We start from the raw sequence: 1,153,433 nt of genomic DNA on the forward strand, positions 1-1,153,433 counted from the left end.
CAATATTACAAAGTAAGCACTCATTTCAAATTACACCTTCATCTGAATCTGTTTCACAGAAAACAAGAAATACGGGATCATTTATTAGTGGCTACCATGAGAATGCTCTGGGAGTTATCATGAATCACAAGTGAGCATGAACCAACAGTATCATGCAAACATTTGGGGGACTCTATGTAGGTAAAGTTTTAGCTACATGGGGGTGGTATCCTATTTTAGCCTGAGGTCTGTGAAGGACTGATTCGGGAGAGCTGAGAGGAGGAGAGCAGTAAAAATGATCAGAGGTAGGGAAGACATCACTGGCCTGGGAAGACTAAATGTGTTGGGATAGGATGTATTCTAGTGAAGAGAGACTAGGCAGGGGTCTTTAAGTCTTCAGATGCTTATGGGGCTGTCACAAAGAAATAGTAGATAATCTGTTCTCTAATTCATGGTGCATATTCCAAGGTTTGCTCTTCACAAGGATGATTAGATGATAGCAAAACCCTTTTTCAAGTAAAGAGTTAAAGGAGACTGCTCTCCTGCACTGGAGATCTTTAGGAGCAGGTTGCTTCTTTAAGGGATGACACAGATGAAACTGAATCTGTATTTGGGCAAGGAACTAAATTAGGTCGGCCTGCGACAGCTTGACCATTGAGAATCTTTATGACATCAGGAACTAGTTTGGAATAATGACTGTACAACATCTTACAAAACAGATGCACAAATATGGCTCTATGAACTAAGAAATTTAAAAAGGGGCAAGCCAAAAGTCACTGGCATTCAGAATTTAATCCAGTTCTAATTCAGTAGTCACAAGAAACAACAGTGGCAACCTGCACAAAAAAATTAACCCCTCCCATGGATTAGATAACTGTTATTTCTAGTTTGATTATTGGAAGTCTATTTAACACTTTAAAATAACTTCTCTATAAATATATTTTTAATAAACATATAGAGTATGTGATTTTAAAAAAGCATGCTAAAATTCCAAGCTCTGTACAGGGGACCAACTAGTGCCATAGTGAAAAATACAACCCTGCTTTACTACCCTGTTGCGTATTATTTTAACCATTTATTAATATTTCCTGCTCATTCTATCTATATAAATCTAAATAAGTGTATCATACTATGGAATCATTGATAATACCAAATACATGAGCTACAAGGAGATGTTAACTGTTTCATACTACCGTGGCACTTATTTAATTCCTTTTTATACTAAATAAATCACAAATTCAGAGCCTCGTGCTGTTGAGGTAGCCTGGGGGTGCGTGCTATGGCTGTAGGCTGGGGGCGGTGTGGGGTGTGTGAGAGGGCTGGTTGCAGCAGGGGTTTGTGTGAGATGGTGCTCTGCCACCCCAATAAAAGCTGGTCCTGCTGCCTGGGTTTGCTGCTTCCAGGGGTGTGCGGGAAGGTGTGTTGGAGGGAAGAGAGGCACCTTGGTGGTGTGCGCTCTGCCCCGGGGAGAAGCTGGTCACACCGCATGAGCATATGCAGCCATGAAAAGATGTCTGCCAGAGTTACCCTTTTAGAACATGAGCATGCTGTGTTTGATATGTTTGTGCCAAACTGGGGGAACCTTGCTGGCATATACTTCTGTTTCTTATCCAGAAGTACCCTTGGCAGCTTCTGCTTTGTGCGCTACACTTGCCATTAGATACTATGGGTTGAAGAGCTGACAAATACTCCTTCTACCCAGCCTGTGTATGCTGCCTTGTGTCAAAAAACATCTGACCCAGGCGCATCCATGATTTCTTTTCCCTGAATGCAAAAGTAGAAAGAAAATTTGCTTCAGCTTTTAATCTGAGATGAGTTCCAGTGATCAGGACTGTGATGGTAGCCCAGAGGATGGACCCTCTGGCTGCCCTAGCTTCTTTCAGTGGCATTGCGGGAGACCCCAGTGAGAAGGGTGCTGGGCGCTCATTCCAGCATCCATCACTCTAAGGGACTATTCCCCATGTTCAATCATTCAGTGCAGCTCGACCTTAAGGACAGCTATGCCAAGTACCACTGGCATGGTAGTGTCTATTCTGGGCATTAATGGACACACCTTTCAACTTTTTTCACCTTCTCTCAGCACAGGGTGAGTGCTGGTGCAGGTGTTATGCAAACGGCAACTGTGATTTGCTGCTGTTCTTTGCAGTAGGTTCCACCCAAGTGTCCTTCACCCATACTGCTCTGGGTTCTACTTTGCTGTGCAAATGAGCAAATTAGAGGTCTGTTAGCCTGCCCTGGGGAATGGACGAGTTATAGCAATGCGAAAGATGTGTGTAGCATAGTCTGACCATGAGGCCTGCTAGAAGATTGTGCCACAGAGAGAGCACCAAAGTAGCAAGGAACCGCTAACATGCAAAAAAGCAGAAAACTCTGTCCTCTTCATTCTTGCCAGCAGCCTGCCAATTAAGCCCTGCACATAGGCACTTTTCTCTGCCTATGAAGACAATAAGCTTTCACTCTAATTTGCATTCCTGTTGAAGTGATACTGATCAGTCATTCAACATGCAAATTTAATGCTGTCAACGTGATGTAATATTTCAGGTTTAAACAAAACTGTTAGTGTCTTTTTTATTTGTGCGGTCAGTGTAGCAGCTGTCGCTTTGCAGGTGACTGACTAAAGCTAAACAGGCTAATGAGTCAATCCATCATCATTAGAAATCAATGGAAGGGCTTCCACTGGGTTAGTGACTGGCCTCATCAACTGTCATTGTAGAAGACTTTCTTGACCTAGGCATTCAAGAAGCAAAATAGTAAGCACTGATAGAAATTCAAACACATCTGGACTGAGTGGAACAGGTCCCATTGTACCACAGACTTACCAGGTGAAGACTGAAGATTCTGGATGCCTTCTCTGAAACTCTGCCAGTCCCCATGTGCCAAGTTGGAAATTGCTTTGTTTTACTTCCCCCCCCCCAGTGACATGTACTTCCTCAGACAGCTTTTTAAAGTACAGTGAATAGTACTCAGTTTTTACAGAAATTTAAAAAAACAATAAAAAAAAGAAAAAAAAAACTAAGTAGTAATTGCTTATGTTGAGAGATAATCAGAAAGGTGGAAAAACTCATGTGCTTGGTTTTCCAAGCAGGAACATGGGAAAATTCCATGGTACCTGTACGAGGAGTTCATAAACCTGTTTTACCTGTATTTGGTCTGGGTTACAGTGCTGCTGAACACAAGCACTGTTGAGTCCTTGTGACTGTCACCCAGTCCATGTTTCAGATCTCTGTTGCTGGTATGACATATGACTCTAATTAAAAAAAAATAATCTTATTCTTGTGCTAGTAATTTTACATTGTTTTTCTGTAACTGTAAAGAGCACTACTCTGGGTTTTATGGGTGATGACTAATGTTCACTAAAGTTTATTTGCAGGTGTTTTTCTAGAATGGACTGCCAATTTCATGTTAGCGGTGCCCTTACACTGAGTAAGGCAGCATTCTTCTCAAAGATCAGCAGCTTGTATCATCTTGCATGCTCAACATCTTTGGGTTTTTCTGTAGAAAACTGCAGTGGCAACGTGGTGGCATGAAACATTTAATCCCTCTTGGGCGTGATGCATGCGTTCGCACACCTTGCCATTCTTGCTTAACCTGCGTGAAGGAGTGCTACATATGGCAGTGCCATAAAAGGCCTACCTTGTCTTATTATGACCTAAAAGTTGACAGATATCATTTGGTAGCAGGTCTGATTGAATTCTTTGTGCACTGGGTAGAAGTTTATTTTAATTTTATGAATTGTTAGAAGAATCCAGTTTCTTGAACTCATATTTTTACTGCTTCAATTGCAGAATTTCAGACTTGTTCAGCCACAAGAAAGGAGAGAAAGATGGTGCCAGTGTTTTATGCCAAACAATTTTTTCATTCTTCTCCTTCCTCCCCCCATATCCATCAATATATTCACCTTTATCACAAACTGCACTGATGGACTCTTTCTGGTATTTCAGTAGCTGAGGTCAAGAGACACTGTAAGAGCAAAAGAGCTGTGGAAAAACGCTGAAGTCCTGAAGTGAGAGAAGATGGGATCCTGGTGTGTGAATCCTGCAGGTCCTGCTTTTGGCTGGCTCTCTGTTTTATTCCGTTCTCCACCCAAACCAAGGGGAGGGAGAAAGATGGTCCTTTCCCCCCACATTCTTGCTTTTAGTATGTTTGTAGTTGTATATCATGACTGGTACGAATGTAAGAATTCTTGGAGTTAAACCTGAAAGTGTATATTAAAAGAGGAAAAAATGTGGGGGAACAGAATGGAAGCGCCAAACTATGCCCTCCAGAAAATATGCCTAGGGTGCCAGTGTTAGAAGCCCACCAAATAACTTGAACTGACTCAAAATGAGAGATTACTGATGATTAAGCTAAAATCATATTAAATGTAGAGGCTTAGATCTTTTGATATATTTTTTCCTGCAAATGGTAATCTCAATATTACACAATCTATAGCCCTTCCAATTTTGTGAAAATGTCATGCTTTTGAAGTGCAAATAGTGGTGATTGCTTTGCTTTATCCACAGTAATTAAAAGAGGGCTTCTTTGCCCTGCTGTATGTACATCCTCTATTTTATCTTGCAGCAAATCTGTTTTACTGGAATAGCCTTGTAATTGGGAATCTGTGCTTATCTGCCCCATGCCCTTCTTTCTTCTTTTTTGAAGATTGAAATATTTCATGTTTGATGTTGTTCCAGTGCATTGAAGTTTGCATCTGTGGATAAACATGAGCCTGAATTTTCCACCTTTAAAAAAATAGTTTGTTGAACTACACTAAACACACGTAACATTAAATTTACATCATTATTAAATACTCAATATATGCAGTCCTAATCAGCAGAAAGTGGGTACCCCAGGTGTCCTGTTCTGATTTCCAGTAAATTGCTATTTAAGGTCCTGTAGATTTCATATTTAGACAGATATGATACCAAGTGAAAATATTTTATGAGCTTTTTAACTGTATTTATTTCTTTTACTTTTTTTAAACAAAGCTTCCTTTCTTTTAGATGTCAGCAAAATTAAGTTAGCTGCATCTAATTTCAGACATATGCCAGCATGGCCTATTTTCCATACAAATTTAATCCAGTGTAGTGTGCATTATCCATGACTCATAATAGCATAACAAAAAAGCCATCAAAGGTTTCCATCCTGAATAAAATAACTGCTAGATAAGATAAATATTCAAGACAGATGATAGCGGAAATTAAAATTTTATAATTGGCTTTCTACAATTAAATTCTAAATTGAAAAAGAGTTTTTTCCAGTTCTGTCTATTCTTCATAAACACCGTTTGTTACATCTTTGTGTAACTTGAAGAGGGGGAAATGCATTGAATTGATTTTTTTTTTTTAAAGGATTATTATAATGCAAATTGCAGCCTGTAATGTGTGGTGCACAATACTGCTAAGAAAGAAGTTGATTAAGAGAAGAGTGGACAGCTCAGTGGACTGCAGATGGGAGAAAAGGCCTTTTACTTGTGTTTCATTTTTGGGATGAGATCTGGTAATAGTGCAAGGCTACCTGTACACTGGTTTTGTGTTGATGATCTCATTGATTTTCAAGTGAGGACAAAAATCACCATCACTGCTATAGTGACCTTTTTCTCACTACTGATAAAAATGATCAACACTGAGGATCTGGAGTGCTCTCTCCTGTCAATTCACTCAACTTGTTAGAGACAGCAAACTCTTCTCCTGAATCCTTTCTTGTAGGGAGCATAGATTAATTAGTAATGCCAAATAAACATTACATGACGTGTCCTCCGTAGTCAGAAAGTCCCTCTGCTGTTTGAATGTTTAAAAAAAAACAAATAGGGAAACAAGAGCTTCCCAGCTCAGCTCAGGTTCGGAGAGAAAAACCAGTGATTACATGAATCCTAAAGTGATGATGCTGTGTTTAGCTGGCTGTTTGCTATTGCATTTTTTAGGGCTCAATCTTTTTCCTTCTTCTTAGGTCCTGTGCACGTGCAGAGCACAAATGGTGGTTTCTAATGAGCTTCTCTACTTCTGCACTTTGCAATGGCAGTTTTAGGGTTGAGCAAATCATGGGCATGTAACAATCCTTGGGGGAAATGTGAATGGAAAAATAATTGGTACTGAAAGCAGTATAGGGAGAGGCACTTCTCACATTTGGAATGGAGGCAGCCTTTAGAGAAAAGGGGACATGATGAGCAGGAGGGATGCACACTGGAAAGGAATACAAGGAATTGGGACCAGGGAGGTACATTAGGAGAAAGGTGAAGTTTCCCCATTCCGATCTAGTAGAAAATGCTACTAGAACGGTAGATTACTAGGTAACTCTGTACTGTGGACAAGAAATGCTATAATACCTGATCCAGTGTCAGAGCCATGAAGCCCTCTTGCTTTACAACTTTCTAGAAAGCCTTAAATTTTTAGGTTTGCCTAAAAGCTTTTCTACCTCCACCTCATCCATTACCCTAATCTCAGATGTGGACATGCTGGAAATACGTAATAAGTATCAGAAAGCACTGATTGTAGAAAAAAAATGACAACTGTTGTTTGATGGAGTGAAACAAGATAGTAAATACTGAATAAGTAAATCAAAAAGTATGGTTATTGTAGCTGGGAGTGAGACACACTAAAGGAGCTGTCTGAATTGTGATGCTCTCTTTGCATACTGTTTTGGCTATTTTTGCTTGAGAATGTAGGTGCTTTAATGCAAAGATAAATGAAGACAGAGATTCTTAAGTTCTAGCAGGCAAGGGGAGCTTGTAATGTACCTTACTCTGCAGTTGGGATACGCTTTTTTCTCAGCAGCAACTTTTGCATAATTTATTGTTCATAATTTCACATATTTACTAAGAGATAGGGGACACTAAAATAATGAAAATAGTATCCCTGTGGCCTATGTTTCTATTTCAGATGGAAGCTGCACTTTTTAGTGATATGAAAATAAAAGAAAAAAGATAAAAAATTTACATATTTTTATCATACTATACTAGGCGTATTTGCTTACTGAAAAACCTGTACATCAATACTAGAGTCATCTTTAATTGCTAAATGACAAGGCACTGGAATTTCATTTTCATCATGATGGTGTTCTGGTTGTCGTAAAGTAAAGGTCTCTTAATGAAATGTGATCACCTCAGAGTGCTGGTCTAGAGTGTCTCTGAGCAATGGCCAAATCTTCACTGTGTGATGCTCCACAAAGTAAGAGGCAGTAACGAAATCACACTACAGCTGGGGATGTCGTCAGCCCTGCTGTCACCCTGCTGGCTTTTGTGGGCCTGCCCCTGCTGCTGCAGTTACATTTCTGATAGCAATCGAGATATGATCTTACTCTATCTGGGTCTATACTATACATACCATGTGGTGTTACTATATATGTCGTTCACTAGAAGGCGTTTTGCAAGGACATTAACTAGCAGAAAGTAGAATTTTGCTATGTTGGTTTTACAGCTGTTATGCTGTATGGATTTTGGATTTTAATTTGTGTTAGATATAGCTTCCTTGGGATCATTTTTAAGCTAGTGTAAATATAGGATTAGCTGAGAAGCAGAGATGTTTTCTCCTCACCAAGGAATATACTTAGAAGTGATATCTCTGATAAGAAAATGTGAGCGTTCTTTGTGAATGTAGCGAAGTGTACTATCCTAGTTAAATATCTCTTATGAGAAGTCCTGTTTTGAAAGTACATACAAAATTTATGCATTTAAAGGTATTTAATGTATACAAGTTTAATTACCCATTTTAAAAAAATAAGCTTTCAATCTATTTATCAGCCAGATCTCTTAAAGACAGCTGAAGGGTTTTACTGACAGTGAGGGAAAGAAATCTTCAGTACTAGAACCATCATGGAAACTGTCTGCTTGCTGATTACTGTTCTGGAAAACTGTTGGAGGTATTGAAGAAAAGAAGTTCGTCTTGGAAGCCGTTTTGTACTAACTACTATAGCAGCATATTTTTGAGTACGCAGAGCTACTTCTTCTGTGGTTACCAGCTTACTGGATTTTGTTGTTTTTAATATGTATCCTACTCTGTCTTTTTGGTGCTGATGCAATCTTACTCCTTACATGAAAGAAGATAAAGATCTCAAGAAAAATAGCTACCCTAGACATTGTCATACTCTGAAAAAATAAAGTGGTTATACTATGATATGGAGAAAGTAAGTTGTTCATTAAAAGGTTCTTTTCTTATTTTCTCATTGCAAAGTTGACTTGAAAGAGTTGTAAAATACAGGAGTTAAACTGTGTAATGTCTTGAGTCCAACCATCTAGGTGTATTGTCAAAAGCTGAGAAGTACTAGTCAGGGGATGCCATGACTGGAGTAATCTGCAAATCCATGCTTGAGTGAACCCAGGAGTCTAAGGATTTAAAATAGAGAACCAGGGGCATTAACAATGACAGGCCATTCAAGAGCAACACATTATTATGTGTCAGTTCGGGGCTGTCAAAGTATGATGCTGAAAGTTAAGACTGTATTGAGGTTTAGGCTCATGCTGTGAATAAGTAAGTCATGAATAGGTCTCTCCTGATAGCGGTTGTCTGGTATGTCACAAAAGTGAACAACTGCCCCCAGGGAGCTTGCCGAGCTACTTGAGGTCTTGCCTTTTCAACTGCACAGCACTACATTTGTTGCTTACCTTGTGGTGGTGAATAAGCTGTGGATGCCATAGCTCGCTAGGTTGATGCTCTTTTTCTATTGGAAAGAGCAGGCACGGAAACTTATAAATTGTTTAGGGATTTATATATTATTTCACCTAATCTGTTATAAAATATAGGCTGAATCAGGATGATAGGAAGTGATGGTAAAGGACAGTGTCTAAACCACATGGCTAAAATCATTACATGTCATTACTTCTGTCAAGTGATGGCAGTGGATTATTCATCCCTGCTCATTTCTAAAATTAATAAGTAAAAATTACTCTGCATTCTTCCTTTCTGAGTGATGAATAAGTTCAAGCCATCGTTTTGAGGCTTCAACGCCAGTGAAAGAGAAACTTCTAAATGGGTCTGAGTGACTCAACAGTATTATGTGTGCAACTTACAAATGACCTTCAAAGTGCAAGTGAGAATAACTGTATGATGCTGCTTTTTTAGCTAATGACTCTTTTCTTCTTCCCCAATATAACCTTTCACAATTAGATCAGTCCCTGGTTAGAATACTGACAAAACACTTTCATATGCTTAAAGCTTAGAACAGCTAATATGTATAACAGCATTCATTTAATAATTTAACTAAATAATTATATCCACAAGAAACAGTCTGATGGGATGACATGTCAAAGAAACCAGAAAGAACTTTTAAAATCTGCAGTGATTTAATTAAACATATTTAATATTTGCATATAGAGATTATATTATTTATAATTAAATTCCCCAATAATTTATTTTGCAGCCTTTTAATTTCCTTCGTATCCTTCTGCCTCATTGACAAATCCAGTCACATCTGACAGTCCCAATCTGGCATTTAAATGTGACCAAAGTAGACAGAGCAATCAGTCTTTAAACAACTTATCCTGAGTGACATATTAAAAAAAACCCTTAAACTCAGTGCCAAGAGCCACTTTTGCCTATGGCAGTCATAGATTGGGCCATTTCCAGGCCAAACATCCTTTTTTATTATGTAATAGAGCTTACTGTATTCTGATCAATTTTATCCACAGTGTAAGAAGTACTAAACTCTCTGGGTGCTTTCTTAGGGGAATTAGGAGCCAGGAAACACTACAGACAACAGAAAATTTATTTGCCTTTTTAATGGTAACAGAGACAATCAGTAAAGGATTAAATTATTTTTAAATTACTTTAAATTTATAGAAATGAACATATATACTCTTCTTTTTTATTATCAGTCCATCTCACCACCCCAACTCTTCTCTGCCTCCAACTGCTGATCTTTTCTTCTGGCTTTCCCAAGAAGGGCAAAGGATTTTTACCATGTGAATCGTCTACTTTTAGCATCTCAGTTTACTCAGCCTCTCCTCAAGCATGGAAAGTGATACATGCTGCTTCTTCATTTCTAGATTCTAGGTCCAACCCCTGTAAAAGTTACTAGAAAGATTATGTTACCGTGAGAATTGAATCGCTCCTTATCAAATTGCCTTAATCCTGCTTCATCGAAGTGTGTCCATTATAATAATTCCTACTGTTTGATTTAATGATGTGACCTAGTTCTCTGCTGTCAATCCACTTCCAATAAACAGGAATGGGGAAAAGAGAATTGCATGTGAAAAGAGAAAGGAGAGGGGCATACAGCAAAGTGGAAGGTGCTCTGGGATCAGCTAGTTTCTCCCTTTCACCCTCATTACTCCCAAACTTGCTACCCAAATTACTTAAATAAGCACATACTTTTTAAATTATTATTAGACTTTTTTATTACTGCCTTATAGACCTTACAGCCACATAAATTTGATACTTACTGTTCACAGAATGTTGATGTTAAATGTTGGGAATTACCTACTTCCTGAAGTAATTGTAGAACGCAGAGGAGAACCAGTTAAAGATTGTCTTTATTAGATGGACTCAAGGCACATGCTGTACATCTGAAGTCAAATAATGGTTTAAACCAGGCATATATTTCTGCGATTATGACTAAATCAAAGAATAACTAAACATATGTCTAGTATTGATACCTGGATATTTAGCTTTTGCCAGTAGCTGTTGTGTGAAGAACTCTGTTTTTCATCATGATAGTTACTCTCTGGATAAGGAGGATATAGGGCCGTGGTGGGCTGCTGTGTTTGGTACATCCCCTATTACCTGGTTTTGCTATTTTTGCTTAGTTGTTATTCTAAGCGCAACACTGCTGTTGCCATCTTGTTTACCTTTTTACATGTGGGATTGAACCACAGAGTGGTTAGTACACATCATTACATTAGATAGTACTTACTTAGCTTGGTATTGTAGTATTTTTCTATTCTGCATCTCCGTCCACATGTAAATTCATTTTCTGTAGGTGAAGAACTGTCTGAAAGCCATACTACCCAAACATTGTTGGGTGTGATGTGATGCTGTCTTAAATGTGGGTCTGCTGAGTCTACTGACACTGAAAAGAAGAAAAGGTTAAGCTGTTTGTATGGACTAAAGAAAAGACTGTTGGCATAATGACTGCAGAAGATCCTTCTGTTAACAAGCAAACAAACAAATAATCTAACTGAAGCAGGAAAATATGTGGTCATGATTTAAAAGTTCTTTAGCTTCACTGACATACTATAAGTCTTTTGAAAGTGATGGAGCAATCTTGTGAGACTTAAATCTAATCTGTGATAGCCTCTGCTCAGATATTTGGTGTGTGAAACACTCATCGTGGCAGAATCTTGATGGATTCTATCATTTCTGTGTGGAATATTGCTGTAAGGAGCTGTATTTTTTGACTGCTGGATGAAAATGTGGTATATATGTGAACTAACTTTGTAAAGCAACACCTGCTGTTTGCTTTTTAGGGCCTTGTTCCTGTAAAAGTCTCAGCAAAGTTATGAAAGGAGGTTAGTTTAGGATAATGCTCATCCCTTTTAACACAGCCTAAAGGCAATATTTGAGCTTTTCCGAATGGGAGGAAATTCTTTCATAAAAGTTATAGTAAATGTAGCATCCTGATGTGGACGAGCATGTTGGATGTGGCAAGCTAGAATTGGTCAGGTTAAGATTGCACTGATACAAATCCTTGCATCAAATCTTAGTCTAAGCTGTCTTACGTTTGTTTTAAAATGGATTCACCTTTTCCTTTGTGTGTTGAAATTGCTTTTATTTCTAAGCAAACACACTGGAGATGGAAGTGTTTTGTGGATAACTGTTTGGAGCTTTCATGTTTGTCAGGAGCGTGAACTTGTGAACTTGAACAAGTTACTTGCTGTTTCCATAATCAGTTGGTGCCCACAGATACACTGAACAACAAGTTCAGTTCTCAATCACTGTAATTCCCCTTACTCTGTCAGACTATGAAGGAAACTTTGTGTATTTCAATGAATGCAAAGAATGAAGAATATGATCCAGACCCCAGTGAAGTCAATGGGATTTGTTTATTTAGGGAAGCAATCTTCAATTAACTCAGGCCATGCATGAAAAACAGATGTAAAAGTTAAATGGGAATTAGTACTTTCAGTTATTGATATCTTGCTCTCACTGCATCCAGCGTCAATGAACTCTTTAGCACAGTTCTCAAGTACTTGGATGATTAGCTATTTTAGCCTTGTTTATCACACTGGTGTTACTATTCCACACGTTTTTCTTGTGACGATGAGATCATGGAAAATAATTCCTCATGTGGGCCATATGTGAATAACTGTTACATACAGTCATACTAAAACAGTCCTATTAACTTAAATCAAAATTACAGTTACATTATCGTACATCAGCTATAATGCCTTTGTAGCAAATGGGAAAGCAGCTCTGTTATTGAATATACTCTACTTTTTGTGGATGACAGTAATAAAATCCATTCAGAACCATATGAACTTCTGGCTTCAAGCCTGCAGGCATGTGATCAGTATACCAACCTCCTGCTTTCTAGAAATTAAGAGTATGGTAAATCCCTGAAGTGTTTCACCTCCACCATTTCCTTTGACAGTCTTTCACAGAACTTCCACTGATTAATTGTTAGGCTGAGTATGCTTGAACTAAGTCATTAATTTTGTCTGAAAAGGCATAATTCTAGAGCACTTTCTCTAGCAAGATGATATTGCCTGCATTATTAAATACTTTCTCTAGTGCCTGTCATCCATAAACTCTCTGCTCCCCAAGTACAGATCCCTTCTATTTACCTGCAGTTCACAGATAGAGACAGTAAACTAACATGAGATTTTGTACTTCAGGTGTCCTTTGATGAAATAGTTGTTTTTCTGAATCTAAAATAGTAGTAAATTATGAACTTTGAGTATTTTGAAGCTTTTTGTTGTGTTAGAAACAAAACTGCTCATACTTAACTTTTTGTGTAAAAAATTTTGCATAATTAAGCTAAAGATCCCTCTCGCCCCTGAAGGAACTCACAGGCCTGTTAACTGTGGCCTGACAATGATGAAGTAAGTTGGAAGAATGGAGAGAGAGTGAAGAGAAAGGTAATTAAAATCTAATTTCTTTTTGCTATAAAAAGTCATAGGATTTTAGACACTTTTGGCAAATAGTTCATTTTAATTTTAATTTAAAGTATAACATAAATAAAGATTTCATTCTATTGGCATACACAGCTAACTCAATTTATCTGGTGTGATTTTACACTAACATAATAAATCGCTGCAGCTTTTTTTATGGACATTTAAGTCAAACAAATATAAATGCTTAGCATCAATAAAAGAAATAAGGATCCTGAGCCTTATTCATTTAGGGAGTGTTCCCAGCACACTTGTTTGCCTGAAAAGATCCATATTATTTATTGGACTATGTAAACCAGTACAGGATATAGCCTTGGTCTATTTAACACTTTCAAAGTGCAGTGTGTATGATTTTAACCCCTGGGTATGACCATAAGTACAGTCACACAAAGCTTTCACATTATAAGTTTATAATGATAATTAGCACAAGTTTATAAACAGGCAAGTTCTTCTGACCACAGTCATTGAAATTCATTGGGATCTAAATGCCTAACTGCTGCATCTTCAAAGAAATCCGTCCAAACTTGATTCAGCAGAGAGTTTAAGAATTTAGTCAATTTTGACTGTGACAGTATGTATATGCTTATCCTCCTGTCCAGAGAAGCAGGTATCTCTATGCTTGCAATCCATTCAAGGAAAGAAAAGACTGGATACAATTTTGTACAAATAAGCTATGTTGGGTTTTCTGAATTGGTGTTCCATTAACACTAGTAAATTTGCATGATAATTAACAATTGTTGTGATAATTCACGCTGGGGGATGGTGCTAATAGCTTTCATCTAACTGAGGGAACTGAACGGAGGTCAGGGTGGTAAGTGTGTGAAGCAAGGTGATGGAGGCGAGGGAGCCCTCAGGAAAGATAAGAGGCTGAAACGGGGCTCACCTCACGTGCTTGTGGATGAAAGCACACTCGCCTGGGAAACAGGAGGAGGAGTTAGAGCTCCCTGTGCAGACACCGAAGTATGGCACCGTTGGAGTAACTGAAGTACAGTGGGGTGGTTTGGATGGCTGGCCATCTGTGATGCATGGAGACAGGCTCTTTAGGAAAGACAGGCTGGGAAGATGAGGAGGCAGGCATGCCTTATACATGAAGCAGTGGCTTGAATGTATGGAGCTTTTTTAATGGAATGACAAACAGGGCCTTGTGGAGCAGGATCAGGGAGAGGCAATTAGGGGTGACGTGTTCATGGGTGTTTTTTACAGACCACCACGAGGAAGTGAGTGTAGCCACTTTGGATCTCTTGGATGTGCTGCTATTCACTAACAAAGAAAAATTGGTCAAGGAGGTGATCATTAATGGCAGCCTTGTCTGTAGTGGCATTCAAGATCCTGAGGGAAGGGGGGAAGGCAAGAAGACCTTAGTTTCTGAAAACAAAGGGAGCTTTAGTTTTCATGATAATATACTTCTCAGAGGTAAGTATCTCTTTAAACAAAACAAAAGTTCATGGAACACATGCATCTGAATTAAGACCTCTCCTTCAGTTTTCTCAAGGGGAAACTTCCTTTCAGTCACAAGGACTTCTATGGAAATCAGGCACAAATGGATTGAATGTCTGTGAGGTAGCTCTACTCCATTAGGGTTTCAAATTATTTTGTACATTTTTTTACACTGCTGTCAGTATGACTTGAAAAATATTACTTATTTGGCATTCTTTAAAGCAGGCATGGATTGCCCAGATTTGATTGAAAGTACAAATTGGCTGGCAAAACCATGCAGTGTGATAGCTGAGAAGGCAGGGATCCAGCTTGGCTTTTAAATTCTCGATTGTTTGCAGTGTTGGCTTTTGGAAACATTCCCTCCTCTGCTTTGTTACGTGTATAAATGGTGGGCATTGAAAACTGGTGCACTGTTGGAGCAAGGAACATGAAACCTCATGAAAACAACTGTGGGCTGTGGGCTTTCTTCAGAGCAGAATCAGACCTTAAAAACATCCTAAACTATGCTATGAATGTAATAATCATTTAAATGTGTTGATAAATAATTAAAAAGTAACCAGTAACATATTCATCAAGACTACCTGGTAAATAATGAGGAACATCTTATAGGAACTTCCATTTTTATGGAAAGTAAGGGACATCACATGAAGACAGCAGAAGGTGGGCTCAAAATAACAGCAGTGGGCTGAGGAGGGGATTAGTTTATAGCCAAGCAGTAGAGCTTTTTGCCACAAGATATGGAGAGGCAAAGAGCCACATGGAGTTAAAATAAGCCCAGTTACCCTTTGAGATTGATAAATACAAATTAACCATATCTGTCTCAGTCCATGAACTAAAATGATCAGAAGCTGTGAGGTTGCTTTGCAAATATACTTAGCTTGTTCTGCTACTTCTCAAACATTCATTTTTGGCCACTATTGAATAGGATGTTGGGCTAAATGGACTTCAAGAGTGAGTCTGTGGCTTGTATGTGCTTAACTGATTCACAGATAATTCAGTTAGGAGAAAAAGAAACTAGATTTTATGAGTTAGTCATAGTGAAAAAATGTAACAAGTTTAATCAGTTTTTAATTTTATGTTATGTAGAAAGATTTTTTTCTTAGAGAAACGCTACCAAGACAGAACACTAGAGTTTAACAAGCTGTTTGCTGTAACATGTGCATGTTATATGACCATATAACTATACAGAATATTTCTCAACCCATAGCCTTAATATTTTATAGAATACAGTTGGAAAATTTCAGTTGGATTTGAGATAGTTGTGACACTATTGCCAGGTGTTAAAACACGAAACACATGTTCAACTTTTGATATAAGTATTTGGTAGCATTTAATGTTGTTTTATAAAAGAAATAAAGGTCAGACCAGAAAAGAAGGAGCACCATCGTGGGAAGTTGATGACATCGGCAATTAAAAGACACAGCTCACAGTGGCAGAGCATTCTTTAAAACCTTGCCAGTTTTCCTCTTGTGACGCATGTACATTTAAAAGCACAGGCACAAAAAGTGGGGTGTTTAAGGAACTTATTCTCATTCATTGAACCCTGCAGGCAAATGTCTTCAACATTCAACCAAGAGATCAATGAAAGCAAATTGTTCACTGACAACCAGCTAGTTACTTCCCTTCAGGTGAATTACTGCTCTAAGTACTCTACCGTTATGAGGGCAGTTCTCTCTCTTTACTTTCATTTTTTTTCTGTGCTCATCTTCCTCCCTGTTTTTATTACCTCTCTTCCAAGAACCTCCTTACAAGATAAAACAGGAATTAGAAATGCAAAGCAGCTAGTTGCTACTGTGTCATGTATATCAGTCAAACTCCAGTAAGGAGCTGCATGTTTCAGTTTCATATATGTTGATAACTGTAACTTCAAAATGAAGCCCAGACTGTAGAAAAGTATTTCAGTAGGATCTGCATGCAGTCTCCCCAGCTGGGCAGTGCCATTTACTTGTGACACCATTTTTTCCTTCGTTGGGCTAAGAATTTACCAAATATCACTACTAGCCAGTACTGGAGGGGGCACAGCCCCTGTAAAAATGACTTCCAAGGACATAATAGTTCTTCTTCACTGCCATAAGGTCAAGTCTGACATTCTGTATGATTTTTTTTCATGGGATGTGGGTAGCAATAAGAGAAACTCTTCTCTTGTCACGTCCTCTCCTTGTTAAGGGAAGTGTGACAGTAGTTGTGAAATTCTTTAAATAGCTACCAAGCTGGGTTGCAATACACTTCAAAAGTTGCTGCATACCTTAGAAACTCACCATCTTTTCATCTTTTGTGACCTTGTGGTTAGGGAAATGGCAACATAATCATTAGCTTACAGAATTCTACATAAGGGTTATTTTTGCTGTAGCATTATAGATAATGAGCCTTTGATTGTTCTTAGCCAAATTTGTTAAATCCTAAATTGTACACTTGTAAACCCAAAGAAGCTGATCCATGCAGTAGATGACCAGCTTACAACATCACAGAATCATTTAGAACAGCTGCAAACTCTTATCTCTCTAGCAGCCCACATATTGCTTCTGTCAATTCTGTCAAGAGATGGCCTCGTTTGCATAGCTCTCATATGCCACTCACTGTTATTAGTTCTCGACAAATCGTTCTTCTCAAGGAGTAAAGCGGTATTTTCCACACCCATTTGCAGCAGTTTGTCCTCCAGGTGCAAACAAGGAAACAAGACAGAAACAGTTTCTAATTAAGAAGAAATTGTAAAGGCATTTTAAGATCAAGTGAAAAAGATCTAATGAAAAACCATATACTTAAATATGAACTGCATAATACTGCTCTTTATGTACGTTCCATCATGTCTTAGAAGCTCTTATCCATTGTCTAGGATCCTATTGTGCTTTGTGCTCTACAAACACAAAACAAAAAGATGTTTCCTGTAACATGCTCTCTATTATCCTATGCCATTTTATGTTCTGAAAATCACTTTACAAAAGACTTTTAAAAGATCTATAAGCATCTTTGTCCTAGTATGCTCCTTGCTTAGTTAAGAGACCTAGAAATATTCTCTTGAAAATTGATGTGTCAGAATTTGCATAGAGAATGTTTTTGGGAAGTTCTTTATTTCCAGACAATTTTCTTGCTTTTAAAAATTATGATTTCAAAGAAAATTTTTTACCAGAACTGGTGGTGTTAATGCAGAAGCAAGAAGTAGTAATGGAAAAAAAAATAATACTCTGTAGCTAAAAGAACTTACTAAATGGGCTCCGAAGGCATGCTTATAAATATGAGAAGACACTAGAAAAGTAAGTTTCTCAAGCAGAAATTTATTTTCAGACTTCATTATGCATTGCAAACAGTTTTCTCCCTAAAATTAAAGGTTACATTTCCATTGATTTTAATAGGTTGTCACTCTACCCTGTTGATTATTTATTAAATGCTGTCATAATAGCATTATAGACTTGGTCAAACAGATCTGTCGGGCAAGATATAAATCAGTGTAGCAATTCTGACAGCAAGAAAATTACAGCAGTTCAGATACACTGAGGATTTGTGCCTATGTCCTAGGCATATTGGTTAATTTTCAATATGTCTTTGATGGACTTTTGCAATCAATGACACTATCTGGAATGACTGTACCTACTAATAAGGACCTAGGAACGGTGGTTTTGGGTCAGATCAGATGTTCATCTAGCCTGACATGCTGTGTTCATAGAAAACGCTTAGGGAAAGAAAGCAGCAGCAATGATGCTTCCCCTGGCATATTCATCCCATTTCTGGTTTTAGTAGCTTAAGTACACCCTGAGCTAAAGTCTGTTTTACAATTCTAGGTACACTATACTGGTAGTTTATCTATATTATTTCTTCCCTCAGTTGGATATTTACCTGCAATTTTATAATTTGTCATATAGAGCAGGAACATTATATAAAATAGAAAGGTTAAAGTCTGTATGGAGATGTGGCCCAGCCACTTCAATGGGACCACCATATATACCCCAAAAGGATATGGGTAGACTTTACATGTCACATCAGTGGGCTTATAGATCATGTACTTCTGAGCATAAAACCCTAGTTCTGTATGATTTCTCATACAATCCTCTTTTTAATCATTCTGCTTGTGAGTCCAGGAGAATACAGGTGTACAATTTGCACAGTTTTAATGATTTCTAAAATTATCTATGCACATGCAACCTTCTATGGGTTTCTGTAACTCCAAAACTGGAGAGAAAAATCAAACAGAATTCTTTAAATGCACAATCCATTGTAAAGCATTTCCCAAAATACGGTAAGAAATGTAGAGAAATGTGTAACAGAAAAAAGTCAACTTTTAGACAACTTCAAATAGAGAAGTGGTTTTTTTTTTATTTATTATGTAACTTACTATCAGAAATAGTTACTGGCATGACATCAAGGTAGTTTTTGTTCCTATGGTTGTGTCACTGAACCACATCAATTAATCACAATTCCACAAAGCTGATTTTCTGGCTTTAAGTAGCTGCAAGTCCTGCTTCACCTCCAACAGAGGTTGCCAAGCAATAGACTGAAAATAGTATTTACAAATATAAAGTGAAAAGAAGTTGCATTTGTCTCCTGGACCAAAGAACATTTTATGTCCCACCTCTGTTTGCTATAAAAAAATAGGTTAAGCATTACTTACCTCCCAGATTCTCTGGTCTTAATTCAAATATACTTAGAAGATGAAAAAATTGCTGAGGTCACCTGTGCATGCCTTTCACTTTAGTTTTTCCCATTTGTGCTCATTTTCCTCTTATTCCTATAGGTGTTGTATTGACATGACATAATTCCAGTCGGTTATTTGCAGGCTGTTAGTCTGACCGCTAGACAGACAATATATATTTGACAGCAACCAACTGGGGTGGCAATCCATAATTTGTTGATAGCCATAGACAGAGGGCATTAGGGGATTGTAAATGATGTGCTGGTGTAGCAGTAATTACAGTCAAACTCGGCAGCATTGCCAGAGTTAAGGATAGAAATTTGCTTTAAAGTCTGTTTTCAGTGGATTATGTAATTCAGCTAGGGCAATTTGCAGTTGAAAGAAACCTGACAGGGAAATTGTCATCTTAAATGCAGATTTTCTTCTGAAAAGGGCTCAGACAAGAATCTAGAACACAGCAATCATTAAAGAGGAAGTTCATTTTGCCAGATATTGTTAAGTAATAAACCAAGCATAAGCATTTGCAGCTTCCAAGAGTTTATTTTTGAATGACTTGCAGCTTTGTTTTTAAAATACATTATCAACGAAAAGGTACTTTTTATTACTGCTTTACGAAGCTAGCTGTCAAACAGCAGTCACTCCAAATAAATCAGTGAAACTACAGTGGTACGGAATGGCATGAGACCACAACCAGAAGAACGGTTTAACTTTGAAATTAGTTCTTGGTCCTCATATGAGTAGTTCTGAATGGCTTCTGTTAATAACATTATTCACTCTTTTGGTGACGCTGAAGCTTGGCCTACAAAAGGGTCACAGTAGGTGACAGCAAAAGAGGGAATTAGCAGGGCCTCTAAAAATTCAAATGGATATTAAGTGAAGTTTTCAGCAGTGATGTGGCGGTATTTCTTAGAATGTCAGATCACTTTATGGGCCTTCACTCACTTCATTTGGAGCTTTCTCTGTATTGCAAATTAAGAAGTTGAAGAAGAGGTCACTAGCCAATCAACACAGCAAATTGATTGTAATTACTCCAGTCCCCAAAGGTAATAACATTTTGCTTCAAGTGACAGGTCTGTATAGCCTTGTGGTAACCAAGGTCACCTGAACAACTTCAATCCTGTGTAAATATTACACCATGGGAAAGAAAACCCTGCTCTAGGAAGACCTTTTCTTGATTAAAACCTCTGGAATTCAACATTAAGTCCTTGCTCAGTTCAGATTCCGCTTTGGTGCCTGTGCCTACTGTTAGGTATTTTCTCAGAAAATAAGTGAAAGAACAGATTAGGTATTTGGTATTGAAGGTTGATGTTACTTTCATGGGATGTAATGCAGTGTCATCTTCTGGATTATGCTTTTTCTCTTCCAGATCCCTTGGCTGCTATTTGTGCCATTCATTTTACAGATGTGCTATTGAATTTGTAGGGACAGAGACAGTGTTCTGTTTTAATAGTGAACCTTGCTTAAGCCAAACAGAAGAATCTTGCAATCATTTCTCTTTGGGCTCAGACCTCTTTAGTTGTGATCTCAAGGTTCCTGTATTGCTGGCATTTGCAGTCATGGGATTTGCTTCTCTGAGGTTGTAACACGAAATAGAAAGTGTTACAGGCAGTATTACTATTATCATTTGTTGACCTGAGCAGCACAACATTCAGTCTTGTTTCCATTATAAAGAGAAATTGGATGTATTTCATTGATGTAATTTTATTTATAGAATATGTTCTCCTGAATATGGGATGAATTAAATAGGGGCATTTATGAGCATAACCTCAAGACTTTTTCCACTAGCTCCAGACACAGAAACTTGTTACTATTGGTTCTGAGGTTGCATTGGTCATATTAAGTACTTTATGGGAATTTAGGGTGCCTTGGTCTTGGAATGCTCAGCCCTTGTATAATGCCACATGAAAGGGGTTTTAATTAGATGGACAAACTTGAATTCTGCAAAAGAAACAACTGCCTTTGTGGCACATTTTGTTAATAACTTTTCTTGCTCAGCTCTACCAAGCTAAGTACTCAGCCGTGAACCTTGGTTCTCTCCATGCACAAATATTGACAAAGCCCAAGTAACCTCTCATGCTGAAAGTCTACAAAAATAATAATAGCATGTTTGACACTCCTTTCCCTGTCTTACTCTCCACTCCCTGCCTCTCTCCTAGTCTGTATTGTGGTGTGCTTTTCTCTCACATCAGTGTGTTCTTGCTTAAATGGAAAATGTGGTATGGTGCTGAGAATAGACTGAATTCTTGACGGAAATGGTATATATATTTTGTGTGTTTTCAAACTGAAGGAAATGAGTGCTAGTGAGAAATTATTTTTTATATTCAACACTTTTTTCCTGAAATTAAGTAATGAATAGGTCGGTAGGTATTAGTGCTGCCAGTTTTAAGTGGGCTATTCAAACTACAGTCTTCATCTCTGTTAAAATGGATAGGGGAAAGAAAGAGGGGTGGAAATTCCCAAACACTCTCAAGGATGCTGTTTTTCTGAATCTGTTTCAGAAACTGAAACTTCATGAGATCTGTGTTGTGGGTTAACCACTGCTCATGAGACCTGTGCTCAGGTGGCTTTGGTTCTCTTCTGGACCAGAGTTGTAGACATGGAGGCCTTAGAAAAATAGTGCCCTTCAGAAACAAGGGCTGCTTCATGTTAGTGAATTCCATCAGTTTCATACTTAACATGATAGTGCCAGAATTCCAATATTCTGAGCACCTTTCAACACTTAGGTCGGGCTCTGCTATGATTGCCTTTGCGAAGACTGCACAAACCTCTCACAAAGTACATTCATGGTGCAGCTAAGGGAAGTTGCTGGTTTTCCTTTCCATGTAAATGTTTCCGTGTAAATGTTAAAAATAAAGGTTTATTTCCATGTAAATAAACTACAACCAGTCTGACCATAGAGAGATGTTAACTCTGAAGAGATGTATAACTCATGTATTATCCTCCTCTATCTTACTGATAAATGTTATGAGACACTTCAGTTGTCTTATTGTTCAGATAAAAAAGAATGAATGAGCAGTTTCTTGGATGAAATGCAAGTCCTTGATTTTGGTCTTGGTTTCTTCTCAAGTTCCCACTTAGCTTTTAAAGATCTTCGTTGACACTGTTGTTTACTGTACTTGAATCAGTTGCATATGTTCCAAGACATTTAACAGATTTCTCTTGGCTATGTTGGTGTGAGAATTCATTCTCGTCACTGTGTCCTTATGTGTTGCATGAAGTACCTTGTAAATTACAATTTTTGTTCTTCCCACCACGTGGACAGGTTCTAGGCTTTGTTTCCTGGCTCAGAGTTATGCTCTAATGATAAAATTGAAGAAAATGTGAAATTCTCAAAAAGTCTTTGTTAACTCACTGTCTTGGGATTATGACTCCTTAAGCTTCCATGAACTAGACTTAAGATAGCAAAGGAACCTACACTTAAGAGGTGCTAGCCTGTTACTGTGTGTTACTGGTTTTATTTGTGAGGGGAAGGAGAGGAAACAACCCCCCAACTCCTCCAAAGCCTGAAAAATGCTAAAACTTCTCATATCTTTGCCCATACTACATTGCTCTCTGTTGATGATATAAGCTTTTCAGATTCCTGCACTCAATTTCATGGCTGTTTAATCCAAATCAGGTTTTAAGCATACCCTGTGGAATAACAGGACTTGCCTCCAAAGGGGAATTTCTGCAAGTAAAGTAAGCTAGTATATTCATCTGTGTAATTTGTTCTAAGTGCTCTCTTTATACTAGCTCCTTGCATAGACAATTTTAGAGCATGTGCCCACAATACATGATGCAGAAATGTCCATCAGAAATTGAAGAAGTATGGTTATGTCAGAACAGTATTCCAGTGAAGTTGAGGTAGCTATTCTCCTTTTAGCTTGACCTGGTTAATAGCTCTTCGTAATGTCATGTGGGTGTGCAAGCTTTGTCAGAGGTAGCTGCAGGCTGTCTGTGCTGTATGCTGCTAAATGGTGTAGATATGCTCTTTCCATGTTTTTCAATAAAAGAGTATGTAATCTTCCTTAGATTAAACTAGAATTGTTTGCAGTGGGGAACTCTTACAACATATCAAGTGTACTGTGTATTTAACACAGGTTAGTGTGCAATATAGCTTCTCTGTGTAGGCAAACTAGCAGTCTTTGGGATAGAGACTGTGTCCCTCATTGCCTCACAAGATTACCTGAAGGCGCTTCTGTGGCCAAGGACTAATAAATTGTTAGATTTCAAATTCCTAGTGTCTCCTGCTAAAGCATTGCAGCTGTTGAGATGAACAGTTAAGAAACATTTGTATAGTGGCAGGAGAGTATTTTATTTCTTGTTTGTTTAGGATCTGTGCAAAGGATCATTTCTTGTGTTCGTTATACATTAATGACATTGCACAAACTATACTTCATGATGCACTTGGGTACAATAACTTAGCTGGATGGTTGAATGCAACTTAAATATGCAAAAAGAATGGACTAATGGAGGATCCTCAAGGACCAGCTAATACTTTTATTTATCATTACATCATGCTATCTGAATTTGTGATGCTTTGTGTTCGTCACACACATTTTGTTGTTGAAATGCAGCATTTTTAGATTTAAGTACAAAAGGACCTCAGTATGGTCTCTGTGGAAATAGGTCACACTGATTTTTGTGTTTGGTATTTTTTATATCTGTAACCCACCACCAATTCAAATGCCTCTGGAGAGTGGGCTCTCAGAGCGCTTTTAGCAGGTGCTGCTTCCCCACTTAGAACAACCTTGCTTACAAAATAAAAATTAAAAACTAAGCACATCCAGAGAGGAAAGGAGCAATGGGGGGGCAGGGGGGGAAGCAATATTTTATATCCAAAGGAAAAAAGAGTGCTTAGCCTGGGAACTTGGAGTAGTCTCTGAATTTGGTTTGAGCTCAGGGGGTGACTGTCTACCAAAACCTGCTCCATGTAGTTTTTCCTGCTTCCCATCTGCCAGACTCCACCTGTCAGGAGTGCTGGATCATGCTCGTTTGGCTGGTCTTGTGAAGGAGTGGAAGTAGGTGTTTTCCTGGGTCTCCATCCCCTTACTCAGCTAAGGTAACGGCTCAGGTAATTCCTTCAGGCCTGCTACTGCCAGTTTATTGCACCTTTTCAATGACAGCTAACGTCTGCCATTTCTCCTTGTGGAATTCTTACTGTGGGACCTCAGCTTGTGAGATCTGAGTCTCGCCTCTTGATGCAAAGCTTAATCTGAGGAACATGGTTTTCAGTGGAAGAAAACCAGTATTGTGTAGGGGTGGTAAGTAAAGTGTTGGCCTTGGTATGGTGGGTGCTCTTTTATTTTCGGAACAGTTTTATCTGTCCAGTTTTCTGTTTTGGCAATTTTGGGGACTCGGTAATCCAAATAATTTCAGATGAAAACGTTTCTAACCTCTGTAAGATATTATTTACCTAGAATGCCAGCTGGACAGAAGAACCAGGGACTCTGAAAAGCTCCTTATTTCCGAGAGATTAACTACTGTGTTGTAGACAAAGCTTGTCCATCTATTTCTAAAGGAATGTATGGCCTGGAACACCTAGAACATCCGCTTTCTGTCAAATAGCAACATAACCACTTGTGTGTGTTGTGGCCCCAAGGGATATCTCTGCCCCCGAGGAATCTTCACTCCTTCCAAATTTTATTTAAATATAGTTTGTTTTGAACTTTCCCTAGGTACTTTCACAGACACTCCTATTCATGTGCAATAGAAGATATTTATTTTTCTGATACTATCAATCACTTCAATCACTCTGATTGTCAGCTGCTAGTTAAAAAATGGAGTTGGACGTAATTACATTTTTTTCATCTACAATCTGCTGGGCTTGTTTCTAATTCATTTTACTGCTCTCCCATCTGCTTTTATTCATTACAGGAAATTTAAATACCCTATTTAGTCTGAGTATAATGTTCATTTCCTTTGTATTTGTAAAAGCAGTCATCTCAAAGAAGTCATTAGGTTTAATGTTAACCTTTAATGTGATCTGTGAATATGATGAACTATTCTATGAGTTGTCTGAAGTTTGTATATGACATTTCTATGTTCCAGACCTGTCATTGATTAGCAATGTAGTGGTGTGGTGCATTTATAATTTCAGGGCAATGTCTCCATTTTCTGAGGTTTTGTGGCTATTGTTGTGAAGGGGTTTTAGTTTTGCAGTGCTGATTTTATTGCTCTAGATTATTTTTCAACTAATATCAAACATGACAGGACTCTGGCTTGGTGTTTCAGTCCTACTGTTTAGAAACATTGCTAAACTTGTTTCAAGCACTGTAATACATTTTTTTTTTCTTGAAGAGCCAGAGGCATTAGACATTTATCACTTATTTTGCAGTACCTTATCCTTCCAGCACTCACTGGCCACTCTGGAAGATGAGACAGTGTAATGAACTGCAGCAAGAGCATCTGTGACTAAATAGACTACCTGGTTAATAAATGTTTATTGATTTGAATTACAGATTATACACATCCATGACATACTGGAATAAATTAAATCAGAGATGCTTATGCATCTGTCTACACTTGACTGTATGTCTAAAATGATTATGGCAATATTTGAAGCAAGGCAGAAGGGTTAACAGGTTGAGGGAGCAGCTGGTGGGTTGCTGGGTTTCTTTCTGAAGGTGCTATTCAGCTGCAGCACCCCTAGAAGGGGGTTTCTGAATATACCCCAGAAGACTGAAGACAGCTTCTCAAGTGCTTACTTTCTGTACATTTTCAAGGACCTTTACCTTGTGGGAAAGTACTACAGGACACAGCTGGTGCAAGTAGAGGTAAAGGCACCTACTGTATGACTCAGCAGTAAGTTTGGCTTTATGCCTTTCTGCTTTGTGACATATTTCCATGGCCATACTGTATGCGAAATTAATTTTTCTCTTCCTCAATAAGCTGTTGACTCTAGCCAACTATTAGTGGTACAGTGCATGTAGCTATCATAACAATTTTCTTACATGTTTGTGTGCAATTACAATTTTCCTTATTATTGTTCCTGACCTTTATCCTTTCTTTCCTCAAGCCTCTGGTTTAGAGGTCTGTCACATATAGAGGACGTTATCATGTTCGTAACAAAAGCACATCTGAAAGCTCCGCTCTTTAAATCACTGCCTTTCAGCAATGATTTCTGGACATTACTGCAAATAACTGTACTTCTGTGTGACTGCTTTAACTATTTGAAACAGTACAGAAATAACTCAGGCGCAATTTACCTGTGTGATTTACAGTCTCAGATCATCTATTTTGGAAGTTCTGTTCCTAAGCTAAGCTGTATTTATTGCAAAGCGGTGTGCGTAGATAGCAGCGCTATTTTGTATTAATTTTACAAAGTATCCAAAATGATCTAGTTTTGCTGACCATCATGTTCTGCAGTATAATACAGAGGATCATGTTTATGGTTATGCTAACAAATGGAAACAAGTTCGTAGTTCCAGCTCTGTGATACTTTTCAACACCAGCTTGACCCCAGAGTTCACTTAAACAATCTTTAGGATCCAATTTTTAGGTGATGGTTAGATATTTCAGGGTGTAGCTTTCTGCTTTTTCAATTTCAAGGGCTTTGTACAGATCTCACACAGTTAAAGTCATAAACAACAGTTTCTACCTGGAAGGTTTCTATCAGTTTTTCTCCCACATGGGAACTCATCCTATGATTCTCTAGCCTCAAGGGAACTCGCTAAGAGCCAAAAGGGGTTTTAGGATGCCTAATGATGACTGAAGTGATGTACATTGTAAGAGGGTTTCTTACTTTCTTACTGTTTCTGCCTGTGTTTAGATGAGTTCTGCTTGATTCTGAGGCATTCAGAGATTTGATCCCCACATAAAGAACCCAAATCCCATAGCAAGGTGGGATGCAAGATGAACACCAGTCATCAGCATTTCCTCTTAACTGGCCTCACAGTCAATGTAGACAGATCAATCAGAGCAGCATACTGTACCCAGTCACACACTTGCACAGCTTATATGTCCCACTCAGGGTTGGGGGCGTTGCTACCAGCTGCCTCAAAGTGGCATGGGTAGACTCCAGGGTGTTTGCCCAAGGATGAAGATGCATCCAATTCAGAGCGCTTTGTGCTGCTAGAGCTGCCCAGATGGGCTTGACTGTGGTTCTAACTTTTCTAAATGAATATGACCAAAAGCCAGCAGGCATAGGGGGTGAGAGGCCATGGTGGGACACTTGATGTGGTTCTGACTAATTAGGTTCCTCATTTCTGCACCTGCATTGTCCAGGTGAGAGCACTGGTAAGCTCAGGCAGTGAACTGGGCAAAAGACCAGGCCCAACTGCAAAAGAAACCATGCCAACACCCATCCCCAGTCTTTTACGTTTGGAACATATGAAGTTTTATATTTTACTAAAAAATAAAGCTGGATCAATTCCACTGTCTGATTTACCAGGCATTGGCACAGGATGATGGTGGGGAAGTTGGAGCACGTAGGAGAAAGGGCAATAACTGGCTTAGGCTGCATGCTGGACTGTATTGTCAGTGCCTTTTTCGAGTTGCTTAGTTGTCTTAATCATCCATCTGATTTGCCTTTTTACACACGTGGGAATCTCATTAACTCCTCAATTATTTTACATTTGGGCTTACTTAAATTTGTTTTGTTGTGTAGTGTCTTGAACTGACTGCAGTCTGAAGAGGTTTCTCTGGAATCCTCATAAATACTTTCCTTACTTGGTATTTTGGATCTAAATCTCTTGCTTGTAGCTATATCGACTTACTGAATGGTTTTATTCCATTTAGTATATAAAGATTAATATTATGTTAGCAAAAAGAGAAGTTTAATGCTATTTAGTTAGAGGACTATATATCTTTTACTAATTATGCTGGCTGACTGCTGAGTTTTGGAAATGTCAGTTGCCTTCCGTGAGCATTTTGTACTATTCATAGAGGTAAATACTAATAGCACTTACGTCAGAGGGTGTTGCATGGCTAAAGTAATGTTTGTAAATTATTATGAAACTCTAAGGTGCCAAATAGTCTGGTGTAACAATTAATGTTGCTAGTGTTAAGTATCATCCAATTTCTGTATTACATATTCATGTCCTTTAACAAGGGAAAGGAAGCAGAATGTAATGGTCACTGATGTTTTTAAGTCCTTTATTAGTGCTAATGTCTTATTAATAACCTGGAAAAGCTTCTTTGCAAATATGAGGTTTAGTTCCTTTTCTGCTACTTTTGTAGTCTAAAGACTGTATAGCGGAGCTATTACTGCGTCATAAACAGTTTCTGGGATGAATTCGCAGATTTACTCATGTCTTAGGGAAGTCCTAGAGTTACTAGATATTATTTAATGAATACATAGAGTATGTTTGCTATAATTTTCTATGCTGTAGATTCATGGCAAATTCTTATTCAGAAAGTGGTCTTCTGTGGAATATTCTTTATAACATATGATTGCTTCTTTGGCAACTCAGACTTTGTTGTTGATATGAAATGACTCTGTAGTGCAGTATTATTGTGTTTTGAAAGCATTAAATGCATTTGTAGTTCCTCTGTTCTTTACAAAGTATACAGGATTATTTTTTTTTTAAATTAGATTTTCTGATACCAGATTTATCTCAATATTCATGATTTTGTTTGCCACACCACAGATAATTTTCTGTTGAGGCACCTCCCTCCCTCTTTCGGTATAAACACCTATGCTGACTCCTTATTACCCAGAGATCTTTAGAACTATGCACAGTTTTGCAAATTAACATCTTTCTTACACTGTGGCTTCTCTTCAGTTCTCACGGTCACATTATACTGATCTACACTTTAGTTTCTTTCTCACTATCATTTTCTCACTGAAGATTCCCTAACATGATGGAGTTGGAATTATCAGGAAGAGGTGTTTTTAGTTTGAAATTAACTGTAGTCTAGGAAATGACTGAGACAATCTTGTAGCGGAGATAATGCAGGATTTAGAAGAACCTATATATTACTGCAGGAAATCTGGTAGTAGTTTGAGTGGCAGAGAGATCTACATGAAATAAGAAATACCTCAAACTGAGCTCAGTGGGCAGATGTATCATTAATAAACTTGGAAGGGCAAATGAACAGAAATTTGCACAGAGTCCAAACCATTCATGCAACTGAAATGGGAATGTAAACCATGTACAGCAGTTATTGAGGAAAATATAAGTGGTCAGGAAAATAAAATTGATCTCTAAAATATATTCAATAAACTGCTGTAGACCACACCAAGTATGCTACAAAATGATAAAAAAAATTAATAAGGACATCACGCAAAATGCATTTTAATTAAGCATATAAAGTGTTATGTAGTATTAACATGAGGAAAACACAGTGATAGAAGAATCTGGAGTTCTGCGACAGTGGTTATTTGTCTCCATGCTTATTTGGCACACTTATTACTAGATAGATTCCAAAAAACAAATTCCATGAGAAGTGCTGAAAATAAAGTACTGAAATATTGAGAAAGTACCAAAAAGCAATTGTAGCTCGAGTATATGGGAAAATTAGAGGAAGATGATATTGTTTACAAGGGCATCAAGAAGAGAGCAATACTTAAAGAGTCTTATGGATTGAATACAAAAGTCTTCTAACACCATTAAAAAAGAACATAACATGATTTCCAGTACAAAAGACTGAAGGCTAAATGTTGTTATACATTTTTGTAACAGAAATTGCTTCATAAAACAGACTACCTGGGATACCAATCTTATGGAAGTAAGAGTGGAATGAAAATTTCTACAGGCACTATACTTTAATAAGCAAATGAAGAATAGCTAGCATAGATGTGGAAAAAGAAATGTTATCTTGTTGGATGTAGACAGTAAAAACACCTCTAAAACAACAATATTGATTTTGATTGCAGAATTTGGATGTCTGGTATGATGCTGCGTGCATTAATAAAACTCAAATTGTGGGCAGCTAGCCTCCATATCCCTTCCGTGTGGTAGTGTCATTCTACTGGGCGATTTCCTGTGATTTTACTGCCAGCATTTATGGGTGGGACTATGGTGGGATGTTTGAAAGTAGATGCTTCTTGCCAGCTATGAATTTTATGCTATCTCTTCTTAGAGTTAAAAGGAAAGGTTGAGATCATAACCTCACACAGTGAAGTGGGTTTCCACATTGCAAGCTTAACCACTCTTGAATGGCCCAGTGATTCCAGAAATGAAATTTCTGGTTTCTGCAACCTGCTTGCCTGCCTTCTCAGCAGTCTGCTGGCATAAGAACAAAGGACTAGAGATTTCTGTTGAATCTAGTCCTCTACTGCCACAGGTAAATGCATAATTTAATTCCTTTCATTGATGTTTTTTAACCTTTTCTATTGCATTTGCACTATTTCACAGCATTATATCATTGTTCCTTCAAGAACGGGAATGCCTAAACTGTCCGTTCTCTTGGATGTCATAGTAGGAGGTAATGTTCAGGATGCAACACGTGTACACTGTGTGCTGTTCAGAACTTGGAGGGCAAGTTTGGCTCGTGCACTTCTGCACCGGAACCTCAAGTGCAAGACAAAATCAGTCAGGAGGTCTAAGCTGCTGTAAATAATGTAGATGCTCAAATTAGCTGCTTTAGTACTTTTTTTCAGTTACAAAGATTCACTCCTTAATTTTGAGACACATTTTTCATTTCACCATTAAGGGCTCTCCTCTGTATTCCATTTCTCATTTTTCCCTGTATTAGTTATTCATAACCTTTATATTTCTATGATTAGCACAGGCTACAACATTGTCTTTCTTTTTATCTTGATCATTTTAACTCCAACAGTGAAATCCACACTGATTAGACTGGAGCAAATTCTTCATCCTGCAGTAGCTTATATAGCCCTTAACTTGGACCTTACCTTTTACAGTTCACTTATTTAGTCCATAGAGCCCGTGCATCCACTTGATTTATACACATCTTCTGAAACCAGACGTACTATTCAAATAATTTAAATTCTTTATAGTAAGGTTAGGGTTTTCCTTTTCTTTTCCACTAGAGTAACTTATCTTAATTTCTTTTGGTTCTTATTATCCTGTCAGTTTTGTCTTTAATTCAGTATTTCAGTTTCACTTTTCCCCATCCATTAACTATTAGAATTCATGAGTTTGTCTGTTTAAACAAAATGGTTTTTACCACTTTCTCCTCCTCTTTCACATTCATCACCGCTCACATTTTGTAGAGCAAAATTGACTTCAAGACTCAAGCATTAGTATATATTGTATCAAAAGCAAAACCACTGGTTGTCATTAAAATTCCAAGGCAGCTTCTGTGAAATGATAGCATAAAATAGAAAACCTGCTTATAAGAAGTACTGTATATAGGAATGTCACAGTAAAAATTCTGAGGAGCCTTATAATATCAAATGAGATTAAAGTGTTGAGAATGGTTAAAGTGAAGATAAAGAACATTAGAACTAGTAAAAAAGGTTTAGTCAGTTTAACACAAATATGCTTGCTACTGTGCCCGCCAGGAGGACCAATTGGTTCAACCTTCTTCTGGAGCAGACACTGAATATATGGCTCAGCAGAAGGTTGTGTTGTGAACTTAGCTAACTTCATGTCCACAGTAAAGTGTGTGAATGTGTGCACCTCTGTAGCTTTCTCCCAAGTTCACAGGTGTCTTACAAATATTCTCCTCCCATCCCCACACAGTCAGGAAAGAGAAATCTAGATTTGTCTATTCCTCAAAGATAGACCTGCGCTGTTTGTAGGAACTATTCACATTGTTGTTCTTGGAGCTTGATATGGAGGCAGTATGTCAAAAAGTAATCCATTTTCATACACATAATCCATCCTTTTAGAACAGAACTGTTCCTTAGAAAGTGAAAGTATTTAAAGATGGTTTTCAACCCAAGGAGAACCTCTGTGTGGGTGTGTCTTCCAAAGACAGCTGTAGACTTGCGAATTCCCAGCTTTTGGTGAAAGTGATGGTGAAAGGTAAAAGTTGTGGGAAATAGTTAAAGAAAATAAGCTGGAAAGGGTCAAAGGTAGAGGGGTACTCTAGATCCTGTTGTGTTGCTGGTACTTGCTTTGGTAAGCACTGCTGCTGAATCAGTTCGCCTTTGGAGGCTGATTTCTTGTTTGTGGAACAGACAGTGGTATGTAGGTGAAAACGCCAGACCATAAACTGTTGGTAGGCCTCTGTCCTGCTTAATCATTCCTTTGGCTTGCTAAATCTTTGTCATCTGTCCCAAAATGAGGACTCTACTGAGACTGGAGACAGAAGTGCCACACGGCAGCTGAAGCTCTACTTCAGTGAGAAGACAGTGATTTTTATATACACGCTTTTTCCTTGACTGGAGGGAATTTATCGACAAATCTCCTGAGGCAAAACTTACGGGAAGATTTGATACTGGCATCCTGGATAATGGTGTGGGCCAGGCAGAATGCCTGAATTATTTTATCGAAGGCTTGGAAAAAGCTTGGGGTTTTATGTAATTATTTATTTATTTATAGGATAAGGTATTGTTTGAGGATGATTAGTAGTATTCTTGGAAACCCTCATATTTATCTACATTTTCTTCCAGTGTAAAATGACCAGGTAAGACCATTTTTAAGTCAAATGTTTATTTCTGTATAATATTAGAATTCTAAATGCCAGATATGAGAGTTAGTGTTTTCTCTAAAGAGAAGAATATTCTCCTTTCTGTGAGGAATCCTTTGGAAATCATTCTGATTTTCTGTTTCTCTTGCATTTTATTAACCTCTGCGTCTGCCTCGCACTGTTTTATGGAAAACAGTGTTAAGACATGCACGCATACAACCAGGTGCTTCCATTCTGCTTTTCACAGAACACCCCCTGATGTCAATAATTTCCTGAAAAATGACTTTTAAAGAAAGGAGATGAGGCTGTACATACAGAATTATATTAAATAGAAACTGGAGCTTCATGAAGTATCCTGATGAATGTTTTTAATGGGGGAGGAGATTTTCCAGGTATATGAATCAGTTTTCACTGTAGAAAAAGGATTTTTACATTTTTTTCTGTTAAATGAAAATAGAAAATAAGTAGTACAAATCTGAAGTAGCTACTTCTTCAAATATCAGCACACACGGTTTCCCTGAACAGCAGTTTACCATGACATTACTGTCTTCCAACTAAATGGAAAACATTTCCTGAAACTAAAAATACAACTATTTCAAGCAGCTAATGCTTATAGTTAACTTATAAAATAAATTTGGTGAGATATTTTTGTGACTTACTTCTCTAACTTTCTTTGGAAAAGTATGGAACTCAATAAAAACAGAAGTTTAGCTAACATATCCATATATACACTGACACTGAGTTTACCCAAAATAGAAATATGTTCTTCTCCCACTCAGCCAAACCAGGTTATCTTTGCTGAAAGAAAAGTCTCATAGCAATTTTTTATATAAAAACGTTCTAGAAATAAATCACCTAGTTTCCCATTCATCATCATACTGATTTTCATGGTCCAAAGAGAACGATGATGAGAGTGATGCTGTAGCCTATTGGAGAGCGTATTCATCTGAGAGGTGTAGGTCCCAGGCTTTGCTTTAATGAATACTGAAGTGTTTTGCACAAAATGGAGCAGCTTTGATAGCAAAGACTGAGAAAGACTCTAAAGCTTTAGTGTTTCATACATTCTTGTCTTCCTCAAGTATACGCTCACCCATGGATCCCGAGGAGAAAAAAATGTCTTTTTAGTATTCTTGGTATTGCTGTATCAGCTAGCCCTGCTAGTAATGAGCGAGGTATCTACTGTGTTAAGCTCTGAATGAAAAGGTAACTCCTGCCTTAGAAAGCTAACCTAGACTTTTGTATGTGCCATGTTCTTAAAAAAACATGGCTTAAAAAAAGAATCCGTTTTACAAACCCAAACAATATGATATTCTAGAGAGTATCGCTCAATATTGGGAATAGCTATAGAGTCTTAAAGAAGGTGAGAGAATTATATATAAAAGTATATATATATGTAGCAGGTTAACTTCAACTTGAAGTACTCTGTCATGTGCCCGTTGATTGCTGCAATTAGTCTTAAACGCGTCAAACTTCTCTCAACTTGACTTTTCTAAGAAAGGTTTGATAAATTAATTAATTCAGCCTTATCTTACTGGCTTTGATTTTAGCGCTTACTCTTTATTTCAATCTTGGTGTTACTTCTTTTTGCCTATTGTTACCTCTCATCATAATGCTGTTTAAAAAGGTACTGCAACCTTTCAAAAGCCACCGCTCTTCTATTCTTTTTTTGTTTTCTCCATGTCTGATTAAAAATCATTTCCAGGAAGATTTTGTTAAGATATTTCTTCTTTTTTTTGCTATTAAAAATATCATGCACTTATATTTGAATCAAATATAAGTTCCCAAACATCTGTTTTTCCCCTTGGTTTTCTGCTGTTTCATCTTTAAAGTTGTTCTGGGACCTGCCTTAACAGTTAAATGACATTTAAGTAGTACGTAGACTTCGACCTTTTCTCCTGGGCAAGTAGAATTTTCAGTGAGTGCTCTTCTCAATAACTGAGAAAATATATGAGTAGATGAAAAGGTAAATGTAGTGCAATTTTCCTGCTTTGTGCATAGTCTTCAGAGGATAATATCTGGTATGGATGGCTAGACTAATTCAGTAAAGACAATTTTTTTCCTGGCATATCTATGTGACAGTGAGGATGATGCCTATCTAATTTAGAGGGGCAGATTCTCTGCTAAAATGTAGAACACTCCAGTTTGAAGGATTTTCCTGTAGAATTAATGAGAAAAATCTTGCCTTCTCCATTTACTGTTCCTGAGTACTAAATGGTGGACATCATGTCTATATTTTTGACCAGATGCTTTTCAGTCATCAGTTCCTTGTTGCTCAAGCACTGTGAATTTTTTCCGCTAACAGAAGTAGTGTCTAAGAAGACTTTCCATTATATGTTGAGGTGCCATCCACATAAACAGGCAACCCAAATTTGGCTTTACATGCATATAGTATGCTTGTCATTTTGTGCCATTTAATTTTTGAAGTGTAAAAATGATGCATGTATATGACTAGGTCAACACAGAACTTTACAAGACATGTCAAGTTATTAAAATAATTTGATTCATTAAAAATGAAGTGAATTTGAAATGTCAAGAAAAGCTCCTAGTATGAGTCAGTCATTCTAAATAAACTGTATTAGTCTGAGATAATTTAAAACTAAATAAGCTGAAAAAGTGCCTGGGTTTTGCATAATAATTTGCAGCATATTGTTAACATTTGAATTATTTTCATTCTTCTATACGGCTGAGTTTTTGACCGTTTAACTTGGGAAAGGGAATTTAATTGTATGGCTGCATGCTATACAACAGCTGTTAATAATTGCTGCAGGAGGGGATATTGCTGCAGTTCATGGGAGTGTCTGCCAGGAGTTTTACCTGAAGGAGTGCTTCATTGTCAGGCCCAAGCTAACATAACAAATGAAAGTCTGAGACACTATCTCCCTCCTTCTTTCTAGTGCCCAGACACAAAATAAATGAGAAATATGATGTACCACAGGAGTGTTACCACTAGAACATGAACAAACATTGACAAGTTATAAGCAGACCCAAAGAGATTTTACAATTTAATAAATATGCCAGTTCTAAAAAGCATCATAAACTGGTGCTTGAGATGCATGCTTTATATTACAGAGAACTTGTGCTATATATTTATATTGGTCTTGTGATTAAAATCATATGATTAGTAGATACTTGCACTTCACAAAAATCTTTCCACTAGTGTATAACTTTTTGCCTATGTACAGAAGTCTGTTAATTCTTGCTTAGTGCAGTAGCAAGGTCTTATTTTTCAATGCCAATGTATATAATTTAAAAAAGTTGGTTACTGGAGTATTCACAGACAAAAAAAAATATGATTTTTTTTGTGAATTGGCACCTTAACATCCACCTGATGCATGATAATCCTCTTTCACAACAATAGTGCAGTAAAGTTTCACTTTTTTTTTTTTTTTGTCATGTACGAACTTTACTCTTCTCCCTAAACACACTCATCTTTTTGACTGGTGCATGGAAAGCAGATAATAAAAATAATTCTGGAGGTTGTAAGACCTGTTAAAGCACTAGGTATGAAATGGCTGTCACACTTCAGTTTCACAACTTCAGACATAATTATTGCTGCTTAATGGTTGACAGGCTAGAGTCCATTTTTACAGTCTCAATGTTAAGAGTAGATGATGGCAGCAATAAATACCTGTCAGCAACAGCTTTCAAATACTAAAAAGAAATCCACTTGCATCTGGTCAGAGTGATAAAAGCACATGAAAATTCACAAATTAATTGACTTTAAAAGGATTTCTCAGGTCAGAACTGCTGGATTTCACCATTTATTTATCTTTTTTGAATAATATTTGTAGCTACAGATTAGCAACTATTGTTACAGAAAATCAAGCCAGAGATGAGGAGAAGGGCAAGTATGAGTGTTTTATCTGCATTTTGTCAGGTTGCCTGTATTTCTGCATAGTGTATGCAGGGCTTGGTAGTAAAGTACCTCATCTTCTGCTGATGAGGCAAGAAAAAGTGTTCAGCTTTGGGCTATAAGCCTAGCTCTTGTGTCATCAACAAATGTTTAGGGTACTAACATTTTAATATGTTTAAACACATGCTATTGCTTTAGGTTATATTTCTTTTGGCTTCTATTGTCTTTCAGCTTTAGCACTAGAGACATAAAAGAGGTAGTATGTGACTTCTCGATTAATGCTTAGGTAATGCACAATAAAGCCTTCTAAGCCTTAAGCAGACTGTAAGTCAGACAGCTGCTTTGTTTATTTTGCCATTTGTCTTTAGTTCATCATGGAAAGTGGGGAGGGATGGGGTGCTGCCACCAGAGGTGAGTGAGAGCCAGTCTGCTGGCATTACGTTTAAGGCATTTGATCTTCTCGGTGTTTAGAGCTAGGCTTTTGGTGATTTGTATTCTTCTTCTGTTAAATGAAAATAGAAACTAAGTAGCACAAATTTGAAGTAGTTGCATCTTCAAATACTAGCATACCAGACATCAACATGAGTAACTGGGTTAATTAACACTCCTGCAAGTGACTTCTGACTGGTAGCAGTGTCAGGCTGCCCTGGAGGCCACCAGATCTTTTCGGCCTTTAGATCTAGGCTTTTGGTGCAACACAATGTTGCCAAAGTAAAGGCCTCTGACTGCTCCTTCCTTCACACTTCCCTGCTCCATCCTTCTTGCTGTTGCTCTTGTCCTTGTCCCTGGTCCTCAGCCCCAGCCCCTTCCTCAGCAGCCCTTGAACTCAGCTGCTGCGCTTAAATAGCTTTCCACAGTGGCACCACCTACTCTGATTGGTTCAGAGGTGCCACAGGCTCCCCCCATTGGCTCAGCTGCGTCCCGCCCCGTGTCCCCTTGGGAACCGGCTGCTGCGGGTCCCCACCTGCACCCACGGGGCTCCACTGCCCGGCACTCACCCCCACAGCCCCCTGCAACTGAAATGTTGCCGTTTACACCCAATACTAGGGGAGGAGACCTTCGGCAACTTACAGGTCCTGGAGGAGCTGTGAGGAGCCAGCCCAGCTGGGTGCTCACCCTGCCACCCCAGAGCTGTCAGCCCTGGCCTGCAAGCCCTGGTGCCAGGCTTTCACTGTTGGGCCACTGACCTCTGCCCAGACCCACGGAGCAAGAGCTCAGCCTCCCTTGAACCTACCTGCTACCAAGGTGAACCTTATTTCTAGTTCCCTGTGTCACCTTTCCCAGAATTTAATTTAGCAATATGGCTTTGAAGCTAACCCTCTTCCGTAGGAGCAGTAGGGCCCCATAAGCCCTGCTGTGGTTTCCCACCTGTCCCCACTTAATTGTTGCTATTTTGGAGGAGGTTGTCTCCTACTCCTCCGCAAAATCTACTCCTACAATAGATACATCACTGCCAAGAAAAAGAATACACTGGCAGAAAGTTTTGCAAGGCCTCTACCAGACCTTTCCTACAGGTTGCTGGCTCAACATTTGGCTCACAGAAACCACAAATTACACTCTTTCACCAGACGGAAATCAAATAAATTTGCCTCCCTGCTTGCAACAATTCTCTTATATTAAAAGCGCCTTCAATTTTAGACAGCGGGTTTAATTTCTGTCAGGCCATGGAAGGTATCTATGGCAGACCATTGTTCTCAGCTCAGTCCTACCATTCTTTTCAGTTATTGTTTTGGATCCTCAAAGGATGCAACCTTATTTTTTTCTCCAAACCAAAACCCTGTTGGGCTCATGAGGGAATTGCTGCTGAGGGACCAGCCACTCAGAGATGAGACCTAGCATTTCATCAGTTCAGCACAGTGAACTGTGCATCTCCCACACCCAGAGGCCTGGGAGTTTTGAATCTGCTGTGTGCCTCAAACACATGCTGAGCTGTTTCAACCCTTTCTTTTAAAAATCAAACAGCTTTTCTTTCTGCTAGGTTTTTTTTTCCTGAGAAACATCTCCAAATTTGTTTCCATAGCACTGTCTTCCCTTGAAAAGGAACAGCTTGCCGCTCCTGTTATCAAAGTAACTTTACATTTCATGAGAAGGGCACACAGGTTGTGCCACTATAGCTTGGTTCTGAGCTTTTCTCCAAAGATTTCAGTAAAGATCCCTTTCCATGCTTTGCACATTATAAGAATCCAGCCTGGGCATCTTTGGAAAAATCTCTCAAAAGCCATGTTGCTCATAATACTTATCAAGCCCTTGCAGACATGAGCAGGGAGTGCAAACCTTGTGTTGCAAATATTCAGCTGCCCAGTGCACATCAACCTTTCATTCACAGAGGCACACGCCCACAGAAAGACATTTACAGGTGGCAGCCTGGTCCAAGTAGAAACGTTTTCTGCTATTACAGATCCTGTGCATGTTGCTTTCCAATTTTGTATCAGATTTACAAATAACTGTTTGTTTGCTTTCTTCTCCTAGTACTGTTCTTTGTACTGTTTATGTGTATGATTGATATAAATTATATTGCTTTTATATTATTTATACTGTACTTTTTACTGGTTGTTGCAGAGCTTTTAGTCTATGTGCACTTCCTCACAGCTCAGCATACTTTGTGGTTACAGCAATAAAAAGACTGCAAAGGTACTTTGGATTCATACTGTAGTTGAAAAGGCTGACTCCTACATGAGCTGTATTTGAGTTAAACACAAAGAGATTGTCACAACCCCTGTAATCAGAATGACATTAAGAACCTTCCCAAGACACGAATATATCTAAATAACCCCCCAATGTTATTCACTCTAAACTGTACTGTCTTGAACGGATCTTGAAAAAGCCCCGAATCTTAAGAGATCCACTCGTGACTGAGGGTGCTTTTTTGACATTCTAATCTATTTTCAAACCGCTTCCCTTTCAGACAAGGCTTAGGAGGGGGAGGCAGTGAAAGTTAAGCAGCAGTCCCCCAGCAATGTCCCAGTTTTGCAGTTTCATGCACTGTTCAGGTTCCCCTAGGAATCAGTGTCCGCCCACCAATACTTTCCCCACCTCCCTGCAAAAAGCTTCTCCTTCTTTACAGCCTGCCATCCCCAATGGCTCGAGGACAGCCCAAGCCCTGTCTTTGGCTGCTGAGCTGGAGTGGCTCTCTTGTCAGGGGATACTCAAAAGCAGTGCCTGGAGAAAACCACCCACCACAGTGAGCTTCCCAAAAAGCTTGTTTGTTTGTTTGTTTTTTTGTTAATCAAGGAAGCCGTTTTGTTTAAAGAAAAGCAATGTAACTTTAGAATAACGTCTCCATGTTTCTGAGCTTAACATGTCAAATAGGAAATGTAAAGTAGTCAGAGAAACAAAATAGAACTGAAAAGAGTCATACCCACGTGAATATTCAGTTTGAGCAGTGATAGCAGCATCACAGGGAGCAGACAGGAAAGCAGGACAATAAAGGGGATGTAAAGGCACTGGTTGCTTCTGTATGATGAATCTAAATGCAGAAAACCAGATGTGTTTCTGTGCCAAAAAAGTATTGAAGTTTGCAGGTTACCCACAAGTGCTATTGCTTTCTACTGGAGTAATTGAGCCCTCACTGCCTTGAAGTTCATGTACTGATGCACACATTGAGAGAAGATCTGTGCCCACAGGTCTCCCACTCTCTTGTTGTGTGGGAGACCTCAGGGCTTCTGCACAGCATAACTGAAGTGAAAGGTTCACACTTAGACCCTTAAGGGCAGAGGGAGAAACTGAAAAGCAGGCACTGCTTACCTAGGTCTTTCAGTTGATTAACATGGTGGTTAAGATATCCTGAAGGAAAGAAATAAGGTTGAAATCTCACCTTTCTTGGTTAGTGCTCCAACAACTAAAATATTATATGAAAGTAGAGTGCGCATCTCCCTTCTTAAGTTGTGGTACTGTTTACTTCAGTATTCCTTTACTTATATCTTTTAAGTTTTCCAGGGTTTTCCCAATTTTGTCTTATGTGTGCTTCCTTCCTGTAAGGCTAGGTTGGTTGACGAGTGAGTAGCTACTGTGATGCTCATTCTTCTCTTCTCACTCAATGATCTCCATCTTTGTTACTGTTCATATTTGGAGTATTTCAGTTACTTAAGGTTTATTTTCTCTTGATGAATAACTTGGATTAAAATTATGAAAGGATTTGAATAATGATCCTAGAATAATTGTGTTTACAAGCTACAGAATTGCCACAATGGTTTATTTCAAATCGTTTTCAGAAGGGATCATGTTAAACCAGATGTGGCACTTTTATCCTGGAACAAGAGTATTCACAGATGAATTATTCAGGGGCTGCTGTTCTGGAAAAAACTATTCTTGAGTAAGTATTTCTGAGAAGCTCACATGTAGAAGGGTTTTTCTGCTGACGTTCTCCACAATTCACTCATCACTCACAACATTTAGTGTAACAGCAATCTGGAAGCAGAGGTGAAAAGAACCACAAATCTCACTTGATGTGCCATGTGGATTGTTTTTCCTGCAAGCAGCTTAGATGCTCCTTTACAGCCATTAAAAGTTTATTAAAATGCATGAAAGAAATCCATTATAGACCAGAAAAAAAGAGTCCATTAATATTACATATCAAATGAGAGTTATATCCACACATTCCCCCCACCCCCCTGCAAATACCAAAAAAAAGCACATTTAAATGTAGAAATTTAGAAAGGGCAGAAGAATATTTTTATACTCTGCTGAATCATTGATTAAACTATTAAAAAGTGGATCAATAATGAGACCTTCTGCCTAGAAATCCAGCCAGTTCCAAACAATGCTGGCAAAGATCCGTGACATCGCAATGCAGTTGACATTTCCTGACCTTGCATACTTTGAAGGCAAATTGTATGGCTGTCACACAACAGTTCTGGGAAGAATGAAAATAACCCACAAATATTTGAAGGGTAGTGAGAATAAGGAAGAAGAATCCTTCAGAATAAACACAGTGGTACAATTAGAGTTAATAGGATGAAATTAAGGAAAAGGTAAAATGTAGGTGGACTACGGTGAAAAACTTCCTGTTTGTAAGTTACTAAGCTATATTTGGATACAAAATAATTTCCCAGGAGAAGTGGGGATAACACTCTTACTGGGATCTTTTCATGCTGGTCTACGCACAGCTATATTCGCATGTGAAACTAATATAGTATTGACAGAGAGTAGATTATTTGTTCAGTACTTGAATGTTTGTCTAGTTTATCCATGAGGTCTTCTTGTTTCAGTTACATACTAGGAAACTTATACAGGGTGAGTTTCACAGATCTATAGAATATGAAGAAGTGAACAAGCATAAACTGATGTCCAAAAACAATATTCATTCCTGACTGCAGCTTTAAAGGGGTTACTGTTTTCTTTGTAGTCAGCTCTAGCTGTGTTTTGGCTTTTCAGCCCCCTAGGAGACTTCTTACTGCAGGATCCTCTCAAAATTAAGTCTTTCTTTACCAAGGTATGTGCAATGTTAGTATATCTGTGTGATTCTTGCAGTACAGCTCAGCAGGCTTTTGCCAAGTAGCAGCTTTCAAGATAACTCCCTATTGGTCTCCTCTGGAAACAATTGATTAGTAGCTTGGCTTTAAACAAAATATTTTTCCAAAATATTTTCTCCTCAAATAAGCTGTTCATAGCTTGTAGCCATTTTCATTCTCCTGTAAATTATAGGACACATATTTTGGAGGAAAATCATTCTTTTTCCAATACTAGGAAGTTAATATGTGCTGATCTCAGCTGGCAGAGCCAAAGGTGTCTATGAAACATGCCAGGTGGATAAGCTGCTTTGCTATTAAAAATGAATCATCACTTGTTTGCATTTATTTCACTCATGTCTGAAAATTGTGACCCTGAAAGATTAAGAAGAAATAAATTAGGTTTTAAAAAATATTTTCCTTCTTTATGACAACTTCTGAAATTGTACCGTGGAACTTAATCCTTCCTTGCAGAATGAGCTCAATTTTCACAGTACCCTCAGGATTGCAGCACATTATTTTAGGTGGTCTTCTCCAGGTAGAAGCTGTGAATGAAATTCTCAGTACAGACATTAATCTGCTTCCCCTGACCTGCAAAGTCAGGAAATATTAACGACTTCGTCCACTAAAACAGCACAAACCTTTAAGAGAAAAACATGAACCATAATATTAATCACCAAAAGTCTCCTTTATCTTTGAGAATGATATGGTTTCTTCTACATGTGATTTTAGGCAAGTGGACATGGAAAACAAGTGCAGAATGACTTGATATTATATTTACAGTGAATTGGAAACATTTGGGATACATCACATCAACTCTGCTTACAAATTAGGTCTGAATCACTTTTTTTCCTGATTTTTTTAGATGCCTTTCAGTATATATCAGCCAGGAAGAAAAGAACAAATAGCTGGTGCACAAAATTCCTGACCTTTTTCTCTTGATACTGTTACATATGTGAGTGGTGGCATACTGCAGTAACCAATTTATTGAACAGTGTTGTTTGGTTTTCAGTCAAGAAGAAGTAAGTCACATTGCTCATAAAGAATTGTATAGTTTCTATATTCAAGTTTAAAAAATGTACTGAATATGCCGTAGCAGATTTATGAAGTCCAGCTATTTCTGTGGCATAGTATTGTTGCAGACAGGCTAAGGAAGCAAATATGATAATCTTCTGTGAAAGCTGTTGAACATTTAGATTGCAAACTATTTTGTTATGATTGTAATGTCTGCAGTAATTAAGCTCAGGGTTAGACATCTTTTTGATAAAGATTAAAGTCCTTCAGCTGCAACTTTAAAGTGCTCAGTTTCAACCTGTCATAGTTTAGATAGAAAGGGAACACACAGTTTGGGGCATACGGCTAGGGAATACTCATCACAAAAATCGCTTGCTCTGGAAATCGAATACAGGTCTATTAAAAATCTGTCCTCATTCTTTCACAATCTGAGATTTGACAAACAAGTCAAAAGAGCATGAAAATGGACTTCACATAGTGTTCTATTCACATAGACTGGAGTAGCTTGTGTGTGTAAATTTGCTTCGTATTAATGTGTGTCTGAATTGTTGAATTACACAAGCAGGAAGATTGCTTTTTACTCAGATTAAATTGCTGAAACTAGTTCTGTCTAGAATAATACTAAACTTTAATTTACAGTTTTCCATGGGCTTTAGTAAAGGTCAGCGGCAACTGGTCATCTGCTCCAAATTTATATGCATTTAATCAGAGTGGCTCTGTACTGATAACTACAAAGAAATTCTTTGTTAACTCTGCCCTTAGTACATTTTCACAGATATTGCCAAAATACGTCTTCTGAAAATACATGCTTATCTGCAGAGAGTTTTGGAAATTTCCATAACATTTTTTTTGTAGTCTTAGGCTTTTTTTTTGTATTTCTGAATTTTACATTTTCTTGCCCTCTGGCTTGTAAATTATCTGTAAAAGCGTGTATTAATAAATCCTTGTATTTTCCCTCTAGTTAAATAAAACTGAGTTGAATTTCCTTACCCTAAAAGTCCAGAGTATTTCTCATTAAATTGTAGATCCTGTATTTCATACATTGCTATATTTACATCACACTTGTGAAACTCTCAGGCACCATTTAACTTGACAAAAGAATTAAATTTAATTTTAAAACTGGATTATGAATGTTAAAGACCATTTAACAAAGGGTAAGTTTCTGTGGATATGAATGTGAACAGAGTTAGTTTGGCAAGAAGTAGTTTCGAAAATCTATGCCATGTACCTAATTTCCAATAATTTTCTATAGAATTTCGTTTCTTATGCACTTCAGATATCATAAAATAATTTAAAGAATGTATCTAAATCTGTACTGGAGTATCAGTGATTCACAAGGATGTTCCCGTGAACTAGCAAAGCACTCATTGAAAGTCTGTGGCATGGATTTAACATTTAGATAGTATAGATATCTAAGTTTTTACACTTTGACATTACTAGATAGAATAAATCACTAAAATATAGTAAAATTCAGGGTAGCTTGGAGACTGATAACCTGTAACATTTTCCCCTTTTGCCTGTTTTTATATCATGGTTTTACTAGCCCTGTAGTTTGAATAGACAAAACAAAATAGTTTAGCATCCTTCCAATCTCATGCATTTTTTACAGAATTCTGGTTTGATGGTAACTAATATTTTCCTAGTGTCATTAATTGCATTAAGTCTTCTGCCAATTCCTAATACGAAATAACACCGTTATTCCAAAAAAGACTGCCTGAGAATTATTATCATGGAACCATGAGAAGGGAAAATAAGTAGAATGTAAAACCTGTATGTAGGTTGAAGCAATGCTGTAAAATGATATATCAGAGAACATATAGAATATATTAGAAATGTGTTGATTCAAAGAAAATAGTGGTTAATCATTGTGTTAATAATGTTAATGAATGAAAATTATTTTCCTGAAAAATAATGTTTTTCAAAAATTAGAGAAGTGTAAAGGCACTTTTTTGTCAAAGTCAAATACATTTTTAATTGAAAGTGCTGTAGAAGAAAGTCAGTTTCCACACTAGGAAATACTTGTGTAGCTCTTATGTATCAGTGAAAGGGAACAATGAATCAATCAGGAATGCCTCTGGAATATGAACACTCCAGGAAGAGCCAGAATGGCCTCCAGGAATTGCCACAGCAGATGCAGCTTAGCAGAACTGTCAGTTATGTGTTGGGAAAGACCCGTTCCTGGGTTTATTCTGGAATGAAGAAGTAAAAATGAAGTCTTCTGCAGCCCTGTTCTGACACTATTCTCTGGTGCTGAGTTGATGCTGGGCCAAATATTTTCCTTAGAATATCTCTGTGGAGGAAGAACTGGAAGTGACAATGACAGTCAGATATTTTAGAGAAAGGGGGCTGATTTTATTCTGGTTTTTTAGCCTATGAAGAATATACTTTATTATCGAAGCTGTCCTTCACCAGCCAGATAAAGGCAATCCATCAGTTTGGATAATTCTTTTAATAGAGGTGAGATAGTTGTAATAGTATAGGTAACGTAAATATTTTGCTCTTTTGCATTTTTCATGAGTGGTATGGCCTTTCTAACTCTGTACACGATGTGATACTGTGAAACTAATTTCCAGAAAAAGCATTAGTTTCAAGGCTATCTTTTGACCTATTCTGGTTTTGTTTGTCCGGACTTGGTAGTAGTCAGCTTCTTATAATGGGATTGTCATCAGAATAGTACAGGTTTATTCTTTAGTACTGCTCCAGGGGTGGAACAAAGCTGCTTAGGTTAGCTTTTTGGTTCCAAAAGGGGTCAATACTTGTTCTGATAAAAAGAAGCTAGACCCAATATCTTATTATTGCTCCCTCAGCTGGATGTTCTTTTCTAAAGCTATTTGCTCTGTTCCATTTTAGTAGTTACAATTATGTCTTGATCTACCTGGACAGAACAATACAATTTGATGAAGTACTAACTCCAGACATAAAGTCCGCCTAAATCTCATCCTAAGTCTTGCAGAGTTACAAGAACAAATGCTGTAAGCCAAGCACCTCAGCATTCCTCAGCAGTTACCATCAGGAGAGTATTTTACACTGGAAGCTGTGCAAAATACCCTACCATATTTATAAAAAATAGTTTCTAACCCAAAGGGAAGGAAGTTAGGGAGAAAACTTGCTGTGTGAATTCTTTGACATGTCTGTTTCGGCGTCCACCAGGCATGTGCTATCATACAAACAAAACAAAACAGTCCCCAAAACCAGTCCTATCCCACAGTATTTATGATTTGTTGAAGTTAGTTCTTTGTAAATAAACAATTCAATGCCAGCAATCTTTTTTTTTTAGTTTGGCACGCAGCTGTCTTCAAACTTTTGATACCCGTAGTGTTATTTGTTCTTCAAAACATTCTCTAAAAATGAGTGCAAACAAACAAAAATATGTGCTATTATTCTGTTTGACTATTTCCTATTGGTTTTTTATGTTACCAGAATGACTGTGTTTGAAGCTGATTTTGCTGGTTGTTGACTGAGACTATGTAACAAACAAGAATAAAAGAAATCTCAGCTTCTACTTGCCCGTCTTGCATTGCTCTCAGAGCTCCAGCTGCTGCAACTGACAGTTTCCATTGGACTCTCCACTTCTGTTAAAAGTTGTACATTTCTAGTTTTTCAGATTATGATGTAACCTGATTACAAAGATGGAAAACTGATACCCAAACTGGTTATCCCCATGCCAGGGCGGTACCTCAGGGGAACTGTGACATGTTCTCATGCTGTCATCTAATGAGATAGGCAAAAATTAAAATAATGTAATGAAACCGATTCTTAAATCCCACCCCATTGTTTCCCTCCCTGCCCCAGTTTTTGATCCCTTTGCTACAACTGATAGTTTTTCTTAAATATCTGGGACAAAATGCAAAAACAATGAATGTATCTGAGGAGGAAATAGAACATATATCACTGAGTTACAGTTCTAACAAACCAGATAACAAACTGGCATAAATTTTTAAATACTAAGTTTCAGTTTGGAAATTTTAAACTGGGAAAATTCTGTCCAAGGTTATTGAAAAAATTTGCTCTCTTGGGTTCTGATATTAGTTTTGCACTTATGTTAATGGACTGTGGTGGTCAGTGAAGTATCTGAAATGCATTCTAGATGCCAGAAAGAAAAATTGCATTGTAGTCTGCCTTTAGATACTGACAATGAGATACTGTTGTCTGTCCCCTACTGAGTGTGTGTGTAGATAGAAAGAGGGAGAGTTTGGCCAGACTGATATTTTCATTGGTTTTGTTACGGTTTGCTTTCTCTGCTTTTATAGCAGGCTTATTACTGTCCATGCTCCCAACGGTGCTTTCAGCATCCCCACAGGCGGCTGCCTGCTACTTCCTATTTCTGCACTAGGTCTCCTTTGTCTTGCTTGCTGTCACTTTCTGAATCCGCACACCTCCAGTGCAATGGCATACCTTCTGTTAACTGAAACCTCATGGCTAAGTGTTTTGTGGCATCAGCAGAGTTAGAAGTCTAACCTCAGCTATTAATGACAGCTCAGTTATCAAAATGTTACTTGAAATAAATGCAATAAAAACATTAAAGAAATGCTTGACTGAAATAATTTTTTGTAGTTTATTCACTCTCTTACTATCAAATAATGCTTTTGCTTGTTTTTAATATTTTTATCATACAAATGGTTTGATGGCTTAAATATTGAAATACATCCAAATATATTCTAATTATAATCAACATATATCAATAAGCATCTATATACCTGATGTAAAACTGTATGTGTTTAAAATTGGTAAAGTGCAAATATATGACAATTTTATATTTATTGAAAATACAGTTAAATTATTATAAGACCAATACCATTACTACACTGATATATATTTGACATAGGAACTATTTCTTACGCGATAGTTGTGTTTCTTTGAAAGTGTTCTTGCATTTCACTTTCACCTTTCAGGCTGAAAATAATTTTCCTCACAATGTATAATTGCCATTTTTCCTGGCTTTGCTCCATAACTGCTGCATAAACCATAAGCAACAACTGACCAGAGGCTTTTCCGATGGTCTCTTCAGAGGATTGGTCTGGCCAATGGAGAGCACTCAGGGTTATGATGAATAATCATAAGCCACTTCCAGTGGCTGGCTGGTGAGTTTTATGTTGATATTTATGTCCTACCAAACTTTACCTGCCCTGTAAGAATGCTCTGAGGCTGGATGCTAGAGGCCATGATGAAATTGTTATATCAAAACCGCTTCATAGAAGTCTACATGTTTTATAAGAAAGTTTCAGTGAACAAAAGCGTAAATAGTGAGCCGTTACAGAATAGCTAGCAAACTGGGAATAAAGGTACCTACCTGGGAAATGGAAGAGAGAGTCAAGTCCTTATTCTGCCTAAACAAAAGCAAAGACATAAACCTGAATCTCTCCTTGAGGAGAGCTTCTTGTCTCAGTGAATGCTGAGAGCATTTGGAGGTAAGCTAATTCAGCTCTTCTTTGAGCTTACTCCATAAAATAGGCTAACTTTATAACCTTCTAGTACTCCAGTAAATCCCTGTTCCAGCTAGAATGAGCTAAACAGAGTGGAAGAGCTTGAGCAAAGGGACTTGCATCAAACTTAGTTGGTACCTGTGTACACCCCTCAGACTGGAAGAGCAGGGTAAGCGTGACACTGCACTGATCACCCTAAGCGACTTCCAGGTGAGACACCAGCTTGCACGCAGCCAGCATGGGCATCTCTGCATCCCGATTCCCTGGGCAGTATGGACATATTCTGTTTCTGGCCTTGAATTGCAGAACCAGGTCAGGCGCTTGAGCCTGGATTTCCTACTGTATTATTGCAGCCTTTTCTGAATAATAGACTGTTTTGGTAAGGGTCAAAGGAGAGAGGGACAGTTCCTGATAAGATATAGTATGTGTGCCTTAATGTCTTTATTCTTCATGCTCTTAAAATACTGCAGGATGTTTTAAGCCAATGAGACAGTACCACTGCGCATTGGAACATTTCAGAATAGAAGATTTGTAAAGCTAATAAATAATTCAGTTAAATAAAGGAAACACTTTTTTTTTTTTTTTGTCCTGTAATATTCTCCAAAGTCATACTGGGAGAATGTTGCAGCCAAACTTCCTCTCAGCTCAAGGATGTTCAGAACTAGGATTTGGTTTCTCATGGAATCCACATAGATAAGAATTTGTTGTCAAATAAATCATCTGCTTTGTCAGTTTTGTCTATGAAGTTACTGGAGCAGTAAAGCAAAACACTTTGGGGATGTACAGAATGTGAATAAAGATTAAAAATATCTTTAGGGACAGAAGAAATGCTGAAGCAGGAAGAAAGAAAAGCCTCCTTATTTAGCATATATGAACTTTACCAGTGTTTCATTAGAATGTGACAAAACCAGTTGATATCTCAACTGAATTTATTTTTAAAAGTGTAAATTTACAGTAAGAGGAATTACATGAAAGTACAAAGAAACCAAATGCCCACGACGTTATACTGGATTATCTATATGGAGTAAAGCTGAATTGTGTGAACTTTTTTTTTTGCCAAATACGTGTATACTCACATGCAATGATTCCTACTCTTGGAAGTTTATGGTAACTATTTTCTTTACTGTTTAATTAGTGCTATTAACTGAGCATTCCTGTTTTTCATTGTAATTTTATTGTCCTTAAGCCAAGATCTTGAGTCCTTATAATTATATTTTAAAAGGATCTTGGGACATATATATTGACTATCTAAGCTTTAATTGATGTAATTGAAACAGTAACTTAGCCAAAATTCCTCTTGATTTCACTAGGAAGGAGGATCCAGCCATTAAAATCAAAGTAAAGGATTCAATTAAAAAATACCAAAGCAAGTCCAGAATGATTTATGTTCACAGCAATGATGAATTAGATGCCAAATAAAATTATTTGATTCACACCAGGTATTTTATTTACAGTACATTTCTCATAAATAAATACTTCTACTTCAGAAAGCAGAGTGACTTTTTCAGCCGTTCGCATGCGAGTTAAACCTGCAGCTATTAAAAACAATGAGAAATTTGCTATTCGCTTCGGTAATAAGTAAGTCAAGGTGAAGAAGGTTTGGTTTGGAAATCCTTCTAATTTCAGGCTGAAAATCAGTTACACAGAGGTGTATGAATTGTGGCAGATGTAGATGGAATAGTTTAAGATCCATTTCCCTGTTCTGTAGTTCTTGCCTGATTCATGAACACAAGAGTTTCTAATAAGACTGTTAGAGCACTAAATCTTTTCCAGAGAGACTTAAAAAAAAAAAAAACAACTGGTGGCAAACTGGGATAGATTTAAGGGGGTTTCAACTTACTTGTTATTGTTATTGTCTTTTTGCAGCGATTTTAGCTAGTAACAAAAAGATTAGTATTTATCTTTTCAACCATAAAAAACAATGAAAAACTGAATATTTATCAGGTCTCTTTTTCAACATTTTCCCTTCCATCTAGACCTACCTTCCAGCTCCCTGCTTTCTTGAATCAATATTTTTCAGAGTAGTGGCTCCTGTCAGTCGTTCCAAAGCTTCTGTGTCTGGGCATGCTGATATGTAACAGTGGGCAGCTGACATGGAAATGGCCAAAGCAGGAAGGAGGTCTGAGCTGCATTTCTAAAGATAACTTAAAGAAAAAAAAAAAATCATTATGGGAAAGTTAAGATTCTCTTAAAAGCAAGGCTCATTTTTGGCTAGCCCATTTCTGTACTTGCCCGAGTCCTATAAATAGTAAGCATTAGAAAAATGTAGTAAGTATACATTATGACTATCAAAACAAGAGTCATTTAGATAAGGAATTTTTAGAGGAGTAGATGGTAGTGCTTTATGTATTGAAATTGATAACACAGTCTTGTCGAATTACCATGAAGAGTGTGTTTACATTTGGCTTATTTCCTAGGCAGCATTGCTGCCTTTCTAATACAGACAAAGCTTATTGAAAACTTTGTCATGGTCTTTTCATGTTGTAGAATTGCACAGTTGATAACAACATTAATTATATTTTCAGCAACCGATTGCTCATTTTGCATTAGGGGAAAAAAAAAGAGCAGCAAAACAAAACTCAACATTATATAAATGGCATTAAAGGTTGAAGGAAAGAAGCTGACATTTATTGCTTTACATAAGAAAGTATTGCAGGAAGAGATTTAAGTTGTGGTCACTACTTTTCAGAGCAGAGTGGGAGGAAAACATGAGTAAACCCACTAAAATTACCTAAATTTTTTTTTAAGACAGTAAAAGCTTGTGACCCTCTTTCCTAATTCTTCTTTTTCCTAATTCGGAATCTTTCCATTATACATTGAGATTTTTTTTTAATGAGGGAAAGTACATATTTTTATTGCAAAAATGGATTTTCAGTACTGGCTTGAGTATGACTTATTTTGGAAAAGCAGCTTAACGTATTTAATTATCTATGTATTCCCAGTGATCCTAACTTGTGAGCTCTTTTCTTCCACGATGAAGCTTATGTGATGTCAGGGTTTTTATCAGAGGACTCCCTTATGAATGATAGCATCAGGTAGCAGTGAAAAGGCATACAGCCAATAAAAAGGGAGAATGTGGATTTTACAGGCCATAGATAATATGCTTTTTTTTCCTTTATCTTGCTGAGTATGGGAAAGGTGGGAGGTGCTGCAAAAAAATCCTTGACCTCCTTGGGAGAATCAGGGAAAAACCTAGAGGAAATTTATAAAACCAGATCAGCAGTGCAAATTGGTTGGGATAGCTTTCATTAATTTAGACAGTGGTGAAAATCCAGACTTCAGTGCATTCAGTCTCTACATGCAAATAACTGGCTGGAACACAGGAAACCACCTTAGTCTAAGATAGTTGGACTTTTTCTGCTAAGTCATTTTTGCAGTATAATCTTTATCTCGTCTTAGAGTCCGTAGTCTGAAAAATTCTTACAGCTCTTAGGGAATTTGCAAAAGCAGGTAGATTTTGGGCAGAAATTTTTCTAGCTTGAAAGCAGAAGGAGGAAAAACTTGGGGCAGAGCAAGAATATATAGTTATTACAAATCTTCCACTTTAATTTGCAGCAATGTGAAATAAAATGTAACCATGTTTACTGTTATGCAAACATTATGTTTAACAAATAGCAGTGAGATTCTAGATCACGGTAGTTATTTATGCTATGAATGATGATGAGGTAGTAAACCACACACACAATCAATCATGTGCTTAAATAGTTTTTATTGATCTATTTGATCAATAGAAAATTATTTGTATAAATATATGAATACATGTGAATTGCCTATGCCAATTTCACTTCTAATTAAAAAAAAAGTAATAAGGAGAAAAATAATTTCCTGTAAACAAGGAGGCTCTTATTTTCTACATTATTTAATGAAGCTGTGGCCTGTGGGACACTAAGCAGTAACTAGTGCTGATATTTTCTTTGCCACTGTGATGCCATTTTTCTTTAATATAGTATTTTTGAGATACCAGCTCTTTTTTTTTTAAAAGTTTAAATGGGAGTCAGCTGTTTAACAGTATAGGAAGAAATTGATTGTATGATAACAGATATACATCTGAAATTATTTTTAAATGTTAGGAAAAATATTAATAACTGGAATAAAATTACATATTCCAAATTCTGTCATGTTGTTAGTGTTCATATGTTTATCTTCTGTGCAATGAGAGAGAGAGGTGAAAGTACTTGGAATAAATACTGCAGTAATGTCTTTGTAGGAGCAGTTTGAATATCTTTCCCAAGACAGAACTACATTCTTAAAGCAAGGACAATTTTTCTAGAAGGGTATGTGTGGTGGGTTGACTCTGGCCAGCACCCACACAGCTGCTTGCTCACTTACCCCACCACACCCCTGCCCCAGCAGGACAGAGGAGAGGCTAGGAAGAGCAAAACAGAGAAAACTCATGAGCTGAGATAACGACAGTTTAATAAGTGAAGGAAAGAGGGAGAAAAGACCTAACAAGTGATGCAAAGGCAATCGTTCACTGCCTCCCACAAGCAGAGTGATGCCCATCCAGTCTCAGAGCAATGGCCTTCTTTGAAAGCCAGCCCCCTGTCCCCTTCTTCTTCCACTACCCAGTTTTACTGCTGAGCATGACATTATGTTGTATGGAATACCCCTTTTGCCACTTTGGATCAGCTGCCTCAGCTGTGTCCCCTTGCAACCTTTTGCCTACATACAACCTTCTTGCTACGGGTGCAATGCCTTGAAAACTGCTGCTGGCTCTAGTACAATAAATGATGTCTTTGTGTTTTTTCTCCATCTAATACTGTGAGTTTGGAGGCCAGTCACAGCTGATTCTACATCTGAAAACTTATAACTTAGAGACAACCAAGCTGGAGAGTGTGTCAGTGCAGTAATTTTCTTCCCTGGGCTCCCCCATATCACTATCCTCAGAGCCAAGTGAAAAAGAAAGCCTGGGCACAGTTGCTTTCATTTCCCATCCATGTCAAGATAGAGCTCCTTCCCACTGAAAGGAGTGGGTGGGGGAGCCCTCTTGTTTTGTGTTCCTCTCAGTCCTCTTACATGATGTGGCAAATAAGTTTCACTCTATAGTTTTCAAAGCACAAGGAAGTTTGTTTTGTGTTACAACATCTCCTCTTCTCCAGTAAGGTGCTCTTTTTATATTAGTATAAAACATTATCTGCCTAAGGCTTTGAGTCAGGGGAGAAGGACTGTCAAAAGCCTTCAACTTTTTTACATTTAGAACCATCTCATGTGCAAATGTGCCAGGAAGTAATGTGTTCCATTTCTGGAGTCCCAGCTAGTTTCTTAAAGATTTACCAAATACTGTCACAGTCAAAAATGCCTTGAGGGCTTGCAAATGAAGAGGGGTTGCATATCCAATTGGAGAGCAGGCTGATGGCAGATGGGAGGAACCCATCTGTGGAGGATCTTTGAAATTCCATCAGTTTCACCTTGAAAAGTTTGGCTTGATCAGAAGATTCAGGGTTATCTTGTGGGCTGGGAAGTAGGGTCTGATAAACAAAGTGCATTAAATCTGCTTACCGTTCTGCTTAACAAGATCCTGACTTCTGTTTCACCCATCTAAAAACCTGATTGAATGGAAAGTACTAAAATAGACTTTACTACTAATTAAAAGGTAAACAGTGCATTATTTTGAAGAAAAAAAGACTCTGGAAACTTGACAGCAACTGAACAAAGATGGAATGCTTTGGAAATTGCTCAGTTCATCTTTATTGGATGTACAAAGAGCCTTATTCTAGGATGATGTAAATTGATAGAGCTTCACTAAATTTAGTTATGTCTCTCTTGCACTAGCTACAAATTTGATTTGGGGTTGTCTTTGGTATAATTTAGATACTCTATTGCCTTCCTAACACTCAGCTTCAACAGTCCCGTTATCTGTCTCTAACTCACAGAGGTCAGAAATCAGCCCCCTGGAAGAGATCCACCTGCTTGGAGATGGCTTCAGGCAAGTCTGCCACACAGGAGACATGGAACGTCTCTTCCCTCAGGTGAATGATGGGGTCAGCCTTTGGATTGCTTCTCCAATGGGAAGGGCTGGGACCAGGCTTCCCTAGTGCTGTTTTCTTCCTGGAGGAAAGATGTGGAAGGGAAAGTTTCTGCTTCTGAGGAGCAGTGCTGCTCAGCTCGCCAACGCTGGACCATCCAGCAAGGGCAGCAAAAGGCAGCCATCTGCATTTCCAGAGCTGTCATTTGAGACACCTGCCTTTCCCTGCTTACACCCTGAAACAGGACAGCCGTCACATCTAGTGATTCTGAAGGGTAACAGGCACCAGTTTTCAGAAGACATATAACACATAATATTTACTGACTTCCTCCCTCAGTTTTGTGGTTGTAGCGCTTCATATCTAAAGAGTAAATCAGAGTTGATCAGACTATCTAGAACCTTGGTATATTTTAGGGAGGAAAAAATTTTCCAGTTCTAGCTATGTTAAAAAGCAACATCCGTTTTACCAGTTTGAAAGTTCAGGGACAGACTGTGAGCTTTTTGAGGATTCAGGTTAGTGGCAGTTATTATTCTGTCCCCCTAAATGAACTTAAAGGTTTTCTGTTTTCCTTTCTTTTATTTATATAATGTGAACATCTGTGTCAGTTCATCTCTACTCAGGAAAACACTTAGGTACATGCTAGAAATTGCTCTCCAGAACACTACTGTCATCTACAGAAAAATGAATTCGTAATGAAAAAGGTTTGAGAACACCTTTGTGATAGTGCAGCACTAGCTATTCATGTGGACATAACTGGGGGAGATATGGGATTTTTAAAGTTACAAATCTGAAGTCACTGAGGTCATGCTAAACCCCAAAAAGTGGTTAATATTTTTTAATGTAATCATTCTGTAATTTCTAATGACAGAGAGTATGCTGATGACTAGGGTATCCTTGGAAAACTTATCTTCTTTGACTACCAGCACTATTCTGATTGTTTTGCAACAGTCTGATAGTTTATTGCAAGCAGGAGTCAGTGATGCTACTGACTGTGTGTTTAGAGGTACAATGGCTGCAAATTCTTTCTTCTTTTTTTTTTTAAAGGTGAGAAAGGTACAAAAGTAATTGCTCTTTCTTGTAGAGTATTCCTGTGTTTGGCCCAATTTCTGATCATATTTCATTAATTAACATAGATCAGACGGGCATTGTGGATGTATACTGTATTTCACATCTTTGTAAACCAAGACCTACACAATATATCCAAATACTTGTGAGTTGGAAACTTAGTTTTATTTTTGATAAAAAGTAAATTTTGTAGAAGATATTAATTCTAAAACACCTGCTTCCTTTTATAGATACATTAGTGCCAAACTGATTTCTATAATTATACATTATGGTTCATAATTAATGCTGCCAAAAATGATGATATAATTTAAGATACATTAATTATGAATGGCTTCTGTTCTTTAGATAACTTATTTTTTTCCCCTGTGCATATTCAGATAGGTTTTACCTATGAGTAAGTCTGGTCCATATTTCCCCAGCCCTTTTTGTATATGTTGGAGTCTTTTCAGAAAATCTGCAGCAACTTAAGCAACTGCACATAAAGCATTTTGCAGTGTTTTAATTCTGAATTTGTCTGCATATGCATGAGATGCTGAGAGTGTAAACATTTGCAGTGGTGCTGAGAATGGGCCAATGTGAATTTTAACCCCAGATGTTCTTTTCTTTCACTGTATTAATCCAGATATTTTAGCACATGAAAGCTGCTCAGAAGTGCCAGCTCTGCCAGAGAGCGTGTTGGAATGCTAGTAGTTTGTAAATACTAGATATTTATATGTGGCCAGTTTTACATCCGTTGCTCACAATGCATATTACTTAGGCATGCAAACTGTTCTCTCAGTTAGATGAAACTTTTGCTTTTAGCTCTCTGAGTAAAGGGACGTATATATTTGTGCTGTCCTGTCAGGAGAGAAAAAATGTGTGGTTTCTGAATCCAAATGTTATGTATAATTTAGAGAGATTGTGCATCAGTTTGTATGAGACTGTCTTATTCCCCTTCGTATTTGGCAAATTAATTTCAGAACATTATCTGTTGGAAGAGTTGTGTGCCCAGTGTGGGTTTATTCAAGTGACACAGATTAGGCAGAAGCCTAAGCACCAAAAAGGCAGACAAATTATTTAGTACTTCCTATGAGTTAGAACTGGAATAACTTGGATGACAAAAAGAGCTTCAAACTGGTGTAGACAGGAGAAGACCACCTCAAACTTTCACTCTACCCCTAGAGACTGCAAATTTTGCTGGAGCTGGACCACTCACGCATCTCAGATTGAACTTCCTCATCCATCAACTGAAAAACAGGGAAGGACTAGACACCTCAGCAGTGATGGATGAGCTTTTTGGAGTCCCTGGACAATTTATAACCTTAGACCAAAATGTGATATTCTTCTGGCAAGGTTCTGGTGTCCAGGTGATAGTGTGAAATTCACTCTGGTGCAATTAGCCAGCTAAGCATGCACATCACTGCACCTGTGCAGACTCTCAGGACCTACTTGAAAAGTCAGTGAAGGTTGGAGGCCAGCAATGGCTAGAGTGGACATGTTACCTGTGGTGTAAACTCTCAGCTGGTCAGGCTGAAAGCAGAGGGGCCGATAAGCTTGAAGCTGTTGGCATAAGTGCAGCGATACTGAACGTTTGAATAGATAACTTCAGTGGGCTTCCAGTGGACTGGAAGGTGAACTCCACCTTTTGGCAGCCATCTTGGGAGTGATCAGCATCACCCTTGAGATAAATGTATAGGGATAGATGATATGCTGGATGACGATGATGCCTATTTCTGTGACATGGTAATGCATTTTTTTCACACTAGTCTGAGTGAAGTAGCCAGAATCCAGGGAGTGGAGGCAGCCCTCTTGGGAGCTGGAATAAGATTTTAACTGTTACATGCCAGTGCTGCAGATTTCACACATGACACTGCACAAAAGGCAGGATGGTAATTCTCACTTTTTTCCTGTCTTCTGTAAAATGTACTAAAGGATAGACACCTCCTTAGCTGGAATGTATGCAGTGCCTTCCTATGTGAGGAAGCTATGAGAGACTTTTTTGTGCTTGGCCTCAGCACAGAGAAAGAAATAGGCTTGAGATCTTCTCAGACCAGCAGCTGGTGGAAAGCTTGTGCAAACAAATTTAGCACAGACCCTATAATGACGAGATGGAGCCCCCTCTAAGAGGATGTGTTTGGAGAGTCTTGCGGTGGGAATGGGGCACAGGAGTTAGTCAAGGAGTGCACTTTATACTGTGCTGTTGTGGGTGGCATGTTAGAGGGACTGCTTGTACAGTGTGTTCTAGTGTCTTGAGCCTAGGGGCTAATGCAGCTTGCAGGATGGATATTGCTGATGCAGATCACATGTCTTGATAATTGTAAGCCTGGATTTAGGCATGTCAAGGGCAATTTAGACTGCTGAAGCTTATTGCAAAACTTCCACCAGTACTGTGCAGTCCACCCTTTGAGTTTGATTGCAAATGTGGGTTTTTTTTTTAATATGAAAAGCCTATTTCTTTTTACCCATTCATATGTCAAGCTTATGTTCACATAATTTTTGCAGGTGAAACTTTCTATACGTGTATTCTATATGGAATGTATACTAACACAATGACTCCAGGAGACTGCATATTTAATAATAATCACTTCAGTGTGGATACAAGGGCTCCTGGCGGTAAGTTGTGTATGAAAATGCCTTCAGGACATAATAGGCTTAGGGTACTGCAATCATAATTCACTTTTTTTTTTTAAGAGAATTGCATCTGTAACCCTTTTTTTCTGATTCACTACGGCAACTTTTTTCCTTTTTTTTACGGTGAGCACAAAGCACAGAATTTACACAGCTGAAGAGTAATGAACAATTATTTATCGGTAAGCACATCAGACCAAGCATTATATGCTCACCAGTCCGATGAGACATCTGACAAGCATTTGCTGCTCAGGCAGTTGTAATTCAGGTGAGGAGGGGTCAGCCTTCTTTGCTCCTTAGGTTGAGCTGATCCTTGATGTTGCTAAGTTGCCATCTTCTGGTTCCCCATTTTTTAAGCATTTTAATGTCAGTATTTTTCTTCACGACTCGTTTTGCTGCTAACTGTACCTATATCCACACTTACACTTTTTTTTTTTTCCCTGTGTTTTTATGTTTCTTACCTCACGTGGCTTTTAGTTCACTTCTTTTTGGACATCCTAGCAGTTTTCTCAGCAGACTGACCACAGGTCACACAGCTATACTATTCCAAGCTGGGCTTTGGATCATAGCCCTTGCCTGAGGGTTGCATGTGAATGGTGTCCCCAGGCATCATCCTTTTCTGACTTTTTTTTTATCTGAATTTTTCAAGAAAATATTAATATTTGCATTCATGAATTTAACTACACCCCACTAAACTCAGATAGTATATAGAAACAGCCAAGATTAAATTTAATGTCTTGGCAGAGTGCAAGTCTTTACAGAATTTAGAACAATAAAATATAATGTCATTATAAAAGACTACGAATAATACTTGGGATTTCTGTTGTGTTTTGCCGTTCAAGGTTGTATACAAATATTAAATAACTAATCTCTGAATAAAGCATATTTAAAATAAAATAGAAAACTATTCTAGTGTTTAGAAACCAAAGATCATTACATTACTGAGTAATAATTATATGGAGAAAACGACTTGAGAGGGATCTCCACAGTAAATCAGATATTATTACTTTCATTATTTGCCATTTTCTGACATATAGAAGAACCTATTCCAGACTAGAATTCCACCCTTCTACACACTATACAAGCAAAACCAAATAATGATCTCCCATCAAAGAGTTTACAATCTAAGTATAAAATGAGGGGTGACAGACAACAAAACTTTAGGATTTGGTGAGATGCATTAAACTATAACGTAGGTAGTGTCCTGCTACATGAACTGCCTAACTTCAATCTGGCTTTTCTTAAACATTAAACAAAAGAAGTTATAAAGAAGGAATAGATATGAATTTAATGACAGACTCCTGCAGCTGTCTTTTTTATAAGATTTATGAATCATAAGCAGGGATCCCATGGGAAGCCTGTATCCTGTTTAATGATAAAACCCAAGTGGCTGAGACTGCTGCCTTTACGGCAAGACTGGCATTCTTCTTTCTATGCTGGAATAAATGTCAAGTTAATTATCAGCAAAATAAATTTCAATTTTGCTGATATTTAGTTGCATTTTTATAATTTAAAGCTGTGATTCTGCAGGCATTTAAACAGGTGTGCACCTTGGCTTATGTGAGCGGTTATCATCTGACATGACGAAGTGAGTCACAAACACCTTGGCAGCTTTCCACTCTGAAAATACACTGTTCTATAGCAGACTCTGAAGCTACCACTATCAGGTCTTCAGGAGCATTTTGAAATAATCTTCCAAGGTGTCTTTTCTGGTTCCTACTGTGCGCTTTCTTTTTAAGATTGAAACTGTAAAAGAAATAAAAATCTGCCTTAGATGATTGCTGTTCAAATGTCTCAGAATTCCTCTGGAAGGCTCCTCGGTTGTTTTGTGACAGCCTTTTTGTGCTTCAAATATTCAAGCGCCAGAGACAGCCAGTGGAACATCTTCTGCTTTCTTGAGCACCTCACCTGTTACCATAAACACACAGTAGTATGTTACAGGTTGGTTATCTAGGAATTACAGACATAGAGACAACAGGTTTAAGGTTTGGACTTTGTTTTTTGTGAATCTGAAGACTCTCAGCAAAAATTTTTGTTATTAAGAGCTTGTATAGTTTCACACCTGCCTTTGAACCATCAGCTTTCTTTATACTGATATGTACAGTTTGCAATCTATTTATGTACAGTGCAGCACATAGACACTTTACCCAAGAGTAGAGAGGAAACATATGGACAAATAATATCCCTGCCTTCTCTCCTGAAGTATGAAGACGTATGTGATTAATGATCTGTGGCCTGCAAAGCTAAGATGTGTCACGTGCCATAATGCAGGATGTTTCCCACCTAGAAGCCTTGATTATGGAGATGAGTGTATGAGAAAGCGGAAGAACCCCAAAATATTAGGGAAAGAAATTACATGTCTAAGATGGTTTGAGTGTCTCTGATTCCATATTGGGATGCAGAAATGGACTGGATAATCTCTCAGGAGTTGTTTCATCTTTATTTTTTATTATTCTCTTTTTCTAGGAGAAAAAAATGTAGGATGCCAGATTTAGTATCTGTCTGCATGCAATGCTGTTTCTAAATAGCACCAAAATAACATCTTCTCTGCAGCCAGCGGCTTCCTCCATGCAGCTCTTTATCTGAGTTCGTAAAGAGGGTTTTGCAAGGGGAAAGAAAAAGAGACCAAACAAGGACATAGGTAGAATTAAGATGGAGGCAGAAAAGAGGACTGATGTCCAGTTGCTCTGCAGTGAAGGAAAACCAAACAGTCTAAGGGCAACCAAGACATATAAAAAAGCATTTGGTGATAATGCAGACATTTAGGATGCTTATAAATAATGTAATGCACTCTCAAAGCTATGTTATCTTGTAGTTCTTGCTTTAGTAGGGGTCATTGTGTCCCTGAGGGCACCAACAGCCCTGACTGTCCCTGCCCATCCCCTGCGACCTCCCCACCCCTGCTCAGGGACCAGTACCCCATTTCAGCTGCCTGTCCTAGCAATACTGCAGCAGTGCTGGTCTCCAGTTCCCCACAGTCCTGCAGGCTGACTTCCCAGCCCAGGCTTGGTCTGTCCCTGTCCCCAGGGAGGTGTCCAATGCCCAGGGATGGGGCTGCTCCCCAGCTCCCCTGCTCCTGGCTGGGGCAGAGGGATGGGGTCTGGCTGTGGCTGCCAGGCCCTGCCCTGGTGCTCCTGGGGACCCCATGCAGCACCCTGGTAGGGGTTATAGAAATCAAAGTCTGGAGCTAATTACTGCATTTGCTTCATGGAGCAAGCCCACCCTGCACATAACTGAGAACTTACACATCACTACCTTGAACCCTTTCAGCAGCTACAGCCCCCCCCCAAAAAACCATAATGAACCTTATATAAGAAATTTTTGTGAAAATTATGCATATTCTGCATGACCATATTTAATAACCAAAAAACAGGTCTGAAAGGGACCTCAAGAAGTTGTGAAGTCAGTCTTTCTTCAGTACAAGTCCTGTGTTCAGCCATGTCCAGCATATGTTTTCCAGTCTGTAAATACTACAGCAATATGTATGTTATTTGTCAGTGCATATCTCACCTTCTTAACCATGGAGGTTTGACATGTGTGGTTGAATTTCATTCACTGCTTTAAAAACAGTGGGAAGAAAAGGAATAGAGATAACCTTGACAGAAGAACTTCCTTATGCTTGCAGAAAGAGAAGCTAATTCAGGTTTAAGTTAATAATACAGTTTTCAGCACAATTCCAATGTAATGTGAATGTTTCAATTCTTTACCTTTTCCTACATGTCAAAAATATTTTTTAAAAAAATCTAAATTTTCAAGCTCCATTTTTTCTTAGACCATTATGTAAATCCAAAAGCCATGTTTGCATTCAAGTTTGTGTACTGTCATTTCCCTTGTTGATTTCTACACATGCCCAGGATGACTCAAAAAGCTTGGTTTATTCCATTGATTTTAGCCGAGGCATTTAAGGATCAGATTGAAGAAGGTGCTGGTGTCTGAACTGAGTGTTCTGTTTCTTTGGGACATGGAGAGGGCATTTGGAGACACTAAAGCAGAGATATTTACCAGAAATTGGTGGTTCTGCCTTCAAACAGTAAAAGCTAAGCTACAGTGATGTATGACGCTTCAGTCTTGCACAACTCGCCTCACCCTACCTAGCTTTTGTTTCCAAAATGGTTTCGCTGTTAGTCGATCTTCCTTGAATTGTCTGATGTTTCCACTCTATTTTTTTTTCTTTCACTTGCTTCCCAAGACACTGTTTGAATTCTGTCCTGACATAATTTCTTTAGCTAAGTATCTGCAGAACAGGTTAAATATATGAAGAGAAGAAATTTTGCAAAGGCTTGAAAACACTGAAACTTGTTTTGGTTTGTTTTATCTCCCCAATGAACAAGCCCTAACATTTTAAAATTTGTTGCTAGGAAAATCTACATTTTTTAAGACAGGTTAATCAAAATGTGTCTTCTTCACAAAATCAAACTGTTGTGTGTTAAAATTTAGACTTCTTATTACACTATTATGCAAATTGGAGACTTTGAAGACAGAGTGATTTGAAAATGAAAAGATGAAACAGTTTTTTCTGCTTGCATCATCAGATTTTATTTTCAAATTTAAATTATAACATAATCCAGTTTTATTAAATTCTCTGATTTCAGCTAAGCAGCCTATTTTTCAGAATTTCTCCACCAGTTCTGCTATAGAACAAATTCTGCAGCAGGAGAGGAAATAACGTTGTTAAGCAAAGACTTGTGCTGAATAGCCACCACTGAATGTACAAAATTAATTTCAGTGTGTAGTTTTTGACAGTCACAAGAAATGTGTTGGAGCATGGTTCCTGTAAGAGTAATTGCACTATAACTCCTAAGAATGAACTTCAAATAAAACAGAAAATGTGGAGAAGATAACAGGCATGCAGGACAAGCACTGCCAAACCAGTAAACCACAACATGAAATTTTCCTATCAATTCTGCTCTCTAGATAGAAAAAATTTCCTACTTTGTCCAAAAAAGACAAAGATACTTCGTAATAGTAATGCACTGTGTATAGGATTTTGAAGAAAATGGGTTTTGCAGCCCTGGCACTGGCTGGTATGTCAGGTTTTATGTTGAAAGGTTTTTGGATTTTGGTGCCACTTCAGTTCCGTTAGTTGCCGATGTGGAAAACATACTAGATGAGATATTTGACATTACATCACATATAGTTTGATATAAAATGTTCTGTGGTAGTTTGGGTGGTTTTTAATTTTGCCTGCTGCCACTATTAGTGCTTTGGGACATGGTGAGAGATTTATAGATGTTTGAGTTTCACATGAGTTAAGGTGATAAATAACCTTTAGTGCTCTCTGGAAGACTAAGTACTTTAATCCCTTCCTAAAATCCCTTTTATACCTTTTGCTTTCAGAGGTAAAATGAAGGGTACAGATTAAGAAACTTAGTCATATCATGTAGTTGAATTAAAAAGTAAAATATTGATGACAATGCCCAACTCTACAGCTGAAAATAATAGAGGTTAGAAACATGATTTAACACATAATCTACTATAGTAGATTATGTTAGAAATTAGAAAGAAAGGTGAATTACTCTAAAGTGTGTTGCAAATTAAGAGAAACATTTATCTTTAACGTAAACAATTTGTAAGGCCCTGTGTGGAATTATTAATGCTGCAGAAAATCTTACAATTTTTATGGGCTTAGTGTGTGAATGTACTCAGATTGAAGCCCACAAATAGCTCTGAATAACAGCGTAATTTGAGGTGAGAATATGTTGCTGCTTGCGTTCAGTATTGTTGCAATTTATACGAAGAAGCCCTCCCCCTTTTATTTGCTAAAATAAAGCACAGTCCCAGAGTATATATTTACTCACAAACCTTGTTGCCTTCAAAATATTTTTCAACAAATAAATGGTTAAGTTCTTGGAAATACACTTTTCTGCAAGAAAAATAATAAAGTTGCTAACTTTATGGTGTTAGAAATGGAAGTAATAAGATTTTGTGTGGAACTAAGTGGGCAAAAACTTAAATAGCTCTATGAATTACTAGGAAACTGGCATTTTTTTGTTGTTCTGAGATTAGCTGGTGCTTAAAGAGCTCCCATGGTACCTCATGGTATCACAGAGAACACCCCATTCTTTCCTAATGGTAACATTCCTTGCAGGATTGCTTCCACATTTCACTATGGTCTCCTCTTTGGTACCTGTGGGATACATCAGGAGAACCAGCACATTTTGGGTTTGTCCCATAGAAGAGACTCGTGTGATGAACAGCATTATACAGATCCTATACAATTTTGTGGAAATGTAGGAGTATGTCATATAAATGTTGAATCAAGGCAAAATGAAAACTTTCTGTTACTGTGATGTTTCAATACCTCTTCTGACTTTCAGAAGAGCTTTAAAAATTCATGAACAGATTACTTATTAACAGTTATTCTGAGTTTGACCAGTTCTAGTGCTTCTGTAAAATATTCCTCCATGGTTGCACAGTAACTAACAGTAAGAACCTTGTTGATGATTGGGGTCTGAATCTCACCAAAATGTAGGTGATAATGGTGATAAGCTGTAGTTTTATGGCACATATCTGGGAGGGAGAGGAAAAGACAGGGGATACTTGATCTGCATATCGCAAAGTAAATGTGAAAGTGTACAGACTACTGAAAGAGAGGCAATGGCTCAGAATAAAACTCCTTATCACAGACATTGGATTTCTGTATTAACTAAACTAAAACTACGAGCATGCTTCAAGTAGCCTTAAAAAGTATACTGTCTCTATTTATTTCTCAGTATTTAAAATTATGTGAAATATTTATCACTGAAAAGGAGTTCCTTAATGTGCTCAGCTCCTTGTAGTATTTTGAATCTTTTCAAGCAGCACAGGAGCGGGGACCCAGGAACCTGGGCAGATATTCAATGGCACTTTGGAGGTTTGGTCATGGGACTTTTGATCTAAATATTCTTCGATCATTTTAAAGTCAGGACAAGTAAAATTGTGGAAATTAATGGAGAAATATTTTTTACTTTCGCTAATATTCCATAAAAGGGAGCATAGATTTTGTTGTTGTTTTGAAAAAGAGACCTTTTTGAGATTAGCATACTGGTACATCATGGAACTGCTCTGTTGTGATACCGAATGATCATAACGATCCCTTTCATCTTTACTGCAGCAGTCTGTAGACTGCAAAACAAATCATAAAGCAATCCAGTGTAAGTGCATCAAAAATTGATGTAAAATTTTGTATAAAGTGCTTTGAGAATCAGAGTGATTTGCCAGTAGAAACAGTCTCTGTACAGAGCTTAAAAGAGGTTTTAGTGTTAGTAGTAGTTACAAATAGTGAAGATTTTCTTTAAATTATTAGCAAGACAGAAATAATTTAAAAAGTCAATATTAGCAGAACCAGTGCATTCAGTAAAATAAGACCTACTATGTTTTCTAGACCAATATTGAGGATGAACTTATATGGGATAGTTGGCAGAAAGTTTCAGTGCATCCCCTGTAAAAGAATAACTTCTCCATGTAGACAATATTGCTTATGTTTTCTGTTTCCAACTTATAAATCAAGCCTGGACAACATGAGACTTCAGAAAATCAAAGGTCTTCATAGTTGCCTTTTGGTTTTTGAAGTTCTCGGCTAAGTCTGATTGATTGATCCTTTCAGACTTTTTTCTGTGGAAAAGTTAGATGTATTTTTACTTCAAGGATTTTAGTAGGCTATACCAAGCCTGCTGCTGCAAAACCCAGGATGCTTCTTGCAAAATGCAAAACATAAAACCGTGTTAAAATGTTTGGCTCACTGATACTGAGAGCAAAAATCACCAAGATGAATGAACACATATATCTCTGAAACGCTCTGGAAGTCATTGTGATTGAAGGTTCTTTTTCCTGATCCTCCATATGTAAGCCTCCTCGTGTGGGCAAATGGTCAGCCTGAATTCAAAAAGATGGGAGTGGGGAGAAGGCCAAAAGAAGACTTGAATTAACAAGGAATTAATGTGGTGGGACTGGAGTCACTTAATAAACAGGATCTCAAAAAAAGTGGTTGTACAGAAAGGTTCCACTTTTGTCAATAGGATCCGCAGTACTTATGCCTGCCCTCAAGGTGTTTTAAAAAGTAATTGAATGTGTTTTCTTCATAGATGCCTTAGAAGGGGAAAAAAATTGGTGGCTGGGAGAACATAATTGGGGATTAAAATGTTAATGAATCTCTCATTTTGCATTGTTAATGCATTTATTGAAAGATATTTATTGATTTAATTATACCAACAAAACAAATTACATTAAAAATGCAGTGTAACTCCGTTTTGAATCTTGGAAATGGAAATAGGTTTTTAACCTTCAGAAAAGAAGAAAATCCTGTTTCAAAGACAGGAAATCAGTTGGATTACGTTGAGAAATTTACTATGGGTGCTTTTGAAATGCTATTGGCATTGAAATTGCAGAGTGCTATTATTCTCCAATGTAATTATAATGGGCTTGATTGCATAATCTTATACATCCTAGTAATAACATTTGCAGAAGTAGATATGATCTAACTGAAATCCAGGCAGACTTAAACTTTCTGATAACACTTTTAAAGCCCTATACTAAACTGTAAAAGAAGTATATTCACAGTGCTGCCGCACAATACAAGCACAGTTTGATATGTCCATGGAATGTGCAGATTCAAGGTACATAACTTAAGGAATGATATGACTGCATATTATATGTTATACACAGACATAGACAGCAGGCATTCTGGTTATGAATGGACTTCTTTTTGGTAATTTTTCTTCCCAGAGTCTGGGAGACAGACAGCCTCCTAATAATGATTTCTGTTCATACAAAAGAGCTAAACTGCAGCTGTTCAACTTGCATATATTTTGGGTACTTAGGCTCATAAGTGACAGTTGAGGAAGCAGAATTTCACTCCCAAACCAGGGCCAGCCCAGGATCTTGCTTCTCAGCTCTTCAGTTTCTATTGCTGGCAGGCAATAAATAAGTGGGCCTTCACTACTTTATATGACCATGCTGACAGGCAAGCTGGCTGCTGCCCTTTGACTGTCACTCAGCAGAATATGCTATGTCTTAGCTTCTCAGAAGTCAAGGCTCTATAGCTTCATGTGGCCATGGAGCCATATGTTGTGCAGAGCTGTTGGAGGAACTTACCCCTAAGTGCTTTTTTCAAATATGGCCCTAGTTTGCTGATAGATCCAAAACAAACTGTGTAGGAGGGACAAATAAACTCACAAGGACAGTAAAAGCTGCTCTCTTAGGAAGCTGAATTAGAAATGGATTAGGAAAATATTAACAATTAGAACAATAATTAGAGAATTACGTGCAGATGAAAATGCTTTTTGAACCATATATCTTTTTTAATGTGGTTAATTCTTTCTTCTTTCCCCTTGATTTTCTTTTCCCATTAAGTATTCTTGTTAGACTGATGTTACTATTTCCATTTAAGGAAGCTGAATAAGCTAGAACAAAGAGGTACAGATGGACAAAAGAATTAAGTGCAAGAAGAAAGAGAAAATTGAAAGTGAAACAAGTGTCCCTACACAGTGCTCCTTCTATTGTGCTTAATGGCAAATGAAGAAAAAAATAAGGAAGTCTGAAAATGAGGACGTCAAATATTTTGAAACATCAGAATTTTAAAATGTCCTATTTTGGCCCCAAATTAAAAATGTGAATCATTGTATGGAAAACCAGAAGTTTAAAGGACAGATGATAATGAATATGAAATACATCTTTAGCAGTAGAATGTCAAACTTGTAGCATCTCTTGGTCACAGGTTGGTTATAAAGAATAAGCGTTCTTATTTCAGCAACACTACAGAAGTGTAATACCAGGGAGAGAGAAAGTACATCCAAAAACTCTAGAAAGGCTCTGACAGAAGGCAGTTTTGAACCATGTTTTTCTGCTGACCTTGGCTATTTTATTTTCTCCACATTGGCCACTAAACCAGAGTTTACTACAGTCCTATTCAATAAATACTCTCTTTGAACAGTGTGTCAATACTATTCTTGTTTTGGTGGTAACTGCCATTTTAGTTTCACATTATGTTGTCTTGTCCAACATAATCTTTGATATTATGTCTATATTTTCCATGTTCCAAATCAACCATCTTTGCTTTCTTTTGGATTTCCCTTTACCAGGCAATGATTTGCTTTACTGTTCCCATTTAAGTGTCTTTATGCTTTTTGCTAGTACATTGAACAGAATCATTATTTAGGTTGGAAGGAACCTCTGGAGGTCATCTAGTCCAACACAGGTCTCATCGGATCACGCTTCTCAGGATTCCGTTGTCTAGTTTTGACAAAGATGGAGATTCCATAACCTCTCAGAGAAGCCTAATATGTGTTTCAGCCTATGACCATCGCCCCTTGTCCTACCACCATGCACATTCAAGAATAATCTGGCTCCATCTCCTCTGTATCCTCACAAGTGCTGAACAAAGGGGAAGAATCACTTACCTTGACCGGTGGGCTACACTTTTGCTAATATAGCCTGGTAGCTTAACACTCATAGTATCTCATGCTTTCAGACCACTGATGCTTCTAGAACTTATATGTCTTTTTGAGAACTTGTACACTTGTGCACTAGAGGCACATAAAGGTTGAGCTAAATCTTTAGTCAGCTTTTGGCTTTGACTTATTCTGTTTTGCCTCATTTGTGGCTTCTTACAGGGAAACCAGCAGCTGTTATTGCTAGTACCACACTGACACCTGCAGTTATTGACACTGACAGAAGAAGCAGGTGCTCAAACATTACCTAACATCAGTTTTGTCCTCTTGAAGAAAGAACTATTTAAAGAAAACCCCTTGTGTGGCTCATCATGATATGCAGACCCGAGGCATGTTATGTTGTTACATTTTGCAGAACAGCTCAGTAAAGAGAAAAAAATCAAAACTACAGTAATCCACAAAGTCCATTTCAGACTCTAATCTTTTTTTTTTTTTTTTTTTTTTTGAGCAAAAATACTTCTAAAATAATCTTAACTGTAGCTCTGGCTGTATGAGATAAGGAATAGTGCTGAGACAATTCTGTTTCTTCCTTTCAACCTACACATCTATACCTGTGAGTGAGGGCTTTGCCTAGCAAGGTGAAACTGAATATATCTTGCTTATGTTGCATATTTCCTTGAATAGTTTAATGGAATTGGCAAAGAAGGAAAGGACTTAAGGGCAGTATATAGACATTTACCATTTTATGTAATGTACTCTGTAAAATGAAAATATGTGTTTTAAAGAAAAGAATTCAGCCATTTGATTCCAAAAGTTGAAAATTATGAGTAAAAATCTTTCTTATATGCTTTTTTTTCTTATGGCTAATATAATTTAGTGAAACTATAAATACCCAACTTTTTCAGAGAGTTTGATGGAAGTGAAACTTGCCATTTCAGAAGTCTTGGAGACAGAAGACCTTTGACCACAAAATATTCAAATACTAAAAATGGCAATGCAAACTTCAACATCAGTGGACTTCGTCTCTGGTTGTTGTGCAAGAACTGCTTCTCTCAGATTCTGTTATCACGTTCTTGAACTTTCCGGTGCCCAGTACTGAGGACAGCCCAGGTGATGCAGAGATTTTCTTCAGTCAGGCTGCTGATAACCTGTCATTCATCTGCCCACTGTTTTCCTAAATGAGTGTTATCGAGATAGATGGCAGGGCTTTTCAGAAGTCCTTTCCGTACTTTAAAGGAAGGGGAGATTATTTAAATGTTTTAGTAATCTAGGTGCATATCAGGTTGCCTATTTACTCCAGCATTTTACTTGTCACTATGTTGATCACATAGATCAACAGCAGGAGATCCTGTAGCCACCGGTTAGCACAGCAACAGTTGAGTGAAAATGTTTTATCTGTAGCCTGCATGATCCTCACCAGCATGTATTCTTTGGTGCTTTAATTTTGTGTAGCAATGGAAAACATGAAATTAATGGAATTTGCAGAAGTTGATATAGCAGCTTGTTTAAGTTTGCTGTGTGTATAAGATGCAATGTACATTCTCTACTAAGCCTTTGCTTTTCTCACTTGTTCCACCCCAGGGCTTTTTCTTCATAAATGTTCAGAAACTGTATGATTTTTCTAGTAAAGTATGCTGAACTGTGACTTTAATTTTTCCTTCACATACTTTCTCTATCGCTTTGTTTTGGTCAGAATTATGATTAGAATTACAGGGTTGGTTCTTAAATATGTAACCTGCTATTGCAGAGAAATAAAGTTTCCCAAATAATATTATAGTCAAAGCATCCAGTTGACTTTCAAGAATATTCAGTTCCAAATTTGCTAAGTGTCCCCTAAAGGCACTTTGACTAAATGGGTAGTAAGGAAATTTAGCATGAAAGAAGAGCTTAATCTATTTTCCTCAGTCTCTATACTCCTTAGCTTCTGGAAGAAGTAGATGATTCCTTCCAAGTGCAGAGCAGTATAAAGGCCATAACAGAACACTGTTAGCTTCCAAGTCAAGATGTGAGTTGGAGTATTGACAGCCCCATAGAATAGGGTATTATATCTGTGACAATTTAGCAATTACAACATCCATAGTTTTGGTTTAAATGTACTCATTAAGCCTCATGACTATGCCTTGAGCACAAGCTGCTAAGGAAATACTTCTGAACTCTTCCCAGGAATGGCTTCTCCCTTGAGAGACAGGCTGAGTGAAGTAAGGATGATATTTTTGTGATGTATATCTCAATGAGAGGTGCTGCTCAATTCAAATAAACAGTTGACCATTTCTGTAGTGATGTTATTTACAGCATAATGAACTGAGACGGCTGTAAATCTGGAGCTGTGATACTAACTTCCCCATCTATTCCACTCCTTTATGTTATTTAAAAAAAAACCAACCAACCCAGCTCTAAAAAGCCTTGTGTACTCAAACTAGAAAAATGCTTGCTTCTAAACTTCACTAACTGTGTTAATGACCCTTCCCTGTGAGGGAAGTGTGTTCTAATTAAGCATAAGTGTAAACACATGACCTTAACTCCTGGTATAAAACACCACTGTGTGATGCTTGAATGTAATGGTAGAACTGAGCTGTGGGTTAGTCATGTGTTTAGTCAAAATAGGGTTTGGAATAAGAGTGGACGGAATTTTTCTCCCTATATTGAGAAAACAAGCTGAGAGCTCTTGAAAGCTATTTCTTCAGGTATGGTATTGTGATATGCATTTAGTTTTATCATAAATGCTTAAAGTGTTATGATTTTTGCTTTGCAGGAATAGTATTTGAGCTGAAGATGATTTATTGATTAACCCTAAAAGGTAAGGGAGAGGCCTCAGAAAGTAGAAAATGGACTAGTTGAGCTAGCAGTTGTTTCTTATACCCATAGTACTTGGAGCTCTTTTAGTGGTACATGCAAACTTTTATCTTGTTTTGGTTTTGCTTTGTATATAAAAGTAAAAGGAATTGAGAAATCAATCAGAAGTTCTCAGTCAGATGAAATGAATATTGTTCAGTGAGAAAACTTAGGTTTCAGGATGGATTTAACCTGAAGAGACTTGATCAGACCAGACCATTTATATAATTAGAAAATAGAAACTATCGAGTTTCTAATGAAAATACTGCTTCTGATCCCAGAGAAAATAATTCCATTAACTCTTCATCCTGTTAGAGTGAAACTAGCATTAAGATACGGTATATAAACCAGAATTTGTAACATAGCCTGACATATTGAATAACTCAAATTAATTTTGGATAGTAATCATATTTTACATGTTTCTTAGTATGTGTATAATGAACTTTGTGGTTGTTTATAGTATCTTGTAAACTAATTACTCTCTTGAAACTGAAATGCTTGAGGTTTTGGTGTTATCCTTTTCTTCCCTCCCCTGCCTTAAACAAGAGCACTATTTCAGAATAATTCTGTTCAGAAAAGCATCTGATGTGGTATTATTTTTAGGGTGCATTACTTAAGTGAGTAATACAGGTCAATACTCTAAGTGCTTCCAGTCATTTCTCAGCTTTTCCAGGGGAAATAAATTATCCAACCTGTAGAAAGAATTTTTTTTAACTCTGGCTCCTGTATCTATTAGCATGTAAAACTGAAAGGAATTTAAAATACAATGAGTAACAAGAAGTATTATATTATTTTTGTCATTAGTATTTCTAAACTATAAAACTTGTTTACTATCCAGGCTTTTTGTCTGGACAGTAGCTTGATTAGAATAATAAGTATAATGTCTGGCATGCTCTGTGTTCTGTATCAGCATCTGATTCAACAATGCTTAAAAATTAACTTTGCTTTAAGGCCTATTTTAGGGATACTGCTGTCAAAAGTACTTTCTTTGCTACATTTTAGGGCTGCCAACTGAATTCCTACAATATTATCTGTCAGATGCTAATTGGCTAAAAAGATGAGCCTTCTGTTTTTCCCATGATAATTCTCATTAACAACAATATAGAGGTATCGAGTATGTGGTTAAAATCCCATAATTTCTTTTTAGTATGTACACTTTTTTAACGATTAAGCATTTTTATTTATACTTTCATGTGTCAAAGAAGGGAAGAAAATTTCTACTGAACTTCATGAACATTCTTGATAAGGCCAACCTTGCATGAAAAAATACTTCATGCAAGACAAACAGAATTGCTTCAAAGCAGGAGGGAGGAAACAAGTGAATGTGCAAGGCATGTAACACTTCCAGACTGCAGATCAAGGAAGCACAGTAACATGCTGGGGAAGAGAGTCTCTCTTATCTGAATAACTGAAGGTATTGGATGCCAGATTTTTTTTAATGTGGTGGGTGAGTTTTTGCAGTGTTGGGAAAGGTGAATAGCCAGGTCAACAGGCTGCCCAGGGTATAGAAGTGTCAGTAAACAAACTTCAGTGGTCACATAAAGTTATGGCATGTGAGTGAAGTAAGGTTATTGTTGTTTCAAGGTGTTATACAGGATAGGAAGGGCCTATGTCTTGCTTCTGAAAAGGAAGCAGATATATAAACTCTTGAATACTGAATGTCAGAGCTATGAATATTAATGTGCTACTTAAGGTCATTTTTCAGAAGATACTTGGATGAAAAGCCTGCTTCACAGGTCTCCTTATCAGCTTTCTGAAAAGGAAAAGGGGAGGAAGAAAAGGGGTGTCAATTCATTCAAATAAATATTTCTTTTCTTTGTTGGACCTTGGTCATATTTCCCTCTAAGGCTTTCCTTGTTACTAGTATGCATTATAAACCCTGAAGGATGCATGCTTTAGGGAACAAGGAACAAATTTCCCCTATCAAATATGAGCGGCAAAACCCAAACGCTGTAGTATAAATCAAACGGGACATACTGATTGATTGTTGGAAACATACTTGAGTCTATTTATTCTATGTTGCAGTTAATATTTTGTATTGCATGTAATAAAAATTGTGTATGAAATATTAGTTGTGCCTACAATTATTCAATATGTATCCAAATGTCATAAAGGTACACACAGTAGGAATAAATGAATAGAATGTTTTCAGTGTTTCTCTTTCAAGTATAACTCTTTAAGTACCTTGCATAAACAGACGAGATTAAAACCATGCTTTTTGTCAAACAGCATATTTTTCTTTTTTGGAATATTTTCCCCTACAAGTATTCTTACTGCAAATGACATTTCAAAGTAAATGTCCTTTTCTTATTTTTTATTGTAACTGCTATTTTAGTGTTAAATTGAATATTTGCTTTCCTTGTGTGTAAATGTATTATGTTTGAGAGAAGATTTCCATTTAAGTCTTGAGTTTCATAAAGGAAACAAATGGTAATGTGATGTTTTTATGCCAATACTAATCAAATAAAACATATTACTGTCATCTTTCTTGCTTGTATCATTCCTGGCATGTACACAAATCCTCTAGAACATTAATTTATGCACCGTAAGTATGTATATTTCAGTGTCTGAGAGTATTTCCTACTACCACCCTTGCATACAAATACACACATGCACAAAGAAATACCCTTTGTAGTTTGGGTTTTTAAGGGTTTAACTTTGGGTAAAAAACTTCACCAGCACTTTTTAGTTCTGGATTGTAGCACCATTACATCAATAACTTTTTTAGTCTTCTTGATAGAACACTGCCATTTAACAATCCTTTTTGTGAATGCAGAGCTTGTTAATGGGATCAGGCTAAAAGTATTGTTTATTATGGCTTTAATGGAGATGTCAGATTTACACAGTGCCTAAATGAGCAAGTGAAAACATCTTACAAAGAAAACCAGAGGACTGCTAAGTCATCCATTTGTTTTAGAGAGGCAGCATGTTCTTAAGTGAATTCAGCAGTCTGTAAAGGACTCTTACTGCACAGTAAGTGTGCCCTGGAAAACTCTCGTGCACTCCTAGTTTATGGACCTTACTGCAGCTCTAAGCTGCTCTTTGCTGAAACAACTGTGCTCAGTTACTGTTTAGTGAAGTGACTGGGCTGTGTTCAAACACAGCTAAGAGAATGTTGTGATTTCTGCCCAGAATCCTTGATGTGCAGCGTCAGTAACTTCTGCAGGGTTGGGGTAACAGGTGCATTCTGTAACCATAGTTTGGGGCTCTTTTGGCTTATGGTATGATAGGCAAGCAGCAGGGAGCAATTTAGTGAATGAGAATATAGTCAGTTGTATGTCAGAAAAAGAGTGGCAACTTTAGCTTATACCCTTTATGGTGCTTAAATGTTAGAGCCCTCTGTAGTTTATAGATGTGTGTCTATTTCTACTTTTGATTAGAGGCCATTCACATCAGAGCTTGGTTTAGTTACCTTATACGTGTCAAAGCCATTAGAGTATCGCTCTGTCTGTGCCATGTGGCAGTGAGCTCGGCTCCCAGTAAGCATTGCTCAGTGCCTGCACACAGAGGTGAGACAAAATACTCCTCAAAGCAATAAATTACTAATTAGCCACATGTTTTAATGAAATATTAACACACTAATTTTCCTGTATAGTGCTTAATGTTAATAAATGAGTTGCTGAATGAATGTTACTGAATGAGTGAGTTAAAGCTGATATCCTCTATGCAGTGCAGCAAAAATCTGTCAGATGACATAAGTACAATTTAGAGCAAAGGGTAATTTATATTTTCTTGTGGCCTCTTCTTGGCATGTACCCTGGCCAATCGATGCGTAACTTACCATACAGACTGGTTGCATTCATGGACGGAAAATGGAAACATTGATGTGCAAGCTTAGGTAATTCTTGGATTAGCCATATGTTCTGGCAAATTACATCACGGGAATGACAAATATGTTGCATGTATGAGCTTTCTGACATGATCTAGGCTTTCTCACACCCCTAAATGATCTTTTGAATCTGTTGATGTATATGAAACAAGTGACTTGATTAAAAATACTTTATTTCCTATTTTAAACTGGAGAGGGGCAATAATCACCAACAAAAAGAAAGTATTTATAGATAAAGTTTTTTTCCTTTCAGAAGTTGTGCAGACTGTTTTGATTTTTCTTGCTTAAATCAGTTGTCAAAAAAACATATGTTAAAATGGCAGTTACCGTCTTAGCCACAATCCTTAACTATGTAAGAGTTTCTCCTTTTCTCACAGATTTTTGATTCATTAGCACTTATACTGTGGCATTCATCCTGTACCTGGAATGTGGGCTGTTTTCTCCCATGCTATCACTTTTCTTTTTGGCCAGACACCGGGAAACAATCTGCATTTTATCCCCTGCATTCTGAGATTGTAAATCAATGCTCTTCTGTGACCTTATCGATATTAGCTCCACCAAAATTTTGATCCTTGTTTTATTTGCAGAATGTACTATTCATAGTCATAAGGGTGGTTTTGCATGAGAAGCTAAGTCTCATGTACTTTGTGTTGCTTGTGTAAAGATTAGGTCCATAAATAGCAGAACTGTTCTTTCTCTTCATTTCAATATCTATGCTACAGAGAAAGTGACGTGTTCCTTATTAAAAAGAAAAATAAATCTTGGAAATGGTGATGTAATGAAACTAACGTTATGACCAGAGAACAGAAAGGATATTAGACTTCTAATAATTTTGATTTTAAATACTTCATAATTTATGAACAGCTGCTACAACCTTTACTATATGAAGTACTATTGGAAATTTGAAGAGAGCATAAGGAAAGCTGTTCCAAATTAGGATACAGCTTTAATGTTTCTCCAACCCTCTTTCTACTTTTCTGTAGATTTAAAGTTAGCTGATTAGCCTTTTGATTTAAAATTAGAGTTATGAATTTTACTTTTAAGTGATTCTACTATTTTAGAGCACAGATTTATCAAAATGGCTTTCCACCAGGTTAAACAATGATTAATTTTATGAAAGCTGCTACTTGGTCTGTCTTACAGCAATGCTGAAAACTCTACCGCTCAGAGGGAACATGTGGCTCTTCTTTGTATGCTGCAGTGCATTGTTTAGGAGGTTCTTCATGGATTTTCATTGCCTTTGGAAAGTCAATATATTTTTAGACTGATAAAATAGATTGGATATTTTAGAAAAATGAATAGGGAGAACTCTAATTGTTGCTAGTCCTAAAGCTGATACAGGACCTACTTGGGACTAAGTTCTGGGCTGAATGTAGGGTGACAGAAATACCCCTAAGCATATGCAAGCCTCTTATTTTAATGCTTTTTTTAGAGGAAAATGATCAGTCAGTAGCTTGAAAGTAGTAGAGAGAGCAAGGAGACAGTAAAGGTCTCGGGTTATTGCGCTAGGTGATATTACCAACTGATGGTAAGGATGCTGAAGTTCACAGGTGGCACAAGGCAAACCTGTGAAACCAGATTTGTAAGTGTCTATGTTGATACATTAAACCCTCAAAGATGTGAAGTCTTTGCCTCTCCTCACAGGAAAAAAACAGATGTGGCAGAGGAGGAGGAAAGGATTTTTGAAGTGGTGGGTGGTTGATTTTATTTTTTCCCTTGGATGTAATACAGGATGGGAGTGGCTGAAAACACTTCAGTCAGGCTGGTAAGATGCCTGGTAGCATCTTACATAAATCAATACCTTCATGAATTATTAACACTCTTCCTTTGCAGGCATTCAGCTTCAACTTAAATAGGCTAGTGGGAAGAGGTGCTACCATCAGGCTTGAAGTACTTATTGGGGGCAGACAGACAATGCCAGGTGTAATTGCATGGTAACTCTGAGGGGAAAACATGGGTTTGTGCTCTCCCCACAGTAGCTCAAGATTTTGGGGCTTGCAGTGTCTGGAATAAAAGGAAGATGGCCCCAGACTGAAGTAACAAACTCAATGTAAACGCTGGGATCCAGCTATGGAGGCTAGAGACTATTCAGAAAAATGTGTAGTGAAAAAGCTCAGGGTCATATTCTTAGCACTATGAGACCATGCATTAACACAGCATTATGAACTTAGCTGCCAACTGAATACAGCACCAAGCCTCTCTTCGTGAAGGTTACAAACAAATACGGAGTAAGAAGTATCTGAAATGCTCTCTCCTCATATGTTTCTTTTATTAGGTAAGAAGTACAATGTGTTAACCTATGCATATATGTGAATCTTTTATGACACCCTTTTTCCTCCCATCATACAGCATCAGCTGGGAGGACGAACTGAGCCCAGACCTGAGGGTCTTCTGGAAAACATGTACCTCACTTTCATTTCTCATCTTTACTGTTCTAATAACCATCTACTAGCCATTGTTTCTCCATTTGACTCTTGTATTGTCAGCTATTATTTTAGCATGTGTCTGAGATTTCCACCAGTTCCACATATCACAGAAGGAGCACAATAGCTCAAAAAATTGCCAGCCATGACTCAAAGAATGTCATGACAAAGAAAAGACATGAAATAATTTATTCTCAGAACAGTGTGGCTTACTGAGTATGGCCTTGAGTGTGACCTATGTCCTCAGGCTAGAAATTCCTTTTGTGTGTTAGTTACTCAATGAATGATACTGATACCAGTTATTTAATAAAATTACTTCAGTTGCACTGGTAAGAAGTGCTGTTTCAAAGCTAAGATTCATTATTATTCTCTTTCATGCTGCATGGTTTTCAAAGAGCTGCTGGAAACAAAGGAGTTATTAAGGATTCTTGAGAAGTGAGGTAAGTATCTATTAGTATTTTAGTCCCCCATAGCGGGCTAGACATCCACTGTATTAAGAAAAGGAATTCTAACCATAGTTACTTAATTTTAAAATCAGACTCGCTTCATTCTGGGAATCTTATTTCTTGAACTCAGCTTTTTATTGAGTTAGTAACGTGATTTAAAAGATTCTGGACAGCAAACAAGCCCCATATAATATTGCCTGATTGTTATTGGAGAAGAAACATGGGTGGGGTATTTTTGAAGCTTTTTGGAAGGCTAGAGAGTGCCAAACCATGCAGTTTTGTTACAAAACTGGTGAGACAGGACCTCTAACTCTCTTTTCTGAGATGGTCAGCATTAGGAGCAGAAAACCATCTATTTTAGTGAAGCGATTTTCTGAAGTGTACAGTTCATTGAACGCATTGCATTAAACATCACCAGCTGACCTTTCTGTTAGTGTCTTGAGGAAACTTTCACGAGTTATGAGAGCTGGCTATTCCCCTTTACACTCAGAAGGTAATTTTGTGCTAAACTGTGGACTTACAGTCTGTGAAACAAAAAAGCAGACTTACTTGAAAGGGGAGGCATACTTATCTCTTTGGCCTGCTGTGCAGGGCTGGTGAAAACCTGTGGCATGTTTGCATAAGCAACATCTTCAACAGAAGAACAGAGAAGTGTGTAAGCCCAGGCCACCTGATCAGGAAGAGGAATTCAACGAGGCCTTCTAAAGACAGCTAGAGGTAGCCTCACAATCACAAGCCCTGGTTGTCACAGGGGACTTCAACCACCCTGATATTTGCTGGAAAAGCAACATGGTGAGGCGCTCGCGATCCAGGAAGTCCCAGCAGAGCATTGAGGGTAACTTTTTGATACAGGTGGTGGAGGAGCCAATGAGGTGAGATGTGCTGCTGGATTTCATACTCACAAACAAAGAAGCTCTGGTTGAGAATGTGAGGGTTGGGAGTAGTCTTGGCTGCAGTGACCATGAGATGGAGTTCAGGATCCTGCATGGTAGAAGCAGGGTGACAAGTAGGATTACAACCCTGGACTTCAGGAGAACTAACTTTGGCCTCTTCAAAGAGGAGGAATCCCATGGGCTAGGGCTCTAGAAGGTAGGGGGTCCGAGAGAGCTGGTCAATATTCAAGTACCACTTCCTCCAAGCTCAAAATCAGTGCATTCCTAGGAGGAAGGAGTCAAGCAAGGGAGCCATGAGACCTGCGTGGGTGAGCAAAGAGCTTATAGAAAAACTCACATGGAAGAAGGAGGTTTATAGTATATGGAAAAGGCATTGTCCGCTTGGGAGGAATATAGGAGTTGTCAGGGTATGCAGAGATGAAATGAGGAATACCAGGGCCCACTTGGAACTAAATACAGCTGAGGGGAACCTCGTGAAATTCAACAAAAGCAAGTGCAAGGTCCTGCACCTGGGGAGGAACAACCCCAGGCACCAGTATAGGTTGGGGGTTGACCTGCTGGAAAGCAGCTCTGCTGAGAAGGACCTGGGAGTGCTGGTGGACAGCGATGTGACCCTGAGCCAGCTCTGTGCCCTTGCGGCCAAGAAAGCCAATGGTGTCCTGGGATGCATTAAAAGGAGTGTGGCCAGCAGGTTGAGGGAGGTTATCCTCCCCTTCTACTCAGCCCAGGGAGGCTGTGGAGTCTTATTCCCTTGTGACATTCAAGACCTACCTGGACGGGTTCCTGTGCCTCCGCTCTAGGTGTCCCTGCTCAAGCAGGGAGGTTTGATGAGATGATCTCCAGAGGTCCCTTCCAACACCTACCTTTCTGTGATTTTCCCTTGGATTAAAGGGTTAGAGTAGTCTTCTGAAAAAAAATTTGTTTAAATCTAGAAAAGTGGAAGAAGAGTTTGAATCTTGGCATCCCATATACCTCATGAAAAATTGTATACATGGGTATACAGATGAAGAGTATTAGGAGGATTGGATATGTCCCAGTACTTCCACCTTTTTACAGAAATAATGTTATTTGCTTGGTCTAGACAAACAACTGAGTTCCTGGGTGTGAATCCTGAGAAAAGTTGTATCTGGAGAGGAAAGAGTTATATCTGCAAATGTGTGTGCAGCTTTTTGTTTGGTGTTTTTTTTTTTTGAGGGTTATGAATCTCATCAGTGCTGGTGGTCACTTAAGCAGTAAGCCATTCATCATGCTTTTTTTGTGATTCTTATTAATAGTATCTAAACTTTTCTATGCAGTGAGAAGTTCATGTTCTTTTCTTAGGCTTCTGAATCTCAGTCAGCAGTGGAGAATCTAAAAGTTAGGCCTTGTATTGGCCTGAGCCAGTAAGTTGGGCTCTAAGTGCGTTTGGTCTTGGGGCTGGTGATTGGATCATTCATGGAAGCAGAACATGAAGATGAAAGAAAACATATGAAAGACATGGACCTGCTTGAATGGGTCCAGAGGAGGGCCACAAAGATGATCAAGGGGCTGGAGCACCTCCTATACAAGGACAAGCTGAGAGAGTTGGGGTTTTTAGCCTAGAGAAGAGAAGGCTTCTGGGAGACCTTATAGCAGCTCTCCTGCACTTAAAGGGGACCTACAGGGAAGATGATGAGGGACTCTTTATCAGGGAGTGTAGTGATAGAAGAAGAGGTAATGGTTTTAAACTGAAAAAGGGTAGATTTAAATTTAGATACCATGCTGTATTACAAGTAAGCATGTGCTGCTTGTTCAGTACGTGGCTCTTGAACAATTTGTTCTCACCAAACTTTATCTGCTGTTTTTGGACTTGGCTTGAACACACATCTCTCAGAATTTCTGTTAATTTTATTTAATTGCACTTGGGGGCTACTAAAGTCAAGCAATAATTAATAAACTTTATTAATTGGAGGAAGGTTCAGAATTAAAAAAAATGAAAGGAAGAAAAACACAAGTGGAAGACATCTCATTTCACAATCAGTGGTCTATTAAACTTTGCAGTGCAAGCAGAAGTGTTCCCAAAACAATAACTCTGCTTATGTTGTTGCACAATGTCTTCTACACATACCAGCTTTAGATTACTTTGATATTTGCCCAACAAGTCTTGCAATTTCTCTTCAATGATATCTGAATTATTTAAGGCTTCTTTTTTTTTTTTGTTTAGAGTGTGGAAACTTCAAAATGTGTTGGCAGTGTGACCCTGACTGTTAACATATAAATAATATAAGCTGTTCTATACTTCAAGACAGATGATTGGCTCTGTAAAGATATTTGGATAAATGTGTTTGCTATTAAATCCTCATCCATGCAAAAAATAATCATACTAAAAACAGCTTATAAAAGATAAACTGATAAATCTTTGCAAGAACTATGGACGCCTACAATATTTGTTTTGTAAAAGTAGTGAACAAAGGATATGTATTAGTGAGCAAAATATTGATTGATAAACCTGTCATTTCTAAGGGCTGAAAAACTATGGCTGTTAGAGACTTACTGATGCAGAGATGATAGTAATTTTTATTTTATAACAAATCATACTTTGAGAGATACAAAGGTATTAGGTGATAAATCACGAGATAGGAAGGTTCAGGTAGCAACTCTGAGAAAATAGTCTGTTTATAGAATAATATTTTATTTAATTTATGTTTGAAATAGAAGTATATCTGAAGTCAGATAGTTATGTATGAAAGGGGTTCCCATTCTAAATTGGTAGAAAGAATGTCAGGGTCTTAAACCACAGCATATTTCAGTGACCTAATTGTGAGGAAAGAGAAGGACACTTCTTATGTGACATTTCTACTTACGGAAAATGGATTGTATGTTCTGGTTCCTTAATTTAATTATTCAAAATGCTGAAACAACTAAAATCGGTTTATCTGTTCATTGACTTAGAAGTGGCATGACCTACAATGTGTAAAGCCAGGCCATTTGGGCTCCGTTTGCAGATCTCCAGTGGTCTGGTTTGTGACCTTGTTTTGCCTTGGCTTCCTTCCTCCTTTGACCTTCTTTCTGCCTTATTTAGTGGTTACTCTCCAGTGCAGATGCTATCCTTTGTTAGCACACGTGATGCCCATCTACAAGAAGGGTCAGAAGGAGGGTCTGGGGGACTACAGGCCTGTCAGTCTGACCTTGGAGCTGGGGAAGGTGATGGGGCAGATCATCTTGAGTGCCATCACGTGGCACATACGGGACAGCCAGGTGATCAGGCCCAGGCTTGACTAATCTCCTTCTATGACAGGGTAACCCACTTACTAGATGAGGGAGAGCATGTGAATGTTGTCTACCTAGACTTCAGTAAAGCCTTTGACATAGTTTCTCACAGCATTCTCCTGGAAAAACTGGCTGCTCATGGCTTGGACAGGATTACTCTGCTGGGTGAAAAAAAAACTGTCTGGATGGCCAGGTGCAAAGAGTTGTGGTGAATGGAGTTAAATCCAGTTGACAGCTGGTCACAAGTGCTGTTCCCCAGGGCTCAGTGTTGGGGCCAGTTCTGTTTAACATCTTTATCAATGATCTGGATGAGGGGATCGAGTGCACCCTTGGTAAATTTGTAGATTACACCAGATTGTGAGGGAGTGTCAATCTGCTCAAGGGTAGGAAGGCTCTGCAGAGGGATCTGGGCAGGCTGGATCGAAGGGCCCAGGCCAATGATATGACGTTCAACTATCAGAAATAGTGTGGCCAGTAGGAGTAGGGAAGCTATTGTCCTCCTGTACTCAGCACTGGTGAGGCCAAATACTGTGTTCAGTTTTGGGCCCCTCAGTATAAGGATGACGTTGATTTGCTGGAGTGTGTGCAAAGAAGAGCAATGAAGCTGGTGAAGGGTCTAGAGAACAAGTCCTGTGAGAAGTGGCTGAGGGGACTGGGGTTGTTTAGCCTGGAGAAGATGACACTGAGGGGAGACCTTACCGCTCTTTACAACTACCTGAAAGGAGGTTGTAGTGAGGTGGGGGTTGGTCTCTTCTCCCAAGTAATGAGTGAGAGGATGAGAGGAAATGGCCCCAGGTTGCATAAGAGGAGGTTTAGACTGGATGTTAGGAAACATTACTTCACTGAAAGGGTTGTCAGGGATTGTTACAGTCTGCCTAGGGAAGTGATTGAGTTACCATCCCTGGAGGTGTTTAAAAGATGTTTGGATGTGGTGCTTAGGGATATGGTTTTGTGGTGAACTGGCAGTGTTAGCTTTACAGTTGGATTTAATGATCTTAAAGGTCTCTTCCAACCTATACGATTCTGTGTGTAATTCCTGCTGAGACATCATGGTCCTTCCCTGCAGCAAGGAGAGAGAACTCAAATTTAAAGCACTGAATATGTTTGTGTGTTAACCAGATATAATATGAAGTTCACTGTATGCTCTCATCTAGCTTGTATTCTCTCGGTTGGAACTAAAATCTAATGAAGCGATCAATGTTCTTTGTATCTGGCTGTCTTACTATACAGTCTTAAGCTGCTTCACTCTTGTAGTGTTTCACAAACTGCCAGTGGAGACAAGTGACCTCTTGTCCGAGAGGATGAGGAGATGAGAAAAAACAAGCCCCGTGCTTGTTTTTTCAGAAAACAAGCATATGAATAACTGACATTTTTACATGAAGCCTGGTTCGTGGTGATACTTGAGGTATCAGAGAAGCTGGAATTAATGAACAGCCCATTGCAAGGGCTCTCCGAAACCATGGTGCTCATCTGAATTGGTGACTGCTTCAGACGAAGAGGAGCAAGACTTCCTCTAGGGCCCTGGGCACTCATGCTCATTTCTTCCTAAGATTGCTGATACAGCACCTTGTAACTTGCTCAGATAGTTTGAGACTTGTATGCTTGCTGACAAAGGAGTGAGGACACTACTCTATGCTCCTCATTCTCTTCTGTGAGATTCACCTTTCCTCACTGTATGCTTCCATATCCTTACAGACCCTCTCTGCCTGTTATTAAAAGGTCATGACAATACCTTAGGTCAGTCTCACATTTATTGTATTAATATGAAATAGAAATTAAAGGGGAAATTATGTGAATCATTATACCTGCTTATTTTCTGAGACCTGATCTTGGTCTGAGGAACTGAAAACCCCCTCAAACATGCTAAGCAGTATTCAGGCAGCATTAGTATCTGGTGGAGCAGGAAGGCGTCATGCTTCTTGCAAGCAATAATACATGCTTTTGTTCTCCTGCCAGCGCAGAGGTTTCTAGTGCCACCTGAGGTGCTCTAGGGCATCTAGATGTAGTTGACAGGTACTGCCAACTGAGCTGTTGACTTCAGAAGTTGATGGGGGAGGTTGGCTTATAGTATCTTGAAGCATCTCAGATGACACTTCAAGCCTATGTATGGCAAATGGCTCAAGGCTTGTCTTGTCTATCACAGGGTTTCTGAGGTTTATGAAGTTTAAGGCAAGGCCTGTGGTGGCCAGATGTAATATCTGAAAGCATTGCGATCCTGCAAAGAATGTATCTTGTGGATTCTCATGGGAATGTTTTAATTAAACTAGTATTGTCTATACAGAAGAGGATTTGAGCACGTTTACTTAATTAGTCATGTACCTTTCCTTTGTCCATTAATTATGAAATAAAGATAGCAAGTATCAAGAACCTGAATCTGTGATGTTGGCCCCTAACCTGGGTTTCTGTTATTCAGATAAATGTAAAATTCAGTATAAGACTGATTTTTATCTTGTGTCCAGAGTCACAGATTTCTTTACTATTAAACTTTGCTGTTAATTATAGCAATATCTGTCCCAATCTCCATAATTTTCTTTCCAAGCAAATTGATATTTTAATTTTGATTTAGGTGTCAGATACTTCTAAGTGTTCTAGATTAATTTATCACAAAAATAAACAGACCATGTTTTCACTTTGTAGTTTTCTGTGTTTGGACTTTGCAAACTGGCCTAGCTCTCCAATCAGAATAAGTTAGCCTTCGGTTCTTAAACTGTTCTCTTTTTTAAAAAAAAAAAGTATTATTTTTAGTTTCTCTAGTTCTCATTGTAATCCTATCAACAGACATTTTTCAAAAGTACTGTGACAAACCACTAAAACACTGAAGATTTCCAACTGGTAATAAAACATGAGATTTTAAAAATGAATGACCTGATTTACTTGCAGGGCAAAAATTAATTTCATGGTGATACTGGCTTTTAATAGGAGGACTATGCTGAGAGTCATCTGCTTTGGGGTTTGTATTAAAAACAATGGTAAAACCTTGAGCAGTCACTCAGAATTTTTAGTTAACCTTCAAACTCACTTAGCATCTCTAAAAAGAACTGTACTACATCTTCATTTATACATACTGAAGTAACATTACTTTTTTTATTGTATTGCTATAGGCACAGTGACCACTGTAATGGCTAGCAAAGTCTGTTTTTCACTTCAATTGCTTGTTAATAATGTAAAAATGTTACAATTATTTCAGACCTATTTTCATGCTTCTTAAATATGAACTGACACAATAAAAGTTTAAAGTTTGGGTATTTTTTGGGGGAGGTGAAAGAAGAGACCAGCTTAAGTTTATATTCTACAGCTAATTGGGAAACATTATTAAAGACTACATTTTTTTCCTTATTATTTCACTCATTATCATTGCTTCCTTGGGACAACTTACAGAAAAATGACTGACATTGGCAGATGTATTTGTGAGATTATAAAAATTTTCTATGGTCCACAAAATTATCATTTATTTCAACTTCCAAAACCTATCCATTCCCAAAACTGCAAAGATTTTTTTTTGTCTTTATGTCACAATATTGGCTATATAACTAGATAAATTATGTAGAAGAAACAAAGTCTTATAAATAAGGCTGAGTGAATAAAGTGTTTCAATTATTTGGATCAATTCATTACCTCTTCTGAGATGTATATTTAACTAGCATTTCATGCATGGAAGTTGGAGTTTTCACAAGAGAATGAATACATTTTCAGAAGATATTTTTTGTTAGGATTGCAGCATATTAAGGCTGAGCTGTAGCTGAATAGCACTAATTTAGTATTCAAATATCAGAAAATTATTTGTATTATCATAATAGCAAACGCTATATGTGTTGCCTCCAAAATTTCAGCAAAGATTGACATTTAAAAGAATTTCAAATATATGCAACAAGGGCGCATGGAACCAAGATGCTAAAAACAACCACAACATGAAAACTACTTTAAGACATACTTTAGCTTTGTAAATGCTATGAAAAGGTTATTATGATAAAGTATTATAAAGCCTTAAAAAAAGTAGTAGTAGATGATTCTTAAATATAGGGTTAGCATTGTTATTTTTATTATCTTTCAAAAGTTTCTCCTTAAGCAGAAATATGAAATGTCCTTCAAGAAGCTTCAGAAAGAACTGTTGTTCTTCCCAGTTTTCTCATCACCTATTGCTTTCACGTACGTGAGTGCAGCAGGACAGCACTAGCAAAACCTGTCATTTCTTCCCTTAGTTCCTGGTAGGTAAATACTAATTGCGCTCAGGAAAAATGTTGGTCTTTTCAGCTGTCAGTAATCAGAGGAGAAAGGAAAAAAGGGGAGGTTGCATATTCTGTTGCACTAAGACCATAATGTGCCTGTACAAGCTATGGGCGCATGTTCATGGCATCCATATGTATAGGCTCGCTATGCTTTTAGCATTATTTTGAGGAAAGGCCACTTCAGAACTATGCAGTTCTCCTGGACTGCATATAACCAAGAACATTACTCCCTTGCCTCTACTTAATGTGAAACATCTGAAGTGTTAGGTATGATATTTAAAAAGTTATTTTCTTTCCCCCCCCTATATTGCAAATGACATACAAAACCAAAAACACTCAGTGATCACTTCTCTGCTAATTTTATGTAAGCAGAAGATACTATTTTTACATCTAGTAAGTTGGTTTAAAAGGCTGTTTTAAGATTTCTTACACTTGTAAATCAACAGATTTTTTTTTTGTCAGTTCATAAAAAGTCATTCTCTGCTGTAATTTTGAAGAGGAATAATAATGTGGTTTTTTAGATATGAAGAAACTTAACGTTTGTTCCAAGTGTAGAATAAACCAAAAAATCTAAAATATGGAGCCAGGGCAACGGTTTCAGCAATGAAGAGTACAGGCACTTTTTTCAACAGTGGAAGCATACTCTTCCTGTGGTAAGGCTTCACAATGCCTGTGTGAATCTAGAGTAATCAGAAGTATACCTAGTAACTTAAATGTGGGATTAAATGACCACTTTATATTCAGAGTGTAGGAAGGCAAGATTCTACTGGAGATCAAGATACTCAAAATATGTGTTTTGAAATTGAGATAGCTTTACAAAGTAGGCATAATGCCTTTGTTGTTCTTTGGCTTTGCTTATGTATTTTTATTAATTTTAGTTCCACTTAAGATAATCTATTAAAGGTAGACCTTACAAAAAAAGGCAATGAGAAAGTGACACAGCCAATAATTTCTTCCTTTTGAACACAAAAATGCCTTTGAGAAGTTAGAAAAAAATCTGGATGTCCCTGCAAACTTTTAACATTTCTTTTATTAAGTCATCCATATTTTTAATTCAATGACTGGTTTTTGCAATGATCTGTGTAAAGTGTGAATGAAGGCTGTAGGCTTTGAACTCCTGAATGATTTAAATCCATTGTGATGCATGCTAATGATTCTTTACCAGCTTCAAAAGCCATGCTGATTTTACAGCCAATATAGAGGGTTTATAACATAGCTGATCAGCACTGTATCTAGCCATATTTTATTTTTAAACATGTAGATATTATTATACAACTTCATTTTCTTCATCAGACTGGAGGCAAACTAATCCTTTTAAGGTAATCTCTGTTATCTGGTCAGATTAATTTTTAAATCCAGAGTGGAGAAAATCACAGGAGTGGATTTCTACAGCCTGTATCTGCTGATGCTGTTGTCCAGTACAGAGGTGGGCAACAGATGCTGACAAAATAGCCTGTGTAGCAGCAAGCAGAGGCTGTGAGGGGGTCTGTGGCCAGCCTTACATAGCTGTGCACCTGTCCTGCAGCATTTGCTTCTCAAGCAGTCTTTTGCTTTTTCCCCAAGGAAAAGGCAACAGACTGCATTCAAGTGTCCCACGGGCTGGATGGGTTTATAGGCTGCTACCAAAGATCACTCTGTGCACATCAGTATGAAGGAGCCATTGCGACAGGAGGGAGATGCTGGGCTGCAGCAGTACTTCAGTCACAGGCATTGGTCTCTGACTATAGCTTTGCTCCTGTATAAAATGAATGCGTTATTAATTTGTTAAAACAGATTAAGGAGCGTTCTGAGACATCAGTAGCCCTGCATTAAATGTCTTTGGAAGGCCAAAAATTGGATTTAAGCATTTTTGCTTTTTGTACAGGAATTTTCCTTTCAATAGACAGTTTGTCTCTGGGTATGAAGGTCTACGTCCCTTCATATCATGCTTGTGGAACATCTGGTTAAACCATGATTTCATTTAATAATTCTAGACATTATTATAGGAGCAGTGTGTTGAAGAAACTCATTGGCAGATGGTTGAGAAATACCGTTGAAGTAATTCCAGTCACTTCTCTTTCCAGTTCTATTTCTTGTCTAAGGAGAGGATTGCAGTATCACATCTGACATGTTAGCATGCAGAGTGCTGTCTCTAACCACATATTTTAGGTGTCTACATTAGCAATAGATGTGTGTGAATAGTATATTATTCTATTCATTTGTTATTCCTGATGACTACTAAATTATTTTAATGACGTTGACTATCCTATTTATGCATTACTTGAAAGTGATTGGAAGCAAATTGCTGTCAAAAAGGCTTTGCAGCTGCAAAAAATTACACTTCTACTTTTATTGTATTCCCTTTACCCCCAAATAGAATATACTATTTCTATCTTTCCACTTGATTCAGCCAGCTGTCACTCACAGATCTGCAGACAATTACAATGCACTCACATCATATCCCAGCTGCCTGTGATAGACTATTGTTTTGTAGTGCAGTGCATACAGGATAATCTCTGAATATCCATCTCCCACTGGAAACTATTTTTTCAATGGCCACATTCTTTTTCAGCTGAATGATTGAAGACGGTCTTGTCAGGTTCCCAGCACATCTTAATCTAAGATGAGTTTTGCATGATCTCTGTTACACAGGGCTGTATAAAATGAATATATTACTAATATTTCCAACTATTTTGTTGCAAAATTAGAAATAGCTTGATTTAATTTGTAGCGCTTCTAATATCTCAGATCAATAATTTCACATAATATGCTCATTACAAAATAGTTGTATAATTACAGATGGAAAATAAAGTAGTTGTTTTTCATACCAAGTGGTCTGTGACAAGTATCATAAAGAATGCTGTCTAAAAGGCACTTATTCTCTAGCAATACATTATTTTCATTTAGGGTCACTTTAATGGTGATATTATTTCCTGGTCTATTTTAATAATTTTGTCCATGTGTTTAGTATTTTTCTGAGAATGAAAAACAAGTCCTCCAGAAATAGGAGAAAGAATTATGGTCTGGGGACAGCAAAAATTGCCTATGTTCATCTGCGTAACCCAGACTGAGTTGAATTATACAAAATTCTATGCTTATTCTGAAGTCTCCCCTTTCTTCTCTTAGTGATCAGATAGGAAACCGAGCAATTATAAATTTGATTAATCATGTGTTCCATTTACTCTATAAAGCAATAAAAAAGATGACACTTGGCAGGGGTGGGGGGTGAATGGAAAGTGTATATTTCTCTCATAGAAATTTAGGTAGCCAAAGGATTATTGGCCGTGTTATGGTTTATTTCAGACATAGTGGTATAGTATTACAGATTAAATCTAAGTGAATGTGAAAGAAAATAGCGATTGAACTGTTCCTTCTTAATATCATCCAAATTCTTCAGCAGAGTACTAATGATGCTCACAAGATGAGCAATTTGAAGTACATGGTTTGCCACGTCTTTGCAAGCAAATTCTGAGGAGCTGCTGGTTTTACTCCCTACCAAGGGCACACAGATAGAGAGTGGATCTTATCAACTGCAGTGCTAATCTACAGAGAATTTAGCGTAGCTTTAAACCGTGAGTCATTTTTATGGTGTGATTTTTGACGGTTAGCTTTGATCTGGAGAGGGATTCTAAGCTTTAAGACAAATTCAGGAAAATCTGAGTCTTGTCTGTCATGTTGTTAGAGAGGCATCTCCCTCATCTCCCTCATTGCTGTCTATTATTATTTCTCCTTCATGTTTTAAACTTGCTTTAAACAATCTTTTTCACACCTAATGGTGCTTTTCAGTTTTTTTAAACCTTATACTCCACTATCATGTCCAGTTCTCAAAATAATTCTGGTTGTTATATAATTTATTGGTAAAATTTCCCATTATCCATGGCTCTGAAGTAATCTACTAATTATGAAATTAACATTAAATCTTGCCTTGTGTGTGTATATGTATATGCAGCTTCTTCTAATCACTAATTATTATGGTATATGATAGAGCAGTTTTCCAACCACTCCCTTGCTTTCAGTACGGTTTTCAAAATATAAGTCTTTTACTTCCCTTATGAGTGGTTGGGTTAAACTGTGGTGCTTTAGGTAGGCATGAGTTGGCGCGTACTTCACTGATGCAAAACGGCATGTTCAGTTTGTCAAAAGGAACATTAGCTTCCAGTGTGATTTTTCTTTGTGATAACAGTGAGATTTACCAAAATAATGTGTGATCCTTATTTGTGCTGACACTTAATTGTGGCTTTAAAAACACTAAAGGTATTAATGTATGTTTTACACCTTCAATTTTTTCCAGTTCTTAATTTAGAACAATTGTGTTTCTTTCATCCTTTTCCTTTCTAAGGGTTAGTCCTTAACACCCTTGTTTCAGCTTCAGACTATGAACTTCAGTGAAGTCAGTAAATAATGCCTTTAGAATCACTCTTAAATCATATTGTCTTTATTGTCAGCAAACACATAAGTGAATTAGAAAGAGTGATATCCAATTAACACAGCTTTTTGTAGGTTTAATGAGCAACCATAAATTTATATTCTTTCTTTGGTACTTTTAAAGTAGGTGAAGTTACAAGTAGAGTGAACTAAGATGATTGTTGTTCCATTGATTCTTAATGAACTATTTTTAATTTATTTATACTGGGATAGGAGGCATCATCTTTGAAATGAAAGCCATAGGTTATTTGACTAAATTTCTGTTATAATAAAATGCAATAAAGCATTAATTCCTACAGTGTGTGGAGTTACATAATAAGATGAGCCATGCTGTCTCATTACTTGTTTTTTGGTTTTAAATATTCAGTTAGTATCCCCTATACCACTAAAATGTGTGGCTTTTCTTGATTTCCGTTGACATTACCTTATTAATAGCTCTGAGAAAGTGGTGCTAGTTTTGTAGCAGCAGTTTTATAGACTTTGCAAAACATTTAATTATGGTTTTAATTAACAAGTAAGACCTCCACATAACAAATACTTTCTTCTCTTAATAAAGCTAAGTAAGAGACTCTGTGTGGTTGTGGTGTGTGTGGTGGTTTGTTTGGGGTATTTTTGGTTTTGTTTTTTTGTTTTGTTTGCTTGGTTTTTGTTCCCATTTGTGTAGACAAACTGTTTGATAAGACTTTTTTTGGTGTCTCTGCACTTCTCCAGTCAACAGCAGTAGAACTACTTTGTATTGTTCTGTAAATCATCTTCCTAATAATAGCATCTCTGCTGTGTTCCTTGTGTATTCCTTGGGGTACTTCTATAAAGCCAGATAGTTAGATTCTCTTGTCACATTAAGGTCCACCAAATGTAGGAGCAAGTCAGCTCATCTCACTATAGTAAATAAGAAGAAAAAACCCAAAACTTACAGGACACAGTCAATGTTTATATAGTTGAAGTGAATTATGTGGAACTAATTATTGTTTTCCTCAGTATGGTTTTATTAGGTCTCAGTGTTGTGTTTGGTGACTTGCATTGATATAAGTAATATCAGAGTTAAGGTCCTCAGAGTTTCTAAAAATACACCTGGGATGCTTTGTTGAGGAATTTTTCACTTGAACATCCTCCATCAAATGAAAGATAAACCGATACATAGATTTTAAAAAATGGTGTAAACCTTAGTCATGCGTATATCACATTCTCTTTTGAAATGGGAAGACAGATGATTAATTTAAATGGTAGTTGTTCTTTTCTATTAATCTGTATTTCTTGATACAGAAGTTAAAACCTAAAATTGAAGTTAGTCTGAGTTTTGAAACAATAAGAACTGGAAACCCACATAAAAATCATAACTTAATGAGTTTTTGTAAATGTAGCTCATCTAATTGTGTGTGCTAGCAAATGAACAATTTCATTTTAAGTTTAAATCTATCTTGCTGACAGTATTTGAGGGCACTTCAGCATAGTTGAAATGCTAAAGTATAGAGGCATTGTCATCATGAAATACATAATAAGTAGTTATCAGAAGATTGAAAAGAGGATTGAAAGCTCATTTTCTTAGAGATGCATACATTTTGAGGTAATTAAATAAAAATAGACTGATTTTTTAATTTATTTTAAAGGTGCTCATGCTTCTTGCTGATTTCAGTTCAAATACAAATCCTCAATAACCTGAAATAAGCTGCTATTTTACTTTAGGAATATAAGCATGCATAATATTATCAAAATTATTAAGGTTCTAGTCACTAATTATTATATTTAATTGAACATATCTCTTTTTCTCCATATGAACAACTGCCCTGGTTGTTCCCTACACTTTTTCCCCTTCCTGCTGAATAGTTCCTCTGACCTTAAACTCCCAAACCACCCCATAATTCTCTCATCTCTTCAACTCAAAGTCTCTTGCTTGGCTTATTGCTGACTCTGTCTTTTGGTCACTGGGATATCCTACCCCATGTATATACCAACACAGATTTTTTTTTTTTGCCTGAAATAGTGCTGCAATTCACTTTGCCTTCTTTTGAAACAAAATTTACGTATAACATGCTTATATTGGTTACGTTTCCAGTTTTGGTCATCCTTATTTTATAATAAAGCGCTAATACACAACATAATTCCTCATGTATCTCAAGGGAATGGTGTGAAATACAGCTGATTAGAGCTTGACAAACACTGAGGTTTTGTTTGAAGGGTGGCGGTATGGAGAATATAATGAAGGTTCAGATAGTGACCATGTCCATACTTGAATACTAATAGCTTTAACCAAATACACTCAAAAACATAACTGGTTTATCCTGGAGAATAAGAATGAAAAGTAATGGTGTTTTTAATCATTATAAAAGCCCTCAGGAAGAATCCCTCATGAAGGGTGCATTTTCCACCTCTAGGAGAATGTTGTGATAACTTAATTGAATACTGAAGGCCTGCACATTGAACATAAACTCTTAAACAATATCCTTTTGTTTCAAGGGGAATGCTTAGAAAGCTGTCATGAGAGTAGACGCTGGGAAAAAAAGTTGGTTTTCCACCCTGTATTACTAAGTGGTCGTTACTCTCACCAGTTATTTCCCACTCTAGTCTATACTGCTGATGCTTCTTCGGAGGCATGCCTCTGTCATATAGAAAATGCAGAGAAGGATCCCTTCCTTCTAGAAAAATTAGGGGCTTGTTTTAGATGACTGCTTGTAGATGGAATTCTTCCTGAAACTAGTAGGCCCTCAAATTGCCATAAATTCACGTATTCAATGGTTTTAAATTTGAAGCCTTTGTGTGAAATTGTTTAATGCCATTTGAGGGACAACCTACAAACCATTTATCATGGTCTCAGTGATTATTACACTTCAAGAATCAGGTTTTGAGATCTACTATTTTCCTCATTATTTTTGTGGGAATTAGGTATTTAAACATTCATTGCACACACTAGCAATTCTGTTATTCTTTTTGTTATCGCATGTATACAGCTGAAATAGAGACAAAAATAGGCAAGAATTAATTCAATTTTTCTCCACAATCATATCTGAGAAAATTAATTTAATCTTCCCCTCCCCCCCCCAACTTTAGTGTTACTATGAAATGTTTCAACAAATAATTGATAGTCTTTGCTGTTAAGCTATGTGAAGCTAGATTTGAAGAAGGAAGCATTGTTTGGTTTCCTCATATTTTTGGTTCATTGATACCTTGCTTTGCTGGAAAGTGCTTCAACTTACTTCTTTAAACAAATAATTTTTTAATGGTTATAGTCTTTCAGAAAAACTACCAAAGCCTTTTATATTCATCTACAGTAACCCAAGAAAATAGTAATAAAATTTCTTCTTCAAAACAGTTTGGGTTTCCTTTATTATTTTCTTCTTCTATATATATTCCTCAAAAATATTACATTTTTTTTTTCCTAGGAATTCTGGCATTCTGTTACTGTCTTCCTGTGCTAACGCATACTTGACAGTTTACAGAAATCCCTTCATTTTTATAGCACTACACTTTTGCCAAAACTGTTTCCCCTATGATATGATTTAGATTATTTTCCTTAGGAAGAACCCTAACGCTTCACATCCCCTTAAGGGAGAAGACCACTTCATTGTTGTTGCTTTTTATTATTATGCCTAATCCTAAATTTCTCACTAAAAGTCATATTGTATCATGGATTGCAAAGCTAAAGGCTTCATTGAAATGACTGTCAGAGTAGCTGAAAACTGGATCTATGGATCAATTAGAGAATTAAGACTTTGAATTGAGAATAAAAAAAGCATTGAGAATCCATGGAAAGACTGGCACTCAGGAGAATATGCTCATGGTTGCTTAGCTTAGTGAGGCTGCAGGCGGCTGGATGAGGTGCAGATGGCGGATTCTCCCCATTATTTTCACAGTCTGTCCCTAAATAGAGTGAGTTGTGGTAATGCTGTGTGAATATGATGATTGTATGGCTCATTGTGGTCATTTTAGTGGTGCAGAATACATGAAAGACATTGAGGAGCTGCTGCAACAGATTTATTTTGTCAGTACTTGAGAGGATTAGGCTGCTTTCGTTTAGCAATTAGTTTGAGCAGAACTTTGTGCCTTCACAGACATGTGAAGAATGAAGAGAGGGAGAGTGAGAACTGGGTAAGGAAGATGCTCAGATAGTTACTGTGTTTCTTTTTCCTTCCCATTGCACACTATCACCTCATTTTTTCACCTGATTGTATTTCATCTGGGAATAGAGTGTTTTTCAACTTTATATACTTGCTTGGGTACATAACTCGGAAATCCAGCTACAGGTCGCTTGACTGTATTTGGGAATTCTCCCATTTCTTAACTCCTCCTTTGTTTCTTGTTTCTTATAGTGAATAGACTGAGAAAAGGAAGTATTTCCAGCCTTGTTCTATACTATGTGCTATTTAAAAATTCAGCTGTAAACTTAAGTAAAACTTAATTCCTTAAAATAGTTGGTGCTGAAAATTTTAAACTACAATGCTGCTTTTATGTCAGTGCTGTGACAATTCTGGCAGAAATATGACAGCATTCAGTTTCATTACAGTGATATTTAATAGGACTGTGCCTTCAACTGATGTTGCCAGAGGAATTATAAATTGATCAAAACCTGCAAGTGTCTTGCTTTTTTCTGCCAGCGATTACCATACCAGTATGGTAGTTTCATGACCACATTATATAGCCCAGTCTCTCCACTTGTCCCTCTTTAAATGGCAGACCGGGCAGTCCTTTGTTCCCTGCCCAAGCACAATTTTCATCATAGAAAGTAAGGCTTCAGTGCTCTCAAGCTTCATGAAAAGTAGTGCTTCAGACTGTATTCCTTTTAACTGACAAGCTTCAGGAGATTACTAGGTTTTCTGTTTTATGAGGGCCTATTAGGCAGATAATAAACCTTGGCCTGCAACTAACCAGCACAATTGTAGACCGGTAATACCCTAAAAACTCTGGACAGGCAAGTTGCAGACATTTATTAGCTGAAGATTAAAGACTAACAGCAACCCAAGAGTCCAAATTAGAGGATGGTTTGTAATAGTTGTTGATAGCAGAGTAACAGCTATATATGCTACATGTGTCAAACTTTTTACTTCTAATATAGGGGGTTTTTATATCCTCTCTCATTTCTTCACATTTTTCATACTAGGTATAAGCTACCCAAATGGCTTATCATCTTAGGACCCTCCTTTCAGAAGAGCATTCATAGCCAAATTTAAAAAAAAAAAAAAAAAAGGAAAAAAAAGGGGGAGGGAGATGGTTCTGGAAAATTGCAGATCCTTCCTTCTTGTTTGCATTTAGTCCTTGTTAGCTGAAGCATGTCTTCTTAAGCATCTCTTCCCTATGTTATTCTTTTTTTATGCTAGCACTATCAGAGGTAGTAAATCTGTAAGTCTGGAACTTGTGTATGCAGTTCTTATTTTGAAAAATCATGTGTGCTCCAACGGGAGCTGAGTGTAAGCCATTTCTGTGCAAGTGGGGGAACACATGTATTGATTTATCAAGGGGTCATTTGATATATTTTAAAAAGAAGTAATAAATGAATATAAATGTGACAGCTGTTAAATTTATTTTGTACCATACATACATTGCAATCTTCATTTAAAACAAACAAAACCCAACAGAAAGTTCAAGCCTAACCCCCAAAAAACTCACTAAATCTCTCCTAAAACCTTGCACAGCTTGAGGCCTTTTTCTACAAATATTCCAGGAGGATTTTTTTTTTTCCCTGTATGTAATTTTCCAAGGCTATTGTGCGTATTTCAGAACTATTATGACCCGCACATAGTGGGGAATGTTTTTAGAGATGTGGTATGAATACTCAACTTCCCAGGCTCTTTCATTTTTCTGTTACTGAAAAATTAAGCTAGAAATTACAAACTTATATATGTATTTAAGTCAGAATTATCTATTAAAAAGGCACGCATATTCTAGAAGTGGCTGGTATATATTGAGTATCCTTGGTACATCTATTAAATATGACAGCTTAAACTCCTGACAAAATTACAACATTGGGCTCTGGTTTCATATGATGTAAATTATAAGCACCAGATTGTTTGAATTTAACCTTTCTTGTTGACTTTCATCTTATTTTGAACACTGGGAAATTTAACTAAATGCCTGGAGATCATAATATTTTTAGATCCCCATCATCTTGCCAAGTAAGAGTTTTGAATGACCTTCTGAAGAACATATGAGAAAATTGCCTACTGTAGATAACACAGTAACTGTGACCAAGGACAGAAAGGACATATAATTCTTTATAGTGAACTTTTTACTGGCTAGTGGCAATCTATTACTGACAGTTTGAGGCTGAATTGAATATCAGACAGTTTCAGCAAAAACTCCATCTTTCACATCTAAGGAAAGCCATGCACCTTTTGATTAGTACTGCATCAGGCTGTTCACCAGAGATTCAAGCACTTGGAAACAAGTCTCTTTAGATAAGGACGAGTGAACTGGCCTTTTTGACAGTGAAGTTCAGCATGCAGTTCAAATAATTCATTTTATTTTGGGGGAGAACCAGTTTCCTGGAGGCTTTTAATGGAAGTGAGAATCCCATCTATACCCTTTTCATTTACTTTTTATATTCTTTCATCTCAACTAGCTCAATCTATTTGGACTAAAAATCTTACAATTTATCTATGTGTGAAGGCACTGCTGTGTTTATTGGGCAACTTGTTCATAGGTTTCTACTAACATATGTTAAAAAATGTCACATAAAAAAGAGAGTATAGGTGACATGACCTATGTGAAGCCAAATAAACATCTCTATGTCATTAAGGCTGACCAATATGGCCAATTCCGGTTCTTTTTTCACAAAAGCTTTATACATGTGTTTTTAATTTCTCTGCAGGCTGTCCCTTTAAGCAAGCAGTTTAGTGAAAGATATTTATATTTCATCTCTGCTGTCATTTTTTTCAGCAGACATTTCTGCCAGTTAATCTAAGACTTTCTGGGAAACAAAGTATTTTGGAAGGAATTCTCAGAAATTTGCTAAACAATAGCTCAAGTCCCCTTGACGAAACTTATGTGAGAGTTAACCTTTGAGAAACCTGTCAAACCTGAAGTATTCTAAAGAATAGATTGTGGAATATTTCATTACTATACACAAATAGATAAGACTTTGTGCAGCATAATCCAGGGTATAGAAATACAGTTATTAAGAAGCATTATAATCAAGTCACATATTGAAATTATCAATATTTATGTGATAAAATTCAAATGAGAAAAGTTAGACAATCTATCTCAGCGAGGTCCAGAGTATTATTATACCTATTCATCTCAGTTCATGTGTTAGAAAACAAAGTTATGATTCCTTGAAAATACCCTTTTTGTATGAATAAGGTTGGCTTATGGAGTTTTCTGTAACTGATAGAATTTCATCGTCTTTTGTCTCCCATGCCTACTCCTGGGGTGCAGTCAGGAGAGAAATATAAATCTCTCACTAATCTTAGTCTTTCTCTCTAGAATACATTATCTGAGCATAATCAACTATAGAATAGCATCTTAGCAATGTTTAAATCTACTTTCATTTTCACTGCACGTCACTTTCACTGATGGAAACAGGAAAATGTATATCTCAATCTAAAGACAGCACTGACTAGGAAGAAGTTTAGAGTTTCTGTCTTCCATATTTTGTCAGCAAACCTCTTAAGGGTGCAAAGTTTTTACAGGTAATTACCATAGGAAAGGTCTTAAGCAAACATAAGTTCTTATGTTTGTAAATGGTCTTTCTGTGAAAATATGATTTTCCAAAGAGCACCTTGTAGTTGCTTATAGGTTACAGCAACTTAGGATAGAGTGGTGTGCCAGTAGTCTTTGAGTCTTATACTTAGCATTACACACTGTTGGTAAAAGCATTTTTCAAAAACTTTTGTAATGTAAGTCCAATTTAGTAGAAAGATATCTTAGGTATCTGACCTAAGATCACTCCTTATGCAATTATAATTGAGCACTAAAATAACTAAAACAACATATAACTTTTTAATAGCAGATGGAGATAAGGGGAAAAGTCACCCGTACAAAATGATCAGTTTGCTACAAAAATTACTCTCTGGGCAGCGGAATAGTGTGGAATATTCTACTGTGCATTGTTCTTGTTATAATATACTTGGTTTAATGTACATCACTCTAGTACACTCATCCTTCCAATACATAAAGTATAGCCTCATCAGCGTGTATTTCTTATTACGTTCTATGGTGTAAGTTGTTGCAGCTTGTTCTTTAAGGTCCGCTTATATTTGCTAAAGTATTTTTAGAGTGTTTTTGTGTCTTGGGTGATCAGTCAGGGAGATCCAGTCGTGGTTTTCAGACCATCAGCTTTGGAAAATGGTGACAGCCTATTTTAATTCTTTTGACAAGTACTAAAAGTAACATAACACACTGTTGTTCTCATGGATGGATAAGTAACCCTTATTTCTTCTCTCTGAACAAGTTTTTCTTCTGTCCAACATGCAACAAAAGGAGGGACTTCACATTTGGAAAGTCTAACTTTCCTGCTGAACTTCAAAGAGTACAAAATTAACACTACCAGTTTATCAGCTGTGGTATTTTGGTTTTCAGTTAAACACTGAAAAATAAAAGTTTCTAACCATGTATGAATAAAGTTTGTAGCTATTTAAGAAATTATATTTCAAGTTATCGTACTTTTGCCGTACTTCAAATTAATGAAACTAATTAGTTTTCTGCTATCAAAACAGATATTAAGACAAAGAGCAGCAGCGTGAACCTCTAAGGGATGTAATTTGATTCCTCAGTTTGCATATCTAGTGAAATATGACACACTATGAAGATCTCATCCACCAGGAATGACTCCTGACTTGTCCAAATCAGAGCTTTTAATGCTGTCTGTAGGAAGGCAACTTAATTGATGGAAAATTATTTGCAATTAATGATTCCCTAGTTTTGTTGACTTTTTGTATTGTGATGCTCCTTCCCATTTTTCTGTTTCCTTCGGCAGATTTAACCTTCTTCCTCTCTCATGCACTTTTTTCTCTTTAACTGTATATTTTGTTTTCTTTTTCTTCACTGCAGATGTGTTATCCACCTCCCATGCCTCCAGTAGTCTCCTTTCCTGTTCCTTAGCTCTGACGAAAGAGCTGTCAAGTGTTGCACACCCTGCACACCATTGTCAACCCTGTCACACCATGCCATGGCCCTTGTATCCAGCTGGACTGCTGTAGTGCCTTGCTCTGTTGATAGCCACGTGACTTTCCTCCATTTCTGTTGCTGAGGTACTGCAAGAGAATGGCTGGAGAAAGGAATTTACACTCTTAACTGTGCTAATGTTTCAATTGCTCAATAAAATGCAGGGAGAAACAACTCTGTTATGAACACAACCAGCCTAAAACTTTATGGGTTTCGGAATACAATGAAATACTAAAAAAAACCCCAAACAAACCAAAAAACTAACACCCAACCAAGAAAAAAAAAAAAAACCCGAACAAAAACCACCTTGTGATGCTTTGTCACTCCCACTCCATTACTGTAGTAAATTTTAGGTTTTCGTCTAAGTTTCGACACAGGATTTTCTTGTGAGTGAGAAACAGTCTGAGGATCTTTTGGGGCAGTACTTGAGTATGTGGGCTTGATGATTCGTTCCCTGTTTTTAGTTCCTGAATCAGTCTGCATACTTTGATAGTGGTTGTGTTTTGGAATTGCCTAATGAGTAGTTTATTGTTTCTTATAGATTTCAAAGGAAGTCTACAAAATCTCCTGGGGCTCATCTGTGGACTTCCATATGACTTGTCCATAAGGGAGCCCAAAAATATACTGTATACATCTTACATCTTTAACCTTGTTCATGTCCTATTTGGGTGTTTATGCATTTATCTGTATGTGCATGTGAGAGAAAGAAAGAGAATTTATGGTGGGAATAAAGTACAAACTCTTTTGAAATAGCAAGGTATAGATAAATGGGTTTGACTGCTGGATAAAAGAATGAAAGCTAGATGATGGAAAGATGACTTCTAATAAAATTAGAAAGGTTAATAAACTGTTCTCCAAGAGAAATAAGATAGAAAAAGAATAAATTTGTTTACTTTTAGCAAAAAGTGACATTTATCTGACAGTAGGGTAAAATGCAAATATAAGATTAGCAGAGTTTTAGCATTAGTTAAATCCTAATTAAAGAGCATGTGGCTTATAGGTGAGTGGCAGTATGAAGGTGACTGTCCATGCCTGGTGGCATGGAGTTACTATGATTCTCTGCTTATTGCAATGGCATATTTGTGGCCTGAGGTAGAAGATTTGCCTGCATTTCTGGCCAGTGTATCTTAGCTACTCTAAACTAATACATCAATGTTGATTTACAGTTGAGGCTAGTTATGACAAGAAAGATGTGATTAACTTCTGAATTGGAAAGTGGGCAAAATATTCATTGCAAATTGGAATATGAAAATTAACTAGAAAATGGATAAGGGAGAGAAGACTGAAAAATATGCATCTTTATTTTGACTGATCTAAATAAGAAAAAATATTTTGAAGAAAGTCAGCTCAAAATTTAAGGGCTAAATGGGACTTTATGTTCAGAAAAGTAGGCAGAAACATTTATACTTTTGTTTTAAATTTTGCATTTTAGAATCTCAGACTCCTGAGAAACACATTTGTCTTATTAAATATCTTCAAAATGCCTTGGACATTGATAGAGTGATGCAAGTATTAGTCAAATTAAAACATCTAAATGTAAACTTTATTCAATGTCTATAGTATTTATTCATGGTATCTCATTCTATTCATCCTATCTAATCTATCCTTATAGATTCTTCAAAATAAGAAAAAATGTCCATGAAAGAAAGTATGCAGTACAAAGCTGACAATCTAACAGACATATCAAATATATGTTATTCACTGAAAGGGCTGAATGCTCAAATTCAAGTTCTGAGTCAAGAGCGGATTATGCCTACTGAGAATTGCATTTCGCCCCTCACGTCTGTCTGTTTCTCGATGTCCTTACCAGCTTCACTAATCCTTTAATTCATAAAGACAGAAATTTCCTCTAGGGTTGAAGTGACATGTGATTGACTAGTATAGTCTGCATTCTGCCCAGCAGGGTATGATGCAGAACAAGATAGTCCAGTAGGCTATAATTGCTGTTTTACAAGAGAAGTAGTTTCCTCTTCCTTTAGAAAAGCAGTAGTATAATCAGGGAGAAAAATCATGTTGGAGTTCTGATGTTTAATATCATGTTGGGCTCTCACAACTTTCAAAATCATATTTGTAATGTTCTCTTTGCAATTTTTATAGTGATAACCCTGTATAAAAAGTTAACGTAATAAAAATCTGGGAAGGCATCTGCACAGACTATAGCCCCTTTTTTCAAAATTCAAGCTCTATTGAATGCTATTCATCTATTGGATGCTATTTTTGTGATGACATATATATTAAAACTTTATACTTGGCTTTTATTTTCTATTGTATTCACGACTACACATCATTCTCTTCAGTCCACTCTATGTATTTTTCACCCCAACTACCTTCAGTCTATCTCTTGTCTGGAGTGAACTTATGTTTTTTAATTAATTTCCTTAAGAAGATTGAATTAAATCAAATATATTGTCCCTTATCTCAGAATGTGAGGTTTTATCTCCAAGACCCTGAAGTATATAAATGAGTTTCATGCCGAAGATGTCACATAGGTCATTTTTCAGTATCCTCGCTTCCAGCAAAACTCTGGGTGTGCAAATATATAACTCCAGCTACAGGAAAAGAAGTAATTAATCTGCAAATCAAAAGACACTGCCACATAGTTAGAATAATTAAAAACATTTTACTGTAACATATTCTGAAGGTACCAGTTTAATTCCATAGATGATACTCTTATCTTGTTTTCAGTTAATTTTTTGAAAAACCTTTTGGCCTTTCTTTAAGGTTTCTGTGAAGAGTCCTTAAATTCTTCTCTGGCACTGAAACAGTTAGGCTACAGCATTGCCAGGGGTAGTAACCATGTGCTTAAGATCCAGGTCCATCACAAAAGGGACAAACGAGACAGCCCTGGCTGGTTGGGAACAAGTAGGATTAAAGAATGGACCGAGAGACCATCCAGGGGTACATTCAGTGAATCTTCCCAAAGCACCAGCAGTGGTGTCTTGTTCTTGGAAACTGCTTAGTCTAACTATTTATTCAGTGAAGCTACCCTGTTTCTGTTAGATGTTATGACAGATATGACAGGAGCGTGAATAGTACTGACCTGAGGACATGCTTTGTTTTTTTTAGAAATCATAATCAACTAGTCATCCACCAAGTTCCTGGAATGCTTAGAGGACTGTGTCCTTATAAAAATGTTAGATGTGCCAACCAGGAATGAGGCACTGCTGGACTTGCTATTCCCAAACCAAGAAAACCTGCTTTGTAATATCTCAGTTAGTGATAGCCTTGGCTGCAGTGATCACAATATTGTGAGTGTGCTGAAGGTCAGTACTAAGACAAGGGTTCTAGATTTTAGAAGAGCAAACTTCAGCTCGCTCAGAGCTCAGTTGAGAGGGATTCCGTGGGATGCTTCCCTGGAAGATAAAGGAGCTAGTGAGTGCTGGGAGTTCTTCAAGAGCTGTCGTGGAAGCACAAAACCAGTTTATCTCCTATAAAGGAAAGGGAAGTAAGCAGAGCAAGAGGCCCCCTTGGATCAACCATGAACTCCTGGGTCTACTCGAAACCAAAAGAGAAGGATACCAGAGGTGGAGAAGTGGAGGATTATCCATCGAGAGCTACAAGGGCATTGCCAGAGTGTGCAGAATTGCAGTTAGAAAAGCAAAAGCCCAGCTTGAATTGAAACTGGCCGTAGATGTCAAAAATAACAAGAAAGTTTTCTTCAGACATGTCAACCACAAACAGAAACAGAAGGAAAACATAGGCCCACTGTTAAACAAGAAAAGAGAGTCAGTCACCAACGATGCTGAAAAGGCAGAGGTTCTCAATGGTTTCTTCACCTCTGTCTTTACCAACACTGTTGGGCCCCAGCCTTTGGGAACAAAATTCCTGGTTGATCCAAACATAGACCCACCATCAGTGACGGAGGAGTTAGTAGACGAATTATTACAGGAGCTTGACCCCAACTTATCCATGGGCCCTGACGCCATCCACCCGAAGGTGTTGAGAGAGCTGGCTGACATCATCCGAGGCCACTCTCCATAATCTTTGAGAAGTCCTGGAGAATGGGGGATGTCCCAGAAAACTGGAGGAAGGTGAATGTTACCCCTATCTACAAGAAAGGCTCGAGGCAGGATCTGGCCCATCAGCCTTACTTCAGTCCCTGGGAAAGTTATGGAACAAATCCTCCTGGGGGCCATCACAAGTCAAATGAAGCATGTGATTAGGAAAAGCCAACATGGCTTCAATAAGGGCAGATCATGCTTGACAAACCTGGTGGCCTTCTACAACAAAGTGACTTGCCTGGTTGATGTGGGGCGGGCGTTGGACATTGTCTACCTGGACTTCTCCAAGGCCTTTGATACGGTTCCCCACAGCCTCCTCCTGGAGAAATTAATGCGTTATGGCCTAGACAAGTGGACTCTGCAGTGGGTGGGGAACTGGCTGACAGGCTGCACCCAAAGGGTGGTGGTCAATAGCTCTTTTTCATAGTGGTAACCTGTCACGAGCGGGGTCCCCCAGGGATCAATATTGGGCCCAATGTTATTCAACATCTTAATAAATGATCTGGATAATGGGATCCAGTGTAGTCTGGTGAAGTTTGCAGATGACACAAAACTGAGTGGGGAAGTAGGCACTCCAGAAGGGAGAGCTGCTCTGCAGGAAGATCTGCATAGGCTGGAAGAGTGGGCCAACAGGAATATTATGAAGTTCAACAAGGAGAAGTGTAAGGTCTTGCACCTGGAAAAACATAACCCAGGAGTGCAGCACAGGCTGGGATCCACCTGGCTGGAGAGCAGCTCTGTGGAAAGGGACCTGGGGGTCCTGGGGGACAGGAAGCTCAACATGAGCGAACAATGTGCTGCTGCGGCCAAGAAGGCCAACAGGATGCTGGGTTGTATCAACAAGGGCATCTCCAGTAGAGAAAGAAGTCATCATCCCGCTCTACTCAGCGCTGGTCAGGCCACACCTGGAGTACTGTGTCCAGTTCTGGTCCCCGCTATACAAAAAGGATGTGGGCAGGCTGGAAGGGGTCCAGAGAAGGGCCACCAGGATGACCAAAGGACTGGGAAGCCTGCCTTACGAGGATAGGCTGGGAGAACTGGGTTTGTTCAGCCTTGAGAAAAGGAGGCTTAGAGGGGATCTCATCCCCATGTACCAGTACTGAAGGGGTAGCTACAGAGAAGATGGAGACTCCCTTTTTACACAGAGTCACATGGAGAGGACAAGGGGGAATGGACATAAGTTGCTCCTGGGGAGATTCCCATTGGACACGAGAGGGAAATTTTTCCCAGTGAGGACAGTCACCCACTGGAATAATCTCCCCAGGGAAGTGGTTGACTCGGCCACGTTGGACACTGGTAAGATTAGGCTGGACAGGGTGCCCATCTTGTTTAGACTACGCTTTTCCTAGAAAGGTTGGACTAGATGATCCCTGAGGTCCCTTCCTACCTGGGATTCTGTGATTATGTAGTCACATAAAGGAAAATAAATACCCTATGATTTTGGGACCCCTGGTTTGTCAATCAGAGGAGAATTTATAATATGGAATGCTTATTGAAACATTCAAAATAATTTATCCATAAGTTGAAAAGAAGCATCTTTTACAATAAACTATTTGTTTATTGCGTGTCAAATATGGTAAATTTTTCTTTCTTTTTTTTTTTTTGGTAAGGAATCATGAGTTCGTGGTTGTACATTAATTTAAGAAGCTGCATACTGGTGCTTATGGTCTTATATAAACTTACATTTTACTCCACCATTTTTCTCAGTGAAGACTTTTCAGGTTTTTTTGTTTTTTTTTTCTTACAATAACTGGTTAATAAACATATAGATCTACGGCCAGTTCTGTGATGACAGAAACATGTGAGTGATTAAGTACAAAATATTATGTGAAATTCTTTTCTGTATATTTTCAGTACTATAATTTGTTTAACAATGGTTTTATCTTCCCTCTGCAGGTATTCTTTGCTTGGCTTGCTTTTCCTCTTCAATTTCATCATTTACTTCTGCTAGCAGCCTACAAGTGTCTGTCCTCCCTAGGCAGTGTTTGCTGCTCAGGTGTGTCCTGCTATTTGCTACAGCTTTGTATTTAAATAATACAAATATATTGTGAGCCCACAAATAAAATGTTAATTTCTTACACAAAGGGAACAACAGAAGTCATTGTCAGGGAAAGTATTGGAGCATTACAAGCAACGCCTAAAACTCCTATAAAGTACTATTATGGTATTTCAGATGAAATAGGAATAATGAAAAGATGCAAAGGAATATTAGAAGCTCATCCTGTCCAAGAATCTGCCTCTGGAAGCATGTAGTAAGCAGACCTAGTTAAAAGTAAGGCTTTGCTGTATATGCAAATATTTACAGTGATAACTGTAAGTGCAAAGTGCAAAACTACCACTAGTCTGACTTAATACCTCTTTTTCCTCTGCTTTGTGCCATCTTTGCACTTATTTAAATAGTCGTATGGAGTGCCGGATTGTGCTGATGGGACCACATGAGTGACTAAACTTTCTTTCTTCTTCTTCTTTTTTTTTTTTTTTTTAATATATGGCTGCCAGGTTAGAGTGGATAGAGCCTTTGGAGGTATCCCATCTCTGTGACAGCACACTGTCATCATCTTGTCAAGGCAAGTCTAGTTTCTCTATATTGACTTATCCTGCCTACTGGTAGTGTAAAAGGTACTAATTAGGAGCATCTTCTCCCTGTAATTGCAGCAAGGGAAATCTTGAGCCTGAAGGTAATTTTTGCTTTGAGAAGCTGATGTAATGTTAACTTCCTATATAACAGTTTTCATTAAGTAGTCATATATATATATTTATTATAAATATTGCAGGCATTGGATCAGGCTGGCCAGAGAGGTGGTGCAGTCATCATCCCTTGAAGTGTTCAAGGAACATGTAGACATAGCACTTCAGGGCATGCTTTAGGAGGCCTGGTGGTGTTAAGTTGATGGGCGGACTTGATGATCCTAGAGGTATTTTCCAACCTTAATTTTTGTATGATATGGCTAATAGGGGAAAAAGGTAAGAAAATTTTAATAAGTATGTTAACAACTAAACTTTTAAAAATCACAAGAGAACTTAGCCCCAAGCTGGCGTTTTAGTGTATCAAATACACGTTTGGAAGATAATGGAGTTGCATGGATAGTTGATTTTTGGCTTGCATTTCCACATTAAAAAAGTGATGAGTATGTTCACTTCCTTATACTCACAGTTTATTCTGAACTCCATAAAATTGCTGTTAGTTTCTTGGTTTTGGCTGGGATAGAGTTAATTTTCTTCCTTGTAGCTGGTATAGTGCTGTGCTTTGGATTTAATATGAGAATAACATTTATAACACACTGATGTTTTAGTTCTTGTGAAGTAGTGTTTGTACTAGCCAAGGACGTTTCAGCTTCCTGTACTCTGCAAGTTGCGCAAGAATCTGGGAGGAGGCACAGCCAGGACAGCTGACCCAAACTGGCCAAAGGGATATTCCATAAGATATGACGTCATGCTCAGTATATAAACCAGGTGGAGTTGGCTGGGGGGCAGCGATCGCTGCTTGAGGACAGGCTGGGCTTTGGTCAGCAGGTGGTGAGCAATTGCGCTGTGCATCACTTGTTTTGTATGTTCTTTTATCATTCTTATTATTTTTTTCCTTTGCTGTCTTATTAAACTGTCTTTATCTCAGCCTACAGGGTTTTACTTTTTTCTTCCCAATTCTCTCCCTCATCCCACTGGGTGCGGGGTGGGGGGTGTGTGAGTGAGTGACTGTGTGGTACTTAGTTGCCGACCAGGGTTAAACCATGACAGTTAGTCAGTTAAACTTTGAAATGCTTTAAGATAAGAGATTATCTGAGCTGAAATAGAGTGCTCTGCAAGTGTGGACGCTACGGATTATAACTGTGCTTTAAACTCTGCGAAGGTAGGAAACTGTCAAGAGACTGTTCTATATCTGTTCAGTGCACTCTATCAAATACAGTACTTTAAATTTTCAAGATTAGCAATCTTCACCCACAAAGTGCTGAAGGACAGCAAAGTTTTACAGATGTAATTTCCAGTGTGTGTGACAGCATCAGTGGATTTGTCACTCTCAGCAGTAGTTCCTGAAATATTTTGACAGAATTGGGAAGCATTAAACTAATTTCTACATCAGCATTAAAAAAGTCTAGCAACAACTTGGTATTTTTCCACCGTATTTGAAGTATGAGAGAAAATACCTACAGTAAATTTCAAGGTCAGTTGCGCATTGCGAGTCTGAAAGACAATGCTGGGTTTCTGAGAAGAGGCTGGATATTGCGGTACGCAGGTTTGAGCATTGTAGGTTAAATTCTGTGTTTGGATTGTTGTCACTGAAGTTGTTGGTGATTCCTGGAATAATGGTGTTTTAGTCCAGACCTTGCTGAGGTAAAATGAAGGGGGAATCCAACCTGATCCATTTGTCATCTTTGGAAATACATACGTGCATCCTTTCTGAGTAACCAGATTAACAGTTGTATGTTGTTATTGTTACTGTAGGGCTATTCGTTTAATCACAATTATCTATCAGTCTTAAAATAAGTCAATAATATTTGAATTTGCATGCATCTTCCTCATCACATGCCCATTTCCTTTTTTTTGTTTTTTTTTAACCCTTACCATTTACTTAAGAAAAGGATTGCAGGGATCGGTTACCCCCCACTTGTTTGCCCAGTAGATTGCTGCTGTGTTCAGACTGCAATAAGCTATACAAAAGTAGCTCGTGTAGTGATGCACATATTAATGTATAGGTTGATTTAAAAAATAATAAAAAAAGAAATATCAGTGGAAGAAACATCCCTCTCTGAGGAACAGCAAGTAGTTTTCAAAGGGAGGGACAAGAATTTCAACCTTATTGAAAAAATGAGTTAAGTGAGAGAGGTAATCTAACAGAATAACACCTACATACTTGTGGAAACCCAACCCCCAAATGTGCCTTTCATTGTAGGTAGGAGTGTGACTATGAGCTCTTCTATGCAGAGGAGAATAGAATGTGCTTAAGATAAAAGATACTGTCTGCACTGTTGACTGATGCCCTGAATACAGACAAGGGTAGATTACTGGGACTTAGAGACACTCTTGTAAATCTTGGCATATGAACAGGGAAAAGAAGATGCATATTGAGTTGGTTGCTCCTGGAATCAGCAGGGCACAGACAAATTACTTGGAAGGCTCTGATCAGTGCTTCTTTGAAGAACTGTGCCAATCTAACATCCACGGCCCCTCGCGGCTGCTGAACGCCCCATAACCTTATGCAAAGATGATTTAAAGTCTTTTTCACCTGCAAGAGAAAGACATTTAAATTACACTTCTTAAACAGTTCTACTTTAGGCTTAATTTTATAACTATAAATTGCACTAGCGGCAACAAAAGGAACAATTTATAGTGAGTTAGTAGTTCCTAGTTTCCTAATCTGTTTCAGAGAGGTGTTACTGAATATACCCATGAGGTTATATATAAACTGATTTAGCATTACCACTTTACTTTCAATTCAGTTACCGGATTTAAAATGGTAGAACATATTTTTCAATTGAGTAAATTGCAGATTAGCTATGCTGGGATAACTTTTAATAAAAAAAAGTGCAAGTTAAAAAAGTTTGAAAACTAAGTAAATATTAAAGGAATGTTTACTTCTTAAAAGGAAAAATAAGAGACAGAGAAAATGCAGATTTCAGGGAATATTTCTGCAGTTGCAGTTGAAAGAAATATAAAATAAAACTTCCATAATGAAGTAATGACGGTTTGATATAATAAAATTAAACTGAAAGGACAGTAATTTTGTTTAAGCTTATTGCATGTAATTCTTGCAGTAGAGGATGAGAAGAGAGAAAGAATGAAGAATAAGGTAGTATGTAAACACAGATTTGTGTCAATATGGGAAACATTCAATATAAATTACTCTCTTTAATGTTCTGCAGTGCTAGAAGCTCCAGAAACACAATTAATTAGAATGTATGTGACTCCATCTTTTTCTGTTTTCATTGTTGTGAATTGCAGTCTGAAACTCAAAATACATTAGTCCCTTATGTTCAATCTGTTATTTTTTTGTTCTTTCACATCCAAGCCAGGTTATAAAGTTTTAGTGCCATATTCTCTAATTTGTTTGTAAAATCTTGCCTTTCAAAAATATTAAGTGACACAAAGCAAATCTTCAAAGATGGTGAATGTTTGCAGTTTTCTGTTAAGTCAATATGTATTGCAAATTAGCAGCTGTGCTTTTCGTGATGTGGCCCCATAATTAGGCAAAATTTAATATACACTGCCTTATGGAAGAAAACTTTGTGAAATTGGCAAGCAACACATGTCACTTCCTGTTTTTCCTAAGGGAATCACCAGTTTTTATTTACTTTTCACTGTGACCCTTCTTTTCGGGAAAACATTTGAGGAAAAGGAAGCTTTGCCGTGTAGCAGGCTGGGTACCAGAAGCAGCATAACTGTCCTAGCATGTTACTCCACATAGGTTAGGTGAGCCTGCACTGTGTGACAGTGTCTCCCCCTTCCACAAACACCATCTTTTAGATGAACATTGTGCTTTAACAGAAGGCACTTTGGTTTGTGGCTACTCCTGGCACTGACTGGCAAGCATTAAGACCTGAGAAGTTACTCAGGTATGTGCTATCATACAACCCATTCAGAAAATTGAGAAACAGACTGATAGAGCAATGCTTTCCTACTCTCATGCAACAAGCTGAGCAAGTAGACATGAAGAAAAAGGAATATTCTGACCATATGTATTTTATAAAATACCTGAGCATTCTAGTATGATTATAGAATTCACTGAATAATTACCCAACAAAATAGTCACTGAAAGATGAAAGGGCAGCTCAATTCCCACCTTCCTTCTTCCCCGTTAGCCTGCAAAGTACTCGAGCGAGTGGCTGGACCATCCTGCTCCTTAGGCTTGCAGGACTTGCTGGAAAAGGCAACCACTGCTCCCCTTAATCTTCCCACTCTGTTCTTCACTTGCACAATCTGAGAAGAGTCCAGTGAACAGGCAGATTGCTATGAAGAGGTTATTTAATTTCCTAGGCTTTTGCCTCAGTGTGACATAGTTACTGTTCTGGTCCTGGAGGAAGAGACTGCACCACGGTCATTACTGAACTTCAGTATTATTCCTTTAATTGCTGGTCCTCTGCTAGCTATATTAATTATGCTGGTTACACATAATTTCCAGTAGCTTGGGTCATCTAAAGCTTTACTGCTAGGGGCCCTGCTTAGTTATCTTCATTCCTAACCTCCCACATTAGCTGTATTCCTTGTTTTCTCTCTTTTATATTATTTTGCACTTTTGGATGGTCAGCTCTTCTGTGACTGCTCTTAGCAATCCGTTTCTTGCTATCAGTAACTGTAGTGGTTAGGATGGTCAGGCATCTTGGATACTTTACTGTTGGCTTTCCTGGTTACCAGTGAAGCCACTCTGGGTTTCTGAGTGGGAGGCCCAATTCCACTGTGTACGACTGTATGATTGCCCTGAGTGTATGGAAACCTATGGTATTCTTTCCCTCTTCTTTAGACCTGATGGCTCTAGTATAAAAGGGTGTAGTGCCTTAAAAGTACACAAATCATTACAGACCCAATAGTTTTCAAGAGAAAACTTCTTGTAATAAAAATTCTTTGCTCCAGGTTATTTTTGAAATCATGTCTTTGCCTGCAGGACTAACAAAATTGAAGGCTTTTGAGCAGGGTCATTCCCTTTTACCAGCCAGGACAGATGGTGTGTTTTTAAAAAACAGTATGTTTTAGGACCTGTACCTGAAGGAATAATTTTGCTTTATAGAAACAGAAACATTTAATGGATTGGTTTTACATAGCATCACCCTACTCACTAAATAAAATAGATCTTCATATTATTAAGAATTCATTATCATTAGGGTAAACGTAGCATATAATATTAGGTCCCATCAACTGAGGTAGGTAGGAGACACAGAGGGGTGAAGCTTGTTACCTGAAAACTTGAATTTGTCCTCAGGGATCAAGGAGGAGAGTAACACACCAATATCAAGCAGAACAATAACAAACGTACCTATTAAGCATCTTCGACATAAATACACTTAGATAGAAGGGAAGTAATTGAAATGCTGCAGTTTATTGTAGCAAGGTTCAAACATTTTCTATTTTATTTTTTATTATTCAGCATAACATTAATGATTGGAATATAAAGCAGAATTCTTTGTCTATAGATTTCAGCAGCAGTTTTCCCCAGGGTGTAATTAGGAGTGTTGTGAGACATTTTTTGCTTCATTTCAAATATATGAAGCCTGGTTCTACTTAAGTCAATGGCAAGATTTTCATTAACTCTCTCCAGTGATAGCCCAGTCAATCTCAGAAGGAAGGAAGTACATACCAGGGTGCTTCGTTAAAGCAATGGCTTTAACTGAGATTAAAAAAAAAAAAGCTGAGATTAGTTATAAAACAATTTAAAATTAGTACACACAAACTAATTTGTTATCTCCCTCCATGCTCGAAATGTCCCACCACATTAGTATGGGGAACATGGAATTATCAGTGTAACAACTAGAGAACTGGGATGTCCAGTTCTGTGTTACTGAAGTGCTTGATGATGAGAAGAGAAAGAAAATGACAGTACCTCCTTAAAAAAAATCCTATGAACTAAAAAAATTATGTAAAGATGTGTATAAATACTAGTGTGTATATATAAAAAGATGTGTTTGAAAAAATAAATTTCCCCTGGAGTACATCTTAATGTTTTTTGAGTAACGCAGAAGAAATAAATGGAACATACAGCACACCAGAAGACAAATGCGAGGAGAAAATTTGTTGTCAACAGGAATTACTTGAAAGAAAATCTTTGGACTATTATTTTGATTGATTAGCATAGTACACCACTTAAAATAATTTTTTGTGTAAATATACTTATTGGAGCAAGAGAAGCATTTTATTTATTAGTAAGCCTTGTCAACAGAACTCTTGGCTTCAGGCAGATTTATCTGTAATTTATGCAGATCTGGGCTTGAGTTTTACACTGTATTCTAGAAAGAAACAGTAATCTTTCTATTAGAATTTAAGATTCATTCAAAGTATTTTGAACAGAGGTTTTTCTTCTACCAGAAGGGATTTAATCACAATTTACTAGACTTCATCTAACACTGCCAATCTAGTGTCTTAAAATTATATTTCTTCTCTCGCTCCTATTTTGAAGTAGTCATTAATATTCTTGTTCTGGACTACTCAGTCTTGGTCATATGTTGAAAGATGCTCAACTCCCATCAGAAAGTTTCATGTCAGGGGAGCTGAGCACTCTGAACAATTCTCAAGTATGCTGTAAAATAGCAGCATTTTCAAGGTGTTTATAAAGCAACACTGGCTTATTACTAGAACACAAAAAATGAAAAGTCGTTAGAAGTACAAAACACTTAAAAGCTGGAACAGTATTTTCAGAAGTGACTGTAGTGCTTTTGTACCTTGATATATAAGATAGACAAACAGCTGAAAATATACCAGAATGTTAGCAGACATTTAACAAAACAAAGCAAACAAAAAGACACTCAAAACTAAACCAAACCTAAACCTAAAGTTTTTAATTCTTTGCAAGTCCAGGCCATTGGAACGTGGGCTTTTCCCACAATAGCCTCCTGAATTTAACATGTGCGAAAGTAACTTGGGGTGACTCTGTGTGTGTATTACATGGATGAGAGTATATTATTTTAGAGTTAATTGTCTGACTGCATACCCCACATAAAAATGAGTGTTTTGTTTTGGTTGATTTAGTTTGGAGGTATTTGGGCAGCCAATATTTAGTTCTCACGTGTAAATTGCAAGTTTAAAGAGCTGATTAAGAGTAGATGTATGTATTATTCACATAAAAATGGCCAAAGACAATCTTTCAAACTCATTTTCTTTAGCATTACTCATAATACACTTTTAGCGGTTTAAATAAGAGTGGCCTGGTGTACAGAGCTCTTGATTTCTCATTGTTACTTTTGGCAGGTGATCAGTTGCTTTATTACAGAGGCTACGTGTAGGCATAGTCTTGTTTGAAAAGGATGGCCGTGCTGTAAAGTGTGTTTCTTTGTATGTGTATAGCATCACATCCTTAAGTGCAGTAAATTAACCTGTATCTTTAAAGTTCACTACTTGATTTACTTATTCTACAAATCTGGTATGTAAAAATGGATTTTATTTTCTTTAATTTTCTTCTGATCCTGAAAAGCTCATCGAGAAGGTGGTTTGTATAGGTTTTATATAGCTTTAAAATTGTTAAAAAATTGGAGATATAAACTATTTTATAATTTATTAAATTATACAGTATACTTTTTTCCAAATAAACAGCATCTTTACCCTTTGTCTCCCTTTGAAGCATTTTTTATATATCTTGATATTACATACTAAAGAAACTACAGTCCAAAAACTGATGTAAAAGGTTTTGACGTATAAAATCAAATTATATTAAGTCAACAGTCCTTAAAGTCAGTAAACATGAATTTGAATGTTGATAACCAAATACATGACAAGCAAGTAAGTGTCAGCAAGTTGTGAGAAGACAAGTGAATTAATATAATTTTGCTAAATATTTTCACTGTGGCAGATTAATGATTTTTTTTTTGTTTAGGAACAAAAATAAGATTTTGTTTTCTCAGCGGAGACTGCAAAATTATTGTTGTAAACTGGGATTGCCCAGTTATATATGGGCTGAACCAGATATATAAAAATTTTGATTTGCTGTTATTATGGCATCACAAAATGTTATTTCACTGAAGCTGCTTTTTGTCAAAAGTTATTAAAGGTTTTTTTATTAGAAATAATGAGACTGAATATAATATTTTAGTCGAGTTTAAATGCTACAGTTTTTAATTAGCAGTAATGAATATATTAAGACAAATAGGTGTCTCATACTTTGTGAAAGCTGCAGCTTAGATGGCTTCATCTTAGTTGTAGTTGACCCACATAAGAGTCCTACTCCTGAATACACTAGATTATGTAGTTTGGGGAGGAAGGGAGAGGAATTATTTTTAAAATAGGATCTGCTGTTCCGTGCTGTAGTGTCCTACATCTGTCTCTGCCAGCAAAATTCAGGCTCAGCAGTTTGATATGACACTAATTTACTTGCAGAGAGATTTATAAAGCTTCATAAATAGCAGAACAATATGATTAGAATAGTACTTCTGTTGATTCAATTACAACTGAGGTTTAAAGATACTAAAAAAAAAATTCAAATTGCTCAAGCTGGAGTTAAGCTTTCTTAATGGAATGGGAAAAAAGTCAACAGTTATGAAAAAGAAACAAAGAATTTATACTGTGATCAAGCAAGGAAACCATTTCTTAATCTGTGATGGATGTATTTCATCAAAAGATGGAATTCTGAGCACATGTCATTCTTGTTTGGGATCTAGAATTCCTTTATAACTTTAGTGAAATGGTTGAAAACTATTTATTTTGGTTTCCACTGATCTTGCATCTTTTCATACAGAATGGATTATGCACTAGATCACCCTCCCATAAATGTACCCAGAATACTGTAAGGACTTTCTTGGTAGTGACATATTACACTTTTATTCCCTTTAATGTGCAATATCAGCAGTTCTCCGATCATGTTTGTTTTTAACTTGAGCAAGGCAGGAGTTTCAAACGTCCAGCATACAAATCTGTTTGTAACATTGATAGTTCAGCCATGTGTTACAGATATGACATGCCCCTTGCTGCTTGTCTGCATTGGACACTTCCCTGTGAGAGGTGAGGATACTCTGTTGAAATCAATGGGGCATACAGTTTTAAATTTCAATATGCGGCTTAACACCAGTAAATCTTTGGTCAAAATTCTCCAGAAGATAAGGTTTTGTTTAGAAAAAGATTTTAACTGCCACTATGTAAAGCTTGGTGCAGCTTTTTGGCTCAGCTACTTATTCAAAGGAATTTAGATATTTGTACATATGTGCATATAGAAAAACTTTTTTTTCAACATTTTTTTTGGTAAAAGCAATGCTCAGGTGCTATTTCAAGTTGAATGAAACATTTCATATGTGTAAAAATCCTGAAATACTTACCAGGTGAGAGAGGTCATGAAGCAACTGAGTACTGAGCGCCTATCTGTGGGTAGGGAAGTTATTTAGAAAGTTGAATACCTGTATTTCAGCCCTAGCAGTGACAAATATTAAAATACTGTATGATATTTGGTTCTGTTATTCCAAGAAGTACAAGCTGTTTTGCTCAACCCACTAAGTCAGATTGCTTTTTCCCTGTTCCTAAACAATAAAAATCAGCTGTTTGACCAGTGATGTTGGATTACAATACAAGACTAAGTATATACTCCTACCCTACACCTTTGAGTCTAAAGCAAAAGTGAAGAGAATTTGATGTGGCTGTTGGTTTTGAAAGGCTCGTGTTTGATACCCATCTTTAAACTGGTAGCTTCCCAATGAATATGAAAATGAATGAAAAATGATCTTGTGAATCCTGAACACTGCTGTCTTTTTTTAAGATTGCTTTATATATTCTTTATAATTTGAGTCATTAATGAATTATGGAATTTCTTGGATGCGAATGCTTGAGCAAGATGATACAAAAGGCCTTTGTAGACTTTTCTGTTGAGAGATTGCACAAAGGCAGAAATGCACAGACATGCTTGTTCTGAAGTGTGCTGAACTGACAAATACATTGAAGAACTACCTATGAAGAAACGCTTTCTTTATGAATACAGGTCAAGAAACACAGATTTTAAAAAGGAAGAATAGAGGTTTAAAATAAAAATTATTTGGCAGTTTGTTTACTAGTAGGACTTAAAGGTAAAGAAAACTTTTTTGCTATTTCAGGTTATTTTATGCTTAGCAAAGTTTGTTAATTTGTTGACACTCATCCATAAGTGTATCTCTATGGTATAATAATAAAGTAATAAAATCAGTATATTTACAAAGGGTTGAGAAATTCTTTGTAGGATATGCTTGAAGGCATCTGTAGGCAAGCAGAGAGAAGCAACTGGATCTGAAGGCCTTATTTGCAAGCACATTCTTCCATGGTTTGAAGTGATTAGATATTGAGTCAAACATAGTATTTGCTGGAAATTATATTGACAGAGAGAGTTGTCTACTGGTTGTATTAAGGATTATTCCTAGCAGTGTAAGGATTATTCTTAACAGTGCCTCCCTGTACTATGATGGTGTCAGAAGACCCTTGGATTGAGGTGGTGGAAGAGGAGAAACTCCTTTGAGTTGCAGGTTTGGGATCTTGTGTGTCACTGTTTCCTCTGAGCACTTACTGCAAGTGGTAAGCAGTCAAATCATGATGGAGCAGCATGGGCCACTTTTCTGAGGCTACTGAGGCTACAGTAACTATTGCTTCCTGGCAGGGGATTACTTAGCTACCACTAGACCTGTGCTCATTTGTGCCGGAAAAGCTTTCCAGGAACCTCCAATGCCTTCAAGCCTGCCAAATGAACTGATTGCTGTACAACCACGGTTAGAAAGAAGTATCTGATTACCCTTACAGCGGCTCAAAGTGGTGGGAGAGTGACCAGGATTTTTCCGTTATGTAAGTACTCAGAGACCATTTGTAACATCATTACTGTTGATTGTGGTGATTTACATAGTTGCTGTTTTATTGCCCTTTGCTGTTTCTATGTGAAGTATAGTGAATATTTAAACATGAACTGACTTAGCATTTGAAAATGTGAAGGTATTTCTCATGAGGGGGAATCTAGCTGGTGTGGTTTATTTCTCCAGTTTTCTGACTGCATCCTTAGAGGGACGGTGGTATCAGTGGTTAGGAACATCGAAACATTGAACTTTCATCTGGGCTATTAGTGCATAGGGATTAATGCATTTGGAATTGTAAGTAGGAAAAAGGGGTTGTTTTGGGGACAGTAGGTAGGCTGCAGATCCTTCCTCCTGGTTGAGTCCTTACTCTGAGCCTGTATATATTTCAATCAGTGACGTTTTTAATAACAGCTGTTGACTGCTGCTGCCTCAGCAAACTCAGCAATGAAATATCCCATCAGAGCTGAGCAAAACACCAGCACAAAGTTATTGATTCTGTCAGGAAATGAATTAATGGAACCTGAACTTCCTTTGAAAGCTGAGTGGTTTCCTGTTTCACAAGCCAATGAAGATACCACCAACCCTTATTCTACTTGGGTAGAAAAACTTACATAACAGTAGGCTTGCAGAAGCCATCAAACGAAGACTCAGTAGAGCCAGGTGCCTCTCCTTAACAAGGAAATAAAAAACTCGGTCTTTCATCATAACCAGTCTAATATAACCCAGTTCAATTGCTTGCAGAGGAAATCCAATTTGTCTGTTCTAGTTGTCTGAAGAAAATATGTTTGCACACAATCTGTATAGTAACTAAGCTTCCTGCTTTGTAGGACAACTGCATTCTGTAAGACACTCTGATTAAAATGGTTGATTCAGGCCCCTTATTACTTTTTTGCCTCTTGGAAGGGCCATGACCTTTCCATGACAAATATATCAACAATATATCTAGGAATATTTGCCCAGAATGTTCTCATGTTCTCTGCAGTCAGAAGAATTATGGCCATTTGTTTTCAAATTAGAAAATTAAAATACAGACATGTAACTTGGAAATGTGAAGAGATTTTTCTTAGATGCAATCTGTCTTTTCAAGGAAAAAAAAAAAAAAAGAATACCCGGTAGGACTTACCAGTGACTTTTTCTTTATATTATTCTGTAATCCAAATGCTTACAAATAAAGTACACAGAGAGGTAACAACATCCAGAGGGAATAATACTGAAACAATGGTTATGGATTTCCAGAAGAAAGATTTCTGCTTCCAGCAAGGTCAGGATCATGTTATTGGCTGATTAAAAATTTTCATAATTTGAATTTTATCTTTAACACTGCAGAAAATAAAAATCCCAAAAGCCCCAAACCCCTTCCAGTTGTACCTTTTATACAAATAATAATGTGGAAATCTGACTAATAATGTATAAAATTATGCATTTATTAATGCAAAAGAATCATTTAACTATTCTGAGTGTTAGATGTATATAGAAAGTGATCAGATAACTGTTAGTCTTTTAAACAAAAACATTTTCATGGCAGGCAAGAGACTCTAACTACATAGCTTTGCTCTATTAATGTCCTCTGATGTTCACTCAGTCACGTAAATATCATCAAACTGATCTTTTGCATAATGTGACTGAATTACATGTTCCTTGTTTGAATGTATTTTTGCCAGTCACAAATAAGGGTAGAAAAAAAAATTCCTGAAAAGTTGAAATCTTTCCTCACCTTGACAAACACAAGCTAAACCAAGAGCTCCAGGTTATCTTCCAGTAAATGTTATCATCTAAAATATTCAGAAAAGTTTGTTTTAAGCTAGTCAGTTCTCCACAAAGCTTCCTTTGAATGTTCAGGGTTCAAATGTTTAAACATATGCCAGAAAGCTTGTTTGACAGTGACTGACCCCACTTCCTCCCTGGTCCCTTTGATATGAGATGTAATCCTGTAGACTTTCTATGAAAAAATATCTTAATCTTTTATTCTTTGGTATGCTGGACCTTTATGTCAGAAAGCTGTGGCACTGGGCTCCAGGTCTGCTATTTTCAGTCTCTTAGTATCTCTGGATGAGGCAAATCATCATCTTGAAATTATCTGTAGGGGTTTGGGCTAAGAAAAGATGCAATGTAAAATGTTCATTTACATTTTCCAGCAATAGTTACAAATGTCTGCAAAAACACCACTGAGAAGGAAAAGAAACCAAGTTTAAATTAATTAATCAATATTAAATGACGGTAGCCTCTCCCATCATTTGGGGATCCTGGCCTGATTTTCTTATGAGATCTGTTTACTCGCAACATAGCCTGTATCTTGGGTTGCTCTCCTCAAAGGCAGAAACTATTGGCAAAGTATATATTTTCTGTCCAATCCACTCAGATCCAATTTTCTTTGGCTCCTTTTCATTTTGCCTCTAATTCATTCAGGGAAAAAGCAGTGTCAAAACTAAGTAAAGCAAGGATGGATTCACCTTGTTGAATATGTAGATATTCTGCTGGCAGATGGATTTCTTTGGCGTATTGATGCTTCCTCAGTTTAGCAAAGGTAACCCCCCTAGATCTCCATCACTGAAGTGATGAAGCGCTCCATTCACAGAACTTTCTTACATGAGCTTGCTTACTAACAAACGCTATTGCTAAAAACACTGCAGCGAATTTAGGGTATTGGGCACTGTTACTAATACTTGCTCTGAGATGTGAACTGTTTACAGTCAATTGTTGTGGAGTACTAATAGGGTTTCGACTGACATTCAAAACACTTTTTTGAGGAATATCTTAATAACAGTGAGCATGTATTAGCCAACAGTATTCAAGTGTTGAAACTTAGCGCAGAGAAGCAGCGTTACTATATGTCAGTGTATACCGGAAGACTTGCATACAATATATTAAATGGGGAGACTAATTGCTTAGCTTCCATTATTAGTATTTTTGCAGTGAACCTCATGGAAAAGTTATGCCTAGAATTTTTGTCTGTATCTACAAATTGTAGAATTTGTAGAGCTAATTAATTGAGCTAAATGACTTGCTTCTAATTTACTGCAAAATTTGCAATGCATTTATTGGATTCCAGGCATTTCACTTGTGGCACATTAGTTTAGCAAGAGAATCTCTGAGTTTCTGGATAGATTCTGAATGCTATACTGTAAACAATGTATTATTGTCTCTTTGTTGTATTTCTGCATGCATTTCATTTATCTGTCCCTTTTCTCTTTACTTTTGCATTGCAAACAAGCTACAGCTGCACACCTCATAAACTGATCTTATAAAGAGACACTTAAGAAATATTTATGAATTCATAAGGTGATTAAATATTTTAATACAGCTGCCTCAGTGTATCTAAAATCTGTAGTATGTATGGCCGTGTAGCGAGGTGTTAGCACAGTTTCTAAAGAATTAGTTGTCCCATTTTCCTTTTACCTTTGACAGAAGACGTGTATATGATTCACTAAGCTGGAAATCTATGTATCACTATACGCCTTACAGCACATCACAGAAGGTGCAGTTCACATGACAACAAGCAGAGAAGAGTCTTAAGGTACTACCACCAAAAATTCTTGTCCTATTCACATTCTATTATTGAAAAGGGTTTTTTGTTGTTGTTGTTGTTGTTGGATTTTGAAGACTTTCTAAATTTTTTTTCTAAAAAGAACTCTGTCCTGGTATTTTTTCTGCATTTCTACATGCTGTACTTTGACTCACACTCAAAATTTGGTAGCTTTTGTGATTTCATCAGGTCTGTAGAGCATTTGAATGGAAAAGGTTTCTTGGGCTAGACTGCAGAAAGGATTGCAGATGTGGAAATTGCTATTTGAACAACACTTAAGCAGTTAAATCCAAAACTGTGGTCCTGGAAACCCTGCTGAGCTATTGTCTAATCCCTACAGTGATGTCTGTGTTCATGCCCAACTCATGTTTAAGACCAGCTGGTGTTAAGACAATTTTGTCTACTGAAGTATCCTGATGACTCAGTCAGGAAAAACACCTGAGTGTGTTTCTCAGACATGTGCAGAACTGAGTTCCCTGTAAAATGCAGTAGTAGTGAACACTCAGTTTTGAAATCTCCTTTTCTCTTTTCCCTTTGCTGTTACAAAATGTACCCAAGAGAAAGGAGATTCTTCTGTTTCACATCTAACAATCTGACTGTTTTTTAAAATGCATAGGTCATCTTTGGAAAAGGGACAAAACTTGAGGTTTCACTGCCATTGATTTTTTTTTTTTTGTTTTTACTTCATGGATGTGTCTATTAAGTGCAAGAAAGAGAAGTAAGGTCAACAGTGCTGCAAATTTCAGCTTTGTACAGTAATCTTTCCTACTAATTTTAGTTTACTACATTCTTACCTTGAAGTTTTAAAAAAACCTTCAGTGTATAAAGGAAGAATAAAAATTAACAAAGCAAGGCACCCCGAAACTAGCACATCATAGTTACTTCAGCTTCATTGTGTTAAGTGTAATATGCCTTTTATAGTTAATTATACGTTCACTTTTTTTTCCCTTCCAGAATCTTTGCTTTATTATTCAGGATACCAGTTGAACAAGACTCTCTAAATGAAAAAAGGGAAAGCCAGTCACTATTTTAGTTTGGTTTAATCTTGAAACGTGTGATTTGAGGTTTTGACTTATAAATCATCCATATCTTGCTTTAAATGCAAAATATTAATTTCCTCATAACCTTTTCTGGGTTTCCTAGCAGTATAGCACCTGAGTGCTTCACAAGCAAGATTTGATGAATTTATATTGCTAAAGTCGTCTGAGTGAGGTATGTGATTTACACTCTGCAAAGGAGGAAGAAAATTACAGCTCCCACTGATTTCACCTGCAACGGTGAATTGTCTGTGTTTTAACAGCTCAGACCTTCAAGTAAGGTTCCCAGAAAACAGGAACACATAAATTCTGGCTGCCTGTCAAGAGCATGCTTTGAAACTACTGGATTGCTGGAGAGAAGAAGCCAGGTGAAAATCCAGTTTTGCAGCACAACATCCAACCATCCTGACCTTTAAAAGGTGATACCAAGCCTTTGTTAATACCCTTTATTACTTTAGGGCTGTTACAGACAAATGCATCTCCATAGACCCTTGGAGATCATTCACCATATGCTCTGATAGAAGGGGATCCTCTCAGAGTGGAATGGAATCACACAGTTAATGCCTATGCAGGGCTAATGTAAAGCGCTAACGTACAAAGATAACTGTGAATCTGACTTCTCTCAACTGTGAAACTCACAGCCTCAGAACATTTATATCTTGCTGCCACCTGCGTATCATTTCCTTTGCAATTCACAACTTTTTGCTTATAACAAATAATTATTTCTGTTAATTCCATTCAAAGGGTTCTATTTCATGACCCTTTTTTCTAGTGCTAGCATAATGATTTTAGTAAAGTAATTTATCTATTAAGAATACAGTTCAGGACTGAATAAAAGTTCCCATAGAATTGGGTTGAATTCAGAATACATTTTGGTCCCATAAATAGGGGAGGAAATATTTTGGAGGGATTTTTCTTTTTTTTTTTTTTTTTCTGTAAAGTAAAATAGATCACGATTTTTTTCCTCTTAGAAGATGAATTCATATTAAAAACCTAGTATTTCTTAACATGGAGGCTTTAATCCAGACTGCTCTAAAATATCTTGCATTTAATCAAACAAAATCCTTATTTTGGCAAAATGATGTTGTTTCTATTTTTCTTGGTTAAAAAAAACCCAAACCAAACCAACAAAAAACCCCAACGCCAAATAATTTCCTCAGTTCTTGCTCCCAACTTTTTTCACTCCTTGTTTTTTTTCCCCAAGCTGTCCTCTACTGCTTGATTCCACACTAGCTTGTCCCAGTCTGACTTTCTCCTCTTGTGTTTGCTTCTTTATGATCTGACTCCTGCCGCAGTTGTTCCTCTCTAGACATGTTATCATTATGGATAGTCGTTGAATTATCTCCTGGCAGCTGGAATCCAGAAGTGACGTGGAGAATCTAGGGGAGAAAAAGCACCTCTCTTCCCTTAGTAGAACCCCATCTATAACTTCCTCATGGAGTACAATGAATACAGTGAATTATTATGCAGTCGTTGCACATGCCATGCGCAGTACAGGAATACAGTCAGGGAAGGCAAGTCTTTGCAGAATTTAAATGCTAAATTCTGACCCATGTTACTTCAGCATGCACAAACTTAATTTTTATAGATTTATAATATAGGAAGATCTTTAGGAAATCTGGAAAAGGCAGATCTCTGACTCTAGTCAGTCACCTTTTCAAGTTTCATGTTCTGCTGCAGACTTTGGGACTTCTGTGTGAAATAGCTCAGAGTTTAACAGGACATAAAACCATATTTCTTTCTGACTTTGCTCTTAGAAACAATTGAGCCTTTTTTTGCCTGAGAATTGTCTAAAAAGTTTAATGTGGGACATATGGCTTGCAAAATTTTGATGCTCTTCGTTTAAGTTTTGCCAAAATAAGTTGTAGCTATATGAAAAATATTTAAAATGAGAATTTTATAAACTTAGAGGTAGCAATACTTAGCAGAGAAATTATTTCCTGATTACTTTAAAAGCCAGGCAACCTTTAATGCAACACAATCACAGGACCATTCAAGTGCTTCCTCTGGAAGAAAATTCCCGTAGTAGTTTACCTCTGAGATGAAAAAGAAACTGTATGAAGACTCCAATTACAGAAGGAGCTCTGGATGCAAGAGAATCTAGCCAGGAGTTACACATTTACAAGAAACAAGGCTTCACAAGCTATTACAACAACCTGTAAACCTGTACTGTCTTTTTTCCCCTTTTCTCTCTCTCTCTCTCTCTCTTTTTTTTTTTTTTTATTTCCCTGCACTAGTCTCTTTTTTCAGTCATCTTGCAGTCTAGCTGCAGGTATGCTAACAATGTAAATTATATTTCCATGCTTCATGTGACAATTTTGCCTTTGGATAGTCATTATACTATTTTCTAAGCAGCTGATGAATTTAAACAGCCTACTCTTTTCACTGAAGTCAGTGAGGTTTTACTAGTGTGGCTGTAAGCAGAATTTGACCGATAAAATGGTCTTTTTCTTGTCTGCAGTATTGCTTGCGTCTGCTAGTGACAGGGCTGCTTGTTTTATCTCAGTGCTTTTATCTGTTCTACTCTCCAGTAAGACCCTTCCAAATGGCTCCATGCTTCCAGGGGTTTTTTAATAATTCATCACAAAAAGCTAGAGTAAGCAAGATAAATAACACAGTATGATCTATGGCTGCACCTCAAAGGCAGGAAGCACAAATCATGTTTAACCACATAAACATGAAGCTATCATCTCACTTTATAGACGGGGAGTGGTACACTTGGTAAAAAAACCACCTGATTTATAAACACCTGACTTTTATATATACAAAAAGAAGAGATAGGTAGGAAAGTTCACAAAACAGATGGTTATTATTAAAAAAAAACATTATTCAAAAATATAAAGGTGCATTCGTGTGCATAAGTTTTTCAAAATAGTATTAATATAAACCCAGCTACATACATCAGTGGTAAATGTCAGCACTATTTCTCTTACACTTTTTTTTTTTGACTTTCTGTGAAGAAAAACCTCAATAGTTATTCAAGTTCTTTGTTAAAACTGAGGTCTTTGCATGTTATTCAGGGTTATTTGGACTATTTTAATAGAACTGGCTGATAAAAATATATCTAACCATGCAACTACTTGATAGTTGACTTGTCTTTCTTCTTTGTCTTCCCTTCCTCTCAATTTGTTTCAGAGTCACTGTTCTTCCAACTCCCCAACTTCTCCAAATCCTTAGCAATTTTCTACTTCTATACCTGTCCCCACATCTCCTAGCTCTTCCTTAAATGTTCCTTGGCGATATAGAGAGTCTATCCACTCATCATGTTTCTAAATATTCCTTCAAAGAGTTGATAAACTGTTCACAGTGTTCACTGTATGCTCCCTAGTTTTTGTGATCTGAGGGACAGCAAAGAAGAGCTAAACATCCCCAAATACCAGGCAGTTGGACAGTGAAGATATAAAATGCCAATATGTAGAGGGAAAGAAGGCAGGGTTTTTTGCCATATGCAGTAGAAAAGAGAGTGGAAGCTTATAATGTTCATAATAGTGTTAGCTTCTTCACTTTGCTTTCTGTTCCACCTTATGGATAAGAGAAGTAGTTTAGGCAACCACGGGGAGAGCAGGGAGATAAGGTTCACCATGCAGATGCCAGGGAACAAACTCTATCTATGATACGGGTGCTCCAGGAGATGTGCCAGCAATGTTCAATAGCCCCACGGATCTTTAATCTCACTGGCTTTTCTTGCACTTTTCTCCTTTCTTGGAGACCTGCAGAAACTATTTCCTTCTCTACAATTCATCACAAATCTAATCCTATGTCTTAAAAAAAAACCCCTTTAACTTATACATTTATGTACAGCAAGTCTACATTCTGATAAACTTTTGGTCTTCAATTTACACTTTTCTTTTGGCTTCAAGTATATTATTTGCACCTTTCTCTTCATATCCTATATTTTTTTCCCCTAATCTTTTTAGTCATATGAAGTGTCCCACTTGTTTGTATAACAGATCACAATCTAAGTCACTGGCTCAAGATACAGGGATAATCAAATGGTTGGGTTTATATATTTTTAAATAAGAATGATAGTGTAGGTAGATAAAACTCCTTTCGTTTACCAGAATTCTTGGTCTCTTCACCAACTAATTCTTGTCAGTTGTGCAGAAAAAATTCTGATACCCGTGAACCCTTGCACATTGATAATTAAGATGGTTTCATGTAATTGAAATAATCCTAGGCATATTAGTTAAACAGAATTAATTTGGACAGTACCCAGAGGGGTTAATGCAGTGTGAATGTTTCCAACACTTTTTTTACACTTTAGTGATCTTACTTGACAGAGCCAAGTATTCTTATTAATCAGTAGCCATATAATATATGGTATTTATAATGTAACTACCAAATGTACTCATTGCTGAAGGAAGTACTTAAAAATACACTGTATTTGACAATGGTTAATGTCAGTACATCTCTTGTCTGGCTCTGTCAACTTTTCTGTGCTCTTTTTAGGACAAAAGGTTGGTTATTGCCATGTTAGAGGTCCTATCCTCCTGTCTGTCCTTCTCCAACTGCAAAATGAAATGCACAAACTCATGAGAGGACTTGTTACAGAGGAACAGAAGGGTGTTGCATTTCTGACTAATTGTGCTTGGTGCGGGAAGAAATCTTTACCTTATATTTTATGCAGTAGCTAAATTATTTCCCTGATCTGTTTCAGGTACTTAAGTGCTGCCTATAATGTATGCTGCTGAAATTAGACAGCAGGTGTTTGCTTCAGGTAGTTATAAAGTCTTTTTGAAAGACTTTAAAATGCTGGTATCAGTTAAAAAGTCTTGGTGGGAAGTTAGCTACTGTGGAGACTTTATGGAAATTTACAATACAGTGCTTTTCTTCAAAAAATTATGTAAAATTTTCATTCATCTATGGTGGAAGATAGTCAACTGGATGCCTTCAAGAGTAAGACTCTTCTGAAGCCCATGTGGACAGCAATTGTGCTGTTACTCCCTGTGCTGTTTTTAGGCCATTGCTAGTTTTGTCAGACTTGTAATTTCCTACATGCATTACATACCTGCCAGGAATTCTGCTTGAAGCAAAGCCATCCTGTATTTGGGTTTTTTTATTCTCTTCTCCTTACAAGCTTTTCCTAAATTTCTTATGATTTCCATTGACCCTATTCTGATCACATTAATTTATTCTTTTTTCCCTTGCTTCTAAGGAAAGATCTTAGCTTTTCGACCATCTGAATAATCACCAAGCGCATGAATGTGTTATATTGTGTGTATAAATATCCTGTTAAAACTTGACCTAGGGACAGACATTTTCTCAATGAAAGAGGGCTAAAACTTGTGAACTGTTTTAATTTAGAGAAAATTTAATTAAAAATATTAAAATTAATCAGACAGTTAACATAAACTCAATGCGCCCAATAAACTACATCCTTAACTTTTTTCCAGAATATGAAGTACTTAACTGTTGTGATAATGATTTTTAAAGCGATATTTAATAAATTTCTATTAATTCGCTGTGTAAGGAATACATGTATATTAATATGAATATATAATATATGAATTTATTCCAACAACTAGGCATTATTTACAGCGTTTTGCATACAATACTTTACGTGAACAATTTTTACCTTTTTATCTGTGATGTTCTTGGAAAAAGTTACATTTCACTCTGGTCTATCTTTCTGCTGACTTAGCTGCAAGAAAATCACGGTAGAATGAGTGATCAATGCTAATGCACATTTTAGCGGCGACATCATCAGTAGAAAGAAACTAGAGGTAGTCCCTGGTGTTCTAAAATGGTGTATTGGATACATTTAGGTGACACTGCAAGTTTATGGTAGAGCTTCTGAAGTTTCTTATGTTTTAGTAGCATATTGCTTTTTACAGCACTCTTTGTTTTTACCTCAAAGAACGTAAGAAAGAAGGTGCTTTAGACTATTCTGTAAAATAGGTAGAAGCTACATGTTGGAACTTTTGGAAATTTGCAAAGAGGTTTTCTCAGAGCATAAAAGAGGAGCAAGCACTGTGGGAAATAGCCCTAACACCCATTGGGAATATCTTGTGTACTTCTGTAAAGATACTTCAGTCTGTCTTTTCTCATTTTTATAATCTCATCCCATGTAGTGACTGAAGACCTGCGTCTATATGCCTTAAGATATTTACACACTATTTTTAGAAGTCTAATAAAGAAGATAATGATGAAAAAAAAAAAAGATGTTTATCCCCAGATGTTTACAGCTCCTTTTTGTGAGTTAATCGCCAGAGAGGTAGCAGAATGCAGCGCTGATGTTTTACATGTAAATTGCTACACAGTGCGTGTTTCTGTAAGAAATAGAGGCAACAATATTTCACTCATTAGTCTAGCTTTCTAGTGCAACAACATGTAAGGTGACAAACAAAGGAAAATCTGTTTTGTTCCAATCCAGATCCTCTACAATTCTGCAAATTAAATTCGGAGAAAGAGTAATACATAAATATAACTGTCAGCTGATTGTATTGAGTTGATACTAGATGATATAAATTTTGTTTAACAATTTTGTTGAACTATTTCGCTACATCAAACCTGTTATTTGGGTTTCGCATTGCAATTTTTTCATTCATTTTAAAGGACTAGTATTTCTAAAAGGAAACACACACAAAACTGTCATGTTAATTTCATCAACCCACATATATTACACTGTAAACACTCTTTTTGGTGACCTGGTTTTCATTTTGCCTTTAAGGTTTCAAGGCAGCCTGTTCCTTGTTAATAGATTGATTAAAGTATGTTCTGCATATCATACAGTACTATTGCTGTCTTGAACTCTGTATTATTTAATTTAATTATTACTTGGGAGGAGATAAGATATCAATATAAACAATAAAACTTCATGCTACTTTTGTGAATAAACAATAATTTTTGTTGCTTTACTTCCTAAAAGTCATCATTGACTGTCCTTCACATGCATTCCTGTTTATTGAGAGTTAGGATAGGACTCGATGCAGAAGGCTGATTCAACACTTACAAAGCGGTGTGAATCACCTTTTCAAGGTCTTTCCTTTGCTGTAGAAGAGCTGAGACATCCATCCTGACCTGGACATTTGACTTTTGGTCATCTAAAGTTCTGTGAAACATCTCCCAGACACAGCGTAAAACTTGCATTCTTGCGGCTTTTCAGACCTTTTGTTTCAAAGTTGGTTCATTCTATACAGTCCTAGAGAATTTGGCTTCCAAGAGGAGAATTGTTTAAAAGTTGAATTTCCCTTGCTTGAAAGTGTCCAGCACAGTGGCAATGAGTATGAGTACGAGTGAAGCAGGTGAAGGTGCATAGCCCACACGTTTGGTCTCCTGGCTGGGCTGTTCTGGAGTCTGTCTCACGGAGACATTGTTCATAATAGGTAGCAATGCACATGCAACTTAAGTGACATGTAAATTCTCCCCTCCCTCTCCTCTGCCCTTCTTCTCCTTCTCATTTGTTTTTGACAGTGATATTAGTGAAGTGATTTTTATGATCTTCCGATATTGTGCTGGCATGATTTTATTTCAAGGAGTCTGATTTATGTATAGTATTTGAATTTTCTGTTTCTCCAAGGTCCTTACATAAAAAAAAAATTAAAAAATTGCTGTGTTCAAGCTGGCGGAAATAAAGATATTTGCCTAAAAAAAGAGGACAATTTTTAAAGATCATGAAATCAACACTATGGCTTAGCGTGAACTCCTGTGACAATTGTGGAAAGCAAAAATATTCATGACCATGCTTTTTATTTCTGGTCAATTTCTTTCACATTATAGCTTAGTTTCCTTTTATGTAGATAATTCCAAACATCTACAGAAAAAAATGTTTCTCAATTTAGTACCTTCCAAGAGATTGATTGGGATGTCTTGCTGCATTTTGATAAAGGGAATGGTAGCAATGTTTCTGATGCTGAAATTAGTTTTGGAACAGTTTTCAAGAACTTCTTAGAACATCTTATTATCATCTCTCTAATTGTGCTTCTGCATTGCTTGGATAAGATGTCAATTAATCTTTTATTGTATGCATTTGTTCATGCTGTAAATCTTTGATTATTTTACTTGTTTATTTGATGGTCAGATCATTGAAAAAAGAAAAAAGACATGAATTCTGGTTTATTTTACTATGTTTTTATTACTTTATCACACCAATAGCAAAGGGATAAATCTATTTTATTGTTTTTCAAAAGGTTAATGTGGCCATTAATCTCTCTTGAATTTATGTTACACACAATTTCTACTTTATTGCCTATCCATTACAGAACCAAAGCTTTGCAAATTGATCAAAACCAAACAAATTCTTTTTCCTTTCATCCTCCCTAAAACCCTTGTCTGCCTGGAAACTTTAGTGTAACTCTGTTTTGTTATAATCCCTTCAGTGTTTTCAGCGAATTAGCTAGGAGGCACAGGAAGAGTATCTAGATGACAGAGTAATTAGATATGCATATTTCCTTCTTTATCAGCCATAGCATAGTTTAAAACTATGTTAGCAGGGAAGCTACTTCAGTGGAAACAGTTTTTAAACTGTTGAATTGACTGTTGAAATGTCTCTAAAGGCAGAAACAGAACTTGTAGTTTTCTTCATTAACGGTAATGTCTTGGAGGAAAAAAAGGACTGCGATGTGGAGCTTCAGCAGGTACCAGGTCCCAGTCACCAGAAACCCTGAGAGAAGGCTCTTTAGTGTGTATAGTTCATTTTAAACTATGGGCAGCCAGCTCTGTTTCTGAGATATTAAAAAGGCTGTGAGTCATTTGGTATTATCTATTGCCCATATAGGAAGGCTAAAGCAGTAGGTGGTGAGAATATATAATGGGTGCTACCTGTAGAATGGCTGTGTACTGTAGGAGTGTATTTAGTATGGCTTAGATATTTTCATGGAAAATCCTTCTGTAAGTGCTTAAGATGGAGTAAGAGACAAGGTCACAGGCAGCAAAAAAAAGTCCCCATGAAGCACCAAAGGAACTACTGTGAATTTAGAAGCGAGGACTCTTCAAAGAGGTGGGTAAATGGTGCAGATACCTGCAAGGTGTAATGCACAGTGCTGTGCGTTGCCTCACGGATCTGACAACTTTGGGGCACAGAATGGTTTAATCATGGCTGCATGTGGTAGCCCCATGTTTATGAACTCTGGGAGGACTCTACCAGCATGTCTGCTTTTCTGTTTGTGTACAGCTGTAATCCTTTGGACCCCAGCTGGCTCATTGTCAAACCAGCACAGATGCTTTCTTATCTTACTTTCCAGCAGTAGCACTGTGCTTAAATCATCTACTCTGTAGACAAGCCTTGCAACATTGACAGGAAAAAACCTTATCTAGTCTTGCTTAAGTAACCACTGGGAATGGGAGGACAGATGTGTACATTGCTTGTTTTACAGTCCTCTTTTTGTCCTAAGTATTCTGGTTTTATTGAAGCATAAGTAATACTTTGTTTTACTTTGGCAACAGACGTTTGGAAAGAAGAATCACAAATACTTAAATGTGGTCAAATATGCTTTCGTCTAGGTCAGGCTTGCTAAAGGAGTAGGAGAATTGCAAAAATTGCAGAATACTTAGCCCAGGAAGGAGACAGTAGCACAATTAGATCTATAACTGACAGATAGTACCAGCACAAAAAATATTGTTCAGGTTTTCCTATTTGAAAGCTTGGCTGACAAACCATACTGAAGAACCAGAGACAAAGTTTAATACAGTGTCTGCCACTCAGTTTTGGAAGGCTCATCAGTACCTGCTTTAGTTGTTGCAAGTGTAGTGAGCATAATATGTCTGCTTATCCATAAGCACAAAAGAGATGACATGTTGTCAGCATTTTCAGCCTTATTTATTCCCAAGAATATCACAGGAATTACAAAACTAAATAAATGTGTGCTATTATCTGTAAATGTTTCACAGCCTGCAAGGAAGATTCATTTTTCTTCAACTGCTTTCTTTTATTGCTAGTCCTCCACAATGGATTCAGTTATGACTAATTCTTCGTCTCAGCTACCTATTCATTGCCCTCTGTATTTCATTCAAAATCCCAGGGGCAGCTTAGAAAGGCTAGATCTAGAGTTGTTCAAGGTTCACCCTGGAAAATTTAAAAAGAAACAGAAAAGATATCTACCATCTAACACTTCTTACTCTCTGAAGGGGTCACCTTCTGATCCATGAGTTGTTTTTCTTTCTCTTTCAAACAGAGGAAGCCCAAGATGTATCTTTAGTTTCATTGTGCAGTGCAACAGGCCCAGACAATTGAATGCCTCTGCAAGTCTCCCACCCATGCCCCAAGCTGCAAGACAAATTATAACAAGAAAGTATTAGGAAACAGTGATCAACTTCGGGCAGGACACTTGACCTTTCAATAACTTCTCATTTTTATACAGAAAAGAGGAAGGAGATTATTTATGGCAATATGAGATACCAATATGAGAGAATCCCAAGATTTTTCATCACCCTTACTAATCCTTTTTAAAAAAAAAGAAAGGCGGCACTAAGGGCATTTCGTATCTGGAAGAAATGTAAGCCAGGATTTGATGATGCTTGATATCCTGGACCCTCAAGGGTCTCTTTCACAGAAGAAAAGCATTTGCATGAATGGGCAAATGAGTTATAGAGTCTTCCAGTTAACCCAAGCCACTTGAAAATGTACAGCAAAGGGACAAAGTTTTTGCAGATTGGCTATGAAATGGCAAACATCAGGAAAAGTGACCCAAAATACCTTCTCATTCTTAACTGTTAGTCTTTTTGGTGGTTTTCCTTACTTTTAATTTCTTCTCTAAATAAAAAGCTTTGGTGAAGAGGAATGGAGGGACAAACTTGAAGATACTTTGCCTGATGGTATAGCAATCAAGTTATATCTTAATAAAGTGACAGCCAGCAGAATGCACTGAAGATCAATTAACCATATGGCAAAAATACTTCACAGATGTGTTGTGCTGCACTGCAGAGAAAATAGTCAGGGACTTGCTGTTGTAGAAGGAAGGTGAACACTTCTGATCAACTTGTCAACCAAAAAACCCAGTGGTTTTCTTTTTTTCACCTGAAAGCATTAAAGGAAATATATGCTCCTTTTTAAAACTAGGCAATTAATTCTGATACTGACTTTTAAAAATTTATTTGTTATTTTTACTCTACTGTGGACATTCTGACCACTTCTAAAATTTGAAACTGATTTTACAATTCAGTAATGGAGAATGCTTAATTTTTTTAATTGAACGAAAGAAGCTTTCAGTACAGGAAAAGTATTTCCAGCCCAGCTCTACTCATAGTGCTTCTGGATTTCTCTTGGAGATGTTATTTGGATGAAAGATCATGTCAGACTCGATGACTGACAAGGCCAAATTGGCATACATTAAGGGAAATGACAGGAGAAAGGCTTAATCATGCCTGTACCAATAGATTCAAGCTATTTCGGTGATCACACTGCCATCCTGTGTGTGTCAGTAAGGCTTCATTTTCATCTCTGCAGAAAAAGCTACAAGGCAAAAAGGCAACTGGCCTTGATTTCATGCCAAGGAGAGGCTAAAGAGAAAAGTAAAGGTTTCTTGGCACTGATAGGATAACTGGTCGTGCTAATACACTCTGCTGTGTCCCCCAACACAAACAGGAAGATAGCAGTAAAATGGAGGAATTAATTATTTTTCATGGAGAAAGCTTGGAAGTGCAGTCCTCAATCCCTACCCCTGACCCAGTTCAGTGAGAAAAAAAGTCTGTGGAAAGTGTGGAATAGTGTTAGCTGATCAAAACCCATCTGAGTAGCCATCAGGTTACTCTAATATGATGACTACACTATTACTATGACTGATATTAAATATAAGCTGCTAATTAAGGAAAGGTTAGTCCAGCCCTTTTCACAATTCAAAGTGGTTCCATCGAATGTCCACCATGAAGAACTGGGGTTTCTCCATAGCCACAGCCTTTGCTGGAGCCTGCAGAAACTCCCTACTGAGAATTTTTGAGCAGCACAACTGGCAAGCCTTTATCTTCTTGGGGCAATATTGGAAATACTGAAGTCTGGCTTGCAGATAAAACTCCTGTCTCCCTCTGTCATATTGTTAAAATCCTAATGTGCAGGATAGCCACAACAGCAGCATTATCCTGAGAAGCTGGAGGCTGTCAACCACATTAAGACAGCTTTGGAAGCAGATTTTAGTCCACTGACTACAACTGGCCACCCTTTGAGTATAGGTGGGTGTGCTCTAAGGCTAAGTTATTTCCTTGAATATTGTTTCCCTGTTTTCCTTGTTTTCCTTATTTTCCTTAAATATTGCTTAAGATTGTTATTAGAGAAAAAAAATCTCTACAGAACCTCTGCTTTCCACCAATCCTTTGCTAAAATTGTAAGAGAGGTGGAAATACTAAAGAACTATTAATTCTCTGTGCTTGAAAAAGAAAAGGATGCTGCTGTGTCACACAGGAGTTTATCTGAAGTTCCTAAGCTTAGTTTCAGTCCTCCAGATGGGACACGCTCAGACATGCTAGTGAAAGACAGAATGATAGACATGATTTCTTTTCTTTTCTCAGCTTTGGTTTTTGTGTCTCATTACTTCAGAAAAAAAAAAGGAGTGACTGGGTTAGGCAGGAACTTCTGGCAGGAGGGGAGCAGCTGAGCATGCCTGTGAAGGGAAGTTTAGCAGCTGGAGTTTGTGGCAAGCGGGAGAGTGAGTGATCACAGGTAGGAACCAGCAAGGCTAGCAGGCTGCTGGGAGCAGGGTACGGGTGGCCCTTTGGGCTCCACACTGACAAAGACACTTCCTAGAGACCAGGAAGGTTTTGGCATTGAGTATCCTGACACCAAGGCAAGGTCTCTCCTGCAAGAAGTGGGTGAAAGACTTCTTCTTCTTCTTCTTCTTCTTCTTCTTCTTCTTCTTCTTCTTCTTCTTCTTATTATTATTATTATTATTATTATTATTATTATTATTACAGTATTCTTTTAAAAAAACCTTTGCTCTCCACCAGGAAAATATCTAGGCAGATCTGCTTCAAAGTTCTGGGGTCCTTTTGCAAGCAGAGGCCTAAAAAACTGGGAATGCAAACCAGATATTACACTTTCAGCTTTATCAACACTGGACTTTTTGATTTCATTTATAAAACTTTGTCTACATAGGTATAAATCTAGCAGGAATGGCATTTCTGCCACCATGTTGTACAGATGTTTATATAATGGTATTTAGCTGGAGTGGCACTTAAAACTCCAGTAGCCACAGATATACCCTCCTCAGCGAGAAATACAAGAGTTAAGATTATGGCCAGCAGATAAAAATATTGTTTGTCTCCCTCTAATTCTCACTTTGTAGCATCCTAATGCACAACAACATGGCCATGATAGTAGGCCATTACAGAAATTGCATTTAAGATATGCGTCAGGATATTACCACACGATACCGTAATCACACAGGCTGTAAAAGGATTTGTCTCTTTCTCTAAAACACAGGGGGGATATTGGTGGTTTCTGCCTCTTGCTCCTTTCAGTCCGTCCTTGTCTTTCCTACCAATTTTGTCAATTTGCACATTTCTTCCCTTCCAGCGCTGATTCAAATGAGATTCCCATTCTTTTACTTCTTCATTCCTTAGTTTCTGCCTACAGTAAAAGGTGCTTCATGCATTCAGAGGCATGATCCCTCTCTTTTATGTTATTTTGTGACTGTTTTTTATTTACCACATCTTCAGCTTCTCTTCCTGTTTTATCAACAAATTCCCTTCTTACCAGCTACTGAGGGACTTTGTCACAGTTTGGTTCCTCAGCATGTTGCTTTCATTTCATTTGGACTTCTATTTATTCTTCTCTGTTATTTTTGACCTTGTGTCAAAAATATTCCCCCTTATGACATGGCAATGTCTTCACCTTTTACTGTAAAACTGCAGATGCTTCTGTTTGATGGTGGTTATTGCAGCCTTTCCCTGATACTTTTTTTTGTTCTTTCCTACCCTAACTAATGCTCCTCATTTTCCATTCTCAGACCAGTCGCCATGTTGATTTGCTGCTCATTCTTAATAGTATTAAGATCCTCAGAGGATTTCTTAATCCTGTTTAGTGCCATGGAAGTGTCTGATGTGTTTGTGGATCACAGTGCTATCCTTCAAAGAGTCCAGAGCTGCTATTAAAAACATATTTGCCAAATATTATGAGAAAGGCTATATGGAATTGTAAAAGCTTACTCTATCTAAGATACAGCAAACCTCCTCCCCCCCACCCCGCCAATTCTTCTCACGTGACATAAAAATATGTGATGCTCTTTAGTAGTGCGAGCTCAAGCTTTATTAAAACAGAACCAGCTATAAGAGGTGACAGTCCTTAAAATATCTGTGTATTAAACAGTAGCATGCATGACTTGGTTATTGCTGACAACCTGAACCAAAGCAGACTTAGATAAACACAAGGCTTTATGATTAATGCTCAGTAGTACTAGGCTATTAAGAGTCTTAGCTGATGTTTCCTTTATGATGAGGATTTTTGATGGAACTTGGGAATTTCAGATCATGTGTCCCACCAAAATTCAAGACCAGGGGGATTTGTCTGAGTTAGATTCTGCCACTTCGACATTTACCAAAATCCCAATCCCATTGAGTCAGTGTGAGTGTTAACAAGGATTTAAATTAAGTTCAAGTTCCACTCATGGGTCCTTTGCTTCCATTAACCTTAATGGGCTGCGAATCAGAGCTATTGAACAATGGCAATGAGAAATCAATTACTTTTATAATAAGGTATTGTGTGTGAGAGGGACAGAGGCAGATCCTACCCTTTGATTTTATGCTTTCCCCATATCTCTGAGGTTTATTCTTCATTTATGAAAATAACAGAAGGACTAACTTCTGTGGATTCACAAAAACACAAACCAGACTCAGATAAGAGTCACTTTAAAGTGGTAGCCAAATCTACCTAACACATATCATGTTCAATGAATTAGCTAATAATATAACCTAGTAGGTGGTAAATGAGCTAATAAAATTTGTAATATAGTTCTATGTTGGAGCCCAAAGCAAGTGTTAAAATAACATTTACTGTTTTGTTTGTAGTAATTTGTATAAGCTGCCTGGCAGGAGGTGAGTGTGCTGCACTATTACAAAAATTACAGCGGAGGCTATCTCATTATTTGGTTCTGGGACAAAGGGAAGTCTGTGAATTTAGCCACAAAGTGTGCTTTATGAAGAACTGACTAAGCACAGAGGTCAGCATTGGCTATTAAAATTTAAAGCCCAAGAACTAAAGACAGCACTACCCAGTGAGTCAACAGGGACTGGAGTAATTGATCATATTAGCAAAAAAAAAAACCAAAACAACAAACCATCGTATGCTCTGCAAAAGTAATAAAATTATTTATATAATGTTGATTTGAGTAATTTTTGCTGATCCCACAGAAATATAAAACAAATGAGAATTGAAAGCAAATCCTAACTGAGAAACCTAGCACAGAAAGCTATATCCTCTGACTACAAATTTTATAGGAATTGCTTTGAAATATGTATAAAAAGTTGTGTAGTGAAATGATTGTGCTAGGCTTCAATCTGCACCACTGACTTTAATGGGATTTTCCTGAGCAGCAAAAGCAGGCTTCAGCTCCGGTTAGTGGCAGTGCCACTTGACTCCAATCACATAGCTAGTCAGACAGACCTGAGAGTAGAAACCATGTATTGAATTGTATCGCTTACCTAAATGGGAAGAAAACATTCACAAAAGTTTTTTCCAGTATTGTAACTGGAAATATGCTCAACTCTTTCAAACAAAGGGTCAGTTATGTTATTATTGAACCTGCCTTGACTATTAATGCTTGGGGATACCTGCTCAGGAAGACATGTATACCAATGTTTAAATCCAGTTGCATTCAAAACAGCATTTAAGCATGCACTGAACTTTAAGCTGAGTAACTGCCCCTGTGTAAGTGCTCTCTTCTGCTTCCTTTATCCTACAGGCTATTTAAGCCAGAGTTTTTGGGGATGAAGGTGTAAAATGTTGAATAACATCTTGAAAATGAGTCAGCCATGCTCCCTTGGGGTGGAGGAATGCTAACATCAGCTGTGCTGTATTAGAAAGAGAGTAGCCAGCAGGTAAGGTGACATGAATATTCACTTCTCCTTGGTTTTCTTTAGGTTGCATCTGGTATATCATGTTCAGTTTTGGGCTACTTGGTTTTAGACAGGGGTTTGTTTAGCCTGGAAAAAAAGAGTCTAAAAGGACAACTAATGGCTGTCTTCCACTACTTAGGAGCTAAGGAACAGCCAGGACCAGGCTTTTCAGGGGAGTACAATGAAGTAAAGAAAGATCAGAGTTGCAAAATGCAGCAAGAAAGATTTGTACTTTTACATAAGAAAAATATTTTTCATGGTGAGAGTGGTGAACAAGGTGACAAGTGCTGAACAAGGTGACCCAGAAAGGTACTGGAATCTCTTTTTTTTTTTTTTTTAAAGATAATCACAATTTCACAGCACAGATCTATTTTGAAGTATGAAAACAGTTTTTTAATGAAATGGCTGGTATTTATTGTGAAATTAGGTCATTGAAATCTTCTCTGAGTCTATAATGCTTAAAAGAGACAAAGACCTGTATACTCTTACTTTCTGGAAGCTATACTCAGATACGCTGTTGCAGATTTTTGTGTTTCAGCTGTTCACATTATCACAATAGTTTGGTAGTTTAAAGAATGCCAATGGATTTCTGAAGTCCCAGTATATGGATAAAGCAATCTCAGAGAAAGTATAATTCAAGATCATAAAACACCAAACTTTGTGCAGACCCCAAAATTTTCATAATTTACTTGCCTCTTTAATTCTCAGTTTGGTTTATGTTCTGTTGAAGAATAGATATTGATTACCAGGATTTTTCTTTAATTGCGAGTTATAAATACACAAACATTCAGAAGCCATCTAATAAAGAATGTTCCCTCAGAAACTGGGCCATGTGGGAGTATTTGAATTGAAATATTGGAATTATATTTAGCTCAAAAACTGAGGTTGAGATTGGTTTTGAAACTTCCTTAGTGCAGAACAATGTAAGGGTATTCTACTGAGGAACAAGGAAACATAATGGTATTGAGATCTTAATTAGGGTTGTAAACGATGTTGCAAAATGAATTTGCTTCTGTTCCTTTCACAAGTAAAGACCTCTGATTCATAGAAAAGTATTTTCAATAAAAAAACATAATAAACCAGCTAGCTTTTATTTTACTCATATTTCCTCTCAGTATAATAAATCTTGGTTCTTCTTTATGGCTAATATGACAAGAGCTTTTTAAGATGCGTTGTAAATGCTGTGTATCTTTGTATAACCTTCATGTTGTAATTTCTTAATACTGTTGTAGTTGAATAATCACATACTTTATGAAAAATATATTGAGGTCATTTGATAATACAACTGGTTATTAGTATGAGAATATTGATACCAACTGGATAAAGTAATCACCTGGCAACACTTAAGCAAATTCCTTCCAAGCACAGGAAAACCAGAGCACTCTTTCCAGAGGATGCTAATGCTGTTTCAGAAGTTGAGAGGATTTGTATAAGAATCCAATGATTTGTTTCTTGAAATAAGAGAAAAACAAGCACTTACAAAACCCCCCAAAAATGTTGACACTTACACAGAAAATGAAATGAGTAAAAGAAAAAAAATACAGCTACTATTTAAACGATACCTGGAATTTTGAGGAAAAAAGTTTACATCACTCCAAAAGACTAATTTTAAAACTTCTGGTTAAAGCTGATGTGGATTACTGAAGTTGTAGTATAATGCAGAAACCAGTTCCTGTGAAACACCAAGTTGTTCCCTGCTCATGTGTGCTCAGAGAGGAGGCATAAGCTAATATTTGGTGAAAGGAAAGTAACAGGGCAATTCAATTCCAATTCAGGACTCTTGCTGTTCAGTGATTTGCCTGTTTCAAGGCAACTTCTTATGTGATATTTCTAGGTAATTGACTTAACTATTGTCTTTGTATTTTTAGGAATTATTTATAATTCCTAAAGCTGCTAGTCCTGTTCTAAGATATTGAGGGTATCTAGTCTGAATAAGGCAGAGTTAGCCAACATAAAGAACGTTTACCTATTTATTTCTTGCTTTAGATGTCTTTAGTGATCATTTATATGGGAGGCAAGATAGTCAGGTTCCCACCCAGCCCGCCAAGGGCAGACATCCAAGGTATGAAAGAACGCTACAGTTTTGGGTTTTGTTGTCTATTTTGTTCAAATTTTCTCTTTTTAATATAATAATAGCAATAGTGATAATATTAATCATTATGATTATCTTGTTTCAACCATTATTTTTCAACCATTTTTTGTTTGTTTGCTCCCCCTAGAGCTGGGCAAAGGAAATAAAAATAGTGGAGTTACCATTTGGTAATTGTTTCCACATAGACAATAAGAGTTTAACCCCATCTTTTCTTAAAATGCTGAGTAACTCTTTTTAAGATAAAATTATTTGACATTTAGAAACAGATATATAGTAAGCACAACTGCTATAATCTGTGACTGGGAAGCTCATGGAAAAGAAAAAAAATACCTTACTAGGAATTTATTTATTTAAAAAACCCTAGAACACTTTGCCTTATTTGAATGGACAGAACAGCTATGAAGTGAGGACGAAGCCTATGCTGATAGGATTGGAATGATAGAAGGTAATTTCTGACAACAAGGAAAAAGGAATTGTTCTTTGTTGTTCCGGTCTATTAAAATCACACTGGAAAAAGCACTTTAGGCTATTGGGTAGGAAATGCTCCTGCACTAGCAGGGCATGAACGGCAGGAAGTAGGCAAAGGGATGTAAAAGGTCTTATAAGTTTCTAATTAAATGAAATTAAAGTTGAAAAGGGATTTTTCTTTTTAGCTACAGTAATGATTTAAACTTGTGGTGAATGAACTAAACTGTAACCTTTAATGACAAGGAAAGATAGTGGTATATAAAAAAATTGCCTTCTACTTACTGACACAGCTAGATCAGTGTTTGATTAGTTCACAGATGGTAATTGAATTAAAGCTTGGAAGTGCAATGTATAGAGTATTGATTTTTCCTGTTGACTAATCAAGAAGCAACAATTTAGATGCTGAAAGGAAAAAAAGGTTGCCAGAAAATATAATTGCTATTAAAACACATGTCGTAAGGCAATGACAAAATCAATAGAAGACTGATACCATGCAAGTCTGGGTACTTCTAATTACTCAAAATTATACAGTCTAAATTCTGTATTGGCTTTATACCACATATAACCTCATTGATTTCAGCATGAAATTTGGTCCAGTACCTACAGAACACTCCACTCTTTTTGTTCTCCTTTCTCACCATGGGTCTTCCTCTGCAGAAATCAATAGCATAACTCACATTAAATCTCAATAATGTATGATCATTGAATATTGCTATTCAAGGAGGCATTTGTATGAAAAATGGGAGAAATCATTTCTCCATTGATAATAATGACAGCAGTATTGATGAGGATGTTGCTTTGCTACATTAGTTGCCTGGGTTTAATCCAATTTTTTTAAAAATGGCAGTTACATACAGAGGCTTGTGATAAGGAAGAAGACTTGAATAAAGAAATCAGGAAAGCGTACCTGTGTATTCATAACTTCAGCTATATGAGTAAAGTCAATAGAAGTCTGTCAATGGTTCATTCAAGTGTAAAGCTAAGGTTGTGCATAAAGAATTTTGCTTGGTCAGTTAAAGCATACACAATAAGCAACTATGCAAATATTTTCTGCAAATGTCCTTCTAAAGCTTTATCTTTTTCTCCAAGTGACTGTGGATTTGTAAAGATGTGTACGTTTTGGAGGAGCAGCCTACCATCCATGTTTTTCTGAACTCACAGCTGTTTGAACAAAAACATGACAATTTTAAATATTTTTTTTTAGTGTCCCACAGAGGTGTCTGGTTATTATGTGGTGAGAGTCAGGCAATAGTTGCAACGTGGTTTTGTGGTCCCCAGCTACCTTTCAAAATCTGTCCAATATGAGGATTTTGTATTGCTCCCTATGTTGCTGTTTGGGCTAGCCTGTGCAATTGTCGAGCTCTGTAGTTGAGTGACATTTAGAGATGAATACTTTTAATGTTTCCTCGTAGTGTACTTCACTTCCCTATTGGAACTATAAAGACATTCCTTTATTATGCTTTAACATATAATCATTACCAAAAAGGGCTACATTTAAACAAAAGTACTTTCAAAATCCAAAGCTTCAGATGTAATTTGCTGAAGCCTCAGTGACTAAATGAAAATATGCCTGCCTGTCTATTATGCCAGATGTCCCATTAGAGATATGATAGCTATTTTCAATCTCAGTGATTAATATACTGTGACATCTATAGATGGATTCTATGTTAGAGGATATTTTCTAGTAATTTAGAATATACATCCATACGCACACACACCTACCTTTTACATTAACTATATGCAGATGTAAATGGAGTTCTGTCAATTAGGCAAACTTTCATGGTGACATAGAAATATTTAAAATCTCTTGTGGTTTTTAATATAGTAAGTTTGCGCTAGACAATATCCTTCTCCCTCTTACTAGCCTTCTAAATAATATCCATGTTATTTACATAACTCCTGCTTTACCCTTAAATGGAACCATTGCATGCTGGAAGCCTCCAGTTCTTGAAAGATGACTTACAACTTGGAAGACAAATATTTTTTTTCCTATGTAAGAACAAATTAACATTTCTATTATGGCCATAAAAAATGAGGCATATGGAATCTGTCTACTCTAAGAAAATTAGTTCTTTTGGGGGATTAGGTGAAACGTTAGTCAATTATACTATTCAACACAGAATTTCAGGGATTCAAAGAAGGTAAGTAAGGTGACTGATGGACGTAGGATACAGAGTTCAAAATGAGAGCTAGAGGCAGCTTGGTGAATGCATCCCTCTCTATTTGAAGAGAATCTCGTGGAGGGGAGAAGGTGAGATATTTGTTGGACTTGGGAATTTTGGAGTGAGTCACTTTGGGAAAAAATGATGCAGAGAGCAGGGATTGGTTCAGCTGGAGAAATTCCTCTTCAGACTGGTCTGGGGTAAAGTTATGTTTGTAAGACTAGTGGTTACTGTTGACTGTTAGGTGAGGTTCAGCAGTTTTCTGGCCGAAAGTCCTCACTGTCTTTCCTGTAAGTACTCTGACCTCTACGCTAGGGAGAAAGGTTTGTTTATGTGAGGTACTTAAGGAGGAAGGCTGTCTTTACACTACTTCGATTTCTCTTTCTTACTACTAATATTTATGGAAGTTTTGACAGATTTGTAATGTAAGAGCTTATTGAGTGAACTAAGAAAGAAAAAACTAATTTTTCAGTTGTTCATAACAAAGTCCTGGTATTGTACTCACTTGTTATTCATTTTGTTAAGAAACATTAGGATATTAAAACATTAGAATCAAAGACCAGTTATGTGTCAAAAGTAGTTAGTTTATCTGCACAAAAAGTTCTGTTATGGAAATGTGTTTTTTTAAGAATATTTGGTGAATATATACATTGAGAAAAGGAACAGCTTTCAGCAAAATCATTATTCTAAACTCACCAATTTTTTATACATACATTTTATAACATATGCAAGTATTTTTATATAGTATATCAAGTACTGTGCATATGCATACATATATATACATATGTAAAACAACTACCATAGAACACTGATGGGTGGTTATGTTGAAGACAAATTTGAGATGATATACAACAAACATAAAGCAACATTGCATGATAACGGTAATATCTGAACAGTTTTCCTTGCCCACAGTCACCTTTAGAAATCTGCTGTGATTTCATGTGAAGTGTAGCCATGTTGATTACTCCAAATCTGTACTGAACTGCTTCACGATGAAATCTGGATCTCTACCTGGAAAGACTGGGGAACGTAATATATTTGTGTGCTTTGTCTGTGCAGAGTATAGGATCAGGTATCTGAGTCTACTTGAATGGAAGTTGCCAAGTGCTCATCACTCTAGATATTGAGTGTCTTGCCCTTTGATCTAAGTAGAGATTCAGAAACCTAATTGTTGTCCCCCACCTTTAAAGATTGTCCTGCCTAGGGGCTGTTTTGGTATCCTGTCTCTTAGCGATAATGAGTGTATTTAGTGTTGTGAATGAAGCTTCATTAACTAAAATAAGTTTATACTTTGATTTATATTGTTCACTCTTAGCTTCATCCCAGTGTCTTGTTTATATTTCTCAGTTTAGCCACCTAATGGGCTATAGAGTTTAAGGAAATGTCTATAATAGTTCCCAAATCTCTTTTTGTGTCAGTACCCTGATGTTCATTTTCCTTTTAGTAGCTATACACAGTCTCTTTTTTTATCCAAGCTCGTTAGTCTACATTTATCTGCATTCGTCATCCACCAACCAGGTGCATTTGTTATTGACATCATTATGTATTGCATTGGTTTTTTTCATTTGCTGTTCTTCCCAAGCATGGCTGATAGGGTAGTAGGAAATAATCCACAAACTCACCAAAACACTATCTTTTTTTTACTGCTTTCAAGAAAAGAAACGCTGAGTCTGGTTCGGTACAATTTATGCAGTTATTTATGGCAATTTGGACAGAAAATGACAAATCACAAAATAGTCATTAATTACTATCTGATCATAAATTATCAACCATAAGTCATTGCTCACCAGAAATCTGCAGAGAATACATTGTCCTGCCTGACATTTGCTGTTCTTTGTTTTTTTTCATTCCTAAAATCATTGTCATCCCATCACAGAGAATAAATTGGCAAGTAAGCAGACACCTCAAATATCAATAACCCTTCTTCATGTAACTCCTTCAGTGCACTTGCTTATCTGATGATGAATGGGTTTCTGCATTTGCACAACTGTGTCCCTATGCATTTCCATATGTTCTGCTTCTCAGTTGCATGGACAGAAATGTGTGAATACTCTCTGAATGGCTACGCATGTGGATGTTTGTTTCTTGTACCAGATGCCTGATGATACAGGTCCTCATCATTCATTTTTTACTCAGTTTCCAAATATATAATTCAATAGAATCATATTTTACTGCTTCACAAGGTATAGGACTCTGATTATAAACCAGATATCCCCTTCAGATATCTGCTGGAAGCACAATCTGTTCTATATAAATCTTTCTGTGTTTGGATTTCTGTTATTGTTTATGACTGTACTCTGATCAAAACACCATGACAAAAATCACCCATGATTTTAAAATGTGTTTTCCTATGTATTACTGTTTAAACTGTTTTGGTTTGTTGTTGGTGGTTTTTTTTAATTTCTGCTTTCTCCTTTTCTCACAAGGAGGAAAGTCCTGACCTCCTTTGCCAGGACTGACCCTCAGTTGACTGTGCTCCCAATTCAGTGGTCTTGGAAAACCACACAATTTAAAGTGGTGTTTCTAATACCATAGTTATTCCATCCTTCGTGAAGCCTGTCCTGTAAGATTTATAGAACATTATCTGGAAACTCACAAGGAGGTAGGATAACTAAGTAAATCCTGGAGGCTGCAAAATCCACCTCTCACTAGCCAAAGACGGACAGATATGCTCAACAGTAAAAAGAGTGTAGGAAAGTTACCTAAACCTTGAAACTTTTTTATTTACATGTTAAAGTCAGATGTTTTCTAAAGCAGTCTTACAAAAACCACCCACAGGTTTTGAGCATGCTAAGCTACTCATGAGAAAAATAACTGTGTAAATGAATTAATTGGGAAGAGTGCCAGTTCTGAGCTATTTCAGGGCCATTCTTCCTGCTGAATTAGAAAGGGAATAAACACAGTAGTTCCAAAACTCATGTAAAGCAACAGAAGGACTCTTGGCAGATAGATCACATCTGCACAGACTGAAGATCCAAGAATGAGACATGATCGTTACCAAAAAATGCAAACCACCCAAGTAAAATCAGCTCTCAGTAGGTTGTTCTGACTCTGGTCACTGCATTATCCTTGTTTAAGCCTTCCATTACAAGCTGAATACTAGGTTCTCTTTCTCTGCTAATGTATTGAAAAGACATTGATCATTTCATTAGAAGTCCTCCATCACCCTAGAATATTAGTAGCCATTCTCTATTTCTTTGCTCACATCAAATCCCTTCTGATTCTGTAATATGCATTTTTACTTGCATACTCTAATTGCACAAATAATTTCTTTGGAAAAAAAGCTGAAGTATAACTTTGAGTTTATTTAAGCAAGATTTTTAATATTCATAATATATTTAATCTAGAAGGCAGTTAGATCTTTGATAAAGTGATATTGATTTGTTCAACTGCCCTAAGCAAAATGGATGGTATAATTTCTCTTGATGACTAGTAAATGCTCTGGCATTTCTGGCTTTATTTTATAAACAATTGACAGAATGTTTGAGGGAAACAGACAATGAATTATCTTCTGAGAATTGCAGCATTAATTTAAATTTGTTTTAATTTATTTTGATCTTATGTTTAGAACTATGACCATTACAAAGATATATGCTTTCGTAGAATGTAGTGATGAAATTTCAAAAAAATGCAGTTGGTAGTCCCTTTAACAGAATATGAAAATTATTTTATGAACAAGTAAAAACTGCAAATTACACCCAGTGACATCTGTAATATTCATGTGAAAAATTCAAAAGCAAATGCGAGATTTATGAAAAAACCCCAATCATTCATTGTTCTTCAAAACTGAATGAAATCATAAAATTGCTGCTGGAACATTCTCAGCGGCTTCAGATGTACTTTTCAATTATATAAATGTCATTCACCATCTGTCAGCCCCCATATCTGGTCATTTATCTATATGATGACTTACTGCAGGGTGCTCTCAGTATCACTATTGCTTTAGTTAATGAGTACCCTGTCTATTTGCACCCCTCTTGACACCTTGTGTCCATATCATTTATTCATTGTCAGCCTACCTTCAACATAGCAGGAAAGGCATCTCTGGCTGCTGTCTCATGACAGCCTGCTGCCTTTGGTAACATCCGTTCTGGATCCATCTCGTCACTGCCAAGTCCATTCTCACTGCACCACCAGTAGCCACAAAGCTACTTTAGCCCACGCTGTTGCAGTATTTATCCCACAGGAGGAACGGAAAGTCACCCAGGCAATCTGACACCACTTTTGACTTTGAGAAAAGACTATTATCTGATATAAAGGGAGAGTGAAGAGGAGATACTGATTCACATAGATCCTCTCAATGGGAAATGTGAGAAAGGTTCTGGTGCGAGGAAAAAATTCCATGGAACTTCCTTATTCCTCTTGTAGTTCAAGTTGTTCCATGTGGGGGAAAATTCCTCTTCTCATTCCTTCCATGTAGGAGATCTGGGGTCCAGGTACGCTCTGTGGAGCAGAATTAATACCCAAGAGTATTAATTAAAGGCTGCATGTAATGCTGAAATATAGAGAGTAAATTACTACGAACAACATGGGCAGGGTCTGTAGAGAGGTTAGAAAGAAAACCCCATGGGAGGAAGTGCAAGGGTTGCAGATGCATTTTGAGGAGCAGCTTCTGCTATTATTCCTCATAATTTCAAATTTTGTCAACTCATGCAATTAAAATTCTCACAGTGAACCAGCATATATTGGTACAAAGTCATTAAACAGGCATCTAGTATATCTTTGCTTGTAATCTAGTAGTGCTATGCCATCCCTTTTCCATAGTCATCCAAACCTAGGAAAGTTGAGAAAGGGTTTCCTTTGAAGTCAATTCTACTCTCTTTCTATACCATATGTAAGTAACCAGTCTAGATACGCTTAAACAAGTGCTCTTTATTCTGTGTGATAGGAATCTGTTGGGGAAATTATTAATCATGGAACAAGTTCTCCTAGCTCCAATAGGCTCTTCCAAATCTTCACTAGGGAGGGTAGAAGGAAAGCACTGCACTGTTTCTTTAAGCAAAGTAAAGAAAGGAACACTTGTTTGAAAAGAACTTCTATTTGATTGGTTAAATTTTACAGTGGCATAAAATAATATTTCTAGATTTGTTATTCATTGACTGTATAGTTTTCAAATGTATCAGAAGTGTGGGTGTTAATTTCACTGGTAGAATGAACCAGAATTTAAAATTTAATGAGAAATGCCTATCTAAAGTGGGAATAAAAGTTATTACAACTTGCAGTGGCATAGGTGTATAGGTGGTAAGATTTAACCCTGCTGATGAGAGAGGTTAATATAATTTTCATTAATAATGAAGAAGAATAAGGATAATAGCATGACATTCATAGATCACCTTCTGTTTGCACTCAGATCATCATAAATTATGACTCTCTGGCATTGGGTTAATCAATGTTCACAGACCCCAGGAGGAGATTTTCTAGGTCTTTTCCTCTTCTGGCTTGTTTTCTGCCTTCATAGAAGGAAGAGTCACCTTGGAGTGTGAATGATCTTACTCTTTTTGCTCAGCTCAACACAGAGCATCCTCCTGTAAATGATGAAGCAGCAAGCAAACAGAAACCCCTTTGTTCTCAGTTACTTAAAGCTAGATGTTCAAAAGCATAAGTGCCTAAAATATAGGAAGCAATTAGTATTCTAGGAGGGGACAGTATGAACACAATACTTCACCTTATATAAATAAAGCAGAAAATAAATATATATTAGGAGATACAGGTACGGCTAACCTATGCAGAAGACATGTAAGAGATTAATGTATGCTAAATTTCCCATGAAGTAAAGAACCATAGCCAAGGAAGGAAGAGTTGTCCCAATGATACTAGGTAGAAAAATATGGATCACAATTGCCAGCAAAGATTCTAAATGTGGAAAATCCCATCTGTTTGTAAGTGATTCTATCTCCAGTATTTGGCCAGTATTAATACCTGACATGTGTAAGTGGTCAAAATGAAAACTGCCCCAACAATCTGTGAATATGAACTTCAGTGCAAGAGCTCATTCAGTGAGAAAATCCTCAGAGAAGAGATGGAAAAAATCCAAACCCTTCTCACTGCAAGTTCCAGCCCAAGGTTCGTTATCAGAAATCTTCTCTCTACTGTAACAAAAGTAGCAATTAAAAAAAAAAAATCATCCTAGCAGCCCAGATGTAACCTAGGCAACTTGAGAAATGTATGAGGAAAACAGCCACAGAATAATCCTCCTGTGTTTGTGCATTCTTGTAAATACATGAAATAAAAATATACTTATTTCCTTCAGATAAACAGAACAATCAGTTCTGAAGCATCTGTTACATGTTATTTTATAAAACTGGCAAGTAAAGCAGCATTTTTAATGTTCACATAATTTAAACAAATATAAATGTAATTGTCTTGAATGGGCTGAGATTTCCTCAGAGTACTCTAAGCAAATACCTCCCTTTTTCTAAATAAGAGGCAAATGAAAATGCCTCTTGCTCAATAATAAATAAAGCAGACTGGTTAATCAATCTCTTTCTCATTTCTTAGGCTTTTTATTTCTTTTACATTCCTAAAAGAATAAACAAAATCAAAGCCTGTGATATACTAAAATTATATATATTGTTTACTAGATTTGCTTTTTCATTATTTTTGGGAAAAGCAATAGTTAAAAAAGAAATTACACAATTGCTTCCTGATTTTGAAAAAAATTAACTCTTGTCAACTCTTGAAAATGTTTGTAACTCTATGACATAGACATGTGAAGTGATGAACTCTAAATATTGTTTGTTGTGGCTGCACGGATAGTTGCAAGCCAAATTACCCATTTTGCAGGCTTTTGCTTTTATGATCCACTAGTCTAGAGCATCAGAGACAGGTTCTTCAAAACTGTAAATACTAATAACCTTTCTGTGAGTAATCTGGCTGGTCTCTGTTACTTTAGTATTCTACTAGGCAAGACCAAAGCTTCCAGTTAATGAGAACGAAATGAAATGAAAATCAGATTCTACTCACTTAAACTGGGCATTCCCATAATTTTTTTATCTTACAAGAGCATACCTGCGACCTCTTACTGCATTTATGTTCAAATACCAAGGCTACTAATGGACAAAGTTAAGTTCTTTAGGCCCTACATTTCAACATATTTGGTGTTTGGTGCAGAAATTTGGTTTAGATTTAAGTTGCATATTGCTGAGGACTTAACCCTAAAATTTTATAACTCCATCTTAGGATTGTTTGTCTTTAAGTAGCCAGCTGATTTAGTCAAGAATTTAAGCATTCTTAGTCAGTAGGCCATTTTTCAGTAAAGTAGTAACCCATTGCTTAGTACCAGAGTGGTCTAGAAATGTCACTCATTTCTGACGTTTTACAAGTATTCTCTTAATTTATCAAAAATAGATGATGTGTTGGTTAGACAAGGATAGAGTTACCACAGAGTAAGGGCTATGTGTTAAAGAGCCAGTGCAAAGTCAGCCAACAGCACACTTGACACCTGGTGAGGTTTCTTGGCATTTATTAAATATCAAATTGTGACATTTAGGAAGGCAAAACCACTTAACCCGCTACTAATAAGCTCTCAAGATACTATTGCCTGTATGAGCAAAACTGAAATAGCAGCAAATATGTGTATTTATACACACACATAAACACACATACACCAGAAGCTACAAAATCACCAAGCCATATTCCAGTCCATGTATTATTTAGTATATTATTACTAATTTATCATATTCTGTGTTCAGAAGACTGTAACATGTGTAAAACCACTCATCAATTTTTCCCATCCACACCACTTGATTCTGGGCTGCCCACTGATATTGATGTGCGTACTGGACTTGGATTTTGTGCATGAGTTTAGTCATACACCCTTTTAAAAATTGTTAGCGGGCAATATGAAAAGAATCTAAAACACTTCAGAATCTGAAAAAAAAAAAAATCATGTAATTTTATGCCCAGGCTTGCTTTTTCAGGATTTACTTTGTCAACCTTTCCTAAAACTCATTTGTGGGTCTTTTGCTCTGTAGATGTGAAACATCAACATCAGAACATCAATAGGTGTGCAAGGTTTTGACCCCATATGTATTGAAAGTTCACTGACGAGTTCACAGAGGAGACATTTGGAGAGAGTGTTTTGTTTCTAACTGTGAATACAGAAAGGATTTGTGGTAATGGACCTTGAGCAAGACCAATTTGCTTGATTTTTTAAAAATTATTTTTAAGTTTAATATGATCTGGGTTCTAAAATTGTTTCTAGCTTGGGAGTGTTATATATCAACCAGCAAGCTGACATGAACAAAGCATGGTGTATTGCAAAGAAAATGGGTCACAAATAATATGTTATGGATATGTAATGTATTATTCTTACCTTGGACTATTTTTCAACTGTAATGTTGCTTGGGAATATTTGCTTGTAATTCCTGATGATATATATTCTTTGCTGATATGTATCTACTGCTTGGAATTATTAAGAAGATGCAATACAAAAATAAATGAATAGGAAAAAGAGATGCAAAAATAAGGAAAAGGACAGATGCTGTTTCTTGATTTTTATTCTCAGGTGAAGCAAGCTGTCTTGAGAGCTCTGTCAGGAGATGCCAGCTTTTGCAAACCTGGAGAGCTTTTGCATTTGTGTTAGAACAACAGGCAAAACAAAACCAGGCTTGCCTTCACTGTAGTTTTTTATCCCAATAGCCTACATCAAATAAGAAACAGGGATTTTAAATAAAGTAATGGTAAAATGCAGGCTTGAAAAGACAATGCCTAATTCTTATATTTGTCAAACTATTAGTGGGAGCTGGTAAACAGATTGTGGCTGATAAACTAATAATGGCTTTCTGTAGTCCATAAAAACAAAGTGTAAACAGGTAAGCAGACTTTCATGAAATTCTAGGACAGTCTCCGAAGTGTCTGTGACACCTTTGAAGGTGGATGCATATATCAGATTGCAGTATGGACATGCTGGAGAGGAGAGCCAGTGGAGTCTAAAAACTGTAAGAAAATGCACATTTCAATATACAAGGTACCAAGTAAAAGATTTGTATTCAGGTCTTTGGCAGGTAACTCTGCCGTGATACCCTTTAATCAGCTGTAGACTGAAGTTACCATTGCTACTGGCTGCAAAGTCTCAGTGTTGACTTGAACTCTAGGAGAGGACTTGACTGCATGAATACAGTCCCTGGAAGAGACCAGAAACATATTCAGGAGTAACACCATAACCAGTATGGATGATCAGCTCTCCCTGAATTATTGGTTGTTGGTTAGTGTTCCTTGGATGCTGGTGTTTCCTAGAGATCAGTTGTAAATCAGTGTCCTGAAGTTTCAGGAGTCTCTGCTATGCCTGCAGGTAGCTTTCGGGATGAAACAGCCAGCAAAAGGGCTGACTCCATATGGAGCAGGCAACAGAAATCAAACAGCGAATTCGCACGTTGCAGATGGCATTAAAAGCAGTATGTAATGATACAGGATTTCTAGCTGTGCTGTGACATTACCTATTCGCTGCCATCACCCCAAATTTAAAAGCTGATCATCAAAAACAAGTGAGATAGAATAGACGTAAAATGAAGCCACAAGATTAATTTAGCCCAATCTTAATTGCAATGATTTATCATTGTCCACTGGGCATTGCAAAAATATTAACAAATCTCAGAGAAAGATTAATAGATACCCAGTAATAAACTTAGTCTCCACATCATACATAAAATTAAACATGAAGTTTCCTCATAAAACTTAGATTATTATTTAAATCCTTGAATTATTATCACTTTAGTGTTTCCATTTTGTGGAATTTTTATTTCTGCTTAGGTTTAAATGAGATCATATTTATCCAGAATTGTCTTGACAACCTCAAGAGTCATGAAATACACAGTTCTCAGCGCTGCTTTGCCATCCCACAATGGATATGCGAGCTTGGCCTCCACCATTCTCATATCTCACGCCTCATGGGGCCAGGAGCCCCATGAGGTCCTTCATGGGTCCTTCTGCTTCATTCCACCAAGCTGTTTTCTGAGGGGCTCACCATCCTGCCACTTCTGAGTGCAGTCCTGTTGTGATAGGCAACCATTAAATCCTCTTGGAGTCAAATGAGGAAAGTGGTGCTGATAGCAACAATATTAGGATGGGAAGAGCTCAGGGCTCTGTCTCCTAGGGCTCAACTCAGAACCCCGCGAGGCATCCTGTGCTTTGTGCAAGCAGAGGAAAGCACATCATGAGTCTAAAACCCTGACAGATGAAAAGGCTAGTATACTATAGACATACAGCACCCAGCATGACAATGCAATTATTTACATATTCTTCAAAACTTACTCTTGATCATAATAAAGTGTCTCAGGACTTTAAGTGAGGAGCTCTCTGTGTTTAGCATATACACACCTGAAGTCTTATTTGGAAGCAACCCCTGAGTAGTTCTTTTCTTTCAAAATGTGATAGTAGAAAACTCACCTTTTTACATGTTGCCCTCTGTTTGAAGTGCTTATGATCGAACAAGTCATGAATATCAAATGGTTTAGTGCCTTCCTTGGTCAAAGGACCAAGTCATCTTCCATGCTCCTGGCATAGCATGGCAGGCATGTGAAGCAGGTGACTACAACACCTCACCTCCAAGAAGGGTTCTTCATCCCTTTTTCCTTGTTGGGGTAACAAGGAAGTCCGAGGTATTTCCTAGGAAGGCTGGAGGTGAGCAAAGATGAGGTTAACCTATGGGCTTTAGGGATATAAAAAAACTGGCATCTCCTAATTTAGAGGGGCTCCAGATCGTATGCACCATAGGATTAGCAGCTTTATAACCAGAAGAAATGGGGAAATATTTCTGCTTCTTATAGGTTGAACTGGCAAATAATTAATTTCTGTATGGCATGATGGATTCAATGGATATGTTTAATCTCTTTGGTAAAACACATTTCACCACTTCTGACAAGAAACATCCATTAACTGCTCTTCCTACCCTCAGGTCATTTCTTTCTGATGTCTTTAATTAGACTTTTAAAAATAGACTGATCTTTTTGCTTGACATTTTCTGCAAAATTCCTGTGTGAATAGAATTTTATCAAATACTTAAAGGTAGTTCCTGTTTGAAGCTTTATTAACAAAACAAAGAGAGATTTTAGGGAAACACAAATAAAATTAGCAAAATTATATAAGCATTTCATAATCAACATATTTCCTACAAGTAAAGTGATATGTTGAATGGTGTTTCCGAGAGGATCTTATGTTTTGGTATAGAAAGGGCTTTGCAGAAGTTATCAGATGGCCATACCAGTCACTAATTTCAGCATGTGGGCTGAGATCTGATGGGTGACTAACATGTTCCTTATTTATTTGCTTAGGTGTTCCTTTTTAGGAATATTCTTCTCAAGTATTACCTGCAGTAGAAAATTCCCCAAAGTTATAGTGTATAGCTTTTAGTAATGAGGTAGCTGAGATCTTGTATATAGATAAAGATGATAGAGTTTGTAGGCATCTGCCTGTCAGCATCCTGATTGTGTTTCATATTATTACTTTCCTCCCCTTTTTCTATGGATGTGAGTTTTTGAAATTATGGAATATTTTGTTGAAGAGTTAAAATAAAATGATACATAAAATAATCAGCAAAAAATACAAGAATAAACAACAAAACACTAAACTATAAAGTGACACACTACAATAAAATTATAAACTGCAGTACTGGCTTTTCATTCAATGTTTTATGGATGTGCTGAGACTTTATAGTGCCTACTGCTGTCAACAGCTCTTGGGCTAATTAGCAGATGCTTAAAATCTCTAAAGATTTGGCCTAGAATTACTAATTTCCTATTGTATGTCCCAGACTGAAGAGAAGCTGTAAATATATGGCATGTGCCATGCACCCGTCAGGCATTCACTCCTTACTCATATGAAAAAGCACACGAGGTTTTCTGAAATACCAGTTTTTGATTGTCTTAGGGTGTGGTTTTTTTAAAGAGTTTAAGATCGGGTCACGTTCTCCTCCTTGATCCCTCATATTTCAACATCTGATGAGCCTGGTAATGTTTTGATACAAGCTTTTAACTGAATGAAATCTTCAGAGAAATGCTGGAGAGAAATGGAAGCAGCACCCATGCTTGTAAACAGCATAGCTACTCATTGTCGTAAACAGTGTCCATGTAATGTTTATGTGCTGTTTGACACTGACACATTTAAATCTTACAAAACAAAAAGCAAATAAACGCCCCCATTTACAATGGAAGTTTCAGAAAGTTACTTTCTTAGAGGGTAGACTGATACTCTGTTTGGAAATGACTGGGGTTTTATATGGCTACCTTTCTGCCTTTTAAAAAATACATCACAAGTCACTAACAATTGGCTCTGCTTTGAGAAAAAGTCCTTCTCAGCAACCTACATTTTAGAGGTGTTTCAGTGTATGTGCAAACAAGTACTTCTGTGTGAACATACAAACAGTACAGGAGAAACACTGTCATGGTCTGAAGTTCCTGTTTTATTATTTTTTCAACTCTTTAAACTAACTTCTTTGTGTAATGAACAGAAACAGAAACACCTATCTGCAGTTAAGCTAGTTTTTCCAATAGAGTTATTAAATAATCACGGCTCATGTAACGCTCTGATATGTTTTATTTCCAGTGCTTTTTACAGAGTAGATTACTCTTGTTAGCCCAGCTTAGCATAACGACGGTCAAAATGGGCCTGTGTTGCTTAGAGCTCCATTAGTTTTGTTGATTAAAACACATCCATCTATTCTTAGTTCAGACCTACACTGTGTAACATCTTAAGGCCTAGAAAATCTCTTAAGAGTATAGGGTGGTTCTACACGCCAGAGGTTACTGTTCTATAGGTCCTTTGAAGGAGAGGATCATATCAGCTCAGAAGCAAATTCATTAAATCTTGGTGAAAGAATTTTGAAGTTAACCTAATGAGATTTTCCTGAAAAGGATGTTGGACCTTGCACAGGATTGCCTCTCCATTAGAGTCGTGCATAGTAGTAATACCCAAATAGTGGTGGGTGACCTCTTTTACCAACACAGAGGTAAAATCTGTTTCTGGCTATTCTGGTTTTGGCTGGGATAGAGTTAATTTTCTTCACAGTAGCTAGTATAGGACTTTGTTTTGGATCCATCCTGGAAACAGCATTGATAATACAGGGATGTTTTCGTTATTGCTGAGCAGTGCTTACACAGGATCAAGAACTTTTCTGCCTCTCACCCCACCCCACCAGCGAGTGGCTGAGGGTGCACAAGAAGCTGGGAGGGGACAAGCTGGGACAGCAGACCCCGACTGTCCAAAGGGATATTCCATACTATGTGGTGTCATGGTCAGCATAGAGCTGGGGGAAGAAGGAAGGCAGAGGCAGATGTTCAGAGTGCTGGTATTTGTCTTCCAAGTAACCGTTATGCATGATGGGGCCCTGCTTTCCTGGAGAAGGCTGAACACTTGCCTGCGATGGGAAGGAGTGAATAAATTCCTTGCTTCGCTTTTCTTGTATGAGTGGCTTTTGCTTTACCTATTAAACTGTCTTTATCTCAACCCATGAGTTTTCTCACTTTTACCCTTTCAATTCTGTCCCGCGACCCACCGGGGGGAGTGAGCGAGTGGCTGTGTGGTGTTTGGCTGCTGGCTGGGGTTAAACCATGACACTGTCCTAAGAGTTGTATTTTGTTTGGAATACACTTAAGGCTTATTTCAGAATTTGGAGTACTCTTAGAAACAAGGAGTGTCAGTCTTTGCTGGTCATGTATGTTTTAGTAAGCATGGGAGTAAATGGTGGGGAAACATTTTATTAGTCACTAGCTGACTATTAAAATTTTCCTCAGAGTGTAGAGATATGGACTAATGTTACACTTTTCACTTTAATGGTTGTCTTTGTATTTTTAACTTCTAATCATCCTAATGAATCTTGAAGATGTTACACATAGATACACCAATTTATTTCTTAATGAATTTTTATGGATATCTTAGCAATAAGCTGGAACCATTCCTGACTGAGTTAGTCTGATGTACTTAAAAACATGGTAGAAATAATGAGTAAGCAGTACATGAAATCAAAAACCTTAACATAACAAAAATTAGGTGGCATTCTGTAATGTATTTTATGTCTGATTTTTATGGTGGCTCAACCTTTCTACTACATTTCTTCCTGATGAAAAAAGGCATTGCTCATACCTAGTGACACTGCTGCCTGTTTAGCTTCACTGCTGCGTTGAAATAAAATAATTTTTGCCTGAGATTCAGAGGCTATATTTTTCCAGACAAAGAAGCATGTCATTCAAATGCACAGAAATGGATCAAAAAACTACAAAAGTTAAAGGGATCTTTCACTTAGAGGACAAAATCCAGGCTTCTGCTGTGAAAGAGGAGTAGAAGCTCATACATCTTTAGATGTTATATTTAATTCAAAATTGTGTGCTTATGACAAATTAAAAAAGAGTTTGATAAGAGAAAGAAAAGTTGAAAGAATACAGCTTTCTTAATTTTTCTTATATCTGTTCATTTGTATCTTCTTTATTGACAGTTTGGTATAAGGTCTGCATATATAACCATTTTTTGAAAGCTGAAAAATGAGTACATACTTGTTTGCTCAATATTGGTTTCAGTAGTATTAGCAGTAGTAGTAAATATGAACATAGGTTTTATACAAGGAAAGTGTCAGTTTAAATTCTAAGAGGTGTTTTTATTATTTGAAAAGAAAAAACAAAGTAAGTTCTGTCTCAGGAGAAGCTGTTGCTTGTGTCTGTAGTCACTTTCTTGTTAGGTGGCTTTATTAATATGTTCAGTATTTGTGTTTGGTTTGTGATTAAATTTTCAATATTTACAAAAATGAAAGGTTAGTTTGACTTTTTTGAGTAGATGTACAAGAAGTTAAATGGCAATAAAGATGAAAACAATAATCAAAATAGGTGTTCAAAATGAACAATGTAATGTTCATGCCAGTGATTAGGCTTCTGCCTGCTCAGAATTTGCCTATATGGAAAACCTCAACATTAAGCAAATTAAATTATGGCAAAATAAACCTGTCATTCACTGTCATCCTGTTTTCTTGGTTTGTATTGCTGTTATTTGCATGGTGTCAGTCATCAGTGTAAAGTCTGTGAAAATTAATGTGGATCACAAATGTTTCATGAATGCTGGTTATTCAGCTACCAGGCAGATTTCTTTCTGTTTTGCAATTTAAAACTTAGTTTGTGTGTGAACTGTTTCACAATTCAGTGAATTGATCAATACATAATGAAGAATACTGGAAATGTGGATTGGGCGACAAGCAGCAGAGGCTAAAATTGCAACAAGTACATCAGCAAATATTTGAATGTTTGTTCCTACCTTATGATGTTTTGATGCAGGAATAAAATTTCTTTAGTACTTACATATATAAAAACAAAGTCCTTGAGAAATGACAAACTTGAAACAGGTGCAAATGTTATAAATTAAGGCAATGATGAAAATAAGGGCCTTTATAGTGGCCCTTATAAAAAGACCACTGCCATTTTCAGACCCCTATGCTTTCCTGGGAACTCTCTACATTAACTTTTTACATTTTTTCTGTCCTTTGTCTGCTCATGCTTTATTATTTAATGCATTCCTTATTCTAACAAGTAGATGGCATCAAAACTCCCATCAGTATTTCTTCAGAAATACATACAAGATATTACAAAAATCTCAATATGGATTTAAAATCTAAAAGAAGGGAGGGTGAGGTGCAAAAATAGTAGGACTAATGTAAAAGCAAAGTAAGGAAATAAATTCAAGGAAGTGTAAAGAGGCTAAAGAGACAACATTGTTCATGAACATTTTATGGTAAGTTTTAAATCCTCTTTTGAAAGTTTAGCACTTAAAGAAGGGACACTTCTCTAATTCTGACCTAGCTAAAATGGAATAACGAATTGAAATTGAACGACAAGAAACGTAAGAGTTTATTGCATTGGCTTTCCTGTCAAGCTTCCATACAGCTTCTCTCTCTTTTTTTTTTTAAGAGGAAGTGACTATATGCCTGACTTACATATGAGCTTCTCCCTCACTCTGATATAATAAGAATATATAAATAATATATATAAGAATATATAAAATGAAAAAAACAGCTGTTATGGTCATGAGAGTCTAGCAATATTATGCCCAACAGGTGGTGTAAAGGTCTGGGGATGTTTAAGAAAGCTGGAGCGTATCAGGGTATCAGTAGCAGAGTTTAAAGTGATAGCAAAATCAGACAAAGAAGGCATGATATTCGGCATGCATATGCTGAATATAGTGATAAGTCGTGTCTGCTTCCTAGTCTCTTGACTGGCATCTTAATTTTTTTTAATATCATAGTTTTTACTTAGATGGTTTAGGAAAATATCTGGCACCAAAAGAAATCCAAAGTGCATTGTACTATTAGTGCATCAGATCAACTCAGGGGTTGCGAAATGTTATACTTTCTGCTAACTGGAGATTTTTAGGCATGCCACATGATGCGCAGATGAGAGATGTTACAACAGTGACATCTGGGACTTGACAGTGCTAGACAGTAAAAGTAAAAAAAGCCCCCTCACCCCACTGCTGAAATAAAAATTTCTGTTAATTCATCATTAAATATTCTTTAATGCTTTATATAGTAGACCCTAATAGGGAAAAGGGAGCTTTTTTTCTTATATCTTGCTTTTAAACTGGCAATCTAGTGGAGAGTGTGTGTGTGTGTGTGTATGGATGGATGGATGGATGAACTCCAGCATGAACTGCTGCTTCAAAGGCAGACTTGTGCCTTAGGGTAGGCTCAGCTTCTTCTGTTATCATAAGGAAACCAGAAACATCAAAATGATTGTCATGGCAGCTAGTAGGTAGCAGGGGGCAGCTAAAAGAAGCCTCCTACTACTTGGAAGCCACATCACATTGAAAATATTTGAGTTTATATTCAACTTACGTGCAGACAGGCAAAGCAATGACACACTGCCATTATTACTGTCTTATTTCAGATTAGTCTGAGAAAAAACATTCAAAATAAAATGCTCCAACCAAACAAAGACTATAGTATCTATTTGTCAATAATATTGTTGCGCAAAGGGTATTGAGGCAGGTTCATATGAGAAAAGATTTCATAGTGGGATCTGTAGCTGATGGCATATGTTAGAACATTGAAAGGTAGTTTTGGGGTAGGATTAAAGCAAAGCAGAGAGAAGGGAAAGGTAACACCCCCCTCAGTGGTCAGCCTCTAGGAGCACTCTCCAGTACAGCAGGTGGAAACAATGAAGGTGACAAGTGATGAAGGTGATGATGGTGATGATGGTGATCTTCATGCCATGCTTTCTCCCTAGTACTATATGCTTTACACTGGGACTTGCTCAAACTCAGTACAGCTTGTTCTTGTTTATGAGGCTGTTGGCACTGATTGGAGTATGCTAACCAGGTGTAAGCACAGCATCCTGTTTATCTGTTAAGTTCCTGTATGAATGTATGATTTGATAGTATTTATAAAGTATTTAAATAGTTTTTATCTACCTCATTTTGCGCTGTGTATAGCTTTCTGTCATATAAAAAAAAGCCAGAAAGCAGGAGGTAAATGAAAGCAAAGGAAGGAAGGGTGATGTCCCACCAGTTGTATTTGCTTCCTACGAGAACTGCCACAACAAGAACGCCAGGGTTTTGCAGGTTCAAGATCATGGGACCAACAGCACAAGAACAACAGCATGGGAACAAGGGAAAAATGCTGCTACAGAGGTGCTGAGAAGAGACTGCTACAGCAGCTGATGGATGCTCCAGAGTTGCAAACAGAGGGGCTTAGCACTACTAAGCACTACTAAGGCAATAGTACTAAGGTACCCAAGGTACTGCACAGCAGCGTCAGCTTGCATATCCTGAGGTTTTGATTTGATGTGTTTTAGAGCTGATTTTTTGGTTTTTTTGTCCTGTAGAAGCGATACATCAGTGAATGGCAAGACATGGGTAAATTTGTAAGGGAGAGAAAATTCATTTGCAAAGGGAAAAGACGTGATAGATATTGTCTTGGATTATGTCATGAAGGCAGAACTTTAAAACTTCTTTTCAAAGTAATTTGAAATGTTTTGACAATTTAAAATGCTCCTTTTTGGATGTTAACATTTTTATCTTGTATTAGAATATTTTCAGAACGGTTCTATTTTTGAGCTTATTTCATAATTACTTTTTTAAACACATTTCATTGTGAAAAAACATCTGCATTCTGAAATTTCTCCTTATTATTTAAAAAGTGTTTTCCCATTATTTATCAAAGTGGTAAGTTCAGAAAATGATGTGTCATTGACCCAATGTTCCTTAAAATGGAAAACCCTTAACTGTTTTCCAAACAGTTCTTGAAAGGATTTTTTAGAAGGGAGTGAGTATCCTCTGTAACTGCAGAACCAGCTGACTGAATTTCCATATTAACTCTCAAAACCATCTGCCTCTTCTGCTTCTATGCATTTAAGAAGTAACAATTGAACAGTTTGTGTGCCTGGATACCTCTTACCTATGTACTCTTGTATATATACACATGTAAACATACACACAGAGTGCTTTTATTTACTTTTTGTTTTATCTGAAAGGTTAGTGCCAGTTATACTGATTTCTTCCACTTGAAAAAGATCTAAATGATGAGTGAAAAAATTTCTCTGGCCAGTTTAAAGTCCAGTGCTTTACAGTTAGTGTTGGTCAGTGCTGTTTGGTGGTTACTGCTGTCTACTTGTAGCCATTGTAGCATTTGGGAATGAAAAATTTCCAGGTATTTAATAATTTAAGTATTAAGCAGATTAGTAATAAATGAAACATTAATATAATCATTTACTCTGGGAAGCTTTCAGGTTGAAGGACAGAAAAAATTTCTTAGAAAGGTGCAGAAGAATTCAGCAACTTTCTGTGTGTACAGGTGAAAGTCAGTGTCAAGTTACAGAGAAAATGTATTACTTTCCAGGACAATAACTATCTGGAGCACTTTTTTCAGGAAAGAAGGCTAGGAGTATGTTTAATGGTGAGCAGGAGCTTGTGCCACCCTAAGAGCTGGGCAGAGGAACCACACAAAGGCAGGATGTGACAGGAACAAAACCAGAGGGACAAAGCATGATGTGATGGAAGACACAAAGACAATAAACAGAGATGGACCTTTGCTTTAGTTGCAGGCTGAGGTGCGGAATTTAGAGGTTATTTGTTAGGTGATGATTGAATGCCATTCCTTTCTCCCTCACACTGATTTTTTTTTTCTTTCTTTCAAGGAATTTCAGAGTACAAAGAATTTGAAGGCAACCTGCAGTTAGTAGCAAGATATTTAAGGGGAGATGTTGGGGGAGGGAAGAAGAGCAGAAAAGAATAATAATAAGGACTTTTACTGCCCTGTACATAACAGCAAACGTGTCAGTCAATGTCAAACCAGATGCAACCTTCATTCTTTTTGTGTGGTTATGACAGGCAGAAAACAATATTTAGCTGGGGAAGGATACATTTTTCCCTCAACTTGTTTTCCTGTGGTGCTCTTAAGTGGCAGCTTGCTGGTTATCTTAAAGTGAGCTTGATTATCCTTTTTCTTGAGAAATATAAGGATCTGTACATAAAACTAGTTTGGTTGAAATTACCTTGTTCAGACACTTATTGGTCTGTACTCTTATTGCAGCTGTACACCCAAATTCTTAGTTTGTGCCCACTTTCCTACATAGTCCCTTTTCAGTAAAAGAATCTCTTAAGGTTTTCTCCAACATAAAATTTAATAAATCTCCCAAGATCAGGTCTGGAAGGTGGGGTGATCTTTAATGTCTTCAAATTTATGTTATATCTGTGGCAATAAGGGATGTTTCCCAAGAGGTACATTCTAAATCCTTTGGTAATGAGTAACACATTGTTATGCAAGCAATACCATTAGATTTCCTGTGGTGTGTCTTTTCTATCACCTTACTTTGGGTCCTAATGAAATTTGAACTTGGATTGCTTCCATATGAGTCTGGATCATTAATTCTGTCTATGTGATGGCTTATGCTCTAGCTCATCTTTTGTATATAATGCTGCTCTTCTGCCAGGAAAACATAGGTTTCAGGTAGAGCTTGGCTTGTTTTTGAACTCTGTCCCAAAACTCTGCTACAACTGTGTGTGAATGTTTTTCCATAGCTGCCCCAGCATATTTGGTGCCTTATATTACTCTTTCTGACATATTCAAATACTATTTTCACTTTTTTTTTCTTCTTCTCCTTTCCTTAGAGTCTTACCATGGAAAAAAGAACAAAACCAAAAACAACAAAACAACAAAAAAGAACAGTTACTGCAAGATAGTTGTAATCCATTACAGGATTAATAATTTGACTGTTAAAAAGACTGCCAAGGAGCAATACAAAAACATCTTCTGGGATCTTGTTCTGGCAAAACAGTCTAAGATACTTGGGTAAAGTTTAAAAAAAAAGTAGTGAAATAGCTTTGCAGCAAAATGAAACCAGTTCTACAGAGCAGTGCCCTACATTTCCTTATACTTGAAAAGTTTTAATAACTTCTACAATGCCAAAGATGTTAAAGATGAAATTTTAAGAAGAATAGAGATATTATTTATTATGAAAGAACATAATTTAATAGCAACATGAATTTGCTAGGCTTTGATTTCATATGTCTCTTTTGTCCCCCTGGCTTCCAGGCAAAGTTGGAAAAGTCTATTTTTAAAAAAGAAGATTCAATCAAAGTCATTTGCAAAAAGTTCTATTACCATCTCAATGCTTAACAAAGCCTGTTAAGACTTAGTTATTACTAGATATTTATATACAGTGCTGTAGTTTATTTTATCTTTTCAGTAAGAGTGATGTTTAACATATCTTTAGCTAAAAATATTAGTCATTATATTTTTCTATGACTGTCCAAGACAGTAATCATTGGGTTAAGTACATAATATACTATTTTTCTACGGGTAAGTGTAAGAGATTTTAAATTTGGCGTTGCTTTCCATCAAATGTCTTCTGAATGTGATATACATTTCCCTTCCACCCCCGCCCCATACTGGTTATAGGACAGAAGTTCAGCTGATTCAAGTAACCATACATTTTATTTTTAGCTCCTGCTATGTCTTCCATATCAAGATGTCAGTGAACTGAAAGGACAGAATAGGTAAAAGCTCTATGACAAAGGTGAAGTAATATTTTTTTTCAGACAAAAAAAAAACCTCCACAACCCTGGCTTATAATACTTAGTGGGCTGTTTCATTTTCCTTTCAGTGTATGGTTTCATTTTCTTTTCCATGTTAATAATTCTAAGAACAGACTACCAAAGCACCTGGAACTGTTAACTTTCATCAGTGTTTCTAATGGAACAAATAAACAAAATACTTATGTGTGTGCTGGAAATAAGAAGTGTTTCACATTCCCTTTTTTTGTTATTGAGTTCTGGTCCAGCATTTTTAGGTAAAAAAGAAGAAAGACCACCTAGATGTAATAGATAATCTGAAATCACAGTAATTGTTGATACTCTGAAGAACCAGTTTAAAAAATAATAGAGGATTCATATTATTTTTCCTTTTTTTTTTTTTTTTTAAATTGGATTCTTATGTTGATGTTACACTGCAGTTTAAAATACAACAAAAAACCCCACTGCTGCCTCATTTAGAGGGAGATGAAAAACACAGATTACATGGATATATCTTTCATTTTTCTCTTCCCTGAGGTCTGTGTACTTTATTCAAGACTATACATACCCTTCACTTAGGATTTCTTTCTTGGGTAATTTCTTTTAAAATACTTTCTTTCAGCTTGTCCCTTCCCGAAGGTGGTTTTAGTCTCCCACAATAGCTCGGTAGTTAGCACATTTGCCCAGAATATGGGGGAGAGAAATTTAATACCCCGTTTTTCAGAGAGGGGTCCAAATCCACATCTTCTATCTTCTGGGAGTATACCCTAATACAAGGGCTCACATATAGTGTCTGGAATATGACTTGTTTTGTGGAAAATCACAATTTGGACAAAAAAGTTCAAGATCCATTGATCGGTGAAAGAAAGCTTGAGGGAATATCCTTTCTCTTGCAACACTGACCTGCAAAGTCAATGCAGAATCCTAGTTGCAGTGTGAGATAATGAAGCTTACATTAATTCTGTTAAGGATTTACGTGGTTACACATGCTAAAAGTTGCTAGTAAAATGTCATATGTAATCAGGGATCTGATGTACAATATGCTGGCCCATTTCAAGTTGGTCTTGACGGAGGACGTGAAGGGCCATGCAAAAAAGTGTGGGTTTTTTTTTGTTTTGTGGTGGTTTTTTTTTTCTTATAAAAAGCTTTCTTTTGCTTTTGTTTATATTGCTTATAAATAGTAATACATTTAAGCAATTGGAAAAGCTATATACCATCAAGTTTTTTCAGTTTTCTTTTGAACAGACCTTGTTTTCCTCTTAAGAAATTTCGTCAGTATACATGAAGATAGCAGTACAATGTTGGACATATTTCTCAGGCCTCATAACTTTAGTCTTTTTCTGAACTCCTATTTTCTTTTATCTAGACTAGTATTGTATACCCTGCTAGCTTCCTTTCTATTCTTATAATCAAAGCAGCACTTCTTTTCAGCTTTCATCTACTTTCAGGTTCCATTAGAGCTCTGAGATTCCTTCTCCTTCTATCTCCTACAGATTGTCCTCAGGCCACCTCATCTGGTCCCATTTACAGATGGTATCACTAAATACTACCCCTGAACTGACACCTTCTAGATCTACTCATCACACTTGACCTTTCACTGTCAGTCTGCTTTCTGTAGCTGCTGTGCTGCTGCCAACTCAAAATCAAACTGCCAAACCCATGTTTATGTTCCAGAACTCAAGGTGAGGCTGCACCAACACTGAGTACAGCAGGATAATCACCTCTCTTGATGAGCTGGTTATACTGTCTGGTGCACCCTGGGATGCAGTTTGCCCTCTTGGCTGCCAGGGCACAGGCTGACTCACACTGAGCCTGCTGTCGGCCAGCACCCCCAGATCGCTTTCTGCAGGGCTGCTCTCCAGCAACTTCCCATTTATACACATGCCTGGGATTACTCTGTCCTAGGTGCAGAATTCAGCATTTTGACTTGTTAAATTTCATCCCATTGATCGTAGTCCACTGCTCCAATCTATCTAGATCCCTCTGCAAGGCCCTCAAGAGAGTCAACAGCACCTCCCAGTCTGGTACCATCAGCAAACTTGCTGAAGTCCATCAACACTTCTAGACAGCTTACAGTTTTATTTCTTGGTCATTATGTTTGGTTAGTCCTTGCAAGGGAATGATGGCAATGCCTGCCAGTATCACTAGGTACTAGGCATCAATTCTAGTATCACAGGCTAAACTATATTGCAAATAGAGGTGAGGAAGATTGATGTGTGCTGCATTTTTATTACAGATACTGTATTATTGTAATGTATACATAAGGACTTCCTGTGCCCTTCAATTGATCAAGCTATGACATATGGAACTGTTGAAATAATTATGAATTGAGGATACAAGTATAAAGATCCTCCAAAATTGACTACATTTCTGTAATGCATAATTAAAATGTTCATGTCAGCAAATACTGTTGATTGCACTTGGTGGTGTACTGCACTGCTGTTCCATTGAACTGGCAGAGATACTTGCAAAAAATGCTTAGGTTTTTATTAGAAAGGGACTGGAAATCTATTTCATATTCTCACTTCGCCTCCTTACTTATAATGTGACTTTGTATATTCTTTAAGGGTAAGTATTGATGCCTGGGACAGTTCTGAGGAATGTATAATAAGTATATATAAAACAATCACTTAAAAATTCCTTGGTGTTCTAAATGTGATCAGTCCAAAAAAAAAAAAAAAGTGAATCAGTTCACTGTATCTTGAGTGGTGAATAATATTCCATGCAATAATGCTTAAAAGTGGCTAGTCACTGGCTATCCCTGGCTACATGATAAATCAAAACACAGATATATTTTTTTTTTCCCCCCCGTAGCCCTCGACGATATAATGCTTAGGACACAATTTTGCCTTAGACAAATTTGAAACAGCATAGTATAACACTGACATTATTGAAGCTGTTCTTGATTCATGTCATGCTGTGATCAGAACCAGATTTAAGTTCTTTAAAGATATGATTAAAGAAAGTTTTCTAATATATTCCTTCTAGTTTCCTCACCTTCTCTGATTCTCTGAATTGGAAATTTTAAGTATGATTTTCTGCCTTGCTCTACTGCTGCTCCTGCTGAAATCAGCAATGGCCAAGTATTCATACACTCAGTGTCTAGTAATCTATTAATTCCTTTCTTCTAGGCTGGTGATGATATTAACATGCTCCACATGCAGTAGGCAGATTTTCCTCCTGGGGCAGTGTAATTGGAGACGAAGTTTAATTCCACATCTCTTTCCTTGAAATGGGTTTATTAGCTGTGGAATATACGGGGACTTAAAATAACACTTAAAATAACTGAAGTTTATCCAAATTTGCACTTTGTTCATACTAGGAAAAGAAATAAAAGCTGAGTTTGATTCAAACTTTTTTTTACTTAAACAAAAAAATGTTCAAGACCCATTGCTTTTTCAGCACTCCATGCTGTTTTTTAGTACAGACTGAGGTAAAAAGGTCTGTCTTCAAGTTTTGTTGAAGAGAGGGAAGGCATGGAAAGAGGACAGAGTGTTTCCAGTGGTTGCACCAAAATCACCTTATTATTGCCTATTGCCTTTGTTATTGAGATAAACACCACCTAACCCCAATAGTTAGCCTTCTGCCTTTGCTATTTAGCTCTGGGAAACTTCTTACCCACAAAGCTCAGTATTGCCCTCCCAGTCTGATGTTGGTACAGCGGACAATTAGCTGTTGATTCAGAGAGTCTTGAATGTCAAGCTGGGAGTGACGTGCCTGTTTCAAATCTGTTTAACTCAGTGCTCAATGCCATTTAGCTTAACCCATGACTTTTCAAAAATCGTTAACACTTGCTTCAAAAAGAATAAAGGGAATATTTTTTCTTAATTAGCTCTTCTTGACTACTGAGATGAGTCCTTTCTCTGACCCCTGGTCTTTTCTATATGCTTTAGGGACTATGTGTGATTTTCAATATAGCACATGAATACTGACTCTCAAAATATTAGAGTTTGAAAGTACTCACTTGGGCTTAACAAACCTGTGCATGCAAAAAGGTGTACAATGATTTTCAAGATACCATTTCTACACAGTCCTTTGTTTATGCCACAGTCAAGACACAGCCCAGCTTCTAAAGGTACTTAGGCAAAATTTCTAAGTCACTAAAAATATAGGCAGAAGCAGCTATGATACAGATCAGGTTTCTGTTACCTTAATGATTCATAGAATCATTGAATCATTAAGGTTGGAAAAGACCTCCAGGGTCATCAAGTCCAGCCGTCAGCCCAACACTACTGTGTCTCCTAAACCATGACCTGAAGTGCCTCATCTACAGATCAAGTTTCTTTCCACATGAAATTTGTATTTGCCAGTTCCTTATGATTCTAAAAGGAAATTGAAGGACATGAAACTCCTCTCAGTGATGCATTCATGATACCTGTGACCAGGCAGTGCTCTCAAACATTCCCTGCAAAAAGCAATTACAGACACTACAATCTTTAAATGTTTTCTAACAGTATGGAACAAAAATGCCTAGAGGAACATTACATACTAATTTATATACAATGAAAAAGGGAAAGAAAATGGATGTTCTAAGCCCAAAACTTTAATGAGATAATTCAAACATAACCTATATGAAGGCAGTATTTCTGAAAAAAAAAATATAAAAATGAAGGAAGCTATGTAAAACAATATAATAATGGTATAGAACAAAGTTGGTATGTTTTTTAAGTCAATGTTTTGAGCGGGTTTTTGTAATCTCAGGATAAAATACCGGAGAACCTCTTCAGAGATAGTATAAGAATTTGAGTATAATTATAGAATATTTTTTTCCTTTTTTTCTATTTAACAGCAAACTGGAACTTAGATTTGGAGTTAGCAAGAGACCATCTACGTGAAGTGCCAGTCTGTAGGCAAAGTTTCTCCTAACATTTTGGGAAAATGTATTAGCATACTTCTTGTAGTTCTATCCAGATAGCAAAATTGGATAGAAAAGTTCTTGTGCAAAACCTTTTGCACAAAAATATTATCTGCCATCAACAAATTTTATGTGATTAAGTAAAACACCCAGAAGTTCTATTCTTGGGTGAAAAACTACTGATTACACAGTTGTTCCTCCATGTATTGTAAGCAGACTAAGCAAGTGTGAAAGGTAGGACCCTATCATTAGCACAAAACAAACAAGTAACTGGTCCAGTTATGGGAAAAGTGACATGGTTGTTTTACATTCATGTTGTAGTAGAAGTAGACCATTAGCCTTACGGACAGATCACACTGGATTTCCGTCACTACTATACTTGCAATATAAGGAAAACATATCAGAAATCCTGACAGCAGCAACTAACAGTGCCAGGCTGGTGGTGAGGAATCCTGGGAAAGGTCTGTGTGCGTCAAGGGTATAAAGCTATCACGGGTTTGGGATTAGTCTGGGTCAGGTAAAACAATAAGCAGTGTGGAGATATTCCCAAAAGGGTCCTCTGCAGTGGATAAATATATTTTAGTGGGAGAAACCACAGCCAAGAAGGAAGGACCCATCACACTGTGGCTAAAAGCTGTGGAAATACAGGTAAAACTTCCAGGGAAATTTCTAGAGCATTCTTGACTTAATCAATAGAAATTCACAATCAGAAGCACCCCAGAATTGCATCTCATATGACTATATAAGTGTATGCAAAATGTTGTTAATGTGATAGCATACATCTGGACATTTCCTATCCCTCTGGGTATGCTCACGGTGCTGTGATGAGAACAAGGTTAATAAATGTTTTGTTTTACTCTCCTCCCAGTTGCAAATGAATGCAAGATCAATGATACCATTACTGGTCTTTTTTCTGCATCAGTGTATTTCTGACAATGTGCACTATGAGCATAAGAGGATGATTTGACCTCTTTATTGTAGAGGGATGTGGCAATTAATTTTTTATTGAAATTTCAATTAGCTTTTCTGTTCCTATAATGTTTTACCTAAATCCTCTTTTTAAGTTCTTACTGAGGTTACCGAAAAGATCATCTAAGCGTGACGGTGTTAAAAGGTAGAGGTAAAGAAAACAAATTATTTCTATTGTGTACAAAATTGAGGTCACTTTAGGTTAACTGAATCAGATTCCTTGAAGAGATGAAGAATTTCCACATCATGAAGAATCATTCAGAGATTTTTAATTGAAAAAAAGAAAGACACCAACCTCTTATAAAAAGAAAAAGATACCAACATTAGTACAACTGAGCAAGAAAACCTGAAACAGATTTTACAGACTGTTGCCTTTACGACCCTTATAAAAGAAGAATTGCCAAATGACAAACAATGGAGAAGCCCCTGGAGATTGCAACTTTATATTAAGCTGTCTAGCATCCCGGACCAACTAAAGAACAAAGGAATTAGGTCTTACAGTTAGAATTCTTATGCACCTGAAATACTTAAAAGCTAATAGAAATGTTAGTAAAGAAAAGCCTACTCTTGCACTTGACACCAAATTAAAAAATGTTATTCACAGAGACAATTTTAAATTTCATTTGACAGTGGCTACTATTGCTAAAGTTAAGATGATTTTTCCGTGGGAAACTGTTATTTTTGTTGCATGCAACTTCCTGAAAAACATAGTAGTTAACTAAATTGTTATATTGTTAAAATTAAACCACTGTTTTTCCAATCGTTAGCCTGCGTCATGCAGAAAACATTTTGTACTGAGCAATGAGGCTACTTTGAGGAAATACATATATGTTAAATATAGCAAATCTGAAGCTCATTAGCCCTTGTATTGTGTAAGTGCTAAACCAGAATATACATTTTAAATCAGCTTTACTCAATACCAAAAGCTGACTGTGTTTAGAAGTATAACTATATTGCAGGGTCCTCTGTTTTCTGTGAAAATTTATGTCATTTGCCGAGCTTGGTCTCTGGGATGTGAATTCATTTAAGTAAGAGAAGTTCATGAATTACATACTAGTAACTTCCATAACAAAGTAGAGTCATTCTTACTGTTCTAGCTAAGAAGCCAATAAGCCCATTTTCACAATGCTAATGCCAGTATAACTCATAGGGCATTTAACTCCATCCAAGAAAGGAAGAATAGATAGATGGGTGCCTGTGCATGTGTATATGTTCCAGGAAAGTGTTTATGAACTATTTTGGTGGTATTGAGTCCCTCTCATGAAGTGCAAGGGGGAAAAAAGAGGAGTTATGACCTATTCTGTACTGAAAGGAGGCTTTTAAAAGACATGACAGGAAGAAATTAATGTAAGCTGAGGGATTCAGTGTATATCCTCTGATTTGCAATAACACCAGAGACTGGCTGAAATTCACAGTCAATACAAATGAATGCAAGTCCTCTGAATTGGGTGGCATCCTGCCAGCCACGCAGGTGGATGTTTTGTGCATTTCCAGTTGGGGATAACAACACTGTGCGATGGATAAAATTCCTCCATGTGTTTTGAGACAAAAATCTGTACCTTCAGAAAAGATGTATTTTCCTGAGTTCTTATGTAGCCTATAGGGATATTATAGACAGAAGGAAAATGTCAACCACCTCCACCTGTAATCAAAGCTGGTTGCCATAGTAATGACACCTCATTTTTGTGTTAACAGGGGTCAGACTCTGATGTAGTTCCCAGCTATCTCTTTTTTTCTGCCTCACAGAGCTACTCCTAACTTTGCAGATGCGCAGTTGGTAATTTGAGTCCATTTTTATGCTTTTTGGTTTTAATCTTCTGCAAGAAAACAGGTCAAAGCACATCAGTGTTACTGCTGTAAGTCCATATATGAACAGCTCAGGAAAATTAATAATTCCTTTAAAATAATATCACATGCATACATTTTTCACCTATCTATACATACCTGCAAGTAGTTAAAAGCCATGATTCCACTGACAAAAGACTGATACAAACATAAGGACAGCTTTCTCTATTCCTGTCGTTCTCCTTTAAGCATGTGCCTTAAAAACTGTTATTTAAATCTTGCCTTTAAAGGTAAAGGAAGATAAAGAACTTTTCCTTCTGGGACAGTGGAGGAATGGTTTGTAGAAGGAGGGCCTACACTGCTAACTGCTTACCCTGAAATTATGCTTGCGCTCAGTGTACCTAAGGTTTTTACTCTAAAACTCTTAACCATTTGATTTCTAACTTCTTACTGTTGCTATTCTTTGTATCTTAGGAAAGTAGATATTGGTTCATCATTTTACTGTGGCAATTTTGCCTCCCTTTTTGAGAATGAAGGTGAACACGGATTTTCTTAGAAATGCAAAAACGCATTGCTCTCACAAATTGCTCTTGCAGTATTTCAACACAACAAAACAGGCTGTCACCCAACCAAGGACTGGACAACATGCAAATGAACACATCAGTCAGGCTGCTGCCAGACTGTTGTGGCTTAGTCCCAGTGTTCAACTAAGCACCACACAGCCACTCGCTCACTCCCCCAGTGGTGGGATGGGGGAGAGAATCAGAAGAGTAACAGTGAGAAAACTTATGGGTTGAGATAGAGTTTAATAGGTAAAGCAAAAGCTGCACATGCAGGCAAAACAAAACAAGGAATTCATTCACTGCGTCCAGATGGCAGGCAGGTATTCAGCCATGTCCATGAAAGCAGGGCTCCATAACATGTAATGATTACATGAGAACACAAACACCATCACTCTGAACATCACCTGCCCCCTTCCTTCTTCTTCCCCAAGCTTTATATGCTAAGCATGATGTATCATAGAATCATTAAGGTTTGAAAAGACCTTTAATATAATCAAGTTCAACTTTCAACCCAACATGACCATGCCTCCTAAACTATGTCCTGAGATGCCACATCTACATGTTGTTTGAACACTTCCAGGGATGGTGACTCCACCACCTCTCTGGGCAGCCTGTTCCAATCCTTGATAACCCATTCAGTGAAGATGTTTTTCCTAATATCCAATCTAAACCTCCCCTGGTGCAACTTGAGGCCATTTCCTCTCATCCTATCACTACCTGCTTGGGAGAAGAGGCCAACACCCACCTCGCTACAACCTCCTTTCAGGTAGTTGTAGAGAGCGGTAAGGTCTCCCCTCAGCCCCCTCTTCTCCAGACTAAACAATCCCACTTCCCTCGGCTGCTCCTCATAAGACTTGTTCTCTAGACCCTTCACCAGTTTTGTTGCCCTTCTCTGGACACGCTCCAGCACCGCAATGTCCCTCTTGTACTGAGGGACCCAAAACTGAGCACAGTATTTGAGGTGTGGCATCACCAGTGCTGAGTCCAGGGGCACGATCGCTTCCCTACTCCTGCTGGCCACACTGTTCCTGATACAAGCCAGGATGCTGCTGGTCGTCTTGGCCACCTGGGCACACTGCTGGCTCATGTTCAGCTGGCTGTCAACCAACACCCCCAGGTCCTTCTCTGCCGCGCAGCTTTCCAGCCACTCTTCTTCAGGCCTGTAGCATTGCATGGGGTTGTTGTGATCCAAGTGTAGGACTCGGCACTTGGCCTTGTTAAACCTCATACAACTGACGTTGCCCCATTGATCCAGCCTGTCCAGATCCCCCTGCAGAGCCTTCCAACCCTCCAAGCAGATTGATACTCCCACCCAATTTGGTGTAATCTGCAAACTCACTGACGGTGCACTCAATCCTGTTATCCAGATCATTGATAAAGGTATTAAACAAGACACGGCCCAATACTGAGCCCCGGGGAGCAACACTGTGACCAGCACCAACTGGATTTAGCTCCGTTCACCACAACTCCCTGGGCTTGGCCATCCAGCCAGTATTTTACCCAGTGAAGAGTACACCTGTCTAAGCCTTGAGCTGCCAGCTTCTCTGGGAGGATACTGTTGGAGACAGGATCAAAGGCTTGACTAAAGTCCAGGTAGACAACATCCATGGCATTTCCCTCATCCACTAGGTGGGTCAACTGGTCATAGAAGCAGATCAGGTTTGTCAGGCAGGACCTGCCTTTCACGAAGCCATGCTGGCTGGGCCTGATCCCCTGGTTGTCCTGCACATGCCTGGTGAGCACACTCAAGATGAACTGCTCCATAATCTTCCCTGGTACCGAGGTCCGGCTGACTGGCCTGTAGTTGCCTGGATCTTCCTTCTGGCCCTTCTTGTCCCTTCCTTCTTCCTCCAGCTTTATATGCTGAGCATGATGTCATATGGTATGGAGCATCTCTTTGGACAGTTGGGGTCAGCTGTCCCAGCTGTGCCCCCTCCCAGCTTCTTGTGCAACCGGCAGAGCATGGGCAGCTGAAAAAGTTCTTGACTGGCGTAAGCAATATTTAACAACGATTAAAACATCTTCGCATTATCAACACTGTTTTAGTACAAACCCAAAACATAGCCCCATACTAATGCCTATGAAGAAAACTTACTCTATCCCAGCCAAAACCAGGACAGTATCCACCCCTTGTTCCATACCATTTACATCATGCACAGGTCCCACACTATCCAATGCAACCTCATTACCCACCAACCCCCCTCCCATCCTTTGATACAATACGCAGCTATCATTAACTTAGTCTATGGACCATCCCTTTAAAATTACTTTCAAATGTCCACAAAATATCCACTGTGTTCATTTAGTCCATGACTTTGGGCTCCATCTGTTATGGTGGTCACTCAGGACAGAGGTGGTATGTTATGCGGAGTTACTGGGCACCAAAGCCAGCTCAGGTTGGGTGACTGCTGCGCTTGCACTGCTTCTTGTAAGGCTTGTCCTCCATTGGTTCAGGTAGGTAAAAATCACTAGGTAACACAGATATTTTTATCTTGAAATATTGTCCCAGGTGTCTTCAAAATAGCCGAATACAATAAAGTCCAGTGAGTAAAACAATGATAGATAAGTGTTAATGAAGCGTATTCTTCACATCTTGCTTGGATTCTCCCTCAGAGTTACTGGGAAGTGTGTTTAGAACATAAACACTGAAAAAATAAGTTGCCTTTTAAGTTAACCTGAAAATATACCTGGTTGTTTTGAGACTGATTTAACAAAAGGTGTTCCCGATTATTTTTGCATGAAACACTTGATACTTTAAGGTTAAATCTGAAGCTCATATCAGGGATCAATAAACTCTGTAATGGAATGCAGCAGATTTTCCCGCTTAATCTGTTTCTAGCTAAAAATACTCCTGCATCTTTTCCCATTTGGTGGTTTGATGAATGAAGAGTATTTGGACCAGTGAACAGCTTGAAACAAAACTTATTGGAATGAATGGGAACCTCCCTGTTGACTTCAGTGATCTTTGAACTAATCTAAGGTTACTTTCAAATCACATCACTGAATTTCAGCAAAGAAAATCATCTAGCATGGATTGAAATGTATGGATGATGAACAAGGCTATGACACTTGCAACATGATAAAGAGACTGCATAATAATATAACAATACTGAAAGTTCAAAATCAGCATTCACAAAAAAATGCATTGAATGTAAACCAAGGAAATCTGCGAGTGTTTAGGGGAAGATGAAAGAGTTGCTGTGGTTGACATCACTGAGTTGCTTTCAAATGCAGAGAAAGCATCTGTATCTTAGACACAATACACCACTAATGTGAAGAAATACATCATACATAGCAGAAATGGACCATGTTGCAGTGGAAAAATGAATAAACAATTACCCTAAAAGTAAGTATAACTTCTATTAATTAAAAAAAAATAATTATGCAAGCCTACGAGATGCCAGAAGCTGAAGACAGGAAAAGAAAACCTACAGGCAATAAGGAGTAAGAAACTCAGGACTTACTGTAATTAAACGACTAGCATTTTTCTTAGCAACTTTTTTTTTTAAGCTCAAATACATAATATTCTCTGAATATTTTCTGCTAAGGTGTTACTCCTTGATATTATCTTATTAGAGTATCAGAGTGAACATGTGAACTTAATTTTGAATCTTTCTTTAAAACACTTCTATTCCTGACTCTGGATTTTTTTCCCCTTGGGCTTTGCATTTCCTGAGTATGAGTAGACTAATTATTCTTGATTTTAGCATTTTGTTCTTTAAAAGTCAGAGTGAAACAATGGTTTCCTTTGGTGTCCTTCAACTGTTTTCTGCAGTAAACATGTACTGCAGCTGTTTTCTTAAACAAAGGTCTATGGTTGCTTTGCTAGTATAGGCTTAGCTGTATTCTTCAGCCAGTCCATTGGATTTTGGGTAATATCTAATGGTTTGCACCTGTGTGCAGGTGAAGCAGGAGAAACACCAGGTCTTTGCAAATTACTGGAATTATTCAAATGTGTGTGGGTTTTTTTGTTCTTTGAAATTAGGTCATTTTCTCTTCTCTCACATAGCCAGCATGTATGACAAGTGATTCTGCAGAGTATTTCATTGTAGTTTTAGCAAACAGATTGTCCACTGAGGAATCTTAAGAATGCTATGAAAAGGAGATAGCGTTTTCTGAGGTTATTTTTTGCATAGTGTATGCTAGGATGCATGTGTGATTTTTATTTATTTATTTTTTAAATTTCTGGGTAAATTTTCATTAAAAACAGATCTTCCTTTTCACAAAAAGCTAATTCTTCCCATGTAGCTGCTTGGTTTTTTTACTTCATAAAAGTCTCCATTAGTCGATGAAAATTACTGTTTTTGTGAATGTTAAGATTCATTGTTCTATGTTTCTCTCGCTATTTCTTTTATTTCTGGATGCTTCCAAACTCTCCTATGTTATGTAACCAGTCCTCCAAGTCTCTTCTCTTGCCCCCACAGAAGTATGCATGAAGATCTGGAATGAAACTGTTTTCTAGGTCTGCTTTTCACTTCAGGTTTTCTTTTTATTACTTCAAGTTCATATAATGAGAATTCTGTGGAAGAACTCCCTCAAAGGCTGGAGTTTTGTCAGAAATGTTCTCCTGGGTTTGAAACCTAATTCGGTTTATGTGTATATATAGTGAGACGGAGACTGAGAGAGAAAGATGAGGTTTCTGACATGTATTGAGAAAGGCAGTTTCTTCTTATCTGAATAAAACTCACCCCAAAAGGACAGGAGAGATGATGAGTTGGTGACACTTTATATTAAAGACACTATTTGTTGTTAAAGTCACTAAACTCTTCAAATGCTTATGGATTAAACTCTAAGACTAAATACGAGCAGGCATCTGTACACTGCCCACAATGCAGATAAAAAGCAGAACTTTCATAGGTTATGCTATGGTTTTGAGATGGTTACCACCAGGAGAAAGAGGCATCATCAGGAAAGAATGCCAGCCTTTCCACTTGCATTATCAGACCCTTACAGATTGTTATGCATTTGACATTACCAAAGGTCAAAGTAAATATTACAGTAACATTATTGGATTCAAGTTTTTCTTTTATCAGTGGAAGCTTTACCTGTCCTTGATTATCAGCTACATTTAAAATGTTTAAAATAACTTAGTGCTGTTACTACTGGATCAACTGCTCTTGTATTAATCTCCATTCCCCAAGAAAGCAGAAAACAGAGGAACAGGTCATTAACATGTGCCTGCTTTTAAGGAGAGGCATACTGTCATTTCTAACTAATATATCTATATTAGAAAAAAAAGAATATGAGGTTTTTAAGCAATCTAAATAGCTATATACCCCAAAAGGATGGGAAAAAAGCCCCTCAGCTAGACCATTTTTACTCTTTATATCAAGCGGGGTGTTACAAAGATTTCAAATCCAAGCAGCTGTACATCATGAGGAAAAATATCCACTTCACTGCAGTCTGCATCCTCCTTTCTCAAAAGCCCATGCAAAAAATATATCATTGTTGTGTTCTTTATGTGTTGCTCTAGAAGCACGTGTTTCTGTGTCTGTGTACTGATTTCTAGGTAGACCAACACAAACCACCTGTTCTTAAAATATCCTGAGATTTGGCTTGCTTAAAAAAAAAAGAGATGGAAAATAGCATTATCTCTTTAGTTAGTTTTTATCTGTTGGTTTATAATGGATAAGCTGTGTGGTTGACATATTTTCAACTATCACACTGGATTTACATATACTTATATGAATAGCACAGCATGCACAGAAGGAAAACCGTCTTTCATCACATGCACGTTTTATTACTCTCAGGGTACATAGACCTTGTTTATCCATAGGCCATTTTATTTTGCTGTGGAAATTGCTTTTGTACACAAAGGTGAGGACAGCCTTTATTTAAATAAGTGCCAGAGTCAAAACATCTCAGTGGCATGCCTCTATTTTATTGAGACAAATATCCTATTCACAGTAACACAAAAATTATCCATTATATGGTCTTTCTCTTTCCTGTCCTGGAGAGATGAAGTTGGTTGTTTATAAAGCTAATAGACATAATGTGTCTAAGTTTCCAGCCACATTGGAAAAGAACAACTATTACTGTATCCCACAAGAACTGAATTCCCTCTGTCATACTATTTAGTTTGTCCAAATGCATCCTTTTCTTGAGAGATGCTTTCAACCACTTCCCCAGTAAGTTCCATGTGAATTTGATTTCTGCTCAACATAAAGTTTGGAATAGTTTGGGTATTCAAAAGAAGAATTATTCAGGGAACTCTTCCAGGGAAAAAGAGTGTATTGCTCCTGTTGGATCCTGCTTTTTCTGCATGCAGTAGTGAATGACGTCATAACTGCCAGGTAAGCTTCTATTCAGGTATCCAGTTCGCATCAGCTGTGCTTTTTATCCTGTTTATGGATTGGGTTTGACTCTTCTGTTATCACTTGTCACCTGTCCATCAGTACGGTAGTATGCCGCTCCACTACCAGACCACACTTTTACAAACAGACTTTGACTGTATTCACGACCTGATTCTTGAACTAGTCAATAAGCTATATCAGCTTACTGAGCCTGCATAGGTGACTTGTTTAAAATCAACAGCCTTTGTTAGAATGAACCTGCAGATTACAAGGAATTCTTTCTTTTTACAAAATTTATTTTGTTTTGGCTCACTCTGCTTTTAAAAGCCTTTTTTTTTTTTTTTCAGATGCTTGGATAGACTGATTTCCATATTGCCTTTTCCTCCACTCTTAATTAGTCTGTTAGGGACTTGGGGGGTGAGGGCACAGGCAAGAATGTGGGAGTTTTTTAAGAAGCCGTAGTTCATTAATATCATCATATGCGTTTGTTTTCTGTTGTGCTTGTGATTTGATGGATATGTTCATGCAGGAAAGGTGTGAATATCATAGCTTATCATACCACAGAAAGTAATTCTTCTGATAATGACTTTTTTAGCAATGGCCTGTGGTTTACAGGGTAAAACAGTTACATGGCCAGTAAAGAATTAAGGCCTTAAAACCCCACCCACTGAGCTACATGGGAAACTCAGGACACTGTTATTTAGGGCATAATCAATGCTACTTTTAGTATTCAAATACCATTATGCAATGTGGATTCAAAAAAACCTAAATAGATAATGCATCTGTTTTCCTCGCTGTTAACCTGAAACACTTGGAGAAGAGCACCTGAAAGTTTAGCCATCTAGTTCATAGAGGTAAAAGTACATTCATTGCCTATCCTGTTTTACTGAATTTCACTTCAAGATCTCTCTTCTTTCTGGTGTTGTTAGAAAGATAGGAATGAAAGGGAATTGGTGCAACTAGAAACAAATTCAGTTTTTACTGAGTATCCTAAAATGCTTAAGAAAAGTCAGTATAGGGCTGTTTCTGGATCCTTGTTAAAAGTAAACAAACAAACTTTCAGGACCTTTATCTGCCAGATAAAGCAGTGAAGCAATTTCCTAGGTCTTAAAAGAGTGATACGTTGATCTCCAGATTATTTGCACCAACCTAGTATCCTCCCTGCTGACCAGCTGTCCTGATAACTTCTAACAGCCTCATATAGATTTCAGCTGTCGAGGGTCAGGTAATCCTTAGCACTGTTACAGCAACCATAAAGCAGTTGAGAATTTGCACAGCATTTTCCAGTTGCCCACTCTTAAAGTGTATTTTTTACTTAATGAAACCATTTTGTGCTTTCCCAAGTAATTGTTTTTGAACATAATTTGATTCATGTACCTATGTAAATAAGGAGGCCTTCCTGTTTCATTTTGCCTTTTTATTGGGGTAAGACCTAGGGAGGTGAAGGGGCAGATTTGTTTTCTCTGGTAGGATGTTAACAAGCTCTTTAAACCTTGTGTGTCCCATCTAGAGAACTGTCTTGTGTATCTAACATTAATTATTAAGTGTTGGGGTTTTTTTTTAGTTTATTTTTTGGGTTTTTATAATATTTGAAGTTTAAAGTTTGATAACTTAAAGGGAGTTTTAATTTGTTCATGAATCACTTCATAATAAGATCTTTTTTACTTTAAGGGAAGATAAAAAATGGATCAGGAATTAGAGAGTGGTTTGGAGAAGAAATGACAGAGCAAAATGTTTAGAGGCGAACTTTGGACTACAACCGCAAAATGTTTAAGAAAGGTAGGAAATGATAGCCAGAGATCTCTATTGTTTTGTTTAGTATATGTTTGTGTATTTGTTGACTTGCATGAAGACTGCTTTTATTTTTAACTTTGATTATATGTCATCTTATGTTGATTTAGTGAATGTTTGTATACATATTTCTATATTAATTGCATAAAAATGGATTGTTTTTTAGAATGCTTTCATAGGGTCTGCCAACCATTGGTTTTTGTTGCTGTAGGTATCTGAAGAAATGGAGAAAATATGTGCTTGAGTTAGAATTGGTTTTAGTGATTACTTTTGTAGTCCACATTAAAATAATAATGGATTTTGAGTTTAGCATTTCTTTCTAAGGATGGGAGTATAGTTTAGTAGGGAAGCTTTGGTGCAATTTAGTTAAGTAATGATTGAAGCTTTTAAGAGTGCTCCTGTTGACTATAGAACGTACATTTTGAATGTTTTTCATTTGCTTTTGAGGGTTATGAATTGTTCTTCAGAAATAGACTTTGTTCTCTTCCTCTATGTGTTTAGCCCCTTACGTTGATCTGCCACCTGTGTGTTAACCTTGGATTACTTAATGTTCTTGCTGGCAGTGTAAAGTCCTGTGTATCTGTGTCCTTCAGATAGTTTTCTTAGTTGTCATACTGACAAATTCAGCTGCCATGACAAGTACAAGTGATTAATTTCAGATGGAACATAGAAATATTTTTGTTCGACTGTTAATTTTCAAATGGATGTCTGTATCTTTTCTGCATCTGAATCTGTGGGGAGAAGTAATATGCAATAGCATAGGATAAGTATGCTATTAGATTTAAAATATTTTAAAATCAGAAAATATTGTTGATGGTGTTGCTATGTGATACAACTATTGATATTTTGGAGAGGTATAATCTCCAGATATATCTATTATATTAACTAGGAGATATTTCCTTTTTGTGAGTGATATGAACTAGCAAAATAAACCCAGAAGTATTTGTACTTCATTTGAGAAATGAGAAAACAGGGGTTTATTTTGTTCTGAGTAATCAGCAAAATACCTGTAATGCCAGGAGTTGTTTTGAGCAATGCATGTTTTAACTTGTTTGACATTAGCATTAGACCTCTTTCTTAATATGTGCATATCCTCTTATCCTCTAATGCTAAGGTGATATAAATACTGCTGCACTTGGAGAAGAGTCTGCTTCATAACAGGTTGAAGTTCCTGGATTTCACTGAAATATTAAGATGAAAATATAATAACAGGTGTTGAATAAACTTACTTGCAATGGAAAGTTTAAGAGAGTTAGTTTCTTTTGCTTGGGGTTTGAATGTTACCAAACATCAAGGGTATAGAGGCTTTTTTGTTTTATTTGCTTGTTTTTTGTTTTGTGCTAATGAGGGAATAGGTTTTCTATAGGGGAATTAACAACTTAAGGTAATAAAAATTCAAAATATTTCATGTGTGTTGACCAGTTTTGCTTTCTATTTGAAACACTTTTTTGTAAGCATGACTAAATTTTGCACTCATATGGATGAGAACTTATTACAGAGTGCACTGCAGGCAGAGCAATTACAAACATGGGCAGTTTTGTATCAAGTTCCTTCCCCCATCTCTGGCGTTCCTTATTGCTCATTTAGACTGATGTTGACGATTTTAAGGGAACCAGTAGAGAGCTGTTGTGAAACAGAAATGCTGGGAAAATAAATGAAACCACTGAGCCTTGTTTCCAGAATATGACTCAACTCCAAATGTCCAGGAACATGGCAATGCTGTACAAGATACCTTTATTATAGTGTACGAGAGCCCAAAACTTCCATAAGGAAAAAGGTAAAATCACTCCACAATTTAATTGTGTTAAATTATCCACAACTTGAATTGCATGTCCTGTAGTTTTAGAGGAAAAAGCAGCAACAGAAGCTGCTTTTTTTTTTTTTATTCGTTCTATCCTTGGTTTTTTATTTTTATTTCTTTTCTCTTTAAGCAATAATAGGCTCAAAGTGCTACAATAGACCAAAATATGCTGAAACTGACTTTCACCCTTTTTGGGCAAGGGCATTTAACACTTAGTATAATCTAAAGCCTGTTAAGCAAGAGAGTTTCCTTTATACTTCTGACAGGAATGGTGGTATAGGAGAATATTTGAAACTTGGGTTTTCCCTTCTGTTGTATGATTGCACACTAAACTATAGAAGTGTACCGGACATCACAGATTTAAATTCAAAACTTTATTTTCTGACAGTACATCTCCTAATGAATTTTCTTGTGACACTGATGTCTGTTTTAGTGAGGGCATGATATCTGAGTTGCAATACAAAATTGACTGTGCTGTTTTTATTTTGGAAAATGTAGAATTTCATTAATGAACACGAACACATGCCTTTAAATGGTCAATTGTTCTGCAGAGGCTCTTGGATCAGAGCTTTAGTAGGGATATGAAAAGGATAACAGATGTAGCTAGACATAAAGGCGCTGAATGTATAATGACTATAAAAATACAAAGCCCATTGGCTTGAATCATCACTTGCCATATTTGGTCTGTGCTTGAAAATACAGGCTGACTCACTGAACCATCAGGAAGTTGGATGAGTCAGAATATGGCTTCAATTTTCATGGCTGGGTTTCTAGGCATGCAAGAAAGACGACAGTGGGGACTTCCACCAGTGTACACTGAACCTAGAATATGGCTGCTTCTTTGCTTGTGGTGAGAACCCAGTAGTATGATTCTAAGACTGTAGAATTTATTTTTAGAAGACCAGGGGGTAGAAAGAAAACGCATTTCTCTTGTGAAGTGAGTCTGACACCCTGTCTTATCCACCACCAAGTTAATGTTTTCTGGTGCATCCATCTGACAGTCCTATACCAGAAGTTCATACGACTTAAGTGTTCAGTTCTTCAGGTTGTATAATGAAGCTTAAAGGATGAATCAGTGGAATAAGAACTCTCTAGGGGAAAAAAATCCAAACCCAAATGAACAACCAAAACATAAAAAACAACTTGCTTGTAGTAACTGGCCAATAATTCCAATATGAATACCAGGTTGTTGAAAGAACACCAGTAACTCAAGGCTTCTATCTAGTGAGTAAACTATGCAGAAATCCTCTACTGAAGGGTGGAGAGGAAAGAAATAGTGACTCTTGGCCAGGAGCCAGGTACTTCTATGGATTAATACTAACTCCTATTTGAGATGGTAGGAAATTATTAAATTTAGGCCAGTTATGTTTTTGCTAAGTAATTTTTCAGTCTATGAAAGCAAAATTCTTATTTAGCCAAGAAACTGCAATATGTATCATTTGCATACTGAATATCTTTTATTGGTATTTCTGGCAGGAAAAAGCCACTATGTAATTTTAGTGTAATTTGTTTATAACATTCACGACTCACTCTGGGATCATTCACAAAGAGAGTGCTCTATAAACATTAAAGATGACCTATGACTAGAGCAATTTATCTTGTGCTGCCTGCAAACTTCCCTGCAGTGTAGGAAATGGGACTTGGATCCCATTTAGCTCTTGCTTATTAGTATCTCACAACTTGCAGTACAGTAAGAAACACTAAGGTGATGTTTTCACCACCCTCTCTTATAAAGCTGCTTAGTATATTTTTCTCTCATATATGGACATACTTCCCCATAAAGCTAAAGCGTTGTACTGTTCTTCTGCATTCTTGTTAAAAGGAAGATGAAAGAAATAGGTGATACAGGGGCTGTTACCATTAATGCAAGATGGCTGAATATAGCTTTGTTATGTTGGAGAAGGGTCTCAGAGGTACCCAATGCTTTAAACAAAATGACAATCAAACCAGATGTTTATTAAGATCATTTCACTACAAAAGTAAGCTGTTATATTTTTAAACACACTGGCTTCAGGGAACAGAAGAGGATCACTTCCAAATCATGACTGGTTTGTTTGGTGTGTGTTGTTTTATTTGTTTTGTTGTGGTTTTTTTTTAATTGCCTACTGGTTTGTTGTAAGAATGTGGAGAAGAAAAAACAAAAGCATAATATTGAAACACTCCAAAAAGACTAATATTCTTTTTCAGAAGAAAAAGGCTTCTTTTTCCATAAGGTTATCCTGCTAAGATTCTGTTTACTCTGCTTATTTCCAGATGGCTGTAGGAATAACCTGATTTGAATATTCCAGTATCCTATGGATGATTTTTGTTCTGGCGCTATTACCACACCAAGACACATCTTTGATTTAAACAAATGAATAGACTCTGAAATAAGCTTTGTTCCAAATTTTTGCCATACTTACCAAATTGTTCCGTCTACCTCTTTCAAGATGCCTTTATTATCTTGGTGTTGTGGTGTATTAAGTTTAAAAGAACATGGCTTGATTTCTAGGTTTTGTTAATAAATGGAGCTCTTATTTAGAGTCTCACAATGCTACTTTTATGGAACAAAAGTACAGATTATAGTTCAAAAATTGGTGATTCTACAATGCCTGCTTAAATCCTGAAGTTTGCTTTCTTCTGCTGAGCTAGACAAAAATCATTGCGCTATGGAGGCTGTATACATGGTCCTTTCAGCCTTTGTTCTAAAAATATACCATTGCAATCTTATTGATATAACAGTTCTCACAAGTTGCTCTCTCCTTTATCCACTAGTTCTTATCCTAGTAGCTATTTTAAACATAGCTACTGCAACTGTTCTTTGTTTTGGAGAGTCTTAGATGGTTCCATGATTATTATTATTATTTTTTTTTACTTTAAGCAATTTCCCCCTGATTATAATGGTCCTTTCATAAACATGGGCTTATGAACCAAAATAATTTTAAAGCAATGGGACTTCAGAAGTCCAGCAATATTATTTTCTTGTCCCTCTGTGACTTGTTCTTATGTTATTTTTCATGGCTATTACTATTCAGTCTCAGTGTTTGGCCTAATTTACATGACAGTTGGCATTGCTCCGTTGGCAATTCTCTTGATTAACCTTGAAGAAATGGTCAATAGCTGTTGCAGTCTGTTCTTCCTTTACAGAAAGTGTTGAAAACATATGAGTTGGGTACTTGCTGCAACATGGTTAAAAGGGTGTTGATATGCTTCACTGCCTGATAAATGGGTAGAAATTACAGAGGCTATACAGTGGATAACACTGTAGGTGAGGTGTATATATGTAGCAAAGGAAAGACTTCTAATGTTTCAGGGAGAGCACAATGTGTTTTAGTAGTAAGAGATGGGATAGTCCTTCACTGCAACCAGAACAATGTCCAGTGAAGTAGCATCTTTCCTTGTGATTAATGTTACTTCCTAGGTGGTTGTCATCAATAATGCTTCCTAGACGGTTGTTAAAATGGACTGAAACTGAAGGTGGCTTTTTGGTCTACTGTTTAAGTCGAAAGGAAAGCTATGAGTGGGATTTGCCAATTAAAAACAGAGAGAAGGAAAACATGTTTAAATTGTAAGGGGAGGACTTGGACCTCTTCTCAAGCTGGCTTTTTTATTTATTTTACAGGCTGCTAGTACATGAGAAGCTCCATTCTGAATTAATCATTGGGATACCTACTGTCCCACATTATTAGAACAACCCTGTAAGCAGTTATTAAACAGAATATCCTCTTTTGTTTTGCCTCTGTGGCATCAGTGTAATTTTTCAGTGGAAATATTATGGCTTCAGGTAAAGAATAAGCTTTTAAGGAAAATAACTTGTTTCTGTGCAAATAGCCAACATAAAAATAAAAACTACAAAGATGCTTCTCAGCAAATTCTGTTGAAAATGAAGTAACTGCCTAGAAAGCCTCAGTAAGGCCTTTGACAAAAGGATTCATATTCCTGATCAATACACAGGGATGTACTTGCAGTGAGTGCTACAGAAATGCTTATGTTTGTACTTGTAACGCTTTTTTTTACTGTGTGTTTTAGCATTTTGAAGAACCTTTCAAACACTATGTTTCTGAAAATCTAATAAGCTTTACCTTAAAGTTCAGTGTTTATCAATAAAAATGAGGCACTGGGGGTATACCAAGACCTGAAAACTTGTTCTATTTAATTAGTGTATTTTAATTAGCCAGTGAATTACTGACACAGCCCAAGCTCTCAGTCTTGGTCTTCATTATTACCCTCTGTTAGTTGTCTTTCTCTTCCCCCACTTCCTTCCTACCCTAATCCTTTAGGGGAAATAAAAATGGATGAAATGGTGCCTATCCTTTTATGAAATTGGACCTGGAAGTAATGAGCATTAATTTATTGCAAGGGATAGAAGCATTTTGAATACTAAAGCAAATGGGTTTCTGGAAGCCTTTTACCAACTATCCAAATTATTTTTTGGGTGATCAACATGGTTCTATCATTTCAGTAAACATCTTGTGCACACAGAAAAAGTGAAAGCAAAGTCACAAATAACAGCAGCGAAGACAGAAATAAAATGTCTGCCAACATTATTTTTAGGAAGCACAGATGTCAAGCAGTGAATACTTCACCTTCAAAGTTTTTATTTGGGGAGGGGTGCCTAATCCAGAAAATAGTTCTGGATCATTTTTGGTTTAACTTTAATTTTTTTTTTTAAATCTGTTTGTTAGGGGAAAAGTTACCTTAAAGCCATGAAATTTGAAGATTTTGACAAAACAAACATAGAATCAATGCTTTCCAAAGCTGCGTTTTAATCCACTTGTCTGTACATTTATCTGTGTTGCAGTCAGAGTCCTCCAGCTCAGGACTTACTGAAACATATTCTCAGCTGACGTAAATGGGCATGACTACCAGTTGAGGTGAGGAATTGACAGTATTTTCTGTCCTTCATTTGTGAATGTGTGTGTGGGAACTCATTGCTTGGAGGTTAAGTTTTACCAGCTCTGTTTGCAGTCTAGTTTTGAATCTGGTTCTCCTTCCACCTCTTACCAGTTAAGTAAAACAGAAATCAAGGGGCTCTGGACAAAAGACTCTGCTGCAACTGGGGCTGTCAGCTGAAACTCACTAAAAACCACTTAGTCATTCCTGAAAGTCCCTGTCTCCTGCAAGAATACAGAATGTCTATTCCTGGAACTCAGCAGATGTCTAGTCCTCTTAATGATGCCTGAGGCAGAGGTGAAAACAGTGACACTAATGTGACCACTGCGTGTCTCCCACTTGGAAATGCTGCGTTACCACTTTTTACAACATCAGCCACTTAAATGAAGTACAAGAGTGGGAAAGACATGGATCTTATGTAGGTTAAGTACAAATGGAGCACAAACCTAGGGCAAACTTTGTTTTTCTCTCCTGTGCATTTGTGAGGGGACAATATCATCTCAGCCATCATTTCAGCAATGATCTGTTTGTATGCTCGGTCCATCGCAAAGGCCCCAGTCCTGCTAACAGGGAGGGAAGATGGAGAGTAATGCCTGGTCAAATTACTCCTCTTCCTGTGAAGCAGTGCAGCTTTGTTCTTGCCAAAGTTCTCATTGGTATATGTAGGGATGTATAAATATACTGGCTTTGAAATAATGAAGGCTAAAAAATCATATAGGTGTCAAGTGTCATTAAATGTGATTATAAAAATATAAGTCTTTGCAGCAAATTAATGACTAGTTTATTTCTTCAACAGGCTACTGTGTATATACTGTGCTTTTTAAATTATTATTTAGAAGTAGTAACTGTACCTTTAGAAGGAATGCTTTTGTTTTTTCCCTAGTTTCCCTCTGGATTTTGTAGAGGGGTGGTTCTTAGCTGAGAGTGCTCAGGTGGGACAAACTCACGAAGTGTGGATTTGAGCAAGCAGGGAGCCACAGGAGCAGTGCAGGCAGAGCTTCTGAGCAGACCTAAATCTAAGCTGCTACAAGGCAGAAGTGAAACTTTTATAAGGATTCAAGAGGACTCGGAATGCAACCAGGAAAGCTACTAAAAGTCTCCACACTAGAAGATAATACTGAAGGAAAGGGTCCTATGCAATACCATATAGACAGGGCATCTTTATTTGCTTCATCAATGAGTTCTCACATTCTTTGTTTAGAGAGATCTGGTTCCAGATCACTATTTCTGTGACATAATATGAGTCTTCGTTTAGAGACTGAGAAAGCCTAGGCTAGCTTAATAAGCTCCTCTTAAAGAAAATATGGTACAACTCTACCTCAAAGTTCTGGCTGTAGCCACACTTGTCAAGAATTACTGGAAATAGGAAAGTATGATCAGGAATTACCAAGTTAGCAAAAGTTATTCTTATTTATTAGGAAAAAATCTGTGAATAATGTTACATATTCAGGCTTTACAGTTGCCATTTAATACTTAACCTTTCTGAGCTTTAAAAAATAACATCTAACTTTAATGAAATTCTCTTGTACTGGTCAGAATTAAAATCTAAATGGTGATCTGCATAAATTTGGTGGTGTTACTTGGTTTTAGTCTCTCTGTGTCAACATTTACCTTCAGAACATCTCTATCTGCCACTTACAAACACAAATATTTCTAGTTCATCCTACTTCTCCACAGGACAACATCATTTTAAAACCCTTTATTTTGTAGATCATAGTAATCCTAATAATATAAACAATTAAATTCAAATGCTAACTAAACAATAACTTTGTTTTGCCCTTGCATTGTATATTTTCAATGCTTTAAACTTGTTTGCAATGATGTTTTCAAACAAGACTACTTATTCTTCTCTGACATCTGATTTATTGAAAGATTGCGTCTTGACTGCAAAACTCACAGAATGCCTGAAAGAATCTAAATCTATTCCAGACAGTATAAATAATTCATGCTCAATTCTTCTCAGCTGTGGGAATGCTGCTGCTTATTTACAACACACTTCAAGGAAAAAAATTCTCATTTTATTAACATTTCTCTGCTATTAGATAAAGCCAGTCATACATTCCTATAGGAGTTACTCAAATCCATTTACTGTGATGAGCTGTAATCATTAGTTTTTTACATTTATAGTTACTTTGTTCTTCACTTATGAACTTCGATTAACAACTTTTGGGCTTTTTTTAAACATGCTGCAAATGAGATAATATCAGTGCTTTCCTGTAAGGGATCCCCCCATTCCATTTTCAGAAGCAGAGAGATGAAGAGCTGGAGAAGGATGTGGGCGGCAAAAGTTCAAACTTCTCCAGGCTTTGTTTTTTGTGTGCCTGGCTGAGGACAGTAAGTGTGTCCATGTAACATTCAAAGTCTTAACATAAATTTTCATTCCATTGTAGAATGAAAATAATACTTTTGAGAGTTTCTGTAAATCAAAATTGTCCAAATACTTTCCAGCTGAAAATCTTAGTGGGTTTTTTTCTGTGCGGGACTCCCTTCTTCAGAACTGACCAGCAAGTCCTAGCCAGTGCCCTGCAATAACTTCATGCTGATTACTTTCCATGAAGTGTTTTGACATTGCTGAAAACAAGTGTAGCTTGCTGGATTCCCTTTAATAAAATGTGTCCAGGTAGGCTCTAACTCTCGTGGCTAATTCCATCTGAAGAAATAAAGGGAGAATCTGAAAAATGAATGTTTAAGATGCACTTACCCATTCTTTATTTTCTACATTATGGGTATAGGAAGATGAGAGAAAATGTTATATGTAAGCTTCTAACTTTTGGATCTTTGCTTCATACTTCAGATCAGACATCTCTAAGTGCAAATGTAAACATAAATGTTAATTGTTACAGTTAACAATGACCTGGCTGATTTTGTTTTGTATTACTGCATGTTATGTTTTCATGATAACTTAGAGGACTGATGCTGGAAAAAAAGCTGCTGCTACAACTGCATTATATTGACACTTATAAGATTTTTCTGTTACATAAATTAGTAATTCCATAGGTATAGTTCTAGTCTCTGCACTAGATAAACTATTTCCCTCTTGTAGCTGTAAATCCAGGTGAACCCTATCAATTAGGGGAATAAGCCACTGTGAGTGTAGGACTATCCATCTTTGCTCAGAATAGATGTAGTAACTGGTAACAGCGTTTCAGAGAAAATGAATCCATTTGATACTGGAAATGGTATAATTACCTGCTCAAGGATGCACTTGGTCCTTTGTCCCCTACAGGTAATGTTCTTTTCCAGGGAGGTTTCTATTATGAATAGTGTTTATATCTTAATTGCAGATACAGGTGTTTTCACTATAGGTAAAAATATTTAACCCTTTTTTGAGTGTTACTGCTTTTAGGGAACTTATCTCAATGTGTACCCATGGTAGTGTCTTACAGGTTAAGTGAGGTCAGCAGAGAAGCTCATAGAACACCCTGTATCCACTTTTCAGTGGCATTGAGAGGGTGTTACCCAAGAATCATTCACATATCTGTTCTTGCAGTTTCCAGTTTACTTAAGTTAAATATGAAGGATTATAAGAAAATGCATCTTTCTTTTTTAACCTCCAGTTTACACCTTAAGAGCCTTATAGATATTTTTTCTACTGACAAAAGGATTCTCTTACTGACTAGTGAAGATTAATGCAACAAATGAAAACTTTTAAATTAATGTCTAAATTAAGTGATTCATTGAGTTACAAGAGAAACATTAAATGTCACTTTTTCAAAATAGCTAGAAGAAAAACAAACTGGTACTAAGTTTTTCAGATTACTTTTCCCCACACAATGCTTTAGGATATTTTTCTCTGTTAAGGGGATAAATTACAGTCACAGAAACTAATCCTTTTAATCCATAAATATTGTTACCGTAACATAAAGGATAATACAGTATAATATTTTCAAGGAGGTCTTTGTTCAGAATCACAGAATGGTTGAGGTTGGAAGGGGTCTCTGGGGATCATCTCTTCCAACCTCACCCCCCACCACCACCCCCCCACTCAAGCAAGGTCAGCTATAGCAGGTTGCCCAGTACTGTTTCCAGCTGGGTTTTTAATATCTCCACAGATGAAGACTACACAACCTCTTTAGGCAACCTGCTCCTGTGTTTGATGACCTGCACAGTAAAAGTGTTTTCTCGTGTTCAGATTGAATTTCCTGTGGCTTAATTTGTGCTCATTACTACTTCTGTTGGTGGCACTGCTGAGAAGAGTGGCTGCATCCTCTTCATTCTCTTCCATCAGGTATTTATATGCATAGATCACATCATTCAGACACTTAATTTCTCTGGGTTAAACAGTCCCAGCTCTCTCAGCTTCTCCTCATATGAAAGATAATTCAATTCATTAATCATTTTTGTGGCCCCTACTCAGTAAATCCATATTTGTGTTGAACTAGGGAGCCTAAAACTGGATCCAGGACTCCAGATGTGGCCTCAGCAATGGTGAGTAGAGAGAAAGGTTCACTTCCATCGCCCTGTTCACAAAGATCTTCTTGATACATCCCAGGATACAGTTGGCCTTCCTTACTGTGAGGGAGTATTAATGGCTTACAGTCAGCTTGTTGTCCGCAAGGTCCTGTGCAAATCTGCTTTCTAGCGATCAGCCCTCACCCTGTACTGGTGCATTTCCCCTTGTTGAATTGCATGAGGTTCCTCTCTGTTCAGTTCTCCAGCCTGTCGAGGCGGACTTCTCTGAAGGGCAGTACAACCATCTGGTGTATCACTTGCTCCTGCCAGATTTGTGTTATCAGTGAACCTGCTGAGGGTGCACTGTCCCATTGTTCAGGTCACTAATCAAGATGTTGGAAGGGACCTTTAGCGGTTATCTAGTCCACCCTCCCTGCAGTGAGCTGGTTGCTCAGAGCAAGGCCAACCCAACCTTGAATGTTTCCAGGGACGGGGCATCGACCACCCCTCTGGGCAACCTGTGCCAGTGTTTCATCACCATAATTGTAAAAAATGTCTTCCTTATAGCTAGTCTAAATCTGCCCTCTTAGTTTAAAACCATTGCCCCCGTCCTATCACAACAGACCCTGTTAAAAACTTTGTCCCCATCTTTCTTGTAAGCTCCCTGTAAGTATTGAGAGGCTGCAATAAGCTCTCCCTGCAGCCTTTGTAAATCCATGCTGACTACTTCTGATCACATTCTTGTCCTTCATCTATTTGAAAATGCTTTCTAGAAGGTTTTTCTCCATCACCTCCCCAGGGATCAAGGTGAAGCTCATTTATCAGATCTTTCTTCTTACCCTTCTTGAAGACAGAAGTGATATTTGTTTTTTTTCCTGTCTTCAGAATTCTCTCCCAGTCACTGTGACTGTTCAAAGATTATTGACAGTGATCTCAGAGATACAAATCAGCTCCCTCAGCCCTTGTGGGTGCAATCCATGAGGCCCCATGCATCTACATACATACTGTTTAAGTGCTTCCTAACCTGGTCCTCCTCCACTGTGGGAAAATCCTCCTTGTTCCAGACTTTCCCTCTAGTCTCGGGGGCCTGGGATTCCTGAAGGCTGGTTTTACTAGTGGACACAGGCAAATAAGGCATTAAGTACCTCAGCTTTTTCAATACCTTCCCTTTTGCTGTTTATGTATTATTTGTAGAATCCTTTCTTGTTGCCCTTTGCCTCCCTTGCAGACTTAACTCCAGATCAGCCTTGGCTTTCCTAACCCTATCCCTGATCAATCACACAGTAGCTCTATACTTCTCCTGGAGTATAACTAGAATTTATTAATATACAATTAGAAGAAATGAAAACTATGTGGGGGAAGCAAAAGTGTATTTAAGTATAATTCTTGAACATATGCATTGTTCATATTTTGGCTTACTTTTACCAGTAGAAGATATTTTTCATAAGATGGGAAATAATACAAACATCATTTAATTTTATTTGGCAAAATAAAATTAATTAGTAAATTTTTATTAGCTATATGAATTCAAAGTTACCCTGTGCTTTGTGGTGGAGTTCTTTATTTACCATGATATAACTGCATACAGTCTATATTCTATTACTTATTTGTCAGAAAATAAATCTTAAAGTATTCTAATAGAAGTTCTTCCCTAACGCATGCTGTGAATACTCATATTAGCCTTCTCAAACCTTTGACGACTTAGTGACTACCTATCTACTCTCCCTTAACAATGATGGAAAGAACATTGAGCAAAGGTCATAAGACAGCCTCAGTTACCTTGGAAGTGCTAAAAGGTGACTCAGAATAAAAGCGGTAAAAACCATTACGCAGAGAGTTATGTTTTTTAAGGTACTTTGAAGAAAAAGTACACGTTCAGAGCAGTGCAGTTACTATTTTCATACTTACTATTTGTTAGGTGCAAAAACTAAATGCTAAAAAGTGAATCCTGGCTTTGATTTCAAAAGCCATATTCAAGCAGAACTCTCACTGACTTTTCAAAGTAACTTTGAAATTCATGCTATCCCAGTGACACTGAGAAAGTAGCAGAGTTCTGATATACCTCAATGATGGAGTGCTTTTTCTTCAGCAATGATATTCTTTTTGAAAGCGATTGTAAAGAGAGGCTGTAATAATCCCATTCAGATGCAAATATGTCTGGATTTCTGCTGAACTTGATTTACCAGTGCTCTTTGCCTGCTTAGGTAATCTATACCTGTGCAGAGGGGGGGGAAGGGAGGAGAAAGCCTCTATTTTAGAGAAAAATCCCTGATTACAAAAGACAAATCAGTGGGGAACTGGTCTCAGCTGTGGCTGTTTTGTTAAAGCTGTCTCTGTGTTCTTCATGGGTCCATCTTGTTTATGTTTCCTTATTACAAAGCAGTGAACTCTTTGGTTTTGTTCTTCTGAACATTACACTTTAAGAGGTACTTATTACTTTTATGAAATGACTTCTTTTCTCCCATTAATGTTCCATGAATTGCCAAAAAAATCAGGTTCAGTAAGTTCAGGTTCATCTGAGACTAAATCTGAACTGTCTGAGGAGAGACAAAAAGAGTCGGTTAGTCTTAATACTTTTGTTCTTGGTGAAGTTTTAGTTAATTGTTTAAGGAAGAGAAATAATTGTTTTCTCAGACCATCTGGAATAAAGAAAGAGGATTTCTTTCTAATAGATTTTTTTCTTCCCCTCAAAGCTAAAATTATTTTTGTGTATATACTCGAACCAATTAAAACTGCTAACATTGTTCAGTGTTACCATAACACTTTGTAAAAGTTATAATTTGAGACTTTTTCTTTACAAGAATAGCCTCCATGCATTGTCCTCTTTCTACACTGGATGGGAAGGAAAAAGCTGGTGTGCCACCACCTCAATTTTATCTTCCAGCATTTTTTGCTTCAGTGACTTCACTCCCCCAGACACTTATTTGTTTTCTCCTGGAAGAGTGTTTTGCCCATTGTGACATCTGTTGCACAGATGCATTCCTCACATTGTACTCAGAAGGAAACTCTCCTCTAACTTCCCCCTCCATTTACCTAGATGTAGATCAGATCTGTCCCCTATTTTGAAAGTCCATGGAAAGAATCTTGTGGATATTTCTGTTAATTCTGCTCAGCATTCTTCCCTGCTCAGGGCATAGAGAACAAAAACAACAAAAAATCTTTTCTGAAGCCCTTGTTCTTTTGCTTGTCCTGTTCAGTCCTCTTCAAACTTTATAGAAAAAACCTTGTTAATATTTCAGATATAGCTTTTACTAATAACTCTTAATATTTCCATACATATATATCCTTCTGTCTCCTTCCTCCCCCTCAGTTTATATTTCATTAGCTTTCTAAAGGAAAGATAAAGCAATATAGTATTTAATTTTTGTTAGCTAAAATTACCACTTGAAGCTTGCAAACTGTAAATCATATAGAAGCTATTTTACTATAGGAGGAAGAAGAAGTCCTACTGAGATATAAAAGAAAGTCATTAAGTTTATAAGAACTAGTGTCTTATGCTTGTGTAGTGCCTGTCATATTAGTTTCTAAGTGTTTTATTAGTGATGTGGTCATCTGATGTAGAGAAGGAGCAAGTTCAATTAGAAAGGGGATGCACAGTGTCATCTACTCTAGGTGACCCTGCTTTGGGCAGGAGGGTGGACTAGACGATCTCGAGATCCTTTACTATGTCAACTATTCTGTGAATAGGCCAGCAGGAGAGGGGGGAAGACCAGGTGCTCTGGTTCCCTATCTGCTCTTTAGATAAGCCATATAGATTTATGTCCAAAACTCTCAAAATACCCTTTTCTCTCAGCTGGGAAATAATAAGAATGAATGACATCTTAGTTCTGCCTCCAGTCCTGCTTCCTGGCCACATTGACTTGAGGTTGAATGGAGTGAACGGTAAATTATCAAGCATCCTTTTCAAAACAAACAAGCGTACCCTCAAAAAAGAAAACAAGAGAGAACAGTTGTGATTGGTATGTCTTTCTGGACTATAGGGACCCTTGGTATTAATATCTCTCAGATATAATAGAAGTAGCTAACATACTATCTGTATCTCTCAACTGTGCCTAGAGTCACACTGTAGCCTACAATGTGCCGGCTAGTGTCCTCACTTGAGCTTTTTGTTTCAGCAAGAAAGCTCCCACTGAATTTACTGATGTGGAAATAGGTCTTGTAGCCCTTTAGGGACTAGAGGAGCATATACTGTCTAACCAATTCCATTTCAGAGGTTGATATGTGTTCCCACTCAGATAAGAGATGTGCTAGTTGAAGATATCTAGCAGATGCTGGACAGTTTATTTTGTACTGTTACAAAATAGACTTCTGTGAAAATTACAAATCTGAATTGATTACTTTTGATCATCTTTCCCAAAAATGCTATGGGAGAAACAAATGCCTACCTGTTCTAATTGCTACTCTATGCATATATCTTATATCTGGTATCTTGAAAACTTTGTGGACTTTTATTTCAGTCCTTATGCAACTTAATAGTGTTGGGTTTTTTTAAAGAAAAATTAGGAACATCTAGTATGTGGTAAAGAACACATGCACAGACTCTCTGAAGGAGAATATACGGATCCTGCTTCTTACTTCACTGCCACCACTGCAGAATTGTCTCTTGGGGATAGAGGGGAGCATTCATTTTGTGCAGAAAAGAACAAGAAATAGCAGAACTACACTTTTTGTTAGTCCTTGGGAGACCTAGATTCCTGGAATAGTCACACTTTTCTGTGACTATATGTAACATTTTAGAGGTGAGTTCTGTGTACCTGGTATTTATCCACACACATTCAGCCAGATACTTCCTTTACATTGTCTCATTATGTTTGAAAGAATTAATCTCCCACTTTCTCTGTGCCCTCCCTATTTATCTTCCTTTCTCCTCTTCTCTATATAAATGAAGGAATAGCTAGGAGTTATCAGAGTGAAGGGTATTTTGGATTCAGTATCACATAGTTAATCCTAAATAGCATTAGAGTGTGAGATAGATGTGATTGTATGAATTGCTCTTTAGACAGATAACTTGCAATAATTTTACTATATCAGAACTAAAGTTTCTTTTCTGTTGAGAGAACTTAAAATCCCTGAAAACACTTAGCTTAATTTTTGTACATGTAGAGTAAATCTGATCTTACTTCACTTCTGGAAATACTCAGTTTTATATTAAGATGTGCTATCAGTTTATATGGAGTGATTTACAACATAAGGAACACCTGCTGTTATGGTCTCTTAACTATTTTAATACCAAGGCCTTATACTAAAATGTGTGGGAGTAAAGATATTTTTGTTTATACTGCCATTTGGTCCAAACTATGCTAAAACGGTTCAACTAATGTGGGTTCTGTCTTGCCTTAGTGTGGGCTTATACTTGTTTAATAATAAAAAATGATCTTGAAATCCTGCCTAATATATAAGAATACCAATGAAGTTTGGTCTGTTAAGTCTTACAAGTTTTTGTTGACCTTCAGTAGATAGCTTTTCAGGGTAGGCTCTCTCTGATACTAACAAAAGCTCAGTAATGAAGGAAGCTGCCTGTTGTACAAATAAATTCCTGAATCTTCCCCAGTCAGACATGCTAATGCCTATTAAACATAAAGCCATCTCCCATTTAATTTCTGTGAGCCAACTTTTCCCTAAATTTAAGGGCATTCCTAGTTAATAATGCTCTTGTAAAGAAAAATAGAGACTCGTTCCAGGAGTGATGGGTACTTCCTCAGTTAAATATTTTCTGTCATGGATTTCCTTTGATATGCTAGGCAAATCCAGTAAATCAGTATCTAAGGCAAAAAAAAAAGTTTGTGTTCCTTCCCTCCTTGTGTTGGACCACGTGATGGGGATACAGGAAAGCTGTTGCGTATAATTGTGTGCTAAAACCAAGCCTGCTTTTCCTGCCTCTGTTCTGACCTCCAATCTTATTGTTTTAGGTCCCAAATGGAAAACATAGGTAATACAGCCTTTCCTCTTCTAAATATTATTCTGATAGTGATAAAAACTAAACACTGCACAGTTAATAAGAAAACAAGTAATTATGGATTCTTAGAAGACCTTATTGACCTCATACCTTATTTTTAGAACACTAACATGAGAATTTAAAAAAAAAAAAAAAAGTAAAGGAAATACTAGCCAAAGAAGATTTCTTAAGGAGAAAAACAATGAGTGATCACACAGGTACAATACAGAAACATGTCAAGTGCATATTTTGAGATGTCAATATGTCTTGATATCCAAAATCTTCACTTTTAAAAGTATTTAATTTCATGTCTATAATTTACTTTCCATGATATATTATTTTGACCATACTTTCCATTTCTATTGCAATGATAAGAGAGATTTATAATAAAGTCAATATCAGGTTGTTCTTGTCAACTCTTGCAGTGTATACAAAATCTTCCAGAGAAGGAAGGAAAAGGACCTTATTCACAGCAATTTTGAGTGACAGTGCAGTAAGAATGCATAGACAATGCCTTTAATCTTGGAAATCTCTCATACTCCTGCCTCAAACGGTTTCCAGTCACTGTCTTCACAAAGTTGAATTCATTTGACTCCGTTAAAATAGAAAGACTGAAAGTCATGGAAAGGAACATAGCAGATATCGGTACTAATCAGTATTCAGAGGAGGGAAATGGACTCTGAAAAGGAGAAAGAAAATCAACCTGAAGCCATATTGTTGATGAGAGGCCACCTTGACTCTCTGACAAGTACAAAGGAATCTTTGTGCCATGCGAAACCTCTTTCAGAGTAATTCTTTTGAAGTAGTGAATTTGAGAAGAACCAGGGGACGCCAGTCCAGAGATCATATTGAAAATGAATTATTCATATCTCAGCTTGTTAAAGTCTTAGTATCAATCATAGGTACATGATCTTCAGTACTTGATTGGTTTGATGAACTGTGAGAGAGCAAGCCCTCTAATTCATATTTTGAACTGTTTTGGGATTTTTAATGCACTTCCTTGGGAGGAAGAGATGAGAAAACAAAATATTACAGGATTTCTAAATTTATTTGAGGATGAGTAGAACACTGCTCTTCAGCTGATGTAGCACAAAACAACGCCTTTCTCTAAAGTGGGGGCAGGGGTGATGTTGGGGGAGGGAGGGGGAATTTGAAACACACAAACGGGTATCCTCTTAGATTGTGTTATGTTATAAAGACTGTTAGGATCAAGTTTAGGCTTTATTAGAACTGAAAGGGATCTCAGTGTCCAAAATGTCTCATTCCCTTGAGATTACAGGTACTACTTTTAGAACTTGCAACACTAAAGGAGTGGACTAGATGTGCTCTCTCAAGATAGAAAATTCTTGGTTTGCAAGGCTAACTAAACACACAGCAGTGAATTCAGAATCTACCAATGTGTTTTTCTCACTAACCTTCTTTGACTTTGACAGTCAACTTCAGTTTGGTTGCCTTCAAGACCTCTGATGGGAAGTGATAGACACCTGTACAGATAGATGATATATTGATATCTGATATAGATGCATGTCTTAAGTTAAAAGCTTACAAATAGTTTTGAAAGTACACATTAGTACTTCAGACTACTACTGGACGAAAGTCAAGTCTTCCTATGCCTGGTAGCAGTTTGGGGGATCCCTGCATTTTGCTTCATTGTAACAAATCCTGATAAGGCAAAGAGTAGTGCTGCTGCAAAGAGTGAATGCACAGGCATGCATGTGTCTTGCTAACACATTTTAACAAATGTTTTTGATATATCAGTTCGGTAATAAAACTGAAATTCCCTCAGATTAAATATTTATTGACTCTTTTTGTGGTTCCATCATGTAACGTTTTTTAGATGTCGGATTCTTTCTTATTTAAAGACCTGGTTAGTACTACATACCCCTAAAGAAGAGGCCTGAATGAGTAGAATATAATGGTGAGATATCAAAAAAGCTGTGCATAATGTTCATTTGAAAACTGTTGTGTCTTGAGAAGGTACAAATATGGTCTTTCCATTAGGTGAATGATACATAGCTTAGCTCCTGTATACCACCATCACTTCCAAAAAATTAAGAAGGTACCAAGTACCAGCTGTTTCATCTATTTTTGTTTTAAGACTGTGATGTGATCATTTGCAGGTTTATTATGCCTCCTATTAAACCCTATTGGTTTCACTAAAGCATTCTTTCCAAGTGTGCGCCTAAAATGCAACAGTTTTTCTGCACCAATCACTAGTTTTAAGCATTCAGGTTTGAACATGTCTGTTATTAAAAAGTAGCTGATGCAACTTAACGTGAGAGAAAGTATATTTACTTTTTCATTCAATATTGGTCACCCCTTGCTGTACATGAAGGGGATGGCTTATGCTCAGTTCTTGGTGACTACTGTCCTTGGCCATCTATACTGTGTCTTATTTGGGCAATGTAAATTTTACAATTTTACGTGCTATGACTCCCCCATCCCATGCACACAGCCTTGCTTGATAGCAGAATTGTCCACTTAATCTTTGTGGGGTTTTCTTTGCCTTGCATACCTAGCATGTATTCAAGTTGTCATTCTTGGATCTAAGCAGCAAACTGTGGGTTTTTGTCAGTTCTGTGGTGCTCTGGCCAACTTCTGAAGGCAAGGACATAGTACAGTTTAGTTTGTGTCTGTGCTTAAGCTCTAGATGTCTGTCAGACAGTGTCCTTTCATACCCATTTCCAGATGATTTCTACAGCTTGTGGGTTGAAGGGTTGAATGATTTGGCAAAGAACGCTTAACTCATGCCCTCCAATTGTAAGTCAGATAATAGCTTTGACAACTTTTAGAATAAGAAAGTACACTTAGAAACACTCCTATACTAAGATCATGACTTTGCGTTAAACCTTAATTAGTTTACAATATCATCATCTCCTTCCTATGTAATGATTCCTTCATTATCAATATTTTCAACATATTCATGTAACTGTGTGCTTCTTACACTGACTGCTGAAGTTAAATGTTAGAGTTTGTCCTACAACAGTGTTTCCATACATTGAGAAGGTTACGCAGAGCACCCAAGTCTCATTTGAATGACAGTTGGGAACTGGCCAACATGTTCACCTTCTCCACTCAAAGTCTAGCTCTGAGGTCTTCTACATTAGTCAAGAGACTGGCTCACAAGAAACCAGAAATTTTTGCATATAATCAGTTTTGTTTGTTCATTTCTGTATTGCTTACATGTCTTTGTGTTACAAATTAATAGCTGACTTATCCCTCATAATTTGTTCCTTTGTACTTGATAATGTTGATTTGTTTCATGTTATTCCTATTTAGTTAAGGTTTTTAGGCCTTATATAGGCTTTCAGGAAAGGTTGTCTATAAGTATCAAGATTCTAATGTTTAAAACAAAACAAAAAAAACCCCAACCCCCCAAAAAAACCCAAACAAAACAAAATTAAACCCCCCAAACCACCAAAAAACGCACAACCTCATCTATCAATAAAATTGAATGGTTAATCGATAGAAGCTCTTAATAAATAGAGAAGGAATAGTAACCTTGACAATTCACTAAGACACTTCAACTGAAATACAAACAGAAATTAATTACAAAACCTTTCTCAGCCAGTGAAGAAAGAAGCAAACAGGCCTAAATTTTAGAATATGGAATATATATTAGAGAACTTTAAGGTTTATTCAATACTGCAATATTTTTTTCTAGTTGGTCTTCAGACATATGACGTTTAACTAGGATGAAGTTTAACCTCGTTGCGTGTGTATCTCTGTTGTGATATAATGAAATTGTGCTGCAATTAAAATTTTCCATAACATTGACTCTATTTCCCCTTTCTACTTAGCATTTGCAGTTTCATAATGAATGTACTATAATGTTTATTTCAATTATCAACTGTTTCACATAACTCATCCTGTTGGAATATTTTAATTATGGAAGGGGATTTGTAATTTTCAGCATGATATTAGTAGACTGATAGTGAATTTGGAAAAAAATATAAGGATATGTAGCTGAATTATGAACTTGGATTCCTCTAGGCACTGTTTGAGTAGTGCCAACTTGCCAACTTTGTTGTTTGTGTTTTTTTTTTTAAGTGTATTGATATGACTTTTGTCTAAGCTAGGCAACCTTCATCACAGTATTTGAAAGATACAGTGTAAGGTCTAAAGTCATATGCTAAAAAGAAAAAAACACACAAAAACCCCCACAACTCCCAAAACATTACCTAATGTACAAGAAGAAAAGGAGGATAGAATAGGCAGATGTGGAAAGACAGTGTGATGATTTAATCCCTTTTGACTTTTGAAGTATTTAGCAGAATCTTTTTGTGTCTTTGGTTCTCATCAGTGCTCATCCATGAGTTACATTAGCTATAGGTGCTACAGTCACAATAGTAGTGCATGTCTTCTAAAATACAGAAGATATATTACAGCAGGCTCTGCATATGAATAATGCAAAAGGTTTGAGTGGCTCAATGAGGGTAAAAAAGGCAATCTGAATGTATTCTTCCACTTACAGGTTTTAGGGGTCATTTATAAAGATTTCACCCTAACAAACTGGCTGCATTTTAAAGCCAAATAAAACTTAAAGCTGTGTTACTACACTGCATCTGCTTTCGGTACAATGGTTTATTTTAAAGCATTTAAACTGTGCCTGTCAAGTAAATTGCATACCCAAGAAATACAGCTGACAAGTACATTGGATGGAATACAGCCTGAGCTGCTTTGAATTTTAACCACTGTGATCTACGGTACATCAGAAACTTTATAATAAAACCCATTCATTTCCTTTTTGTGAGATGTTCACATTCCTTGGAACTCTGCTCCCATTGTGTCTTCTCACTCTGAAATCATTTGAGGGGAGATGTAGATTTCTTCTGTCCTATTTTGTTTAGATCTCTTTGCGTTCTTTCTTGGCTTGTTAGTCATCATACTGTTTTCTTTTTTCCTTTTTTGGAACCTGGAGAGAAAAGTGGAATCTTGCAGACAGATTAATGGAAAACATTTAATGTTTTAAGAGATCATAGTTAATGATTATGTTTAGAAAGCTCAGCAGCAGAGTGTATTTGAATCTTTTGAGACTATACATAAAGAAACTGATCTGCTTTAGTATGGTACACAGTATGATTCACAGAAATATGGTACTTTGCCTTTTCAGTGGTTGCCAGCAAGCTCAGCTGCTGCTTCACAGTAGTTATAAAATTATTTTAGAATTTCTTAGGATTCTTGAAACATCAAATATTTTATGTAAAATATTAATTTTGGTAGCAGTCTTACTGTAGTGCGGGAAACTGGCACGCAAAATGGGACAATGAGTTCTTTCAACTGGTGGTAAAGGGGCAAGAAGACAAACAGAAAAGGGGTCACTTTGGCCATATTTGGGACTTCTGGATTTCATTTCACACATTGGCTTGAATACCTAACTTCATTTTTATCTCTCTGTATGGTTACCATTGTAACAGAAATCACAATGATAAAGGTATAATGGCATTCTAGAATGGTCTCTCTGGGGTCTGACTCTAAACTACTACACTAAAAGCATGAGCCTCAATAAAATAGCCAATTTCCAGAGCTTAAATCTACAAGACAGTATGAATTCTCCTAGCTATTAAAAGGCTACAGAGGTATTGGTACCAGAACAGGTTGAATGAGCGTGATGAAGACAGGCAACTGAGGCAGCAGTAAGAGTAGCAACTTGAGCTTAAGCCAAAATGAGCATAAATAAATCCTTTAGGTTGAACGTAATATCCTGACCCTGTTTCTACTCATTTCCTACCTCATTACAAAAAAGAACATAGTGCTGAAGAACTTGCTTCTTTGTTCTTTTTCAATGAGGATTAATGATACTATTTTAATGATACATTTTAATGTTGAGTTTCTTAATCCTACTCTTCTAAAGTGGCCAAAGGGCAGGTGAGGGGTTGGACTAATTCACAAGTTTAATATTCTGTGGCTACACTGTAGATCACAAACAGTATTTTATAGCATAGTAAAATACAAAAGCCAAGCTCCAGCTTGTCCCAGAAGTCATCTATGAAGATATCTGAAGATACTAAGGTGCAAGGCACTACTTGACCAGATCTTTTGCCCTTTTCTTTTTTTTTTTAAAAAAAGTAGAATATTATGCAGGAAGCATTTTAGGTACTTTGAGCATTTCTAGAGAAAGAGAGAAGTACTTTGTGATTTATTTCAAATGACACAAAAGGAATGAGATGTGGGAAAGTCAGGAACTCCTTGTTTCAGTCACTGTTGGGATGAAGAGCACTGACTTTTCTCTTGTATCCTAGCCCAGTGCTAAAATCACTAGACTCCAGTAAGGCAAGTCGAGGTCCTCCTCTCACAACCCTCTATCAGAAAGAGCCAGAGGGATTAACTTGGAGAAAACCTCAGATTTTTTGATTATCAACACATGAGTGGAAACTACTTGGATTTTAGGAAAGGAGGGAAATCACAACTGCTGCAGCCTTTTCAGTTTCAAAAAACTTGGCATTATGAAAAAAAGAGTTTTCTCTGGAGAGTTCTCAGAGATGGTTGCTCTTCAGCTTCAGCTTGGTCATCAGCCAGGAGGTGGCTGCAGGTCTGATCAAATCTGAGGATCAAGTCTCTTTCCCACCTCCCCAGTTCCTATATATACATGTGTCTCTGTTTCTGTGAGAGCTCCTATGCTGCAGAGTAAGGATTGCTTTGGGTTAGGTACCTTCCAAAGCCTTTACTGCGTCAAGACCCTTTTTGCTTATTACTAAATGCAGATACTTCACTTGCTTTCAGAATGGCAATGTTGGATTCTGTTTTGTTTTATCCATCTGCCTTAATCTCTCACTTTGAGGTTAGTTCCAAAACTTTTGCAATATCAGTAGGCCATTTTCTTTATCCCTTGTTTGTTTGGATTTTCTTCGGCATTTTCTTCTCTCGGTCTTAGCTGAGTCTAAGAACTATGTCAAACATCATATGGCTAATCAAATATATAATTGTGTCCTATTGCTTGCCTGTATCATTTAACAAACAAAGAATTTCTTCTTCAAGTTGGAGAACATTTCAGGAGCTAGGAGTTTGATTCAGATGAACATTAATTAAGATAAATAGTCTGTCCTTCCTCATCACTTCAATTGAAAGAAAAGAGGTGACTGATTTCTCCCTCCCCCTTTCACTTGCTGTTTCATATAATGGAAAATGTAATATTGTTAATGAAAGGCAAAATGAATGGGAAAGTACTTACACCTGTGTTTGTGATAGTATAAAGAGCTTAATGAAGGTGGAAGCCTCATTATTGATAAAATTCAGCTGATTTGTATTTAATAAAACGCTTTTGTTCTGTAGCATAGTTGCAATTTTAATCATTTTTTTTGAGACATCAGGCTTATTAAATGTTATCTATACTTACTCCTCTCAAGAAAAGGCTAATTAAGGAGACAGTATGACCCTTTTATTTAAGGCGAAATTCTATCCAATTAAGAGGAATTCTTCCCTCATGAGATTTACGTGTATTAATCTAAGATTGAAGACTCTTTGACTGTTTCTGCTAGCAAGAGAAGGTAGGAATTGCACCTACTTGGTCCACAAGCTTCCACAACTAAACTGATAAACAAGATTTAAGGGACAACTCTTACTTTAGCATTTTAATGTGGTTTTTCTTTCTTATGAATGCCTTGCTTCTGTTGCCGTCTGTGCTGTGTAACTCAACAATGTATGCTGAGAAAACTAGCTATATTAACTTTCTAATATCGATGACATTATTAGGTTTTAAGTCATCAGAAATCTTGAATTCATGAAAAGCATTTAATATTCTCTGGATTGTTTTGCAAGCTTTTTTTAAAAGGATTTTTTTAAAAGGATTTTTACTTTTAAAAGTGAATTTTGTGTAGGAGCCAACTTTGTTCTGTGTAGGAAACTTCAACATATCACTGTTTTGTATTAAGTGGGCTGTATAAGAAGCTGGATCCTGACTCCTTGCAGTGATGTTTTTCTAAAAGCTGTTATCGGCTCCTCAAGACTAAATGTTTTACAAATAGACAACGAAAGCCATAGTAAGTACATGTACAAGGGTGCGTTAGGACACACTGGAAGAAATTTGCGCTTCCATGGTACATCTTGCTTGCACAATGTATAGAAGGCAGTTTAAAACACAATGGTTTTGGAAGATCTTCACCCCTTGGATTAAATGAATTAGCAGACAGAAACAGTAAAATACTAGTGGATGCATTTAATTCCCTTTGTAGCTGTCTTCACTGTCCTTTGCTATCCTCAAGCACTTGCAAAACTGAAAACCTGATGAAAACCTTTTATGGCTTGTCTTCAGGAAGAGCAGCTATGAACTGTTCATAACTGTTCATTAGCCTGAACTCAATTAAAATGATTCCTTAACATTTCATGAAAAAATAAAAGAAGAAATGGGAAATTAAGGAAAAAAATAGCATGAATCTTAAGACTTTAATATCTGTTGAGCCCAAGGTACGGATTACACTAAAAGGGAAAGAGAAGATGGAATACAGTTATAGTGCATCAAGAGACTGACAAAAGAGAAATAGGGGGAGCACAGCATTCGATATGTGACTAGGAAAAGAGGTTCATAAAAACTGGTACATATACAAAGACACAGTTTCAGAAAACCAATGACACAAGGGGAAAAAAGTAGAACCAAGAGGAGTAATGAATCAAGCTTTTAGTAATTTCTGATTTAATTTCACAAAGTTGGTAAATGCTGTTGCAAACAGTTCTGCATAGACAAGTATGCTTTGGTTTTGTGGCTTCTTTCAGGGGGGTGATAGCAGGGTTTGGTTGGTTGGTTGGTTGTGTGGTTTTTTTGGTTTTGTTTTAATAGCCATATTTGGCCTTAGGCATGAAATGCTTCAGGTTAATAGGATCTTAATCTTTGATGTTATTTTTAGAAACCCTCTGTTTTTCTGTGTGTGTGTTTGATTTTCAAGTGTAGAACTGAACCTTTGTGAGAGTTTAAAAATTTTTATCTATAGAAAGTGAGATGTTTAAGGAACCAAGTTGTGGAGTCCAGTATGTGGAGCCTACCTGTTTTGGGTAGGCTGCTTGAGTAAAAGATATGCTATGCTTAAGTTTGAAATTAATGTTTACATTTGCTACATGAAGTAGCTTCACCTACATGTGGAGTGCTGAGGCTGGATTTTCTGTTTTCATACCTGCTGTAACTAAGGAGCTACTTGAAAATGTATTTTAACCTCCAAAGCCTATAAGTAACAGTGCTGAGGTCAAGTACTATTTAAGATTAATTTAAAGTGTAGATTGCTATTCTGATCTAATAATAGAAAGCCAGGCTGCCTAGTTATGACTCCTCCTTACTGCCAAAAGTTGACAGTCACCGTTCACCCTGACTTCACAGGGTTCTAATATTAGTGGATATACTAGTTCATAATCAGAACATTTTATAAAATGAGAAGGATGTTCTAAACTTCCTATACTTGAAAATGATTTAGTAGAATTGTGTCTGAAAGGTGGAAAATATGAAATAATCAGACTGCAGGTATACTTAGAGGTACCAAGAAAATTTGAGTTTCTTTCAAAGAAATCGATTAAATATTAACCTTTTAAATATGGTCTGTCTGTAAATTGACTTGACAAGCTGCTGATGAATACGATGTCATAATTATAAAGAATACAGAATAAGAATGTCTTTTAAACGTGACATTAGTGTCACAGCATTTTTCCTCATCGTTGTGTAGTAACTGATATACTACTGATGTATCCATTTGCATGATAAATAATATAGCTTCTTTCTTATGTTACTAATTATCTTCTAACATATCAAACACAAAGTACATCTGTCCCTATATCAAGGTGCTCCTATCACTTGAGTGTTATAGTAAGAAAAATGCACACAGAATGTTGCTTTATCCAGTGTATTCCCTGTCTGACTGTCCAGGGAAAAATGAATATTGCCCTGCTGAGACATTGAGAATATAGATGAGAAAGCTAGAGAAAAAAATGCTAATGTACCAGAACACTGCATAAAACACTAGAGGAAGGTGGGAAAGTGTGACATGGTTTTTAAAATGGATTTAGAAATCACGATTTCATGCCAGCACCATGATTACTGAGAATTTTGCTGCTAACAAATTAATTCACTTTTCCAGGTTGGATTAAAGGAGGGTTATAGGTTTGATATTTAGTACTTTGAAATTCTAATATAAAAAGGTAAAGTATGGAAGAGGCCAAAAATACAACAAAAAGGTGAACGTGCATATATTTTTGCACTGACTCACTGTCATCTTTGCACCTCTTTATTGCCATCAGGACTATTGGCAGCAAGACTTATCTGAACATTTTACAGCTCCAGTTCTGAAATATGAGATTTTTCCTATCATTATATTTTGTACAAGGCCAGGGATCAGAGCTATACCCTCTGTCAGGTAATATTAGTTTTACTTTGGTTCCTTCCAGTTACATATCCAGTCTACCCTGCAACTACTAATATTTTGGACCATGACTGTGTTTAATTGCTTGCATAGATAATTAGGTGATGGACGCCGACGTGCTGTGCTTTTAGTAACTTAGGAATGGCAGAGGAAAGGCTGATATTTTGAGTTCACAGCATGGCTTGTTTGCCTAATAATAGACAAACTTCCAAGGGGTATCATAAAATGGTTTTCTGGCTGTATTTGACTAGCAGTAAATATTATTTCTTACTTTGTTGCAATGATTTCTGTGCTAGGTACTAAAAGCTGTGTGTGCATGTACAAATTAAATGTAGCTTTAGTCATCTAATACTAAATAAAAAAGAATGATTATTTTTTAAAATTGTGGTTAAGTAGATAAATGCTGAATTAGTGGCAATGCATCCACTCACTAGAGTTTAGATACTAGCTGTCTGAAGAACCATCCCCTAGTTCCACAGGGAAGAGGAACTCAAAGATTCAAACTTGAACTCCAGTAGCTATGGTGGTTTTGGTCTGACTTTGAGGTGCTGAGAGGTTGCCAGAAGAGGAGTTGGTGGTTCTCCTGCCTGCACTTGGCAGTGCAGCTGTGACATGGAACAACAAAATGCTTTGCTTTGAGTTTTCCAGATGTCTGAGGGAGGCCTGGAAGTAAGGTTTCACTTAAAAGCTTGAGCTGTTGATTAGTGATCTTTAAAACTGAATGCAGCCTTTTTCTTCTTCTTTCTTTTTTTTATACTTGGCTGCAAATTAAGTCCTGGGAGAGGGGTTACATCAACAGGCCTGAAACTTCTAAATATTCAAACAACTTTGAAAAACTTACCTCACATTCTTATTTTACCATGCTATGAGTACTTTAAATCCAACCTGAAGTACTTACTATTTCTGTTAATTCTTAAACTCTTTGCAATGATGTTATTTCAGACATTTATTCTCTTATTTTCCCAATGCAAGAGTGTCTAGCTATGAAAATCTATGAATTTCAATCAAAAAAAATATATAAATGTGATGGGACCGCAAACTTGGAGTAAGCTAAAAATTGCTCAGTTGTGATATTGTATGTAGAGATCTACTGCTTCTAAACAGAAAGCTCCAAATATTTTAATGTTTGAAGGTTCTTACTTGTAAAAGATGCAGCATTATTCCATAGTCTAAAGAGCAGGCTTTGTCCTCCCTTTCACTTTGCATAACTTCAGTGAATATAGTAAAGTAGTATGGAGTGTAACTTTAGGTGATCCCTAGTCTGGAGTTTCCACTCAAAATCCAGTATGCAGCATCAAATTAATTAAATAATAACAGGTGGTGAGGCTGGTCTAGTTGCCTCAGGGTTTTTCCTCTGAAGAAGAGCTATATTTGATTTATTTTTTTAAAATCAAATTACACTGGGTAAGTATATATGTTTCTTAATGCAATCTATTTACGATTGCACTGATGCTTTAGTAGACTTTCAGCTTTTCTGTCCAAATCATTCTCTACAGATGTAATAAACTGTTAAACACTTTCTGAAGAGTAAAACCTGCCCAGGACTTGTGGTCTTGTTCTATCGCTAGCTGTTTTATTGGAAACCTTTCTTGGTCCCTGTAGAGAGAGAAAGAGTTGATGAACTTTTCAATACAACAAAGACGAAAAGATAGAAGAAAAGAGGGTAACATATGGGAAGAAGAGAAATTGAGGAAAGTAGAGGTATGAATAAAAATAAGTGAGAAAAGAGGGGAACCTAAAAGGAGATTAAGACTTTTATTTAAAAACCCACTCTTGTACCTGCTTTATTATGGTGGGTTTAGAATATTAAAGGTCTTGTCCAGGAGGTGTGCTGGGGCCTTCTAAGCAGTCAAGATCTGTTTCAATCTGATGGTTCTCAGAACTATAGCACACTCCTGGAAACCATAGCCCTAGGGATGGAAATATCCTGTAAACGTTTGTCAACACTCCTTAAAGCATTTGTCATTCAGAATACAGAGGTCCCAGAAAGAATAAAAATATTATGATTATTAAAAAAAAAGATGTATTTGACTACAGTCGCTAAAGGATGGCCCACCATGCTACAACAAAAGCCTGGACTGGTGCTTCTTTGGTCAGCAGATGTAAGGAAATGTCTATAAATGAGTGAGAGAAAAGCAATAATTTTCCAGCCTCCGGATATTTCAGCTCTGGGGGCCTTCCAGAGTCATATACATATTTGTACATCTGATAACCATTAGCACATTTGTCATAAAAATATTTGTTGAGTGTCTTCTTGAACTTATGTAGAGACCTATAAGTCACAATATCCTCTGGCAGAAAGTCCTTTGAGTCTACCATCTGTTGCATGAAGAAAACTGGTGTTTTCTTGTTGGAAACTTGTCATCTCCTTTAACCTGGTACCCTTCAATGCTTGCAGTAGGAAAAGCCCTAGTGAACAAGTGACTCTTGTCTGACTTTTAAGAATAAGAATCTACCAAATGTCTCCTCAGCTGTTTCTAGTCTAAGCATACCTAACTTACTTAGTTCACTGTCCCTGTAGTCATTGTTACAGTCCATCTCAGAACCTTTTCCAATGATATTCCATACCATAGCACTGAGGTGGGATGAGCTTGTTGTATACCATAGCATTAAATTATCTTCAGTTTTCCTAGAACTAGAAAAATTGCAGACCTGATTTCTGTCAGTATTATTCCTCCCTCTAAGGAAATGTCTATGCAACAATGGGGTTTGTATTCTCTGACTTTATTAACTTCTCTTCGATAAATAGTTAACTTTTAAGAAAAATAATAATAGAGTGGAGGAAGAAGAGATGGTGACTCCACCACCTCTCTGGGCAGCCTGTTCCAATCCTTGATAACCCATTCAGTGAAGATGTTTTTCCTAATATCCAATCTAAACCTCCCCTGGTGCAACTTGAGGCCATTTCCTCTCATCCTATCACTAGCTGCTTGGGAGAAGAGGCCAACACCCACCTCGCTACAACCTCCTTTCAGGTAGTTGTAGAGAGCGGTAAGGTCTCCCCTCAGCCCCCTCTTCTCCAGACTAAACAATCCCACTTCCCTCGGCTGCTCCTCATAAGACTTGTTCTCTAGACCCTTCACCAGTTTCGTTGCCCTTCTCTGGACACGCTCCAGCACCGCAATGTCCCTCTTGTACTGAGGGACCCAAAACTGAGCACAGTATTTGAGGTGTGGCATCACCAGTGCTGAGTCCAGGGGCACGATCGCTTCCCTACTCCTGCTGGCCACACTGTTCCTGATACAAGCCAGGATGCTGCTGGTCGTCTTGGCCACCTGGGCACACTGCTGGCTCATGTTCAGCTGGCTGTCAACCAACACCCCCAGGTCCTTCTCTGCCGCGCAGCTTTCCAGCCACTCTTCTTCAGGCCTGTAGCATTGCATGGGGTTGTTGTGATCCAAGTGTAGGACTCGGCACTTGGCCTTGTTAAACCTCATACAACTGACGTTGCCCCATTGATCCAGCCTGTCCAGATCCCCCTGCAGAGCCTTCCAACCCTCCAAGCAGATTGACACTCCCACCCAATTTGGTGTAATCTGCAAACTCACTGACGGTGCACTCAATCCTGTTATCCAGATCATTGATAAAGGTATTAAACAAGACACGGCCCAATACTGAGCCCCGGGGAGCAACACTGTGACCAGCACCAACTGGATTTAGCTCCGTTCACCACAACTCCCTGGGCTTGGCCATCCAGCCAGTATTTTACCCAGTGAAGAGTACACCTGTCTAAGCCTTGAGCTGCCAGCTTCTCTGGGAGGATACTGTTGGAGACAGGATCAAAGGCTTGACTAAAGTCCAGGTAGACAACATCCATGGCATTTCCCTCATCCACTAGGTGGGTCAACTGGTCATAGAAGCAGATCAGGTTGGTCAGGCAGGACCTGCCTTTCACGAAGCCATGCTGGCTGGGCCTGATCCCCTGGTTGTCCTGCACATGCCTGGTGAGCACACTCAAGATGAACTGCTCCATAATCTTCCCTGGTACCGAGGTCCGGCTGACTGGCCTGCAGTTGCCTGGATCTTCCTTCTGGCCCTTCTTGTCCCTTCCTTCTTCCTCCAGCTTTATATGCTGAGCATGATGTCATATGGTATGGAGCATCTCTTTGGACAGTTGGGGTCAGCTGTCCCAGCTGTGCCCCCTCCCAGCTTCTTGTGCAACCGGCAGAGCATGGGCAGCTGAAAAAGTTCTTGACTGGCGTAAGCAATATTTAACAACGATTAAAACATCTTCGCATTATCAACACTGTTTTAGTACAAACCCAAAACATAGCCCCATACTAATGCCTATGAAGAAAACTTACTCTATCCCAGCCAAAACCAGGACCGTATCCACCCCTTGTTCCATACCATTTACACCATGCGCAGGTCCCACACTATCCAATGCAACCTCATTACCCACCAACCCCCCTCCCATCCTTTGATACAATACGCAGCTATCATTAACTTAGTCTATGGACCATCCCTTTAAAATTACTTTCAAATGTCCACAAAATATCCACTGTGTTCATTTAGTCCATGACTTTGGGCTCCATCTGTTATGGTGGTCACTCAGGACAGAGGTGGTATGTTATGCGGAGTTACTGGGCACCGAAGCCAGCTCAGGTTGGGTGACTGCTGCGCTTGCACTGCTTCTTGTAAGGCTTGTCCTCCATTGGTTCAGGTAGGTAAAAATCACTAGGTAACACAGATATTTTTATCTTGAAATATTGTCCCAGGTGTCTTCAAAATAGCCGAATACAATAAAGTCCAGTGAGTAAAACAATGATAGATAAGTGTTAATGAAGCGTATTCTTCACATCTTGCTTGGATTCTCCCTCAGAGTTACTGGGAAGTGTGTTTAGAACATAAACACTGAAAAAATAAGTTGCCTTTTAAGTTAACCTGAAAATATACCTGGTTGTTTTGAGACTGATTTAACAAAAGGTGTTCCCGATTATTTTTGCATGAAACACTTGATACTTTAAGGTTAAATCTGAAGCTCATATCAGGGATCAATAAACTCTGTAATACAATGCAGTAGATCTTCCAGCTGAGCCCTGGGGAACACCACTTGTGACCGGTCACCGACTGGATTTAGCTCTGTTCACAACTCCCTGGGCTTGGCCATCCAGCCAGTATTTTACCCAGTGAAGAGTACACCTGTCTAAGCCTTGAGCTGCCAGCTTCTCTGGGAGGATACTGTTGGAGACAGTGCCAAAGGCTTGACTAAAGTCCAGGTAGACAACATCCATGGCATTTCCCTCATCCACCAGGTTGGTCAACTGGTCATAGAAGCAGATCAGGTTGGTCAAGCAGGACCTGCCTTTCATGAAGCTATGCTGGCTGGGCCTGATCCCCTGGTTGTCCTGCACATGCCTGGTGAGCACACTCAAGATGAACTGCTCCATAATCTTCCCTGGTACCGAGGTCCGGCTGACTGGCCTGCAGTTGCCTGGATCTTCCTTCTGGCCCTCCTGTTAGGTGGTTGTCACACTGGCAAGTCTCCAGTTGTCTGGGACCTCCCCGTCCCTCTTTGAATTCTAGTCAAGCTAGAAGTCTATTGGTAGACTATTTGAAAGGTGTGATGGGCTAACTCTGTGGGTTTTGGCTCCATTTTTGAGATTTCTCTCTCTGTGTGCAAGTGCTAGAAGAGTTGTTTTCAGAGATTGTATTTGTGTGGTGCTCTGGCTTATGAAATACGAAGGAAATCCCAAATGAATCTAGAAAGACAAAAAAGAGCTTTAAGAGGTATTGGTGTAGAAAAGCATAACAATATAGGACTTCGCGTGTGCCAGATGTAGGAATATGTGACTTTCACAACATCATTTTGCTAAGCCTGGCTTTTGTCTGATTTTCTCTTTGCTAATCAAGTCTGTAAAAGACATTTGGACCGAAATTGTATGTCACTCTCTAAATCACTCTCTTACTTTATTTTCTTTTTGATTATTAGTCTGATGGTGGAACTTCTGGTTGATAGCTTTTTCTTCTTCCTCAAGAGGAAATGTAAAATTGAAAGTCTTCCCATTTGGCTCATCCCTTTTATTCTCCTGAGAACTGGTCTTGTAATGATGACTGAAAGTTCAGTGGAAAAACTTAGATCTGTGGTAATTTTTTTCCTCTCTTATTAGCAGTGTTGTACTTGTTCAGGAAATATTTGGAATAGAGGTTTTAAACTTTTTTTCCCTCTAATAGAGTAGTCCATTTCAAAACTCAAAAGGAATCCACAGGGGTAGGGGAACACGGACTTGGATACAACTTTTCTCTTTATAAATAAGTAGGTAGTCCGTATTATTTTCTTTCACTTGAGATAAAGTTTGTGTGTGTACTTAAACCATCTTTTTGCAATAACTACATTTAGCTGTGAGGTAGCAAGATGGTATCCATTTATGTGTGTTAGTGTGACTCTGATTCCTTTTAAAAATTCTCTCTGAAAGGGAAAGAAATGAAGGTTCAGTAAAATTGTATTTCAGGCTTTGAAGGGAGGCTGAAAGAGAGCTTAATTGATACTGATGCCACTCAAATGAAAAAGGGAATATTCCTAAATCTACCCATGACAGTAGAACTGCTAAGCTAAACTAGACATGATCCATGGAGCTTAAATACTGGAGCAGACATTCCTTTCTGAGCACCATAGTCTGTCTTATAGTGCTCTGGGGCATCTGATTTTAATCCTGGCTGGAAAAAAGAGAAGATGAAGGAAGAAACTACATCTCTGTAAAAAACATAAAAAGGAAATGTACAGTGTTTCGGTTCAGGATAATTTTTATCTTTTTCACCTCAACTTTTTCCTTGTTTTATTCATCCTATATTCTTTTTATCTCTTAAAGTTTAGAAAAAACCACTAAAAATGGAATATCTGAGGCCTGTACCTATGCTTACTTAAAATGTTGCTAGTGTTTTATTGTGAAGTATATACATTTCTACCAAAAATCCCCCACTTTATGCTTGGATCAATTGTCTCTTTTTCATAAATATCTGGTAGATGAGTATGCTGTGTTCAAAAAGACAGGACAATTTCCATTTGTTTTCCTTGAAGTGGATGTGCAGGTGGTTGCCCTGAGGGGGTCTAATATTTGTGGTTAACTAGTATAGTGGAGAAGAGATGCAGGCAGCTGTAACCCCACAGCTAAAAGGAAATAATTCTTTCGTGTGAAATATAAATCCTTATGAGACAGCATGCATGATTTTTTCCACTTGATCTTGGAAGTTAGAAAGAAGTTAAATGATAGGTAACATCTGAACTGTAAAAAACTAAGATAAATGAAAATGTAGTGGGAAGAGGAAAATGAAAAAAATTAGAACAAGTGAATTGTAGGGCTTGGGGTCCTTTCAGATTCTAAGCAAATGTGAAAATTCAGTAATTGGAAATAAGCTAGCCATACTGCTCACCTAATGGTAACATTGCATGGTAGTTCTTTGCTATTGACCTGAACTAAAACACCTTGTGGTAAATTAGAGCAAGATGTAAGGAGGAGGGTCATAAAGAGATAACTCTTGGACTTTACTGAACTGGATGAATTGGTGTTGATGAGATATTTAATGCAACATGAAGTGCAAACACCTGGCTGATCACTCCCAGGAAGGAATTGTTTTAAGATACTCAACCCCCCACATAGTTTTGTCCATTTTGGCCTCTGATTAGACACCATTAAGTATCTTGCTTTGTGTTAGATGATGTGAAGCTGTTCTGTACAGTGGAATAAGTGAGAGCAGTGGTGCATTCAAAAAAACCGGAGATTATAATCAAATTAATTCTGCAAATCCCATTAAAATAGTGTTGTTTAATTTGTGGCTTACAGCCATTTGAATAAATGAAAGAAGAATTTAAGTTTTCTTCTAGGTGAAACTGTACAGAATTAGTATTTTCCACTGTCAGGGTGCCTCAATTCTTTCCATGAAGCAACTCTGAAGTCCAGTGCATGGGAGCTAAGAATAAGTATATTAGCTTTGAAACTGAAGAGGAATTCAACCAAAGTCTTTATTTTACAATGTAGTAGATAAATAGATACCATCATTATTGCATATACGTGCAAGCCTGACTCTGCTGTCTTAGTCATACTGGCATAAGTTAATGCTACCAGCCATGAACAATGGTGCTCATGTGGACTTGGGAGTCTAACGTCAAAGGCACTCAAACTTATATAGACAAAATGAATGTACAGGAAAATCTATATATATATTAAAAGACTCTTCTCCCAGGAATTAATACATTGTTCAGCAGCTAGCCTTGAAGATTGCTTGGCTGCTTAACCATGGAAAACTAACTTTGCTGTATGATGAATGTTTCTCTTCTTGCTTCTAGCTTCTGAACTTTGTAGGAAAATAGAAGTACTTACATACATAAAGCTCTTGCTTATATTTTAGAAATGGCTATGAAGGATTGACTAATTAGTGAATTGCAAGGGAAGAGGTGTGTGCAAGGCAGCACTAAGGCAAAGTTAGTACTAAACACAACTTGGGACAGAAAAAAAGGGAGTGGTACTCATTCAGAGAAATAACTCATTGGGATAAAGGATGGGAGGAAGAAAGAGGAGGATGGATGACTTCTTTGAATCTAGATGCTGTTTTCAGGAGATTTCTCCCATTCTTGGTTATATCATTCATCAGTGTCAAACTGGTGACTCATGGTGCTTGTTGCTAATAGGTACTGATTTGTGGAAATGACAATAGATTTATAACTGAACATGACTGCATAGCTCCAGGCAAATGAAAATATCGCACCTCTCCTTCCCCCTTGTCTTCCACTCCAGAAGTCATCTTCGTATTTTGCAGTAAGCTTGATGGAATGGTAAACCCAACTCTGGTTTAGCACAAGATAGCAATTTTAAACTAAACAAAATTATGTAAACTAAATTACTGTATGTCTAGCATATTCACAGTTGTTTAGTTCCCAGTAACAAGAAAATTTAACTTTCCCCATAAATCATAAAACAAACAAAAAAACCATTCCAGTGATTATTTCAAAAACCTTGTTTCTGGACAGGGTTGCTCACATTGGCCAGTTGAAAAATCACATTGCTACAAACTCCAACGTACAGTAATGTTGTCTCCTTTGATGCTATGTTTTCACACAAAAGTGCAAAGAAAACAAAGAAAAATAGTCCATAGAGACATCACACAGAATTATGATTTGGGTAGACTTAATCCTTTCCTTCCTGTCAGATGAGCAGGAAAAAAGTCGCCTCTGCAGTGGCAAAAACTGTTCTCCAACATACAGTCAGAGGACTGTGCAACTTCAACATTGAGTCTTGGGGTTAGGAGGGGTTTTTTTGTGTGCATGTTTTGTTTTTTTTTTTTAATGCGAACTAGCATGGACTTAGGTAAAAAGAAAGTGAGTTTGTAGGCTGACTTCTGTTGGGATGTCTATTTCAGATGTTGTTGATAACTTCCTATGTTGTCCACAAGACTTATTTCAGTCTATTCAGGCTAAGTAGTTCCTTTGTACTATCCACATGGACATCTGAATCTCTCTTATGAAAAGACTCTGAATTAGTTATCAACCTATCTGTGTAGAAGTAGGTTAAATTGTTCCTTCTAAAGTACATTCCCTTGTACATGTTTAAAGCAAATGCTTCAGCTGTCATTCTGCTGGCAAATTATACAAAGCTCTAAGGGACTTTTTAACAACTAGTCTTAAAAGAACACCACACCTCCTTTTCCTCAGAAACAAGAAAGCATATCTGTATTAATTTAACACATTCCATGCTTCTTCCCAATGCCTTCCTGATGCTCCAAGGGGATTTCACCTTTTCACATCTTCTAATCTTTCTGTTATCAAGCTGGTTGTTGTGATATCGAACAAGTTCCAAACATTACATGTGTGTCTTGCCTTTTCAGTTTATTTTTTAGCAAGTGTTGCATACTGCTGTCCATGTCGTCTTCTGTTTGCCTTCAGTGATAGCAGCAGTCTTGTTCCAGCTACTGCTGAACTACTTCACAGATCATAAGAGTTTTCATATGAACTGCAAGACCAAGCTGTATTTCTGTATCTGACATTTCCCTCTTGACCTTACAAATTATTGTTCTAGACTTAGCTGGTGAACCTCATTTTTCATTAATGGATCTATCAATAAATCCATTGGCCACCTATTTATTGGGTGTTTGGGACTAAGCCACCTAAAATCAGTTTTCTCTACACGTAAGCATCTAGCATACTTCTGTGTATGTTAAGTATATCTGTTCTGATTATAGCTGTCTAGCTGTATAAGATGACCTCATCTCCTGCTGTACTGCTTCAGGATGAGCTTTCCAGAGACTCTGTGATCTTCCAGCTACATGCAGATGTTTCAGATATACTCAGGCATCTCGAATTCTACTAGACAACTATATTTATGCAACTGATGATCTTGGTCTGTCCAGAACTGTGTTTGTAGCATTTTAGGAATCTTCCTGGATATGAAGACTGAGAGAAACTCCATGAACTCCTGTGTGGACTCTTGAAATTTATATACTATTGTTCAAGCCCTCAGTATTCACCAGAAGGATTGAGGAAACAGTATAAGTCAATGCATGATGGAGGTTAAAAAATGTTACAAAATTATTATGGCTGGCTCACATAAAAATAAAATTCTCAGATATAGGAGACATGGTTAACATGGAAGTTTAGGCAGCCTTAGCATGAAGTAGTTCACAATTTCAAGGTCATCTTCTATCTCTTTGTAAACAAAACAAGATTATTTTTTCCTACCATTCAAAATCATTACATTTCTTAGCTTAAATTTGCTTATGAAAAATGAGAAAATGATTTTTTTTTTTAATTTATGTAAGTATGGGATGACTCTTCAGAAAACATGATGTTTTCTTTACAGAGAGTTAGCTAGAGGAGTTTGAGTAATTCAAGAAATCTAAGAATTTAGGAAAAAAAATTTCTCAAGGAACCACTTTTATGTCAGGTACATAAAAGCAGACTTTCAAAGTAGAAGAAATTATTATGATCAATTTTCAAATGACTGGATTAATTGAAAGAGTGACTTACATCTCTAAGGCATGTGCATGAAGTAAACCAGAGAAGTTTAGTATTTGATTAACATCCTTCTTGATGCCAGCCAGATGTTGTACAAACCACTCTCTACCTCCCCCTTCTATTTCTCATCTTTTCCCAAACTTCTCCCTTCTCCTCCTTCATATGCCCTAATTCATCTATGTTTCATTATTTTCTTAATTATGGAATAAGGAGAAAAAGCACTTTCAGCCACAATGGGCCTTTGTTCTATTTTTTTTCTTTTGTAATTAAGAAATAAATATTTTAGTCTGAGTTTTGCAAAAGACTTGGCCGTTCTATTCCTTTGTCACTTGCTTAACAGAAATGTACTCTGGCTGATGTATTGCCATGAAACATTGTTGCTTTCTTTTTAATGTCCCAGTGTATGAGTTGGATAATGACTGATATTTCATCATCAAAACCGAATGGAGCAAGTTATCTGTGGAGTCAGAAGGAAATGAGATGAGGGACTCAAAGAATGACAGTACTGTGCATTAGTGAGGAATAAATAGTAAGCAAATAAGTGCTGCTCCCTGCAGTCTGATATCTTTTCTGAAAAAAAGTTACATATACAAATGAAATAAACTGGATCTAAACTAGGATATGACTTGCCACTACATGTTGAGGATAATTAATTAGGTAATGAGAAAAAAATCATGAGTTGTTCAAGAAGGTTTGAGCTTAGGTTTTGGTTTATGCTCCTTTCTAGCATAAACATTTTCAGCTGCTACAAAATAGTTACTGGAAACGAATAATTTTGGATTTCTGGTGCCTATTTGCACATTTGCCTTACACCTGCTATCAGACCTTAGTCAAACAGCATAAATCTTGCGTGATGAATCTCTTGTTTGTAGATAAAATGGAAGCAATATAATTACCTGTCTCACAGGCTTTCTCTTGTATCTTTCAATGCTTCCAGATTTTTGTGAAGAATTTATACAAGCATATGGACATCAGTGTAGTTTGGTCTCTAAATTGGAGAACACAGAAGCAAAAGTTGAGGTTGCAATACTAGTAACTGAGGATCAAAGTTAAAAGGCTTTTTTAATTTTTGTTATTTGCCATTCAGTGATGAGCTTTATGTTCTGCTTAAGGCAACATAAATTCAATGTGTAAGACATGCAGCTAGAATATGGCATGGTACCTTCTAGATAAGCTTGCAATGGCAATAATTCTGGCAGATGTAAAAGTGAAGCTCTGTCAACTCAGATAGAAAGAGAATTGAGTGAAATGGAAGAGAACATATGTGACTTGACAGTACTAAAAATCCTGAAGGTTACTTAGTCACTATGGCATCAACTCTTTTCTTTCTCTGTTTTCATCATAATTTTCTTTGTTTAAGAAGAAAATTTTGGAATGTCTCTTTTCGTTTTTTTTGTAGTTCTGGTTTCCGAAAAGTTTTTAGATTGTGAGAGCAGAATATACCATAGACATTTTTTGGGGGGAAAGGGGTCACAGTAACAATTTTGACTTTTAAACTTACAAAATGATAGTAAGAGTGACTTCTGAGTTCATTCTATACCAGAGTATCACTGAACTAATGAAAGACTCAGTAGTAAGGGAATAATGTGACTGAACAATGAAATCTGTGCTTTGGGCATATTTATCTCATTGCCTTCAGTATGTCTACGATGTCCACCAGACTAAACACTGGGGCAGCTCTGACAGCTCCCAGATCCTGGACAAGACATGGAGTAGAGATATATTTGACCTTGAATAATCTCATCCTGTGCTAATAACAAAATAAAATTCAAACGTTCACAGAAAACTTCTCCAGGAATATTTTGTTTGTTTTATTCCTCTTCCGAAGAACTTCCAGAGAAACCTTCAAAACCTAGTGTAATTTTCTTATGTGCTTTAAGAATACTAACGTGCACAGGAAAAGGCTTAAGTCTCCAGCAGTCACTTAGAGTCCTTCAGACCAAGGTGCAACTAAACAAACGCTATATCCTGGACTTTGTTAGCTGAAGTCCATATACACCAGCTAGATTACCTGCTAATGTTCCTGAGTGTGAAGAATGCGAACAGGAGTGATTTCAGACTTCTTTATGGGGAGTAACTATCTTCCTCAGTGTTTTCAGGGTCCACAGAGGAGCTGTAACTCTGCCTACTCCTGTCTGCAGGGACAGATGCAGTTAATGTTCCTGAAGTGAGCCTACCTACAACATCGCTTCTGGATGTAAAAGCTGTAGGAGTCTTCTAACTCCAAAGTCTCCCTTGACAGAAGACAATAGATGCTGGCTTTAACTTTGTGTCTCATTCTATGCAATCATGCTAATCCCTAGATAGACGGGGGGGAATATTTATTTCTGAGACAAGACCAGTTCAGCTTTCTGTACTTGTTTTTACCACAGAGTGGTACAGACTCTAGATTACAGTTCTTTGTAGTTAAGACCTGAGGCCTGTATTTTAGGGGCCCTAAATCGTTAAAGTAGGGACCTAAACCTTTAATTGTTATTGAAATCAAGGCTGCCTTGTACTACCAATCCTCAGCCAGTATCTCCTTTTTCACAAATAGCATATACAGCAAAGCACCTCTCCTATTGGCCCATCCACCTAGCACATACCAAAAATAGTGTCCAATGCAACTGAAAAATTTCCTGGATTGCTAATTGCTATGTTGCCTTCTTGTATTCCCAGCTTGTTTTTACTGAAATGCCTGTATCCATCTAACACAGTATTCCTGTTGTATGTGCTACGGTATTGCATCTCTGTAATTTCAAAAATACCAGAACTCTGTGACTGCTCACCGACTTCTAGTCCCTCTCATTTGTTTCCCCATCTGCGTGCCTCTGTGTACAGGCACTTCAGATGATCCCCTTTCTCTGGTATGTAGTTTGACCCAAAATATGCTTTACGATTTCACAGAAGCACAGAATGGTAGAAGTTGGAAAGCACCCCTGGAGGTAATCTTGTCCAACACCCCTGCTTAAGCAGGGGCACAGGACCGCATCCAGGCGGGTTTTGAATGTCTCCAGGGAAGGAGACTCCACACCCTCCCTGGGCAGCCTGTTCCACTGCTCTGGCACCCTCACAGGAAAGAAGTTTTGTTCTCAGATTGAGGTGGAAATTCCTGTGTTCCAACTTGTGCCCATTGCCCCTTGTCCTCTCATTGGGCACTATTGAAAAGAGTCCAGTCCCATCATCCTGACACCCACCCTTTAGATATTTATAGGAATTGATGAAATCCCCCCTCAGTCTTCTCTTCTCCAGGCTGAACAAACCCAAGTCTCTCAGGCTTTCCTCATATGGGAGATGCTCCAGTGCCCTGATCATCTTCGTAGCTTTCTGCTGGACTTGCTCAGGCAGTTCCATGTCCTTCTTAAACTGGGGTCCCAAAACTGGACACAGTACTCCAGATGTGGCCTCACTAGGGCAGAGTAGAGGGGGAGGATAACCCCTCTCAATCTCCTGGCCACAATCCTTTTAATGCAGCCCAGGACATCGTTGGCCTTCTTGGTCACAAGGGCACATTGCTGGCTCAGGGTCAGCTTGCTGTCCACCAACACTCCCAGGTCCTCCTCAACAGAGCTGCTTTCCAGCAGGTGAGCCCCCAACCTGTACTGGTACATTTAGTCCAGACTCGCATGGTTAAATAGATGCTTACCTTTCCACACAAATGCCTCTTCTGAGTGAGGACTGCCAAAACAAAAATTAGAAGTAACAGTATTGACTTTGTTTATAAATCTGCTGCCACTTCTCTTACTTGCATAATGCGTACCCACAGTACTGTGTCTCTAAAGATTTATGTGAAGCAGTTAGTAAAGGTAATCTCAAATACTCACAGAAAATATGTATATTTAGCATAATTTCAGAATATTCTAATAGCCATCTGGTGTCACCTTAGGACACGAACTGATGAATGTTTGGTCAGTGCTCCCAGTGACACAGTTCTGTTCTGGTTCTGAAGGTAGCCAGAGACTTGTAGGAAAGTGAAGCTCCACAGACTTAATACTGTTAGAAATGCCTCAGCACATTTAATGAGAGAGTTTCTGGATGTATGAAAATAGCCTATGGGATTTAAAGGTGTAAAATCACTCACAGACTACAGCTGCTTCCAAGGGAGTAGAAGGTTCCCACTGTATCCTGATGCTATAAACAAAGGGGCAGCCATAAGTGATATGAAACAATTGTCTTTGTAGGAATTCTCCTTGAAGAAAGTGAAAAAGCATTATGAAGAAAATAGTATTCTCAAATCATGAAGAAAAAAGCATTCATAGTTATGAGTACTTAACTATATGCAAAACATATAGTAGATAAATCTGTGCTAATCATAGCTGAAGACAGTTGTCCTTGTGCTCTGCATAGGACTCAGCAATAGCTTGCTTTACCCAACAGAACAGAAACGTAGAACTCAGGCCCAGTTCAGATTCAAGGTTAATGAAGTAATAGGCTCTTCTGGGGTTTTTCAGGACATTAGTGAGAGAGAGGGGGAAGGGGAGAGGGAGAGAGATATTTTTAAAGACATGTTTTTTTCTGTATTGTCCTTCTCAGTTACTTTTGAAAAAATGTTTATTTTTTTAATTTTAAATGTGAAACTCCTTGTGAGAGAAGTTTAGTTTTTCTTCACTGAAGAACCTTGTCTTTTGGGGGGTTCACTCATGAAAATATCTTGCTTGATCCACCTTAAACCTCTGGCCAGTTTTGGGTCTTGTTCCTAAATATTTTAACAATTCAATTGACAATGCTTGACAACTTTTCTGCATCACAAAGGGTGAAACGGATTTTTAGTCAGCCAAAGACTTTCTATTGCAGAATGCATTGCATATTCATATGAAGTCCAACCCTTGTGATCTGAACATTCTATGCCAGGTTGAAGGACAGCCTTTTTTTAATGTCTTCTGTTAACATCTGGACAAAAGTAATTTGGACATTTATTTGTTGTCCCACAACCAGAGCTCTTACGAAGTTTCAGAAATCCAACCCTGTCTGCTACTGTCAAATGTAAAAGTTTGTATGCATTCATAAGAGATTAAAGTATGCAAGCATGTGAAAGTTTGTATTTTATATCAACCAAAAAACCTGATGATAATAGTGTGCAAGACTTTTAAGAAATCTGTTAAAATGAGGGGAGAATTGTGCTGTTTGGAAAATATAGGTACTGCACTAGCTACCTTGTAATATATTACAAATGAATTTCATGTGCTTGGTTTAACATTGAGCAGAAACTTTCATCCTTACCTAGTGGGCAGAAGCTTCTTTTACTATATACAACATACTGAATTATAACCATGCTTGTCGCTATGTGGAATAGTGTTACTATAAAACCACAATTCTCTCCAATGAGATGCTTGCCAGTGAAATTTTTATTTCATATGTTTTATTTTTAGATATATAATAAACACTAAATCTAGAGATACAAATTTCTTCAAAAAGAAGAAATACAGTGTATCGACTGAAGTCATACCAACACGAACACTTCTGATTTCTGCAAAACGACAATAATGGCATACAAACCTTGAGAAGCAGTGTGCAGTACCTTCAAGAATGTAATGCCAAATATGCCTTGTAAAAGACTTCCCTTCCCACCCCCTTTACTCTGTAAAACTCCTTATAAAATGTTTTTGCTGTAGTGTACATTATGGATGCTACATAAAAACATAACAGTTTATTGTCAGAAGATAAAAGACAATGGCTCAAAAGTCTGTTCAATGAAATAATTGTACTGAGTAAGGTAACTAGTGGGAACTGAAATATTAATATATGGGTATTTCAATTTAATATATGTAAGCATAGAAAAAATTTTATTTGAATCTTTATTAACCTGAATAAGCATATTATACAGCCACTCTCAAAACATTGTAAAAAGAGAGCGAGAGTCTTTAAACACAATAAGGTATTAAATTCTCATAGATTAAAAAGTTAAGGATTCAAGAGTCCTGATCTACACCTATGCATTTTGGTGTGGAATTGCATAGAACTTTATATTTGTGTACTGAGAAAATAATTGGACTCTACTTCTAAGTAGAAAAGGTGTATCTCTTCTTTTGACATCAAAATAATAACTGTGTATGCTACATACATCCATATTTCATTATTGCTAATTTTTCCAGCCTGCTTATGGATATTTGTGAATAGACAAGGTTTTACATTCATAGTGGAGACTTAGTCTGCTGTAAAAACAAAACCTATTTTGGGAAAGTGTTTGGTTTACAAATTTTTCAGAGGACAATAAATATAGACTTAATTTAATGTTAAAAAGAATTATTTAAATACTCCAGTAGAAAGCATGCTCTTTGAGGAATTATTCTGAGAAGTATATAAGGATGGATCCTCAGGCCAGAACTGGAATGAGAATGTGAGTTTAAAGGACCGGGGTTTTGGAACAAAAGATGTGGTGTATTTGTCTAGTATTAAGAGAACTATTTCTTACTGGAGACAAAATATAAAGTCTTTAAAGAATTCTTAAAACATCCAGATGGAAAATTATATAAAGCCTTCAGGCTAGCCTTTTCCTAGACTTTTCCAAGAGATTACAGTAGCAAGATATATACTAGTTGTAATGCAAACATTCTAGGATTCATACACCTCACACACACTCTCATGAAGTATATATACTCCAGCTACTGAAAAATCAACTTTTAAAATGCCATGTGTCCATAGGAAGAGGAGGACAGCTTTACCATGCTTGTCTCGTGTTCATGCTGAGGCTCTTCAGTGCTAGGGAATTTGCCCAGTAAAAGGTCTTCCTTTAAAACGGTGTTTAGTTAACTAAGTCGTTTTCTCAATATCAAGCACTTGGTTAAAGAAATACTAATGTTTAAACAAATGCAATAGAACACAACCCAGGATACTTATGCTAAGAGGAAAAAATAACCAAAACAGGTTGTTATGAAGTCATGGGGAATTGTCTGCCCTTCTATGCCTTTGAAAGTGATGAACCTCCTACATGAAAAGAGAAGTCTAAGAATTAATCAAGAGATTTAATTTGGCAAAGATAGACAGTTACCTGGAAAAGAATGGTTGTTGATATGAACGTTCATCTGTTCTTATGATTTAAAACCATCATTCTATTGTATGTAATCTATTTTTACATTTCATCATCTTGTTAATATGAAGGGAAAAATGACAAGTCATAAACCAACATTCTTCATGTTTCTACGCTGTATTAGTCTTTTTGACTTGAAGCAAATATTTCTTCAATGTGAAACTCTAATAGGAGTACCTTAAATGATAAGCTGACTTGGAAATCCAGTCATTGATCAGGCTCATTTTGAAAATAGTTTCATTTGAGTAATGATAAGTAATAGCCATAAACCCAAGAATTAGTAGTAGGCCTGAAAGAAAAGTGGTTTGAATCTAAGGCTTAAAAATTTAATTTAGCTTGTTCTTTCTTTGTCAACTGCCCCTCTTCCCAGATCCATATTACTAAATTAACATTTCTAATTTTTTTAAAATTGCAAGAAATCCCTATTTTTCCTTATGGGGAAATTATCATTAGTTATTTCATTGAACTACTTCTGAGGTATTCTGGATGATAGGTTGTTGTGGTTTAGCCCCAGTCAGCAACTAAGCTACACACAGCTGCTTGCTCATTCCCCCAGTGGTGGGATGGGGGAGAAAATTGGAAGAGTAAAAGTGAGAAAATCTGTGGGTTGAGATCAAGACAGTTTAACAGGGAAAGGAAAAGCCATGTGTGCAAGCAAAGCAAAACAAAGAATTCATCTGCTACTTCCCATGGGCAGGCAGGTGTTCAGCTGTCTCCAGGAAAGCAGGGCTCCATCGTGTGTAACAGTTACTTGGGAAGACAAACACCGTAGCTCCAAACATTCCCCCCTTCCTTGCTTCTTCCCCCAGCTCTATATGCTGACCATGATGTCATATCATATGGAATATCCGTCTGGTCAGTTGGGGTCAGCTGTCGCAGCTGTGTCCCCTCCCAGCTTCTTGTGAAGCTGCCGGCAGAGCATGGGGAGCTGAAAAAGAGCTTGACTAGTGTAAGCACTACTTAGCAACAACTAAAACATCTCCACATTATCACCACTGTTTTCAGCACAAACCTAAAACATAGCCTCATACTAATGACTATGAAGAAAATTAACACTATCCCAGCCCAAACCAGGACATAGTTCTAGGTAGCTAAGGCCCAGTTGCCATTCTAGCCAACGGTTCCGTTGCCAAAAAACAGCAGCAGGAACTATGCCATTCCCTGTGTTGCTTTACTGTACAAGAACCTTAAAAGTATCATTTTATGACTTTGGAGGGGTATAGATCTACTTGTGAAATTTCTTGCTGGTTCCAACAGTGGTAAATTATCTCCAGAAACAGATGGTACACATGAACTACAAGTCTATCAACCTATTTAGCTATTTGTTTCATGTGCTCTGGTATCATTGTTTTTCCTTCTTATATATATATTATATATATCTATATATAAATATATAGCTTATATATTAGGACAGTTAGCTCAGTAGTCTCATTCTGTCAGTGGTCAGTCAGGAAAACATGTCTGAATCAGGATCCTGCTACAAGCAAGTTTTTTTAAATACCAATTGCTTGATTCAGTGCTTGACTGTTATTATCTTGTCTGAAAAGTTCTTGTTTTATTATTTGAAACAAATTACTAAATCATGTCTAAACCTGTTTTTATACAGAACTCACAGCTAAATTAGAGGCTCGGTGCATCTCTTCTAGCATAAAATATTTGTCCCTGGAAGTTTACTGAAAAGTTGCTCTTCTGAGGGGTGGCTGCATAAGGAAAATAAAACACCGATAACCTGCTCAACTTCATGAATCTGACTTATTCAGCTAGTCTCCTTAGGTTCCCTCTAGACTCATAATCAATAAGATTCTCAAAAGATGATTCACAGAAGGATCACAACTTATATTTCCCAAACCACCTTTTGCAGGAACCCACCTCCCTTACTTAAAAAGGCTACTGGCTCAAGTGGTAGCAAAAATAGGCCTTTAATTTGTGTGGTGAGAATATACGTGGAGTAACTCATGCAGTAGAAGACCTTGGACTTAAATGCGGACAGAGAGTAAGGGGGCAGGGAAGAAAAAGAAATGGAGAGTAAGGCAATGATAGTGTAACGGACAGATTGTTCTTTGTAGTTTTCAGATGGAAAACACAGATATTTTTCTTTTTTAAAAAAATTGTGGTAGTATTTGTGAATTCTTTTACAGTGGTTTCGTAAGAGAAAATGCACTTCAGTAAAATTGAAATTCTTACCTTTTTTTCCCAGAAAAATCTTTGACTTTCCCTAAGTGAAATAAAAATAAACTGTGCTGATTTCTGCTATCTTGTGCACAAATAAAAATAATTCATTAGGAAGACATTTTTGTAAGGTCTGGGAAAATGTGGTTTCAAAACTTACTTGAACTGTCAGTCTCTGTAAGACTTGATGGAGACTAGGATTAGCTATAATATTTGCTGGTCTTCCTGAATACTGTAGCTCCCTTAAAAGAAGAAAATTGCTTTCCTCAGCAACTTTCCTCATCCACAAAGGACTGGCTCATTGGGTGGTGCAGATGAAACATTTACCTTTCTACACAATGCAGTGTGTTGTTATGGAGAAAGTAATGTTTGATGTTGAGAAGATTAAAGCATTTCCTATTTGTTCAAAGAATGAATGAAATATTTTAACATTTTGACTACTTTAAATCTACAAACTTAAAATTAAATACCTACTAGGATTTTCCGTCTTGTAAAAATACACTCAAAATTTGTGCTTATTTGCCTCACCCCAAATCAGAATTTTAAAAAAGGTGTTTTTTTAAATGTCAGAAAATATCATTCTTCACAAAATCCATTAATTTTTTTCCAATTCTAATTCAAAACCGAGGCCTCCTGCATTGTAAGTCTTTGGCCTGAATGTCTCTGTAATTTCTCAACTCCTGGTGTTTAAAGGGCAATAAGAATATGTGTAGGCAGGAAAAAGAGAGGTCCTCCCAAATTCTTGCATCAGTCCCTTGAAATAGTTTTGCTTATTCTATTTTATGTACACCTGCCTTACACTGCAGGATTTTTTAAAATTAGTTTTAATATTGTCAGCTTCTCATTGTATTCTTTCAAATCTTTCTCTGTACTTTGTGTTTTAAATATTATCAACACCTGTGGGTCAAGAAGACCACACAAATCTTATCATACCTAATTTCAGTGAGGCTCCAGTTCTAGTGTTTTTTCTTACTGTGCAGGATTTTTTTCCCCCTATCTTTCCTCCTTTGGCTACATTGGCTTTTTAAACTCCTCGTTTTATTGCTGTATGTTATGCATTCCATATCCTTTGGGCACACTTTAATCTCATTATACACATTTCAGTTTCTCTCTGCTGTTTCCTCTCTGCTACTTTATTACACTTGATTGCACTCAACCTGCTGAATTTTTTTCCCCTGAAGTCTGTTATTCTGAAACCCAGTATCTTCATTTCCCCCCTTTGGCTTTACTCTAGATGTAATTTTACACTTAACTAGATTAAAATTACAGTGCAAAGCAGATTTGGTGACTTTACTTGTTCTATAAACTTTGTATCAAATACTGTCCAGAACTAAAAGATTCAGTACAGTAAGAAAAACACAGAAAACAAAAAAACACAAAAAATTATTATATGACAAATGCATTAACCATTCAAATAGATCTAGAAGTGAGGGAGGGTAAATTAAGAACTCCTTGGAACAGCCTCAAAGTCTGTTCAAGAGACTGGAAAACAAAACACAAGATAAGAGTAGTGATTTAAAAATAACACAGAAGGTACCAAACATAACACAGATAAATAATATTAAACAGGTGAACAAGAACAGTGAAATAAGCCAGCTGGGACTGAATGATTACAATAAGAAAAGAAATATCTGTTGGCCTTGCTATCAGTATCACTTGCTTCCTTCTCCCTCATCACCCAAATTCTCATGTCTTACAGAATTATCTGACTGAGAGATGGCCAAATGGAAGTTAAAATTTCCAGTGAGCAGTTAAAGGTATTTGAAATTGAAATGAACTTTTTCTTCTATGCATTGTCAGAGGTGGAGAAGATAGTTTCTTCATATGCCATGTAAACATGATATTAGTCAGGTGTGACATACCCTTACAGACCTTTGCTCTTCTGTATAATCTGCACTTTACAATGAACTTTATCTAATATGTTTGTTTGCTTTCACACATAGTAACATTATTACTAATTACATTTATATCAGCTATGCTGTGTCCTTGCATGTGGTTTTCTTCTTTTCTAAAGAAAAACCGACTCTTTGGCTAGAGCAAAATCGATTTATTAGTGTACAGTTTAACCATCACCAACTCAACAGAAATGGAGCTTTTGGGATAGTTAGTATTTCCAGAGGAAGAAACCACTGATCTTTCCTTCAAACATTAGAAAAATCATGAAAGGAATCAAAATTTATTTTAATTGGATTGAGTATTCTATGATTCTCTTTCTCTACTACCACAAGAAATTAACAACAATAAAATTTTATTGTGTTGCTAAAAATATTAACTTGATTCTCTTTAGAATAACACTTCATATCAAAAATAATTGCCATGGATATACTTTTGTGTACGCTTATCTTTTTAGCTTTCAACTTGCCACTTTGATTCTTACTTTTTCTTTCATTTAAAGATTCCCTGTAAGAAAACCTCAGCTAGATGGTATATTAGATGTCTCTCATATACGGTTATCTCTTTATACTAAATTAAGAAATATACTGATCTAGTTTTTTCAATGGATGACTGTACACTTCAGCTTTTTTTGAGAACTAGTGACACAAGCATAAGCAAGTTTTTGATTCTCTTGTAACTGTCTGAGGAGTGGTGGGATGGTTGCTCTTGTATTTGATTTTTCTATTAGGAATCTACCAAAGTATTTTATTTGAAGTCTTGGTTTCTCCTAGTCACTCCATGGCTAAAATCCAGTCGGTTTTTTTCTCGGACAAAATATTAAATAGGTTTATAGAAAATTGATGGCTATAACAATGTTTGAAAAAGGAAAACTATTTACCCACTTTTCCTATATGCTGAAAAGGTGACCCTACCTTCCTTATTTACCGTGTTACCTGTACGCTATTCCTGTCTGTATTTAGAGGAATTTGCGAAGTCTGGAATCAGAGAAGTGTATAGCTAGAGTACCTTGTACTCCCCATATATCCAACTGGAATTAGCGGGGAGTCAGGTTTTAGTAACAGGTATTTTTGTTGTTTTCTTCACAACCAGCACTTGCAGGGAAATTAATTTTATATATTGCTATTTTGGCAAGAATCAGAATTCTCATTTTAAGTGGTTTTTCAAATTGTTCATCTTCAGAAAAAAACTTCTGCCTAAGTAGCTGCAAAACTAGAAGATCCTCAGAAGTGGGAGATGTCTTTTACTATATTTGGTCAGTTTTTGGTGTGACACAAATCATGTTTAGAGGGGAGTGGATAGAGGTGGTCTTGAAGGAAAATGACAAGGAGGAGTAGGAAAAACTTAATTCCCAAAATAATGGTTTTTTAAGCGTTCAGATATATCTACCTTAGAAAATAATTGAGGTAAGAATAAGATAGAGCGTGGGTTTGGTTACTTTGGGGACTTTTAGCACTGCAGTGCTCTTTTCTCTAAATATATGGAACAGGATAGATTATTCCCAGTTTAATTTTATTGAGTGATTTAGAAGAGACAGTGATTGCTCAGACACAGCACTCTAGCACGCTATGATTTGGATAGGATGTCCTGCTGAGAAAGTCCATTTAAGTTGGAGGGAAATGTTGGTGAAAAATTGTAATGAATTTAAAAGTACCAAATCAAGTGCGATGTCCTTAATGAAAATAGATTTTGTTCAGCTGCAATGGGACCATCATAGGAAATGTAGAAAAATAACTTTGAAATTCTGACCTCTCTAAAAGCAGCCTAACACAGATCAATATTTAGACCTACTCTTAATTGTAAGATACCACCATTTGAAGGAATATCTAATTTTCAACAATGTGTTTGGTTTTGTGAATCCTACCTTCTTTCTTTTTTTTTTTTTTTTTTTCTTCACTCCTACTGGTGAATGTCTTTTTCCAGCTACTGATTTTAGGACTGATGAATTTAAGGTCATTTAGGAACTTAGCCATGAAATTAATATCAGGAAAGTAAAGAAATAGAAGCATAGAAATTGAATTGGTATGCTGTTAAAATGAAGGACTAAAACTAGAGTAATATACTCATATATCAAACTAAACCATAATATTGAGTTGTTCTTATTTTTCTATCCCCTCTTTTCAGGAATCAAAGTGTTCTTAAATGAGTAACACCATAGAAATATTGATGCTCTAAAAGAACTTTCTAATTATTCCTGGATTATTATTCCTGTCAAGCTCTTGGTAATGGGAAATTACCAAGAAAAAACTGTGAAATGGGCATTTTTCAATTAGAAAACTCTTGTAATACTGCTAGTCAGTAGAGAAAGCAAAGGTATTTGAAATATAATTTCAGAACAATAATAATACTTAATTCCATGGTGGATTTGCTATACTTAGTACTATAAAAGTTATATCAGATTATATTTTCATACATGTACAAACTTAATTTAAAAAGGGACTAAGGGACTTTCTTAGTAGCGAAAATATTCATGGTCATCAACAATAAAGCACAAACTAATTTAGTATTCCCTTGATATTTGTACTTGTTTATCGCTACATCTGCTGCAAATAATTATTGAAATATATTTTTCGTGCACATCCTATTACTACATATTTCTCAGCTTTTCCCTTTCTGAGTCTGTACTGTTCTTTTTTTTTTTTTTCTTTTGCACCAATATTTCATTGAGTTTTTTGGACTGCCATTCTACATCTAGAAAGGGGCTTTCACACTATGCTATTTGACACAATTTGACCTAACAGGAGGAGCATAAAGATACGACAACTGAAAAAATAAGTAATAAGGTATTGTTCTGTGTATCAAATACTACCTGAAGGACAGATAAATGGCTCTGAATGAACTGTGTATCATTATACCATTTATCCCATGGCTGTCCCTGTTTTCAGATATACTTTCATGTATTAGTGTCATAAAGTACTAGGATATTAGAAACATCAGACCAGGAAATCAGATTATAAACTCAGTTTAGGGGATGGTCACATGTAGACCAGTACAGGTAATAACATGTGAATTGCCTGTGACCCTTTTTTAATACAGATTGGACTGGTTTACAGTAGAAAATTCATTCTCATTTTTCCAGTTTACCTCATAACTTGAAAGATCAGATTGAACGATGTGACACCCTCCAAAGCAGTGAGGTGCAAGCCATTGCTAATCTAAAGGTTCTGTGTTTGAAGACGACAAAATACTCTGAGACACCTCCCAGTGGGAAACAGTGCGGACTTGGAGTGCAGGCAATCCACATGTATGCCCTAAAGATTGCTTCTGCAGGGATGAAAGAGAATTTGGGAGTCTCTAGGAAGCATGGTGTTGTGTTGTTTCATGTTCAAATTCCCTGGGAAACATAACGCTCCAGAGCAGATAGGCTTCCAACCAAATATTGGCTAGATTTTAAGGTGCAGCCCAGGAGTACAGGAGGCAGGGTCTAACAGCAGTTTATCCCTCTCATAGAAGGAGCTGGGGGTCTGCTTGGTCAGAGCCTCAGCAGATCATGGGATGGGGAAAGGCAGGTCTTTAAGCTGACATCAGGCTGTATAGAGAAGGAGGTAGCAGCAGATGCAGCAGAGATTACTGGAGCTATTTTTAAGTCATTTTACTGAACTGAAGCATTTGTAGCACAATTATGCTTTCCAGTACATGATGTTCCTAGAGTTGCATATAAAGAAGTGTCTGAAGTTAGTAATTTCTCATGGAGCTTAAACAGCAATGGACTGTAGATATCTGTATTAAAATTTGAGGTGGGGGAAATGTATTAGAAGGAAGAGGAGTGAGAATGGGATTTCCTCTTTGCAGAAGGGGATGCAGTAAGTAGTTGTCTTCTTGACCAGGGAAAAGGAAAGACGAGAGTCCTTCCCCATGACGAGCGCAGAATTGCCTGAGCACAGAACAGCTCCCTTAACTCTTACCTGGTTCTGGTGAACTGTAATGGAATAAGAATTATGCTGTAACTAAATGGATGTATTAAAATCTATCTACACATGGTGGTGGTCTAAACCACAGTCATTGTGCTGTATTCATTTAATACAGTGGTTTCCTCAAAAATTTTGCCTCCTATATAGTGCAACCTAATTTAGCTCTAATCTGGTGAGTTTTAAAAACAAGGTTCAAACTGATGAATAATTTCCATTTAACTTCTGTCAGAACTAGAGTTGAGCATAATGTTGAGTGGAATGGTTCCCAGCTCTGTGGAAAGGTGTAGACAATCCAGAGGACTTTATGCAACAGTGGCTGTTAAATAGTTTTTATTAATTATTATAAATGAACATGCTTAAAACATGTATAATCTAAACTAATTTTAGATAGCACTTTATGCACAATAGGAAACACTTGAGGAATATGGTTTTGAGTTCGAAACATTATGACCACCAGTCCCTTATCTTTTTCTGTTCAGGGTCTTCTCACTTTTCAATTTCAGTGCTGCCAAATTAGAGGAAAAACTCTTTGGTGACTGAATTTTTCCTAATGAAGAACTTTTTCCAGTGGGATCTGAGTGCTTACATGCACATCTAGGGCTAGGAAAGGAAGGGAGAGCTTTTAATATTCTTACTCCATTTTAAAAAACCATGAGGTTTTTTAAGGTTAAAAGGCAGTTTCTGATTTTCTAGGTAGGTTGTAGGTGAACACTAACTCAAATTAAATGTTTGTGAGAAGACCAAAAAATAACAAAATCTTAATATCGGTTTATCAAAGACATCCATAATAATATATCTGCTTTGGTTGATTTGTTCCTAATCTGTAACCATGTACAGTCACTTTGATTTTTGTTTTGGCACATATCCAGTTGAAATATAAAAAGCAATAGAGAAGTTTTTCTCTCCAAGGAAGCTGTATGTTATTGGATCAGACTGACCTTAATAAGAAACCCACAGAATAGTTCACTTATTAGTAATGAAAATGAAAGCTCTACTTAGTAATTCTGGCACCTGTCAGCTTGCTGTGCACTTTAACACACACGATATGGAAGCGACCCATGTGTATGTATATAGTTAATGGGGTTAAAACAACAAAGAAAAAAAATTAAACTTCATAAGTTTATGAAACTGTATTTACTTCATTGTCAGGCAAAGGCAGGAAATAAAAAATTACAGCTCAAAGGGTAAGAAAAGTATAGGTTACAAAACTTCTGCAGGAGTATTTAAAAGGATTATGTCCATAATATTTAGTCAGCTAATGGAATGCAATCAGAGAACCAAAGCTGCAAGCCAAATTGAAACTGAAATTCTGTTTCAGTCTCTAGACCAAAATTTACTTCTGGCTGCCCTCTTTTATCAAGACCCACGAGGTGGACCAAATGGGAACTACTGTGTCTGTACACTATAGTTTGGCGATTTGCCAGATTTCTTTTGCATATCTACCATCTATTATATTTAAAGACTGAGAAAGGGAACGTAGAACTCATTACATGTTGGGATTTGGTCTTATCAGTAGTATGTCAGTTATTGCAACTCTTTCTGAAAGGGTTGCAAAGGGTTGAAAGAATCATAATTTAGGTCAGAAAACCTCCAGAGATCATGTAGTCCAACCACCTGCTCAAAACAAGTCTAATTAGATGAATTTGCTCAGAGGCATTTTGAGTCAAGTCTGGAACACCTCCAATGACAGATTCCACAACCTCTCTGGGCACCTGTTCTAGTAGTTAACCAACTCCTATGGTAAAATATTTCAACTTGCATCTGTTGTCTCTCTTATCACCATGTACCTCTGAGAAGAGCCTAGCTCCATCTTCTCTGCATTTTCCTATCTGGTAGCTGTAGACAGCAGTGAGGTTCCCTCTGAGCCTTCTCTCTTCCAAGCTGTACAGACCCAGTTTTCTCAGTCTCTCCTTGCATGTCATATTCCCCTAATTGAGGTCCCCTGCTGGACTCCAGTATGCCAATACCCTTTTTATACTGGGAAGCACCAAACTGGACACACCACTACAGATGCTAGCTCACAAGTGACAGACAGAAGGGAAGGATCACTTCACTGGTTCTCTGCTGGCTAACCCTTACTGATACAGTCATGAAGATGGATAAGACATCTGCCTTTTTCCTGCTATCAGGAACCTCCTATGATTGCCATGCCAATAGACAGCAGCCTCACAGTGACACAACCAGCTCCATAAACCTCAATCTCACAGACTTGTGTATGTCCAAGAGGGTTAAGAAATTAATAACTCTTTCTCCCTCTACTGTGGCTACTACTTCACTCCTACAGACTCTGCTTGGAGGACCCAGGATTCCTGAGAACAAGCATTACCAGTGAAAAATGAGACAAAGAAGACAGTGAATATCTCAGCCTTATCATTTGTCATTAGACTTCCTGTCCCACTGAACAATGGGCCCACATTCATCTTAGCCTTCCGTTTCTACTGTGGAACTGAAAGAAACCATTCGTACTACCCTTTTATCTCTGTTGGTGGTTTCAAATCCATCTGAGCTTTGGCTTTTTCCTACCTTATTCTTATTCCTTATTCTTATTTCCTACTGTATTCTTATTCGTCCCAAGTAGCTTGTCCCTGCTTTCACTTCCTGCTTCCTTTTTGTTTTTAAGGTCAAGTCAGGAGCTCCATGTTCATCAATGTTAGTCATCTTTAATGCTTGCTCAGCTTTCTGCAAATCTAAATCCGTTCTTTTCAAGTCCAGGTTTGTAATTCTGTTAATCTTTCTCACTATTCTTAGGATCTTGAACATCAGAGTCTTGTGGTTACTGAAGCCAAGATTGCCCTTGACCTTTACATCATCCAGCAGTAGTTTGAGTTGTAGATCCAACAGAATATCTTTTCTACTCTGCTCATCCAATCACCTGCATCACTCACCTTTTCCCTGTTGTGCAGAAATAAGGTTTGGGTTAAGCTCGTCCTGATGAATCCTAATGTGTCATCTGCTCACCACTGCCTAGGGCACTAAATACACCTGGAGCTGCAGCTCTGCAGGTGGAGCAGGACCCTTTCTCCTGCTGCCAGAAGCCAGGCACTTCCATCCTGCCTTGCACTTGCAGCCCTCACACTACTTTGAGATGGGCAGCAGAGCACAGATGGGCTGTAGCACACACTGGGAGCACTGCCCGCACGTTGTCCTGTGCTCTAATCAGATTAATTGACCATCTTTGGAACTATTCTATTTCTTCTCTTACTATTTAGAGATCAGGTAATCAAGCTGAACAGAATTTTCAGAGAGTTTCAATGCCATTAATTTATATAATGGCATTTTAATGTGTTTGGTATTATCATCATCTCTTACACAACCTGACACCTTTGCTTTCTGACTGTTGTGCACTGAAGTGACGTTTTCATGAGCTATTCAGTTACACTTACATCTAAGTTGTTTCAGCTCACTTTGAAAGCTGTGAATATGTATAAAACTCCTGTTTCTTAAAATCTTTCCTAGGTGAGAATGACTTCAGTAATTGTGCTCAGATTTTGTTATCTCATTTTGTCGTCTTTTTCTCAGGGTACTCAAAATACATTATGTAAAATACATGTTAAAATGACAAGGATGTAAAAAGGTACATGTTATATACCTGGAGAACAAGTCTTACCAGGAGCGGCTGAGGGAACTGGGATTGTTTCGTCTGAAGAGGAGGCTGAGGGGAGACCTTATCACTCTCTACAGCTACCTAAAAGGAGGTTGTAGTGAGGTTGGTCTCTTCTCCCGAGTTACTAGTGATAGGATGAGAGGAAATGGCTTCAAGCTGCACCAGGGGAAGTTTAGATTGGATATTAGGAAAAATTTCTTTACTGAAAGAGTGGTCAGGCACTGGAACAGGCTGCCCAAAGAGTTGGTGAGTCACTATCCCTGGGGTTGTTCAAAAAAGCGTGTAGACATGGTACTTCAGGGCATGGTTTAGGAGGTATGGTGGTGTTGGGTTGACGGTTGGACTTGGTGATCTTAGAGGTCTTTTTCCAACCTTTATGATTCTATGATACTCTGCCCTCTCTTGGTCTGCTCTTTTCCCCTTTCCCCTTCATCATACACAGACAACAGCTGCAGAACCTGGAAATTTCACATCATGTGTGCTCTAAATTTTCTGCATTACCTCCTCCCTTCTGTTATTTCAATTCCTTTGATTCATCCTAGTCAGTTTTCTCTCATGTTGACTGTTTTTTGCTAGTATTTTTTATTGAAGTAATACTTGCATGTATTCAAATGCTACCATGATCCTTTTGTGTCAGACACTGTTTTAAATACAGTTTTAGGGCTGCTTCCTGCTTGAAAAGCTTTGCTTGCTAAAGAGGTAGGAAACAAGAAGTGAAGAAAAGAGTCATCTGAGTCAATTGGCTGACATGCTGGTCAGAACTATGTGCATGACACCAATGTGTTCACCAGGTGTTGGGCTGAGTTAGTCAGGTTTCTGGTATTTCAAAAATATTAGCTCCAGCCATTCATAAATATCCTTATGTAGGATAGAAGTAGACAACAGAGATCCTACTGTCTTTTACTGTTAACCTCAGAAAAAGTGTAAGAACGCAGTTTTCTTCTTTGCAGTATGCATATGGCAAAATAATGTCTGCTCCTCTTGAAATCGGTGGTTTAAATGTGGAAGTTTCTACTAAAAAGGTTGTTCTAGGCTACATGGGTCTCAGTTGTCACTCAAGCAAAGAGGTAACTGACTAGTCCTTGCATTAATCACTTGAAGTCACAAAGTTAAAAAGGGTTTTGAAGTGTTACAGATGTTCTCTACCCTTCTTCTGAGACAGAAGAACACTGCCTTTAAAGCTCTTTAGTCAGTAGAAATTACAGGTTGTTAATGCTGCCTGAATACTTAAAAATGTGTCAGCATCTCTATTAGTATTCTACTGAGATGGTAAAAAATATTCATGTTAGTATGTGCCCGTACTTTCCTGAAGAACACAAATTAAATCCATGTCACGAAAAATATATGCAAAATTATGATAACATTAATACTAACTTTCACATTTTGTCTTTTGTTTATAGGAACTTTTTCACATTATCATAATTTTCTCTCTTATTAAAAAGTTAAAAGGAAATATTCACAATGGATGACTAGTGAAGCAATGGCAGGATAAAGCATCAGGTCTGAGTAAGAATATTCAAATACTACAAGATTAAACAAACCTAGATATAATCTCAATGTTCAATAAATTAATGTGCTCAGTGACTAAGTGTATTATTATCACACTAGTTTGGTGTACTGGTTTCTATTTGATGAAAAATGGAGAAAATGGTAAAAGCTTTATGGAAAAATGGGTAAAAGTATTACAAAAGTTAAGAGAAATCTTTGAAGCTTATAAAAGAAACTGAGTAATGTTACAGGACATCAGGACCAAGTGGTTTAGAACATATAGTTTATGTAGAACGGTGTGTCATTTCTTAGAGTGATAATCAGGTATGACCTAGTTTTGACTAGTCTTGGACCTGTTCTAAACCAGGGGTTGCCTGGTCTGAAACGTCAGTAATCAGCACTGATCACTGGAGAGTATAATGATAGTTAAGTATTAGACACTGGTATTCTTCCTTGGAGTTTGCAATAAAAATGGTCTGGTATGCGTAAAAGTAATTATGTACAAATGCATTATGGTTGGACACTCACTGAGAAAGACTGAGATGAACTAAGTAGAAACAATGAATGTGGTAGATGTTATTTCATTGCATTGTGTGCAGGCAAATGTCTGGTATGAAATTCACTGAGGATGTCATTCATTTAGTAATGAATTATTTTGGGGGAGTATTAGTGTTTCTTTGGAAAAAAAATGCATAAAGTCTGTGAATGAATATAAGTGAGAGTTTAGAGCAGATTGGGGTCAACTTTGGCTACTCAAAGCAGATATTTGACTTCTGAGTTTCGTAGACCTAGGAAGTAATTTGTTGGTTTAGGTTTTTTGTTCCATCAGCCCAATCCCTGATTCTTTTTGAAACTAACTTTTTGCACCTCTCCCTTTTCTGTAAACATACACATACCCAGCTTCTGAAAAATAGTATGTGTTAGAATTCAGATAAAGGAGGTTAGGGTAAAAGTTACATTTGTGAAAGGGAAATGCATGATATCTTATGTTTGGGTTAAGACCAGTGAAGTCTCCTTAAATATTTCACGTGCGTGAAAATTGTACAGCCATTAAAACCATTTTTAGTGACTTCTACCTTCCTTAGTTTTTAATTTATTTCCAGGTCAGTAACTGTATCTTCTCTCTCAACAGTCAGGTTAAAATGAATAGCTACTCAAAATACAGCTCAGATTAATCTCTGGTATAATTCTGCTGACTTTGAGGTACCTTCTTTGCCTGCTATATGAGTGGAAGTAAGCTTAGTCTGGTGTGGAGTGTATGTAGTGGTGTTTAGGCACGCATACTTTATGAAACACAAACCGACTTATATATAAAATATTGGGGGGAAAAAAACCCATATATATCATGACTATATGAGAACTATGTACTTCTGTATCATCTTTCTCTTATAGTTTTTTTTTCTTACAGGCGCTCTCTCTCCCCAAGGTCTATTAATGTATGAGTATGGCAACTCATTTGCAACCATCTTCCCTGTCATCTTCAAGATGATTTCCAGATTTGGCATAATATTTCTGCAATACTTATGTTTAAAAAAACCACACAAAAATCTAAAAAAGAAATTCAGTGAAGAGGGCAGCATGAAACTTAACTAGTCTAAGTTAGAAACAGTAGCCAGAACATCAGCACCAAGGAAGTCATTTTAAAATATATATATTCTGTTTTCTCTATAGTTTTAATATTTTACATTGGTATTCTAAGAAACAGGAATTCCTAGAAAAGGATTGATATTTTCTTAAGAAAAATATGTAGAAAAATTTAAGAGCTTTATAAGAACTGTAGTACTATAGGTAGTGCTGAAAAGTATAATCTTTGTGTGACAAAATAATAGGGACCTGGCACTCTGAAGATTTCACTACAGCATAAATGTTAATCAGTATAGATTGTTATTCAAATGGAGGGGGGGGGGTGAAGGAAGGAACAATAAAAAAAACACATGTAAACCTTCAGAAACACATTTTTAGACCTCTAATTTCTCTTATGAGAGAAAAAGTAGGTCTTTCAAGTTGAAATCAGTGTACTATGTTCAACACCAGGCAAAATTCTGATTGTGTTATATACAAGCCCAAATACAGATAACTGTAAAAAGTCAGAATTTGATCTAATCCTTCTAGAATAATTAGTTAAAACCAGTGATAGTGTACATTAGTAATTTTATTACAGTCTTATGCACTCTAGTGTTGTGGCTCAAGGAAGATGAGTCTACCCATGGGAGTAGGCTGTGAATACTGTATTGATGCCAAATTGAAAACCTTCTTGCAAATTGTTTGTTCACTTGCCATTATAATTCAGGCAGAAAAGAGCAGGGAGGATGTGGACAAAAGAGAAATTATCCCTCTATACCCCTTAACAGCCAGTATTCCTCTTAAGCTTTTATTCTACCAGATGGGAGCGGTCTTACAGTCTCATATCATTGTATTGAAGAGTCACATCAGCAGGATAGCAGACCTATTGCATAGTTTTCACCTCATATTCACATTTGCTTACATGAGCCTTGGTACTGTGTTAGGGATCGTTTTTTAGCTTAGGGATCCCAATCCAACATTTAGTTCTCTCTGTTAGCCTTGATGAGCCCAACAGTGCAAAACAATTATGTTTTGAGATAATGCTGGATATCTACTGAGTCTATGAGGTAGTCTGCCTCTGTAGATACAGAGCTGTTACCAACAGTTGCATTGTACACCCTAGGAGGAATGTGTGAAAAACTCTTGAGAGAAATTTGAGAACAGTTGTCTCTCTCAAAAGATAACAGTTAATTTTGTGGCAGTTAGCACCTGTCTTGGAGAAAAGTGCTCTTCAGGAATTTATTTCTGAACAGGGCTTAATAAGTAAATTGTCTCTGACAAAGATACCTTGGACCTCCCATCCATTCATGTATGTCTGATGAACCAGCAGAGGAGATGTCAGACTTTTGTAGTTTTCTGTACTTACTGTGATTCAGATAATCCTCAGGTCTTCCACAGAGACTTGAACAGTTTCAGTGGAAAGGACTGAATGTGTTACTGCAGATTAATGGGTAGTATATATAAGGAAGCTTCCAGAACTGAGGAGCTGTGGCAGTCAGTAAGGAGGAAGAGGGAATTAAACTACTCTCTGTGTATTCTAACCCCTGACCTACAGAACAAGAAATAGAAGGGTTGGCACCTTCTCCCCATGTTTTGAAAGAAATGAACATTTTTGAGAAATGGATTAACTTAAACAAGGTAGTTCAATCTCTGGTTTCAGTGATTATTTTTTTTTTTTTAACCATAGACTGTTCCCTTGAAGGCATAAATTGTACTGTTCTTCCATATGCTCAAAGCTGCTGGAAAACTCAACATGCTGTTGATCTTATGTAAATAAATAGTAACACAAATTTCGGTTAAGATGCCTGATTTCATTTATGTGTTCTTCCTTTATATGAACAACTGATAACAATCATATAAAATTGATACACACTAACTTTGTAGCTGAGAATGTGGGTTGAAAGAATTAATTTCCTTTAAAGTGGTATCGTAAAATATTCTCTATCTTTCTTGCTATTTTGAACCATTTCAAAACCAAGACAGTCCAGAACACATGATGAATTTTCTGCTGATTGTGCCGAGATACAGAAACTAATAAAACCAGAGAGGAGTCGTGTAATCTATAAAGCTGAGAAGAGAAATTTTAAAAATTGTTCTGTATCTGAGCCGTGAGTATATAAAAACTACATTACTGTGAGTCAAACATTGTGTAAAAACACAGGCCTTGTAAAGTTGGCAGAAGCACAGCATAACTCTATCTTTATGCTGACTTTTTTTGTTGACTAATTGTATGTGATTCAAAACTTTGCTACAGATGTGTCTGATCTAAATCAGGGGACATAAAGAAGACTGATTATACCACCATCAATGACATTTCATTCCACATCTAATCATCCTTGTAAAAAACACCTGCCTGATTTCCTAGAATAATGAATATCTTGAGTTGCAATGGACCCATAAAGATCACCAAGTTCAACTCCCTGCTCTTTGCAGCACTACCTAAAAAAATCATGTGACTAAGAGCATTGTCCAGATGCTGCTTGAACTCTGACAGGCTGGGTGCCGTGACCACTTTCCTCGGGAGCCTGTTCCAGTGACTGACCACCCTCTCAGTGAAGAACTTTTTCCTAACATTCAATCTGAACTTAGCCTGACACAGCTTCATATCATGTCAATTTAATCTTTTCCAATTTTAACATCCAGCCATTGGTTTCTGTTTCCTATACTTTTTTTCATAGAAGTTTTTTTCTCCACTGTTTTTTTTTTCTCCTGTGAAGCTTTATAAATACTATAACTATCTTTTGTATACTCAACTTTCTAATCTCCTCTTAAACAAATGCTGACTGCAGTTTCGTATTGTCTGCTAGCATTCATCCCACCTTTATAGCAGACAGCTACAATATCATACCCATACTCCAGCTCAGTAGTTAACCATTTTCCCAGATTGCTGTATTAGTCGCTCAGGTTGAACCCTCTCCTAGTGGTGCTCTGCTAACGCTCCATTCTGGGGGAAAAAAAAAAGCAAGATTTTGTTTCTCTAGGCAGAATTTAGCATAAAATTGCAATTCCTTTGTGAACTCCATGTTTAACATTTTCAACCCTATATATGTTATCATTTCTGTGCATCAATGATTTTATTCTCGGGGACCTAGATTTGCAACAGACAACGTAGTTCTGACGGTGCTGCAGGCTAGATGGAAGTTATCAACAGAGTGCCTTTGCCCTTCCATTTTGGATGCTCTTTAAGGCAATGTATAGTCTGGTGATTGTACTGCTCCTGAGCTGCTGTAGCATCCTTTTCCCACAGGACACTTAGGAATGGAAAGAGACAACACTAAACCAAAACTGGTAAAATGTTTACAGTCTCCACTTCTGTTGAAATACATCTGTGCAGTCCATCTATGATAAGAAACTTTGATCTCCCTACATTTATAGCTTTTAAATGCTAGAACATAAGCATATTGTGCAATAGTCATCTGTGTGTCAGCTAAGCGAATGTATCCCAGCCTTGGGGTTAAAATAAAAAATACTTTAAGTATACTATGGCAGTAGTTTGATTTTAAAAAGAAAAAAACCAAAATCAACTGTGTAGTGCTCCTCTATTGTCTTTTGCAGAGTACATTTTTTGAGAAACATTTATTTTTCACAACTTGAGGGGACAACTCTCAGGTTAATTTGACTATGCTTTCAGAAAATAGTTTGCTCTTCTTAATAGAACACCGATAAAAACTTAGTCAGTTGTTCACAACATGACTGTGGATAGTACCTGTCTTGCGTCAACCCTAACAATGAAAGTATAGAATTTTGAGAGAAAAATATTCTATGTCACAGAACTGTTTTTGCATATTGCATCTGACTGCAAGCGTGTTACTATAGAGATACTGCTAAAACTGGGTCTTCAGCATTCGCTGTTGCTTAGGAGAACAACTTTCAAGTCTTTGGAGGTTATTTACAGGAAAACAATGCATTTCAAAGGTTCTGTATCTTGCTCCCATACAAGAATGCTGAAACTTTTCCCAGCTAGCAATTATATTGCGTTATCAGATAAGATGGCATCCTATTGCAAATTGAGCTAGGGCTAGGATGCCCAAGATGGTATTTCTGGAAGGATATAGCTACCACTGTGCTCTTTTCTACTATAAGTACATAAATGCATCTTATGGCCCGACTAAAGCAATAGCATATGCATGGGGTCCACCTCGACAGGCCATCTGTGGAGTTCACTTTTTTATTCTCATTATTACTGTTTCTTTCAGTTTATTGCTGTCATACACCTATCAGGTTCAGAAAACCTGATTTGATTCGCACAGCGATTAACTGGAACAGTTTGGAACAAATCCAGTAAGTTGCTGAGAACATGCTGTTAGGAGCCTAGCAGCACCTTTGTCTCCAGGGCAAGCAAAAGTTTTAAGCAGTGCAGATGTGTGTGGTTTGTTCATCAGTGTTTAGTAAGCCAGGGCTTAGCCCTCTGCCCAAGCAGTTTCTGGCCAGGAGAGCTTGGTGCTCTCATTTGTCTGCTCTCATTACAATTGCTATATTCCAGGATTAAATATCAGTGATATGATGTTATGGTAAAGAGGCAGAGTTTGGCAACTATGGGATATCATGAAGACTAGCAGGACAATGCAGTGTTGTTACAGAAGTCATGAACAATCATACAAATAAAGCTATATTAAATCTAGGATTTGCCTTAAATTTGTCATTGTGATTGCCTCCTTAACTTACATTTGCTTTTTAAAAATGTAAACTCTTAGGGCTGGAAAAGAATTTTTGAGAATGTTGTTTTTTGTTTTTAGAATGTTTTTCATAGCCATATTTGCATTGAAACTTTACTATGTTTTTCTTTTTTAAAAAAAGTAGAACACAGTAAGTGCAATCCTGAAGTCTGTTCTTAAGCTTTATTCAGGTAAACTCAAGTGAGTTTCAAAACATCAGATAAAAAAAGTGAATTTGTATTGTCTAAATAGTATAGATCATAGAATTTTCCAGAAGAATAAAGAATCATTCCACAATCAGAAACACCAGCTCTAGCTAACTGCTAATGTTAATAGTAACCTTTGGTGTAAGAAAGCAGAGTTCAGGGCTGGATGTTCATGATTAGAGAGAAAAAAAAGGCAAGGAATTTTCCTTGGAGAGAATATTTTTTTAACTAACTGGAACTATTTCTTATTTTTCTTACCCTTTGCGACTCCCTCATGCTCTGGTTTAAATCATGTGTAGCTTCATTGAGTTACATTTCCATTATGCCAGTTTAATATCAAAGAGATTTGATCTCTAGAGCAACCAGTGTACAACATAGTTGGTGCATATGTTTCCTTCCTTGATCCATGAATTTTACTTATTACATTAGACTTTGCCTAGAGGATTTCAGATGCACGTTGATGTCAAATGCCCTTCCAAAAGCAACTGTCAAGAGAAATAAATGCTTTCAGAGTGATTGACTTGGAGGAGAAAATGTACAGATAATAAGCAAGTCAGCAACATAAAATTTTATTTTCAGATAAATGGCCTGAAATTGGTGACTTGCCCTCCCTGGGAGATCAAAAGGGATCATAAGACTTAGCAAGTGGGAAATATAGAGTGTTTTTTGCTTCAAGTGATGTTGAAACTTCTGGGGTCTTGGGGCAGTGCTCTAAGTGGGCGCAGTGGTCTTTGCATTTATTGCTCAGCAGGAACAATTGATAACACATTTTCTGAGAGTTGAAACACTTTATTGGAAGATTCTTATCATAAATCTTGTCACAGCATTTCTGAAAGCAAGGTATTTGAAACACTGCTAAAGGCTGATGAGATTAAAGTAAGACGAGGGGCTAGGAGAGATCTGGGTTGCCACAAGATTAAAGATTCCAGCCAGCTTTTGATAAATTAAAATTTACAGAGGAGATTTCTCTTTCATTTCACCTCAGTGAAGCAGTAAGAGTAAAGCTATGCTCCGAAGGAATTTTTCTTTATGAACTTCTTCATGAGCAACCCATGCCTATACATAATACCCTTTAAAATGTACCAGTTGGCAACCACTTTGAAAGTCCTTATCCATTTACATTATTGAATTTCATTTATAAGGAGTATAAAGAACTAAAATGATAGCCCTATCTCCAGCATTCGTGAATTAGCTGTGGAACACCAGGATCTGGTGGCTCCTGTCAGTGTAGTGAAAAGTGACTGTGATTCTGTTAGTCACTTACGTTAATGTGAATCAAATGTTAGTAGTTCTTCAGCAGTGTTTTCTCCTGTTTCTGTCTTCTAACGTATACCTCAAGGGAGAATTAGTTCTGCTTTTTTTTTTTTTTTTTATTAAAGCCTGTGAAGTCTCCATTAAGAATTCTCATTGTAATAGGAAGGACAAGCAACCTCATGTTTGCCATGTTCTTAAGATGTTGGCAAACTATTTTTTGCAGTGGAGCAACCTCAGTTTGTAATGATGGTAGCCCTTAAGTGGGATCATCATGTACATTTGACTGCTGAATACTTGATGATATGTGTAATATATCTGTTTGCAATTGTTCTCATGTAAATTAGCTTAAAATAAAAATTGCACTTATCACTAAACCCACAAAGGCTAGATTCTATCATTTTTACTAAATCATCTTGCATAGTTATTATAATGATGAATAATTGAGATCAGTAGCAGTACGGGCTTTGGGGAATTTGGTCTTTAACAAAGTCTGGAAAAAAATGCCTTTTGTAAACGTCTTATGGAAAACTCTGAATGCCATCATGGTCCTCAAAATAGCACCTGGGGAAAAAACATTCCCCGATTCGGATATAACTTTTATACATTTTCTGCTTTTCAAATTGCCTTCTAAATTTTTCCCATTAAATTGTCAAATGTGATCAAATTTGGAAGTTCTTAACTCCACTAAATGCACAAAGTTGCTTTATATTTCCAAATGTTGCCTTCTAGTGTTCAGGTGCTTTACTGTAAGCATTTGCCTTTGAAAGCTGATGGTAAACGAGAGTGAAACAAACTCCAGCATAGCAGGTATATTGATTATTCCTGCTCTTCAAGTTGATTTTAATGTCTGTTACATGCAAGGTAGACTGAAATTCCTCTTAGAATGCTTGAGGTGCTTGGGTTTAATTTTTATTCCATTTCTTTTATATGGCTTTGACAGAAGCTGAAAATGGAGAATACCCTAAATATTCTTTTTCTTCTATTTTTGGGAAAAAAAGCCAAATTGATTAAAATACAGGCAAGAAAAGATGATGTAAGCTTCAGAAACAGACACCTGTAGGCAGAAAACATTCAACAGAACTTGAATGAACTGACACAAGTTTGTGCACTCTAATAAATGCTGAAGATCTTGCCCCACATCTGACTCTGCTGGCTATGGTGAGTAAATGATAACTGTGGAAGATATCCAGCTTTAGGCTGATGCTGTGTTCATTCTTTATTGGCAGGGAGTGTCACTCATTACTTCACCATATATTAAGGACAACTTGTTGTGCTACAGTGAGTATGCCTGCAGTAGTATGTTACAGGGCTTAGTTACAGCTGCCCGTGTGCTCTTGTATTACAAAGCAGTACCTACACCAAGTACCTTCCTTTGCATCCTCTTCTGTAAATTCATGTACTGTATTCTTCTTGTACATCCATGCACATCATCTTGTACATCCATGCATCTTATGGCAGTATTTAGCCTAATGTTCATTAATCTCCTAGAAAAAAAAAATCAGGGAAGAGAAATACAACAAGAAAGGAAGTGGATAGCTTCTGCAGTGCTAGGTCAGCAGAGCCTTTGCTTCCTTGGTAAATTTGAGACTAAGAAGTTAATTTCCCTTTATTACTTCTTGCTTCCTTGTTTGTTGTCAGTTCTTCACAAATGGAGAAATATTCTGTGCTGCTATTTCCTCTCTGTTGCAAATTCTCAGGGGTGCATGCTTAGTACTTGCCCAATCCCAGGATAAATGCCTTCCCTGTCCTTGCGGGCATAAGGATATATATGTGATAACCTTCAACAGCTTGAATGATGTAGCAGTGGTTTGTAACTCAAAATGACTTATTTACAGTGTTTGATTTATTGGTTCCAATTTGTCTGTGAACAGTTTTTCATGTGTATCCATTAGACAAAACCTGACAAATGGATCCTGTTGTGTATCTTTTTTTTCTGATTGGCTCAGAACAACATTTTAGAACTAGAAATATCAGTACATATACAAACATAAACTGAAATTCTCTTTTTAGTATCACCGTTCAATAAAGATGGCGAATTTGCTTTGCAGGGTTTCTGCTAGAGCTCAGCTAGCCTTTCAAGCTGAGAGAACGTATGGCTTGTCCCACTAGAGCCTCACCTGTGCTTGGCCACAGCTCAAAGTGGATGGAAGAGTTGGAGGAACCCCTCGTGAGAATATTCTTGGAAGGATATTTGTTCTACAGTTTTCTGTAGCTTTCCCTGGGGTGAATGATCTTTGCAGCGATAGGTCTTCCCCTCTGCTTTCTTTTAAAAACTGTATTAATATACATATTTTTTAAAAGCTGGTGATGATACTCTATTAAAAACAATAATAAAAATGTTCTATAACTTGAAAGAGGAATGCTTTCCTTTGGCAAATGAGAGGTTTTTACATTAGTGGATGCCATATATATTGAGCTGGAAATAATCCAGACAGGAGATTGACTGCTCAAAATAATTTTAGTCCAGTAAGTTATGTTTAGTTAAGTTTTTCAACAAAATTTTGGACTAGGTAGAAGCTTTTGAGATTCACCTACCTCCTGTTTTGCCAGTTTCAAGACAGCACTCAGATTTTTCTGTGATGAATTTACTATAGTTGGAAGACTTGGTGCTGGTACTATGCCCTGCCCACGGAGCAGAGGATCCTGATAGAGTATTAAGCAGTCTGTCTGCCCTCAGTCTGACCAACCTCGTCTATCATTTTTACACCAATGAATATAGTACTCCTGAAAACAGCTCATTCCTTCTCATTCACTTGAAAACCACTGTAATATCACTGTTCTCATAGTGCTATGGCTTAAGAATTCCTGTCAGCCAGAAGTATATCATGGTGAGACCACAGAAAGGTAAGATTTCTTAATATGTTTAAGATGCAATGGACTCTGCTACCCAAATTGAAAGACAAATAAAAAATAAGTTTGGTTTGATTCCCCCCCCGCCCCCCCCCCCCCAAATATTTAGTGTAAGCTGAGTAGGTGCAAATTATTATTGTTCCACTGAGTGTGGGTGGTGTTCTAATAATTCACAACAGCTGGGAAACTTCCTCAAGATTTCAGGAATAGTAGACAAACCCCTCCATTGCATCTTAGAAACTGCAGTTGATCTTGTGTTACAACCTGTGTATTAATAAACATGTTGCTCTAAATAAAAGTGCGAAGGTATTATTTAAGCAATCTTCATGAAAACTTGCAGTAATTAATACACCAGGGACTTGAAATGAGATGGAAAGGGAGAGCATACAAAAAAGCAGCGCTCTGCTAATTCCCCAGCATGAGATAAGATACTGATGTAATGGGCAGAGCAGTGTAGCCTGATCCATTGAGTATTGAATAAAACAGGATGACTTTGTGAAAAAGGACAGTGAATAAGGACATATTGTCATTTGAAGAAGACTGTAAGTTGCATACACTCATACAAAATTAAAAGTCTAATAGTTCTTCTGTATAGGATTTGTATCATCTTTCCTGTGTATAGATGAAATTTTTTATCCTGTTGTAATTTAGTTTGGCATTGATGCAGACACCCTTTTGTTTAGAAGGGGGGAGGCCATTATGAAGTGGGAAAAACCCTTCCATCTATCCATCATTATTAAACACCTTCTTGATGTGGAGATGTTTGGAGTTTCCTTATTTGCTCATTGTCACTCAGTGCGTATGTGCTTTCTGCAGGATTTTTGTTCTCCTGCTCTTTACTCTTGAACAACTTCGTCAGTACTCTTAATGCTGAATCATCATTTTAGGGTTGAGGCAAAGCTATGTGTGGAGGTAAGAGAATGATGTTTTGCCTCTGTTCATTGTAACATTTGTTACAGCTTGATAAAAACAAGTGGGAGTAAAGTGCCTCAGTTCACAGCAGTACTGAGTCCTAAGACTATTTAGATGCCTAAGCAAAATTGCAGGTGCCTACAGCTTTTCAGAATGACTTAGTTCAGCAGGAATTTGGCAACTAATGTAGCAACGACTCTCATGAAGTCTTGTCTGAAAAACAGTCAGGCAAACTGAAAGACAGAGAAATAACAGGAAGACTGTGGCCTTAATTCTTTGGTGAAACTAATGCTGTATATCAATCCACAGGCAATAAAATATGTGTCAAAATCTTCCTCTCTTATGATGAGGATGGTGAAACACTGGAACAGTTACCCAAAGAGGTGGTTGATGCCCCATTCCCTGGAAGCATTCAAGGTCAGGTTGGCTGGGGCTCTGAGCATCTGAGTTGAAGGTGTCCCCCCTTTTCGGGGGGGGGGGGGGGGTTGGCCTAGGTGATTTTTAAAGGTCCCTTCCAACCCAAACCATTCTATGATTTTTTCCCCTGCCCATCCCAGCCTAAAATTACAAACTCTCCCAAGTTAGTTATCACTAGGTATGCTGACAGATTTGAACTCTAGAAAGATCAAGAATGGTCTTTAAAATACATGTATGTATCTCTTCTGCTGGATTTGGTGTTCCATCGCACTATTGAACTGAACCCCCAATGACTGACTTCCACCCAAGTGTTACATTCAGAATTTGAAGATCATTTCCCCCAGTAGTGGAAATGCAGCAGACAGCTTTACACCAGTTACTTCTCTGGAAGTCAGTGTCTTTATGCCTGAGTATTCCACATAGGCAAATAAAATAATTCCTGACTTATAGCAGGGTCACTTTTGTCAGGGTGGATGGTCTTGTTTATGAAAAACCAGACTAAGACTCAATAGATCTGTATTTGCTTCCTGGTGCTCTCCTGTTTAACTTAATTTTTCTACCTTTCATTTTCACGTTTGTAAAATTATACTTCATTCTTCTTGTCTGTTTAGAGTCAAGTTGGAGATGACTATTGCTTGGTGTTAAAATTTTTGCCAGCCGTCTTCCTTTGACTGGGATTTGGGCTTGGGGTCATTTTCATCTTTATCATCACATGATTTTCCCCACCTGCCCAGCAATTATTTTTTCCTGCTACAATGGGTATATGATAATCTATATTGTTTGGCTGAAAAATATTTTTCTTTCATATATTACTTCAAAAGACATACATGAGATCTAACTAGTGTCAGTACTACAGTGAGCAGAGATTAAGAACATTGACTGTTCTTAAACCTGTCATGCTGGTTAGCAAAATTGCAAACCATTGTCTGGTCCAGAATATTTCTTTGCAAATGGTCTGGCTGTGTTATTCTATGTTTGAAGGAAGAAGCCATCTTCTATACTATTTCTTCATAAGGAAGTGAAAATCAATGCAGAATGTGTAATTAATTTATGAACTATGTCTGCAAGCACAGGACATTTGTCTTGCATTAAATTTTACCTTAATGCTGCCCGAGCATTTAAGATATAGATCATTCGTGCTCTGATTGCACCAAGTTTTCCAGAACAGTGAACTCTATTTCATCAGGCACTATATTCCATCCCTTTCTCAGAGGATACACATGTTCAAGATAAAGATATTGGAAGAATATTTATTAGGACTGCAAAGAAAAGAGGCTGTGAATTACAGCAAAGGGAGGTGGTTTATCTGCAAAAACTCCAGTCAGGCAGCTATAGTTTAAGCAGGTCACCTTAAGTCAGCGTGTGTTCCTCGTAGCCAGGTTGACAGTGCTTTGCAAGATGTTTGCCTTGCATATTTGACTTCTTGCAAGGTCAGAGATAGCTCTGGTAATACTGGGAACATTTGGCCTGGAGTCCTTTTCCAGTTGCTGGGAGAGAATGGTGTGGTCTCCCACACAAAAAGATATACAGTATTATTCCAAGACTTTCAGTAAAGGGCAAAAATTATATTATATGCAGATTTTGCTGTTGATAATGTGGTTTATTTTTCCTTATTCCCTTTGGTACATGCTAGAAATTGCACACAGAAACCTCAACTTTTAAACTTATTGAGTTCCCATGCCTATCTCCCACAGCACACACATTCAACTTTACAACTGTGACCCTTTACTTTGTCAATCACAGTGTGGCTTTAACAAAGCAAATATTTGGATTGTTTTGATATTTGTTCAGGAGGGCATTTTATTCACCTTTGGAAAGCATGTAAATTATTAAAGCCACCCCTGAAACTCTGCAGTTGAATGGGACTTCTAATCCTTGTTTAAAAATATAAATTATTCATTGTAGGATTTAATTTAAAAGTTGGCTGTGTGGTTTCTGTGGTTGTTTACATTGCATTCTGGTGAAATTGAAAGCACAAATGAATTCTACTAGGTTTTGTTAGAGACCTTCTGACTCAGTATATCTGAAGGTTGTATTTCTGTTTCTTTAAATATATAATCCCTTTGTTTTTGCTCCTGGTATCAAAAGTAAATGTAGATTAAAAAGAGAAAGTTGCTAAATGCCTTCAGCAGTAGCATTTCATTGAATGCTGCCATCCATTCACACTGGACACGGCTGGCTCTTGGATGTGAAACATCCGAGAAAAATTGATGTCTGAAGTGGTAGCACTATTATTTCAGTATATTATGTTCATCGTGAGCAAGAAATGAACTGTTGTGCTTAGACTCTGATAATTTAGAGATACTGAATAGTCTATACTATTTTTTGAAAGAGGGTTAATAACATTTGTAGGCTATGTGAATTTTGTTTGGATAATTTTATCCAGTGTAAATGCCCTGTTCCCTCATCTCTTTTCAATTCTAATGTCTTAGGAAAATTATTATTATAGCATAATGCTAAATTTACTGAAACAAGTGAGCAGTGTATCTTCTCTTTTATGCTAGTGTTGAATGCTCTTGCATGTAACAGACCAAACTGTAAAAATCAGTACCTAATGCCCCCTCCCCAACATGCAGAGATGAACAAGAGCATTGCCGCACGTAAAACAATTTCCTAGTGGCTGTTATAGGAAAGGAGAAAGGGGTTAGGGAATTGTCTGATCAAGCTCTCTGCTTCTCTGTGTCTTTTTGAAAAAAGCATCAGGGAAAGATGAGCAGAAAAGTCAAGGACAGAATCAGAATAAATAGTATCAGAGCATGATGTCCAAACCCAAGAATATACCTTTATGTTAACCTCATAACAAGTGAATGTAAAGAGCAAGTAAATTAAGGCAGATATGCTATATGAAATCTGGAGATTTTGTTCTCTGATTCTATTAAAAATTTTCATAAATTCTTATATGTTATTTTTACTGCTACAGGGATATTTTAAGCATTATAGACTGTATTATGTCACTTCAAGATTTTTCTTTGTTTAAATAGTATTTATGCCCCTTATTCCTATGAAAATCCTACACCTCAGAAACAACTGTTCCAGTGCAGAGTGACTGAGACATAACAGTTTTGTGGGAATCTAAAGAAAATTGGTTAAAGCAGCCATTATTCTGTATTTATTTGGTTTAACGGAGATCAGAATACAGGATGCTGCTGGCTGAGTCTGTTCCCTCCGAGTTCACTCCTGTTGTGTTCTGCTTAAAACTCATTCCTGTTGTGTTTCTGACACAAGTTTCAATGCATACCACTTCTGTAGCATGATGTTATAGTATGGTTTTTGTATAAATGTTTAGTTTCAAATTGCTGCTTCCCTTTGATCATCAATACTCAAATACATTCATGTTTGTCTAAAAGGTGTGATGTTGCAACTTGCTGTCACATCACCAAGCAGACTTACGTGCTGCAGTCCTATGCAGTGTCCCTGCTACAGGTCAAGAACAACCATACGCAGCCAGTTTTTATATATCTCTGTCATTTCACATCATGTCAACAAGTTTGCCTTTCCCTCCTTTTTAAAAAGAAGCATTTTAGAAGAAAGTTTATTCAAAATGTCAGCTGAAACAATCAAAAATCTATGATTGAGGTGTTACTGCAGGGAACACTGAGAATATTATATGTGTCAGCGAGTCTGAGAGCTAACTGAGGTTGTGGGGGTTTTGTTTTATTGCTTTAGCAAAACAGGGCATAAGTGAAGGCTTCTTGAAAACTTTCACAACTTAGTGCATTTCTTGCCTCCTTTAAGAGATATTGTTTTATTAATAAATATGACATTCAGTTTTATTTTTCTGAAAGATACTTCACTGTGTGCAGCATTTCCCTCCACAGTCTCACTAATGATATTTACCTTTTACAGTGTTCAGGAACTGACAGAAAATGTCATTTTCTTCCCCACAGGATTTTTGTCAGTTTCAATGAAATGTGCTTAAGTAGCTTTGCATGGGGAGAAAGGAAGGAAAAAAGATTTCTGTCCTCAAGAAATATGTGCCGAAAGAACATGATGGAAAATTGCAAAATACAATTTTAGTGATAGAATGGGAAGTGAAGATGTTTGGGCCTTTTGTTTGTTTTTCTGGAACCTTCTGGATGTGAGTTCTTGGTTCTATCAGTATCATGGATGACTTCTGCATAGGTGGGAAAATGGTTCTTTTTCTCTATTTGCTGTTTCATACTTTTCCCTGACTGCATTTACCAGAGTACCAATATTCCATAACCTCTAGGAGTTTGTCTTCATTGACTGTAGAATACTTACTATAGCATTTTACTGTATGTTTCTGCTGTCAAAGTTGTAGTCTTTTGTATTTGGTTTGGTGTTTGCACCTTTTCTTTTCCCTGCATACCTCCGGCTCCAGTATACGGAATACACCTTTGCCAATGGTTTTCTGCCAGGTCAGAAGGAATCCCAGTGATTCCTTCAGTATATGCTCCTTAAAGCTGACAATATCATTCCCTGAAGCTTCAAGCATCTAGCTAGAGCCTGTCAAATATGCAGGTTAGCTATCCTTGGTACTGTCATTTGAATTCTTAGGTTCTTCCTCTCAAAATTATTTATGTAAACAGAACAAGGAATGCTTTCATTTTCTATAGTTATAAACAATGTTAGGTTCTCTAGGCAAAAGCTAAAACGACATCAAAAAGCAACTCACACACTGAGTAATTTGCCCATCTTCCTAACATAGCTATATCTACGGCTTGGGCATTATATAGCATTTCTAAACTTAGCATAGAACACTCTAAGGTTTGGTATTAATACCTATGGAATCAGAAGAGGAGTTGAACAGTAAACATGTGCTGTGAACGGTTCAAATTCTGAGAACAAGGAAAGTTATGTGGACTTTTCTGGCTTCCAGGCTATACTTTCTGGAACAGTTTCTATTCAAAGAATATCATACATAGTCTCTAAGGACTTGGCTTATGGCTGAGTTTTCAGGAAGCAAACCTCAGAAAATAAGAACATAAGATCAACAGTTCCAAGTCAGACAAATTATTATCTGGCCTCTATCCTATGGCTAATAGCAGATGCCTAGGGAAATGTGCAAGATCAGAACAAGTACATAATGATACTGCCCTACATTACTCTCCCAACACCAGTGATTTGTAGCTCAACTGTTATTGAACAAAAGGTAGTTTCTTTCTGTTTAAGAGACTGTGCTTCCTCTGTCTGCCCGTCCAACTGTGTTTTGAACTACTGTAAGCTTCTATCCTCAGTAATACCCTTTGGTTGAGGCTGCAAACATAAACAGTGAGTGTTAGGTTAGCTTAAGCTTGGGCTCAAGCATATCATAGAATTTCCTGATTTGGAAGGGACACACAAGGATCATCAAGTCCTGCACAGGACAACCCCAAACCCCAAACCATATATCTGACCATACCATATGTGGAATCATATGACAAACTGTAAATTTCTGGAAACTCCTGACTTCTTGCATGGTGGCATACCCATCTGTCAGTGAAACTCATCAGTTATACACGTTTCCTTTGATTTACTGTAAACGTACAAAACAATTATACTTTTCAATTATACTCTACATTAGATTAATATCTTAGGTCTTGCATGCTTAACTGGTATGAACTTTTTTGCGCACAACTACACAAACATTTTTGGTAACACTTTTTAGAGGGGGAAAAAAAGTCTTATCTGAGCTGAAGTATTAGCATATTGCCTTTGACACAGGTTTTCATCAAGAAGGCTTTTGAGGCCCTCAGTGAACTCTAATGAGAGAAGGGGGGGGATTACTAGGAAACAGTTTTTTTGTGAGGTTTTTTATTTTTTTATTAAAGGTGGACAAATCAATATAGTTCCATTCTGCTGTGAAAGAAAAGCAAATTCTGAATATCTCATAGCTGCTGCAGGACTGATTGTTTTTCTTTAACTACTTGGTTGCAATGCTTTTGACTACGTGGTTATGTCTCCTTCACTATACACTTCTGAAAAGGTGTATTTTGAAATGCTTATTTCGTTGTCAGAATAATGCTCCTCTCTGTGCTTTGCAGGTCACGTACAGATGAGAAAGACCTTACACAATTCTTTAGTCTTCCCTTTTGATACTAAAATAGATTATACTAATAAGACTAAAATACTTAGAGTACATGAGAATTTTCATCTTCCTTTGGTTAATATACACCTCATACACAGTACTGATTTTCCTGATAAATAATGTTTTAACCCTCTCAGAGGATTTCTCAGTGTGTTCTGGGGTTCCTTCACTAATGATATGTTTATGGGGAGAGAGGAATCTCTTCTCTGAGTCTTTCTATATGGGGGAAAGGAGCCATCCAATAATAAAGAAACAGTAGTTCTTGCCTTTGTGAAATAGAATTGCTGAAATATAAAAGGGAAGCAAAATATTAATCTGGTCCTGAAAGCTGGGGTAAAAGGTCAATTTTAGGTTGCATTGGGTAGGTAGAGATCAATCTATTACTAGAGAAAAGGACCATATTTTTATTAGGAACAGACAAAAAACATAACAAATGAACAAGGAGAGTGTGTTGATTCACAATGCAAACAAGAAGCTACAGTTAGGAGTTGAAAACAAAGCAAGGAGTCTACATGTTGATCTCCGAAAGACACAAACAAACATTAAAGCTAGGCTTCTGGAATGATTCTGGAAGTGATTAATATTTTTATAGTGGGTAGCTATTGTAAACTAGAACAAGGAGAGAAAGTGTTACTTATTTGTGCTATGTCTGATTCTGAGGCACTCTTGAAATCATGGTTCAAAAAGGTGGAAGAAAAATTTCAGAAGCACCTGTGTTTCATTTTGCATAACAACATAAGCCTTTGGGAATATACGCCTAATTTAAAGTACTTCTAGTCCTTAGAGAATTAGTACTATTCTGTCTTGGGCATAAGGTAGGCACCTAGGACTTGCATACTGTTACACACAGCACAATGCCACAGGGAAATATCAGTCTGGGCCCTGAAAGTAATACAGTCGTACTAGTGCATTTTTAAACTTAAGTATAGGTGCATTTCAAGGGCACAGTCAGATAACGCTAATTTGGGATTCTCTTGACTACGCTGTTCAGGAGAGTGGATATGTTCATTACTTCAGTTGATGTAACTGTAATCATTAGCCTCAGACTCTCGTTAAGGTGGTTAAGACATTCGCAGATGATAAAAACCTCTCAATATTGAGTGCATTACTATCTTTCAACTGGTTTAATGGCATAACTCTTGCTGCAGAACTGTCTTCTATAAATCTAACATTAAACTAGAGAAGGCGGTGTTGATATGACCATTTCAAAATCAGTGGCAATATGTGAGATTCTGCTCAGTAGGTACAGTGTATTCAAGCTCCCAATATTTACATTTCTTGCTCTGAGAAGGAAATCTGAGCTGGGTCAAAAAGGATATACAGCAAGAAAGATCACTGAAACAATAGTAATTTCTTCATTAACTTACATTTCTATACACCTTGTTGTACTTTGTTAGTGTTTAAAAACTGCAGACTAAATTTATAACAGAAATCACACATAGGATGTGTGATGATATGATAGGTAGAGTCTCTGCATTACTAGCTGTAGTTATAGCTAGTTCATTGTCAGTAAGGAAAGCAGATACATCTCCAAACCTCATGGAATACAGATATTGCATATAAAATGTTTATAGAATATCATCTTTGTCATTCTTGAAATCTGAAAATTGCTAGAAACCATCTCAAATTTGATTAAATATTTAGCCATAAAGATATAATTTCTGGTAAAGGGGAAATGTACTGTGGGCATTGAATTTTGAGTTTTCTACAGGAACTTTTCTGAAATCCATTGTGGGGTCCGTGGTCATATCAATTTTGTTTCTTTCAAACAAAATAATAAGAGTATGGTAGAGCATGAATCTGAAGTTTTAAAACAGATTGGATGCTTTGGCACAGTTCCATTTTTCAAAACGGTCATACAGTTTAGGTTTTTTGTCTTTGATTCAAATGAAAGCAGAGTTCAAAAATTACATGCATGCAAAATATTTGCCTTAATACTTTAAAAGTTCAAAGTTTGATTACACCAGTTGTGTATTTTTTTTTTAATTTTAATTTTTTTTTAAGGTCAGAAAACTGTTTCTGCAATGTATTCTTCATAGTTATGAAAAAATTACATTTAGGAGATTTGAATGCACTTAAAAATAATGTAGTCTCTCTTGCTTTTATATGTATGTAAATGGAATGAAGATATTATATTCTTTAATACTTCTCCTTTTGCCTTCAGTTTTGATTTTTCTTTTTTCTTTTTCCATTTATTAGATAGCATAAAGTAGACACTAGATACAGTGTGAGCAAAGGTCACCAAGTAGAAATTCATATTTAATGTTAAGTTATGATCATGACTTTATCACCCAAAACTCTGCATTTGCAGTTATGAAGGTATAGGATCATCTGCAGATTTTTAAACCTAACTTTGATTTTGGGTGATTGGGATTTTTTAAATAATGTAAATTGTTGCATGTTTTATCTTTATGTGGCATATTTTTCTATACCAAAGAAAGTAGAAGCACTCAGATCTAGTATGTATTCCTTATGTATAGCCTCGTGGTTAATGTGATGCATATTGAAGAACTGTATGAGATTATGCAACTTGCTCTAAAAAAGATAGATTGTTGCATGGTTAAGACTTGTGTATTGGGAAAACAAATTCACAAATATCAATTTAGGCATGTAAGTAGTTGGTAGAAGCCAGCAAACCCTGATCTGATGTATGTCTTGGACTGTATGTTACAGAAAGGAAAAATCTGTAGTATTATTTCTTAAATTTTGGAAACATAAGATGCAGATATAAGATACCCTGGAAAATCTTACCATAAATCAGCAATAAGACTTTGCCAAAATCATGAAAAAGCAGATTGCTCCACTTTGCACGCTGAATGAATTTGATTGATTTCAGTTAAGAATTGTTCCACACCTTCAGTAGGAATGAATAGAATTTGCACTTAATGAGGTAAATATCGATTTCCTAGGAGAAGCGGAGTTTGTATAATGAATTTGTATAGAGGTAAACAGATATTAATAGCAATAAAGACATAAAAGTTTGCACATTTGGAGAGTGTGATGAGACTAACTACTCTTAGAAGTTCCCTGGCGGAATATATGGTTTCCTAATTAAAATACTTCCTTATGTGATTATCTAGAAAAATTGAGTAGTATTGTGTGTATGATGTCACTTTGGCACTAGAGTGTTAACATTTATAGGAGAGGTAAATTGTATATTGGTAAAGACTGCACACTTTTATTGCATATTTTATTCTTCAGCAGTTTTGCGCTCATCGATGCAATCACATATTTTGTCTTTGTACTATTTATTAGATTATGTAAAAGATTTTTCTTAAAATCTTTCTTTATCTATAAAATATACATTTTATGGCTTTATTGATGCATAGCACCTTATACATTAACAATATTGATGACTTACAATTTACATTCTGATGATTTTTGATAAATTAGGGGTTTTTTTTAATGGAAAAATATAAAATTACTGAATTGGATTTTTCCTCTAAGATCTTGAACATTTTCCTGTTTTAAAAATGAACTTCTAAGAAAATTTTTAGGATAAAATACATTTGTGTTTGTTGTATATTGAAACGATTTGAAATGTAAGATTTCTGAAACCCCCTTTTTAATTATTTTTTTTATGGAATAGTGATGTATTAATATTTTTAGTTTTGTTTCCCTAATCACAGGTGGGGAAAACACCTAAACTATCAGCCTTCCTTTTTTTCCTGTTGAATGGGAAATCAGTTTCTTAATTATCAAAAGGTCTAGTTGAAGTCCTGCACAATTTTTAACTCTTGCTACCTCTTTGATGTTCCAACTTTCTAAAGTTAGTAGGCTAATCAGCTGTAGGAAACTTGTCAATATAGTATCTGGTCTTGAAATTATTTTGTAACAACAGTGTATTCAAGAATGGTTATTTATCAATAAGCTTCTATAATGAAGGTGACATCTTACAGCCTCTTTTACCTGTACCTATTTTGAAAATTCATATTTGCAATGTCCACTACTTTTGCTGTGAATAGTGCTGTATATTTTCCTATATATTAAAAGCTCGTTGTCCTTGCAAATTATTATTGTATAAAATACTTATGTATTTTCCATCCTTGCTACTGGCAGTATAGATATACTACGTGGTAGTTTTTCATTGTGAAACATTAAAGACTGCTATTGACTCCTACACCATGACAGTTATTTGTCCTGTGATGCTGTGTGAAGAGCATTAAACAACACAATACCATCAGTAGGGTGAGGTCTATAGTGGGAGGCCCCATTTAAAGAAATTTATTTTCAATAAATTATAGAGCATCAGTCCAAGGCAATCCAAGGAAATGAAAAGACAACGTGAAATATTTCTTTTTTGTATATTGATTTTTACTTTAAATGGATTTGTGACATTTCTGCCATCATCAAGTTTGTTTAAGGTATTTCTCAAGGTATTTGTTAACTGTTGGACAAAGCATCTTGGAAATTAAATGTGTCTTTGTAGGAGAATGTGGGCTTGAGCCAGGCTGTTTAAAATTTAGGCTACATAAACAAAAGGAAATTAAACACTGAAATGTTCCAGGCACTGGAACTTGATTGTCATGTTGATAAACTGTTGGAACAGTTTTGCCTCGATTTTGACCCACAGGCTTGCAGATGGTTCTTAGGTGCCATTTGGGGGTGTGCATGGTCAGGAGCTGTTTCCGAAAAGCAGTTTGGACATAGTCACCTCCTCTAAGAGCATGAGTTTACAGAAAAAGCTATTTAATGCCAACATAGTTTCAGTGCCTGAGGATGCTCCTGAGCACATTAAATAGTGTAAAATAATGTTAGTGTAAATAGTGTAAAATAGTATTAAATAGTCTAAAACTAGCTTTGCAGTCTATGGCACATGTACAATGGAAAAGAAGGGAAAGAAACGTATATCAAGCTCCTTGTTTTCACACAGTATGTTGCAGGGAATATTCTTTAACTTATACTGTATTATGTGAGTGATGATTATTGCTGGAAATCTTCAGATTAATTTCATTTTTATTAAAAAATGCATTTCATTGTCAGTCTTTTCTGGTGGCAATCAGCTCTATTAAGCATCTATCCTTTAAGGGCAAGTCATAATGACTGCATTTTATTCTGGTCTACCACCTGATCCCATTGTGGTGCAAACGGGAGGAAATAATATCACAAAATGGCAGATGTGCCACTCTTGGGGTAGACAGAAGATAGGAGTTTCACAGAGAACTCCCTCTCTGATAAATGTACAAAAAGCTTACTTCTGTCCTGTGTGGCTGGGTGTGGATGAATAATGTCAAACCTAAAGAAAATCAGAGGTGGAGAATGACCATTTTGTAGGGTATAACTTTTTCAGGATCAGCAGAATTTATGGCAGATTTTAGAGCAACCTAATATTTCTCCTACTTTCTGTAGAAGTTATAAATCCTTCTAAATTAAGGCGAGCTGGAAAAATTCCAAAGGAAAGCTGGTGTAGATACTGTAGTGTTGCCACAGGCCTGTACGCTATTCTGTTTAGACTAGTTTGTTGATATTTTGTCCGTTGCCTCTATGTAAGCCTACTGCAGCAAACCTAATTCCGTCTCTCACAAACCTCTCCTTGTCCCATAAACATTACTTTTCCAGCTCCTTCAGCTTCTTTAAATGCTGTTATTGTACCCCACTTCTTTCCCTTGTTCCTTAAGTACCGTTATGGTAAATGACAGTGGATGCTGTGACTAACTTCAAAATACTTGTAGCCTATTAGCTATGCATTTTATGACTGGCTAACTAAAGAAATTAGGAGAATAGATAGTGTACAGCTTAAAACGCACTCTTTCCTTCTGGGCAACACAAAATTAAGCCTCATCTACCTCACTATGAAATATGTTGTAAGCAGCTTGTGGGTGTTGTAAGTCTTTCCCTCCCTCTGCCTCCTTTCAAAATTGATTGAAATGAATCAAATATCAAAATTTATGAGATGGGGGTAGGGAATGGATGGATAGACAGAAATAGTCCCATGAACAGTCTGAGTTAGACTGAGTCTGTAAGCTAAGGATGGTTCTTATTCTTCAGTAAGAAATAATTCGTTAAGTACCCAGCTGTCATTTTTATGTTCGGAGTATGGAGTAGAGTCAATATCATTTAATTGTGTCTTTTTGCTGGCCTGGAATTACAAACATTTTTTAAACTTACGAGTCCTTTCTTCTCCCCTCTCTTCTTTTTTCTCTCCTTCCTCCTCCTTATAAAATCAACTTTAACTTTCAAGTGGTTTAACTTATCAAATTTGCCACAGCTATCTACATCTTAATCTAAAACATATACTTTCCCAAAAAAACCCAACTCTTCAAACCCAAATAAGCTTTTAATAAGATTTCAAAATTCTGATTAGAGCATGATGGACTGTATTTTGCTCTTCATCCAGTTTGTAATAGACTCAGCAGGGACATAGGGTCGATGAGAGAGTGATTAGGGTTCCCCAAGTCTCTGGTTTCCCCTGGCTGCAGGCCTGTTCTAAACTGTGTTTGTTCATTTTGCTGTATTTGCTGTGATCTGGACTGACAGCACTTTTGCTCTTTTTCCACTTCCAAAAGTGGAAAGTTTCCAGCAGCTCCATCTTCTGCCAGTCTGGACCTTCTATTGGCAAAGCAGTAACATTAGAATACAGCTGATATGCATAGAATAGATCACTATCTGCAACAAATGGAGTTTTTTACTATCTACCTGTCAGCTCTTTGATTTCATAGTTTAGTGATACCTTTGATTATAACAGAGTTTCTTTCTGGTCTACACAATTTTTTTCCTGAAAGAACTAGACATTCTGTTCTATGCTTTGGTGTACTCATTAAGCCATTTATTGTAAATGACTGAGGAAGACTCCTATTGTATTCATACTGTAACAAGGCAATGTTTGGTGCATTTCTTAAGGCACACTTATGAATCTGTCTTGCAAGAAAACATCTATAGATAATTAGTAAACTATAATCAGACCGAATTAAATAATGTTTTCCTAATTCCCTTTTTTAAAAAAATTGTCTCACGTGCTTTAAAGTTTCATCTTTAACATTTTCAAACTACTTTAAAGGTAGGTTTCCCTGCTCTCTACTTCCAAAAGATGATATTCCAAATAGTGATTCAGGTTTTGAACAAGTTTGACTACAATTGAAATGGAAGGTTAACAGCTGTAAACCTAATCCACACTGTATTTATTTGACCGTCAGACTTTTAGCCCTGGGAGGTACCTGCTGTTGCCTGGCAAGGCCTGATCCAGGTAATGGGGAGAAAACAAACTCAGTCCATCCTTGTGTTTTTCCTGGAGGAAACACAGCATTCAGTGAAATTAATAGGCAGAAACACAGAATATAGTAATTCACTAAGTGTTAGGTTTCAGTGATCAAATGTTTGTTAATCCATGCACAAAACAAAGACTTTCCAAACTGATCTGACCTAACATGTTACTTTTTCCTCTTTTAGTTGTAATTCTTAGGTATGCCACTTACTATGTATATAAAAATATGAAACAACATAGAAGTTATTTTAGATACATGTTAATAACTAGAACTACATAGTTCACTGTTCATTTTGGAAGAAAGACATTAAAGATTCCTGAAATGTATATTAAAAAAAAAAAGAAGCTTAAAAATTTTAACATGCCCTTTCATAATATTGAATAATCTTTCTCAAAAAAAAAATCGGTTGTAATTGCATTTTTATCATCTGCTTATGTTTTATTGCTTCTTTTTAAACACATTATGATTCACAGTAATGTCTATCTATCACTTCAATTGAGTATTTCCAAGGTCTATTATAATAATAGATTAATGCTCATTTTCTGACGTATTTTCAAGGTAGAGCATTTTTCTATAGAATTTTTAAACTTTATTTAAGTTTTTGCACAGCTGTAGGCCAGATCTACTTCCAGATGCATTCTTTTGGTTTTTCATCCGCCTAAGCCCCCAGTTTTCTTTAATCAGAGGCATTGCTGCCTTTTTGCATCTTGAGCATTAATATAAATTAAGGAAAACACTCATGCAAGTGGAAGATCCTAAGAAACTACACCACAATGCCCAGATCTCTGGTAAAAATTTGCCCCAGTGTAGCTGGAGTTCAGTCACAGCTGTCTGGATGTTATTTTAAGTTTCCTGATATTTGAGTCCACATCTATACCCCATAGCAGCCTGAGTTTGCAATTGTCATGTTACCTCCTGGCGACTGTGGTACTGCAGTCATGAGTCCAATGGTTTTGAAACCCTTCTTACATAAAGTTTTGAAAACCAGCATAGACACACTTTGGCTAGGTAGTGTGTAAATTTCAGCAATATTCATGTTAAAAATTGTTGTATTCCAGGTGCTGAAATGATGCTGTGCAAAAAGCCTTGGCATTTAATTATATATTAAAAGAAAGCTCAGCCTTAACTTGTCGTGTGTAAGAGTTTTAAAAATAATGAAGTAACGCTGGACTAAAGGCAGTGAGGACATTTTTTGGAGTTCACGAACAGGCTAAGCTTTAACACAAATAGAGCTTTCAAAAGCCAGAAGGGAGATGATCTGAGTTTTAATTTGCTTTTTTCTGTTTACTTGTTTGATTCTGTTGAAACAGTCACGATTTTTACTCCTAGGGACTGACAATTTCAAGCCAGCTGCACATCACCAAGTATTTCACCTTTTTACAGAACAGTACCTGTAAAGCCCAACCAGAGCTTCTCTACAGCACTTTTATACTGCTTGACCTGAAGCTTGGGCAAAGGCACGAACAGAGTTATGTTAAATTTTGATCACTGGTTGGTATATTATCTTTTTTTATACAATAAAATAATGGATTCTAGCACTTAGAGAGGATGTCTAATTAAAGCCTTTCTGTGACAAGCATTGTGAGCAATTCCAGCATTGCTTTTGATACAGGGAAAGTGGGGGCAAGGATTAATGGATTTGTTGAAGGCTGGTGAATGAAAGGCAGAGCTTAGAGACAAGGTTAGAATTTATTGCTCTGTATGGCTGGCTTCTGCTGCTGGAAGAAACTGGGGAAAAATACTGAGATGGATTTAGAGAGTCTTTACCCGTTAAAAGACATTTGAGAAAGAAATGAAAGCATAAACCACAGTTTTATTCAGAAGAGAACTGCCATGTAAGCCTGATTGCTCTCTGTTTTAACACAAGATAATAAAGTTAGTAGACATCACATATTTTGATGATGAAATTTAAATGTTAAGAAATTTAGAAAACTGGATTTTCTCTCCTGACTTCTGAGCACTTTGGGAGTTTTGTGTATTGAGATGTTTATGTATTTGTATATGCATCAGTGTGTAAACAAAAATGTACATGTATGGAAGTGCATTAAAGATATCAGGCCACTTTTGTTCTCCAGTCAGCAAAGAGACTGATTACAAAAAACCAGTTGCTAGGAATTGCTGACTCCAGCATCCTTCCACTACTCTTTAATCCAGCAAATCGGTTTTACTTTCAGCCAATGAGACTAATAGGTTTATATTTTGCCACTTTCCAGTCTCTGCCTTGCAAAGTGAAGCTTAGGTGTGTCATGGTTTTAGCTGGGATAGAGTTAATTTTCTTCACTCTAGTTGGTACAGTGCTGTGCTTTGAACTTAACAAGGAAAAAAAAATGTTGAGATAACACACAGATGTTTTGGGCTATGCTGGGCAGCGCTTGTACTAGTCAAGGACATTTCTAGCTTCCCATGCACTGCTGGGTGCACAAGAAGCTGGGAGGGGAGGGGGCACAGCTAAGAGAGCGGATTCAAACTGACCAAAGGGATATTCCATATCATGTAACATCATGCCCAGTGTGTTAACTGGGAGGAGCTGGCCGGGGGAGGAGGAAGCAATCGCAGCTCGGGGATGGGCAGCGTCATTCATGTTTCTGTGGTTTTTTTCCCCTTTTATTTAATTTCCCTTCTGTTTCCATTTTATTATATTAACATTATTGTCATTATTATCATAATCATTATTATTATTATTATTTTATTGTAATTATCAAACTGTGCTTATCTCAACCCACAAGTTCTTTTGCTCGTCCGATTCTCTTCCCCATCCTACAGGGGTGGAGGGGGAGTGAGCGAGCGGCTGCGTGGTTTTCAGTTGCCAGCTGAGGCTGAGCCACGACAAGGTGCCATTGCCTTAGAACCATTTTACATTCGCAGAATGCCACAAGAAACGGGAGAAATCCCGTTCACTAGTCTAGATTATCACCTCTGATCCTAAGGATGAAGGACTAGCCAATAGTTCAATGGGTGCAAATTTCACCCCAGGGTAAAGTTAATCTAAAGGAGGTGGTGACATGCTGTATATGCCTGATAAACTCTTATTTTTACATATTATTTGTATTACTATTGACTTCTAGCTCTTTAAATTCTTCATGAGACCTGCCCAGGCAACAGGCTGCATATAAAAGTTCAGTGATACTGACAAGGTTGTAAGAGTCAGATTAAATAATAGAGAGGATGATCTCCTCTGTGGGGAAAGTGGCTGAAATTATTGTAGTGCTGGTTAGTCTGTAATATCTCCAACACTAAAAAAAAAGCTGAAATCTGGCTCTATTTCAATATTTATGGGGACCTCAGAAGAATTACAAGTCACCTAACTTGTAAACTCTTGTATTCATATTTCCCCATAGCAGTAGCAGCACTTACCCGCTGTAAAAATTAAACTCACGTCACAGAGCTGAACACCAAGTGTGCCTTTCCCATAGTACATCCAGATTCTGCCAACTTCCTGAAGCCTAAATATTATTGAGTTATATCCACAGGCTCACTTCCTCACTCTAGTGTGATGAGATAAAGTTAAACTACTTGGCTAGCTTCAAGTAATTTTTTTTTTAAAGTTTAAAGAAGATAGTTAATTTTAAATTACCACTGCTACTACATTTAGTTAAATTCTGAATGAATATTTTCATTGGACACAATAACCTTTAAGAATTCATGAGGGAGAACTAGTGATGTCTTTTAATATGTGAATCAACTAAGCGTGCCAAAACTCCCATGATTTATTTAAATATATAATGAAGGGCAGAAAAGTGTCTATGTGGTCTCATCCTTGGAACAGCTAATTCCAGAAGGCTTGCTGAGAATTTTACCCCAATATGTTATTAATTTGCTGACATGGCTTTCATGTTACAACTCATAATTCTGTGAATTTGGGGTTTGCCTCATAAATCAGTAATAAAATATGACCTCTTTTCACCCCTTTCATTTGACTAATTTTGTTGTAATTAGTAGCAATGTAATTTCTGGCAATTTTTGAAGATTCTTGCATATATTAAAAAATACCTCTGCTATCTTTATGCAGACACACAAAAAAATGCTATGGTCACAGGTCAGTACAGCACAGACATTTATCTTGATATATGCAGTCCTCTGAGTCTTTTCTTCTTGAAATAAAAGCCTGGGAAATAGTAATCCCTGTGTTAATTTTTCTAGTGCTATAAAATGAGCATTGATATCTCTCTTCTGGTCTTTAATTGGCGGTGGCTGCTCTCCTTTCTTTCTTTTCTTTCCAAAGCTTTAAAACAGCAGCCGATTCAATGGGAGGCACTAGTTTCACTACTGTGTCTGTGAAGTCCAAATGAAAGAAAAAGCTAAAAAAAGGTAGTGCAGGAATGTGACTGGTTTAGAAATAATCCTTAGCTGCTCTCAAATGAATACTGAACTGGTTTTATATCTGCAGCAGTGTGTCTGTGCTGGAAGAAATGGCAAATAATAATGACTGCTACTTCTTGTAATTGCTGAAGTGATCATTACTTCATCTCTTTTAGCTGCTTTCTGGAAAGGAGGGACCAAACCTGAGTAAATACCAAGAACTTTAGATGTAAATGCAGATGTGTGCATCATTCAAACAGGGACTGTTTTGGGAAGAAAATAGGCTATACTTAGGGCTGATTTACATGATTATTCTTTGCTTGCTATTGTAGCCCCAGACCAGGAATATAGTGCAAAATCACAGAGAAAAAGGAGAGCCCTACGCTCTGGTATTGACAGGAGGCCACAGGCCAATGTTCAGAACAAGCCTACAGTTCTTATTCCAACAGGTGTAGCTGGGCAGGTTGATTTTAATATGCCTTAGTATTCGGTATTTCTTTCAGTTTTAGGTTTCCTTTTATTTTGGCATTTTGCATTTTCAGTAATCTTTGTAGCACCAGAGTACTGTTTTTGTAAGCTTTGCTTAGGCCCAGAGCTTCCTTTCTGGAAGAAAGTTGCTTTTCTGGTTAAAATTTAATTGTCTTGTCTGGGGTAATTGTGCATGCAACAGTAATCTGTCTGCCTGCTTTTTCGTTTTTGTTCTGTTTTTGGGTTTTTTTTAAATTTTAGTTCTAGACTGTAACCACAATATGGGCTCGTATTAGTCTTCCCCCAAATGCAAGGCTGTTGCTTTCCTGTTTTGTTTTTTTTTTGTTTATTTATGGAAAGTAATGCCCACTTTTTTTACCAATATCATTTTATTTCTGCACCTTCACCTTTGCAGAGAGTGTGATACTGCTTACATTTTTGTAATATTTTCCAATTCTAAATTAATGGAAAATATAAAATCCACTGAGAGCACCCAAACATTCTATTGGTGATGCAGGTACTTTTTGATTGTCATCTTTCTGTTGACACCCACTGCTTACAGATACTGAGTGTTGAACTGATTAACTTATTTTCCTTTTCTTTTAGAGCTTTAACCTTTGTGGAAGTTTACTTGCTCTAGTCTCCTCCTCAGCTTATTTTATTTTTAACTCTGGGAATCAGTCAGGATGTTTGGTGAGCTCTTCCCTGACGAATTACCAGCTATTGCTGTCCCTAGGAAAAATGCTTCTCTGACATCTCTTCTTCATTTTTCCTGAGTTTGGAATGACAAGCTACTTAAAGGAACAGTGCTTAAGAGTGTACATTATATACACGCTGTAGCCATTGCATCCCTGAGCTAGTATCACTGATTACTCGTGCAGCCAAGAAGGGCACTTCTCTATGGGCTAAGTTACCCAGTTCATTGAAAAGGGTGTGTTTACAACTGTACCACAGAATAACCAGGTTTCTGGGATGAAGACAAAATTATTTAGAAGTTAGAATAGAAGATAATAATTTTACCTGGCCTGTTACTACCTCAATATGCAGCTGATATTCTGAAAATTTCTTGAATAAAGTTTTTGGTTTTAATCCTTCTGAAAAAGGATCAACTGATCATTTAAAAGCCTTTTTCTCGTACAGGATTCTTAAGTCCTGAGGTTAAAGACAAGTCATTTATAGATTCAGAAGGGAGCAGATAAAAAGCACTTTCTAAAAAGAAGTGAAATGTGGTCTCTTACAGTATTACCTTGCTTCCTACATATTTGAATGTAGGGGAGGGGTGTAAAAGAAACTTTAAAAAATAATTTAAAAATGCCAGTTTTGCAAAAAACTTTAGGATGGATCAAATTCTGATCTTTGGTTTGAAGAATTCAGCAATAGTTCAATTTAAATTAGTAATAAATATTTGGGAAAGACATTTTCTATTGGAGAAAATATACAGTATATATATTACTGAGGACAAAATTGCCTTTGCTATGTATTGTTGGTCTTTGACTGATTTAAGCAACAGATAAGAGACAAGTTATGCTTGCTTTCATTAACTGTTGCTTTGCTTTGTTTTTTTTCTTTACCTTTTTAGCAGGACTAAGCTGTAGTTATACATTCATTCTTGATAGATGTTCCCTCTGGGAACCATGTAACTATGCTAAGAATCTTAGTTTTAAGTAGCATTATATTTCACAGAGAGTACCTTGATTAAGATGAACTTTAATTAAGATAAATAGCGGCTGCTTAGTCATCTGTTTGGCATGGTGAGCCTTGTATCTTCAGACTAATGCTAGAAGTAATGAAAATTTTTCATTTTCTTAGTGAAAGCACAAATTAGATTTTTGCAGGATTGTTGCCCACCTGTCCTGATAAGTGTACACCTGTTAGAAAGCAATAGTAAGCAATTTCATTATACAGATTTTTCTCTATAATGAAGTTGTATTATCTTCCCAGTTATCTTATAAGGATGCAAGTCAGCAGTATCTGTTCCAGGAATAATATTATTTAATCAAGGCTTAATTGCTACTGATGCAAATAATCTTCATTGGAGGTAGTGTTTTTTGATTTCTTTGGGAAGACGATCTGTTCAGAAATCAAGATAAATTGCTCAGTGGAGAAAACCACAGAATGTATCCATTATTTAGTTTGACATTTCAGCTTCGTTACCAGTACTGAGCACATCAGCTTGAATACCAATCCATAAAGATACCATTTTGTCTCTACATCCATAGGTAGGTCTGGATCTTGTGCAATGAGGAACATTGGAAAACAGCCAGTTCCTCAATGTACGGCTTAAACTGAATAGCCTGTTGTCTTCCTGGGAGTAATTTAAAATAGCACAGTGTTCTTGGTTTTTAAAACAAAGCATTCTCAAGGTTCCATTTAAAGAAATAAAGAAAACTATGATCTATACAACCAAAATCTGCCATAGCAGAGGTACGTATGCATTAAATTTTTATCCAAAATGTGAGCTTTTTGAACCTCTATGGTTGTGGAGAATGTCCTGTCCTTTTTCTGGTCTCCGAGTTGTTCGGCTGGGCTCCATCTTTCTACCTGCTCAATGCCTCAGACTTTGTCAAGGATGTGTACATGAAAGATTTGCCCCCAAATAAGTCAGGGAAAATAAAATGCAGTGGGAAGATGACAGTTGCCTAACATTTTTACACTTTTATGGGAGTGGTGTTTGGGTTACCTGTGTATTGTGGCTGATACCATAGATTTGTTCTTATCCATATAGGTATTAGAATTTATATTGGAATACAGCCAGATCAATGAATACCTTTTCTCCTCCTACTGACTTGGAATTCCATCCTTACAAAGGAGGTTCATTTCTCCTTTTGTGAGCAATAATCTTACATTCCAAATGTACAATTAAAGAAAAAACAAAACACTTAATGTGTATACAAGCTATTAAGGTTCTCACACTCTTCAACGTTACTTTTTAGTAAATCCGTGGAAATTATAAATAACCTGTAAAACACAGATCCCAACCTAATCTTAGGGCTGATTTAGTATAATACATTTGTTCAGAAGTAGATTATGACATCTCTTAACTTCTGTGGATATGCTTCCTTAGTCAGAAAACCAAAGCAGACTATCAAATGCAGAAAATAAAACCCTACTTCAGAAAGGCATTTTTTTCTATTACTGTTAAGTATACAATTACCTTTTTCACTGTGCTAGCATAATTTGAATCATTCAATGAAACACGCATGTAGTTTTTGCAAATCTAAAGGCTTGTTACTATAGTCATAGTACTACATTTTAATGATTTTCCTGATATGAGTAGTCATACAAGTAAGTTGTTAGGAGTAAGGAAACAATAAAGTTGTACTCTTGCTTCAGATTTGATTTAGAAATAGCATATTTTTCTCAGCTTTTGTTAATGTGTACTGAAAAGACGACAAGCTTTTTTGTTTTACATTTTACTATGCATATAATTTGGCTAGGTAGGATTTTTCAAAGGGCGACTTTTTTACCATAGCTTTGCAGTAATCGAACAGTTGTCAGTGATGATACCTAACTCTTGTAGAGTAATCTCAAAATAGTTTTTGAAGTGGTTTAGAGAAAAAATAGTCAAACAATATTTTGTTATAAATAATGAAATATTTTCAGTCCACTTGGTCGTGAAGGCACATTATATACACTTTTTTGTTTTGTTTAAACAAAAAGCTGAACGGGGCCAGAGTTTTATGAAAATGCATATTTTATGGATGCTACAACTGTGTATTTTGTGATTTGGCTTTCACTATATACGATTTAATACTAATTACTGTTTTGCTAAAAACACTTTTTGTATCCAAAGAAAATGATAAGGGAAAGAAACCATATAACTTGAAAAATATTAAGCATTGTTATTTTAAGGTATTAGTAGAGCTGTAGAAGCCAATTGTGAAAGCTGTACGTAGAAGAAAAAAAACAATCTAGCCATTTAAACTTGGCCTCTTTTTCTTAGGAAATACAAGCAACATTTTCCCAGCCTGCTTCATTCACTTGGAATATTTGTTAAATATTTACACTCCATGATTCAGTTGCAAAATGAGATTGCACCACAGGAGGCTCAAAAAACCAAATAGCTTTCAAGTATGTATAAATATTTATTGGTCTTAGTTTATGATAAATGACAAAGACCATAGCTTTAGAGTTTTGTAGGTCTTGGCATATTTTTCTCTTAAGTGAAAGACAGGAAGACTAGCTACATTATTATGCAGTGTAAAACAGGTGTGGGTAATATTACAGTGTCCAGTTAGTTTTTATATTTCTGGGCTTCCTGATCATATTCACTTCATAAGTAGTACAATGTAATAAAAGCAGAACATTTTGTGAAGGTGTAGGGCCATGTCAGACAGAATAAAACAGATCTCAGAGGCAAGATATCCTGTACGTTTTTTAAAAAAAAAAAACAAAACCCACACAACCCAACAAACCCTCTCTCTGCTTCTTGACCTCTAGTAAATATCTGCAGTCTTCATCTTTCTTGCAGGGGCTTTCTAATCTTTAGTGTAGGATAGCATTTCGTATTTGATTGTAGCCTTAAGCACAAGTGTCACTATTTCAGTGAGGTAAAGCTTAATCTCTTCATCTTAAAGAATCTATTTCTAGATGAGATGTGGTTTAGAAAGAAGGTTCAAAACAGATGCATTTTCTAGTTCTATCAGGGACTTAGAAAAACACACCCCCAAAAAATGGCTTCCCACCCCATTTCTCTGACCCTGGGTATCCGGGATGTGTTATACAATTTCTGTGGATGTTATCTCATTTTTTCTACCTAGAAAAGTTGTTCTGAGGTACTTCAAAGATTTACATTTATCTGGGATTTTGGTATATCTGGTAGCCTTGGTAGACTTTATGGCACTAGCCAGGATAGTGCTTATCTGGAAATACTATATATTATGGCCATGTCTAGTAAAGCCATGTGTAGTAAGGTGGATTATTTTAAAAAACATCACCTGTACGTGTAGTTGGATTGTGTATGCAAAGCTTGAGCCCATTAAATCTGCTATATCCCAATAGTGCTAGGTATACTGCATCTACAGAGCAACAACTCAGCACATGAAAAGCAGACTGTGCTTCCTTGTAGTACTCTCTACAGGCTTTGTGGCCATAATTTCCAGACAAAATTTGGTGGGAGACAGTCTTCATAGCTCCAGAAACATCTGCTTGGGGCTGGAATATATGGTGCTTCAATTATGGGTGACCCATCACTTTATAGAAAAGGCAATGAGAAAGCAGGCAGGATACCCTTTAACGCTGCAGTTGACACTAGGTTCATGTGTGGGTATCTGAACTGAGTCCCAGTGTAAGGACAGCTGACACAGGCACAGGCTGATCCCAGAAATTCTGCTGGAACTATACAGAGTATCATATCTATAACTGGATGTCTAATGTTTATTTTCTACATAAAGTCGCAACTAACTTCCCTCAGTGTGTTGTGGTTTTGGTTTTTTCATATAGTCTACTATCTTGCAGTAGTTGAAGCATATGAGTAAAAGCAAGTATTAACTGAAAATGGCTTTGTACTTAAAACTTTCAACTTCGGGACACAATAATGAAAAATCGCTTTATAAACTTCAAGTATTCTCATGAGATAATGAAAATTTTTGTTCTTGCTAAGCAGAACAAAGGATTATACATGTAGTAGTGAAAAAATAAACTGATTTATTGGCTCAGATTTACAAAAGCAAAAGAAATAAAACTTTTCATAATATTACACTATAAGGTTTAAAGCAACATCTGCACACTTCTTGTTTTCCAGGATCAGAGTTTGTTTTTGGTTATATTTATTTGTTTATAATTTTAATCTCACATTTTATTAGTGCTTCCCTCCCATTCTTGGTAGTGGGAGTACATGCTGTGCAGAGGATTGGTTGGGACGTCTTACTTCATTTAAAAAAAGAAAACAAATCTTTTTTCCCAAGGTACAAGGCATGTTTTTTCATATAGAAGCAGTGTTACAAAAAGCACCGTATTAAAGATCGTGGCACATTCTTTTACAAGAAGATGAAGCAAGGTGATTCTAGGTCTGTTTGCTTGCCTGTGTAGTAAAGTACTAGATTAAAAAACCAAGAGACCACACACACATGCAAACAAGAAGTAACAGGAGCATTCTCCTGAAAGAAGTACTTTCGATAAAGTGTAAGGTTTTAAAAATATTTTTTACTACGTTGAGACTGTTGACCAAAAAAGACCAAAAACCCCTGAAAATCAAGTATTTTTCTTGAATTCCACCAACTCGAAGAGAGGATTTGAAGGCTTTTGAAAGAGAAGGGAGAGATACTAGGAAAATTTTGAAAAATGTTGTCAAAGGCAAAGTATTTGAGGAAAAATTTCCAGTACTTCTAGACGTCCTGGGTTTTTTTAATTGCCTGCTTCTTTTCATCCTTCACTCATCTGGCATACATTTGATTTTCATGACATTTTGCAATCCAGTTGTTCTGAGCTCTGCATGATGAATTCTTAATGCCTCTGTTCACTTAAGGATTTGCAAGCTGCCTGTACGTAAGCTATTTCCCTGCATTTCCAGGGTACGTCAGTTTACAGATCATCATTTCAGTGACACACAGTATCTGAACTATATAACATTCAGAGTTTTCTGAAAGTTTAAAAACAAGTACCCTGCAATTTGGGTAACAGAAGTACACAGGTCTAGACAAAGCCATGCTCCTAGGAAGCCCTCTTTGGGATTTGGATCATTTGCCCTTCAAGATTAAAGTCTTTTGCCAGAAATGTCTCCTCCTGTTTCCTTTCTGAAAAGGGGAGCTCACTAGCAGTCAGATCCTTGCAGTCTCTTCTGGTTTAGACAAGAAAAAATCTCCAGTATTCTGTGCCCTTGGCATTTTAATCTCCCATATGTTTGCATTATCCACTTCTCCTTTTATGTTGGATTGTCCTGCCCTCCTCTTTTCCCCTCTTTACAGAGTTATCTTTGTTGGTTTGTGCCACTCCTTTTATCCCGCCTGTATTGGGCTAGAGCAGGTAAAGATTTCCAGTATTTATCTTTGATTCCATGATGGTTGATATGTGTGTGGAACCACGTCATCCTGTGTTTAGCTTACTACATGTAAGTTTATAAAATACTTTGGAATATCAGAATATCTCACAGATTTAACAAACAATGTAGTAATAATGCATTTACTATATCTTTTAAATTTTTTTTTTTAGTCTAATGTTTCTGGGTAAAGTGCATGTATGAACACTGCCATTTTATTCTGCTCCTACAGTACATCTTTTTTTTGTTTGTTTTTGAGTGCTCATGTTGGCCAAGATGGCATGTACTATTAATGTTACTGTGACTAACTTTCATAAGTCCACATACCTTCTGTGGTTATGATATTTGCAATACTATAGCATCAGTTGGTAGAGGATTAGTTACACAACAAAACAATAATAATAAAAAGAAACTATACCTTTACATTACATAACAAATTCAGAGGGACTCAAAAATTCTGTTTGATTAATGTATAGAAGAAAGCACCAGAAAGAATCTTATTGCTGTTGTTTTTCACGTCTATAATGCAAATGGCATTTAAGAGGAAACTCCACAAGAAATCACCTGTATCTTCATTAGTGTCTGCACAGGTATGTGCTGTCAAGCTGGAAGGTATGTCTGGCTAACACTTTTGTCAGCTCTTATGAGCTCTGAGTGGGGATCGTTAACCCAAGAGGTACTTTCATTGACTTCCACAGCATAGCAATGTTAATGAGGTTCAGTTATTGGTATAAACAGTCATTTAATTAAAAAAAAATGTTGAAACCATGACAGAACGAGAGCTGTCTGACTAGTGATGTGATTTTGTCACTATTGTGATGGAACCTCATGCATTCACATCTAAAATAATAGTTTTGTGCTATTTCTAGCCTTGTTCTAAACGTATTCTTGGAGTAATTTTCACTGTCTCTTCCAAATTTATCTGATTGTCTCAATAAGTCTGATAGAACAGCAGCTGACATCTGTGGGTGCTTTGCCTCTCACAACCAATCAGCTAAAATCAACTAAAAAAAGCATCTGTCACTGTCACAGCACAGATTTAGTAGAGGAGTTGTGGGTCACAGATTTGTTTAAATGAGTGAGGAAAGGATGGGAAGAAATAAGTAAAGAAAGAATACTAGGCTTTGGGGGCGGGTGGAATAGATGTGTTGTTTAATCTTGATAACAAAATTACTTCAGTTTTATATGTAATCTTTGTTTATAAATGGCAATTGTTTGTCATTTCAAGTAACCCACAACGTTTTGGTTTTTTTTCCTTGAATGGTGAGTTCAGGGGGGAAAGAGCCTGGCTTGTTTTCAGGATGGGAACAATGTTTTGGGGGTATTAACTGGACTCTTAGCCAGAAGAAAATATTGAAGGAAGGCCGATGAATGAGCTTAACAAACAAGAAGACACCTATACACCCACCCCACCCCCCAAAAAAAAAAAACCCAACCCCAAAAAAAACCCCAACCCCAAACTTTGTTGCTTTCTAAATCTATTCATTGGTAACATTTATGGTTTTGACCTTAATTAGTCACTGTTCTGCTAGCTAGTTCTCCTGGCTCAAGTCAATGGAACAGGATAATTTAAATAAATAAATATATCCATAAGCAAGAGAACCCAGTTTCTATTTTATCAGATTAGCATGAAGATGGTGACTCAATTATGTGTGCCTTGGGGTTGTCTGTCTCTCTGGATTTTATAAAGTTCTTATACAGGTTTAAAGAAAATCAGGAGAGTATAGTAGTCCTTAAGGCTCTTTCCCAGTAATACATTAAATTGTCACTATCGTAGCCTTTGTACTGGATAAGAAGGTAGCTGGTGTCTCCTTTGTAAATATCCAGTATATAGATTTTGGAGCAAGTGTAGGCTAGATCTATGTAAAAACCAAATCCTATTTCTTATTATTGTGACGTCAAATTCTCATTTTTCAAGTTGTTCTTTGTAAAACTTCACAGAGGCCAACAGGGATAATTATTTATTTTGGTAACTGCTGGCTACATTGTCACTTTTCTTGTCTTGTGGAAAGGTGTTGACTTTTCCAGGAAATAAGGTTTTGTTTTTCTTGGATATCCTAACATAATTTAGTGAGGATTTGAGCTATGAGAGGTGGGACAGTAGGGAGCTGCTTAATGTGGTTTTGTTTTCAGGCAAATGTTATGTCTACAAGCAAATTATTTGGCCCTTTTGCCTTTATATATGCCTATATGGTAGAAGCAAGGCAGTAACACAACTGTTATTTGAAAACAGTAATAGAGCACCTAAAATTTTAGAAGTTGAACCTACTAGCTTTTGGGTGGGACTGCTATTGGATCAACAGGCACTTTCCCCAGGAGCCTTTGCAGACTCACAGATAGAGATGACTGTCTATGTGAATCCAATAACAGCACTGAGGACATAGTAATCTAAATCAGCAGGTGGTGTAAATTTAGAAGAAACACATTCTGTACCAGCTAAAACTCTGGAACATACCACTCTTCTGACTCTCAGATATGCTTCCTTCTTCTTTTTGTTGTTTTTCTCTGATCTTTTAAGTGACGACTGAGCAATTAGTAAATAAAGCATTCCTTTATTATTCTTGTTGACTGTGTAATTATTCTCTTAAGTTTTGTTGTGTCATACACTGGCTGTTTGACTCAGAAGCAAGATCCATAGGAAGTGAAATGAAAAACTAGCCTTCAGAGAAAATTTCAAGTCCATTTCATCAATATAGTGCTTCTGTACAGCGAGTTTTCCATGAGCATGTTCTCCTCTTTTCCTGCAAAAATTTCTTCCAAAGGCGGTTTCTTTTTTTTTTTCCCTTGGCACTTGGTTGGAATGTTGTCATTTAGATAGTAACTTTCTGAAAAAATATTTAACAAGATATCTAGAATTTCTTCTAAAATATCTGTAGGAGAGACGGACCATGTAGGGATTTGCTTTCTCATAATTTTTGTGGAAACAAGCCTGGTCCTGACACTTTCCTGTGCATCCAAACCCAGAGCATAAAAATACTTCCATTGAAGCGTTGTTAATTAATCAAATATCACCATGGAACATTTCACCCACTGACTTCCTCCAGTGACATCTCTTATCAAAGATATTAACAGAATAGAAGATAAATGAATGCATGTAGCTAACGGGATTTTTCATATAGGTCCCTTGCTTTATGAAGGTTTGGGGTTAACCAAGATAATTAGGTCCTGATATGCTTATCTAAACAGCCCTGTTGAGGCCGTTGAACTGGTCAGAGGAGAAAGGACTGAATGATGGGGTCTTATTTCTTCTGTGTTATGTTCCTAACTTGAAATTCCTCACAGTAAAAGAGAAAAAACATATGCAGACAGTAAAATTCCTTTAAGACAAATACTTAAATTGAAGCTAAGTAGGTGGAAGGCACTTTGGAAAATGTAGGGCTAACTCACAGGTATTGTGCAGGCCAGGTGTAAAAGCTATCCTAGAGCCTAAAGCAGTGGCAGTAGTTGGAGTTGTGTGATAGCACTCTGAGTCAGGTTTCAAAGCAGTAAATGCAGATGAACAAATTCCTGACTCCTTCCACAAAATAATAAGCGTCTTGTTTTTTAATAATGCCGGTTTGTAAGGATTTCAATTAATAAATCTCAGAAAACTTCAATACAATTTGGAACTTCAATGATTAAAATGTACAACTTATATATTACTCTCCATTTAAAATATAACAGCTTTATGATATTGGTATTCCAGACACCTCAGCACTTTGTCTTACCTCCTTTAGGAACGCACAAGTGAAAGTTCTCACTTGGTATCACCATACATTCTTCTCCTCTGTGATGAAAGTCCCTAGGAAGAGTCTAGTGATGTTGTAATTATAAACTGTACATGCAGCTAATCTGTAAAGAACACAATTTATGTTATTACATTCTGACTTATCAATTATGTCTTGAACTGATGACTCACTTTCAAATTAATCAATAGATACTGTGATTTATAGTACAGTCGTTTGACCTCTATGAGATGTCCTGTGAGAAGACTCAACTGAAGCGTTGGAGGCTTTGGTTATAAATTTTGGGGAATGCAGTGGAACCAATTCCTGGTTGCTGTGGGTGATAAAGCAGTATAAATATAATGCTCTTGAGTAAGAATATAGGTGATGCAACAGTGTGATAACTACTAGTAAATATTGACTTTTAACTCTTGCAAATTAATGTATGGTAATGCATATAAGCAATATTTGAAAATATAGTGTAATAAAAATTATGGTGTAACATTACCTTTCCCTTTCATCAAATATGTATTTAGGTTTGGGGAAAAAAATAACAACAAGCAAGTCATGCATGCTGTTTTCAAGATAAAAAGCAAATAGGTAAAGAATGAGATTTGTAGTACAGAAAGCTTTTAACCCTTTTAATGTAACAGTACCTATCTCATTTCTTTGCATTTATTTTTTCACTAAATTTAGACTGGCAGCAAACATTTATGTGAATTACTGAATCTGACATCTAATTAACACAGTCTTTACAGGTTTAATGAGCAGTGATAAATTTCTATCCTTTCTTTGGCACACTTTAATTAGTTGTAATTATGAGTGGAGTGACCTGAAAAGCTTGTTGTCCCATGGATTCATCGTAGATTTGAGTAATTTATATACATAGAAACAGAATGACTCTTTATGGAATTGAAAACACATAAGTTACTTAAACCATTACATCAGTCATATAATATCCTTCTGTAAAACTCAGGTAAGCAAAACATTGGACATAAATATTTGACTACACTGCAGGTGATGCTTCATAAATTAAAATTACTGTCTTTTTTTTTGTCTGAGGAATAAGTAAGCATTGAAATCTAATTCATCTGTTGCTCATGACTGAAACACTGACTGCTGACATTCATCTTTAGTGGTGTTATAAATTTCAAGAAAGAGAGTGTTATGTGCTTAAAATATTTATAAAGAGTTTTAGTACTGAATAGTTACTGAAGTGAAATGCTAACCAATGAAAATATTAATTAAGACAACAAGGCAAGTACAAAGTGTTTTCCTTACTAGAGCCATCCTGCAAAAGTAAAGAGGAATAAAACTTTCTAGCAGCCAAGACTATTCTTCCTTCACAGGAAGTTTTGTATAGTCTCTAGGGATATACATGAAAGAACTGTCAATGAGATTAATACAAATTTACAGTACCTAACACAGCATATAAAAATAACTGAAAGGTTCAGCCATTAAAATAAATGTGTATTTCATAAAAACTGTAGAGATGAAACATACTAACATTTTATCAAGGTCTCGGTCATGAATTGTACTTTGATTAAAAATATAATTTCATAAAATGGGACTCTATGTAGCATTTCTTTCCTGTAAATCTGATATTTCACTTCATGTATGAATAACAAGGGCTGTTAAAGGAGGGCATGCTGAGTCGGGGTTAAAATCATTTGAGGCGCAAACGTGTGAAGAGCTAAAGCCTTTGGGAGCCGATAGGAATCCGAGGCACATAGCATCCTGCAGGAACCACTCTTCTCCACGCCATGAAGCACGATGTCCTTTCACAGGGAGGTGGGTCTCCCGGTAGTGCTAGTCTTTTGGCATCTTTCATCCTGACTCCCCAGGTCTGACAGCTGCTGCACCACCACGCAAAGTATCTGAATATATGAAAGAGAGAACAGGTGGGGGGTTGGCAGAATTGAGAAATGGAGCTAAAGAAACTTCACTTGCTAATACCATGAAAATAACGAACCCCATGAATAGTCTGTATTAAGGCTGACCAAACTATTCATATTCAGAAGTCAGAGCAACATCAGAGAGTGTCTCTTTCCATGATTTGGGCTCAAAAACTTTCCTACAACCGCCAAAGCACTGAACAAATTCCTAGCTTCTGCATTAGCAGCAAACCAGTGATTCCTTTGGTGGCTCTTGATATTTTCATTTGGGACAAGGGAGCTTTGGGAAGCTTCTGCTAAAGAACACATTTTATGGTGAAATTACCGAATGAGATCCTCTCATTAGAGAAGAACATTATCTTCTGTTGAACCTGCGTCTCATACTTGGCAGCCTGTGAATGGTAGAGGTCAAGAGGGAGCAGTAGAAAATACCTTGGGGTTTTTTTGCCCTGATTATATCCCTTTGATTATGGTTTTTGGTCACTTGAAACTATTCTGAGATTTAAACTGTACTCTCAGTCAATCCAGAGATTATCACTGGATTAGCCTGAGACGAAATATATAGGAACAGAACTCAAAAAGGAGGAATAGCCACAGTAAAAGAACAAAGGACTAGAAGTTGAAACAGTACATGGACTGGGAAACTTAAAAATTTGAGAAAGATTTTTTTTTCCCCTCAGAGAATCTCTTGAAGATAATATTAAAATAAAGTTAAGCATCACTGTCAAGCTCAGGTCTCAGTTACATGTAGTGCCTTATTTTAATGACATTATTTCTTTATTCAGTTCTTTCACAGTGTTTACTACCATTGCTGTCTGCCTTCATTTTCACTGCATTTTTCTCTATTCCTTTATAAAACATAAGTAAATTGCTCTCAATTACTTTGCATAATGATTGATGACAACGTTTGTTTAATCATTTTTTGATGCTTTTGTCTGTCTGTTGGGTTACACAAGGAAGTGTAGCATTTTTTAATACAGAGAGTAATTGCAGTTACAAACAACTCACTTTTTTATTTGTTGAGAAAGTTGCATCAGGTCACTTATGCAACTATGAGTTTGTTTCCTAAAGAACATTTACTGTTCCTTTATTAGGCTAGTTTTAGACAGCAAGAGAAGATAGAATTTCTGTCAGTTTCCTTGGGATTCTAGACCAGATCTGATCAGGAGGACATTTTCTTTCTCACAATCATCCTAATTTTTTTCTTTGGGTATGGCTTGTGCATTCTTAGAAAATGAACTGACACTTAACATTTCACTCCAAAAGACACAGGTAAAATTTCAGGATATCTTCTTCTGGAAGCAATTTATTAATAGCAGAGTACTGCTTCACCAAGGACCAGATGGTCTTTAGAAGGCGTGAGAAGTGTCACCTCATATTTTACCAATTTGTTCTTTTGTGGTCTCACAAGACTTTTTTCAGGATCTGCTCTAAGTTAGCCATCAATATTATGTCATTCCAAGGTTTGTTTCCTCCCCTGGTAAATTTGATCTGTAGAGTTTGAGAGTTTCATCTGTAGCCTTTTCTTTCATGTAATTTATTTTGTTTAGTGAATTGAAGTAACTTCAACTTTTACTGTGTTAATTTAAAGTCAGTTTTTCTTCAGCAGCACTATTCTACAGAATTATTAAAGCAAGAGTAAGTATTTTTGGTGTGGCGTTTTGAAGCTGAACTATGAAGTGAGAGCTTCAACAGATGAACAACAGACATGTGAATACTGTTTCTGAGATTGAACATTAACTTCTCCCAGTAACCCCTTTGAATATAAAGGAATCAGACTTTAGTGTGTTGACTTGTTTTGTCCCCTGCTAAACTCATCAGGAGCAAAAAGATGAAATAAAATATTGCAAGAATCAAACTGAAAATTATCCAGCCTGCGAGTCTGAGACAGATCCTGGAATAATTATCTTTCCTCAAGTACTGCTGCTCATATCTTTTCCATTGCTCTTGCAACTTATACTGTCATCAAAGAGAAAAATAGTCGAGTCCTAAATCTTCTCTACTGTATATACGAACAGAGATAATGAAAATTCCTTGGACTCCATTTGGGGACATAATTTTATCTTTCTAGTAAATTCTGTCAAAACTACTCTGTAAATGGGGAAGGAACAGTGACAGAAGATACACATCATTGTCCTTACTAAATCTGCAGAGACTACTTAGGAAAGATAATGACAACATGCATTAACTCTTACAGGTATTACTTCCAAATAGGGAAGTTTCCTTTTGGGGAAGTTTGTAGTGCATTTCTAGTTCAATGCATTGTGTGAAGGGCCTGGCCATGCTCTTCTGAACTGTGTATGCTTGTATATTTACTGTGCAAGTAAATATTTTCCCATTTGCGACCATGGAAAGGGAAGATGTTGTCTAAATGGTGCATGGACTGAATTAAACTGGTATGATGAGCTCAGATAAGTTAGTTTGCAGCATTGCAGAGAAGTTAATAGAAACACCATTTGTCATATGCAAGCTACCCTTTCACATGCACTATTTTTCTGGTTTTGATTGTTTTTAAATCAAACCTGTGTTGATAAAAAGATGAATGAATGAAATAAAGCTTTCTGCTTAAAAATGGTCAGACCCAGACAGATCAATGAAGTGAGTGAAATGGTGAAGAGGATAGCAGTATATTTAATATTAGAGAAGGAACACCATATATGTACTCTACTACATATTTATTGCTTATTAAAAAGTTGCATAGGCCCTTATTCTTAAAGGTATTTATTCAGCTCTTCAGAGTTTGACTCACTTAATATAAATTTCATTGGCAATGGGTGAAATTGAAAGCTAGAGCTAGTAAAGGATTTAGGTGCTTTAAAGTCTGTTTTAGGCATTTAAGTCCAAAACTGTTATTCAAAAATCCTAAAATTATTTATGCCATGGCTCAGGGCAATTTTAAAGTATTGAGATGCCATCTTGATTAGTTTAAATATCTCTCTTTGGCTGTACAGAAAGTAGTTCTGGCTTTGCTTAAACCCTAGCAGAATCTAGTAACCAGATGACACTCCTCTTAAATCTTCCACAGGCCCAATTATTTCACTGCTTAAACATAGACAAGGTCTTGCTCCTCAGGAAATACAGCTGTTGCCATTCTGTTACAGGGGAAAGTCTGTGATGACCTGTTTCATGAAACAAACTGTTGTGTAGGCTATTTGCCAGGAAAATGGGAAAGCCAGTTGTTGTTTGGAAGAGAGATGGAGACCCCCTTTTTACACGGAGTCACATGGAGAGGACAAAGGGGAATGGACACAAGTTGCTCTTGGGGAGATTCCGACTGGACACCAGAGGGAAATTTTTCACACTGAGGACAGTCACCCATTGGAATAATCTCCCCAGGGAAGGGGTTGACTCGGCCATATTGGACACTTTCAAAGGTCGGCTGGACAGGGTGCTGGGCCATCTTGTCTAGACTGCGATCTTCCTAGAAAGGATGGACTAGATGATCCCTGAGGTCCCTTCCAACCTGGGATTCTGTGATTCTGTTAATGTTTTAGCTGCTAGAAGAGAGAGGCATTCCTTTCCCTTATGGTTTTTGTGTGTTTTGTCTCATTATTATTAAATTCCCTTTTCTAAGAAGTAATTGACAGGCTATTTCTAATAAGAATTATGGTATACTGTACTTAAGGATGTTACCTAGGCCAAGGAGAATTTCTGCCTTCTCATCTGCATCTTTTTCATCTTTATAATCGCAAAAAAGAAGTAGAAATTAGCCAAGTGTAGTGCCAATTTATGGTCAGGTTGTCTTTATTTGTATTAATGCTTAGAATTAAAAAGAAGGTTCTTAGTCAGGAAATAGAAATTCTGGTTGGCATGACTTTTCTGAAAAGTATTTTGAGAAATATTGTAATTCTTAATTTTTTTCACAAGGTTTTTTCCAAGTGGAACAAGCAAAATATTACCTATGCACTATGTTAAATGAGCACTGTCCCACGATGCAGAAAAACTGTCTCCCAGGAATGCTAATCTGCTGCTGAACTTCACTGATTAAAAAAAAAAAGAAAACACCAAAAAAAAAAGAACAAACAAAAACAACAAAACCTTATACTGGTCTGTGTAGGAGTCTATAAAGTAACTATTGATTGTTTTCTACATGAAGGATTATTTTTATTCTGATAAATCAGTTCTTGCCTTTGTGGCTCTCCTTAACTCCAGCAGAAGCTATACTTCTGAAAGTATATATACAGGTTTTTTTCTGTTACAGTAAAGGAGAGGAAAGCAAAGTTTTAAGCACTAAGTGATAGACTATTTTATGTACTGTGGTTGGCCCTTTATTTAGCAACAAATTTGAAGACCTTCTGTTTCTGTTCCCTCTGCATTCAAAGAAACAAAACTGAGGAAACTAGATATTGTGCATAAACTATTTATCTGGCTGTTTTAACAGTATTTTTGTGTTTTCTTTTCCAATCATATGTGCCAAAAAAAGCAATAAAGTATGCTTTAAAAAGTCACTAAGAATCAAAGTACAATCACTATATTTAAATATGTTTCTACACCTGAGGTTTGTAATTCTCTCATATACCTAGCAGTCATAGTTAGAACAGTCGCAGAGTGGACCAGCTTCTACTTTAAGTTATGATGTTACTGTGGCTGTAAGGAGCAGGATTAGTTCCAAAATTATAATATTTTACAGAAACTGTGGTCTGTGTATATAACTATGGGGGTTTTTAATCTGGCTTTCACTTCCAAGTGGCTTCAATGGGTGGCTTTGATTAGCTTGCATTATAGCTGCTGTCAAAAAGACAAAGATGTGGCTGGTTTGTGGTGGGGACTGCACTCAGAAATGGTGGCTTCTGCCTCTCTAAATCAAAAACAAAGAAGCTCAGCTCGCTTGGTCACAATTACTTGAACATACTGGGCAGGTGAGTAGCTAAAAGTAGTGAAATAGGCATTTACTTAGTGTTTAGCACAGACTAAATAAAGTTCCACTCTAAATCAGATACCAATGTGCAATTCCAGTAAATAAAGGGAGCTATTGATATATAAAAACTACAGGGTAAAAATCTGAGTTCTGAGCATTTCTACTCCTGCAATAATTGGAGTTCATTTTCTTTACTCCACCTTCAAGAATGTTTTTGAGGGAAATGTTTACTTTTGTTGGATCTTGTTCTATATTTAATTTTTTTTTTTCTCATTCTCCTTCTTTATCGGCTTTGTGAACCTCCCAATGTCAAGGTGTAGATTTATGATTAGCACAGTTGTAATGGTTACTCTGATAGCCTTCCTACCTGGTTGTACTGTGTCATCTCCAGTGGTTGTGTCCTTTCTACCTCTGGCTTTTTTCCTACTGTTCTCGTTGTCCTTGCAGTTTTGCACAGAAAAGAAATACACCTGTATTCAGACATCTGAAGTAATTCGGTGAGACATTTTACTGTCATGTCAGGTGTAAGGCTGAATTCACTGTGGTAGCACTCTTTCTCTGAAGTAGATTAATAAGTAAAATGTCACTCAAAAGAAAAGCAATTAATTGTGATCTGCATTAAGATGGTTGGGATATTAACTGTGTCCAAAATAACAAAAACTAAACCATCAGGACTAAAGGGATGGCGAAAAGAAGGCTGGAGTAGGGAATGGAATTGCTGCTGAAGAAGAAAACTGGGTAGACTGAGGAGGAAGCAGGCTTGAGCAAACTTTTTGCTGTGGTCAGAACTGGGCTCACATACTATGCAATACTACTTGAGTGGTATACAAATATTACTATAAGGAGATGCATAAACCACCTCTCAATGACCTGTTGGGAACTAGGTTAAAGGGATGACTTATGTATTCCCATCAAACATCTTTGTCCTTCTCCCACATAAAGTAACTACAAACACAAAAATGAATCTTGGGGATGTAAGGTTTATTTGTATTGCTAAATGTTGCTTAGTTATGTATAAATAGGCTCAGGTGAAGAATACAGCACACTGAAAAACATAAGGAGTCTACCACGGTTTCCAGAATTACTAATGAAAAAGTGATTAAACTACTTATGTAGGAAAACTTGATTATAGCATGCTGAAAAATTGTTCAGCTGCATTTAGAACAGCCAGAAAGATTATTTTTCTTAAGGTTTTTTTTCCCCATACCCAAGTGTTCTTTCTTGCATGTAAATATTTCCAATCTTTAATGGTGCTTAAAATAGATTTTATTCATACTTAAATCAGTACGTTGGAGAACTGTCTGAAATCCACTCAGATGTGCATTTCAATGGAATTAATTTTTCAAAGTTTTTTATAATACTATACTATGGGCACCAGAATGAACTGTAGCAATTAAAGAGAATGAAGGTGTAGACTTCTTTTTTTTCTAATCTCCCACTTTAATGACTGGGTCTGGCTCTCATCCTGACAAATTTTTGCAGATGATCAAAGCAGGAGGAGTTAATTTAATGTGTTTAGTAACAGAATGCATCATCATTCTGGAGGCTTGCCGTCAAGGAGGTAGAGATCAGACATATATGTGCTTTCCATTCACTTTTCAGAGCTGCATATGCTTTCCAAGGTGCACGAAAGTAAAAGACGACTTTTCCAGAGAGAAGAAATGAACAGATATTCCCCAGGGATAGTAGGTGAAGAAAGAATGCATACACATTATGTGTTAATAACATTAAAAAGAAGCTTACACTTGAACGCTGCTGAAAGATGAGCAGCAAACCTGATGCACAAGGCTTGAACAGATTTGTGCACAGCAGCTGAATGTGGATAATGCTCCACCCTTTAGTCATCTTTTTACTGTGTCGAAAGAGTGTAACAAAACAAAGAGAAATTAGGTAGCTATTTTTGATGCTTAAGCACAATCTAAAAAATGGAAACAGCCATTGGTTTTACAATATTAATTAACTGATGGGATTATGCACTTTTTAAGTGTGTAAAAGAGTTGCCTGCTTAAAGTGAAGACTGGGTAGGGGAGGAGCTGGGAGAAATCTTCTAATAGCAGTTTTTCCAGACTTCTTATGCTACAGGTCTCACATGCAACTGTGTTATATAAAAGATACTGCAGCAAGTGAGTGGTCAAATTAATGGTATTCAGCAGAGGCAGGAGGAAAGAGTAGGAGACGGGAAAGTACCATAAGATCTGCAGAGACTTCTGTATGTGGTGGCGAATCATGGCAGAGCCGGGTAAGGGGGTTAGAAGGGGTTAAGATGACATCTCAGGATCTGATGAACAGTAGTTCATTTACCCTTCAGGATCTTGTGGACGAAATTTTATCACTTCAGTAAGGTTTCTACTACAAATTTTGTGCATTCAGAGGGCTACCTGGATTCTACCTCCCCCTAATTTTTGGTGTTTGACTCTGAAATCTCTGTGGGTGATTATGGGTTTTAAAACTTTTGATTACTGCTGTTGAATTTTAATAAAGTGAGATTTGTGGTCTTGTAAAAACAAATCCACTTTTCTATCAATATACAACAGATATCTAAGGACGTAATCTGAACAATAAAATTTAACAAATCCTTTTAAAAATCATACCTGGATTAATAGAGTCATAAAATCTTTCAGATATCAGACTGATGCTGTATACTAAACAGGAAGTAATAAAACATAGAAGCAAAATGACACATTATAATAAATAAAGTTTGAACTCCTAAAATAGTTGATTTATAGGACACTTTAGTAAGCTTTGCATATTATGAAGAATAAGCACCTTTCAGTGATTATTTTTTTCAGACATGACAAATTTTTAGACATCTCAGAGTTGTACCTGCCAAAGAAAAATAGAATCAAATTATAAATGACAGCATATACCTCTCTTGTCCAAATAAAAAAAAAATATATTCTGATTAGAAACACTCCCTGTGTCTATGGGAGAAAGAAATCTTCATTTATGTATGAATGCAAAATGAAAAATGACTTTTAAAAAAAAAAAACCCACATGCTGAGACATGACATGCTATGGAATGATGTTCAATGACTAAATGCCATCGTCTGAAATCTCGTCAGTTTTTTTTGCAAAAATCAGCATTTGTCTCAAATAATAATGAGAGATAGCTGGCAGATAAGACAAGCTTAACATGTTATCAGAGAAAATGGCAATTAGAGATATGTGTGTTACAAGGTATTTGCTTGGAAGTCTCTTCACTTACCAGCAAGGAGAGTGGAACACTACAAGCACAGCAAAACTGAGTTTCTTACTATCTTTGCAAAGACTTTCCACCATTTTTGTTGACACATAATTAGAGGCTTTTCCCTTTGCAGAAACTGGGTATACAGCACAGAGTATAACCTAGTAAAGAATGAGCTGCTAGACAAGCTGCCACAAGGGTGATCCTCCTGCACTTGTGTCTCTGAGCTATTGAATTTTATTTGAATTCCTGTTCAAGTTGCTTAAATGCCAACACTGTTAACAACTTCACACTATTAACCACTTTGCTTGAATTTTGGATATATGGACCTAAAATTTGTATACATGTTCGAAAGTTATTTTCCCAGGTATTCTACAGATAAATACATACTTTAGGAAGTGAGACAGCCAAAACAGCTGGGTCCTATTCAGTTTTCACTCACAGGAGCAAAATCTTCTTTCTAGTCTCTCTCTTTATCAATACAGAATTTAACCCTGGTGTATACTTTATTTTTGTGTCTATGTTCTTTTCATCTATCCCAGGTAATTCTGAGACTGTAGGATAGTTTTCCAGTCTAGCAAGTTTTACTAGCTGAAAGCTTTTGAGATACTGCATGTCATCCTTTTTATTTCATTCCAGGTGACATCTCTTCTCCAGGTATACAGTGGAGCTAAGTTTGCTCCTGTGTTTCATACAGTATTTTTTTTCTTTACAAAAAGCCCTTCCTGTTCTCTTACAACAGTTGTTTTCTACATGCTCCTGTTTATTTTCTGGTAAGAAAGAACTGAAATAGAAAAGCATGTTCTTAGTGCAGTTTCACCAGTGCCATATGGTCCAGGCTTGTTGACATGGTAGAGCTGCTTTAATAGTCACTCTTTGTTTCCATACCTGCCAATTCTGATTTCCTCTTCATTTCCAACATATGAAGACTGCTGTCATAGTTTCTGCTCTTCTGTAAAAATTGTGTTCAGGATACTTTAACGTCTATCAATTCCTGTATTTTCTTGTCTTAATATTAATTTGCTTTACCCATATTTCTAATGCATCCTATACCCCCTTTGCAAATATCTGCGTTCTGACCTGCTAATATCACCCATGAATTTTATTAGTACTTATGTACTTCATTAATAGGAAATTTGGCTACAACTGAAATTTATGCTGCTTGCTTGCAATAAATCTGGGAAATTTTAACAGATTTTATTGTGGGAATCAAAATTTAAACAAGAATGTCTAGCCGAGTTTTGCTTCAGAAATTTATGGGAGCATCACTATATCTGCATGTATTTTCCTCTCATTTGTTTTGTCCTGAATTTTTATCTGTAGAAAGCTTACCTGGATTTCAGAGTAAAGAAATCAGTAATTACAGTTTCACCACTAAAAAACTGTCAGTAGAAAAGAATTATAAAGTTCTAGTTGAATCTGCCCAAGTTCCACAGTAACAGTAATGCAGACTTTCTAACAGTAGTTTGGAGGTCACTTCTGAAAGATAGTCAGTACCTAGCTGACTTGTGTCAGCATTAACAATGCCAACAACATGTATTTATGGATTAGCACGTTTGTGCCAGTCTCACTGTACAGAGCAAGAATTTTGGGAATCAGAATTTGGAACATCCTGTCATGATTGCAGCTTCTGCACAAGTTGCCTTTATTCCAAAGCAACTGTATTGTCTCTTTTGTTTGTTTTAAAAAGCAAAGAAAAGTAACAACTGAAAAAGAGACAAAGATCTGTACAGTGCAGAGTAGTTCAGCGTGCTTGCATTAACCCAAGGAATGCCTTTTCTTACTGTCTTTTAATATCTTGTAGAACTATTTTGTGAGGTCTTTCAAGAAATTTCAGCTTCAGATGCTGTCCAACCTGAACTTTTTAGTTATTAAATTTTCTCATAGGATCATAGGGCAAGTATCTTCAGAAGGGATCTCTGAAGGTCTTTAGTCCAGCCTTCTGCCGAAAGCAAGGTCTGCAAGGTTAGATTAACTTGCTCAGGACTTTTTCCAGTTGGGTCCTGAAACCTCCAAGGATGGAGGTTGCACAGCTTCTGTGACCAACTTCTTCCACTGCTTGCCTGTTCTCATGGTGAAAAACCAGTCCAAATCTTTCTTATTTCAGCTTAAGCCCATCGATCCATGTCTTTCAGATACTGGGTGTCCCAAAACTGTATGCAGTATTCTACGTGTGATCTAGGAGGTACAGAACATTCTTTTAGACTTTGCTATTTTCAGCCCTACTGTTAAAGGAGCTCTCAGTGCTGAAGATGCTGGTTCCAGTCCTTTCTTAATCCTCAGCAACTTGCAGATCTTCTTTCCTGGGGAAGAATCTTGCTTCTAATTGCTCTCAGAAGACATCAATGTAGGTCATTGGGGGAGAAGGCCGAGAAGCACCCTCTTTACTAAATCTGTTGCATTTAGCAATGACATGTTGTCTATGGGATTCTCCTCCTTTGACACAGCTCTTTTCCTTGGGGATGTCACCCTGAATCATCTGAAGTAATTGGTATTCTTGTTATTGATTTTGGTACAGCCATACTTCAGACTACTTAAGTACTAATTTACATGGCAAAGTACTACCCTCACAGAGACAGAGCATAACAGAAATCTTTATCTGGAAGGTGGCTGAACATTTTAGCAGAATTGTTAGTGTAATTACTCAGGAAAATAAGCTACATTTTTCAGCATGGTTTAACCTCAGCAGCCATGGGAAGTGATTCTAGATTTTGGGTGCTTCAGGCTGCTGGCATTTTCTCCTCTCTAAACATCCCCTGCCCCCAGCAGCAGCAACCTACTTCTCCCTAAGTAAGCATCAAACATAGATGTTTGACTTCCCTAAGCAGCAGCTTAGCAGTCCGACACAGATATCTGCCTCCTCTTAATGTTCTCTGCCTGCAAGGGCATGTCTCTGCCCCTCTGATCCCTTTCACTTTCTCATGTAATTCAAACATTATGGATTTAGTTTGACCTGAAGTATGATTATGCTGTGAATTTCTTAAGATTCAGACTCACGGTCATTTCCTCAGGGGAAGTAAATGTAATCCTTCAATGTGTCCATTAGATTCAAACCTGAGCTTTGAGGCAACCATTCTATGCCCCATGTAGCATCTCTGTTCAGGAATATGAAAGTGCTTGATTCAAGTCCCTACTTTACCTGCTTTATGGCAGAGTTTTGAAACTGGAGCTTCCTCTTGTGTGACCTTTTTTCTTCTCTTTCAGAAGTGACCAGGGAACCCCAGGACTCTGCGGGAGGTAACTGCTGCACAGTCGGCAAGTTAGCTCCTTATATCCAGTTCAGACACTATTAAACCACAGTAAGGACATGTGAAACGGCAGATTGATCTGACCTTGATGAGTCGAAGTATGATATACCTGAAAGAGACCAAGTGGTATTTGTATAATGGATTCAGCCTGTCAGTCAGTAGCATGTGTATAAAACAATTATATCAATTTCTTGAGCCTATGGGTTCATCTGTGTTAACATTTTACCTCAGATCAGAAATGTGCTTTTGAAGCAAATATTCTGATTGCCTGGATTTTCCAGCCTGGTATAGCGCATAGTGATCCTAAAGCACACAAGGTGGATTTTCTTTACATGAAAGTAAAAGAGAAAACCATAGGAGCATGCATGATGTGATCTAAACTGTAATGGTTATTCAACCTGTTGAGATCAGACTAGATCTGTGCCAGAATAAAACTCGTTGAAATGCTTATAATGAAAATGTCAGGCCCTTGGCCTGAGGTGTTTTTTCTCCAGATCCATTGCATGCTGCCTTCCAATGTCCATACTGCCTCCACGCTACCACACTATCTCCTAATGTAGTCATACACAGCCTGATTGCTCATAGGTTGGCTTGTATGGAAGTAACTTTTGCCTATTGATGTTGCAGAAAACTTCCAGAAATCTCATCAACATCAAAGTAACATTTTTCTATAATTCACACTGTTAGCAAAGAGATAAATATCAATATATAAAGGCTATTTACTCTTTTATTAAAAGTTACTAGTCATTATTACTGAGCTTTCAATTTTTTAAAAAAATTTTTGCTAATGATTTCATTCAGTTACTATTTGAGCTGCAAACATCTTTTTTTTTTTTTTTTCTTTCCTGATGGTTTACCCCAGACTTGTCTACCGTCCTTGCAATGAATAAGCCAGGGTATAATCAACCTTCCAGAAACAGCTTTAGAGAAGTGCATTGTGGGGTGGGAGTAGGACTGATACTAATAATAAATTATCCATAACTGTTTCTGGTTTTTTGCGAGGTGTCTTCCCACATGAAAATAAATATTGATTAATTTGTTTAGGTTATTGATTTTTCAGAGGATCATGTTTTTATCTCTGTGAGAAGTGAAGTTAGATGCTTCAAATTAAGCCAGTATGAATAATCAGCTTTGATTTTACCAGGTGGGATTAGCATGGCTTTTGTAGCTCAGTTTTGTCAGTAGGTTTTCCAGTCAATGTTCCTATCATTTCAGTGATGACTGACTTCTTTAATAGTCATAAATCCATAAGGTTTTTATACATATATGTAACATAGTGGAAGGTCAAATACATTTTTCCTAAATCAACTGGCAGGTACAGCATATAGTGAAGCCTCAAATTCTACAAAAAGGGAAACAAACTAAAGAAAAACAAGAGGCTAAAAAAATAAGCCAAAACCCAAAAGAAACAAACAAAAAAAGAAAAAAAGGAAAAAACCCAAACAAACAAAAGCTCCCCCAAATCAGGGTTGCAATACACTGAAAGCTCACTGGAAAGATAAAAGGCAACAAATTTCTGAAGCAAAATGAGCAGAACACTGTATCCTAAACTCCACTCAGAATAAGACCACCTTTACCCACTTGCCATTCAAATACATAAGATAATAAATACACTCAAAGATCAAATTACAATGTATTTATGCCATTTCCTTTTGTGCAACAATGGAGGGAAAAAGCTCATTTTAGCTCTACAACTTTGAAGAAAGTTGCCTATAAGCATGGCTGTGTAATATAGTTGTTTTGAATGGTTTCAACTTCTGGAGGTTTTAGATTTGTATTCCAGGAAGTTCTTTGTGCCAACCACAAATAGTGTGATCTTACAGGAAGTTTTTTTCAGGCATTCAACTGTGCCATCAGTTGATTATCCCACTGCTTTGGGGTTTTTGGTTTTTTGTTGCCCAGCCGCTCTAAGGTGCCCCTGCTATCACACGCTGCTATTGTGAATTTCAGGAATAGCATATCATTTGTCAGGAGCATCTTAGGCAACAAAGCCTAGGGTAACTAGAAGTGTGTCTACTTTAGTGTTTTATGTTAGATAAGGAGGCTCTTTACAATTGTGCTTTGGCTCACCTCAGTATTTTCAGTGCTCTAACTCAATCCTTTGCTGATGACCCTGAACTGGTAAGAGGTGCTGTCCTGCAAGAGTGCAACTAATGAGCTCTAACCTCTAATGGGCCTTAGCTCCCAGGAGCAAACTGGAGCTAGTCAGCTATAACCCTTTCAAATTATGTGACATGGACTACTGGTCCTGTGCAGCAAATGATTCACTCTACAAATTTCAATCCCTTTGTGCCATGCTGCTTGCTAAATTAGATACAGGCTATGTTCTTCCTTCTTCTATTGTATTTTCAACTGCTTCAGCAACAGTGGGAATGTATCTTCTCTACTTCATATGACTCAGAAAGGATATGTAAGGGGACACCCAGCTTTTGAAGAAAACCAAGCATTTTTAGATCCAGTGATCTCAGCTGGATTGAGCTTCAGAAGTATCAAGGACAACATAAGGCAGCTAAAAATAGAGTGGATATTTAAGATTTGATGCAGCTATTTTAATTCCAATATCTGAAAAGAATGCTATGTCTGAACAGATTTCTTTGCTTGGTAGTGAATGCACATTTCACTGATTTCAGCAGAGATTCTATGACAAGGTCAGAGTTCAGCCTTCATCCAAAAGTCACTTCTGCTGAGAATGTGGGACATTCAGTTCAAGCTTTCAACCCAAGTAAACAAGCATGTTTTAGAATTTTTTTCAACCTGCCAGTTTTACAAATTGGAATTTTAAACTAATGCTTATTTGTCAAGCATGCCAAGGTGTAAGAAATTCACTGGGGAAGAACAAAAGTATAATTTACTGACTGCAGTATTTTTCAAATTATTTAAATGTTATTCCTTTCCTGTCTCTTTTCTCTGAACTTACTATGCTATACCTTACTGAGGACTAAAAATGCAAGGTTATGATGCACACCTCCATACAAATGAGTAAATTTGTTTTATTATTCAGAAGAATGAAGGACACTAGAAGGTCTTGATATTCCCAGAAACAAACCTGCATGCAGTTTGATGTGGTTTCCCCTGTCTGTGATTATGATGAAGACAGCTATAAACCCATTATGTTTGAAACTGATTCCAGTTTAAGTCCTATAGAAGAACTGCCTATCCATTCACTGACATAATGGCAACGTGCAACTAATAGGACTTCCAAGCTGGCAATATCTGCCTGCTGTCCTTCTGCTCTTAATGAGATCCATCTTTCTATCATCCCCAATAAACGCCAGAAGTAATAGTTCACAGTTTTCAGTTCCTTGATTCTAAACTCAGTGGTCTTCCAGTGTGTTTCGGGTGAAACACAGGCCTGCACTTGCAGCCCTCATTGATCTAGACCTGGCACCTCTCCTCTCAGTTTATTCCTTCATTTTCATTTCTACTTGGGAGGCTTTTGCTTCACAGCTGAGCATTTTTCTATGCCACTCACCTCTTTGGTCTGCTGCCCAAATTCTAAATTTCCTGGAGTCTTTTCAGGCTTGTTCACTGGTTTTGGGCTGTTTCAAGGATTTTTTACACAAACTTTAGGCTTGCTATCCTCTTAGGTAAAACTGTCAGAACATCAAATACTTGTTTGATTAAAGACCTTGCTAGGACCACCACATATTCAGAGGAAGTTGGAAGCAGTAGTAGTGTAGAATCCAGATAGGATGTTGCAAGAAATATTTACCCATTCCATATCTTATGCTAAATTTTCTATTAGTATATTCTTGTGAAAGTACTCCTTGAAAAATATTCCTCAAAATAATAATTTTGAACAATTTGTACCAATTTTGTGGAATTCTTGAAAGATGTATGTGGTATCTAATTGGGTCTTGTTTAATATGTCATTTAGCCATAAATTTCAGAGCTGTTAGTGCTGTGATTAAGAAATAAGCCTGGTTTAAAAACTGGAAAATGGCCAATATTAAGGGAGAAAAAAAATCCCCTGCTCTTCTATTATAAAATTCTGCAGATAGTGATAGAAAACAATTGCCATTGCCTTCTTTTTTTTTTTTTTTTTTTTTAATTCTGGGAACAGAATAAAATGTCATCACCTTACAAAGTACACATTTATACAAGGTTTTAGAGATAAGGCAAGATGGTATACTCATCCTCTGTGAAGCAAATTTTGAAGGAAACTTCATGACCACTGTTTACTATATGCTCTGCCAACTGTGTTGCAAATTAATGTACTGAAGACTGCTGGGCAAAATGGTTTGCAGATTTTCAGTATGAGTGTCAACTGTTGTCATAAATATAGGTTTATGGATCAAACACTTGGCAGTGCTAAGAACATTGAGAATGATGGCAGCTCTCCACAGAAGGAAGTGGTGTTTTGTGTGACCTTCTAGGCATCTTCCATGTGGATTAGCACAGACACAGTCTTTGGATTGATGATACCAGGCACAGGCTCAGTAAGAAAAGTATGTGTGTTTATTACCGGAGGGTAAAGGGCATCTTTGCGTCTTCGCAGCAGGTTGTTCTCTCCCTCTAAAATACTGGTATTTTCCTGTCTTCCAGCTCCAATTCTCAAAACTGCTCTGAGAAAGACTATACTAGCTCAGTAGCCATTACAGCCTGTGTAAACAGGCTCAGAATCTGTGGTGTTGATAATGAAATGAGGTTTGAATTTGGGCTTAATTCTTTAGTGCTTTAAGGACTCTCATTTCCACTAATAAGATCTGAGGACACTCAACATTTTTCACAAGGAACTCAACACCTTGCAGAATTAGTCTCAAGCTGAATTCAGATGAGATGCATAGAACAGATAATTACTGTGAATGGGTATTAAAGAAATATTTGGCATTTCAAAATACATGTGGCTGGCCATGAACATCCAGAGGCTGACTTGAAAAAAAGGGTTTTTTTATAGGGTATGTAAATACTTTTTTCCATCTTAAAATATTGCCTTCTGATTATTTTTTAAATACCTGGAATCATGTTTTAGGGTTTTTATTTTCAAAAAATAGCCTCTTCTGTTTTACATAGACTGGAAATGCCTAGCCCTAATGTAATTCTTTAAATGCAGGCTGCCCCAAACAGTGCAATTAAAAGAGCAGACGCTGTGGCATCCCTTAAAGAAAAAAAAAGTAAATCTGTAAGTTCTTGTATGTTGCTCTTGCTTTAGGAGCTGACTGTTAACAATAAGTTATAAGCATTAAATTATTATTAATAATTTATTTTATGTTATTGTGCTTTATATTTAATTTAATGATATTCAAATGTATTTAATATTTATTTTTAGTAATTTAATTATTATAAATATCAAATAATAAATATTGGATATATTTAAACAACATATTTTGTCCCAGAGTATTCTACGCAGAATAACTTTCAACACCTATCCCGCTCTTTGCTTATTTTTCAATACATAGTCTCTAGTGAAATTACGAAAGTGCCAGCATTGATTTGTTTTCGGTGCTGATTAATATGTCAGGTAACGTTTTCTCTTCTTAAGTCAATATTCAATTTTTTAAAATTACGGTAATGAAAAACTAAGTAATTTCGGCTTAATTCTTGCAACTGTAGTTACTGGTGCTATTTGTAGCATTTGCTATAAGATAGGAGATGGATGTGTTGCCATTTAGAATATTTTCTTCTTGCTTTAGAAGATCATTTTTCCTGTGGCAGGCAGTTACAGCGTTAACAGCAAATGCTGTGTATATTCATTCTTATACTTTCTTTCACACTGAATGCAGGTAGAGAGCACTGAAGACACTGGAGCCATGAGGTGGCCCTGGAATCTGCTGAAAAGCAGAGTGCTTTGATACTACTTCATATTTATTAATAAACTTGAGAACTGCAGTAGCTTGTTATGAATTTCAGAAGTATGTGGAGGGAACATTGTAACACACACATGAGAGAGAGAGCAAAATTTATAAATGGCTGAATTAAAGTCAACTCAGTTCACTTTGGAGATAACTGAGGTGACAGTACTTGTTACCTAAAGGAGAAATTCTCATATGGTTGCTTTTCATTATTCTTGTTAAAAATCCTTAGAATTGCAGAAGTATTACCAAAGACTGTGAATGAGTCATCGATGTACTTGACCTTAGGTGGAGACAGTCATTGAAAGCTTTGGTTTCTGGAACAAATTGAAATGGCTAACTGCCACCTAATGTTTGATGTTTGAAGGCATTCATGAAGAAATACAGGGCAGAGCTTTTAGCTAAGAAATAGCTGTTTCCTGAAAGTATATCTGAAATTAGTCTATTATTAGCATTGTTGTGAAAGTGCTTATGAAACCGTGTATTAATCTAATAGTAAGTCTTGATTTATGGTAATTCTTTTAGCATCACTTATTGCTATTGGTCACCCCTAAGAGTATTCTGCATTTCTCTTGGGCTCTCTGGGCATGTCTGCGTAGGAGTTTAAGCTCTAATTGGAACCTTAGGTTTAAATCTTTATCTGCCTTTTTCAGCATAATGAAATCTGCCTTGTGTTGGGACAGGAATTGTGCCAGTGCCATTGCACAAAGTGAGGCCTAGTCCAGCGGACCTGTATGCAGTTTTGAACTGGGATGGCTCCAGTTTGTATTATTTAAATATTCTCACCCCAGGCCTTTTGGGGCTGCTTTTACTGTTGATTTTCTCACCTTCCTCATAGAGGAACGTGTTTAAAATTTCTTATCTTCACTAGTAGTAGCCTGCCAAAAAAAAAACACATCAGGTGCATACTTGGTAATAATAATATGGACAGTAACTTGATGATGATAATAATATGCACAGTAATGTAGTTAAGTTGAATTCAGTCCAGCTGACGTGTTCAGTGACAGGATAACTGCTAGTGGGGGTTATGAGTAAGTGGAGGAAGTTCCTAACAATTAGTTATTCCTAAAAATTGAGTTATGTTTGTACAGGAAAGCTTCCAGAATCAATAGTTTACTTACAGTTTTGTACTGAACTCTTCATGTATATGAGTGATGAAATGTGAGAGGAAGTTTGAGACAAAATATTTTTTCTGTTTAGGACTGGACGTTCTGCATTTGTAATTGCATGTGCATGGGTAGGAGAGAGGAGGTAACAATAAAGTAACTTGATTTTTAATGTATTTTGAGCAGTGGAATAGTTCTGTCACAAGCAGAAATTTCTTTTAAAACATTGATCTTTAAAACATGGTGTTGCTCTCGTGAACAACATTTTGACACACAGTCTTTGTTACTCAGTAATGACAAAATTTTTAAACTACAATCAAAAGAGATTGCAAATATTCACAGATACATATAAACAATAAAGACTAGGAAAAGGAGTTAAAGTTGAGTTTAGGGTTGATTTTAAGAAGGTCATAAGAAGGGGAAGTAGAATAGTAGTATGTTAATCCACCAAATATTTTAATTGTTTCTGCACTAATTTAAGAAGGGAAATAAACAGGAAGAGGTGAAATCTTAATTAACGATCACAACAGTTACTCAATTGGCATATGAGACACTCAGTGGGATAATTCACATGATTAGAATATTAGTGGGTATAATTTGCTCCAGAAACATCTGCAAGGGATTGAAATAAGAGAATGTATTGCTTTGCATGGAAGGTGGATCCATAGAGAGATGACATAAATTTTCTGGATAAGGACAAAATGGTGAAATCAACTGTGATCCACCAGTTAAGATTTGATTCTTGGAGAAACAAGACTTTTACGGGGGGTGGGGGTGGGTGGGTAGGGGTGGTAGGCGGGGTGGTGTGTGTGGGGTGGGGGGGTGATGGTGGTGGTGGGTGTGGTGTGTGTGTGAAGGCAAAATTTTGAACTGTAAAGACAATGGTAGTAAAAGCTTTTTAGAAAATAGATACAACATACAGCAAGGCATATAATTTCCAGCATATTTTGGAAAATGGAGGAAAAAAGGGAAACTAACAAGAAAATTAGATATGTAATTCTAAACATTGCAGAGGAACGGCAGAAAATGTGAAAGCAGCAAAAATCCTGGGTGAGAATGGCTGTGAAAAGAGAAAGTTTACAGTCCTTAGAAAAGGAAAAATCCTACGAAATAAAGAAATAAAGTTCAAGAATGTAGACTTAAGCAAATGCAGAGAAATGGTAGGAAAATGTGATAGGAAGCAAGTAAGTTTAAGTAGAAAGGGAGTTCAGAACAGTTCCATCTCCTTAAACAGACTAAGTTAAAGACATGCATGCATTTATCCTGGGACAGAGAAAGACTACAGGGAATGATGCAGGGATGAATTTGATAATGTGACCTCAGTGATCTCAAGTAAAAGGGTATGTACATAATGTGGAAAATACATCAAGCTATTACAGACATTAAAAATAGCATAAAACCCCAGCAAAAAATCAGAAGTGTCAGGGTAGAAAATGAGATACTTATGGCAAAAGGTTATGATGGAAAAAAAGAAAATCTTGCGTAACTGAAATTCTTCCACTTAGTGCTAAAAGAAAGACTAAGGAAGGAGTAGATTTACCAATCAATAGGAAGGAAAACCTATTGAAAAATAACAGCTGCAGTTCATTTAAAATCTTTCATGGTGGCTATTTCATTAAAATTGCTCTTTGGCTCTCAAAGGACTGGCTCAGGTAACCTCAGAATGTTGAGTTGTTATTAGTGGGAATATGAAAAAGGAGGTTTTAGAAAAATGAAAAACTAGTGTCTGTCCATAAAAAGATAAACAAGGAAAACATGACAGCCAGTTTACCTTCCTAGAGAAGTACTGGAAGAGTAATCAACTATTGAACTATCCATAGACCTGAAAGAAAAGAAGATAGGTCCAACATCAGTTCACCAGAAAAAGTCTTGTGCTACCAACCAAATTTTTTCCTGTATCAAAGTAGAGGATCTTGTAAATAGGAAAGAAACGGTAGACATTTTATCCCTTGACTTCCGTAAGTCTGGTTTCATGCGTTATGACATTTCCATAAGAGAGCTAAAGGGACATAGAATACATTACACTGTACATATGTCAGAGGAGAAAAAACATGCTCAGTATACCAGGGTTGTTTAGCACCTAAAAGAAGAAAATTGAGTTGAGAACAAAGAGGTGAATGACAAAATTAGTTAAGAAAAGTCATCAATGAGGAAAAGATTTAAGTAAAAAAAGGATAGATTTTTAACATCAAGGAAGGAAAACTTTTTAATGCTGTGGACAATGATTCACTGGAATAAATTATGTAGGACTATATGTTGGAAGTTTATAAGATGTACATCTGTTAAAAATTATTTAGGCATTGCTGATCTTGCCTGGGGCAGGGAAAAGGTATAAATCATCTTCCAAGATCCTCTACAGCCACATTTTGTAGTTATTTCCATATCATCTAGCTACTTAAACTAACCATGTGTGGTTGCTATCTTCCACTACATCAAATTTACCAGAACTCGTATGTAGTTTTTCCATTTCACTCCTCAGAGAGGGTGATTCCTCTAGCAATATACAAGTTCTACTAAAAAATCTTACCATTTCAGATAGAGACATACATTATTTACTTCTACAGGGAGAGAACAGAAGCATTTATCTTTAAATTGTTTACAGCATTAGGTAAGTTGCAGGTCTGTGACTAAGAAGTTAAAAGTTGTTAAACAATACCAATAATAACAAAATATTACCAGCACTTTTTTTTTTTCCTGGTAGGTGCAACACTTAGAGAACAAAATATTTAAGGAACATTTGTACTCTCCTTTAAAAAAAAAAATCAGAATTCAAAATACACTTTTTGTTCTCTTTCCCGACCATCAGACTTTTTATTTAACCAACTTAAGTTTTCAGTTTTCTTGTCCTGACACTCTTTTCCTTGGGGAAGGGGTGTGGAGCTGGGAAGCATGTATTATCATAGGGCTTCCCCAAATGAGGTGGTTCCTCACACAGAGGCCTGTAGAGATCCTTGCCTGAGTTTGCTGAAGGTGCTAAAAGCTCACATAGGCTCAAGGGAAGACTGGACAAGTTTTTGGAAATTATAAGCACTAATGGTGTTTACGTATTTTAAAAGATACATCTGGCTCAGGGAGTCCCTGAACTGGCTGGAGCCTGGGAGGTAATTAAGAAGTACCAGATATGCATGCCCTATTCTTTCCACTTCTGTCATGGGCAGTTATGGTCATTGCTGAAAATATGACCCTGGCTTATCATAGCTGTGAGACTAGAGCCTGGAGCCCCAACCAGTAGATAGTTTTCCCATTGCAGGGCAGCATTATAGTGTCTCTGCTGTTCCCTGGCAGATGCAATGCGTCAGGATGATCACAGACCTCGGAAGCTCTGTTTGTTTCCACAGTGAGGTGAAAGAAATGGGGTGATGCTGTAGGAAATAGAGGTCTGCCTGTAAAGGGCATTGTAAGTTCTTATATATTTGCTTGTTTGAAACTTGACAGGTCGCTATTCTGAAACATATTACAAAAATGTGTCTTTTGCATACACTACATGAAAACATTAGTCTTTTAATCCTATCACAGATGGACCTTTTACTCCCACTCAGTATTTTCAGTTCATTAGGGTTAGATTTTTTTTGAAGAAAAGGCAATATAAGGTTAGACTAGAATACTTGCAGTTAATTTGGTATTGAATTACATTCTTTAAAGTTTAGATTTAGCTTTTTGTTTCTTCCTCAGTGTGCCAAGATTACTGTTTGTACAGTAGAATGTCAACAATTGGACTGGGATCATTTGGAAAATAGATATTGTGGAGCAGATATAAACTTAACAGCATTAAATTATCTCCATAAATTTGGATATAATTAAGTTCTCACCCTTGATGTTTTACTTTATTTTATAGTGTTACTAGTCTCAGATTATCATTTACTATATTATTTAATCGTGTGCATAACATCTAAATATGTAATGTTTGAAAAAATTAACTTCAAATCCATTGTACAAATAGAAGGGTGGAGCTTGTATCTTCATCAGATTATTACCACCAGTTTTCCTGACATGTTCTAGTCTGCTGCCACTCCAGCATTGCAAAGCTCCAGTTGCCTGAATAAACGTTTTCTTACATATCATTGATAATCATGGATGCAGAAGGAAAGGGAATAAACTGCAAGAAAGCACAAAAGTCATAGCTCTAATACCACCTTTAAAAACTCAAGTCTATTTTTTGTATGTGTGTGTGGTCCAACGCGTAATGTAAGACCCATATGTCAAGTGTGGTGTTCCTATGACTTTAGTGTCAGAACAAACAGGAATGATATGCACAGCCTTTAAGTCTTTTGTCAGTCATTATTTCCAGCTCTGGTAAATATCCTAATTTCATAGAACACGTCAGTTTTCCCTCTCACTCCCTAGTTTCCTTCATGGAGGAATGTGGTTTTTGGTTAGCTGCTGAGATAATTGCACAGACTCTCTGTGTCACTCGCTCAGTCTCGTGGTCTCTCAGTGTCTCCCTCAGTCTCTCTTCACCAGGCTGTGTTCCCTCCACAGGCCTAGAATGACATCCCAGAGATGTTCTGGGGTGCTGTGGTGGAAGACTATCACTGACTATTTGTCAGAAAAGAAGAAAGGGAGAATGGGCCATTGGCTATTCCTTGTAGCAGCTTCTGTTCGAAGGAAGCAGGCAAGGTGGTGCAAGGAACAAGGTGTCAGATAAAAAAGGATGCAGAGAAGCTTACATTTAGTTTACAGGTAAGGTGCTAGAGATAACGCTCAGAAATGTGCAATAACTCTTTATTTGATCTGTATGGAGTTTATGCATTATAGCTGATTTCTCGAGTGCACCTGCATCGCAGGTCCAGTGATGGCGACCAGGGTCAGTGATCACAGGTGTAGGGCCTGGGCAGGTTCTGGGTCAGGAAGGTATATGGCCAGGCACAAGGAAGGCACAGAAGCAAGGACCAAGAGGGTGGCCTAAAGCAGCTCCCGAAAGAAGCAGAGGCAGGTCATCCCTCGCCCTGCAAGTCTTTTAAGTCTTTTAAGGCTTTTTAAAGTCTTTCTTGAACAGCTCGTCTCTCAGAATGGTGCGAATTAAGATGGGTGCCACATCAGAAAGTTGTCCTTGACCACAGGCAGCTGAACTCCTGGGAGGCAGAGAATAAGCTTCAGGCCCTCACAGTAAGCAAAAATAGTGTTGGTATACAAGACATTATTGAAAAGAAGAATGATACAGACATATCAACAGGCAAAATAAATTACTTAGAAAATCTATAATGGCAGGAAACAGAAAATTACTTTGTGAACCTTTATCATTCAAAATAACCCGACTTCTTGTGAAGTAGTGTTGATCCATGCAAGGCAACATATTGTAATCTATTTACATCATTAGCTGATGGAAAAAAAGAGTGATCAAGATTTTAACTGTCCTTTTAAAAGTGTCTGAACAATAAGGTATTTTTCAACCCGAAACAAGTATATTTCCCCTTGCATGGAAATTTAAATTACACCCTTTCATGTATCGCTATACTATTTTGCTTAAAGCAGTCATTATTCTACTGCAAAGTTGATAGGTCTTATCAAATATGTTTTGTTTTTGTGTTCTACGCCACATGCCACCACATCTCTTGTTTTGTATCAATTCTTTTGAAAAGGGTGCAGTGACATGGAACATACAGTTTTCAATTTGAAATATCTGCCACAAAAAGGAGACTCTGAATAGATTGATGACCCTTTTTAATTTTTAGAACCTTTGCGTTTCTTCTGCTCCTTGGTTTATTGTAGGTACTTTCCCTGCAATGGATGTTGAAAGGAAAATCCTGTCTGTTTAGCCTTCATAAGGATACTCCTCCTACTCAGAATTCAGGCCACTAGTTTTACGTTCAGTATAAAACACAGCATGGACAACTCATTCAGTGAAATGCCCTCACTTCTTACTAGCTATGTTTAGGTTCAATTAGTAAGAATGGTAAGAGTAAGTGTAGTTTGAGACTTGAGATTACTATCATAATTATCTATAGAGAGGGTTTATAACCCTGTATTTACAGTGCAGGTATTAATCCAGTACATTTATAGGCACGTACAGAAATGTTCTAAGGATATGTTAGGCACACATTTCCAAGGCAATTGCCAGTATGTTTTGAAATACAATTTCCATTTAGTGTGAACATACAGTGCGAGGGGCATTATGTGCTTGGTTTTTGATACATTTTATTCCTCTGTGCTTCCCCGTCACTCAGCAGTTCTTCAGAGTACATACTGCTTATAGGAATTTTCTTTCATCACTCCTTTCAGTCCCTTTGCCAGTTCACTTTGTCATAGTAGTTTTGTAACATTAATTCTCAACCTCAAAGTAATTAATTGCCTAATATATAATTGCATTGACTTCCTTTCTCCTGTTTTTATTGTGTTCCTTTATACTTCCAATCTCTGTTTTATAGTAGTTTTTTTGCTGTTCCTTCATCATCTCTTCACTTTTCTCCATGTCCACAGGCATATGGCAGGAGGTGGGTAAGGGGAAGATATTGCATTCTTGAAATGTTTGAATCACAGCTAAGACTGATTCCTTATACTATGGTTACAAATAATTAGTGACATAATTACATAATTATCTATCATATCAGATACGTTACTTTTACTTACAGAAAAAAACTTTTAAAGTATTATTGCTCATGTCATATGAAATCAGTTTACAGTCAAGTAGTGATGACGCTTTGTAGGCAAGCTATATATTTGTTGCATCTAATTCCTCATTATTCAGTACACTGCTTGGCATCTTATGCTACAAATAGTATCAGTCAGATAATATAATTTAATAAAATTATAAAATAACAATTTTATATTAATTTATTCATGAATTATTCTAATTGGTTTGAGGATATTTTTGTATGTACAGCTCCCAAGGATGAGGGCTTTCTTCTTCCTGGTAGTTTCACATTATGACAGGTGAAATCATAGCTACAAATATAACCTCTGTGTGATCTTTTGACACTTTCTGATCAGTAGCAGCCAACATGACAAAAATTAATGCATAAATATTTCCCAAACCTTTAAAGTAAATTAGGAATGATTACAACGAGTAAAAGCCACCTCAGTGTTACTGGAAGGGTGGGCTCTGCAATTCACCATTATCATTAATTTCCTGTAATAAGACTGTGGGTGTTTCGTCTTTTGTAACTTTGCCAAATGCTAAACATTTGGGACGGTGTCTTGCATGTTGTAAACCTGCCCTAAAGTATGACTATTTTATAAACACTTAACCCCACATGGCTCATTGAGGTATGAAAGAAAGGCCAGGTTGGAAATACCTTATGTTGTAATAGTAAGGAAAAAAATTCTGAAGCTCTGTTTATTATTTCATATTTTATAAGCAATATATATTTTTTATTACTACATTATTTCCTATTATAAGTAGTATAATTATAGCATCTGTGTTTTTGCAGTGAGAATTGCAAACTTGACAGAGAAATGGTTTCTGTGAGGAAGGAAGTGGCTTCTGATTTGTGTGGAATCTACTCACATGAATCTAAGCCAAAAACTTTTGAAAAATCCTATGTTCTTAGCCTGGCAGCTAAAAGCTTTGAGGTACTCTATTATTTGCAGGGAGCGACTGCTCTTAGTTCTCTTGCAGCTCCCACTGCAGACAAGACAATGCTCTGTTTCCACAGAGAAGCCAGACAGGAGTGCGTCTGGAATGAGGACAGAAGTCTGTTTCTCCTCTGCTAATAACTGAAGAAGCAGAAAATCATATGCCTCAAATGACTTCCAGTTAGAGAGAGAAAGGAGTAGGCTGTGGCTTTGGAAGCCTGGGGAGACAAAAGCTGGGTCAGAAGGGGATAAAAGTTGGAGGAGGAAAAAGGGAATGGAGAATGGGAAAATGGCGAAAGAAGAGAGCTAGCTGGATAGAGGAGTGGAAACTAGTGAGTTTGATGGAGGGAGAAGCAATCCCCATTTGTGATTTGAATGCTCTGTTTAGCACCTTTAACGTAAGTTCACATATGAAGGAGTGTCACTTTCAGCGTTCTGGTCTCTCCCAGACAGCCAGGCAGGTGTATAGGTGGATGTGAGATTGTCTTGTTTGCCCAAGAAGATTAGAATTTGCTTCTCCAAAAGCATGATAAAACTTGCATAAGATCTCACGGACACTATTTCTTCCAGGAGCTCAGGGAGAAATTTCTCCTGAGATATGCTCCCACAAGATCAACATTTAAATGCAGAAAATACATGCAACACTTTGAGAACATGAAAATTTATATGTTTACATTGAGGTGTCCACTTTTGAAATGTTAAAGTAATGATACGGTACTCTAAGGATAAGTTAGAGCTTTGTGTTGCTGTATGATTTAAAAGGTTTATTGAATATTTAAAGCCTGTTTATTCTCTCACTGTATATTTATTTTCTGCTAGCACATGTTTAGAATTAAGCCCATGTAGAACAACCCTGGGAAACATCCTGTGTTGGAAATGTAAGTTGACAGAATCAGTTCTGCTTGCAAAGTACAATGTTATATTTAGTTCACGTGCATCTCACGTGTAAACCTGCAGGTGGTGGTGAGTGGTTGGATAGTTAACAGTGAGATTACAGTTGAAATATACTTAATAGTCCAGCTGAGATGAGCACTTTGGGAAGGAAGTGAAAATTCATGAGTCCCCTGCTGTTTGACTGAGTGGCTTAGGGTGCATCATGCTGACCAAACTGGCATGTCTGAGCTGTCTGCACAGTAGTCAGCCTATTTTTATTCTGCAGGTACAAGTCCATTTTGTCAGGCAGCAAAATCTCTTATTGTGTTGTTTTCTTCTCTCCAGTATGACCCTAGTGAAAATTAAGCCTTTATATGTTTTGTTTGAGGTATCTTTTCTTAGAGAAGATTGCCTACTAAAAAGTTCAGATGAAGCAAGGACCATCACCTTTTGCTTTTACTGCATTTATGCCGGAGTATAATTAGGCTGGAGATTGTGAGGCAGAAGGAAAATAAATATATATTCTTACTTGAAACAGAATGTTCTACCTTCCATTCAGCCTCCAATACAACTCTCAGGGGACCCTAATGTTTGTTCCAAATGTTTAATATGAACATCTATTTCCTTAATCAGCCAGAGGTGTTGCCAGTTTTAAGCCAGGAAAGCAAGTAGCTGGAACCTGGGAACTAGCAGAGCAGAACACTGTGTGTGTTTTTAATTGCAAGGGATCTGAACAGAATCTTTCACTTGGATGAATATTGCTCAACAACATCTGAAATCATTTGAAGGCAGTCTTAAAATTCACTACCTTGTGTTCTTGCCTGCATTCTTAGTATGTGTCAGGGAAGGTAAAGAGGGCTAAAAAAATCTCTCGATGATGACCTCAGTCATCATTGCAAATGTTGTTTGATATGGTTGTTTCACCTACACAAGGATTGTCACTAATCTTGGCTAAGAAAGCATGTAAAACTGCACATGGAAAAGGTCTCCTTCTTCACAGAAAGCTTTTAACAGTTGGTTTCCTTCTGAGCCCAAGGCAAGATGATCTGTTGACAGAATACCTTATTTTGATGTCAGCTGCCACTCAGACAGCACATACAATCAAGCTGAAAGCTGAAAACTGCCTTACTAGATCCTGTAATTGGTTTGCCTTGAGTTTTTCCAGAGGTCCCATTTCCAAATCTTCTATTGCTTACCTCTACTTGACAATAAATGCTTATCAGACAAAGAAAAAAAAACAAAACCAAAATAACCAAAACCTTCAGTAACACTTTCAGCAGTATTTTTTTTTTAGAAATCTGCAAATGAATCATAAATGAATGTGATTTAGTAGATGGCAAAACATAGCTACTGCTCAAGTTCAAAAAAGGAAGGTAACCAGCTGTAATAGACACCTAAAATTGTCATCTTCTCATTAGTTCCTTAGGCTTCAGTTGAGGAATCCTGTTTTTGATGGGTGCATAAGGTTGTCTAAGCACATATAAATAAATAAAAATCTATATATAAAATGACAAGATGTGAGAAGCATTACTTCTGGTCACCTAAGCACTGCATGGGCAGCTGTGCATATATCTTTTAATATTTACTGTGCTCATATACTGTTCCAAGTTCTCAGGCTGACATGGAAGATAGAATCCTATACTAGACTAGTTTAAATCTCACAGACATTCAATGTCACAGGCATTAGTCTAGTGAGATGCTACACACTAAGTCTATATTGCTGAGCTAACCACTTCATTGGAGGAACTGCATTAGAACTGGAGCTGGAAAAATTACTAAAGCTCTCTTTATAGACACAATATTAGAGATCTGCTTCCATAAAAATAAAACTTTGATCAAAGAGGGGCTCTTCACCAATTTTTTCATATTATTGCCATCTGCATAACCTTGGAATGAGCACTTTTTACTGCTATCATACAAATTAATGTATGGAAACACAAATCAAGCCTCTTGATACTTTGAGCAATGGTATTGCCACAATTGAGTGTGGCACTGCCATAGTGCCAGGGCCTTGAGTATGCTACCAGATCTTAACCAGCTTGACCAGCTTCACCTCGGTTATTCACCTACACACCCTCTAGGAGCTCCATTTATCTCCTGGGCACCTAGACCTTGTCTGAGCTATATTAGAGCTGATACGGCTTGCCTACTGATTTTCCTGGATGAACCATAGACCTACATTGTGGGTTGCGTTGTCTTCAGTTGTGTTTTTGGCCATGTCCTGCTGTTTGTGACTGAACGCCCTGAACAGACACTATACCTCACCTTGCCTGGGCTTGTTCAGATACTGTGGGACTGAGACCTTATTGATGAGGGTACTGTCTGTGCTATGGTGCTCTTTGGCTCCTTGCTTGTCTTCCCTCTTGGAGCAGCCACACTCCAGCTGCCCCTTGACACACAGCTTAGAATGTCAGTAGTCCAGGAATTGAGGCACAGGTGGATATTTGGAAGGTGGAACATAAGGTCATGAAGGGCACTAAATATTATCCCTGTAATTACTCAGGTTGATAATTGCCAAACAGGACCAATATCTTGTGCTAGTTGTTAGTATATTAGAATTCTGTCCCCTTTCCAGTTTTACTGTTGTTTCTGTTTAAAAAACTATATAATATTAAATAATAAACAGCATTTTATTGGTTCTGACAGGACATATAAGGTATACATTCATCCTGTACACAGTAAGCATGATTTAAAGAAAGAGATGGAGAATGTCGTCATCCTTGAAAAGCTGTTGGGAAGTTGAACATCTTTGTTCAGCCTTTCTGACTCTTCCATTTAATTCTCACGCACAAAAAAATTACACTGATATAAAAGGCAAACCACCCCAGACTATTACTGCTATAGATTGTTGGGAGTATATTGCAGTTCCACAACCACTATATAAGTTGTAGCAAGACTTACTGGTTTCTCTATGTTGTATTCAAAAAAAATCTCCGAGGCAAACTCTCATGTCTTATCTGCATTCAAAATAAACCATAAGGAAATACCCATTAAAAAAAAAAGTTGATGCCGTATAGGAAAAAATCCTGTTCTAGTCCTTCCTTTTCCCCTAAAGGAAAACATTTGTCAAGTGCGGGAGATCTGATGCTTCCATTCGATAGAAAGAAAAAGGATTGTACTATATACAGCAAAAGGAATGCGTTTCCTGCTGCTTAAAAGCCTGAGTTTTCCTTTTCATGGGACGGAGGCACACGCAGATAAAACTAAAATACCTCAACCCAAAACCTAATCTGGCAAAAATGACTGTGCTCATCTTTCATCTATTTCTAATTGGTTCAATATTGTTGATTTATGTAATGTATCATCGTATAAAGGCTTTCTTTAAGAAATAGAAGTCAAATATTCAGTAGAGAGTCTAAAGGAGATATCCAACTACACACTTAATATCCGTTGTTTTTTGCATTAGATTTTTTTTGTCTAGTTCAGTAATCACTTTTATGATTATTAACATTTATTATTAGTGTTATCACATTATTGTTATATTATCAATAACAACCATAAATAAAAATCATGAGGCATAATGTTGTTACCTGACTCAGACTGGAATTTATTAAAATAAATATTCGTCTAATCCATAGACATGAACCAAAACACAATAAAAACTTGTCAGGGAACTCTTTTAATCCAAAGCAAAGGAAGCTAGATGATTAATATAATGATAAAAGCATAGAAATAAATGAATATCTGATAGAATACCTGATAGAAATGAATGATTATTGCTACATATGAGAGAAGATACCCTACCCTCGGGAAAACAGGAAATGAAAGGGTGATAAAGCAAGTAAGGTATTTCATATCATACCATTGAAACTCCTTTAATGTAACTTAAAAGTTTAAAAAAAAATTTAATAAAATGAAAAAGAAACCACATTTTACTTTTGAGCTAATATGTGTATCAAACAGGCTTTTTATGTTTCCAAAGTGCCAAATTTCTTCAGGTTTTCCATCTGTATTTCTTCTTTGTGTTTGCAATGTGTTTGCATCACTTCTTTAATCTCTAGCATAGTTATACACTAGAGGGCCCAGGGAAAAACCTTTTCTCTTATAGGCCATCCTGGATTTTGCCGTACTCCATTATTCTGTCTATAGTAGAAGAAGAAACTGAAATTCAAGGACAATCTCTTTTTTTTTTTTCCCCTCTTCTCCACATCAATTTTTGTCTCTGCAAATTCTACTTGCCATGTGAAGGGTAGTCCCTTTGTGTGAAGAACTCTATTGCTAGATGGGAAATCAAAGGACCGTTTCTTTTCAGGGGGAGATGACTGTGTCTCAGATTAAAATTCAGAGGAAATAGATCTGCAAAGAAAAGCGTGGGAGCAAGTTTTAAGCTTCCTTGGGGAGTCCTACGATGTGCAAATTTATTCTCCAAGAATCTGTGAATCTTTCAGATAACTTCAGGTTTCCAAATGTCTTGCTAGACCTGTTTGAGACTCAGAAGCATTCTGAGATGTAGTAGATGTGGTTTTCTTACTACTTAGCATTTATTATTCCTGCCATGTGCTTCAAAAGTTTATAAAGTTTTATTGCTACCAAGTTGACTATGCAATAGCAGTAATTTCAGGGTTAAGGGGAAAAGACACAGCAGTTATTACTTCAGGGCAATGCCCTGTAATTGCTATATCAGACATTCATCTTAGTTTCTCTGCTTACTGAAAATTAGCTGTGGTGTTTGCTCCCAACCTGGCCTTTTGAAGTTCAAATGGCAGAATTAGGTATTTCCTGCTATCATTAGCATTATTTTAAATCTTATGCATTCCTGATTTCATATTACAAAGAATATATCCCTCTTTATTCAACAGGGGTGTATTGGAGTTCCCTCATGTAGAATGAAAACAAAAAAATAAATACCGTGTTTCTACCAAGGGCATATGATTGGAAACTTGCAATGCAGTATTGGTTACTGATAAAGTCTTTGAGTTTCTAGGCAAAACAAACCAAGTAGTCCTAAGAGTGTTGACTCCTGGAAACTGGGAAATCAAAATAAATAACTAATAAAAATTAAATAGTTCTGTTCCTTTGGTCTACTACTGCTAGACTAAACTATTTATCTATAATTAGAATTAATGTAGCTCATTTCTACTACTTTTACTTATGCTTAAATCAATAAAGGTTTTTGTGTCTGGAGGAGCACGTATAGACTACAAATTATGCCTAAGTCGTCTTTTCTAGTAACCATCAGCCTAGAAAAGAAGAAATATGGCAGAGTAGAGACTAAAAGAATTTTGTATGAAAACTCAGGGTAAAATAATGATCTTCTGGCATTCAGAATACTTTATAAAATTAATCAGTATGCCACGTCGCTGTGAGAACTACTGAATCCAGACAGGAATTCAGTTAGGAATGATCCTAAACTATTTAGGAATGATAACATTGCATTTAAATATGTGACATAGCTAACCCTATCTTCAAAATGCTTGGCTTACATACAGTTTACGTGCATGAGGCTCCCTGTGGCTGCAAAACCATGTCAGGGCATTGATAATAAATACCGAGATCTAGGCTGCTATGGCAACAATTGTAGCAGTACAGGAGTCAGCTAATTTTAGACTAGCTTGGGTATGTCTACAAAGATTGCAGTTACGCTATAGCCTATAGTAAAACATCTTAAATCACTTCAGCGTCTTAAAATATGAGGTAAATCCTGAAGATCCCAAAGTGATGTTTAGATGTACATGATGTGTTACTGGATGTTTGAACAACTTCAGATTTTTTTTCCTTTTTGCTGTATATTCTAAGATGTATTGCAGTAATCAACGGTGAGGCATTAAAAACCCCATTGAACTTCGTGACCAAAAGAGATATCTGAGGCAAAACCAATCTGCTCAAAATTTCTTTCAGTATTTAGTAGATTGAAAAGCAAATAATGTCACTGACAACAAAGTTAGCTAATGTCCATACTTTTCCCCTGGGAAGCAATGGAATTTCCATATTGTTATAATATTCATAGGCAATAGATATGAAATGAAGATGGGAACAGAGTTATCTAATTTTTACACCAGTGGGGAATAACATAGTGCAGTGATTGAGGTCACCTTGAATTACAACAGATACATGTCATAGGCTTCTCTGGCCTGGGCAGAATGACAAAAAATTTTGTGTAGGTATGCCCAAAAATAACTTAAGGCCTTCAGCAGTCTGCTTTCACTTTCCCTGTAGTGCTGATGGCATGTTGAAATTAGAATTTGGTTATAGACTAATATTAGTAAACCATTATACCAAGGATGAATATTATCAGGATGCTTGAGGAAATGAATCAGAGAATTGAGCTGAAGACTATCAGCTGATGTAGGTTTTAGAATTTAATATGTGCTGAAGACAGATACTCTGACACAGATAAGAAAAATATTTTATTGATTTTTTTTAAATTATGGATTGATTTAACAAAATATGCTTGCAAATCTGAGTCACCTTAAAAGTTTTGATGAGCTATATATGCTTCCCATTTTGGAAGGTGCTTAAGAAACTTTTAGATTAAGGAGCCTAAAATAAGTATATTTAGTTTATTTGCCTGACACTGCTTCTGTTATCAAAGCATGGCTTATTTTAATTTAAACAGAAGTTTGCCTTGATCTCACAGCAGAGACTAAGAGTGATTTTCTTGCCAACAAATTAACTAAATACTCTCACTTTACATATCTTATTACTATTTCATCTTGGGTTAGCTAAGTAACATTGTTATTGCACAAGCTATCTTGTTCACAAAGAGTTCCCTTTTAAAGAGGATTTATTTTAATCTTTCCTGACAAAACAGAAAACCAAAATCAGCACTACTTGACTTTTACAAAGGTAAAAAAAAAATAATTAAAAAAGAGCCTTGATTTATAAAAGCCTTAAATTAAAGCATTGCCTATGTACATGCATGCATTTCCACATGGAGTTCCAAAGCCTGGAGAAGGTGGTAGAGTATGATACATCCTAAATGGCTCAAGCGACAATTGTTGATAAACAGCAAGTTGTTAGAGCAGGGAATGCAATAATATCTGCACTTAGAGCAAAAACACATTAAGATTTTGCTGAATATTGGAAATCTGTGAGTTACTACTCCTTATAACAGCAGCAGTGGGATTGCCACATTATCATTTAGCAGCATTTTTTTCCTTTTTTTTTTTTTTTTTTCCTTTGTATAAGAGAGTTATTCCAGTGTGCCAGAATGTATTTTACAGCCTCTGAGGTAAACCTTGACTAAACACTTTTAGAACTATGACATTGGTTCAATTCTGGGGTCATTGGATCTAGTAACACAGGTGCTCTCCCTCAGGTTCGTTTTTTTTTCTCAGTTTGCCCGCTGTGAGAAGGTGGTAGGAGAAATAAGGAAGGGATTCTGTATGCAAGAAAGGAGGAGAGGAAAATATTGTTGCTCAGAAAGAGCTGCCAGTATCATTTGTTTCTCATTTTTTTAACAATGTGTTTGTTCTTTTCACCAAGTAGTTTTTTGCTGACTTGAGAATGGTCCTGATGTCTTCCTGATGATTCTTTTGCTGATGCTACCTGAAAAATGTGGGTTAGTCATAGAGATCTACCAGGAAAAAATAAAGCTTTTGAAAAAAGATCACTTGGCTCTAGTGCTGGTAGAAAAAGGGAGTTTCAAAAATTGGGTAACAGAATGGTCATTAATCCAACTTTAGGACTAATGCAACTGAAATATATCTCATAATTTGATGGAATTTACATAGGAATGATATTTTCCCTACTTGTGCTATTAGCACATTTTTAAAACTCAATTTTTCAGAAACAGGGGTATATGTGAAATCATGAAGAAGACAGAAGGCAAGGTGGGTGAGTGTCACTACACAATGTAATTCCAAAGAGTGAACTGACTACTGAAACATTAAGTGTCTAACAGACGATTATATTAGAAGGGGTAATGTATTCTTGTCTCAAAATTGTCTTAAAAGCTACTGACATGCCTATGAAGCTTTCACTGCAGAATTAAAAAATCAGACCTGATCTTGTGTCAGCAAGATAACACATTAAGCATATTGGAACAATTCCTGAACTCAATTGTTCAGAAAGCAACATGCACCAATGGGTTGCATGGGTAAGCCCCAACACAGCCAAATGGTTTCAGCGGTTAGCAGAAAGTACAATTTGATATTTTGCTTAATGTGCATGCTCAGATGATCTGTAGAAATTCTTAGGAAAAAAAATATTTAGCTCTTTGGAGGGATGAGTTGGAAATACAGGCTGACCAACTTTTACTGATTACGGAGCAGTAAGGTCTGTATCTGCTCACCCAGAAATTGATAGGAGTTTTTCAAATACGTTGGAACAAGCAGCTACTGAGTTTGGAGAACACAATCAAGAAATTAAAAGATGAAGTATGGCTGGTAGACTATGAAAGAAACCCCTGAGATGTAAACCTGGCTTCTGTTCAGATTTTTTCCTGTACAAACTTGTACAAGGTCACTTGTCTGTATGCTGTCTCTCGTTTGCAAATTAAGAATAATACCTGCTTGCCTTGGATTATTTATGCTGATGATTAATTAAAATTCATAAAAGCACATTCAGAATTTAGTGTTGCAAAAATGCTAGAAGAAGATTTGTAATGTTGATAAAGGGGAGATCTGTGATGAATAGTAAGAGGAAACACCTCACACTAAACTGCTAATGTAGTTAGAAGAACTGCCAGAGTTTTGGTCAGTCTTTGTGATGGACTGTTTTCCTGAATCTTGTACCTTTTTCTTTTTTTTGAAGGATGGAAGCTTTAAGACTTATTCTTCCTTATTTTTTCTTGAAAGCAAGCTGTTCACTGTTCAACAAATCTGCACCTTATGGAGATTTTAATGAGAGACTGGCTTATTTTCGTACTGTAGAAGTCTAATTATGGCTTTAAATCATGTGCTGACTCAAAGAATCTAAGCAAATTATAACATTGGAAACTGATGATCAATTACAGGAGAAAAGGAGACCCCATTTTCCTTAAGTACTCTAACCTGAAAGGAATATTTTCACAGGGAATTTTGCTTTTTAGACATTGTGGCTGTTTTCTAATCAGGAAAGAAGATGACGAGGTTGACTCCTTAAAGTTTTTTCCACATGCCATTTCCTGGTACATGTGCCAATCACAGTATGGGCTTAAATTTTTGCTCCCAAATGGAAACTGTACATATTGTCTGCAATTCAAGTTGTTGCTAGGGAGTTTTGCTTTGTGCTTACTGAAAATATTACTGTATGCTCTGGGTAAGGTTCTCGTCACCTCCTTTGATGCCTTGGGACATGACCTGGTGGAATAACATAGATGTTTGAAATGGATTCTTGTATAACCACTTATAGAATGGTGTCAAGGCATTTCAGCAGAAATGCAAACGAGATTTGTTGAGTGTATCTAGGAACATTCAAACCATAGCACTGCCTGCCAAATTCTTGTGGTCACCTAGATACTAAATGCTGCAGACATAAAACTCAATGGAGGAGCTAACAACTCTTCATAAATCCAGTATATTCATAAAGTTACCTACAATGGTTCTCAATGCACATCTGTTAAATTCTAGTTTATTTTAAAGAAGAATATCTGATGAAATTATTGAAAGGTTTTTTAGAACATAATTTAAATTTCTTTAAAACATTCACTTGATTATCTTGAGGTTATTGCAGAGCATCTTTACACATATAATTTCCAGATAATCTGCTGAAACAAATCTATATTTTAAAAGAAAGACTGAAGAATCCACTCAGAGTTTACGTGTGATCTGTTCTGTGGTGGTTTTATTTATAATAAGACTAAGAAAAAAAAAATATCAGTTCTTGGTTTTGAAAAGAATCAGTGCTTTATAATAGAATTTCAGTTAGCTTCCTTGCTGCACTTTTGCTTGTATTTCTATGTAATTTTAGTGTAATGTGCAATAATATACTGAAATAAAATGGAAATGGTAAAAAAAATTATAGTGAAAAGTCAGAAATATTTCTCAGCAGTAAAAATGTTCTCTGTTAATTCATTTCAAATAGTAAGTGATAGCACTTCTCTTTCATGTGGAAGGTTGGCTGAAAGAATATTTGAGTTTATCATATATGAAAGTCCTAACTGCACCCTACTATCATTTATATTAATTTCCCTAGCTATAGATTTTCAATTTAAGTTTAATACTAGTAATCTTTAAATTACATTAAAGGTTTTTCTGCTTGTTCTTTTCTTCTTGCAGGATTGTCAACATCACAATCATACTTAATAAGAATTAAAACATGCAGATATGGGTAATTGATAAATGAAAAAATATTAAGGCTTTTAATGAATAGTCAATAGTTATCATCAGCCACACATTTAATTTCCATCTTACCTTATCCATCTTATCTTACCTTCCAGTGGAGAATACCCATATGTGTTGGTGCTTCTTGTCTTATCATTAATTCAGCAATACAATAAACATTGATTTCCAAAGTGTCCTTTCCTCCTCTGCAAATTATTTTCTTATTTCTTTACTTCAGATTCCTCTTGGACTTAAAGTTCTTTGCAACTTCTTTTTAGTGCTTAAAAGAGGTTCTACATTTTTTAATTAATGACTACTTCCTTAGTAAGCTTTTAAAATAACCCAGACATAGAGCTGATAATTTTTACACTCCCCACATCCAACATATGCACCCATCAATTATTTCTAAGCACGTTACCAGTTCAGAAGTAGCCAGAGTGAATATTTACAAATGATGGTTGAGTGAGTTTTGAGCAGTGTTTTTGCACTCCCTATAGCGTTCGTGCTTTGTAAAGCACTTGCACATGAGAACTGCTCATAGACAGAGGTGTGTGTCACTGAAGATTGAGGAAAATTGAGATTCTGTCAGATCAAAGAGGAAAAAAGTTCAAAGCAGCATACGACCCTTCCATATATGGAGTTAAAATCTAGACATTACTGTGAAAAGCATCCTTGCTAATTTCAAATAGATGAACATGCATAATACATGCATGTGTATGAATTCCAAGACAGACTTCAAGTGTGATAGCTAGAATTCAAAGTTGGTATTTTTAAGGCTGAAGTTATAAAGTTGAAGTTAGGACTTGGCTTGATCCTGGAAACTAAGATAGAAAACAGAGCAGTCCTGTGAATCACAGAGTTTGTGTATGCAGAATGCCACATTTCTTATTCCATCAATTATGTATAATTAATTAATTGCAATCATTGAATATATATTTGCCTGTATAGTTTGGTTCAATTATGTTAAGTATTATTGTTGAATAGAACTGATATCTGTATAGATGTAGGATTTTCCATTTTCTCTTATACTTAAGTAGAAACTCATTTTCCTTGTTTCATGTGAAAAAAATGCCTTCCCTATTTTTCAAGTAAACAGTCTTTCATTAAATCTTGATTTTTTTCTGTGAAGTCTCGTGCAAATCTGTTAATTAGTTTCTGAGTTCCAGTCAATTAAATACTGGCTTAAAATAGTTCCAATTTGGAGTCTCATGGTATTTTGGGCCTCTGTGGTATGAATGTTAGACTATGCTGAAAGTGGAAAAACTACATAGCAAACACTAGTTACTCTCTTTAGGTTACATAATAATTTAGTTACCTACCAAAAGAGGAAAAATGCTCACTAAAAGAGAAAGCTTTGCAACAGGTGTGTGGTAGAGCACATGTCCCAGTAGTCCAAGCACTGTAAAAACAGTAAAAACAGATATGTGATTTTCTTAATATTGAAATGGATCGGGGGTGGGGGTGGGGGGTTTGGGCAAATACAGTCTAAAGTATTTTTGAAACTTACTGTGTCTGCACCTCTTCTTTAGTACAAGGCATGGCATTCTTTTTACTCAGTTCCGCATCAGTTTAACATTGGTGTAATCAATTGTATTGATTACAGTGGATTAACTGATGTAGTTGTGGATGAAGGAGGCGCAGTTGAGATAGTCTCAATAACAGAGGGTGCAGACCTTACTCTGTTGTAGTATATTCAAAGGAAGAGGAAAATAGACTGAAGACAGACAAAAAGCTTTCTGTTGTGCTTTGTACTGGGAAAAAATGAATTTATGACTTAAAATATGAACAGAATCATTAGTAGTTCTTACTTTGCCCCAGCTCTGCAAATGGTAATGGAAATCCACTGATGTGACTTTTTTTGTGTTCCTTCTTGCAGTGTGTCTGTTTGAAAGGTGTTAGTGTTATCATCAACTGTCATTGTGGTGTACTATAATTACTATTACAACTGTTACTATGTTTTCTTTTTATTAAAAAAGTAAGCTAGACACACAGTACATTTTGCAAATACTCACCTCTCTTATGTTAATAGAAGCCAGGAATAACTATGCTCAGGAAAGTGTAGTTACTTTGATGAATGCTATGGGACAGGAAATTTAGCTTGTGAAAGTTTGCCCGATCTTTACTGAATATCAAATGTCTACACCCATGTTAGAAAAGAAATTGTTCTTTGCCCTAGTGAAAGGTAGGGGTTGTTTAATCACAACAAGGAAGAGGTTTAGAATTAGTGTTTTTGCCTTCTACCTAGTCTTTTTCCGAGGCTTAGGCAAACTGAATTTACGCATCGTGAATGCAGGCAAAGTGAGTTGTTTAGGATTTAACATTACTGGTAAATACCTTTCAGATTAAACGGGTACTTCACTTCTCTATACTTTTGCATAGTGTCTGGCTTTATTTTGCTTTTCTTTTTTAAAAAATCCTCCTGCCTAGCTTATTGACAAGATCAGGATACCAGCTTAGGAACTTCAATGGCTGAAAAGCTGCTCCCTGAGCACAAAAGTGAATGAGTTCTGGTATCCTGCAGTTCTGTGTCCTTTCTCCTTCCATCACCACTGCAATACCTCTAGCTCCCCCTCACCCTGCACGGTATTGTTCTCTTTCTTCTATTTCTCATAGCTCCTGCTGGTCTGCAAGCAGCATGGGTGTAACTCATTCCAAGCCAAGTGCTGAGGGCCATCTGGTAGACTTAACAGAGCAGATAAGTCTTGAACTGTTTACTTGAATGTGATTGGTATTTAATTCACTACCAGAAATTAACTTGCAAAACTCAAACAATGCTTTGGAAAAAAAGAACCTAAATAAAAATTTTGAGTTTGTTACAAGATAAGAAACATCCAACTCAGAAATGGAGTTTTGGATTCAGACACTGATAAGGAAGTTTAAATGTGGGAATGAAGTTGGGAGTCAAACTAAGTTAGAATTCATTTGTTAGAAACTGCATATGTGTTTATTGTAGTTAGTATATAAATCTCAGCAATGTTGCATCACTCTTTTATCCTTGTTAGTCAATCAATGTATATAAGTGTTTTTCAATTTTCATATTCTCAGCTCACACAAGACACACAAAGCTGTTCAGCTGCCATTCTCAGTTTTTTTAACCACTTACAGAATATGGAAATCCAACCAGACATGTTTTAATGTTCTTGTATGTACTTTTTTACTTGCAAAAGAGGTGCCTTTTATTTTTGACGTGTCTTTTCATGAATGAATTAAAATTTCCTGGTGAAATAGCTTGATACACTGCTAAAGAGAATTACAAATCAAATACTAGAAGTAGTTCAATTGTCTTTTATGTGTTTCTTTAGCCATTGTCTCCCAGCTTGTACCTTGCATTACTTACTTACTTCTTGTTATTATTTAATTTTTTTTGCCTTCTTTCATTACTCTTGCTGTGATACAGTGGTCAAATATTCCCATCAGTGTACTAGCAGTTACATAGGAAAACATTTGGCCTAAATAAAAATTAAGTTACTCATTTTCATTCTTATTTAGTGATGGTTTGAAATTTCATGCACTTCTGATAATAACATGACAATAGGAGCACTGGCCATATGGGCCAACTTGCATAAATTCTTGCATTTAAGTTTAGAGTTTGGGGTAACGAAACTCTACTGAAAGTACCTCTTACTGTCTCACCTCATTATCTTTAAACTGTCTTCTGAGAATATCTATTATATATCTTAGGAAAGCCTAGCTGGCAGGACTGCATTATTATATTGAGCTTCACGGTCTTTGCAGTAGGTCAGTGGAACCAGACCGGAATAAGTTTCTTTAGAGTGAAGTAGGCTGCTACTCTGAACAGCTGACAATCACACATGCTTAAGGTAAACAGATTTATTTATCAGGTGAACACTAATATCAGCATCAGTTTTCATATGCAAGCTTAATTTGTCCTTTCTATGGTATTCCTTGTGTTGTCCCTTGATGGTGTGTTTTTCAGGGAAATGAAGAAAACATCCATATGTTACAGTCCTACCAACACTTTTAATAAAAACATTGGGAGATACTTTCAATTAATGAGGAGATAGAGGACAGCTGAATACCAAGGATTTTGGGTAAGAGGTGCTTACAGGAGCTGAGTGAAGCTGAGCGACTAGCCGAGCACTTTTTTTTACATGATTTGAACGGGAGCCATTTATATTTATTTGTTTTGCCAACTTAAAGGCACAGGGGTACAGGTTGTTTGAGAGGCTGATTAACCACCTGTAGTATATAGTTCACAAGAAGGTAGTATTAGCAGATTCCAAAAATCCTAGCCACATACTTGAATATGCAAGGAAAAACGTTTCCCATCCTTTAAAATGGAATCTTACATTTAAACCTGTTTTGGATTGTGCCCATTACCATTGCATACGCAATTCTTCTTATTTTATTGCTGCTCCAGGGTAAATTAAGATTCAGATATTAAGTTTATACACCATCTAAAGTGGTCAGCTTAAGAGATGCAAATATTCAGTTTAATTCTATCCTTCTACTTACTTGGAAGCATCTCTTGAAATTGCCACTCATGCTTACCTTTTGTTATCTGTTTAGATGCTAAAGCTGGGAGCATTTTATTTCACCAATTCTTTTAAATGTATTACTGGTTTTGAGTAGGGATTGATTACAATTTTCATAGTGATGATAATAAGAGTCTTACTAAGAATAAGATGAAAGAAATTGAGAGGCTGAAGGTTTGAAACCAAACAGGCAAATGACAAAGAATGTAAAGGAGCAGTAATGAAAAATATTTTAAATGCATTAAAGGTGAGTTTAGATTACCTGCTTTCTGGGATGGATAGAATTCAGAATCTTATTTTAAAAAAACCAAATGCTTCTTTTTTCTACATTTTTATTCCTGCCATTAATTATATTTTTTTTAGATTACTAGCATGAAATAATTATTTAGTATTTAGTTTAGTATTAGGCATTTTCTCCAATGATTTAAATGAGATGTTCTTAATGACTAGGTACATGATTTAGTTCTCAGTACTTATTCAGGCTGACCTCCTGTGTCAGGACCCATGTCAATACTGAGTTACATGATGATACTATTTCCTGGTAGGTTGAGTGCCTTTCGGGCTAATGGAAGACCTTAGTGAATTTGCTGGAGTCTAGATTAAGATTTGTAGAGCGCAGACCATGGCTTTATGCACTTTTACGGTAATTATGAACCTTAGAAAAATATTACTATAATTAAGCTAACACAGTCTGTATTTAGTAAATTTTAAATATTCATTGAAGTTAATAGTTTAAATCACTTTAGTTACTGAGACTAACTTAAATGACACACACATAATATTCTGTATATGCATAAAGGTGTATTTGCAGGATTGCAAGCAGTCACTTTATAAGAATCTAAAGAATTTACTGCCATTCAGAAGGTATATGGTAACTTTCTAATAGTAACCCATTGCAATGACAAATAAACATGGATTAGCTTCTGCAACCCATACAATAGAACCTAACTAATGAGCAGCTGACAGCTGAAGAGCTCACCTACAGTAGAAGACACTGATCTGGGAAAGACAGATAGCTCTCAGAAATGTGAATGTTCCAGGAGCTTCTGTGAAACAGGCGCAGCAGGAACTTTCCTTCTACTTTTTTTTACAGTTCAGATGGGTGCTATTAATTCAAAGCAATATGCTCTACTTGAATTCCTCTCCTGTTAACAGTTTTGTCAAGACTCAGCTAATCCTCTGGGAAGTATCCATTATTTTTCTGTGAGAAACCTGGTAACATTCTTACTATGAAGAGCAAATGTTCTACTGTATAAATTGAAAGCTTTTCAGTTTTATCTGGCAGCAAAAAATGGTTAATGTAACAACAATAACATTTAGCAAACTGTGTTAATAGGTATATTAATGGATTCAATAGCATCTGCAATCTCAGACAATATGAAAATTAATTTCAGTTTTAAACATTCTAGTATGAAATAAATATTTGTATATGGGTAATTCATGTAACAATTTTCTTTTCATTGATTCATCAAACTGGAAGCATTAGAGTTTTTGTGGATTGTGTCAATCCTATTGATTGGATAGGCAAAAGAAGCTTAAAAAATGTTTAAATACTAATTAAATAATATCAAAAGAAAAACTAAAATTGGAATAAAAAAGGAAGTCAGGTAAAATCCTGCTCCCACTGACATCAAAGGGAATCTAGGTCCTTGATTCATTCAGTCAGCGTTTCATCAAGTGTAGAGAGTCCTGTTTTGAGGAGGGTGGAAATTTAACATGCTCAGAAATTTTGGATAAAAATTGCACCATTGTACAGTAATGTATTTTCAGATAAGATATAAGAGCAATCGGTCACCTAAGAATGATTAGTCATGACATACTTCATATAACTTCTTGTTCATTAGGTTAAAGTTTCGTGAAGAACACAACTTATGCTGGGTATGATAACATTATTTTGTTGTCTTGATTCTAGAAATAAAATGCTGAGAGAGCAACACTAGCAAAATTCTTTACTTCTGTGCAAATTATTCACAACATAGGTCAAGAAATAATTCAAGAATTCAAGAAAAAGAAGAAAGACACAAATGTGCGTACCTTTTTATCATGTTATTTACTTAGTCTATGAGTTGATGTGGAACAGAGGAAGTGCAGCATACCATACTATTTTGTGATTTTAGTAAAGATCATCTTGGACAGACACTTCATTTTCTAGAGTGTTTTCAGGCTATCCAATTTTCCTTTTAGCACTAATCCCTAAAATTCACAACAGGAACTTCGACAGAAATGTAGAAAGTAACTAAGTTTGTGCCTTTGTCACCTAAGCATTTCCTGTGAACACCAAGGACTTTGAAATTTAATTCTAACTTTTAATTTTTTGATTGTTCCGCCGTAAAACTCCTTTCATTTACTGGCTTAAGTTTTTTTTTTTTTTTTCTTTGGGGGTGGGGTGGGCTGGCAGGGTGGGTTGAATAGTCAATATTGAAACTGTGAAAGATATAACATTTTTCAGTTGAAAATATAAAAACATTGTTTTCAATACCTAAATAGTCTTGCCTTTTTAATCCATATCCTGTGCAAAAATTACTCTGATTATTTTAAATTTGTACCTCAGTAATTGAACAAAACAAAGGTGGCTACCAACAGATTGTTTCACATGATATGGATATCAATTTATTTAAAACGCTTTCTAAAATAAATTGGAATGCACTGTAGTATAATTTAAGTGTGCTTCTGTGTGGTTACTCAGGAAGCTGTTAATAAAAAAAAAAAAAAGTAATTTTACTGATACCTGCGGGAAAATCTAGAATGGTGGTCATTCATATTAAATTTATATCAACTTTATGAGGTTTTTGTCATCTTGACACATTTATGGAGCTGTTAAATTTCTGCTGCCTGGGGGATATAATGTACTTGATGTGACCCCACTTATTAAATCGGGACCGTGCAAGTAACAGTGATGACATGTCATTCAAGAATAAAACAGAGCCAAGTCTTCTCTAGTTCTAGAGGAAGGACATATTTGGCAGAGAAATAGGTAGGTAAATAGGTATTATGATCTATATCAAGAAGATACTTGAAAAGGGAAAGAAGGAGAAATATATAGACATTTAATCAGGTATCTCACAAAACTTCTGCAATTGTTCATGGGCAATAAAACAGGGTATGATTCATCCTGCAATAGCCTAGATGACCTTCTATTGTCCTAACATTAAACCTGAGTGGACAAGCAGATATGCAGGATTTGTTATAAGTTTCAAATTTCTGTATGGGTATGCAAGTGAACATATGTTGTATTGAGGCCTTATATTATCAGTGTTGTCATCACTGCCTCTGAATTCCCAATAAGCTGAATCAAATCCAATTTAAATACAAGACTTTTTTTAAGCCTCATTTATTTATGTTGAAACTAGATCCAGTAACCAAAAAGTGTCAGAATCCACTGTAGTTCAGAGAGGTCAAATTCTAAATTAGGATTCCATATCATTGATCAGGAAGATTTTCAAGCTTATCAATAATCAGTTCATCATTAAGAAAATGGCTGTGTTTCTACACCTCCGAGCTTTGTACTTTATTTTTCACAGTCACTCACTGAAAAACACAGAGTAATTTTCAAAAAATTCATATTCATACTTTCATATTTTCTAGAACAGATGGTATTTTTGGCTAAAATTTTGGGTCAGAAGGGAACACTTCACCTTCTTTAAATATTTGTTTAAGGAGTTGTGTAACAAAGACATTTTGGTGAGATTCAAATTAATAGCGATATAAATTTTGTGGTTGGCAATTTTTTATTGTATTCTACTAAGTTAAATGACTTTATATTTTAAATTTTAGAGTTAATTTACGGGTTTACTATCACTAGTTCATTTCTTTTTTTCTGTGGTGGGGCACGTTTTTCTGGTAGAAAAATGTATTCTCTGTTTCACAGGCAAAATCTTTTTATTTTCACTAGGCACTAACTGCGCGATCATGCACATATTGCTGAAACTCTCGGTAGGACACATTGGTTGTATAGCTTTTAGCTTCACTGAGGGAAATCTCATGGTAAATATTCCTTTTTCTAAATATAGTGCTATATGGTGTTTACTGAACTGTATCACAGCCATGCAGATTCATAACTTGTGCTTTGCAATGTCTGAAGACCCTTCTTTTTACATTTTGTTGTAGGTAAAGCTATCAACCCCCTGGTGGTTCTCTGATATTAACATTGTGGATCTTATTTACCTTGCCGAACTGGTAAAGTTTTACAAGAACGCATGTTCTGGTGAGCATTCATTGCAAATTTTTTCTGCCCAATGAAAAGTATGGTGAGTACAGCCTTTTCTTTAGTATTTTATTACTTTAGTTTAGTAAGTGAAGAAAATGCAATGACACATAAAAACATGTATGGGAGTTAATCAAAGCTTTTGTGTGTTGGGGCTAGAGAATCCACCTTTTCTGATTCTCTCTACTTTTCTCATGGTCATTACTGTTCTTAATGCATAGAAGTACTCCCAAATGATGAAACCCAAATGGTGGCTTGTGCCACAAAGGCATTCTGTATCGTGTAGGAAATAGGTAACTCTCTTTTTCCTATAAATTCTGGAGTGTCCCTATAGGTCATGGACTTTAAATCTTAAAGAGGTAAGTACGTTCCAGCTCTTTAAAAACCAAATGAAACAAAACAAAACCAAAATCCACTGGTAAATATTTCGGAGCTAAGTATGTCTTTGCTATTCCAACCAGTGACATTTAATAAAATTCTGAATGTGGTACAAAGTACATATAGTGTCTTTTCTGTGTAGAGAAAACCAGCTATAACTAATTGTAGAGTAGCCACAAGGTTTTCTCATGAGAGTAAATTTTTTATGCTAAACAGGGAAGAAAGACGCAACTTCCACAAATCTAGTTTAATCCTCGAATCTTCCTGACAGATTGTAAATTATAGCTCCCAGAAGTTTTCATCAGGGAGATGAATGAATGAAGCTGAAAACAAAGGTATTAATATTATCATGTCAAAGATATATATCCAGTCATGTGCCATATTTTATATCTTTCATGTATGTAGCTATATTAAAAACTTAGAAAATTACTTGAGAAGAACAGTGTATATAGTTTTTGTATTAGAACCATTTTTCTATGCTTTCAGTGCTTATTTATTAATATAATGTCAGCAATTTAATTTAACTACTTTTATTTTTACCCTGTTAGTGGGTTTTTTGGTTGTTCTTCGAAAAGATGTGTTGCAAAATTATTTACAACAGTTTTCCTGTATAACTTTGGGTTTAGTTTATGAGGATAACATAAGAATTTTTAATGAAGATTGAACAACCTATGTATTTTTACAACTGAAAATAAAGTATGTGTCAAAACCAAAGTTTTCTACATATGCATCACTGTGTTTAAGAGAAGGTGACCTTTATTACAAAGTCTTCTCTATTATTTTTTCAGACTATTCATAGAATTTACAGAATTATTCTGCTCTGGGCCACATCTGTTTCATGTGGGTCAGTAATGAAGGTAGAGGTAGCACAGACTGGTGCAAAATTATTTTGAAAACCCCACTGGAACTATGTTCAGATTATAATATGTTAACACATTATGTAGTACTGTAGACAGACCAGTTACTTTGTACTTGTGACTTACTCTAATTAAAAAAAAAAATTACTGGATTATTCCATTTCTGATAAGGTATAAAGCTGTTAGGATCAAATATTTTAGAAAAAAGATGAATAATTTGTATTTTACTTGCTTAGTCGTATCTGTTTGGAAGATGAGTCCTCCATGTTTCCAGCTATTGTGGTGACAGTCCAGTCAGGCTTGGAGAATGGCAGTATGAGTGCAACTCTTTAATCTAGAATCAGCATCCCCAGTTGCTGTCCTCTGTCACCTTAGCACACTATCAGTTATCTCCACATGCAGATCCAGTACAGAGTGGACCTTGACATTGGAAAGTGGACCTCAGTTCAAAAAAAAAAAAAAAAAAAGAAGAAAAGAAAAGAAATCAAGTGCATAGTCACGAAGCATGCTGGCTGTTTCCTTTTGTATCTTCTTCATCCCACACTTTCTTGTATTTGTCGACAGACATATTTTTTGCCACCATGTGGGCTTAGTTACAACCTTATTGTTGTAGTTTTTGTAATAGTTAAACAGTACCTAAAATATGCTTAGTAGAAAGAATGTATTTATTACAAAAATGAAAACGACTGAAGAAAACTAAACCACAGGCACTTTAAGGCATGCATATCACACATAGGAACGTGATATATGCTACCTCTAAAATGTGTTTCTATCTTACTAAGGATTAGTATGTCAGCAATATGCAAAAGTACTTTATCGACTGCACCAGGTATGTCTGAAAGAGATTTTTATCCTACATTGCAAGAGGTGTCTTTTAAAGTCCAATATTAGGAAGAAAATATATTTTAAGTTTAGGTTCATCTAGAGGAGCAACTTCTCTTCAGCTGTTGACTCTGTACCTGACTTAGAAAATACCATTGGAATTTGGGCTTGGAATTTGGGTGTATGGGATGACTATGTTAACATGCCAAAAAAATTCTATGAGATATTGAAAAATGGCTGTTCTGGGCAAAAGAAAACTCGAGAAACTTTTTCTATGACCTGATCTTTTGACAACTATATCAATAAGAGCTTTCAGTTCCAAGATTCATATAAGGTTGCAACTGTACGTAAGTTTATCTATTAGTCATTTCAAGTTTTTTCCAGTCTGTGCTCCTGCTATTTATCAAAAGCCAGTCAGACAAGATGAGCCTTCTCACTAAGGTAGCTAAGGTATTTCATTATAATTTCCATTATCATAGAAATAGGAAAAAATCATTCTGAACTGAAAACTATGTCAAAATATTTAAAACAAATATAAATTGCAGCAGTTGAAATATTTAGCTCATTCATCCTGTTTGGGTCTATTTTTAAAGCCAATGCTTTGAAATCTGCTTGTGGTTTTTAAATAAGCTGTTCTGTCAGAGTATTCCTCATCTGCAGGATGCTTTATTTCAGCTACCTACCTGTCTTCTTATTCAATTTGTTGCTAAGGGGAAATAGTTATTAAGCTAGTTGAGGGGGGAAATCGCCTCTTCAGGAAAAAGAAGGAAAGCTGCAAATGCCTCAGCTTTTACAACACTGTCTTGGTATCAGTGACAAGTACCATGATAAATGAGTTATTGTAGTGGACTTTTCAAACTGCTAAGCAAAGGAGTGTCATGACCGTTTCAGCTGAAATAATACAAGTTAATACATGAAACAGACTTTTCTCACTTGGATATTGCAGAATCAACAAATAACCAGTAAAGATTAATGAAAAAGAGCATATCATGGTTTACTGTATAAATGTCACTGAGAATACATATTATTTTAAGAAAGTTCAAAATATGTTAAACTATTCCTGGTGAGAAAGCAATATTTTTAATGTTATAATGAAATGGTAATCTGTGTGGCATTGAAGCAGTTACTATCCTGTAGTAGCTAACTTCTAGTAGAGGGTGAGAGACAATAGCTAATAGAATTGTGTGAAATTCAGGAGGGAGAGTCCTGTTTTTGGGCATTTGAAGGTGCATGTATGAAAGCCATTCAAAAAATTTATCTAGCACAATTTCCTTTGTTTTCAAAATTGCTCTCAGCCACAGAGAAAACCCATGTTTTTATCAGCAAAAGTAAAACAGTTTTGTCCAAAAAGCTGCTCAAAATATGCTTAAGGAGTTGTGTCAAAGTAGGGGCAGTATTTGACATCTTAAGCGGGAAGAGAGCCGTACTGAGTGTGAAATAGAAGTACTTAAGAAGTACATGCAGTGGTTTTCCTCCTTTTTTGCTTGGTTTAAAGAAAAAAAACATATATTATAGAATAGCATTGACCTCATGGTAAATGAAGGAAATAGCATAAGTAGAATCATAGTATTATCTCAAAATTAGTCCAGTCCGTTACATGCCATTTGTTCTGGTGAATGAACCACAAAACCAGTGTTGCATAACTGGTGGTTTTTTCCCTTCTGATGAATTAATGCCAAAGAGTATAATTTTACTGAGTGCCTGTTGGAACCAGTAACTAGTGACAAGCCTTTGAGCATTCAGTTTTGGATGCTCAGCACCTTTCTGAGTGTCTTTGCAGATTCACTTTCTCTCTAATTCTGGAATTTTGTCATATTTAGGAATATCATCTTGTTCTTAAATTACAGTGATGTGATTCTGGAGCATTTGGATAAATCAGTGTGCTCAGTGTACATCAGGTTTTGACCTTGATCTGGTTCCCAAGCAAGTAAAAGGAGAATTTCCTTGGAATTTCAACATCCAAGACCAAGCACAGTGTCTCAGTGGAGAATAAAGTTCAGCTACAGAGGTGTTTCTTTGTCATCTAGTCAGAATACTTTCATACTTTTAGTTGGAGAAACACATTAATCCATATATTTGTGAATGTATAGATAGAAAAAAATCTTTTAAGATTTCATTTTGAAAAGAAAAAGAAAAAACAATGTGAATATGCACTTGCACTTTTCCGAAGCTACAACACTGTTCAGCAAGAAATGGTATTTCAAACTGGTCTGTCACATTTACAATACTTTTACATGTGTAGAATGTAATGAAGAGAACTATAGGATGTTACTCACATAGCATTTGAAATTCAAATAAAGATCACTTTTAAGATGCCACTCAGAGATTTGCATGTATGTAAGAGAATGTTTAAATTTTAACAGGCATATTAAACTATAAACACAGAAAAGCAAACAAAACAACAACAAAAAAAAAAACAAGTATCACAAAGAGCTTAGAGGATAGAGAAATAAGGGACTGGGAAAAAGAAAATTTTTTTATCCTGCTCATTAATTAATGTTCTCACTTTGTCTTGCAAAAATATTTATTTTGAAGGAACACTGGGGAAAAAAAACCAACTTTTTTTTCCTCATACAAAATGCTAACTGCAATGAAAAGCAATTAAGGTTAATACCGTGTGAAGTTGAAATTCCTTTTTCCAGGACATTTTCTAGGTTATAATTTGTTTCAGTGAGTTTCAAATGACTAGTCTGTCTGATACATTTCAGATATTAACCTGAAGGTTTCTAACTATTAAAAAACTTATTTGTCACGTTTTAATAAATGGTTAACCAGTATTCTGTCCCAGACAGTGAGCAATCACGGTTTTCTTTTCCTGGAAGAAGGAAGGAGTTGTCTGTTCCCTTCATCCCTGAAGGAAAGAGGACAAATTATAGACTAGATAAATGTGAACTTAGTTTTGGTTCTGTCTTGCCTACCAAATTATTCCTCTGGTTCCAATTTTAAGGCAGAACTTGAAATTTAGATCTTGCATACAAGACACCACTTTCCAGACAGCATGCTGCCTAAAGATACTTCCTCTGTGACTGCAGTACAGGAAGAACAAACTGCAGTATTTCTCCAGTTCTGTATTTGCTTGGCACCAGCGCAGGCTGGTGGCTAACAGACCATTTACTTCCTTGAATACATGAACTTGGCACAAGTAGCTCTGACACTATACAGGGGCAGATTCCATTAAAAAAAAAAAAAAAAAAAGTTTAGGGCATATATGAATCATAGAATCATAGAATGGTTTGAGTGGGAAAGGACCTTTAGAGGTCATCTAGTCCAACCCCTCTGCAATGAGCAGAGACATCTTCAACCAGATCAGGTTGCTCAGAGCCCTGGCCAACATGACCTTGAATGTCTCTAGGGATGGGTCATCGACCACCTCTCTGGGCAACCCATTCCAGTGTTTCACCACCCTCAGTGTAAAAATTGTTTCCTTATATCCAGTCTAAATCCATCCTCCTTTAGTTTGAAACCATCACCCCTTGTCCTGTCACAACAGGCCTTGCTAAAGAGGTTGCCCCCATTTTTCCTATAGTCCCCCTTTAAGTCCTGAAGAGCCACAATAAGGTCTCCCAGGAGTCTTCTCCAGGCTGAACAACCCCAACTCTCTCAGCCTGTCTTTGTAGGAAAGGTGCTCTAGTCCTCAGACCATTTTTGTGGCCCTCCTTTGCACCTGCTCCAACAGTTCTATGCCCTTCTTGTGCTGCAGGCTCCAGAGGTGGGGTCTCACCATGGCAGAGTAGAGAGGCATCACCTCCCTCGACCTGCTGACAACGCTTCTTTTGGTGCAGACCAGGATACAGCTGGCCTTCTGGGCTGCAAGTGCACATGTTGGCTTGTATCCAGCTTTTTGTCCACCAGTATCCCCAAATCTTTCTCTGTAGGGCTCCTCTCAATTCCTTCAACCCCCAGCCTGTATTGATTCCAGGGGTTGCCCCAACCCATGTGCAGGACCCTGCACTTGGCTTTGTTGAACCTCATGAGGTTCTCACAGGCCCACCTCTCTAGTTTGTCTAGGTCTTTTTGGATGACATCCCATCCTTCTGGCATGTCAACTGCACTGCTCAGCTTGGTCTCATCTTGCAGACTTGCTGAATGTAGACATGATCCTGCTGTCTAAGTCATTGATGAAAATGTTAAACAGCACTGGTCCCAGTAGGGACCCCTGAGGGACACCACTTGTCACCAGTCAACATCTGGACATTGAGCCATTGACCACTACCCTCTGCATGCAACCACCAAACCAATTTCTCATCCACTGAAGAATCCACCATCAAATCCATATCTCCCCAATTTAGAGAGAAGGATGCTGTAGGGGACCGTGTCAAAGACCTTACAGAACTCCAGATGGATGATATCCATTGCTCTTCCCTTGTCTACTGATGCAGAAGACCACTAGGTTGGTCAGGCAGGACTTGCCCTTGGTGAAACCATGCTGGCTGTCTCAAATATATATGAAGTAACTGCATTTAAAAGTTTCATAGAAGCCTGTAGAGACATCCAGTGTCATATGGGAAAATAGATTAGATCTCTTTGGAAATGCCAGTCACAGGGACCAGTGACAGTCCAGTGCATTATAAAAGCCATGACTGATTATATGAGATTTCACTGTGGGTTTGGTCATTGAGTCTTGTAGTTTGTGAAACTGTACATCCAGTCCTCCCACAGTGTGCTCTCTGCTCCTTCCCCTCTTTCATCTGAATTGCTTGGTATGGCTGTTTCAACAATGGTAAGATTATTTAAATCCCAGAAGAAACAATATAGAATTGAAAACAAGTGAGTAAACAGGTGAGCATCCTGATCTCAACACATTTAATTACAAGTAACAGATGATGATCTAGTTCATGGTGTGCTAAGGCAAGAGGATAACCTACCCTGCCCATGCAGGTAAGGTTGTACAGCCAGGTCAGGGGTTTTGTGTTCTCTCAGAAACGTACAAAACACTTTCAACCCTTCTGCTGTGACAGAAGAGGGGTGATACATGCTGGAGGGAAAAGACAGAATGTAACAACTGAAGAGTGGCTAGATGAGGTCAGCCCAAGAGAGACTCTCTAGCCAAGCATTCCACCTCTGGCGGAGATGAGAAGTGGATGCCCTGGCAAAGGCAGGAGGTTATCGTGAATGCCCAAGCATACTTCTTCCAGCCCACAACAATTTGTGCTTCATGTAGTCATGAGGCCAAGCTATTTTCTCAGCTTTTTAAAAGTCCTTATATTGTTCAATTTTGCGTTTATTTTTTAACCCACATAAGGTTTTAGTATCCGCGTCTTACAGCAAGAAGTTCCAGAGATTAACTAAACTTGTGCCCATGCAGTTAAAAACAAACAAACAAAAAAACCCCTATACTTGTTTTCCATTTGAATTCTTGTTTAATTTGATCCTCCATACTTCTTGGAAAAGACTGTTAATTATTGTTTTCCTGTTACCTTTTTTAATAATATATAGATGCCCATCTTTTTTCCTCTTGCCTCTTTTCCAGACTGAGGCACCCCAGTCTTAAATCATACCAGTTGTTTTTTTTTTGGACGTTTCCCACTTCTTCCATAAACTTACTGTGTTGTAATCTGACTGCATACATTATTCAAGACACCGGTGCATCAAGCATTTCCATGACAACATGACAATGGTTTTTTATTTTGTTCTTTTCCTTATTGTTTCTTGCATTTGATTCATTTTTTTCACTGCTACTAATCTTTGAGCTGATGTAGTGAAAACCCCACAACTGCACTCCTGAGAAAGCATAGAGTCTATCGGTTTGTACGTGAAATTCAGATTCTTTTTTCCATATGCATCACTGTATATCTATTTTGCTACACCTAATTTTATCTGCCATTTTGTGGTACAATTGCTCAGTCTTCCCCCTACCTGAAATTGTTCACAGTTGGCTCCTGTCCTCACTATCCTAAATAACCTCATATTGTGAAACTTTGTTCTTCACCTTCCCAGACAAGTTGTGAATATATTGAACAAAGCAGGTATTAGCACAGATCCTGAAGTATTCTCTGCTGAAAGAGTCTTGTTCTTTTTCTGGTTTTTGACCTTGAATTGATCCTTGCAGAACATGCCCTTTTAAACTAGAGCTGGAAGAGGAACCTTCTTGAATGCATTAGAAATAGACAATAGTTCTTCATTTTCCATGTGCTACTTCATTATCGAGAGGTCTGGACATTCTCTTTTCCTGATGAACCCCAATTAAAGGAGGTGTTGAAACTGATAGAGGAGAAGTATTTTTCTCTGTGGTCATGACTGCTACTGATGAAAAGCGTACAGAGTAAAACTAATGTAGATTTAGTTAGTCTTAAAATAACATCCCTTGTTTCTGAGACATTTGGCCATTTTCAAAGAACACAGAAGTACAGCCTCTGTATGGTTGCTTGCATTATCTTCCTTTTATAATTTTACTTAGGATTCCAGCCAGGAAGTAAGAAGTGGAGCCCATTTGCCCTTAGTAATTATATATCATAAGATATGCCAGAATGCTGACCAAAATGATATGTGTTCTGCTTAATGTATTACATTTTGTGCTTAAAAGTAAAAAGATATATTAATAAAATTCCCTTGCTGTTTTTTTTCAAATTGAGTTTCTTCTCATTCATTCGTTCATTCTGTTATTTGTGGATTCTTAATATATGCAACTCAAAGGACGGACCCAGATTTTGCCCTCATTTTACACTGCATTGAAGCCAATGTGTAATGGACTGAATCCAGCATGTAAAAAACACAAGTAATGTTATCTTTCTTAGGAATTAAATACCTGTGTTTATATGCTACTGTCTTCAAGGATGGCTGGGGAAATATATTCTAAACATCACTAAGAAAACAAGTTCTTTGCTCTTGTCAGATTTGAAGAGGAACATCTTTTTTGCAAGTCTGATTTATAGTACTCTGAAAGCCATTATCTGTATCCTACTGGCAATTACTTTTGATTATTATGTATATGTATGTTTTGATACAAGCTGCCTTTTGAAATCAGCTCCTCCTTAGACCTAATCTAGGAATAAAGCCATAATGCCAAGTTTATGATATCTTAGTGTGTTGCTATGGAAGTGATATTAGCAATATTAGAAATCCAGCACTGTGGGCTGTGTAGCAGTAGAATGTGATAGAAACTGAAAGCGTGGATGCAGTAGAAGAAGCTTTCATTTCAACACTAATATCTTTGATTCTTTGGAAAACCATCAGAGAAAAAACAAGACAGTATATCAGAGGAAAGTAAGTATATTTAGATATTACAGTTTATCTTGATGAGGATGTCTAGAATGTAAGCGCATAAAGTTCTTAAATGTCAAACAATATGTTCTGGAAAAAATATATAGGTTAAAATCACTGCACTTGAATTAATATTCTTATTAAGTAAAAAGTAAGGAAGATTTTTTTTTACTGTTTGTTATTGTGGTCATAGGCTTATTTTTCTTTCATGTTTCCTTATTTTTTTTGCATTTCTTGCTTTTCTTTTCATTTTGATTCTACAATGGGAATCAGACCAAGCAGATGGTAGCAACCTAGTTCTGTTTCTTTTTAGCTGTGATTATTTCCAGTGACAGCTAAGGATGCCTGGCTCTGTCCTGGGCCCTTGTATAGTAAGCCTGTTGATATTGGGTGATTATTGACTTGCTCTATAATATATATTTATGTGCAATTTAAGGTACAAAATGATCAGCTGAAGTTTGTTACAGTGTACTTAGATGCATGGAAAGATGAAAGACTGAAGAATGGATCAATAAAGTCATTACTAGATGGAAAATGCTATGAAAACGTATTGGTGATGTACGATTAAAATAAAGAACAAAAATCATATACAATCACTGCTTCCAGCTTTTGACAGGAAACATGAGCCTTTAGGCATAAATGACTGTCAATGGCAAAATGCAGCTGCTGCCTTCATTTGAATAGCCTAAGGAAGACAGGAGAGCAATCAAAAGATGCCCCAGCAATAAGCAATCATTTCAGAGCTTTAGCTGCCTTAAAAAGCAATAGCAAGTTAGACCCTGAAGAGTACTAGACAGGATCCTGTGATGTGGCATTGCCAGCCCCTTTGGAGGAGATACAGTGAATAAAGGAATATTCATGAGAAAAGGGATGTTCCATAGGGAATTAAGCAGCTGCAGAACCCGCAGTCTCTGCATGAAGCATCATGTACGTTCCAGTTTCCGCAGCTGTCCTTCAGCCTCTCTTCAGCTGCTGAAACACCCATGTTTGCCTCCCTCTTTCTGATCCTAATGAGCACTCCCCAACAGCAGCTCACAACTGTTTTCATGTTCTGCAGCAACTGGATGCAGTGCTAATAAAATCCGTTCTGAAGTGCACTGTTTTACATTTACTGCTCCTTTTTTTCTTTTTTAGTTTATTTTGCTAAGAACTTAAAAAGTGAGAATGTACTGGTTGCCCTAGGAATATGCTGTCGCTGTAGAGCTGTGCACAGTAACTATCACCAATAAATTTCTGTTGTGAGCACAATTTAAGTACAACAGTGGTTTCAGGAGGAAAGAGATTCCAGAGCAGGTGCAAACCAGGGGTGGCATATCCTCACAGCCTACTGCAGTGCTATTTTTTGAGAGCCCTGGAGGCAATAGCAGCACCGGTCTAGAAACAATAGGACCATATTAGCAACACGCTGTCCCAGCTAAAGTAGCTTTTTTTTTTTCCCCTTCTGATTGTGAGGGAGACTTGATCAGCAAGAGGTTGAAGGTCTGTATCAAGCTGCCAGTGTATTTTGCGGACATGCCCGCAGCTATCTTTACTCTTACTGACATCATATAAAGCATTTAGGGGGAGGTCAGAACAGGTAGAAGAGTGTGAAATATAAAAATAAATTATCTACATTATCAGAGGAGCATATTTTGTTGACCACTATATTATGTTGTCCAGATTTTCCTGTTTTACATAGGTCCATTTCTCTTCATTCACCATTGTCTCTTTTATTGCATTCCATAATTGCCAGAAACAAATGAAATCCAAAAATGTGGAGAAAAACAAGTTAAGGTCCCCCAGCTGTTCGCAGCAGCATGAGCTGCTGCTCCATTAATTCCAATATGTATGTGCGCAGGCCTCAAGCACAGCCTTGCCCTAGCAACTGCTAGGAATGCAGAATTATTGCTTGTAATAAATCATCGTAAGCCAATCGGAGCTCTGAATACCCTGGTGTTTTGACACATGCTGTATTTGTGAGAATGACGTTTCCAAATTTTAAAAATCTATGGGACAACTTCATTGTGTTATTATCTTTGTTAAACTTACTTTTGAATTCTGTCATCTTAACATCAGTCTTAAAAAAATGTTGACAAGAGAAAAAAAGAAAGAATTTGGTTGCTTAGTGTAAAGAAAAAGAATTTAAGCTGCTCATAGAAGTGTAGTATCATTGTATAGCTTTGCTTACACAAGGAAGAACTTAACCCAAGAGCTGTATTAACTCATGAAAGTTTAAACTGTGCTTGTCTCACCATTCAGATGTTTGGTTTTTCCTGCAAATGAGTTCTCTATGAAGGTAAAAAAAAGTAATGCTGTGTAGCAGAAATTGCTAAGCTGACACTAAAGATATCGTAAGTATTTGTGTTGTCAAATTAGAATAAATAAATAATTATCTCCAAGTCTTCTTGAAAGGTAAACTTATCAGTCATATGGCACCATTTTTTTCCTTAACAGATAATTTCTTTATAGCTAATGGAGTGTTCTGCTTAAAATTTTTTTTAAATAATATGACCAATAGCTAGATCAGGTAATATGTCATGCTCATAAGTATGATCATAAGTAAAGAGCTTTTCAGATATATCCAGAGCCTTATGTAATACACCAACTGTGATTGGTTTGGATTCACTTAAGCTGAATTGAAGCCTGGTTTATAAAATAAGCTTCATTTTTAATTAAGTAAATGTCCTTGCAATCTTTTGCACTAATCATCTATGTAAATTTAAATAACACCTTAATCAATTTTTTTATTGGACGACATGAAGGTATGAAAAGGTTGTTTGGTTTGGTCTTAAAAGAAAGCTAAAAACCTACTTCTGTTTACCTTATTCCACTCTGTTTTCTGTCAGTATCTAAGTTAAAACAGCTCCAGTTCCTTTAGCTGCAGTGAGAAAAATTCAGTTAGTGTTTGCAAGTGGCTTTCAAATTGATACTGATATTTTGCAGCATGTTTTCACTGCACAATTAACTAGACACTTACTTGAGTTGTAACTCACCCCAACTTCACCATCCGCACAAAGGAGCTGGGTTTTAGTGTGCTCACTCATTTAAATGGGAATACAAGCAAGTGTCTAAGCACTGCCTTCCAGCTGAAACCCACTGGTGAGGATATAGATAATGTCAATAAGCGGGTGATAGTCATCCAGTGTTAGGACAGGTGCCAAACTCGTCTGTCAATCACCTGTACACACTCTGTGGTGAGAAGCCAAAGTGTATCATGCAAGTCAGCATAATGAAATATGGGAGCTTACTGGCATGCATGCTCCAGTAATAAAGCGAGGTTGGGAGACAGTGAACAGGGTGTTGTTTTGGGGCTAAATACACCTGCCTGTGTGGGGTTATTACTAAAGAGCATTCCAAACTGTCATATAATTTAAAAACTTACAAAACTCTCCAAACATAAAATCTGAGTTTTGCTTAGTGTATAGACAATCTCTACACAGTGGAGGAATTTCTATTGTTAGCTTTTACCTAAAGGTACAAGGCTTAGTAAATGTGCCCTGCTAAATAAACAGGTGACATATGTAGCTTGGGAAGAAATACAAAATAATGCTGGAGAAATGTGATTGCTAGTATCTCTTAGTAAAAACAGATTTTGAGGAAAATATCAAAATTGTTGAGTGAATTGAAGTCAGTGAAAGAAATGCCTTTGGAATTTGAAGAAAAAAACACTTTCAGGTGAAGGTAAAGCACATTCCTGCTTATAAGATATCTTATTTTATGAATGGTTTACCTTAGACTGTAAATGTTATGTGTTAAAGGAAAACTATCAAAATCAGAACTATAGATAAAATCAGGAATTAACAATTATGCAGTTTATTTGACAGCTCATTGCTTTGTAGAGGGAACCAGAGTAGGTATCTACTGATTAACCAAACGCTTTGGGCATTATTGGTCCAAAAGAGAAATAAAGCTTGGAAGAACATGGAAATTATGTGCATCACTTCCATTAAGTGCTAAACTTCCAGAAAAGGTACTGTGGAGGAGATAACCTATGGATGCTTAGCAAGAATCTTTATCGGAACATATAAATTAGAAAGAAAATTTTCACTGTATGTCTGTCTAAATGTTCATCCAGGAAAAAGCAAGTGCATTTTTACAGTGCATGTTTTAAGTATAATTTTAAAAAAAAAAAAAACAAAACAAAACCACAAACCAAAAAAAACCCCAAACCCTTTTCTCCACCATAACTTGATCTTTGTTTCTTTATTGGCTGTAGACTAGCTAGAAAAAGACCAAAGGACAGATTTGCAGAAATACCTTTGCATACCCACATGGTGTAATGCATGCATAATAGAAGTGTGAAAATTAGCATGTTTCTTCATTGGATAAAAAAGATTTAGAAAATATATAATTTATGGCTCCAAAATGTTTAAAACTTTTGTTTCTGTAACTCTAGTCCTTTGAGGCCTGGATAGAAAATAATCATCAAAGTGACAGGCCTCTGCCTTACTTGTTCTTAATCTAAACTAGTTTACACTGTGGAAAAATCACAGAACAAGTCTGGGTGTGAGGCAGATGAAATGTAGTGAAATAAATCTCTGTGCCATGGTTGCAGTTGTCAGAGCAACCACACTGTGGAATTGCTCTGATGAGAATCAGAGTAGTTTAGTTTAACCCCTGTGTTACTAATCTTTTCTCTTAATTCCTTTACACTCACTGGTTTATTTCTTAAACTGAGCAGTGTTGGCAACCAACAACCCAAGGGGGTGGGGGGTGGGGGTGGGGAATCAAGGCAGTGTTAATTCAAAAACATTGTAGCTAGAAGTTAGTGTCCAGCATTGTGAATCTGGAGACTGAAGCAACATTAGTCTCCTCTCAATTTAACATGAGCTTTATTGTTGTTTGAGATTTATCTTGAATTCAGTGGCAGTTCTACAGCTGACTGCATATGACCTTGATTTGACTTCAGTGAACTTGTTAAATTCCCTATCTATAAACTGGATGTCATTTTTCTGCTTAAAACGGATGCTGTGAGACTTACTTAATTCATATATTTTGCTTATAAGGAGCATGATGGCCTTGTAACAACAAAGCCTATAAACAGGCGAAGCAGATAAAAGTTCAAGCATTGCAAGAGAGAAATCACAGGCCAAATTGTTTAGTTAAATTTTAGATATGCACTAAATTGTAAGCCATGCCTTGCTGGAATTATTCTGATACTCTCAAAAAAATTTCTTCTTGAAGTATGCTAGTGAAAATATAGGGAATTGTCTTTGCTGGTGTTAAAAAACTTTCTTTATATCGATAAGGTTTTATTTGGATGTTGGAAGGAGGCTGGAGAGGAGAATATATTTCTCCTGAGAACTGTTAAATGCTGATATTGCCCTAGTGTCCCACAATAGGATTATTATTTTTTTTATTATTATGGTTGTTGTTGCTATTAGTTTAGCTCTGATGATTTTCATTATATTCTTGATTGTACTTTAATAAATGAAAGAAACTTTCATTTAAATTATTGTTTATATAGTTGTGACCTCAGTTTTTATATATTTTTATATACAAGCAGTGGGTATATGTATTTGATTTACACTATCTAAAAATTGCTCAAAATAATAAATTTGTGATTACTTGCACAATGTTTATACAAAAACATATTTTTTTTAATAAAATTGAAGAGGTTAAGTTTATTCTATCATATCCTAGGTTAACAGATACTGAGTTTGAGTTAGCATGAAAACGTAGGTGTCTATTTGGCATACCATTTTAACAGTTTAAAGGAATGTTAGTCTACCATTGAATTTTCTCATGTGAATTAGACTACATGACCACAGTGCTTTGAAAATACTTAATCAATCCAAAACAAAGTTCCACTTTAAGTTTCCATGTGTTCCACAATATATTCAGCCTATAAAACCAAAATGTTTTATAATAGTTGTACTGAATCATAGTTGTATTTTAGCCTTGGTATTGGCTAGATGAGTATGGCCTCAAGATACTGATCTATGTTGACTTTTGTCCCTTGACTCCAGAGCACAGCTTTCTCATCCATTTGTCTTACCCTGCAACAACTTTTTGTTACTCTTCTTTCTTCTGGCAATAGTGATAAACTTAGTCACAGAAGACTATGCATTTCTCAGTTCCCCAGTATTCCTATATTTGAGATGTACATCAAATAGCAAGATATTTTGGGATGTATGTGGTGTCATACACCTCCTAATTGGTTGTTGTTACTGCACGTCTATCATACATCACTTACTACACTGTTTGGGCTCCCTGCATCACACAGTTGACCACGTCTCCATTCCAGGCATAAACTACCTCCTTTCTTTAACACTCGCCTTTTTCTGATATGCCACTTCATATTAACCTTGGCTGATGTTGGATCGTTCGGATGATGATTGCTTCTCATTGTCCTGCTGGGAAGGATATTTCCTGGGCTGAAACACTCTGTGCAGATATGTGATGCATCTGTACAAAAATGATCGCCTGGCATCTTCCTTCTCCCCCTCTCCTTGATTCCCACACTACAGCAGATTTTATGAACTCCCCTGTGATAATGGCTGCAGTCTTCAGGAACCCAAAGCTAAATATGTGAACAGTTATGGGGTTTGTGCTTTTTGGTTGGGTTTTTTTTTTTTTTTTTTACCTTTAAAGTGTGCTGTGCTTTTTAGGAAATTGAGCAATGCACAGGCTTAAATGGTTTAATAACAAAGCAGCATCAAGGTCATCATTGCCATATTAAAGGTAACATTTTTGTATTAATTTAAGCACTTTTGGGGGGTTCTGTTTGAAGACTTGCTTCTCCCTTTTTTCCTCCACCAATAGTATCTGTTAGTAGGCTTATGCTAGGACCCATGAACTCTGTGCCCAGCAGTTCAAGCTGGATTTATATTAAAGCTATTTAATTCTGAGTAGATACAATTCTTTTGACTTTTGTTGAATTTTTCAGTGGTTAGTTGGTGGCAGTTTTTTTCCGGTTTAAGCTGTGGTTTTTTCTCTGCTACCTAACACACTCCTATGGGCAGTACAACTTACTGCATTAATGTAAGTGAAGTTTTAACTGAGTTTTGAAGCTGATCAATATTTTCTAGTTATAGGAATCTCTTTAGGTGAGCTGTTAAGTATTACATTGTTACCATGGGTTCAATTAAAATGGTATACTAGTTAAATGTTGTAGAGCATGACGATTTCTACTGGTATTTCCTATCCTCTACATTCATTTCAAACTTTTTCAAATCAAGTACAAGTTATTTTTGTCATGAACAGATGTCTTTTTATCAATCTAGAGGAAAATATGAAGCTATTTAGGTTAATTTGTGAGGGTTTGACCTTGGCTTAAGTAGAAAACTCATATTCATTATATTTAGGAAAGGTAATAAATTGATTGGAAGGCTTAGACTGTATCATTTATCTTACATCATGACTTTAACAGTTAGGCTATGATTCTAATCAAAAAATGTCACTTTGGATTTTAAATCTATTTTTATCACCCACAACATCTCATCTGTCAATATTTGATTAGAGGTCCTCACTGCTTGAGACAGCTATTCTCTGTCTGACAGATAATCTGAGGCTCTGAGACCATCGATTGAAGCTTCACCTCTCAGAGAAAAAATAAAAAAAGAAGAGCTAGGAGATAATTTTTGATTACACTTCAACCTATGACTTCTGCCTTGAGCCCAATAGAAAGGCTGAATCTTCCTGTCTTATCACTGCAAAGACAGACTACTCCAGTATTGATTTAGACAGAGAAGTTCAAATAAGTTCCAGCTTGATTATTTCTTCATAACATCTCATCTAAGTTTAAGGGAAACTATCCTACTTTTTTTCTTTTCATCCTCACTTTTTCTCCTTTCACTTTTCAGTAGAATATAAGTGACCAGTCTAACCCAGGCATTTGATATGCCAGTCCACAGTGCTACACATACCATTGGAAGGTTTCTGTTCAAGCACTGTCTGAGGTAAGTACTTCATTACAATACAGTAACTGTCTTTAAAATGAAAAAGGGGCTAAAATTTCACTCTAAGATGTATGTAAAATCAGAAACAGATAAATTCATTGCTGTTGAAGACCCTGAAAGGCCTTTTAGACCCAACTGCTATAGTGACACGTGCGTATCTAATCTGTTCATAAATATGTCTTTTGGGAAAAATTGAAGGATATTTCTTGGTACTTATAGGAAAAAAATACTGCATTTAATGTTTTCAAATATTCAGTTTAGTTCACAAATCTGTATTTGATAGTATTTTCCCCACATACCTATTCTGAGTGCTGAAAATCACGCATTTATTTAGGTACGTATCATAAATACAGGGGTAGATTTCTGCCTTTAGTTATCCAAATAATCTTTTTATCTAAATGCATAGCTTACATGTACTGCTTACTCTTCCTAAAAGGATAACTTGTGAGTTCTTCCTTCTTCTGACATATTTGAATCCTGGATAAGGTAAATTCAGAGTCTAGCAGGCAGAAATCTATCATCTGACTATGGAAAAGGTATTGTGCATATTTCATATTTATATATTAATTTCCACTGTGTTGAAACTGGCAGTATTCTAAGTTTGAAGTTAGATGTTATGTCAGACAGAGAAGTGTTGGTGGAAAGTTAAAAGGAAGGTGAAAGTTTGCTATACCTAGGAATCCTTAGCATAGACATAGAGCAAGCTTTTTGTCTGGTGTCAGAATGAAAAGGTATTGATATTAGCCAAAACAATCAGGGACAGCAGTGGGTACCTGAGACTGCAAGGTATCTGAATATGTAGGGTCAAACTTATTCAACTCAAACATACTTGAAAACAGGAAATTCAGCCACTAAAAATTTGCCAGAAAATTTTTACAAAGAAGTCAGCTCTGTTGACAATCACATTAACAGCTAAGAATTTGAATATATTATGTAGATAGCTGGAAGCCAACATAGGACTGCAGGGGGATGTTCCTGATTTTAGTTATAAGGCTAGAACAGTGATAGGTACCCTTAGTAATAGGTGTCAAAAAAAATGTACATCAGAGATACTAATAATTATTAGACAATTCATATCTAATTAAGTTCTCTTTTGGGTTTCTCAGCGAATGACCTGATTAATTTTGACTTGCAGCTTTGTCAATTCATATTTTCCTTTTATACATCTATTTTTGAAGCAAATGCACAGTATGAGCACACGTTACAGAAATGCCTCGGCTGGAGAGTTTCTTAATCATTCTTTTGAAATGATATATTTTATCTACATCAAGTAATTTGAGAAGTCCTTGATGATTTAAATTTAGATTCATCTGCTCTGTCAAAAGCCTTGGAAAAGAATTAATAGCTTAGATTTGTTGACAAGAATGTTAACAATTGTCTGTTTTAACCAAATTTCATTTGAGTCTGGAGATTTTTGGAGCTTAAAGCTCAAAGCAGTGAGCAAGAATGATCCTGCTCAAATTCCTGCAGTTCCAAAAGCTTCCAGCTGAAAAGTAGCAGGTAACTTTATAGTTAATTCAGTAATGTTGAGTCATGAAATAACATTTAATGGCAGTCTGTATTTCCCAGCTCCCTGAAGAAAAGGATCTTGACAGCAATTATGATTATAGCAGCAAGAGAAGGTAAAAGCAACAGGAGAAACAAAATTAAGAGAACCTGTCTTTCTTTTGAAGAGAAGGAAAGCTGTTTATAGTGACAGATATGCACAAAACTTTTTCTGAGCCTAGATTTAAAAGATGAGCAGAATTACCACAGAGGATAAAATATATTTAATTCACTTTCATTACTGCGGGAATGAAAATGTCATTTTAAGTGACATATTGAATCTGCTGCATATTTAATTTCTAACAACCATTACAGTAAGCAATACTAGTTAACAAAGTTAACAAAATTCCCATATTTGCATCAGTCATTTTTACTATTTATACTATACTGTTAAAAAACTGGTGAATAAGCAGCAGTTAAAGATCAAAGATCTTCTAGCTATTATGCTCTGGAGAGCAGGTAGAAGAATAAAAGTCAGTTCTCTTCTTATATACTAGAAAATCATATCCTAGAGGAGAGAGTTGGATGGGGATATTTTTTTCTGTCTTTTCATTTGTTCATTTATGTGTCATACATCAGTTGTGAACTTCAGGAAGGAAATAATTTCTAGATTGTTAATCATTCAATCCACCTCCACATTATAAAAATGCCCAGGGCTTTTTTTTCAAATTTGGTTTTCCTGAAGAGATTCAAATCTTAAAATGTGCTTGGATTCAACAGATGAACTTGTGAATTTCTTTTTGCTTTTTTTCTACTTCCATTTGTGTTGTATCAACCTATTCCAACTCCAGAATTTCCAGCATTGTCTTTCATTGCTTTTCTATGGCAAACATCTCTGCTTTATGTGTTTCAAAAATATTTATTTTCAGATTGCCTTGCAAAATGAGAAAGTGACATACTGTCATATACTGTCATACATGGAGATTAAGGTCAAAATACCATTCAGTTTGGTTGACAAACTGAGCTACCCACGACCTGCTTTCCAGACTACTTAGCATTACAAATAGCTCAATGGTACAGCAGTTTAAAGCAAAGCTCCTGCTGACTTCTCTTGCAGATGTTACTATTCAGTATGTCTGCATATCAGGATCATAGGTCAGAAATCAGGTGATCACTAATTATGTGTCCATATTTAATGGCCATGCAGGAAAAATCTATTTTAAATGGCCTGTTCATTAGCACATAGGACTTCAGTAGCTAAGGAAATAATATGATTTAGTCCTATGGGTTTTTATTCAGCTGCTTTAATTCTGAGATTGTTTTTGTGGTGGTGTTATAATGTCAGGTTTATTCTAGGGAAGCTGAGGTTGGGGAAGGAAGCAAGAACTGAGGCTGAGGAGACACGCTCCTATTATCAGAATTAATAAACAGACTTGAAACTTACATGGTCCTCAGATGGTGCCAGGAAAAAACCTGGTGGCCTCAGTCTGAAGCATTCTTAGTACAAATGAAATTTATCAGTTACAGTAAAGCTGTCTTTTCTGAGCACATGACATTTGTATGTTTGAAAGCAGATAATTTGCGCAGACTTCCACAGGTACAGGTAGCTCATGATTCCTATAAGAACATTGCCTGTTATATTTTAGCTGCCTGCTTTGAAAGCACAGTATTGCTATAAATTTCCAATTAATAGTTGATGACATTTAATCATCAGTAAGACTTTCTTTTAATATTAGGGAACAACACACTTTCTCTAAAATGTTTTTGCTAAAATCAAGACAAAACAGATGAAAAAAATCTTGCATGGAAAATTAAGCCTTAATGATTATATTTCGTCAAAATTACAGATAATAAAATCATTGCCTTAAAAAAAAAAATGCTAGGAAACACCAAAGATGATACTCACAGATCCACAGTTCTAGTATTCAATGACAGAAGTTAAGAGAGGAAGATTTTGTCTCTCTCCTCTTTCAGTAAAATACACTGTGCTCTGGAACCACTGAAGTGAGCTGAAAATCTGTCACTGGTTGTAAATGGGCTTTGAACAAAGCCCATAATGAAGCCATGAAATAATTTTTACAAAATTTTTATCAGAACAGACATTTTTCATTCTCTATAGGATGCAGTTAGGAACAGCTTTGCTGAAATGACATTTGTAATTGTTTCTTTTTACTCCAAAGCATCTTGTCCACAAGTTCAGTTCTTTGATGTAGTTTTTATAATATTCTTAACTCAATTGGCCAGTCAGGTTTCTTTATACCTGTCTCAGCAGACGGGTTGTTGGAGACCCCATTTCACAAATGCTAATCTCTTTTATCTATTTACTTGAAACTTTGATCATTCAATTAAGTCCTCTACTCTTCCATTGAGTGAGGATGTGTGTATGTGCATATATATATATATATATGTATGAACACGTTTTGATGTATACACACAGACATATATATGTATATGGTGCGCGCACACACATATATAAATACACACCAAAATGAACCAAAACGTCTCTGGTTTTGACCTCTGTGTTCAAGAAAGCAGCTGTCAATATGCAGTAGCTGCTCATAGCTAACCAGATCGGAAAACTCTTAACTTCACTGTTCTTGTGTGCAAAGACATGTTGACAGAAAGCTGGGAGGCTTTTTGATCACCAAATAAAAGGTAAAGTAGTATGTCAATTGTATGTCAGATTAATAGGATACAAACTCTTTAAGGAAATGTCTACCAGGTACGCTTATAGATTTAGCTTCCAGGAGAAAGGTGCACCTAGAAATATAGTATTTTGATGATTAAATTAGTCCAGCTTTTAAGAAATCATATTCTGATGCTGTTATGCTTTGGGAAGGCTCTTTCCTAATCTAATGTTATTTTTTTGTAACTTGATAAATAAGTCCCTTAGAACTTTCCAGAGAAGTGCAAAGCTTCCTTATTTTTCCTTTTTAATCTTGTTCTAAAATTTAATAGGATTTATATCTTTTATGAAATGGTCAAAAAATTCCAAGACAATTTATTACTAATTGTTAAATTCTACCATGTATCATTATCTACGTAATACTGTTTTTCTTTTGCACATTAAATAAGTATGGACACTAGTAAGACCTCTGAAGCTTTAACTCTCTGCATTGCTCATAATGCTGTCATCTTCTGGTATTTGTAGGAAAAAGCCAAGGTTTTTCCCTGAACTCAAAGGCTTCCTTTCTTACTTACCTATAATTAAATAGTAGTAGTTTACAATATATTTCCTTGTCTGTGTATGAGAAATTACTTTTTTGGAAAGCTCAGAAACTTGGACCTTCCTAGAAATACCTTGCTATGCTTATTTAAAGTATATAAAGTGCAGTTAAGGGTCCTCGGGACTTTTCCTGGACAACCAAAAACTAGAAAATACAAAAATATATTGAACATCAAGGAGGTGAAATACAGTTACAGAAACAAAGCAAACATCTATAGATCTTCCCTTTTACTACTTTATGTTCATTTAAAATGAGAAATAATTATGCCTTCATCTTTTAAAACTGATGAAACCATAAATGTCCTGTATTATATTGATCCACAGGAAATGCTGGTCTCTTGAGCAAATACGCTCTTTCTCTTTTTTTTTTTTTTTTTTTTTTTTTTGTTTGCATGTTTTAATGTCTGAATGACTCACATTGGGAGTAAATGGTAACGAAAGTAAATCAAGATAGCTGGGCTTTAGTCATTCCCCGTTCCTTGCTGCATATAGGTATTTTCCAGGGGCTCAAGTTCAGTTTCCATATCTGTGAATGATAGAATCTTATTTCAGACACCTCATGAACAAGTCTTAACATATTACTTCAAAAAGGGGAAACTTGGGTTAAAATAGATTGCTGTGTATATTATACTCTAGATATAGGTATATCACTTCAGTCTTATTTGAATATTCAGGTTCAGGAACAGCTTTCTGCTGAACCTAGTACTGGACTTAATGTCACCATGAGTACTTATTAATCTCATGAGAGAATTGGATGCCTCAACGGAAATATAAATGGAAGCTGTTTGGAAAATACAGTGTTAATTCTTTCATCTTGTTTAAAGTAAAAGCTTTTTTTCTGACATATTTACCTAATTTAATGTCACTAGTTGGATATTAGGAGCTCTCTATGTGAATTTTATATTTTAAAAAAATATGGAAAAGCATAAAGTGAAAAGTACCCAGAAAACCCAGTCATTTAGTCAGAAACACTCATAAACCTCCAAAACATGATAATGGCTTTACAAGTAAATGGGTTTTTAGTTTCATGTACAAAATAAATTATTTCAGTTTTTTTATTGTAACTTTAATAATTTTTCATGAAAATATCTGCTGAAGCTCACTCTAAATTTGTCCAAGTTTTCTCACAGTATGTAGTTGTCAGCTAAAAACACATAATGGTTTCTTTAAAATGTCTGGTTTTAATTCCTATCTCTAAAAACCTTCTTTAGTTTGGATATTTGACCTTTAGGATGACATTTTCCTTTCATTCTGTGTTAGGTTTAAGACCAGGCAATGCATTCCAAAAAAATCAATGAATCACAGAAAGAGATACATAATAAGACTGCTCAAGAATTATTTGTATTTGGTTCTGAGGTTTGTAGATAAATATTCTGTAAGTTTGGAGAAATGAATATAACTTTATTAAATACTAGTTTTATGCAGTAAGATGGAGATCATTCCATAAAAAATTTTATTGCATACATTAGTCCTTAGTTGTTATTATAGAAAATGTTAAGTTTCTATTCTCTAAACTGCTTTAAAGACAGCATGAGCAGCCCCTTTTCCAATACATGCCTGTGCAGATTCAAGAAATCAATGGTAACATTTTTGCATTTGAAAGTAATACAGCTGCAGTTATGATGTTGTGGTTGAAAGATGACAAAAGGTGTACAGTAGGGCTAGATCAATGACTGGTATTTTTTATGCATGAGCTCTATTGTTTTCTTTGCTCTGGCTAATCCACTCAATGTGATTCTGGACTCCTCTCTATTCTCTTTTGCAGTGCAGGAAGCCTTCTTTCCATTTTATTATCAAAATCCATCCTTCCCTACTTTCTGTTCATATCCTTGTGGACAATTTGTCCCTTCTTCCTTTGTATCTAAAATTTGAATACTTGATACGTCATCTTCTCCAACACTCATCCTTTCTGTTCAACTCTGGGTTTTTTGCCTTCATACCTTTTGCAGAATGAAATTCAAGCCCTTTGCCATGTTTTTTAATGTCTCACATGTCTAAACTAATAACTGCCTCTTGCCCTTTATCTTCTCTTGCTTCACATTACTGGTTTGTTTTTCATTGCTACTCGTTGCGCTTCCTGTGATGTGAATAGTCATCCTATTATCTTATTGCATGGTCTTTCTAAAAATACTTGCTTTGAGAAAATGCCTTACTCCTTTTGTTTCCAAAACTTCCAGTTCTTATATTTCTGCAGCAAAGGTCTCTGAAAGCGTGTAGAGGATAATATTTCTTATTAGCCGTGGTATGGATAAGTTAGCATGCTAAAATTAAGAGTAAGTGATGTGACACAAGACTGACTGAACTGGTAACAGGGGTTCAGACTCTCTGACCCTGTTTTGGTTGTTTTCCCTGACCCGCTACATTAGTTTTACAGCTTCAGCTGTGTTAGATGTAATGATTTACAAAACATAGAACATCAGCTGCCAAAAAAATGACAGAGAGCAATGACTAATGTCCCTTTTTAGTAGGGAGGCTTGCTCTTTCTTTTTTTCCTTTTACTTTACTCTTTCTGTCATGAATTATTCTATAGTATATTAAATGAATATGCTGTTGGTCTCTAGATTTTCATCAGTAATGAAGACTAAGAGTAAAAAGCCCTGATCTGAAACAAAGCCTAAATGATCCTCCCTACCAAAAGAGATATTAAAGGAAACAGAAGAAATCTAATAAATGAAATCCCTCCCATCTTCAACCTTGAAACGGCTAGTCTTACATATGGCGTGCTCTGCAAAGCAGCAGTATTCATGCCAGAGTAAACTGAATTAATAGTGCTGAAAAATGAATTCTTTCATAGCACAGATTTTGGGTTTTTCTACTACAGTCTTTTCAAAAGAGAAAATGAAAATTCATGAACTTTCTGCTATGAATTATTTTCTTTTTTAATAGTATTTAACTTCACTAGACCATCACTGTGCATGCCATTTCTGATGGATAAAATATTTCTGCAGCAGTTGTACAACAATATAATTAAACATGCTTCCTACTTTTGATGGATAAATTACTGGAAACATTTATGTGGTGGAACAACTGTGTTAGCCATCATTTATCTGTCTGGTATATTGCACTGGAAAGCCTTGTTCTCCTATATATACTATAACATAAAATTGTGGGGAGGGAAATTACAGTCGGGATGAAATAGCTGATTGGAGTCTTTTTAGTTTTGACAATAGAGGTTTCCTGGGAGTGATGGTAAAACATTGTTTATGAAGTTAAAAAGTCTGTTTTCAGGTTGCTTGAAAGGAAGTTGATCTATAAAACATCAAATTTGCAAATGTGATTTTAGAGTGCATCAAAGTTTGTGATTTTTCCATTCTCAGGGAATTGTAAATATTTCTGCTAGTTTTAACCTTGAAAATTTAATTGTACAAGTCTATTGTTGAACAAACACCAGAATTCCTAGCTGAAACGTGTGTGTGGGTTTGCTTCACATTTAACCTGCATTCTTTAAGAATTTTACTCCACCTGTCTCAATGGGGTCACTCAGTCCTAGCTAGTCTGCATCTTCTTTCATGCTCCATGAAGATCAGACTTATATGAAGCACAACAATAGTTCAGTAAGTGGGGAGACTCTGTGACCGAATTGTGTATCTTACCAATCTAAACCTTAGAGATAAACAGGGAACATGAAACCCCTGGGATGCATTTCCTAAGAGACACCCCAACAGCCCAGAGGAATGAACATATTAATATCCTGTGACTGGTATATGCAGCACAGATCCCTAGCCTATGAACTTGGTGTATTTACACAGGGGTGGTTTTGTATTTCTTTATTTACACCTTTTTTCCTTCCTTCCTTAGATGTCAAATTGCTCTTACGTGAGAAATAAAACAGGTAAGCCTACCCTGCTCACTTCCCATTAGGAATACCTCTGGAAGACTAGTAGGAAGGAAGAAGAGACAGCCATGCTGTTAGCTCTGCACCATCAGAGTTATCAGGTAACAGTGTATAGCTGGGGATAATTCCTACTTCTATATTACAATATATGGCTATTGGTAGTGATAACTACTTTAGTGTGCTCAGATCAAACCTAGAGCCACTGTGGCATTACACAATTAACACAGAATATGTCAGGGATTTAGCATTTGCTGTCAAAAGAAAATGAAACTACAGTAAGAGTCTCTTGGAAAGGGCTGATCTGACTTATATTTGCCATAGCTTACCGTACCTGAATGAGGAAAGAATTTATCTTCCAGCTCTATAGATAATTGGTATTACCACTTCAGCTGTTTGACCATTAAATTTAGCAAAAACTTGTGTGTTCTTTTTCACTGTTTTTGTCCTTATTTTCTTTCTCTTCTTGGATGGTCAACTCTAAACATAAGTCTGCCTGAGTCCCATCATGAAAGTCCTAACCCACCACTTTCCAGATACAGAAACATCAACCAGAAGGACAAGAGAGTTCTTTGAAGACAGTCATCAATGCAGCTCCATGTGGATGAAAATTTTTTCTCTTTTGCATAGGACAAATTCTGCTTCCTACAGCCCTGTCAGTATTCCACAAAACAGTCAGATTTCAAGCTCCATTAAAAAATTGCTTCAGCTGACCCTGGAAACTGCTTTAGAAAGAAACTTCTCTCCAATGACACTACGTTTCTAAGCTGTGTGTGCAAAGCATACCCAGATATTTCCATAGTCCCCAAAGTATTTATGGCAGAACAGGACATTTGAACTAACTGGGAGATTTCTGTTACTATTATTTTGAGTCTTTTAGGATAATAAAACATCCTTCCTTTGAGATGGTTAGCAGTGAAACAAATGCATCTTACCGGAGTGGCACCATTGTCTTGGCACCGTGCATTTATAGATGATACAAAGAGCATGCACTACAGGAGGAGAGGATCAAAGGTAACAGATAGAAGGGAGTACAAGGGAAGTGAATGGGAGGCTTTTCTGAGATCAATTGCTGCATTAATAGATGAAGCATCGGCACTGTAACCCAATAAAGTCCACAGGGCAGATATTATTCTTTCAAGTGGGTTTGAAATATTATTTCAATTTCTTCTTTAGGTTTACACAAGTCTCCTCATATTAGTCCATGTAAATGTATTCCAAAACCTAAAATGAAATATGAGATGTTTGAAACTCATCCATCACGTTTACTCATGATAAATAAGCCTAAGACTCTTCTATATTAGCAGAAATATCTATGTTCTACTAGCAAAATGTTCAAGCAAATTAAGGCATGCTATCTTCTCTGGAAATTTCCAGGAACAAGCTGGAAACTTAGATCCTGATGTGTTACAGATGCTTCCTACTACAGGTCTCCTAGTCTGTACAATGGATGCACTCTGCCATCTAGATATCTTCCACTGAACTTGTGATAACCTGAAGTGCATTTCTGATGCTTCATTCAGTGTAAAAACGATCAACATGTTTTGTTGTTCCTTTTACCCCCATTTATATAATCTAGACAAAAGTATGGCATAGTAAGGCTTTAGATATGCTCTGTCTATACTAAACCTATAGACAGAAAGCTGTACATAAAGGAGATTGTTTACGTACCTTCATGGTATAGGCACAAATAAACTGAGGCTAATACTGAGCTAACATGCAATTGAACAGTGAACAAATAGTTGGAAGATACACAGTTTTGGAGACACAGTGCATCAGAACAGTCGAGATGCATGCAAGATGATATGCCTGTATATGTTATTGCTGTCTTGCAAAGGCACTGTTTTTATATATTACATAAATTAAGGAATTTAACCATTGAGAGTATAAACTTGAGTAAACCAGTCACTGTTCTGAAGCCAAAGTATGATCAGTATGAACAGCAATGTACATGCAGAATAAGATTTGAATGTAACTTTGAGCTCAACAAATTTATTTTTGAGTGCCTGTTTTCTTATGTGACTCTGCCTGAAAAAGAAATACCACCTGCAGGTCCAAATAAGAAAACCAAGCACGTTAATACTGTTGAAGGGTTATACTGCATATTATTTTTCATGTCCAATATTGAAATTTAAATATTATTCAGACAAGTGGTAATTAGGAATTCATGCCACTAGTGAGAAAGCCTGGCCATATGTTATTGAAAGGTGATAGTATATTGTTTTACTTTCCAAAGTATCTTCAAGCATACGTTTTTACAGCCCCCAGTGTCTGTAGATACTCTTCTGCCTCAAAGGGAGACTGAACATTTTTGTCACTTGCTGGGACATGTAAATGAATAAGTAGAAAAGCTTTACCAAATCTTTGGCCTATATAAAAGGAGTTACTTGTGTTGCTAAAGGCAACGCATAATGACAAGAGTGAAAACATTACACCTTACCTGCCTGAATTGCCTGGATATTTGTTTGAACAGGAAACACTGTTCAACACTTGGAGTATTTTGATTTAGTGATTAATATTTCTCTGCTAACTGCTTATTTTTATAGTCAAATCACTTCACCAATTGTGCAATTAAAAATTATGAAGACTTTTTTTTTAAATATCATGAATGTTTTTACTTTTACTTGTCTATTTTTTCAAAAGCTGATTTCTGAATTTTTTTTCATTTAAAAACATGAGCCCATGAACAAAAAATGTTGGAAGATTGTTGGTGATGTCAAGGGTTGAATGGAAGACATTACACTACCTCTACTCTGTTTGTCATTATTTTGCCTGATATGGTAGTAAAGAACAATGTATGAAAGATATTTTGATCATTAGTTCCTGATCTATAAATGGTAAGCTGTCTTTATGTTTCTGAGATCTTGATTGCATAGGATTATCACATCGTATTTAATGCTAAGTAGGATTACTTTTGTCAATCAGACAATTTACATTTCACCTTAAAATTTAGTCTTTATTTAAATACTATGTAAATGCACACAGTGTTGAATTACCACAGTAGAAGATTTCTTTTTCATTAAAAGTGCAGCTCAGCAGCTTTGTGATAAATGGTGACATTATGTATATGCCAATCTATTCTGGAAAATTGGAGCAATTCTAGACTTTGCCAAGAATTTGACATGCCACCCTAAATGTTTAATCAGGGAAGCTTGACATTCAGGGCTCCTTGTATAAATGTGTCAGTCTAATTTTTATTAGACCTCTTCAAAATAAAACAGGATTTGCTTCTGGAAAAAAAAAATCATAACTGAACCAAACTAATGCTATTAATAAGTTTCTCAATTGGTATGATATAAATAATCTAAAATTAACTATGACCCTCACTTCACTGAGCACAAACTTCCCTAGTAAAAGTTTTGAATTGGAATAGAACTCGGAGGAGTGCTGTGTCAAATTAATGGTCATGAAGCAAAGCTTACAGAGAATTAGTAGTCAGCTTCTGCCTTGGTGAGACCAGGGAATAGATGCCATTCAGTATTCTGAACAGAATTTCTATGATAAAATCTGTCCTTCAAAAAACTCAGAACCTAAAGGGACTTTCCTGTGACTTCTTCATCGGTTGATTCTATTCTGACCATGGAAAAACATATTGGATTTCAGACAAGGGAAAGAGAAGCCAACTAAAAAGAATCATTATTAATCTCTTGGTGTTGATGCTGCAGATTAAAAGAGCTATACAAGTTAGTAGCTCTAATCCTGCAAAACTTTGCTTATATGTAGTATGTCTTCATTTTTATATTTAGTTTGACTTTGTTTAGTTTGTTTAGTTTGACTTTGTTTGTGAGACTAGCTGCATAATTTAGAATAATTTAGCAGAATTTAGGTTTATGTGTATGAGTTAAATTTCATTACATGGAAAGTATTTTTATATGAATATTTCTAGTTCATAATGATGCGCTTACTGGTGTTTCTTCAGATTGTTTTTTATATACATTGTACCTGCTATGTATCCATCCCCTGGTGTTAAAAGAAAAAAGTAATTAGGTTCTATTCTGTCATCAACAAGAGACAAATGTTTTATTAATGCCAGCTCACCCAGGATTTAATTCCCAGTGCTGTGAGAAAGTTGTGGGCCCCACTGTAGTTTCCATGTTGTTGTTTATTTGTACTGCCATAAGACACTGGAGCATAGGGGGAGTACTCTATAAACACACATCAGAAAAAAGCTCCATAGGTCAGACAAATTAGAGGTGTATGCACAGAGGAAGTGGAAGGTCGGGAGGCAGTGTTGGTCAATGTAATAAGCAGTGGTTTTGGTGTGTATGCTCTAAACCTTCTGAAGTTTTATGGAAAGCTTGACACCGAAGAATAAAAAGATATTTTGCATACTTAAATATTAAAATATTAAAGGAAGAGAGGGAGCCTTCTCTGTTTTTTTATACAGCCAGCTGAGTTAAAAGGAGGAAGGAGATTTTCTTACAGCTGTTTTCCTGCCAGTGTTTACAATAAGAAGTGGTACCCTATACCTTTTTTGACAAAATATAAAATAAGACTCTAATACCTTGACCAGCTCTGGATTGTAAAGCTAATGATATGTTCTTACTTAATCGACCCAAAATTGCAGAATTGCTCTGTTTGCCAGAATTCTTTCCTTCCTGGAAAGTGGGTACGTGCAGAATCCCCAGAATCCTTTCCAATCACTAAATGATAATATGTGTCTAGTGGCAGCAAATATTGTTCTATATTTTCTTTGGTGTAATGATGTGTCCCAGGATATGTACTGAAGCACTTCTACCCAGACCCAATACCCCCCTGTGCTGTTGGAAGTGAACAAAAGGTAAAACCCAGGATTATATTCCAAAGTAGAGACTAAGCTTAAAAAGAGGCATCAGGTGCTCTGGAGCTTTCATGGTTCCTGTATATCCAAGGTTCTTTTGAGAAAGTTGGTGGTTGCTTTTAGACCAGAGATTCTATGGTTTAAGGTAAAGAAAAACCCTATTTCATTCCCTAAAGTCATGGTTCAGCAAGAACTACATGATAGACACGATCAAAATTGTATTATTTGTGAACATAAGATATACAGGATAGTTTTGCAGTGTAATTGTAAAATAAAATATAATGGAATAGCCAGATCTGTAGGAGCACAAAATGTTTCTATCATTACAGAAAGCAAATTTCCATAGGAAGGAGGATTTGGGGGTTTTAAGAGATAGAAAAAATGGTTTGCAGCTTATCCTGTACAAGGTCTAGTAAGGTACCAACCTTCTTGTCCGGTAGACAGATCTTTAATCCTATGTACTCGGCCATCATTTCGTTATGTACCCAGCCATCATTCTTGTATCATCAGGAAGTAGCTGGTATATCCAGTAACCTACCAAAATGCTGGATTAACCCAAAGAGAGAGCAATTAAAGTTGGAAAAAAAAATCTAATCTTTCTTACAGTTTTAAGGCTCCTTTGTCATGTGGCTGAAGCCCTAAATTTAGTCACAAATGCATTCTCTTCCTCAAGCTTGCGGGGATTTGTGAAATTATACTTTGATAATTCTAGAAAATAGCAGCCTACCTATTTGTTCTTCTGCACTCTAAAATTTTCTGCCTCCCAGTTACCCTGGCATATGGTTAAATCATGACTTTCATCTAATTCATTATTAGATGAAGGATGAGGAGGCTTTAATGTGGAGGCTGAGGGTATTATACTGTTAAGGGTTGTCGAGGTCATTGGAATAAAGTCTTGCTCATCAAGGTATTTCTTTTCCCCCTTTCAGCACTTTTAATATTATTTTTGTCTGTGTTTACATGTAAATGTCATAATTCTGCAACTTACAAGTATTTCCAGGTGAAACTGAAACGGCAGTCATACGAGTCATACGGTCTCTTTGGGGAACAGTGGGAAGTTTGACTATGGGCAAAATAGTATTGATTTAGTATCCAATGCTATCTTGTTTACTCCACTTGAAATATTTAGGTTGTATCAACAGCAATGCTCCATTTGAGCATTGCTTGGCCTTTGATGACCAGTTAGGAAGAGGAGAAAAAAAAATGCACGCTGACATGAAACCATCTGCTCACTGTCTGAAGGCAGCTACCTCCCAGGCCTTTTAACACAGAGACGAAAGAATTCTGGATACAGAAATTTTCCCACTAAAAATGTGAGGAATAACAGGCCTACAAAGGGGTTTCTGAAAAAACACCAATGACAAACCAGATAGAAATACAGAGAAGTGTTTTGATATTAAAAGTCCCTGTGATTTGATCAGTATGTTTAGCATTCATGAAAAACAGCACTTTTATATATTATAGAAGAGAAGGAACAACAGGAGCATAAAATACAGAAATGACTGGGGAAAATGATCTTTTACTGTAGTGCACAAAGTAATGTTTGTATTCTAGGATGAAATAGCAAACAACTGGAGAGCCCTTTTAATCATACTAAAGACTGTATGATGATATACTGAGGCCACAACGCTCCCCAGTTACTGCAGCAGCACGGCTATTCATATACCAGAAGTAAAAGCGAGGAAAACTTGCCTTGGTCTTGAAGAGACGAGTCATCCATAACCTTAGTGTGTGGAAAAGGAAAAAGAGATGACAAAAGCTGTGGAGTCTTCAAAGTTGCCTAAGGTGCCCTTTATGGCAGAATGATTCCTAGCCTCAGAGTAAAATAACTATTACTTGATCGATTTGTTACGGAAAGTGCTTTATTCTGTAATCTTATGGAGCATTGTTTAGTCCATAATTTGTTTTTGAAATCTTTTATTCTACAGCATACCCATAACAGTAACTGCCATAACTTTAATGATGTTTTAATGTCATGAGATTTCATTATAACAGTCTGCTTATTCAGTTTTTGCTGATAAGTGAAGTAAGAATGCCAGCTGTTCTGGTTGAATTACTGGGTCCATGGATTACTAAAAAGAAAATTAATATAGTCATTATTCCTTTTTTTTTTTTTTTCTCTATTGAGTAGCATTTAGAGGCTCTGGTCAGGATTAGAACCTCATTATAACAGACGCTGTATAAACATTAAAGATGGCATTACATGGTAAATACAACATGCTGTTATTGTTTAGTTTAATGTTGAAACAAGCTGAGTTTTGATTATAGTTTCAAGAAGAAAGGTTGTGTTTAAATAATGTTGTTCATATTTAACTAATACAATTAATTCAGTCATCCAAAACCTGTGTAAAGACTAACAAAAATATATCTTAGATCTGAAATTACACTGAAAACTGTCTAAAACCTACTTCCCTGATTTTGTACTGACAGCCTAAGTATTGTATTGCATACTGATCTGGGGGTGGGGAAATGGAAGCAAACCGAATTGTTTTCCATCACAAAACAACAGTGAATACAGTAACACTATTTTATTTACAGCATAGATGATTATTTATTCAATTATTGGTAGCAACCTAGAGAAAATTGAACCAAGTTGAAAAAATATAGCATTTCATCACATACTGATAAAAAGGAATGTGTACAAATATGTTGCAGTTTATTGAAATTTACTGCATTTTGAGATATATTGCATACTGCAGGAAAGATGTTTTATCTTTATATCTTATGTTATAATTGTATGCATCAAATAGAATTTTAGTTTGTCATATTTCCAAAAAATATAGGCTCATTTCAGGAAAGCAGTCATAACTGTATATGTATGTTTCTCATTTATTTTAAAGTCTCAACCATCACCTCGCCTTGATTCTTCTTGGAGCGATAGAATGAAATGACCATCTGCCTCACTGTTTAAAAGAGCAAAGTCACCAGCAAATGGGTAAGATCTCTAAAGATGATTGTAGCATTAGCTTTTCTGGAGCATGACGTAGAGACAAAAGGGTGCAGAGCATTTCTGACATGATGTTCTAGTAAAGCCTTGGCATGAGCTTGTTCTTGGCATCAGGAAACTTCTCGATTAAAGAAGGTGCTACAAAAACATTATCAGTGATTAAATATATGGCCTTTGGAATTCCTGCGATGACTGTCAGCAAGCTTCACACTGGGCAGCAAGCACCGTTTGTCTGCATTTTCTGTCTGGTGCTGCTGGTAGGCTCATAAGAAGATAAAAGAAGAATAAAATCTCCACCAACAGTTGCATAGCCTGGAAATAACAGTGTATTTATAGACTTTTATCAAGCTGGCATCATTACATACAGCTTCTAATAGGTGAGGTATGAATGGTGCCTATTCCATAAGTGAAAAGGTAGTGGTTTTCTGAATTTTGTGATAAGGAAGCACTTGAAGCTCAGCATGCAACAAATACTCTTAATTGGTTTAAGCAATCACGTACAAAATACTGATGTCCATTGGAAGTTCACAGTAGTAGTCTGTAGTGTCAGCAGAGGTGAACAGGCAAGAAAACGCGGAAAAGGCGTGGAGCACTTGAGTGCATCAGGTGCACAGTTTGCTGACTTCAGTGTTCAATGCTGCTGGCAGCCGTTCGGTTCATAGAAGTTCATCTCCCTGGCTCTGTGGATCAGGCGAAAGGGCAGCCATGTTATTTGGTTATGTCTGGATCCAACGTACACAGAGCCAGGACATAATCCTCCTGTTAATACATACTGACACCACACATGCTGATTTTTGCAAGCCTTAGAATAAGCCTATCTAGTCTTTTCATTTTATGACAGAGATGATATTGTTTTTCTAACTGGCAGATTAGTAAAACAACTTGTCCACTACTAGGTATCCATAAGAAGCCTTTAAATACCATAAAGGTTCTTGAAAAAATACCGAGTCTAGAAGGAGCAAAACCAATTATCTGTGGTTAATTTTTATATATATTTTAAGCTTAAACTTTCCGACAAACAGAAGTGATTTTTCTGGTTTTTTTTTCCACTGACAAAATAGAGTATTTTGAAGGGTTCTGCTTTAAAAAGTGACTATATTCAGTCAAAAATTTACAGAGAATTATTTTTTCCAATGCAAGACGTTGTTTTTCAAAATACAGGGGTTTTAATTTAAAAAAAAAATTATATTTTTCTATTTTAAGAGAACTGCTGTGTCTGTATACATTTTTCTAATTCTTAATGAAAACACTACTTTAGACGCCAACATTTTTCATTGTGATTTTTGTATACCACGATTAACTTCTCACTAATCAAATGGAACTACTGAAGTAATTCAGATATTTCTAACTCCACTTCTTAAAAACAATATTTAAATCAGTAAATTATGCCAAAATGTTCTTACTCATAATTCTTTGGGAAAGGGAAGCTTCAGAATTTTGCCCAAATTTCACTTCTAATAAAACTTCCATACGCTTAATGCTATCATTCCAGTTTAACAATTACAAAATTTAAATAGCAAATAAGTCACTTTGATTATACTAGTATAATAAATACAGAGATAAGCAGTTCTGTTTCTTTTCAGCTATTGGCTACAAGGAGAGAAACTTCAAGTTTATTAGGCTGGGGTTGGCTGCTTTTGCTTTTGTAAGAAACCTTGCATTTGAAAGAAAAAGTACTGTTCACAGTTATAGCTACCTTATTTTGGTTTTCAGTCTTGTTTTTTAACAAATAAAATGAAATAAATACAAAATAACAAATAAAATACAAATAAAAAAAAACCCAAATAAAATAAAAATGAAGATGAGAAAATAGATTATACTTCAGGTATTTTTATTTTGCATTCAATTGCATATTTTCATATCATTTAATTATTTTTTGAAACTACATTGAACTTTGAAATTACACCATTGTAGAAACATTATATCATACAACAACAGGAACAGGAACAACAGTTAGCAATGATTACTTGGAAAAAAATGCAACTCATTTATATAAATTGATAGCCCAGAGGAACTCAAGCGCTATAAAATAAATATCCATAACATTACAGCAGATAAATATAGGTTCTGCAGAACTCACTTCCAGAGCTTATTTAGAAATTGTTATTTTTGACAGAGATCTTGTGGTTTGTATTAACAAATGTAATAAAATATTCAGACTAGGAGTTAAAAATATGTTTTCCTTTATCCTTTGACACAGGACTTAAATGGGAATGGAACACATACAGGGAATTTTTAATTATTATTTATCAGTACATTAATACAATGTCATAGCCAAAAAAGAATCTTCAGTGAGGCAATCTTTTCATACTACTATATGGTCTATGGTTTAGTAGTATATTTAGAAGAATAATACTGAACACATTTGATAACTGCAGTGTTTCCTAGAAACACATCAGCACTTTTAGCAACAAGTTTGTGAGTACCATAGCCAGGTATGGCCAGGACAGAGCACAGAATATATTTTCTGTGTTCAGTTGTTTTTTTGACATTATCACATTCTTTAAACAGTCTGTCTACAAAAACTCTGGCTATTGTTGTTACATAACCTAAGAGAAATACCAATAATTCAGTTACAGATGATTCATTCATATCCAAACAAATTAATGTCATTTAATAATGTCAAAAATCGAAGTTTGGCATGATTCCTAATGACAGGAATTGTCTGGCAGTGTGCAACTCTAACAGGGAAACTTGGAGACATGTAAATTTGATCTTATCCAGCCAAAGAGTTTCTGTCTCTTCTTTCCAAATTTTCTGTGATTTTGAGCTTTAGAGTTGAGGGGTTTTTTTGTTATGTTTTGGGCTTTTTGTTCATTGGTTGGGGTTTTTTTTTTTGAGGCAATAAGAATAAGGGCAGAAAGGGAATAGGAATCAGTTAGGATATTAAATACTCTTATCTTGAACCATACGATCCAAGTGTCTAGTTTGTTTAATACACCTCGTCTTTCTAGGATGCCTAGACTATCAGAAATATTAAGAGAATGTGATGAAATTAATTCTCCCTAAGTCTGAGCCCCAAGGTACTAATTTCCCACCTTGCTCAGGTGATTTAAACTCCAACTGATGTATAGCATGGCTTTATTACAAAGTTATGTCACATTAACTATGTTATATCTCAACAGGCAAACACAAGGCACTGTGTAATGGTTTCGGCTGCTCACTGGTGTAGTGATGATATCCTCTGTCCTATTATGGCTGCTTGGATGCTCAGAAGAAAGATGACTTTGAAGGTTTCTAAAACTGTGTCTTTTATGGCAGACAGGAAAAAGGATGTGCAAATCAAAGACCTGCTGTCATTTCTGGCTGAAGGCCAAACAGCTTGGAACAATTCAACAGAGAATTTGAATTGCTCACTCCATCATCTATAGTGGAATAAGACTAACAGTCAAAATTCTTTAAGTGATCAAAAATTTATGCCATGGTAGGCTCAAAGTGTTGGCGATACATCTTGTGTATTAGGAGTTAAAATATCAGATTCAGATACTTCTGGCAACACCTTTATGTGCTGTTGCTATAATTTCAGCAGCACCTGACAGCTGTAATAGAGATCTGTGAGTTATTGCAAATAAGTTGCTTATCATGTAGCTTTGCACTGGAAGAATATTTAGTGAAATTAGTGTCAGTGTTAGTGACAGTGAAACCCTTTGGCAAACTAGCAGGGAATTCCAACACTAATAAAGAAGTAGTATATGTATCTCACCCTCCTTGTCCCTGTAATGTACAAATCTGAGGACTTTCATATCAGGCAAATTTCCCATCTAATCTAAAATAAATTTTAATAATTAATTAGTCAAAAAAGTATTGATCTCTTCTGAAAACCTGATAGCAATTTGGCCAGAGTTATCATTTTCAGATAAACCTTAGAGATATGTATCTTTGATCAGTACATCTTTCCTATTGTCTGTGAGTGGCTTGAAAGCCATGCAATACAAAAACACAGTTTTCTCCCATGTTTATTACAGATTATCTAGCCTTATTTTCTTTAGATATCGAAGTAGTTTGGCCTAAGCGGATGAAAATACTGGTTGTCTTGGTTGCAGCTGGGAGATCCTAGCCAAGGAAAGGAAGACCAGGAACTTTCAAAGGGTATGTACCAAGCATGAAAGGTGAGAATTGGGAGCAGGGGGAGGCAGAGGCTGAGACATTGAAAACACACCACACAAGTGGAGGGATGCTCCATACTAGGCAGAAATCGCCAGGAGGCAGCTGCTGTCTTTGCCTTCATCTTCCACAGTAAATCTGCACCTAATGTGTTGTCATCTTGGTGCATGAGCATGCAGAGGAATGAGCGATCTTAATAAGCTTCAGAAGCCTTCCTCCTCTCTGCTCATGACAAGAACTGGATAATTGCCTCTCCATGGGACTACAGCAGCCACCATGGATTACTCAGGCAAAGCAAAAAGGTTTCCTTTTTCCTGTGCTTTTGATTGTATCTGCTTTTGAATGTATCTGTCCACTCCTCTGTCCAAGTTTTGTATCAAATCAGGACAGGAATTCAAGATTTAAGCTACAATAAGATTAAGCATACAGTTTTCTGTTGTTTTGGTTTTTGTGTTTTTTTGTTTTTGTTTTTAACGTATTACAAAATGACTTAAATACGGTTTGATTATATTAATGTCATGCATTCACTATCAGACTTCTTGCTTTTCAAAATACCTTCCAGTGCTGATAAAAATGATTTTAGCAAAGGTTTTTTAAAATATAAATTCCATGTGTTTACCTCTGCGTTTCAAACCTAAATGGTAGAAACAGTTTCCTTTTAGCATTCACATTCATTCTGGGTTTATTTATAATCTGCTGAGAACAAAAAAAAAATCTCAATGTGAGCTGCCTTATCTTAAATAGTGGACACTGGAGCCAATGTGTAAAACCATCTATTAGCATGTCAGTCAGAGTGTTATTTTACTCCCCCAAAATAGTAGGTCTACTTTGAACAAGACTGTGATTTATGATTCAGAATCACAAAAACTCAATATCCAAGCCAGTAAAGAAGACATCTGGGAAGAGCCGATCTAAGCCTATTCAAACATCAGAGATTTTACCATTTATAAATTCAAATTATCTGTTTTCAGCATTGAAATAATGTTTCAGAATGACAGAAGGAACTGATCACTGGTGTACAACAGGCTGACGTAACCAGAAGCTTCATGGGCACTGTGTAAGAGAGGTTTTGTACATGTGGCATTAAGAATAACTGGTAGTTATCTTGTGTTTGGTGTGAGCAAAAAAATAAATTCAAGTAAACATAAATTATAGTTCTTAGATATCAGCTCCTTACAAATTTATGTCTAATATTAATAATTTTACTTCTGAGAAAATTAAGGAACTGTAAAGGTTGTTGAATTCATGTTATAGTTGAAGCTTTAAGAACCCTGGAGTTTGTCACATACAGAACGAACAAAGGCAACAGAAGGACCTTCACATGCTCAAAGTCAATGTGATTGAAACTGAAGCTTCCAATTCCAGCATATTTGAGGGTAATACTTTCATTGACTTCAGCTGAGCCAGGAAAACCCAGTAAGTATTTCTGCATGTTGTTGCAAATACAGCGCCTGTACAGAATTCCTGTTCATCCCTTTTAACACGCTTGCCATACAGTCTTAAAACAAAAAATACAGAAACTTTGGTAACATACTATCAGACCAACTTCTGAATTAGAGCGGAAGTATTTTGTGGAAGGTGAATTGGAAAAACTCACACTGAATTTGTCAATGCAAAATGCTAAGTCTTGTTCTGTTAGCTTTGTACAGGATCTACCTACTGAACCCAAGTACATCCACAATTACACTAAGAAATTTCAAACATGACCTTCAGTGTGCCTCTTGTGCAGGAGGTGGAGAACTGCCTCTCGGAAATTGCTAATTCTGCACACACTGAAATCTACCACTGGCTTCAGGTAAGGACAGGATTTTTCTCTGGAACAGGCATTTCAGTAGTGACAAAAGAGGTAATGTATTTTTTATGCAAGCAAATGGACACTTAGTGTACATAACTGTATTTCCTTAGTATCATTTACCTAAATTCAAAATGTGTAATTCATTTAGTGTTTTATAAATTGTAATTTTGGAGTTGTGCTACAAATTAGAACAAAATTCAAAATGACCATAATATTATTTTATTTTTTTAATCTGGGGTGCACATATAAATGGAAGAAACCAGATCAGGACATAATTCAGAATCGTTATAAATAGCAGCTTAACACTGAAATGTGCTGATATAAAAAAAAATAAGTACAGGATTAATTATAGAGAAAAATAAAATGAATACATGCAATAAACTAATTAAATGTGAACATGTTCATAGAAAAAGAATGTTTACCCTGTCAGAGACAGATTTAAGGTCTACTGATAATTAGAAAATCCTGCTAATATTAATACAGGACATTAAAAGTTCCTATACAATATTTCATCAAATGATAGAAGTTGAAATACAGGAAACTGCATGCACAGTTCATTCCTTTTAGTACTATGTGCTTCAGCAGTTTTTAGATATGCTGCCTTCTAGAAAGCTATATCTTCTGGATGGCACTGGCTTCACAGTATTTCTGCTCTACTCTAGTTGTCCTGTAACAGATTGGATTTCGTATTGAAACCCTTCCAGGTTATTTGGAGTATTTATGCCTTTTACACCAAATGGAAATTAACTTGTTACATGATCAAAATTCAGCAGGACAACAAATTACTCTAACAAGTATTCACCTATTCTACACCAAGTGTCCATCCTTAGAGAATTTTGATGTGTAGTTTATGGGAAATACTAACTTTAAAGGAAGAATAAGAAATTTACAATTACACCAAAGGTTGTGTGTCAAGTAGTACACATCCAATAAGAGGTTCTTTTGCTAGGCTAATGGGGAAAATACAGTAAGGTCAATGAAATGTTTAGAAGTTTTTAAAAGGAATGTCGCTGTAGCCTTTCTTGTTATACCCAGGCTTGCTTTAGCACAGTATTGTAATTTGCTGCAGTGCAAGGATGCTCTTATCCCTTCAGCGCTGTGTGCAATGCATTCAGATGACATAATGTATCTGCTTTCCTGTTTCCTACATTCAGTACTCAAGGACACCTTTGAGAAAAGATCAATCATTTTGTGCACATCTACAAACTTTTAGAAAAGTTCCCAGACTACTGTAGAGCTACATTTTTTGTTATTGTTCATATTTTCAATTTTTAATAACATCCATAGAGCTTGACCAGTGCAATTATCAAAACAACACAGCCTTTAATCTTATTTTAATTACAATTTCATTAATCTTTATTATATTATTATATTCTATTATGTATATTTATACTAACTGGTGACTGAAATGGAGACAGCACCGAACAGAAATATTGATTCAAAATACTCTAAAGTTTTTTAAATGGGTGAGCGCCCATTAAATGGGTGAGCACCTCTCCTATGAGGACAGGCTGAGAGAGCTGGGGTTGTTCAGCCTGGAGAAGAGAAGGCTGTGGGGAGACCTTATTGCTCCCTTCCAGGACTTAAAGGGGGACTATAGGAAAGATGGGGGCAACCTCTTTAGCAAGGCCTGTTGTGACAGGACAAGGGGTGATGGTTTTAAACTAAAAGAGGGTAGATTTAGACTGGATATAAAGAAGAAATTTTTACACTGAGGGTGGTGAAACACTGGAATGGGTTGCCCAGAGAGGTGGTCGATGACCCATCCCTGGAAACATTCAAGGTCAGGTTGGATCAGGCTCTGAGCAACCTGATCTGGTTGAAGATGTCTCTGCTCATTGCAGTAGGGATTGGACTGGATGACCTTTAAAGGTCCTTTCCCACTCAAACCATTCTATGATTCTATGATTAAGTACAGATTCAAATTTTGTGTTTCTCATGAGATTCTAGTTAAAATGTAATTATTTCTGCCATAATTACTGTTAATCCCAAACTTCTAAGTATGTTTCAACCCTGAAGTCTCCTCAATAGTTAAGATGTGCTGTCTGTCATGATGAAATTAATATTGATTGAAATAGTGGTTCATGAACAATAACAGTTCTTTATTAGTCAAAATTTCCACTCCAGAGACTTCTTGGCAGAGTTTCCAAAGTACTTATTTTACTCCAGCCCAACGCTCACAAAAAAGGATGCAGTAGTTTGTGGCAGGTAGGCGCTGCTCTAAGCTGGATCCCTAAGAGATTTCAAAGCATTAAACAGTGCATGGACAAGGGTCTGAGGGTCATAGCCTTAACAGTGATCTCTTGTTTGAGCTGGAGTGAGGTAAAGGCTATTCCAATGAGTACATGGTGCCAATGCTCTCTATAGATGAGAGACAAGAAATAAGAAATGGTCTCTAAGCACAGCAACTACAGTTGTTCCTGAGCTTTTTTGTTTCAAAGGATGGATTTTTAATTATTTTTTATTTTACCCATCTGTGTACTCTGTGTACATATATCTGTTTCAGGAACAGATGAGAACCTTTTGAAATTAAATAATGTTTATTTTTTCTTCTTTGTTATTTTTTATCCATAAGAGCTCTTTTATTCTTTTTTGTTGTGCTTTGCTTTCTTACTAAAGGGTGTTTCCATTTGCATTTAACTTCAGGCCAAAGCCAAAGCCCACTGATTAGAAGGAGTGTTTTTGTGAGTTTCAGAGACATCAGTTTTTTTAAATCCATGATACAGCACCACTTACAGAGAGTGTTCTGGGCCCTTTATGATGTTACATTATGGTGAATTTTATAATTGTTTACTGCTGGATAGGGTGCTAATAAATGCCTCTCTAATAGGCGAATACTTTTATTCCTAAAATGTCGATTACTGTAAGTGATTCAGAAATCCTGATGAATAATTATGTATAAGGAAGTAATTTTGAAAATGAGTTTTTGGAGTGCATGAAAACACAAAGAAATGCAGCTTGCTTAGGAGGTGCTGATGAGATCAAACAAGTCCAGCAGAAAATGCAGCTCTTGGACTTGACAGGAATAATTTTGTTAAGTGTGAGCAGATATGACTCCCAAAAAGAGTAAGCATCCAAATAAGAGGCATTTAATCTTACAATAAAACAGTGCTTGAAGCATTCACAAACATTCATCAAATCCTTTCAGTATAGGCAAGGAATATTTTAGGCTAGATTGTGACTATCCTTTCTGGCAGAATTCAAGTTATGAATACAAATGGCCTCTACCTAGATGACTAATAGTAACAGGTTAGAGGATGCCTTAGGATCAGTATTAAGACTGTATGGCTTTGCACCCACAGATGGCTTGAAACGAACATGAGGAATGAGGAGGTCACAAGCTCTGGGTATGATGTTTCTTATGGCAGTGGTTAAATTTATAAGTTTGGCTGATATAATTTCCGGGTTGATATACCACAGCTCAGATCTGCATTCTTATGCATTTCTTCCCTGGGTTAATTTCTTTTGGAGAATTTATTTCTTGGCTGGGCTCAGTCTTAGAATATCCTTTTCCTCTCAAGCTTTCAGTAAGCCTCCTATTTCACTGGTCCTCTAAGTAAAAACTTTCTTCAATATTTCAAGAGTCCTACAGTGTTTCTGCTGCCCTGTTAAACTTTAGGTGCTGGGGAGGTTGGAGCTTATTTTTTGGTTTGAGTTTTTGGGGTGGTTTTTTTTCAGTAAAAACGTAAACTTTTTTTTCTGCAAGATTTTTTGAAGTTTTCCCCAGAGTGTCTGAGAAAAATCTTCCAAACAGCTTCTGGCTTCTTGCTTTTCTTTTTCAGCTCTGTACACAACACACAGGAAAGTTTCTTTCTCCATTTTTCTTTTTCCCCTCTGTAGAAAGAAAACCTTCAGAAAGTCTGAGTTTCCCTTTGCTTGCTATCTAGTTGTCTCAAACACTCTTTTATTTGAAGTATTCAGGTAGTGCTGAGTGAAATGTATTTATTTTTTCATTTGCTTTCAGGTAAGACTGGATTATCTCATGATGCCTTGCATTAAAATTTGAGCTATAAAGGATGATGCTGCCTATGTACTGAGCCCCGTGTGCTAAGATGCCTGAGGATATGATGTGCCTGATGTGCAAACCCTTCTGAGATCCTCTTATACGTGTTGCATACCATCTTCTGTTCCCAGCTCAGACAGGGTCCTAGGAAACTACACACAGTATGAACATCAGCATCACGGCAACATTGTGTTCAGGCTCTGGGTCCTGTACTGGTAAAAGTGATCTTTTAATTACTGATCTGAATGCAGAAATTCAATTAGAAAATAATTATACCAGGTGGTTTAGACTGTGAAATGAAGACAGGATCATTTGAACTGCTAACTACTGAAATACAAATGGTTCAATATTATGCCTGTAGTTTTACTGAAAAGGGTATGCTATCATTTTTACAATAACAGTTCCATGCTGACCACTGTACATATCCACTGATTAAACTCTTGTTTAAAATATCACCAGTGAGAATCAGCGCATAGACACAGATAGTTATCTCATACTACCTTTCCCAGAGAAGTGGATTTTGACAGATGGGTACAGGTAAAAATTCTCTGTGGTAAAGACTGGTTTTTTGAAAGATTATTTGTTCCTATAAAGTTTAAGTAGTCATTATTAGTCATTTTACTTTCTTAGAGGAAGCTATTTTGCAGACTGGCATCTAGGCAGTCAGACAGATTTAACTGATGTTACTTGAAAACCAAGCAATGGTTGGTTACCAGCTGCCAAAGGTCAAAGTGAGGTATATTCATCAATGGGAAGTCAGAGTCGTCAGTTTTGATGAACTAGAGCTTCTGCTTTTCGTCTGTTACTTTGGATCAGGAAAGCAGTGGCTATAACACACACTCTCAGAAAATGCTTCTGGTAGTCAGACAACTATTTTCCCCAGAAAAATGCAGTGAGTGACACACGTGCTCTCATGGAAGCACCGGGAGAGGAATCTGAGATCATGCAGCTCTTGGGGAAAAAGAAACTCCAGAGCTTGCCCGGTTCAACATCTGCCTAGGGACATGAAAGATGTTTTCAGCCCTTTATGTAAGTTTTTAGTCCCAGATGACCTGGCTCTGTGCTCTGAGAACTCGTAATGAATAACACAGAGTGTAAGCTTCCTTCTGTGATTCTTCCTAACCTGTGTCTGTTTTTGTTCCACACTTTATGGTCACTTAGCTTTTCAGAGTGCTTTTAAGGCATCCAAACTGATGGTACCTAGACAAGCACAACTCCACCTCACTCAGTGTAAATTTACACTGAGCCCCATTATTGGTAACACCTCATATATATTTGATATTCTGAAAATGGTGAGAAAAGTCATGGTTTCAGTACTGACGAAGGAGGATGAAATTTACAGATGGAGAGGGAGCACTGGGTATCCTGGAGCTTTCGTACAAATATTCAGCACATTTTAGATCCCAAATTAATAGCTGATAATCAAGTTATTTCATTGTAAAATTTATTAAATGGTGTAATATTTCTAAAATACTAAACAAGTTGTCATGGTTTAGCCCCAGAGAGCAAATGAGCACCACACAGCTGCTCGCTCACTCCCCCGACCCCAGTGGGATGGGGGATAGAATCAGAAGAGCAAAAGCAAGAAAAATTGTGGGTTGAGGTAAGAACAGTTTAATAATTAAAATAAAATTGTAAAAGTAATAATAACGATTATGATTCTTAATAATAATAACATGGAAAAAATAAAATAATGAGAGAGCGAAATTGAGCCCAGGGGGAAAAGAAACAAACAATGCAACCGCTCACCTCCTGCTGTCCTATGCCACCAGTCCCTGATCCGTGATCACTGCTTGCCCCAGCCAACTCCCCCCAGTATAATATACTGGGCAGAACATCATAGGATATGGAATATCCCTTTGGCCAGATTGGGTCAGCTGCCTTGGCTGTGCCCTCTCCCCTCCTGCTTCTTGTGCACCCGGCAGAGCATGGGAAGCTGGAAAAGTCCTTGACTAGTGTAAGCACTACTCAGCAACAACTAAAACATCGGTGTGCTATCAACATTATTCTCATATTAAATCCAAAACAGAGCACTATGCCAGTGAAGATAATTAACCAGCCAAACCAGCCAAAACCATGACACAAGTAAAGAATGTTTTTCAGACATCTGATTTTTTCAGAAAGGAAAATAACTCTTTTAGCACAGACACTTTTGGTAACATGGTAAAAAGTAAATAAATCACATTATCAGTGGAGGAATAAAACAATCCTAAGGAACATTTAATCTCTCCTTTTGTATAAACGAGGAAAGAACCCATACTGCTTTAATCTGGGGTTGTATTGGTTTCATTTTGCTCCAGTGATAGATAAGGATGTGATTATTTGCGACAAATATGAATTTCTTGTAGGTATTTTATATAAAAACACAGAGAAGTGACAAGAAATGTAATAGGCATTCAGGCCACAAGAGAAGTTTAATCTGGCTTTGAACTGCGTTTAGTTCAGTAGGAGTGTACTGCACTCATCCCTGAATGAGATTTTGTTATTTTGTGCACAGATTATGATATCACCACAATAAGCATGACAAATGCTCCGATTTGAGCAGGAATCCTAGCTGAATGTTAAAGATCCCTTTCCAGGCATTGCCTCTGGGTTTCTAATTTCTGAACACTGTTCGTTATGAAAAATATATGAGACATCAGCAAGTCCATATTTTAATAAAGAAATGGAAAGAAAGGAAAAAAGGAAATTTATCCAATTAAAATTTCCTGGGAAAAGGCTTCTTCCCTATCAACACACAGACACACACACATGCACCCACACCCTCCCTTTCTCCAGTGCAGAATTCTTCATTGTTTTGCAGCTCTATCTAGTAGAAATTCTTCATTGGAGACTTGACCAAAGTTGTTTTATCAGGTGATCCTAAAAGGTGTTTACTGTACAGTCTCTGTAGGATGGATCAAACAGGTGTAGTCTGAAAACCCTGAGTCCAGTGTAACGAAGTGAGAAGTGAAGAAATTTGCTGCCAGTGAAAGTTCTTTCACAGGTTAATGCAGGTGAAGAATTTAAAGTTTTTCATCAGGTCCCAAATGTATGTAGCCCAGTCTTCTTCCAGCAAAAGAATGGTGATCACCCTTAAAGCTTGCCAGAGAAATGAGGAGAGGAGGTAACATAAAGAGAATAGAAACACATTTTGCACTTTGATTAAGTTTATTTGTGAGGCATTATATATGACATTAACTGACTTCTTAAAGTTCTCAAATTTGGCATCATAAGGCATTCCTAAGATATATGATGAGCGATTGTGGCCTTAAAATGTCCTTGATCTGAGCACACTTGCTATGTTTTTAATATGTGTACCTACCTTGCTGAGATTCCTCATTAGTACTTTTGTTGTTGTTTCCATTTTTGTATTTTGTGAAACTATCCACTGGCTTCAGTATGAAGTAGAGCTCTTATTTTGAACCCTGTTGCTTGTTCACAGTAATTTTAAACTCTTCTTGGCTTTTTCCTTGTGTATAATATCTTGTCCTCATATAATAGCTGTCTGTAACCAGGAGGTTCTACTGAAGTTGGAAAATTTTAATGAAAATTTGAACAGCCAAACAGTGGCTGATGGTTCAGAATGTCAGTTGGACTGTGTTCATTATGGTCACGAGTTATAAAACCTAATTTCTGTTAACATACTGCCATTAAACATTTTGCAAAATTTCTCTTAAGAATAGATGCATAAACCTAGATGTCCTGTGTAAAATTCAGCTCAGCCACCAAATCTCTATTTATCTTTTGGCTAAGTTCATGCGATGCACAAATGCATGCCTTTATACATACACTATGTAAATTGTATTTCCATTTGTAAAGCTATTTTGATTAACTATTTGGTGAAAGACAACTGCCAGAATGCAAGATAATTCCAATGGTTAGAAAAGTTTAACTCTAGTATCTATTTAGCAATAAAGGTAAACTTATTTATTAAGAAAAATAAGTCTTTTATAATTGGAAGTAATCTGTGCACTTCATGTAATCTGGCAATAAATGAATGTGCATCCACAGGGCCACTTAAGTTCAAAACCAATTTGGTAATCTTCCAACTGGAAATTACAATAAATTAAGGTCATTTCTCCAAGGAATGACGTAAACACTTAAGTAATGGAGCTCCTCTCTTTATTTTGAATCACATAAGTAAAATTAAGGCCTGCTTAATTACATCTATTGTTGAATGTTTCGATCGGGCATTTAAATACCTGCAGTGGGGCTCACAATCACATTTCTTCTTGCTAAGCTGGAAACATTAAACCCCCAAGCAATCAGTGCAGGCATATCTTTTCTGCACAAAAGGCAGCAGGAGAAAACAGGCTAAGTAAGTAGTGAAGCAATCAAAAAAAAAAAAACCAACCCCAAACCAAAAACCAAAACCAAAGAACCCAGCCCTACAGATTGTGGTTTTTTACATTTCCTATTAAAATATATGTTGCTGTCTATTATAATTTTACATCATGTCATTAAAAAAAACCTGTTATCAGTTGCTCACAGTACCTTACTGTCTGTGTTTTATTTTCTTCAAAAGGTATAAGAGCATAGGATATAAGGGTAAGTAGGCATTTTTCCTTCTTGTTTCTTCACATCTCCATGTAATTTTGCAAGACATACCATATCTTCAAAGGAGATGCTGATCAGTGTACAATATTGTGTGGGACCACACAGTTGGATTGTCTTTAGTCTTCTCTGAATTCCTAAAATGATAATATGTAAATGCTGCCATTTTCTAGTATGACTACATAGAAAAACTCCTTTTGGTACATAGAATTTGCTTCTTGGCATTTTTTATTGATGTCATCTTTAATCAAACAACAGTTATTCAGTGACACAAAACCAGATTATTTAAAATAAATGTTTCAGCAGCTGGAGTCCTTGATGTGCTTTCCATGTTTCAGCCCTCGTAGCCTGATTCTTGTTTTTGAGATTTGCCCAGGCTTTGTGATAGTAGCACTGCACTAAGAAAACTGATTCAGCTCGAGGACACCATGTGTCTCCTAAAAGAACAGACATGAGACTTTTGAAGGGATTCTTTTCTGTTCAGTTTACTCATTAACCTACTTAGTTCTGCACTCCATGATCACTCATTTTCCTTCCTTATTTAAGACTGTAAGAACTAAAAATGCTTTCTCATGGGGGTTGGAGAGGTAGAAAGGAAAGACAGTACTGCACTAAGCAGATGGGAATCACAGATGCAGCAGGATTTAATTCAGGCCATTAGGTCTTGTAGGCAATAGACATCAAATTTACAAACACCTGTGAATTTAATGTTTTTCATGTTTAAACTTTTTGGCCTATTCAGATAAACCGATATGCAATAAGTTGACTCAAGCAATGCAAAGAAGGACTACATTCAGGTGGATTAGCTGAAAAAGCCTGTGCAAACTACAGTTGATGTTGACAAGTGAACTACGGAGTCTGTGTTTTATTGAATTTTGTTCAGTTCAATAATGTATGAAAATGAGAGGAGGAAACGTACTAAACTTATACATATGGATGTGACAGTCATGCATGAACGTTCTGGACATAAAAAACTACTTAATCATCTTTCTCAGATAATAGTGTTTGATGTTGTTCTCAGAAGTACTTTAAATATAAGCAGATAGTATTAATAAAACAATACAATTGGATTTTAACAGGAATTTTATTTAGGTTCATGAATATGCATTCAGTTATCTTCTGCCTCTGGACTGTGTATCCATGATTTTCAATGGCTGCATAGGATGACCATAGTCCTAGGGAGTCAATTAAAAAGCCTATTATTCATAATGTATGAATAAGCCAAGATCTCCTGCCTGGGTACAAGTCTATATTGTTATAAGTAACATTCAGTTTTGTGTAAACAAAATTGGATATTTCTGAACAGTAATTATGTTTTTGCAATACTTTATAATTGGACAAAAAGAAGTTGAAAATGTTTTCCCTTTTATATTTTGTGGAACCAGAACAGTAGTGGGTGAGAGATATTAAAAATACATTAAATCAATTTCTCTTGCTTTTTTCACATGGCATTTTACGTTTCATTGCATATTTGTAATTAGACTTTGTGAGTATGTAAGTGATACAATGAGTGACAAAATGGTCACTTTTTAAAGACGCAGTCTTGTTACACTAATATTTAACTAGTGAGTTAAAATGGTTTTTTAAATCTTCCTTTGCCTTGTACAATAAAAAAAGAGAAAAGATGCTTTTCAACCTTGCTCAGCAATTAAAAATTTCAAAAATATTTACTATATGTCATTATTACTGCATTAAACATGGTGTTTTCAGAAAATAGAGGGGAAAAAAGCCTAAATCCATCCATTGAGCAAAAGTGACAAAGGACTCTAAATTTACTTAATCCTTGCTTAAGGGTTTGCAGAGTCACTATTTTATCTCATTGGTGAGGTACTTGCTTCATTGAAAGAAAAAAGGTTTGCCTTCAGCAGAAACCAGGATTTTTCCCTGTGAAATGGATAGTAATGTAGAGATTTCATTTATTTTCTCAATATGGTGCTTATTATAAGGTATTAGAGAAGTTTCTCCAGATTAGTACTCAAATAAATTTCACCCAGTAGGTATTAAACATCATGATGACATTCAGGGTTCCAGGAATTAAATTATGTTTTTAGAAGGATTCACTGAAAATGTTCAAGTAACAGGAATTTAAAAATGCTGTGACTGTGTTTTGGAATCCATTTTAAACATAGATGGACTTGTTTCTCTTTTCAGCTTCATCTCAACTTCCCTTGCCTGGCTGAGAGTTCCCACCTGGCCTGGCTGGATATTTCCACAGGGTTCCACATGAATTCCTGTCTTGTCTCTCTTGTGTTTTTTATGTCAGGCGCATTGGTTAGTGTGAATCTCAGCAGTACTCACTGACTGGCACCTGAGTAGAAATGCAAAGAAACACCAATATATGTGTAAAAAAGGTATGATTTAAGGTGCATGTAAGTTAGTAATATTTTTAAAGTTAAAACTGTATGCTTTTGAGGCAAGCTTTCTTTTAAATGAAAATGTTATGTTTTGTATTTCTGCATACAAAGCAGGCAACGGTCTCCTCTAGCAAGCTAACTTGAAAGCTCAGTTAAATGTGATTGGATTGTAGCTTTCTTAATAGTGAATTGAGCTTTGCTTTGAGACTAGTCCTTTTCCTAGCCAGAGACAGAGACTCAGATATGCTTGAACCGGTAGTCACCTAGGCCAGTAGTCATCTGTCAGTTTATCTCACTTCGATTTCAGTGAGGATTGGAAGGGCCTCTGTACTGACTATATGGATTTTGTGGGAATGTTAAAGTATAAACAAATTATTTTAAAAAAGTATTTGCTTATTGCCTATTGGTTGGCTGACACGCACTATCACCTGCCTAAATGGTTGATTTAGCTTCAGAGTTGCAGATCTTGAAGATAATTTTAAAATTCTGCCAATAAACTAAAGGAAAGGTTAGAATATTTGTTCTACATTTTCTTTCCTTTCAGCATTTCACTATTAAACTGTTCCTGCCAGAAGCAGCTTTTCCAGTATCCAGTAGGCTTCTGTGAATACCCCTCCTTTAGGACAGATCTTTTCAGTTGAAAAGCATGGGGTCGGGGGGGGGGGGGGGGGGGGGGAAGAAAACTAGAAGATCATCTCAGAAATATTTTAATACCCCTGCTCACTCTGAATATCAAAAAGTGTAAAATGGACTCCTCACTTTAATCATCTGTTAGTATTTCTATTACAACAGCATCTATAGAGCAAGTTTGATCAAAGGTTCCTCTGTGGTAGACAATGCACCCTATAGTACGATACAATCCTACCTCCAAGAGCTTACGATCTTAAGGTCCTAGTCTTGTAATGGGTCCCAGTGACCAAATGGAGCACAGAAAAGCCCAAAGAGAAAAACATAATATCCAAACTTACAGACCTTTGATTGTAGAATTGTAAAAGCAACAAGCAGTGCTAGCAGCAATAGGAAAGAAAAATTTCAAGCTCCTTTTGTTAGTTTGTAACAAGGATCCATTCAGCAGCGTCTGGTGTGCCAGCTAGCAAGCTAGAGTCAGAGTACTTTAAGCAACTTCATTATAAAAACTGCTATTGAGAAATTTATAAGACTGCTATAAAACTTCACTCAAGGCTGATCAGTGCCAAAGAACACTTCCTTTTCCACCTAAAAATAACGTGGCTGCTGTTTATAAATGATAGGGTTGCAGAAGTAGAGAGAGATATTTTTAAAGGCATAAATTGGATTGGAAACCCATTCTCTGTTTCTTGGTATATCAGGCAATAAATGCAGAACAACAAAGGTGAGGCAAAAAAAGTTTTACACAATTCCTGTGTAGCAAAGCATAAATTTTGATGAATTGGAGGAAGTAATGATGGAAATTTGCCTGCATAAATTTTTTCCCCCCTCAACAGGCTACTTTTTTTCCAACTCTGTCTTTGTAATTATAATTAGATTTTGGATTATGTTCTTTTGGTGATTGAAACTTTAAAAGGACAAGTTCGTAGAGTTTCAAAATTATCTTCTATAACCTCTCCTTCATATAATTTTATACCTGCCCATATTGTCCTTTTAACAGCTTCCTGCTGTGACAAATTGTAATGACCATCTGCCCATGATCACCTGTCATCTATAAAATATTGCAATATACATTTTGAAATTGGACAAATTAATCTTTGCGTGATAGACTTTTCCACTGTCTTATTTCTTATATACGTCTGTAATATTTCTTCTTCTAAATTTGGCTGCCTTCTAATTAATAAAATTAAATAAGAAAAGTTAGACAAAGGAAATTAAATTCCAAGTTGCCAAAGGACAAAGAGTTTGAGTGATATACACAGAAAGTATGACCAATCAGGATGCCTGTTGCACCTCTGTTCTTCAAGGATTTACAGAAAATGCAGGTTGTAACATCCCTTAATTACTTTCTTGTTTAGTATGTATAGCGAGTACGTATGGCATCATTAACACTATATATTTGCTGAGTGTAGTTTCTCCTTTCCATTAACCACACTCTAATTTCTAGTAAGGTGCAGTTGGTCCTAACTGACCTGGATATAAGTGTCTCCCATATAAGCACTCCACCTCCTCTCCAAGCACAATTTTGTTGTATGCTTTTGTAGCACTTCCTTCACCCAGACACAAAAAAAGAAAGGGTAGCCCCAGCTGTGAACAAAAGGAAAAGGTGATTTTCAGGAAAAGGCGTTTCTGACTATTAGTCTAAAATGAATAACTGAAAAATAACTCTCCTAACAACTCTGCCTTTTTTAACTTCCTTTCTTTTCTCTGGTGCTTCCTTGTGTGTTGGAAGATCAAGAGAATGCTGCTGGTGAAAGACGATCTAGTAAAAAGGAACAAATGAAGACATATTACTAGTAAAGTGATCTAAGCCCTGGGAATACAACTAGAGGGCAGGATATTTTTGCAACTTATCCCCAATCTTCTGAGTCCTCAGGTTTTGTGGGAACAGACAGACTTCTGCTTACAGGGTACAGAGCCTCTGCCTTCTCCCTCTAAAATCCTCAGGCACTGAAAAGGAAAATCCTGTAGAATTGCCTCTTTGGAGAAGATACAAATTATGTCTAGATCAGTAAAATTTCTTAAAATGTCTTTTAGTTGCAGTTAAACTGTTAGTCAGACCAAGCTCAGAATTAAAGACGGCATTATGCCTCCTGTTACATCTGATGGCCTTTAGCTCAGAAATCCTAACTAATTTTAGAAAGGAAGGAAGGACCTGTTACAAATGTGAGGTAAATTTTATCTAATCTAGTATTGTGTTATTATTTCCCTGTTTCTAAATATATATTGCTATACCTACATAAGGAATAAAGGCAAAATAACTTTGTTGGATTTTCCTATATGGGTGGTTCATCGTTTCATATACATATATATTCATATATACATATATTTCATATACACATATATATACAAGACATAAAAAAGTTATATATACTGTGTGTAGGGATGTTTTGCTGTGACATAGAAAATCTGCTTTTCATAGTAACACATGATGGCAGGAATTTTTTCCCCCATATATGACATGACACTGAAGAATTGAGGTGCACGATTTTGAGGGAGAACAACAGTTTTAACTATATTACTTGTTTAAAATCGAACATAATATAACTTTATTAGCTCATTTCTCCTGAGGCATCAACACCATTTACCACCACTACTTCCATCTGGCATGTCTGAGTTATCATGATCAGAATTTTATGTGGAAATGAAAGCATTCAATATGGTCTCTCTTCTCTAGTGCTCTGACATCAGATACAATACTCCTGGAGGCAGAGAAGATACATTTTTATAACACACTTGAGAGACATGCATTTGACATATTTAATAGTTTTCTATGTTAAGACCAGCCAAGCTTTTTCTTATTTGCATTGACCTGGCATGGGGTCATTTGCTGTAATAACAATCTAGGATTAATTCGAATAAGTTTTGTTGTACCGCAATGCTAAAAGTTTGGCACATGCAGCCACATATTTGGGGGCTGAAAACCAAAATTCTAGTACATTTTTTTCAGAGCTTAGAAAGGCAATGGAATCACTTGCCTCACTGGTTTCTTCCTAAGGAAAGGCTGCATGTGGTTTGCTTAGCTGAGGTCTTTGTGAAGAGGCGTTAGTTGCTCTCCTTTTCTCACAGACGATTCATGGAATGTAGGTTGATGACTTAGTTAAGAGTATTTTGTAGTTTAGGTTTAAAACTTCAATTCCAGTGTGTAAAAATATATGGCTGTTCCTTTTTACACAACAAATTCATGAGTCTCTGTCAATTTCTAAGCTTCAGTAATCCATCATGTGAGAAGCAGTGTTACCACAGATATGTTTTATCATCAGCTCCTTCACAGCCATTTGTGATCATTTTAAGATAGGGGAGGAATTCTGGAATAAAATATTGAGTCTGTAACTCTCCATAGATCACAAAACAATCCTTAATTTCTTCAGAATTCATCTTACTAATATATATACTTTCCTAATTTCTAACTCAATTCTTCAGTGTGACATTAAAATAAACACATTGCTTTTATTGACATTATACAGGTCATGAAAAATACAGGTAAATTTAGTATAGTCAGGATGTGGTGAGTACATGGAAGGTTTTGGATATGTCTGGAAATTTATTCTGAGCATTGTCTTTTATTGGCCAGTTGTGACTAAATGGCTTCATGGTTTTTGTTGGTTGGGTAATATTATGTTAAGGCAAAGTATCTTTCAAAAACTAATTTACTAAGATTAGAGAACTGACACTTGATAGCAAACACTGAGAGTTAGGAGAAAACAAGCTCTCTCTGTAGACTTCTGCTTCGTTGGCTCATAAAAATCTACTCATCGACACTCACAGTGGTTGTAAAAAAGATAAAATTATTCTCCATGTTTATTGATTTTCAGTTATTCTACATTCAATCCACTGAGCAGCAGATAAAGGGTCAAATTTTAATACAATAGCTAGCACTTTACTCTGCTATTGATCTTGTATTACTGCAAAAAACCTGTGGTATATGATACTATGCTACATGAAGACTAGAATTTTCCTCCACACGATCTGTTTTAAAACCACAATCCTGTAAATCCATTCAGAAGGCTAAGAATTACTTGATGGAAGATGTAACTTAAAAACCACATGCCAGTGAAATTTCTTCATTTTTTATTACCCTTGTAAATTCTATGTGTGAATTCTATGTGGCAAGGTGTTTTTTAGAGGTCTCCTAAATGAGAACCATCAGCAGTCATCTGCAATATACAGCATACTTACACTGTCTACCACGTTTAGAATATGGTTGGAATTAATAGTAGTCTCTCCCTAAAATGTAGTGGTGTGGCACTACCCAGGAGTTACAGTGCCACTGCTTTTCTACAGTCACGTTTCAGGGTGGGCCTTCAGTTTAGAAACTCATGAACATTTTAGCAGGTATTCTTATTATTTCAAGGGCCAACACTTTATCAAAACTTGGAAGAATTCCTCAGTATCTTTCCTAAATTCAAACAATAGTTTCTAATTCTGAAATATGTTTAAACTCTTGGGGAAAGACTGCATGGAAAGCTGACATTCTTTGGTTTCAGATACTGCTAAGAGAAAGGCACAAAATGTAAAAATATCCAATGTAAGCAATCTAGTGCAATTAAAAAAAAAAAGTAGTATCTCAGTTTTAAGATGTTTGGGCTTGATATTTTTCCAATGTAGCCTCACTGAGCTGGATGATGTCTCTAACATACAGCACAGCAGTGGCAATAATTTTTTCTTATTGTAACTTTCTTCCCACCTTTCAACAGTCCTAATCCTGAAAAAGCAAACAGGGTCTCTTTCCCTTTCTCTATTTTTCCATTGTTGTGAATTTTTTTTTAACGTTTAAACAGGCAAAATTCTCTATTTATACCTGTAGTCATCTGTCATCTTCCACTTGCCAGCTCAAAAATTAGAAATTAACTGTCCACTAAAATGTTCAGAATTGAAGACCCCGGAGTATGAATGTAAGATTCATACATAGTACAGCACGTATAACATTTCAGATGTTCAGAGACATTATTTCTAGGGGAGAAAGTTAGAATAACTCATATGGTACCCTTCATCTCTCAAATTTCTCTTTCCCTCTCTCTTGTGTGGTGTCAGTAACCATGATCATATGACAACATCCCAAGGAAGAACTATTGAAAGTAATTAGCACCAGAGCCAAAATCAAGTCCTGCTTTTCGGAAATAATAGCTCAGGTAACCTATAAATGTAATATTCAGGCACAAGACAAGTTACATAAATATATATATATATAGTTAAATTATATCAGTAGAAAGCCTCCAACTATCTTCAGCATGCTTGAATCATTCAGAAACTCTCATGAATAATTTAAACAATAAACAATGTATAAAATAAGAGCCTTTGCACATCATTCATGAAAGATTTCTGAAAACTGAGATATACTGAATAACTTATCTGTGATTTCTCACTAAGTTGATTCTGATCATTGCATAATTATTGTTGGTCCTTTTTGCAGTCTGTCCAGTTATGGCCCTTGTTATGAGTGTTACAGGTTAACAACACTCTGAAGTCAGTAATTTTACTTTGAAAATGAGGACTGTGTCTATATTTCAAGATGAATTTTAAACAAATATCATTGTTAAAATATAATGAAAGATTTTCAAATAAAGTAGATGAGGTATTGGTATAAAATTAATTCTGTGTGGTTAACATTCTTCGATTTGATAGCTGAGGACTAAATCTGGGTAATCGTTATTGGTTCATGAAAGCACAATGTTGAAATTGCTCATTTTACTCTGATAACTATTGAAAATTGGATTTCTATTAAAACTCTCTTAATATTGTCTCTATCTTGGAACTTTATTCAGAAACATGTATATCCCTATAGTTCTGTTATGTAATATATTTGATGAAAGCTTTTTGAGGGGAGGAAGCAACTCTGTGCTTATATTAAATAAGTTGAAAAAATCAGTCAGCAAATTCTCTCTAGAACTGGGAGCATTTTTTCCTCAAATAATTACATTTTACCCTTAAATGATGGTGGGCTTTTTTTCGTCCCCACAAATCCTTCCTTATTCATACAGTAAGCTAAGTACATAATTAGTGTCATGAAATAAAAATCAGACTTTTTTATATTCCTCATTCATTTTTGTGTGATTTTCAGAGATAATAGGAATATCTTGCCAAGCAGTTCTTTGTTTTCATATACCAAATAATGAGATAAAAAACAATTAAGGGGGACAAGCTACAACTATATTGCCAGTCCACGTGTCCAGTTTGTAACAAATAGGATTCATGTTCAGGTTATTTTAATGCAACACTGTAAGAAATACAGTAAACCATTTGTTTATAAAATGGTGTTCATATTGGTTACTTGTGTCTTTGTATCAAAATGTGAAGTCTTTTGTTTTTATGTTATGTTTGAATTATTACAGAGAAGTTATTTTCATCACTCTTCTGGCAGATTTGAAAATAATGGAAGAGCGTAAAATCCTGCTTTCCACTCTAACATTTGGCCTTTTAACATGGCATTCTACTCTAATTATTCAATCAAATTAAGGGAAATGTCCTATGTAGTGATGTTCAAACTACAGTCTTAACCTCCTTCTTAAGGATGCTAGGAAAACTTACTTAGAGACTTCAGCTTGTTGTCAGTTAGTCTCTATGGATTACTCAGGAGTCCATGTGATATAGACTATACTAGACTATACTAGAGGTTTCCGGTTTGAAAAATGACTTTTCTATGAAGTATTATTTATGTAAAAATATAGTAACTCTGCTATCAATTCTATGGGGGACCTGAGCCCAGTTCTCTGACTAAGTTGAAGTGTATCTACTTCAGACAGAAAAAAAAGAAATATCATTTAAATTAAAGAAAGAAACAAACAAAAACCCCAACAACAAAACAAAACCTAAAAAACTCCCAGGTTTCACAGTTCGGTAATCCCCAAAATATTACAAGCAGCCCTTTAAAACAACAGTGAAAAGCAGGTCACATAAGTGAAAAGTTACTACCTGCTCAGCTATGGAAATCACAGCTGACCAGAACCCAGGCAGAGCTCAAGCAGATCATAAGAACCGATCTGACGAATTTACTGCTTTCAAGAGCAATTTCCAGATCATCTGTCCTATGCTAGAATAAAACAATCAACAAAACAGAGGGGTAAAAAAAGTAAATCTCTGCTAGCAAAATCTTTGCAGTAAGCAGGTTGACTCCCTACCAAACGTGTCTCTCAGACGCCGACAGGGTTCATGTCACCACAAACTGCAGAACTGTTGGAAATGGAAGAAACTGCAGATGTCAGTAAATCCTTCAAGGGAGAGACAACATAAAGTTCAAGCAAGGATACAGGAGATTATGTAACGCTTTTCTGGAAGACATTCAGAAGCAGCCACTGGGAGCACTCACAACTGAACCAATTCCTTTCATCTTCTGCCGTAATACTGCTAGTCAGTATGTCTTGTACAGGGTTGTGTCTTTATTTCTTGTACATATGTATACTGTAAAGACTTCAGCTAAAGACAACCCTTCTTTATGTAAATCTGGGTCCAGCTTGTGTTAGGACATAGCTAATGCCAGGTTAGGGCCTGAGCTACAGCCCCAGCTCGGTATTTCCACTCCAATTGGCCACAAATGTATATACATGTAAACACATGTATGCCCCACATCCAAAAGCGTCTTTGTAGAGAGAGAGAGTGCAGGATAAGGGAAGCTTGTTTCCTAAGGGCCTTGGTTTTTGGAATACAGGTGATTTTTTCTAAATTCCTTGTCTAACACTGAAACCTGACCTAAGCATCCCATTTCAGGGTTTTGAGCAGAGGAAGAACCTCCCCCAGCCCTAGTTAATAACTACCTGTGAGCAGGAGGAAAACCGTTCCCAAGCTACAGCCCTCTCTGGTGCATGCGACCTCTCAGCTGTCTCCCAGCTCCTCCTGGTGGTGCCATGTGAGCGCTTCCACCTCTACCTTATGGTATTCTGCTTGCTGTTAGAAAGCAGTCTCGAGGCGTGACCCCACTGTTAGAGGGGGCATCCAGGGAACCAGGAGCCTGAGCCACACCACCTCTCCAGTGCAGATAGCCTTGGTGGTGCCCAAACTCAATCTTCACTCTCACCTAGTTCGCATTTTTTACTAAGGTCAAAGTTCTGCACATGTCTTCTTGGAAAGCCTGGTTACTTATGCTAGGATCAGAAATCCTGTTAGTAAGACTTCATTTTGGAAGGTAAAGTTAGAGGTGCCTTTGAAAATGTGTTAACCCAGTGTTTAGTTTGTGCTCAATAGCACACAGATGCAATGCATAGCTTGAGGAGAAGGAAACAACCATGAAGAACTAAATATCTGTTATAAACTCTAAATTCAGCTACATTACTTTTCTAATACAGACATTTAGTTTCCTGTTAAAAAATAGATAATTCCAGAACAGAGGCGAGGCTAAAAGACCTTCATTGTTATTACAATTTCTGTTAATAGAGTGAAAATTACTTCTGATATATTATCATAATAATACCAAATACAAACATATTTACATTATCACAACTATTTTGCATAAATTTTTAAAACATCCATCTCTGTTAATACTGAAAAGCTGAATATTTTTATTATTTCTTTTTTAACTTGCTGCCTAGCCATTAATACTTCCAAATAGCTTATGAAAACATACGTTTCAGTATTCATTGAAGGAATTAAAATTAGCACAAATCTGGAGAATTAAACATGACTGACTAGGATAGCCAAGAGTCCTGGGGGGATGGTTCTATGGTTCTTCCCAGTTTTGCAAAATACTGTTGGAAACCTGTGGGAAATAACTAATCGCTGAAGTTTTTCCCTAGCTTCCTATATCCTTTCATACCCTTCCCAAGAGATAAACATGTTTTATACACTCTCTAAAGGGAAGAAGGAATGGCTTGATTTATTAATGCTTGTTTTTTTGAAATCTCAGACTTGGAATCCTTTGGGTAGTCAAACAAAAAATGGAAATTCTAAAAATCAGAGTTCCTAAATTACTACCATTCCAAACTGAACTGGGGATCTGTGTGACAGCCAATGACAGCACTGACAGAGGTCCTGAAAGGCTTGAAGTATCCAGACCCATAGCAGCCATTTATTACAGTAAAAAAAAACCCATCACAAGTCTTTGGTTTTGTATTAGGTAAGATGAGAATAGTGTAATATTGTATGCCAAACAGTATCTCATCAAGAGAATAATTATCATTGATACATTGATTTTTTTTTTCCCAGATGGTTTTATGTGATTTATATATAGAATTCATGTTGTTTTGAATTATTATTTTGAGCTACCATATCCCTGGTGGCTTGAAAGCTTTACTTGATCTGTCTTTATCACCCTTCAAACATATTTATTGACTATTCCTTTTTTTTTCTTTTTTGTTACAAATAATTAATACAATGGGGGAAACTATGCAAACTACCTTAGAATGCACATATCTGAGTGAAAAGTAAGTTCTTGTATGTTAGAATGTTTGTGTTTAATCTGAGTTTATGTCCTACTTTCCTGATATACAAGATATTAGACACTGATTTATGACTATTTCTGTAATTCCCCTGCAGTTTTATCAAGACAAAATTATATCCTAAGGCAGAACTGAAATGTCAGTTGATGATTAGTGCACTATTACACCTCTTCACTGGATGGTAATGGAAAGTGTCTATAAATCTACCTGTTAAGAAGTCAATACAGATTACACCAGCAGTTAACTTGGGGTTTTGCTATTCTTAGGTTGGCAATTATATGTCACATTAAAGACTTTTATTAAGCCGAATTTCAAATACCTGTCAAATGGTATGCTCTTCCACAGAAGCATCAACAAGAGCTTATTTTTCACTACTTAATTGTGATCCAACCGATGCCAGTTTATTGCAGAAAACCTACATCACAAACGAGCTGAGACAAGCTAAACAAACCTCTCAAAAATCCAGGACATGGCATTCACTTTCAGTGTGTGCATGATCATTTGTACAAGCCTGAATGAAATCCTTTATGTCATCTCTGTTCAATGAGGCTAGAGAAAGCAGAAACATTAGCATCACTGAACTGTCAAAAAGCAGACCTATTTGCAAGTGTTGAGTTTGAAGCACAGAAGGGAACGTTCTGCACAGCATCACCAGCTTTGCCGAACAGAGACACGCCTGACACGTGGGTCAAACAAGTCTCAGGCATCACACATTAAAGGACGTATTTCACAGCACATTCATGGCTCAGCTTTTTCTAGGTATTTATCATGTTTTACAGCAGCATATGGTGGAGAGATGGTACAGGAGAGGAACCACCTCTCAATTAAGTGAATGCCCATTGTATCGCTTCAAAAACTATTTCTTTTAACTATGGGCAATACCAGTCAACAGAAACTACAGTGTATAATTCTAGGTTTTTAAAGATTCTGCAGCAACCAACACACAATGCCATCAACCTTTCAATAACCAGTCGTTACATACCTGGACCTCAAGACCTCTTCCTTGGGCTTCTGATCGTTGTCTGTGAAGCAAATAGCATGTTGAAGGAGTGGGGTGGCCAATTCGCTTTTAAAATAGACGTTTTGAAATGGCTGTGCAGCTGAAGTGCAATGTACTTTGAACTATTCCTTTGTCATTTCCTTTTTTTTTTTTTTTTGGTCAGTCTGTGTTACATCTACTTCACAGTACTAGGTCCCTGCCTACTCAGGAAAACAAATCAAAACAGCAAAAAAAAAAAACATGTGGAGAAGAAAATTTCTTTTTAATTAATGCACTGGGACAGTTCCCATAGCAAGGTGCCAGAACTCTCTCACTTACCATGAACATACTTTGGTGTTCATTTATTGGGAAAACTTCTGACTAATAAAGGATAAATATTTGGAGGGCTTGAACCTAGATTGTGCTTCAGTGGTTTTCCCTGCAAAATGAGAACAGTACTATTTTCTTTCTTCCATTCTTTGTTTACCTTATGTAACAAATAAAAACATATATCATTTACAGTGAGATTATATGGCTCAAGCTTTTGTGCTTGAAGACCTGAATTGAAACCTAGTCACACAAACGGCCTTATTTTAAGAAATGTTAAATTCTTCATTGTCAGAGGGGAATCGCTGCCTGCAAAAAACATTACAAAAACTATTGCAAAAGAATCTTCTAAAAGAACCTGAGTCTCTGTGTAAATATAGAAAATATCAGCTAACCATTGTTAAGTCTAGAATTTATTCATGACTGATCCCATGATATTGACGCTGCTTTAGTAAAAAGTAAGAAAATGGTTCAATACTATTTTAAATGTACTCTGTCTTTCTGCCAGTTATAAACAAAATTTTAAAGACAACTCTAAAAGAAATTGAAAATCCAATTTAGAAGCCAATTCTTAAAAGCACTGACCAGCACTTACACCAGTTTTCCCTAGCTTCTTTCACCTGCTTTCTATTCTTGCAAACTGTTCTCCATCTCAGATATTATTTCTTCTATGTTTCTCTAGTGAATATGTGTCTCCTGAGGCTGGAAGTGGATTCAGCTATTCCCATCTACTTCATAAAGCCTACAATTAAGACTGTATCTCATTTTCAAAACTCATCTGTTTTTTGAAAGAATGTTGAGCCTCTACTAATCAGTAAATGTAGCCAAAAAAAAAAAAAAAAAAGGTACAGTACTTATTACAGAGAAAAGAATGTCAGCTAGATGTGACAACTGGACCAATTTTGTTTCACCTGGGATCTTTTACAAAATGCCATTCCCTGATTGCTCCCACTTATTTCTGCTCTCATATGACCTCTTTTCTGTCCTTTGCAGTTCTTCCTTTCTACTGCTGCTTCTTCTCACATCCTTTCAGCTTTCTTCTGCTGCTTTTTTGCCATGTTTCTATTGAAATACTTGGTGTTCATAATCATTTGGATTAACAAATGATACACTGTCTCCTGATGTATGAATACTTACCATGCACGTAACTTAATTAATATTTGCAATATTAATAGATCATGATACAATCACAAAGCTGGGATTTTTTTGGCATAATTTACATAAAGCAATTGTTCTTTCTGTAGTGTAATTAACTGAGTGCTACTCAATTGATAGAGCTTGGAGGCTTTACTTCCAAATCCGTATGTTGTCTGTATCATCAATAATGAAGACACTGAAAACTTAACATTAGGCTAGCAAACAATATCATGTAGTTAGACAGTCAAATCTAAAAACTGTAAAGCGAAACAGTAAGTAGTAGCTTGCTGTTTCTTTGCACTACGTAGTCTTTCAGATAGTAATGGGGCTGTGAATTTAATTTTTGCCTCAGCTGCTAAACAGCCTCAAAAATGAGCCATAGTTTTTATCCTGGAAAAAGTATGATTATGAAAACTAGAAATAAACTAGACATGAAACTAGAAAAATAGATGTAAATTTTAAACAGCTAAATTAAGGTAATACTCATCAAGTCCAAAATGGAAGGATAATTAACCCTGTTGCACAGTTCACCATTTAATATATTTGTGTAGGGAAGTTAGGGTGCAAATACATATTATTTTTTTAAATCACGACCACAAATATACACCCCATCAATCTAATAAAAGGAATAACTAACTTTATTTTAATTATCACTAAGTCTATAATGATGATCTTGCTTAGAGTTGTGAAACAGAAAACTCAATCTGTGATAGCTTTAGATTCAAAGGTTTGACATCTGAAAAGAGTCTCTGTATAAATCTGTGTTAAGTTTTACAGAAGCACCGGAACTTATTTCTTGCATTGTGTCAGGGTCAGGCTTCTGCTGAGACCTCCCAAGTCCTGCCCTAGTACTGGTTTCATAAGTAAAGCTCAGAATGGAGCAAGAAACTGAGAATGTGGTTTAGGGGGCATGAGATTACATGCCTTGTAGATAAGCATGATCTTAATCATTTAATTCTACCATCACAACCCAGTATTGAAAAAAGATTGAAGGTAACGAAGCGATGATTAGACAAAATTCTAGAATCAGACTGAGTTGAATTTAACATTGCTAATTTATAAGGTAACAGCAGGAAAATGTGTTTCAATGCTTACAGAAACTTTTATGAGTAATTGGGAATTTCAATGCCTGTAATAGATGCTGCTGTTAGAGGAACTGAGAAATTACAGACATAAAGACTCAAAGTAAGACTGGAGAAGAAAAAAAAACACCAAAATCACTATTGCTTTATCAAAATGACAAAATGCCTAGCTATGATGGAAATTTTTTTTGCAGGGGTATGACACAAGGTTGTCACTTTGAAATGGATAATCCCTGTCACTCCTAAAATATGGAAAAAAGAGCATGTTGAATCTCAAGTCACTTACATGGAAAACTGGCAAGGAAAGGGTGGATGAATTACCAAGAAGGCAAACCATACACAGTATCATTTTAGAGAGGGGATTTTAATATGCAGCTTTTGTTTTCCCTCCCTATTTCAGAAAAGGTCAGTGTTTCTGAACAGAAGTATAACATGCCTTGTAAGACAGCTGAGATCCTCACAACACTGCCTGAAAGTGATTGTGTATCTCTTGACAGCAGTAAGTATGAGTGACAGACAGCACTATGCATTTCAGAGGTTAAATGGCATTAATGCATTCAGTCAGTGCATAGATTAAAAATATTTGGAATTACACAGCAGAGTTCTGCAAATTGTTGTTGTCTTCTTTGCCTGGAAAAGAAAGAGGTGAAATTAAAACTTATGTGCCAGTTCCAACAAGTGCCCTAAAAGCCTTAATCACATGTAAACCTCTTTTTTTTTTTTTAATGCTGGCTAAAACTGTCCTGGTATCTTGTTTGTTTTAGGGTGTGTGAGCTTGAAACTGCAGAAGCTCATGGATTGTTTGCCAGGTATGGATCAAACTGATCATCAGGTAAAAGGCGCGTTTCTTGCAAGTACATTGGGTCCAAACCGATTTTGTACTCACAGGCAATACTCATGATATATAAGATATGTGTCCTTTCTAAACTGTGATAAATGAAGGAAAAAAAAACCATAAGCTAGAGCTCTTTGATAGCAGCAATAGCACCCATCTCTCTGGGTGTGATTACTCAAATTTCTTTAAGGATAATACCTTTCCTACCTTCCGGCCCACTGTAAGAGGTAGATAGTGAGGTTTTCAAGTAGCATTTTGTTCTATGTAGACCCCAGTGGGGTCTTCTGCTATACAGTTCAAGAAGCAACCAGACTCATCCAGGTATGTAGAAACTTAGGGAAACTCCTGACTAAGTTAGTACGGCTTGTACTCATTGTGTTCACAAGGGGATGAGTGTCTGAGCTAATTTGTGCAGTTTAACAGACATTTGGGTTTTGACAGAGTGCATTACACCCAGCTATGGTGTCTCATCAAAGCTAGTCCCTGCTCTCTGTGCTTCATAAACCAACCTCTTTTATAACTTCACTCAATTCCCCAGTCATCTTCCTCCTCCTTTCTACCTGCTATAGAGAAGTGCGATGTGTTAATTACCTAATTAACACATCTTTGTAATTAGCCTGGCCTTCTCTTTATCCTGACTGTCCACACCAGAAAGAAGGATGTCAGGTGGAATAATTTACATCAATCTAAGCTGTTTACAAGCATATAGGTATTTTAAAAACAAATAGTATGCTAAAAAGGTCTCAATAGGAAACATGCTTTATTACCACCTACTGAGGTAGTAAAAAATGTAACATTTTCATTAGAATGATATCTATGCTGTACTCTCTAATGCCCAGCTTGCAAAAAGCTGAGGACTATTTGCTAGAAAAAAGTAATTGGAAAGCTTGCCCTACTGGGCAGAAAAAGGGAAGAGGAAAAGCTTAGTCTGAGGCAATCACCTGCTGGAAGGGTGCAGGATCAGAGAGCACGTTTCCTGACAGCAACATTCTCTCCTGCTTGGAGTGTGCTGCTTTGCATAGGTGGGTCTCCTGGGGAAAACCATGCTAAAGGGTGATTAGGAGCAAGAGGTTTTTCAGGGATAGGCTACTGCTTTATTGTATTTGATTCGGGTGGATATTGTTATGGAGGGATTCTATAGTTAATTTGTGTGGTTATGAGTGTAACAAAACATTTTTAAGGAACTAAGGATAATTCAAAAAAACAGAGTTATGTATTGCTTTAGAATACTGCTACTGTCTTGCTTTTAAATGAATGATCTCCTGAATGGAATCCAAAACCTGATAGTAACTGTTCAGTGTAGAAATGTATTTTAAATCCATTCCCTCTCCAGAGTATAGATGACCTACCTACCAGAGGCTCAAAGTTTTAATTTTGTCTGTTTTGGAACCCTGGTGTGGAGAATGTTGTTGAGAGTTCTCCTTTAAAAAGAAACACTTAAAAAACCAAAAAAAAGTACAGCGGTGAGGGGAGTGGAGTTAAACAACCCAGTAGTTGCACTTCTATGATGTTACTGGTAGCTTATTACCTTGATAGGTGTAGTCTGTAGTGTTCTACGTATCTAACTTAGTTAATGTTTATGAAAATATATAAATAGCCTTGGCACCTGGTGCTTCCCTGTGTAAGTAAGTGGTTGTTTATTTGGGTTTTTTCCTTTTTCTTTCATAGTTGTACATGCTCTCTTTTTGCATTGCCTTTCTAACAACTGTGTTACTACATAAAAGGCGTTGGTAATATTTTCCCATGCAATGTTTAGAAGAATTAAGAGGACCCTAGTATGACTTTATATGTAGCTTTGCTCTGAAGGCATTCTATGAACAATTTCAAGCAGTAGGAATCACAGAAAAACAACAACAACTACAAAACCCAGTTTCTCATATGATATTAGGTTTAGGTGGGAGACTGTATGGCCTGCCTGCCCAGCTCTGTCAGTATGGACTTGTTTGTGGAAATATGCTGAAGAAAAACTTTCAGCACTTGAGAAACTGTTAGGATAAAGATGTGGGGGCAACAATGATAATTTGAAGTGTTTTGAGTGTGCTGAGGTAGATGAGTAGACTTCTCAGAACTATAAATTCTAACTTAAGTGGCTATCTTCTGTCTAAGTTGTGCTTCAGATTCTGAAGTCTTGTTTTAAATCAGGCTACTAAAGCTTGGGTAGAAGCGGTGTAACCCCAAAAGAGTAATAGTTCTATATTCCTCACGTGCAGTGAAGAACAGTAGAACCAGACTTTTGGGTTTTTTTCTCCCCACCCTTCTCATCGTTTCACAGACTTTTTCTTAAGCGAGAGTTGGGTTTAAAAAGGCTTCCAGAAAGCCTATTCAGCTTATTCCTAGAATTTGGACAGTGTTCAAGTGTAATGTAGTAATTAACTCATCCTCAAATTAGGTGATTTTTCAAACATTTTCTGAAGATAAAATTCTTTCTATTGCAAAGGAAGTTTCAGGAGCACCCTCCTAGGTGCAGTGCACACTGTCTGGTGATCATGGCATGAAGGATGCAGTCCATATGCCATTGTGTGGCTCACAGGGGAGAATGTCCTCAGTGCAAGAGGTTGTTGTCAGCTTATCTGTTTAAATTTGAGTTCATTTGCTGTAGTTCTTCTGGAAACATGACCAACTTAAAAATTAGTGCCCGAGACACCTTTAACAGGTTTAGGTACTTAGCTGAAAGAAAGCAGAACCCTATGACATTTTTCACTTTGTTTTGTTGCAGTCATCTCTCTTGACCAGAGCTTAAGACTGAGCCTGCAGATGTAAAGCCTTGCCTTATCTGTATGCCTACAGAGGTAGTGAGGATGGGAACACAGTCTGTCAGAAATTAGTTTATGTTATGCCAAGCGTTTACAAGTTCCAGAACAAATACGAAGTGCCTTTTTGAGACAGATCATCAGGAACTGACATTAATGAGTCCAGGCATTTAGTTTGCTGCAGGATCTGCCTACCATCTTGTGTAACTGTAGGGAATGGGCTTGTCCAGGCAAGCACAGATGCCATTCTCTGTGTGGTCTTTGAAAGTGCAACTGTATGATTCTAAATGTCCTTACCAGCCCTGGGCACCATGGTGGTGAGAACTGCAGTCTTGGGAGAAGCTGGGGGTGTGCAGCAGTTTTTGATAGACACTCCTCTGTTTGTTAGAAGGTTCTGTACCTTTGAATCCCAGCTAAGAGCTTGCTGCCTCCAGAAATTGGCTTCCCGGTGTTACTCTAAGGATGCTACCTGCCTTACAGCTCTTCTCGTGTGTTCTTCAATCCACTTTAAAGCAGTGTTAGGAGTTTTCATTCATACCAGCACAAACACATGTTCATTGAAGCTAGTGGGGGCCCTGCACCTGTGCTATGTCCTGCTGCCTTTAAAGTCAGCATCACCAAGTAACCACACAGTACTTGAGAATGAGGTTCTGTGCAAGTCCTCCAGTAATTCTTTATCGAGCACCTTACTGCTCCAAAACGGTGGGGAGAGATGACGAGCATGGACAGTTGTATGTGTCTAAGTTTAAAAATTCCTGACCAATAGAGAGTGAAATAAACTACATGTTATATCGTGAGCAACAGCCAACTAAATCACCCCTGATTATTCCTGACATCAGCCTCTGGGATTCCCTCTCTCCTCCTGAACTGTGTTCTGTAAGAAGAATTTACAAACTAAAAAAAATTGCCAACTGCTATTCAAATGATAAGTGGTGCATGCTAATTACATTTTATATGGTGATTAATTAAAAATAACCATGCAAATGTCTAATTTAAGAGTCACTCAATTCACTAAGTCTTCAGACACTGCCTAGCTGCCCTAGGCATTTGGTGGTTAGGCAATTTATTCAAGCTTTCAAAATATTCTCAAAATGTCTAAGATAATGAAGGTTCTTGAAAAAAGTTCCAGCTAGCTTGGAATATATAAACAGAGGTTTCAGAACAGTAAAATAGCACTGCATATATTTGCATTTTTGAGCCGAAGTACTCTGTGTATACATACAAATAAACTAGGAAGGGAATAATAGACGTTCTAAATAATCTGAATATTTAGCTGTAGCTCATAGCAGACTAATTCATAGATTATTTCATTGGCTGAAGAAAATTAACTATAATCTTACTTAGATACAACTTCTTTTTTTCTTTAAATAGGAAGCTTTTGATACACATGCAGGCAGGGACTTTGCCTTATTCACAAATAAATATAATTGTATCAGGAGAGCTATGTCATAACTGTGACTCGATTCAAATACAGTGAATTTTAATCAGTGGAATATGCAACTTACACAACAGATTACAATGGCCGAGTGGATGGGAAATTGAAATACATAATGTGAAGAATGTTTTCAGAAAGCAATGAATAAACATTCACAGAAGTATAACTTACCATTTTTACTAGTAGAACAATAATGTTAATACTTTAATTGCTATTATAGGGTCTTATTCCATACGCCTTTTTTGGTAGAATTTTTATTGAATTTCATCAGTGAATAACCCCAAAAAGGAATTAATATGTGGCCAAGAAAATCCCTGCATTTAATTTCATGTTTTGCCTTACGTAAGAAACAGTACTGTACTGACTATTGCCACGATTCTTCCTAGACAAAATACTTGTGGTTTCTGTATCATACAAGAGAATGGATGCTGTTTCACAGCATCGTACTCTTATAACTTACCTTTTTTTATTTTAAGTCTCTTTACCAGATACCCAAATGTTTTCCACAGAAGTGAATGAGTCTTTGATTATGATATATGGTCTTAAAAGCATCATCTGCAGTGGGGCGGCTTCACCCCAGTAAAGGAATAATCGATACAGCCATCTTGGAAAGAGAATGATGTTGTAAGGGCATTAACCGTGTGATAATGGGCCAGTTGAAAATTGTTTCATCTCTGAAACTGTTCCAGTAAATTCTATGTTTATGGTAAGTTTATCTGCAGGAATATTCTGGTATTAAAAAAGAGAAATTTTAGATTGATAAATGTAGAATGCATTTATTTTGCCATGCATTAGTGATGTCCACACTCCTCTCCAAATATTCTACTCATTTTTTCAAAAAAAATTTTATTAATAACAGATACTTGTTTTCTGGGACTATTCTAGTTTACAGGATGCTACAAATAGAATGATAAGCTTCTGTATCTGCAGGTATTCCTACCTGCAAACACATCACAAGCACAAAAGTAAAATTAATTATTTTATAGTATTAATTATGAAGTATTTCTCCAGGTTATATAAATAGCAGTATTTCTTGTCTTGTACAGTGAAACTCACAGTAGCTGACATTATACAACACTTTCTGGTCTTCTCTAAAATGAGTTTTACACAGAGAATAATTATTTTACTTTTTAATGTTGAAATAAAGTTTACTGTTTAAACACTTAGCAGCTACCTCGAATCATCAATAAGAGAAATTAGAAGATGTGGTAGACTTTTGGTTTTTAGTTGTCAATTGTTCGTACGAAACTTGTAACCTGTTTTGTGAAAAAACTTGCAGTTATGTTATTCGTTGGATCTTTTTAGTTCTAAATGACTGAATCATTTTGAGTGGTGGAATTCCGATTACTTCCCACAGGCAGCACCCTTTGTAGCTGCATCAACACTGGAACCTCCGTGTTTACTAAAACCCCTCTTTGTGTGTCCAGAAATTATGTTTGCTCTCTGTTATTCTGATACTTTCCCAAAATTAAGAGCTTTTTCTGTTTCTTGATGACCTGCCAGAGGGTGTGTCTCATGTGGTTTGAGGCATAATTTATAGACTTTACTAGGTGATACTTTGAAAAATGTACTATTTACAAAATAGTATTTAATAAGCTTTGTCATCTCATGGTATTACCTATTATTTAGTTCCAAATCGAGACTCTTCTTCACTGAGCTAAGGTCCTGGGTTTTCATAAGGAGAGCATGCGATCCATAATTGCTTTAAATTTGGATAAGGTGCCAGAATACATTTATAGCTTTCTCCAGATTTACAAATACACCTCAGGCCCAGTTTTTGGACTCTTAATGATCAAAACCTCTGTTCTCTGAAGTAGAATTTTTTCCCTATATAAATTACCTATATGAAAATATCCTGGATCTCACCCCTAGTCCAACAATTAAAAGTGATTTCTTGTTTCTCCAGGATGTTTGATTTAGAAATGCAATAAGAAAACTCTTTTTTTTTTTTTTTTTAATTAAACATCAGTAGGATAATAAATAACAGAGAGAAAAGCATAACACACATCTTTAGCAAAATATTCTGTTGCACTTCCCTCTTTTAATTAACTTCACTCACACTAAAAGTCCCCCAGATTGGTTTCATTATAATATTAGTCAGAATCAGGTATGATCTGAGGTCAAAATCAGTGGCCATCAGTTGAATAGATCCAGTATGTAAAACAGAGGTATACTATTCTAGGTATTTCTGCTATTTCTCTTTCCTTTTCTCATGGTTTTTTGGACACTCACAGGAGGTTTCATTGCTGCAGTTTCATAAGTATGGGAATTTTTTTTCACCTGATATTTGGCAGGTTGGCTCTCAGCATGGAGATTTTTTCCTGGGAAGCTTGAAAACTCCATTGAACCATTGCTGAGAACCAATAGAGTGAGGAAAAGTTGCTGTTTCTGGAATACCATTATATATTTAGCACTAATAAGGCCTGTTTCACATTGGTCAGCAGCACAAGAGATCTGGCTAAGCCCAGGAAGCAGTCAGTGACTCAAAAGCATCAATGTGCTGTCTTCCAACCATGGTCTCTTTGTTGGGACAATGACAAAGGACAAGGCTACTGGGGAAGGTGTGTTACAGCTCTCAGCCTCCAGCCTGTATAGTAAGGAAGACGACAGCTTCCCTCTCTCATCCCACTAGAGCCTGCTAGTGCCCACTTCCACCTTTTATTGGCAGCCCCCACAGGTACGGTGCCACCTCTGGGCTCTGTGCAGGCAAACATAGGCATGAGGTCTGTGAAACCATGATTGCATTAGGCAGATGTTAACTCCCTTTGGCCCGGACATCTATGCTTGTCTCCCGTGTGTACACAACAGCTACGTTTAGCCTGCAGAACAATACCATTCAACCAAGTTGTTAATTCTGGTGAGCCGCAAATAATGCTGTTGCTATTCAAATTGACTGAATGTGCCTGATCTTTTTTCGGCATATCTTAAAATTTGAATGAAATGGGAAACTGGCTAATAGGACGTCTCACTAAGTTTATTCTCCTTTTTCTTTCAGATTATACGAATGCTATGTATCCATTAGCATATAAAGAGTGTAAACAAAATGGCTGTTTATATTTCTGAACAATAATGAGTACTCCACCTAAATCTTTGTAGTTCTTTTTTTCCATGCAATAGTCTCTGAATTGTTTCTAAAGAATTTTAATAGAAAAATTTTATATAAAAATTCTGCAGGGGAAAAACACCTGAACATTTTTAAGCTCATTTATCCTTTTTACAGACCTGGTTACCATAACAACTTGAATTGTCACTATAGTAATATTCTTTTATTATGAAACACAATATTTCTTGTACACAGGATATTTCATAAGCATCTTGACCTTCAAAATTAAAGTTATTTAAAAATATATAAGACAGTATATGCAAGGGATAATCTTTAAAAGAAAAAAAAGGGATTTGGTTTCTACTTAGAAAAAAATCAAAATACTTCTCAGAAATAACAGAAACCTTAAATACTTACATTGTAAGGCTCTTTACTATCCCTCTACAATTTTTTTCTTTTCACTCTCTTAATTCTTTGGCTTATAAAATGTAGAAAAAGCAAATATTTCTTTTTAAAGCTTATTTTTGCTTCTCACATGTTTCTCCTCTCACATTTACAAGGGCATTAGTTACTTGAAAGCTGATCAATTCTATTTATATATCTATAAGAATCTGAGGACAAAAAAAAATAAAAAAGGATAATGTGGACTTTTAGGAAATGTCTTCTGTTTCAAACAAACAAATAAAAAACATAGTAAGTATAGTAAAATAACAATGTGTCAATATAATAAATATAGAAATAACATAATCAATATTTAATATAATATATCACTTATTTTATAAGTTTTCCATTTCTTATGCAGCCTAGTAGAGGTTGAGAGAGAAATGTCTACATTTTCTGTAAAAAGATTTTTTTTTCCAGACCCAAACAATATCTTATAAATATATTATATTTTTCTACTAGCTTCTGATTACTTCTCCCTTTGCAATTTCCTATTTTTTTTCCTTTGTGAAATTTTGTCTTTCTTTTCCTGTATAATGAGAAGCTGGTTTCCAGCTCTTACCCTGGGTCTCCAAGGATAGAAGGTAGCCGATCCCCACTACTCCATTCTAAAGAGAGACATAGCAAAGGAATCAAAGCAGTTAAAAGGTAGGCTCTCTAATGGAAGCTGTTTTTAAAAAACTTACACATAAACATTGGTCTCTATCAGAATTCTAATGTTTATTAAAAAGAAAATTGGATTAGGAAGTTGATAATGCAAGTTAGGTGTTTTAATTTCATCAGGGCTGTTAGTATTTCTGATACCTATTGTTAGAATCATCGTTTCCCCACTGGTGCGTCCTGCCTGAGGGACGCATGTTCTGAAGGTGCTGCCTGGGGAGGTGAGAGGTGTGTAGTGGAGAAATTAAAGTTTTCCCCCATTTTGTTAGTGATGCTTTAGCGCATGGGCTCTGTGCAAGGGTGTGCAGCAACAGCATCGTGACTGTTCTGAAAGCAAGTGGTTGCTACCAGTTGTCTTTGTTGTGAGTCCCATCTTTAAACATACGGGGCAATATTTAGGAATGTTTAACGGAGCTCTTTGGGGGTTTTATCAGAAGAGTGTGTGTCTTGTGGCTCTTAATCAGGCTGAACGTAGGTGCTGAGCAATGAATTTTTTGTGTTTTTATTTCATAGCTAGGACATATGTAAGAAACTTTAAGATCGAAAACTTCTTTAGAAGACAGTGTAATTAAACTGTGTTATAAGATGCAATTTGAGCAGATTTCAATGTTGGCAATTTTGGACTTGACTGGAGTTTTCCAACAGTCCAAGTCCTGATTCAGATGTCTGACTTCCTAGTGTTAATGATATCGTTTCTGCAGTTATAATAACTGGTGGTAAACTTTCTCTGTGACCTCACATAGCAGCTGTAGCACATCTTTGTCCTGATGTAAAGACCGTTTAACAAGTGCGGTGTCTCAATATTGACATTTTCTGGTACTGAACATCTTTTTAGATGACGCTTTCTGCCTCAATGTAGCCAAAGCTATATCCTCCATAATGAAGCCACTAAGCTAGTTCACTTACCTCTTGTTCACATGCAACTTTCTTTATTGGATTTTATATAGAAGACTACAATCACTAATCAAATACTCTTCATTTGAGCAATTATGGCATTAAAATGTATTCAAAGACGACCTCCAGCATTCTTAGCATTGTTACATATGCACAGGTCAATACATTCATAATTAGAGAAGTGTAAAATTGCTCAAATGAAAAGTGTTTTCATTTTCTAGGAAGAAGGCCCAGAAGGCATATATGTCATGAAGAATTTCCAAATTATATTCAGTTATTTTCTGCTCACACATTTGGCATTTTGTGGATTTTTTCATACTGTACAGCCTTTTAAAAAATATTCACACTTTCATCAATTGCGCCAATAAAACACCAAAATACTTTTAGTACTGTCTTTCACTGTTTTTCATTTTCATCTTACCATCATTATCTCATTTCTCATTACTGTCTGATCTGACACTATATAATCAGTCTTTAGGAGAAAGAGTGCTAGATTTCAAGTAGGTATGAGACAATTTTTATTCCTAATATACTCTTATAAAGGTAAATATCTACTGTATAGACAGTGATAGTATGTGTGCAGAACACGTTTAAGTTATATATATCTAGCAATTCATGGTGCACATACACTATCAGTGTCTATATAATGTTCTATTTCTATATAACACCATAGATAATGTGCAGGAGCAGTACTGCAGTCGCAAATTTATGGTCACAACATAAAGGCTCTGAAGCGATTACACTGATAGGTCTTTGTTTTAATAATGTGAAAATTTATCTTCTACATGTTGAGGGCAAAAGTTCAGCAATAGTTATTCTAATAGCTTTTCTGATAAGTTATTGTTATATAAGAAATGTATTAGGTCTTTGGTTTAATGTTTGCATTAGATGGTATACTACAGTCAACAAGGGTTTGAATAGTGTGTATCCATGAAACGGCTTTATGCCGTGAAAGGTCCAGGATCATATTTGATGACAGTTACTCATGTCTGGAAATATTTCATTTTCATTATTAAAAAAAAAAATGAGGGATTTCTTACAACAACAAAAATTAATTGAGATATAGCTCTTCTTTCCCTTTATCCTAGCACACAATAAATTATGGGGAAAAAAGTTACCTCTATGAGCTCAAAATATGATACTGAGATTAGGTCTGTATAGAACTGTGTTTTACTCCCAATTATATCTTGTACACAAGCTTTTAGAATACAAGATTGTGCTTACACTGTGTTAGGGGAACACTTGGGTGCAGAAGCCAAAAGGCACTCCTACTTGCAGAAGCCAGAAAGAGGTATATCCAGCCCAAGCTTGCCACCATGTATTTCTTTTGTCCTTGAGGCAACGTCAAATGATCAATGTAATGCAGAAAAATCTGTGACCCTGGAAGGGTTCCAGTATTGTATTTGCAAGGCCAGTTAAGATCTGTAAGTCAGCCTGCACTCAGGTTAGAGCTGCACTGTGTAAAACTAGATGTCATTCAGCTACTAATACAGGTGCCTGGAGCATGGGTTAGGGAAAACGCTATACTGTAGCCATTTCCTTAAATACACAACTCCTAAATTTTAATGTTAGAGCATCTTGGGGAACATGGGGACTGAGGGTTTAATAGGTGAAGAGACCATTCATGAGAGAAAGAAGATTGACCTGATTTTCATGTACTGTCATCTATTCATTTCCTTAACAAGGTTTGTACAAAATGAATTTTCTACATTTCCTGTTTCTCTTCCCACATGTCATTTTGCGCTAGAGATACCATAGTAATGCTGTTTACAAGTCTATGCTGTCCTTTGCATCCAGGATACTAAAAATGCTAATTAATGAGCTTTCTTTCCAGTCCCACTCCCCCCCTTTTAATTTGTAAGCATTCTGTACGCCCACTAAAAGAGTCATGCAGTATTTGTCAAATAGGCACATTAAGAATTAGCTTGTACTTTGAGGGTCAGTTTGGATTTTGTTTTTTTCTTTATGCTATGCACTTTCTTTATACAGTCAAGGAATTTTCTGGGTCTTGTTTTGCTCTCTTATCATGCCCTTTCACAAGGCTTTAATGAAAAACCTACTTATCAGTGAGGCTGTACAATTAACCATTCACTATGTTCTTTTAAGTGTGAAAGGAAAGATATGCAACCATGTTGGGGTTTATAGTTAATTATGGGATTTTTCTACAAATAAAAAGAAGTGGTTACACCTAAAATGAGTTCTAAATTATCAGGTTACAAAAATTATGTTTTACCTTTCAGTGCTATTGGAAATAGAGACCAAGGGAACTAAATTTAGTCCCATAAAATTCCACATAGACTTCCAAATTTTAAAACACTGTCCATTACTGTTTGGACCTTGGTATCGAAATCAGTAGTGTGAAGGCAATAGCTGATTCCTAACTCTACACAAAGACCTGTTACTCATCCAGGTGGTCTGTGGAAGAGGACAAAAACATCACATTAGAAAATGTTACAGTTGTGAGGGTTTGGGGGTGACAAAACTACATATGATTAAGTGAAATTAACATTATGATGATTTCTCCTCCATGTCTTAGTATTTTCTGCTGGAGGGTATTAAAGTCTTGGGTTTTAACAGCATGGAAATATTTATTAATCTGAAATCTTTTTAAGGTGAGCATATGACACTTTTCATTCCAAATTTAGCAGTCTCTAGGACTGTCCTTTTCCTGATCTTCTCTAATGTTAGCACAGGTGAGGCTAACTAAAAATTCAGAACATCATGTGTCTGCTTTCCCTGTGGATGTTTTGCTTCCATGAGATAGAACCACAGTTTTACAGCTGAGGGTTTTCACCAATTAGCAATAATCCATAAGGAGCTATAATAACAGCACACATCTTTTGTCATGCAGGAGGTCAGGTGGTAAAATATCTACTAATGCCTTCCCTAGTCAGAGAGAAGCTTCATGCAACTTAGATAAACTATCAATTTTTATGAATTTAGCTACTATAGATTTTTTACGTGCTGTGAAATGTAATATTTACATAAGTCTGCACCCATTCTGCTTTAGTTCTCTGCAAAACCTGCCTGTAATATTAAACCAGTAGTTTGAGCACTTTTACATTATAACATTCCCAAGGACAAATTAGGGGATGTAGGTAGATCATAGTTAACTTTAATGATATTTTTAAAATAAAAACACAGGACTGTAGTAAATAATAAAATGCACCATCCATCAGTTGTCTGAGTCTTATGGCAGTCTAACTGGAACAGTTGTTCATGTTACTGTCACACTTGTTCTGCTAATATGAAAACAAATAAGCCAAGCCAGAAGGACTCCCTTGTGAAGCATAGATCCAACTTGCAGTCATTTCATGCCCACATCAACAAAGATTTTGAAGGCCAAATAGAAGTATTACTGTTCAAATGGCTTGTAAAAGCTCAAACTACTTATACATGTGTTGGAGAACAGTTAATCTGCAAAAAAACCCATGAAAATAACCTAAAAATTACAGATCTGCCTTTGGACCATACACCTCCATTTATTTTTATCCAGTTGAATTCAAATTACATTAATGGCACTACATAATTTATTAGCCAAGGTACTGTGAGATTGGTCTTCCCTCCTCTTCTTAAAAATACCATCCCTGAATCCTAGATCAAATTAAACTCTAATTTTACTTTTGTAAATTTCCCAATAAATCCAAATAACTTCAGTTAAGTCAGTGAAGTTAACCTCTCTTACATCAGCACAATATGGTCCAGTTTATGCTCTTTCACAATGAAGCAGTATATCTACAAGTCTACATTATGTGGTATTTTATTAACTTAATAAAAACATTTTTTGTTTTTAATAAAAGATGTCTATCCAGGCTTAGGTGCCTTAGACCTTAAAATAAATGCTTCAAGAATCACCTCACTGAATTTAAGGAATTCTGTTTCCCATGTAACTGTGCCCATTAGTGGCTGAATAGAGACTATCTGAAGAGAAGGTTATGGGACGACAACTGCTAAATCCTTAATGGTTATTTAGAAGACCTTCAGTCATTCAAAGCAACCCTTTAAAGGGGCTAAACACACACAACATGAGCTTGCCATTCATTTCTGAAGGCAGAGTTTATTTGGAAAAAGTGAAAAATCTTAAAATGCTTGTTAAGAATCAGAGATAAATTAGCATGTAGTTTTTAAGGGATGCCATAGAGGTGGAGTCATCGTGAGAAGGGAATAGGATGAAAGTTACCTGAGAAGTGTTGCCACCCAAAGAAAATTTTATCATAATAAAATACCATTGAATAATTTTGAAGAAATTTGAATAATCCTAAATTGGAAAGAAAAGAATAAAAGTAAGAACTTCATACAAATAAAATCCCCATTTCTCATGACTCTCACATCCTTGATTCCTAATGATTCCTAGCACAATAAAATATGAGTAAGTAACGACAGCTCAATTTCATGCTTTTCAGTAGTAGTAGCTGAATCTTGCTCACAAATGAGAAACCTTGAAGCCCGAATTGTTCCAAAGTTCCCCCACAACAGTGATTGTGCATTTGCATTACTGCTCATGTTTTCTGTTTATATAACAGCAGAGCCAAAAGCCCATTCAGGGCCTTCTGAAGCACAAGTGTGTTATTTCTGAAAGATTAATGGTTCTGCAAAGCAGTAACATACATAATTAAGAAGCCTATATTCCTACATTTAACCTGATTCAGTGCCCTACACTTAAAAGAAATGTAAAATTTGGCATTCTAACTGAGTTCTGTGACAATATGAACCAAAAGCAATTTAGTTATGGATCCTACAATGAAGTAGAATGAAGGCTAGGTGGAAGTTAGCTTAATCTAATTAGAATCAAATGCATCTTCTCATCAGGTAAGATAGAGGTCGAATTAAGGACAATGTTGATGTAATTGTTGACTGGAAGAACTAGGAACAGTATCACAAAAGGAAGACTATGGCAAATGGCAACATTTACGACTGGTACTTGCAAGGTAATGGACCCTGAAGTAGTTAGCATGGCAATAAGCTAGAGCTAAACCATTATATTCAAAATAGTATGTAACTGTAACCAGCAGATAGCCATAAATTCTAAGATTATTGTACGGGATATTCAGACCTGTCTGAATAGCTGCTTCTTGTTTCATCAGGACCAATACGCAACAAAAATGTACCAGCGAGCATCAAGGGCAACCATGGTTTTATCTTTGTATTTTGTTTGATTAATGTGGGCCATGGGTTTTATTTCCCCATTAATGCTTTATTTTTCCCCACTAACACTATGAATATATCTAAATTGGCCCTGATTATGTCTGAAACCTGGAAAGGTAAAAGAATACTACTACGGTGTGTTATGGTATGTGGAAGGTTAGCATATTCCATCCAAGAGACATTGTTGAAATGTTATAAAACGTATATTAATTGTTTTTCTTTTAGTAGTTATTACTCTCTGAGACTATTTTAGTGATTAAAAAGTAACTGTAACATTGTGAAAAATATTTAGTTTGGATAATAGATTTCAGAGTAGCACATGCATGTGACGAAAAAGGGAGTGAAGTGGCATGTGCAAAACCAGGATGCAGTAATTAAAGCACACAGATATCATGAGATATAAAGTACTCTAAGCAAATTGTAGTGACTAGAAATTTGGGGTTGATAAACAGAGAGAATTCTTAGAAAGTTCCAGAAATTCCAAGGGTAACTAGTGTCTTTCTAAGTAACAGTTCTTTAATAATTTGTCTTGAGTAAGCTGCCAAGAATGACAATATAATGTTATGCACTAATATAAAGATATCAGAAAGATATAAAAACCAAAGTTCCTTTTAAAAAAAGGGTTTTTACTTTTTATGGGTAAAATTATAATCGTCAAAACATAGGGCATCCTTCTCCCCCCTACTCAGCACTGGTAAGAGACATCTGGATTGCTGTGCCTAGGCCTGGGCTCCTCACTACAGGGAAGACATGGACATACTGAAGCCAATCCAGCAAAGGGCCACAAACATGATTAAGAGTTTGGAGCACCTTTCATATGGGGAAAGGCTAAAAGAGCTGGGACTGTTCAGCTTGAAGAAAAGAAGGCTCAGGCTTATCTATGTATACAAATACCTGATGGTGGGGAGGGGAGGGTAGTAAAGACAACAGATGGTATTTATTATTTCTGATTTTTATGAGTGTCCCTAATGGATGTCACATGAAAAAAAATAAGGATTTTGGTAGCTGCAGGCAGCTCCAGTTAAATAATTACAAATAGTGTTAAGGTTATCATATCTGATTAGACCAGGAATAAGAAAAAATACTGCTGTGGTTAGCTTAATGAAAATGAAAAGGAGGAGTTCTGGATATGTTCTTCTCTGTAAGGAGATGTGTCATGATAAAATAAATTCTGTATGGCCTCTTCTACTCCTGAAATAACAGATTAGAGTGGACATAATCTTCATGAATTGAATTCTTATTTGTGTCCAGCATCTCTAGAGTAAACACTCTGGTAAGGCACAGGAAATGGAGAGGAGGAAAGCTGATAAATAGTAATAATATTTGGGAAACCTTCATAAAGGCTTTTGTATTGGTAATTGTGATATAAATGTCTACAGAAGCTGAAAATCTCAGTGGACCTCTGATAATAAACATAATTAGTAAGAAGTCCATAAAATTGCACTGCATGGTTGCTGTTCCCTGGGGAAGGTATATTCCCTCCAAGACTCGCTGCTAGATTATATTTTCTGTCTGGAAACGTAAGACCAATTTAATGGACATTGACTATCATCTGTGTCTTAAAAGGGTTTTGATTTTTTCTTTCTTTTTTCTTTTTTTTTAAATCAGCCATGTTTACATTAGTACTTTACGTGTGAATTACTAGCAGTTCTTGCATACATCCTGAATTCAGTGTAGCTTCTTGACCCAGAAAGTACAATGATTCAATTGCTTCATATTACATGGCGTGAGGCTAAATTGTACTGCTTCTTATGGGACGTTATTTTGAGTTCTCAGCAAGGCACAATACTCAAACAGTAATACTTGCACTATTTTTCAGTGTAAAACAGCTCCCACATTTATGTTGTTCTCTCAGGACTGTAGGTTTGGATAGCAATTCCTGATTCATGGAACAGGTTTGCAGCTGAAATGTGGTGTCCTAAGGAGGAATAGCATATGAATGCTTTTTTATTTCCAGCTATTTGACTAGTGTAGCACTTTCAGATCATTAGCCTTTGCTGACAGGAAGGTACAGTTCACATCAGTTTAAAAGCCTACGAGAAAAAATTGCAGCAAGGCAGGCTGATTCACATAGCATTGTTTCAGCTATAGAAGCTTGCCTACTAAGTAAAGATCTCCCTAAAAGCTATGATAATCCCTCAGTGCCTTCAGTGGGACATAAAAGGTAATGAAACTTTGGAAGTCTGTACAACAAGCTAATAATCTTTCAGTTTATTAGCTGAAGAGAATGTAGTGTAAGGTTAACTTGGGGATGTGCTGAGAAATTGAAAGCCCAGACTGGAATGGTGCTGCTGTCTCTAAGAATCTGATACATAGCAGGACTAAAATTAGATGAGATAATTTGTAATATGATATTCAGTGATTGCTATACATTTCAGTATTTACTGATCACATAACACAGATGGGTTTTTTTACTATAGCCCAAAGGAAAAACACTTGAATATGACTTGCTAAAATTGACCTTTACTTACACATTGTGACTTTTACATGACAGTATTATGATAAACTGACTCTAGCTTCAGATTTATTACTCAAACCTGACCTTTGGTTATATTAGAATATTGCTTTCAACCAGACTAAATAATAATGCCTCTGTGAATGTAAGGAACTGGCAGATCCGAGATGTCAATTGCCAGCTCAATTTTCCTTTCACCTGGGAGTACAACATGTCACAGTGCTTTATTGATCTAAGAGCCATTAGAGTTCAGTGTTATAACTCCAGTTTTCCACACACTGCGGTACAGTGCACTGTAAAAGACGTAAAGCATGAACTGAGGCGTGACTCCAGTCAAGACTGGTCAAAAGTTGGAATGACTGTTTCATCTGAAATAAGTGTAATTATTTTGAAATTATTTTTCTACATACATTGGAATATGCAGCCAAAATCTCTTAGGGAAGATATTGAAAAAGATCCTTCCAAAAGTATTATTGCATAGTATTTTTAGTATATTCTGGAAACAAACTGTTTTTGAGATTTAAGTGCTTAGTTTTGGTGTTACTGGAACACTTCAAAGACTTGTACTGTTGCAACTATGTTATGCTCCTTTTGAGTACGGTATCACAAAATATTTTGATTACATGACTGAATGTAATATTTTAATGAAGGGCATCTTTTTACTGCAAAGAAAGTTCTTGAAAATATTTTTTTCCTAAATGTCACTGGCGTTGATAGAATTTGCTGATGTGTTTTGATTTAATAAAATGTCTTCACTGATAGAAACAGTTTAGGTAGTCAGAAAGTTTTCAATCTGTTGTAGACTAGAGTATAATAATGAATAAAAGCACCTCCTTGTCACTTCTGCTCATCGCACTTCAGAAGAATTATTGTATTTCTATGTAAGAATGTCTTTCAAGTGGTGTAGCAGCTTTGTGTGCCTTTGCTTTTCAGATAGGGACTGAAATCAGTAGGATTTTCACTTTAGAAAGGACTAAGACTATAATCTTATGGAAACTTGCATTATTGAAATAATAATTCATTTACTTAACATCTACATAAAGATTAAAGAGTTTGGCCTACTATTATTGTTATCCTATTGGTGCCAGGATTATTCTGGTTACTGAAGCATGTGTCTGCTAGCATTCAGGCCTTAGCCAATTTTTAAGCATGTTCATAAACCTGTTAGCTGTTATTGAGTCTTAAAACAACTTGTCATATACTTCTGTCTACTGTGCTGCTTTGTGGATGAGGAGCAGAGCAGCTTATTTTTCCTTTTTATGAGGCTCTGTAACTTCTGTAATTTAAAGTTTTAATCTTTAATATACAGATTAAGCTAGGTTGTCTCTGTACAAATTATTTTTAAGGTATTTGTGTTGACTGAAAGTGCCTAAGTAGGTAGGTATTCATAACTCTGTATTTTAACAAGGTGTTTTCTAGAAGATACTCTGTTGAATTCTTTTTTCTGCCAATGGCATTTAACTAGTAGTGGAAAAGAAAGGAGAATTTCTGCACAGATTGGCAATGTATAGTTTTGTGGTTTAGCATTTCATTCAAACTAAATACATATTGGAGGGGCTTTTTTAATATTTTAGGCAGTTTTGTACAATCATTTTAAGTGTACATTTTTTCCTTCCTTGCTCATGGTGGATAGAAACATACTTTAGAATCTGCGAGAGCAACTTATCAACGGAGTTGATAAGTGAAATAAAAAACATTGATACTGTCTTACAAATAGTAATGGCTTTCAAATTCCCAATTGCTAAAACCTAATTTTGTGATTACTATACTTGAAGACATACTTAGGTACTGTACAGAATATTTTACACTTTTAAACATCACCTTTAAAATTCACTGGTAGTCATTCCACCATCACAGAGAGATCTCCAGTCATCTTTCCTTAAAATCAGAACTGTTTACAACAGATGCAGGATTTTACTACTTTGTTGTCAGCAACAAGGTTACCTTTAAAATGTTCACGTTAAAGCAGAGGTGCTTTCTGGAAAGAAATTCAATACGTGATACTTTGAAAGCAGCCATCAGTCAGCAAAATTGTTGTAGAAAAAGATTCCACCAACTAGTCCTCATTTCATTTGACTGATTGATCTGATAAGGCCAGTATAGCAGAAGCAGTTTGTTATTCCAAGCACTCTAAACTTAATCTCACTTAAGAAGGAGGAGAGAAAAAAAAAAAAAAAAGGGAAAAATCAATTGTCATTTTCAGCTTTTAGAAGACTCTGCATCTTATTTTACAAAACAAATACTTGTTCCTATTATGATGGAAGAAATAAAAATGCAACTCTGTCTCGAAATTACTGCTTGGCTTATTGCTATTTTATGAGCATTTCTTCCCCCTGACTGAGAACACAGTTTAATTGCTCAATAAAATTGTAAGGTTTTAAGACAAAAAATCTACCATAAAATTAAATGAGATTTAAAAAATGTATGCCAAACAATGTGTCAGTTCATTACACCAGTGCTGGTGGTTTTGAGAGCTGAGAGTTAGAGGGTCAGATTCATTAAAACTATGTTGATGTCAGATGAAGTTGAGGCAGAATTTTGTCCTAAGTTTACAGAGTACTCAAATTCAGCAAAACACTGAAACAAAAATTTTGTGGAGCTGATCACTGCTGGGGATATGAGGTCTTTACTCACAGGTAATGCCATCTTCCCAAATGAAAGAAAAGAGGCATATTGCAACACTTCGCTGTTCGGGGGGTTTGGGCTCTGTGACATTTTATCTGTGAATTTCATTTACTGGGCAGTGACAAGGCAGACAAACGAATTCTCCATGCCTGCTCTGCTGTTCAAAAATTAATGAGAAAAGACAGTAAAGCCTAGGTTTTAAAGCTCCCAAGAAGAAGGTGTTGGAGACGCACCACAGCGGAAGGATTTTTGCCTGTAGCATTCTTACAGATTAACAAGGTTTCTGAATAAAGCCGGTGCCTGACAGTTCGATGTAATGGCACTCCACAAAAACTCCTGTCAGCCATGGCATTCACATCCATGAGGTGTTTGGTATTTCTGCGCTGGAAGAAATGTTCCAGCTTCTTTAACCTTCAAATCATAACCAAGGTACGTTTGCACACCAGCTTTGGCACCGTGTCAAAAAAAAAAGTAGCAGCTTTTTTTCAGGGACTGTGACCCAACAGCAGTCAGAGGGACAGGCCTGGGACTGGTATCTAGCTGAGGTTTTCCACTTGTTCTGCCTGTGCAGGAGACGGGCGCTCCTGGTTTGGGGTGGGACCTGGGTGGCAGGAGGCCATTCCCCCAGACTGGGTGTCAGGGCGCAGCAGGCAGCAGCAGTGCAGACCACAAGAAACGGTTGATGAGACAGTCTGAGGTCAAGCAGAGGCTTCCAGTTCCATTTTGATACAAAATCAGAAAACTTGGGAGTGATTGGGCTTTTATAGGATTCTTGTATGAAAGCAAAATTCAGGGGTTTTATAAACCAATGTGATGTTAAATTTAAATTGTGAATCCTTACCAGATTCTTGGCTAGGATTAAAGCATATTGATGAGAGAAATATTATGGCTGTTTTTACACATATTTGCTTTCAATTTTTTATATATATTTCATTGTCTGTTAAACCCTTACACCACTAGAGAGCCTAAAATAACTTTCTTCTAAAGCTGAAACCAAACGGACTTCATTATAATGAAAATAGCATACTTTATTCTTCATTATTTTTTTGTTTCACTGTTAACCTTTGTACCTCATAGCTTTCCATCTGCTACCTATCTTTGCTCTACAGGTTGGAGAAGAAAGAATTCCATACTAATAAGCCCAAATTGAGCAACAAGATAAACTCAGTGGCCCTACACTCATCTTCAGTCATGGAGGCAGAACTTTTTGTTGCAGGTTGTACCCCTGAGTCTCAGTCATGCTTGTCGTCAGAGAGGTATAAATCTTTATCTGAATATGCTAGCAGAATTGCTGAATCTCTCACAGCTCTCATAATCTGCTATTGAAGTTAGATTCCATTTTGTGGCTATTTCGTTAATTTGTACATTTCCCCCTTGATGAATGGTTACATCATAACACAATATCTTTTACCACAATGCTGAGCAAAAGGTGGTATAAATTTTGAGTCACTGACCACTTCAGGATGAATCATCTAACCAACAGCGACCACTTCTCTGGACTTTGGTTACTCTGACACCTCTGCTTTTCTGAGATTAAGGCCATTTCCAAATGACCTCTGAATATTTGCAGTGATGAAAATACATGCATGAAGCATGTGAAAAATGCCACTTATAGAAATAGTAAAGAAGAGAAAGACTCAACTCGGAAAAGCTCTGTACAATTATACTTATTGATGTTTCTCCACACAAAGAGAAATATTAGATACTATTTTATCTGTTGCAACCTTGTAGATGCAGATAGAGATAAGCTGACTTTCCAATTCATGCTTGCAGTTCCTTTAGCATACTTTTCGTACCTGAGAGAAAAGAAAGAATATTTATTTGAATTTATACTTTTTAGAAACAGTGCCTTTGAAATCATCTGTTAACACAGTAAAATTAATGGTCTAGCGTTGCAGCTCCTGAGCAGAGAAACCCATTGACTCACATGGGATTTTTCAGACTGCAGCTGAAAATTTTCATTTTGGGTTGACCCTGATACATTTGCCTCTTGTAAATATTTCATTTTATGTATAAAAAAGGTGATTATATTCATTCTTCTAGTTACTTCTAGCACTACAGATAAAAAATACCATCTTCCTTGCTTTGTTGTAGAATGTGGCACCTTTTGCTTAAAAAAAAAATAAATGTCCTAATATCTGGATACTAAATATTACAAGAAAATTAAAAGTTTTATGGCCATTTTTACAACTATATGCTTTCAGTTTTTTATATATATTTCATTGTCTGTTGAACATTTGCATCACTAAAGAGCCTGAAACAACACCTTCAGATCTATGTAGGCCAAATCTTTTCCCTCTCTGTTTACAGTTGTTAGTTGGACCAGGGGCTTTTGATAGCTCTTGATAATTGCTTGTATAAGAAGACACAGTGTACAACTGCCAGTGAGATTGCAGCCAGATGTCTAATCTTACTTAATTTTCCATGTTATTGGTACCTATTTTTGTGAGCCAAGTGAGTCAATAACGTTTGTGATTGTGGTATAGGTATCTGAGTAAGAGATGTATGCCTTCCTGCATAGAACTTTTATTAAGAAATGCCCAATGATTTTCTGAACAAATTAATCATTCAGAATTTCAAATGTTTTCTAAATAATGTTTGAATAACTCGATATTCTACCAAAGAACTCTCTCACCCACTTTTTTATTCCCAAGGATTTTAATTGTTTAATGCACCTGGAAAGCTTCACTGCAAGTGGTTGAGGTTGCTAGTGACTTAAAGCATTGTGGGAATTAACATCCATTCTCATAAAATTATATGGTAAGTAATGCACTCATTCATTTTGAATTAACATTGCAAAATTTGAAATTAATTGGCACTGATTCTCCCGCTGTGTCATTTTCTGAAGCAGCCTCAGTACTCAGTCTGAATCACTTTTTCATGCTTTTTAGCCCATAAATTATAAAGATGTACTTTGATATTTTATTTCATTTTAGAAAACCACAACCGCCAATTGGAAGGAACCCTACTGCTCTTCAGGACATGTAGGACTCAGCAGACAGAAGTGGAAGAAACTTTTTTATTTTCCTCTGACAAAACAACTGGCTCAGTGAATGAAGCAAGCAAAGTATTAAAGAGGTACCCACCTTCACCCTAGAGCACTGAGAATTCTTTGCTCTTGGTTGTTGTGTTTTCTGTAATTAGAATATATTTCTCAATCATTCTGGATGCATTCAAGTTGTAAGTGCATCAGGATGCACATAGCAAATTATTATATTGCTGGTCTATACTGGAAGCTTTATCAGCCATTCTGTATCCTGATTTGTTAAAGGAAGGTGAAATAACAAAAATCAAGCTGAAAGGTGCAAAAAGCATTGCTGCTTTGGTTTTCCTATGTATGAAGTACTGAACTGTAGAGTACTCTAATGATAGCTTGTCTTAATTTTAACAAAGTCAAAAATCTAGCTGATGAGCCCAACATTTAGGTGCTTTTTCACTCTGTTTCTCATCAACCTTTAGCTTTCTGCTGGATGCACCACCTTGGTTATGTTAGTGTAAATAGATAATTACAAACAGTGGTAAAATGAAACACCACCACCGGTAAAGCTAAGAGGCTTTTAGAAGCTTCATCCCACTTAGTTTAAAAAAAAAATTAGTTTAAAATAAAATACATGGATTGTGAACATACCAGTTTTACTAACACAGAGACCATTTTTGTGCTGCTTGCTAAATAGCTCCAATTCTGTTAGAAAATATTCTGTTTCCTAAAACTAGCATTTCCTGGTTCTTACTTTCTACTTACACATAAACAGTGGAATTTTTCATCAGAAACTACCCAGGGGATTTGGAAAAAAAAATAATGTAATGCCTCTTCTCATAGATTGGTCTTTAACTAAAGGTTAAACTGTATAGCAGTTGAAACTCCGGTGATTCTGAGTCGTCTGTTGGAGGTGATCTTTAGCCTTTTGTAAGCAGAGCTTTATTTTGCAAAGACACAGGGGACATGTTGTAGGGAAGATAGGGTATAATACCTGATGTGTTGTACTGGAGAGCTGAAGAAGAAAATACTAAAGAGGGAATAATAAGTATTAAGAGAATAGCACAGGGCACAGCAAGTCCCTCCTCTTCAATTAACTTTGGAAAATAATAATAAAAAAATCATCACTGGTGGTTTATTTGGATCCTTAACCTGTAGCTGCATCTACCGACACTGCTTCAAAATTTGCTTATGTCTAGGCAGGGTATACTTTATATATGTCCTCTAAACACTACAGCTCTTAATGCTTTCTTTGGCCTTTGTTCTACATTCCATTATCCTGTGTGAAATTCATCCTGAGAGCAGACACTGGGCAGAGAATTGTATGAGTGTCAATGAAGTTTTCGAATTAAAACCTAACTGGGATGTAGACTATGTGCTGGCCCTTTTCCAAGTATGAGTTTCACCATTTTCTGCAAGAATTTCTGACTCCTCATCTTCCTTTGTAAGAGATCTTCTGTCTCTGTTAAGGAGTCCTCGAGCTCTTTAAAAATGAACATATAATTTAGTTCTTTAACAAAGAATGTGACAAGAATTGTGACAGACAATAAAGTAATGCCTTTCCTTTCCATTCCTATATCTTAGGGAGATTGGTTAGGGAAAAAGAAATACAGGGAAATACAAATAGACTGGCACTTCATAATACATATTTGTAAATAATATCCTCAAAATCGTGGTGTTTTTTTTTTTTTTCTGCCTGTTTCGATATCAGCATATGCTCTAGTGGGACATTACAAAAAAAAGTAAATATGTTGTTAAAATTTTTCTGTTTCCATGCTATGTAAAAGAGTAACCAGTATTGCAGCACCGTAGTTTTTTGATCCCTCTGACTTCACATGATGAATGTGTATCCACAGGTATCTGCTACTAAACTTGTCTTCATATGATTCTTTATAAAAGTAAGGATAATATCCTGTTTTAAATCTGCAGACCTGGATGTATTGTGCAGTAATATCTTTTTCTAGACGTCAATTTATATAATTTACTTTTAAACCTGTTTAGCACTGACCTATCAACACTTGTGTTTTATAATTTAATTAATTTGCTACTTTTCCAGCCTTCATGGTAATTTTTAAAGGGTTGTTGGTTTTGTTTTTTGGTTTTTTGTTTTGTTTTAGTTTTTTACACAAAAACTTTGTAAGCAAATATTTATCCATACAGCAATTCAATTTTCTGTACATTCCATGAAGGTCACATTTTCAAGGAACACAGAGACAGTTCAGGGAAAAAATTCCTTCATACACAGAAGCGCACACATTCAAACACACATGCTATCTTTATGACATAGTTTATTGTGCTAGAAACAGAAATCAAGTATATTGGGTGTAAGGAAAATCTTTAGGCTAAAGGAAAGGTGCTGTAATTGTTGTCCTTGTGTGAAGAGGAGAAACACGAGGCATATGCAATCTTCCAGGAATATTAAAATAGTCAAGTGTGAGAACTGTGTACGCAAATGTGTACTGCAAGATGGAATGAGGCATATGGCAAAGTTGTTGAACATCACCTTGCAGGAGTTATAAACTAATTTCAATTTAGGTCAGCCACCGACATTCCCCAGAACGCAAACCATAGCTTCAACAGTCCTTGCAAATGCAATATTCTGCATTTGTGTCAATTGTGGTGTTTATTAAAAAAAATGGAAGATGGTCTTGCATTTTTTTAAAGTACCTTTAAGAGGCAAAACCACAAAGGAAGTGCTTTATTTCGAGCTAAATAGCCGAAAAAAAGAAGTGTTGTTTTTCAACTTCTTTTTTTGTGCTACAGCTTCAAAGTGTGATTAACCGGTTGTTACTCTTACAAATATGCTTCAACTGAAGAGGTGTTCAATTGGCTGTTAACACTTTAAATTAATCAGTGTGTACCTCACAGTCAGCTAAAGCTCATTTTTGTGACTGTAAAGTGCCATCTTTGTCGTCTTCTAGTACAACTTTTATATATGCTTTCCTCCAAAATATCTTTAAAATAGCTCTGAAGTGATCTCCAGGGACCATACTTGTCATGAGATAATTACTGTCCTGCACTATATGAAACTCTTGGCTGCTCTTCATGCTTTAGGACATCCCAGGACAATAATCACTGTATTACAATGTCTTTTCTATTGCAATTTAATATCTTCTTACACTGATTGACAAAGCAGTCAAGATGAAATTAATTTCATCTTGTACCAGTAGTTTCCCAGCACAGTCTGAAGTGAAAAGACATTGGATAATGCTGCTCAGAAGTGTACAACAGTGTTCCTTTCTGACAATAGACTTCAGCTACCTGCATTTAAAAATCTATGAAACATGACATCTGGTAAGCTCATTCTTCTTTAACCTCTTTTTATAATCAGGCTTAAGATGTCACTGGATATTCCCTAGCTGAAGATGCACAAAGCATAGCTGTTGATAGAGTCTTCAAATCTTAACATACAGAGGTGGTACATAAACACACAGCTGGAAAAGATTCTTGCATTCACCCCTTGAGCAATTCACAGTATGGATCTCATTAAGGTTAGGTCACCACTGCCAGGTGGGGTTGGCTTGCGCAAAGCTAATCCAGATGCCCAAATACAGGAGTAAGTAAACCAGAAGGAACTGCGCAGGCTGGCTTCACTGACCAGTGAAGAGGGGGTAATTGCTGAGGAAACCCCTGTGGTTATCTACACCTCTTTTCTGGGAGATACATATAACTGCTGCTCTTAGGCCCCCTAAGGTATATGATGTACATCTCAGTCATACTAAAACTTGGGGGTGCAGCTTCTGGGGCTAAAAATGTTGCTGTTCCCGACTACATACCATGTCACTGAGCTTCAGTGTTTTATACCAGCACTGCATGGTGCAGCTTTTCACCTTACTCCCCTCCCAACCCCTGTGGTGCCTAGCTGCCAGACCAGTCCCTTCTTACTCAGGTGGCACAGCCTACATTATTTTGTAAGATCCATTGCCTGATGTCAGTAAAAAGATATATTCATAATATTTTTAAAGGAAAATGGGAACCAAGTCAGGGGCAACTTGGGAAACTGAGAACAAAAAAAAAGAAGAAACCTTTGCAAATCCAAATGAATATTTTAATTGTCAAAGGAAAGATGACTGCTTCTTAAAGACAGGGGTTTGGTTTTGTGAACGCTTTTGTGTTTGCATGTGTGTTTGAAATATATGCATCTGCTTTCATAAAAAGAAAGCCTTAACTTTTAGTACCTATGTAAAGCAGCAAGGAAGCATATGGAAAGAAGGTTGGAAACCATTTAAATCACTGTATGATTTATTATGAGAGGAAAAATAAAGTTATATGAGAATTTCTGATACCTCTTTCTCCAGCTGAAAGACAGAAAAAAGACAATATAGCAATGATTCGTGGTGCAATTTATGATTTGCCCTTAAGATATTTATGAAACTATTATCTTTATTTCCCCATTTTATTCTCATATAATTTGATTTGTGGGAAAATTAATAAAAGAAATTACATACACAAAAGCATAGCCCATAACTGCTGCATACTCAAATTGATAAATGTGAACCATACTCAGTGTGATATTTAACAGAAATGAAAATATGATGGTACTAAAGTTATATCTTTTTTTTTCTCTCTTCATTGGCTCTGCTATTAAACAAAAGGAAATTTGAATATTATGCATCCTGACGATGGACTCTTACACAGTGAAACAGCATTTAGCATTATTAAAATGTGTTGTTATTGTAATTGCGATTTTTTTCATCACTAAAACAGTGATTGATGTAAATAATATTAATGTGATAAGTCACAAAAAATACAGTAACAGTAAATATCTCAGAGCAATTAAGATGTCTTTTGTTAATATTTAAATTGCTGTCAAAGAATACTTATTAGGTTAATAAATGTCTTTGCTGCATATCTACTTGAGATTAAGGTAGACACTAATCTAAACTGAATCAACTTCTAATGATAAATCTGCTTACTTAGATAGGCAACCACAGACTCAGTCTATGCACCTTGATGCAGAAGTGTAAGTATACCACCAGAAAACTCATCACAGAAAGGAAGGTTTGAAAACTGAAAAGCCAGTCCACTGCATCTTTCTTTCATGCTGTAGTGGTGTGGTTTTTCTGTTTTCCATGTACAAAATAAGAATAAGAACTTTTCCCTACCTTACTGCTATGTTGATCTTCATATGTTGTAAGATCATAAAGAAAAGTCTCAGATGCTATGGTAACAGTGGCTTACGAGCTCTTGCATAAACAACTAATTAAATTGGTGCAGTCATCCTAACCAGCAGCTAAGGTCCTAGAGACATGGACCTGAGAAATCACTAAAAACACCTTATCATTTGAATCAAATGAAAAATATATTTGTTTGTAGAGCCAAAGAAAATCAAAAGAATGAAGAAAAGCCTGGAAGAATGATTTGTACAAAACAAAGAACACAAGTACAGCGCACAGGTAAAACAATGTCATGGTGACATGCAATGAAGGCTTTCATAGCCCAAAATAGCCAAAGAGTGACTTCCAGAATCACTTTGAAAATGTGAATTTATAGAAAGCCTTCCTCTTGTGGTCAAGAAACCATTTGCCAAACATTGGCAGTGCATCTTCTATAGCTGTTACAAGTTTTGCAGAAAAGATGTTATTCTAAATTATTTTTAGTAGCACTTTTTGTGACCATTAACAACCAATTCTTGTGCATAAATACTGAATCTTCAGTATGTGGGGCAAATACATACATCATGAGCATATTTTAGACAGCTATGAAATTATCTAAAAAAGCTTCAGTGTTACTCTCATAATCCAAAGTCTCACAATCTCTTTATAGGCTGTAAAACAGAGGCTTCTTGTGCTTGTGCTTTTAGTTGAAGATGCCCCTGCTCACTGCAAGGGGGTTGGGCTAGATGACCTCTAAATGTCCCTTCCAACCCACACCATTTTTTGATTTTGGGAAGTTACGCTTCTTGGATTCCTATTATTGGAGGCTTAGTGAAGCGTCATGTGCCAAATATTTCTCTAATGCAAAGTTAAATGTTGCTAGTGTTGGGACAAATCTTGGAGGGAAAATTCCATGTGTGAAAGCAAAGCACCTTATTTTCTTTTAAGCACTGTAGTAGTTTGAAGTTATTCAGAGGTTATACTACAGCTTTGTTAAATTTTCTGAGTTCTCTTAGAAAACTTTCTAAAGTGTTTTTCTACGCAAATAACAAGTCTGTTGTGTGCATATGCGTGAATGTTTGTTCTAGGTAAATAGCGGCACTGAAGTCCTGTCATCTTTATTTCTGGATCTCCAAATAATCTGCCTAAAGTAGTGGTTTTCACTTACGTGCAGACCTTTGTCATGAAGCAGAAGAGAACCAAAGGGCAGGAAAGGCTTTGTTTTCTGAGACTCTAGGTCTCAGTGATTTATTCCAAAAAGCTCCATGTGAATTTCCCCAGATTGTGATATTGAAGTGATAACGAGGAGTTTTCACATTGTTAACAGGACCAAGGTTTTCACCAAACCGCTGCCCCGTAATTCAATTACACAGTGTCAGCAGCAGAAAAAAAACCCAGCCTTTCGTTCACATATGACTTGCCTACATCTTTGCTTTCTACTGGTTTGTAAAATAAGTGAAATATGCACATCTGAGCATCCAGCTGTTACTGTTGGCAAGCCTCCAGTAGCACAGGTTATAGCATCCCAGGCTTATAAATTAACACCATCATAGTGGGAAAGTGGTTGGTTGGTTTGGTTTGGCTTTTTTTTCCCAGTCCAAGATTCTGCAAGTGTAGCACAGCATAAAGTTATGTGTTTGCTCTCTCCTGGATGGCAGGACTGACCTTCAACCAAATATTTAAGAAACTCTGCAGAGCCTGACGTGCTCCACACTGCATGAGTCAACGGGAAGGAAGCATACCTCTACAGGAGGTCATCAAGAAAGTAAGATAAAGCAGCACTCTGAAAGAAAGAGCAGCAGGACATGGCTCAAAATATTATCAAAGGAAGAAAACTGTTTTCTTAAAGGGCAAGAGTCTCCATTGCAGAGATAATGCATTTGCATTGTGACGCTTTCAGAAGATATGTGATTTTCAATGGGGTGTCATGGCATTCAGACAAAATGCCACACACAAAAAGAGTTTTTATAATCTATTGTATGTTTTTAAAACTGCCTGAATGTGTGCCTGCTGCTACGAAGACCTTAAGCAGTTAAAAGATAAAAAGTTCTGCAGCTTCCTTGCCGAAGTAAAAAATATTTCTTTTTCCTTTGAAGGAATGGACACAAATAAACGTTAGAAGTATTGGTCGCAACTTTAACTACACATGTCATATAAGGTGGGTGTGGTGACAGCACATTACAGAAAATTTTTCTTTTCAGTCTTATTTTTCTTCTTCAGAGTGTATTTGTGAAGGGAGAATTTAGGCTCTTACATGTAAAGGTCAGAAGCAATATTTTTAAAGAAAGACACAAGACCAGTTCTTTTCTGTACAACTTTGTGATTTATGGTAGCATAGTAAGGCCTTTGAGAATTTTCAGCTGACCACACTACGCTTCTCAAGTCCTACTTCAGCAAGCATATAAGCAGTTAAATAATGTATCTCATAGCAAATGACCTTTAGTGTTTGATTGCTTTTTAATGCAATTATACAGAATTTGAGACACTCGAAGTCTCCCCATGCTCCTTCAAAGTCTTCTACTTTAACATTGCAGCAATTGCTTCAGGTAAATATTGACATTTTGAATGAAGACATGAGTGACAGAAAAGGGGAGAGTGGCGTGAGGGGAGCAGCATAACCTTCCGTAGGGTTGGTGACCAGCCTGACTTACCCTGGCTCTGCACGGGTGCAGTGACCTCTTCAGGTCCATGTCTGTAGGACATTAGTTGCTGGATAGGATGAGTGAACATATTTAACTAGTTTTTTATACAGCAGTGCTATACCAGTTGTCAATTCTAGAAGTCCGCTCACTGAACGTAAGGGAAGATGTTCCTTTTCTGAAATTGTTAATGATCCTACATGATTCTACATTAGCTGCAGCTCTGTTAAATGTTCAAAAGACTTGAGGAAGCGTGGCATTATCTTTTGTATTATGGGGGTTTTTTTGGTAAAGCTACATATAGATCTCATGTACATGCATGTATACATGCAACTGTTTATACACATATACACATGTACTCACACGTAAGTGAATCCAAATTTATAATAGATTTTAAAAGGTAGATAATACCATTAATATTAAAGAATTCATAAAACATCTCATTAAAATTAAATTTGATAATCATATACACACATACTGACATATAATATTGAAGCACATTTTAAATACTGTTTGAATGCTCTATGATTATAATACTCAAATATATAACATCAAGACTGTCTGAAGACAATAGAATGTCAGAAGAAATACGTGATGAGAATAAAAATTACATAAACCTAGCCTTCTAAGTAAGTAACAGTCAGGCATGGCACTGGCAAATGTCAAAACAAATAATGATTATCACATGCAAATTCAAATTCATATCTGAATGATTTTATAGAGTAACTATGCTATGAACCCCATACCTTTTCTGAATGTTATATAATCTCTCCCTCAGATTTTGCCCAATTTGTTTGCACTACTCGAGGTTTTAATACGTAATATGATTTAAAAAATTTAAGCATCTAAACTTAAATGATGTGCATAGTAGTTGTCTTGTTTAAAAAAAAAAAACACAAACACTTTCCCCCCAAAAAAAACCCAACCTCCCACCTTTTAAAAATCATAACCATGACTAGATTTATTAAAAATGCTAATGGAATTATTTCAGTTTCAGACAAACACATTGCAACTTCAAAATATAACTAAACTTATATGATACGAACATTTAACCATCTTGGCTTATCTGAACCTGATGTGATTGCCTTAACATCCTCTTCTGCCAAAGTGCTATATCATTAGAAATGTAACAATAATAGTTGCATTGGAATGATCCTACTGATCAGAGCAACAATCCATCACTGCTGTATCCCAACTTTGACGCTGGCCAATCACAGATGCATAGGGGAAGCACACAGAAAATTAGAGTAGGTGCACGATCCTTTAATATTTCCTCCAATATTTTTAAATCAATAATTCACGGTTTATTATATTATTTTCTACCACAATCACATACACTAGCCTTTGATAGGTTTTCTTTTATTACTTCTTTAATTTTTTCTTAATACATTTTGGCTACTGCTAAATGCTGTGGCAAAGTTATGTAATTTTACAATTGTTATTTTCTTTTGCTTCTTTTAAATCTGTTGCTTTATAATTAAAGCACATGTCACCTAGTTCCAGTGTTTTGGTAGGAAAAAGTTAACAGATTATATTTTTTCACTTCATTCAGAGTCTGCATAAGCCTACAGCTCTCTACCATATTCTCTCTGAGTCATCTCTTTTTTCAAGTGGATAATATATAGCTAGCTACCTATAAGTCCTTATATAGAAGCCACCCAAAGGTTAGCCTCATCACCCTTTTTCTCTATTTCTAGTTCTTTTTGAAAGTACTATTTCAAGTTTGTATTACAGAATTTATCAATTGTCTTTGCACATTTTTGCAGAATAACTTAGATTTCTCTGGGAAGCTGAAATTCCACCAGCAATCTTCCTTTGCTCTGGCAGTAAAGGTGATTTAAAGGATAACTAATATACTTTACGTGTTGGCAATTTCACATTGAAATATCGAGCAAATACCACATAATCTGTGATTTACTAATATTCAATCTATTGGTCTGTTTTTGAAAATGATCTATTAGCATGGGTAACTGAAATGGTTTCTCCGATTGATCTCCTCTAAAGAAAGGCTGTGGTATCAGTTTTCCTTAAGCTTCTCTGCTATGAACATCAAAGCAATTTTCTGTGATGGTTTTTTCCTTACCACGGATCCTACAGGGTCTATTGGCTCTGAAATTGTGCATCTTTGGCACAGGATCGCAAGGCCATACAGCTGTTTGCCGCGTTCCATGCTTACAATAAGTTTGTAAAATCAGTCGTAGCTTTGGGGTATTTACATTCCTTAAATCTTTTCTTTGTCTTGCATCATTAATTGTTTCACACTTTTGTCATGAAAAGTAATGCTTCTCCTGGTCTGATTTACTCCTATCTTTCATGTCTTTAATGTATTTTTGCTGTAAGAGCCTCCTGTTTAATTTAATTATGGTACATCCTATAAATAAGATGGTCCTTTTTTCAGAGAGGGGCCCTTTTAGATGAGCTTGTAGTGTGCTGTTATTTTTATTGAGTGGCTAGTGCAGTGTCTTTAGCTATTTTCCATGCTTTATTTTACCCTTTCAGCTGCTCTTTTTTTGATTTTATTTTTTTACAAGCTTCACATTTTTATATGCTGCTAATTGCAGATAAGCAATAGTATTATGAATAGTTAATAATATATCTCTTCTGTAAGGATATAGATCACTGTTACAAAGTCACTGTTTAAGTGAGCTATTTTGAACCAAATCCTGCCCTTGTTCAGAACTAAATCAGTACTTTTTTGTTTCTTTTTGTGTGTTCTACAATGAGTTGCTTCAAGTAGCAGTCGTATATGATATCAAAAATCTATACTTTGCATTATATACCGTCTGACATTTACCCACTGTGGATTCTGTTCTCACTTATGGTTTTATTGACCACTCTTGGAACAAGATATCCATTAATCAGTTTAATTGAGCCTTTCTTCTGACCTAAAAATAGATCAGTCAAACTCCTGATCTTATTTACTCATATACAGTGAGTTGTATTTACTATTAAAATGGATCCCAGAATTACTTTTGGAACCTTAATTTCAAAATGGCCATGGGAAATCTAGTCCACAGATAAGGCATGGAAGAAAGGCAGTTGCTGAAAGCAGAAGGCAGATATTCCATAAGATGAAAAAGCTGGTATCAACAGATGTTTAAAGATCAAAGCAACTACAGAGGAACTACAGAGCTCTAGAAGAGTGAAATAAAGTTGCCTACAGAGAATAACAGTGAATATTGTAAAATTTAATGCTACTAGGTCACACGAGACTAAAACAATAACTCTGAAAAGCCCCACTTTCCCCAAAAACTTCAGGATAGCAAATTGTTTTTATGTGGAGAAAGAAGAGCTAGAAATTGTGCTTTAGTTTAGTTTTGTTTAGTTTTGTCACTTTGTTCAGGTGGATTTTGTAATTTGATGTGACAAGGTTTCAAGATAAATGGAAGAAATAAGTATTTCCCTAATTATTAAGATATGTCTTTGTTGCGATGAGTCTCTGCACTAGATTTGTACTTAACTCTAGTATTCCTTCTCTGAAATAACAAACATACCCACCCCATTTGTACAAATGTCATTGTAAATAAAATGCTAAACTGAAGTACTAGCTACGAATTGCCTATCCGTATAATCTGTAAATTACTGTTAATAATCCATAAAAGGAAAGAGAATGTGCCATGTTAAAGGTTTTAGCTGTATCTCAATGAGTGCAGCACTGCAGAAGTCAACTGAGCTCTACAGTTGCATTAATTCACTCTGGGGAATCTCTCTAATGCCTCAGGTGGAGAAAGGACTTCAGCATCTAATCCTCATAGCCCAGATCTCCAAGACTGCAAGAAAAAGAAGTTCCTGTAGTAGTTCATATAATGTAGTCTCCCTCTCTGCCCCACAATCCTAGAATGAATAGTTGAAGTCTGGGGAATAACATGGCATAATTAAACAGGGAAGAAATGGAAATTGTATCCTGTCATTCTGATTTATAAAACAGCATAAATGCATGTTTTATATTTAAAAAAATGACCTTTCTGTGAGAACTCTGTAGAAGTGGAGTGGTTACTTTGAGGGTTTTCACTCATGTTGATGTACTTCTACCTCAGAACACTCTTGATGCTACACTAACCATATAAGATATGCATACCATAATTCCATCCCTTCAAAGAATACAACCAGGCTGGGTCCACTTAGAAAACTGGTCTCTTTTACAGTTGGTGTCAGATCTTACAGCTCCTGTATATACTAGTCAACCTTAGTCATTGAGGACTACTCAAGTGTTTACAGTGAATTACAAAGAATTTACAGGATCATTGTGAGAGAGAAAAAACAAGTTTTATCTTCAGAAATGCTGACAGTCTCTTAATATAGAAAGACCAGTATGGGTGCTTTATGATCCGTATCAAAGAAAGATTTTTGTGTTGCTGATATTTTAGTACAGCTGCATAACAAGAGACAGTCAAAAGAATAAAACTGCATGGCTGAGATTCAAATATGCTCATAAAGCACAATGTTTGGATGCTCAGTGAGCTTTGTAGTCCCAATAACTCTCAATTGTGTCACATCAGAAGCCTTAGGCACTCTTGTCCTATGATGGCATCTTGTTAGCAAGCAGCAGAAACAAAAGCTTAGGGCATCTCTGCCTAACTGCCCATGAACTCCAGTTTCCCTAGAATTCTGCCTAACGAGAGACTTCATTACTAATTTGATTTGTAGAAGAGCAAAACCCTGGCAAATTAAGAGCAGCAAACACTCCCCAGTGATTTGCTGCAAAGCAGAATAAACGAGCAACTGCTTTAAACGATTCATATTCCAATAATTTCACCTAACAGCAAAAGTAGGATTTTTTTTTCCCCCTAGTTTATGAGTGAAGTTGTCTTGTTTGGAAAAAATCCATTATTGGAAATATTGATATTAAAGATGATTTATAGACAAGAATTGATTATGCCAGTCTTTGATTCAAAAGTTGCCATTTAAACAGTATTATAGATGTCAAGGGCGAAGCAAGTCATCATCTCCTTACTCAAAAATTGCTTCAGAGTTCACAAGAGAAATGTATTTGGAAAAAAGTAGCAAGATTTTCTTGCTTAACATCGTTGCCACACAATTACAAGGAAAGAGAAATATTTCTCACATGTATGCCTTGTAGTCTAGTGAAATGATTGGTCAAACACCTAAGTTCAAGATTAAACCAGTGGGGCATACTCCAAGTATATTTTGCCATTCTTTTCCCATTTCAAGTTTTACAAGACATTGTAACAAGAGCTAACTGCAGTAAAAGAAATTAAACAGGTGAAAACTGGAACAGATGGATCTATTCTAGGTTTTGACATACAGCAGGATTTGAGAATCCAAAATGTCTTGACCTGTTTCGCAGGATCAGAGCTAAGACAAAGAGTCTTAATAATTATCAAAATAGCAACATTCCCTACAAATATTAAAAAAAAAATAGAAGAAATGAGGACTTCCAACTATTATGCTAGTTAGAATGAAACTCCTTTCAGCACTAGCATGTTGTGCTGCTATTCATTCTCCAGGCATTCATTCTCCATCATCTTACTGTTTTTCTCTATGATTTCTGTCACTCTTCTACAAGCAAAATAAAACAAATGTGTTAATTTGCACATAGAAATCTGTGCTTCTGGTGCTCAGCACGATTCATTCTTTTATTTCCTCTTTTCTCAAAAACTTTCTTCATGTTAAAGCAAAGCTAAACCTTCAGCTGTAGAAATTATTCCTCTCCTGATTCTACAAACAGTTTAATCTTTACTCACTTTAGCAGTGCAACTCTAGTGTAATGCTTAATTTACATTAATAATCCCAATGACTTTATTTGGGTCCTGTTGCAGGACTGAAAGCCAAATATGCATCTTTAATCACATGCCTGATGAGCCCAGTTGGCATTCAGTCCCGCAATAGGAACCAGGTGAAGTCATTGGGAATCTTAATGCAAGGTAAACATGTAAGTATTTTCTGGACTAATACTCAATTGTACTTTTCCTCATAGTCAGTAGAGATAACTAAAGTGAATTGTGATTATTATATAGTTTCTAACAATCATGGAAGCAAAATACAAGTTCCCTCCTTGGAGGTGTTTAGGATTGTTTTTTATTCTGAAATATAAAAGACACAAACTACAGAGTAGGTGCAGCCTACAGAAATTCATGGTATGAGTAACACTTAAAAGTATAACCTGCAGAGACTTGTGTGAAAATCTTGAGAAATATGGTGATATTCTGTTGTCATAGAGGGTGCTTAACTGCTATTAGTGTCATTTCTATGTTGTTAGTTTTTAAAATATCTGTTTATTAGCTAGAAATAAATAGTGGGTTTTCTGTGGAAGAAGGTCAACACCGGAGTCCGATGGGAATCTCTGTTTGAACCCATGTTGATTAATGTATTCTTTAAAAACCTGGAAAGGGAGTTGAATAAGTGAGAGTGAATGGTTTGCTGTTAATCTAAAATTATGGGAGTGTAGTAAAGAAAAAGACCAACTGTGAGTAATTATGAAAGGACAAAAATCCACTGAGTGTCTGGGTGATAAAATGGCTGTCAAAAACAATGTATGCAATGTAAAGTAATAGGAGGAAAACATTTGAATTTTATGTATGCAATGATGAGTTCTGAGTTGACTGTTGTTATTCAGGGATGAGATTATGGGACTGCAGCAGATACAGCTATCCACATTACAATAAAGGTTTTCTAAGAAGGCAGCATTTCAATGTAGTGATCCAAAAATGCAATGTCAAAAAGAGAAGCAAACAGAAAAAGTCTTTCAGCCACTCTCTAAAGCTGTGGCATCCCCTTCTTCTGAAAATGGTGTGCAGTGCTCTCATTTGTTTTCTCAAAAGGGATAGAGTGGACCTGTACGGCAAGGTGTGACAAGGATACACAGGATTTAGGACTTGATTGGGCATTTGGCCTTGCACATTGTGGTTGCTTTCACAGACTAGCAAACCTCTGTCAGCCTAGGGGAGAGAATATCCCACTTGACCCAGATGTGCAGTCCACTTGCAGATCTGTGGGGGACAGAGAAGCCCCTGAGTAAGACAGAATGCCCTTCTGTGACTGGCGTCAGACAGTCAGCCTGACTGAGCGTCCCAGTGTTTATTTGTCATTTTCTGTCACAGTGCTCCTCCGACTCTTCAATGTTCACTCAGTTTCTTGAGGATTTTCTCATGTGCCTATGATAGGTAATCTCAATTTGATAAAGGAAAACACTCCTTATGAATGATATAGGAATTGCACTGCTTAGTCAGTGATACATCTCTACCTCAGCCATCTTTTCCCAGTTATGTTTTCTGTGCTTTTAAGTGCTGCCCTAGATGACAGTGGAACTAGTCTGACACTCACTCGGCAGCAGTTAACAACAGACTAACAAAGCTTTTATAACACTGTTTATATCTAGTTGCAGTAACATTCAGATTCTTCATGTAAATTAGAACTCTCTCTTTTTGTTTCTTCTGAAACTTGTATTTACATAATTAAGCAGAATAATTTTTATTCTTGACGTAGAAATAATTTTGAGGTCTGGAAAGGTCAAACAGCTCATGGTCTGTACTATTTTTACAGATTAATTGGGACAGAAAAAAATTATAAAGCTTGGAAATTCACAACAGAAAATCCTCGATCTGTGAAGAACCTACCCATGGGAAGGAGCTAGGTAAGGGACAAAAAACAAACACATTTCCTATCCTTAGCTGTTTGTGCCTTTCCTAAGGAAGAAAAAGGGATAGAAGGTAGTTCTCATAATTTAGAAGCCTTCAGCAATATAGACTACTAAGGCAGTAAAAACCACAGTGATGAACCTTAGGGTAAGAGTAGGTAATCAAAGGAACCAAATAAGTGAGACCTAGCTAGGTATCACTTAATAACTGGCAGTAGAGGCTCTCTTTACCTCTTTCAGCTGTGAAATGCACTGGTTTAATATACTATGCTTTAGCTTTAAAAATCTGGATTTTGACAGTTTCCTCTGTTAGGCCAAATCTGATGGGGAAACTACATTTTTATTTGCAAGCAAAAATGCATTAGTTAATCATAGAGCGTGGCGTACTCTGTAGATGCGGGAGATGGTCATGGCCATGGACCAGCTAATGCCTTTGACTGACTCCTATTACCTATAAGATGGTAGACATTACCTGACAGCTGAATAGCCATGGGATCAGGAGCAGAGGAATTTTCAGATATGCATAATCCTATCAACGTTAGTCATTACAATACAAAGGCAGAGCAGTAGCAGTTGATGGTGTCTAATCCTTTATATACTCTTCTTGATAATCATTATCCACCAGAAGGAGTTGCTCTAGAAATATTAAATAAAAGTTTTTATTGCGAATTTTGGCTTCAAGATATAATTTTTACTCACTTTCAGCCTAAAGGAATAGGGATGTTTTAGAAGTGTGTGTACTGAAGTAAAAGATCAATCTTAATACATGCAGTATGCCTTTTCATAACCAAGTGTCATGCTTTTATCCTTTTTATAAACAACTTTCAATCCTAGGGTTCACTAAAAAAGCTAATGTGCGAGGCTCTGTGCCAATCTGAGGGCATAGTTATTAAGCTATGATATTAATGGGAATGACCTCTGTCAGTAAGACGGACTAAGCTTGCTTCTGAAGCCTATCTGGTCTTTACCAGTTTTATGTTTCAGATGCTCCCTTAGGCACATCAGTGCACTGGCACATTAAGTTATGGTATTAAAGAAATGTAAATTCCACCACGAAAAGTACTCCTGTATGTAAAGTAATTTAAAAAGTTCAAACTTGTTCAAAATTTGTTGAGCAAGTGACTTCTGAATACTAAATATTTTCTTTCCTAAATGCTAGCCTGGATTGTGTAAAACTGGTTGAATTGGCCAGTATTGGACTAATTTGATGTCTCATTTTACTGGTATGGTACCTTCTGTTTTTCTTTGTTTCCCAGTGCTCTGAGAGAATACATCCAGGTTATGGATAAATTTTATTTTAATTAGTTATACTTAAAGCTTACTCAAAGGAATAACCCTGTCAATCCAGAAAATTAGATGCATGTGTCATCATACATTAAGCTGTTCACATCTACACCAAATCATTCTCAAATCAACACTTTCAACAGAAAATTACATAGTAATTTAGGTCAAGTCTGCAGTTCTTAAATTCCAACTCTTTCTCTTGGTCATTCTTCGGATTATTTTTTCCATGTATGTGTAAATGAATAGGTAGTTTTAAGAATTGGTTTCTGGTTTTGCTTGTCTTTCCATTGAGAGCAAATACAATCATATTTAAGGTATTTTCAGATAGGCTTTTACTTCATGTTGGCAGTGGACTGCATACAGGGCAAACGGGAATTGCCCTTAGAAAATATTCCTATCTATATAAGTTTTCAATTTCCAGGTATGTAAAACAAAAAGATAGTAACTGGATGCATTTTACAGACTACAGTTTGCCTCTCTCTCTCACAAAGAAGTATAATTACCTATCTCTAGAGCACTCTGAGAAAGGACATAAACCAAAACACTTTAAGAGAAATACCTTAACAGCCAGGAACTACATTTCTCTGCTGGAACACTAAAGCTGTTGTACCTTATTTTTTAAGGTTATATAAAATGGTAATATACCCTAAATGTTTAGGTGCTTTGTAATCTATAGAAAATCAATATTTTTGCAGGCAGCTGCTGAGTCTGATCAATCATTTGTCCATGTTCTGCTCCAAAATCTGCAGATGTGTTTTTAACAAAGAAGATTTTTTGTATCAAACAGTAGACAGATTAAATGCAATTTATCAAGATTAAGTTTGAGGCAGATTTCTGAGTCGACTTGCCAGTTGCATCTTTTTGAAAAGCTACAGGTAGCTGCAGCAAGATGCATTTACAACTCCCAATAAGCTTAAATCTAAATGATCAGCAGCACGCCTGAGGCTGTGGTGGAAAAACTAGGGCAGTTTCACTGCCTTAGAAGCCAATAAAGGCAAGTTTGCTACATGCTACAGCTACTGGCAAGGGAGAGCATCCATTCAGCACCTGCTATATTTCAAGCTCAATTGAGCTTCTTCTGGTCAGCTCATCTGATTGCCCTGAAGGAGAGTTTAAATTTGAACAAAGTCCAAAGAAAAATCAAACAAATGTTTTGTGCCTCAAAGCACTAGATGGAAAGAAATTTTATATATTGCATACAGTAGTAACTAACACACATTTGTATACGCTTTACATAATTTTATAGGTTAGTCTTTTGTTTAACTGACAAAGGGAATGCCAGTAAGCTTGACACCACACCTTTGTTCACAGTTCTGGCAGAAGAAAGAGGCACTTTGGATACACTGTGGTGCAATGTGATCTTTTCTGTGAGTGCCCTTAGTGGTCACAGCTCCTAAGAGTCCCGATCAGGTCTGGATATCGGTCTTAACACATCAATTTATAATAGGAAATTTATTATTTCCTTGACCTTGGTGCCAGGGAAGGTTATGGAGCAGATCATCTTGAGTGCCATCACATGGCATGTACAGGACAACCAGGTGATCAGGCCCAGTTTACGAAAGGCAGGTCCTGCTTAACTAGCCTGATCTCCTCCTATGACAAGGTGATGTCCTTACTGGATGAAGGAGAGGCTGTGGATGTTGTCCACCTGCACTTTAGTAAAGCCTTTGACACTGTCTCCCACAGCATTCTCCTGGACTGAGGACTTGGATGGGCATACTCTTTGCTGGGTAAAAAACTGGCTGGATAGCTGAGCCCAAAGAGTGATGGTGAACGGAGTTAAATCCAGTCAGTGGTGTTCCCCAGGGCTCAGGATTGGGGCCAGTTCTGTTTAGTATCTTTATTAATGGTCTGGACAAGGGGATCAAGTGCACCCTCAGTAAGTTTGCAGACAACACCAAGTTTTGCAGGAGTGTCAATTGTCTCGAGGGTAGGACGGCTCTACAGAGGGATCTGGGCAGGCTGGATCGATGGACTGAAGCCAACTGTATGAGGTTCAACAAGGCTAAGTGCTGGATCCTGTACTTGGGTCACAACAAGCCCATGCAGCGCTACAGGCTTGGGGAGGAGTGGCTGGAAAGCTGCGGGGCAGAGAAGGACCTGGGGGTGTTGGTTGGCAGCCGGCTGAACATGAGCCGGCAGTGTGCCCAGGTGGCCAAGAAGGCCAACAGCACCCTGGCTTGTATCAGGAATAGTGTGGCCAGCAGGAGCAGGGAGGTGATTGTCCCCGTGTACTTGGCACTGGTGAGACCAAATACTGTGTTCAGTTTTGGGCCCCTCAGTACAAGAAGGACATCAAGTTGCTGGAGCGTGTCCAGAGGAGGGCAACAGAGCCAGTGAAGGGTCTGGAGAGCAGGTCTTATGAGGAGCGGTTGAGGGAACTGGGGTTGTTTAGTCTGGAGGAGAGGAGGCTGAGGGGAGACCTTATTGCTCTCTGCAACTACCTGAAAGGAGGTTGTAGCGAGGGGGTGGTTGGCCTCTTCTCCCAAGTAACAAGTGACAGGACAAGAGGAAATGGCCTCAAGTTGCACCAGGGGAAGTTTTGACTGGATATTAGGAAAAGTTTCTTAACTAAAAGGGTTATCAAGGATTGGAACAGGCTGCCCAGAGAGGTGGTGGAGTCACCATCCCTGGAGGTATTTAAAAGACGTGTAGACACGGTGCTTAGGGACACAGTTTAGTGGTGGGCTTGGCAGTGTTGGATTGATGGTAGGACTTGATCTTGAAGGTCTTTTCCAACCTAAACAATTCTATGATTCTATAGTAAGGAAGTTGTTATTATTTGTACTATTGTTGTAATTTCCACTTTAATTTCTTTTCTGCCTTGATTTATTGTGTATAAACTCTTGGTACAGCTTCCACATTGGGAAAGAGCATCAAAGCATGTGCTTTGAAGTTCAAAACATATTAATGCAGGTGACCCATTAGATTGCCTCATCATCATGGCTTTCCTAAATTGGGACTGGTATTCTCAGTTTCACACCAGCTTGTCAGGAAAGTATTTCATTGCTACCTTAGGCTTTTTCACCAAGAATTGTCCTGTCATTTAATTTCAGCATTATCAGCTCATGACATTACATTTTTCTAGACAGAAATGTCATGTTTTAGATACAAACTCTGATTTAGTTTTTTTAAAATATTAGTTGGTTTCCTGCCTTTTTCCATATTCAACAGCATAGGCAAAACTGCTTGAAAATAAACATCTTTTTTTTTTTCATTCCACCTGGTCAGACTTGGGCTTCTGAGGCTCTTAGTCCAGGAAGATATGTAAGGAAAAGGAAACTTCATGTTTCAATTAATTTATTTTTCATAGAGGTAACTTTTTCTGAAGTGTGATTAGAGCTGAAGAATGAAAAAGAATTGCGAGGAACTAAAAATTTCTGGAAAGCAGCTTCCCAGTTACCATGGAGAATGGATTTTAAAAGCCTTCTACAAATTTGGAATTTCTCTCCAAAGGATCTGTCTGCTATTTCACATTTGAGAAAACTGAGAGACATCGGGAACATTGAAATATTAAAAGAAGTAAAGTTATTTTCTTTCCCCAGCACAGAGAAAAGCTATAGATGCTTCATAGAGGTATAAAGGTGAAAAGGAACATTCCGAGACTGAGGCTTTTTAGTCCATGTATTCTCTATGGGAAATTACAAAGTGATTAACAACATGAAGCAGACCCAGGACACACAGCCAAGAATTTATCTCCTCTAGTAAACAAAACATGAGAAGAGGCTATTACAATGGCATTATTCAAAGTTTCAATGAATGCAGGTATTACTGGAGCATTCAGCCTGACCTCTACGGTAACCAGTCCTTACCTTTTGGCAGGATACCCTGTACTGAAAGCAAAAATACTCCTGGATAAAACATGTCTTCTGGAATAGCATCAAGTGAGTCCACCCATCCTATTAGTAAGGCATCACAATAGTTAATCCTACCCATTGTTGAAATTGCATGCATTTTCTCATATGATTTTGTGTGGTTTTAGACTTTCAGTGCCTGTTTCTTAATCTTGTCTTTTCTAAGTGCCAGGCGCAGTGTTTTCTCTCTGTGAAGGTAGTTTAGGCACTAACTGAATTACCTCTACTAGTGGTGGTGGCAGAGGGAAAAAAGGCAGCCTGAGAGGTCTCTCACCATTAGGAGTTATTTTACCATGTCCATCAGAAGATGCATCTAATTACCACCAACCTGTTAATGCTTAAATCTTCTAATTTTCTATAAGTCCATTCTACCATGCATTTTCCACAATGCCTTTAACTTCCTTGATCAGATTTCTGCATCCTGTAAGTTTCAAGTTTATATTGGTTTATTTCCTATTTCCTTCTTTCTCTTTTTTTTTTCATACTCTGAAGTACTTTCCTCACATTCCCCTGAACCAGGATGCACTGTTTGATGTACTTCTCATCTTGATAGCAGAATTGTTACTGCATGATTCTTGCTCTCTAGCAACCATCTTATTTTTAAAGAATTTCCAAATTTCTTTTTATATCTTTCTCTTTAAACATTGTTTTCTAACCTGTTTTGTTTGTTATGGCCTTCATTTTGGACAAAATCACTCCTCTGGAAATTTATGTACTAACAAAATTCTTAGTGGCTGGGGCTATGTTCTTTTTCCTTATGGAGAAATTGGTGTGCAGCTGCATTATTGCTATTGGTCTGTAGGTCCTGAAACAATGTCCAGTTCTGTTATTGATTAATCTTTATTCAACATAATGATGTCCAAATTAAATTAGAAATGCAATTAAAAGCAGTGTCTTTTGAGCCTGGAAGTTATCTTCTTCATTTAGCACTGCTATTATTTTTCTGTTTGGTATACTATATGCTTTAAAATCCACGTTTTCTTTAAGCACGTTAGAAAAATACTTAAGAATTACCTTGTCCTGGTAATACATTTTAAAATTAAAATTTTTCAAATATTTATATGATATTTCTTAATTACCACAGTTTCCTAAATATGCTTTTTAAATTAATTTATTACAGTATTTGTCTAGGACAGACTGACTTCTTCCTTTTTTTTTTTTTTTTCTTTTTTTTTTACTTCTTGGTAAGCAGCTTATTGGTGACTTTTTAACATTGCAATAATCTGACTTGTTCTGCCAGGTTTCAGGCAATTCCTTTGCTCTTCTCATGAGTCATAACAATTCTTTTCCTTAGCAAAACAACTGGCATTGGTTATATAAGCAGTGTTATATTCCTCATCAGCTCAGCTGAACTTGTTTGCAATATGCTGAGTAGGAGTTTGCATGACAGTTGTCATCGCAGCACCCTTTTCTCCCTGTTGCCAATGCAACAGCCTCCTTGTTGTCCAGCTAGTCTCTGAGATCATTAGCTCATTATCATCACCAGTGGCGATGCAGCCTGTTCTCGTTGTCTAGCCTCCTCCCTTATGGGGATGTTGTATGCTATTTTGCAAAAACAAATCTTCCACTTCGCACTAGCTATGTGATTAGTAGTATGTCTGCAGCACTCACAATAACAAATCACGCTGCAAGAATAGCTCTAGAAATTTGCTAATATCCTGAAATCTTCTGCTATTGAAGTAGGTCTCTGATGGCAAAGTCAGTCATTAGAGGCAGCATATAATTTTATAATTTCATGCAATTTACAGTTGCATTTTACTTTTAATTCAGGCAACTGGCACAATATCTTGTGCTTAGTACTGAGAGCCTTCACCCTTACCTTAGGTGTAGTAGTGCTTCCAGCTCTTTTTCTCCAGTCTCTGAAATACTGTATAAGTAGATACATCTCTTAACTGAAAAGCTTACAAGTTAGAAAGGTATATTTTAGTTCAAACAGTAGTTCTCAGGATTGATTCTTACTTCAGAGCTTACTTAACCTCTAACACTAAGATAAATGGAAATTAGCTACTAACTCGCAATATATATTTCAATAGCTAGTTTTCCCTCATGTTTAAATGAATGGTTTAAATGAATGGAGGTGGATTGAGTATGATAGGCCAACAGATGTGTATGAAAATGTACTCTGTTAGCATTCTATATCTATATCCATATTCTGTATCTGAATAGGAAGTACTCCTTTCAAAATGAGTACAAGATGTGCATGCCAGTTGCACATACAACCTAAAACTAGATAGTTCCCCTAATTGCTAATATACTGAGTGACTCTTGTACATATAAATGAACACTTAACACACTTTTGTAGCTCCTTCGCCTTTATAAGTATTTTTAAAGGCACAGCCCTGAAAATCATATCTCCAGAAATTTGCAGAAGAGACATCCTGTTACCACTCTTAAATGTGGAAGAAATTTCATTCCCAGTCTGTTAGTTACCAGTGAAGACATTGTGCAGCCTGGGAGGATGCTGTTAATTCTTTACATCAGCCATGCAAAACTTGGCCAACGTCCAAGGAATCTTCTCCAGCTGTAACTAGGAACTGAAACCAGGGCTCCTAACCTCAAAGAGAGCTCTTTGCTTGCTTTGGGACAAGAAACAATCCACTGTAATTAGACATAAGCAAGTTCTCCTGGTAACATGATTTTTAGAAGGTTTCAAAGTGTAGGTTTCACAATCCTGTAAAATTGTACTGCCATATGTAGCAAGACGCCCTCTCTCTCAAACATATAGTTCTTAACTGATTTAGGAGACTACCATCCTATGCATGCATCAAATAGGCTGGACTGTCTGTGGCCTTCAGTGGTTCATCCAGAGTAATACTTTGGCATTTGAACTCTGTTTCCACAAATTCACAAGCAAAGTAGTAGACTTCGTAGGGTTTTTTTCTTTTGAGTATCCGTAGTGTGACAATAAGAGATGTCTTAGGAAGCACCCCTCTCTCTCATTCTAAGAATAATCTAGCTTGACAGGACAAAAACTTCTTTCCTGTGAGGGTGACCGAGCAGTGGCACAGGCTGCCCAGGGGGGAGGTGGTGGAGTTTCCTTCTCTGGAGACATTCAAAACCCACCTGGATGCAGTCCTGTGCCCCCTGCTCTGGGTGTGCTGGCTCAAGCAGTGGGGTTGGACAAGATGATCTCCAGAGGTCCCTTCCAACCCCTGCCATTCTGTGGTTCTGTGATTCACTCACGACTTCAGGTTTGATGCTTTTTTTTTTTTAATGTAAGAGCAGTACACAGCTAGTACAAAATATCCTAGAATTGCTCCTATTTTTAATTGTTATTTTTTACTCATATTATTTTAATGTATATCTGAGCATTAACATCTCTAATGTTTAAAAAATAATAATTTTGAAAACCAGAACAGCTTTCAGTTTTGGAAATGAGACTAAGGCTTCACTAAACCCTGATGTGTATGGTGTTTTGTATTTTAAAACAAACTCGCGAATAGGGAAGAATAGTCTTTGTTTTATGAAGCTAATTTTGGAGTGATAATTTACCAAAGGCATGACTTGCGCACTTCGTCTTAGTTAAGATGCTTTATACTGAATTACACTTTTCATTGGCGTATAAAAATATTTATGTAAAATCAAAGATGCTGACTGTCCCCAGGACATTTGATTGTAGTCTGAAATCTTTGTGGAATTGCTTTGTTTCTATGATTTGCTTTCCGAAACGGGAATTTCCCCCTTGCTGTGGTATACCTATGATATGATCTACATTCAGCAACAATGAAACTTAATGTCTGCTACTCTACATAAACAGCTAGCTATTTCAGTTAATTAAATAGACTTCTTGAAACACTTCTTCAACTGCAGCTACATCTAAGAAATCACTGTTATGTAGGATATGCCGGAACAAAGCATTCCTGTAGGAAGCTGGATGCTGTCATACTTACATTACGTTTCTGACTGTCTCTCAGCAATAAGTGTAAAGCTCATGCTTTTGGCTCCACCATGGAGCTACCAATTGTAACTGCAACTGTACTGTTGACTCTTATCATATGACTTGAATCTTAAACTTAAATATCTTTCTATTACTATCTCTAGCCCACCTATTTGTAGTATAACTCCAGTCATAAGATGTTTTAAAAGTACATGATGTTAGTAACAGGAGAAAGATTGCTAACCTATCAAAAGTAATAATTATACTTTGCAAGTTAATGCATTTTTGAGGCTTTATTTAGAAATACAAACACGATGAAAAAAATCTTTTAAAGTCTCGGTTAAGAAGCTGTTTTAGTACATTGCTGTTCATCAAACAACTCTCTAACTTTCTGAAGTTCAACTTCACCATCATTTTCCTCTGCTTATGAATTTTTGGTAGCCATAAAAATTTGCTTTCTTACTGAACCATCTTGGTATATATCTCAAAACTGCAGAAGTTTGGTCTGCTTTGGTGAAGATTTTTGGTCTTGTTTCCATCTTGAAGACTGTTTTATACCATTATTTCATATTTCATATTGTGTCGTTTACACATTAGCCCCAGCTTTTACATGCTAGTGCTGTCTTCCACAAAGGGGATAACTCCTTCCTCACAAGCCTGTAATAAAAAAAAAAAAAAGTTTACAAAATAAGCTCATTACAGTTTGAAATATAACAAAATGATCATACGTACTGACATGTCACGTAATAGTCATCTCCTACTATTCCATCAAATAAGGACATAGCGCAGTTCACATTTTTAGAATCACTGTTTTAGACACAAGTAGTTGAAATTACAGTTGTCACTTTTCGGACACGCTTTCTGTGTATTGGGAAGAATCATCAATCCTTCTATCTGATACAGATTACTGGGTGGACTAATCAAGGAGGATGACTAACCAAGCCTCCCCAGGATCACCATCTTTTTAAAATAGATTCTTCTGATCCAAAATATTGGCAGCTTATTTGTGAGTCATTTTATGAATTTTCACTTTTCATAATTTAAACATTCTGTGGCTATGCCATATTAATCAAATAAACATGTGCAAAGTCTAATTCAGCCTTACTTCAGGCACCTTATTTATAAAGCAGACTCTCTGATGCGTAATTTTCTGAAATTTACTGGCTGGTAAAATTCCGCTTAACTTCTATGAAGGTTTAACCATGCAAAATGCCTAGCACTGCAGCTGGTAAAAAACAGCTTTGGAGACCTTTTAAAGCCAGAAACTTTATGGGGTGGATTCCCCCCAAAAGTAGAATATTCATATATTTGAATTTATCATGGAATATACCGAGGCACTTAAAAATTTTTCAACTTATCGTCAGTGCCATTATATAGCCACACTGACCAAAACTACTCAGGCATGTTAGTAATATTGGAAACTATATTCTGGGGTTACACTCCCTTCAAAAATACACACGCAGACAAAAAAAATCTGAAGATCTCTTTTGTCTTCCATTTCTGGGCCTTTGCTCTGAATCGGCTGGAGAAGAAATAGTAGGCTTGTGCGACTCAGTACATAGTGGGTGACCCAATACAGAGAAGCAGCTTTATTGCTTCCCTTAAAAGGCACTCTGACCCAATTTCAGCCTAGTTTCAATAAGGTTTCAGTTGGGCAGAAGCAGTATTTCTCTTTCTGTACTTTGCCTGCTTCATCTTCTGTTCTGTTCCTTTAGCAGCTGACTTGTCAAAGAGACTAAGCCATCAGCAGTTTGAATTGCAAGCATTTTCAAAAAGATCCAGTTTTGAAATACTAATTCTTGAAAGAACTAGACAATTGGAAAACTAGGTAAGACAATGTTCCTGGTCCTTGAGTAGGAGGGGAATACAGAATTTAGAGAGTTTTAGCCTTCTTCATAAAGTTCATTAAGACAGAAGGGAGGGGTAGCATTAGTCAAAGGGATTAAACAAGCTAGTCGAGCCCCTCAGGATGAAACGGACCCCTGGATCTATCAAGTGAGATCTCTGCTGCTGCACATAGCCACAATGTTATTTACCTAATCAAAAAATTAGTGAGATCTTTTGAAAACAAATTAAGTTGCTTCCTCCTAACATTTGATGGCATTTTAGTCTACTAGCTAAAATTTCATTTCCAATTTTCACTATCTGCCTTTTTTTTTTTCCCCTGGACATTTTATATATGATTTTGTCCCAAACTATACTAAACTCAATTTCACTTTTATTATTTTAGTCTTCAAGGTCATCTAGCTCTTCCCATATGACATTCTAATCTTCTTTATTGCTGATGACTCTCAAAATGTCATTAGCATATACCTACTTCTTGTGTCAAGATAGCATATACCTACTTCTTGTGTCAAGATCACAAACATAACATTCAATAGCATTTTTCCCCGAAACCAGTGCTTGACCAGCCTCTCAAGAGCTGAATTTTACACAGTGAAGGGAGACTTATTTAAAAAAAAATATTTAATTTATAATCTGAAGTAGTGTATACCCGCTGAAGTCTTAAGTATATTTATCAGCCAACTTGATTGAGTACAGTCAGAAGTTCAAGAACGGAGCTGAAGGAAAAACAGAATACCAGATAACTCATGCCAATAACAAGAACTGCTTCTAAATACAGGTCTACATGCAGATGGCATCCTTTTCTTTCATAATAATAGGGGATATAATAATATGGGATACTGGTTAACCTTTTCTCTGTACAGAACCTCAAGAGACCAGAGGAAATTTTTCCAACTGAAATTTGAATTAGCTTGTGCTAGGAATGATTCTATGGCTGACATGAGGCTGACCAGAGACTGACGTAGTGCTGCATTATTAATCACCAAAAATAGGTAAGCTTGGCTGACACCCTTTCCCTTCTTGAGATTTTTTTCCTATTGTCTTAGGCACTGACAAAATAAACCTGTTACCAAACAGATAGGTGCAGTCTTTCTGAAAATTAGGTAGTACAGATATGCCTCTGTAACTATATTTATGCAATTACATTTGCTAAACCTGCCATGAAAACCGCTCATAGCAGTGAAAGCATGTTTTTCACATGCTGCCTGTGAGTATCTTCTCCAACACATGCTTCTCTGATACGATTTTAGGATACTTTCCAAGATGATGTTCAAATCTGCTTAAAAAGCAGCTTTTTAAGGGCAGATGCATAAACATGGCCAAAAACTATGCATTTAAAGCAATTGGAACCCCAGCTAATCAAGGGCTGTTGCAAAATACAGAAGAATCTTTCTTGTAAAAGCATGGGGTGTTTGTTAAAAAACAGATTTGTGTTCGTAGTGAAGATGGGTCCTTAGTTGCAGTGACCTACGTCAGCAATTACATGATAATGGATATAAGCAGGCTGTTTGACTCACGCACAACTGCAGTTCCATCTTTGCTCAAAACCAGACATAAGCACTGCTCAGAAAACTCTTTAAACAGTATGGGGATTTTTCCCCCTTTTTCATCAATAAAATTTCTGCCTCTCTGCAAGATATAAGAGTATGTGTCATTGTTATTCATGGAAACTGTCAGGCTTTTTAACTCCGTTGAGAAACATGAAGAGTGAATGACAGATGGGGACCGCTATCTTGGCAAGGAAGTTCTCTGCTAGCAAAATGCCATGGTATGAGACCTGAAAGAAAGAAGAGATGACAATTTGTCTTGTTCTTATACATAAAAGTAATCTGAAAAGAGGCATTTTATTGTGAAGTAGCCTGAGATGCTGTGATATTTTAACTTCTATGCATTTAGGCTGATACCGTCTTTAGTCCTGTCCTTAGAAGACGAATGGTCTTGAAAAGCTTAAAATATATAAATTAGGCATAATACTGCTAACGCCAACCAACCGCTCTGGTGGCTTCCCAAAGACTGGAAAGCATTTAAATCAGGTGTGATAGCTTGAGAACATTAACTTTAAGATTTTATAAGAAACTTCAAAATCCCTACCTATTGCTGAGGTGTTCAAACTGTAGTGACCCTTTATCTCTCGGTAAGTGCTTTGTATGATACATTTTCACATGTTTGTTGTGTACTCTTTGGGTCGGGGACTTGTATCAGAGTAATTAGCTGTAATATTATACATCTACATTCATGATGTGCCAATGTCTTTGATGCAAGGTCACTTAAAGCATGGGAAGGACATAAATGAAAAACACTGGTCAATTAAATATGTGTGTGTGGGAGCACAGGTGGGGAGGGAAGGAGGCTGATGGCCAAAAGCAAAAACTGAAAAAAAAATGCATTTTGGGCTAAACAAAAGCCCTCACATGCATTCATATCAAGCACTTCCTTTGAATTTTGTTTGAAAAAGTCTTAGGGTTTTTTGCTATTTCAAATTTTTAAAGTTACCTTACAGTGATCGTGTTTTACTTTTTTTTTTAGGGGGATTTTTTGGTTGTTGTTTTGTTATTAACCAATCCATTTGCTTCTACATCAATGCAAATTCTGATTTTTTTTTTTTAATTAAGTAGAATCTATAATTACAGTTGAAAGTTTTTTCCTAATTTTTTTCTCCCTCCTCTAGTGTATATAAAATTGCAGATGCATGTACCTGGAAAAAGTTCTAGAGAATCTGGGATTTGCTACTTGACAGACTTCACTAATCACTTCACAAAGAGCTCTTAACATTAGCTATTCTTAAATTTATCATTAACTTCAGTGATGAAAGTTTTTTTGAAAATCCATTTGGTTCTATTCTTAGCTATTTTTTATCCTTGAACATGGAATGATCCTTTTGATATTGTATTAAGTGACTTAAAATTAGCTCCCCTAGGTGTAGAAGGCTTTCTATATCCTAGTTATAAAAAATGTTTCCTCTAAATAAATAGAGGGAAAAAATTCTAAGCGACGTTTGCTAAGATTAGGCATCACCATGGAACGTTTCTGTTTCAGAATGCTAGCTTTTTTTTTTTTTTTTAAATAAGTTTGTCAAGGCACATGAATGAGTACTCTTTTATTGCCTGTAGCCTGATTCACCTCTCATTTACTCGGCATTGCTTTAGCTAAATTGAAGCTGGTTTTGTTCTCACTTAAAGGAAGAACTTCAAGCCAGATACATGTGTTCAAGAGCCCTAACTCCAAAGTGAAAGGACAGGACAGGATGCTTATTGATTCACATTACAGCAGCAGAGGATGTTATTGGCTTTCCCCATGTAAATTTCAGTGCTGTCTAAGAACTATCAGCTCTCAAGTTAAGTTACCGCAGTTCTAGCATCTGGTGCTGCTTCTGAATATTTGGAGGTAAAACAAGATTTAGAAGCATACAGTAAGTTGGATATTGCAAAGCAATGGATTCGTGGATATTTTAACACCAGAAATTGCCATCTCTCATAAATATTCATAAAAGGGATAAGCGCGTGCTCATGGAGTTGTTCACACTTCTGTTAAAATTGTCCCTGCCCTCAGTTTCCTGACAGTTATTACCTTGTCTTTTATTCAGAGTCTGAGGAGGGAAAAACAAAAACAAAAACAGAAACAAACACAAACCACCACACAAAAAACACCCCACCAAACCAAACCCCTGACCTTCTGTACATTCAGGGCCACTGAGATTGATGTAACCTTTTTTTTACATCTGATGGCCATTAATACTTCATTTTCTCACCTTTGTGCTAATATGAAACTTGTTGAAATGATAGGGTTTAGTTAAAAATTTTCAATAAGCTTTTGATGAAACTCTTTGGTTAGTTTTGTCTTTATTTCCTTCATGATATTTGATGATGCCTGTATTTGCTATGTTTGATCCTTTAATGTATTCTGAGTCCTACTACTATTCAATATCCTATGAGCCTGAATGAAGTCTGAGACTGAAAAGACAACTTGTGATGTCTGACTTGTAACAGCCAATAAAATCTTCCAGTTCTAGTGATGGCTATTTTGAAACATGGATAACAACTTCCATGGAAAATACTAAATATCTGGTTAGTAAGACTAACAATCAACCTGACGGTAACTATTGGTTATTTAATAAGCATTTTTCTGAGCGGCATTCTAGTCCCTTATGTTTTATCTTTGGTTGTCTTATCTCCAGTCTTCAACATCTGCATGTAAAATGTGAAATATGTTAATCAGCAGAAAAAAGTCTTACTAATACCCCTTAGAAAAAATACTTTCTAATATAAAGTATTTATCTTGAGCCTTGTTTCTTTCAGCATTTTTTTTCTCACTTGAATATGGTGGATTCAATATTGCAAATGACATTCACACAGCTCATCAGGAATAACTGGATTTTATTGTAATTTTAAATAAAATGACATTTTCTCCTTAATGGTGGAGCAGGAGATAGTCATTTGAATCCAGGTTATGTAATTGCTGGGTTGCACCCAGAATATATAAAACCATCACATTGCCTTCTATGGCATGTATGATGCCTTTCTACAGTACACAATACCATTCAATGCAGTAATGTAGTATAAAAGTGCTACTTCTTACTTGATTCATGTTTTTATGTATATTTATACTAGAGATTTCCACTAATGGAACTGGAGTTATCAGCATTATGATCTTCATTTAAACTCTGACTGTTTCCTCATCTTCAGATTTGGAGAAATTATTCATATGGCATTTGTTGTCCTAGATATACTTCACAGAAATTAAGTCAACTGTGGTTGCATTAGGGAAATACTACATATTATTAGCATGGAACTGCTAGTAGCAAACCAACATTTTAGATTGCTCATTTTTCGAGCAGATATCCTGATCTCTGACACAATGGGGAGAGGGAAAGGTGGAGGCCATTACAGCATTTAAGGTGACATGAGGTCTCCGTGCAAGTCACTGAAGTGACTTTCTTCAGACCTCGAGGATGTGTAACATAACCTAGGGACGGGGTAGCAAGGGAGGCATGGCAAGGGTTTGGGGCATGTGGTGCTCAGCAGGCTGGGAGTGCATGGAGGATGAGAGAGATACAACCTGGTGCCATCTTATCCATTCATCCTTTTACATGGTTAACTGAAAGAAATGATTCCCAGTGCTGGGCCTGGGCTTAGTCTTGGAAAGAACCGTTTGGAGCAGCCCAAAACAAAACTGGAGGCAAATGAGCAACTAAGCAATGTGGAGCTCCCCCTAGCGCATTCTCCTGTCCTATTTAGCAGTGGAGATGTCTCCAAAGTTTGTTGGCAATGCCTCCGGTGAGAAATCAGAACTGAAGGTGACATCTGCAACCTTTTGATATATTCTGCACATCTTACAGATTTGGTGAGATAAGACTTTCAGTCATGTTATGGAAGCTTTGCAGAATGTACTACTTTATTTCCAGTAATATAATGTTACTTGAGATCCAACCTCGATCAGGTTGTGTGATGAGAGTGTGAAGGACCTTTGCATTATCAGACAAATGAAACTCTTGGATGTGGAAAGAGTAATGCTGATGTGAGGCCTCACTAGACACTTGGAAAACATATAGTGAGCTTTCTAAAATGGGCCAGAGAAAAGAGCTAAAAGGAGGGTTGATCTTTGAAAAAGTTGAATGTTTTCCCTAGCTAACACAGCTGAGTTTGTTCTGTTCTTGTAAAGATAATATATTGCTTCTGATTGTTGAAAAAGATGATCTAAAAGAAGATAACTTCTTTTTTCACCCAACTTCCTGCAAATGCCATGTTCCCGCACCATATTTAGGTCCAAATTACCAGGGATTTTTGTGAAAGGAAGAATGAGAAACTATTTTTCCTGACATCAGTGTTTTATGATTACTGAGCTATTTAGAAATATTTGACATTGTACTGATTTTCTCTCTCAAAATAAACTTTTCTGATTACCCTTACATTTCAGTGATTTCTTTTGTGCAGTAGTGAATCTGCAGCTTGGGAGGTAACTGGCAAAAAGTCTGATCCATCAGCATTTTTGTTTGCTTTCTTGAGTTTGTAGTGGCACAGCAACAATGAAGAAGCAATCATCCATCATCCAGCTAGTCAAACAGAATAAAGATTTGAAAGTGGAAATAATTCATGGCGTTAACATTACTCATTTAAGTTCTATGTGAATTTTACTGGAGCAATAGTTTTTATTCAGAATTTAAACTAAACTTTATAATTCTGGAATAGGAATTTGATTGTTTTCTAAATGCCAAAGATTTTTTTTTGGGGGGGGGGGGGGGGGACAGGACACATGACCTTCCCAGTAACTTTCATAAAGTTTAGTTCTTTTCATTTCTATTAAACTTTTTATTTAAGGTAATGGACCTTTAAGTGTACTATGACTAGAAAATCTCCACTGGCTAAAAAGAAGAGGACTTCAGATTTATAACTACTTCAACTTTAATAAATATTTGTAGTATAACTCTCAAGTGAATTTTCTGGCTTTGTGCAATATTGCCAAACCTAATAACTTAAAAAATACAAGTCAGGATCCAAAAATCTTGATAAAATGAACTTCTCTTGAGTTTCTCTCTGGGACTGACTTTCTGTATTTCTTATATAAGTAGGTCTCCCAGCTTTCCCTTTCAGCTGAAATTCTCAGTTAACTTTGAGAACAAGAGTTTGATTCTAAGAAAAACCCAACAAATGAGATTTACAAAAAATATTTCCACAGTTAGCAGTGGTACAAATATGTGATGATGATTTTGAAACTTGATGACAAAACTGGAGACAGAGGGGGGCCAAAATTACTTAGAAACAGAAGGTCAATAAAAAACACTTATACGTGTTGTTATTTATAGCCAGATTCTATATATAAATGAGCATTTCAGTTTTTGAGGTGAATGTGTTGAAACATTTATCTGCAGAATACATTGGAAATACATGTTCTCTCGGGGAGTTTGCAGGATCTTGGATTTTGAACTTTTGTAAAAGAGCACTCACCTATCACATTGAATTTCCATTTCTATTTCTAATGTGCTACCGGCACCATTCCTTTCCCTTGAGGTTTTGGTCGATCTTAAGACAAATGATACAGAGAGAGGGTGTGAAGTGCTGTGAGGGACCCCTGGAGGTCTGAGGATGAAAACCAGCTATGATAAAAGCATGTCGGTCCCCTAAAATACCAGAATCGCCAATTGTTTGCAACTCCGTTTCAGATCTGGGTTATACCAGTAGAAGAACAGACCCCTTTGCCCCTCTTCCTGCCTTTGAGAGTGCTTTGCAACACTACGTGTTGTCTCTGACTAAGCAGACTGAAACAAAACGTGGGATCAGACCTGGTCATTTCACATTCCAAGTTACCTGGAGGTAAATACTGTAATCAAAGCAAACTCCCATTCCATTACCTTTATTTACTCTTTTATATGGCAATATTACAGATGGTTAATCATCATTTTACTAGATTAATTTTCTGTTTAGAGCACATCAACCTCTGCTGTTTGTAACAGTGAACATGAAGGTGGGTACTTTATCTTTCATGTGAGGGCAGAGTTTGGCTCCCGCAATACATGTGCTGAATAGAGGCTCTCCTGCATGAAGAATACTGATTACCCATGAGGTGGAGCTTCTTTTGAGTAATTCTATAAGTAGAACTCTGTCTGAGTTTAGCTACTAGGTTCAAAATGTGTGGCTGAACAGCTTCTTGTAGTCATCTCGCTTGGTAGCTCTCATCCCGGCTACAGTGTTTTACATTCCGCTCAGATTTTCCATCCTAGGTCGTATCAGAAGTTCAGAAGTCTTGGTGGAACTTTTGACTTAGGAGGACATTTTGGTAGCGGAAATGAAAATATGTCCCCAGTCACTAAATTGTGGTGCCAAGGTGTGCACAGTTTCAGAATGCACCTCTTTCATTCTTTTTCATACATGGCTTGAGATTTCAAACAGCAAATACTGGAAGGTTTGAATGAATTACCACTGAAGAAAACATATACTCTGCAGCTCTACTACAAGTTCTTCTAGGGCGAGCACATGTTATTGCCAAAAGCCTTGACCTGTCTTATGATTGCGTGAAAAAATTATTTGCTGAAAAATGTATCTTTATTCTCTACAAAGTAGACCTGAATTCGCCAGTTGTGGACTATGACCCTTAGTACAAAATAATTCTCAGGATTCAGGAAATTAAAATGAATTTAATCTGCTGAGAGTGAATGTCTGCATTCACTTCGACCTCCAGAGAGAGACTTACCCAGCATGCCGTGGAATTCCAGTATGCAACATCTCCTAAATCTTCCCTGCCCATAGTCCTACTTTTTCTATACAATTATTATATGATCTCATAGCAATCATTTCTATACTTAGGATAGGTTTAGCTATTATGCTTCTCGCACTGAGTGGAAGAACATCAGGGCTGAATTCCTTCAGACAAAAAGGCAGCTGAATCAAAATCTTCTATATGCTTGGTAAGCTTCCTAACCCTGGATGACGAGCTAAAAAAGTAAGTGGAATTTCTGACAAGATCAATGCTCTTTGGTTTTCTAATATTTCTAATCTTTTGGTGGATTCAGCTCTTGAATACAAACTCGCAATTTTTTAACTTGATCAAACAATACCTTCTTGGTTAGCTGCAACAATCAGCCCTTTTGGTGATCTTCCATAACGTTCTCAGAGGCTGGCAGGGATGAAAAGAAAATAATGGAGTATATCTTTTGTCACTAAGACAGTAGAGTAAAGCCTTGCACATGACACTCGTCTAAACAAGCCTAGTTTACATAGGTCTTGCAACTGCCAGGGTGAGTGCAAAATTGAAAACTACGAAGAGAGTAAAGTATTGACAGCTCACTCTCCAATGTGGGAGAATACCTTTTGCAGAGCTCTGCAAGGATCTGTCCTGCATCTGAATATGTTAAAGTTCTTGCTAACAGTCTGGATTACAGAGTAGAAGTTGTTTATTAAATTTGTATATGACAGTGGAGGAGAGGCTTAAATTCAAAGTGATTTTGATGAACTGGATAAATATTCTGAAAAAAAAAAAGGTATTCAATAGCGATAGAGCAAAAGGGAGAAGCATTCAGCCATAGAGGTTGAAATGGGAACAATTAATTAGGTGGTAGTTAATTCTAGGGAAACGAAACCAACTAGAGCTTAAATTGTATCCAAAATTGCCACTAGTTAACAGCCTTCTGCTTGTTAAAACCAAAGCTTGCCTTCCACATGGAAGCATGGAAATAGAGTATACACTGTGACACATGCACAATTATTCTTTTCTTATAAAGAGTTATAAGGTCCCAAGTAGCATATTATGTCCAGCTTTGGACATTGCACTTCAGCAAAGATACAGATCAGTGGGAGACAGTCTTGATGAAAGCAGTAAGGAACATCAGCTGTTGAGATGTCCTGGCGTGCCTATGGAACAGTATCTGGAAGCGAGCTTTAACTATGTAGAGACTGGGGGGAATACTCTGCTTGCTGTCTCTTTGGTGGCTAATGTAATACTCTGAAATCACAGCAAGGAAGATTCAGGTTAAACATTAAGGAAAAAAGTTTGTGTCTGCAAGTCAGAACAGATTGCCTGAGGAGGCTGTAGTGGTGCTATTGCTGGAGGCCTTCAGAACGGGTTAGACAAACACCTGTCAAGAATGACATAGATGGAGCTGATCGTGCCTTGGGGCAGAGCCGCGGAGGAGCCGACCTCGCAAGGTCCCTTCCAGTCCTACTTTTGTGTGAAGAGCATTATGCTGCTTCCTCCCACCCCACCTTCAGCGTTCAGAGTTCTTCTGTTCCTCCCACAAGCTTTCCTTTATCTCCAGCTACTCTCCTAAAAATAACCTTTAACTGCCTCTTTTACTGCTTTATGCATGTGTAGGAAATGCTTTCTGCACAAGGCAGTTCTGTGGATGGACAAGATCGATCTCACCTATGAAAAAGGACGGGACTACTTTTCACCATTTGTAGAGATGCACTTTGGTTTTGGAAAGAGGGCTCTCACTGCACGGTTTAGACCTAGACATGCAGAAATATTTTAGCCACCGATAGAAACATGGGCTGTAATTGAAGTGATAGCTTTTTATATGCAGGGCAGAAAAACTGGAGAGTTAGATGTGTCTTTAATTTTCGATATTCATTCTAGACACATTAACGTCATAAGCCTGGTACACATTTTCCCACTGTTTGATGTGATGAGGCTGGAAGGGCACTAGGTCCTAGTTAGCTTAACCTAAGCGGCCTGCTGTTTTGCTGAGGGGAGTTAGTTTGAGAAGAAAGGATAACTGCACCACGTAGTCAGAGCGAGCAGCGGAACTCAGCCCAGAAGCCCGAACGGGTCTGATGCAACATGCAGGGTAGAGCCGACAACCGGAGGGACATCGCTTTGAACGTCTCCTTCCCGCGGTGCTGCTCCCGAAGAGGGGGGTGACCTCAGCCCCCCGGCTGTGGGGAGGGCAGGGGCTGCTTGCGCCGGGCGGGCGCGGGAAAGGCGGGGGGCACCCGGGGAGTCCCCGGCAGGTGAGCGCCCCGGCACTGCCTGGCGCAGCGGGCCGGGTCCCCGGACGGGGAGCTGCCCGCGGGCTCTCAGCCCGGTTCCCCCCGCGTATCACGTAGCGCCGTGGAGGACGGACCGGAACGGGAATTGCGAGCCCCGTCCCCGGTGCGCGGCGGCGGTAGCGGCGGCGCCGCCCGGCTCCGGCCCGCGGTCCCCGCTCCGGGGGCCGCCCCCGCGGGGCTCCGCTCGCCGGCGCGGAAAGGCGCGGAGCCGGCGGGTGGTGCACATGGGGCGGCCGGGATGAGGGGGCGCGGCGGGGCGGGCCCGGCGCTGCCCGCCCCCCGCCCGGCCCGGGGGGCTCCCCCTCCTTGCCCGCCTCCCCGTTGCGGAGGGGCGCGCTCTGCCGCGGCGCCGGCCTCTGCGCTCCTCTCCTATTGTTTTGTTTTTTTGTTTTTTTTTTTTAATTGAAACTCTTACTTAGCACATTGCGTGTGATGAGCTCATGATGCCGCGCCCCCCCGCCCCGGGCCCGGGCCGGCAGGGGGACGTGAGGCGGGCGAGGCGCGGGGGCTCCGCGCAGCGCTAGCGCTCCCCCGGCGCCCCGCAGCCGGGAGGAGGGGGCGCTCTCTCGGGCCAACGCTGCTTACCGGACTCGGGTTGTGTTTTTTTTTCCCTCTTCTTCCCCCCCCCCCCCTCCCCGGGCTGTGCGCTGAGCCGTTTGCCGCTCCGTGCGCAGGTGGACCCATGAGCTCCCCCGGGAGCGGCTCCGCCGCCGCGCAGCGCCGCGCCGGGGCGGGGGGGGCGGCCGCCAGCTCCGGCCCCGCCGCCGCGGCGGGCGGCCCCGCCCGGGGACGGGGCGGGCGGTCGTGAGGCGGGCGGGCGGGCGAAGTTTCTCCGCGGCGCCGGGCCCCTCCGAGGGACAGCGGGGAGGGAAGGACCTGGTCCCGCTGTGCTGGGAGAAGCTGCTGCTGCCGCTGCCGCCGCCGCCGCCACCAGCGCAGCCCGACTTTGGCCATGAAGAGGAAACAGAAGAGGTTTCTGCAAATGACGCTGCTCTTTACCGCGGCTCTGATTTTCCTGCCCGACATCGGCCTCTGGTCTCTCTATAAGGAAAAGCACCTGGTGAAGCCCGCCGAGCCGCAGGTAGGTGCGAAGCCGCCCGGGAGCGCTGCCCCGCCGTGCTCCGCGCTGCCCCGCCGCGCCTCTCCGGGCTGCGTGGGGCCGGGGCGCAGCGGAGGGGTGCGGGGCCGCGTGGGTCCGGGGCGCAGCGGAAGGGTGCGGGGCTGCTTGGGGTCCGGGGCGCAGCGGAGGGGTGCGGGGCCGCGTGGGGTCCGGGGCGCAGCGGCCGCCGGCGCGGTGCGGTGCGGTGCGGAGCGGAGGGCGGCAGCACATGTGCTTGTCTTACCTCCGCTCAGGGGAGAGAAAGTTGTGTGCGAACAAATGAGCCTGCCGGGCTGGGTTTGCCCGGCAAGGGCAAGGGTGAGCGGTCACAGAAGCTGGCTGTGAAATTAGGGGGACGTGGGATTTTGCACGCTTCGTTGGTTAGCCAAGGGTGATGCTGGTCGCTAATTTTCATTCCGAGAAGTGGAGTTTTTACCGCAACTTTTCTTTGCTTGCCTATCCGTAATACTTCTTGAGATGATGTGTGGCTGTACCTACGCTAAAATTGCTCGGGATCCATGGAGGTAACTAACCGCCTCGATTTTTTGATTCTTCTTCCTTTCTGTTGAAAACTCGACAGAAGTGACTGGCAGTCGCCTTCTCGTCTGAATGTTACTCGCGTGATCTGATACAACTATTCTGTGTGTAACTGATTTTCAGACTGATGCCACAACGAACTTTTAAGTATTTCCAGTTTACGATCTTCTCATTCACCGTTATTAATAACAACAATTGACATAAGCTATTTTTTTCTTAAGTTATTCTTCAACTCGCTGGGTTTATGTATGGCTCATAAATCACAGTCTGACCTGCATTAAGTGAAGTTTAGTTTTAGGGAGTTGTTGTAATGTGGTGCTTTAAAAGCCTGCCTGTAATTTACCAAAGCATATATTTGTTCTGTTCAACAGTGCTATGCTCCTACACTGTAATTGTCAGTGTAATTTAAATATAATATAAATATTTCATAGCTCATTAATCAGAAATTATGGGTTTGTTTGATCTTTTAGCTTGTTTACTACTTGCATAGCCTTCATGTTAGAGCGTTTCAGCACCATGTATCATTTTAGTGTATTAGTAGTCTTAATTTCAAGGGTCATCACCCATATATATAATGTGCTTTCCACATACTAAATGTATTTAAGTTAACAACTTCAATTGAACAATAAGATATTTGATTCTTTGTTAATATAGCTATCTACTGCAGAAGTTAGTCTTCCAAAGTATCGTAACTTTGGTTAATGAAATATGCTGAAGAGAAGATAGTTTATTACTACAGGAGGAAGTTCGGGATAGCTTCTTAAATTGAAGCTTACTTTATCTATCCAAGGGTTTTAAAATGCAGTAGGTGTCAGGTGCTAGATTTTAGTTACAAGTCATTTCTGCTGAAAGAAAATTGTACACAATCGTAAGTGCCAGTCATTAGTTTACAAGGTGCATACTGTAATCTTTGCAGTTTCTAATTTACTTCATGATTTAGGAACGCTAAGGTGTTCTATGCAAATAAATGATTTCCATGTTTGTTGCATGGCTCTTTAAAAGACACATGCCTTGACAGAAAATTATATTTCTAATCTTCAAGACTGTACCCTAAGTAGAACATGACTGGATTGCACTCGAAAGATAAAATGGTGGGAAAAAACCTTGGAGGTCAGCAGATGAGCATACATGAAGGGCTAGTGAGACTTGCTAATAAGACCCCAGCAAATTTTAAATCCTAGGTTTCCTGGAGGGGGTTTTCTACTATTTTCATTTACTTTTTTCCCCCAATCTTTTTTTCTCCCCATCCGAATCCTAATTGGATAGTAGTGGGACTGTTTAATGGGAAAACAATAAAAATGAGCAACGAAACCTTGAATCTTACAGCTGACTCTAATGTAATTCCACTGTCACTGTCAGAATTGAAGTCATGTTGGCAATGTCATTACCCAGTGAGGATAGCAGGTTGAAGTAGAGGTGAGTAATGCAGTTATGGTACTTGGGTCTTTTGATGTGCACATTATAACCCAAAATGCGTACAAGGAGCAAGGGTTGAAATACAAGTTTTGAGTTTGACTCTTTTAAATATAAAGGAAATCGTAAGAAGATGGTCAGTGTGTTTCTTTGAGACTACACTAGAAATGAGGTCATACTATAAAAGACTACATTAGAATAGTGAGAGAGTATCATAGTAGAAATATAACTTTTTTTTCCCCTCCTGTTAAGTTAGCAGGAGACGTAAGAATTTCAACACTCAATGCAGTCGTTCTTTGCCCTTGAGGTGTTCACTTACTCAGTACTTAGTGTGACTTAGTACAAGTTTACAGTCCTACTGAAACCGCAGTAGACTTTTATTATATATTCTAAAGGTGTTTTAGGTTACCTAGGTATGTATGTAGAGTCAGCACATGAGACGGCAATGTACAGTCAGGCTGCTATGGTATGTCCTGACCATGGAAGAGGGGCAGAGCTGTCAATGGCTTGCCACAGGCTGAACTGGTTTTGCCCTCATGGGTAAAATATGTGTCTAGTGGTATTCTGACCTTGGCAGTAATGCTTATAAACATGGCGTCTTGTTTTAATAGCAATTAAATGAATGTTACTGATCTTCAGGTTTTTTTGAGGACGTGGCACAGTGAAATTCTGATTTTCTGACTAGTTGAAAATTAAACTTTCCAATGCATTGCTAAAGCAGACATCCCCAAACCTCCCTGTGGATGAGGACTTGGTCAGCCTCTCCCGTCACCTAAGCTGCTTGCCACAGCAACGGAACAAAGGAGGGATAGCAGGCTGATGGAGGAGACATCGACATCCTGACAGCAATAAGCAGAGAAGCTGTTCAAAAGCAGTCCACAATGCAAAAATTTCCTATGAATGTGTAGAACCGTGTCCCCTCAGGACCGTGTCATTCTCAGTGCCTAAAAGAGGGCACCTGTGCTCTTTAGTGCTATCTAGATATTCCAATGTGACAAAATAAGTTGACTTTTTTATTCTTTAAAATAGTGCTGCAATAAGTTACATAAGAGTATTTTTTTGTCATTGTGCAGATTCTGTTTCTGAGCAGAGAAGCTCTTCTTCTTTAGGAAAGATTAAAAGACGAGAAAATGGTATTGACAACCCTGATTTCAGACAGCATTAATTATTTTGATCGCTGTGCGTTAATTCTATAAGCATTATTAACCTCTAAGTGTTTCATACAAACTTTCTTTTTTTTAACCTAGCATGTTTTCCTAAGGTTTTCACTTGTGAACTTGATAGACTTGGTCTTCGTATTTTCATAATTGTTATTTACTTTTGGTTTATCACAAGTGGAACTTTGAACGTAAAGATACAGCTACTAAGATTCTGAGTTACACAGAGCAATGAGCTCTCCATAAAATATAGTTTGACAATAAAGCGATACACGTGAGGAAAAAATATAATCAATTTCTGGTTTAATTCTTTTTAAGTCAGTTTTCCTTGCTGTACTATGGGAATAAGGGATATCGAATAGGGTATTTTTATTGCCTGTTTAAAAAAGTCTTATAAATGTGTGTCCTTGCGTTTTGATTACAGTTTTTGTGATTAGTTTAACTTTGTCTGCTTTTTTTTTTTTTTTTTGTCACTGAAATATTATGTATGTAATATAAGTGTCCTGTCTGATCTTTTCTTTTGACAAAATCTCAAGGCCAGGGTGTTTGGATTCTAAGTTACGCTGATAAAACTTTGAATTTTGGTTTTGTTTTCTGTGGAGGAAAAGCAACAATGCAGTACAATCAGCAGGATGTAATTCTAGTCCAAACCTGCTTATCTGATAAAGTTAGTACCACTTTATGTGGCTACAGTAGGGCTTTATCCTTGTCTGTTTCTATTCTTTAAATATATTAAAAATAACTTCATGTAAAAGAACCAAATTTCCTGCAGCAGTTTTCCAGTGTCCGTGATACAGGTATTTGGTGATAAGCGTTGTGGGAGATGTTTCTTTCTGATCTTTTGGGAGGCCAGTGTGGTTGGCTGAAGGGAGGGCAGCCCGGTGAAGTAACCCCTAATGCATTTCAGCTTCATGTGGTACTTTTTTCATTCAGTTGTCATCTCCCTGCTTCCCGGGGTCAAATCTCCTCACTTAAAATTGGATTGAACAGCAGCATCTCTTAATCACAGATCCTCTGTGATACTTATTCATTGGTGTATTACTGAAAGGCTTCATGATGTGTAAAGTAAGGAGAGAAGGTAGATTTCTGGCTTTGTTTCACTTATGCTTTGGCGCAGTGGGGAATGCTACTTTAACCTCCTAATTTAGGTACTTCTGCGGGAGGAGGTGGTGTTGGTCCTTTTTATTTTGGTATGTGCATGGTACCCAGAGCAAAGACCAAAATACAGCCACGCTGTCAGGGGAAAGTGTTGGTCCATGGGATGGAGTCACATTCTCTTTCCCTTGTCCTGTGAATTCTGTATTTCTCTCTGGTTAGCCCCCTGATTATGTCTTTATCTTGGGATATGTGACGTACAGATTTAAGTGAACTCCTCAGGGTGAGGAGAACTTCATTCTTACTAGTCCCGTGTCTGTGTTGTAGTTGACAAACAGGCACAAAATCCACCTTCGAAGCCTGGTGACTCTGAAAGTACTAACTTTCGCTCCTGAATCCAGGAAGCTGTTTCAGCCTGAAATCTGTCATGCAAACAGTCATTAGCTTCTGAAGTTAGTGAAAGAGGTGAAAATTTAAAATTATCCCAAAGTGCAATTTTTCCTACTATTTAGTACACAGGTTCTCATAATCATAGCTGTTAACTCTGTTTACTTACTGTTGATGCCAGTGAAGTACAAAGCTTGGCTTGGTGGATTCTTTTTCTGGAGCTGCATAAAAAAGCTGCATCTTGAAAGTGAAACTTTTTTTTTTCCCCCAACTTAGCAGTATTTCCCTTGCTTTTCCAGTTGATTTCAACAGCTACAAAATCTTGTACTAAGAACGTTTCAGTTAGGACAGAAATAGACACCCATTTCTTATGATTGCCCTGTCAGGACACTGTCAGTTACTTACGTATTTAGTTCCACTGTCCAGTTACGTACCTTTGCCTTCACCACAAAGTCGTGAGGTGGAAGAGTTTTGTTTCTCTTTAACAGAGGAGTAAATAAAGTATAGAGTGACAAACAGGCCCCAGTCTACAGAAGTAGCTGCTTGACTATTGCTGACATTAATTTGTACTATTTTAGGAGAGTGCATGGGCAACCATAAAAAATATTGATAAAATGAAGCCTTGCTTTCTATGCTCTGTTTCTCAGTTTCCATGCATGTGCTGTTCTAAGCAAGTCCTCATTTCTCTCCCCAGAGCAGCAGCTGGGACCTGGTGTGTTCAATCCTCTTTTATTCTACAGCCCTGTTCATTACTGTGCTGGTGTGTCACCTCCAAGAGCCCCTATAGATTACATGGCATGGCAAAACAAAGCTTGGTGTCTTAAAATGCAGTGCATTGGCAGTCTGCATTTGCCATTTAAGTATTTAATAGTCATACATTTAACACTCTGTAATTCACTTCTTTATCTGAATTGCTTAAGTATAATTTTATTCCCCTGTATATATTGGAGCCTACTGAGGAAAATATCATTTGAGGTCTAAAACCTTTGTTACTTTTAAGGTACAATATTATTTTTGGCAATTAACAGTATGTTTCTGTTGTATTCAGTGTACCAGAGGGAGCCCTCCTGTGGTTAATTTAATACCTATCAATTTCCAGGAATGTTACTAAACAGAGTGTATCTTACAGGATAAAATGGACTGGTTTCTATATTTAGTTTTCTTTCCATTTAACTCATCATTTGTAATGCATTTCAGCTAATATTATTGTGTGTAGTTACCTATTTTTTCCGAAGCGCAGTCATTTCAGATTAATCCAAATCAAAACACAAGGCCAAGAAACCTCTGTGCGTGCCAACATTTGGACTTGTAGAAAAACAACTGCGATGAGGGGGACTCCATAGCCTTAATTGAAGCAGTGGGATACAAGATTGCTCACTGACTGGGGGGGGGGTACACCCAAGCTGTGTTTTGTTCCCTCACCAGGGCATGATGCTCACTTCTTTCCTAAACTTCCTCATCTCCCTGTGCTGGGAATGCAGCTCTTGTGTTTGGGTCTGGGGAACTGCAGTGGTACCATAGGTGCGTCCCGGCTGGGAGCCAGACTGCACTGTGCCGCTGTGCGTGCTCTTCGTTCAGTGGAGGTGCAACCATTTGTGTACGCAGGCGTCTGTTTACATATAGAAGAAAGAACAATTCAGCTTTTCTTTGCTTTTTCTTTTTATGCTCAGACAGGTAACTTACGGTCTTTGTCTAGCGATACGCTGATGCACACATTTCTAGGAATTGACTAATTGACTTAGCAAGACTGAGTGTATGCTAACTATTTCAATGGATCAGGGCCAGGAACAGACATGTTTGTTTACTTTAAATAAGGCTGAAAAAAATTAACTCAGAGGTTGACAAGTTAAATACAATGCAGCTGAAGAATCCCTAGCTAAACATTCTACATCTATTGTAAATGTTCCTTACTGTCAAGAGACCAAATTATGCTCATTGAAAGAAATAGCAGTCCCAGATTTTTAACGTTTCTTTAAAATGTGAAAAGGCTTTATTAGGAGATGTCAACCTGCTGAACCAACTCCTTTCTGAGAATTCCAGTGTAAACTGGTTTTTAAGGTCCAGCTCTATTGTGATTCATTTGTTTCAAACTGGTTTTGACAATTGTCGCATTTGGAGGAGTTTCACTGGGTGATGGGCTTGGCTGGGTAATCTTTCTCAAAATATGTCTTCAGCAGAGAAATGCTTTCCCTATACTGTATGAAAAAACGCTATAGGAGTGGCCTACTTGAGGAGGTTTGCTCAAGAGGTAGAGCAGAGGAAGAAAATCTGTTGAGGAATTTAACAGGACTTGATACTTCTCTTTCAAATCCACCTTCATTCCCATTATTTTCACACATTTTTCTTCACAGAGAAGATGACATGACTCCAAGTCTATGCAAATACCTGGTGATCAAGTCAACTGTTTAATCACCAAGCTAATAGCAATATATTGAGAGAGTTGTAGGAATAAAAATGATGAGGTGTATGTGCAGCTAACATGGAAATATATAGACTACTATATCCCACTCTTTTCTGGATGTCTGTACTCTGCAGGGTCAGAGCTGCCATGTTCCTGTTCAAGGCAGTGTTTCACAGGGACACTGTTATCTTACGCTGCCATTTTAAGATCTCTTGGAAGATCTTATTGAAGGAATTTCCTGTTCCCTCTTTCTCCTGGTCAGATCCTGTTTATTGAAGACCTCTGCCTTCACTTTAGGAAGCAGCCATTAGCTGAAATATGAGGCTTTCATCTAGCCACATGCGGATTTAACAGATAACTACAGCATCCCTTTCCCGCATCACCTCCAGCTGTTGGTTACCATCCAACGCCTGATTTTTTCAGCCAAATCTCTGGTGACAGGACATAACGGCATTTGACAGATGCTTCATTGGATCATCTGAAACCACCTCCACAACAGTTTAAGCTTATTTGCCAGCCTCCCCCTGAAGTTGTTGAAGAATATTTGCAGATCTTTTTCAGACCCATGTGAGCAGTAACCCTTATAAAAGCTACAGCAGCAAGGAGTTTGGGGATTGGTGACATCTGGCAGTGCCGTGAATGTACAGCGCCCTGAAACTTCTGTCAGGTTTCTGCCAGCTAAGGGTTACCATGTCCACTGCAGTTTCCTACACTTTGCCAGTTTTGGGTTTTTTTTAGTTTTTAATGCCAAATTTACAGTGCAAATTGGACATAGTAGACTAGAAAATCTGGCCCATACAACTTAAATGTTTAATTGATTAGTGATAAAGCATTGATTCCATGCTTAAGATGCAATGGTGATTTAACAGTCTACTTCTGTGTGATACAGCGGTTTATGACGGGATGCGATACTGCTAAGAGATTTAGCTAGGCAGAGTAATTATCTGAACTAGAATTTGGTCAGGACACCAGTGTTAATACAGCATGCTTTAGAAATTGGATTGCTCACTGAAGTGTGTAAGTGTAGATTTATCAGACAAACTTAAGGTGCTCATTTGCTTAAAGAAGCATAATTTTTCATACTTGTACTTAAAATAGAATAACAGATGAGTTTATTTAGAAAACTTTAACCTGTTTACTTATTATTGCTCTCTGAAAATAGTTTTCTATAAATTAAGTATTAGGAGAATGCAAACAAGTGTTTAGGACAAGCAAGAACATTTTACAGCCAGCCTGTGACAAGTTCTGTTTATAGACTGAGATGGGGAAGAGCACAGGCTCCCTGTGTCTCTGTTCAGAGCCAACCTCGGGGAAATACAGGCCCTGCATGTTTATTCCTGCAATGTTAACAGCTTCTGTAGTGTGAGGTGTAAGTATTTTATCCCATATGTTTTTGCCTCACTGTGATTAAAATCTCCCAATTTTGCGTTAGGTAATTGTCTGTCACAGGCAGTTTGTTTTTCTGTTTTGTCATCCAGTCCCTGGGCTAAAAGTTGCGCGTGTAACGTAGCATTTGGGGGGTAATGCTGCTGAAGCTTTACGTGGTTGTATCGGAGAAGGCAAGGTCAAGCAAGTGCACGTGTACTTGGGAGGTTTGCGATATTCCCACCCGTAAGAATTACCTCCGACAGATACTGGCAACTGAAATCTCTCTTCTGCACAGATTAACTATACCCTTGGCAAAATTTTTCCAGTCCCTGGCAAAGCCTGCACAGGTGTGGCAGTAGTTAGCCAGAACTAGATAACTTGAGAATAGACTGCAAATTCAGTAAATCTTGTGCTGAACCTGTATCCTTCAGTGGTTCACCAGCTCTGAATCACCTGTCTTGCACAGTGTAATAATAATGGAGTAGTTCACTTTTATATATATATGACTTTTTTATATGAGAGGCAATGCCTACTGCGGCCCTCTTGTTTTACACATGGCAGCACACCGCTGTCCCTTGCCTCTTTCTCTCCTTTGTATTTTTTTTTTTTGGGGGGGGAGACGTGTTTCAGCTTCTTTAATGTTTTTGATATCTCATTTGATTGCTGGGTAAATTATTACACTGGATTGCTTGAATCTTGGAAATTTTTAGATTGCTTTTTCTACAGAGTGGTAGCTTCACATTAGCATGGGGAATGCATGAAAAAAGACACATTAATGCCATCCTACAAGAAATACATTGCAATTTTTCAGGCTCTGATAAATGACTACATTTTAAGTTGCATTTGATACGGATACAAAATGAATGACAGGCTTGAACGGATGTTGTTCTTCCAGAATTGCTCAACATAAACTAAAGTGACAGTCAAATTGCTGATAAAATTTTGCAATTATAACACCAGTATAAAAATGTAAATGCAGACCTTTTATGACATTAAGTAATGAATTCTCCACTAAAGTTACAAAATTGTCAGAAACACAGCATACATGGACATAAAAAGTACTTGGGAGGGCTGTAAAAATTAGCAGAAAACTCAAAAATGTCATGCAAAAGCATCACAGTAAAATATTTCTGCAGTAGATTTAAACTGTGTTTCATATCAGATTAAATCTTTTTCCACATAAGGGCATCCTTCACATAATTCCCAATGATGGTGAAGCAGTGGGAACTTCTCCAAGTATGTGGAGACACTCCTCCTAATGATGGTCAGATTTTATTTGGATTTATATTACTTCTTGATATGTATAGCGGTCTGAGAGAAGAATGGTTTTATCTCTCCATTTTCCCTAAAGTGGTCCATTTGAGAGATACAAGCCCAATGGAAGCACAGCCAGAACATGTATGTTAGCCTACGCTTTGCTAACATGAAAGTGAAATTATGTTCACCCCCACCAAGTGCCTATATATACTAATGGAATTTAAAAATAAAGTTGAAAGCTGGCATCTTGAACGCTGCAAACAGACATGCCATGTGTGCAGGAAGGGCTGCAGCGGAGGACAGGGAACTTCTGGAGCTCCTTCAGGAAAAACAACAAAGCTGAGGAGTGGGAAATAAATCTGACTGGAAATGCAATCCACTACCTAATGTGATCTTCCCCTGTCTTCCTCTCTCCTTGCTTCATGAGGAGAGGATGCACCAAGAGCAGTAAAGATGCAGAGACGTTGTTTAAGCCATCCATACACAAAGCATAGAGAGAAACTGCTTCAGAAAGAGCTGTTATTAACGCAAGACTACTTTTTATAAAACTGAGGTGGTATCTCGGCAAATTACTACTCAGAAATTCCAAGTGCTGCAGTTCATATGCTGACCCCACACAGAGTAATAGTGCAGTTACTGAAGATAAAGGTGTTTTCATTGAAGCAGCTTCAATACGAACAAGTGAGAGAGAAATCTTTCTTCAAATGCTCAAGATGCAGAACAGATGTTTCCTTCAGAAGCAATGAAGAAAAATTGTATTTTATATTGGGAGAAGGAGATGGCATCATGCTAAGCAGCAACCTGCTTCTGCATCTGGAATGGATGTGCATGACAAATGAACACAGGAGATCAAGCCCAGGACGTGTATTTACTGCCTGGGCACGTTGTAACCCTTTCAGATGGAGGTCTTAGAAAAACTTGCCTTTTTCTTGTGTTGTACTAACGTTTGTTCTGTGATTTATGAGAATAAAATCTTACTGAAATTAGTTCAGAACTAAAATTCAGTGAATTGAGACTCTTCAGTGCATTTTAAAGGAATTGTTAGTAGACTAGATTCTTCAGAAATGGTTGTTACTGTGGGCTTTGTTTTTTCCTGTTATTTTTTTATATGCATAAATACACACATATATACATACACACACACGTGTATGTTTGTTTATGGGCATGAGGAGGTGAGGAGACCATCTTTGCTTCCTACAAGGAGAGGGAGTTTATTTTTCTTAATGTAACATGCCCTAACAATCTTATGAGGAATGGAAAAATTTTGTGAAAGACACCATGCAAATACATGGGAAAGCGTATGTTTGAGTATAAATTCAGTACGATCGACAGTGTCTTTGGCATTTTCCAGCTGTGTTTTTTAATAAATGTGGATTTTTCGTTTGTTTTTGTCTCCCCTCTTTATTCAGAGACTGTATGTGGGGTAGCTTTATGTTCAGTTTTTGAACACTGATAACTTTAGATGGTCTACTGAACTTTTTTTTTTCTCTCTACTTGTAGGTCTTGAAATATGTAGGTGATAAAGATGTTGGCTCATTTCATTTATGCCTTTGATTCTTTCCAAGCTTTCCTGTTAGGCATTTCTACACCTTAGACAATGGACCATCATATATATTTCTTTAGGAACAAGTTTGTTCAAAAAATACTTGCCCAAAGCTCCTGTCTTTACAATATACTTTGCTAACCTGCTTTTCTCCTGGTGTGTGATTTAAAATAATCAAACAACTGACCTTCTCTTCTCTTTAGTAACCTTCTTCATATTGCAGATTAACCTCCAATTTACCAATCTGGTTGTTAGAGAGACCAGCTACTCTCTTTTAATGACAATGGAGAGTGAGGAGCTGCCAGAGCGGTAGGATGGAAGTGACAGGAAGGAAACGTGAAAAAAAGGAAAATGAACAGCCAGGAGACAAATAAGGAAAAAATATCCCATCAAATATATTTCTCGAACTTCTAAGTGATGTTGCTGTCATGTTTCCTATGCTTTCCCTTTCATCTTGCTCTAATCTGCATCTCTGGCATATATTGTTATCATATTATTTTTTTAAATGCTTGCTAATTGCAACTTTGCTTCTCTAGTCTCATTTATTATAACATATTAGTAAAGTTACTTTGGAATACCCTGGGTTAGTGATGCATTTTAAACCACTTTAAAATGACCCCAGGTTAGGTCAATTATTGAAGTAGTGATTGGAGTAAGCTCTTAGTTTTATGTTAACCACATCGTACAAATATGACCTGTGGTCTTTTAATGTTGTAGTGAATTGAAAATGTGTGAATAAAGCATGCTTCATATTTTTATGTAGCAAACTGAGGCTCCTCGAGGGGACACTCTATAAGCTTGTGTTCTTCTGCTGTACATGCCAGTCAGCTTTTTGTACTAGTGCTCTGAGAGAGCAGGCTTAACTTTTGAGATAAAGGGAAAAGTTAGTGAGGTGCGGGTGCTGCTTATGGCATGTTAGGTGTCAGTGCACTCACCCCTTCTGTATCCCCCAGCTTAATAGACCCATGCTACTACACCTGTACTTGGACAAAACAGTCTCTCTCTCTTCCTTTGCAGCCTGAAGGTTGGAAGGACTGAGCAGTTCATGATGTTTTGGTGTGGGAACTGTAGCTTGGTGATGCTCTTTGAGCTCCTCCCAAAACCAAGGGGAGCTTCTTAGTGGGGCTGCCTTACTTTGGGCTTTGCAGAGCATGCCCAGGGAACAGCAGTGCATGTGGAGAGGAGGGCCCCAGTTGCCCCATGGCACCGCGGCCGCCATCAGTGTTGATGCCTGGTAATGTGCTGATGCAGGACTTGAGGTGGCCCCCCTGAATCATGTTTGCCATGGCTGGGAGGAGTGTGGTGTCAAGCAGTGTTTAAATGTGACATAATGTAGCTGTTAAGGTGGTCTGTGAGGTACACCAGGCTGAAAATTGTAAGAAGGAAGTGTGTTTTACCCCCACCGTTGGAACACGAGCACAAGGGGGAAATCACTGTTATTTGTGGTGCAGGGAGACTAGAGGGGTATTGTAGGGAAGTGAAGTTTTTTGTTTGCCATGTATTTATATCTGTCTTTAGGATTTGCTGTTGATCGCTGTCAGAAACAGATAGTTGGCTAGATGGACCTTTTTGTATGACTTTTATACAAGTCATTCTTAAACTAATAATGTGTAAGGTAAAATCATCCATAGTAGCTGCTGATAGGAAATCAAGTTGTGGAATAGGAGGAGATTTTTGAATGAGTTACTGGATGCTGGAGAGTGTTCTGGTAAGCCAGAAAGAATAATAAATGCTAGACAGTTCAGTGTTGCAGCTCCACAGTGAATTTGAGGTGTGGCACACCGAGAAAGCACACACCTTAGACTAAGTGTAACTGTAACAATATGCATTTTTCTGTTATAAATGCATGTCTTGGTGCATGAGTTAATATGTGAGGGAGGCTAAGGACACTATTTCAAGATTCTAAACTTTAATTGATATTTATAGGGGCGCTGATCCCCATCATCTCTGTCTTCTGTTAAGTGCTAGCAATAGGATCACAGTCTTCTGCATAGTTAAGTTTGCTTTTAATTTTTATGCAACATTTTCTCTTTTTCTCTGTCCTAAATGGTGGTAAATTTTTCCTCCTTGGGATAAAACATGGACATGTTGAATATGGCAGTGTCATAAGGAACATCTTACGTCTGGCATTGTGTCAGTATATGTGGAACAGCTTCGGGGGGTGTGTTTTTTGTTTCAGGTTTGATTTTTTGTTTAATACTGAAGGGAAATATTTGCTTACATTGATATGTTGCATATAAAGAGGCAATTATGGCCTTAAAATATTTAAATTACTCTGAAATATCTGCAGAGATGTACATTCATTCCTCTAACTTGAACTCTTGAGTACTTATAGATATGACTGTGATGTGTTGCTATTTCCAAATGGTTCCCATTTTCCTGGTATTGAACGTTGTTTGATATCAGGGCTGTATTTTTTATTTCAATATGAATAGAATCTACCGCAAGAACGTGTGTCTTAACCAGCTAAGAATAAAGAAAAATATCTCTTCCCCCTCCGCCTACCCCGCCTCAGTAGAAGTTACTTACAGGAAACCTTATTCATTAGGATTCTACAGGCTGAGCTGGTCAGGGGTTTGCCAGGTGCTTACCAGAACACCACTTAAGAGTTTGCTGACAGTAACTGGTGAAGATAAAAGCTCATTTCTCTTCCCACCCCCCCACCTTTTTTTGGTGTGTTTTTTTTTTTTTTTTTTGAAGTGAATAGCATAATGTAAGTTGCTAATGTGAAGCAGTACATCTAAGATGGAAAAGGTTTTTTTAAAGAATTCTCCTGAAATTTAGTTTTAGAGTCATAGAATGGGTTGGGCTGTAAGGAACCTTAAAGATCATCTAGTCCAATCCCCTGCCATGGGCAGGGATATATTTCACTAGTTAGATTGCTCAATGCCCTGTCCAGCCTGATCTTGAACCCTTCCAGTGATGGGGCATCCACAACTTTTCTGGGCAACTTGTTCCAGTCTCTCAATCACCTCATCATAAAAAAAAGTCTTCCTTATGTCTGATCTAAATCAACCATCTTTCAGTTTAAAACTGTTGCCCCTTGTCCTGACGCTAGAGGCCTTGGCAAAAAGTCTCTCCTTACCTTTCTTATAAGTCTCCTTTATATATTGAAAGGCCGCAATAAGGTCTCCTCAGAGCAATGCATGTTTATTTCTGAAAACCTCCTGCACTTCTACATATGATGTAGAAATTTGTTTTATTTCTCTCTTTCCCAAATACATGCCTGCTATATATTCCTAGCTTGTATATACAAGTTACAGTGTGGTACTATCAGCTATACTGTTTACCAGGTGTCAGGGCTTGAATTTTAGAATTAAACAAGTGCTTCCAGGGTATTTCATAGCAAAACAACAGGATTTTCAAAAAAATAGTCTTCATTGCCATCATCCTCATTACTGGAGTAAAGCTCCCATTGCCTTCAATGGGAACTGAGTTTTGTAATCAGTGCTGTCAGTCACCATCTGGACTGACGTTCTCTTTCATATCTGAATCTTACCATAGAGTCGTTTCTTTCTGGTATGCCATCTGTCAGGCAGTTTCTTTTGACTTGTTTCCAGCATCAACCTTTGTACCTTCTTTCATGTCCTCTTTTGTGCTCCAGTCAACCTCTCAAATCTTCATTCTCCCCGCTGTTTTTGAAATATGTTTTGAAAACCGGTGTACACATTGAAGTACCCTAGCTGTAATAGCTATTACCAAACACTAGGCAACATCAGTCATCTGAAGAAAATCTGTCAGGAGGCCAAGGCTTGGAAGGCATTGACCCCAAACCCTTTTCTCATCCCTACAAGTGATATTTCAAAGCAGTGGTTGAGGGCGAAGTTTGAACCACTGATGACTTTGAGTCTTTTCTATGGATAAAAGAAATCAGTTAGAATGGCAGTTAACCTATTAAGAGTTGATACTTTTGTAAGCTATTATATGTTTAAAAATAAGATTAAGTAGCATTAATCTAACAGTATAACTGTTTTTGAAAGGCTTTTACTCAGTAAAGCTGTATTTATGAAGACTTAAAAAACCTGTAGTTTTGAGCTGTTGTTTGCTGACGGTCCTGTGTAGTGTTTTCACCCTGACATAGTTAATGTTAAATGCCGACATTTTACTTGTCATTTTATAAGCAAATAGAGTGAAAAGTGTGAACCCAAAACCATCCAGTTTGAAAGAGAAAACAAAACCATAAGAATGTATTAGAAATAATAAATATGTAACTTTGGGGAAAAATAGTTTCTGAAAGTAAATCTAAGATAATCTTAAAAAGGGATACATCTTAATGAAATAAAGATCAGTAGTTAGCATGTGGTTTAATTAATGAGTTTTAAATATAAATCAGGCATGATATTCACTCTAACTCATGCATGGAGGAGACCTGTATGTATCTGAACAGCAGCTTTTCTTCAAAGTGGTTTCAGGGATGTGATTTTTTTCCCCAAACAAAATTTGAGTGAACTCTTGTTGGTTTATGAATTTGATTTGAACTATAAACAAGGATGATTTAGACTTTCAAAGAGATAGAAAAAGCAGTAATTTTTATAGCAGTGGGCTTTTTTTAGTGTATATATTAAAAAAAACCCCAAACTCTCACATAGTGACTAGATAGCCTACAGGTAGAAACAAACCAATTACTGTATTCATATTGTACTCATTCTCAAAGGAAAATATTATCTAGTATGAAAAGCCCTGCTTATTTCAAAGGTTAGAAAATGTGGCAACACTGTTGTGTAACAGAAAATTGAAATGGAGATTTTTAGAGGATCAAGGCTTGCCAACACCTTACCATGCTATATTTGCTCATGGTTATTTTGCATAAAAATTAATAGTAGAAGACTCTGTTGGAAAAGTATAACTGCATTGCAGAATGATTAAAAACTGATATGCAATATCTGTAGGTAATTTCATTTGTTTAAATATATTGAAATGAGAATAACCAATATTCTTCCTGAGAAGCTAAGTTGGCATAAGACACGTGCCTTTTCCCAAATATCAAATCCATTTCTTGCTGGGAACTGGTGTGAATGACCAAGTACTGGCCTGTCCCTGAGGCTTTGTTTGTGACTCTCTAGTTGCTCTGTGACCTCTAGCATATCATTTCATCTCTCTGTGATTAGCTTCCTTTATTTTTCAGATGCAGCGAGGAAAAATTCCTCTGGAAAGCAGTTTTCAGTTGCAAATGAAGAGAGTGATATGTAAAATCCAGATGACTACTGATTATTGTGTGACTGGTGTTACTGCTCAGCTTTACCTTACAATGGTTTCTTGAAGGCTCTTTGCTCTCTGGTAGGTGCTGCAGGGAGCTGGCTACTTATGTGCCCTTTTTCCTAGGATAAGATAGCTGTGATCATCTTACACCTTCAGCTCCATGGTGTCATTCTTGTACTATTCCTCTTTGAGAGGATAATGAATAAATTTGTCTGACAGAAAAGTTAGAGTGGTTTTTCACCCAGGTTAGTGGCACATTTAAGTATTTCAGTCTTACATTACATCTTCAAGGTTCCCCAAGCAATCAGTCTGAACTACTGTTACGGAAAACTGTCCAATTCCCTCTTCTTTCTAAGCAGCCAAATAGATATGGGGAAAAAAGTATCATTTGAACTTTGCCACCAGATTTACTTGTGGTGTCTTTCTGTGGAGTAATAATAGGTGGGAGCAAGGATGAGGAATCTGGCTATAGCATATCAGCTTTCAGAAGCTCTGATAGTTTACTAGACTCATAGGTTTCAAGGCAAAGCTCCTAATTTGGCTTTTTTTTTTTTCTGTCTGTCTTGGAATTTTTGTGCTTCAGTTCATGTACTCTTAGCTGAAATGGGGGCAGGGGGGAGGAGCGGAATTAAAGCTGAAGAACAACCGCTGTCCTGTTGTCACTTAACAGCTTCCCTCTCCCAGTCGAATTGCAAAGGATGGTGCCAGCCCTCACTCCAGGGGCCAGTGAGCTTGTGATGTCATAACCTGTGCAGAAGGATCACATATAAGATTAGTTTTCTTTCCAGGCAGTGAATTGTATACAGTTAAGATGCTGCCTGAAACTGTAATAGAGCAATGCATGGCAGCTTTTCATACACACCAGAAGAATTTGTTGTCGCTACAGACTTCATTGGATGTCTCTGCCTTGAGTGATCTCTTCAAGTGTATTTTGTCAGGATGGGGGCTTTCACTTTATTTATTTTTGGGCACAATTCTGTCATTTTGTCACTTTTAGACTAGATCCTGTGCTATTATAAGCTGTATTATCAGTCTCCTTCCTGCAAAAGCAGCTAATTTCAAACACCACCTAGGATATAGTAATCAATTATACATGCAGTCATCAGGGAATTGTAAAAAGACAAAGCATTTAATAGTGGGGGATTGAATCTAGAGCAAAAGGGTTTTGCAATTAGGAGAGATGCTCTAGTGGGCCTGGTGTACTTCTGTTTCTTTCTTAAATCCTCTGATAGTACCTGGTCTGACTGAGCTTCTTCAGATAGCTTAGCAACGTGCCTGTGTCTTAGAGTTCCTCTAAAGCAGTGCTTTTCCAAGGAAAGTTCCCCACTTCTAATAAAGAGTCACTCTAAAAATCTGGGCATTAACAGGAATTAGGTAAAAGTTACTACTACTTAATTTTACTATGTAAACTTTTTTAAATAAACATTAGTTAGCTTTTGTTTGTAACTATTTGCTTTTTTCACTTTATTTGCAATGAATAATCACAGTCTATTTACAAAACATGAACCTCTGTGTTGGATAAATCTGTTTTTACATCAGTTTCATCAGTCCCTCTCCAGGCCTGGCTCATAAGGGGTGTTAGAGGATTTTTTTTTTTGTTAGTTCCTGTGAAGGATGATTATGGAGTAACATGCCCTCAGGGAAAATTATTTCTTCCTAATCCTTGTCAGTTAGTGGTTGGCTTATGTCCTGTAGTCTGAAGCCTTATATCCCATATACTTTACAGATAAGTTCATACAGTACTTCATTTTAGCTGACTTCAAATTTTGTTCGCTACTGACTTCGAGTTTGGGAATATTATTATTCCTTATTGTTCTGCACTTCAACAAAATCAGTCAAGAGGCCATCATTCTAACAGAAAGCTGTGACCGATTGCTTTAAAAATAAATTATACTTGTTCTGACACAAGAGAGAAAAAAGGTTCATTAAAACTCATGTTCGAGAACTCTCATCACTCTTTCCATTGCATTTGACATTGCCTGAGAGACTGTTATGTATTATGTTTATTTTTAGAGACTATTTTTCTCTTTAAACCTGCTCTGCAAATTGAGGAAAGCAATAATGCTTTCAAACAGAACTTAAATTTACAGAAGCAAGACATTGCATGCTTCTGTTATAGTCAGGGGCTATCTCATGAAAAAAAATCTTAAAAATAAGCTTGACTTTGGCAGGGAAGATAAAAAAAAATATAAGGAGAATCACAGACTGCTTTAGGGCACACAGATTGAAAACCTGTGCACCTTTCATCAAGACAGTAATAATTGCGGCCTTCAGCACCTCATACTTATTTTAATAATTTGTTTTGAAGTGCTGAGAGAGCAAACTGGTTTCATTTAGTTTACTTTTTTCCCCCAAGATTGACCTGCTCTGCTCTTCAATGCCCTGCTCATGTATAAAGCTCATACAAAACTAATGTATCCTATAGTCATATGATTGCAAAGGCAAAATATCCTTTCAGAGATAAATGGTTAGAGTAAATTAATTGAGGTATGTTTCAGTTCCTTTCTTAATGAACGTAATATAAACCAAAAAGAAAATGACAAATTATTTTCGTTTTAATATAGACCAAAGCTAAAATAACTAGTTCCATTTAGAACATATACTTTTCCTGTGTATTTAAATATGGCTTAACCAGAAAATTGTCAAACAACAAATTTCCTGTATTTTGCAAATTGGTAAGCAGATTCAGGGACAGTCACACGTTTTTCTGTTTGCCCTGTTTTCTTTGTCCTCCTCTATGTTTCAATTTCTAGTTACTTTGCAGGGATAAAATACTAGTTATTGCAAGGGCCGCCTTTTTCCTTTTAGGTACCTTGTGGTTTTATCTCATACAGTTAACATCAAATGGACTACAGGACCGTGGTTTCCAGGGACTGTGACTTCAAGCCACCTTTGCAAACCCCTAATTTCAGCCCTCACGACTGACTTTTGATTAGGTAACCCAGACAACATAATCCTGTTTACTTGTAAAATACGCCATGCTTCCCCTCTTTCCCATTAATACCAGAGCATCGTGACTTGCTTTCACCTGAACTGAATGTTTGTAGGGAGAAAGAGATTCGTGACTAAATAGAAATTCAGAAACTAAAGCTGTCATTATATATTCTACATTGCTGAAGCAGCTAACACATTATAACAGCTGCCAAATTACCTGTAATCAGCATCCACACAATAGAAGGCACTCTGCATACTGATGAAGTTGTGATTAACAACATGGAATTTGTCAATGAAAAAGTAAAGATGATTCAGTGCAATATTTGGAAAGAATTGCTGTCTGTGAAGTTTTCCAACTTTGGACATAGTAATTTTAGATTGTTGATTTTAGCAAATTTCTGACAACAATCTAAAATCACTAACAGTTTAAAAACATACCTTGAAAAACTGTGTTCGTAACTGCTAAGAAAAGGAAATCTATTGTAAAATGATATTTTAATGGAAAAAGTAGTGGGTTTGTCCTCCTGGCTCTTCCCCTCCCCCATCTGACTATATTAAACTCTAACTTTTTTTTGTGGCATCAGGTCTCTAATTTCCTTGGAATTGTTTGTCTAGATTTTTTTTCCTCTCTTGTTCCTTATTTTATTCTGCATCCAAGCTCTATAAAACTTGCTGTAGTAACCTGTGATAGAAAGATACACTAATTACTGTAATACCACCCTTCTTAATCCCCTTACAATAATGTAGAGGACATGTGGGCTTCTCTGTAGAAGAGTTACTAGAAGCAGCATGTCAAGAAAATGTGATTTTGCTTATGTTCTTGTTTGTTTGTTTTAATGCCCCCAAAATCTCAGAAGATAAGTAGGGACACTGGATAGAGTATTGTAATTATTTCTCGTATTGAATTTCCAATCCAGGACTTGTCTTGGGACTTCGTGATACAAAAGTCAGCTTAGAAACCTGGTAATGGGTTTTAAGCTTGAGGCCTTAGGGTGGTGTCTCGACTCTGGAAAAGTCATAGAAATCCACCTCTGGTATTTGTGAGTTTGTGCTGTGACTTGATCGACTTAAGGCTATGTCAGAAAAGGATGTTAGAAGTGCTGAGCTTTTCAACACTTAACACTTAGAACAACTGCACAGTGTTCCAGAAGCCTATTTGACCCTGAGGATCCAGTGTCTCAATCACATGCTTACTTGTGACCTGCTTTACTTAAGGATGGGGAAATGGGCCTGCATGGAAGTAGCTGGAAAAAAATGCTGCTCAGAATGTGATTCCTTCACTGCATCCTTCTTAAGAAGCCAAGCTGAGGCAGACGTAGACAGCTTTCATTGGTAGCGACCCTGGAGCTCTATTTTAACATCCTTTCTGTAATGGAGATGCAGTGGTGTTGGTTTTTTTCCTCAGTATTTTTCTCTCGAACATTAACATAGTGATGAGAGCATGTGTAGACTCAGGTTCAATTCCCTTTGCCTGAAGGGAGCTAAGGGTCAGTTTTCATCTTTCTGGGGAAAGAAACTACCAATTTTCAGGCAATTTTAAGACAAGAATGTTCTCCTCGCTCCCTGCTGAGGATACACCTGAAGAGAATTCAGCACTTGTTGGTTACCCTCTAGGGAAATGATGTTATTTCAGTGTCTTGTCTCTCAAGTGGCTTATCTTTCAGGTATACTCAGTATCCACAGCACCTAACTGGTTGAAGAAACGGGATACTAAGCAACTTCCATGCTGTGCTTGGACTAAAAATTTTAATGCATCTGGCTTAGCTGCTGAATAGTCAAGAGGTAGGTGGATTTCTGAACTAAGGAAGCCTGCAGGTGAGGTCAGCCTATTTAGCATGAGTTCTGGAAATACAGTGTCAGTTCTCTTAGCTTCATTTGGCAACAAAAAAAAATATCTTCCTCACAGGTTTTCTTGATACCTCCCTCCTCTCTTCACAAAACCCTATCTTAAAACACCCTCACTACGTTCTACTGAGACATCTCGTTGTGCCAGAGTTCCTGGTGTGTTCTTTCTCTGCAGTGTGTTTTGTCAGGTTTTTTAGACTAATCCATTAACAAAATGGGCTTGTCAAATCTCCTCATCATGGTTTAGAAAAAGAATAAATTTAGTAATTGTGAAGTTATTTGAAGATTAGTCAGTCTCTGTGGTAGTCTACTATGTTCTGCCAGCACAGTAGCATCATTAGCCAAGTTTAGGGTCTTTGTTTCATCTGTGTAATCCTCACTGGTGCTAACAGAGGCACACAGCTGTAGCTAAAAAGAATAACTTGCACCAGAATATGTAAAACCAGAAGTCATATGCAGATGACTTTAATGGCAATGTTTTTTTTATCATTAAAGAACATGTAAATTTTAAACAGTTGTGGGGTTTTCGGTTGATTTAAGGATGTAGCAGTTGAGATGGAAAATTTGCAATGCTGTGCATTTTTTTTTTTCTGGTGACATGACAACTGGCAGAACTCATGTGCTGCTCTGATAAGACTTATCAGGGATAATTAATTTGGGGTTTTGGGCTTTTTTAGTGTATACATCTGTCACTAACATTGCAGCTCAGAAACTGGAAAAATGTGGTTTATTAGGTTAGAAATATCTGAAATGTATACAGGAGACAGGGAAGAACTGGGTTCTGATGTCAAGTTATTAGACAAATTTCTATCAATGTAGGACTTCTATTTTTTTTTTTAATAGACAGACATTTTAAAGGTACAAAGAAAAATTATTCCCTAAAGTCAATAGGCACCCATGTTAAAGGAAGGCAAGTTGAACTATTTTTATGTCTAGAGTTGTTCTATGAAAATGAAAGCTGATGTTTTTAGGACTAAAAGAATTCTTTAAGCCTTGGAGGCCTGTAGTTTTTATGTGTAAAACCCCTTAAAAACTCAAGGAGCATGATGGGGTAGGGCACTTAAGAGTATCTAGTATCTGAGCTGTAACTCAGCTATTCTCAGTGCTACCAGGAAATAACACTGCTTCTCTAAGATAAAATATTGTCTGAACTATGTGGAATTTAATGCCTCTTGTTTCTGTGGGTTTGCTTTACTTGGAGCTGGTCTAAGATCCTGTCACTGGACCTTGATGACCCCTAAGGTCTTGGTAACTTGAACCCCACGGAGATTGTTGTGAGGAGAGAATTAGAAGGGCACTGGTGAGGCCGCACCTCGAATACTGGGTTGAGTTTTGGGCTCCTCAGTACAAGAAGGACATTGAGGTGCTGAAGGGTGTCTAAAGAAGGCCAAGAAAGCTGATGATGGGTCTGGAGAGCAGGTCTTATGAGGAGAGGTTGAGGGAACTGGGGTTTTTCAATCTGGAGAAGAGGAGACTGAGGGGAGACCTTATTGCGCTCTACAACTACCTGAAAGGAGGTTATAGTGAAGTGGGAGTTGGTCTCTTTGCCCAAGTAACAAGTGATAGGATGAGGAGAAATAGCCTCAAATTGTGCCAGGGGAGGATTTGACTGGATATTAGGAAAAGTTTCTTGACCAAAAGGGTTATCAAGGTTTGGGACAGGCTGCCCAGGGAAGTGGTCGAGTCACCATCCCTGGAGGTATTTAAAAGACGTGTAGACATGGTGCTTAATGACATGGTTTAGTGGTGGACTTGGCAGTGTTGGGATAATGGTTGGACTTGATGACCGTAAGGGTCTTTTCTGACTTTAATGAGTCTATGATTTTCTGATTCTATCTGTGGAGAGTGAGGGTAGACGTGTGCCGGAGAGAGGGTGAGTAAGCAAAGTCCTTTAGACTCCGGGGTGTGAGCGTGCTGCCACACATGAAGGGCCATCTGGGAGTGCCAGCACCCTTCTGCTAGCTAAAGGGAATCGAGGCAAACCAAGACCTGTGACCAGGAGGAAAGTGCTGTGTAAAAGCCTGAAATTTCAGTTGCAGTTTTTCACAGCAGTTCAATGAATCATTAGGAAAGTACTACATAAATGAAGTATCAAGAATAATCAGTAACCAGAACAACACTGGTCTTAGACAACTCCATTTGTGCTGGGGGAAAAAAGAGTAACTTTATCATCTTCTTGTTAATAGACCCACCATGAAGCTGGTTGTTTTCTGAGGGATTTTTGAAAGGGAGGAAAAATGGCGATAATGCAGAATGGTATCTTGCCAAGAACACAGACCTATACAGCCAAGTCTACATGGTCATGCAATTAGTTTTTGCAGAATGAAAAAGACATTTCAAAGGAGTAAAAAACATGCAGGATAAATTATGAGAGGGCAGTGAAAGCAATGAGCTTCAGTGGATTAAACAGTAAATCAACCAGGTTGTGAAGAAGACTATACCAATCATGTAGGTAAAACCAAGAGGTTCAGAGATATGTGTCCTGCCTCTGCCCCCATTAGAGATTCTTAGAACTATATTTCATCAAAAGGTAATGCTAAAAATATGTTAAAAACAAATACATTTTAAAAATAGGTGTTCAAGAAATGTATGGAAGGAAAATTTGAGCAGCAGGCTACGCAGGTACAATATCAGTGTTTTCTGACTGCTTGCATGGAAGTCTGTAGCTGGCAGAATGTCTACTTTGAAGTAGACATGCCTACATGAAGAGTCATGGCTGAGAACTTCAATAGCATTGCTCTTGGCAGATTTCTCATGGGCAATCTCCCTTTCTACTTTTGTATGTGTGGTACTGCAAATATGTGAATGCTCCAGCCTTCCCATCATCATGGTCATCTGTCGGGGGTTATTCATGTGATTCACCAAACAGCCATGAACAATGAAATGAAGTTCTTTTTACTTATCTCTCACTTGCTTTCCTCCTTAAAACATACTGGAACTCTAGTTCTTCTTTGCTTGTATAGGATAGGTCTTGGAGGATGAATTTTCCACTGAGAATAGATATAAACATTTACCATGGTTTCCTGCAATCCATAAAGAAATGAGAGAGGGGATAAAATCTTGAATTAATAGCAAATAGCCAGCACTATTTGACTGTGATTAAAATTTTGCAAAGAAGACAATTGAAAAATGTATCTGGGTGATCAGTTTTTCACAATAGAGTAAAAAAACTTAAATATAGTCACAGGCCTTGAAATCTCTGTCTAAAATACTGCAAAGGCTTCTATTTGTTCTGCTGCCTTTCAACGAATTTTTGATTCATATTTTTTTTTGTGGTGAGAAAAACAACAAACTCTAAATTTCTAAATAATTAATTTGCAATGAGCAGTATGATTCAAGAGCTTTGACTCTTTTAACACAAGGTCCTTTCCTTCCTAAGAAGCTTGGAAGCACGGTGTCTGGAAAAAAACCACAACTTGCCATCAAAATTGAGTGTGTTTCTTATTGATTTTTAGATGTAGAAAAGAGTGGGTGAGGCTGTTTGATGGGAATGGTGGCAACCTGCAGAGTTGCTAGGCTCTTGACTGTAGCTGAGGCTGCCCACTCCCCTCAGAGGCAAATTAATCTCCGGGCAGTGTCCTGTGCTTCAGTTGCTATGCTTAAATCATTAACCTACAATGTGAACATTTTCAGGAATGGAATAGCATGATTCATATCTTTTACATAACTATTTTGTTAGTACTTGAAGGAATAACCTTAAAGTGTCATAATTTGTACAAACATATATGCTGAAGTGTAATATAGTTTCAGACCTAGCATGGAAAGCTGATGTCCCATCAAGGTTATTGTTTAAGTTTACTATTTTATGCTCAGCATCTAAATAACATGCAATCAAGCAATGCAGTTATTTGGAAAATAATGTAAAACAATTGAATATGAGATTCATCCAGCAAATGGAGGTAAGTGTATTGCAGAGAAGGTGATTGATTTGGGTTTTTTTTTTTTAGTGCTTCCAAGGTCTGTTTTCAGGGTGATTTTACATTATTGAAAGTTCTTTACCTATTTTTGAAGGACTAAAGGAGTCAATGTTGTTGCACTGTGGGATTTTTTTTGAGATTTTTTTCTTTGTTGTTGTTTCATTTTTTTTTTTAATTGGCATTTTAAACATAAGGGACCAGTTTTCCTGCGTGTTGTTTGGGTTTTCGTTTAGTTTGGTTTTTAAACTGTGTGTTGTCACCTGTGTGCTTTCAAAGACAGAATAAAATGCTATCAAAACAGAACAGCAGTGTTTCACATCTGCTTTGCACCTGGTTCAGAAGGTATAAATCTTAACACACAGTACACATCATGCTCTCATTCTTCATTCTTTACCAGATTTTTTTATTTTTTTTATGGAAAATAAAGCAACCTAAAGTATTTTTATGTTTCTTGCTGTAGGTGGTTGCCAGATAAATCTTTACTTGTTTATAGCTACAGTGACGAACCTTTTTAAGACAGACGTTTGCTTTTGCTCACATGGAAGTTCATATACTTTTAAAATAAATAAAATCCACTCTGTTCTAAGCATAGTTTCTCATGTTTGTTTGGGTAAGAAAATAAACATGATACGGAAGTACACACAATCTTAACTCATGCTCCATCTTTATGCCATGGTCTGATATATGGACAGATTGTCTTGTTGCATTGTATGCTCACAAAACCAGAGCTATTAAAGGTAAATGTTTCTTTCATGGGGAGCATACTAACGTGTGGATGGAACACCCATGGATTTTATAAAATGTGAGTAATTTGATAAATTCAGATATTGCAATCTGAACCCATACTATTTGGGTTCAGATTATTGCAGTAGTGTTACTTTTAGTTTTTTTAATCTTTTTCTAAGGATAATAAGGGAGGGTTGGAATCATGCATTCTTGTAGCATCTCACCATCTAGATAGATGAGCTCTGCAGTGTTGCTCACAGTGTTACCTTTTGGAAGTCAGCAGCTGGTATTTTCTTCTCTCCTACAGGCTATGACAGTCTCTTGCCAGATCAGGTTATTGTGGGTCTTGCTTTCAGACAGATATGGCTAGTTCATGAGTTTTCAGCTCTGGTGTCTGTCACCTTTTTGTGGCGGTAATCCGTCTACACCCATCTGTGCAGGAGTAGGAGGTTATTCAGGTATTGAAGTGGAAGGGAAACAAAATAGCAAGTTAGATTAAGTGGAATTCACAAATGGCTGTTAAATGAAAAAAATTTACCTGATAAAGAAACCTCTCTGGTGGAGAAGAGCAGGAGGGAAATGAAGTTGTTGAAAGAGCACAGAAGGGGATGTGATTGCTAAGGGCAGACAGAGGTTGATGAGCCTTTGGGGAGATTTTAATATATAATAATCCATTTCTGCTTTGGAGGGCAGCTTCTGACCTGTATGCAAGTCCATGGCTTGTAGGAATCTTAAATAAAATTCACATATTTCAGGAAACTTAGGTGACTTCACGCTGTCGCTATTGCTGATTGACTAGAAATAGTGTGAAGGATACAGAAATCTCATTATTTTAGGCTTTTTATATTACCATGCAATGCAAGCCAAAAAATTAATCAAAATAATCCTGAGGAAAGTCCGAGACCTACGCTTACTTTTTTTGGAATGTATTTTCTCATGTTACTATGCCAAAGCAGCTTATTGTACTGGATTCTCATATAAAAAATTAAGTCCATGTTTGAGCTGGATATGATATTCAGTAAAAACCCCCACACATTAACTTCACTTATTTTAGAACTTCATGTTCAGATATAAAGTCAGAATTTATACAACTGGAGTTAGTAACTAAAGTTTTTCTTATCCTTAGTGATGTTCTGTACTTGTTTTTTGGTTGGTTTTTTTTCCTCTTCTAATTTTGTAATCAACTTGGCACCTTTAAAGAAAGGTATATCATTATTTAGCACACAAGATTCAAAAGCTTTTTGTGTCTTTTAAAGTTCCTTTAACCCCTGTTGTTACATTATTAGTGTTATTATTACTGTGTAGTACTTGAAGAATTTAGTGTCCTTTATCTGGGCAGCTCTAGATTAACTAAAGATTGAGACACAAAAAGTATTTTGTCTTGCAGATCTTCTGTTGATATAAAACAGTAACTTATTTGTAAGAGTATTTCAGTGTATTCCATGTCCTTCTCTCATGGAATTATAGTAATATTTCAAAGAAAAAGTTTTTTATTCAGTGGCATACTACAGTGGGAGAAAGTGGTCAGCATCACAGCTACGTGTTTTCTACTTCTTTGACTTTGCTTTTAGAAATATATGAATCAATTTGTTTCAAAAATGGGAATTCAGTGGATCTGTACAAACACTTAACCGTATGCATGGGTTTCCTTATGATCAGTCTAAAGGACTTACGCTGATTTGTGACTCAGATGAAAGACTGGTCAAAAGGAGTATAAAGACCCATACACCTTGCTGAAAATCAGTACCAACACAACTGTTCAGAGCCATTTGGTTTCATATTTTCTCAGAGTTTAAAATAGTAAAAATAAAAAAGCAGTTAAGAGGTCCATCTCTCCCTCCCTTCAATCTAGTCCAAATTTCTGAACTTGAGGTCTGTTTGCTCAGCTTGGCTCACTGGTCATTAAAGCTCCATGAAATATGGAAAGCATTTGGGAAAGGTCTCACTAGGGCAATTTAAAATTAACCCAGGCAAACCAGAGTTTGCTTATCCTATATTGTACATTTTGGGGGTTTTACTGATTACCTTTATGAGGTGGCAGACTCATTGCATTTATAGTTCTGAGTTAATATATGCTTTGGAAAATAACTGGGGTTAAAATAATGATTAACAGATTAAAACAAATTATCAAATGATATCACTTATACAAATTTTTCATTGCTTTAGTGTTGAATGTCTAATTTTTTCTCTCTTGCCCATGTTTTAATATGTTCTGCTTGCCTCTAAATAAAAAATTGTTTCCTGTTGCATACATATTAGGAAGGGTGAAAAAGGTTTTTTAAAAAAATTGTTCAGAAGAATTCACAGTTGCCTCCAGAAAAAAAATCTAAAACACAGATTAATTTTCAGTGATGATGTTCTGCAAAGTTTGTGAGAAAAGAAATTAGTTGCATAGGATCTGCACAGATGGATCCCTGCACCATTTGAACAATCCCTCCTGTTCTTTTTGTATCTATCCATGTTTTAACAAAATGACTCACCAGCACTGAATCCTAGATTTAATGGTTTGGGCTTCTAGTGTTTAGATTGGAATGAATTAATCTGGTCAGTGTCTGACAACTTCTGTAATTGCTGAGGATTTCAGTATTAGTCTTTTTTTTTCTTTCTTCTGCACTTCAATTTTGTACACTGAAAGAGCCGCAGTTCCAGGTATTACATGGTTAACAGAATGTTAACATAATTTTGGCTTATTTAAGGAGTGAAAAGAGTGATGTTTGCAAGCTGTGGGAGAGAGGAGGGGTTGTGTGCAGGACAGAGCTGTCGCTAAGGAAGCCATGCCGGTGGTGCCTGGTTGCAGCCCTCTGCTGGAAACGCAGCACACACCAAGAAAAATTTTCATTTGGCAGATTCAAGTTCGCCTTTTGAATAACAGGAACCAAATCGACCAGAGCACTGTTTCGACAGTCTACACCAAAGAGTTTGATAGCACTGTGATGGTGATTTTGAGGGTGTGGGAAAAGAGGAGGGATGGTATATTTCTGTCGATAATTTTCTGTACTGTGGAGATAGTTGTGCTGACAATGTTTTCTTGCAAGCCTAAGTCAAGCCTATGGCTGTGGGCTGTACTGAAGACAGAAAGTGTGTTTTACAAGCAGAAAGTCAGCTGTCAGGAACACAGTTTTTGTGAGAAAGTGCTGACTGAATAACTCATGGCCGTTGGCCAGCTCCTGGGGAAACACAGAGGGAGTGCATGTCTTGTGCCCTCCTTGCTACGCTGCACTGGCAGGTTGAGGTGACATGGAGGGGAGGTGTTAAGGGGTATTGACCTGCAGTGTGCCACCAACCATGCAAAACTGGTAGAAAGCAAGATCTGTGCCTGATGCTATCCACCAAGCTGTTTGGGCTGTGTGCGATGGTGTGCCAGACAAGGGAAACATCTGAAGTTACGCATGCACAGACCAACCAAGGCCATTTAAATTCGGTATGAAATATCAAACCCAACTTGAATAATCAGCAAGCTGTGGATTGCCTTTCTGCAGGCACTTGGTGGTACATAAACCCCACTTCAAATAAAACAAACTGTTTTTCTGAAATGCAGGAGCTCAGGTTAGTCCATAAGTGCACTTCTGTTGAAAGGCAATAATTACTTGTAGAGAAGTATTTCATTAAATAAACAGTGTATCGAGTGGGTTAAATTTGCCGTGGTTCTTGACACTTTTTACAGGTTTCTCCTATTTTACATATGACAGCAATGAATCCATTTTGCATAGCTATTGACATGCTGTCACTGCATGTTTACTTTTTAAACAGAACCTTTTTCCCTGAATTTACTCAACGTTGTGGACTAAGTCTTTAACTCTGCTGTATTGCTTGGAATCATCCTGGCACTATAAAGTAATTTTTAAATTGTCTTAACTGGACCGTTGGAGTTTTCTTTGTGGTGGTTCTACATCACTGTTTAAGAACTCATCACTGGTGTGGCCCTTACCTGCTAAAGAGTGGTAATTTGATCACTGACAATAGAATAATGCGCTTTAATTTGAAGATGCAAATGCAGTTAGGGTAGAATAATGAGTCAGTTCCTTGATCATGTAGACGGTAGCAGCACCATTGACTTCAGTGGACCTGTGCTGTTATACATCAAGTGAGAATTTGGCTCAAAGCCTGACTAACGAACTCATTTAACTCCTGTGACTCAGAAATACGACTTTTTTCTTACTGTAGCATAAAGGGTGAGGTGTATTTAAACAGACTTAATTAACCTGTCTAAATTTGATCATCTGACTAATAGGTGTTCCTGTTCATTTAGGGATGAGGCAGAATCGTGTTTTCTAATTAACAACTAGACTTAAGGCCATGTGCCGGTTTGAAATATGTAGTGTTTGGATTGGAAGGGGAGATTCGGAAAGAAAGGGAAAGCCAGCTGAACACTTAATAGAAAGGAGCTTTGCCGGGAAAGAAGCATAAGCATTGCTGGTCATTACTCCAAGATAACAACAAATAGATTAGAGACTATGCTTTTATTTCATGTATTTTGCAGTGGTCCTCTGTGAGGGTTTGCACACCTGGTGTTTTACTTCTCTTTCAAATTTACTTCTCATTCGATATCCTTCTTTCTCCTCATTCTTCCTGTGAGAACTGAAGCTGTGGGAAGTCTAGGTTTAAGCTTATTTCTTTCAAGAAAGCTCTGATTCATCCCACCTCCACCTCAAGTTTAAAAAAAAACACACAACACATTTACAATATAATTGAGATTTTTTCTTTTTTTTTTTTTTCTTCTTTGTTTTCCTTCCCTGTTCTCCCCAGTCCCCTGTGCCACACAGCTCATGGCCTCCTTGTCTCCTTTACTGAACTTATGACCTGCTTCCATGCCCTTGTTATGTGTTCTACCAATTTCAGTGCTTCTGTGACATCTCTCTGAATCATTGGGAAATTCTCTTATTTCCCTCCCCTTGGGCAACTTTGTTTTCCCTTTGACGCAGTCTGAACCACTGTTGTCTCTCTCTCCCTCCTCCTACCACCAAAAGCATCATCTCCTTCCCTGTGAGATGAAGTGACATCGCAGATGCTGTCTCTGTCTCGCTCCTGGTTGCTCTTGGGTCATTTCTTTGCTCCTGGTTCCCTCTGTGTGCCCTGACCTTGTTACAGCTACTCTTCTTCCTACTGTCCATCCTGTTCTCTCTGGGATGCTCTGGAACTACTGGGAGGGGTATTTAGGGCAGCAAAAATTAGGCACATGAGTAAATCTTGATGATACTGTTCCCTTATAAACTGACTGTGACCATTGGGATCAGAAAAATGCGCTGTCTGGCCACTACTGTCATTATTTCTTGTGCTTGCCTTTTTGTTACATAAGCCTGATTTTAATTTCTGCTTTTTAGAGCTGCTTTCGCTCTGGATCCTTGTTTGCCATGCAACAGTGGGATGACTTTTCTGTTCTTTTTATGTCTCTTGGTTGGTGAGATTGATCTTATTTTACTGAAGTCTGCTGTACGGAGGGCTTCATAGAGTTTTTTTTTTCAGTATGCTAGTAAGTGTAACAGTCAGAATTGAAGAGAGTTTTAAAATATATAGTGAATAATCATCGCCATTCCTGTTCTCCATATTGTTAATGATTTTTAGAGATTTTTCAGATATCTGTCCTGTTTTCTCCTCACTCATCATCTTCCCAAGCTGGAGAATCCCAGTCTATTTAATGTTGCCTCATAAGAAGGCTGGTTTTGATCATCCATTCCCAGCGGTACTGAAGCTTCTTAAATTAGGAAGGACCAAAATTTCATGGTCCCTCAAAATGTGGATACACCTTGACTTACGCAGCAGTACAGTGATATTCTTTTATTACCTTTCTATTGATTCTTGGCATTCTGATTGCCGCCTTGGACATCTGCTGAGCACTGCTCTAGTATGTACTTTATTTCTCCATAGCACATACAATTTGTAATTCTTGCCAGTAACTGAATAGAATGTGTCAGTGCACTGACAGTTTCAGATAGGCAAAGATTCAAACCATGGAATCTGGGTAAAATACTGCAATTAATAGACTGGTGTAACTGAGTTTAAGGATATATATCAGCTAAGGCATTAGAGATCGCTGTGATAGGAGTGTTAAGAAGACTGATTTATCAGGCCAGCTCTGAACTTTAAAACTAAACTTTACTAAGCTAGGCAATCACTAAACCCATACCTCCTGCTACTATTTTTTTGTACATTATTAATCTTTGTCACTGTCTAATCAAAGCAGTCAGTCTTTAAAACTCACATTCTGTGTAGTTACGAGTATAAAATACCACAGATCTGATGCAGTAGGAGATGACAAATGCTGGTAACACAAACGTCATTAGCATGAGCCAAGACAGCTTGAGGTTTTCCCACCTTCCCATTCTACTCTTCAGCTTTTCACAGCAGGTCTGGAAGAATTTTTCTTTTCTTGCTGTAAATCATAACCAGGTGCACGTCAGAGGAAAATACTGGGAGGAGCTGGATGGCTCAGAGGAGCACTAAGGAATTCAGATATAGTTGATCTCAGGATCCTTATGACCTGACCCTACTCTTGGCAGCACGGGTAGAAAGGAATCCCCTTTGCTTTGGTGTCAGGTGGGTCATTACAGAGCTCTGCCGTTTTAATGGTAGATTGTATGAATCAATGCACCTGCAAATACAGAGAGAAGTTCTCTTTGTGTTGGGAACTGCAAATCTCAGCCCAGGCAGCACTCATTCAAGGCCAGCAGGCACTGGCTGTACAGTTCAAGGAGGCCAATATTAACAATCTCTGTGATAACATCTGTCAACTTTGGGAAATTAAATTTTTAGAGAATTTCAAATTTGTGAGATTTAGCACCAAATTAAAAAAAACCAAACAAAACAAACCCAAAGTTGAACTGGTACATTGCTAATATCAGAAGACTTTTGCTTGAGGTTAAGGACCAAAAGACAAAGAACACATGCTATGAGTGATCTTCAGTTACTTCTAGCTTCCTGTAATTTGTAATCTCAAGTCAATGGAACTAAAAAAATTTACACTGGCTGAGAAACTCCTTAGTTTTTAAAAGTACATTAACGTAGTGGTTCTGTAAAGATGGCTTTTCAGCAGCGAAAAATAAGAACAGCTTAAGCTGTGCTGAACAAGTGAAATATTTTTGGTTGGAATGCTAAATATGATGAGCACTTCAGAATTAAAAAAAAAAGTATTTAGGCACTTTAGACATCAAATTAAAATACTTTGGCTATGTTTCATAGCATACATATATACACATATATATGTATGTTAAGGATATTTCTCTCCCCCCCTTCTTTAAATTCAGTTGTATCAGTCTAACTACAGTATTTTACCCAAATTACATGGTTTGCATTTTGCAAACCTAAAATTGTCAGAATATATCTGTAAATAATATATCCAGATATATGCAGAAATAGATGTTTTCAAGTAAAGATGGAAAGCTGTGTTATAAATTCTTACTGGAACACTGGAATTACTGTATACAACATTTTACATACGCCCTTGGGAAATGAAGCTTTCAAAGATTTAAAAAAATTGAAGCGGGAAAGGAAAAGAAAGTGGCAGCAGCTTGTCAACAATACTTAATAAAGCATTTTTTAAAAATCTTTGCATATTTTATATTGGTAAAAAATTATACTTTTTTGCATGCAAAAAAGAGAATGCAAAAGAGTGAGTTTAAAGTATCAGCTAATGTAATATGGCATCTGGCAATACTGTCAGACTTGCAAGGAAGAGATTGAAGTTGCTGTGACTTCAAACAAAATGTTTCAGGTTGTCTGGTGATCTGAAATACTTGGGTTTAATTCAAAACAACTCTTAAGATAAAATATTTTAAATTTTCCACTTTCTACTACATCAACCAGAGATTTTCCCTGAGGGGAAAAAAAATCAGTTTCGTGGAAACCTTTTTGAAAATTGAGATCAAATTATTATACTTTTTAATATAAATTATATCTACCTCTGTTTCATTGTAAAGGGCTGTGAAGCCATTATCAATATGGATATGCAGCCATTTACAAACTCATTTAAAATGGTCAAATTGGTATTAAGAGATTTGACTTCTGTATAGAACTCATCTATATATATTCTCATTGTACTGTAAATTTTGTTGTTGGCCTCAGAATTGTTGTGGGGAGGGAGTTATCTGATTTCTATGACTGTTCTAATTTTCCATTTTTTCCTTTAGTCGTGCAACACAAGCTCCGTAGCATCTGTACATTGCAATCGCAGCTGTTTGCAAAATTGATAATGTGGAAGTACATCTGAAAATTACGTGCACATATTTTCTACCTACGAGACCAATAAGCCATTAGAGCTGTATCATACTAATAATTTCACTGCAAAATTGGGATGGTTCATCACTAAAAATAACTGAGTTTTCTTGAAGTAAGGGGCTAGGAATTGAAATGGAATCATATTATACAAAAATACACAAGGGGTTTTATCTAGCTTAAGAATTTCTTCTCTAAAAAGGGAGCTTATCACCTGAAAGTGGCCGCTGAATAAAAACACCTAATCTCCTCAGATCATTAAATAAACGCAATCTACTAATGTGATTCAGCAAGAAAAAGACATGTGTGACTGTAATTTTATGAGTAAAGAGGAAGGGAAGTGCTAGCACAACCCCACACATTGCTGGCAGTACTGTGTCCTGGTCACCCACTTCCTGAATGATGAATGTAAACATGTGCAGAGAGAGCTCTTGGGTAACTGGAGGAGGGGAGATGGAGCATGCAGCAGGAGGTTAAAAGATCCTCTTGCCTTTTGCCAATCAGGAAAAGAAAAGAAAACAAAAAGAACCAACCAACCAACAGAAACCTAACAAACAAAAAAACAAACCCAAACCAAAAAACCAACCCACCTTCACACATGCAGCCCAGCTGCAGAAAAGAGCCGCTCAAATTCCAAACTGGTCAGGAATACATCAAATATGAAGGAGGTCCTTAAATGTAAAATTCATGCAGAAATAGCCCATCAGAGCAGTAATAAAGGGGTGAAGAATCCTTGAAGACTGTTTGACCAGTCTGTGAAGTAGATTTTGCAATTTTTAAAGGTAGTATGCAGCTGGAGTCAGTGTCTTGGGGTCCCCTTGCTGTTTCTACCGTACAAAATAGTAAATTGTATTGAAGACATACTCAAAATACACTGCAAATAGTAGAGGTGCCACTAATCTGTTTAATATTAAAGATTTTAGCTGGACAATATAATTAAAAATGCAAACAAGAGTTGTCTTTTTAAAAGACTTCCTAAATTGGTATTTTGGAGCTTGGTATTGTGATACGCTGGATGCTTCTAATGCCACAGCTCTGTGAAAGTTCAGGGTATCAGCCCCTCACCCAGTTGTACTTTCTTTCATTTCTGATTTGGTTTGATTTAATTATGTTAGGTTTCTTTGAAACTGCCAAGTTACTCTGCGTGATAATACAGGTCTCTTATGCATAGGGGGTTGCAGACTTTGCATAAATATTCAGAAAAGGAATTTTAATAAGCAGATTTACTATGCGTGCCAGGAACAATAATTTACAACCTAATACCAACCAACTGTGTTTCAGGACACAATTAGTGAATTAGGTGTCAGCACTTGGATATTTCAGTGATGGTTATGTACTTTTTAAGAAGTCTTCTAAGCTCCTACATGCTGTTTAGGTACCTAATTATTATAAGAAATCTGCCTCCTGATTTTTGAATCTATTCAGTATCATTAAAAGAAGTTGGAAAAGAGGAGGGCAGTATAAATAACAGAAATGGATTTGTAAGAAATAGTCTAAGTTGTTTTTATGGTAAAAGATTCAGCTTGGGATCTGTGCATATTTTCTGAAGCTCATGATGCCATTCTTCTGACAGAAATACCTCAATAAAATATTTCCATCTATATTATATGAAAGGTTACCTAGTACAAGTTTCAGGTCTCTTCTGTGGTGCCAGAAAGCCTCTGAAGTAGGATATTTCTGTTTTGCGTGGAAAGGGGACCCAATTACAGCCGCTACGCAGAGGTTCGGCAGCAGACGGGGAACCTTACATGGGCAATGCCCCTGGGTGAGGCTGGGGCTCCTAAGGAGCCATAGGAACTGCCAGGGCACTTCTTGCAACAGCAGCAGGCACTGCCCTACCTCTGGTACTTCAGTGAGGGCTGCCTTTCACCTTGCAACTCAGGCACAGGCCTACTTGATCCTAAACGTAAGTATGCTTGCACGCTATAACTGTTGAAGCATTTTTGTACCCAGTAAAACCAGTATTGTCACTGTTACTAACCTTAAGCTTGCTGTGCCTCATGTGAACAGGCATTGTGCTAACAGTACGGGGCTCAGTCCTGGCTCTTTATTAGGCTCGTTATCAACTAATTATGAGGACTTGCTGTGCAAACAGGGTTGTGGTGCCACGTGCTGTGATGATGCTGTACGGCCTAAGGGTAGGGGTAACAGCAAAGGCCTTGAAAGCGTGGCCCCACAGCTGCTGTACCTGACTGATAGGCAATGAAAAGGGCAGCCTGGAGATCTGGGGATAAGACTGGGTTTTGTTTTAAGAAAATTAGCCAAGCAACAGGATGAGGCAGCTTCTGTGGCCTGGAAAAGTAATGCCTGGCAAGCACTTTGCAGCAGGTGGTGCAGGCCCGGGGTGTCAGTTGTCTGCAAAATCAAATGTCTGACAAAAGGACAAGATCCCAAATGCAGGAGGGGGGCAAGTCCCCCTTTTGATTTTGGCTCACCTCTCAGATGACCTCTCTTCAGTCTGTTTGCTTTGCCCTTGAGGGTTGAGACCATCAAAGTTGAGGTGACCATTAGCTCAATGGAATTGGAAGATCTGAACAGAAAAAAAAAAAGAAAAAGGCAAAAAAATTTCTTCTGTGGTGTTAAAACGAATGTTTAATTTCATATCTCACCATTTCTAGTGTCGCGTTTGCACAATCTCCATAATACACCTGAATTGACTGAATATCCCGAGCTCATATTTTTGAGCTGTTGTTGGCAGTTTTCTGTTTACATCAAGCCCTGGATTGCAGAGTAGCATATTATGTGGGGCATAGTTCCATCTATTAGAGTAACCTATGCTATAGTAGACTGTAGTAAGTATACTAGTACACTATACTAGTATGCTGAACTATGAGACGTGTAACTAAGGAATAGCATATACAAAATGCAATACGCAGTTGAGCCATAGGATTTACTTCTAATTTCTGTAGAGTGCTTTGTTCTGGTCTATATACGTAATTGCATTGTGGAGCCTTTTACTTGTAGGTCATGAGCTCAAATTCAGAACTGGTTTTGCTTACTGGCTACTTGCCTCAGGAGGTGCCAGATCCAGTCCAACGTCCAACGGACAAAAACTTGTGTAAAGAGAATTGCAATCCCAGAGGTGGAGATGTTAAAAATCACAAAAATTACTCTTTTTTTTTAACATAGTTTTTTCTATCTTCAATCATTTTCCTGTCCTAGATTACAGAAGAGAGAAAGGCTTATTTTTCAGTATGACTGAGAACCAGTTCATATTCCTTTAGGGAGTCTGACTAATAATTCGCAAGGCTAGAAGCTGGAGTGATCTGAAAGGTTCAAGAAAAGAGAGTACTTTTTCTTTATGAGTTACTGAATATAAAAGACTGATTATGTCTTTTGTTTTTGTGGGGGATAGAACCCATCATCGCAACACTACCAACACCATAAATCTGGACAACCCAACAATTTAAAAATATTCTGTCATAGCTTGTGGTAGTGGTTGTTCAGCTCCTTTCTCTAGAGTGAAATAATCTGATGTAGTATTGAAACTGCCACTGAGAATTGTTAATGTATAATTTATCCTTGCAATTAAAAAGCATTTTTAACCAAGTGTCACAACACACTGACAAGTAAATTAGGCTGTGATTTACATTACTGTGCTTTGCAACTTGATTTAGTGTCACACTGGAGGAACTGACAAACAGCCCCAGTGGAGTAAGACAGTGCTTTCAGTAAAGAATGAATTCATTTCCCATGTGTTAGCAAGGACTGAAAGATAGCTGCTGCCTGGTACTGAAACAATGATTCATATTTTTTGTTTGTTTTCTAAAATGTTAAGCAATACAGTAGCAAAACTTTCTAGTCAGAAAGAATACTCGGGTCAGACACAGTGATTGATAACTTGGTGTTTTTATAAAATAAAACTTAGTTTAATACCTTAAGTTTTGTGGCTTTTTTTTCTTGTTGTAGTAAGAAGGGAAGACAAATCTGGTTATTTTATATTTTCCTTAGTCATTGTCTAAAACCAGGAGCTTTGGAATGTCAGAATATTAAAACCATGAAGAAGTCAGGTTAAATGTTGCTAAAGGAAACTCACCAAAGGTAAGTTAGGTGAAACACTGTTACCATTGGATTTAGAAAAAATACATTCCCTTAAATGTCATCAGTAATATCATATATTCACTACACTAGTATTTTGGGATATCATTCACTGTTGGTTTTAGATGTTTCCATTTTTTTGTCTTCTTTCCAATGAGTGCAATAACATTACAAAAAATAAGTGTGCACTATAATGCCAGTGAGATTTTTGTTGAAGGGAAAAGGCGGAAAAAAATCTCATAGAATGAGCTAAATGTGTCATTCATTCTCCTCATTAGCTATAGTTAGCTGTTTCTAGGGTAACTATACCAACAGTGATGGAGAAATTGGATTACCAATTTTTTCCATCTGTACTTGCTCTGACCTGGTAACTGGAAGTAGCTAAATGTACTTCTCAGTGTCCTGGTGATGTGAGAAGTGGTCTTTCAGTCTGTGGGATGACTTGGTAGTTGCAGTCACTAGAGGTGGTTAAGGAAAGACAGGTCCTGCGGTGGAAGGGAACTTGCATTGTTATGAGATATTTATAACATTCAAACCTTTAATCCACAGTTCTTCCCTCATTTAAAAAAAAAAAAGGGGGGGGGGGGGGCAAAATAAATTGTTAATTGATTATCTTCAAATAGTTGCTGGAGGTGCAAGAGCTTCAGGAATGCATCTGTGCAAGTGGATGGCGTTCAGTAGTTCACTAACAGCTTAGTTCTTCATTGCTCTTTAACTGCCTGTATCTAAAGGACAACACAGGAGGAAAAATACCATAAAAACTTAAAAGAGTCCAGCCATGGCTGTTTTGTTAAAACAAAATCTTTCACAGTCCTTAAAATCAGCAAAACATTTTGTTTTACAAACACTTATTGTGGGAAATGTAGAAGAAAACTATATTATGATTTAATTGGTTTGTTGGTTTTTTTTAACCTTGCACTGCAAAAAAATTGTCATTTGGAAAGAGCTGTTATCACTGGATGGAAGAATTGTGTGTGTGTATGTAGGTAGCATGTTAAGCATTTGTGGGGGCCTTGGAGTGGGTTTAGCAATAGTCTCTTATACGGGGGAGTATGTCTTGCTGTAGAAAATAATATCATTATTATGATTATATATAAAGAGTTCTTAAGCAAGATGGTATTACCCTGGCATATTTTAATGGTTTCCCAGATCATAGAAGAAATTACAGACCTTATGAAGTATATATTATGTCAGTGAATTGACAATGTACTTTTCGCTGTAGCCAAAATGTTGCATAACAAAATTTGGAAAGGTGTGTCCTGACTGGCACTACTGGACAAGGTACTGAAAAGCATGTGAGTAGAATCTCTTTTAAGATGGGATAAAATGAGGTTTGTGCCTTTGTATTTTGTCTTTATGTATGTCTGCTATGTGAATTACCTTGTGCCATATTCAGGTGAGTTTCCTGAAAACAAGGCAGGTATGTATTTTAGTTGCTTGCTTTTCTGCAGGTAGTCTTGATTTCATGAAGGGTGAGGAAAATACCCTGTTGTACAGGGATTTTTCTCCCCAGCTCCCTCTAGATCTTCTTCAGGGAAGACAACAAAAACCTGACAACAAATCAATCTCATCCAAACAGTTGCAGAAATGTTAAAAAAGATGACACTAATTCCACATTCTAAGCACATTAACTGCCAATCACAGTGGATATTCATACACAAATACACAATATCAGCTATAAACCAGTAAGTACGAGCTCTGCAGGGCGTGCTCTGACCTGCTTATCCTAAGGTCACAACCTCTCAAGAGCCTGCAAAGGAAGAAGTGTTTTTCACAGTTTGAAAAATGGTGGGGAAACTAGATTTTGTAAATCAGATTCTGAGCAAATGATGTCAGTTTTGGCAAAAAGCGTAACTATATCATGAAGTGATTTGGCATCACCATGACTTGGGCTCAAGTGCCAGCTATTGTTATCTAAAATATAGATAATAAGCAAACAGGTCTAGTTCTAGTTTGGAAATGGTATTTCCAAGAACTTTTTCTTCATGAGAGGTTACTCCAGTTCTCATTCATCTGCTGTAGCCTAAGATCCTGAAACAAATGGACTAAATTTGGAACAAATTACATGGCTTTTTTTTTTAACCCTATATACAAACTCTTAGCTGGGACTTATTATACAAGATCTTGTTAGACAAATGTGTTGCACACTGGAAAAAGTATGGCAGCAAGAAGGCAAGATGATGTTTTGATAAAGCTCAGGTGTAGCAGCTTGGTTTTCTGATTTATCAGGCTGATGGCTTGAGTACTTTGCATGTGTAAGGCAAGGTGTGCCTTGGTGTCATCTGCTCTGGAATACTGTAAGCCAGAAAGGAGAATATCATAACTGGAATTTTCCTTCTTGGGGCAACTTCCTTCTGCTCCTGCTGTTGCTGTCAGTGAAGTCAATAACAGGAGTGACTTCAGAGCTGTAAGTCCAGTCATCTTTGGTCTTGTCTGGGCAAAAGTCAGGGGGCAGAACAGTGGTAAGGCTGGAGCAAGAGGTATTTATTGTATACTGATATGCCTTTATTAGGAAAGCTATGCAGTCAGTCACAGTGAAGAAGGAAAACACTTCTGTGACCTGCCCAACAAGAAAACCATTAATCTTCTGCACATTTTGTAACTCTTGGAAGTTACCAATTTGCAAAAGGTTTTTTTTTTTTTGTTTGTGGTCCTCCCCCACCCCCCTCTGAATTCTCATAGGATTCTTCTTTGGATGTTGATGATCTCATACATTGAGAAGATAATTAACATAAATGGAACAGTGCTCCTTCGGTACCTTTTCTCTGGGTGATCCAGTTAAAGTAAAGAGGTATAAATCCAGATGATTCATCAGCTTTGTAAAGACAGAGCTTCATACTGAAAAGCTGGATGGGCCAATGCCTGCTCTTTCCCAATTCTGATATTAGAAAGATATATTTTGTATTAAGAAAAAAGTAGATAAGTCCTCCTTTCAAAAGCTATGAAATACTGTTGAGAACATAGGAGCCAAGTTTGATACTGCTGATTTTTATAGATGTGACTTGAAATGTAGCCAGACTCTTGGATTTTCTGGGCTTAAATTAATGAGATAAGGTTATTTGTACTGTGTTCTCCTTGGTAACTTGCACTCAGCTTGACTTGTGCCCTCCTTTATTTCTCTCCATGGCATAGGTCAGCATTACAGAAAACCTCTCTTATGTCTGTCTAAATTCATTGTATTGTGCTATTGATTTACACATGAAATATGTCTATGTTATTGTCCAATGTAAATGAGATTATATAAGGGACATTACCTGAACGTGTATTGTTTTCTCAGGGTACCTGATGACATATTTACAGTACTAAAACCAGAACATGTGGAAAAGCAGAATATGGGTAGCAGTAAGTAGACAGAAAAGGAAGATCTTACACTGTGTCTTAAGTATTGAATAAAGGAGCTGCTGCCAAACCATGCTGCTGAGAGGAGGGACTGACTTATTTCTCTTTTTTGTGCATGTCACAGAGAGACAGAGATATTGGTGGACCTTACATTTAACACCGTACTAATAAAAACAAAATCTAAGAAATATTTAAAAAGAATCTAGTTTAAACTAAACAGCTAGAGGCTCCATTGCTTTATTCTTGCCTTTCTCTAAAAATCTGAGAACAGTGGCATTCAGTAGGAATTAACTGCTCAGAGCTGGGCTTCATGTTTTTCATAAGACTGTGTGTGGTTTACAGGTTTATATACAAAATAACCTCTTTACCTACTGTGATTTATTTTGAGTTTAAACTATTTTTCTGGTGCAGTTAGGGTGGATCAGAAACAGAAAAGAGGCAGCGGGAAGGGAAGAAAAGTAAAAGTGGTAAGGCAGGAGACTTCAGGAGAAGGGTGATGTGGCAATAGCAGGAAATAATCCTTCCTAAGAAAAGAAAACATGCTTATTACCAGTGGAAAGCCCAAGGTGCCTGGGGCTGATAAAGAGTGTAAGAGAAAGAAAATCACAGTGCCTTTCAGTTTTCTGCTGCAAAGGAGGTTACAGGACCTTCATCACAGGACATGGACGAAGGAGGAAGGGGAAGCAAAAGGAAGGTGAAGCAGGTTTTCCTCAGGATTGCTTGGATTGTTTCTATTTATGGGTTTTAAAATACAGACTAAATGTGCTAATTACACTGTTAGAAGTATTGTTATAAACAATAAAAACCAGGTGGCAAGTTTCTGTCATGTAGTTCTACACCAACAGTTTGGGAAGGTGATAGAGGAAACAGGCATTTAAGAATTAATAAACAAAATATTTTACAAAATACATTAAAGCACGTGTAATTTCCAAGCCAGTTTAATTTTTATTTTTAATTGAATATACCACGCATTGATAATTTTTCCTTAACCTCAGCTCAAGCAAACTGGAGCACACATTCTTTCCTAAAAATTGTTATTCTTCAATTACAAGAACATTTGCAATACTGTTTGCGTATGATAGGAGCTTTGCGTACAAAAAGACATACTGTGAATACCTTTTATGTAATTATATATCCTTAAAGCTGTTTCATATATGGTTAATGGTAGGGAGTTTGAGGGCATTTAAGTTTGTACAATGCAAAGACAGACAAAAGAAAGTGTTCTCATTATTAATGTTTTTAGTATTTTACTTTTATTTTAGTAGGTCTTGGAAACAGCATAATGACACTTATTTGGAGGAAATAAAAACTTTATAAATGTTGGGATAAATTGTTTAACTACGAAATTGGTATTAAGTGGGGTGAAATCGTGCTTCTTTACTTTCAAATTCACCAGTTTGGTTCTATGACCCAGTCTTCCAATCTTATCCAAGAAAGCATCTTTTGTCCTAAAATTTCTCCATGTACTCTTATGGCATGCAATAGCAGTCCTTAGCACTGTGTTATAGCTGCACTGACAAGTTGCACGACAGCATTCCCTTTGCTTTGAGTACGTTGAATTGAAAACCACAAAATTATGCCATAGAAGGTTCCCAGCTGAGGCCAACTGCCATGACATGAAGGTCTTCCTGTGAGCAGCGTGCATGTGAGCCACTGTGGCCTGAGAAGCCACATAGTTTGAGTACCAGAGATTTGTGGCTGAGTGTGGAAACATGCAATAAGGTAGATGAACCTCAAAAAATCTGTGATGTAAGCTATTTGATTTTACACTGAAGCAGAGTGGAAGAGAATTGTCCTCACAGCCAACAGCTGGTATTCAGCATGGAGGTGGAAACTACCGGCTCAGCAGAGGCCAAGTGAAATGTCTGCTGTCTCTCAGCTGATAGTGGTTCCTGTCTGGGTGAGAGTTTGTTCATCTGTTTCCGTCCAGCTTAGAAAAGTGCCGCAGAGAGCGTAAATTAAAGCAATTTGAAGTTTTGTAGAGCAGAGGAGAAATGAAGCAGGCAGACTCTGGTCTCAGGTAGGAGGCCGCATGCTGAGGGCGCTGCCCAACTTAGCTGTTGTCACAGGTGGTTCTCTGAGGCTCACCTCCCCACTTCTTGTAGAAGGTGTCTCACTCCATCCAAAGTGTCAGAGGAAGCTTTCTTGCCCATGAAATACAGATCAGGCTTTGTATGATGGCGGGCTTAATTAACGGTTGAAAACCCAACCTGTGACTTTGCTATTTTGTCACAAGGAGGTAACTCTCAGGCTGATGTAGAGAAAAATAAGAGTCACTTTTTGTAGCAAGATACAAATGTGCATTCAGGGAGACATCTTACTGAGAAACTAACTACAAGCAATAACATACGGAAAAATGTTTGTGCGTGTGAAAGAGCAATATTGTGTATTTTCAAGACTTAAGCTTACAATTACATTTGTTATGCAATCAAAATCATGCTTTTTTACTGGCATTCTTTCTAATTTAGGAAAGATATTGTTTTCTTAGATTCTAATAGTGTATCTGAAATCTCAGACTGGTACTTTGAGCGTTTGCCGGTTTATATTAAAAGAAGTAACTGCAGTCTTTCTTTCCCTTTTTCATCCCCCTTTCTCCATTTCCCTTGTCTCCATTTATTTTTCCAGGGAAAACAATGGTAGATTTTGTATTTATTTACTAAGTATTGTTGGGCACTGAGCATAGCATCCCAACCGAAAGAGTCCATAATATTAAATGCCAGCGAGGAGGAATGAGTCAGGGATGGTTCTAACTGTTGTGAAACTGAAACCCAAGAATAGAAACATTTAATGTATAGGATGTCTGTGATAGATATTAAGGTCTGGTATTTCTAAGTCTAGTAATTACTTTGTTTATAAATGCATTTTATGTTATCAGAGAGCGAGAGAAGTAAGTGGTAAGAGGAAGCACATCATAAAACTATCTGACCTTGAATTCTTAGGTTTTTAATTTACTCCAGTAACCTACTAGTTGTAGTTTGTTTGCAGAGTTGCAAATTCCAGCCATTGAAAATATCATGACAGCCTTAAGAATTTTTTACTAGTCACTTCCAATTAAAAAAAAGTATTCCAAAGACATACAAAATTGCCGGTAAACACTTAAAACACCTGTACCAGATTTTAAGTGGTAAAGTGCTGTAATTTTACTGACTTCAGAATTAATTCTAATGTGTTGAGAAACTGTCTCTTCACTTTGAATCTTTAATAATTTATCACTGTAGCTGAGTTCAGGGAAAATTGCTGTTAGATTCCACAAACCTGAAAGAAAATGCAGAAACTGTAGGGGGGTTTGGAAAATTCAAATGAATGTTTGCAATAAAGGATGTTTGACATCCTGTCATGAGCAAAAATGTTTATCGGTACAGTTTATATAATGGAAAAAGCATTCTGTTATAAAACTCAGAAGGACTTCAGAAACTGCTTAAGGAGACACTGAAGAGATTACGGTGAATATTCTTAGGAGAAGAAATTCTTCAATGTTTGGTCTTTCAGTAGCAGCTTTTTAAATTATTTATCTGCTGTTGCAATATAATTTTTGATACACCTTATTAAAAAAGCTATGGTTGTAAGTCCTATCGCTGAAGCAAATAATTAGCATGAATGCTATTATAAAACTTCTCTCTCTGTTCCCTCAAATTCAAATAAGTGACATGTGATGCCGATTACTGCCTTCCAATAAGGTAAATGCTGGAGAGTTGTGGATTTAGAGCACGTGTATTTGTAGCACTGGAATCTTCTGTGTGAATCCTTCTACACTGAAACCAGAGCCCATGAGAAGATGTTTTGTCACATTAATCAGCAATGCTGTGTGGTAGAAGATGCTATGTGTAGGAGACTCAGAAAACAATGTAGGGACATAAAAAGGGTCAGAGAAATATGCAGAACTTTCAGGCAGGAGAGGACTGTATCAATAAGAATGATGATTTTTGCTTTCATAGGAAAAGAAAAAAATAAAATAAATTTACAGGTGAAAACACTCAAATAGGTGTGACATAAAAACAAAATTTTGTATGTCTTCATGAAGAACTCTTCATGTGATTTTGTCATTTTTGTAGTCAGTGTCTAAGCAATATAGAGCCTTTAGAGAGGGATTTAACTTTCTTAAGAAGGATTAGATCTGTTAGTCAACAAAGGAAAGAAAGAAACAAGAAGATTAATGCATTTGGAATTTGTAGTCTGGATTATGAAGAAACTCCAGTAAGAATATATGTATGTTATTTATAGACACTTAGAAATGAATCTATGGTACTCATAGTAAAATCTTGTAAACTGTAGAAGCATATAAAAAATTGTCAGAAGAAGAAAAAAAGACTTTGCAGATAAGGCAGTTATTTTGGATGCTGTGAAAATAAAAGATGATCTGCAGGGGAGGAGTAACAGCAGTGCATTAATGAGTTCTGAAGGGGAGAGAATGGCAAAAAAAAAAGCGTTAACTTGCAATTGCCACAGATGTAGGACTTTTAATTGGGGCTGCATTTGCTGCTCTTAAGGACAATGAGTAAGGGCTTAGTTCTGGATTTTATGAAGACATCAGCTGGGATGCTTCAACAGTTTGATTTTGATTATCATCCCTGCAGTTCTGTGCAATTCGTAACATTCTGTCTTTTCTCTCTTGATCTTCTCATGGTCATGTCACTTCTTTCAGAAAGAAGAAGGGTGACTGAGGGAGGCAGCCACCCGCTGTAATGAAACTATCATTTGCAAAGATACAAATATCGAAAGGTGATAAGCTAACACATAATATTTAGGTATTTTTGCCATGATTTCCTCTTCTCCACGCCCCACCCACCCTCCCCCCGAGTGGAAATACTTAACTGACGTCTATTCAGTAAGTAAAGGTTACTACTTCTTTTTTTTTTTCCCCCTAAGTGAAAATATGTTTTTCAGTTTGAAATGGGCTGTGCTTTCTATACCTCTTAGAAGGCTCATTCATATGCAGGCACACTAGCATGTGCGTTTTTCTGTGTACAGATACTGTAGCAGTTTTGTGAGAATATGATCTCTACATTGTTTGAATACAGATACCTGTTAATACTTCCAGATACCTATAATGCTGCTCTTTTTATTGCACAGATTGCAAAAATAAACACATAAAAATCCCAAGCCAGACAATAGCCTATATGTTTATAGTAAAGGAATAGAGTTCTGAAACTGTAATCCAAAAGTTTGATCTGCTCATAGTCAAAAATGTATTGAAACTTCTGATTTGATTTGAGGGTCAGTGAGAGGTCTGGATGGGAGTCCCAAAAAGAATTGGGTTCCGTATTCCTAGTGGCTAACATTATATAGAAATTTTAGAGAAAACCAGCAGAGAGACAATTCCACAATGCTTTCAATAAAAATTAAAGATATAACCTTCATGTTTGGACAGAGGGGAAGAAATAAAACCGCTGCAAACCGTAATCTTTGTCCCAGAGGAGTATGAATTTTGCGTGCAGTGAATACATTAACTGTGCATGCTAATGCAACACTATCAGTACAGTGATCTCCAGCAGTATTGAAGTACATTCCACATTTTGGGCTTATCTAAATTTGTTAATTAAATACTGCATTCTATATTTGAAAAAGTATGTTTTCTGTGCATTAAGGGCTAACAAGTGTGACACACTTTATCTTCTAGTCATCAGCAATTTTTCTTCAACCAAATTGTAATGGAAGCCTCTGCTCTTTCCTGAATATTTCAAAGGGGGACTTTTAAATTAGAAGCTGTAGCTAAAGCAATCATTAAAAGCAGTGAGGACACCTGAAGAAGTTTCAGCAAATGTAGTGTTTTAAAGTCGTTCATATTTTTCATCATAATTATGAATGCTAGATCTTTAAATTTTCTTCATATTAATGGCTGCAGAGACTTGGACTAGTAACAATACATTTTTCTTTCATAATAAGCTTCTATAGAGGGGCATACTTTTGTCACTTGAACAACATCCCAATGACATCCACTAGCATAAAAATGGTCTTTGGTGTACCATTTGGAAGCAGGAGCTCTTTGAGATTCATATCTGATGAAGCACTTCAAAATCTACTTACCTCTAAGCACGGGATTTTAACCGCGTGATTTCAAGCTGAGACAATGTGTTAGGCTTTTGAGAAAACAAGGCCTGAGAAATTTTAAATTAAAATAAAAATTTAAACAAAACAAAAAAAACCCTACCCCAAAACAAACACTATAATTTTACCTACCATTAAGATTCTGAAAGCAGATGCTTCCATAGGTCTGGTCCAGAGAGGAGCACTGCACCATTGCTGCAACTGAGAAGGATCCAAAATTGTATTTGCTTTATATTGCAATGAAACCAAGAACTTTTGCATGTTGTTTGTGAAATGCGACAATCCTCCTCCAATGTTTTTGCTTTAGCCTGGTGAAAAGGGCACAGGAGCATTACAGCTTGGACAAGTTCAAGGCAATGTCCTACTTGATTAAGATAAGAATAACTTACCTCTGCAACCCACCTAAAACGTCAGAGATAGTCGAGTTGATACTCCCCAAGTAATGTAAGAGACATCAGTAATGATGATTAGAGATTAGGAACGATGTTTCGCAGCAACTGCTTTTGGATTTGTAACTACATCTTCACTGCTTCTTTATGGTGCCATTTTGAGTCATCAGGTCATGTAGCTCTAACTCTGATATTTCAGGACTGTACTGTGTAAACCTCACCTGAGTGGGAGGAGCAAAGTCCAAAGTCTTCCCCAGACACATGAATGTGATCATCTGACTTTAAGGAAAGAAGCAGTGTTTCAGGCACAGCTCTGCATAACTGCATGAGACATCATGGCTCTAACCTGTCATTTTGAAGCAGGATGCATATAGTGTGTATGTTTTCCAAGCTAGCTGGAGAGGACACCATTGCACGGTGTCTGTGATAGTGGAAACACTTGCTGAGTACCACAGTGTCTGATGGACGTTTTCCATGAATTGAGTTCCTGTCTTTGTATCTTAATGAAGTTACCCTGCTAACAGTGAAATATGTACCCAGCTACTCTGAAGTGACCACTAACACGCTTCTTTTGTTCAAGTCAATGGAGATAAACAAAAGAACAGTTATTCATGTATGGGAGGGTTTGCATATCAATTATTTAATAGAAGGGTTGGGGTTTTTTTCTGAAAAAAATATTTATCTGAATGTGACATCTACTGAAGAAGGTTTCTGAAGTCTGACAAAGAATCACCAGAAAGAAAAGAAATAGTCATTGGCATATTTTCAGGAGAGAGAGGAAGGCATAATGTAAACGTATTCTGCATAGTGAGACACTGTCTACACTGAGATTCTAACCATGTTAAAACATAGACGGATAGCAACATTTTCCCAGTATAGGTGTACTTGAAAGGAAAAAAGCATTTATACAAAGTCTGGTAAAGGTTTTTTGGTACTAAATTACCATAGTAAAAGCTGGTCTAATCAGACAAGGTACTTAGTGGCATAAGGCATTTTATCTAGACAACAGTAAATCTACTCCAGAGGTGTTATTAGCTTAAGTATAATTTTAAAAGAAACCCCATGCACACCACAGTTGGCTAGTAACATTTTAGAACAATAAAGCCAACTTCTCATAAACTTTTCAGTATCAATCTGATTTTTCTGACATTATAATGTGTCTGCATGCCAAATGGCCAGTGCTTACCCAGATGAGTGCATGCAGCTCTCCACTCTGTAGGTAGCAACCTTCAGTAGAGAGGTATTTCAAGTCCTCAAAGATATTTGTTCCATGACCATGCTGTGTAAATATAAAGTGCAAAAGGCAGACCTCTAAGAAGATAGTACTGTCACAACCTTCGAGAGTTCAGGAGTGAACTTTGGAAGTCATTACTCTACCATTTTAAACCATTGTTTAATTATTTTATTAATTCAGTTAATTGCAATTATATTGAATTAATGTCTTAATAAATTTCTTTAATTCAATTTAGTGGGAAAAATACGGTGTGGAAAAAGCATATCTAATTATTAGTGAATGCCCAGTACTGCATTTAAAATCCTCTCTTCAAATAGAATACTCTGTATGTCTTAAAACAAGTTTTAATCTCAAGAAAATTACCACCTCTCCTGACATAGGATAGAGTTGTTCTTGTCTTTTCTTAGATCTGTCATTTTTATAACTAGGTAATTTCAACGGACTTTAACATTTTTGTTGGAAAGTGATGTGTATGCATATCGGCCGTCTTCCTAAAATGCCTGAAGCATCAAGAACATCAGTACTGAAATACCAGGGACAGTTTAATGTATAAAGTATGAATCTTTACAGACCTTTCAACTTTGGCTTTAAAAATATTCATAATGCTTCTTTTATATTATAAACTACTGGCTGGAAAGGCACATCTCAGAGACAGTTTTTCAAAAGTTTTTATGAATCACTCTATTCTATGTACCCACATATTTCTGTATGTACCTTCAGGGGTAAAAATATTTGGTGTTTTCTAAAATCTTCTGAAACTGGAATTAAAAGCAGGTATTGCACTAAGCTATTGCTTTTGGGCACAAGGTTGCATTTTAAGACTACCTGTGCTTAAATAGAAGTAACTTACATGCCTTATTCAGAGGTGGTTTAACCATGTAAGATCCACATCCTTAGAGAAATAAATCTTGATTTTTAAATGTAACGTAGGAGCATAACTCCTATAAGGATCCAAACAGTGAAAAACAAAGTCTTGCATAAATCGGTAGGACTTAAAATTTTAAGTGATTCTTTGAAAGTGCAAACAAAGTATTGTTAATTTCACTGTTCCCACAGTTTTATAGGGCCACATTTCACCCTGCTTTCCCGGGGGGGCTAAATAAATAAATACACAGATACCTAAATTAAATAGCTACCCTTCAAGGAAGCGTATAATTCTTGCTAGATCCACCATTTTAGTCTTTGTACATCTTCAGTATAAATGAATCCTGTTGTTCTGGATGGTTTACAGCTGTTACTCAGCGGCATGAAAATATTTACATTAAGATTTTATCAAGAAATATATATTTATGTATTTTATAAGTAATTATAAAATAAAATTTATTTTATATAAAAAATATAAATTTATTTTTATCTTCTTGAAATTTAGTGAAATATTGAGTTGGTTTCGTAGCTCATAAATAATGAAAGCTGTGGAAATCTGAAATCATGTTAATAACTCATTAAGTCTTAAGTAATTTTTTTGCAGATCATGTTAATAAATGGTTAATAAAATACATTAAAAGACCTCATCATTCTCTACTAGCTAACTGTGCAATTTGCAGTGCAAAAAATTATGAATTCCATCAGTTGATTACCAATTATTGCTAAAATGTTTCTTCACAGCCATTTATTTCTTCCATTTCTAATTTTCTCAAATTGCTGGGTTCTTGCAATGAATTTCATAGCAACCTTAAATGCCACTTGGAACAGCTGTTCTTCCAGAGTACTGACTCTCATTCTTGTAAGTTTAATTTATTTTAGTCTCTGCTTAACCTTGTGTATGGCCCAGTCCCGTTATTTTAAAGGAATATTGCGAACAGTACAACTTTAAAATTGGAGAGTTTCCAAATGTGTCTATTTCTGAGAAAATTATGAAGAAATGACATTATACTATCTCTAATTGTTGTTATATTGAATAGACAGAAAAATAACTGTGATAAAGTTTTCATACTGCTGCCAACTTTTTTCACTAGGACAAGATTGGTATGGTTGGTATCTTATATGCAGGTGTACAAGATTTGTTATTTAAGAAGCATTGTTGCCAAGTGCTAAGATGTAATGGGGGCATTACCTATGTTGTCTTTCATTTCCAGTCATAGGATATTGTGTTCAATCTTAATTGACAGTACTCTAAATTAAACCTGAGGTTTGGTTGCATAAGTGGCAAAATCATCACTAGACAGAGACATCAAGTAGAGGATATTGTGTTGCATGTTCAGATGCTTCTCACGTGCAGTTCTCCTAATTTTCCATGCTAATAATGATCAGTTGAGAAAAAGGGGCCATTTTAGTTATTTTAACAGGGTTATGTGTAAATAATGATGTGTAGTAGATATATGTATGTACACATGCTATTTGGTGTAGATATAATGTCTAATGCTCACACACTTTCATACACAAAGATGTAAATTCTCCCTTAGCGATCTGTCAGACCTCTGTACTACCCACACACAGTATGGTTGATAATATAATATTTTAATAAAAAGGTAATTCAATATAAGATACACCTGGCATAAGAAAATACGGTAATTGGAATTATAGAGTTTATGAATTACAGTAACTGTACATTTTATTATATGATACACTTTACATTTTACAATTTATTATAATATACATTGTATGATTATTACAAAGATTGTAGCTCCTGAAATAATTTAATGTTGATTTGATATTGGTACTAAATTGATCCTTACTTTTAGCTGATACAGCTGTAGTTGTTACCTGTTCTCTTGCCTGGTGGAAAAAGAATCAATAAAAATAAAGGGGAACAAAAGATTCTCAGGCCCAGACTAAGTTTTGCTTGTTCAGACTGTGGTTCCAGTGAAGTCAAAGAGAATAATATTGTTGTCTGGCAGCATAAGGGCAACATGAATATAATTTAGTGGAGACTCCTGAAACAAAGAAATCCAGAGATCTGAAGTGCCAGATTACGTAGCAGGTAGCGTAGCAAAGGGTCACAAACCTGTTGCTTAAAAGCCGTCTGTGACTGATGAAGTTGAGTGTCGATATAGGAGACAGTGATACTCCTCACTGTTTGGGCTGAGCACGACTATGTATGATGAATGTTTTCTCTTAACAGGAGATAGGGTGTTGCATACTGTCAGTTTTCAAGCAATGATGCCGTTATAAGCATTTGTAAGTGAGGGGATGAACTCAGAATTTCTGTGTAAAGAATTGTTTTCTACTCTTTTGAATTATGTTTGTATAGCTTTTATTTTCAGCAGAGACGGTGTCTCTAGCCATACACTGTCTGCTTAATGAAATGCTCTGTGATGACTTCTCTCTTCTGTGAGGATTATATGAGATTGTATTTTTAAGAATATATTTAAATTTGTGGACTCCCAATAAACAGTCTTCACTTTATCTCACTGACTTCCACAAGAGCTTTGCCAACGATCCCTTGCCAGTGGATCCAACAAATACTTATATTTGGTACTTGATGCAAGAGGTTCAAGACTTTAAATTTAGATGAAATAATATGAGATGAAAACTGAGGAGCAAGCAGGGATGGAGCTTCTACTCCTTGAGCTATTTAACAAATGGTAGAAATTTGCTCTGGTGAAGTGTGAGTCTGCTTTAATCCCAGCTGTGCCCATTAGCTTTCCTGTCTTTATTGTTACAGCGTAGTGTTCTCACATTTCTAATCGGTGCAGCATTTGTACAGTGAGCCTGATGCTTCTGGCTTATTGCAAGTGCGTTGGCACATAGCTGCTAATTCAGTGTGGTCTGGGTTTGCAGCTTGGGCCTGACAAGTCTGAGGAGTTGGGATGGTGCTGGATTCAATATGGAGGGTGAATTTTACTGCACAGTAAAGTCCTCATGGATATGTTGGACTTACTGTAAGCACACAACTAGTCCTGTGTTTATGCTCCTATAAGTTCTGGTTTTATCTTCTTTACTCTGGAAAAATTTCCGAGGGGGGAAGAAAAAAGAGGACTGCATATGGCAGTTCTGACTTCAAACCCTTTGAGTAGTTGCATATGGTTTTTGTATTGTGACCAAAATGTTCCTTTGTTGCAGAAATGAGTCAGTGTTTGTAGAATATGAAAGGGAAGTTGAGATGGCTTGTTGCAAACTTTTCCTTTCAAAAATTCTGAACTTTCTCAGTCTTCACTCATGGCAAAATAGGGTTCAGTGGGTTGCTTTGTTACTCCAAGGATTAGCTGACAGTCCAGGACACGGAATATTTCTGGCAAGTAAAGACTTTTCGCATAGGAGGAAAATGTTTCTCATGCTGTCTCTAAATTTATGGGTAACTTTATTACCAAGTAGATTGCATAACAAAAAACAGAATTAATGGGCACAGGTATTGCATTTTATAGAACTGGGAATACATTTGAAAGGAAATGATCATGAGAGTGATACAGCTTAGTGTCATCACCATAACAGGGAAAGAGGAGAATGTAACAAACTGTAATTTCCCTGTAGGGTGGGATGTAAAAACAAGCTGGAGGGGAGACTGGCACTAGGTCTTTGGGCCTATACAGATGTCAGAGAAAAGAAGAAGAAACATGCGGGCAATAGATCTTTGGTTTGGGTTTGGTGGGGTTTGGTGTTTTTTGTTTGTTGGTTTGGTTTGGGTTGGGTTTTTTGGTTTTTATTCCCCCCCCACCCCCCCCCACCCCCCCCATTCCATGGAGAGCGATGGTGGAACTGATAAATCTGGATAGGAATTTCTCATGTTCTTTCATAAATACTTAATCTTTTTTTAAAGTTAGGCTAATTTTATTTAAATTGTGCTTTTGACATGATTTCATTAGACATCTGATAACTCTAATCAGCATCACTGTACTACGCAAAAGATATGCATCCTTAAAAAATGAGGTTCTAGTCAGAATTGACAGTCACTGGAAGGTTTTTTGGATTACACAGTCTTTTAAATTTAAATGTCATCTCTGAGGGGTATTGAGCAGGGGAATAGCTTGTGCTTGATTTAGCGTATCTGTGATTGTGCTGTGTATCCTCAGATGGTCTTCCCTGGAGCTGAACAACTGTATCACTCTGTTTCTGAAAAGGGTAGAAATTGTGGCCATTTCTGACTTCATAAGTAGTTCTTTTTCTTAATTTTAAAGCATGCTTTTCTAATTCACAGATGGGAAATATGAGGGAACATAGGACTGAAAGGTCAGGATCTCTTCCTGACTTGGATAATGACTTGCTGAACAGAACTCCCAAGCCTGATGAAGTAACACTGTTATATCTCTAGAAGAACAAGACAAAAAAAAATGGAATTTTAGGTATTTCAGGATTACTCAGGTAGTTTCTTTCATCTGGAAGGGGCCAAAGCAGAATTAAAGACGTCCTTTCTATCTTTCCAAGTGCTCGTGGGAACATCATACTGACCCAGTTCTGTTAAGGTGATTTGTAGCTTTAGAGGAGATGTGCCACATTGCTTTTCCTTTTGAAGCACAGCTGAGCTGAGGTCAACTCTCTTTGGAAGCCTCACAGTTACCAAGAAGAACCCAAGCTCCTGTCAGCCTTTTCTGACCACTACTGGGCACGCTTGCCCATCTATGTGAATATGCATCTGCGAGTTGCCTTTGTGCAGTTACCTGTGTTTGATTAAACATATGTTAATATATTACAGTCATGCAGTAAATTTTGTTGTTTTCCTTTGGTCTCCTTCCTTGCCCAATATTTGAAGAATTATTTCCATCAAGGCCATGCTAGTGTCCTGAACAATTAAGTCAGTGCTGGGCAGTAGCTCTGCTTAAATGTAAATGTATAGATAAACCTATCAGGAGTGTTTCCTTTCTTAAATACAGAATTCATTTCCTTAAAATTACATTTTGATTTAGGGTTGGAAGTCTTTGTTCCTAGGTTAGTAATTTCTTTAGGCACTAGGCTGAAAATGAGAGCTCTGCCATTGATATGAGAGACGTACCAAATTCAGTGGGGAAAAGGAACTGGTGGTACTTGCACGGGTTTGTATTGTTTCATAAGTCATTTAAATGGAATGAGTTAGGTTCATATAATTTCCCAGCTATGAAAAATTCTGGGATTTAATGCCTTTGTTTTAAGTGTATTTTAGTATAGGAAAAATATTATGGGTTAAATCTTAGTTGTTTTTATTTTTTTTTTTTACCATTTGAAATGACTGGAGTTGTACTGTACAATTAAAAAAAAATAAATTTAAACAAGTTCTATGAAACACTGTGGTATAATCTTTGACCTTAAAAGCATATTATGTGTGTTGTATTAAAATTGGAGACTTAAAAAAAAATATAGTTCCCTTCAGAACTGTATGCACATGATGTGGCAGATTGTTGGACATTTTTTAGGTATTGTATGGCTAATCTTTAAGAGGTGTTGATGAATATAGGCAAGCAGTGTGTTGAAAGTAACTTTACCACACAGTCAAGTGTTCTCTCTCCATAGATTAATGCAAAGATTAGGGAAAATTTCATCTCTGTGGTGGATCACTTGTCTACATGTTGCTGAAATGGGCTTGTTCCATTCAGTCAGCACTCTCAAAGTCATCACAGTGGCTCACAGCAGCTTGCAGAACTGGGATTTTAAGTGTAAATCCAGATGACCTAAATTCCACCCAGGTCCCCACTTCATCCTTGTTTCTTTATTGACTGCCTGTAAGCTCCAGAACCAAAGGTCTCAGGAGCATAAATAGAATTCAGACTATCTGGACCTGAGCTTTCGTCCTCAAGATAAAATGAGATTCACAGCATGTACAGATTGGTGTTTGTGTCCTTTAACTGGTGTTATATAAAAGTGAATTTCACCCTTTAAAAATGCATCAGTGCCTGCAGTTCTTAAAAGAGAGGTTTTCATCCTGAAATTTTGGGTTTTCCTTGAATAGCTCAATGCTAAATTTCTTGTAAGTAGGGAAAATTCTGCTTTCATCCAGTCTCATGTGACTTTTTTTAGTAAATAACTAGACAACACTGAGAGAGTAGAGAAGCTGTGCCCAAAACAGACAAAGTGCATTTAATAGGGAAACCGGGGGCACTTAATCTATCTACACATCATCTTCATAATTCCTTTATGGTTTGGGGTTTTTTTTTTTGTTTTGTTTTGTGGAGAAGTTTGTGATAACCTGCTTAAGAAGTGTATTCATTTTGAGTTGTCATGCCTGTGAATACCCTCTTGAAAATAACAGAGAAGAGTTGTTATTGTGTTTTATATTTTAACTTCCAGTGATCTTTTGAAAGGAGTTTAGTCTTTCACTTTTGTGCCAGGAGAAAACTATTTAGAGGAAAAAAACCCACACTTTCAAAAATGTTTTGTTGAATAGAATTCTATTATCTCTTATTGGACAAATGAAAAAAAGACTTTTCAGCATTGGTGGATCAGTAATGTAGAATAAAGCAGTGTAGAATAAAACACCACCATACTGTTTGCAAACTCCTTTTAAATGCAATGTTTAATTGCAATAGGTTCATTTATTATTATTATTATTATTATTTTACCCATGACAATTTTTCAATTTTTATAAAAAAACAAAAGCACAGAATAGGCACGCTTTTCTGGATCTTTTACCTAAATAGTCAATTAAAATTTAATTTAATTGAAATCAGTGACACTTTTTGCTAAATTTGTGCTGATTTATTTATCATGGAAATGGTGTAGTATTTAACTTTGGTCTAGATGGCTCAAATAACTTTTTTTTTTATTTGTATTGTTTTGGTTTTTTTTTTCTTTCCCCCCTGAGATACTACACTACCTGCTGGTTTTGTTATCTTTCACAGGATGCTCTGGAAAAGCCATAAAGGCTCCAGCTTTGCTTTGATCTCACTTCACACTGCTTGAAGGAGGCGGTTCAGTTGCTAAAAGCAGCATCGTTCTTAGACCTTTTTGTCTGGAAACCATTTCTTGGGTTGGAGTTTTGCAGTGAGCAAGTTTAGAGACTGAATCAGCTAGAAAGAAGAAATGACTGAGCCAACTGAGTTGGAGGTAGACTCATAATTTCTGCTTTTCCCCCCCTCTCCATACCCCTGTAGAACGAAACTGCAAGCGGTATAATTTTTTTTTCTGTAGAGTTTCTGTGTCTTTCCCTTCATTTCGGTAGTTTATCTGAGTCCTTTTCCACAGGCTCAGTTAGTGGAAATGAGAATATTGAATAACCTTTGGAAGAGAAATGATGGCGATGTCTTATATCGCCTGAGAGATGAAAAAGGAACAATGGACAAATGGAATATTCACCTGCTTCTCCTCTTGCATCCTTACAGAAGAGCTGAGGAGAAATCAGTCCTATGCTAGTATTTAATTTCTCTTTGTACTCTAGTGGATAGCAACAGCTGTGTCTTGACTGAATACAGGTGGAAGGACATATTCCTTTTTGTTTTCATGCACTTGCAGTAACTACTGCTTTAATTTCAGCGGTGTGAGTGCAGATTAATGAAATGTCTTTTGCGATAATGTATCAACTGTGACAAAGTATGCTAGAGTCTGTCCCAGAGATTCCCATGAACGAAAGGTTTTCGTACCCAGTTATTTTTAAGAATATAGAGCTCTAAAAGGAGTAGTAATAAAATTAGAAGACCATTTTATTTCCCACTCCATCTTACAGAATGTTTCTCTGCTAAAGTGGGAAAATAAAGTGCTTATAAAAATGAGTTACTGTATTTTGTACAACCAATAATATGTAATTCTAGGTATATGTGTAGTGGATACTACAAGGAGATTACATGTGGGTTCATAGAGGACTAGCAGGGAAACATGCCTTACCTTCCAAAGGTGCATGGGGGCTTTTTCCTGAAAATCCCTGTTAAAGATCTTTGTTCCTCAAATTAAAAGGGAGTTTTATGCCCAGTATCTGTGTAATCTTTGCTATAAGAAATTATAGCATGGTTAATAGCCAAAGAGAAACATAATGAACTGACATCAAGAAAGCAAAGACAGATAATATGAATAAATTTGAATTGTTTTAAAACTTAGGCCTAAAATGTCGTATTACTTAGAAATTGCTTAATCTGTCTTTGGACCTAACTTCTTCAAACTGAAATTTTGTTTTCCCTTTACTTCAATACTTATGATATATAGCAAGGTGGAAAATTTAAGCTTTGTTAACACAGTTGGATGATTAATTATAAATGGAAAGTGAATGATAAGTGTACTTTATTAATTTCCAGTTATCTTTCCTACCATTGTAATGCATTCTTTGCCTCATAGTATGCCTAACAATAAAGGAACATTAATACGTCCTCAGTGAATAGAGCTGAAAAATCAGTCATATGCTTTTATTTTGCTATTCAGTACTTGTTTCCAAACCAATCTGCTGCAGAAAGACAATTGCTTTGAATCAGCAGCTGCTATTATCACTAAATAGAGACTGTTGGTTGCTCTGAAGATGGAGTTATCTGGTCTTTGTAAGATTTACATAAGTGTTTTTCTGAACAGAATGAACAGTTATAATCTAGACATTTGGTGTTTTCATTAGGATCTTCCAGTCGCCTTCTCTTCTACTAGACCTATCATAATGCAGATGAAATCCATACAAATAATCAAATAAGAACAAGCCTTTTTCTGCAGCGGCTTGCGTATAAGTTCTGATCTCTCTCACCAAGAGAGACTGGTCACTGATTAAGCTTAGAGCGAAAAAAATCCCAATCAAACCAAAAACAAACCAAAAAACCCCAGAAAAAAATATAATTTGAAATTTATGTCTTCTGTTGTTGTATTTTACAGAAAGATGCATGCTCTGTGCTGTCAGCTGGTGACAGCATTCATAAAGAAGCTCTGGCTAAGACTCATATAATTGGAGCTTTTACAAGAGGATTTGCGTTTCTCTCGGTGTGGGAACCCCACAATAAATAGTAGCAGGTAGAGAGAGCTCTGGGAAGGTTCTTGGTCAATGGAGAACAACTGAACAAGGCAGCCCAAAGCCAGCGCACTTGCTAAAACCTTTCAAAGGCAAAATCTGTCCTGGATGGGAAGCAGCTGGTAGATGGGATGTCTTGTTTCTATGAAGGTCTTCTGTTGTACAGGTCTTCAAAGAAAGGGAAATGCTTTGAAGGCAGAATGGTTGTGGAAGATTTTTGGCACTATTTATGAGTTAATACTCATGAAAGGCTGGAGAAAATGAAATTAATATTAAAAAGAAATAAGATTCAAGTAATATTTTAGTAATATGAGATGGATAAAGGCAATATGTGAAATATGATTCAATGTTTCTTAAGTCTAATGTGTAATAAAGCATAGATATTTTAAAATAATTTAATTCATCATGTTTATTACAGTAATACTTAAGTATTAGTGAGGTAATTTGTTCCATAGCTCTGTAGTCCCCATCCCACCGTAACTGTAAACAATATTATGTACAGAGAAAGACGAGCCTATACAGGCTTTATAATGTGCAATAGTGAAGTTGTTGTACATTTGAGGACTGTTGGTTCCCCAAGGAGGCCAGAAAAGCTCATTATAAAATGTCACACAGAGATTTTTATGATAAGAGGCTGTGAATCCATACTGGTGATAAGGGAGCAAAACATCTCCCCTTATCTTCAAAGTACTTCCATGACAGATGTCAACAATATGGATGATTACTATGTCATTTCAAAGGGAAAATAGAATGCCAAATAAATGTATGGCACAACTGATTATATTCAGTGATTTTAGTTTGAATTAAATTATTTGATATTTTCAGTATTAGCCTGAATTTTAGTTTGTCCTCTGTTGGTTAGCTAAGTCATGATATTCTTTCTGCACCTTGAAAGTGCATATGCATTCACAAACAGTTGAGGAGGGAATCATGAGCCTTCTCTGTAATTTGCCCTCTGCAGAATTTGGACTGCTTCATTTTCATAGCTTGTTCACTGAGAATGTGAGTTATTTTATGGAACATATGCACATTATATATTTTATGTGTACATATACACATTAATTGTCCCTTAACTCCTGCACCTCTAACTGCAGTGCTTTTTCTGCTCATTTCATGGATATTTTCGCAGAGCCAAGCCTGTAATTCTGGTAAACACTAATGTTATAATGTAAGGCATAGGTTTTTGTCGTTGTTTGTTTTTGTTAGTGTTGTTCACCCCCTTCGAAATGTAGCACTGCAGAAAAAACACCAGAGCTGTTGATTTATTGTCTTTGTTGCTTGCTTTTTTTTGTTCTTTTCCCTTTTGTATTTCCCTACCACTTCAGCCTCTATTACTTGTAGAATCAAAGCTTGAGTTAATAGTTGACTGAAATTGGTTTATCTTTCCTAAGAAAACAGGAATATTTTTTTTTCTTTCTTTTTACTGCTCCAACTTTTAGTGACACTTGGGTAGGTCAACATTTCACAGTCCTGTTGTTCCTAAGCTCATAGAAAACATTTTCTGAGCAACATTTTTCCATAAAAGCAATGAAGCAAAAGAAAAAAAACCCAACAAAATAAAACCCTCCAATATACAGTAGATGATATACACTTTGCAACTTGTATCTTCTTTTGAATATGATTCTTTGTATGTTTTTGTGTGTATATAATTGCAAATGTGATACAAATAAATGCTACATACATACTGTGAAAAATACAATACTATTGGTATAGTGATTGCACATGTTATTCTGCAAGGAGCCCGGAAGAGTTAGGTATCTCCTTTTTTCTTAACACTCCCAAACTTCCTTTCATTACTTTGAATAACCAAAAATTTAATGAAACCGTTTTGACAAGCTGAAATAAGTGATACTCACTTCTTCTGGCTGTTCTTTTGTTGTATCTCAAAACTTCTACCTAACTAGGTTAAAAATTTCCATCACTTTCACTGTGATTTCTCCATGCAGTAAACTCCTTTGTAGTTGGGGCGAGTTTGAACAAAGAACAGTCTTAAGATCAACCTCCCTCTGTAGAAAGATTTTTTCATAATTGAAGCAAAATAGCTGAGGATGTGGCTCACAGTGATTTAGAGGTTTTGTTGGGGTTTTTTGGGTCTCAGGCAGCTCCACCAGACTGTTTAATACAAATGAATGTGACAGCTTTAGTAGTAATAAGACAGATGGATGTAGAACTGTTATCAAAATGGACTGTATCAGAATAGAAGTTGTGCAGAGCACCTTAGGCTAAGTACCATTTTGTTCTTTTGTAACTGCATATGCAAATATATATCCTCTCAATATGTTTCTCTTCCTGCAGCTGGCTTTTTTTCCTTTATCTACAAATCATTAACCAAGCAAATGTCAAAATCCTGAGAAGAAAAGCTTGTGTGGAAAAAATACTGTCTATTACAAATGTGTATACTGACATGATTTATTTATATTCACTGCAGGAAACTTTCTTTGTATTTTTGTAGGAATAACTTTTAAGCCATTTATTTACCTACAGCAATAAATCAATAAATGTGTTACACCTATGAATAGATTTTGAAGTGTCTGCCCAAACATAAAAAAATCCCATAGGTATTAAAAGCCATTATGTTCTGAAACTTTAACATGCCTTGAGTTTCTTACACAAGAAGTTCTTAATATAATCAGAGGTGTTCACTGTAGTTACTAAAAATATTGTTGATACTGAGGTTGGATTAAGTTTAATTTAATCATTTAAATTTTAATTTTAAAATTTACTAATCTTCCATGGAATGTCTGTAAATGGTTGAGGTTGCATTTATAATTATATAAAGAATTTGGAGGCAAGTTTGTTGTTTGTGTAACTTTGGCTGTTTTGTGCACGTGTAAGTTTGTATTCTTTAAAACATGAAGCTGGACTTTGTATTTTATGAATGGTTAGTGCTCGCTGTGTCTCTAAGCTGTTAATCTGTGATTACAAATCAAATACAAAGAATACTGCACTAAAATCAGTTTAGAGAGGGAAACCAATATCGAGAACTGTTGTAATTTAGAACCACCCACCCCGCAGGAGAAGTGTCTTGTTTTCCATTTAAGAATGCAAAAGTAAACATTTGGATGTAACAGAACCAAAGCAGTTCTCTCTTAATACCCTATGAATTAAGAAGCACCCTGCTACTGCTTGGCTATGATTGATTCATTGGACTTCACAGTAGTCACAAACAGCAGAGGTGTGTGCTATCCTGGGCAGGTTTTCTGTGTGCACATGCATGGGTGCAGGTGCGCGCCTGGTTCTGTGGATGGATTCCACTTTTGCTCTGGTGATAAGAGTTACCTAGATTACTATCCTAAATGTACTGCTTGACTATCGTACCTTACACCTTCCCAGACTGCTTCCAAGAATGCTATAGAAATGCTTATGGGTTTACTTACCAGCCAGCTACATGACATTGGATGGCTGTTCTTTTAGCACTAGTCTGACTTTAAGTGTCAGACTTTACATATTAAGTTCTGTTAGTTTAGTTGACTGTGACTGTCAGCATTTTAATGTAGCATGTTGGAATATTTTAATGTACAGTTCATTAATAGAAAGTGGTTATAAGAGGAGTGGTACGTGGTGTAGAAACATGTAAATATTACTTCATTTCCTCTAATTTTTTTAATCCTTACATATAAAAGCTGTGTTGTTCCACACATATATGTCCTAGGCTATAACATGCCTTTCGCTACTCAGTAGATTCCTTGAATTATTATTGTGGAACTAATTTATTGGAAAAAGAAAATCAAGCCTCAGATTTATTGCTATGCTATGCATTTGACCAACACCATAATCTTCAAGGATATGAATTATTATTCTTTTTTCTTTTTCCTAATACTTTGTAGCATTCTGGTTTCCAAATCACAGACGACAGTGTCTATTTATCACTAGCATTAGTTCTTTATTGCAAAACAGGTTGCGCAAGGTGAAGCAGAGTCATTATAACAACTCTAAGTCCCTATAGAGTAACAAAATCTACTTTCATCTTGGGTATGATCTCATCTGGCAGACAAGATAGAGAAAGGAACAAGACTCCTATGTATGCTGAGCTATGTTAACAAATCCCAGCTTGGAGTTAAAAGAAAGTGTAAGTGTGTGTATTCATGAATGTCTTATGTATACTTTAGAAAGTGATTTAGGAACAAGTAACCTCCAAAATACAGTGCCATCTGTGCGCTCTACAAACATTAAAGTGAAGAATCTTGTAAACATTGTATAAACCACAAGTGCAGATTTCAACCTGCATTTAAGCTACACCAAAGTTTTTGCATAAATTTGCCAAGTTAAAAGAAAAATCTTGCACAACTTTTTCAAAAGTAGTGAGCTGGTCACTAATCTGTCTCTTCCCTGTGGTGAACACCGGAGATGCAAGATTTTGTTTTAAATGTTTTTCCCCGTGCAGTCTGGCAATTCTCCAAAAGAACAATTTTCCAGAGTTGCATAATTTTGAGCAGGTAGGTGTATTTTCCTTTTAATGGCTCTGTAAAGAGTCTTTCCTCTAAAGCATTGTGCAGAGCACTGAGTAGAATGCCAGGGAACTGATTACAAAGATATCCATAAAAGAAAAATACTAGTCTCATAATTCTGTATTGATTACCTAAGCATTAGTGACTGCTACACACTGTGCCTCATGAAATCACTGGATATGAAGTGTGAATACTCTTTAAAAATTTTATTGACTTCAATCTGACAGTTTTATTCTCACATTAGTAAATTGTCTCAAGAGTGCTGCCTTTTTCATGTGACATGTCTAGAAATTCAGTTATCATTAACAGAACAAAGGCTACATTGCATGCGTACTCTTACCAATAGCTAAGAAAAACTATTATCTCCAAGTGCCTACAACTGCAGAGGAACCTGTGTAGCTAGCTACTGAATAACTGAAATTATTATTGTAAATTTTTCAATATTGTTTATGAAGGCAAAAGAAATCAGTTTCCGTTTTCCTGCACGCCCACCCCCCAAGATCCTGTGCTACATGGTTTCCACACGACAAGTAAGGGTATTTTTCATTGTTAGCATCAATTTGCAGCTGCAGACTGGGTTTCCTCATCTGTTTCCTGTTGATTGTCATTCCTGACCTTTATTTCTTCTGTGGCTGCCAGTTGGGTATCTAAGCCCTTGTTCTTTCCGACGAACCAAATGCCATAAGGTACGTCCCTCTTTTCATGATGAAGTCTTAGCTCTTTTAAAAGTAGTGCCATATGGGTTGTAGCAGCTTTCTCACCACTTATGCCGTGGAAAGGTCTCCAGAAATTACAAAAATAGTACTGTTTTCCCTCCTCGCCTCTTTTTGTGGGTACCAGGCTCTCACAGCTGACAGCTGTTGACTTGCTACTGGAGGAGGTAGAACTTTCACCACACAGCTTCCTACTGTCTCCCAGGAGGTTTGCATTTCAATCTCAAGATAAAACTCAGGTCTTTTGTATGGCAGAAAAAGGTCCAAACGAAAACTATGATTTATTTTTATCGGTGGCAGCTGTTACTACACCACAGCTCAACAGAATTATAGTACAGTTCCTTTTACACTAAATCAAAACCAGTACTCTACCCATTCTTAGTGTTTGTAGAGGTTTTGATCTAGACATAGCCAGGATAAATGCAGAAACCTAGTGAACAATTAAAAAACACCATCTCTGAAATCTCTCTGAAACTGTGTAGCCAGACTTGAGCCTTATCATTTGTATCCATTTTTAAGTACCACTGCTTTTTCTTTTTCTTGTGCATGTGGTTTGGTGAGGGGGGGGACATTTGTTGGGTTTTCTCTGTTTGGTGTTGTGGTTTTTTGGTGGGCTTTTTGTTAAGCTGAGAAGAGTTGTTTCTCCATGGGAAGAAATAGTAGAAGATTATTTCCTTTTTCTCCTCTTGTTTGTGAAGGCATTACAAGGAAAGTAATGTTAAAAATAAAATATAATTTCCTGTGAAAGTGACAGTAAATGGGAAAGATATTTTGTTTATTCCTTTTGAACCAGTAGGAGACATAAACAGAAAAGTAAATGTTTCTTTGAGTCAGCCTGTGGTACTTGTCTTATGAAATAAAACTTTTGCATAAAGTATTTTTATTTGTTCTGACATTACACAGTTCTTCAATTTGAAATGAAAATATGTAGCACACATAGTAATTTGTATATGCCAGTGGCTTCAGTATTGAATTATTGAAAAATTATGACTGAGGTCAGAAAATGTATGGTATATTTAGCAATGGTTAGACTGTTTAATAAGTTCAGAAACATACACCTTTTTTTCTTGGAAGAAAATGGTTTTAAAAGGTGCTCATTCATTTAAATTTGCTGAGAATATCCATTCAGTATGCATAAGTTTTTCCATTTGCATGGAAGAATGCGTGACAATTTTCATTTCAGAATGCATGTTTTTTAAAACACGCTCAATTTCTAAACTTACTTACCTTGATGTAGTAATGGCAATGACGTACAGCACAAAGCAGGCTCTGTGTATGCACGTTCCTTTGCATCTAGGGAGCAGTTATCCAATTTGTGAGCATAACTAATTTCAGAATGCGTCTCTGGAGCAGCAGCGCTCTCCTCTTCCACACTTGCAGAAGAAACTGGCTTGACATCTCTGTAAACTGCTTTTCACTTTGAAGGCTTTGCTTCATTTTGTTTTGAGTTGCTGCTAGTGCCAGAACAGCTGTGCAAAGAGATGGTCCTTCCCCAAGTGCCTGAGTTGGTGTGAATGCTTGCTTTTGAGGTGGAGTCTGCCAGTTTGGCACTTGATACTATCCCAGTGTCAAGCCAATGGGCTATCCAAGCACGTCCTTATTTTCAAATACAGATTTAGGAATAATTTTTTGCTTAAATTAAATTGAGGGTTTGCTTACACCCTTTGCTGTGGTCACTGTGCCAGAAGATAAAAGGAGATAGGAACCCAGGCCTGTAATGTAAAGTTAGCCCTTACATCTTAGGAGTTAGCGGTGCTCCGAGCCCCTGCAAGTCTTTGGGCTGTAGGCATCATGGATCCCTGGAGTCCTGTGTTCACTGTAGCTCTAAGAGGGCAAAGAATTTCATGAAGTTAAGGTTTGCTCGGGAATTATTTTATAAGTGATTTTTTTTACTTCATCTGTGGACTTGGATATTTGAAAATCGTATCTGTTTCTTACACAAATGTGTTTTCTTCAGAGATAAGCACAATCTGATTTAATATCATTAGCATGTCATAGGCAGAAGTCATATATATGTATTTTATATTACCATTATTTATATTATAGGGAAAGCTTTTTGAGATGTAAAGTGTCATAATGTCTTTAAAAATATGTAATGAAGAGAACATAGATAAAGCAAAATGTTATAACTGTCCTTTCAAAAATAAATTAGATTTTGATCCCTGAATCAAGACTTCAAGGTTTGTTCATGTTATCTTACAGTATGTTCTTTCTTACAGACCTTTGTAAATCCTATAACTGAATGTCATATATGATATCCCAAATCATTTAGCTAATATACACTTCTGTGCTAGTATTGTAAAATAAGCAATACTCTGCCAATTCTAAGGCTATTTTTACTCTATTTTTTAGCTGACAAAATAGATTTAATTAAGAATGGACTGATTGCCTGGATGTATTTGAAAGTCTTTACAGAAAACTAATAATTTTCCTTTTTCTTTTACAAATAAAACAACTCTAAAGGCTTTGTTGCTATTGTGTTTTGTTGGCAGTGGAGCAGATATCTCCACATCAGTGTCAGGCCCTGCTGTAGAAACTGCAGTTTGCAGATTTCGTTTAATAGTGAAAGTATGCAAGACTCTAGGTCAAAATTTTCTTCTTCAGAGTCAGCTTATTTAATGCCATCGTTGTTACGGTTAAAATCTACCGCTATTTCAAAATATTGTCAGACAGTATTAGCTACTGGGTAGCTTGAATTAATCCCTTGTCCAAGTAATGTTCAGTCTGGTGATAGAAATTGTCAGGGGTTTCATAATTTCTTTATCATTGCCTGAGTACTTTTTTTTTTCTTTTTTCCAGTTTTAGCAAACTCTGAATGGCAGCAGAGCAGCAGTTATTCAGTTATTATCCTAACTAAAATATGCCATACAAGATGATATTGATAATTTACAGTTGGCGTCTTATTTACAGTGTGTAGGGATAAATGTGTTGGGTGGTCCGTCGTCCCCCCCCACCAAAGTGAATAATTTCTAACATGAAGGGATAAATTCACTTAACTAATTGGTTTTTTTTTTAAAACAATTAACTTTTCTCTTTCCAGTTTAATGTTGAAGTTTCTCTGCATTCATTTTTATTCACTGCTTTATGTGGTGGATCATCTCTTACCCTCTAAACATAAAGATGCCCATGTTAAAAGTAGGAGAAGTTTTTATGAGAAATTGTTCATTTTTAATAATAAAAAAAAAGAAATCTGGTAGAAGCATTTGAAAGTAGAAAGTTTAGTCAAATTTCTTCCATGGGAATGTTGCATCTGGAGGGAATTTTTAGCACTAGACTTACCTTCTGTAACCTGAAAGCTTTTCTTTTTGTTCTTTCCTTTTGTTCTTATTTCATCTGGAGAACTACAGTCCTGTCAGCCTGACCTCAGTACCAGGGAAGATTATGGAGTGGTTCATCTTGAGTGCGCTCGCTAGACATGTGCAGGCAGATCCTGCCTGACCAGCCTGATCTCCTCCTATGACCAGGTGACCTGCCTAGTGGATGAGGGAAAGGCTTTGGCTGTTGTTTACCTGGACTTTAGCAAAGCCTTTGACACTGTCTTCCACAGCATTCTCCCAAAGAAGCTGGAGGCTCGTGGCTTTTTGCTGGGTAAAAAACTGGCTGGACTGCCGAGCCCAGAGAGTTGTGGTGAACTGGAGTTAAATGCAGTTGGGGCTGGTCACGAGTGAGGTTCCCCAGAGTTCAGTGTTGGGGACAGTCTTGTTAAATACCTTTGTCAATAATCTGGATGAGGGGACTAAGTGGGCCCTCAGTAAGTTTGCAAATGACACCAAATTGCGCAGGAGAGTCAATCTGCTTGAGGGTAGGAAGTGTCTACAGAGGGATCTGTGCAGGCTGGATCGATGGGCTGAGGTTAATTGTATGAGGTTCAGCAAGGCCAAGTGCTGGGTCCTGCACTTGGGTCACAACAACCCCATGCAATGCTACAGGCTTGGGGATGAATGGCTGGAAATTTGTCCAGGTGGGAAAGGACCTGGGGGTGCTGGTTGACAGCCAGCTGAACGTGAGCTGAGCCAGCAGTGTGCCCAGGTGGCCAAGAAGGCCAACAGCATCCTGGCTTGTATCAGGAATACTGTGGCCAGTAGGAGTAGGGGAATGATGGTGCCCTTGTCCTCAGCACTGGTGGGGCCTCAAATACTGTGTGCAGTTTTGGGCCTCTCACTACAAGAAGGGCACTGAGTTGCTGGAGCGTGTCCAGAGGAGGGCAACAGAGCCAGTGAAGGGTCTGGAGAGCAGGTCTCATGATGAGCAGCTGAGGGAACTGGGATTGTTTAGTCTGGAGAAGAGGAGGCTGAAGGGAGACCTTATTGCGCTCTACAGCTACCTGAAAGGAGGTTGTAGTGAGGTGGGTGTTGGTCTCTTCTCCCAAGCAGCAAGTGATAGGATGAGGAGAAATGTCCTCAGTTGCACCAGGGGAGGTTTAGATTGGATATTAGGATTGGATATTTACTGAAAAAGTGGTCAGGCACTGGAACAGGTGGTGGAGTCTCCACCACTGCAGGTATTTAAAAGACATGTAGACGTGACACTTCAGGGCATGGTTTAGGAGGCATGGTGGTGTTGGGTTGACGGTTGGACTTGATCTTGGAGGTCTTTTCCAACCTTAATGATTTTACGATTCTATGATTAGAATATCTGGAAAAACATTATTTTCTAGAGAAGATTAGTTTTCTGTTTCCTAATGAATTTTTATCACTATCCAATCTTTAATCCACAGCATCCTGTATTGGCTGGTAGGAATTTAAACTGGTTGTGATATATGGCACATTTCTGAAGAGGGCCTTCCTAGGAATTCTTCCTCCAAAACAAAATTTTTAAGAACAGACACCATCATTGTCTTTAGCTCAGTTGCAAAAAGGAAATAATAATCACCTTCTTTACTGAGAAGTCCTTTAACTGTAATATTCCTTGGTAAATGTCTATTCAGTGGCCCTTCTGCTGAGTTTTCCAGAAACATTTTGAATCTACAAAATGCAATGGATTTCACAGTTCATGTGATGTCTGAGAAACTATTTTGTTTGGGGATTTTTTTATGCCCTATTACTTTTGAGGGTGCTGTCTTAACAGCTTGCATTATGCGAAACAAAAAGTTATGTTTCCTTATTCAACTTCTTTATGTGATTCATGATTTCTGTAGCCCACTAAGCTGAAGAGTCTTGGAGCTTTTCATACCTTTGATCACTTAACCACTTTTGTTGCCTTCCTTTGTACAAGGTTTTTAACTTTAGTTTAGTCATATGTTTCTGAGATAGGGTGAAAAGTGTGCAATACTCAAGGTGCTCAACCACCACAGAGTTATGTAGTGAGTGGCCTAATATTTTATTGTCTATTCCTTTATAATAATTGCAGAAGTTTTGTTATCCTTTTGGCTTCTACTGAAAAGAGATTCCAATTTCTGTTTTTGTGAAGAGATAAATTTACAACTTATCAAAAAAATTATCATAGTGAGTGACTCTGTTATCAACACGCAATTTCGTTTCTTGTTCTATCAACTTGCACCTCTTGTCCCTTTAGCTGTACTATTATTACTTAATAACTTTACATTTTGAACAATTTCAAATCATCAAGCTTTGATATAACATTATTCATTCCCTCTTCCCTATCATTTGTTGAGCATACTGAAAAATACAGAACTCAAGACGGATACTGTAAAACTTGTAAATACTACTTATTGTGGAAATGACCGTAGGTGGTTCTCTTTGTTTTCCCATTTCTAATACATAATCTTCCACAAGAATGCATTTAAGTTTATTCCGTAACAAGTTAGTTTCTTTAAGAAATTTTGAAAAGCTGTGAAAGCATTTTGGGAATTAAGGTAGGCAATAAGACCAGTCTATTCTTCCCATACTTATTGTCTTTTAAGAATCCAAATATATTTGTGAAATACAACTTTCTTCAGGCCCATACTTACTATACACCGTTGCATGGAATGCCACCTGAAGTGCTTTTCAGTGCATGAAATTTACCCTTATGAGTTCTTTAAGTTAGTGATTTTCTTTAGTAGGTATATAATCAACTGTTTTATGGTGCTACATAAAATATACATGAGGTAATGATTAACTGAGATGGTACTGCATGTCCTCTTTTCTGTCTGCTGGCCATGTATTTGCCTAACAAGACCAAGAACCAACATTATGACTTGACAGTTCTAGATAAATGCTGTGGTGAGGTCTCTTATTCCATCAGTGTCTCCAATGAATTACACCGATACCAATGTAGTCATTCTGCTCTGCAGTAGTTTAACGAGGACAAATAGGCGTTCGGAGCTAATCGGCAAAAAATATATGCTGTGTACATTCTCTGTGTGACTGTTCAAGTGTCTTGCATGGTCCTGATGCTGCGTTGTTAAAATAATACGTGAGCTCAGTTGGGGCTATATGGTTGTTAAGTTATCGGGTGTAAAAGGCCAGTGATTATAACCAGTCGTTACAACAAAACCCTACAGCCACAACACAGGATGTGTAAGAGTGTGAATGGCAGAGAAATGCTCTTTAAAAATCAAATGCTTTAACAGAATATAAAGAAGGAATTGTCAGGCTAATAATTAGATTTGTCAGCAGGAATAAACCCCTTAAACCTAATCAAATATTAATATCTCCTTCTTACTGACATTAAAGCTGTGAATAATTGAGAACTGTGGATTGTCGTCATCTTGTAACAAGAAAACATTTTCTATGTATCTTCTTTGTTAGTAAGTGGCAATACAATAATTTTTTCTAAAATTTTTTTCATCTATTTCTGTCTGAGGTGCTCAGCATAGTTTTGCTTTCATGGGTAAGTAGAAGCTGTAAACTGGTGTGACTAAGGCCATAACTCTAAGTTTACAATTTCTGTAGCTCACTACTGTTCTTTTGCAGCAAACATGCATGTAGTGTAAAGCAGGTATATTTCTTGTTTCACTGCACCTCTGCTTTATCTCGTGTTCTACTGCTAAGGCCAGCTTCATAGAAAAGAGCATTTAGTGGATATATTCAGAAATGTATCTTTGAAATTATTACTCTGAATACCATGAGTATGTAAATCAGGAAAAGCAATTTTCCTATATGATGTCTTTATGAGAGAGTGTTTTACATACAGATGGTCTGATATCTTAATGACTTAGGGCCACATTCAGCCAAAAATATAGAGAGCCTTTGTGCCGTAAGCTGACTAGCAGATTAAGACAGGCTTCCTAACTCATTCAGGTGGCTATAGCGAGACGGTGAAGCACTGTGACTTACATGCAAAAGAGCAAAGTAGAGAAATTTTCTGTTTGCCAGAATTTGTGAGAATCATCTTTTAATTCATAACAGTATTGCTTATTCTGGAATATCCGGGGCCATTGTATATAGAGTTGTTAAAGCTCAAGCTGTGGAAATCTCATGTAGACACTGAATTTCTGATTTTTTTTTTTTAATAAGCAAAGTCATGTTGTGTAGTTAAAATCACAAACTTTTTAGTGCTATTGTTCTAGTTCAGCATTTTTCATTGCTAAGAGTATTTGCTGTCTTCATAACTTTCACTTTTTGGCTTACTTCAACAAATGTTGTATGTGCCTCAGCAAACTATATCAAATGTATAAATCATTTCGAGCTGGAAATCCTTTAACTTAATTCTGTGCAGCGTACTCAGGTCTTCATACAGAGATTTCCACTTTTTGTTGCTCATTGTATGAGACAGGACATACAGGGTCAAATGCTACCAGGGGACGAACAGAGGGATACAGTAAAGTTGTAATTCAGGAAGAAGCATTTTCCAGCCCACACTGTATAGGTGTTGCTTTAGAATCCTAGGTGCTACCTGATGAGTCAGAATATACCCCGTATGGTGATCCTGGAAATCTCCAGGTTCACATCACCGTGATGTGTAGAGGAATTCAGGTACTGCAACAGAAGTCTTGAAGTTATGGAGGATCACACTGAATTTGGGAATGATGAGAAGATCCAAGATAATTTTGGGGAAGCAACGCAAGCTTATATTTCTGAGAGATGTAGCAGTAGTAACATTTTGTGTGTGACTAATTCGCTGAGATTAGCAGAATTCCTCAAAATCACAGGACTGAGTGAATTTTCCAAAGTGTTAAATTAAACCTATGGCAAGAGGGCAAGCAAAGCAAAAATAACTCTTTTTTCCCTTTTATTTAAAAAATATTTTAAAGGATTTTTTAAAAATTATTATTTTTAAATTGTTTTATTTGTGATTGAAGACCTGGAGGGAGTAGTAATTCTCATTATTATGGTGGGGTGGTTTTTTGGTTTGGTTTTTTGTTTGTTTGTTTGTTTGTTTGGGGTTGTTTCATTGTTTTGGGGTTTGTTCTTTTTTTTGTTTTCTTTTTGTGTGTATCTTGGATAATCTGGAAAGTTGGTTTGTGTATCTAATTAAATACCATATGAAAAACGAAGTTCTGCACTAGGGGGTACCTTGACATTACAGGGTGTCTCGCTGTTTTAAATATGTGACCTTTAAATGCTAATGCAGAAGTACTAGGGCTTTTTCTTTGGTTTCCTGCCCCCGCCAAAAGAAGCTACAATACTACTTATAATATTTGATACTTGAAGAGGCTTGGAATAAGAGCAGAAGGGAGATTGGTACTCTTGCTCCCAATAATTACTGGTAAATAAAATAATGCAACACAGTAAAACAGGTGGAGGAAGTAGGACAAGAGGATTAGCATGGGATACATTATGTTTCCAGTTTTTGCCAGCACAAATGGTGCAAGATGGAAATCCTGCTGCCTGAACTGAACTGTGAGAGTGAAAGAGAATAAAAAAATAAATGCATATAAATATCACCTTTGCCACATGAGATAGGCTGTCCGTGTATAATGGCGGCCAGAGAAACAAATATTATCTAAAACATTTCTTCACCTTGCTGAAAATGGAATGATTGGTAGAATAATAACCTAACAAAAGGGCGGTGAAATGAACGCTGAGGAAACAGATGTTATAGCAGTAATCTGTTGGGAGCCTAGAAACTCTTAAAACTGTGAAAAATAATCCACTGGAAATGACTGAGAAAAAACTGTAAATGTATTACAGCACTTGCTACGGAACTACGCACAGATTTCCCAGTTATTCCCTCAAGTGTTGTCAGAATTTAGCAGTATACTATCTTTTGTATGAGGTGTATTTCAATTTGATAATGAGCTGCTAGTTTATCTCAATGACCCCAGTAGAGAATGCTGCGCTGAGTGTCAACAGGTGAATTAGTTTCATGGTTTGGCATAGCAACGTGTGATACTCTAGATCACAGCTGTAAATAAGGAAAAAACACAATTTACAGCTTGTGTGTGAGGGGGTATTTTTATTTTGAAGTTTTCAGGGTTTTTTTTCCTGCTGAATATTTGAGCTTTTGGTCCTCTGTAACTGGGACAACTAAGTTCAGTTGCAAAAATTTAGAACAATTTAAAATTTTGGTTTGAAATTTTTTCTTTATTCTATCAGGACTGGAGACCGAGGCTTCAAAGTGAATATCCTGCAGACCCCAAAATTGAACCCAAATGTGCTGCAAGACTGGATTTTCATCTGTTTCAGCTAAACTACTGTTTAGCAGCAATAATACATTAAAATAATATTTTTTACTGCTTGATGTGGCAGGATAATCCAAAGTAATTGTTGCTTGGTTAATTCTGATCTGTTGCTCAGTCTAAGTGTTTTCCTGCTTTTTACCATGCTCAGTAATTACTCGGAACCAACAGCAGAAGTCCAGCATCTGAAACAGATGAACCAGTCTGTCGTATGTGCAGTAAGCTTCCACATTCTTGGCAGAAACCATCCTCTTTGTCTTCTTTACCCAGTTAAATAGAATTATAATTAATAACGGCCAATATTTGTATGTCGAAGACTTTTCTAACACTTGGTTTGAAACTCGGCTGCCTGCAACACTGGGTGAACTTCCAGGACTTCCCTAAGCAGTAGTTCCTGTTGGCGAGTGCCAGTTAGTCTAGTAGTTTTCCATTATATTTTATAGCTGTTGCTTATCTGAGGGAGATTATTTGAAAAACAGTCAGTTTGTTGATTCCTTTCTCTACCTGTTTAAGGAACTACAGAATTGTTTCCTACTTCTTCATGGTACGTGTCCTGTGGGTGAGAACTCTGCATCTATGACACCTCTGGCCATTTACAGCCATGGTGTTGGGCTGGGACAGTGCTGTATTTTTAGCACTTGGTAGCAATTACTGGCACCTTAATTTATATATATAAAAATAGAATAGAAAATAGAAAAAAGCTTCTCATTCTCCCTCTGTTGTGTTCACCTTGATGACAGAAATTGCATAGGCTTGAGCCCAGTAATGAGCTTTCCTTTCTCTTACAAATCTTGTCTTTTTCCATTTTTTAATGTATCTTTTGTCTCAAGCGAATGCTACGTTAGTAAGATTAGAATCACTACTGTCAGTTCTTAACACTTAGCTTGCCTGTGGCTATTCAAACACTGCTAATATTGCTGCTCCTGGCACACGTGGGACTTTGTCACTGTCAAACCTGAAACAAATAAACTTCTCATATCCATTCGCACTGATAAGCTGATAATTTTCTGTTGCAATATTTGTCCAGTCCTCCTATGAAGAACTTAACTGAACTAATGTTACTTTTCTCGACCTTTTTGGCAGTACTGCACTTGCTTTGCTGTGTTTTCACATTCAGTGAAACTCTGTGTGTGTGTCTGGGTTTGGGGCGGGGTGTGTGGGTGCGCACGTGCACACTCATATTTGAGTTGAGGTTTTCTTTCTTAGAAATATTCCTCATAGTACTCTGCATAAGATGTCCATACTACTGCCAATAGTGTGGTGGGGTTTCCATCAATATCTTCATACACACTATGCAAGCACTAGCGGTAGTAAATTATTGCAAAGGAATGTAATGTGGATTGAACTTCTGTGTAATTTTCCAGACACGGTTTTCAGCTTTGCCTATTTTCTATACTATTACTCCAGAACACGTTTTTTTCAACTCTCTTATAAAGCTTTAGCCCATAGTCTTCTGTTTTCTTGTAGGGTCTCAGGTTCCTTATAAGAATAGAAAATGTCAGCACACTTGGCTGACATATTCTGAAAGTCTTTGCAAGAGTTATACTGACACACGATGCCAGGATGTATCTTTCTGCGTTTTTTGGTCCAGAACAATCTGGTCGTGTTTCAGGTACTCAATAGTCTGGAATATTTTTAGACAGATTGCAGTATTTCTGAAATTTGTCACATTCTTAACATGCTTCCTTTAACTTAAATGATACCTAATTGCCCATTAAAACAAAACTAAAGGAAAAAAAAAAGTGTATAAGAACAGTTCTCATCTTCATTGAGAAGAAGCTACCGCTCAATAATAATTTGAAGGGCTGTGCAAAATCCCTTTTTTCCCCTACAAATTTCTGTTCTTTTAAAGACTTTTTAAAAAATATTTTAATGAATATTTTTTCAGCTTGCTTTTTAATTTTCAGGAAATTCCAAAGTCATGAAGCTCTACTTAATAGTGCCTATAATCTAATGTCCATACCATAATTTCTGTATAAGACAGGAACAAGTCCCAATAGCTAGTTTAAACAGCCCAAGACTTTTAATAGTACACTTCTTGAATTATATTGTGAGTATAAATTATCACAGGGTCAAAAGTATAAATTGTTTTAGTTTGCAGAGAGGTTGTTACTTAGACACATACCAGTTTTTGCATGGTAATGAGGCAATTTGTTATTGTATGTTAATCTGTTATTTTTCTATTTTAAAAGTATGACTGCTTGGTAAGTTGAAATATATTTGCATAAACTATTATGGGTCGGATTCATGCATCTTTTTTTTGAGTTTGTAGTGAGACATGAAAATATTTTAATTGAAAGAGGTTCTTAATATGGTACTAGAGAGATGTGACTGTGAAATGTGTCATGAGAAATGGAACAAAAAGAACAAGGTAGTGTTTTCTCTGAAAGACATTTTTAAAAAACAAACAACCAAACAACCTTCCTGCTTCTTATACTGTTTCTTTTCTCACTCTATCCAAACTCTTGTTGAGGTGACCTTGAGGGAAAACATCAGCAATGGAGATACCAATTAAGAATTTAGTAAAAAATTTTTTCATTTATGATGTTAGACAGGGAAGACATGCACACTATTCCAGTCAATAAGACAGAGGGGTTTGATGACTTAGAAGTAAAGAAATAGGGCCAAGGCATGGCTCCAAGCACGAGCACCCAGTTCACCATACTGCTGCTATATAGTGAGCAATGTAAAGAACATGGCATTGCTTATGCCAGCCACCATACTCTTAAAACAGTGCACCAACAAAATTCAGGGTTTGAGATGGCTGGTCACCACTCACAAATTTGTTTGGAAGGGGCTGCGCTAATTTTACGGCTTTCAGAGTTTGGCACATGGTGTATCAGTTTTGGGGGCAGAGAATGGTGTCTGACCAGTTTTGTTTACCAGTGTGGGTACGGGTTAAATGAGTGACTACAAATTAAGTAATCAACTCATTTTTGTTCATCTTTGTTAGCTAATGGTAATTTTATGTACTTCTTATTCCAACTTAGTTTACACAATATAAATACTGATTTTTTTCAACTGAATTTAAAACTCTTGGCCAGGACTTGGACCTGTCTGTGAATTCACCTCATAATTTCCAGAAGTTGTTGCTCACAGCATTAAGTGCTTATGCAACCAATAGTAACAGAGAGAATAAGAAAATCTAGGTATGGAATATTTTTTAAAAATATAATAATTTCTGTCTTAAGAGTAATGCAATTATAAGGTGCCAATCAAGTTCTGTAATGTCATAAATATTGATAGGACCATAATTTATTTTAAGGATAAGAAGACAATTTGAAAGGTCATGTGTAATGACTGAATAATAGCAAAAAAACTTGAGTTACTGGACAATTTTCTGGAAGCTCTCCGGAGAAAAGAACTGCTGAAGCCATGCTGTCTTCTCTCAATGATGCCTGGCGTGCCAGCACAGCTAAGAGTACATTTATCTTCCTACACCTCATTTGAGTCCCTTATTAATGCTGACATCTGTTCAAATCTTAATTACCACATTACTACAAATAGTCCCTTGTCAAATCTAACCTAATTTAAAAATAGCTCAAAAACAGAAGTGCAAAATGTGTCTCCATGTAATATAATGATGTTTTATTAATAAAGTAAATGGATAAATCATTTGCATAATATTAAAAGCATCAAGATTACAAAGCTTTTTATTCGCTTTTTGAAGATTTTTAGCATGAAAATCTATGTTGTTGATAACTTTAGTATATATGAAAACTGAATCAAATGCATCATGACTGGAAGGATAATCCATAATCTTCCCAAAGAAACTTTTTAAAAATGATATACAGTAGTTTCCTAGTTACGCATCCCTAGGTGATACCTTTAACAGAACAACTGCAAGCATTATTACCAAAAAAGAATAAAATTAAAACACCAAGATTGAAGTATTTTGTGCCATTTTTCATACCTAAATGTTGAGCACATTATCAAGTGTTTGAAATTAGTATTTGAGTAGCAGAACCAGACTGTTAGAATATTTCCTGTCATCCAGCAAAGTTAAAGTCAGTCAATGGCTTTTCTTCCTTGATTCACATGTTTTTAGAGGCATTCAAAGGCCTTTAAAGGTCATTACCAGGTTTGTGCAGTACAGATGTGCCTGACAAATGTTATCACACTGTTTATCTTTTTTTAATGACATTGTTCAAGCCTTTGCACAACCTTGTGGCCTTTAACCATCAGGTGAAGCAGCAAAATCTTGACTGTCAAAATCGCAGCAAAAGTAAAAATTTGCCCCTTAGGTCTATATAAAATGGATTGTTGGGCTTTCAGGTGCATCTAACCCTTGATCACCTGTAAAAGAGATGTAAAGTATTTTGAAGATGTGTTATTCAGGCTAAGAATAAAGGATGCCTTCTGGTATACTGCTCATCTACTTGTAACTAAACAAAAACAAAAAATGTGAAATGAACAGGGGAAAAATATGTATGTGTCTTTGTATCTGAACCTTCCTACCTGGGCAGTTAGAGCTTGATTACCAAGACTAGTATCCAAAATGTGATTGTTAAGTATCATCTCACCCCAGCTGTTGGCAAAATAAAAGCTATATCTGAAACTTATAGATTTCCCTTACTACATGGGTCATTGCTTCTGGGGAATGTTTTGAGGCAAAATCTACCAGATTGGATTTGAGACCTTGATAATCCTCAGGGTTTTCCTTTGGTACAGCTCATCTGTGCAAAGGGACTTTATTAATAGTTCTGTCAAACCTAAGAATACAAAAAATCAGTTTTTAGACTACAACTTTATAAAATGTCATTTAGTCATAGAATCATAGAATGGTTTAGGTTGGGAGGGACCTTTAGAGGTCATCTAGTCCAACTCCCCTGCAGTGAGCAGGGACATCTTCAACTAGATCAGGTTGCTCAGAGCCCCATCCAACCTGACCTTGAATGTTTCCAGGGATGGGGCATCGACCACCTCTCTGGGCAACTGTGCCAGTGTTTCACCACCTTCATAGGAAAAAAAGTTTTCCTTATATCCAGTCTATCTACCCTCCTTTAGTTTAAAACCATTGCCCCTTGTCCTGTCACAACAGGCCTTGCTAAAGAGGTTGCCCCCATCTTTCCTATAGTCCCCTTTTAAGTACAGAAAGGCTGTAATAAGGTCTCCCTGCAGCCTTTTATTCTGCAGGATGAACAACCCCAACTCTCTCAGCCTGTCCTTGTAGGAGAGGTGCTCGAGCCCTTGGATCATTTTTGTGGCCCTCCTCTGGATCCTTTCCAACAGGTCCATGTCCTTCCTGTGCTGGGGGCTTCAAAGCTGGACGCAGCACTCCAGGTGGGGTCTCACCAGAGCGGAGCAGAGGGGCAGAATCACCTCCCGTGACCTGCTGGCCACGTGCTTTTGATGCAGCCCTGGATACAGTTGGCCTTCTGCGCTGCAGTCACACTTTGCTGCCTCATGCCCAGCTTTTCATCCCCCAGTACCCCCAAGTCCTTCTCCACAGGGCTGCTCTCATTTCCTTCATCCCCCAGCCTGTATTGATTCCAGGGGTTGCCCTGACCCAGGTGCAGGACCCTGCACTTGGGTCATTCTTGTATCACATTGAATGAAACTGCTTCAGAGCAGGCTGTGAAGTTGGCTGGTTGTTTCTGAAGGAGTGTTGTGAGGATTGAAGGAATGCAGGAGGTTAAGCCTGAGAAGCGATATCAGCAAGCACTTCTAGCCAGTGCACTGAGGGAGTACTTTGTAAGAGGCATGTGTTTAAACAGTCCAAAAATTGTCTGACTCACCCGGAAGCTGATTTGTGGTTCATAAACTTCTGGGTATAGAGAAAGGAAGCTATAAAGTATTTGCTCCTTCTGTGTCCAAAAGATCCCTGTAATACAGAAAACCAATGGTCATATATAAAACTAGCAATGGTGTTACTTCTGTGAATCATCATGTCATTTTGTGCTTCTCTGGTTAAAACCCAGCTGTGTCATCTAGACAGCAGGTGTCTGTGTTGATCTAGATGAGGTTCAGAGCACTTAAACATGGGGGCTCCAAATGTGAGAGATGAGGAATTTAATCTGTTCTTTGAGTTGCTTTCAATCTGTAAAAAGTAATTACCAATTAGGTACTTTTCTTCTATTGTTTTTTGTGAATTATGATTCTGGTAGTCAAGAGGAGGACAATGTTGTAAATCAATCTGAATGACATAATCTATGAGAGTTGCTCACTTAGTGTCCATTCCTTAAGACCTCAGGCTACCACACGGCAGGAACTTGTTTGATTTTAAGCACATAAGCACTCTTACTGACTTTTCTGATAATTTAATCTTTCGTCATAAATACATTAAATCTCTGTATGTTGCCATTGGATAGGCTTCTAAATATACACTAATATGATACATTTATCTTGGGGAGTTCTGTGTTTGAAAATAGTGTAAAACATGGTGCTAAGATACTGTGAAGAGGTAAATAGAGGTAACATTTATTGTGCAGTTCTAAAAATTTAACATGCTGTACCAACATTAAAGATCAAGCCCTCTCATTGCATAAATTTTATTGCCCCAAAATGCAAGCTTTAATCATTGTGCTTTAATTTAAATGTAAAGCAAAAACAGACTCTTGTGTTGCCTTCCATGTTTATGCATACACTTGTATTTAGTTTGCAAGCTGCGAATACTCATATGTTCCTGTAAAGATTTACAGGTAAGTTTGTAAGGAAAAGGAAGAATCTAAACTTAGATATAACATTTTCAATTCTCTACAATGTTTTAACTTCATCTACCACCTGACTGCTAGAAGACTCAGATGAAGATATGTTTCGGAAGGTTTTTAAAACTGAGATCGTGTCTTTCAAGAGGTCTGATGAATGTTGGTATTTGGATAATCTATTGTGTACTGAGAATGAGTTTATCTGCTGGCTTGTCATACATCAATAACACTGAAATTTTTTTTGGTAATGCCTTTTCTGAATAAAAATGTGTAAGAATCTTTGGCAGTTTTGAATGAGACAAATCAATGAGCTGAAAAATCAAATAATGCCTTCCTCCTAAAAATTATGTTCTTTTGAGGTATAAGAAATATGAAATTATGAGTAAAGGAGGCAGCTGAATTTGCTATTTTCTCATCTCTATACTATCAGGGGGAAAAAAAAATCACATTCTGTTAATTTTCCCAAACTCTTGCATCAATGATTTTTAAAGAGCTTAAGGAGTGGGAATCTGCTGAACATAAGGTGATGTGTCACAAATAGCTTTTTGTGTTAAGCTAAAAGAACAGCAAATAAGTATTTGCTTTTATTTTTCATGTCTTTTTGTTATGCAGAAATTAACTTATATCTATGATACAATGCATGCCAGATTCATTCCTTCAAAAACAACACAAATCTTCCATCTCTCCACCTCCAAATAAAAGGACTGAAGGGTGGGACATGCAAAAGAAGCAAGTTACCCTTACCCCTGGGTAGCCTGATCCATGCTCAGTTAAATACTGTGTTCTTTGGCTCATCATTACTGTGCTCTAGACTACATATGTAAAAATGTAGTTCGAGAGTTTAAATTTTGTTATAGGTATCTAGGTAGTTGCATGCTTTTGCCTGTTAGACACAAGTGAATGAGGCAAGCATCAGAGAATGCTGTTCAAAATAGCTTTCTAATTATTGAGCCAACTGCCTCAAAATATACCCGCAGCTCTCAATCCCATCTAATTTCTGTCACCTTGCATCTGCTTTCTTAGTCCCCTCAAGAGCATTTAAGAACAACAACACTTTTTATCAGTCACAGCTTGCTGTCTATATCAGGAGGGCTAAGATCAATACAATGTACTCTACCTCCAAAGGAGATCAGTGCATTTTATGCTTAAAACTTAGCGTGTCATCAGCACTTCTGTTTTAGAAATAGTAATATAAGCCTGCAGCATATAAGGGCCTTGCTGAAGGCTTACACACATGAAACAAGCAGCAAGTCTGTTGCTGTAATTGTAGTATGTTGTTGCTGCTTGTTATGCCTGTTGGGTGGTTTGTTTTAAATGTGTGCTTCCTCTTCCGTCTTTTCATGTGTCAGTCTCTCAGAAGTTTGGAGGGGCTTTAAAAACAAAGTGGAATTCAGTAAATGCATAGATAACATTCAGTGACTTTTGATGCCTTAAAAAGGAGGTAAAGTTCCGAAACGGAAAAAGAAGCTTTAGCTTTACTTCCCCAGCAGTGAAATATTTTAGTCTCCTGGTCCTGTTTACTCACTTTTATAAATAAAGCGTTATATCACTATGTTGTGAAATTTAGTCTGTGTCTCAGCAACTGATTAATTGTCTTTTAATCCTGCAATGAACCCATTGCCAAAATTAAAAATGTGTAAAGTCAGGTTCTGAATATATCTGTTTTTCAAGATTGGCTATCCAAATGTTTACTGAAATGGGTAGAGCTGATCACTGCATTCCCTTGAGCAAGAACAGGTTGTAGTGACTCTGCTTTCCAGAGGAGCAAGTGCTTCTCGGGGCCTTGTCTTGGATCCTTCACATTTTCCCATATGTCTTAAAAATTAGAATGCCTAGGCGGTAAATTGTAAAGTTTGATATTCCACTAGCAAAATAGCACAGTAGTTGTATGGCTTGCACACACTACATAAATTTACTATATTTGCAAGTATGATGCATCTCCTTGGTCACGACTGTCCTAAAGGGGTGTCCTCCATTGGTAGGAGTGCTTATGTGACTCAGTTAATTGATTTCTGAGACACTAGCTGTACAGGAGCATCAAATATAACTTGCTCCTCCTTCTCTGGTGATGTTCACCACTATGTACCATACTGAAAAGATTGTCTGATTTTGGTCCTGGCAAAGATCTGTTTCCTATCAATTTATGTTCCGCACTGATGTCTCAGGTAATGTAACAGCACATGGATTCCCATCTCAGTCTGCAACCACGGAAGCTGTGTTACTGGAATTACATATCTGAAATGGCTGCTCACTTAGCACTGCATACGGCAAAGATAAGAATAATTCAAACTAATTATTTGTTGTTATTTCACTGTTACCTTGATTTGATACCACCTGCCTGTATTTATCATCACTCCATGCTGGGCTTCTTTTCTATTCATATTCGTCACCTTTCTTTCCAATTCAGTGCTTACCCAGTGCCAGTGAATTCAGGTATGCAGGCTCTTCAGTCTCTTCTAATTCTCATTCTTTGCTGAAGGGGAATGTCTGTTCGTTCATCACAGAAGTACAGTCGTCTTTGGCTTCTCAAGTGAGTATTGCTTTTCGTTGAATACATAGAAATGTGCATTCTAAATTATTGTTCACTGATGGGATCATGTTTTCGTTGGACCCCATCTCCTGGACTTCAGATATTCTGAGCATTTACATACCTGTGCACATGCATAATTGTAATTTATAGATGTACATGCATAAATATCTACACACATGTGGAGTTTTCCACTGCAAAACAGTGCCCTATGAATTAGGGCTTTGCTTAGTCACTGTGTTTTCTCTGACTATCTCTGATCTTGTCACCCTTGGCACTTCTTTTTAGTCTGTAAGCAGCATCCTTGTTGCGCAAGCACAGGTAGGGACAGAGACCTTGGGAGAGGTAGCTTTGGGCAAAACACTTTTACTTAGGTAAAAATAGGTACACCAAAACATTGTTACATGCAGTATTTTTCTCCCACCTATAATTTTTGATGACTAGAGTATGTATAGTTTATTCTGTGTAGTGTATAACAGTTTTACTGGTAAGGGAAGCATTTGTTGCAGTTAGCTTATTGTGATTACTCTTTCAATTTCTGTAGCTTTCAACGTGCAAACAGCACCATCCAACTAATGCTCTTTTCATTTCATTAGTTAAATGAGGAAATGTTGTTTATGTTAAAATGTGAATAGTTTGCTAGAATGGCATACCTATATGGACAGAATAAGCTTAATTTGCAAACATTTTTTTGTTTTCATGCCTTTCTGTATGATAGGAAATATTTTCTGAATTCTGTTTTGTTTTAGAGGGTTTTATTCATGTAAGAATCAAAGCGATGGAGCTTTTATTATGTTCCTCTATTCAGTTTGGACATGACGAAGCAGTTCTATATCCTATACAGCTGCCGTTATTTGTCTGTGTGCTAAAAACTACTCCTTACTGACTATATTGACATATACACGACGCCTGACACTCTACATACTGAAGGTGGCAAGAAAATTTCTGTAGTCATCAGTGTTGCATAAGCGAGTTCACCCAGTGCATCTTCCTCCTTCTGTGTCCAAGGTGTTCTGACTCATGGGAAGTCACAAAATAATTTTCAGTGATTTAGAATGGATGAAGAGAAGTTTTCTTTCCAGCCTGCAGGTAATATGCACCCTTTTCAAGATAATTGTGATACTTGTCTGTGTCCCTAAGCATGTGGTCACTCTTATCTCCACTTCACTTGAAAAACTGTATTTGTCCATCATAGCAAACATTTCTTCCTCCACTGCAAGTGGCTTTGCTAAGCTTACTCCACTGAGCGTAAATGTAATAAACAAACCCCAAATGAGTGTCAGGAACCTTTCCTTCCAATCTGTAACCACCTAATTGGTTTTCCTGGTGCTCAGAATGCTGTTTTGTTGCAGTAGGTTATCATTCATGGGAAGAAGTACTTAATTCTGGATGTGAACTTCTGTTTATGAGTTCAGAAAATAGCAACTCCCAGCTTCTTTTGGACTTAATATTTACGGAAAATTTACTTGTCCCTAACACAGACGAATAGTGCCCATGGTGCATGGTGGCCACAGCTCTGTGGGTGCACAGCTTCCTCTTTAGATTTGTATCCATTCTTTACTGTAAGCATGTTTAATTCAGGTAGATAGCATCATCTTATGGTTACAAGGACTGACACAATGCTTGTAACGACCTTCCTTAAGAAGGAAGGGGTTGCAGTATTCTAGTATTTTTCAGGCAAATTCACTGATTTGTATTTTCTTGCTTTGGTTTTCATCATACTATTCTTAAAAAAGAAAAAAAATGTTAAAATATTTAAGTGTTTAAATGTTAAGAAAAAAATGTTTAAGTGTTTAAATGCAGTAGATACTTCTTCTGGAGTGCTGAATCTGTATTCTTAACCACACCTTACCCAAGTAACCAGTGCATTTCACAAAACTAGTATCTCAAGACTTGGACAAGAAAATCTGTAGTAGTACTAAATAGTCAGTTCTTTGTGAGGTCAGCAGCCTTGAGGTGTTGTGGTTCTTTATTATTATTTTCTTTCTTTTTGCTTAAAGCCTTAAATCAAAGGTACCCTATGAAGAAGTTTTAATCTCACTAGGAGTTTTTGAGCTCTCAGGGAGTCTGATTGCCTGCTAATTGAATTAGTTCCTGAACAAAATACCTAGTTTTCCTTCCTGCAAAGGGTTTTTTTTCTTTAATTCTGTGAGATTTATGAATGGGCATGCACAGCAGTCATGCTGTAAGCATGTACAGGAGGAAGTAGCAGAAGGAAGAAAACTAAGGTTCTTGTCTTACTTTGAAAGACAACAACTTCATTGGTGTTGGAAGGAAAAAATCAATTAAAAAATCCATTATCATGTTTGACTATAAATGTATCTATTAAGTAATTGAAAATTGTGACTAAGAGTTATGACGAAGTGTATTCTCCTAAAAGGAGACATTTTGTGTGTAGATTTTTGTATTTTAGCCTTTTACAGAAGACATGCCCAGTCTGAAAACAAATTTTCATTGCAATTCATTTTTCAAATAGCTACCCAATATAAGGCCACCAGTTGGGTGTCAATTAATGGTATATGAGTTTTCATCTATAAGTTCTTTCTTAGAATAATTCTATTAAACCTCAGTTTTAGGTAAGCTGATATCTTGCTGAAGAAAGCAGATTCCTAATTATTTCTCCTGTTTGTTTTGATATAATAGCTTTATCATGCCATTATTTGTCAACTCTTTTCTGGGGCTGAATTACCCCAAGAAATCTTCAGCATATTCAGACCCAAAGGAGACCCAGACCTGCAAGATGCCGTGTGCCCATTCAGCTCTGAGATCCTGAGAACCCTGTTTCATGCAGAATCAGGATCTTTCTTTTAGTGTGTGAATCTGCTCTAACTCATTTTTTCCTTTGAGCGAAGTTTATACTTAAGAAGTTATATATTGATGTGTCGTTACCTAGATATTGCTTAGATATGCATTTGAGATGCTGATTAGCATGGAGTTTGGGTCTCGACAATTACAGCTTTCCTGCAAAATCTTTAACAGTAGTGAGACCAGAAAGTGGGAGCTTTCTTTAGGTTAGCAAGGATCCAATAAGGCTCTGCATTGTTAAAATGTATCCAAGCTGATCTGAAAATCTGGGAGTATTTAAAACTGGAGGTGTTGATTAGGGCCAGATTCCAGTATGAACGAAGTTACCTGTCTCAATTTTGGTCGCCTTAGGTTGTAGAGATCTGTAATATCTCAACTGACATAAATGGATTTACATCGCTGACAAGTACAGAAAATGACTGCGAACCTGAAAATCCTTGACTGCCTGTACTTAAAAAAAAATATATAAAAGAGGATGTGTGCTTTCATATTATTACCTTTTAATGACACCTATTGCATTTGACATTATTATTGCACTGCCCAAAGAAAAAGAGCCATCTCTGTTACACTTTGCTTTCATTACTTGAGTTATTTTAAAGAATTAAAGAATAAATGTAAATGGTGGTTCTCTTGCTGGAGTGTGCCACAGCTGACAGCATTTAATTCTGCTCTCCCATTTTTTCACAGTATAAGCAGTAGCTGAGTTATTTTGTTGACATTCTCTTTATATTACATTTATTTAAAAATCAATAAAGAAGCCATATTAAATAAACATATTTTCTAAACTGTGTGCTCTGTTTTTTCAGTAATTCTGTCTATGCTGACATTTTTCCTAGGAAAACAAACAAACAACAAAAATGCTGTATGTCCCTTGTTACTCTGCAGTAATGTTAGTTAAGGAGTTTATTCACAAGTGTGTTAGGAAGACTTTCATGTAGGTTATAGAGTTGCTTATACAATAGAAGTCAGTTATGTCTGAAGCCTTGCAAGTTGGAAGAACTTTAGCTATGCTACAACTGTTTTGTAGCATCTGTCTGGAACTGGACTGGCAGTGTATGAGTTACATTTGGTTTTAAGCTCTAAAACCCGATTAATATTTGTAGCTAACCCACAGCATACTTTCAAAAGAAGGTTTTTTTTCTCTTAACAGTGACCTTAACTAATGTTTTAATTAAGTTTTTTCTTAAGCTAATGTTATTTTTATAGAATAACATTAAAATGTAACGACAAATTCTGTTTTCACTTATACCATTTTGATTCCATTAGCTGTCAACTGAATGTGGTCACTGGTGTTTCAAAAACATATATCACAGTTAAATACTTTGTCTTAGGGCAATGTACTTTCAGGAAATTGATTTTTGAGTTAAACACTGGGCATGGTAAATCTGGGAAGCCTTTATTTGCTACTAATGCTATTTATTATCTGTCAGATAGGGAACAGACTTCCATGTTTTGGAATGAAATTGTCCTTTGCTTCCTGACTGAAGAAAACCTGGACACAGTGATTCAAAAGCATAGTAGTAGTCACATTGGGGTAAATCTGTCAAACTGGTGCTTATGCTGGTATATCACTGAGAAATGCCAGGTGAAAATTGCTTTCTCTCTCTTGTTGTTCTTGATCAATTGGAAGGGACCAAAAGAAGGAGGATTAACCCCCGTTTCCATTATGTCTAGGAAAAACCACAGAACATTACAGTTTGTTTCGGCAGCAGTTTTGTGTCTTTAACTCGGCATGGGGCTACAACTACCGACCTAACCACCCCCCGCCCATTGCCAGTGTTTCATGTCATAGGAACTTTAGCATTTTTTGAGCTCATTTTATTCTGTTTGTTATACCAGATATATCAGGACAATTAAGTACATGAGAGTAGAAAAAAGGTAAAGTATGCTCAGTTCAATTAACTGGAGTTTTCAGCACCATGTTATTTGGTCACATCTTCAACTATCAAGAACAGAGTTGAAATCTTCCAGTTTGAAACATTTCTGATGGTAGTTGTTTATGTATAGGAAGTAGTAAGACTTCAGATAACTACTCCTTCAGTTTTTTAACTTGAAAAAAAAAAAGATAGGGACATGGGATTATTTGTCTTTTCTTTTGGATTAAAATGTGCTTCACTCAAAGCTCTTCATGAAGAGTGTTTTTAGACTTGATTTTCTGCCTTGTTGTCATTATATTTTATTTTTTTCCTAATTGCTAGCTGCATTTGCTAACCACCCTATCAGGTTTCAGGCTTTCATCAACTTCTGGAGGCTTTTTTTTATTTTTAAATTAGGAAGAAAGCTTCTTCTATTGGGTATTTATTGGTCCTAAAAATATCAATGAATATATGCAGGTGGGTTTTTTTTTTAAATGACTCTCATGGTGTCTTAGGCTTGTTGGTTTCTGTGATGCAGTCACCTTTTAAGAAACCTCTCTACCTATGGGATGCCAGTAAATGTTCTGATCAGTTTTGCTTTTTTCCTGTGTGCGGTTCTTCATATGCTGCCTTTGTGTACCAAGGTAAGTTTTCAATGTATTGGTCCACTTCATTCTGGAAGCAGTAGCACATAAGATACTCTGTGCTCAGGAGCTATTTTAGATGTAGTAGAAGTCTTAATCATAAGCAAGGGTGTGGGAAGGAAGTTAGCCTCTGTGGGTAGGAACCTGGTATGGTCAGCAGGATTCCCAAGCAGGAACTTCAGGTGTTAGTTTGGACCTTTGTAGGTGATGGATGGACCTTGAAGGTCTGGAGATGACTTACTGAATGAGCAGGGACAGCATGCACTGGAGCCTGTAAAATCCTGAGCTGATTTCTCAGTAGCTGATAATCAGAAATATTAAAGCTCTGTGTATTAATTGCTCTACATTATTTCAACTTAAACGCTGCTACAGAAGGGAACATCAGCAAAGTGACTGAGCTAGATTAAACCCAAGTGCAGTCTATGACTTTAAATCTTATAACATTTCTGTTTTAAAGTTATTTATTGCTTTTTGTCTGTTCGTACATCTTGTTCCTAATTACAGCCAGCTATTAAGATTAATGCTTACCTTGAACAAGCAAAGTTTGCCAGGTTTACCTTTTGTTTTGTCTGCCTGATGGATGTGCTGAAAGGAGAAGGTTTACAGGATTCCCCCTCAGAAACAGGGAAGATTGATCAACTGTAATGAGAACAACAACAGCGTCGTTTTGGCTTTACCACGGGGTAGAGGCCTATCAAAATGATATAGTTAAAGAAAAGTGAAAATCAATTAGTCAGTGACTGTAGTTTTTCTGTAGGGATTTTTTTAACCTTTTATCAGCTGATTAAATTTCTGTTTCAGGCAGCTGTAGAAAATGGAAAAATATGCGCTCTTCTTTTTTTGGTTGGGTTTTTTGTGGGTGTGGTTTTGGGTTTTTTGGGGGCTTTTTTGCTTGGTTTGACTAAAACAGGTGCTATTTTAGCATTAACCTTTTAGTTTATTTCATTAACAGACTGTCAGTTCCATTCCTAAGGTAGAGAATATTTGCAGTCATCTCAGTGCAATAAACACCCATTGAAGCTCAATGAGCTGGACCGCAAGTTTAGTCAGAGGGGTTTTAAAATCTAGCCCAGGGTAGAGGCAAAATGATCAAAAACCAGAAAGCTGTCAGGGCACTTTTTGAATCTTAGACCTGTGAAATTTGATGTTTCCTTACTCCTGTAGACTCTACATGTGTACAGAGGTCTGCCTTTCCTCCTCTCCTGTGAGGAGATATATGCTGTGTACTGGACGATAATACAGGTCTGTTCAGTTAGGCCATATATGAGTTTAATTATGGTGTCGAGAGTTGAGCAAAAAGGATTTAAAATCTGTTGTTAGTATATTCCTCAAGCTGAGAGACACCTTGATCTTTAATTAAAAAAAAAAAAAAACAATTGTAGGTAAATAATTTAATTAAGGAATTATATATATCTCCCCTCCCCTCCCTTTTCTTTAATGTTATTAGGAGGAGTGAAAGACTGAGTAACCAAAAGTCAAGTAATGGCTCTGTCTTCTTGAAAGGCTGATCATTAACGCCATTGCCTATAAATTTGAATTAGGATAAGTGTGGTTGTCATGCTGATGGCAGGTTTTGGTTAGGGTTTGGCTAGCTGCCCATTTTGCTCTTTGGGAGCATGGGGAGGGAGGGAGGGTGTGGGCTTCCTGTCTTGAGGAGGCAAGCAGCCCCCTTGGGAAGAGGCATGTTGATACTGCAGCAGAGAGATGGCCTCACTAGAAAATCAAAGAAGCTGCCTGTGAAGTGGGGGTTTGAAAAGAGGAGGGGTGTCACTGTGGTGGTGTATGCTGCATGTCAGCCTGGTGCAAGTGCTGAGAGACTTGGGATGCTCCAGGCAAAGATATTCCGCAAGGTGGTCCCCGCAGGAAGCAGCAAGGGTCATCCACTTTTAATACTTCATACTATTTCATATATGACATATCAGTTCAGGAACTCTTAGCTCTCAAGAAGAAATATTAGTCCAGAGTGTAGCATAAGAGGTTGCTCACTACTGCCAAGGTAGTCCTTCTTCCATCTTGTTTTTTGAAGAGTGGATGCTCCCAAAATCTTTTGCTTGTCTTTACTGATCTAATATGCCATCTAATTAGTTTCTCAATTAATTTAAAAATATTTTGTATTATTCTGTTGGATCACAGAGTGTTTGCTCCCCTAAAACTTGACATTGCCTGCAAATGTCATAATTCCATAAATGAAAGCACTAAATAACATGATGTCTTATTTGATAAGGAACGATTCTCAGTGAGTTTTCAGGTATGTTTCCAGCAGTCCATGCATGGAAGAGGTTGCAAATTAATTTCCCACCTCATATTTTAAAGGTGATTTCCAACATATCCCAAGAACTTGTTGGACAGCTATTTTCAGCTATTTCCCTTATCAAACACATGACTGAAGCTTCCTATTCACACTAAGTCTGGGATTTTGGATGCTTCTGTTATATCATTTGAAAAGAAACTCTCACCCATGCTATCTTTTTTGATGATCCATAATAGAACTTTATTATGAATTGTATGTATGTACTTATATATGGCCAACTAAATAGCCTTGATAAAAAGAATGAACATGTAATGTATCTGTAAGACAGACAAAGTTGATTTTTCTGATTGCTTGCTGCTTCAGATTGCTATGTTCTTTGAATATTATATTTTTTAAAAAAAATGCTGGTTAGTTGAAAAGATGGTAATTAAAATTCTGAATATATAAAAATGTTCAATCTGGAGAGTAAATACAGAAAAGAGTTCAAAAACATCCACTTATACTGTAAATTACCCCCAAATGAATCTTTTATCTAATTTGAATACTTTTTTTATTTCCTTGTAATACTTCCTGTGAAAAGTGTGGTTTTGTATTGTAGTGGGGATGCTCAAGTAACACAGTTGTTTCCTGAAATCCAGGAAAATCAGAAGTCCTGCATGAGTCTAATCTGTTAAATGGAAAGCTATATGGCTGTTGGTTTGATGATAAGTCCATATTTCATGATTTAATCTTCTTTTCTATAAATATTTTATATATATAATGTCTCTTAAAATTGAAACAACAAATTATGCAATAAACTGCTAAAAATTGAGACTTCAGAAAAGACTGATACATGCTTTTGAGAATTTTTCCAACTACTATCCTTTCAACAAATGTTCTTAAGAAAAGCCTAATCTGCATTGTTCCTTTTTATTGTCCTTTGCTTTTTTCCCACAAGCTAAATGTGCCAGGCGCTGCAATGAATTCGTTATGCATAGATGTCAGAGTTGGCTTTGGCTCTTCACATTTGCTAACAGGTAATGAACTAGAACAATTGACAATCTACGCAGATTTCTTACTGTGAAGGCTGTTTCTTTAATTTGAACAGATGACCTGGGTACAGGGTCCATTAGCAGAGCCTAGGTGGTGTGCAAGGAGTATTTAGCAAGAGGAGTGCCTTAGCTTTTTTCCTTTTCCTTCTTTGACAGAAATACATGACATTTGATTTTGCAATTACTTTCAGCTAAGAATAATAGTGTCAAGGACAGTGTTTCACTAACAGAAAACCCTAAATAACCTTGACAGCAAAATCTAGAAATAAAAATTTTTCATGTGGAATATATTTACTGATATGTTGTATAATGATCGTCCCACAATATACCACAAATAAATTGCTTATTGAATTAAAATAAGAAAGACAAACTAGAGAGCATAGGGATCAGATCCCGGAGTGTGTCACCTTCCTTTAGATTTAAAGGTACCCTTCCCAGGCATTACTTCCCTCAACTTTCACCTGCAGTGATCATAATTTTCAATTTTCTTTTGATTGTTGTGAAAGTATAAGCATTTTCATCTCATGATTCCATCCAATTTTGTCCTCTTGAGATTAAATACCATTTTATAAATAGCAGTGAAAGTATCTGGAGTCATATTTTGCACTTGAAGGGTCAAAACTTTGTGTGTGTCTGAATCGTGCACTGCAATGACGATAAACATGGCTATTAGGATAATTTGTAGAGTGCTGGCAACATGATATAAACCAGGAAGACGTGGCCCATGTTGTAAAACAGCTTGTAAGGGTTAATTGGTGCCTCTAGCTTAGCAGGAATGCAAATGGAGAAAACCCCCTACAATTCACAGTTTGTATTTAAAAGCCTCCTCGGGTGGTAGATGTCAGGATTTTGTGTAAGTGTTTAGGTAACACAAAGACAAGTAGAGGAAATAAAGAATTGGAAGGAAAAAAGCCCAGCAAAACCACAACCACTTAAAGGACTGTGGAGTTTCTGTGCCAAACCCTATATGGTATTTGCCTTGTTTCTGGGTGCCCTACATGATTTCTTGACCTCTGCCTGTAAGCTGTGATACCACCTCCATTTCCTTGTCCGTTTTGTAGGTTTAACTAGGAAAGCAAAACAATGAAAGCAAGTCAATATATTTTACTTTCCATGCTGTATAAATGCATGAAAATTATGTCTGAAGTCATTTTGATAAGGGCTGGCTTCTTTCAGTTCTTAAAAAGTGCTACCTGGGGGAAAAATGGCCATCCCCTTGATAAGCAGGCATATTTGAAGGCTGATGCAATATGTTTTAAACTGGAAGCAAAAAAAAAATTCCATAACATCAGAATTTTAAATCCAGTAAACTAAATCTCCTTCCATTACTCAACTTTTTCTCACAGTTCCTTTACTTACAGTAAGTTATGTTTTTCTTCTTGGATAAAATTTCAGATGGTCTCTGTGCTCTCTCTACTGGCTTCTGAAGGCTTGTTTGCACCCAGCAAATAATCCCAAGGTTTCCAGTTCTTCCCCTTTCTTGCCCACATGAAGCAATAAAGCTGTGCAGACACCGAGGTCCTGTCAAAATTCAAAAGGAACAAAACCTTTTTATTATTCCTTATTTCAAAATTTCCTAGATATGTTGGGACAACACAAACAATTTGTATTTATTAAACAAAACCTAAAATTACATGTTCTATAGATGGAATGCCTGATTTAGAACTCCACATCATTCAGGCACTTTGGTTTAGCAAGCTTTAATATGCAAATTCAGTCCAAAGTAGAGGCAGGTGATAACTGACTGTTCACCTACTCAAGGATAGCAGATAAACTGAAAATAATTACTAGATGCATGCTTTTCTATTGCTAACTCTCCTTCCAGTGCTGAACAAATGGGGACTTAAGTAAAACACTGAACTTCACCAGAGTGTTGTTAATCACTCAGTAAGAGAACTGAAACTTTCTACATTTCAGCTAAAACCACTAAGGAAATCAATAAGAAAAGAGTTGTGGTAAAAATTAACTCTGTAGAAAATAAACTTCCTATGCATTTATCTGAGGTTTTGTTGTTTGTTTTCTTTTTATTATTTTTTTTTCTGTGTCCCTGTTGTATTTTTTTTTAAGATCTACATTTACTGCTACTCTTTTTTTTTTTTTTTTTAATTTGTGGCTTAGCAGACACATTTCTTCCGACAGCATAGTGTTTACTGTGTGACGGTGAGGGGCAAAGATTTATCCCTGGCATATTAATTACAAGTGAAACAATAAAAGGGATCTTGTAGGTTTTATTAAGCTCTTGAGTATAGAGTGGTAAAATATATTACCAGTAAGGTGGTAGTCTAGCTGCGCTGTTCTCCACACACTTTTTGCAAATTTTCTATTAATATAGTTAAAAAGTGTGAACTGTGGTGCTCTGACATCTCTGAAGTTGATGACATAGTGAAATGATGTTCTTTTTAGTGAGATACTGAGGTTTGTGGAGATGGCTGCTTCAGTAAACCTTGGCCTAGTCATTTGGGTTTTTTGCTTGGTTGGGGTTTTTGTAATTTGCTTTATAAATGCGAGGGAGACTACTGCTTCATGGAAGCTCAAGTCTTGCTGACAATATTCTCATGAATCTAGAATTTGTTTAAGAAAAAAAGCAGAGATTAATTCTTTATTTATTTTTTTTTTTAAGTGTTATGAGTGGCAATAATTGCTTATCTCCACCCAAAGTAAAAAGTTTAAATCCAGAGCTTACATTCACAGAAGGTGAAACAGCTACACTGCTTTTGCACTGCTGGTGGTAATAGGAATTATGCTGTCAACAGAGTAAGGACAGATAGCAGTAGTTAGGCGTGAAACCAAGCTGTCATTTCTCCAGGTCTTTATTCAGTGCATAATCACAGAAGGTCTGTTGTCAGGAGATTACAGAACTCTGTAAATGAAGCTAGAGAACGTGCCAAAAATTGCCATCTCTACACCAACTGTTAAAGGAAGTTTAAGGTAGCTCGTCTTGCATAATTTTCAAAAAAAGAAATGAACATTCTTTCTGACAATCATAAGAAAGATTATTAAGCTGATTGGAGCAAGATTTGCTGGAAAATATGATTGGGCTGCTAATTCACTAGCAGATTAATTTTGTAAACTACATCCAACGGAAATGATTGATCTACCTTACCAATTTTTTAAAAGTGAACTGCATCAGGAACCGTGCATGAGTAATGCTAAATGGTGCAGCAAAACTATAAAAATTTTTCTTTTTTTAATAGATAGCTAGAGCAGCTGTACCAAAGTGCACTGCATGGAATTGACTCATGATGGTAATTAACAAACTCAGCAACTAAGTGTGTGGCCATCAGTCATCCTAAAGAATTAAAGAAAAATCAATTAACAATTTAATTAAAAGCTATTTGATGACCTCAGTTATTCTGTTTAAATAAGATCATAATTTTCCTTCCCAGTTTAGAATTTAGCCCAATTATTTAATTAAAATGCCAATGAAATATTGACCTAGCGAAACCTTTATTCTAGGTGTTTTAAATACAGATTATCACATTATCTTAATGACTACATATCCCATGAGATAAGAACAGTGGTGTTCCTTTCATTTTATGAAAGATTTTTACTGCTGGTGTTATCCTTAAGCTTTCATGTAGAGGTGTTTTCTGGCAGAAGGGCACTCAGGCTATTTTTCTCAAATTTTTAGCTGTTATCTGAGGGCTATTTTTCTTTTACTCACCTACAGTCCTTGTCCATTTTCTTTCATTTCCCTCTGACAAGAACGCGTACTGGGAGTGAATTACTAGTTTTTGTTAATTCTTTTCCAAATGTCTTTGCTGTGGTTTGCCCTTTCCTTATATACAAGAGGCGTCTCAGTCCTTAACTGAGTTCTGCCTCCTGTCTATGGGAACTTCTGTTTTCCCAGATTTTGAAACTGCAAGATGTTGTTAACACTCAGTTCAGTCATCTAGATGGTATGGGTTTTTTTAAATGCAATTAGATTAATTTTGAATAGAATATTGTACTGTTTAAGCAATATACATTAGTCAACTGCTGTGGGTTTGTTCAACTTGTTTTTGATTTAAAATAAAGTACAATTGTCTGATAAGAGAAGGTTATCAGCATTATCACCATTGTCACCGATGAGAAGAGAGAAACTTGGTAGCTTGATCTTAATAATGTCCTTGGCATCACTTGGCACTAGGACAAGCACACACATATCAAGCAGAAATGGGCATGCAAGATAATAGCAGCTAGTTAACATGGGTATTTGCCACTTTGAAACATATTGCAAAACTCTGCGCAATCTTTATGCATTTTCCTTGAGGAAATTTCAGGAAATCTTCCTTCATATGCGTATGTTGAGGTATTTCTAATAGGCCCAGCTGATCAACATTCGTGTGGAGGAAAAAGAAGAATATGTGGTAAACTAAGGCTCAGGATCATGTTTAAATGTCCTTTTATACCAGTGAAGCTAGTATGAAGGTTCTGCTTTTGCCAGTGGTCCCCAGTAGGATATTGGGCTACATGGACCCACTGTGACAGTTACTAAATTGTGTGGAAAAATAATTTAATCAGTAATACAAATAGACCATCAAGTTTAGTGCACCATCTTCCCCTGCGTCTGATTAGGGTGACGGAAGTATGCAGTCTTTCTGCACAGCTCCTGTACACGAAGGAACTCTGTCCCTTCCCATCGCTCCACATGTAGCGTGTTTTATTAAGTAGAAAGAAGGCAGTTTACACAATGTCAGTTTTACAACTCCCTTTGCTGACACAAGGAAGCACTGACTTTTTTTCAGATGTATAATGCAAAACAAGCTTGAACTATTTTTCCAAAGGTCTAAAAGCACCTGCTGGTATCTGTGAGGACTTACAGTAGAAACTGAATAATTTGAGCAGTATTAGGTATTTTTTTACATGAAAGTTATTCATGAAACTTCTGAGTTTAGGCTGTTAAAAATGGGGAAGATGCATAATGTGATATCTTAGTCACTGACATATTGAAGGTAACATTAAATATTTACTGTGAACCAATTGAAATATTACTGAATGAGTCTTTGAGGACTAGGGGCCTCCATCCTTCAAACCATGAAGGCAAGATTAACATTCAGAGCTCTCTTACGTTTCATTTTTATGTAAAATACAACAGTTATCAGAATATACAGCCAAGGAGCTAATGATTTTTTTAAAACAAAAGTCAATAGGAGTGTAAAATTTATGTGATGGGCTGAATTATAAACAGTCACTGTATGTACATACACTGTGCACTCAGTAGTCGTACTACAGAGTATATGAGATATATGTGCCTTGGTAGATTTGGTACCTCAAGACAGTTCCTATTACAATTTGATGTCCTAACTAAATCCTGCCCACGGTATATGTAGTTTTAATATACTAAAATATACATGAAATGTAGTTAAATTGGTTGTCATGTGCTTTGAAACATTTTACGTCCACTTGTCTATCAATATGTCTTCTGGATATGTTCACCCTTGGACACTTTTAAACATCTTGTTTCTCTTAAGCAATCATAGTCAGCTGTTATATGTCCATTTTTATTTCACTTGTAGACCTCTATATTGCACCCTGTCATTATGTGTCACTTCACAATTTGTTTTATAACACTCAACTATAAGACAAGGACTGTATCTTGCAGTTTTCTGCACTAATCCGAAATGATGTATCGTGTGATTTAATAGACCAGGTCATGCGCCAAGCTCCTTTCTGCTAGCTGGAGTTTATTTATACTGCTTTAAAATGTGCATTTATTCCCTTCATTTTTTTTTTTCCAGATGCCATGATTTTGTGATTCCACGATTGCATCTTGACTGAAATCTAAAGTTTAAAGCTAATCTTACTGTAAGAGTACAAAATCAGTTGTTCTTTTATGATTGTTTAACTTTAGTTTTATCATAGTCTTGGATGCTTGAAATGGGATTCCCTCCACCCCACCCCCGATCCTGTGTCTCTGAGTTGTTTAAACAAGCATCTGGCTGCGTTAAACTTGGTGAAAATTTTTTTTTTTCAGCATTGTATTTGATTTTTATAATGGTGGTTTGCGGGTTGTTTCTTTCTCTTTGTTTGGTTTTCAATATCTTTTTACAGGCATTTTTAAAATAAGTTTTACTTTTTGTTTCTGTTACATTTTTTGTTAATTCTTGCACAATGAATTCCCACAAACATTGGAAGTTGGGGTAGGTTCTCCTGGCAGAGGCGTCAATAGCACTAAAAACTGCAATTTACCTATTGGTTCTGATGACGATGAATAAGGTTGACTAGTTTCTCTGTCACCTAAGCACATAATAGTACTGCAAGCAAAAGACAGCAATAACTTATTTTTATCATTTGAAGAAAACAAATTTCATGTTGATGCATGTCATACATCTATTGACAAAAATATTGCTGATTTACTAATACTTTTACCAAGCAGAGGTTTGAGTAAGTTTCTTTAGTTACAGTAAATTAAATAGACAAAGATTTATTCGGGCGAACTCTCCCTAATGCTCAGCCTAATGCGGTCTCTCCCGAAGTACCAGCTAGTGTAGTATTTACACTACTGGGGACATGCGGTCCTGTGTCTGCCCCATTTCCTGCTTCAACCCCTCCTCTCTGAGGCAGTTTGTGTATCAAACCGCTCAAATGTAATGAAAATTCATTTTTTTTCCCAAACAAGTTTTGTAATCCCAAATGCAGTTATAAATCCTCTTCGGTCTGCAACTGACTTAAATTTGCATTATTTTTTGCTGTTTTGTAACTTTGTTGCATGTGACTCTGAGCATACTTTCCTCATGGTTTCCTGTGGTTGTGAAAGTAATATGTTTTCTCTTAAGCCACGCCCAAATTCACAGTTTTAAAACTTTTAGGTTTCCATCGGTTGCGATTGTGTGCCTTTTTTTTTTTCTTCTTCAAGAAAGTGTAGATATATTTAGCTAAATGAAGGGTTGGGTTTTCATAAAATTGGGTGATTCTAGGAGACAGGGATTAACAGAACAACCCTGATATATTCTGTGGAAATAAAAGTCATTAAAATTTTGGTAATTTTTGGTGCCATTTCCTTACTTGTTAACATTTGCCATCACTTCTAATGGAGTCTGCATCAAGCTTCTTTTATTTTGAACAGTTTTCATTCTGTTTTAAGCTTAAACGTAGCTATTTATGCGTATTCATGTTTCTCTCTATCATCTTACTATATAAAAGAAGTGGTTTTATTTGTTGTATGGTCTTTTACTTTACTTTATGTTCTTTTTACCACTGTCATAAACTTTGATCTTTGTAAAGTGTTTTAGCACATGCTTTCTGTGAAAGATATAATATTGCATGAAATGTCATTGTCCTCTCTAAGATTATGAAGACATCCTGTTAAGTGTAGTAAATTGTTTTAATGTATGGCAATGACTATTAAGAATAATATAGGAACATAAAGCAACAGGAACATATATTTATAGTGGAAAGTTTTGTGATAATTATCTTTCACACTGCATGATGAATGTTTCAGCATGTAAGTGGTGGCAATTTCTCAGTGATAAATCTCCCAGGTATTATAAAGGCTAGGAGCAAAACTTTCACATCAAAAGCTGTCATTCTCTTCTGGCATAGTTATTTGTAAAGGCAGCCTGGAAAATAAGGCTTTCTTTGTAATGACATCTGAAGTTACACAGCATTATTTTTTAATCAGTACTATATTTTCTTAACAGACCATACTAAAAGTAGTTTATGTAGCTTCAGACCTATGTGGACATCATTAGCGTAGCAAAACAATGATAATGTGGCAAAATCACAAGAGCATGTAGTGACAGGCCAAGGGGTAATGGCTTTAAACTGAATGAGGGTAGTTTTAGATCAGATATAAGGAAGAAATCCTTCACTATGAGGGTGGTGAGGCGCTGGAACAGGTTGGCCAGAGAAATTGTGAATGCCCCCCTTCCTGGAAACATTCAAGGCCAGGTTGAGCAACCTGGTCTAGTGGAAGGTGTCCCTGCCCATGGCAGGGGGAGGTTGGACTAGATGATCTTTAATGTCCCTTCCAACCCAAACCATTCTGTGATTCTGTGAAAATTATCTGAGTTGTGGTTTGTACTTCCACCATATAATGAGAGAGGGGTGACAAAGACTTTACCTTCTCACTGCTGTTTTCCTTGAAGTGCCATGTGGATTTTATTAACCTGGAGCTTCATTATATACTTCTTGAATCAACCTTCCTGTAAGGTAATACACATCTTACTTTGCAGGAAAATTTGGTCATATTTAAAGAATATTTAACATAAGTAGAACTTTTCTGGATGAAATTGTGACCTTGAAAACTTCTAGAACCAATAGAGCTTTGTTACACAAAGGCCACTGCTTCTGCCATTAATCATAATAGACTGTGCCTACAGCTATTGTTGGCTTTTCAAAGTGAATTATTAAAGATATAGGAACATGAGAAGTATTTATTGCAGATCATTTTATCAAGCCAAAAGGGCAGGAGTCATTTTGTACAGACTACAGAAAAAGGGGTGTTTTTCCTGTCTGCATTTACAGTAGGCCTGTAACTCTGTGCTTTTAGCATACGTCAGCTTAAAATCAATGTACTATTTAAGGAATAAAGATTTGATAAACCAACTGCTAAATATTAGTGTCTTTATTCACAAAGGTATCTTCAGGGTTCTTTATTCCAATGCATGCAAGCTATGTCATCTGAAATCTCCCTGCATATTTAAGCAGCTCTCTGTTCTATTTCTGTGTGTTTTTGGAAGCATACGGGAGGTCATCACAAACTCCTAGGGGCTATCTGTTAGACAAAGAAACAAATACTTGACTGACTTTTTATCTTAATTAAATCCTCACTGATGAAATGATGTATCGATTTATAGCTCACAGACATGCCAGGAACTTGGGGTTTTAGGCTCAAATGACAATACGAAAAGTACTTTTTTAAAACAAAATGAAAATGGAATAGTAACATTACTTTCCCAAAAAGCTCATAATTCTCTTTCTGTTGGGTTTAATTAGCTGAACCAAGGCCAGAAGAAAAAGCAGAAAAGTGTAATCAGCAGTCATAAGAAATGTGTCTTTTAAGTGACAGATAAATTAGATAAGAACTTCTGAGACAGGTCAAAGTGAGACCCCTTAATTCATGCCCAAGTCACTGAGCAGGTGGATAGAATTTCCTTGGGAAAGGTATGCATGAGGATGCTGGATGCTGTACCAGGATGCACCAGTTAGGAATTTTCAGTAAATTTCCAAAATTCCATTTACTGGAAATACTTAACTGGTGAATCCAAAGGCCACGGCCTTTCAGAACGGATCATTGCCACGTGAGGTTTCCTATGAAAGGTAGCTTGTTTTACATATGTCTGAAGACACATATTTGCTTTTTCAGCATCGGGTGCTTCAGCGTTAGGCTCAGTACAAGTGTGTTGTGCAGCATTGGAAGGCAGGTTCCTTCAGAAAGTTCCAGAGTGGTGTGGTACCGCAGAGATAACTTGATTCCTACAGATAAGTCTAGAGGTGAAAGCCATCACCACTGATGATACCATGTTTCTGTTTCTTTGAGTCTGGAGGGTGAAAAGGTAAATGAGTGGAAGTGCTAACTACATCATTCTTTTGTGCACCCATCGAATATGCTCAAATGTCCTGTGGCTGACACTTTTATATTAATAGTCTTATAAGAATATAAATATATATTTATGTATACATATTTATACATCTTTATTTTATTGTTATCTAACCTTCATTTTTTGTTGATTGAATGCCATCGGTTCCACAATTAGATGGTATTTTTGTTAGTCAATGCTTATTATCACTTTTTGTGAGTGTCAAATCAGAAAGGTTTTGAACTTAATGTATGTGCTAAACACAATTAATTGCAGAACTGTTCACAAATTATGTGTCTACAAGGATGCACCAACGATATGACCTTGCAGAGAAAGATATGACCAAGGTCTACTCTTGTAACGTGGCAAATTAAGTTTAGAGTATTTTTGTGCCACAACTACCAACTTTATTTGGCTATCCGAAGTCCACTGCTTGGATCTATATGTGGATTGCAAGTGAGAATGGATGTCTCATCTTTGGATTTAACTTTGAAAAAAACGTGTTACAATGTTAATAGTACTTTAGCAGTACAGTGGCTGGTAAGGCACAGTTACACTTTGCTTTCTTTGTGTCAGGGTAGAACTTGAGTTTGAAAATGGTGTGTGCAGCGGCTCACACAAGGTCAGTTCCCTTTTTGAAAATATCTTCATTCTCAGCATTTGGTTAGCTTAGGAAATTTATTCTCACTTGGTCAGTGTGAAATTGATGTTGTTTCTCTGGGATACTGCTACTAAGGTATTTCAAGGAAAGCAAATATATTTTTTTTCCCTGAACAAACTAAAATCTTATTTGTCTTTCCTTTCAGGGTCATAATTTATACATAAGGTGCTGTAAACACATGTGATACTTACATTGGATATAATAACTTGTAGATTTTTTTTTTTAAATCTGAAAACCCAATTAAGCATTGGCCAGATAAACTGCTAAACCCTCTTATGGATAAATGTGATTTAAATTGTTCCATACCCTCCTCTGAGAAGGAAAAATCAGGAAAATAAATTTACTTGGACCTAGAAAGAGGACTAAAATGAGACATTGCAATACAGACACTGAAAGGAGATAATAATGATTTTATATATCTGTAGTATTTTAAGCTGGATTTCAGCAATTGTTCAGTATTGTAGCTTTTACTGTTGTAAAATTGTTCAGTATTGTAGCTTTTACTGTTGTAAAAGCTTCCTCTGAATCCTATTATTTAATGAGGACAGTACACAATGTTGGATGAAAAATGAGAACGTTGTTTTTCTGAAGGGAAAAAGCAAAGGAACATTAGTGAACCTTAGTTTCTCACGCAGTTTTAGCTTAGGAGCCCCACTTCTTAAGGAGTCTAAGTGCACTGAATTTCACTCCTTAATTACTGATCTTGCAACAGTATGTAGTCTATTCCAGAGCTTCATTAGAATATTTTTCTCACTATCTAACCATGCATCTGGCAGCAGTTCAAGGCCATTTTTTCTTGACCTGTTCATCAAAGATATGTTTCCACTTTACATCTTTCAAAATCGCTATCGAGTTGCACCTCAACTCTTATTTGTATATGAGAGCATTAGTTTGGAGATGAGAATAAATTAATGATTAAGTTATCCAAAATAATGAACAGTAGCACAAAGACGGTGACAGTGATTACAGTTGGCATTTTGAAGCCTCCTCTCAGGCCCTTGGTGGCAAGATCTGAGGTCTCTTTGATTGATCAGTGTTTTCCAGGGTGCTTCCAGGTGTGGTCTGGGGAATACTGTCAGTCTTTGTTGTATTTCAGGTTTAAACAGGTAAATCTAGACTATGTAAGCTGCAGGGTCAGCCTGGGCATGGGCAGCTGGGCCCCACTGAGTGGGCCTGTGTCACTCTTGGGGCCAGGCACTTGTGTTAAATGCATTTAATGCATTGGAATGTGAATTTGACAGGGTATTTAAACTGTATTAAATATATGCATGATAAATCAGACCCCCAGATCATTAGTGAATTGCTTGCTAATAAATAGATCAGCTAACTGTATTAAAGGTCCTATTATTGTGTTTAACTCATGTTACGAGTTGGGTCACAAGCTTAGGTACATAACCCAGGCAGGCTTGATTCTTATGATTTTTATATCCTTAAAATTCAGTGAAAAGTCATGTATTTCTGAAACACTTTGCTGGTTGGAGGACAACAAGGATGTTATGTGAAGATAATTTAAATTTTCTGAGAATTTTGCTCATCGCAAATGAGGGAACTGAAACATAGAAAAAGTTGAGTTTGAACTGTAATGTAAAAAAGTCCCCTCCTATTCTGTGGTGGATTTTAATTGTAAGAAATTGTAGAATTTTTTTAGAATTAATCTAATGACTTTATATTGCTGTTAGTAGTTATGAAAAAGAACTGCATTAGAAGGCTTTCTCAGCAGAGAATTTAATTATAAATAAAAATACACACTTGTTTTATGTAAGTGCATATATATCAATATTATCAGGCATTTAGAATCTTGACTGCAATATGTTTCATAAATTTCTTTCAGCCAAAGAGGGAAGAATGTCAGCCACTAGTAATGCTTCTGAAGCAAAGTAATATAGAAAGTATAGTGTAGTACTCCCAGAAGCTGAAGGTGTGAATTTTCCCATACATCATCTTAATGGCAACGTTTTCTAAAGAATGACATGGGGCAGTCCTTTCATATTTCATGACTTTCATTTGCCCAGCTTCAAAATGCCAAATGTGCCAGTGAACAGCACTTTAATATTCATGGGTTTCTGGGATGGCTTTGACAGTTATCAGCAAGAAAAATGGCTTAATTAGAAAGAATCTGACTTGTGATTTCTTCTACATACGCAGCCACATACACAAACACGCAACCTATATCTCCACATTTGTCTTCTACAGAAAATTTATTCATGAGTGAGAGTATTCTTTTCCCATTATATTTGTCTATGTTGATTTAAAATGCATTTTCATTTATTAAAACTACTAAAATAGTACCTTAATGGAACATATACTAGAAACCACGAGGGGTTTCTAGTCCTGATCACTGAAACTAATGTCTTAAAATTGTAAATATTATTAAAATAGCATGAAAATTAATTTATGTTATCAGAGAGACAAATATAAAACTAAACTACAGGCAACCATTTTCCAGACAGCTGGGCTATTTGTGTAAGAAATGGATTTTTCAAGAGATTGAGGAGGAAGCCAGAGTGTTTTGAAACAACAAAGGTTCAGGTAGGGATCATGTTCATACTGAATTATTAACAGCAGGAGGGGATAAGCTAACAAAAGCTTTGGAAAGTAATTGGAATACCCTGTAAGGAAAATCAAAGGTAGTGGCAGAACATGTTGTTCTGACAGGAGGAAACAGAGTGAATGTAAGAATTATACTTGTGGATGAAGCCCTGTGCAGTTTGGGGTTTTTATAACTTCTCATACGCTTTAAAGAAAGAGACTGTCAGTATGAAAACCTGAAAAGTATGTATAATATCAACTCCTGATTCCTCCAGTACTCATTAAAAATGAGGTGATGATCAGAATGTGAGCCTGTGGTTTAGAGAAAGTGCATTGTTTAGACCACACCAAAGGTCTTTCTTATAAATTAGTTATAAAAATGTAGGAAGCAAAGAAGCTAAGCAACTTTAAGGTAAACATTAAGTGATCATACACTTTTAAGTCAAATTGAATGTATTTTGTAAATGACAGGATTAAAAAACAGGCAGGAAGTTTCATCTATAGTTCTGGCACACAATATTTTAAAAGGAACCTGAGTTTCATGGGTATATAGATTGAATCACAGAAGTGTAGGGTGTCACATACTGCTTTATTAAAACAGCCAGATGGAAAAGAGTACAGTCTCTCATTAGCTAACTACCTCCATATTTGAATTATATGCAGATTTTGTTGCAATTTGAGCTCTGGTTCTATCAAACATAAAAGCAAACTGCAAAGGCTTTTTATTTTTTTAAATTAGATTTTAATTTAATTTTAATTAACATGTTAAATTCAACCATGAGCAAGATTTACAGAATCACAGATTGGTAGGGGTTGGAAGGGACCTCTGGAGATCACCTCGTCCAACCCCCCTGCTTGAGCAGGGACACCTAGAGCAGGGGGCACAGGAACGTAGCCAGGCAGGTTTTGAATGTCTCCAGGGAAGGAGACTCCACAACCTCCCTGGGCAGCCTGTTCCACTCATGAGTTTTTTTCTCATCTTCAGGTGGAACTTCCTGTGTTCCAACTTGTGCCCATTGCCCCTTGGCCTGTCACTGGGCACCACTGAAAAGAGTCCAGTCCCATCCTCTTGACACCCACCCTTTAGATATTTATAAGCATTGGTGAGATCCCCCCTCAGTCTTCTCTTCTCCAGGCTGAACAAACCCACGTCTCAGCCTTTCCTCATATGGGAGATGCTCCAGTCCCCTGATCATCTTGGTAGCAATCCACTGGACTTGCTCAAGTAGTTCCCTGTCCTTCCTAAACTGGGGGGCCCAAAACTGGCCACAGTACTCCAGATGTGGCCGCACTAGGGCAGAGCAGAGGGGGAGGATAACCTCACTCAACCTGCTGGCCACACGCCTTTTAATGCACCCCAGGACACCGTTGGCCTTCTTGGCCACAAGGGCACATTGCTGGCTCATGGTCAGCTTGCTGTCCAGCAGTATTCCCAGGTCCTTCTCCACAGAGCCCCTTTCCAGTAAGTCAGCCCCCAACATGTACAGGTGCAGTATACACCTAAGTATTTAGGCCTGTATCACTAAAATTTCATTAATTCCCTGTATTCCAGCTCAAAGCAATAGTTAACTACTTCAAACTGTTGCAATCAGTTGAATTTCTTCTCTGTTTCCGAAGCATAACATGGAGGAATTTTTTTTCAGAATTAGGTCTCAACAAGAAATTAAAGAAAGCATTAAAAAGAAATAAATATATATACTCTGATGATGTTTTCAACCCAGGCTGTGATTCCATTTCACCAGCTCTGACTGTATTGTGGTGTTTTTTCTCTGCATTTTATTCAGTGCCCAATTTGGTCCCCATATCACTTGTGGTAGAGTTCTTAAGGAGTTCTGTGAAAACATGTTGTGTGCAAAATCCAGGTGCTGTACATGGTGGGGAAATTGCAAAATGAGACATTCTTGCCAGTTGTTGACCAAAAATATTTTTCCCACTTAAATTCACAATGAAATTTCCATCATCAGAAATCAGTTGTTATGCCATCCTGATAGTAGTAGTAGAACATATCGTGTTAGTTCCTGAAATCTGAAAGTAAGTTCATGATGTAGAGAGGTCTGTAATTTCTTGTCTTTTGCTATTGTGTAAATATTACTGTGGGATGGTAGATCCTCAGCAGTGGAGATAGTCTTGTTGATGAGTAAGCACTTTGTTGTCTGAGTAATCACATAGCCAAGAGAGTAGCTCTGTAGACCTAACTTCATGAAAGGCCCATTTCAGAAAATTGAATATACATTTTCTTCAACCCATCTGTAGTCAGGGAATCACTTAAACACTTGTTTGAAATACTATCTAATTTCCGTAGTATTCAATGATAAGTTGTGGCATCTGTATTAAGTCCTGAATTCTGAACACAAGGTTTAGACTTTATATGACGGAGGACCAATCCTGAACTTTCTCTTCAATTGCAAAATCTGCAAAAGCATCTGATCTTCTGTATCAGCTCTGAAATCTGTGGCAGTGGCCATTCATCTGCCCTTACAGTAATTCAGGCTTGTCTGAGTTACTTCACAATAATTTATTTGGATTTTAGTTACTCTTAAGATTCTAAAACATGTTTTTGTAGCTTCAAGAAATGTTTTGGGTTTTTAGTTATGCTTATTCCCTGTAAAAATGACTTTCTGAAGAAAGACATTTGACTTGTTGCAGGCATATATTTTACCACAAGAGAACTTTCACTGAATGTGTTCATTGTGCTACAGATAATTAAACCTTGAGAGAGAGGAACAGCAGAGAATTAATTGTTTTTATTAAGAAATGGACAAGAAGATTCATAAATAACGATGAGGGTAGCCATGAAATGTTACTATACCAGCTTACTGTTTCTATTCCTCAATAATTATTGTTATTTCTGGACTTAGATACTGATCCTCTAAACATTTTTGTGCAAGTGTATATAAATTCAAATGAATTTCCATTAACTTCAAGAGAGTTATCATGAAATTACATATGCATAAGCTTTGCAGAAGTGGCATTTCAGATTATTAATATGCTAGGTAGCAACGAGGGAATTAACTTTCACCTGGCATTAGCTGAAATGAAGCTGTAGCTTTCACTGAAACTGAAATGATTTATATCAGCTGACTTTTTTCCTTAAAAGTTTTGAGATTTGATGATTATCAAAATTTGCATTTAGTCAATCTGTGTTAGCAGTATTCAAGATCGTCTTTGCTGTACAGAGATGGGAAGTCAAGGAGATTGCAAAGCTACTGAGTTAACTGTATTTATCTCAGGATCCCAAGCAGGCAAGTATTTCCCTGCCTTTTTCACATAACAGAGCATTGTGTTACATAAGTAATACATTATATTCCAGTGTAATATATTAAACTTCCAAAAAAAAATTTTCAATTCTGTAGTTATTGTTGTCTGATGTGAGATGATCAAGACATTTTTCAGTGCTATGGCACTTTTAAATAATGAAAACTAATCCGATTCTTTCATCATCTGTATGAGGAATAGGTCACTAGAGAATATAACATTCTCGGGTGACATGCCATTATACAACAGGGACATCTCTGAGAAATTCTTTGATATGGCAGTATTTCTTAACATGATTTGCCTGGAGCTAAAGTCAAATTTACTGTAATCCTGCAGAGCTAGTAAATCTGCCATCAAATTGTCAGTTACATCAGAAAAGCTACCTTTCCCCAGACATCAGTCAGTAAATCCTTTATTGTATTTATTGATTAAGCAAAAGATTATTTCACCTCTGGCCTTGAGTTTCTTATAAAAGAATAGAAAGATTTTGTTTCTTCCTCAAAAAAGGGTTTTAAATTTACATTATGGATAACACGCGATGAGAAAATCTACGTACTGTTCAGACATGTTGTCCTTCATGTAATTGATATTATTCACTTCTCTTGTAAATAAAATTAAGGAAAATGCAGATATTTTTCATGTCTTTACAAGTGGTTTTGTTAAAAATAGTAGACTTCAGAGGAAACTCTTGAACTTTAAATTACAATCTGGCAGGTTCCATTAGGAGCACGTAGTACTTACTACATGTTCAGAAAGCAACATGAAAGTGAGCAGAGGAAAGATTGCACTTGCTGCTGTGATATGATATATACACTAAAAAGACATTAAATTAGTGGACTGGACTTTTGCTCAATTTCAATTAACTGTAATCTAATTTCAGTGCATCTAGAATTAGTTATAATAATCGTGAATTGAAGGGTAAAAAGGCTGCACCAGTCAGCTGTAAAACAAAAATGTGAAAAAGCTCTACTTTTAGAGCAGTTTCTCAGAACAGTAACATTTTCAATAACGTACCACATGACTCTGTAATTTTCCATCAAGCTTCATAATACCACATAATAGACATGCTTAATTAGATATTATAGTATTTTGAACAAATCCTAAATTTTACTTTATTTTCCAGTGAAGTACAACTTTTGAAAGGAGGGAATTTTATTTTTTCCAATGACAGGCTGTTAAATTCATGTGTAGATATTCTTGGGTCATTCTGGTGTTGTTTCATAGAAGTAAGAATATGATGTGGTACTAATTTTAGTAACACTAATACAATAAAACATGCGAGGTGACATGAAAAATTAGGAACACATACTATAAGGCAGGTCCTTTTAATCTGCCATATTATTAAGAAAAATACAGTTGTTTAAATGTATTAATTGGAATATTAGCAAGTGATGATAGATAATTAGTCATGCTAGTAAATGAAGTGCTACAGTAAGATAAGTCATCAGGTACAGTCTTCACCAATGGCAGTTTTTGACCTTTTGTGTAGTGGTGAGATTGTTAAAACTAGATGGACGTAGGAATGCAAATTCAGAAGAAACAATTGGACTTTGCATGTTTTGTCTCTATTTCTTGGCAGCATTGGGAAGGGTTCTTGGAAAGTATCTAAAATGTTAGGAGCTCTGAAGTCAGTGAAGGTGAGAAGATGAACTTTGGGAAGTGGGGTAGTGGTGTAAATCCAGGCCAGCCCCTTTTAGCCTGGAATCTGTTGAATTTAATGTTGACAAACTCAGCAGAATAGCGTGAAAATAATGAGTGTTCAATTTATGATTGTTGTGGTTTAGCCCCAGCTGGCAGCTCAGCCCCACACAGCCACTCGCTCACTCCCCCACCGGTGGGATGGGGGAGAGAATCAGAAGGATAAAAGTGAGAAAACTCATGGGCTGAGATAAGAACAGTTTAATAATTAAAATAAAACAATCATAATGAAAAGGAAAATAGAGAGAGAGATATGAGACAAAACCTGGGGAGAGGGAATAAAACAATCAAAACAAACAACAAATGGTGCAACTGCTCACCGCCTGCCAACTGATGCCACCAGTCCCTGAGCCGCGATCACTCCTCCCCCCAGCCAACTTTCCCCTCCCCCCAGCTAATATACTGATCATGACATCATATGATATGGAATATCCCTTTGGCCAGTTTGGGTCAGGTGACTTGGCTGTGGCACCTCCCCTCCCACTTCTTGTGCACCCAGCAGAGCACGGGAAGCTGGAAAGGTCCCTGACTAATATAGGCACTACTTAACAACAACTAAAATGTCAGTGTGTCATCAGCACTATACCAGCTACAGCGAAGAACATTAACTCTATTGCAGCCAAAACCAGCACATTCATGTTTGAGAAGGTTGTGCTGAACACTCAACAGAATACTTGGAATTTTAAATGGGTTTTAGGTAATAATTATTATCCTGTACACAATATATTTCACTCACGTTGTAATTTCCCCACCTCTGAATTATATGCGTATCCTTTTTCAGAAAAGTATGGTACAGGTTAATGCATGCTGTGAGCTGGTAAAGTACTATACCATTTCAGTCTTTTATTGAGGTCCTCAAGCTTGATGGACTCTTCAAAGCCACATATCTTGGCACTTTTTTCACCAGCTCTGCAGTCCTTCCCTCCACCTCAGCCACCTTTGGTCCCCATTGTACCACCTTCCCATGTCCTCCCTCCATTCAGAGCTTCCTCAGACTCTGCCCACCCTTCATTCTTCACTGCTTTTCGATGCCCACTGATTGCTGTGGATCTCTGGTGCAGTCATCCAAAACAGTCTGCCAGTTTTTCTCTCTTTTTAATCTGAGTTCCCAAAAAGTTTCATTGGTCTATCCCAGCTATTTCAGATCTTCCTGAAGCTGTTGGAGTATCCCCATTACCACCCCTGTGGCAAGGACACTCCTTTTCGCCTACATACAGAAAAGTTTTGATGTGGCTGTGACCAAGTTAAATTCACAGCAATCAGCAAGTAGAGAATAGAAAAAAAAATCCAATAAGCCGTTATCTTACAGCATCCCTTCTTTCTTGCCAGACCTGCGTGACTATTTTTTTAATTCCTTCAGTATGAAAACGTTTCTAGTACATTCTGACTTCATTTCTTTCTTTCAAGTTGTATCCTAACATTTTAGATAATTAAATAATAATGATACTAGTAAATCCTCAAAACCAACTGTACCTGCCTCCCTACTTAACTGTTAGTATCTCTGTATTTCCAGTTAATTCAGCTAGACTCTTCATGATTATTAAGTGGGTGTACTTGTTAGCAGGGCAAAAGTTAAACAATGAAGTAATAAACAAAGAGATATGCAAGGAAGAAACTAGGAGTAGAAGTGTAATTTAGAACTTTATAGTAAAGGCCAGATCCTGTCTTTATGCCAAAGATTTAAATGGAAAGGTCAATACTTTAATATGCTCTTTGGCTCATCAGATATGATATTAAATGTCAGGACTTTACTACAGTGCATAGTAAATTAATCTCCAATATTTTGGTCTCGCAGCCTATTGTTTTTCCAAATTGGCAGAAGACAGGCCATCATTTTAAGGTTTCCAATAGTAAGTGTACTCTGGGAATTTTGGAGGGGGAGGTAAGTCACAGTTTTTGTATGATTGTAAAAAGCTTGCCAGGGACAGTACTTCTCAACATCATTACACTGGGCTTAAGCATGGAAAGGGTACCTGCCTTCTTCCTTTTCTACTCACTGTTGCTTCTTAATTGACTGACCCATCAACTGCTGTTCCTCAGTTGCCGCGTCCCCTGCAGCTATCTATTGATTTTTTGGTAAAAAGTTGACTGAGACAGCTGCACTTGAATCTAGGGGTTTTTGTGTTGTTGGACTTTGCTTTCGATTAGTTTAAACTTGTCTGTTTAAACAGACAAGTCTGCCATCTTCTCTTGCAATGGATATATAGTGAGGGAATACATTGAACAATTATGGTCGCCTAAAAAAATTCATTAAAATTGAAATACAGTAAACATTTATTATATCAGTGATAGGAGGCTGCACACCGCTGGCTAAACAACAAATGTGTCAAAAAGATGTATTAGTGGAATTTTATTTAGCTTTATTTCTTACATTGTAACCTGGAAAATAAACTTCAAATCTCAAAACACTGGTTAGGAAAGTAGCTGAGATGGAGAATGAATTGTTGAATGAATTACATGAAAACAGTATATGTTGATTGCATAAGAATAAATTGATAGAATTTTTTTTTCATTTCCAGATTTTAGCCCAATGGTTTTATAACCAAAAAGGAATTAATTTTTTTCATTAATTTGTAAATTCCTTGGTAAAAGAAATTCCATACAGTATTACCCTTCCTTTTGAAAAAACAAATAATACGTTTTCAGAAAACATAAGCATTCTGAACAGTTAGATTTTAATTTTATTAGTGAAGGGTTTCACCTCTCTTCAGCCCTACATGGAATGGAAAAGTGTGTCTAACTTTTGCTTTGTAATTATCCCTATTTGCACATGCCTAGCATCACTGCTCATCTAAATCAAGAAGGCATTCAGGATTAGACACATCCAGTTTGCATGTGTGAAAGGCTTTGCTCCTTATCAGCCCACACGTCCAATTTTTCCAAATCGCTGAGCATTTGGAAAACCCCAAATCCAGCTCTTTGTGGGGTTGTAGAAAACCTCCCTCTGCCGTCTTACAAACACTTTATTCTAGTCAGGACTGGAACACATGATCTCCCAAACGAGCACTACAGTTTATCTGCTGGTATAAAAACAGTTGTGTATCTAGGCCTTTAGATCAATAGAGAGTCTGAGCAGGGCAGTAAAGTTACTGATAGAGGGCAACCCAGATTAAATTAATTCAGGACACATTCAATTAGGTTTAGCAGAGACATTAGGAGGGAGCACAGCATGAAAAAGAGCAGCAGGATTGTGACAGCATCACATTGCTGCTGACAGCTGATGTGCACCATGAGTGTCTTTTATATCTGCCTACCGATACACTATTTATTGACACGTGCTGAGTTTTTGGTGAGTATATGGGATGCAGTAGTGGTATAATTGCATATAAAAACAAATACTCATCTAACGTTAGTACAGTAGCTGTATGTAAATCACTTGGTTATTTCAAAGCCATGAGTTTATGAAGCCTGCCAAACAATGCCTTTCTCAAGCATAAAGCTCTGAGGAATATAATAGAATTACTGTATCTGAAACTCTAAAACTCCACACTACATATAATATTTTAAAATAAATGAACAGAACAGAATGCAGTAATGTGGGTGTTTGTGTGTTTTAATAGACGGATAGAGTCTAGCCAAGAGTTTTTACTTGATAGAAGAGCATATGACAAAATTGTCCCATTGACACTGAGAGAGTGGTTCTAATCATAAGAATTCCTGGTCCCTCATAATTCCATTTACAATTGTGCCCTTATTTGATTAAAAAAAAAAAGTCAAATGTTATACTTATTTAAAATGTAGTAGATTGGAAGGAGACAGAGAAATAGAATACTAACAGATAATGATTCTCCTTTATTTCAGGGTTTTGTGTTTTGTTTTTTTTTTAACAGAATGGTATATATTGGATTGGTTTAGAAGAAACATTGAGGCCACAAATAATTCTTTTCCTTTATGTAAAACTTTACTCATGAACCTCAAATGAAAATCAAGTAAATCTCTTCAGTAGTTTCAAAAGGTCTTTGAAGTATCCTTAGTAATTTAAAACAAAAATATCATAATATGCAATTATTTGTTCTCATTCACATCTACCTGTGGCCTGTCCAGCTAATTTTAACCAGTTGATGTCTATATTTTATGTGAATATTATGAACTGTGACATCTAAACTACACTTCTAAAGTTAAGAATTTCAAAGCTTCTGCTTCCTCACCTGTTGCATTTTCAGTTGCATGAGGTCTTGCAAATGGGCATAACCCTTGCTAGAGATTGTGATATTTTAAAAGGATTGCCATACTTTTTTACCTTCATTTCATTTTTTAAAGCTTGACTTACATTATCGTTACCTTTGTTATATTACAATGTGGGGAATAATTACAACATTGATATGTATTTGTATCAAAATACAGAAAGGTCGCGGGCAGTTTTAAGGCCCACAGTGCTCTACCAGCCTCCTCAAAGGCACAACTGGCTCTGTCAAAAAATTCTCCCTTGAGGTTTTCAAGGCTTGTTAATTAAGCCAGTATATTATGTTATTTTGTGTTTAGAGCCTCTGTGTGTGGTCAGCATGGGATATTCAGTGGAATTAAATACCAGCTCAATGGCAAACTGAAATTTGGGGTTTCAGACTCCCAGCCTGGTCTTTGCTCCAGTCCTGGGAGTACTTCTCAGTTCAATCTCCCCAAACGTACTGGCCGTGGTTTTCCTTTTTGCTCTTTGGCACCCTTACTGCTCCCTGGACTGGATGGTAAGGAAATCTTACCATCGGTGGCACGCTGCTACGGGTGAGCTAGCCATTGCCTAGTATAATGATGGTACAATAAATACTGTTACAGAGCTTCATATTAATGAATTCAGCCCCATCTGTTTTTCTCAAGAGTATATTTCTGAATATGTTGAAGGTAAAAATCAAAATCCAAAAGAATTAGGATGACAGAAAGTAATCTTCTTTCATCCTCTTCGCTGCTGGGAGAGCTCTGATCCTGCCCTCCAGCTGCTGCATAACCCACTGCTGTCAGCTGGAAACAGAGGTACAATCTATATTTTATATATTAGCATCCTATATGTAACCGTCAACTCTTGGACTGTTGCTAAGACTCTCCTGAGCCTCTTGTTTCCCTGCAAGGATTACAAGCTCTATTTTTTTTTAAGCAACCTCTTGGAAAATAAATATAATGTAGAGTAGCAATAAGCTACATTTGTGAGCTCTGCTGACAGTAAGGCAGGAAGCTCGGACTTCAAATTTTAATTTCAGAAGTATTATTCTGCAAATAGTAACACACCAATTTGCATCTTTTGTGCAGGGTAATTTTTAAGCAACTCCTCTATATTAATGTTAAACATTCATAAGATTCTTCATTATCTACTGTAGTTTTGATTGGAGCCATGCTGCCCTGTGCAACATGTGAAAATATTGAAAAATTGGCTGGGCATTTTAAGATTATTAGTTCAACAGAGGAAAAAAACCTGAGTTTTCTGATGTCTGGAGTGTATGCTGCTCAAGCTAGAAAGCAGTTCTCTATGATGTGTGAAATGAATATGAAAAGATTAATGAAAACAGTGGAAAAGTTCTGGAGCAGTGTTCAGTTTAAATTTGTTCTGGGTACAAACTATGTAGTTATAAGTACTATAATCTCTTTTTTCCTATAACTATAGTCTAAAAATTAGAGGACAGTTAGTGCTAAGCAGCATTCCTTTGTATTCATTTCTTACTGCATGCTTTTTACAACATTCTCAAGTCATTACACTTAGGGAAGTACTACATTTAAAAAATGTTAATCCTTCATATTCTAACCTTGTTGTGTTTCTCATGACTGAAAACAAGGAAGGACATTCTTCCCGCTTTTAAAGCCTCAAGTGGGGCTTGCATTATGTGTTTTCTCTTGAGCGTCACCTTCATTTGGGGTCTGTGTTGGCTCCAGGGGAAGGAATTGTCAAAGCTCTGAAATGCAGCCAGGTCCCCTGTGAGTCCTGCTCATCTAGCAAACGTACCTATAAGGTATCATCTCTGTTAGCAGCAGCAGAAAAGCTCGTTCGAAGTTTATTCTTCATTGAACTTTGAAACTGGAATCTCCTTACGCTCTGCCTCAGTCTGAATTTGAACACTTGCCCCTGTTGGCCAATTCTAAAAGAGAAAACTATCAATCATAACTTATTTTTCTTCTGAAGACTTATAATTAGACTTAGGAAATTTAGATGCAGATTCCCTAAAGCACTAGATGCTTCACTGCTAATGACATCAGCGGCAACTCCTTTTGAAAATGTTCCAGACATCAACTATTTTAAATACTAGAAGGTCTAAACCAATTTAGAAATACTTTAAATTGCACAAATTATTTAATGCATTACTTTGAATTAGGTTATATTGTATTAATATAGTGTAATTTGTACAAAGAGGTCAGTAAAGACGATGTCTCTTAATAGAAGAAAAAAGGTAAGCAGTCTGATTAAAGCATCAAGTGGAAAAAATATGTCTGCTTGTTGCCAATCAGAACAAACCCACGTTTTAGAAGAGTATCATCTTTTGAATTCAGAAACTAATATGCTTTATTTACATACTCCATTGCATGATAGTTTAGAAATTTATGTACCAGCATTTGTCTATACAAATGTCTATATATTTATTGTAAATAATTACCATTGATGGCCTTCACTTTTACTTTCTTTTTTAATTTTTTTATTTTGTAAAGTTACAACAGAGCTGCAATTTATGCTCTGCTCTGTTACTATTTCCTGGGCATGTCTGTCAGCTGAGCTATTTGCTTGACGGTAAGATTTAGAAGTCTGAGGAAGAAAGAGGACAGTTCATCTCTCAACCCCAAGTTAAAGTCTTTCCGACATTTTGATGTAGTGCTTTACCCCTCACTAAGTGAGTGTCGAGTGGAGGCACTGACATCTGGCACTACGAAGACTAAAATATTCATGTGTATTATAAATACAGAATGTAAGAAATAGTGCTCTCTATCCACATTTGTTGCTAGGAGTTAAGGCCAATATATTAATCATGTCTTTGGTAACCATCTCTGTACTTTCATTCACTTCCCCAGAACCGAAGATAAGACATGCAGCTTTTGAGCAGGTTTTCATATTTCATTGTTTTGAATGCTGGTCATGTTGGAAAAAGAAGGCAGAAAATCTCCATATAAAATCCTCTTCAAAAAATAATCTTTTAAAAGAATGAGGAAGAAAGAGAATCCAAAATCAGGTTTATATTCTTTGTTGTTATAAAGTAATTATTACAATCGCTTTTCTTTCTTACTTTCAGTGCTTTAGTGAATCAAAAACTCTTGTCTCTCTTTAAAATCTCTCTAAATAATTTAAAATCTCACACACTGTAATGATTAGATGGAGCCGTTCAGCATGTCATTGGTATATCCACTACTCAATAAAAGCTGTATACAGAGGAATTGTATCAATCTGAAGAGGGCCTAGTTTCTTTCAGAAATTATCTGTTGTACACAGGGTAAAATATTCTTTCTATTCTGTTCTGTTCTGTTTTCATATTTCTGTGCACCCTTTAGATTATCTTTGGAAATGAAAAGCCAGCATTTGTTCTGTGTCTTTCTTTACTTTTGAACAGGCATTGGGGCAAGCAAGTCAATATACAGTACAAACTGTATTAGAGCTATAATTTCTGCTAACTATTGTCCCAGTGCTCCAATATAAATCATCTTTTGTGAATATTTCTCCAAAGTGATAATGCTTCTGGGTCTGGCAGCACTTCTGCTACCATTGAAATGCTTTACTGTTTTGTGTGCTTGCAGGAAGGAGCTGGAGTAAAGTGGAAGAGAGCAAAAGGCATTTTCCTGTCCTCACTCATGAATGTTTGCTATTAGCTTAATGAGAGGCTCTTTGTGATCCACAAAGACAGAAAACATTCATTTGAAACAGTATATCAAATATAAAGAAGATAGAAATTAATGTGTTTTTTGTTGTTTCAGAAAGTTATATTTCTTGGCCGTATCGGTGATGGAAAAAAGAGAGGCAGATAATGACTTTTTGATCAATATTGCTTTTCATAAAACTGATTTTTTTTTCATTTCTGGTTTGTGAATTCAGTTATCTGATGGGTTTGTGCAAATGTCAGGTTTCAGAATGAATTATATGTGAATGACTTTTAGATATACCAAAGAAATGCATGAATTCAGCTGTATTCAATATTTCTCGTGTACTTCTTAAACTCAGTTAAGTTTTATTGAATTTTTTCCTTTTTTAGAATAGATTATAAGATATTATCTTTGTCATAGTAGAAGCATTTAAACACTTATAAAAGTGAAAGAGAGGAAGATAAATTCAGTTAGTTTGGAAAATAATATTTTCCAGTTATACACATAACTGACTCGTGGCAGATTTAGTTTTTTACTTGGTTTGTGCATAACTCAAAGATGCTGAGCTCATCTCCGTGGTAAATTCCTGTGTTCCCTTGGTACCCTTTCAAGATTCCTTGAAAACTGGTGGCATGATTTGGTGTTGTTGACATCAAATTAAACTACAAACAAACAGACAAAAAATAAATCCGAATAAACAAAAAACCACCACCCAAAACCAGAATACAAGTAATTGAGAGAACTTTTAGAGTCAGGTGAAATTCCAATAACTAAATACAAAACTTCTTCCAGACACATATGTGAACATTAACTCCTTATATGTAAGAAGATCCTATTTTTGTTAGAAATCTAAGAAAATCATTAATTAATTAGTAGAGTAAAAAGTATCAACAAGTATAAATAAATATCAAAACGAATTATATTCAATGAAATACAAGAGGCATGGCTGTTCTGCCACAAATATTTTTTTTCCTATTTTTTCAATAGAACCTCGATGAAAACATAGAAATATAGGAATTTATATGTGAGAACCAAAAACATCCATTTTGTTCCTGTGTCTTCTCTAGGACTTTATTCCAAATGCACAAGGAAACAACACTATTTTCATTTGGAATATCTTCTTTGTACTCTCACCACAATTTTTTTTCTAGATGAAATGTTCTGGTTTCTTTCTTGTTATTAACTTATTATGAAATCAATCTATTATTAATCATAGAAGTATGATTATCACCATTAAAGCTGAGGGAGTTAGTTATTTGCTGTTGTTTTGCATTGAATTTCTGTCCCACCACCAACAAAGTTATTTAAAATATTAAGGAGTTTCTGATATTTTGTGACTAGCAGAGGAGCTCTGGGAGAGGAATGGGAATGGTAGCAAAACCCAGATGATAATGATGAACTTGGTAAAACTATATAAATGGGACTTTTAAAAAAAACAGATTCTAAAGCTACCATTGGACATTACAAAGACAGTTTTAAAAAGTTACATTTCAACCTCTGATGTTTAATGACTATAAAAATGTCTGGGTTTAGTATACATGGGTTTTGCCAGATAATTCTGTAGTGCTCTTTGCCATATGTCAAATTGACTTTCCCAAAGAAGTTTAAATTCTAATTTGAATAGCTCTGTATTGAAAAGTTAAATCAATACTGGAGAATTAAAAGGCAATTATTACTAATAATATTACCTGTGCATTAATTATTGAAATTTCTAGCTGTGCTTTTGAGATGTTTTCAGGAGTAATGATGATCTCTGTTGTATTGTGAGCACTGCTGTCACCTATGGAAATGGGCTGAAATTCTAGAGGCTGGTTGTGATATAAACTTACTATTTCATAGATACCCCATTTCACTATAAAGTGATTATCTTTCTGTGTCCTCACTTAGTATTAGAGAAAAAGTTTATGGTGCATGGATTGTGGAAGTATGTGGTTTTTTAAAAAAACACATTGTATTAGTTCCACTGGTGAAATAGTTACTATGCTGTAAGTTTGCTAAGTGAGATTGAAATAATAATAATAGAAAATTCTGTAATAACCTTCCTGAGAAGGAGAGATGCAGTTTCTTTGTGATTCCTGCTTTGTCAATACTGTCATTTCATGTACTTCTCCCATATAAATCCACTCCAAAACCATTTGTCTTGGCTGGTGAACTGACTTGTTACAGTGAATTTAAGGTGTAAGTTTGTAACCACTGGTAAATGTAATGCTAAGAAAAACCCTTAACATTGTTTTGTTAGAACATTGCTTTGAACATTGCCACAGAAGTTTTTCAATATTCATAAATTTTTAGAGGTTTTGTTTTATTAGTTTTGTTTAGGTTGCTTAAACTATGGGGAGTTTGTTGTTGTTACTGTTGCTTAGTCTGTCCTGGTCAGCACGTGAAAGTGTTGGGGGTTTTGTGATTTTATGGCTGATCTTTAAGTTCGTTCTTATCATCCTTACACAGCTTAAAGTTCTTCGATAGAGTTTGCAATTTCTTGTTTATCAGCTTAGAGTTCTTCAATTTCCTGTTTCTACGAAATCAAGCATTTTGTCACAGGATGCATGGAACTTCCCATATGATATTTGGTCCTCCGTATTGGTCAAAAAGTAACAAGCCAAAATCTATGAATATGAAAATAGTGTCTCTTCCCCAAGAACTTTTATGTACTCAACAGGAAGTGACTATGGCTTCAGGACACCAATTTCCTCATCCTTAAATTTTAAGCTGGAGCAAAAAGAGCTAGAGGAGGGACTAAATCCGCAGCGATATTGAGACAACTGTTTTCTTTTTCAGTCACCTACCTGCTGGATTGAACTTTGACCTTAAAATTCCTAGTCAAAAGATGACCGGTGTCAGAAAGTTAAAATTAAGGACAGGCCCAGGGTCTGGCTAACCTCCTGATCAATGCCTCATTATTTAAGTAGGTACAGGTATTGGCTGTGACTATTACTATAATTCAATTAAAATAATCAACACGGGTATTTACGTATAATTCTGGATAGAACTTGTTACTTTATTTCGTGTTAATGAGAACAGCTTCACGATTAATGTTACTGTGCTCTTTTCTTCATGTACTACCTGTCATTTTGTCATATTACCATACTCAGTAGAGCCAGGACTGACCCTGCATAATACACTGTCTTTCGTTCTTTTCCACGTATTGTTGTCCCCTAAATTTCTGACAACTTCACGTATCTCTGGAGAGCCCTTTTCTTCTTAATAGTTGCATCCTTCATAATTAAATACTTGCATTTGTGGATGATGGGGTTGGAAGGAGAGTCTGGTTCAATGACTCTGTTCCAACAGCTTCAAAGTTATTTATGACTTTCTACAGAATACTCATTAGACTCCCCCTCTTCCTTTCTCCAGTTCTTTTATGAACGCTTTCCAAGATGGTGACCCTGTTGCCTTTCTTTCAGCAAAGCAACCCAATTAGCCTCACTAAATATGCTTGCATTTGTTTAGGCTTATTTTTCTTTTCATACTTTGAGGGCCATTTCTTCATGTTCTGACAGTAACTACTTTATATCTGCCTTTTCTTTGTTTTCATTAGCTCTCCCTAGGTATTTATAAAGAGTTACTGTACTCTTTCAGTGGTATTTTTTCCTCTAGTGTATATTAACTCATTTCTTCTACCTGTTTCTTTATGCAGTATGCCCTCTAATTTTTATCACACTTACTGCTCTTGCATTACAGAATATCTTTTTACTGTTCTGCATTCCTGCTATCATTCTTCTGACTATACAGATTAGCAGGATATTTACAGTATTCTGTGTTTAGCTGTATCAATACATCAGAAAAATAAATAATTGCCCCACTAGAGCTGTCTGCGCAGCCTCTCTATGTACAGTCTCTAGCATATAGTACTGATTTTGTAATTCTGTTCATGTTCAGTATAATATATTTTATTCCTCCTATCTTGTCCTGCAGTGCTGTTCCCTAGTCAGTATTTTCTGTGGTTTATATTTGTTCCCTTAGAGATTTTCCTCTCCAAAGTCTCTTCCTCTTGACAAAGTCTCAGTCAAATGATTGTCATATTTATCCAGTAATAATGTATCTTTAGTCAACACGTTAACCACTTTGTATCTTTGACTACAAATGAAGTTTAGAGTATGCTTTCTCCTCCTAATTCTTGAAAAAATTGTGATTTCACCTCATCCTTGTTTATGCTACCTCCTTCCTGTTTGAGTGGTTATGACATAATTTTGCTTTTTATCACCTTTGTATTAACGCTGTGCATTTTTCAGATGTTCTTTTGTACCATTTTTGAAATTCAGGGATTGCTGCTTTCTATGGTTGTGTTGACACTTGTGTTCAGGGCTATACTATATTATGATAAATGTAGCAATAGCTGATAATTTCTGTGACTATGTTTTCGGTATGCAAGCGGTTCTTAGGGTCTTAGTAAGACGTAGAGTACAGAGTATGGATTTGCAAAAGTGTTTATCCCTTATAATGCCTTTCAAAACCTTCCTATTAATAGAAATGCCTACTCTGGAGGGGAAAGGAAGCAATGCAGATGCTGACATCGTGAAGTAGCCAGTTTAACTAGGGTAGGGGTGTCAGCAGCACATCACATGCAGAGATGTTCCAAGCAGCAATAATTTTGTGGGCTGAATGTTTAAATAAGAGCTCCTGCTCCCACTCTCCTTTGACACTTGACATTGAATCAGTGTTACCTTCTGCGTGTTCATCTCTTCAGCTGCACTGTGCATTTGAGCTGGATTAGATGCATGGCAGTGTTGCCACCTGTTTCATGTTACTCTATTTGTTCTTCAGCAACTCTTCAGTTCAGTGTAAGAGAGCTCTCAAGTCTGTTCAAGAGCATCATTTGGGCTCTCTTGCTAGTAATCAGTGACATATTTCAATAGTAAATACAGTAGAAACAGATAGAGTTGTTTAACTTCTTAAGGAGGAAATAGAAGTCCATTAATGTAATTATAAGGCTATTTAACTTCAGCAACTATAGTATCCTCACTAGGTGTGAACCATAGGGGGAGGTGCTATACAAGTACACATTCAGGTCTTCATCCTTTTCTCAGTCTTACAAAGACAAACTTAGAGTTTCTACAACAGTTGTTTAAGCAACTGGGAAGAACCCAATATAACCCAGCTGAAACCAGCTAGATAGCAAGCCAGTGCTTGAGGCATAGAAAACTGAGTATAGCATAAGGTTATGCCAATAACAGATCCATTGTGTTGTGAAACACCATGAAATAGTATGCAGAGGACCCAATTTCTGTGGTGTTGTTGAATTAGATATTTTTTTTGTGGACCATTAATTGACAGTTATGATATTGCAACATGGAGTATCAGCTTGGAGGAGAAATGGTAACCTACTGAAAAACTTAAGAATATTTAGATTATTTTCTGAATAAAAATAAACCATTATGTTATTGTATTGCATTATTAATGCATAATTGGTTTCTAACTGACTATTTTATCGATTTTTTTTTTCTCTTTTAGAATTTGAGAAGGGAGCAGCTCTTCTTTAATGGTTATATGACCTCACATGCTATACAACACAGAAAGTAAATATCATAAATGTAGATCTCTGTCTGTCCAGAGTTGCCAAGTGTAAAGAGTGTAGATGCGGAATCCCCATATTCATGTTTCTCATGGAGTTTATGTCAAGGATTCAATTATTCCTGTTATTTCCAATAGAGTAATATATGAAGGAGTATTTAGTCTTGAGAAAGTAATGAATTATATTACTACTTAATTTAATGTGACTTACATTACAGTAGGGCAATAAATCATATGCATCCTTAGATTGGCTTTGAAATATTTTTATGGCCAAGATCAGGATGTAAATTGAAAAACTGACATACCATTTTAGAAATAATGATGCAGCTGCAGCAGGGATAGAGATGGCCAAGGATAAAGAGGCAGCCTCATTTTCTGAGGTAATTGCACCTGTGCTCCTCATGATTTTTGACATTGCAGGAGTGAGGCCTCAGAAAGTGACTTCAGTTTATTGCCAGTGGTTCTGTTCTTGTCTGGGACAGGGAAAGTGTAATCCTGGGGTCATACCTCTTATGAAGTAAGTTTTATGATTAAAAAAACATTTTATGAATAAATTACGGATTATTTGTTCACCAGGAAGCTGTGGTCAGTGGATAAGAAATATTTTTGGCCTAATTTTACAACTCTTTTTTGCTAATGGTTTTTGTGCCTTTGACTATTCAAATGGTTTCTTTCTCTCTCAAATGCTCATTCACTCTCTTTACCCCTTTGAGGTTAGGTAAATGAGATTCAGGTTGTTATATGAGGTTACAGATCATCTATAGATTCAGATATTTTAATCAAAAGCTACCGAAGTTTTTGCTTTAACAAACTTGTAACTTGTCTTCTTTCATTTTTGGAGAATAGCCTTACCTGACTTCAATTCTGTATCTAACCTCACTAGCTGTGAATCCGTCAAATGAGTATTAAATAAGAACATTTATTCAGTTCTTTACCTTTTTCAGTCCAAAGAAAACTTGAATTATTCATCATGTCACCATACAAGATATATGAGATTATTATGGAGCTAGGAGCCATTTAAAAACTATCAATACTGTAAGAGATATTAATGGTAATCATTATGTTTAACAAGATGTCCATGTAAAGGTAATGGGTGGACAATTTTATTTGCCTTGGAGAACAGTTTAAATGCAGATGAGCAACACAACAAACTCACATTTGAAATATGTAAGTGGAATTGTACTATATTCAACCTTAGGAGAAGATATCAATATATCATGACTGTATCTAATTTAGCAGGCTAAACTACCTGACTAATCTCCCTAGGACCTCTTCAAAGTATATGAGAGAACATGGCTTCTCCAGAGAGTAATTGTTGAGCAGAAGCCTAATTTAAGGCTCTGAATTGTCCTCCAGAGAAGTTTATTGCTCTCCTTTGAATAAGCCAGGAGGTAGATTAATAATTACTAATTATTTATCAGCATGCTAAGATACATATCTGAAAAGGAAATCAGAATGTGTATGAAATGTTGTCCTAGTTACGGCAATTTGGAAGATTCTGTAATTTTAGGATAAATGGCCCACTTTGGTCTTATTTCTATAGTTCCAGGCTTCCTGCTGGGGAGCAGCAAAAAAAAAAAAAAGGCTTAAAACAGCATTTACCAAAATACAAGATATTAAAATAGGCCTCACATCAGGAATTCACAAGAGAGCTTCACATAGGTGTTGGGCTAAGCACATGGGGGAAGATCAGAAGTAGATTGAAAGAGGTTGTTTGAAAGAACTCATCAATCTACAAATTCCAGGGTGTTATTAAGATGCAGTGTCTCATAAAGCCTGACAGGTATTCCACCCCCCCAGACTGTCTTTCAAAGGCAGTCTCTGCAAGACACAGAGGTAACAACACAGTTATAAATATTATCTTCTTGAAGGTAAGTGTCTTTCCCGAGACCCCATAAATAGTCGAGTTACAACCAGAGAACGCAGCTCGGGAGTTTCATAGCTGTTGCCGTGCAACTAGCAGAAGCTGTAATGTTGGTGTGGGGATTTTGTTGCTTTGCCTTAGAAGTGCATGATGGTTACATTAATTGAAACTTGGTATTTTTGGAAAGTCTTTAAACTGATGTCATATTTGTGGGTCATTTTCTGCTCGGTAGGTGTTTTTTTTGATGAACATATATGTATAAGTGCATGAGCTCATCAAGCAAACCTCTGAAGTGAGTTTGAGTAGTACTGGCCTTCCAAAAGCTGGAATAAGTGTCTTGAGATTGAGCCAGTGTATGGCCTTGTAGGACCTCCTAAAATAGATTGAATTTGAGCTAGCTCAACCTTCTGCTTAGACTGTTTCCTAAATTGAACTAATTACATTAGAATTGTGAAGAGATTCATTATCCCTTCAGTGCTTCTTTCTAATTAATTCTGGCCTAATTGTATCCACCTGACTCAAAAAGAATAACAAAAAAAGGAAAAAGTAAATTGAATAATAATACTATACTAGAAAGATCCACCTATTTTTTGAGGTTTTGTGGTTTGTTTGGGGTTTTTTTGAGTGGGGGAGGGAGGAAGATAGCTTTCTGTAAACGCTAAAATATCACCTAGGTTTTTCTGACTGCTGTGGGTATGTCTGTACTGCAGTCAGAATGTTTGATGAGCAGATTAGTTAGGCATACCTGTTCTACCTTTAATCGAGCTGGCCTGGATCATCAGTAATGTCATGGCTGCACAGATTGCTACATGGTTTACACTATCTTTACTATATCTTATATATTAATTTGTGTTAGCTGCTATTGCTGCTCATATACATGACTGTGATATCATATGAATCAGTGAAGTAATTAGATAAAACCTCCACTGATGAATTATTGGTATGTTGATTTGATGTAGATATTTCTAACAGACGTTTAATGAGTTAATAGCACGTCCTATTCATTCTCCGAAAAATGAGAAACTTGTTGAATAATGTTTGTTTAGGTTTGCATAACACAACAGAGCAGAGATACGCAAGCTAGCTCAGCCTGGTAGAGCAGTATTTTCAGATGGCACAAGATAATTGCATACAGCTGCATGTTAGCAGCTAACACAGTACTCCACCTGGGTTTATATTACTCTGCTTCTCAGTGTAGGTAATTAAACAAAGCAGAAAAGATTAAATAAAATTTCCCTCTTTTACGTCTATAGGCTAATATAAGTTCTTAATGTCCTGTTAAGCAAATGAGCTTAAAGTTGAAGTATTGGGAGCAATGAAACAAAAGATTGTCTAATAATGATGTATTTAGTGCTATCCTTTGTTGTTTTATGAGGAGATACTCTTCCTGATGCAGATGGATCATTTTGACGTGATTATTTTGGCATGTCTTGTCACAAATAGTCAGCTATGTTTTGTGATACAGAAAGTTTTATTTTCCTAATTAATCAAATATCACAACTTTACTATTCTCTAATGGTTATAATTTGAGTTAGTAAGCTCCAGTTCCCTATCAAGATGCTTTAATGTACAGTCCTAACATGACCAATGCCAGTAAAATGTTCTAGTATATTATCTGGCAGTAAATAAAGCCTGTCAAAAAAAATCGATAAAAAGAACAGTGCTTAACAAAAGACATATGCCTCATAAATAATATGTCATGACAACTAGCAGCTGTAATAACATATTTGAAGGAAAAGGCTGAAAAAAGTAACCAACCAGAAGGAGCTAACGGGTTATTTTTGCTAGAGATCTGCCATAGACTTTTCCTGTCACAATATTATTGCATTCGTAATAAAGCAAAAGGATTTGTGCTGTGATTTTTCTAGCATACTATAGAAATTTTAGATAACAGAAATCAGCTTACATTAATTTTTATAGAGAGCAAGCGTGTCACCCTATCACCAATCCCTTTATATATGTGTTATATTAGTATTACTCCTCTTTCTTAACCCCAGATCTGACTCATTGTTTTTCAAAAATATATGATGTGCTTACGCATAAGGTACATTTAACTACTTACGAATCATTAGGTCCAATCATAAAACATAACATTTTGGAAGAAACATATCCTAATAGTTTGGAAATGACAGATAGAATAATGGATTTGAGAAAAATTTGTATGTTTCACTTGAACTGGCAAATTAAGTAACTTCCAAATCTCTTGATAGTAAAGTTATTTTGATTTTTTTCTTGTGAAATGAGTAGGCTGGAAATATTTGTGGTGAAGGGGCATATTTGCTATAATACAGTATATGATGGTGAAGTGTAAAATGAGAATAACAGCATAGAAGACCCAAACCACCACCACTCCCAAAAAACCACCCCAAACCAAAACCCCACAATCCTGTCACCCCAAAAAAAGATATAAAGGTATTGTGAAACACTAGAGCTAAAAGTGAGCTTTTAGGGGGATTTCACAGCAGAAGTTGATCAGAGACTTGGATGAAGCCAGATTTAATGTCGCGGAAAAGTTGGAAGATGAAGGCTAAAAAGTATTTACACAGATGATGGTGGAGACATAGTATAGGGGTTAGGGTATAATGCAGAAGAAAATAGCAGTAAAATAGTAGTAAAATACAATAATAAAGGAAAACAATTTTGGAATTTTCATCTTGAATTGATTCAAAATTAGAAATTTAGTTAGAAAGGCTGGGGAGGAGGGGGGAAGCAAGAAGAGACATGGTATACAGCTTTAGCAGTTGCAGGAAAAGGAATGGATTATGGCAGTAGTGATTTCAATGAATTTTTGTGCTTTACTTTTCATTTTTATTTTTGTGTCAGCTTTGCATTTAGCAGGTAAATTAAAAAGTAAGTCTTCCTTGGTTCTCTGATGCGAAGAAAGAGGAAAGAAAGCTGTAATGTAAATTCATAAGAGTTACTTGAGTACTTAATGGCCTGGTTTATAAAGAGTTCAATACTTGTCCGATTTATCTGCATTTACTCTGTGGGTGGCAGAACAGCTATCGTGATGTATTGTCTTCCAGTATTAACATTTTTTAAAAAAATTACATGACATTTAAGTTAAATGTGAGGCTTCACTAATCCTAATACATTCATAGTGTTCCTTTGTTTCATTTGTGATTTTACTGTACAAAGAATTCAGTACTCCTATTAGTGTTGGTGAATTGAAAGTGTGTTATTATCACATCAGCCTTACAGAAGCTGGTATGCGAAATGGTGGCAGGAGCATAACATCACAGCCCTCCTGATGTGTGTGGCGCAAAAGTGGTGCTATTTGCTAATTATGTACCTTTTCTTCTGTGAAGAGAGATACTGAATAAAACCAGAAACAATGAAGTGTTGTTGGCTGCCTGCATCATATTTTCAGGAGAGCAGTGTATCACAATTCAAACGGCAAAGGAGATCTCGTCTTGAAATTTTTAAATAAATTCTCCTTTTGGGATGAAGAACATTGTTAATTCAGAGGAGAGGCAAAAAGACCCTCTAGCTTTGTAGGTTGCTCTGGATGCTTTCCAAATATGTCAGCTTCAAAAGCGCAATGTGATGCTTTTGGTGGATAGGGTGGTGTTGGATATGACTTCGGTGCTCCTGTATCCTTACATAGGAAACATTGAGGAGAAATACATATTGAGAGAAAAGACCTGTTTGGGTCATGTGAATACTCTACAGGATCATCTCAGCACTAGGGAGTCTGGTCCTCTGTGTCATTTGGGAAAGAACTCCAAGTAGACAGGAATTTAGAAGGTTTTTAGTATTTTTCTGTTTTAGTTCTCCATTGAAGAGAAAAAATATGATAAACAGAAAAATATTTCCAGTAAAATATTACTAAGTGTTACTTTGTGGTGTTAGTAGATCTGTGGGTGGATCTCACACTGCTTAGGATTTTCTACCGTTACGGTCAGAATACAGAAATCTGTCCTACTCAAAACACGATTGCCTGTAGATCAGACGGAAATGTTCATTACTCTCTACAAAAAGTGTCCCTTTTGGGGTGGGTCTGAGATTCATTATCTTCATTTTGACTTGTGCTAGGCCTGGATGTGTCTAATGTCACATCTCCTGTGTGCTTATTGGCACCTTCCACTAATGTGAATGCAAGCAGCCCTGCACGCTTCTCCGTGCCAGTATTGGAAACCTAAATTAAAATATGCTCTCAGCAAGCAGTGCCGCAAAGGTCAATATGAGGAAGAATATTCTGCGTGCAATTTGGGCAGCATGAATGGTAGCCAAAGAAACCAGCTGTGGAAAACAAAAGAAAATATAAGCAGATATTAAAAATTACAAAATCATATTTAGAAACCTCAAACCACAGAATGGAACCCTAAAAAGGGATTTATGATGTATCACTTTTAATTCTGATTTTCAGTCTGTTATTATGATATAATCTGTGGTTCTCTTTGGGGAACAGCAAACAGCATCTGGTAGCTCTTTGGATTCCTTCCAAACTGCTTTGAAATAGTTGTGAATATAGTAAAGTAGCGTGAAGGATAGGCAGCTGCTGAACGTATCGGAACAATGAGAAACTCTTGTTTTTCAGGTTATTCTGGTAAAGTTTATTGTTACGAATGCTGAGTTTAAAATAAAATTTAAGTAAGCTTCTTATTTCAAGTGCTGTAACATTGCTTTGAAGTGTGAATGTGTTCACAGCTGTCGTTGAAGGTTTCCATAAATTGCATAACATAGAAATGTGGAGGCTAGCTGAGCTTCCAGTCAGTCTTGAGCATTGCACTGGAGTGACTGAACCACTTTGAGGCTGTGTCTGCTTTAGGTTCACCGCCTCTTTGAAGCGCCGTGTCGTGCCACAGCATCTCAGCACCAGGGAAGTCTGTCTGGGCACGGGGCAGAGTAACTGGGAAAGGCCACTGCAGCTGGCTGACTTCTGCAGCTCCAGCAGCCTTGAAAGCCAATAGCTCAAACTCTACTGACAGAAAATCCACGTAACCTTTTCCAAATTGATGTGAGCTGACTCTGTCAATAGTTTAGGCTGATGCAAATGAGTTTACTCCTGAGAATAACTGGAAACTATTTGGTTGTGTTTGCACAGCACAGAATGCAAGCTGGCGTATGCTGGTGTTTAGTTTTGGCTTTGGTTGGTGGATGCTGGTGGCTAAGTTTACATCAACAAATAGTTCTATAGTTTATTAAGAGTTGCCTCACATAGTGATCTGAATTGCCATTTACTTGTCTAACTCAGTGTGCTGATCTCCAAAGATATTGATGCCTGTTCAGTGACTTGATGTCAGTGAGGGCCCAATATTGGGAGTAAGGTTCTTACAATGAAACCCCTACATCTTGTGACTTGTTTTTACGTTTATAACTTCCAACCTGCATGATTAGATCATAAGTACCATAAAATGCAAATCAAAGATTCATATAAAATCCATGGTGAGAAGGATGTATAGGTATTTTCAAGCCTTTTAGTGGTGTCTCTGTTCCTCAAAAATTGCATTAATCATGAGCATGAATTGAACAGTTAAGCTTTTTATTGCCACGTCTGTCTGTGAAAATGCTTATAGCATTGAAAATCTTATGTATGTTCTCATAGTGAAGAAATTCAATCCTAAAGAGGTGGTTATTTAATTTTATGAAATATTACAGAATCTTGATGTTTCACTACTTAAAAAGAAATTTATTTTTAATGATATTGTCAGTCAACTATCTCACGAATTCATAAAGAACTTTCCTATCAGCAGAATTGTTTGATAATGTTTTGTAAGGATTTGGAGTTCCAGACATGACATCCAAATGGAAGATTTCATGAAGTCGGGCTTTACTTGTAATATAAGTAATAGTAAAATAATTTACATGATAAAACACACTTTCTTTTAATGCCTCATCAGCCTCTTACAATGTTCTTAAACTAGGAAAGGCTTTTGATGGTTACTATACATTTTCCTTGCTCAGAAGGAAATTATTTTTTCCTCTGTTATTCCAGGACAATTAATCTATTCATGATAGAGTCAAAATTATTGAGAACAGCAGTCTCTTATAATTTGTGATTTGGAGTGTACTGAACAAGAGAGTCGCTTAATTATTTTTAAAAGCAAAGATACACACAGTAATTGGGAATGTTTGTCCATGTTTCTTTATATTATAAAGTCTGCTTTAAAGTAATTTGACAACAAAACACAGATCCTTATTTGAAGCAAAGGGGTTTTTATCAGGGCCTGGATGCACGAGAACGTGCATATATCACTCCCTTCACAGAGGAAAAGACAATAAGCCTTTGAAAAACAGTCATTAGCATGGTCAAAGGTTTAACCTTCCAAAAATAGATGAGTGATATTTGTTGCCTCTTATTAGGGAAGCTGTACTCTGAATCCCTGCTTGTGCATACCGCAGTGCTCTTATAGGAGCAAGAAGTTTTTAGCTACATTATTATTGTTAAAACCCACCCACCTATCCATATCAGACTGAAAAGTAGATTACGTTGCTTTAATGCTGTGAGAGCCTGTTTGTTCCTAAAAATCTGTGAAGAATAGAATGGAGGTCGTTAGTAAAGCAATTCTATTACAACTCTGCATTCAGAGCATTAACAGTAAGCATTAGAAGCTGATGGATCAGTACCTTTGCAGTTTGCTGCCTGACTCAAGCAGGAATTGTCCTGAACTCTGTCAGAACATCTTGGGTGGTGACTTTTGTTGCGTTCTTCTTCTTCTTTGAAGTTCGTTGGTTTGGGGTTGGGTGGTTTTTTGTTTTCTACATATAAAGCATACCTGCTTATGGTGTGCTATTACATTATGAATTATATAACACCAAGTTGAAACAGAAGCTAGTAAATCTTACCTGTGACAAAAAACCAATTACTCATACTTTGTAAAATTGTGTTTATGTTTATTGTACACAAGCAATTTAACACATGGTAGACTTAGCTAGTTATTTTCATTGTTTCTTCCAAATATTGTGATTTTCTGAACAATGTCGTGGGAACATTTATGGCTCTTAGTGATCTTTACCAGATTTTTAAGTTAAGTGTTCTTTTTGTTTTAGCAATTGAAAATATGCCTAATCCTGCTTCTTTGAAAGTTATTAGCAACATATTAATTCAGGTTAGTTGAAGAAACTCAGATAATTTAAACAGATTAGTTGATGACATTATTAGTAAACTCTCCAAATTCATTATTACAAGTATTGTTTGTCTGTAAATCTCAAAGTGTTTAAAAGACAAGTTTACAAGAGGGATGCTGGTGCCTAAATGTCCCTGCAGGCATCTAAATTAACCATTTAAATGTCAATGTATTCATACCTCACCTGTCAAGTGCTGAGAAGAAAACACCTTTGGATCTTTAGTTTCAAATTCCGTAGCTGTATGAGCTTGTAATTTGCTGCTTCTCGGCATTTGCACAACTTACAAAATGTGACCAGGGAGCTGAGCTGCAAGGGACCTGTTTGCATCATTGGCTTTATTGGTGAAAACAATGTATATGCAGCATAGATACTCATGTCTCCTGTTCTGTGGTGATATGCAGAGGGTGCCCTTTAAATGAGCTGATGAGAAAAGAGCTGCCAGAAAAGATGTTGTAAAATGGTTTTGCCTAAAATACTTTGCTGAAATATTGGAGAGACCAGAGTCACACCTCCTCCCTTTTCTAAGGGATTTACATTCAGGTTTTCCTGTTAACGAATTGGCTTGTCCTCTCAGAGACTTTCATGATGGAGCTGTTCTATTTAGAATTAAGTGCTTAAATATCTTTTAAGCCAGAGAGAACTCTGTAACCTAGTGATTAAGGCAGCCCTTTGGGATGGGAAGCCAGGCTTTCAGATTCCATGACAATGAACATTTCAGTATTCTAAATTAAGCATTCATTAGAGCAGGGGCTTGAACTCGGTCCTCCCTTCTCCCAAGTGAATCCTAATCATGGAGCTGTGGCAATTCCTGTGTGTTTGCTGTGATCCAGGGAGTATCTCGGGATTCCTTGTGGTGCCAGGGAGGCGCGCTATGCGGGTACGAGGATGAATGCAGTCTGTTAGCGCGACCTGGCTGTGGCAGTCTTCTGACAGTGGAAAGTAAGAATTCAGATGCTCTTTAGTTGAAGGGGTTTTGAACCTGTGCTTTCTGTTACCTCATGTGCGCATTGTAACCAGTGATCGACCAGGTAAAACAGCAGCTCCGTCACAAACGTTTTGAAAGAATTTATGCTGCTTAGTTTTCAGAAGGAAGCTCAGGACACTGTTTCAGAAACGTTCAAAGTTACAAATCGGGATAAATGCCGCCTTCTGCCAGAAGTGAGCTGCCTGAGCCTGTGGAAGGAAAAGGACTCAGCTTTCTTGTCAGCCGTTTGTAGTGACTAGCATAGATGCCTTGTGCTCAGTGTGCTGACTGTAGTAAACTCCTTTCCTAGACACCTGGTTCTCCTTATAGGTCATGAAAGTGTCATGGTTGGATATATATACATAAATTTGTAGCCTTGTCTAAAAATAGAGGTACATTGTGCAATAGGTTTGATTTAAAGAAAAACTATACATTATTTAATATAAACTTCAAGTTTTGGAATACTACATAAAAACAATAATCCATTATGTAACCTTCCCTATCATTAAAACCAGCAAATTAGTTAAGTGAAGGAATTATAATTGCAAGTGATTTGTATGGCATAAGTGTGTGCTGCTTTGTAAAAATAATTGCAGTCCTTGTGCCAAATACTTTTAAATTTCTAATTGATTTTTAATATTTTTGACAGGAGGTTCCTTTAGTGAGCTTTAACAATTAATATTGTAATAGAGCAATCTAGGGGCTTCCATGATTTAGCTCAAACAGTTTAATACATTGTACAATTTGCACTCAGTTACTGTAAGTAGAACTGATGAAATGTCTATTACGTTTGTTCAATATTTCTCAATATAATTTTTAATTTTAAGTGGTTTATGACACTATTGAGCAAAACGCATAATGGTTGAAATTCCTAATGTGAGATAATGTGCAACAGGCTGCATATTTGGAGGGAGATTTTCAGGCAAAATGCATATTTTGGAAACCTCAAGTAGGGAAAACAGTGTTTTGCTTATTTATACATATTATTTTACTTTTAAAATAGTCTTACTGTCCTCCTACGTTTAAGTGGGAAGGTGAGATTATGTGGAGAAGGGGATTTTATCAAATCTATGCTTTTTGTCAGCTTCATAGGCCTAAATCTGGACAAGGTTTAAGACACTTAATACTACCACTTTTTGCATTCCCAATGAAAACGTTTCACATCTTTGTAGGCAGTTCTTCGAAGATCTTTTTGTCACTTAGCATCATTAACCCTGACCATTCCATGGAGCATCAGAGCAGAATCCTATGGACTAGTAGGTGGGAAAGATGGAGAGAAACACATCGTAGTGTCTGCTGAAGGAAGCTTAGAATTGAAAATGTAGCACATGATATCTGTGTCATAAGTGACAGGGGAAAAGAAAGGGAGAAAAATGGGGATAGAATCTGATAAGATTAGGAGATGGATATGGGGGAAAGAAGCTAGAACTGAATTTAGAAAGGAAAGGCACCAGAACAAAGAGAAGGTAGGAGTGGGAAGAGAGTTTGTACAATTGGATCTGGTGATGGTAGCGCTGGGATAGATGAGGTATTTTGGAAGTAATGCAGTGAAAGTGGGATGGAATACAGATAAGAAAAGAGGCAGATGACTTCCCGGAGTCTTGATTTCACCTGCATTGCTGGAGATCAGATTTCAGAAGTATTTTGAATTAATCCCCTTTTCTCTGTGTTACAAGATCCGATTCAAAAATAGTCCTTAAGCATTGAAGATCATTTGCATTCCAGACAGTACCAAAGAACGTCTTTTAAGTTCCAGAATAAAGTTGTCTCCTAAGCACGGCCCCACAGTAGACATGGAAAGGAAAAGATAAAAGAGAAATTATTTTAACTTGATGAAATTTATCATCAGTCCCACTGGTCCTGCCCTTGTCTCTGGAGCTGTTAGGAACCATTAATATTAGGTACATATTCAAATGTGAGGATGGTAGCTTATTGGCTGATGGCTTATTTGATTGCAGATGAAGCTGTAAATTTCTTTGTATGACAGCTACAGCTACAAGGTGTAGCTCTTTCAGCATGAATTTTAATTTGGTAGAGATAAGATGTCTGCTTTCTCATTTGATTTAGGAGTAGAGATACACACTTGAAATTGATTATTTAGAATGTTAATGCTATGGGACTCTCAAAATAGTTTAAAACAGGAAATAACATCTGTCTGTATTTTTGATTTCCCAGAGGAGGCAACTGTCTCTTTTCCTTGTTTCAGGGGTAAGTTCTAGCAAAATTCAGCGTCCATTAATAATAATTATTTGTTGGTTTTAAATGTACTGAGTGCTTTGACAATGATACATCTAATCTACAGATTTCAAGCTTAACAAATACAGTTCCTTAAGATTTCTTTGACGTATAGGATCCAGAGGGTGGGTGAGTTAACCTTTCTTCTTCATTTGGGAATGCTCATTCCCATCAGTTTTACCTGATAGAGTGTAAGCAATACCCTGATAAGTCCATACTGCCATCGTATGGAAGCAAAACTGCACATTTCCTTGCAATGAAGAGGTGTGCGGGAGTTGAGCCACTTCTCCTGTCCTTGCCCCTCCCCCGAGCTTAAGTGATGAAGTTGTTAGTTCTTATTTGCTGTGTATCTGATGCCATACTTGGTAAGGTTTGTACATTTCTTTTTAAATTGTTTGAACAAAACCCCAAAACCCACCACATTTCAATGTATTTATTTTTAATGATCCAGCGTAACCGGTGTTCGTGGCTTTTCTTTTCTTTTGCAAGAGTTCAGAGCACAAGTGAATCTAATTCAATGTAAGGAATTAATCTCTCTACTCTGATTAGTCTTGGTTTTCTCAGCGGCTTGAAAGTGAAGCGAATATAACTGAAGCCAGATCGTGGCATAATTTGGAAAAAGATTTAGTTTATTTATTTGGGGAAATTGTATCGCTCAAGAGAATGGTAATGGGATATGTAATCTACCACCTTGAAATAACCAGTGTAAATAAGGTCACCATGATTAGTGAGCAGAGCTTTTCTGGTATTCCAGTGTGTCACTGAATACCTTTGTGAAATGAGATTGGTCTCAGTCCAGTTACCAGATGCTCAGTGTTGGTTGTTTTTTTTTTTAACCTCGGGAAACATCAGCGTTTGCTGACAGTTTCCACAGACAGATCAAGAACTTCAATGGTAAATCTGTTGGAGAGAAGAGCTGCAGGTGTAATGTATTTGGGTATGTTTTGATGCTGCCTGGTGCTTTATCTGTATAAATTAGGTTGTTTCGGGATCACCAGCTTAGATAATGTCTCTGGTTTTTGTTTGTTTTTAGAAATAAGTATGTTACTAATTTTAAGCCAAGACCTATAATTTTTAGTGATACCTGACCTTAATTTTTTTTCTGTTATAACAAATCGATTCACTTTGAAACAGTTAATTAAAACTTTATTGCTAAAAATGTTTAATTGCACACAGAAAGGTGATTTTGATTCTAAGCTTCTCTGCTTTTTCTTCTGCTTTTTAAGACTTTTACAGATTTATTTATTTTTTAACAGATTCTGTCCAGAAATCTTGAGTTAGTAAACCCCTGAATTAATAAAAATCAAGACTATGAATGGCAAAATATATTAATTACAGGGTGTGAAATAAGCATGATTTTCCTCAGAATTTATCTTGGAGGTTTGTTAAGAAAAAAACTCCTTTTCCAGATGTACTATGAGGCTGATGAACTAATATATACTGTAAAGGCTGATGCGAGGCTTAACTGTGGCAACTTACTGGAATAAACCTCTGTGACATCTCCCACCCCATCTATTGATTCTTCAATGGAGAAGCTACAATGGTAATTTTTGCGTGCAAGGGTCTGAAGTACCAGCTCGTACTCCTTTCCTGCTGCCAACCATTCTAGACAATAAAATTGTGACCTTTTTTAAACACTTATAGCAATGAAAGAATATAATTGACAAGTTACGCACAGATAATTGTTATTTTGGATAGGAACGTGAGCATATGAAGAAAGGAGTTTTTAAACTAAATGCTCATGAAAAATTAAACTCATTTTGCATTCAGTTCATTCATTCTAGGTAAGAGATTAAAAACGTTGGGGTTTGTGAGTTTGAAAAATGATGTTTAAAAGCTCATTAAAAAAAGTACTGAATGATTTATCCTGCTCCCCACATCGTGTATATAAGCTTCTCCTGTAACCAGATATGCTCACTATTGCTTGTTACTTTATTGCTTAGCATGTGATGAAGCCATTGAGATCTTTGTTGTGTCCTTCAGCTAATACTTTCATCCTACTTTGGGCAGCTCTGCTGTGTTGCAATACTCATCTTACCTTCCTATCTTAAGAAACAATTATACAAAGACATAATTAGGAGTCATAAGCTTTTTCCATGCAGATGTAATACATACTTGATTTTATGGAAGGGCCTTCACTGCAATATGTTATCCATACAAGTCATTGGTAATTACAACTTATCATGAGACTTTTCAGAATATAGTTGAGTAATAGAAATACTGGCAATATCATTCTCCTTCTGTGTGTGAAAAGTATGAGATATTTTTAAACTCTGTGCTGCTGATTCCACAAACGTGTACTGTCCAGACTAGATAACTGTTTGCATTGTTTTGGGCTGTGCAGAAAGAGAATGTCAAGGGTCAGTGGAAGCTCCTCCATTAAATCTTTCTCCTCATCCTCAATGCTAACTTTTATGCCCTGGTCTGTTCCCTCTCTTTTTTCCATTCTTGACCCTCAAAGATCTTAGGCAGACTTTAATTATTCCCAGTAAAAAGTTCTGAAATGATCACGATAAAATGTTTTTAACCATATTAAAGAGCTACCTTGAATGTTACTTGTTAATTTATTTTGCTTAGTTTGGGTCCAAAACATACACAGCATGTGAAGATTTTTCTATTTCCATTGTGTATGTGTGCTCAAAGAAAAAGGGCAAATTAATAGAGGTTTTATATTTTTCTGCAGAGGTTTTTGTGCTGTAAACATAAGTTGAAGGTTAAGCTCCCTATACTTTCTTGCCTGTGTGATATATATGTAGTCTTGTACTTACTGGTTGCAAATCTTCATTTCTATCCTGTTTTGTACTCACCTTCTACTGACTAATCCTTTGCTGATGTGTGTCAGCCAACAAGGCTTCTATCTCCAGTTGATTCAGGCCTATGTAGAAGCAGACAGTTAAAAAATATTGCTTCAGCCAATTCCTTTAAACATAAAATTGTCTTTGTACTGTGTGTGTCCAAGGTGTGCTCCAAAGTTCCATACCATCCAGGACAGTGATTTCATTTTTCCAAACATCCGTGCCCTTCCATTTTGTGCCCATGAAAACTTGTCTTTGTGCCTATAATAAATATGCTAACTGTGATGCATACAATATTTTTGGGATAGAAGGAAGAAATCATACACACCTGCCAAAACATATAAGCTTTTATTCACAGAGCTCGAATAAATTATTGCAGTCCAAGTCTATAACAACATAGCAAGAAACATTAATCCACTTTTCTGTGTAGTACTCTGTCTCCTGACTGCTATTATCCAGCTATATGGTTATCCAGATTTTCAATATAGTGTGTAGGAGTGAAATAAGGATTATTTAAACCATCAAGACAAACTATGCAGAAAGACTATTTTTTTTTATGAGTTAAGTTGCAGTTCATATTTTATATTTGTGATTGTTATTGTGGATCTGAAAACAGGTATGGTGCTCTTCAGTTTCTTCAAGAGATTGTTCATTTTGTTGGAAAGATAAGGCTTTTCTTTCAAGCCCTCAATGTGTGACAGTCCTGCAACTGTCGAGCTTTGAAAAGAGACTGAAAGTCAATGCCATGCAGAATGAAAAGCTAAAAGGTCCTTAAGGGAAAACCGTTGCAATGTGGCTACTTAGGATACAGGAATCTCTGGGACGTGCTAGTTGCAAATATCTTCCCTAGGTAAGCGTCCTTAATGTTGCAATACAGTTCAAAAAAAGCTTATAAAAGGGACGTTGAAGCTAAATCAATTCCAGATAGTTTTAATTATTTTATTATTGCTCTAATATTGAATTTGAAGAAAAGGCTAGCTGAAGTGAAGAGTAATACTTCATCCACCTTCAGGTAGTTCTTGATGTATGTCCGCTCACAGTTTTCTATTAGAGAAAAAAAGGAAAAACTTGTGAAAGTAATTTTGAGAGTATTTCTTTATTCTTTCTTATATAATTTTAAATAGCTTCTCTGTATCAGCAGTAACTAAGAGCACATAATTAAGACTAAGTAGTTATAATACTTTTAGACATATACCCCACATTTAAGTAAGCCCATACATTCAGACAGTCCTCTCCTAATCAATGTCAGAAGTGGGGGGGGACAGGAGGATGAAAAGCAAGAGAGGTTTTGTAGAGGTGGAAATAGGGTTAGGATTAATAATAGCAAGATTACTGCTGAGAGATGCAGATTATGCCACGGCGGTCAGGCTGTGGGAGACAGAGATGCAGCTCTGAGACAAACTTCTCTTTATATGACTCTTATGTATACACAACCACAGTGTGTCTGCTTCACAGATTTTTTTTTTTTAATGTGTAACCCCCAAGCTGTAAATATGAAAATAGTGTAAAGTGGAAAGTAAATCTGAAGGATAAAATTCCCTTTAAAATAAGCTTTTGTCTAGCAGTATATAGCTTCTTTCATCGATACGGTAATGTAGCTATCTAATTTAAAATAAACACTAGACTAAAAGAGTAAAATGTGTACCAAAAAAACATTGCCAAGCCAGTCTCCATGATATTTGAAAAGTCACAGCAGTCAGGTGAAGTCCATAGAGATGGGAAAAAGGGAACCATTGCACCCATTCCTAAAACAGGTAGAAAGGAGGACCTTGGCAACTACCAGCCTGTCAGCCTCACCTCTGTGCCTGGGAAGATCATGGAACAGATCCTCCTAGAAGCTATGTGAAGACACATGGAGGACAGGGAGGTGATTCAAGACAGCCAGCATGGCTTCACCACAGACAAGTCCTGCCTGGCCAACTTAATGGTCTTCTGTGATGGAGTGACTACATCAGTGGACAAGGGAAGAGCTACGGGTGCCATCTATCTGGGCTTCTGTAAGGCCTTTGACACGGTCCACCACAACATCCGTCTCTCTAAATTGGAGGGATATGGATTTGATGGATGGACTGTTTGTTGGATGAGGAATTGGTTGGATGGTCGCATGCAGAGGGTAGTGGTCAACAGCTCAATGTGTTGATTGGTGACAAGTGGTGTCCTCCAGGGGGTCTGTGTTGGGACCAGTACTTTCAATATCTTTATCAGTGACCTAGACAGTGGGATCGAGTGCAGCACCCTCAGCAAGTTTGCCCACACCACCAAGCTGAGCGGTGCAGTTGACATGCCTGAAGGATGGGATGCCATCCAGAGGGATCTGGACAAGCTTGAAAAGTGGGCCCACGTGAACCTCACGAGGTTCAACAAGGCCAAGTGCAGGGTCACGCACCTGGGTTGGGGCAACCCCTGGAATCAATACAGGCTGGGGGACGAAGGGATTGAGAGCAGCCCTGTGGAGAAGGACTTGGGGGTACTGGGGGCTGAAAACCTGGACGTGAGCTGACAAGGTGCACTTGCAGCCCAGCAGGCAAACCGTATCCAGGGCTGCATCAAAAGAAGTGTGGCCAGCAGGTCAAAGGAGGTGATTCTGCCCCTCCACTGCACTCTGGTGAGACCCCACCTGGAGTACTGCATCCATCTCTGGAGCCCTCAGCACAGGAAGGACATGGACCTGTTGGAGCGGGTCCAGAGGAGGGCCACAAAAGTGATTAGAGTGATGGAACAACTCTCCTATGAAGAAGGGCTGAGAGGGTTGGGGTTATTCGTCCTGGAGAAGAGAAGGCTGCGGGGAGACCTTATTGCAGCCTTCCAGTACTTAAAGGGGGCTTATAAGAAGGATGGAGACAAAGATTTAGCAGGGTCTGTTGTGACAGGACAAGGGGCAATGGTTTTAAACTAAAAGAGGGTAGATTCAGACTGGATATAAGGAAATCTTTTACAATGCAGGTGGTAAAACACTGGAATAGGTTGCCCAGAGAGGTGATTGATGCCCCACCCCTGGAAACATTCAAGGTCAGGTTGTTTAGGCCTCTGAGCAACCTGATCTAGTTGAAGATGTCCCTGCTCACTGCAGGGGGGATTGGACTAGATGACCTTTAAATGTCCCTCCCAACCCAAACCATTCTATGATTCTAAAATTACAAGGACCACTTCTATTAACAGTTACCAGAGCTGATGTGAACACAGTTCACACACTAAGTGCCTTGTGTCTTTTTTCTGCTTTGATCATAACTATTTCTGATCTGCCTTTCAAGCTGATCCCTTTGTGGAGTCACATGTTTGACAGACATCGTAGGCAGAGGCGTTTCACAAGTAAATTACTTTGTCACTGGAATCAGTGCCACTATTCTCCTAATATCTGTATTTTTATCCTCTGTCTTTGTGGCTCTGAACTGCTTACCTTCTTGAAAGTCACCATATTAATAAAGCAAAGCAGAGCACATAGACCTAGAAATGCTTTCTTCTATTGACAAGCACTTTCTGGTGTTCGGTAGTGTGTTTTTTATATTGAAATAGGAATGCTGAATAGAAGCTGCAGTTCTGCTTCTTAGAGGTGCTTGGGACTGTTGTTGTCTATAGATGTCTTTCAAGTGCTTTGAAATCCAGCTTTTGAATGTCAGACTTTACTGTTACAGCAGGCTCATCTTTCTACACCTCAGTCTTTGTTTACACTCACGTCAGAGGAGCCTTCTGTCCTTCTTGCTCTTGTTTTGTCCCTGGTAGTGGAATGAACTCCATTCTGTAAAGAAACACACCATTTAAAAAAACAAAATGGGATGTATCCCTGTTATTGCTCTGCTGCTGAAATTTATCCAGTTCCCTATCATCCGCTCCTGAGTAAATGGACGTTAAGAGTTAATGGCCGTGCTGGTAGGAAACATTCCAGTAGTGAAGAGCTGTTCAGTGCCAAAAGTTCTTGATTCTTCTGTTACAGTTTCCCCAAACAGAGAATGTCTGCTACCTCTCAAGCTTTTGATACAAGATGGGTACTGTAATTTGCAGAGAGAGTTTTGGCCATAAATAGCCCTCATGTATCAAAACCAGATTCATAACCTGAGACAAGGCATCTTGGAAACTCCCATGAGAATAATGCTTTTCTTTGGATAGAGGAAATTAAGATTCTGGAACTCAGTGAAATTATTGCCATTGGCAAAGTATTCCTGTTACATTTTGTGATTTTTATTTTTTGTTTTAGGATGGCCATAGTGCCCAGAAGCCCCAGTCTTGAAGCATATTCCTCTTGTTGTAGGCAGGGTAAGGCTCCAAAAGTAGCTCTTACTTCCTTTTCTGTCATCTTCACTAAAAATGGTAAAGCCTTTGTAACATTGATGTTATCATATTTTCCTCATATTACCTACTGTGATGAAGTGTTTATACTGATTCTCAGTTGTTGATCAGGGCATTAATAACTGATTTTCAGTCATTCTGTTATTGCTGCAGAAAAGGTAACATAATGTAACATACTTTATTTCTCGTAAGACCCTGCAAGTAGTATTCTTAATAAAACTTGGTAATTATAATTAGCACCATTGAAGTAAGCAAGCAGGGCTCTAATTATAATCCAAAAGCTATGATTTGTTGTAAAAAGCTGTCATTGTAACACAGGAAATTTTAAGAGTTGAGCCTCATTTTGAAAGACCTAAATAATTGCACTGGTAGTCCTGTGAGAGGTTTACAATTAAGGAAATGGTTGAAACCTGTGCCCCACTGTCAAGTATCCATTCTTAGTAGCTTTATGGTATCACAGTCTTAAAGTTTCTTTGGTAGATATTCCCTTAAAATTATTCAGTCTTTTTTTTTGTTTCTCAGTTTGATATACTGAGAAGTCTTGTAGGCCAAGGGTAACATGAATTAAGGATAAGAGTTTAAATCAGTGTCTTATCCACTCTCTTGGACAGGGCTGGAAAGGCCAGGGAAGATACCTAATGAAAGAATCTAAAATGAACTTCTAATAATAATAAAAGGCAATTCTTTCTCAATTTCGAGGTCAGTTTCTCTTGAAGCATTAGAGTTGGCAGTTGTCATTGTTTTCATTTCAGCAAATGTAACTTTTGAGACTAGCCTGAATTTTTAATACAAAGTTTTCAGATAGAAATATTGAAAACATCCCAATTATCATAAAAAACACTTTGAGACTAAACACCTGAAATTTTTAAATCAAAAGGCTCTGAGATTCAAAATGTGGAGGTTCCAAGATACTTATGGGAAGGCATCATTTATTTTCATTACATAAAATCTGCATTAGATAGAAAGCTGTGGATCATTCAGGACTGTGACAGCTGAGGGTAGAAGTATTTTCTCATGAGAGTAGAGTGATCGTATCAGTGAAGGAAATAAGGCATCTGCAGAATTCTGATAAGCAGAATGGTATATCTTGATGATTTAAAGCCTGTGGAAGAAGCGTGTCTAATCTATCTCAACAGTCACTAAAGCAGCTGAACTCATTATTGAAAAGCTGACCTATCTGCTGTACAGCCCATTCAGGTCTGTGTCTTTCAGGAACTTTTTTAGAAGGATCATGGATGTACTCTATATCATATGCTTCAGTCTCAACATCACTGAGATTTTCATACAGTGATTATGACCAAAAGACCTAAACAAAAAAAAAAACCTAACGTGGGGTTTATCTTCCGTGAAATTCTGCAGTTATCTTTTAAAGACATTTAAAAAAAAACAAACCCACAACACACAAATCACTGCCTTGACACTAATGACTCGCTCGCTATTTATTTCCTCTGTCTACAGTTCTTATTACAACTGCTGGTGCACATTATTAATACTAATGTACATGCAAATAATAATATAATTATTGTGGTGTATGAAGCTGGTACGTTTTTGGTTTAAAAGATACTAGAGGTTTTTTCAGTTGGGTCAAATTCTATAAGCCAGACATGATTTTCTTCTGCTGTAATTTACTTATCTTGTTAGGTATAAGCCCATGGAAATTTAGTTGCCCTCAGATAGGATCATGATATCGAAGTGTCATCAGTGGATCATATGAATTAAATTAAGACATTTTGAGTGACTGTTTCAACTCTAGAATCCCATTGACTAAATATATTTTCATTTTATTTTTCAGATTCCAACATAAGTAGGATGGTTGCATAGCATCAAAATTAGGGCTTAACAAAATTATTTTTCAAAGGTTAAAATGATGTATTTTGACACCCAAAACCTCAAATGGTTTAGTGGTTTGTGTGTTTTGGTTTTTGCTTGTGGTTTTTTGCTGTTGTGTTTTGTTTTGTTTTTTTTTTTTTATTATTTCAAGCACTCTGGAATTTCTTTTGTGTTGTTTTGGGCAATGAACAAAAAAAAGGTAATTATTCACACATCTGATCACCATGTCTGCATACATAGTTATCTGTATTTTCACACCATATGAGTTGGAATATTCGTAGTGATGATAGCAGGAGTAGGGATAACAGTTTCTCGGTCAGTGACAGAAAAATCTCAGTTAGAAATAACATTTCTGTATGTTCTCTCCTCTTTTGTACTTGTCAGCATGTATAAGGCATATTCTTTTTTCTTCCTCTTTTCCACCCCCTTACTTTCTGGGGCATCCGCTGCACTTGGATTCCACTCTGGAATCTGGACTCCAGTTAGGAATCTGATCTACGTAGTACTGTTATCACTGCACTACAGGTATCAGTAATGCTTAGGAGTTGGTGGAGAATTGCTGAAGGTGTTGTCTCACTTTCTGTCCCACGTTTAGTTGCTAGATCCTGGTGTGGCTGAGAGCTAGACAGACCGTCAGTTCTGAGCCCTGAGCTTGTCCAATGATTTGCATTCCGCTGCAAGAGTTTCTTTTGTCTTTTCTGCACATATAGGAGGTGTCTGTGAGTATTCTTAATTTTGCTGTACTTGTAATAATCATTCAGTGTGCCCTGTTTACATTATATCAAATTAAACTTAAGAAAATCTATGACATGATGAAGGAACACATTATTTAGCCTGTATATTTAGGCAAAAGCACATACAGAGAAATGAAATACGGACGTGTAATGCAAACTGGTACTGCAGTTAATATGGATTACAGTCAAATAAGGATGAGTGCTTGCTATCACAGAAATACACATTATTTTCATCAGCAATATTCGCACTTCATTATCTTTAAAAGGTCACGTACTTGTCACAACGTATAAGATTTTTAATAACACAAGAGACCTCTTGTGTTTCAGTTTAAAAATGCAATGGTGCATCATTGTTTGCCAATAATACCAAACTGAGTGGGGAAGTGAACACATTGGAAGGAAGAGCCACCCTGCAGGAAGATCTGGATAGGCTGGAAGAGTGGGCCAGCAAGAACCTTATGAAGTTCAACAAGGACAAGTGTAAGGTCTTGCACCTGGGAAAACATAATCCAGGAGTGCAGCACAGACTGGGATCACCTGGCTGGAGAGCAGCTCTGTGGAAAGGGACCCAGGGGTCCTGGTGGACAGGAAGCTCAACACGAGCACACAGTGTGCTGCTGCAGCCAAGGAGGCCAACAGGATGCTGGGTTGCATCACCAGCAGAGGTAAAGAAGTCATTATCCTGCTCTGCTCAGCGCTTGTCAGGCCACACCTGGAATACTATGTTCATTTTTGGACTGCGCTATACAAAAAAGATATGGACAAGCTGGAGAGAGTCCAGAGAAGGGCCACCAAGATGATCAAAGGACTGGGAAGCCTGCCATATGAGGAAAGGCTGAGAGAACTGGGTTTGTTCAGCTTTGAGAAGAGAAGGCTTAGGGGAAACCATACTGCCATGTTCCAGTGTTGAAAAGGTGGCTACAAAGAAGATGGAGACTCCCTATTTACAAGGAGTCACATGGAAAACACAGGGGGGAATGGATACAGGTTACTCCTGGGGAGATTCTGACTAGACACAACAGGAAAATTTTACATAATGAGAACAGTCAACCATTGGAATAATCTCCCCAGGGAAGTGGTGAATTCCCCAACATTGGATGCTTTTAAGATTCGACTGGACAGGATGCTGGGTCATATTGACCATGCTTTTGCCAAGAAAGTTTGGATCAGATACTCCTTGAGGTCCCTTCCAGTCTGGGATTCTATGATTCTATGATCTAGTATAGCAGAACTAGATGTGTACTTTATAGTTCCATAAACGTTGATCATACACAGATTTTTGTTAGTTTACAATTTAATATTTAACTCTGTAAAAAAATCTACCAAGATTCAAAGAGTTACTCTATGTTAACAAGTAACTCTATCATAAATAACTTGAAAAACATTTATTATACACTATTACATGTGCATATTATAGGTGTATGTAATACATACAGACAACAATCTGAAATAATTTGTTACATTAGGGTAATGTAAGTCTGTTACATAATTAATACAATTTTTGGAAAGGTTTTAAGGAAAAAATACAGTGATCATATCAAATACAGCTTTTGATGATAACCATCATGCTTCAGTGCCCATCCTCTGAAATCTGCCCTTTGTCTTCACATACTACCAAATCTTGTGCAAGTGAGAGCATAATTTTAGTTGTCCTCATATCTGCACAGGGAACTTGCAGATAGACAAGACACTCAGAGATGTTCAAGACAATTTGGAGGAACTGTAGGTGGAGAGGATGAGGTCTGCTAATTAGGGTTGTCACAGCCCAAAGTGGTATTATAGTTGTAATATACTTGTAAGTGGTATTATAGTTAAGCTATTTACACAGCTCCTGTTTAAAAGTTCCAAACCCACCCTCCCTATTCTTTACTCACTTGCACATCTAAAAAGTAAATATAAATAAACTCTTCTGACTCTAGTTTAATCCAAACACAAAGAGTGAATTTAACAATATGACTTGAGGTAGTGTTGCACAGTTCTAACTAAAAGAAACTTACTCTCATAGCCACAATTTAACCTGACTTGAAGAGTACAAAAGTGATAAAAATCAAACTTTGACCAGAGTTCCAGAGGCTAGGCGAGGGAAGCAGCAATAATATCTGGCAATTAGAAGTTCATCTTTCAAAACATGTCTGTACATGTTACTGCCTAGCCTACAACCATGTGGTCACAGTGCTGTCGGTCTGTAGTGTTCTGAAGTACTCATCTAAAAGAATTGTTAGATGATCCTGTTCTGATTTTCTGCCCACTCCTGTAGTCTTGGGACTCTGGTCCAACATCCTTCCTTTAAACAAGCTGACTGCCGCATTTCAGCTCTGAAATCGGTCTTGGGTCTCCCATGTGTCTACCCCATGGTCACTCACACATTCCCTCAGCATCTGAATATACTCAGGTATCAAGTTTAATCCATTTCTGGAAAAGCTAGTTAGCAGTGTAGGGACAGCAGAGGAGCTTCATAGTAACAGCCAATTTTCAGAGCACTTGGAGAAAGATATCTAAAAAATACCCTTATCGTTCAAGCTGAGCATTTGGATTGGGCAGAGATTGCCCTTTTGTTCTCCAATATGTGACATCAATACGTGACATGTGGTGTCAGTAAAAAAACATCCTCTTCCTTTAAAAATAATTTCTCTCTTTATTTCTACAAGTTCAGCTGGGAAATTCAGCTCTCTCGCCTTAGTCCCACTCATCCCATCTGTGCAAGGAAAATGTAGTGCTCTAGGGAACAGATGGAGTCAGTGGCTGCATTTTGTTGTGCTGTGGGCTCCCCATCCTGGATTAATCACGCTCCTTGAGTAGGGTACTTTTCTGCAGTATAATATAGCAAGCACTATCATGTGAGTTTACACTCAACGTGTAACAAAAAGTAGAGGTCAGAGTACTATTCAGCTGGAATTTCTGTTTCTGGATGGTTTTGAATTTTAATAATATCTACCTAAATGCTATGTATACCTATGTGTGCCCTATAATTTTCTTTAGTTTTGCTTTTTAGTTATATATCTGCTCTGGGAAAAAAGTTAACAAACCATTCTGTATAGAAAAAACCCACCCTTGTAATTTGACTTTAAAAATGTTTGCAGTCCCAGAAAGCACAGTATTCACCATGCAGAAATTAGTCTCAAGAGAAATTTATGATCAAAAGAATCCTTTGCAGCTTGTTAAACAAGGATAGGTTAAAAAAAGGTGTAGAAACAAATGCACAAGGATAGTGTATGGACAGTATCACAGACATAACATTCATCCCTTGGGTGAAGTCAAAGTTTCTGTGACAGTCTGCTATGAGACTTGATTGAGATTCGCTCTTTAGAGCAGCCACAAAGGAAACATGGAAAAAAAACTTTCAAGAGTATATGAATCATGCATAGCTATTTTCCAATACTATAGCTGTCTAGAGAAGACTTAGGCTTTCTTATTACAACTATAAAGTTATTTTAAGATAAACTTCTATATCTTTTGAGATTAGGTTAAGTATTATATTAAATTTAGAGCATTAACCAAAATATCCTCTTCTTTCTGTTGTAGAAAAAATGCATTTATTTTACTAGTGGAATAAAACTTCCACCTTTTTTTAGTGCAGATGGATTTATTCTTCTTCTGAGAACAGTGAAAATAATGTATTACTTCTATTACTGAAATGGAAATCTATGTTAATGAGTTTGTAAATAGCAAATTTTCAAAAGTAAAAATTATATAAATAAAATAGACATTGAATTCTTTATGCCAAAGTATAACCCATTTAATTTTTCTGTGGTGAGAAAGGACTAATTAAAGGACAAAACAAATCAGTAGAACATAGATGTTAGTTTATGCTTTGCTGTTCTAAACACATAGGATAACTTTGTGTAGAAATGCTATGCCTTTACATCCACCTGTTTGCCAGAAAGTATTCAGTCTGACAGGTGGTAATTCACAAAGGACCTTTTGTTATCCTCAGGAAAGAGAGACTTGGGAACCTGTGTAAGTTGAGAAAGCATTTGCAAACTGATGCATCATTGGTTAGGTCATACAGATTGCTTGCAAGCTGGAAATGATAGAATTTTATGGATGAGGCATATTTTTGCATAATTATGACCTTCCGCCCCCCCCCCCCCCCCACCTTTAAAAGCAAATACTCATTATTCTTCATTATTCTCTGGAATCACTGTCTTTTGACACTTGGAGCATGTTGGGAGCTTTTGTGGTGGTACTTATCATCAGTAATAACTGTAGCTGGACACACAAACAGATTTCTGCAGTACACCAGCATTTTTGAAAATAGTGTGTTTTTACCCAAGGACCCTATCTATTGGAAAAACTTTAAAAGCTGATGAAAATTCTAGGTGGCAGCTTTGCAGGAAAGCAGACAGACACAAAGACAAGAATAATTTTAAAGATAACACTGCTTTCATGCCACTCAGTTAAAATACAGATACTTTCTAAGTTGCTTTACAGTGTAACATAAAAACACTTCTTCGACATTGCTTGAGTTAAGCTCCAGTGCACCCTCCATATTTGTTTCTGAAAACCACATTTAAGGGTGGTATACTCTAGGGCTGTCATCTGGGCTATATATGCATTTTTCTACATTTTCACCCTGTAGGAAAGTGTGTTGTGCTTATACAGGCATTTCCTGGGTCTTCCCCATACAAAGGTACTGTACCATACTGGTATTATTTCATTCACATGATCTAACATATTTCCTCCTGGCACAGTATTTTAGGATGCTAGACTGCATAGGATCTAAAACATTTGTCACCACCATCAATTCTATATGCACCAACAGAATATCATGCCCATAAGCAATTGTTAGGTAGTATAATCCCTTGTGGACAACATACCAAGTAAAATAAGGAACATGGGCTTTGCACAACATGCAAAAGGTCAGGGGCACAGGGCATATGAAACTTTTAGATATTCAGGAAAAGCAACAGAAACAGCCAGGTCTCCTGTATGTGTCTGTCCTCACTCCTTAGACAAGTTGTCTTTCAGGCAGGCCCTTTCTTGCATCTGCAGATCCTCTTTGGTAACGGTGGTTAACCGAGAGAAAGACTGTATTAAATAAAGCTTCTTTCCATTCTTATGTCACCCACTACCCAGCTTCACTCAGCTATGCTCTTTAGCAAAACCTTCTTTCAAGGGTGAAGTCCTTAGGTTGAGATGACAGTAGCCGCTGGTGACACTTGTGTAAGCCATCCAAGAAGGTGACAGGCATTCCAATAACCTGTCAGCAGCTCACCTGTTGCAGCTACTCACAGTTGAAATATGTTCTTGAAACATAGGTCACACTTTTCCCAAGGCAGCTATAACGGCAAATGAAGGTCATAGCTTTGATGCAGATGTGTACAGACATGTGTCTGTTATACTAAACCATGAGGATTAAGCAGAAAACCATGAGGTGTTATTTAGAATAACTTAGAGACCACGAAGATTTTCTTCTGTCTGCATACATTTTTGATTGTGTAATAGCTTCGGTATTTGTGATTAAAGTATTGTCATACAACATTTGTAGTGCTAGTATTTGATATAGTAAGTAACAGGAAGGTATAGGAAACACCTTTGGCACTTCAATAACCCTCTTTACTTTCAGTTAATAAGCATCCAAGCTAGAGTAGTTATCAACACATGACAAACAATGTAACTACAGGTTTTATTTCTATGTCTGCAAAGACTGTTTTATAGATTCAATTCTTTTTACAATCTTAGATAATGTTGCTGTCTCTTATGTGTATTTACTGTACCTGAATTGAAATGCACCAATTGATGATTCAAACTTTGTGAATTAACTACAGTAATGAAAATTTGTTTATGTGCTGCTCAGTGCTCTACTACGCACTGTGAGTAATGCCTGTAGTCTTTTCAGCAGGTATATTGAGGATTCGACATCACTGAGATTAAAAATGAAAGTTAGGATTGTTACAGCTAACCTATTTATAAATTTTTGTCATGAAGTCAGTTAATTGTATTTTGCAGGTATGAAAGAGCTTGCTGATATTTTTCATGTTTGTTAAATGTAAATGTTAGAACAGAGAAATTGGATTATGCAATGTAACAGCTGGTATTTGACTGTGTTGCATTAACGCTCTGTCAAAGCAGTGCTTTTCTTGTATGTAATACTCTGAATTTTTAACTCTGCCATGAATGGTGGCCAGCTATCATGGAGTATCCAGCATCTGCACTATGCAGTTCCTGGTCTCCAAAACAGGTCTCGATGAAAAACACCTGCCTGATGGGAATTGGTGCTCAGCATATGATCACTGAAGAAATGTGCATGGGCTAGTTGGCAAGGGACAAAAGCATGACAGAGATCATTCTAATGATTCGCAGTTATGAAAAGCCATGTTCCCTTGCCCAAAATTACTCCAAGGCACTTTTAAATGTATTAGTGCAGATATAGCCTGTCGCCCTTAATAGGCTGCAATCTACCATGTCAGAATATTACCCTTTTTAAAGCAACAAATTACATCAGTTGTCTGTGCTTTCATGTAGTGCCTTGTTTAGTAATATCTCCCTTACCTAGTCCTTTTTGATAGATGACAGGTTTTTTCAGTACTGATTTGACTTACATGCAATGCTAACAATTTTTCTTCATGATTTTCCCTTTGTTGGTTTTATTTTACCTTATGTTCCCTTTTCTAGGACTGAGTGGTGTTATAGCAAGTGATGTGTTGTCTTCCTTTTTCTTTTTCATAGATAGTGCTGTGTGGCTGTAGTCTCATATTTTCTACAAGGAGAGGCTGCTGTTTATTGCATTTATTTTCAGGTGTGTTAATTTAATCGAGCACATTATGGCCTTAGCAATATGGTGTTTTTTCTAGTAAATGATTCGTGTCAGGTCCAGAAGTCAGCTGGCTGCGTGGTTTCACCAGAGGAACTTTGAAGAAAGCTCTAGGCCACCATAAACTCAGGTTCATCATGAGCCACAGAAACTTCACCTCCATCTGTTGTTCCCCAGATTTAGTTCACCCCAGGCTTAGTGTATTTTGTAGGTAACGTTTAACAAGCAACTTGAGCAGATGGTCTGCTATGGATGGTGCTGGGTTTGGGGTTTTTGTGTTGCAGATAACCATGTGGATGGATGGCTCTCAGACCTCAAGAACAACTTTCTGGAGAAAACTCTGTTCAAGTTGTGACATTTTCTTAGTTTCCAGCTCACAAGGCTGGTCATATAGCGATGGTTCTGTGGCCACAGCTGTTCACTTTTTAGCTGACTTTGTACTGTTCTTAATTCACATTTTATAATGATTAATTAATTCAATCATAATTATGCTAAGTATTAATTCACATCATGTAATGACCCACTTACTGATTTATATTTTTCTAGATAATGTGTCTCCAGCTTTCTGGTGAGTTGTGTATTTTTTAAAGATACTTAAAACGGTTTTTCAGGCCTTTTGACCTTGGGAAAGCAAGGAATATTTTCAGCGTAGGGTTGGCCAGGGGGCAGCAAGGGCTGGCAAGGAGGGTCAGGCCGCTCCTCAGGAGCCTGGTGGCAGGGCCAGGCTGGGCCATCGGCCCGTGAGGGTCAGGATCAGGTGAGGAGAACCAGGGTGGGACGCAGCCCCGGGCGGCCAGGCAGAGCCATGGGGACAAGGAGGCAGGCTGCGGGTAAGGGCCTGGCTCCCAGGCCCTTGGGCGGGCCCTATTCGGCAGTGGCAGTCTCTCAGCTAAGGCCTGGGCCCCACAGCCAGACCCCAGACGGAGAGGCTCGGCACTCAGAGCCCTGACAAGATTATTCAGTATTAAAAGTACTTTACATGATACAGTTTCTTAATACACCGATTCATTCTAAAAACTGTGAAGGATTAAAAGAGTGACCGTAACATGGTTATTTACCACCAAGTTACACTTTAGTAATTAAGATGCAGTTTGTGAAAAATATTTTAGTATAGCATTCATAGGAATTACATTATGGTTATCTAAATTCTGTTTTAAGAATCACAATTTTTTCAGACAATATTAATTCATTGACAGAAAGAAACAAATCTATATATAAATACAAATTCAAGTAAAATTCTTCCAAAAGATTTTTCTGCATTGAGCTTTCCCTTTCCACATGTGCATTAGCTGCAGACACCTGGTGATTAATCAAGCACTGATTCAAAGGATGATCCTATCCTTTAAAGAGATGTAGATGTTAACAGATTAAAAAGAAGTTACAGCCAGTTGCCACAGAAATTGAATCAGTCTTGAGTTGAATGAATTGCTTTAACTGAATTGCTTATTGGATGAATTGCTTAAGTTTCACTTGCTACAGATATTGATATTAGATATAGATTAGAGATGAAATGATGATATTTTTCACCTCAGAAGAGACTGCTAACAATAACTGAAGGGATTTTTCCCCCCTCTGGTATGAGGACTAGGTTATATCTTCTCTTGAAGCTCTTTTTCCATCTTCAGGTTAGCTTAAGGAGAACTATTCTCACTCATAGTGAGAACTGTATGTTGAACTGTAATTGTGTGGAAGAAACATGAAAAGAAACTGTTCTTAAACAACTTATGTGTGGTGCTAAATACAGACAATCTGACATAGATGAATACCTGAACATAGATGAATGACAAGTACAAACTCACACGGGTACTGAATCAGTACTGAATGGTAGTGAATACAGAGCAGATGAGAATGAAATTGTGGGCACATGACTGATTCATGTTTGCATGCCAGGAGGTGTGGTGGAGGATTTCTGCAAGTCAGGACATATCATGGGGGAGAAGTTGCAATACCCAAGTGATGTACTTTCTGTAGGTTTTGTATGTGGAGTATGGACTTTATACAGGTAATCAGTGAAATATAGGCCTCACCAAGGGCTGTATGATGCACATACCCTCCAGGAAGAGTACAGTGACATGAGGCGTTTACTGACAGTGCAATTTGGTGTGACCACCTCTGTCATCAGTGCCATGCCTGTGTGAGTGTGATAAAGATGTACTGGGGGGCAGAAATGAATGGATCTAGTTGACTGTAAAACCCAACAGGCATGCACAATGTACAAGGGTGTGTATGAAGAAAATTGTCTCTTACAAAATTTCCAGATCAATTACAAGAAAAATCAGGGAGCTAAAGAGTTAATTCTGATTTAAGGATAGTGTGTGATATCTTATTTGAAGACAAATTGAAAACTTAAGGTTTTTTTCTCCATATCTTCAGGGAGATGCAACTTTTCCTATTCATCCATAGAGCTGAATATTTGTTCAGGCATCAGCATGTAAATTATAGTTGTATTTTTCTCCCTGGACTTGACAAAGAACAAGAAGGCTACTGCCTTGACTATACCACTCTGTTGTCCCTCATATAAAATACTAAGCATTCTCTGCTTGATTTTAATTTCCAAGGGTGTCAGAGATTACCCCAGCTTTTTCATTAGGTCTTGAAACATCGACTCTCATCAGCCAGCGGAACTCTGCCTAAACACTGATCTCTCTTTTGTGTAGGTGCCTGGGAGGAGCACAGGTAAGCTTCTGTGAAATAATGTAACTATTCCTTAATTAAAAAGAATAATCATTTGTTGTGATGATTGTATCTTGAATTTAGTACTATTAGGTTCATAGTGCACTGAAAATATAATTTTCTGTGCTGAATGATACTCATTCCTTACATTTCTCTGCTCGCCTGTTTAGGCTTGGATTGTAAACACATTTGGGCAAAAACTAGGTTTTGCTGCTGAGCACAGTAGGCTTATGATTCTTATCTAGGGATGTTAGATACTGTCATAGTGAAGAATCTATAATAAAACTTTAGTTACAGCTGTTCTTGATACTGTTGCTGAAAATGTGACCATGGGAAAAGCTTAATAAGATTTGCTTGCACTCTGAAATTCCATTTTAAAAAACAAAGAAATCTTCTATTCAGTGAATTTGCAGTTAGTATGAGTGTAGAGGTGTGGGTGTTCAATTTAGTAACAAAACCATATCCTTCTGTTTTACTTCTGTTAACATTGTTCACGCTGAGCACAGCTAAGAGCATAACTTCAGTTTATTCCTTCTCTCTGACTGGATTTGATAATTCACCTGCAGTTCGAAGATTAACAGGCTTCACCTGTGTAAACTCAGGGATGCACATGACTATGCACAGGTGTTTCTAGGGGTACAGATTTTGCTGCTCAGAAAATGACTTGGAGTAAAAGACTGTCAGAGGTTTGATTCATTTGGGGTTTGTGGTGACCCGATCAGCTTTATGTAAGTGGCAGGTGTCTTCAGAAGGCTTTATCCAAGACTTAAGGGTACAGATGTTGCTATCTGTCTTCTGAAGTCACATGTATTAATGACTGTTAATGTGGTGATAGATGCTGTAGTATAATAAAAGCACCTTACCGTATGTTTGTCTTTAAATATATTTTTGAGATATTTTATAAATAACTAGTGAGCCATTAATATTTAATTGTATGGTACATGTACTAAGCTGTTGTATACCAGAGTGGTAATACAACGTTTAGAAGTGAATATTTTCCAGTTAATGTATAATATGTATTAAGAATATGCGGTGCTAGTTGTTATATGCTAGTAACTTTGACTTTACAGAACTACATCTTTAAATATAACTTGGATACACAATTCCAGTTTCTATATAAAGTTAGGGAGATCTGTGACTTTCAGTTTTGGTTTTTATCTGTGGAACATCTAGTATTGAATTTTGCCTCACTGTATTTCTGTCAAATGTGCTAGACTGTGCTGCCAAATACTGGATCTTTCCCAGGTTGGTTTACATTTTGTAACTAGAAGTTTTTATCTTTAGGGTGGAGGAAAGGCATCTCTGTTTTTATACCCGTAGGGAAAGGGTTATGTATATGAATAAAATGGTAGAGGAAGAAAACTAAATTACAAATGTATGAAAAATGAGCTGTCACCTGCTTGGCCTATGATCTTTTGCTTTCCTATTCATCTTTAGATATTTCTTCCCTTGCATCTCAGCATGACCAAAATGTAAATAGTGCGTATTATCGTATTATTTTTTCATATAATCACTGTGTGTTTGGGGTTTTTAAATTATTCTGTTTATAGCTGTAGGCATTGGAGTCTCCAGAACGGGAGATATGGGAGGAACAGGAGACATCAAGATGCAGCTATTACTATGATTTTGTCTGTGCTTTTGAATTCATTTTAAGGTTTGTCAGCTTGCTCTACAAGTTGTTCTCAAGTCACCCAAGAGATGTCTGTGGGCTCTCAGTCTGAACATTACTTTGTTAGGAACACATACATGAATAGGACTATGTACTTACTTACTTTATATTTCTTGGTGTTTTACATGAAATTTCTGCTTGTGGAAATGCATATACATTTCTTAATTGAACCTTTTAAAATCAGGTTTACTCGAATCTCTCTTTTTCATTTATTGTATGTTCTGGTTTTATGGTAGTTCTGTGGTTGTGACTGTTATTAGCTTCCCTTGTGAACTTTCTTTCTCTATATATGAGCTAAGTCATAGCTCTCTGATGTTTCACTTTAATGTCTTTGTACCTGAGGCCTCATTAATGTTTAATATTCATAGATGAAAAGTGAAATTTAATGTCTCCATGGATTATAATATATATTAAACTGACAATTTAATGTGTTTCCTTTTTGACTCCTTCCAGACCTGAGACATTTTAAAGTTCAGGGTTTTTGAGTATTGAAATAACCAGCTAAGAGAAAAAGGGGACTAATAATATTAATCCCTGTAATTGTAACAGTCATCGGTAAAAAGTCAGATTTTAAAGAAGAGCTTCTTCATGGTGCTAGCTGAGATAATATAATTTTTTTATCTGTATCTACATGGTAGTAAAGGTCCTGGCTGTAGAGAGAATTGGCCTTTAAGGGAGCCCTGGAGTTTGCCTTAGAGCTACTGAGGCGTAGCTGGATATCAGATCTGTTGGGAAACGTAAGGATGCTGAGTTCAGCCAAGTTAGCATGGTGGGAATATGAGTGTTTTATGTTTATGCGTAGAGACTTCGCAAAGGCAGAACAGAGATTCTCCTAAGCTCTCAGCCAGAAGGCCTGTTGAGAGCCAGCCTGCAGGAAGACGTGAGCCTGCTGGGATGAAAGCCTCCACAAGGGCCAGGGTTAACTGGCACCGCAGCTGTGACCCAGCGGGAGCCTGGCAGGAAGCTCTGTTGTCTTGAGTTTACTGGAAAACCTGCCCACAGAGGAGGGAGTTATGGAAACAGTCTGTAAGGCCACACTGCAGCACATTTTCTCAGGGGTGAGGACTATGGAAAGCACAGTACCATTTCCCTGTCTGCCATGGTTCTTGCAGAGCTTACATGGGTCTTGAGCACACTCTTTTCATTAATTCCCCAGTGGAATGCCACAGGAGGGTCTCAAGAATAAGATGCTTAGATATAGTAACTAACACTAACATTTTCAAACTTAAGTGCTGACATCAGTAGGAGCTGTGGGTGCCTATGAAAATCAGGCAGTTTATATCAATAAGTAAGCACAAATTTAAATACCTAGCTTTGGACATGGGATGGGTTCTAGTTCTTTGAAGACTAAAGGTTATCTTTAATTAACTCAAGTAATGAAGCCGCATTGGAAAAGCGTTATCATCTTCATTTTAAAGAAGACCTTTTCAAAATCTATAGAAGTAGTCTGTAGCAAAGGTCGATATAGCTTCTTCTGCCAAAAGAACTATGATGATTATATTTAGTGTCAGTATTGTTTGTTTTTTTTTAATAAGGATTTTATGTTTAAAAACTTTCCACATAGCTCCAGATCTATCAGTTTGGTGTTTATATACTACAGGGGAAAAAAAGTCTGAGAAAAGCTGAAGGTCAAATCTTTGAAGCGGCGTTTGAGTTACAGTAGCTTATCCTGTTCAATGATGTGTAACCTTCAATTCCTACCAAAAGAGTGGGAGACAAGAAATTAGAAATTAAAACTCAGTGTATCAATCAAAGCTGTTCTTTCACCTTACTTTAATATGCTATTCACATTCTGGCTGTTGATAAAATTAGATTTAATTAATCACAGTACTCAGTTCAGTGAAATGCACTGTGATTGGTTCTGTAATTGAAAACTATTGGCATAAAATGGAAAGGTCAGCTTAAATGGCATTAGACAGAGAAGATAATCTGGTTGTCCAATTTCAAAGTTTGTGGTTCAGAGGAAAAAAATTAGGTCATTGTTTGAATTTGAAATAGTTCATTAAAACCTCTCATAAGTCTTCCCTCCTTCCAATCCTGTTACTATTATTCTAAATGGGGAAGAGTTTCTGTGCATGTATGATTTCTTTAAATATGCTCTCAGTGCTAGGGGAAAAAATCAGCATTCATTCAGGCACAAGGAGGAGAAGTACAAGACCTGTTAGATCATCGTTGCTGGTAGTTTGGTAATCTTAAGTATATGAATGCCATTGAAATTCAGTATCTTTTCAGGTTTGTGACATAATTCTATCTTGACTGCCTTAATTAGCTATAAAAATTTCAGTCATTTTTCCACTTTAGTTAAGAGAATTCACTGCTGGTTCCTAAAGTACTGTGAGACTGGGTTGGAAGTATATGAATGCACAATTTGGGTACGTTAGGCTATTTTATTGTCCGTCAGAGGGGGAAAAAGCATGTTGCAATAAATAATTTAATCTTTCTTATTTTCAGGAAAATATCACCTCCAGGTACTTGTCTTAGTTCGTTGTCCAGTTAGTATTAATGCTTCTTGTTGGTTTGGGGTTTTTTAATAAGCAGTTTATACTTAGTTTATACTTAGCAGTTCTTAGTCTTATCCACTTACTAACAAAGTAATGCTGTTCTCTTCCAAGTTTCATATAATCCCAGCGTCAGCAACAAGAGCGGAGAGGTTGTTGAAAAGAATAAGAGAGTATTAGTCTAGAGGAGATAATAATTTTCATGTTCATGAAATGTAGCTGCTGGAAAGGAAATCTGTTATTCCTGTCCCTGGTGAAAAGAACAAAGAAATAAAAGGCTTAAATTACAGCAAGTAATGCAGGTTAGATGAAAGGGGAAGTTTTCTAATTGCAGGAATAATGAAGTGTTGAAGTAGATTGCCTTGAGAGATTGTGCAATCTCTGCTATTGGAGGACTACAAGGGCAGAGTACTTAGATGCTTCAGGGAAGTGATTTAGGCATACCCAGTCCTAATTTAAGGGGGGGGGGGGGGCAAAGGGGCAAAATTATGTTTCAAAGGACCTTCCAGATATGTTTTTGTGATTCTGTGACTGATCGTTGAATTTCACACAAGAAAACATGGCTTAAACTTTCTGTGGTAATGAATTTATTTTTGGTGTTTCAACAAAAATGGGCATGACAGTGTGGCAACAGGAGCTGCTGTAATATCGTAGTATTAAGATTCTTCTGAACTTCTTCAGTATTAATGAACCTGTTCTTGCAATTAACTGAATTCAGTTAAAGGAGAACAAAAACTTTTGGTATGTTAAGGTATGCATTTTATTCTTGTGTTATTGTTTAGTTGGTAGAAAGTCAGAGATTGAAAACCTTTTTCTCATATGAAAGGAGTATACTAAACAATGTCATTTTGTCAAATCTCCCCCAATTTATTTTTAGAGAGTTACTTATAAAAAGGTATTTGCATGGGAATAGCTTGACTTAAATACACTTAGACGAAAGGAAACTAAATGATTGTGGGAATGAGATTAAGAATGGGGTGAGAATGGAGTTAAGTCAGATTCAGAAAGCATGGTGAGAACCAAAAGAACCTGCAAAACCAAAAAACCCCTAAAACCAATTTATTAATATCAGGAAGAAGGGTCATAGTGCAGGCTGTAAAAAAATGTAGTCTAAATGTAATGAAACCTCACACATGGAAGTGAAACAAGCTCATAGTTTAGGAGCTGTTTTTTAAAAAAAATCTTATGATCCTCTGTGAATATATAAAACCACTGAAAATTTTAGATCCTTTAGTTCAAACTCCATCACGCTGGGCTCACTAGCAAGACTGCCATTGGCCTTAGTAAACCCACATTGAGTTGTCACAAAGCACAGAAATTTTCATGCTTTCAAAGACCTTGGAAGACATCTCCTTATCAGCTTTGTATTGTCCTAAGGAGGCTGAACAAGAAAGCAAACCTGTCAGTTATGTTTAGTCGGCTTGCTTTCCGCAGCAGTCTGTGGAGTTTGTTTGAAAATCTCTTAGACAATGGAAATCACTATCCAATGGAAAGAATTATTTGAGAGATCAAGTAATGATAAATATGCTGCAGCATCACAGGCCTGCTGATAGGAGTTGACACTTGCATTTGAGCAGATTAGTTTCATTCAAGGACTTCTTTAAAGTGCAAGATGATAATTCTTTTCCATTGTGGGTTCATTACAATGTTTTGTTTTCTTTAATCCAGTGTTGTGTCAACTGCAAATTCCAAAATCAGGTATGTTTTAATACCGGTTCTTGAAATTATGGATGTATTTGCAGGAAAAAAAAGAGAATCCTAATAAGAACAGCATTACTTTCTGCAGGTTATTTTGCATAACAGTTTGCTTTTTAATATAGATAGTGTGGAGTATTTGTAAACAGATTAGCACTCAACAATACAATGAAGTGTTTTCCTCCTCCATATGGGCATTGCCAACAGCTTGAATATTCTGCAAATCAGTGCCCTTGGAAGGTGAATTCTGTTGTGGCAAGGATCAGCAAGCAATTTCAAAATACTATTTTCCTCCTTCTCTTTATAAAAATGTTCAGACAATAGCGTAAAATAAAAAGTTGCTGTATTTCACCTGTATGCAAAGGCTATTTCATACTATGGTAATTTATCTATAAAGACTAGAATTTAAAGCTCATGGAAACCCTCATTTAAAAAATCTACTTTTTTATTGTAACAATTAAAAAATGTACTCATAGAAGGCTCTTAGCTTGTACAAGTACTCTGAGAGGCCAAGTTAATTTTTATCTTATACTGCAGTCAAAAATATGGAATTTGTTATCTCATTGCCAGGTAGCAAGTTTGGCTCCTGTTAGTTTCTGCACCTGACCTTTCTTTTACAGTATTTCTATTACAACGGAATATGCAAAAAAAGAAACCCATTTCTACTGAAAACAGTGGTCAGCTTGGGCTATTTAAAAAAAGCAATAATAAATGGTAGCTACTTTTTTCTAACATTGCTGGATATGCTGAATCAGCGGTATCAGATTTGCTGTAAAGCTGTTATCAGCTGTACCACAGAGATTTGAAGAACGTTACATTCATGAATAAAATGAAATTTTTGATGAGTGCAAGGTGCACCAAAGGAGAGAAAAAAAAAAATAGAAAATGCTTCTGAAATTGTCGTTGTCTCATGCAACAATAAATAAGTGGAAGTTTTCTCATTAGTGGTTACCTAAGTGTAGTGATCATTCTGTACTCTATTTACTCTGTAAATATTACCTAAGACAGGATGTGCTTTTATTAAAAGAAATTCAAAGGCAAATTACTTCGGATGTAAGTTAGCGTAAGAAAATGTGATTGTTAATCACCATTGAACAGATATCTCAAGGTGAGATACAATTTCCTGCTCAAAGCATCTGACACTTGAGTCCTACAGAAACACTTTTTGTCCTAAGTTGGTGCAGTGGCCAATACGAAACAGCATGATTTTTTCCATAGTTAAAATCTAAAGACATTATTCTAAACTTGAGGAAAAACGTGTATCCCTGAAAAGTCTATTAACAATAAGTGCTATTGTATCTTTATTATTTATTCTTGCGATATTACAAATGGCAGGTAGTCAAAAATGTAATCAGTCCCCAAACAGATTTATCTCTTTTTTTAAATAATTTTTTTAAATTAGCAAAATTACTAACAATCTGATTCTTTGCCGTGGACATAGGGTTTGGTTTTGGTTGCAGGGGCAGGAGGGGGGCGGGGTGTGTGTGATTTTTAAATTTTATTTTAAGGAGAAAAGAAATGCTGTTTATATAAAAGGACATACTTATAATTTCCTATGACTGTGTGGCACATGTTTACAAAAGCCAAAAACCTATCATGTTACAAATTCTTTCAGGAGTTGCTCACAATCGTTGTTTATCTTGTGTATCAGAAGGGTCTTACAGAGACCTTTGTTGGTTCAAAATCCAACAAATGGCCATGCTGGCAAAAATCCTGCTGAGGTTCTTCAAACCCTTTTCATGGTTTTTTTGATGTAAAAAATAACTTCTGAGAGAGGCATTCATTAAAAAATATGCAGCATTAACACAACATCAGGTATGATTTTTAAACTTGCTGAAAATGAATAGTCAAGTATGGACGCAAGTTCTTCCACAAGCTTGCCCGGTTGTGTTGGCAAAGCACTCTTGAATTGAAGGAGGTGACCTGGAGAAGCAGCACACTGTCAGCATGTGCTTTAGTTCATTTAGGCCTTTCATAGGTGCTTATATTACTTGCATTCATTTTATTTTCACCAAGTTGGAATTGAGACAAGTGAAAACAAAACATTAAGAAAAGATTGGTTTAGGTGTTTTAGTTATTGCGCAAATCTGTCAGCAGCTAAGACCAGCAGGCAGAAAGGTGGGAGTTGCTCACTCTGAGGGATCTTTTTTTATTATTCCTCCAGTCTAGAGCGTACCTCCTGTCCTAGTCAGTTGGAATTGTGCCACCTGGAAGCCAAGGTTCACTGCCAGCATTTGTAGGTCACCTTTGGATACTCACAGTGTTTCAGGGTCAACAGATGCTGAGTCCAAACTCCTTCAGAATTCAGTGCATTTTATTCCCTGTCTGTGGAACTGGTAATGTCCTCGCCCCCATCCAAAGGGACTGGTGTATCTGTCATTTGGGGAGAAGCTGAGGGAGCTGGGTCTGTTTAGCCTTAACAAGATGAGGTATTTATACCCCTTTTACCAGGGGGTATACATACCTGACTGTGGGGAGTGAAGAAGACAGAGCCAGACCTTTCTTAGTGGTGCTGAGGGAAAGGGCAAAAGGCAACAGACACTAACTGAAATACAGAAAAATCTGTTTAGACATACTGTGATGTGCCCAGGATAGCTGCTTTGTGTTATTCTGCCCCACTGCACTGTATTTATGGGATTTAGAATACTTTTGCCTGTGTTTCCTTAACTGCTAAGAATGACTCAGGTAATACAATGTCAACTTTCTGGTTGCTTCTGTTTTATAGTAATATGAGATACCAGCATGTAACTCATTCTGCTTATAACGAATTAACTGAAATTGCCATATTCCTTTCACTGAGGTGATAATGGAGAGTGTTTTGTAAATGTGAGATATTAAAAGAAATGAGAAATAATTTTTTGATGATAGTTTCAACATACATCAGAATTGTGAAGCTCAGAACTTTCCTTGGGCTATCAGCTGATATAGTCAACATGAGCCCTTTCCCTGATGACTTGTAAAATACATGTGTTAAAAATTCTGCATCCTGCATGGCAGTGCATACTGCAAGCTCTTACTCCATGAATGACAGATGCAAGGCTGTATCTGTACTAAAGAAGCTGTTAGTCTTCTCATACCAATGTATATTATTAAACACCTGTAATCTTCCATAATTTGGCATGATAGATCACAACTTTCCAGCATGCAAATGCATTCCTACAGAGTTCTCATTCACTCAGTGCTCAACCACTCATACACTGGGTCAAGAGGAAATTGTTATGATTTTAAAACTCATGTTTTAACTTAGTTTTTTCTGCAGTTTTTGACTTTGACAATATAACCATAGTGGAATAATAAGAGCTTTTATACCTGTCTATAAAAATCTTAGTAATGAAATGCTTGGGGAGCTTGGCATTTTCTAAACAACGTTATTAACAGCTTTAATTTGGAATTGATGTCATGATGCTACTGGGTTGTCCATGATATTCTAGAAACTAAAAGCACAGAAAGCTTGATATAAGTGTTTCAAAAATGAAATAACCTTGAGTCATTCAGATGTCACAGACTAAATCAAGTGCTGCCCTTTTTTTGATGTGCTAGGCTAATTATTTCTACTAATGTAAATGTCAGTGCAATGAACATTTATTTGCTCTGGCATAACAAAAAAATAGTACAGGAATTCTGAGCATATGAAGAAATTCATCATGTCCTCAACACCCTATTACATTGCTTCAAGTCAAGGTTTTGGAAAACAATTCAAGTTCGTATTTTTAAGACTATTTTAAAATAGTTAAAAATAAAGTACAAATAAAATTAAAAGGCAGTAAGTATATCTGAATGTTTCTGATTTTTTTCCTTCTTTTTGAAAGATTCTGAGCTTTAGAGACTTTACCACCTTCTCTTGATAGCAAATAGCAACTCTCTACATTTTCCTGAACAAACTTCTCTCCATCCTCAGTGCCTTTCAGCCTAATAAGTACATCTAGTTCTACATCAGTCATTTATTTGAAGTGTGTGGGAGGGTGGCACTTTAGGATGAGGTCCCCCAAATGTCCCTCTGGCTACCTCATCTCTCCAGTTCTCCCTGGGCATCTCTTACGTGTCCCTGAAGTGCTGCTCCGATGGGCAGCAGTTTTGGCAGGCAATGGCTGGCCAGCAGTGGTGCAGGATGCCTGCAGCCGTCTGTGAGTAGCATCAAGCAGTGGGTGCCCCAGTGGGCAGGGTGGCCACTCCACACCCCCCACAGCCTGCTACTGCACCCGCTGCAGCCACTGCTCCCCCCACAGAGGGACAGCATCCTGGAGAAGGACCCTGAGAAGCATGAGGCCTGAAGTTTCAAAACTATCAGCTGCTATTTTCAGACTGTGTGATGCCTGCTGTTGGCATCTTTCGAAATGAACATGGTAGATCCAAATTAACTAGATTCAATACTTTCATTTTATGGTGACAGGAATATCGCAGGTGCTTAAGGACTGTATTGCACCTATTCATTCTGCACAATACTTACACGCAGTTATATTTGGCAGTTCAGATGTAAGCCCTTTTTTGTGTCTTAGTCTAACACTGTAGAGATACGGAAAGGAGTGTCACACAGGCAATGTTCAGAGCTTAAGCACAGAGATGAGATGTTTGGGTTTTATACCTTTTCTATAGATCAAGCTAGCTTATATGGAGCACATCCTTAGGGGGAATAATATTTTGGTTTTCAGCCAGTCACTGTACCAGAATGGATGTTCCTTGTGTGTGGAATTGGGAGAGCACTTGACTTCAAATTTTGGTACTATAGGGCTAATATTTCATTTTGATAGTCTCATGCTAAAATTTAGTATCAACTGAAAAAGGGGAAATCTTTCTTAAACGAGTAGTTTTGATGACTGTTCCACCCCTTGGGGAAGAAGCATCATGAGAATATCTGTCATCCTATACTTGTAACCACACCAGAACAGAAGTTTTGGAAACGGACACCTTTTGATATTGCAGTGGATTTGTGATAAACCTATGGTGGCATATCTAGTGACACAACCTCTTTGAAAGGTGATGCTTAACTTTATTCTGATAAAGGAATTAATGTAATTGCTCAGTGGGTTCTGCATTTTTTTTCTTACTGTCTTGTTTGGTCAGAGTAGTTGGTCAGGGCTTAGAGTCCTGAGAGATATCTGTGTTAGGAGGATGGAAAAAAAATAGTTAATTATCTGTTGTACATAACACTGTTAACAAACACTATACAGAATCTTTTATTTCAAGAACAAAGGGGAATCAAGCAGTGGTTGTTTTCATGCCTCTCTTGAAACATCCCTGAAGGTGTCTAATCTCAGTATTTCTTTACTGCTTTTCTTTCCCATGTCATCTTTTCCAGAGCAGGAACAAGTGCCTATGTTCTAGGTAAGATTATTTCCTAAAATGTATTAAACAACTGGGCATGGTTGTGCTCTTCAGCATATGATTTTTTTTAATGCAGTATTTGATTGTATATTGGCTCTTAGTAAAATAACCCTAGCACTAGTGAGCAAATCCTCAGGCTCAAAGTGAATGTGTAATTATCTCTTCTTTTTTTTGGATAGGTGCATTTCCATTGATATATCATCTTTCTTTGCCTGAGTCCTCTCTATTTGTCTGGCTCCGCAGAGTGAAATTAAAAATAAATGAGTTATTCAATGAAGGCACTTGTTTCTGAGTTTGAGCTTTCAAATGTCACAGCAGAGAAGCTTTTTTTCCTCCTCTGAGGGATCTAATAGTCTGTGAGTGAGTTTTCTGATAATTGTGCTATTTTGGGGGGCTTATCATATTCTCTGTCTAATTGAACCAGATGTTGAGTCTTCTCTAGAGGAGAAGGATCTTCTGAGTCTGTGTAGTACTGTATTAGTCTTGCATCCCAAAAGGTTTGAGGTTAATGTGAAGATGAAATAGTAAAGCAGATGCTGTATGTAATGTTGCTGAGGTGGGTAATCCCTTTTGGACGAAAACACAAAAAATGTTCAGTTCACAGCTGTGTACCACGTGTAACAATTGGTTGGATGATAAATAGTTGTAGGATTTTTTTTTTTTTTGACAGCCAGTCAAAATCCAGCTTTTTGTAGGCAGAGTGATATTTGCTATTATAATAGTGCTGCAGTGATAAAAATAGTTCTTGAGTTCAAGAGGCTAAGGGCTGTTCAGGCAGACTGCACTATTTCTGGCTGACTTACAAAATGTTTTGGAGGGGAAAACCCTCCAAAGGTATATTTCATGTGAAATACGAGTATATTTCAGCTAATCTTCTGTGCTGGTTTCTCATTCCTATATATTGATATATCACTGAAAAATTCATATAAGCATTGCTTCTAGGTTAGGGTGAGGTACTGGGGAGGGTGGGGGTGCCTGGGCCTTCTCCTTTCTCATACCTTGGTTTCCTCTGGAAAGAAGCCCTGATGCATATCCTGGAAGGAACCATAATGTTCTCCAATCATGCTTCCCATTTCTTAGCCTCTGATGTATACCAAAGAGTATTGTTGCCCTTGCAGTTACAAGCACTTGTAGAACTAACTCTTCACACCAATCCTGAAGTGTTGCTGCTGTTAAAATATATGAGAACCTAGAATGTGCAAATAGCAAACGTGTATTCACCAGAATACTGTCTCCCATGTTCTATGGCTCAGTAATTTGCTCAGCCACAGATTAATAATCCTTGAGAAATGTTCCTTTTATGGGCTGGAACCCAAGTTTATTTGATTATTTGTTTAACTGTCTAAACTCAATTTTGTGCTGAAGTCATAATGTATTTTATAGCATGAATTTAATCATTTTTAGTCTGGCTCCTCATACATTACCCCTAAAATGAAGAATTCCTTTTGTTGCCTCCTTTAGCATTTCTACTTATGTGGTGTAATTCACTTTAGCCCATCATCTTATGGTTAAATATGTTTGGCAAAAATTGAGAATCAGGTTCTGTTAGCACGTTCCATCTTGTTAAGTAACTTTATATTCACCTACTCAGAACTTGTCTTTCTGAGATTGACCGTAGAGGTTGGGATGTGTTTCCTGGGCTATCTTGTGCATACCTACAAGTAGCAACACTATCTTGGTTACTATTACCTAGCCATTACACCAGATAGTCATAGCCTGTGTATAACCAAACCAGAGTTTGTTCTAGTTCGATGTGAAATAGAGTAAATTATCAACGAACCCAAAAAGACAGAGACCTGAGAAAGGAAAGCACAGAGTATGTAGGGAGAAGACAAGGCTAGAATAAGACTATTAAATTATTTTTCCTTTTTTCTTTTCCTTCCTTGGCTTACTTGCCAGCTGGAGATGCTTTAGAAGTGAGGGCTCTTCCAGTCATTGTCATCTGGAAGAGAGAGGCATGTGAGCATACTTAGATGGAGTTTTACAGTGGAGCCTTTTAAGTTTTAGAACATTCCAGAAACTGTGTTTTGAGATCTTTCTGAATGCAATTTGTTTACGCTTAGGCAGAAGTGAAATGGAGGCACCGGTTTTCTCAAGTGCATTTGTATCTTCTGAAGCAATATAGCAACATAGAAAGAAAACCCCTTCAGTCCCTGACAAGGAAGATATTTAGTTGAGGGACTGAAAGCTGTTCTGATTTCTTCAGAGCTAAGAATTTTCACTGCAAAACTCTTGCTCTTTCCAGAGAGTTTGGCTGTGAAACTGTACATCCCTTCCTAAGCTCTATTTCATGCTCACTGCAGAAGTAAAACTCTACTGTGTTCACAGGGTGAATTTCATGAGGTCAGTCCCTCTAAGGGCTACAGCGTTCACTCCCCATTGAGATTATGCTGTCTGAATATCACTCTTAGGAATCCACTTGCAACAGCATTGTATTTAATACCCCACTACATAGAAAGGATGTGAGAGCTGAAAAATAACCATGGTATTGATTTCTCTTAGCAATGTGTATTTTGATGGGAGAGAGTTAAGGGATTTATTTTAAAAAAATAACCCAAATAATCCAATGAAAACCCTTAGTCATTAAACAGGGACTTATGATAGCACCAACACTACATTTTTGGATTTGTTTGTTTTCTGTTTCCTCTTAGGGCAATGTAACCCTTCCCAAATATGAGCCACAGCAAGACTTCAGTTAGCTTTTTGTATATTGCACAACATTTGGATTTATATTTATCCTTTTACTAGATTAATTTTAGTGAATGTATTTAACTATATTATGCTTGCAAGAAGGCCCCTTGGTACATTAGACTTGTAAATGTTATCAGGTAAAGTAACTACAAGTAATTAATATTTTTAAGAGTATTGGCATCAAAATGCAAATAAGCAACAGGAAACCAGCTGTAAACTCTACTACTCAGCTTTCTTTCAGTGTACTGCAAACTTGCCATTTAAATCACTATTTTTAGGGAAAGAAACCAGCACAGGAATAAGGGGTCACAAAAGTCAAGTTTATCCTGCTTTTGATAGTTTTAATAGTCGTGAATTTTTGGGACCAAGTGGTTCACACCGGCTGTGCCCGTATTGACAAGGGATAGAAGTTTAATTGAAGCCAATCTGTCTGAGTCTGACTTCTAAAGAGCCAGTTAGCGCTTCAGAAGGGATGGTTTTAGGAATTTGGCTCAAGAACCATGGTTAAAGCTATTGCAGCCTGCATTCTACCTTATTCTTCTGACTTTAAAAACCAAGTTATTTTGTAGTAGTATAAGGACATTAGCATTATTTGAACTTAAGGACTATTGAAATTAATGAGTTTGTTTCAAGGACATGTTAGATATTTTGATAACATGAAATAGTTTTATCAGGACATCTTCAGTAGTTCTTCAGTTCTTCCAGGTGTGAACCTCTGACTTGTATCATATTAAAACATGATAACAGAGTGTTTTCTTGGAATATGCCTGCAAAAGTTGTAATAGAGGAATAAAGGCAGACTGGATTGCATTTTGATGATATGTAACATAATTTACCTTTAATACCAAAACTAAAAAAAAGTAGGTCTTCTTAGCAGGATGTGATGGATTTTTCTCAGTAACTCAGGGATTTACTGGAGGACACTGAGCTCGTAACACCTTGCCCTGAATATCCAACATTCACAAAAATATCAGATGATCCAAAGCAGAGGTTTTCTGCATTGATCTTTGTCAACCAGGATTTCTAGCATCCTTTGCTCGAAGGTAACCAGCCATGCCTGGCATTCCTCACTTCTTGCTTACAACTCTGGAAGCCTTCGAACCCCAGTTTTAAGGATGGCTTAACTACCAGGTCCACATCATAGAGCTTGGGAAACATTTGTCTACCCTAAAAAGAGAAACCCCAACTGAAAATGCTGGGACATCTTCACTTGGAGACACTGAGTATCCTCCAGTTTTGTGCTGCCAGTAGCCTAATATCAATAAGAGAAGTCCAGTGTTCTTTGAGTTTACGTACTTTGTAAGCATGGCTCTTACACATGCATAGGACTTTTGTAGAGCTTTCAATATTTCCTAGTAGAAGGCTCATCAAATGTTGCCTCCCCAGAACTGCTTTTCAAGTGTGTTTTCACATACCCTTTGGTAACAACGTTTGTAACACACATTATACATACACCCTTCATTCTGGACAACTTACTGGTTCAAACCTAGAATTAACAGAACGAGAGCTGTGGTGTTACTCCTAAGCAGCTTCCTCACTTTCTTCAGCACAGATACAGAAGATCATCATCTTTACTTATCAGAATTTTCTCCACTTTTTACCACATTTTTTTGTAAATTAAGCTTTTTGGAAAAGGCTAACTTTATTTGAAATCTTCTGCAGCTTCATACTGCTTCCTACAGATCTACATTTTATGTACTTCTAATGTACTTCCGTATTTTATTTTTTGTAAAATAGTAGCATTTGGCACAAAGAAAGAGAAAAAAAGAACAGCTCTAGAAAGCTAAATTTGCTTAGAAGAGAAAAGCGGTTCTTAGCTTTACTCAAGAATTTGGAGCCTGGAAAGGGGAAGTCAATTTACAAACTTCATCTTACATAGGGTATTTTTGCTGCATATTTTTTTAGGGGAGTGAGTTTGTTTGGTTTTTTTCCCCCTTATCTCTTACGATGAAGAAATCTACAGGATTTAAAAGTGCCTTGATAGTCTCTCTGCTCTGTGCCTCTGATGCAGTGAGCCTCGTCTTATGTGAATAGCAATAATTCATCATTAGCTATTAAAAAAAAAGTCAACACAAAATTAAAGGGGAACATTGGAAGGTGCTCAGTAACTATAACTCCAGTTTTGCCCAAGTGATAGTTTAAGGTCAAAATCAAGGTACTTCATGTGTGGAAGGATGAGGAATTTTTGAAACTTGTTCAGTTTTAGCAGTCCATTTAACTTCCATGAGTTTCTTGCCAAGCAGTCATAGCAGGACACCACTGGAAAGAGAAATATTAAGCACGAGTTATTTGACATATTTCAATTAATTGTTTGTCAAGAACTAAATTAATGGTTTTCTGTCCTGGTTTTGGCTGGGATAGAATTAATTTTCTTCCTCGTAGCTAGTATGGTGTGTGGTTTGGATTTAGAATTAGAGTAACGTAGAAAACACACTGATGTTTTAGCTGTTGCTGAGCAGTGCCTATAATACGTCAAGAACTTTTCAGCTTCTCGTACTGCCAAGCCAGCAAGAATTAGGGTGGGAGCAAAGCCAGGACAGCTGGCTGGCCAAACTGGTCAAAGGGATATTCCATGCCATATGATGTCATGCTCAGTATACAAACTGGGGGGAGTTGGCTGGGGGCAGGGGCAGCGACCACTGCTCGGCACTGGTTGGGCATTGGTGTGTGGTGAGCAATCACATTGTGCATCACTTATTTTGTAATTTCTATAATTATTATTTATTTATTTATTATTGTCCCTTCCTTTTCTGTCCTGTTAAACTGCCCTTATATCAACCCAGAAATTTTACTTCTCTCACCCATCCCAATGTGGGGGTAGTGAGCGAACAGCTGCTTGGTGTTTAGCTGCCTGCCAGATTAAAACACAGCAGTCCTTTTGGTGCTCAACGTGAGGCATGAAGGGTTGAGATAACAACAGATCTGATCACAGCATATTAAAACAAATTTGTTCTAAGCATTCATTATATTAGTTTATTCATCGCTGGTCACAATGTTGATTTATTTGCTGTCAAAGTTATTGTAGTCATTCTCAGAGTTGTGTTATGTAACACCTGACTTGCCATGTATCCTGTTTATCAGTATTTATGTGCTGTTTATCACGTCTGGGAGCTGGATTAAGGATATCGCTTTGCTGTACTGTGTGACACTGGCTTATGTTATGATAAAATCATCGGTCGTGACACCGATCTGCTATTTGTACTCTGCATTACCGTCACCTCTGTACTTCAGGAGCCATCTCTTGGAAACCATTAATAATAACACTACCTTTTCTCCTCAGAGAGCCAGTGTACAGGGGAGACTCCTTTCTTTACCTTCCCCTTCTCCTCCAGGCAAGTTACAGTAGCTTTTGAGAATTTTGAATATGCTTGAGATGTTCAAATCAACATGTTCCTATGGCTATGTCTCTTGATTGTGGTTCAGATCTTGTTTAGGCTTAAACTACTATTTAAGAATACCATCCAGAGATCCAGCCCCATGATAGGCACTGCGGCTACACTAACCCACGTGACAGGCACTGTGGCTGAACTGGAGAACCAGCCCATGCCTATACACAAGAATCACACCTATACACAGGAAGAAATACACAAGAAAATCAGCTCGTTTAGTAAGGGATGAAGATGAACCAGGGCCATCATGAGAGAAGGACGAGGAAGAGGCAGAACCCATAAATGGGATGGTAACCACCCAATCCCTATCCCTGAGTGAGCTGCGAGATATGCAAAAAGGTTTCAGTCATCCAGGCAAGCACATTGTCACCTGGTTGCTCTGATGCTGTGATAACAGGGCCAGTAGCCTGGAATTAGAGGGTAAAGAAGCCAAGCAGCTGGGATCCTTTTCTAGGGAAGAAGGCATTAAAGTGATTGGAAAAGAGGCACAAGCCTTCAGTCTCTGGAGACAACTCATGTCAGGCTTGAAGGAAAGGTATCCCTTCAAGGAAGATGTTATGTGTCACCGAGGCAAGTGGATCACCCTGGATAGAGCTATCCAGTACCTGAGCGAATTAGCTGTGCTGGAGGTGATTTGTGATGACCTGGAGAACAAGCAGTTATCCAAAGATCCAGATGAATTCAGGTGCACATGACCCATGTGGTGTGGTGGAATTTTGTACAGAGCACACCGTTGTTGCATGCAAACTCATTGGCAGTAAGGACCTGGAAAGACAGAGAGGACAAAAAAGTGGATTAATTAGCTGGCCAAATCCATCAATACGAAGAAAGTCTCTCTTCCTCCGTACAGGCCTGCATCTCAGCTGTGGAAAAACTGTCCAAAAGAAACCATCCTGGGAGTTCCAGCAACTCAATGAAGATATGTCCTGCTCCCCATCTCTACAGGCCAGTATCTCAGCTATTAGAAGTAAGCATTCCTCTGCTCAAGAGAGAGGATATAGTGGATACACAGCATGGGCCACCCTGTGGATTTACCTGCTTGACCATGGAAAGTACATGATGAAGTGGGCTAGAAAATTTACCTCGACTCTAGAAGCATGGGTATGTGACTTGCAAGGAAAAACAATCACAAAAAGGGATTCTTCCAGGAAAATTGCTGCTCCAGTCTCTAGTGGGCAGTTCCCCAGACAGAGTAGAATGGCTGACCTTACTTCTGATCTTAATGAAGAGACTTCTGACTCCAATTGATGAGTAATGAATACTGTGACCAGGACTAGAGGGGCCCTGCCTCCAGCTAGGTGGAGGAAAGGGACAACTGGGTTTACTGGACACGGCCTGGACCATCAGACCCACAGGAGTATAAGGCTGTAGTGGACACTGGTGCACAGTGCACCCTAATGCCATCAAGCTGTACAGAGGTAAAACCCATCTATATTTCTGGAGTGAGAGGGGGATCCCAGGAGCTAACTGTATTGGAGGCCGAAGTGAGTCTAACCAGGAGCGAGTGGCAAAAGCACCCTATCGTGACTGGCCCAGAGGCTCCGTGCATCCTTGGCATGGACTACCAAGGACCCAAAAGGGTACAGGTGGGCTTTTGGTGTAGTTGCCTTGGAGACAAGGGAATTAAGCTGTCCACCCTACCAGGTCTCTCGAAGGACCCTTCTGTTGTGGGGCTGCTGAGGGTCAAAGAACGACAGGTGCCAATCACCACCACAATGGTGCGCTGGCAGCAATATCGCACCAACCGAAACTTCCTGATTCTCATCCATGAGTGACTGATCGACTAGAGAAGCCAGGAATGAGAATAACCAATGAACTGAATTGTATGATGTTAATTGCTGTATAATACTGTATATCATCACCTCTATGGTGGCTGCATGCCATATCAATGGTATTACAGTAAAAATCACCCAGATTAATAAAAATTATGAAACTGAGCAATGTGCAGCAACAATAGAACTTCACAAGCACAGTGATAATGGAACCAGAACTGGCTTCAGCATGCAACAAACCCACTGCTCCAGGACTGGCTGGGCATTGGTTGATACGTCCTAATTGCATTGTGCATCACTTATTTTGTATATTCGCTTATCATTATTGTTGTGATCAACAAGTGCTCATTATAATCACTCATATTGTATATTCCCTTATTATTATTGTTATTATTTTTCCCTCCTTTTCTGTCCTATTAAACTGCCTTTATCTCAGCCCATGAATTTTACTTCTTTTTTTCTCCGATACTCTCAGCCATCCCACTGTGGGGGGAGTGAGCGAACAGCTGCGTGGTGTTTAGCTGCCTGCTGGGTTAAACCATTATACACATGATTTAGAAAAATAACTTCATTTACTGCAGTAAACTTTCAATATTTGCTTTGGATAAACTGTATGTTTTATGTGCTTGTGCCACATTATAAGTGTTCTTCTGTAAGGATGCAAACTACATATGCATGTTTATATTTATTTTTTGTGTGTTTACTGTTTTCACAGACACTTCCATTGGGGCTGGGAGATGGACAGCTCTTTACCTGGACTGACGGCTTGAAAAGGAAGGACTGGCATGATTATGAAAGCATTCAAAAAGATGCTATGCGTTCAGGTATACATAAGTTCGGAGCAAATTTAAGTGTTTTTTTCGTCCATTCTCCATACGGTTAATTTTTCTTTTAAGCCAGATAAAAAGCATTCCTAACAGCCTTTTTTTGAGTGCAGCATGTCACAAGGACATAATGTTCTGAACTGAGAGGTCAGAACAAGCACAAATACCTTATCTCTGAAAACAGCCAAGTGAAAATAAAAATAATATGTTTCATGCTAATAGCTATATAATGATTGTATACGGAAATAGGCGAAAATATTATTATAAAAATATTTTTCAGGTTGAAATCAGTTGTTATACTGTGACCAAAGTAAAAGTTGGTTTCCAAGGGCCATACGTTACTACTGAAGCTGAGTTGCCCTTAAATGAGTGGATAAAATCTGAACACAGTACCTATAACTGTCAAGAACATCCAAGGTTATGTTAGGAACAAACTTTGTCTCTTTTACCATTGTTGAACTTGAATCCTTTAGTGTTACTAAAGCTACTTCATGTCATTCTGACAGTCTAAAATTATTTGAAAATGGGAGCAAATTGTATTTGCAGATATACTGAAGGACACTGTTACAGTAAGTAATGTAATTTTAATGTACTTTCACATGCTGTATGCCATATGTGCAAAGAAAGGTTTGTGTTCCTCTTTCTGTCGTCAGAGCATGTTCAGATTTGAATCTTTCTTTTATAATATAATTTACAACTATTCAACATAAGATGAATTAAATTAAAAGGAAGGAGGGGAAATAGCAGTTGAATTGCACTTTAATCAGTATCTGAAAGTCATTATTTTACAAAGGCCAATCTACTATTATAAAATAGATTATGCTGTCTTGATCCCACTGTCAGAAGACAGCCAGCACCTCCCCCAAAATACCTCTATAACTGAATCCAGTTAGCAAATTCATGTCTTGATAAGTACTTAGTTTTGCAGGAGCCTGAACCTGTAAAATATTTTGGAGTAGGTTAATTTTGGAAACCATTTTTCCCTTTATCTTTTAAATCTTTTTGATTACTGTCCTGGTTTTGGCTGGGATAGAGTTAATTTTCTTCCTAGTAGCTGGTGTAGTGCTGTGTTTTGGATTTACGATGAGGGTAACGTAGAAAACACTGATGTTTTAGTTGTTGCTGAGCAGTGCCTATACTAAAGACTTTTCAGCTTCTCATACTCTCCTGCCAGCAAGGAGGCTGGAGGTGCACAAGAAGCTGGGAAGGGGACACAGCCAGGACAGCTGACCAAACTGGCCAAAGGCATATTCCATACCATTTGACAACATGCTCGACATAAAACTGGGCGGGGGGAGGGAGTTGGCCAGGGCACACAGGCATTGCCTGGGAACTAGCTGGGCATCGGTCAGCATGTAGTGAACAAATGCATTGTGCATCACTTGTTTTGTATATTATCATTATTATTATTTTCCCTTCCTTTTCTAGCCTGTTAAATTTTCTTTATCTCAACCCCTGAATTTTACCTTTTTCTGATTCTCTCACCCATCCCACTGCAGGGGGAGTGAGTGAACGGCTGTGTGGGGTTTAGCTGCCTGCCAGGTTAAACCATGACAATCACTAAATAAAATATTATCCCTCCCTCCCACATGTGCTTACAAGGAAGAAAGGTGGGAAGGGGGATGAAGTTGTTCTAGGTATCTTGGGAGTTGTCAGGTTAATGTTAGTTGTGTTCCAGATTGCTAAGTGACAAATATCTAAGTAAGAATGTACAAAATAGAAGTAGCATGTATATAGAAATATGCACATAGGTAGGGAATATTATGTTATCTGGTTACAATGGATGGTTTGGCAATGTGCTTTTGATTCCTGTGTATGTGATGTGGACCCCCTGTGTTCTGGAAAACAACCAGTAATACTTATGACTATCTCATGGATAGCTATAGCAATACCAATGACATGCAAGCCATTGCATGGAGTCGACTAAGAAATTAGCAAAACATAATGTAGCTCTGTAATTCCCAGTCCTACTCCTAATGTTATAACTGTAGTAGAATGCCATAGTATGTGAGTATTTTTTCCACTAAGCTTCTATTCTTGGTAAAAATAATAATAAATTAACTTGAAATATTCTGACTTATTTATGCTTTTATTGAATTCCTTGTGATAGCGTTTGCTGAGTTTGATTGTTTAAGAAATCTTTTTTAATGATTTCTACCTGTCATTATTATTCATTAAATTAAATTAATTTTAATTATTTTTTTCTTTTAAAATCAAAATATAGTAATATAAATGCGAAGCTAGAGTATCTCAGTGCACTTTTTTGGGAGATACTATATAATTTCTGTCCCTAATAACAAAACAAAGCATAGCTGAAACCAACTTTTAGTTAAAAATCAATCTGAAGGTATGAAAATAACACCAGTGAAAGGGCATCTCGGGACATTTCAGAAACGGCAGTCAATGCTCATTACACAAAAAAGAACAGACTGAAATATTTTTTTTTAATTCAGTTTAGCTGTTTATCTGTAAAGCTTACAGTTTTCTAAGAACTGGGAATGTGAATTTTGTAAATCTAATTATGGGGAGATGCTAGTTTCTCATGGCTAGTTTTTCTGTTTCAAGGACAAATATTTTGTTCCCCTTTTATTCCACCAGATTAAAACCAATGTTCCTGAATTTGACTGGTCTGTCTTCAGTGAAAATTATTCAATTATTTTAAAGCTAAAGAGAAAAGCCATTTGCAAGACATGCAGAAAAATGGTACTATTTCTATTTAGTTCAACTGTTCTAGCTCATCTTTTTTGGCTCTAAAATTGCAGATGAACTTGCATATAAATGCTCAAGTGAGCTTGTGTTACTTCTGGTTTTGTGGGGCTTTGCTGGAGCACCTGAGGTTCAAATGTATGCTTATGGTGTTTCCACCATTAGTTCACATTCTGTTATGATGTTGATGGTACTTGAGGACTCAGGTGAATAATGGAGTGGCAAGGCTTTACATGTATAAGCTCCTGATGTAGCCAAAACATAATTAATATTCAAAGACTCTTGTAGAGACAGAGGTTTCAATAACTGGTACTACTTTTTCAGCTTCTCACTTATATAGAATTTGCTCATGATATAGATCCTTCCAACGTCAGTTCCCTTCAGCTGGAATTACTTGCTGAAGTACTCTTGAGTGAAAACACCCTCGTGGGCTTCCCACCTGAGAAAACAAAGGATGGTACAGATGCAGTCACACCGTAAGAGCTGCTTACTGCCACTGTTCCATTAGTGAGGGTCTGAATCTGTCTGGTGTCTACTTGTGCCACACCTAGTTTTTATTTAACATCCTTTGATATCTTAGACTCCCACTCTGTAGGGTATCAGTTTTACAGCAGAAGACACATTAACTAGTAGCTACCCACGCAATTTAAAGGCCTGTGATATATATTCATCGTGGTTATTTCTTGGGATGAGGTGCTTACTTTTGGAAAATATGTATCTCGTGTGTGAAGAATAGAAGTACCTCTGAAGCTGTTTCACATAGCAAAGTCCAGGCAAGCATCTTCAAATATGCACAAGATTACATCTAAACTTGGACGTCAGATTGTCTTTTTTTAGTGCCTTTGTGAATTGTTACTCTGTTTTCAGTGCAGACGCAATGTACTCTTAGTGGATATATGTGTGTGTGTATATTCTGCTCCACTGCTAGTGACATTACAGAAAGAAATGAGCTCCTCAAGGAGGTGCACCAATATAAGACGCCACAGGCGGTATGGCCTGCAGTTAAGGCAGCAGTCTGGGAGTCTATAAATTTAAGTACAATTTCCAGTTTTCTCACAGGTATTTCATTTTCTCTGTGACTCAATTTCTTGGAAAGAGATAACATGTTCTGGCTCTGTTAAGAATGTTGTAGGGTATTGTTTCTTACTCATGGAGAAAGTGCAAAGCAGCCTTTAGAGTCATAATTTCTTAACAGCTAATTTGTCCAACAGCCATATTTTTTCTGTGCCCTCATTAAAAAAACCTGTAAATTAGCATTGATTGTGATGTGGGACTGCATTACTGTTAGTTTTACTTATTACAGTAAGGTCCAGTAGGCTACTGTGCTGGTTTTGGCTGAGAAGGGGTTAATTCTCCTCACTGTGGGGGTCAGCTACCTTTCCAGCTTCCCGCGCTCTGCCGCGTGGCGGGGGGGGGGGCTGGGAGGGGCAGGGCCATGGTGGGGGCGGCTGACCCCGACTGGCCAATGGCAGGTTCATTCCATACCATGTGACACCATGACCAGTATATTGGGGGCGGGCAGTGGCAGCGCGGGGGCGGCGCGGCGTCGGGTCGGCGGGCGGCGAGCGGCTGCGGCGCGTGCGGTTTGTTTTGGCGGTTCGTTCCCCCTCCCCCTCTCCCCTCCCTTCCCCCCTCCCCCGGGGCTTTGCGCCTCTCGTTGTTCTCCTTTACATTGCATTTCTACTGTTGTTTCTTGTAATTTTAATTATTAAACTGTTCTTATCCCAACCCACGAGCGTTACCCTTCTGATTCTCTCCCCCATCTACCGGTGGGGCAGTGAGCGAGTGGCTGTGTGGGGCTGAGCTGCCGCTAAACCACGACAGTCTTTTTGGCGCCCAACGTGGGGCTCAAGGGTTGGAGATAACAACAGCTGCTGGTCACAGCACCATGTTGTCCTTTTTGCAGTTGGTGTTAAAAATCGGTGTTGGTTGTTTGAGTCTGCTGTGTTCTGCTGTGATTAGTAATGTTTTGCCTACAAGATTTGTTATACAAACACTCGTTTTCAGCTTTACCTGGTATTTGGGGTTTTTGCTGAAACCGTTACTGTACTTCAGACACCACCTTGTTGAGGCAATTAGCAATTATACCTCCTCCTCTGAGAGATTTTATATGGAGGAAATACAGAATAGTACCTTTGCAACTTTGTTCTATGATGTCTGTGCCTTTGTTACAACAACGTTTTTGTATCTTGAACATCCTTGGGTGGTTAAGGTGCACTTATTGTTAGTTTTTGGGCATGTTGTTTTGGTTTTGACTAAGCAACTTAAGAATATCACCCAGAAATCTGCCCCGAGGCTTGATAGTTACGAGTGGCAGGGCATGTGGGATAGCATGGGCAAATACCTAGGGCAGTGGGCACCCCCAGTGTTTTGGAGTTTCACCCCCGAACAAGTGCAGAATCCTAAAAAACTAGTAGAATATTTGGAGAAAGTATGTTGTTACGCTGGGAACTCCAGAGAGACACAGATAACTGCAACATGCTGGGGTCTGGCCCATGCATACCGAGCCCTGCTCAACAGTATTCAGTGCCCCCAGGGGGAAGAGAATGTCTCTGGATTGAAATGCAAAGTGACTGGCACTGTAGACAATCCAGCCCTGACAACAGGCACTGCAGCCACTCAAACCCCCACAACGAGTACCGGAGCTAGCTCAGAAAATAAACCCGTACCAGTATCAGTTGCCCCCATACACAAGACGAAATATTGGAAGCGGACATCAACTCGTTTAGAACGGGATGATGAAGAACCAGGGCCATCGCGGGGAGAGGAGGGAGAAGTAATAAATGAAATAGAGACCACCCGATCCCTGTCCTTAAGTGAGTTGCGAGATATGCGAAAAGATTATCGCTGTCGTTCAGGTGAGCACATTGTCACCTGGCTGCTCCGATGCTGGGATAATGGGGCCAGTAGCCTGGAACTAGAGGGAAAAGAAGCCAAACAATTGGGATCCCTTTCTGGGGAAGGGGGCGTTGACAAAGCAATTGGAAAAAAACCACAAGCCCTCAGCCTCTGGAGGCGACTCCTGTCTGGAGTGAAGGAAAGGTATCCCTTTAAAGAAGATGTTACATATCGTCCAGGAAAATGGACAACTATGGAGAAAGGCATCCAGTATCTCAGGGAATTAGCTGTGTTTGAGGTGATTTATTGTGACCTAGACGATCAACGGTCATCCAAAGATCCAGATGAAGCCGAGTGCACACGACCCATGTGGCGGAAGTTTGTACGGAGCGCACTATCTTCGCATGCAAACTCATTGGCAGTGATGTCCTGGAAAGATGACGAGACACCAACGGTGGCAGAGGTGATAGATAGACTCCGGGATTACGACACAAATATCTCTTCCTCGCTTGTCTCTGCTGTGGAGAAACTATCCCAAGAGGTCCAGCAACTCAAAGAAGATCTGTCCTACTCCCCACCTCGACAGAGCAGTGTCTCAGCTGTTAGGAATAAGCGTCCTTTGGCTCAAAGAAGGGGATACACACCACGGGCCACCCTATGGTTCTACCTGCATGACCACAGAGAGGACATGATGAGGTGGGATGGCAAGCCTACTTCGACCCTACAGGCACGAGTACGTGAACTGCAAGGAAGAACAGTCACTCAGGGAGGCTCTTCCAGGAAAGCTGCTGCTCCAGTTTCCAGCGAGCAAGTCCCCAGACAGAGGAGTAGAAGCGCAGATTTTATTTCTAAGTGTAATAGAGGGACTCCTGATTCACATTTACAGGAAGTGAGTTGTGACTGCCATGATCAGGACTAGAGGGGCCCTGCCTCCAGCTGGGTGGAGGAAAGGGATAACCGGGCTTACTGGACTGTGTGGATCCGATGGCCTGGCACGTCCGACCCACAGGAGTATAAAGCTTTAGTGGACACCGGCGCACAGTGCACCTTAATGCCATCAAACTATATAGGGGCAGAACCCATCAGCATTGCTGGAGTGACAGGGGGATCTCAAGAGCTAACTGTATTGGAGGCCGAAGTGAGCCTAACTGGCAATGAGTGGCAGAAGCACCCCATTGTGACTGGCCCAGAGGCTCCGTGCATCCTTGGCATAGACTGCCTCAGGAGAGGGTATTTCAAGGACCCAAAAGGTTACAAGTGGGCTTTTGGTGTAGCTGCCTTGGAGACAGAGGAAACTGAACAGCTGTCTACCTTGCCCGGTCTCTCAAAGGACCCTTCTGTGGTGGGGTTGCTGAAGGTCAAAGAACAACAGGTGCCAATCGCCACCACAACAGTGCACCGGCGGCAATATCGCACCAACAGAGACTCTCTGATCCCCATCCATAAACTCATTCACCAACTGAGGAGCCAAGGAGTCATCAGTAAGACCCATTCACCCTTTAACAGTCCCATATGGCCAGTCCAGAAGTCTAATGGAGAGCAGAGGCTAACAGTAGACTATCGTGGCCTGAATGAAGTCAGTCCACTGTTGAGTGCTGCTGTGCCAGACATGCTAGAACTTCAATACGAACTGGAGTCAAAGGCGGCCAAGTGGTATGCCACAATTGATATTGCTAATGCATTCTTCTCAATCCCTCTGGCAGCAGAGTGCAGGCCACAGTTTGCTTTCACATGGAGGGGCATCCAGTACACCTGGAATCGACTGCCCCAGGGGTGGAAACACAGTCCTACCATTTGCCATGGACTGATTCAGACTGTACTGGAACAGGGAGAAGCTCCAGAACACCTTCAGTACATTGATGACATCATTGTGTGGGGCAACACAGCGGAAGAAGTTTTTGAGAAAGGTGAGAAAATAGTCCAAATCCTTCTGAAAGCTGGTTTTGCCATAAAACAAAGTAAGGTGAAGGGACCTGCACGAGAAATCCAGTTCTTAGGAATCAAATGGCAAGACGGTCGTCGTCAGATTCCAATGGATGTGATCAACAAAATAGCAGCCATGTCTCCACCAACTAGCAAAAAGGAAACATAAGCTTTCTTGGGCGTTGTGGGTTTTTGGAGAATGCATATTCCAAATTACAGTCTGATCGTAAGCCCCCTCAATCAAGTGACCCGGAAAAAGAATGATTTCAAATGGGGCCCTGAGCAACGACAAGCCTTTGAACAGCTTAAACGAGAAATAGTCCATGCAGTAGCTCTTGGGTCAGTCCGGGCAGGACAAGATGTAAAAAATGTGCTCTACACTGCAGCCGGGGGGAATGGCCCTACCTGGAGCCTCTGGCAGAAAGCACCAGGGGAGACCCGGGGTCGACCCCTAGGGTTTTGGAGTCGGGGATACAGAGGGTCTGAAGCCCGCTATACTCCAACTGAAAAAGAGATATTGGCAGCATGTGAAGGGGTTCGAGCTGCTTCAGAAGTGGTTGGTACTGAAGCACAGTTGCTCCTGGCACCCTGACTGCCAGTGCTGGGCTGGATGTTCAAAGGAAACATCCCCTCTACACACCATGCAACTGATGCTACGTGGAGTAAATGGGTTGCACTGATGACCCAGTGGGCTCAAGTAGGAAACCCCAGCCACCCAGGAATCTTGGAAGTGATTATGGACTGGCCAGAAGGCAAAGATTTTGGATTATCACCAGAGGAGGAGGTGACACGTGCTGAAGAAGCCCCACTGTATAACAAACTGCCAGAAGATGAGAAGCAATATGCCCTGTTCACTGATGGGTCCTGTCGCCTTGTAGGAAAGCACCGGAGATGGAAGGCTGCTGTATGGAGTCCTACACGACAAGTAGCAGAAACTGCTGAAGGAGAAGGAGAATCAAGCCAGTTTGCAGAGGTAAAGGCCATCCAGCTGGCCTTAGACATTGCTGAACGGGAAAAGTGGCCAGTGCTCTATCTCTATACTGGCTCCTGGATGGTGGCAAATGCCCTGTGGGGCTGGCTGCAGCAGTGGAAGCAAAGCAACTGGCAGCGCAGAGGCAAACCCATCTGGGCTGCCGCATTGTGGCAAGATATTGCTGCCCGGGTAGAGAACCTGGTTGTAAAGGTACGGCATGTGGATGCTCACGTCCCCAAGAGTCGGGCCACTGAAGAACATCGAAACAACCAGCAGGTAGATCAGGCTGCCAAGATTGAAGTGGCTGAGGTGGATCTGGACTGGCAGCATAAGGGTGAACTATTTCTAGCTCGGTGGGCCCATGACACCTCAGGCCATCAAGGGAGAGATGCAACATACAGGTGGGCTCGTGATCGAGGGATGGACTTGACCATGGATGTTATTGCACAGGTTATCCACGAATGTGACACATGCGCTGCAATCAAGCAAGCGAAGCGGGTAAAGCCTCTGTGGTATGGGGGACGATGGCTGAAATATAAATATGGGGAGGCCTGGCAAATTGACTATATCACACTCCCACAGACCCGCCAAGGCAAGCGCCATGTGCTTACAATGGTAGAAACAACGACTGGCTGGCTGGAAACATATCCTGTCCCCCACGCCACTGCCCGGAACACTATCCTGGGTCTTGAGAAACAAGTCCTGTGGCGACATGGCACCCCAGAGAGAATTGAGTCAGACAATGGGACTCATTTCCGAAATAGCCTCATGACACCTGGGCCAAAGAGCACGGCATTGAGTGGGTGTATCACATCCCCTATCATGCACCAGCCTCTGGGAAAATTGAACGGTACAATGGACTGTTAAAAACTACACTGAGAGCAATGGGGGGTGGGACATTCAAGCACTGGGATACACATTTAGCAAAAGCCACGTGGTTAGTCAATACGAGGGGATCTGCCAACCGAGCTGGCCCTGCCCAGTCAGAAATCCTACATACTGTGGAAGGGGATAGAGTCCCTGTAGTGCACACAAAAAGTATGCTGGGCAAAACAGTCTGGGTTCTTCCTGCCTCTGGCAAAGGCAAACCCATTCGTGGGATTGTGTTTGCTCGAGGACCTGGGTGCACTTGGTGGGTGATGCGGGAGGATGGAGAAATCTGATGTGTGCCTCAAGGGGATTTGATTTTGGGTGAAAACAGTCAATGAACTGAATGGCACAATGTGAACTGCTATATAATACTGTGTGTCACCTCTGTGTTGTATCAATGATATCAGAGTACGAGCCTCCCAACCCATGGAAGATCAACTATGAAACAAGCCGTGCAGCAGTGATGGAACGATGACTGACTCGGTATGCAGCAACCCAACGCCACACACCATCTCTCCCACCCGGAAAGACTGATACAACAGATGGAGCCCAGAGTCATGGACTGGGTGAACTCAATGGACATTTTAATGGACATTTTACAGGGAAGGTCCATGAACTAAGGGAATGATGTCTGTGTATTATGTTAAAGGATGGGAAGGGGAGGGGTGGTGGTTGGTACGGTTGTATTGCATCATATGGGACCTGGGTATGGTGTAAATGGTATGGAATAAGGGGTGGAGAATGTGCTGGTTTTGGCTGAGAAGGGGTTAATTCTCCTCACTGTGGGGGTCGGCTACCTTTCCAGCTTCCCGCGCTCTGCCGCGTGGCAGTGGCGTGGCGTGGCAGGGGGGGCTGGGAGGGGCAGGGCCGTGGTGGGGGCGGCTGACCCCGACTGGCCAATGGCAGGTTCATTCCATACCATGTGACACCATGACCAATATATTGAGGGGGAGCAGTGGCAGCGCGGGGGCGGCGCGGCGTCGGGTCGGCAGGCGGCGAGCGGCTGCGGCGCGTGCGGTTTGTTTTGGCGGTTCGTTCCCCCTCTCCCCTCCCTTCCCCCCTCCCCCGGGGCTTTGCGCCTCTCGTTGTTCTCCTTTACATTGCATTTCTACTGTTGTTTCTTTTAATTTTAATTATTAAACTGTTCTTATCCCTTCTGATTCTCTCCCCCATCTACCGGTGGGGAGTGAGCGAGCGACTGTGTGGGGCTGAGCTGCCGCTAAACCACGACAGCTATGCACAGGTTTCTCTGAAATATTGCAGTGATCTTACTGATATTGTTACACAGATGCACAAACCAGCAATCAGCTCCTATACCTATGCCCAGCTGTATCTTGTGTAATAGAATACCTACTGTACAGCCACCACTGAAAGGAAGTTTTCATCCAGTCTGCTTGGATTTTCCTCTCTGACTTCAAACCATGTGTCATTTTGACTTAGAAGAAAAAAAAACAACAACAGAAAAAACAGAAACCAAACAATCCAACTCTAGAATTAACAACTTGCATTTTCTGAAGTTAACGGGACACACAGTTGGATTAAAAATTCCCCATGGACAGATCTTCAGATACAGGTGCCATATGAGTGATTCCTTCATCTCCAGAAATGATGATGCAATGCTGGCACAAATGGTTACAACTTAATAAATTATGTCTTAGTAGTCAAATGCAAGGTCAGTGAAACAGATAATTCAGGCTGTCCCAGACAGGTCATTTTCTTGCAAAGATGAAATGACTTCAGGATCTGCAGGTTACTTGTGATGTATTTTCTGCCATGAATGAAGACTAAAGTGGTCCTAGATAGATATGAAAATAAATTAATTTGCATGATACTGGTAGAAATATTATTTAGGCAGTCAATGTAGATGGAATGCCCAAGCTTTCTTAAGGAAATTAAGTATGGATCTTTGCTGAAGAAGAATATTTCACTGAAAGCATCATGATGTTTAGCGTTGATGTTTTCCAGTTAAGACACTCCAGTTTTTATTTCAAAATGATGACTTGTCTTGGAACTTGATTGCTTTAAAATCACCAAAATTGAGTGTGGGTTGTTTTTTTTTTTAAAATGAGTTATTCTTAAATCTGCCCCCCCCGCCCCTTCATATGTAGAACTCAGGAAATCAGTTGTTCATGTGTTCCTGTTGCTCAGCTTACCTGTACAGAACTTTTGAAACTCACAGGGCAGCTAGGTGAGACACAGGAATGACATTGGTCCAGGTGACTGAGATGAGTCTGTTATGCTTGAGAAGTTTCCCCCAAACTTATTTGCATTGCTGAAGGTTGCTTTTTAAAAAAAAATATCCAAAAACATGTCAGCAAAACCAACAAAAAACCCAACCACACTGAGACACAGCACTGAAGACATTTGTGCTGGATTTTATGCTTCGGTGTATGTTCATCAAAAGGCTCCCCAAAGAGCACCCCTGTTTTAAATGTATGTATAAACTGACTAACCAGTGCCTGTTCCCTCTGTTAGTGGAAAGAATGACTGCACCTGAATACACTGTTCATTTAGAAAATGCATTTCTTGCTCTTTTCAGATACTTTGATAAATAACCTTTGCTATAGCCAGATTTGTCACCCTACACCTATTGTCATTGTAGGTATTCCATATTTAAAATTTCTGATTTTGTCTGGAATCTTTATAGTTCTCTGACCACTATGATAGGATGATTTTGACAGGTTAATTGTATATTTTTTCTATGCTATGATGTTTAGTCTTGCTTTTTCATTATGAGTTGGGAAAAGCACCAGTACTACTTCTCTAATACCAATTAATTTGCTCTTCTACTTGTAGCTTATTTCTCTTTCACAGTTTTTAACGCAGTTTCAATATTTTCAATCTCTCTGAGTGGAAATAAAACTTGAAAAACAGTTCTAAGAATTTTAGTTGGTTAATTTTGATACATGAACGCAAGAAGGCAATGGAGGGAATGTGCCATTGGGTTGCAGAATTACTAATTGCTATACTGTTGGTAGAACAGGGAAGATAGCCAACCAGTTGACATTTATCCAAGCCCTGATTTACTCAAAATCAGAAAGGAGCATGTAATGACTTATATTAAATATACTGCTCATCAGTACAGAATAGACATAGTGAAATGAAAATTATTTCATTGTCATCCCAATCACTTCCATTTTTCTCTGAATATTATTCTGCCATTAACTCAAAAACAGTGACTGAAATACAGAAAAAGGAATGCAAAAACCTTAAAAAACCTCAAACAAACAAAAAACCCTCTCTTGACTAAACAGTTCTGATACCTACTTTAGAAAGAAAAAAATAGAAGTTTACTTGTTTCCACTTTCTGAAGTAATCCATTAAGTCAATCAGATACGGCAACGGAGGGGTCGGGAACAGAATAAGCTAATCAGAGAAACTGGCTTTATTGGAGCTGATATGTCATGCCATCTTTTTGACAAGAAATCAGCATTTAAACTAAGAGTTGTTTCAATTAATTTATTTTCTTCTGGGAATACAACTGATGGCATTCCTTGATGAAGAATATGCTTAATTTGCATTAAAAATAACAGAACTATAAACAAATGCAAATCTTACATCTGTCATCGTTTTTGTTTCAGCAAGTAGTAAACAATGTCTTACGTACATTAGAAGAGCATTCTTGCAGTGCAGTTCAGAGTTGTGAGTGCACCCTGTGTAAACACAGCTTGCATAGTACTAACCTGGGTAGCTACCAGTATGGATATTATGGGTATTATGTCCAGCTGCAGAAACACTAATAGTATCAGGGCAGAGATGCTGCCTGCATCTCTGGATATAGATATCCTGGATGCTGAAGTCCCTGATATTGCCCTTTATCAGCTACTGATTTGGGAAGTTTCTTTGTTTCATCAGAGATGTCCCTACTTCCCTTCAGTTGCCTGGGGAGGGCTCTGAGGGCATGTCTATCAAGATACTCATTTCAGGAACATGACAACTGTTGTGGCACCAGTGGCCACTGATTTTCCAGGATTTCTGTGCAGAACTAGGAGTTTGAGATCCCTGAATGCTCCCAGGAGGGATGAGATTCACAGGGGAGAGCCATGAAGGCTGAAGGCAGTAATTCAAAAGCATCCATGACAAGAAATTTTGTTGATTCCACCTCTATCTTTATGTCCTGGGTAGTGAGACTGAGAGTCCTAGAGAATCAGTCAATGTCATCGTTACTCCATTTCTGAAAGTTATTGTATCTATTTCCCTCAAGAAATCCTCAGCTCTATGTGCTCATCAATTACAAGTAATAGCAGTAATGATGAATTATAGCCCTTCTCAGATAAGAGGAAGGATTCCAATGTGTAATTCTTGGTCTTTTAAAGAAGTACAGATTGAATGTTTATATTTAAATATGGTGCTATTTCTGATAATGAAAAGCTATTTCTAACTCCAGGTAATATCTTTCCCATTGTAAAATACTGCAAAAAGGGAACTGGAAGAACAGAAAAGCGAAAGCTTACCAGCTGAGCAGAACTGATGGAAAACAAAAAAAAAGGTTTAATATCTGAAAATTTTAATCAATTCTATTAATGACATTAGTAGCCTATAAATGATGTAGAAAGATTGCATACGGCAAGTCCCATAGTGAGTTTTTGTTTTCAATTTCTGTTTCACATTGTTTCGGAAAGGAAACATTTCAAAGGACTGTTCCTCAGATACTGTTTTTTTCTTTATATTGGTTTGGAGATATTTTTGACTGCTTGCATGTGTATGCTGAAATAATTATGTTCTATGAGGGGCATTGAAAATTCACTGTAACTGAAAGCAAATTTCTGAGAGAATGGTAACAGGTAAGGAGCTGTGTTTATAGCACTAAATATAAATATATTTATGTAGGGGAATAGACAGGGATCGGCGACCGAAAGATCACGGGATGTGACGGAAAGATAGACTCCTCCCCATAGGAGTGGCAGGAACAGGAAGCGCAAGAGCTATATAAGCGTGTGACGCAGCTAAATAAACGGACATTTTGTATCCATCATATTGATGTCTGTGCATCGCTGTCCCCAGGGTGGGTAGAGCCCTGTGTCCCGGAGGTATGCGGTCCAAGATAAGTTCTCCCGTAGAAGCGTACAGCTACATATTTATATAAATATATAATCTATAAAAATATAGATATATAAAAATATATATATATAAAATATATGTAAATAAATATAAAAATCTTTGTCTTCAGAAGACATTGGTGACAGAATTGATAAAATGACTTCTAAGATGTGGCTGTCAATACTTTGATGTTTGACTGTTGAGCCATTTTGTATCTCTCTGCTAATAAGATCTCAGAGGAAAAAAAAATTCAGAATCTACTGTATCATCCAATGGTTATACCAGCAGTTATTGAGCCATTTACATGGTATTTGTTCCTCCTATTTCTATGTTTTAATAGCATGTTGAAGCCTTATGTGGAAGGAAGGAATGAAGGTTTTAATTCTCTCCTATATTCAGTATAGTCTTTACCTTTCTGCTTCTTCAAAATGTTATCTTGACTGGGAGAGGGGATTTTAAAGATCTTGACCTTTACGTGCCTCAGTGCAGGCATTTCATAAAGATTAGTTCTATAAACAGAGAGTATGTTCTATAGTTCTACAAACATTCGTGCAGATTAGTTCTATAAACAAAGTAAACAGAGACATTGAAAAAGAAGTGAACTGTATGTATTTGTGATGAAAACAGAAATAGAATGAAAGTCTGTATTGTTGGGGTGGAATGTTAAAAGGAGGCAAAAGAATCAAGAGTGCTTTTGTACAGAAATAAAAAATATTGAACATCTGAGATTTGACTTCAGTGTGACCTAAAGAAATTGTGCACTGGTGATTTTTTTCCATCACATCTGTTCAAGAATTTTTGAGAATAAAGTGCAGTATAATGATTCACCCAAACTTCCGTGGTTAATCCTTATCATTTTTAAAAGTGCCCATTCTTAAATTAAGAAGAACTTGTCAAAGCAAAGCCTATTGCCAGAGTGCCTCTAGGAGATATGAGGCAGCATCATACAGATAGCAACATTAAATGTAAGTCCCTATTGGTTATGAAAAAATTAGTTCCGTGATACTTATGCAGATAAATATAGCCAAGTTATGCAGGGAAAGAAGCGTATACTAAAATATTGATTTACTTATCCCATATTTCAGATGGGATTATACACTGGGAATTCTGTCACTATTACCTATTAAACAAATATGCTAAATTTAATTTAGGCCTCTGAACCTGCAATTCCTTTAGAAAGCATTTGAGAACTTGCATTATAATTGGAAACATAGTGGTAGCCAAGGCCTCAATAAACAGTCGTAACCTAATTGTTCATGGCATTAATGATGAATATACTCCATGCAGTTTACAATGTATAGTTTTGTAAAAGGGAAAAATGTTCATCAGTTTATCTTAATGCAAATCTGACATGATTAAAAAATTCTAAAATGTAATGTTAAACATTGCTTGTCAAGGAGACTATATATAAAGGATATATAATATGAAAGGGATGGTTACAATGTATTGCAATTACATAAGGTGTTTCACATATTAAAATACATTTGCTCTGTAACTATAAAGCTCTCTAGACTAGGATCTGCGTCTATTACTCTCACTCAAGCTTAATGGACTGGATGTCCTATTGAAAACAGTGAGATCAGTTTGGAGCCAGGTGCCAAGCACAAATAAGGGTATCATACTCTAAAATATTGATTTGGAAAGAGAGGTTTTTCAGTGATGCCTTCTCCAGAAGTTTAAACCCTGATATCTAGAAAATATTGTTTGTTTTGATTTTTTTCACAAGTCCTTAATTTTTTCCCGGGACGACTACAAACTTGCTTCTTTAGATGGTGATTTGGGGTTAGTACACACCCCCCACTGGATCTCACGTTACAACCTCATATTGCACTGCTGCAAAAGAAGCCAGGAAGTGTATGGCTGTGGCTGTATAGCATTTGTCTCTGTTGGAAAACTGTTCATGTGGTAGAACTCTTGCTGCTTAAAGGTATATGTAAAAAGGAGTTTATGTGTGTCTGTAAGTCAGAGACAAGCTTCCTTTTCAAACCACGATGACTCTGTGGTCTCAGTACTCACAGCAAAGATTTGAGGCATGCCTTATTGTCGAAGGTGACTAGATTCTTCTCCTGGTCTTCCCTGGCCCACCGCCCTTTGAAAACTCATCAGTGATACCACTGAAATGTAACTGGTAAGCTAATTTTTAAGGACTACTAGAGAGGCCAAGGAAGGGGGAACGGAGTTCATAATACATCCCTTTGACTGATACTAATTAGAGCACTGAAAATGATCTTCAGTGTACCCTTCTGTACTGGGCTTTGGCATGTTGATTTTTACCATGACAGTCAGAAAGAAGATCGTATTTGCAGTAACTTGGCAAGAAATGTCTACGACTACACCATAGACCAAGGATACATATTTTAGCTTGAAACTGATGTCCAGATTTCAGGAAGTGCTCTGTTACAAAAGTTATTGAAGTTGCTAGTCTTTCATCTCCGTATTTTCATCTGTGGGGGGAAGTGTGTGTCTAATCCTTAACAGACCAACCTCTCCTCTCTAGTACCTTCTGCTCTGGTATATGAATTGCTTACACAATTTTAAAAAGAAAGAGAGAAACAAGCCAAAGCAAAAATAAAATTCAAAGAAAACACCAAGAAGCAGATGACATCTGCCGATTAACTTATGGCAGTCCCAAGCATATTATTACCCTTTTTGTAAGGTGGTAAAGATCTGTCAGTGGATTCACATTAGTATTAGCGATGAACTGCTGGCATTGGTGAATATATTTAATGTGTAATACTTGGGGGTTTAGTAGAGTTGCTGCCTGGAAGTAAATGAAAAAGAAGGGAAACTTAACTTTAGAAGTTTTGGTTTTCTTTTTTTTTGGGGGGGGGGGGGGGGGAGGGCTGGAACAGGAGGTGTGTGTGAGAGGAGATTTCAGCTCAAATCTCTTAATTTGCCGCTTTCAGTCTAGAAGGTGTTTTGGTTTTGGGCACTGTTAGCACCCTGTTATCTTCCTCCTTTTGCTTAAACATTTTCAGGACTATCTAAATGAAATTTAATAGGAGTTCATCTGTAGATACTAGTTGGGGGGGGGTGTTGTTGGTTTTTTTTTTTTACAAGAAGTATATTTGATAGTAATTCTGAAAAAGGAATTTTACCTGAATAGTCTTCTAAAACATGTGGCTCATTTGCAGGGAGAGTTTAAAATGAAAAAACAGCTGAGAGACCTTCAGACTAGACCTGTCTTTGTGTGGAAGGAGGAGGAGAACTCTATAGACCATCTAAACTGAGTTGGCTGTTTCTTGTGATAGGTGTAAAAATGATGAAGTTTGTCAGTTCAGGGCAATTACTGTTTGACTCAGTGGCACAAAGATACATTGTTTTATTTAATATTTCAGTTTCCAGTTGTTGCTTGTTTTGCTCCTGACTAAACTGTGGCAAAAGAGCTGAAACAAGTACTTGGCACCAATTACAGCATATCAAGGCCATACTTTTCAGTTCAGAAGCAATGACAAAAGTGAATTTTTCCTTACTACTTTTGTGTCATCTTTTAAGTTTAAAACATGGAATAAGCTGCTGTCAACCAGCTTTAAAGGCCATTTAAGGAAGACATTCCTTTAACCTGAATCCAGGTCAAAAGACCCATAAGAGGAACTTCGAATTTAAAAGTTTACCAAATGAGTGACCAAAACTTTTTTTAGTCTAACCTACATAAGACTTGAGGAATACGCTTATAGCATAGTATCCTGGTGCCACATATTACCTTCACTTTAGTCAGTAACCTTGTGTGTTACAGACGTCATCATCTAGAATAACCATGATGATAATCACAAGCACAACATTCCAAAAAATTTTGAAAGCTCTTTACACTCTAAAATTCACCAGTTGCTTTCCTTAACATTGCAATTGTTAAGTTTCTTCAAGGATGATATATCATTTATTGTTATATGATACTATCTGTGTGCTTCTATTTGATTTGATGTTGTAAACTTATTTTTTTATGTATGGAAAACACAGTTTAGCAGAGGACATAGTTAAATTTGCCAACACAATTTTAGGGTATTTTTTACTTTTGGCCTTCAAAAGGCCAACAAGATGTTTGCATTTAACAGTCATTCCTAAAAAAACCCAATAAATAGTGTCTACTTTCCTGTCATAGCTTTTTTCTTTTGAGGGTATGAATTAAGTTCGCAAGTACAAGCATCTTGTATAGTTATCTCAGTGCAGTTTATGACTTAAATATGGGTAAGGTGACTTTCCTTTCTTCTCCTTCCTGTTTTCATTAAACAAGCTGACAGAGGAAAGTTATTGGAGTGGTGAAACGATTTGTCTGACACCCAATCAATATATATGAAAAGGCAGAGATACAGATTGTTTTGCTATAATTTGCCTTATAGACACTAGATCATCAAATGACGCTCTGTAATCACTGCTTCCCAAGGAACACAGCTACATTGTGGCTGTGGTTATGTGACACAAAGTTGCCTGCCCTCCATGCTTGCAGTGGAGTGGTATCAAGGCAAATCTGTCCTCCTCCTAACACAAAGAAAGTAAAAAAAGAAACCACATTTCTAGGAGTGGCATTTTGTTCTGCTAACCTGTGTGAAAGTTCTGCTGTCTGCAAGCTGGAAACAAACTCTTCTTTTAGGCAATCTTAACTAAAAGGCCTGCAGGTAATGTTGAAATGTGAATAGCAAAACCTGCCAGGAAATTCAGTAGAAAAACAAACAAAAATTAATGCTCAGATTGAAAAAAAAAAAAAAGATATGTTTTAAATTGCCTTATCATTATTCTTAAAACACGGAGACAGTCTTGCTTTTTTGTATTTTTCAGTTAATCTACTCTGAAAAGATGTTTATATTTTTATATTTTAAAATGATAGCTCAACTAATTTCAGGTTACCCTATTTTCAGGTTACTTCTATTTTATATGCTGATTAATTGGATAGCATGTATGTGTTTTGGAACCTTTGGTCAATGTCTATGAGGCTACTGTTGCCTCTGGTTGCCCCTTGCATTGTTGTTCCACAGCAGCTTAGAAAAGGTGAGACTGATCCTGAAGCACAGTGAGTACTGGTTTATAAATCAGGGAAGGAATCGTTTCCAGAGGGCAAGGTAGCAGACACTAAGAAGATGCCAATTCCCTTGTCATCCCAGGTCTGTTTTCGTGTTCTTTTGAAGGAAAGGCTATTCTGATTATTGAATACTTCGAGTCACTCTTCAGGGATTTTATAGTTGAGAGACTAATCTAATTTTAGTATTGTTATGCAAAATTAAAAGAAGCCTCTAAATAAATAACGTGTTAGTTTATTTGGGGTTTTTTGATATCTTCTGTTCCCAGCTTTTACTAAAGCAGTTATACTGGGAAGAAATCCAAACTTCACACGCTTTAGAAAGAAGAGTGAAAGCTGTGAGCTCTTAATGTTCTAGAGGGCTGATATTTTAATTAGCTGCTGCGCATCAGTAAGTTAAGCAAGTTACTAACATGCTGCCACTTCAGTATGGTTTTCAAATGACCTTTTTTCCCTAGTATATACAACCATCAACTCTTTTCAAAGTTTGTAATAAACTGTGATACAGACAGTGTTTTCATATGGGTTTTTTTCTGAGGATCTGAAGTTTTACACGGACGTGATGAGACCCTGAGCATTTCTTGGCAATGTCCTATACTGAAGTAACAATTTTTCATTTCATATCTGCTTTATTTACTGGATAATAATGACACATCTCAAAAATGCTGATAACGGTACTGATAAAAGGATAGATTCTTGGCTACAATTTTAGCCCACTGGCATAGTTCAGTTCAGACCTGTCATTTGAGGGAAGCTTAATCTCACAGTTATAAGAACTCAGTTCAGGAGCTAACTCCCCATTTTAGAGAAGGTCTTTCAATGATAATTGGGGGTAACTGTCTCTCTGAATGCCTGGATGAAGAACAGTTTATGTTTTCAAATATTTCTTGGACAACTCATACAAACAAAAGGGAAAAGAGAGAAGGAAAGGAATTTATTCGAAGGTCTCTCATTGCTTAGTGTAAAACCTGAATGTCAATGTAGGGGTGTGTTTTTTATTCATTTATTTATTTTTAGCAAAGACTTTTAAAAGCATATTGAAGGATAGATTCTTTCAATATGCTTAAGTGTTTTTCATGAATTTTTCACAGACCATCTGGATGATGAATCTATTGTAAAGGAAGTGAGCTTATTACTAGCGATTTCTGTCAGCAACAAGTTTGGTTTTAGCAAAAGTATCATGGATTTTGGAAAATGTGTTCTGAACATACAACTAAAACAAAAAGGTCAAGACTCGGTAATTAGAATGAATATCAAAAATTGAAAACATTTTGAAATGCCAGATTTAATCTTATACTGAAGGTCTTCCTCTATGTGGAGCATCAATTCTTAATCCAGTCCAAGTCCTCTGTCATAATTTCTCCCGGTTGTAATAATACACAGTGAGGCTTTTAACTATTTTAAAGATGTAGGTTTACTATTAAAGTACAGGAAAAATTAAATTAAACATGTGCAGAAACACTTTCTGTAAGTTAAAGCATATCAAATGAATGCGGAGATGAATGAATGGCAACAAAATAGACAAGCTAAGTGGGCTTTTTTTCCTCTGGAAAACATGAGGAACGATAATTTCTTTCTATTTTTCTAGTTTCAAATATACTTGACAAATTAAAAGGTGGAATTTCTGGTAATGCTTCTAAAATAAAGCCTATAATTTAAGTTAGTCTCTGCTTTGTGTCCTGTTCTGTTACCTGTGGTTATGGACGGCTAGGGAAGTGTGTATGCTTGCTCTCCTAGCATGGTTGCTAAAGATCCCCTCCCTTCTCCTTAAAAACTGAATTTATTGAGGAGCTTTTGATCATATAGATAAAAGTAAAATTGAGAATTACTGTGTGCCGCATAAATACATCATGCATCTGCATAATGGAATTTAGCACTTTTAAATTTTTTCTCAGTGAGAGAGAAATTTTTAGGGAGTTGCTTTTTATACATCTGAAAGTCAGTCCTAAGGCTCTCTCAAATAAAGAATGTATTTTAAATCACAATATGAATGGTAAAAGGCAATATTGATTGCAGCATTAGTGATATCTTATAAGAGAGGGAAAGGCAGTCACTGGGAAGTGCAGTAGCAGTGACTATATGCAGCATTATATGTAGTATCAAAACAGTTTTCAGAAGAGAAATGTGTCTGATTTGCCAAAAGAAAATGTGAAAAGGAGAAGAACACTGACATCCCAAGTGTTACTTTGGGTGTGGTAGAAAAAAAATGTGTTATGTTTTAAGTAGAGCAGAAGGACTTAGACCAGTCTCAAGAATGTGACATAACTTGAGTTTCCATTGTTCATTTGCCATAACTGCACCTTTCTACCTCTTAACATGTTAGTCCAGTTTCCTGGGCTTATATTGCTTGTCTTGAGGATAACTTTAGTATCTCTGAATTTGTGGGGGTGGGGGAGTCTGGGATTTTATTAAACCAGGTAATTATTTTGCACACTCAGCTTCAGTTTCATATTAAGGTAATTATCATCTGAGAAATCTGGCACTGTCTTTTATAATGCACCTGGTCTGTAATGGACCTGAAAAAGCAATAAAATACATATATACTACCTGAGCAAGTTACCTTCTTGGCCCTGAGTGTGCAAACTCTGCCTGCTTCTGAACATTCTTCTTGGCTTTACAGAAGGAAGAAGGATAGCCTTATCAGTGAGTCGCCGTGTTGAGAATCACCATAGTTCTGCCTCAAACTTTAACTGTGAATCTTTGTTATCTCCATATGTAAGAATGGATTTTTTTTTTTTTTTTTCTGGTAGGGGTCTTAGAGGGCAAATCTAAATTTGCTTGGAGCTGTGACAGCTCATGTATTCTTTCACATAGGATAAGCATCATGGAGTAGTGCTTCTAGTGCAAGAGTGACTATGCTATTGCACACTGTTGACTCATACCTAGCTAAATTCCTTTTTACAGGTTATTCCATCTTCTTTGTGCAGCAGCCACAAAGCCAGCTTCCAGAGCTAGTTTAGGTTGAATTCATGTAAAAAAAAAAAAAGAAAATTAAAAATTAAAGAACCCCTATAAATAAATTTGTTCCAGGAAATATCCTATTTATTCTTCTGTGATTGTATGTAGTAAAACACACATGGTTATGATATGTCTTAGAATGAAGAGGAAAAAAAAGGGTAGGGAAAAGTGTTAATTACAGCTCTTAGAACACTATCATTTTGTATTTTGGGGCCTTCTAAAACTGTACTTATACAACTGTAATTTTGCATTAACTTTGTGGAGCTGTTTACTCTTCTATATACCATGTTAGTAACTCTTTAGTTTGAGCTTTTCCAAGAGATCAGCTTGGACACATACATTAATTATAGAAAACCCACTTGTACTAGAGACTATTAGAATGCCATTCTTGATGCAGTTTGTGTGAATTAATTTATTTAAGCACTGAAATAAACACCACTATTAGATTTTCTTTTTTTTTTTCCTCAGGTAATCTTGTTCCATAGTAGGTCCTTTTTATCCTAGCAGGTCTTTCAGTTACTAAACCAAACTGTGAAGCTTTTTTATGGTTGAATTCTGTTTCTCATATGCTTGCTCATTCAGTGTTTGGCTCTGATTAATGGTCTAGAGCCAGTCTGTTCTAATGTTAAATGAAAAAAAGCATTCCAGTAGCTATGGCATTTGGTGATAAGTAGTTAGACTAAATAGAAGATGTACTGTGCATCCCTTGGCTACAGACTTATGATTAGATTCAGCTCAGCCTGCAGAATGCTACTTAGGATATTGCTGCTCTGCTGTAGCGATAGAACAACTCATATCTAAACAGCATGTGTTGCTGCTTGTCTTGCACTGTACACTGCAGCATACTAAATACACTGGACATACCAAATAGTATGGTATTTTTGTTTCTTCCTTTTTTTTCCCTAGACTTACTAAAGTGGGAAGCGGGTTAGAATGAGTCTTTCTGCCTGCCAACCTATAGTATACTTTCCACAAGTGTTAAAAGCTATAGATTTAACAAAAAAATTTTATTTATTTTTGTGAAGTGTTTGTTCAAGCCTTCAGACAATTTACTATTCAGAGTTCATATGCAGTCACCCTTCTGCTGGAACACAACAATGCCACTGGTTAACCTCATGATGTGTTTTAAAGCAATCACTTCCCCATCCCCACGCTGTATTTTTACACCACAACGCATATGTTGGAAATTCAGAGGCTGCATTTTTAATGTTTCAAATGGTTGCAAAAGGTGAGGGATACAGTCCTGTAGTGTTCCATAAAGCACAGGCTTTAGGAATTTAGGAATTAGGATTTCGGAATTGATTATAGATTGGGAAAATGGACTTATTTAAAGTAAAGCACAGTGTCGTGGTTTCAAATAACCAAAATGAAATGAGCGATACAAAAGTTACCATAAGCACAGTTGGAGTGTCCCAGCTGCATAATGCACCTCTTCTGCTAAGACGCAACTGCCAACAGCAAGGGCCAGGTTGAAATTTAAAGTGATACCTAGTAAAATGCCTAGATACCTGCAAGAATTAATCTCAAAAGCACTGAGCTAATTTTTTCTTCTTGCAAATTAATTGACTCAGCAAACAATGTTTTATTAAAAATAAATAACATATAAGGGCTAATTCATCAAGTATAACAATAATAATTTTGCAGTCCTCTTTGGCAAGGTAATAGGTAGGCCAGCTGATTGTTCCCCGCTCCTGAACTAAAACCTCCCTTACTTTTGGGAACTGTGGAGTCCTGCGATGCAACAAGGCCCAGTTGATGTTGCCAGAGCTCTGGTGCTGCAACCTGGGGCCTTTGCCACTCTGCCAGATGTTGCTGTTTCTTCCTCCATTTGCTGCTGCTTCATTCTTCTGTTTACCACCACTACTGCTCTTTTCATATTTGAGCTTCTCTGCTTCACCACTGTGTCTTTTGATAGCAGTTTCTGTTCATTCAGCGTTTAGGAAGAGTGTGTGAAGCACTACCATGCACTTAGTATATATAGATCTCTGGTAATCAGCTTCTCCCACTTCATTGACTCTTAAAATCTCATGCCATCTTTTTCTTTGCATTCTGACACAGAAGCTATAATCTTAGATTAACATTAAGGGTCAGCCCAGGCCAGGTTAGTCTATGGAAATCTGGAAATTCTGCTTACACCATTAAAAAAGATGTATTTGATAATTATTTGTTTTCACTTTGATCTGCATTTCTCAAACTTAGTAAGACCAAATACATAGAATAAGTACATTTCAGAGGTTCCCATTTGTCCCTCTTATCTCCTCCTCTGTCTTTCCAGGAAATGTTCTTCCTTTATCTACCTCCTACCCAGCATGGCATTTCTTTTTATTGAGGGATGTGGGAACACAACACCACACTAAGTATAGATCTCATTTCTGTGTTAGCAACAGGTTCCTTTCAGTTCTATCTCGTGAATGATAAGCAAACAATACTCTAAAGATTCAACTACAATACAATATGAATGTACTCTTTTAAATTTTTTAAGGAGCATATCCTTCTCTTTGGCTTGTGGGTTGTTGGGGGTTTTTTTTCAGTTCTGGATGTAAGCAGGCAATAAAATAACAACATTTAAAATTATATCTTTTTCTTACTTTTTCTCCCAAACTATGCTGTTTGTCTAAAGCCATTCCTGAAGAGAAAGGCAATTTAGTTCATATTTCTGCTGACAACCATCATGTTACTATATTAGCAGTCCTGAAAAGACAAGACCTCATATTTGATGCAAATAATATTTCTATACTGCTTACTGAGGACTATGTGGTCCTTGAAAATAAATCGTGTATGCCCTACTGGCATCTGAAGGTTAATAAAATAGTAGGAATTTGAATACTTCCTACCAGAAAACTGGAGTGAATCTTAGATTGTTTGTTTTATGTAGTAGTTTGATATTGAAACAGTAATAAATAAATTTTGTTACATATTTATAAAGAAATTATTTATTCTTGCTTAAAAATGTATTATTCAGGATTTAATTGACAGGATTTTTCTTTTCCCAGTTCCATAAGTAAGACTTGATTACAGCTGTGTCTGTAATGCTAAGGAAAAGCCTTTTATATTGCCACAGACCTTGACAGAGTTATGTAGTAAATAATTAAAAGTATTGTAAATCATACTGCAAAGGCTTTCCAAGCTGTTACCAGATAGAGTAGCAAAAAAATAGAGCCAATAGGCATTTTTGATCCAGTTTCCATTGATGTGAAATCAGTTAAATTGCTTTCCTATAAATTAGGCTTATGAAGTTTTACAATTAGTGGGATACTCTGAGAAGTTTGGGAAAAGTAGAACAGACATCTGATATTTCAGTTTCTGCTACACGTTTTTTTTACTTTGAGGAAGAATATAATTCCAGCAACTTATCCGCAGTCCTCCTCCTATTTCTCTTAGAGTTCGTAGAAATTTAAGATTGGGATCAACCTCACTGTATGACCACAGTGGTACCAATAATGTCTCTGGGGCATGGCATCGTTCCTTTCTTGAATATGTATGGCTCCCACAGTTCCCTGGATTGCCATCCCATTGTTTCACTACTTTTATGGTGAGAAAAATGTTCTTTGTTTTCTATCTGAAAAGCTGTAACATACATACGTACACACACACACACACACACATATATATTACATTTTTTACTACTTGGATAGTCCTGTTCAGTATGAAGGCAATTACTTTCATTTGAGGCATGTGCAGATTTAGTTTTCTCACTCCATAAAAAGTCAGCCAAGAACATTCTTTCATGCATTTCTTTACTGAAAATCTTCACACTTTTTAGTGGAAATGAATGCAAACATGCAAAACCATGAAAGGCATTTGCTGAAAGCAAGCAGTTCCTTCCCTCATATAAAAGGATAAAATGATTTGATAAAATAACTTCCTTTCCCCCCTTTTTTCTCAAAGACTAGTCTGTACTAGTCCCTGACTTCACTCTTGAACTAATTTTAGATAAAAAAATATTTGCCCACATGTCTTCTAAAGGTTTCAAAATACCATATTTGTGGACAGGATGAGAAGTCCGCCAAGTGTAGGTAACCCAGAAGCAGCTTAGACGTTTACTGTCCACAAAAACAGAAATCCTATTTTGTGCATTTGTCAAATCATCTCTCTGTTCAAGATAAGTTAACCAGTATTTTAGCAGATGTGCTGCACCATGCCATCCTGTCTGTGAGGATAAGGAAAAATAAGGAAGGGTATTATTTTGTTTATACGCAAATGGAAATTCACTTCCCAAAAAAGCAAAATGTGGTGGCAGTCTGAATTGATAATCATAGTGATTAATCAACGCAATATGAAATCCACCTCCACAGTGCAAGATGGCAAACTTGTATACAGCTGTGCATGAGGGAAATTTAGAAATTATGTAGAAGATACTACAGATTGCTTTAAACACAGTTTTTGCCCTCTGGCTTGGCCAGTTGCACTCTAACTCCCATATCAGGGAGCATAAAAGGTTATTTTGTAGTTTACGTGGCAAGATGGAATATGATGTCTGATTCAATGTTTTTATTCAGCTGATGATCTTTATTTCCCCTTTTACTACTTACACTTTTTTTTTTTTTAAGCTGACGTGTGACTGCATTCACTTTGAATTTGTGTTCCTCTGTCTACCCTTGCTAAGAAATACAATCACTCTTCCCCCATAGGACTTCAGTGCTGTACAGAAATATTGCTTTAGGATAAGGTTAGATATATCAGTCCTCCCTGTGAGAACTTTCATGAGAGAGGGTGAGCTCTGAGTTTACGTGTGATGTGCACAGACAACGTTGTACTAGATTCTGGTTGGAATATTTAGGGGTAGTAGATAAAATTCCTCAATACTTTAAAAAATAAAAAAAAGGCAGAATTATCCAAAATTATGAGATGCACTGTAAGTAATTATTTGTTGGTTCATGTATTAAACTAAACTCCTTTATTTAGTAAAGCATTTAGACATGGACAATTCTTATTCCCTATTAAAAATCCTACTGGATTAAAAGATGCTTTAATGCTTGAATTAAAGTGTATGCTTAACTATTTTTGTGAATTATAGTCTTGACCTGGTGAGACTGTGAATAAACTAACAGCAGTGTGTATAAACAGTAAATAATTCCGATTTGTACACAGTTCTTCCCCAAAGACTCTGAGTGGCTTAGGTTCTTTATCCACTTGGCTTCCTGTGTTAAGATGTCAAGCAGTTGCTTAAGTTCCTTTGTTACATGGCAAAACCAATCTTTTTTACCATGCCAATTGAATTACAAATAATGTTCATCTGAATTATAAAAACAAACACCCAAAACAAAAGCCAAAAGACCCTGAAACCAGAACCTGTTGCAACCCGTTGTTTGTAATTTTAAGCAATGTCCCCTGTCCATTGCAAGCAGAAGCAATGCAGAACTCCTCTTCTGTTGCATGTTCAAATTGATTTACAGCTGATATATTTTGCCAGCAATATCCCTGTTCTCTTTATAAGTCTTATACCTGGCAACTGTACCAGCATGGCTGATCCAGAGCCATTATTCTGCTATTAGACATTTGCAGTGAATATACAGAATGTTTTTTTATTTTCTTGTCTCACCCTAATCTTCTTCCCTTCATGCCATCTGCTGAACAAGAGAATTTATTCTCCTTCTGCTGTACCTGTATTTAATATAACCAGAAGTTGCTTCAACTGAGGTTCCTTGAACTACCCATTATCACAAGTTGTCAAGTATAAAACTTAAAACCTTTAGGGCTAAGTACAGAGTGTATTGGTTCCTAGGAGATAGTAACATCCTTGAGTGGGCTAAAAAAGCCTTATAGAGCATCTGATATTTGGCCACAGCAGTACTTTATCTGGATGGCTATAATATCTTACTTTACCATTTTTTAATCTGAATATCTATGGAGAAACATTTTGAGATGGTGTATTAAAACCCTTACCATGACATAATAATAAGCAATGTAGAGATTTGAACTCCAAAACCATCATAGTGTTTTAAGAAATAAAAAAAAAACCCTAACATATTTTCAAAATGTTGCTTACATTGAGTACTGAGTTAAAGATCAGTGTAATAACTCCGTAATCATAAAGGTTACACAGCACTGTATGAAGTAAATGGTACTTTTAGGGTTCCCATTCAATGGAGCATTCTGATGGGATTTTTGGGCCCAGGTTGAATATATGTATCGTTCTCACGCTTTGGGGTTCCTCCCTCCTTTCCCCCCCCCTTAACAAATTAAAATCCAAGTAACTGAACTAAAAATTCTCATTGTCTTTAGTCTCTGGGGTTATTTACGCTGCAATTGTAAACCAGCCTTAGAGAGAGTTCCTAGTTCCTATCAAGTCTTAGTGCTGGGTTGGTTTTATCCATCACATTTTGGTGAGCTCCCTCTTTAAACCCAAAGAGGCCAAAAATTCACCATTGGTCTTGCCCACTCTCTGTCCCCTACAATACTTTATAGCCCTGATACACTTTCTGAATTGCTATTTTACCTTCAGGCAGAACAAACAGTATAGGAGGGCTTATATCTGTCTATCAATCAGTTTAAAGTAGCCTTCCGTAGCCAGTAACAGGACATTAAACTCCTTCATGCTCTCTTTCACAAGAATTTTACTCTTCTTGCATTGTGAAGCTTCCCCTGGCATTTTAGGTAAACTTTTGGATAGGCCTGCACCAAACCAGGGTGCAGTGACAGCAATTTCTGTCAGTCATCTAGGAAAGCAAATCCATGACAGAAGAGAGTTTTAACGTGCTTATGATAATTTGTAGTGCTGAGGAGACTCACACATAGCAATTTTTTGTATAAAAGGAACCTTTCAGGCCTACTGATCATCCCAAAGTTGCACCTCATTTGTTTGTTTTTTTTTTAAATACTTCTCTTCTAAGCTCTCTATTTCTTCCTTGGTAGGAGATAAATGGTCTCTTTTTACCTGAGGTCTTTTAAAGAAATTGGCCAACTGCTTTCTGCTGGATCTGGTAGATGACCACCTATCTCTAGCTAATCAGGAAGACCTGCAGGGTGAGAGAGCAAGCGAAAAAGAAAGCTGAGAGAAATATCCACTGGATTCATAAAAGCCCACAAGCCTCTGTTAATGCTCTAGGTGTGTAGTTTAATATAGTTTTAGGAACGAGTCATGCTTCACAACTTCTAGCGCACTCGTGGCCCAGCACTGTATGAGAAAGTTCAGCCTGTTCTTGTGTTGCTCTACGTAACAACCATGACATCTATTCTTTTGGCTTATGCACAGTGATAGTGCTCCATATTCAGTGAGGAAAAATGGAAGACTGCACTTGAGAAGTATTTTTCTTAGGTTTCACTAGCAGGGGACAATACGAAGAAAGTGTAGTACTCTGAAAAATATTAATCTCCTGAACAGCCAAATGGACTCCTTTAAGAAAAGCAAAGAATCCACCTGTCTCAAAACAGCGTGAATAGCTGGAATATACAGAAAATTACATTGTAAAAATATTGATTAGCATGTACTGAAAGAGAGGGCCTAAAATGTCTATGTCTTGGGGGTTGAATGACATTAGCTTATTGTCACTGTATTATGAAACAGATTTGATATAATTGTACTATTGAATTTTGAGTAGCACTCTGGCTCGTCAGCTGCTTCTTTAATATTATAGTTCCCCCCTATATTTAGTATGAAATAATAAGATTTACAGAAAATCTTAGTCTCAGATTCTTTTATTATGTTAGTGTGTGTCATGGTTTAACTGGCAACTAAGCACCACACAACTGCTCGCTCACTCCCCCCGTGGTGAGATGGGAGAGAGAATCAGGAGTAAAAGTGAGAAAACTCGTGGGTTGAGATAAAGACAGTTGAATAGGTAAAGCAAAAGCTGTGCACGCAAGCAAAGCAAACCAAGGAATTCATTCACTCCTTCCCATCGCAGGCAGGTGTTCAGCCATCTCCAGGAAAGCAGAGCTCCATCACACGTAATGGTGACATGGGAAGACAAATGCCATCACTCCAAATGTTCCCCCTCTTCCTCCTTCTTCCCCCAGCTCTATGCTGAGGATGATGTCACATGGTGTGGAATATCCCTCTGGTCAGCTGGGGTCAGCTGTCCTGGCTGTGTCCCCTCCCAGGTTCTTGTGCACCCCCAGCCCACTCGCTGGTGGGGTGGGGTGAGGAGCAGAAAAGGCCTTGGCTCTGTGTGAGCGCTGCTCAGCAGTAAGAAAAACATTCCTGTGTTATCCACACTGTTTTCAGCACAAATCCATAGCCTCATACTAGTAACTATGAAGAAAATTAAGCCTATCCCAGCCAAAACCAGCACAGCGTGTTATGTGTATTTGGGGATGTTTGACAATAAAAATGACAAGATACCTGTTAGTAATGAAGCAGCATAAACAAAGAGTATTTCATAATACAAACTAACTTTTTTTCCCTTGTAAGTAACATTGTTTATTATAAATTATAATTATATGCACAAAGTTTGGAATAAAAAAAATAATTATTTTATCTGCAAAAATTCTAATATTAAGTAATTAAAGCATCTTAAATTGTATAGTCCATGATTTTAATGTAATGTACAATGTGGAATGGAGCATTGGCAGAGGCTTGTGGGTTCTTAGGATACCACTGGATGTTTCTGTCAGCTTGCTGTTGCTTTCCTCTTCATCCCCTCCTGCAGCTGCTCCTGATTAGCTGAGGATCAGGTGGCCTTGGTCACTTATCAAATCCAGCTGGGAAGTTGATTAATTTCTCTAAAAGTGCTCAGGTAAAAGGAGGTATTTTTTTATGAGCAGGCCTCGAGGGAGAGGGACAGAGAGGTTATAAGCTGATCAGTTAGATAGAGAGGAATGTGTATCTTCTTGAGAATTTGAGTACACGTGAAAAGCTCAGAAACTCTGAAGAGCTTATCCTCTGCAAGAATGAAGATAAAAATAGTTGAGAAGTGAAGGGTTTTTCTGTTCTGATTTTCTTTGAAGTGTTTTTGTTTGTTCTCTGCCTTCTAACTGGAAGAGATAGAGGTATAGTTGCCTGAGGTGGGTACTAAGCAAGCTGAGTGACTGATGATGAGAACTAACTTGGGAATAAAAAGCTGGAATAGAAATTCTGTGCTTTGCCAGGGAACAAGCAGATGATTTCTTTAGTGACCAGTTTCTGAAACCGAATCAGCAGAACTGAGACATTAGAAGCACTGAGTTCATCTAGCTGGTCCCTTGGAGTGCAAGGGTGTTCAAGGAGCCCAGGGCAAAACATCTGGTTTCCCTACAACTTGCTCCGGGAAGTTGGACACCCTAAACTTCAATGACGAAGTTGGTTTTGGAAAAGGGGGTGGGGTGGTGCTCTGCCTGCTAAAATGGAGAGCAAACTGAGTAATCAGGTTCCTCATGTCAGTCAGAAGGAGTATTGCTGGAACTGATCCATTTGTTCTTGATTTTGCTGTGAAAGCTTGATTCTGTTGCAAAAAGGTCTTATTCTTACTTTACAATTGAGATTTTTATGTATAAGTGGCTTTAAGCTGATTATGTCTCTGGAAAGAAGGAAAACTAGATTAATTGGGTGAACTCAGAGGGACTTCTGAGTCCCATTATTTGTACCTACTTCATATTTTTGTATTGAAAGTAACAGTAGTGTCGCTAGTGACATGGGAAGAAATTCCTTAGAGATGCTCCAGATGGAATGTACTAATTGAAGTTCAGTCTAACTTATTTTTGTCTTTGTAGCCCACTTTGTACTGCTCAGTTTGAGGCAAATAATTGTTTTGTTTCCTGTAGGGAAAGGTGAACATGGAAAGCCGTACCCTCTTACAGAGGAAGACCATGATGATTCTGCTTATAGGGAAAATGGCTTCAACATATTTGTCAGCAACAATATAGCGCTGGAGCGATCCCTGCCAGACATCCGACATCCTAAGTATGTAAATTGTTTCCTGGACTATTTGATTTTAAGTTTTTAAAACAGTATATACCTAAATAATCTGTTTTCCCAGAAGGTCAAATGTGAACCCTCAGCCAACAAAAAGCAACCATTTCATAAAATAGGAAATGGAAAATTTATCACCGTTGTTAAATCACTTGCTGTCTCTTAAACTGACTTCTCATTGGTAACACAGTAAGACTATAGAAGGTCTCTTTTAATTACAGAATGATTTTCATGTCATTCCTGGGTAATGATTTTTTAGGCATACAAAAATAACACTTCACTTGGTTTTTCAGATTCTCATTTGGTAAAAGCTGCAGATCCTTGGGATGGGGGCAGGGTGACAAGTTGCATAAAATTATTGGTTAAACGTTTGGCCTAGTGTTTCCATAATGTTTGGTTTGGTTTTTTTACATAAAGAATAAAAGCTATCCAATACTGTATGAGGTGCTGATACCACAGCTAATTTGTGCAGTGTAGAATTGCACAAAACCAGACTGAGCAATGATGAAAAGCACACGCAGAATTAAGCAGGGGTTAATTTACGATATTGTTCCTTGATAGCAGTAATATCCTACAGAGAAATAGGATAAAGATTATTCTGGAAAATAACCACTGAGCTAAAAGTGATCACGCAGTTCTTGGCAAACATAACTTTCTTTTCATGTTCTGTAATTTTTGCTTCCCTTATACGAAGAGTAAAGCTTCCTATCTGTAAGAGGCATGTATGTCTTTCTACACTTCAGGTTCTAGTCCTCTAGAGTCATTCTGAGCTCTAAAGGGGGGCACGATTTTGTTTGTCTCTTTATATGGTGTTTTTCCCTCTTTTAATTGGTTGTTATGCAATTAGTGTATGAGGGGAAGGTACAGGAGTGTGACGAAGCTAGTTGTCTCAATAACTAGTTTGGTTTGGGGTTGTTTTTTTCTTCAGACACAGTTCCCTTTATTATACAATGTTTCAGGTTAAGACATCTACTCAATTAACCTATAGAATTTTGCTGTGTGAATTAGCTTGAAATTCGTCAGGGAACTGAACAGAACTTGAGAGCTTGACAGAAGTTCTTGGTGGGTGGAAAGAGAAATATCATGGTAACTAACACCTCTTGTTTCATAAAATGTGGAACCGTCCTTTTCAAAGAATGAACAGTAGGTAAATGTTTGCACATTAAGGTTTTAAAAAATAATTCACAATGGAGGAATTAACAAAAAATATTTTAAAAATAACATTTTGTTGGAGGTGTTTCCTATTTAATTGCCATGTTGCATTGTTTTGACAAAACACTGTTTATCTGCTAATTTGTATATACTATATAGTTTGCATAGAATTAAGTAAAAAGAAATAATTTTGTTTAATAAGCTGTATTTTTTAGATGCCTTGTTTGCCTTCTACTTTGCCAGGTTACCTGAAATTATTTATAGCAAGAGTGCTTCCAAGAAGTCTGAGTTCTAATGTACAGCTACACAGTATCAAATCTGTGCTAAATTACATTGCTGGCATAATAAATATGTTTATCAAGCATCTTTCTCTATTAGTAAAACTGCAGAGGACAGTTACTAAATACAAAAGGAAGCTGACATGTTTATCCTCCCTTCTTGTTTCTGTAAGTTGGCCTTCTGGCAATTTGTTTCTTACCCACTCCAGTCCACACAGTCAATGACATTTCTCTGCATGTCCCCAGAAGCCATGTGAGGTGTTGTCAAAAGTGGCATATTAGAAACAAGTCAGTGCTATGTCAACCTTTCTCTGCCACCCCTTCCATCTGCGCCAATCTTTTAGTGACTTTCACCTCTGTGTTTCATATGGGAAACTCGAATCCTTAGGTATTTGCACCATTTTCATGTTCCTATGGTGTTCAATGAAGTCTTGATGATTGATGTTTTGGTAGTGTCCTAAGTGAAGTGACTTGCGTCATGTCCTTCTAACCTTCCTTATGTTAAACACTTGTAACATAAGTACTCCATTAGTTCATTGACTGTATCGCTTATATTGCTTATCTTCTAAATGTAACTATAAAAAAAATGTTCTTGTACTAAGTAGTACACTGATTAAGGTGACAAAGCTGGTCTCTATACTTCTGATGGTTACACCCTGAAGCAAGTCTATGTCTTGAACTTCCAGGATGCACAGAAGTCTGACAATGCTTTCTGACCTACTGTCAGAAATAAACCCACCTCGCAGCTGCCGTGTATTAGATATGGCCCTTTCAGTATTTAAAGGGGGACTCTAAGAAAGATGGGGGCAGTGTCTTTGGTAAGGCCTGTTGTGATAGGACAAGGGGTAATGGTTTTAAGCTAAAGGAGAGTAAGTTTAGACTGGATATAAAGAAGACACTTTTTACTATGAGGGTGGTGAAACTCTGGAACTGGTTGCCCAGAGAGGCGGTAGATGCCCCATCCCTGGAAACATTCAACTAGATCAGGTTGCTCAGAGCCCCGGCCAACCTTGAAGATGTCCGTGCTCACTGCAGGAGGAATGGACTGAATGACCTCTAGTGGTCTCTTCCAACCTAACCCATTCTATGATGCAGCCAGTCTCAGACTGCACTTCACTTTTGGAAATGTGCCCTCTCTTCAGAAGCATGTGCGAAATATGAAGTAGTTTGTACCTCATAAGGTTGCTTTGAGAGAAACTCTTTGGAAAACTATGTAAGTTCAATGCCAGAAAAGGGTGTTCTTATGGAAATAAAATTAGAGTAGATATGTCAAGTGAGGTATAGCAGGCAAGATCTAGTTTTGTCAGCTTTAGAATATTATAAAGGGCTATTGTTTTCTGGAGCTTCTAACTGCCCTTCAGCTTCTAACTATCTTCTTTTGCATGTTTGTGGGGGATGCTGTTATTATATATAGACTTTGAGCTTTTGATCTTCTGTCTCTGTTTAGTGTATACCATTTGCACAGCGGCTTGTCTGTACTGGAGAGTAACTTCTTGAAAATGTCTAGGATTTGTTTTAAAGAACCAAATAGAATGGCTTTATTGCCATCAGTAGAGAACAATCACAAAATGAACCTTCAAATACAAGAAAACCCGAGTGTAATTTGGATTAAAAGGTATTTAAATTGAAAAAGCAGCTATAGGAGTTTCTACATTTCTCTGAAATCACTTCATGGAAGAAAATTTATTCCAAAATCTTACACCAAAGAAATTTCAAGTCCCACTTCTAAGAGATTGAGTTTCTGGGAAATATGCAAAGATAGCAGATAACCACAACTTTGTCTTTTCTCGTTTTAATCCAAAAGAGCTTTCTTCTTAGTCTCTTTGGAAATTGGGCTCAGGATTTGCAAAATACATCTTCTGGGAGAGGGATGGGTGGAACTAAACACATGCTTAGATGTTTGAGTTCTGAGAAGTTCTGGTTTTCAATTATTTTTTGTAATATTCTTAGGGTGTTTTCCTTTAAGTGTGATATATTTAAAGCACTTCAGCAAGATTGATGCTTCTTTCCTTTTTTTAAGACTTTTTTTATGCTCTTTTAATTTTTTTTTAAATATGTGTGTGCTGTAAAAATCCTCAGAAAAACAAAACAGTTAAATTCTATTTGTAAGGCTGGCTTAACAGCTTCTCTGTGTCCTTAATATGATTTTATTGTGTCCCCACAATAACTCCCATGTTTTTTTCTCTCTCACACCTTGAGAAACAGTTGAATACTTTTTTTCCATTTGAGCGCTCTTTGTCTTGATTCTGTCCCACTCTTATGCAAAAGTCTAACAGTGGATGCTGTCACCAGGTTACATTAACTAATTCTCTGTTCTTTTGCCACAATCACCGCTTTGCTTTAAGTTACAAACAAATCAGTTTTTTTTTCTTTAATTCCACGAGACAGTGTGAAACACTTCATTGGGGTTTCAGGACTGCTTTAGTGAAAATAAGAGTTCTGGTCACCTAAAGTGGAAAACAACATTGAGTTTTGGGTAGTATTAAGAGCTGACAATGGAATTACTATTTAAGAGCTAGTAGTTCTGTACCAATATGAAAAATATTTCAAAACCCACAAGAATAGTGTTTTTATTTTTCCTTTTCACCTGCCCCATCTCACTTTCTGTTGTCTGGAATACAACAAACCCACTAAAGCTAAGAAAAATGCTGGCAGTATTGTTCTCTATTGTAGAGAGACAAATGCTACATGTTCTAATTATTTAATATAGCAGTTACCATTAATTCATATCTCTTCAATGTTATTAAATATTCTGCTATTCATACCAATTTTGTTCAAACAAACAAAACAATCTCATTCACATTTTGAATAGCATTCAAAATGTGATTTTAATGAGGCTTGGGAGAATGATTGCAATCATCTAGTCTCAACTATGAATATAAATTTTGTGGTATACCCTGTTTCAAACTCTTAAGTCCTTGTAAACCAGAGCATCCAATTTTTTAGCTTTTTCATTCTTGAATCAAGGCGTTCACAGAATGGTGGGGGTTGGAAGGGACCTCTGAAGGTCATCTTGTCCAACCCCCCTGCTTGAGCAGGCACACCCAGAGCAGGGGGCACAGGAACGCATCCAGGCAGGGTTTGAATGTCTCCAGGGAAGGAGACTCCACAACCTCCCTGGGCAGCCTGTTCCACTGCTCGGTCACCCTCACAGGAAAGAAGTGTTTCCTCGTGTTCAGGTGGAACTTCCTGTGTTCCAACTTGTGCCCATTGCCCCTTGGCCTGTCATTGAGCACTAATGAAATGAGTCTGGCCCCATCATCCTGACACCCACCCTTTAGATATTTAAAAGCATTGATAAGATCCCCTCTTCAGTCTTCCCTTTTCCAGGCTGAACAAACCCAAATCTCTCAGCCTTTCCTCACAAGAGATGCTCCAGTCACTTGATCATCTTTGTAGCTCTCTGCTGGACACTCTCCAGTAGTTCCCTGTCTGTCTTGAACTGGGGAGCCCAGAACTGAACACAGTATTCCCGATGTTAATTCCTGTTACCAGTTAAGTTATAGTTAATTCCTGATACCAACAGAGTTGTGAGAATTATAATTTAAAATTTTCTGGTTTAGTATGGTTGCATAGCTTGATTTCAACACAGGTCTCTTTTTATGTACAATTTGTAGATTATTTGTTGATAACCTGTGTAATCACAGATCAGATGCACAAATTCTTGTTGGCTTACCAGAATAATCTATCGCAAGAAAATCCCATCCTTTTTAGGTTTCCATGGGTGTAGATAGATTCATTTCATACTGGAATTCTTAATGTTCATGTTGTACATTAAGGATGTCTAACTCAGTTTTTGTGATGTCTGGTTTTTTAGCATGTACGGGCTGGAGTTGGTGTTTCAATGTATTGGCTGCTGGTCTTGCTGTTGCTGTGTGAAGTGGTGGCCCCTCACTGTTACTCTAAGCAGCGTTCCTTTTCAGAAGTCTGAGCTATGCTTGCGTTTTGGTTTGGTGGTTGGTGTTTTGGGTTTGTTTTTACACATTAAACTTTTCACAGGCCTCAGAAGAAATGCATTTTCATATTCAAATAAACATGGGTGTTTAGCTAAAGGCTGTGACATCTTCTGTGCCCTGAACACTGAGATTTTCTTTCTTTTTAATAATAAAAAAGCAAATTTCATTCTACCTGTTCTGCATAACTGAAACTCTCCAACTCTCCCTCCTTATCAGAAGCAGAAGTTGAGAGGGTGCCTGAACAGTGTTCTCTCCAAATATTTGAATGCAGTGTGGTTGCTGTTGCTGCCCCTTGTATTTTTAAAAAGGGCCTAAATGAACATGCAATGGAATTTCTCTGGGGTGGTTGGTTTAGTTTTTGTTTGGCTGTATTTTTTTGTGTCTTTGGAGTAGTTGGAGAGCTACTGTTCATCATTTAGTGAAGTTTTAGTAAACTTTGCAGAAAAACTAGAATATGGGAAAGGGATATATTATATAAATATTATAGGTGTACAGTTATGCAGTAGTTTGTATTGGAACCATGTAAAAACTTTTAGTTATTAAATTGAATGTATTTAATTACTTTTCATAAATATAGTACATTGTTTAAGCTATATTTATTTTCCTTAAAAATAAAATTTAAAAATCCATCTTTAATCCAATACTCCAAGATAGATTCCAATGAATTCCTTCAGCATTCTGTGATCTTAAAGACAGGCTTAGGTTGTCCTACTTCAAGGCACTGAAGGAAAAAAGACTTAATCTAATTTAAGTATGCTGAACTTCACAATATTTAATAAGGCTCGTGGAAGTAATTAGTTGTTTGGATTGAACTTCTATTGATTTTTTTACTGTATGTTGAGAGAAACTAAGAGTAAGGGGTTTCTTTCTAGTTGTCGTTCACTTTGGGAAATCAGGACTGTGTTTATAGCCATATACATAGTGCATTGCTTCATACCGCTGTTTGCTAGTATTCCCTTAACCTCTCTTGGCCACAGAGCAATGGGTTAAACTCAAATTGTGTTTTTAGTGGGGTAGTGAGAAAACTGAAGGTTATTGCTCTGACTGCTTTTCAAAGTGTATTGTGCAGTTACTGAATAATGCAGTGAAGGTAGAAAGTTATGCAGTCAAAAGCATTATAGGCAATGTCCCCATTTCCAAGCCTCACCAGATTGTTCTCTGCAGTTGCTTCAGGGCATCTCATTCAAAGTGCAGCTCCTCAAAACAGGATAAGGAATATTTTATACTCAAGAAAACTCATGGCCTTCTGTCTCTGTCATGCCTGCTGTCAGTTCCTCTGCACAATATGTATTGATAGTAACAAATAACATGGAATAATTCCCAAATGCTTTCTGGGTGCTTTGTGTGTCTCTCTTTATATGGTAGCAGCAGCTAAAATGTGGCTGAAGATTGATGATTCCCCTTCCATCTGTTGGTGAGAAACAGGCTGCAGTGTTTCAGTAGGCCAGTAAGGAGAGTCCAAGCCTGATGGGTCTGTTTCTGTTTAGTGAAAAGAATTTAATGTAAGAATAAGCTGTTTATACAAGAGGAGGAAAGCAGTTCTTTTGTGTTTAGATGCCTTGCATGGTACCTAGAATCCCGTAAAACCTCCCATGCTGCTGAGAAAATAGGAAGCTGCAGTAAACATAACTGTGAAATCTAAACTTAATAGGGACAGGAATACTGAAGGGTAGTTACCCTGCAGCCAGTTCTGTGCATCTGGGATAGCCAAGCCTATTAGCATTTGGCAATGGTTAAGCCCAGGGCTTTTAACTCTCAAATAATACAATGCTAAAATTGGAAAGTACATGTAACTTCACTGAGATCTGCCAGAAATGTGGGATGATCTTGGGATCTGCACCTTTGCAGTTCACAGGTGAAAGTGATGATGCTATATGCTGTTAATTTAAGTTTTATGAAAAGCTTTGGTATACTCTCCTTTTTCTTATATATCTATTCTTGCTTTCTTTCCAAGGATATTTTCATAAAATTAAGCATGTATCTAATGTGAATTTCTGTAAGACTGGATACTTCTAAGCAAATGACATTTCAGCTCTAATATTAACAAAACACTGCCAGTGCCTGTGGTACATTCTCACTGGCAACAGAATTAACTGTTATACCTCATGTAATAAGGACAGCAAATGTGCAGCAAGACTGGAATGAAAAAGGAATTTCTTTCTATTTTGCCTGGTTTGATTATGAATAACCATATCAATATCTAATTTTCTAAAGGCTGCATCAACCACAAGATGTGGTAGCAGGTGTGAGAACTTACTGACCTGCTGGCACCTGTGGTCCATGAGGCCTGACAGCAGCACTCTCACAGTGTTTGTTCCCCCATCTACTGGCTGTGATTTTGGTGTTATAGACACTGGTCAGACCTAGTCATATCCCATCCATCATTTATTCTCATGTCTTGTATATGGGAGATGATGTTGAGAGAGAGGTGTGAGCCTGATCACATATTGATGTGAAAGGGAGTGGAGAAACGTAGGTAGATCACAGAAGGAGTATCTTAAAATGCTTAGGCAAACTGGACATAGTAAGTCCATGGGCCCTACTGGGAAGTACCCATGAATGCTGAAGGAAATGATATAATTTTCAGGCCACTCTCAACTTTCTTTGAATGATCGCAGCAACTGGGAGAGGTTTCTGAGGACTGGCACAGAACTGGAATGAGTGGCTGATATGCCAGAGGGTTCCTAGAAGCCTACAGGATGGTTTTGAAATGTAAGGACAAGTGGTAAAAGGCTAATTAGGCTTTCTGAAACAGAAGTTAAAGGGTAGATGAACATCACAGGCTGGGTTGCTCCTGAAGTAGTGTTTACTTAAAACACACTTTAAGATGGCAAAAACACAAGGTTCTAATCCTGTTTCTTTTCCTTCAGCCAGGAAAATGAACCTAGACTGAAAGTAGAGGCTTTTTATTGATCATGTTAAGGTCTGCCTGACTTTTGAGAGATAGATGAGTGTGCTTGGTGTGAATGAATGAATTCTGAGTAAATTGGTATTTCTGTAATCTTCTCTCACAAAAAAAGGGTGATTTGGGGGGGTGTGTTTGTGTATATATTATATGCAAGATACCAGCAAGCAGCCCAATTTATTTCATAAAGCACAAGGTTGAAGCCGAACTATAGAACTAAGATGCCTGCTGATGTAAGCTTGCTTGTGAGGGATTTTGAGATGGTATAAAATTATTATATGCATTCTTTCTTTTTCTTTTTTTCCCCAAACCTAGATTTAATACATATGGGTAAGTAGATAAGTTTCTTAAAGCATGTTAGAGTGATTTTTAAAATGTATTTTTAAAGTATTTATAAGATCCTTCCATTAGTGATGATGGCTTTATACCTCACTATCTTGTAAAACAAAGCTTTGCAAACATAAACCTAATGACACAAAGCTAGTTTATCTGCCTCTTATGTTCTTCCCTTGGTTAGAGAAACCTTTTAGTTTGAAGGATGAAGTGAGGCAAACTCAATGACTTTGATTTCTTCAGATACGCACTGCTGCTGGAGAGGTTGTCCATGACAGACCAAAATGATGTAATTGGACATAAAGTAACAAGTACCTAATTCGGCTCTGTCAGCTCTGATGATGTCCATACTGAGGGAAACCTACATAAAGAACACGGAGCTCTGGCTGTTTAGTTTCCGAGATGTGTTGTTTATTAGTGCATTTAATAGCAATAACACACACTGTTTCTACTGTACAATTTAATAATTCTTTTTTTAAATGAAAATGGCAATAAAGTTTTGGAGAAGGTTTATTTGCTCAGTAAGGAAAAGTGTTGTCACATTTATTGAGGCCCATACCCAGTAATGCCTGCTTGCTTCCCAGCTGTGAGCCACTATGAAAACAAAGATTACTTTCCCCTTCATCAGCTCACACCCAAGCTAATTTTACAGCCTTGTCAAATGGCAGCAGAAATTACTAGTTATCACAACTTTATTAGGCTCGATTGACAAGGCTAGACTGGAACAGAAACACAGTGTGACTGAAGCTTGTTGCTATAAATTGAATACTTTGACATACTAAGACAATTACTATGTAAATCTTCACTGGAAAATGTTTTGTCCCAGTAGCTTTATAGAGGGATTGTCAGTAGCTGGGAGCCCAGGGGGTGCTGTAGTTCCTTTAATAAAGGGAAAGCAAAGGTCAGATCTGATAAAGCAGCTCAGCTAAGAGAGCATGTGCTGACAAGGCCAGTGGGAAAAAGGTTGAAAATCTCTGTGTTTTGCTCTAACTTTCGCTGGCATTTCCTGTAAGAGGACAAAATCGGAGGTGGGCTGCTTCTGTGATCTAGTAACTGCCATAGTAGGCTGCTACCTTGCTTCCTAAATGCAGCAAAGGGATGTCTGCAAGACATTAACTTCTCCTATGCTATTATCTATCAGAGGGGGCAGTTTACAAGGTCATTAATGTGTCTAGAAGGGACAGAACCTGGTAACTGGCCAAGGCATTGCTATTGGCACCCTTTTAATGTGCATAAAATATTGTTGTTCTATCCACAGGATCAAACAAATTGCTGTTTTTATGAATTGGCTTTTGCTGTAAAGTGGCTGAAATGGTGCCGGCCCTGCTCTCCTTTTTCATCATTTTAGAAGCCCATTTTCTTTCACTTGCTCTTCTACAGAGGTAGTAGATTTCTGCATGTTTCTGTTATAGAGAAGCTGTAAAGGTGGAGAATTTTGCAGTTCTGCATCTTTTTTAAACTAGCATGATGGTTTAGGATTTTTTTTCCTACTTACAAACTCATCAGGGAATCAAACAGAACTATCCCTATACCTTGAAGTAAAAGGATGCTATTTCTTTATTTCTGTCCTGTAGAGTCGGCTAACCTACAAAATAAAATCATAACAGTCTTAGGACTCTCGGTAGTAAACGACAAAGAAGAGTAATTTTAACTCCTTGTCACTACCCTTCTTTTTATGAGTGGTCCTCTTTTCAAGTTGTATTTTATTAGTGCTTGCTGCAAATAGCTTCCCAGTGTTTCTGTGACAACTTTTATTCTTCTTTGGGCAAGTTAGTATTTCAGGAAGAGAAGAATATCTTACTATTATTTTAACCATCTAAAAGTCTCCCTGCAACTTTGAAACTGACTCTAAAAGTATTTTATTCAGAAACTTGGTTTTGATTCTTGTTTCAACTCAGCAAAAGAATTTTGTATGTCAGAGGAGTAACTAAACCAGTATTAAGTGTTTTAAAGCAAGTTAAAGGGTGTGACAGTATCATTTTTATGAATAAGCCTTGAACTCCTGGAGCCAAAGGACTAGCTATGATGACAAACTACCAACAGCATGCCAAATACAAAGCTGGTAGAAAGTTCCACTTTGAGTTATGTATATTTCACATTTTTTACTCTACAAATTATTTACAAAGAAATTCCACCTTTTTTGTAAAAATACTTTGATTTCATAGTAGCCGTTTTCTGTTGACTCTGTTGTAGGTGTGTATAATAGACAGTATTGTGCAGCTTTCTGGGTTCATTTTTTAAAAACAGTAATAAATGCCATGCTTGAATCACACATATGATTAGTGCTTAGTAATGTGTCTAATAATGGAAGGGAGAGAGGAAGGAGAGTCTTTGGCCAGAGATAGTGAGGAGGTACTTACTGCTTTGAAAATTAATACGGAAACAACTCGTGCCCTCTCATCTGAAAGTCTCAAAAGGACAAATTTAATGACGTAGTATTATTTCTTGATAAGAATTATTAGATATTAAGTTCTGAAATATCATGGAAAGAAAACCAAGATTGGTTAAGGATAGCAATATTTGAAAGCATAATTCAAGGTTCATAACTTTTGATTCATGACTATAATCTTGAAAATGTCATTGTCTGATTCATCAGCAAATTCATTATTTGATGCCAGGTTTTTTTACATACATACACAAGTGGTTGTGTGTATAAAATATTTTTCTGGCAAAGTCCAAATTGCTAATGTTTTTTCATAATTCTGAGGATTTGTGCAAGGGAAAAACATAATGCCCTCTGCACATTTTCCTTTTCTAAACTCCCTTTTTTCTGAATGCCAATGTAATAACTTCAGGAAGAAAATAAAGGTGTGACCTACTTACGTAGCAGGATGACAGTTGCTTATTGTGGTTCTTTTCTTTCTATGTATTTCTACCAAGACATTTGTACATCATTTTCAGACTTAACACAAATTATTCTGAAATTTAAGAGTTTATTAAATAATAAGTTTGCAGAAATCTATTAACATATATACTAAGAAATTCATTCTCATAACCTTAGCTGCTGAGTCTATTGTTCAGCATTTCTTCCATGAATAAGTGCTGGTGTGCTGCTCTTAAATATATGATGTTTAAATGCAAGAAAACACACATCTTTAGGAAAGCATCTGTAGTACTTTATTAAGGTCAATCTGTAGTATTCTATTAAGGTTAAGCAGAAAATGCTTATGCTGAGTGGGAGTGCTTTTCTAGTTTCAATTGTTAGGTTCTTTTCCCTCCTGAAAAGTATTTCTGCTGTGAGTCCTAGATATGTATGGTTGTTTCTTCACCCCCTTATCCCCTCCCAACTTATTGATTCAGGCATTTGAATACTGGACTCTTGAAATAAATGACCTTGCTTTCCAAGGTCTTAAAATAATCTCTTTTGACGGCAGCCACTTATTCATTTTGAAAAGTACAACCAAAAGACTGGTTATTATTTGACTGCTTTCTGTGTGAAAAGGTCTGCATTTTTAAGTGTTTAGGGCAAGTGCATGGTTTAAAAATAAAAAAAATTTGAACTACATACTTTCTTTAAATTTAAAAAAGAGTCTACCTAGGGAACACAACGGACTTCTGCTTTCCAGTTTGCCTTTATAATGGTACCAGAATGCAGCAGGATTATATTGCAGAAGCAAATTATTTTGATTTAATATCTAACTTACCATATAGAGTAATGGTAAGCTAGGCTTTTCCCTTGTTCGGTGTGATCTTTTCTGACTAAGGAGTTACGGCATGTGTGTGTTTAGGGCTGGAGGAGATATCCTTGGGAGTAGCTTGTGTATTAGTTATATCTTCAGACTTACTAGGAGGAAAGAATAAGCATATCAGTACAGCATGTATGTCTGATGCAAATACTCCTACAATTATGTAGTAGCTAGAAACCATAACAAAGATCAAAACATTGTCACTGTGGAAGCCAGTAGTAAGTCCCTGCATTCAAGAAAGAATTGGGAAGAGGTTCTGTGCGATTAACTGAGAGAAGGTTAGTAGTATAGGCAGAAGAGTCATAGTCACTGGAAGTCTGTCTTTTAAAGCTCTTCAGAGTTGGCATGTTACGTACTTATGATGAGACTGTGTGGTGTAAGAACAAGAGAGAGAACATTACCATATATTGCTGGATTCCAGTCCTGGCTGTGAAACGGGCAAGCTGCTTGAATTCACCACCCTAGTCTGGCAGTCCGTAAAGCTAGGAAAAATCACAAATCTGCCCTCTGGAGAAGATTGGAGGCCTGGGTCTATTTGGTTAGATGTGCCACAGGATGTGCAGGTGCCTGCTGTTCCACTACATCAGGTGCAGATGAGGGAGTATGGTACATACCTAGATATACAAGTATGTACGAAGAAGGCTAAGAAACCTGATCGGGATGTCTCAGAATGCTTTCGGGAAGACAGCGTCAAACATTGAACAATTAAGCCTCCAGTTCTGTAAATGGTCACTTACCACCATTGATGAGGAGGCTGCATTAGTCATGTCACTGAACAAGGAAAGCTGGGGAAGTGGTAGCGTGATGCTGCTTAACTCTAGCAACTTAATTTACAGGGAGCTGTACCTCAAGTACAACTTGGTGTGTTTCTGAGCAAAGTGAACGAATGTTACCTCAAACATTAAATGTTAAAAATTCTGCTAAGCAATTTGGTTATCTGAGAAAACACAAATAAGGAGGGAAGGATGGAGGTGAGGAAAAAATATGATGAAAACAGTGGAAAGCTAGTCAAATAATGTGCTCTTATCAGTTTGGGCATGATGTTGAGCATGCATACATAGCCAGGGATATTGAGGATAGTCAGGACTACTGAGAACACTTCCATGGAAATATTGTGATCAAAGCTGAAGCAAAAAATCAGTTTGTTATACTAATTTCAGGTAGACTGATTTAGTTTTCTGCCCTTCATCTCGTAGGCAAAATTATCAAATTTCATGGGAGGTTTTTCTTTTGAGACTTTGCATATGTTAATATAAACATATATTTCATTTAAACAAGCCATTTTACAACATACATAGAACCGAGTTATCTGGTCTTGGTCTTCATTTGCCATTCAAATCAATCTTGTTACTGCAAAATTGTAGTAAAAAGTCATGAGTTGTTTTAAAGGTTATCCCAGATGAAAATACCACTAGGGCAAAAACTGGTCCTGATGGAAACAAACTAAAAATAGCAAATAATATCTTAATTGTAGAAATTATTTTGAAAGACCTAGTAGTTGCACTCTTTTCAATTTCCCACTGATTATTTTCTTTTTAAAATTCCTTAATCAGAATATAATGTCATACTAAAGCTCTACAGTAACACATTTACCTTTATCAGTTGCTGTATGATTTGATAACAAAAAGGATAGCATAAAGTAATGTTGATTGACATAAACTATGTTGTTATCTTTTCTATGTTGAGTTAGATCTTGGAGAAGAACCCGTACTTGACTGAAACTGGCTCAACTGCCTGTCTGTCTTAAACCTACTAAACTTTTTCGAATAGTGATTTTAGGATTGATTTATTTCCAGGCCTGTGTGGATTTCCCAGTATTCCAAGCTGTAATGAAAGTCAGTGTGTTCTTTGGACACTATTCTGCCGTTCAAACTACCTTAATAACACCTACTGTCCACATAGTGGCTACATTCATTTAAAGTGTGCAAGTGACAGAGTCTTCAGGTGGAAGCTGACCACTGGAATTCGTGTGTGCATGTACCATCATTTTTTAAATCAATACAAGTTTGACAAAATTTTCCACTGAAATTGCGAGGCTTTGAAAAATAAAATCATTTTGCTCAGCAGTGTTTGAAATATTTCCATAAGAAGTCATTTCAGTTTCATTTAGCATATATACCATAATTCGAAAAGTTTTACCTAATGAATATTAGTGCTCATGTAAACACTGTTAAAATTGGGTGATAATCTTTTGTATATAGCATTTTTCCTTTCTACAGTAAACCTTGCTTTATTTTTTATTTAAATAAACTTTTTGTAAGATTGCATTCTTCAGAAAATATGAAAGTCCCTTTAATTATAATTTCTCATTTCTTTGGATAATCAAGGATCTTGTTTTCAGAACATTGATTCTACAGGGTAGTTAAGCTATTAACCAAATTAATTTTACAGAGTATATATATTGAAATCAGTGTCTGTACTTCGCTTATTAAGAGGTATGCAAGAACCTTGCAACCCGCATAAATCAAAAAGCAAGTGTAGTTTGAAGCTATGGTCAAACTTTGTGTCAGCACCTCTCCAAATGCACTCTACAGAATTTTTGGTAATGAACTAGTATTAAAAGAACACTTATAAAAACCTTTGATGCTGATGCGACATCGTTGCAGTTAATGGCGAAAGTATATTTCTAGTAGCTTGTCTGATAATTTTGCTGATGCTTCTTGGTTTTTAACGTTCTCATCAGTAAAAAACAGATGAGTTGACATACGTAGGTTTATCTTATCTAATATTTCAAGATTTATGGATTTGTCAGTTACTGTTGCATATAAAAACTGTTGTCTTTTCTGCTTAATACATGAATCATACACCTACCTAGACTGGTTTATTCTGTGTTGTAGGCACCGCTAATAAATTTAAATATAAAAACATTTATGACTCTGGACTTCACTCAGACCTAGTGATGTGCTAACTAGATTTTTGTTCTAGGCAGAAAGGACCTGATCATTATTTTGAAGACTAGCAATGGTTTACAAGAAGCAATGTCTGTGTTTCCAAGTAGTCTTCTGGCAACCAGGGTATTTGGCATCACTTCTAAAATGCAGGATGTGAAGAACCAAACTGATGGACTTGGAACAAATGCTGCATACGTATATTATTATTCTCTCAGTAAATCCAATGTCTCAGCAGTGGATGTCTAACTGCATCTTTATTGCAATTCATGCGCCTTTCCTGACCATTACAGCTATCCATCAGATCTGCCTTACAGCCCATCACAGCACAGAGCCAGCTATACTCTGCTATAGATAATGCTGAATAGAACTTCAAATAAAATGCATTTCTGTGTTACATCTTCTAAAATATAGTGACCTTCTGTTACAGTTAGTCTCATGTCAGAGAGCAAGGGGCTAAAAATGAGTAGAATTTAACTTGCTTGAAGAAAGGCAAGTAGGCCACGGCTACGAAACCTAACAGTCAGTCTTGACAATAGAAGATGATGAAACTTAAGGTTTCTATGAATTTGAGAATATGACCAGGTTTTCTGAGAAAAGTAGGAAAATGGCATTTTGGTGGTTTGTGGCTCTTACTAGAAATCAGTTCACGTGTAGCCACGTACCTTTGCAGTGACAATCAAAGTAAAAGTAAATATAAATGAGGATTGAAGGTCAAAGTGGAATGATGGGGACACATTGAGAAAATGTAAGATGTTATTCTTTTGTGTCTTCTAAACATGGCGCTCTCTTTAGGGTTAATAGAGAAATCTGTTCTGTAGGGAAAACTAAATAGTTTAAAATTAGGTCCATCAATGTTGCTTCTCTTTCTTGTCACTTATCACATACAACTACTCTGAAACCATCAATGAGGATATCCAAATGCAGAGCTTCCCCATCTGCATACACTTAAGGTTACAGTATTGACCAAGAAAATACACAAATTTCAGTACCACCTCTTTCAAAAAGGTGTATTGTTTTACAGGAGGGGCAACATTTTTAAAAAGAAACAACATTCTGATGTATTTGGGTGTTTCAGGTATTGTTCTTTCCCCTTACCCTTTAGAAGTTGTAATCTGGCGTGTGGGGTTTTTACTTGGGTTTTTTGTGTGTGGTATTTTGGGGTTTTATATGTTGGCTTGGGGTTTTATGGAGCTGGAGAACCTATTAGTTTTAAAATCATACTTACTGGTACTTAAAAATGCTAAAGGAAAAATCTTGCTTTCAGGAATAGCATAAGAATTACATGCATGAATAGTAGTTGCATTTGTTCTAATCCAAGAAGCATCTCTGTTGGCAAACAACTGGCAACAGTAGGTGGTGGTTTTGGTAGGTGGTTTTCTTAATTTGCCACCTGAAACAGCTCCTTATTAATAATGGGCTTTCTTTGTTGTACATCTTCCTACAGTTGAGAAAGAAGTTTTACTTAATTCTATTGCTGCAATGGATATTTCTTTTCTCCCAAAATGTTAGAATATATACTTAGCCTTTTCTATCACTAGGTAAGGAACACTGTTTTCTCCAGAACTTCACACTCTTGCAAATCAACTGTCTTCTTCCCAGTGTACATATATGTTCTACCAGCAAACTGCTTATTACAAAGTTTCAATAACAAGGCATTTGCAAAAGTAATCCTTTTTAAGATCGTCGCTACATTTTAGGAAGAAATGTCTAAAATTACAAATTTAAATCTTATTTTGTAGGAAAACATCCAAAAACTTGATTGTTTATTCACTACTACGTAAGAGTTAATACTTTGCAAATAAAACTGTAGTAGCTGTGAGTTTTATTATTTCTTTGGAACATTTCTTCAGTGTGGTAGCTGTACAATAAATTGGTAAATATTGATTTCTAAGTGACATTTATAAAGTAGAAATGCAAACTAAGCTGCAAGTATATGTAAATCAACATTATAAACTACAGCAGTATTTGATATGCATAGTTATTCTTTCTGAAAAGCAGCAAAGATATCTGTATGTTTTATACCTAGAAGTGGCAGGTCTAAACTTTTTTTTTCTCCTTTCTTTGTGGTTTTTGTTTGGCTTTTGCAAAGCTGACACATTTCTGTTTGTATGGATACCTTTACCAGGGTGTGACTTTCTCCTGGAGAATGGGGAATGAGAAATCATTCAGTTACTTTGTCCCCAGAGCTGAAAATGCCACACCATGTTAACAACAGAGGAAAGTGTGGCTTTTCCCACTTTTTTTCAACAAAATGTGAAAGATGAGATCCTGTCCCCTGTTGCTGAGGGGAGCTGCTCCGGAGCCAGCTGGATCTGCAGTGGATTACCAGATCTTGGCACACAGGGTTTTTCCTGAGGCAGGGAAGCACCAGGGCAGCAGAGACCCCCACCAGGAGCCAGCAGCTCTTGTGGGAGATGCTGATGAGGTGAGGGCCTTGCCAAAACAAGGGTGGCCCCTCCCATGCCTGCAACAAAGCAGCTTAGGGAGTGCAAGTGACCAGGAGCATGGTGGGGCAGTTTGCACAGGAAGGGCGTAGTCACTCTACTAGCCCAAGAGGTGAGTTCATTCAGTAGTCATCATCCTTTCAGTAGGAAGATGGTTATAGAATACACCTGGTGGAAAGCTATGCCCTCTGTGCTCACCAGAATGGACTTGGCAACCTAGACAGAGCTCCCACAAAAACATGCAGCTGTGCAGGTCCCAGGCTGCAGGGAGTGCCAGAGCCTTTCACTGGTAATGGATGGCAGCTGTGAGAACAGCTGTGTGAGGGGTGACCAGGTTGATGATTTGCTCAGCACGGTGGCAGAGCTATGCAAGGGAGTAGAAAGGTTAAGGAGCATCAGGGAGGCTGAGAAAGAGATAGACTGGTGGTGCCAGGCACAAACAGGAGCAGCCACCAGCCTCCTGTATGCCTCCCCCACCAGGCTGATGGCAGTAGCTAAAAGGAAAAGAGTGAATGGAGGCAAGTTCACCCTCGGGGCAGCAGAAGAACACCCTCCTTGCCCACCTCATCTTCCCAGGTGCCTCTGTATAACAGGTGTGAGGCTCTGCAGGTGGAAGACCAGCCAAAGAAAGATGTGGATAACATCCGTCTATGCCAGTGGTGTTGCCAGGATCGGAAAGGCCTACCCCCTGTATCAAAACTGCCTCCACGAGGAAGAGAAGTTGGGTTATAGTTGTAGTTCCCCTCCCTTATGAGGGGAACAGAAGGTCCAACATGCTGGACAGACCCTCCTCTTAGGGAAGTCTGCTGCCTCCCTGGGGCCCAGGTTAAGGACACTGCTAGGAAACTTCCTAGCCCAGTATGGCCCTTGGACTATTATCCATTACTGCTCTTCCATGTGGGAGGTGATGAAGCTGCAATACGTAGTCCAAGGGCAATAAAAAGAGACCTCGGGGCCTTCGAATGGCGAGCAAGGGACTCTGGAGCACAGGTTATTTGTTCCTCTCTCATTCCAGTTGTGGGCAGCAACACTGGAAGGAACATATGCACTCAGTCTATTAATGTGTGTCTCTGTTGCTGGTGTCATTGCCACAATTTGTTTTTCCTTTTTTCTGTAATGGGATGGCTTACACAGCATGCTGGTATCTGATGGGATTCATCTTTCTCAAAGGGGAAAGAGGGTCTTTGCTCATGAGCTTGCAGGGCTCTGACAGAGCTTTAAACTTGATTTGAAGGGGGAGGGTGTTAATATCAGGCTTGCTAGAGACAAGCTGAGGGACAGCACACCAAGGTTAGAGGGATGGGGTGCTAGCCAGGGCATTCAGCCTGTGTCTTCGATATGCGCTGGTTTCACTGGAACACAGTTGAAGTTGTACGGGGATGAGCCAGGGGCTACTGTGGTAATAGAAGCCAAGAGGGGAACACTGGTGAAACATCCCAAAGGAATTAAGGAGTGTTCCTCTAAGAAGGTGACATGGACAACAGACCAGCTGCAGTGCCTCTACACAAATGCATGCAGCATGGGCCAGGAACAGAGCAGTTAGAAGCCATTGCACAGCAAGAAAACTATGATATAGTTGCCATCACAGAAACATACATGGTGGGATGACCTGCACAGCTGGAGTGATGCGATGGATGTCTATAAACTCTTCAGAAGGGATAGGCAAGCAGGAGAGGTGGTGGGGTAGCTCTGTGTGTTAGGGAGTGTTTGGATTGTTTACAGCGTAATGATGGTGACAATAGGGTTGAGTGTTTATGGGTAAGAATCAGGGGGAAGGCCAAGAAGACAGATATGGTGGGAACCTGTCACTGACTACCCAACCAGGATGAAGAGGCAGATGAATGATTGCTAGCTCTTGTCCTCATGGGAGACTCCAGTCTACTGGATGTATGTTCAAGTACAATACAGCAGAGAGGAAAGAGTCTAGGAGGTTCCTGGAGTGTGCAGAAGATAACTTCCTGACACAGCTGGTGAGGGAGCCAACTAGGGAAGGCACCCTGCTAGACCTGTTGTTTGCAAACAGGGAAAGACATGTGGGCAATGTGATGGTTGGAGGCTGTCTTGGGCATAGTGATCCTGAAATGATAGACTTTTCAGTTCTCAGAGAAATAAGGAGGGGGTGGTCAACAGAGCTGCCAGCTCAGACTTCCGGAGGGCAGACTTTGCCCTGTTTAGGAGTCTGATTGATTGAGTCTCCTGGGAGGCAGTCCTGAAGGGCAAAGTAGTCCAGGAAGGCTGGACATTCTTCAAAGAGGACGTCTTAAAGGAGCAAGAGCAGGCTGTCCCTATATGGTGAAAGACAATCTGTTGGGGAAGATGACTGGCCTGGCTGAACAGAGCACTTGGTCTGGAACTGGGGGGTGGGGTGGGCAGAAAGGAGAGTTTATGGCCTTTGGAAGAAGGGGCAGGCAAGTCAGGAGGATTACAAAGGTGTAGGGAGAAAATTAGAAGGGCCAAAGCTCAGATAAAGCTTAATCTGGCTACTGCTGTAAAAGACAATAAAAAAAGTTTCTATAAATAAATTGGCAACAAAAGGAGGGCTAAGGAGAATCTCCAGCCTTTATTGGATGTGGGAGGAAACACAGTGACAAAGGATGAGGAAAAGGCTGAGGCACTTAATGCCGCCTTTGACTCAGTCGTTAATAGTAAGACCAGTTGTTCTCTGGGTACCCAGCCCCATGAACTGGAAGACAGGGGTGGGGAGAAGAATGCACCCATCACCACCACCATAATCCAAGGGGAAGTGGTTAGTGCTACACCTGGGCTCATCCCGGTCTATGGGGATGGATGGGATCGACCCAGGGGTACTGAGGGAACTGGAAGAAGTGCTCACCAAGCCACTTTCCATCAATTATCAGCAGTGTTGGCTAATTGGGGAGGTCCCAATTGACTGGAAGTTAGCATGTGTGATGCCCATATACAAGAAGGAGGATCTAGGGAACTACAGGCCTGTCAGTCTGACCTTGGAGCTGGGGAATGTGATGGAGCTGGTAGTCTTGAGTGCAATCACATGGCATGTACAGGATAACCAAGTGATCAGGCCCAGTCAGCATGGGTTTAGGAAAGGTGTGTCCTTCTTAACTAACCTGATCTCCTCCTATGACAAGGTGACCTGTCTAGTGGATGTTGTCTACTTGGATTTCAGTAAAGCTTTTGACACCATTTCCCACAGCATTCTCCTGGAAAAACTGGCTGCTCATGGCTTGGACAGGTGTACTCTCTGCTGGGTAAAAAAAACTCTCTGGATGGCCAGGTGAAAAGAGTTGTGGTGAATGGAGTTAAATCCAGTTGGAGGCAGGTCACGAGTGGTGTTCCCCAGGGCTTGGTGTTGGGGCCAGTTCTGTTTAATATCTTTATCAATGATCTGGATGAGAGGGTTGAGTGCACCCTCAGTAAGTTTGTAGATGACACCAAGTTGTGGGGGAGTGTTGATCTGCTCGAGGGTAGGACGGCTCCACAGAGGGATCTGGGCAGGCTGGATTGATGGGCTGAGGTTAATTGTATGAGGTTCAGCAAGGCCAAGTGCTGGGTCCTGCCCTTGGGTCACAACAACCCCATGCAATGCTACAGGCTTGGGGATGAATGGCTGGAAATCTGTCCAGGTGGGAAAGGACCTGGGGGTGCTGGTTGACAGCCAGCTGAACATGAACCAGCAGTGTGCCCAGGTGGCCAAGAAAGCCAACAGCATCCTGGTTTGTATCAGGAATACTGTGGCCAGTAGGGAAGTGATGGTGCCCTTGTCCTCAGCACTGGTGGGGCCTCAAATACTGTGTTCAGTTTTGGGCCCCTCGCTACAAGAAAGACACTGACTTGCTGGAGCATGTGCAAGGAAGAGCAACGAAGCTGGTGAAGGGTCTAGAGAACAAGTCTTAGGAGGAGAGGGAACTGGGGTTGTTTAGTCTGGAGAAGAGGAGGCTGAGGGGAGAACATATTGCTCTCTGCAGCTACCTGAAAGGAGGTTGTAGCAAGGGGGGGGGTTGGTCTCTTCTCCCAAGTAACAAGTGACAGGACAAGAGGAAATGGCCTCAAGTTGCACCAGGGGAGGTTTAGATTGGATGTTAGGAAAAGTTTCTTCACTGAAAAGATTGTCAGGGGTTGGAACAGGCTGCCCAGGGAAGTGGTTGAGTCACCATCCCTGGAGGTATTTAAAGACATTTGGATGCAGTGCTTTAGGGACATGGTTTAGTGGTGAACTGGCAGTGTTAGGTTTATGGCTGGAGTCAATTATCTTAAGGGTCTTTTCCAGACTATACGATTCTATGTATCAGTTTCAGTACCCTAAACATCATTTCTGAAATATTCTCAGCTCTTAGGAGAAACTGAATTACAAGGCCATTATTTATTTTTAAAGAATGGGGGTTTTTGCTCAAATATGTAAACAAGTCGGTTTCACAATAGGTAAACAAGGAGGTTGTAGCGAGGTGGGAGTTGGACTTTTCTCCCTAGTAACAAGCGATAGGACGAGAGGAAATGTCCTCAAGCTGCGCCAGGGGAAGTTTAGGTTGGATATTTGGAAAAACTTCTTCACCGAAAGGGTTGTCAGGCATTGGAACAGGCTGCCCAGGGAGGTGGTGGAGTCTCCATCCCTGGAGGTATTTAAAAGAAGGGTAGATGTGGTGCTTGAGGATATGGTTTAGTGGTGGACTTGGCAGTGATAGGTTGGCGGTTGGACTTGATGATCTTAAGGGCCTTTTCTAACCTTAACGATTCTATGATTCGAAGTCTGTAGTAGAAATGGTAAGGTTAAGCACTGATATTACATAGGTGCTGTTCAGTCAAGATGCTGAAGGTGCAGTGCTTTCCTTTCAAAAATGAGAGGTTGTTTATATTTTCTTGCTTGTATCAGTCTGCATCTTCAGAATCATCTGTTGTTTTATCTTTATTTTTAATACCAGCAATCACTTTGGATGTGAAGTTGGAGTTGTTTTTGTGGATGCTCTTGTTTTGCATGCTGTGAGCACATGTCAGCCAGGGTAATAACATTGTCTTGTTTTCTTGAGTTTGTCTCTTGATATAGCAGACTGCTTTTACAAAAATCTTGTTTGCTATGGACAGAAAAAAGAATCGCTTCAGATTTTCTTTTGATTCATATTATGTTTCAGAATTCTTTCTGATGAGAGGATTTGTTTTCTAGAAATAATGTTGTAGAAGGTATGTCCTCTGTCATTTTGTAGGAAAATTTCTTGTGAAGGAAAAGAATCTAATTTCAGCCAGTGTATTCAAATTTTTTTGTTGTTCAGGTTTATTTTATGTTGTAAGCAATATAAATATTTTTAATGAACTAGTTACCACATGAAAGTACTGCTTGATTACTCTGTTGGATTTTATGCCTGAAACCAATGGCCCAAATGGATGGCAGTATTTGCCAACTCAGACCTTTCAGTATGCTCATACAATTATTTTCTTCTCTCTCCAGCTGTAAGCACAAGGTGTACTTGGAAAAGCTACCCAATACTAGCATAATTATCCCATTTCATAACGAAGGCTGGACTTCACTTTTGCGAACAATACACAGTATCATCAACCGCACTCCAGACAGCCTGATAGCAGAAATCATTCTTGTGGATGACTTCAGTGACAGAGGTAAGGCCCAATTGAATTTAACTTGAAATTTATAGTGCAGTGTGGCCCACATCGAAACTAAAGGGAAGCAGAAAGTGAGGAGATCGCAACTGCTGGACTGTTTGCCTTGAAGTACTGTTGATTATTAGCTGGAATAAATGTGTATAAGTGGCTTTTGTTTTACTTCACATAAATACTGAAATTCATGTCAAAGGAAAGAGGCTATGAACTGTTCATTGGCCTTTATTAATACAGTATTTTGAATATATTATTTTTGAAATACCGCTGCAAATTTTAGTGTTTCAACATCTTTTCCTTTAGACTTCATTTTTACTCAGAAAACCTATTAAGTTTGACCATTTTGGATGCAACCTATTAGATTTTAATCCTGGAATGTTATTGAGTTAGACAGCTTCATATACTGGTACAAAGCAGCAATACAGAGAAATGAGACTCTCTTGAATGGTATTTGAAACACTGCTTTGGAATAGTTAATTGACATCTACATCATCTACGTATAGTAAAATTAAGAAAACTGCAATCACTTAATGACCTTTGCCATCATTACTTCTTGAATGCAACATAAGAAATGAATGCTCTGAAATTTCTTAACTGAAATTTAACTATTTTGTAGGGAAAATTCATCCATAACAGTGATATGGAACTGGGAAACTGTGTTTCTTTCAAATTTCTTTACATCTCTTAGGACTTCAAGCACTGAAGAGCTTTGACTTTTAACATTTGGGGTTTTGTTTGTGGTTTCTGTTGAAATATCAGTTGCTAGTGTGTATGTGAGCCTTGTAGACTGATAGTGAAAAAGAAAATGGTGCTCTTTGCTAATGTTTTAGGTAAAACCTTTGTCTCAGCTAGGAGCTTACAGGAGCAGATATCCGACCTACAATTGTGAGAATGTATGAATGATGGATGAATGAGAATTTTAGTAGAGTGCTGCAGTGGAATCATTTTTGTAAGTGTTTTTTTTTAACTTGATATTTCAGGGGTTAGAAAGATTAATGCTTCACACATCTATCTTACCCTCTCATATCTGCTGGTTTAGTTGCAATATGTCCTTTGATGAACTGCTTCTCTATCTGTAATGTAATTTAAGTGAAATTGTAAAGTGAGTACAGTTCTAGCTATTGTATGTTTATAGAATCTAGACCATGGATGAAAGTTTTCAAAATAAGTATAAAGTAGCACAACAATTGTTTTGCAGGCTAACAATTTCCTAGTAGTAAACAACTTACAGGGAAGTCTGTAAATTGGTTTTATGAAGTGTCTGACAAGTAAAAATGCTTCTTATACTGAGAGAGCAGCTATTGATGCTATGTTTGCTCAATATGGTGATACTGTAGCATTTTTCGGTAATGAAGATCATACTGACTATTGTTGAATCACTTTTAAATGTGTTAATCTTTTAGAAAGCCTACCTACTTTCCAGTTATTAGAAAAAGAATTAATGCCAGTAAACAGGGAATATTGTATATTGCTCTTTCTTGCCTGCCCTAACCTGGGTCCTGCTGCTGCATGGAAGTATTTTGGGAGTAAATATTACCTGTAATGTTAATTCCTATAACACTATAAAAATCTCCTGAATCTTCATTTCCAGTTATATAAACCTATCTAACTTTTCAGTGGAACAGTTTTCAGCTGGAAGAAGTGGTTCAAATAGCATGGAAATACTTAATGTAAGTGTCTGGTTTGACTTGTAAGAAGCTGGACTGTTGTACCATTAGGAAGATTTACTTATCTTGTTTTTGGTGGTGTTAAAATAAAGATTAGAAATACATTTTTGAATGTTTGCCAGGTTTGAACTTGAGCATATTTGGTGGCATATTCGGTACTGTATGTTTTGAGAAGAGCAAACATGCAAGAAAAATGTGCTGGCGTCTCTACTCTATTTCAGTAACATTGAATTTCAAGCCACATTAATCATTTTGGTGCATCTGAAGTGGGTTTAATTTTTGTATTTGTGATCTTCTAAGCTGAATTTAACTGAGGCTATATCATGGCTTTTTTGTGCCTTTTTTTCTTTTTTGTGAAGTGGCCACACATAATACAGTTGGGTTATTATACGTTGAAAAAATGCTGACTGATATCTATCCCCCCAGTTCATAAAATGATCTTTTTTAAAAAGTAATTGAATAGATGCCATGTTTACTGTTATTAGACCTTCATCCTTTAGTTGCTTTTTCCTAGACTGATGAAAGCAGTAAAGCAGTGTGAAAACCACTGAGGACAGATTATGTCAAAAATTAACTATAAGTGTCTTCAGTTGTTGTCAAAACTGATAGAATCATTGCAAGCAGAGTTTATTGCCATGTTGAAGCAGGATAATGATTAGTGATAAATCTGTATGCCTTTTTTTCATTGTATAATTTCTCCATGAAGCTTCATATGTCAAAAAGCTGACAAATGGCTATTACTTTCTTTTGTGAAATCAGTTATATACTATTTAAGTGATATTGTGTATGCTATACTTCTTCCACAACTTTGAATTATAGAGCTTTCTGGTAGGAACCTAAATATCATTTGTAGACGGCTGAAAATGAGAATGGCATATTTCAATAGCACTACTACTTTAAAAGTAGTGATTAAATGACAAATGTTTTTCCTCCAGGGTGTTCTACTAATCAAACTTTTCCTTCTTACAAAAGTCTCAAGAAGTTGTTATAAAAAGCAAGTCCTTGTTAGAAATAGAGCAGAAGAGAAACAGTATGAACTTGAAAGCAGCGTAAAAGATGGATAAAAATGCTGGAGATCTTTTGTTTTAACTGATGTAAATACAAATACTGAAATGCACATAAAGAACTTTTGATAACAGATGATGAAAATGTTTCAGTGTGCAGCCAGATACCCAGCTGTCCGCTGGTTTGTCTGTGGAATTGTGTGGCTCCATTTTATTCATATTCACTTCTTTTGGCTTTTGTGATTAAAACTGAAAACTTTAGATAGTTCATACATAATATTCACCATAAATCATGACATTTAGATGTTATAAAAGTAAAAGGACAGCTGCACCTTTTTAAATATCAATATAATGTAGACTAGAGACTTGGTATTAAGAGGAAGGTAAGCAAACGTTATGAAATTTGGAAGTGCAATATTGGGATATGGACAAATTCAATATAAAAAAACTACATTACTCTAAAAAGTCATCTGTGACAGTTAGAAGGAAATGTAGATTTAAATATAGGTACCCAAGTTGCAAAATATCTTTATTCATATAATTTGTGGAGAGTTTATATACTTTAAAATTATGAAGGAATGGGAGGGAGAAAACTGAATTACTGGAACTCTTTGTTTCAACAAAAGTAATATTTTTGATTTACATTGTAAATGCAAATGGCCAAGTGGTGGTGTACTGGCAAGATGAAAGGGAACTGAATCTAGAGATTACTGGTGTTTTACCACGTAGAAATACATGGTCACTTAACAAGCTCTATAAAAGAGAGGCAAGTATTAGACTTCTACCTAGTTTGCCTTAGAAAGCTATTGATAAGGGAACTGGCTATGCTGTGTGCTGGCAGACAAGTTTAGGAATGCTTTTACTCTTCCCAACTGATTTAGCAGTCAGTTCTTCAACAGAGACTTCTACAGTACTTGGACCTAGAGCAGAGTTATTCCGTGGATTTTTCACAAAAGTTTAATGATATATATGAATATGTCATACTAAGGCATGCAGAAGATTTCTGACTTCATGCTGGGTTTTGGGTTGCAGTTCCAATACCTGATTCATGCAAGCTATGTATTCCAAGCTGTATATAAAGACCTATCGGTTTCAGTGTCATCTACGATAGAAAATGAACACATTTACATTGGAGGTACCAATATACTTCTGTGTCAGGTCTCTCTGCCATGGCTTTGCGTGCACCTCTGGTGTTGTGAGCCTGGTTTCTGGGAAAATGAGCCTTGTGGGGAGCGCCGTTTTTTCTTGGAGGGTTATTTTTGTGTGAGGGGGTTTTGAAATGGGGGGTGGGGAAGAGGTGATTTGCAGATTTATTTTTGGGGATGGGGTGTTTCTTGTTGTCATAGTTTGCTCTGAAGTTATGGTCTGTGGCAAACATCACTGAAATCTTGGCAAGAAGTAGAACATGGGCAACCATTTTGGAGGAAAGGACAAAATGAAAAAGGAAGCAAGTTTTCATTGGTACCATTGTGGAACATCTTGCATTTACAGAGGAATACTAAAAATTGTAACTAGTCTTTTAAAACTTTGGGGCAAGATAGGATAGCATAATGAATTAGTTAAACAATTCATGTAGGTTGCCAACACATGATAGTTTGTACATCAACCTTTATTCCTTTTGTATTTTAATGACTTCATTAGCATAGTCAGGCCTGTGACCTGTTACTATCACAGTATGTGCCGCACATGTAAAATTGACTTACCAAGCATTTTTACTTCACCCCATAGTTCTCTAACTTATATAGCATCTATTATAAGAAAATAAAAGCAATGCTACAGCCAACAATGAATTTATTAGCAGTAACAATTACCAGACAGTTTTTTAATTGGCAAAAAAATCAATCAGATTTGCCAAGGAAAATAAAATTTAAAAACTTAGCAGACAACAGGTTCTTGCAAGGCAGGACTAGTTTCTGTCACTGGCAATGAACTGGTGTTTTGGCGGAAAATGACAAACTGGGAAATTTTCATTCATGTTGATGAGCCAGTCCCTTCTCATTTTGCCACCTATTATATTCTCTTATTTCTGCCCTCTTGCTTAGCTCTGTTTTCTGTACCACTGCTCATTTGATTTTCAGAGTATCATGCTGTCCCATAGCGGTGATTCTGTGATATCAGGTACCATATGCTTTGCACTAGACCTCTGTTCTGTGAATAGCCCAGATTAATAACATGTAGGTCAGTCTGCAAAACCAACCTGTGGCTGCTTGGTCAGGGCTTAATTTAGTTGGTCAGTGAAATATAATGGCAGTGATGTGCTTTTGTGTGTGAACTTGGAGGAAGATCTGATCTATGGCCCAATTACCCTAATAGTCTGCTGAACCCTTTTTGGCCATATAGAAGTTGTCTTATTTAATTTTTATTTTTTAAACTTTTTATTTAAATTTAATTTTTTGGCCTGTAGGTCTGTAAATTATATTAGTGATATACAATAACAGTAGGGTAAGGAAGGTTGTGCTGAAAGCAAAGCAGCTCTAGGAGAGTATCAGATTGCGCAAATTCCCACACAAGAAATGTGCTCTTTGTTGCATGAAGATGAAATTCCCTGTATTTTACTTGCAGACAGCTAGTTCATGTAACATGTCACTTGTGATTCCAATTTATGGATGCTTTGCTTCAGATCATGGCTGGATATAACTTTTCTGATGAAATGAAAGTGAAGGTTATATTGTATGAATGCCTATCTTGTCATAGGAAACCTCTGCTATAGACTGCAATTCTCTCATATGGTGAAAACTCATTTCTCCAAGAATTGCCATTGTTGTCAAAATATCCATCATTTAAAAAACAAAATCAGAAGAGGATGTTGTAATATTGTGAGAGTCAACCTCTATCAAAGAAAATGCTTTTAAGTCTGTCCCTTTCTTTAAGTTTAGGAGCCTATTTTTCAAGATGGTATAGAGTTGCTCAATGACTTTTCTTTTAAGCTGAGCTCTTAAGAACTATACAAGTGATTTGCTTTTCATAAATATCAATAATTCTCGACCTTTACATATCAGAGACTATACTTCTGAGCTCCGGTGTCTACCCATCTCTAAAAACTAAACACTTCTCCTCAAAGAAGCATATACTTGTGATGATTGGGGCACCAAACAGAACACTTCTAACAATGTCCATGCTGAACACATCCCAAGTAGTACACGGACACAGCTCATTAGCACTCTTCGCTGAGACAGAGTAGGACAAGGAATGGGACATTATTAATTGTTAATGGGAAGGTGTCTGGGATTACGTCCTGGTGCTGTGTATGGCCAAACTAGCCAGGAAAATGTGTTGTGATGTGCCTTCCCTTTGAATAGAAAGGGTATAACTAAAAAGCGTTTGATAGGAACAGAAGTCACAACCTGGACAAGACATTCTGAAAGTGGGACAGGAGCCCCAGCTGCCATCAGTGGTATGTGCGGGGGCAGCAGTGGTGGTGAATGGAGGGGCTGAGGACTATGATTGCTCTTGATGGCAAGTTAACAGCTGCCTGTCTATGGCCTCTCAGAAAGCTGAGAAACAAGCTTTTATAAATATAGAAAAATAACCCTGTGTAAGTAATTTTATGGCAATACTTTGTGACAAATCACTGGGTTTATTTGATGGTGAGGGTTTTTGTTTTGGCTGTTTTGTTGAGGTTCTCCATGCTGTGATGATATGGGACATTGAGCATACTGAGCATTATTTATGTGATTAGAATAATGCTTTGTGGCAGAATGTAAAAAAAAAAATAGTGGGAGGAGAAAGGCGGAAACAGGAGTATCCCTGCTTCTACAAAAATGGGTTTCCAGGTGAAGTTACAAGTGCCCAAGTGCTGCTGAGTAAGGTTAACGAGCTGGGTAGAAATGCCATGCTTATGAGACTAGACTGCTTTTGGAACTGATGTTATCTTAACCGTCTCACTGGCATTATGTTGTACAGCATAAATATTTGTCATAGGAGAGCTCTGCTGATGCAACTTTCTATCTACAGAAAGATGTCCCATGGCTAGAAGCTTATACAATAGGAAAAACTTCAGAAATCACCAGCTGTGCAGCAGGATAGGCTGAACAATTGTTGAGAGTTAAAAAGGAATGGGATAAAGGTGCACAGAAATCTGTTGCCTTGACTGACTACTAAACTGGAATAATTCAGTTGAAAAATTCAAGCTAATTCTGTTTTAGCTTTGCAGTTGAAAACAATTTGTTAGTGCTGTAGTATGTGTACATCAATATTTACACCAGTGCACTTAAGTCAAGCTGACTTTAATATAAAACAGTCCTCTGGAAGACACTAGTAATTTGGTACAGAGATCCACTTGATCCAGTTTAGAATGAAAAGAAAACTAAGCGGTGAGCATTGAACTTGAAGCACACCCTAATAGAAGGCATGACGAGCTGCATTATCTTTTTCATCACTATATTTTGTGTATCACATTGGCAAGTACTTTGCGAGACAATGTTATTTCTATACTAGCACCTAAACCCAAGTGTAGTGTTACAACTCTATTAACTCTTTATTAACTCTATTGTTAATAAAGAGAAATGTCAGGTAATAAGAAAATAAATGCTAATAAAAGTCCTTGGATAAAGCTTGGTACTTGATTTGGTTCTGAAGTACTTGAAACGGTCATTTCTTGTTTTACTAAGGACAAACTGTGAGTGTCTGTGTGGAACTGTAATGAAAACAGTGATTAAAAAAGCATATGCTTTTGCAATCCCCCCTGCCCGCCACCTGTTAACCCAACATACAGCTGTGCCAGAGAAGTTTCTGGTGAAAAGCCTTTTTATATCAGTAGGAATTGGCTCACTGAAGTGAGTTTCCAATCAGTCGAAAATGCTAGGCCATATGTTGCCATCTTTTAAAGTAACTGGAGACTGGGGGAACCTGGAAGTGGCTTGCAAGGAGCAATCTTGTTTGCAATGTAAAATGGGCCTTCTGTGAAGGATTAAGCATACAGACTCATCTTGCCACAGACGAGCACTCTGTGTTTACCATTACCATTCTTGTCTCCTTGAAATATCTGTGCTTGTGGTACACTGTGGGCAGAAGGGAGACTGCTGAGAACAAGAGGAAGTACTGCATTTGCTAGACCAGCCCAGTATTTGTTTCTTAACCTGGGAGGAGTTAATGAGCTGTTAGTAATAAGGCTGCTCAGTGACCCTATCAATTACAGTATGATTCTTGCAGTAGACAGGGTAACTAGAAAGAGGACTTGCAAGTGAATTGGGGTAATCCAAAAGTCATCTCAAATGTAGATGCTGATACCTTAGGTATTTGAAAGCTGTAAACTTGAGAGAGCTGACATTGCTATCTTGAAAACTCTTGTCAGGTTAAGTGTGCGCTCATTAACCACAGTGTTGGCAGGTATTTGTGATACTAGACCTAATTTACATAGGCATTATGTGTAAGAAAGTAAGTATGAATCCACATACCTATTCATCTATAAGCCTAATAGTTATACCTGAAACGCATAACCTTAACCAGCTGGGAAAACTATTGCTGCACTTAGGTAGTTATACAAAGGTAAGAATAGATGTTTTCTGCTCCCTAAAGAATTTGTGGTGGCTTCGTTGCACTTAATGCAACATCCTGGAACCCAGAGTGATCCCAGTAACTTCAGCTTCATATCAGTGATAAAGTAAGCAAAGCTTTACAGGAACAGATTTTAATATAGCAAAATTTTGAAGTAATGTTAACCTTAACATTAGCATATTACTACTTCATGTACACTACATCAGAAAAATTGACACTGGCCCTATATAGGGTTAAAAGTTGTCTTTTTATCCAAAGTTGCTAAAACAATACATCACTCTATATAAAAGATTTTTTAAAAAAAGCCAAATAGAAAATGAAACTAATTAAATTTCAAAATGTCTATATTGACTACAGATCTAACCAAACACAGGATTTACATTTTCATACTTCGGGTATCAAGCTATAAAATGCCTCTTTCATTTCCTCTGTAATACACAGATGTTATCTGAATTTTATTAAACTTGGACTTGCTTCTGGTCAAAATAAAGTACTGTCAGAGTAACAAGTACAATTTAAAAAATATCCATGCATGAGTTGGAAAAAAAACTTATTTGAATCCATAATACCAAGTTTTTTCTGTTCCTCACTGTCCATTCTCAATTTTGATTATTTAATATTTTTATTTTTGTTATGGGGGTTTTATTCTGAGATTAGAGTACAGACTTTTGTCTTCAGCTCCTTGATGTACCTTGCAGTAGCAGTTTCATTACTGAAGGTATTCTGACTTGACAGAATGGCTTTACCGATGGGAAAAGAAAGGTTGCCCTGAGGTTGAGAAGAGTTCAGCTCAGAAGAATAATGGTCATCTTGGAGGCATCTGCAGCCCATCTCAAAATGCTTTTCATTTGCTAGAGCGAAAGAATACTGTCATGTTATGAGAAAGGGAGAGGTGAGAAGAATTTCAGATAATTGAAATTGTACACTTCACCTAGACGGAATTGAATGGGAATGTGGCTGCTGTGGCAGACAGTTCGGAGTATCCCCACATCCCAGTGCTGCCTGCATTCAGGCAACTCAAATACAACTCAGCTGTGAAAATGAAAACTCCAGTCATGCAATATTAATATAAAAAAAAAACTTTTACTTTTCACATATTTCCTTGAATTGGTTGTTATAGGTAAGCAATTTCATTTCTGAGTACTTGTGGAGTCAGAATACAAAGCTTGTGTTTCCACAGGCTCTGCATTGGTCAACCTTTCTTGGCTTGTTCACCCTATGAAATGCTTGTTGGGTGTGCATCATGCTGATGGCTGTGGGCTGCATCTCTTTCTTATGTGAATGTGCAAAGAATTTTGAAAGTAGCAACAAGGTGGTAGCAATGGGCAGCCTGTACTTAGCAAGGTTGTGTTCTGTGTGTGTCATCTTTAAAATGTTCATGCTATATACTTGTATGGAGTGTTGTTCATGAGATCTAAAGTAGATACTGAAATAAATCAGTAGATGCACTCTGAGTAATCTTGAAATACTAGAAGCATATTTATTCATGTAGGAAATTCAATGCATTCTAGTTTTGTGGAGTTTTTTTGTATATTACACATCTCAGCTTTTATTTGCATTTCTTTAAGGTTAAATTGAATTATGGCTGAAATTAAATTATTTTAAACTTCTTCATGTGGAATACTCAAATTTGATCTCATAAATAGGAAAGAAAATTTATGAACTTGAGTACACATTGGTTTCTACATTGGCTTTTCTCTCAAACTTCAGCTGTTTACTTTCCACTTGAAAAAGCATTATTACATTGCAGTGATACATTAAACAACTTGACAAGAAACTTGAACAATTACTTCACGGTTACCTTCTTCAGCTATCGTAATTAATGAACTATGGAAAAGATGCACATTAGTAGCTGAAAAATTGGAAAAGTTAGTCCTTTACACATTTCCCTATACTCCTTCCTCTCTTTTAGCATTATAAGTTTCAAGAATATTCTTTTTTAAATTATTTTTTAAAATGTCAAAGTTCGTGCTATGAATTAGGTGATCTTGGGAATTTCATTGGCATTTAGCAATCCTTAGCTAGTACTCCAAATGCATTACTTCTGCAACCTCAATGAGTAGTGTAATGGATATGTTAATTAACTTTTACGCCTTTGGATATGTCTCCTGAATAAAGTATTCCGCATGAAAACATGTCGTCAGATGATATGGGGTAGCAGTTGTAGTCTGTTGCTTTGGACCTCTTGCAAGCAGTTCTTCTAAACAGATCAAATTTTCTTTTCTGGTTCATTCTTTGGTATTAGGTGTCAGGAGTACAGGCCTGAGATCTTATGTAGTACTATTTTTCATGAGCTAATCAACTAGGTTTTGCCCTACTGTCAACATCAAGGGTTCTTGCCAAACATTAGTTGTTAGTTATTTAGAAGCTTTCTTTTAATTTAGAATTGATTTATTCATTATCTTTTTCATACCTGACTGTTGTTTGCATGTTATCCTTACTTTAAATAACTCGTCGTCTTCCCCCTGTGCACAGAAAGGGCTAGCAGTGCTCAGTTTTCAAAGTTAAATGCAGTTTAATAAGCCATGACAAGCTTTTGAAGTAACATTCTAGTAGTCTTTCCAAAGATGGTAGTTTGTTACAGTCAGCATTGGCTTAATTGCGACATTAGAGTTCGCCTAAGCAAACTTCAAAAATATCTTTCCCTTTTCCTAAATGCAGACTTTCAAGTAGGCTTATAATCACCAAGAAAAATAGTAACATCTTTAAAAGAACAGGCAACAGCATTGTGTATCCCAGGATTTACATTTTATGCATATTAAAGAAAATAATTTCAGAAAACCTTGTATATTATTTTACTGTATTATAAATGTTTACTGGTTTGTTTTGTCCTCCCCCCCGCCCTGTTTCTAAATCATGGGCAAGCCTGAGATCTTATAACGTTATTCCAAATATATTACTAGTAGTATAAGTGAGCTGTTGTTTTCCTGTTCATTTGCTGGTACCAGATTTGACTTACAGGTAAGAAATAAAGGTGGGTAGTATAAGGAAAACTATAAGATAACCAAAGCAGGAAATTATGATCATCACTTGTAAGAGACTTTTAACCAGAGACTTAACCAGACTTCTGGTGGTAAAACACTGTGTATTGGCCTGTAAAGGCCTTGCAGTCAGATACTGGGGGTAGATAGTAGCTTCTAGTAATTTATCTGGGAGATGGAGAAGAGAATGTTGATGTGGTTGCTAACTACATGCATTTTTTTCCAAACTAAATACTGGTGTCTCTTCTAGACTGCTGCTCATGTGTAGGATTCCTAGTGAGTGTTTAATTTTCAAATCTTAACACAACCTAGAGAAAGAAAAATCCTGTAATGAGTTTAGCAAATGAATGCCTTCAAAGCTTTATATGTGAGGAACAAAGATTTGTCCTGTCCTATTAATTTAGTAACCCTGACAAAATCAGAAATGCTCAAAGAGCTCTAATAGCGATTCTGACCTTGCTTCAGACATAGAGTAAAACAGAAAATAATTTCAGTTTCCCTTAAAGCTCTGGTATATTCTATTTCTGTCAAAACAAACAAATAAAAAAAGCCTACAGAATACTTTCTATGAGTATTAAAAGAGCTGCAATTCATTTGTATTCATTTAATCTCGATGCTTTTCTGTTGAGATAACACAGTACATAATTTGACAGCATTTGTTTCTGATGATTCTTTCCTGGCTAATGGCAAGCAGTTCCGCCATCATCTGTATTTATTTAATTTATTTATCCTGCATAAATGAAGGCTTTGTTGCCAAAAGCATCTATTTTGTTTAGTGTTGTATGTGTTTATGCAGATTTTTATTTTGTGCAGTCAAAAATCAAAAGTGTACTTATGCTTGTTATTCATTGCTCTGTGCATCTTGGATGTCTCACAGGAGGCATTAATGATGTATGGAATTGTCCAGTTACAAATCTTCTTGTACAAAAATACAATTATAATTTTGACTAGCTTGAAAAGGAATATTTTGTTGCTCTCAGAAATCACTATCCAGACATTTCAGTCACCTTTGGGGGCTTTTCTGTGTATGCTTTGTCCCAAATAGAGCTCATGCATCTTTCAGGCAGATGGGCAATTTTATGAAGTTTATAAATGGCTGAATGCTTTAATGGATCTGTCATGCACAGTTTGTTCTTTAAATGTTGCTGATTTGTGAACAAAACATTAATAACTTGTATCCAGTAATTATAAAGAATTTATTTTAATAGGAATGGGTCAAATCAGGCTTTCTAATTTAGAATAAGTTCCACATACAGTGGGAGATTTTGATGAAGAACATTGCCTGAAGCAAGATGATTTTGAGCATTCCCCTCTGCCTTCCCAAGTTACAGATATAAAGTATTTTTACCTGGGATAGTGACTTTTTTTTTCCTTTTTATCCTGTTATATGCGTATGCAGTGTGAGAGTACATGCTCCAGCTTCTTCAGCTTCACAGGGCTGCTACATAATTCCCCTGAGACACAGAGACCACACAGAGGCTAACAAATTTGTTGATTTCATTTACAGTCAGTGACTTAGCAACCTTTGTTCACCTGCTCTAGGAACCCCAATATTTGCCCTCCCCATGCACAAATTCATGAAATAAGCATCAGTACAAATGTTTCAAACCTGGAATGAAGCTACTAATGAAGATAAAATGCATGCATCTGTTAAAAAAAAAAAAAGTGGAAATGTTTAAGAAAAGCTAATATATAATGTAAAGTTTGTTTGAAGGTAGTATCGCCAGTCTATTGGTATTATGTTGTTCCATAATATAACACTGGCTGGAAAGGTGACCAGATCACCCAGGCTTGAGAGAGGCCAGACTACTGCAGTGTCCCAGCAAACCAGAGAGCACTGCATAATATGGAAAATTCTAACCATTTAGAACAGGTAATTGTTAGGGGTTTTGCTTTTATAAGATGGAGAGAACACTTCTAGTTACACCTGTAAAACGTACTGCAAATATGTGGAATTCTGCATCCCTGAATGCCACGCAGTCTCTGCTGATTTCAGTTTTGGAAGCTTGAGTGTTGCTGTTGTCTCTGACAAAGCTGAAACTATATATGTCTTCCATTTTAAAAGCCACATAATATATCATCCTTCAGATTGGAAAATTGGTATTGATGGAGAAGGCGAGTTAAAGGAGAGTTAATAAGGCATAAGGCTTCTAACTTCCACTGGTGTATACATGTAGCAGTTGTTTCTGCTGCAGCTCCACGGAGTAGCTGTGAGGAACTTCCCTTTGCCTTTTGCAGCATTTTCTGTCTTTGTGGTACAGTATATCTAGTCAAAAAGGAAAGACACGTTTAAGACAATTTTGTAGATATTCTAACTTCACAAAGGTTATTTTCTAAAATATATTATGCAGTTCTAATAGAAAGTGATCGTGCTTTAAAACACATTTCAAGTACAAGACTAATTTAGACGAGGATTGAAAAAAATTGCTCAAGGATCTTAATCCTACAGTCTGTTCCATAAAGTAGGTCCAGGTGTGTAGAAAGAAAGACATAATACATGTAAACAGAAGTTGTGATGTTGAAGTCAGTATCCTTTAGCACTCCCAAATAATTCAGAACTGATGTTAGTCTTGTTCTTCTTTGAGTAGTTTACATGTTGCAATTTTTAACTGAAGAAAGCAATGGTAGATCACGCTAAAAAATGGAAAAATGAAAATAATCTGAACTTTCATTTGAGTCTAAAACTATTGCTGTCCTTGAATGTATTTGAAGCATTGAAATGTGCTACAAGACAAATTTGAATATGTACATCCAGTCAGTGTTATTAACAGGACCTTAAAAAATCTCTTTTGATGTATTTCCTATGTGTTTTTTCTTTGGAAGACAGTTAAACATGATTTTAAGCAGTGAGTGACAACCTGGATGCCAGCCGTGAACGTAAGGGCATGAAACATCAAACAAATTGGCAGTGCCAAGTATGCTGGAGCCCTTTTCTTTTTAATGTGTACTCCTGTAGTACAGGTGATTAAACTTTGAAGGTATCTGATTATTACTTTTAAACTGAATGGATTATTTCTGTAGGGTCCTGTAAGTGTTGCTAGTTGAGGTAATTTTAACTTAATTTAGAGCTTCAACAAGAATTGTGGGGTAATTTCTTCTTCCTCTTTCTCTTTTTTGTTTGAGTTTTTTGAAGTGTTATCCATTTCAATTTTGTTTCCTTCTTAGAGTGGGCAGCTTATGCTGTACCTGACAAATGTTATATATTCTGAAATGCTATGACTTGATTATGAAAGACAGTAAAATAACAGTTGTTTTTAATATTATTTTTATAACTAGTTTCTTTTATTTCAGTGGGATAGAGTTTGGGAACCTTTTAAAGAGGTGTGAAATTCTGTAAACTGTATGCAAATATTATGTAGTAAACTATTCTAGCCCACGTATTGGTCACAGTGTCAAGTCTTAATTTTTGGTATGGACCATCACGTGGATTCCACTGTCCTGTAGGGGTTTTTGTTTGGCCTCTTTGAGTACTTCCAGAACTCATGTAAAGCCCAGTAGAATGGATGGGCATGTCCTAGCATAAAACAATTATGTTGACTGAAAAAGATCTGTGGTGAAATGGCTTGTATCTCTTGTAGGATGTTTAACTAAACTGGCACATACTGGGTTGAATTTTAACAACCTGCTTTAGGTCAGAAAAAATCAAACCCAGCATGCCCAAGAACTATTACCAACCCCCAGCCCTGCCCCCTCACCCCCCAGAAAAAACCTAAACAAAAAAAACCACTCAAAACCCCCAAAAAACCCAAACCACCCCAGGACTGTATGCTGTAATATGAAGTCTTTATAAAAATGTGGCATAGTCATTTTGTTTTCAGTCTGTTTTGCAATCAGTTTTCCTTTAGGCAGATGATGTTTTATTTCAGCTGCCTATTAACTAGGCCCACAGGGTAGAGTCACCTTCTATTCCAATGTATTGGCTGCCTCACAGTCTCTCTGGGATGTGAAAATCATAACTCACGTGGCACTCCTGCATTACGCAAGCAGCAGAGTGAGATGTGAGGCGAGTCAGGGGCACAGTGGTCTAAATGCATGCTAGCCTGTATGAAATAACTTCTAACTCAAAGGTGCCAGTCTAACCTCTCTCACTATTACAAGTCATATTGCAGGTGCATACGTGGTTTTTTGGTAATGCATCCTTGAAGAGTGTTTCTGTAAAGCCTTTTAAATGTGTATGCCTTCCTGTCATAAAAAGGTAAATATGGATCAGGTAGCTGAACCCTGCCAACAAGTTACATCCCTGCATGCATACAACAGATAAGTGGTGGAGGAGAAACAGAAAAATTCTGTTTCCTGTCTTCACTATCCTCCTTTAGGCTGTGTTCTTTAGCATCATGGGAAACAGATTTTCTCAGTTCTTTTATATTTTTGTCCAAAAAAGAGTGTCCCTGTAGCTGAAACCACTTCAGGGGAATGGGCTACAAAATCCCAGGGAACCTGAATGATTCCAGGTTTCAGTAGTTGAGGACAAAGAATAGGGATGGTGGTGAAGTCATCCTTGGGAAAATGCATATCGAAGGAGATCTTGATCAGTACAATCTGGAGATGAGCTAAGGAACAAGAATGAGAATCTGGTTTGCAGGAAATGCAGAGGGAGATCATGGCAAAAAGGGGTGACTGACACAAAAACTTAAGTCAGACCAGAAACATAGTTCTGATACAATTATTTTAAACTTTGAGATTAATTTGCTTTTGTAGTTTTACCTTTCTGCATAAGGTTGCATTTTAAGATTAATCAGCAGTACTTCTCTTAATTTCTCAGAGTATTAATCAGTTATAAATCAGATGTCTAAAAGCCAGTTCCCATTTGCTGTAAAGGCAAAAGCAGATTTTCTGATGATATTTATATACAAATACAATATATGACTGCAATTCTTCCTGTCTGCTTTAGCTAGCTGGACGGAGCTTTGGAATGATAAGGGTACGCTAGTGTTTCTGGCTAGTATGTGATATATAAATTTCATTGATACAATATGTCTCTTTAACATATTTGTGAGAATTATTTAAGTATTAGACACAAATATAAATGGGCCAGTAAATTTATTATTCCCAATCACAGATATATTTAAAAAAAAAAAAAAACACAAAAAAAAAAAAAACCAAACCAACCAAATCCAGTTCTATGAGCAATTTTGGTTGTTTGACAGTAACACGCTCATTTCCTTGACTGTTTTGTTCAAAGCCGTGTTGTGAAAAATATTATATAATGCTTTCTAAATCATTCAACAAGTATCTGGCTGTAAAAGATTCTTCCTGAATGTTCAAATGCAACTTTATGGATTGCTGCCAAATATATATTTATTATTTTAACTCTGCTTTTAGCAGTATTACACAGGAAAACCAGATTTATGGAAATTGTTCTTAAATTCAATTACTCTTTCACTGGTTTGCCAATGTATAAAATAAGATGTTTGGTATGTATATTGGTTTTTTGATTATTTTTTTTTTTAAAAGAATAAGTTGCTCTAAAATTACCAAAATGAGCATGCTGCTTCTATGGCATGCCAATTCTGCCCTTTAAATTAGTTACAGAAATGCACTGTGTGAAGAAACACATTAAGGCTTTTATGAGCAACACACTTGCTTTTACCCGCCTTCATAAGAAGTATTACTGACAAGTGCTGAAATAGGTGGTTTGTGTTTTCTTTCATATTTAAATAGAACTAAGTTGCTTCAGATCTGAGGTCAATATCTCTGACCAAGAGTTAACAGCTGCCTCGCTGTTTCTCATGAAAGTGATGGTTGGCTGGGTGGCACCCAGACCTGGCCAAGCACAGCGAATGCAGAGGGAAATGAATTAACATGACTGATGACAGCCTGCAAATCTGATTTTCTTTCTTTGCGCAAGACTGAGAAAGTGCAGGAGCTAATTAAAATACTTACATTAAGCCATGAGAAATCAAAGAGATGCAAAACGGCTCATTTCTGGGTCTCTGGTGAAGCAGCTCTGGGATGATATAAAATGTCATTCTTCACTGTTTTTCTGCGTGGCTTTAGGGGACTAGTAGTTGTCAAGGAGAATTGAAGTAGAGTGATGTGTTAAGGTAAAAAGTCAGTGATGTAATCTTCGTCCCAGAAGGCATGTTGTTCCTTGGTATATCACCTGTTTTACAAGGAAAGGCTTAGAGTAGATTGATTATGTATGAGGAAGAGTAAGCTAGAAGAATTAGCCAAGAGAGTGTAGTGTTCATCTAGACAGTTTCCTTTTAAAATGGAACAAAAAAAAAAATTATGCAAGTGATGATACTGAAAAGCAAATAACCTTAGGGTGAAACATAAGTGAGAAATTTATTGTGTGGAAACAAGAAGAAATAAGTTGTCTTTGTATTCACTGCAACAGGAACATTTGTTTCCAACTATACATGGATCTATCTAATGCTTGTCCCTCCTGCGTTGGGCAACTTTGTAGGGCACTCTATAGGATGTGAAGGCACCTAGACAGTAGAGTTTCAAAAAGCATTGAGATGGTATTGTTGCTTTCATGTTGTGTATCTTCCTATTGAAAGTTACCATTTTAATTCTACCTTCATAATTCATATGAATTACATCCTGTGGATATACAAAGTTGTCAAATGCAGCATTGTGATTTTTGCTCTATGTTCTTTGACTTTTCAGTGCTAGGTGACTGTCTTCTGAAATTGATTTCGTGTGGGGGGTGGGGTGTGTGGGAACAAAAACAAACCGAACAACCAAAATGAAAAACTTCGTATTTAAAGAAAAGATTAGGGAATAGTACATCTTATAATGTCATCAATATAAGAATCAATTTCTTCCTATTTACATCAGTGGGACTTCAGGTATATAAAGCTGTCTAATTCTGTGCTGAAAGCTGGTGAGTGATGGGTGCTTTTGATAAATTGTGCTTCCTCTGTGATCAGTACAGCTAAGCATTATGAGTTTTGCTGCTTTTGGGTATATAAAAAAATTTGTGTGTCAGTAGAAACTTCATACTCAAGACTTGATCAAAAATTATAGTACAAGACAAATATAATTTCTAGAAAACATATCCAGAATTTTCCTTGGACATTTCAAGTTACCCCTTTTCAGTTGACTAATCTGGTATAAGAAACTTATTTTTAATTGGAGGATGTCTTATGTTTTTTTTTCCCCTTAATCCTATTTTCTGCTTTTTAAATTATCTTTAACATCTGTCTTGAATTGCTTTTCTTGATATTGGACATCTGTGAGCATACTTAACTCTGAAGCCTTTCTTGTCCACCTGGTATTTTGATATTGTGCAGTAAACTTGCTTTGCCAGTCTCATAATCTAATTTTATTTTTGTCTTTTTCCAATCACTTTTCAACAGGGAAACCAACATGATCTTATCTAATTGAGCAGAATGAACTTACTCTCCTTAAAGTTCCTGTGGCTTTGTGTAACGGTCTTATACCAGGGAAAACATCTCATTCACTACTTTGCCCAGAAGTACTTCTAGCCAGCTGGAATGCAAACCCAGCAGATAAGATTATGCATTTGAGAAGCTTCGTGCTGAATGGGTATCGCTGCTCTTGGTATCCAGTGATATTCTACAGGCATAGAACATCTTACGTTAACATCTTATTGTTAACATAATACGAGCAGGGAAAAAGAGACTTGCTGTGGGAACCTTATCAGGTGTGCCTCAAGATTTAAGTATATTTATGCTTGTTTTGCATTTTAAACTCTACACGGTTCCCTAACACTCTGATCGGATCTCTTGCCTTGCGTAGCAATTGGAAACATGGGGTTTGTGGTGCCTCAGAGAACATGTTAATGTCTCCAATGTTTCAACAGTAAGACAAATGTTTGTTGGCTGTGGGATGCAATGAAAACAAGATGTGTGTAAAGCGTGGTGTACTCTAGTGGTGCAACACAAGCAAAGAATAATAAGGAAAGCTTAAATTGTTCTTGCACAGTCTGTGGAGAAGGTTAGGGTCTTACCTTTATGCCTATGTTTTATTACTGTCAGACGCCCACCATCTTGGGAATGTGGCTGTTACTTGAACGAGTATGGATTTCTCTGTTCCTTTTGTTCTAATGGCTACTGCAGTTTTATCTTCTGTTTTAACCTCAGTTCTGTAGAAGTTACAAACCTTAAGAAAATTGTTTAGGGTGGGCATGCCTCAGGTAGGTCGCTGCAGGAACTAAGGCAGGGCATACATTTTTCTTAAGCCTGCATTCAGAAGAATGAGACATCTAGGGATTATATTTTCCCCACAGTTTATAATACCTTGAGTGTTGCTACATTGCTGTTACAGCAACTTATAAAAGTATCATGTATTGGAAAAAGTTAACAGTATAAATGTTTTTATACTAATAAAACTACCCACACTGAAGTGATACAATCTTCTAAACGGGTTTCATTAATTGTTTAATGCAGGATAAACACTGAGGTGAATCGTGTTAGGCTTGTTGACCTTACACTGAAGAGGAAGGTCTGCAGCTATGTAGAGCAAGTTGCTTCCATAATTTGGCTGACCTTATCGGCGTCCTGTTAATGATTTGCAATTTCAGATTATGTCTAGCCTCAGCATAAGAGTCAGGTTTGAAAAGAATTTGATAAATCATTATACAGTAGATTGACTAAAAGGTTAAAATGGTAAAGTTATTTTGGTCATAGAACTGTAATTGAGTACTGAAATTGGTTTTAATAGAATAAATTATTCAACTAGCAGTTTAATTTTTCAATAAACTAAATGTAACAAAAGAGTGACACTTCAGGATATTAGTGAAAACACCAATACAGGAGCATAGCATAAATTATGTTATAAAGTAAGTAAATAAATGAGGACTTTCACTTGGTGCACTTGATCCTTAAAACCAATTATCACTGTCTCGGTGCTTCCACACTCATTATAGAAATCTGTTTAACTCAGCTTGTTTTGTTTTGGGTTGGGTTTTTTTCTGAGAAGTTGTACATTGCAGCTAGAATTTAAATAGGGATGGTGGAGGTGGACAGGAAGGTGTTATGTGTGATAGGAAGAAGGGGATCAGTTACTCTGCTCCCCTTTTTCCTAATGCCTCAGCAAGGGCTTTACCACAGGCGCTGCTCACTTCTCCCCCTCCTTGCCAGCCCTTGCCTGGTTTTCTTTCTTGATGTTGAAAGACAGCTTGGTCTGGGACTGTCTTGTGATGTGATGGACTCTAGCGGCTTTTAGTAACAGACACAAATTGCTCCCAGGGTGACAATAAATTATTTGGGTGTTTTCAGTGTTCTAATTGCTGCTTTACAGCCTTTCTGCAGGGTTGTCAGGTGTGATTTAAGCTGACTGTAGGTCATGACTGAAGTGAGAAAAGACAGTGAAAAAGTGAAAGACAAAAGGCATAAGAAATTCTTGACATTATCAGTGCTCAACTTTCCTCTCAGATGATTATGGTTACTTAAAACATTAACTTTTAAAGTACATACTTTCATAGCAGTTAATTATATTTAGTGTATGTTGTTGTATAAAGTAGTCTGTAATTTGTAATGTATTACTATTTTAAACACCGAACAAGAACCTATGCTTGTATTTATCTATCCAGCATCTACCAGACTTGTAGGCTGCAGATAAAGTCTAATTTCTGCATTAAATATGGTCACATGTCTGGAGTATACTGCTAGACAGACAATCATGAGCAATCCATTTGCCTTGTGAGGTGACTGTTGATTTCAGCTCTTCAGACACTGGAGTCTTTTGCTGTTAACTTTCAAGAAAGGAAGTGAAAATAGGTTATGTTGTCTGCACAGTTTCCAAAGCTAGGTACTTTTATCCAAGGATTCCCTCATTTTGTGTTGTTTTGGTTTAGGTTTTTTGTGGGGGTGGGGTGGTTGTTTTTGTGTTTGCTTGTTTTTTTTTTTTGTTTTCAATTAGAAATGTAATGATGTTACAATGTTACATGTGAAAATGAAACGGTAGGGGCTTCTGACCTGGCCAAGTTACATAGGAGAAGAAAGTAGACTTGAATAAAATACAGGTTTTATTCCTTTCCACTCCTATCTGTTTCTTAACACTTTTGCAATGATGCTACAAATTAAGGGACAGTCTTCAACATGTATGTGTTTGCATAGATGTGACAGCTAAGCAGGGAATGTAGAAGAAAGTAGAGTAGATAATCTTCTCAGGGGTCTGAATTCAGCACGTATATGGGCACAGTTGTCTTGGCTGCCTTCTGACTTAGCTAAGCCTAGTTGCTCTTACCTGTCAGAAGTGATCATTATCCTAGGCATTAACTCAAATTTGTTTTTTAATGTTTCTTAAGAAATTATCCACAGCATCTGTATTCACTTTATACTTTTGGAGACATTTTAAGCTCTAGGTAGTTCCTAACTGCTCATTAATAACAGCAGCAAAATTCTTTCAATAATGGCAGAAATTATGACACAAGGGGAAACACTTTTTTTAGAAACATACTGTTAAGCTATCCTTGAGACTACATTTTTAATACTCCTCAAAAAAGCTTTTAGATGCACACAAATGTCTTGGAAGTTAACAGATGTGAGTACTGCAAGAGTCAGGTAAAATAAGAAATAAATGCCAATGACCCTTTTACAGCTGAGCTTCTTTGGTTATTGTTTTATCCTGTTGTATGATCCTGCAGTCAGCTACAGACTCTCTGAAGCAAGAACTGTTTCTGGGGGGTGTGTGTCTGTGTTTATCTAGCATGGTCCTGATCTCAATCAATGCGTGTAGGAATTACTACAAAGCACATGAAAAATAAAAAGTAATAGGTTGCTTCACAAACAATTAATACTAATTGTGTCTTTTAAAGGTAACTAGTAGTGATGACCATTACGTGAGGCAGTTACGCTTTTCTGTTCATGAATTACTTAATTCCTTTCTCATTTTTTGTGACAGGTGGTACCTTCTTGGAAATGCATACTGCTTTTCATGGAAATAGCTTGCAGAATTTTCTAACACTGTATATTCTGAAAACTATGATATTCCAAGTAGTAAATGATCATTTTAGAGGTTAACTGTTCCTGTTTCATGCTGATGTGCACTGTTAACCCGATGCTCCTAACTCTGTTCTTAGAATTTCCTTCTAGATGTGATGTGTTGTGTACAGCATCAGGCCTGATTACTTCTTAAAGAAGTTTTGTTAGAAATGGATCATGGTTTGGAAACATAATTTACTTTCAATTAAGTTTCCACCCAGCTATGTACCGACCTTAATTCCTGGACTCCTTAGATCAGTGAATGTTGCTCATTTTGTCTTGACACTCAATTTTCTAGCCATGAGTTTTTCTAATCATTTAGATTTTACTTAGAGTATAACCTTATTTTAAACACTTTGATGTCTTGCTGTTTGACCAGGCAGACTTCTTCCTCTCACGCTTTCTTAAATTTCTTGTACATTCATTGCTCTGAGGCTGAACAAGTAGTTTGTTTCAAACAGAACAAAGACTACCGAAACCAAAAATCCCTTAATGCTTCAGGGGTGCTTTTTACCCTTTCAGATACTCCTTTTAACATTCTCTTACTGAACTTCCTTATTTTGATCTAATTCTTCTTTGACTATCTTACTTGTAGATAGTAGAATATAGGTAGTTTAAAAATCTGTGTGGAAGTTGCATTAAATTATTCATACCATATCTTGAGTATTGCTCAGGATCAAGTCAAAACTGGTTTCTCTTCATGTAGTATTCTTCAGTATGTACTAACATATAGCCCTTATGATATCAAAAAGTGAGTATTTGAAATTGTACCCTGACCAGAAATTTACATAAATGGTATAGGTAATGAAGTCATTGCTGATTTTGTAATGTTTCCTACATACAAACCTTTTTAATGTCCATTCACATATCACACTGATACAAACTAAATGATGGCTAGGACTGTAGCACAGTACTATTTTTCCCTGATTAGACCTGAAATGTCAGTCCATATTATTCTATAATTGATGCAATTATTCAACTGTCTTCTCCATAATTTGTAAAACTATTCCTTCACCAGGTGGACATTATCTCTTGCACAGATAAAATACTACTTGGGAGTCCCTGTGACTTTTTCATGCCAGCTTCCTGCTATGTCTGCACTTCTTTAACATTAAGCAGTAGTTACATCTTATCAATTTTTTAGAGCCCTATTATTTGTACAGAAGCATCTATAATCATATTTGAGTCCCATAAGATAAATTTTTTTGGAAGCAATCCCTATCAGAGAGCACAAGAGTAATCCAGTAATGTAACTGTGGACTCTGCCCAAATAACTATAAAAAAAAGAAAAAAAAAAATCACACACACATCCAAAACCCACCAAAGCCACGACACCAACCAACCAACCAAAAACAACAATTAAAAAAAAGGCAGTAAAACAAAGGAAATTTCTCTGCATTGTTGGATGCTAGATTGCCAAACATTGAGAGAATTGGAGCTTTCGTTTTATTGATAAGTGACTTACGATGGTCTTTAATCTTTACAAAAAATGAATGGTTTAGTGCTGCTCAGCAACTCAAAAGACTGTCAGTCTTTATAATTTTGGGGGGGATTTTTTCAAGTAGATTCTATATGCATATAGTCCTTAAGTATTTAGCATCTTGGCATCTCTTCTGGCAAGCCAACAGAATCCCAAATTCACAGGATTTAGTAACCCTGCTAAGTAAAGAAGGGTAACTGGCAATATTCTGCCAAAACAGAGTGGAAGAGCTGATTACCCCTCATTACTATTCTGAATATATCAGGCTGGCTCGTAATAGCAAATATGGGACTTGTTACGGTGTTTCCCTCTTCAGTGTCAGCCAATATAGTATCTTCAAGATGTTCAGATTTCTATCTGATCCATTAGAGGAGCATAATGTAAACGTTCATACCTGAATGTCCTTCCTAAACAGATTGTCTACAAAGTGGTTTTCTTACACGGTCTCATCTTTCTCCTCTTTCTAACATTTGTTGTATATTTTTCCTTCTTTGTTACTCTCTTTATTATAAACAGTTGAATGTACAGCCAGCACTGAGTTTTCCAGTATCCTGTTACAGCCTGGCCCCAAGTAATCATGGAAGGGAAGAACTCCCGTTGGTTAACCACTTCCATTTTAGCTTCCTCATGATATTCAAACAGTTGAATTAGTCTTCTGTTGCTCTTACTTATCCAAGAGGTTGACATGAAATCATGTACCTGGAAAAGGAAACATTTCAGAAATGTTTTATAAAATGTAAAAAGCTAAGATTGTTATGCTTGCTTCTATTAAGGACATGCAAAAACAAAGACATAGCTAATAGCTTCCTGCTCCTCTTGATCATCAGTGCTGACTGCACAATAAATCATGATGAACCAAACATCCCTTTTGACTTTCTTCACTGTAATTTTTAGCTGATATCTGTGTGTATAATTACGTGTTATCATCACTCGACTTAAGCTTATGGAGAGTTTGTGGTGCATAAATCTTGGCTCTTTTTTTAATTGCAAAGAATTGTGACTATTATGTAGCCAATCTTGCAAATTCAAAAATATTCAGTACTTTAATTATGCTTACTTTATTTAAGTGCGAAAGGCCGCAACAGGCCTGCAATTGCTAGAATGCTAACAGCACATAATACAGCCAATTGCAAACAGCAGTCTAATTTGTTGATTTCAAGTGAGGTGTAATTATATTGCTTCATTTGCTGAGCAAATCATATGAGAGCTTCTCTAAATCAGCCTGATTGTGTAATGAAGAGCTAATTACAAACAGCAGTGTTCTTGCAGTAAATTTATGGTGACTGCTTATGCCAGGTTGGCACCGGTATGACAATGGTTCATTAGTACATTTACAAAAGCAACAGTGGAACTCTGCCCAAAGCACAGCAACTGTTCTCTATTTTGGGACATCAGAGCGATTACCTCTCTCCCCTCCACTGTTATTACTTAACAAAAGTGTTTGGTAGCTTTTTTTGGTTGCTGGGTTTTTTTGTTTTGTGTTTTTTCCTTCTTAGAAGGAGGTAAACAACACTTCTAGAAAAGCCCACCATAAGATGGAATGACTTGGAAAGCATTCTTCCCTGTCTTATTTTAGAGGTCAGTTTAATGCTCTATCTAGGTAGACTTGATAAATGGATTTGTTCCAAGACTTGTGTGTGAAAACAAGGCAAGGATAGACTAGAGAGTTGAAAACCTGCCAAAACAAACTTGCGTGGAACAGCTTAGTTCATCTGGTGCTGCACTTTCTAACACCATGGTGCTTTTTGTAGGTATTTCCATTCTCAAATATATGTAGTCCATCAGGTGTCATGAGAGGCAAGCACCTTTGTATGGAACTGCTTGAGCAAGTCCAGCGGAGAGCTACCAAGATGATCAGAGGACTGGAGCATCTCTTGTGAGGAAAGGCTGAGAGACTTGGGTTTGTTCAGCCTGGAGAAGACTGAGGGGATTTCATCAATACCTATAAATATCTAAAGGGTGGATGTCAGGATGATGGGACTAGGCTCATTTAGTAATGCCCAACGACAGGCCAAGGGGCAATGGGCACAAGTTGGAACATAGGAAGTTCCACCTCAATCTCAGGAAACACTTCTTTCCTGTGAGGGTGACCGAGCAGTGGAACAGGCTGCCCAGGGAGGTTGTGGATTCTCCTTCCCTGGAGACATTCAAAACCCGCCTGGATGCGTTCCTGTGCCCCCTGCTCTAGGTGTGCTGGCTCAAGCAGTGGGGTTGGACAAGATGATCTTCAGAGGTCCCTTCCAACCCCTGCCATTCTGTGATTCTGTGATTTAGAGCAGGTAGACTTTGAAAATGCCCTTTTTTTCTTTTACCAGAAATCTTCACCATTAGTGGCAACTGGATGTCCGGTATGTCCTTTTGCAATTCCTTTTCCCTCATTTTACCTTCACTGCATGAAGTCAAGGGTTGTCTTGGCAGTCACAAGGCTAAAAGTTATTTTCTGATAGAATTATATTTGTGTCAGCCTGGTGCTGATTAAAAGATTTTCAGATTTCTACCTTTTTTTGTTGATGTTTTTTAAGTTGAAATTGGTGCTGACCTGATACAGCTTCTATTATTTCATTCCATATTATGTTTACTGTCAGATGAACCAACTCAAGTGGAAAGATGAACTGGTCACTGTACAAATTCACAGCAGAGGATAAGTTCTCTAGTTTTTCTGAGGCTTCAATTAATCTTTTGGTTTTTATTAATTTCTTTGAGTTCGATGAAGCATACTTTCTTATAGGTACTTTCAAGCAATCGGAATAATTTATTTCTGAATAGATGTGTGTAATTGCCTGTTCGATTTTAAGCCTGACACCCACAGTAGATTGAATGCTATTTTACACAAAGGCTTCTAATCTATTAAATGGTGCGCTGGGACTGATTTCCTATAAAATTGCCTGATACACTTTCTCTCTTGGCACAATAGCACAGAATAAATGTCTTCCTGTATATCTCCATCCTGCTTTCTTTCTGCTGTAACACAGAATAATGAAGCTGTGGCCTCTTATTATTTCCTCTGTAATCCTGCTTAGTGACAGGTGACCCTTGATGAATGGTCTGATTTGGACAACCACCCCAAATACAGAAATGCATATTCATTAGATCAACAGCAATGGACTTCAACTTATATGAAGCAGAGTTCTTTGAAAAATATTTAATATTTAGCTCCAACAAAGTTGTGGGGTTTTCCACTAAAAGAGTGGCTGTTTTCTCTGATGTCTTTGAGTTTTGACTGTATCTGGAGCTTGCGCATAGCATGAGGACAGTCCAGGCCAAATTTCTAGATCAACAACTAGAAACTGGCCACCAGATCAACCTTGTGGTCAGTAGTGAATTCTTGGGGGGGTGGGGGGGGTGGGGGGCGGTGTTAGTAACAAGAATATAGTAGTCAATGGTAGTTATTGACCCCATCTGGGCTGCCATTTTATATAGCCTCCAACAGAAGGCATGTGCGTGCAATGTTCCTTTGAAATTCCAGAGAAGAACTGAATACATGCAAATTTCATCTAATTATACATTTGCTATGCATGGGGAACACTGTTTTTTTAAAAAACATTATTTACAAACCGGTTTGCCTCAATCTTGTGAAGTATACATTCTCAACAAGAGATTATAGATGCTGTCAATTTAGCACCATATTCTAACATAAAATTGATTTCACTAAACAGATCTTCTACTGCAAAACTAATATCTTAACTGCTAGTAAGGCTATCAACGGAACCATATTTTTATGTTTCATGAGACGTAGCCAAAATACTGGAGTAGAGAATTTCATAGTTATTTGTATATTTCCTTAATTGTTTCTTTTTGTTCTCCAGAGAATGTCTGAAGGGGTTGCAAGGGCACAGCAAAAATTATTTCCCCAAATTATTCTTCTAGTTTTCAGATTAGACATCAGACAGAAGGGAAAGGTACTATGATTGCATATTAACCCAATGTGTGTGTTAGCCATGCTACTCTAGAGAAAATCTGTAGACAACTAAATTTCTTTTTCCTCTCCCTTTCTACCTGACAGAAGAGTACTGTCAGTAGAGTACTATATGGTTATTGTACTGTACTGAAGTGTTTCCTTCTCATTTACAGGTGGTCTTCCTGTTATTATGCATGGTTAGAGTTCAGTACTTTCAATTGACTCCAAAATAATTTTAACAGAACCCTGTCATATTCAGGAAAGTTTGTACTTTGGATGAAGACTGGTGTCTGTGTCTAACTTTGAGGTGGCTCCCAGCTTTCTCTTTTGATCTTGGATTTGCAGGCGAGTCTCCTTATCTACACTTTCAAAGAGCACACATTCATCTATTTCTTCCCTTGATCTCCCTAACCAAGATTTGTGTTAGCGATAGACCTTTCGCAAATTAGTCTCTTACTTTGATTTCCCATTAATCTGAATTTTAAAGCTGAGTTCAAAATGAATTATTCCTTTGTGTGGGGTGGGAGAATGGAACAGAGGAGAAAACCACCTCAAAATGCGCTGGTGCCTGAGGTATCTGCATGAATTTTTGTCTGGTTTCTCATGAGGACCAGCACTGACACTTCCTTCCCTTCGGTATTTGCATGTATCACTTTTTGTTATTGTCCTGTATGAAATCTAGATCATGGTTCCTCTGAGGAAAGGACCTGCATTTTTTGTTGTTTCTGGAAAATAAAATATATAAATACTTCTGTCATACTCTTTTTTTTTTTTTTTTTTTTTAAAACAAATGAAAGCTTAGGGTGCCCTATAAAGTTAGTAAAGACTGGTTTTGGTTAAAGCAAATGTAAAACAAATGCAGACACAAGCCTGTCATTATAAAAACTTTGAAAATCATTGGGTGGGATGAGATGGCAGGGTGGGGATAGGGGGAAAGGAGGATTTCACAAAGAAAGCCTTTTCTTATTTTTATTACTTCCCCATGTGAGCCACCCCAGATAAACTTCATCTCACAGAAGTTAGCACAAAAATATTGTTCAAAGTCTGAATCCAGAACGCTTATTATAGTAGTCTGGTTTCCATTTGCTGTATCTGTACTATATCTTATTTTGCTCTTTTGTATTGCTTACATTGGATAAGTGTTTTAATTTTCACACTTAAATGCCCTCTTGGGTGTACCTCACAAAACTGGTGTCTAGGGTTTGGTTTGCTACTGAAGATAAAAGGTAATGACATGGCAAGATTGATTAAAGATTTGGCCCACAAAGCTGGCTTCATCTATTCCAAAGTCATGGTGACTCAGTTGACTGGAGATGATGGACAGATGTGAACTGCAGGATTCCTGCATGTTTCTGTGGCAACAATACCATTGAAAAGTATTAATGTAGATTATGGATAAATACAGCATTTCTTTTAGGAATGCTAATGCTATTTTTTTTTTGTTGCAGCACTTTATTAATTCAGCTGTCTGATGCTCACGGTCAGGGAATGACTTTACTTTTTTTTTAAATAGCATGAGAAATAATTTCAAAGACCGAAGTGTATATGGGTATAAGAAATGGAAGATGTATTACTTTCTACTTTGCACATTTGGATAAGGTTTACATGTGAACATGTATGTATGCATGATGTATGCATTTGTACTCTGCATATTCCAGGTACTGCAATACCATTAAATTATAACTGTCTTAATACTTATAAAGTAGGTATCTTGTATTTAGACAGCAGTTTTTACTGGTAAAGGGGTGTCTCATTTTGGCTAACAGATTGTTAATTATTCTGACTGAAATCATATGGCATTTGGATCCTTTTGTGGAACTGTTTGGTTTGAGGTCTCCTGAAGCCAGCTGTCCTTGACTGTTACCTAAGTGCGTTCAAGTCCATGCCTGTCCTTTAATTGTGCATTTGACAACTTGTGTATTAAAGTGTGAGGGTTAACAATTGATTTCTATTTATCAGTTCATTAAACACCACTTAATGCTATCCAAAATCATCCCTATTACACTGATTTCATGCTAATAGTGCCCTGTTTCAGTAACACTGCTATTCTGTATTATTAGCTGAATCAGTTTCCTGGGACGACTTAATAAAATGGGTCCCAGTTCAGCATATCCCAATTAAGCCAAGTATATTGTAGCAATGTTTTACACTTACGCAGCAGTTCTCATAGAGCATTTTACTATCACGTATATAGAACTATGGGACCACAGCTCCCTAAGTGGTAGAGGGCAGCTGTTCATTGAGATTTTAGACAGTGCAGATTAATGACAAGAGGAGAAAGTTCGAACAGTTACATTAAGGCAAACATATGTCATGTCAACTTCCAGTACAGGCTCTTCGACATCAGCTCAGTTCAGTCAGTGCTGAAGTTTGAGAACTTACATGAAAACCCTTAAAATAAATAATCTAAGACTTTGTCATTAAAAGGCCCACTCATTTTCCTGTTCTATTCTTTAAGCCATGTACCGATCACCCTTGAAGGAGAGGAAATTTCATTTTATGTGAGAGGTTGCTTTGCTTTGAGACTTTTTTGCAATATTGCAACTATGCTATTAGCACGTCTTTTGGTGCTACTGAAGTACTAATAGCTTGTTACTTGGTTCAAGTTGTTATTTTCAAAAGGAACATCGACTGGACTTCCTTCCACACACCCCCATCTTTCACAAATACTGGCAACAGCCTGACAACTGGCTGTTTCTCATCCTCATCTCTCTTAAAGAGTGCTCATATATTTCTTCTGTCAAGAACAAACTACAGATGAATATTAATTATAATTGCAAGTGGAAATATGTTCATGCAACCTTTTGGAAAATAAAATTATTTATATTCTTGCCAGTTTCTGGTTAAACATGGTAGAAACTTCAATCATCAAGGCTTTTCTGCTGCCTTGAATCTAAGAAATGTTTTCTTCCTAAGGTGGAAGAAGAGGGGGTTTGAGATTACTTAATCTTTAAGTATAAAGGTTATATATAGATTTCAAAGAGCAAGCCCATGGTATCCTGATAATCATTTGGGGTTATTTTTTCTGCATAATGAATATAGCCAGCTGTATTAAAGCTTTGTTGCCATCCCAGAAATGGTAATGGATCACTCATGCCAAGATGTCGCAGCTGAACACCATCAGTGAAATAAGCAGGTGAGACTAGTAGTAGCAATCTGAAAGTGTCCAACTGGCACAGTTCAGGAAACTAGGATTAGTTTTCATTGGTTGTGATAACTAGTATTGGCAAAATAAATTTTGCCGAAGAGAAGAAAGGAGAGAAAAGGACAAAATTAAGGGGTTTTTTGGTATGAGTTTGTGTTGCAGCTGCAATGACATGAAGTTCTCCAAGAAAATCAGATAATTGGAAGCCAGATTCAAGCAGGACACAGAAACTCCTTCCGCTCTTCCATAGAGTCACTCCCAAGTTTTTATGGTATTTTCCAGATAGCAGAAATGTATTGTGTTGTCAATATCATGAGGATAGACTTTGGGGCAAAAGGGCACAGAATTTTTGGGTGAGCTGTCAGTTTACCCTTTAGGAAGTAAAGGTGAAAATTACACACTGGTGAAAGGGAACAGAAAAGCATAGAGAAAATGTTTAAAGCCACCACATGAGATAGGATACGCATGAATTTCAGATAAGCTTTAAAAACAAAAGTAGTTAGAGCAGTGACATTTTTATATGTTGCTTTTCTGAAACACAAATAGAACTATGTAGTTGTGTCCATGTCTCTTGTATATATCAGATTCTTCTCTTGATATCTTGGGCGGGGGGGGACGACAGATTTGTTGTCAAACTATTTTCTCTCAGGATATATAAATTGCAACATAAATTATGGTATACTTGTAGGAAAACATTGGAAGTGCTGGTTTGCTATCTTAAATTGAATGGCAATTTATTAAAGATTTGGATCAAGGACTTGTAGTTGATATGACAAACAGTACAATGGCTTTTAAGTGTTAAAAAGATGATACTCATTTAATCGCATGGAATTGTGACTAAACTCTTTTTGTTGTATACACTATTTTTAATGCTGGGCCTGGAGTATTATTAAAATATATTTAAATTCAATAAGAAACTCTTTGAATTATATCAAATATATTTTGATCATCATTTTAATAAATTTTCTAGTAAATTAGTTTACTGATGAAACTAGTTATAAAAAGTTGAATGTTTTTGAAAATATTGCTCAATTTCTGTTCTTAAAAGCATTTTAAGCTATAATTCTGGGGAAACTAAAAGCTGTGCTGGCGCCATTACAGACCTGAAGCTTGTTATTTCTGCTCCAGTTTTGACTTTGAGTTTTTTCGATGAACCCATTACCAAGCAGAAATTACTTGCAAAAGTTAATTGGCCCATTATTATTAGAAATTCAAATGTGGGAATCATAAGTTCACAAATATTTGATGAACAGACTGGAGGAAATGGTAGAAGACCAGTTACAACCTTTCAGAAGATGTTTCTCTTAAAGTTTGGCATATGTAGAAACAGTAAATGATATCTCTAACCATGCAAAAGTACCACATTCCTTAATTATAGGGAAAATGCTGTCAAATGTTGTAAAATCAAATGGCCAATATTAATAAATATATTAGTCATCCTCCAATATCTTCCAGTCATTCAGTATTGCCTTGAAGTCTCACTCCATACCATCCTAAGGAAGTATTTGATTTTTTCATCAAACATTACCAGACTCAAAGTCTCAATAAACCATCTTTACTTCACGTGCGTGAATCAGACCAGGGGCAAAGTCCTTTTTCCTAATTTATTCTAAATTGACAAACATCAGTTCTTTTCAACAGGAATTCAGTGCAGCACTATCTAAATGTTTATTTTAAAGAAGCTAGCATGGCACAAACTGCTGAAATGGAAATTGATTTTCTGTTCTTACCTTGTTTGGCAGTGGTGTTGGTCAAAGAGAACGTCAGTACTCTTATGTGTGTGCACACACTTTTCATGATAGTTAGTAATACTTGACTCTGACACAGTGCGTTTCAAACTACTGGTGAGAAGTGCATTACTGGGGAGGACAGCGTTACTGTCTCAGTTCTCCAAATAGGGACAGGAAGACACAAACACAGTCACTGTTTCTCTGAGAACATTAAACATATCAGTAACAGGAGAAGAGTAGAATCCTGATTCTCCCCCACCACCTTTTTTTTTTTTTTTTAAGAGAATTCTTGAAATTTAAAAAAAAAAGTTCAGTCCTCTTTATGAAGTTGTGTTATTTGGAATCTTTTCATGTCAAATTACTGGCTTAAAAGCCTTGTTAGCCTATTTTACAGTGTAGGCAGATTCTTCCTATAAACAGCATACCTTCTTGCCCTCCTTTTCTTTCTTCTAATACAGCATTATGAAAAATAAACTTTAAAAATGTCTCATTTCCTGTTTTGCCAATTTGTGAACATCATTTTTGAAATACTTTTTTAGTCTTAGAAATTAAATTGGCCTTTATATCCAGGTAAACATAAATGCTACATTATTTTAATACAGCTGAACTAGGCAGGGTGCTTTCCCATTTTGCCAGTCCTACTTGGTGCTTGTCAGCATGTAGCTCTCTTCATGGGAGCCTTAGGAAAATCATATTTAAAAGTCTCAGGAAGCATTAATGTGGACTGTTTTCTGCAAACAGACTTGGTTTGACAAGCAGCTGTTAGAAACACGAAAAGTCTCAATTCGTTGCAGCATCCAACTTGCATGCCAGTCAGCTGGAGGCTGAGGCATATCTCTGCTTCTAGAACAGGAAGTAAACACTTAGTGTGTCAATATCTCCTGATTTCTGGTTCCAACTCTTGCAGCAGATTGTATTACCTGTTTGGAAATATCATTCAGCTAACTTTTCTCATCTGTAATGTAGGATAGTATTTACTTTTAAAACCCTTGGAGGGCAAGTGAGTGGTATGCAGAAACTCAAGGCATTTGAATTCATGTTCTTTCCTTGGAGGTCACAGTAACAAGTATTCCTTTACCTGTCTGGAAAATTTAGTTTCACACTTTGAAGGTTAATTTCGCTCACAGCAGAATTACAATGGCAGATAACTTGAACATGACAACATGTGAATGTTCTCATATAAGAAACCCTGCCCTTGACTCTCATGGTTCTTAAGCTACATGATAATTTAGTGGTGAATACTTACAGCCATCTGTGAAGATGGCATGTAGCCTATTTCTAATAGGTGCAAAATAAACATGTTTTTAGATGGGAATCTTGTACAATACTGCAAATGCTATCTCAGCTACAGAAAGGTCATTCATTGTGACAGTTTTGCCAAGCATATCTTTACACTTCATGATACTTGTTGACACTAACACCAGAAAAAGAGTATTTTTCTTAACAGTGAAAGTAGACACCTGTGCCTCCCCACAAGGAAAATATAATTTTAGGAGTGACTCTGAATACTAGAACTAACATACGAAAGTCCGGTAGCAATTCTCCATTAATCTAATTCCAGAGTGCAGTAGTAAATTAAAGAACAGGGCAAAAATTGCAAACTTTTCAAAGAAGTCGGTGACTGGTAATAAAACCAGAAAGTGCTTCCTCCCACAAATTGTCCTCTTTGGGTTTTGGCATGTGGTTAGAAGAAAAGGGATATTACAGATTTGCCATTTGTCATGATGCATAGTCATCTTTATTACAGCCAGCTTAATTAGACTCCTAATTCAGCTCAGAAAAGTTGTAACCTTTGGAAAATACCTAATTGATAAAGTTAATTGACGAAGTGAAATTCTCTGCTTTGTGTTTTGTTAGAACTTTTTTTTTTTTCCTTTAAATGCCTGCCTTTTAGCATTTCTGAAGGAACTACTTGTGATGTATCATCTGCTGAAACTTTCTGCAGTCCAATGCACCAACTTGCCAACAGGGTGTATTTAAAATGTTATCATCACACAAAGCCTCTGAAGAATTTTTGTATCTTAAAATATAGATATTTTTAAACAATAGGCCAAACACCATAGTGTGGATGGTTAATATTAGGAAATTTTGCTTGCATGAAGAAATAGTGTATGTTTGAGAAGCATTATATATTATTTCAACCATATTTTGTCATGTCAGAACTCATCAAATTATTTCACACTAATGCCCTCTTTAGAATCTTAATTAAATTCAGGCATGTTTTTATCCAGAAATTTTCTTAGGTAAAAGTACTCAGAAAAGTACCCTTTAGAGTACCTTTTGAGCCAATTATTTCTCTCTGCAACATTAGCATCATCAGTCTTATATTTAAGCTCCAGTTTCTTTTTCTTCTTTTTTTTTTCTTCTCTGCTGTACAAGAATATAAGATTTGTGAGAGGTATCAGTGGCATAACACAAAGTTAATCAAAACATAAGTAATTCTCTTACGGTCATACTACTCCCCACTGTATATCACAGAATCCCAGGTTGGAAGGGACCTCAGGGATCATCTAGTCCATCCTTTCTGGGAAGAGCAGAGTCTAAACAAGATGGCCCAGCACCCTGTCTAGATGACTCTTGGAAGTGTCCAATGTGGACAAGTCAACCCCTTCCCTGGGGAGATTATTCCAATGGGTGACTGTCCTCACTGGGAAAAATTTCCCTCTCGTGTCCAGTCATAATCTCCCCAAGAGCAACTTGTGTCCATTCCCCCTTGTCCTCTCCATGTGACTCCACGTAAGAAGGGAGTCTCCATCTTTTTTGTAGCTGCCCCTTAAGTACTGGTACATGGTGATGAGATCCGCTCTAAGCCTCCTTTTCTCAAGGCCGAACAAACCCAGTTCTCCCAGCCTATCCTCATATGGCAGGCTTCCCAGGCCTTTGATCATCTTGGTGGCCCTTCTCTGGACCCCTTCCAGCCTGTCCACATCCTTTTTGTATAGCGGGGACCAGAACTGGACACAGTACTCCAGGTGTGGACTAACAAGAGCTGAGTAGAGTGGGATAATGACTTCTTTCTCTCTGCTGGCAATGCCCTTGTTGATGCAACCCAGCATCCTGTTGGCCTTCTTGGCCGCAGCATCACACTGTTTGCTTGTGTTGAGCTTCCTGTCCACCAGGACCCCAAGGTCCCTTTCCACAGAGCTGCTCTCCAGCCAGGTGATCCCAGTCTGTGCTGCACTCCTGGATTATGTTTTCCCAGGTGCAAGACCTTACACTTGTCCTTGTTGAACTTCATAAGGTTCTTGCTGGCTCACTCTTCCAGCCTATCCAGATCTTCCTGGAGAGCAGCTCTCGCTTCTGGAGTGCCTACTTCCCCACTCAGTTTTGTGTCATCTGCAAACTTCATCAGACTATATTGGATCCTGTTATCCAGATCATTTATGAAGATGTTGAATAACATTGGACCCAATATCGATCCCTGGGGGCCCCCGCTCATGACAGGTTGCCACTATGAAAAAGAGCTATTGACCACCACCCTTTGGGTGCGGCCTGTCAGCCAATTCCCCACCCACTGCAGAGACCACTTGTCTAGGCCATAACGCATTAATTTCTCCAGGAGGAGGCCCTGGGGAACCTTATCAAAGGCCTTGGAGAAGTCCAGGTAGACGGTGTCCAACGCCCGCCCCACGTCAACCAGGCAAGTCACTTTGTCGTAGAAGGCCACCATGCTTGTCAAGCACATTCTGCCCTTAGTGAAGCCATGTTGGCTTTTCCTAATCATGTGCTTCATTTGACTTGTGATGGCCCCCAGGAGGATTCATTCCATAACTTTCCCAGGGATTGAAGTAATGCTGATGGGCCTATAGTTACCCGGATTGTCCCTCGGGCCCTTCTTGTAGATAGGGGTAACATTCACCTTCCTCCAGTCCTCTGGGACATGCCCCGTTCTCCACAACTTCTCAGAGATTATGGAGAGTAACCTCACAATGATGTCAGCCAGCTCTCTCAACACCCTCGGGTGGATGGCGTCAGGGCCCATCGATTTGTAGGGGTCAGGCTCCTGTAATAATTCATATACTAACCCTTCCTTCACTGATGCTGGGTCAGTGTTTAGATCAACCAGGAATTTCATTCCCAAAGCCTGGGACCCAGCAGTGCTGGTAAAGACAGAGGTGAAGAAAGTGTTGACGACCTCTGCCTTTTCAGCATTGTTGGTGATTGACTCTCCTTTTCTGTTTAACAGTGGGCCTATGTTTTCCTTCTTTTTCTGCTTGTGGTTGACATGTCTGAAGAAACTTTTCTTGTTATTTTTGACATCAACGGCCAGTTTCAGTTCAAGCTGGGCTTTTCCTGTTCTAACTGCATCTCAGCACACTCTGGCAATGCCCTTGTAGCTCTCAACAGATAATCCTCCCCTTCTCCATCTTTGGAATGCTTCTCTTAGGCACAGTTTTCACATGGCGGAAGTACCAGAAGAAAGGATTAATTTCTCTAAGTTGATTGTCCTGAAGAGAATAACCTAACTCACAGAATGATGGGACTGGTAGAATAATTCAAATCCAACTTGTGCAAATTACTCATAAATCTGAATGAAAGTGAAGATAAAAATTAATTTATCTTGGACAGAAAAAAAACCCTGCAATATGTCTTCCAAAATGGCTCAATTTTGAGCAGTGAAAATTTACAGTATGAAAATGGATGGACTGATTCATTTTTCCTGAAAATTTCTGCCTTGGCTATGCTGTTGAATGGTGATCCCAAGTTGTCTTTTCATAGGTGGAAGGTATTTGTACAGGTGTGGAGAGATCTGCTCTTATTTTTCAGCTGAGGACAAGATTATGGTGCAATATAATCAGTACTACAAATGTCATAAACTGCAAGGGCATAATCTGTACCGTCTGTGGAATATCAGGAACTATAACAGAGTATCTGCATTGGTATGCAGTTGGGGTTAAGGTGTTGTCCTCAGTAACGAATACAAAATTATTGTTTTATTTACCCTCAGTTACAACAGTGATTTATGTTACTCGAATACAGCAAGTAGAATTGGTGCAAATTTGCTTCAGAGAAGGTCAGTGACCAGCATAGAGGTCACAGCTGCTGATGAAACACAGAAGCATGAATGAAACCTAAACCACATATTTTTTGCAGACTGTCTCTTGCAGCAGTATTCGTCGATGTGCAAGAAGGGTGGTCCTTGTAAACAGTGCTGAGCTTGCATTCTGCCATCTTTGGGCAGCTGTGGCCTTTGCCGCTGACCTGCTGTGTGTATTTTGGTAACAATATTTTATATCTTCAATAGCTACTCTCTTCTGATGGAATTGTATATTACTGGGCAGGGACCGATTGTTATTCTGTGCAGGCTCTGGTATAACACGTTCCCAAACTTGAGTAACTGTATTTTACTTGTTACTCTAATAGGCCCTTCTCATCCCCCTACCCGCAAAAAAATTTTGTAGGTCTGATTTTTTTTGCTAGTCATTTTTCATTACTCTGTGCTGTCGGTACCTCATCTTTCAAGGATTTAAATTCAGAGAGGTAATTTTTGTGGAACGGTGTTTCTGTTTTGTTTCTTCATACTGATTCTATGTGTAGGTTGGAAATAGCCTTTTGTTTTTATATGTGTAATTAAATTTTTAGTAATATGCGGTGTCAGTATAATAAATTTTTGAGCACCTAGATGCTACTAGATACGTAACGAATGAAATGTGATGGAAACTGATATTTAAAGTTGATTATTTTTTCTTTAGAGTGTTGATGGTGTGTTGTCCTGTGGCTCTATCCACATTCTGTTTAGTGGAGTCTTCAGTCTAGAACTTGTAAGAAAAAAAATTTGTCCTTCCTAAAGAGTACTGGTTATTCATAGTATTGAGGTATAGACTTTGAGAGTCTCTTAAGTACATGATCAGAATTAAAGCCAAATTTCAGTTAATGCTGCTGCTGTTTGTCTTCACTTTCATTAATTTTACCACCACTCTATCATGGTTTGGAGCTCTGAATCATAATTTTTTTCAATCTCTAACACATTTTTTTTCCCCAAGGAGACGCTACATTTAAAAGTTAATTAGTTTCCTCACAAATGTACAAGTCAATAAAATTGAGTTATGGTTATTAAAATCATAAAAATGACATCAGTCTTACAGATCTGGAATATTTCTGAACATGTATTCATCACATGCAAATTTCATTGGGATACAGATCATCTGAACTTCATGCTCTGACAAGACAATATGCTAAGACAGGTATGAGCTGAAAAAAAAAAAGACAAGGTCATGATTAAAGGAAAAAAGTGAAATGTTGACTGGGCCAGCCTGCAGAGCGTTCTTGCTGTCTGACGTCTCCTTTTCTTCTCTTTACCTCCTCTTGCATGGCTGCAGTTTTCATTTGGATGATTTTGGAAGAACAATTAAGTGACTTACCTGTCTAAGTGTTCTGGTAATAACAGGAAGGTAAATGCTTGCACAAAGAGTGAATAGTGTAGCTACAAGTAGAATATCTGAAGGGAAAAAAAACCCAACAACAGTAAGCAAACAGCAAGTTACCAGAAATTTATGTGTGTCAAATACATTAAAGTTCCAAATTGCTATTTTTGGCAAACATAATTTTTCAGGAAATTCAGGGCTGTGTGTGGAAAAACATGTCACTCGAAATATGTGTCCTACTGCATAAATAGCATAAGTCAATAGCATGTCCAGTGGCAGGGCTATCCTTGCTTACTGTCCATAGTGGAATAGTGTTGCAATATCTAGACCTAACAAAATGGTTTAGGAATGGAGTGAGCATGCATGATTTCTGTAAGGGAGATGAAGGTTGATCCCTTTTTGATGCTTTCCTTTGCATTAGATTAAGGTATTTTACTTTTCTCCCTTATTCCTGGTCTAAATATTTCTAAATATTTCTAAAGCTGTTGCTGCTATGGGTTTGCAATTTGTGTTGCTACACTTTTGTAGAGTTCTAGCTATGGATCATTTCCACTGTGGCTGAGAGTGTCAAGATATGATTTTCAGTTTAAAAACTCATAAATGACATTCACATAAATTAGTAACTCAGAGTATAGGTAAAACTCCTCTTGCATCTGCGTCAGTGCTTACAGTGATGCTCAGTGGCTCCTAATCAAAATAGAAAGGTGTGTGTGGATATCCATAGGGTTGTGCTCTGGTTCCGATAGCATTATGTATTTTTGCTATTGGAAGATGGAGTAGAACATGTGCCTCTTAAATCTAATGACAGTCAAAAGCTGGGAGGGAGCCCAAACAGGTTTGGTTGCACAATTGCAGTTTTAAAAGATCTTGGCTATTTGCAGATGTGACCTGGAAAAAAATATTATTTTTTTTTGGTAACAAGGCAGTTCACGATGACAGCTCTGTTGCTGTACCTTTTAACAAAAATATTCAATTTATTAAGTATAGGATGAGGAAATCTTGGGTTTAAATAGACTTGAGATATATCATCTATGTGTATATACAAAAGTGAATTATAGTGAAACTGAAGCTGCCAATGAGTCAAAAAAAAAAAGCATGTTTGTATAGAAATGCAAAAGGTACAGCAGACTGTATAAGCGACAGTACAAAAGACGATACAAAATACTTTTTCCTCCACTGAGCTGCAGTCTTCACAAACCTTCACAAAAAAAAAGAAGCCGGTAGATTTCTACCTAGCTTTATGCTAAAGGGATTTTTCCCCCTCTCAGCTGGTTGTAAGTTGTCACCATTTCACAATGATGGCCCTTTCTTCTGCCATAAAAATACAAAAAGATTGAAAGAACCGGTAGCGGTCTGCAAATACAAGATATGTCCATGTGTCTACATTGTATGTCTACATTTTTCCTAACGTACTTGTAGGACGGACTTTAGGCATATGTTAATGTTACCTTTACTCTCCTTCAATAATTTTTATATTAAATATATTTACACAAATACTAAAAATAAGGCTGTTCTGAAGCATGTTACAGGTATGCAAAGCTTGCTTCTCTCCGTTTATTTTTCTCCTCCTGAAAGCATAATCTTCTATTTTGGTGCAGTTACTATAAAATGATATTGTGAAAGAACTTTGTAATAAAATAGGGAAGAAACTGTTCATAAGAGTTCATATGTTCAGAAGAAACAGACTTTGTTTTCACGAGAAAAGCTTTATGCTTTTTCAGTAAATAAGGGGTTTAATTATATTATAGTAACACTCAAAAGCCTCACTGAGATACTAATATCTGTACTAAATGTAGTAAAGGTCAAAGAAGAGACATAGACAAAATGTGGCAAATCAGCATAGCTTCCATGTTTTTCAGGTTTTCCCAAGGAGGATTAGCAGCCTTGTAACTAGTGACGATGAGTCCTGACGTGTTTTTTGTGAGTTATTGCTTAAATAATCTTTTTCCTTAAACTACATTGTGTACTTTTAACTTGAGTTTGAGAGATTTTTCATAATGGAAATCTTTCTCATTCAAAGAAGTTGCATTTTGTGAACTTTCCATCAGAATGGATCTTCAGAGATTATGTACTTGAAGGTAGGAGTCATCAGCAACTAGACTTTTCACTCGGTTTAAAAAAAAAAAAAGTCACTTCGAAAGAACAAAATATCTTCCAAAAGTTTATGGCATCATTGGTCTTTCAGTTCTAAATTGTACTAGTTAAGATATAATAAAAATATATTCCTCTGCGCGCATCGGTACAAGCAAAGCATTAAAAAATATGCCAATCTTTTTTGGTATTCCTATGTGATGCTGCATTAGTGGGTTTTGTTTGTTTTCTTTTCAAAAGAAAAACCATATGAGGGATCTTTTTTGTCTCACTGATTTTCTAGCATAAATGTAACTTAAAAAAAACTAAACAAAAAAAAAAAACCCAAGCCACTAATGTTGTATAATTTACAAACTGACTTGCATTGTTTAAGCTGCAACTGCCTATTACGTATAGCGTATAATTTATTAGGCATATTTAAGCAGTTACATATTTGTTCTAAATTTTTAAAAAGAGAGGCAGCTGAATGTTATGGGGTTTCTCCCCAATATTTTGACTGAATGCTCTGAAGTACTTTATTTCTGTCTCACTTTCAATGGCAGGTTTCCCTGGCAGTTCAACAGCATCTCTATTGGACAGTGGAGCTGTCCAGATGTCCCTCATAATTATGTAGCAGTCATGTGTGCCAAAAAAGCCAGTCAAATTATAACTTTGTACTTTGGAGGTAGATAATTTAATGGTATCGATTCACAGCTATGTAAGTTAAATTAATGCAAAAGGAAAATCAAATACTTGTAGTGGAAGTATTTCTGTTACATCTATATAAACATATACACACATTTATAGACATTTAGTATAACATGAGTTACTGAGACTTATTCTTTATTTTTTTATTTTATTCTTTAAAGTTTTACTCTTCATTTTCAATTTTATTGACCAAGCAAGCAAGATACGCAACAGCAGTACAAGGGATGTAGTTGTAGTAAATCTGTAATTACAGATTTATGATTATGGTACAGACTTGTACTTCAACCTTCTAGGGTTATCTTCCTGCAGCAAGAATTTTTAATTTTTAAATTTTAATTTTATGCTAAGAATATGTTCAAAATCATATCAATTGGTCGTAATATTTATTCTAACTGTTCAAATCACTTCAGCTTTCAAAGTATGTGTTGCATTTCAAGCTGATGTGTTTGCACAGAATCCTCCTTTAGATGAACTACTATACTATCCCTTATTCTAACAATATTCCCCTAATTTCTTATGCATTTTTTAATATACTGAAATATAATTTGGCAATTTTTTTTTCAAATATATTGTTATAAGCATATCTTGGTGCTAAATAGATATCACAGAGTCCAGGTTTGCCTCCTGGTAGTTAAGCATACTTGCACATCCTCACATGAACATGATGGGAATACATTTAGCACCCGTGATTTAATAAACACTATTTATATTGTACAATAGCTAGAGAATATCAGCTGATTCTGGTAGAAGCTGGTTTGTAAGTAAACCAAAGGAGGGACGTTTTCTTATGAAACACAGATCAAATAGCTGTAGAATTTAGCAGGCAATTTTGTGTAGATGGGTTCAAGGCAAGACTAGAAAAATCATTCAGAACTACGTAGAAACCAGGTGGCTCCAAAACTACCTTTAATGAAAACGGTTAGAATCTAGGAGAGCACTGGGGGAAATATTGTGTACATTTGCTCTGTTTTTTCTTTACTTTTCCCTAGACATCTCTTTATGGCTTTTGGAGACAGGATAGTTGAATCAAGTCGTTAGTTAGTCTAATCCTGTACACCCATTCTTACATTGCACCATGAGGTGTAGCTGAGTTTGCTTTTTGAAAGAAAATTGGTTTTGCCTTCTTCCCTGCTCTCTAGATTTTTTCATAGTCTAGAGTATTTACAAAAGGCTCTTGGCACCAAAAACACTTGTAAAAGTTCAGTATTTGATTTTGATCTGAATGGAAATGTATTAAAAGGAAGATGATTAGAAAATCAAGGTTCATATTATACCTGTTGGGGAAACAGTAATAAATTTACTAATTAAATTTATAATATATATATATATACACACACACGCACACACACACAAAAAAAATACCGCAGTCCTAATGTGTAGTATATATCTGAATTTTATTTGTCTAAACTTTCAGTGGAGCCTAGAAGGTTATTCCTTACTCTTTACTAAAGCCTAAAGGTCAAGTTACAAAGTCAAAACCTGTAAATAGACCAATTAAAAGTAATTAAATTTGTTTAGCTATAGTATGACAAAGTGGCAGACACTCCTTTAAGTCCATCAAAAGAGTAATATGTAAAATGTTGTAAAGTGTCATTGTAAAATGATGTGGTTTTGCACCTTTAATTTGCTTTTTCTTGTCCATGAGATTCCAGCAACTGACATCTTCACACTTCCTGTGATTTACACTGTGATTGTAGTTGTCAAGTACGTTCAGGCTTAATCAGTACAATGAACCTTATGGAAAAACTGATGTAGCTATTAGGAAAAGAAAGCACCCTTCTGAGTAATAAAAATCTGAGCTAATTTGAAGACAAATTTTAGTTATCTTTGGGAGAATGAAACTTTCTTCTGGAAGCTATGGTGAATGGAAGCGTTTGATCATTTTATACCCTTTAAAAAGTTGTGGTAATATTTATTTTTTTTAGTATAAAACCGATAAGGAATAGATATAATTTTAGGTGCTGTCTTGATTATTTTAAAAACGATTCAACAGCAGAATCAAGTGTATTAGGTTTCAGTGAGGAAGGCTTTTAACTTGCAGTACCCACTTGGTGCCTTAACAAGGCTTAACAGGATGCTGCTGGAAAGTTTTGAGAGAACCGCTTCAGGCAAATGTTTCATGGTGCATTACCTAAACATATACCATTTGGGATCTGGTGGCCTTGGTTACTGGAGAAACACTGGATTTAGAGTCAGTAATGTAGCTAATTTATCAAAAGACGGAAGGTAAACAGCTTTCCTACCATTCATTGCTTCACATTATGGTAAAAAATTTATGAGGCTTGATCTCACGTAGGAAAGAGATTTAAAGAGAATGTGGAATTATTTTTTGATTGCTAAATAAAAGAGGTGCAATTAAAAAAATCTGCAGCAGATATTACTGTTTTTCATTCATTATATTTTTCGTTCATGCATATGCATATACGTGTGTATATATATGTTTTAATGTACGCCTGAACTCAGAGATGGTTTACTTTTAGTTAAGCGGAGAGTTTACTTTTAGTTGTAGTCGAGAAGAACAATTTCTATGTGACTCTGAGTAGCCAATTACTTTCTTTGTACTTAATTTGCTTTTATTCAAATCTTACAACTTGAATTTTATTGAAGGTGTTCTTATGATGTATAAAGCTGAATGGAAAGTTGCATTTTGTAACTGATTTTTACTAAATCAGGGAATTGGAAAACCAGCTTGAAACCATCTCTCTTTTTTTTTTAACATGAGTAAAACAATACATAATATATACTTCTTTATGTGAAACATTTTATTTGTAAGAAAAATATTCCTTTTTAATCTTAAGGTGACAAAAATAAAATGCAAATCAAGATAACTTATATTTAAAATTCTGAGTTCAATTTTTTTTATCAGAACGATTCACTAAACTTAACATGTACTTCTATGCAATTATTTGACTCCAAAATGCATTGCTCAGCAAATAAATTATTTCTAAAATTTTGGCGAGATCCAATATTAAGTCTGATTTAGTTGTGAGTGCTGATGTGTTAACAGCTACCATCTGCTTTATGTAAAGGAAAAAGGGAAATACAAAATAGAAATAGTTAATAATGTGCCTTTGTCCTATCACAGGCTATGCATTTATTTCTCTATTCCATAGTTTAGGGAGGTGAAGTTTTTACTGAAAATAAAGTTACAGAGCAGAAGTATAAAAATTGTTCATATTTCTCGCATCCCAAGTTTGACATACCATAAATCATTACTGTCTCCTTACTATGCTAGCTATTCTATTAATAACATTAATAACATTTCTTTCTTAGAGGTTCTTTCTAATTTTATATGTGTAATTACAGTAGCAAATTATCAGATATAACTGTTTAAATAAGTACTTCTCTTCGAATTCTGTTATTTATGCCTTCAATTGATTGTGACAAAAAATAAATATTAAGGACCAAGACTGTCTCTTAAAAACTAGAAATTGAGGTTTAAAACCTTTTAAAATATATTTTTTCCCATGTGAAGAGTTGTTATTCATGTTATGCCACTTGATTTTATTGTGGGCTACACTCAGCAATAAGACTGCAGGGTAAAATCTTTAACGTTTAGAGGTACACAGGCTGTGGGACTGACAAGCTGCTTGTGTCTAGTATACGTGAGTCTGCTCTGGAACCAAGCTGTGAGTGGATCTACTGAGCACAAAAGAGTGTAAATCCAAAGGACAGGGACTAATGTGCTTGGGATTTAGTGTCTCGTTTTACTGTGTATATACTCTGTATATATAGTGTGTTGGACTTGTATTATACAAGTTTTTAAAATTTTAGGTGTACATGTGGACTTCTGGCCCTTCAGCTGCTTGAGGCAGGTCTGCCAAAAATTACTTCACTGTTGTAAAGAGTGACATCACTGACATTGCTAGATTTTGCTAATTCCCTTATTTCTCAGTTTGCACATAACCTGTGTCATATTGGCTCTTTCCTCTGCTGACTCATGGTTACAAGGCTTAATCAAGGGAAGGGCATCGACAGTAACCCTAGAAGCAAGTTACACAGTCTGGACTGCAATTTGAGGCTGTATGGAAACCCCTTCCAAGCTCAGAACCTATGTTTATCACATTCCAAAGACCACAAATAATTTCATATTTATTGAGTGAATTCTAATACAAAATTTATTTCAGAGTGATAGGGAAAAATTGTCTCCAAACCTGGGTGCCCATTTTTTACCACTTCTAAGCTAATCACATTCCCTCATGTAAGCTAAAAATAGTTATTATAGCTATTTTACAAAGTTTTTTCCTCTGGCTGTTTTTTCTTTCTTTTGATTGCCTATAGCTTCAATTATTTCTGTAAAATTTTCTTTAACAAGGTGAGCTACTTTTATTGAAGGCTTTCAGATCTCTTCAGTGGTTTTGGTTGATACCAACAAATTCACATACAGTTTACAGACTTTTAAAACATTATTTTTTTTCATGTTTTAATGAAATGAAGTTTTACATTTTTAAACATGAATTTAAAACATCACATGGAAGACAGAGCCATCATGCCACAAAAGTGCTGTCTGCAGTTCTACTGAATGCTTCTGGACTAACACCACAGGTTTAAGCTTTCTTAAAATAACACTATTCAAATCTCATTGGAACAATTATGTGAGTTGTAATTATATCAGTGACTAATGAACAGCCATCATTTATAAAGCAACCTAATCAGAAATATTGCTGATGCTAAATGAAAGGGATTCCAGATTTTCAAATTTAGTACTTGAATTAACCAAAATCATTGTCTAATTTGGAAAATGGATTCTTGGTTTTGATAACTCTACCTTGAATAAATATCTTAATTGATAGACAAAGGATAGTAATTTCTGACTATTTGTTATAAATATTATTTTGACTTTTCTCTTGAACATCAGTGGATTAAATCTAATTGAATTTTGATTGCCTAGCAGATTTGTAATGAATTACATAGCAGGAGTCATTGGCTTATATTTACATCTATAACATACTACTTAAAATTCAGCCTCCTCATAAATAATTTCATTTAATGATTGTATTTGGTACATTAGAGTCAACAATGAATTGTAAGAACTTGCCTATTGTGTATCGTAAGCATGCTTTTATAGAACAAGAAAATAAAAATGTGGGTGAAGGGGAAAAAAATCTAATTTCATTATGATGGACTTCTTTCCTACTGTTAAAAAAGGAATATGTCATATTGGGAAAATGGCAGGACCAGATCAGCAAGAATTTAATTTGTGTTTTTTTTATCTCGTTACACTGTGTGACAAAAGTTCATGAAGAAATGCTGTCCCTTGATTTAGATTAACTTTTGATCTATGTTTATAGCCTGTTTCCAACAATAACTTATCAGCAGCCTTTCAGTTAGAACAACATTTCCTAGCCTCATTGACCTTTGACAAAATATACTATGCGATTGTTGCTAGTAAATCTTTCAGTGACAACTTTCCAGTGGGTAAAAACACATCATGAAAAGGTATATTGTGGGGACTTTTCAGAGAGCTCCTCTTTGTGCAGAAAAGGTGGAACAACTGAGGAATGAAATGGAAAAGGGAGTCAACAGCTGCAGTAGCTGGCCTGGAGTGAGACCACCATAGGTAACAGGGATTCAGGGAGGAGGGGGGAAGCACCTAACCACCTGCCTTGGTAGCCAGACCTGCCTACACTCACTGTTTTATTTTTTTTCCAGGCACTGCAGATCTCCCCTGCAGTTTTCTTTAGAGGCAATGCTGAAAATTCAAAATATCATATCATGATGTTAGGGTCTTTTTTTTTAAGCTTTGAAGTAAAACAAAAGAGCTCATTGTCAAGAGCTGATAGCTTTACCAGGAAACAGTTTGTCAGCATAGTATTCATTCTGAATTCCCGTTCATATGGATCCTTTTTGGTCTGAAGAAGGAATTTTGCTGCACATTTCTCTTCAGGTGTAGCAAATTCTCTTCCTATTGATGTGTACATTCTGATTTTTCAGCTGTATAATATGCAGTAGCAGCAGGCTCCTCACTGACCTTCAAAAAGAGTCTCTTAATGTTTTGCTGTATCTCTAAATGTTCTTTAAAAAATTCCTCATGTTTATGACATAGGTAGTAGTGAACCCTGAAAATAAAAATTACTTTATTTTTGTGATTACCATTTCTTTCCTCTATAGTGCATAACTATCTATATACAACATTGTGAAATAGTTGCTGTGCTTCAGTAGCTGATGGTATTCTGGATACCCCAAAGTATTCTAAGATAACAAACTGGGTGCTGTTCATGCAAAGCTGCATGGACTTTAATGATGTTCTGTAGGAGGAGCTTGAGTAACTAATTTCCATAAGTCTTCAAAGGTGCTGGGGAGTAGAATCAAATATAGAAGGTTCATATTAGAAGGCAAACATTAGACCTGTCTAGTTATTTCTCAGACTAAGCTTTATGATCTCAGGAAAAAAAAAATTACTTATTTTAACTTGGAGAAGTGATTTCATCATTAACCTTGGCTAAGGAGTTTTTTTTTAATACAACCTGCTTTAAAATGTTTCTTGTTGCTTATGTTTCTGTTGTAGGTTATAAGGTCCCTAGTGCTGCTGCTGAGCTGGGGTTGTTCTTGAAGGAGCTTATTCTGTCACAGATATAGAAAGAAATAGGGTGTAGAAAGAAATAACTACACATAATCCATATATTTCCTGGGCAGAAGGAGGCAATAGCTTAATCTCTTGGTCATTTGCTGTTGCACTGGCACTTGTCTTTCTAATGTGCTGCAGCAGCTTCTTTGAGAGTCCGCACACATCAGGTGAATGGCCAGAAAGCAGAGGAAGGCATTATCGCTCCTCTTAGGATGGTGATGCACTCAAGGATGTCTCTGCTAACTACTGCAGCTCAGTGTCAGAATGGGGTTTGGTTGCCTTGGACTGCTGCAGCAGAAAAAGGCTTTGCCTCTATTAGTGTTACGCTCTCTAGATCTGGGCTAGGGACTAGCACAAGTAGCAGGGTACAAGTAGAGTTAAAAGCTCAGGTTTCTTCTGCATTCAAGAGTCTGCTGGATGGTGCATGTCTCGGAAGGGAAAGTGACAGAAGTTGCTGGGTTGTGACGAGTTTCAGGGAGAGGGGACAAAAGAACATTCCATAGAGAAAAGGGTATAATAGTTCATTGTTCGTAGAAAATCTGTAAAGGTGAGCATTTTCTTGACCCTTTGCCATGTCAGTCAACCATATAATGACTTTCAGAAGTAGTCTGGTGGCTGGGAAGCCTCAGCTATTAGTGCTGTTTCACTGTTGGCAACAAATTGCAACCAGAAGCTGCTAAGTTGCCTCTCAAAGTGCGTTAAATAGGAGATGTACATGACAGCCTTTTGCTGATTCATCCAAAGGGAGTTGCCAGCCTTGGACAACTTAGAAGTTTGGCAGGAAGTGGTTCCTACAGGGAACAAGTCTAAAGTTAAAAAAAACAAATTAATCTTGGGTGGTTCCATTTTTCTCCTTTGCCAGACTTTGCAATGCGAATCAGTGGTGTTTACATATGTCTGCTGGGATTAGTTCATTATTTATGTGAATTGATATTATCAGGTTTCATCCTGCATACTGGTAGTTTGGCACTCCATTGACAAATGTAGAAAGGTTATCGGAGGTCTCGCTCTGCCACCCTGACTGTACGTTTGCACTGTAAAAGCAGCTGGACAAACAGTTAAAGTATCAAAATGCTCTCAAGAATCTGTTTTTCTGCCATAGAGGTGAATCCTTCAGACGCAAAATTTTAAGAGATGTCTGAAAAGAAGAGTATTCACTCTTGTGCACGTGGTAGGCATTACAATTAGGTATATGTAAAGGCAAATTTTTGAGGAGTTATTTGAAAACTTGCTTTTAGCTGACTTACATTGATAGTTTTCTAAACACAAGTCTGAAAATGAGCAGAACTTTCAGGCTATGTGACTAGAGGATAGTTGTGGTCTTCCCAAACAGTGGGGACTTCTTTATTTTTTAACAGAAATTTGTGTAGCCAGTATTTAATATAGTATGTATTGTGCTTTTTATTTCTTCCAAGCTGGTAGTTTCTTTTCCAGGGTAATGTAAAGAAAAGTTCTTCAGATGTGCTGTGTCTGGTTTCACTACTTGTTGGTCAGCTGGCCAGATGCAGTAGAGGTTTTTACAGCATTACCTTGGTGTGCTAGCTGAGCAGTGTGTTTACCAAATAATCTTCAATTGGTTTGGTATCAGCGGGCCAGATTCTGAACTGAAATTTGATGTGCCTTTGTTTTGACAAGTTGACCTCTGTATCTCTGGTTTTGGATCGGTGCTTATCTCTCAACAACTAGCTGGTCCATTTGAATCAAATTTCATGAGTGCTGAATTCTGGCAATTCTTTGCCAGTCTTTGGGGAATAAAGAAGAAAATGTATTTTTCTACTGCGCCTGTCCCTCCCAGTTTCTTATGAGTAAAATTCTAGTAAATAAAGCTCAGTTAAATATACTCATTGACCCTAACACTTCTGAGAGAGTGTTTCTTGTCAAATAGAATTAGAGATGCACCAGACTCTTAATTTGAGGTCTAGGTTTGGCATAAGAATTATCCTTTCATCCTTTCATGTGTGAAATTGAAGGTTCTCTGCTGGCTTAACACAGCCCTTAACAGCTGAGCACTTGGCCACAGAGCTCAAGCTGCAAGTATATTCCTACAAATAATTCCTCCCCAGGCCTGTTAATCTGGGGATACCATGAGGGAGGCAGCCCAGCATGTGCCTATTGCAGAGTTGTATATGGTTCTGCTGGCTCTTACAGAAAGAGCTGAGCTCTGAGTGGATCTTTTCCCTTTGTAATGAATATTTGTACCAGATGTCTGTATTCAGAGGTCTCGGAGCATTTCCAAAAAATGACTGTTTGATAAAGATTTTTTTAAATAAGAAATAAAGTAAAACTAATTAGTGTAGTTATTTGTGAATACCATAAAATTCTCCAGTTGTCGACAATAGCTGCAACTGACAGCCTGTGCATGGAAACCTGGTTTGTGCCAAGTGTGTTATTAGCATCAGTGTGAAAGATCAATTGTGAAGTGCATTTCAATTATCGCTGAATGGACAGAATGCTAAGAATTACCACAGTCCACTAACATGTGGGCTTTATTCATTCCGCTGTCGTCTTTCTCTTGGGACCGTGTTGAAGGGTGAGTTTTATTTTAAAATGTTGACAGGTGAATTCTCAAGAACAGAATTCAATTTTCATTCAATTTGAAAATTGATTGTTTTATTTTACTTGATGCAAACAGTTATCCATCTTAAATTTTGTTATAAACTTAAAAAAAAAAATTAACTCCTGAAGATTAACATTTCTTTGCCCACCTTCATGTATGTGCCATTTTAGTGATTACTCAGATTGTTTTACTGGATGAAGGTGTTAGTGTGACAACTTTATTTGATCTCCACCCCAGTACACAGAAGCGGGAAGTAAATGAGAAGCAGGTCCATTTGCACGTATGTCCAGCCAGGTTCTTCAGCAACCCAATGTGAGCATCAGTTCCACTCCAAATTGAAGGAATGTTTTGGGGTTTGGAACTTGGGTTGGGGGTTTTGTTTTTTGGTTTTTTTTTTTTGTTTTTTTTAACAGTCTTGAAGGGGATTCAATCTTAGGCTAGACACAAACCAATGTCTCTTGTACTTACATTCATTTGGATGCTTAAATCCCCAATTGCTATTACTGTTTGTGGCAGTAGGAGTTTTAGTCAGTCCTCAATGTGATGTTTGTTTCCAAGTAGAAGTGAAGAACTCCAGAATCCTGCTTGTAGACTTGCATTAGATATAAAATTATTCATAAAGTGTGTAAACAGTATATTAGGAAAAAAATGAGAACTTTTTACTTAAAGTATGTGAAATACTTATTTTTCTGCTTAGTGCTTGAGATTTTTAGTCTTTATTCTAGAGAAAGCCTCATACTCTTACACTTACAGGAGCAATTTCCATTACAGTCATACTACTATTTATGTGCCTGAAATTACACCTGTGCTTAAAGGATTTCTGGGTCAAGGAAATTATCATTGTTATTTTGTTTTCTCCTTTTCCCCTCTCTTCACTAGAATTTCATGAAAATCATTTTTTCTGAAACTAATAATGGAGCCATAGATGACAAAAAGTTATACATATCTACTTGGAGAAGAAGCTTGTAGTGCAAGTAAAAATACTTGTCTGTATCCATCAGGTTCTGCTTCTGAAAATACCAGACTGCTGGATGCACAATGGTTAGCAAAAAAAAAATAAAACTTATACATCTACTAATTCTAAGATATGAATGTCACATGATCTAAAATGCAGGTGACCTGAATATTCCTGGTATTTATTCTAGTATTTCTGTAAATTGTTACGCTGCACAGACATACCTTTTGAGGAAGGAAGGAGAGGAGATCTAAACCTTCTGTCACATATATTGTAAAAGAGAATTTGCCGTTGAGGTTCATCGCTTTATTGCAAGGCCAAAATAGCTTTTTTCTGGCTAGTTTCTTCTGGTCTGGATTTCAGCAGCAAATATCAACCTTAAAGAATGTGGGTAGCAATCTTCTTTAGTGCCTCTGCAGCCCTAGTTCACTGGAGGAATGACATCTCTGTTAGCATCTCTATAGCTGCTCCTAGCTGAAGCATTACTCCGTGAGGGTCCTTGTATGGAGTTTCAGGCTGTAACTGGGGAGAAGCATCAGGCCCAGACGAAGACTAAGTCCGATGTGTAGCCTTGGGCGTGAGTGGAGCTCGTGCTCTGTGACACGCTGGGATTTCCCACTGCCCAGTGGGAAGGAGATACCTAACCCAGTAGAGTTAAGCCTCCCCTTAACTCATTTGGATTTATGTCCGTATGCAGTCGTGAGCATTTTTGTGCCTTGATATCTTTGTGCTTTTGTTGGTTTCATCCTCCGTGATGAGAAAGGGGTGGATCCGTATGTCTGAGCAACTGCAGAGAGTGTCACAAAAACTTGTCGCAGCACCACATCTGAATGGAAGTCTGATCTGTTTTTACAATGACCAGTCACAGATAAGAGTGCAGCTCCGTCCTAGTGTGTAGTGCGTGTACTTACTCCTTGTTTGAATAATGTGGGCAAAATACTATTTAAAGCTATAGTGTCAACAGCTTCATATATTTCTGTAAATATCCCAAGGCTGTATTTAAAAGCATGTATGTGTGTTTAGAGCTGGTTCGGTTTTGTGTTTGCCTATATTCTAATGTTTGATGTGTATAAGATAAACACTGCTTTTACGGCATAGGGCTGTAAGAAGTTTAAGGTAATACTGAAAAAGTTTTCTTTTAGAAATTCCACCAGCTTCCTTTTTTTGTAAATGTGGATGTAGATCCATGCACCATAATCATCCACGCTTTTATCATCTTTTTTGTTTCTCTGTAAGAGACTAATAAGGCAGAATGATGTTTGAAGTAAGAAGAAATTTTCACTCATTACTTTTATATGCATTTTATGTCATCTTTTCATTGCTCAGTTCGAATAGTCTGAACAATGTAATTTATAACAATAGGCTAGAATGACTAAATGATTAGCTGGCCAGCCTGCAGACTCTGAATTTCTGCTCTTCAGAGATGGCGGAATTTTTCAAATCTGTTCCTCTGCTTTGTGTGCTTTCATAAGGACACGCTTTCCATTACCACCGTGATGGTTTTCTAAAAGCAATTTGGGAACAAATTTTTTTTTCCCAAAAAATATACTTAAAGTGTAATGACACTTCTATCTTCACTATCTTTTGAATTTACTTTTCATTTTACTAACTGATTTCTGTATATTAAATGCCAGTATGTTGCCGTTCGTTTTTGGGAGGTTTACAGGCATTTATTTATATTTCTTTTTTGGTCCTTCAAGACTGCAGTGAGTGTCACTGTGATGAATCTGGCAGACATCCACTAACCCTTTGAGTAAATTTAGTCTTCCAGTTAAATGCAGCTCTCTTAGCTCTCTTTATTCTCTTTGGAAAACATCTTTTCTTCCTTAAAATGATAAAATCATTAAACTATGCCGCACAGGGGAATATGAGATACTGAGAACCACACAGTGAGCATTCCGAATTTGAAGGGTTTTTCTTCCTGTTACAAGTTCTAAATTTTATCTTCTGTGTCCCCTAAACTTTTCTCACCTGACAGTAAGGATGGGAAGTGTTCACTGACTTAACACGCAGGCATCTCAGTTTTGCACCATGAGCATTAAGCCATGGTTAGCTGCATGTGTAATACACAAAAAATCCTAGGGACCAAAACAAAGATTCTGCTCTTCTCAGTGTAACAATGCTGGCAGGAGCAGGCCCACACTGTTCCTACTGGTGGCAATGCTTCCAAAGCTGCTAGAAATATCATCTCATTGGACTAATATCCATGACTTGTTAAAACTTTATTTGCTGGGGTCCTTTATCTTACATACTGAAGTGGAGAGGGGCAGCTCACTACCAAAACTCCTGTTTAGTGAGAAATGGCTACAAGAATAATCGATGGACTGTCCTGAGCAAAAGCTGCTTTGCATCTCTTAATATAGACTTAGCAGAGCAGATGATACCGCTGGTAAACATTTTTGGCTTAGACTTAATCGGGGGGAGGGGGTGGGGAATTGTGAGAGAGACTTGCTTTAATCATTTATGTGAAAGCAGCCAGAAGAAATGACACTATCAGAATCTCTAGACTAATAGAACTGTCTGAATAGGTAGCCTGTTCTTCTTTCTTTATCTGGTGAGTTGATATTTGGGCTACTGTGTGCATTTAGTCATTTTTACTGCTTGTGGTTCCCTGTGGAAAAAATAAATCAATAAATATTTTCTATCCAAACAGGCACAAAAATGTGAAATAAAGAATGAATTGAAATAGTAAATTACTCTTCTCAATGAATTTGCTTTGTTTATTTTTTGTTTTCTACTTCTCTTTCCAAAATAATTTGCTTCCTATTGTTTGTTGTTCTTTTTTCCTTAATAGCTGGGATTCCATTTCATTTTTTATCTGCTGGGGTAATGATTCAGCCTGTGTGCCACAGAAAAGCAGAACAGTAGAAATGCTCTTTTAGCTTCTAATGTAATTAATAATTAATGCAGTTCATATAATGTAGATAATACCGTTAAAAAAATAATCAAGTGAGATCTTTGATTTTACCCCGAGTAAGTTTCAGGTTAAACAAGGAGAAAAATACTGGTGAAGCAGCTATGTCAACTTTAACATCTGTGGTTGCGCAGCTCTTAAACAACAAGGTGATAATAGTAGCTTTGAGTATGTGAAGAACGATCACCAATAAATCTCTTCTTTCTTGATGCTTTGAGTTAGTTACCTCTGAGATTTGTCAGTCCATGGTAGGTATCGGGATGCATCCAGGCAGGATTCAGCCTGCCGGTTCCAGGCTAGCAATTTGAATCACTTGGGGTACAGTTGCTTGACAACACTCAGCCACTTTTTCAGACACCTTTATCATGACCAAGTCTGTTCAGTACTTCTTTGCATCACTTCTGCGTGATGAGTCTGGGACACAGATCAAGAAGAACAGAGAGAACTTTCCAGTGTGGCCACAATCAGGTTCTTAATTTCTCAGCTTTGACTTCCTTCACACCTGCTAACCCTGACTGAGATGACAGTCAAAACTGTTGGGTCAGCATCATGTATCAAATCACATAAGTGGCCAATATTGTCAGGCAGAAGATAACCTCAGTGGAATATCTTGGTTCCCAGTGAACAGTTACACAAGTGCTAATGAAATTCTGCATAGTGCATATGCTCGTAAAGGGAAAAGGACTTGTTATTTGGGAATCATGGTGGTTATTCTGTCTGATCAGACCAGCTGGCCAGATGTTACCTGACACACCTGTCACACTAGACAAAGCCTAGAGTTGTTTTGTTTCTATATCGGGTAGTTAGCACATTCACAATCTGGCATTAGGAGGCAAGTTCCTTTGCCCAGGCTGTGTCGCAGTGTAATCTCTGAGGTTATGCTGAATGAACTAGACTTGGTGGACTAAAGGACTAAAATTACGACATTTCATCCGGGAAATGGGCCATCGTAAATGCCTTTTGACAGTTTCAGCTATTTTGCTTATGTAATCTGTTGTATATTAAAGAAAGAAAATGAGGAATTCCTTCCACATATGTGCTGTAATTTCACTCAATTTAAACTGCAGTATTTGAGCATTCTCTGTGCATGTTTGCAGTAAACGTGAGGCGTAGTCAATGCACTGTTAGTGTTCCAATACAGAGAAAAGGATGAACATAGAAATTATTCTTAAGAGGTTAGAGGCAATTGTGACTCTAATTTCTTCTCATGCACTAACTTGTTCAATTATTCAACTCTAGTACTATGGAATTACACAGAAGCTGTGTGGAAGGTTAGGGAAAGATGTAAAAATAACACAGAAGACATTTTTTCTACTTTGCAGTTTCACTTATGGTGCTTGCAGAAGACCAGGTCTTTGTGGATTGAAATCTCCATGTTTGTATGTTTGTGCAGTTTATGACGGAACTAAGGAGAGAAAAGTAGCGGAAAAAAGCACAGCAACATGGCTGCAATTTCCCTGCTACTTTCTCCTCTGTTGGTACTACTGCTGATGTGCAAAATTTTATGAAAATAGGTACAGTGCAGATAAGGGAAAGCAGAATTGTAGAGGGTGGAATTTATTTCCAACTGTAGATAGTGTCATCCCTCTGCAAATTCACATCTTTATATGAAAATAATCTTTACACACAATGCATAAACTGATGTGTTTCCAGAGGCAGTATACATCTCCATATGCAAAGCAATAAGAAACATGCAATGAATGCATCCTGTGAGAGGGGTGTCAGCATTTTATTTTGACAAGTCTGTGTGTGTGTATGTGTTTGCATATGTATGTCCATACCCATTTAAAATAATTTTTAAATATGAAGTAAGCTTTTACCACTGAATTCTCAGTTACTTTTGCTTTTCTAGGAAGATATTAGATTGAGTTTTACCATTTAATTTCTGTATGAACTTTGACCTGACATGTCCACATATTCAACACATGTAGGAGCAGGTCCTCACCTGGTATACTTGTTAATTCTAGTGAGTCAGTGGAGCTATAGCAGTATTTATATATCAGCTATAAATAAGCTATAAAGTGGCTCCTCTTCTTTTCCTGAGAATTTTTGTGCCCTTTTTCCATGCGTCTTTCTTCTGGCTAGCCAATACAGAATCACAGTCTTCAAATGTTTACAGCTGGGTTTTTTTTACTTTGGTTTATTTTCTTATTATTTTGTTGGTGGTGATGGTTTTTTGTTGTTTTTTGTTTGGTCTTTATCATTTGATATAAATGATTATGTTTTAGATGTTAGTTTCTGAATATCCAGTAAGTCTATAGAACTTCTAAAATAAAGTTGGGAGTAAGGATCCCTTTTGATATAATTTGCTGATCAAGCCCACCTTGAATTTTTCTGTTCCTCTATTCCAAGTGAAGCCTCTTGTGATCTATCATCACCTTTTTTTTATTAGTATTATTTCATCATTGATGTTTATCTGGATTTAGTTTATTGCAACTGAGAGCAGAATTCAGCCTCATTATTGAGGGTGTCTGTGCAAAAGTTATTGCAATCGTCTTTTTTTTTTTTAATTATTGGACTGATCCTCCATTAACTCTGAGTGAACTACCTTGACATTTACCCACTGACTTTCAACAGAAAAATACAATACTTCAAGACATTTTACAGTCAAGTTTTAAAACTTCTTTTCTGTCCGCTCTTACTGCAGTAATTCTAACACACACAAGAAAGTAGTCTAATGTTAACTAAAATATTGGTATGTAGGAATTCACAGTGCTTACTAGAAAGTGGAGTAGAGAGTCCTTTTTCCTGAGGAATTTCAAGACAGACCATGGATGCTAATGAATCTAATGAAGATGTGCTTCAGTCTTCGAATAAGTGAACACGAAATGCATTCTTATATATCAAAGAGGAAAATAAAAATTAAATCTTCATCACGAATGACCCATGTTTTTAGGTCGTATCTTAAGATTAGCTTTTCACTCAAAGAATGAAATGAGAGTATAAAGATGTCATATTTACAGAGAAAATAAACTGGGATGAACTGTTGGCCCTATCCTATCCAAGGTAATTATGCAATTAATCAAGCTTTGCAATTCTCCAGATGATATCCCTGGATCCAAGATGGCAAAAATGTTTTGTAAACATTGCATGATTTCTTCTTATTGATAAATCTTTGTTCTTACATCATGTTTAAGAACAGTAGTCTGGGATAAAGCATGGCAAGGACTCCTGAAAAGGATAAGGAAGCTTTCTGTAGCTCAAATATAGTTAAAACAACTGGAATTTGTCTGTAATCCTGCAATTTATTTCGCTACTTCTCTGAAGCATTATTTTTGTATCTGAGGAAAGTAATAATCCCACCAAAGTCTTCCAAGCACTGAAATCTGTGCCTAGTGTTACGTTACAGTGGTGAAAACGGGAGTATGTCACACGTTGTATGGAATATGTTAATTCTATAGCGACTCAAAGGAAACAGCTCAAGATGAAATATCTACAAATGTTGGATGGCCCTCACTGTTCCTGAGTAAGGCCTACTGCTGTTAATTTGGAATATCAAATTTATTAATTTTTTAAGTTTCTCAGTGTTCTTTATGAACCACTGGTTTCTTTGGCGTGTGAAACATTTGTAATATGTTTCTTCTGCACAGTTGTACAATTAGAAAAGTCTTAAAAAAAAATAAAAGGAAGGACAGTGAAAGAGACAAAAACTCTTGAATATGAATATTAAATTTAGTTTGTTGATTTAAAAAGTAAACCATCTTAGAAAGATATCTTATTCATTGCATTTGCCTCATTACCTTTGCCTTGGTGCTTGCGATGGGTCCTAAGAATGCCACCTGCGGAGACCGCAGGAGGAAGCAAATCAGGCATACACTCAGAAATGGTGAACTGTTAATGCATGTGAAAACTGTGCTTTCTAATGTAGGTGAGTGAGTGAGTCTTCTGTGTTTGGTGCTTGTTTGCTGCCTCCCTCAGCAGGCTGCTCTGTGGCAGGAGCTTCACAAACTGCCCAACAGAAAGCAGCAGCAGCAGCAGACCTCTGGTTGGAAAGTCACCACTGATAATAGTGCAACTTACTGCACAAAAATCCTTAGTGGCGTACTTTAATGTTCTTATCCATGTGCTTTCTCTCCATAAGTAACTGGAAAAATAAGCAAAATACTATACTACTGTTGTTCTGTGCAAGAGAATCCCAAGACAATGGAGTCCACTTGCTGTTTCTTGGGATATGAAGTTTGAAAACAATCTAGAAGCCCATGCCGGCTGTGAAAGGAGGCTCTTCAAAGATACTAAAAGAAAATTTGTAGCTACCAAAACAAACAAAAAAGCAACAAATAAATCTTGTTTCAAATAATGTCAGTGACTGAAAAAAGGTAAAATATAAATAAACCTGAAGTTCTGATTTACATGTTACTGTACTTGTACCAAGCAAAATCATAGAACAGTAACGAAAAACACTAGTAGCTACTTATAGATGAGAATAAGAACTACTTTCTGTCTAAAATAAGAATACCCATTTGCTCCTGTCTTTAGCTTAAAGGGTTTGGGTGCTGTTACACATGCTGCTACATTCAGCTGTCCCAGGCCAGGGGCATTTTGCTGTTTCCTTTTCCCTGAAAGCAAGCCTTGAGTATCTAAAAATTCAGCAATAGAGAGGAAAAAGTAGAAAACCACAAATAAACATACATGTCAGATTGCATGTAGTTTGCATTTTCCCATAGGCTATCAAGGGTAGGCTGTTTTCAGTTTCTGTTACAGAAAACTAGAAAGCACCATACGTTCTCTCGAGCAGAAGATCCTCCTGTGACCCACCGGAGTCAGAGCTGACAGTCTGTCCTGCTGTTTTCCTGTGTTGCCTCCTCTCCAGAGTGAGCATGTGTGTCCTCCTAAAGCAGAATAGACACACAGCTCTCCCACTGGGAGTCTATTACCACATTGCCCTATATTGTCTTTGTTTCTGATGATGTTCTGTTCAGACAAACACTGCCTGCTGCAAAAGCAGGTGCTCTGTTCTCAACAGCACCTTTCCTGTGGGATTACCGTCTTCACAAGTATAATGCTGCAGGAGGTGACGTTCCCCTCTTTCAGTTAATGGGTTGTGGTTTTCACTTTTAAGTGCCTGCAGCTCATTACTGCTTCAGCTTTTGGTGTGTGCATAAGGCTGAAAAAGAACAGCTTTAGCCCTTTTTTCCACCAATCTCTAAACTATTCTTCGTTAATACTCTGTATAAACCTTGCAAGGTTAGTCACCAAAAAAAGGAGAGCCCTGAGCTTTGTTTAATACCTCATTGCAGTATCTTCACCGTTTTTCTCATAAAAGCCCTTTTATATCTGTCTTAGTAGATTTGCTGTGGTGTTTGTGTGTGTTTGGCGGGAGGCTCTGATTCCATTTACAGTTTTTCTTCTCCCCTCCTTGCTTCTAAGCTGTTGCATCTTGCCTGATTTTTTATCTTTCTGGGTTCTTTATCCCTCTTCTGTGATAATCCAAGCCTTTTCCTTCCTGTATTTTTAGTATCCCAGACTTCACCATAACTATTTTCTTTCATGAAACTGAAGGAGAGAAGAAATATATTTCAGTGCCCAGCAGAATTTGCAAGCATTTGCATCTGCTCTTTTGAGTCCCAACATTTGTGAAAGCAAAAGTTAGTAGAGTGAGTGCTACAAGAGTATCAAATCAAGGATTAACATGAGTCAGCTTTAAGGCATGTGTTTGCTTATTTGATGTTTTCCTACATGTACTTGCAAACAAACATGTAACCTCTATTTGTGCCAGATATCATGTTGTATTTACCAAAACTGAGCTCACAAACACGGCCTCCTTACCAGATTGTGTATATCTATTTAAAAGGGTCTGTGCAATCCTTTGAAAATATTGGAAATGGAGTAGTTTTTCAAAATGTGTTTTGTGCTGTCTTTGTTTCATACTTTTGTTTCTTGGTTTTTGGTATTTTTTTTCACCCTCAACACAAGTCTTGCTCATGGTTATTTTCTTAGTTTTCATATTCAGACTTTATCCTAACCAGTTCCGTGCTACAGAATCTCAGTATCTGTCAGTGTGATATTGGGATATCTTACATTGTGCTTCATGATTGTCTTGAAATCTTTCTTTGATAACTATGAATCTTATAATGCTTTTTCCCACAAGCAGCTGTAGACTAAGTGCCATGTCTTCCTTAACTGTGAATGAATCCCAATCCCTTTATTCCTAATTTTGTGTTGCTAAGTCTGTGTGCTTGATTTTTGACTATATAGAGGGAAAACAAGAACTGAAGTTACTTATATATCCTAAGGCTTTAACATTCTGAAATGTTTGTGGATATTGGGCAAAAATCATATACAAGTCCTAGGACACTGAGTCAAGTAACCTTGCTAAAAGCCAAGATGCACTGCATTTCTACAGTGTCTCATCCACTTGGCAGTTAACCTGTTTGAGAAGAAAACTGAATTGTTTGCAGTACTTTTCTATTGGAAAACTTGTGGTGGTAGTTTCTCATCTTGTTCTTTTATTGGTGCTCATGTTTTTTTTCTATCGTTCTTGGTTTAGCTTTTTTTTTTCCCTTTTGCTCTAGTATTTTTCTGGGTCCTCAACGGTTATTCTGTTTTATAAAAGTAGGTACCATTTTTGCCCTTTTCCAGTCCTCTTGGACACTCATCCTCCATAAATTCACAATGATGGTGTAGAGATTGCTTCAGATGCTTACTTAGTTACTCTAGGGTGAGTTTCATCAAGTTCTGTGGGCTGGGCTGGGCCTTCTGTTCTTAAGTTCAGATTAGTCTTGTTGAGTAGCTATACATAATTTATTGTTCTTATGAATATTCCTTTTTGATTCAAGCCTCCTTGAGTCACAAAGATCTCCTCAAAGCTGTTACATTATGTCCCTTAGGTCACAGTCTTTCCGCCACATCAGCTTAGTTTTTCAGGAAAGCATTTAATGTTCCTTTCTAGTAACTTTCACTCTTGCTTAAAGTCTGTGGTTTTCTCAGCAACCCTACTTTGTAAAACTCTGTGTTATGATGTTCCTTTCGATGCTGTCTCCAGTGCTGTGCATTTGCCTCTGGTGATATTTGAATGAGACCCCACATAGTGGAGGGATCTGAGCCTGCAGCAAGTAATGCAGTGCAGCAGAAGATGCTTCACAGCAGTAAACAGTAGGTGCTGAGGAGCCAAAATCTGCACTGTTATCATTAGAGAGATTTACTTTGGACTAGTTTGATTCTCACCCCATTGCTTGAACGTCCATTAGCAATGAAAGGATATTGGATGTTCTTCTGGAAAGCATCTTCTGATTTAGTATTGTCCAAAAGCAATCCAGTGTGCTTTTGCTGAGCCCGTTCCACAAGTGTACCAAAGCACAGTAAGTGGAGACTACTGGGAGAGTCATTTGAGAAGTACTTTCTGATTTTGGCTACTTCTACATTTAGTTCTAGTTAGTGTCTTACAGTCTGTCTCCTTCCAAGTAATTACTTTATACAGATAATGAACAACAGGCAATGCCTTTGTTTCAGTCCTTCTCCAAGTGATGTTTTTGTAATTTGCTATTTTGGGGAGTTGAATCCTCACCCAAAGTTTCAGAGGTTTCCTCCTCTGTATGACAGTGATGTGATCTGCATCTTTTATTTAATTAAGAGGGTTTCCTAATCATCAAACCATGGGTTATTCTAGGTTCGGTGCCCTGCCATTACTTCCCCTCCTGAAGCTGCGCTGCTCCCTGTGGCAATAAGGCAGAGTGAGAGCAAGAACACCTCTGGTCTACTCCTAGTGGGTTTCATTCCTGTGCTGATTCATAAAAAAATGTGTTTCTTTTTCATTGCACTTCCTTGCATGCTTGAAGAAAGAAAGCCTTTCTTACACTTGGGACTTTATTTGGGATAGAAACTGAAAAATGTCAAATCCCAACCAAAATTTTTTGTTTAATTCCTTGGCTATTGACCTCCAAAAACCCAGTTACTTCCAGAGCCAAAAGCTATTCAGTCATCATTGCCCTGAAATCTGATCAGCTGAATCCCATTTGATTATGGGACACTCTTTTGAGCTTTGGCAAGAAGATGGGAAAGAAATTATTTGCATTTTTTCTTAAACTTAAAGTCAACAATAACAACAAAAAACTTTACAGACAAAGATTGGCAATAAGATGAATGCTTTTCTGATTTTTTTTATGTTTTTAACTGGTCTTCAATGAACATGGACTGTTTTACACATTGATTTTGTAAAATAAAATTGCTCTGATTTGTTTGTGTTTTTTTAAACTGAGTTAAGCATTTGAAGTGATAGGTTATGTGTTTTTAGCTATGAATTTCCTTCATTGTAGCACATATATACTTTTGTTTTACCTTTTCTACTATTTAAAATACAACAATAAGCTCTGGCTAGGATAATTTTGTGTTGTCAAAATGAAGATGGGGAAAGTAGTTTCCTATTTCGGTATTACGCATTACTTTAGACTAAATGGTAGGGTAAAGAAAAATGGCAGTAACTGCTAAGCATGGTTGCATAGATTAAACATCTCTAGGATGCTGAGCATCTTAATGAAAGATTTAGTGCATTGTAGTGAAATTACCTAACTAGTCCTGGTCTACACAGGTATGTGCAAAAGAGGACGATGAGGAAATGTTGGTGTTATTACTAATTGTCTTGATGTAACAATGGAGAGATATTTAAGAAATTATTAGGCTGAGAGCATAAGAAAAGGTTGCTTTTTATCCTACGAATATAACTACAACATGGAACTCATTCTTTCAAGATACTATGGATGCTGTATGTGTAACTGGGTGTGCAAAAATTTTGTCAGGTGAAGTCATACAACCAGATTTATTGATTACTGAGAAAAATTACGTTCCAGATGCAACTTCTTAGTTTGTATTTCCCCAAAGTGCTAGCTGGGGAAGCATTACTGTGGAGGGATCACTCCATACCCAGCTGTTTCCTCCTGATTCTCTGCCACCGAGCGATGTAAGAAGTGGGACAGTGCACTGCTATGATTTCCTCTGGTCTTGGGTTGGAGCAATTTTACCTTCAGTGAAACCTGGATGGATGTGAGCCAAATCTGGTCCCTGACAGATGGCCACATCCATCTGGGGCATCAAGCCTGGCCTTTCAGCATCACCACCAGGCACCTCTCGGGCTTTCCATCCAGAAAGGCTCAGAAACACCCAACTAAAAAAGTCAATTCTGTAACACCTGTTTCTACCCAAATTCGTGAACTTGCTATTGGGCAGAAGCAGTTCAAATTTCCTTAACAGGATGCATTTTTATGGTATATATGATCTGTCTGCTTGGGTAGCACCAGACTTAATCTTCTGAAGTCAGAGGAGCTGAGATAAAAGGATTACACTCTAACAACACGTTATTGACTAATACATTTGGTGTTTAGGGAGGTTGAGGATGTAGGTGAATACATTTTTGTCATTAAATGATTCTATATTCCTTTTAAGTGCTTTTGTAGGGATATTAGGGTAATAATTTCTTAGCTTACATTTTCCCTAGATCTGCTCTGAATCTTTGCAAAGGCAACTTGAATGTACATGGTGTTGTACACATAATAGACACAAAAACGATTATTTTATCAACTCTTTAGCAATAAGAATAAAATGTTCTTACAAACTCCAAACGTGTCCTAATACCTAATAGGTCTTTAGAATGTGTTTACTGCTTTTCCCCCCGCCACCCCTCCAAATTCATGTGCAGTTTTTGCTGGTGAAATTGTATACATTCTAGTATATAATATAGTGCAGAAGACTCCTTTCCATGTGCGGTAGGAAGAAAAACATAGTCTGCTTTTGATTTAAATGAAGCATGAAGGCTCCAAAGAGAGACAAAAGCAGCACATGGATGCCAAAGTCCTGCTGCCTTCAAGACATTAATATCCTCTTAATACACTGAAGGAATTAACTCCTTAGTTCTAAAAGTAATTCCTGCAGAAAACAGAGAAGGCATTTCTTCAGTGCAGGCTTGCTATTATTTTTTTTTTACTCTCTGTTGAGGAATACCATTAATTTCCATCGTAATTCCACTGGCATCTTTCAGAAATGTTTTCCCCAGTGGAAAGAGAGAAAGACATCAATATTGGATAACTATAGTTACCTTCCGTGATCAATATCATTAGACTACGTAAACTTACTTACTATAACCTATAATCCTATTACAGTGATCTAATGCAGGGTCTTTTACATCAGGCAAACCAACCATAAACTATAGAATACAAAATAATATAACAAGTGATGGTTAATTTTTTATCTTTTTAAGTAACTTAGGAAGGATGTGAAGATTTACAGATGTTAGCAGATTAATGCAATTGTTGTTAGTTTACTGTGGTGTTGATTTCCAGATATATTTTTAATTCTGGAAAGAAATACTCTAGTCTTGCCTTCCAAATGCATGCGAAATCCATACGAAAATCTGTTCCAGATTACTGTGATATTTAACCAACTACGTATACAAATGCAATGTGCTGTGTATTTATTCCAGGTATTTTGATGATGTTTTCTTTGTTTCTGCTTTCCCTTGACAAATGTGTTTAGAAATAGGCCTCATTTACAGGGGTTTGGGACACAACTACCATAAAACAGAACTACATTAAGTTGCTTTTTACTGTAATTGTTTCATGTTCCCAGTCCTCCCAGGATTATTTCGATTATGCGTTTCTCTTAGTCATAAATTTGATTATTCTACCACAGTGATTTACTCTAAGAAAATTAATATAATCTCTTCAAAACTCTCAGCTGTGAGCCATAACTCTCTGAACTGCTGTTTAACTTTCCAAGCATTATAAATGCATTTCCCTAGCTGCTCCATGTGGAAGCCATCTCATAGCAATGTGTAATTTTCCCGGTGGACCGATGGCTTAGAGTAATAAGTGCAAATAGTAAATATTTTTAAGACTTGCAGTACAACAATCACAGAATGCCACCCCATTTATGAGAAATGTTCAAATAGTAACTTTGTATTTTAAACTTAAATCCTATCTTGAGTGTGATGTGTGTTGTGTCAAACGTGTTTAGAGCTATATAACCCGCTGATGTAACCTCATGGATATAAACTCAGTGACTCTGTGGATAGCTTTTTGGACCCTAAAATCCAGTTACGAAGATGTAGGAAAAGTAAGCACAGAGAGATGCAATGCATCAAAGACTATTCTGAATCTTAAGATTTTAATGAACAATACTGCTGAGTTGCATGCCTTTAAGTACAAAAGACGGTTAGCAGGCCAAAAATACATACTTTTTTTCCTATATGTACTGCATCAGATACTTAATGGAATGCCATTAAAATTTTTTGAATAGCAGGTGCTTCAAATATTAATTTGTATTTGCTTCAAATATTGTGTTTCCGAGCATTATGCTGCTTGTCTCAATTATTTGATTACGGTATTTACAATTTATATGTAGTCAGCTTTTTCATCACACTGTTGGGGAGGATTCTTTACCTAACTCTGAAAACTCTGAATCATGATTTCCAGAGTGGTAAAAATTGTGTAAAGGAGGAGACTTCTTACTAACGGTAAATGCACGCATGGAAACAGACACACACGTATATGCTTTGTGTGTATAAGGGCCACATGTCTTTCTGCAAGCCTATGCAGAAAAACTGTATAATTTCAGCTTTTCTTGGATGGAGTTTAAGCATCTTTAAATGAATTAAATATCTGTTACTAAGAAAAGAGAGTTATGTAGATGTGAGGACAGAGATGTCAATGGGTGAGTACAGTTTATAGTAGGAGGCATTGAATTTTCATCACCTTGTTGTTGTCCCTTGTGACTATACACATTTTGAAGCTGATTAAGGAAATAGGTCTATATAGGATTGTATTTTGCTGAATGTTACCTCCACATGTGAACTGACAAAAAAAAAAAACCCGCAGCTTAGCCTGAAAAGCAATGCATTTGTTCTCTCCAGATCTGAAATGGAGACTTCTCAAGAGGAGTGTCTGAACAGTATATGTTGTCTTGGAAGAGGGATTCAAAAAGAGAGGAAATTCTTACTTGGTTTTGCAAAGTAGAAGGAAAAAAGCTATCAGTTATCATACGGTTGAAGATTTTAGATGCTGTATAGAGGCTGTGGTACCAGACCTTACTTTAAGACTGCCTGTGCCAGCAAGGACTGTGGCCCTAAAGGTTCCTTCCAGATCAGCGGTGTTAAGGGTGAGCAGTGGTGTACATCTATGTTGATCTAGGATAACCTGGGAGAAGAAATCAGATTTTCTGGTGCTCAAGGAAGGGGGTTCTGTTCTTTAACCCTTCGTAAGATAGGTTTCATCTTCTCTAGTGTAAGTTATTCTGCTAGGACAGGCCTGGAGGCTAGGAGAAAATATAGGAAAAAGGAAGACAGTTCCATGTTCTCACTTGCATTTCATGGAAAGGACACCTCTCTGTAGTGCAAATACATTTATGAGAAACTGTGAGCTTTGTAAGGCAGTGAAATCACTGTAAAGTAAGAGCTGTAAAGCTGTATCATATTAGATATTTGAGGAAGAAATAAGGAAACAAGCTGTTATATTGATTTCTGAGTATCCTGAATTTTTCAAGGTTCTGCTGGTCATAAACCCTGTCATAGGCAGGCATATACTAATGACTGCAAGCCTTGCATTTCTACAGTTTCTTGTGTAGGTATCTGTGATATTTAAAACTGTCTGTAAAAATATGTTCATACTCAGAAAAATATTATCCAATTATTATTTTTAATTCTTTCATTTATATAGACGTTTCAACTACCGGCTGGTGGGATTACTTCAAAGCATTTTAAAACTTCATAATACATGCTTAGGACTGCAAGAATTGCTTCTATTATCTTTCCTCTATTATCACAACATCATTTCAGTACGTACATTTGGGCAGGGGAGGAGGTGTAAATGCGTACACAACACATGTTGCTTTGGAATACATCGCCTGCATAAATAGGTATTCTTCAGTTTTCCTAATGCTGCAAGTGTGCATGTATCATGAATTTTATTTTTCTATTTATAAAACAACACCATGAGGTTCCTTTTCCATCTGTTATAGTGTTTCTGTATTCAGATAAACTTCTTTATTCTACCCATATTTTCTCTGTCAGGTGTAATATCTCTTCTAAGAGAAACCACCGCCTTTTTTGGTGACCACTATGAGACTGAGGTTCTCTCCAGTGAAAAGCAGACTGATGGCTGGCTGTAAGTGAGAGGGTCTGGACTGAAGGTGGTTCTTATTCCTAGTAGCTTGTTGTGCAGTAAAAACAAACAGCCAGACTTCATTAAAAATATGAAATTCAATAAGGGTGAATAGAAATCAATAATCTATGAAGCCAACCTTACCTTAGACTTTCCAAGAGATGTTATAAAAACTTAATCATCATTGCAATTTAAGGCAATATTATGCTACTGGCAAGGGTCATTAATGCCTTTTCCCATTAGCAGTCACTATGATGGTTCTATTTTCATATAAATTTGCCATAACTTGTAATTTTACTGTGGCACAGTTGTTGAGAAGATTTCATCAATAGGTGCACCACATTTTCATGGTCTTCTGAATGCTGCAGGGGTTTATTAGTGTTCCCATTGTCCCATCTCTACATAGAATACTCACTGCTGTGATAACTTAAAAAAATGTACCAGCTTTTTAGGTCGGCACAGTTCCATTTACTCCACTGAAGTGGTACAAGTTTACAACAGCTGAGTTGTTATCATTTACATACCAGTGACGAAGAATAGCCTTTATGGAGCTCTGTTGGGTGTTGCATCTCCCCGTGCATTATTTAACAATTATCACATAAATGATACATGCTGCAATAATTCTAATATGAGTAGCATTACATCTATCACCAAGAGTATAGGTTGTTAAATGAATTTTTGTTTTAGAGCTAATATTGTCCTAATATTACCTCCAAATTAGGTTAGGCTGGTTCTCCAATGTAGAATACTGATTTATTCCTGTACATTTGCCCTTGGCTACTGAGATTCAGAGAACGTTTTTGTTACAGGTGTGAGAATTTGCATAAATAAGCACCACAAGACCGTTGCGGCATGAGTTTGTTTCAAGGTTGCTTTACTGTAGGCAGTGACCATGATGTTATACGTTCTCTGAGCTACTGCCCTAATTTTTACTTTATTTTTTAATCATACATGATAATTCTGAGGATACTGTCTTGACAGCTTTTCCTATAGCTGGCCAAAACTTTAATACAAAAGTCTTTGCCTCTTATTGGCTCAATGACAGTGGTGAGAAATCTGTTGGCTGTTGCAATCAGTAAGGAGCAGTTGGTCCTTTTGTCTCCGCCTATGAAGAGAATCACCTGTCTCATCCTGAAGACCCCTTCCTGACTTCTGATGTTACACTGGTCAGAACCTCTTTCATCAGTTTGTGACAAAATTTGGTTTCAACACAAGCAGGTTGTGTTTTATCTGTCTTAGTCTGTTTTATTACCTAGCATACTCATCTTTGTTAATGTGTAGCATTACATACCCGCTGTAGCTTTTATTTTCTCCCTTCTTGAGGAGGCATGTCTCTGTACCAACGGTCATTGCTAGTCCTGGCTACTTCTAGTGCATGTACAATCTGATTTCGTGTCACGCAGTTCTTTTTTCACCACCTAGATGTGGCTCCTTTATGGCACTAGGTTACAAATTGTGTCAGTTGCTTCTCGCTGACATTGATGGCAAACAGCAGCTCTAGGCTAAATGAACTTAATTAGTTTGTCAGCCTTGAACCGTGGCCTTTCAAGTCTCTCTACAATATGGCAGTTGAGGGAAACAGAAGGTGTTGGGGGAGACTTAGAAAAAAGAACGGTGATATACAGGCTGTAGCAGGGAACCCTCAAGATAGGTCAAAATGAGACAGAAAGAACAACTGTTAGATGAATGAATGAATGATTTTGCCAGCATCCCTTGCAGATTTAAATTAATTTATCATTAATAACTTCCATGATTAGTGTTTAAACAATGCTCACAAGTAAAATGTCCTGAAAAATAATATATTTTGGATTATGGTGTTCTTGGAAATGAAGTATTAAAATGTTTCTTATTCACAGTTTGGGGGGGCGTCAAGGAAATAGAGATTGACCATTAAAGTGTAGAACAACATAATTTTAGTCTTGCTCCAAGGCCCTGTTTCAGTGAACTGCATAAATGCCCGTGTTGGGGTCATACTGCAATAAGATTTAAACGTTGTTATTGTTTTACTCTTTCAGAGTATAGATGGAAGCGCCAAATGAACTTTCACTGCCCATACTTGCGTCTTGTCAGCATGTCTTAATACAGAATGATTTCTGCTCAAATTTTCACTCTCAGCCTCCTGCTTACGTGTATTCTGGAAACATTAAAGTGATTGATAATTTTCCTGCCATTGTACACTGCTTTTGTGGATAGATTGCTCAGCTGTGTCACATATTTATTAAATAATACAGTGATTATTTCATTTGAAAATTTTTATGCTGTTGTGTTAGCCATGTAAATTGTAGTTCAATGCATACGAGTTCCTGAATAATTAGGTACTGTAGGAGCTGGGTGAAAATGCAGGTGAGCAGTTGGTGTTGTTCCTTTAAACATACGCAGCTTGAAAAGCAGATGGAATTGTGTTCTCATGATGTTTAAGGACTTTTAGAGCACTGCATATCACCAGCATCTGGAGACCAATTACTGAAGAGGCTCCATAGGGGTCCTGCCTCAGGGTTTTTAGCTGGATGAATAATATATAAACTCTATAGTTTCCCACAGAGAGCAACGGGAGCAGTATCAGAAGGAAATAAGCCTTTTAGGAGTTGAACTGAAAATGAAATAACAGCACAGGACTTAAAATGAAACAGTTTTGCTTTTACGTACAAAGTCGAACATAGTATATTAGTTACGTGAATTCTGATTTTGATTTTTTTTATTTTGCCTTTATCATTTCAGAACCTTGCTTTTCCTAATTTTGGCACACATCTATTTGAAAGCCTTAGCAAGACGCACACTTATAAGGCTTATTGAATTACTTCAAGAACTAGCATACTAAATTTCCTTTTAAAGATGTGATGGAAATGATCTTTAGTATGTGCATCATTCATTTTATAACACAGGCTCAGCATTATAGTACTCAAACTGTAATCTGATTTAATCTCACCTATCATTGTGCCTGGCTCTGGGTTTACTCACTGCGCTTTTTACAGCTAGAAACAGATTGCAAAATAGCATATCCAGTACTATTCAAAACCCTCTCTCAACTCATGATGTTCCTTCAAATTCCTAATCATTGCCCTGTTTCAGTTTACTTGAAAACAAAACACATTTGAAAAGGAAATAAAAAGAGATTTAGGTCTTTTGCTTAATTATAGCAGAAATCCTTCTCTACTGGTTCACTGCAGTACAGATGCAAGTGGAAATTCACTGAGTGGGTACTTTTGAGCTGGAGAATACATTAGCTGGAGAACGCTATTGAGACCTTTGCAGAAGAAAACAAACGAGAGTGTAGCTTTTATTAAAACAAAACGAAACTCACACCAGCATTGTCGTTGGTGTTATGCTTGTTTTAGTTTACAAGTTCCTGCCAGATATTTTGGGTAAATCTGGAAGCTCAGTCCCTTGAATTTTTAATTGTGGTAGTAATCTTCATGAGGCAAGGATTCCTACCAACTACAGCATAACTATTCAGCTGAATATGTAGCTGAAGCATCTGCAAGTTTGACCATGACACCAAAATCTCCTAAATGAAATTGAAGTTGAAGGAAAAAAGGTAGCAGTAGAGCGATATTCCTGGGAGAAAAGGATCAGAATGTATATGGAAGCTTCGTGTTGTAATAACATTGATCAGTTTGATAGTCAGAGCTTCAGAAAGATGAACGTACCTTACCATCCAAGAGCATAGAAAGTGCTATATTATTAATGAAATAATGATTGGCATGCAGTGGAATGCTAAAGCCACAACAAAAATCAGGGTGCAGTTGTGCCAGATTACATATCAAACTATACTGAAATTATATAAATTATCCTGATTTTTTGCATGAGAAACTACCCATGTAATAAAGGGGAAGAAAAGTAGCTACCTGGAGTATCAGGTGAAACTGAGCCCAGCTAATATAACAAAGCTCAAGTTGTACTTTAATGACATTAAAACAGTCCCTTGGCTTTGACTGTTCCAAAACCTGTATCCTTATCTGAATTCCTCGAGTTGTTCATGTGCATTATTGCGGTCTATAGCTGGTAGTCTATTTCTGATGATGTTTGAAAAAGTCATTCATCATTCCTCAATTCCCTGTATTTTTCTTTCCAGCCTCCATTTTCATTCATGAATATTGTATCTAGTGTGAGTTAGCGGTACCTAATCATCCTTCATTTGGTCGTAGTCGGTGCATTGTGCTGCTGCTTCTTTGTGAAAGCACTATCAAGAAGGCTATTGGCCTTGAAGCTTAAAAGTGGCTAATGCTGAACTTCGTATCTCCAAGTTGACTGTGGGAGTTTAAAAGGCAAGGAAAAGGTTTGGCTGGCCACAGCAATAGAAGTGAAAAAGGATTCAGAGTGCCTGGAGGTAGTCAAAGCAGCAAGGGAAATAAATTATGCTAAGTGTTGGAGCAGGGCACTGAAAACTGGTGAAAAAAAGAGAGAAGGCTTCCAGGTGTCACCTCAAAAAAAATATATTTTTTTCTTTTTAAATTCATGCTCCCTTTACATATATATCCTCACGAGCACAGGTCAGTCTGGAGGGGTTTTTTTTTTTGGTCTGTTCTTCAACTTTTTGTCCTGAGTGTCCAATATTGATTGACACCTGAGCTGTAGAAACCATTATGAACTGGCCAGGATGTCTAAGATGATTCAGGAAAAATGAAAGGACCAACAAAGTCATTGCAAAGTCAATTATGATAGCCCTCACTATGAGGAAAAAAAAATGTGAGGAAGGAATTTGGGGTGTGCACATGCTGTGTTGTTGTTGGGTTCTGGTTTTGTGGTTTGCTTGGTTTGGTTTGTTGTTTGGTTTTTTTTAACTAAGAAAACTGAAAACTTCAAAATCAAACAATCAAAACTTGATATATGTGGAAATAGAATCTCTTCATAACTTCTGATACCCTCCCAGAACATGCAGGTGAGCTGAATCGAAATCCCTGAGAGCACAGAAGTATGTGATTCAGGTATATGCTGTCTCCGTAACATGGCCTTTGAGCCCGCAATCTTGAGTGATGCTACTACAAAGCAATAAAGCAGCTTAGAAACATTTCTGCTTCTACTGATGCCATAAAAGAATATAGAAACAATGCAAATGGTCCCTGGAAGTTCATCACTAACAATTTCTGTGCAAAGCACTGGCTTAAGTCAGGTCAGGAGGAGGGGAGCTGCTTGTTTCTGGCCACCTGCATGCAAGGACTTACTGTTCCCTCTCAGGGAGGATTCTACCTGAGACATTTCCTTTCCTTATCTGTTGGTCGGCCTCTGAGATTGCAGCCGTATATGCCACCTTTCTTCTGAGCATCTTTGTGGCAAGATGAAAGCTCTCTGGCCTCAGCATAGTAAGTCCATAAAATGATCAGTCTGTAAAAATAGCCAGTAATAAGGCATGCTTGATCCCTCCAGGCACAAAGACACAGCTCATCCTATCACAGTCACAGCTCTCCTAAGCTGCTGGAATGAATCCTTCCACTCTTTGGTATAATAGAGTTATATCTCTTGCAGTAAGGACTGTTGGACTGTATTCAGCTACATGTGGGAATGAAAATGCATGCACCAAAAAAAAAGGACACAGAACAAAAATAGAGCTCATTCATTCTGAAGGCCTTTGTTTCTACTTATGACAGCACTTTTACGATGCCATTACAGTTCCTGGGGATGGAAGACAAAATAATACCTGGTTTAGCATGTCATCTCTAGTAGCTGTTTCTGCTCCATGCCCTTCCATCTGTGAGAACTGGCTTACAATAACTTTACACAGAGGCTGAATATAAAAGATGTAAGCTTTGCCTGTGCCCAGTTTTAAATGGGCTTTTATCCATCTAGCAACTTCACGCACTCATTTTAGTACCAGATATACCTGTGAATCTAATTATCAGTTAAACATAATTCTTATCCTAATTTGTCTAATATGATTCTTCTGTTGCCTCTCAGTTTCTACATAATTGAAATGTGTTTTGCAGAAAATCATAGCTTATGAACTTTCTTTTCTGTAAAGTTGTATTTGACTCAACTAATAGACAGTTAATTTACAAAAGCAAAACCTTTTCTAACAGTGGTAAAAAAAGATCAAATGTAATTTGATTTCAGTTCTGGACTTTATAGCACTGAAAATAAGAAAAAGTACTTCTTGATTTGCAAGTTGAACAACTTCTGTATTGGACCCGTTTGGGGAAAGCAAGTGTCAATACCAGAAGAATTCATGTTTACGGATTATTTTTTTGGAGGAAAGCACGCTTTGGTGTGTTCCAGTAAGTTGAGATGTTTGCTTCATGTTCTGGGTCTCAGCCTTTGGAGAGCCTGCTTTCTCAGTAGCCTGCAGTGGTAAGCAAGACTGTTATGACTCTGATTTTCATCTCCTTACAGATTTAGAGTTGGACACATCCTTTGAAAGTTTCATGAAATATTAAAAACTTGTTTCCTCTGGTATTTCTCATCTAATTCAACACATCTGTACACATTTCAAACAGATTACTTTTTCAAATCTCTCTCTAAACTGGTTGGATCTTTTAGGAGTAATTCTGAGCAATCTCTAATGATAGAATTTTAAACCCAAAGGCAATCTGTAACTAGTAATCACAATATATGGCTTTTTTCTTTTCTTTTTTTTCCAAAAGAAGTTCATACATTATTGCTTTCTTTTCCTGTTATGCATACTGGAAGAATTTTTGAGTGAAAATAATTGTGTTTGCATGTATGTGTATGTAGGTATACATATATACAAATTGTTATTATATATATATTTCCATCTTGGTAATGGGTGTGAGGTAGAATTAAGAATCATCATCTTTGCTTTTCATAGCATTATCTGCTCTGCTGTAGTCTAAATGAAGGGTTGCTTGAAAAACATGTTCAGCAACTTGTTAATGGAATATTAGTTCTGTCCCAAAGTATGTTGCAGTTCTACATTTTTATGGTTTGGTTAACCTTTTAAACCTGGTTTAGCATCTTAAAGAAGGAACAAGTGTTTCATGATATACATGATTGTACTCCATACTCTTGCAATGTTTACAAATGTAGTATTTTATTTAAATATCTATTAAATAGCCTCATTCCTTTCTTTTTTTCTGCTGACTGATCTGCCAAAAGGTGTTTTGGTCAAAATCTGTCATCTTTCCAGCAAACTAGCTCCTTTGTCTGGTTCATCCCTTGCTGCATGAACCTGGCATTGTAACTGCTCAGCCATTACTCAGGAGTGAATTGTGAGGTTCCAAATGATTGCACAGTTCTTTCCATATTTTTGGCATTGTATTCAAACAGACTGGTCACAAAGAAAAAAAATTTCTCTTTGACCAGAGATACCCTGCAGGCTACTTTGGTAAAAAGAAATTACCTTTTTTTGCAGTTTTCCACAGTGCAGCAGTAGTTCTTTTTGACTCACTTGAGCTGAATCTGGCTTCTGTTGCAAAGCTTAAGTGTTTACTACTTGGCATCCATCTGATACCTTTCAACAAATTCCACCTCTTGTCCTACTGATAGTGGCCAGGTTCCAGGTATAGTATAGTAGGGATATAGTACGATCTGTTAGCATCCAGAGTATTTTCCTTCTTCCCCCTTTTCATGGGAATTCAATGCAGAATTTCCTTACTTTATGGGTAATCTCTATGAGTAAACTTCTTTCAATGAGTAATCAAGGCTGGGATATCCCTGGCAGGATTTTCCTGGGGCACACCCTCCTGCATTTCTGCTGGAAGTCTCTACTTTCAGCTTTGAGCTGCCCTCCTCTATACTCTTCCTTCAGGCTCTTTGCTGTTGTTTCCTCCATTTCATCTTTCTTTGTTGGTGATGGTGGCAATGGTCACGCTATATCTCACTGTACCAGCTGACTCAAACAGGCATCACAGACTTGCAGCTTTCATTTTTTATTTACTTGTTATTTTAGCCTTACACAGGTATGAACTCTAGATGCAGTATTACTGTGTTAAGGGATGCCTTTGTGACTAAATTCCATTTAGTCCAATATCACAGTCTGGTCTAAGTTTATAGACTAGCAACAAAACTTAGTATACAAGGTAGCTGTGTGTGTGCACTGTGATTATAACTAACCAATAGGTTAAACCACTGAAGCATTAAGAAGGTTGTGCCATCTTCCTTTCAATAACCTGATTCAGTTGAGATGTAACTTTCGTAAAACTTTTTCAAGTGTGGTCCCTCTAAGGTTGTGAAAAGCAATAGCACCTGATAAGGTGTTCTCTTAGAAAGGTCAGTCTGGAGATAGCAGCTTGCTGCTTGCTTCCTGCAGGTACCTGAACATGTGTGACTGCACTCTGAATTTGTTACATGGAGCATATGCAAGAGATACTTTTGATGTTGGATGCTAATAGGAGTTTTCTTTTACATTCAGAGCACCCAGAGAAGGGCCAACCAGTCTGTGGTGTTCTTCTAAATCAATAGTTAAGTGTGTTACGAACCGGATCTTCAGAAAAAATGCTGAGTATTGAACAAAAATATTGTATTTCCTTTTGAGTGAAATTTCAGACTCCTGTGTGAAACTTGCCTGTATACAAGGTCATCCTTATGGAAATTCCTGGTCTGTTGATGCAAAGCAAGAGTATCTGAGGTAGACTGGTTCACTGACTTTAAAATATGGAAGCTGAAATTGTGGAGTCTTTTAATTCTAGCTCTGGTGACTAGGCACAATGCACAACAGTACATGCTGATAGAAGTAACTAGACTGTTTTGTCAGCAGCAATGCAGAGAATAACAATGCTTTGTCTTCAGAATAACCAGGGAGTATGATACCTGCAAGAAGAAAAGGTGCTGTGTTTAGTTTTGATTTTAATTTGGAGAGCTGGTATTTGCACTGGGCCTGATGAATAAGTATGTGTCTGTGTTACTTGTTAAGAGAGGAAAGTCTATCAAGAGGAGGCAGGGTTTTTATAGAAAATGCCTTAATCATCTGAATCCTGGGTTCATAGAAGTTGATGTGCAAAATTCATTAACAGGAAAAATAACTGGAGATCAGCTGGGGGTTTATGATACTTTTTCAAGCTATCTAGTAGCTCAGCCACTGGAGGATGAAAGGATGAGACAATTGCTGACGTCTGGGTGGTGTGAATGATGCTGCACCTCGAGCTGTATCAGCAGTGATCAAGGGAAATAATTTCAGCTACATCGGTTTATAGGATTTGCTGACAATTCCAGAAATCCAAGGTTTCTTAGAGGGAAAGTAATGGTAAATTAGCTCAGTAAAATTTCTACAAAGCTTTGAAAAGTTTCATAGCTCTTCTCAAAGGGGAGGGAGAGAAGAAGGAAGGAATGAGAATTGCTATCTGAGAAACTGGCACTCTACAGTAGTCAAAGATCTGATGAATCCTCTTTGTCATCTCTCATGTTGGTGCTTTCTTCAAAGAAAGACAGTGTGGTTACTTCTTAGCTATTAATGAACTGGCTGCAGAAAATAGATAGCAATTTTAAAATGCTTTCTGATATTTTTGCTGACTAAAAGATGGAGCTATGCTGACTAAAATTAATTCCATGCAGGGTGCCTGGAGTTTTAGGGCATGTGTAAAATTCTTAGGTAATCCTTCATCTCACGTAGTCTTTACCATACAGACCGTGTTTCCTCAATTCCTTGAGTAATAATGTTGTAGTTTAGGGATTTTAAGATATCTTTTTTTCCCTTCTCAATGTAGACTAACTTGCTGATACCAAATTAGAGGTAGAGCTAAAAGCAGGTGATATTGACTGAAAAGTTGACTCTGAAATAGTGACCAAAAATGCAAATTAAGGAAGGAGTTGAATAAAGAAAACAGAAACAACATTATGCTATTAATGTACCCTTGATCCATCTACAAGTTGAATCATGTGTGCAATGCTCTCATCTCAAAAATGGCATGGCAGAACGGGGATAGGTTTGTAGAAGAGTAGCATGAATACTCAAAGATATGAAATTGCTTTGCTGCAAGTGTTATGGATGCTAAATGATTATATTGATTTGCAAGATTATATCGATTTTTCCTTGTGAGGAAAAATTTAAGGCAAATTCATTGAGGTTTCATAAATATGTAGGCAAGCCCTTCACCTCGGGACTCTCTGAGGTTCACGCTTGTAGAAACAGAGAGAGGTGTGGGAAGATATAATGGTAAACTCATCTGTTCTCATACGCTTTCAAAATTACGTGCTATCGATCACTCAGAAAATGCTGGACTAACTCAACCCACAAAGGACTTCTACTCCAAACTGCTTCAAGATAAAAGTGAAGTTGAGAAATGACATAAATTAAAAATTCCTTCTACAATAAACTAGAATAAAATTAGAATAATATACAATAAAATCCAGGTTTAGAAACAACTTTCACAGAGGTGAACCTGCCTTAAAGCACTTATATAACCTCTCTGAAGTTAATTAAATTTTCCTGGGTTTACGACTGCAGAGTTACTCTGCTCTTTATTTTGCCAAAGAAAATAGTTTCTAGAAGTATGGTCTGAGCAGAGGAAATACAGATCAATGAGTAAATATTTAATGGGAGACCAATATTTATGGGAAAAATAGATGCTATTGTTTTAAGAAAGTGAAAGGGATTGAGTTTAATGGAAACCCATTTTTTGCTTTTCCTACTGTTACTGACATATCGTGATGACTATTTTCTGTTAAATGACCATCATATTAATTCTTTGAGAACTCTTAAATGTAGTGATTCAGGAATGAATTCTCCTGCTCACAGACAGAAATCTGGAGACTTGTCCAATTATTGCAAGTTTACTCCAAGTTAATACAGGTCCAGTATTGAGCCTTTAAGAGAGTAAGAAAATAATCCAAAATAGAATGTTAGATAATCTAAGTAATCAAAAATTAACCTGTTCTTTAAAGGAAAAAAAAGTTTATATTTAGTGTGTTCTCTCAGTCTTTCCTTTCACATTGTCCCTTTCTCTGTCACAACAAGAATCATAGACAAGTTAGTCTTCAAAAGTCTGGTCCCTTTCTAGTTCTATGAAGTGTGGGACATTGTTTCACTTCTGTGAAATAAAAGTATTGGCTTTTTTCTTGGTCATTTTATATGTTGGTTTGGAATCTACTGCAAAGGGAAAACAATTCAAGAAGACTGTACAGCGGGAGGCGTAGGCTTAACAAATTGAAAGAATACAATCCAAAATAATCCGCCAGGGAGTGGAGTTAGACTGGACATAAAGGAAGTTGAGCTCAAGATGTACTGAAAGCCCATAAAGGAGTAGTAGAAAAATTAGAAAGAAACATTAGATAAAACTTCATAATCACTTTCTAATTATTGAAATATAAATTATTTCATTAGTATTTTTTCTAGTTTTAGTCTCCATATATGATCTTATTGTGTACATCTGCTACTAGTTGTGAAAACTGTCAAGAATTTGAAACTGTAAATTAAAAACGCCCCACAGTTTCCACAATGCCAAGGTTAAATGTTGAGATTAATTGTCACTTATTTATTACTACTTTTTAGTTCATACTGTAGTTGTATACAGAACATGTTAATCATTACAAAAAAGGAAAGACTGTTCTTGCCTCAGGAGTTTTCTGTTTGTCTTTCAGATCATATTTTTGACTGGCATTTACAGATTCTACAGCAAAGCTGTTAATTTAATTTTGACATTTGTTAGCCAAGGGGAGGAAAATAATTTCTGCTGTGAAAATAATATAGAAAGTCTTCATAATTTGTAATTGAAATGTTTCCCCTTTGGAAAATCAGGTTTTCTGAAACTCAGTCATTTCTTCTGTGAAGAATCATCACTTACATTGAAACACTTCAACAGTGCAATAATAGAAAATAATAATTAAAAAAAAAATATATGAGAAGCGATTTCAAAACCTTTTTCACTTTACCTTGCATCATAGTTTCCTCTTGGAAACGAAAACAATTCTGACCCATTCTCAGATTTTAGGTTTGCATATATTTTAACTTTTTAGCTTCGCTAAACAATTTTGAAGCTGTTCAAAGAATTCAGTCTGTAATTATTCCTACATCTCCTTTCTTTTTTTTCTGTTTTCTTTTGTTGTTGTTGCTTTGCTTAGCTTTGCTAAACAGGCAAATAAAAATAAGCAACACTAATAAATTCTGAAGCATCTGAACACAAAGTTGTACACGCCATAATAACTTGAAATCTTTGTACCAAAGACACATCAAAGACTAGCCCCATTGCTCTATTTTGAGACTTGAGAAATCTGTTTTTTGAACAATATATTAATGGAAACGGGATTTCCAGCTGTTTGGTAGAGTCTAATGAAAGTTTAAATAAAGTCTAATTAAAGTTTAATGAATGTAGAAAGTTTTAATAATATAAATGTTGTGCTGTGTATGTGTGCTGTGACAGTGCATGCTATTCTGAGTTAGCTGGCAGAACATGGGCTTTTCTAATTTGCACTTACAGCTTTCATAAAACTTTCTTTGGATTTTGCCAGTTTTGCCTATCTTTAGAAAGCATCAGCAATTTGAAAGGACAGCACTGTAGTCTAGCACCCAGGCCTAAAAAACCGTTCTCCCTTTAGTTGCAGTTCCTCATTTCCTTCGTGCTTTTAGTATGACATTTGTAGCACCTTAGATCTGCAAATGTATTTTTGCTACAGCTGTTGTTCCTTCTTAATGGATAATTTTAAACCTATAGCACATATAAAAATGTTGAACTATTAACAACACCAACAAAAACGATACTTTATGAAGATTACTGTAGGTTGTTCTAAGAGTGCCTCCTGAAAGGCTGTAAAATAAGATACAGAAGGTCACTGTGGGCTCAGTTAAAGCTAGCCTGCCTGGTATCAAAGCCCAATAGCTCTGTAGCTCCCACAGCACCAAATCTCTCTACAGCAGCACGACAAGTATATGGACAACGCATCACCACAGCACTGAAAACTCTAAAAGTGTCTTTCTTTTACCTCTTTCCAAAATGCGAATTTTACAGCTTCCTCATCACTTGCTTGTACTAACAGGGTGAAGTCTGGATTTTATCCAGAAAACTGAGTTTGTAAACGTCTCAGGCAGTCAGGTACAAACTGCCTTGTCTTTTTCAATTTAAACTGCCTGTTAAGATTTGAACAACCTTTGTAATATAGAAATGTTCTGTTTGAACAGCTTTGAGAAGTTGGTCATTCTTAAAACCGTGGGTTAGCCTGGTAGAAGTAGTTACTAGAGCGGTTTCCAGGATCCACTTCACAAGATTTGTATCTATATGTCTGTACAGATAACAGTTTGTGTATTTCCAGAGCATTTCCTATTCTGGAACTTTTTGTCTCCTGTCTTTGGAAAATGGGCCAAATAAATCTGGAAAACTGTAGCAAACTAAGCAATTATAATCTGTATAAGTTTCTTTTTTTCGTAGTTCAAATAGATATCATTTAGAAAAAAAAATATATAAAATTCCTTTAACATAGTTACTTCCTTATCAAACCATAGTAAGTAGATCCAAAAAAATTCTAGGGAAAAAACTGAATAAGTGTTTTATTGTATTTGAACATTTTGTGGGCATCAGATATAATCCAGAAAGTATAACATTTAACAAAATGCATTGATGACTAAAAGATATAGCTATGAAATGTATCTTTTTTCAAATATACTTTCAAAATAGGGATAAAAAGCAAGTTTTATTTTCAGTGACATTTGTCTTCCCATTAATTACTCTTTTTACATTTGTGCCACCCCATTTCAGACTCTTTTTAGACCTTTGAAGGATTGAAGAACTCTAAACTTAGAATTTGGAAAAAAGAAAACCTCTTTGCACAAACAGATCTTTGGCAGGTTTAATACATCCATAACAGCTGTTATAATTTGCCATAATTTTTTATGCAACATCATAAAGAAGAGGCCATAACTCCCATCTCTAAATGCAACTGGCATATTTCTTCCTGCTTCTCCTGCTGTGGACTGCCAATTATCAAGAGTGAGTAATGAAAGACTGAAGCCTTTGGAGCAGCCAATTCTCAGAACCATTAGTTTCCTTTTATACTCCAGCCTAATTCCAGGAATGTGGTAGATGAGAAATAAGACATATCATGTCATTTCAGGATAATACCCTGTAATTTTGGGGTAATAAAGAATTCATTTCTGGAGAGAGAATTGATCTGATATGGAAAAGTTCAATTTCTTTCTCTCCAGAGAGCTTTATCTCTTCAGATGTGACCTTGTATAATTAAATATATTTCAAATATCAAGAGAAATGGCAGCAGAGCAGACAATAGAATTCTCTATTTCATGTAGAAATGAAATGAAATTATATGAAGCAGTCAGTGTAATATAAGATGAAGTAGATTGCTACTATTCATTGTTTCCAGTGGAATTCCTGCTGTTTGATTTTATTCATTACAGTTTCATAAGAAGGCAATTGTATTGTGTCTGTGTGACTAGAGCTTGAGACTCACACTTAATTGCGTTAATTCAGAAAGTACTGGCAAGAATCAGTATTTAATTGCTGTTATTACTTGAATATAAAAGAGGAAAGGGATGGTGTCCACTACACAAGAAGTTACAAATTTCACACATGAAGTACCAGCTGCCTGGAAACTACAGTTCTGGTTCTTAAAGGAAGATGTGTTTAGTAAAAGAGGATCTAAACCCCCTTTTATTCTAATAATAGATTAAACATATCTCAAAACAAAATAATTTCTTTCACAAACCACCCACTTTTTCCTAAAAACAAACCACCTCACTAACCTAAGTCAGATAGTTTTGACAGTGTTAAGATGACAGGCTTAGACACAAAAATTCCTTTTTTTGTTGCTGTTGTTTGGTAATTTGAATGCTATTGCATTAACATACCTGATAATATAATGATTGTCTCAACGTGGTTTTAAATCTGGTTTCATAAGTGGTCTTATTACAGTCCTTATACTGAAGGAAGGCTACAAAAGCTAATGGTTGGTGACCGGTTAACTGCTAGGAAGGAGTCAGAATGGCCGAAAAGATTTTTCCTGAAAGCAGCATGCATCCTCAACTGCATTTTCACATTTCACATTCAGTTTTTTTAGCTGTTAGTTAACTGTATTGGTTAATGGTGCTCAACTAATAATCTTTATTGTGTGGTTCATTGGATCACATTCGGAGTAGAGGCGTAGGGTCCCTTCTCAGGCTTGAGCTTGTATCTAAATCGGATGAGCTGTGGAGCACACTAAGGGGGGAAAAAAAGAGCATGTGTTGCCCTGTTCCCCCACCCTGTGTCTCCCCTGCTCACAGCATGGCTGGACTGGCGGTGGTAGGCTTGCCCTCAGGGCACCTCGTCATGCTCGTCCTGAATTAGCAGGTATTTTGCAGGTGGAAATATGGATGCATGGAGTCCGAGTACAGAAAGTGCTGCACTTTAGCCTGTGCTTTGACATGCTCTCCGGAATGTGCAGCAAACAATTTCTGTAAATGTTTTCTTTAGCTCTGATTTTACAGCTTTGGCATCAAGTGACATGGTAATGTCAGATACTATCTAGAAAATATATAATAGGAGAACTCCTAGTAATGGATTGTGCCTAGACCTTTTCTTTATGAATGGTGTCATTTTAAAGCAATAACATAACTTAATGTAACATGGTAAATTTTATTCGATAAATGGAGCCTGCTAGAAAATTAGATTTAGATTTCCATTCACTTAGGGTACTCGTGGTTAATGGCATTTCAATACTCGCTGAAAAGGCAGTTTTAGGAACTTGTGGTCTGAGGTAGATTAATAATACCGCAAGGTCACTCTTAGTATTGAAACGGACTTTTTGTTTCCTTTGCGTCATATCCAATGTTAAAGAATGTAAGGCTTGAGCATTAAAATTCATTAATGTTTTTCTGTGTATTCTGCTATAAAAATGAGTGTGCCAATTGCAGCATGAAGTGTGGGGTGGGGTTTTGGGGTGTTGGTGGTTTTTTTTTCATAGTATTGATTATATGTGGTCCTCCAATATGGGGGGGGGAATAGTGTGTTGAAGAAAGTTTGTCTCAGAAGAGTAGCTTATATTTTGGTAAGTATAAACTCACGTTCTATGCCAAGATAATGGCATGAGTTTCACCTTATTCTTGTGGAAAGCAGCTGCTTGGAGTTCCACGGGGAGATGAACCTTTAAAATCTCGTTGAACAGAAGGGCTTCTACTTGTTCTCGGCTCTGGCATGATAGCCTTTTACTCTACAAAAAAAAAAAAAGTTAGTTTCTCCATTACGTTATTTCTTTTGAGAAAGATAGTAGGTTTTAGAATGGGATGCAAAAGAGAGGCATTTTGAGCTGATTTACTTTGCTAGTGTCTCAGCTGTTGGCTGATGCATCTGTGTTCAAAAGATTCTTTTATCTTCTCTTGCAAGTGTCCTTCTCTGGACATAATCTAAACAAGAGTTAGAACAGGAAAGTGTTTCATTATACAGGTCCAAATACATGCCAGCTAGCTTAATTCTCTCTTGTAATTTGAGAATCTAGTATCTTGTGAAGTCAATGGGAGGAAGAGTTTTGAAATAGATACATCGTTTCAACATAACCTCAAAACTATGGTTGCATTCATTACCTTTTGAACTATACGTCATCCTTTGTGGAAATCGTGCTTCACCGAGAGTTTAAATCATTTCAAATGTACAGTGTTGCTGGGCTTTTTAACTGATGTACAGCTCAATTCAGTTCATAAAAGTTTGTCATCTTTCTAACTCTAGTAAAAATTAGTTTTATTAAAGTTGCTAATTTATGTATTTTTGTACTGGTAAAATACTCACTTTTATTCTGTAAATTGCAGTTTTACATTTCGGTTCATTCTAAAACTATGATCAATTTACTTTTTTCTTTTTTTCAAAGTGCAAATGGCAACTGAGTATCAGAACAGGAATTATGCAAATTAACATTCAGTGTAATCTAAAAAGTCCTTGTTTAAGCTTATTAATTTCATTAATATGACTCAATATCAGCCACACATGAATTCGTTTGAAATGCTTAAGTTTTATTCATATTATAAAGGCCCTAGGAGTTTAAGTAGTACTTACTGCACCCCCAAGGGTGCAGAATGCTTAGAATAAAAATATATGCGAGGAATACATGAAGCCATCATTATTTTGGTGGTTTGTAGTCAAAGAGACAGGAATTCAAGCTGAAGACTTAGTTCATACAGATGTGTGCATAATTCCAATTTGTATATTCTTTTTTCCAAGAAAAAGACAGTTGATAATGCGATCCCAAACTTCTATAAAAGATAAGTGCAAAATAAAAAGATTGTTCTGTGATGTCTTAAATGGATGCCTGCTACCAGCAGGATAATGAGCTGATAATGCATATGTTTCCCCATCTGTTCCTGTGTGTTGTCACAAAATGATGTCATGATGATAACAAGGGATTTGATAAGAGGATGACTCATGTGTTGTTTATTTTTTACATCATAGCAGTGCAAATGTTTACATGAAATTGTCCTAGTCTTTGGCAGAACAATCTCAGTAGCTGACCTTCTCTAGCTATTCACCCTTTCCTCTGTGTGAACCTAATACGCTCTCAGTTATGTGATCTGAAAAATTCGCAATGATTATGAAGAATTTATATTGATAGTGCTCAGATGTCATCCAGCATGTTATGTGCATGTGCAAAACTAGAAATAAAGTATTTCCTTAGAAGATTTTAAAAATTAAGTGCTATTATTTTATAAAGGAATGTTTAAAATAAGGAAAAATCCCTTTAAATATTCATTTTTCTGTTGCTGGTATCTGAAGTAAAGGTAGATACCGGTTTTTAACTGAATTGTTCACTTTACTGTAAGTTTACTTATATTAGTCAAAACTTTTTCAACTACTTACAATTATGAAAGGTTATTTGTCTGTTCCCCCTTTCTATTGTCCTGTTCACATTTTCTTTCTTGAATAAGTGTGTGTATAAAGAGCATTTTTGTATCTGGTGGAGAATAAATCCTTAGGTATATATATATGTAGCTCTTGCTAACTTCCTTTTGAAGTGATGGTCTGTGAATGAAAGGCACGGAGACCACAGATAATATATATATTTTTTATATATATATATATATCAGGCAAGTGCATCATCTTCTTTCTGGTGCCCTGAAAACTCCCTGATCCATCTAAGTCCTACTGGTAATTTGAATTTTAATTTTAGGAGTTCTCAGGGATAAGCACAACAGACACTGCAATCACCTAATGTGACCTTTTATTGGGGTTAATTCAAATATTATTCTTTGGCTTATTAACTATATAATGGCACAATGTAGCTTGCTACAGACTGGATTTGTAAAATGCTCGTCTTGAGAAGGGTTTTTGTGAATATTCACTTGCAAGGAATATAAAGTAAAAAGTGCAAAGGGAAGCTCCAAAGAATTTAGCTGCTAAAATCTCCGTCTGTAGGGAACATATGCAAACTATGTTGAAAAGACTGCCATAGGAATGGCAAAAAAGAAACCTTTCACACAAGCCTTACCCACATCTGTTAAATTTCAATTCTGTTATGAAGCAGTGGTCCTCAAGAGGATTTTTTCCTTTTTTTTTTTCCAAAGCAAAGATGCTGAGAATTGTTTTTCTGAAAGAAACAATGTATTTTTTCTAGTTACTCATAAGCTGTTGAACAATTTTCTGAAGTTACTCAGATAATTAAAAAACTAAAATAAGTCTTCATTAAGTTCATGACATGGAAAATTTCAGTACTGACCATTAAATTTTTGTAAGGTTGACATACTGAGTCTTCTACCAAGGAAATGTTGAGAAACATTTTTAGTAAATAATGTTATGATTTCCTCTGTATAAAATAATAAGCACCTTCAGTATGTACTGACCACTTTTTAATAGTAATGTATTAGGCCCACTATGGATTAGTACAATACCATTTTCTCCTCAAAGGTAAATAACTTGTGTGTCATGGTTTAACCCCAGCCAGCAACTAAGCACCACGCAACTGCTCAGTCACTTGCCGTGGTGGGATGGGGGAGAGAACCAGAAAAGTGAAAAAACTCGTGGGTTGAGATAAAGGCAGTTTAACAGGTAAAGCAAAAGCCGTGCACGCAAGCAAAGCAAAACAAGACATTCATTCACTCCTTCCCATCGCAGGCAGGTGTCCAGCCATCTCCAGGAAAGCAGGGCTCTATCACACATAACAGTCACTTGGGAAGACAAAACACCATCACTCCAAACGTTCCCCCCTTCCTTCTTTTTCCCCCAGCCTTATAGGCTAAGCATGACACCACATGGTATGGAATATCCCTCTGGTCAGTTGGGGTCAGCTGTCCCAGCTGTGTCCCCTCCCAGCTTCTTGAGCATCCCCAGCCCGCTCGCTGGTGGGATGGGGTGAGGAGCAGAAAAGGCCTTGACTCTGCGTAAGCGCTGCTCAGCAGTAACGAAACCATCCCTGTGTTATCCACACTGTTTCCAGCACGAATCCAAAACACAGCCCCATACCAGCTACTATTAAGAAAATTAACTCTAACCCAGTCAAAACCAGCACAATGTGAAATACAGAATTTGGTGAATTACCAACAGAGGGATTTTGTAAAATAGTCAGTAAAAGCGTCAAAATTTTTCAATTCCATGTCCTTCAACTTACTTGTACAGTCATGATGATGCATTGAGCGAAGAATCAAGTTTCTTGAACATTAGGTTTCTGTGACAGTTCAGATATACTTATTCATTTACAAATGTAAAATAAGCCAAGTTCTTATTCTTACTGTTTTTCATTCTAATTAGAAAGCTAGTAGTCAGCAGCATACTTTCTCTAATATCTTAGAGAAAAAAAAATTTAAAAATTTAAATTTGTTCAGAATAACTGTATGGAATTCTTGTATTCTTGAGCTACCTTAACCTTAAATGAAAATATCTAACTAACTGAAGCCCTGGATCATGCTACTTATAACAGAAAAAACCTTTTCATGTTGATTAATGTTTTCCTTTGATCTTTCTTTTGAAAGGAATTTTTACTGCAGGTATTATTGTTCTCGTTAGCCACATTTCTCTTCTAGTGACTCTTTCCTCATGGGTTCTAAGAAGTGCCTAGTTATATATCTCATAAATTTGCAAATTAGAAAAGTAAAAATTAGTAATGTTCCAATCATTTTGTGAAATATTAAGTTTTGAAGTACCTTTTTCTTTGCTCTTTACCTTACAAAGTTAAATTTTTATGGAGTTAAAATCAGAATATGTCTCAGATACTAAAAATGAAACTCTTCCAACTATGTAGTAGTGAATTGCATCCTATCAAAGTTTTTATTTTAATAATAGTTTTGCAGCATTTACTTACAAGTAGAAGAGATAGGAGAAAAGAATATTGTAATCATAAATAATGTACAAAATAAACCAAGTGTGTCAAAAAATGTTCTATTTTTATACTAACCACTTAAATAGCAGCTCCAGTGGTCCAGGTATGACTTACTCCTGAAAATATGACAGTTAGGATCAACGAGATTAATGAACCTCAAGGTCTTACAAGTCCTCTGGTTCTATAAAGACAAGAATTCTTTCATCTCTGTGCACTGCCTATAGACGTCCCCCATCAAATAATGCAAATAGATATAAGAAGGTAGAGTTGAGCATATTATCTTTTTTAACATAGTGAAGCAAACCAGTCATAGAAAGACTTGGACAGCAACAAAGCTGATGCTTTCACAGAGCTAATTATTTAAGTGTTTTTCTGCAGTACTTTAGAAGGGACAAGAAGGTTAATCCCTGAATATTTGCTCTGATAAAGCGAGAGCTAGTGCGTAACAGAAATGTTACACGTTGACAATTATGCCTGAGAGGACCTTTTCCAGTCTGTAGCGCAGCCTAAACTGGACCGTATTCAGGTGTCAGTAGAGGCACTCAAAATTATCAGTCCTGTGTGGATTTGAAGAGCTGCAGGATCTTGATAGATTTTTAGAAAGTCTACTGTATTTCAGTCAGGGTTCTAAATTTTTCATAGCAAAACTACTTATTGTAATTCTCCTTGCCTAATGCATTCTTCATACCAGCAGAGGTACAGGGCTTGGTAAAAGTGGCTGTGCCAGATATAAAGCAATACCTGTGGGCTGTCTTTAAAAACTGAGAGAAACCCACTTGAAATTCTAAACTTGTGCTCCTTTCTGGCTTTTGTTACTTGTGTTGAGACCAAAACATCACATTACTTCTTTATTTAGACAACCGTGCGATGAGGAAGTATTACTAAGTTCTCTCTTCAGTTGAGACAATCACCAGATACTTAACTGTCTCTGGAGGACAGTTGAAAAACTGAGAGCCGAGCTGCTCCTTTTTTTCTCTGCTACCATCTTCAATGATTTTTTCAGCTTTAGGTGGATATTTTGAAAGATAGAGGAGAGTAAGGAATCACAACTTGTGCTGTATGAAATCAAAAAGGTAAATGTTTATTCATAAATATTTTTATATGGAAAACAATAACAGTAACATTTCCATCCCAAATATCTACAGCTATTTTTGAGTTTTTGAAAATGTTCACCAGTACTAGGTTTTAGGGTTTCTTATAAGATTTTATTTCTTGCAATGTAAGATTTCCCAGCTACAGGATTAGCTGTCCTTTTGTCCCTTTCTACATGTCTCTGAATGCTTCTGTAGAGGTTTTTAGACATGAATCTTTATTTCTCATGTAATACTTTCAATTGGAGACAGTACCATAATGTAGCAATGATTTTTCTTCAGCAGGTCTGACAGTGTTCAGTGCTTGTGGGTGTTTTCTTGGCTATGGGCACTACTGTATGTAATAATCAGACAAGTCTTTTGAAATAACATTGTTTATATTAACAATAGACAAGGCCTTTTAAGAGGAAAAACATGTTTAAAAATACCCCACACATTTATTTTCCTGAAGGTCTTATTACTCTGTAATTTCTAGCTGAACAGACTTGCTTTCAGTTAACCACAGTAAATTGTACATCTTTCCTTGCTTTCCCTGTTCCTGGTTCCCTAATGTGTTCAGAGAATGCTGCTTTTTAAACCTCTCCATTCTTTTGATGTCTGTTATACTTCAACCATCACCTAGAAGCGGTCTTTTTCTTTACAGAATTATCTCTTAGCACTCCTTTACTATTTGCAGAGAACTGATTTATAATGAGCAGTTCTTCATTTTTATCTTTATACCAGATCTTAAACCAAACTAATATATGTATTTAGTAACCTGCACACCAATCTATCACCTAGTGTATGTATAAGCAATTCTATAGTTCTTAATTCTTGTTGAATATTTTTAGGTTAAAATCATTTTATCCGCTGTCAACTTTGAAGTTTTGAGCTCATTCTGCATCTTGCAGAATAGTTTGAACAAAATTGTTTCAGCTTCTAAGGTGAGCTGAAGTATCACCATGCACGACCTAGCAAGGTATAAAAATTATTCTCTGTGCTCTGATACCCTCACCTACATTAACTCATAAAGCGAGAATTTAATCTATTTGAATAAGTATCAATTTTGTCATTCTGTCTAATTCAATATAGCCATATGGATTAACTTCTAGCTGTGGTTCTGTTTCAGCAAATTCCTTTTCAGCTTACAAGTATGTAAGATTGGACCATTGTAATATACACAGTGGCTATATATTATTCCAGATGCCCAGACCTCTTGGAACAAAGAAAGAGAAAAGCTATTCTCTACAGAATGTTATTAAACCTTTTCTGTAACTTCAATATATGAGACAGATGAAAACAGCTGCATCATTATTAGCTAATCCTGGCCATTGCTAACAGCACCAAACACAATGATTCTGATACTTTATTTGTACCTTGCTGCTTTCCCACCAATAATGATCCCTTGATAGAGTGGATAAAGTTGATCAGGGAGAGTAATTTCCATTTCTCTAAATTCAGCTGAAATAGTTTTTAGCCGCTATCTTGGAATCCCTTTAATCCGCCATGTATTAATGAGTTTTCCTGATTAACACTGGCTCTTGAAGATGTGTCTTCACAGACTCTGTAATTGCCAGCTAAATCATATTAAGGGGAGTTAACAGTTTGTTATCTGAGTACTCCACCAAGATAGGTACTAGTGTTTTGCTTAATGCAAAGCACTGTAGTATCCAGGATTTACAAATTGCCACTGTGATGGAATGTCCTGATGTTATTCAATATCCATGAAATCATTCTTAACACACATAAGATGAAAGGTATCTATTAATGTACGAAATCCTAAATTAACTATTACCCAATTTAATGATGGAAGGAAAACATGGTTAATTCACTTATCCCTAAGCCAAAAGCAAAATCTTGTTGTCCCTTTACCCCTTCCTTCATGCAGCTGACAATTAATGTGAACAGGAATTTAATCCTGGTACAATTCTGTTAGCTTTCAAGATTTTGCAGAGAATATTCAAATTCAAATTTTCCTCCTGAAAAAAGAATGTTGATCCTTCAACTCTCTCCTCTTGTGAAAATACTCCTTAAAATTAAGTGGCAAATTAAACTACAATTCCCAATTTTCCATGCTGACATTTTACACCCAAGAATTGGTTTAGCTGAGTTGGAAGAAAGAACATACCAGAAGAATATTATTTACCATGTTCCTCTCTTCATCTGTTTTTTTGACTGTGGTGAATATACATGGTCATGTGAAGAAAAGACAGTCCTACATCACTTCTTTCATTTACCTGCATCCCTTGGGTTGTGCTTGGCAATATGTGCCCTGCTTGAATTCTTTGCATGCTGTGAGGGTAAGACAAAGTAAGAAGTCCTTTCCCTTCCACACCACTCCTGATGTCTGGCACCTCCAATCAAATCAAAGGCTGTAAACCCGTGAGTTTCTCCTCTTCATCAGAAGATACTTTTAGCAGTTGCTAATTGGTAAATATTTCAAAGGCTCTCATGATACTTCAAATGGAAGTTGGGTTTTGTAGCAGGTCTGCTGTTATACGGGTTCCTCCCCCTTGCTGGATTTCAGGTCTCTTTTCTGCAGTGACTCGGTTATCACCATAGGTGGGGAATATTTCATCAAGGTGAGTTACTCACCATCTAAAGATCGTTACTGATTAATATTTGATTGGCTATTACTACCAAATTCTCTGGCATGCACACAGTTAAGAATTTTAAAGGTTGGGAATGTGATACTTGGTATTTAAGGAAACATTGGAATTTGTGTACTGTAAATGAAAAGGTTTTGCAAAAAGACTAATACCCAGGCTTTCTCTCCAAAATGCCGTCAGACTAGTGTAATTTACCATCTTGTGTACAAGTGCATCTCACTATTGAAAAGATGCCACTAACCTTTTCAGAGGCATATATTGTTATGACGAGAGGATATCAAATACCAAAATTTAAAAGAAAAAAGAACAAAACTTGAAAGCAGATTTGAAAGAGACTTTTTTCTTTTTTTATATTCTAAAATAGGTAGAAGAATATTTCTGTAACATACATACAGGAAAAATAAGATTAAGCACTTTTTCCCCTAATTATTTCTATGTTTTAATTTTTTGTTTCCTTTTTGTATCTTCAGTATTGGAAGAAACAAAGAACTACAGGTTTCCAGGATTTTAATTGCTATTTATTAACTGGTAGATATAGCAGGAACATTACAGAATTATGTAAAGTCATACATGTAAATCTGTGATTGTAAATCAGATGCAGTATCCACTCCTGCAAATAATTCAAAAGGATCTTTCAGTGACCAGTTTTAATGTTTAATGGCAAGGTGGTGGTTGCATTGCCTGACAGATTCTGAAAAAAAAATTTATAATACTTAATACTATGAAACTTTAACAGCTACAAGAGATTTAATTTAGATAATCTTTGGTTCCAGTTCAATTATTTTCTTTACTACTTGTTTTTACTTTAATAGTCAGAATATCTCAGTGTTATGATATATTACTCTCTGTTTCATATAAAAGGTCCTTTGATAAAAACAAAGTATTTTAAAATATTAATAAATTCAATGGTGAAAGGAAGTGAAGCTACAGAGGTGACTCTGAAGTTCCCTGCAGTTTGGAGTAATTAGTTCAAGTTAATGTAACTTAAAGCCCTGCGCATGTAAATGCACATACACTTCTACTGAGTATTCCATGCTAATTAATTAGGGGTAAGATCTTTGACCTTACCCCTTTTCACCTTCCAGGAATTCTGTGGATTTGACACATTATTATTAGTTACTGTTTAAAATACCCTTTGGCCTGCATAACTCAAATACGTTACACAGGTGCTTTAAAAGTGTCTGCAGGGCTATTTACCACATAAACTAATACAGCTCATTACAAATTATTATAGTCTTAATATACAATTAACGTTTAAGTCAGATGTATGCAACTGCTTTTTCACTGGTTTGTTTTTCAGTCTCTTGTTATTTTTCTTACGTTTTTTTGAAACCACTAGGTAAGCAAAAACAATGCAATAGTTGGAGTTATATTTGGGCAGATTATGTTTAATGGTAGCCTCGATGTCAAGTCTTAATCTCACTAATTAATTAGCCTTGGTTTTTAAATTAATAGATCTATCTTTTAAATCCTACCCCAATATTCATGAAATACGGAATCTGAGTTTCCCAGAGCCGTAGACTGAATCTTCTGTAATTAAACCTTTCCATGTCAAAGATGCTAAGTTCTTCCCAGGTGGTGGGTCAGACCTTTACAGTGTCGATGATCTTCAAGGGATACAAAATGAGTAAGATAAAGTACTTTTAAATTATTATGTATGTTAATTAAAAGTGTCCTGTCAACATTCAAGCATTCATTCATTCATATTATACAAGCTATTAGGTTTTTTTGAGATGGGCACATTCTTTTACCTGAAGAAGCGGAGACCTTGCATGAGTATTTTTTTTAATACAGAAACATTGCAGGGCTATATTTTCCTTCCAGTTATGAAGATTCCCAAAATCATGTATTTAAAAGAACTGAATCCTGAGTAGAGGGAGGAAGGAGGGCAAATAGACTTTTTTCCCCTCTTTGATTTGCATGACTTAAGAATGCTAAGAATTAAGCTGGAATCAGACAAATATGGTAATACTGATAAATTCTATTTTGTTAAGTCCTTTAATAAGTAGAACAAATTAATCATTGTGTTCTTGTTGCCAATGATCTTCCTGTGATGGGGAATAGCATAGCATACTTCTCAGTGCAAGAATGCGTGGAGCTTTGTTGTGTAGTAGGAAAGTTCATAGTGTTCTCTTGAAGAAAACTAAAACCTCTGTTCCTTTCTCGTTCTGTGTCTCTTCCCATGTTTACAGTGCAGATGTTGAGTAAGCAAAGTCATCTGGAAGTCAGGTTGGTTCTCAGTGTTCTCACTCAGCAAATTCGTTTAAGCATTTCCACGACTGATTTAGTCTGAATTTCTTGTGAAATAGCCCTTGTTTGTTTTTCCACTTAAACCTTTCAAAGACAACACTGCCTAATCAAGGGAGTTGCTGTTATTGAAACTTGGCTAATAGGAAGGATCTAATACCAGCAGTGACTCTGTGCTGTCAATAATCTTCAAACCATATTTGAAGCTGGACTTTGTATTTTTAGATACACTTAAGTAGCTAGAAATTATCTGAAGGGGGGAAAATGCTGAAGATAGCTTGCCAGGCCCAGTCTAATCTATATGATGTAACAGAGCAAGTATGGTACATGCTTCCTTCAAGGTCAGCTACTGCCAGTAACCATAGTGAATGTTGAATCAGAAGGAACAAGAGAATATTTTGCGGAACTTTGACTTGAAATTTCAGTGTTTGGGGGGAGGGGAGGAAATACGCCTCATAATGCCTATAGCGTAGACACGGTCGTGATGCAACAGCACTGCAGCTATAGTATTTAAGATGCTGCCAATAACCACTAAATGAGTTTACAAGATAAATGCCAGAATTGCAAATCTAATTTCATACATAAAGGTTAAGAGAAAATATGTTCAAAGGTAATAAATCCAGAAGTGACACAGTAGGAATTTCTCAGTGGAACAGCTGCCCCAGTGTACAGTAATTATTTTCTCAATTTTTCACATCAGACCTATATAGGTGTGCTTATTTACGATTCCCCAGGAACAGATGTTGCTAAGTTATCCAAAACCAACAAGAATCACAGAACATAAGATTCTCTGAAGTCTACATGTGCAAGAACCTCTGAAATGTCATGCTTGCTCAAAAGTTCTCCTCTGTTTCATTTCATAATGGGCAGCAAAAGATGTTTTTATGGAGGTAGAATAATATACAAAAGAAAAAAGGTGAAAATCTTTATTTGTTTAAAATTATAAGTTAAATATTTAAAAGATTTAAAAATGAGATAGTTGAAATGCATCAAAAGTCCATTGCTTTGGAATTATTGTATGTGCAGGGCTGCTCATGAAATACATATTGTAAAAATTGCCTCGAGTTTGGCATATTTGCTTACGTTTAAGCTTACAGCAAACAATCATGCATTTGATACCATAATTTTCATGTGACGCAGTAAAGATGATAGTGTGGAAAATAGAGGGAAAGGGGATAAATACTTATTCATGAAGCTAATTATTATAGGAGCCTCTAGTGGGCTGTATACTGGGTTCCATCAGTAATCTGGGGGTGAGGCGGGGAGGACAGAAAACAAAGCAAGCAGTTTTGTTGCCTGTTTCACTATGTGGGGCAATGGTACTTATCTTCCCCAGAAGATAATATTAAATAGTTAATATATTTGATGAGCTTAGAAGGTGAAAAGTGATTTAGCAGTACTACATTTTAAGGATAACTTTTAAGATACCTGGTAAAAATACTTGGTGTCTGTTATGTAAAATAAGAAAAAGTGTTGTATTTTGTGTAGTAATTCAATATTATCTGTTCATTAATAATACTAAATTCCTATTAATCCTAGCTATGTCTACTTGCTTGAGTAATATGGGGCCTCTGTTTATGGTCTTTGAGTTAATCCTATTGATCTAAGTAAGATATTTCAAGAGTGTGATAAACTCACTGAAGACATTCCCATAAGCGGTTTTGCATTCCTCAAATAAGGTGTTATTCTCTATGGTATCTTGACAATGTAGTAAGTTAGTATTGGGTTTATGGTATACAGTTACTCCCATAGTTTATAAGCAGCCATTTTGTGTGTTATGTCTAAGTAAAACACTGATCTTTTCCACAACGTCAATCCCTATTTGATTTGCTCTGCCCTGCTTCTATAGAGTATTATCATTATTATTATTATTATTATTTTCCAGAAGGCTTGCTGGTAGCTTTATTTATTTCAGAAAATTTCATACAATGTGATCTTACAGCCACAACCGACTCAAAGCAGTGGAGAAGTTTTAAAAAAGGCTTTAAAACAGACTCTCAGAAATACTAGTTGATGGGGAAAAAATAGCAGGGAAATGTGACAGTATCAGGCTGGCTCCAACAGAGAAGTTTCAAGGACAAAGGGTATCTGGTATGGAAGTATGAGCAGAGGCTGACTGTCCAAGCTGTCTCTCCAGCCCTCTTCTAGTTCTCTGAAGCCCTTCTCTTTGTGAAAAATGGCCTAGGATTCATCCCCATGACAGTAAATTCAGTTTTGCATGTTAAACTGAGGAGCCTTGAAGTAGTTCTGGTAGCTACTGTAGGACTCCTTATACTGTGTATAAGGACGCAGCTTTCGGATCAGTCCCTGGCACTCAAACTGAAAACCAGCATAAGAAATGCACCTCTGACAACCAGCTGGCTAGCACTGTCGTATTTTTTTTTTCTTTTAAATATTTGATGTACAATAGTGTAGTACTTCTTGAAGTTTTTAACATGTGGATCAGTTGCTTCAGTTGTAAATACATTTGGAAAAAAGCAAGCAAGGAAAGTATGTTGTGGTTGGAGGAGGGGAGAGGGAAGGCTCATTTACCTGAAATATTGCTATTTTTTTCCAAACTGAAAGAATGTAACTATTAAGGCACAGGTTCTCTAGGATTATGTGGCTTGATCAGTCAAAATTTCCTGTGGACTACAGAAATCAAAGCTATGAAAAACATTGTTACTTATGTTATCCCCGTTGCTGAGAAGACCCTGATTACAACAATTCTTTTCTGCCTTCTTTTCCAAAAGCTTTCTAATCTTCATAGCAAAACTTTGACATTTAGTAGCAAGAATCCACTCAGAGGTTCCGTTGTCCTCTGAAATGGTGTATAGATTTGGGCCAGATGAAATGTATTAAAATACTTCTTTTCATTCCTTCTGTTTTTCTGTGAGGGTACTGGCATCTGGCAAATCACCAAATCTTCTGGCTCTGATTGCCATAATAAAGGAGCGGTTTCAGCAAATGCACTGAGAAAAAATTTCAGTTACTTCAGCTGTCGTCAGGTAGGTGGATAAGAGGAGACCTGTTGTAGCCCTGAACAGTCATCTTACCAACTGGAGTAGGTCTAGATGACTGCTGAGGGGCAAATAAAACTCATATAGATTCGCTGCTCACTATCCAACATTTTGTTATAGCATAGTGCCAAGGGCTCTGTACTCAGCCTGCCCTTAGCAAATCATGTTAATTCTGTTGGCTTTATGCTAGCTGCATCTGTCATGTTCGTGGCCTTTGGTAAGTCCAGTGTCTTGAAGAAGAGCTGGGGGTGTCCCCTGTGTTGTTTGGGTACCATTCAGAAGCTAGGAATTGGGCAGCAGCCAAATTTAATTCAGGGTCCTAGTTCTAGTTGGTGGACCTTGCATTACATGTATGAAGTAACAGTTGCAGAAGCATTTTGAAAGAAATTTCATTCTGAGTCTTCTCCATATCAGTAGCATACTATAATATCTGTGACATTAATACAGCGCAACACTTCAAATACCTATAACTGATATACGAACTAGTGTTCAGTGCCTCTCCCAAGGTGCCTTGCTTTAGCGTCTTGAAAACATGCCGTTTTCAAGAGGCAAGAATTTCCTCCGCTCTGGCTCTCATCTCATGAGATCAAACTTTCTCAGGCTGATGGACTTGCATGTTTTCTGAGACTTTCTCAGGCAAAGCACCAATTTAGTGTCTTGGATCACTTTTCTTAATTTTGAAATTAAATATCCTTCTCCCTGGCGTATGCCTTTGTGTGGGCAACCTTGCACACTTATAAGCCTATCTTTTATGTCAGAAAGTGAGTGGTGTTTCCTGTTACAGACATACACCATGAGTTTTCAAGCAGCAGTAGGAACTCTCAGGTCTTGATTGCTACTGATCAGCTAATGACAGAAATGTTTATATGTCTAAGCAGTCTCCACTTTTTACGTGCTATCAGATGGACGTGCTTAGGTCCTTTTCCTCCTTCCTTTTTGAACGAGCGGTCTAGCTGTGAGTCTTGCTTAGCAGCATCTTTTCTTCAGGAATCTATTTTTGAAGTTTTATTTGTAAAAGGAAAAAAAACAGTATCTGTGTTTTCTAGGGAGTGTTTATTAGGACCTGTTTGGTTATAATACTAGCAGTTTTGCAATGAATATTATTTAACATGGACTTTTCCTACAGCAGGCATGCTTTCATGTGAATAGATTTCTTTTGTGCTGATGGACTACTGTCAAAGCCAACTATTCTATAAAATTAATATGGTACAAGTATATAACTATATAACATGTATTATTCTGAGATGCAAACCCCCTGGGTTTTGCTGTACAGTTTTAGAAGATTTTTACCAGATATCTGTGATAACTTCCCTTTTGGTGGACACTGCCACAGAGAATTAGTTCCTTCATTATCTTAAAGATCTCCATCTTTTTTCCTGTAGATTTCCTTTATTAACTAGAGAGCTCTCAGGTTGCTTCTATAGGACAAGGAAAATACAAATTTCTCCATCAAACTCGCTTCTGCAAGGAATCTTGATCTTGTTATTTTGGGGCACCTGCAGTGTTGTATCAATTCTGCTAATACTGGCACCATTCATGTGATAAATTCTCTTGAACAGAAATCATATACTTAGAGAAGACATTGCAATTTTTCTCTGTTTGGGGTTAGTCAGATATTTCTGACCTTTTCTAGAATTATCCCATGTCTGTAGTCGTATTCTCCTACAGATTATAATCTCCTGAATACCTTATAGCACATCAAAAGTGATATGTGAAGTTCTTTGGGTACTGATTGCCATCCAAACGGGAAAAGTAGCTTTTAAGGACACAAGTGAATGCTATGACATGGTTATAGCACCTGACAAAATCTTGCTGACATCTCAAATATTTAGCACCCATCATCTTTCCTACATTTTCTCCTCATATATTTGTTGATAGTACAAAATGTTCTATCCTTAATCTTTAAACATGGAAGCCCATGTCTCCTATTGTGATTAATTGATCCAGCAAAGACACATGCATACCACATGGTTCCTCTCACCAACCATCTCTACTTGTTTTAGCCTTCATTAGCTAATTTTAAAAATACTTCTTGATACAATGTTACCTCAGTACTTTGCTACTTAGATATAAATGCGGTGTAGATACCTCAAAAGGCTAGGGAGGTCTTAAATACTTTGAAAAGTTGACTTCTATTTGTCTTTTTGATTTGGTAGTGCTTGCCTTGTGTTAATATCTTTTACATTTAAGAATGCATATATTAGAAATTTGCATTGAATGTATCTGATTGCCAGAGAAATTGCAAAAGAAATCTGTCTTTTAAACTACACATCAGGAATGCTATCTTGATTTGAAAACCGTATTTCCCAGCAAACAATAAAACAAAACAGGTTCCAGAGGGAGTCAGAGAAAAAGACAATTGTGTTCATCATGTCTTTAAATGAACTGATCCACAGTATATTGTAGGATTTGGAGGGGAAGGAGAAGGCATCGTAGTAAACAGGCCCAATGTAATGAAATGGTAACAAATAAAATATGGGTGTGAATAAGGAGCACGGTTCTTCATCTCAGAATAAAAGCAACATAATTAAATTCAGTTATCTATCTAGAATGGGAGGGTTAGGATTAAAAATGCAAAATCATAGTAATTAGATTCATGTTCCTAATATTACAATCTGTTTGTTGTTCTCTGATAATATTAGCATTCTCATATGGTTAACTGTGCTTCATTAAGTTTTATTTTCTACCATTAGATTACCCTATACATCAGCTCTCCAAGGTTTTAAGAGTTTAATTATATTTTAGTCATGCAGTAGTCCATACTTGTATGGCCTAATTAAACACATCTTCTCTGCTAAATCCAGACAGGTGATTAATAATAATATTGACATATAAAAATAAACTGCTCTCTGAGCTGTATATGCAGAAGGGGTGTAGTTGGGTGCTGAGGACAGAGGTAATGACTGTTTTACAGGCAGATTCTGCTGATGGATTGACTGGGGCAGTGATGGGTACCTCTCTCTGAGGAAGCTCTTGGTCCACCAAGTGAGTGCAAGGCTGCCACGCTTTAAATTTTAGGAATGGAGAAAAATCAGTCCCCAGCGTATATAAAGGCAACTGAGTTGTCAGCTGCCTGACACTAAATAGTAGGAGTCTTTTAGTTCTTGGCAAGTTAGTTCTATGTTTGCAAAGCAGTATATTTAATGGTGTGTCCTGATAGGAGCTGAATAATTACTTTCTGTGAGGATCTGCTGTGTAGGCAGATCACCTCTGACTCTTTAGCTGGTCATCCTGTAAATCTCTCCTAAAATAGCTGTCTCTGCTGGGATGCTTGCAGAATACCTCTTTGCTGTACTGGTGGTGCTGATTGTTTTAGTCAGACTAGGTGAATTGTTATCCTGATTAGCCTCATTGCCTTTTTGTCTTACCCATAAGCTGCAGAGCTTTATACTATGTGTGCTTTGAGTGGTGGTGAGTCTGATGCTTGCCAGTGCTTCTAGAGCTGAGTCTCAGTCAAACGCTGCCTGTAGTTTCCACATTCTTTTACGTACTGTTTGCTTCCTTTCTGTGCCTTGAGAATACATTGAAGAGCAAAACTGTGACATGGTTGATACCCACAAAACTAAACATATCCTCTGTTTCACCTAGCACAGCTTTTATACATGGTGCGCTCTCTTGGACCAAGTGCTCCAATCTGGCTCTTACCTAATGAGAGATAGAGGTCCACATACCTTGATACACATTCTTTCTTTGCAATGCCACATAACTGTCAGTATTTTGTACGAGACTATGAGCAGTGGAAAAATAAACTAAAAAAAAAACTGCTATAGCTTTGGTTTAAGAACTAATTGAATTATTCTGGTTTGATTGGCTAGGTAAGATGTACCATTGTCTGTGTCTAGCAGATCTCTGCATCTTCTTAATGGACAGGTAATGAAATTATTTCTCATTTCTCTGTACTTCCTAAGTATTCCTGAGGTTCAGAAAGACAAGAAACTTGTAAATTAGTTTAGCTTCTCATCAATAACGTATTCTCTAGGGTATTAACATTTTCTTTTATAAACATAAGGATACTTTTTTCTGTTCATCAGTTAAAGCTTTTTTTTTTCTGAATTCATAGGCTGCTTCTTGCAAGATTCATTTCGTTGTTTTATTGTTTTTATTGTCTACATTTTTCTCTGTGTGTCTTCTGCATAGTATTTTAAGCTTCTAAAGTAAATAGTTATCATTTTGTCTCCTTTCTAACTGATTTCAAATCTTTCTCATCTGAGGTGGAATTCACTGACATGCTTGGGACTCTCTGCTTTCCATAGTCAGGGTATGACAATACTCCCAGTGGCCCCACTTGCCAGTTTCTCATTTCACACTAACTGCAAGCAGGGCTCTGTTGGGACAGAGTTATTACACTTTGGATACTGGATGATTAATGAGGTTTAGGTCTAGAAAGGAATATTATCATAATCTGATCTCTCTTGTATACTGTATGCAGCATATCTGTGGTTTTTCAGAGATCGTACTCTCAGCAGCGCCAGTGCAGCTAGAATGCATTTCCTCTCCCCCTGCACCGACAGTGTCAATAGTTCCGGAATAAAACACCTGCAGTGTAACCAGGCCTCTGCAGAAGACAGCAAAACTTATCTGAAGAGTTACTCTGGCTGCCATTGTGTCCTTATTATCATCCTGAGCAATAATTGATTTTTCTAACAGAGCCTGAAGAGAGAATAATGCCAGTATAATCTCTAGTAGTTGTAAAAATAATGAGGTGGTGTATAATACTTTGTGACTGCCCAATTTTCTATGCTCTTGTTTAAAGTTTTGTTTGGCTAGCATTTTACCTACCTGATTAATTATTTTGAGCCTATTGATTTCTCTGCGTAAGGAAGGTTTCTCTCTTTGAAACTCAGGATAGGGACAATGCTTATCTTACTGTGCTAAAACTATGTTGCATAGATTTTTGATATCTGGCTTCTCTGACTTTCATGATGCTGTGATCTCCACAGGGTTTCTAAAGCTGGTGTCTTATCACTTTCTTTCTCCCCTTTTTAAAGCTACCAAGAGATAGAACAGAGAATAATTGCTGCCATAATTACTGAAATTGTTTACACAGCTATACTATTTGTCAAATTTCATTCTGCTTAAAAATGGTTCTTTATAGATCCAATTCACCAAGCATCAATAAAGAATAAGGACAATTAAAAATTGAATTTCAATGCAAATGTGGCCTTTTCCCTCTTCTGCATGAACGCACATTTATCAGGCTCATAAACCCCGCTGTTGACAGCATACCATTGAAATAACCAGGAAACAGCCATACAGTTATTGTTTCATGAGCTTTTGCTATCAAGATTCATTTCCCTCCAGAAAAAGACTGCAAAAGGTCAGTAATGTGTCATACAAGTCTGTACAGAAACAGCTTAGGGACTTATTTGCCTAAATTTGCAGAGTCTGCAACACTGATGGGCCCAATCCCTGCAAGACTGACTTGTTTGTGCAAGCATTTAACACAGAACTGATCTTGTCCTTCATTCATATATTGCATTATGACTGACAGGTTGTGGTTATAGAATCACAAAATGGTTGAGGTTGGATGGGACCTCTCGAGATCATCTCATTCAATGGTCCTGCTCAAGCAGGGTCAGCTAGACTAAGTTGCCCAGGACTGTGTCCAGTCAGGTTTTGAGTAGCTCCACAGATGGAGACTCCACAACGTCTCTGGGCAATCTGTTCTGGTGTTTCGCCAAATTCACAGTAAAAAACAGTGTTTCTTCATGTTCAGACTGAATTTTGTGTGTTTTCATTTGTGAAGTTAATCTGGTTCTTAACCTTACAATAATTCTAATGTATAGAAGATGCGACACAATCCTTCAGGACAAATCCTTCTGTGCATAGAAATCTGACAAAGTTTCAGGAAATATTCCCACCTGTTATTTTCTTCTTTAACACTCATTACTTTTTAATTAATGAAATCTGTACCCACCGTTGAGGCAAGGACATGCAATGGAAATGTAGTTTTCTGTTTATTCAGTAGGACTATGTTTTTAAATAAGATTCTTTACAATCTAACAGATTATTGGATAAACTTCACTGACTAAGAATATTAAAATTTACTTTTCAATTTCACACTCAAAGATTCTGTAATAGGAAATGTAGACGTTTAAACTTTAAGCTGCACTAAATGAATTTCTTATATTTAAAATCTGTATGTTTATGTACAGTAGATGCCCTAAAATGAAGCCTCTGTAAGGCAAACGATGAGTTACAAGACTCATTTTGTATTGGGAAAATTCAGTCTTATTCTCACAATGAGATGTACTAATAACTTCTGTGAAATCTACAGTCATGAATAATGTTTAATACATTGATGTGATATGCATAGCAAAAAGTTGACAGTATCAGTCTTGTTGAGACTGTACCACCAAGCAATTAATTAATGTACAGGGAGACTAGAGGTTAGAATGAGCATGACAGTTTGTGACTAAGCAGGTATTGAGTTCCCAGAACAAGCCTACAGCTCTAGGTCAGAAATACATGCTGTGCAAATTAAGGGCAGAACTGATAAGAAATTGAATAGTGCTTTCACTTTTCCACAGTATGGATTTATTTTTTAAAAAAGTTTTACTCCTTAGTGGCACTCATGAAAATGATCTCTTTATCCTTATCTTCTTTTATCTGACAATGGTAAGGGCTGGTAGTGACTGCTCTTTTTTTTTTTTTTTTTTCCTTTCCTCACTAGCATCAAAACTCCCTTGAAGAAAGCCCTCTTACAATTTAGTACGAAAAAATGATACCATAGCAGTGATTTCAAGAGATTTCATGGTCAGGAGCTTAGATGCCTTTCCAGCCAGCAGCCAAATTCAGAATGGAATTAAATGGTCTTCCATACTTGGAGCTAAACTTGCCCACTAGACACTTTATTGGATTTGGATTTTTAAAACTATTGGTAAACTTTGTGATTAAAAACAAGAAAAACATGACATCAAGAGCAGTTTATTACATTAAAGATCATTTTATATTGTGTTATTTTCGTACAGTTAAATGAAGTCATGTTTCTGTTAAGAGAACAAACATTTGAGATTGCCATATATCAATATGATGTGTGACCCTTCTAGTAGTAGTAACACAAAAAGGTACCGCTCTCAGTCCAGTAATGATACTGCTTAATAGATTTCCATAGTGGACATGATCATTATCATCATATTTGTACAGAAAGCTGTGTCATCTGAAGTGGTGTGCCTACAGTGACCTGCTTGCTCAGGAGATCTGGGTGCTAAGCAGAAAGGCCAGAGCTGTATAACATACACTTACTGCATGTCAGTTGCGTAGTTGATATCTGCAAGGGCAGAGTATGTTCGATACTCTGAAAGTGTTGGACATTCAGTCTTTAGTGATAGTGTTTTGCTACGATGATAGTCTTTTCAAAATCGTGGGTGCAGAGAGACTCTCCTCAGAGCTTGGAATAGCATATTTACGCACACGCTGAAGATGGAGAAGGAAGGAGAAAACACTGTGCCCCCTAAATTTTTCCCATTAAAATAAAATCATTTTTTTCAGTTATGTCATAAAGTGCTTTTTGCTGGAGGAAAAAGTGAATGAGAATGCATTTACCTTTGGGAACTAAATACAGTCATGGGTCGATTTAACTTTTACTAAGAAACCACAAAATTTAAAAATCATCTCCCTGCTTTTAGAGGAAATTTGTACAATTTCCATCCACATCTGATAGTTGTTACATTTATAATGGTCATTCCTCAGATCAGCATCACATTTGGTGGTTCTTTTGCTTTGTAAACCCTTTGTTTGGATCTATAAAGACAACATAAAATTCTACTGCTAAGTAAATGTGATGGAGGATAAAGGACCATTCGATCTTACAAGATGAAATGCATTTGTGGGACCAGAATTCTTTTATGTGTTTGGAACATCAAAGTATCACACTATTATAACGGGAAATATAATTTAGTTCTTTGGGAAGAAAAATCCATAACTTCATTATATAGCTATTGGAGCAGTGGCTCTTTTCAATGGATAATTTTACAAGTGAAGATTGATTGAAATCCAAATACGTAATTATTAAACTCTTAGTAGTCTTGATTACCACTTATGCAACCAATTCCAGTAGATTTGAATGGGATTGTTGTTGTGAATAATTGCTCGCCGGCGTGAGTTACGAGTACATAATAAAGCCCCTGAGCATTCAGGGTCTGACAGATTTTACTCTTTGTGTCCCTTCCCTCTCCAAAAACAAACCTCACAATGTATGGCTACACAAGTAAAGCTATGCAGGAAGATTATTCCCTCCCCCCCCCAAATCTGTAGAAGTCCAGAAGATGCAAATATTTGAAACTTAAAAAATAGCTGTGGGAGAAAATTCACACAGGTTAACTTCGATTACATTTCCTGGAGAAGTTCCTAGTGGTAGCTGGTGTAGGCAATACAGCAAGAGCTATGTTTACTGCTTGGTAGTGATGAGTTGGTCATTATCAGCAGGTTAAAATATTTTATGAAGACAGCCTGTGATGCTGAGGACATGTAAATTATGTAAATTATTTCTGTTAATTTCATGGCATTTTATGAACTTTTACTGATGACGCATGCCATAATTTGCTTGAGGTTTTTGTTATAGGCTGTGGTAAAAATTCCAAATTGGATTCTAGTGGACCTTTGTTATTCAGTAATATAAATTAAAATATTAGTTATATAAATGTTGCCATATGTAATTAATGTCCCCAGTGCATTTGCATCCTCCTGGATCCTACTTGCAAAACTGATAGATTTTCTACCAGGGGACATTAATTGAGAGTGGCACTACTTTAGTTCTGTGCACGTTCCTTTTCAATTGTCTTTATTGTAGCTTGATTACTTTTCATTCGATTCTAAAAATTGCATTATATCAAGTTACCATAGCATAGCTTCTGATATGATTTTCTCACAAATTAAAATACTTGTTATCCCTATACTTAGGTTAATTTAAATCATTAATCATGCTGTATTTCAGCATTCCCTAGAGGAATGTTTCAGGAATTGCCAATAGCCCGGTACTGCTTTAGTATCGTTAAATATGAGTTATTTGTGCTTTAAGTAGTACAGAAAGAACTGTATTATCATGTTGGAGGAACCAGATGTCCGTACTTAAAATTGTGGAAAATATTTTTTAACGGGTAATTTTATTTAGTTTGCAAGTTTCCATTTATCAGGTTATATGGCACTGAGATAGGAATAATCATCATGTTTAATGATTTGATCATCTGTATACCTTAATTTGATCAGCTCTGAGTTTGCTGCATGATTGATTTTTATTTTATTAATAACAAAGATATAAATATATTGATACTATTAATTGAAAAATAAGATATAGACATATATTGATAACAAAGATATAGCACTTCCTAATCAAAGCGCTCAATATCGCTTAAGCTCTTTAAGCCTAATAAAACCTTTAGTAGGTAGGATTTTACTTCAGGGTCAATGACTGTTACTGGAGTGTTAACACATAATTCAGAGACCAGACCAGAGTACCACTGCTTCAGCAATGCTATTAATTTAGATGTCCCCATGCCATTACACAACACAAACAACTGACACTGTTCTGCAATCCCACTGCTTTTTGCAGTGTCTGTCTTTCTGTCAGTTCAGCAGCTGTGGTGCCCAAGCACATCAGCAACCACAGCATTGCCTATGACCATCCAAACCAGCTGATTTCATGTGAGATAAATACATCTCACCATGCCAAGGATGATGCATGTGACAGCCAGAGATAAAGTGTTCTTGGCTGACGGGCATTGGTTGTGGCCTTTCGTGGAGACTGATCTATGCCTTCTACATTCTGTTCACGTGGAGAGTATTTTACAGTGCCTTTTATTGATAAAGCTTTCCCACTATAACAAGAATAACTTGCTTTCATAAGTGTGGAGGGAGAACAGAATGACTTCAACCAGGTCCACCTGGAGCATTTTAGGGCAGATTAACATTGCTTGCATGGTGATTGGTTCTATAGGTAGATTATCCTTTCTGTAATTTGATAGCTAGGTCATTTTCTCTAAGAAGGTAAAATCTATTTCTGTCTCTTCTGAGCTGTTTATTTGGCTCATTATCTATCTTTGTGTTCTTCTTCGTAGTGTTGAGGTAGGCAAGTACCCTAGCCCTGTTATAAGCATGGAGAACAGAGTTGTGAAAAGTAGTGAACTCCAGCCTTGATTCAGTATTAGATTTTTAGACCACAGTGCATAGTTTTATCTGCCCTAGTTCTCTAAATTTTCTCCTATATTTAGGATACAAAACTATCTGTTCACTGCAGGTGGAGAATTAGGCAGTTTGCAGGGTCATACAAAATGCCATACTCATCAGGAATTCACTACAGAAAGATGTAAGCCTTGACTCACCAAACCTCAGCCCTGTTTCTACACCTTGCGCACAACGGGTACTGCTTCAGTATTGTTGAAGTCAGGAGCAGGCGTGTGCTTTTAAAGAAAAACTCCCTGTCATCCCACTTGACTGTGCTTTGGCTCACATCATGAGGTGTTCCTGGACTGAACCCTTGCTTACCTTCCTTTGCAGCCTGGTTGATCTGCAAGGCCATCACAGACTTACAGCACGGTGGAGGTTGGAAGGGACCTCTGGAGGTCATCTTGTCCAACCTCCCCGCTCAGGCAGGAGCAGCTAGAGTCAGTTGCCCAAGCCTACATCAGGCAGCTTTTTAGTATCTCCAAGGATGGTGACCCCAATTAGCAGATCATTGTGGGGAAAAACTGGAAAACAAAAGGCAACAAAATAGAAGTATATAAAGCAAAAAACTTCAATAAATAGCCAATTCTATGGCAAAAAAATAGTATCATATGTATAAAATAGAAATGTCCTAAAAATATGTTCTCTAGTAATATAGGAAGAAGAGAAATTATATCACTGTAGCATGAAGATTATGGCATTCCCATAAAAGGATTATTTTATGATATGGAAACTATGTTTGGATGCTGTGCAAGTTCTACCTCTTGTTTGTAATTGGCTTTTGTTATATAATTTTTAACTTAAGTTGTCTTTTAAAAGTACTTGATTTCTAGGGAATTCAAAGCCCTTACATGAACACCGGACTTGATCTCTTCTTTCCAGTCTGTGTTCTGAATGTCAAAGTAAACAGTCTGTAGTTTCTTGGAGGTGTGGGAGCAGGTGGCAAATAAATCTGCCTCTCAAAAAAATCCTGTAATGGTATTCATTCTTCCATCATATAGACAGAAGAGAGTAAACGTTATAATCTTCAAGATGATCACAATGATCCTTCAAATCATAACCAGTTATATCAGATTATTTGATAACATTTTATGTATTGTTGCAACAAATTTTTCTCTATCATAACAGTTTAGGTTTCAGTTACAGAACTGATGTGATTAGAGGAATTGTCATTTTGTTAGTAAAATAGTGAGTTATTCAGGTGTATCACCTCTCACTCCTCAGAGCTGACTTTCGTGTGCTTCATTGATAGTTTTCCGATTTTCTTGTCTTCTAATCCTTCTGGATTTAAAAAGTGTACCAGTGATTTTAAAGTGAGCATTTCTATTTGAAAAATGCATCCAGCAGGCATTCATTAATAAAACTGTTTTATAGACAAAGGTTTAATACGTTTAGTTTAGCTTTTGAAAGACGATTAAGAATATCTTCTGATTCTCCAGTTCCACTTCTGAGTTAAGCAGAGGGAGGGCAGTAAGTAGAATTTCATCTATCCAGCTAAGCGTTTAGCAAACCAGTCTTTTTCACCTCAGATATGGGAACATGTGCTGTATTTAGGGCATTAAGTCCCTTCCCTGGAGCACTGGGGAACTAGGAGGATGATTCTAACCATGTCATCCAAAGCTTTTGGTTAATGGGGCTCTGAACAAAGCTCTTCTCTCACTTTTCTTTAAGCTTTGGCACAGCCATAGTCATCTTGAAGTTTTCTTTCATATTATTTTTCACGTCTTCAGTTTGAGTAAAGACATAATTTCAAAGTGATTTTCATGAAACAATATTGTTCTCCTCTTTGTACGTTTCTGTGCTCTGTTAATCATTTCCACACAACCAGTAAAGCATACAGTAAATCTCTAATTGTTCTGTCATCAGTTTATCTTCCTTTTCTGAAAAATCACAGGATTTTAGGGGTTTCTGTTTTATTGTCTTTCCATTCTTCCATTTACAGTCTAAAACATGAATGATGATGGATCTTTCACTACATTGGGCTTTGAGCACTTATTGAATTGAGTCTTTCATTTTTCTGTTTGTGGCATCCTCTTTCTACCAGACATGACACAATTCTTCACAGCAGATATGCACGTAGATTACTGAATCAGGAAATAGTGTTGTATGTATGACCAATGTGTTGTTCAGTACAAAAAAAAAAAAAAAAGAAAGAAGAAAAATACTCTTTACATGCTAATAACAGATCACCTCCTGTTCCTGTTGCGAATACTGTCTAACTTTTCCTCAGATATATACTTTTTTAGGAGAAAAATGCATTATGGGTGGTGACTAAAATTAATCTCTAACTCATTAATTAATCTCTCTGATACTGTAGACATTCATCCCTTGACATGGAAAGGCAATGTTTCCTCCTCTTGAAGCTTCTGCTGTGGGACAGCAAGCAGTATATTCTTTTAGCAGCGATGCCCCAAGCTGGAACTGCCACCTCTGGTGTCAGTTTGTGCTGGGTGGGAACTGAGTTGGTAGGCTCCGTTTTGCCCACCTATGCCAACAAAAGGTGTTCCAATCCCCTTAATCAGAGATACGCAAAACGGTAAAACTCATTCTCCCCATATGAGTAACTGTTGTAGCAATGGACCTCTGATTTTATTGTTGCTGAGATTGCTGTGTAAAGGCAGCATGGGAAGAATTATTTCCAACTGCTGATTTTGGGGAAAAAACTATTCGTGCTACTTCGTGGTGCCCATGAAGGACAGAAATGCTGTTTGCTGCTGTGCCTTGTTCAGTGGGTTTTTTTCAGCTGTGCTTTTTGGCATGTCGTCTCAACATGTTGGTCATGTGAGCACAAAATTCTGCTTAGACATTTGAAGAATGAAAACTGGATGTGATGTCCTCTAATAAATGAAGGCAAAACTGAGAATAAAACTGGGCAGAACATGATGTACACTATTACTAAAAAATATGTTCAGATAACATTCAGTCAGCAATGGTCATTCAACGTGAGGGTGTTACATGTTTCAGGGATGTTTATAAAAGTACCTTCAGCTGCCCCTTAATTTTGTATCTGAAGGAAGGAAACTGAAACATAGATTTTAAGGGATATATTATACTGAGACAAAAATCTGTCATTCGGTCCTTTGGGATTTAGTATGTCAAATTGTTTTAATTCGTAACCAGTAGTCTTAAAGTAACCAGATGGGCTGCAATTCTGAGTAAAACTGGGGAGGCATTGTCAACATTGTAAACTTAATAAGATAGGTGGTGTGGATCAATTCGTGCTGTCCTTGACTTTCTGCGTCTATTACAATTCTAGAACATCATTAGCCACCTCCGGGATGTATTTGATTAACAGGCTTGCTTAAATAAAAGAGTTGAGGTCAAGCGTGATCTGAAATTATGAAAAATTTGGAGTGTACTCCAAAGGGAATTTCCACTTTCCAAATTCCAAATGAGGAAAATTACCTTTTCTCTTGATTCTGATTCATTTAACTGTGTTTTATCATAGCAATAACCCCTAACAGTTTTTGCAGTGAAACCTGTGTGTCTGCCCTGCTTTCTTTTGAGGCCAGTTCAACCACTGTCCATCTGCAGCAGATTTCCCTAACTTATCTATGTACGTGTTAATGAAACAGTTTTAAAAGTATTGAAAGGTTGAGGCATTTTGGCTTTACTATTACTTTTCTGATTTCTCTTATCATGTTAGAAAAGGAGATCAGGTTGATTTGATATTATTTATTCTGAGTTGATCTATGCCACCCTCTTATTTTCTTGGTGATTACAAGTAAATTTAATCTTTGTGTATAAGCCTGACAAATGTAAATCCTTGAACCCCTTCTTTTATGGTTACTTATGTGTAAGCATTGGTTAGTTTTACTGCAGACTGTGTGTAATTACATATACATACATATGTATATGTATAGTTTTATATTATATAGCTACATGTGGAATATAAAGTGTATTATATAATAAGTAACCAACCCTATATAAAAGGGTATCTTTGTGGCTGTGCTATTTACATTTGAATGTACATATTTATTTAAACTTCCATCTAAGTTGTTTTTACATGGAAGAAAATTTTTCTTTCCATGTTTTTATATAGACACATAAAAGGCCATTTTTTGCTATGCTAGGTTCTGGAACACTGGCCCGTGCAAGTACACAAGCTAAATGTGAGACCTTTTAAAAGCCTGCAAATTAGAAGCCACAGGAAAAACATCTGCTACACCAGAGAGCTAAATTTGGTTCAGGGTCTTACTTGTGCTGTTTCTACTCCTGTGTCTTTTCCCCGTACTGTGCAAGTGGAATGTGCTGCTTCCAACTGCTAAATTCTTTACAGCACTTTATTGGCAAGTGAAGGTCAAGTCGTAGATAGAGAGTTACCATAATAGCTCTTCATTGTACCTAATTATGAAGCACATCACTCCTGTTATCCACACATTTATCACCTTCTTCATGCAAACTGCAATAGTCCTCTTTATCACATTTTTGGTTGCTGTATAATAACAACAACGTCAGTCTAACATTGTAAAAAGAAGGAAACTGCCTATAATATATATTACTTTTAAATTCTTTAAACAGTCTTTAAGTACAGCAGTGCTGGGTTTCTATTTTGTTTTCCTGAATCCCTACCTTGTAATTACAGGGAGATTTTTATGAATTATAAAATGCAGATATTTATTTATTTATGTATTTTTAAGGAAACAATGTGGAGTGGCTGCTTCTGTGAGTGCCATCCAAGTCAGACTAATGAAATATGAATGAAGATCTCTTTAAAAATAAATTGGAAGCAAACATACTCATTTGCCCTTGTTATCTAATGATTCTTTTATGTTTCATCTTTTGCTTAGGAAATCGTAATAAGCCTATTGAATATTAAAATATATATTCCATGTTACTAAAGCTACAGTGCTCATGTTTCATACAGGTTATGTTTTTTTAAAAACTGAAATATTTCAAAAAAAGAAAGTAGGCAAGTTGTGACAAGATTTGTGTCTCCACTGTATCCCTTTCCCATAAAGTACTGATGCATACCTGTTTGAAATGGCAGTATGATGTTACTTGTTAGACAGTTTCTCCTGCATGATGCATATGAAATATTTGAAGTGATATTTCTGTGGTCCATACTCTTATGAAGTTTTGGTTCTTTTTATTGTTTTCTAACCTTTCCGAATATTCCTTGCTCTTTGGTTGTAGAAAGAAGGATGTCGTGCCTTCACACTCAGGAAACCTGCTGCTTGCATTTTGCAGACAGCAGCAAGCTTGGAGGGCTTGCAAAGACACGAGAGGGACAAGATTAACATTGGAAATTATTTTGACAGATAAGTAAATTTATAAGGAGATGCTATTCAGTAAGGGCAAGCGCAGCGTTTCTACACTTTGAAACAGAATATGTTAACACATATATAAATAGATATAATAAGAGAAATATAAATAATTAGCAAGTAGAAAATAAATGCTACTGAGTAAGCTTCCCTATTTAGAACAGGAATTTGGGGCTATGGTGTCTCACAAGCAGAGTGTGACTTAATAGTCTTGGTATATGGCCAAAGGTTAAAGTATCTCGCAGGGGTTATTTCTATACATGCATCTTGTATTTCACAAAAATGGCAATGCCTCCACTATGATAGTCTGTTCAGGTTTTGGTTCCACATTGTGAAAGGTTCTGGAGTTAACATTTTTAAAAAGATGTGGAAAAATCAGATCATTAAGTCTACACTGTGTTCATTTGTTCCATTTATTGACAACACTGTCTCTTACCACCTATTAACACTGGAAGAACATGAGACCAATATCTTAATATGGTTTCAATACACAAGATTTGAAGTAAAGGGTTTAATCCAAAGGCCTTGTAAGGATAAGTGGTTGTTCTTTGTGGAAGATTTTTGTAATTTTTTCATTGTCCAAAAAAACCCATGGTAGAGTGACAGTGCAAATCAGTCACTGCAAATCATGCAGAACAGCACAAGAGGCATCTTTTATGGCACCCTTTATCTATACCTTTTCCTGTTCTTGCTGCTGCTGAGCCTTCCCTCAGTTTGGTGCTTCAGTACTGTAGATGAAATTGCTAGGTGGCAAACTTCTTTCAACCACGCACAACACTCACATTCCTAGAAGCTTTCTTGGGCAGCCACCATTTCGTTTTATTTGACATCCATATTGAGAACTACAAAATTCAAAGAAGTTTGTGGTGAAGACTCTGTATCTATTTAGCTATGTGCACTTTCACACCTACTCCAATAGTAAAATAAGCCCCTATAAGCTATTTAACAATTTTTGTTTCAGTCTACACTGTATCAAACCTTTCTGGGAAAGCAGCGTGAAATGAAACAATCAGAAATTAGTAGCATTGATAAGATCCATGTTTGTAAGTTTTCCCTTATGTTTTTTCAGAAGGAAATTATTTCTTGGATGACTTTGTTTTCTCTACTGTCTGGAGAATTCAGATATCTTGAATCATTATTTTGCTGGCAGTGTAATCTGAGGATCTATAGCAGAAAATACAAACTTCTTTCCAGCTGCTTTACTGTAACAGTATTAATTTTATTCTTGTGCTTGCTGACCTGTTTCTCTACTGACAGCAACAGCAAAGGAATCTGGAACCTGCTGTCCTTCAGATTTCTGCTGTTCCTTTTTCTGTGAAAAAATATAATAAACAAAATTAATGGATCAATGGAACTAATGAAAGAGAGAAAAGATCTGTAATCAGGGGGTTAAGAAGATGTAACTTCATTAGAGCTTATAATGACTGGCAAAAAGATTAAAAAATGGTTGTTGTGCCAGGCTGATGGGAAAAAGGAGAAGCAGCCAGTTGTTCATGGTGGCTCTCTAACAAGTTGCAACCTTTTAGGTATATTTATTTTCCAGATATATTTTGTTGTGTTGGTCCACATAATTTAAGATATAAAATATAAACAACTGTATACACATTAAAATCAAGCAACATTCCTGTGCATTCGCCCTCTCATAGCAGTCCAGTGTCTCTGCACAGACCCATTTATTTCACTTTTTATTATCTGTAGATTGGCTTTGGAGAAAACCTCAAATGATGGAGGGAAAAAAAAAGCAGGACTAATTTCCTGTAAACTTCAAAAAGGTCTGATCCTTCCAGTTTTACGATATTAATCAAACAACTCTCTGTAATACCAAACCAGTAATTAGTTGAACTAAATTGAGGAATTTCATAGTGTGCAGCTCTTACATATTAAAAAATTTGGACACCCTAATGAAGCCACAGGGTTTCCTTCCAGGTATGCTGAAAATGTAGAGATTCATAGGCTTTACTGTTCTGAGCAAATCTATGTTATCTGCCATGATTAAAAAAAAAAAAAAAATAGTGTTGCTTTGAAATGCTGGAGAAGAAATTCTCAAAGTCCTACAACACTTCTCTTTAATGTACAACTACAAATTTTATTAGTATGATTGAGAGGGAAAATATTTCTTACCATTAGGTAATCATTTTACATGCTGAAATGTGAGATTTGATCACCATTGTTCAAATAGTTAGCATAGGAAAAATGTGATTGGAATTATAAAACTGCCGGCAGCTCTTCCAGCCCGGGAACCAGCAGCTTTCTCCACTGTTCTCCGTGAAGTCAGCTGTTGGCTACCTTAAAGCCTCTTGTTTAGTCTGGGCTGTCCATCATAAGGCACTTTGTTCCAAAATTGGCCCTTGACTAGATTTACAGGGAAAAGTGTTTCCAGGTGGTTGCAGGGATCGGTGCTTTCTTTAATAGCACATAATCGAAATTCAGCTAATGGTTTGCATGTTTCTCCTGTGAGCCTGCATGAAGGCATGGTTTCCAAGCCACTACCTTATGTTAAGACTTTGTATATCAGTGCTGGATGCACGTGCTTCTTTGGTGTGGAAAGTCATGGTACTTCAGGTAAAGCCTGTAGGCCATTATAGCCATTCAATTTGTAATTTTAAAAAATGGTAATTGAGGTGCTGTAATTTTGAACATATGCAATAATTGATACAACAATTAAATACTAAACTTCAAGTGGATTAAGGTAAAATTTTAGTAAGAATATAATCTTTAAGATCACTTTACATTCCTGCTGTGTACAGTGTACATATAATCCTGTATGTGATAAAAAGTATGACTTGACAGTTCTGCTGAAGAAATTCTTACTGACTTTGTGCTAGAGACTGAGTCTTTAACAGAAAGGCGGCACAGTTTGCAAACAAAGTAGTTATCTCTGAATGTTGTTTCTTATCCTAGAAACATCATTAGGAAGTTTGCCCCCCTGCTAGTGCACAGTATTAATGGCAAATTATACATGGAAAATTCTTTGGTTTATATGTTATATGACAATTTATTAAGAGTTTTAGAGTATCTCTTCTAGACACAGAAAAAAGACATATTTTTGTCCATTTGTAAAAAGAAAGAAGACATACATTAAAAAATGGCAAGCAAAAGATGGTCAGCATAAACATATTGTCTTCCACTGTATGCCATTATTAAATCTAGGAATGAAAAACATAGGTATTTCTGGGTTTCTGTGTAGTTAAGTACACTTGTTCTTAATCTCCGAAAATTTCTGTAGTTTGACATAATCAGACAAATCTCCCTTCATAATAATGGTTGTTTTCTAAATTATCTGGCCATATTAGGCAACAGAAATGTTATTAGAGTAGTAACTCAAGTAACAATAATTGAAATAATAATTTTAATATTTTTAATAATTTCTATTTAATTTGTTGCTCTGACATGTGTCTAAGCTTAAAAACAAAAGAGTATTGGGTCCATATTTTTTGAAACCTAAACTACTTCCTTTCCTGAGTACACCAGACCAATGTGAAGTATTTTAGCAATAATATGTAAGAAAGTATGTCATATTTTTTGTACTCTTACAGCTTCAACATGCATTTTATGGCATGCTAAGCACCTGAGATGATACATTGCCAGGATTTTATCCACAGCCTATAGATAGGAGTTTTCAATTGAAATTACCCATAAATAACATAATGGGTATAAAAGAATCAGGCTCGGCCATGATGACACCAGTTTTGGGTATCCTGATTTTTAACAACAGAATACAATATACTATTGTACAAGGTATTTCATTGCTTACAGTTCACACACAAATTTGTTTTAATAAATTCTGGAAGCCATGTACCTTTCTGCATAAATTATCTGTGACAAATAGTATTCACTATAAAATGGTGGTAAGTGGTGTAATATTTCCTTGTCTCATGTTTATGAAGGATTTTTCCAATATGAATGGAGACTACAGGTAGGATATCTTTAGGAGAATTTAGTACCTCTCTATCAGCACGTTTGTAGACTGCTTAAATTTGTGTTAAAACATACATACAACCCATTCCCTTCTTTAAGGTGCTTTCACATTTCCCTGGAATTTCTCCTACAGTGCCTTATGGCAGTGCAACTGAACTTGAACCTGTGGACTTGGAATAGGAAAGATATATACGATTCAGTCCTTCCCTAAAAGTCAAATATTTCTATGGCAAAATACATGTCAACTTACTTACAGAAAAGAAATTGTAACGAAGATGTATTAATAACAGAGAAGTATCAAGTCAGAAGAGAAAAGCTTATTTAATTATGGATGTTTACCATTTCTTCTGAAGTGACCCACGATTGATATTTAGAGACCTGATTCCACAGGTTTCTTGTTTCGCAGAAATACTGGTATGTTTCTGTCAGGTGTAGCCGTCTGGCTTAAAACTTGCACAGCCTGTTACTGTTCTGAAATGTGCTTTGTTGGCATATGTGAGTCACAATACTTCCTGTCAGAAAGAAGTTCCACAGAGGCACTGTAGTGGAATAAGTGAATATGTATTTCCTTTCTAGTGGAATATAGTCCCTACATAATGAAATATCTGTTGCCTAATCCTGTCTAATATTTAATAAACCTGTGATATTTGAGATAGTCAGATGTATTTCTCATTTTCATATCTATGCTAAGCTTTCACGCGTTAACTTTGCCTACAGTTTGGGATGTTTTCTATGGGCTGGGTATTGTCATGTTACAGTAAAAACATGACTCCAAATCTTTGGCCATTGATCCCTTCTAATAATTAGCTGTACAATTTAATATTACCGTTAGTAGAGTAATTACAATTTATTTTTCTTGGCTGAGGACATGCCTATTAGGTAGATATTGATAAATAAATGATGGGGTTTCTGAGTCAAATTTCTCAGTGTAATCTTATAAAAAATGAACTAGATGCATGCTTTTTGCAATGCAATATTCAGAACAGCTCTGAGCCACTGCAAGCTGCAACTATCTTCGTGCCTCACCAGGCTGATTCACCACCCATATCAGACAGTGCTGTCATTATTTTATAAAAATGGAAAACTCTTCAATAAAACAGCCTTAGTTTTAAAAATAATGACAGCAATAGAAAACCCCTTTTTGTTTCATTTTACCCAGTTAGTTAGATTACAGCTAGATTCCTTAGAGGAGGCAGTACAAATTGCTGTATGCGTAATCTCATTTTGTAATTTTGCATCTGCAGTTATTAGTGAAAAAGTACAAGAATATAGGATAGCTACTAAAGATATTGCTTACTATGTTCAAAGTACAGAGCACTTATAGTTGTTATTCCTGATTGACCCAGTTGTGAGAGTAGTTGGGTCATTGAATGGCAGGTCCACTTCATAACCAAGTGCAAGTTGGTTTTAATGCTACAATAAAACTACCTGAAGGCATCCCTTTCCTTCCCCCCCCGCCCCCTTCAAATTCTGTCTCGTTTTAGCCTGCCACTCTAATGTAAAGTTTCAACATATGACTCGGTGGCAAGCAGCCTGTCTATGCTTGACATGGTCTATCATCGTATATCAAAAAAGAGCGTACATACACAGCTTCCCCTGCAGCAGAATTTTTATTCTCTATCCCCACCATTCTCATTTCACCTTAATTAAGAGCTCCACCCGATAGTTATATTTCTGTTAAAAAATTCACACTAGGAGGACAGGAGAATAAAAGGTTACGCTTTGGAGGGCCAATTCAGTAGGCAAAAAATATACCTACTGTTGTTTTCTGACTGTAGCTGGCCAGCAGAGCTGAGTGCCCATGCCTCCCTCTTCCATACAGCATATGTGTCTGGTTTTAGCAGAATTGAATCCACAAGGGACATGAATAGGAGTGATGGTTTCTGAACAACCAAATTATATACTTAATTTACTTGTTGAGATACCTGTTGTGTCTGCCTACTTTCCTTTGACATAGGAGGCAATGTAAAGTAAGAGGTAGTCTCAGCAGACAACAGTCTCCTCAAATTCTTTGAGAGGCCACTAAAGACAAGAGTACAAACACGAGTCTGAAAGCAGCCTTTAGATGTCAGATTTATGAGCATTCCACTTTTTGTGACTGAACTTGCTATAGACTGCTGAAGGGTGAAATAGTAGGTGGTGCCTAGCCCCATCAATAGCTGTCCTTCTGTTGACCTGCTGACTTCAGTTTGAAACTCTAAGATTCATCATAGTTCACAATCCAGTTTTTCTTTGTCATCCTCAGAAGAAAGCTGCGGTCACTGTAGAAGTTTTCAAGTCTTCTTATGATTATAACCATGATTCATTCTATCAAGGATCAGAAAGTGTGATGTGATTTTTAGAAATGATTAAGCAACACAGTCAAATTCTAAGTGTTGGATACTATGGACTATAGAGTCTGTAGACTCAGTATCTAAAGACACTGCATTTCCTAAATTATTTGTTGTGACTTACTCTGCTGTCAGCTATCTGTTGGCCCCTATAGCTAAGGTACTATGCTAACTGCTTTGATAGGTCTTCCTTTTTCTAATTGCATTTCTTTGCCCTGTCTTACAAAGTATTTTCATTCACCTCTCAATCCTACTGGTTGGTTGCTCTAGTAACAAGGACTGTCAATGACTGTGGTTAGTAATTATGCTGATGCCAGCAGACAATCCATCATGGTGGGTTTTGCATGTGGCGGCTGATAATTAATCATGCGGCCATGGTGCAGAAACTACATAGAAGAGCAGAAATTTGTCTTCTAAAGGCCAGTTCAGGGTTGGAGCATAAAGAATAATGAGCCCAGAGCTGGTAGCTCTTGTTTACCAATCAATCTTCCTATTTTGCCTTTTAAACTTTTTCTGTAGGGTTTGATGAAATCATCCATGGAAGTGATGATAATAGCTCAGTGGAAAAAATGCACATTTGAAGATTTCACTTTTATGCTCTTGGGTGTTTTTTTTTTTTTTTATGTTGCCATCTAATACATATTAAGAGGAGTTAGATACTTGATAAATTAGAAACTGGATATATTAGTTTTGACACCAGGTGAGGGGGGAGAAGTCTGTGCAAGGGTGGAAAGTCTTGTTGCTATACTCACAACAGGCATAAAGTACCCCAGTAAGATCAATAGAAGATGACTGAAAGTAACATGAATGTTTGCTATCACACTTTGGCAATAGATCCAGAGAAGACTGATGTTCCATCAAGACATCTGCACTCAGATTCAATGAAAATGGTTTTCATTCTAAGGATTCAGTATCTTGGCTGTATGTTAGTGTATGAAAACCATTAGAAAGGATGAAGTTCTTTGTGGCTTGTTTAGTTTCCTAGTCATGGCCCCTGCAAGTACTAGCCAGTGCTTGCCTAGTACTGGCTGAGGCGGCATTGTTCCCACAGATGTTGTAGTCCAATGTTTCCATAATGATAGGATCCCTCAGCCACACGGGATGCAGTTGGGGACAACAGGTTGTACTTAGCTGCAATAATAAAAGTTTATGGAGATTCAGAAGATAAAAGAATTGATCAAGCTAGTGTTTGTTTTTGTCATTTGACAAAAGGATCTCACAGCTTCTCTTTGAAAATTTTGGGTTTCTTCTCATTGATTTTTTGTTTACTGCTGATTGTTTTCATCTTCCTTAGAAGCTTTCTTGACCCTTGCTGATAATTATTCTTTTACTGCCTGCCACCCCTGGCAGCAGTCAGTGGTGTCAGCTAATAATGTGGACCCTTCCTCATGGTGTTTGAAGATAGTCCTACAAGATGATTTGTCTCACCTGTAACTTCCAGTCCTAGAGCTACTCAGTTTTATCTGTTGAGTCCAGGATCCCACAAGTGCATTGTTGCATCTGAGTGTTATAAGGCAGAATGCAGACACGGCAAGCACTTGCAGAGCAATTGCTAACTTAGTGAACACATCAGAAGGAAATTTGGCTAGTAACCGATAAAGAGCAGGCAACAATGATTTCACTATTGCAGTCTATGCTGCTTTCTACCTGAAAGAGTTTTGTGACAAAAGGCAGATGAGATAGGATTCCACTCCTTTTTCCTTCCTGATAAACACTCCAGCTGAAGCTAGCCTGGCAGAAAGCCAGTACAAAAGATCAATCTATGATTTATTTTTCTTTAAAGAAAAATATAAAAAAAAACCCAAGTCTATAAAAAGCAGCACTTTAGAAAATCGTTAAACTGAGTGTAGTTTTTGTGGTGTTTTAAAAGTCAGTGTCTGTCTGACAGCAATGGGATATTGAGTGAGATGGACCTTTAGTCTGAGTCAGTATGGCTATCTTATCAATAAGAATATGATCCACACTTCTTTGAAAGCTCCGTGGCCACTTATGTTCTTTAGACCCAAAGTTGTAGTGCATCCATTATATCCAGTGAACCTTTAACTAGTCCCCAAATATACCCTAAATAAGGCTTGCCTTCCAGCCCAGTCGGTTGAGCAGGTGAATTCAGACTATACCGTGTATACAACGGGTACTTAAACCACTGTCCTTTTCTTTTAAAATAAGAGGTGATTGTTTCATCTACTGATATCAACCTGGACTTCTAATGTTCTGTCACTGGTGACATTTCCACCACTTTTAAGTATGCATGAGACAAGTATCTGCCATAAAAATGAAGTTACGGTTCCTCTTGCCTCAAAGTAGAAGAATGGACTAGCTACCTCGAGGACCCTTTCAGCTCTCTTTATTATATTTTTATCTATATTTTGCATAAACACAAAACAGCTTTTCAGTAATGCTTCTGGACAAATCTAGATGTATGCATATGCATGTTATTTGTTGACTCTATTCCATTTACAATAAGCATCTACTCTGCTTCACGTGCTTCTTAGACAATTTCTAAACCTACACGTTTTGTCTCATGTAGTTCACTGAATGCAAAGCCTTGAGTTTATTGTTTCATTATTCTTTAAATCCCCCCTTTAATTATCAGAGTTCACACAATGTGTATGGACCTTCCGGTCTCTATTTTAAGTGAGAACTGTAATTCTGCCTATTTCTTTCATCCTCTGTCTTTTCTGTTCCAGTGAAATCTTTTGTTAGCTCAACGTGTTATATCAGAACTTCATTTGCTTTCTGGGATGCTTCTTTACCTTGCTGTTACAACCATTCTCAAGCCTTTTTTTCTCAGATTATGGATATTTTAAATCCTTGTTGTTTATTTGTTTAAAATGTGTTTAAAGTTTTTCTTCTGGACTTTTGTGTGGCTGCTGTCTGATATTGAGCAAGTCACTTCCCTCGCTGCGTTTGTTTTGCAGTCTGTAAAGTGGGGCAAGATTACCCTCATTTTTGACAATTCTAAAATTAGAAAGTTATTTAACTGCTGTTTAGGCATCCTAGGCAAAAATGGTAGGAGAACTTTTCTTTTTCTCCTGTATAAATGATTTAGCATAGGAAAGGCCATAAATAGAGAATCAGGAGGATGAAAGATTAGAGAAGGGTGCCTGTATTACTCTTTTACCAGAAAAGTAGGGATCTAGGATTTAGCCTGAGAGCGTAATCAGATCAAAAGCACCACTCAGTCAGGAGGAAGCTCTGCCTGTGAGACTATACAGGAGCAAACAGGGGAAAGTAGAATCAGGGTTTATTCCAATGAGGGGAAATAAACCACAAGCATCTGGCCTTGATTGTAAAACCAGAACTTTTAATGCTGAAAAATGAAGTGATGCAAATAGTTTTCTCATCATATGTAATGGAAGTCTATAATATGACTTGAGGTAGGTTCTCTGCTGGTTTCCCCCCCGCCCCCCACTCCTGAACTTCACAGACAGAATTCAATGAAGAAACAAGGTCATCTTCCCTCCCAACAGTTTGTTCCTCATTTTAATTCTCAGTTATGTTTCACAACTTCTCAGCAAAGCCAGCTCTTTTAATAGCTTATTTCCAGCCACTACTGCCTAATCTCTTCCACATCACCCTGTTTCCTGACCTGCTCACCTCCCTTCACCACTGCATTATAATGTTAAATGTATTGAGTGAGTGTAAGAGTGCAGTTTGCTCGTCTTGTAATTACCACATTTTTTTGCCTTTTTCATATGAATTGATAATTTGCCCATATCTTAAGTATTATCATCATATCTTGAAATATTTTTTTTACAACAGAGGGTTGTCAGAATTAGGTTTCACAACACTTCCATTTTCTCCTGCAATGAAAAAAAAAAAGCCTTGATACTTCTTATAACATTGTCAAAATTGCCATCATACTTCCTGTATGTGATGTCAAACAAGGCTAGCCCAGTAGTCTAGATTCACTTACTGGCAGCCTTTTAAAAAACTGAAACATAACAACAAAAAAGTAGAGAAAGAGAAAGGAAAAATAGGGAAAAAACCAATTTATTTGTTTTATAGTTCTTTTCAATGAGAATTGGATAATATTAGATTATTTTCCTGTCCCTATTCATAAAAATGAGATTGATAAGTAATAAGATAGTACTGTCATACGTACAGACTTTCATTTTTTTAAAACCATGAAAAATAGTATTAAATGTATTATAGAAATTAAAATGCAGAAGTAAAAAGATCACTGAAGAGCATTCAGTGTTATCATAAGCAGTTATGCTCTAAGGACAGATTTAAAACTTGCAATGCATTTTAATTAAGGCAAAACTATCTGTAAAAGAGAGGAATTGCAAAGTTGAAATAGTCTGTAAAAATATTTGGTAAAACATTGAGATCTTATAAGACTTGCAACTACTAGACTCCTTGTTCATTCCTTCCTTTGGCATTTTTGTTCCTACACCTGTAGCACTCATCCACCTCTCCATCCAGTCAGCTTCTCCACTGTATCTTTTCAGAAACGTACAGCTGTCTAAAAAGCACCTCTCTCCTACTCACTTCTCTACTTCACCTTGCTTGTTTCCTCATTTAGGTCATTAGGATCACCATTAGACAAATAATACCAATAACTCTCAAGTATTTTTAAAAAAATCTATTTTTCATATGGTTTTAGAAGCAAGAGCAAGGAGACAGGTACATATAACCTGAAGTACAGGAAATACATTTAGAAGCAGCACAACTTGGTGCAAGTGTCAGAAGTTGTTTGGTTTATGTCAGAAAGAGTTTTACAGATTATTAAATCTTCCTTTGAATTTCTGTGTGTGATATTTACATGCTGTAAACCTACCTACAGGCAATGTTGTCACCTAGTGAAGAGTAAGATTTTTCATTCCGTTTGTGATTAATACTCCATAGAAATTACCTTTGTAGTTTCTACCATTGTCCCATGGAAGCCCTTCTTGCCCTTCATCCCTGTGTCTTTGCTTGTGGACAGAAATGTTGAAACGATTGCCATAGTTTGAGGGGTAAAAATGCTACTCGTGAAGACTGTTTCTTGACCCTTCATCTGGTCTCGCTCTGAAGTTACCATCGTGTAATTCAGTACTTGAGCAGATGCCAAGAGGTGACTCTCTCACATGCAGCACTGTAGCAACAGGATTTAAACTGCATAAGGCTGACCTTCATAAAACTACATTAACTGAAGTTGGTACACCGTGAACCAGCAAGCAGAGTGGCACTAATGAAAAGTTGAGGTTAAAAATGTATGAATCGGCATAGCGGTGTCATTAAACTATAATAAAGAAAATGGCCTCAAAATGTTTTGAGACTACCAAACAACTGCTTTTGGCTGCACTGTTAGCATAAGATTTGTAAAGGCTCAACAAGATTCCGTAGTGCTGTGTTTTGTATGAGTTAAGAAATTTGTATGGTAACACCAAGCATAAAGATTAGAGGTACAGAATGGGTTAGCAATGCCTTATAATATTATGCAAAATATATATTGTTTACCAATATATATCCTATTTGAGACATGACCCCCAAAAATTCTTAATATTTCTTCTAAGTCACTGAAGTGCTGCCTACCACTGCGCTAGAAGTACTAGAGAATCTGTTCTGCACAAATGAGAGATTAGTCTAAAATAATAAATCAGAACAAAAATCTCAGTTGCTCTTATAAAACTGTTTGCCGTTGCAAAGTAGTTGGTCTTCAGGTGTAGGGGAAAGGTCTAATACCCATTGCATCCCCCTGCATAGTATTTCTCACTCGTTTTGTACACAGTGTCAGTTTTTAAAGATATGCTGTATCATTTACCTGTGGGGCTTTTTCCCCCACTGTATATGCTGTAAAGCAGTACTATCCCACCTGCGATCCACTTAGCTGTGACAAGTCTGTTTACACTACTTTTTTTGTTAATAGGTGTTTCCATATTTTTTCACTGGTTGAAAGATGTGATACTGGGTTTATAGATGTATAAAAAGAGGAAAAGGTGATAAGTGAGAAAGGGTTTGGAGCTAGACGCGTTGTCGGAGGGGCAGAAGGGGACTAGCAAGCTGATGCAGCATTGAGGTATGAAGAAATTGAGTTGCATGTGTCTGGTAAGAGAGGCAGTTGTGTCAACATGTAGTTTCCAAGGTGAGGTCCCTGCAACGTATGTAGGCTTTTAAGTGTGGTTTCCAGGCTTCAGTAGCAGTTTTAATTCGTGGGGAGGACTAGAGGGGAGCAAACAGAATGCTTTTGAGTCGGATCAAAAGAAAACTGGTTTGACCAGAACAGCTCCTGGGACCACTGAAGGACTGCAAGGTAGAAATACCATGTGTTTCTGAGAACTGCTTTGCAGGAAGGAAAGAATAGGAATTTTCTTCATGCTTAGGGTTGGCAAAAGTGGCATTGTATTAGTTGTAGGAAGAATGGGGTAATGAATAACTCTTGCAGATGGGGACTGCCGCAGACAGACAGACTTGAAAACTGAACCCATTACTGCTTCTTTTCCTTACTCCTAGGGAGTTTCTAGGATTTCAGCCTGAAACTTGGTGTGGGACACAGGCTGGGAGTTGGTTAAGAGCTGGCTTCTGATCTCTATTCAATTCCTAAGAATTTAGGAAGAGTGAGGTAGAGATGAAAGATTAGAAAGGGCCATTTGACCTGCTTGCTGCCTTCTGTATTTCTCCCAAGTAGAATACACTGCACATCATTTCTGAATATTTTTAAGAAGTGACAGCGTAATCCAACTCAAGAGAAATTGAGGGGATGTTAGTTTTCATTTTTCCATAAAGGGGGATTGAGCAACAGCTATTTTAGCAACAAATTTGGAAGCAGCATATGGTATTTCCAGGATAAAGAAATTAAAGTGCTTCAGGGGAGAAAGAACTGCTGATGTTTTCCACACCTTGCGTTATTACACCCCCATTTTTGGTCATTTCTGACAGTGATATACACATTTATGCCACATTTGTTTCATGCTTATCAAAATTTTACATAAATTCAACATATCTTTGGATGTTGCTCTGGAGGCAGTAGAATTATGTTCATTGTCTACGATGTGTGCTAGTTTCTTGGGAGATAATATAGAGGAGTCATAGTGGCGTGTGACACCCCCAGCTGGAGAAGTCAAGGGAAGATTGCTGGCTTTGTATATGCTTTGTAAAAACGTGGTTGAAATGGTAAAATGTGTCTCTGTAGCTGGAAGAACTGTTTTTACTTAGACAGAAAATGCTTTTCTAAAAGATGCCAATAAACAGAAAAGTACAGCGCCAAATATAATTTCAGATATGGGTCTATTTCAATCATTACTTTATGAAATTTCTTACCGAACTTACAAAATAGGGGAAACAAAAGAATACATATCCAGTTTTCAAGTTGTATCAAAATTCCAGCTATATAACCCTTAATGAATGTCAAATACCATAAATCTCCACTGCTTGGTATCATCACAGTTTAGGGCTTCAATCTTCTCTTTGGCATTGGGAGAAAAAGTGTAGTGGATCCTTTTGAAACATTAGGAATTATTTTGGAAGCGTCATATCAGATGGCTTTGTTACTTCTTTTTTTCAAGTGAACTGTTTATTAACTAAAATACTGAAACTTACTGTTCTGGATTTAGTTAAACATTTTTGATTAAAATGAGACATTTTGGGTTTGAGATTTTGTTTAAATATTTTTCAACATTTCTTTTAGTGAAATTGTGGCATGAATTTTAAACTAATGATTAAGTCAGTGGAAATGTTTTATTCGAAAATTTGTTTGCATTTCAGTGTGGGGGGTTGTTACTCAGAGCTGGCTTGGAGTTTTTGCTGCATTTGACAAGAATGGCCTGGTGACTCTAAAACTAAAAGGTTGCGATTGTCAACTCCATATTTTTAGAGGAAAACATTTTAGTTAGATTTATTTTTCTCTAATTGTATACTATCGTATATATTTTTAATCTACTGTGTCCCGAGTTTCCCTTTGGCTGGGGTTTGGAAAGGAAGAATAGGAAACGCAAGGAGGCAGTTGCTTTCCACTCTGACATGGACCTGTTGAATCCGTTGGAAGAGCAGCAAAAATGGAAACAACAGGCTCAAGTCTGCATGTTCTTGGGCCTTGTTTAATCCTGTACACCTTTGCAAAATCAATGTGAAGCATGAGCATACTGATGGATGAAGCATGCCAACTTTTCACACAGTTTTCACAGAATGAATTACAATGAATTGTTGTCCTTTGGGCAACCAGAGCAGGGCATGCTTTGACTCTCTTCTGATAAGTAGTAGTACTGTGCATATAATTCTTTCTGCAGCCTGTAAGAGCACGTTAGACTGTTAGCCATTTTAAATAACGTTTTTAGTGGCAACGTGTATGTCGTGACCCAGAATTTAGTTTAATTAGCCTTAGTCCAGCAGGTTCATTCAAAACTAAAATTATGGCATGATCCAATACACTTAAATTAAACAAAGTAAGTGCGTGAAAATGGCTTTATAATCAAATAATTAATTGAAGACTCTCAGGGACATTTATTAAGTGAGTTAGGTGCACAGAGAGCACAGGCAAATGCCTGTGTGATTACAGGGGTCTGTAATGAGCACTCCAAATGCTTTTTCGTGAGCTTGCCGTTAACTCAAAGTAAACTTGACAATTACTTGGGGAAGCATTTATTTTGAGATCATACCAAGCTGGAGGGAAGACAGCTAAATAAACTGGGCTTCAGTGAGACTGTGGAAGGCATTAACAATCAGATTTCAAGACTTCAAAACTGTGGTGCAAAGATCTGCAACTGCTGTCCACCACAAAAAGAAATGTTTTTCTATGCACACATAGTTACACATGTCAATCATTTGAGTACAAAGGTACTACCTTAAAGGCACTAGTCAGAGGAAAATTTCATAGATTATGCAATACCAGAATTCAGTTGTCATGTTACGGATTATTGGCTTATTTTTCTGGGGACACTTAATTGTAGATTGCAAAGAAATTAATTGGGTTTGTGTGGAAGGCAAAAACAGTTGAACTTCGGCAAAGTTTCTTCCAATGCTTTGGATTTGTAAAATTTTATTTTTTCTGAAACAGAATGAAGCGCGAGTATTTTCTGAACTCAGTAACAGTATGTATCACATATCTGCTTATTGTATATTGCCAGTTTCTTACCACTGTCAGGTGAGCTTATTGCTTTGTGTTTAAAATATCAACCCAGATCAAAATAACTATGCATTATCCCTCAGGCTTAACTAAATATTTGTAAAGAAAAAGAGAAAATATGACCTGTGTACAGAGGAAAAAAAATTGCCTTTCATTTTTAATTATTAAATCAGAGTAAAGCAATTTTTTGTTTGTTTGCAAGTATTATGTCCTTTTGGAAATTGCTTTGTACAATTTAATTAATAAAATATAGTCATTCTTAAGCAGAAAACCTTTTAAATTCCATAAATAAAATAATTAATGGGTAACTGAATTAATTACACTTTCCTGCGAAGAAAATACTGCTGAAAGAGAGGAAGTTTGGACATCTTAGTTGAATTCTTGACTCTAACAGCTTTCATGCCTAATTTTGGCACATTTCTGGATGTCTGTACATCATTCCCTAATCTCCAGCCATGCTGTCAAGAGTAATTCATTAATGCCTATAAAAGCAAAATGGTCTAAAAATAAATAAATAAACAAAATCATTTTGACCTGAATTTCCCTAATCTAATTTACAACACAGCTGCATAAATGCTTGTGCCAGCCTAAAAGGAACAAGACCAAGTGGCAGGGTGGGAGGTTGGGCAAATTGTTTCTTTTGGAACTACGAGCTTAAAATGTTCATGAAACAACACCTTTAATGGATTGTAGGGCCCCTGAATACACAAAGAAGAGTCGCAGCCTCTTTTAATCATACATGACCAGTTCTTGTTAAAGTTGGAAGGAAAGCTCGCCATGTCTTCAAAGCAAGCAAGGTTTTAACTCACCTGAAAGAATATAACTGCCTAAGCCATTCCCCATCACAACGATACAACTCAAGCTTAAAAATGCTTAATAGTATACAAACTCTGCACTCTACTAATTGTTTTCCAGATTTGGAAGCTTTTTTTTTTTGCCTTCCCCCGTCCCAAATCAAAAATTGAGGTTGGAAGGGAAGGGACCACCTTCAGAGGTAAAGCAGGTTGCTCAGGACTTCATCCAGTTCAGTTTTGAATATTTCTGGTGTTGGAGATTCCACAGTCTGTGTGGTCAAGTATTTGATCAGTGAAAAACTACTTTGACAGATACCACACTGGTAGTCAAACATCAAGACTTACATATCTTCATAAATAATGGGATGAATGTTTCCTGTTATATCAGTGATTTTAGAGAAGTGCTTCAGATCGTTTGCACGCAGTCTGACATGTTCCTATTCTTCATCCTTGCTTGAAAATAACACTTTTTCCAGGTTTGCTGGCTTTTCTTGCAGGTCATCACCTGTGGGGATATGGCAATGTTCAGTAGTTATCATTCAGGAAATCTAGGGTTGGTTTCATGGAATTAATTCTGTAACTGTGTCACTTTATTGGGAGCCTGCAATACATTTAAAAACAGTGGAGTAATAACAGTCCATCCACTAGAAAAAACACCTAAACACTACAGTGAATTTCTTGTAGTAAAACATGCAGCATTTAGAAAAGGAAACAGTACAAAAGGCATTTAATTAGACGGAAATTCAAAGTTAATTTAACTAGTGTTTCTTCATCAATTCATTGAACTTTGCACATTGAACGGCTTCTGTTAATGTGCCCTTACTTTTACTTCTGTCAGTTGAATCAAAATGGAATGGACGTCTGTCTTTGCTTCTAAAATATTCCAGGTGAAATCCTTCTGGTGCTGAATCTTTTTTTCACAAGTATCCCAAGAAGAATTGTCTTTTAACTTCACTGCCCCTCTCTGGAGTGCTAAGGTGTGGCAAGATATATACGTGCAGGAGTTGGAGAAGGACTAGTGTTGCTGCAATTAAGACAGCTGACGTGTCTTGTTCATGCAGTAGTGGCAGCTAAACCAAGAGGGGCTAAGGAGATCTCTCGGACAGGAATCTAGTTTTCCAAGCTTAAGAGCTGCACAGGAAGGCTAGGTGTAAGCTCAAGCACTTGCACATTATCTCCCTCTGAATTTTGCAGAGAACCTGAATGTGGTCTGACAAGGCATTAGTACTTAGCATTGTAATATTTACACACTGGCATGGTTTACGAAAGCTCTCTTAAACATTCAGTATTTCTGTGGGCTGAAATGGGAGTTATAAAGATGCATAATAGCTGTTGGCTCTGCTTCCAGACTATATTAAGATACATTGCTTTTTCTATACCATTTTGTACACAATATGTGCAGTATTGTCTTTTATGAAGGATGAAAAGGAGTCTCACTTTTCTTACTGTTTTGGAGGGGGAATTTGTGTCTACTTTTGTAGGTAGTTATTGGGAAAGTAATTACACTCTCCCTTAATAGAAAAAAAATCAATCTAATTGTGTACCCATATGTCATAGCTGAAGAAGCGGTAACTAGTTTCATCCTAAGATATTAGGATTGTGAAAGAGAAAGGGAATAAACATAATGGATAGTGCTTCTTATTTTTGTTAATGTGTAGATACATTCAGAAGATCAAGAAAGAAGATTTTTACAGGGTCATGTGCAGCTAATAGTGTTTTTCATTTACTAATTCTGATTACATGTAATCTAAACTGGATTAATATGGGAAAATTAATTTTTCTTTCATAAATTGTGGAACTGACACCATTTTGTAGTAAGCAGGGCAGAAAACCCAATCCCAATGCCACTGGGAAGAATCACAAAAGATCTATTGGTGTAGAGGGCTGTTTTCATTTGTCTCACAAAGTGATACCTGAAATATTAGTGGCAAGGTCTGTAGTTGTAAGCTATAACAGTACCAGTACATATATGAACACTTAGTGATCTAGATGGCTAAACATTTAAAATTTTTAGGGCGGTTCATGGTACAGCTTCACACTGGGCCAATCAACCATACAAAACAGTTCCCAGACATGGTTTGGGAGATAGCGGGGACTAGGACTATTCCTGTTATACATTTGGGGGATGGTGTGGTGGTTTTGGAGGTTCAGAGAGGTTAATAGCGTGGTTGTCACCAGTCAGCTGCTGGCCTGAGGGCAAACTTTGGCAGCGAGTATTTCATTAGTATAGATTCAGCCTGTGAGCTCTGTCACATTGACCCTCACTTCATAGGCTACCTGGTTATGCCTACCTGCTGGCTGAGCTCCTTTACACTATGGCAGTACTGTACTAAACCAACAGACATCCTGAGGTGCCTGAAGCTCTACCTAAGGTCATGCTTTCAACTTTGAAGTGAAGGCAGATGTGGATCTGGTCTTGACTTTGAACCACCCCCCTTATGCAGTCAACTGGGACTAGCTTCCTATTCCAGATTTCTACAGCATAAGAGTCAGAATATTTCTGTGAGTAACCAAAAAGCAGAGAGAGAAGATAAGGGGGAAAACCTTAACAGGAGGTATGCTAGCCATAGCCTGTGCATTAGTGGGAGGAATACATATAAACTTCCATGGCTCCACCTTGTTGTCAGCTCTGTCAGTCCATTGCTATGGACTCAAATGCAGATTTGCTGCTGAATAGCATAAGAATCATAGCATAATTCTGATCATATGCATAGTAGCATATAGTGAAAGCCAAAGAAAACAGTAGAATACTTACGTGAGACATCCTGATACCCAGGTTCAGTTTGCCTTGGATGTGGGACCTTCTTACCATTTCACATGTCAAAGAGGAAATCTCTTGAGTAAAATTCTGTGATCTATATTGTGCAAAGAGCCTCATTAAGTGGTAAGAACCATCCCTTCTGCTCCTAAAACTGCTGCTTTTATTTAGCTGAATGTGAGCTTTTCTGCAGTCCTTTCACTATGATGTTGGAACATCTAACAGTTATTAATCAATGCATTCACACAGCCTCTTAATCAAATAGAATTAAATATAAACAGTTCACCTTTTAACAGCAGGGATTGAGCAGCAGAGATCACATGATTTATTGGAAGGGAGAGAATCTGCAGCAAAACCAAAAGCAGAACCGAGTATACACTATTGCGAGGTGCAATAGACAGATATCTAGACACACATATTATACATCAATTTTCTAGACCAGAAGGATCACTAATATTTAATAAGGTTGCAGCTGTTCTACTGGTAACTGAAGTTAGCTGAACTCTTTGTAGCAGTTACAAATACAGATATCTCTGTTTCTTATTTTATGTGTGGTGTGATGGTTCCTTGCGGTCAAATACAGCAGTATGTCTGTTCCCTCAGACTCCAAAGTAGTAACCCATAGCCAGTCAAGAATAGCAGGATTGGAAGGATCCTCGTGAAACCATCGTGTCTGTCTCCCAATTTAAGATAGGATCCTTCTGTGTGTGTACCTGCTGACAGATATTTGTCTAACTTGCCGTTGTGGAGCTCCCAGAATCATCTAGGCTTGCTTATTCCTCTGCTTGCTTCCCATTTCATTTGTATTTCTAGACTGAATCTAGACTGTTGCATCTTAAATCCATTACTTGCTTTCTTACATGCCATGGGTAAAAAGAAGGATCATTCTCTTCCGATTTTATTTCAAATTTCATCAATCTTCCCTCATGTTTTCTAGGCCCCTGATCGGTCTCTCTGCTATCTTCTGGAGCCACTTCAGTTGGCAGAAATTGGTCACAATGAGTGATACCCAAAACTGGGCACAACATTTCACCTCAGATTGTATCAGTGGATGGATTTCTTATGGATTTCTTCTCCCTGCTTTGAAGTCTCATGTTTCTATGAGTCTTAGATGTTTATATTTCTTCCCAGTATAATGATTGCCTTTTTCATAATAACTTGACCTTGTTGGCTCTTATTCAGCTTCTGATCTACTGTAATCAGAGAACAGTTTTGGCGAACTACTAGATGAAGGAAACTGGTTCCCATCCAGCCTTTGTACAACTGCTTAGTTGTCCCTGAATGTTGGAGGCTTCCCTTTGTTGAATGAAATCCCTTTTCTTCAGTTCATCCCTTTAGTTTGACCAGATCATTTTGGATTCTAATCCTTTAACTTCATATCTTTTAGCATTTTTCAGCTCCCTGTTATATGGAAACTTAACTGATGTGCTATTTAATAAATGCTATGTTCTTTTCCAGATCATTAATGGAAAAAACAGAGCAAATTCAAGACACATTGCAGCAAATCCACATATGATACCTCTTTCTATTTTATAAAGTTAATGATTGACAGTGAAGAAAATAATTGAAGTTATAGTATGTGTAATTTTCAGTGGCTGAGAAAAAAAGACAGTGTGCAAAATGAGATTCACATTAGAAAAAGGTACATGTTTCAAGTTCAACTCATTTAACCTTTTTAAAAAAAAAGTTCTGTATGAATTTGAAAGGTGTGATGGGAATGCATGACAGGTATGTGACTCTAAAATTTAAGTTCTGTTAGTTAGATGTTTGTATATAGCTTGAGTTTGTTATCCTTCCCTGATAGGACAATTTCATTTAACTTTTCATCCCATTTCCTTTCTGAAGCCTGATTTTAGGCTACAGAAGTACATTGAAAACTGGGGGAAAATAGAGAGGTAGTGTGAAATCTTTCTCATCTCTGGTATGAGGAACCATATATAGACCATCAAGTAATATGAAAACATTAAAGCTACACAGAGGAGCTTGAATAGTGTAAAGGTACGGTTCTATCAATCAGTCTAATTGAAAATCTCATCTCCTCTGTTAATCAGTTTTTCTTCTATTACTTTTAGTATATTCTAGTATTATCCTGGAATCATTTATGTCAAAGAAACACCTCGTGAATTTTTTATATTAAAAACAAATAAATTATACTAGGTAGAACAAGAGGAAAATAACATTGGTGCAGGTTTTAACATGACAAAAAGCAAATAAACTCCCAAGGTATTTGTTCCTTTCGTCCAAGCCTCCCTTAACACTGAAGGCTGGTTATGTGCTGCATTTCCTGTTCGGTCTGTTACAGGCACAGACAGAGCGCTTCAGTCATTCCTCTGATGTTGTTGAGCTTGTTGAGCTCCTATTTCTATGATTCTTCCTTCAGACTGGACAAACTGCTTGAGAGAGTGAGACACAAAGATAATGCTTTTTTCTTTGGCTAGCAGCTGCCAGATAGCACAGAATATCAGATTTCATCCCTTTCCTTAGGCTATGTGGAAGCATCTGAGGACAACAAATTCTGTCACATATTCACAATCTCATAAATATTGAAATCCCTGATTTTCTCTGTAACGGCAACAACTGTGTATTTTCATACCCATAAATAGAGCTGTGAGTACACATGCCAGGAGCTTTATCTGATTGCTGTCTTTAGGACATATCTTAAAAAAAAAAAAAAAAAAAAAGCCATAAGGATCAGGCATTAAAAGATAGCGGTTAAAATGCCTTTTGATATTTATGTGTAGAGAGAATTATGAAATGGCACTTTCAGGCACGGAATATCTTGCTGCTATTTTCCCTGTGCCTGATATTTTCACTTGCAGTCAGTCAGATGTGGAGAGATCCATTTAAATTCAGTGGAAGCAGGTGTGCCAGAGGAAGCCTGCATGGCTTCCCCAGCTGCAGAGCAGCCACTGAGGACTTCGGTTTTGCCCAGTGGCTCATGTGGAATACAGAAGATCACTGTTCTTGTCTGAAAATTAAAGTTTTCTAGCACAGAAACTCACCCAATGAGAGGTCTGCTAAAACTGGAAAGAATCAGGAGATTAGACACCAGAGGGGTTTGTTCTGTCCTGCTGAGCACATCAAGAGAGCATGTAACGGCTCCTGAATCACCACTTGCTGCCTACGGTATTTTTCTACTGTAAACTGGAGGAAGCCAGAGCTGTTTTTTCTCTGGTGACTTAAAAAGGTTTGCTCTTTGCCTTCAGTCAGATCAAATTACAGAAATTGTGAAATCTCTTATTCAGCCTTCTGGAAAGACAAGGAGCTTTAAATCTTAAATCTGTAAATCTACAGATTTTTTTTTTTATGCTGACCAAGCACAAAGTAAATCACCGATGCTTGAGAAATTGTCCGCTGGTCACCAGCAACGGGCAGCTGAGAGTAGAGCTAGAAGTCATTCCAGAATTTAGCAAAGTTTCAGACACGTAAAGATTGTTTGAAGAGGTCATGAGATGTCTTAGACATCTGCACTGAAGGAAGAAACAAGTCTTCATGTACATAAAAAGCTGCTTTGTAGAGGAAAAGACCATCTCAAATTCACGGTGGACAGCATAGGACAAAATGGATGTAACTGCCTGCAGCAAGGTAGAATTTATTTATAAAACCAGATTAGGCAAAAATACATTAGGAATTATGTCCGTATAAATATCCCACCTTGGGTAGTAGGGAGAGACTTGTGATCTTCAAAGAGGTATCACCTTACTTAAATATTCAGCCCTAGCACACAGCTGCTGAAATAGGGTGTCTGATTCCGGAGTTTCTAGTTCAGAAAAGACAGTGATAAAAATAGAAAGAGTTTAGAGGAAAACCATAAAAACATGCATTGTACAGGAGCACAGTCTATGTAAGTTAACAATGCAAATTTTACTTATCTATAGATGTCCACACAAAAATAGAAATATGATACTAGAACATTAGATCTGTGAAACAAAGATATAATCCAACAGCTGGAAACTGAACATAACAAGAACTCTTCCAGAATCACCTCCCTGGCAATATTTAAATCAAGTTTGGATATTCTTCTTTAAAGACAGAACAAAGATACCCCAGTAGGAATTAACAGATCTACAGATGAGACCAGGCAATAGCTCTGGATTTATGTTGGAAGAGCTGTCATGTAAGTGTTGACAGAATCCCACTCTTTATGGGTTTGAGGGGGGGAAAAAAAAAGTTATATATATATATAAATATCAGTTTGTGTGGTAGACCATGATATAATATAATCATCACTTAGTTTTTAATATATCTGTGGATTGCACATGCCCTCTTTCTATTATCTTCATATATTAAAGCCACCTAAAGTGTAAGTACAAAGAACAAGATGAAGTCAAAAAGCATTATCTATGTCTTTCTAGGCCAAAGTCACAATTATTCTATGTTCTTGCTAAGACTGGTGTTTTACATAAGCTGCTTTTATAGCTTTGCCTGGAAAAGTATTCCACGTTTTTATTGTTTGTTTGGGGGAGGCAGGGGGCTAGCTTGTATTTCTGCTGAAAGCTTTCTAACATGAAGTTACAACTCTTGAAAGCTCAGCCTGTAGCTTGATCCTTGGAATGTAACATCTTTAGTTATTGTGTATGTTGAGAGACAAATTCTGCTAATAGAGGATTTGCTCTGGATGACAGCAGCTGATTCATCAACCTGAGGTGTTTTGATTTTTTTAAGTTTCTTTTTATGAAAGAGCTTATCTTAAATCTCGCAGAATGCAGACTTTCAGACAATGGTTAAAAAAACAGAAAAAATTAAATACATTATTTATTAATGTGACTGCATAAAGTTTGGGGTTTTTATCTCTGAAGTAGCAAGCAGATATGCTGGATGTTATTGGAAACTACTTTGGAAGTTATATACTAACATAATGGCTTCCTAGAATTGAGGATATCTATGCACGAGTTAGTTATTTAGAAAGCTTTAGTGACCAAAGTATTTTAGGTCCACTTAGATTAACGTTTCACCGTAACTTTAGTAGCTTTGTAATGTAATATAAACTTAAAATCTAAGCGTTCTCTCAGTGATTGCAATGGGGAGCTCTGAACTAATTCATAAATATCTTTATATTGGAAGCATACCGTATGTGTTGTTGTAGAAGAGTACCCACCATAAAATGAATTGTTTATTACAAATATTAAAGCAGTAGAGGTACACTAATGTACTAGCTGTATCTCAAGCTTGGAGCGCTTAGCCTTACAGTGTCATTTGAAAAAATGTTCTACCAAGGAGGAATACAGATCTTGAGCAAACACGTCTTTTATTATTTTTGTAAGCTATGCAAGATCAATTCTCAAGCCCTCACAAACCATTTTATATGCGTTTGTTGTATCCCTTTTTTGCTAAGTTTCGGGCGCAAACCATGCAGACTGTATCAATGAGTGTATGATGGCACAGGAATGTCAAAGTTTGGAACTAGGATTTGCTTCATATAGGGAACAACTGAGTAACACCGTATGAGGCAGGCTTAATGTCCTGGCTGGCTGAACCCCCATCATTCAGAGTTGTCAGAAGCAGTCGTGCAGTCTATTTGAGTAGCATCTGTGTTTGATTTGACTGTTCAGGATTGGCACGGGCCTGCTGCTGCTCAACCATACCTGGAAACTGCAGTTCCCCCATCACTCACTTGCAGTGGTTCGAGGTAATTACCCTTACTCAAGATCTGGCTTCTCTGGTACATTTGATACTGTGGGGTTGGTTGTAGCCTGAGTTGAACTTTGAGAGCATGTCAGTTAATATCCAACAATGTATTGGGTATTGGTCAGGTCTACAAGTATGGTGTCCAGCAGACAGTTCCTCTGAAGCATGCTGTTCTGCTTTAGAATTACTTTTTTTCTAGCTGAATGATGTTACTTGAGAGTGAGTTTTTCCCTAGCCTGTAGCACACTAGGAGAGATGACCAATAGGCTTAATAGAATATTTAAAAGAATTGTAAACTGTAGATTATTCCAGGGCTTTTTGATACTTCCTTATTGTGTTGTTTCAAGGCAAATAGGCAGTATGGTAACAGTCAGGTATGCCAACTGACATGTTTTTGTGATTGGTGTTGGCTCTTCCCAGTGCTTCACTTTCCCCTCACGCTACCATAGTAGGACGGACCTGTGAGTGGCAAATCCTTTCATTCAAATAGCCCTTGCATTGCTTCTTTTATTAACTATTGAACTATAAAAAGACTTGCATGTATTAGATGCTGAGTCTTAATATTTTCTAGGTGCAACCACACTCTTCTACCCCGGGCCAATAACTGTTGGGAAGATGATTTTTAACCTTAGCATCTGTGGAATTATCAAGCTTTTTCCAGAAAGAATTCATCTGGGAAAATATGGGTGTGAAACATTACATTTCAGGAGAATAAGATATTTTAAAATATTGCCAAAGAAAAAACTCCTGCATCACTGTAATCCCTTCCCAGCCAGAGGTACCGCTCATTTCTCTTCTGATGTATGAGTTTTTACAAGATCTCGCTTGATTTTTATCCAGCGATGTTGAAATTCTGAATGATAAATCCAGCTTATTGGAGTACTGAAGGACTTTCACTGTGAAATTACTCTGAAGATTCTTTGCCTGCATTTGAACCTCTTCTTGAGACCTAAACGAGCAGAAAGAACTAAAAGCAAGTGTGCTGCAGAAACAGTAATGGTAATGTCTTTGTTTCATTCTAGCACAAATAAGAACAAATAAGCCTTTCTTTTATGTTCTGTGAAAATAGAAACGGTTCCCCCTTAATATTGCACTGCTGTTAGGGCTTTCGCTGTATATATTTGCAAAGCTGCAAAACTAGAGGCAGAAACTTTCAGTTCACTGCAACAAAAGAGAGAAGTCTTTACTCTTGAAGTAACACAGAGTTGTTATGAAAAGCTCAAGAAAGTACGGAAACAGCTGTGCATATGATAGAACCAGCTGGGGCAGAGCTGACAGCAGTCAGCCGCGAGCCTCCGATTTTATCCTCACACAACCACAACTTGCAAGCTAAAGACAATACCCCCCAAAAAAGAGACATGTCAAGAGAAGAAAAACTGATTGAAAATAACCTGCGTACTGTGCAGCATTGTGGGCACTCAGAATGCTTTCCTTTCCCTGGTCCTGTAACAAGCAAGTCTTTGGGAGGTTTTTTTGTCAAGCTTCTGTAGAGTTTACCAGACTGCTTTGTACTGAATTTTCACTTTGATTTGAGAAATGCTTGTGCTGTAATATACATTAGAGGAAAGTGAGCTGTATGAAATTGATGTTAAATTTGTAATTTTTACCAACAAAATGAAAAAAATATAAAATGCTGCCAATCTATGTTTGCTGCAGTTAATCTACCTAGGTATCATGGTACATATGAGAAAAGATACTTCAAAGACTTTGTGGCACTTTCAAGGGACGTAGTGGCATTTGAGAAGCAGTTTGCAGGTTCACCTTAAAATGAAACATTTTCTAAAGCTTTCTTTGGGGGAATGATTTTGGGAGAAAAACTGTGATTTTGGACTGAATTTTAGCACCTAGTTTCTACTTCAGTGTCACCATTTGTAACAAAGGCTTGTTGGAAACCAGTAAACTCATGGAAGCAGCTCCTATAAAAGGACACATATGTGACAGGGCAAGTAAGGCCAACAGTCTACAACAGTACTCCTTGATATGATGTAGTGTAGCTATGTTACTAGTTCTGATATTTTTCAATAATACTGCATACCTAAATTCTCACTATGAATCCCCTGGCCTGCCACTTTTGTCCCCACTCCCACCCACTGATACAGTTTGTGATTTAACTAAGTTGGTTTTGGTTCGATTTGGTTGTAAGAATTACTTATGTGAGTGTGGCAATTAGCTTCAACTGATTATGGCTCTGGGAGCTTTTTGGTGCTTTCTATCTTCAGTTACTATGATATTGTTTGTTTTACTCTTGACTTTAGTAACAGATTTTTGTTTGTGAAGAGTACATCTTTTGAAGTGAGATTAAAAATCAGTCAACTTAAAAAGCTGTCTTTTTATGCAATGTCAGAACTGCATGGAGCAGGGACATGAGATGCCTGCTTACACATGACCAGAATGATTTTAGGGTGGAGGGTATCAGTTTTGCTGTAGATAAAATGTATACTGTAAAAAAAAAAAGCTGAAATAAAAAATATAAGGCGAAATGCAAATTCGAGGACTAAAAAGAGAACAAAAGCAAAGTGAAACCTGCGCAGACATAAAAAGAGAAAAGTAAAAAATGCATATCCTATTACACACTGAATTTATCTCTGTAATAATTAAGTCTGCCGGCAATGTACTCTGCAAATATGAAACAATATGTCACTCTAGAGTTTATAAAAAAATCCGTATCCAAATAATGATGTATAGGGCGTATTTAATTAAAAGATAATGTACTGTCACTCATGCTAAAGCTGGTACACCTATTGCAGCAAGACATTTCTAATACAGCTATATATAGCTAAATATCTTGTAATATGTCAATTCAACCTTCAACAGAATTACAGCAGAAGGTCCTCTGTATCTAAATCTTAATGTCAGTGTATCTCTTTTTGTAGGTCATGTTAACAACACTATGATAAGGGTCATCACTTTTTAAAGGGGAAGAAAATTGCTTTTGTAATGAAAAACTTGTGGCATATGAAACTTCTCCACGAATCCACAGAATTTAAAGTATTTTCCATTTCTTGGGCAATCAGGTATTGCAACCTGAGCCTGATGTATACTAATATATTGGAATAAAGTTGAAGAGTAAATGATCAGGTTTTCTAGCTTATGTATGTATTTAGGTTATTAAAATCTTTAGATGGATGTAAAGTACTTTGGAAGAAAGTTAAGTCTGTGCTAATGTTCCCTAAATTATTCAGGTGCCCACAGTGAATTAGATCCTGTTCCCAGGCAATGGTGGCCTTGGGAATAGGTCTCAAAACTTTTTGGAGGACAGCAGACCATTTCAAACACTTTCCCACCTTTGATCTCTCCTGTGATTGCCATGTGGATGAATTGTGAGCAAAACCACCATAAACTTGGCCGAAAGTGTGTAAGGAAACAGCGCTTTAAGGTGCCCCTGTACCTGTGACCCAGCTGTAACCGGTGCCTCTCATTCCTCTTGACTGTGAAGGCAGTACAGTGTCCTCCCCCACACGGTGTGAATTAATCTGACTCAATGACACAGTGGAGGAGGATCACTTGCACACTAGGGCATCAGTTTCACCCACGAGATGTGGTTAACAGCTAAGATATTATTTAAGATGTTTATTGCCATTGGCCATTTTTGCTGTCTCACTTCTGAGATGAAATAATTAGCATTTCTGTATTGTGTTGTGCCATCACCTAATCTCTGTCCTTTACCCTAAAATTCTCCGGTTATTACAGGCAGAACAAGCAAACGTTTATATTCTACCACAGTGAATTTTGAGATAGGGACTTCAAATCTCTCTAGCTGAACTTGAATATCTGCTTATTACTCAGTTTTAGTAACTCTGTGTTGTAATCTGAAAAGAGGGATTTATTCTTCCTGGAGTTGTGAGAAACTTTATCATAGATTAATTTTTCATCATAGTCTTTCAGAAGCAAAGGGTCTGTGTTTTTGAGTTTATGGACAGAGTATAAAATTGTAAACTCAGATTTCAAAGTTATCAGGGTTCAGGTGTTTATGATCTTGGTATAAGTCTCATCAACCCGTTAATGAGCTTCAGTAAAATTCGTTTAAAGATTCCAGGTAAGAGTTGTAAGCCAAAACCGGTGACTTTCTCCTGGATTTGGATTTATTTGCGTACACTTCATAGGGTTCATGTCATGATGTCTGTGCTTAGTTTTTGTAGGAATTTGCATAGCCAGTTCCTTTCATAGGAACTTCAACTTGGGTTTGTGTCTGTATGTTGTGCAGGGGAAGGTAAGAATCAACAAGACTATTTTAATAGAATGGTGTCCAGAAAATGTGTTTGATGGTATTTTATAACTGTCTATAATTTTCTTATTTCTTGTTGTTCTATACTGCTGGTCTTGCATCAAAGGCACAAAGTACTTTCTTGTTTGCAAGGTGGTCTATTACAGATGAAAAGGATGAGCCAAAGTGAATGGCAAGCAAAATAAAACTTTATATAAACCATGAGCTGACTCAGTGCTTGCCGTTGTCCTTATGCTGAGATCCTGAGCTGCTGCTGCTCAGTAGCCTCCACAGTGTTCCTCTTGCAAAGTTTTGATAAAAGCACAGAACTTATTGTTACAGAAAAGTCAGGATTTTAGAGAGCAGCTAAATAGCAAGCAGTGAAATGGGGGAAGGCTAACGTTGTTAGTTAGCCTTTCCAGAAGTTAGTTAATTCCAGAAACATTGACCATGTTAACTATTAATTTGTTTACAACTCAACGTGTTGAAAACACCATGACAAACTTTTAATTACTGGTGTGTAACAGAGCAACAAGAGCAAATGGGGTTGCTAGAATAACTAGAGTTTTCTATATTGCCCTTTCTTGTGACAATGTAGACTAATCAGTGCCATGCAAGATCATTTCGAAAAAATGTCATTGTAATCTAAGACAGAACTGTAAGAGTGCTGCCTTCTGTGTGGTCACATAGCTGATGATTTCATCTATTCCCTTCTGCTAGCCTTGAAAAGCCAGGGCAGCTATGAATGATTGAACAGTATTGCATTCCAAGTCAGCAGAATTGTTTCTTGAAACAAAGCCAGCCCAATGAATAAGTTAGTAGAGATACTTTGGCTTGTATCTGCAGAATGCATTAATAAATACTGTATTTTTGAGAGGATAAACCAGTATTAAAATGTAAGGTACTCCTAATTGCAGGATATGACCCTTCAGGAGTGAATGTGATACTTTTTAAAGGTGCTATATGGCTTAATTATCCCTCCTGAGGGTGAAGCCCTAGAAGGAGAGATGGAGACACAAAGACTCTGTCAGTATCTCTCTTAGATGCTTGGAGAGTGCTTCCTCTGTCCCAAATGAGGCATTTAATGACTATAATGTTTATGCATCTGCATGTCTGCACAGTTAGGGATTGCTGCTGCGAAGTGGCAATCAAAAGAACCAGCGCACTGCCCATTACTTCTGGCAGGAAACTTTGATTTGAGGGATTTGTGTAATATCCCTTCATTATCTTGGGCAGGCTACAAATGCCTGTTTGTATGCCTTTGGCAAGAACTGCTCTGACCTATCTCCTGGAGTTGTGTACTTTCTTCCAAATAAGAAGGGCTGAGACCTTTCTTTTAAAGTTACAGTAAATGTGGGAGTAAAAATGCCATATTTACTTCCCAGAAGAAGGGAAAGTTAGTGAATTATACGTAGCATAGTTTCCCTATGGAAGTGGAAGTTTTTATTCTACAGACTGTTTACATATTTATTCAATGGATATTTTATGCACTATTGGCAACAGGGCGTGAAACAGCTACCCTGTATCAGGCAAAGTGGATATTTCTGAATAACTGAAAAATGGATTACTGGCTACTTAGCTGCTGCAAAGCTTATGTGGATTCCAAGGACTACAGTCCTAGACAGAAACATGTACTTTTTGTAGGGGTTTTTGTGGGTCTCTTCTTAATATTTATTGTTATAGGTTGAGACCAAAGATTTTCTATATGTCAGTTGTCTAAAAGCGGTAGTAGTTAGTTCAATTAACTATGTGTATGTTGTTCACAAGAATATTTGAGAAGCATCCATATATTCAGTATTCTTTAATCTGACAGTAATGGATGTAACTTTCTAATCCTACCACCCAGTCTATCATTTTCAAACAATATTTTGGCCCATGTTATCAAAATTAATTTTTTTCTTCAATAAGTACTTTTTAAGAATGATTTCTATGCTGTTAAATCTTTCTAAAATTCAAATCGCTATCATAAAAGCAATGCATTAAAACACTTGCAATTTTTTTCAAAAGCACTACTCCCACAGCATCGAAATGGATATAAGCCCATATTTCTTCCCTTGAAAGGCCTCTTGGCATGAGTCCGGTGAATTTCTTGAACACTATATAAATATAACCTAGAGCCAGGCGTGGTTTACAACTTTGAAAGCTGGCTGAATTAGATTTATTGGACTAAAGCATTAGATACTGCATTAGTTTATAGCCAAAATGTTGTTATCTGTGGTCTCCAACAGTTTATATTTGTATTTTTATTTATGGAAAGCAGACTTCATGCTATGCAAGGTGTTAGTCTGAAGATTGTAGTTAGTGCTGACAAAGATCATCTGGCTGCTGTGCATGAAGTCTGGAGCAGCAAACCGCAGATATTTTCCACCACCCAGAGGGCAGTTAAACTTTTTGAAGCTTTGTTTCCTTTTTGAGATCCTGCTTCCTGGCTCTTAGGTTCACAACTCAAGTGTCAGCTAATTATCAGCAGATGAATTTTTGATGGGTCTGTGTTTCTGTTCATAACTGAGCTCCCTTAGTTTGGAAGCTGCAGCCTTACCTGCACTGGTGTGTTGGGTATGTCCCATGGGAATCAACACGAAGAGGGTTTGTTGTTTCCTGTCTTCCCAGCAAGATAACCGTTGTTTCCCTACTGTAACTCCAAATTATGTTAAGTCCCTGGCTAGCATTTTTGCTATGTCAACACAGGAAAGTTTAGAAGGTCCCTCTCTTAACTCCTGCTGGTGGTTTCAGGCCAAATTACCATGAGCTCTGCCAGCGAGGTTGGCCTTATTAAAAAAATACCAAATCAATTTACAAAAATATGAGTAAAATCTGCTTGTTATTTCCCCAGCCAGCAAAAACTATTACAGGGTATAAGCTGCTGTCAGACTGCTCTTCCCACCACACCAACTCCTTATTCTTATGTCACTGATGGTATCAGAGAGTCACCAGAGAAACTCCCAGCAGATGACACTGCTGCATCTGAAGTGCCTGCCACAGCTTGCCTCACCGTGCAGGAGCTGTGTTTTAGTGACTGAGTTCAGTCTTACCTGGTGCTGTCCTAGTTCTACAAAGCCCAATCCAAACTAACATACAAAGTAACCCACCGTTTTATGCACCTTCTTCAAATAAGTGCTAGCAACTGATCTGTGGCATGCATCCCATCACTCTGTATAAAAGGATCTTGTCCTCAGCTTTCTGCCCTGCAAGTGCTTCATTCCCTGAACTATCAAATCCTTGCTTTACATCCTTTTTGTACTTCTGTTCCTGATTTTGTTCTTGTTGGAGTCAAAATAAGCCGATCACTTCAGCCATGCCTAGCCCCTGCACTCCCAAACAGTAGCAGTGCTTTCAGTTTGCTACTTCTAAGGATGCTGGTGACAGGAGGAGCATGTAGTCTCTCCTTGACATCATTGATAAACCTGTCACAGGACATATGGTAAGTCTGAAGTATGTCCGTAGTGATGAGGTATCAGAAAATTTCCCTAGGGCCTCTGCTGCCTTGAGTTTACTACTCTGTCATGGACCAAAATCCCACTTGTGACATGCACTGAGCAATTTCTTGTGTTGAAAGGTATAGTGCCTGATGAGAGAGCACAACATGCCAGTAATCATAGAATCATAGAATCACTGAGGTTGGAAAAGACCCTTAAGATCGTCAAGTCCAACCGCCAACCTATCACTGCCAAGTCCACCACTAAACCATATCCTCAAGCACCACGTCTACCCTTCTTTTAAATACCTCCGGGGATGGAGACTGAACCACTTCCCTGGGCAGCCTGTTCCAATGTTTGACAACCCTTTCAGTGAAGAAGCTTTTCCTAATATCCAACCTAAACTTCCCCTGGCGCAGCTTGAGGCCATTTCCTCTCATCCTATCGCTTGTTACTGGGGAGAAGAGACCGACACCCACATCACTACAACCTCCTTTCAGATAGCTGTAGAGAGCGATGAGGTCTTCCCTCAGCCTCCTCTTCTCCAGACTAAACCACCCCAGCTCCCTCAGCTGCTCCTCGTAAGACTTGTTCTCCAGACCCTTCACCAACTTCGTTTCCTTTCTTTGGACACGCTCCAGCACCTCGATGTCCTTCTTGTAGTGAGGGGCCCAAAACTGAACACAGTACTTGAGGTGCGGCCTCACCAGTGCCGAGTACAGGGGCACGATCACCTCTCCGGTGCTGCTGGCCACATTATTCCTGATACGAGCCAGGATGCCATTGCCCTTCTTAGCTGCCTGAGCACACTGCTGGCTGCTGGTGTCTCCTTTTTTGGCAGTTAGGCAATTAAGGCCCATCCTCATATAGAGTTGCATGAGCTCATTAAAATGTTTAAAGTACTGAGTACTTCTGATGTTCCTGAACTCTACAGTGGTCTGAGGTGTATGCTTAAGACACTTGTGTTTCAGGCAGGCCAGATACCATCCAATGTGAACCCAAAGCCATACAGCATAGTCATCACATTAAGTCCTAACAAGCACGATTCAGTTGTGTAGAAATCGTCCCTGTTTTGGAGCTGGATAGCTTCAGGTCTGTTTGCAGAGTGGCCTGAGCAAATGCACACAAAATCTCCCGTGTAGACACATAAACCTTATGAGTGATCCTCAGCTTAAAAAGCCATTGTATTTTTAGGCTTTCAGGTTAACTTCCAGTAGCAGGTCTTGAAGTCTATCCAGTACAGATGCACCAGGCGCACTGCTATTGATTCTCAGTACATTATTTTTCTTGTCTTTGTCCTTGAATCTTTTGGATGAGCAATGAGGTCTTGACCATTCAGGAGAATGGGATATGATCTCATTTATACTGCTGTATCTTCTGGCTTGAATCCAATGAAGTTATTTGACCGCAGGACTTGCAGGCAGTGTGGTTGATCTAGATTTATGTTAGAGTACAGTGTATGAAAATCTGATCTGTTTTATTTAAGAGTCATAAAATTATGAGCATTAGCCTTAAGATCTTGGCGATATATGAGTTCATGCAATTTTGTGATAAAAATGTCTGTACTCTCAATTATGCATAGTAGTCTTTCCTTCCTCCTCTGTACCTTTCCATTGAGTAATGTGATGTGAAACATTTCTTAAGCTGCTTGAGAGCACGAGTTTTTAATCCTGAGAAGCAATTCCTCTGCAGTTTTATAAAAAAAAATACAACACACTGTTACAGTAACATAAATCCAGGTTAACTCCGCTGGTTTCTGTTGCCTGTATTTGTAATGATAGAACCAAAGGCAAAATTTAATCTTATATAAAAACATTTTTGAAAGTCAATTTTAACCTTTCTCAAAACACTATTTAAGAAACGGTTGTTGGTGCATAAATGATCAATCATGTTATACAATGCTCTGATAGGGACGACTCAGATTTTCCCTAGCTTGCACCCTATTTTGCTCTCCAATATTGTAACATATACATGATTTATGCTACAAAGCATCCTGAGAAACGCTGCATGCCACAGGTGGTTGTACATGTTGGAAAGGCACCTTACCTCATTTTCTCCCTTCCATCCTACCTCAGAAACCAGGACAAATTTAAAGCTGCTCTGGTGAGATTTCCTTCAGCCTTCACACTTTTTCCACATTGCTTAATTGCGTTTAATAACCATGAATGGTATGCAGTGTCATAAAGGCTGAGCATCGTTTGCTCAGCCAGAACCCAGAATACATTTAACAACATATTGAGAGTGAAGTCATGTCAATCCAAATGTTTAGTACCTATGCATATTAAATGGTTGTTAGTAGAATCATCAAAATCAATACTTCGTTTGTCTCTAAGGATGTGACTGCACTGGAGTTTCATTCATTCCTTATCTAATTATCCCTAATCTGCTGCTCCACATGCTCAGCAAGTGAAGCAATTGAGATAATAATGTTGTATTAACGCGACCCTGGTAATAATGCAAGTGTTTTGGATAATAGAAGAATTTTCTTCATTTTGTTGCTTAGTAACAAAAATATTGCAAATAGGTTGTGTATAAAAAAAAAAAGTAATTTTTAGTCAGGCATTCATATTCTGCATATTTATAGATCATGATTAATGTTGCTGCTCAATTTTGACAAGACACCATGTTTAGGTTTTGAATCTGCAGGAAATCAGCAAATGGAAAAGCTATTTGCCTTGAATTGTATTTATATATTCATTCATTAAGATCCCAAAGTTAAGTGGCAAATATTAATTTGAGGAAAAAATTATTTTAAATTTCATAGAGAGAGAATGATTTTTTTTTTCTTCCCTGTTGAAAACCCCAAGTGCAGTTTTAAAAACTTTTACTGGTATTTTGTTAGGCTAGACAAGAGACATTCTAATTGATGTGAGTGCTGGCAAGAGAGGAATGCAGAGCATGATATAGCAAGTGTGTGTGCATACGCCTAGCTTTCTGTACCATGAGAACATCTCAGTACAGTGAGAATACCTTGATTTGTCCTTGGGTCCCTCATGCTGCGTACAGAGAAGGCACATGAGTTTGTAACTTTGTGCCAATGGATTCTTCTACTTCTTTCTTTGTGTGATGGGACAGGTCTGTTAACCTGGGCCCAGTGAGAAACTCTGAAACGTACGGCTGGATCTCAGCAGCAGTTTCAATGAGAAGAGCCCAGCACTTCAGTAACAACGTGGAGCTGCCAATACTAATCTCCAAAGAATTAAAAAATTGCATACATAATAAGCATAATCTTTTTTTGAATACTACTATCCCATTTCGTATATGAACATATCTGTATATTTTTCTACGGTCTTGGCCTTAAGAGGCAAAATTGGTCTCTGAACTGTAATCCTGACTATTGTACCTAGTGGGATGGCCATGGGCACCATAGAACCTATCCCCCTTGACCCATAAGAATTAGTGCAGGGTGTGTTCATGTAAAAGATCTTAACTGTAAATAAGGAGATAGAAATCTTTGTCTTGATGTGTAGGAGGTTTGCTGAGGACTTCAGTGAGGTGACTTCTCCTGAGATTTGAGAGTTACAGAAAATTTCCCACACTTCGTGTTCTGAAAGGCTTGTAGTGGCTGTTATTAACTGTATATAAAAAATATGCTGAATTATCATATACTTGAAATACCACTTTTTTAGCGGTATTTGAGAGTTTTTCCATTATAAATGACCAGCCTGGAGGTCATTTTTGGGATCAGCAGCTCTTCTGACTTTATTAAATGTATGAATCATTTGCTATTGTTACTCATCCCAAAGTAGCTTAGTCTAAGATATTTTTAAGTTGTTTCACTGTCAGTAATAAAAATGTATTCCACTTATTAGTGTGGCTGGCAAAGAGTGGAATTACTACTCTCAATAACAGAATTATAACCATCAGAAAATGTGATAATCTAACCCCCAAGTATTCTAAAAATGTATACTTCTAATGAACAGTTAGTATTTTGAGAGGAGTATTCACTTTTCTGAATGCTGTTGACTAATAAGGCTTATGTTGAAGTACACCACTAGAAAACTGAATGTTAAGTTTTAGATATTTTTTTTTTTTAATTTCCTTGTTAAGTATTGGTGATATTACATTAAACAATATTCTTTTTCTATGTTATTTCTAATAATCTTTAAATAGTTATTCATAGTACAAAAATTCAGTTGGAAACTACACGAACTTCAGATTATTGTCTTCCAAGACACCCTGCATTAATTAAGAAGCAAAGTATAGGTAGTATTGATCTTGAATTTAACTGTCTTTCAGTAAAAGGCAAAACAATTGCCTTTTGTGCTGAGTTCCTTCAGCATTTCTGGGGAGCCCAGATTGTTAGTGCCTGGAGTATAAGATTTGAAATGTTTACTCTCTGCTAAAGGTCAGTCAAAATAATTATTATAGAGAAACTATTGCTACTATTGCTAAGCTGGTGAAGGGTCTGGAGAGCAGGTCTCATGAGGAGAGGCTGAGGGATTTGGGGTTTGTTTAGTCTGGAGAAGAGGAGGCAGAGAGGAGACCTTATCACTCCCTACAACTACCTGAAAGGAGGTTGTAGTGAGGTGGGTCTTGGTCTCTTCTCCCAAGTTACTAGTGCTAGAACGAGAGGAAATGGCCTCAAGCTGCATCAGGGGAGGTTTAGATTGGATATTAGGAAAGATTTCTTCACTGAAAGAGTGGTCAGGCACTGGAACAGGCTGCCCAGAGAGGTGATGGAGTCACCATCCCTGGAGGTGCTCAAAAAAAATTGTAGACGTGGCACTTCAGGGCATGGTTTAGGAGGCCTGGGGGTGTTGGGTTGACAGTTGGACTTGATGATCCTAGAGGTCTTTTCCACCCTTAATAATTCTATGATCTTAGAGTTCTACTGAAGCAAAGGAAAAATATTTATTTTTGTAGAAAAGGGATTATCAGCATTATTCGAGGGCTTCCTGACTTTCCAATAATTCAGTTGTGATTGAATTTTCATGCCATCATAGTTTTATAGAAAAATCATTAATGGTAAAACACTGTGGTCCTTGGACTAAATTTTTGAAACTTCATATCTTCACTGATGTGGCGGGTTGACCCTACCTGGATGCCAGGTACCCACCAAAGCCACTCTTTCACTTCCCTTCTCAGCTGAACAGGGGAGAGAAAATATAATGAAAAGCTTGTGTGTTGAAATAAGAACAGAGAGAGATCATTCACCAATTACCATCATGGGCAAAACAGACTCGACTTGGGGAAATTAGCTTAATTTATTACCAATCAAATCAGAGTAGGATAATGACAAATAAAACCAAATCTTACAAACACCTTCCCCCACCCCTCTTGTCTTCCCAGGCTCAACTTCACTCCTGATTTTCTCTGCCTCCTCCCCACAGCAGCACAGGGGGTTGGGGAATGGGAGTTGTGGTCAGTTCATCGCACATTGTCTCTGCCGCTCCCTCCCCCTCAGGGGAAGGACTCCCCACACTCTTCCCCTGCTCCAGCGAGGGGTCCCTCCTGTGGGAGACAGTCCTCCACACACTTCTCCAATGTGGGTCCTTCCCACAGGCTGCAGTTCTTCACGAACTGCTCCAGCGTGGGTCCCTTCCGCGGGGTGCAGTCCTTCAGGAACAGACTGCTCCAGCGTGGGTCCCCCATGGGGTCACAAGTGCTGCCAGCAAACCTGCTCCAGCGTGGGCTCCTCTCTCCATGGGTCCACAGGTCCTGCCAGGAGCCTGCTCCAGCGCGGGCTTCCCACGGGGTCACAGCCCCCTTTGGTCATTCACCTTCTCCAGTGTGGGGTCCTCCATGGGCTGCAGGTGGATGGATACCTGCTGCACTGTTAGCCTCCCTGGGCTGCAGGGGGACAGCCTGCCTCACCAGGGTCTTCTCCAGGGGCTGCAAGGGAATTCTGCTGCAGTGCCTGGAGCACCTCCTCCCCCTCCTTCTTCATTGACATTGGTGTCTGCAGGGCTGTTTCTCTCACATATTCTCTAGCTGCAGTTGTGCAGGCGTTTTTTCCCCCCCTCTCAGGTATGTTATCCCAGAGGCACTACCACCATTGCTGACGGGCTCGGCCTTGGCCAGTGCCAGGTCTGCCTTGGAGCCAGCTGGCATTGGCTCTGTCAGACATGGGGGAAGCTTCTAGCAGCCTCTCACAGAAGCCACTCCAGAAGCCCCCATGCTACCAAAACCTTGCCAGGCAAACCTAATACAATTGAGACATCCATTTCTGGAGGATTAAAACTCACAGCTTCACACATGGGTAAATTTTAAGCATTCAAAGTGAATCCCAAAAGCCACCTTCTTATTTGGTTTTCAAATGTATTTACATTTTAAGTACATCTAGTAAGATCCAATTACTATAAGCTTTGAGGCAAACTTGTCTCTCCCTTTTTTTTTTTTTATAATTATGCTATTTTCTAGTATTTTGTCTTGTTACTTTGAAATATGCTGTGAGGACTGGATTTAAGTAGTGATTTCAGTAGCTTATAACGTGTGTAAACATTCACGTCAGACATGGTTTGTGTAGCAAGATGCTAAATTTCTTTTATTTCTAATTATTCGGGAGGTGGGCTAGCTGAAAATGCTGTTCTGGGAAGTACAGAGGAAGCTAAGATGTGCTGCTTCAAAGATGTGGACAAAGGGACATCTATGTCTGTGTAAGTACAAGAGGATGGTTCATTCCCTTTTGGGATCTGGCAGTATCCAGTAGTGATTCTATTGTTTATCGTCATATCAAGGAATAATGTAAGCCTCATTTTAAGGTGGTAGGAAAAGCCAATCGGCCATTCCATCGATCTCTTCCTTAATCAAAGGACACTGACACAAATAGTATAGGAAAAATACTGTTCAACCTGATAGAAATCTTTAAATGGCTAAAAAATTCCTTGAACATCTTTGAAAAAATTTGCATTGTATTTATTTTGTCTGTAAAATAACGCTATCCCATTATCTATAGCAGATTATTCATAAACCTGGATCACCAGCCCATCTGTTCAAAGGCTATTTTTCTTCTTACTCCATATTTATGTTTCTATTTATTTTAGCTTACTCAAGGGTAGAATATTCATTGTTAACATTGGTAGAAAAAGATCATTTCATCTAATAGGTCTATATTCACTCCTCATTTTTTCTGCGCTGTTTAAATTATTTCACAGCAATATTCATACAAAGTCTTTCATGTCTATAAATGTTTGAGATATTGTGATTCAGCAAGCACTGAATGTCTCTTAATTATTTTTCTATTTTTTTCAAAGTGTGAGGAAAAAATTCCATTGTTTAATACAAGAATCATGAATTATCATCTACAGATCACTTCACAGCTATGCTACCTGAGAAATTAAAAATGCAGTATTTTGAATCTTTTGAAACTTCTGTATTTTTTTTTCAAGTGTGTATTCCTCAATGCCTGGAACATGTACCACTTCAGATTACAGACTGCTAACCTGAATTCATCCCACTCACTTCCTTAAAGTGAGATTACTTTTTATTAATATTTATTTTGTTTATGTAACATCATCTGTCAGACCTGATGATCTAATTGAAAAAAAAGCTGTAGTCATTGTATCACCTACTTTAACAAAAGATTTGATCTGTACTGCAAAGCCTTGTTTCCCCTGTACTCTGTCACAGCTCTCTAACACTGATATTAGTAATTCTCATGCAGACATAATTTTCCTAAAATATCAGGGAGTCTCTTGTCAGAAGTGGCATTAGGTAACTAAATTACCTGTGTACTGTTTAAAAAAAATTACATGAAAATAATGAAAAGGTAGGAGACTACTGTCAACAAGAGCTTTAACCATTTTCTTCCTCTTTCTCCCTTCTGAGTTTTATTTTGTGTCTTTTCTGTCTCGTATCTTCAGACTTCTGCCTCAGCATAAAATCATGGGTAGTAGGAACTTGGTGAAACTTGCTCACAGCAACTCAGGAGTCCTCTCCTCATATATTAGAAATTAAACTGGATCTCTGCCCTTTCGGAGCAGCATTAATAGTTCCTGACATTGTGTGTATGCTACATATTTTAAATTACCAATTTTTGTATAGACATACCGAAGGAGCTTCTCAGAATTGACTTCCCATGATGTTCAATCAATATTTGCCTCAAGTGCCTATCACCCTGTTCTCTAATCGCTTGCCTGAGCAGTAGACTATGAAATTCTCCAGCTAAGTTGAGTAAGAATATTTTAAGGACATCTCTGAAAGCCTAATATTGGAAGCTTGATTTTTGCCTGTTTTCTTAGTCTTAGTACTGACTCTTCAAGCTTATAAAAAGCATTTTAACTTTAAACAATAAAGTCCCATTTACCTGAATGAGACTATTGAGATTCTTAAAGTGAAGATTGAGCATAAATATCTGCAGCATCAAGTCTTTTTATGGTTGTCTCAAAATAGGTGAGCCTAGTTTGGTCTCCTGCAAGGTCACACCACATTTTCCAAGTATTGTGTTAATGGAAAATTATCAAATCTAATCTGCCTTTCTCAGAAATTAACATTTTATTCATCCTTGGTAAGTCATTGTTAGGCGTAGTTGGATACAATTTGCAATGTTGTAGCACACAAATAAGCATGTAGGTACTAATGTGAGGATTTCTACAGTACAGAGTGCAAATATAGTAATGCGGTAAAGAGTAAAGGTTTAAGCTACCAAGAGAAGACCATCAGACTTTCTGTGAATCCCAAGTTAATGTGTTAATAAAGCTGCTAGTTCACAGCGTTGTGTATTTTGTATGTGTCACATATGATACATACAAGGTACTTAAGAAATTTTTCAAACTTTGAAGAATGTATGTTTTTGGCATCTTGACTCATAATGCAAGGGATGGCTGCTAGGATAAATATAAAATTCCCTGAAGTGGTTAATACCTTTTACTATTATTATTGAGTGTCTAAGGATTTATATTCATGATAAACACTATTACCATTATAATTATTACCATCCTATATGTTCATCATTATCATAATTTTCTTTTCCTATACCCAGTTCAAACATCATAGATCTCTCTCCTGTAGGGTCTAAATCTTCTGGTTCCAGACCCATATCATGACTGAAACTACCAACCCCATTCAGTACCCAAACTCGTCTAATTTCACAGATGTGGAAAGCGAAATATTTCTCAATGGAACGGAATATATTTGGGGAGAAAACAAAAAAGAGTGAGCCTCAGTAGGCATTGCACTGTTATGCTGGAATAAGCTCCAAATCACATCCCACAAGAAGAGCTTTACATAGCAAAGATAGTTTTGTACAATCAAATTTGTAGATAATTTGGTCTTTGGATTCACCACATGGACAAGTACCTACCGTATCAGTGCTTAAGTAACTGCAACATGATTGAATTTTTAATGGGTAATGCCTCTATTAACATTTTTAAATCCGTTTATTATATGCATTATGTCAGTGCCAAAATTTATTCTTATTTCACAATGTTTTTTCTTATTCTGGCCCTTCTTTACAAAACTGATTTTCTAATGCGTAAGGCATAAGATTATACTGAAGGTTGTGCCCCAAATCATTAAATAGACTCAATTTTTCTTCAATGCACATCAATGATTTGGGGAACCAATCTAAACTGCCAAACAGGGATCCAGATTCTAAATTTATTAAGCTTAGGCCAGTTCAGATCTGGAATGCTACTTTATTTGTTTACTCGGTTTTTCCCAGCAGAATGAAAAAGGCAAAAATGCAAATGCATATTGATATTTAGAATCCTTCATGGGCCAAAGTTCAGAGATAATAACCACTGGAATTTTTATTAGGTGGAACTGTTTTCATTCTCTAGAGTGGGTATGATCTCAGGTTCAGCCTTCACAGGCAGCCAGGGTCAGTTCACCCCTAAGCAGACTGCAGAGTCCCAGGAGTCCCTAGACTTGTTGAGATACAAGTGCGTGACTGACTTCATCCTGATTTCAGTACCTGGGTGTGTACCCACCACTCCCTGCGCTCTGGTTCCCACTGGAAAGGGACCTACCTAGACAGGGGCAGCAGAAGTCTGGCTCAAAAGAGGGAAGGAGGTAGGATGGGTCAAAACTGTAGGCACCTTCCACACAATCTGACTTTCAACAACCAGACTAGCAGTGAGCCACAGATGGTCATATAGCATGGTAATTACTTAACAAAGGGTAAATTGGCCGAAAGAGCTTACTTTTTTTGCAAGTCTGATAATGCCTAATGACCAAAAGTGATTTCGCCACTTAAATTGCCTTGTACTACATTAGGTGCATCAATAGGAATTTTGTCAGAGTTAAAGCTGTTGGATCAAATTGTTAATTTGTGCAGATATTGAGACAAATTTGCTTACAGTACACTAAATTCTGACTAAAGGGTTTCTTCAATATGTACATTTAATTTTAGTTTAACAACGGCATGTGTTAAAGCAGACGTAAAATGTGTAGTCTCACACTGTAAATATCAGAGGCTATAAAGACATCCTTTCTGTGCCACACAAAACGTGGCTGTGTACCATTTTGTTTATCTTTGTCTCAAAACCTGCTGAACAGGTTTTGGTCACCAAAACTTGGTTATGTCAAATCGGAGAAAAATAAAATATTTCTGTTACTTTTCCACCTCTTTTCCCCCATTTTTACCACTGAATAAATGCCAGCTGAATACACTTTAATGGTATCTTAACAATTTGTAAAGAGTTCCAGAGAAACATTCCCACAGTGTAAATCAAACTGCTAATAATCACCGCACATGCAGCTAGCTTGGAAGCTGATGATACATTCTGAATGTTGTGAGTCATGGAGTGGTAATTATCACTTCTCATGAAGAGCATCTTCTAAGCCGTTGCTTAGGATGTATTTCTTTTTTTTGCCAGTGAAGGGCTGCTTCCATACTACTAGTATTACTGGGTTACATTATCCAGTAACATCTGCAAACCTACTTGAAAATTTACAAGGCGTTTTCTGAATGTGCTAGAGAGTGTAACAATGGTACTTCCTCACTGTCTTCATCTGCCTGAAGCTGTCAGTGTGCAAGTGTTATTTCTACTTGTTATCTACTCTTCTGTAAAACTGCATGTGTCTGGCCTCCGTGTCTTTGTCCATGTGTAACTGTTGTCACCTCCACCAGTAAAGGCGCTTTGGGTTTTGGTTTGGTTTTGGTTTGGTGTTTTTTTCTTTCTTTTTTTTTTTTTTTTTTGGACATTTAGGCCATTCCAAATAAGACAAGCCTTACTGACTGCCAGTCCCACCGGCATTGTGAACGTATGTTTGGGCACGTGTTTGTGCAGCTATTCCTCAGCGTGTACTTCGCACTTCAGTCTCCACATCCCATTGCAATGCTCTGCTTCACTCTCGGCACCACTACCTATGGCAAAGCCTGTGGAAGGAAGAGATTTTTAGTAACTACTGATGACCACAACGTTTTGTTCACAAAGGAAGATAGTTGTAAAGCACAGATAATTGATAATACAATAATCCAATCAGTCAAATTAATAGCAATATTCAGAATTCTGGTTTTGCTCACAGCTCTTCGCCTTATCTGAGTTATGGTGCTTGGATTAGTAAGTACTTGTACACTGCCTTTTAGTCATTGTACAGTGATAAATATTGCTTGCTGGTTGTATCCAATTCCATTTTTCAGGTAGGTTTTACAAATTAACTTGCTGAAGAAAAATAGCAGAAAGTAAGGTCAGAATAATTTTGCCTATTAAGCTTTTTTGTTATTAGTGAGAGTTTTAAAAGTATTTAAATATTTATCTCTTATTGTTATCAAGGACTGCTCAATGCTTTAAGACCTTTAGCATTCTGGCCATTACTTACTGATTAGCTTATCTGACATGGTGATTGCTTGTTAACGGATTTTCTCTACTTAGTTTAGCCATATCGTTTAATGAGAGCGTACAAATGTAAGCAAGGAAACTTTTCTAAAAGCACCTGTCTGGCAGCCATTAATTCCTCTCGGTTCAGACAAAGAAGCAAAGTGATCTTCAGAGATTAAATAAGTGGCATCTCATTTCCTAATGCTCTGCAACATGTGGCTGAACTGTGAAAATGTTAGATTATGTAGGAAAATCTTCCTCACTGGTGCGCACAATTCATAGCTGTCTGAAGTTGTTAATGTGAGGAATCGTTGCTAAAGCGTATGTTCATAAGTTATCCTTGCAGGGGTGAATTGTGCAAAGTAAAAAGAACATGAATCTTTTGATGTGGTCTTTTTGAAAACGATCTTTGCAGTTTGGCTTCAGCAGGAACATTTATAGGATCTAGATACACTGAGGGAGAAATTGTCAGTCCCGCAAGGCAGTAATTTAATTGCTACCTCAGGATGTATCATTCCATGGTTCCCGTAAGCATTGATCTGTGGTAACAGCAGGCGCAGTTTTCCAACTCGACATTGTCCTGCAGACAGTTCGGCTTCAAGAGCAGGTGTTAATGTGGCAATTAAAGGGGAAAACACAGCAACCAGGTAGAAGGCAAGTCATTTGGATTACATGAAAAATGAGGAAGTATAGACTACCGTGATTTAGGAAAAAAAAAAACAATTGGCAAAGCTGGATCCATGTATTTCTGATGGGTCAAACACTGCGCTGTTTGAAACCGAGATGTGTAACAGAAAGAAAACAAAGAAACAAGCTGTTCTTTACGTATGATTTTCATGACTGATGACAGAAAAATCTGAGAGAAATGATACTGTGGATCAGGTTACTATATACAGCTATTTCTGCTTTGCTACATTAGCTGAAGTTTTCAAGGAGAAACTTAGTGCAAGGTAACCACTTTTAAACTCACATATATAAGGCATCTCATGCATACATTTGCTGTTATCGGTTCCTGCAGGTAACTTTGGTTCAGAAAACTTTTCGTAAAATAAATAGCCCTAAATTTGAGTAGAATTATTTGTTCTCAGATTTAGCCACTCAAGATGGTAATTCCTCTGCTTTTGTTGTCTAAGCAGTCACCAGCGTGAGACAGGAGCTTCACAAGAAGTGAATTTCCCGTCTGCTGTCATCTCCCGTCCTCAGGGAGGTGTATACACACACAGGTAGAGTGGTTTGGATTATTATTTGGCAGCAATGTCTTAAAGACCTGGCAATACCTTCTGCAGTCCTTAGGCTACACCGGCTCATTGGAGTCAGAGATTTCCCTGCCTCCCCAGCAGTTCTTAAAGCTTGTGGTAGTGACACTTAAGCCGTTCACGGTCCCCTGAAATGAGGCCCAGGAAAAATGAAATGAGATGGGAACTGAATTGGGGTCCTGCAGTACCTTTAACAGCTCTGGTGAACAGAGGCTCTTGGAGAGATTGTACCTGGCTGAGGCTTAGTGAAGCTCATGCCTGTCTGAGCCGTCAAATACAGTGATGGCATCATTAATTCCACTTCCTGTTCTTCTGTATATGCTGAAGTTTTCCCTGTGTAGTTCACAAATTATCTGTGAAAGTCCTTTTCGGAATATCTTGATTCAAAACAAAGTGCATTTTCATAAACTCACTAGATGTATAAAGCTATTGCTTGTATGTGTAAATCTGCGTCAGTCTTAAGGCAGATACTGGATCATTACACTAACAAGCCCTAAATCCCATAGTAAGCTGTTGTCTGATGAAACAGATAGCTCTGGTGTTCGGAGGCTGCAAAGGGTCTTAAAAGTAAAAACAATATTGATGCTGACGAACAGATGAAATATTGCCTTCCTGACTTTGGTGCTTTCCATGTATTCTGCAGAGTTTTGCTCCAGTACTTGCTGAAGAAAAACACACAGTAGAGTTATTGAAACAAGAGATTATGAAAAGTCACTAAGACATGTTCAAAGGAAACTGACGTATTTTTGATTTTCTCACACTCAGTGAGATCCTTCCAAAGCATAAAGTGTACCACTATATATACAATTTAGTCATGGAAAACAAAAGAGCACATCATTGGGTCCAGGAATTAGAATGTGTTATTAATCTAATGTTTTAATTGCCTAATCAAAAATACCACAATCAGTAAATTTAGTGCAATTTAGATTGTATTTACACTTACGAAAATTATCTAATTATTCCCTGTTCTTATTAATAATGCAATTAAAATAGTTGTAAACCAGCATCCTATTATCTACCCTTTTCTTTGGTGTTATGCTCACCCTCCCCGTGAATTGCTCCATCGAATTGAGTTCTTTGCCAGCAGGAGTATGAAGTTGAGGGTTAGTTACTCAAGTTTTTTAATCCTTCTTTGTAAATGGTATGATTTTCTCTCTGGGGGAGAATGATGCAACTACACAAAGCTAAACTAAGTGCAAATAACGTAACTAAAGCTCAGCAACGCAGGATAAGCAGCAGCCAATTTACCACCAGTAATTGTGGTGTTACAGCTAGGTCAAGCTAGACAATAATCATCAGATCTTTAAAAAAGTTGCAGGTATGATCTATGTTTCTTACATATTTTTACAGATACAGCAAATCAAAATACAGTAAGTTCAAGACACAGCATAACAAGTCCTATGTCCTGATGTGTTTAATTCTTTTTATACAGAGTCCTATTGCTAGCACTTGGCAATGCCAAACTGAGTGGTCCACAGCGCCTACAATATAAATGAGCACTTCAATCCTTAATTCCCTTGAAAATGAAATCTACACTTGCGTAAAGCTCTTGCTTTGAAGAGTTGGCTAGTAATCATAATAAATGGAGCACGTTACCTTTGTAGCGGGGGAAATTTCCTGTTAAGGGAGTCTCTTATCCTCAAGAGAATTTCCTCTGGGCAAAGTGAAGTATGTATCAGTGAAAGAAACCAGGTAGCATGCTATTTCCTTCTGAACATCTCCAGCTGTTCTTTTGGAAATTGGGTTCATTTGTACTTCATTTGTCTGTGAGTTTTAAGTATTCTCCCTTTCACTCCAAGCCACAAAGTGAACCAAATTACGAGATGTATTACAAAGACGCAGTCTGCCCTTTGCAACAGAACTAAAAGCCCAACATTTTCTTCAGCAGAATGATAGCCTGGTATGAATAGAAGTCATATGCATTTCAGAATACTGTAGTTACTTTTATTTCACCATTTACGTATGTACTCTCTACTGTTTGGGATTTTTATAGTTTTCCCGTATTCGGCTTTGCCCACCGTAACTTTTATTTACTCCCCTGTTGTTTTTCTGTTGCTCTTATTTCCTTTCAGCTGCTTCCAAGAAAATATAAACGCAGAAAAATAACTCTGGAAAAGAATTCAGAGCTTTTGCTCTCAGGTAGCTTTGAAATTAAGCTAAACTTGTTCCTTGACCTATAAGCACTGTCACAGTTTGCTTTCCAGAGCCTGACAAGCATCTTCTGCTCCAACTGATGATAGCTGAATCTAGGAATTTCATAGTTAATAAGAAAAATGAGTCAAATTTAATTTCTTTTTGTAAGTTTTTTATTCATTTGTAAAAGCAAATCTACTAAATGAGAACAGTTACAAAGCTGGTAACTAGGTCATTGCTGGCACTGTTTCTCTGTTTGATTGTACCTGCTTTTACCCATACCTATTTTGTGTCATCTCTACCTGTTTTACTTGGGCCTAAGCAATACTTTTACAAGAAGAGGAAAAAAACACACTTTGGGGAAGAAATATTTTAAAAAAAAGAGAAGTGATTACAATATTTCCACAGAAAAACTACCAACTCCAGAGGTCACACTAGAGATGAAATGCAAAAATACTTCTGCTTTTTGACAGGCAACCCATTGCCGGAGCTGCCACAGAGATTAGTGAGTTGACTATTGGAAAGGGCCCGTGTGAGTCTGAGGAGGAGGAGGTTTTCTGTAACACAGTACAGCTCTTGATATGTGACTCACACAATGAAAAGTTTTCCCAGGGAGAATATTTTCTGCCTTGATTTTTTTTTGCATTGTACTAACATGCTTACTACAGCAGATCTTCACATGGCTGGTTTTCAGCTTAGAGTGCAGAGACACATTGATTAAAAATATTAAATGTTTGCAGCAAACGACAACAACTTTCCCACTACTTTTATTACACCTCTTTTTTAAAAGACTGTCTCTGCCAAAGGTGGGAAACCTCACACCAGCACAAAAGTGGGGGGAAGTGTAAGTGACACACTATGTGTGAACCACAACACTTCCAGTTCAGCGAAAAGATCGTGAGGGGAAGGTGTGTATAGCCCTGGTCAGGACCAGTGGAGTTTCTTGGATCAGCCAAGATATTGAAGGTCTGCCGAATACTTTAAGTAAAAAGTGCTTTAAAATTAAAATGAGACAATCTTTTGGATTTCTGTTCATAAACTTCTCAAATTCAGGCATTTCTATTATAGATTTGAATGCAGTTTTGGACAAAGTTATTTTTCATATGTTAAGGAAATCTGAAATACAAAGGTTCCTGTTTTGAATCTACAAGTTGTAGTTCTAACAGTAATAAAGGTGTAAGAATTGTGTTCAGAAGTACCGAGTTTTGTCCACCTTTAAGGATCAGTAAAATGGTGTAAAGCAGATATGACCAGTCTGGTTTTGAAATAGCTTTATGCTTTCCAAGAGCAACAAGTCAAGTTCATGGCAATGATTTATTTTTCACTTGATATCTGCTCATCTGTTAATCCTTCACTTATAAAAGGTTTGAAAAGATCACTAGGAGGACGCTGTGTTTATACAAGTAGAGGCCAAATGTTAAAAAATTCTTGTGTTTCGATCTGGACTTGTTTGACTGTGCATATGGAGATGGAAGGAGCCTAAGGCTCAGCTTTCCAGAGAGATTTAAAACAGTCCATGACACCCTTTTTCCTTATATCAAGAGATGACCATGTTAGTGTAAACTTTGTTAATGTCTAAAGTAAAAAATGCTAGATTATGTTCTATGCCACATCCTCTGTCTTTTGACATTGCAAGGCAGATAGCAGTTCAGAGGAGGGAAGGTGGTGGAGGATTGTTCAAAGTACGTTATATAGAAATGCACAGACGTAGTCTGAGCCTAATCCCACTGTCAATTTACAAAAGCTGGTAGGAGATTGGATCTGCTAGTTGATATTCAATATAATATTTATTTATTTATTTAAACTTTGGATCTTAGCTGTTCCTTTAATATTCAGTATGTCTGTTTATTAAATTCACATCCTTAATGAGGGAACCTGCCAGACTAAAGGGGATGTGAAGAGCTTCAGTGATACTGCAGAACAGTTGTGACAGCTGAGATAGGAAAAGACAGTTGGTTCCATGTGTAAAACAAAGGGAGAAAAAAAGATAACAAAGAAAAGAAAGAACTTGATGTCTCCTCTTCTAAAGCTTGATTTATGCAGCAGATCATTTATTTGTTCTTGTTTTAAATAAAAAGTGAAAAGCCAATCATCTATCCATGAAAAAACCTTGGTGTTATTGTTTGATTAATAGCTCGTACTGATGTTAGGAGATGCCTAATTATGCATCAGTGTTTGCCTCGTTATGTAGAGGAAGATCATCATAGCAGATTAGTCTATGAACAGAGAATGATTTCCTTTTTGATAATTGATTCTCATGCTTCAAAGTATGTAAGCCAAACAGCAGTCTAGTTCTTTCACTATAAGATTTCTATACACCTAATTGTGCAAGCAAACTGTCTGTTGCAAGTAATGGAAAAGAAAAAAAAATGCCTGACCTAATCTCAAAAACATGGCTCAAACAGATTGCTTTTCTTTTCCAGTAGGTTGTCAGAGAATTCCCATGGACTGCAGCTTTCTGAAAGCCTCTTCAGCAATATTAACTCCATCTTCTTTCATTCTGCTCCTTGACATAGCAATGACTGCAAAGGTTATACCAAGAACATGCCTAACTTTTGCAAATAAATGCGTGAAACAATTTTAAGAACTACAGTTCTAGCTTAGTAAAGACAGGCTTTTTAGCATCAACGTTGCAGAAGAAGGGATGTATTTCCACTCTAGACAAAGTTGAAAAAGAGAAAACTCTTGAAATAACTAAGGAAATAAAATATTTGGATGATGGAATGCAGCAGTCAAGAGAAGTAACTGGATATTTGCTTCTTGAAGCTTATAAAGGCCTGCACTCCAGCATGAAAGTAAGTCTAGTAATGCCAGGTGCTGTGTTGTAGGAAATAAAATTCAGGAGATACAAAGGATATTTAAAAGTTTATGCCTACATAATTTGTTCTGACATTTGCACTACTAGGATTTTAAGACCTCTTTCAATAGGCTAAAGAACCTTGTTGGGTATCTTCATATTCATGTTTTACCCTGCTTGTTGCTCCAGAACTCCATTCCCTATGTCAGAGAGGGAATTTTTAAAAAGATATATGTTGATACAAAAGTTGGAAGACAAGAGTGTCTTATTGATATAATATCAAACTTGAAGGAGCATAAGGTATTGCCCAAACTCTCTTTTGTATTTTGAAAACTTGGTTTCACAGCATAGTTCAAGGACTTCTTTTATTTACAAGAACAAACCCGTGCACTAGGAAAAAGCACCCACTGAATTCTTGAGGAAAAGGACTAATTGCAAGCTGTGTTTAGGACCTGATGACTTACCCGGGGTGGTTAGCACATAGAATGGACAAGAACTACGCAAATGTAGCCTCTTCAGTTAGGCAGGAAGTTATTCAAATATTCTATTAGGAGATGGCCATATTCCAGTAGAGCCTAAGGTTTGCAATGAGTTATAATGTCAGTAGAATTACTCTGGGAAATAAAAGTGTTCAGTGCAGGGAGCTGTATCAGAATCTGATGCCACTTAAGAAGTAATTACATGAGTTGTGTGACTTCTATTTCCCCCCTTTCCGAGGACCAGTGTTACTGTCCTCTGCAAATATAAGGTCAGTGTCATCCTCGCAGCAGTGTTTCACCAGTTCTCCAGTATCATCTGTCCATGGCATTTGAGAGGTTAAAAAGAGCAGTATGAGAGAAAACTGCCTCTGAAGACAGCACATACTGTAAAAGTCGGTGATATATTTTGCAGAAAGAACTAAAAATATGTCAAAGAGTTTCAGGCAAAACAGAAAATGTCAGTGTAAAGACACGTCTCAAAATCTGCAAGACTGCAGTGTTAGAAATATGTTCCAAGAAAGTCTTGCTTGGCAGGTCATAGTTTACAATTTTCAACAATTAATATTGTCAGCATGCAAAAGCGTGACTCTGAAAACAAGAGGTTGGCATTTGTGAGCAATGTATTGATCTCAAGGAAAGTTACGCTTTCCTGGACTCACGTCAAAGTAACGTTCTTCTAATTGGCTCACAACCTGGAAGAAACCTCACAGCCTGCTTCCCTTGGGGGTGAGTTACTGCACAAATACCTGCGTAGTAAACAGACCTGTTAAAAAGAATCAAATTTTAATGTAGCAAGGTCACCCTTTTGACAGGTCTGTACTACATATTTGTGTCCAGAGAATGATCTGTAGAGGCAGCTGTGCATTTCTTTGTTATCTTAGTGGATACTTATCATAGTTTCCCTGTTAACTAATCCAGTTGCCCAGATTCTTGTTTGAGCTGTAGCCACAGTTACGTTTGTTGAATTAGTGGTATAATAAAGTGCCAAAGCAAGCACGTCCATCCACGGTAAAGTTTTTGTTGTAAAAATATTGTCCATAAAAAAAGCTTTTGCAACCTCTTCTGCCTGCCTTCACATCGCCCAAGTGGGCAGTGTGTCTCTGAGCATGCTTGTGCAGGTCACACGAGGTTCAGGACTACCAAGGCAATACAGGGAACAGATTCTTCCCAGTTTGGTCGGCCTTTGTTCCATGAGCCATGCTGCAGCAGCAGCAAAGCTATTCCAGGGAGTGAAATGTTCTGCAAAGTGCCGTTCAACGTGAGCTGTATGGTTTCTTTTCACCCTTAAGGTCAGGCGCTGCACTTTTAGTGCTTTCAACACATACAGTTAGCCGGAGGACAAGCAGTGAGGAATGTAGCTGTTGCTTCCTGTTTGAGCGCTAAGACCTCACCCATGTTTAATCTGCTGTATCATTAATTGGTTTCAGTTTCTTGATCACATTCCAATTCAGGTGATTATTACATTTACCCTGCAACAAAAATAATTTCCTGCTAATTAATTTTTACTTCCCATTTAAGACTGCTTCACTGTATATTCTTAACCAACTTCCTCATCCAGCATAAGGGGGTTGCATTTTATAATGTGTCATGTCTTTGGTGAACAAAATTATTGCTACGCATATTATAGCTGGCAAACCATTTGGGTACAACCAGAGGAACTGAGCTATAAAAATAACATATTTCCTCACTCCTTTTGTCAAAGCTTTTTGCATAGGAAATATATTGCAGAAGTAGTCAGAAATGCATAAAGGCACATATATGAAGAAGCGGGTCATAGCCGTTCTTCAGGCAGTTCCCAAACCCTTTTCTGAACACAGACACCAAAGGGATGCAAACAGCCTTAATATGTAAAAGATAATTGCTTTAAAATTAGACACAAAGAAAATATGAAGAAATAGTAACTTTCTTTATTTTAAATATTCAGTTAAAAAGATCATCTACTTTTGGGAAGATATATTTAATTGTCGTGGCCGCAAAAGACAGGCCAAAAAGCAGAGGTGGATACACAGGGGTTTTTTAATTTATTTAATTTTGTCTGTTAAACATATAACATCAGTTTTTGAGGAGTAAGTGCTTAAGTTCTTTTTGCCTCAATTTTAAGGTATAAAAAACATTGAGCATTGATTAACTCCTGGAAGAGTTTAACTGTGATGTGTAAAATATTATTTTGGAAATTTTGTTACTTTGGAGGCTTTCAGATTATAAATAATAATTGGAAAATTTAATCTTTGGGTCTCCCAGCTGAAGACCCCTTTCTTGGAGCTAGACTGATGCAAATATAGCAAATGAAGGAGTATGCTCTCAGCTGTGGAAAAGATATGAGTTATCATACTACAACACCAGTGAGGTTATCAACTGCCTCCTACAACTGGCAGTTGGAATAAATCCATAAAAACAAATAACCATCTTTCATTCTTTCCTTACGAAAAGGGGCAATTCGGAGCCATACCAGCGCTACCAACAAACAACCAAGCCAGCTCTAGCTGCTCATGGAGCAGTCTAACATACTATGCTAAATCACTGCAACCTAAAAATGAAGTGCTTTGCTCTTTGCCCTGCTCACAAAATCTGGAATGGAAAAAGTACCTCAAGAGTTTAATGATGCTTCTGTGGCATCTGTATAAGTCACCACACCTTATATCTGAGTAACCTCCTGTGTGTATTCAATTGCCTGAACACTCAGCTTGTTGACAAAGAGGTCCTAGGTGCTTCTGTGCTGGCAGCAGAACAACTGTGATAACAGTCACAATTACATGGGTTCAGGGAAGTGGAACAAAGAGATACCAGGATCTCTGCATGTCTCTATTGACTGGAGCTATAGTCTGAGAAAGCCTCAGCAAATCTAGCTAGCCTCACAGATTCTGCAGTCCCAGCCACTCCTTTCATGACTCTGTAAAAGCCCATGTGCTACAAAACAGATTTGTTCGGAGAAGTTTATCTTAAGTCTATCATGAATGAAATCAAGCTAAGCTACATATTCATTTGCTCTGTTCAGCCTCCTGCTCTTAGTAATGCAGACCTTTTGAGGCTGTAGCAAAGGAATGTGTGTTTACTGTCAAGTTCGGAGGTTCTTTCACTTTAATGGGCTGTAGTTAAAACTCAACATCAAAATGAAGGTGCTCTCTGGAAATTTATAGTCATCGATGTGCAAGTGATGAAGGGAACTATTGCTCATTCAGAATACTCTTCACAGCCTTGTAGTGTATCACCCAAGGACTTCGTCTCGTTATTAATATCAAAAAAGAGACTGCATTTTAGCTTGCCTCGAGCCAGCTAACCCAAACATCACAGCCAGGAGAATAAGTTTCCAAGTGATTGGCACAGATGTCTCTCTAAACAGTGCTACTTCTATTTCAGCAGTAACTACATAGCTTTTCTCAAGCGATCTTCTTTTTAGGTGTGCAAAACTCTTTGGAAAGAATGGGTTATCCAGTGCTCAGATGAGATTGCTGTTAGCCAGTTGTTCTTACACCAAGCAGTTATAAATTTTGCTCTTATTTATCAGTCTCTGTCAGACTTACCATATCCAACAGTTTTCACAGTACCTGTCTGCTTTTGGAACTTGTTTCAGTCTGGCATGGCTACGGATCAGATGCTAACGTCTGTCTGGCAGAAAACCTCTCCATCCTTCCTCCAGGATTACTCAGTCAGGACTAATTAGGAGTAAAAGACTTTGGATCTGGGTATCTGAAGAGAGAATACTATCACACTTTTCTAGGTGAAAAGCAAAGGCTTGATGGAAGATAACCAAAACACTGGACGACCATTGGAAATGGCAGCCAACTAGAATGGGTGAAGAACTAGAAAAAGGTGCTACTTACATCTTTTGAGAAAGAATCAGATCCAGTAACTGCAGACCAACAAGCCTCAGCTCACTGCCTGGAAGGATCATGAAGCACATCTTGTTGGGTGGTGCCTAGCCATGTGCAAATACATGAAGGACAAGAAAATATTATAGGATGGTTATCACCTATTTACCAACTGCAAATCATGTTTGAACAGTCTGATTGCCTTTTATGATGGTGGTGGCCAAAGGAAGGGTGATGGATGCAATTTGCCTTGACTCTAAAAAGTATTAGTCCCAGTAACATTCTCACTGGTAGACAGAGGAAGCATGTGCTGCACAAAAAGACTGTTAGATGGGTTGGGTCGATGGACTCAGAGGATAGTTAATCAATGGCTTGATGACTGTTTGGCAAAATATCTTAGGTAAGTACTAGGAGCAATGTTAGTCAATATCTTCACCAATAACCTGAATGATGAGACAGTGTAGCCTCAGCAAATCTGTGGATGATACTAAAATGGAGAGAGTGGTTGTCACATCAAATAGTATAGTGTCAGTCCAGAGAAGCTCTAGTATTGGGCAAAATAAATCTCATGCATTTCAACAAGGAGTGCTAAATTTTGCACCTAGGTGAATAATGCCATGTTCCAGTAAAAATGTGAACTGGCTAGCTGGTGTGCTGTGAAGGACCTGCAAAGGTTATAGTGGATACTTGGTGAATAGGAGAAATTGGCGGCCTTTATTCACCGGGAAGACAAAACAGGTTGGCCTATGCTAGGATGAGATTGAGCGGATAATACATAATTGTGCTTTTTATGATGTTGGTGCTGCATACACCTGTAATTCTGCATCCAGTTTTGGGATCTGCAGTTCAAGATGGGTGGCAAAAGCTGGAGTCAGTTTAGCAGAGGAATAACAATACTGTCATGGGCCAAAAGTATGCGACCTTTGAGAAGAGGCTGAGGAGCTTGGCCGCCTTTAGTCTAGCAAAGCAGCAGCTAAGTGGTAGTCTAATAGCTGCCCACAGCAGCTTGAATGGGAATCGCACAGATGGCAGAACCAGATTCCTCCTGGTACTGGCAGATGGTACAATGAGAGGCAACAGCCCCAAGATGCAGCTCAGAAGATACAGTTTGGATTTTAGGAAAAAGTTATTCACCAGAAGGGTAGTGTGGCAGTGGATTAGTTTACCCCAGAGGTGTAACGAGGGGAATTGTGCTTATTAGACTCTTCAACTTGGCTAGAAAAAGTGGCAGCTGACTTGGTACAGCCTTTGCAACATTTCTGTGTCCAACCAGCGTTTCCAACCAACCTTCTGCAAATAAGAAACTTCAAGGGAAACTGGAAGAAAGATGATGTACCCAAATTCATGGGCTCACCTTGTATTCTCTCTTCAGACCGATTTGCTTTTATGGTAGCATATTTACAGGCAGTGAACTTAAAAATAATGAAAATGCAACGGAGAGGACTATTTTGTTAATTGCAGCAGAAAACAAATAATAACTGAATAACCATAGGCCACTTTAGTTTCCTATATGTATTTTCTGTCAAGCTTAAGACTTAAACTAGACAGAAGCATTTCAGTCATCAAAAGATTAAGCTGAGGTGTTCCAGGAAAAACGTATGCTTAAGGGTATCCTTGCTAATTTTACCTGGAAAGATACTCCCATCTTGCAGAAAAGGACATGAAGTGATGGAGGTCCTTTTCACAATAAGAGCCATGGATGTTGCATAAATGTACTTGCAGGTTTTTCTGTATATATTGGGCACAAAGCTCTCTGCTGCTGGCCAGAGAGAAAAAAGATCGAGAAAAATCTTCTTGTGCTGGCCTTATTGTTGCATGTCAAAAGAGCCATTTGACTGCTCTGATTTTCACCAAATAGTCACTTGCAGATTATTTTACTGACCTAAGATCACAGACTAGTATGATTTTGGTCACGTTGCTTCCTCCCATATGCCTGTGCTGAGGTAATAGGAGAGACGAGCATACATTTTCTACTACTGTAAGGTTTTTTTGAACTATTTTTATATGGTTCACGTTGGGAATGGCAGAACAGCTCAAATTATATACTTCTGAGTCAATTAAATTTAAAAAGAAACAGATTTAGTTAAGATTGTTTATCAGGACATTTAGCAGGCTCTGTTGCTGTTCTTCATTATTTGATAATTTACAGGTCAATGATACTGTAATAGAGGTTGTCAGTATTTTGGGGCAGAAATTGGAGGTGCTACAGATGTGCAGAGGGTAGGCTGTGTTACAGGCATCGATTTGGGATGGACTGGGTGTCCAGAAGAGCTTCTTAACAAAAGGTTTTATTTTCTTTATATTTTCCTTCCTCTTTCATGGTCCATGCTACAGGCAAGCAAGTCTTGAAGACTAGTTCCTGCTTTCACATCATCTTTTAAGTCTCTCTTAACACCTCAATAACCTTGGAGGAACATTGCTTGTCACGTAGCACGTGTTGCTAGCAGGTACCAGTGTGTTAATGAAATATTCCCTGTATGTATCCCAACAGGAGAGAATTTCAGTTCTACTTTTTACTACTATGATTTTTTTTTCCTGGCAAAGACAGAACCTTGATTTCCAATTTCTTTCTAGGCTCAAAATTAAATAGCTAGGTACTCTGCTTGAGTAGATCTTTAATTACTAAGACCAGGCAATTCTGTCTCTGCTGTTCTTTTAGGAAAACTTCTGCAGACTTTAAATGAAGACAGAGAAGACCCACACAAAACAATTACAATGGAGAATTTGTTTACAGGCTATTAGTAGAAGAGACATAATGCTTCCCTTTATCATCACTTGTCATAGCAGTGACAGCCTGTAAACCTCGTGCCTGTGCATTATTCTTTATTTGTCACTGCCTGTGCCAACTCTCGCCCTGGCAGGTGCCTGGCACATGTCAAACATATGATTCATGGGTTCACTTGATCAACACTGTGAAGAAAAGAATGATGCATTTTCTTTTAAATTACAAATTAGACATTTACTCCCCATATCTAGTGACAGGGGCTTTGGCTTCTTTATATCCAAAGTGCACCATTTATAGCTCACTGTAGAATTTTAATACTGGCTTCTCTTTCAGCCTAACTCTGAAAGTGAAATTTATGTAATATTACAGCATATAAATGAAACCATCCTACCTCCCTGTTTTATTGTCATGGCAAGCTTGCTTGAGCTGTTTCCTTTGGTAATAAATGGGCAGAATGCATTGCCCCCTGGACATTTAAAAGCCTTTTTATTACAGGTTGCTTTCTATTTTACACATCACATTATCATTTCTTTCAGAGAATTTATTTAGAATTATAGTTTTGCTCTGATGTTGATTGATGCGTGTTTACTTGCATCTAAATGTATATGTGTAATACATGGAGTTTGTGTGTGAGATGGTACTTTTGGACATAATATTAGCAACACAATAATTGGGAACTGAGAAAATGCAGTTGTACTATAAGAAATAAAATATCATTTGGTTTTCTGTGAAGGAAATTTATGGAGTACTGTGAAAAAGGGTAGTTTATTTTGAAGCTTTTGGGAAAAGACAAGGTTAAAAAAAATCAAAATTTGTTAGTAATCGTAAATATCTAGATCATTTGATAATCAAAATTATTCCCGTACAGAGAACTCTCAAGTTTTGTCTGGTCTGTTTTAAGCAACACTTGAGCTGTGACATTCCCAGATATTGTCTTCGTGAGAGCATCTATGTCTTCATGACCCCTGGCTCAAACACGGGCTCCTTTATGAAGTAGCTAGCCTTCAAAGCCAGCTGCTGACTCAGGTCCTGCAGAATTGCTGTTTTGCTTTAGAGTCTCACCATTGATAATACCAATATACTGAGTAATGCAGGGGTGGCTTTAATGAGTGGTTCAACATGAAAAATATGGTTTTACTACTTACATAAATAGTAGAAAATACTACCGTTGTCTTTAAAACTACTACCATTCTACTGTTTCTGGCTGTTGCTCTGTGTCTGTTCATGTTTTAGAGATTGGTAAGATTTGAAATGGATAGTGCCACAAGGCATTGCAGGGGGAAATACAATATGAGACCACTTTTACATTGATTTAATTTAAAAAAACCCCATTATTTATGGATCCAAAAGGGATTTTTTTTTTCCTCCACTTTAAGATATTTTCATTCTCAAAGCTATATTGGAGTTGGTCATTGAACTTAAATACTTCATGATGTTCTTGTAGTTACTGAGAATTTTTCCCAAAAACTTCCTCAAACTGTCTTCTTGGCCAAATATCAAAACTAAAAATAGGGTAGGTATTGTTACTGGTGTCTGTTTGACTATGTCATGATTTATTGTTAGGATATTACTAACATGTAGCTGTTTTTACAAAATCGAGATACCTTACGTATCTCTAGTAATCCACATACTTTGATTTGTATGTAGACCTGCTCTTTTTACATCACTTGTCTAACTAAGCTCTATAAAATTAACACTTATTACTTTTGTTTTCTTCCTGATTATTCCCAGATATGTCTAAATGAGGATGCATTTAGAATTCTGTGTGAACAAGATATGCAAATTTTATTTATGTACTTCTGCTTTTTTACGAGTTGTTCTTTGAGCGACAAGGAGAAAATAATAAAATTATTTAATCATGGGACTAATGGAGTAGATGAAAACAATTGCAGTTCTGGCATCAGAAGATGTGCTGATGTTTTAACGCGGTTCACAAATCCAATGACATGCTGTCTGATGTGTGTGAAGAGCTATCTGAGAGAGAGGGAGAAAGGTGTTATGGAGAACTCTTGTTTGTTCCACAGAATTTCAGGTATTATTCTTGGGGAAAAAAAATTATTTAAAATTCGATAGACCTTTTTTCCTTAGTTTGCAAGGAACCTGAAGCAATGAAAGAACAGTACAAAATACCATTGATTTCAAGGAGTTCAAGCTCCAATACAACTGATGGCAATCAAATTATATTATTCAGCTCTTTTGTTATTTAACAACTGATATAAGAACAGAAAAGAATGTATTGTAATATGATAGTTTACATCATGTCTCCCTGAAGTGTTTTCCTGAAGAGAGGCACCCAGCTTTCAGAATTTGCTCGTTGTAAGATGTGAAAGGAATGAAATTAAGTCCTTTGTATGAGGCCAAATTTCACTGAATTTATTTGGCCCAAGACAAGTGATAACAATCAGAATGCATTAAAAGAGTGCATTTGTATTAGTTAATTTAAACATCAGTGGTGGCCATATTCAAACTGACTATTGCCAGGGCCTTATCTTAGCCATTTTGACACCTAACTAGAGAAGGTCCAATTCAGGTGTGCCTTGAATTTCTATACTGGCAACAGAGAGAGCCTACCAACATCACAAACAGCTTAGGCTGTCCAAGAAAGGCTCCTGCTTCTCTCCGTCATAGAGTTTAGGTGCTTCCTTGGTAGCTGTCTTCATGTACAAAGAAGGAAACTGCCTAGAACCAACTCACGGGGAATAGTAACCCAATCGTATCTGATAGGTAACTAAATTCAGAACTATGTAGTAGGATCCTCTGATCTACTCATCGGTAGTCTCATCCATGAACCCACCTCTGAGGGTAGGCAGGTGAAGATGAAGGGTTTGCACTATAGCCAAGGTGTTAACCGATCACATACTTGGAAAGCTGTATTCAGGCTGAGTAACCTGCATCATCTTATTAGTTTTCTGTACAGTGTGCAGCAATGTGGTCTTGCTCTTGGTGCACTATCCAGTGCAAACAAATTCAAGACTTTTGTGGGTAGGAGAGATCAGAGGGGAAAGGGTTAGATGACCCTAAAGAACTCCAGGAAAATTTCTGGTGTCTGAGGACTAACAGAAGCTATGGTACCTAACTGATGAGGTTTTATTTACTTTGGAAATATGTAGCATCCTGTCCCTTTGAAACGGTTTAATTTTTCATAGCTATAAGATAATTAAATTTACAACATAGGAAAAAATGCAGAATGACAGCCCTAATGGACTTTCTTATATTACTTGTAAGATCTTTGTATCTTTGTTTTTAAGGTCTATTCCCCTTCTCTATTCCTACATTATGGGAATAGTCTCAATAGAGCCCATAAAAAGAGGAAAACAGTTCAATAAATATATGGTTTAGACAGTCTTGAATGTGGGCACAAAATGATCTAAGACTTGATTTAACCTGAGTTCAGCCACGATACTGAATTATAGCTAGTACATAAAATGAGTCAGAGTGGCACACAGCCCTCGTCCCATGAATATGGTTGGTCATACAAAGATCATAATTCAAAGACATAGTACATCTCTTGTTATTGCTACTGTCAGGGGATTGTGTTGGTTTTTATTGAGTACATAAGTAGCAAAATGGGATGAAACAAGGGATACCACTTTTTTCTTATTCATAGAGTCATAGAATCATTTAGGCAGAAAAAGACCTTTAAGATCATTGAGTCCAATTGTAGATGAACCATATTTCAGAATTTAATCTGTGTATTCTCCGGTCAACCACAGAGTAGAAGACAAAAACATTTTATGTTTACCTGAATGTCATTCAGTGAAGTTTGATTTTATTTTAACATAATATTATGTACTCTCTGCACTGTGACTTGTTTGCTTATTGCTTTGAATCTATGTGTCAGCCTAATACACTCAAGGGTACTGTGAAACGATTGTCCTTTTGGGTAGTCCATAGCAAATTTCTTGCAATCTTTAATGATGCAAGGTCTGGATCAAGGCCTGTACTGACCACACAAGTCCAAAGAATTAGTAGCTGATATAAGAAGCAATCATAACCTGGCAAGCCCATTTCAGTGAGACCTAGCTTGCAAGCCCCAGCATCACTAAATGTGGCTTATCACCAGTTTTAATTATTGGAGACTAAGTTTTTTTCTCCCTCTCTCCCTGCCAAATGAAATGATCAGATTTTTCCAAAGTGATGAGTCTGACAAGCTGAGGTGTTATATCAAAGACAAAAGGTCAATATTTCTGTTGTAGATGTATTTAGAAAGAGGTTTTTCATTGTTGGGGATTCTTTTATGGTTCTTAATGTGTGTTTCTAGTCAGAAGAAAAAAAGTTCCCAAAGGTGCTGTTTTGTGATATAAACAGAGCCAAGTTACGCAGATAAGAGAATCTATCAACTGCCTTACATTTGCAGCTTAATTTTATTAGGAAGTCAGCTGTCCATTTGCTTCACACTAGTACCCAACTATTAAGATCTTCCTTCATGCCTGTTTTCCTGTTTTCCATTACAAAAACAATCTAATCATGCTAGTTTAAGGCTTACTTTTTAAAAATTGTTTTCCAAGCATAGTTATTCATAATTAGTTGATATAGAAAACCCACTTGGAAAGGATATTGTTTATAAAACGGCATGCCAAAATGTTAATCTGGTCTTGGGCTGCAGGAACCAGAGGATGGATGAATATCCTGCAGTTGTTTTGGCCATAATTATATCGAGGATGGCAGGTTGCCAGTAGCAACTGCAGTAAAAGGTCCAGAGTGTTAGTGTCTTCCTCTGTGTGATAAAACAGAGAACATTTGCACTTTTGGAACTGTCTCATAGGGGATTTGTGGCAGATTTTGGAGAACTTGAAGTGACAAGAGATGGAAGTAGATAAGCTGCTTGCAGGTTGTATGCCAACCTGTCCTTCTGTTGGCTCCTCCAGGCCTGGCACCACTGACGATTCTTTTGCCCTTCTTTCTAGAACATTTAAAAGAGAAGCTGGAGGAATACATGGTCCGTTTTGCCAAAGTGAGGATTGTACGTACCAAGAAACGAGAAGGGCTGATTCGGACCAGACTGCTAGGAGCCTCGCTGGCTAGAGGAGAAGTCTTGACATTTCTGGATTCTCATTGCGAAGTCAACGTGAATTGGCTGCCTCCCCTGCTTAGTAAGTGTATGAGCATTCACCAGCCATTAAAATTAGAGCATACGGCATAGCTTAAGCAATCAGAGTCATGTCCACAACAAGCAGGACATACACCGTATAGAAGTGTTTGGAGCTGTGCTGCAGTGTCTGAAGAGTCAGTATGAGAGAGAACTCAGAGAAATGCAAGCAGCTCCATTTTATGGTTCCTGTGACTAAAGAACTGATACAATTTTGAAGTATCACTTTGGCCTATTAGAGTTTAGAATTATTATTATTGGAATGTATTTTATTATTACTACCACTAAATACACTGCTAAATCTAGTGTTATGCTATGCCCCTGCTATCCACCTGAAAACTTTTGTTATACAGGTATTGTACTCCTTCCTAGTCCTCCACATTCAATTAAAACAGTTTTTGCTGTAAATGTATCTAAGACCTCAGAGTTAAATCCAACAACAACTGCATTCACAATAGGAAGCTCAGAAAGAATGATTTGCTATTGACTGCTTTGCTGGATTCCAGCTGCAGCTGGCAAAGCTCCATTAGTCAAAGGAATGGAAAGAATCAATTGTTGTAGTCTAGGATTTCACTTTGGGAAGCAATGTCCCCTTTCCTACAAATGTCTCCTTTTCTACCTGACTACATACAAAGCGTAGGTGCTTTGCAAAGTGAGTGCTTTTTTGCTAGCGAAACCAAAGAAAAATTCCGAGTTTTCTATTGAAGAAGTTTGTATTAATTAAAAGAGTATGTCATAAGCACTTGACAGGGTAGGATTTCACCAATTAATGGTTATTATTTCTTGAATATTGTTGCTAGGACTGGTTTGGCCACAAAATAAGCTGATAAAGCATTTGCAGCCAAGAAGATATGCTGTTCTGCTAATGAACTGTCACTTGAGACCAAAACCAATACTAGTAACTAGTTTTTTGTTCAGATCAGTAACAAGATAATGTACAAAATTTCAAACGTACATCCTTTCTAGCTTACATATCAAATTACACATACGGTCTATCCCCTTGTTACCACTTTGCCTTTAATCAAAACATCAGCCTTTTTAAAAATAACCTCTGTGTCTTCACATAAAGCCCAAATGGCATAAGGGAGCAGAGGGAAATATAAGTTTCAACAGCCTTTCACAAGCAGCTCTGATAAGTAGCCATTAAACACTCTGGCATATTCTACAGCCACCTTTCCTCTGCTTTCTGATTTTGCCCCACCATGCATAATACATTGCCACTAATGAAGAAATCTCAGGAAGATTCTCACTCTTGTCCTCTGAAATCTTTTGCTAAGTTGCTGCAGATGAGACATAACCCTTCTATTTTGCTACCTTAGACGTGGGAAAATTGCAAGTTGCAAAACCAGCTCCCTTGCTTTCTTGTCTGAAATGAAAGTACTAGCTGGGTTTCACACTATAAAAACTGAAGAAGAAATAAAATGGTCACAAAATATTCATATTTACAGTTAGGTTTTCATTGGGTATTGAACTGATAATCACAACCCTCAGCCTCAAGCTATAAAACTGGAAAGATGAGAGAAGCTTCATCGGGGACCAAGTCCCAGTTCTCCGTAGTTCTCAGTGGAATGAGGTCTTTCTTGTTCCACATACAGTAGAAATACCCCTGTCTAACCAGCCAGAGGATCTAGAAATTAAGCTTGTGAACACTGGAGCTCAGGATCAATAGGCTTTATTTTGAAAGAAAAAGTAGAGCATTACATGAAGAAGGACAAATAGAGAATGAATACACAGGCAGTATATTTAAGGATGCCCTGTGCCCTGTTTTCCAAAAGGGACGAGAGAACTTTCTCATAACCTTTAGGTGGTAAATATTTACTATACTGAAAACAGATGGCACCTAGCTACTAATAATAGTAAAGTTAATATATTTTTGTAAGTATTTATCTGAAGATCTATCTTCATTCGCTCAGCACTGCATTTGACTGAATGTCATTCAAGGAAACCAAAACGGAGGATATACCAGGTACTTCTTGCTTTGAAGCTGCCCTATTTTAACTCTGATTTTATATGTCACGTCTAGTGCAAAGTCCTCAATAAGACCCCAGTTCAGCCCTGCTCTGGAGTGAAGACTGCCAGTCTTTGCTGAGATGGGCAGTGGTTTCCACTGTTCCAAACCATTTTAGTTTGGGTTTTTTTTTCCAGAATGAGACCTTGCAAGTTGCAGGGAACCAAGACCAATCACTTAAAGATGGTTCTCAAAGTTATTTAGGCATCTAACTTATATTTTAAGAATTTACTATCACTTCTTAGACCAAAGGATACTGAGTTACTTCATTACTTGTTAGGTATCTGAATAGTTTTGTGGACCTGAGCCTTAGTTGTTTTCAGTTGCAGTCCTTTGTTTTGTTTTGTTTTGTTTTGCTTTAAAAACAGGTGCAAAATGGCTTTTCGTTATTTTTTTAAGCTTTATTTAATTTCTTTCTGTAGCTTAAATGAGTTTCTAAACTGAGACAAGCCACTGTGAGATCTCCAAGAGTTTTGCCTGATGTTCACTGAGCAGGCAGCTGTACTCATGTAAAAATTTTAGCAAATACAGCTGTTTGTTATCACTCCTCGGCAGTATAAATCCAGCAGAAGAAAGATGTGACGTGGGCTCCAGCTGCTGTGGTTGAGAGTCTAGTGTAGTGTGAAGTTGCAGTTATTGCAGGTAAGAAACTAAGCAGCAAACCAGCTGAAAGACGCAGGCACGTCTTTCCTTCTGCTGGTGTTGCCGCAAGAGCAGTAAGAGGGGAGATGGACAATAGCTCATTAGTGCCATGGGCTACCAGAACTAGGTTGGTCAAAACAGCTTTTTTTCCTGACCAAGACTTAAAACCGTATTATGCAAAAATCATGCTTAGCAAGTTATCAAGGCATCTGCTAGCTATAGCTGTCCATCTCCACAACATTTCATGATGCATTACCTGCCAATGGGGAGACTGAGAATGCAACACTTATGACAGCTCAGATAACAAGATAATTTGCTGAGCCACTCAAATATGGTCACTATCTGTAATCGCATATATTTAAGTAGGAAAATAAGAGTATTTGCAATGTGGCTTTGGTACTTTAACCAGGCCAATTTGAAGGAAGCACTTGAAATTAAAGGGGTGCATCTTTCCCATAAAGATAAAACCTAGATTTTTGAGATAGTGATTTATCCAATATTGAAAACATATGTTTATTGTCACATGTGCATACTCTGACTGATAGTAGAAATTCTGAATTCAATGATGTATGTATATATTGCTTAAAATTATTAGGGAGAATGCTCTGAGCAATGTTCCCTCTTGACCCTATGCTTTCCCTCAAATCTTCAGGATTTTTACATGTACAATGATGCTTATCTGCCTGTTTTTCCCTTTACCAGCAGCATATGTGCGTTGGAATAATGCATGGAAATTTTCAGACCAGTAGGAATTTGTGAGAGAATGATGAATAAAGGCAACAGAAAAGAAACTGTAAAGCTTTTCACCTTTGACTTTCAGATGCTTGCCTTAGGAGTGGGTGAGAGGAAGAGCAGTGGCTGGAAAAGGCAGCAGCATGTTCACATCTGTAAAGCTATGATGCTAGCATTCCTGTGAAATGTAAGCTAGCCCTACAGCCTTTTTTCTGTTGCCTAAATTCATACTGGGGCTAAATTTGAGCCTAAGAAGTGCGTATGCAAAATTCATTATTTTAGGCATACTGAAAGAAATATTGAGGCTGCAAGTTTGATTACTCTGCCTTTTGGTGTGCACATCTACAAACACCCTCGTTTCTTCAAAAGTCAAGATCTGCCTGTGGTTCCTCCTCATCTCTGAAACATTTTTGGGGCTGAGAAGTAAGTTCTGCAGATACACGCAAGAACAGGCAAGTAAGCATCATGTTACTTGCAAAATCTTGCAGAATAGTAGGAAGGAAGACTGGGAGTGAGTTTAAGCATTGCTCAAATAATTTTCTCCCTGGCTAACTCTGCATGTGATTTTGGAGATTTGTCTGTTTGGAGATTCCATCTGTTTAAAGGCAGCAGCTTTTACAGATGAAGAGAAGGATGCTAATGTATTATGAGTCTACCTTTGACCTGCTCCAGCCAAATCAATTCCCTTTAGTTTCTCTCCTCCAATCAATTTAGAAGGGGGGATCAGAGACAGATTATTATAAACCCTATAACCATTAGCAGGACCATCACAGGAAAGAGATTATGTAAAAATGACTTTACATAATGATTACAGATAACACTACACAGTATACCAGTGAATGTAATTATATTTGGCAATAGCAACAGTAATGCAGCCATTATGTCTGAGATGAGTTTCCTATAATTTTGTAAGAGCCTGCGCTTTAAATTTATTTCACTATTAAAGGATAAGGATGGAAAAACCTGCTGAACTTCCAGGCACAGTAATTTCTTACTAGCAGTCAGCATTGTTCCCCCATTTGGATAGCCTGTAAACAACAACTGAGAATAAATATGAAAACTGCAGAGGTATTGCTAACATAATCTTTTTTTCTTAATTTTAATCCTTCAGAAGCAGGGAAGCAGAATCTGTATTATTAATCATTGCACCAGTATTACCTGCCTCCCTCTCTAAATGTTCATTCCACACTCAGCCCTCTGATTTTGTTTTTAGGGTATTGTCAAGCACCAGTGAAATCTAATCCTTAAAAATAAAAAGAAGTTTTCTACCTAGGCCCTACAATATGTTACATTTTGTAAAGGATCTAGGCTACCATTTGGAGAAGAAGCTTTATTATACTTGCTATTTTGAGTTTTGGGGTTTTTTCAAGGGTTTGTAGATAGTTTTTCTACTGTCCTTTCATGCCAACGCAGCTACATATTTTCCCTCTACTTCCTCATTTTAAACCATTATTCTTCTGTCTAAGTCTTGCAGCTGGAATATCTTCTTTAATTTTCTTTCTTTTCTGAGGAGTTCTACAGGATTAAGCAATAGGATTCACCAAAGGAGGCTCAGGCCCACGCTGCTCTTATACTAGAGATAGGAATTTGATTTAGCCTCACAGTTCTAATTTAAAAAAAAAAAAAAAAAAAGAAAAAGAAAAAAAGAAACTCCTTTCTTTAGAAAACAGGTGAGTAAGAATAGTACTGTGGGGCCTTCTTTATATCGCTGTTTTGTTCCTCATGTTGGAGTTTGCCTTTAATTTGTAGTATTTGATCTCAAAGCTGATGCACATTAGAGCCACAGGAACAGCATCTGAATGGTGGCAAGAGCCAAGATTCACATTAGGGAACACAAATCTCTCTCGCAGGAGCTTGCCATACACACTCCCCACAGCTGAAGGAGTATTTTTACATTTTGCTTGCTGGCTTGTTCCGTAGCTGACAGATTAGGGACAGCTCAGAGTAGCAAAGTGACAGAGATATAGATGACTGGACTCCTATGGATCTCACAGGGATATGCCTCCCTTTAAAGAACTGTAAATGCTTCTAATCATTGCCCAACTGCATTAAGTCCACTTTAGATAAAGGTCTGATACAGGTTTGAAAAATGAAATGATTTGGGGGCCATAGGGAACAAAGCAAGAAATCTTCAAACATCAGAAAACCTGTGGGATTCGCTTTGGAGTAATATGATAGATGGCTTGACTAGACATGCCGTTTCCTATTTTCTACTTTCATTTTTCAGACCAGATTGCACTAAACCACAAAACCATCGTGTGTCCTATGATCGATGTCATTGACCACAATCACTTTGGCTACGAGGCACAGGCGGGGGATGCCATGCGAGGAGCTTTTGACTGGGAAATGTACTACAAAAGAATACCAATTCCTCCAGAGCTCCAGAGAGCTGATCCCAGCGACCCCTTTGAGTAAGTAGCAATAAAGGGGAGAGTGGGAACATGAATCAGAACAAGCAAAGAAGGTAACTGTAGCAGAAGAATCCAAGGCCAGAAATTTCCATGTAGGCCACTTTGTACTAATGAAAGGTAGTAAAAGCAAACAGCTTCTATACAGGTTTATAAAATCCCCAAACAAGGAAAAAGATCATGGCAACAAGTTGCAGAATTCACAAGCTGTGCCTGGAAACAAAAATCTTCCCAATCTTTCCAGGCCCAGTGGTTGTGCATAAAAGAAACAGGCACATACTTGTAGTTAAGAGAAAGTACTGGCATCAGACAAGGAGTGAATGTGACTGCAGTTATCCTGTTTGCTCCACAGAGCACTTCCTGAACAGACTTTAGTTTAATGTTTTCTTTACTGGAGTTGGGTGCAATACATGCATCAATAGCTGAGTCCACATTCTGTAAGCAGATGCTTTGTTTACAACTGGTGATATTGCTACTGTATATGTATCGCTGTAACTTAAACACAGGGCTGTCAAACCTGAACAGTGTCAAGCTGATCAGTAAATAATTTTTGATAAGCCAGCCTCTGATCCCTGTGTTGTATAGATCAGCTCATGCACGGGAATGATCTTCTACCCTTCACAAAGGTAGATCCTTTTTTCTTTTCTTCTAATTATACTCATGTAAGGGTCAGCTGGGATTAATCTGCATCAGCAGAGAGAGGACAGACAGACAGAAATGGTTCAGTGTGGCAAAGTCTCCAGGTCTCTCATGTGGTGTGCATCCCAGCAGGGCTGGCAGCAGGACTGGCTCTGATGCTGTCAGTAGCCCTGGCTGAAACTCCATGCTGCAGGTTTTGGCAGTTTGAAATCTCAGCATTTTCCCCAACCCAAAACAAAACCTGGAAACAACAGCAACAGAAAACCTGCATCTCTGTCCCAGACTCTGCACTATTTTGAATTAATGGATCTGATTCATGCAGAAATTGACCCTTATATCCAGGGAATGACCAGCTCTGTACAGGGAGAACTGCGGCATTCGGTGGCTTGTTTTCATTATTCCCTCATTCCCTTTTACTTATCTCCATCTAGGCCTATCAGCCTTCATCTTGCCTTGGTGTAAGTGCTGATGAAGTACCTTCCATCACACCTGCCAGTGTGACCACTCCACACATAGATGCAGGTAGTTCAATCACATAACCCTCCAGAGTTGCTAGAGCCTCCGTTGTTCTTCCACAAGTCTTCTTGGTCCTCTGAGCAGAAGTTGATGCTTGCTGAAAGTCACCTAACATGTCATATTGTTTGGTTCAGTGTTCAAAGTGTGTATAAGTAAAACTTATATATTGCCAGTGTAAGCTACAGGGTTGCTTATCAGCCATTTCACACATTTGCAGTTTGTAGTATGCATCTCTCAAAGGCAAGAGAGGCCTGAAGAGGAAGTATTCATAGGAAACTTTCTAGAACAGGCGAGGCTTTGTGCAGTACAGAACAGATGTGGTGGTTTTGCATGAACTGTTGTTAGTATGGCAGCAGTTGATACCCACCTTGCCCTGCCTGCATTCATAAGACACACAGATGAATGGCTTTGCAAGGAACAACATATGGGACAATGCAACCTTCTAATCTCTTATAATCTGGGTAGCCGTCTCCCCAGAAAGGTGGAAAGGTTTCCCAGTTCTTACACAAATTAGTGAGTGTCTTCCTTTGTTTTCCCCATCATAGGATCTGCATCAGAGCGATGCAGGTGGAAAAGCAACTTTGCACGTAGAACCACCATGTCTGTCCCTACACATGACAGCGGGATTGAAGGCTGGCTGAGCTAAGACAGTATCTTTGCTCAAAAGTACCCTCTGCCTAGAATGGCAAGGGTACAGAAGTGTGTTAAATAATCACTATGAATTTTGCTTAGGGGAGGAATTATTTTCTAATTCAAAGTCAGTACTGCTTTTCTCATAGGGCCTTCTCTGTTGACACCTTGGGCTTTTAATACCTTGCTTACAAGTACGGTAAATGTTACAAACCATTTTAGACGTCAGTAATTTTATTGACCAAGACAGCTTCTATAGAATTTAAAAGACAGAGCAGTTTTCCTTTAGGTGCATATACACTAAAACTAGAAATGGCTTCAGCCAGCACTATAATTATTACATTACTCTTTTGTAAGCAGTAGGGATTTTTTTTTTTATTTAGGTTAAATATTTTACTATTGGTATCCTAATAGCTTTATTTCTTGCCAGAAGCATCAGATCTGAGCTGGTCCTTAATGAACTGGAAAATTGCCAGTGTTTTTAGTAGAACACCAGCACATAATGGGTACGTGATCCAAAAATTGCACTGACAAGTTTTCCCCCTCACTTAAAATGCTAACTCAGTACGTGTGGTAAGCAGAAAAGGTCGCACTGGCCTTAGAAATAATGTACATAAACCCAGATCAAACTACAGAAGACCTAAGAGCAGTCATTGTATTATCTGAATGATATGTTTGCTTTCCATCTGCATATCAAATCATTATATCAAAATACTGCTGCAGCAGATATCAGCAGTGTGTTTGCTGTTGACACAGCAAGCTGAAGTGTTCTCAGGTAGGCTTTTGGTGTGACAGTAGCATGGAGCTTACTGAGCACCAATGCCAGCTGAGCTAGTGTTTCTGGAATTAATTTTCCCCACTTATTTTTTTTTTTTTAGCTCTGGTCAGTGTTTGACGGGCACTCTCCTGTTGGACAACATGTATCTGGATGCAGTCTTTCAGTTCAAAATCCCTCTTGTGAAAAATCTAGACAGTGTCATCCATCTGTGGTGTGAGCATGAGCATGTTTTATTGTTCATATACCTGCAGTGTCACTCAGGCAGCATCCTTACCCTCTGCTGTGACAGAACTTGGAGCTTCATTCCAGATCTCAGCTTTTCCTGATGTACACCCACACTCATTCTCAGGCCCTCTGCAGTTGTTCACACTGAGTAGCTTTACACCAAGATTTGGCTTGATGTTTGTGACTTTAGGGCTGTATAACACTCTCAGAAGCTTCCAGCCTGCCCAGTGTCAAATTCAGGTCCATATGACATACTAGCACCAACCTGGGAGTCACATAACAAATTTAAAGCTGCATTTGGATCAGGCTGCATTTATCTACAAAATTTATCATTTTGGTTCACATGTAGTTTGTCACTGGCCACGCCAAGTTTCCTGTAGTTTTCACTGAACCAAACTCTAGCTGTATAAAATGTATTTTCAATCAAAGCTCCTGTGTGAATTATTGGATATTGCTCTATGCTCGTTGTAGCGTTTAGAAAGGTTTAACAACTATTCCATAAATGGATCTCATGTAGCCTTTGAGATTAGCTATTTTTCTGAAAGATCTGTGTTGCTGTTTTTCAGGATATGTTGAATCCTTAGAGGCATAGAAATTGGACTTCACCCCTGATAATGTTGCCTTCCCATCCAGAGACTAAATCTGTGACCTTGTTGATTTCCCTTTTTCCTGTGCCACAGAAACAACAGAAATTTTATACTGTATTCAACTGATCTGTCACACTTGCAGTTCATCACAGTTGGCTGTAGTGATTTTTCTCTTGCAATTCATGTACAACTACCCCAATATATTCTGAAGGGGACTTCATGCTATTTTCCACTGATGCATTCAGGTTTGCATAAACAGCACAGAGCAAATTGGTGTTCTGATGTATTGTGGGAAATTATCAGACAATCATGAAATCGTTATCATGTCATGATGATGCTCGCTGTCTTGATCCCAGGGTCAATGATCATTCAGCAGAATTTGAGATGAAATCTCCTTCTAGACTTGTGGCAAGGATTACTTTGGCTTATTATCTCTCGCTGGTTTGTTTCCTCTGTCATGGCAGAGGTTTGGGAGCATGCCCTTATGGGATATATGGGTTTGGGACATAAGAGCATGCTTTTGTGTGGCTGTTTCTGTCTGTGGTGCAAGCACTCTAGTCTCTGAAGGAGTTTGCCTAACTCAAGCGATTGCCACTTAAACTAATAGGATAACCCTGTTACTATAATGGACTGTGATATACAGCATGTCAGTTTATATGATTTAATAGCCTGTCTGGGCTAAAAGCTCTGTGGAAGTTTAAAGCAGAGCTTTGATATGCTCAAGCCTGCTGGGGATGACTGCTCTTTATTTCCTGGCAGCACTTACATTGCATCAATTCATGTTATCACATGCCCAATCTGAAAACGGGCATCAGTGTCCAGACATGCCAGCAGCAACATATTTTTAACCAGACAGGAAAACATCAACATTTCAACTGAAAAAATTATTTGGAAAAACCACCAAGTAAGAGAGAGGATTAATATAGCACAGATCAGTTAGGGGAGGAAAGGGCTGCAGCTCCTCAGAGCAGTTTCATGGTGGTGTAACTTTATGATACAGGAGGGAGGGAAAGGTGTGGGTGAGACCTAACAGCATTGCTATTGAATTGCAACTCAGGATGAGAGAAATGTTGTGCTACTTAATGGATGCCAAGACTTCTACCACCTAACTGGGAAAGTTAGTGGTTTTTTGGTATACAACCACTCCTTGCTCTCCAAGGGTTCCTTTCTATGCTGGCCTGTTTGCCTTCTGACATAGTGCCATTATCCCCAGACCTCCCTGAAAGGAGACAAAGCTGGAGAATCATGTAATTCTAGCAAAGGACCAGAACAGTAGTTTGGCAAATACTGGGCTAGCCGAAGAAGTAGAAGCAAGTTTCTAACCTCTTTTTAGTTCTTGTACTCAGTTTCCCATTTATAAAATAAGAATAGAATCACCCCACCATTGTAAGGCTACTTTGGGTATGAGTCTGGCAGAGGTTATGGAATTGAGGTCTCACAGTAATTGGAGCCGTTTATGGAGTCTTACAGTAATAGGGGCCATTTATGATTTACGGATGTACCTTTTGGTAAAATTTTGGACGTAGTCAAGGGATGAAAATAGGTGATCGGTACCTTTTTCTCTTGCCTTGCATCACAGACTCTCAACCTTGGATGTAACGTATGACCTTAATGTAGCCAGATGTGTGGTCGATTGGAAGATTATCTGGTACTTCCTGTTGATTTGCATGTGTAAAATGATATTATTATGATGATGATGATGCAAGCTGTTGTCGGTGTGCTCTTTTATTTGAATATGACATACTCTCAGAAATACTGTCTTTTTCTGCAGCCTCTTACTTTCAGTATTTATATATACTTTTAACAACATGTTGGTGCAAAGGAAATCTTTGCTAAGACTACATTTCAAAACTGACAAGTACTTTTACAATTTTATGATCATTTTCTGAAGTTTAGAAAGTGCTTTGGACAATGATTTCTGTTCTATAGCTCCCAGTGCTTTACAGTCTGTGTCTTTTATGGCTGATTTCTGCCTATAAACATATTCATAAAACCTCTCACAACCAGAAACAATTGTCTCTTTTTTTTTTTTTTTTTTAAAGCCTGACTATAATGTAGTGTTTTGAACTGTGCTGCAGGAATGTTTGATGCAAAGGCATTATTCTACAGAGAAGCAGTCTCCAACCAGTGTGAGTTTGTGTAATTTAAGGTCTTGATTTATTTTTTTGTCAAGCTATGGTCTGTGGAAGACTGTGAGTGGACATAACAAAGTGGAGATAACAGCAGCTTTTACAAACTGCCATCCACCTGTGGCACCAAGAATTTTTTCAATGAAAAATGCAGACACTAGCACCATTTATGAGTGAAAATATGAATATTCAATCATTTTCTCCTGCCTTTGGTTGGATTTCAATGTAGAGGCTCTGTACAACCAGTATAGGAGACACAGGGAATTTAACCAGTCAGGATAAAAAAAGAAACTAAAACAAAACGAACAAAAAATCAAACAAACCTAAAACCATCAAAGATAAGAACTTGCTGCTGTTATAATTTTTATAACTTCACAATAATCACTCAAGCAATTGGTTGAGTCCTACAGACTAGTTGAATTGGATAGATTCAGGTTTGATACACAACTTTTCACTTGAATGTTGCTAGTCACTCATGCTTCTCAGAACAAATAGGAACAAATTTTGTTCATAATGCCTTGATGCTGCAGTGCCAAAGTAGCTATGCTTTTTCTGCTTCTGTGGAAACTCGTATTTCCAATTTTCTTTCACATTTGGAGCTTCATGGTTAGAATGTAAACATCCTGAATGTAATGTTTCTAGCGCTGTTAGCCTGCTACTTCACACAAGTATTAACTTTAGAGCTTGACAGTCTATATGCCCATATGCTGGGGCAGATTCATAGAGTGGGTCACCAAAACTACCAGCAATTAGAAAACTAAATGGTTTCTGGACATGAATTTAGTATTTCTTTACATAAAAAAAAGACTGGGATGGTGGCCAGGAAGAAGACAGAGATATGTTGCTCGATGATTACAGGCGAGCTATTTAACACTGTCAACCTCCTATTGATACAGATGACTTGGCTTTCAAAATTATGAAATCATGCCGGAACAATTTTCCATGAAGAAAGAGAAATCACACTTTTAAAATAATTATTTTTCTATTTTTAATTTTATATTTTCAAGCCTTTTTCTCTAGAACTTTCATGCAGAATTTGGTGACACCTATTGGTCCTAAGAAACAGTAAACCAGCACCCTTTTCTTACATTTTATAGTGTTTACCAGCATAAAGTTGGACTGACATCTGCATCCACTTCCATTTCTGTTTGTTTGTTGTTGTGGGTTTTCTAAAGAATGACCTATTGCTATCTAAAGCCCATGTCTGTGCTACAGTTGCATCCAACAGAAGAGAGAACAAAGACTAAAACCAGTGACTAATTTTGTCTGACCCCTCAGTGTGCCGAATAGCATCCAAATCTGTACATTGATGCAAGTTCCATACATGCTCGTTGGCTCAAGGTTACTAATACTCTCTAGCGTCTGTCCAGAATGAGCAGTTGGGGTTGAGGTGTGTGTGTGTCATTTCCCCCTTCCTCTGCAGGGTCTGCCAGATACTCTGCAGTATCACAATGCTTTTCTTCCTTTTCCCTCCAATGCCCATTCTTTTTTTCAGAGGCAGCGATCAAGTAAGCATGGCATAGAAGCATCATCACCAGCCAATATATACCTTCTGATTTTTTGCCTACATAGAATAATTCTGCCTGTCTAGCTATCTTGGCATAGGACCCCCTTAGCCCTGAGGTGAAGAGATTTTTCTGGCTTCCACCCTGAAGAAATTAAGCTGCCAATGCAACGTGCTGGAAGCATGAAAATAAGGGGCTGGGAGGAAATTTACATACAGCCAGTGTTTCAGTACTATTCTTATAATACCTAATGAGAAACTTTCTTGCCCCTTTAACACCTTTATATTTTGTCATGTACCTTGGGAGAAGACATTTTAAGTACTTGAGGACTCACATCAGATCAGTTCATTGTTCATTTTCAAGTAAATTATCTTACTTTTTTCAGTCGCTCTTAATAAGTCATGTTTTCTAGATCTCTGATTATCTCTGATTATTATCTTTGCTCTCCTCGGGACTTTTTCCACATTGAGAGCATATACTGAACCAGCGAAAGCCTTATCGTTGCCTAGGAGGATAGGCAGTGACTTTGCCTGTCTCAGAGGCTATGCTCCTGTTTATATTTCCTTGACATTGTTGATTCATGCCAGGCTTGTGCTGTGGTGTAACTGCCACATCATTTTCTGCAGAACTGGTATCTAGCCAAGTATTCATCAACCTCCACTTGTAATTCAGATTTTACATGTTCGAAGGCAAGGCATTTGTCTTCGTGTCTAGTTGAAGTGCCATGTCCAAAAAGGTGATCTGTCTTCATTATCCCTAGATCAGTATAATACTTTGTTACTGAACATTTTTAATTTTATCCTTTTTGCCTTGGTTTACTTCATTCCTCCAGTTTGCTGAGATTTTTTTAATTCTGATTAACCCCTCAATTTTTACAGCCCATCGCAATGTTATTTGAGCTCTATTTGAGGTTCATGTAAATGGCAAACCCTCTTCTAAATCCTGATTGTAACAATGTCTGTTTGGTCCATGCCAGAAATCAAGATAGGCAGAGTCTCTGGATTTCCAACAATACATCCAGTGGTTCCTCCCTTTTCTCAGCCAGAAATGCAGCATGTACCGCTTCTGAGGCCCTGGAAAATTTGTCAGACTTGGAAGCTTTCCTTGCTGCTGAGCAAACTTTTATAAAATGATACACAAGACTTCCTCCACATGCCCTAGATGGCATCAGATTTACAACACAATGACAGCTGCCTCTTCAGGTCCCTTTCCAGACCTGAGACCAAGATCTAGGACCTCACGGATACATGTTCCAAGCTGATACAGTTATGCACAAAGCCCTGTTTAGAGCTCCATGGAGTAGGGTTACTGAATTGCACCATGCAGGTTTTTAGTGCAAGACTGAACTGAATCAGATGCAGGACAATGTTTGCACATACTCTCTCAAGACAGTTTCCATTTTCATGTTGGGTTGTAGGTGGTTGCTTTTTCATAATGGCTACCATCATTTTTTGCATCTCTCTGACAGTCATTACGTCTCTTCCATGTTTCTGTAGTTGTTAACCCTGGCAGTTACCTGTGAGTTGGATCCTTTACCCGAGACTTGAGTGAGAAAGAGAGAGTTAATACAAATTTTGTTTAAAATATTAGGAGAGTTCGGTGTAGGTATTGACATGATGAGGACCTTAGAAATAAGACATGGAAGATCACATTCTGAATTATCCCCAGACACACCAGCATCTGTTTTCTTTTCATGTAAGTAACCAAAATATCGTTATTCTAGCTGGAAAACAAGTTTTGTCAAGCGGCAAAGGCAAATGCCTCCAGCAACCTGTGAGGTGAAAATTATGATAAACACTCAAAATTTTGCTGTGTTGGTTTATTTATAAAATGTTACGCATATCTTTTGTGAGACCTGGAACAAATGAGGCTCAAAACTGTTGACATTTGTTGTTCCGTAAACAGTCAAGATAGTGTCCTTTTTTAGGGAACAAGATTCATATATCAGCTTCACTCATTTCTAAAAATACCTATTTCTTTTGTTGGAAAACAGCACATAACTATCTCTTCAAGTGGATTATTTGGTTAATCAACCCCTCTGATGTTTTCTGCTGTTAAGTTGGTGTGTCGGTGTTATTTTCAGTGCTGGAGAGGTGCTGTAGGCAGTAAATTACACAAGTCCATTTGCTCCCTAGAGAGAATGAGGTGCCTGCGAGGAGAGAGGAGACCCCGCTCCCTCCGCTCTCCTGGTTCTCCAGCAGCAAGTTTAGCTGATTCTGCAGAATGTCCCTGGCTTTTTTGTGCTAGGGCAAATAACCACTCTGTTTTCCCATGAGTACAAATGACCTGTGGACATACAGTGAATTAGGAGTGGAAGAGATGGTGATAAGCCCGGAGCACAGTGGGAGAACAGTAACAACATTTTTCCCTTTCAAAGAATTGTGAAAATGCAAAGGACCTCTCAGAGTACCTGAGGAAAAGGTAAACAGCGGCAAAGAAAGTAGTTTGGAGCAGTATTTTAAGACCGCTGTCTGGGGATGTCAGGGTAGTGGTTTCAAAGAGACTCCCAGAAGGCACTGAAGGAGAGCAAACTTCCTAAGTTCTCAGCCCACAGGAAATGTTTCAAGTCCCCAGCTCGCTGCTTTGCAGTAGGTTTTAATGCCTAGCCCATTTTGTAGTGATTCTTTTTGAAAGAATGAAAGTTTAAACAGCAAAACTTTTCAAAGCACAGTCTTTGTTTGTTCCTGACTTGTTCAAAGGGTGTTCAGGGAAGAAGAATAGTCCTTTGTTAGTTGTAGTTACACTATATATAAATAGCTGATATAGATAAATCATATGGGCCCTGTTATTTCAGGGGTGTTCTCACGTGACCTTAAATCAAGCAACATAAACAAAACAAAGGAATTATTATAAATGTCCAACTCTATTGCCTTAATTTTTACACTTTATCTTCTATTACTGTAATTGTTTGCATTTCCGTTCCTGCTAAATAGGGATATTATTATTCTGTTGCAGAGTGATATTAAGAGACATGATTGGGTTTTTTGTAAATCACAAGATATTATTGCTATTGCAACCATTTTCCAGTATTAGTTCCCATAATGATAATTTAATAGGTTCATAAATTTTTAATACCAAAACAGAGTGCTGTGACTGTCTCAGTGGAAGTGGTTATACTTTAAGAACATTCATATATCTGCTGGAAGGTAATAACATGCTCGTAATTTCTGTAGGCATGAAAGGGCTCAAAACTCGTCAAAACGTGGGTATGGGTGTGACTGAGACTATACATTTTTTTATACTGCTTTATTTTTTATTGTAATATAACAGAATACCAATGAAACTTTTTTAAAATACTTGACAACACTTGGTCAAGTATTAGAAAATAAGTCTTTCAATCACCTATTTAACTTTTTGCCTTTTTAGTTTCATTAATAGTTTGTTGAATATGAAACTTTCCTAAGCTCCGTGGGCACAGCTGACCATAGATGTAAGAATGTCTGTGGCAAGGAAGGCTGATAGATGGGCCTTAACTGCAGACAGATTTCATCTGTCTCACCTAATGCCTATTAAGAAATCTAACCTCGGTTAAATTGTATTTTACAAACCTTCAATTGTATCAAGGACTGTAAAATAGCTGTTTCTGCAGTAATTACTGGACTTACAACTCCACCTACTGGCTGACGGGGCAAAGTCCCATTCAAACCTCCGTTTAAACGAAATCCAAGTAGTATTTTGCCTGTAAAAGCTTTTCTTATTACATTAAAATCATCTACAGCCACGATTTTCAGGGTAAGATTGTTCAAAGTTGTTTGGCTACGTATATAATGAAGCCACTGACTTCAAACTCATTGACCTATGCATATTAGCCTAGGTCTTAGTAAAGAAAATATGACAAAAATTTTAAATCAGAAAAAAAAGATGTATTTAAGTCCACCTATAGGTCCTTTCAGTGGGAATGCATGAGCACAACCAAGAGCCAAGTACACAGTAGACCTGTAGAAACTTATGCCTATGTAACTCAATAAAGCTTAATAGCATAACAAGAATGATGTCACTAGAGAAATTATTTTTTAAAAGAGAAACAGAAAAATCTGTTTTAGCAAAGAAATCAGGCAGCTGACCCATAGGGTGATTATCAGTGTTTACATCCGGCAGAAAAAAAGAAAAAAGAAAAAAAATCTGACTAGCAGTTTAGAGGTTAGCAAAGAGAAGAGGCTGAAATTTAGTATGAAAAAGTTCAAAGTCGGAGTGACCTAATAAAGATCAATTCTTTCAGAATAGATTTCATCCATTGGTAACAGTAGAGGAAGAAAAACACTGTTTGTAAAAGCTGATGATTATAGACAATGGCGACTCTCCAGTGTAATAACAGCTGTGAAAAGGGCAAATGCAATCCTGGAACTTATTTTGCTGTAGCCCTTGGCCCTTCGTGGTTACAGAATATTTCAGAATTTCAGCTACCTCCTACTCCTTTTCGTCACAAGTCAGGATATCATCTCCTCTCAGCCTCAGATGAAATCTGTCATGCTTCTGTTGTCTTTTAGACACTATAACGTCTTCCTCATTTCCCCAGGAAGAAGGGGAGAACATAGCATAAACAGACACAAAATTACAGTGCAGGGTGTTCTTTTGTACCTTAATTTTCTCTGAAGATTTTGCTTTCTCATTCTTTATGATGGGGCATTCACCTGTGAGAGCTGGTGTCACGTGCTCTCTACCTGCACCTTAAAATCTTTTGACTAGCATTTCTTCTTAATTTCTGCTTAATTAGCAAGTTTCTGGCTTCAGAAAGCTTCCTACAAAAGATGCATTGGTAAAATCTTAACTATTCCTAGGAATATTAAGTACATAATCCCCCTAGTAGTCATATAAAGAATAAATACAGTTCAGTGCATAGTGACACTAGAAATCTGATGCTTGGGCTGAGTAATAGTAATTCTCACACCCACAGTTAGTTTTATGAGACTCAGTGTAGATCAGATGTCCCATCAGATGCATCTACAAAAAAGTCATACGAGCTACTTAGAATTAAGTATCTTTTTCTACAGAAGTTCTTGTTAAACAGTGCTAGCATTCAGATGCTAAATGGAGTCGCTTTCTTCTGAATTTGTTTTGCTCTGAGAAATTTCTTCAAATGGTTACAGAAATAATACAAAATAGGAGTGTGCCCTGAATGGAAAAACAGCTATTACCCAGCTGGAAAGCAAATTTTCCAGAAATGTGGCAGATAACTGAAAGAAGCTTGAAAGGCACTTTGCTCTGTATCTGTAAACAATAGGCACCAGCAGAAATATTAATTACCTAGTGAGACAATAGCTGTAGTTCTCAAGATAGCTGAATTTTTAATGGTTTCATTTGAGTCAGATAAAGTTAATTATGAAACTTTATTAAATGAATTTGTAAATTTCTGCTTGTTCTGACACTGTGGACATAATAGAGAATCTAAAGTATCCTGAGAGCAGAACTGAAGCAGAAAGGTGTGGAGTTCAACCCATAAAGCTGACACCAGCAGGACTAGAGGGCTTCCTGCAACTTGGCAGCAGCAGAGATGATGCCTCAGATCTCTGAAAATACCGGTCTCTTTGAAAATGAATGGAACGCTCCTAAGCAGCCAGGTTGTTTAAAAATACTTGATCTGTCAGATATCTCGTGGTCTGTTGCTAAGGAGAAGTCACATCCTGACTCAGTTCAATGGCCTTCTTCAGCCTCTTCTCATAAAATACCGGATCCATAACTTCTCTGACTGTTCTGGCACAGTTCTAAGTTTAGTTTCATTTCTCCCTTTTTTGAAAAATGCAGGCCAGATTTGTATGCAGCATCATACTGCATGCAATCCTCAGCAGTACTATTGATCTATATCTGCTGGAAAGATCTCTACTAATAGATCTTAAGTTGTGTTTGCCCTTTCCAAAGCTTATCTGACACTTGTTTCATTAATTCCTGAACTATCTGACCTCGCTCGCGTATCTCAGATATTTGGAACAGCTTCAAAACATTCTTCAAAAGTTCAAATGATCCAGTCTTGGTTCTGATGAGTTCACGGGCACAGGACGGACGGGCGAGCAGCAAGATGAGATGTATTTGAAAGATTCCCTGAGAACTTCGATGTTGCTTTTCCAATACTTGAGTCCATTTTTGTTCAATAGCATTGATGTTTTTTCACTTCCATTTCTAATGAAGCCTGAAATTAACATAGCTTTTTTGTTTACTTTCTTATTTGCAACAACATCATTGATAGTAATCGCATGACACTGAGAATAGTTCTCATAAAGCTGGAGGCAAAAGTGAAAGGTATCTTTGATAGGTTCTGTATGTTAGGAGGAGGAGTGCTCTGCATTATTTGATTCTTCCTGATATGACCAATACTTAATATCTCTACATTTAAACTACTGTTTGTTTGGGGAGGGGTGGAGTCAATCCATGTGAATCTAAGTTAAGAGCTATTTTGACTCAGAACTCTTTGGTAGCATCTCTTTACCTTAACACAGATGCTGTTTTATTAAAAAGCTCAAGTAAACACATCAATTTTCTTTTTGTGATTTAATTTTCTTATTGTCATTTGCATGTGTAATAGCGTGGAAAAAAAACAATACATTTTTAAGGGAAAAATTATAGCAGTTAATTATTCTGAAATTTCTGAAAACCACAGATGAGCATATATTACCAGTGAGCAAGATTTTAGCAAGTAAATTTTTCCAGCTGGAAGCGTGACGGGGGTAACTAGCATTTTGATATTCAAAATACACCTTGAGGCTTCTGGTGTCTTGTATATTTGCTATCTGTTTAAATAAACTTGGTGCTAGCCATAAGGTCAGAGTCTGTTAATATTTACTTTGGAGAATTCTGCCTTTCTGAGCCCTTTTTTTTTTTTTTGTTTCTCTCTGGTTTCTGTCCCCATAAGAGTAATGTTAACAGTATACACATCCTTCCAGAGATATGATAGTAATGGAAAAAGTAAACTTTAGTGTCCTTAATCCATTTTTCAAAGTTAGGTATTTCAGTCTGAAGAATGTGCTGTTTTGGAGACTCTGTTGTTGGGACTCAAAAAATCTGTAGAAGATAACAATAGCTGGAGCAGTAGTAGCTCATTGCAGTGCCAGAGTCAGGGCTGGTAACCGATGTGCTGTCAGATTTGTTAGCTAAAACAGACCCCTGGGGATTTTCACGACAGCTTTCCTTTCTGCACATCTGATATTCCTTATTTCTGAATTATTCAGCTTTGCTGCTGCTAAGTGAGATAGTGTCTCTGGAGCATAATTAGCTAAGCAACGGTTAAAAACAGGAAAAAGAAATGTTCCAATTATATATTCATTGCTTTGTGAATACTTGAATAGCAGTTTAACATACCAACTATAGTTCACAGGAACCTGCAAGGCAGGGCCAGGAAACTCTGAAAAAGATATCCTGGTCTCAGTCAAGTTAATAACAGACTCCTATTGCATGAAACAGGGCAAAAGTTAAACCTCTCGAGATTTGTAAAAACACATAGACCTAAACTAATCCTGAAATACGATCTATCCTACATCTCTCTCATCGTGAAGAGAAATGGAGGAACAGGCCCTTTCTCCATGTGTTAAATGCTTTGGTTGTTTTTCATCCATGCCTTACCTTTTTTGGAAATTGAAATTAACTTAGTTCTGACCAAGGTAATAATGAGAATATTTAGCTAGTGTTTGATCTACTGCTTGGTAAGCTTTTGGTTAGGTAACCAGGTGCTTTAATATTTGTCTCATAGTAAGTCAGAGTATTCCCAGTTTCAATATGAATAGGCTGGTTTAGCTTAAAAAAACATCGCTGCTCTTGGCAATCATCATGCATCTCTAATCTATGGCAAAATGTACTACCAGGTATGCAGAATACATAACTTCTGTCTTTGCCTTGACTGGTGTATATGGGAGAAATATGCTTTGCTGATGGTGCCTTGGCCAGTGCCAAGTGGTTTTTCCTTTGGAAGACAGATATTTGCGTCAAATGACCACTGGCTAAAATGAACCCTTGAAAGTCACTGAAAGATAATGGACACGCTTCTTCTTGGGAATGAAACAAAGTTTTAAGAAATGAAATGAGGAAATTATTTTGTTAATTCCATGAGCACTTAATGAAAAGAAATTACTTTTTGTTTCTGTGACCTTTTACTAGGAGCTTTTAAAGAAGATCTTTCTTAAAAGCTTTTGTCTGCATCACAAGCTTTAGTGAATGTGTTACCAAAGCATCCCACTGAACTAGAAATGTATTAATACTGAATTTAATAGACAAAGCACAGAACAAATGACTTATCAGAGAGGCATGTGGCGAAGCTAGGAACAGAGCAAAATTCAGTGTAATTATCACAAATGTCTGCTCCCTGCCTTGACAAAACAATTAGAAATTCTGGATTTGGGTCATTTTGATGTTTTGAACCACTATTACACCTAGGGTCTTGAGGAAAGAAATAGCATGGGAATACAGGGTGTAATAGTAAGTTATTAGCCCACTTACTAGGGCTGTGCTCCTTCTTATTGCTGGATGTCACTGGCGGTACATATGCTTTTTGCAGCTATCTGCATTTGAATTTGTCAAGAATTTGTCAACCATCCCGTTGTCTCTAAACTATCTCCTACCAAACTCAATACAGTATGGTGTCGAAGTGTTAAAGTCAAACGGAAGTGTCCACAGAGGACTACTGAGGCTAAATTTTGCTACCAGGTCTTACCCCTTCTTCCCCCATTTTCTCCAGCTGGTAACTTTCTTTATAATTTACCTAATTTAAATTAACTTGTTAATTATCTCTTTGGCAGAAATTTAAAAAAAAAAAATTCTAAAATATTTTTGGACGCTTAGCTGTATGTATGAATTTAAGGAAATAAAACAAAAGTAAATTCCACCAATATTTAGTGTCAGCTACAATCCATTTCAGTTTATGAATATATAGCTTTATTATCTCAAAAGTGCATGGAAATTATATTTCAGCTTTCTGTGTACAGGCCTTGTTGCAAAGCAAATGGGCAGCTGTGTATTTACACTGAAGCAAGGAGAGACCAGTATTGTACCAGGTGACTCGGTTGACTGGTCACAACAAATACAGCTCAGAAGATGGATCTTTTGACCCATGAAGATAAATTTCAAAATATTATTGATGGAGTAATTTTGAGTGACAAAGATACTCAGAGAAAAGTGTGCCGCAAGTATTTTATAAGCCTAAAAAGAAGCTGATTTCAACAAGGAGAATGTTTTCAATTTGAGATTGCTGAATGCAAACGTCAACATTATTGAAAATAAATGAGAAGTATCAGGAATGCTGGTATAAAACCAAATGTTTTGTCAGAATTGTTATGTTTTATCATTATCAGAAGTAAGCTTGATTACTGAGTAGAACATCCTGGAGGACAGGCTTAAAGCCAAATTAACCATCTGTCCGTATGGAGTGGTGTCAGAGTTGGCTCCAGGGACACTCCAGCTGGTGTTCTCCACGGGAAATACTGGATGTCACCAGTCTGAGTGCACTTTGCAGACACATTTTCCTGCCTTGAAGGTAGGATCAACACACTCTGATAATAACAACAACAAGCAGAAGAGGTGAGCCAGGGAAAAGTTGTTTGAGACAGAGGTTGTGCTGGCCGTGACTTCCCCAGGTTCTTCAAAACTAGAGTGATTCTGCAATTCTGATTTCAAGCACCTGGACAACTGCAGATTTGGGGCATCACTGCAGGGGCAAATGATACTGCTGGATGCACCATAACTGGAAAGTGTGAGCGTGTTGTTCTAGGTCTCCCAAGCAGCCTAAAATTCAGAACACTCCCAGGAGTGCTCTATCAGGTACAGCAGACATGGGGATTTCTCCAGTGATTTGCAGATCTGATCTGGTGAGAAAGAGGAGGATTTCTGTGGTATACAATATTATGTATACTTGCTATGAAATTTTGGGACAGGCAAGAGGCAGGGTTGTTGAATGACTCTGGATGAGGGTAGAAGAGAAAAGAAAAGGATGACGGTAGGTATTATAGAATATTTAATCTATGTTTGGAGTCTATTATAAACCACCTAATAAGAAAGAAGTGCATAAAGCTGTCTTTGAGCATGGATCAAAAATTAGAAAAAATACTAAATAATCTGCTTGCAGTTATCTAAAAGATAATAAAATTATTAATATGGGCTTCTCAGGAACTGACCCTGTCATAGAATTTTAATTACTTTCTTTGATAGAGGATGTGGTGCCATGAGACACAGGGAGAACATGACCAGCTCCCTGCCACCTCCCAGGTTGGGGAGAGGATGCTCCTGCTGTGGGGCAGTCTGTCACTCTGCTGACTTAGTGCTGCCTCCTGTACTTTGCAGTACCCACCCCCAGAAGCCGAGTAAACTCACTGAAAAGGCAAAAAAAACCCAGCCCTCGCTTAGGAAACAATATCCAGTTTTCTGGCATTTGAGTGAATTAAGCAGTTTGAGGAGAGCAAAGCACTTCCTTGGGGAGGAGACCACACACCTGCAAGCTACAGCAGGGAGGATTAGAGGAGTGAACAGGGAGTGAGTTCTCCCTGTTTTGTAGCAGCAAGTCATTAGATGTGTTAAGCAATATTAGGAACTTGGCTCTTAGATGAATAGAGAGGCAGTAAATGCGATCTTTCTTCCTAGGTTTTTGGTGTTGCCAGTGTTGCTTTCTCATAAAGTTGACAGAATGTGGATACAGCTTTAATTTTCATCAGATGACTACACATCTTGTTAATTATTGTTGACAGGTGGAAAAGAAATTACTGGCAAAGAATGCAAATGGTTTGATGTTAAACTGTAAGATTGTCTCAAATACTGATGCAGGTCCCTGAGGCAAATGTCTCTGCAGAACCCCACATCCTAGTTCTGTTCAGTGTCTTCATTAATTATCTGAACAATAAATAGGTAGTAAATTTTTTAAAACCAAGCAAGCTGGCATTGGCAGAGGGTTAACAGTCATTGGGAAGACAGGGTCAAAATGCCAGTAGGTCCTGCCAAATTAAAGGAATTATTAGAAGAAAATAACATGAGATTAGGCAACAAAAAGCGTTGAGTGCCCCAGCTGAGGAGAAATTTAAAGCATAAATGCAAATAGCTAGTTAGCCAGCACTGTGGCAGGAAAGGATGAGAGAGTTATGTTAAATAAAGAGTAAATTTCAGTTTTCATTGTGCAATGTGTTAACATCGTAAGAAACTGCAGGTAACTGTATACTGTGTCCAGATTTGGTTGCCATACCTGGGAACCGTGCAGTAGACATTTGGATACTACAGTTGAATTTCAGTTGTTTAATCAAGAACAGGGACGACTGAGAGGGAGGACATAATATCTGTTTTCTGGTATGAAAAATGTCATGAAAAAGGGGATAGTGATTAATTGTCTCCATTTGGAGACAATATGGGGGGTTGTCCCCCATGGAGACTGGGGCAATTTTTTAAAAAAGTTGTAGCTTTGTCCTCTCCTTTGTTTATTTACTGAAGTTTGCATCAGGCACAGGTAGTGCATGAAGTGGTCAAGGAGAAGACAATCCGGTTTACCAGCCCTTAATATTTTAAGACGTGCTATATAAAACTACAGTGCTGGTGGTTTACTTGTGCTCAACTATTTGTTTTGCTATGAAAACTGCATTTCCATGGACAAAGAACAGTGCTTAGTGATTTGTTGAACTCTTCAGCTCCATCAAGGGGCTTAATTTAGTAACTGAGATGTAGGAAGGAGCATTATTAATACACTGAAGTACTTCATTTATGTGTTTGCTTCCTAAGAGGGAAATATAACATAGTAGTTAAACATTTCGTGATAAAGTTTAAAGTCAGTTTGCGAGGCTTACAATAAGAGCAAATGTTTAACTTCAAAAAGTTTTACTTTACAGATTAAGAGTTATAGTATTGAAAAGTAATTCAAGCAAAAATCAAACAATATATTTGAAGTTAACATTAGGGACATTTGTGAAATCACATCCCAAAGGATTTTTTTAAATGTAGCTTCCTGCATAGTAGCCCGGGAAATATTTTATTTGGCATTCTAGGTCAGTGTTTTACGTCTTAAAATGAAGACTAACACTTCCCAAAATAAGGTGTTTTCAGCAGCTAACTGGGCTGGCATGAATGCAGGGTGTCTAATTGCACTGAGGCTGTAGGAGACAGGCCCAGCTAGAACAGTTTGGTGACTGAGGAAAACCCTCCTCATGTATCAATTTCTAAACAAACACCTTTTTGCAAGAATTGATATTTCAAAGGATTATTTACATCAGCAGACAAGCCATGCACTTCCTGAAAATGGATTATTTTTCTGGTTTGCTGCTTACTGCAGTAGACTGCACGCTGACTTCTTATTAGAAAATACATCTAAAAGATCTTACATTAATCTCCACCTAGAGTACAAATTAGCTGTGCTTCATCAATAAAAATCTGTAGCTGGAAAACTAACCTCAAAATCTTTCATGCAAGAAGAAAAATGTTCTTGACTATATTCCTTTCTCTGAAACAGGAGCTTTTTATTACTTACACTATTTGTCAAGAATATGATACATATTTCTTGCTGAATACTTGGCTGTTGGCTTTTGTCTTGATAATGAAATACATACACACATGCTCTGAACATATCTTGACAGTGGAGTGAACTTCATTATTCCACAGAGATGTGAAGATCTATTGAAGGAATGCTGGCTTGGTTGCATAGTGTTTATCATGTGGACACCATTGCTCATGGCAACAGGAGTTCGTGGAGGATGATATTATTCTTTTGGAGTTTTGCCTGGCACCCATCTTTATTATTAGCCCACAGCAAATAATGTGTTGATCTTGAAGAACTACCAGGAGTGCATATATGGATCTTTTGCTGGCACCTACTGTGTACTTGCAAAGTTCCTCGAATTCCAGAAGCAAAACTAGTTAGACTTTTTTCATTGTTTCTTAATTTACTTCTTAGCCATTACTTCAGATGACACCCATACAGTTGGCAATGAGAGTGTGTGTTCTATGGCAGTCGTCTTTAAAAACTGAACCCCAGACAGGTGGTGCATCTCTTGCTTCGCTGCTTTCTGATCTAATAAATGCCATGGGAAGTGAAATCAAGTCTCAAGGTGAATTTTTCTCCTGCGATGCAGGGAGAGGAAGGTTCTTTTGTATGTTGCTTCTACATGGGGAGTTGGAGTATGCTGAGTTTTCTCTTTGGGAAATGCAGGTGTATGAACCACTCCCAGATTAATGGGAAGGTATCTGAAGGGTACTGGCACAGACAGGGTGATGCATGAAGGAAGAAAACCACTAATGCAGAGCATGCTGTGTCAGGTTTGCTTGAAGCTGCTGTCCCTGCTCTGGAAAGAGAAGCAACAAAGACAAAATGCTGACCTCTGTGAAGCTCGTTCTTCTTCTGAGAAAATGTACTCAGTCTTTCTTTCTTGCTATTATTCTTTGTCAAGAAATTGTATCTTCCAGCTAGAGCAGGTTTTGGCCTCCAGGAATAGTTGCATCTGCAAGTGATTGAAAGATATTGTCAGGAATCCACTTCACCTGACCCCAGAACACAGCTCAGTTGTGACTGTATTGCTTTTCTGCCTCCATTGAGAGATTAAGCCTCATCACAAAACAGCAAACTCAGTTATGAATGGGGTTCTTTTAGCAACACTTGGAAGCAGATTTTTTCCCTTTGGCTTGTTTGCTTTCCCACTTGCTCTTAAGATTAGTTGTTAATGGAATAGCATCTTCTGTAGTTACAGAAGTTCTCCTTTTTAAAGTATAGTTATGGGGTGAAATATTTGAAGCGTTCTGTTTCATTTTATCTTTATTTATATGCATAGCATTTAGAAGAACAGCAGCCTGTGTATAGCTTCAGAAGGAAAGGTATAAAAGTGATTCTGTCAATGCTAATAATTTCAATCTTTGACCTGCAGTTCTGTGTTTTATAATGTACTTAATTGTGTTTGCAACTTGTATTTAATTGTGTGTCTGAGAAGGCTCGTGCGTAACATTTTTCCTTTAAATCTTTCATTAGTTTTCTTTTCTTGCCAGCAGAATATGGCTGAATGCTACAGCAGCTGCTTTGCAACTACAACTCTCCTCTCTTATTACTGATAATGACAGCCAACGATTTACTGTGTGTATTAAGTTTGGTTATGTGTTGTTGTATAACTGAAGCTTTCAGGAAAATATTTTCACAAACGCAGGACAACAAATGTCAGACTGACCTAATTACTGTTCTTCTCTACAGTTTCTATGGGCTCTCTTCTGCTAGCTGGAGACGAGTGGTTTGAAAATGTATTCATTAGCAAAGTATTCAGATTTATTATCCTGCTGCTTATAGCATCATAATTCCCACTCCTGTTTAGCTGGTAGTCAGGGAATATTTTTATTTATGAAAGTAAAGGAAGGACTGCCCTAAGTGGAGGGAGGGAAACCTGCTGGTGAGAGCCATGCTGCCTGGCTTGTGCTAGCCACAGAGAGAAGCATCCCCTGAGAGATGCCCCTTTCCAGGGGAGCTGGCGGAGTTTCCTGAGGGGAGTTGGGGGACAAGCTAGAATGGGGCCGGAGTGGGTAGTCAGGGGACTCAGGTCAAGAGATCAAAAAGAAAGGACGTTACAGTGGCAGTGTAGGCACAAGCAGTCCTCTCATCAGAGGTCTTCCATCCTTCAGAAGCGTGCAGCTTTTATTCAGTTAGCATAACCTGTGTTGACCCTGGCCATTGCCACTAAATAACAGATGATAATCTCAAAGATTAAGGGTAGATTACTGAACAGTACAGAGGTGATGTAAGTGCCTGCACAGCTAAAGTGGTGTCTCATGGTGAGAAGTTTCTGGGCAGATGGAACAGTTTGATTCCTTGGGGAAAACAGATGATTTGAGGTGTGAAGCCAGTCTATATGCTGACACTGGGTGTGGGTTACAGCAGCACCTTGATCTCTTACTGAGATTCAGTTCACACTTCCAAGGACAGCTTCTGCATTGGAGGCCAGGAAGCTGGGGAAAAGTGGAAATATACCTCAAAGTGTGTGGACTCAGGGCCTTAAAGTAGCTACTGACAATCCTTTTCACACTTGAATTATTTCCATGAGGAGCTAAGAATCCTGTTGGATCAGAAGCACTGAGCACTCTTTGTGTAGTCTGTAAAATGCTAACAGTATTACCAATTTCCTTCTATGAATATCATCTATTTAATGAGGCTATCTGTCAGTAACCATATAGACACTATAAAGCCCATTTGTTCATGCTGATGAATGTGACCATGATGGAGGAGATCAGATGAAACCGCAGTTTCACTGGGGCTGATAGCTGCCATTTCTAACAAAGATGATTCTGATTATTTGTTAAGGATTTCCTTTTTATATTTATCTTCTCTCTTTTTTTATTTTTCTTTTTTTTTTTTTAACTCTTGACAATAAAGCCTTTATAGGTCAGTTGCAAGAGTCCTTATTACTGTCCAGCTTACCTTCCTGCCAGTTCAGGATTTGATATGCCTTTTGTGTGCTTTCTAATTTAATTCTGAAGTGATAGGGGTTTCACTAGCAAATTTTTGGAAATCAGCTGGGGGTGACTGATGGCCCCAAATTTCTCCAACTCTTCAGATGTTTCTTAAAATAACCATATTATTTATTTTATCCATATACTGTTAGTCTAGATAAATGTGAAAGAATAGTATTTCCTGCAAGCAAGTATAGACAGGAGTCTTGGGATTTGAGTTAATGCAGTTGCAGTGCTTATATGTTACTGTTTTCAGTTCTCAATTTTTTCTTGCAGTATTTTCATTATAGATACATATAGGTTAGGGTGACCTGTCCTGATCCTTGCGCTGTCACGTGGCAGCCCGTGGGACAATGCTGGCACAAGGGTAGCTGGGCAGTGTAAGCCTCTGGATCCAGAAGGGAGAAAGCCTGCAAGGCAGCTGCAGTCTTTATCAGTGAGTCACCCAGAAGCCAGCCATGTACCCAGTCCAGCCCTATCCCACAAGGCAACTTTACTTCTGGGGAACTGCCATTATCCTGCCTTTGAATTACTCCCAGAGGTCCCCTTTGGCGTGCTGTTCTCAGAAATACATGTTGTACCTTCCAGCTATATGAAAATTTTAGAGTGCGACTCCTAGGGTCAGGGAGGTTGGCTGTCTCCCTGGATGAGGTATTCTTCTGTGTGTGAGCAGTTACACTGCATAGGGATTCTTGCTTCCAGCTCCTGAGATCAGTGTAGTTTGCTCAGAATGGTTTGCTCTATCTACAGCCTGTACAAATTAGCAGAACTCTATGGCAAATTCATTATCCTTATTTGCCTTCAAGGTCAGGTCCAGAGTTCATGTACAACAGCATAATTTCGCTGGCAATGTATTCTTCATACACTTAAACCATCTAAAGACCCAGCTGCAGGTTTGCAAGGCATATTGGTTGGAAGCAGAATCGTGTATTCAGCTATACAGATTTCTATTGCTTCACCTCTAGATGTGACCATTTATCAGTAAATAGTGCAATAAGTGTACTTGTGACACTTATGTAAATATGCACTTATATTTAGAATGAAATAAAAATGTGATATTTCAGCTGGGCTAGACCATTTTCCTCTCAGCTGCATATCAAAATATTCACATAGCTGAAAGAGTTTCTAACAGAAGTGAGTATTCATAACAGCAGTCAGCAACTTGCCATCAGAACATTTTACTAACAGTTAATGAAAACTGTCTGTAGTATATTTTTGAAAACAACCAGTTCATATCCAAATTCTGAAAGCAAAACTCTAGACGTAACTCTTTTTTTGAGGAAATAAATAAGCTATTGGGTATCTTCTGCAATTCCTGACAGCCTTTCTGTTGAAAATCTCAAAAAATATTAATCTCCCATAGATCACAATGCAGATATTTTCTCTCTAGCTCATTATTGCTAAGGCACACTTCCATGCTCTTCTAGTACAGAGTGAATGAGCTTATGCAAATGTGGAGAGCTATCCTTAGACCAGACTTTCATTTTATTTTTATTATCAAACAGAGATTTTTTTTTTAATGTGATTTACTATGGTGATATAGCAGGAAGGTTCATTTCCCTGGGTTTCCTCAGCCCTGCCTGCCCATCTTTACAAAATCAAATTAAAAGCAGATGCTGTTGTGGGACAATGCAACCTCATCAGTTTTCACCTCCTTCAGCCTTCATTGTGAAACGCTTTCCAGTGTTTTCCTGTCAGTTCCATTTTTGAAAAACTGCTTTCACTGTTTCACAGTTTTTACAAGAAAATATTGTTGTGCCTCTGGTGCAGACAAGGAGAAATCTAATTTCATTGTAGTTAAGTGCCTGCCTCCCCATTACCCTCCATAATAGGGTAACAGAGCAAATTATAGAGCTTTAATAAATAGCAGTGATGCATCTAGGAGCACATTTCCAGGATCCCAGGGTACCTTTGGCTGTATATTTGCCTCTTGAGGGATAATTTTTTTTTGCCTTCTTAAAACTTAATGATAGTGTTCTTGAAATCTTTGACCACCGGCAAATGGATGAGCTGCTTTTTGTAGCAATGGCATGGCTATACAGGCTCCAGTCTCCCTCCCTGTCAGCATGTAATCATGTCAGGCTTCTACATTAATCCCCAAAGACAGACATAAATGAAATATTAAAATTACCTTTTGTCCCCATCTCCTGCCTGCGTTTGAAGCAGCGTGTGTGCATAAGGGTAGAGTGGGGGCAGTTGCTGACTACTAGTGAAGAACTGATCAAAGGGATAATATGCATCCACATCCTCAGCTCCACGGCAGATCACAGGCCATTACATTAACTGTGTGTCTCATTCGCTTAGTCTAGTGTGAGGGCTCTGTCTTCTTGAATCAGAGTCACTAGGGGTATTTTGTGGGACCCTGAAGAAAAGCCGACTCCATCAGCATGCTAGGCAGTAGTATTTTAAGAGACTTTGCTAAAAAATCAGAAGCCAGTTACTGTAAGTATGCTTCCTCTTATTTAAAGTCTTTCCAACTCAGAAATGTTCTGGAAATGGCCTTCACTAACTATTCAGTCTGATCTCACATGTAAAAGGTGGGTGAACAAAAAAGAAAACTCAATGAAACTCCTGTGCCATTTCTTTGCAGGGCTTCAGTAGTAATTCTTCACATTTACCCACCTAAATCATTTGGTGTTGCACAAGTAAAGCTTCAGTCTGAAATACTGTGGGAGAGTTAGGAAAAAAAAAAAAAGGCTTCTGTTTTTTGTGTGGAGTTTGTGGTGGTGATTGTAATTTGACTGCCGTTTTTTGGTCTTTTTTCAAGGTTTCCCAACTGTTGCAAATATGCATACGGTGGTACAAAGTAGCGTGTAGTACAGTTATCAGAATGACCTCTTTTCCTCACCTGGCATCCACAAAAAGGTCGAAGAAGCTGTTTTACCAGCCCCTGTGGAGCGCGTATGGCACAGGAGGCAAGGCAAGCCTGATGGACCCGGCCCCGCTGGCCCTGCCCGCAGAGCGGACGCCGTGGCTGGAGCACTCTGGAGTGTTGCTGGAGCACTCTGTGGGCTGCCTGGCTTGGTCTGCTTGCACGGTTGTGTCGGAAGGTGCGACCCAGCAAAAAGGCTGCTTCTGGGGCAGTTTGTAATCCCCAGTTGTGAAGTCACTTTTACACATCACGTGCTAAGTGATTTTTCTGGGCTTTGGTGCCTTTTAAATCTACTTCAGTCTGGAAGAGGTACATAATGTTTTAGAGGTATAGAAATCAGAGTTATAGAGTTATAGTAATCAGAATAACTTAAAATCAACTCTAACTTTAGCAGCAGACTGCTAACTTGTTGGATTTGTTATCATTATTTGTCTCGTAATCTCTCTTGGGAGATCACGGTCCGATTTAAAGGACTATTCTGGAAATAAGAGCTTATGTTTGGGCCAGTGGGTATGTTTTAAGAAGCATCCTTTATCATCTTTAATGAAATTTAACAATTTCTCCTTCAGTTTAAACTTTGCTTATGACACTATACTGGGCTTAAGTAAATCAATAAAGCAAAAGTAAGCACTGGAATAGGAGGATAATTCTCTGGTGTACACCTCTACATCTAAGGAGGGGAAGGTAGCATTGTAATTGAATAGTGATTCTGCTCAGCTACTGCCCCCATATATTCTGAGAGAACACCCTTGGAGGCAGTGATGGGATTTAATGAACTGTTGTTATTCCCTAATGTTCAGGAGGTGGTGATGGAGTTATTGTGCAACCAGGATGGACAATCTGAAGATAGGCTTCTGGCCTTGTTTCTTGTTTGGAAATAGGCGTTTAATCTCAAATATTGTGTCCGTTCACCTAAGTGTTACTTTCCATAGACACACATTTCCTTGTTAGCCTGAACAGATTTTTCCTGTTTAAAAGTAAGATGTACATTCAGGTTAGAGTATTGGCACTGCCTTAAAATTCCAGCCTCATGTTTCATAATAACCCAGAGGAAAAAGATGATCGAAGGAGGTTCATTGTGCCTTCATAATCAAAATAATTGGATTTTCCTAAGAACCAGGAGCAGGGTGACTTCCTCCACTTCCGAAATTCTTAGGCTGTGCAGAACACTACCTATCTGTTTGAATTCTGACCTTAGGGTCACCTTTGTATGCAGAATTTAGCATGGTTGAGAATCTAGACAAGTTGAGAAAGTATGTCCTTTAAAAAAAAGAAACATCTTTTTTGTGTTTAATTTTAGATATGCTTCAAACTGAAGCTTACCGAAAGCCAGGAGGTATAAAGTTATTTCCTATTTTAGGGACAGCTGTTAATATTTTGTGTCTAATTGATCTTTATTTTTACATTTAATTTTCAAAGATTATATTTTCAAGGGACAACCCTGAATAGAAATAACAGCCATTGATATGAAAAGATACTATAAATAGGCCGAGTTCTGTCCAGTTTTGCTTCAAGGTTGGGTTTTTTTCCCCCAACAGTTCTTACTCTCTTCCTACTAATAGGCTGAAGGGTTTTTTGCTGCAGTTGAACTCTGCACATCCAAGATCCGTACTTGCTCATGACATGAATGTGTCTCAGCCGAAGTGCTGCTCTCAGCTCCCCTTCCTTGCTTTTACGGTACTGAGACCTCAGTCTTGTAAGACTGCTCATGTATTGGATTTGTCTCTTTAGTACAACTTGCAGCATAATATTCTAGCTGTTCTTTTGCTCCTCAGTTTTATCTTTCCAAACACCTTTGCCTGTAGGACGTTTCCAGAAGCTTTCATTTCCTTTTAGCTTTAGGATGATAATTTCTGCTGACCCACCTCCTTAGTTTGAGTCCTGTAGATCTCCTTTAGCAATAATTCAGCTGGATTTCCCTTGGATTATGAGAGGTAATTATGAGAAGGGGAAGCCTTCTTTTCAGAGTCTTCTATCTCTACCCAAGTGACTCACCTCTTCTACAGCTTCATTAATTTTCTAAATATGGGAGGGAAAGCTAAATGGGCCTTAGCATCATTACCCACATAGGGCTCATCACTCTCTTACAATGCGAATTTTTCAATGAAGTTTAGTAATGTACTAAGAAAAATATGCAAAATATGCAAAGAAGCCAAGTGATGAAATCACAGTGCAAATTTTTATAAACTGAACTTTAAGCACTTTCAGAGCTTCCTCTGTAGCTGACTCTCTGCAGCTGACTTTCAGAGTCCATTGGGGAAGACTGGGATTTCATCTTAATATTTCCCAAACAAAACTCTAGTTAAAAAATGAAATGTAATTATATAGAGACTTGGAAGTTAATTTTAAGTATTACTACTTGGCTGCTACTTGTTTCAGCACAATGATGATTTGAACTGACATGTTCCATAAAAACTAGGCTTTTTTTCTTTCTTTTTCATGCTTGTAGGAATATTTGATTAAATGCCAAAAATATATCCTTTTACGCTTCAAGTGAGTGAGACATGTATAATGCCACTTAGACAAGTTTCATGTAATGAAACTAACTGGTCATAACATGAAACTAAGAACAGTGACTAGGTAAAAATACAAATTTCTGTCAAAACTTTTTGAATTCTGATGGTCATGAAAAATTTTCCACTTTTGGCATCAAAGTGATGCCTCGTTGCAGTTTTAATAGAGAGACTGTTGATTATGTGGAGATGCAGGCTACAAAAGTACAAGTCAAAGTAAATTAGCTCTGATCTCCATCCTGCGTAATAGGGCCTTCTGCACTGGGAAGTCGCAGAGCCGGGAAAAGCTTGTGTGACTGCCACAGCCTGTCACAAGCAGCTGCTATCACTAGTGGGTACTGTTGGGTACATACACTCTTCTGCCACACTGGCATTTCACAGGTTTGAGTTGTCCAGGAAAGATGTTACTTTAAGTTAAAACATAGTGGAAATCTGCTAAATCTGGTTATAGCTCTGCTCTGGAAAAGGGAATGATTTCCTTGTCAACATTGACTAGAATTTGAATGGAACTGCTTAAAAAAAAAAGTATCATTGCAAAGTTAGTCAGTTTGTGCTAGCCTATGTGTAAGTGCTCCTTTAGACTATTTTAGAGATTGTTTTGGGGGAAAAAAAAACAAGAGAACATTTAGCGCAGAAATAAATATGGGTGAAATTTTAACTCTATGCTTCTTAAAGGACAGATATCTAACAATTTAATTATCACTTGTGAAATAGTTTACTGGATGCCAATGAGCAGATATGTATGAAACATGCATGCTTATACACAGGTATTTATTGATGTAGGTAAGATGGAAACAGTGTGCATCTATATTAAATCTGTCAACATATGATGGATTTTACAAACAACTCATTAGAAAGATATAGCAAAGATAAATTAACATGAGAATATCCTAACTGCTTAAGAGTGACAATAAAATCATACAACAGTTTAATAAGAGAATACAGATTGCTGAAACCCAGTGGATATATAGAAGGAGTCTGCACAATTAGAACTTGTGTGAGTAGCTTCAGTTTGCTTTGTGAAAATTGCTGGGGTACCTTACCATAAATAACTAGAACATCTGAGTCACATACATTAACAGAGGAAAAAAATCAGCTGGCAATTTACAGCATATTATGGTGACAGCCTTGAAGGTACAATGAATTAACTGCTGGGGTGGAGGCAGTTTTTATGGGGTGAAAATCAACTTTAAGACAGACCCTTTCCTTAGTTGATCTGCCATATATTTAAGATCCTGTTTCTAGACACTCTAAGGAGATAATGATGTGGACATTAGGAATGCAGGGATTTGCAAAACCTGTGAGATCATTTGGTACAGACAGGGGCACAAATTCATCAGGGGGAAGAGTTGTTCAGAAGATTGGACGCTTGTTCTTGAGGAAAAAAAGAACGAGTAAATCCCATAGGCTAATGTCACAGACACAGGTCTTACTTTTGAAATCTTTTTTATGATTTTATAAACATGGAGATTACTTATGTTGTTAGAATGGATAAAAGATAAAAGAACACAGTGTCTTACAGAAATACTAAATGTAAAAAAGTCCGTACATTTAAAAATACATTTTAAAATATATTTGGTTAAAGAGTTAAGTATATAAAAGTTTCAGCTTTTTATTTTACTTCGTGAAAAAAGTCAGTAAGTCTGATCCATATTCATTCCAACTACATCAACATCTTTTTCTATACACAGTATAGATCTGTCCCTCAATTTATCTTTAGCTGGAGCAACCTTTAATTTCATATTTTTGTCATTTAGTTTATTAATCTCTATAATTTCCTTGCCATTTGATCAACTCATCTTAATTTCACTTTCTTTTATTTCTGCATTCACTTCACTTCTCATGAGTGATCAAGTCTGTCTCTAACATTGCACACACATAGCTTTAAATTTTTGGTTTTATTAGAACCTTTTATTATCTAGGATTAGTGTCAGCTTCTGCCGTTTGCTTTAAGAAGCTTTGGTGCAGTATCAGGAGTCACTGCAGAGAGCACCAGGAGCAGTAATCACTGAAACAAGGTATTTGAATATATTCACTCTTCTGAGGTGCCTTCATGCGATATCATTAGGGTGGCAGGGGCACGCTCCTTGATTGACAAGACATTGAAGTTCACTGTAAAAAGTGCACAAGCCCAGCTCAAAGCTGCACTCAGCAGATCACCAGCCATTCCTGGGACTGTCACTGTGCCAGTAGCAACACGGCCCCCTTCCTCCTCATCTATCACATCCGTGACTCCAGAAGGTCAACAGGACCCAGTGCTGACTCCTGACGCGGGCTGACATTTACTCCAGTTTTTGTACTGCGTGCCAGTCGGTTTGGCACTGAAGGTCAGTTTGTCTAACATATCCTGTGTGAGTTGGGCACATCCTTTTGGCATTCATCTGTTTCTGTTCGGTAGTTCAGCACAGAGCCTTTAATCAGCCTGGATTATACAGAGAGATGCATAGTGCAATATGCCATTCGCTGGACATGATTATAATGACTAAATTTCAGCTGTTCCAGGCAGGTGATCCCTATCAGCTTTTCCAAAGTGTGCCCCAGTACGCAGCAGCAGCATCTGAATTCAACAGTGATCAATGCACAGTGCAATATTTTCTTTATGTTGAATAATAGATCACGCAAACCTATGTTCACCTACTGATATAAGACGCTAAATAGATGTGCCATTGGGCATCTTCCGGTCTCAACATCAGCGTACCTACTGCACACATCATCTAGCAGAGGTGCCTTCCTGAATGTCTTTCTGCATGCTGGCAAAGCCCCTCTTTCCTTTTCACATCTTCATGAATCCTTTAGGTACACCATATATATCACTTCTGCAATATAATGATTCCCAATCCTGCTACGCAGTCCATTTGTTTGCAGTATACCACATTCATTTCTAATGCAAGTAATGTCACACTCCTTTCAACTCTGTGCATTCTTTCTCCTACCTTGAAAATGCATAGATGATCTCTTTCCTTCCTCTGCATGTAAGTTATGAGGAGCTACAAAATTGTGTTGTTGTGGGGTCTCAGCACAGGAATCTGTGGCCTCTTGGGCCATTTTTGAATCAGATGACTTTTACTTGCAATATTGTTCTTCTAGGTATAGTCAGTGAGTCTGTGCAGTACTTTTTATGTGGAAGGTTTTTATAACTATTTTTAAGTTTAGCAACCTTAGCCTTTCCAGCTTTTCTGATATTTTGAGATTCTCTGTGCGTGTAGGTTTTTGACTATTTTACAGCTTTGCATAGTAATTACATCATATTATGCTACAGTAACTCAAGTTTGATTGTTTAAGTGTCTGAGTAGGACATTTCCTGAAAAATTATTTCTACAAACACAGCTTTGCACTTGACATTTCTATATGGAAGCCATTAAGCAAGAGATTAATTCTCCTTTGGGGTCAGGGCAGTTCTTATCTCTGTGAGTGGTCCTACTGACTACAAAAGGACTTCTCCTATCAGTCATGATTGTAGGACTGGACTCTTGACTTCATATTTTGGAGACGATTTAAGGCCTGTTCAGCAGCAGCTGCTTGTGGCATGGAGTGGGATACGTATTTGGTGCCAAGCGGTCAGGTTTACAGTTTATTGCTTATCCCACTCCAATGAAAACCAAAAAGCCATCTTGTTTGTCTTGTCCATCACTCCTTCAGCAAAGCAACAAATGTCAGAACATGTTGTGGAATAAAAAAAAAAAAAAGAAATGGAGCAACAATACATGCAATATCTTTTTTTTTTTTTTTCTTTTTAAAGTAAGTGCAGGAAACATGATTTTGCTGCTGTTCCAGTCATTGTTTGGTAGTTTTGCTAATTGTAATAAATGTTCTGAACTATCATGAACTAGCATCTAAGTAACAAAGGGTTTCCTTACTCGGTATTACCACTTGAAAAAGTCTACATATCAGTTATGAAGTCTCATTTATAAGTATCTGCCAATTATTTTGCAATTTGAAGTCTCCGTTTTTTTCATCTTCCATCATATTCACTTGCAGGGATTGTCTTTTTCACAGGCCATGCACTGTGTCAAAAGAAATGCTCAGGAAAGATATTGTACCTAAGAGAATCAGAGAAAACCTGCATTTCCCCAGTGATTTCTGGGACTTCATTTCTCCTGCCAGTAAAGATTTAGTTATAAGTATTCGCCATGCAAGTCCATCTTTATAAAAGGATATTGTGTTTTGATTATTTAGAACCTGAAGTCACGAAGGGCATGTTGTAATTAGATTTACTTTGGTAGGAATTGAAAATGTATTGGAGTAGTCAGAATCCCCAGGGGAAGGTTTCAAATAAAATCTCCATTGAATTTATTCATATGTGGAAAGAACAGTCAATATTTGAGGTATGAAATGTCAATAAAAGTAAAAAAGTATTAGCATTCAGTGTATGTTACATTGCACGGCCTTGCTGGTTAGAATATTGCAGCTTTGTTCCACAAAGCTCCTATTTGCTTTTAAAAATATAATCTCTAAAGGAAAATAGAATTAGTCTGTTAAAAACAGAGCTCCCTAGTCATGAAAACGGGTAGTTTAGTATAAGATATAATCTAAGAATATATATTTTTTTAAAACTATCTTACAGAAGTGAAAGGTAAAATATCTGTAATGTTTTCCATTATCATGAATGCAGATGAGAGGATCATTTTCTCATATTCATGCGTGTGGGGATTTGCTGGCATCCTAATGGTGGCAGCAAGCAGTCTGCTTGCTCTTTTATCTTCTCTACTGGCTTGGATAAAAGATAGCAATATAAAAAGTGTTAAGGAAGAGAAAATATGGCAGAATGTTGTTCCATTAACTTGTTGTCCTCTTTAATAAACTTCTAACCTAAGCCTATATTCCTGTGATACCTACCAGTCCTGAGTTCACTGCCAAATCCTAAATTAGTGGCAAAGGGTGAAGTTTTTATTTTCCAGCCAGTTCTTCTGGGATGGTACCATCTGCTTCCATAGCCCCAAACAAACCACCAATAGTAATTCAGAATAAAAACACCCCTAGATGGGATAACGTTTCTTCAGGGGCTGCAGTGTTACAAAGCACATGGCATAGGATCCAGTTTCACGTCTATCCTCTGATAAGGAAGTACAGCCTGGAAGCCGTCCAGGTCTCTTCTACATAGGGAGAGTTACGTGTCTTTGTCCCTTGCTGGTCAGCTGTCAGCAGGAATGTATTCCTTCTAGCTTCTTGCTCTAAAACTCATTGTGTGAGTGTTGACCTGCATTGATTGAATTGAACAGTTGGATTGGACTTTCTTCAGCCTGTTGTCTCCTCGGTGTTCAGGGTAAACCCCTTTTACCCTCCTTCCGCCACAACTTCAAGGAATCAGTGAGCAACATTTAATTCCTGAGAGCTGTCAGTGTATTTGCTGCATTAGAAACATGGCCGTCTTGGTTGTTTCTTTTTTTTTAATGCTTAGTTTCCAGTACAAAATTATTGCTTATAAATTTAAAATGCACTTTTCATTATTATTCTCTAACACTAACTTTAAATATCTCATTTGTTTTCTATATTGTCTGTGGAAAAGGCTGTTAATTCAAGTAAACTCCCCATGTTTATTCATGGAAAAAATGGAAACATGGGAAATTATTTGCCTATGAGTTAAATTACCACTGGAGACAAGGTTTAGGAGCCCTAAATTCTCAAATTTCTGTAGAAAAGCAGATGTTTGATTCCCAACAGCGGCTCTGTACCCATCCACTGTCACCTTTCTGCCTTTCTCTAGTCAGCACCTATGAGACTGAAACGAATTGAAAAGTTTTGCTAATCTTCAAATGCAAGTTATTCCACGTGGAATACTGAGACTACATTAAACACTTTGGCAGGTTTCCGGAGTCCTTTTCTTTTTACGTTATATGGGTTTACCTAGTAATGAACAGAATTTGTTGTGGATTTTGTTTTTGTTTTTTAAAAAGAGTTTCTGCTTGACTGTCTACCATGCTCTATACCTATTTACATGTCTATCACATTGCCTATTTCTGATCTAGAGTCCATTTTGAGGTGAATAAAGGTGAATGTTTTTTCTTTACAGTACCCGTTGTCTATGCCTTCCATAGCTTTGCAATTGTGGAAGGCAGTCCACCTACATTCACACAAACACACACACAGACACATGGTCCAAACATCTTCAGTATTGCTTGTCCACGTACATTGCCAATCTTCTCAGTTTTTAAGCATGGCATGATTCTTTCTGTCATTCACAGTTTGTTTTATTCATCCTTCAGGTCTCCTGTAATGGCTGGAGGTCTATTTGCCGTTAACCGGAAATGGTTTTGGGAGCTGGGAGGCTATGATCCAGGATTAGAAATATGGGGAGGAGAGCAGTATGAAATCTCCTTTAAGGTAAGTCGTCAAGTCACCTTATATGACGCTTCCTTACTTGTTTGGTACAAGACTCAGTCTTACACCTCTGGATTTTCATTGCTCATACGCTTTGTGATCATGATGCTTTCATTCATACTGGCTTTTGTCTTTTAACTAAAATTAATTTAGTACAATAGTACTTTTTTCCTTTAGGAATTTCCACTAATTTCACAGAAAACTATGCCATAAACATATGCTCTAGAAGCCATACAAAAGTAACACGGAGTGTAGTTCTCTCTGAAAATCTGGTGGCTTACCACCATCAGACAACAAAGTTCTACCTTGTCCCTTTCGTCAAATCTTCTCCACTTATCTTCTCTCAGGTGCTGCATTTGTTTCATGCTCAAGTATTGAGCTCAGCTCAGTAAGCCAATAGAGAACTAACCCAGAAAAAAAGGTAATTGCATCATTTTCTGCCCAGGTCAACAAGTTTAATTGTCTCAGGGGGTAGGATTCCCTGGAGTCAGCTCAGGGAAATGAATCGAAATGGAAGAAGAAAGTTGTAGGAAGAACCATCCCTTTCGGCAGCAGTGAATCACTAGATCAGCTCAACTGCTAGGAGCTGTTATCTACTGGCCAAATTTTCAAAATCAGATGATTTTTAATTGTATTTGAATAACTGTAATGATGAAAAACATGGGGAGTTTTCAAGTGCTCAGGTTATGTACAACCAGTCATGGTATATCCTTTATGTCAACGTGTGTACTCAGCTTTTATATGTTGAGCTGGAAGTCTTGTTACGTTCCACAGGTAAAATAGGTATTTGCATTAGTTTGATGAGGACTAACATGTCTAATTTTGAAAATTAAGTTTATTATGTTCCAGTATGCCCAAAGATGTAAGAACTCTATGTGCAAAGATTTTCAATGTCCTGATAGAATTTCTTGACACAGATGAATTGAGTCAAGTATATTTGGATAAAGCTTGGATCTGAAATTAGAATTCACACTTAGCTTCAGGGTCTTTCCAACCTACCTCCAAACTCCAACAGTGTACAGCTCAGTAAATAAATTTAGTATGGCAGCCATGACTAATGTCATACATCTTGCTGCATCTGAGTTTCAACAGTGATTAAAACAAGAGAGCTGAGGCCATTCTGTTGAATGAAGCGTACAGTGTGACCCAACTGTAGACTGCCAGGCTGTCTTTACAGGAGTTATGAAGAACATTAAAATGTTTTGTATTAACTGTGCTACTCTCATGTTTCTCCAAATAATTTTTATACCCTAGCAAAATAAAACAAGAAGGCAGAGGAAATCCAATAGCCAGTCAGTGTATTTAGAATATATTGATTTACCTTCTGTCCATTTAGGTCATTTCAGAGGCAAATGTAAGTAGTCACTAGTAGCTGTCGCAATGTTCTTTGACAGGTCACCCAAGATTTTATTATCCTATTTCAAATATTCTTTTTATTCATCATCACAAAGAATATACTTGTAATGCTCTCCAGTCTTTGTACAGAAACCATGGTAACAACACTAGAAATTGAGATATTAGGTTGTCCCAGTGTGTTTTGCTCAAGTGATAGTTTTTTTGGAGGCAGCTGTGTCACGCTGGGTCTCATTTCAGGCCACCTGATTCATCTCATTAGTATGTACTGACCTTAGGGTCCCAGTCCTTTCTTATTAGTGTTAAAAGAAGAAAGAAATACGCTTTAGAAATTATTGCCAAATAGGAACAACTTTCTATTGGAAGAATTTAACAGATGTAAGTTTTAAAAAGAAGGCTGCTGTTTTGTTTGGAATGATAAAAAATGGGAGAAAAAATCATGGAGGCGGGAGGGAAAATCAGAAAGGACTGGGTTTTATTATATCAGAATCACCAACATCAGCTTGGGAAAGGTTCCTGCTTTAACAGTTTCTACTGTAGCTATAGATTCAGTCATCTTAAAACTTATCTAAAGGAAGACAAGTTAGCCAGAAAGTTTAATTTACTGGCTTTATTCACAAAACTTGGGAAGATGGTGGACTTGCCATCTCTGTTGTTATTCACAAAGTCAACGAAAAAGCCAGATGACCAGCCTGGTTCAGTTTCCTCAGCTGCTTGAATGGGTCCGAAACTACATCTTACCTTTCCTTAGAGTGTCCACGTCTGTGGCACCTGAGGAAGTGTTGTAGGACGGGTGCCCCTTGGTGATGCCATGTCTCACGTTAATGGTATTTTGCTTGGAAGATAACTATTTAGAGTATCCTGCCTCAATAACATGTCTAACTGCCAGACATTTAGCTGTTCTCACTCATTTCGCCTTTGACTCCATTAATTCTTAATATTTTGTAAAAACATGACTGGTTTTCATTAAAAAGTTGTAAAAAGCAGCTGATCCGAAATATCTCCTAATTGTGGGAAGTTTGTATTCAAAGGACTGTTTCAGGCTGATCTTTAACCTTAGTGAGAGACACAGTGTTCCTTCTATGTTTTTCATATATCATCTTGTTTTTAACTTTGAGATCCGTTAGTACAAAAGATGCTGTATAATTGTAAATAAGCGATCTAGCTACGGTGAACAAAGACCATGCTGATGGCACAACCTTCCCAGTGTCAGACTGGGGATTCTTGTGGCTAATTCAAATGCAGTAATGTAATTATGAGGGGGTACATGCCAGAGCAAGAGCTGTCATGTGCTCCCTGAAAGGAAGCAGTGTCTGCTTTGTCTTGAACTGGTTGCCCTGCTCTGTGAGCTGGAGTGAGGAGTGTTCACAGATTGTTTCTGGCCCTCTACTCAGTCATGCATTTTAAACTCCATGAATCGACAAACCTTCTGCTTAGCATTTTAACAGCAGGTCCAGGTACTATAGAATAGACAAGCTGTGGCATATGCCTCTAATTAGCACCGCTAATGTTTTGATGCAAAGGTAAGCTTACAGGTATGTTAAGGAAGATATTTGATAAATGTGTGTGTCAAATATCGTGTTTTTATGTCCAAATTCACTGGTGGAAAATGTGGAATCATATTTAAGAAACAGTATATGTTTGATATTCTCTGGCCTAATTTTATTTGGAGAAAAATTTCCTAGATGTTGGAATGAAACTTCACCACACAGAAACATTTGCATGCCAAGGGGAAAAGGCCACTTGATAATCGATGTCCTATTAAGAAAAAGCATCTTCTTGACCAAAAGCCTCTGCATTACTGTACCAGGGATATCCACAGTCACCTCCACAACTCAAGTTACAGGAGTGTTTGCTACACAGCAGGTGGGAAGCCACAAGTGCAAAGTGTGGGCTTAGAGAGTCAGAGAAATTGGATCTTTCAGAAAAGTATGATAGCTAGATCTGTGCTAGTCAAGACTCAATAAAATAGTTTGTCTAAGTCCTCTGACTTAAGGAATTATTAGCTGCTTCATCATGAACTTCATATCAACTGCTCTGCTCCCTGTAATCTTCTACTGCGCTTTGCAAACCCCAGACACGCAGTGAATTAAAGTCTGGTGCTGGATCAAGGGCCATCATGCAAGCTCAAAGGAATCACTAATAATAGCAAAGCCATATTGCTTTATGAGTTCAAGATGCTGAGACGGAGTTCAAGGACTGATTAAAAATTAGATTAGCAGGACAAGTGGTTGCCTGGGGAGTCAGGCAGCAGTTCCTGACAAGGAGAGCTTGAACCAGATTTAGGAAAGGTACTCAGGCTGAGAAGCCTGGAGGGAAAGTGTGTAGATTTTGATGTTTCTCTCTGGCTGTTTCACTAGATGTGACCTGGGGTGACAGACACCCGGCTTCAGTGCAGAGCACAGCCCTGACCAAAAGTCTCTTTCTGGGAGGGAGGCTGCATTATCTCATTGTACAGGGACAGAAGGTGGGTGGTGTGAGCAAAAATATATGTTTGTGTGTGTTTGGGGGGAAAGGGTGTTCGATGGAAAAAGAAAGATACTACAGAGAGTCTGCAGTGATCCTAAATTTACTGAAGCATAATTCAATAAGTTTCTCCAAAATACAGTATGCTTTATAATGTTTCTGTGACATTTGGAATTGTGCCATAGCAGGAAAGGAAACTTCCTTAAACTTCAGGCACGACTATTCCAGGTGCTGATTTGTCAGGAACATAAAGAGACAGGTTAAAAAAAATTTAAAAAAAAAGCTGCTGCCTAAAAATTTGCTTGACCTTTATTTCCTTTACTACAAAACCCAATATATTTCCCTTTTGTTCTTTTCTTGCTTAGAAACATTGCTGCAGAGGACAACAGCAAGTGTAGCACTGGGTGCCATGCTGATTAAATGCTGCTTCCAAATCAGAGCACACGCATGCACATTCAGTGGGTGGTAAGGCAGCCACAACCCATCTCAAAATATGTCGTCTTCATTAAATCGTTTCTTAGATTAATTTTTATATAAGAAATAAATGTGCAGCATTTTAATTTTTTTGGCAGCATAACCTTGGGATCAATTTTTTTTATTAAAAAGATGTGTGATACCTAGCTAATGATACTGTTCAGCGTGTGCTAGATTTGTGATAGCCGGTGAAGCGCTAGAACTGACCTGATTAAGAGTGTCTCTTCTCAATAACCAGGAAAGCTACTATTTAGGAAATCCTAAATTTAAATCTGTTAGAAATGCAAAGTTTACCTAGTAACGTCCAAAGTATAGAGCAGTGAAAGATACTCATTTCCTATGTTTGCTGAAGATCCTTTATGCTGGATGTTCCTTAGGCATCGTAAATCATTCTTTAACAAAAATGCCAATGGTGCTACCCTAGCTATATCTAGAGTTCTTTTATCCTTATCCATGCCAACACATCTTCCAGATTCTCTTCATCCCTCTTTTCCAACCCTCACCCTCAAGTCCATTAATCCCTTTCTTTATCACCATTATCATCATCATCATTAATTCCCTCCGCTGCTGGCAACCTTGGCAGGAGATGGGGAGTGGGGGAGCATCATCACTTGTCACTGCAGTTGAAATCTACATGAAGAACTGACAAACATGGACTATTGCCACTTTTCTTAATATTTTAGTGGTGCCAGTGAGTATCGTTGAAATATCCACAGTCGGTTCCCAGTTTGCACGGTACAGTTTTAAAATCTGACAGGAAATCCCACTGCACCACAAGTAAATGGTTTTGCTGTTTGTGAACCCATTGACTGCAGATTTGCAGTCAGTGACCCTATTTTTCAATTTTTTCTTGCATTTAGCTGAACATTCTCACTACATGGAAAAGTTCACAGGAAAGTATTCTTTCTCCTTTTCTGCAACTGCTAAATCTGTTCTTTTGGCTTATATTTCAGGACGAGTGACTGAAAAATCTCATAAAGTTTTTATATACTTATTTTCTACAACTTTTTCAGCCCCGTTGTGGTAATAAATTTCTCCTCTTTGTAGTCTGTACTTCTTGCACAATGCTCAGAGTACCACGCTGACAGCTTTGCATGGAATACTTTATATTCCTCTTCCACCAGTTTACTGTTTGTTTGGTTTTTCCATCCATTTCAGTGCCTCTCGCTGTTGTCTGTCTTGTTACTGACTCTCAGCAGTAGTATATTTCTTAATTAGTTTTGAAGACCGATCCAAAATCCATTTAGTCCCCCTTCAATCTTTTACATAATTTGCTGTATGTTTATGTTCCTGTTCCACAACAACACATCCTCCACTGCTCAAAAATCATGAGCCTCTTACTGCAGTAATTATGATTACAGTGTAGCATATGGATTGGAGTCTCATTCTCGCGTGCGCAGTATTTACATTTTCCAGATAGTCCCCAGGCTGGATCACTCATAATCTACGTAGAAAGGGCGGGGGGAGGGGGAACCCACAAGAGCAAGCAGAATTCAATTTTAAAGACAAAGTAGTGATGTGAGAAGAGGGTGATTCACCCAAAATCCCACAAGTGCTGTAGAACAGAGCCAAAAAATGCATCTGTGACATCTAAGCTCCAGTCAGGAACAAAGCCACATAAGCACAGCTTAATCTCTTTTAAAGCTTGTGCTAATGCTTGCAGTTTGCTTTCAACCATCCCTATAAAGTGTTTTGCAACATTCTGTTGGAAGGAGCTGTATAAAGATAAATTGTGATATAGTATATAGTTGACACATAAACTACTCTTCTTTTGATCTTTCCAAGCTGAAATTGCATTGGTTTCATTGTGTCTTTGGTTTTTATACCTCAGCTGCTGACCAGATTCATTGCTTTTGTAAGAAGGAGACGTGAGCTATCTCGAGAGTTTCATTGCTTGCTCCTTAGACAAACAGGGAGGCATCAGCGTTGTGATACCACTTCACCAAATGTCCCACACCACCTGAATTCCTTTCGTGGTACACTGGAGGTCTGTAATATTTAACACAGATGTCATTCTCCAATTTCTTGCATTTAGCGCAGGTGACATAAAAATGCACATTTTGAAGACAAAGTTGCCAGAATTGATCTTCCCAGGAAAATATAAAAAATGCTTTTAAAATCATTCTGAAGCTGAAAGATAAACAGGAGCAGCTGCTAAATGTCCTTCAAGGCAGCCCAAGATTCATTTCAATTACCCTGCACAGCACACCTCAGGTGCAGCACAGCATTTTCAAGTTTTATAGCTATCAAATACAAGCCTAACACAAAGCATTATTTCCTCCCACTTGTTATTGCCTCAGCATATCTGACAGGTTTTTTCTAATTCCTTTTCTCCTTTTCTTTTCATATTTCTTTTACTGATATTCTACTGCTTTAGAGGAAATGCAATATATGTCTGCTTCAGCTCTCATTGTCTGAGTTAAAGTGATGCTGGCCTATAAGTATTTCTGCTTTCGTGTCTTAAATTCGTTCTGTGGCTGACCTTCCTCTGAGTCAAATTGCTATGCTGTCCAGTCTTCAAAGGCTAAGAAACCTTGATTAATCACTGTAATATCTTGTCTATCCTTTGAAATAACACCTTAATTTAAAAAGCAAGAACAAATAGTAAATATGGGTCTGCATTTTCATTGGTGTACTGGGTGTTTGAAGACAGCCACAGAGAGGAGACTTCTGCTAGACAAATGACATACAAAGTATTGGCAGAAAGGTGAATAACTTTTTTTTAAATGGTGATACTTCCCACCTTATTTTAATGTTACCATTTTTATGATTTTTAATACGTTTATGAACATGTTTTTCAGTGAATTGGGTGACATGCGATTAAACAGGTGAGGGTTTCAAGATTTTCTTTAACAAGCAAATTTTACAAAATGTTTTTGAAAAGGAAATAATGATCATGTCTACATAGCATAGCAAGACTGCTCTGGGCTGGAGTGAGCTATTTTGGTACGGAGGAGAAGCACTCATTTGGGTCTCCATTTCCAACCTACCTGTAATTTTCCTCCCTGAGGAGGACTGTGCTTACTAGGAGACCAGATGGGATATCCTCACCACAGAAACAGGGACTGAAATACTCTTGATTCTGTCAACATATGCGCTTCAGCAGAGTGACGCCCAGGCCAGCTGCCCTGTGCCGCTAACCTGCAAAAATTTGTCTCCTTTTCTGAGAAGCTAGCGTGCGCCAGAGAAGCACCTACCCAGAGGTCCTGTGCCTTAGTTAAGAATTAGTTGTGTTGGGAGGTGGTAAGTAGCAGCTTCCCAAGTAGCTCTCAGTTGTACCCGACAGCACCCACGTGTCTGTGGAATTTCAGGACAAAGGCAAACATGTCATTTTGCCCCACCTTCAATGGTTTCAAACCTTCCTTAACCATTTACACTAGCGTACATAGGTTTATCCTGTACTGTGGTATAAATCCTTGAACATTTCATTACCAGGTGTCAGCTGGATGCCGTAGCTAACAGCTAAGGGACTGTAAGGGCTAATAGACAAATGACCCATAAGAAGCAGCTTCCTAAATCACTTTGCAACTCAAGCCTTGACTCTAAATCTCCTGTTTTCTCTGTTCATGGTAGGAATAGCACGTTCAGTCTCAGGGGCTAGATTCCAGCATGCTACCTTCGGCAAGTGCTTTAAGTCACACTCCAGCACCAAGTTATCCCATATTGCAGCATTTAGCATCTGCACATTCAGATTATTAAAATTGAGTCCCAAGCTCACAGCCGCACTGCCAGGACCAAGCAGATATTCCCACTCTAACACAAACAGGCAAGCACAGCAAAAGAGGCCAAACTCTTGCCCATTTTCACTGTTGTTTTAAATGAATGGAATTAATCATTTTGTTTTCCTGTGATTTCAAAAAGCCAGTAGCTACAGCCAGCTGGTGGGCAGGACAAAAAAGACAGAATGAGAAATGTATGGTAAAAAAGTGCAGAGATCCGCATTCTTCTCTGCAGAATTCACGCAGAATGTCAAGTATTTGTGATCACATCAGATTTTCCAATACCTTGGGTTTTCTAAGGCTCTGATTACTGTTCTTTTAATTCAGAGCATATAAACTTCTGGATTAATTCCTTTTGTATAGAAATTGTTTGTGAAGCTTTCAGTTGCCTATGTTTTGCTCTGCTTTAGCCTCAGTCGCAAGTTTATTTCAAGCCATTTTGCTCCAGAGTGCATCAAAGACAGATAAAATTCCTTCATGTACATAATGCAAGGACCTAAATTCTCATCCGGATTCATCAAGATGTTTCATGAAGCATCTTTATGTAGGTCCACATAAAGAAGTATGGAAAGGACAAGCCATTTCTCTTTCTCAGCTTTGGTGTGGTTTTCTTTTAAATTGAGTGGGGTGGGAGGGGGTTGGGGTTTCTTTTGTTTTCAGTCCAAAAGCTGAAAGATGAGGCCACAAGTGTCCCTTACCTGGAATAATACCCATTCTGTTCTAATACTTGTGGGGGAACAAAAAAATTGTTTTACAAGGATTAGGAAATAATTTTTATAATACCGATGTTTTCACTCTAAATCAATTTTAAACTCTTGCTGTGTGGTTGGTTTTAGGATACTTACCGAGTTCTGCTTGGGAATTCTGGAGGGTGGTTTTGTTGTTGTTTTGCATTTCCACGATTTGCAAAGTCAAATTGCCATTTTTGAAACCAGAAAGTTGTGAATGTTGTCAGTGTGCTCCGTAACTCGTCTGACAGCCATGTTGGAGTTCAGTGGCTCTGTATTGCCAAAGCGTAGAAAATCATGCCCTTAGGTGTTACTGACATGATTGCCATAGTTCCTCAGGCGTGGCACGCAGCCTTGCTCTCGCATACACTTGGGAAAACCTGGTCATGCTATCTGAAGAATTGTGAAGAATTCCTTACTTGCTGCCCATCAGGATGCAGTTTGATTTGAGAGGCATGAAGTACTTGCAGCTCCTGTCAATTTTGACTGAGTTTTGGTAGGTCAGACCTGAAGCATCAAACCTGTGTACTCCAGATGGTTCCATCTGTTTCAGTATTAAAGCATTATTGATGAAATGTAGTGGCATGATCTTTCGTCTCTGCCTACGCACATTTGAGCAGAAGGAAATTAATTTTTGTTCCTTTTCCTTTACAAAATTAAGAGTATCTTAGTATTTAAGCTTTGTATTCACTATTCAAAAAAAGAAAGCCAGGTATTTTGGAAAAAAAATGTTTTTTACTTCCAATTGATGGCTTGCTTTACTCACATAAACTTCTTGTGAAATTTTGGTCCTGTATGTTTTAAACAACAGACACAATAATATCTTGGTTGTGTTGCAGAATGATCATTGGTATGTATTCTAAATATGTTTAATGATTTTATTTTGAACATACTCTGCTTTTGCACAGTGAGATTCGGGTAGAAAAGTCTGCCATATTACCAGATCCCAGCTATCAGCATGCCGAGGAGGCCACCACTGTGACTGTGCAGTTCTGTCAGTACAGAACAATGTGCCCATTTCACATACCCATTACTTAAAATGCCACCTTTGCCCCATTTGTTTCCAGGAATCATTCTTTCCTTTGCTTTGTGTCCTCTTTCCAGGTGTGGATGTGCGGAGGTGGCATGTTTGACGTTCCATGTTCTCGAGTTGGGCATATCTACAGGAAATACGTCCCATATAAAGTTCCTTCTGGAACCAGCCTAGCACGGGTGAGTAATTGGGTCTTGCTGTTTTTCATTTTTGTTCATCATCAGTCTCTTAATTCCCTGTGAACTAGCTTCCAGTAAACCATTAAAATGGAAAATGAATGTTTCTTTATTTTTCTGAAATGAGACGTGCAATTGCTGCAGTTATGCTGCCTTCCAGAGATAAGATTGCCAAGAATAAAATGAAAGCTTACAAATACAGGGTTGGACGTTTCAGCACAGAAGCTTGTTTCATGCTGATTCAAAAGAACCTAGGAATAACCTAAGGCTTACGGTTCTCCGATTGCACAGTGTTGTCAGTCATAGTTTTCACAAGCAGGACCAATTTGAATGCACATTTTCTTATCACTCAGTGGAACAGGCAGAATCTTGTGAAAGGAACGTTTTCTGAGGCAAAAGGACTGACTAACAATGATTTGAGCTACTGTCTAATTATTGTGTAAAACCTCATTGTGGAATACAGCCAGCTTGGAGCCACATGAGTGAGAAATTACAAGACCTCTAGACATTTCTCAAAGACTACTGAACACATCCATATCCACGAGGGGCTTTTTGCTCAAGAGATGATGTTGTCTAACTTTCTGGAGATGTTCACAGGATGTCAAAAGATGGGAGACAAAGGGCACAGTAGCTTCCAGGCAGATACTAGTATTTATTCATGCTTGAGTTTAATCTTTTCTTGTTTAGAGTATTTTTTTTTAATGAAATGGCATTGATATTAAAGTCTGCCTATTGCCATAGGGTAATATTTTATGAATCATATATTTTCTTAATAATGAAACTGTGGTATGAATAAAAGAATACATTTCTTGCTTTAAGGGGGAGAGATTCTTGGTTTCAGAACCACAGGACAAGGCTTGCTGTAGTAACTGCAGCAGAGGAAAGAGGCCTCCTATGCTGCCTGCCTGACAGCTGGCTAGACAGAGAGGAAGATTTGCCTTAAAAGAGCATCCGTGCAGACAGTGAGACACACAATACAGTAATGGGATTAGTGGTGGCGTTAGTGACGGTGACAAAAAACTTTATTGACTGAATTGTGAGATGAGAATCTTCCCCCAGTCCAGCTCGATGTAGTGTCTGAGTTTCCCCATCCAGATTTTTGCACTGGCTGAAATAAACTGCTTTGTTTATGGTGTCCCCTGCAAAAATCACACACAACTCGAAATAAGAAATCCAAACATCCATCTTTGTTTCTCTCTATTACAGCACGAAGTATCTCATTAGAGAATATGCTGCCTTATGCATTACCTGTAGGAGCAAAATGCAATCACTTCTATTTAGACTATTAGCATCTTGTACAGTTTGGCACTTAACTAGCTCTCATGGAGGCACTGCGAGTACTTAGAGCCATCAGGTAGCCACAGCCTGCAGGCTCCCTATACTACTTATTCTAACTTGATTTCAATAAATCACTTGTGAAATATGAAAATAAAATATTCCAGTTATAAAAATTAAATCTCTGCCCATGCACAGACTGACTGCCCTATATCTTGTGGGAAAACATCTAGTGTGCTGGTAGGGTGGGTCTTATCCTTCCCATTCAAATAATGGATAGTTTCTTTTGTGTTGTGGGGGTCCAAAATATGATGCTTGGGTAAATTTCAGGCATATATTTATCAAGAAAATTTGATTTCTCAAGTTCCCAGCTTCTTTCCAGTACAAGATTCTAAATCAAAACGTTGCTGTTACGGTAGATTACATCAAGGCTCCCAAGAGCACAAGATCTTCTGTATGTTTTAGTGTTTGGGGCTATCTCAATAACAAGCCAAGGAAGAGAGTTTGGTCCCTGACCCATCAAATTGTGTGTATTTTTAAGCCTAAAATACTCTCTTTCATCCAAGCTAGAAAAGGAAAAGCAAGGACATGTTCGTCTTCAGTGTATCAATCCCTTTGACATAGACCACTTTTGGTTCCAAATAAACTGCCCCAAATGGAGCTGTTAGCCAAAATAATACTAGGGAAGTACACACAGAAGTGGCCTGGATATTTCAGCTGTCTTTACATTATCCTCCAAATAGCATATTATATCCTCCAAAGATTATTGTCTACCCCATATGAGTATTTTATCTAAAATTTCCGTCTAGTTCAGGAGTATAATGAATAACACACTCAAGAATATCTGGAAGTATTATCCCTGCTGCCAAAAGCAATACTTTTCACTACTAAGCAGTTTCCACAAAGGTTTTTACTAAATCCTTTTCCATCTTCTGCTATGTGAGGGAGGATGCTGAGGATGCAGTTCAGAAAGGAATGAGCTCTAGGAAGTCCAACTCTGATTGTATAAATGATTGCAAGATCCCCTTCATTAATCAAAGGAGAATTTCCCCTTGTGCAGATACTGCATTAAAGAATGACAGATTTCCTCATCTTATCCCACAGCAGCAGCACAAGGGATATGGAGACTGGGGATAGGAAGGCAGAACTTCTAGACAGATTCAGGTGTAGCCCAAATCATGCCATGGGTTTCCTTTCAAACTGTTTCAGCTTATGTTTGCCCTGAACAAATAAAGCTTAGAGGGAGAATTTTACCTTCCCTCGGGATTTCACCTCTCTATATGTTTTAGCAGAAAGTTTCAACACACAGTTTCAGCTAGCTACATAATGCCTGGCCAATCTAGATATATTTTTAAAGAGCTGTGACGGGGTATGGCTTTATTAAATGAGAGACTTGTCAAAAACACTGTTCTGTCTCTGCATCACTAAGTAACCATTAGCGTACCGCACACAGCAGTAGGTATTGTGGCATCCATTTTCTATGTCCTTCGTATCATTTTTCTTACCTTGTTATCTGCCACTCAAGATCTGCAAGGCTGATGCATATTTTTTGCTGACACATACCCCATACATTGAAAAGCACCCACATATGAAATGCTCTGTCAGTAGAACTGTTTGGTGGTACAGAGCAAAAGTAAAGCAAGCTGTAAACATGCATAGTAGATTTATAAAACAGACTGTGATAACCAAATACAGATAAAAAAGCTGAATATTTTTTCCTGGAGATGTCTTAAGATGTTGCTGCTTGCCAAATGCAGTCAGTGTCCAATTTACAGGTAATTGCACACAAAGCAAGATTAATGGGCATTCAGATGTCAACACTCATTCTGCATTATAATGCGGAAGCACCACGTAATGATTCCTTCATTCCAAACCTGTCAACCTCTGCACAAAACTGCAGTGACTAATAACCATTTTTTCCTGTTTGTTTTAGGTAAAACACGCATATAGAGAGCATATCCCGAAATCTTCAAGTCCTATGCAAGATCTTGCCCTGTCAATTTTACTGGATTCTTTTAGTTGCTTTGTAGTATTCTTGACTGTTGCTTCATTTTTAACAATTCTAGCTGAGCCATTTTCTTTTAGCCAGTTACCTATGAAATTAGATTTTAAAATATTATTAGCAGTTTCTTGTAGGCGTATCCCAGATTATTATTTTATTTATTTATTTTCGTATTTGGGGGGGATTTTTTTGTATTCATCATTCTGTAAAAGCCATAAGAAATTCATCAATAAAAGCTCACTGTTCCATGCAGAGATGAACTTAGAATTTCAAAATATATCTACAGAAATTTTTTTCATTTGCAGGTATTTTACACAGCATTTTAGCATTAACTACAGAACATTAGAGCATTAGGCCTTTCTGAAGGGAAGGGCAATCCCACTGAAGTTCAAGTTTGGATGCTAACCCAGCAGCGTGGTGAATCCTAACCCTAAGTTGAATTCCTCCCTGCACGCCAGGACATGGGATTCCAGAGCACAGTGATCCTCTGACCCAGCAGGCACAAGCATGATGACATTTGCCTCATAACACAGTGTCGCTGAACTGGAACTTGCACGAGTTTGGGTTCAGGAACTCAGCTGATAAAGGTGGGTTCAGATTCCCACCTGAACCATTTGCTCAGCCTTTTTGTGTGGCTTCAAAAGAGATCGATAAAGAAAATTTCTGTAGCTATACCATCTGGTGCTTTTTTGACAGAACTTCCTTTAATATTATGACGATTTATTTACTTTTTTTTTTTAGCTGCAAGTAATATTTGGGGTTTTCTTAAAGCAGCTCACGAACATTTTCTTTTCAGTTTCCAGCCAAGTTAAAGAACCAAGGAGAATTGGTTAGGTAATGGCTATGTTTTCTCATGACTGGAGTGCAAACTGGCAGGGGTGGCATGCTGTTAAGGGAGCACTGCTGGCACTTTGCAATTACCTCTTTAGCACAAGAGGCTCTAGCACAGAGTCAGTTATGGTTCAGCAGTCAGAGGAAGCAGCTGAAACGTCAGCTTAGAGTAAGCAAGTTGTTTAGGAATCAGGCAAAAGTTACCTTCTTGCAACAGCATAGTTATAATGTGGGATGATGATGATTATACAGTAGAACTTTTAAGTTTCCATTCTAACTTTTTTCATTTATTAGATTTATAAATTCATCATTAGAATTAATTAAACCAGGATCTCAAAGAGAGCACTTAACAAAGAAAAACTTCAAATTAATATCTTCTAGTGCTTGAATACAAGAAAGCCAAAGTAATTTTTTTAAATGCTATTTTTTTATATTTTCTCCAATCTGAATAGAAGTTTCTCTTTTAAGATAATAAATGCAACAGGACAGGCAGTGTAACTATCCAAAAGGAACACAAAGAAGATCAAGAACTAGATGTTTCTGGACAATAACAACATCAAAGTGGTGGTAGCTACTTTCCAGGATTCATTCAATAGACTAGCACTGGAAGCCAAGTTACACGGCTAAAGAAATGTATTTGGAATCAAACCCCTGAACTTCCTTCCAGGCTTAGCTGCAGAGGCCGGCTTGATCTACATGCGCCCACAGAGTATGGGTCTGTCAAGTGAACATGGCAGTAATCAACAAATTTGTGGCGATGTCGTTACGCTGTCACTCTGCTTTCCGCAGCTCCCCGCCAGCCAGCCTGCAGGGACCTGCAGCCGCAGAGCTGGGGGCGGGCAGCACCCTCCCGGGGACCGTGCCCATCCCTGCCCCGCAGGCTGGCCTCAGGTGAGCCACCAAGCAGAGATGTAGCTTTGAGTCTGTTGGCTGGGGTTTTTTGGCTCTTTTTCACTTTTTTCCAATGTGTGGATCTTAAAATTTTTTGTGGTGGAGATGCAAACCTTTATCAAAAGAATGAAATCCTGGCTGTTTTCAGATGACATCTGTGGAATTTCAGTGCTAGGTGTTTGCAGGCTGCAGGCTGAGAATAAATAGTCTCTTGCTTCTCTGCCAGCCATGCTAACTCTCATAAGCGTTATTTATATACACCACCAGCTTTGTCACCTAGTTAACATACTGTCTTCCATGGAGAAGCATTTCTTTTATGCCTGCAGACATCTCTTTATTTGGTTGGGGTTTTTTACGCAAGTACAGACGATTGCTTGAATGAAACACAGTTAAGTTTTAAACACAGTTAAGCGTAAAGGACCAAAATAAGATATCCAAGAGGGGGAAAGATTGACAAAGACTAGCACTGCCTGAGTTAAAAGGGAGTTAGGCAAGAAGGGGAAAGGGATGAAACCCACCATTGAGACTTAACTGATGTGGGCAGCCTAGATATTGAGACCTGAACATCACAAAGCTGTAATTAGTGTCCAGGAAATTTTATCATGCTTTCACTGTAGAAATACACAGAAATGAGAAATGGTTTTATTCTGACACTGATGGAAGGACCTTTGCATGAAATTGAGGGTACCATTTTTCTCCTGGTGAGTGCTTTAGCGTTTTGTACCTTGCTGCCTCTGTCATATTAATCCATACTTGTTGGAAGGGCTCCTCCAGTCATACTTTGTTCTCCTCCTCCGTGATGATTTATTGTGACATTCTGCTACCCGTATTCCAGAGGAACATAAAGTATAGTTGTCTTGGCTGGATGGATCCCAATGCTCCTTTTAAATGCATTTTACGTAAAACAAACTGTGTATGATGTTTGTTTCTAACCAGATGAAATGCAGCTGCTTCCAGAAGTAAACAGAGCACCCATTTTGAAGTAGGAACACTGTGCTTCACAAAACAAACAGTAAAAAACATTTAAATTAGGAAGATGATGCAGGTGGAGTGAAAATAACCCCACTGGAATTTTACTAGGAAGCAAAAGAGATTAATATGTCAGTTGTTGCAGAGACTGTGGTGTTATTTTTAGCAAATAAACAGTCATATCCTCTCTTGTATTTCACAACTGAAATACAGTCAGGTCTCATATGTGCTGTGGTGATTCATATTTGATTGCTGTAATTGAGAGTGATTTTTGATGTCCCGGCTGATGAGAGAAATTACTGTCTTGACAAATAAGACTACACCAGCTGGTGACAACCAGCTTCCTGGAAAATGTTCAGATTAAATGTAGGACAACACGAACTCGTTACAGGATCCAAATGCTCCTGTAGTGGTACAATATTGACAAAAGTAAAGTCTGTGGATTGGGGTCAGGGTTGGTTTCATACAAACAGTGAAATAGGCACAAAAGCAGAAAAAAAAACAGGTTATGCAGGTGAAATGAAACAAATAATAAAATCATTGTCATGCTTTAGTGCCACCAGATGACAAAAACCTACTTTAGAACATCTGGAGAAACTGAAAATAGAAATTACATTTTTATATTAGTTTATCTGCTGCGTCTAGGATGTCGATTGGAAAAGATGCAACCACAGGATGGAGTTGTGCAGGCTCGCAGTGCAGAACAGTGTACAGCTAGGTAGCTCTTTCACCAAAGCTGTCATTGCAAGCGAGCACGTCAGCCACAGTTATGAAATGTGGTACTACCCATCTCATATTAGGGACCAATCTAGTTAAACATTGCTTAGAAGGAATATTTATGAATCTGTCCTTTGGCTTGTCCCTGCCTCACTCCACTTCTCCATTCTCATGGCCAGCGTCTACTTTCTTCTCACTGGGTTTATCTGAGTAATATCACATCTCTTGAAAATGACAGAGGATCTGACACACTTAAAAAGAAGGGACAGTCATTTGATCAGAGAGATGTATCTTCCCCAGTCACTGAAGAAAGTGAAAGGGACAAAATGGTCCATGAAAAATTCCTTTTTTTCAAGCAGAGAAGTCCTCATTTATCTCCCTCTTTGTCCAGTCAAGTTGATTTAAACTCTTATTGAAGCCCAGGTATCGGTGACATTGTAACTTACTATCTTGTAGACTATTGCTGAGTGAAAATACAAAACAAAGTCACAGTCTTAAATGTGTGAGTTCATACAAACTTAAAGGAAACTTCTCCAAGTGTAAGCCCAAGGGTAAAGGATTTACCAGAGAGTAAAACTGTAACAGTGACACGAAACTTAATTATCTCAAGAATGTGTACATGGGCAACTGATGACAGCTGATGAGTCAGTCTTACTGTGGTTGCCATCACTCTTGTATGCATCTCACAGCTTCTTAGTGACAACTGTCGCAACCTTACATATAGAACTATGCATCTACTGAAATGTCATTGTGCCTTATTAATACTCGTACATAATTTTTTCACTGAAAATGACAAGAGAGAGAACAAATTATCGTTAGTCTGTCATGGATAGGTCCTGAGAAATTCCTCAGATGTCTATCTAGAGTCCCTGTGACTTCCTTACATTGTGTGTCAATTCATGTAACTGGTTGATATGGAATTGGTCTTCATTTAATTGCTCCTATTTAACTTTTATTTTTCCTTTTTCTTCTATTAGAAGACCAGCATAACCAATCTGGACATCTGTAACCTTGCTATGAGTTTGACAACCAAGCTAAGCTACAGCAGTTTTCAGCTGTAGAAACATGTTTCTTTTTTCTTTTCTGTATGGATTTAGATGAGGTATTCAGATTGAAACAAAAGAATCCAAACAAACGTGATCTACCACAAAGATATCCCAAAACTGTTTCTTCTTATTGAGAAAGCTATTTGATGCTATTTGAGAAACTGGTATTTAAAGGAGTTTTCATTAGAAGATTATGCAAAGAGTAACAGAAAGATAAATCAAGAAGATTCAAATCTAAGTCTTATTTTGTTTGTTCTAAATTCTTTGTAGATTAGCTTCACTGTGAGACTGGAGTGCCTAAATGGTGTTATAAGACATCATGTAAGACATAAGGTGATGGTAGGCGACAAAATGCCGCCTAATCTGGTAGACTCCTCTGACCTGTAAGTCCTGCAACAGTATACGCACAGGCACGCACACACAGACACACACACACGGTAAAGTCCTAACAAAGTCGAACTGCTTAGCACCTACTTTACAACTAGACTGTGTCAAGATTTGGTAGATATTCATAACCGCTCCCACTAGTGAGGGTTAGTATGTTGGCATGCTCAGATAGTGTCTAGCCTTGCCTAAGGCTCTCAGGTTTTGACTGGTGACTGAGAATTCTGAGGTAGTGACCAGGTATAATATCAAGATTTCTGTTGGACTCCTGTTTTATTCAGTTATAATTATCTGAAGTAGAATGCAGTTCTCTTAACTTAACCAAACAACCAAAGAGAATACTCCAGCAGAGACTATTAATATTGATGGGGTAAGTCTTTGCTGGAGTTACTTTGAATTTTTCTTTCCTAAAATAATTTTTTAACTGTACTTTTACTGTATGGTTTTTAGATATGAAAATAGCACTATCGGATAAAGTGATTGCAAGAAATAGTGTGATATTTTCTAGAATACTCTTAAACTGCATTTACATTATAGTAAATGAGGTGGGCAGCATTTACAAGTGGAAGATATGCTAGAAAGATCACACCTATTTGCATGATTTTGTCTTCTTAGTTTAATGTGCTTAATCACATTTTGGCCTCATCTACAAAGTCTCATCACACTGTATTTTTACTTTTCAGAAGATTTCTGTGTTACAGGGTTTCTGCCAGAAAGGTGGGGTTGTCATTTAGGTGGTGTTCTTGAATTTGTTCTGGTTTTCTTTGTTTTACCCAGTTCCTGTATTCTTGAATTCTAATTTCTTGTAAAGTATTTTAGGTTTTCCTGAAATTACAACAAAAATCAACCTTACGTAGGGCACAGGGCATTTTTGAATAGGGTTATATGTTGTGGTTTCTTATACTGCTTTAATTTTACTTGCTTTATCCCTGCAGGTTTTGATGTATTTGCTTCACAGTGACAAAGCAGATAAAAACTTATCTTGCAGTGTCAGCTAAAAGTACTTTGTTTTTTCTGTATCTTGCTGTCTTTGTATTCAGATAAGCCTTATTAGTTCAAAGACATTTAGTTTGTATGGATTAATAAAATTCAGGAAGGGAATTTTCAAATGAATCTTGAAAGCAAATCAGAGCACGAATCAGGCTTACTTAGATGCAGAGAATGTTCTGAGAAGAAACATTACCTTATGTTGATGATAATCAGATGTATATTGTCCTCCATCTTATTACAGAGCAAATCTCAGCATTTTGCAGTTAGTGTTCTATAAAAAGAATATTACAAAACTTGATGATCTTGTTTTTACAAACAAAGCAATAAGAACACCCTAGTGTCTCGGTGTCATCCAGTGAGATGTTGCTTTGTTGATGGGATAAGAGGTTATTGGGCAGCTGTGGAAATGCAGAATAGACTACGCCTGTACTCCACTACGACATCTGCATATAAATTTGTGTGGATTAAGTTGCAGGAGGAATTTTAAAAACAAACAAACATACAGAAAATTTTGTCCCTAGCCTATTTAGACTCCATGATGTTAAATACCAATAAAATATCTCTCTTCGGTCTCATCTGTTCAGGATTTTTCCTTACAAGTCTTTTTTTAATCTTATAATTTGAGTCGGCTAATTTAATTAATTATAATTTACATGCATTCTTATGCAACAAAATAGGTAATTCTTTTTCCTGTAAAATGACAATAAGAAATAAACTTTGTGGGTCATAAGCCAGAACTGGATTTCATGGAACAGAAATAGTCTTAGATACATCTATAGGATGAGTGCAGAAAGCCGCAAGTTGCCATGCCTATCCCAGGAGCTGCCTTGCTTTGGGTCAGCTCCACTTCAGGGTTCCACGCTGTGCTTTTGCACAGACTTACTGGCACGGCAACACAGCAAAGCTTCCAGTCCAAAGGTAGTGCAAAACCAGCTGTGAGATGGGGCAGAGCAACCTCAACACCTGACCCTAAAATTTAGGTAGAAATTGTTAGGTGACTACACAGTATGATCACAGCTGAAAACTCAGATGCCTTTCAATGCAAAGTGAAATATATCAGAGGGAATAATTTGAACCATTCATGCACTTTAGTAGGCTCTGAACTAACAGGAAAAAAACATAGGTGCCAGTGTGAGCAGTTGAAAGAAAATTTCTCTTCAACATCCATCATTAAACAAAAACCCATGTGAAGATGCATAAAGAATATTAAGGAAAATAAGATATTCAACAGACAGAAGATCGTATCCTACACAGTCAGCAGGAAAGCGGGGTACTTAATACTCTATAGTGTTTGCTCAACGCTGTAATGAAGTGTTTACCGCTATTTTTCCATGTTTTAAGACTGAGAAGTTAGAACAGTTACGCTTAGAAGTTGTGTGGATTACTGAAATTTTTTTGTTTAATTCTTCCCGTTAGAAATATCATTCACCCAAAGCATGAAGACATTAATGATTGCTTTTTTTCTGCTGCACAGAACCTGAAGCGCGTGGCAGAGACATGGATGGATGAGTTTGCAGAGTACATTTACCAGCGACGGCCTGAGTACAGACATCTCTCAACTGGTGATATCTCTGCCCAGAAGGAACTTCGCAAGCACCTTAAATGTAAAGATTTCAAGTGGTTCATGGCTGCAGTGGCTTGGGATGTCCCCAAATATTACCCTCCTGTGGAGCCTCCACCTGCTGCCTGGGGGGAGGTGAGGAATACACAAATTAGCCCAAATTTACATGAGTCTAACATTTTACGTTACAGAAAATTGAAATTATGAAATTGGATTTAGCTCTGTTCATAAGTAGTGCTATTAAGGGAGTTCACAGTGATTGGAACAATCCCTGGACTAGCCATTAAAATGAGAAAATGTCATGTCTTAGAACTATTGCTGCCCCTTTTATAATTCATTACGATTTTGTGTGTACAGGCCATAAGAAGCATGCACAATGAAGACAAGAATTTGGAAGTGTGTAGCACTCATTATTGCATGTCACAAGATGATTTGAGATCACAGAATCCCAGAATCACCTTAGCAAAAAAGAGGTCTGAATTAAACTTTTTTTTTTTCTTTTTTTCGCATATCCACTTACATACCTCCTCCTGTTCTTACAAGGTCAGGTGTATGTAGGTGGAGATGGGTTTGCTCTGTTTTGCTCACACGTGCAAGTGTGACAAGCAGAGCCTGGATACTTTTCTTTTGAAAAGACTGGGTTTTCTCAGCTTGCTGTCTGCATTCTGTACATGTTGTCATGACTGAGTACCGGTAGCAGACGAATGCAGTTTCCCATGTGGGGGATGCGAGGAGGCAGAGACCACCAAAGAGAAGGCAATATCCGAGTTTCACTCCAGAGCAGGGGGCGAGCAAACAGCCTGCTGTAACTCTCCACCCGTGATCAAAGATGTTCTGCATTCAGACCTTCCTGAAGAGCAGAGCTGTAGCACACCTTGCTTTGACAGTTTGTTTTGTGTAAAAGAAATGAAAACACAAAGAGTGCAGGAATAGGAAATTACTTCCATAGCTGCGCTGAAAAATTGCAGTGGCCTTTTACCTCTAGGAACTAAAACAGATTCACTCTGTGGAAAGGTGGCATGCAGAGGGCTTTTTCCTCTCGGTTCATTAAGTTTTATAAAGAAGGCTTTGCTCTTCCAGTGTATTGTGCTACTTTTTTAAAAAACATAGGAATATCTGTACTGTGAGTTCTGGCCTTCTCTGGTTTTGCTGGAGATGTTCTTGGGGCTTTCAGACAATTACCTTTTCTTTGAAACCAATGGATGAAGTTGAAACTTTGACCAAAACATTTGGTACAACCCTTCACACCTCTGCCAGTGGTCAAGGCTGGACCATGCAGGGGGTTTGTAAGCATAGGGGCCTCTACTGTTCTCCAGAATTTCTTTTTAAAAAAGCGAATTACCTCATTGCGAAATTTTAAAAATAACTTTCTCTGGTAGTAGCAGTCCTTAATTCTTCTTTGTAAGCTACCAGTTATAGATGTTCAAAGGAACTTCAATTTATATGTGTCTTACTGTTTGCTATTTCTTGGCGATAATGAATTCCTTCATTGTTAATGTTTCTTATATCTTTGGTACTGCTGCCCACACTTTATGGGATTAATGTATACCAAGAGGTAACAAGTTTATCAGTAGAAGTCAGGCTGGATCGGGGTGCTGTGACTGCTGCTATGATCTTTCTTCACCATCTTCCACATGTATACATGCGCATCCTTGGAGGACTGTGATCATGGGATGTGTAATTTCTTTGGCAAGCTGAACAATCCTTAGCTCAATCAGAGGGTCTAAGTGGAAATGATTATGATTCAGGTATGAATTGTTTTCACAGCAGTATTAATACACTCTTTACATAAAAGCAAGATTTTAAAAAAGTAAATCAAAGATCATAGCAGTGGTATCAAATTGCATCTTAAAAGCAGTTATTCAGTTCTTAGGAAAGAAGTGAAGACCAAAGGCTTTCTGTTTCATCTAAAATGTACTTTCTCTAAAATAGCAAGAGAAGTTTCAGCCCTACTACATTTTTTCCTGAGACTGTCACATTCCTGTGAAGTATTAATTAATTTGTTGGCACCTGCAAGGAACTTGAACAAACTTGAAGGTCAACGGTTGTCATAATTAGAAGCTGAAAGAGGAAAACAGACTGTGTGTTATTGCTTTGTAAGAACCAAGCAGCTCTAGAAACCTTGCTGATTATACACACCAAGAGTGTGTGCCAAGACTGACTGTCATTTAGTACCCTATCTGCTTCCACTTGGAAAGACTTTTCATCTGCTTGCATATGCCAGTCTGAGAAAGAATAAACAATGAGGTACTCAGAGTGTGGTGTGAAAGCAGGCATCTCATAAACAGCCTCTGCAAAACTTCTCTTTTTTAGCAAGCACATTTATTTAAAATCCAACTCTTATGTTTCTTGACAAAATCTGTTCATGATAGAAAAGAAGGAAATTTGCAAAACAAGAACCAATGTTCTTTGCTACACTTGTCATGGCCTTATCTCTTCTGCATGTTTGTGCCTTTTGTCCTTTGCAGCTGGCAGGGTGTATGTTCCCTTGATATTTTGTTCTGCCTTGTAACATCTGAAATATGTGCCGTAAAGCAATGTAACAGTGAATCCAGACAGATTAAGGTTAGTGAGACTGTCAGTTCTGTGTCTGGGTGAGATAACTGTCCCACCGTGGAAAAAAGGAAAGTTTTCAATTAGGTTTTGTTCTTATTCTTCTGAATATGTTGGAAACTATGCTACCAGTTGAAAAACAGTAATACCCATCCCATTCTCTTTCTAAGACAGAAAAAATCATTTGTAATGTGTATTTGAAATCCTGTTGAAGGAAGTTAAAACAATAGCTGCATTAGGTGAGATTTGGACACCAAATGTTCACTTAGGAAGTACTTATGAGTCTACAAGATGTGATCCAGCATGAATATATCATGCGGATATCACAGCTTCCAACAGTGTCTTTGAAAACACATTTTACAGTAAATCAATCATACAATGTCAGCCATTGTAATTTATTTTAGACTTCATAAGTCCTATAGTCAAGGTGATTTAAAGAAAATATTTTGGTTTACTCAGTCAAAAGGGAAATATTTAAGCTTGGTTTCATTTGCTGTCACATGAACTTGTTATGCAGTGATTTAATTCACAGTAAGTCTCTCTGTCACTACAGCGGTGGTAAGCTGCAGGACCTGAAAATACTCCTTTCTCAGTCCCAAACTTGTGGATTTTACAGAATTGTTTTACAGCACTGACATGAAAATGTCACCCATGAAGTTAAGTCAAGTAGCTCATTTGAAAAAGGATTAAAGCCTAAGAACTCACTAACTTCTCTTTCGATTACTTTCTTTTTTTAAAGTGTCACCCTCATACCCTTAATGAGTCAATTTCAGCCCACCAAGTGTCACGCATCTGTTGTACAAAAGTGATATAACCAGCTATTCCCTACCCTGCACAGACCAAGTGCTGCACAGCTGGGCTGTTCAAATTCTTTCATCGGGATCAGTGTTGCACTGAATAACAGAGTCCCCTCTTTCTTCAGCGAGGTCTTTGGCAGTGTTTGACTTCTTTTAACTTTGACTTTTCCTTTTTATGGCTCACACAAAGGATAAATACTTTTAAAATTGCTATGTATCCGTTGACAGCAAAGGTAGCTCATTTTTCCATATTTGATCTGTAGACATTGATGGCCGTAGGGTTATCTGAGAATGTAAGCAGTGCACTAAAACTGGCTTTAAGTGCTGCTCAAGCGAAAAAAAAAGCAATATAAATGAATATTGCTAATGTCTTCTAAGAGATACAGCCACTTTCTTATTTGAGGCATTAAATCAGTTGTATGGCAAGTATGATATAAACTGATAGCACCAAGGTGCCTCTCTCGTTGCTCTGTCGGGGCACTCTAAGGATAGTCCCAGCACCATCTCCACATTCATCGTTCTAACAGATGACCACATTGAGCATAAAGTTGTCTTTAGATTGCTATGCTTTCCCACTTTTTGCTTCTGGTGCAGACGGTTTCATGCTGTGATGAGCATGCAGGGTAGCTCCCAGGACCCCTGGGGAGTGCTTCTCCCTCTCTGACTTGCACCCCTTTGCCCCCAGGAAGGCTGAAGTGACCCTGGGTGACCGCCTGGCTCCAGTGCTGGCAGGGCAAGGCTGCTGGAGCCAGGACATAACCCTCTACCTCAACAGTAAATCTTGCAGGATCTCATTTGCTTGTGAACAACATTGTAGAGTTTTAGAATTATCAAAGAAAATTGGTCAATATAATCACCAGACCCTGGGAAGTTTTATTTTCCCTCTGTAATTTCTTTTTCAGCCTAAAATACATTTCCTTAAAAGGAAGGGGGAGGTTCGCTTTGCTTTAAAATGTAAGGGTGTGTGTGGAGGTTGTCTTGGTTTTTTCTTCATTTAACATGGATCGTGCAAGTGTGTCATTACACAGGTCCCACCACAAGGTTCAGAAATCTCAAATTTAATCCTAGCAGGTTGTATCAATGGCCTGCGACCCTTTGTTTTCCACAGAAGACTGTAATCTTTTGACAAGAAGATTATCATGGTAATGAACACATCCACTGCTTTCCAGTTTCCATTCCATGCTTGCATACTAATGGCAAAAATGATGTTTTTGAGAGTGTAGTGCTAGACCATCTTAATCTGCCTCTCCCATGGGAAGCTTATTAAATCATATAACTGCTGGCTTTCTGCAAAGCTCCAACATTAATTTAGCCAGAGGTCAAGTTATCTGGGAGACCATATATTCAGCAATATGTAAACACAGTTTGGGAACACCTGTTTTGTTTTGGGTTTTTTCCTTCCTTTATAGGGGTCCAAAAATTTATTTTTCTTTCCCCCCTCTCCCCCCCCCCCCCCCCCCGAATACCTGTCTATCAAATCAGCAGCTTCAAATGTCAAGAGGTAACAGTGTTGTCTTCAAACCTAAAGTCTAGGCTTTCAGGCCTTCTCTCCTCCCATGTTCCATCTGCTATTTTACGTCACATTCCTCTTTCCCATCGCAGTGCCAGCAAGCTAAGCTACTTCTTTCCCATGCCTGGCCTACTCTGGAGGAAAGTATTTTTAACATGGGCTGGCTAGTTTAGAGAAAGCAAGCTGTAGTTTTGACCTAAGTTAACTGCTTTTCGTAAAACCCAAGGATTACTGTATCTAGGCTTACCCGTTGATTTCTTCTTATGGCTTGCTACCTCATTTAAAGCACAGAAGCCAGGTGCTACACCAACAGAAATACCACTCAGATGACATGTCTTTGTTCCCAAGTGTCAGTGCAGCGCTGACAAGCCTGTATGCCCTTGCTTGGACATCTGCAGTGTAGAAGAGGGAGAAAACAGACCCCTTAGGGTTTTTATTCTCTGTGCTTTTATGCCTCATCTGCTCTCTGTAAGGACTACATGGCCCATAGTATCTATGCCCCAACATGTGTTAGGATGGCATTTCAAGAATTAAATATGCATAATGACTTACATATAGTGTCCCATGCTCTTTTCAGGGTTTCTTTTATTCTAAACCAGCCTTTAAGATCACTGTTAACCGTCCTTGCTACTTCATACAGACACCTCAAAAGCATGCTTTTCGCATAGTGTTATCTGTGTGTACAAAAGACAGCATTTAAGGTTGAGTAAATAAGTGCTGCATGTAGCAACTCAATGCCCTCCCTCCATGGGTGATAAAATCTCTCTCCTGTTCATCCTCAGTCTCTACAATTGCACAAATACGAATGTTGGAAATGTGAGTGTATTAGGAGTACTAGCTATTTCTTTGCTAGTTGTAACTGATAACCTTAAAAATTTGAGGTCTATTGTGTGTGACTGGAGGCAAAGCAGTTCAAATGCGTATTGATGCATGAATAAGAAAAAAGCCTCTCCTTGCTGTGCTTCTGCTTTCCTTCCTTCTTCAATGAAAGCATCTTAAGGGATTTGCAGGCCGTGTGGTGCTGGTGCTCAGCAGAACATTCCCTGCAGTTCTGGCAGCAGCACGGTGGCTCAGTTCAGTTTCTAGCCACTGCCAAGGCCACACAGAAATGCCGGAAAACAAAAGAACAGGCTTGATTGAAAGGCCTGTATTACAAAAAGAAAATGAAAAACAAACCACAACCCCTGTGCAGTTGAAAGGAAGGATTAAACAAAACAAAACAAAAAAAAAAAGAGATAAGCTAACACGTCACCTGCAACATACCAGAGGAGAAACTACTTCTACTTCAAGGGAACATTCCAGGAGCAGCAGAGGGAAGAGGAGAAGAAATAAAGAATAGGGGAGACAGATTCCAGCAGTGACAGAACTAAATATATCCTCAGCTCAAACCTTTTCCACAAATGCATAGAACAAATTTACTACCTTGTTCCCATTACTGAAACTTGGTGGGACGAATCCCATTACTGGAGTGCGGTTGTTCAGAAGGGACAGGTGACAAAGGAGGAGTGGAGGCATTGCCTTCTACATCAAGAAATGGGTAGAGTATGAAGAGCTGTCTCTGAAGAACAGCCATGAACAGGTTGAAAGCTTTTGAGTAAGAATCAGAGACCAAGGCAATAAAGGGAGCCTTGTGGTTGGTGTCTACTACAGGCTGCCTATTGACAAAGCCTTCTTACTCCAGCTATAGGAGACATCATGCTCGCAGGCTCTCATCCTGCTGGGGGACTTCAAACACACCAACATCTGCTGGAAAAGGAGCGTGGTGAGCTGTAAGCAATCCAGGAGAGTTCTGGAATGCATTGAGGATAACATTGTAAGCCACGTAATTGACAGACCTGCAAGAGGTGATGCTATACTGGACCTGTCAGTCACCAAAACAAGTGAGCAAATTGGTGGCATCAAGACGGAGGCAGCCTGGGCTGCAGTGACCATACACTGGTGGAGTTTGCAGTCCTGAGAGATATGGCTCAAGTGAAGAGTAAAGTCAGGACCCTGAATTTTAGGAAAGCAAAATTTCAGCTTTTCAAGGACTTGGTCAATAGGACCCCAGGGAACCCCTCTCAGGGACAAGGGAGCAGAACAGAGCTGGCAGATCTTTAAGGATGCTTTCCATAGAGCACAAGAGCTCTCGATACCCAGGTATAAGAAATCACACAAGGAATAGAACAAGCCAGCATGGATGAGTAAACACCTGCTGGTCAAACTAAAGGGCAAGAAGGAACTGCACAGGCAGCGGAAGCAGGGACAGGTATCCTGAGAAGAATAGATGCTGTCCCAGTGTGTAGGGAAGGGGTCAGGAAGGCCAAGGTGTGGCTGGAGCTGAAACTGGCAAGGGATGCAAGGCATAATAAGAAGAGCTTTTACAGGTATGTTAGCCTAAAGACAGGTCAAAGAATGCATACCCCTGCTGAGGAGCAAGACTGGCAAACATGAAACATCAGACAAGGAGAAGGCTAAAGTATTCAACAACTTCTTTGCCTCAGTCTTCACTGGCAACCTCTCTTCCCATGCCTCTCTAGTGGATGGACCACAAGATGCAGACTAGAAGTGCAAACTCCCTCCCGCTCTAAGAGAAGAGGACATTCATGACCAACTGTAGAACCTGAATATACAGAAGTGTATGGGACCGGATGAGATGCATCCCAGAGTCCTGAGGGAATTGGCTGATGTAGTTGCCATATTTGAAAAATCATAGCAGTCAGGTGAAGTCCCTGGGGACTGCAAAAAGGGAAACATTGCACCCATTTCTAAAATAGGTAGAAAGGACGACCCTGGCAACTACCAGCCTGTCAGCCTCACCTCTGTGCCTGGGAAGATCATGGAACAGATCCTCCTAGAAGCTATGTGAAGACACATGGGGAGAGGGAGGTGATTCAAGACAGGTTTCAAGATATTTCAATATAGGTTTCTTAGATAGTTTTTAAAGGGTCTTTTTCCCTCTGATTGGATTTTCTTCAGTCCGGTGCATTCCGAATTATAACAACAGAAGATAACATATGAAGGGACCTGGAGTTATTTAGTCTGGAGAAGAGGAGGCTGAGGGGGAACCTTATCACTCTCTACAACTACCTGAAAGGAGGTTGTAGTGAGGTGGGTGTTGGTCTTTCTCCCAAGTTACTAGAGATAGAACGCGAGGAAATGGCTTCAAGCTGCATCAGGGGAGGTTTAGATTGGATATTAGGAAAAATTTCTTCACTGAAAGAGTGGTCAGGCATTGGGACAGGCTGCCCAGAGAGGTGGTGGAGTCACCAACCCTGGAGGTATTTAAAAGATGTGTAGATGTGGCACTTCAGGGCATGGTTTAGGAGGCATGGTGGTGTTGGACTGACAGTTGGACTTGATGGTCCTAGAGGTCTTTTCCAATCTTAATGATTCTATGGTTCTAAGGACAGGGAGGTGATTCAAGACAGCCAGCATGGCTTCACCACAGGCAAGTCCTGCCTGACCAACTTAATGGTCTTCTGTGATGGAGTGACTACATCAGTGGACAAGGGAAGAGCTACGGGTGCCATCTATCTGGGCTTCTGTAAGGCCTTTGACGCGGTCCACCACAATATCCGTCTCTCTAAATTGGAGGGATCTGAATTTGATGGATGGACTGTTTGTTGGATGAGGAATTGGTTGGATGGTCGCATGCAGAGGGTAGTGGTCAACGGCTCAATGTGTTGATTGGTGACGAGTGGTGTCCTCCAGGGGGTCTGTATTGGGACCAGTACTTTCAATATCTTTATCAGTGACCTAGACAGTGGGATCAAGTGCAGCACCCTCAGCAAGTTTGCCCACACCACCAAGCTGAGTGGTGCAGTTGACGTGCCTGAAGGATGGGATGCCATCCAGAGGGACCAGGACAAGCTTGAAAAGTGGGCCCATGTGAACCTCACGAGGTTCAACAAGGCCAAGTGCAGGGTCATGCACCTGGGTTGGGGCAACCCCTGGAATCAATACAGGCTGGGGGACGAAGGGATTGAGAGCAGCCCTGTGGAGAAGGACTTGGGGGTACTGGGGGATGAAAACCTGGACGTGAGCTGACAGTGTGCACTTGCAGCCCAGCAGGCCAACCGTATCCAGGGCTGCATCAAAAGAAGCGTGGCCAGCAGGTCAAGGGACATGATTCTGCCCCTCCACTGCACTCTGGTGAGAGCCCTCCTGGAGTACTGCATCCATCTCTGGAGCCCTCAGCATAGGAAAGACATGGACCTGTTGGAGACCGTCTGGAGGAGGGCCACAAAAGTGATTAGAGTGATGGAACAACTCTCCTATGAAGAAGGGCTGAGAGGGTTGGGGTTATTCATCCTGGAGAAGAGAAGGCTGCGGGGAGACCTTATTGCAGCCTTCCAGTACTACTTAAAGGGGGCTTACAAGAAAGACAGGGACAAAGTTTTTAGCAGGGCCTGTTGTGATAGGACAAGGAGTAATGGTTTTAAACTACAGGAGTGTGATTTAGACTGGATAGAAGGCAGAAATTTTTTACAATGCGGGTGGTGAAACGCTGGAACAGGTTGCCCAGAGAGGTGGTCGATGCCCCATCCCTGGAAACATTCAAGGTCAGGTTGTCCGGGCCTCTGAGCAACCTGACCTTGTTGGAGATGTTCCTGCTCATTGCAGGGGGTGGGGTTGGACTTGATGACCTTTAAATGTATCTCCCAACCCAAACCTTTCTATGATTCTATGAAATTTACCGCATAATCCAAATTACTGTGAACAGGATGGAGTGATGCAATCAAGACAAAATTATGAAAGCCTTTCAATCCAATAAGCATTTGTTGAATGTGGAGAGTATTCACAGCCAATTTACAATTCTGAATCCAATTATTAATGGCAATTGTTAGCAGCTCCACTTTAATTATCTCGTATGCTTTAAGAACAGAACTGATGTATCATTTAATTTTGTATTAGGCCAGTAATCTTTATTTATACAATGTAAATTTAAGTGCACTGAGAAATGATTGAACACTCTCAAAAAATTATACTCGACGTAGGTATTTCTCATGAAACTTTAAAAATATAAAATTAAAATCTGTTCCCCTCATTATTCTTTCCCTTCTCTTTTGCTGGGTGATATGAAAATGAAGACAGGGTTGTTAAGAACTAATTACCTTTCATCCTTTTTTTCAGTTAACGTGATCCTTTGTACTATGGGGCTCAGTCGTGGATTTCTGCATCTCATTGTGTGTATGAAATGTTAGTGTTTTACCTTACCTATAGTAATTTTTATCGTATCAAAATAAGAAAAAAACACCCTAGAACTGGGCTTGTCCAAGTTTTAGAAGAATAATTCTCTGACCACTGGTGAAGTCTCGAAGGTTCTTGGAGCCATTCACTCAAACCGGTGCTCCCATCATTTGCCCAGTTGGCTCTTTTCTTGGCTAAACAAATGTAGCTCCTAAAACCTTTCCTGAAGATGATGTTTTTACATTTTCTCCAGTTCCTGTTGCTTTCCCATCTGTCTAAATCTTTCTTAGAACATGGTGAATAGACACGATTCCAGTCTTTCAGAATGAGTAAAAGAACAGAGTAGCTCTCCCGTGTGCCTTACAAGCATGGGGATTGCCCCTCCTTGCAACACTTTGTGCTATGCTGAGAAGTTTCACATCCTTTGTTTTTGTGTGAGGTACGCAGTATTTAAGAGTGGCAATGTTTACGTTTGTCTAATGTAATATGGTAACAACGGAATTTTTCTGTGGAAAAATGCAAATGCCAACTCAACTGTGTCTCCATTCAGCATCTAGCTTTTCTTTCTTTTTTTAATAAAGATCAAAGTAGTGGCTAGAATGTCAAAATGCATATATTATATACAGGATTTGTGCACATCTCCATGCATATATGGTGGACCTTGATTACTCAGTTTCTGTGTATGTCATTGACATGGAAATTCTGGAGGTCTCTAAAGGATTTTTAAGTAGCCCAACTAAGGTACTGGAGGAGAAAAGTGCATGTGTTTGCAAAAGAAATTTGAGGGGTTTATTTTTGGGTGGCAGTGGGCAACCCGCTCCTTTTCAGTCCAGTCTTCCAGAAAAATATATATGGCAGCAGTGGTACGTAACTGGTATGACCAATAGTCACAGATTAATTCTTACTCAGTTGCCTCAGTCTCAAAGACGAGATTTTCCTTTTAAGAGTAAGTTACACTGTGGAGTGTTTGCAGAAGGAATGCAGACAGCACAAGGAACCTCTATGGGTAAGCACAGTTTCAGTACAGATTCTTTAAGTACTTGTTAATTTTGTGCTCTTTGAGCCCTATTGTGTGACCTTCTCTGCAGCGGTACTATTTTGTCAAAGTAAGAGCAAGAATTGGAACAAGGCGTGCCTGGGTTTTCATGATACATTGCTCCAACGCCTGTGAGAGCGTACAGAAATAATTTCCTCTTCATACAATTGATCTGTCTTGCTGTGGTAGTGGGGAAGAAGCAGTCGGACCAAGCTTTGAACTTCTCAGACTATTTTTTCCTCTTAGTTTCTTTGTGTTAAAATATTTCACACAGACTTACCTTTCATTTGTTAAGCAGAGTATTTCAAACTTCGCTGCATCTAAAGCTGTTCACTAAAAGAATAGTTCATTCCAGGACATGGTGCTCTACCCTGTAAAAAGTTCGTTCCACCAGTTTTATATAACTAATGGTCAGTCTCAAGCCCTTCAGTTTCTGAGAGTGCTAAACCCCTAACCCCCTAATGTTGAAAGCTCTATTCCACAGCCTCGTTTAATGTGAAATGTTGCTGCTTGGTTTTGCAGATTCGAAACGTGGCAGCCAATCTCTGTGTGGACAGTAAACATGGAGCCACGGGGACTGAGCTGAGGCTAGACATCTGTGTGAAGGATGGTTCAGAACGGACGTGGTCGCATGAACAGGTATTTTATCAGAGGAAAAAGAAATGCAGCGTAAAATTGTTGCTTCTCTCTTCCAGTTTCTAAACATTTCTCTGAGGGCTCCTCCTCTTCCTAAGGCAAAGCAAGGTGTAGAAATAATTTGTGAATGGTTGCTGACCTTAATGACCTTTACAACGTGCTCTTTAACATAACCTGAGAAATTCCGACCACCACCACTCTTCTTAATTTCCAAAAGGAACTGCAATGCCCAAAGAGCTTTTGGGTACCCCATTCTCCCCCAATGTGTCATGAAAACATGTTGATTTTGGTTCAGTTACCTGTCAATATTTCATATGTAGTACCTGGCCTTGTGAAGCTCTAGTCATTGTCTGCTTCTATGCTTTCATCTCAATAAGCTCAATAAGCGGTTATATTTTAAATTAATATGAGGTGTAAGCGAGATAAATGGATAGAAGCTAGAAAGAAAGAGTTTTACAAAGACAAAGGATGATAAAGTCTCAAAAAAAGCTTTTATCTAGGTTGGTTAGGTAGAAGAATGTTAGCTCTCAGGAGTACAGAGGAAAAGAGCTCTGATTTGTATTCATTGTGGCCGTGAGTGCCTGAGGAAAGGGATCATGACCCACAGGCTGTGGGTCTGTCCAACGTGAGCAAAGAGAATCCAGATGAAAAGTACAACCTAACCATTTACTAGCAATTCTAGTGATCGTGCCTTTTACAGGGCAAGGTCTCAGATTAGAAAAACTTCCCCATGCTGAGGAGAAAAATTGACCTGGCAGTTGCACATGGCACTTTGTAAAAGCTTAAAAGCTCAGGAGAGAGGAGTTCTGAGGGGTATTTGAAGTCCTGAGGTCAAGAAATCATTCTCTGAGGATACTGAGAAATGCAGGGGGAGAGGTACAAGTGAATAAAATGAGGAAGCTGAAGGATGATCACAGTTTTGGTAAGTGCCAACCTGGGAGAAAGAAAGTTGCTGAAAGAAGGCTTTCGCATCGCTACCAAAGATGGAGCACAGTGATAGGATGCTGAGAGTAGATAAATATAATCCTGTTCTGTTTATTAAAGACATCCAGTAATTCAAGCAGTGACTTGAAGGACAGTGTATGGTCCAGACTAGATCATCACAGTGCTCTCTGGCTTTAAAATCTGCAAACCTGAAAAGCTCCTAAACCCTCCTCAAGAAGGGAAGGAGTCCTGAGGCAGCCAGAGATGAGAGAAAGGAGGGACAAAAACTGGATGAAAAGGTGAGGGAATAAAAAAAATTAGCAGGGGAAAGCAGAGAAAAGGGAGACTTGAGATATCCTTTGAAAGAGTAAGCGCCTGTGAAGAAGGGGAAGGGACACAAAGGGAGAAGGATGGGGAGGAATCGGTGCTTCAGTGTTCTCCAGTGCGTTGCGATGTTTGGGATCAGACTCGACGTAAAGGTCTCATTCGATACTAATGATGAAAGGTGACCTCATTAAAATAAATAGGCTTAGGGTGGCATGAAAGGAGTTCAACCAAACCAGCTCCTCGCATCGCAGAACCAGAGCTAGGAAGCCTCAAGCACGTCCGTACTTGACGTGCGCTCCAGGAACGGCACGAATTATTTCCACCGGGCTGGCGTGGAGCAGCGCGTACCTTCTCCCTGCAGAGGACGGTGTGGAAATCACCGCAAAGGGAACGCCGCTCCCACCAGAGCGGTGCGGTTGCGTTGGGAAAAGTCGGCCAAGACCCAAGCCAAGCCATTTCATCCCGTCGGCAGCACAGTTCGGCGGCTGCCGAGGGATGGCGGGGCGGGGCGGGGCGTGGCGGGGCGTGGCGCGGCGGGGCGCGGCGGGGCGGGGCGGGGCGGCGGGGCGCGGCGGGGCGGGGCGCGGTGGGGCGGGGCGGGGCGGGGCGCCCTGCCCGGCGCTCCGCCGGCCGCAGCTGCAAGTCGGCAGCCGGGCAGCAGAGGGCAGCTCCGGACAGGCGGAGTGCAAGCGGGCCCAAAGGCAGCCCGGTGAGAGAGCAGCTCTTGGCAACGCTTAATCCGCAGAGCAAGCTGTTCTCTTTTGTCTCCGTTCGTTTGCTGGGGGTTTGGGTTTGGTTATTTCCCCCCCAGGAGGGAGCACTGCGTTCAGAGGTTGTTATTCCCCCGGTAGGAGCACAGTGACCGATGGTGTACCCACTTGTCAACCAAAATCCTAGAAATCGTGCGAGAAACGTTAAAGAATCTTTAGAAGATAATTAGCATCATAAATAAAGAGTTATAATGTATTTCTAGATAGAAATAATATATATAAATCTAATGGAGTTTATCATAATAAATACATAAATAAATGTAATTTCACTTTCTCGTAGAAAGGAACTTTCTGTTCTAAAACTTGAAAATAGAAGTTGTAGAAGAAAGATGATTTTATGTCTGATCTTACCAGATAAGGTCCTGGCATAACATCTACTACTGTATTGCTGGGCAACTTTTTATTTGCATAATTTTCGTAATGGTAATATTCTATCGGTTTCTGGATTAGTTTAGGAACAGAAAGAACTGATTTTCTGCAGGTGTTCAGACTCCTGGTATGACACACATTCATCTGGCTGATAGATTTCAAGGGTGAGTTTGGCAAAGTGCAGATTTTAAAGATACCAGTTAAGAAAGAAAGGAAAGAATTACAGAACCTTGTAAACTAAAAGATGAAGCGAACGAGGTAGTAGACCTGGCTAAAACTCACAGTTTCTATCCCATAGGAAATAAAGTACGTACAAAATATTTCATCTGGATGAGAACTTTCAGTTTTCCTCTGGAAAATAAATTCTGAAAATTTTTAATTTTAGAAGGTCAAAGCATTTCTGTGACACAGGGCTTGGGGGATTTTTTTCAGGAACAAGATAGCATCCTTTTCCCCCTTTTCCCTGAAGTGTCTCTCAGCTTACAGTGCAGGGACCATGTGCACTGTGGTGGCACCTGGGCTCCCACTGCTCCAGCCATAGCCAACACCTCTGTGCCTTGTAGCCCTGGGGAACCTGCAGGGCAAAACCACAGCTGCCAACCTGGCAAGGAAAATCTGTCTCTATGTTGGTGACAGTTGACAGAAGTGAAAAAATTCCTACAGAAGTGTGATTTAGATTGGTATAGTTTGATGGAAATTTCTGAACTAGCTCTCCATACTCAATCCCAAAGGCTGCCCAGCCAGGAACATTACGTGTAGTGCATGTAAGACCACAGTCTAATGAAACGGCTCCCAAGGAGAAGGGATGTGATCTTCCGCTTGCACAACATTAAGTTGTGAAGATTAGCTTTGTTAAAGGGTTTTTGGGAACAAGTGCCGAACACCTGACCAGCCCTCAGAGAGCTCCTCTTTATTGCTTACAGCTTGCTGAGATATAAGGAATTGCTTTATTTTTGCTTGCATGATTTCTACATATGCCAGTAGAAACTAGCAGCATTAATTAAAATATCAAGCATTTTATTATCATATTTCAAATAGTGTGGATTGACACTGGGCTGGTCTTGTGAATTCTGGTATAAATTTACAGGGATTTCAGTGGCAAAATATAGTACCTTGATGTGATGAGTGCAGCAGGTGTCAGTGCTGACCCTAGAGAGAGACATGATCCTTTGTGTCACTTGATTTATGTCATGTTACAAGGGCAGGAATTAAAAGCAGACAGTCTCAGCAGTCAAGCTGGGGGGCACAGCCCTTTAGCAGCCTCCAGGAGAAGGAGGAGGCCTTCCACCCCAGGGCTGTACAAGCCCCAGTGGGCAAACAGCAGACAAAAGGTTCATGGGGCACTTGCAGGCTTTCTGATGAACAGGAGAAGCATGAGAAGTGAGGATGAGTGTCTCTCTGGTCTCTGGAAACTTCCCTAGAATTAAAAAACAGAGGGGAAGGGAAAGGGCGGGAGGATGGCATGGCGTTCTCCCACCTCTGTCTTGCCAGAGCTAACTTCTGGCTTCAGGAGAAACTGGGGCTCCGCTGAGCTGATAACTGGCAGCAAAAAAAAAAAAAAAAAAAAAAAAAAAAAGACATGCATCACACTCTCTTCTCAAGTGTGCCAGCCTGGCCAGGGAGTAGGTGGAAAGGCATCAATCATCTCTAACATGGCACAGCAAGCAGCCACGCAGCCTGCCCAGCTCTTTCTTCTCTACTTGGACGTGTAGTTCAAGTCAGAGCCCAGTTCTGAAATAGGGTGTTACATCTTTGTGCGGGGCACATGGAGTCTGCTCAAATATAACGCGGTAGTCAAAGCACAATGCCAGCTGGCGGACCCCAGCCTGCGAGCGAGTAACTGAACGATGTTGTCTGGCTGGAAAGCATTGATGGTATCAAAAGGGCCTTTGTCCTATAGATAGCCCCAAGCCAATGGCTGTATCAGGCAATCATTTTAAAGGCCCTGTGCTACTTATAAATGAAGCTGGAAAGCTGTATTTTCCCTAGTTACTGTGTGACAGGCCTAGGCTGCACGAAAAGCTAAAGCATGAGGGCTGAGGGGTCACTTGGTTGCAAATGCAGAGGATGGGGTCATATTTTACAGGCTCTATGGAACGAGAGAAGGTGGGGAGGAGAATGAGCATCTGCTGAGCCAGGACAGAGGGTTTCTTAGGTCCAGCAGGGAGCAGTGAACAGCAGCCCTGCAGAAAGGTGAAGAGCCAGCCTGCTGTTTGTTAATAACTTGTCTGAGAATTAAGGTGCAGCCTTGTTTCAAATCAAAGCAGACAGGAATGAATAAAGGGTACAAAGCTTAGGTCAAAGGAACAACAAAATCCAAAGTGACACGTGGTGGCAAAGCAGGGCATTATGTACTCAGGACTTCAGCTAATAACATGTAGCCTTGTCGCACATTATGCAGAGGAAAGATAATTTTTATATCAGCCAGATTTAGTGTTAACTAGAGAGAATTTGCTGTATAATGGAGGACAGCATAGAATTATGAGATTGGAAGGACCATAGGCCTTCAAATTTTATCTGTAAGTACAAGATTTTAGTGTTAATTGGGTGTATAGAGAAGTATAACCTTTTTTCTGATCAATTTTTTTCTCTTCTCCCTCCTTGTCCGAAAACTGTGTTTCTGTCCCAACAAGGTTGATTTTATAATAGTATCACTAGGGAAAAGACGTACTTGTTGATTTAAAAATGAAACTGATTTACAAAAAGAGAAGCTAAGAGAGAGGAAAAAGAATCTGTGCTAGTGAAAACTTTGAGGTCTAGTATTACACAGATCCTGGTTTTCAGTGGAAGGGAATAAAAACCCCCGTTACCACATCTTGACTTCCAAACAGGACACGGCCCTGGCGGTATTCAGAAACCACACAGGAGTGGAAAGGGCAAAGGGATACCCTAGATCAGTATGATCTGATTTAAAAGCTAGCTTGAGCTCCTTCAGGTGTACCGATGCATTCAGTGGGGTAGTCCTCAGGCCAAGGTCCAGAGAGCAGCAGGAATTGGCCCCTCAGCTCACCAGTCATGCACAGAATGAGAAAATTGGAGAGCCACCCACTGGGAAAGATGAGGAAGGTCCTGCAAGCAGATCTCTCCCTTGTACTAGTCATGAGAGTGAGAACATTGCAGAACCACTCTTCCACGCCATTCCTCTAGGTAATATTCATCACTTTGAGCTCTAGGTTTATTACTTAGCTGTAGAAAGGTAAAGGGTAAGAGACAGGAAACAGCTTTTGTTGTTTTTTCCTTATAAGAAAATCATCTCAGGCTTCTCTTTTTCTAAAGAAGCAGCAGTGTAGCTTTTTTCCATACCAAATCTTATTTCTGAGTTTGCTTGTGAAATGACAAGATTTCTTTGTAGGGAGTCCTTGATGCTGCTTCCAAGAAACATGAAGAAGAGTGGAAAAAGACTTAACCTTTTAAAAAGCAGGATTTGGCTTGAAAATGAAGTTAAAGCTGTCCGCTGCATTTTGTTGCAGATAGATAACTGAAAAATGCACTCTGGGGGAAAGAAGAAATAAGCAAGACACAGGAGCAGACTGAGAAAATGCCATCTAGAAAACCTATAAAACAGAAGTAAATAGTGAGTGACAGCAGCTAACAGAGAGAACAAGGGCTTACAGCGAGTCACACACACAAAAAAAGGCAAATAATCAGATATATGCTTGTATTTTGCACCTGCAGTCTGAGGGAAACAGTAGCACCTCTCAAATGTGGCAACTGGAGGATGGTACAGCATTGAAAGTGAGTACTTTTAAAAGCTGTGTCTTTTACGTTGACCACGGAAAGAAGATAGCTATCATAACAAAAGGGATGAAATCTGGGAAATGCAACAGAAGTATTCAGGCTCAGACCCATACAACACCAAGCTTCAGTTTGGATTTATAGACACTGGCTCTATCAGGGAATGTAGACACTGCAGGGAGCAGGGTGCTAGGACCGAAACGACCCTGAGACGAGGCAGCTGTGGTGTTGGAGGCAGTCTGAGCGCAGTATGGGGAGCTGCTGCTCTGCATAATGAGCCTCAGTGTGCAGTTCCACATGAACCATCACAACTAAACAGTTTCCACTAGCAAAGTTTGCTCATTTAAAGAGAGCTTCACTTCCCAGTGTTATGCTTCTGTTTATACTACGGAAAATAAAAAGACATGAAGAAAGCTGAAGAATAGCACTGACACCAAAAAAAAAAGGAAAAAAAAATCCTCAGAGCTCTCAGCAGAGCTTCCAGGTGGCAATTTACGACCTGCAACCTGTCTTCTGCAAGGACTGGTCCATGGGAAAGGAAAATGCACTCTGCATCTTTAAATTTGGTGCTGACAGACCTGCCACCTTTATCTGATGATTGAAAGGCTGCAGTGTCACAGCATCATTTCAGACAGCTGGTGTCTGATTGAGAAGGATTCCTCTATTAACTGCGAGCCTCCATGATTCCTCCCAGGCAGCGAGAAAAAGGGCTTTAACAAGCTGCCTGTAGCTCACAGGTTTCACAGTAGAAAGATGAAGATCATTTAACATGTGTTGTTTGGGGGGAAAAAAAAGACAGTCGAGAGAGGATATGCTAACAGTGTCCCATATAAACAGAAGGAAACTGTTAATTAAACATGGGAAAGATGCTATGATGGGAAGATCTCTCTAGGTAGCTTCTTCAGACCCAAATGAGAGCTAGAGGAACATCACTAGCAGAGGCTGAGTCCTAGGTAGCTGTAGTCCTAGTGCACGTGAGTGCTGCTTTAACTGGGGTAACTAAAGGCTTTAATACAGCATATCCCCTCTCTTCTCCACAGTACTGTGGCACCAGAGATTGTTTTCTTCCCTGCCATAGGGATTGTGCCTTCCTGGGGTGTATTCCACATCACCGCTGATGTGCTTTAATTAAGGCAGTTGGCGTCACTGAATCATACACAGGCAGGATCTCGTTTAACCAGCAGCTGGGGTGTGCAGAGTAGCAAAACAGGCATCAAGCTTTGTGTGTGGTTTTAAATGTTTTTCACCAGTAATACATCATTATATTGCCTGATTGTTTTTCTAGCTCTTCACCTTTGGTTGGAGAGAAGACATCCGCCCTGGGGAGCCACTTCACACCAGGAAGTTCTGCTTCGACGCCATTTCGCACAGTAGCCCTGTCACACTGTATGACTGTCACGGGATGAAGGGAAACCAGCACTGGAGCTATAGGAAGGTTGGAGTCACTCTGGGGCATCTCAGAGGTTCAGACTGTCTTGTGCCTATATTCGGTTTTAGCAGAGGCTTGTGTTTTCCCATCAGAGAAGTTTTGTTTTACAACCCACCCAGTCTTATTCCATTTTAATTTTGTGGTAATCTCTCTAGAGTCTGTTTCTTTTGAGCGTTCAGCTATTTAGGTCAAATTTAAATGAAAATGGATCTGATCCAGCTCAGAGGGTGTCTGTGTTGGATCTGTTCCCTGAAAGGTGTTTTACCGTTCTGGCGCTTCAAGATGCTTGTGTCATTTTAACAGAGGCAGTGTTGGAAATATTTTCATCCAATGTGACAGCAGCAAGAAATGCTGCCATGAGTTAAATATTATTATTTTACGACATTTTAAAGATTACAAGTGGCAGAAAAATCTCCCTCAAAAAAAAAAAAAAACATTAAAAGCACTGCTATAAGCCCAAAGAAGGCAGGAGTTTATAAATTAAAGATAAGCAGCTTAGACACTACTTTGATCTGTTAAGTTTCAGCCTGTTTTTATAAATCACTGGAAACAGGAGGTCAGGCTAGAAACTGTCAGAGCCTCATTTAAGGAAAGAAGTCCTGGCAATGCTACCGAGTTGTTGTTGTTAGGTTTTGTAAATGGTTAATCAGGAAGTTGCCTTGATTAAAGATTTCACTAATAAACTCTCTATTCCATCCAGGATAAGGGCATACATGTCTCTGAAGCACTGAGGATTCCTCTCACACATCCTTCCCTTTTCTGTGACTACTGTGCCTTGCCCACCACTTTGCTTAAGCTGAGGCCAAAGTGCCAGGAATAGGACTTTGCCACATAAACCTCAACAGTGCCTTCTAGTTTGAAGTTATATATAGCAGAAAACTAATTCAGAACCATTAAAAATAGTTTTGTCCCCACCCTTTTTCTGAGTGCCTACTTATTAGCCTGTGCCTTTTTACCCTATTTATGTTGCAATTGGAGATCCACCGCAAGATTTTCCAGAAGTGTAATCCCTTTGAAACTGAGGTATTGCCTGTAATAAGGTTAGAGGGTACGGGCCAGATATTTAGAGGGCATGAATTGTCATGGCTGTATTGCTGCATATCTGGCTTTATAATGCCATAATAATACCTTCTTGCTTCAAAACCCATCCAATTTATCTTTTTGCCTACCCAAGCTGCAAGAAAGAAGCTTTCATACCTTTAGCACTTCATTGGTGCCTAATGTAGCCGGTTCATAAAACAAAATGCAGGTCTGGAGCTGCCCTCTGTAAGGCTCATTACCTTTGATGTGGACAGAATACAGCAGATAACTAAAAAAAATGACATTTGAAAAAATACACAGTGTGATTTCTATTAAATCCTCCACGCAGCTTCATTTTTCATTTCCAGAAGGTTGACAGGGCTCATATAAAAATTCTCAATGCAAGGCAGGCATTTCCATCTCAGCAAGGAACACCACAAAATTTTGTTATGATGGAAGTACTGAAACAGTCTTAACTGTAATACCAACCTGACAGCAAGCTGATTAGTTTGCATAAACCTTTAAATTAGGAAGCTGTGTTGGAATAATAGAATTATGTAGACATGGTTTTCTTTAGGCTTAGATTTAGTTTGGCTACACAGTAAGCAGAATTTTTTATTGTTTCACATAGTCTATTTCCTCAGATCCAGGGCAGATTTACATTAGAGATTTTTGGTGGTACAGCTATATCTCCAAAATCCTTATGATATAATCCTTATCTAGTTCTGAAAGCATCTTGGCAATAGGATTCATAGCATTTCCCCCCCCAAAAAAAAAAACAACCAAACTGTACAAGAAAAGGATGGTTTAACTGCATCTGTACTAGAGCCCTTTACCTAGAGGATGGCACCCTAAATAAATAGGAGTAGTAGTCTGGTTAGGCAAGAAGTGCCTCCTTTTAAAAAACAGAGAACAGGTCAGCAATTCTCTTCTGTTCTCTGCACCACTCAACATTGACAGAAACTGTAGGCTCCTAATGGTCACGTATCCATCCTGCCAACAATTCTTCCCATGTTTTAGAAAAAATTACCTTGTTTGTCAGTATCTTGTAAGATGCTTACTATGAAGGGTTTCTTACCATGCTGTCATACTGTTCCTATCAAACTAGAAGATACGAGGGTTTTATTCTTTTAAGGATGAGTCTCTTCTCATGATCATTTGCATTGTCGAGCCACTAGTAAGAAGTTAGGGCTGTGAAGTGATTACAAAGTGCTGCAAATACAGCTTGAAGCCAGGCACAGTTTTGAGATTCCATATTCTTATAGCATGGAAACCCTAACAACCTGTGCTTGGATACTGGCAAATAAAAACACCTTAAATATTTTAGTGCCAAGTAGAATACATTAATATTTTACTTTGGGTAAGGAGTGCTATTCTGAAAAAATTTCCAGCTCACTCCCATTACCTGCACTTTGTTTCTCATTCCAGTGCAGCCCCAGGGTGTGCAAACTAGATTCTTTTCAGATGAATGAAACAAAAACTACCACTAATAAACATGTGTCAGAAAACTATTCTTATGCCCATACTGCTCATCACATATACGGCTACATGTTGAACTACATCTGAGCAACTGTTTGAAAGTCCAGTAAGTCTGTGATATTAAGTAACTGGGTTTTTTAGGACCAATCAAAAATACTGGTCTATAGTAAAGCAACCAAGTATACCTTTAAGAAATCCCTGAAAGCAGCGATGGAGTAGAATGAATCCAAGTAATATAATACCATAAACTACTGTGAGATGGAAATAGAAGAAAGTGAGCTTAATACTGAGATGGGGGGGGTGGGGGAGTGGGCAGAATATTGACACCATAATATGGGGCTCTCATTAATGATGGGAGCAATGTGAGAAATTAGATAAATGTAAATAAACTGAAATTATTTGAGATTTGGGAGAATAGTGGCTTCCCAAGTTAAAGCCATTGCCTTGACTCTATTTGAGATTCCTAAATATGCCAGAGCCAAAGATCAACAGTGCCTACAAATTTCTGTTTCTCCCAGTGAAGGAATATGCCTCTGGTTTTCAATATAGCATCATTCTGGTTGACAGGTAATACATCGGTTCTGATAAAGTATGACTCAATTTATGTGCTCTAGTCCCATTAGTGCTATTTGTAGAGCACAAGTATCCAAGAAGGGTCTGATTTAGTGGGTCTTTAAAAAGAAACAATTGCACAAAATCAATTTCTTTATACTATAATTCTACCCTGAGCCTAGTGATTATGATAGATGCTAGACTGACGACGTCAAAAACCATGCCCAGAACAGCATGGTTTGCTCATACTCTCCTGACAGCATCAAGGACAAACTGTAAGAATAAGTTCACTCTTCACACGGTAGGTACATAGATTATTTCCTCAGACAACCGAAGACATGTCATTGTGATAGTGGCTTTTATCATATGGACATCTGTCCTGCTGAAACTGCGCTGGGGCTACCAACTAATTTCAGATAAACTACTGCAGCCACCAGCTGATAATGACTTCCAGTTGCTGTTGACCTTGGCCATAGTTATAGCAGTGACCTAGAAAAAAGAAAGGCTCTGTGTCTCATTACCAACCCCCTGAACTGTTGAGGCCCATTATCTTACAAAGAAGTTTCTCCTTCTGCAAATAATCTTCAGACTTGCCTTCATGCAGAAGAAAAAAAAAAAAAACACTCTGCTCTTTTCAGATGTTAGAAGTCTCCACAAGAGCTCTTGTGACTTTTTAATATTGGTGTAAAGAGGAATTTATGTATTTCTGTTGGAAAGTTCTTCTCGGGGATCCACACAACAGTTACCCCTTAAAGTCCTGAGCCTGTTTCCATTGAAATCTGTAGGAGCAGCAGGCTTTGACCTTAGGTCAGTGTAAGCTTGGGAAGATAAATTAATAGGCCTTTATATATGGCTAAGTCAGACAGAAGTTTTTCCACAGTGGTAACTGTGTCCCTGTTCTTAAAAGACACTCTTCTTTCCCAATAACCAGACTTTCTAAAAGAAAGCACCAACAATGCTTCACTCAGAAATTGCATCCCCTGGATATTTCTGTGAGAAGAAAGACTGCCAGCTCCCTTTAGAAAGGCTCGAGTGTTTTTCATAGCATGCTTTTTGTACTGAAGCAGTTTCCTTTCTTCTTGTACCAGCTATCCTATTAAAGCTTCTAGTATTCCAGCTTTGGCTTCCTAATAGCCTGGCTGATCCTTATGCCCAGCTATGACGCAAGGAAAACCAGATGCCACCTTCCTCCGAGGCCCCACAGCAGGTGGGGTGGCTGTGGCACAGCCACTGTGTCCTGGTTTCAGGCAGTGCCACTCCATCCATCTCTCACAGAAGCACAGGAGGAGCTGGCAAGGTGCAAATGGGTGCAGGCACCACCCCGTAGGGTGCTTGGGAGTTCTTGCAGGCCCACCTCCCAGGCAAGGACATGACAGCCCTTTGTACACAGTACAGTGATCCCCTTCTTGCAAGATCAAGTATCCTGCCTGCTCACCTCGCAGAGCAAAACCGCATGACGGAAAGGCCTCTACCCATTCGGTTTAGTCCCATCAGCTTTGACAGCATCCCTCTGAATTACAATCTTGCATGTACATGTGTTTACCCACTGTTTTGGGGGAAGAGCAGGTGCTGGAGGTGAAAACTGGTGCTTGTGAAAAGGCAGCCAGGTAGCACCATCACCCTCAGTCAGAGCACGAGATGCTTTTGACTTTGCTCCTTGTTGCATATATTAATATAAAAAAAGGGGAAAAGGACATTGTACTTTACCAGTGTTTCACATCCCTCAGAATCAATCGATTTCACCTTTCCTAAATTAAAAAAAAAAAAACCACAAACAAACAACTTTCCTTTTCAAAGGTATTTTTAAATAGCTACTATTCCTTATTGGTATTTACTTTTGTCTTCATACTTCTTTTCTGAATGTGGGTTAGTTTTAGTTAAAGGGAGGTTTCTGTATAATAGCTGGTCAGCACCCAGAGTGTTTCTGTGAGTTTTTAATCAGTTGCAATTTGACAAGTCGCTTTGTTTTTTTTTTTTCTCTCACAAACTGGGTAAGCAGGCATATCCTGGATTACTATTAAAATACTGACAGGGCATGTCTGGCACAGAGTGGAAAAGCCTGGATGCCTTTTACGGAGAGTAACCTGAAATTTATTTCTACAGATATAGTAAATGCATAGTCCCTGGAAATTTTCAAACCATCTAATCACTCCCACATCTGTCTCTCTCAAACACTTGCTGACAAAAACTAAGTATATTGAAACGTCCCAACCCGCAAATACCGATGGCTCGTCTGGGTAGTTTCTGCTTTACCAAAGATTCACAGGTTATTTTTACGATTCGGTCCAGTTTTGTGAAGTAAAAATTATAAAACTAATCGTCATAAATATCCTTTCTAAAGCAACTTGATCCAAGCTTATCCTCACAAAACCTCCACAGGGAGCTAAAACAGTGTTAGGATTTCCTTCTTACTACGAGAGCCTGTTTCAGTGATTGAATTTATCGAGGCCACAGGCAATGTCTGCATTTCATGGGGTGAGAACTGAGATCATCAGTCCTGGGTCGGTCTGTCCATCACACCACTTCAGTTAATAAGTTCTGTTTAACATCCTCCTCAAGTTTAAGAGTGTCCGTTTTCCAGACTGATTGTTACAGATCCTCCTGCACAGAAGCACGGCAGAAACTCTCAAAAATAAATCCAAACAAAAAACACACCACTTTTCAGGTTCAGACATTTAAATAGGATCCAGAGAAGCACATGATATGCAAAAATCATTAAAATACATTCTATTTTTTATTATATTATGTGTTTCTTAGTCAAAGACAAGAAGATGTCTCCTCATTTTTTCTTGAATCCCCAATTTTGTGAAGGATAATAACCCAAGGGAAAAAAACACTCCATTCTCTACAGCTTCCTAATAATAGCTGTGGTTATTACACAAGGTTAGCACACAGAGACCACAAAATCATTTCAGATTGGGCTGCATTAATCCATGTTCTGTAAAATGAGAATACTTCCGATGACTTGGCATTTGCTACTTAATTCTATTTTTTTCTCATTCCTGTAGGACAAAACTTTATTCCATCCGGTAAGCAGCAGCTGCATAGATTGCAACCCAGCCGAGAAGAAGATTTTCATGAACAGATGTGATCCTTTATCTGAAACTCAACAGTGGATTTTTGAACATATTAATGTGACTGTTTTAGAAAAATTTAACAGCAAGGCCAGTTCCTAGAAAGAAGAAAAAAAAAATATGAACATACCCAATTACGTACAGACTGCAGACTACGTTTTCGCCAGCATCTGGGTCGAAGGAGTCAGGAATTAAATTTCCTAGATCCAGGAAATCTGTTCTGAGGATTAAGAAAATGCCACAGCAAGAGCCAGCAGGCTGTCCTTGTGGATGTACAGTATCTGAAGAACTTGGCCAAGAGCCTCACCGGATGCTGCTGAGAACTTCAGGCTGAAAATTCCCTTGCTGGTCGAGGGAAAAAAATTGTTTAAAAGCTGTTTAAAAGTACTCCAAGTTAATAAAGTAAAACAAAACTTTAGAGTTTCTCAGGTCAAATCCTGCTGTAGTGAGTAGCTCAGAACAGACACTGTAATTTGGGATGGGTATACGGTATGCATGACAGCTACAGGAACCTGAAGAAATCCCAGGTTTTAGAACTAAACATGCTGGTAGAAGAATAATGACGTCCCAGCACTCCCTAGACAAGATATATGCTCTGTTGACATTCTTTTAATAAAAGGTTGGGTTAAGCAGGTTTAACCCTCAGAACTGCTGCAATTAATTTTAAATACCTCCCTTTTACATTCCATTCATTACCAAAATAGGAATGGTAGAAATCTTAGGGTCTAGAATTACACTGTAGTGAAGCATGAAATAAACTGTAAGGTTTTGCCCTCACATTTCCCCCCTTCAGGAAAAAAAAAGTAAAGCAATCAAATTTCTATACATGATATATTTAGCAATTACAATTCAAATCCCATTGTCACACAAGGTGAGATTTTTTTTTTTCAGTGACAAATATAACAGCAGCAGCTGCAGCATAATGGAAGGCTTGTGGACTAGCTATCTTTTCTAAAGGTAAAATCCTTACCAAAGTAGAAATTAAACTGAAAATAGGCTGGGGAAAAAAAAAAAAAAAAACATCAGGAGGGTAGGAAACAATTGCATACTGCATGCTGAACTAAATTAGTCAAATTAACATTGGTACGCTGCCATCACCTAAAAGCGTGTTGACTCCCTGCAGCGCAGCTTAAAAGATCTTGCAGAGATCTTGCAGTGCTCTTGATGGATAGGAGTGGAGAGAAAAATTGACATGGAACTAGTTGGGTGGTTTCAGAGTTTTTGAAATCCATGATGGAAATGGCATGAACTTTACAGAGTCAGCAACTGAATGGTGTTGTAGATCTCACGACGGAGGAAACAAGAGGTGCGAACAAGTTAAATGTTACAATATTTTGGTACTTCAGGCACAGGCGCAATTCAGGGTAAGACACGCTTCTGTCACGCTGGTGATCATTATGGCCCATGGTGTCCCTCAGACCCATCAAGCTGTTGTCATGAGAGGCCTCTAAAACTTGCTGGGTGGGGGCTGTGATTCTTCTCAGCAGAAATCAGTTAATACTGATGTGTGGAACATAATTGATAGGTTTGGGATTTTTCAAAGTAGGAGCAAGTATAAATTTATATAAAGTATGTGACCTGCTTTTACTTGAAAGGTGAATTTACAGATGAAAGCACCATAAATGCAGATAGATCACATCCTCTAAGAAGTGGCTGTAAGTGCTTTCAGGTTCCAAAAATATCGTACGTAATTAAGTTGCTTGTTCTGATTGCTGGAGAGGTGGCTGACTAACCAAAATACTGATGTGCAATCTACCTTGTTTTGAGGGAGTAGGGTGACTGTTTTGTTTATTGCTCCTTAAGCTGTGTTTATGCACAAAGAGCTTTGATTGCATCCAGAGGATGGTTCTAGTACCAATAACTGTGTGTGATTTTATGGCAGCACCGTGTAGCTGTAGATTAAGACCCAAAATTGTAGGTCATAGGAACTTTTTAGGAGGGGAATGAGATCCTGTAGTATCCAGGATGCGTACACTTGGAAAACGGTGAAATGCACCCATATATTGAGCAATTGCTGCAAGTTAGTGAAGAGGTCTTTCAAATAATCTGAAAGAATTGTGTCGGTGCAGTTAGACTTCTCATTTTATGATTTTAAAATAAGTGAGCTTGTTTAGGTATTGTTTAAATAAATTTGAAGATATGGTGCACTCAGGAATGGGAGCAGTAAGGCTACTGTATGAGGATACTTCAGATTTGTTTAGCTATCAGTACACAGAACCAGACTAGACATTGCAGACTGTCAGCCTTCCCAGGTGCAGTGCTCGCGGCACCATTTATTTGCAGCCTGAACATGAGGAAAGAGTGTTTGGAAAAAGAAGAAAGTGGCTGCCTAAAATGTAAATGCAGCCCTCAAGCTGCTGATTCTAACTGGCCCCAAACTGTCCAAGTCCTGGAAGCAACACCGTATGCCCAAAATAGAGAGGCAAAGGAGAATTGCTAAACCAGCTAAGCAATTTATATTATGCACAGATTGGTATGGTTATATCATTCAGTGTCTGACTGCATCTCAGTGATCTGATTTTGGAATATCTAAAGGGAAGCAGACTGCTGTTGGGGCAAAGAACTTCTATGCCTTTTATACCCTTCGTTGAGTAAAATTGCACAGCATCTTGCACTGCCAAAGGAAACCCTCCCCTTACTCGTAACTGGACACTAATTGTAAACTCTAGCAGTCCTTGTCAGAAAACAATCCAGATAACTAATATTCAGATACTGTGGAGAAAAAATATGATCTACGTAATGCTTTCAGGTTTTATAAGCAAAATATATGAAAAAGAGTTTGTGGTGGGTCAACAGTGAGCAACTGTTGATCAATCTGGAAATATAAAGGTTAAATGAAAGTGCATATCTTGAGGAAATCTTAATAAGAACTTGCCACAGTGCAGCATAGAAACACGTGCATGCACACACATGTGTGTGTATATATATACATATGTATATGTGTCCAGTGGAAAGAGGTAGATGGAGGGGAGAGGTTTGTTTTCACTTCATGGGCTGATCTTTCAAATATTTAGTATAACCAGAACTGCACAGAAAAAAAAATGGTAGGACACATTAGACTAATGGTGAGGAGAGTTATCTCACTGTTTTCAGCTTAAGCAAATTTCTCTTTTTTAAAAACTGAGACAAAAAAAAAGCTGGCATGAAGCCTCACCACAGACAACTGTAATCCTCCTACTATGGGTATAAGGCGGCCCTAGGGACAGAGTGCTTCAGAGCTGCTCCCTGTAACATTTGGGATGATGGATTTGCAAAATGGTTATGACTTGCTAAGCACAGGACTTCTTCAACAGAAGGTATTATTAATAATAAATGATCATCCCTACCTCTAAATTAAATTGTGTCTTGGGTGTTCTCCAAAGCTTTCCACTGATGGCAGTATTCCATGACTAATTTAACATTCAGAATTTCTTTAAGTCTTCCTACAACCATCTCTTTTCCTCCCAACAAACATCTGAACCCACGTGATAGGTGGACAGATCTATCATCCACTCATATTTTACCAGGAGCATTTAGCTTTAATATGCATTTCTTTAAAAGATTATGGCGTTTCTTCACAGAATTTTTTTTTTTAAAATACCAGATAGTTCTGTATATATTTTGAATCTAGGGCACAGGTAGCATTAACTGCTGTGGGCTCATTATTTCAGTGGAGCTATACTGATCTGCCCCAACTGATGACTTGCTTCAGGTTTTTTCAATTAATTACTTTATGGCTGAAAGGGCTTTAATCAACATGCCTGAAAAGAAGATCTTTGTATCTTAAGAGTTCATCAGCACCTACTGTTTCCATTTAAGATTATTTGACTCTTTTTTGTGACCATCAAACTACTACTAAAGGAGGAACAACTGGAAAACTGGAGTAAACACCAAGTGCAACTAAAACTCTAAAATCACATGTGTTTCCCTGCATATATTCCAGAATCTAAACTAAACAGAGGCCTTGGGGGAGAAGGCTTCAAGGAGAGAGGAGGAGCAGGGAAATGAAGCATTTCACATGTTGGAGAGCAGGCTTGTTGCAGAGGCATGACAAGACTTCACTTTTCATTGGGCACAGTCTTATTTCAGAAAAATGAGATTGCTTTAGAACAAATGTTTCTGCAACATTATGGATATTTTAATGATACAATGCATACTTCCTGGGTGTTCCCGGTTTATGAATAAATGGTCTGTAGCTACTGAACTAGGTCTCCCTCATGATAGACTAAGCTTGAAAGGAAGCTGACAAGCACTTAACAACCTTTGATTAATGGCAATTTACCAGGCATCAATGTCTTCAAGACCTCAGTGAAATTGGATGCCACAGAAGATCATAGAGGAAATGTATATAAATAGCTTAACCAAATTGATTTGATGGGTTGTGCCTCTGTAAGAGTGGAGTCACCTTTGTTTAAAAAAAAAAAAAGTATTCATAATCAGAATTAATTTGCATTTTTACTGGTAACTTCTGCAAGGGACTGAGTGGGACCCTTTAACCTACCCAGACAGAGTGGGGATGGAGCATTTTAGGAAGGTAGTATTGGGAGGCTTTCAATGTGGCTGCCACCAGGGTGAATTCATTTTGTGTTTAAAGAGCATCAATCTTTAATGCTGTTAGACGAGTATATTTCAAGAGAACACATGATGTACATTAAAAAAAAATATAATAGATTAATTTTTGGTTTTAATCCATCAAGGTTAGTAGGGAAAACATTTCAAAAGCCCTGAAAACAAAAAAGCTAATCAGAAGTGGCTTTTATTATAGCTGTTATTAGTATTATAAAGTTCATTAATTCATTTGTTTAAGCCCCTTCCAAATCTGTTTAATATATCCTCTTAGAAAGAGCACAAGGGTCCAAGAGTGCTTTTATATAACATTTTGTGAATCTTGCCCTGTTTGAAATAAAGTTTTGAAAGACCTTTTAAAAATTAGCACATATAAGCCAAAAGGTAACAAAAAACCCATGGGAAAATACTTGGCTATTGTGTCTCGTGTATCAAGAGATTTTGCTAAACTTCTTGTCCTAAAATAGTATCAATTTACTGAAAAATTTTAGATTATTACCTAATATAGTTTAGTAAATTGTTAGTGTATAGTGCTTTCTATTTAAGAATTTTACTCTTAAAATCAAATTTTAGTGAATCTTTATAGTTAGTTGCTGACAAAGGTTTTTTTTAACAATGTGTAATACAAAAAATCTGTCCTGAGATATCCTGTAAACTCATATTTCATAGAATCATAGAATGGTTTGAGTTGGAAGGGATATTTGAAGGTTATCTAGTCCAACACCACCACCCACCGAACACACCCCCCCCTGCAATGAGCAGGAACATCTCCAACAAGGTCAGGTTGCTCAGAGGCCCGGACAACCTGACCTTGAATGTTTCCAGGGATGGGGCATCGACCACCTCTCTGGGCAACCTGTTCCAGCGTTTCACCACCCGCATTGTAAAAAATTTCTGCCTTCTATCCAGTCTAAATCACACTCCTGTAGTTTAAAACCATTACTCCTTGTCCTATCACAACAGGCCCTGCTAAAAACTTTGTCCCCGTCTTTCTTGTAAGCCCCCTTTAAGTAGTACTGGAAGGCTGCAATAAGGTCTCCCCGCAGCCTTCTCTTCTCCAGGATGAATAACCCCAACCCTCTCAGCCCTTCTTCATAGGAGAGTTGTTCCATCACTCTAATCACTTTTGTGGCCCTCCTCCGGACGGTCTCCGACAGGTCCATGTCTTTCCTGTGCTGAGGGCTCCAGAGATGGATGCAGTACTCCAGGTGGGGTCTCACCAGAGTGCAGTGGAGGGGCAGAATCACATCCCTTGACCTGCTGGCCACGCTTCTTTTGATGCAGCCCTGGATACGGTTGGCCTGCTGGGCTGCAAGTGCACACTGTCAGCTCACGTCCAGGTTTTCATCCCCCAGTACCCCCAAGTCCTTCTCCACAGGGCTGCTCTCAATCCCTTCGTCCCCCAGCCTGTATTGATTCCAGGGGTTGCCCCAACCCAGGTGCGTGACCCTGCACTTGGCCTTGTTGAACCTCATGAGGTTCACGTGGGCCCACTTTTCAAGCTTGTCCTGGTCCCTCTGGATGGCATCCCATCCTTCAGGCATGTCAACTGCACCGCTCAGCTTGGTGGTGTGGGCAAACTTGCTGAGGGTGCTGCACTCGATCCCACTGTCTAGGTCACTGATAAAGATATTGAAAGTACTGGTCCCAATACAGACCCCCTGGAGGACACCACTTGTCACCAATCAACACATTGAGCCGTTGACCACTACCCTCTGCATGCGACCATCCAACCAATTCCTCATCCAACAAACAGTCCATCCATCAAATTCAGATCCCTCCAATTTAGAGAGACGGATGTTGTGGTGGACCGCGTCAAAGGCCTTACAGAAGCCCAGATAGATGGCACCCGTAGCTCTTCCCTTGTCCACTGATGTAGTCACTCCATCACAGAAGACCATTAAGTTGGCCAGGCAGGACTTGCCTGTGGTGAAGCCATGCTGGCTGTCTTGAATCACCTCCCTGTCCTTAGAACCATAGAATCATTAAGATTGGAAAAGACCTCTAGGACCATCAAGTCCAACTGTCAGTCCAACACCACCATGCCTCCTAAACCATGCCCTGAAGTGCCACATCTACACATCTTTTAAATACCTCCAGGGTTGGTGACTCCACCACCTCTCTGGGCAGCCTGTCCCAATGCCTGACCACTCTTTCAGTGAAGAAATTTTTCCTAATATCCAATCTAAACCTCCCCTGATGCAGCTTGAAGCCATTTCCTCGCGTTCTATCTCTAGTAACTTGGGAGAAAGACCAACACCCACCTCACTACAACCTCCTTTCAGGTAGCTGTAGAGAGTGATAAGGTTCCCCCTCAGCCTCCTCTTCTCCAGACTAAATAACTCCAGGTCCCTTCATATGTTATCTTCTGTTGTTATAATTCGGAATGCACCGGACTGAAGAAAATCTAATCAGAGGGAAAAAGACCCTTTAAAAACTATCTAAGAAACCTATGTAAAAACAAGCAAGCAATTAAAAATTTTATCTAGAGATGATCAGAAAAATGCATCATGTTTCCAAAGCTTCAGCAGCATTCAGAAAATATATTTGCTCTGTGTGGTGGCTTTCTATTCTTTCAATGTATCATTAGTATCAGTGGTACTACTCCCAAGGCAGGACTTCTGAAAATGATGTGCTATCATTTGGCACAGTAGATGGACAGCATGGTGCCGGGGGAAATAAAAAAATCACTTTCTACGAACAATTCCTGAAAAAAATTGCATTCAAACATTCCAGTCTAGTATGCTTTAAGAGTCTTAGTTATTTATAAGATTCACATTATCTTAGTATTTTTGTCTCTTTTGTGGTACCTGGTAGTGCAATAGGTGCTTCAATGGCCCTTATGTAAACAATGCCGACAACAGGGGAACAAAGACATGGGTTAAAACAGTTAGAACTTGTGGTTACCTAAAGGTGTCATGTCCACAGTACTGTCAAGCAGGTCAATTACACACAAAGAGAAGTTTGCTTCTTTTGTGTGGCCACTGTGGTAGATGCCCAGCTTCACAGAATATATGAAGTAGAAGGAGCCTTGTAATGCCATTCAGCAGGAAAGCTCGTACTCAGCAGAAGATGTAGAAAAAGTCACAATGATCCATTTTAGAAAAGCAGAGGAATAGATGAATAGATTTGAGGCAGATATCATGGGCAGTGTAAGGGATGTGAGGGGAGCTGCAATGAGGCAAGTTTGGTAAGTGGTACTATCTAAAAGACATTAAGACATAGGAAAGGAAAACTTGGTCCTCGTTAACCTTAGCCTTTATTAACCTTGGCACTATCCCTAACACTTTGCCAAAGGTTTAGTCGATTTAATTAAATGAATCCTTCACCTCTCCCACTAAATGACTCAAGCTGGAAGGAATCACAGCCCAAGCAAATTTCTGTTGATCAGCTTGGAGCATCTAATTGTCACAAAACACCACTACTAGGCACAGTTTTGTCAAAAACCCCAACTGGCACCAGAACTAAATATTATCAGCGTGAAAGATCTGTAGGCCTCTCGAATCCCTCTGTGAAAAAAGGTTTCATTTGCCTAAAGGAGTGATTGATGGTAATGAGCCTAGTTTAAGAAGATCAGGAATCATGAGCTTGCTCAGAGGTGAAAGGTCAAATGGTGAGCTTAGGAGTTGGCAGTTTAATTGAGAAAGGAAGGAGGAAGTAGGTGGTAAAAGGGAAGACGTAGGAGTTGGGTTTATTTCTGGATATGAAGGCAGCATGACCTAAAAAAGTCAGCCATTGATAATTTTGGATACCTCTTCAAACCAGGGTTTGCATGTTTATTTCCATCACAAATACTCAGGAATTGAGATGCAATCAGTTCCACCTCCTCCTGCAAAGGACTTAAATTTAGAATAAAGAGAACTGCATAATCTGAAATGTATTGATCATGAAATACTGAGTGCAACTAGAGCAAAGCTTTGCTGGACACCAAGCAAGTGCTGAGTTTTCCACCAAAGGTATGTATGTGTGTTCCTGAGGATATTTTGTTGATAGTGTGTAGAAGCAGAATCTTACGGTCACCATTTTACCTCAGATTAATAGTTCTCTGCACCTTAGGCTTTTGTGAAAGAGGAAAAGTGTGTAGCTAGATTTTCTGGGAAGTCTCAACCCAGATCAGTACAAAATATCTCTGCCTACTCCCTATGTGGATCAAGACAACACATGTGTTTCTCTTCAGACATCACATACAGCTCTTAAAAAAAGAACAGCATGGCTCTGCCTTCATAGACTTATTGCAGCATTCACCTCTTTCTATCCAGTTCAGGTATTTTCTTCATTCTTTTTCCTTTTCAGTGTTTCTTTCCTTCTGCTGGCTCCCCATATGCAGGATTCTGCCAGAATGCTGCCCTCTTTCTTCCCTCCTTTCTGGTTTTTGCTGAGAGGTTTTTTTCTGCTTTTGCAGATCCCTTAAGATAAGAGTGACTAAAGCTGCTTTGATCTTGACTTGGCAGAGCTACAAGCCCTTCTGCCTCGGGTACTTCACTTGCTGCAGCTTGTGCTAGCAGAGGGGTGGGGAGGAGAAAGGCACCTGAGGAGAAGGGAGAAGTTCTGTCCTTATGGGTCAGTCTCGCTACAGATTTTGTCCATAGAGGACTTATAGCTCCTAGCACAGACAGACAAACATCTTTGGGGGAGAAAATTGCATTGGTGATCTACTTTCGCACCCATCTTCAAAAATCAATTCTACCCAGAGAGGGGAATATGTAAGAACAGAAGCTTCTTATTCGGTGGATATGCTGCTTACAGATGTTTAGAAGCAGCTGAACTTAACCTTGGCAAACAGGTTTTAACTTGTGACTATCCTTATTGAGCTAATGTAGATATAAGAAACTGAGTTAGAGTTATATTAAAATGTTGTTAGTATAAGCAACCAAGGGGTTATAACAACTTTAACTGAAGGCATTATTTCCATTCTGAAGTGGATGTGTAACCTCCGATGGCTACTGATGACTCTGACGATACAGGTTAACCTCTTGTCGAGCTGCAGAGGGGCTTTTTTTACAAAACCCCAAAAAGAGAGAGATTGTCCAACATGCAGCAGCTTTTGCTTTCAGCTGTACGGGCCTCCAGTTTATCCCCCAGTATGTCAGCAAAGTTAATATCTATAAAAAGATATCCCCATGATTCTCATTATCAAAGCTGCATTTGGAGATATGGCAGTAAAACATTACCTTTTCTTTCCTGTTAGAAGAGAACCCTTTCATTTATTTCCTATTTGTTTTTATATACCCCCAGAGTCATTTATTTGTAATCAGAACACATGGATAGAGGATGTATCCTGTCCCTTCACTGAACAAGTCCCTAGGAAATCAGAGTACCAGTGTGAAGTCTGTACAAATGCACTATTAAAAGGATTGTTAGCCAAGGAAGAGGGATTTCATATAGAAAAAAGATAAGCTCCCCTAAAGTTTGTTTTCCTTTATTCCTGTCATATCAGCCTCCAAATTGCAGCTACTGCTCTATATCAAAATATATCATGGTAATCTACACCTGGAAGGATAATGATGCTTCAGCAGGGTTCTGCTGCCAGTTTTCCAAACAAGTCTGCACCGTGGCTCTATAAGCCTGATCTTTGGGGTTGGGAGTCTTTCTCCACAGTTGCTGTCCCTGCAAGGGGCACATTCCTTCTGACTTTGGCCTGACCTGCAGTTTTCCACCTCAAGCTTTGTTGGCTGATGTAGCTTGGTATTGACCAGCTCTTCAGATGATCTGGTCCATTGTACATGTCTTATTGCTTCACAGCACTCCAGTCCACGTAAATACACACAGGGTTTACTAAGCATTAGGTGGCAAAATAGAAATTGTAGTCCCTTCTGAGCCTCTGAGATGCTTCTGTTTATCAACTAGCCTTTCTGATGGTCAGAGTGTTTTCCAGGCATCTCTGCGAATAAACACCCTTTCCTGCAGGTATCCTGCAAAATATCCATTTCTCTCACTTTTCTGAGAGTCTGGAGTTACAGCCTTCACTCACTGTTAAACAACATTCAGGATAAAACATTCCCTGGTAATACAACTATTATAAACTATTTTTAAAGGGCCGAGAAGAGCTGGAGACAACTTTGTGTAATCCCTATCCAGTGCGCTAGTAGGCAAGGCAGCCAGTGATGAGCTTGGCTGATAGGTGGCTAGTAGAGCTCAATCAACAAGTGAGATGGAGTTGTCTAATTTTCTGGGAATCAAGGTGAAATTCTTTGGTTATTGTAATTTAGGAAATATAGCTCTCTGAAAAAAAATGGGGAAAATATTTTCAGGTGTGTGCATTTCAAGTATTATACAATAAACTACAATTACTAATATATACATTATAATAAGTAAAAGGAAAACATACACTTCTGTGCTGACTAGTCTGAGATAGTTGGCTTAGATGTTATTAAACAACAGCTGTAGAAATTTTGACCAACTTACTGATGCATTAAAATAACGTTTTCAAGATATGCTTAAAGGATTTGCAGAAAGCACATGCCTGTAAATTTCTAGACTGTAATTAAGAAGCTGAACTATGGAATAAAATTGTACACCTGTCCTATTTTATATTGAATGTATTATGTGACGGAATACAAAGTAAAAGATTGCTGAAGTCCAGTTTAAAAAAAAAAATTACCATTATCTGAATGAATAAATACCTCTCAGAAGCTACAGCATTAATGTTTCAATTTGTTGTACATCTACTGCTGCTAAAATAACCTTCTATGTTGAGTGGGTGAAGGACCAGACAAGCCCAACGAGCTGCAGGGCTGCCCAGGACCATAGGGCAGCAGATACTACACTGGCTGTGTAGTATCAACAGAAAGAGAAACCAAAGTTCGCTTCTGCAATGAAGAGCACTGTTTGCTCTGGCAGTATCAGAACTTATATCTCAAATGGCCACTTAAATAAGAGGCAAATACAGAAGTGTGGACAAAACAGTTGCACACACATAATAGTCCTCAAGTGACAAGTACAGAAGCATAGAAGTAGTCAGTGAGGACTCAATTTTAGTAAAAAGTCATGTAAGTAGAGCTTTATTTGTCCCCCTTCCACACACACACACACACACAGAAAAAATCCATACTAGAAATTCCCAGCACCACTGGTTCTTCTTCTATCTACAGCTGATAAGATATAAAAGACATCACCTTCCCAAGGAAGATTAGCTTACTGAAAGTGGGTACCCACACTGCAGATGTTTAGGAGTCATATAGGGAAACAGCAAGAGTCAATCAATAATCTTTAGAGACTTGGGAAGGAAGAGTTGCTTATTACCTATTATTTTATTTATCTTTAAAGGAATGATTTTTCTTTTTTTATTTGCATCTCTACTTTAAGCCCTATAACTGAATTCCATGCATACCCATACACTTCAGTTCTTCAGTGCTGTACCTCTACCATAAAACTTTCCAATCTAAATTGGTCGGTTAAATTCATCCCTGACGTCCACAGCATATGACAGAGTTGTGGTAGGATTTAACTGGACATAGTCTAATTTTTATTTATTCAGGCAGCTTTCTGAGGGAACAATTAAACTGAACATTGCTTCTGAAGACCTCTGAATGTCAAAAGTAGAAAAATAAGAAAACTGTAAGCATGCACTGAAAATACATGACTATTACTTGCCTAGAGAACTTAAAAGTGTGCTGCAGTCAAATGGAAACTGAAGGCATCCCCAGCCACCAAAAAACAAAAAAAATAAAACCACCACCAAACCCACCCTGTTATTTTCCATCTAAACTTTCCATGTAAACTGTTTAGATCTCATTCCTTAAAGGCAGTTCCACTGAGAAAACTTTGGTAAATATTGTTCCAGAATGATGAGAAACTGAAATGGTGATTACATCAACAAAACAAAATACAACTGAGGGGGAATTTGATGAACAAAAACTCTTATCAAATCCCTAATGAGGCTGGAGTCATTAATGTTACAGGCACTACCTTTGGCAAGGGAACAACTATGATCAAAGAAAAATTATTATTAAAAGAACAATAAAGTACTTTAAATACATCAAAAACAATTAGACATCAATTTTAACTTAGCCTAAAGTTAAACACAGTAAAACAACAGAGGTTCTCCCATTTGCATCACTTAAAGTTCACAGCCTGGGGAAAGCACCATGTATAAAGAAACCAGAGTGCCTTATATGAATTGTGTATCAATTACCTAATTACTTTGATAACATCAGGTGCAAACCTTCAAAGCTTTAAAGAGCTTTTGCAGGTAAAGACACATCAGGAGTGTAGTAAGTCGTGAAGTGGGGAGAAAAGAATGGATTATACCTCCTTCTGAAATCAGTGCCTTGCCCCTGGTTGCAGGGACAAGCAACGGACAGGAGTTACACAGCAGTTTCTGATGCACATTTGTTAACTCAGAATGCAGCATTTCAGCATGGGAAGAGTGACATAGGAGGCTGAGTGGATTTCTCCTTTGACCCTTCTTTTCTGTAAAGGCTGAGACTGCTGTCATACATATTCCTGATAGTCTGGAAGCAGAGGCTTAGGCCTGCCTCCTACCTCCTTGTCTGTCTCCCTCCTCTGCAATGCCCATGGATGGGGAAGGGTGAGGGCAGTTTGTGATCATCTCGGCTGGGCAGCTCCTCGCGCAGGAGGGAGACTCTTCCAACAGAGGAAGCCAACAGCAGCTACAAGATCTCAACCTTCACCTATAGCTCCACATTAGCAGCAGACATTCAGAAGCGCTTGCACGGCACAGCTGCCCACAGCCTGAGTTTCTGTTGTGAAAAGCCTGTGGCACCACCAGCTCGGGCAGTAGCTGCCTATTAGCTCAGTGGTAGAACTTACATCCCTGCTTCTCTGACCAGTAATTCCTTGTGCCACTTGGAGATATGTTGCCTGTCTGCACACCTGGTAATGCTATGAGCTCTGGTTGACAAGCTGCCCCAGCCAGGTGGGAAGGAGACACACCTGGACACTCCCAGTCAGCAGCAGGGTCTGCTCCTCAGCTTTGAAGGGGGATTGTAGTGACCTCTTCAGCTGGAGGCTTTGGGAAGAGGAAGCAGAAGAGTGTGTTTGGTGGGGTGTTTGTGTTTGGACTTCTCTAGTTAGCCTCTCTTTTGGCTTTTAAATTTTTTCCCCCTGCTTTTAAGTGATTGTTAAGTGACCTTCACCACTGTCTTAGTTAAATGTGTCTTGTTACTTAGAACTAATAAGCTTCTAATTTAAGGAAATGCCAGGGTAAACTTTCATTCTGGCAGGGGAAAATAAAACTGATAGCTAGAAGGGAAGTATCTCCCAACAGCCAGGCAAACAAGTGGGAAGAGCTGAGAAAGCACAGCCAGGAGACTAACCCCAGTGGTAGTACCTGCAAGCTAGTAACTCACAACCCTTTGCCAAAGAGGTTGGCTCAGTAGCTACTGCCTGAACTAGACTAGAAGGTGGACACTGTAGCCAGATTACTTGGTTATCCTCATCTCCTCAGTGCTTCCCAGAACTCAAACTGAGAGTAGGAAGCCGGTCATCATCAGGCATCTCCCTGAAGCACCTCCTTAGGCCACCCCACACACCTCAGGTGGACCCAGGAGGGTCTATGCTGGCACCAGCAGCAGTAACAGCACAAGGGGCTTTAGTTGGGGGGGGGGGGGGAACTGCTGTCACCTGCACAATCCTGAATCTCCCAGCCCCTCAACAATCCCGCACAGCAGCAAACCATACCAAAGGGTAAATAAAGGTGAGGTTCACTCTCAAGGATTTTTTGAGCTGTTTTGCTTTAGGGGCTCCTGTTTGTACCTCCTGATTAGTGACCAGCTGTGGCTCCACCATCTTCATGTCAAGAAACCTGCATTTGCAGCCTTCTGAGAAGATATGACCCTGACTTTCCAAGCACTGGGACACAGAAACGAAAGGAGACCATGCCAACCCAAAATCAGGTTAGTGACTAAACTATTTGATGCGTCAATACCGTAAGGGAGCCTATGGAGTCATTTGCAGTTGTTGCTTAGACCTGAAAGCAAGAATGTGTCTATTTAACTGCTTCTGAAATAGCTAGGGTGGGTGGGAAGACAAAATTGCAGTGTGATCCACTAAGAATGCAGGTGTGTTTTGCTACTAAAAGCTTATGAACGTGGTACCAACAAGGGACACTAGCTGACTGGTTCGCAGGTCTTGAATAACCATGGGCATAGGACTATAAAAATTCATGGCAAGCTGCATTTGCTGGGTTCAGTGTATTTCTTTTAAAAAGCATGCTATGGAACTATGAACTGTGGTCCTGACCTTTTAGGAGCTCTAACCTGCTTTTCAAGACTCTAGCTCAAGAAATTACAGCCTGCCATATCTGCACGCTGGCCACTTGGCAAGGATGATGCTGCAATGTGTGCCTTGTTGAGCAAAGGCAAAATGGCATTGCTTCCCATCCCCCCGGCTGTCAGCGTGCCCAGTGCTGTTTGTGCTGCTGCTGTGCTGGTTGCCATTTCTGCTAAGGTAAGGAGAAGACACCTTTTTTTTTTCAGTATAGGTAATACCAGCCGTCTCTTAGGCTGACAGGCAACATGGCATGGCCTAGACAAGCTGCAGGATGGAAAAAAGGTAGCTTTATGTATGTTACCCAGCAGGATATCTAGCAAAGTGTGATGCTGTGTGGCAGGTTGGCAAACATTTCTCACGTAACATTTTTGCGTGTGTAATTGTAAGAGAGTTTAGTACTTTGTTAAAAGCTTTGAGTACAATGTCCTGCCTCTTCCCTCTTTCCGACATAGCTTTTGCATTACGAAATGCAAAGTACTAGAAGAGCACATGTTGATTTAGGGGCTACCACATTCCCACTGCCTGTAAATGAAAAGCAAGGACCAGAAATTTCATGTCCTTTGTTGGTAGCTACTTTTGATGTAGGGGATGTTGCTGAATTTTTCTTCCATGCAAAAAAAAAAATCTTTCTCTTGCATCAGTCTTTCAAATGACCCAATTCTGAGATAATCTTCAGCTAGCTTACTCTTAAAAGGCTGAAGTTCTGGTGAGTCTCAGAACAGACTTCTTAACACATATGTGAAGAAATTAAGGGCAGTCTAGCTATGAATAAGGTCTATAACATTTTCAGTTCCTCCAAGAGCTTCTGTCAAGGTAAACTAAACATTTTTCTATTATTTGCCCGCCACAGTATTCTTTATTTGGTGTCTGAGCACAGCGCTTGGCATATGCAAATATTGCAGCTCATTCTTTAAATAAAGCATAACTGTTATATTAGTAATAAAGAAACCATTTTCCATTTCAGATTAAGACACAACAATATATCACAAAATATTTACTCTACCCAGAAGAGCAGCCATTTACAGACAATTTAGCAACCGTTTAAGACTTTCTTTTTTTGTCAGTATGTGTATACGTTTACAGCTTACAGCTCTGTTTCTAACTAAAGTTTTCATTTGTGTGAAGTAATTGTGTTTAAGGATTAGATTTTGACTGGCTCACATCTGTGAATTTTTTCACGTGGTGGGGGCAAGGAGTCTGCTAGTTCTTAACGAAATACGCTTTACAAGGAGAATACCTATGGGGCTTGGCTTCTCTCCAACAAGGTGGAGCTGTTAGAGAATGATAATAGGAAACTGTTGCATGGTTCGGTGTCATATGTACAAAAAAGTGACAATAATATTTAGTTTGTGCAAACAAAAAAAATGTTATTTTGTCTGAATGGCTGAGCAAGGGGGACCTCTTTGCCTGCACAGGCAACTTTTCTAAAAGGTAAAGTTTTCTAGGTGGTTTTAAATAATTAATGTTTTTTTCTGTCTGTCATAAGCTAAGAGCATGATGTTCTTAACAGGGAAGGAAATGTTAACACCACCTGCTTTTGAAAGGGCCATAGGATACCGCATCGGCCCAGCAGGGAAGCAAAGGGACAGCTGACAAACTCAAGTGTGGGTGCCAGGGCTCCCCAGAGGTGTGGGGTCTGCTCTGGAGATGGCAGGCACAGGAGGAAGTCCCTACCTCCCTGGTGGGAAGGCTGCTGAACCTCCCCTTGCAGGGTACACCACCACCCACTGTGCTGAAGCACATGCTCTCAGGCCATGGTGAAGTTAGTTAGGCATAGAAGAACTCCCAAAACAGACCTTTTGAGTTACCAGTTTCACAAAAAAGTTATTTGCTCCTTTAACCACGTAGCAGCAAAGGATGCCGTATCAGATAACCCAGGCAGCATATACAGATCCTTGCAATACCTGAAGGTTTCACCTAAGTGCCATCTTACTTGTGGCAGCAATGCCTCAGAAGAAATTCCCCAAACTTTCTGACTGGAGCAGGGGCCCTGGCTCCCACGCCATAGCAACAGATGTCCTCCCTGCTGACAAAGCCAGCTGAGTCCAGAAAAGGTCACCAGAGACCTTTAGAAAGCCTGGGAAGCTTTATCCTCAAAGAAAGAGGGAGAGGCACAACTCTGAATCTGAAAGACAAAATGGGTTGCCAGTGGCAAGCATCCAAAATTCACTACTTTAACTCATAAAGTATATTCTTCATATGGTTGCATTGACTTTAGGACTATTTGAGCTCTCAGTGGGTTTTTGGGAGGAGTGGAGGGTGATAGGGCTTGGGGAGGAAGGATAGGAAGATTGTGGTTTTCTTTAGTTGTCATGGCTGGAAGTTATTCATAAAGCTGCAAGGACTGAGGCCCTATGGAAAAAGTCCCAGCACTGCAAGTGCTGGCATCAAAAAGGAGAAGAATATCCTTCCTTTGGCTGGTTTTCTGCACTCTCCTGCTCCAGCACTTGGCAGAGCAGATGTAAAACACGGCACACCGCTTTCGGGGATGCTGGTTATGGTGCTAGGTCTGGGGTTGTCAGAGAGATCTTAGTCTTACTGCTTATGACAGGCTGATTTTGTGGGAACTGTTGGGTCCATTTACCAGGTCAAGGCAGGATCGTCCTCTGGCTGGAAAGCTTTTTAAGAAATTACAATTTTTTATGCACCCTGCCATGCCTAAGGCTGTATATGATTGCAGGAGTTCACTCTTGCATTCTTAAAGCATTTGTGTAAATCTTCCTTAAACCTGTATAAACTATAAGTGAACATCTGATGATAATGGTTTTGAGAAGAAAAGCTTTTTTCCCCCAAAGGTGAATTAAGACTGTTGGGGTTAACACAGGGAAGAGGCTGAATGCAGCAGCAAACACAGCCTGGTTCAGTGACATGAAACGCTGCACTAGTCAAGGAGCAAAGGCCTGACTCTGGTCTCCTTTCCTTCGCCTCTCTGAAAGAGGCTATGCCAAGTAACCTCAATGGGCAGCAAAATGAAGCAAAACAAAAAAAAAAAACAAAACACACACACACACACACTACGTCCCTCTGTATTTAAAGAGGATAAACTACAAGGTGCTGGATGGAAATGCATATTGATGATTCAGCCACATCCTCGGTACTACAGCCTCCTCTGCTCCCAGTGCATGCTAGGCACATAGGTGATTCTGAATGCAGAAAACATTTTCTTCAAAACAAAACCACTTTGAAATACTTACAGAACATGCTTGGTGATAAAAGTTGTATTACTAAGAAGTTACGGACTTAAAAATAATTATAAAAGTATAGTTGTTACAAGGAAGAAATAGAGCATAGATAAGAGTGAAGCCTTCTAAACGCTTTAACGTGTGGAAATACTCAACAGTCTTAACTTTTCTTTATGCTTCATCTTTCCACCTGTCGGTCAGCTTGTCATGCCTGTCTGTAATGCATGTTATTCTTGTAACCCTAACATTTTGCAGGGTCTTTAAGAAGTCTGCAGCTAACAGTTTAATACTTCTTTTTCTTCAGGGAACAGTTAAATCCAATCAGTGGGTATTGCTGTCTTAATTATGGAAAAGCCAGTACATTTGCACAGCTGTGGGCAGCATGAAGAACAGACTCATCACAGGCTTTTGTACCTTGGTTATCAAATGATGGCTTAGGCATGTGTGTAACTTCACGATAACAGGGCCATCATAAAGTCACTATCCCACAGTCCCTGAGGAAAGGGGAGGGCAAGTAAGGCCATGTGTGAAAACCTATAGGTTAGATAAGTTGGGTTTTTTTTCTCCTTCCTTCCCTCCCTTCAAGGAGACTTGCACAGCATTCTAATTCTCCTATTACTTGTAATCATGTTTCACATAGCTCATTATTAACAGAATCAGCTAGTTAACCAAAAAGCTGCCAATGAGGCACAAACTTGGAACTCAGAACGTGGCGTATGGAGGAAGCAGTAGAATAATATGCTTTTTTGGGATGCAAAATGCTTCAGTACATGTTTTGATTAGCTCTGGAAAAAAAAAAAAGCAGGATGAGAGCTGGTTTAGTTGTGCTGGGGGAGGCAGGTGAAGGAGAAAAAAAGCAACAAAACGTGACTGCGCCCTGGTTCACATCAGGGAGTGCTAATCTTGGGTTTAAGATTGATAGCTGGCCCGCAGCACCCAGGGAGAGCACACACAGCAGCAGGTGTGGGCAGAGGAGTGCCGGGGTTACCTCAGACAATGCAAATACTCCAGGACCAGCTGGCGCAATCAATGAAGCCAACCCACCTTGTTTGGCACGGCCAGCCGGCCACGTGGCACACTGGCATAGACGCACTACAGCATCAGTGGGAAAGTGAACAAAGGCATCCACGCTTAGGCTCAGCAAACCCAACCCAAATTACCAGGTCAAGCATACTCCAGGCAACAATTAGATGCTAGGAAGGCTTACTTGTCATGAAACTTGATGTGAAATAATACTATGCAGTATAACAGACTCTGAAATGTGAGATAAAATTGTGGCTGCCAAGCCAGCCTGAAAAGCCCAGGTATTTTAGATTAACATTTCAGGCATTGTTAACTTGAAAAACGTGGCGAGTGAATCCACCATTTTGGACTGGGCTGAAACTTTACGTGAGATATCGTCAAGTTACTGCCACTTACCAGTGGAAATGTTGGTCATGCAAAGAAAGAGAATGTGTTTCCTGCTAAAGGAACGCCTAGTGCAAATATTTTACGCATACAAATGTTAAGTGCAGACTGTAGGCAAGTTGGACAAAACTGCAGAGCATATCAGCTGCTGCTAAGGATGACACACCCTTAGGTTATAAACTTGGACATTAAGGTTACATGTTCACAAGCTCTTCAAGCACAGCAAGTATCTTGGAAGAGAAAAGGGTAGCCGCTGTAAAAGATGCATGCCCGAGCACAGTGTTTACAAGGCAGCAGCACAAAGAAACTGATTTTTTAAAAATCTTTTAACTCTAAAGAGTAAATCTTTAAAGCAGTGCAAGGGAGTCATGCACACAAATCTCATTATTCTGAAAGCTGCTTAGAAACTTTAGCCCTTAGAGTCAACATACCACAATGCATTCAGAAGTACAATTTCAGAGTTACAAATGCTTCTAACAATTAGTTAATTTTTAAAAAAAATATTGAAGGAAAAAAAAGGATTTAAAAGGATTTAAAAGGAAAGAATTACAGAGGGGTTATATGTTAAGAAGGAGGTAATTGAAAGAGATTGAGAGGGGTAGAGTAGGAAGTGGATGTGGTTAAGGCATTTTCAAGATTACTTGAAGAAAAATCTGGTAAAACTGAAAGTAGGAAGCCAAATCCTGGGACAAATGAATATAGTTTCTTTGATGTATTTGGAGCTGCATGATTTATACATATTCAGCATCTGGCCTGTGGACCTTAAGAATGAGTGGGTAAAAACAGTGATGAAAGCTTATCAAAATACAAGTAGAGAAAAGTAGTGTATCATATTTGATGCACAAAAGGTACGTATATTTTCAGAGATGAAATACCTGGTCAATGGTACCGAACAGCTGCAGTTGCTTCAGCCTAAGGGGTCTTAGGGAATTAAGCAACTTAACAGTAATGGAAGCTGTGACTTGCTATGCAACGCGGTTTATTGAAAACAAAGATTGCCACAGGATTTATTACTGCTTTAAAGATGGACTGTGAGTGTGAAATCCATTTTCAAGTGTGCCCTTAAAGAAGCAGGAGGATATGATTGTTAAAACTGGGCTGGGGCAGGGGGGAGGTGCAGGTGATGAGGAAAGCTCTGGCATGCAAACAATACTGACTCTAATTAGTGCAGATACACCTTGTGAAATTCCTGTGGGGTTTTTGTATCTATAGAAAATATATTGAAACTCCCAGCTAAGTAGGTTGTGTCTCAACTTCTTCCAGGATTAAGAGGCTGTAAGTACGTGCACCACCCTGTACGCACTCTAGTAACAGACTGGACTAGTCTGTGCTAGGCACTGCACAAACATGGGACAAAGATACACAACAGACAGTGTACAAAGCAAAAAGACAGCAGAGAAAGATAAATAAAGAGCCGAACCAGGTCAGAACGACGGTACCCAAACTTCGTACTCCCTTGCTGTGCAGCAGAGCTCCTAGGATCTTTTGGCATTTTGCATACTGAAATTTCAGAACCAGAAGGCAAGGGAATCTCCGTCCTGATGTTAAGCAGACTTATTTCTATGATGACTCTTATTTCATTTTCATTGCTTCAGTGAGCCAGTGCCATGTTCAGAGCCCTGTCAGCCTTGAGGAAGAATAGACAAGTACTGAGAGTTTCATGGTCATAAAAATAAACACTGTCAGCAGGATATGCAAAATAATGTATTGAATTTGAAACATGACATTGTGAGAGAATGCAGAAAACTAGATGTATCTGCTAAGGATTTCAAGACATGTCGATTTGCATAATGCCATTCTTTAGCTATGTAACTTTAATAAATATGTTAGGACAGTGCTGCAAATCTGGGATAACCAGCAACAGACACCAGATCTTTATGATGTCAAAAGAAACAAAAAAAAGCACCATTTTTTCTAGCTTGGTACAAAACTCATCAGGATGACCATCCCACGAATGGCAGAGCATATACTTGGTGGAAAGTTGGGGTGTTCAGACAACTATGTGAAATTTTGCCAGCTTGATTTCTGCCCCTCTCTAAAGAGTCCTAGTGTCAGTACATTTAATACAAGGGCTGTTGTAATAAAGGCATGTGCTTCTGTGGAGGGGTGAGGTACCCCAAAGTCATGAACTGGGGCAGCATACAGGTACTTCTTAAGGGCTTTACCCGTTAGAAGTTCTTGAACGGTGAGAGACACTTACTGAACGCATCTGCCTATTCTTTGGCTTTTATACCAGGTCTCAGGATTCATCACCAGCAGGCTAGTATTACCCTGAAGTGCTGGAGTCTTGTTTGATCACTCTAAGAAAGTTCTCCCATGCCTGCAAGTAGCCGGGAGAAGGCTGCGACACCAGAAGTTTTAAAAAGGTCTGGATTTTTCTTAGTCTACATAGCGAGTGTAGATGCTGATGTTATCGCTGCTCCTTTCCATGCACCATAGGGTGGGATGAAACACTTGCCTTCATAGTGGAGATTATTGTGGATACTTTAATGGAAGGAATCATTTAACTCTACCCAGATAATTGACCAGGAAACTGGAAATCCTAGTATCAAGGTTGGAGTCTGATGAGGAACATCTACTGTACCAAAAAAAAAAAATCACTTTTTTGAGGGAGGGGAAAGAATGACAGACTAACAAAAGGACAGTAGCAGGAAAGGAAGCATTTGGTGAAAGCTTTGAATGATCAAGAGAGGGCATGGTTATCAGACGAAGCATTTTCTGGGAGGCATATAATGAACTATTTTAATTTTTCAACAACAATTCAAGCTGTGCAGCTACTCATAAAAACATAAAAGCTCTTTTTTAAGATAATTGCATGCATTTTACATGTACTATATGCAGTTACTCTTTCAGAGAGTGCAAGTGATAGATCACTCCTGCCTAAGTTAATAGTGCATCTCTGTCTGGACTGCAAAGCAATAACTACTTGTTTAATTAACTTCTGTAGGTATTACAAGGCAAAATACACCTAGCAGGGTCTAAAATCCAGATTCTTGAATGTAGGCAATTTTTAAGTTAACTTGACTAATACCCTTTTTTAATAACAACTTTGTGTTGTTCTGCTGTGTACAAGGCAATAACATGCAAAGTTTAGAGCCTGTGTAACCCACCCAAATAACTCCCCTTTTCAATGCCCATCTATGTCTGTCTTGTCAAGCTGATACGGAAGCAACGGTTAACTCCAAGAACTGTAGCTTTCACTAATAGTCCACAACCTGCTTAGCTACTTGAGCCTGATGAATTCAAGAGGCTGGTCAGAAAAAAATGGTGAAAATTTAGTCACCTAGTGGGGAACATGATGGGGAATGAGTTAGGGAGAATTTTGGTGTCTTCATCTCGCTACCACCACCAAACCACAGTCCGTACAGTGTTTGAACTGTGCGATGAAGCACAAGAAGGGGTAATACCCCTAAAGCAAAAGGACAAATATGCTATAATCTCTCAGTAACTGTACTCTGTCCCACACCATCAAGCTTATTTTGGTATCTTAATGCATAGCATCAGGAAGCCCATCGCTGTTAGAAACACTTGCACATACCTAGTTCATCCAGCAGCTCTGAACTCAGCTGCATGACCAAAAGTGCACAGTGTTGCCGCATGTGCTTGTGGGGTGCTGAGATACAGCCAGAAACGTGGGCTATGATGAAAAAGATGAAAGTCCCTCTTCTGCAGTGAAGTCAAATATCATAGTAAGGGACCTTGGTGGAAGAGCAGTATGAATTGTGATGGCTTACACTAACTTGGGGTATTATTATCACATCGCCAGCCCGTGTGCATTTTCTACCTGTCAAAATGACATTATTTTATTACCTATCTGTGGGTCCATCCTAAAACATTATGTGCAAGACAGTGAGGTCTGGCACTTCCACAGCATTGGCTATGTAAGGCAATACATCTACATGTACTGGTATATATGTCCATATGCTGCAGGTGCACTCACCCTACATCCGAGAAAATCTGCTTTCCTGCTTCTAAAGTGAGTGAAAACATGACTTCTAGAACACAGTATGTAGATGCATGTTAATGCAGGTATCAGCTGACCGATGACTGCACATTTGAAGGGCAGGTAAATCTTAATTCAGGCAAAACTCATGGTTGATACTGATTTGACTATTTCTCAAACAAAATTTTAAAAATAAGTTTTTCAATACGGATTTTTTAATGTGTTGGTAACAAGCATTTATGAATAGCATTTCCTGCTTTAGCAATCAACTCACACAGGAAAGGAAAACAAGTATGTGAAAAATCTGCATCGTATTTACATTTGTAATATTACATAATTCTGAAGGTATCAGTAGAAGCATTTAAATGAGGATTTTGAGAACACTGCTGTACCAAATGCAATGAAAATCCTTTTGATGTTTAAATAAAGGAGATTTTAAGGACATAATTTGAAAATCTGAGGGTGGGGTTAAAAAACATACCTCACCCACTACAAAAATGTCTGTGCTGTTCTTGGCCTATGTTTTAAGTGTATATTTATAGATCTCCAATAACAGGTATTTCTTGTTCTGCAAGTAATAAGTTGTCTTGTTTTGTAGTAATTTATCATCAGGTATAAAAAAAATAATCTGACTTTGTGCATACTAGATGAATGCATGTTTAGAGCATTGATTTTAAAAGTCACAGTACTTTGCCATCAGGAGGCAAGCGTGGTACTTCTTGAGACGCCCAGCACCTTGCATAATTGCATATAAATTTAGCATTGCTAATTAATGTTTTACTTTTAGTACTGTGATTTTGTGCATCGCTGTTGTGATATACAGAACCAGAAAGCAGTGCATCCTTAGTTCAATGAGTGTGCTGGAATTACTTTTTTGTATTTGTCACCAGTTGTGTATCCTCTGCTCCACAGTGGCAGCTCACCTTGATTTAAGCACCTCCCCAAGATGACAAGTGTATTTGCAAACCGGTTGTGTAATTCTGGTAATGACCACAGAAGACTGTAGACTACAAAGGTGCACAAATACAACTCAGCCCCTTAACTTCTCTTGAGCTGCAGTAGGCTTTTAGGTGATGTCCTTATTTATTTTGCAGCTCTCCTCTATTTTCCAGTCTGAATTTGATTAAATACCTTGTATACAAGTTTGGCTTAGAAAAATAAAAAAAATATGTGATTCTTTTGAATAGCAGTGTCAAATTTAGAGTTGAGAAGGGCATAGCTGGTAACTTTTATCCTAAAAACAATGGGAGGTGAAACCTTGGCTCTATTTAAATCAGTGGCAACATTCCACTGATTTCGAGAGTAGGTATTCACCCCTACTAAATACTTTATATCCTAAGGGCTCTATAAATCGTTGCATAAACATTACAAGTTTAGACTATGAAAAAAACCTGTTCATTTGCCTTTAGAAAAGGGAAATTCCTCACCTAAGGTAAAAATCTTTGCTGCCAGGTTTCTGTGAAAGAAGATGACAGAGGTAATCCGGCAGTGATGGAATATTCTGGGATTAATTAGATGTGGCCTATATACACGCCAGAGAGCGTCAGAGCTGACCTAAATGTTGCTAGGAACAGTACCTCTATCTCTTCCTTTCTGTTAATCAACTCTGACACCAGAGGCTTAGCAGGGCAAGTTTGAAGACAGCATTTGGATGTAAGCCTGAAAGAGAGGCAACTTGTTAAATTATTTTTTAGTCATATTATAAGTCTGCTTATTTAAAATGTATGGAAAGCATGTTTTAGCTTCCTCTATCTTGTAGGTTAATAAGAAGTCAACTATGTTTTTCAAGCAGTTAGCCAAGAGTCTACAAACGCCCTGCTCTGGATCACCATGCTTTACCAGAATATGAAGTTTTCCTGTCGCTTCTACTTTGTCCCAAAGCACCATTTCAGGGCGGGGGTGGGGCGGAATGAATTACTTACACAGACACTGTGTTCATTTTCAGTTATATTCCAATATGTCAAAGTTGTTGATAGTAAATGAGGAATGGAATTAGCTTCATTTTGGCCTAAGGTTTACAGGAGCAGCTTTCATTACTCAAAAGGTCAGAGAATGGGAATAAGAAGAAATCAGCGATTCTTCAGCTTAATTTGAAATACTGTTAATTGGAATAGTCTTCTGCTCTATGAGAATGCTTTTCAGGTTGCAACCAGTGAAATAAATTGATTTATTATTTTTTTAAGGACAAAACTCTAAATTAATCTTTTCCCACTTACTCTGTAAACACCAACTAACTTCTAAACATAAAGAGTTAAGTTCAGATGACCTAACATCTAAACCCTGAGTTGATTAAACTACTCAGAACAAAGGTTTAGTTAAGCCAGTATTAAAATAGAAGTTCAATCTAGAGATCTGCTTCCTACTAATTGGATGCACCTGGGAATTTTAGAAAATTTTTGGTTTAGCTGGAATACTCAGCCAACTAATTTTTAAGTCATTGCCGTTATACCTTAGAAAAAGGGGGTTGAATGGCAGTGAATTGCGACCTGGAAACCCGCAGTATTTGAAGATGGATGAGATCCTGCCATTGTCACTATTGCTTGTCACAGGTGATTAAAAAACAACGGAGTTAGGCTTGCCAAGATGATGACTTTATTACAGTTCTTCACCTTTATTTCAAAGTCTTTTTTGACAGGTCTAGGAATTTTTTCTCTTAAGTTTTTTTGGTGGGTGTTTTTTTTTTTGGTTCAACCTTCAGTTTGTGAAAAGGATGCAAAACATACTTTAAAAAAATTGAAAGAAGTATCTATATTGATACAGCTAAAACTGTACAAGTTGGAAATTTTTAATTAATATCAAATAAGGATATCTGTATGTAACTTTGGACGAGAAAAGGGAGAAACTGCCACAAAATGATGCATCTGCATGTTGTACTAAAGCTCTTATGAAATCTATTTCATTATGATTATATTTAGTAAAAGACTTGAACGTGTGCAGTGTTATGATCCAACAGCTGCTATTGCCTGCAATTCCAGAAGCAATTCCCACAAAACATGCCTTTTATAACAGAATCATTTCATTGAATTGCTAATCAATACAACTTGGTGTCAGATGATACATAATAGAAATAATCTACTGTTTAAGAATTTCTCTCCAAATAGCAGCTCGGTAAGAAAAGAGGCTGCTCAGCACCCTGGTGTTGGTTCTCAACCACTTGCAATATCGAACTTAAGAGTTTATGAAAGATGAAAAAAAAAAAAAAAGCAAGCTCAGAGCTGCCTAGCAATGCTTTCATGATTCATGGCTACTACTAAGACTCTCAACTTCCAGTTATCAGTTTGTGATGGAAGCTCTGTAACGCAGCCTTTCTATGACTAATGGCAAGTCTTCCTGTTGTTTTCTGTCGCAGACACCTTCCCCATTCCGCAGGCATCCAGGGACCTCAGTTTGAAAATCAGAGTCTAACTTACCTCTGTGATGTTATTCAGTTTCTATTGTTTCAATGTTACTGTATAAACCTATCTAGTGGACTGGACTTTTACAGTAATTATTAATCGATCTTTTACAATTTATGTAAAATGAGGCAGACTACACTTTCCAAAATAGTGCTTTGCTCACTTACCCTGTGACTAAGCTAAGGAATGACAAAAGATACTTGGGTCAGGGACTAATAGTTGCACATCCACGCTTTTCTATCTAACAACTTCTGAGTGTCTTTTTTTTATTTGTCTATGAAGCTTCAAAGGGTTTTATCTTGTTCAGATTTGACATGTTGACTTTATTTAACTTACCCAATGCTTTACAATTGTTTAGTATCTTCAGTGGTTAGGCTTTGTTTAATTTTGAACAACATGACAGAATACATCCTGAAGAAAAAGCTGTCAAACTTATTGAAGATTTATAGCCGATAAAGCAGTTACGATACGGAATCAATAATACCATGTTATCAGTTATTTGTTAGACTATCAACAGTTTATGACTAAATAGTAAAAGTCCACAGAAATATAAAAATCTAATTAATTTATGGTTGTAAAATGTTCCATTTTGTACCTCAAATGCACTGTGGATCTTGTTCAGACTGACTATTTAATGGAATTAACTCCACTAATTTTCTGCACTTTAAAAGTTTTTTGGAAAAGTAAATCAGCATCTGAAATGTGGGTGTTTACACCATTCATTTTTTCAGCATAACAAAAATTGCAGAAACCTATTTCAATTTTCTCTGCCCTAGATTCAGGAAATGATGCAAGTTAGTTTCTGTTTGAAGTGCTCAGAAATATGACACCTTGGAAAAGGATATTTTCTGGACCTGAGATATACGATTACTTATACTTACATCTGACTCAAAATACAGGTGAAAGTTCCTAAAAATAGCCATTTAAAATACATGTTTTCCTTTTACATCTAAAATGGCAAAACCAGGCTTAGAATCATTCTGATTCTCTTCAAACTTAAATGAAACTCCCACATAACAGACCACTCCATCCACTATTTTAACAAGATCTAAATCTGTCAAGGATTGTCAGCACTTATCACAGTGTAGATATTTTGAGGACTTGCAAATCCATAAGAAGTTAAATTTCTTTAGACAAAAGCAGTATTAATAATAAAACATCATTCATAAACATTGATTGGTACTCAACACCAGAAAGTGCAGCTGAAAAATAATATATAGATTTTTCACAATCCAGTCTTCAGGACATAGGTAGAATCCAGACCAGTACGATATAATGAGCTCGCTTGCTGCTGTTGTGTGGGAAAGGAGAAGAGGAGCTAGAGGTGATATTGCGGGAGGAAAACCAACTAAGTAGGCATGACAGGAGTATGGGGGCTAAATATAATGACAGGAACTTCATAGTATGTTCTTCATGAAAGTGACAGGAAAAGCAAAGGAGGCAAACTGCGCTCTGCTGAAAGCATCTGTTCAAACCCTGAAATACTGAAGGATAATTTTTGGTAGGACATGCGTTGCTGAACCTCTGGCTTAAAAAAAAAGAAGGATAAATGAGAACTGCAGGAAGAACGGTACTAAAGATTAGAGATCATGAACACAAAACAGTGGAGATGAAGCACATCTCAGTCTAATTTGCAAAAGCATGTATTAAGTATTACTGAGAGCCGCTTATTTGACTAAAGTAGATTTAAAACCATCACAGAAATTAGGAAGAACTTAAAAACCTGTACTTCGGTTCCTTTTTATCAATTCTGAATTTAGATATACATACATTGTAAATACTTCGTGCATAGCTTTATCTCCATCATAGTGTATGCTAAACTCTGCCCTTCTGGATTGTTCCAAGCAGCAACCATCTCATTAACCCCAGAATCTCTCTGCAAATCTGTCAACGCTGGGGACACCCTCAGAAGGGAGTATGAGCCTGTTTTACAGAAGTTATGGTAGATCTGGTCAGGCTTCTCTAGCCACGCCTTCAGCTCCTACCTTCTCAGATGCAGACTTGGGAAGGAGTGTCTTGGATTCTACCTCGGCACCCCAGGATTTCAATATGCAGAACTAATAGATCTGTCATAATGCTAACACAAGCGTTCCCTAAGTGTCAGTGGCCAGCTTGCCTTACATCCAAAGTTAGTGATACGGAAAACTGCGTAAGCTTCATTCAGAGATGACCACTTAAATGCAGGAAACCTGTGAAATGCTGACAGTGGAGTAGGGAAGGTCAGAAGGGATGAGAAAAGGGACTGCATGGAGCTGGAAGTTTTCACCGGAGCACAGGTGTTGCTTGTGTTGAGGGTATTCAGCTTCGGAAAGCAAGTTACTGCCTGGCAGCTGGCATTTCCCGGCACTTTCTGCTTTAATCGCAGCATGACCAAGTTTGCCGTTGCAGGAAGCCTAGAATGTATCATGTAGTGAAATACTGCACTAAATGAAGTGTTCGTAGTTAGTTCCAGAAACTTCTAAGGAAAGTGAAATTGCTTGAGGTCTACAATCTATTGCTAACTTCAAAGAACCTCTTTATATAAAAAAAAAAAAACCCACTTGTCTTTTGTGCTCACTGCACTCAGTAGGAAGAGAAGTTGGTCTCTGGCTTGCAGAATTTACAAAGGAGACCTATGCAATGTTGGAAAAAAAACCCCACGGATGAGCAAAACGGGGGGCTTAGGTACAATGAAGCCTTTACAGCATTGTTGTACAGTTGTATTATGGAACACTGTATTACATGACGTCCATCTCGATAGGTACGATAGTCTATAGGAATCTCCTTTCAAACTTGGTGTTAATGAAGAAGCAGAGCGCTTTTCTGTGGCCAGATATTCAGGACAAGAGTTAAGAGGCATATCCAGATCTTGACACTTCTCCAATGCAAGCAACTGCATGAGATTTTGACGTTTGCTAGTGACCTTGCTCCAGACACCATCCCCCAAATCCCCAGCAACAAGGCAAATGCATGGCTTAGGGGATTGGTAATCGGATATTTCACCTCCAGGTCATTGTAGGTCTCTGGTTCAAGAGCAGCAAGGCTTTGTAATGACTTAAACACCATTGGATATTTATTTGGAGAAGTGAACGTATGATTTCCATGCAGCAAGCAGTCGGCACGTCCACATATAGATACAAATATTATGACAGTTGCCAGTCTGTTAGAAACACTTGAATGACAGAATATCAATCTAACAGAGGTTGATTAACTAATAACAGTAAGGGTTGTGCCTTGTTTTAGTGCTGGCTGGGTAGTAAAGGCATCATGGTTTAGACAGTATTTTGCAACCGAGAGAGGCAAAAATCTGTTTAACCCTCTCTCTCTCTCTCCCCTCCAGGTTGTAAAAGACTTTTAAAAGTGGTTTTGAATGTTACTGAAGACAATCCAAAGTCAACTGTAATTTGAGTTTTTTGTCTTAGCTGGTACGAATTCAGCAAGAGTGAAAACATGTTCTGCACATATTCTTCAGCACTTTACTACATAGGAGGAACTATAAATGCAGAATTTGAAACTTCAACATGTCCTTAATGAGGTTGAAATTTAAAAAAACTACTTCCAAGGTCAGTATTAACCTGATACATCTGGACTCAGACTGTATGGCCTATGTATGAGCAAAAAAAGGTGGATGATGCTCCCTGTTGTTGAGGGACCAGGGCAGGCAGGTGTAATAGTAAAACGGAAACATGATGCCTTCTCCAGTGCCCTGTCAATGGCGATTGCAGGAGAGAGGGGCTGGCTGGCATCAACACCCTGTCCGTTGGCCCGCACTGCCTCCCAGTGGGCATCAACTCCTCCTCTTCCCTGGGAAAAGGCAGGGGTTTTAAGATGCTCAGAACAGAAGCCACTGTCCTCGGACAGCTAATGGGGGAACTCACTAATGGGGAGACTTCTGGTTTCTAAAAAAAACACAACACAACAAAACTCTTGGTCACTTTCAAGCATGCAGCGCTCTGTGGTAATCGTGGTTCACCCATGGGTTTCTGCAGAGCGCAAGCCTCCATCTAAAAACAAAAAAAAAGGTTTTGGTGGGTAGCCTTACAAATGTGAATACATGTAGTATCGACACACAGAGGGCTCTGTCCCTGTCACTCACAGCTTTGACACGCAGCAGCAGAGTGGTATCACATCACATGGCTGTGGCCAGTTTTACAGTACGGTCCCTGCAGTGGAAGAGTAACTTTGTCTTTTCATTTGTGTGTGCTCAGAGCACCAGCACAGGACAGTAAAAAGGGATCCCAAAAACGGAGAATAAAACAGCGGGTGGAAAGAGCACCTTTTGCCGCAGTAAGGTCTCCAGAAAGCAGTGAAAGAAGAGTTGGGGGGGAACATTTCCATACCTCTTTGCCAGCCTACAGAGCTTCAGTTTGTAGCCCCAACCTGTCTTTTTCTACTGGGCTCAGGGAGCCAAGGAATCTGTTCAGAGCCGGGCACCTCAACTCTATGCCTTTCCCAGCAAAAAAAGCAATGCCTCCCAGGCCTGAGCAGGTGCCGATACCTACCTGAAACCAGTCATGTAACCCTTTGCGTTGAGATGTTTGTGTGGCTACTGCAGTGGCAAACAGGGAGGGGACTTTGGGGAAAACACCTCTTGGGGACCCATGGAAGTCATGGGGCTGTGCAAACACTCATAAGGATTAGAGCTGTTGTTCACGCTTTAAACATCACGTTTGCCTACGTCTCGTACCATGATCTTGCAGAATGGGGGGGGGAAATCACACTGTGCACAGTTTAACTTGCACAGGTTATATGAATAAACAAAGACTGCTGTATCTAGGTGTGTCCAATTCCAAAGGTCACTCAGGTGTCAGGGTTTTTTTATTCCTCCAAAGTGAACCTGTTCAGGGTGTAATACCCTGTTTCTACAGTGCTTATGACTGAAAGTTAATGTTCAGGATCCTTGGATATGATGTCCTCCCCAGTTTACACACAAAATAGAACTGAAAAATGTCAAAGCAAGCGGATAGTACTGAATACACAGAAAAGACAAAAGTATTACATGGAAGTACTGTTCTTGCATGGCTCTGCTTTGTGGAGCGCTCACATAATTGAGTTTGTGCATGTGCGTGTATGTGAGACTCCTTCCAAGGAAGAAATAGGATGCCTAACTTTTAGTGCAGAAAATTAGTAACCAAATACACACAATCTAAGGGCTGATAACATCTCTGCAATCTCGTACTTAACCTGCTACGCTCAAGAAAAATCTGTTGATTTTTCGGTGTTATTCTGCCCAGGCTGCAAAGAGTAATTAACGGGCCTGCATTACTCTAGTCCCACGACAAGCACTAAAGTTAAACGTTTGCACCTCAATTTTTGCAAGCCGGTGTCCCGAGCGGAGCTGCCCACCCAGCTGAGAAAAGCCACCCCCCCCCCTCGCGCTCTTCCATTCCTTCCCATTTTCCAGGCGGGGTGCAGGCGCGGTTAACCCCAGCCGCCGCCCGGGCTGGAGCAGGTGCAGCGGCAGCACACGCCCGGCGGCGGCGGGGGCCGGAGCGGCGGCCCGGTGCGAGGCGCCCCCGCCCCGGTGCGGGGCGGCCACGTGGAACCGCGGCTCCCGCGGCGGCCACTTCCTGCTCCGCATCACCCCGGCCGCTGCGCCCGGCGGGGAGGCAGGCGCGGCAGCCCGCGGCGGGGAGCCGACCGGGGCGGAGGGGGGGAGAGAGGAGGACGAGGAGGAGGAGGAGGAGGAGAAGAAGGGGAAGGGGTGGGGGGGGGGACGGCGGCGGCAGCAGCGCGGGCGTAGAAAAAAGGGGGAAAAGAAAAAAAAAAAGTTTGTACGTGCAGCGGCGGCGGGAGGAAAGCTTCCGCCGGCGGGCGGCTGCCGGCGAGCAGCGGCGGCCGGGGGAGGAGGGGGAGAGGCGGCGGGGCCGCGCCGGGCGAGGGGCGGAAGCCCGCCGGTGCGCGGGGCCGGGCGCTGCGTGCGCGGCGGCGGCGGCGGGAGGGAGAGGGCGGGCGGGAGGGAGGATGCGGCTGAAGCTGGGCTTCCTGCTGCGCGCCGTGCTGCTGGCGGGCAGCTTCTTGGGGCTGCTGCTGCTCTGGTCCTCGCTGTCGCCCCGCGCCGAGGAGCCGACTCCCCCGGGACGGGCGCGGGTGAGTGCGCGGCCGCGCTGGGCGGCGGGGCGGGCGGGACGGAGCGGGTGGCGGGGCCGCCGCCCGGGATGCGACCGGCGGCGGCTGCGGGCGGGCGGGCGAGGGGCGGTTGTCCGGGCTGCGGCCTGCGGCGCCTGCAGGCCCGAGCGGGGAGAGCGGAGCGGCGGGGCCGTCCCTGGCCGTACCCCGCATCCGGCGTCGGTCACCGGGCGGCGCCGCGCCGTGGCCCGCCGCTGCCGTGGGGGCTGGCGGGTCCCTGGGGGCGCCGCGCTCCGCTGGGGCCCGGCGGCCGGGTCCGGTGGGGGTCCGGTCCGGTCCGCCCCACCCGGCCGCGACACACACACACACACACACACACTCCCGCCCACCGGTCGGCCTCACGCCCGGCCCGGAGCCCGGCGCCGATGTCCGGCGGAGCGGGGCCCTGCCCTGGGACCTCCCCGGCGGCCGCGCCCGGGGCACCCAGACCGCGCGGGTCCGCCGCTCCTTTGGGGGCTTTTCCACCCCTGAAATAACCCCGCCGGGGCGAGCTGCCTCGGAATCCCGCAAAGGTCCCCCCAGCGCTTCCTCAGAGGGTGCAGGTGTTCCCCTCTCCCGCTCGCCCCGCCGCCGCGGGTCGGCTTCCGCACGTCTCGCTAACCGAGCGGCAGGTTTTGCCAAGGAGAAGCGGCAGACCGGGTCATTTAAGAACAACGCACAGAAAGCCAAAAGGCGTTGGACTGATCGTGCAGGTGGTGCGGGTCTCCCACCCCGAAATATTGGGGTGACCCGTGAGGCACGGGGCGGGCAGCGCTTCGGGTGGGAGGCACGGTAACCTCTAGAAGTGCTGCGGGCGGTCAGGCAAACAGATCTGGGGAGTGAGCCTTGCTGTGGCCTTGCCTTAGTCACATCAGGTGAGAATAATCTGGCTGTTTGACACCAGGGTCTCAGAAGAAGTCAGAGTGCTTTTTCCATCTTCCCCAGATGTTTTAGAGTCGTGGAATGTAACTGGATTTAAGGGGATCTGCTTGAAGTAAGATTAGTCAGGATTATTTTAATCTTGGTAAAGGCGTAAAATTTTACTGTGATTATCTTAAAAAGTGATCTTTTATGATGTGTTCGCTAATGGTCTTGGTCCTCTCTAGTGGGCCGCTTTGAATAATTGTGAAGGCAAGCGAGCTGACAGAATTCTTGCTTTTGAAACCTGGAAATTACGCTGGACTCCTTCAGCAGATGCTCTGTCTTCTGAAGCTGTTGCAGTTTGCTGTATCCTGGTAGTTACTGCTGAGATAATAGGCCATAGCAGTTCTTTTGGAGATAAGCAGTTTATTAAGTGGTGAAGTTCCTGTAATCTGTTCTTCTAGACACAACATAGGCTTTTCGGTGTACAGAAAAATGTTAAGGAATTTTATTTGCATAGCTCCCAAGAAAATGTCAGGCAGTAAACATTTGGTGTCAAAACCAGTCGAATTACTTTTCCTGCAATAAATGGCAATAAAGGGGTCGGAAAAGTTTTTACAGTCTAGCCCCTGATAAAGCAGTATTCGGCCTTGATCACCCCTACCTTGACTAGAGGAGGAAATATCCATGACAGCTGCCTCATGAAATAATGCACTCTTTGGGAACAAATATAATTATATTAAGTAAACACTGTCAAAGATGAAATCTAAACAGACTATCTGGTTCATTAGCTAGATCAGCTGTTTGCTTCTCATTGTGATATGTATGAGAGTGGGTAACACATGCTTCTTCAACATTTTCTGGGAAATGGTATTGTTATTACAAAATTTGTGTTTTGGTTTGGACTGCTTTCCTCCTCAGACACTGCTCAGGTGATGAATACTAGTTAAACAGTAGTGAGCAGGCTCGCTACTAGCAGCACTCCGGCATATTTGTAGGGAGGTGGCAGAGCCCAGGAATATATCCGAAGGTAAGGGCCTGTGTACCCTGCATCCTGCTGGGAAGACAGCGCTGACCCCGTGGGGTGGGCTTGGGTCTCGGGGTACGCTCACTGCCACACCTGGAAACAGTCTGTGCGTTCGTACAGAGTCAGCACGTTGGAACTAGGAGCTTAATCGGAACTACTTCTCTAAAATGCACTGCTGCACACTTTGTTCAGTCGTACAAGCGTGTGTGTGTGTTGTTAGCTGCCGTAAAGTTTGTTAAGCGAAAGATAACAGAGCAATTCTTCTTCCTGTACAGCACCCTCCTCCCTTTGCTTGTGCTGAAAGCTCTAGCCAACAGATGTAAAATTCCTTCTCAGACAGTACCAGCATGAAGTAGAACTTAACTTTTTATAGCTAACCTCAGGCGGTACCCTTTCCCTCTCTGCACTGTAAACCTGGGCACTTTTTAATAACACCGAGGCCTTAAAGAAGCAAAGCTGAAAAGTTCTGCTGTGTTGTTCTTTTTATGTTTATAACCCTGAATCTTTTCCTGCTTACAGCAGCAGACAAGAATGACATAGTAGCATTGTAACTATGTACCTTTAAAAAAAAAAAGTCTATTCTCCCTTCAAATATTGTGTTAATGTTTTTTTTCTGCTGATCTTAAAAGATTTCAGAGGATCTTTTGGAGAGGCAGGATGATTAATGTACAGAGAGTTTTCAAAGAAAAAGTGAAAGTGAAGAAGTGGCTCTGTGAGAAGGAAATGAGAGAATACAGAGGTAATAGCAGTAATACAGACAGTCAGAGTTAAGACCTTTCTCTCTGATAGAAGACTACCACAGATGTATGTATTCGCTGCTGTTGAAAGCATATTCAGAAGCTAGGGAGACAAAGCCCTTCCCTGGGTAATCTGCCTGTGGAATATCGATTCTGTAAGGCACCATTTGAGGAAAAAGTGCTTGTAGGATTCAGAGGGAGGGGGTTAAGTGTTTATCTGCATTATCAGAAATGCCCAAGCAGAATAAAATAATCCTTATCCTAAAGAGCTTTTAGTTTCCAATCTAAACCAAATGGAAATAATGAAACTATATTAAGGTCTATCCTCAGAGTCTTTAAAAGCCTATCTGCTTTCGTGTAAGTAAGGACACCTGCTATCTGATAGTAAGGATTACAAGGGTACTGAAGATTTAGGCAAAGACACTCTTGTTTATGGCTGTGAGAAAAGATTAGGGAGAGTCATTGATTCAGTTATTATATGCATGTTGTGTGGGGTCTTTTGGATGTTTTCCCATAGCTTCTGCTCTTCTGGATCAAGGGGTCACGGTTTTGGAGCTAGCAGGAAATGATTGAGGCTATTCATCGTAGGAAGATTGCTGTAGGGATCCCAGCTATAGTACTTGTTGGTCTCCAGCGAGGTGTGTCGCTAATGATGAGCCTCAGAGGTACAGCCTTAAAAGCTGGTGGCGTCAAGGAGTGCGTAGTACAGCAGGCAGAACCAATGGACTGAAACGGTAAAGAAAGGTTCATTACTGAAAAGTTGAAAGCAGCATATTTAGAGGAGTAAATGTAGCGTAGGTCAACTTTAACTCTCCAAATCTGACCAATTGCCAAGTGTTAAAGTGACCAAATTAGTATTTAGAAGCTTTAAAAGTTATGTATAATTGAGGTTGGTGGGTTTGGGATTTTGGGGGGTGGTTTGTTGTTTTTTTTTAAAGATCTGTTTAGCCTACCTGAGGCAAAGTTCAAAGTACAACTTTGCATCCTCATAATCTATGTGGTAGTAGTATGATCAGTGGTCTTATGCTTCCTCTAATCTTCACTGGAGTGCTCCAATAAACTGATAGAAACGACTCAATTTGTTTGTCCACATGAAGGAAAATGAGTAAGAAAGCGTGTCCAGTGTGTTACTTATCCCGTTCCAGAGCCTAGGAAGGTAGTAAAAGATTTGCTGGAAGTGTGTGGCTGACGTTGCACAGGTCAGAACTGTGGTGGTGAGATTGCAAAACCCATCAAATAAATTCCCCATTCTGCGCTCTTCTTGTGTGTGGCGAGGAGAACTTCCTGAAATGTTGGCATGACCTGTCTGGCCTTGTGTCAGGAGCCTGGTGCTTCAGATTTGAAGCATTACAGCGCTTGTGGTATTTCCTAACTTTAGCTAGCCCGTAGCCACCACACCTGAGCTACCAATGGGCTGCCATTAGCTTGCCTTGCCACGTATTGAAGGCATTTAATTTTCTGTGTCTGTAAGTGACATGTTCTTAATGAGCTTTTTTTTAGGGAGTATTTGTTTATCAACAGTTCTCAGACTTTCTGGACTGGGTTCCCAGGGGCTTTTTGTGTGTATAAGTAATTGGACAACTGTCCCCTTCCTCCTACTCACCCCTAAAAGCATGCACCTCTCCACCAGGTATGCTCTTGGTGCTCTATAACTTAACAGGACTTTCTGAGGTCACAGTCTCCCACCCATAGGCATTCATACCCTCGCCCCCCTGCCAGGGCAGTTAGCTGTCTTTGCTGCCAAATGTCACAGCAGCCATGCCATAGCGAGGGAAGAGTGGTTGCCCTTGGATCAGGAAGGGGAGCTCTGCCGAGGGCCCAGGTGCACATGTGATTCTGGCATGTCCGTCTGGTTCAGGAAACCAGATGATGGGCTTGCATCTGGGGCTGTGGGCCCTCGCCAGCCACCAAGTTTAAACATTACGATTCCCGCATGGCCACTAGAAGGTGGAGAATTTATGATGTGGAGGCGGAGGAGTTAGAAACAAAAGCTGAATGGACGTTTTCTGAGCTTTCTGGTGACACCCCTTCTTCTCCACTTTAAGGACCGCTAATATCCTGTATGCTTTGGCTGGATTGTCACTGAGAACTTAATGACAAGTTGCAGACTGAACTTGAAGTGTTATTGTGGTTTAAATTAGATTCTTTGCGGTGGGAGTCCCAGCGGAAATTCTCCACTTTCCCTTAAGGAGTAACGGCAAATGTGCTTAGGAGAGAAACTGAGACACAGGAATTTGAAGTTGATATCCTTACTGGAGGAAAGGTGGGAATTGGAATAAGATGATAAATCTGATGTTAACAGGGAGAGTGGTGTTCAGTAGTGAAGGGATTCAGGTTGTCCGAGTTTTGTAAAAATGTGATGCATTGTGGTAAGCAGGAGATCAAGTAGCAAAATAATCTCTCTCCAATTGCTTTATATCGTTATCTATGCGTCGGTCACTTTTTTCCTGGTCTGCCTTTCTGTAATTGTGTGAGACCTAACACAAGGAGTACCACATCATTTCTGCCACTCTGGCACTATCTGAAAGCTCAATGCAATCATTCATCATCTGGGTGTGAAAAGCTCCCTACAGGTGCAGGGCGAGGCATAGGCACGCCACCTTCTACAATCAAAACCGTAATAAGTCACTACTTCTTGTGTGACACTCAGCAGAAACTAACACCTTGACCAATTTTTCATGTTCAACAAGTTTAGTTTGAAATCTGTGTGCAGGGCAGCAGTGAGATTGCTATAGCCAAAGTATTGCTGTTCTTAGAAGTAAGCATCACCTTTTTTTTTCCCCCTTCTGTTTATTACAGTAAGCTTTAGTGATGCTAGCAACAGTACTAGGCAAAATTAATTGAGATATTAAATGCTTTTTTTTTAATGTGTGCTTTCATCTAAATTGGCTTTGAAAAAAGCTTGTAAAAATCTGTCACCCTTGGGAGAGTGTAAAACCCCCAATCTCTAGCATATTAAAAATGAAATCTTTTGACAAAATCTTCCAGTTATGTTGCAGAATAAATGACCACAAAGTGAATAATATAAAGAAATGAAGAAAAAAGCGCCTACATAATTCCTACAATTTATGTATACATACATAGATTGTGTTAAAACTTTCTCGAACTCTTTTGTCATTCAGATTCATTTTAATAAGTTAGGTAAATAACTCATTATCTCAAGGCTATTAATTATGTAAATGTCAAGTCCTCTAGAGAGAGCACTTTTTCACCATTTTATATGTATGTGACAAGATTCCTTTTGTCCTATGTAGCCCCAAGTGTTACCATTTGTGAGTAATGTAAAAGAACTCAACAGCTGAAAAATCAAAGATCTTAAGTTAAGGCTGGCATTTGATTTTTAAGAATCCCACTGCAGCAAAAGGGCACCTAGAGCACGCAGGGAACCTTTGGCGGGATCCTCAGCATAGGATGGAAGGTGGCTCTGCACTCTTAGGTAAGATTATGTAACAAAAAACTTAATTATTGTATCTGTTTTGGGGATTGCACAGGTAAAACTATTCCACTGTTGCGGTACCTAATGGGGAAATTTTGAGTAAGACCACAGAAATCAGGAAGGATCAACGGAATGGGTTGGGTAGGTTGTCATTTGTTTAAAAAAAAAAAACAAAACAACAAACCAAAAACCAAAACCCAGAAGTGGTAATTAGTGCTGCTTAGTGGCCAAACAATGGAGCATTGAAAATAGCTAATAGTTAACTCTCTATTTTAAAGGTGGTGAATTAAGGGACGATGGTGAAGCTGAGATAGTAGAAATTCTGGTGCTAGTAAATTTAGGTATTGGGAAAGGCCTAGTGGGTCATCAGGACGCCAGCCTTGAGAGAAGGCGTGTCATATCCAGAAGTATATGCATGGGTTTTTTGCCACATGGCCGAGCAGCATGCACCTTCCCTAACACAAGCTCAGCAGAGTTCAAATTGCTTGTATTGAGCTGCCGTTCCCTAATGAAAAATGACAGTATCTTTGTCCTATTTTTGTCAGATATTAAATCAGCATTATGGGAGACTGTCAAGTAGAAATAGGGCAGGATAAGCTGTTACATTAATAGGTTTGACTTGTACCTTTGGGGGGGGGGGCGAGGGGGATGCTTTTTACAGAAACTAAACCATCTAATCCAAGTCTGGTAACGGTTACATTTGATTACTAGATTTCCTCCGTAAGTATGGAAAACAAGCATCTACTGTGAATGATTAGTTTAAAAATAGCAACATGCTGCTTAAAAGGCCTCTTCTTCCATCAGTTTTCTTTAATCTTTTTATGAATTAAAGGGAATTTATCTTGCCTGAATCTGCCTTTAGTGGTCTACCTCCGCCCCACAGTGCTCTAGATTTAGACACTGTTCTGGTGAGTGATGTTCCCCCCCACCTTGCCATGGGTAATAGGAATGTCAAGGTAATGTGTTCAGTAAGGAGGATGTTGTCAGAATGCTCCAGCAAAGGGGAGCAGTAAGCAGCCAGCAGTGTGTGTGTCTTCAACCTGTGATGCCGTTTAGGCTTGGATTTGGGGGTATTCTGGCCTTTCACCTATTATAGGTTTTAGGGGGAAAAAAGATTAGGGTAATTAGGGGGAAGAAAAAAACTAGGGGAAAACTCAGTAGATTTCTGTAAATGTGAACCAAAGGTTAAGGTTGTGCTTTATAGCAGATTTCTAGGTTCCTATTTACCAGTTTAATTGTAGGCCCTTCCTTGGAGGAGCTTGCTGGGAAAGTGTGTGCTTTTGGGGAAAAGGAGTGTTTTGTTCCTAGTAATTGTAAAAACGTACAGAGTAGAAGGCTAATACTTGTATTCTACCTTTGTTTTTCAAAAAAACATCCTTATTGTGTTCCCCCTGTTCAGGACCTAACAGTTTTGAAACGTTTGCTTGCTCATTGGAATATCATTTGAATTGGTAGGTCTGAAATTTGAAAAAACAAATTCTTTGCTTAATGTGAGCTGGTTTTGAAATATGTTGGTGCTTTCCTAGGGATGCATTTTACAGCATATAGGATTCATATTTTCTGAAAACCCATTGACTTCCCATGTGGGAATAAAAATATTATTCTTACTGGGCTACATATATTACTCCTTTTAAAAAATGGCTGCTACTTGTAATGAAGAGGTGGGGCTTCAAAAAGGATTGTATGAAGCAAGAGTTAAGCGTGCTTCTCCATGCATAAGCATGCTTTCTTGCAACTCACAGAACAAACTGCCTTTTTTCCCCCTCTGTTATAATAAACTAATTATTTGCTGCTCTGTGGTGGTCTACGTTTCCTTTCATTTTCTCACTTAGCATGTTTTCTTGAATCCTTCATTCTAATCGCGGACTCCAGTAATGCATTTTAGTATTGCTCTGGCTTTCCTGAGCTACAACTTATTTTCCTTTGATTTCCTTGGGGAATGTTCAGTTGCAAATAGCAGCAGCCAGAACTGATGTGCAGTAAACCCCTGAGCAGCAGGAGAGAATTGTAGGAAGGTATAAGGTAAAAACAGTACACCGGTTTACATGCTGTTTACATTTGGAAAACTTTCTTTACAGTTGAAGTTCTCAAAATATAACTGTTAATGAAATTAAAGCATAAGCAGATGGTGCTCAGCCCACAAAGTTTCTTACTTATTTTGTTGCCTTTTAAAAAATTGGCAATGAAAATGGCTCAGCAAGAACTGTTCTGACTTGAGTGAATACAGCTGATTTTTTTAATAAGGCAGAAAGTATTATGTAGAAAAAATACAATATTTTTAATGAAATTGAATATAGGTTCTTTTCTATTTGAACATATTTGTCACAACTTAAAATTTTGCTTGGTTTTAACCTGTAGTAAAAGATTTCTCTTTCAAAGGTGACTAAAAAAAACCAAGGAATAGCATTTCAGTAGGGCTGAAGCATAGCAGCACCCCATTGTATTTCTCAGTTCCTGCTTTTATGGATTTGAGATATTGAAGCAGTGTCTTTGTTTTGAGCTAATTAATAAGAATTGTCGATATGTCAAAGAAAGATGTGTTTATCATTTTAAGCTGGCTGTAGAAAATGCCTCATCTGTAATAACATTTTGAAGCAAAACCAAAAGAATTAACCAAGCTACCCCTTAAAAGCATCTGGGATTCCTGCTGAGGAAGGAAGACCAAGACAGACAATATTGAGATAAGGTGTTCTTCAGAGAAAATAAATGGTTCTCTGCATGCTTTAGTCTTGAAACAAGGTTTGCTACACTCGCACTTAAATGAGGCCTTGAAGTCAGCTCCTCCAGGCTCGTAATATATGTCTTTTATAAGCCATGCATGTGTCAGTGGTGCATTTATCATGCACCTTAGACTGCTTCACCTGCTCTGGCCCTGCTAATCCATCTCCCACAGTGTTATTCTAAACATGCCAAAGCCTCTGAGAAGCTTTACACAGCAGCTATGAAATATGTTGCTTTTTTTCTTACCTCTTCCACATTTTCCAACCCTTATTTCCCTCCCCTCTATGAAATATCTTCCTCCTGCACAGAACCAAACCCTGACTAGTGATTAGCTTAAAAACAATGTCTCAGTAATCTGCAGAGGGGGAAAAGGGTGGGAGGTAGGTTTTTTTTGTTGTTTGCTTCTTTTCATGGAATATGACCTTTTAGTGATTGTAACTGTGTCACCTGCCTCTGACTGGAGAGTTCTTAGCCAGCATCTCTCAAGTCCAGAAGGATGATGCGTGGGTTTCCTCTGCCTCAGCTCCTCCTGGTGAGGGAGAAGAATCCTGTATCGCTTTCTGGAGATCCTCAGGTCCCAATGCTGGTATTTCACTCAATGCAAGCTACTCTTATGGCATGAGATTTACTGTGTAAAGTGTTCTTGAGTGTACTCTCTGTGGAGGTCTTCCAGCCCTGGGTGTCTGAAGTAAGACTGAAGATTAGTTTCTGGGATGCATTTGTGTGACCTCGGTGTCTTAGAGTTGAAGACTCCTTATGTCTTCTGTCCCTCTCTGTGTTTTCCAATATCAGTCTAAACAAAAAGATAAGCAAGTCTTCAAGATAAATATTTATGTAAACAGCACAAGGAAGGTTGGGCTAAAGAAGGCCAAGAAGTGTTGACTTCACAGTGAGGCCGTGGAGCTCTGAGCAGGTCCAGGCCTGAGCTCTTCCTTCAGGGTCCTCAGCAGAAGAAACATCCTTAAGGAGTGCAGCTATTCATGGCACTGGAACCAAGACTGGGAGAAGACTTCAGTGCTAAACCTGGGACAAACGGCTACTGTGGCCCAGCTTTGGCAATGTATGGTGAGACCCTTGAGCACTCACATGCGGAGCAGTGAGTAGGAATCCAAGGTGTCAGTACCATCACCATTATTTCATGTAGAGAAACTAAAGGTAGGAAGTCTCTGTAAGATAAGAGATGCTGTATTAGAGAGCAGGGTTGCTTTTTCCATGAATAGTCACGTCAGTCATCTCTCAGGGAGTTACCAAGTTTTGCTCCTGTTGTTATCTTCTACGAAGGCTGGTGATGACAGGGGAGTTGTCAAGCTGTTGTGATAAAAGGGAGCAGACTGCCAGGATAGTTCATGTAGCCTTTAATCTTTGTGTATGCCTGAGGGGCCTTGGGAAAAGAGGATGGCAGGGAGCGGGCTGGATTAATTTTTCTGGATGAAGTGGATATGTCCTGGGGGTTGGCCTACTTTAAAAATAATTAGAATTCTTTGAAATTTGCTGTTCTTGAGCACGCTTCATCTGTCCGATGTCCCCTTTCTCTCACTCACATATGCTTAGATCTTGTGGTTGAGAGATGTGAGAGACACCTCGTGCCTTTCTGGGAGGTGGGTTTTTTGGCAATATTTCCCGGGGGTGCATAATTTCTAAACCCAAGCTGACTTGAAAATAATGTGTGTGGTGAAATGCACACAGGGGCTGCAGGTAATCAGAGGTACCTAGTTATGTTTTTGCTGTTAAGCAGAGAACTGAGAGGCTGCTGGGCTTACAGTTAGGCCTGCGAGACACTGATTTTCAGATCTTAATGTACAGAAACAGTCTTTTTCTTTTTAAAAAAGTTAATTTTTAAATAGTCCTGTATGTCTGCATCAGGTGACAAAGGTGTGATTGGATCCTTAGAAGAAGGCTTGATGATGATCATTGACTGCAGCCAGCTCAAGTCCATGTTAGTGTAATGAGGTGCATTGATCTTTGTTGTTCCAGGTTCTTATTCCAATCTCATCCTCAGCTGAAGGATGAATGCCTCAATTTATTTCCTTTTTTTTTTTTCCTGGTCAATCTTTTTTCCTTATTGATTCTTTGCAGGAATTTAGGGAGTTAATTAGGCTTATTCTCATGGCCCACTCTTCAACAACTTGAGGTTTTTTGCATTACAGTAAGATATTAAATGACATGGATATCTGGAAGTAAGAAAGGAAGATAGATGATCAGACTACTACTCTTGACTTTATCCTCTGTAATAGCTTGGGCAATCTATCTTCTAACACGTTTGTCACAGGATATAAAATGCTATGATTTTTATGGGGGGAAAAAACCCAGTTTCATTTTAACCTTGACAATTCATGTCTACGATGAACGAAGTCTTTACAGCCTTAAACGCTAAGCACCAAAGTTTTCACAGACAGACTTGGCCAATAGCATTGCTGCGAAGGAGAGGCAGCTTGAACAGGTTTTTGAACAAGTTTTATCTTGCATGATATTTGCAAGAATTTAGTCTGTCCTGGTAACTTGTCAAAACACGGTTTGCATTTTAATCCCAGCAATCCTAATTTTCAGGAAATGTTCACAGCTGTTAATTTCTAAGAAACAGAACTTTTATCTATTAATTTGGTTTATCTAACAACCATAATGTACTTCTTCATGTTACCAAAGGCATAATGTTGCAAGCAGAATTCATTATACTTTTTAGGTCAAAGCTTTAAAAATGTATTTTAGTAGCTTAATTGAATAATATTCACTCTGTTGCCTTAAAATGTGCATTGGTGAGAATGCTTTCAAGCATCAGAAAGAACTCTATTTTATCATCTTCCTTTTTTCATTCTCAGACCTGAGATTTCCAGAGCAAAATGTTTTTTGTATGTTTACTAAAATGCATAGGCATTTTTATTTTTAAGCCCAGTTTTACTCATGAGAAAGTTATGGTTTCAGGTATAGAATCAGCGTCTTATAGCTGAACCCATTAAATATTCCTTATGTAATTGTACGTGTCTGACTTTCTGTAAGTCACTTTGGCTTTACAAGTGGGAATCCTCCAGCAGTCTATATTTACATTTAGGAGATCTATTCATAGTCTAACACCAAAACCCAACAAGTTTCCTATAGGAAATCCATTTGCTCCCTGCATGCATTTGTTCATTTTGCCAGACCTTAATGTTGTTTACCTGTTTTTATACTGGATTAGCTATAGGACTCAAAGAAACTTGAAAAAGACCAGTTATAGCAGCTTTATATATATGGCAGTTTTATAACCAGTGCTGATTATATCCCAGCGCATGTTATCTCTGCAATGTTCCTTTCCCTTCATACATTTTTGCTTTTAAAGTTTCTGTTTCTTTACTTATTTTCATTTATTTTGTCTCTAGACTGAAGAAATGTGGCCTGTACTAGGCTGGCGCATTCCCTGATACCCTTTGTTGTCTAGTTGTAGTGGCATAAAAGTTTGGATGCAAAAGTTAGAAAATACATAGTAATTTTGCTTAATTATTTTATGTGGAAAGGAGTTCTGCCTGACACTTGGGTGCATTTTGTAAGGAAAGGGTAGTACTGGAGATCTAGAAATACATGCTCAAATCATCATGCTGTGTAAAGTCACAATTTTTAGATACTTTTGCTGAGAACTCTATTGATGCCTGGAGCTTTCCTGAAAAGGGGGAAGTGCCCTCACCTAGTGCAGGGCAACCACTGGTTGTGCATGTCTTCCCTCTCCTCCCAGCATTCAAGAACATGCAGCTATCTCCTTAATCTGTAGTAAGAGGAAAATAGTATCTTTTTTTCTTGTAGCTCCATTTCAGTTTAGAAGAATAAAGGGAGATTCATACTGCTAAGAATATTTAACAGAAATACTGTTTTGTTTAGAGCATAACAGTGTTCCCGCGTTACCATTTACCATGAAAAAAAATGGAAGAGCACTCTGGGGTGCCCTGGGAAGGGGAACAGCAGCCACTGCCCAGACCACCCAAAACAAAGCCTGTTGTACTGTGACAGGCTTTCGCTGCATAGGATTGCTTTGATTATTTCTTGCTTCTGTGACTAAGACGGGGTCTGGGTGTGGTGACTCAGAAAACCACACGACTGGGCAAGAAGGCTGCCTGTTTTTTTCTGGCACTCTTAGAGTATCATGAGTGTCTGACCTGAAGTTCTGGAGGGACATAAGTGTGCTGCCTTTATGCCTCCACTTCCTTAGCCCAGCAAGTGGGTCTCCTCCAAGGGAGAAGAAAGGTTCTGAGGGAGGCCCTCTGAGGTGGTTTTGGTTTTCGTTTTTTGGGGATTTGTTTTTGTTTGTTTTTTTGTTGTTGTGGTTGGTTGGTTTATTTTGTTTTAAATGCACAAAAGAAACAAACCCTCTTTTGAGCCAGGCAGCTGCTGTCCTGGCAGCCTGCAGGTCCTTGTTTTCCCCACTGCCCAGCAGAGGTCCTGAGGAGAGCTTTGAGGATGGCTGGAGAACACCTGGGGGGAGCAGGGTTGCGTGGCCCTTGTCTCTCCTCTGTAATTAAGGGTTTTAAATGGCTTTGGGAGGCAGCTGTGTTCCGTATGTTCTGCTACTAGGGCACTCTTCTCTGTTTTTCAGCTACCCCTTGCTTCCGGTAGCTTTTCATAACACTCTTGTTTTGAACTAGCTCAGCGCTGGTGTTCACCTTGCTTATGGGTGCCAGAGTCATTTGTCAGCTGGCTTCGAGGAGTCCTTGTTCCATCTCAGCACGTGGGTGTAAAGGTGCTTGTGCTGGTGCACAGGCAGGACAAAAATGTGTAGCGGAGAAGTAAACTGATCGTAGGAGTTTATCCATCCTACTCTGGAACATCAGCTTGAAAAATCCAGCACCTATCAGACAAAGGTTTAAATCCACAAAAATGTAAAGGCAACTTGGCTGCATCAGCTGAAAAAATAGAGTTTTCATTAATTTTCTGCAAGAGCTAGGTGCCTCTTGTAATTCATATTCCTGGTATTCCACAGTTCATCTTGCAGCAGGGATGAAAAATATCACCTTCAGGTTTTACTGTATATCTGCAATCTTGGGAAGATAGATGTCAATATAATGACATTGACATTCAGAAGTCTTCCAAACTTCGCTTTTTAAATAAAACAGGGAAGTCAGACTTGAGTCCCTTTACTTGGTAGGAAGAGTAGGCAAGTGATTATTTTTTTGCCACATCTTATACAAATCTGACATCTTTACAAATCTACAGTTGTGTCATACTGTCAAGAATTACTGAACTGGAAATGCCATGCTAAACAAAAGGAAAATATGCTGTTTCCAGGTAAAATATTATGTCTGAAGTAAGTTTTATTGCTTGTGGCTTTCAGCTGCTCTTCAGTAAAGAGATTGCACAGAGTTTCTGCTGTTCATGTTCTGTTGAAATTGTTAAAAATGGAAAGCTGAATAGTATCTTATATTTAAGCTTTCATATTTTTAAATTGAACTGAGTTAAATGCAAGGTGAAAAATTCCAGCTTTAATGGAGTCAGAAAGGCTATCCAGATTTTTTGCATAGGATCATAGGATAAACCAAGCTGGAAGGGACCTGAGGAGGTCCCTAGTCCAAGCTTCTGTTCAAAGCAGGGTCAACTGTGGGTTCAGACAGGCTGTTCGGGGCTTTGTCTAGATGGACCTTGAAAACCTCCATGGAGGGAGGCGGTACAACCAGTTCTGCCTAACTTGTCCTACTGCTTGGCTGTTCTCATGGTGCAAGCTTTTTTTTATATCCAGTTGAAAATTTCTGTCAGTTTCACCAAAGAACACAGAGACACGTCTTCATTGCTGTATCTGATATTTTTAGTGTTTGCCATGACACTTACAACAGTAGAGCTGTTTAATTGTAATTTAAGAAAAATAAATAGTGGTTTTTCTGTTGTTTTTTTTTGTTGGGAATTATTTGAGGGATAGTGGCTCAGTCTGGTTTTCTCTTTCTTAAAAGATTTGTCCAAGTCTACGTTGTGTGATAGAGTAATGTATTAAGAAAATGTTGGTCTGGGTAACTTGCATATGAAAATTTTAAACAGAGCAAGTACCTTTTATGTTGCCCTGTTGTCACTTGTGTGCAAGCACCTCATCCCGGAAGGCAGCTGATTAATGATAGCAATAATATTGGCTTGGTTGACAACTGTGAAAATGCATTGTCTCTTACAGAAAAGGCACTTCTTTATTGCTTTTCCATATATATTTTATATATTGCTTTTCCATTACATTTTCAATATAATAGTTTTGCAGGTTATTGAAAGGTAGCAAAACACAGTGGATTTTTTCTTTTGTGTTTTGATTAGAGTATCTTCCTTGTGGATTTTTGGGTTTGTTTTGCTGATTCTGTTTTGATATACAGTAAACAGGTCTATATTGTTTCCTGTCCTGTTCTAGTACATCTGTCAGTTCATCCTTCTCTGGTATTTGATGGCTCATGCATATAGCTTCTCTTTCATATTGAGGACTGAAATACTGGCATCTTTCTTCTTGTCCAGTTCTTCCTCTTGGGAGGCATTGTCTCTCCCCAGCTAGACATAAGTATGAACGGCCTTACTGAGTCTTCTATCTCCAGCTGCTGGCCAGATTTTGCCCTGTTAGAGACAACAGACTCGCTTTCTCAGGGAGCGCAGAGGGCTTTTGAAATTAGTTTTTCTGACAGGCTTTTACAGGCTTTGTTAGAATTCAAGTGCAAGGCTAGCATGTAAAGGTCTTGATTCAGCAAATTGCATTCTGATTTAAACACCCATTTAATGAACTGGATAGATCATAAGTATGCTTCACTAATATCTTTTCTGTGTTAGATGCAGTAAGCAAAGGGCACAGCTTTTGTAAATGCAGTTATTAGCATCTCCATTTGAAGCCCACCAGGAGCCTGCATGCTTCATGCCATGGAAATTGCTCTAGCTGGGAACAGCATTACTGGGGCACCTGAGGAAAGGCTTGCTGTCATTTTGAGATCCAATTTTTAACCAAAATTCTATTCTGGTGATTTACATGGAAAGTCTGAATTGCCAAGACTTCTGATTTCATAACAAAAATGTTTACAAGGAGTGAACATTTGTTAAAAAGATTACAGTGCTTCACACAAATGTCTCTTGCTTATGCTGTTTGGATGGTGGGGAGTATCCTGCGGTTAGACCCAGTGCTGAGAACACGGGCTTCCATTCATTGTGAGCAAGAAGGATCCTCATGCATCTTTCTTTGTGTGTGCTCTGTGTGCCAAATAATTTAAATGGTAGAATGCTACAGTCCAATTGCAAAGGGATCAGTGCACATAGGAGGATGATGTTCATTTGTGTCTTCAGACATGTGGTCAGAAATGCCAGCCAGAGCATACTTGAGCTGGATACACAAAGGTCATGTGAAAACTGTATTCAGGATCTGACAGATATAGGCAGGTCCCTTGAAAGATGTTCACAGCTAGAGGCTGATCCTTGCTGCCATGTTAGGAGAAAGCAGTAGGATGTCAGTTCCCAAAGTTGGCTTTGAGAGTAATGTTTTGAACATTACTCTCAGGCACCTTCAAGTTTAGACTGCTGGCACCACCATGGATCATCTGCACTAACCAAGTAAATGAAAAGGCAGTCCGTTTCTTGAAGTCCAGGTGCCGGGCATCTGCTTCTCTGCTAGGTCTTGTGATCTCAACATGAGCGTGGTGACTTCCATAGTCGAAATACAAGATATTGCGTGGAGAGTGCACAGCTAAGTGCAAGGCTGGAAGCACAGTGGAGAGCAGACAGGTTCAATGGAGTCCATCTGAAGAAGTCTGTGGATTATATTGTAGTATTCTTGCTGACTGCCTAAAAGATGGAAAGAACCTGGCTGTGCTCACACATGCTGTGGCTTCTAACGCAAAGCTATGAAATAGGTTTTGATATTCATCATGTTTACTTCGCAGCAAAACAAGTAATGTCACTAGCTGTATTTGTCACAAAAAGTATAGTCAATTTACCAAGATTGATGTACCTGTTCAGTAAATTGGTTCTTACTAGTTTAGTATTGTTGCAGTTCTTTTTTCCTTCTTGTATTTCAAATGCATGTATTGTGTTGATTTTTGTTTTAAATATTTAGGACAGATAAGAACTTACCTTACCTCAACGATTCAGCAGAATGTAACTAATTTATTGGCAAATACCACACAATCTCTTTAATATCCTACATAGAAAAGATGCAGGAATGAAGGGTCAAGGAAAGATGAGACAGAGAATACAATTGATCATAACAAGTGATTTCCCTTCACTTACCTAGCCGAGCAGTACACAAGGTAATTACGTAAATACTCTGAATTTCTGAAATCTTTTGGGAGTTCAGATGAAGCTTTCAGAAATGGGTTTTAGACTTTATGCATAATTTTCCTACAATGCAGCTTTTGGCTTCAGCTGCCTGTTTCTTTGACAAAGCTTTCAAAACAGTAGGGTTGATCAAATTGTGAAATGCAATTTAAAAAAAATAAGAAAGAGGCTGTTGTAAAGCTTGAGAATGGTAACAATATTTCAAGATAAATGAAAATCTAATCATGCAGTTTGCTTCTTAATAGCAAGAACTATGAAATGAGATTGACATATGCATCTTTAAAAATTGAGGCAGACAAGATGCAAGCACGGAAGCCTGCATCCCTTGATCGAGCATGCCCGTCAGTGAGGGATTTATTGTATTGTAAATGTCATTTACTCGCCGAGGTATATAAAACAAATGCATGATTTTTAAATATCCATCTGTCAGATGGTTGAGAAACGAGGATGAAGTTCCTCTGTGGGCTTTAACCAGTGCAGTGTTCGTAGCTGATGCCTGGAGGGCCAGAAAAGCTGTCCTCAGCCACTTAGAACATCAGGATTGATGGTAGTTTTTATGTCTGAGGGTTTTTCCCTCCGGGGGAAGTAATGATAGAACTTGGATGTTTTCAATAGCAAAGTTATGGATTAGAAATTGTAACTCTTTGGTCTCTTACCTTTTACATGCAAAGCTTGTTTTTACCTGCTTACCTTTACAGGTTAAAATTTGATTATTTACATTTTGATTGCTTAAATCCAAAAGAAAGAGCTTAATCTCTTTCTTCAGTCTAGAGACAACATTACTAAAAGGGGCTTGGTCTTAGTAAAATGAAAAGCCTTTCCCCCTCATAGTCTACTGTGTAACAATACTACATAGGAAAAGGAGGAGAATAATCCCTCCTTTATGGAATCAAATGAAGTCGGACAGAGGGCATCTTAGAAGTCCTTAAGAATCTCTAATGTCTATATGAATAAACATGAGTTCTATTTTTAAGATCTCGCTCAAACCTATGCATAAAATGAAGGGTATTCCTGGAGCGAGACAGAAGGAGCAGTGACTCAGCCAGAAAGGTCACAAGCTTCGTTTAATGTTGAAATGTAGTTACGAGAACACATCCTGTACTGAATCTCTTCGGTGATACTGTGTTTTAAGCCTTTCACCTTGGAGGGCACAACTTGCTTGCGGGGAAAAAGATGAAAGAGGTTTTTGGGATGGGAAAGAGATGGCTTGTTATTGTTGAACCGTTAAGGCCTGTGGAAGAAAGTTCTTAGCAATTGTAGCAATGCCTTGAATGTCGGCGTAGGACTGGACGAGACTAGCTGCTGGGCACAAAAGACAAGGTTATGCAGCTGGAGATCACAAAATGCAGGAGTGAAATGAGAAAGAACCAGAGAGAAGGTTTTAGGAATAGACATTATAGTGTTCTGGATTGTGGCAGTGTTGCAGTGAAATAATTCATTCTCATGGCTGTTATCTCTCTCGGTCTTCCATTTGATTGCAAAAACCATTGGAATTGTTTGCCAAGCATTTGAAAGCATACGCGTGTGGCAGAAGTAGAATGTTACCATAGAATTTGTTAAACGACATGGATCAGCGTATACTAAATTGACAAGACATCAATACAACACTGCATTTATTTTCAGGTGTTCAGGATTGTTTGCACTTGATTTTTATTCATTGTTAAAGTGAATAGTCTAAGGGATCTACAAGGGAAGGAGGTCATTTAAGCTAAGAAACGGGACCTGCTTTCCTGTGTGAATACTGTTTTACTAATCTATTTTACTGACAGTGTGTCTGCTATTCTGCTAGCCTCTAATTGGCAATACAGAGAAAGATAGTAAAGCTCAGATGAAAAATAAATGTGGGCTTTTTACTGAAGAAGGGAAGAAATAGTCAAGAGTCACAGATAAAAACCTGATACCTGGAGGCCCTTTTGCATCTTGCAGTCAGCTCTGATAGAGATGATGTCTTAAATAATTGTCCATTTTGCCCTTAATATTCATAATTTTTCCAGTCAAGGATTTATAAAATCCCTCTAGAGAGAAAAATTGTGGACAGTTGTCTAATTATGGTATGCTCCTCTTTTTCCTTGTATCCTGGGTAAAATCTTCATAGGCCAGCAAGGTGTTGGTTATTCAAATTATTATGAAGCTATTTATTATAGCCCAAGTATGCTTCTGATTAATTTTATTGTAAATGTGGAATAATAAATGCTTTTATCGTCACTCTGATTTTCTGGTCTTGACCTGAAAGTCGATTTTTCTATTAACAAAAAACAGATTTTGGTTTATCAGGCTGCATTAGAAAAGTATATCTTATGGTTGTGAGGTGTTCTATATCATATGGTCCAAACGCATGTTTCTTAGGAAAAGCTTAGGGAAGATGGAGAAAAGCATCTAGTACTTGCCTCTGAAGTCCTGGTATGCAAGCTGAAGGGCAGAGTTACATTTTCCTTTTTTGTTGATGATTTTAGTGTTCTCTAGACGTGCTGTGTGATCCATTCAGCACTGTTTTCAAAATCTGATCGAATGCATAGCATTGCTCCAAATCGCGTAGCCATGTGCAAATGCGGTACTCCTAATCATTTTGGGGAGGGAGACAGGGAAAAAAATCTTGCATTTTCTGCCATGCATTTCTGTAATCCGTTTTTCAAAAGGGATTTCCTGATATTCAGCTTTTGTCTAGAAGAAAGACTTGGAAAAAATTTTTGCCTCCACCTTCTGCCCCTCAAAAATAGGGTAGGCAATGGCACCATCTTAATCAGAGCACTGTAAACATAACTGGAAATTTGAGAAGTATTAAAAGGAGAACAGAAGGTTGCATTTGAACAAAATACATAACAACAAATGTTTATGAAAATGAGGCATGATAATATTGATTAGAGCCAGCCAGAATTCTGAGCATTTGGAGGCTTCCCACAGCCTTCATCTGCTTAAACATTTTTCTGGGGTTGGCTGTGTCCCTAGAAGCCAATTTGTTGCACTTTTTGTTTAGAAATGCATCACTTCATCTACTGCTTTGCTCCTCCTGTGATACCTGCTACGCTGATTTGCCAGCAGCTGGGACATTTGCTTAAGGAGCAAGTCACCTTGCTGAGCCTCTCGCACAGTAATGTATCCCATGGATTGCCTCCAGGTTGCGAAGTTGAGAAAGAATTATTTTCATTAAGTTTCTTCCGAGAAAACAAGGTTTAACCTTCTGCACAATAAGTGTTGTCCTTCCTGTGAGTAGATGTAACTTGACATCTCCTAAGACTTCAGGTGGAGAGTTGCTTCAGGGAAAAAAAGGAAAACCAGAAGCAATTGGGTCCTTACAGTTTCTGCTCTCAAGACTAGTAAAGAAACTAGACCTTGCTTTCGAAAGACAGGATCAGTGTCTGGTGGGCTTTGCTTGCCTGGGACAGTTTTTCTTCTGGTGCTGCAGTAGAATACCGGTGTCCCAGGGCTTGGTGCTCTCCTTGCTCTATGGCCTCTTCATGGGACTTGGCTGTTACTATAATGGCATTCTGAACAACTAAATGACAATAAAATATTTTAAATGGCTGAATTTAGCATTGAGTGAGTCAAACAGCATACAAATTTGATTTTTTTTAATATATTTATTTGTGTGGCATCTCATCTATGGGATAGGAACCCGTATGGTGCATTCAAGGGTAAACATACTGAACAGGTGCTTCTTTGCTGGTTTGGAGGTCTGAATCACTGCAGTCTCTGTTTGAGAATGAATTACTGAGGTTGATGCTCTACAAAAGTTTGCAGTTGAAATGCTAGGCTATATACATGCCAGTGACAATGTAGGCTGCAGTATGTAGGAATTTGTCTGTTGTACAGAGAAAGGAGGAAGGTTATGGGCATTTGAAAAGTACCTGATGGCAGACTCTTGCAGTTGAAGCACAGTCTCTGGGTTGATAAGACCAGCCTGAAGTACTTAACCTAAAATGACTTACCTTGTGTGATGTGCAGTATTTGTCTTTTCCCAGTTTGTGTAATGTTCCATTAAGAGCAGCAGGCCAGGATCAGTGCAGGCAACCTTCTTGGCAGGCACGGAAAGGTTGGGGTCTCTGGTTTCTTGGGGACCGGAGAAATTGCACATTGGTGCAACAAAGAAAGCCACTTAATTAACAAGAAGCAAAAGCACACCTGAAAAGACGCGGTGCATAGGGAGATACTTGCTTTTATGCTATTTTATGTTCTGTCCCACTTGATCACTTTGGCTTTCTTCCAGTGAAAATGTTGATTATTCTAGTTGTAATAAACTTGTAATCAGTTCTTGCTGTTCTGAGTTTAAAAGCCTTTCTGCTGTCTTTGATGTGCTGTCTGTATGGAGAGGATCTAGGAGGCTCTGGATCATACTTCTATCTTATCCAGGGTCCTCTAACAACTTTTCTGTTATTCTGCAGCAAGCAGCTGCAAATATGATTTGTTTGGGGTTTTTTGTTTGGGTTTTTTTTTAATTGCACAAGCTACTAGTGCCAACATCTTCCACGTCTAGAACATGGGAAAGACTGAAATGCAACATCACCTTAGGTAACACAGCAGCTTCATTCATGATTCAGTTTAAGAGTATATGTATTAGTTGAAAATTATTCTAATCTTAGTAAGAGGCTATTTTGCCTCCTTTAAAACTAGTCTTAAGTTACAAAGTTAAGCAGAGATTTCTTTAATATGTTTATTCAGGTATTTATCTGAGTCTTACTGTTATAGATCTCCTTAGTTACTATCCCAGATTACATGGTGCTCTCCAGAGCCACAGGAGAGGTGCATTGCTTGTGGTTACCTCCACAAAGTTCTCAGACATCTCATAAGTGGAGACTTTGAGTGAAGTGGATCTCCGACAGAGAGACTTCTTTAATGCAGCATGACTATTGAACTACAGATGGGACATGGGGCAGTACGGCACAATAAACTATGAAAGTACCAGGAATGGAAGAACAGGATGTGTAAATGCTGAGTTAAGAGCTGAATCTCAGGCAACAGAGAAGACAAATTGGAAGGTTTAACAGCTGGTTTGATACTCCCCAAACACTGAGTGCCAGTAAAAACAGCGACAGTAAGAGTCTGCTATTTTTGACAGTAATTTGTTCTGAAGCACTCAGTGTCTTTATTCTTACTTGCTCTCAGTCAGGCAGGGTCTAATTGTGAAACTGCCTGTCACACAGGGATTTGAGAAGTACTACACCTCTCCTAAGGAGGCACCATGTGAGATAATTCAGGTACAGACCATGTTCTCACTGTCCTTGTACTCTTAACTCTCACCGAAGGTGAGAGAAACGGAGAAGTTCACAAGTTTTGGGTGGCCAGTGGCATCCCCAATAAGAGACTGGGTCTGGCACAAAGCGCTCTGGCCAGGTCTCCTAGTAATCTCTGCTTTTGCTGAAAGTAACTGAATTTTGCTAACTAAAGGAAGTCACTTAGTCTGGACCAGATGCATATGAGCGTGACCATTACATTTGTAGAAAATCCAGGCTCCTTCAGGAGGAGGGACACGTGCAGCAGGAGGTTGTGGGGGAGAAGGGACATCAGAAAAGGAATTGTAGGACCAAAGGCAGGGGATAAAGCAGTGTGAGCCGAAACAGCACTTGTGGCAGGATTGCACTGCGCTGCAGGAGTTTAAGTGATATGTGCACAGCAAGGCCAAAGAGGATGACAGAAGCATCCTTAGTTCAGACAAATTCCGCTGGCAAGTGAAAGACAATATTGCAACAGAACCATTTCATTTAAATGGGATGCTTAGATGGGTATCATACTGACTTATCCAAATGTGGAGATATATCTTTAAACAAGGTACTCTGCAGCTAAAGGGGTAAAACCAGGGATTTATGGTGTTCCCCTCTGTTAGGCAAATAGCTGGGCAATCAAGTTATTTCATCTGAAAAATAAGTATTCTTGCATTGTTCGAAATTTGAATATCAGAGTTACATTTACAGATCTGCCACAAAAAAAAGGGAAGGACAAGGGGCAGAGGTTGTCTCCATGTGATTTGTTCCCTGAGGCCTTCCATAACTTAGCATGACTTTGTGTGTGCGATGACCTTGTGTGAAGCTGGCTGCAGTGGCAGTATGCAGCAATAGCCTGAAGTCATTGTCCTAGATAAGTGCTTCTGCTGTGATGAAGTAGACAGTATCTTCACAAAAATCCAAGACGACAGGAAGAGCTAGTTGGTCTTTTTGCCCAGGGAACTCTTACAGCAACAGCAACCATTTAAAAAATAAAAGTTGAGAAACTGAGCCTTATCTTCCTCAGTGTCTTTATTGCGCTCACAGGTTCAAACACCAGCAGAGATGACCTCAGGTGTTCGTGACTATTGTTAGTTTTTAGACTCATTACTAGGTAACAAGAAGTTGTTTTTACCATTTTTTGGAATCAGTGATACAGAAACTCACGTAGATTAATGCAAGTCACTTGGAACTTGAATGCTAAATTCTGTCAAACTCCTTCATAGCAGCAGAACACGGAGCTGTTGCCAAATTCACATTGTTACAAACAGTTCCTCTCCTTTATTATGTGCCCTTTTTATTTTTGAACGTGCCACTTGCTTCTCCATAAACGATGCTGTCAAACCTCAGGAATCTCAACCATAAGATGGAAGAAAATTTTTGATCTTACTCCCCTAAGCTGTTTTGCCTCAGCTAACTCGGGTGATTTGGGGGCTCAGAGATACTGCTACTTCTTTTTTTTTTTTTCGGTGGGCTGAGTCGATATTAATGGCTGTGGCCTGCTGGTATCTATTGAAAACTAAGTTACTTCTGTAACTGTAGAAGTGTAAATACTAGTGGTTGTTCTGTTCTGCCAGATCAGATAAGACATAAGGAGTGAGTAGAAAAAGGTATTTTCCTCAATGCTGCTGATGAGCAGTTTTATTACAGGTATCTATCCCTGGCAAAACAGTTACCTCTCAAGGAGCTACTCAGGAACTGAGAGAAAGGAGGCAAGAAAAAGGAAGCTGGATAAAGTATGGTGCAGGGTAATGAGTAGAGTGTTGCATATCAATCAGCTTGACAGATGCTGTGAAGTCTAGGAAGCAGGGGAAGAGGAAAGTTGCCTTGTTTTTTTTTTTTAGAATAAAAATAAAACCAAAAATAACCCACAACATTTTCATTCTTCGGATGTCGGTGGGAGTACAAGACACAGCAGTATAAAACTACTGCTGAACACACATTTCTCCAAAGCTACTTGTGGCCCTTGCACCTCAGTTGCACTTCAGTTATGGGTTTTTTAATGAATAGAACATATATGTAAATTGTGCATATAAAGTAATGCTTCCTTGTTTAGATGACCAAAGCTCTTTTTAATTGTTTGGAGTTTTCTTTGTGGCTCATAAGTGGCTTCTGCCCAAGTCTTGTGTTGCATGCTCCAAAAAGTAGTCTGATGTGGTCATTATCCAGTAGGATTCTTGCTCTTTGGAGGTACCATCACAGTAATGTTTATGGTACAAAACAGTAGCCCAGTTATTTCTGTCTATCAAAACTTATTCTGGGTTGCTATAAGACAACTTACACGGCTTTAACACTAATAGGTATGATTTAGGTCCTGTTACAGTATGTTTTGTTTCTCCTAAAATATTTAATGGGGCAAAAATCTACTGTGGAGAGATGGCACTGGTTGCATAATGGACTTTCATGTTGTCAGTGTATTTGTCAAATTGAGGGCAACTATGAACATAAGAACATAACTTAGACTTATATTTTCCTGGAAATGCTGGTGACAGACACCATCAATAGTATGGTTTTTCACTTGGGTTGCACAAAGTGTGCAATTACAGTGATTGAGCAGTCTGTTATTTTTACAAACATGTATTGTTAAACTTCAAAAGTTTTCTATAATTTAGTGTGAAATTGTATTTCTCTCTGAGTTTCTGCAGTTCCCATAAATGCTCTATTCTAAATTTACGCAATTTTAAAAGTCACTGTGGGAGCTACTGAGTATGTCAGTATGCACTCCATCGCTTGTGGAGTACCTCTGAAATACCCTGAGAGGCCAAAGCAAGAGAGAGCTTTGCCCAAGCACTGTGACAGCGAATGCCCCTTTGGAGCCAGGTGGCTTGAATGCCACTGCTAATATTCTCCTGGTCCTACTTCTGCCCTAATTTAACGTGATTGCCTTGTGATGAAATTGTTTGATGGAAGGTTTTGCGAAATATGACTTGAAGGCAATGATGCATGTGGAGCTTAAAACAAACTTTTGTGCAAAAGAATCTGTAATGATTACAAAGGGCTTTTATATTACTTATTTATTTCCTGAAGTGATGGCAGTTGTGCCATAGATATTTATCCTTGTTTGAGAAGCAGTACTTTTTCCATTTGTGTGTGCGTTTGGTTTTGCTTTCCCCTCTGCAGCTGGTCCTGCAGTAGCTAGAACTTCTGATTGCTTAGACAGTGGTTACCACAGGTGGTGGAAGTGGAAGGTGTGTAATCTTATGGGGTCCTGTTGACAGTCATCCAACTGTGTTGTGGGAATCATTGCTTTATTTGATTTATTCTGAAGTTAGTGGGTATCTAGAGTGGAATCTATTCAGAAATATATTGTTGGATGTGTTGATTTTCTGTTTTGTCTGTGTTTGATCCTGTATACTGAAAAGTCTTCCAGCTTTTTGGTCATAAAAGTGTTACGGAGTCGTGCTCTATCATGTGGTACAAAAATAGTTGTAGGACTAAGTAATTCGGTGCGGCACTTTATTTTTTCCATCTGCACCCTGAACTGTAACCTGGTAAGTAAGACCTATGCATAATGATTCAAAGCAAACCAAAATATACTACATGTTGGGTTTTTTTCCTCTCTTATTAGCTGGTAGAGCAGCTTGGCTGAGAACAGGCATTATTTTAGTATCTTCCCAGCGTGAGTCTAGTCAACAAGGAAATCTGTGAATCCAGTTTGTAGTCCTTTTTTTTTTTTGTAAGGTAACTGAATAAATTAAAGCAACCCCTTCCTATTTACTCAAATAATTGAAAAAGCTAGGCTTTAAATAATTTCTCGTGTAGCCTTTTTTCTCTGCTAAACTAAGAGTGTGGCTACATTAAGTTGAGGCAAAGCAAACTACTTTAAATATGTTGAAATCCTTGCTAAACTGATAGCTGTGTGGTCTCCATCAGAGTATCTGTGGCAGAGGCTCTATTCAAAAGTGCTTCTTTCTCTGCATAGAAGGGGAACTCTGAGAGCTATTGATTGATCCTTAGTTAAAAGTTCTTGAACCCTTCCGTATGGTAGAAGAACGTATATTATGTTTACCTTTCATGGGAAGTGCCGTGATGGAGACACAGCCAAGAGTTAAGAAAGGTGAAAGCTGGACTGGAGAAGATAGAACTACGTTGGGATTGGCCTCCTAGGTTACTAAAATATTAAAATGTATCAGTTCTTATAGTTTTTTTCATGAGAAGCACCAGAATATTGGAACACCCGGTATCTGTCTTTAATCAGATGAACATGTATGTTCTGAGAGTGCAAGGTTGTTTTAATTTCCTTTTGCATCCTTGGGTAATGAGAATAATACTGGATTCTACTTAATTATTCCCCTTTTTCATTTTTTGTGCATCACTGATTTCTGCCTAGATGAGCAAGTTGCTTTTAGAGATGTTGCTTTGAATTAGCAAACTTTTTTCAGCATGACAGCCTTCCATTTTAGAAATTAAGCAAACCTGCTATTTTAACATCAGTTTGTACTTCAGACATTATTTCATAGGGAGTTTTAGGGAGTTGCCAGTCTTGAACTGGTTGACTGAAGAAAAGCAGATTATGCAACTTTTACATTTGCAGTTTTATTGCCAGCTGCAACCCCAACCCTCCTACCAGTTGACCAATCTTGCAGCCCTATGAAGACGTCTCCCAGTTTCTCCTTTTACTTTGTATAATTTAGAAATAAGTTTCCAAAGGGGTGCAGTTATGTCCCCTATATGTTTAATTGCATTCCTCTCTTTTGCAAAAAGAAAGAACCTTCATTTGAAAAATTACACCAAATACCCCCTCTTTTAGGCGAGTCAGGGATTGACTGTATTTGTATCATCTCACTGTTTCCGAAACACCCGTTGCAGTGACTCATACCTAATCCCCTAAGGAGTGAGAAGAACACTTAAAAAATAAAGAAGCATGCACTGAACTGGAGCTAGAAAAGCTGGCAGGAAATCCTAGATCTAGCCCTATAGAAAAAAAAATCTGTGGAATAAACATTTTTCTATATTACTATATGTAAATAGCTTACTCTGTGTCTTTATGAAGATGTAATGAGATTTTGTTGTTGTTTATCTTCAGATGTGACAGAATTTGCAGATTGATTTTTGTTTCTCTCCCCTCATTTTTGGACCATCTAGATGGGAAGTGTTCAGATCTGTTGTGCTCACTTCTTCCGAGCCCTCCCTTTACCTTGTTGTCATTGATTTGTCTCTTCCAAAGTTTTTCAAATAATTTTAAGACTTATCTTGGCTTTCCACATTAGGAAGGTTGTTGTGGTTTATTTTTTTAATATGCGTGCCTTCCAGTCTGACTGTCATTGTTGTATGAATCTTTTAGAGGTTTGATACTACATTTATAGCTGAGCCAAGCTTTTAATCAGCGAGGCACAGTGATTAAAAATTATTTCAGTTCTTTTGAGATGTCATTAAACCGTTTTTTAAAAAAAAAAAAAAAAAGGAGGGGGGAAGTCATAATTCATAGAAGTTCCTAACTAAGGCATTGTGGCTTATATGATGACCAAACCAGTTCTTTGACTGTGGTTTGACTCTGTGTTTTTTTTTCCAGGCAGTGTTTGGAAAACCTTTGTCTCGGTTATCTCTGGAAAAACAAATAACCTTCAGGAGCTGTGGCCTTCACCATGCATTTAAATGCTGCTAATTCCTTTTTTTTCCCCCTCCCTTTTCAAATGAAAATGCCCATAAAATGCTGAGATGGAGTTAATTTTCTTCATAGCATCCCATATGATACTGTGTTTTAGATTTGTGACCAGGGTTGGGGAGGGAGGAGTGAGCAGCTGTGTGGTGCTGAGCTGCCTGCAGGGGTTAACCCACAACAAATACCTTCCATCATAGTCGTCCTAGGTACATAAAAACTGGAGGAAAGATGTGAATGAATGTGTGTCTGTGTGTGTGTATAATTTTCTTGTTTTATGTGATATTTTCCCAGCCCTACAAAAACAGAATATATTCAGTGTCTGGAAGGGAACAGCAAATAAATGCGTTATAATGCAAATTGTGCATAACAGTTATAATGAGGCTAAATGTAATACAAGATAAGTCATAGTTCTGATGACAGCAAAGTGAACAAATTACTTTGAGAAGTGTTGTGTTTCAGTCAGAGAACTGGCTAAGTGGAAGCTTGTAACTGTTTTATAGGTGATGGAAGTGGAATTAAATTATATTTAATTTCATACAGACCAGGGGCATAAGAAATTCCTGCCTGACTAGTGATTCAGGATGGTGTTTGAGAGTGGCAGCATGTAAACCTGGCTGCTTTCTATGCTCCCTTCTCTTTGGACTCTTCCAGCATCCACAGCTGTCAAATTAGAGTTTTTAGAAGGTACCTCCTTGCCCAGCCCTTTTACAGTCCACTTACAGACCTGTCATCCATCATGTTGTCTCATGCCTTGTTCAACTGCTTGTACCATCTCTCTCCACGGCCTCCTGTGCAGCGTATTCCAGGAGATGACTGCAAAGAACATTTTTTTGGTTGATCACCTGTTAATTTTGTCAAGTGCCTCCAGTTCTTGTATTTAGGGTAAACAGTGGATTTCCATTCAATTTATCCATCGCCTTCATGATTTTCTGAGCTTTAGTTGTATACTTCTCAGCCATCACATCTCCAAACTGCAGAGTCTTAAGATGAAAGGCCAGCCTTTCAGGTCTTTAATCTCAAGGCACCAATCTACCTTCTCCTTCATTCTGGTTGCCCTACTCTGTACGTTCTCTAACTCCTTTTGAGATGCAGAGACCAGAACTAAATATTACTGAAGACATGAATGCCTCAAAATTTTATAGTCAAAATTATGGTCTCTGTAAGCATCCTTCCTGATGATGCCGCCAGTTTGTTGGCTTTTACAGCTGCCTCCATACTCAGAGCAGGAATTAGAGGTGAGTTGGTAAGAGCTGAGTGCTCAACAGTGTTCTAACAGTTGAGTGGCAAAGCCTTCCTTTTGATTTCTAGGGTAAGTGTGAAATGATGCTCTCTTCAAAAGTCCTCTCAGGGCTTTATTTAGACCCATGCCAGCCTTCTACCTCCTTGCAAAATGTGCCTTTTCACGTGCCCTTGTCCTTTCCGTTCTCACGCTGGCTGTTGAGTTCCTCAAAAAAAGGTGATGGAAGAATAGAATAATGTAACACTTCTGCATTTTGTATGTCTTCCGTGTTGAAACTAGAACAAACAGAGAGGTCAGAAAGTTTCTTGAATAAACTATCATTATTTTGAATTGGAGCCAGTCTGACTTCCATTGTTATCATGTTAACCTAGCCATATTTTATACTGGATTTTTCTTCATTTCTGAAGTTTTGTTATGTAGAATGGTATGTGAGGAATATACTGTAATGTAGTAGGAAGTATTGTGTGGTTTAGTTAAACATGGGCATGAGTCAGCATTGCGCCCTTGCTGCGGTAAAGGCAGACTGCGTAATGGTTACTCTAGGAAGAGCTTAGCCACGAAGCAAAGGGATGTGGTTTGTTTCCCGACTCATAGAATTAACAGGCCTGTGTCGAGAGCATTGTGTCTGGTTTCTCCTCCTGCACTGCCTGGCACAGGAGAGATGTTAACAAATGGAAAGCAGCTAGCAAAGACGCGCAAAGGAGATTTAGAGGACTACAGCACATGATGCCGTCATGGAAAGGGTGGAGGATCTCAGCCTGGTTCAGCTGGAGAAGTTTAATGGGAAATCTAATTGCAGCTTAGCACCCTCAAAAGTGAGGTTACAGGGAAAATGGAAATAGTCTTCTCAGGGTGCACACTGAAAGGACAAGAGGCAGTCATCACAAGATGCAACATGAGAAATTTTTCCTCATATCTCAGTAGAAATTTCTCATGTTGCATCTTGTGATGACTGTCTCTTGTCCTTTCAGTGTGATATTGGTCAAGCAACTAGAACAGGTTGTCTAGAGGAACTGGAAGATTTTGGGGTGTGACTGGACAAGCCTCTGAGAAACCTGATCTAATTGTGCAGCTAGCCGTGCCTCGAGCAGGTCTGAATAGGTGGCATCCTTCTGATCTCAATTTTTTCTTTGATTCTGTATTTGTGAATAGATAGTGAGATGTTGCTAAAATGTGTGCATTGTTAGATCACACCGACATGTGTAGAGAACTTCTGTCCTGTTTACAAATAGATAATTTTAGCAGGAAATCTGAACTTTCAGCAATGTTTCCCTGTTGTCCTCTTGGACCAGTAGTACTGGAAAAAGCAGCGGCTATATGTTTTGGTGAGTGTTTGTGGGTGGGGCTATTTTACTCTGGAGACTTCACACTCAGACACTTCAGAATATTTCTCTCTGGTTTCTTGTAAAATTGCCCACCCTTGTTCTGACCCCACCAACCTCACTGATCACTGAAAATGCTGAGCAGTTTTCAAAATCCCAGCCTTTCTTCTCAGTAAGAACTTCAGATTTCTTGGTGGGGAGGCAGGGAACAGTGCTGTAAAACAGTAAAGTTGTTTTAAACAAGGATGCAGGAGATATCAGTGGCAATGCCTTTGGCAGCTCTCTTCAGCCCCAGCACAGCTTTCCCAGGTGGGTCTGTCTCTTTGGCCATGCAGCAGATCAGGGCTGCATCTCATTTCACTGGTGCCTTCAGCTTACCTCATGGCTCTAAAATCAGCACTGCTTTTGAAGTAGGGCTTGGTGGGAACAAGGCCGGGGTAGGTGTGAAGGGTAGGGATTAGATGTGGCTCGAGGCTGCCGCTTATGTGCCTGCCAGATTACATGTAGTCGTGGTACTCTTTCCCAGTGCAGGACCATGTTGGGGCTGTATCTAGCAACGACTGAGACCCTGTAGAGGTCTCAGCAGCTGGTACGTGTAGCCTCGGAAACACCCTGTCCAAGAGCAGCCCCAAGGATGCCGTGCTCCACATTGCTCCATACCACCCTCTCGTTCATAAAGTGCTCCATCAGTGCTCCCTGCGTGGTTTGGTATGCAGCCTGACCTGCGTTCAAGTTAATGTGTCCTGTGTGGGTACTTGGTCTTTGGGAATGCTTTGGGTATTACTCCATTTCCAGGATCTACTCACCAAGGTGAGTGTGGACACCAGCTATGATGTTCTGCAGCAGCCAGTTGCATTAGTAAAACATGTTCATTCCACCCCCCCTTAACAGAGACTTCTCCCTTCTTGCTTAATGTTTATTCAGCACCAACTTTCAATGTGTTAAGGTACTGGATTTACATAAATAAAGGGTCACAAATGTATATGATCTCCTGTGTCTCTGTGTGTATCTATAGGATGACAAGGAAGCCAACAGACCTATGCCAAACAAAGGAGACCACGGACTAGGAAATGAGAAGTTCAAACCTGTGGTACCTTGGCCTCATGTTGAAGGTGTGGAAGTGGACTTGGAATCTATTCGAAGGAAAAATAAGGCCAAAAATGAACTGAATCATCATGGTGGTGGTGATAACAAACAGCAAAACATCATCCAGAGGCAGTATCTCACATTTAAGCCTCAGACATTTGTATACCGAGATCCTGTTTTACGACCTGGAGTCCTTGGTAATTTTGAACCCAAAGAGCCTGAGCCTCATGGAGTTGTTGGTGGCCCTGGAGAGGAAGCGAAGCCATATGTTTTAGGACCGGATTACAAAGAATCCATTCAAGCCAGCATTAAAGAGTTTGGGTTTAATATGGTGGCAAGTGATATGATCTCACTAGATCGGAGCGTTAATGACTTGCGTCAAGAAGAGTAAGCAAACTTTTTGGGTTTTTTTTAGTTCTGTTTTTATGGGATTTAATTATTTTCTTTCCATATATCTTAATTAATGCTTAAGATAATACTTCAGGCTTTTTGTCCTGAGAGGCAAGGGTGCTGTACTATACCAAGCGTTTCCATGCATTATTCTTAATGCTGTTCCAATTATTCCTTTCATGAATACTTAACCTGTATTGATTTATCTCTGAAGTAATTCATTTTAGTGTCGAATTGCATGTGTTTGCATGTTCCAGGTCCAGCCACAGTCTTCATGGTCATATCTTCTTTTCTTAATTGATAACTTCTTAAGATTTGTTTTTAAGAAGGAATGCTTTTTCTTTATTTTGTCATGCGGAAGTTCCTATATTACAGCTAGTTTATTCAGTTTTGGTTTCACTCCAATGCTTTAAAAAAACTTTTAAAAAAAGAACAGAAACAAAGAAGTATTGTTGCCTTTAAACAGCTCTGCTTAATTACCTGCATTAACAGAAGTATAGATCTGCAGTAATGGGTTTTGGGGTTTGGAGCTGATGGAAGAGTAGTCTTCTACCAGTTTCTTACAGCATGTGTCATAAAGAGGGAAGCAATCTTAGAAAAAACATTTTTTACTTGGAGGGTGTCTGCTTTGGTGTGGGAAAATCTGGGAAGTTAGTAATCATTGAGCGAATATTAATAACAGGATTACACAGTCTCTTCTGATCTTTGGTATATGCTGGAGCCAAATTTGGTCTCAAGGTAATCTGTATTTGATACAATTTTCCTTGTTAAATATCAGCTAAGGACAGGTTTCTGAAAAACCTGAACGATTGGCAGAGGAGTTTTGGTTTGTTTGTTTATTGGGGGTTGTTTTTTGGGGGAGTGCATTTGGAGGGGAGAGTATATGAATTTAGGTATGAAATGAGGTACTTGCCTGTTTTCACTTCCCCCTCATCCCTTGCAATGGAGCTATGCTGATCCCTGGAATGGCTGCCAACCTCTGGGTTGTATCACTGGCCAGTTGCTGAGGCTCTGCTGTGGCCTTTTATAGTGGGTGGCTTTCCATTTTGCAAGGTAGGAGAGAACTGGTCAGCTGTGAGTCTGACTCATGCCTCTGCATGTACGGCTGCTTGAATTTACTACCTAGTGTGTACGCACTGAAAGCGAACGAAGCGCACAGAGTACAGTGTTTCTCTTTCTTTGTGCCGTGTTCCTTGGGTGTCTCACTAGAGGTTTCCACTTGCTGGCACTCAGAGGAGAGGACCATGCCTGTCCACTGCTGGTGGCAAGGGAGTGTTGGCTGTCTGGGGTTCACTTCAGTTTTCTTTCATCAGTTGGACCTCTGTGCTAAAGAGATTTTTCCGAAGGGGAAGAAACGATCTGGGTAACTTGTGTAGGTCGGCATTTTCTTTTAGGAGGTTATTGCCTAGACGCTGCTGCTTCTGCTGAGGTATGTGCAGCCACTGGGGCCCCTTTTGTACGAGGCAACAGGGCTGAGAAAAATCGTCTCCCTGTCGAGTGCTGTGATTAATTGAGCAGAGGGGAGCTCATGCCAGGAGTTCACATTAGCAGAGCCGGCTTTGGCCCTGCCTTCCCTAGAGAGAGGGGGAGGAAGGAGGTAGAAGCACGCTCTGCTCCGCAAGGACCGCAAAGCAGAAATGGCGGCATGTCACATAAAGGGTGGGACCAGGCTGCCTCTGCCCAGGCTAGTAACCATGTCTCTGGTAGGAGAGCTCAAGTACTCCCTCCCCTCTAGTTTTCCCCAAGGTGGAGGGCATCAGAGATTATATGTATCTGCCAGATAGTTCCACACCTATAGCTTCCTGAAGCATTTTTGGCATAATCTCAGGGTTTGTCTTTATTTCTGTTCTGAAGGAGAGTAATAATTAGAAATTCCCAAAGACAAATTAAATACTGCGCATACTTTGAGGAATAGGAGGGACAGCCCTGTGACCAATCAGAGCAGAAAAGATTAATTTTAGAAACAGTTACCTCCAAGCATACTTGCAGATAAGTCTTCCATGGAGGTCAAAGCCAGCAGCTCAAATCAAAGTTAAGTTCTATTATTTAATATTCTAAGCAAGCAAACAAACAAACAGCATGAAAAACAGTGTGAACAAAAGGCATCTTTCAGTTAGCTTTATATCAAATATTTTATGTATTGAATACTTGGGATGCTTGTGATTGCCCTAGCAATGTAAGATTGGCTGATACTGCTGTATGCTTTCAGGTATCAACATACTCACTTTCCTGCTCATCCCCCAATACTGGTGAGAAATGCAACAAAAGGTAGCAGATTGCCTGTTGGATGCACTATTTATTTTCCTGCCACTGATCTGTTTAATAAGTCCAGAAGCCATTTGGGTTGATAAGGCTGGTCCAACATCTAGTTTAATCCTACCAAAGAGCAGTATAATCATCTTTCTTTTTTTTTTGGTGGGTTTTTTTTTTTTTTTGGTTAAGCATATCTTGGCATTGCTAATTGAGGAAGATGTTTCAGGCAAAGGAGTTCTTTGTTCATAGATATTCAAATCCAGGTAGGCCTCACCTCAGCCTTTGCATCCTTTAGGCATCAAAAATTTTCAAGTGTCACCCTAAGCAGTCAGGTTTGTTCAGTGGAGTATGCTTTCCCAGGCCGTGGCAGTGGGCGTGGAATAGTGCTGCAAGAACTGTCTCTCTCAGCTTGAAAGCCACGTAGCCTTAGGGCCTGTCCCTGCTGGAGGAGGAAGAAGGAAGAAATGCCAATAAAGGGAAATTCAACCCTGTTATGTTTAGATTTGACTTTGGAGTTGGATGCATTGCCAGCATGATTTGCCAGCTACCTTTATTGATTCAGTAGGAGCTTTGCTGGTGATTTTGGGCAGTCTCAGCTGCCATGAAAAGCATTAACTCTTGCTGCACCCTTTAGAGAGGAATAACGTTGGATGGCGAGTTGAAATTTTTTGTCAGGTACATCAGAACATTTCTGTTTTGCCAGTACTGCATACTCTTGCCTTCGGGATTTTAACCAATCTCTTTCAAGGTTGAAGCCAAGCACTTCAGCTGGCATACAGCAAGTCCTGGGTTTGGTTTAACAAAATCAAGACTGGAAGGGGACACATAAGTCAGTATACAAAATTTCAAATATGGCATCACCTCACTGCAGCCTTTCAGCACTCTGCAGAAGGGCCAGGGGAGCTATAAACTGGGTTTAAGTGGAGCAATACCTGTTTTCCACCTTATTTTTAGTTGCAAAGAAGTAGAGCAGACTTAGCAGGCCCTGTCCAAAACCTCTGTACAGTTGCTGGAAGAAAACTTTTTCTTAAAACTTAGTGTTTTTTATAATTTTTGGATTTTTTTTCTTATTATCCTGATAGGTGGCAGCCTTTTACTTTTAAGAGCAGTCATTTATATTGAATTTTACATGTTTTCCCTACCTCCTAGCAGACCTGCAATAAAACTAATGTTAGCTTTAGGGAAGAAGGATATTAATTTGATTACTCCCTGGAAATTTTTTGTTTTTTTGTTTGTGTGTGATCAGGAGTCTGCACAGAGTTAAAGCTGAAGTGAAAATAGGTTGATAAATTTTCTGGATGATCTTGGATTCAAGATAAACACACCATGCTAGGGAAGTAAAAAATGGACCTGGGTTTGAGGATGAATGCTGTCAGGTAATAAGGTGTGTCCTGCCAAAAAAAAAAAAAGGTAACTGAAGAGAATTGCTGCTAGGAAGAACAAGAACTGAGTTGTTTTTCCCCACATAATGATCCACTTGTCAGGAGTATTTTAAAATAAAATGAGATTTTAAAAATAAAGCTATACTGGGTCTGACCAGAGATCATTTTTCTTGACTTGTCCCTGGCTCTGGCCAATAGCATGTGCTTGGGAGAAAATGTACAAGAAAGGACTAAGTTTCATTCCTGGCAACCGGTGAGATGGGACACTCCAGCCAAAAATTGCAGCAGGATCGTTATGCTTCATAGACCTTTTTCTGTGCACAGACTTGTCTTTTAAATGCATTTTATGCTCTTGGAATTAATGACATCCTGAGTCAGTGACTTTTTCCAGGCTGAAGAACATGGTGTTTGTTTAACCTCTTCTCCCGGATACTGTCGTGTGCCTATGTTACTCTGCTGCCCTGTGATATGGGAATACTGGAGATACCTACATCAAGCTACTATATAAATGTTTCATATTCCTTCCGTATTATTCCTACCATTCTATTTGCCCTTTCATTAACCGAGCTAAAATGCTCAAATGCACCTTTGACTCCAAGATTTATTTTTTTTTTTGAGTGGTAATGCCAAATTTAGGGTCTGTCACTGAGTATACACATTAAGAGCAGTCTAACACTCTGGTATACATTCATTTGCACTTGCAATGAGCTCTTCTGCCAGCTCATTTCCTTGGCAGTGTTCTTGAATTATTCTGCAGCTGTTTATAGTCATCTTAATTGTAATCACCAATAACTTTTTTTATACAGTAATGACCTGGAAGAGGAAGTGGACAGCTTCGATCCCAGCACAGACGCTTACACTGCTACAGTCATAAACTCAAAAAATTGGAATGAATAGACAGTTTTTACACTTCAGCAGTTATTAATCTAAGAGATCTTCTGTCTTACCCTGCCATACGTTGAAGAACTTTGCTTGTAAACAAAGCAAAGAACCTCATCAAAGGCTTTGGAAATTCAGTTACTCTACTAATAGACTTATCTGTGTCCACAGAGTTCTTGATTTTTTTCAAAAGATGATAATACGTTTCTGTGGCATCGCTTTCTTCCACAAAAGCTGTGTCTATGGTTTACTAATTTTGTTATTTATTACTAGATTCTTTTCAACACAAAAGTCAGACTTAGTGGTCTGCAATTCTTTAGCTCCCCAGCGCCCTTTTGTAAAAATTGGTGTAATGTTTTCCTCCTTCTTTTTGTTTGATAACAAGGCTGGTGTCAGCAATCGTTATACACCACAATAGTTTGTCAGTTTATGTTACATTCTTTTGGAAATACTGGGTTTATTTAAAAAAAAAAAAAAGGCAATTAGGCTATTCATGGAAGAAAAGTCTAGTAGAGCTATCACACAGGTATCCGTTATCTCTGAATTACAAAGTTCCTAAGCTTCAGGTAGCTGAAGATAGGAGCATACAGTGGGGTAGCATCACTGTGTGCTTGCCCTGTCTTTGTTCTCTTCCCTGGGTGTCTGGCATTGGTCACTGCTAAGAGTTCAGCAGACATACTGAATTTAGCTTCCCTGCTTCTGAAGCAGTCTCTTTTCATTTTCATCATCTGTCAGCCCAACAGACTTTCTGGCAGGTATCCTACTTGTGGTGTTTGTAAAAAAAAATATTTCAATAGCAGCTTTTATACTTCAGTAAGCTATTTCTCAAACATTTTTAAAAATGTTTTATTATTTACATTTATTTTGCCTGAATTAGTGCTCATTTCTGCTTTCCTTGTTTGGACACCACCCTGTGTATTTAAAGAATGTATGTCTTACTGCTAACAATGTCTGTTTTTTAATCATGCTGGCTTTCCTAGTTTCTGTCTAGGCATTTTTATAATTAATGATAAACACTCTTGGCTTCTAATACTGTGACTTTGAAAAAGCTCCATGCTATCTGAAAGCATTATACGCTTAGTTTATCTTTTCAGTAAGCCTGTTCAGTTCTTTATAGTTCCTCTTTTCAAAAGGAGGTGTTACTAGGACACCTCTCTTGGCCTTAGAACTTCAGTGTGCTGTGGGCGCAATTAAAGCGTGGCTCCACACAGGTATGTCTTCAGCTGAGCTCCACGTTGTGCTGAAGACTCAAAATGTGCCGTTTCTCTTGAGGGTTCTCTGATGTGCTGCCCCCTGGAAACAGTAACTAGTGATGCCTGGAATGGTAATCTCTGGAGCACAGGTTATATTTACTGTGTCCCCTGAGGCAGTGGACATCTCCTGCCTGTGCCTTCTGTCATCACAGGCGCTCCAGTTCCTCCATACACGTTGCAGGTGCTGCCTGAGTCCTGCTTGGGCAGCAGGTACTTCTGCATGGTTGTATCGATGGTTTCCCCTTGTCTTCATGCTAGGAGATCCCTGGCACGTTTAAGCTCTAGTAATCTGGTTCTGGTTTATGTTAGAGAAGGTAGTCCTTCCTGGATAAAGTTAATCAATTCCAAAAATTTCACCAGGTACTAATGAATTTAAAACACGCTGCTCTATACCATTTTCTTATCTAGGCACTAAAGCTCTCTTTCTGGTTTTTATTGTCATTGCCTAGAAATTTGGTAAATCCAGCTATATTCTCCCTCTTTCCACCTGGAAAAAACCAAAGAATTAAATTGTCCATGTCCTCTCAGCCCCGTGACTGAGCATATGAGATGCTGAACAAGTCCTTGGGCCAGGCCTCTGCTGTGCTTCTTCCAATCATTTGTTTTATTGTGTTCCATGGTGTAGCTCAAGATAGGAGTGGCAAAGCAGGCACAGTGCTGGCTGAAGGCGCTGTGGCATTTGGAGCTGTGGGTAAATCCTAACTGAAGAGATCCGCTGCAACGTCAGTCTTTCAGTTCAATAGGTTTGAAATGGACACCTAAGTGAAGTGATTATCGCTCTTAGATGTCCAATTCCTTGTCATGTCAAATCAATGAAAAATATTCCTACTTACGCACTTGTGGAAGACATTAGTTCTGCCGCATGACTATCTAAGCAGGAAGTGTTGTATAATAATCTCAGTATGTTTAAAAAAATATTAGTACAAATCCCAATGTTAAATGTTTTCATTGTACATTGGCCTCCTTTTGACAAGGAAGCGTCAAACTGCATTTTGCTTTTTAAAAGATTGTTATCCTAAATGGATCCTTGCAGGATGTAGCCTTACGCTTTTTATTGCCAGTGGCGGCTGTTAACAGCTGGTTTGTTGGGGGAGGAGGCATTAATTTGGGTTCACTGTCAGGATGATGGATGTGCCCTTGGTAAAACCATGTTGGCTATTCCAAATCACCTTCTCCTTCATGTGCTTGGAAATGGTTTCCAGCAGCATATACTCTGTCATCTTTCCAGGGGCTGAGATTGGGCTGGCTGGCCATAGTTCCCTGGATCCTCCTTCTTGAAGGTGGGCATGTCATTTGTCTTTGCTAGTCCTCAGGAACCACCATCAAGCACCAGGAACTTGTAAAAATCAGTAGATAGTGACCTCACAGTGACATCACAAGCTCCCTCGGTGCCCTTCGGTGCAGCCCATCCAGTCCCATGGACTTTTGTGCTGTGTTTATCCCATTTGCTGTGATATATCCAGTGAACTCGTCCCTGACCGACCCTTCCTCTATGGTGGATATACTTTCACTCCTGCAGACTTTGCCACTAGATGCAGAGACCTTGGAGGTGTGACCACACACCTTACCAGTAGAGGCTGCGGGAAATCGGGTGTTGAGTTTCTCGGTCTTTTCTGTGTCCTTTGACAGTAAGTTGCATCTCATTCGGCAGTAAACTCATGTTTTCTTTAGTCTTCTCTTTGCCTATAAGCCCTTCTTATTGCGCTTCCCATCTCACAGATTTCAAGTCCTCCGGAGCTTGCCTTTAATTCTCTCTGCATGCACTCAGGCAGTATTCCTGTGCTGCTCCTAGGCAGCCAGTCCATGCATGTACCTTCCCTACTTTCCCTTTTCGCATTGGAGCTCCATCAGGAGTTCCTGGTGCAGCCAAGTGGGCTTTCTGCCACATCTCTTTGACTTACTGCACATGGGAACAGGCTGCTCCTGTTTTTTGGGGAGGTTGTCCTCAAAGAAGCCATTCCCATTTTGGCAAAGTTGTAACACCTGAAATCATTAATTTCTCATGGCAGCTGTTAGGGAACACTTTAAGTAATGGTTACTTTATGAAAGAGTCAAAAAGGGAGAGAAAACTGTGTGATGGACAAAACCACTGAGGGCTGGGTGTGGGGCTCTGAGAAGAGGCTGTCTGGTATAAGGTTCATTTCAAGAGCTGCACCTGGTTATATAAGAGCAAAGCAATGCGAGTTGTTTCAAAGAATCCGCATTCAGTTTTTTAAAAAATGCATATCCACAATGCATTAGTTGCAGTAGTCTCTTTGTAGTTTCTTTTATCTCAAACACACTAAGCAGCAATGCAGGTTTTTCCTTTATGAAGCTCATTTTCACAGAACGCCCCTATCCGTATCTGCTGTTTCCGTTGGTATATTTTGCTGAGCTTGGGTCGTGCTTATTGCACTTTGGGTTGAAATTTAAGTCAAGAAGCATCCTCTTGAAGTATATTTTAAGTCATGCTCTGTAAAACTCCCAGTCTGTCCTATTAACTTAAGTTACTGCAGAGCCCTTAAGCCAGGCATGTTCATACTGTTGATCAGATTTCACGCCAGGGTAATTAACTCTGTTGGCTGTGCTCAACATGCTTTGCTGAGATGTGATATGCTGTTGTTACCCAACCCATGGAAGACTTGCTTACAAATTATTCTTACTGACCCAGAGGGGTTTAGTCTTATGACTTGATTTAAGCTAGACTTTTTTCTTTTGACAGCTTCTTTTCACAAATGTTACAGGAATTTTATCCTGAGTAGTTTGACTAGGAGAGGAAGCATCATGACTCTTTGTGAATGTTTATGGCATGAGACAAATAAATCTCTTAGTGGATTTTTTTTGCAATATGACAATAGATAACTTCTGCCTGCTCACCAGTGTGAGCCAGAATTTCAGCTGCATCGCTCGCACACATCTGTCAGTCTGATCATGGCAAAATAAATGTTTTGGGGTTTTTTCCTTCTGTGCGTTATCCAGTTTGACTCTTCCTTTTTAATGACATTATTGATGTTACAGGGCATGCCCCCTGGGCCATACAAATTTGTACTTGAATAACTGCATCTGTTGTTATGGGTCACCTTTTTACTTCAAACAGAACAACTGTCAATACGCTTTTGTTGAAAAACCTGAAAAAGTAACTCTTCCTTGCTTGAGTACAATGCTCCTTGTGTACAGAAATGTATTTTTGGACAACTGTTTTTGCAGCTCGTGAAATTTTATAAAACAAAAGGGAATAAGAATTTGCTTGTTTTAAAAATAATACATATAGCTTTGAAGGGAATTTGTTCTATATTTTTTATTTTAGGACAAGCAGAGGAGGGAATACTTGCCAAAAATGAAGACTTCTGACTTCACTTCGGAATACACATGTGCAGAGCTGTGTGTTAGTAAAGCAGAGCTGTTAGTGAAGGTATTTTTCCTATTGTAGTTTGATAGTGACAGCACAGACCCTTTAGTTGGTCTAAGTACTATTAAAAAATATCAAACTGTATAGAAAAATTTTTAGTGCTGGACATAGTTAAAAAATTCCAAAATCTTCAGTTATACAGTTACTCAGGTATGAAATAAGGCAGATGAATCTTGGCTGCTTGTTAGAAATGGATGGTCTTTTTCTCTGAGCAAATAACGTTACTTTAACATGTTCTCTTACAGTAAGTAGTTAGCTGTCCAGTCAGTCTTCTTGCAGCTAAGGAGACTGGATGGAAAAGCTCTGGAGTGGAGCTTGCTTTCTTCAGGAATGTGATTAGTTCCTTAATTATAGCACTGTACAAATTACATATTTGATACTGTTACACAAAATAAGCTTTCAGTAATTACTGTTGGTATATGTGTCATTGGAAATGGAGCATTAGGGACTTGGTTTCATTTCACATGGTACCTTGGGAAAATCTGTTATTCAAGTGCCGAATAGTACACTGTTCTGTAATCAAGAAAACTAATTTTGTAGTATGCACATAAATCTTTGTGCGCCTCAGTGAGAGCTGGGCTTGAGAATCAGGTGAATTTTAGTGGTCACACTAAATCAGGACGGCTGGCTTTCCACTGCAGGTTATCAGCTGCCTTACTGCTGGCAAGACTCCTGCAGGAAAAAAATGTATTTAAAATGTAATTAGCCATGTATTGTCAGATCATCTCCTTGTGGTCAGGAAAGATTTTAATGCCTAGCATTGGCCTTAAAGCAAAAGCAAGCACTTTCTGTTAACGTTTCATGTTCCAGTAGTGAAAACTACAGTGAAGATGGATCCTGTGTCTCTTTAGTGTTGGCCGCTAGCATTTCAAATTTTAAGTTTCAACAGAGGAATAGTTCACCTGGAGTACGAGGAAGTTGACAGAGGCACTGGGTGTGTTTTGTGTAGTTGGGTTTACTTACTTGTGTGGGTGTGTCTGAAATGAGAAACCAAGCTCTGAAGAGGACTTCTTACTCAATAAAAATATATGAGCAGCACCTGGAGTATATTTAAATTCTGCCTTAAACCTTGGCTTTGGAGAGGGGGCAGAGAAAAGTCTGAGAAGTTTCCTGCAGCTGCTTGTATAACCTCCAGGTGGCCTCTTGCATCATAGAGATTGCAGGGTAAATGGAAGAAGCATCCCGTCAAATTAGTTGTGTCTGAATGTGAAACTAAAAAATTAAATTAACTGCTTATGCTCTGTCTTGTTCCTGTTAACCAGAACTTGCTGATGGAGAGCATTTAAATAAACTTACATGACATAAGTTATAATTCAGTCTAACTAAGCATGGGCAGGAACTTCAAGGTTTAGTATCTGATGAGCAAGGCATGGTGGAATAAAGTATTTCTGTGGGACTGAGCCTGCTATCCCAAGCTTCTTTCTAGCCTTTTGTTTATTATATTAGGTAAAACTTGTCAATGTTTGATAAATCCACAATTCTTCTCTTCCATTCCCTTCTGAGCTGTACATAAATGAATGCGTCAAGCCATATTGTGCTCACCTCAATGGAGAAATGACAAGCACTGCCATATGCAGTGAGCTATAGCTTCTTACCAGTGTTTTCCTAGGACACAGCGCTAGCTGCTTCAGAGGGGAGAGGGAAGTGCATTGCAACAAACAGCTCTTGTGCAGCTGACCCACAGCAGTGTCCTGCGCTGGTGGCGAGTGATCCGCGTGCCACGTCTCCTCCCTGCAGTGGTGCACAGTGCGTCACGGTGCTGCAGATGGGCTGGAGACGTGCGGGGACACACTACACCGCGTTAAACCAAAACACGAAAAGAGGAGGGCTTTGGCTCCATCTGTCTGTAAGGTGGCTTCCCTTTCCCTGAGGAAGGGAATTTATTTCATCCACCCAGCTGCCCCAGCTCTCTTCCCCTATTGTGTTTATTGCGTCAATTTTTTCAGTGTTCAGCAAGTGATACTATGGGCAAGAATCTTGTGATTAAAAAAATTGCAAAGGTTATTCCTTTAATTTTTCTATTAGCCCTAATGTTGGGTCTCTGTACAAACCTTGCCCTGGATTGGGATCATGGCATTTTCAGAGGTATGACGGGATGTAGCTTGTGCTTCCAGGGGTACTAATGACAAAATTCAGTCGCATAGCCTTGCAGGCTACTTCAGGAGTGGAAGCAGACAAAGCTTGTAGCTATTATAAAAATAGGAAATGCTGTTTCAGCATAGGTTTAAGCTGCTAGGTAGTCTGTAGCAGAGGCTTAGCTGCTGTCTGCTGAAGGGAACAAAATACTCAGCTGAGCAAACTCTCCCTGGGTTGTCAGTTCACTTCTCTTGCAGAACCCCTGACTTGTAAGTTGACTAATTTTATATTAATATTGACGATGCATAAAAACACCTGGTAGGGATTCATAAGTAACAAATACAGTATTAACATTAGATTTACTTAGTCGTACCTTAATAAAATGCCCTGTTCTGTAGTCTGCTTCTGTCTACTCTAGACATAGGCAACGATCCCTCTGACTTGCAGGCAATCAAGCAGCCGCTCTCAGCCAGGACCTTGGTGGTGTCAACTGTACAGATGAGCAAATGGCTGAAGGTGTTTTGTGAAAGAAACTCTCATCTGTCTTCTTCAGGGGTAGATGCGGTTTACTGCAGAAATCATAATAGATTGATGATTTAAAATAACAAGCAGTCCTGAATTCATTATTAAACTATGTAAACAGTGTGCTGTCTGCTGAATGACTGTGTCCTTATAAGATAAGAACAGGGCTTACTAGAAAAGGAAGCTGCAAATGAAAATAGAGCTCCTAATTTATTTTTAGACCCTGTTAGTGCTAGAGCCCTCAAAGACTGAGGAATTGCATGCACTATAAAGCAGTTATCAGTAGGTGATAATTGATGTCACTATAAATCTCATACCACTATAAACATGAAATAAAATGTAAAATACAGTTTAAAATTGTGAACAGTTTTATATTAATGGAGAAGAGAGATTCTATTTTTTAGCGTCAGTTACAATTTCAGGATAAATGCTAAATTGAGACCTTCAGCTTGGAACAGCTGACTCGGGTTTCTTAGGAGCTGGCTGGTGGAGCAGTTGCAGGAATGCCGTGGCAGCTGCCTGCTCTCTGGGAGAAATCTGTGCTGCTGCATTTTGGTCTGAGCACACAAGTAGCGTGCTTTAAAATCCAGAGGGGGTACTGATGTGCCTTTGCTAAGTACAGGTTCTAGTTAGGTAGTTGACCCAAGGAAGATGGTATTGGGATTGAGGATTGGTTGTGGCCACAATATCTCATACTTTTCTGTGGAGCTTAGGTGCTGGTGTGCTAAGGAAGTTAGGAATTCAGTGTTACATGAGAAGCACTTCTGTTGGCTCAAGATCGCAAATTGCCCTCTAAGTATCTATCTGATTGGGGCTCACCCTTAAATTGCTGTCGAGGTGCTCTCCTTATTTGCTTGCTTTTTTATTTGATGTCTGGATTATTCTTCCAGGAGAAGCAGTCTCTAGCCTGGGCTTTTTTAGCCTGAGGAAATTTAAGCATATATCTGCAACTTCAGTGGTTGCTAACATGGAGGCTGTAGGGTCACCCAGTTGTTGGAGCATGTACCCACGATCACTTTTGCGGGGCCAGGGGACATCAGTAAGAGCAAGCCAATGAACAGGGTACAGAGCTGTAAGAGCAGAAATTTCCTGAAGCCAAGGAGGGCTCCAGCCTAAATCTCCAGCTTCTCGTGCAGAGGGGCCCTCGATAAAAGGGTTCCTCTCCTGCTGTGGCTGGTGCACAACTTTGTGATCAAGGGACAGCGATGTTACTATGGCGTGGTCTCCCAACAGTGCTGTACCCTCCCAGGGGTAGAGAGGGAGTAGGACTAACTCACAGCTTAAGTATGCAGGCTAATAGAAGAAACATTACTCGCTCTGTTTCTCCATTAGATCACTACTGTGACTTCCGAAAGGTTTCTTCTCTCTCCAGCAATGAGTCAATCCATGTTTTTGCTCAGCAATACCAGTACTGATTTGGGAACAGGAAGCTTTTATTCATGGACTGATCTGAAGGTGTTGGTTCCTTTCACCCATGAGTTCCCTGAAGAAAGGACGTGAACAGAGCTGTTTTTCCCTGCAGTGCTGCCCAGGGAAGGTGCTGCCAGCCTTTCACAGATCTGTGCACACCTGCTTCTTCTTGCCCCATAAAATAACTCTTTACAGGGATCAGGAAAAGTGTTGCAAAGTGTCTAGAGGCAAGACTAGGTTAAGGATGCTACCTTGTCATTCCTGCATGTCAGCTGCAATGTGCTGTCCTCTCAGCTATACCAGTAAGAATTCAAAATTTTTGTTTTTTTTTTAAAGTGAGTTTGTTTACTGCTTTGGTTCACAGCATATCACCACAGCTGGCCTGCAGGTTGCATCTGGAAGGGCACTGTGCTGCCATAAGTGGGCAGGACAGCACCCGGGGGATGAAGCTAGAGACTGAAATGTATTTAAATCATCTTAGTCACAGATACTTTTGTACTCTGAATGTGTCCCATGCCAGTTTCCAATAGCTTGCAGCTTTTGGCTGGATGCCCATATCGACTTGATCCTATCTTTCAAAACTGAAGCACGAGTCTGGAAATTCAGGCTGTTTCCCTTTCTGGTGCCTAAAATTTACAGGGAAACTAGTACTGTAAAATACAGCTTCAAACACAAGGAAAAGGCCTTTATGGTTACTTGGTATTTAGTTTGCCAGCCACTGGATGTCAGTGCTGCTCCACTGAAGAAAGGCTCTTCCCTGCTTACTTCCCTGTCAAGGAAAGGCGAGCGGAGGCTTCTGATTTTTGTTGCCCAAATGATTAAGCAATGTTTTAATTTCTTGCAAAAATTGCCACAGAGATGAAAATATGCATTAATCACACATCTAAAACGACTACTATATTTCAAACCTCTAATTCTTAATGCAAGACAAGAGACAAGATTGTACATATGAGTTACTGCAGTCTCTTGGAGCTTATGGGCTTGATGAGTCAGTCGGTGTACCGTCCAATAAGTGAAATAAAGCCCCTGGAAAAAACTAAAAGTATGATCTTATTAGAGGTATAAATGTAGTTCTTTTATGGCTTACAAATGGCACATTTAGCAACAAATGATTTTTCAAGTTCAAAAAGTAAAACGTGCTGACAGATTTGAGGAGATTAAGTTGGATACGTAGTAAAAAGCCTGTCTAGACCTCTGGGTTTATGTTTTTAAAATGTATTAAATACAGACCAAAAAAATCTCATAAATTGCTCACAGATGTGTTATTCAATTCAGGCTTTTGTAATATGCTTGGCTTTTTAAAATTATGTTGTTACTTACTGTCTTTCAATTCTTATGCTCTTCACCATTTTGTTCCTAAATATAACTTCGCTATAGTACAGAAAGTGGGAGGGAAAAATCAAGCAAAAGATTTGGGTTTTTTTGCAGCGTTTGCTTTGTTTCCGTTGTTGAAGGTAGTCTGAAATGTTGAGGCTGTCTGTCTTTGTAATTGGACAGCATAAAAGTTTCCCAGGTAAACTTCTGAAGGTGCAGGTCAGCAGCACAGTAGAACCTGCATCGGATACTGCCTTCTCCTTTGAGGCAAAAAGTACTCTTAATTTCCACTACCTTTTACATGGAGCTCTTGAATGGCGTTCAGCTAGCACGCTGATTTTGAATGTATAACACCCCATTTTATATAACACTCTATTTTAACATACTGTATGATCAAAATCCAGGTGGATAGACGTGTGAAACAGCACAGTTCTGTTATTCATCTCTTAATAAACATGCAATGGAAAAATGTTTCTTTACGCAGAAGACTTAACACACCCAAGGAGCTAGCCTATCTATTTTATCACTGCAAATAGCTAAATAACTTGTCAATAGCTGAAAAGCTTGTGCTACAAGTGTAAGCATTCTGTTCTGTAATGAGCTGAAATCTTTTGAGAGGATCTGTGGAAAGAAGGTATCAGTGGCCTGAACCATGCATTTTAAACAGTCAGTCTAGCACTTGTATATTAGTAATTTACAAACATGACTAGCAGGCATAAAACAATAGAGCTGGAGGATTTTAGTCAGTAAACTGTACTTGCAGAGATTGTGCTTTTTCAGAGGTTGTTTACAGCATGCCTGACTAAGAGAAAAAATGCCTTACTAGATCGGTCTTAGTTATAGACTGTTTTGATTCTGTAATTTTCTTTTTGCACAGGCCCAAAATGAATAGCGTATTTATACCAATTTCCTTCTTTTCTGGTGGGATGGAAATATATATTGATGCTGTTTCTTGACGATAAGTGAAATATGTCCTTCTTCACCAAAGAAACAGTCCTTAAATACCTATAGATCATGTGAGTTCTTTCCATATTTAACATAATTTAGTTTCAGAAACTGTGATTTCTGATGATGAAGGTGTCTTCTTTTCAAACACAGGAATGTTCCTGTGCATTTAAGCGTTTCATTGTATATAGAGAAATATAACTATGGATGTTTGTGCATCCGTAAGTTTAAAAGTTTCCATTTGTCAAGAGTAATTTTTTAACACATGATAGTTGTATTTGAAAAGTCAGATTCTCTCTGGTAGAGACTTTACTTGCTGAAAGATGAAAAAGAAGTCTTTTGCCCATGGAAATCGAAAGCGCTATGTGTCTGCGTTCGGTGATAGGAATTGTGGTGTTATAGTTTGAGAAGGGGCTAGTGATCAGGTAGGGGAACTTGCCAGTAAGGAATACCTGGACTGGTTGTAATTAGGGAGACTGTAAACACTCTTGCTTAGGGATGCAGTTGGGGAAATGAACATTACAATTGCAAATGAAGTGCATTGTTGATAAATGTTATTAATAAATACTGGAAATTGTGGGCTGAATTACTCACGTTGCTTGTTTCTAAATCACCTGTAGTACCTCAGGAAAAAGGACCTGAGTCCAGGTTCACAGTGAAATTGAAATGCAAGATGTTTTAAATGAATACAGAAGTACTTTTCATGACATGCCAAGCTGGAACCCTGAATGGGTTTGGTGACTTTTTTTTTTTAGCTACATTTGTTATACCTGGAAGTTTAAGTATGAATAATAAACAGTAAAGATCATGTCTTGTCTGCCATGGGATTACACTTTTCCCACGAGCAACTATGCTTTTCTTAAAGTTTCTGCAAATTGAGATACTTTTATGCAGAACAGCTGATGTTAGCAATTCATACACTGCTGCTGTACTTCTAGCAAGTTTAATTACTATGTATAAATCTATTTTATTGTGAAAGGGCAGAAATTAATGGCTTTTGACTTGCCACAACGTTTGTAACTTTGCAGGTTCTGCATGTGGACTGTATAAAGCCAACAGAAACACTTCATAGACAGTCCTTCTACTGGGTAAATCTGATTTTAAAAGGCTTAGAAGAAACCAACACTGTCTTATTGTGTGTTATGGAGTAGATGAGCATTATGCACAGTCCATCCTAAATGGTGGTATCGGATGGTTTGAAGTTTTGGTTTGGGGCTTTTCATCCACTGTTCTCTACAGACTGCACAAGCAGCGTGGTGGTGGTGGTGGTAGGGATGTCTCCTGGTGCAACCTGTGCAACGCCATCCACCCACACGGGAGGAAGCATGTAGCTGTTGAGGCAGCCGTTGTTCACCAGCTACATCCTATCTCACTCAGGAGGAGAGAAGGCTAGCTGGCTGGCTGGAAGCAAGCTGCTGCTTGGGCCCTGTACCTCTGTGATGCACTTAAGCTGTATTACCTCTTACATCCTGCTTCTCTTTAATCTGAAGGATAGCCATCAGTGAAGATTTCATATGCAGAAAGATGTTAAGCAGTTCTGTAATTCATAATGTGAAAACTAATAAAATCAAATCTTTTTACAGGTGCAAATACTGGCATTATGATGAGAACCTGCTCACCTCCAGTGTTGTCATTGTCTTCCATAATGAAGGATGGTCCACGCTCATGAGGACAGTCCACAGTGTCATTAAGAGAACACCAAGGAAATATTTGGCAGAAATTGTGCTGATTGATGATTTTAGCAACAAAGGTATAATTGGAATATTAACACACTAGTTGTAGAAAAGGAAATTTCATTTATTTTAAAAATATTTATTTATTACCTGCCATGGCTTGAGTTGTCTCTGCAAAAGAAGAAGTTGCTTCTTCACAGTCCTTTCAGCTTTCAGTGAAGGAAAAGCTTTTTTCTGATGAACCTAAGGTTTCCTAAAGGTAGAAATCCTTTATGTGTATTTAGCTGTTCAAAATACGGGGTTTGTGGTGGGCTCTCTTCCATGGTTGTGGAGCTTATATAGTAGAAAGCTGGGATAACTAGTACCTCTCTTAGCCTTTGTGAAAACAAGTAGTTTTAGGAGTACCGAAGGAGTTTGAGTTAAGCCTGTTAGGTATAATTTCTTTCTTTCTTCCATGTAGGAATCCAGATTCCTTTTTTTTTTTTTTTAAATACTATAATCAAAATGTATCCAAGGCTATTGTATTATTCTGATTAATTTTCACTTTTAAATTGTTAACATCCATTTTTTTATTGAACATCATGTTGAGGTGGTTATTGTTTCTTATTGGGGATAGAGGCTTTTAAGAATTTAAGTGTGTCTTAATTTCTGCCTTTCTTTGAGTCCTGCATATCAATGTTTTCAGAAGTCCAGAGATTTTCCTCTTCCTTTGTAATACACATTGTGGTCTTGGTTTATAGTCACGATGTATGTACTTACGTGTGATTCTTAGAAATATGACCATACCACCATTAAGGAAAAAAGTCAGTGTATCTTCAGCATTAATGCAAATCGAGGCTGAATACAGAAAAGAGCTGGAAGTGGTATGCTAGAGATACAAGATGATTTATGTAGAGGAAACCAGTCTGGTTTTAAACTTAAACACATTTCAAAACAGTGCACCAAAACTGTACATTCTGCAAGATTTGATTGTAGCGTAGAGGAAAAGGGTAGACACACAAATAAAAACAACCGTGGGATAACAGTCTCTTCTAGATGATGATGATGTTGGCTTTTAGGAGCCCAGGCAAGTTTGAACTGGTTAGCAGCATAGGATACATACCCTTTACCCTCCTTTTCATTTTTATAATAGCTGAATTGGGTAGTGGCACAGAAGGCAGATGACTCTGTTCTGAAACTTTCCATTTTATCAAGTGATCTGGGCTTCTCCTAGTTCCAGCCTCTCAGGTGTTGTTTTCTGCAGGTATAACCACTATAAATTTAAAAACCGAACTCATCAGGGTTGCCTTTTTTAAGTATAAATCACTATTAAAAATAATCACTGTATGTTAATTTTTACATCATACCTATAAGTAGGTAGGTATCATTTTCTGTTTGGTTTTACAGGAGAGGAAAAGTTACCTGTATTGTAATTTTGACTACATCTGGCTTAGCCTAATAAAGATACTGAACACTACATTATAGTCTCCTGTATCCTTTTACAGCTTTTGAGAATTTGGCTTAGATATACATACACGTTATAAAACAAAAATATCTGCTCTCCTAAGGGATATAATTTTAATAATTCAGTCAGCAGGCATGTTCTGTATTTTTCCTTTTCAGCTGGGATCACAGCTTTCCTTCAGAGCTATTCAAGGACTGAGTTAGCTGTATAAAATAATTATGACACTGATGGTCGCTAGAAAAAGTACCAGATTTTTTTTTACTAATGATTGTACTCAGTACTTGGGTTTCACATGGGTTGTAGCTGACTGTGTGCTATGAATATGTAATTCATGGAGTGAATTTGTTTGGCATAACAACTCATACTACAGTTTTCCAATATATGACGATTGTTAAATGAAGGCAGTATTTTTCAATAAATTTGTTTTGAAATAGAGAACTTTACTTACGCTCTCTGCTCATATATGAATGGGTAGCAGATACAGCTAGCGTGGTCCTAACATCAAGCAGACACTTGTCTCTATATTTCCCACACTTCATTTTCCCAAATAACTTTCTTGAATCAGAAGATTCAGTAAAGCAAGCTCAAGATGCAATTTTCTCATGTATGAGTGACTGTAAAACAAGCACAGACTGGAATGGCTCTGAACACCTTGCTGCAACTGTACTGTTTCTCTATAATAATTCTTCAAACTGCTTTAGGCTATTACTCGGTAAACATAATTAACTTAATTTCAATAATTCAAATTGCACTCTAGATGAAAAATGGCCGAGAGAGTAGAATCTTCCTCCGCTTCTTTCTCCCCAGAGAGAAGCATGAACTAGTACGGGCTGCAGAGCGTGCCAAGCCGCCTGAAGAGATCTCCAGTTGTTAGGAGAGCTGCAAAACACAAACACTCTTAATCATAGCAGAGCTGCTGGTGGCTTTTTGCTCTTCTAGCCAGAAGAAAAGCAGTTCTGACAGCACAGATACAGGATTTTCTCCTTCCCCACCTGCTTTCAGACTGCACCCTCATACCTGCCTTTCCACCCAGGAAAGAGTGTCTTAGGCTCTTTGAGACCAACGCTGAGGGATGCAGATGCTGGACTGGGTAGATGTTTGCTCACGGTCAATGTGGCTGTCCTTATTTCTTAGCCACCGCCTCCTCCAGTGATATAAAATTGAAGTGGACCGTGGTGGTTGCAAGCACTTTGAAATGCTGGCTCACAAAGAGCCCTGCCTGCCCTCCTTTATGAGAAATCCTCTTTCATCAGAAGGGAGTTACAGCTGCGTAGATGCTTATAGATGTTACGCCTTACAGGGAGGGACAGTTGCAATGCCTGGAAGATGTTCTTTTCATTATAATTCTTTGTATAAAGTCTGTTGGGAGCAGTCTTTTTGCTGAATGACACTCTCCCTTCCTTAATCTCTTCTGCAAACAGCGGGCTTTGGCTGTGGAACACTGCATGGAGAGATGTGCTGAATTCTGCTGAGGCATTTTTTTCCTTTGTCAAACCACAAAGGGAACAGTAAGAAAAAGATTCCGCCAAGCTGATTGATTGATGCTAGTTCTGATATTTTCATTGAAGACCTCTATATTAATGCATGTTAGAGTCCAAGAGGTGTTGCAGCAACTTCTGTTGCGGTGTCTTTGTGGGCACACTGCTGCACGTGGGGGTTTTCCCCCTGTTTTTTTCTTGTATTTCTTCATAGAAAGTTTATTTTGCTGTGAGTGCTAGCTGTATGGAGGATACAGCTGTTCTGGAAGGACAATGAGCATTCATAACACTGGATTTTCTGAAGCTCCCCACAATTACAGTAGCGTATATATGTATTAAGGTATCAGCTTTATTTCTTTCTGGAACAGAGGTCAATATCTCAGCTGGTGCAGCTCACTTTGTAGCCCATGCACCCATAAAGAGTGACTATGAGGTAAATACCAGCATTCACAGTAGCATTTAAAGGCTTTGTCTACCTTTTGCATTTACTCTTTTTTTACTTTTTCTGTATTTCCCACTGTTGGAGCATCCCATAAGATAACCAAAGGGGAAGTAATGAGCATAGACAGGTAACAGTATTTTTACTAACTCATTTAGCTGTGCTCGCAATGGGGGAACTGAAGCATTAATCGGTGTTAGAGCTGAGCGCCCCACATTAGTAGTATTACAGTACAGGGGACTCAGAGGCAGCTGCTTTAGGGAGGACTTGTGATGCCATTTTTCTAGTTCTTAAGCTGAGGAAGACCAGCTTGGTGTTTATAACAATTTTGAAGGGTAAAATACACATTTTAGAACAAAAACCAGAATGCTTTAAGGCTGCTGACAGATACCATAAATATACATTCTAGGTGAACAAAATTTAACACTGGCCAAACAGTATTTCTAACTGTAAAAGTATCAGGATTTTATACACTACTGTCATGCAGTCTTTGTAGTACGGAAAGGGGGGAAAATTCAGTTTTCCTGTGGGAAGTAGCACTTGCTGCTAACCCTGGCACTGTTTCAGATAATGGACTGCAAAGTCCTGAGACCTGTACTGTAGAAAAGCTTTACACAATCAATATGACAGGGTTTTACAGCTCCCTGTGAGCCTTACATAGTTGAAGATTTGATAACTAAAACATTTGGCTTCATAGGCAGGAGAGTTGGAAATAACTTCAGGATTTAAATCTTTAAAACATTCCTGACAGTCCTTCTGTAACATGTCCTTGGAATTTGCAGAAGAAATAATAGTATGGTATAAAGATTCTCTTAGTACCGCTTTAGTATGACCTCATAACTGTTGAATTTATCCTATAAAATTTATATCACAGCTATCATATATATTCTATATATATTACATGGTGTGTTATTCTGTACAGCATATGTGATAAAATTGTTCTTTCTCTAGTTTGATATTTATGTATCCTTGAAGTTTTCCTAACACACAGGGATTTACAAAAGAAATTGGAAAAGTGTGTGGGAAAGGAGAAGAGGGTACATAAAACTTATAGTTGAGAAAGCTTACTCTTTTATAAAGGTGAAGAGGAAGGGTAAAAGATAGTGGTTTCAGAAGGCTGTTCTTTGGTAGGATTGCTGAATTTTCAGGTTTAGATACTTCACTTCGAAAAAACATTTCCATTTCAATTATTTGTATGTAGCTTTTGTTTAAACTAGATTTTTTTAAATTCTTTTGGTAAGAATATAAAATATACCGAAAACTAAGTTGCAGCAAGCTCCAGACTTCAAGCATATTCATTCAGGGTGCGGAAAATGTTGCTGCTGAAGCAACCTGATAGCTTGTTGCTGCTGAAAGGGGTGTCCTCCTACTCCCACCTCTGCACATCCCCTCTCCTGTTAAATCAGCACAAGCATGGCATGTAGCTGCTCCTCAGAGCTGATGCAAACCAGTGCATGGATGCCTCAGCTGTAGCTTAGGTGGCTTATTTTGGTTCCCCACTGAGACAAACTGAAGCTGTAGGCGATTCTTTTGAGCCTTTCAGTACATAAGTAGATTTTAAATGAACATCAGTAGTTAAATCAGCGTAGCCTTGAATGGCAAGCACCTGACTGCCAGCCCTTCTGCCTTTGTGAGTTTTTTCAACAGAATCATCTGTGCAAAAATATTATGCAACTCTAAGATCCTTTTTTCAAACTGTGTGGCAGGAATGTGGTTTCCAGATTAGTTTGGCAAAGACCAATGTGCAAATACAAATCTGTAACCATTTAAGCATAGCCCATCTTGATTCTTATGCGGTTACTCGCCCTGTTACTGACCAGGTCCCTTTGGCTGAAGGTTTCCTGTCTCATCAGTGTGATGAGTCACAGCTTGTTCACTGCAATTATGGCCCTCCAATTATAATTAATTTCATTAGAAGATTAGCATAAGACCATCCCAACCCCAAGAGGGAACAGGTCTAGATGAGGGAGGGCAATAATTTGAGTACGGCAGGTTTATGTCTCGGGTTTCCAGATTTAATAGACTGACAGAAAATTTTGTGAGGCAGAAAGTGACTGAAGAGAAATGCTTAACTGAAAAGCAGTGCCTTCCACTGTACACGTGACATTATCTGATGAGGAAAGACCATGTGCTGAAGTGTAGAAACTTCTCTGCCTGGTTGAAGTACAGGCAAAGACCTGAAAGCCACTATGTGATATATTGACGTGACTGGCCAACCACTCCAAGTCTTGATCTCTTTGGGTTTAGTGTTTGTGAGCGGTAGTATGAGCAGTGGAATTAAAGATTCTTATAATCCTAAATGTCTGTAGATATTTTTAAGTAGAGTTGGATTTGTGTTAGAGTACAAAGAATTTTGTACAAAGAGTACAAAACTGTTTATTATTAAACCTCACCAAAATAAATTTTTTCTTTGTTATTTGATAGCACACTTAAAAGAGAGGCTGGATGAGTATATTAAGCAGTGGAACGGCCTTGTAAAGGTATTTCGAAATGAGAGGAGAGAAGGTTTAATCCAGGCTAGGAGCATTGGAGCCCAGAAGGCTAAACTTGGACAGGTAGGAGCCCATGCACACGCAAGTCTGCCTTTTTTTTTGTTTTCTTTCTTTTTTTGGGGGAGAGGTGGTAGTAGTTCTACATTCAAATAGACGTGTAGAAACATAATGTTATATTACCGATACTGTTAATTTTACTCATTTAAGCTTCTTTTTGTTTATATATGAAAGCATTTCAATGTAAATAAGCTTAATTAAATCATTGTGATCTCATATACAGAAACAGAAATCACTTTTTATTTTCTTTTGAAGGTTTTGGTTTACCTTGATGCCCATTGTGAGGTGGGAGTTAATTGGTATGCGCCACTTATAGCTCCTATATCTAAAGACAGGTAATGTTCTCCTGCTATTTTCAGTGTCTGGCCTCTTAGGAAGAAAAAGTCACAATAACAATCTCACTTTTCAAACTATAGTTGATATCTCTTATATCTATACATATCTGTATCAAGCTATAACAGTGTTTGCTGTATGATGATTTTATTATCTGCCAGCATAAAAGCTATGTAAGGAGGAAGGAAAATAGTCAGGTAAATAGATCTCCAGCTAGTTAAATTCAGTAGGCATACTGAATATTTTGCTTAGCATAGATTAAATATAAGACAACTCTTGTCTTTTGCAACATTCTGAGGGACTGCTATAAATATGTCCTGTTATACTGAATAAGGAGCCTGATTAAACAAAATAACTAAACAAAAATGTTATTTTTGGTAGAGGAAAAGTAGCAGTCAGTGTTTTGATTTAACAGGGCTTTAAAGCCCCTGTGATATCAAGAGTTTTATAACTTTCTCATCTTTGGTCTTGCAATATGGTGGTCTTTGTTTCCTCTGAAGCACTTTGGAGCGTCGCCTCTAGCGAACCGAGGCCAGGGCTGGAGCCTGTCTCTGCTGCAAGCCCAAAGGCTTGCTAGGAGTCAGCGGTGGAAAAGCCTGCGCTGTGTGCGTGGGATCTGCAAGAGGTGACAGAAGAGGGATATCCCCAGGGGCTTCATTTCTTCCAGCTGTTGAAATGCTGTTGTTGCTGTGTGCTACTGCACTCTTAGCTTGTGTGGTCAGGGGCTACGTGTGTTTAGGAAACCATGTGCTTGTTTAAACTCTTTAATCCCATAAAATAACTGCTTAATCCTAAAAACTATTTGTTAACCTGTCGCACTACCAGACCTTTCTTGAGGAGGTTTTTTTTGTGTGTGTTTTAAAGGCTATAACTCAGCTTCAGGCCTGTATTTGGGCCGGGGTACTAGAGAGAAGGTGGAAGTGCTTGTGTGCTTTCATCACATCTGTGTTACTCTTTTACATGAGAAAGGCAGGTGAGAGCAGGCAGCTTTAGAGGTATCCTCCAGCACTGCCCTCAGAGGCAGAGGTTATGGAGGACCAGGGGTGCCAAGACACGTGGTGCCAGAGGGCAGCACTCAGCAGCCTTCTTTGAAGCCCTGGTCCCCTGGGTGCAAGCATGCTGCTCCTTCTGCCTCAAAAAAGAGCACAGCGTTAGTGTTTCTTCCCCTTCCACACGCTAGTTTTTCTATCTCATAGAATTTGACTTACAAAGATGGAAGTGCTCCAAGTTTGGTCACCATGAAACTCATTTGGAAAATTTGGGGAGAATAACAAGATAATGTGCTTTCCTTGGTGAATATTCTATATGATAGATCACAATGAGGAGCATATTGCAAATCAAAAAGGAAAAATTCTACTGAAGACTGCTGCTAGGAGCACCAGTAACATTTTGTTATCCTGAGAGGTTGGCTTTACAGGGCAGTTGAATAGGACAGAATTGTGAAAATCTTTGTTTACACGGGTAAAAGCTGAGTTTATCGTACTTGTTGACAGCTAAGATCTGATATGAGTAGAAATTATGGGAAATGATAATACTGTGAGAACCCTAGCCCTCTAAAAGGCTCCTCTGTTGCCTCCAGCAGTGCCTTACTAGAAGACCTATGTCAAGAAATACATGTAAAGGAAAAAGTATTGATAAAGTAATTGATATATCAGCATTTCAGACCTAACTTTTCTGATTTCAGAGCCTCTTAAAACAACATAAAGGACTATCACTTTTTTCTTCTAATGAAGCTTCATTTTTTAATGTTTACAAGTGACTTTTCGTATAAACTGCTCTATTAAGATTAATGATTAATGGTGTAAATTTCAGATTAGACAGATTGCTCTTCTGAAATTGTATTTTGCTCTTTCTTTCCCTTCTATAAATGTTTCAGAACTACATGTACTGTACCTCTAATAGATTACATAGATGGGAATGATTATTCCATTGAGCCACAACAAGGTGGGGATGAAGATGGTTTTGCCAGAGGGGCCTGGGACTGGAGTTTGCTATGGAAACGAATTCCATTAAGCCACAAGGAAAAGTCCAAACGAAAACATAAAACTGAGCCTTATCGGTAAAGAAAGCTGTTTACATACTGTGAATCATAATGAATAATTGTCTAAACCCTTTCGTTTTTCCCTCCCTCCCCCCTCTTTTCCCATGAACTACGGTTGGTGCACGTGTGCCACGCGGGTCCTTGCACATAACCGCATCTTCCCTGCCACCATCCGCCACCCTGCAGAACCACATGCACTGTGCCGCTTATAGATGTCATAGATGGCAACACTTATAAGATTGTGCCACAAGGGGGTGGTGACGAAGATGGGTTTGCTAGAGGAGCGTGGGATTGGAGTATGCTATGGAAGAGGGTTCCCTTGACCAAGCGAGAGAAGGAAAGCAGAAAGACAAAAACTGAACCGTATCGGTAATCACTAAATCACTTACCCGTTTCTTTTCTTCTGAAGTCGATATTGATCCACTAAAACTTGCATGTAATTCTAGCCTGAAAATCTTCATATTTCTAACTACACCAGCTGCTGTGTTTAATTAGACCTGTTTGCCACTACTGACTATGTGCTCAAAATACCTTTGCTACCTTGTGCTGCCTCTCCGTTCCTGCTCTTGTGTGGTTAAGAGGGTGCACATTAGAACGACGGGTTTGTTTGGCAAAATAAAATACTGTATGACTTTGTTTCCAGGGAAAACTTTATTTAGCTATGATACTTATTTAAAAGTAGTGTTGGAAACAAGAGTGCTTATTTAACCATTTGATTTGAAATAACGAGCATGCTGTGAGTATTTATAATAGCCAGTAATGCATAAAATCTGTAGCCTGCTATCACGGCTTGATGCATGCATACAGCTCGTGGGTTATGCATGTTCATCAAAAAAATCCCTTTTGTCGTATTTCTCCCACTTGCTTCATAATAGATCGCATCTGACAAAGAAGCATACTGTTTAAGAATCTTGGCCAGATATTTCCTAAGGCCTCAGTATAAGTGGGGATTTTAATTTAATACACATAACATTTTTAAAAAAAGGGGGGGAAAAAGAGAAGACACAACCTTATTTTCTGGGAAAACTCCAATAACTTTCACAGAAGCCCCACCTTTTTCTTTTGCTTTGTCGGGGCGTATGTTTTCTTCCCAGCAAACAGAAACTGGCTAGAAACCCTAGCTTAGAAACTAGGGTTTCTGGATGGCTTTTCAAGACTGGGAGACTGTGGTTCTGCTGTTTTTTATTACTTTCTTCTTCACACTTAACTAATCGTGTTACTACATTTGAAAGCAATCCTCACATCTTCAGAATCTAATGTCTTCTATTGCTTGTATATATATGATTTAAACATCGTAAGAACTGATGTTGGTAATTCCCTATCCTCACCCATGATTGTTCTCTGCTAAAATGGCAACACATGCAAGGAAGTCATGAAGCTTTGATCTGTTTTGTATACAGTATAAATAATACCATTTTCTGACAAGGCTGTCCACATTGGAACTTTAATATTAGCTTAGAGGGGGATAAACTATTTCAAACATCACTGTTGTGTTCTGTGTTTACCATCCAAACAGGTCTTAAAATCCTTTAAACTGTTTCCAGAAACACAGAACACATGTTCTCAGAATGGTTTAAAGGATGACTTTATTTTAGTAATACTTTCAGAGTTACAATGTTTCTTCTAAAAAGAGTCATTCCCTGCGTCTGTTTATTTCCAGGCTGTATGCATTTTGTTGCAGCAATACCAAGGCAAATAAGACCAAGTAAAAGTCTTGCTGGAACTGTAGCCAGGATCGCCTAGTTTAAAAAGGAAACAAACAAACAAAAAAAAAAAACCTCCACAGCTTAAAGCACAGAAACCAACTTTTTGTAATGTGAGAATTGCCTCAGGACTGAATACTTCTTTCAGAAATATTATGCTTACCTCTTCGTATGCTATAAAATAAACTACTGAGCTTATGCGGATTTTACTGTGTTCTTTAACACACTCGACAGCGCGCTGGAGGCCAAGACTGCAGCCTCAGCATCTGAGGCCCCTACACTTGCCGAGTCTTCATGGTGCTAAGGAAAACCAAAACTGCAGGAAAGCCACAGGGCTGTACTGTGTGGTGTGCTTCTCCCCGCTGTGCTTGCTGGCTTCCTACCCTTTGAACCCCTGCGATGCAGCAGCGGTGTTGGAGGGGAATCCAGTAAGCAGCCAAATGGAAGGGGACGTTTAAGAGTAACTCAGCATCTGATTTGGAGAACAACTAAACTGATAACTGTTATGCTTAGCTGATAGACCCAGAAGCTCTGTTTTTGTTGTTGCCCTGCCCCTGCTCTGCGGAGGCTGTATATGCTAACCCCGTGAGTTATTTTTTCTTAAGCAGTTCTCCTCCAGACATTTCTATGCAGAAGGGAAATACATAATCATTGCTGTTAAAAGGAGCATCACTAAGTTAAAAATCTAATAGAAAAGAGACTGAATACACTAGAAATGACCCATCTCTCAGTACTTTGGCCACGAAGGAATATTTCACTTGTGTTTCATTTGTCTTATCAGAGTGATCTGGACTCTTGCATCCTCCTCCTTTCAGTACTGCACATCATCTGAAGTCAGAAATAACTCACTTTTTCCTTATTAGCTTTTTTCAAAATTGCCAACTTAGTGGGGACTCCAGCTTTTATCCATTAGGATTTTTATATGTTTATTGATCCCCAGGTGAAAAATGCTTGGTATGTGCGCTGGAAATGGCTTAACGTATCCTACTCTCTATTTCAGTGTGAGCAAGCAACCAAAGAATTTGGGTTAGAGCCATTCTGCAAAAAATGAAAAAATGCTCTAATCCAAACCATGACTTTTTGACACATTAAGACTTGCTAATTGAGCCCTGGCATACAGGGAGGGAAAAAAAAAAAACCCACCACCAACCAAACACCTGAACCAAAATGGAAGCCTTGTACAAGTTGATCCAGGACCTCTTAAAAAGTTCACTGAGGACAATGAGAAGTGTCTCATATGGCAATGGTAGACAAAGAGCCAGAGGGAGATGATAGAGAGGTATCATTTAGCTGGGAAAATCCGTGTTGCTCGTGTAACGGACAATAAGTTTCAATGTGGCAGCTCCTCAGAGCATAACCTTTAAGTCTGCTATACGGTCTTATCTGTTATCTCAGAAACTTGAACAACTTTCAAAGGAGAAATGTCTTGCCACACTGATTCTTACCTTCTTTATTTTAATAAAAGCACACTGGCTGGCTGAATGGATAATTCCAAACAAAATTTTGTATAATTTAGAACAAAAAAAGCAAACAGTCAAATCTGTGACTTCATATAGAAATATTACAGATGCTGTGTCAGAAGATGGTTGGAAGCTGATGACAAAGCCTTATGACTTTTCAGTGTATTGCCATTTATCTAATCTTTATTATATGTTAACAGTTAATTGCTTCCTTAATCAAAGCTTTCTCCAAGTGTTGTCATATCCTTTTGGCAAAAGGAGTTAAACTGTCTTCCTCTTACAGGTCCCCTGCAATGGCTGGTGGATTGTTTGCTATTGAACGCGATTTCTTCTTTGAACTGGGTCTCTATGATCCAGGTCTTCAAATTTGGGGTGGTGAAAATTTTGAAATTTCTTACAAGGTAACATCAAAAAATTGAAAACTAATTCAGTGTAGGATATATTTTTTTTCTGCAAATACTTCAGACACATCTACCTCTGATTTGCACCACCTCTGTCTCATGAAGCCTGGTAGGTTTTGTTGCGAGGAGACGTCGTGGCCCACATGCATGTCCTTAATGTTTCCTTTGGGGCAGAAGTGTTCAGAGAGGTGGCCTAGTGCTGAGACCCAAATACTGAGTAATCTAGATTTTCTTAATGGTTTGGGATCACACACAACCCTAAATGTCTAATCTAAAACCAGACTGGCAAGTTTTATGTGGGTGAACTGAATGCTCTCGTGGCAAGTATAGAAAAATGTCGTTTCTAATGGAAGTGATTACAGAGAACAAGTAGCATTCAGTTTATGCATAGATGCCCATAGATTATATAACGATCCAACAAAAACTAATCTGCCCTGGTTTCCTCCTTCCTACCATTTTTATGGTTGAAAAATGATCTCACATAATTTTCAAAATCTCAAGAACTTCTTTACGAAATAAGTCTTCGTAATTGAAACGCTAACTGCATAATTGGTAATCACTGCAGAAGATTTTATTTTCACTCCTAGGCATACGCATGCTCTTCACTTAGCAGGAAACATAAGATGATCATCATTAGTTTCTCACAGCTTCAGTATTCATAATGACACAAGTGGTAGACAGCAGGAATCTGTCCCAATTAGCAAACAAAAGTGGTGACGTCTAATATCCTCAGCAGCAATCTGTGAAATTGTAGCTGAATTTTACTAAAAGAACATTCAGAGCTCCCCTTGCTACTCTTGCTCTTCGTGATTTTGAGGAAAGCTCCGAGTGCACTTGCTCAGCTGTAAATCCATATGCAAAAGGTAGTTATTGAGGATGTTATACATACAGGGTCTTTATCCTTCTAATTCTCCATCTTGCTTGGAGCTAAATCATAATTGAAATTACATACCGTAGTTTTGTAATTGAAGTGCTGATTATGTAGAGACCTCCAAATTGGTTTCATGTAGATTACAACCCATCTTCAGAAGAACTAAGTAACATTTATCAGTCTTGTATGCTGACTCCTAGATAGCAAATATAGTGGCCTTGCATATCTGAGGGCTTCTTTTGATGAAACTTAAAAAAATGAATATGATGATGGAAGTAAACTATTCTGCCCATCTTTCCTAATACTATTAAGTCATATTTTTAACCTGGTATTCGGACTAGTTTGGAACATCCTCAAAGTCAGCTTGATTTGGTGCTACATTTCAAACTTGTCAAAACTATGAGCAACTCAATTCAGATTTAGGTATGTTTTCTTTTCCCCATAAATGGATTATCCAAGGATGTGTGGGAGGGAAGGAGTTTCAGAATGGTAATATGTTTTACCCGTTTTTTATTTTCAGCTACTATAGTTAAAGAAAAATCTGTTTGTACTTGGAACAATGGGTTACCAAAGACACCCTTATCTCCTACTAGTCTTTATTAAGAAAAACTTAAATGTGATGGGCATCTAACCAAAACCCATCTTAGTGATGGTATGTGAACTGCTTTAATAAAATCAAAATACTATTAATTTGTCATAATAAAAATTATCCAGTTCCAGATTTCGTGCACTCATTCATTACTGTTGTTTTAAAATAGCAACAGAATGAGGTGGCAAACTTTTTTAAAAGCTTTTTTAAAACGTAATTTAGTTGAGTAATTGCATGGCTGAGTTGAAGATCTGCTCAATACAGCCTTTCATTTCAGAGACCTGTTATGTTTAAGCTTACATGTGAAGCAAAAATATTTAAATATATCACACAGTTGGTATAATAAGAAAAGTAGTTGACATTTCTTCCGTAATTTATTATCTATTTGTCCGTCTTAAATTCCTGGGCATATATATTAATATCTCCACCTTTGCTTTAACTTGTAGATCTGGCAGTGTGGGGGAAAGCTGTTGTTTGTTCCCTGTTCACGTGTTGGACACATCTATCGTCTCCAGGGTTGGCAAGGAAATCCACCCCCTGTGTACGTTGGGTCTTCTCCTACATTAAAGGTACTGTTCCGCTGCAACCTTGAAGGTGGTTAACAGTTGTAGATAAATCTATTTAAATTATCAGTAGCAATTTAGAGAGCACTTCAAAGCTATTTAGTGTCTAAAGCTAAGATTGTCATCCTCACTGATTACTAAGAGTAGAGATTCCTGGAACCCATCCTCTTGCTCTACCCTTCCCCATCTTTGAGGTGCGAATCACATTTCCTATTACTTACTCTCAGCACCCCAAGCCTTTGCTGTGCTGTGCCCAACTGAAGTATGAACAACTCTAGTAGTTACAGCACGCTACTGGAGATGATGATCATGGGCTTGAAATCCCCGTTTGACTTGATAGGATGTGATCCTAGGCTGAGTTAGTGAATGCTGTAATCTAGCATCTCTCAGACCTTTGTGGCTGCATTTGTTAATGAAGAAGCAGTGAATGACACCTGGGAAAATGGCATGCTCTGCACTTCACTTGAAAGGTTGGTAACTCCTCAGGCATGGTGCAAGTTCAAAGTGTTGCTCAAGCCATGATATTAAAAGTAGACATCACCTCAAGGAAAGAGTGAGCCAGCTGTCTGTATCTGAAGAGATAACTTGAATCAAGAAAAACTGTTTCATATAAGTTTCCACCTACCAGCAGGAAGAGAGACAACCCTCCTGTTAAGGTTTCCTATTGCCTGGTTTAAGCTTCCTTTTGTGCAGTGTTCTGGCACTGGTAAATCCTGTTCCCAAAGACCTAGTTCTTTGTAAATTCCAATCCCAGAGCCAGCTTCCTAGACCTGTGACGCTGACGACTGGTGGGGTTACAGAGTATGGCTTGAGCCAAGCTAGCAGTTGGTTCTGTTGGAAAGGGAAATGTCCCAGCCTTGCTTAACGGTAGGAAACTAACCTGGCACGCACGCACACACCCACACCCGCACACCCCCCCCACCCCCCCACCCCCCCCCCACCCCCCCCCAAAAAAAAAAAAAGATACTCTATTAGTAACGTGACTGGATTAACATTTTGATCAAATAAACACAAGGACCGGTACAAGGGAGGGTAGGAGGAAATGGGCATTTCACTCTTCAGAAAAGCCGATCAAAAATATTTACTGCATACTAAACACTTACATGAGTCTGCTCATCTGCTTACAAGAAAACACTGTTGAGTGTTCTTAAATACTAAATTGCTTCTCTGTACAAGGCAGGATGCAGGAATAGCATTCTCCCTCTTTGGGCACCCTCTTATCCCACAGTAAATGTGGGGGGTTTATAGCTTTAATCCACATCCAGCATAAATTGAACAAAGTAAAACTCACACAATAATTTGTGCCTTTAATCCAACCTGTTATGGGTGTTTCAACACCAGGTTATTAATGCTAGAAGAATTGTACAAAGTGAGGGGTGTATCTAGAACATGTGCAGGTAATATAGAGATAAGAGCCATCAAAGAGACTGAGTAAAAGGATGTGAGGGGGAGAGGTTTGTTCGCCAGGCGAGCTATCCATTTTTTCCCCTTCTCCAAGCAGCAATAAACTACTTTACTTAAGAAGATAAGATCTCCTTGGTGTGTCATAGCTGACCCATTTAAGACTTAATGTTTTCATCTTTAGTGGTCTAATGTATATCATTCTCTGTATTAAAACTGTAGAAGGTGAATACAAACTCTGAATTGTAGTTCTGGTACACAGCAAATGATTGCAACTCTTCATTGCATCCATAACTGAAGAGTCTTTATTTTCAACTAAACATTCTCTAAACTTAGAAAAAGCCGGTTTGTTTTGCTGGCTTCAGTCCTAAACTGTCATTTGAAAATAATATTCGTGTGTCTTGTATAATCTGCTGAAGGTGACAAATTACTAGTGCTATATAATAATTTCATGCTGTCACTTTTTAAGAGGAGAAATCCTTAAATTTCTGGAACTAATATTCAGTTATGTCTGACCTGTTGTGTGTGCTTTGAGGTAGCAGCAATGTCCTTGTTCTTCACAGAACTATGTCAGAGTTGTAGAAGTGTGGTGGGATGAATACAAAGATTATTTTTATGCCAGTCGGCCCGAGACAAAAGCATTACCCTACGGAGATATATCTGAGCTGAAAAAATTCCGTGAAGATCACAACTGCAAAAGTTTTAAGTGGTTTATGGAAGAAATAGCATATGATATAACTTCATACTATCCACTGCCACCTAAAAACATGGACTGGGGAGAGGTAAGTACACCACATAACCTGTATTTATTTCAGGAGCTTTTTTAAAATTGGGAATTCACAGGGAAGTGATTGTTACTGGACATCAGTCTGAGAACAGGCTCTTTGATTACTGTGCTATACTAAGGTATATGATACTAGCCAGAGAGCTATAGAGATACAACCCTAGGAATTGCACTTTGAAGTGCAATTCTTCTAATTAGCTCCATAGTTCCTTGAAAGATTATTTTATCTCTAGTCCTGTTTTCAGTTATGTCTAAAGCTCTTTTTTCCGTAATCGGGATTTCGTTTTCTTTACAAGAAAAAAAGTGCTAATCCTGTGTGCGTAGGAGTCTTGGCAAAGATTAATAGGTGAAAATCTTTTTCTGTGGAGGCCTAGAGAATAGCTCATGAGATCCAGGTGGAGTACATTCTTCCTACATTTGCTAGCGTGTGATGTACTCATACAGTTACAGCCTCAGTAAATCCCTTATCTGCATGTAATAATTTGATAGGATTCTGTAACAGTCATCTCAAGCATTAATGTGTAAGAGTGAGACACTGCAAAATTAAGGATGTGGTTACAAATTTGGCAATTTTCCCATGGTTGACACGGCATGTCACTGGGCAGGCGGAGGACACTTTGCTGAACCCTGCCCATTTCATTCCAGCTTTTAGCCCACACCTTGAGGAGCTCTTACTGCAGGTCTCCTGCCTCCCTTCAAATGAGTTGGGGTTTTTTTGGGTGGGGGTTTTTTTTTGCCTTTTTCACTTGGTTCCAGCCTTGCCTTGTCTCTCCTATCAACTTTATTTTTGTTGATCATGGAGGCAAAATCAGAAAATTGTCTCACTAGCAGAGGAGTCCTGTGTCCCACCAAATTTGACAACCTTCTTTCCCAAGATATTATGGATCCGTTTCTGTAACTTCAAAAGAGTATTAGGAAGTACAGATTATGCTGTTTCCTATGGCCAAGAGTGGCCATCTCTAGATGTGGCCAACTCTAGTTAAAGTGTCATCTCTCACTTCTCTGAGGAATTAGTGACACAGAGCATGTGCATGGTGGAAGGGGAAACAAATAGTCTTATATCTGAGGGACCAGGTGAACAATGCCATCTTTATTTCTTACCTAAAAGCTAGCACAAAGCATCAGTTACTACATTAGCCTTAGACCTCCTTTTGAATCCTCATAAAGGCTGAGGAAGGCATGTTATATATTATTATTCACTGAGGTGAAAGTGTCTGAAGAGACTAAAATAATAATGGCCACCTTGCAGAAAATCATCCCTGATAAAAGCAAACGGCTCTGGTGAAGTAACAGGAAAGTTCAGACACTTCTCTGAAGTTTGCTTCAACTCTTCTTCATTGGCTGCCAGTTATCCTCCATCTGAGAAATTTGTTTCGCCACCTGTTTGTAACACCGCACTAATTGTATTTCCAAACTGTTGGGAGTTAAAGTGTGGGTTCATCTTCCCTAATGCTCTCTGGAAGTCAGGTCTAAGCTTAGTGCTCCAGACTTTCTTCTACCATCACAAAGAAGAAAGAGGCTCTGGCAAAGGAAATGGGTCTGGAAAGAACGTTATGTGTCATGAAGTCTTTGTAAAGCTGTTCACTGGCCCTTCTGAGGAGGGAATGGGATAATGAGCAGTTCAGGCATGCTTTCTGACAGGACTTCTGTTCTTTCTTCCTATACCTGTGCCTTCCCCTCATCAATTTTATATCTTTTTGTGGTTTTTTTTCTGTGTAATTGCTGCTGCAGAAGGTACTTCTGAGCATCTGGGTCTGTGGGCTGTGCCTGGCTGCATTTAATAATAGCTGTGTATAACTTCTCTGCCTCACGTTTCTCTCATCCACAAAATGAGAGCAACTTAGCTGAGCTCCTGCTTTATTTATGAAGACCTGGGAGACTGAACATGCTTTGATAGGAGATTGAATAAATTAAAATACTTGAAAGTCCTACATTTTGGTGTCATTAATTTGCAGCTGAGCTTTGCAACTCTTGCTTTATCAGTGTACTCTAACTAAGATTCCACAAATTAGCATGGGCAGCTTGAAGCTCCATCTCCCAGAATGGTTAACATCAGTATTTAAATTTCATACACAGGTGTGTCTCATATCTCTCTGGCAGATACCTGCTTCTGGTTTGAAAGATAAGTGGGAATTTTTTCTGAACTCGTTTCATGCTTATTTTTTCCTTGAGACTAACTTAGAGTACAAAACCTCTTTTCCAGATTAGAGGCTTTGAAACCTCTTACTGCATTGATAGCATGGGGCACACCAATGGTGGCTTCATTGAGCTTGGGCCGTGCCACAGAATGGGAGGAAATCAGGTAAGGAGCTTGGAGGCAAGCCTGAAGGAGAATTACTTGCAGTGGATGATAACAGGCCAGCTTTCTGTTAAGCCTGTACGTGAAGTCACTTAAGTGCCAGCTACAAAAATAGGAGTTAGGGATTTTCCATAAGCATACTGACACTGCTAAAATATGGGAATCTGAAAATGTCATCTCAAACACAAATGGTACAAAATTGAAGGCAAATTCATAATCTCTTCTTCAGCGAAGCAGATACATGAGGAAACAAACTGTCATTTAAAGCAACCATATCACTGCATTAGAACAACTGCAGCTTTTAGCATTGCTGCTGACTCGTCGTTTATCTTCTCATAGTAATTAATCCTTCAGGAAACAACCCCCTCACTCAATTATTTCACAAGGTTGTTTTGCTCTAATGGAAGTATAAAACACTTTTGTGCAGTAACTTATCTTCCACCACAGGAGACAAGAAATTGAATACAAATTTGCCTCTGCTTCATTTACAAATTAATTGGCAGCACATAATTACTAGTAGATGGTTGTAATCCAAGCTGCTATTGTCTTTGACCTGTATCTTTACAAACCTACCCACAGTACCACACAAACATGCTGTTCCGTATTTTGGCTGGAAAACTTGTCAGCATTTAAAGTCCTTATTTATGCTGATGGTGAGTTAAACCAGGTAGGTTTTGTCACGGCAGTCAAGAAATCACATGCAGGAGGACGGTGCTTTTGAAAATCATATTTGGGTTAGCTCTTAGTAGCCCATGGAAATACCTCCCTTATTTTGATATTTAATGAAAAAGTTCCCTACACTACTTTTTCTGTATACGTTACCCCTGAAAACCCTGTAACATTTATTTCATAAGAAGGAGCTAGGATACTCTTTTTGTATCTGGATGCATTAGTTTGGTTTCCTCCTTGGGTAAAATGCCGAAGTTGTACTGTCTTCACGTGAAATCACTGTCCAGGACCAAGGACTTGCTGTCAGACCTTTAGAAAGACAGTGGATTGTTTGGCCATCAAATCATACAAAGGCTTTTAATCAAACACTTTCAGAAATGTCCCAAATAGGGATCCCTTTATTTTTATCATTTTTGTCTTGCTAGCTAAGTTTCTTAGCCTTCTGAATCCTACAGGAAAGTTATCCATGAAATTGAGTGTCAGGGTAGTAAAAGTCATGTGAAATAAAGAGCCCTCCTGAAAGATAGGTGCAATAACACCAGAGAATATATTGAGTGATGCAGTTCTTGTTGGTATTTTCAGTGTTTCCAAACTAATTGTTATTTTGAATCAACTGTTAAAAAGGTGAATTTTTTTTTTCTGTTAGCTTTTCCGAATCAATGAAGCTAATCAACTCATGCAATATGATCAGTGCTTAACGAAAGGACCGGATGGATCCAAAGTTATGATTACACACTGTAATCAGAATGAATATAAGGATTGGCAGTACTTCAAGGTATGGAACAGATATATAGCAGAAAAGAAATTACGACTTGCATTCTGGTTTTTTGCACCTCTTTTTTATTATTTCATGTATATTTGAAAATAAAGCTCTATGACAAGGTTAACTGAACCAAGTCGAGTAAGTTGTTAATTGCACATTCTTGGAAATCCGTGCTTGCAGGAACACTTGCTCTAGGGAAAGATGCTTTTGCTAGCAGTTCTAGTTGCTGTCTTCTGTAGCAGAATCTTTACGGAAAATCTCATGAGGCTATATGTGCTGCCCCAGGTGCGTTAGGTCTTAGCACTTGTCTCGGAGGAAACAAGAGTTTCCAAGAGCTTTTTGTACCATCACCCTCTCTGTATGCTTTCTATCAAGAAAGTTTCTTTATCTAATGGATGCTGTGAGAAGATTACCTCAATGCTGAGGTGCATTTAGCAGCTGGGATCAATATTAGATCTAATTTCAGGAGGTCTAAATTGAAGTGTTACTCTGTTTAAAAAGAGAAGATCTTTTTAAGCCTACATAGGAATAGGTGAACACAGCATTACCCTTTGCCTTCTTGTGTTGTCTTTGCCTTCTTCAGTATTTCTTTTTCCTGTTCGTTAGCTGTTCTCTAATAACATGCTCTGTTGTGAGTTCTGGGTGCGGCATGATTCTAATGCTATTGCAAAATCTATGAATTATTAATAAAGGCTTGGAATGTTGGCTTATATACTTGTGAAGGCTGCTGCAGTCTATTTAGTCACTACATCTGTGAGTCCTCTATTCTAGTTTTGAAAGGGTTATTTTAAGAAATGTCTATGGTTATATTTCTGTTTGTCCCTTAAAAAATGAGACTGAATAGTCTAAGGGTGATGTTATCCTTGGATATAGCCACACATAACTTGGTGCTGTGTCTAAGAAACTCTTCTGTGTGGATTTTTCTTCAGTCTATCTAGCATATTGCATATTTATTAGCTCATTAGCTGGTTATCTGGATTGTGTTTTTCTGAAAGATGTAGGCACCGTTGAGTGCTGCAAAATCTGTTTGTTATCCTTTAAGCCACCCCACTTTTTCTGATATTTGCATAGAGCTAGGAAACATCAAGCACCATAATGCCATTTCCACTCAGCTTTCTTATGCCATATAGGCAGACAAAATTCTTTGAACCTGAAATGTAAAAATAATAAGCAGTGTTCCAGTGCCTGCTGACTTCTGCGTTAATATTGGGATAATATATAGCACTTGTTAACTCTCCAGCCATTCTGGTGTGTCCCAGCATGTTACTTGGCTCTTCTCTAAGGATTTCTTTTATGCAATAAGATCCATTTCCTCCACAGTGGTACCAAGACGTGTAGTTGTTTGCTTATTACCACAAGTTATAAGGAAGCCCAGTAGGCATGGTCTGGGCTGTAGAACAAAACACTGACTGGCTTCCAGAAATACAAAAAAAGAGTGTGAGAGCAGAAGGACCACCGAGGGCGTGGAACCGAGCAAATGCTAGATGTTTGGCACATTCTGCTGTGCAGTACGGATTGTATGACCGTTCCTGCTAATGAGGAGGTGTAAGGAATGAAATTCTTATGAACCGCTGAAAAATGTTGTGGCCTTGTGTAAATGAAAGCTGCCAGGAGATTTTATCTGGTTGGTCGGTTGGTTGTTTCTGGAATGAATGTTTGCGTGCCAGTTTGGTGAGCGTAACATCTGTGCTGCTTGAGCGTTAAGCAATAGCAGGGCTTCGGTGCCCATAAGCAAAGATCCAGAACAGGGCTGGCGGTGGTCTGCTTATTCCTTTTGTTCAGGCATGTTTACCTCTCCAAGTACAGGCCCCCCATGCCTGGCCACACGGTGGGAGCAGGTATTGAGCTGACCCAACGTTTGGACATGTGCATGCATGTGGGAGTGAGACGGTGATGGAGAGGGTCCCCACGCCTGGGGGGAGCGTGTCTTCCCATGGGCGCTGGGCCCATGGGGCAGGGCTGCGGAGCCCCAGCCCGGCCGCAGTACTGCGGGTTTGCTTCTGCTCCGTTGCTCTCCACGCTAGACGCAACTGGTCAGTGAGTCGGGGCTGCATCTGGCATGCAGGGTCAGCAAGTGGGGGAGAAGCCACAGGCGGCTTTGCAAATGCGTGAGGCTCAGGCATGGCAGCACAAGGCATGTGGAGGGAGCCAAAAGTGCGAGTCTCAGCCTGAATGTGCTAGGCACAATAGGTCTGCAGTTACTTAGGCAGCCTCCTGTTGCTCCGGAGGCCAGACTTGCTCTCATACCTTCTTCTTTTCCTTTTACCAGTCAAACAGAGAGCAGAGTTACTGGGTTTTTTTTTTTCCCCAGTGTGGTTAACATTGGTGTTGGGCAATTGCTTTATGTGAGGGCTAACCGAAGGAGGATCTGCCCAGTGAATTCTCTGTCCTTGAGAGTTAATCTTTTGTTTTGGCTATAGGATGGATGAAAAGGCTTGGAAGCATTTTAAACACAGTTTTGCTCATTTTCTTAGCATTTTGTTGCCTAAGAGAAATGCAGAGCATTTCAAGTGGATCTACATGTATCAAACACTTCATAATGTGAAGGCCGTGAAAATCCAGGTTTAACAAATAGTAAAATGAGTATAGAACTGACCTGGGACCCTGAAGCCTGCTTTTGTAAATAGCTGTATTACAGTTGTGGAAGAAAATGTTAAAAAACAAACCAAAACAAAAAACAACACATGTTCCTGATGATTTTGTTTTCCAGAATCTGCACAGATTTACTCACATTCCATCAGGGAAGTGCTTGGATCGGTCCGAAGTCCTCCATCAAGTTTTCATTTCAGAGTGTGACTCCAGTAAAGCAACGCAAAAATGGGAAATGAACAACATCCTTAGTGTGTAGACAGACAAAACCTACCTACTGACACATTAATTTGTACAGGACTGAAAATAGCCTGAACACTGCTGCAATTATTAACTTTGTACAGCTGCGAGCCTCCTGGCTTGGATGAAGGACATAGACGAACTGTGATTATTACAATAACATTATCATCGCAGTTAATGTTTACAAAACTGCTTTACCTTAAACTCTGTAGATGTTTACATCTTTTTGTTTTAAGATGTTGGTAAATTAATGTGCTGTTAGCTGTGTTTCATAGGAACATAGCTAAAAGCGTTGTCGTCTTCTTTGGGATTACACTCAGGGGTCTGAAGGCAGTTTTTTTACACACACTTGAAAAGGTTGGAGTAACCAGATTTTCATAGAACTTGGTGATTATCAACCTGCTGTATATTTTTATTTAATTTTGCATCTTACTAAGCACTGCCACAGGTTATTAGCCAGGGTGGCCTTCTCTCACAGTCATGCTGCTTTTTTGGAAGGTGAATTTCAACATATTTAGTGCCTCTTTCATTTCTCTCTTTCACAAGAAAAACATTTGTTGGAAATTATACAATGGCTTTTTCTGAGCTGTCACCAGGGGTAGGGACCAACCGTACCACCCTGTGTAATTATTGTGTTACTGAAGAGACAGTTCTGTTGCTAGTTTGGCTGCTCTACTTCAACTGGATGCTGTGTACGGTGCAAGGAAGAGCTTAGTGTCAAGTTTAGTGCTAATGTGGTATAGGTTGATGGAAGTAAGCACCCTTGTGATTCCAGTTAAGAATTTATAAGCACTAACTTGCTTGTTTAAACTATGCCTTACATAAAAATAATTAAAAAGAAATAAAATAAAGCTGCACAGTTACGTAAAACATAGAAAGAATCCAATGCTTCATTTATATCGTTACTTTAAATGGAAATCATGTAGAGGTGGACTAAAACTTATAATTAGGAAAAACCGTCCAGCTCCTTAACACATCTACGTAAATCTTTGCAAGGACATCTGTCAACTGCTTTGGGTGCCAGATTTAGATTTGAAAAGAGAAATGGAAATCCTGAAACCACATTTATACTAATTTTCTTCTTACTTTTGTCATTGGAAACTTTTCCTGAGGGATTAGGAACCGAAAATACAACCACTTGGTGCTATAGTGTACAGAATAGAATGTGAAGAAGTTTCTAAAAATGTTCGGGAAAGGAGGTTATGTGAACTCCCCTAGGAGTATAAATATTTACTCTGAATGAACAGAGAGGTGGAGGAGAAATGACTTATCCTCACTTCCTTATTCCAGATTTTGTGACTGTTAAATGTTGACACCAGTGTACTGATTTCATAAGAGTTATGCCTATAACATGTCACACTACTAAATATGACTAAATACTTCCCTGAAATCTAGAATAGCGTTGCATGCAGCTTCCATTGATGTTAACAAGGGTTATGTATCATATTTGGTGACAGAGTTTGATCTTTTTAGGGCTGTCTGCACTAACCTGTTAGTTTGGGATCTTTGCTAGTTTCTTTACACTTCTCATCTATCCTTTCAGAGCTAAGAGAAATAGAAAACAAAGGAGGGAGAAACTGGAAAAAAAGGAGAATAAGGGTGTGTGCCGGTGCTTGTTCCTTGTGTGTATGAAAACTGACTCCATTTTAGTGTGTTGGGTAGATTAATTTAATCATATGACTATGCATAAGAGAAAGAATGGTGGCACACAAATTGTGCGAGTGTGCGTTTTAAATGGGTATTTTGTGCAATTCATTGAAAGCTGATGCTGTATGTGAATATGAATCTGTATGTGAGACTGAAACCTTACAAAATATGAGATCGTAAGAAGCTGTTGCTGTTAATGACTTTTTCCTACTATAGCAGGCTTGGAAAAAAATAATTCCCATATTCTTGCTTTGTAAGTTGATGATAATATCACTATGCATTTCTACATATTTTATAAATTTGATTTATGCAGATTTTGATACACTGTATGTTTCTGTAGAAATTGTATAAATCTAAAAAAATTTATTAGGGATAAATCTGGGAAACCTATGTATATCTTACTTCTGGGTTGCTTGTTTTTTAGGTGAAGTAAATAAAATATTTGAATTCTTGGGTTTGCTATACTTTTACGGAGTAAAAATGGATTATTATCTTTATAGAAACCCCATATCTCTAAATCTAGACAACTTCAGTGTTACAAACGTACAAATACTGGAAGTGTGTTATTTTATGTTTTATCTAGCTACCTTTTGTTGTATCTGTGGGGACTCAGGTTTTTTGCCAGTGAGGTGAAAAATGAAATTCCCACTGAGAGTTGCCACGTGGACACATTCGGATTTTTGTATCACCTGCCCTGATCTAACTAGGTAGATTTAATATGCTCATAGAAAATGAACTTGAGAACGATTTCTAAAGTAGAACCACAGGTCAGGACTAGCTGATAGTGTTTTTACTCTGTATTTTATCGTAGTCCGTGTATGTTGCCACCAACAAACATGTTTCAGTCAAACAGTCGTCTTTTCCCAAGAAGGTTTCTTGGCAAAAGAGTATGCAGTTACATCAGGCCATGGAAGACACAAGTTCTGGCCTAAGAGCAAACCTAAATGCTGAAATCTACAGCACTTTTTTACAGATGAGATTCTTGTTTCCCAGCTATGTCTGTGAGTGCACTTTTGTGCATTCAGATTTCGAAAGGCTCCTTTGGCAAAATCCTGGGGTTAGCACAGTCCGGTTCATGTAGGAAATACCCTTTTATGTACAGAAACAGGAGCTGGTGGGAAGGAAGGGACATCTTTCTTCGTTACCGGAGATTCTAGCGCCAGGACAACCAACAGCACCTTTAAGCAGTACCAGACACTGTCCCATTGACGGCATCCTAGAATCAGTTCATCCTCTTTCCCTGATGCCAGTCAATCTGCTGTAGTACTATCAGCTTCTTCCATACCATCTGCCTACAAATTGCGGTCCCTAAAGACAACAGTCAAGATCAATTTACTGCTCTGAAACTAGACCAAGAAGCCTGAGATCTATTACACTCTATGCCAGGGATGTAAAAATTTTATGCTTATCTCTGATCTATGAGACTTTTCACAAGAAAAGAGAAAACACACCAGCTGCCTATAAAAACACAAAAGATGCTTTGCTAGATGTTGCTGTATAACAAGCACAATTTCTCCTTTAGGTTAAAGAAGGTCGAATTATGCAAGATCCATAGAAGCACAGGAATTTCAGAACATGCAGAAGAAATCATCTACACCATTGAACACAAACTTTTTTTGTACAAGCATTTATTGTTTGTCCCCTGCTGGTGAGCTTAGATCCGTCAGTTTAACTGGTGAAAAGAAACAGCTCAGGGAAAACAAATTAGCAGTGTTTCTGTTTCTGGTTGTTCTTTTCCTTGCTATAAGAGGCATGGGAATACTAGGTCTTGCTGTGTTCCGAAATCTTATCTTGCTACTTTTATGAGAGCAATCGTTGAGAAGTGTCGGTGTTTATCTTCCAGAGTAATATTTACTTTCTGGGAACATCAGAAGTGGTTGCCAGTGTTCAGTCCTCAGGTTGTTGACTTTGCTTACCCTGCAGGTCTCCTCTGAACTCCTGTGGTGTTGGAATACTAAGTGGTGTAGCCTGGCTGGCACTGTATGGGAGGACTCTCTATGTAGAATGAGTCTAGGTAGAAAAAGTGATAGACTATCAAAAAATGTGAGTTTGGCTTCCTCTGGGTTTAAAAAATAGAAGTACATAAACTGTGAGTGGCCCCTGAAGACTGAAGCCAGTTTGGCCTTCCTTTCACTTCGGGGAGCCCCTGGTCATCTTCCCTCGTGTACTGCTGCCGCAGGTTTGTACATTGGTGCGTGCTGCCTAGCTCATGGTGCCCTCAGCTATGTTAACTAGCATGGAGCACAGCAAAAGTGGGAAGAGGTGTTTGTGTGGATTATACATCTTGATAAGCCAGTTAATGGTTAGTAACCTTTGGTTTTTAAATCTTAAAAACATAATCCATTCTTCACAATGAGAAACAAAAATTAAGTATTTTTCATTACCATGTAAACATGGGTCCTGGTAAAGGAAAAAATAAGCTGTCTGCACAATCATTAGGTTTTTCACCATGTTGCATCGCTCTGCAGTTATTCTGAACAGCAATGTGGGTGGAGACTCTTCAGCAAGGTAGTGGCATAGCTTATGGTCTGATGGATCTCAACGGACTGATGAAAAATGCATGTTCCCTCAGTTAGCAGGTCCATGAAGGTGACAAGGATCAAAGCCTGTAAGAAGGAGTTAGAGCTGTTCAAACACCGAGATGAAAAAGTATGTTTGCGTGTAAGATCCCGTCTTTTCCTCACTAAAATACTTCACTGAAAAGAAACGTGCTTGCTTTAGGGACAACAACTGTGCCCCATCCGAAGCGGAGTGCCGGTAAAGCAGGGCTGAGGGCTAGGTGTGTCACGCAGGTCTTGTGAATGCGATCATTGACTGTGAAAGCAGAACCACCTCCGATGGGCTGCCAGTTCAAACAACTTGGCAGTGTTTCTTGTGCAAGGGTAACGTCTCTTGCACAAGAGGTGGGAGAAGCAGTGTAGCACTAACCCATATTAAAACCAAAACCAACTCTAATGCCTGAGATGCATGTGATGGCAACAGGCACCCTACAGCTGAGTGTCCGTGGGGGCCTGAAAGGGGAAGGGAAAACAAATGGAGAGATGATATTTTATTTTCCTGGGAAGGGCTGCTGGTGGCCGTTTGTGTCAGTCAAGAAGGCAGCATTCCCGGACAGTCGTTAAAGCGGTGTCTTCAAATGAAGTCCTGCTTGGAATAGGCTTTCTGAATCACTTGAAGGCACTGGAACGGAAATGGGAAACAAAATACAGCCTCTCTAAAATTTGTGGAAGGATTTCCCCAGGAAAATAGTGTAGGCCAGTGTCTTTGAACAAGCCCTGACACTAAACAGTGGTGGATCTTTGAGTACGAAGTCCTGTGGATCTTCTGTGTGTTGGGTGCATGTTCTTTGAGTGAGGCCAGCCACAGAGGTACAGCACTAGCGCTTACAGGTGACAGCTACGGCCAGAGCCATGAAGGCTGGTGCCTGCATTTGCAAGGGCTGTTGGGTGAAAATGTGCCCTCTGCAAGCTGTGCTTCCACACAGCCATGGATCTCATCCCACTGGGGAGGCACTGTGTTGTCCTGTGGTACACTCAGGAGACCCTGAGCCCTACCTGGCAATGGATGCCTTGCTAGCCTGAGCCTGCAGGATGGCTGCACCCTCTTGCCAGAGTCCTCAAGGCCATCACAGTTGCCCAACAGGCAGCTACAATTGCAATTTTCATATTTTTATTTCTGAGGCAGCAGAAACAATGAACAAAAGTAGAACTGGTTGAAAGTAGAGACCTTCTGGAGATTCTTGTGGGTTCATAAGAAGGGAGATTTGGGAAGAGCTGACTAGGAGGAAAAGCACAGCAAACTCTGGAAGTGCTTCTGGTCATACTGCTCTTCGAATTGCACTGAGGAATGCCCTGAAGTCCTACCTGTCCTGACAGTGCTGAGGAACCTCTAAAGACAGAGCTGATCAACCTGGCGATGGAAGGGAAGGCTGTCTGTCCGGCCATCTGGGAGTGAAGGTAGGATGGTGTGGGGTGTCGCTGAGGAAAACAATTCTGTAACCCTGTTTCAGAGCAGGACCTGGTTAATACTGATATTAAAGCTAGTGGGGATAGAGTGATATTGACCTGAGCCATTCCCAGTTGCAGATAGGAACCACTCCTACTTTTTTTGGTTTTTTTAATGTTACGGTGTCCCATTATCTTCCATGTGATGACTATGAGAGGAATAGAGTCCATGCTCCTGAAATATCAGGACCTTTTGTCTCTGATGGACAAAGTTGAAAAATATTTTTACTTAGGATAAGAACTGAGCTTAACGTAAGAACTTAAAAAGTACATGCAATGTCAGACCAAAGGTCCAGCTAGCACAGTAACCTGTCTCCCTCAGTGGTAGGTAGGATCAACGTGGTCAAGCAGCACAGGGCAGAGTGAAAGGACAGGGCAAGGATACTTGTCTAACACTGTCCCTACTTCTGGCAATACACAATTCAAGCACTTTCTGAGCTAGAGATGGTATTTTCTATTTAGTAGTCCAGAATTTGCCCAACCGCTGTCTGAATCTAGGCACACTTCGGTCATCCATCACATCTGATTACGCAAAGTGTTTCAGGGTTTCAGAAGAGGCACACTCGCGCTGCGCTTCACTCTGCTGAGACAAATCAGTGCGATATAGGAGAATTATGAAGGCCTGTTAAAAGTCTTATTCCCAAAGGATTTGTTAGTGCTAGGTCAGTGCTGGGTCCAGCCAGCCAGGAGCTGGCTTCAGGGTGGCAGCACTGACAATAATATCATCAAAGCACATTTTTTAAAGGGCCTTTCAGAAGTATGTGGTCTTGTCCACACAAACATCATCCCTTCAGCTCTGTTGGATTTATGGATACAGATTTTGCCAACAGATGTGTGGGCCAGGAAACACTGAGAATAGCCATACAACTTACAGGTAGAGCACTGGATTTGCTGGCTAAAGGTTTTTCTGGCGGTTGACTCTGTATACGGTCCTGGAACATCAAGAGCCTCTCCAACACTGAGGCTAGGGGGAACAGGTGATCTCAGGGTATCAGGGTAGTCATAGCAATGTACAGATTCGCTCATGAGTTGGTTGCAGCCTGTGACAATTACTTAATTGTGCTGATGAAGAGAAATTTGTGTAGGCAATCAACTTTTTTGGCTGAGTAGGTCTGAATCTCGTGCACATCCCGCAGTTAGCAGAGTTATGCGTCCCTCAAGGGCTGCGTGCATTGGAGAATGCAGCAGGAAGCTCGACATCTGGGCTCCGTTACGGGATTCTTGACACTGGATTCAAAAGGAATCATGGAAAAGCAGACGGAGCTGTGATGCGGCTCGTACGAGAGGCCCAGCAGTTTTGGAAATGCAGGGGTTGCTGGCAAAAGACATATATATTTCAAGATGTGGAAAGAAATACAAGCCAAAATGAGAAGACAAACAGAAGAGTAAATATATGCTAAGGATGGTAAGGCAAGTGAAGCAAGATCAGTGACATTCGCCACTGCAGCAAATAATCCGTCACTGAGCAGTAAGTCCTAGATTATGTACCAATGTTATACACAAGATGCCTGCGATAGACAGTTAGGAAAATAGTTCAATAGATCATTAGGTAATCAAAGATAACCTAATTTTCTGATTTTCTCTCCGTTTGCAATTTCTGTTATTTGAGTTCTAAAGCCTGTATATACTGCAGTCAGTTCCCTGGTCTGTAGCTGTTCTGATCAAGGTTTTCCTTTTGAAAAGACACCCAAAAAAAGAAAAAAAAAAAAAAAAAACCAAAAGAGGCGTATATGATTTACAGTTCTTCAGACCATAGGTTTTACTTGGGAAAAATAAGACGAACTTTGTAAATAGGCTTTCTTCTAAGCTGATCTAAGAAAAATGAAACTTTATATTTCTTTAGGAAGATGGTAAGGAAATAGTCAATATTTGTTTTATTCTCAACTCTTTACCTAATAATGCCTAACATGCTATTTGGTTTCCTAGCAAACGTCTATTACATCTTCACAGAATTATCTATTACAGCTCCAGCATCTCCTCCAGACTAATGTAATGTAGTTTATTGTCTGCCCTTATTACCCATGACATAAACGTTAGGCCTGCTTTTTCCCCTTCACACGTGTTGGGGGAGCACACATTAACATTCAATACACTTTGTATTAACGCTGTATTTCACCCGCTGGTTTTATTATCCTGTCACTTCAGGCTGCAGGCTGGCTTTACAGTTCTTCGCTGTTAGCTCTCATCTTTCTTGCAGCACCATTCACCGCTTTTTTTTCCCCAAGTCATTGATGTGTGTATTAAACAGTCTTCACTAGCCATTAGCCCCATCTCCAAAAATAACCTATGGGATTGCATAGATGATTTTTCTCCACTGGTGAAACCGATGACTAATTCCTATTTCGTTCCTGTATTGTTAGCCAGCTATTTATTCATGCAGCGCTTTTTATGAGAAGTAGACCAGACCAAACTCACTTGAGCTTGAGGCCAGAACTACCTGATCTCCTTTACCTTCACGTTCAGTGATTTCTTTGAAGAATATTTACAGGTCTGTGGAACAGGATTTCCTCTTGTGAAATCACAAATTCCTGTTTAACCATTTGTCCAGCAACTCTTGGCAGTATTATGGCTCCTACCAACTTGCCATATGGACATTACTGGTCTGAAGTTCCTTGTATCTCCACAGAATGCTTTCTAAAACTTAGTGTCATATTTGTGGCCTTCCATTCCTCTAGCACTAAGGCGGTTTTAAGTGAAAAAATATAAAGTACGGTTCATAGTTCAGCCATTTCAACCTTGAATTTCCTTAGAACTCTTGGATGAATACCATCTGTCCTGTCATTTTGTTTCAAAACCTTTTACACTTGGATTTGAGACAGATGCTCCACCATGCCTCCCCCATTAAAAAGTTCTGTCATGAAAACTTCCTGAAGCTCCACTATGAGGTTAAAAAAAGTAGGTTTATTTTCTTGACTTCTTCTCTAGGCATTGCTACTATATCTTGACCATCTATAGTCCCTAGGACTGCTTGGCAGGTCTCCTGGTTCTGATGTGTTTGAAAGTTGTTATTAATTGTGTGTTTTCTCCTGTTGCTGTGATATTTTTCCCTGCCACACATGGCTGTGTCTGGCCTGTCAGGGTGCGGGTTTCTTCTGGTTTACTGGTTTAGAAATAACTTTAACTTTTTAAGTTTGCTTTCCTACATTTGTTATTCTCTCACACCTGCCCTTTATTCACCTCAGTTGTCTTTTTTTGGTTTTTGGTGGTTGTCTTTACTGGGTGGTATGCCTTTTGGCTGGACCTCTAATGCAGCGTAACCAGTCTCCCTGATGCCTGCAACCATTTTGGGCGTCCCTTCTAGTTTTGATTTGAGGCAGACCTCCCATTTTACCTCCAGTGAAAAGTTTCCCGTGAGTAATTTCATAAGATTGTCCATATTGAACACGGATGTGAAAAACTAATTTAGCTTTTCTTCTATGGCTTTATCTTTTCCGAACATTCCCGTTGCACTTTGATCACTTACCAGTCCTTTCCAGTGCTGGCTCTCTCAGTGCTCACAGATGGGCATTATCTGAACACCCTGACCTGACGTACCATACTTTTTAAAGCTTAATTTGAAAGTAGTAATTTCCACATGCTCTTTTCCATTCGCCTTTAATCCACATGCAACACCTTTCTTACTGAAAGGACAAAATACTGTCTTAAAAATTACTGATTATCTTTAGTCATGACATCATTCTTAGTTGATAGATCAGCTTGGTGCAGAGCTTTGCTGTGGCTTCCCGCAGCGCATGCTGACACGGTGCGCACACAGAATGATCTGGGTAACGATGTGGGTCAGGCTAGTAGAGCAGCACAATAGACTGGTTTTGCAATGAAGATCTCCAGCAGTCAGGATATATTTGTAAACGAGATCATGAACAAAAGTAACCCACAGGTGGCTTTTCATAGAGCACCGTTAGGACGTGGGACCACAGAGTGGCAACATCAGGCAGGTCTGCACTGTTTTGTGCAGATGTTGTGCTGAAGCTAAATTAGCCAATTAATGCTAAACGGAATTGAACCCAAAAGTCATTTTACCTCACTGAGGAAAATATTAGAAGAGCTCCTTTGTGCTGAATTACCTCAAGATGTGCTCTTATTCTGACACAATATTTAAAATTCTGTAACCCATGCAGCCTTCTAGGGCACCTGAAGGGTTATATTTCGTTTCAATTTAAAAGCACTTGAGCAGAAGTGAAAAAAACATTTCAAATAATCAAACTAGTCAATTTACTTTGATGCTACTGCTCCGCTGCAGAAGATTATTTAAATCTAATCAGAAAGACTTCTTGGAGCACCACCATTCCGTTTCAGGGAGGGAGTCCGAGAACTGAGGGGAGGTGACAGTGAGTTTCTACAGGGAAGTCTGAGCAGAATACACTGAAAATGAGAGACCAACACAGTCTCGGCTACACGCCACGACAGGGGATTGCCTCTAGCTTGAAGGATGTCTGAGTTCAGGATAAAGGTGCTCTAGGATTGCAAACCCCCTACAGGAGAAGACGTTCTTGAGCACTGGATGTACCACACAGAGAACAACGGCCTCTCACTTCCAGTTTACGCCCGTGGCTACCTAAAATTTGAGCTTGCAAAATGGAGCTATTGATCCCCCCTGTGCTGAGTATCATCTCTGGCAGGCCCAGCGTGTAAAACAGCAGCTAATCCTTCTGACACTACTTTTAAGTATCTCGGCGGTAGGGTAGGGAGGAAAAAACAAGCCTGGGCTCCTAAAGGCCTTCAAAGGTTAGTACCTACTTCAGCATAAAAATGTTTGAATTGCCTTTAGTTGCCTTATTTCCACACTTACAGGAATACACAGAGTGTTTTTGTCAAAATTCGTTTCAGAAAGCGCTACGTTATCTTTAAGCTACCACAGTGACATTTGCCATGGTAGCGCTGAAATCGCTCTTTCTCTTATACATGTGCAATGGCTGCATGCAAATTGATTTCAGAAGCTGATGAACAACAGGGAGACACTTTAAAAACAAGATAAAAGCTGGAAGGTTGCCCTTTACAGTACTTAGTATTTTAGACATTAAATGCTTTTCAGTGCTGGGCTTTGAAAGGCTAGTAAAAGCTACTGTCTAGTGTTCATCTCAACAAATTAAGCTTAGTTTAGCTGTGGGATCTGTGGTTCCCCGCTTGCAAGTATCGCTAGCTAGCGAGATTTAGACTTTTAAGGCTACTGAAGGTTGAGTTAAAAACTGAAAACGAAGCAGTAGTGTAACTGGCAATACCGTTACCACCACAAACAGGAACGTATCAGGAACACGTGTTCTTTACAAACGCAGCCTCTTTCCTGCAGGAATCTGTTGGCATGTGCGGAGATAACATTCCAGCATTTTTCATGCCGTTCTGCAAGCTGTGTATTTTATGAGAAGCCATGACTACTGGGGCCAGGGGGAGAGGGAAGGAGCAGGGAACATCTGGGAAGACATACCTCTAACCACATCTGTCTTGCAGCCAACTTTCCTATCCTGATACGGACAGCAGGAAAGGCCAGTGACCCTGAGCTCTGGCAGAGAAAGTTCCTGAGATTCACTCATTATCAGCCAATATGCCAAGACAAGACTCTAAGACCTCTGCTCCAGTGGTTCAGTAGTATGCTTGCATAAGAAAAACTTCAGTTACCACTAAGGGTTGTATATGTGGGAGAGAGAATTGTGGCTAAAGAGAAAAAAAGGTTTCAAATCCAGTCTAAACTTCAGGAGGTAACACTTCAAGGCTTGTCAGTTTTGCAGCAACAGCGGGCAGCCCAAGCCTGATCCTGCGCAGGGCTTCGGCGTTCTGGGAGCGCCCCCTTCTCAGAAACAGCAAGAATACAACAGTAATCATGTACAACATTTTATTACAAAATTGTTAAAAAAGTAATACAATGCAATATACTACAAAATATAAGATCAGCTATTAAGCTACCTCCTTTGTTTTACTTAGCTATAAAGAAACACCTGGCTATCAGTCACTGAATTTCAACAAAACCATTAAATATGCAGAAACATTCCACAACTTTTTCTTTTTTTTTTAAACCGAACTGTAGCAGCCCTCAGCTACTACTTACATTAAAAATAGAGGTCTCCCTACAAAGAACCACATTACCTATACACAATTCTGTACAGAGTTTTATACTGAAGCTAACAATGAGCTGCACTCGAGTTCACATTCTTAGCAAAATATTGGATTTTGAGCATAAATCTTTACAGCAGGACATTCGTTTATTCCTCATCCTCATCTTCCTCCTCCTCCTCCTCCTCCTCCTCTTCCTCCTCCTCCTCCTCTTCTGGTTCTGCCTTCTTCTTAGACCCTGCAGGCCTACCTGGGCCCTTTTTTCCTGCATCACTCTTGCTCTTGGCACGATACGCTGCAATATCCTGCAAGAAAAATGCTGTTTAGTTGCTGGCAACACCACTCTGAAGACAAATTTGTACTGCTTCAATAACTTAATACTGTATTGTGCAGATCAAATGCAGTGCGGGCGGAAAAGCGGGGTTTCAACCTCGGGACTTCCATGCTTACACCTTTTGGCAAGAGAACGCATGGTCCAGTTTTAAGAATTTTATGACCACCGTGCTCTGGAGGCTGACTCTGTATTTTTCCAGGCAGGTGACCTGCTTTCTGGAAGTCAGGCATCTTATTGGTAAAACCTCTAGATGTGTAAAAACCACATCCAGGTTCGCCGTAAGGGTTCCACATACTGCTCACACCACGCCTTTCTATGCATTCTGAAGCCTGACATAAATATTTAGAATTATGGTTTAGGTGCAAAACAGAAGTCACACATTTGCTGTGGCCTCAACAGCTTTAACTGTTACTTTATCGCTTTCACTCTACCTTTTCGTATTTCTCCTTTAGTTTCGCAGCCTTCTGTTCATATGGCTGTTTATCTTTGGCTGACTGTTCAGACCACATTTCTCCTAATTTCTTTGCTGTATCTCCAATAGACAAGCCAGGATGGTCGTTTTTTATTTTTGGACGGTGTTCAGAACAGAAAAGGAAGAACGCAGATCTAAAATGAGAGACAGTGATTAAAATTAAGTGTCAGACTATTAGAATGAATGGGGGGGGGGGGGGGTTTCCCGGTCACAGGAACACTCACGGTGGTCTTTTAGGAGCGTTGGGGTCCTTTTTCTTTCCCTTCTTCTCGCCTTTGGGAGGGACATAGTTTTTCATCTCCCTGTCATAACGAGCTTTGTCTCCTTTAGCCATTTCTTCAAACTTCCCTTTTTCCTTGCTAGACATTGTCTGTGGACAGAGGGAGGGGAAAGGAGAGCCCAGGTCAGGCGAAGCGCCGGGTGACCAGCTAAGGTCTAAGCAGCTGCTGCCGGCAGGGATCTTTCCCCAGCAGCCTGCCGCAGGGGCGGGGGCCGGCCCGGCTGGGCTGGGCCGAGGCTGGGCCGGGCCCGGCCCCGCTCACCTTCCACCGCTCGGAGCACTTCCGCGAGAACTCGGCGAAGTTGACGGACGAGTCCGGGTGCTTCTTCTTGTGCTCCTCGCGGCAGGTCTGCACGAAGTAGGCGTACGAGGACATCTTGCCCCGCGGCTTGTTGGGGTCGCCTTTGCCCATGGCGAGGCGGTCGGCGGCGGGTCCCTGCGGGGGGGGGGGGGGAGGGGCGGCGTGAGGGCGGGGCTGGGAGGGGCCGCGCCTCCGGCCGCTCCCGCCCGCCGGCGCCTTCCCGCCCGAACACGCCCCTGGAGGCGCCGGCCCCTCCCCCGCCGCGGCCCCTCTCCCGCCCGCTCCGCAGCACCTCCCGCTGCCGCCGCCAGGCGCCTCCACCCGCCCCCGGCCCCCCGCCCCGCACGGCGCCGCCGCCCGCGCCCCGGCCCTCCCCGGCGGGGCCGCCCGACGCCCTCCCCGCCCCACCCCACCCCACCCCACCCCGCCCGGCGGGAGTTCCGTTCCCCCCCCCCTCCGCCCCGGGCGCGCCGCCCGCCCGCCCCGGCAGCCCTGCGCTCCCTCCGCGCCCGGCAGCGCCGGCGGCGACCCCGCGCTCCCCCGCCGCCCTCCCGTAGCCCTGCGGCCCCCGCCGGCGGGGCTGCGCGGGGCCTTGCCTGGCTGGGCGGAGCGGGCGGCGGCGGCGCGGGGCTCGGCTCCCTCCGCGGCTGCTGCTGCTGCTGAATGGTTTCCCGCGGCGCACTTACAGCCTCTTGTTTTCCACAGCCCTACCCGCCACAGCAACTTGACCCGCGGAGCCCGGGGACCCGCCCCCCGCCACAGCGGATTGGCTGCCGCCGCGGTTCAAACTGCCTACGGCCCCGCCCTCCGGGGCCAGGGCCGCCGGGGATTCGCCGGCTGCGTTCTCACGTCAGCGGCCGAGCAGCTCCTCGGCTAGGTCGAGCGCGAGGGGGTCGTCAGAGCTCATACTCGCTGGAACCGGTTGAGGTTAGGATAGTGGAGGGGGCGGGGCTAAAACCACTGGGCGGTGATTGGGTGAGAGGGACGGTTTAAAAAACCGCGGGGACCCTCACCATTGGCCGCTGGGGACTGTGCGTGTTTTGATTGGGCGGAGCGGGATGCTGTAGCGTGGTTTAAAAATACAAAGGGAGCGAAGAGGATGGCGGGGCGGGCAGAATAAGGGGAGTTGCTGGAGGGACTGGGCTCGCCGGGGTTTCAGGCCCACCTCGGCGGCCTTGCTGCAGCTGGAGCAGTCCCGGTTGTGGCTTGTCCGGCGGAGGGTGTGGAGCCTCCTCAGCGCTGTCATCCTCCCGCCCGGGGGGAGCGGGAGCGGGGGCGGGCTGCGGCGGTGAGCCCCGGCCGTCCCTCCTGGGGTGGGGGCGGCGGCGGGCGCGCGGCGGCGCAAGCCCGGCCTGTAAAGCCGGGCTTTAACTGTTGTTGTGCCGCCCCGAGCGAGGCCCGCTCCGGGGGGCCGGTGAAGGGCCCGGCCCTGCCCTCGCCCTGACCCGCCGCCGGGTAACGGCCGGGGCGACGCCCGCCCCCCGCGGGGCCTGGGCCGCGCCGCGCCAGCGATGGCCGCGGGAGGAGGGCCCGGGGTGCTGCCGGGGCGCTGAGCCCGGCTAGCGGCAGCCCTCGGGCGGAGGGGCGGGGGTTGGAAGGGGAGCCCCGCGGCCGGGTGCGCGGGGTGGGTGTTCCCTCACGCCGGACTAAAAGCGCCGAGGCCGGGGAGGGAAAGTGTCGCCGCTCTTCGTGTTTTGTTCCGCCGGTGAAGGGGAAGCGGCAGCAGCGGAAAGCCTGGAAGCAGAGCTCGGTCGAAGGTGTCACGCCTCTGGTTTGCAGTTAACGCTTTCAAGGGAACCGCCGGTGGTGAATCTGGCCCTTTCGGTTTGGGGATAAAACCGAAGTTTCCGTATAGTACTACAGTCTGTTGTATTGTGATTTGGCCCTAGTGAACACGATGTGGGTTTTGCTGGTGTTGGTTTTCTCTCTGGTTATTTTCAACCAATTCTCTAGTTAACATCAGTTTAGGCAAGTATTCTTGCTAATCTAAGGCGTTTCTAATACTCTTGCTTTTTGAGATCTGGTTATAGCAGTGCTGAAAAGCCAGTCTCCCAACTTTGCCTACTGGAGATACCTTCTGTAGGGTTTTAATCATGTTAACCTAGCTCAACGTTTAAAAAAAAAAAAAAAAAACAAACCCACCTTTAAAAAAGATGGCAGCAAGAAGCCCTAAGCTCTCTGGGGGACTAGTTGCAGGTGTGAGATTGGTCAATGCCTTGATCTCCAGCGTTTTCCCTCATTCCAGATCTGCTCAGTGTAAGGAGTGTTGAATAAGAAGCAGTTATCATGTTCCTTCAAGCTCTTTCTTGGATGTGTTCATGCAGAACAGTTCACTAATACAGTGGTAAATGCCTCCTCTTTCATCCCTATTTCATTTTAAGCTTTATGTGTTTGCTCAAACTGCAGCCCTAAAAGGCATAATGGAAATTGGAAAAAGTTAGTCTAAATCTTTGAAGGGAAGGTAATTGGGAGGTAAATTGACAGAGCAATGCGGTGATAGGCATTCCCTTTGCCGATGTTAAAGCCTGTCGGAAGCCAGTTACCTGAATTCTTCTGTCAGCTTACTTCTATGGCTATACTTTTTTGATAGCGTTTATCCTCCAAACAAAGCTTACGCTTACCTTCTAAAATAAACATTTTCACAGGGGATATTCTGTGTTCCAGTATTTATTACTTTAAACCATTCTGCTGCTGCTTGGTAGCAAAGTCATGTTCTCAGCTCTGTGGTACTGAATTGTGTGAAGGGCTAGCCACTTTGCAAGGAGTTGTTTTAAATGGGCTTTAAAAATGCCTGTACTTCATACATTAGTTGGAAAGCACTATTTTGTTTGGTGAATTAAGCTGCCAGATGGGTGGGTTACTCACTTTGTGGCAAACCACCTGTATATGAGTGTTTCTTGCGGAGTGTGTTCTTGTTAATAAAGCAATTTTGTAACAGATGGTAGAATCTTATGAGTGTGTATGGAGTGAATCGTAGTACAGTCATTAGTATATCTGGCGTAAAACCATTCTTTGTCCACCAGATGTACCTAGAACTGTCCATATCGCACCATTTGAACACGAACAAATTCATAGGTACGTTCTGCGTTGCTCACAGCCATGTAAAAATGTAGGTTAACTCCATCAAAATCAGTTTTACTTCTGAATTCTCGCTGATGCAGTTGAGAGAACAACGAAGTGGTCCGCTAGTCTTCAGGAAGCAGTTTTCTTGATGTCAGTGCTTCTAAAATAGCAAGTCATGACCTCTGGGAGTTCGTCACTGAAAAGTTATCAGGATGGCTACAGGCACCAGAAATGATTTTTAACAGTAGAAAGGAGAGGAAGAATTATTCTCATTTTACCTTTCCAAATCCATTCTCTGTCAGTTCTTGAACAAAAAAGAAAATTTTTTTGTAAGTTTACTATTAACATATTCTTACTCTTCCTTTTAACATTAATACAGCAAGTTCATGGGAAAAAATACTTTGGAACAGTCTTTGGAAATTATGGGGATATAATTACAGTGAGGCTTCCTCTGTTGCATCTGTTTTCATATCTGCTCTAAGAATATGAAGAAAACTATTGTGGAAAAGCAGGTAGGGCAAGAAAGTGTAATTACTGCTATGGGAAAAAAATGAGACCTGCCTTTCAAATGATTTAATCAAATGTTTTAAGAAAGAAATTAGAGCCTTTGTTCTTTTAAAGACATTCTTTTTTCTAGATTCTCTTATCTGAAAAAGGCGGCTTTTTTACAATTAAAATATATACATAGAGGGTTATGTCACGCAACGCCATGCAACACAGGGCAGCATAAGAAACCAAACAGTTGTACTCTAACATCTGTCTGTCCTCCAACAAGGAAGGCAGTATTGAAAATTTTCCACGCTTGAACATGATACTGGAAGCTTTCCACAGCAGCGCTGACGCTGAAAGCTCTGCGCAAGAATGCCGATGTTAGAAATTTGTCAGTCCCAAAGCTGTGGCTTTGCCCAGCAGCCTTGTGCCTGGAAAAGCGCTTCTCTCTGCGCCTGGTTCCACAATAAGCTGTCACTATTTTTTCATTACACCACACTGTTCCTTTTCAGACAAAACCACAAATTCTGTCTCAAGAGATTCAGTCGCTGTTACTCTTCTAAAGCAGTGATCTATGTGGTACTGACTTTGGTCGGTCCGTGTGGTTAATTTATTAGCCACGTGTGGATGACAGTTGTGGGGAAGAAGCACAAGCTCCAGGACTTGAAGCTTACTTCTGTTTGAATAATTCAGCTCATGAAATGACTGTTAAGTTTTATAGCTCCCTGGCTTTGAGCCCCTTCGAGTTTCTAATCTGCTCCACGACTACAATTTTGGGTGCTGTTGTTTACTTCACTTAATATTTAGTAAACTGTGTGTGAGGAGAAATAAGCAATGTAGTGTCTAGAAACACCGGAGAGAGGGGAGAGAAAAGACTGGGCAGATGAAATGAGGTTACAGAGCTGAGAAATGGAATTGAAGAAAAGTGTGTCACAGACAACAAAAATGTGTGATGGGAGTGATAATACTTTACATCATACTGTATCTCTTGGCTTCCATGGGCAGCTTCTGCAGCTCTTCTGGGTGCTGGTGTCAGCATGGACAAAGCAAGGGAAGAAAGTAACAAAGGTTTTTTTTATTTGAATGAACGTTTCCATCAACGGATCCATTGCAACAGATACCATTCAGCTGAGGAAATTGCAAGCTACAGTTGCATGACCTTAACTCTGACCAAACTTTCATTCTGGTGTAAGCGTATTATACAGCGACACTGTCAGTTTTAATTCAGTCAGTGGGATGAAGAAGCTCTACTGTCTCTCCCCAGCGACTCTGCTATTACCCAAACTCCTGTATGGAATATGCCTCAATGTATCCTTAATGGCAATAAAATTCTGTTTTGGACAGTGATTGTTCTTGATTGATTACTGCTGAAAGGTGTCTCTTATGGACCTGAGAAGTCAGTGTTTACCAGATGAATAATGAAAGCAAGTTACAGCTGCTCTCGATTTTAATGTCACTGAACTTCACTAATTGTAATGCAAGACGTTGAAAGAAAAAGCAAATTTAGCTTTAATCAGCCATTTTTTGTTATAGAAAGAGATTGAAATCCAACACACCAAAAGCATTTAAATAGGTCACTGCTTTAAAAACTCATCTTTAATGTGAGTTATGAAGAATACAGACAGCAACTATGTTTTTTGGCCTCTTTCATGTGAACGTCACATACAAGATATATGGTAGGAGCTCTAGGGGGAAAAGCAAAAATCAGAACTACCTAGGCTACCTAAATTCAGCACAAAACTTATTTTACTGTAGTGTTCCGGTTATAAGCGGTTACTTTCTTTGTACTTTGATAAAACCGTATATAATTGCAGCTGCCCAAAAGTTTGTGAAACTGATTTCTGTCACTATCTTAAATAATTGCATTTAAGTTAATATTAGAACTTCCCCTTTTTTATGTTGTATATCATGCAAATAACATGTATTTTTTAAAAAATGAAATATATTTAAACATTACAGTTTTATTATATGTGCTATTGTGAAGCCTGCATAACCAGTTAAGCAGCTCATAGGCAAACAGCAGCCGTGTTACACCGGGCTGGTTTAGTCTGAAAGCTCAGGAACTTGTTTTGACTTTGTGCTGCGTACCAAATACTGAAAACAAAGGCAGCCCACATTAGACACTACCAGGGACAGCTGCGGAGCAGAGACTGAAGTGCAGCAGTCATATGATAAGAAATAAATACAACATATCTCTCGTGATACTCATGCAGATAATATTAGGAACACCAGCTGTTCTTGGTAACAATAATTTTTAACGGAACTTTTTCAGTCTTAATTTGACAAGAATTTTTTTCCACTTGCATTGGGTTTACAAGGGGTTTTTTTTAACTTTTCTATTCCTAGAGCTCACTTTCATTTACTTTCTTATCTACATTCAAAGCAATACTCAAGTAACGCTTTCCCCCAGAGATCTTAATAGCCCTCTCTTTTATATTTTGCTATATTGTTAATTCCTTTTTACAGGTATGAAAAGAAAGCAATAATTTGCCTTTGTTCATCTATTAGTTTCACAGGCAGTTTAGAGGGGCTCTGAAATGTGTGTAGCTGTAACTTGCTCTACTCAATCAATTTCATTTGGTTAAAGTTTCTTTCCTTCTGCCTCGATCCCCCAAACTCTTCCAGCCTTGGTAAACATCGGTACTTTACCTGAAACGTATGCGCAACTTACTCTTAAGAAATAAAACGTCATTGCTAATACATATGTTTTACTGTTTGTGAATTGGAGAATGTAGTTGCAGGATATTCTTTCTCCCCTTCTAAACAGTTAAGACAAAGGGTGGGACATTGTCCAGGCCACACCTGGAGGTGTGACATCCAGCAAGCAGATCCAAAGAGGCCATAATCACTGTCCATCTCCCGAGTAGTCCAGGCACCCATGTAAGGCTAGCTGCTGCCGCTCGCTGCTGCCAAAATGAAGTATGTGACAACCCGTGGTGACCTACAAATGTTGAAACTTCTACAGGACAAACCAGAATGTTTTGCTTGTACCTTGTCTGTTCCGAGGGACTGTTTTCTTCTGCAGCCGTGAGGGCTAGAAACTTAAAAGCTAGCTGAACCTGGCAGTAGAAGCTGTTTCCTATGTAACTGCAGCTCTAAAATCTTTTAGGAAAGAGAAGGAATGGGGTGAGTTGAAAAGGATGTGTGCCATGGGCCACGAGAGGAAGGAGGGATCGTACCCTCCTGCTTCCCACAGCCAGAAGAGAGCAGCAGGTTTGGCTGGTAACAGCCTGGTTCCTTGTAGGCACTGTGATACTTGTCAACACATTGGCCTTGCATCCAGGCAGTGGAAAAACTTAAATTTAAATGGGTCTCAAGTTTTGGTCATGTGGAGTACATCCTGTGCTGTTGATAATGAAGACATTGTCTTGGTAGAATAATATATTCTGTTATTTCTGGCAAATAGTCCTGTCGTGTATCATCGAAACAATCATAGGATACACAGGTAATCTGCTGAGACTAGAAGGAAAATACATGGGAAATTTTGAAATTGTGCATTCAGTCTGTCTCATTTTTAGTCATCCTGTGTGATTTTTCCAGCAACTGATGAACGAAAATTATAGTTTCTCTAGAAGATCCCATTGTATACCCTACACTAAACCATTATTTTAAGGGTTTAACAGTAACAAAAGGGTGTTTCAGAGATCTTACACTGCCTGAAAATGTGTCTGTCTCTAATACTGGTCAAAAGCTAAAGCTGCTACTCCACAGCCCCAACTCTTGTGGAAAAAAAAAATCTTACGGAAGTTCAATAATAAACCCTTGGTTCTGTGATTAATCCTCATCATTTAGTGTGACCATGTGTGAAGTTAAGCAGAAGCTCTCCCTAAGCACTGGCAGGGATAAAAGCCTCCTACAAATGAAAAAGAAATAGGGAGCGGCACAGTTGTGCATTTGAAGAAATAAACAAGGAAATCTCAAGCGAAGTTGTTCCATGTCAAAGAAAGGCCGGCTTATTCAAAGCTACTGAGAAACAAAATTGCAGTCTAAACCATGTCTTTTCCAGTTTTTAAAAGTTGAAAAAAAATTAAAATCCTTAAAACCTGTAAGCTCTCAACTTCAACATAAACCTTTAAAGAGGGAAATTATCTTGAACACACTCCAGTTCATAGGCTTGATCGTGTTGTGCAGTTGTTATGTGACTACATTTGATACTAATAATCAGCATTTAGATGTTGTTAAATTATTGTAATACGTACAAATATTATAAGCATAACACCCCCATTCTCCTTTTCCCGTAGTAGTTAAAAATTTGCTTTGTAAGATATAATTACTTTTGGAACAGACTTTCATGACATAACAAGAAACATAAAAGACAATCACAGAACAAAGAAGTTAAAGTGGTTTAAGAGGTAAAAGATCTGTATTATTATTTTCCTAATTCTGACATAATTTACAAGATCACATAAAATCCTGCGCCAGTAGTTGCTTCTGGAGAGAGGTAAGGATCTTAGTGTCTGTGGATAGCTGTAATAGCAGAATCAGGTCTGTGGTGTTTATAATGTCAATAAATATTAACAACCAAACACTTGGATTAAAAAAAAAACTTCTAAAACCGTATCTGTTGAAAAACCATAATGTTGAAACCGAAGGGTGGGGTCTTTTTTTGTGTTCTATGCTTTAGGATATGTCCTTGACTGGATATACCTTACCTTTGCAACTGTAAAGGCTCGGAGGAGCTTTCTCAGCATGAAAGCTGAGCCTCTAACTTTATCTTTCAAGGAAGGGAGCTGAGGTTTGAGCGGCATTGAAGATGAATGGCATTACCTAATGAAGAAGCAATGCTTTTGGTCATCTGCCATATATTGAATGAATAACAGCAGTAGGTACTATCCAAATATAGGGAAACCTGGTACAATCTGCCTAGTGGCCATTTTTTGTGAAAAAATTTGTAAAACATTTTATCCGATCCTTTTCCTGTAATATTTTGCAGTTAAGGGTTTATGGTGAAGTAACATCAGCAAAAACCAACTGCAGTTCAAAACTGCCATTATACTTGAGTTTGTTGGAGTATAAGCCTATATCTTTTACCCAGAATGAGCTCCGCAGGAAGTCAGGAAAACATTTAAACCCCAAACCCACTTGTAATTTTACTAATTTTATTTTTAGAAAAAAATCTGTATTAGTATCGGACTCTATTTTGTTTTTACTGACAGAATCCAAATACCTTCTAAAGACAGACCTTCTAAACATTTTGTTCTGGACTTGGGTAGAGGAAGTGTTCACCTGCTCCCAAGGGGCACTTAAAGCCTGCAGTTAACTTCAGCGAGAGCTAAGTCAGACCTAGAGATGCTTATAACTGAACTGCAAAAACACGGGCACTGGAAGAGGCTTCAGGGCTACAGAAGTTTCCCATTTTCCTTTCTGAAAAATAAACCCCTATCAGGAGAGGACATGATGGTGTAAAGGAGCACTGTAGTCTCTAGGATCCTCTGACAAAACTGCAAAGACGGTGTATGTGTTATTCAAAGCAAAAAGCAAGTGATTAAACACAGAGTCAAACCTGAATTGCTATAAGCAGGCAGAGAACAGCGGTTCACAAAATGTAAGACTGTAGCAAAGAGTATACAGTGCTTTGTGCGGTATCAAGAGCGCATCTGAGACCAGCAAAATTTGCTGAAAAGGTATGACAGTGTTTCTCTTACTAACAAAAAACCAGCTGAGCAAGCCTTTTATTTATTTTCAAAGGATTAAAAAGTAACTCTTAAGGAATACACTACAACTATCGGCCTGTTACTCATAGCTAAATTTGTACTGCATTACTAAAGAAAACCTCTGGGGGTGATACTTTTTCACTGTATGTTTCAGATAGTTGCATTCCCTTTCAGCAAAGCACTAATGATGATTTTGTTGGGTCTCTTTCTGACTGGGATCTCATACAATATGACAAAAAATATTAATCAGAGCAACCTGGATGGACAAGTGGCCAGTGAAACGGTGACTCTGAGGCGAGCAGATGGATGTGCACTTTTAACTTGGCTGAATGGGGGCTTGTGAGGAGGAGGAGTGTTGAAACCTAGTGGGTTCCTCAGTGCAAAGCTGGAGGGTGGCTTCTGTGCAGACATCGTTTTTGAGGCATCTCCCTTATGCCGTGTATTGGATTTGTATGGCAAGGTTTTGGTAACAAGCGGGCTGCTCGAAGCTTCCCCTATGGCAGACAGAGCCAATGCCAGCCAGCTGCAAGACGGACCTGCCGCTGGCCAAGGCCGAGCCCATCAGCAATGGTGGTAGTGCCTTGGAGATAATATATTTAAGAACAGGGAAAAAAAAAAAAACCAAAAACAAAACCTGCACAACTGCAGTCAGAAGAAAGGAGTGAGAATATGAGAGAAACAACCTGCAGACGTCAAGGTTAGTGAAGAAGGAGGGGGAGGAAGTGCTCCAGGCACTGGAGCAGAGATTCCCCTGCAGCCCCTGGAGAAGACCCTGGTGAGGCAGGCTGTCCCCCTGCAGCCCAGGGAGGCTAACAGTGCAGCAGGTATCCATCCACCTGCAGCCCATGGAGGACCCCACACTGGAGAAGGTGGATAATCAAATGGGGCTGTGACCCCGTGGGAAGCCCGCGCTGGAGCAGGGTCCTGGCAGGACCCGTGGACCCGTGGAGAGAGGAGCCCACGCTGGAGCAGGTTTGCTGGCAGCACTTGTGACCCCATGGGGGACCCACGCTGGAGCAGTCTGTTCCTGAAGGACTGCACCCCGCGGAAGGGACCCACGCTGGAGCAGTTTGTGAAGAGCTGCAGCCTGTGGGAAGGACCCACGTTGGAGAAGTTCATAGAGGACTGTCTCCTACAGGAGGGACCCCTCGCTGGAGCAGGGGAAGAGTGTGGGGAGTCCTTCCCCTGAGGGGGAGGGAGCAGCAGAGACAATGTGCGATGAACTGACCACAACTCCCATTCCCCGTCCGCCTGCGCCACTCAGGGGGAGGAAGGTAGAGAAAATCGGGAGTGAAGCTGAGCCTGGGAAGACAGGAGGGGTGGGGGAAGGTGCTTATGGGATTTGTTTTTATTTGTCATTATCCTACTCTGATTTAATTGGTAATAAATTAAGCTAATTTCCCCAAGTCGAGTCTGTTTTGCCCATGACAGTAATTGGTGAATGATCTCTCACCATCCTTATCTTCACCCACGAATCTTTCATTAAATCTTCTCTCCCATCCGGCTGAGGACAGGGGTGATAGAGCGGCTTTGGCGGGCATCTGGCATCCAGCCAGGGTCAACCCACCACATGCCGCATTTACTGTTGCAAAAGTAGGTGTCATACTTCATTGTTCAAGTCAATTTGTCACGTACATTCAACAAAGAACATCTAAAGTTTCTGTACCAACGTTTCTGTATTTTTGCACGTAAGAACAAAGCCTTCTAACAGAAGGTCCTTTGATGCCTCCTGTAACTAATGGCTTATTGCGAAAGTGAGTTGGCACAAACCATTAAGGGGCATGTATTACAAATCTTTAAAGCTTTTACAGTACACAGGCTTATCAGTTTTAATCCCGTAACACCTAGATTACTCTTAAAATACAATGTTTATTTTTGGACCCTGTTTACTGCTCTAAATCTTTTAATAAAAGCCTGTGTTACATAAACTCTTTCATATACCTTCAGTTTCCATTGTACAAGGCAGAATGCTTAAAAAAAGAATATTGGCTTCAGCTGGATTACTCAAAAACCTGGAAATACCAGTTTTGCACCAATATCACTATTTTGGTGAAAGGTATGATTTTTTCTTTTCTCTTACTGTATTACTTGAATCATATACAATAAGCTCTACGTATGTTAATATAGATTGTTTTGTCAATTAACTATCTGAAGTTACATTTTAACTATCCTAGAATAAAACATATAAAGAAGTAAATAAAAATACAGTTTGTAGGTAAGTGCCAGTATTCCTGTGCATTGGGCTCTATGCTTGAACACATTTAGACAATAAATTGGAGGCAGAGCCATAGGCAGTAGCACGGTTGGTTGGTGCTGGAGTGGGAAGGGACAATCTGAGATTCAAAAATCAGAGAAAGAAGAGTGCAATAAAAAGAATGGGACTTGTTTCTGATAAGGAAGGAGAGATTTGGTCACTGCTCTTTTTCACAGCCAGTTGCTCTTTTATCAAAAACACCAGGGTTTGCAGTGGAATTTGTGGAATTTTTAGTGTGTTTTAAAGGAATCTGTTTTTCATTGAAATAGTTACAATCCAAAACAAAATGTATATGTCCTGTGAAAAATGTATACCAGTAGTTTTCCTTATTATTCCATTTGCTAACAGGATTGTTTCGGGTGCTGCACACAAGTGCACTAATGTACACGTAAGACTTCAGACGAATGGTACCTGTTAGGGAAGGGAATAGTCATCCCCAGTTGAACCTTATCATGGGGAGGTGTAGACAGAGTTACAAGCCACATTTCCTTTCCAAGAATAATTACTAATAATACATTTGCAGTGTGCTTGCAATATACCCAAGGTGATGCATCCGATTATCATTCTCTCTCAAATTACCAAACACATCAGTCAAAAGCTAACAGGAGCTGGGACATATGGTGTCTCAGAGAGGCACAAGCTGCTCCGCTCCCACCTGCGCCTGGCCCACCTCAGTGTCAGGAGGGGCCACCAAGTCCTGCTGACTTCGGAGCCTGGGAGTTGTGAATTCAGGCACACGTGTCAAGATATTGTAGAGCTCCTGCGCCTTCTGCACGCCACTTACGAGTCACCCGTGCTGTGTTTTTGGCACCCATAAGGGATGTAGATTACTGCTGCCTTCCATACAATTCAGCTCTGCTTGTGTGCGTGGCCCGTGAGGGCCAGTGATGTCTCATGTATGGAGTTGCTGGTTTGGAGCTGCCATTTCCTGTGAGCTGATTTAATTCTTCAAGTTTAATCAGTACACTGTTGTGATACTGCACGTTTTTATGTTTAATTTAAAATATCTCCCTACATGTGCTTTAGTTAATCTGAATATTTCCACTAACCACTACTAGAGCTTATGTTATAAAAGCATAATTTTAGGTGACATACTCTATTATGAGTGATTTTTTTTTTCCCCCCCACAGGGCCCAAGCTTTGTGGAAGTTTGCAGCTCCATCCTGTAGTAAGCTTCATACTGACTGATAAGCCCATCTAGCTGCAGCTCTTTGTATTTTTTGATCCCACATGTGACGCAAAATTAAAAGTGACATGATTTTTTTGTTACTGGAAGCAGGCATTCATACCAAACGAGGTGGTCATCCCCCTGCACCAGTCACACGGTCCTGCCCTTCCACTGGGCCTTCCCGTGTGCTGGGACATCACACAATGGAGCAGTAAAGCAGATCAGGGTTAAACTTATTTTCTTGTCGCCGGTCTAGCTGTAACCCAATCCAGTTTGCCACACAGCCACAGAAGTGCTTGAACAGGCACAAAGAAGGACAGGGCACAGGTGTGAAAACAAGCATCTTACAGCAGAAGCAGAACCATCTTTCTCAGCCCCACTACTGTCTTATCGTGATCTAACCATGAAACTATGATAATACTCTGCTTGAAATTCCGCTTATAAATTAACATATTGGCAAGCACGGCTGGGTAACATAATCAGGCTTTTAACTGCTCACAAACTGTACAAAGAAGATCAGAAACATTTAAAGTGTACAAGTGATCTTCCGTCATACCAAATCTCAGCAGCCAGACCCAGATTGATGTATTTTATGCTTACAGTAAGGTCAAATCCATCTAAAGCAATAAACGGGACCTCAAAAGACATAGCCTAAGAGTCCAGAAATTGCTATTCATGACCCAGATTTCCACTGAAGAATTCCTGGAACTCACCCTTGTCCCACTTTTCCCAGCTTGTGCTTCCTGAGTTCTTCTTTAAGACCTGCTATCATTGTTATTGAGGCTTTTTTTTTTATTTTAACATTATTACATTTTTTGAAAGTGTGAAATCACAAGAAACTCAAAAAGTGAGTTAAACGTCCATTGCCTGAGATTATACAGCAGCAGAGTGTGGAATTAAAGCCAGGCACTCCACGCTAGTCTTCAGCTCAGCTGATAACAAAATGGGGTTCAGTATTGCTTCCAACTCTCATCTTATTCCCCTCTCTAACCACTGAAACGTGCCCTCTAGGCAACTGCTGTCTGTGACTTCATGCTCAGCTCCGCTTCTGTTACTGCATCCTTCATCAGGTTGCGACTGCGGGGGAGCGTGAAGTGGGACCTACCCTTAGCCTCTAATGCCAGGTTACGCAATCAGATTAAGGAGCCATCTGCAACGCAAACTGAAACTGTGCTATAATCGCGTTCGCCAGCTCACGCAGAATTTGGGCTTACGCAGGAGCTGTCTCTCCTCGAATCATTCACCGGCCTCCCCGCTTCTCCTGTCCTGCAAGCTGAAAACACATGGCAAGCGATACGGTCAAATATTTCAGTGATTACATCATTACGCTTTGAGTACAGCCAGCTCGGATGCCGCTTCTGAGATTTAAAGGACAGTGCGCAGCAGTTCAAAAGGAAAGCAAAACCTCACCCTTCCCTGTGCGCGCTTTGAATGCGCTTGAAGAAAAATAGTAGGTCAAAGCTTGCCGCTTCCGCCGCTCTGCTGCCGACAGTTGCATTGTTAAGCGGTTTGATGCAGATGCACCTCTTACGTAGTTTTGTGAAGTCTCAGAACTAAAACCACTTGTGTTTATCAAGTGTTTTCACAGTATCTATTTTAGGTAGTCGTGTGCACAGCAAGGTCTTGGTTCATCGCTAGCGAAAGTAATTCTGCATTCTCCATCTTTTTTGTTGTTAAAGTCACCTTTATTAACAAAAGGTTCCTTTAAATGTCAAAACTGGAAACTCGCACTGCAAGTCGTCTTTGTTTTCCAAGACCTTCGCTAAAGGAATGCCAGACTGACCCCCCAGTTACACGTGTTTTAAAACCAGCTTTAACAAAGGACAGAGCTTGGGTTGCTCTCGGCCGAGCGGGAGGCGGCGGGAGGCCGCGCTGCGGCTCGGGGGGAGCCCCCCTCCCGCCGCCGGAGGGGCCGGGGCCGGGACCCCCGGCCGGCGGGACCCGCTCGCCAGCCGCGGCTGGCGGGAAGAGTTGGCGGGAGGGGAGGCGGCGGGGCAGGCAGGGGCCAAACCCAGGCCGAAGGCAGAAGGGAAACAACCCCGAACGCGTAGAAAATCCTAGACAGGGAGCCCGGGAAGCGCGGCTTAGACCGACGCGTTCGAGCGGGAAGAAGTAACGAGGCTCTTGTCCGTGCGAGCGGCGGCAGCAGCAGCAGCAGCAACCGCCGCCCCGAGGGAGCCGCCGCCAGCCCCGCGCTCCCCTCAGGGCCCGCTCGGCCCCGCGCCCTTCTAACGCCTTCCCGCCTCCGCCCCGCCAGGGCCGGCCTCGGCCGCCACCGCACGGCCGCCTTTCAAATCCCAACGGCCGCGCCGCCGGGGAGGAGCGACCGGGGCCGGGGGGGAAGCGAAGGGGGCCTTTTAAAAGTGGGCTGAGCCGCTGCCGCCACTCCCGCACGGCGGGCCGGGCCTCCTGGCGGCGGGGGAAAGGGAGCGCAGCGCGGCCCAGCTCGGCCCTTCGCTACCGCTGCAGCGGACAGGAATAGCGGCTTCCCCCCACACCGCGGGACAGCACCGCCGGCCCCAGCGCCGCAAGGCGGCAGGACCAGCCCGCGCCGCCGCCGCCGCACCTCGGGAGCTGTAGTCCTGCCGCCGCGCCGGCCGCACTGCATTTCCCGTGGTGCCCCGCGGCAGGGAAGCCGGCATGCGCGGCGCGGCGGGGCGGGGCGGGGCGGCGGGCAGGTTGCTGTTGTTACATAGGAAACAGCTGAAGAGTCTCCACATGACAGGGGGGGAAGGAGGAAGTGGGGCGACGCGCGGGGCGCCACCGCCGCTCCGGTAGCCGCGGGGCTCGGGGAGTCCTTCCCGCGGCGTACGGGCTGGCCGCCCCTGAGAGCGGGCTCGCGTCCTGGGGCCGCTGCTGAGGGGAGGCAAGCAGGGAGGCAGGAGGCGGGGGAGCGCCCCGCCGGGCCGCGGCGTCTCGCCGGGGAAGTTTGGTGCGGGGCGGGATCCCGCCGCCCTCCCCCGGGCTTCCCGCCGGCTGTGGAGGTGGCGCCGGGAATGAACGGCTTCGCCCCCGAGGAGGTGACCCAGCGCGGGGCGGACCCCGCCGCCGCCGCGGTGGTGAGCAATGCGGGCTCCGCCGTGGAGGTGCCGCCGCCGCCAGCGCCGCCGGGGCTGGCTCCGGCCGCCGCCGCGGGCTCGGCGGGTGCCGGGGGTGCGGGCGGCCCCGGGGCCGGGCAGCTGTGCTGCCTGCGGGAGGAGGGGGAGCGGTGTGGCCGCGCCGCCGGCAACGCCAGCTTCAGCAAGCGGATCCAGAAGAGCATCTCGCAGAAGAAGGTGAAGATCGAGCTGGACAAGAGCGTAAGTCCGGGGAGAGCCGGGCAGGAGGGGGCAGGCGGGACCGCCGCCGCTGGCGGGGCGGGCGGACAAAAGCGGCCGGCGGGTCCCGGTCGTGCGTGCCCGGGCAGCGGCGGCGTGTCCGGCCCCAGCCCCGCTCCGCGCGGGCCGGTTGCTTCCGAGGCTTGGTTCATTTCGGGGCTTTCAATAAAGTTGAGGGGTTTAGGATTTATTTTTTTTTTTGGCGGCGGGGAAGTGGTGTTTCCCCTTCCCCCCCCCCCCCCCCCCCCCCGTTTTCCGTGGCGCGGTGGAGTTGGGCTGGCGCTGCGGGATCGCGGCCTGAAAGTGCTCTCCCTCTGCGGGAGGGTGGGGGCAAGCGCCCGTCCGTCCCCCCTGGCCTGTTTCTGGGGTCCCCTCACACCCCAAGAGCCGGGGACACCGACTGCGTGTCCCCCCGTGTAGCTGGCGGGGGAAGAAGCGTGGCCGGGAAGCGCTCCTCCTCCTCCCGGGAGCGGAGCCTGCATGGCTCCCGGCGCGCTAGTTTGTGTCCGTTCCTGGCGAGGGCAGCGCTCGGCTGCTCCGCCTCGTGTTGCAATGTTGCACGTCTCCCCGTGCCACTGTATCTTCCGCTCGGCAGCCATCAGGCGTCGCGCGGCGGGGCAGGGGGAGCGGACACCCCCCGGCGGAGGGGGCGGCCGCCCTTCTGCGGCAAGAAACGCCCCGGTGTTTGGGGGGTGCTCGCTCTCGCCCGGTACCGCGGGAGGGTTTCCCGGGGCGGGGGCGAAGCAGCTGAAAATGCGCGGCAGCCGGTGGGACTGTTCCGCGCCTCGGCCGGAGCTTTGTGCGCCCCGAGGGACCCCTCCCCACCACCACCCGTCTCCGCCTCGACGGGACACCCCCCCCCCCCCCCCCCCCCCGTTCCCACCACCCCAGTCTCCTCCTCCCTTCCCCCCACCCCACCCCCCCCAGCCCGTCTCCTCCCGGGGGCTCCTCGGCCCGCAGGCGCCGTCCCTGTGCCCAGCTCCGGGCTTTTATTGCCATTAATGCTCGCAGATCTGAAAACCGGGGTTGGTAGGCGCGGAGGAGTTCTCCAAAAGCGTGCGGATTCGTACAAAGGGAAACTTTTAAAAAAGAAGGTGGGGGGCGGGAAAGTGTTTCTTGAAGTCGCCCAGGTAGTGGATGTAAAACAGGGAGGGGGAGATTATAGTTGGGAGACGAGAGCCTGTTCAATAGTAGCAGCTTTTTACCCTCCAAAGGACAACTGAAAGCTTGTTTTTTGTTTGCTTCCCGATCCTGAGCTGCGATGAGTGACCGGAGGGAGGGTTGTACTCGTGTGTCTCTGCAGCCTGTTACTAAGTCAGTCGATGGCAGCACTTCGGTGTCCTCTGGGCCAAGCTAGTGGCGGTGATCTGTAGCATAACACGCTCTTTATTTCGAAGAATGCAGTAGGAAAGCTTCCTCAACTGTTAACGTGACTGTGGTTGCTGGAGGGTCGTCTCTGTTTGTGCACTTACAAGTCTGGGATATACTTACGTGGACTTGATTGAAAGATGCAGTATTATTCTTTCAGGCAAGACATCTGTATATTTGCGACTTCCACAAAAACTTAATTCAGAGTGTGAGAAACAGAAGAAAGAGGAAAGGCAGTGATGATGATGGTGACTCACCAGTGCAAGACATCGACACTCCAGAGGTAGCTAAATAGTTGGGGTTTTTTAATTGTTGTGTTAAGCTTGTTCTTAATGACTACCAGGTCTGCATGGATGCCATTTTTCCACCTTTACAGCTCCTCTTACTTTGGGGCATGCGGGAACGGGAAGGCTCCTGATTCACTAGGTTCTTAATATACCAAAAACTAACTGAATTCTGTGGTGTATTTTCTGTATTAATTATGCAGAGTAGAATGAACAAGATTCTCTAGATTATTTTTAAGCACCTGCTAGTTCTCACAGAAAACAGCTGTTTTCAGCCCTCTCCTCCTTAGTGCTTCCTCTCCAGAGTGGTGCTTTGCCGCTATCAGCAAAGTCTGTCTTCTGCAGGAGCTGACAACTTGAAGGGAATTGCACATAGGGCTTGGGATACAAGTGCTTCACTGCCCGGTCCCCCCAATCCTTCCTTCTGTGCTAGATGTGTTGCAGATGGTTCTTGCAGTTATTCTGTTGCCTCAGTCTCACTAGGAAAGTCTGACGGTAGCTCTCTGTTTTTACCCCTTGTTGGGGGAGGAGATGTTTGGGGAGCTGTGTTAGAATGGAGTGGAGAAGGATGGTGCTTTGTGCTTTTCCGACCTGTTTTCTCTGCTGCAGACCAGTGAAACCTAACACATTATAAAAGTGAACTGCAGCTTTCAAACCCTGTCTATGGTATAGTGGGAGAAACTGCATGTAAAGCTCTTTCCTGCACATGCTCTGTATTATTTCTGCTACTGCCTGGCTTAGCAGGTGCTGTTCAGTGTGTTAATTTTGAGCAGAGGCTGTCATGTGTACCTGGTGCCTTCTAAGAGGGATATTTTTTTTAACACCTTCTTCAGAAATTGCTCCATAAGTGTTAATTTAATGGCATCCTTATGGTCAGCATCTGCAGATACCAGCAACATAAGTGATGAAACTTTGTGCAAAAATCCTTGCCTAAAGGCACGTGGCTCCAGTGTGAAGGCTCTGGCTAAGACGACTTCAGGGGATTGGGAGTAGTTTGATGCCGGGCTGTGTTGTTTGTCTGGGAAATAAGTGGGATTGCTTCTTTGAAAGTTCTGTCTAAAGCTAATGTTCTCTGTGACTTCAGGTAGCTCTCTGGCACAGTGGTAATTGTGGCTCTCCTGCAAGCCTGTTTTGTTTTCTCATGCAAGAATTATAAAACATGTCACAACCTATGGATATCTTCTAGAATAAGAAAGCAAGCTTTTTTATATGGTACTACTGGAGGAAAGAAAACTGCCTGGGAAGTATTTTTGAGAAGCTTCAGCTGGCCGTTTGGACAACAGCAGTATGTTCATCCCATGTGATTACTGTATGCCTTAGATGTCCATTGGCCCTTGACCTTCCTTATTTTCAATTGCTATCCAGTTTAGTAAGGAAAAAAAATACCATTCTTCTGAAGACTTGTAAGGCCCTCCTGTTTCCATCTCAGTCATGACCATCGTTACCTGTTAGAAGTGATCCCTACGCAAGGGGAAGAGGCTTCTGTAGTACTGGTAGCTTCTGGGACTCGGTGGAAAGCTGCTGCTACTCCTTTGCAAGGTGCTGTAGTGTGTGTGTTCCCCGCTGTGACTTGGGAAGCGACTTCGTGCTGTGTAAACTTCAGATACCAAAGGATGCCCAGCCTCTATTATATAAGGCAGCATCACAGCAACTCTGGCCAGGCTACCAAGTACACAGTAGCACTGTTTGTGTTTAAATATTCTATAGTTGAGGCTGCTAAATGAATTTAAAGTGGAAGTGAATGCCTTAACCAATCTTTAATGCATCGAGTTGAGAGAACGCTACTGTAATTGCAACTGATGTAGCAGAATTTCTCATTCTGCCTGCTTTCTCATCTTGCTTTCCCACTCAGTCATCTGATTAAGTTCTCTTACGCTGTCAAGGAGGGTGGGAGGGTAAGCTGTTGCTGGGAGAAGTGACTGTTGATCAGAGTTCATGGGATTCAAAACTGATGGAGTACTAGGTTGAAGTTGTATATTTGTATCCCTAAGAGGACCTTTGTGCAATTCTCTCAACGGTCAGCTCATGCTGTCTGTAGTTTTGAACAGCTATGCCCATGCATGTAACTCCTGCATTGTTCTTTTCTAGCAGGAATATCTTCGGAGAGCAAGAGCAGCTGTTTTCTTCTCTCACCTCAAGCCAAGAAAACTTTGTGCTCTAGACTTTTTCCCAGTTCTAATATGTGCTGTCTCATGGTGCAGATATGCTATATCTTGCATGTAACTTGTGTAGAATTTGATGGCTAAAATCACAATATAGGGGCCTCCTTTGAATTGGCACCTTCATAGGTGTTAAGTGAAAGTTGTTACCGGGCTTTGTGTTATCATGTTTGGACTGGGGAACAAACAGAAAACCCAGAACTGATTGAAGTACAATCAAGAGTTCCAAATACTGTCCCCAGCTAAAAGGAGGGAGAGCCATGCTCGGTAACAATAAAATGCTCTTAAACGAAGCTGGGCTGTTTTCTTTTCCACTGGAAGGTGTGGGGTGGGGTTAGTTTTTTCTCACAATGAGATCTGCTGAGCTGACTGTTTACATTTATGTATCTGTGAGATTCCAAGACATTTTTGAGAGGCAAACTATTCATGACTGAATCCTTTTCAGTTACATTAGATTGTTTTCCTCCCTTTCCCCCCCTTTTCTTCTAGGTTGATTTATATCAGTTACAAGTAAACACACTTCGAAGGTACAAAAGACACTTCAAGCTACAGACCAGACCAGGACTTAACAAAGCACAGCTTGTTGAAGTACGTATGAGTGTTTGTTCCATAATAGAAAATGCAACTTGCTGTGGCATGTGGCTTTCTATACAACGTGATCCTTGCATAAAGAGCACATGTAATCTGGGTTTTAGGAGAACAAAAAGGAGCTGCTTATCTAGCTTCCTTCATTGGCCACAGCTCCTGAGCTGAGTAAATCAAAAGTAAAAGTTCTTTCCAGAGAAGGGACTCTTAACTTCCGCAAGGAGTGTGTGCTGCTTAAAAACATGCAAGTGTTGAGTTGGAACAGTAAGATGATCTGCGTGTCCCTGAGTATCCTAGAATCATGGATTTATAGTCTGTGCATCAGTCATACCTTCACCTGAAGTGTCCTGCTTTTTCAGTTCTTTTCAGGATTAGAAACTGAGAGGTGGCAGTGAAGTTCTAGCAAGGTTCAGACTGTGCTTTAAAAAGCTAGCTGTTACAAACATAGGTGTTTCTGTGAATGTAAAGTATGGAAATCTGAAGAGCAGGCTTCTATTGATAATTACATTAATTAAAACCACTGGGATCTGTCAGGAGAAAAAATGGAACTTTATGAAATTAGAAATATTGATAAGAAAAAAACCTAAATGGTGACGCTGCAAGTGAGTACAGCTGTATGCAAGCATCTTTGCTGCATGTGAGTGTAATTTGAAAGGAATCCTGCGTGGCAAAGATGCAGATACAGTGTGCTGATAAAAATATGTGGGAGAACTGGTGATCCTCTCTCAACGGGGAGATATAGCAACTATTTTTTTTCACTTTTGGGCAGTGATCACTTGGTTGTACTTTGGTGCATGCATTTTGGTCTCTCCTTTAATCTGTGTGGATTAAAGGCAAGGCCCTTAAATGTGTGGGAGATCTCAAGGCTGAGCTATAAAGGAATAGTGCTGCTGCCACTATGAGTAAGAATTTAAAATCAGTCTTCTGTTTTCTTAGATGTGAGTTGAGGTACAGCTAGCTCTTGAATTAGCAGGAGTGTGATTTGCAAAAAGCACAAGCAGTTTTTGTTCTGCAAAACTAGCATTTCTAAGGATCTGCTTTGTGTACGTCTTATGAGATATTTGTGCTGGCTTATGCTTAAGCTGCTTGATGTGAATAAGCAAGGCTTCTGTCACGTGCGTTGTTTGACCTGCAGGTATTTGTGAGCCATAGCTGCAGAACTTCCTTAGTTTGCAGTGCACGTGATTCCTTGTAACCTGTCCTAATGTACAATGGACACTCCTCTAGCTGTTACTTGGAAGTCTACTTTAAAGGAGTCTGTCAAACTGTTTCCCTGTGAATTTTTTTGGCGTGGGTTTTAGAAAGCTTTCTAACTTGTTAATTATGCTAAACATTTACCCTTGTAACCTGTGGAAGTTAAATGAGCTGTCCTATTTTTCTGACTTCCTCTTGCTAATTTTAATCTACCAAAGTATTCTGTAAAAGCCAGACAATAGTCTTAGGTAGGTATAATATTTTGAGTGCTTCCTTTTAAAGCTGGTGTTCATTATGATGAAGGGAAAGACTACTGGAATGACAAAAATTATTCAGGAACTGTTTAGAGATTGTCATGTTTTAGTGGTTACAGCATGGTGAGTTTTCATTGATAGCTCTGTTTTGAAGAGCTGAATGTTCAATTATAATTCTCAAAGATTCTGGTATTGTCTTAGATTAGATATTTCTATACATGACTTGATATAGCCACATGCTTCCCCCAACCTGAGTGATGAGCAGTAGCCTCTGATTTCTGTGCTGTAGCTCTGTTGATATTCTATAGTCATTACTTGCTTTATAGTCAAGTTTTAACTATACAGATGTAATGATACTCCCATGCTTGTTTTGAGAACTTGGGGGTTTATTCCTGAAAAATTTCTGGGCATTTTACTCTGGAAATTAGGGTATAATCTGCTATAGTCAGCCCATAATTTTCAGTAAAATGGTTCCTGTTTACTTTTTTATGACTACTAAAGACTTTTGAAGAGGTAGCTTTTCTTTTTTTTTTTCCCTAAGCTTCTTGATCAATCTTTTAAACTTTAATGTAGTTGATTTAAGTCTGAATCTTCAGTTTCTGTATGTAAGACTGGATATTTAATTTCCTTGCGTTCTTCCTTTATAGATAATTGGCTGCCATTTTAGGACAATTCCAGTGAATGAAAAGGACACCTTAACATATTTCATCTACTCAGTGAAGAATGACAAGAACAAATCAGATCTAAAGATGGATAGTGGGGTTCACTAGACGGAAAAGTTTGGGACTGAGACTCAGGCCGCAAATCAAAAGACTGAGGGTTTTTGTTGATATGCAAAAGCTTTCTTTGTAACTTTTTTCTTTCCAGAGAGTTTCTCTGTTTTATTTTTCATAACCTTGCTGATTTGTTTGAAAACCATCTCTTATGAAACAAATTTCCTCAGCAAAAGTATTTTAAATAAATATCACTGATATTGTTGCTCAAGTGGGTGTGTCTAACTTTAGTGAGTTACTTGTACCTAATAGTTAAGCTTTGACTAATTATGTAATAATATTAAAATATTTTTCAATTAAAGTGTGCCAAGGATATATTTATGAATGTACTTCAAGTTCTCATGATGCAATGCCTTTGATAAAAACAAACAAAAAGCTGTAGCAGACTTGGCAGTAGGTTCTTCTTCCTAAGGTAAAAGGCTTTAAGTGACAGTTCCAGTTGCTAGCTGGGCAGAAATGGCTGAATAACATGTTATTTTTCCCCTCTGGAAACAAGAATTGATGGGGCCTTTTCTGATTTGTTTATTCATCTTGTCTGTGCTGGGATATGTGCTTCCAAGCACCAAGGCCTTCCTGCTCCTATATTAAAATGGGAAAAAATGCAGCTCTCGAATTTCAAAGCCATAAGTGTGGATGAAAAGACTGTTGCGGCTTACTGTGCCGAGAAATCCTTCCACTCAGTAAGAAATCCTTTAGCTGCTGACTTTTCCATTCATCTACATAGAATGCACCTAAGAACTTAATTGGACAATGGAAGACGGCGTCTGTGCTGGGTCAATATGGTATGTTCTAACAGGCGCTCTATTTCTTTTTCATCGCATGCATTAGCTCAGGCCTGTTTAAAAAAAAAAAAAAGGGGGGGTCGGGATGCAAAACAAAAAACCCAAACTTATGTTAACAGGTAACGTGAGAAAAATATCCAGCAATAGTTCTGCTTTTATTTTAATATCTTGGTAAGGTCTGATGTTGAAGACAATCTTACAAATGACGACTTGTATTGTTGTTTAACTATTGTGCCAGTCTAAATGTGTGGTATGTGGGGTATGATTTCTTTCCACTTTAAGCTGCACACGTAGGTTGAAGAAAAGGTGGAGGGAGAAGAGTTCTCATCTCAAAGCAGAGGAGGACACAGCTTCAGCTTGTTCAGTTAGCATTTGTTGCAACTCTTAACTTTATCAGATGCTTAAAAGCATTTTCTTAATTTGGGAAAAATAAGAAAGCACTATTTCTATGGCCTAATTTGCTCGATGTTAATCTTGTGAGGTTTTTGAGAACTACTGCTTTGCTGGCATTACTGCAACTAAGATGCTCCATTTTGCTTTTTTGACCCATGACACTCACATAGAACTGAATGATGATAAACCCTAACCTCAAACTGGCTGCCTTCCCAGTAGCTTTCAGTGGCCTGATTTCTTCCACTTCCAGTGTCTTGTGTTTCCACAATAACGTTCTGCGGCGTTGGCCTAAATTCAAGATGGTTAGTGATATCTAGCCAGTGGCAGCTAAAATTGGTATTTCTTTGAAGAGATGTTTTAGTGCCCATTTCACTACAGTAATGTAAAGCTGCTTGCTGAATATCCTTTGCACGAATTGAGCTTGTCATCTTCAAAATACTAGCTGGAGAAACAGCCAGGGAACCTGGCCGTGGATAGGACACCTGAAAGAGAGGCTTTTTCTCTGAGTGCATGGCAGGGGTGAATGCTCTCACTTAGGCGTGGCAGGACCTGTAGAAGCTTTGGGAGGGAAGGAGAGTGGGGAGGGAAGCAAAAGCAAGTTTCTATGGGAAGTCAATCTTAAAAGCAGTAGCCTAAGTGACCCTGCCCTTTCCTGTGGAAAGGCACAAAACTTTTCTCCAGTGGATTATGGATTTTCCTTAGCCCAGGAGCGGTGGAAGGAAAGTAACTGAAAACAACTGTGTTACCCAAATTTGCATCTGCCTTCGATGATTTTTTTTTTTACTACTGCTGCTTTGGAAAGCTGTGAATGCCCGGCATATGTGACATGATTTATGTAGAAACTAGATGGTACAACTGACAAAAGTTATGTGCCATTATTACTGCTAGAAGCTTATAGAGGACTCTGCGCAAGAGCAGATACCATATGCTTTCTTAGCAGAGCACTGACTTTGGGTATTTTTACTGTGGGTTGCCAGATTTATGGGTTGGTTTTTTTTTTTTTACCCTTAATTGATGATTTGGTAGGAAGCCCAAATGACTCAGGAATAATTACACAAACCAGGCTTAAAAAGCCTGGTGACACAAACTGTTTGTTTAACAGCCAGTAGCCTAAAAATTACTTGGTAAAAATAGTACATGCAGATTTACTTGAAACATTTATTATTAGCTATGTATAATCACCCGCCTCCCCCACTAGCCAACCCTCCTTTACTAACAGAGGAAGAAAAACAGTCATTGTGGTATTTCATACTGCATGTGAAGTAAGTCTGGTAAACTGGTGGTAGCAGTTTTTATGGTGTAATATTGTAAGGTTATTAGATGAACAGTACACATTTTTTAAGTGAAAAAAACCTAAATATTTACTTCAGTACTACATACCCTCCATGTGACTGTGATAGCTAAAGAGTTTTAATATGTAAGACAATAAGCCAGGCTTACTACCTATAAGCCTGGCTTGTTCCAGGTGGTTTTCCTTAAGCTTACAAAGGCACAGAAATTATTGGCCGTTTTCCCTTGCACTGCAGTCGGTATTGGCACTTGCTGAGAGGTGACTTTGTATCTACAGCCTAGATCATGATATCTCTTAAACACTAAGATGGTTACTTTTAATAATTTGAGATACCTCTTTGTCTTCACTTCCCTAGCTATTTCACTACAGAGCTAGTCTAAAAGGAAAAAGCCAGCATTTTAACTTAATTCTGAGGTATTGTATTTCAAACAAGGCTTGATTAAAAAAGCTGCTTGAGTGAGGATTTCTATGTTGCCTTATCAGACCTTGCATCAGCCCCATCTTCTTTAGATGTCATTCTGAATATATATGCTATTGTAACTGTTCCAGTATTTTAAAAGTTCGATTTTAAGATCAAACAATTTAAGATTTTACAGATTCCATAGTTAATGCAGGTGACCAGTGAGATGTAATTAATATTTAAGTGTGCTTTAGTACTATTAATGTGAGTTTTTACTTCCCCCCCGCCCAGTGGAATTTTCAAATATGAATGGTGAAAGTTTGCCTTTTGTATGTGTATGTATTTTGTTTAAGATGCCTAAATAGCATGTGGGAGGCTGTCTGCAGAAGTGCCAGGTACTGCTTAGCTTCAGCTTAAAGCAATACTAACTGTGTGGTGGCAGTAAGGCAATAGAAACCTACACTTGCAGTAGGTTGCTACCCTTAACCATGTGAAGGCTTAAGCTTGGAATTTCTTCATCAAAACTAGTTGTGAATGTTGTGCTGAGTAACATGAGTTAGGCTTTTCGCTGAGGGGTGCGTATTAGGATGCATTAAAAGCTTGTACAGGCTTTCACACCATTTTGGAAATCAAGGCAGCTACCACATTTGAAAGGAGAGTTTCTTACATATTTGAGATTCCAAAAAGGTATAGAAAGGAAATTTTTTCTACAGTGTAAAAAGATGCACTGTCTTGTGGTTAGGAAGGGTTTTTTTTTGGTGGCGATGGTTTTGTTTTTCCCCTTGAAAGCATTATTACATGATTGTAGACTGATGACTGTTGTCTTCACCAGCAGACTTGTATGTCCATCATTGAATGTTGCAGGGAATCACAAAAGATATCTTTGGTCCAAAGAAAATATCCCTGAAAGATATTACCAGATATTTAAATAATTACATTATTGCTTTATCAAAGCTTTAACGTGACATTCATTTCCAGTTGTGAGGTTTGGGGTTGTTGGTTGTTTTTTTTTTTTTTAGCTTTTGGTGGGATGTATGTGGAATTAGTGTGTTTGTAGGACGCCCTTCCAGCAATGCAAGTGCAACTGCAGGTCTGTATGAAGACACTGTATTTTTACCTCTGCTGGCCTGTGATGACAAAACTTTCATTGACTGACCAGAGTGGCAGGACTCCACCCTGGTATTTTAGCTTTGAGAAAGTAAACTTACCAAATACATAATTTCAGAAAAATAAAGAGCTTCTACATGTGCATGCGTACCATTTAGTGGAATTTGTCCTGAGAGCAGACCTGCAAAGTAGGTCTTCAGTACCTCAAGATGGTTGAAGGAAGACTGCCTTGTGTATTTATATGAAAGAAAGAGGCTTTCTTAGGCTGCTTAAAGCTCAGAGGTTGAAGCTGGTAAACCAAAGTGTGCTTCAGGGTGAGGATACCATATCTGGTTTTAGGGAGAGTGAAATACAAAAAAGTTACTTACACCCTGCTGTCAGTTTGAATGTGAGGTTTCTAGCTTTAGAAGTTGTTCCCACGTGGTTCAAATCTAGTCCCTTACGGGGGTGCTGAAAAGTTGCCTTTTACTGGATTTTAGGGGACTTGAGAAACTTGGGTGGTAAGAGGAGCACATATAAAAAGTAATTTTTGCTTGCCTATATAATGCCATCATATTTTAGTGTCCCTGAAGTATTGGTAAGTTTTGAAGTGTTGATATTTTTAATCTAAACTTCCTGAAGAAAAGATGGTGCTAGAAAGCCGAATACCTCTTAATACAGTTTATTACTTCAAACCAGTGTGGGCTGGTGGTGTTTATTAACTCGGTGTGTTGGGATGTACGTTGTTCCGGTAAAACAACAACAGAGACCCCCATGTTCAGTGAGAACCACACCGTTCAGCTTTGTCGGCAGTGCCAGAGAGCCAGAGAAGTGTCCGTGTTCTTGGGCTAAGTTTTCTCCCTCCCTTGCAGGCATTTGTGAACCTCTGTTCCCCCCATGTGCTTTCCTACTTTAAACAGCTGTCTTTACAGAACCATTTATTCAGCTGATGTATGTGCATATGCCTTAGAATAGCAATACGGTTCTTTGTGGAACAGAAATAAAATTTTGTTTATGGTCCTGAAAACATTTTCATTGCAAAATTCATGTTGTGAATAAGGATTTGGTGTAGTTCTCATACTTAGTTTAGATCAAACAGAAGAGTCAAAAGTTGGGTGATTTAAATGCTGAAGTCCCCTATAGTGGGATGTGCAGATTTACAAAATGTGCTAAGAATGTCCTAGGTGAGCCCCTGAAAAACAAAAACTGAAAACTGGCAGCATGTCAGGTAACTGGCTATATCGTGATATAATTTCAAACCATCTGAAACCATGCATTTCTTTAAAATGATAGCTTATTCCTACAGTGGAAACCGGATGGAAGTATAACGGGTCGTCATATAGAACTGCACAAGTGTGTATGAAACGAGCGTGGTCTTACTTTGGGCAGCAGAGCAATTCCTTCAAGTTGCAGTAACAGATCACCTCGCAGCCCTTCCCCTCCCAAAAGTGATCTTGCAGGCCATCATCGATTTGTCGAAGGTCCTCCATGCCTTCGGGGATGTTGTGACAGTTGCTGTCTTTGACAGCCCTCTTGTAACAAGAGGGACGCCGGGAAGGCACCGCGGGGGTACCCAGGAGGACGCTCAGCAGAAGCAACGCCGAGACCATCTTCATTTCTGCAACACTTCCTGCAGCAGGGTGCTAAAGAGAAATGAGGTACATGACACAGGTATAGCTGTTGAACAGATCTGTTTCCCCAGTTTGCTTTCTGGCTTGTGTTTTTTTTCTTTCCTGTGAACTTTCGGAGGTTTGAGCCTCTGTGCTGGAGAGTGTTTTCTCCTAGGAGGTAAATAATATTGCAGCAGAATTGATATTCATTACTTTCTGTACAACCTTGGGAATCCTTTCATCGGGAATTGAGGCTTCTGTTGCTGGCAATTTTGTTGTTTCTTTGGCCTCTCACCTTGAGAAAATTGCTTTGAGCTGGCTGTGTTCTCTCAGTGGTGTGAGTAAATATATTGATTGTTACCAAACTAGGGGAAAATGCCTGGGTGTGCTTCCTTGCCTTCCTGGCCATTTTGCCTGTCAAAACAAGAGTCGCTCACATAAAATTAATAGTATCTTTCCCCATCAAAGTTGTGGGAAAACTGCCTGCTGATTGAAACCTCTCTTATGGACCACTTGAGAAACTGAAGCATTAAACAGCAAAGGATGCTGAAGCCCTCTACGGTGCTGTCCTGGGCGGTGGTCTCTGTGATTCCTACACTGCAGGCTCTGGTATGATACAGCATTGCTGAGAATTTCCTCTTTTTTTAATCTTTTTTTAATACTCCAGACTGCTTAGCTGAGTCTTGCTGCAGGAGGTCATTGTCGTTTAATTGGTGCTGCTTTTTAAAAGACAGGATAAATTATCCCTTGCAAAACACTGCTGTTGGTGACTAGGCTTTCCATCGTCTGCGTGAGCTTGTTTAACGCTGTCTCTGCTATTCTGTGCTGCTTTGCACAGAGTGGCCATGCCACAAAGCCTTGGATAAGACCCTCAAACTTGCATTCACTTTTAAGTTAGTGTTTTGAACAATGTGTCCTCCAGGACTTTATTAATATGAGGAGAGAGAGTGGGTTTTTTGCCTTTCCTCATGCTTGAATGAAACGGGTCTGATACCTGACTGAATTCAAACAGGAATTCTGCTCTGAAAGCTATCCCAAAGCAATGGTCAGCTCTGCCCAGCGAGCTCTCCCTGAGTGCTCCTCACTGTACTTGTGTTAGCCTCAGGGAAGACTTTGCTGCACTTCGTCCTGTTGGCACTTTAGAGTCGATCCCCTGACACTAAAATATTATGGCCTGGTTCTAGTCTGTCTTGTGGGGCTGCTGAATAGAGTGCTCTAGACTAACCCAAAAATAACTGGGAATAAAGCAACATCTGATCAAAGACTGTCAAATGCCAAGTCAAGGTGGCAGAGCTATTATCTAGATAAGAAAAAAAATAAGGCATGCCAGCTGTAGAAGTCACTAAGACAATAGTCCCACTTGGGTTATTTTGTAAAACTCTTGAGGTCACCTTTGAAAAGACTAAAAATAAGCTATTAAATGTGTAAATTTATTTTATAGTAATTTTTCCTGGATGGTTACATCACCACCATAGCTATCTTGCTGATTTTTCCCTTCTTCAGCCAATGAATGACATGGCCAAGACTCTAGCTAAGAAAGTCTGGGAATTTGGATTCATGTTAGGGACAGAATGTTACACCTCAATGCTCTTCGATTATATTTTTTGGTAAGATTTTGTGCAAACTTGTTTTTTGAACACCAGTAGCCGAATAAAATATTAAAAAGCAGCCAATATACTAAAGAACATGACTGAAGTGAAAATAAGCTCTTGTGTATTCTTGAACTTCTGTCATAGAAGCAAAATTCATTGAACTATTCCTTATAGTTTCCATGAACTCGTATGTGAACTTTTGAGTAGGAGACTCCTATAAACTACTCGTAGTGGAGCCTTGGGGATCTATTTTTTAATTACCTTAGAGTGCAGTATTGAATAACATACTGTCTTTATTAGTTTTAGACCTCAAAACTACTTCTCAAATAAAGTAAACATTGTTCTAACTTTGCCTGATGTTGTTTTTTAGACTTGAGTAAAGAATCTGTATTATTATAATAATGGTTTTATTTTGTAGGAGTATAAACACTGCAGTTATGAGGGTTCTGCTCAGAGAAGTCTAATGCTTAAAGAGAAGAAGTTTGTTTATATTATACCTTGATAAATGCCAATGTCAAGAAATACAGTTTAGCATTCTTCTGTTCAAATAGTTGAGCTTAATTATTTAAGTATTTAATGGAAGAACACTTCCATGGAGGAGAAATTTAGGAAGCGGGGGGGTTTTGCCTTTGTTTCCTGTGATTGGGTTATTCTATGAGTTCTTCTCCTGAGGATGAGGCACTCATCAGATCTTGCTCTTGTGTACGTTTTTTTTATTCCTAGTAATTTGGGTGATCTTTCCCTACCTGGAGTTCGGCTGGAATGCTCATTTGAATCTGTTCCCAGCTGCCTGTCTGCTCAAAATTCATAGGAATTCATTCTGTCCTGAAAACGGTCAGACTTTCTATAGACTGTCAAATTGCTGGATTCAAAAATCGTGACCTATAGTCTAAGGTAACTCACTCTTTGCCTTGGAATAGAACAGAATATTGCTATAGTGAGTCGTCAAGAGGGCTTATATGTATAACCGCTGAAATCAGTTTTAGTGAAGTCAGTATGCTAGTGAGCTATGGATAAGGCAGCTTCACTATCAGGTCAGCTATGCGTCTTACCAATGTTCAGCATTGTTATTATTCAGAAAAAAAGCATTGTGTTTATTTTATTACAATTTTATTTCTGTTTAAATATTTCCTCTGGGGTTTTTCTTTTTTTTTTTCTCCTTCAGATCATAATCAAAAGGAAACTTTTAGTCAAAAGACCTTTCTTCAAAAGGTTATTCCTTTACTGTGCGAGAAAGGTCTCTCTTTTCAGATGAAAAACTGCCAGGGACCAGAAGTGTTTCTTCAGCTCCCTGCACAGGATCGCTTCTGATAAACTTGGCAGAGCTTTCAGATGCAGCATCTTTTTCTGACAAACTGCCACAACTTCTCCTGAATGTGCGCGGATGACGGAATGTCACTGATTGCCTAGGTAAAGAACAGAGCCTAGTACGTACACATTTATTTCAAAATACATGTCAAAGACCATATCTGCCTTTGCATACCACAGAAATGGTCTTTTCTCATAAAACAAATCAGGGAAGTGTGATGAACAGATCCAGTCACTAAGGTGACTTGGAAGACTCATTGCCAGCAGGCATCCTCTTACACTTCTTTATTTTATAAAATAACCTTTGGAAAAAGTAGCAGTGCCCATTATGCTAAGCCTGACCAGGTTGCTCTGTCAAGATTATATCATTTCAATTTGTAGCAGGAGTAAAGCCATCTAAAAATATTTAAAATGAGCTGCCTGCATTTGCGAAAGTTCTTTTCAATACATTACTTTGGTTTCTTTGACACAGTGTAAGCAAAGTTTGAGAACAAGTGTGGCTGGGATAGCAAGTGCTTTGAAATAATTTGGAGTTTTGTGGAAAATGGTTAGCTTGGGAATAGGCATGGTGAGTCAGGAATCAGTGCTATCCCTGCTCGTTCCGCTGAGAGCATTTGAATTATCCTGCCAGGCAATTTGGCACCATATAGTCTTCAGATGTGCAAGGTGCAGAGGTAGTTAGAAAAGACCAAAGAGAAAAACCCACATTTCAGCCTCTTTGGCCAAGAACAACAGGGTAATATTTTATGAGATGTGGTGCCCTTTCAGCTCCTACTAATACCATATGAACTTTAGATGTTAGAAATAGGGGATAGAAGTAGGGAAACTGAGAAATGGCACAAAACATGTATTTCAACACCCCTAGAGACTCTGCATGTTTGGGAAAAGATAAATATTTACAATTTGGTCTATTGACTTAAATATACCCTTCAGAGTTATTAAGCATTCTGCTTCTCCAGTTGCCTAATGTTGAAAACAAGGAATACACTAATTAGTACACTTTTGGTGTATGATCTTTTCCCACCTGTCCAGTGGCATGTGCTGGGTTAACAAGTTGCACATAAAGTGAAGCAAATTTAATATATATTTGCTTCTTAATGTGCATTGAGTTCAAGGGCTAACAATACCTATTTAAAATAAAGCATCTTCTGTTGTTTATTTGTTTGTCAAGTTTCCATTTCAGAAACACCTGTAAAATGCTCAGCTAAGCATTTAATACTGAGGTGTGTTAGTGTGTAATAGATAGGTTTATTAGTGCGTTCCTAAGAAATCATTACACAACAGCTGTATAACTAATATGATTACTATGAAGTTTTCTCCATTAAAAAAAAAGCTTCAGATCTATTTTGCTTGAACAGTTGGTGCATTGTAAGGACAGCAGCTAGTCCACTGAGGATGAATTCAGTCAATTACTGCTTTGTAATTACCATCAATACCATGATTCTTTCCAGAAACTGAGTTCTCGTTAAAACCCATTTAGTTTTCTGAAAGACAGCAATTCACTGTGAACACACCTCTCTCCATATTCACCAATTTTGCAATAATATTGAGTACTGGAAGGCAATATAGTATGTTTAATGACTTCAGAAGTTAATATGTAGCATCCAACTTTGAAGAAGAGCAAGATAATGCAAGAATTATCTTTAGCTGGATCATATCCATGCATCTGTCTTGAATAGCGTCTTTTGCCTACAATGTGTCTGCATCTCCCAAATCTTCTCCTGCATGTTCCCATATATATTTCTAATCCTGTACTCTGTAACTAGCATCAGCAGAACAAGTACACACGGATAATGTCAGGAGCAAGACATACCTTTCTCTTCTGCTTCACTCCCTTTCACTTTCTTGGCAGCTGTATCTTTTCAGATGTATCCAGAGAGAGCAAGAGCTAATGGGGATGAGGAGAGGGAGGGCTGACGGGAGACGCTGTACAAACAGCCCTTTGTTTGTCCTGACTTCTGCCTGTGACTGACGCACTCTTTTCTCCAGCAAGGGGCCAGAGGATGGGCTTCGAGAACTACCTCTTTCAGTCACTGCCAACCTAGACTAGGGGGAAAAAAAAATGAATGTATCCTTTCCAGCAGGAAACAATTCGTTCATCCAGGATCTGGTGAGAAGGTGTCTCCTCAGAGAGCAAAGCATAACATCCAGAACGGGGGAAGACGAAACACCCCGTGGAATAACTGTGTCTTGCTGTGAAGCATGAGCAGCCTGGGCGGAGCGGGAAGGAGTGGGCTACCGGGATTGCACAGGCAGAAGAACGTGGTTGCTGGACAGATGCCTTATTTTGCATTGGGCGGGAAGAACAGACATTGCCAACAATCTCATGCAATACTTCAATTCCTGGCTTTGGGATTCTTTCAGTTTTTTGAAACTGAAATAGTAAAAAACCTGTAATTACTTTAACCGTACTACTAGTACAGCATCCTCAACAATGCCGTGCATTGAGCACTGACCAAACATTTAATCAAGAGGTAGAGCGTTACATCAAAAAATATTTCAGGGGAAGTTATTTTAGACTAATACAGCTAATCAAATGATGTGGTATCATAAAAACACATAACGAGGTTCTTAAGTGGGATTGAAGTATTATCTATTAATGAGAAAATAGTCTTGGGCATGAAGTGTGTGTCCTATTTCTGTTGTGATTTGTCCCTTGTTCTATTATGGCCATTCTGGATGTATTTTGTGATGTGGATAGAGAAGTATGATTGCACCTTAGCTGTTGAGATGTAATTTTTATGTGCTCTAGTCTGCATTGCTTTGATTCTGCTGTTGCTCTGCAAGAAATTGGTTTTCTCTGTTGGGCTGCTTCCAGCACAGAGGTTTGTTAGGAGTACAAAAAGGTGCCTCTGCTCAGCTGCCTCAATTTACAATTTGATGTCTTGGTGCTTGTTCGGATTGATTTTATGATATGCTGGAAGTGAACTAGGGGTTATGCAAGAAGTGCATGTCCCATCTTCTGCTGCTTCAGCAAGGAGAGTAGGCAAAGGCTTAGAAGCAAACTTCTTGAAACTGAGCCTACCTACTTGTGGTGGTCCCATCCAGCAAGGTATTTCCCCTCTGTGATGGAGAAGGGCAGCTGGGACAGCAGAGAGCATGATGTACAGCTCTGATTCAGATATGCAGGACATTTTTTGCTGCTGCTGATATGGGCACGGCAACTTGAAAGGCAGAGAGGAGGCAGCTGCAGGCAGCTGCTGTCAGAACAGGACATCCTTGCCTTTTCAGGGTGACAAAATGTCTGGCGCTGGCTTTGCTTTTCTAAACAAATTCTTTTCTAGTGCAGATCCTGGCCACAGCAGTCCATGCCTTAAATGAGATTATCCTGATGCCTCTGGGAGTACGCAGTATTAATGCCTCTAGGAGTATGCAGTGTTCCAGGGCAGTGCTCTGCTGTGGGACGCGGTTGTCGGCCTGGTGCGGATGTACGTAGCAGGGGGCTGGCTATAAAGCAGGGATCTTGGAGGAGGGAATGAGAGCATATTGTGCTGATGCTCTGAATTTGGGTGCCTTTTTCGTTAATTGCACATAAATTTTGGTATGAATAATTTGAAGATTTTGTCAGAAGATGTAATAAAACTGTATTAGGATTACTCCTTTGCTGCCCATTTAAGTTCTGTTGTGTTTTCCAGTGAGTATCTGTGTTTCCAGAACACATTTATTCCCTGGGAGACCCCTGGTAGGACAGCAGTCCAGGGAACTGATAGTTTTGTTTATAAAGTGAAGTGTGCGAGGGATAGTTTTCTTCAGGAAACAGCCTGCTGCATTTTGAGAGAAGACAGTTCTAACAAATCTGGTGTTTTGCTGGTGGTGATTTTTTGGGGTTTGGTTTGGTTTTTTTCTTGTCCCTCCATAGCTCCATTTATGATATTTTCAGTCACTAAAAACGTTCAGGAACAGGAGGAAATCTTCTCCCTTATGATGCTGCTTCAGAGTAAAGGCTAGGAAACAAATTGGGATTTGGAGGAAGCAGAAGTTTTAGGGAGCTTTGGCAGGGAGATGCAACCCAAGAGGAAATAGAAGGCTGCTGCAGGAACAGCTCTGAGGTGTGAAAAGCAAGGTAGTTTATCGGAAAATGCATTGAAGGGCAGGGGAGCCTGCAATGGGCGAAAGCAAAGTGTAAAGCAGTATTTCCAGATCTTACCTCCTTTCCCCTTTCTCCACTTTGCCCCTAGCCCATTACTCTGAATGTCTGAATGTTTCTATACTGAGTCTCCCTCCCTGTCTCCAGCCCTAGTGGTCCTTTCTTTATTTTCAGTTTCCTTCTGCCTTTTTGCTCCAGCACCACATCCCCAGCGGGCTCGGCAGCTGGTATCTGGTGCAGGCTGGCAGGGCGCCAGCTGTGACAGAGGGGTATTGAAAATCTCAGAGGGTTTTTGTTCCCCACCATGGCATCTGGAAGTTGCAGGAGAACCGTAAGGAAATCTTGCTTTTTCACCCTCCTTCATCTGTGTAGAGATGGTAATCATGAATGACATTCAAATCTTTATATTTAGAGACCCTTTTGTAGATGTATATGTGACCCTCTTCCTGTCCGAAGAGGTATGGCAATATTAGAGGTAAGATGCAAAGTCGAGCCGTTTTGGCTTCCCCCCCCTCTCCCCCCCCCCCCCCCCCGGAGGCTGGAGCTTTTGGAGCCAGCGAGAAGTGATGGCCCATGAGGAGGCAATGGCAGATGGAGGCAGGAGGGGGTGGTGACAAGGCAGCAGCAATCCGTAAGAGAGGAGTAGTTTTCAAAGGAGAATGGCCCCTGGTAGGGTGAGAAAGAAGAAAGAAAAGGCAGCACTCAAGTTCGGCTGCAAAAGGGTGGCTGCCTGTGACATATAGCATTACTCTAGACTGAATTTGTGTAACGTGCTCTGGAAAAATAATCTTTTTTAAGTGCCCAGCACTCTAAATATGCTTTGCATTTTTAACATGAGCCACACAGGTTTAGCGATTTTCTGTAAGCAAAAATCACTTTGCATCTTATTGTATCCTTGATATCAACACTCACCTCTTTGCAGGCTGACAGTGAGAAATAGTGATGCTTCTCCGCTCACGTTAAATCTTCTTAAAAGATACCACTTAACCTATGAGTCAGCCGGCTCATTAATACATAGAGTTTATATGAGGAGATCTATAAGGAACTTCAGTACCTGATTTTGGCAGATGAAGCAGTCTAAAACCTGTACTTGAAGACTGTAAAGGAATATAAGTATTGTAGGGATGCATAAAGACCTCGGAAACTTAATGCCAGTAGTAATGACAGTGCCAGCACAGCTAAGACATTAACTGCTGTCATCATTTGTTACAGGATCGCAGTGGGTCGGGTGCCTTGGAGTCAGTCTTCAGCACAATGGATTTTTAAGCAAAGATAAAAATCTTTTATACTCCTTGTGCAAATATTTACGTGTAAAACAAATATAACTCACATTGCACCCCTCGTCATGCTTTCCATCACTCAACATCTATAATGTCAGTCAGAAAAAGTATTTGAAAAGTTTCCTGTGCTTTTACTTCGTGTAATCTTAATTTTGTGTCCTTTTTTTTTTCTGCTGATGATTGTTTTTAGAAAATGTCTGTGCTGTTAAATACTCTACAATTGCCTTTGTAATTCCTGCATCTGATAATTTGCTTTATACCTTGTACCTGCATTAGCCTGGGGGATTCAGCTGAGTTTTCTGGAACACTGTTCATTGTTTGTTTTGAAGAAATCGGGGGTACAGAAGTTCTTGTTCATGCAATATTTCTTCTGTCTTTTGCCTTTATTCTTGGGCGCTGCTTTAATTCCAGCAGCTGTTCTCTGTGGAGTCCCAGAGTCCCCCTGTTCCCTTTCTCTGATTTTTGGCTTCCTGGTTTTGCTGTTAGTTTTCTCAACTTCTACTTGAGGCTGCAATCTGTGCTTGCTTAAAATATATGGCACAAAGCACTGGGCTAATCAAAGGCATCTTTTTGTGTATTTCCTCAGATCAGTGGTCTATTGGCATGCTTAGGCTGTTGCTGCTTTTCTGTGAAGGCGGAGGGGATGCAATATATTCAGAACCTGCTGACACTATGAACTATCAATTCCAGACAGGCCAAATGAGTTAATATTGTAAGTGTGTATGTATAAAGTCTGGTGTCTCAGGCTGGCAAACGGATCTGAATGTATGTTGTGGTTTAACCCCAGCCAGCAACTGAGCACCACACAGCTGCTCCCTCACTCCCCACCACGGTGGGATGGGGGAGAGAATAGGAAGAGTGAAAGTGAGAAAATTCGTGGATTGAGATAAGAACAGTTTAATAATTGACATAAAATATAATAATAATAGAACATAAAAAGCAAGTGAGGTATGTTGTAATTGCTCACCACCCACCGACCGATGCCCAGCTGGTCCCCAAGCAGTGGCCACCCCAACCAGATTTCCCCTAGTTTATATACTGAGCATGACGTTATATGGTATGGAATATCCCTTTGGCCAGTTTGGGTCAGCTGTCCTGGCTCTGCCCCCTCCCAGCTTCTTGCTGGCAGGGCATGAGAAGCTGAAAAGTCCTTGACTAGCATAAGCACCACTTAGCAATACTAAAGGATCAGTGTGTTATCAACATTATTCTCATACTAAATCCAAAACGCAGCACTATACCAGCTACTAGGAAGAAAATTAACTCTATCCCAGCCAAAACCGGGACAAGGTATTATGGAAAAATTACTCTAAATTGGGAAACTGTTCCCAGTTACCAGCTGTCACAGATATTGGTTGTCTGATACCTAGAAATCTATGCCTGGTCTAATTCTTTGTTGATTCAGAATGTTATGGGGGTTTGGGGTTTTTTTACTGTTTTGCTGGGAATTAGTTATCGATACTGAAAGGCACCTGGCCTTGAGGGTGTAGTGTTCTGCAGCTGCTGAAGTTGGTTGGTGCCAGGAGTCTGATAGAAAACCACGAGGTACCTTTGCTTCTATCACCTGTGCTAAGTTCTCTGTAGTTAAAGGAAAAAAATGATAAAGCAAAACAAAAACCTCAAACTTATGTTAATTAAAAGGTCTGACTTAGTTTTCCTTAATCATCACCACTAAAAGCATTACAGGTACTGCACTGACTTTTGAGATCCTTGACCACACCACTGCCTTCTGCCTGTTACGGGGTAGCTCTGACACTAAACAAAGCTGCTTGCTGGGCACTCAGCTCTGGGCTGTTGCAGAGGGTCCGTAAAGGCTTGTCCAGCCCTCAGGCTTTTAACCCTGCTCCTCATCTGTGTGGTCACCAACAATACAGTGAGCAGACACATCTGGAAAGTATCAAGTCTGACCACGTGGGGCAAAAGCACCTTTGCCAACAGGCTGGCCAATCTAGTGAGGAGACCTTTAAACAAGGAACAACAGGGGAGGGAGATGGCAACCCACAATTGAGTGAGGAAGCGGTGGCAATGTCAGGAAGCTTGCAAAACAAGCAGAAGCAGAGAGAGGAGACCACGCACCTAATGGTTAGGCTGCTACTCAAATAGACTGGCAGGAACACCATGATGATCAACAAAAGCAAACGCAAAGTCCTGCACCTGGGGAAGAATTACCCCGTGCACTAGGATAGGCTGGGGACAAGTTGGTTGAAATACAGCTTTGGAGGGAAGGTCCTGGTGGGCACCAAGTTGAACATGAGCCAGCAATGCTTGAAGCAAAGGAAGCCAACAGTATCGTGCCTGCATTAGGAGGAGCATTGCCAGCAAGTTGAGGGAGGTGATCTTTCACCTCTACTCTTCACTGGTGAGACACACCTAGAGTGTTGGATCCAGGTCTGGGTGACCCAGTATGGAAGAGATGGGGACAAACTGGAGGGAATCCAGTGAAGGGCCACCAAGATGAATATGGGACTGGAGCATCTATTTTATGAAGAGAGTCTGGGAGAGCTGGGACTCTTCAGCCTGGAGAAGGGAAGACCCAGAGATCGATCTCTCTCTCTCTCTCTCTCTCTCTCTCTCTCTCTCTCTCAAAATATCTCATGGCGATTGGGTAAAGAAGTTGAAAGAAGTTGGAGCCAGACTCTTCTCAGTGGAGTCTGCTGACGGGACAAGAGACAATGGGCACCAGCTGGAACATAGATTATTTCAAAAATCTGAAGAAATTTTTTACCTGTGAGGAAGGTCACAGTGCCCACAGAGGCTGTGGAGATCTTAAAGGTATTAAAAACCCAGCTGAATACAGTCCTGGGCAACCTGCTATAGCTGACTCTGCTTGAGCAAGGTAGTTGGACTAGATGGTTTCCAGAGGTGCCTTTCAACCCCAACTGTTCCATGGTTTCAGACCCACACTCCTAATGGAAGTCAGTTAGCAGTTCAGCATAGGCTCCAGAACTGTAATCACCAGTACTGAGTGTACCGTCTTGAATAAGCTCATGTAACTGTGGTTTGACAAATCAAATATTTTGTTTGCAGATTCCTTATCAGTCCCTATCGCTATTTGTCAGGTCACAGCCCAGATGCCCTGCGAGAGTAGCAACCTCCCTGCGTTGTGGCAAGAGACTGTGTATGCTACCACTTGTGTGAATAGACAATTTAGTTTCCTTAAAAGCCTCTGGTGAAGGATTTTTGCCAAAAACTTTCTGGAAACTGAAGTACTGCGATAGGAGCTGAATCATGCTTTTCCAGTTAGTCACAGTTCATCTCACAGTGGTGGTGGTCTTCCTGCTTTACCTGCCAGAAATAGTTTGGGGCATATAAAAACGGAAAGGACACTTACATCTGAGTCTCACCAGAACCTCATCATTAGTTGGTAGATAATAATGAGGTAGTTTTAGGTGCTTATTGAGAGGGAAAGGATTTGTTTTTCTAATAACTAACATAGAGCAATGGTTGCAGCTCTTAAGTACTCATCCCATTTTTACAAAATTGTCCATCTAGACTCTCTCATCACAGGAACTGTTACCTTCAGCATCTATTACACAGTCCTTTGGTAACTTCCAATTAATTTACAAAGGGTTTGTATCTGTAAAGGGTTGTAGCTCCTGAGCGGAACTGCTGCTATCTGTACTAGATCGTTAAGATTCCTACAGCTGCTGATAGCAAACATCCACTGCTGTTAATGGAGCTAACAGTGTTCATAGCTGTGTGCTTAGATTATTTCATATCTTTTGAGATGAAGACTTTGGAGACTTGTGAGCTACACCTGCACCCCAAACGAAGCCCCACGCAAGGCATTTAGATGTTTTACCCCAAAATTACTGCTGTTGGCAGATACAGCATTCTGCAGCCTTCTGAAATATATCTAAAACAGATGGATCCTTGGCTCTTAGGTAGTCATAGCTGTATTAGAGGATGGTGGTGGAGAGAGGAACATCTCCACAGTCCCATCTGGGGACTTACCCATGCGAAGCAAGACACAGTGCTTAACTGCTGCATGGGCTGTCTTAAGTATGCTGGAGGCCATAGGCTAAATACTGTCTGGGCTTCTCTACCATAATGAATTACTAAAATCACTTTTGAATCCTCACTTTTATTCTGGACTCAAAACAACAAGTCAAAACATCAGTGTCTTCTGTTTACAAGCTACAGATTGCAGTCATAACTGACATTGAGAAAGACTGCTCCCTAGACTTTTGGGTAGCAAAACTACAAGTCACAGCTGAAACCTTTTTCTGAAGGATATTAGACTTGACGCTCACCAGAGACTAATAATATGGTCTTATTTGTAACTTATGTCAGTGCAGCTCATTTTTAATCAGCTTTAACTACAAAAGAAGACCATTTACTGTTGTAGTTTACTGTCATCATAAGCCAGAAAAATCCACAAAGGAATGTTATTTGTGGAAACATGAAATTCAGTGTATCAGTCTTTATTGCTGAACAGAAGCTGAACAGGGATGATCATTATTCTCTTGCTGAGGTATACAATTTACAATTAATACCTTTCACATTGTTCTCCCAAGTCACTATGGTCAAGAGCATTGCTTTTCTGATACTATTTTATTTCCTTGATATTCATAGACTCAAACTGAAAAAACAACTCATATACTGATGTCTTCATGTGCCTTTTTTGGTGACCCTTAATTCAATAAGGACTTAATTCAATAAGTACAAATATATTTGTACTTTTGGTTTCTGGGAGGAACAGTTTCAGTAACTCCTTCAAGGGTACTTAGGTGACTGCTTCACTGGTGTGTGTTTCTTGTCATCACTGTAAACAGTTTCCAGAGCTTTTAACTTTGTATCTAAATTGAATATGTCAAGTCTTACAGCAGATCTTGATTTCCAAGGTTTAATAAGAATATACATCTTTACAAGGTATCTTCTACAAGATCTCTAATATATGTATACATATAGGTCCTCAACTACTTCTTATGCAGTCTTCCTTGGGTCACTGGAATGACTGAGGACTTAATCCAAAGAATAGTCAAAAACACCTTCCAGACTGTCCCTGCTTGAACAGGGACTTAAAAGCTTCATGTTCAGAGTATTACTACTTTATAATCTTTGCACAGACCCTTGACTGTATTAGCAAGACAGTCGAGTATTAGGTAAACACTATGCAACTCTTCAATTTGGACCTAGTAGAGCTCAACATTTTTTGACAGTAAGTAGCCCAAGAAAAAGGACAATTTTGTATAAAACAAACCATGAAGAAATTTACTGCTGTCTTCAGCAAGCTTGGCACTTGTTAAGCTCAAGATATATCCAACAAATGGAAAATACAAAAATAATTTGACCTGAGAATGCTGTGTATATTTATGTAATTGTTTATATAAAATTAATATTTTCTATGTATCACCCTATTCCTTTCACCACCAAATTAATCAGGACCTATCTTTCTCCTAAAAAAATTTCATCACCATATTTACAAGACAGCTCTATGGTAATAAACTACAGAAACCATTCCATCTGGGCTTTTTTTTATATATCACAGCATAAAAGTTTAACTGCCTGTATGACATAAATTTACAGCACAACTCCCACTAACTGATTAATATTTTGTGGTTTTTTTTGGTTTATGGTTTCTTTTCGAATAGTTCAGAAACAATTGCAGAAAAACCTTTCTGTCTGGTGGGGTGACAACCCAAGTGTGAGCATTCTTCACATTTCTTGAGGCATGCTCAAAGAGAGAGAGCTGGTTAACTGGTTCAAAAGGTTAACCAGTTCCCTGTTTCCTACATATTTTTGTCTGTTTTGTTGTCCTGTAATGGGACTGTCTCCCTGGGATTAACAACTCAAGTAATAATGATTACTTGAGTTGTAATTACATTTAACCCCTCTTGCTAATGCTGTTCCTCACTGTTGAACTCTGAGTCAATTTTACCAGATTGCTTTTTCAGTACCAGCATGTTAGTGTCCACAATTCAGAGACCGTTTTTATACCCAGGAACACAAGTTGTCTCAGCACAGTCACTAAAAGAGTTTGTACAATTTGACAAATCTGTGCTTGAAAATAACTGTCAGGCAAAGCAGCAAATTGACTTCTAGGTGGTGAATATTCACCATTTATAAATTCATCATGAGGAGTTCATGCTTGAAAGCAGTTTGCATTAAATATCTTGGGTTTGCTTTCTCACCAACTGAATAAACATAGGAAGTCTTACTTAAATCCTAGTCCTCATTCTGCCAGTTCTTGAGGGCTTTTAGTTATCCAATAGGAATATAATTCAGTTAATTGTATACTATAAAGCTGGATTTGCTGAAGAGCATGAAGACTCATGGTTTGAATGTCCCTGCAGTATTTACTGTAATGCCCTTTTCCTTCCCTGCCTTCTCCATGGTACATCTTATGTAATTAATGACTTGGTAAGTTCTCCTTTTGGATAAGGATTCATTTCTGCTCTTGTATTACTTGATGATGAGCCTAATTTAATGTGAAAAATAAACCTAAGAGTAGCTGATTTGCTCATTTTTCTTATCTTTTTTGCTTTTCCATTTCTATCACTGTCCTATCACATGTAGAGTTCAAACAACACCCCCACCACCTCCAAAGCATTTAAATTGTAGAAGTATGAATGCTGTTGACAGTACACCATAGCAGCATAGCAAAGGGGGATTCTGAAGTGGCATAAATCAGCCGTCCAGTGACCAGAACTTATCCCTGAATGGTCACACTTAATCACTAGGTAGGTAATGTTTTTTCTAAAAAAGTCGCTTTGGTAGGCATCATATATTGCTTTAGGCTTTTATTTTCCTGGTTTATGCTTTGAAGAGGGTACATGTCATTTATAGGTTGTTTTGGCACTGGCTGCTCAGTGGCTGGGATTTGTCTTAAATTTAAACCCCAAGGCTTAGTTCTGCTCAGGGTGGCTAATAGAGGAGGGGAATAATGTTTCCCTGTACCAGCTCCCTGGAACATCTGCCCTTGGTCTACTATCATATTAAAAGCATGAAAGACATGTACGGGAAGGGGAAGTAGGAACTGTGAGGAACTTCCTTGACAACTTTCCCTAAGAAATTAGATTCTTAACAAAAAAGGTTTTGTGCAGAAAGATTATTCCATAGAGGGTAATGTTGCTTCCAGATGGCTGGAGAAGGTGTTCCTGTACCAAGGTTAAAAGGTAGACAAAGAAGATAAGCAGGTAAAGACCATACAGTTCAGGAAGATCTAAAGTCTGTGGCTGTATCCATCGTGTGAGACCTTACAGATTAAATATTCCAAGGGTTTTAAAAGCCCTCATAGCCCAGAATTTTTTGGAGGCAGAAGCCTAAACTGTCTCACTTGAAAAGAAAGCAAGAATCTGTTCTTCTCTTTCCTTGAGCTAGGAAGGGAACCATACAGTAATTCAGTGGTTAGCCAACTTCACCAAGATAAGAGAGGCAATTCCTTTCTCTGCAACTTAAAAGAACGCTCTAAGCAGTAGGGTATAGTTTGTGTAGGATAAGTGGCAGCTGCTGTGTTTTGCGTAATTACTTTTCTGTTTACGGAAGGGAAAGTGGAGAGAATAACTTGTCTCCATTACAGGTAAGACGAGCCAGCAATTGCAGATTAGACGTCTCAGTTCTAGACGGCCATACTGAAGCGTGACTAATCCCACCCAGGCTGATCTTTGTGGTCATCATGAGTGAGCTCTATTGCATGAAACGTGGTGTTCCCCTTGCCACCACCTGCATTCTGTTTGGTGATCTGAAGGACACCGACTGAACTGGGCCCTGGGGGTGAGCACTGGGATGAATGCACAACGCTAGGCTTCAGATAAAGAGAGTTTTGGATCAGAGTTTTAGATTAAAGTAATGAAGTCCTTTTGTAACTCTCACCCAATACTGCTTTAATTTGCAACTTACATTCTAGTAACATAAAGGTGGCACAAAGCACTTTTTTTGTTGGGGGTTTTTTTTTGGTGTACAGTCTGCTAGTTTAACGCATACGTTATTAAGCATCATCTCTCATGTCATGTACATCTGTGACTTTGTGCTGGTTTTTTGCTTGTTCTGACTGCGCCGATCACACCCCCAAACCTGCCGTTGCCTGGGGAAATTACATTGTGACAGTTGTAAACCTGTCCACAGGGTTAGTTTGCTAGTATAAGGGTCATACAGCATGTGTGTATAGTACATGCTGAAGATATTTCTGGAGATAATACGGCATATTTTATACTGCCTCCTGCTGCACAGCTGCAGAGAACATCGGTGCCTCCCTGTTGCTCTGCCCCGAGGCTCTGGGGATGCGCAGCCTGCAGAGCTGGTACCCCCGGGCTGCATCTTCCCCCCGAGGGGGAGTGACCCTCTGGCTGGGATATCCGCGCTCCATCTGGTGGACAATCTCTAATAACGGCTTGAACTTCTTTTACGGTCAAAACCTGAGGAAGCTTCAGGGTTAAGTTTCTGCTTGTGAGTCTAAGAAAAACCTCTGTCGTTTGGCAAGATGTGAGGATATAAATTCTGATCACTCCTCTTCACATCCCACAAAGGAAATGAAATTAAATAATTGGCATGGGATTGAACACCTGTGGCATGTAAAAGACAATTATTCAAATAACTTTGTGTAATCAGGATTCCCTTTCCCTCGGTTTGGAAATTCACCTACAGCAGTACTGCAGCTTCTCAACCACTTACATGGTGGTCTTCAGGTGTGCTTTTCTTGCATAAGCACACACATACACAGAGTCCAACCAGAATAACTTTATTGGCTATATCAATGAAAATTTGAAGTAACTTAATCAAATAGATCAAAAGAGAGATTTGTGGCTACCTAACAGGTAACAGTGTTCTGCTTTTGTCCTGGTTGTTCAATGCTTTTCCTAATCCAATTATTTCTGATTTTGTTAAACAGTAAATGTTTTCTGAGGGCCTGGTTGATGCACTGAAAGCCTGAGCAGGTGTCCAGTGGATCTTCCACAGGCTGGACGAATGGGGCAGCACCAACCTCAAGAAGTTCAGTAAAGACAAATGCACAGCCCTGTACCAGGGCTGCAGCAGCACCAGTGCAGCCTGGGGCCAGACCAGCCCTGGGCAGTTCAGCAGCAGAGGACATGTGGGTGCTGGCAAACCACATTGTGCATGAGCCAGCACTGGGCCCCAGTGCTGGTGAAGGCCTGACTCTACTGAGATACAGGAGCAAGAGGTGATAAAACTCCTAGTGCTTATGAGGCTGCATCTGGGGTACTACAACTGGGTTTGGGCTCTACAGTCCAAGGGGAGGCAGCAAAGTGGAGAGAGGCCAGTGGAGAGCAGCCAGGGTGGTTTAGGGGTTGGAGCAGGTGATGCATGAAGAGAGGCTTCAAAACCCTCCTGGACACCTGGATGCCCCCTGCTCTGGGTGTGCCTGCTCAAGCAGCGGTGTTGGACAAGATGATCTCCAGAGGTCCCTTCCAACCCCTACCAGTCTGTGACTCTGTGAGGCTGGGTTTGCTCAGCCTCAGGAGGAGAAGGCTTTGGGGAACCCCCCAGAGGTGGGGAGGAGCATTGAGGAGCTAGAGCCAGGCTTTTCCCAGGAGTGTGTATTAATAAGTGCATGGCAAGTTGCAACAAGGGAAACTCTGACTGCATATGGGGGTGGCTGAGAACTGGAACACATTGACCGGAGATACTCTGGGATTTCCACCTTAGACGTTTCCAAAGTTTCATAGGAAACTGAGCTACCTGCTCTAGCTTAAGTTAGCTCTGCTTTGAGCAGGAGGACTGTAGTCTGTGGCTTCCAAAAGTCCCTTTCAATAATTGTACAATTCTGTGAAACACCACAGTGCAATGCCTTCGTACCAGGTACAGTTGTAATGCTTCTAAAATTATAATCAAGTATGGAAACGTTGATAAAAGCAAACCAGCCAGTTTACCCTTGTGCTATTGGTCTTCTGAGCAATATTGTGCAGGGGAGAAAGCATCAGCCTTTCTACCCCATCCCAGCGCATATGACTCAGTTTTGTGCTAGGCACGCAAAATTTGGCATTTAGGCTATTGCAAAGAGGGCAAGCTGTCAGGCTGACCAAAGTGTGGGGCTAGAAGTTGCATCTGTTCGTTGTCCAGCGTGTCCCATCTGCATTTACATGCTCTAAAAGCATGGTATCTCCTCCCCCAAAGTAGTGCCCTTGCTCTCGTTGGCGTGTTACTATCAGATTGAGCAGTGTTAGCCAATGTTGGTGGCAAGGAGAGCCACACTCAAAAACCTGGTGACTTTGTAGCAGTTAATTAGGAGGGATACGTGTTTCTGGTGAGCTACTGAGATAGATACTGCTGTCAGATCCCAGGGAGAGTATCTGCACAGGCAGGTAGAGCCTGGGTTGCCTGCCTGCCCCGCCATCTCTCCCCATCTCTGTCTAGATGGAGGCATTGCTCTTGGTGAATTCAGCCCAGGTTCATGCTGAGGTTTGGGGCGGTGTTGGGGTTTTGTTTTCTTACACTACCGCGCGTTTCTGTGAGACTTTTTCACCAACTTTTTTCCAAAAAAAAAAAAAAAGGCCACACTGTGTTGAAACTGGTTATTTGGTGCCACCTGGTGTCTGAATGCCCAGCCTGAGGAAGGAACCGTGCCAGCAGAGGAACGGGCTCGCGGTTTGGGGCTACAGGCAGAAATCGTTGCGTGACGCGGTAACCTGGAGGTACAGCCTTGCTGCGCCTTGCAGGTGGGGAAATGCACACGAACCAAGAACTCTCAGTTAGCCTATACGGCTTCCTGAGCTGGTGCTTCTCTGAGGGAGAGGCGGCCAATGTTGACTGAAATTCGCCAAGGCAGACGGCAGAGGGCATTAACGAATGCCTTAAGCATCGGCGTTCGCTTCCCAACAAAAACCTGAATTTCACTGGTAGTGTAAACGTACTCTTTTCCTTCAACCTTTTTTTTCCTCTTTTGTACCATGGCGATGGCTATGTTTATCATTAATTTGTGCATACCTTGTTTTCATTTCTGCATATTTTGCTATATGCCTCCTGTATAAAAATAAAGCAAAATACTGCTAACAAACTCAAGTCTACTCTGCCTGAGGTGATGGTAATGTACTGAGCAGAAAAATGCTAAAATGCTAGGCATATGGCTGAGCAAGCCTAAGCTTCATGAAGAATAACAAAAAAAAGCTCAAAGCTGTTTTTCCATCCTTACTGTTCAGTTATGGCGAAAAGAGTCAGCTGAGACATCCTTTTGATGGGAGTATTGCTGGTTTTACCAGACCCAGTGGACTACCCTTTTAAAGCTGTAAGACTGATCAAAAGAAAATGCTCAGCTACTCTAATACTTTATAGGCATGTTTCACTCTTGTACTATTTAATTTCTGATAGGCAGCTTCAGGACTGGACTAATTTACTCCTGGCATGAAGCCTGGGATGTAACATGCCAAATAGCAGTACATAATAACTACAGTTGGACCGAGGAGTGTAGGTCAGTGCACATTTCACACCCCTCCTTTTACTACTGGAGTCATGGGGTAAAATCTACTCTTTTTGCCAACTTTGGTGAAGGTGTAAATGCATATGCACAGTGTAATGGCTTTAAATCTTGGATTCCTACTTGTATGCACCAGATGGATCTTGTATAAATGTTCCACTTTACAGCATGTTAGCATTTGCTAGTAGTTAGCTCGAGGTTATAGCTGCCAGACTTTTCTGTGGCAGTTTCCAGGCTTAAGAAAAAAAAGGCAAAAAGAGAAAACACAAACACAAACAGACAAAACAATCACCCACACAAGAGGGAATGTCAAGATAATAGATAAAAATAATTTTAAGAATTGCGTGTATCTGTATTTGTTCTTGAACCATATTTGATTTTGCTTGTCCTGAGCTGAACGACATTGGGTACGTGAATTTTAGGACTCGTAAGGAAAACTATATCTATTTATCAATAATGATTGGAAAAGTCTTATGTATGTTAATGTATTGTACACAGGATTGTGGTTATCTTAGTAAAGGTATATATAGCTGTACATGTACGTGTATTTTTCTTAAAAGCAAGTCTGGGACCTAGATAGGCTACTGAATTAATTTAATCATCATTTAATTTGATTATATAGGCCAGAAATGTTTTTCAACATATGCACTGCCGTATACGACATGCACTTGTACTCTCTGTATTTGCTTAACCCATTCGTCTTTGCTAACTAGAAGAATAATTCTTACAGACTATATCTTTAAGCCATGACAATATTCATTTTAGTAGGCTACTGATTCTCACCTCAAGTTCAGATTTGCTTCTCTATATACCTGAGGTATATATTAATGGTCTAGTAAAATATGCTTTAGAGTACCTAATTTCCATGTTTCTCCCTTTCCTTTTCCCTTTCTCTTTCCCTTTCCTTTTCCTTTTCCTTTGAAATTAAACTTGTAATTGCTGAAAAAAAAAGCCAAAAGGAAGTTCCAAAAATGCAGAAGAAAAAAATCACTGTTTGTGATGTACATGTTAAAAATCTACAATATTGGCTGGGCAAATTGTTAAAAACAGGGCAAAGCCAGGTCTTAGCTGGCTTCTTTCTCTTGCTCTCCTCCTCCTACCTCTTTCCCTCTCCCTCCTACAAGTGTCTCATACTCCAACCAACAAGCATATTTTTTGTCCTCATAAAAAGCACAGCACACTTTAATTCCAACATTACCATTGCAGGTGTATAATGTCGCTCCAGTGAGTTACAGGAGGACTTTATCACAGTCACATAGAGGGACGGTGGGTGCCTGTGGCACTGCCGTGAGCCCCACCGAGCGTGAGGGGCATCTCTTCCATCTCTCACCTTCTCCCCTGAGCAAGTCGGCGGCAAAAGGCTTGGTGTAATCCGGCTGCGACCCAGAATGGCAAGTGCCTCTGGAGGAATGGAGAGGAGCATCCAGCCTTGTCTGATGCTGGCCCCAACACACTGCACCTATGAAAGCTGGTGGCTGCAAAGTTCCTTCTGCCTTTGGGGGAGAACAATTTCAATAGCACTGAAGGTGTCAGAAGTGGCGCTCCTGGGCTCCCACACCGTGGAGAATGACAGGTGCGCCTGGTTTATGTGCTGTGAATAGTCCCTCCGAAAGCTCTTGTTTCAACATAGGCAGGTGCTTACATTCTTTGGGGTATTAGGCTGCCAAGGCCTGTTTCTGTCCTGCCGGCACTACCACTGAAGGCACTGGGCTCTCAAGAGGTGAAGCTTGTTGGTAGCATTGTGGGGTTTTCCCTCTGCAAGAGCAAGTTCAAAGTCTTTTGCTGTGAGGGAAAATTTACAGTGTTTTTTTCCTTCAGTTCCTCCTGTACGTGAAGAAGAAAACACTGATGGCTGTGACCATAGCCAAATGTCACGATTGCATCTCTTGCCTTTTTCTGCAAGATCTTGCTACTGTTCCTGGGTTTAACATCAGATACAATCCTGTACAGTATTTATGGTTGATGATGTCTCATTTTTCAAAATGTAGTGAAAAATGTCTGGAAATTTAATAGTGGCACTTCCCACCATGGAAAGCACATTTGCAGAAAAATGAATTGTTACCAATAGCTCTAATTGCCAGTTTGGTCATTAAACTTTGCCTTGGGTCAGCCTTTCACTCTGCCAGAAGATTATTAAGTACAGATTAAAAGGCCGTTGCTAGCATTAACTTTGGACTCATAAGGCATCGCTGTTCACAAATACTGTGCGTTTTATTTGAGCGAGCTTCAGCAGCGGAGCATTTTTCTCAAAACATTCATTAGCGACCGACTTTGAAAGAGACTAAAGGCCGTAATAGGATTATTCGCTTCCCAGTGGATGTGGAGGATACAGGCTTCTGCTTGTCTCACTCTGCCGTTGGATCCCTCCCTGCTCCCTTTAATAGCTGAGGTATTGTTGAACGGCCGCGGTCCAGGGGCCGTGTCCTTTTGTGCCGCGAGGGCTTGCATTCCCTCGTGTTCTCTGCCGGCGTCTCCTCACTGGAATGCTTGGTGGAACATTTTAATCATTGGAAGTGTTCTCTTCTGAGCTCACCGTGCATTTTAGTTCTGTGCTGTTGGCCAGGATTGATATATGCGGAGAAGAGAGCTTTAAAAGGCCTTTGGATGTGGTTTGCTAAAAGCTTATTTACTATATGAACGGTAAAAAAACCGAAACGTGCGCATCGTGCCGGGCCGTGCGCAGTTTCCAGGCATATTTTACTGATAAAAAAAAAGAAAAAAAGCTTTCCTGCCTGGTGAATTTATGGCCGAGATAGCCAGATTACTAGAAACACTTATGTGTTTAATCTTTTCATGTTTTGAGCGGGAGAAGGTAGGGCAAGAGAGTCGCCCAAGGAAAATGCAGTGGAATTGCTTTTTATTTTGTGAAGATTGTAAATTCTGTTATGGAAAATGTAATAAAGAAGCAGCTTAAACAAAAAGAGTGGCTGTGTGAAATCGCAAAATTTCCATTGGGTGAAAACAAATCCTAACTTTATGTACATTTCCCCAGAGAGATGTAATGTGAATGCTTACAGATGTTTTCAGTTTCTTATTCCCTGATTAGGTTTAAATTAAAGGAAGGATGTCATATTGAATTATGAAGAATTACTTATTTTACGTATTTTGGTTTATGCATACCTTCTATCACAGTCTCACTGTGGCACTTGCAAGGACGTATTGAATATGTGCACGCAAATAATATTGAAAGTAAACTGGCTGTGGCCGTAGTGGTTCTGACAAAAATGTGTACAGCTCCCATGTCTCCCTCCCTAGTACCTTCACTGGGAAGGGAAAGCTACCCTGCCATACCTAACCTTTCCCTGCAAGACGGGTCATTTGTTGCATGGGGAAGTGGGGCTGTGTCTTTGGGAAACCTCCCCTGCGGGACCCTCCGCTCCGTGGGGTCCTGCTGAGGGACCGCCAGCCTGGAGCATCTCCCCCAACCCAGCTCAGAGGGGATGAGCTCCTCGAGACAGCTGGTGTGTCCAAGTCTGAGAGATACCTGGAGCGAGCTGAGCGGGAGGGGAGGAGGAAATGCCGCAGCCAACCGTGCCATTCCTAAATGCAGGATCTTTACTTAACGTCTGCTTTCAGCAAGCATCCAGGCAATCCAGCAGCCCAGAGGTTTGAAATTCACTCTCTGGGGAGATTTTTGTCTCTCTTCCAAAGGGAAGTGCTTTCTTACTGGGGAAGACGGTATTGTATGACTTACCTAAGCAGTCACAGCTATGCGGCGTAGCTCAAGCTGGGCGTAGGTTTCTTTCCACTACAGATGAAAAGATTAGAAAAGCTGGCACACTCCCAGTTTTGCAAATAGGTTTTAAAGTATTCCATTGGAGGCTTTGACTTATTTTTTCTTGCAAATTATCAGCTCCGCAGGAGTTGCAAAATGTAAAGGATTCATTAATGAAAACTACTTTGGTAAATACACACATACACATGTCTATTTAAAATTGAGTAGGAAAAAAGAATAAAATTAAGGAGTTAGTTGGACAGAAAAAGTGCTGGTTTCAGTAAGGGGGTTTACAGAGCTGTGCCATGTAGTGCAACACACCATTTGGGGCTGGTATCAAAGGGGAAGAGATCCTTCAGGAGCTCCATGCCTGGTGGGTGTCTATATTTTGCCAAAGGGAGCAGCCTGCCAGCACAGGCTCTGCAGTGTGAGTTGCAGTAACATAATCTAGAGATGCAAAGAAGATGCTGTCTTGCTGCAACTGGAAATCACACTCCTCTTTTACATGTGCAAAGAGCTGAACATCCCATCTACATCTTTGTGCTTCTGTAATCATCTATCCTCTTTTTCCCTCTCCGTAGAAGAAGTTTTTGAGTGGCGGATGAGGAGCCTGCTGCTGACCCACAGGGTAATTGCATCAAAAAGAAAAGACGACACTCTGAGGAGTGTGATTCTCGAAGCTGGCAGGCAAGGGAAAAGGAGGATGGAGATGGGGGTGTGAAAAGCAGTTCTGCCATTAGCCTCCGGGCATCCTGGGGAGCAGCACCTCTCAGGTGTGCTTGCCTTGGCCTCCCCGGGCTTCCCCAAATGCTTACCCCCCCCCCCCCCCCCCAGTCCCAAACAGCAGTACCCCCCCCTTCTTGTGAAGACAGGGCATTTGGGCCAGGTCTGCTGGAGGGAAAGGGTAGACCAGCTTTGGAAATGCAAACAGCAGCAGAGACGGGGTGGTGTTGCAGCCTGCTCTAGGCCATCCTGGTGGCTAAGGTTGGTCTCCATGTCTTGGGGCCTTTGGAGGAAGAGGAGGCCATGGAGCAGGACATGGGGTGAGAGAACTGCTGGTTTCCACTGAGCTTTTTGAGAGACACTGCTTTAAGGAAAAGAAAAATAATAATCATGGCATAATTATACGACAGAGCTGGCCATTCACTTATGATTAATTAGTGTGACTTTAATAGTAATTCTCCTGTCCAACCATTCCATCTAGAATAGAAAGAAGTAAAAACTCCTCAGCATACTCAGAAACATCTAATCTGATGACCCTTCCAGTAACCACCAATATAGCTCCTGGTTTCCATCATCCCAAGGGAAAAACAGTCTGAAGATGATGCCACATTGCAAATTTGCCAGTCATGGTGTGTAATGCAACTTCTAATGTTCTCCAGTCAAGTCCCACTTTAGGTTTGACCCACGCCAAAAAGCATGCAGAAACTGGAACCTGCACAGCCTCTGCAGGGGCCAGCAGCTACTTCTTGATCCTTATCCTCTAGGAATTGAATATATCTTGTTATGTAAGTTAGCTTGCCTCACCAATGTCTTATTCAACAGCTCTTTCTTATCTGCTGATCTGTAAAGCCTTTAGGATGTTTGTAGTCTCCAGCAACAGCTTTGTACAGTAGTAGTAGTAGTAGTAGTAGTAGTAGTAGTAGTAGTAGTAGTAATGCTGTCCTCTTTATCCTAAGGATTCAAAGAGGCCATCATTCTTGGAGAAAGGGTGACCAGTGACTCACACTCTTGCCCAGAAATTTCCAGATTTATCTTGCTCTGTCACTGTACTTATCGCATCTGACACTGACTCAGAATAGTTCTCTACCAGTATCCCCTCTGTAACGTGGAGGCAAAAGAGACATCTGCTTGTCAAAAGTGTACTGTAAAATTAAACACTTTACTGTTCTGAAACACTTCAATGCAATATGAAATGAACAGGAGCCATAAAAGTACCTCAGACTGAGAGAGTCTTTTATTACACTTTTTTTTGGAAAAAAGCCCCTGCAGAAGAGACAATGCATACTTCATCAGTTTCTTTACCTTCCTTCTTAAATCAGCTATGAGACATATAAACTTGTAACTTGAATACGTTGATGTTTTTTTCTCATCTTCTTTCATTCTATGTGGATACCTGTAGCTTATTACAGCTTCTGTGCCTCCTTTGAGCACTTTGAGCCTCCTATTGATACTTTTTCCTATCAATACGTGGTGTTTTGCTGTGCAAATAAAATATCCTTGAACAATACCACTTTTTAGTCAGTCATGCCACTGATTTATTTCAGCTTTGGAAAATTGACCCTTTTCAAGTTCCCAACACACATATTATGACCGGTGTCATGTTTTTTCTGCACACAGCAAATGCAACTGGATTAAAGTCACTGGTACCAAAGCAACTCCTAATTTTTTAGACCAGTGAGTAGGTCTCTGGCCTTTCTCATTCTCAGTCTTTATGGAAAACAGGGCAACGGGCAAGAATGGTTAAAATGTACACATAGTTGCTGTACACACACACAAAAAAGTTTTAAAAAAAGTAATTGCTCTCTGCTTTGGAAAGCTGGGGTTTTCTCCTGCATGTTCTTAACTGAGACAGTGCCCAAGAAGGACATTTCTCCTGCCTGTAGGTCCCTGTAGTCCCTGGTCTCAAAAAGAGAAAACAGAAACAAATTTTCCAGTACCAGCTACTCAATTACACCCTCACCGTCAGGCGAGGTGTTCCATGAAGTGGGTTGGTATGTTTTGGACATGTCACTGAGTGATGCATTTAATCAAGAACACCTCGCAGTTGTGAGGTTTGCATTTTTCTTTTTTCTCTTTTTTATTTTCTCTTTTTCCTTTTCTCTTTTTTCCTTTTCTTTATTGTCTCTTTTTTCTTTTCTCTTTTTCTTTTTTCCTTTTTTCTTCTTTCATCTTCCTTTTTCTTTTCTCATTTTTTCTTCATTTTTCTTTTTCTTTTTCTTTTTCTTTTTTCTTTTTCATTATTTTCTTTTTCACTTTTTTCTTTCTTCTTTCTTTTTCCATCCCTCTCTCCTTTTACCCCTCTTTTGCTTTTTCCTCTCTCTTTCTGTCCCTAATAGCTGAATCTCTTGACAAGTAAATCCCCTCCTTCAGTTACTTTAATGTGCTTTCATACCATGTTTGCTCCACTTTATTTCTCAGCTTTGTTATTTCCACTCCCCAGTAAAATCTATCACCTCTGAGTGAGTTATTTGCTTTTCTGGACTGCAGCAAATACCACCCACTCTGTTAAGGTCAGGCTCCAGCTCCTTGACTTCGCTATTGTTCCGTCCCTTCCTTACCCACTCTGTCATTGCAGTACGACAGCTCCAGCTGGGAGGGCAGGGAAATCGCTCCCTCAAGAGCAGTTTATCATGGCAATAAATGTTATGTGTTTTACTAGGATGCCATCAAAGTTCACCATCATGCTGAAGCCAAAACAATTGTTTCTTTTATTCATCTATTACACATACTGTATTGGGTAGGTGTCCATACCCTGTAGAGATCAGAATCCTGAAGGTGCAAGACATTACTTCGAGCTTCTGCTGTGTTGTGAAAATTACAGAATTTGCAGAGAGAGACATCACAATATTTTTAATTAATTACCGCTTCTCAGTTTTCTTCCTGTTCTCTCTACCGCCTGGATTTTAATTACTTCGCTCACATAGGCATCTCCAAAGTCACGTCCGTTAAATGCTATACATGGCCTTTACATTTCTTTCTGGTTGTTTGCTTCTTTTTATGGTACTGCCTGTGCACAACTCTGTTGACTTCAAAGCATCAGAGCCTGAGGTTTTTGTGACTGCAACTGGTACTCAGCAGAATCCGGCTAGCCAGCTGAATTGGTCTGTGGTATATGAAATTAGATATTTTAGGTTTTTTCAGATACTAGACAGAAAAGAAAAACCTTTCTGCTTGCATTCCCTCCCCCATCTTCCTATTAAATATTGATCTTTCCTCAGCCAAGAGAGCTTAATAAAAACTGAGAATACACTTTACTACATTAATTTCATCCAGCAGAGTTACCTGTATTTGAAAACAAGTTGCTGAATGTGTGACAGGGTAATTCACTGAGCACTAAAGGAAATTGCTTAAAACAAAAAGAAATTTGTTATACTATAAGCTCTCAGTGACATATGAGAGCTCCCAGTATCCTGGTGGGAAATATGGTCAGCAGTCTTGCACTGACATATGTTAAGTATTTCAATTGCCCGAAATGCAATTTCGTATTGACTGAAACTATCTGGAACTTTATGTTAAATTCCCAGCAACATTTTCAGTCAAGAACATGAAGGGAGAAGTTGAAAAGTCAGAATATTTCATTTCAACATATTTTTTTTTTCAGAAAAACTGTGTCCCTAAATCTGGCTCACCTTAGTGAAGGGAAGAGAAAGCAACACCCAAACCCAACGTTTGGAGCATCCCCTCCTGTTCCTCTGTCTCATCGCAGGCAGAAGGGGCTGGCAGCTCACCTCACTCCCGCCGTTTGCTCATCCTGCCAGCAGCACTGCAGTTACCTGCAATGATCAGTGCAGAGACAATGTTGTGGTTGCCAGTGCTCCTGATGTCCTATTTCATCATGAAATAGAGGCTCAAAGTCAAACCATTCCTGAAATCGTCTTTGAGATGGACTGGGGACCTTTGCTGTAAAGACAGATCAGAGGTTCAGTGATAGGGCTCCATCCCCCTGTCCCCAGTGTCAGGCTAGGTACCCTTTAGAAAACTAAGTATTCACTGCCAGGGATCTTAGTTGTGGGACCGCTGTACGATTTATTTCATGTTATGTTATGCAGGAATGCCAGCTGCAGACAAGCGGGAGAAAGCTTTGCTTTGACTAATGAACATTATGATGTATATTGAGTCTGCAAGAGGAAGAAAGGAAGATATATCACTGGTGGATAGGACTCAGCTTCAAGGAGGTAAAAGTATCAAGTGCAAAAATAAAGAATCATTAAATAAGATGATAAAGCAGGACTGTTGCTATTGGTGTCAACAGCTGTTTTCCTTCTCCTGATATGATCACTGTTTACTTATTGGCACTCAATTGAGCAGGATTAAAAGCTTTTCATCAAAAGGCAAAGGACATATTTTCCTGCTGCATATTTTCCTGTTTTTTGGGTTTTTTTTTTTCTGATGGAGATGGATATTTGGCTACAAATAATATAAAAAGTTTGTGTTCTTGCCTCTATGGGCTTTCAAGGAAGAATGCTGACTGGGGCTTAAGAAGGTTACTCAAAGCAAGTGCAAATACTTGGGTCTGGAATCAGTGTTTTCTAACTGTGTTCCTGTTAGGATGTAGTGTGCCTTTCCTTGGCCTCAGCTGTTGAGCACTCTCATGTAATTCAGTAACCAGATCAGGGTTTGAGGTTGTTTTCTGAGAGGCAGTTTGGTAGTCTGTAGTCTGTAGTTAGAGCAATAGCAAGAGCTGAATGAAGCTTTTCAGGTGAGATAATTCAACATTTGTGTGGCAATGACTTGAGTGATTCCATGGTTTCCATGAGTTTGGCCAGCTTCAGTCAGCACAGGTTTTGTCCTCCGCCAGACTCCTGAACTAGGGTTTCAGAGCTAGAAGCAGGAGATCCAGAAAGCACAGCACTCTTCCCACCTGGCTACCTCCTCTTTGTTTTCAAGTCCAAACATTGCCTCCATGTCAGGATGCACATTTATTTCAGGGTCCCCAAGAGCTAATGGAGACTGTGTACTACCAGCCACCGGAGGTGAATGAGTTTAGCCCATGTGCTCTGATTATCCATGGTTTTTCTAAAGCTGAAATGCTTCTGGGCATTGTTAAGGTGTTATCCCTAATTTTTATCTCTTGGCTCACCTTCAGTTCTGATTAATCAGCTGAGCAAAAGGCAGTAACATAGACTGAAGCTGATGGCAAAAGAACGACTGCTTTTAAATATTGTTAAAGGTTTCTTAGGGCTTTGGGTAGCTACACAGATAGTCCAGTTTTGTATGAAAGAAAAAATATAAACAAAGTATGAATTTATTTGTTGTAGCGAGGCTGAGAGTGAAGTCGAAGAGATGGCCTGTTACCCATCTCAGCCAGCTACAAGATGGGAGATTATTCAAATTCAGCATATCAGCAAAGCTTTGCAGTAAAGGCACAAACGATTGGGGGATAGCTCTAATGCTTTCTAAGGTCATAAGGAATAATTTGACTTACATTTTGGTTCAGATGGTCAGGGCCCAGAGACCAACAGCCGAACGTTCTTGGGAATATGCAGGTGCTCTTCTAGTCACCTGACTTCTGTTTAATTTGGTTTAAAGTGTTGCCTCTGGTCAAGGGAGTGACTATGGCTTCCTGTGTTGAAAAGGCTTTTCACATCCCTTCCCTGTGTAACCAGAGCTGTTCAATAAAATTGTGGTCTTCCTGCCATTACTTTTTAACGCTGTGTTACATCACAGCCAAGATAGCCTGCTATTTTGACCACCCCCCCAAGCCCCCCCCCCAAATTAAAAACTAAAAAAATAATGAAGTAAAGCCTTACCATGCCTGTAGTCCTTTTGCATGGCTGTGCTATCTGCAGCTCAATCCTCTGACAACTCAATATGAGCATGTTTAGTTAAAATAGTGGGGTCCAAATGATAGATGGAATGGCTGCATCATATCTTGGGAAAACATTTTAAAGGGTGTTTTGTTTCTGTGAGCACTCTTGGGATTTGATGTAATAGTGCTTGCAAGAGTTGATATAGAGGAAATTATTGCTTCCCAATAAAATTCTCCATTTTTATTGGCTCACATACAGAGAATGGCAGCCAGCTGATAAAATACTTGGTGGAATTTTCCTTCCATCTAGCCATGTACTCTCCAGCTACGAAGTGTGTATTTTTTTAAAGTGGGCAGATTATGATTGTTTGAAAGCATTTTATGTTTATCATCATACATTTCAGGTGGGAGTCTTTTCATATTTTGTGCTTTAACTGAAACTTTGGCTTTTAAACTTGCTGGATGTGGCAGTAAAGTAAAGAATAATCATAAAAATAATCATATAAATTTCTTCTCTCTGTCAGACATTTACAGGCAAAGTAAGATGTATATTCTGCAAAATTTTTTTTAACTTTTCACATGCGATACAGATTCCTTATAGAATGTCTACTTAAGAAGATATATATACACACATATATATATACACATAACATGGCTTTGTAAGACTGAAACTGTAAACAACATTTGCAAAATATTACTTCATCAGGGGCATGAAAATCTAAAGAACAGATCAACCCTACTATCTTCCCTAAAATAAACACAGACTTCCTCAGAAATTTAAACTCTGCAGCATTACTTGCATTTACAAATAACAATTCCTTAACTATCCAGAATGGAAAATCTTCAATTTCCTACTCATCTAGTTACTGGAAAGTATAAAACATTGCATCACATTAAGCTGGGTTTTCTTTGTTCACAAGAGGGAATTTGATTCCTAAGCATTAGGGACAGAAGAGGACCTAGCTGATGGGTTTTTAGGTGCGTGCTTTCTGGAACAGATGCCAGGCTCTCTGTCTTCCCAGGCTGTGCACAGAGAAAGCCGGGTTGCCCCAGGCGGAAAGTCCCTCTGAACAAAATTGCACAGAACTACCCGTCTCTGTGGCAGACATAGGGCACCAAGTATCTTAAATCTCATGCCCTCTGTAGGGCTACAAGGGAGGCCCCCCTCTGCGTGGCATCCACGGGTGGTTCAAGGGACATCTCCAACAAGAAGCATAATAGAGACTCTTTTCTACCCGAGACAGCAAAGAGCACTGTCCTGGTGGGTGACCGTGAAAGCACTGAAAAGCACTGTCATGGCTGTTTTCACTGCTGCTTGTGAGGAATCGGAGCCTGGCAATGGGGTGACGTGTGTTTTGGGGGGAGTCTCCTGCAGTATCTCCTCCGGCCAATTGGGGTAGGGACACTAGTTTCTCTGTCTGGTTAATGGGTGAGCTGAGCTCTTCTGCAATCCCGGCAAATGGGGCTGCTGGGGAATTGTTTAATAAAAAAAGCAGGAATGCAGTTGTTCTTGATGCTGCAGGGCTCAGCTGAGTAAAGGTTGCAGCATCACAGTTTGGGGCTTAAGCAGCAATGTACCACCTGAACTCTGCATGCCTCCTTTTTCCTGGGCTGGCCTCCTTTTTCAGTGACATTTTGGCTAGAACTTGGCAGAGGTTGTATTGCTTATCCATCCAAAAGCAAAGCAATTCGGTGCTGTCCAGACCTGGCCTAGTAAGTTGTAGAGGTGCTGATGTATTATACCTGCTTTCTGGGCAAGCAGCAGCTGAGAAGACCTAACAGTGGGGACTGAGTTGTTTAAGTTCGTTTCTTGGCCTAGCCCTCTCCAGCATTTATGTACTAGTGATACACTCAACCTACCTACTTTTCTGTCACTGGGAATTTACAAACCACTTTAGCTTTCTCATCACTATCCAGTCTGGTGTGTTGGTCACAAGATGCTTCCCCTGGAAAACTGATCAGTTCTGTTGATTAGCTCCAGGGCAGGTGGAAAAAACAAGCAAAGACGATGGTGGGATGGTGACCATTTTCATATCAGTTGTCAGGTCGCGCAATGACTGGAAAAGAAGCCATGGAAGAGACAGATCCTCTGCTGTTCCTGCAGAGACTAACAAAGAGGACAACGATGGGGGAGAGCCTTAGTCACGGAAAAACATTTCCTTTAATGTGCAACATCCTCCAAACAGAAGCCCTGCAGGACATGTCTCAGCCCTTAGGCTTGTTAGCCCTGTTTCCAGCTGGCTGGTGTGATTCACCTGACTCACCCCCTGAAGCGTGTCCGCGTAATGCCTGTTTGCTTGCACTTTGTATATATAAATCAGCTTTCACCTGAAGAACAGGAACTCCTCATCTTGTCGAATGATTGTGAGCTGTGAAGAACCTGAAAAGTGCATTACAGCACTCCTGAATGCTTGTCAGCTTTCCAGAAGGGCTATGGTATTAGTTGGAAATGTCTCCTTGTTCAGTTCCCGGAGTTCTCTGGGCCTAAAGTGTCCTTGTTTGAATTGTCAAACAGATCATTGTCACCAGAGACAGCTGGCATGGGAAATTACGCTGTGGAAGAATCAAGTTATATGGCATTTTTGTGAAACATTTTACAAATCTGTATTAAAGCCAGCCTTTTACTTCTAATTAAATTAACATCATACCATGCTGAAACTTTTATGCGTTAGTTTAAGAGTTACAGCTAAATGATGTTATGAACTCATTATGTCAATATACAGCAGCATTGACCCAGACTTGTCTCCCAGTCTTCCAAATCTTATCCATTCCACACTTGGCTTACCACAAAAATGGCCTGGATTACTATAAGCTTGAAACAAGAGGACACGCTTTAACATAGCTTCTGTGTTTCAAATGTGCAATGACGGTCTAGTTAACAAGAAGCAGATTCAAGCATGCTCCAGACACGATGGCAATTAGGCATACATTAGTCCTCCATTCTGCCAGAGCACAGAGTGAAAAGAGATATCCCTCCTGTGGAGTGTGGAGAGGACCAGTTATGGATCTTAGGAAGTATCCAATGGAAACAGTAGCTTATGAGTAAATAAATTATAATAATTAAATTCAATTCTGCGCTGCCCACTGCTGGGAATCACTTCCTAATGGGAAGGTGTAGAGAAGGTGGAGCCATCTTCTCAGGTATGCGCAGCAGAAGGACAAGGGGCAACAGGCACAGGCTGGAAAACAGGAAATCCCAACTCAGTATACGGAAAAAAGTTTTCGAACAGACAATCATCAGACCCTCTGTCTTGTGCAATCCCCATCTTTGGAGATATCGAAAACTTGACTGAACAAGGTGTTGACTACCTGCTTTAACAACCCTCTTTGAGCAGGAGGATGCTCTGGGTGACTGCCTGAGGTCTCTTCCAACCTACATGTTTCTCAGATTGCATGTGTGCAAGAACTGTGTGTCCTGAACCGCTAGTGCTGTGAGAAGCTGGCTGCAGGCGCCATTCAGTGAAGAAAGCTAGGAAGAAAGGTTGCATTGGATGAAGGTTTCTGGAGTATACTTGAGAAATCTGCTGGAGAGAAAAGGGACATGATTTGGTCAGATGGGTGTTGTTTCCTGCACAAAGCCGTCGTTTTGGTGAGGGGTTTTTCTTTTCTTAAATATTTTTATTAATGCACTTGTTCTTCTTTCTGCTTCCCTTAGTAAGAGCTAACCTAAAGGAAAATATACTTTTCTATGCATGTAGTCATAGGGACAAACAAACTATGTCAAATACAGTTGGGATGAAGATGCAGCTACAGCAAATATATTGTGAAAAGATGCAGGAAATTGGAACATGGTGAGAAGGCAAGAAGTTGCAAGAGAGAAGATGCGCGAACAGAAGAGACTGCCATAGGAGGTAAAGTGATGCTTGTTGACCTTTTGTATTTCTACGGTGTTTGCTGTAGCAGAGCACAAGAGCCAAGGGCGCACAGCCATTGAGTGAAAGTGTGGTGGTTGCTGTTGATACCAGCAAATTGGCAGGGAAGTTTAGACAGTGGAACTATGCAATGTGGTTCTGTAGAGCAATAATCCGTATTTTAGTTATTACTTTCAGAGTGAGTTCTAAAAGATGATTTGTGACTGCCCATATGGGGTGTACATCTTATCTGACCCTTAGCGGAGGGAGCCATAGTTTGATGCACTGGTGAGGTACTTCTATTATTTGGCTGGTGACTGTCCTTCATTTCTTCAGCAGATTTGGGTTAACATCACTGACTAGCTTCAAGCAAGCCTCCTTATAACAATACTTTTGACAACAACTGAAACACAAAAATGGACATTTAAAAATTATTATAATACTAATAACGTAAAGAGCATTGCTTTCTTTTTTTATTCAAATTCACATTCACAAGTGTATAGAGATGTCATTTATGTCCTAGACACGTTAATTTCTGATTTTTTTCCTTTAACTCTCTTAATTGGAAGAAAGTATGTTACTGTTGATTTATGAACTCTTCAGAAGTGCCAGGGATCATTTTAAATGTACACAGCTGCTCTGCAGTAGTTTAACTTGGCAGATAGTATTAAACCATTGAATTGTGTCATTTATTTGTGCATGCACACAATAAGTTCCTTGTGCAGGTTCTTCAGAAATAGTCTCAATGTTGATTCGGAAATGTGGCCTAAAAATAACCTAGCCCCATGATTTATTGTTTTGGTGCTTGTCTCCAAACAGTACATCTAAAATGAAGAATGGGATACCATGTATACCCCAGATAAGGCAACGGAATGGAAACCATCCGTAAGAGGAGCTGTAGACCAAGGTCTAAAATGGAAAAGTTCCCAGGGTTGAGTGAGCAAGACACATGACATGACTGGAATCGACCTGTGTTGCTGGTATTTGGGAACACTGCAACTTATTTCATTGCTAGGCAAGGGAGTGTATGATGTTGTGTAATGAGAAAGAGCAGCAGTCGTGACAGCAGTATCACTGGTTGTAATGGAGTATAAATCAGGGCAATTTACTCTGCCATTCCATTCAGGGCATCATAAAAGTAACGCCTGTTGTCTGGAAAAAATCTAAACTCAGAGAATAATATAATGCATTTCGCATACATCCTATTGAATGTATTAAATCCTACAGCACCAGAAAATAAAACACTTAGAAATCAAGTCTCTTTATACTGAGGGGTGACATCTGCAAATATATTCTACAATCAATACTATGTGGCTTGATTTATGTCTTAAACAATTCCATGAAAAAAAAAAGCAGTATAGATTCTATTATAGTTCTGAAAAATAACTTTTTAGGCCATGATATTAATCCCTTTGATCCACACCACTTAATGTATTGGAAAGCAAAAGAACTTCCCTTATTTCTCCTTTGGCTGCAAAATGGAATAAAAATAGCCTTCAGGGAACTGTAGATTCAGTTACATCCTCAACTAGAGAACCTAACATGTAGTGTTTAAAGACTGATTGATAGGCATCATATCTTGATGATCATAGCAGAACTTTTTCGGCTGCTGATTGCAAGCACAGACATGCTGGAAAGCAAAATTTATGCCTGTCAGGCTTTCTGCTGTGCTTTGTCTCCTCTTTTCTTCCCTTCTCCTCAAACCAGATTTCAGCAGTCTGACATGGAAGTCAAGAACAATGGCCAAACAAACCTGAGCCAAAGACTAATATCAGACCCATAAATTTAAAATATTTTCCTTTGGTAAACAGTATAAAAGAGAGAAATTAAAAACAAAATTGAGAGTAAGTTTGCCTTAATACTCCAGAAAACAATGGAACTTTACCACATTGGAAGGTTTAGGAGCCATAGGGACTTCAGAAAGCAGGTGTAGCATCATTTATTCATGATGATTCAATTATTTCATCCATCAGACTCAAGATTTTCCATGTGCTTTGGGCAGGCACAACAGGGAGAATGAGTTGCTTTCAGGAGGTCATGAAATTTCTGTTACCTTGTTATGAAGGGCTGTGAAACATGGTTTTACTTCTTATCCAGGATCAGTGTTGGCAAGAGCTGATAAAATTTAAATATCAGTAGGATTTCCCTTTTTTCTCCTTGCCTTCTGAGGTGGCAACTTGGTGCTCTCTGTGAGGTGGTTGTGGAACCATTCAGCTCCTTTACCCAAGATGGCAGTGGAAGGGAGCTCAGACCAAGGTGCAAAAACCAGAGCACCTTGAATCTTCTGCTTTAAATAAACTGGGCTAGTATGCTGCCACTCAGAGAGTTAAAGCAGAAAGTATTATTATCAATAATCTGAGTGAAGAACCTGTTGGACAGCATTGCCTTCTTGTCTTACATAACCTCAGCCCTCAATGCAGAAAAATGAGAAGGCCCAGGTACTAACACTGGGCATGCACTATGGCAACTGGGTTGCGTATTTATGAGGTGGTGGGCAGTATGATGGAGAGACCATTTGGGCCATCTAATTTAACTCCCATTTTTATATGGGACTTCTTGGTTCCATTCATCATTCCCACTGCTGTGGTACAAATCAGGAAACTGCTCTATACCATTTTTCTAACTTCTACTTCTCCATGACAGTAACAGTTTTAGGGTTTTCTGAGGCACACATTTTGCTTTGGACATTAGAAGATGCTTTTGCTTAAGCCAATAGGGAGGTGGTGTGGTTTAATTCCAGCTGGTAACTAAGCGCCACACAGCCATTCGCTCACTTCCCCCCAGTGGGATGGAGGAGCGAATCAGAAGAGTAAAAGTAAGAAAACTCGTGGGTAGAGGTAAAGACAGTTTAATAGGTAAAGCAAAAGCCATGTGCACAAGCAAAGCAAAACAAGGCATTAATTCACTCCTTCCCATGGGCAGGCAGGTGTTCAGCCATCTCCAGGGAAGCAGGGCTCCATCACGTGTAACTGTTACTCGGGAAGACAAAAGCCATCGCTCCAAGCATCCCTCGCTTCCTTCTTCTTTCCCTGGCTTTATATACTGAGCATGACGTCATATGGTATGGAATATCCCTCTGGCCAGTTGGGGTCAGCTGTCTCCTCCCGACTTCTTGTGTACCTGGCATGGGAAGTTGAAAAGATCCTTCACTAGTATAAGCACTACCTAGCAACAACTAAAACATCAATGTGTTATCAGCTATTCTCATACTCACTATTCTCACACTAAATCCAAAGCACAGCACTATATCAGCTACTAGGAAGAAAATTAACTCTATCCCAGCTGAAACCAGGACAGGAGGGAAATAAATATTGATATAAATAACAGAAGATATAACAATTGCCTGGGTAGATTGAGTTTCTGTTGTTAAATCTTGTACATTTTAGTTGGACGATCATAGCATAACATATTTTTTTCAACAGTTTTTAAAATGAATACATTTTTATGTTGAAATTGTCCTGAATTATTTCATTTTAATGTTAAAGTACAGAGGGAATTGTTGGAAGTGACCTCTGTACATCACTTCACTGCTATGCAGGCCCAGCACAATGGGCAGAACAATAATTAGTTTACTGAGGCTGCAGCTATATCCCCATTTCTTCCATTAGGTGATTAAATCTTTATGACAAATGCAGAACAAAATATTTTTTTTAAGCAAACTTATTACTAGGCCAACAGTGCAGATACTCCATGGATGACATCTGCACCTTCAGGAGTAAAAGTCATGTACCACAGGCTGAAGAACTAGTCAATAAACAAGTCCCAGAAACCACCTTTAAACGTGAACAGGGCTAAGGTTTCTGTTTCTGGGATGCCAGGTTTACAGCACAGTTGCAAACTGTGCATAATTGTATCATATCAACAGAAGTCAGCCACAGTGGTTTTGTGTCCAAACAAGTCACAATTAACAAGTGTTTGGAAACCACCTGCCCTGGCTTCTGCCCCAAGGAGAGGGATAACCATAGGAAAGCAACTTAAAATAGTGAATTTTATTTGAGGAGGAGACAATTATCTAGGATGTTTTAGGACTGCTTCAGACTCTAAAGGGTAAACACGCAAGAGCAAGGGGTCTGACTGCATACCCAAGCAGTATGGCATGGACTTTAGTGCATGGAGTGAAATGGGGACCATGTAGAGTCCAGTTCCCCCACCTCTGTGTCCTGGCATCTTTCCTCCCCCTCCAGTGCAGGGACCATAGCACAGACCATGCTATGGACTGACCTGTGGTATGAATGAGGTATAGCTGTACCATAGCCTAGAAAGTGCTGCAAGAGTCAATCCTACAAGAGAGCTCAGTCTTGTGTAACTATTCTTAAGGAAAATTATTCTGAGCGCTAGTGATCTCTCTCCTTCAGTCTTAAAAGGCAGATGTCAGTGTTATGCCCTTTGCCAAAGTTATATTCCACTTTTCTAGCAGTGCTAATGCACATTAGCAAGGATAAGAAGGTTTAAACATCTTTTTTTGTCATCCTCCTTATGGATGACCTTATAGAGGCACATACAAGGGGCAGGATGCAGCCTTGCTCTTCATAGATGGCTTTGTTTCTTCAGTGGCATGGTCTGAATACCTTTTGGTGTGCTTGAAATGCAAAGCCAGATTTTGCTGCTCTAACTTGCTTCTAACTGTGAATGAGAAAGACTCTCATTGGTACTGAAGAGGGACACGCTTTTCACTATGATTCCAGAGCTCATCAAATACTTGGCTTTGATTTCAACACTTTTCACCAAACTGAATGAATTGGATTAATTAAGGGAAATGTATGTCTTAACATCCCAAAATATTTTGAAAAATCTCCCTCTATGGACTTTCAGAGAAAAATATAATCTTTTGAATGCAAACCAGCACAACAGAAATGTTAATTCTTGTGCAGAAATGAGAAAAATCAAATATTCATGGCTCAGGAGGGTGTTAATGCTCTATTCGTGCCAGAGCAGATTTCTGGCAATTTTAATTAGGAGGAAACTGAGGGTGCCAGAGGCAAATAGCAAGATCCTGACCTTGAGAGAATTTGGAAAATGCAGTTATTGCTGCAGAGACACTGCCATGGCCACCCAGAGATGCCAGACGCGGGGCAGTGGAGGCAGGCATTTGAATCCTGCCTATCAGCTGGAACTAGAAAGTGATGGAGAAAACCTGTAGGCCAAGTATGAGCTTAGAAACAGCCATATTCTCCGATGTTAGGACTAGAAAAAAAATCTATATTTTTTACGATAAATACTGGTAGTCTTAAATTTTTTAAGATCAAATATTTTTAAGAAGGAAAGAAAAGAGCACAATTGTAATTCCTGCTGAGCAGAACCTTACTTACTTGACCACTGGAAAAAACCTTACCCTCTAATGGATGGTTCACCGAGTACTTCTGAGTAAAGGTGTGCAATGTTTTTATGACAAAACATAAAACCAGGCAAAACCTGGGTTCAGCTTTTTTTAATGGGCCTGAAACGCAGATTCAGGTTTCCCAAAGACTGTTGATTACTGGAGAGAAATTTGCAGTTCAGGTTTGAAACGTAATTCTCTGCTTGCCAAAACTCAAATGCATGACAGATATAAACTAAGTGTCATAAAAAACCACCCCAAACCTGCCACTGCTATTCAAGCAGGAAACTTGAAATGCTGTGGGATTTATTTTTCTAGGATAAATCTCCATAAGCTCATTTTTGCAATTCTTCATTTTCTGGACAACTGTATGTAAGAGAACACAAAATTTCTATGGTATTATGGTAACTAGAGATAAACTAAATGGCTCTCCTCCGAAAGTCCTCCCCCAGGTGTGTTCAAAAGGTCAGGGTAGAAGCTTCTCAGCTTTACACAGTCTAAATTAGTCCTGAATAAGAACCCTACATTAATCAAAATGAATGAAAATTTTCCTTTAGCTTGAGTGGTAAGAGGCCTGTGGTTTGGGAGCAGAAGGTTGTGATTACTGCTCATCAGGCTATATCCAAACCAAATTCTGCTCTGTTACACTGGTGTAAATCAGCAGTAACTCAGGTATTGGGATTTATATCATAGTGTATTGGAAGTCAGAAACTGATCCACCTCAAAAAACACTCTTGGAAATGAACTTTCGCTGATCATTTTAACATCTGTATTACTATTGCAATTCTTCTGTTAACTCATTCAGACACCCATTTGGTAGGCACGCTGGACAAACAAATGCCGATCCATCCAGGGCACTGGAGGGTGGAGGGGCTACTCTGACTCTTAAGTGCCAGGTTTAGACCCCTTCATACACTCTCCCAGCTACAAAAGAACAACCTCTGACAGTTCCGCTGCCCCTTCTCCTACTGCAGTCCTTGCCACTATGCCTGTAAAACAATCCTTTTAGGCCTGCTTCCCAGAACGGTAAGGTGACGCACACAGTAAGGCTTCAGCAGGAAAACATCAGCTGATACCTATGATGCCAACTCCAGGCTCCGGCACTGCAGTCCCAAAGCCATAGAAAACTTGACAGATTGGAGCTTGATCACACAGCTGCAGCTGCCACCGCACAGTCCTGAGACACAGGTGATGAGTAATGACCTAATGAGTTGGATGGTGGTCAATTGTTGCATTAACATAATAATTCTGTTTATCAACAGTTAGTCAATAATTATGTTTTAAATTAAGGCTCTTTTTAACACCTGATGCTCAGTGGTTTTAGATGTATGTGCTTGATAAGTGTCAGGGCACAGCTGAAAACTGTCTTCTTGAACTACATTTCGGGGAAGGAAAGCCTTTGGAGATTCGCTGTGTTGGAATCAGTGATGCATGACGCACTATGGGAGGCAATGTATCTGCACTGGAACATTCGTTGCTTCCCCCAGAAGCACAGGCCTTCAGCCAGGGGGGACTTTGTTATAGCTGATCAAAACTTGAGTCTTGTTATCGTCAGAAGAGTTTGCATGTACTCATGTCATTGGAAAGGTCAGAACTTCCCACCCCTTCTTGAACCCTCCTTTTGTTTTCCCCCAGGTACTCCCTGCAGGATCTGTGGGTGGAAGGATTCCTTCAGCAATCTGGCTGCTTCCAGCGGGCAGCAAGAGCCAGCTGACACCTCTGCAGGGACCGGAGATCTGCTTCCCCAGCGAAGACTGAGAGATTGTGCTCACCAACAGATCTTTAGCTGTAGTGTCATTCTGCTGGAGCTGCTGCTGGGATTAGTGGTATCTAAAAGAGGGGCAGCAAAATCAGATTTGGACAAATTTTGTTAGTTCATTTGTTAGTTTATTGTGTCTTGAGTACCATATGTATGAACCAGAAAAGTAGAGTATGTTTTGCAAGGAGACCTTCATGCAGGACTGACATAATTACTGAACATGGCCTTTAATAACCATTATCAAATTGTACGTAAGAAAGAAGTTTAATTTAGACTATAACATAACTCCTTTATTAAATGTTGCTATAACATATGTTGACTTAGCTATAGACAAATCATACATATATGCAATTTATTAAATTTATATATATAATTAAGACAAAGAAGATATAGTCATTGAACAAAATTTGAACTTTCCTTTTCTACGTTTTTGCCTTTGTTAGACTCCAAGAACCCAGACATTCCTTTCCCTTTATTTCTGTGAAGGCTTATAAAAATGGAGGTCAATAATCCACAATCCTGGATTTAAATTCTTGCTTAAGCAGATTAATTCTTTATCTTAAAATAAAAAATAGCTGAGATGTAAGAATTGCAGATAGTACCAGCATTATTCATGTATCGGCAGTTGCTCTTTTCCCAAGAGCCTTGTGATACTGAATGCTTCTCAGTAGGACTCCTGTAACCTGCCCATGTGTTCCATTTTGAGCCTTAGCTTTGCAGGTCTTTTCTCCTGAATTAGATTGGCAGGGATCACTAATGTTAGTGCAAGGTGTGGGTCACTTCTCAGGCTGCTCTGGGAGTTGTACGTGATGATTACCTGCTGGTGAACAGAATAAAAAAATTAAGAATATTCTCTTCCTCTACTATCTTAGGGTTGCAGGTGTCGGTTTTTTACTGTGGGTGTTATGGTTGTTACAAAGGAAAAGGAAAGTGTTGCAGGTGTGAGACGTAAATATATTTGCTGCCCAAATGCATGGTTGCACACCAGTTATCCCGGATGGGTTAACCCAGGTTGATGTTGCTGTGACTGTGGGGCTTCCTCTCTCTTCTGGATAGCTGGTTTCCTTCTCCTACAACCCAGCAAACTTTTCTCTTTTTTTTATAGATAGGACTAAACTTTGCACTATGTTCCACAAAATAATCTCCATCCTCCGGACACGTCAACAACTTTCCATTCTCCGTTTCTCCTACTTCATTGTGGCCAAATGCCTTGCAGTAGATGAATAATGGGTTTATTCTTCCTTTAAGTATGTACCTTTATGTTATCTCTTGGAATATTTTTGCTTCGCAGGCTGGCACCAGCACAAAATGAAAAACATTAATGGAACTTCAAAACAAGCCACCTACTCTTGGAAACCTTACTAGTAACTTTGTCTGCTTTATTTTGATCAGAATGTATTTTAAGATATTTATCTTGGAAATGTGAATGGTGGCTGATTCCAGCTTTCATGCCTCTCATCAGCTTATTGCATCTAAAAATGACTGCAGAAACTCAAATCTATTTCTAAGTACAATATTATGGTTCTATATATCTGTTTGCAATGAGGTCAGAGGCATGGCTTCCAAGCCAGCTTACTCTTTGGTTTGGTCCTTACACTGCCATTTACATGGGTGGAAACAGTGTGTACTCCAACACTTCGGCTAGGATTGCACGCCCACTGTGGAGTGGAATGGAGTGGAGTGGAGTGGAGTGGAGTGGAGTGGAGTGGAGTGGAGTGGAGTGGAGTGGAGTGGAGTGGAGTGGAGTAGAGTGGAGTGGAGTGGAGTGGGTGGAGGAGCCAGCACATGTTATTCAGCTGGAGCAGCATTAGGCTTGGACATTCAAGCCAGACTTCCCTGTAACACGGGGACGAGCTGCCTGCTGCATGGCACAGGGCGTTGTCCTGCCGGAACTTTGGGCAGGATCTGGACCTTAGGTGTTTATCTGAACAGGGTGAAACTCCTGTGCTGTGTGTAAGGAAAGATGGAAACTCTACAGGGTCACCCCTGTCCCCTGACGGGCACACTTGGGCAAGCTCAAGTTGGTGCTGGCTTTGGAGTAAATGCTGGCCCAACCTGCCTCAGGAATATGAACAGTAGGACTGTAAGTCGCTGAGCACAGACTTTTTCCTAGCAGCAAATCCCTCCATTAAACCAGCATTTGAGGGAGTCAACGCACGTTACTTGTGCCCTTCCAGAAAGGAAGACCAACTCACAGGACTCTGTTCAGATGTGGGGACAGAGCTGGGCACAAACCACCAGAAGTGCTGGCTGCTCCATGAGCAGCCATCCCTCGGCCAGGAAAAGGTGCTTCTGCCTTGTGCTATCAAAACATCCTCCTGGGATACTCTGTTTCATTGGCATCCGTGTTCTGAGAGCCAATGAAAAGGGAGTTGTATCCCTTCTGTGAGGTTTTATGTTGTTCCCACTGTTACTATGATAATTTTCATATTTTGAATACATTCCAAGAACATTTTGCATCTTCCTTTTTACTAAAGATATGAACAGCTGTTTTAAAAGAAACTGATAAACAGAAGAAATCTTGTGTGTTTTCCAAGTATTCGCTTAACTACAATGACTGCCTTGGGAAAAAGCAGTTTCTGGACTAAGGCTTGATTTGTAAATAGCCAAATTATGCAAATGCTTGATTTATGATCCAATGGGTAGTAATTTATTCAGTATCATGGGACCAGACTGCTAGTCTCATATTCATTATTGATATAGGTAGTTAAATGAGTACAGCAACTCAAGAAGAGTACAGGGATCTTATTAGGTCATGCAGAGAGAAAATTGAAAAGACAAAAGCCCAATCAATCTGGCCACTGTTGTAAAAGATAACAAAAAATGTTTTTGCAAATACATTAACAACAAAAAGAGAGCCAAGGAGAATCTCCATCCTTTATTGTATGCTAGGGGGAACATTGCCACTGAGGATGAGGAAAAGGCTGAGGTACTTAATGCCTTCTTTGCCTCAGCCTTTAATAGTCAGACCAGTTATCCCCAGGGTATTCAGCCTCCTGAGCTGGAAGGCAGGGACAGATTGCAGAATAAACCCCCCATAATCCGGGAGGAAGGAGTTTACGACCTGCTGAGCCACCTGGACAATCACAAGTCTATGGGGCTGGATGGGATCCACTCAAGAGTACCAAGGGAGCTGGTGGAAGAGCTTGTCAAGCCACTCTCCATCATTTATCAGCACTCCTGGTTAACAGGGTTGGTCCCAGATCACTGGAAGCTTGCCAGTGTGACACCCATCTACAAGAAGGGCCAGAAAGAGGATCAGGGGAACTACAGGCCTGTCAGCCTGACCTCGGTACCAGGGAAGGTCATGGAGTGGTTCATCTAGAGCAAGCTCACCAGGCATGTGCAGGACAACCAGGGGATCAGTCCCAGCCAGCATGACTTCATGAAAGGCAGGTCCTGCCTGACCAACCTGATCTCCTTCTACGATGAGGTGACCCGCCTAGTGGATGAGGGAAAGGCTGTGGATGTTGTCTACCTGGACTTTAGTAAAGCCTTTGACACTGTCTCCCACAGTATCCTTCTAGAGAAACTGGTGGCTCATGGCTTAGACTGGTGTGCTTTATGCTGAGTAAAAACTGGCTAGATTGCCGAACCCAGAGAGTTGTGGTGAATAGAGCTAAATCCAGTTGGCGGCTGGTCACGAGTGAGGTTCCCTCAGTGTTGGGGCCAGTCTTGTTTAATATCTTTATCAATGATCTGGAAGAGGGGATCGAGTGCCCCTTCAGTAAGTTTGCGGATAGCACCAAATTGGGTGGGAGTATCAATCTGCTTGAGGGTAGGAAGGCTCTGCAGAGGGACCTGGGCAGGCTGGATCGATGGGCCAAGGTCAACTGTGTGAGGTTTAACAAGGCCAAGTGCTGGGTCCTGCACTTGGATCACAACAACCCCATGCAATGCTACAGGCTTGGGGAAGAGTGGCTGGAACACTGCTCAGTGGAGAAGGACCTGGGGGTGTCGGTTGACAGCCAGCTGAACATGAGCCAGCAGTGTGCCCAGGTGGCCAAGAAGGCCAACAGCATCCTGGCTTGTATCAGGAATAGTGTGGCCAGCAGGAGTAGGGAAGTGATCGTGCCCCTGTACTCGGCACTGGTAAGGCCGCACCTTGAATATTGTGTTCAGTTTTGGGCCCCTCACTACAAGAAGGGCACTGAGTTTCTGGAGCATGTCTAGAGAAGGGCAACAAAGCTGGTGAAGGGTCTGGAGAGCAAGTCTTATGAGGAGCGGCTGAGGGAACTGGGGTTGTTTAGGCTGGAGAAGAGGAGGCTAAGGGGGAACCTTATTGCTCTCTACAACTACTTGAAAGGTTGTAGGGAGGTGGTGGGTGTTGGTCATTTCTCCCAAGTAACTAGCGATAGGGTGAGAGGAAATGGCCTCAAGCTGCGTCAGGGAAGGTTTAGATTGGATATCAGGAAAACTTTCTTCATGGAAAGAATGGTCAGGCATTGGAACAGGCTGCCCAGAGAGGTGGTGGAGTCACCATCCCTGGAAGTGTCCAAAAACATGTAGACGTGACACTTCAGGACATGGTTTAGAAGGCATGGTAGTGTTGGGTTGACGGTTGGACTTGATGATCCTACAGGTCTTTTTCAACCTTTATGATTCTATGTTTCTGTGAAAATTAAGAGAATGCTCTTCAGGAAATTCTCTGTTCAAAGAGAATTCTCAGGCTTGCTTTACACCATTGATAATTTAGAAATCCCTGCAGAAAGCATAATTTTCACCTTGGATTAATTCTCATACTTTTGATGCTGGCAACAGGAATTCCCATTGATCTCTGTGGGGACAAAATTTCACCCATGTATATAACCAAATTTGAGACCACAGGTATAGAAGAAATCTATTTAATTCCTTAACGAGAACTAAGAGCTCCTTTCTATCTGTTGACAAAGAGGTGGTTTCTCCTTTGTGTTGTACAACAACTAGTCCAGAATGATGTAGTCTTTAAATAAAGATTCCAGCAGAGGTATTCAAGTCTGGAGTTACTTGTCAAATTAGTTATGATACTTATTTGTAAGTAGCAACAACTGGAAAAATTCATATTACGTGCTAGAAGGAAAATCAGGCTAAATAATTCTTGGGCAATGTTCAGCTGTCAGGCAGGAAATCCTGCTCACATGGGACCACATCGTGTTGCACACTTTTTGGAGGCTTTTTATTGAGAAATTACTTCTGTTTCCTTTTAAAACAGTGGAAGGGTTGTACTAGAGAGGTGAGGAGATGCCTTCACTTGCCAAGGAAGATCAGGCAAGGCTCAGATTCCCCAGGACAGCACAACCTGGGACTAACTGAATTGAGTGAATTTCGGATGTATCACCACTGAAGGTGGACCACCTGAGGCAGACACACTCCAAGGGACTACTGGTGTGCCCTGCAGTGACATAGGTGAGAAAATGCCCATGACATGAGTGTGCCAGACTGCCCACAAGCCTTGTCTGGAGATTTTGCTCAGGACCACGAGCAGGTTTCTGATACCTACAACACAGGACAGCAGATAAACGGTGTGATATGTGCGTGTCAGGTGAGAGCAGAAAGGCTGCTGTACATGCCACCACTGGAAGATGGTGTTGGCTCTGGAAGCAAAAGTTACCAGGGTACTGAGTTAACTAAATGTCTCTGGAGATGGATGAGGTACTCGCACTGGGACTGGCAAGTGTGGCCCTGCAGGGCTGCTGCCAAGCCAGGCTAGCCAAAGGGTAGGTTGTGGCTGTTAGAGCTGTTAGGGTTCAAAGCCTGCAGGGGTGTCTGGCATCTCAGCAGCACACAAAAAATACACGCCACAGGGATTATTTTTGTTTGTATGCTTTTTGCTTAGATACCAGCCCAGGCTAGCACTCCTGCTTTAGACACTGGTGCTCATCCTGCCATGGGGCTAGGCTTGCACTGGGGCTGGGTCAGGCAGTAAGGAGGGAGCAATCCCATCCAGTGCTGCTGATGTGTTCCCAAATCCTCATCCTGCCTGTAGGCAAGGGGCTCAAGCCAAAGCGAGGTGGGGCAGCCGGGCATGTCAAAAGCATCAGGGAAGAGGGGATTTAAGCTTAATTTTGCAGTCCAGCTGTGGTCAAGGAAGACTGGGAACTTACCTCTTCCCTCTGTGACAGTGTATATGGATTCATTTTACATTAGACAGGCACCTGATTGACAAAAAGGGACTCCTCCCTTTCCCCTTGGTTATCACCATACTGCTGATGCCAGCACACTCCTGTCAATTTGGGGAAGGATTTTTGTGTCCTTAACTGCAGAATGGCTGAGTTTCAGCTGATAGTTGGGTGGGTATGTCCCGTTAGCCTGGCGTTTTGGGTATGCTTGTAAGAGGGTCAACCCTCTCAGGCTGCAGGCAGACCAGGCACTGCATCGCCCAGTTCCAGAGAAAGCGCTCTGTTGGTGGTGTTAGGAAAAAGCAAGCTGCTGAGACCACTCCTGGCAGTTTCTGAGCCAAACTCACCACTGTCAGTGGATGATAAGCATTCTTAGGTAAGCTTAAGGAGCCAGGACCTTCAACACGCTAACATCTCAGCACATCCTTTGGTATCTATGTTAAGACTGTGATTCAGCTATAGACATCTATAATGTAAATTTCTAAATCTGACTTACCCTTTTAGAGTCCCTTTAGAGCAGTTGGAAAGAAATAAGCACTTTTAAGGAGTGATTAATTTCACCTGAGAACAGCCATACAAATCGGATCACATGGATTTGCACCCAAAGAAGTTAGAAGGACCTTTTAATTAATTACCTTATATCCATAAATGATTTTTTTTCCTGGCCCACTGTGCTGAGCATAAATGCTTATGATAACTCTGAAGGGCATGGAGTCCTGGGGGGATTTAAGCCTGAAATGATTGCTCAGACTGAACGGGACTGCCTTAGCTGAAGACTTTTTCCAATGTGTCCTAGCAAAGCTCTGTGTGAATGTCTATGATTGTCAATAAAGCAATGTGATTATTCAGTGCAAGGCTGGATATAGACCAAAAATGCAAGACTGAATGCCCATCAACAGCAAGGTAGCCCAAAGGTACTTTCCCTAGCCTTTTCATTTCAAACATAGAATTCTTAGGGCTTGTTTCCATAGATGTGTGCACAGAGTTGCACAGCTGGTCTGCCCATGCTTGGAGCTGCTGGACAAGGGTCAGTTCTGGAAGCCATTTAACACCACAGCAAATTCACATTCCTCAGGCCTCTTTAGATATCTGCTGCGGTGCCTAGAAAGCCAGTCCTTTGATCAGACTTAGGGGCTAATCTTTAACTATTCCCTTTCCCTTCCTCCCTCCCTTTTCCTTCCTTCCTTCTTCCCTTTCCTCCCTTCCCACCTTCCTCCCATCTCCCTTTCTCCTCCTCTTCCCACCTGCCTGCCTCTATGTAACCACAATAATTTAGAGAAAAGTCTTGATTTTTTATTACAAATAAATAAAGAAAAGTTCTGGTTCTTCCCCCTGTGCTTCTATGCAGTATCTATGTCTTTCACCCCTTCTGTGTGACTGCTGGTTTTCCTTAAGCCAATCAAGACACAAAATGTCTGTTATGTGTTTATGCAGCAACCATTGCAACCATCTTTATAGGCAATTTTTAGTTAAATTAAACAAGTTTTAGTATAGTAGTTCATGAAACTACCTTAGAATAATAATTTATTAGGCAGAGGAGCACGTGAATATTCTCACTTCTAAACATTGGTACCACAAAAGGAAAAGAGCAAGTACATACATGTTCCCCAGGAGGATATTTAGATGATCAATATACTAGTAGAGATACAAACACAAATAATGTGCAGGAAGGAATGGAGACCAAGCCAAAAAACCCACATCATTTCATTGTATCACATACAGTGTTACTGCAGTGCTATTTTTCTTGTTTGAAGAAATCCATATAGAGCTGACATTTCTTCCACATTTCGTAGGATGCATGGGCTAAAGAAATGACTTTGTAAGGGATCTCAGCTCCTTTCATGTTGTCATCAAGCCAATAAAAATGTTGGGCATAACGGCTTTGCTCAGTTTATGTTGAAGCACTGTACTGAGCCTCTGAAGCCACAGGTGCTCTCCCTGCCTCACCACCAGTCCAGTGCATGACCACTTCACTCTGTCTGTGCTGCATTTTCCCCATCTGTAGAATGGAGATAACAAAATTGCCTGCTTTCTATGAAAACAATAAAAATAAATAATTTTTTAAAAGCTGGCAAAAAACCACTATGAAAATATTATGGGGGTTTTTTGAGTTTAAAAAAAATGAACCTTTCAGATTGTAACAGCTAATAGAAGCAAATTATTTCTAGGAGCAAAATACATCTCAGTGAGTCTGAAGAGTAAGCATTTATAGCTTTTTTGAAAACCACAAGTTTACATGTGGATGGTGCTTGAACTTTGCCTTTTCACTTACAAAGCACTTCAGCGTCATTCAGTAATTCAGGAAGTGAATCAAGTACAAAGGTGTCAGAGTACAAATTTCATAGCTGAAGTGACACTAAGGTCATTACCCATACTAAAAATAATTAGGCCAAAATTCTGGAAACCAAGTTTTTGTCCTATGGAGGAGATAATGTACAAGGACTAATCTCTTAGTCATACTGTTTTTTGGGGGAATATGTTTTTGTTTTCGTTTCCTTCATGAAATTTGTACAGACTTGGTGAAAATGAAAATTGAGCCTTAATTTCCGGCTATGAATTTCCAGCTACTGTCAAATAGGCGTATACAGAAATAAGCTGATATGTTCTTGTAGCTCCATTTTCCAGCCTAATCTGTAGTCCAACCCACAGCCACAAACAAGAAGTTTCACCCTTTCTGAAAATGTGCCCAAGGATAATTAACACGACAACAGTTAGCAATTACTTCACACTTCATCTTCGAAGCACTTGTCAAATCTCCGCTGCTGGTCGACTTAGATTTGTGACACCTTTTTCTGTAGGCAAAATTGTTCCTTTCATTTTATTTCTGTCACGAACTCGCCTCTTTGAGCTGGGGTTGTGCTGTTAGAAAATACAATGCATCCAGAACGTATCAGCAAATCTGGACCTTACTCAGTAGATTAGGATGCTTTTATTTATTCAAATGACCATGTGCAAGGCTCACCTGAACTTAAATCTCTGAGTAAATGTAAGGAATAAAAGTGTTGCTTTGTAAATCGCTGCAAATTACTTGTTCACAGAGGTGTAGAGCTTTCTAACCTCTGTTGGCTGAAGACTGGAGTCAGAGCTGAAAGAACTTAAGCAATTGTAGTTTTGGTTAATAATTGTACTGAGCCCATCTGCCCAGATCCCACCTGCCCCAGCACTGAGGACCGCCTGTGTTCTGGCCTTCAGACCTGGCCAAACAAAGTGAGCCAGCTCCAACTGGAAGTTGGTGGGGTGGAGTACCTTGGAAACTGCTTAAAGAGAAAATGATTCTTTAATGGGAAAAGTGTGATTTTTCCAAGTAATTTGACCCGAGTGGAAACAAAGCTTGTCAGAGACTGTATTACGTGAAAATGTTTGCAGAATGATGTCAGTGTGTTAGCACTGTTAGTAGACAGTTGGGGCTTTATTCACAAAAAGGGCACATTTTCACTGCGTGTAGTAGATTCATAAATGAGACTCTGTGCACAAGTGAGGTCCATGAAATTACAGCCCTTCCATTTTGAGAAAGGACAAATTTTTTGCATAGATGGGCCAAACTGGTTTGCAGCTCTCTGAATGCAGGTTATCAAAAGGCCTTCAAAGGTTTGTACGTGGACGTGAGTCCCTCTAAGCAAAAGGTAAAGGAGGGAGGCTGGGGCACAGGCTCAAAGGGCTCCCTGAACACGAAGTGTAGTTCCCTGCTTTCACTGTCGTGGCTCAGGTCAAAGATCCACCTACTTCTGCCTCCTTTCCCTGGCGCTTGTTTAGGGAAATGTGTAAGAAGCAAGGAATGTATGAAGTGATCCGTTCTCAGATATACTGCCGCGGCTCTGACAGTCTCCACAGCAACCACATCACACAATCCGCTCCGTAAGACAATTGGAAAAATATGGTTTGTTTGGGTGTTAACAGACCTTCCAGCTCAGTGACGTTTTCTGCTGGAGATGATAAACTTGAAGACAGTGCGGACAAGCAGTGAATGTGGGGCAAGGGAATTGGAGGGATGTTTTGCAGAACCTGGGAAGCCTGGAGCCGGTCTCGAGCTCTGAGGCAGGCAGCCAGTTCTCAATAATATTTTGAGGATGCTCAGCCACCCGTTTCCATGTGGGTGGGAGTCTATGAGTGCTAATGAAAGGATGGGATTCACAGTGCCAGGCAAGGGCAAGCAGACACCACTTGGTCAGCTACTGTGCGGGTCACCTTTTTCAGTGCTCCTGCTGTCCTTTGCCATGAAACCAGCAGTAAGGAGCCTGTGGAGGAATTCATCCAGGAAAGTCTTCAGTAAAGGCTTCTAACTTTCTGTAGCTGGCCCTTGCTCCTCTCTTTGGGAGCAAGGAATGAATATTGCCTGTATCATTTACAGCTTGTTGCCATCAGTTTCTGTGGAATAAAATAACCCCCTTTCCCCTCTGCTCCAGCTTTTCTGAAAAGAAATGATATATAATCTGCAGGTGGTCTGTGGGATGGTCCCTTGCTGGTGATTTAATTTTCATTGTGGTGCGATATATCGCTATTGTTATTTGCACATCTTCAGTAGTCACATGGTAGGGAAATACAGATACTTTTATTAGAACAGGCTGAAGCATCTTAGCATTTGGGAATGATTTGCTATGCCACAGGTTCAGTGTACATTTGTCCAAGCTCATCCATAACAGAAGGTAAAAGGTACTTCTTCAGCATCATCTCCTATGCCCTCCCATGTAGGTTCCTACCCTGTGCTGTTCACTAGTGTCTGAAGGCTAGTGCAGTAGTGCATTAAGTGATGTGACTAACATCTGTCATGCGTTGTGCTCTGAAGGAAAGTGTGTGCAGCAGATTTAAATCCCTCCTTAGGCCTAATGCACATGTATTTCATTTAAAAGTCTGACAAAAAAAAAAAAAGGGAAATAAATCAACATGGTCTTACCCTCACTGTTTAATTAGTTCTTATTGTATTCATAGCCCATTTTCACTTCATTACTCATAACTGTCAGTTCACTTTTTTTTCCCTTGTTTAATTAAAATTATTTACGAGAAATCAGAGCTAGGCGAGGGTGCCTGACTTCCAGGCTCAGGGACCAAATTCTTTCTTTCTGCATAGGTCAAGTACCGTATAGGCAGCTGCAATGAAAGCTGATCTCTCTAATCTGCCACAAGCCATGCTTAAGGGAAAAGACAAGGTAAAACTGTCTCCTTATTAATTTCTCCAGCCCAGTTTCTTCTTCCTTCCTTGGTCTGACTTGTGCCTGTTGATACCTAACTTCAGTGCACCAAGAGGGCTGAGTTGAGCTTCAGCCCTCCAGCTATGTGCTCTCCTCAGATCTTCCTGAAAGACAGTACAAAGCAAATTGAAAGTCAGACAAGGACCTTTGCAGCAGCCTCTTGGCAGAAATCATGAGCCAACAGGCTTCTGACAAAAGCCAAATCTCTATATTTGTACCTCTGCACTTGTTGACCTGTGGCATGGCAGTCGTAAAGGCTGGAAGTCTTCTCCCCTGGAAAGAGGACCCTGAAGATGGCAGTGATGATTGCTCATTAGCCCCAGGAGCTAGCTCTGCTTCACTTGTTTGCTTTGCTTGTCAGGCGTTTGGGGAGACCATGTCAACAATACCCAGATGAGACTTATGCCTGTTTCATTAAAAGCAGCTGGTGCCGATACTGGGCTCACACCATGCCATGGGGAGCCTAGACCTCAGAGCTCAGGTGGTAACAGATACGGGGACCAAAGGTGACAGCCAGTGACAGGGCTGTGGGAACAATGATGGCAGCTTCTTGGGCTGGGGCAATTTACCCACCGTTTATTCACACTGGGGCACTGGAACGTGTTTCCAGACAGGGCAGCTTGCAAAGTGCTTTTAGTCATTATGATGAGACGAGAAGCCATGACCATGGACAGCTGGGGACAGAGAGGCCAGCTGAACCCCTCGGAGTGCCCTCTGGAGAAGGGGGCCCAAAGGTCACCCTTTTTCCATGTTCTCCACCTGGCAGAGGAGCAATAACACCAGGGTTTGCCAGGGCAGGACAGGGGTTAAGGGCAAGGAGAGGACAAGACTGTATGCAGATGCTAGGAGGGAGAGAAAATAAAGTGCAAACACCGCATGTGAGAGGTACAACCATTGCATCGCATGTAGCTTGCTTGGTCCTCCCAGGGAGCAGCTCACACTGGTTTGCTGCTCATTTCCAGGTACGGTTGACTGACCAGCAAAACTGCCTCTGCTGTACCACATTTCTCTGTGGTATTGCAGCAGCCGAGGAAAACACTTAATCTCAACATCTGGTGGAAATCATCCTTAGTGAGGAATCGTTCCCTGTTTTCATTTTCTCCTTCCTAAAATCTGAATGTTCCTATTCAGGTAATGCTGTCCATGTTTTTATTGAGGGATAAGGGCTGCAGGGGTTTACTGACAGAGGAAGAGCTTGGAGGATTTGGGCATGACCAGGATTTAAATATTTGCTTTTGATCTTGTGCACCCCAACACTAACAAGACTCTAGAGTCAGCACATTTCTTAGACCTTAAAAATCAATGAAACTGTGATCATTGTAAAGAGCTAAACTGGGGTATTAGTCAACATGTGTATTTTACAGTGAACACTCGTTTTTGTGCCTTCTGCACTGGCATAACTGGGCCGCTGTTTAGGTGCATATTGCTCTTCAGGAAGGACACATAAGCATGTGTTTAAGACCTATGAAATCACCAGCCTTTTTTGCTTTTCCTAAATCAACAGGACTTAAGCATGTGCTTAAAGAGCTTTTTCCGAAATGGGGCCTTAAAGAGCTGAGTTAGCTTATCCACCTTCCTCTTTAAAAGATGGATGTGGAAAATTTCCCAGATTATACATCTGCTCTTCCAATTTACATCGCGGAGGGTAAGGCTGAGTACTGAGGGAGCAGAAAAGGGGAAAGAAAGTAAAAACAATCCTGAGCTGGCAGCCTGGCAAAAAGAAACCGAAACAGCTGCCTGCCAGATTTGGAGGGCTGCGCGCTGTGCACACCACAGCAGGGCCATCTGCACACCAGGCTTGCACCAGGTGCTGCATTTAGAATAGAAGGAGAGACTGTCTAGAGAAAGCAAACCTACTTATGGTCAAGAGGTGTCTTATTTTGCAGTCTCCTCTTGCCGTTTCGTCTCCATCTGATACGTTCATTGCTTCTTTCCTGCAAACTCTTGCAGTGGTACCAGTCAAGGAGAGGAATGATGGGTTTAAGGAGGCTTCTGCCTTGGGCTTGCTTTTTCTCCCCCGTACTGTATTTCATTAGGGCATGGAAACAAAAAGGAAACTCCTGCCATTGGAAGATGTGACACTTGGGTTACCCCACAGCCAAAAAAGAATCATTCTGCTACAAACCCAGCCTTTTTGGAGGAGTGACACTTTGCAGGGGTGGTAGCGCAGTTCAGGCGTGAGGAGGACGGGCAGCTCAGTGCCTGTGGTTGCGTATGTGCTGCCCACAGCCTGCACGTTTGTCCGCCTGCACGTTCGTCCCCCTGCACGGGAGGTTTGCATTAGTTGCATCTGTGCTGCCTCTACAGGCAAGGTGAGTCAGTTTCCCTGCATTGGTAGGGAAGATGTTTGCTCCAGCGGTCACACCACCACGTGGGTCACCAGCGAGGCTGGCTCAAGCCTAGTGAACAAGACACTATAGACACAATCTTTGGTCCTCCAGCTTTGACCACGACATGCTTCTCATCCCAGACAGTTCCAATGAAAGCTTTTTTTGTTTACTTTCACTGTATTTCCACCCCCCTTCCCAAAAGTGTTCTTTCATTGCAGTGAAGATTTGGTTAGTTTTTCACTGAGGCTATGACAAAATAAAGCAAGGGCCAATACCAGTTATGCTGTAGTCGCTCTGAGTTCATTGCAGGCCTGACTGGGTGAAATTTAGTGGCCCACGATATGTGCGGGGTTGACATTCTGACAAGTCCTCTGCCCTTAAACCTGGGGAATTTATGAGCCTTATCTTGGCCGCTAGACCATCCTTCTCTTCCTTTACTTGTTCTTTACTTCCTCTCTTATAATTTTAAAACTTTATCTGGACCTAGGCTGTTCTTCACATCACATACTCTCTCTTTGATTTCAAAGATGGAAGGGAAGTTATTTAAAAATAGGCTCCATCATAGACAGCGTTCTGGCAATTAGGCACGGAGCTAGACCTCCTAAATACATCTGTGGCTCTGAGGGAGGCCAGCATGGTTTAACTTTTGAGGAAGAGAAGAAAATCAAAACTGTTTCACCATTTTACTGGTGAGAGCCAGCGATCCTTTTGTATAAATTTCTTCATGTTGTTGTGTAGTTTTGGCTTTTTTATTCAGCTTTCCATTTACTTTGACAATGTGGTAGGTAAAAAATGAACTCCACATAAGAGCACTGGGTGCCGATGGGGGGTGGTGGCCAGCTGGCATGCCATGCCTGCAACATACAGCTCCCAAAGAGTGACCAGGGCATTGCTCTGAAGACACTTACCTTTTTGAAGCTGGGATGAAACTTGCAAGCTGATGTCTTATTAAATACCAGTTAGATTATGATCTCTTATTGCTCTTTTTTAATCATGCTGATGGTGCTCTGGGGCTGACTTTCTTCTCAATGAGGTATAAATCACTGAAATCAATGGATGTGTTTCTCTATTCTTTGCACCTGCAGTAGCAACGGAGTCAGCAGTCTCAGATGATAGCATTTTACACCTAGCACAGGTCACTTGGGAGGGTATTGCTCAGGGACAAGCTTTGCCTCTAATGTGCAGTGGACCCCATGGGGCAAATCAACTCATCTCCTGTGCCTCCGTTTCCCATCTGCAACATAAACCTTAAGTGTTTTGCAATCAAAGATTGAGAAGCTCCATAAAAGAGAGATAGATTATTATTACTTTGCACATGGCAGAAGCAATGAATAATCAGTCCCAGGGAAAACAGCGGAGGTGAGAGGAACATATGGCTATCTGTATGTCATTAACAATCCCCAGAGCCTCTTGTCCTTCCAAAGCTCATAAACAGCAGTATGAACATTTTAAAAGTAACTTTTTTAAAAAACGTAAAAGGCTACTTTAATTAAATGAACATATCTTTTCTCTTAGATCATAACCTTGGATCCCAATAGCTATGTTGGGAATTCAGAAGCATTTCAAATAATTAAAAAAACAACAAAAAAAAGAAAGAGTGATGTTCTTTTATAGTTGGCAAATTTTCAGGCTTCATATATTAAACCAGCTTTTCCTTTTGTTAAAAGCAAGCTGAAAAGCTTTTGTAATAAGATATTAAAAATTGTTTAACATCCTGGATCATTAATAGAAATGCTTGAATATGGACTTTAAGACTTTAAAAGGGCGGTGCAAATCTATATATAAAATTGATTCCTTTATCTGCTCCTTTTTTGTTTGACAGAACAGGATCTTACAAAAATAAAAATATTGTGTGCCAAAGAGGGACTTTCATTCTGAGCAATAAATAGAACAAATAATCTTACTTTTTCATTGTTTTATCTACTGCCATCCCCAGGGTAAGGGGGATGAGAGCTTGGGCCTGTGATTTCAGCTCTGTCTGAGTTGACACAGTGGCTTGCAGCGAGCCACGGAGAGCAGAGTGGTTACCTAGGGACGTGGGGCAGCAGCCACAGGTTTGCAGACCCAGGTCCCAGCGGTGGTGCTTTCTTAGGGCTGGGGCAGCACCACATAGCCAGGCTGCCAGAGCCACTGCCTGGCACAAGACAGGCCCTGCGTGTGGCCTTACTTGAGTATGGCATCAGCATGGAAAACCACCTTGGGAACCAGAGAAATTCCACTTTCTCACCACTCCATAGCTCCTTTTCTTCCAGATCTAGAAGATCTGCCACTGCCAGCCCCTCAAAAATGCTGATGGATGGAAGTTATTAATTTCTTTGTCTCCCACTGGGACAATATGGTAACCCTTTCTGTCCTTCAGGATCACTGAATAACATGAGACACAGGCCCCCTTGTTGCAGGCAGTAAGAGAGAGGACTGCCACCTTCACTGGCATTCCTATTTTTTACTAGATTTAAGTTGTCATACTGCAACATATGCTGAGGAGACCAGTGAAGTATGTATGGCCACCGAATACAACATGACTGTGTGCTTTCTTAACCCATCAGGCTTCTGGTCTTCACAACATACAGATAGGAATGTTAAATTAATAATGTTGAAAATACCATTGATATTTCTCAGGTGGCCAGTAAAAGTAAGAGACTTGTCAAGGTGGATCTTATTTCCAGGTTAATTTTGTCTGAGCACCCTTCTCCTGTGCTCGGGATGCACTCAACTACGTGTGGAAGTTGAGGCGACTTATTTATCATTGTTTTAATGCCTGTCTCCACCTGGCAAAATTTTCTAGTTATGCAGTCCAATTTTAATGGCTTAATACCTATGGCTAAGATGGCCAGAGAGCTCTGGCTACAGCCACCAAGGAATTAAAATCAGTGTTGGACTATCCTGAATTGTCATGTTTCCCAGGCCATTGCTCCACCAAGGTGTCTTCCCCATCTGGTACCTCCTCTCCTTCATCAAGAGAGGCTTACGTGAAGCATGATGCCTGGGACATCTCTGAGGCTTGAAGATCAGCTTCATGTGAGTTCATGCCTCTCTGCTGCTGGAAATCTGATCAGGGCTCAGAATTTTTTGGTCATCTTCAGTCATCAACACTTTTTGGTCATTGCCCATCTCACAGTCATGGTAGTGGCTCAGCTTAATAGAGCGGTGACACTGCCTAGGTGGAAATACATCTGTGTTACGTGTTTGCTGAACAGCTCTGAAGGAACTGATTTATAAAAGTCAGCATGTTGGTAAATGGTAGCTAGTTCATGACCAACAACAAAAAGAAGTTGGATGTACAAGTTACTACAAATTATTTACTGTGTCCAGATTCATTTGCAACAATGGGCTTGGGTGCAAGAAAATCTTGAATTTTGGCCAGAAATCCCTTCTTTTGTTGTTAACAATTACATCTGCTGCTTCTTTCTTCTAGTGCTATGGAGATCTCTTTAATCCCTAGAATGTGTTCCCAATTTGATTGTATTTACATATATGTCTATAGCCTCGTTGAAAATACCAGCCCTACCCTTCATCACATTTCCATGCTGTGTTAAGGTTTGGTTTGGATAATGTCACTTTTCTTGTGCCTGGAGAATTTGGCTTCCTGTGAGCTTTTGGAATTTGACTTCTTCCTTTATATATCCTGAGGTTTTTTTCTTTCTCTCTCTTCTTCCCCCCCCCCCCTTTTTTTTTCTTTGCAGTTCTCTTTTTGGTCTACTAAGGGAACCAAGGATGTATACTGCCTACCCTCTGGCCTGCTATGTTTAATTTAGATGAAGTCTCAGTACAAAAAATATACATGAGAATTTGCATTGTGTTTGAAGTGGGTGCAAGCCATGCTCTGCAGCTGAGGGTCCTGCAGGAACCATCGTGGAGATGCAGGAAGTGGCAATGAGTCATGTCTGAAGCAAATCCAATTGAACCAAACAAAATAAAACCAAAAGAAACCAAAAGCTGTTGTATCTGAGTTAATAGATTTTAGTGCTTGACTCTGGTAGTCAGAGCTAACGTCGCCTCGTGCAGACTCCTGGCCAATGCAATCCCTAAAATAAGTGCTGCGGGTTGCAAGCTCGCGTTCAAGAAATGTGATGATTCACTGTCCCCCAAGGATAGCCTGTGCCTCATTAAGAGATAAAATCCAGAAGCCTAGCGCTCATGTTAAATGCTCAGCTGTGCGCTGATATCTGTCATGGTCAGAGCAACGAAATCTCACGGGCCTCAAAGCCGGCACCCCCTGTGTGTGCTAGCAACCCCCAAAAGGCAGAGATGCCCATGCCATGCCACCACCTGCCTCCTCCCGGCTTTTGTGTGGAAAAGGAGCTGACATCAACCAAACGGCTGTGCGAGCCGAGGGCAGGCAGCAGTGGCACTGCGAGCTTCTCCAAATCCAGCCCCAATGTAAGAAGTTTGGGTTGAGAAGAGGCTGGCTCCCACGGTCCCTCTGGATGCCCCCGCAGGGGTTTGCTCCTAGTTTCTCAGGTAAGGTAGGGCAACGAAGGTGGTGTTGTGTCCTACACCAAACCTTTACATCATGGCAGGGATTTTTGCACATCATGAGCTGCACACCCATACCCCTGGGAGTGGGTTTTCTAAGAGTCCAAAGTCTCCAGAGAGGTCAGTGCCAATAACTTTTTAGAAGTTGAATGTATATCATGACAATCTCGAGTACAGAATGTTTCTTTATATGTATTTTTTCCTGTTGGTATAGAAAATGCAGAATATTTTTGTCTTTACACTCTTAATATTGTACCCTTAAAAGAACTCTGTTTCCAGAAGAGACATCCTACGCGTCACTCCAGGAAAATATTGACTAATCACGGCTGGTAGTGAAAAAAACCATGAAGCCAATTTCTGTGAAAAACTACTAAATCAAGGTTTGGGGAGCAGATATATGTAACTTTATCCAACTGATGGGATTTTTCCCATGTTTTACCACTGAGCTTAAGGGGGAAAGGTATATTAATTTTTAAAAGATATTATCAACATTTTTCACCTTAAAAATCAGCATTTATACTGCATCTCATTCCCTTGAAGTTTAAGCAGAAACTCAGAGTTTTGCCAACTCAGAAGAAGCCATCCTGCTCCTCTGGTTGAACAGATCTGTTGCATTAATTTACCAAGAAACATCCACTTGATTTAGTTGAAATAACACTTATAAAGTAATAAATGTTTAGTTTAAGAGGAGGTTAATGAGCAAAGTTTATTACTTACTGGAAAATCATTGAAATTGAAAGCCACATATATTTACATAAAGTATGTGGCATCTGAAATAAATCCAAAGAATTTTGTTATTAATTTCTTATGTTGTTTACATGTGTTAGAGCTATGTTTATTCCAGAAGAATCACTCACCAGGAGTGATAGAAATCAAAGTACAAACTGGTTTATTTTTCTCAGTATTTTCTTAATAACAGCATCAGTTTTTAGTGTCAGATAGATGGTATGCAACAGACATTTTTCTTCAAACATATACACAGTAAGTGAGAAAGTAAAGCAAAGGACTGTGAAGTCACATGAGTTTTTAATTAAATTAAATAAAAATTAATACCATTTTTGCAGTCTTGTCATTTGTTCTATTAATTCCAAAAGATATTGAATAAGTCACAACAGATTTTACAGTGCAATATTTAGTGTATGTTTCAATATCTAAATGCTTATACAATGAAGCACTAATCGAGATCATAAAAGCATCAAAGGTTTCATTATGTTTTCTCACAAACTCATGAATTAAAAAGATAAATGTAAAGTTGCCTTAACAAATCAAAGACTAGAGTTTATAAAGTCTCCTTTTAAAGCTGTAAGGGAACACGTATCACATTTTTATGGCAAGTTACTATATGTTAAAGTAATTTCTCATTTTTCACATTTGGTATGAAAATTATCCCGGGTGTTCCTTAACCTCAAACCATCTCCTCTTAGTTTTGGCACGACTGTAGAAAGCAGCTGGCTTTTTCTAAACCAGCTATGAAGGAAATTATTCACATCCTTTCCTTAGCTCCCAGTACCTACTCCTCAGTCCTTAGGTCTGCAGAATCCTCCTCGAAGGGAATTTTGTTATAGAATAAATATGACACTGCAGGACTCATTCAATCCACTTGTGGGCCTGAAAAAAAGAAAACTAGGATAAGGAGTGTGTGGCTTTTCTAAGAGTGCCTGTTGTAGCCCTGGGGCCAGCTCTCGCTTATTTCGATAAAGACAGACGTGGCCAGGATTGAGTCCTTCAGGAGAGCCTTCTGACACCAGACAAGTAGGTTACATTTGTGTTTTCCTGTGCAATATGTGGAATCACTCCTTTCTTCATCATCCGCCAAATGTTTCTGGGTTTGGAGTTTGTCTTGCAACAGCCGAGATTCTCCAACAATTTAAGGATCAAGTCCTCGCACCGCCAATATACGTGCAAGCAACCCCTCTGCTACCAGGGGACTGGCCAAGCACTCCAGACGCTGCACGTGCAAGTGAGGGATGGGGGGGGTGATGAACCCACCCCCTCTGGAGGCCTTGTGAGCATGGTGCTTTGCTCCCAGTGAGAAATAAGGATTTTAATCCTGCCTGGGGTGCACACGTCAGAGCAACCTTCGCACCAGAGGCGCGGGGGCTCCAGATCCCCGCTGGGAGCTGTTTGTGCCTCCTTGGAGCAGTCTCTGCGGTACCCCTCTGCAAAGGGAACAGACTTCTAGTTTTCAGTCCTATTGCCCTCCAAACCCAACTCTGCTGTGGGAGGTTTAACACTTACTTAATGAGGACTATGTGTGTGCATACATATGGATGTGTGTATATCTGTCTACACATACACACAATATAAATTAACTAAACATGTTACTAGGATACATCAGGAAAACCACATCCAAACAAAGAGTCCAATATGGAAAAAGCTATTAAAAGATCCCAGTGTTTGAGCTTGTTGTGTACAGGAATAAATATGATTACAGGATACCAATTTTACATTTTGTTCTTTTCCTGCTGGCATTTATAAAAGGTGCCTCATTCTGGGGGTAAAGGAAAGACTGCAAGCGATAAAGCAAATCTGATCTTCACAAATAACATGATGCTCATAATTAAATTGCCTACCTCAGGCAACTTGGGGATGAGCTCCATAGTTAAAATGAAGTGTACCAACCTTTGTTTAATGTTACAAAAGGTCCAAAAGACCTCAACGGCCCCCTGAGCTCTGCCCTTAGGGCTTTTAAGAGAAATGCAGGCAAGAAGGACCTTGTGCTCCAGGTGTCCAGAGGGTCAGAGTACCCTCACATGAGCTCAATACTGAAAGACGAAGATAGGAATTAACTTTACAATCTCCTTTTCATCACAACCTTCTTTTAGGCTGCCTAGTTAGCCTAAATAATTTTCCTCCTTCATCTTAAGTGCAAGGATGCATAGTCAGAGGACACACACATTGCAGGGCTCGGTGCTGGTGGATGCAGGGCTCACAGGATGGAGAAGTGCTTGGGGATGCTCTTGCAGCCCTAAGGTGACAATGGCCCCGTTTGCCAGGGCTCTGCCATAGCCCTTAAGCAGCTCACAGTGGACCAGGATGTGGCAAATTAGCCAGCTGGCAAACACTTCTTGCTGAGTCAAGGAATCAAACCAGATATGCTTTCCTTGTCACAGTTACCTATTTAGGTCTTGTAATGCTCTATGTAGCGATGGTCTGGTTTTTGAACACCCTGCTGCCTCCTGTAATACTTCCCCTGAGCTCTGCACCATATGCACCACACTGTAAAGACAGAGAATTAGCCAAGGTACCAAAGCTCAGCCCTCCAGATCAGGCTTGGGGAGTGAGAACAGAGATCTGGGCAGTTCAAATTAAAAAAAAAAAAAAAGAAAAAAGTGCCTCAGAAGTAGGATCTTAGAGGGATGTGACACAGGCCTGTGGCTTCCCTGGGAGCAGCACCTGGTCCGTCTCATGTGCTTCAGTTGACATGACAGTGTAGGAATTGCCATCTCCGCCATGCTCAGGCTGGTAATGTGCAACTTCTCCAGGCCAAAACCAAATGTCCCAGCCCCAGATGCTTTCTGAAGTATCAGGGTGTGTAAAGAAATGCTAATTTAAATGGCACTAGTCATGTGACTAAAAGGCTGAGATTTTTTTTCTAGTCATGATTTTTCAAACTGGAATTCCTCTTGGAATTAACTTTGAAGTTAGTAATGAACCTCCCATTGGGTTTAATGCAAATAGAACAGCCCTCACTGGAGATTTTAGTGGAGCAGGGAAAAACATTTTTCCTGTTAAAAGATTTTCCTATTAGTGCAGGCACATAAAAGCCTTCTCAAAGCTATAATGTTAAGTATTTTAATGTCCTGCCAAACCTCATCAATTCTCATTGTTTAGCAAAAATGGCACAGACATTCTGAGTTGCTAGCTATGTCATTTTCTGCATATTAAGATCAATAATATGCTTTACAAGGAATAAAGGGTTGTCTAATGAGAAAAGTCTTTTAAAAGTCAAGACAATTCCAACTGTTACGAATGATTACGAATTATGCGGTTAATTTTACGGGGGGGTGGGGTAGGGGGAGATTAAGGCATTGGGCGCATGAACTATAATTCCACATTTCCTTTCTTTACTAGAAATTGTACCTCCCCAAAACCTCCCCTATTGATCAGCTGTGTGAATTCTAGGAAACGTCAGTTTGACTGCCAGAGTAAGGAGCTAAGTTTTCCATTTCAGCACCATCCCTGGGCTCTTAAAATATTTATTGGAATAAATCTCTCTGACAGGCTGTGCTGACATGTACAGAAGGAAGACTTGGTTCAGATCTCTCACATGTGCTTTTTGGACCCTGTGCTCTGCTCCTATTCAAGCAGCCTCAGCAACCAACAGGTGCATGGATTTGGGCCTTTGAGTTCTTTCACATCAAGCAATGCAGCTGCATGTTCAAAGGCCCCCTCACCTGTACTGAGTTTGGCCTGGCTCCACAAGGGCTGTATGTGAGGTCAGGATGAACTCCAAGGACTTAATTTTTCAGATGTTAAGGGCAATGCAGGCTGTGAACGAGGAACCTAGGGAGGGCAAGGAGCCACAGCAAGGGGAGGGCAGCATTGGTGGGTGGTGGAGGAGGTGCCTGCACACAGCCTGTAGGATTTGTCCTAGAAAAGGAGAGGTGTCCGGTGTGTGCGCCCTCCCCAGGGACTCCACCTACATTTAGCTTATGCCAGCGATGCCCCACTTAAGTGGCATCCTGCGCTGGTGCCTTTGAGGATGTGTGTTTCCTGCTTTCCAGCCACATGGGCACAGCTACTCACTGCCCTTACCCAGTATCTAAAAACCCGTCACCACTTCACACAACCCAAACAGGTCAGTCCGGTTTGGACCTTTTCCAAAACCTCTTCACTGACTGCTTCAGGACAGACCGGCATATCAGGGGCTTAAAAACCCTCCCACCCTTTTTCCCAAGGGAACAAAGTCTGCCGTCACTTCCCTGCAAGCAGCTCAGCACTACCTAGGTCTGTCAGGACCTGGCTGCCCAGCTCATTGGCTTCTAGTTCTTTCCTGCATTGTGGTGGTAGAAACAAATCTTTTCAATCAGAAACTGAAAATACATTGTTTTTTATAGAAATAAGGCCCTGGGGACCTCATTCTGTTCCTTAGGGAGGGTAAACTTCTACTTCCCACCCTCTGTAACAGTGTACCGATGTCTGCGCAGAAGCTGTTCTGGTGTTGGCAGGGGAGAAGGGAAGAGGGACTGAATCATTAATTGCACCATGCAGATTAACACAGCTTCAAAGGAAAAAAGATTATTTCTTCTCCCTGTCCTTCAGATGCCTCATATTATGTAAGCTACACACCACAGGGATGAGAGATGTGGTTGTGAATTCCCTAAAGCAGAGAGATGAAGAAGATGGATGTCGCTAGCTCCCTCAAGTCCCGCATGAGTAACAACCTACTCTGCAAAATGGGGCTGACTGCACTGTCTCACTGCTGGCATTTCCCCGCCGCGCTCCGGTGCCACCGCGTTTTGTGCAGAGCCGGTTTGTGTGAGCATGTGCTACATGTGCACTGCCAGAGCCAGCTCCTCCGGGGAGAAGGAATGCTTTGTCTGCAAATCCGGATGGGATTAGGTGCGACATACACACTTAGCCCTGTCAAGACCAAAAGGCTTTGGTGCATGTGCGGAGCAGAACTTCAGGCATCTCAGAGACTTCCCTGGTGCCGGGGGAGTTACTTGGTAAAGGCATGACGATATGAAAAAGACAGTCTGCATCTAAACACCAGATTTCCACCTAATCCCCAGTGTTGGTATGTTTGTGAGCCGGATTTGTGTCCCAGTTAAGTCATAGAAGCTTCCTAGGTGCAGACAGTATGAAGTATTGCAGTGACTCTTTCTAAATGCTGTGTCTTGGAATCTGCAAAAACATTAAGTTTTTCTCTACAGTTGTTACGGCAATGAGAAATGAGTACACATATAAATACATAGCATTTATTGTAGGATACTGCAGCATGTTAATTGATGCATGCAAACCTATTGCTCTTTTTTATAACCTCTCAAAATAACATGGTGTGAGTTAATGAAAATTTTTCAAAAGAACTGTAGAAACAAATCATCATGAAAATGTGCTACAAATTCCCGGTTCCCTCCTAAAGCAGAACTTTATTTAATTTAGTACCTAAAATGTTTATAAGACTGTTTTCTTGAATACTTATGCAGAACCGAATGGTCTTAATTTCATTTCCCATCTCCTCTTCACTCCCCACCAGTCCAGAGCCTTAAAATCCTCTTCCATTTCCCATTACAACCCATCTCGCTCCTGCTGTGCCTCCAGACCCTGGCAGATCACAGGGGGCCACACGCAGTCGCTAAGCAGGGGTAAAGGGATATCCATCAAGTCCTTGGACTTGAGGTGGAGAGAGACGCTGTGTTTGGCTGAACTAGATGTTGGCCAGCAGGGTAGATGCGAAGCAGGTGAGATATTGATTGCGAGGGCTGAGTTTGAAAGTGGATGTTGGATTGATGCCCAGTTTGTACAGCAAAGTGGCGGAAGATGAGTTAAATCTGCAGAGGCCCAAAAAGATAATTAAAAACACCCCTGGATGACAATGGCTATTAACTTGCCGCAAGTCACTGCATCCCACGGAGGAAGAAAGGAAACTAGCAGCTCCCCGGGCTCACTTCAAGAAGCTGTGTATGTGCTGTATACATGCACGGCCGAGGTCTATAGGTCCCTGCTGCTTCTCGACGGTCCTGTGAGGGTGCTGGGGGGCTAGGTCTGGCAGGGCAGAAAAATGCCTGGAAACACATTTTGACAGAAAGGCTTTGCAAGCCTCCCATGTGTGCTCCACATTGCCTATCGCGTGCCCTTTGATGTTGGGTATGGTTCGTGGGAAGGCGTGAGGCCGGATTCTCGCCCCAGGACGGACAGTGCCAGCCCCGTGAGCCAAGCTGCACCAATGGCTGGCACCATCCATCCTGGGGTGAGGATCCAGCCCCATTCCCAACAATGCTTCTGCAGTCCCAAGTGCACAAGGTGTTTTTTTTTTCCCATTTCCCCCCACCCCTTTTTTTCTTTTTTCCTTTTTGTCTTTTTTCCTTACTCTTTTCTCACTCTATTTTTTCTTTTTTCTCTTTTTCATTTTTTCTGTTTCTCTTCTGCTTTTTCCATTTTTTCTTTTTTTTTCTTTTTCCTTTTTCTTCTTTTTCCGTTTTCCTTTTTTTTTTTCCAATTTTTTTTTTCTCTTTCTCTCCTTCCTCCCCCCCCGCTGATAACTAAGCAAGAGCTTTCTGTGTTCCTCGCTGCATATGAGGTTGTTTCCTCCCCGGCTGAAGCACGGTCTGAAACCCCTGCTCTCCCGGGAGGCGCAGCCCAGGGCCTGGCGCGGGCGCTGCCCCGGCGAGGGGCCGGCAGCCGTGCCCGGGGGGAGCCGGCCTGGCCGCCCGCCCGGCCGCGTACCTGCCCTCAGACGCCGTCCCCCCTCCCCCGCGGGGAGAAAGAGCTGCTCAAACCCCCTCTGACCCACGGCTGGAGGCTTGCAGCTCCCCGGCTCCCGGGCTCGGCAGCTCCCTCTGCCTTGCTCTGTGCCCGCTCTCGGCTCTCCGTGCAAGAAACCGATGGGAAAATATTAATAATCGAAACGGTGGGGGTTTCTTTTCTCTTTTCTTTTCTTTTCTTTTTTCTTTTCTTTTCTTTTATTTTATTTTATATTTTCTTTTCTATTTTATTTTTTTTCTTGTCTTTTCTTTTTTCATTGTTATTGATAGCAGTGGGCTTCAAGCCCTCTTTCTTTCTCTTTCTTTCTTTCTTTCTTTCTTTCCTTCTTTCTTTCTTTCTTTCTTTCTTTCCTTCTTTCTTTCTTTTTTCTTTCTTCCTTTCTTTCTTTCTTCCTTTCTTTCTTTCTTTCTTTCTTTCTTTCTTTCTTTCTTTCTTTCTTTCTTTCTTTCTTTCTTTCCTTTCTTTCTTTCTTCCTTCCTTTCTTCCTTCCTTTCTTCCTTCCTTTCTTCCTTCCTTTCTTCTTTTCTTTTCTTTTCTTTTCTTTTCTTTTCTTTTCTTTTCTTTTCTTTTCTTTTCTTTTCTTTTCTTTTCTTTTCTTTTCTTTTCTTTTCTTTGACTGATTCAGGTTTTAAATTGCTGTTCTGGAATGTTACACTGTGACTCGAGAGGAGATTATTAAAGGAGAGATAGATGGATGCATTTAATTTTTTTAATAGTCTTTTGTGCCCCGCAGCTGCAGTTATAGGAGGGAAGAAAAAAAAAAAGGCAAGAAGTCGGGGAAATGCCTGCTCTTTCATACGAAGGTGTTTGGAAGCTCCGGTCTGTGCCACGCGAATTTTGCAAACGGCAGTTCTGAGCTGGCACCGCACGACTTGAGGCACTTCAGAAAGCTTTGCAAGAAGAAGCACGAAGGAAAACCAGCCTTGCCTCCACGCAGTGCCCCGAGAAGCGACTTCATCCAATTTGCTTAGTGCCATCAGTGATCTCTCTCCTTCTGTCCTGTTTTTTCTTTTTTTTTTTTTTTTTTCTTGGCGGGGGGTGGTGGGGGCAGGTTAAGATCTGCTGTGAACTCCAGGCGCCCGTTGCTCCCTCTGATAAATAAGGCTTATTTCTGCAAGGGAGAGCCGGCGGTATATTGCTATGGGACAAGGCACCCATGCCTCGCTGCCGCTCCCCGCCCGAGCCCCGGGCAGCAGCGGCGGGGAAATCACGTCTCTCTCTCATCCGGATGGGGCCGCGGCCGCGGCGGCCGGAGCCCACGGGGACCAGGGGCGTGGGGGCGCCACGGCTGCCGGCCCTGGGAGGGGGTCCTGGCACAGCCCGCCGCGAGCTTCACACCCAAAGGGGGGCTGTATCACATCGCATCTTACCCCATCATGTCCCATCAAGTCCCATGTGGTACATCAACAACCCGGAGCGGTTCAGTAAAAGTCGCACGTGCATTTATGCATGTATGCTGATATGTGGTGTTATATATAGTAGAATATATTTGTATATGCTTGTATATTTTAATATATAAACGTGTATTTAAATATTCTCCAGTTTGTGCTTCTTACAGATCTCTAAGCACATGAAACAAATGGAGGGAAACTGTGGGACTAACTCACTATTATGTAATAAGGTAACTAAAATAATATGACATGTATTCGATTCTATTAATTTAACATATATGAACCGCACACGAGCATGTATTTATACAAGCATATGTATAGATATTTACGCAGAAGCATTCAGATGCTTTTCGGCACCCAGCCCGGGCCGGGGCTCCCTGGCCAGGCTTGATGCGCGCTCCCGCCGCGCTGAGCCCACGCGGACCCGCCGCGCACACGCGGTGAGCAACTGCGCCGCAGGGAAGGGAAGGGAAGGGAAGGGAAGGGAAGGGAAGGGAAGGGAAGGGAAGGGAAGGGAAGGGAAGGGAAGGGAAGGGAAGGGAAGGGAAGGGACCTCGCTGGTGCCTGCCGCCACCTGCCCGGCAGGAGGCAGAGGGTTTGCGGCTGCGGGCAGTAAGGGGTGACACCTCTCCGCAGGTCACAGCTGTTAGTAAGGCCCCGCCTTGGCCACCCAGCTGCCGTGTCCACTGCTGTGGTGCTTCTGATGCTCGAGTCCCCCTCTCCTCACCCTCAGCTGGCGTCTGACAGAGCATCCTTTCCCTGAAGATCCTCCTAGCTCTCGACTTGAGGGTCTGTATGCTATTTGAATACATGATTATCACCAAGTTGAAATGCTCCCAGTGTCGTGGAGGCTGCGGCGTACACCCACCCTCGGGGCTCCGGCCTGCAGTAGGGTGGGAGAAGAGACCCCCTCTGTGGTTACACCTGAGCAGTGAGGACATCTGCCTGGTTTATGTAACACCCCCACCGCAGGTCCCTCACTTTGGAGAGGGTTTAGGGTCCTGCTGAGGTCTGGGGAGGAGCTGGCCCTCTCCACAAGGGCATCCGCCCTCCGGGCTGAGCGAGGTCTTTCATCGGGCAGCCGGATCGGTGCCGCTGCGGGGAGCTAGGGGGACGCGGGAGGAGCCGGGGCCTGGAGGCCGGCGGGCGGTGGGA

General features: G+C 38.4%; 5 protein-coding genes and 2 long non-coding RNA genes across 12 annotated transcripts in view; 4 read left to right on the forward strand and 3 right to left on the reverse strand.

The window, feature by feature from the left end:
- The first annotated feature begins 449,371 nt into the window (after positions 1 to 449,371).
- On the forward strand, positions 449,372 to 950,228 carry GALNTL6 (polypeptide N-acetylgalactosaminyltransferase like 6). Of its 2 annotated transcripts, none has more exons than XR_012660321.1 (12): positions 449,372 to 450,533; positions 623,641 to 623,749; positions 655,750 to 655,888; positions 678,959 to 679,125; positions 853,002 to 853,187; positions 858,793 to 858,976; positions 892,937 to 893,054; positions 902,896 to 903,003; positions 913,580 to 913,801; positions 914,024 to 914,139; positions 925,257 to 925,373; positions 932,781 to 932,931. XR_012660321.1 is itself a non-coding variant. In XM_075091134.1 (12 exons), exons 1-12 carry the CDS (start codon positions 450,405 to 450,407, stop codon positions 939,149 to 939,151), a joined length of 1,797 nt encoding a protein of 598 aa, XP_074947235.1. In that variant the 5' UTR covers positions 449,390 to 450,404; the 3' UTR covers positions 939,152 to 950,228. The 2 variants fall into 2 exon arrangements, 1 of the variants encoding a protein (XP_074947235.1); XM_075091134.1 differs by lacking the exon at positions 914,024 to 914,139 and adding an exon at positions 938,984 to 950,228 and having other exon boundaries at positions 449,390 to 450,533; positions 932,781 to 932,930.
- Positions 950,229 to 971,646: 21,418 nt separating this feature from the next.
- GALNT7 (polypeptide N-acetylgalactosaminyltransferase 7) lies at positions 971,647 to 1,045,518 on the forward strand. Of its 2 annotated transcripts, none has more exons than XM_075091137.1 (12): positions 971,647 to 971,823; positions 1,003,236 to 1,003,693; positions 1,020,702 to 1,020,868; positions 1,026,577 to 1,026,707; positions 1,026,957 to 1,027,036; positions 1,028,911 to 1,029,093; positions 1,032,522 to 1,032,639; positions 1,034,546 to 1,034,668; positions 1,036,627 to 1,036,845; positions 1,039,051 to 1,039,149; positions 1,040,462 to 1,040,590; positions 1,043,289 to 1,045,518. In XM_075091137.1, the coding sequence occupies exons 1-12, from the start codon at positions 971,698 to 971,700 to the stop codon at positions 1,043,424 to 1,043,426; spliced, it is 1,971 nt and encodes a 656-aa protein (XP_074947238.1). In that variant the 5' UTR covers positions 971,647 to 971,697; the 3' UTR covers positions 1,043,427 to 1,045,518. The 2 variants fall into 2 exon arrangements, with proteins under 2 accessions (XP_074947238.1, XP_074947237.1); XM_075091136.1 differs by lacking the exon at positions 1,028,911 to 1,029,093 and adding an exon at positions 1,029,262 to 1,029,444.
- Positions 1,045,519 to 1,054,871: 9,353 nt separating this feature from the next.
- Positions 1,054,872 to 1,057,410, reverse strand: HMGB2 (high mobility group box 2). Its single transcript, XM_075091135.1, has 5 exons — positions 1,057,087 to 1,057,410; positions 1,056,452 to 1,056,625; positions 1,056,134 to 1,056,279; positions 1,055,869 to 1,056,043; positions 1,054,872 to 1,055,408 (listed from the first exon to the last, which is right to left on the reverse strand). Exons 2-5 carry the CDS (start codon positions 1,056,599 to 1,056,601, stop codon positions 1,055,253 to 1,055,255), a joined length of 627 nt encoding a protein of 208 aa, XP_074947236.1. The 5' UTR covers positions 1,056,602 to 1,056,625; positions 1,057,087 to 1,057,410; the 3' UTR covers positions 1,054,872 to 1,055,252.
- A 14,374-nt stretch (positions 1,057,411 to 1,071,784) lies between these two features.
- On the forward strand, positions 1,071,785 to 1,079,353 carry SAP30 (Sin3A associated protein 30). The gene is made up of 4 exons (XM_075091138.1): positions 1,071,785 to 1,072,417; positions 1,073,964 to 1,074,086; positions 1,076,736 to 1,076,834; positions 1,078,927 to 1,079,353. The coding sequence occupies exons 1-4, from the start codon at positions 1,072,115 to 1,072,117 to the stop codon at positions 1,079,047 to 1,079,049; spliced, it is 648 nt and encodes a 215-aa protein (XP_074947239.1). The 5' UTR covers positions 1,071,785 to 1,072,114; the 3' UTR covers positions 1,079,050 to 1,079,353.
- A 2,152-nt stretch (positions 1,079,354 to 1,081,505) lies between these two features.
- On the reverse strand, positions 1,081,506 to 1,089,414 carry SCRG1 (stimulator of chondrogenesis 1). Of its 3 annotated transcripts, none has more exons than XM_075091140.1 (3): positions 1,089,328 to 1,089,414; positions 1,084,385 to 1,084,647; positions 1,081,506 to 1,082,821 (listed from the first exon to the last, which is right to left on the reverse strand). In XM_075091140.1, exons 2-3 carry the CDS (start codon positions 1,084,618 to 1,084,620, stop codon positions 1,082,767 to 1,082,769), a joined length of 291 nt encoding a protein of 96 aa, XP_074947241.1. In that variant the 5' UTR covers positions 1,084,621 to 1,084,647; positions 1,089,328 to 1,089,414; the 3' UTR covers positions 1,081,506 to 1,082,766. The 3 variants fall into 3 exon arrangements, with proteins under 3 accessions (XP_074947241.1, XP_074947243.1, XP_074947242.1); XM_075091142.1 differs by lacking the exon at positions 1,089,328 to 1,089,414 and adding an exon at positions 1,084,897 to 1,085,023 and having other exon boundaries at positions 1,084,385 to 1,084,622; XM_075091141.1 differs by lacking the exon at positions 1,089,328 to 1,089,414 and having other exon boundaries at positions 1,084,385 to 1,086,545.
- Positions 1,089,415 to 1,151,255: 61,841 nt separating this feature from the next.
- On the forward strand, positions 1,151,256 to 1,153,000 carry LOC142056414 (uncharacterized). The gene is made up of 3 exons (XR_012660324.1): positions 1,151,256 to 1,152,508; positions 1,152,600 to 1,152,718; positions 1,152,915 to 1,153,000. It is a non-coding gene; the product is annotated as an uncharacterized LOC142056414 (long non-coding RNA).
- The window catches only part of LOC142056413 (uncharacterized), a 5,163-nt gene continuing 3,604 nt past the window's right edge, over positions 1,151,875 to 1,153,433 (reverse strand). For both annotated transcript variants that reach the window (XR_012660322.1, XR_012660323.1), the window contains exon 2: positions 1,151,875 to 1,153,433. This exon is cut by the window's right edge and continues 827 nt beyond it. This is a non-coding gene — a long non-coding RNA (uncharacterized LOC142056413).

This window comes from Phalacrocorax aristotelis, chromosome 4 (assembly GCF_949628215.1).
Source record: "Phalacrocorax aristotelis chromosome 4, bGulAri2.1, whole genome shotgun sequence".
In the NCBI taxonomy this organism is placed as follows: domain Eukaryota; kingdom Metazoa; phylum Chordata; class Aves; order Suliformes; family Phalacrocoracidae; genus Phalacrocorax; species Phalacrocorax aristotelis.

Excerpts from the sequence above, each read along its gene's own strand:
- GALNT7 (XM_075091137.1), top strand. The coding sequence starts at position 971,698 with ATGCGGCTGAAGCTGGGCTTCCTGCTGCGCGCCGTGCTGCTGGCGGGC. Across the intron at positions 1,039,150-1,040,461 it reads ACAGAATGGGAGGAAATCAG|CTTTTCCGAATCAATGAAGC; the intron begins GTAAGGAGCTTG and ends TTTTTCTGTTAG. Across the intron at positions 1,040,591-1,043,288 it reads AGGATTGGCAGTACTTCAAG|AATCTGCACAGATTTACTCA; the intron begins GTATGGAACAGA and ends TTTGTTTTCCAG.
- SAP30 (XM_075091138.1), top strand. The coding sequence starts at position 1,072,115 with ATGAACGGCTTCGCCCCCGAGGAGGTGACCCAGCGCGGGGCGGACCCC. Across the intron at positions 1,072,418-1,073,963 it reads AGATCGAGCTGGACAAGAGC|GCAAGACATCTGTATATTTG; the intron begins GTAAGTCCGGGG and ends TTATTCTTTCAG. Across the intron at positions 1,074,087-1,076,735 it reads AAGACATCGACACTCCAGAG|GTTGATTTATATCAGTTACA; the intron begins GTAGCTAAATAG and ends CTTTTCTTCTAG.
- GALNTL6 (XM_075091134.1), top strand. The coding sequence starts at position 450,405 with ATGAAGAGGAAACAGAAGAGGTTTCTGCAAATGACGCTGCTCTTTACC. Across the intron at positions 679,126-853,001 it reads GGATGACTTCAGTGACAGAG|AACATTTAAAAGAGAAGCTG; the intron begins GTAAGGCCCAAT and ends CCTTCTTTCTAG. Across the intron at positions 932,931-938,983 it reads AGCACTGGAGCTATAGGAAG|GACAAAACTTTATTCCATCC; the intron begins GTTGGAGTCACT and ends TCATTCCTGTAG.
- HMGB2 (XM_075091135.1), bottom strand. The coding sequence starts at position 1,056,601 with ATGGGCAAAGGCGACCCCAACAAGCCGCGGGGCAAGATGTCCTCGTAC. Across the intron at positions 1,056,044-1,056,133 it reads AACGCTCCTAAAAGACCACC|ATCTGCGTTCTTCCTTTTCT; the intron begins GTGAGTGTTCCT and ends CTCTCATTTTAG. Across the intron at positions 1,055,409-1,055,868 it reads TAAAGGAGAAATACGAAAAG|GATATTGCAGCGTATCGTGC; the intron begins GTAGAGTGAAAG and ends TTTTTCTTGCAG.
- SCRG1 (XM_075091142.1), bottom strand. The coding sequence starts at position 1,085,023 with ATGGCCAGGAAGGCAAGGAAGCACACCCAGGCATTTTCCCCTAGTTTG. Across the intron at positions 1,084,623-1,084,896 it reads TCTCAAGGTGAGAGGCCAAA|AAATGAAGATGGTCTCGGCG; the intron begins GAAACAACAAAA and ends GAAGTGTTGCAG. Across the intron at positions 1,082,822-1,084,384 it reads GAATTGCTCTGCTGCCCAAA|GGATATTTTCTTTGGACCAA; the intron begins GTAAGACCACGC and ends AATATCTTTCAG.